This window comes from Schistocerca gregaria, chromosome 4 (assembly GCF_023897955.1).
Source record: "Schistocerca gregaria isolate iqSchGreg1 chromosome 4, iqSchGreg1.2, whole genome shotgun sequence".
NCBI lineage: Eukaryota > Metazoa > Arthropoda > Insecta > Orthoptera > Acrididae > Schistocerca > Schistocerca gregaria.
The window spans coordinates 510,828,610-511,974,193 of NC_064923.1; the positions used below are offsets into that span (position 1 = coordinate 510,828,610).

At 42.7% G+C, this 1,145,584-nt stretch overlaps 3 protein-coding genes and 3 non-coding genes across 8 annotated transcripts; 5 read left to right on the forward strand and 1 right to left on the reverse strand.

Annotated features, from left to right (window-relative positions):
• Positions 1-40,822: 40,822 nt before the first annotated feature.
• On the forward strand, positions 40,823-691,429 carry LOC126267528 (UDP-glucosyltransferase 2-like). Of its 2 annotated transcripts, XR_007549015.1 has the most exons (7): positions 40,823-40,928; positions 264,917-265,016; positions 654,884-655,708; positions 674,551-674,773; positions 682,623-682,842; positions 689,291-690,829; positions 690,912-691,429. XR_007549015.1 is itself a non-coding variant. In XM_049972829.1 (6 exons), exons 2-6 carry the CDS (start codon positions 265,011-265,013, stop codon positions 689,568-689,570), a joined length of 1,554 nt encoding a protein of 517 aa, XP_049828786.1. In that variant the 5' UTR covers positions 40,852-40,928; positions 264,917-265,010; the 3' UTR covers positions 689,571-691,429. The 2 variants fall into 2 exon arrangements, 1 of the variants encoding a protein (XP_049828786.1); XM_049972829.1 differs by having other exon boundaries at positions 40,852-40,928; positions 689,291-691,429.
• Positions 340,730-340,804, reverse strand: Trnas-cga (transfer RNA serine (anticodon CGA)). Its single transcript has one exon. It is a non-coding gene; the product is annotated as a tRNA-Ser (tRNA).
• Trnas-cga (transfer RNA serine (anticodon CGA)) lies at positions 656,898-656,972 on the forward strand. Its single transcript has one exon. It is a non-coding gene; the product is annotated as a tRNA-Ser (tRNA).
• On the forward strand, positions 666,054-666,128 carry Trnas-cga (transfer RNA serine (anticodon CGA)). The gene has a single exon. It is a non-coding gene; the product is annotated as a tRNA-Ser (tRNA).
• A 137,369-nt stretch (positions 691,430-828,798) lies between the features above and the next one.
• LOC126266939 (UDP-glycosyltransferase UGT5-like) lies at positions 828,799-950,820 on the forward strand. Of its 2 annotated transcripts, none has more exons than XM_049971633.1 (5): positions 828,799-828,975; positions 878,916-879,734; positions 888,447-888,669; positions 935,786-936,005; positions 945,875-950,820. In XM_049971633.1, exons 2-5 carry the CDS (start codon positions 878,916-878,918, stop codon positions 946,185-946,187), a joined length of 1,575 nt encoding a protein of 524 aa, XP_049827590.1. In that variant the 5' UTR covers positions 828,799-828,975; the 3' UTR covers positions 946,188-950,820. The 2 variants fall into 2 exon arrangements, with proteins under 2 accessions (XP_049827590.1, XP_049827589.1); XM_049971632.1 differs by lacking the exon at positions 828,799-828,975 and adding an exon at positions 831,038-831,291.
• A 44,260-nt stretch (positions 950,821-995,080) lies between these two features.
• Positions 995,081-1,086,343, forward strand: LOC126266940 (UDP-glycosyltransferase UGT5-like). The gene is made up of 5 exons (XM_049971634.1): positions 995,081-995,134; positions 1,038,227-1,039,045; positions 1,065,101-1,065,323; positions 1,069,433-1,069,652; positions 1,084,828-1,086,343. The coding sequence occupies exons 2-5, from the start codon at positions 1,038,227-1,038,229 to the stop codon at positions 1,085,129-1,085,131; spliced, it is 1,566 nt and encodes a 521-aa protein (XP_049827591.1). The 5' UTR covers positions 995,081-995,134; the 3' UTR covers positions 1,085,132-1,086,343.
• The last annotated feature ends 59,241 nt before the right edge of the window (positions 1,086,344-1,145,584 follow it).

A 1,145,584-nucleotide genomic window follows, 5' to 3' on the forward strand; every position in this document is an offset into this window, starting at 1 on the left:
TCGTTTTCGAAAATGTCAACCAAACTAGAATCAATGAACTGGTACTGTACCATTAGACTATCGGAAAAATATCATCCACAAAATTCCAAAGACAGCAATGGCAGATAACTGCGAGAACTATCGCATAGTCAGCTCCACAGCTCATACATCCAAGCTAACGACAATAATAATTTACAGAAGAATGGAAAAGAGAATCGAGGATGTCCTACATGACGAGCAGTTCGGCTTTGGGAAAGGTAAAGGTGCCAGAAAGGCAACTGTGGCGTTCCGCTTCGTAATGGAAGCAAGAGTAAAGAATGATCAAAACACGCCATAGGATCTGTCGATCTAGGAAAAGCGTTGGCCAATGTAAAATGGAGCAAGATGTCCGAAATTCTCGGAAAAATTAGCAGTAAGCAATACGTCAAGCAGTCAGTGTATGGATACCATTGAGATACACCTTGTACAAACCTATTATATGAGTCTTCTCCGTGAGATAAAATTTATGTACGATCTATATTTCCGCCATAAACTTGTAAGGGTCGACCTCAAACACATTTCGGCATGAAAATAACTGCATGAGAGGGCAAGAGGAGTTGTGGAAGGAATATGGGAAACTCGGCGATGTATTCCAAATACAAGCATTTGTTGCGGGCCGCTGTGGCCGAGCGGTTCTAGACGCTTCAGTCCGGAAACGCGCTGTTGTTACGGTCGCAGCTTCGAATCCTGCATAGGGCTTGGATGTGTGTAATGTTCTTAGGTTAGTTAGGTCTAAGTTATTCTGAGTCTGGGGGACTGATGACTTCAGATGTTATGTCCCATAATGCTTAGAGCCCTTTGAACCATATATGAAGCATTTTTTTTATTCCATCAAAATATTTTTTTTTTCCATTCCACTGTGGCGGGGTATACTAAGGCTACCAGTTTAGAATTATTTCAGAATATAAACTGCGAATTATTTTTTTTTAACAAGAACACGCTTCACCATTTTGGGATATTCTCACACTGCGTTAAAGTTGCTAGATGTAACCTATCCCTCATATCCAGTTTCTTTACCGTCCATTATCCACCTTATATTACTATATGACAGATGGGTTACATATCTAGCTAAATTTACACAATGTGATGAGGGCCCAAAAGGTGGAAGCGCGTTATAAATAATGGCAGTGTCCCTGTGCCCATGTGTTCTGTTTGACTTTCAGTAGTACAAAGATATTCACGAGAACACTGGCTTCTGTAGTTCCTGATCAGCAGTAAGTCTGATTTTATAATCCACCTAATAACCCAGAGCGAATCTCAGTGCAGTCCTTCGCCATTCTCGCTTATTATTGTTTCATCAGTAACAGTGATGCTGACTGGTCATTAAAAGACTGCCACTATATTTGTAACCTCGTTTCTCTTCGGTTGGTATCTTCGCAAGCAAAAATGTTTCTATTTGAAGTAGCATAAGAATTATATTTACTAATTTTTAGCTTATTATCTGTCTTAGGCAAAGATTGTTATACACTCCTGGAAATGGAAAAAAGAACACATTGACACCGGTGTGTCAGACCCACCATACTTGCTCCGGACACTGCGAGAGGGCTGTACAAGCAATGATCACACGCACGGCACAGCGGACACACCAGGAACCGCGGTGTTAGGAAGGTGGCATACATGTATCTTCTACAGATTCGTACGGAAGCATCGGCTATCAGAGCGACATACGCAGTCACTAAGGTTACCATTAAATTAGGTGGGTTATCTTTCAATGACTCGTCAACATCAAGGTTATTGATGAAAGAACGATAAGCGAGGATGGCCAAGGAATGTACTGAAATTCACTCCGGGTTAACAGAAGCGTTATTAAACCTGGTTTACTGCTGGACAGCAATTTTCTGACCTGTTTATGTCTTGCCTTCAACGTGTGGACTGGTCATATCGTCATCAACAGGAACAACAGAAGCCAGTATTCTCATAACTAGCTTTGTACTGCCAAGAGTCAAAGAGAATCTACGTCCAAAGGACATTGCTAGGCATTAAAGGGTTTTTTCGTATTACATGTGGATTTTTATTGGTGGCAAGTTACGATTACGTCAAAAAGGACAATTCCAGCATTCGCCTCCTCAGAACTGTTTATGTGTCTTTTACTGGAGTATGTTTCAATAGGAGGAAAACAGAACTGTATAAAGACTGTCTTTTCGTCAGTGATACTGGAAACATTTGGCGGACCTCCCATAATTGGTCGTTATTTCCCACTAGAAATTTGTATCCTCAAAAGACCAACTTGACAGTGCATTATTCCATACATTCGCAACTGTGCCACAGTGATTGAGTGCAACGTTGACTCGAGTGATTAGTAATCTAGCTAAAGTAACATCAGTAATGTGGAGTACAACTGGCTTGCTGCCGACACACTAGCGACTAACGGACCATTAGGCACAAACGCTACGCTTCGGCTGTTTGACGCCATCATCCAACTAAAATAGCTGGTCACATGTTACTAGGAATCTGCATCTAATCAAACAAGTCTTTAGACAAGATAACTCCATCAAATTCATGGAGTTTTTTGTTCCCTTTCTTTTTCTGTTAACGCTGAAAATCCCAGAAAATACATTAGTGTCGGACGAGGAAAGGAAATACAGAAATATCCAGGAAAGGACAGAAATATTGCACTGCGAGTCTGTAGGGAATTAAAAAAGTAGGAAGTTAAGGAAACCAAGGGAAAATGGCTGCTGGAAATAGGTGAAGGAATCTAAAAAGAAATATTCTTCAGATCAACTGCAGATGAAACTGAAAGCAAATGTGTCGCTATTAGATCAACAGGAATTCTATTGTTCAACGAGGGGAGAGGCGGGGGTTGTGGAAGGCCTCTATGAGGGGAAAACTTTTGTGATGACGTAATTGACAGGCAAATAGGAATCGGTAAGGAACACGCGGGGGACACAATATCAATGTCAGAGTTCAATAGAGCTTTGAAAGGCTAGTGATCAACAGATGGATAACATTTCTTCTGATCTTCAAAAGTCATTGATGACTGTGGCAACCAAGCAACAACTAAAGTTCGTGTCTCGATTTTACCGGGTGGTTGTAGTTAAAATGTAGCCACTCACAGAGGTCCAGTGTGGGCTACAATAATCGCATGGCAGCGAAACTTCGTAAATATTCTAATGCTTTTATGCGAAGCCGCTTAGCGCCGGAAGTAATTTGTTTCAGGTTTGGCCGTCAGTTCTAAATCTGACACAATGAATGAAAGAGAGAGGTACAGAAATGTTTCAATATGTAATGGATTAGGAATGAGGCGTGGGCGGAAAATGTCAAACAAGTGTGTGAGGCATAATGTAGATTTTGTCACTCACCACACCTTACACTATTTGTTCATTATACGCACCGGAGGCGTCGACAAGATGCTGTACAGCGTCAGATCAGCATCTTGTGGCCTAGATTAGAGCTAATTTTATTTTCTGTGTAAATCGGTTCCGCATTAACGCATTAGCATTTCTACCAAGTTCCTCTTAATACGATAATTACAAGCACAGCCCACATTGGACCTTCTGGGCTTTACTCACAACCACTCGTAATGAGCCTGCAGACATCATCAGTCGAGAGAAGAAAACTCATTCACACAATCCCGAAGATATTAAGGGCAGTTAAGCAAGAGAACCATAGTACAATCTGCTTAACAGCCCAAGCATGCAAGGTATTCACAAGAATAATACACAGGACAATGAAAAAGAAAAACGAGGACCTGTTGAACGACGATCATTTTGGCTTTCGGAAAAGTAAAAGGACATAGGAATCAGTTGTGACGTCATGCTTGAAGAGGGAAGCAAGACTCAACAAAAAATAAAAAATAAAATCAATCAAATATTTCGTGAAATGATAAATATTGGGGAAACATTTAACGTGTCTTTGAATAATGCTTCAAATCATGCAGAACGTGCCGAACATTGAAGCAAAAGTGTCGTTGACAATGCTTTGCGGAATAAAGAATTTAAAACCATAAATAGAGAACTGTGCGGCTGGAGCGCTAATACGTTAGTTATGTTGAAATACCACCAAGTTGTTGTTGTTGTTGTTGTTGTGGTCTTCAGTCCTGAGACTGGTTTGATGCAGCTCTCCATCCTACTCTATCCTGTGCAAGCCTCTTCATCTCCCAGTACCCACTGCAATCTACATCCTTCTGAATCTGCGTAGTGTAGTCATCTCTTGGTCTCCCTCTACGATTTTTACCCTACACGCTGCCCTCCAATACTAAATTGGTGATCCCTTGATGCCTCAGAACATGTCCTACCAACCGATCCCTTCTTCTGGTCAAGTTGTGCCACAAACTTCTCTTCTCCCCAATCCTATTCAATACTTCCGCATTAGTTATGTGATTTACCCATCTAATTTTCAGCATTCTTTTGTAGCACCACATTTCGAAAGCTTCTATTCTCCTCTTGTCCAAACTATTTATCGTCCATGTTTCACTTCCATACATGGCTACACTCCATACAAATACTTTCAGAAATGTCTTCCTGACACTTAAATCTATACTCGATGTTAACAAATTTCTCTTCTTCAGAAACGCTTTTCTTGCCATTGCCAGTCTACATTTTATATCTTTTCTACTTCGACCATCATCAGTTATTTTGCTCCCCAAATAGCAAAACTTCTTTACTACTTTAAGTGTCTCATTTCCTAATGTAATTCCCTCAGCATCACCCGACTTAATTCGACTACATTCCATGGTCCTCGATTTGCTTTTGTTGATGTTCATCTTATATCCTCCTTTCAAGACTGTCCATTCCGTTCAATTGCTCTTCCAAGTCCTTTGCTGTCTCTGACAGAATTACAATGTCATCGGCGAACCTCAAAGTTTTTATTTCTTCTCCATGGATTTTAACATCTACTCGGAACTTTTCTTTTGTTTCCTTCACTGCTTGCTCAATATACAGATTGAATAACATCGGGGAGAGGCTACAACGCTGTCTCACTCCCTTCCCAACCACTGCTTCCCTTTCATGTCCCTCGACTCTTATAACTGCCATCTGGTTTCTGTACAAATTGTAAATAGCCTTTCGCTCCCTGTATTTAACCCCTGCCACCTTCAGAATTTGAAAGAGAGTATTCCAGTCAACATTGTCTAAAGCTTTCTCTAAGTCTACGAATGCTAGAAACGTAGGTTTGCCTTTCCTTAATCTTTCTTCTAAGATAAGTCGTAAGGTCAGTATTGCCTCCAGTGTTTCTGCGAAATCCAAACTGATCTTCCCCGTGGTCGGCTTCTACTAGTTTTTGCATTCGTCTGTAAAGAATTCGTGTTAGTAATTTGCAGCTGTGGCTTATTAAACTTATTGTTCTGTAATTTTCACATCTGTGAACTCCTGATTTCTTTGGGATTGGAATTATTATATTCTTCTTGAAGTCTGAGGGTATTTCACCTGTCTCATACATCTTGCTCACCAGATGGTAGAGTTTTGTCAGGACTGGCTCTCCCAAGGCCGTCAGTAGTTCCAGTGGAATGTTGTCTACACCAAGCAGTGTTCACTATTTAATTGTAATTGACACTGATTTGAAGATCCGATTTCTTTCTTTTTTTTCGTTTTCTCTAATGAGAAAAGTGACAACGAAAGCAACATTGGTGACTGAAGTTGTAACGCAAGCATTCTCTTTCCTGATATGTGCGCGATTTGAAACTGGAAAACTGTTGGAACGTTTTTACACATTCCGTCGTTGATGGACATGTGTCAATGCCATACGACAACTGGGCCAAGCAAATATAATTTAACCAAAGTAACCGCCCTCAAAGAATAAAGGTAGAAAAATGAACAGAGAAATAAGACCGAGGGCGGCGTTTCAATTATGACCACCTACGTAATAGCTGGTATGTCCACATTTGGCACAAATGACAGGCGACGCTAACTGGCGTGGGAGCAATGAGGCCTTGGTAGGACGGTTGGTTGCTTGATTTGGGGGAGAGGACCAGACAAGAAGGTCATCGGTCCCATCGGATAAGGGAAGAATGCGGAAGAAAGACGGCCGTACCCTTTCAAAGGAATCATCCCAGCATTTGCCTGAGGCGATTTTCGGAAATCACGGAAAACCTAAATCTGGATTGCCGGTCGCGTATTTCAACCTTCGTCCAGTCTGCTAAACACTGTAGTATCACGCTCGGTTTTGGTAGGTGGCTGGGCTGACCTTACTCCCGTTAAGTCCTGGGAGGGGAAGGAGGGGGGGGGGGGGGTCGATGAGCTCTGACGCCACGTTCAATCACATCTCAGATGTGTTCGAGCGGGCTCAGATCTGGCAAGCTGAGGGGCCAGCACGTCTAAGGGGAGTTCTTGGACAGCAACCAGTGTACGATGCTTTTTGGCCGTCCGTGCTTTGCATGACCTCCACTGGACCCATGGAGGTTCATGCGAATTTTCCCTAGAGCATAATGGAACCGCCGCCACCTTGTCTCCGTTCCGCAATACAAATGTGGAGTTGTTCTCCTGGAAGACGACTGATTCGCGCCCTCCCATCAGCATGATGAAGAAGGTATCTGGGTTCACCGGGCCATGCAACGCTCTGCCATTTGGCCAACGTCCAGTGTCGATGGTCATGTGCCCATTTAGTCGTACTTGTCGCTGTGTTAACATTACCACATGCATGGGTCGTCGGATGCGGAAGCCCATCGTTAGGAGGTTTCGGTGAACTGTGCGTTTCAGATGCATTTTGCCCAGAGTTAAAATCTGATGTTAAATCCACTACAGCATGCCGCCTCTACTGTTTTACCAGTCTGCCCAGCCTATGATGTCCGCCATCAATAATGAGGGGTGACCGCCCAACCCCACGACGTCAGGACGTGGTTTTACCTTGGTTTCGCCACGTATTGAAGAACTTACCACAGCACTCCTCGAATACCCGACAAGTCATGCAGTTTCCGAAATGCTCGTGCCGATTTTCCGGGCCATCACAATTTGCCGACGGTCAGACTCAGATATATCGCGAGCCTTACCCATTCTACACCAGAACAGCACGCTCGCTGATACTACAATTACCGTGCGTGTGTTCGACTAACAGTAATTCCTCTGCAGGTGACTTTGCTATTGGACGGGTTTATATCGATAGCAGGTCGTTGGTCATTATGTTGTATATTGATAGGGAAATTCAGTACGTAAAGGGACATGAATAGCCTTTGGAGATTGTAATGTCGTCGTAGGAGAAGTAGTAGAAGAAATGATTACGGGAGGCTATGGGATTGGTACTAGATAAGAGAGGAGAAAGACATTTTGTGTGCTGTAATATATTTCAGCTGGTAATAGCGAATACTGGGACAGGAGGAGATGATCAGTGTTTAACGTCCCGTCGACAATGATGTCATTAGAGATGGAGCACATGCTTCGATTATGGGAGAATGGAGAAGTAAATTGGTCGTAACTTTTCAAAGTAGCGATGCCGGAATTTGCCGTAAGCGATTTAGAGCAATCACGGAAAACCTAAATCAGGATTGCCGGACGCTGGTTTGAATCCTCGTCCTTCCAAACGTGAGTCCACTGCGCTGCCTCACTCGGTTAATAGCGAATACTCTCTTAAAAAATTACAAGAGTAGGAGGTACACTTTGAACAGTCCGGAATGTATGGAAATTTCCCATTTAGATTACATGGTGGTCTGGTAGAGACTCCGAAATCAAATACTGGATTTTAAGATGTGCCCATGAGCATACATATCACACTTAAATAATGATGATGAGTAGGCCTATAAAGACATTACTCAGGAAGAATCAATGCGCAAAGAAATGAGATGCGGAAGTACTAAAGAACGAAGAGACATGTTTGAAATTCTATAGATACTGTGTGTCTATGGATACTGTGATAATGAATAGCTCAGTAGGCAGTTCAATTGAGGAGGAGGAGGAGGAGATTAGTGTTTAACGTCCCGTCGACACCGAGGTCATTAGAGATGGAGCGCAAGCTCGGGTGAGGGAAGGATGGGGAAGGAAAGCGGCCGTGCCCTTTCAAAGGAACCATCCCGGCATTGGCCTGAAGCGATTTAGGGAAATCACGGAAAACCTAAATCAGGATGGCCGGAGACGGGATTGAACCGTCGTCCTCCCGAATGCGAAGTTCAATTGAAGTCGAATGGACATCCCTAAGAAGGGAAGAAATCAAAGGTAACAGAAGAAATACTTCAGTTGATCGACGAAAGAAGGAAGTACATAAATGAACAGGCATATACAGGAATACAGAAATATCAGTCACTTAGGAACATAATAAACAGGAAGTGCAGAGAAGTTAAGGCAAAATGGTTGCATGAACAATGTGAAGAAATCGAAGTAGCAATGATCGTCAGAAGGACGGACTCGACTAAGTGAAAAGTCAAAAAAACTTTGTGTAAAATTAAAAGCAAACGTGGTAACATTAAAAGTGCAGGGGGGAATTCCTCTGTCAAATACAGACGAAGGAGCAGATACGTGGAAACAGCTCGCTGAAAACCTCTATGAGGGGGAGGTCTTCTCTGACTTGGCGATACTTCAAGAAACAAGGATCGACAGGGAAGAAAGAGGTAATCCAGTATTAGAGTCCGAATTTAAATTGGTGTTGGACGACTTAAGCTGAAGTAAGGCAAGATTTCTAAAATCATTGGGGGAAGTTGCAACAAAACCACTATTCACGTCAGTGTGTAGTATGAGACAGCAATACGCCATCACCCTACAAGAAAAACGTCATTCATACAATTCCGAAGATAGCAAGAGCCGACAAGTGCAAGAATTATCGCACAATAAGCTTAATATCTCTTCCATCCACGTTTCTGACAAGAATAATATACAGAAGAATGGAAAAGATAATTGAGGATTTGTTATATGACAATAAGTTTGGCTTTAGGAATGGTAAACTCACTAGAGAGCCAGTTATGACGTTCTAGCTGATAATGGAAGCAAGAATGAAGAAAAATAAAGACACGTTCATAGGATTTATTAACCTGGAAAAAGCGTTCGACGTTGTCAAATTGTGCCTTGTGTTCGAAATCCTGAGGAAAATAGAGGTAAGCTATAAGAGAAGACGGTAATATGCAATATGTACAAGAATGAAGAGGGAACTACACGACTGGAAAACCAAGAAGAAATTGCTCTGATTAAAAAGGGTGTAACACATTTGAAAGTAGTCTTTCGCTTCTACTGTTCAATGTGTATATCGAAGAAGCAATGACAGCACTGAATGAAATGTGCTAGAGTAGGAAGTCAAGGTGAAAGGATATCCGTGATAAGTTTCGTCGATGATATTGCTTTCTTCATTGGAAATGAAAAAGAATTACAGGGTGTGCTGAATGGAATGAACAGTCCAGTAAGTACAGTATATGGATTTAGAGTAAATCGAAGAAAAAATGAGAACAGCGAAGAAATTAACATCAGAATTGGGGATCACAAAGTTGACTAAGGATGTAAAAACAGATTGGCATTGGCAAAAAGGCATTCCTGGCCAAGAGAAGTCTACTAATATCAAACATAGTCTTTAATTTAAGGAAGAATTTCTGACGATGAAGGCATATGCTACCCTCATCGGTGAAGAGAGCATGACGCCAATTCTGAGCGGTCCATTCGGCATGTTGTTGGGCCCATTTGGACCGCAATGCATGGTGTTGTGGTCGCAAATATGGATTTCGCCATGGACGCCGGGAGTGAAGTTGCGCATCATGCAGCATATTGTGCACAGTTTGAGTCGTAACACAACGTCCTGTAGCTACACGAAAAGCATTATTCAACATGGTGGCGCTGCTGTCAGGGTTCCTCCAAGCCATAATCCGTAGGTACCGGTCATCCACTGCAGTAGTAGCCCTTGGGCGGCCTGAGCGAGTCATGTCATTGACAGTTCCTGTTTCTCTGTAAATCCTTCATGTCCGAACGACTTCGCTTTGAGCAACTCCGAGACGCCTGAACACTTCCCCTGTTAACCGTCTAGGCATGGTTGAACTACAGACAACACGAGCTGTGTACCTCTTTCCTCGTGGAATGACTGGAAGTGACTGGCTATCGGACTCCCTCCGTCTAGTAGGCGCTGCTCATGCATGGTCGTTAACATCTTTGGATGGGTTTAGTGACATCTCTGAACAGCTAAAGGGACTGTGTCTGTGATTTATATAGCCGCAGTCAATGTCTATCTTCAGGGGGTGATGAAAACCTTTTTGTGATGTGTCTTTGCAATGTCTCCAGCATGCAAGTCCTCAGACGAGGGAATAATCACTTAGTTTCAAAAGTGCGATGTTTCTAAATCACATTGCGCTGTCCGTACCAATATTTTCATTTCCACGTAATTCTAACAACAAATTTACTATGATAAATTATTTAATGATTCATTTATTATTTTCCAAACTTTTATGATGCGGACAAGAGAAAAAGTTTCTTTTTCTTTTCTTTAAGGAGCTTGGAAATAAAAAAAAAAAGTACACGGGATTTCGGTAGTACGCTCGTGTGACGTTTTTCTCTTATTTGCGTAGTTCACGCTGGTAGTCCCAAAACTAACTCAGCATTAACTTTCCCTGTGATCACTGCGTCTTTGTCTATTTTGGAGCTGGTGAATTCACAAGTTTCCATCGACTGCTTTGTTTCTTTGGGTTTCGGTCGTAGTGATACATGCAGCAGTCGTTCGCAGTGATTAAGCAGACAGAAAAGTCACTCGCATTGGTCTGCAACGTTTAAACTGCTGCCTCATTTCCGTGAGCTTTTAGGGTGTGTGTGAACAGTCACAGAACCAAGAGGTAGTCGACTACTTTCGTCACGAAACTTCCTGGCAGATTAACACTATCTGACAGACAGGGGCTCGAACCCAAGAGCCAACTGAAATTAGAACAATGATATAGCTTATGTTATAGGGAAGGCAAACAAAATACTGCGTTTTATTGACAGAACACTTAGAAGATGCAACATGTGTACTAAAGAGACTGCTTACACTACAGTTTGTAACAACAACGACGCTGTACTATTGTACATTTAAGAAAAATTTTTTCCATCTGATTTTTCTATAAATTAATGTAATTGATGTTCTGATTTCATTTCTTTTTTGTTTTATGTCATTGTGTTAAGAAAACTGTAAACAAGTTTCAATGTGAATATTAATATTTATGCCAAATGTAAAGCAATATTGTAATAGAATTGAAATGTAACAAATGTTGAGACTGTTGTAAGATGTTTAAAATTGTAACTGTGCGTCTGGTCCATACGTAGGCAATGTGTTAGGATATGTAGAATGCAAAACCTCGGGTGAATACCCTGTCTGCAAGGGAGCGGTAAAACGTGGATGGCAGGTGAGCGCGGGAAAATTCACACGGGCACTGAACGGCACAACGGGCTCAGCAGTAGTAGTTGGAGTTTGGCATTGGTCTGAGCAACACCTTCTGGAGCGAGGGGGCTCTCCTGGAAGACATAGCTTCACTGACCCTCGGGTATACCGTTCCAACGCCCACACAGCATGGCAAAAGTTCATAGGCACTAAATAGAAAAGTATTGCGACGCTAAGGAGAATTAAAGTGCCGATACGTCAAGAGCCATGGCTGTGGTTGTATGTGTGCTCTGTGCCTCGCCATCTCGCCGCTCGCAACCGCAGCATCGATACAAGTAGGTTGAAATTTTTAGTACTGTATTTGTATGGACCAGAAAGTGAACTGTTCAATAATAACCTAAATGTCACCAGAACTTTCCCTTCATTTAATTATCCTCACAACTAACCTAGACATGGTCCTTTCCAAATGTTGTGCAAACCGAGTGTCCCGAAATGAAAAATTAAATTTTGTGTTAATAATAATTACTAGCAGACCTAGTTATGTTAGAATTGTGTTTAAAGAACTGTTTTGTTAATGAACCAGTAAATGAATAATGAAGGTCTAACGAAGTTGAAAGATAACTTTAATATTGATATAGTAATGAAGTTTAATTATTTCGAGACAGATATATAAAGGTATTTAAATGAGAAGTGAATAAGATAAAAAGAGTAGTTACTCATATACTGGAAATCTTGAACGCATGCTAATTTCAGTAATCAATTTTTTTAATATAGTGATCATAACAGTTTCATCGGCCTCCCCCCCCCCCCCCCCCCCGTTATTCATTTGAATTCTGAAGTGTTCTAAATTGGTTTGACCAGCAAAAGAGTTAAAATTAATATAAAAGTCAAAATTTATGAGTGTTTTATGTTTATCAAAATTGACATTTTGTGTGTGGCTCGAAAATGCTATTTGTAGGGTAACCTAAGCTCGATTTTAATCAGATCAATAGACAGTACGAAGTTTTATAGTGTAGTGTTATGTATTCATGGTTTTTCCATATCAGTATAGAACGTGAAACTATCAGTTCAATACATTTTCTGGTTCTAAAATTATACTATATCACGCAGTGTTACTATGTGTTGTTTTGCATGAATATACAGCAACTTGTACAGGGAAGAAACTCAGTTAATGCCTAATTAGGCTGGCGACCGTATTATTATCAAATTGGTAGCATCTTCAGTGTTACTTTTGGTCCATCTTGACGTGTAATTGCATTTTGAACTTACTTGACGGATCGTTGTATTTACGAGTGGGTGTAAGTCTGATTTGCCACCATTCAGGTACACGCGGCCGATATCTATACGAAGATACTTTCCCGTTCACTTACCATAGAATAGGCTTTAAGGAGTATTGTGTGCCCCACGCGCATGTTACAACTTGTCTGTCCTTTGCTGGAATACTGCTGTGCGGTGGGTGATCCTTACCAGCATGGGTTGGACAAAGGACATTGAAAAAGTGCTGAGACCAAAGAAGGGCAGCTCGTTTGTATTACCGTGTAATAGGGGAGAGAGTTTAACGGATATGATAAGCGAGTTGCGGCGAGATCTTTTCAAGAACCTTCATTCACCAACTTTCTCCTCTTAATGTGATAGTATTTTCCTATTGCCAAACAACATAGAGAGAAATGACAATCGTAAAAAAAAACCAGAGAAATCAGAGCTCGTACAGAAAGATTTAAGTGTTCGTTTTCCCCCGGACTGTTGGACGGTGGAAAGGTTGAGAGAATGTCTGAAGGTGGATAGAATAGCCCTCTGCCTCTCTGAGACACTTGTGTGTGACTGCAGAGTACTGACGTAGAGTACTCTATCCAGTCACATTAATGTGGTAACTTGAATAACCAGCTTTTGCAGTCGAGAACACAGCGAGACGAAAAATGTTCAAATGGATGTATCAAATCTTATGGGACTTAACTACTAAGGTCAACAGTCCCTAAGCTTACACACTACCTAGCCTAAATTATCCTAAGGACAAACACACCCACCTATGCCCGAGGGAGGACTCGAATCTCCGCCGGTGGCCAGCCGCACAGTGAGACATGGAGCAAGAGCGTCAACGAGGACGTAGGAGGTACCGACATGGATGTGGAGCCATATCGACTCCAGAGCAGTGACCAGCTGCGCTAGATTTCTCAGCTGAGGATCCACGGCGAGAACAGCCCGATCGAACTGTTACCGTAGGTTCTCGATGAGGTTTAAATCCGGAGGGCCCCCGTGGGTGCTTCAAGTCCTTCCTCGGTCATGGGTGTGTGTGTTGTCCTTAGCGTAAGTTAGTTTAAATTAGATTAAGTAGAGCGTAGGCTTAGGAACGAATGACCTCAGCAGCTTGGTCCCCCAGTTCAAATCCGGTGAGTTCTTTGGCCAGGGGAACTCTTCCTGGTGCTATACTGCGAGATGTGTGAATCGTTACAGTGTCCTGCTGGTAGATGCCACCGTGCCGAGGACAGACAAACTATATATAGGGAGGGTCGTGGTCCCCAAGGAGAGATGCATGAGTTCATCTGAAAAGACCACCTGTCACCATTCAGTAGACGTCCAGTTATGATATCGGCGGGCAAATTCCAGCCTTCATCGCCCACGAACAGCAGTCAGCATGGGTGCATGAACCAGGCGCCTGCTGCAGAGGCCGATACGCAGTAACGTTCGCTGAACGATCGTTGAAGAGAGACAGTCGGTAGCCCTTAATTCACCTGGGCTGTCAATTCATCGGCAGATGCACCCCTTTACGTCGTAGCCGTCGTTCACCACTGTTATCCATGACCCGTGCTGCACCATAGCTGCATCGGTGGCGGTTTTGGATATCGCCATTTTGCCGTTCACTGAACACTCGAACCACAGCGGCGCGAGAACATTTACGTTCTTAGCTGTTTAGGAAATGCTTCCACCCTTGGCTCGAAAGCTAGTGATCAAGTCCTTTTCGTTGTCAGATAAATTCGCTCCGTTTCCGCATTACGACAGTGACACCACTGTTTCCCGCTTTCTCCCGACACTCTTTATATACCCTGCGCTGCTAGTACTGCCACCTACCGTCTGTGAGTGGTTACCACTAGATGATGTCGAACATCTGCGGTGCTCACATTACCCGAGCATGAGCCCGTCTTCACAACTTTACTTCCACCAGTAAGTCATATCCTAACTTCCAAACATCACAAAAGTTCTTCTGTGAAACTTGTTGGACTAGCACCTCTGGACGAAAGGATATTGCGGCCTCATGCCATAGTCAGTCTGGCAGATTGTTTCCAATATGAATTTTCACTATGCAGAGGAGTGTGCACTGATATGAAAATTCGTAGCAAATTACAACTGTGTGCCTCAACAGAACTAGAACCCAGGACCTTCACCTGCGATCGAGACCCGCTCTCGGACATAGTTTTAGTCTGCCAGGAAGATTGGTGTCAGTATACAATCCATTGCAAGTATAATGTTCAATATATCGTGAAAATGTTGAACACGTTTCCATGACGGATTTTCACGTTTTCCTCAATAGGTTGTCATACGCTGGTCTGCGAGAAACAGGGCCTCCGCTTTAGCTTGTAGTGCCCGTTTCTTCACAGAAATTTAGTTTTCTACTTTGGTCTGGGTCATGCAGATCTCTTGCTCCCCACAGAAAGCATCTGCGTCACCAACTGTTCAAAATAGCTTTGAGCACTATGGGACTTAAATTCTAAGGTCATCAGTCCCCTCTAACTTAGAAATACTTAAAACTAACTACCCTAAGGACATCACAAACGTCCATGCCCGAGGCAGGATTCGAATCTACGACCGTAGCGGTCTCGCGGTTCTAGACTGTAGCGCCTAGAACCGCTCGGCCACCCCGCCCGGCCGTCACCAACTGTCAGTTCATATGTTAGTACATTGTAGCTTCGATAAACAAAGTCTTGTCTTTATGTAGTAGCACAGATTTTAAAGTAAACCTGATAAATGCAAACGCGTGCAGTACGAAAACTCTTGAAGAATTTTAAATAAAACAGACATGATTAACTTCTACAACTTTATTCTTTATGCCTCCATATTTGCATATTGTCAACGAAGTGAAACATTCTACGGCGACGGCATCGATAAACGAGCCTCTCGTTGTGACAGATATGTTCATCTTCAGGGTGACTATTTTGAGGAATAAATATGTGGACATGAAGCATACAGATGTTAAATCTTAATGAGGTTTGGCTCTGAGCACTATGGGACTCACCATCTGAGGTCATCAGTCCCCTATAACTTAGAGCTACTTAAACCTAACTAACCTAAGGACATCACACACATCCACGCCCGAGTCAGGATTCGAACCTGCGACCGTAGCAGTCACGCTTAATGAGGTTTGTTTTATTCAAAAATCTTCAAGAGTTTTCACATTATAAATTTGGAGGCATAACTTTTCAGCATGTCGTGGCAATGAATACATAACTCCTTCCAATGCTTTATACACAAGATCTTAATAAGGATTTCGTACAGGGAGGTACGTAAGCATCAGGACAAAGCATCACCACATTAAACTTTCTTTCGTGTGAATTATTACTGTAAGGTATTTAAAATCCATAAGTATGGACAGTGGCATTCTTCAATGATGCACTCGTTTTTACCAATAATATATCATTCAAAATAGTGGTTTACAGCGACACCATTTTCGTGGCATCATACAGAGATCGCATTGCCACACCAAAGTTGGACACGTAAATCGATATCATAGACATTAGCGAGAGCCTGCTGGAATCCACGACTTACAAGAGGCGCCCCTGAAGACCACAACTCCCCCTCTTAGCATAGCAGCGACCTCACGCTGAGGTCGATATAGTGTTGAACTAGCAAGAGCTCTGCTCCCAGTTCGTAAGCTCATCTGAAGGAGTCAACATAATAGGATGGGACCAACGTGATAGTTAAATTTTCTCATGAAATGCCCTTTAACAAATGTTGTACTTCGGACTGCAGGAGAACAATTTGTTAATAAATACTTCCAGTGATGCTTTACTAGTCAGTGAAAGTTGTAAATTATCCAGTATTCCTTTGACAAATAAGGGAGTCAAAGTTAAGTAAATATTTTATTCGTTTATGTAGAGTGAACTAATATTTTATGTATTCTGCTGATGTGATGTGCCACCTTACCAATTATCAAAGAACTTTCAGTTGTGGGCAGACGGAAGTAGTTTTACCTGGTCACAACAAATGGCTACGAGAATGGGATTTAACTGGCTCTTAATTCACACCACCTCGCTGCCCGTTGAACACGTCTTTTTTCCCAGTTTTGTTTCTCTGCTTCTAATCTGCTGTGTCCTATAATATTTCAAAGCAAATTAGCCGCCATAGGAAATGTCTGTAACGGAACTTGCACTGCTTCAGGAGCAGCAGACAGAACACCTGTTGCTCACTGTCAGCCCATGGACGTCACTATTCGACAAACAGGTACCACTGCCGCCTGAGGTGCTCCAAACCCTCGCCCATACCACAGCAAAGACGAAGAGTGGTCGACCTACAGGGTGCCGTCAGAGGCACACTTCAGTGCCTATCACACAAAGGGTATGCGCACTTTTTGTCTTTCATTGATCTCAAAATTTTCAGGATGTGTGTTAAGTTGTGCGCCGACACTCTTCTAGAAAACAAGTACGACAGCATTGTGACAAAGCTACGTCTGAAGCAGCAGCTGCTCAGATCGTCGAACAGTGGATAGCCGAACTCTGAGGTCTCACCAGGCATTGCAAGTTTTAATGTTCGTGTAAAATTAAAAGTAGTGAAGTAATGTTACGTGATGCCATCACGCAGAATGTATCTGATACGTGCATTTCCGTTGCAGTTCTAAAAATGACAGACCTCGCTTTAGAAACAGTTCCGTCTATAGTGGAATCTCGAACTATTGTGGCCTCAGTAAAGGTTGATTTTGAGGCTCCATGTATTTCGTTTGTTCGTAGTTCACCAGACAGTCAGTCTCACGTACGGAATAGTGTTCAAGTAATTTAGAATAGTGCTCAGACATACACTAAAAACAGTAAGCATAGTAGAAGTGCGAACTTTGTCTCACAGTACACGGAGTGCGTTGCAAAACTCTGGGAGAAAATCGTGTCCTCAGCGTATGTCAAGGCATTATCGGAAGGACAGTCCTTGCCGTAATGCTAGTTACTTTCAGTGTGGACGTGAAGGTCACGTTTAAATTATTTGTTCACGAGCGAGGCAGGGCAATGGCGATAGCCGCCGTCTTACAAGCGCACTGCGACAGCAGCTGTGTTATTAACAGTCGTACACAGTACAGGACATGCCACTAACTCAGGCGCTCGCTGAACCAAATACTTCCGTATTGAGGAATCCTACTCTGCGATGCGCCGTCTAGCGAATAAACATTTTGTTCGTTTAAAAGTGGAGCAAAAGGCAACTGAGCTACAGTTGGACACTGGTGTTTCGGTTTCCATGAATAAATAAAGACACTCATGCCGGCATCGGCTAAATCAATCTATTTCTGTTTTACCTATCTACATAGGACAAGAAATGCCAGCCCATGGGGTATATAACTTGTCAACTACTTTTCAGGCAGTGACAAAGTGTTTTCCTTTTCATGAACCCAATTCCAAAAACAGTGCAAATATATCTGGGTTACATTTATTTGATTCGTTCAGTTTGTTCAAAAAATGGTTCAAATGGCTCTGAGCGCTATGGGACTCAACATCTTAGGTCATAAATCCCCTAGAACTTAGAACTACTTGAAACTAACTAACCTAAGGGCATCACACACACAAACGCTCGAGATAGGATTCGAACCTGCGACCGTAGCAGCACCGCGGTTCCGGACTGCAGCGCCAGAACCGCACGGCCACCCCGGCCGGCTTTAGTTTGTTCACTGATAATAATGTGATACAAATCACTGTTCCTGTGCTTCACACTAACGTTCCCGACTTGTTTAGTACGAAGAAACTTTTAGAACCAGGAATAGGAAGCTCACTTCCCTGTGAAAGGCAGTGAACAGTCGCCATGTTTTTGGCACACAACCCGTTCCCCATGCATCGCATGAACAAGTTGCTCAGGAACTGCAAAGATGGCAATACAATGCGGTTATCCAACACTTTTCTGCAAGTCAGTGGGCATAATCCTTGGTCATTCCGAAGAAGCTTGCAGGTAGTTTATATCTGTTTGCCGACTTGAAGGCAACAGCAAACCCACAAGCTTTAGTGGTTCTTTTCCTCCTCCACATCCGTAAGGAATTGATGGACAGACTGAGACAGAGCAGATACTCTTCAGAGATAGATTTTGCGAAAGGGATATGTACAGTTACCGCTGGACGTACAATCCAAGCAATACTTTGTGATAAACATCAATTTACGATTGTTCCAGTTTCAAAGAGTACCATTTGGAAGTGCTTCAGCTCCTACAAGTTTTCAACAGTTCCTTGAACAGTTAACAGCGAATATCCCTTCTTGCACAAACTATGTAGACGACATTGTGGTCGTCGGTCGCACGCCTGCTGAGCATTTCCTAAATTTAGACTGTTCCAAGTTCTTTCTGCAGCAGACTTGAAGTGCAACAAGAACAAGTGCTCCTTCTCCACGAAGAATTAATGTCTGTAGGGTCCTCAGCTAGTGGTCGTGAAGTAGCGTTCTCGCTTCCCGCGCCCGGGTTCCCGGGTTCGATTCCGGGCGGGGTCAGGCATTTTTCTCTGCCTCGTGATGACTGAGTGTTGTGTGATATTCTTAGGTTAGTTAGGTTTAAGTAGTTCTAAGTTCTATGGGACTGATGACCATAGATGTTAAGTGCCATAGTGCTGAGAGCCATTTGAACAATTTTTTGAAAGTATGTAGGACACGTAATAAATGGACTACATCGCACTGGCTGCGATCAGAGATCTGCCGGCCGCCATAACATTAATGAGCTCCAAGGTCATGGGAAAGTTCAGGTGTTATACAAAATTTATTCCTAAAGATGTGCAAATTTCTGCTCTGCTTAACCGGCTGCACTGGGAAAATGTGTCTTTGTGTGGTCCAAAGAATTGCAGAATGCATTTCAGCACTTGAAAGGGGCATTGCTACGTCGCAGATGTTTGATTCACTTCGCAACAGCCAAGACTGTCGCGTTAGCTGTAGATCCACCTTCTTACGGAATCAGAGCGGTGTTCTCCCATAAAATGGGTTCTTCTGGCATACCTTTTCTTTTTGCCTACAAAACTGTTAACAAAGCGCAGTGTAACTGCAGTGAATGTGGATAAAGAGGCTCTTGTTATTATCTATAGGGTTTCGAAATTCCAACGGTATTTCTACAGTCGGAAGTTCTATTTCCTAGCAGATTATCGGTCGTTGACCGATTTGTTCAATTCTGCCAAACCTGTCCCACCTCGGACAGTGCAAAAATTGCAACCTTGGGCTCTCATAGTGCCTAATTATCAGTGCGAGTTATTGTATAGGCCCACTCTCCAATACTCAAGCGCGGGCATTTTGTCTCGGTTACCAGTCGGCATCGACATAGCATTTGATTTGTTTGAGTAATCATGTTTCGAAATGGATTCTCAGAACATTGAATTGTCAGCTTTCGGAGTGTTGCCTCATTAACTGCCTCTGATGTAGCTCTTCATGTTGTTTTACAATCCACTATGGGTGGATTGTAGTAAGAAAGAAATTCCCACGTCCGCAGCTCATGCTCCAGTGGCTAGTGTTGCTGCCTCTGGATTACAAGGTCTCGGTTCAATTCCCGCCCGGGTTGGGGATTTTCTCTGCCCGGGGTCTCGGTGTTTGTGTTGTCCTCATCATTTCATCGCCTTCGTCATCATTCATGACAGTAACTAGATTGCACTGTGTAAGAAACTTGGACTGTGAAAAAATTCGGACTTTGTATGGGTGCTGATGACCGTGTAGCTGAGCGTCCCACAAACCAAACATCATCACAAAGAAATTTCCCACCCTATGGAACGTGACTGTTTTCTCACCGCCAAGCGTTATCCGAGAAATCATGTATTTTGCTGTTGCATGCAGAGAACGACGACGTTCAGGTTGTGATTCTTTAAACACTACAGTCGGAAGTTCTGTATTTATTGCACCATGGTCATTCTGGCGTAGCCCGCACGAAGTAAGTAGCCCGCCGCCATTGTACTTGGCAGGACATGGAGGTTCAGATTGACCAAATGATGGCTCATTGCAAAGTTCGTGCAGAAAATGAGTTACCTGTGCCGAAACGCTTTTGTGTAACCATGTGCGTCCGGTTGTTAGTGGTAGGAGTTTACAGAAAGTTCCCTTTTGTTGTCTCCATACCGACCACCACTACTGCAAGTACGGTATGGGCTTCGTCTCTTTTTTTAAGGTCTTTCTGAGGTCATTGCCTCGGACACTGGTACACAGTTCACGTAGGCTGTTTTCCAACAGCTTGTGCCGCCAGTGGCACACACATGCGACCACTGCAGCTTTACCCAAAGTCTAATGGTGGAGTTCAGCGGTTCATACGAACATTCAGAAATCACATGCAGAAACTCCGTTCCTCCCATACACGGAAGTAGGCGTTGAAAATTTTGCTGTCTTCCTGCCAGCCTTTGCCACACGATGAAAGTTGCCGGCAGAACTGTTACACGGTCGAAAGCACCGTACGCTGTTACATCTTTTACAGCCATCTCGGAAACAGCTCGTTGTGCAAGATCGGACAAAGTGGCAGCCACAGATGAAGCCTTTTACTGATTAATTGACAAGCAAAAGCTTTGGGAGCGTATAAACATTACCAACGCATTCTGACCTTCGTCTTATGTCGTCCATGGTTCTGCTAGGCTACTTCGTCCCCGCCAAAACCACCTGCGCATCGCGTACATTAGTGGTTCAGCCGTGGAATGTTTGTCCACAGATCCAGCCCAGCGGTGGCGTCCTCATCTGCAGTCGCAGTCATGTCTCCGCCAGTCGCTGCCGGCACCTTCCTCTGTGGTGTCCATGGAGCTCGCCGCCTCGCAGCCGCAGCCGCAGACGCCCCTGCACCAGCACCCGCTCAACTGCCCGAACCCATGTCCGTGGACGAGCGACCCCGGAAGATCATCACGGTGCTCCACAATATCCCCTTGCTGCCCACCCACCTCTAACAATCTGCGTGGGGTCTGTTTGTTCTAAGTCGTGTCTCCCTACCAATTTCGCGCAACGACGCTCTGAGTGTGTTTTTCAGGGAATTGACTAGTTTGAACCTGGGACCTGTTGCTGGTAAGGAGACGCCAGACCACACATGACGTGTAGAGTTCAGAAGAGTTCAGTGAGACTAGCGATAATGTAATCAAAACTTAATGACTTCAGCGTCAGCTCCACTGCACTCCCTGTAAAAGAATCTTAATACTAACTAAATTTAGTGGAAGGGGTTCAAGGCTTTCCTATTTTTAGTTAGCTGGTAAAATGACGTCTAGAAAGTAGTTAAGTTTACCATTGGAATTTTTATTCTACTCACAAAACATTATTAATGGTTCAAATGGCTCTGAGCACTATGGGACTCAACTGCTGTGGTTATCAGTCCCCTAGAACTTGGAACTACTTAAACCTAACTAACCTAAGGACATCACACACATCCATGCCCGAGGCAGGATTCGAACCTGCGACCGTAGCAGTCGCACGGTTCCGGACTGCGCGTTTAGAAACGCGTGACCACCGCGGCCGACAACATTATTTATAAATTGCACTATTGATAAAAGGAAATGTTTTAATACAGGATGATAAAAACCACCTGTGTTCAACAAAAATGTGAACGAATATTCCCTGGATGGGTTTCGAAGCTCTACAATGGACCGAAGGCTGACCTATGCCATATCACATCTATAATCTAGGTTTAAATTAAGTTTCATAAAAGAGAAAACCATCAAAATGGTCTACAGTGACCCTCAATTATCTTTAATTACTTATTTAACTTGTCGTAAATTACAGTGGCTGATGTTGCTTCTCACTAATTATATAACAGAAAAATCATCACGTTTCAGATTTTAACTTCTAATAGCAAATTTGAATACAACGAAGTTTAATTGACGATCGACACTAGTATTACGTAAAAGGAGGTGTAACAGATGAGACTTCTGCTGTTGTGAGTGAAGGCTCATGCACTCTCATGCAGCATCGCGTGTGTTCATTACCTTGTCGTTGGCTAGGCGGTGTCAGGGGGCGGCAGGCGGCGCAGCTCCACACACCTCGCTGTCTCGAAAGCAACTCCTCTCTAACTTCCCCTTACTACAATTTACCGAAGTTGGCTGTCTGGCTGTGTTTTCAACTGACAAATCAGGGTCTCAATGTTAACGTTAAGGTCCGCCTACAAAAATTCTGTCTATCCAATGAGAAACGTTATACTTTTCCTGGTGGGGCAATGTTTTTAATGTTTACAACTTAACAGAGACGCGTATAGTCTCACGCTAAAATTTTCAGCTGGTGTGGACCTTTTAGTGTTATCGTAAAATCTGTACTGTTCTTCTGGAGATCTCTATCTCTTAACATTGGCTGGGGGGTGGTCCTAACGTAACAGAGACGCGAAAAAGTCTCACGCTAAAACTTGCCGGTGGTGTGGCCCTTTTAGTGTTATCGTAAGATCTATACTGTTTTTCTGGAGGGCTCTATCTTTTGACATGGGCTGGGGGATGGTCTTGGCGGTCTGCTGGCGACGTGGTATCAGTCCCTTATCGTAGGGCCTCCTAGCCTACATGACTCTGCTCTCGGCTTCTGTTCTCGTTTCTCCCTTTGGAACTGCGTATGTTTCACGGTGGGAAGGTATGACATACATTTAGACGTTCTTGTGTTAGTCTGTGGTATTCCATTTGCTCAATCGTTGATCGTATTACTTTGGTTAATCTAATGTCAGGATTTATTCGGAGCTATGTGACATACTGCCGGATTTGCTATCATATCAGGGTTTTCATGGAAGGTGTTGGATTTGGCTGACACCTTACACACCTTTAGCGGCAACGTCTCCGGATGCTGTCGTGCCGCCGGATACTGGTTTTTTCGGCTGCTGTTCCTGACTCCCTGGCGGTGGTACTGGGGTGCAGGCAGGCAAGTGCCAGCAGCCACAGTCTTTCTCTCTGTCTTCTCAATCGTGCCCGCATCCAGTCCTGCCCCTCTCCTGTCATCACGTGCTTCCTCCCTACACGAAGACGGGTTATATGTCGGCGAGGGGAGGAATGTGGTGTCATAAAGAGGTCGCGTTGCCATACCAAATTTGGCAACTCGAGTCGAAACCACAGATATTAACGAGGACAGGCTGACGTATGGGAGACGCTCCTGAAGGCCACGCCTCCTCTATCAGCTCCGCAGTGCCCTCACATTAATGTCGATATGGGTCGAGAATAACAGAGCTCATCCAGTTCAAGACCTCAGCTACAGCAATCAACGTCATCGGGTACAGCTGTGCCCGTAAAAGTTTCTTATGAAATACGTTGTACTAATAGAGAACATTTTGTTAGTGAGTGCATCACCTGATAATTTACTACCAAACTCCAATTGTAAAATATCCAATACTCCTGCGAGGAACAAGTTAAGTAAATATTTTAGATAGAAGAGCCAAAGAAACTGGCACACCTGCCGAATATCGTGTAGGGGACTCCGCGAGAACGCACAAGTGCCGCAACATGTCGTGGCATGGACTCGACTAGTGTCCGAAGTAGTGATGGAGGGAACACCATCCTTATGGGCTGTCAATAAATCCGTATTAGTACAAGGGGGTGGTGATCGCTTCGGAATAGCACGTTGCAGATATGCTCAATAATGTGCACGTGTGGGGATTTTGGTGGCCAGCGGAAGTGTTTACACTCAGAAGAGTGTTCCTGGAGCTACCCTCTATCAATTCTGGTTTTATGTGCTGTCGCACTTTCCTGCTGCAATTTTCCAAGTCGGTCACAATGCACAATAGATATCTAACGATGCAGGTGATCAGATAGGACACTTAGTTATGTGTCACCAGTCAGTCATATCTAGACGAATCAGGGGTCCCATAACACTCCAACTGCATGCGCCCCACCCCATCGCAGAGCCTCCACCAGCTTGAACAGTACCATGCACGGTCCATGGATTCATGAGTTTGTCTCCATACCCGTACACGCCCATCTGCTTGATACAATTTGAAACCAGACTCGTTCGACCAGGCAACATGTTTACAGTCCTCAACAGTCCAATTTCGGTGTTGACGTGTCCAAATGAGGCGTAAATCATTGTGTTGTGCATTCATGAAGGGTACGCGAGTGCGCCTTCGGCTCTGAAAGCCCATATCGATGATGTTTCGCTGAATGGTTAGCACGCTGACACTTGTTGATGGCTCAGCATCGAAATTTGCGGCAATTTGCGGATGGGTTCCACTTTTATCATGATGAATAATTCTCTTCATTTGTCGTTGGTCCAGTTCTATCAGGATCTGCTTCCGACCCCTGTGACGTCGGAGGTTTGATGTTTTACACCATTCCTAATATTCACGGTACACTCATGCAATGGTCCTACGGGAAAATCCCCACTTCATCGCTATATCGGAGATGCTGTAATCCATCGCTCGTGCACCGACTGTAAGACCACGTTCAAACTCATTAAAATCTTGATAATGTGCCATTGAAGCAGCAGTAACCGATCTAACAACTGTGCCAGACACTTGTTGTCTTATATAGACGTTGTCGACCGCAGCGCCGTATTCTACCTGTTGACATATCTCTGTATTTGAATACACATGCCTATACCAATTTCTTTGGCGCTTCAGTGTATAACTTGAAGCTAGCTCATGATCGATATGACAAGGGAAAAACTTTTCATCAGGATTATTAGACTCTCAAATAAAGCTAGAGTAGAAGTGTACACTTCCAGATCATCTGACAGTGTGCTGATGTCGGGAGTTATATCCCCAAACCTTCCATAGGTGTATAAAGGAGGCTGACATCTGCAATGCTGGTCCGTTATTCAACGTTATATAATGTTGTCACATTTCACAATATCCTTCCTGACATAAGCTGCAAAACCCAATCACCTTTCGCAGTGTTTCACTACCAAGTAACTACAAGGACGTTTGGTTCAAATGGCTCTGAGCACTATGGGACTTAACATCTGAGTTCATCAGTCCCCTAGACTTAGAACTACTTAAAACTAACTAACCTAAGGACATTACACACATTCATGCCCGAGGCAGGATTCGAGCCTGCGACCGTAGCAGCAGCGTAGTTCTGGACTCAAGCGCCTAGAACCGCTCGGCCACAACGGCCGGCACCGACTTTTGATCACACAACGTAGTCGCTTAGGACACACCACCAGGTTTGAACCAGCGATTAGGAATCTTCCAGAAAAGTTCAAGTGCTCAAATGTGTGTGAAATCTTATGGGACTTAACTGCTAAGGTCATCAGTCCCTAAGCTTACACACCACTTAACCTAAATTATCCTAAGGACAAACACACACACTCATGCCCGAGGGAGGACTCGAACCTCCGCTGGGACCAGCCGCACAGTCCATGACTACAGCGCCCAAGACCACTCGGCTAATCCCGCGCGGCTCCAGAAAAGTACCCACTTACATTTTTATCTACATAACTGATCACACCGATACGGCAACAAACTATCGGGATCAGTCAAATCACCGAGCGAGGTGGCGCAGTGGTTAGCACACTGGACTCGCATTCGGGAGGACGACGGTTCAATCCCGTCTCCGGCCATTCTGATTTAGGTTTTCCGTGATTTCCCTAAATCGTTTCAGGCAAATGCCGGGATGGTTCCTTCTAAAGGGCACGGCCGATTTCCTTCCCAATCCTTCCCTAACCCGAGCTTGCGCTGCGTCTCTAATGACCTCGTTGTCGACTGGACGTTAAACACTAACCACCACCACCACCATCAGTCAAATCATAAAAAATCGTCTTTCTAAGTTGAGGCACCGTTGTGAGCACCGAATAGGTCGAACTAAGACATAAGTGTAATATATCCACCCTCGCGATTGTGATATACGCTATAACACTTTAATGGAAAATTGTAATTAATAAAGGTTCGTTTTCCTGTGTTAGTTTAGGCTAAATGTTGTATTACTCTTCTTAACGTTGTGTACGTTTAATTCCTTTATTCAATTTTAAGAAACCGTATGTGCTTTATCGTGAAGGCAGGTATACTAACGAGCGTCGCAGATGTGATTCATCGGGTTCAAGTAGGGAGAACTTGGGTTTACATCGAACCACTGCTACCATAGCAGCATTCTGTTTTGCGATTCTGTTCTTGTAGCACAAATAGTTATCCTGCAGTAGGATGCAATCACGATAGGAAAAGACATCAAGCAAGGAGGGATGCAAGTGTTCCATAATAATGTTGATGTAGTAAACAGCTGTCATGGTGCATTTAGTTACTACATCAGGTCCGATGGCTCACCGAGTAGTGTCCTCAATACCACAATAGCGGCCCCAGTGAACCGAGTTTATGCTGCGGTGCATGTTTGGAGCAACGTTCGTCTGGATGACGGTGTATCTGGATACGATATTATGTATAGTGTAGCAATAAACATGATTCTTCCGACCAGCCGACACGTTCACAGTCCATTCTCGACGATGCTTTGCTCATTGCTACAGCAATTGATATAGATAACACAATGACCACGTTTTCGTAAAGACGAACGTTCGTACCCGGGTCAGGGTATCCAGACTTAGGTTTTTCTAGGTTTCCCTACATCGCTTCAGGCAGATGCCTGGATGGTTCCTTTGAAGGGGCACGGCCTATTTCCTTCACAATCCTTGACACCAACTGAGCTTGTGCTCTGTCGCTAATGACCTATATGTTCATAAGACGTTAAACCCAATCTTCCTTCCTCCCCTTTATACAAACTGACGAGGTCTTGGGGTCAATACGGGAACTCGTAGGAGGTCGTCTGCTGACGAGCCTAATGTTCAACACTGTGCTTCGGGCGGTGTGATCCGAAACACTTGGGCGATACGCCTCCGCCAGCATTGTACTTTCTCGTCACTTTCTCCACAGATCTGTGACGTTCCTATTTTTCGACCTCCACCTTTTGTGATGAGACCTAAACGTAGACATTGTCTCATACTCACAGTTTCACCACCCTTCAACCATTTTCCATAGGTGCTCACATCAGCAAACGAACAACTGACCAGCTCCGACGTTTCCGAGAGGCTCGTTACCAGGCACCGATACAATAGCAACCTGCCCTTTCTAAGAGTCGCTTACGTCAGTTGATTTCCCCTTTTTCGGCTCGCATCGTCTGTAGAATGATTCCTCATACTTTTCTGCTCCTCGTATATACAGGGTGTTTCAAAAATACCAGTGTATTTGAAACGGCAATACAAACTAAACGAGCAGCGATAGAAATACACCGTTTGTTGCAATATGCTTGGGACGACAGTACATTTTCAGGCAGACAAACTTTCGAAATTACAGTAGTTACAATTGTCAACAACAGATGGCACTGCGGTCTGGGAAACTCTATAGTACGATATTTTCCACATATCCACCATGTGTAGCAATAATATGGCGTAGTCTCTGAATGAAATTACCCGAAACCGTTGACAACGTGTCTGGCGGAATGGCTTCACATGCAGATGAGATGTACTGCTTCAGCTGTTCAATTGTTTCTGGATTCTGGCGGTACACCTGGTCTTTCAAGTGTCCCCACAGAAAGAAGACACGTGGGTTCATGTCTGGCGAACAGGGAGGCCAATCCACGCCGCCTCCTGTATGTTTCGAGTAGCCCAAAGAAATCACAAGATCATCGAAATATTCAATCAGGAAATTAAAGACGTCGGCCGTGCGGTGTGGCCGGGCACCATCTTGCATAAACCACGAGGTGTTCGCAGTGTCGTCTAAGGCAGTTTGTACCGCCACAAATTCACGAAGAATGTCCAGATAGCGTGATGCAGTAATCGTTTCGGATCTGAATAATGGGCCAGTGATTCCTTTGGAAGAAATGGCGGCCCAGACCAGTACTTTTTGAGGATGCAGGGACGATGGGACTGCAACATGGTGCTTTTCGGTTCCCCATATTGACGAAGCCGTCCAGGCAAAAATAAGCTTCGTCAGTAAACCAAATGCTGACCACATGCATATCGCCGTCATCAATCCTGTGCACTATATCGTTAGCGAATGTCTCTCGTGCAGCAATGGTAGCGGCGCTGAGGGGTTGCCGCGTTTGAATTTTGTATGGATAGAGGTGTAAACTCTGGTGCATGAGATGATATGTGGACGTTGGCGTCATTTGGACCGCAGCTGCAACACGGCGAACGGAAACTCGAGGCCACTGTTGGATCACCTGCTGCACTAGCTGCGCGTTGCCCTCTGTGGTTGCCGTACGCGGTCGCCCTACCTTTCCAGCACGTTCATCCGTCACGTTCCCAGTCCGTTGAAATTTTTCAAACAGATCTTTTATTGTATCGCTTTTCGGTCCTTTGGTTACATTAAACCTTCTTTGAAAACTTCGTCTTGTTGCAACAACACTGTGTTCTAGGCGGTGGAATTCCAACACCAGAAAAATCCTCTGTTCTAAGGAATAAACCATGTTGTCCACAGCACACTTGCACGTTGTGAACAGCACACGCTTACAGCAGAAAGACGACGTACAGAATGGCGCACCCACAGACTGCGTTGTCTTCTATCTCTTTCACATCACTTGCAGCGCCATCTGTTGTTGAAAATTGTAACTACTGTAATTTCGAAAGTTTGTCGGCCTGAAAATGTACTGTTGTCCCAAGCACATTGCAAAAAACGGTGTATTTCTATCGCTGCTCGTTTAGTTTTATTGCCATTTCAAATACACCGGTTATTTTTGAAACAACCTGTAGTTTCCGTACCGCGTCACGGGTGCGCTACGGCAGAAAGCGGCATCCGATGTCGCGGTGCGCCGCAGTCATAATGTTTTCGAACATCAGTGTGTGTTATTTTTTCAGAGGCAGTTACTCAGGTAGAGTATTTCATATTTGTGCAAATGAATGCACTGATAATTTAAGGTAACGACGCTCGTAACAATCGTTCACCCTACACTGAATTGGACGATACTGTAAACTTTCTGTCGCATTGAAATTGGGTGCTAGACCATGACTCAAACACGGGACATAGTATTTTGAGAGTAACTAGATATTTCCTTCTAGGGATAAGAATTTTGTGATAAGAAGTTCCTAAATACTCATCTTCATGCTGCCGCGAGATCTGCTACACGTAGTGTGGGATAGCAGGCATAGTCGCTGGTTGGCGTGCTCTAGGTCGTCGGTTAGAATTCGGTTACCAGGAAATATTTCTTGTTTACTATTTATCACTTGTAGAAGGTTTTCGAGCTTTCTTATTTTTGTAATCTTTGCGTATTCTGCACATCCGTCCTGGAAGCAGTTCCGTTCTCTCTGTAGGCTGGTGTCCGACATAAACGCACTATCAGTATTAAATGCTAACTGCACTGACGAGCATGCTTCTGATTTTGACTCGATTGTGATAACGACGTGACAGTGTAGGTTCATTGCTTTTTCATTTCCGGGATATTATGTTTATATCATGACAGCAGTACGACATACAGATAGAAAATTTGTACTCGTCTCAAATTTTCTGCTATTAACTGTATGCACTATAACAATCAGTTTCATATCTCTGTCTTTCGTGGAAATCGTTCTTGTAACTGTGCTGATCTTTCTGCTTTCATTTTAGAACAAAATTTTATGTGTTTTTATAATAAAGAATTGCTAACCCAAGGTCCACATTACTACATTCTGTGTGTATCCTGTATGGTTAGCTGCCATAGAAAACGCGTCCAGTTTGTTAATGACATTGGACTTCACGGTTCCTTTTCCGGTTTGGTCCCTGTGCGAAGTCTCTCAGTTTGTTCTGTCTGCATGTTTTCCTGCATTGTTTCCTGTTGAAAGTGACTTACAATGCAGACCACATTTGATTGTCAATGTATTAACAAGGTCATACTTCCTAACCCAGCCTCCTAATCCCTTCCTGGTGCACAACTACACATAAAGTTATTTTTCTGCGCTGTGAATGTGTACTTATTTAACGATGGGTGGGCTCATCTGAATCCTACATCTTTTACCTGAATAGTACATCTGTTATTATCTTCCGACATCAGGAGAAGGAAAAAAAAGCACTCGTTGTGATCATCAACCTTAAACAATCGGATTAATTCTAAATCAGATTATATATATATTAATGGACTGAGATCCGCCACGATTGCGAGAAAACACCTAGTGTTTACCTAGGTTTCGGTGTAGATAACTACACCTTCTTCAGAACAATAAACTCAAAAGTGTCTATAAAGACACTTGTCAATAATTAAAAGCTCAGCATAGCTATGTATTTATGAAAGAAAAAGATGACACATAAAAGTACATGTGAACAAAGTCAAAAGAATAACTTAACTTAATGGTGTACACTCCACCTCACATCAGCATGTTTCCGATGGGCCTTGTCCCGTCGCAAACTGCGGCAACCAAACGGTCGCTCGCTTACCAGCTACACACGCTATCTATGCACATGCGCAAAAAATAGAAAGTTACTTAATGCGCATGCGCATAAAAATAGGAGAAAGCCCGTATATTCCCAAACGTGGATCAACGTATACCAAAATTAAAATGGACATAACCCGAGACGAGCTAAATACAAGATAAAACCTAAAGATCAGCACACAGGGTTACTGTATCTCGGAAGAGTAACATACATGATATTGCTGATTATGACAAAAAAATTTTTTTTTATTAGAAGCTGTATGAATAGTCAGTGGTTAGTCAAATGAGGGGGGGGGGGGGGTTGTGGGGACGTAGTCTAAAGACGTCGTGGAGATAAGGATATAGGGACAAAACGTGAGATGTTCACCGGGCTAAAACCACCTACATCGTAAAAAGAATAAAAAGATAAAAAGAAGATGAACAGCTTGGCCAACCGCGCTCGCCATATCATCAAAACTACGAGTGAAAAGAACGAAGTAACGGCGCAAAACCATGAAAAAAAAATTTTATTTCTTAGTAGGAGTTGGTCATTGAGGATATTGTCTCTATCATGTTGCAGATGCTTAAAGATCTGCATTTCTTCTAAGATACCTAATTTTAAGCCCTTGACCTCAGCATGAAGTAGCTCAATGTTAACTGGAGGGCTCGGCGCATGAGCCGCTTGCACAAGATGTTCCGCATAAGTAGAGCCTTTAGTACCGTCACCGCTTCGCGTAAGAATATGCTCTTTATATCTGAGACCCAGAGCTCGCCCTGTTTGCCCGATGTAAAATTTTGGACAATCCCCGCATGTAATTTTATATACTCCTGATTTGGAAAGTTTATCGCTCTTACTCTGCAAGGAGTGAATTAAATTCCTATGTAGACTGTTGTTAGTAGAATAGGCGATTCTGAAATTATGGGCTCTGAGTAAACGCCCCAATTTGTAACTTATATTGCCTATGTAAGGGATAGATATTGTTGCCACCTGTTTGTCATCTACCGCATCCCCTAGGGTGGAAGACGTAATATTTTTTCCATTTACTTTCTTATTATACATCTGTCTTACCAACTGAGGTCTATAGCCATTATTAATAGCAATATTCTCAAGTGTGACAAGTTCAGCTTCTACCCCATCTGGTGCAAGAGGGATAGCTGTAACTCTATGAATACTAGAATGAAAAAAGGCCATCTTATGGGCGTACGGATGGGCCGAGTCTGCAGGTATAATATTGTCGGAAAACGTGTTTTTCCGAAAAATACTAAATTCAATGTGGTTGTCAACTACTGTTAATGTGAGGTCCAGAAAATTTAAGGACCTAGTATCGGATTCTCGCTCAATTGTAAAACTGACATTAGGGTGAAGCTCATTAAAAATCGAAAAAATACGATCTACGTCACTTCGAGAACCATCAATGATTAGTAAAATGTCATCAACATATCTCTTGTAAAATTTTATTCTCCTAAGAATCTCTCTGTCGCTGGCAAAAAAATTGGACTCTAAGTAGTTCATAAAAATTTCTGATAAAATCCCAGCTAGGGGGCTTCCCATAGCCGAACCTGCTGGTTGTAAGTAAAATCTCCCATTAAATGTGAAGTAGTTGTGTTTCAAACCGATCCGTAGCAGCATCATCAACTCATCGATCTCATTATCCAACTGTTTTTTATGGTGACGTAAATTGCACTCTGATATTTGCAGTGTCTGGTCTACCGGTACATTAGTGTACAAACTTGTTACGTCAAATGATACTAGTTTAGACTCTTCAGAACAATCGAGGCGGATCTCAGTCCAAACGATTGCTGACGCGCTGCAATGTTGAAGGTTCTTAGATTATATATATATATATTTTCACATTATTCAAAATATATATTTTAGACCTTTAGAACGGCAGCTGTAAAATCTATGCTAATCAGTCCTATCATAGACCAATAATTATGCAAATTTATACGTATTTTATACGTTTTAGGCTATATTAAATTTTATAAACGAAGGAGATTACACAGTTACTACAAAAACTTTGCTGTGTAGAAAGCATGGTCCTTTCATCTCTCTATATGCCTCTCTCTTTTTTTGCGAATAAGTATCATTTCTGCTAGTATTATAAATGCAAAACATACTGATTTAATCGGGTGCCATCACTGAACTCAGTCATGTTTGATTGGAAAATAATTTCGTTGAAACAGCCAAAGGATTGAGACTACCACCAACAGCTGGTTTAAGCAGTCGCCCTTTTGTGTCCACAATTAACTCACGCAGTCACAAAGTTATTGGGAAATTTATCTGGAATGAATGGAAATGGCTTGTATCTGAGAAGCAGGTTGTAAAAGGCTCAAGGTGACCGATAATACCAGGAAAACGGTGATAAAGCTCGACGCAGCTCACGACCGTACGCAAAGCCTTCAAGTAAAAGCTATCGGTTGTATGAGTAAGACGGAACTGCTATACTCTCAGTAGCACCGTGACTGGGGAACATCTGAAAAAGTGTCTCAACTGTGCGTAAAATAATTGTGCCATGCAGTAAGGTATGCTATAATTATTTTACGCACAGTTTAGACACCTTTTCAGAAGTTTCTCAGTCACAGTGCTAGCTTACTTCACGTGTATGATTGTTTGTTTGCTTTTCGACTCGTTATGGATTCCGTCCGTTTACTGATGTGTGTGGGATCAACATCAGATCACAGTTCCACGTCTGACACTGCTTGGAGAGGCGAGCATGATTTTTTAACATATTTTGTTCTAGCAGTGAAGTAGGAGAGAGCGTTGTACGTAGAAGACAGTGTACCTAAAAACAAACGAAATTTATTGCTCGATACCTCAGTCTAGTGACTGATTTTAGAATCACGTAAAGGAACGCAAACGAGAGGCCGCCGAAAGCGGTGTTCTATACGTTTTATATGGATTCTATTGTTAGGTATGAGGCTGTGTCGTGTGCAGCATTTGTAAATATTTAGAGTTCTACATGTTTAAATGTTGTATAACACATTAAATCTATTTGGAGTGTATTAGAATGTATTGCTAATTCTTTCTACGTATTATTTAATAGCAAGTAAAAATATACATCTTTTAAAACTATTTATATAACGTATGGACGCATACCCACACTTCGTAGATCTTGCAACAGCTTGTACTTTGAACCAGAAGAAGGTTTTTGAGCATGGAACATGTTATTTTAGCAAATGAACAGGATTTCGTTAATGTCCCAAAAATTTTGTCTGCGTTGAAAACGGGAGGTATTGTTGATTTCCAGTAACTTCTGTTTCAAAATGTATTTAACTAAACTTCAGTTGCTGATTACTGATCTGTAGCAGAGAATAATGTAACGGACAGGCGATGAAATAAAGTACTGAAAAAATTTCTCCTCTGCTAAGCTTTTAAATTTCGAAAGAATATTTGTTCCTAGGTACATGACTACGTTGTATCTTGGAACGAGTGTTTACATTTGACAAAAAATCTTAATTTTCCAGAGTAATTTTTTAATTTCAGATAAAGATATCGGAGCATAAAAATAGTATGTCATAATTTAAAATTGTAATAAGAAAATATGTATGAAACTTGTATTAAAGAAGTGGCTACAGGCGAAGGTCTGAAGCGTTCCGTGTTGCAAAACTGAACTCTACTGTATACAGTGTACTTAATATTTGCCTATTACTGCAATAAGTGTAGACAGTCCAGATTGGAATTCCCTCTGCCCCACTGCATGTACCACAAAATTTAGATACTTCCCAGAAATAGATTCAAGTAGTCCCGACCCAACGAATGTATTCAGGAGGTTTCCATCGGTCAGCAGGCGATACTGGAAACGGAATTCTCCTCCCAAAGAAATCCTACTGGGATTCTCTCTGCCCCACTCCTGCCCACTTCTCCTGGGATATTGCACTCGAAACCACGGCACTTTACTTTATTTTGGTTATCTCCATGTTTTGATAATTTATATAGTAAACTTTTTCCCCCCTGTGTTGCAAAGATGTTTTAGATTATGGACTTTTGCGAAGTTATTTATATGATTGTGTTTTTATTATGTTATCTAGTTAATTGCCATTAATTTTATTTATTCATTTTGATCAACGCACTTAAGTGGACCATTTGAAGTCAGTTTTGATAACTGATTTGGTACGACAGCTGATAATGTATAACAAATATACGTATATTAAAATAGCTTTTATTTCGGCAAAATTTATCTTTCTTGATCCATTGTTAAATGAATGACAACTGCCTTTTACAAAGAAGCTAGCTTACTGTGAAATCTTTGAATCCAAACAACGAAAACACTTTCAACACATGTAAGATTGTTGATACAACGGTGATACGTTCATTATAATCGCACTTTCCTGGATTTCGGATATCAATTTGAGACAAACAGATCATCAAGGTGAGCCAGGCATACTACACACGGACGTAGGGCCCCACTTTCCTAAATCCACACTCTAACGCATTTTCATGAACTTGGACCACTGGGTCGTTTGGGATCACTGTAGACCCAACTGAAGTACACGTGAGAATTTTGCTGCAGTGCAACTGAAGTGATTCCTTACCTTGGTCATTTAAGAATCTAATTTGTCTACCACATACACTGTCGTCTCATGTAAGCGCAGAGAAACTACCTTACCATCTGGTAACTATATGTAGCAAAACACCCAAGTAACAGTTTAGATTATATTAGTGCTTCTTCCATAGATCATGAATACGACACTTCGTAATGATGTGGAACGTGTCAGGTTAATAAAAAGTGACTATACAAGATATTACATTAGACAAAATATTACATGACACAATTTTTTCTTTTTTTTTCTTTTTTTTCTTTTTTTTTTGGGGGGGGGGGTTGTGAAATTATTTACTTACTATATCCAAAAATTCATCTAATGAGTAGAAGGAGTTGCCATTCAGAAATTCGTTTAATTTACTTTTAAATGCTATACGGCTATCTGTGAGACTTTTAATGCCCTTAGGTAAGTGACCAAAGACGTTTGTGGCAGCATAATTTACCCCCTTCTGAGCCAAAGTTAGATTTAACCTTGATTAGTGAAGATCATCCTTTCTCCTAGTGTTGTAGCCATGTACACTGCTATTACTTTTGAATTCGTTCGTATTGTTAATAACAAATTTCATAAGTGAATATATATATTGTGAGGCTACAGTGAAGATTTCTAGCTCTTTAAATAAGTATCTGCAGGATGATCTTGGATGAGTTTCAGCAATTATTCTGATTACACGCTTTTGTGCAATGAACACTCTTTTACTCAATGATGAGTTACCCCAGAATATGATGCCATACGAAAGCAGAGAATGACAATAGGCACAGTAAGCTAATTTACTCAGATATATAGCACCAAAACTTGCAATGACTAAAATAGCATAAGTAGCTGAACTAAAACGTTTCAGCAGATCCTCATTGTGTTTTTCCAGTTCAATCCCTCATCAATGCATACACCTAGAACTTTTGAATATTGTACCTTAGCTACCGATTTCTGATCGAAGTCTATATTTATTAATGGGGTCATTCCATTTACTGTGTGGAACTGTACACTGTGTTTTGTCAAAGTTTAATGAGAGCCCATTTGCAGTGAACCACTTATTGATTTTCTGAAAAACATCATTTATAATTTCACCAGTTAATTCTTGTCTGTCGTATGTGATGGCTATACTTGTATCATCGGCAAAAAGTACCAGCTCTGCATCTTCGTGAATACAAAATGGCAAGTCATTAATATTTATTAAGAACAGCAGAGGACCCAAGATCGAACCTTGCTGCACCCCATTCTTCATCGTTCCCCAGTTTGAGAAATTACCAGTTTGTAGCAAATTATGTGAACTGTTTATTTCAACTTTCTGCACTCTTCCAGTCAGGTATGATTTAAAACATTTGAGCACTGTCCCATTCATACCACAGTACTTGAGCTTATCTAGAAGTATTCCATGATTTACACAATCAAAAGCCTTTGATAGATCACAAATCAATCCCAACGGGTAACTTCCGGTTACTCAGAGCATTTAATATTTCTGAAAACCAACCTGACATTTTGTTAAAACTTTATTTTCACAAAGGTGTACAGCTACTCTACAATACATTACTTTTTCAAGAATTTTGGATAAGGCAGTCAGTAGAGAGACTGGGTGGTAGTTGTTGACATCAGATGTATCCCCTTTTTTATGCAATGGTTTAACAATGGCATACTTCAGTCTATCTAGGAAAATATCCTTCTTCAGAGAGCTATTACATATGAGGCTAAGAATCCCACTTATTTCTTGGGAACAAACTTTTATTATCCTGCTGGAAACGCCGTTAATTCCATGTGAGCATTTATTCTAGAGAGAGTTTATTATCTTCCTAATTACAGAAGGAGAGGTGGGTGGAATTTCAAATGTATCAAATAATGTGGGTAAGGCCTCTTCCATTAACTGCCTTGCTTCTTCTAATGATCATTTAGATCCTATTTTCTCTAAAACATTTAAAAAATTATTATTCAAAATGTTTACGACTTCCGGCCTGTTGTTTATCAAGTTTCCATTCGCTTTGATGGTGATGCCGTTATCCTGTACTCTTGGTTTTCCTGTCTCCCTTGTAATAATATTCTAGTAGATGCAATGAGTGTATGACTCAGGGTTGTAAAATCATTTATCACGCTGCGAACTGACTGCCTGCACAAATAAGTGTATTGTTCAGATAAAAAAGGGAAACGAAATATACAGTCACTCCATGTACTGAGTCCAGCTCTTAATGCCGAAGGAAGCACTTAATGGTGAAGGAATCAGACAACTATGGAAGCGATCAATACGGAAATTCTTCATCCATAAATACTAGGAAAGCTGAAATAACTCTACCCCGAATTCAGATGTGCACTATAAATTTTTAATACCCTCATAATTATGTTAACATCAAATAATTCGTATAATTATTTTAACATTAAATAATTCACATGAGTCACTAAAACAGAGTAAAAGAAGCAATACTAAGCAGCAATGACTCTTAATCATCATGTGAGCTAAACAATAAATCAAACCATATTACAATAAAATGAGACATTCACTCCATCGTATGTACCAGCCAAATCATTACGGATTAGTGTCAGATACGATTAATCAAAGATATTTCAATAAGACTTTTTTATCGGAATAGACTTATTTTGAATGGGTGTTAACGAGAGACAGCAGTACAATGAGATAGTTCTGAGCACAAAAATGCTTGGGTAAAGTTTAAATAATAGGAAGCAGATACAATAATTTAGTGTATCCAACAACAGTGGCTATGGGACAGTTAAAACTAAGCACTGAAAACTGATTATTATTGCGGTAGAGTGGTAGTTATCATTAAAGTTCCCTTGCGTTACCGAGTTAACTACCTCTTTTATCCACCTTCTATCTGTTTCAATATTACGAGTTTGACAAACTGATCAATCTCATTAACACTTATTTTGAGGCCAGAAGAATGTTGTCAAACATCAGACATCAGTACTACTTTCGTTTCGAGATTTTCACATTATAGCGATGGTATTTTGAATCATCGAACATTTTATGGCTATAGGATTAATTAAAGCTCCCACTACCTTTTATTCCTTCTCTTGATTGTGTTGCTTATTTTCCTGAAAGTAATCAGAATTTTCGATTCTGGTGGCCCAAATCTATAAATAACTCTCGCATGTCTTCCTTTATTTCGCACTGCACTTTCTTTATCTGCGGGCTTTTACGTCTATTTTGTTGTCCAGTTTACAGAAGTTTGAGTGTAATTTATAGGTCGTTTCACCGACGTTTGCGTCTGATTTACTGTTAATTTCTTTCAAATGCTGAAGAATGAAGAAATAACTATCAACGTTCATAACATCATAATACTCTTTGCAATCAGCACAATAGAATTTGAATTACAGCCTCCATAGCAGTTCCCGCGGAGTTGCATGCTGTAGATTCTTGACTGTTATGGTCATTTCAGTATTAGGTTACTGTTAAAAGATACATGTGCCGTTTTTATACGGCTATTTCACTCACGAAAATGCACGTAATCGCAGACATATTAAAACAATTTTTAGTTAATGCAACCAAAGCCCACAGTTCGTAATTTTTCAGTCTGTCCAGCGTTGCGACGTATGACATTGTGAATTTCTGCTTAAACTTTTAATTCACGATTACCGTTTCTTCCTGTCAGCGATTGGACCACGTCCTCAAATATTTCTTACATAATCCTCGTCTTTAGACCAACGTCTCCATATGTAATACTGCGACGCTGATAGTAACGACAGAGCAGCATTCCTCCTTTACACATTCGATTCTTAACAGAGGCAATGAGGTACATCTCTCAATAGGGTCTTATGAAAGGAACTCTGAAGGATTTGAATTGATAAAAGTTATTACGGATCACAAAATGTGTTATTTCTAATATTTCTAAATGGAACTGTCCCTTCTTCAAAAGCTAGTTCAAATTGTTCTTTGATGTAGAAAAAACTCGTATTGCACAATACGCAACAATCTCATTTATACTGGAATTTCAGCTATAATAAAAAAGAGGAGCGACTAATTAGACTTAACTTATTCTCGAAATGGATGTGATGTTATCCGGATTGTATCGTAATATACATGTTGCCATTCAACTGGGCTGGCCCCAGTATTACATCCAGAGCGCCCGCGACACAAGAGAAATAGCCCACAAACTGTTGTCAGCTGTCAAATGCTTAAGCCGCTGCAAAATGTTGCTCGACCAAAAATAAGCTTATAAAATTAAAAAATATAGTAAATTACCCAAAGTGTGAAGCTTTAGGATCCTCACAACATGCTCATTCCCCTGGTGCAGGCATGATTCGGACAAGCAGATTTATTTTCGGTAGACTTAGGCAGTGTCTTCCAGCATAGCACCTCAGGTAGTTTCGGCCGTCATAAACACTCCAGGCCAACACTTCCACGCGTGGCACACGTATTCTGTGCGCGAGTTTTAACAATTGACTGTCCGCCCGAATTTTCGGTAAAGAACTCCGACTAAAGACCCTATTAACATCTTTGCATTCTTACATGTAAGCAATATCTGTTTCACATTATGGCACAGTTTAAATAGTTTTCTCGCTCACAAACCTTTATACTACAAATATTCATTAGAACATTTAAAGCATGTGTAATCAACTTAAGCTCTTTGTTACGTTCGCCACTAGATGACCAATTGTAACGTACATCAGCGCCACTTGGCGCTAAAAATGCAAACAACCTGCAGCAGGAAACTAGCACTTAACGCTTGGAAAATCGGATAAAGGATTGATAATGTCATGTGGATTGTCGTTTCAGTAGCTGAATACCAAAATAGTGACATCGTATTTCAGTTGGAAGCATTATAGAAGGACTATAGACTTCGACTATAAATCATTAACCCCTCTAAACAAAACACTGTGTATCCTCAAAGGCATCAAATTATTCTAAACTTACAATGGAAGTAACTATGTAATTTATTCAGCTCTTAGGTAAGCCATTTATTTATCACAGCTAGTAAACGAGACTCTACAACAGCCGCTGCTGTCTTCATACTTTCCCCCTATTGTGATCGTGGAAGTTAGAATCTTTCCTCTCCAAGAAATTACTTTTCAACTGCGAATATTCGATTGAAGAGCGATGAAAAGGTTTACTTTGATGCACTGTCAAAGATACGCTACATACTTCGATTAATCTGCTTGCGAGCTATTTAGATAGCACCAGAAGATTAAAATTCTGCTCCCACATGTAATTGTCCTTTTAATTGTTAAGGATCAAATTCACTTCGCCGATTTCTTTGTGTTGACGGACGGTGTGATTCCGAGCAACAGTAGTGTTACCGCTGGACACGCTCCGAGAAAAGTCTCCGTGTCTGGTTCGGACCATGCTCTGTCCAGAAGGTAAACGACGAGTGTTTCAGACTTTTCCATTCTTCCTCTCTTTACGTTACCGTATCTGAGAGCGTGCTTAATTAAATCCAGGAAACAGCTCCCCCCTCTCTGTGTTTCCTAAAGAGCGAACCTTGCTTTCGTCTTTACAAGCAGATACGTTATGAGAATCCCTTAAATTTTGATCAGCGTCCCGTCGTGTTAAGTAGGGTATGCGAGGTAGAAATTGCAGGAAGAATGCTCAATAGCCGGCCAGTCTTCAGAAATTTGTGATTTTTCCACTAGACTGACTTGTCAGCGATAGTTTCTCATACAAAAACTTCGCTTTGCTGTCGTGGGAAAGTCACAAAGCCGTTGGCTCGAGCTCGCTATAGTTTATCAGTGAACCGGCACCGACTGTGCGAATGCTTAAGTAATGCTGATAAGCCTGAAGCACTGCGCGTACTACGAAGGCGTAGTGTGGGTCAGTTGTGCAGTGTTCGTTGTTGCAAATGGAGTTCATTCGCTGTGTGCAACAGAAAGACACCACATTCTGAAAAGGTAGGGAAGCAGTTCGCATCAGTTACACGGATTATCTCGTTCTTCGAGTGACTGTATGCTCGTTAAGCATAAATCAAATCTCAAAAAGTTTCTCACCGATAAACAGTGGCTTCAAACGAGTTTTGGCTTAAAACATTATGAAATAAATAAGTTATTGTCACGAATCTCTAAGCTTAATGTACTGTGGAACCATCTGTTTGCTCTGATACGTCAAGTAGTCAATGTAGCTTATGAGAAACTGAAACAGCTCCTTCAAAGTTTAGGAACCTTCCGCAGGCATCTGCATGATTAACTAAGGACGACGTTACAAGGTCATATACTTACACTTAGATGTACTGGTGGACATCATCAATCGCGAAAGATTATAAAGTTCGTTACAACGGAAAACGTTTGTTTGAAACTTTTAGCAAATTATATATTTTTTTTCAAATACAAAATCAGATACCGTTCCATTCTTCATCTCCGAGTCAATTATTTTTTAGGCCTGTGAATTTAAAATAATTGAAACCTAGTGTGTGTGTTTTCGTCTATTGGAACGAAGAGTTTGTTTACTTATTTATTTGCAACACAAAAGTGTAAGAGACAGTGAGCAGTACTGAAAACTTCCGTTTGGTGCTGCACGAGTCATAATTTCGCTACATAAGCTAACTTAGTGGCGTAATGACAAATATTAACTTTGTTCTGGTATTGAACTGACGATTACTTCTGCAATAAACATCAAATTTCAGCAATAATTTTGTTAAAAACCATAAATTCCTCACTATACCCTCCAGAAATAAAATTAATTACACCAAGATAAAATCTTGCAAAAAGATTTAAATTCCAGTTATGTCCAGTGTCCCTGGAACGCAATGTATGTATGTCATCAAGCTGCTAGCACAATCGCTTAAGAGAGAGAGAGAGAGAGAGAGAGAGAGAGAGACGGGGGGAGGGGGGGGGGGGGAAGACAGTGACACAGTGACAGAAGGTTTCTATAGGACGAAGTAATGAACTATTTTATAGTGCAATGAAGAATGCTCGGTGATGAACCTGATCCAACTTTCTTATTGTGAAACAGATGTTGTTTCGTGAGTTAGTGACGAAGCGCTTTTCTCCCAAACAATCAATAATAAGCGAATAAGCGACTGGAATGGTTAAGATTAACATATGATTACTAACCGTGGCAATGATGAAATCTTTAAATTGATGTTGGAGCACGCAGTAAATTAAAACCGAAGCAAGCGAGTACCACTGAATGAGTGTCAAAATTTCATGCAATCACTTCTCACTTCACCTACACAGTTTCATTGTGCAGATTAGAGTCTAGCTACCGTACATAATTTTTCTTCGTCACATTCGCATGTTCTTAAAGATAAAACATTAAGCTCCTTTTATAACTGAATGAAATTATAAAAATTTTCCAGTGCCTGTCGCATAATCTCGATGGCTGTTTTGCATCACTTAGAGGAAACAAATGAAACAGCACTTTGCACACGTTACCGTTGCCAACAAACAAATGTGTTACCTCCAGTTAATTCCATTAATTAACATTTCTTTCGGAAACTAAACAATATGAGTTACAACTATCACATGAACTAATGTTAACGGACTCAAAAGCTAATAATGTGACTGCAGCTGATGGTCTCTAACCGTTAATTACTTGTGTGTATTGTGCGTCAGGTAGTGCCACGTAGAACCGGTGAACGGACGATATAAATTTTTCCTGTACAGCTCAGGCACGATATCAGAAAGCTGCAACTATGTACGTGAAATTTCTCGGTGAAACTTGCTCATCGTGCTCGCAATGACATTGGTGTTGCTCCTGGACATTTGAATTCAAAATCACTGGTCGTGTTCCACGACTTAACAGTCCATCTCAAATAGTATAGAAATTCTGGTGAAGATGTTCTCCATAGCTGCGAATGGAAGTTATAGGGTTGGAGTGTAGTAGATTTATAACATGTCGAAGCAATTTAAGTTATAAAACTATCCGTATGCTTACATTTTCACTATGTTATATTCGTGGTGACAGTAGTTAATTTGAGAGAAACGTAGAAAGCGTGTATAGTATGTTGCACCTATATCTGCATCCCTACTCCGAAAACCGCACACAAGTGCGTGACAGAGGCAACGTCCCACTGCACCCTTCCATTCGCGTATGGAGCGCAGGAAGAATGTTTTTATTTGTTTTTATTTTACACATTTAGTTCCATAGAACCAAACTGAGGAGGATGTCTCCACGTTCATGGATCGTGTCAGTACATGAAATTACATCATAAAATTAATAACAGATAAAATAAAATGTTTATGAACCCATAAAAAGACAAGAAATAAGTTTATGTAAACGCAATCAATAATATATCAAAGAAATCAACTTAATTTTTCAAGGAACTCCTTGGCAGAATACAAGGACTGACCTGTGACAAAACTCTTCAGTTTCGATGTTAAAGCATGTAGCTTACTACTAAGATATTTGAATTCCTGTGGTAGCGTATAGAAAATGGATTCAGCAGTAAGACTCAAGGAAGTGTGATCCAAATGCATCTGTTGGTGCTGTACTTAACCTGAAAGTTTGCTCAATGTCCCTAGGAGAGACATCAATTAAAGCTAGCTCTTGAAAGGCTTTATCGGTATAGTTTTCGTGTAACTTCAAGTGTATGCCAGTTCAGCTTCTTCAGCCTGTCTATGACACTCACCCACAAGTCAAACAAACCTGTGACCATTCTTGCTGCCCTTCTCTGTATTCGTTCAATACCCCTTTTAGTCATATTTGGTACGGGTCCCACAAACTAGAGTAATATTTTAGGATAGGTCACACGAGTGAATTGCAACAATTCTCCTTTGTAGACAGATTGTGTTTGATTAACATTTTATCAGTTAACCGAAGTGTGCCACCTGATTTACTTATACTACGGAGTCTATGTAATCGTTCCATTACATATCCCTAAGAAGTGATACACTTGTGAGAGTTGATCGATTCAAACAGTGACTCCTGGTTAGTGTAGTCATGGGATACCACGTCTTTTCGTTTTAAATCAAGTTGCCAATCTTTGCACCAATTTGAAATCATGTCGAGATCTGAGTGAATATCTGTGCAGATTTTTTCCAGGCAGTACTCTATGATCCGTGAAATGTATGGCCGAATACAAGATTATCAATGTAGAACATGGACAGCAAGATTCCAAACACAGTTCCCAAAGGCACACTTGAAGTCACTTCTACATCTGTCGATGACTTTCCATCGAAGATAATGTGCTGCGTCATCGCTACCAAAAAATCCACATTCTAGTAACAAATTTAGACTGATTATTCATGCTGTCGAGTTTTGATAACAAGTTTTGATATGGTACTGACTCAAATGCATTTTCGAGAATCGAGAATTGCTGCATCGACCTATTTGCCTCCGTTTCTGAGGTAGTAGTCTGCTTTCCGTAATGCTGCGGTGAGGACGTCCTGTTTATGTCCCGTCCGCACGGTCGCGAGTGTCCGTAGTTGTTTACAGCTTCGTCGCCGTTAGTTTAGATGGTTCAAATGGCTCTGAGCACTATGGGACTTAGCATCTTAGGTCATCAGTCCCCTAGAACTTAGAACTACTTAAACGTAAGTAACCTAAGGACATCACAAACATCCATGCCCGAGGAAGGATTCAAACATGCAACCGTAACTGTCGGCCGGTTCCAGACTGAAGCACCTAGAACCGCTCGGCCACACCGGTCGGCTAGTGCTCAGCCACATATCTGAAATTAAGACCACCTTTACAACGTACCCGGTTCTTATCATGGTACAACAGATCAAACTTGAACTGACAAAACATGTACCATCAGATCTTGTCATCGGCGGATGTAGGGAGATTTTTATGTATGACGGACAGCCAAGCGCTTGCTCTAGTTGTGGCCAAGAAGGACAGGTCAGGTCGGATTTTCTCCGACGACGGCTTGCTCAAATCCCCAAATCCCAACAGGTAAATCTATGACTCTTCCTACAGTGACGACCTTGCCTCTCAATTATGCCTGGGTTGCACGGGCGGCCACCCTTTTCGATGGCACATTCGTCAGATAGCCGCCCCCGATAGCGAGGCCACGATGGATTCTGCAGTACCGGATTCAACCACTACAACGGTTCTTCCTCCTGAGGACAGTCAAGAAAGCGCGGATGACAGGATGGACGTTGACCCACGGGTTGTGCCGACAGCGGCTTTTCTTCCAGACGCAGGAGTAGCGGAAGAGATCCACCCACATTAGGATACTGAAACATACGTCCGCAAATAGCGTTCCCCGTGGAAACCCAAGAGTCGGCGGCGTGCTCCATCGGACGAGTGCTTGCAGCGAACATGGACAGTGTACAATCCGACGACGGTACCGGCGGTACAGAAGCCGCAATAGCATCCCATCCAACAGACCGCTCTTGCGACGGCTTCAGTGCCTCCGACCCCACGGAACAGCAGGATGACCAGCAGACTGCCGCTGCCGATTACCAGCCAGTAGCGTGAAATGTGTCTGCGCTGAGTGCCGCAGCAGTCACCAACAGGCGATGGTATTTCATGGCCACTGGGCGGACGACGGTGAGGAAAACTCCTTGCCCATCGTGTCAGACTACAGGCTGGGGAATTCGCCTGGGGGTAGCCGTGCGTCCTCAGGCGTCTTGTCACGGTCTGCGAGGCACCGCCCATCGGAGATTCGAGTCGTCCCTGAGTGTTTGTGTTGTGCTTAGCGTTAGTTTATGTTAGATTAAGTAGTTCGTAAGCCTACAAACCGATGACCTCAGCAGTTTGGTCCCATAGTCCTTACCACAAATTTCCAATTTACCGTCTACATCTACATCTACATCCATACTCCGCAAGCCACCTGACGGTGTGTGGCGGATGATACCCTGAGTACCTCTATCGGTTCTCCCTTCTATTCCAGTCTCGTATTGTTCGTGGAAAGAAGGATTGTCGGTATGCTTCTGTGTGGGCTCTAATATCTCTTATTTTATCCTCATGGTCTCTTCGCGAGATATACGTAGGAGGGAGCAATATACTGCTTGACTCTTCGGTGAAGGTATGTCCTCGAAACTTTAACAAAAGCCCGTACCGAGCTACTGAGCGTCTCTCCTGTAGAGTCTTCCACTGGAGTTTATTATCTCCGTAACGCTTTCGCGATTACTAAATGATTCTGTAACAAAACGCGCTGCTCTCCGTTGGATCTTATCTCTTCTATCAACCCTATCTGGTACGGATTCAAGCAGTGGGCGAAACAAGCGTACTGTAACTTACTTCCTTTGTTGTCGGATTGCAATTCCTTAGGATTCTTCCAATGAATCTCAGTCTGGCATCTGCTTTACCGATAATCAACTTTGTATGATCATTCCATTTTAAATCACTCCTAATGCGTACTCCCAGATAATTTATGGAATTAACTGCTTCCAGTTGCTAACCTGCTATGTTGTAGCTAAATGATAAGGGATCTTTCTTTCTATGTATTCGCAGCACATTACACAGTCACATCAGTGACAGCGAAGGCAGCCTGACGTCACGTGCACACACCCCTTACATGGGTGTTGACGACCAACACTGGTGCTATGGATAGATTTCTAACTTATCGTGTGGCGACTATAAAATCAACAAGCTCGCTAAGTTATCTTTGCTTCAGAATATGTTGAATTCTGCTTCCATCGATACAGCCCTTCTCCAATAGGTGTACGTCGACGATTTATCATGCATGTACGTTTATGACGCATGCGTTTCTCCAGCTTCCTCTGCAGGCACCGGCGTCGCTGTTCTTCGGGAAGGGATGGTGGCTGACGATATCATGTTTCTGCCTAGAGCATTCACAGTACTGGGTATCCCCTTTATCAATAATTACGCACCTTCCGGGACGGACTAAAGTCGCGAACGTTCACGATTCTTTGCAGAAGATGTCGACCCTCTTTTCCAAGGGCGCCGCGACCATCTGGTGTTTGGGGGCGACTACAATTGCCTAGTCACCCAGAGACCAATTCCCACGACATAATCCGTGCCCGGAACTCGAGACGCTAATCCGAGAGCTGCAGATGGTGGACACTTGGAACATTTTCACGGCACCGACCTGGATTCACACAGTCCACGCGTCACTCTTCAAGTCGCAACGACCTTATTTATGCCTCATGCTCTCTTGTCACTGGGACACAGCATAAGGAACTGCGCGCTGCAACTTCCTCGGACCACTCAGCTTACATCTGTGTCATCGCCCTACGGCGACAACAAGTGTGGAGAAACCACAGCCCATGGAAATTAAACGTCGCTCACCTGTCGTACCCGAATTGCCGCCAAGCCGTTGAGGATACTTGGAAATCGTGTGAAAATCGCCTCCGTGCGTATCCCACAACGATCCGCTGGAGGTTCAACTGCTCCAAAACAGCACGGAGGCGAACGTTGATAACCTACAGTCGCCACCTCGCTGCCTGGCGTAGATATACACTCGATTTTTACTTCAGGCTATTGCGAGACTGCGATGCTATGGCGCCGTCCCCGTAACGGCAAATGGCGGTCCACCGCGCTAAGGCACAGACCGTCGCTAATATGCGACGCCACCTAGAGGGGGTCGCCATTCGCTCGAGGACGCAGGATAGGATAGCGAGTGAACGCCCGTATATGTTCCACGTAATTCGTGAACGTAAACGACGCCAATGAGCGCTGATACGCTTCATCGGTACGGAGGACGGTTGTCGCCTCACCACGCAACAAGGCATAACACAGCGTTCAGCGATCATTATTCCCAGTACTATTCAGTCCAGACCCTTGACCCGACAGCACTGGAGGACGTCTCCCAGACGATTTACGGAACCGTCACCCCGGCAATGGAAGCGGCCTTGATGGAACAAATTACGGAAGGAGAAGAGATCGACGACATTAGAAAAGGAGCTGTAAACGAGTTCCCTGGTCCTGATGGCCTTCTCTTGAAATTTTATGGACTCGTCAATATTTATGGGTGGACATTTGTCGCGAACTACTATCTCCAGAAGTGCCACTCCCTGTGGTCCTTGTACAATGGATGATTATTCCTATTCACCAACCGTCCGGTGGCTCATAGATGCAGGACTACCGCCCACTCACGCTATTGAATTGCAACTTTAAGATCTTTTCTCGACTGTTGGCGACGCGGATACACCAGACCTTACAACACGTCATCTCACCCGATCAAACGTCATTAGGAGGCGACAATAACAATCAAACAGCACTCAGTGAATATCGTGACTCGATCTCACTGCCGAGGGCATGTCGTCTGAAGGGTGCGCTGGCGGCAATCGAGTTCAGTCAAGCTTGCGACTGCGTGGACCACGGCTATTTGGAAGTGGTCCTCCAACTTATGTGATATCTACAGCCATTTTTCACTGTCGTCAAGCGACTACTCCGTGGCCCGTCATCCAACGTGATCTTCAACGGCCGATCTACGCAGCCCCTTATCGTTTCTTGATTGATACGGTAAGGCTGCCCTCTGTCCACTTTACCACTGTGGGCATGGAACCACTCCAATGCGGCCTGCGCCGAAGACTCACGGGTATGACGTTACGAGGTCACACTGTCCGATATAAAACATGCGCTGACGAAATGGTGATTGTTTTCAGCAACGGCGAAGACACCGCCAGAGCACTGAATTGGATAGAGACATATAGCATGGCCACTGGTAGTCGTATCAACGTCGCAAAATCAATGGCGATGAACGACGGGGTCTGACTCTCTGAGGACAGCGTCACCCCCTCACAGCTCAGACATACCTTGAAATGCCTCGGCATTGATTTCACAGACGAAATACGACGAACCACTGGTCACAACTTTCGATGAATTTTACGAAACGTTCGGACTGGGCTAGCCAATAACCGCCTACGAGCCCGAGACATCGTCCAACGGACGATTCCGCACACAGTCACGCATTCCGCACATCGCCCAGATATTACATATACCGGAGATGTTAGCTCGCCGTATACTAGCCGCTTTTGGGTCCTTCGTGAGTTCAGGAATGCTTTTCAAGATGAAATATGATACTTTCAGCCTTCCACCAAATCGGGGAGGGCTTGGCCTTTATCACGTTCATGACAGAGCGGTCGCCTTATTTGTGAGGACATTAGTCAAACCATGGCACCGCCGTCCGGACAGTCTGACGAGTTTGTTATTAGAAGGACTAGCGCCGCCCTCCATCTCGTCACCTGTACCAATATATCACATCGTCTCGTCACTCTTCTAAATCGGTGTCTTTTACCTCGAACTCAGTTACGTTCGACTTGCCTTACCAGTGACTCGACTGGTGACGGCATGGACGGTTCATCGTGCCCTGCAGCGTGGACGACCCGATATTATCGTGGAGAGGAAGCACCCGAATGTCAACTGGCGAGTGGTGTAGAGGACGATTTACCGCGTAACATTGGTCACTGCCATCACGGCGATGTGGTGTATCAACGGTACGCAGGTGACCACATCAAGACTACATGCGGTCCATATGGTGGGCTCACCCACTGGCGTCAAGACAACGATGAACACCGTCTTAGCTGTGGCGAGTCTATGCCACTGTGGCACTTAGTGAAGCAAATGTCAACGTACTTCCTTCGAGAGACGCCGAATCATATCGAACCGAAAACTGTATTATTCTAGGATGAGACGTTTTACCCACGTATGTAAACTAATGCCGTGGATTGGCTTCGTAGACACACAATACATTATTTGTTTCACGACGGCACTAACGACACTTTAGACTTTTGGAACTATTTGCAAGAACGACACTGCAAGACCTTCCGTAACCCAAAGTATTGACAATATTTTTTCCAATTATTTCTAGAGTGCGTTCCACGACTCTCCACGCAGCTGAATCATCACGGGTAAGAGAAGCTAAAATTACGACGATGATAGAACACTACACAGTACAACGTGAGGTCTACCTTGGTCACTGCGAGAACTGTACCTGGATGATACAGCAGACGGAGAGTTTCGTCGTGACCCCTCGCACTGTGTAGCAGCCTTTGACCCCTTTCCTCTTTTTGTTCCCAGTGCGAAAGATTTTTCTCAGTTTTTTGTTTCCAATCCGGGGCAATATATAGTACCAATTGATGGTAGTACGGATTCCACCCTTAGGTTTTATTTAACGGCTTCCTTATCCTCACACTTTGCTCTCTTTCCTTTTGCCCTTTGCTGCAATATCAGTATACTTTCAGTTATGAGCGTCCCCAATTCGACGCAACGAGTGTCCTTATTAGTTTCAGTTACCTATTACTTAAAAAAATAATTCAATAAATCAAATAACAGGTCGTGGAAAAAGTCAGTTCTGCAGCATTTGAAGATACCTCATCCCATTCACTGTGTTCTCCCCAAAAATGGGGGTTCGTTCACTTTTTTCGCTAGAAATGGCACAAACTCTCTCTCTCTCTCTCTCTCTCTCTCTCTCTCTCTCTCTCGCTCTCTCTACAAGTCGTCGTCAAACGCTGTCGCCGTAAACGCCACATTACAAACCATCATAACAGTAGGGTGATTCAGAGAAAAAGGAAATTTTGAAATTTGTATTGGTAGCACCGTGTGACTGATTGGAATAATAGAGAATTATTGTGAAGGTGGTTCGATAAGCCCTCTGCCAGGCACTTAACTGTGATTTATTGAGTAACCATGTAAATGTAGCTATAGATTGATTCTCCAGAACAGGAAATGCTTCCACATCACGCACCGTATCTGCAAATAAGTAAATTAAGAAATCTGTAGAAAAAAAAACTACTTCGAAAATGACAATAGATCTTCGGTTACTGATCCAAAATTATAGACATTCAAAACAATAAAACCGTTGCATTCCTTGTACCACATCCCCAGGAATGGGAGGGAGGAGACATTGTGCCCAGACCTTGGGTTGCGACCCATGCCCAACTTGCCACGAAAAAATATCAGTGACGCGGAAAAGTGGCAACAAATTTCTCACAGTGTAGCTACCAAATTACAGGATAACGTCCCTGCGAACATGGTGTCTCATTTTCGTTCTGGGGACGCTGCGTATACTGTTCTGTCGTAGACGATCTGTTACTGATTCTAAATTTCAAGGAACGTCGGGAGCGGCATTTGACGTAGTTGTTATGCTTATTTGTGCTGCTGGACATCTACATTGCCGAAGTAGGACTCGTAATTGTTGTGGAAGACTTGCATTTGCTTCTCTGCCACAGTGCTTTGATGAAATTTTGTTACTAATACTCCATGACATTAAATGGTTTCCTTCATCCTCTTAACATACTGCCACTTTATTTATAAGAAGGTACATGTCATCCACTGAGCACCACTATTGACCACAGATTCTGCCAGTTACTGACTAAATGTTCATATCTAAGTGAAGTTACAAGCAATGCCTTTGCCCTGCCAATTGCAGCTCACTCAGAAATGGTTAAAAATTGTTACGATTTTTTCATGCTATTCATTCTACTATTAACATATTACATAAATTTTTAACAAAAAAGTTAATATGTATAATTGAAACTCAGTTTAAAAAATTAAATTTTTGGCAGGCAATATAAAAACAGGTTGTTACTTATATAGCACAATGAGCTATGTAATGAGATGTTCAAAGGAAATTATATAATATATTGAGAAAGAAGAGAGCAAAATGTGTATCAGTGCTTCGAACAAGTCGTTACAAGTACAGTTCGAATAATCGCTTCGGAGGAACAGCATTTACGTCAGAACAGCATGGCAAGAAATAAAGTCCGATAGGGTAACTCGAACGAGCAATGCACCGACGAACATTAGCGTTCTAAAAAAGTGTACTGGCCGTGCCTCTCGTGTTTAATTGAGGACGTAATTGTTTTCTAAAGGGGGCCGAGAATACAAGGTTTCTCGTGGTGTAGCATTAGTCATTTGCTCACAAACGTTAGCCGGCTGTCAGCTCAGATCTGCTATCTTATTCCCCCTGTGCCTGCAAAGAGGCTCTGCGGGTGGGAAATGAGAAAAATGTGGCGATTCACGGAAAGTGCATAATGTCATTTAAAACAATCGTTTCACTGAACCCACTTCAGTACTGTAGACCGCCAAATACCATACATTGTGAAATCACGTATCAGTCTCCCATTTGTGTGCGCCCGCGACGAACAGTTCCAGAAGAATTTCAGCAGCTACAGCAGAAACTTGTGTATGGGGGCGAGTGAGATAAACTCTGTTTCCGAGTGAGAAACTTGTGTTAGAGCTAATAGTAGACATTTTGAGCGTTCCATTTAGTCATCGGAAGGCAATACTTGAGAAAAAAATACTTTTAGAACCAGGACTAAAATTTGAAAACAAAAATGCAGATACGAAGCAAACATGTAACGACAAAGAAGTCTGTAACTAAGAAAATAAAAAATGACAGAAAAAATGCGCATTTTTGGCTTCTTTTTAAGTCATCCATCCATTACCCGGGAGAGCATTCCCTCAGTTTAGTTAACACCCTGTATACGTGTGTCATATATTGCATACATTATACGTACATTGTATAATTTGAATTGAACACATCAGCTACGCAAGACAAAAATTTTATACTAAAAATATTATTACACATTACTGTAACTGCCTGAAAAATAAATAAATAAACTGTGTTCATAACTATATAGTAAAAGTAATTTTTCTTACGATTACCTATCTCAATAAATCTTCGTTTCGTTTATTATTTTGTAAGCTACAGAGGAAAATACCTGATCTGAAACATGACATGTACAACAAGTACATTAAACAATAATAATAAGATACTGAAAGGACATAGCAGGAAGGTGACGATCTTGAAAAGAAACACTGAACTTTCACTAAATAGTTAAAGGACCTGGACTGGGAAAATATTTAGGAGAGGTGAAAGTTAGGTGTTTCATCGCGTCGTACGGTGTATGTATATGCATAGTGCTCCGTTGTATTGTATCTACGCAGATACCGAAAGATTGTAGGTGTGGGCAGGTCCATAACATGAGGAGGAAGCATATGGAAAGATAGAGAGGGCAGGGGGGAGCCCTGACGTCGAGTGATAGGTAGGGGAAGAGTTATAGTTGACAGGATGGATAAATGTTCAGGCGGATTTCATTGTCTGAGAATGGAGATCGGTCGAAGTTTCGCAGGGGGAGGACAAGGAGTATTGTTTAATAAAATCTTCTCGGGCTTCCAGTCGCGTCAGTGATTTAAATTCACACGAGCTTTCGATCGAAAACTCCTCGGGCATTGTCAAGTGGTAAATGTCTGCCGCGTCACAGTGGCCGCGCCGTTATATAGCCGCGCTGCTGGCTGTAACGTCAGTGGTAATGTTTTCGTCCAGCGTCCGGTGAACCCGCTTCTGCCTCACGGTGGCCAGGTCATAGACTGTACTGAGCTGCGAAACGCTGCCCTTGATGGCTGTTTTTTTTTCAGAGGTCGAGCCCCTTCACGCCCACACTGGCATGATGGCCATCTCTGCATAATGTTTAGTTTTCACGAAAGTGAGGTCTCGCGGGATGTGGGTACTGCGAGATTTGTGTAAGACTGGTTAAGCTTAACCATCAACACGCGCTCATCTGGAGATAGATTGGGTCGATAGGTGAACGAAGGGTAGCGGTTTAAAGGGCAGAGGAAAAAAAGTGCGAAGGCAGAAGCCAAGGGAAAAAATCTCTGCGATAGTTGGGTCGGTTAGTAAGAGCGGCAGGGTTTTCTTCCTGTCTGCGACCGGTCATGAAGGGTAAGCTTTGTTAGTAGTGGGTATCATGCAGGTCGATACCTTGTCTAGGTGCGGTGATGTTACTCGGCGACTGTCGCTGGTGGCGGTGTCGACTTCTCCGGTCATCGTCAGCATACCTTGTAAGTAGGCTGTTTAGATTTTTATGTTGGTAACGCCACGTAGCGCTCTGTACGAAAATCACTGACTGTGCTGTGTGCAGTCTGTGGCTGGTTGCCATTGTTGCAATATTCGCTATTGTAGTGTTGGTCAGTTGGATGTGAACCGCACGTAGCGTTGCGCAGTTGTAGGTGAGCCGCCAGCAATGGTGGATGTGGGGAGAGAAATGGCAGAATTTTGAGAGCGAACGATCTGGACGTGTGTCCATCAGAAGGAGTAAATTTGTAATACTGGATATCATATATATATACACTCCTGGAAATTGAAATAAGAACACCGTGAATTCATTGTCCCAGGAAGGGGAAACTTTATTGACACATTCCTGGGGTCAGATACATCACATGATCACACTGACAGAACCACAGGCACATAGACACAGGCAACAGAGCATGCACAATGTCGGCACTAGTACAGTGTATATCCACCTTTCGCAGCAATGCAGGCTGCTATTCTCCCATGGAGACGATCGTAGAGATGCTGGATGTAGTCCTGTGGAACGGCTTGCCATGCCATTTCCACCTGGCGCCTCAGTTGGACCAGCGTTCGTGCTGGACGTGCAGACCGCGTGAGACGACGCTTCATCCAGTCCCAAACATGCTCAATGGAGGACAGATCCGGAGATCTTGCTGGCCAGGGTAGTTGACTTACACCTTCTAGAGCACGTTGGATGGCACGGGATACATGCGGACGTGCATTATCCTGTTGGAACAGCAAGTTCCCTTGCCGGTCTAGGAATGGTAGAACGATGGGTTCGATGACAGTTTGGATATACCGTTCACTATTCAGTGTCCCCTCGACGATCACCAGAGGTGTACGGCCAGTGTAGGAGATCGCTCCCCACACCATGATGCCGGGTGTTGGCCCTGTGTGCCTTGGTCGTATGCAGTCCTGATTGTGGCGCTCACCTGCACGGCACCAAACATGCATACGACCATCATTGGCACCAAGGCAGAAGCGACTCTCATCGCTGAAGACGACACGTCTCCATTCGTCCCACCATTCACGCCTGTCGCGACACCACTGGAGGCGGGCTGCACGATGTTGGGGCGTGAGCGGAAGACGGCCTAACGGTATGCGGGACCGTAGCCCAGCTTTATGGAGACGGTTGCGAAAGGTCCTCGCCGATACCCCAGGAGCAACAGTGTCCCTAATTTGCTGGGAAGTGGCAGTGCGGTCCCCTACGGCACTGCGTAGGATCCTACGGTCTTGGCGCGCATCCGTGCGTCGCTGCGGTCCGGTCCCAGGTCGACGGGCACGTGCACCTTCCGCCGACCACTGGCGACAACATCGATGTACTGTGGAGACCTCACGCCCCACGTGTTGAGCAATTCGGCGGTACGTCCACCCGGCCTCCCGCATGCCCACTATACGCCCTCGCTCAAAGTCCGTCAACTGCACATACTGTTCACGTCCACGCTGTCGCGGCATGCTACCAGTGTTAAAGACTGCGATGGAGCTCCGTATGCCATGGCAAACTGGCTGACACTGACGGCGGCGGTGCACAAATGCTGCGCAGCTAGCGCCATTCGACGGCCAACACCGCGGCTCCTGGTGTGTCCGCTGTGCCGTGCGTGTGATCATTGCTTGTACAGCCCTCTCGCAGTGTCCGGAGTGAGTATGGTGGGTCTGACACACCGGTGTCAATGTGTTCTTTTTTCCATTTCCAGGAGTGTATGTTCTCTATCAAAATCTTTCATTTGCTAACTATGCCTATCAGTAGTTAGTGCCTTCAGTAGTTAGAATCTTTTATTTAGCTGGCAGTATTGGCGCTCGCTGTATTGCAGTAGTTCGAGTAACAAAGATTTTTGTGAGGTAAGTGATTCATGAAAAGTATAGATTATTGCTAGTCAGGGCCATTTTTTTGTGGGGATTATTGAAAGTCAGATTGCGTTGCGCTAACAGTATAGTGTGTCAGCTTAGTGTTGATCAGAATAGTAAAGAGAGAAATGTCTGAGTACGTTCAGTTTTGCTCAACTGTTTGAAAACCAAATAACGTAGAAGTTTACCAGCACAGTAATTTATAATTTTCCAAAGGGAACTTTTCAACCTGTAACAGTTAGGTTCATCATCGTTTTGTGTTCGCTAGGTCATGTATCAGATTCACAGTGTAGTGTAGTGTTGGCAGTTTGTTTGCGAGTCAGTGTGCGAGCTTATCGGTTTCCCTGCTGTAGCCTGTTGGTCAGCTTTAATAGTAGCTGGCACATACAGTCAACGTAGCTGTTATGCAGGGGCTTACCGATGTTGCCGCTTGTGGATGTATGTTAGCTTGCCATAGGTGGTTATGCCCTAGCTAGTAGAGTCTTTTGCTTCTTATGCTTCCACCTGTGGTTGTGATCATAGTTTCCCGCAAGTAAGGATGAAAGGATTGTTTGAGTTTCTCGAGTTCCTGTATAGTCATCTGGCTTGTTTTTTTTTTTTTTTTTTAAAAATATTGTCTTGAGGTATTCAAGGCGGTATTCTTGGTGAAGGTCCACCGTGCATGTGTAGCGTGGATCGTTGCTAAATATGTGTAACACTTTGTTCTATATGTCTGCAGGCGGTGCAGACGTATAGGAGCTGCGTATCCCCAGATGGGAGCTGCGTACATCATCAGTGTCATATATATGTTGGTGGTGTTTTCAGATATTTTTATTTCTACAGCTTCTTTTATGACTCTATCGCAAAATCCCTTCGTCCTTATAATGACAGATGTTTCGTCGACTAGAATTCTATGTCAATTTTCTGACACGGCTGATTTTTCAGGGTAGTGCAAGCGTAAGCAATTCTCGTGTTCCGTCCGGCGTTGCTCCACAGTGATCACTGTTTGGTCGACGAAGTGGCAGCGACACTGACATGGTATCTTGTAAACTCCAGGCGTTTTAAGTCCTAGATCGTGCTTTGCAGGCCTCATGAGCTGTCGTATTTTTGCCGGGGGGCCTGAACACAGATGAGGTGTGTCCTTTCAGGAGCCGGCTTATCTTTCCTGACAGCGTGTCACAGAAAGGCAAAAACTCAAGATTCTTGTTCTCTTCTTCAGTGGTGTCCTTCCACCGTGTCTCATCAGAAATAGCCTGTGATACCCGGCGGTGATTGTAGCATTTTCCCGGAAGGATTTTTGGAGGTGACATAGTTATAGTGGCAGATTTTCAGCGTCTGAATGCCAGATGGTGGTGGCTAAGAAAGTGCAGGTACAGATCCATGTGTGCAGCTTTCCTGTGCACACTGTGGCTGAAGTGTCCATTGGATTTCCGGCGAACGACGTCTGTCTCCTCTTCTATCGTAAACCTCATGTGGTCGTAAATGCCGATCAGTTGTTCTAAGAATTCGCCCAGATTTTCATGTTCTTGGGGCCAGATAATGAAAGTGTCGTCAACGAAACGATAAAAGCAACTTCTCTTATCTAGACCCGTGTCCGAAGTGATGTCTTCAAATTTCCCCGTAAAATGGTTGGCTATGGGTAGCGCTAACGGACTTCCCATCCCCACGTTGTCCCACTGGTCGAAATATTGGCCTCGTTAATGTCAACGAGTGCTTAAGGAGTCCCATAATTGTACGATCAACTAAGTGGGAGAGCAGATCCAAGCAGTCTTCGATAGGCGCACGCGTAAATTGCGAGACCGAATCAAAAGTTACCGTTATATCGGATTGCCCTAACACAGATGTTAAATTTGGTTGATAAAATGTAACGTATATGCAACTAATATATAACGTAGCTACAACCAATGTACCTATGTTCGTCAGTGAAGATTTACTCGATAAGCAACGTGAGCTATCAATAAACGGAATCTAACCTGCATAACAATGTGTGCGTTTTGTATGAGTGTCTGTTTCACTGTCATTTAAGCCATCAACAGATCGGTACCTGAAAAACTTAAAACTAACATTAGGATAAGTTATCTGACTGCGTATTTGAGTAAGAATTTACAAGTGCTACAGAATATGGCTTGTGCAACGGAATTTACTGGATTAGAGTACGTGACATGTTGTGGTGTGTCAGTGTCTCTATTTTGCCCGCAAGTTTTGCACTAACCTCTTTAAAGACTGCCTTTTTCCATGTGATTTAGAGCATTCGCAGCTGCATGCAGCAGCGGCTAAAGCTTATTGTTACTAAGACTGAATTTCATAAAAAAGAGTTTGCATGGGTCCTGTTAACTACTAAATAACTTGTGAGAAGAGATTTCATAAATTAAGTCTATTTAAAACTCTAGAAATTCTAATGACCAATGATAGACAATGACGATAACAAAGTGTCAGTAATAGCTGAGTGCCAGATTAACAGCTAATAACCACAGAATATATTTATTAATTAAATGTAGAGAGTAATTATTACTATTTTGAAGATAAGGAGCCTCCTTTAACTGACAAGCAAAACATGGGCTTATTGCGAGCTCGGACTAACAATAACGAGCCTAACCCTGCAATTGCTTTTGCGCTATACTTGAGAATTTTACCTTGAATTACATCTTCAAGTGTAGTTATGCCACCTAAATCTCTCCTGGCCATATAAATGACCTGTCATCACCGACGGTCCACAGCTAGTGGTCTTGCGGTAGCGTTCTCGCTTCCAGCGCACAGCTTCTCGTCTTCGATTCCCGGCGGGGTCAAGGATTTTCCCTGCCTCGAGATGACTGGGTGTTGTTGTACTGTCTTCATCATCATCATTCATCCCCATTACGATTGGAAGAAGGCAATTGCAAACCACCTCCGCTACGACCTTGCCTAGTCGGCGGTGCATGGGACTTCATCATCATCATCACCGCCTCTACTACTTCCACTCTCGCAGACAGACCTCGTCTCACAACAATACTTAGAATGGCGCTCCCATGTTTTACCCTCATATTGTTACTATCGATATCTGAGTGCTTACACAGTGCAAAGAATAGCGTTGAATTGGCTAAATTTTTCTCAATGTAATGGAAGGTTCTGACATACTCCTTACAAAAATCGTCAACGTTGTCGATGTGATGCACTCAGCGACCCATGTTCTGCATAAGAAGGCTGATCAGATGTTTTACCACTATGTACGTTTGTGTCACAATAGTGTTCACAATGGGGCGAACCTGTTTTGTGAATCATTGATTGCCCATAAAGCTTAGGTTGTCTCGGCGCCTGAGGACTGTGCTCATGTGTTGGACAGGTGAAGAGAATTGGCAGACGTACCAATGAATACTAGGATTGGAGAACAGGTAATACGATTCTTCGATTCGAGTTAGCGGATAACGGAAATGTGCAGAGGTGTTCAGTGTGAGTTATAAGAGGTGGGAATTGGATGAGGTGAAAAAAAATCTGCGTGGAGCAGGGTAGCGGGCCGAAGTGGCCGTGCGGTTCTGGCGCTGCAGTCTGGAACCACGAGACCACTACGGTCGCAAGTTCGAATCCTGCCTCGGGCATGGATGTGTGTGATGTCTTAAGGTTGGTTAGGTTTAAGTAGTTCTAAGTTCTAGGGGAGTAATGACCTAAGAAGTTGAGTCCCATAGTGCTCAGAGCCATTTGAACCATTTTTTTGGAGCAGGGTAAACGGATGTCAAAAGCAAAGGGAGTGCGTAGTGTTCAAAGATTTGGAGGGAGTGGTAAAATCAGTGAAGGGGATATCCGCGCGATATTGGCGTAGGAGATGTTATGCCTCATCATGAACATCTGCTGGTCTGGAAGGTTAAACGGTGACAGGTCTGAAGATAGTGCAAGGGATGTCTGCATCGTAATGCACTTAGCGCAAAGTTTCTTTCATCTTAAGAATTTGTGCGCAGCCGTGCTCTGTCCTCAGGTCTGACAGCGGAGGTGTTCTTGATTGACCCCTCACCCCCACCCCCCTTCCCCGAAACCAACACCTGCTGGCGTAGGAAACGGCAGTGCCGCTATCTGTTCTGCTTCCCGCAAGGTTACTCGCCATGCATGACGCAGCCGACGCGCCTTGCTGGTTACGTCTCAGAAACTCCCAGCAGCAGGGGATCTTCTGAATCGCTCCCCTGCGCCCACGTGCACGTTCACGTTCAGCGCCTCGCCGGCCTGATCCGCAGGCGCCATGCGCTCTCCCCCCCATCACCGCGCCGTATCCGTGGCCGCGCGCGTTTACGCGCCGCACCGGCTAAATTGCCTGCTCATCCGCCGCGCGTTCAGCTGAATATGAAACACACACCCACACCCGTACACACGTGTGCGAGCCGCGCTCCAGCGCCCTCTCCAGCCCAGCTGCCGCGGCGGCGTCGTTGATCTGTGCTATGTGGGTCACGGTTGGCTGGAGTCGTGCCGTACAACACGGGCGGCGAAAAAGCGAAAAGCGCTGCGTTGCGCTGTTCCAGGGGCTGTCTGCTGCGCACAGCCCGCTGTAGGCGAAAGCCCGCGCCGTGTAAAAGCGAGTTTACGAGTCTCTGCCGCTGCACACCATCCTACGCCAAACCCCTTTATCCAATGTGTAGTCTAGTCTCCATGCTCTCCTGCATCCTCTGTGTGCGACGATGACGACTGGAAACCCGCGTCGCTTCCCCCACGTTCACCCGTCACTCTTAAGTCACTGAAATGATCCCCAACATCTGCGTCATCTGCGGGGCTCTCTTTTCCTTATGGTTAATATCTAGCTCCATTTACATATATACCAGGAAATTTCCGATTTATTAAAGAATTAAACTCCCTTGTATAAAACAGATTCGGGCGTCTCATTACTTTTCAAACAGCCTAAATTTTTAAATACTTCAAGTTAACCATGTAAGCGAGATAAAGCCTAGAACAATGTTCAAATTATGGTTCACGTTTGTTGGAAGTCACTAAGTGCTCTTATTACGAAACACTGGATGAACATTAACTGAGAAATTTGCGCTCCAGATTGAGGAAAAGAAAGTGTTTCTTGCTCTTCAATGTTCATTGTGTCGCATCTCCTGGACTATGTGCCGCACAGTTATTTTGCAAATTCAAAATGTTTCAAGTGGCTCTGAGTACTAGGGGACTTAACTGCTGAGGTCATCAGTCACCTAGAACTTAGAACTACTTAAACCTAACGAACCTAAGGACGTCACACACATCCATGCCCGAGGCAGGATTCAAACCTGCGATGTAGCGGGCGCGGTTCCAGATTGTAGCGCCTAGAACCGCTCGGCCACCCCGGCCGGCTATTATTTTGCTAGTATGTTCAGTGATACATGTGCATGTTGTCTGCAAAGTGTGTTGAGAACAGAATTACTAGTAAAGACAACTCCACGCAAACATCTCTGCTCCTGGTAGTCAACAGAAGACCGTCGGCAACCGATTGTCCGTGGTGAGAGGTAATGCCTGAAGTCTGTTTGAGATTGTGTAACTGTTGGTTGGTTGGTTCATATAGCTCTACGCACTATGGGACTTAACACCTGAGGTCATCTGTCCCCTAGACGTAGACCTACATAAACCTAACTAACCTAAGGACATCACACACATCCATGCCCGAGGCAGGATTCGAACCTGCGACCGTAGCAGCAGCGCGGTTCCAGACTGAAGCGCCTAGAATCGCTCGGTCACAGTGGCCGGCCGTAACTGTTGGGGCGATCTGCATTTTTATATTATTCTTAAAAAGTAGGTTCGCCAAGATCCCTTGTAAATCCTTTTATTGATTATCGGTTTCGACGTATTACAAAACCCGATGATGACAGCTCAGATGTGTCTAAACCGGTAGTTAATAAAACAGGATTTTCAAGCGATATTGGCCAACCTGTTTTTTGAGAGTATTATAATTACTATTATTATGAGGTTTAGTTACGAAAGCCGGCCGGGGTGGCCGAGCTGTTCTAGACGCTACAGTTTGAAACAGCGCGAACGCTACGGTCGCAGGTTCGAATCCTGCCTCGGGCATGAATGTGTGTGATGTCCTTAGGTTAGTTAGGTTTAAGTAGTTCTAAGTTTTTACTTACGTAAATAAGGAATAAGATATGTGCACCTCAAAGTTCCCTACGTTGTGAATGAAATGATGGTACGGCATTATTGGGCGAGAGAATACGCCTGCGATTGTTCGGACGCCAGTTGTAAGTCTTGTTATTTCACGCCCATTCGGCGACTTGCCCGTCTTTGTGGTGAAGATGAAATTGCATGATTAGGACGACGAGAAAAGAAAATCTCCGACTCCACCACGAATCGAATCCGTTACCCCGCGATCTAGAGACAGCGATGCTAACTATAAGTACTTTTATATTATTGATGAATTTGACTTTTTTAAATGAATCCAACTGTAGATACCTGGTGAGACATTGCACATTGTATTAATTAAACGAAACACTTATGTAGCCTTGTTTCAAAACTTTACTATTCCTGTGCTACCAAGGTTTCGTGTTATAAGACTATTTCCTAATATATAACCTATCAGACGGAGGGCACCAATTAAGATAAATATGTCAACTTCTTAATCGGTTCTTGACTTAAACTATAAAGGGTATCGTTGATGATAGTTCTGACGCAGTTACAATTTCTATTCACAGCACTCTTTAGGAACACATTTACAGTAACTATGAATAACTTACATTGTACTGAAACTATGAGCACCGGAGAGTGTGTCATTATTTATTTACGAATGAAGTCACCCAAAATTTTCTCCTGTCTACAGGTAATAATATTGTTTAAAATGGGAGAATAATAGAATTGAGTCTGCTCATTCAATAGCAAATGTGGGGATACAGACATATTTTTTTTATTTCATTATATTTCTAATTATGTGTGCTTTGCACCCTTTCCCTTCGTGTTTAGGACTTCAACATCTGACACCTACTTGTGCTTTTGGTTTAAGCGATGTTCGCGTAAGGATGAACACCATAGAATCTGGAGATGGAAGAAAGCAGATTAATCCTTTGTTGAAAATTTCTTAAACCAAAAGGACAAATATATTTAGACTTTCTACACACAGAGAGAAAGGGCGCAAAGCTGACTCAATTATAAATATTAGCAGTTAAAAGACAAATTTGTGTATCCCCACATTTGGTATTGAATCAGCAAAATAAGTTCAATTTTTCTCCTGTGTTAGACGGTGGTACTACTTCTACATCTGAATAAACCTGGATGCCCTCATTGACAAGTAGATAATGACACAGGTTCCTATGCTCGTAGTTTTACTAGATTGTGTGTTATTCATAGTTATTGTGAATGCTGTCGTAATTCATGTTGCAGAATACAAACTGTAGCTGTGTGAAAACTGTCATCGAAGATAACCTTCACAGTTTAAGTTGAGACTCGATAGATTAAGAAGTTGACGCTTTTATCTTTGCTTGGTGCTGCCTATCGGAACAGCTGTGTAAAATGGGCTTATAGCCAGAAACGTGAGTTGTACAGGAATAATAAAAGCTAAATAAGCGCTTCTTTAGTTAATACAAAGACAAGGACTTTATAATTAATTAAGTACGAACAATAAGAGGCAACATGAATTTATTGAAATAATAACCGTCGGTAAGAAAAGGCCAATAACATATTTTAAGGGGCGAGTATTAACTGAAAAATCGAGGGTTGCTGTTAGGACTGAATTCAGTAAGTTTTCAGTACATGTCACGCGAGATTGCAGCATAAAAATACTGCAATAATTGTACTCGATTTTGCTCCGCAGCACCTTTGGAATCAGACTCCAATAAGGAAACACCATACCCCGAGGAACGTGGAGCATGATGTTTACTTCCATGGTAAAAATCTATCTGAAATGTAAACGTTTCGATTGAGTTCCTATTTAATTTGGTTTAACGTCTGGCCACGGCGGATGGAAGGTGAGTTTGATGCATGCATATTGGCGCACTTTTTGCTGTTTATGTATGACATACGGTGAAACGTGCCATCATGATCCAAAGAGGAAAGGTCGAGCAGGACATGTACCGTAGCCTCCAAGATAACATGACTTTCATCCTCTCGATTTCTCAGCTTGTGGATAGCTCAAAAATGAAATGTACAGCATCCTTGTTCATATGGCCGCAGAACGGCAGGAGCCAGTTGCACAATTTTATCAAAATTTACAGGATGATCCATTAGTGTCTGAAGAAATTTGTAACGCATTGCAGAGACGAGAAAATTATTGCAAAATTTGGAAATTTGTGGTACTTTCGTATGGGACCAAACTGCTAAGGTCATCGGTCCATAGTATTACACACTTACTTAATCTAACGGAAACTAATTTACGCTAAGGACAACATACACACCCATGCCCGTGGAAGGACTCGAACCTCCTAGGGGAGAGGGGGGGGGGGGGGGGAGCCACGCGAATAACTTAAGGCGAATCCTGACACATTTAGATTAACAGAACAAAGCCATTAGTCCTGAGGAAAGACTTACGTCGGTCCAGAAATCTACGTGACTATGAGTCTCCGAGTCTACATGTCTCAATCAGCCACCTTCTTTGGAATCTGCCACTGGTAGATGCGGATCTGCTGCTGGTGCCAAGTCCGATGGTGAGGACTTAGCGTCCTTCAACCAGAGGGCCATCTGGTGACCTATTTCAGCTGCTGCCGACCTTCTACCTTGCAGATTTCAGCTACCATCACCAATGCAGGCTAACTCCAAACTACCTGCCTCTGTCCGTGTCGGCAGCCACTGTTGCTGGAAGTTTTTTCATCCAGCCTGGGTCCACGACGTGACTGAAGTCTTGGGTTGCTGGGCTGCCTCTAGCTTGCCTTACAAGCAGCCAAGTTCTGCTGCATCAGCGTCCTTGCACAGCTGCTGCCGCGAACACCAGCAGCCGCCTGACACTGCAAACTGTTAGGGCTTCCGCTACTGGCTCCGCCACACTCAGTTTTTGCCCTCAGAGCATTGATTTCTCCGAATACCACCACAGATGTTATAGCCGATATACTGTACAATAAATAAAAGTTCTAGTAAACGTGTTTCTGTAAAAATACGTCAGACGCCTTACAGGCATCTATCCACCACCCCAAACTACCAAGCCCAGAGCGGTGCACTATTAGTATCCTGACCTCCACCTACCCCACTACGCACCACAAAGACCTATCACTATGGCTCCTGTACTTCTTCTCTGACACTAACCATATAGCGTTATATTCTTACGTATTGAAATCAGCTCATTTCAGTCCCACAATCATTTTTCACTGTTTGCCCTATCATATGAGGACCAGTCAAATCTAGGCGTTGCAGTCTGGAACCGCGCGACCGCTGCGATCACCGGTTCGAATCCTGCCTCGGGCATTGATGTGTGTGATGACCTTGGGTTAGTTAGGTTTAAGTAGTTCTAAGTTCTAGGGGACAGATGACCTCAGATGTTATTTCCCATAGTGCTCAGAGCCAGCCACCAGTCAAATGAAGAAAAAAACAAGTTACCAAAGACGTATAAATCACATGGTGAAATATCCGGCCTGTGCGGAGGATGTTTCTCAATCAGAATGCTGAAGCGTAGTCTTCGTTCGATTGGCAGTGTGGGGTGCCCGGGCTATCGTGTAACAGGAAGATTCCTGGGCGTTTTGACTTGATGGGGTGTCGTACTTTCCGCAAAGTGTCTTCGTAATGCTGCACATTGATCACGCTTGCAACCTCGAAGAACTCAACGCGTAGAGAGCAACTTCAGTCGAGAAGAAGGTCATCATGACTTTACTGGGACATGTGGGAACAGTTTTGGATTTCTTTGTGGGGTAGATGTGAGATGTTTGCGCTGCTAGCTCTGCCGTTTGCCATCCGGCTGTCGGAATGCTGTCGGACGGACTCAGTCTGTTGCACGATAACACCCACCCCCACACTGCCATTCAAACGGAGGCTACGCTTTTCAGTGGTTTGTTTGAGAATCACTGAAACATCCTCCGTACAGCCCGGATCTTTCATCTTGCGAGTTTCACACCTCTGGCGTACTGAACACAAACTGTTTCAGTCGGACGACGAAGTGCAAGACTGCGTCGCTGTAAACCCGTCAACAGCCGATAGCATTCTACGAAACAGGAATTGATCGTCTCGCCCCCCCCCCCCCCCCTTCCCCCAGTGGAATAAAACCGCGTGTGGTGATTACTTTTGAATGTAACCATTCCATAGTCCAGTTGTGATGGGTATTTGTTTCTCATTTGACTGCCACTTACATTTCACTATTTGAAATTCTGGCATTACGTTGCTGAAATGATATTCTTTTGCACCGTCTTGTCAGATATACTTTTATTCACACGTTTATAGTTACTTCTGTTTGTCACTCAAGTTAAGTAACTCTTTGAAGTAGTATGCCTGTACACTGAACATCAGTTTTATCTCGCTTGGTGCTTTTGTACAATTCCTCCATCTCATCTGCAAATAGTGAGGTATACGCTGAAGAGCCAAAGAAACTGTTACGCCTGCCTAATATGGTGTAGGTCCCCCGCGATCACGCAGAAGAGCCGCAATACGACGTGGCATGGACTCGATAACGTCTGAAGTTGTGCTGGAGGACTGAACACAATGAATCCTGCACTGCCGTCCATAAATCTGTAACATCTCATCTGAACAGCACTTTACAAGGCTTCTCAGATGTCCTCAATAATTTTCATGTCTCGTGAGTTTGATGGCCAGCGGAAGCGTTTAAAAAAATTGTTCAGATGGCTCTGAGTACCATGGGACTTAACTTCTGAGGTCATCAGTCCCCTAGAACTTAGAACTTCTTAAACCTAACGAACCTAAGGACACCACACACATCCATGCCCGAGGCGGGATTCGCATCTGCGATCGTAGCAGTCGCGCAGTTCCAGACTGAAGCACCTAGAGCCGCTAGGCCACTCCGGCCGGCAGAAGTGTTTAAAGTCAGAAGAGTGTTCTTGGAGCTGTTATGTAGCAATTCTGGACGTTTGGGGTGTCGCATTGTCCTGCTGCGATTATCAAAGTAGGTCGAAATGTACCATGGACGACAGGATGCTTGCGAACGTGTCACCAGTCAGGTTCGTATCTACGCCTACCGGGGGTCCCATCGCACCCCAACTGCACACTCCCCACACCTTTACAGAGCCACCACCAGCTTGGACAATCCCATGTTGAAATGCAGGGTCCACGAATTCATATTTTCTCCATACCAATATATGTCCATCCGCTCGATACAATTTGAAACGAGACTAGTCCTAGCAGGCAACGTGTTTCCAGTCATCAACAGTAGAATGTCGGTCTTGACGGGCCCAGGGGAGGCGTAACGCTTTGAGTCGTGCAGTCATCAACGGTACAAGAGTGCGCCTTTGGCTACGAAAGCCCATGTCGATTACGTTACGTTGAATGGTTCGCACGCTGATGGTCCACCAATGAAATTTGCAGAAATTTGAGAAAGGGTTGCACTTCTGGCCCGTTGAACGATTCTATTCAGTCGTCGTTGGTCTCATTCTTGCTAGTTCTTTTTCCAGCCGCAGCTATGTCGGAGATCTGATGTTTTAACGGATTCCTGATATTCACGGTACGTTTGTGAAATGGTCGTACGGGAAAATCTCCACTTCATCGCTACGTAGCGTCCACTGCTCGTGGTCTAGTTGCGAGTGTTGCTGCCTCTGCATCACGGGGTCCCGGGTTCGATTCTCGGCCTTATTGGGGACATTCTCTTCCCGAGTACTGAGTGTTTGTGTTGACCTCATCATTTCATCATCATCATCATCATCGTCGTCATCATTCGTGACCGTGGCTCGATTGGATTGGGTAAAAAGTTGGACCGATTAAAAGTAGGGACTTCGTATGGGTGTTGATGAGCGCGCAGTTGAACGCCCCACAAACCAAACATCATCTTCATCGCTACCTCGCCACCTCGGAGACGCTGTGCCCCATCGGTCGTGCGCCGACTCCACGTTCAAACTCACTGAAAACTTGATAATCTGCCATTGTAGCAGCAGTAACCGATATCATAACAGCGCCAGATACTTGATATTACATAGGCGTGGCCAACCGCAGCGCCGTGTTCTGCCTGTTTACATAGCTATGTAATTAAGTACCCATGGCTATACAAGTTTCTTTGGCACTTCCGTGCATAACAACACATACTTTTGTCAGTCAGTTTTAATTTTTCTATACAACATGATTTCCTGTTTCTTTTCCTCCACTATTATCTCTATTTCTTATTTTCATCCCCTCTCTATCTTTCCCTGTTATCTCTCCATTCTTCCAATTCCAAGGCACGTGATCTTCTGGTATAGACGTTGAAATTGCCAAAGGATTGCTCATTTTTCATTGTATACATAATAACATTTTAAATGACTGTGACAGTAGCAGTCTGAGATCAAATCATGCTTACTTTTTACCTTTTCTTACTTTTTACCTTTCTTCTCTGGTCACTATGTTAGATTGTTTTAATATAAACTGCAGAAATGAGGCATTATAAACTGTGGGCTACGTCTTTTTACATAGAATTTACTTTTTAAGCGCATTGGTATCCATTCCATTACTGAATTACTTTGATTTTAATCTCGTGCAAGCAACTTACGGAATGAAAGACAAACTCTTTCCTAAAACTAAATAGCGTTTACCTGAATGGAGCACACTATGTTCGTGCTACGAAATGTAGCAGTTTTAATTTCAGTTCGGAGGAACTGAATTACTGTAGCTGAATACTAACGATATTCTTTATATAAACGATGTTAGCCCAGTAATCATCTGCTGCTTCTCCTTCTTGAAATTTAAGTGTCGTCCTCATAAAAGCTTCTATCGCTTACTGCTCTAAGGAATATTATATTTACGAGGTGCATGATTTACTATTCCGCCTTTTTCCTCAGTTGATGAAGGAACCGCGCATCAATTCCACAAAGGACAGAATACTCTTGAGTCATGAACGCCTTTTAGACAAGGCAACACTCTTCTTAAATTAAAACACCGTCTTTTGTTAGTGAGTTTCGTCCCCAGGTAATCATTACACTGTCTTTCTAGTGTCTTCTGATGTTCTCCTCTTTTCGCTGTAGTTCAACGATCTCACATTTACTTTACCTTTCTTATCCGAAACTTCGTTATCACCAAGGTCCTTCCTTTATACCCTTTTACAGCGGCATTATAGTCAAAGTATCACCTTCCGTTCCTTTAATAACGGCGTCATGTCATGATGAGAGAGGACTTATTTCTCTTTTTGATTCTCAGTTTTAGTTACAGACTTAGAGACATATTGTCACTGCACAGCTTGATTCAGTATTATCTGTATTTTTCTTTTTCTTATCTGTCCCGTTAAGGTTCAACTTATCTTCCTTCATCTTTCTTTGACAACCCTTTAATTTCAAATAAATTGCCTGCAACTGTGAAGCGGCGTGGCTCGCTAGTATCTGCGTTAATAACGTTTCATCTACTATATAAGAATTATTTCTGTACCATTGTTGTTAATTCTCTTGCAGTGTGTTACCCAAATTCAACAATATGCGTACAGTCATCGGCAAACGTAATTATTCATTTTCTCGTTCATGTCGTTTGTAGTTAAGAGTACCACATCCCTTGTGAAACTCTGTCTAATTTTTAATTCGTTTAATATAGTTTCTGGTTCCTGTTGATATTTAACAACAGTTTATTTCACATTCTCACGCACCTCTTCTTGTTCCAGTATTAAAAGCTACTAAGATTACTATGAGTGTGATTTGTCACCAAAACTGCATTCCCTGAATCCTCAGATTTTCCGGATTCACAGCCACAATTTTAAAATGATTCTTCATTATTTCTGTTGTAACGGCTCTAGTACCTCGTGCTATAATGCGGATCATATCAACAATCCATACAAAGCCGCCCACAGAAATTTATCAGACTATGGCACAACGATGGATCATTTGTGTTTTACGTTCCAGCGTTTCTTCGTATTACACCAATGGCATCACTTCACAACCGCCAATATCTCACCCATACCTCTCACCATTGAAATCTACATGTTTTATGAAAATAGGCTCCACCCTCTGCTCCAGTCTCTCTCAGAATGTCTCACTCCGAAATCCTCAAGGCTTTCCATTTTCACTAAATCATCTGTCATTTTACGCCTTACACTTTGGCTACTGTTGTAGTTCAGTCTTGTAGTTCAGTCCAAGTTCCATTCATGTTTCTATTTCTATTTCCCTCTTACTTAAATTAAAAACATTTACTCTCCTCTGCAAGCTTATGCGACTGTTGTCTCATGTGAATTAAATTCAAGACCTGAAACTACTGAAACGTGTTTCCACCTTTATACGGATCAGAACTTTCAACCGTAATTTTGATATTTAGTTTCATAAGCCATCGGGAATGACCAATTAGTACACAAAAAGAAAAGGTTGACAAATCCAGTTAATGCAAGAGACCTATTCCGGTCGCTGAGTTAAAAGCTAAGAATTTACGAATTCCAGTCAAATTAATAATGGACGTCCATTCCATTGCTCTTTTTTATAAAATCATTTAAGATTTGAAAATAGCACACTGATTTATAACGACTATTAAATAAAGATTGTAATTTTGTACATTAACAAGACTTTACGGTTTTTGTGTCTCGTCTGTCTCCTTCATAATTAAGCAGAATAGTTACAGTGTTTTACAGTCTTGCGAACTGTCACCCACAGACGACATTCTCTAATGCATTTTTTAAGTTCATTTTGTATTATCTAGCCTCAGGTTTTAACCATTTGCACTGAAATATCATAATATTATGGCACCTTACCTTTTTTCGTTATGCAAATGGTTTATTGGTATAAACCTCACATGGAAAATACTGCTGGAACGTCAATATTTTCTTTAATAACTATTAACGTTTTTCATGTCTGTCTCGAACTGTAGAAGCATTCAAAGATATTTCTGTACAGTTGTACAATTTTCTCTCTTTTCCTTCTTACTATGCCACCTGCAATTTTAACAAAGAAAAGTGTTTCCAATAGGTTTTATTATTCATTTTCTTTGCAAACTTCTTACATCCTATCGAAAAAGTTTGCACATAGTGTTTTTTTGTTCAGTCGCCATATGTAAAGCATTGGAACTATAGAGTTTGTCACTAACTGTTGCCACCAAGAATAACTCCGAAAGTATGATAGGAGCTGAAACGTTCGTGGGACAAAAGTTGCATGAGACAACGAGGGTCATAATATGACGCTGGTGTTTTGTTGCTAGGTGGGGTCGCTTCAGAGATATGAAGATTAACTTTCTTTTTTTTTTTTAATTGGATGCTATAGTTAGGTACTTATTTTCTGATAGCGGCTATCGAGACGAATCCAATGATGCGTAACAGTAAGGTCTTTGATGGTCAACGGAGGTCACAAAGATGGCATTAACGTCCATTGACAAACGGTGTTCCAAGAGATGACCATCGGTATCAATGCAGTGCTGCAATCTTCTTATACTGGATTGAGTGGTATTCCTTATCACATCGGCACGTATCGAAGCACACGCTCTGACAGTTCGCTCTCGCTTCTCGTAAGGTGTAGTTGGAACGTCTTTATAATAAATGTCTTTCACAAATCCCCACAAGAAGAAAACCAGAGGCGTTAAGTCTGGCGAACGAGCCGGGCACGACACATCTCCTCCGCGCCCAATCAAACGACTTGGGAATTGTCTCTGCAACTCATTTGTAGCCATCAGCGGAAAATGTGCCGGACACGCATCGTGCTGATACCACATTCTGCTCCTTGTTCCTAAAGGTATTTCTTCCAATAACAGACATAATGTTTCTTGCACGAATTTGGTGTACTTTCTACCATTAAGATTTCATTCGATGGAACAGGGGCCTGTAATTCTGTTCTCCAAGAACCCACGCCATACAATCACCGACTACGGTTTTTGGTGTGCAACTTGCCGTAGCCAACATGGATTTTCAGTTACCCATTTATGCTTGTTATGCAAATTAACATTTCCATGGCTCGTGAATGTAGCCTTGACAGTAAATAAAATGAAATTAGTAAATGTGTCATACCCCTGAATCTGTAGTTGAGCCCATCGGCAGAATTCAGTGCGACGCATACATTCCGTACCAGTTAATTCTTGGGGAGACTGACGTGCTAGGATGATATCTATGGAGATGCAGAACACGAACTACACTACTCTGGATCATGCCAGATTCCCTTGCGATTTGATGCGAACTAACACAAGGATATCGAACCACAGTTGCAAAGAGTACCAATTTACGTTTCCTCGTTAGTAACTTCCCTTTGCCGGATATATTTCCAATGCGTTAGAGATCCAGTTATTCTCAATTTCTCATACACATATTTAAATTTACGACTTGTAGGGTGAGCACGTTGAGGATATTTTCCAGATTATAAGTCTCTAGCTCTCAGCGAATTTCGTTGGCATTCTCCGTAAATGAGAAGGATATCGACTTGTTCTTTGAAGGAATAAATAATTCACATTCGCTTAATTCGACGATACTAGTTTACCGTTCCTGTTAGTATTAGGGAAAGTACGTGGCAAATGTTAATGATTAATTAATTTTCAAGGTTCTGTATTTTCCGAAGTATTAATGTTCATGTACGCTGGATGCATGAATTGGCGTTACGATTGCATTTCCTTGACAAAGTGGCCACAAAGTAAGAACAGAGCTTTTGTGTGTTGGAATACGCCAGATGTTTCTCCATTACGATAAGCGTAGCGTGGATTCGGAAGGACTTATGGAAAAGAATCACCATGTAAACAGAGCATTGGTACTGACAATTTACGGCCACTGGTTCTCTCTGTAAACAGAAAAGTGCCGCCCGACCAGGTGTGGCAGATGTTACCGAAGAGAGAGCAGTTGAAACATTCGTGCACAGTCCAAACACATCAAAGTTCCACACTAGCCACAAAACTGGAATACCGCAGCAAACTGGTGGAAAATTTGGCGACACGCTTGCATTTCAAACCGTACCATCCGCAGCTAGTGCAACAGTTGAAACCGGAAGAATATAGCTGGCGGCTTCAATTTCGCATCAAAATGCAGGAAGCACTTCAGGATGAAGATTTCGCCTCTAAGCTGATATTCAGTGACGAAGCAACTTCCCGTTTATCTAGAAGGGTTAGTCACCACAATGAGAGTCAACATCCTCATGAGATTATGGTGCATGGACGAGATTGTCCAAAGATTTATGTTTCGTGTGCAATGTCACAGACCTGTATTGAACGTTTCCCTTCTTTGAGAAGGCATGACGTGTACCTCTTACCTTGATGTGTTGCAATTGTTTCCAAAACTCTCTGCTGATTTCGAGAATTTTATCTTCCAATAAGATGGGGCACCCTGTCATTGAAGCATCAATGTTCGTCGCTACCTAAACGCTACTAGCTTCTGCATCGCTAGACTGGGTGTAGTGATGACGATGAAGGGCTCTGATCCCAAGGCCATGGAGGTCGCTTGACCTGTTACCTTGTGACTTTTTTTCCTTTTCGGGCATTAAGGGCCCTGTTTACGTACCCCTACTACTAAGAACAATGGAAAATTTCAGAGACTTTTTCCTTTTGGAGAATTAAGAGCTGTTTACGTACCCCTTCTACCATTAACACTGGAACATCTCAGAGAGTGCATCAATCCTGCTGTGCTGACCATTGACAGAAAACTGCCATCTATTACATGGTACGAACTTCACAACCACTTAGATGTGTGTCGTGTGACCAGACGTACACTCAAGGAATATTTATACAGTGTGAAATGCAAACGTGGTGAGTTGAGTTTTCTATTCAGGCATCAAACATTTTTTATACAAAATACTTTGGAAAATAAGGAGCTTTGAAAACGAATGAATCTTTTAAAGAAGCCCTGTATTTAGGAAACATTTTTCTGGTATTTGTATGCGATGCAGCTATTCCCTTTAAAATAAAGGAGCTTCATTCTGTGTTCTTTATTACACTCTAAGCTCTACCTCACATACTGTCCCCACCTAATGAGAGAAGCATTACGTACTCGGCTGATAGGATACCTATCTGAAGCTGGCAATCATTTACAATGTCTGTGTTCATGCAGTGTCTGTATAGTACATTACAAAGCCATTTAGATGCTGTTTCGAATGACTGACGTCTGTCTTAGATATTACGAAATGCGTTCGCAACTTGGAAATAAGTATTGACGTCAGCTCTACATCTTATTAATAAAACGTGAAAATTTGTGACGGAGCGAGACTCGAGCCCGGATTTCCCTCTTATTGCTAGCGACCAATAACACTTTTTTTTTAAGTAGCGACGGGATTCGAAACCGGGACCAAAGAAGTTCAGATTATGAATCAGAGACAGAACCCCTTTTTTCGTTATTTTTCTTCTTTTTTTTTTTTAATAGCAGTGTGGTCAGTTCTGAGCTGGTGGAGACAGGGTGGCTAGGGGTCGAAACCCGAGGCCTGGCCACGGTGCCTCCACCTTCTCATTCGTGAATCATTCCTGTCTAGTTTTGTAACCGGGAAGAGGCTAAGTAAGCAAAATATCTTTATATGTACAAGCATAAATACAACAGAAATGCCGTCCTTCCAGCGGAAACAACACGAGACATCACACTCTTAGAAGGCGAGAATAAGTCTTTATTAAAAAGGTGCCGGAAAAAAATAAGTACAATAATATTGAAGTAAGCTAAGAGTTGTGAGGCAATAGACATAAAGGGAATAAGGTGCGGGGGTATGATAAGACTTGCAGGCAAACTGCCCGTCAGATAGAGCGTGGAGGCAGAGTGAGCAGGGGTCAACATGCGAAGCCTGGGCATTGTGTCCCCGGCACCACTGCCGGAAAGAAGAGCCCGAAAGCAGGGTTGAAGCCGAAGAGGAGATGCCAGTAGTGTTGTGGAATGACCAGCGTGCTCCCGTATAGTGCATAAAGGAATGGGGGTGCGTGTCCATGTGCCTACTCCATTGTGGGTTACGATATAGAAAGGAGCGCGGAGAGTCTCAGATGTCAGCAGGGGGGGAGGGAGGGGAGTGTCGTCCCCATGTGGCACCATCCGGCTGAGCGGGGGTGACGGTGGTAAGCTCTTATGGGACCAAACTGCTGAGGTCATCGGTCCCTATGCTTACGCATTACTCAATAGACTAACTTATACTAAGGACAACGCACACACCTATGCCCGAGGTAGGATTCGAATCTCCGACGGGGGCAGCCGCCCGGACCGTGACAAGACGCCCCTGACCTCTTGGCTACCCCGCGCGGCTGCTTGTAGGTGATTGGCGAAGAAGGCGCGGTAGCGCGGTCGGTGCTCGACTTCACTGTGGGCGGTTTGTAAGTACTGCCAGAAGTCGAGATATTTCGCCAACATTATACATGTAGGTGATCGTCCACCCCTTGGCCCATACAATCGCATGATTTTTGGTGGCGGGGAAATAATTATCCTCAGGATGGATAAAAGTCCAGGGGTCAATCTAATCCGACGGAACGCGGAGGTAAGAGGCAACGAACTGTCGACCAAGTTTCCAGACGTCACTTGTGGCAGCACAAGTCAGTAGGTGGACATCGTGGCAAACTGAACAAAGCGGAGAGTCCGTTACTCCGATGTTGTGAAGGCGTCGATTTGTGGCGAATTTTCCACATGCGACGTGGTACCATGTTGCCCGGAAGTTGGAGGGAAGGAAAAGCTGGTGGATATGACGCCAAACCGTGGGCCACCGCGTCGATGGATGTCTGAGTTCCATGTTGTTGCTGGATATGTAACGAAGCAAGGGGGTGTAAAATTTTTTGGCCGAGGAAAACGCGTGTTCAGTAAGTGTGTGTTACCATAACTGAAGTCGACGTAGAAATCAGAAATGTGCGACAGATGGTGCTTGATGTGCCCGACTGGTACTGGTCGCTGGCATAAGAATTTCCACCAACTGCCCGGAAGGGAGGGGTCCCCGTTCCACTGTTTGTGCATGGTGGGCATGCACAAGGACGCCGCTAGGGGTTGCAGATTGACAAGGCCGAGGCCTCCCGGTGCGGAGGCAGCGTGAGGGTTTCGTAACAGACCTCAATCAGAGAACCGGCCTTAAGAAAGTATCCGAAAGCAGGTTGGAGGCTGCGTCCAATAACAGGTGGCAGCTGGAGTACCTGTGCGATGTGGATCATTTTGGACGCCACATGTTGATTGAGGAGTTGGACATGTAAAGAATCGAGTCGGCGGAGGAGATTTTGTTGCACTGCAGTGCGGATAATTTGGAGCGCACGCTGAAAACTGATGGCTTCGGAGCGGGTGAAAATCATACAAAGGTATCGTAGTTTCTGTACACACGAGAGAGGTGCTAAGTCTTCGTGTGAAAGCCCGCGTCCAATGGACATTACCGTGGATTTAGCCACATTCATGTTACTGCCCACTGCAGTTCCGTACGTTGATATCAAACCAAGCACCGTTTGTGTTTCATTCCGTGAATGGACCAAGAGGAGGTGGTCGTCCGCATACGCGAGACACCGAAAACTGTGCTGTCGCAAAGTGAGACCTGGAAGGTGGCTCGTCAGGCTTCTGATGAGTGGCTCCCGGTTTATGGCATAGAGTAGGGTCGAAATTGGACAACCTTGCCTTATGGAACGCCGGATCGTCACTGGTCCCGCCACACGGCCATTGACCTGATTACGTACAGGCACTGGATGACATCGATAAAGGCGGGTGGAAAACCCATTCGGCTCATTACTGAAAACAGAAAACGATGTCGCACCTTGTCGAATGTGCTGTCAAAATCAATGGCAACCACAGCGGTGTGGAGTCTGGACGCCGCTGCCAGAGCAATTAAATCTCGACATTCTCCTGTGGCCGATTCTATACTAACTGAGCCACCCGGTGTTGTCTGTTCAGGGGATAGAATGCTAGGCAGGATCTTGCCACATGGTGTCGCCAGCAGTCGTGTAAAAAATTTTGTAGTGTGCCTTAAGCAGAGTCAAGGGACGGTGACGTGCTGTCGTCACTCCCAGTGTCGGTTTGTGAATGGGTATAATAATTCCATTAACAAAGGACGGCGTTACGGCATTCCCAATCGTCATCAGTCCATGAAACATCAACGTCCACCGTGACGCCATTAGCGCAAGAAAAGCCCGATAAAATTCTATCGACAAGCCGTCGACACTAGGAGAGCACCTCTGTTGATGGTATCGTGGACTTCGTTGCGCGAAGTGGCTCTATCAGCTCGTCCGCTTCGTCGCTGCCGAGGGTGCGAGTTACAAACTCTCAGCGCGGTTGTGGGTAGTGTCCTCCTGGTACATTGTGCGGTAGTGGTCTACAAAGGCGTTAACGATTTCGACCTGACAAGTGACTTCATGGACACGACAGCGTAGAAATTGTCGGTAGTGCGCCGGCGCCACGCAGCTACTTCCTTGCCGTACTGAATCAGGGTACGTCGATGGCAGGTTTGTTACAATCCTGCCACCAAGTCAAGGTTGTGCAGTACTTAGGTAAGCGACGTTCATAAGTGACCCATGTCTCGGTAACACGTTGAAGACATTTGGAATCATAGAGACGGGAGATGTTTAGCTCCCACGACTGCGCCAGACCACTTGTCGCGGGAGGAGAATGTTGCAGATGTAGGCGTTCCGAAAACGACAAGGGCCAAAGTTCTTAACCGTGGACTGCAGGTGTGCGTTCCCGCGAGACGTAAATCCTATCAAGAAGGCTCGCGGAGTGACTCATCTGGTAGGTATGTCCAGGTACATTACCGTGCCGAAATTCCCAAGTGTCGCAGAGCAACAGATCACGGACTACAAGGCACAGTTCTTGACAGGTGTTGTAGGAGGCATTTGATCCTTAGGGTGTAGGACACAATGAAAATCACCCCCAAGCAAGTAGTGGTCACAGCGTCCAAGAAACAAAGGGACCATTTCTCCTGAATAGAAGTGTGTCCTGTCTCGTCTGCGGGTGGAGCCTGACGGAGCGTAAATGTTGACAACTGAGTCCCCATGACGGTGACGGCCATGCCTCTGGCGGATGGAAGGTATGTGATATCAGCCACCGGGATGCCTTCTAGGGCGTAGATGGCTACGCCACGTCCCAGTGGTAACAAGGAGAGGGATAAGTGTTATATCTCGCGACGTCTGAATGTGTGGCCAAGTGAACTTCCTGTAGAAGTGCGATGTCGACGTCCGATGCTCATATCATCTCTCGCAGCAGTTGAATTTTCACGGGGGAGCTAATGTTGTTAGTGTTGATCGTCGCTACTCGGTAGGTTTGGAGTCGTACCCCGCCGTGGAGGGAAACTGCATCAACGAAGGGTGAAGAGTGGCGAGGTAACGTTGAATCATGCCATACGCCACCTGACGGCGTTACCGACAGCTTAACTCGGCTTCCGTCTAGGTAACTCCGTCCCCAGCATTTGGTTCGGGCCTTCGACAACGTCGTCACGCCACACCATTGAAGGCACCGTCTTTGCGATGTTCGTATGTACCCCTTCGTTCGTAGGAGCGAAGGACGTCCCGGTGGCAGTCGTAACGGTGGTGTCCATTGGTGTAGGTGCGCTTGGGTAAACCAGCAGACTAGGAACCGACACAGCCACAGTCGGCATGTGGGAGGAGAAGAGAGCGCCGAGATTTAGCTGATCGGTAAAACCGTCGTCGGAGTCGTAGGCGGCACGCTAGCGGCTGGCAATTGGGTGATTCGTCACTGAAGAGACTCAGACCTGAGGTGACCTTATTTGCCGTACCCGGAATAGATCTTGGGTTGACCGTCGTATATGACCACCGCGCGGCACCTGCTGATTTGCAGGTAAGATGGCAGGTGGCGATGGAGATCGATGATTGATCTGTCGTACACTGTTAAGAACGGGGTACGTTTGCAATTGCGCTCAGTGTTCGGCAGTGTGGCCATTTACTGGGCCATAGGGGCGGAAAGCCGCGATAACGTCTTCCGCTTGGAGATCGAACGGGAGTTCGAGCCCGCATCTCGTGGTCGTGCGGTAGCGTTCTCGCTTCCCGCGCCCGGGTTCCCGGGTTCGTTTCCCGGCGGGGTCAGGGATTTTCTCTGCCTCGTGATGGCTGGGTGTTGTGTGTTGTCCTTAGGTTAGTTAGGTTTAAGTAGTTCTAAGTTCTAGGGGACTGATGACCATAGATGTTAAGTCCCATAGTGCTCAGAGCCGTTTGAACCATTTGAACCGGGAGCTCGAAAACTCGTATGGTGCGCATTCCCAAGCCTGTGCTGTCAACAGTGACCGCACAGACATTTCAGTCGGTGTGGCGAAAGCGTAGTCCGTGTTTGGTGCTACGAAGTATTCTTTCGCACACCGCGTCACTAAAGACTTTGACGTACACCGTACTGCTTAACATGGACAAATGGATGCCCATGATGTCGGAAGCTGGGATCTTAGCAACGACGCGTAGGAAGCGTTGCACTTCCAAGACCTTTGGTCGTGTGTAGTCTTTGCAGAAGCTGAATCGTAGTGTTGATTTTCTGAAACGGTTGGCCATGATTCTATTGCACGTAAGCGACACTAAGCTGAAACGTAAACAACAGAGAGAGCGCGCGCTCAGCAGGCGAAAACAATAGCACGTCCGCACTGCACGGGTGCGAAGGCCGGACTGTCGTACTTGGACTATCCGTGAAAGCCTGAGGGACCAACCCAAACACACACATGTCATATACACTGTTACCGAACTCACTGGATAGCGACATTCACATATACAGATGCTGGTAATACCGCGTATTCAAGGTACAACAGGGCAGGCCACTGGTAGAACTCAAATGATTCGTGTGAAAAATTCGAACTCAAATGATTTGTGTGAAAAAGTTCCCAACGTGATTATGGCCGCACACGAGAATTAACAGACTTTGAACGAGAAATTGGAGCTATATGCATAGGACATTCCATTTTGGAAACCGTTAAGGAATTCGATATTCTCATACCCACAGTGACAAGAGTGTGCCGAGAATACAAAATTTCAGCGATAACCTCCACCACGGACAATGCAGTGTTCGACGTCTTCACTTAACGACAGAGAGGAGCAGCGTTGAGTAGAGTGGTCGGTGCTAACAGGCAAGCAACAACAATTGAAATAACTGCAGAAATTAATGTTGGACGTACGGCGAGCGCCGCTGTTTGGACAGTGCGGTGAAGTGAGTTACAGCAGCAGACGACAGACAGGAAGGCCTTTGCTAACATATCAGGACATCACCTGCTGTAACTCTCCTTAGCTCCTGACCACATCGGTTGGAATGTAGACGACTGGAAACTCGAGGCTCGGTCGGATGAGTCCCAATTTTAGTTGGTAAGAGCTGATAGTAATGTTCCAGTGTGGCGTAGACACCACGAGAGCATGGATCCAAGCTTTCAGCAAAGCACTGTGCAAACTTATGGCGGCTTCGTAATGTTGGGAGTTGTATTTCTAGGGGAAGGTCTGAGTCCTCTTGCCGACGTAAACTGATCATAGACGGGAAATTGTTATCTTCGGCTAGTTGGAGACCATTTGCAACCATTCATGAAATTCCTGTTCGCAAACAACGATGGAATTTTTGTGGATGACAAAGCACCATGTCATCTGGTCACAACTGTTCATTATTGGTCTGAAGAATATTCTGTACAATTAGAGCGAATGATTTGTCCACCCTGATCGCGCAGCATCGATCACATCGAACATTTATGGTACATAATCAAGAGGTCAGTCCGTGCACAAAATTCTGCAGCAGCATTTACGAATGTCTATAGAGCAGCATGGCCCGCTATTTCTTCAGGGGACATTTTTAGTTCATGTCACGTCCGGTTGCTGCACTACACCGGGCAAAAGAAGGTCCGAGTCTATGTTAGGAGGTACCCTATGACTTTTGTCTCCTTAGTGAATTTCCCAAATCCGCACTGTGACTCCCACATAGGGAGAGATAATTTTTATTATCTTTATTTTCGCCCGTCGGAACGTATATAATAATCATTTAGGCAATGTCTGTGTTATACCGTGTCTGTACATTACATTATAATGTCTGAAGGTACAGAAACTGTTTTGACCGTTCACATCTGCTATAAATATACGAATTTGATTGGCAAATTGCGAATGTGCGTTAACGTCAGGTGTATGTATTATTCATGACACATGAAAATTTGTGCCGGACCGGGACTCGAGCGTTGGAGGTAAGCGGGAAATCCTGGATCGAGTGGTGGTCTGGCATAATGTGTCATTAATAAAATGTACATCTGACGTCAATACGTACTCGCAGTTTACGAATTCATTTCTAATACCTGTTGTTGCATAACTGATGTTAATGTTACGGGGTAAACCAGGGCGACGCTCGATTTTGGACCCGATATTCATGAGTTTTTTTAATAAAACAACAACTAAGTTACAAAACTGACTTGAGGCCTTGATTGTACACACTTAAGATAGTATTATGTATTTTTTTAAGTAAAATACTAGCACCCAGAGTACACTACACAACATCCATGTAAATGCTTCGCGGAGTGCGAGGGAGGTTGATCTAGATTCTGAGCACCGCAATTATCAGCCTAGAACAGAATTTCAAAATCTGCTTTCAAATTGATGATATAGCCCTACGTAGTACGTAAAGAGATTGAAAAAAATATTTTTAACAATAAGGTGGCACTCAGAAATAAATGTCAATTTCTTGACAGGAAAGTCGCTATAAAAACTTGCATCAAAAATCGAAATTACAACATATATCGCAAAAGTCATAAATGCTACAGTACAAGAAAGCCGACATACGAAAAACAAAAAGCTATAATGTAACTGGACGTACATTTCGTGAGCTATAGCTCCCCCCCCCCCAACTTGAAAAATGTTGTTTTGTAAAAAGCGTTTGAAGTTTCAGCGTCTCCTCTTTTAATATTGAAACTGAACAGACTTATAATCAGCAATGCCAGCATCGTCGTACTGTTGACCTTTGTCACATCGGTGTCGGAACACTCTCATTTTGAGAAAACTATATCGATTACTTGGCTTCCGCTTACCAACTGAATCGTTTTTTGCACGACTGGGATTACTTTTAGAAACTTTTCCACCCGCATAAATACGTTTGTTTGTCATTTTCAAGCGCTAAAGTTTTGCTTTGTATAAAAAAGAAAAAACAAGGGAAATGATAATTTAAGCCGACGTTAGACAAGCAAGAGCTTTTAGGCTGTTTACCATGAACGAATCGTGTTACGAAGATAAATCTTGTTGAGAATAGTATTTTAGTTGATGCAAATGCCATCTGTGATACTGTCCAAAACTAACTGGGTATATTTTCTGGCAGTCACTGTTGCAGTATTACATCGGTTGCATTCGAGCGCTAGGATGCGCCAGACTTCCATTCTGTAAACCGCGGTTTTATTGTATTTGAACATTTATGGCAGACTTTACACAATGTGGAAAAAAAATTGCAGTGGCACGAAGGAATTGTACGACATAAACGAAAGTTGTTAGATGCGTTTGTACACCTGAAACATGATGTCTGTTCATATTCCGCATCAGGTCGCTTAAGAGTGACGCTGGTAGCACCACTACGAAGATAAAAATCAGGTTTTCTATAAATACACGCTGAAACGGTCGCAAATATTAGTTATTTTTAAGATCGGACTTGGTGAGTCAAGAGTGTCTTTAAGGCGACAAAGAGACAATTATCAATATTCAACTGAATTTTACTAGGACTACCAGGTGGTGTAATAGGGCTACGAGAAGCTCGATGCTCCTTGTGCCATACTGCAGAAAGAATGCTGGCAGCAGTGGTCACTAGAATACATGGTCGCACGAAGATCGGACACCTGACGGTCTCATCGCACTACATCTACATCTACGTAGATACTCCGCAAGCCACCGTACGGTGCGTGGCGGTGGGTTCTCTGTACCACTATTAGTCATTTCCTCTCCTGCTCCACTCACAAACACAGCGAGGGAAAAGCGACTGTCTGTATGCCTCCGCATGAACCCTAATTTCTCTATCTTACCTTCGTGGTCCGTACGCGCAGTGCCGATTGGCGGCAGTACAATCATCCGGCGATCATCTTCAAATGCCAGTTCTCTAAATATTTCAGTACTGTTTCTCGAAAAGAACGTCGCTTTCCTTTCATGGATTCCCATTTGAACTCCCGAAGCATCTCCGTAACACATGTTTTTCGAACAACCGCTAGCTGGTAGAAATGTAGCAGCTCGCCTCTTAAGTGCTTTTATGTGTTCCTTTACTACGACCTGGTGCGGATCCCAAATCCTCGAACAGTACTCAGCAATGGGTAGCACTAGTGTTCTATATGCTGTCTCCTTTCCAGATGAACCACGCTTTCCGAAAATTCTGGAAGTCGACAATTCACCTTCCCAACCACACATCTCACATGCTCGTTCCATTTCACGTAGCTTTGCAGCATTACGCCCACATACATACACGACTTGGCTGTGTCAAGCAAGACGCTAGTAATACTTTATCCGAACATTACAGGCTTGTTTTTCCTACCGAATTAAATTACATTTTCCCACATTTTGAGCTAGCTGCCATTCATTACACCAACTAGAAATTTTGTCTAAGTCGTCTTGTATCTTCCTAGAGTCACTCAACTTTGAAACCGTTCCGAAAATCACAGCATCATCAGCAAACAACCAAAGATTGCTGCCCACTCTGTCCGCCAAATCGTCGTTTATGTGTACAGAGAACAACAGCGGTCCTATCGCAGTTCCCTGGGGCACTCCTGACGAAAACCTAATCTGTAATGAACACTGGCCGTCGTGGACAACATACTGGGTTCTGCTACTTAAGAAGTCTTCGAGACACTCACATATCTCTGATGTTATTCACACTAGGAATTAGGCAACAGTTGGCACCACAATGACAAAAAGAACTGCTACAAATAGCTTACTTCAAGGACACCTCCGAGCCAGATGAACTCCAGCGTGCATTACTCTGACCTCAAATCATCGCTTTTTGCGACTTCAGTGGTGTCAAGCAACAGCTTATTGGAGGCGGAGATGGAACTACGTTGTGTCTTCTGATGAAAGCTGGTTCTGGTTCAAATGGCTCTGAGCATTACGGGACTTAACATCTGAGGTCGTCAGCCCCCTAGAACTTAGAACTTCGTAAACCTAACTAACCTAAGGGACATCACACGCATACCGAGGCAGTATTCTAACCTGCAACCGTAGCAGTCGCGCGGTTGCGGACTGAAGTGCCTAGAACCGTTCGGCAAAAGCAGTGATGGCAATGTGTTGGTTGGCAGGACTCCAGTTGGAAGCCTGCAACCTGCCTTCCTTGTGAAGGCACACTGGACCTATACCTTTTGTCATGGTCAGCGGTGTTATTCCTTACAACAGCAGGAGCACACTCTGCAAATTTGTACGTCCGTTTGGTGATTCCACTTGTTGTGCCGCCACTCATGAACAGCATTGCGGGGTGAGCTTTCCAACAGGATAACGTTAGCCCACATAACTCTGTTGTACCCGAGCCTGCTCTACAGAGTATCGACTGTTGCCCTGGCCTGTACGATCACCAGATCTGTGTCCAATGGAGCACATACGGGATGGTTCAAATGGCTCTAAGCACTATGGGACTTAACATATGAGGACATCAGTCCCATAGACTTAGAACGACTTAAACCTAACTAACCGAAGGACAGCACATACATCCATGCCGGAGGCAGGATTCGAACCTGCGACAGTAGCAGCATCACGTCCCCGGACTGAAGCGCCTAGAACCACTCGGCAACAGCGCCCGGCGCACATATGGGACACCATTGGTAGATAACTTCGGTGTCGTCGAAAAATAGCGTTAACTGTTCCTATGTCGACAGACCAAATGCAACAGGCATGGAACTCCACCCCACAAACTGACATCCTGCACTTGTATAGCACAACGTATGCACTTTGGCATGCTTGTTTTTAACATTCTAGTAGTTAAACAAGTTACTAACGTACCAGAATGTCGCATTTGAGACGGCTTATCTCGAGATTACATTAAACTGTGAATTTGCAATTTTAATCGCTTAAATTTGTTATCTAAAATTATGTGTTCACGAAATTTCATTACTCAACTTTAATCATTTTTTGGTGATGTGATTATTTCCGTCAGTGTATGAATGAAGCTTAAAAACAGACACTCTAAGGAACATTTTCAGCTTATAAAAAAGCTGGTCTGAAAAAACAATTTCCACCCTGGTCTACCACGTTCAGATGGGATCAGAAGGAACATGGAAACGAAGACTGTGGAAGCGCAAAACGCCCTCTTAGGCGCGTTACAGCTAACGGCGAGCTACCGGACTCCCTGGCAAACAGGATAGCGCAAACACAGCAGTCCGTCTTGAGGCGGGGGCTGTTCGTCAGGATGGCGCCAGTAGGGCCGTGATGGATGTGCCGAGATCAGCGCTAATCCCGGCCGCTGCGGCAATGGCCTTGCAGCAGCTGCAAACGGCTGGCGTCCCTCTGTAGCTGCTCACGTCGATCACCACAGCTCACCAGGCAAACCAACGCCTGCACTGTAAACGATAGAACCCCTGCCAACAGTATGACAAAGATCCACTGAAACATTTTTTCAACGATAGTTGTAAATCTACATATGTAGTTTACAAGCTGCCTTACGTGTGAGTGGTGTGGTCCATTTCAGGCACCTCTTCTTCTCCCCCCCCCCCCTCCCCCCGCACTCCTATTTTTTTTTTTTTTTTTGGGTCATCAGTCTACTGACTGGTTTGATGCGGCCCGCCACGAATTCCTCCCCTGTGCTAAACTCTTCATCTCAGAGTAGCACTTGCAACCTACGTCCTCAATTATTTGCTTAACGTATTCCAACCTCTGTCTTCCTCTACCGTTTTTGCCTACAGCTCCCTCTAGTACCATGGAAGTCATTCCCTCATGTCTTAGCAGATGTCCTATTATCCTGTCCCTTCTCCTTATCAGTGTTTTCCACATATTCCTTTCCTCTCCGATTCTGCGTAGAACCTCCTCATTCCTTACCTTATCATTCCACCTAATTTTCAACATTCGTCTATAGCACCACATCTCAAATGCTTCGATTCTCTTCTGTTCCGGTTTTCCCACAGTCCATGTTTCACTACCATACAATGCTGTACTCCAGACGTACATCCTCGGAAATTTCTTCCTCAAATTAAGGCCGGTATTTGACTTCTCTTGGCCAGAAATGCCTTTTTTGCCATAGCGAATCTGCTTTTGATGTCCTCCTTGCTCCGTCCGTCATTGGTTATTTTACTGCCTAGGTAGCAGAACTTCATTGACTTCGTGACCATCAATCTTGATGTTAAGTTTCTCGCTGTTCTCATTTCTACTACTTGTCATTACCTTCGTCTTTCTCCGATTTACTCTAAAACCATAGTGTGTACTCATTAGACTCTTCATTCCGTTCAGCAGATCATTTAATTCTTCTTCACTTTCACTCAGGATAGCAATGACATCAGCGAATCGTATCATTGATATCCTTTCACCTTGTATTTTAATTCCTCTCCTGAACCTTTACTCTATTTACGTCATTGCTTCCTCGATGTAGAGATTGAAGAATAGGGGCGAAAGGCTACAGCCTTGTCTTACACCCTTCTTAATACGAGCATTTCGTTCTTGATCGTCCACACTTATTATTCCCTCTTGGTTGTTGTACATATTGTATATGACCCGTCTCTCCCTATAGCTTACCACAACTTTTTTCTCTGACCAGAAATCCTTGTTTTCCTTCCACTTCACTTCGCTGACCCCTACTATATCTAGATTGAGCCTTTGCATTCCCCTTTTCAGATTTTCTAGTTTCCCTACCACGTTCAAGCTTCTGACATTCCACGCCCCGACTCGTAGAACATTATTCTTTCGTTGATTATTCAATCTTTTTCTCATGGTAACCTCCCCCTTGGCAGTCCCCTCCCAGGTAACCGAATGGGGACTTTTCCGGAATCTTTTGCCAATGGAGAGATCATCATGACACTTCTTCAACTGCAGGCCACATGTCCTGTGGATACATGTTACGTGTCTTTAATGCAGTGGATTCCATTGCCTTCTGCATCCTCATGTCGTTGATCATTGCTGATTCTTCCGCCATCAGGGGCAATTTCCCACCCCTAGGACAAGAGAGTGCCCTGAACCTCTATCCGCTCCTCCGCCTCTGAAAAGGCCGTTGGCAGAATGAGGCTGACTTCTTATGCCGGAAGTCTTCGGCCGCCAATGCTGATAATTTGTCAAAATTTAGGCAGTGGCGGGGATCGAACCCGGGACCGAAAACGTTTTGTTTATGAATGGAAGACGCTACCCCTAGACCACGGGTACACTCCTATTACAGTCGCGAATGATGTGTGTGAAGTCTTCGTATGGCCACGAACGCCTCTAGTTCTACATTCATTTTCATTTCGAGAGATGTATCTGGGGTCTTGTAGAAATATATATATATATATATATATATATATATATATATATTCTAAAATTGGGTGGACCAAGCCGTAATCCACAATGGATCTCTCTCTCTCTCTCTCTCTCTCTCTCTCTCTCTCTCTCTCTCTCTCACGCATACGCAAACGCACACACACGCACGCGTAGAAACACACAAGTAAACCATTCACCCACAGACATCACAAAATTCTTAAGCAGCGAGCAATTGTTTGAACTAGCACTTTCATATAAATACACATTGAGATTAATCATTTACGCTTTGCAGCCCGTTCCTAAATATTAAAATATGATAAACAATTTTAAAGGATTGCACCATCAGAATAGAACAGTGACAGGAAAGCAAGCTTACACAAGACGGCAACAGACAAGGAGGAAAACCATTTAATAATGTCTTACTGAACATTCAACACGAATTATTAACTGTGCACTCCAACTTCCATTACATGAAAGCGTAATAGAAAATATCGATACCGATACTATATACTCCCGAAAACGTCCGTTAATAGTAGTCTTTTTTACTGTTTCACGTCCTACGAAACTGTCTTATCATGGTATTAATGATTGCAAGTTGTATGTTACCCCCGTATAAAGACCTCAGAGAAAACTGTGATTGCAAGGAGATTACATTACGACTTGAAAAACACGACAGACAAGTTCCAAGGGAGAACGTTAGTGCAATGTGCCTCTGAAAAATAATTCAAGATTCTGCAGACCACAATTACTAAATCGTTGAACAGTGTCAGTCAAAATTCTAACATGGGTACCATTCCATGAGACAGGTTTTGTGCTTTAGAAAAAAAAGGAAAAAAAAAACAAATTATTCAATGTGAAATTTAGTATTAGCTCAGTGAATTAAGTATTCGAAGGGATTTCGGAAATGCAGCCTGTCGTCGTAAACGTCACTCCACGATATTTGAGCTGGCAGGTGCCCAGTTGCAACATTGTGGAGTGAAGTCAACGATGACCACACATGCCACTCATCTTCAGGTGAGCCCGAAATATCTTCGAACAAATTATTTAATGGTCGTATGTAAGTTAAACTGCGTGAACCAATAATTGAGAACCAAAATCGGGTATATGATTCGGACATCGTTGCTGTGCTCACACACAGGAATGAACTAACATTACGTATTTGCTGATTTTTGAACCACGTCAGGGCAAATACACTACTGGCCATTAAAATTGCTACACCATGAAGATGGCGTGCTACAGATGCGAAAGTTAACCGACAGGAAGAAGATGCAGTGATATGCAAATCATTAGGTTTTCAGAGCATTCTCACAAGGTTGGCGCCGCTGACGACACCTACAACGTGCTGTCACGAGGAAAGTTTCCAACCGATATCACATTCACACACAGCAGTTGACCGGCGTTGCCTGGTGAAACGTTGTTGTTCCTGTAACGAGGAGAAATGCCTACCATCACGTTTCCGACTTTGATAAAGGTCGGATTGTAGCCTATCGCGATTGCGGTTTATCGTATAACGACATTGCTGCTCGCGTTGCTCGAGATCCAATGACTGTTAGCAGAATATGGAACTGGTGGGTTCAGCACGGTAATAGGGAACGCCGTGCTGGATCCCAACGGCCTTTTATCACTAGCAGTCGAGATGACAGGCATCTTATCCGCGTGGATGTAACGGATCGTGCAGCCACGTCTCGATCCCTGAGTCAACAGATGGGGACGTCTGCAAGACAACAAACTTCTGCACGAACAGCTGGACGACGTTTGCAGCAGCATGGACTATCAGCTCGGAGACCATGGCTGCGTTTACCCTTGACGCTGCATCACAGACAGGAGCGCCTGAATTGGTGTACTCAACCACGAACCTGGATGCACGAACGGCCACACGTCATTTTTTCGGATGATTCAGGTTCGGTTTTCAGCATCATGATGGTCGCATCCGTGTTTGTCGACACCGCGGTGAACGCATATTGGAAGCGTGTATTCGTTATCGCCATAATGGCGTATCACCCGGCGAGATAGTATGGGGTGCCATTGGTTACACGTCTCGGTCACCTCTTGTTAGCATTGACGACACTTTGAACAACGGACGTTACATTTCAGATGTGTTACGACCCGTGGCTCTACCCTTCATTCGATCCCTGCGAAACCCTACATTTCAACAGGATAATGCACGACCGCATGTTTCAGATCCTGTACAGGCCTTTCTGGATACAGAAAATGTTCGACTGTTGCCCTGGTCAGCATATTCTACATGTCTCTCACCAATTGGAAATTTCTGGTCAATGGTTGCCGAGCAACTGGCTCGTCACGATACGACAGTCACTACTCTTAATGAACTGTGGTGGTATCATGTTGAACCTGCATGGGCAGCGGTACCTGTACACGCCAACCAAGCTCTGTTTGACTCAGTACCCAAGTGACTCAAGGCCGTTATTATGGCCAGAGGTGGTTGTTCTGGGTACTGATTTGTCAGGATCTATGCAACCAAATTGCTTGAAAATGTAGTCACATGTCAGTTCTAGTAAAATATATTTGTTCAATGAACACCCGTTTATCATCTGCATTTCTTGTATGTGCAGCAATTTTAATGGCCAGTAGTGAAATATCCCACATACGGTAAATACGTTGACAGACGAAAACAAAGATTATTTTTCATGATGTGTGACTGCCTAGCGACATAGCAAGACGATATTTGGACCACACAAAGAATAAACTGCTATAGTACAGAAGGTAACTGAAAGAAATACGCAATGAGACAGAAATGACACGTTTATTCAAAGATCATAATCATCCTGAACACAATTCGATTCATGGTGGTCTCTTGTACAGCGCAGCAGACTGAACGTGGTTCTTTATGGAGTGTGTGATCACCACGAATGGAAATGCATACTCTGCAACGTGCTTCTTCCTTGGTCGCAACGTTAGTATGAAGTTCTTGTCGTACGGCGTTCCATTCCTCCAGCAGTGCGGTTTACAACTGTGGGACGGTCGTTGGTGCATGTGGACATAGTACAGTGCGTGTCACCAACGCATCCCACACCTGCTCGATGACATTTAAGTGGCGGAGGTTGTGGTGAGGGTGGGGGAACGGTCAGGCCACTCCATTCACCGAATATCCACCCGTCATTCAAAAAAATGAAAAGTGATAGAAGAAGGAACAGGAGTCGATATAGAAGAGATAGGCGAACCATTATTAGAATCAGAATTTAAGAGAGCTTTGGAGGACTTAAGACTTAATGACGCAGAGGGGATAGATAACATTCCACCAAAATTACTAAAATCATTGGAGGAAATGACAAGAAAACGACTATTCACGTTGATGTGTAGAGTATATGAGTCTGGCGACATACAATCTGACTTTCGGAAAAATATCGTGCACCCAATTCCGAAGACTGCAAAAGCTGACATGTGCGAATGTTATCACCCAGTCAGCTTAACAGCTCATGCATCCAAGGAAATTCAAGACACGTTGACAGGATTTGTCGACTTGGAAAATGCTTTCAACAATGTAAAACGGTGCAAGATGTTCGAAATTATGGGTAAAATAGGGGTAAGCTATAGGGAGAGACAGTTAATATACAATATGTACAACAGCCAAGAGGGTATAATAAGAGTCGATGACCACGAACAAAACGCTCAGATTAAGAACGGTGTAGAACAGAAATGTACTCTCTTGCCCCCTACTGTCTAATTTGTTACCGGAAGAAGCAGTGATGGAATTAAAAATTAGGGTGAACGGAATCAACAATATGATTCGCTGGTGACACTGCTATCCTCAGTGAAAATGAAGAAGAATTACATGATCTGCTGAAGATTTTAGAACAGTGAAACTACAGACTGTTGCAGTCGTTTCCAGCCGAAAACTAAGAGCATTGGTAAATGAGTAAATGTGAATTACCCATCTGATGATGATAAAATGTCTCCACTGCTTTGTTTGCAAGTTTAACGGAGAACTGAAGCACTGATACAAGTTTAATTGCCTTTACCGGCCTCAACCCAGTTCCACACCAGGCCTCACAGAAATAATTTGAACTGTACCTGGTCACACCTAGCTGAATTTAATGAACCTGAAAATTATAGGAACCTTAAACAGACCTGTTCTGCTACAAGAGACTACAATATGGAGACAATTTCATGATAAGGAAAAGTAATTCCTTTGAATAATCAGAGCTTGATATTGACTTAAGACGGTCTCCAGTAATGGACAGTAAGAAGATGTTAATATAATTACATAGAAACCACTCATGTAGCCAAAATTAAATATTATACTTTCTTTATTCAACAAATAGTTACAAATGCGAGAGTGGATGGCGCTGGCCAACCACCACAGGAAATTGTTAATTGCACGGAAGTCTGCTGACTAACGAAATTCACAATATTTAGGAGTTAGTCTCAATGAAAAATTACAAAAGAAAAACAATAAGGAAATCTACTTTCATGGTGTGATTTTATGATTACTCCCGCGCAATCATGTGGATGATATACAGAGTGAAACTAATCTTGAATACACATGGTTTCCAACTACATCTAAGAAAAGATGTACAGAGAGACCCTGAGGAGAAGTCTATAAATTGTGCTAACAAAATATCGTTTGCAAATGATAATTTGTTCTCATTTCCATTTTTCAAATGGAAATACTGATGGGCAAACATCGTGTTAACACACTAGTGAGCGAGGTGGCGCATTAGCTAGCACACTGGACTCGCATTTGGGAGGACGACGGTTCAATCCTGCGTCCGGCCATCCTGAGTTAGGTTTTCCGTGATTTTCCTAAGTCGCTCCAGGCAAATGCCGGGATGGTTCCTTTGAAAGGGCACGACCGACTTCCTTCCTCTCGTTCCCTAATCCGATGAGACCGATGACCTCGCTGTCTGGTCTCAACCCCCAAACAACCTAACCTAACACACTGGTCTATGTGGCCGCCTTGTGCAGAACCACTCAGAGACTTTCTTCTGACCATGTAAAAACTTAATCTTTAGGAAAAATGGTATTTAATTATTCTAGCATAAAACCAATGAAAAGAAGAATGGAGTTAGGAATGATAGGAAAATTAGCTGCCGCAATGCATTTCGCACTCACAAAGAAAGCTCATACAAGGATGCCAAGGGCCGCATAATTCTTCTGAAAAAAAAAAATCAACTAAATGAAAATTTATTCGCTCACCACAATTCTTCTCAGTGTGCAAATAACTTACGAAGAAGCCATTACCGTCGCCGGCGCAGCTCTCGCCTCAGGCAGCGTAGAGCAAGGCAGAGAAGGATAGACTGTCTCGCAAGAACGTTGCCAAGATTTTGGCTACGGGGTGCAGGAGGGGGGGGGGGGGGGGCGATTTGTTAAAGAGAACCTTAAAAAGACTCATATTTTTCATTTATTCTGAAAATTTCCATAAAGAACTATAAAGCATTTTATTGGACAATGATGTCGAAGTTTTCATCAAGTAGATAAGTGATGTCGTCACTTCGGATTGCAGTATTTTGGCAAACCATTAAGAAGCTTTCATGCTCTAATCTCCCTTCACCCTCCAAGGTCATTTTAAACTCTTCTTCCTTCAATCTGGATTTGAGCTGAGGAAGTGACAAGAAATGGACGAACGCAAATATTCTGGGACGTCATAATTACTACCGAAAGAGGTGTTGGAATAGAGATGCCTGTTCAACAGAAAAGCCAGAGCATTTTTTGGTGGCGAAAGTGGAAAGTATGTGGAACTATTCAACATTACACTTTCGCGGTGTAATCTTGCAGTGTAGAAGGATAATTTTCTGAATTAAAGAATGACCCGGCAGACTAAAGCATGAGCCTAAACGAGGAGAATTAACATTATTGTTTATTTATCGTATGACTTTTAGTGTCGGGAGTCCCTGAAGAGATGTTCGACCTGCCTTTGATGCAGCCCATTTCTTTGAAGCAAAAAGACTTTTCTGTACGGAAACTGGAATCAATCACGAAAGAAAGCTATTTGGAAGGAATTGGCGGTGGCCTATGGTAAGGGATTAGTCCAGGTATTACCCTAAATTTAAAATGTGTGACCACAGAAAACCTTTTTCATGGCTTCCGGCAGATGCATTCGAACCACCTAGCTTTCTGAATCCAGGGACCGCTAGCTCATCGGATCAACCCGTACAGCTACCGCAGTCGGTGGTGAATTTGGAAAAAATGCTTGTCGTACATTGTTTCAAAAAACAAAACGCATCATAAAAATATGGAATTCTGATATTGCATGTTTTTCTTTAATTGTGCTTGTGTGGTCATTTGGTTGAGCATGAAAGTAAGCAAATTTTAAGATTAAATTGTGCGTATAATCTCTGGATTCCGCTACTATAGTATAAAGTGCGGCTATGGTGTTGAGGGTCGGGGATGGGGGAAGGCAAGAGACGCGTGGGGTAGCGGAGGGATGCCAGGCGCAGTTATCTCGGGCGAATTCAAGTAGCCCGCAGAAGAATTCTATGTGAACTATAGAATGTACTGGCAGCACATAGCTATACGCATGAAAGATCTCTTGTGCGCGTCGTTTGGTGATGATCGTGTGCTAAGCCGCCACTTTCGTCATGCTATTCCTCCCAGGTCCCGAGACCTCAGTCCGTGCGATTTTTGGCTTTGGGGTTACCTGAAGTCGCAAGTGTATCGTGATCGACCGACATCTCTAGGGATGCCAATGCCTCACCATAACTGCGGACATGCTTTACATTGCTGTTCACAACATTATTCCTCGACTACAGCTATTGTTGAGGAATGATGGTGGACGTATTGAGCATTTCCTCTAAAGAACATCATCTTTGCTTTGTCTTACTTTGTTATGCTAATTATTGCTATTCTGATCAGATGAAGCGCCATCTGTCGGACATTTTTGGAACTTCTGTATTTTTTTTCTAATAAAACCCCATGTCATTCCAAGCATGTATGTCGATTTGTACCTGTCTATCTACATTATTCCGTGATTTATTCAATTTTCAAATTTATACTGACTTTTTGATCACCCGGTACTTGTCTAGGGCATATTGAACGTTTCCTTTGAATACTTTTCCATTTGGTCTCCACATCTTCGACCTCATCACCGAATATATAATGCTGACTGCTGAGATATTCTGAAATTTGTATCCTGTCGCCGTTGCTGAGTAAACATATCTTCCTACCTTTCTTAACATTCCTTGGAGGACTAGCCTTCTTCCTTTGCTGTTGGACTCCTTCCCTATACAAGCCCGCTAGCTTACGAAGTTGGAGCGCAGGCAATCGCCTCGGCCGCTTCTTGTGGGTGAGCGAGAGTTCGCGCTCGCATTCGCATTTGCGCGGCGCCTGGCGCCTGGTGCCGACCCCATGGCGTGGCTCCGGCACTTTAATCAGCGCGGCAAACAGGTCCCAGCGGGGCGCCTTTGATGTGACCGGCCGCGATATTGGGTCGAGCGGCGACCGCGAGGCTGGCGGCATGGGACGCCGGCCGCGCCGCCTCCGCCGCGCCGATATTGAGTAACTCGGCCAGCCGACCGACGCCGGCCAAGGCACGCGGCTCTCGCCGTCTGGACTGCCACCCCCGTTCTGGTGGTGCGTCACCCTCCTCGAACGGCAAGCACTTCTAGTTCTGCAACATTCGAATGCAATAGCAGGTGTAAATATAAAGGCTAAAAACATTTGCTCACAGTTCTCTACGACCTCATACCCTTCCCCCACCCTCTCCTTTTTCTTGAACACATCCGCACACTATATATTGTCCACTGCCTTGATCCCCCTAACGCCCTGGTGTCTCCCTTCCTCTCCTTCCCCAACCAGTTGCCGCGCCTTTACCGTTGTGTCCCATCCTCTCTCCATCTCCACGCCCTCCATCTCCTTTCCCAACGCAACTTCCAGCATCTACCCTTCCTGGAGGATGAGCTTCGCCCTGACATCTGCCCTCCCTACCAACTCTAACCCCATCTTCCAGCCTCCTCCTCAGGGCTCCCTCTCCTCCGCCTCCCTCCTCCTGAGCGGCTTCCCCCTCCTACTCCCCCTCCCTCTCTTGTGCCCCGCCTTTCAGTGTCACTGCCTCTTCGTGTACCTGCTGATGCTCCTCCTCTCTTCATCCCGCCGCTTCCCCTGCTGCCCCTTGCTCTCCCCTCCTTTTTCATCCTCTCTGACCTTTCTCTCGGCATGTCCCACCTGACAGTTTTATTCTGCCTCATGTGTGCTCCAAGTGGGTTTTAAGTGTGTTGTTCTGGAGTGTTTTTAATACTGTGGCCGACTTTAAACCTGTGCATGTCCATTCAGTGTCTTCTCTGTGTTTTAAGAATCGCCAACTGTGTTTCTTAACTTTCTGGTGACTTTTTTAACTGTCCTCCATGAACGACTCCATGTCAGTCTATTTTTACCTCCATTTTCTCCCATTATTCTGTTTTGAGTTCCCCTTTTTCATCGCCTTATGTATGTAACATTTTCTTCTTATTTTAGTTGTCATGTCACTCGGCTGAAGAGCGGCGGATTGTGCCGCTGACAGCCCTCACCTGCCCATATGGGGCAGGGGAATTAAAATCACAATAAAGGGAAAAAATGGCTCACAGTTCATAGCATTGGTCACCCCTTTTGGACGATCACACTGGTTTCAGGTGAGTGGTATGTATGGTGCAGAACTTGCTGACCGGCACAGTGGTGTCGTGAGCGAAACAGCTCTCGTTTTTATTCATACAACCCACTGTATGGCTTTCCATTAATTTACACACCAAAGAACTTGGATGTTTCTTCCACTTAATACTTCTTCTTGGTATACCAAGTTAATAGGAAGTTAGATATTTGTTAGTAAAAGGATGAAAGAGTTCTGTTTTATCAGAATTCGAGGTTGGCCCATTTGTGCCAAACCAGTCAGTAAATTTCATGAAAACGTCAGTTACTATTTCCTATGTTGATGTTCTTTATTCGACTTCACACCAATGCTGAGGTTTAAATCAACTGCAGGTTGGACTAGTTCTGTCTCCTGCTTCCAACAGAATGCCAGATCATTAACACTCGCCGGTCGTTGTGGCCGAGCAGTTCTGCTTCAGTCTGGAACCGCGTGACCGCTACGGACGCAGGTTCGAATCCTGTCTCGGGCCTGTATTTGTGTGATATCCTTAGGTTAGTTAGGTTTAAATAGTTCTAAGTTCTAGGGGACTGATGACCTATGATGTTAAGTCCCATAGTGCTCAGATCCATTTGAACCATTAACACACAACAAGACGAGTAGAGCATAATTATCGACCGCTATGTAACTCCCATTACAGTTTCTCCCCACGCAGATGATGTGGTATCCCTCATTTTACTAATCGAACAGCCTAGGCGAACGTTCTACAAGCTGTTTTTAAAATAAGAACTCAACAATGGATGTGCTGAACTCCCAATACATAAAAACTTAACTGAAGTGTTATATGTGCCAATCGGTCGTATGGAAACAATGCAGAAAGATTAATCGACGTCGAGACGTGGAACATGTATGGACGTATCCATGACTGCACTGTGAGTGAAGTTGCCCTGTTTGTTGGTGCACGGAAGCCGACTGTACAATGAGTGTACAATGGTGTGCCTCTCACAGCCATGTAAGACAGTGATAGTAAAAGGTCCGTAACAGACAGGAGCCAGGGATGAGTGCTAAGAATTATCGATGTCAGTCTGTTTCAAACCTGACGGAAATTGTTTCAGGCTATGAACGCAAGTTGCAAAACCTTGCCTGTGCTTAAATAAATTTAACTGGATCAAGCCACAGTACTGATTAATACTGTGAAATTTTGTGGGGCCAGCAGTGAATTTCAATGTGGTAACTCTGCATTTTACCACTGAAAGGTACTGAATGCGATAATAAGAACAAAATTCAAATTAAGTCTATAGTTTATTACAAAAAGCTGTAGAACTGTAAAGTATCCAAAACAATCATAAAATTACGGAAGCTACAGTCACAGAATTAAGCATAAGAATTACAAAACTGGAACTGTAAGACGGCAAAGTTACTCGATGGCGTCGGAACTACGTAATAGTCTCGCATCCCACTTTGAAAAATTCTTCTTAACCTGAATATGTGACAATTACAGTGGGTACCTGTCTAAAACGAGAAGTGAGTAAAGCCATAGATTTGAGGATCCACTGACGAAATTGGAACAGTGAGACCTACCACAAGTCTGATCTCCAAACATTCCATTGTCCCAGCATGCCGCAGTTGGCAGCTACGCTCACCATAACCTTCAGTACAGTACTAGATGTGCAGTGACACTGTTTCTTGCTGCCATGAAGCTCCTCCGCCGAGGATTCGAGGACTGAACCCCAGTCGGCTCGTCCAGTTGAGAACTCAGCCTGCGGACTGACTGTGTTAAGAGCCGAACCCAGAGTCAGTAAACATCTGACCGTTGCCCTCTTTCCACCAAGATAAACTCGACCACCAATCGTCTCTAAAGTTTCATCGGTTCCCGAATGGCGTAATTGTTTATTTAATAAAATATACCATTAAGAAGAGGCGATATGCGAAAAAACCGAAGATGTCAATTTCCTCCTCTCTTTTATTAAAAAGCTCCCCGCTATGTGTTAAGTCTTCCTGACGTCATTTATATTTCACTAGTTGGTGTCCTCTCAACCAAGAGCTAGAATCGGGTTACAGGTCCTGTAAAACGCTGGAAAACAGTGCTCGAGGCTAGCCGAAAAGTCTGTGGCACCTTCTTAACATGTGGTGCGTCAGACCTGTATTACCAGGATTTTTGGGGAGCTGGCAGATGTATATCTGCTGAAAATAGTTTTCTTAACGTAGTCCGAGCACCTTCCTCCAGATGGCAGCGTTCTCTCATCTGGAATGAATGCTTTCAGTTCGACCGTCCAAAGTGTGTACGTGCAATGAACCACATAATAGTACAGCATTAGTATGACGGTGGCTGAAACAGCTTTCCCCAGGAAAACGTAGGAGCACCTATACGTACTGGTATCCTGCCCACAGTTGTGTGATAGGCCACGTTCGTTCAGCTCACTGGTGTCGTTTCACGGAATCTCTCTGTATGTCACCTGTCCCGTATGTGTAGCTCATCCAGAGAAGCAATTGACATAGCCAGCATAATATCAGATTAAAGAATGTTACAAATAGGAAATGAAATAAGCACATACAATCACTCATTAGTCCATCTAAACTGAGACAACTCCCCTCCAGTTGCAATATTAATCACAGAGAAATGAAAAGGGACGAGGCGAATGGCCTGTCCCTCTCCAAGGTCGACGTCAAACAGATTACAACGAATATTTCGAGAGGAGGTGCTTACAATGGGCATTTGGAGACGTGTACATCATACATTTCTCACTACATCACATAAAGCTGTGCGTTTTTAATGGGTCACCCAGCACTGACACTGGACATAGTTGACTGGAGGCATGCAGTACTGTCCGACGTTTTGGAAATTCGTCTTTTTTCCAATGATGAAAAGCTGTGAATAGACCGACGTCCCATTGAAACGATATCAGTAATATATGCGGGCTATGGTTCAGGTCGGAGGTGATTCTGTGATGTGATGAGTTGTTTTCCGTCCATGACTCCAGCCAACTCACTGAAATTAACATTACCTGAATGTTTATTTCAACGTACCACAACTCGCCTGGGTTGCTCAATCACCAGATCTTAATTTGAGAACAAAGGCGGTGGACTGTTTGGAACAGTGGGTGAAACATAGCAGTCGACCACCTCCACAGGTTGGTTGTTCTACGGGTCTGATTATCAGTGAATGACTTTATCTGGATATCGCATACCTGAAGATTGTTTGAACTCTCTTCCCCGCTATATTGTCTCCATTACCAAGGCTAGAGGCAGTGTTACACGATATTAGCGTAATGTGTCCTCGGGACGATTACTATTTACTTGTCCAGTGTGCTTAATTAATGTTCGTGTTAGGCTTCCACTTACAAACCCAAAAGGAAAGCAGTGAAGTAGCAACAGACATTTGCGATCTACCTGTCCAGTATTAGCCTGATATTAAGAAAAAAACGTCACTGAAAATATGACTGCAAATAATGAATCAGATCTGTGTTCAGTGCAATCAGCAATGCGTCTATGTGTGCATCAGTTACTCTTTTTATTCCGAAAGAGCTGACGATTTGTCTCTCATCATCATCATGAATTAACCCATACAGATTTAGGGAACTAAAAACATTAAGTTTGCAAAGGTTAAAAGTAATGCTGAACTATTTTTCCATGGAACAGATCTAAAAGAATATATTTTTTGGGAAGGGAGGAATATAACGATTTAACGTTCCGTCGACTAAGAAGTCATTAGGGGCAGACCAAAAACACGGATTGGAGATAGACATGGCATGGACCGCCCTAATTGAAAATAACTATTCCGGTATTCATATTAAATGACATACGGAAACACTGGAAACCAAATTCCGCATCGCTCGATGGGAAACAGAAGACTGTTGTCCCGAACAGAGTTTGTAGTCTTACCATTGCGGCAACTCACTCGATTTGTGACCTGATTTTTTCTTAAATACTGGTGAGACACAAACCTACGACTGTTTTCAGCACGTACAGCTGGATACTTGCATGTTTCATCTGTGTATCTTCTAAATCCTTCCATTAAATTTATTACAAATTGAGCCCACGCATTACATCATATAATAATGCTGTCTCACCTACTAATATTCATGATATTATGTCCTATTCTTGGCTGTTAAGTGAAGGGTATGATGGAAGAAAGTAATAATCTACGAGAGCGTGATTTCTACTGTAAGATACATGTCCGTTAAATCCAAAGACAACCGTGTCATTTTAATGAGACAAAACTACTTTCATGCTATCTAGCGATACAAATGGAACCGCATGTCACCAACATACTGAGCATTCGCAAATAAAAAAACATTATGTGATAGCTTAAACTAAGTAAACGTGAGCACTTTCTTCCAATGACCCCTTTACATGCTGGAGATTTTTCTAAATAATCTGTTAATATGCCATGAAAACGCTTAGCATGCGTTGAAACAGGGTATTCCACTGTCGGGAACTACATTATTTTCAAACGCTGTATGACCTAGTTGGCGTATAAAAGACCATCTAACTTCTAGCTCAGTTTCGTTGGTTTCTAATGATAAAACTCACCACCACTTCTACATTAGTCAAAGTTCTCCAAGATCCAAGAAAATCCATGGACTTGCACGAAGTAATGTTTGCAGCATTACTTGAATTCACAAGGGCTTTTCATATCAGTATTTTTAAAATGAAATACTGGTTTTCTCTAACAGTGAAGTAAACTGGGCCTAGATCTACCAGAGAAACAAATAGCTGCTTTACTTCCCATATACTGTAACGAACGAAAACGTTGTAACCCCTGACCGATGGTCCACCTTTGGAAACCAGTACAACAGCGATTCTGGGTAGTGTGGATTCTGTAAGACCTCGGCACTTTTCCAGGGATATATGACACCTTATTTCTACGCGCCGGTCATTAAATTCCCGTTAATTACGGGTGGGTTGTTTTTGGGCACAGATCTGGAGCTTAAAACTGCCATAGACGTATTCCATCAGGCTCAGATAAGGTGACTTTTTTGGCCAAGACATCACCAATATTAACCCACTATCACACTCCTAAATCACTGTAATACACTTCCGGCCTTATGAAAGTACCTGCACAACAATCGGACTGTGAACTATTATCTGTCTCATGCCATTATTTTCAGATGAGTTCGACTTCCGCCGCCCACTACTGCCTTTCATGCTCTTTTGTTTTTCAGATCATGTGTCAGTATTCAGTCAAAATAATAGTATTTCGGCGTTCCAGCTCTGGTGTGTTTGATGAATGGCGAGGTCTTAATATATTGAATATCGAACCCAAAGCCTACATCAAATTGAGACGTGAGTCCTGTTTACTTGGCTTTCGAACGTCTTTATTCCGTAATGCTTCTTAATTACACTATCCGAGAAACTTGGCGTTTACACCACGATACTGGTCTCATCGCATTTATCATGATTATATTCAAGGCTGCTGTCTTAAAAAAAATGTTCAAATGTGTGCGAAATCTTATGGGACTTAATTGCTAAGGTCATCAGTCCATAAGCTTACACACTACTTAACCTAAATTATCGTAAGGACAATCACACACACCCATGCCCGAAGGAGGGCTCGGACCTCCGCCAAGATCAGCCGCCCAGTCCAGGACTGCAGCGTCCTTAGACCGCTCGGCTAATCCCGCGCGGCGCTGCTAATTTGCCTTGTAGTTTTGGCCGGGTGTGTCGCTTACGTTCTATGTATCTTTTCTCGACTACTCAAGTAGCGTGCCCCAAAAAGACATGCCACATTCGAACGGAATGCTGTACTCATCCATCCTTCGGAGACCTAGATTGTTTTTAACATTACAAAGAAACTTTTTATCATTTCTAAGGGGTGCGAGATACAGTGGATGCTATTTTTTCATAGCAGTCTACCGATCTTTCGGATAGTAGGCCAGTATTATGCATATAACCGATTCTTGGCTTCTCTTTGTCTGAGTAAGTTTCTACCTCTTCCTCAGTTGTTATTGATTTTATATATATATGGTGTCCGTTCTTTTGCACGTACCCGAAAGAACAGACGCCGCATACATGATCAAGACGAGAAAGACCAACGATTACTTCAGTGCAGCTGTACACCACCCTCGAAATCTTACGGTAATCAGAGAAATGCCGCAAGTAATGAGGATATTGGGCAAGGGGCACTACGTCAGTAGTATGTGGATATTCAGAGAATTTGGGTGTGACAGGATGTATGCTAGGGTAGTCCGTGCAATTGCGATGACCTCTGTGTCTGGATGACGCAGTGGTCAGCGCATCTGCATAGTAAGTAGCAGATCCCGATTCGTATCCCAGTCCGGCGCAAATTTTCTACTTTCTCCACTGATTTAATCACGGCCCAATAGCAACTAATGTCATTAAGTCCTTTGATCTTGTTCTTGACTGTATCCCCACTGAATTTGACGATTTTAGTACCTGTTTTTTGGGAACACTATTCGTAGATGTAAGTCTTAGCCGAGATTTTCCTTGTGCGAAAGTGTTCGAGCTCTATGCACTGATTTCCGTTTTGACAGATGGTGGTGGTTCGAGGTGTGGAGATTCAGCGAGCATGGGTTTTCTAAGAGGGTTAGAACTTCAACAGTGGATCTGTTTATTTACAAATTGTACATAACATATACATTTTCAAAGTTTCATCTAATCCTCTCAGGAATTATTTCCTGCGGTTTGTCCCCATTTAGCAAAATGATTCTATAGATGTAGGTGTAGTCGTTCTGGCTGATGATATTCAGTAATGATATTCAGGACATTTGTAGCTAAAATGAAGTGTACGTGGGTCATACATTCGCAGAACGTCAGCTATATCACATACTTGGAAAAGCTAGGCTACGCTCTTTACTCAAGAATGTTATGTAGCAGCTTTATTCATGAACTTAGAACTGTTACGGAAGTAATTGTCAAAATTAATGTAATTATCAATATTAATGTAGTTATCGAAACTAATAAACAGTTAAGAACAACAAAAATGTGACGTGTAGCTGTTTACGGGTACACGTCATTTTTCCGTAGTAACAAATAAATCAGTTTTTCCTCAGTTTCCAGATAACTGTAACTTGAATCTGGAAACAGAGCATGGAAGTCAATAGAAAATGCTGTTCTTCATGTAGGTTTTATCGATCACACACAAGAATAGAAACAAGACTAGATGAAACAGAAATAGAGACACAACCAAACTAATAAGAGCACTTCACTACTGCACTAAATAATTAAATACGTTTTGAACAAAACCTAGTATGAGTTAGGGTGCACTGTATCACAACACATACTTACATACAATACTAAGCCAGTTTTAAAGTTAATTATGCAGTGTAGCACGCTCAACAATAGTTAACAATTAATGTTACTGCTAGTGACTACAAAGTTTTACACCACATCGACTGTCACTTTATGTGGCAATGAGAATAAAACAATGAATTGGCATTAACAGTAGACGATATACCAAATGAATTTATAACTGTAATACTTTGTTCTTTGCAAAACTTCACTATTAATGACAGGAAGGAGTCACCTACTGTTCTGACAGAAGTAGCTATAATTCTTTAACAGTTAAGATTCTGTATCTAGTCCACAGTATGCCATCTCCTCTTAGATCGAATATTCTTGCTGTTGGTTCACTATTCGCTCGTGCAATCTACAGCAATACAACCATTATCACGCAGTATTTCTGAGTAGCTGTAGGACCCACCACCACCACCACATTTATAGCTGGATTATATCACCCGGGTAATGGCAGACAGGTCTGTCTATCGTTATGGCTGATAACCGAATGCACACATAGACACTTCATTGCGCAGCTTATAATTTTAGCCATTTCCCCGAAAATACGCGTATACACATTTACTGACTCCTTCCCACTTGATAATTAAATTTATTTCCTTACAAATAAAAATAGTTTGTTTGTAAAAAAGTACACAGATAAACCACATCTACAGAACAAATAAATTTACGTTTGAATCTCAGGTTTCAAACGAATTGATACTCTTGCGCTAGGTGGAAGCTCAGATTACACTTCCGTACTCGCCACTATGTTAACAACTCGAATCGCGTGCACACGTTTCTGCCATAAAAATGGTATGACACAAATTCCCGGAACGACAAATATTGTACTGCTAAATCAGATACCAGCATTTAAAAATGGTTCAAATGGCTCTGAGCACTATGAGACTTAACATCTGAGGTTATCGGTGCCCTACAACTTAGCACTACTTAAACCTAACTAAGGACATCACACACATCCATGCCCGAAGCAGGATTCGAACCTGCGACCGTAGCGGTCGCGCAGTTCCAGACTGAAGCGCCTAGAAATGCTCGGTCACAACGGCCTCCACCAGCATTTAGAGGCGATGGCAATCATGTGTACAAGATTATGTAATCGGCTTTTATCTACAAGCCTGTACTTACTGAGAGATACTATTTTCTGGCAGTCGGCATTTTGTAAAGGAGAAAGTGCCCATGGCAATACAACACTATTGCCAACTCACTGTCAAGGACACGCTTGCTACAGAAGGTAACAAAATAAAACAAGTCAAGATGAAGCTACTGATTTATTCATTTATAATCATAGGATAGTTTAAACCGGCAGTGTTATTTTCTCTGATACAGATAATTAGACAACAAGAGCTTTCTCGAAAAAAAAAAATCGTAATGCGCCTACAGTTTTCATTGTTAATGGCGAAAAACCATTGTGATCGCCGACTTTAGTTAACCGCTCAAAGGCGCTATAAAGACTGCTACATTGAAGTATAAACTCCTGCCTTATGTAGAAGAAGACATTATGCCACTTTGCTCATATTTCACAGCATAAAGTGGATTTAGAAAATAAACTAGGCTAATGGCAATGTAACTTAAGGATATACGCGATCTCCAACGCCACCTGCGAATGTGATATTGCAGGTGAATAGGATATTACGTTCCTCGGAGGAAATCTCGCAGAAAAGTTTCTGGACTCGCACAACGAGTGTAGGGGGAGCGAGGGACCGGCACTGCGGCACCGTGCGGACTCTGGAGCGAGGCTCGTGCAGTGCGCAGTGAGAGACGCTCCCCGCCCCGGAAGCAGAGTTACCGAGATTACCAAATTAACCGACCAGAACACGGCGGTCGGGTTCACTGCGGGACTCCTGCGGCACGGTTCTTTATTAATACGCTACATCCCACAGGCCCCTCACTGCCAGGAAAGAGCTGTATTTCCAAAAAGTACAAGACGAAAGATAGTTCAGTAATACCAAGGAATCTCGTCGACTGTTTTATACGTTAGCGTTATGAACAGAATTCAACGAAGCTGCATTTCCTTTGTTTCCTTGTATCTCCAACTCTCTTCGTCAAACTATTGAAGTTATCGGAAGTGAACCACTGTGCTGTATAACACTTTTCAAATTTACAAAACGTTCTCTTTCAGTGCTATAGAAGTTGTGAGGGTGACGTAGCACCGCACAACTTAGATCTACGAACGTCTTAGGAGCGATTTCGACTGAAGATCCTTCTGATTTGAAACTTCATGGCAGATTAAAACTGTGTGAAGGACTGAGACTCGAACTCGGGACCTTTGCCTTCCGCGGACAAGTGCTCTACCAACTGAGCTACACCAGCACAACTCACGATACGCGGAAGGAAAAGGTCCCAAGTTCGAGTCTCGGTCCGGCTCACAGTTTTAATCTGACAGGAAGTTTCGTATCAGCTCAAACTCTGCTGCAGAGTGAAAATCTCATTCAGGAAACATCCCCCAGGCTGTGGTTAAGCCATGTCTCTACAATATCTTTTCTTCCAGGAGCGTTAGTTCAGCAAGGTTCCGTGACGATACGTCACAGAAATATTGACATTTCTGGCTGTTGTAAACCGTAGTTAAGTATTTTATGAATATAATTAGTATAAAAGATACAGTTAATGATCTTGAAACAACTGATATGCAGCGATAATCTAAGAGTAGCATCTTTTTTTAATGTCTATTAAAATAAAAAAAAGGATCGTAAAGAGACGCGGTTGTACGGCCGAGGAGGAAGGACGTATTCCATGGTACACACACTGATTTGTTTCGCTACATGGAAGGCAGCCATTGAGCGGCTACACATACACTCCTGGAAATTGAAATAAGAACACCGTGAATTCATTGTCCCAGGAAGGGGAAACTTTATTGACACATTCCTGGGGTCAGATGCATCACATGATCACACTGACAGAACCACAGGCACATAGACACAGGCAACAGAGCATGCACAATGTCGGCACTAGTACAGTGTATATCCACCTTTCGCAGCAATGCAGGCTGCTATTCTCCCATGGAGACGATCGTAGAGATGCTGGATGTAGTCCTGTGGAACGGCTTGCCATGCCATTTCCACCTGGCGCCTCAGTTGGACCAGCGTTCGTGCTGGACGTGCAGACCGCGTGAGACGACGCTTCATCCAGTCCCAAACATGCTCAATGGGGGACAGATCCGGAGATCTTGCTGGCCAGGGTAGTTGACTTACACCTTCTAGAGCACGTTGGGTGGCACGGGATACATGCGGACGTGCATTGTCCTGTTGGAACAGCAAGTTCCCTTGCCGGTCTAGGAATGGTAGAACGATGGGTTCGATGACGGTTTGGATGTACCGTGCACTATTCAGTGTCCCCTCGACGATCACCATAGGTGTACGGCCAGTGTAGGAGATCGCTTTCCACACCATGATGCCGGGTGTTGGCCCTGTGTGCCTCGGTCGTCGCGACACCACTGGAGGCGGGCTGCACGATGTTGGTGCGTGAGCGGAAGACGGCCTAACGGTGTGCGGGACCGTAGCCCAGCTTCATGGAGACGGTTGAGAATGGTCCTCGCCGATACCCCAGGAGCAACAGTGTCCCTAATTTGCTGGGAAGTGGCGGTGCGGTCCCCTACGGCACTGCGTAGGATCCTACGGTCTTGGCGTGCATCCGTGCGTCGCTGCGGTCCGGTCCCAGGTCGACCGGCACGTGCACCTTCCGCCGACCACTGGCGACAACATCGATGTACTGTGGAGACCTCACGCCCCACGTGTTGAGCAATTCGGCGGTACGTCCACCCGGCCTCCCGCATGCCCACTATACGCCCTCGCTCAAAGTTCGTCAACTGCACATACGGTTCACGTCCACGTTGTCGCGGCATGCTACCAGTGTTAAAGACTGCGATGGAGCTCCGTATGCCACGGCAAACTGGCTGATACCGACGGCGGCGGTGCACAAATGCTGCGCAGCTAGCGCCATTCGACGGCCAACACCGCGGTTCCTGGTGTGTCCGCTGTGCAGTGCGTGTGATCATTGCTTGTACAGCCCTCTCGCAGTGTCCGGAGCAAGTATGGTGGGTCTGACACAACGGTGTCAATGTGTTCTTTTTTCCATTTCCAGGAGTGTATTTTATGTAAGTTATTCTGTATTATTCAAAAATAATCATATTATTGCTATCAAAAAATGAATTTTCTTGTAATAGTTGTCACTTCAAATGCTCGAAGTGGCTAATTATTTTTAATTAGCTTTTTTTCAGTAATTTGCACTGCGAAGAGCTCATCTTCCGATGCAGCCTCTGGTCGACCATTACGCGCCGAAGTATTAACTTTTTTTTCAAAGTGTTAACAGTAAATGTGCCTCCCCCCATGAACCATGGGCCTTGCCGTTGATGGGGAGGCTTGCGTGCCTCAGCGATACAGATAGCCGTACCGTAGGTGCAACCACAACGCAGGGGTATCTGTTGACAGGCCATACAAACATGTGGTTCCTGAAGAGGGGCAGTAGCCTTTTCAGTAGTTGCAAGGGCAACAGTCTGGATGATTGAATGATCTGGCCTTGTAACAATAACCGAAACAGCCTTGCTGTGCTAGTACTGCGAACGGCTGAAAGCAAAGGGAAACTACGGCCGTAATTTTTTCCCGAGGACATGCAGCTTTACTGTATGATTAAGTGATGATGGCGTCCACTTGGGTAAAAGATGTGGACTCTGACCCCAATCTATTGGTTATGACCTGTAGATTAAAACTGAACAAACTGCAAAAAGGAGGGAACTTAAGGAGATGAGACCTGGATAAACTGAAAGAACCAGAGGTTGTACAGAGTCTCAGGGAGAGCGTAAGGGAACAATTGACAGGAATGAGGGAAACAAATACAGTAGAAGAACAATGGGTGGCTTTGAGGGATGAAGTAATGAAGGCATAAGATAATCAAGTAGGTAAAAAGACGGGGTAACAGAAGAAATATTGAATTTAATTGATGAAAGGAGAAAATATAAAAATGCAGTAAATGAAGCAGCCAAAAAGGCATACAAACGTCTCAAAAATGAGATCGACAGGAAGTGCAAAATGACTAAGCAGGGATGGCTAGAGGACAAATGTAAGGACATAGAGGCTTATCTCACTAGCGGTAAGATAGATCCTACAGGAAAATTAAAGAGACCTTTGGAGATAAGAGAACCACTTATATGAACATCAAGAGCTTAGATGGAAACCCAGTTCTAAGCAAAGAAGGGAAAGCAGAAAGGTGGAAGGAGTATATAGAAGGTCTATACAAGGGCGATGTACTTGAGGACAATATTATGGAAATGGAAGAGGATGTGGATGAAGATGAAATGGGAGATACGATACTGCGTGAAGAGTTTGACACAGCACTGAAAGACCTGAGTCGAAACAAGGCCCCCGGAGTAGACAACATTCCATTGGAACTATTGACGGCCTTGGGAGAGCCAGTCCTGACAAAACTCTACCATCTGGTGAACAAGATGTATGAAACAGGCGAAATACCCGCAGACTTCAAGAAGAATATAATAATTCCAATCCCAAAGAAAGCAGGTGTTGACAGATGTGAAAATTACCGAACAATCATTTAATAAGCCACAGCTGCAAAATACTAACACGAATTCTTTACAGACGAATGGAAAAACTAGTAGAGGCCGACCTCGAGAAAGATCATTTTGGATTCCGTAGAAATGTTGGAACACGTGAGGCAATACTGACCTTACGACTTATCTTAGAAGAAAGGTTAAGGAAAGGTAAACCTACGTTTCTATCATTTGTAGACTTAGAGAAAGCTTTTGACAATGTAGACTGGAATACTATCTTTCAAATTCTAAACGTGGCAGGGGTGAAATACAGGGAGCGAAAGGCTATTTACAAATTGTACAGAAACCATATGGCAGTTATAAGTGTCGGTGGACATGAAAGGGAAGCAGTGGTTGGGTAGGGAGTGAGACAGGGTTGTAGCCTACTCCCAATGTTATTCAAGCTGTATATTGAGCAAGCAGTAAAGGAAATAAAAGAAACATTCGGATTAGGTATTAAAATCCATGGAGAAGAAATAAAAACTTTGAGGTTCGCCAATGACATTGTAATTCTCTCAGAGACAGCAAAGGACTTGGAAGAGCAGTTGAATAGAATGGACAGTGTCTTGAAAGTAGGATATAAGATGAACATCAACAAAAGCAAAACGATGATAATGGAATGTAGTCGAATTAAGTCGGGTGATGCTGAGTGAATTAGATTAGGAAATGAGACACTTAAAGTAGTAAAGGAGTTTTGCAATTTGGGGAGCAAAATAACTGATGATGGTCAAAGTAGAGAGGATATAAAATGTAGACTGGCAATGAGAAGGAAAGCGTTTCTGAAGGAGAGAAATTTGTTAACATCGAGTATGGATTTAAGTGTCAGGAAGTCACTTCAGAAAGTATTTGTATGGAGTGTAACCATGTATGGAAGTGAAACATGGACGATAAATTGTTTGGGCAAGAAGAGAATATAAGCTTTCGAAATGTGGTGCTACAGAAGAATGCTGAAGATTAGATGGGTAGATCACATAACTAATGAGGAGGTACTGAATAGGATTGGGTAGAAGAGACGTTTGTGGCACAACTTGACCAGAAAAAGGGATCGGCTGGTAGGTCATGTTCTGAGGCATCAAGGGATCGCCAATTTAGCATTGGAGGGCAGCGTGGAGGGTCAAAATCGTAGAGGGAGTCCAAGAGATGAATACACTCAGCAGATTCAGAAGGATGTAGTGGACTAAAGACCACAACAACAACAAACAGTAAATGTAAATGCGAGAGATTTCGTTGTAAGAATCTTTCTAAATTGCAAGAGATAATTGATTTACGTTAAAGCTCATTTTCTTAAATTGTACGGATTCAGTGAGTTCAGTAAGTTTAATTTGGCCACTCCACAGCAACAATCAAGATTCTCTCGAGCCTTGCTTTGCGATCAATAAATAGAAATTAACAAAATTACATTCAATCCAGTTACCGGCAACTATATTTCAGTCATCACATTCAAAATCTAAATTTGGTAAATGAATAATTGCAGCCCTTCAAGAACCCGCGTCTTATTTACATACGCGCGTAAATAAAAGTGATAAGAAAATATAATATCCCTGAGAGAAGGAATCATGCTCTAACAAAAGAAAAATTCATGCTGATAAATTAAGTTTTTATATATAACGTAACGAATGGCACCGACGTCACATTTCGCAGGAGAGCTTCTGTGATTTTTGGAAAGTAGGAGACGATGGTCTGGCAGCACTGAAGTTGTGAGGACGGGTCATGAGTCGTGCTTGGGTGGATCAGTTGGTAGAGCACTTGCCCGTGGAAGGCAAAGGTTCAGAGTTGTAGTCTCGGTCCTTCACAAATCTGCCAGGAAGTTTCATATCAGCGCACACTCTTCTGCAGAGTGAAAATCTCATTCACCTTTTAATTTGTTACGCCTCTGGTAATCAATAGTGGACAGTGGGACAGCAGTTGGACATTAACTATTTGAAACCAAAGTCGTTTGTTCAAAACATGCTACTAGTTTCGACGCCAAAAAGCATCATCCTCAAGCCCCTGGATATGGAAACATACATAGCACGATAATAAAGTTGAGAGTGGGTTTAGTCTCCATTTTCAGCGTATGAAGTGCCATTTGGGCACACAATTTGGTTGTACATGGGTTTTCCACTACCGCAGTGTAGTTTAAATGCGTGGAATTTTAATAAATGAAATATGCATTTCGTCTAAAATTACTTCAGGTAAATTGCTGTTGGGTATGGGCTGATGGCACCACATTTTCCTGGCGTAGAGAGGACATATAAAGAGCGGCTCAGCCGTTGTCATGTTTGTGTAAATTATTGCATGGGTTCGCCTTCTTGCAGAATCTCTAGCATCCATTGTCTTACTCCTCTATGTGTATACATATGTGCTTTTAGTTTTGTTCTGATGGATTTCGATATGGACGTTTCTATGTTCATGGTCCTGTACGTGTGTGGCTATTGGTTCGACTGACTGACATCTACTACGCCACTTTCTAGGATATTGTTACATATAAATAAAGGATTTGTCACAAGAGATGTTCTTCCGAATTATTTGTCAACATGTATCATGTTTGTTGATTTTAACCTTGTGGGTACATAATGACGGTGGATGTTACTAATGTTGGGAATATTGTTTTATATCCAGTCAATTTCCTGAAATTAGTGGAAACACTGGTGACTTGTTTCGTCGTTTCTTTGGAACTACAAGATTTTGGGTCTTTTACTTACACAAGTTACACGTCTGATATTCACTATCGCCTTCCATTTTAATGCGACGCTGGGGTTCCTCACAAACCTCCGATTGCATCACCCCGCTGAATTCTTATGGACTTTCTGGAGGATGCTTCTCACCCTCCAGCAACTCTACTGAATAATTTCTGGTTTAACCTGTTCTGGATGAAGTTCATTAATAGACCATAAGTTAGCTGAAGGGGAATTCAGCCGATACGAGTATATAAGTGAGGCTGGGAGGCCTTAAGAGACTCATGTTGGGTCATACTGAATGTGAAACTGAGTCAGAGTATCGAAAGATCCCACTTCTTTGAGACCTCCCATGAAAAACATCAGTGCCGCCTACAAATTAGGACTGACTCGTTCCAAAAAGGTGGTTGATGGGTTCAAAATGGTTCAAATGGCTCTGATCACTATGGGACTCAACTTCTGAGGTCATTAGTCCACTAGAACTTAGAACTAGTTAAACCTAACCTAAGGACATCACACACATCCATGCCCAAGGCAGGATTCGAACCTGCGACCGTAGCGGTCCCGGGGTTCCAGACTGCAGCGCCTAGAACCGCACGGCCACTTCGACCGGCCGGTTGATGGGTAGTATTTAGCTGTGATGAAATGGTGAATGACATTTTCAAAATCTTTTAAACACTTTGGAAGTGAATGCCCACCGGTCAACCTCCACCACCAAAATAAGAAAACAAAAGGGGGTATTATCATCCATAAGAGGCCTAGGTGACCCAAATACTCAGAAGGTGGCAGATGGTCAAAGCATCCGTAACCCTACTCCTCGGATTCAGCCTGCAGAAATGAGATAAGGAATCAACAACCCCCAGGACATAACCCTTGCCAGCACGACTACGAGAGAAGGATAATCGATAAAAAGTTCTCCTGTAGGACAATCCTCAGTAGTCGACTACTAAAGCCCCTTACGTGAGTTGGTACTGGATATAACGCTCTTGCAGCTTTCACATTCCCACACCAATCCCTGAATATCCTTATAAGCCGGCCGGAGTGGCCGAGCGGCTCTAGGCCCTACAAACTCGAAACGCGGGACCGCTACGGTCGCAGGTTCGAATCCTGCCTCGGGCATGGATGTGTGTGATGTCCTTGAGTTAGTTAAGTTTAAGCAATTTTAATGGCCAGTAGTGTATCTATATGCCTGATAATATCGTAAACGTAAAGGACTTGGTCCCAGCGAACCAATTGTGTCAATCAAGCAAGGGTACAGATTCTGAAACAACCTTTTTATTAACCAATCTATAGTCAAACACTGGACGGCAATCCCCATTCTTGGCTTAAGGTACTAGAAATATTGGCAATGCATACGACAACGTAGAAGGTCTGATCACTCCATCACGTAACATGCTACCAATCAAAGAAAGTAAGTTCTTCATTTTCGTAATGGATAGCCTGTATGGAGCTTGCCGAACTGGCACCTTGTCAGTAAGGGTGATCTTATACTGAATCCCAAGCTTGTCAGTTAAAACCTGTGGGGAATGAGAAATATGCTGCAACAATTGACTGAACTAAAATTTTCCAGATAGACACAATACATTACCAACTTCCAAAGAACTATGTAGGAACACAAGGCAAATCTCTAAATGGAACAAAACTTGAAGTAAACTACTCTATCTCGATAATCCAACATGAATCCAATAACATGGATAAAATTGCACTGAAAATTAAATTGACAGACAAGTTCTTGACCACGAAGATTCCTCTCACAAATCACCGTTCCCAAATGCTTTAAAAGAAAACGGCTTTCACTAGCACCTAAATCCCGCATCTATTCATGCATATCTTGAGTGAGTTTACCCTGTTCAGAACTGAGTTTAAACTGCTGAACATCGCTCAGATGGATGTCCTAGTGAATTAGTTGGGCTTGGATCCTATAAACTAGTTTACGGGTGGGTTGCCTAGTTTCAAAGAAGTTTATCTTTTGGCGTAGGTCTGATATCGCAATGGCGCAATCAACTAGTGCGGCACCTACCTCCCCTTCGGTGCAACTGTCAGCAGCAGTGGGCTGTCCAAGGCCATATGCAGACGAGCCACCAAATAACTGACACCTCCGTCATAAGGCAGCTATCGTGCACTGGCCTCAAAAGCCAAATGGTGTTTCATAGGAAGTGAAGTATCAGAAGAATGCCACAACGTGTATTTGTTAGTACACCTGGAATTAGGACACAATTAATTACAACAATGACTTACGATAAGAAAACACAATAAAAAAGCTGCAATGATTAAAAATAATAACTCACGACAAAGGCGCGTCTGTCTCCTGGCTACCATTGCACGCTCAACACTGCCACTGTTACAATCCTCAGCGACGTGACTAAAGCTGAGTAAACATGTTACACAGGTTGAGTCACCCAACATTACCACTGGAAACACCTCCCAAACCACCACAAACACGGAATAACAAATTCCGCATGCCAAAAGTGAGGACAGGGGCTGGTCTAATTAGTTAATACAAACCACTGAGAAATGCACGGAAGTATTATCTTCAACACATGCTTATGTTTTTTTTAAATGGAAATATGTTATTATTTTTAGCACAACTGAAAAAAAAGAAAAAAATACTTAATCAGTGGCTTTTCTTACTTTGTAAAATGTTAATTAAATGTAGAGTAATTTCTATCGTAAAGTTGGCGCTTGAGTAACTCCTCAACAGTTCAGTCGTGTATATCGGAGATAACAGAATTAAGTAGAGTTACAAAAAGAACAATGACGTAGGTAACTGGACTGTGTAAAAACTGGAACTTTGTACGAACGCGCAGTTGAGCGCCCCACAAACCAATCATCATCATCATCATCATCATAATTACCATCATTGCTTAGTACCACGAAAGTTATTCTCTGATGTCTTCACAGATGCTCTATCATCCTTTTCCTTATTCGTGTCAGTGGTTTCTATATCTTCCTTTCCTCCACGATTCTGCTGACCATCTTCTCATTTTTTAACTTACCAGTCCATCTAATTTTCAACGTTCTTCGGTAGCACCACATCTGTAATAGTTCGATTATCTCAGTTTTCGGTTTTCGACCAGCCAATGACCCACTACAGTATAATGCTATACTCGAAACGTACATTCTAAGAGTTTTCTTCCTCAACGTAAGTTCTATTTTTGATAGCAGGTGACTTCTCCTGGCCAAGAATTCGCTCTTAGCCTGTCCTAGTCCCCTTGTTGTGTTATCTTTGCTACGTCCATCTTTTCTTCCAAGTTAGCCGAAATCTTTAACTTCGTCTCCTTCTTGATCGACGATTTTGATGATATGTATCTTGCTATTCTCACTCTCGTCTTTCTTTGGTTTACGCACAATCCATATCCTGCAATCGTTAAAGCGGCTCATTCCATTCTACAGATTCTGTAGATCTTCTTCGTGCTCACGTAGGATACCAATGCATATCATTTCGAGACAGTGTAGACGGAAAACTATTCTCCATGTAAGCACTCAACTTTATAGGAATTCTGCCGTTATTAGTCTTCTACAACTGATTTACTCTAAATGGTTTGGCTACGCAGAAAATACCAATAACTCGCCTGTGCACTGTACTGTTTGTAAGGGATGGCTCGATGAAGTCGTCCGTCGAGACGTATATGTCCGTTTCCATGCCCAGAAGCTAAAGTTGCTGCAAAAATAATTTGTACGTGTGATCCTGCACTCAAATAGTCTGTGCATTAGCTAGAACTGTGAAGTAATGAAATAATCAGATATATTAAATATGAAAGATAAATAATTATGATTTTTATTATAACCTCGGAAATTGATGCAGACGACACCAGGGGATTAAGTTGAATAATTTGGTCTATTGCATTAAATGAGCGGTAATATTGCAGAGGTGGTAGTACAGTAGAGACCGAAGTTAATCTTATTGAAAACCAAAGTAAAGCCTAATTAAGCGCTCTGCAGGGATGGTAACAGAATCGCCAAAAAATAACTAGGTATCAAAGACGCACAAGAATTCAGTACCGTTCCGTGACCAAAAAACACGAAATATTCGGCAGCTCAAAATAATTTGGAGTTCGATATGGCAATCTACATACCTGCATAAGCGAGGTAAAGAGTGGAAACTTATGCTCTGTGCAGTCTTAATTCTGTAATGCGAGCAGAGAAATATCAAAGTCCAGAACTGGAAAACATTTAGAACTCGCGGAGCTAAAATCCTTTTGAAAGTTGAGAGCACTCGAGCGGCCGTGCACCTTCTCGACTGAATACTACAAATCAGCTCATGCTGGTCGGCATTCCCCTAGCTCTCGAAACTGAGTATTCGCCTTCGGCACCTTGCGCAGGTCTGCATCGCAATAGCCTTCCGCCATTGCCTGATTCCCATTGGCTGAAGGCCATTCCCACCAAAATATACAGTTTTCTTAGGTTATACAATCTTGATGTAGTTGAACTTGACCACCTTTGGTGTTAAAATAATATATTATTACAGTATTTAATACATGGAATATTTTACATTCAGTCCCACTCAAACCATTTACAATCATTATAAATAACAGTTTGGTCACTAATAAATAAGACAGAATTCTCTCCCTTACGTTTCATGACAGTAAAAAGGAGTCAAATAATTGTTGAGCTACAACTTTTACCGACTTGTTAAGAGCGTCTTTTGACGCTCTATTCATTGGTGCTGTCGCCTTGTAGTTGCGATTGACCACTTTTAAAACACAATAGTTTTAAATATCAGTTCTAATCGACATTTAAATAAAGTTACTTGCAAAATAATAATATGATATTCAACACACAACTACACAAGTAGAATAAGATACGAGGCATGCCAAGTTGCTGTGGAATCGTGGAGAATACAATGTTCTGACAAACATTAGCATAATAAAAAATATAGAAAAACGTACTGACTAGTAAATAATATAGGTACACATGAGTAGTTTTCATGATTGATAGCTATAATGTAATTCTATCATCTGAGACAAAGTTTCTTGATACCGCAAGAAGCCTTCAGAAGTATTTAGTTGTAAGGTTCATTGTTAAAATTTTCAGTCACTATAAATTTTTAACTTCTGTAGTTTTTAAGATATTGGAAATATTAGTGTTTTATTGGATACACCTTATGTTCTGAGACCGCAGATTGTAGCACAATAGAGATACATTACTGAATTTATAAGTATTGTATACAGGCACATTTTTAGACTGTGTTAAACGCTGCCATTACGGCTGTTATGCTCTGCACTCAAGCCATGCGAGCTCTTGCCGTCCAAGTCGCTCTACTCTGCGATTACCCATATCTGGCAACGCGCTGACTGAGTTGGTACCTGAGCTCGCCTGGGGGCGCCGCGAATCATTCTCGGCCCAACGACTCGTACCCAACCAGGCAAGCAAATCCACCTCTATTCATTACCAACCCAAGACAGCCGAATAGCTAGCCTAAAAACGTGTAACGTTACAGAATACTGTTCAGACTGCGGTGCAGGATTTGCATTGTTAGTAGCATTAGTGTCATGACTTGCAGTTTGGCTCCGGTGCTGGTACGGCGACGTTGGGTTGAATCGCAAGCACCAGTATGAATTATATTTGCAGACTGTCAACATGGGTGTCCAGGGTTTTACTCACGGATTTCTTATATCAAACTTCCCGCGCCCGGGTTCGATTCCCGGCGGGGTCAGGGATTTTCTCTGCCTCGTGATGGCTGGGTGTTGTGTGTTGTCCTTAGGTTAGTTAGGTTTAAGTAGTTCTAAGTTGTAGGGGACTGATGACCATAGATGTTAAGTCCCATAGTGCTCAGAGCCATTTGAATCATCTTATATCAAAACAACAGCAATATCGGTACTGCTCTTTGCGAGTATCGACACATCAAAAGAAGGTCCTCTTTCCATAAAAGGAATTCCTGGGAGAAGCCGACATCCAATTGCGCTACAAATTGTTGAAGAAGTTACTGTTGCCATGGGTGAGAATGCTGGATGCAATGTGTGATCTTCAAGCAGTGCACGAGGTGTGTCACAACACCTGGTCATTCCATTGTCTACACCTCCACCGTTCGGAAATACAGTGAATAATTGTAAAATGGTATCCGCACAAATTTGACATTGCACACGAACTTCTGCCACGTGACGTTCGTAACCTGTCATGTGTAATGTTCTAATGTCCTTGCACTGTTTTACTAGTTATTTCTCCTCCGAATGTCCTTACAAATGTTTCCACTGCCTATGATTACTGGATTTTCGTGGGGGATCTCTCACCTAGAGAAATTTTAATTGTACCCACAATGCATGTTGAACACAGTATGTAATGCATTGCTATCCGAACATTCCGCCGTTTCACAATATTCTTGTTCTACTACCAAATGGTTCAAATGGCTCTGAGCACTACAGGACGTAACGTCTGCGGTCACTTGCAACATTATATTCTCTACATCTACACTCCACAGTATGTTTCAACGCGAAGATAGATAATCGATTACATAATAATGAAATGACGTTACACACTAATACTTTTAATTCGCTTTCAGTATAAACCAACTGCGAGAAGGAATTTTGCTGTGCTTTTTTGTGAAAATGTGCGGTTTGTTTCCTTTGGTGCAGTCCGTTTTAACTATGATAGCAGGGTATTTAAACCATATGTTTTCAGAAGGTGAAATATTACACAACAACGTGCTGTTTTGTTTTCTAGCTCGCAGTGGGGTTCACAGATAAAAGGAAAGTAGTGTTTAGGCTCACTGGATTATCGTTAAAATGCTATTACGAAATCTAAATTTGCATTAAAAATGAACAAGGATGATATTCCCAGAATGAGATTTCCACTCTGCAGCGGAGTGTGTGGTGATATGAAACTTCCTGGCAGACTAAAACTGTGTGCCAGACCGAGACTCGAACTCGGGACCTTTGCATTTTGCGGGAATGCTCTACCGTGTACTCGCCTCGATTCTGTCTTCGCTGACCGGTCGAAAGGTGGAATCCACTTACCGACGACTCCTTGCGAACAAACGAAGTTACTCACCCAGCACTTTGGAAAAAACTGGTCACTTTGCGTCGCCCAACGTATACTGCGCGAGCTGCATTCTTTTTTTTTTAATTATTTTTATTTTTTTAATTTTTGTATGGGAAAAGGCGTCTTTCAGTTACGACAAACATAATTGGAATGTACATCCGTAGAGACAACAGAACAAGACTTCCTTCTAAACTATGAAATAGAATTTGAAACTAATAGTGTGATGGTAGATAATAAAGAAAGAAAAATGTAACCAAATCCCGCACGCCATTCCATGTGCATGGCCCATCTGCGTACAGATTCCATGTTCCAAATTGGTACAACATTTCGCAGCGTGTGGAGCCCCATGAAGGCGGTCATCCTCTGCCCGGTACTCCCCAACTGTGAGGGGGGTTATCGAAGACACTGCGCAAATAGTTCGCAAATAGTTGTCGGTATCGGGGTGTACACTCAAGTGTGCTATGACTGTCCTGGAGAAATTGCCAGTAATCAAGCACCATCTTCTCATCATCTCGAAAGAGGTAGTATATGGACATGCCTTTAAACCATGTGAGAGCATGAGTCTTCGCAGGTGGGAGATAAGTATCCTCTGGACAAAGGAGGAGCCGTGGCTCAATTGTGCGAGGCGCGATTCGTAGGTAGCAGGCGATGATCTTCTGCATTAGCAGCCATACCTCTAACGCCGATCCACATGTTAAACGGTTTTTGTCCGTATCCACAAGGTGGCAACGTGGACAAAGGGGGGAATCCATCATCCCAATAGCGTGTAGTCTTTGTCGTGTTACAAACTTGCCGTTCACTACCTGGTACCACGCAGCTCGTACCCGCGTGGGGAACCAACTGAGCTACCCAAGCACGACGCACGCCTCGTCCTCACAGCATTACATCTACCAGTACCTTGTCTCCTACCTTCCAAACTTTACAGAATCTCTCCTGTGAACCTTGCAAAATTAGCACTCCTGAATGAAAGGATATTGCGGAGACATGGCTTAGCCACAGCCTGGGGGATGTTCTGGAAACTTCCCCCAGGCTGTGGATAAGCCATGTCTCCGCAATAGCCTTTCTTTCAGGAAACATCCCCCACGCTGTGGCTAAGCCATATCTCCGCAATATCTTTTCTTTCAGGAGGGCTAGTTCTGCAAGGTTCGCAGGAAAGCTTCTGTAAAGTTTGGAAGGTAGGAGACGAGGTACTGACAGATGTAAGGCTGTGAGGACGGAGTGTGAGTCGTGCCTGGGTAGCTCAGTTGGTAGAGCACTTGCCCGTGAAAGCCAAAGGTGTCGAGTTCGAGACTCGGTCCGGCACACAGTTTTCAAATGGCTCTGAGCACTATGAGACTTAACTTCTGAGGCCATCAGTCCCCTAGAGCTTAGAACTACTTAAACCTAACTAACCTAAGAACATCACACACATCGATGCCCGAGGCAGGATTCGAACCTGCGACCGTAGCGGTCGCGCGGTTCCAGACTGTAGCGCCTAGAACCGCTAGGCCACTACGGCCGGCCACGCAGTTTTAATCTGCTAGGAAGTTTCAAGGAGCTGGAGGTGATGTACAGAGAGAGGTGGCTAGGAGGAGGCGGTCTACAGAGAGATGGTAAGAAGGAGATTAGAACGGATATTCAGTTCCTATACATATTTAGTGACTGTGACGCATAACCCTGTTCGCTGTGCTGTATATTACCCATCTTTCCTCATAGCTTAGTTTTAATTTCCTCAGAGGTTCCAACATCTGGCACCATTTTACATTGTCTAAATTATTTCTAGGTCGACCGGTCACGACTGCCTCTGTGGTGCCTTCAGCTTTCTAAAAGCCGTATCAGTGTCACTTAAGAGCTCCTTAATTTCTTTCCCATTCTTCTCTATAATTGTCAGCAGTTTGTATGCATGAGCTATGAAACTGATTGTGCGATAGTTGTTGCACTGATCTGATCTAGCTGTCTTCAAAATTGTGGGGATGATATTTTTCCCAAAGTCGGTGGGTGCGCCGGCTGTCTCCTAGTTTCTACACACGAGCTTGGCGCTTGGTTGCCACTTCCCCAGTCGATTTTAGAAATCCTAATGCAATGTTACCTATGGTGTCTGCCTTATTTATCTTCCATGGCTCTTGTATATTCTACCTTATATTGCATCACCTACTCCTTTCCTGTATACTCCAGTTTCTAATTCTATCATGTCATCAAACAATTCCTCTCTCTCATTTTTTTTTTGTTGAGTCATCAGTCTTCTGACTGGTTTGATGCAAACCGTCACGAATTCCTCTCCTGTGCCAACGTCATCATCTCCGAGTAGCACTTGCAACCTACATCCTCAATTATTTGCTGGATGTATTCCAATCTCTGTCCTCCTCTACAGTTTTCGCCCTCTACTGCTCCCTCTTGTACCGTGGAAGTCATTCCCTGATGTCTCAACAGATGACCTATCATCCTGTCGCTTCTCCTTGTCGTTGTTTTTCACATAATCCTTTCCTCTCCAATTTTGCACAGAACCTCCTCGTTCCTTACCTTACCAGTCCACCTAATTTTCAACATTCCTCTGTAGTACCACATCTGAAATGCTTGGATTCTCTTCTGTTCCTGTTTCCCCACAGTCCATGTTTCACTACCATACAACTCTGTGCTCCAAACGTACGTTCTCAGAAATTTCTTCCTCAAAGTAAGGCCTATGTTTGAATCTAGTAACTTCTCTTGGCCAAGTATGCCCTTTTTCCCGTGCTACTCTGCTTTTAATATCCTCCTTGCCTCGTTCGTCATTGGTTATTTTGATGTCTAGGAAGTAGAAATCCTTTACTTCATATACTTCCTGACTACCGTTGCTCGCTGTTTTCATTTCAGCTGCTTCTCACCATTTTCGTCTTTCTTCGATTTGCTCTCAACCCATATTCTGTACTCATTAGACTGTTGCTTCCATTCAGCAGATAATGTAATTCTTCTTCACTTTAACTCAGGACAGCAATGTCATCAGCAATGCGTATTACTGATACTCTTTCACCTTGAATTTTAACTCCACTCCTGAAATTTTTTATTTCCACCATTTTCTCTTTGATGTACAGAATGAACAACAAGGCTACATCCCTGGCTTCCACCATTTTTAATCCGAGCACTTCGTTCTTCGTCGTCTACTCTTATTATTCCCTCTTGGCTGCTGTATGTACTCTATATTACCCGTCTCCCCCTACAGCTTCCCTCCATTTTTATGAGATTTTCGAACATCATGCACCATTTTACATTGTCGAATGCTTTTTCCAGGTCACCAAACCCTATGAACGTCTCTAGACTTTTCTTTAGTCTTGTTTCCATTATCAATCACAACATCAGAATTCCCTGTCTGGTGCCTTTCCTACAGCCAAACTGATCGTCAGCTAACACATCCTCAATTTTCTTTTGAATTCTTCTATATATTATTCTCGTCAACAACTTGGATGTATGAATAGTGGGATTCCCCGTTACACTCTTAATGTTATCAATCTTCCTTTTAATTTCAATGATAGTTGCGTTGACTTTCCTATACGCTGAGTCAGTCCTTCAGATAATAATTTCTTTTTTGATTTCTTCACATTTTTCAAGCAGCTATTTCCTCTTAGCTTCCCTGCACTTCATATTTATTTCATTCCACAGCTACTTTTATTTCCGTATTACTGAAATTCCTTGAACATTTTTGTACTTTCTTCTTTCATCGATCATCTGAAGTATTTCTTCTGTTACCCATGACTTCTTCGCAGTTACCTTCTTTGTACCCATGTTTTTCTTTCCAGCTTCTGCAATTGTCCTTTTTATGGATGTTCATTCCTCTTCTACTGTACTGCCTGCTGCAGTATTCTTTACTGCTGTATCTACAGCCTTTGAGAATTTCAAGCGTGTCTCGTCATTCCTTAATACTTCCGTATCTCACTTCATTGCTTATTGATTCTGCTTGACTTCTCCCTTAAACTTCGGCCTACTCTTCATCTCTACTACATTGTGATCTGAGTCTTCATCTACTCCTGGGTACGCCTTACTATTGCGTATCTGATTTCGAAATCTCTGTCTGACCATGATGTAATCTGACTGAAATCTTCCTGTCTCATCCGACCTTTCTAAGCATACTTCCTCCTCTTGTGACTCTCGAATGGAATATTCGCTGTTACTAGCTGAAATTTATTACAGAGCTCCATTAGTCTTTCTCATCTCTCTTTCCTTGTTCCAATCCCACATTTTTTTGTTATGTTTAGTTCTACTCACTCCCCTACAACTGCATACCAGCCCTGATGACTATTACATTTTCATTTCCCTTTATATACTGTATTACCCTTTCAGTATCCTCATATACTTTCTCTGTGTCTTCATCTTCAGCTTGCGTTGTCGGCATATATACCTTAACTATCGTTGTTGATTTTGGTTTGCAGTTGATTCTGATAGGAACAACCCTCTCACTGAACGGCTCACAATAACAATCTCGCTGTCGTACTTCCCTATTAATAACGAACGCTATACCATTTTTTGCTGTTGATATTAGTCTATACTCATCTGACCAGAAAACCCTGTGTTCTTTGCATTTCACTTCACTGACCCCTGCTAGAATATAGCCACATTGATCCTTTGCTTTCCTCTTTTCAGATTTTCTAGTTTCCCTACCACTTTCAAGTTTATAACATTCTTTGCCCCGACTCGTAGAACGTTGTCCTTTCGTTGGTAGTTCAATATTTTTCCCATGGTCATCTCTCCCTTGGTAGTCCCCTCCCAGAGATCCGAATGGGGTACTATTCGGGAACCTTTTGACGGTGGAGAGATAATCATGACACTTTTTCAGTTACTGGCAACATGTCCCGTGGATTCACTTTTTTGTCTTTAATGAAGTGATTTCCATTGTCTTCGACATCGCAAGGACAAGAGAGGCGCCCTGAACCTCTGTCCGCTCCTCCGCCCTCTTTGACAAGGCTGTTGACGGAAAGAGGGAAACTTCTTATGCTGAGACTCTTCGGCCGCCAATGCTGATTATTAATCAACATTTAAGTGGTGGCTGGATTTGGATCCGGGACCGAGGAAGTTTTGATCACTAACCTAAGACACTATAGCCCACTAGGCCGTGGGTGCAAACTGTCCGGTGCATTGAGGCCTTTAAATGTATTCCTTCTACCCATCTGCTCTCGCCTCTGCGTTTAATAGTGGAATACCCACTGCACTATTAATGTTGCCTTCCGTGCTTTTAATTTCACTGAAGGTTATTTTGACTTTTCTGAATTCTGAGTCAGTTATTCCAACGATCAGTTATTTTCCGATTTCATGACATTTTTCCTGCATCCGTTTTACTTTGACTTCCGTACAGTTCCTCTTTGTTTCATTCCTAACTGATTTATATTTCTATATTCCTCTTTTCCCTTACATTTTTGTACTTCCTACTTGCGTCTATGAATTGAAATATTTCATTTTTTACCCATGCTTTCTTTGCAGTTACCTTCCTAGTACATATGGTTGTCTTTCCAACATCTTTGCATGCTCTTTTTAGAGACGTCCGCTGCTCTTAAACTGACTTGCCAGATGAGGTATTCTTTATTGCATTCTCCGGATCGTCAGTGAACTTCAACTGCATCTCAGCATTCCCCAACACTTCAATGTCTCTAACTTTCCCATTAATTTTCCGTACCATTCTCTTAAACTTCAATCTGTTATTCGTAATCACTAAATTGAGACTTGATTTTATATCTGCGCCTGGGTACGCATTACAATGCAACTCCTGATTTCAGATTCTCCAACTGCAATCTTTCCATGACTCCCTCCTTTTGTGATTCTTGAACGGGGTATTCCCTATAAAAACCTGAAGTTTATTCCAGAACTCACTAGTCTCTCTCCTCTCTCACTGCCGGCCGCTGTGGCCGAGCGGTTCTAGGCGCTTCAGTCTGGCACTGTGCTGCTGCTACTGTCGAAAGTTCGAATCCTGCCTCGGGCATGGACGTATGTGATGTCCTTATGGCAAAAAAATGGCTCTGAGCACTATGGGACTTAACATCTTAGGTCATTAGTCCCCTAAGGACTTCACACACATTGATGCCCGAGGCAGGATTCGAACCAGCGACCGTAGCAGTCGCGCGGTTCGGGACTAAAGCTCCCAGAACCGCTCGGACACCACGGCCGGCTCCTTAGGTCAGTTAGGTTTAAGTAATTCTAAGTCTAGGGGACTGATGATCTCAGATGTTAAGTTCCACAATGCTCAGAGCCACTTCCTCTCTCATCCCTACAACCTCGTTACAATCCGCCACAATTATTAAATGTACATCCCCCTATACATATTGAATTACCCATTCTGTATCCTCGCACATATACCCTGTCTCTTCATTTTCTGCTTACCACGTCGACATGTATACCTCAACAGATGTCGTCAGAGTAGGTTCTCTCGCGAATCTGGTGAGAGCAGACGTATCAGTGCACAGTTCACAGAAGCTCACTGTCTGTCCAATTTGCTATTCATGAACGAGTCCCAATGCCATTACTCCATCATCTGCTGTTCTCGATACTACTGTATATTTATCTGACTATAAATTCTCATCTTATTTCTATTTCACGTCATTAAGTCCCGCTACATCTGTATTAACCCTTTGCATTCCCCTTTTCAGATTTTCTAGCTTTCCTAATACACTCAAATTCCTCACATTCCATTCTCCGCCTAGTACCATATTATCGCTTTGTTCGTTATTCCATCTTTTTCTGACAGTCATCTCATTCTTGGCTGTGACACCTCGGAGATCCGTATGGAATAATCGGGACTCTTTTGCCAATGGAGAGATCATAATGAAACACTATGTGTCTTTAATGCTGTGGTCTCCATAGCCCTCTGCACCCTCGTGCCGTTGATCGCTGCTGATACTTCCGCCCTTTAGGCTCATATTCGCACCCTCAGAACAAAAGGCTGCTCTGAATTTCTGTCCGCTTTTTCTCCCTGTTTGACAAAGCCACTATCAGAAGGAGGGTGTTTTATTATGCCGGAAGTCTTTGGCAGCCATTGCTGATAACGTTTTATTCAAAAGTTCGGCAGTGTCTGGGTTCGAATCCGGAATCTGGAACTTTTAATTGCTGGTCAGTAACACTACCCATAAACCTCATTTTACAGCATATCAGTTATGTTACAGTGATAGTATTCTCTCTCTCTCGCAGTGAGACTTTTGCAGTCATGTCATACAAAGAAGCTATCACTATCGCGGTTTAGAACTAAAAATTGTGTATATCCAGCTGATATCACGTAAATCATTCACTGATTTTAAGGGTTGCGTTGCGCTGTTGTCTACGTAAAAGGCATTTAGTATCACATATTTATTTGAAAATTATCGAGGGAGTTGAAATGTGGTTAATGACGATAGGAATTTGATATGAAGATTGAAGATAGCTGTTGTTGTGAAACGTAACAGAAGCGCATCCTTAGCTGACGCAAACATATGAATTTAGGTTCCATATAGATTTGACAATATTAACGCCGCGTTTAAGTGCTGCGCTAATCTGTTTTACTCTGGTTAAGATTTGCAACCTCATTTACTATGGCTAACATTCTGTTATTACGTCCGACCTGAATACTTTAGCTACACCGAACAGCCATACGCGTGAGCACAGGGTTTCTGTTCACTTGTCCGGATAACAATTACATCGATCATTAATGAAATACTTGTCCACATATCAATTCACAATAACAAACAGTTTTACTTACCAGTAATCATCATTACTTTAAACCTTCTAGCACTTGTATGTTTATATCTGTATATGTATTTATTTGTGTTTGTTGTTTTGTAAAGTGAATGCAAGTGCTTTAGCTTGTCATCTTGCTCATCTCAATCAGTCATACGGGATAAGAGTAGCCACAAGACGATTTCAGTGACGTATTTATTCGGAATAAACCAGCCAGTTGAAAGGAACGACGTAGCTCGAATTAATTTCTGTAAGTAAGGTGTTGTTGTGTCCACGCTGTGCATAAAACTGTTAAGTATCTATGGTATCACAGTGAAATCTTGTTAGCAGAGCATTGTAGTGGATGAGTATACTAAATGCTCTCGTATTTGTTACTTACAGTTGTAGATTAATTCGAAGGTTCACAAGCTCAACTAAGCTTTGTAAAACGCTATTAACTAATCATTTTGGGGTCAGACAGTCACAGAAGGTAAGAGTAGTTTGGACTCTTAAGACCGCTCTGTCCTCGTGAGCACGGCAGAGGCTCGGGAGAGAGGCAGCGAGCATCTCGTGGCTCGAAGACCGGCATTTACTGGCCAGGTGATTCGGTCATACACGTAGCCGAAGACAATTCGGCCAAGTGAGACAGTGAATGACAAGGGACTGAAAACTGCTCGCATGATAAGAACAGTAGAAGACCGCTCATCCCATCTGCTAGTTTTCGTAGAAAGTGTTCATTGTCGTCATAGCTCCGTGGCAAACAGCATTCGAGTTTCCTTCTACGGCTGCTGCCTCATCTGACCTCGCGGCTGCTAGCGTCCAACACGGCGGCTACGTACTTATGCGCGAGTCTCAAGGTATAGATTTCAGCACACTGTGTTCCTGCACCCACCTGTATTGAACTTGGATGATCGCTGCTTTGAATGAATATTAATGTAACTACGAGGAGCGTTCAATAAGTTACGCAACACATTTTTTTTCTGCAAGCAGGTTGACTTTATTCAGGATTTCAAAATGCTATATTATTTCCCACTTTTTTAGCTGTAAAACTCTATTATTCAAAATGATGCGACAGACTTACACCACGTTACAAGAGATTGTACATGCGCATGGGGCATACTTGTCGTCGACGTCACAGAAAGCGCCTTGCTGCATTACTAACCTACCCATCACCCGCGTACTGATTCCCCCGAAGTGAATACTTTATGGGACCAAACTGCGGGAATTCGAGAGGTGTGAAATCCTGGGTGTAGCGTGTACCAGGAAGAACAGTTCAATGAAGTCTTGTGAGCTAATCTGTGATGTATAGACTTGTTGTGTTGGAGAAGTTCGTTTGTAATTTTGTGGTAACGTACACGTTGAATCTCCAATTACCTAAGGATACCACAATACACTTCAGAGTTGATCGTTGCACCATGAGGGAGGACATCAAGCAAAATAACCCTTTCAGAGTCCCGCAAGACACTCGCTATGACTTTACCACCCGAGGCTGTGGCATTGATCGTTTTCTTCGGAGGAGAGATGGTGTGGTGCCACTACACAGTTACCGTTTTGTTTTCGGCTCTAAATGTTGAGCCCGTGTTTCATCGCCTGTTACGTGGTTCCAAGCACAAAAATTCCGCTTATGGAGGCGACGAGGAACACACCGGACATACGCCTTTGAGTGCCCATGGACGAGCGTGTCAGCACTACCAACTGAGATGTGCACCTGATCAGCGAAGTGTTTAATTTTGGTACGTCGATAAACTGGAGAGAGGGTGCCCGCACGTTCCAACATTACAGTAGTAGCTATGTATGGCCGGCCGACACGCAGGAGATGGGAAAGGGTTGCGTGACCTTGTTGCGATGATAACAGACGTCTCGCTCAACGAGCCACCCTGTTTTGTGCACTGCCATGTCTCCGTAGACATTCTGTACGCACCTACGAATATCTGCAATGCTCTGGTTTTCCACAAAAATATCTCAATGACAGCTCTCTGTTTCGAGCGCACCTCTGTTACAAACGTCATTTTGAAGGTTAGTATAGTGTCACCATCTATCAGAACTTCATGAAACGAATGGGCTGAAGCGGGAATAGTCCGCGATGTACCTTTGCTGTGCTCGTTTCCAAACGAAACTGGCCGAGAAAGAAAAAGTGTTTCATTACTTACTGAACGCCCCTCGTAAACCGAATGCTGCTGAGTGAACTCAAGTGAAAACGTTTGATTTACCTTTGCATAAGGTGCGTAGGAACGGCAATTGAAGTTTCAAAGCTGGCTCTAGGCGCTAGTCCTGCGGACGTGGGGGCGTTACTGCGCTTATTTTGGTACACGAGAGTATCGTGATTGGTTTTCTCAGCCTGCCCGACAGGGACGCTTTCGTTCTAATTTCAGACGTTAAACGTAGCGGAAAACTTGGAGGCGAGAAAAACCAGGAGTTGTCTCTCCTGTATTCTCATTGGAAGACACACGTGTTATTACATAAACTCATTTTACTAAATGGTCAGAGTGCTCCCCCCCCCCCCCCCCCTCCCGCCCCATGCGGGGCAAAGACGGGGCAGCGAGGTAGTTTAGATTTTAGAAACCACGAGGGCTCCGGAGAGAGTCGCTGTTACGCAACTATCAGGTGCTGCTTCTTTGCACACCTGAAAGGCGATTTTGGATAGCAGTTAGTTCAGTTTTGAATTAGTGTTCTAACGAATAATCTTTATCTTTAAGAGCAGTGTGGGATTCTCGCGATATGTGCATTTTCCGCTTTCTCACTGACAAGGAAACACACCAACTTGAGTTCATATTGTAAGAGGATAGAAACCGCCCTTTCGAGATATCAGCCCCAACAATCGAACCCGCTCAAAGTTTCGCTCATAACTGAGGTAGTACGCAGTTTTGACCTTCTGAATGTTCAGAAGGATTCTTCACTCTCTGCCCCACAGCGGTACCTGAATGTCCGAGAATGAGGTACTGCACAGCAGAGAAACAACAAGCACCCTCCTTTTCGCGGTGTGTTGACAGCGAGGCAACATCAGGGAAGGGGAGGGATGGGGGAAGCGTGGAGATAACTTCTGCCGCATGTGTTTTGAAATCTTGTTTGAGAACACTTTGTTTGACAAGAAAAGAGCATCTAATATGTCCACATCACGCACGTGTATGTTTAATATTAATGCCTGAAAGTCGAAATGAACAAAGCTAAGAATTACTACGAAACAGAGTTAATGGTTTTCGACTTATAATTTAACCTTGCCAGTCACGTTGCAACTGCAGCAAATGTCCTTTACTTTAAAAATGTCATGTTTTCCATTAAAAGAAAATAACGCACAAAAGTGATATTAATAATTATATAGCACATTCCTACTTCTTTAATGAGACACTCATTCATTTCATTAATCTACACTGCATTTGTGAATCGCAACATAAAAGTGTTCAAAGTAAAGCAATCTCTAGCACCAACTGCAAGCTAGGAACTGCGAATTCTGACAGAAGGAACAAAGCAATATCGCTTGTTCGTTCGTCAACATTATGAATAGAAACCTCTTAGTCGTTCCGCTGCACAGTACCTCACGGTCGCATGCAGTTGTAACACCACCGCAGCCTACCGCAGACAACATAAGTTTAGCCTGTGGCAATTTTCCTTGTAACTTCGGTCAGTTATGATCGTAACCACGTTACCTGTACGTTGGATGTGTTGCATATCTAACGGGCGTAATCTTATTTCGATCGATTTGTTTGAGTATGCGATTACTGTCTTTCCCCCTACAAACTGGAAGTAGTTAACCATGTAGAAACTGGCATAGGATATACTTGTAACCTAAGGAACATTTTTGTTCTACATACAAGCCTATTCAAAAAGAACGAACGCATTTCAAATATTAATTGCTTCGGAACTGCAAAACATAGAAACATAATTCCAACGTTCCTGGAGAGAGAAGTGTTCAGATTTTTATGCATTCCATGCGAGCACCATATCTTACACAATAAATATCCCTCCCAGGTCTCCAGATCTCCACTTTTCTGTGGAATTAGGTAAAAGACCCCGTTTTTATCCTCCTCTGCCTGATACTGTTGAACGCCAGTGCGGTAGCATTATTGAAGCTGTGAATTTGATAACGAGAGACCAGCAGCTTCATGTGTGGTAGGAAATGAGCCACCCTTTTGATAGTCGTCGTGTAACTTGGTGCTCACATAAGTTTGAAACTTTTTTCTCTCCAGGCACGTTGGAGCTGTGTTTCTATCTTTTGTAGTTTGGAAGCAGGAATTTTTTTAAATATGTTCCTTCTTTTTGAATAGTCTAGTTATCCTCCTGTCTGTTATATAAAAATGAACAGTATTTGTGGCAAAATTTAAACGTTTAATGATTAATTCAAGTTTTATCGGAAAATTATTGAGCTGGAACGTGAAACAGAGGGATGTTGCAGGAAATATCAAAAACATTACAGGTTTATCATATAGTACTAGAAAAGGCAGTTTTAAAAAAATGAAACATGAGAAGAATGCGAAACAAAACATGTCTAACATCCCTTCGGTACTTCACCCAGTCTGTACAAAACGCGTTTCTGTTATAAAGAAACAATTTTCGAATTCTCAATAATAATAGCAAAATTTTGCCTTTGGTCATTATGAAGAATGTTTTACTGAATACAAAATAGCAACAATAGTTATATAGTTATTTGTTTGTGCATGTACTTGCATCACAAGTAATAGCTCTGGTTACGGAAAAGCGCAAAATTACGCTATCAACTACTTGAAATGAAATCCATACTGGTGAGGATATAAAATACACAATGGATTAATACTGAACTTTGTGCAGTCCTAATTAAGTTGAAAACAAACCGACAAAAAAACGAAGAGGTGTCTTCGGCTCCCTGTTTGTATCTCATACATCCATGTTTGTTCCCCAACGAAAGCTACCAATATTACCGGTAATCCTAATATTTACTAAGTCATTTATGTACTGTGTAAAAATTACCGAGCTGTAGTTTCGGTGGAGCGCAACTCTACGCTCGAGCACCAGGCGGCTGCACTGGTGCGAAGAGAGTGACAAAAAAGTTTAAAATACTGTCTATTGATTCAGAAGGTCGTAACTGGGTACCTTCAGCACTGTGCCCCAATTTTTCAGGCAGGGTCGATTCGCGGGGGTTGATATCTTGCAGCTGTGCTTCTTCCTCCTGAAAATAAAAGGTCGAGGTGATAATCTTGTAATTTGAGATTCTTATGGAACCGAACTTGTTTCTTTAGTCAGTCACGATTCACTTCGTGCATCATGCACCAAATTATATTTAACGATTTTTTCGCTGCCAATCAAAAGTCAGTTTTATCGATTCAGTCATTACTCGCATGTTTTGAACTTCGCTTTCGACGTCTCTGTGACTTTTAATCTTTGTTTGTGATCAGTTTCGAGTCCATGTCACTTTCCTTAGCCAACCCAATACTTGCTGAATGATATTGGTCGTTTCGTGAATGCAGTTGGATTGTGAGAAAACACAGTGTGGTCCATGGTAAATGCAGATCATTCTCTGCCTCGTGATGACTGGGTATTGTGTGATGTCCTTAGGTTAGTTAGGTTTAAGTAGTTCTAAGTTCTAGGGGACTGATAACCATAGATGTTAAGTCCCATAGTGCTCAGAGCCATTTTTGAACCAAATGCAGGTCAGTAGTGCACTCCACGTTTGTAAATAAATGTTTTTCATGTAGCTATTTAGCTCTTTACACTTCGCCATAATATGCATACCTGCACGCCATTCCTCCACCTGTGATCTCTTACTTGACGTACCGTGTAGGAGAGATGTACCAGGAAATAATTAGTAAGGTGTAATCCCTGACCTTTATGTCGGAAGTTCAGTAGTTCGATCTCCGCTGCGCGTTTTTCTTTGTGGTAAAAATTGGGGCTATATTTGATTTATAGATTTGGCACTCAGAGGCAGGTATTTAGTATTAACAACTAAATTTGCGTAGTAAGTAGCTCGTGGCTACCAGGTCCCTATTGAACGGGAAACTTCGACCCACTACATAGAATTATATAATAAAAAGTGGGACCGTCTTTCATTCTAATCACTAGACAATAAAAGTGAAAGTAAATTGTTATCTTCGTCATCCAAGTAAAGGACCAATTCACAAAAAATCATCTGAGGACTAAGCGCAAGCGCCTTTTGAAAACACTCTGAGTCTTAAACGGCCGGAAAGGGTGACCTGTGGATTTCCTATCACACAACGAACCAGTGTCACGAAACTGACGGTGACAGCGTCGAAAGTTTTGAGCTGTAGGAAATCCATTGACATACTCGTGACAAAAACCACACCACTTATTTTAGCTGATTTCACCTGTCAAATCGCAGGACGCTTAGCACCCCTTGGTGCTAAGTTACTGCCAAATCATTTCGACGCACATTGGGTAATGATTAAGCTAGCTACATAACTGCACCATTAAGAGTAACCACACGGACTGGCAGCTTACAACTAGCGACAACGAAAACTTCCCGTTTCGATTCGCAAATAAAAATGTACTCAAAGCTTCTACCACCGTTTGTGAAATCGAATGAATCATTCTGAAACGTCATTTAAGACTGCATAGCTCCACAAACTCTCTCTCGGAATATCAAGCCGCCAAAGATGTCGACTAGCTGCGTCTCTTACATATTTCGCACTGAAGTTTGTGTGTTGATATGAAGTTGGGTTACTGATGATCTTCAACTTTTAGGAAATGAAAACGAGACTCATGGAAAAAATTTAAGTAAACTGTTGTAGCGATAGCTTTTAGAACACTTATTCGACTGTGCTACAGGACGGTCAGTATCTTCATGAAAAAATGTTTCCGGTTGCCCTACGGGACCATGATTGTTTCAAGGCTTGCACGTCTTCGACTCGACCACAGTGAATCGATGGCCACTAGTATCTTTAATGAAGGCTCCAAAAATACGGAAATCGCATGAGGAGAGATCGGAACCGTATACGGGAAGTGTAAGGGCTTTAATGACCTTTCTCTTCGAGTGCAAGGGCCCCTCAGTTAACCTGACGCCACAATTAACGCCCAGTGACGTGGAAACTTCGCTAAAATTGAAGGTGTTATAAGTTCAAACGCCCAGGAATGTTGCGTACGGCATCATTCAGCTGCTGTCTAACTCCTAGACACATGTCGCCAAGGTTTTTTCGATTACGTTGCAGAATTTGTGTTGGGAAGCAGTTGTACATCCGCCGTACAGTCCCGATCCTTACCATACGATTTCCATATTTATGGATCACTGTTTTGCTCACCTGGGTCCTATAACGGTCCCGTAGGCAATTGCAAACATTTTCCCTTAGAGGCGCTGGTCGTCTTGTCTCACAGTGGATTCCATGCATTAACAGTTGCAGCGATTACTTTTGAGATAATGAACAATTTTCCACGTGTTCTTATTTGACTGGTGAAACTATATTTCTCATGACGTTGTGCAGCTTTTAGGCATTATTACGTAACTTTTTGGAATCCCAAGTGTCATCGAGAGTATTTCATAAATTTCTCGACTAACTTGTCTTTCACTAGTATCCGTCGCATAAAATAAGGAAGATTATGTTTCCAGTCGATTAAGAAATCATTCGGCGATGGGGCTCAAGTCGTATCGATCAATATAGTTTTCAAGGCTTTCGCCAACACATCACATATTACAACCACCCATACACGTCTCGTGAAATGACCACATCGAGAAAACTCAGGAACTTAGAGTAACTACAGAGACTAACCGACCATCATTCTTCACCCAGTCTGACTACTTAGGTGGGTGGTAACGTGCACGCCTTGCATGCAAGAGGACTCGGGTTCGATTCCCGACCGGGGTGGACATTTTCTCCGCTCGGGGACTGCCTGTTGTATTGTCGTCATCATTTCATCCTCAGCACCTGCGCGCAATTCGCCAATGTGGCGTCCACTTGCACTTGGCGGCCGAACTTCCCCGGATGGGGCCTCCCGGCCAACGGTGCAATACGCTCATTTCCATTTCTTCCCACAAGCCATTCGTGAATGGAACAGGGAAGAAGGAATCAAGTGGTGGTACCAGAAGTACCTTCCTCCACAACCGCAAGGGCTTTGCGGAGTTTTAGTGCAAGTGTAGATGAGTCTAGGTGTAATAAAACAAAGTGAAACCCAAATTTTGATGCCCAGAGAGGGATTGGAACCGCACTACCAACGAATGCGCTCCCTTGTTCGGTTGGTCTGTGCGTGCTCATTCTATCTCTCACTACTGGCTTTCATTATATCTGGCCATTATACAAACTGGGATCAGATTGTACTCGATATGCGTGTGGAAAATACAGTCTGCGCCATTAACTTCGAATGCAAGTCTGTTAAAAGAAACAAATTAATTTTATTCGGTATGCGGAACACCGTGCAAATTGATAAAAATAAGTTTTATAGAACGTGTTTATCATGTCTGTATATACACTGAAGCGCCAACGAAACTGGTGTAGGCATGCGTATTCAAATACAGAGATATGTAAACATGCAAATACGGCGCTGCGGTCTTTTACGGCTATATAAGACAACAAGTGTCTGGCGCAGTACTTAGATCGGTTGCTGCTGTTACAATGGCAGTTTGTCAAGATTTAATTGAGTTTTAACGTGGTGTTACAATCGGCTCACGATTAATGGAATACAGAATCTCCCAGGCAGCGATGAAGTGGGTATTTTCCCATACGACCATTTGCGAGTGTACAGTGAATATCAGGAATCCAATAAAACATCAAATCTCCGAACCGCTGTGGCCTGAAGCAGGTCCTGCAAGAACGAGAACAACGGCGACTGAAGAGAAGAGCTCAATCTGACAGAACTTCCGAAAATTTCTCCAGATTTCAATGCTGGGCCATCAACAAGTGTCAGCGTGCAAATCATTCAACGAAAATTCTTCAACATGGGCTTTCGGAGCTGAAGCACTCGTGTATCCGTGATGTCTGCACAACAAGAAAGCTTTAAGCCTCGCCCGAGTCCATCAACAATGACACTGAGCTGTTGATGACTCGAAACATGTTGCCTGGTCTGATGAGTCTCGTTTCAAATTGTATGCAGTGGATGGACGTTACGGACATGGAGACAGCCTCATGAATCCATGGTCTCTGCATGTCGGCAGGGGACAGTTCAAGCTGGTGGACGCTACATAATGGTGTGGGGCGTGTGCAGTTGGGACGATCTGGGACCCCTCATAAATCTAGATATGACTCTGAAAGGTGAGATGTACGTAACCATCCTGTATGATCACCAGCATCCATTCATGTCCATTGTGCATTCCGATGGACCCGGGAAATTCCAGCAAGACAATGCGACTCCCCACACGTCCATCATTATTAGACAGGGGCTCCAGGAACACTCTTCTGATTTTAAACACTTCCGCTAGCCACCAAACTCCACAAACATGAACATATTGAGCATATCTGGGATGCCTTACAACCTGCTGTTCAGGAGAGATCTGCACCGCCTCGTACTCTTACGGATTTATGCACAACTCTGCGGAATTCATGGTGTCTGTTCCCTCTAGCACTACTTCAGACACTGTCCATGTCATGTCGCGTTGCATCACTTTCGCATGCTGGCGTGGGCCCTCCATGATATTAGCCAGGTCTAACAGTTCCTTTGGCTCTTCAGTGTAAAAGGGAGTGTCCTGACTCATTGCCTCACTCACTGACTCATTATCGTGCAGCCCAACAGCTGAAATTTGGAATTTGGAAATGGTTTTAATCTTACATTCTGGGCATCGTTTAGAGGGGATTTTTCTAAATTGCTCCGTTAAGGGAATGAAACTGGGAATGAAGCGTATTTTTTTCAAAATATATCGCTATTAAGACAATTTTGAAGCCAGACCTACAGAGAGTGTTAATTAGTTTCTCGGTCAGAAATTTAAAAATATATTCGTTTCAGGCTTTTAAAAATTGAACCCCTATGTTGGTGAAATAGAAGGTGAAATTGTTTTTGAAAATAAGTCATTAGTAAAGTACTAAAGTATTTTTAAAGCTGAAATTTAACTTTTTTAGCTGAAAATAAAAAGAAGAACATGTTTCACTGTTTTTTGAAATTCAGTCCCATAAGGAAGTGAACTAGAACATGAAATGTTTTATGAAATACTTCATTATGAACATATTTTCAAAGCTAAATCTATGAAAATTTTCGTTTGCCGTCTCGGTTAGAAATAAAACATACGTGTGTCACAGTTTTTGGAAATTCACCAAAGTCTTTGTGGAAATATTTCATTACGCAAGCAATTTGTAGACTAAGTTCATGAAAATTTGTATTTAGGTTGATTGCTAAAAATAAAAAAATCTCGAATATCACTGTTTTTGACCATTCAATCCGTAATAGGAAGAAACAGCAGTGAAATGTTTTAAGAAAATATTTCAATGTGAAAGCATTTTTTTAACTAAATAAACGAAAATTGTTATTTGACTTCTTGGTTGGAACCGAAAAAAATATGTTTTTCATTGTATTTGGAAATGCAACCCTTTATGGGATGAAATGCAGGGGGTGAATATTTTTAAGAAAATATTTCATTAGATTAAAAAATCTTTAAAGCTACATACGTGGAAATTTGATACTTCAATCTCTATTACATATAAAGAAATATGCGTTAGGAGATCAAAGTTTCTGTAGAAATATCACCACAATAATGCAAAAGGACACGATTAACAAACGGCAGTATCACTTTTAGGTCAGAAGTACATTCGGAAACGACCATGTTTCTATGGACTTAATTAACGTGGAAATTTAGAAGCTGTTGCAGTTTCTGAACATAAAAATTTGAGTAAAGAAAACCATAACAAAATATCTGTGCAGACTATAAAGACTAAGCGACAGTAGTAGCTTGCGTTATGCTGGTATATGATATCTATTTTTATCAAAAAAATCTGCATATATCTTAAATTTTTATGTACCAATTTCTACCTTGCTAGATGGTATGCCAGGATATAACCACTACAAAGTTCTAACTGCATTCAGAGCAAAAGAATGAGACAATCAATGAAGTTTTGAATACAGAGTCGGCTAACGCCACTCTGAGTACTGGGCAGAAAGTATTAATGAGCTATCTCTTCCGTAATAAAAGCGAGAGAGAAGATAACAAAAAGTCAGCAAAGTGAACGTCAATTTGAAAGCGTGTTTATGGATACATCATGACGTGATTTCATTACAAACTTCATCAGATTATCAACTTTAAGAAGCTTTGCCCAAATGCAACAGTAATTGCTCTAATGACCTCGAAGTCGCTTGAACGAGGTACACATTCAACAAAGCATCCGATTTCGAGGCACCCTCGTATACTCTTCCCTTTATCACTCAAAAACTATTATCTATGGGAGTCCAGAACAGTTATGAAGGACACAGTGGTATTGTTCTGAATGGTAACAGCAGCGGTTGTGCCTTGAAGATATATGTGGCCATTTCTCTATACTTCAATAATAGAGAGTCGTTTTTGGCTAATTAACCAGGATATGAACAGAAGGGAATAAAACGTGTTTCATGCACGATTACACTTGTAAGTTCGCTGTGAAACGCGCTTACTCGCACGTCACAGGCTTTAAATACTTACGATACCAAAACTTTCACGTCCTAAAAATGTTACAGCCCTGGCGTACTGTGTATGAATAAGTTCTCATGTCGACAGAGCAATTGATCTGCTTGTGGCAGATAATTGCATGATCTTCTGTCCAAATGGTATATACTCGTACGTTTTACTCATACAATACAACACTTTATTTTGTCTGGAGCAACTGTAAATTGCAATCCAGTTATGATGAAGAGCAGATTGTGAAGTAGGTCAGCAGAAGAAAAGTTCACCGACGAAGTTAATCGACGGGAAAAGAGATTACACTAAAGCAACAGGAGAGCAGGAGTACAGCTCTACGGAAGTGACACCGACAGAAAATGCGAGCTGTGGCAAGGAGGCCATGTAAGGAACAAATTCTAAAAAAGTGTGACATGGCTCATATAGTGCTGCATAATACCGGATAAGAAAAAGAGAAGGTTTCAAATTCAGAAACGCATATTTGCAAGGCCACAGTTTCTTCTTGAGGGAATAAGATTTTAGTTATGATTAAGTTTCGTCGGATCCATCGAAAACTATTCACTTCAGTAACACACACTGCTGTACGGTCTTACCTCTTCAGTAATTTGGACGGATCTTCGTTGATTGCCTAGAGTAACTCCTGCTATGTCTCAAATCGATTTGTAGATGCTTATCTGGAAATATTTCCGGTAACACAAGCGGAGATTATCCTAATCTTTAACAACACGGTTGGAGTAAATTTACTGTTTAGTGACTAATCAGTGCACACTTTTCTGTCGTTTATCGCCTTCTTACTAACTTTGTCATATAGTTCTCCTTTACATGCCACTGGTCCCTGCGCACACATATACTTTGGTATACAGAACTTAAGGACGGAACTAACTTTCGCACCATAAGTCACTACCACGTAACATGAAACTTGGACCACACACACATAGAGAACAGCAACAGATAGCACGGCAGGTAACTGAATGAAATACGCAAAAAGTCGAACAGAAATGACACTTTTATTCAAAGAAAATAATTACAATGAGGGCATCACGATTTATTATCATCCCTAGAACATCAAAAATTGCGAGACACGCTTCTTAATGGGATTTGTGACCATCAGGGGCGGTACTGCAATGCAACTTGTTCCCGTGTTGGTGGTCGAGGTTTTATGACGTGGGGAGGTATAATGTTACATGGACATACTGACCTCCTCGTCTTTGAACACGGCACACACACCGACCAACGCTGTTGACAGTGTACTGCTTCCCATGTCCGTCTTTTTGGCCCTGACTTAATTTTTATTGATGACAAGACGCTACCGCATCGAACAGCGCAGGCGGAAGAGCTTTTGGAAGGAGAGGATATTCGGCAAATGGACTATCGTGCTCGTTACCTAGACTTAAATCCCATCGAGCACGTGTGGGATGTGTTGGTTCAAAAATGGCTCTGAGCACTATGGAACAACATCTGAGGGCATCAGTCTTCTATAACTTAGAACTACTTGAACCTAACTAACATAGGGACATCACACACATCCATGCCCGAGGCAGGATTCGAACCTGCAGCCGTAGCGGTCGCGCGGTTCCAGGCTGAAGTGCCTAGAACCGCTCGACCACAACGGCTGGCGGAATGTTTTGGGAAGACTCTTTACCAACCTTGTGGCCAGCATGTCGGCACGTTGCACAGCACTGCCGTCCGTGTTGATCACACACACGCTATTGAGAATCATTTCCCGCCTTTTGTGATATCCAGGGAACCATCATACATCGTGGTTACTTGTCTTTGAATAAAAGTGTCATTCCTGTTCGTGTCAAAGCGTTTTTCTTTCAGCTGCTTTTCTGGCATGCTTTCTATCTGTCGTGCAAGTTTCATCCGTCTATGTTACTTCCCAGTGAGACGTCACTTTCCTCCTTAAGTTTTGCACACGAGTGTATGTGTGTCCTCTGACGTTCCCAATTAAAAATGTCTCCAAATTAAAGTGAGATAAAAAAGTTAAACTAGTAAATGAGATGGAAATAATTCATTAAACAAAACTCACACAAAAAACCACGATTTCTAACTATTTGTTCCCTTTTCGTATTACGCTTATATTAAGTATGGGAAACACTTGTCTGCCTAAGTCGGCCTAGGTAGGTCTAGGTCGAACAGTTTTTTTTTTTTTTTAATAAGCCTTCTCGAAATCATAGCTGAACAAGTTTGAACGCACATGAAGTAATCAAAGACATGTAAGAACTGGCAAAATGTGATCGCCCTCTCCCGACACATTCTTGTAGCATCGCTTATTTGGGTGTATTCTCCGAAATACTAGAAAATCCTATGTCTATCGACAGTGACTGATTCGGCACTCAAAGATCGCAGCTTCGCGAAATTTTCAAGAGGATTTTTTAAGCTTAAGTGCATATGGTTTTGGCAGCAGGAAATCAGGAATGAATTTTTCTCCGAATAGACTGGAACCAGTACTGGTAAATAAATACATTGCGGATGGGTCATTCGCCGTCTGTCTTAGACTAAGAAATGTGAAGCAATACTCGCGACTCTGAAAGGAGATTTGGCGTAGTTAATTAAAGGAGCTGTAACAGGCGTGGTAAGTGGCGGTCGATTCCATATCGGAATCCGGTCGTCAAGGGACAAGAGACGATACCGCACATTCCTGGCAGGACGTAAAGTTGAGTAACCTCCTCATACTTTCCTATGGGAGTAAAGTCAAGTTACAATCGATTAACACTTCTTTTCAGTTCCACATACTTCCGTAACAACTCGAACGCTGTACCACATCTAAGAAGCATTCATGAATCACGTGCATTATACTCGTACATACAAATGTCACGTAAAGAACGCAGGTGAGAGAGAGTGATAATAAAACACTTACACTGTCACTTACATGACAACTACAAATGCATCTTTGGCTACTTGCAACTACTCCAAAACGCTTGTTTCGACTTAAGTGTTTCAGCGCTCCGACATTTTTTTTTTTTTTGTATCATATTTGCAGTTTCATCTTCATCTACGCACTCCACAAGCTTCCATATTAGCCCTAATTTATTTGATTTATCGTTACGGCCATATGTGTTGGTAAGTAATGGTCATCCTACTCTTTTCTATGGGTTAACTCTTGGGCTTTCAACAGGGCCTCTCCGAGTTCTAAACGACGTTTCTCATTTGGTGACTGCCACTGGAGTTTGTTCACCAACTCCGCAAAGCTGTCGACCTTACAAAACGATCGCGTGACGAAACGTACCGGTCTTCATCCGTTGTTCTCTAACTCTTCTGTTACTCCTACTTGATAAGGGCCCCAGGATAATTAACAGTATTCAAGTATCGATCGAACAAGTGTTTTCTGCGAATGAGATTTTCCCTCTGCAGCGGAGTGTGCGCTGATATGAAACTTCCTGGCAGATTAAAAATGTGTGCCGGACTGAGACTCGAACTCGGGACCATTGCCTTTCGTTGGCAAGTGCTCTACACAACTAGGCACGAGACGAGGTATTGGCAGAAGTAAAGCTGTAAGGAAGGGGCGTGAGTCGTGCTTGGGTAGCTCAGTTGCTAGAGCACTTGCCCACGAAAGGCAAAGGTCCCGAGTTCGAGTCTCGGGCCGGCACACAGTTTTAATCTGCCAGGAAGTTTCAAATGTTTTCTGAGCTACTTCTTTCGTGGATAAATTAAATTTGTTTAAAATTTTCCTGTTAATCCCAACCTCGCAGCTATTTTTCCTACAGTCATTTATACGTGATTATTCCACTTTACGTCACTCCTAGGTCTTTCACAGTTGTACTGTTTCCAAACATTCTCCACCAATAGCATAATCGAACAATAATGGATCTCTTAGCCGTACGTTACGTTTATTTGCGTTCACGATCAACTGTCACTCAGTGCACTAATCCTCGATCCTCACCACGTCTTCTAGCGCTTTTCTGCAGTCTTGTGGTGTTACAGCCTTCTTACAAACAACAACATAAAAAACCTCAAGGCACTTCTAATATCATCCAGTAGTTCATTGATTTGTACTGTAAATAATTCTAACCCTATATCACTCCACTGGGGTATTCCAGAAATTGTCTGTACCTCTGTCGATATCAACTCATAAAGGAAAACATGGTGAGTTTTATCTCCAATAAACTCGTGAAATCAGTAAGAAATACGGTCCGTTACATCCACATCTACATCTACATCCATACTCCGATAGCTAATGTATTGGTGTGTGGCGGAGAATACCTTGAATCACTAGTTGTCATTTCTTTCCCTGTGTAAGTAGCGTGTAAGGTGCGTGAAGCGCACTTGCTATCTGACATTGAAGTCAACGTAAAACATTGGGTCGCTCTAGACATACGTCAAATAAGAGGTTGGGCTGAGTCGGAATATTACTTAATTTATTCATAAGAAAAACTCATAAAAGAACATTCATTATAAAGTCACTCATAAAAAATGTGATGGAATTATTATTATGATCCCGGTATTTTTCTCGTGAATCAAATATTAAAATAAAGCAAAGAATTCGTGAACATTTTGCATAAGAGCAGCTTGCAGCAACATTCCTGAAAACAAGATCTATTCTAAAGCATTTGCTTAAAATAAAAAATTAACACTTGTTATTGGACCTGTGCGCATGGAAACGCCGTGGATGGGCTAAAAAGGAAAACTGCAAGGTAAATCGAGGATGTAAAAGAGACGTAACATCGGTACATTGGATAAGATTGGAGGTAAAACTATTTATTTCTTTAAACATTAATGTAAGGCATCAACATAACTGCTGTTGCCCGCTAACTAAGCACAACTGCTTGTGAAACGCTCTCCGATTCACAACAGACTCGTGTGCCCACGTGGTTCGCAGAGACCCAATTTCTACGTCCGTGGCCAAATTTTAGTAACATTAAACCACGCAGCCTCGAGCATTTAATATCTTACAAAGGACACATTTGAATAGACAACGGGTAATGGTAGACGGCCAACAAACTATAATATTTACCCACGTGGATGGTTTCCAACGGACACTTACTAATGAAACAAAGAAGATTCATGAAGAGGCAAAATAACCAAGGTTCGGAAAATAATACAATGTACACACACGCAGTCGCAGGCAAACAAACCTTCACACTGAACCGAGGACGCACTTCATACTAGAGATCGCTTCAACATATGCAATTCCTTTGTGTTACGTTCTTCTTACGGACCAAAGTCTGCATTAGGAATCAAACTGAAGGTCTGTAAAGGCGTTGCATTCCTTGCTCCGACCCAGTAAAACAATCTTTATAAGACGAGACGCAAGACCAAAAGCTAAAAGCTTCCCTCTTGCTATGAGACAACGCGCCAGGCCGTTAAATCAACTCAGCCTTCTTCGAAGAGAACTCGATTGCAGGCCCTCAGCGAGCTGGAGCCAGACTGACCGTCTCACACACTCCAACGTCTCCCACGCGACCCCGTGGCCAGGAAAACCCAGAGATGACGCTTCCACCACCAACCGAACACCGGTAACTTTCACGCAAGAGGAGCAAACCTCTTTGCCTACCTGAAAACTACAAAGGTTGGCCATTCTGTACGACTACCGCTGATTCCCTGCAGCAGACTAAATCACCGTATAGCAAAATGAAACACACCCGCATTCATTCACTCACACATGCCCGAGAGTTCTGTATCATTGGAAAGCAAATAAAATGATAATGAAATTGGACTACAGGACCCTTTCACCTGTTCCACTCATAAACAGAGTGAGGGGAAAATGACTGTCTATATCCTTCCGTATGAGCCCTAATTTTTTTTTTATCTTATCTACTTCATCCTTGTACGATATGTATGTCGGTGGCAGTAAACTCGTTTTGCAGTCAGCTTCAAATGCCGGTTCTCTAAATTTTCCCTACAGTGGTCTGCGAAATAAACGTCGTCTTCACTCCAGGGGTTTCCATTTGAGTTCACTAAGTATGTACGCAACATTCGAATGTTGATCGAACCTACATGTAACTTATCTAGTAGCATGCCTGCCAATTTATTCTATGTTTTCCTTTACTGCAAACACTCAAGCAGTACTCAGGAATGGGTCAATAAGTGTTTCATTACGCGGTCTCCTTACAGATAAACCACAGTTTCCTAGGATTCGCCGAAAAATACCGAAGTGGACAATTAGCCTGCCCTACTACCACCTTTCTGTGCTAGTTCAATTTCATATCGCTTTGCATTTACGCCTAGATATTTAATCGACTTGACTGTATCAGGCAGTACACTACTACTGCTGCATTCGAATATTAAGGGGTTGTTTTTCCTTCTCATCTGCATCAACTTACGTTTTTCTGTGTATAAAGAAAGTTGACACTCATCACATTAGTTAGAAATTTTGTCTGAGTCATAGTGTATCCTCTTACAGTCACTCAACGACGACACCTTTCAGTATACTACAGCAACGCCAGCAAAAAAAGCAGATTGCTGGTCACATTGTCCGTCAGATCATTCCTTTATACGGACAACAAGTGTGGTTCAGTCAGAGTTCCCTGGGGTACACCCGACGATACCCTTGTCCCTGATGAACACACGCCGTCGATAACGTACTGGGTTCTATTATGTAAGAAGCCTTAGAGTAACTCGCATATCCGGTAACCTATTCTGTATCCTCGTAGGTTCGTTAAAGTCTATAGTGAGTCACCTTGGCGAACGCTTTCCGGATATCTAGAAGTATGTAATTTTCGTGTTGTCCTTCATCCATTGTTCGCAGGATGTCGTATGAGATATTCGGTCAGCTCGTATTTCGTTACTTGAACTACAGAGCGGATCTGCACGAATGCCTTCAGGAATTCAGGCAACACGACATCAAGCAGGGCGCCTTTGTCTCTGGCGCTCTAGTTTCATGGACGAACAGAGCAAGACTTGTCTTTACACAACCCATGTTGGTTTTTGTGGAGGAAATTGTCGTTTTCCACCGATGTCATACTGCCTGAGCATACAATATGTTTCACAATTCTACAACGTACTGACATCAGTTCCAAGAGCCTTCACGAAAACAGGAATGATTTATACTTTTTTTCTAATCGGTTGGTACCATTCGTTGTACCAGAGAACTACGGTAAACTACTGACAGAAGGGGAACAAGTTATTTGGCATAATCTCTGTAGACTGCCATAGGTTATCATGTGCGGTCCAGGTGCCTTAACCTGACTGCTGACCATTCCACAATCGCATATCTCAGTATCTGCCTTTTCGCCATCTTTGCGATGTTTGAATGACGGAAGCGCATTATGATCCTCCGCGGTGAAAGGTTAAGCATCAATCTGCAGCTGTTTCGTGATGAAGCCGTTATGTACGGGAAGATGTTGTCGTTGAGTGACTGTAGGAGGATACAAGATAACTTACATAAAATTTCGAAATGGTGTGATGAATATCAGCAATCTCAAAATATAGAAAAATGTAAGTTAATGCAGATGAGTAGGAAAAACAAACACATAATGTTTGAGTATAGTGTAGTAGTATGTAGCTTGACAGTATCGTCGACGAAATATTTAGTCATAACGTTGCAAAGCGATGTGAAATGGAATAAGCATATAAAGACTGTAGTAGGTAAGGCGAATAGCAGACCTCTGTTTATTGGGAGAATTTTAGGAAAGTGTGGTTCGTCAGTACAGGACTACTTATGGGACACTAGTGCTGCTAATTACTGAGTACTGTTCGAGTGTTTGGGATCCGCCCCACGTCGGATTAAAGGAAGACGTCGAAGCAATTCAGAGGCAGGTTGCTAGATCTGGTACTAGTAGGTTCGAACAACTTGCAGGTAACATGGAGACGCTCCAGAACTCAAATGGGAATCCCTGGAGGGAAGGCAAAGTTCTTTTCGAGGAACACTGTTGAGAGAATTTAGAGAACTGGAATCTGAGGCTCGCTGCCGAACGATTCAACCGCCATCTTACATTTCGCGTAAGGAAGACGAAGATTAAGGCTCATATGGAGGCATATAGATAGTCGCTTTTCCATCGCTCTAATTGCGAGTCTAACAGTAAAGGAAAGGAGTAGTAATACTACAGAATACGCTCTGCCACGCACCATACGATGGCTTACGGAGTACATAAGAAAAACAGGTCGAAATACTGAATTAAGTGTATCTGACTTTTCTCTGTTATCTCCTCTTTCGATTCCAGTGTGCTCACTGAAAGACTGAATACATGATTTTGCTTCGTTTCCTGACTTTGCCTAAGACTAATACATCTTAGGATTTGTTGCGAGATTCTTGGGCGAAATTTAACTTTGAAATTCATTGAATGCTTCTGCATGGCATTCCCCCGGCTCATTTTGGCTTCATTCAACTATTGTTAGTGTGTTTGGCTTTTACTTTGTTAAAATCCGTGATGAAGTTCTCTTTGCTTTCATGTGTCATTTTCATGGCAATTGTACCACGGTATGTCTACCATCCTTCACAACTTTGCTCGGCTAGCCTGAGTTCTCAATATTCAGACAGCTACTTCTCTTTCTTACGGGTTGTTTAATTTTCATTTAGGTGGTATCTATCGTTCCCATAGTCCTACATGATTGAATATTCGTGCACTTTTACTCTAGCCATTCCTGTCGTGCTATTTTACACTTTCTGGTACTCACATTTTTGAGACGTCTGTATTCCATTTTGCCTGCTGCATTCACTGATTTTCATCTTTGGTAAGTTAAATTCATTATACGACATCATTAAATCGTGCGAACTGCGAAGTTTGCTACACCAAATAGTAGAATACTTTTGTAACATGCAGTACTGTGTGAAGAAAAACATCTTTATGAATGCTCTTGTATTTTATTACAACACATTTTTATTTCTGTAATTAAATTAATGTCTCTTCTGTTTGTATTAGCTGTTATCTTTCTGCCTGTCTGATCCATTACTTCATGCAACATTTCATCTGTCAAAGTCGGTCATTCGTCTTCCACTATATTCTCTTTATCTGCTTCAGTCAGTCGTTGCCTAATGCAAAGACTCTGAAAAACTACTGGTTCATTCAGTTTACCTTGCTCCCATCTACTTAGTTTCTTACCTTGCTATAATATTCTTAGTGTTAATCAGCGCTTCATAGCTAATAACCAATAAATTGTTATCAGAGTCCACATCTGCCTTCGGAAGTATTGTGCAAATATTTAATTTGGTTTCGAAATCTATATCTCACCAGTAAATAATCTATCCGAAATCTTCCCATGTCTTGAGGCCTCTTCCACGTGTACACTCTTCTTCCACAGTGTAATAGTGTAGTCCTTTATTGTGGACAAACTTCTAACTCAGTGTTACTTTACAATGTAGATTCAATTTTGGAGACTACATTTTTCGTTCATTTTAAGTCACACACAACAAGAGGTGCAAGAGACCTCTATGTTGATGTGCTCTAACTAAAACACGTTGAGGGCAGCAGAGAATAACGATAGAACCCATTACCGCCTAGACTCAGTAGCCACTAACGTAAGTATATAAATTAATACATAACTTTCTTATTTTTTCCTGTACAACATGTCTCCTTATAGTGTTAATATTCTCAAGTATATCAAAAATTCACACTGAAATATCGTTTAAATGTTTTTGTGCTGTGTCACTTTCATATTACATGATAATCATCAGCTTTACTGTTATGGATAATATGGCAATCATTAAAAAATGACAAGGGAGCATTTCTGGGTGTAAACAAACGACATTGATGAAACTTGGCCGATATGTAGAGGGCATAAATAATACAATATGTATTTTTTTCCTTTTTGCCCAGTTTAACTTTTTAGGGACAAAGCACGAGCCGAAGGGTGAATTGACACATTAGGCTTAGAGAGAATATCTTTGAAACCATGAAATATAAAACATATGTTTCATATAAAATATGGTATGTAATTACTTTCTTGAAATCTGTATAATAAACTTTCGTAATAATGAGAAATTCTGCAAGCCACCCCACCTCTATCAATAAATGATTCAGAGTGAAAATTTTTCGTACACAGAAATTAATGAAACCACAATCATCCATTTGTGACAATTGCTGAAACACCATTTCTGTAAAATAAATTGTGCACAATGTTCTGTCGGAGTATTTTTAGCACACCTAAATAAAATATCTAAACATTCATTATTATTCCAAACATTTGTTTTACTTAACTTTGCTTTATGTTTTAAACTGTCATTTTATGTATTACATTCATTTTTAATTGTTCTTATTTTACAGTTTTACAAAGGAGAATTTTGTTGATTTAAAATAATAAGTAATTTATTATTATGAAACTAAATCATTGCAGTAATGATAATGTGCAATTAAATGAGTAAAAAGTAACTTTTAATACACCGTGAACTTAAATGGAACGAAATTTCTTTATATAATGCAGATGGCGGGCAATACAATAAGAAAAAGGACTCCACAGGATCCTCAAATTATGGTGGGCGATTCTCTAAATATCCTGATTTGTACCAGGCATATTTGAGCGCACTGAAAGCCTTGGGGAAGAGAATTGATTATTTACTAGTGACTACAGCTTGATCATATTGTTTCTCAAATGGAGATTAACATCATAATAGGACTAGAATTGAAGATCATCTCACAAAGTTCTTTCAACTTCGAAAGCCGTATCCGCCAAACAGCTGCATCTGTCCCGTCAAGCTTTTTGGAATCACCAGACGAACTACTTCCTTGTCCTCAGATACGATGCTCAAAACGGATCTTTCACACTGACTACCCTAAGAATCCAGCAAAAATACAAATTTTCCTTCCACATTGGGAAAGAAAACTCCTGTCAACATCTTCCGACGTGGTCAGAAGTTAGTTTACCATATTTCGATGCCTTCTCAAGATTATGTGGGGCTTCTAAAAGTGATCCCAGAATTCTCGGCTGAAACTCTCCATCGATTATCACCATTTCCATAGCTTAAAAGAAACCAATGGAGTACTTGGACTGAGAATGTTGTTCAAATATGTGGTAATTCCTTACGGAGCAAACTGCTGAGGTCATCGATCCCTAGACTTAGACACTATTTAAACTATCTTAAATCAACTTATGTTACGAACAACACACACACCCGTGCCCGAGGGAGGACTCGAACCTCCGGCGGGGGGGCCGTTCAATCCGTGACATGGTGCCTCAAACCGCGAGGCCCACGCGCAGCTTTAAAGTTCCAAATGAATTGTGACAGCATAGGAATCTGGTAAACTAACGTCTGACCACGTCGAAAAATATTTTGAAGAAATTTTCTTTCCCTGTGTTGGACAAAAATCTGTTATTTCTAAACTCCTTGAGCGGTCAGTGTGAGAGAACTTATTTTGAGCGTCGTACCTGAGGACAAGGAAATTGTTCAACTGGTCATCTGTGAGTCATGTTAGGATTACATTTGTGAAGAAACATCTATATTTCCGCAATGAATTTTCTTTATTACGTGTTGGATAAGTGTATAAAAAGTAGTTAGATCGTTTCTCAGCTCCTATGTTGTTAATTCTGTGAGAGGAAACCGGACCTACAGACAGCCGTCACTGTAAGCGACCTTGAGGTCCCCACCGATTACCATGAGGCTAGTCATGCAGCAACGTACAATGGATATCATGGAGTAGGAAATGCTGAACAAAATTAATTATCGCAGAGTCATAGGTCTTGAGTCGATGGAGAATTTCCGACGACATATCACATCACCGTATTAACTGCACAGTACATTCTAACACGTAAACAATATTTCTGTTATTTGTGTTCATAATAATCCATTTATATCTTAAGTTTATCCGCGATCCGAACATGTTACTAACCTAAATGAAGACGTTATTACGTAGACCAAAATAGCAAAATTTTGTTTGTTGTTCCTACTCATTATAGCAGAAAGTATAAGAATAAATAGTTTCGCTAGCTATTACTGGACACCTGTCGAATTAATTCTGACATTTAAAATTATTTTGGTATTTGCATTTTATGTGTAATTGTGATCCTACGTCTGTATATCAGTGCATTCAGTTCTTGTGTTCGATCGCTGGGACGGTGTTTTACGTAATTTCGGTTTACAGAAATGCTTTCTTATAAAGTGTTAATCATGCTCAATGTAAGAAAGTCGTTGGACATGTTGTAGGCGTAGCGTTTAATAATTTCAGAACGAAGCATATACTCTGGTTTCCCACATTACTTCAGGCTGAATGTAAATATTGCGAGATATATCACGAAGAACGTGTCGGAATTCGATAGAGACCGGATCTTGACCTTTCGACAATGGTTTATCGTTCCAACTGACAGCATTGATCAGATTCGCACTGCTGCCATACAAATGTGGACTCGATGGGTTCAGAAGAACCATAGTCAACACCATGCATGATCTAAACGGCTCCACGAGGCTAAGAGGTTTTTTTAGAGGATATTCCGATGGCATGTAAATATACGGGGCACTAATTTTTCTTTTACATCAATTGCAGCTATGAATCCCTGTTAATTTAGAAAAAGAGTGATATAGTTCAGTATCTGAAACTATAGTTTCGATTTGACTTTTGCGTCGTTCCCAACGACCTGTTTGTAACGATTTAAAATATGTTTGCGTTAATTGAATAGCATCTTATTCCGGTCTACATTTTCAGTTACGTAATGATGAAGTTTACGAAATGACACCACTATTAGCGAAATGGAGACCAATTGTGCCAGTATCAACAATGACTGTTAGTAAAACACCCACAGTTACCCAGCATTCAACCTGCGGCGAATTTAGACATGGCTACAACCAGTAACGTTTCCTGCTGTGACAAATTTAAACTTGTATGTGTATTACTACAGTCCCTATGCCGAAAGCGAAATATAGGTGCACTTACAGATGGTCAATGTTCCATATTTAAGTAACGACTACCGCTCACAACGATAGAGAGACACAGAGAGACAGAGTTTCTCTCCATCGTCGTGGGGCTTGGCGTTTGAGTTCCGCATCGGACAGTTCAGTTAACTTTTATTGTCGCTAGTGGCCAGTTTTTCCGTTACAAAGCCTTCTTCTGTGTAGGCGCCAAGGAGAACGAACTTTGTCAGATTGTATTGGTAACTGTCGTATGGGGCCAGAACGTGGCGTGATGTTGGTATTGATTACCACTGGGTACACAATATGATCACCTCTGGTTACCACACCCGGTAATTGTGGCAGCAGTGTTACATATCTACCGTGATAAAGCTGGTAGTTGCTCAACATCTTCAAGGTCTGCAAGTTGTTAAGTTTCAACAGGATAACTCACGGCTCATTTTGTCCGTGCTGTGGTCTACCCTTGAAAAAGTGGCATCAAAACAACTATTCACCCCGGCGTGTAGAATCTATGAGACTGGCGATACACCATCAGTCTTTCAGAAATACATCAACCACACGATTCCAAAGATAGCAAGTGCCCACAAGTTGCGAGAAAAATCCCACAGTCATCTTAACAGCTCTTGCATCCAAGTTGCTGAAAAGAATAATACAGAGTAGAATTAAAAAGAAAACTCAGCCCCTGTTGGGAAAGACAAAAGCAGCAATGAGGCACTTCTGACGTTGCAGTTCAAAATGAAGGCAAGACTAAAGAAAAATCAAGACATCTTATAGGATTTGTAGACCTGGCAAAAGCGTTCGACAGTGCCAAATGGTGCAAGAGGTTCGAAATTGTTAAAAAAACAGAGGTAAGCTATAGGGCAAGACTAGAAATACACAAGCAGCACAAGAATCAGGACGGAATAATAATACTAACATCCCAAGAACGAATTGCTAGTATTAAGAAGGCTGTAGGACAGGGATGTAGTCTTTCGCCCCTACTGTTCAATCTATACATCGGAGAATCAGTGACTGTAATAAAACAAACGTTCATGAGTAGGATTAGTATTTAAGGTGGAAGAATGTCAACGATAATATTTGCTGATGATTTGTTTACCCTGGTGAAAGTGAAGAAGAATTACAAAGCACACGAAGTTAAGTATTCTGCCACCATGGCAGGCATGATGGACGGAGTAAGGGGGGCATAAATAGTAGACTATCGCTGGCTAAACGGCATTTCTGGCGAAGAGAAGTCTTCTACAACCAAGCAAAGGCCTGAAATTGAGGAAAAAATGTCCGAAAACGTACGTTCGAAGCACAGCTTTGTATGGTAGTGAAACATGGACTGTGGGGAAAGCAGAACAGAATCGGTGCATTTGAGTTGTAGTGCTACAGAATAACGTTGAAAATCAGTTAGTCAGTTAAGGTAAGGTTCTCCACATAATCGGCGATGAAAGGAATATATGGAAAGAAACGACAACAATGAGGGATAGGATGAAAAGACAGCCGGCCGATCAGTTATAGGCGCTTCAGTCCGGAACCGCGCTGCTGCTACGGTCGCATGTTCGAATCCTGCTTCTGGCGTGGATGTGTTTTATGTCCCTAGATTAGTTAGGTTTAAGTAGTTCTTAGTCTATGGGACTGATGACCTCAGATATTAAGTCTCTTAGTGCTTAAAGCAATTTGAACCATTTTGATGATAAGACACCCGTTAAAACATCAGGGAATAACTTCCTCAGCGCACTGGCCAGCCACCACTCGCTATTCACTATGATTGATTATGTCTTGCATGGAAATGTAGCAGCATGGGGGTCCACGAGAAATACTGGCTCCCCGCATAAACTTCTGATATCACACTAGTGACCTTGTTGGCCACAATCCGCGAACTCTTGACTCCGTGCAGGGCCCACGGGAAATCAGCATGTAATGAAAGTTACCCAATATACGTGTTAACTTTGTCGCGTGGCATCGAAACGTTCGCGAAGTGTGGCGGACAAGTGACTAGTGTGACGTCACAAGTTTGCTGCGAGGCCCATATATCTCGTTGTGTCCGAGCAGCACGGAATGACATATCCATACCTGTTATCCAAACTGAATTCAGTTCTGCGTTCAGCCGAGTTAAAGCAACAGTTACTACCACAGCTGCACCAGCGTGTACTAAACGTAGCAAACTGATTTCCCCCCCCCCCCCCCCCCCTCTCACCATATTAACTACAAAATCTTCCTTTTATACTATTCTTCCTCTTATACTATGAATAATGAATCATATTAAGCTACTATATTTCCTTTCTGGTGCTGTAGTTTAAACGCGCAGCCGTTTTCTTTAGAAACAGTCAGGCAACACTATTTAATCTCGACTGCTTTCAGCCATACAGTGACTTGATTAAACGACATGTTCTGTAATTGCGTCTGAAATTAATAAAAGAAACTGTATAATGGATGCCATTCTTTGTTGCATACAGATGCTAGAGCGAACATTGCACTTTTACGATATTATAGTCACAGTAATCTGGCAAGTTAAACAAGTTGTATCCTACAATAAGCACCTTCACCCCCTCGGCTACTGTTTCCTCCAAATCGACACAGCACGATAAAGACTAAACCTGCCGCTAACGCACGTTAATCCGGACGCTCCAGCGGCGGCCGGGGAATATTAATTTTTGGCGCCCGAGGGAGGCATACGCCGGCCGTGATCTAATGAACCGAATTCAGCGAAAGTAATTGACCATTTGTCCGAGCGCTGGACGTGCGTCGGGGATTACCCCGGTAATTTGCCGCCGCAGGAAGCCGCCGACTGGAGCGCCAAATTACTCGCGGAGCGAGAGCTGCGTGAGGGAGGCGAGGGGATGGGGAAGGCAAAGCGCCGAAAATGAAAGAAAAAACCAGTCCGGCGCTGTAATTTAGAGCGTCCTGCTGCAGCTCCCCTGGATTCGCCGTCTACGTGCGCTCCGCACTACAACAACAAGAAAACAAACTCCCCCCGTCCTCTCATGCTATCACAATCCTAAAAACGTATATCCCACTGTTTACTCTGCACCACTACAGGAGTAGATCGTGAAGAGACTGAACTACACTCCTGGAAATTGAAATAAGAACACCGTGAATTCATTGTCCCAGGAAGGAGAAACTTTATTGACACATTCCTGGGGTCAGATACATCACATGATCACACTGACAGAACCACAGCCACATAGACACAGGCAACAGAGCATGCACAATGTCGGCACTAGTACGGTGTATATCCACCTTTCGCAGCAATGCAGGCTGCTATTCTCCCATGGAGACGATCGTAGAGATGCTGGATGTAGTCCTGTGGAACGGCTTGCCATGCCATTTCCACCTGGCGCCTCAGTTGGACCAGCGTTCGTGCTGGACGTGCAGACTGCGTGAGACGACGCTTCATCCACGTGAGGCAATACTGACCTTACGACTTATCTTAGAAGAAAGATTAAGAAAAGGCAAACCTACGTTTCTAGCATTCATAGACTTAGAGAAAGCTTTTGACAATGTTGACTGGAATACTCTCTTCCAAATTCTAAAGGTGGCAGGGGTAAAATACAGGGAGCGAAAGGCTATTTACAATTTGTACAGAAACCAGATGGCAGTTATAAGAGTCGATGGACATGAAAGGGAAGCAGTTGTTGGGAAGGGAGTAAGACAGCGTTGTAGCCTCTCCCCGATGTTATTCAATCTCTATATAGAGCAAGCAGTAAAGGAAACAAAAGAAAAATTCGGGGTAAGCATTAAAATCCATGGAGAAGAAATAAAAACTTTGAGGTTCGCCGATGACATTGTAATTCTGTCAGAGACAGCAAAGGACTTGGAAGAGCAGTTGAATGGAATGGATAGTGTCTTGAAAGGAGGATATAAGATGAACATCAACAAAAGTAAAACGAGGATAATGGAATGTAGTCGAATTATGTCGGGTGCTGCTGAGGGAATTAGATTAGGAAATGAGACACTTAAAGTAGTAAAGAAGTTTTGCTATTTGGGGAGCAAAATAACTGATGATGGTCGAAGTAGAGAGGATATAAAATGTAGACTGGCAATGGAAGGGAAAGCGTTTCTGAAGAAGAGAAATTTGTTAACATCGAGTATAGATTTAAATGTCAGGAAGTCATTTCTGAAAGTATTTGTATGGAGTGTAGCCATGTATGGAAGTGAAACATGGACGATAAATAGTTCGGACAAGAAGAGAATAGAAGCTTTCGAAATGTGGTGCCACAGAAGAATGCTGAAGATTAGATGGGTAGATCACATAACTAATGAGGAAGTAATGAATAGGATTGGGGAGAAGAGAAGTTTGTGGCACAACTTGACCAGAAGAAGGGATCGGTTGGTAGGACATGTTCTGAGGCATCAAGGGATCACCAATTTAGTATTGGAGGGCAGTGTGGAGGGTAAAAATCGTAGAGGGAGACCAATAGATGAACGCACTAAGCAGGGAGATGAAGAAGCTTGTACAGGATAGAGTAGCATGGAAAGCTGCATCAAACCAGTCTCAGGACTGAAGACCATAACAACAACAAGGGTTGTATCATCGGTCGGAGGATGGCGTTCATATATCGTACAGCCCTTATGACGCCTTCCATGACCACCAGCGCCATACATCGGCCCCACATAATGCAACCCCTAAATAGCAGGGAACCTCCACCTTGCTGAACTCGCTGGACAGTAGGTCTAAGGCGTTCAGCCTGGCCGGGTTACCTTCAAACACGTCTCCGACGACTGTCTGGTTGAAGGCATATGCGACACTCACCGGTGAAGAGAACGTGACGCCACTCCTGAGCGGTACATTCGGCATGTTGTTGGGCCCATCTGTACCGGGCTGCATGATGTCGTGGTTGCAGGGAATGGACCCAGTCATGGACGTAGGGAGTGAATTTGCCGATCATGCTGCCTATTGCGCACAGTTTAAGTCGTAAAACGACATCCTGTAGCTGCACGAACAGCATTACTCAACATGGTGTCTTTAGTGTAAGGGTACCTGCGAGCAATAATCCGTAAAAAGCGGTCATCCAGTGCAGTAATAGCCCCTGCACGGCCTGAACGACGGATGTCCGAACAACATCGCTTTGGTTCACTCCGATACCTCTGGGCACTTCATCTACAACTACATTTACATCGATACTCTGCAAATCACATTTAAGTGCCTGACAGAGGGTTCATCGAAACACCTTCACAATTCTCTATTACACCAATTTCGTACAGCGCGCGGAAATAATGAACTCCCATATCTTCCTGTACGAACTCTGGTTTCCCTTATTTTATCGTGGTGATCGTTCCTCCCTATGTAGGTCGGTGTCAACAAAATATTTTCGCATTCGGAGGAGAAAGTTGGTGATTGGAATTTTGTGAGAAGATTCCGTCGCAACGAAAAACGCCTTTCTTTTAATGATTTCCAGCCCAAATCAGGTATCACTTCTGTGACACTCTCTCCCATACTGAGCGATAATACGAAACGTGCTGCCTTTCTTTGAACTTTTTCGATGTACTCCGTCTGTCCTATCTGGTAAGGATCTCACACCGCTCAGCACTATTCTAAAAGAGGACGGACAAGCATAGTGTAAGCAGTCTCCTTAGTAGATCTGTTACATTTTCTAAGTGTCCTGCCAATAAAACGCAGTCTTTGGTTAGCCTTCCTCACAACATTTTCTGTGTGTTCCATCCACTTTATGTTGTTCGTACTTGTAATACCTAGGTATTTAGTTGAATTTACGGCTTTTAGATTAGACTGATTTATCGTGTAACCGAAGTTTAACGAGTTCCATTTTGCATTCATGTGGATGACCTAACACTTTTCATTATTCAGGGTCAACTGCCACTTTTCACACCATTCAGATATTTTTTCTAAATCGGTTGCTGTTTATTTTGAACTTATGAGGACTTTATTAGTCGATAAACGACAGCGTCATCTGCCAACAACCGAAGACGGCTGCTCAGATTGTATCCCAAATCGTTTATATAGATAAGGAACAGCAACGGGCCTATAACATTACCTTGGGGAACCCCACGAATCACTTCTGTTTTACTCGATGACTTTCCGTCACTTACTATGAACTGTGACCTCTCTGACAGGGAATCACAAATCAAGTCACATAACTTAGACGATATTCCATAAATACGCAATTTCAATACGAGCCGCATGTGTGGTACAGTGTCAAAAGCCTTCCGGAAATCCAGAAATACGGAATCGATCTGAAATCCCTTGTCAATAGCACTCAACACTTCATGTGAATAGAGAGCTAGTTGTGTTTCACAGGAACGATGTTTTCTAAACCCATGCTGACTGTGTGTCAATAGACAATTTTCGCCGAGGTAATTCATAGTGTTTGAACACAATATATGTTCTAAAATTCTGCTACATATCGACGTTAACGATATGGGCCTGCAATTTAGTGGATTACTCGTACTACATTTCTTGAATATTGGTGTGACCTGTACAGCTTTCCAGTCTTTGGATACGGATCTTTCGTCGAGCGAACGGTTGCATATGATTGTTAAGTATGGAGCTAATGCATCAGCATATTCCGAAAGGAACCTAATTGGTATACAGTCTGGACCAGAGGACTTGCTTTTATTAAGTGATTTAATTTGCTTCACTACTCCAAGGATATTTACTTCTACGTTACTCATGTTGGCAGCTGTTCTTGATTCGAATTCTGGAATATTTACTTCGTCTTCTTTTGTGAAGGCATTTCGGAAGACTGTGTTTAGTTACTCTGCTTTGTCAGCACTGTCTTCGATAGTATCTCCATTGCTATCGCGCAGAGAAGACATTAATTGTTTCTTGCCGCTAACATACTTCACATACGACCAGAATCTCTTTGGATTTTCTGCCAGGTTTCGAGACAACTTTTCGTTGTGGAAACTGTTATCGGCATCTAGCATTGAAGTCCGCGCTAAATTTCGAGCTTCTGTAAAAGATCACCAATCTTGGGGATTTAGCGTGTGTTTAAATTTTATCATGTTTGTTTCGTTGTTTCTGCCACAGTGTTCTAACACGTTTTGTGTACCAAGGAGGATCAGCTCCGTTTTTGATCATTTATTTGGTATTAATCTCTCAATTGCTGCTGATACTACTTCTTTGAATTTAAGCCACATTGGGTCCACACTTACATGATTAATTTGGAATGAGTGGAGATTGTCTCTCAGGAAGGCGGAAAGTGAATCTTAATCTGCTTTTTAGGATAGGTATATTTTTCGCTTATTTTTCGGAGATTTGGGGATTACAGTATTCAATCTCGCTACGAAAACCCTGTGTTCACTAATCCTTGAACAGTTTCAGATGCTCGTTATTAACTCAGGATTATTTGTTGCTAAGAGATCAAGTGTGTTTTCACAACCGTTTACTATTCGCGTGGGTTCATGAACTAACTGATCGAAATGCACAATTTCGGATGATATTTTATGCGTACTTCCGGAATTAAACACATATTTCCGCCAACATATAGAGGGTAAATTAAAGTCACCACCAACTATTATCGTATGAGTCTGGTACGTGTTTGAAATCAAACTCAAGTTTTCTTTGAACCTGTCAGCAACTGTATCATCTGAATTGGGAGGTCTGTAAAAGGATCCAATTATTATTTTATTCCGGTTGCCAACAATGACCTCTGCCCATACTGACTCACAGGAAGTATCTACTTCAATTTCGCGACAAGTTAAACTACTTCTGACAGCAACAAACACGCCACCGCCAACCATGTTTAGCCTATCCCTTCGGAACACCGTTAGGTTCTTCGTAAAAATTTCGGCTGAGCTTATGTCCGGCTTTAGCCAGCTTTCAGTGCCTATAACGATTTATCAATGCTTTGTACTAGCGCTTGGAGCTATGGTACTTTCCCAACACAGCTGCGACAATTTAAACTGTTATACCAATGGTTCCTTTATCTACGTTCTTCCTGTGTTCAGCCTGATCCCTTTGTGACTGAAGCCCTTCTTGTGTTTTTCTGAGACCCTCTAACCTAAAAAACCTCCCAATCCACGCCATACAGCCCCTGCTACCCGTGCAGCCGCCTCCTGCGAATAGTGAACACCTGAATTATTCTGCTAAATCCGAAAACCAACCACCCTTTGGCGCAAGTCGAGCAATCTGCAGCCTACACGGTCGCAGAACCGTCTGAGCCTCTCATTCAAACCCTCCACTCGGCTCTGTACTAGAGGTCCGCAATCGGTCCTGTTGACTATGCTGCAATAGGTCAGCTCTGCTTTCGTCTTGCAAGCAAGACTGGCAGCCTTTACCACTTCTGTTAGCCGCTCGAAACCAGAGAGAATCTCTTCTGATCCAAAGTGACACACATCATTGGTACTGACGTGAGCAGCCACCTGGAGTGGGATGCACCCTGTGCTCTTCATGGCATCCGGGAGGACCCTTTCCACATCTGGAATGACTCCACTCGGTATGTACACGGAGTGCACATTGGTTTTCTTACCCTTCTTGTCAGCCAAGTCCGTAATTGACCCCATTACGCACCTAACGTTGGAGCTCCTAACTACCAATAATCCCATCCTCTGCGACTGCCCGGATCTTGCACGCTGAATGATTTCCTCTGAAACAAGACAGGCGACAGTATGTGGCTCAGGACAGTGTCAGCCACAGACAGCGCCTAGAACTTGTTTGTCAGACAAACCGGGGAGGCCTTACCTGCGGCCGCCTCGGAAGTCTTTGGCCGCCTACTTCGCCCCGGGGCGACCTCCCACTCGACCACAAGTGAGGCGTCAGCCTCAGTGTGAGCAGTAACTGGGTTGGCCACCGCTGAGGACTGATCGGAGGAAGCGGACGTGGTGGACGTCCTTTGGATCCCCACGGCCGACCCACAACAGAGGTGCCCTTCTCTTGCAGAGAGCCCTTCCTGACACAACGTAACAATGTGGATGCGATCAAACCGCGGTATTGACCATCTATGCATGGCTGAACTACAGACAACACGAACCGTGTTCCTCCCTCCTATTGGAATGACTGGAACTGATAGGCTGTAGGACCCACTTCGTGAAATGGACGCTGCTCATGAATGGTTCTTTACAAATTTGGGCGGGTTTAGTGACATCTCTGAACAGTCAGAGGGACTATGTCTGTGATACAATATCCACAGTCAACATGTTTCTTTAGAAGTTCTGGGAATTGGGGTGAAGCAAAATGTTTTTTGATGTGTGTATTACATGCACATCTCTGAGTACATGTCTGTGGCTCTGAATAATAATGCTTCCTCCTTTGTACTAACAGCCAGTGGCATGTATCCTGAAGTGTTGCAGAGCCAACGACGGAGCTACACATCTGGCATATATTTTGTAACAAATGAGAGCCGACTTCTCCTTAGATAATTACACATACCGTAATTGTTTAGTTGCTCTTCTTGTAAAATGTGGCATTTTGCCATTGTCATCTGAGGCTCTCATTGGCAGTTAGCTCACTTAATGAAACACACACACCACACACACACACACACACACACACACACACACACACACACACACGCACGCACGCACTCGCACGCACAAATTACATCTTCACGTTACCTATTCTCAACTATGGATTCCTACATTATTAGATCGCTGTTACTGAAAATGGGGGATATGGTCGCACGAACACATCTATGGGGATTTTCCTACAGAATATTCCTTGATGCCCATGCCATATCGCCTTACTATGAGAAATACATAACTTTACAATATTCTTAATAATACATTCCTTTTAACAAAATAATTCTAACAAAGATACTATTCGCGCAAACAAAGTTGACGCTCGGAGAGGTGGCTGATGGAAGCGACCGTAAAGTCATTTCCCATTTACAGTCGCTTCCATCAACCACTGCAACGAGTGTCAAATTCGTTTGCGCGAATATTGCATTTACATCTTTCACAAATCTGGGTTATGAATTTCTACACCACCATTAGTTGCAACTTTAGCCATGTTGCTCTAGCACGTTACTGTCACTTCGCAACATTAGTTTGCATTACACCCGCTAGATGGCACACGCATGTAGTTAGGCATGTTCTATGATTCGCTTATATACTCTTGAAAGCAGACAAGTGCTTAAGTGTGGATGTTATCATGGAAAAAGCTTATACGGTTGGATGTTTACTGCTGATGGCTGCAATGAAATCTGTTTGGTTAAAAATCACACGGACCAACTCTTGTTCGCATTTCCACTAAATTAGCTGATTGCGATCGCCAGGAGATTCAATGACCCTACGGTCCCCACCAACAACAGGCCCATCAGCCTTCTAAATACTATGGCGAAGGTCCTTGAATCTGTGATCCTCCACCACTTCCTCAACCTCTGGTGGCAGCTGGGACGATCCGACGTGAACAGTTTGAATTCACTTAGCACCTCTGCCGAACTGCAGGTCCTACGGATCACTGAACACGTCAACAAAGACTTAAACACCGCAAAGTCGACAGCTGGGGTTTTTCTGGAGTTGCAGAACGCCTAGCACAAAATCTGGCAAGACAACCTAGTACACAAGATGCTCACACAGACCCCTATACCGGATATTTATCTCAAGATCGTGAATGACTTCCTAGTGGCTCAACAGGGAATGCGTTCCGACATATGCCAACTGTCGGCAGGCATTCCACAAGGATCGGTGTTGTCTCCCATCCTTTTTAATTCTGTGAATGATATGCCGGTCTTCCCCTTGTACCAACTAGCACAGTATGATGACGACAGAGTAGCATATACCACTGGCCGCATTACTGACACCGTCGTCGCTGCCTCCAGCGACAGGTGCCGGACAATAAAAAAATAGGTCTCAATGCCGCCAAAACTACGCCAGTCTATTTCACGAAACGGCGCCCAGTCCTCCGCCGCAATATTTCGATTGAACGCGTGCAGTTGCCCTGGTCCCCGACAACCACGTATCTAGAGGTCCAGATGGACCACATGTTGCTCTTCCGCTGTCATGCGGAGTATTTCGCCAACAAGGGGCAAAAGCTGACCAGGGCTTTGTACCCACTCTTCCGCAGTAGGGAACTTAACCTGCATACGAAGTTCCGCATCTACTGAACAGTTATCCTGCCTGCCCTCACGTATGGCTCTGCTGCATGGGGCAAGATTAGTGTCGCGAGGATTCGGACGTTGCAGCCCCTGCAGGACAAGGTTCTCAGGTGGCGCCTACCTGCCCTGTTATTCGCGAGAATTGTCATTCTCAAGACGACCACACGCGACAACGCGCGGTGCCTCTGTGAGGAAGTGGATACCTTGCGGGACACTGTCCATGGGTTGCGCCACGTTGCGACCACACCTCCACGCCGCTGGCATCGATATCCGGTTCCTCTAACCATCCCAGAGGAATCGAATGCCGACCATGGCTAACGATAGGCCTGGCACGCCCACCACGGCTGCCTCCTTTGCGAGGATTAGCCCTCCACTCCACGTCCACGACTTTCCAATCCTACCTGCCCATGTCGGACTACGTTTTAATGTCGGACAGAAGAGTACTGTCACCGTTGCATAGTGGTACGGGACTTCAAGTCCCACCGCCACAACGCCAAAGTTTGTTACAGTGACGCAATTTCACTGCCCTGCGAATAAATGTACTGCCTCACCAACAAAAAGACCGCAAAAGAGCGGTAATACTGTATTGTAACATATCACAAAAAAATAAGGGCGTGCTTTTGTAAGTTCATCATGACAGACTTCCTTGTAGTGAGGGCGCATTTTCGTAGAACAGTAATTTGAAAAGAATTGTAGCCTATGCACGATTTTTTGGCCCATCATTTAGTGGATCTCGTAACCAGCGCATAGTTTCTCTGAACTCTGTACTAACGGACGTTGTCGGTAGGACAGACAGTCATTGGCGTTTCATATGCCGGCTCTCGTAGAGAGGGCACATCTTTGATCTATCAGATGACGGTCCTGGTAACAAGGGCATACTATCGTGAGTCTGTCTTTCGCGAGAATTTTCACTCTCAAGACGACCACACACGACAACGCGCGGTGGCTCTGTGAGGAAGTGGATACCTTGTGGGACACTGTCCATGGCGATTACATGCACTTGATAACCGCTCATGTGATAGGTTGTAACGATCAGTCGCAGCGGTTTCCCGGCTAATCAGACTTAAAATATGACTAAGTATCAGGCGGCCGAAACTCCGTTATTCTCTTCACTTACATCTAGTACACTGTTACAGGGCTCGCAGAAATGAAAGTGGAAGATGGTGTGAATCCACCTTCGATACTGTAATCGCTTTGCGTCCTAACATTTATGGCTATTAGCGTTGTTGTATGGCACCCTCGTCTGACAATTCAGGATGTCCGCCGCAATGGGCGCCGCGTGGGACAAGTCCATGTTTAGGTGTCGTTTCCGTCGGGAATATGTTGTTACTGACAGCCAGAGTCTGAAGACACATACGCCTTAAGTGTTTAGCGGTGCAGTACGTTATTGCTTAGATCCGTAGACCTTGTAAACTACGCAAAGAATATCCATAAATGTTTTAAAATGCGTTCGCTCACCGTGACAGACAAGATTTGGATAAAACTGAACCGGTTAGCCAATAGTGGTATCATAGAAAAGGAATAATAATGATAGCTGCAAAAAGCTTCAAGACAAAGCTAATCAGGTACACAGCATTAAATGCGAATCACCAGAGAAAAACGGGCATGTGATAACTGTGTACAGAGTTCCCGATGAAGTGACCTATAATAAATTTCTCGACGAAATATACGAGCTTAACCTGTCTGACCATATGCAAAAGAAGGACTCTGAAGAAGAGGTACAGCTGGGAATCCGAGCCGGATGCCGAGAGAAGACCCATGACAATCACGAAATCGAAGCCACCCCTCGTGTTCTTAAGCTTCTTCAGCAAAAGGTGTACGTCGATTTTTGCGCTCTAGAAATGAACAATTACATGGAAGTCTAGAAATGAACGATTACATGGAAGAGCCAATAAGTTATGAATGTTGTGACATACGTCATACGAAGAAGATCAGTAATTTTATAAATTATAGAGTGCAGCAATCAGTCGTCCTTTTTTAGATTTTATTACGCAAATCCAGATTTCGGTTAGTGGCTAGCCATCATCAATGGCTTATTTTCTATTCTCGATGCATGTAAGTCACTGTTGTTCAGGCGTCAGTCACATTTCTTTGAATAGAAAATAGTGCACTGATAATGGCTAGGCATTAGCAGAAATCTGGATTTGCGTAATGAAATCTATGAAAGGACGACTCATTGCTGCACCCTATAATTTATAAGCCACATAACAGTCGCTGAGTGCAACCTCTTTCCGAATGGAAGGTTACCTGAAGATCAGTAAGTATAAGGAGCGAGTGTGCTCCCACTGCTAAGCAGGGGGACACCAGAAAATTTCTTGCACGAAAATTGACACCTGTCTGAATTCCATCTCGCAACAGTAACAAAAAATTTAGCTCCCCTGGGAAAGATTGTGCAATTTATGCAATATTGTTAGAAGGTGAAATAACTAGAACACACTATGGATACATCAAAAGTGGATTGGTCAGCTCTAAATCAGATCTATGCAAATCAAGTAAGACACGTTACACAAGAAACCAAAGAGCAAGTCCCCGCCGACAGTAACCAGGAACTGGCGCAGCGCCGTAATCTGGCTTCAACAACTTGGGATTATACTGCCAGGAAGGAATTGTCACAGTTCGACGATATTCCAGCACCAATCAGTACACTCTTGACTTCAAGAATTTCATAGACGACATGATGCTACAGGAGAGCTTAGAGGCAGCAGTTGCAAAGTAGCTTAGAAGACAGCCTCTGAAATGAAAAATCATGCAAAGAATGATGCGTTGCATCAGATACAACAATTTTCTGCAAGTGAAGCTGAATATTTATGAAGATTAAGTGCAGATGTAAGACTCATAACGACCTGCCCACAAGACAAGAAGTTACTACCTCATTAAGTGCGGAATCACCACAGATTAAGTTCGTGAAATCGTTAAACAACAGACCATTACGGGAACACCTGCACCCATTCCTAAAGCTGTGGCAGTCTGCTGACAGAAGAGATATTCCTGGCATAGCAGCGCGTGTAAGGAGAAGCTTCCCGACTTGTCAGCTGTCCAACCTAATGCTGCGTCTGCATGGAGCTCCTGCCAAAGGATGATCATGATGAAATCGATTCCGCATCTGCAATAGCAGTAGACATCCACTCTGTTTCGACATCGTCTGCAGATCCTCCCCTCGTGGGGTTTGGTGACCGGTATACTGATGGGTACAAGACTCGCAAAATGGTGGAGTACTGTGAAACTTAGAACTCCCTATCTAATACACATAAAACATTTCTAGCATTTAGAGTCCTGCTAAAACTGATCAATCACACGCAGACGAACTTTATAATAATCTAGAGGTTCATTTTCAGTTAATTCAGCTGGAGAATTCCAGTGTGCTGCAGGCTGCTCTCAGTCATATTATGAGAGTTGGGATGCTAAAAGGAAATATTCTACGTATCCCCCATCTGGGGCATCAGACAGGATGCTATTGGGAGCGAATAATTTGCCAAAAGATTTAAAACCGTTATGTGACCTCCTCCTCCTCCTCCTCCTCCTCCTCCTCGTCCTTCAAGAGGAGGCCAGAAGATATGAACCATTCGGCATCGAGAAGTTACGCGGATCTCTACAAGCATATGGACGCATGTACTTTGACCCAACCCTTCCCTCTCCGAAGTTCTTTGATCACACTGGACAGGTAGAGATCAATGCCGTACGAAATAAACTGGCTATCACTGAAACACGAAAACTAATCGACGAAATGAGTGTTGAAAATCATTTGTTTGCATGAACCATATTGTAGAAACAATAAACTCCTACGGATATATTAACAATTACTGATTACTACGTGGTCATGTCTGCCATTGTCATTACAAGTAGGACATTCACTGAGACCAAGGTAGTACAACTTTCCGACAAACATTAGGTCACAGTAGATCTGATTGACACGCAGTAAAAGTCGGTTTCAGTAAGCAAATACATGCAGCAATCTGTTCCCGTCGGACCTTTCGTTGCATAAACTCAAGGTGGCAGCTCTGTGTGGGCGAGGTGCATCTCTCCTTGCGGAAACAGATGCGAATGCAATATTCTCTTTGTGTCTTAGTACGTAAATTGACGGTCGAAGTGAGATACTAGAAGGCAAAATACAAGAAACAGACGTCGTTGTGTTAAATAAAGAAGGCCAGAGGAGTTCTTTCGAGGGACTATCAGGTGTAGCCGCTGACATAGATGACAACATGGACTGAATGGGAAACGGTCTGCGATCGGTATTCCAGGCAGCACGAGGTCGCCTGAGGGTTACCTGTGTCGCCGGCTGGCAGTTTCATGACCCCTCTTTGTTTCCCCACTCCAGAACGCTATTCCTTTCTAAAGGACGGTAGCCTTGCATTCACGACGAGTTTCCTGTGTAAAGGAGAATCGTCACGCTGTAGGCGGGAGCGGCTACCAAGGTTATTGTCAAAACTAACAATCGATCGTAATTATTGGAACGATGTAGTCAAAACTGCTCGATTCTGCAGTATAAGTGGAAACACAGACAATCTCCAGACCTAAAAATTCTGAAACCACAGACATGTATACAATCTGGTAACAGTCTAGTTTCTACATTAAATAAAAGTGAAAAGTACCCCGTCGCTCACCTTAGTTGATGTCGCAGCGGCTGAAATACATTTTCTAGCTGTCGAGACTTTCAATGCAATAAAACGAGTTTTATTCAGTTGGAACTGTTTTATAGAAAATAAAATTCTTCAGATTTTAAATCAGTTAAATCCATATCTACATGACTATTCTGCAGTCCACAGTTAAGTTCGAAACAGAGGTTACGTCGAACCATCTTGAAACTATATCTCTACCGTTCCACTCTCGAACAGCGGGCAGGGAAATCATGCACCTAAATCTTTCCTTGCGAGCTCTGATTTCTCTTATTATATTTTGACGACCATTTCTCCCTACGTAGGTGGGCGCTTACGGAGGAGAAAGTATGTGATTGAAATCTGCAGCAACGAAAAAAGTATAAACTGATTAAACAGATACTCTTAAGCGTCGACTCACTGGGCACTAGTCCATCTTTCACTGTTTGATGGATATTTACCAGTTCGTCTGAAGTGAAATCTTGTATGGAAGTGAAAGGTGGATGATTAGCAATTTAGACAAGAAGAGAGTATACGCTTTTGAAGTGTGGTGTTGCGGAAGTTTGCTGAAGACTGGATAGGAAGATCGTGTAACTTATCAAGAGGTATTGAGGCTAAATGGGGAGTAAAGAAATTTATGATACAACTTGACAAAAATACTCTATCGGTCGATAGGACACAATCTGAGTCCTGGGTCATCAAGGAATAGCCAGTTTGGTGTTTGGGGAGGGGGGAGGGGGGGAGTGGGGGTGGCAAATCATAAAGGGAGACCAAGGGATGAATGTAGCAAGCGGCTTCAAATGGTTGTAGGTTGCTGAAGTAATTTGGATTTGAAGAGCGTTGCTCTGGATAGAGTAATAGTGTGTTGCATCAATGTGTTTTGCATCATCGGACTGAAGACAGCTGTATTATCTTCTTGGTGATTTCGACGACACAGCATCCTCGGGTGTAGTCAATACAGCATACTGCATCCCCACGAATGCCTTACGTTTCGACGTCTATCGAATACGCGTATTGGAAAGGCGCTTGAAGATGGGTTTAGGAGGTGGATGGTTGCGAGCGTATTAGTAGTAGTGTCTGTAATCAATTAAAAAAATAACCAGTCAGCTGTTGTACTGACTCATTTGGGCAGGCCCCGTGGATACATAACAGTATCTATACAACGAGGTGTTGAAGTAAACCGCTTGTGATTTCACTAAGTTCTTTACCGCTTTACGGGTTTCATACTATTGCCATGAGGTAGTCCACAGAGTTGCGAAGCAAGCACATAAACACTATTTTTGCTCCAAGCGTTCCGTGCGATCTCTTTCTGAATGTGCGCAAAACTGCACTCTGATACTCAGACGAGAATCACGCCACGTACACCGTCTTTAATTCTTAAAAAGTTGCACTACGCCGTCAACTTGCTCACATTCGCGACCCAACGCTTCCGCTATCAATCACAGCTGCTCCGCGTCTGGCGTCTCATTGTGCGCCGTTCGGCCTGCCACATTACGACGAAACCCGGATGTAGGCTGTGTCATTTATCTTACCGCCGGCCAGAGTGGCCGAGCGGTTCTAGGCGCTACAGTCTGGAACCGCGCGACCGCTACTGTCGCAGGTTCGAATCCTGCCTCTGGCATGGATGTGTGTGATGTCCTTAGGTTAGTTAGGTTTAAGTAGTTCTAAGTTCTAGGGGACTGATGACCACAGCAGTTAAGTCCCATAGTGCTCAGAACCATTTATATTACCCAACTGGCTTATGGAGTTCACTTTTCCATTGCTATTGTTCTAGAAATTTGCATCTTTTCTAGCAGATACTGGAGGCATCAGCTAAAACATTCACCGAATATACTGCGGAAATGGAAAGCGCTATTGATGTACAGTTTTCACTGAATGGATTGGAGGTCAGAGGCTGTTAGCCAATCAACACATTGTACTAATACTTAGAAAGTGATTTTTTTGCATGCATACATACCCTTTTTAAATGGAACAATACCTATTGGCAGTAACAAACTAACAGTAGCGTAAATTAGAATATCATTTCCAGATACCTACTTTGAAAAGTTACCAGACCGACACTCGTACGATATCTGTGGCAGCATACACTGAAGAACGATACCGGGACGACTAAGGTAAAGGTTCCCTGCGTCCAGTCCAAAGATTTGGAAGCAATTCGTGAAGAGATGCTGTAGTAATTCTTGCCCTATGGGCAGGACAGCCATCATGTTGGTACTACAGGTTCCTCCTAGTCAAAAAAAGGAACATCTTCTGCCAGCCGTGGCAAACAGTCCGTTAGGAGGCTGCGACACTTAGGCACGTTCAATGTTCCGTCTATGAAAAACAGGACTACGAGCTGATGGTTGACTGACTCACACGACACTTTTAAACTCCGTGGACGCTGATGTCCCACCTGACGAAGCCAACGGGAACCAACAGACCAACAGTGCTTGTTTCGGCGGTTTACTGCCCATGTTTGTTAAATGTGGCTTCATCAGTAAACATGGTACGTCATGCGTCTGGAGTATCCTGTCTTAATGCCCATGTGCAGTAGTTAACACGATTCATATAAACGTTCCCATGCAGCTCTTGAGGGAGAGAGAGCTGCATTGGGGACGGAACCTATGTCGATGCAGAATGCATAGGACACTGGCCTGATTCGTGCCAATTCCTCGTGAGATTCCGGGGAGCTAATGTGCGGATGAAGTGCGACAGCTGCGACACCATAATTTCCCCCTCTTTGTCGGCACCTGTTGCCTTCTGTTACAGTGTCTACCACTTTCACGTAACTGATTGAAGAGGTTGATAAATAATTGTCGAGATGGATGACCTCTATTGGGATACTTTGCCGCAACTACTATACAAGAATGAAACGCGTTCTTGAAACACTCTCCGTACACTATGATCATATCAGCTTTTTCTACAAAGGTAAATCGCGTCACCCAATCACGACCTACTGCTTGTGCACTTTCATTGACTAGTAAGTCGCAGTGCACTCAAGGGACACACAAGCACACTGTAAAGTAAAAATAGCAACGACGCAGGTTGAATGGCACAAACAAGTGTCGGTGTGGAAACTTTTAAAAATACGATATCTGATAAACGACTCACAGTAGAATCCTGCAACAGATATCACTGACATCTAATTCACTCTAATTTTTGGCTGTTAATGTCAGTATACATTGTTCCATTTAGAGAAGTGTATGTTTGCACAAATAATACACTTCCTAGGTATTGTTACAATCTGCTTATTGGCTAACAATAAGATCCCCTGATTACTAATCTACTGTGTAAACAATCGCACATCAATGGCCCTTTCCATTTTAGGTGATTCAAGCAGCATATTGTGTATATATTTTTACTATATCCAATTTATTTCTTAGTTTCCTTATTTCCGTTGTACTGCGATGTCTAAAACAATTTCATTTAAACATTCAAAGTTCCCTCCCCGTGTTTGACTTAATATGTGGGCTCCTTTAAACATTTCCTGTTTTGCTTATCCTTCGGGCGACACAGCAATGCCTGTCTGATGCAACACAACAGTGCCCAACACTTCACAACCGAAAATGAATCAGAGAAATATTGTTTTCCACTGGATGGAGCATCATTATTATACACTACTGGCCATTAAAATTGCTACACCAAGAAGAAATGCAGATGATAACCGGGTATTCATTGGACAAATATATTTTACTAGAACTGACATGTGATTACATTTTCACGCAATTTGGGTGCATAGATCCTGAGAAACCAGTACCCAGAACAACTACCTCTGGCCTTAATAACGGTCTTGATACACCTGGGCTCTGAATCAAACAGGGCTTGGATGGCGTGTACAGGTACAGCTGCCCATGCAGCTTCAACACGATACAACAGTTCATCAAGAGTAGTGACTGGCGTATTGAGACGAGCCAGTTGCTCGGCCACCATTGACCAGACGTTTTCAGTTGGTGAGATATCTGGAGAATGTGCTGGCCAGGGCAGCAGTCGAACAATTTCTGTATCCAGAAATACCCGTACAGGACCTGTACATGCGGTCGTGCATTATCCTACTAAAATGTAAGGCTTCGCAGGGATCGAATGAAAGGTTGAGCCACGGGTCGTAACACATTGAAATTTAACTACCACTGTTCAAAGTGCCGTCAATGCGAACAAGAGGTGACCGAGACGTGTAAAGAAATGGCACCCCATACCATCACTCCGGGTGATACGCCAGTATGTCGATGACGAATACGCGCATCCAATGTACGTTCACCGCGATGTCGCCAAACACGGATGCGACTATCGTGATGCTGTAAATAACACCTGGATTCATCTGAAAAAAATGAACTTTTGCCATTCGTGCACCCAGGTTCGTCGTTGAGTACACCATCGAAGGCGCTCGTGTCTGTGATCCACCGTCAAGGGTAACCACAGCCATGGTCTCCGAGCTGATAGTCCATGCTGCTGCAAACGTCGTCGAACTGTTCGTGCAGATGGTCGTTGTCTTGCAAACGGTCCCATGTGTTGACTCAGGGATCGAGACGTGGCTGCACGATCCGTTACAGCCATGCGGATAAGATGCCTGTAATCTCGACTGCTTGTGTTACGAAGCCGATGGTATCCAGCACGGCTTTCCGTATTACCCTCCTGAACCCACCGATTCCACATTCTGCTAACAGTCATTGGATTTCGACCAACGCGCGCAGCAATGTCGCGATACGATAAAGCGCAGTGGCGATAGGCTACAAACCGACCTTTACCAAACTCGGAAACGTGATGGTACGCATTTCTCCTCCTTACACGCGGCATCACAACAACGTTTCACCAGGCAACGTCGGTCAACTTCTGTTTGTGTATGAGAAATCGGTTGGAAACTGTCCTCATGTCAGCACGTTGTAGGTGTCGCCACCGGCGCCAACCTTGTGTGAATGCTCTGAAAAGCTAATCATTTGCATTTCACACCATCTTGTTCCTGTCGGTTAAATTTCGCGTCTGTAGCACGTCATCTCCGTGGTGTAGCAATTTTAATGGCCAGTAGTGTAGGTTTCGGTGCTTAAAAGTTACATTAAGGGTAATATTCGATTTCAGTGTGTGAAAACTGAGTTATCCTTTCTTCCTCCATGTGAAATCTATGTAATTATTCACGACGAACATTTGATCATAGTTTTATAGCCATCTCAGTCACCTCAAGTCAATGGTATCCAGCGCCCTCTCGTGTCTAAGTGATCGGCTTGGTGCCACCAAACTGTACCTTAGTGACGGTACTGTTGAAAATATGAAAACAAACGGAGGCTTCACCCCTTCTCCTAACTAATGGTTTGTTGCTACTGTGAAAGCCTCCGAATTTTATCTGCACTCGACGGCATAAATTCTCCATTACTTTGAGTGTACCTTATTTTTAATCCTGTCATTTTGTGATTTGTCACACAAGGGCTACAAGTAAGCTCTCCTCCTACAAAGCAGATGTAGTAAACCACGGAATTAATTGCTGGAAAGATTAATCGAACATCCCAATTCTTATCACTGTTCCAGCATCACATTCATTTCGTACCTGTAATGGCACGATATTAAATGTGAAATGTTTTAGCCCAGATCGCACTGAGTAGCAAAATTACCCTTATATACGTTTCAGCTGTTCCCCATGGCAACGATTCCTCAGCAGTTCCCTTTTAGAAACCTTCACAAAATTAATTCCGATAGTTTATAGCTGCTCTTAATAGATCTGGAGATATGACAAGTGTAGGAATACAGTTTGCTATTAAAATTATCAGTTTTCTTACTCACTGTAAGTAATAATATTTTATCAATAAAACGGAACTATAGTCGCAAAGTCCGAAAATTAACTATATCTTAGCATCATGTAAAAAGTTATTTTAGGTATAACACATGTGTTGAAAGAAAATATCTCTTATTAGGGTCTGGTGACGGTTAGCTTCAAGAAGAAACGTATCAAACCTGTAAGTTGCCTCAAAAACGTGGATGGAAATTCATCTCGTGATGATTTATACAGATAAAAATAACTAGACCAGTGCTAAAGTAGTTTAAGATTAAATTTAGAACGGGTCTCATTTCAAATGCAAGATATTCTTCCTTCCACTTCTGTGAGAAAGCATTTGCGTAACTCGGCGGTACTTTGAATCCTCCGGAATATGGAAATTGAAATCAGAACTGAAAAAAAAAGTAAGCAATAAGACTTGAAAAACAGCTCAAACGCTCTAATTCTAAGGATGTACATAGATAAGCAGGAGATAGGGCAGCAGTCCGCATGCTGGGATTATTCATACATTTTAATAGTTTCTTTTATTTAGACGGACGCGATAAAAGCACTCTGGAAACGACGCAGTGATAACCTTGTAGTGCCTAGTGGAGACAAAAGTCACTCTCGTTACCAGATATCTTAGTAGCCTCTTTACACAACCAATAACTATTCTTAGGTGGTGTGATTTCCATAAATTTCCTTTCCCCAGAACTCGATATATGAGATAACATATATTTTGTACTCCTGTAAATTCCTTTTACATCTGCCACTATCATTGTTGTTATTCTTGTCGTACTGCCAGTATTAATTTCATTGGTTGACAGTTGGTATTATTTACTCAAGTTGTCACTGTAGACACGTTAACCATTTTAGTACTATTTGCCATATTAAAATTGTTATTTCGTAGGTAACCATAGTGTAAAACTGTACGGTATCCGTGAAATCCCGGTCAGATAAAGAGAGGGCCTGATGACCCTAATCACATTTGTTTAGATAAATAAATAAACACATTCTTCTATACACTCTCGTTTTATATCGATAAACAAATTTTATTTCTTTGAAACTGAAGCGACAAGATTTACTTCATAAGACCAACATTCTGAGTGCTGAGGCTTTCCATATAACTGGACTGCAGAAGAGGCACGGTCGTTCAGCCACAGTAAAACTAAACTCTTGTATATCTCAGTGACCCTCGAGGAAAAGCAGCTTAAAGATTTAGCACCCTGTCAATGACAGAGTAACATTATCAGTCAATACGAAGTAGTAGCAAAGAAGAACTTGGATTTGTAGGGAATTCACAGTTTCCCTGTTGAAGTACACACCATGATAGTTTCCTGTAGTAATTTAGGGGTTCCGTTATAAGAAGATTTCTAGTCGGATGAATATAGGATAATATCAACACCAACAGTTGATTTTGCAACTAAATAATATTTGTCATGCGCAGGAAGGTACAGCAGAGGGTGAGCAGAATTGCTCTCATCGGAATCGACAGTAAACCAACGCCAACAGCTTGCCATTACCACAAAAAGAAGTGCATAGCGTAAATTTCAGTACGTTATTTATTAGGTCCACACCGTGCCTTCAGGTTACACTGTTGATTAATGACTTGGATAACTTAACGGGATAAGAAACACAGTCCGAAAAAGCTGTGACGCTCCACAACGCTTAAACTGCACTGATGAACAAAAATATTATGGGCACCTGTTATATAATGCGTTGGTTCATGGAATACTGTACCTATTTCGCTTAAATGCATTCAGAAAGTCATTGGTGGGTTTCCGGAGATGAAATGCACTTAATGTCTAAGCACATGTCACACAATTCCCGTAGACTGCGGGCGGTTTTTGTCTGAGTGGAAGGTGAGAGATTCGCTCCGGTCTCGAAATTTAATATCGTTGTGGTCGTAAAAGTAAGAAGAAGACCAACAGGAGAGAAAACAGAAGGACCTTCATACCAGTAAATGGATTCAATCTCAAACTCAGCTCAGGGCCCCACCGTCCCGGGAACCAATCCTATCTCTCGCTAAAATATCTATCTCTCTCTGTGCCGGTTTAACGAGTTCGTGCCTCAGAAAACTATGACCTACATTTTTTTTACAATTTCTTTAAGCCTCTGACAGAAGCCTTGCAAAGTTTGAAACAATCAAATCGAAACCTACAAGAAGTTAAATGTGTCTGCGGCATACTCAGATAGGGGAACCAGTAGCGCACTGACCGCAAAATGGAGATACCCGAGTTGAAAGAGCCCTGTCCGGCACACAGGTGGATATCAGGCGTATTTAATACATCATATCATTTCGTGTTCAACTTCGTGAAATGCAAAACATATAAACAAATGCGTATACCAATAAACTGTTAACAAAGCTATGACATATAAATATTCTTAAAAATAGCTTCAATAGATACACATTTGTGTTAGCCATTAATTCATTAAAAACAAACATCGATGATAATTATTGGGTTCCGAATTATGAGAGTCACATTAGAAAGTACACAAAATTTTCGAACGGCAAAGGAGTTTGTTCGCTTATTTTGCAGCGGTATTTTTAGAACATGATGCGAGATCTATTACAATGAGATGACACAAATCATGGGATACCTCCAAATATCGTATCGGAATTCCTTTTGCCCGGACAGCTTCTCGACGTGTCATGGACTCAACAATTCGTTGGAATTCTCCTGAGGAAATACTTAACGTTTCTGACTTGATGTTGTTGTTGTTGTGGTCTTCAGTCCTGAGACCGGCTTGATACAGCTCTCCATCCTACTCTATCCTGCGCAAGTTTCTTCATCTCCCATTACCTACTGCAACTTACATCTTTCTGAATCTCCTTGGTGTATTCATCTCTTGGTATCCCTTTACGATTCTTACTCTCCTCGCCGCCCTCCAAAACTAAATTGGTGAGCCCTTGATGCCTCAGAACATGTCCTACCAACCGATACCTTCTTCTAGTCACGTTGTGCCACAAATTTCTCTTCTCGCTAATCCTATTCAATACCTACTCATTAATTATGTCATCTACCAATCTAATCTTTAGCATTCTTCTGCAGCACCACATTTCGAAAGCTTCTATTCTGTTCTTGTCTAAAATATTTATCGTCCATCTTTCACTTCCATACATGGCTACACTCCTTATACATACTTTCACAAACGACTTCCCAACACTCAAGTCTATAATCGACGTTAACAAAATTCTTTTCTTCAGAATTTCTTTCCTTGCCATTGACAGTCTGCATTTTATATCCTCTCTACTTCGACCATCATCAGTTATTTTGCTCCCCAAATAGCAAAACTCCTTTACTACACTCCTGGAAATTGAAATAAGAACACCGTGAATTCATTGTCCCAGGAAGGGGAAACTTTATTGACACATTCCTGGGGTCAGATACATCACATGATCACACTGACAGAACCACAGGCACATAGACACAGGCAACAGAGAATGCACAATGTCGACACTAGTACAGTGTATATCCACCTTTCGCAGCAATGCAGGCTGCTATTCTCCCATGGAGACGATCGTAGAGATGCTGGATGTAGTCCTGTGGAACGGCTTGCCATGCCATTTCCACCTGGCGCCTCAGTTGGACCAGCGTTCGTGCTGGACGTGCAGACCGCGTGAGACGACGCTTCATCCAGTCCCAAACATGCTCAATGGGGGACAGATCCGGAGATCTTTCTGGCCAGGGTAATTGACTTACACCTTCTAGAGCACGTTGGGTGGCACGGGATACATCGGACGTGCATTGTCCTGTTGGAACAGCAAGTTCCCTTGCCGGTCCAGGAATGGTAGAACGATGGGTTCGATGACGGTTTGGATGTACCGTGCACTATTCAGTGTCCCCTCGACGATCACCAGAGGTGTATGGCCAGTGTAGGAGATCGCTCCCCACACCATGATGCCGGGTGTTGGCCCTGTGTGCCTCGGTCGTATGCAGTCCTGATTGTGGCGCTCACCTGCACGGAGCCAAACACGCAGACGACCATCATTGGCACCAAGGCAGAAGCGACTCTCATCGCTGAAGACGACACATCTCCATTCGTCCCTCCATTCACGCCTGTGGCTACACCACTGGAGGCGGGCTGCACGATGTTGGGGCGTGAGCGGAAGACGGCCTAACGGTGTGCGGGACCGTACCCCAGCTTCATGGAGACGGTTGCGAATGGTCCTCGCCGATACCCCAGGAGCAACAGTGTCCCTAATTTGCTGGGAAGTGGCGGTGCGGTCCCCTACGGCACTGCGTAGGATCCTACGGTCTTGGCGTGCATCCGTGCGTCGCTGCGGTCCGGTCCCAGGTCGACGGGCACGTGCACCTTCCGCCGACCACTTGCGACAACATCGATGTACTGTGGAGACCTCACGCCCCACGTGTTGAGCAATTCGGCGGTACGTCCACCCGGCCTCCCGCTTGCCCACTATACGCCCTCGCTCAAAGTCCGTCAACTGCACATACGGTTCACGTCCACGCTGTCGCGGCATGCTACCAGTGTTAAAGACTGCGATGGAGCTCCGTATGCCACGGCAAACTGGCTGACACTGACGGCGGCGGTGCACAAATGCTGCGCAGCTAGCGCCATTCGACGGTCAACACCGCGGTTCCTGGTGTGTCCGCTGTGCCGTGCGTGTGATCATTGCTTGTACAGCCCTCTCGCAGTGTCCGGAGCAAGTATGGTGGGTCTGACAAACCGGTGTCAATGTGTTCTTTTTTCTATTTCCAGGAGTGTACTTTAACTGTCTCATTTCCTAATCTAATTCCCTCAGGATCACCCGACTTAATTAGACAACATTCCATTATTCCTGTTTTGCTTTTGTTGATGTTCATCTTATATCCTCCTTTCAAGACACTATCTATTCCGTTCAACTGCTCTTCCAAGTCCTTTGGTGTCTCTGATTGAATTACAATGTCATTGCCGAACCTCAAAGTTTTTATTTCTTCTCCATGGATTTCAATACCTACTCAGAATTTTTCTTTTGTTTCCTTCACTGTTTGCTCAATATAGAGACTGGATAACATCGGGGAGAAGCTACAACACTGTCTCACTCCCTTCCCAACCACTGCTTCCCTTTCATTCCCCTCGACTCTTATAACTGCCATCTGGTTCCTGTACAAATTGTAAATAGCTTTTCGCTGCCTGTATTTTACCCCTGTCACCTTCAGAATTTGAAAGAGAGTATTCCAGTCCACACCGTCAAAAGCTTTGCTAGAAACGTAGGTTTGCCTTTCCTTAATATATTTTCTAAGGTAAGTCGTAGGATCAGTATTGCCTCACGTGTTGTAACATTTCTACGGAATCGAAACTGATCATCACCGAGGTCGGCTTCTACCAGTTTTTCCATTCGTCTGTAAAGAATTTTTCGTTAGTATATTGCAGCTGTGACTTATTAAACTGATAATTTGGTAATTTTCACATCTGTCAACACCTGCTTTATTTGGGATTGGAATTATTATATTCGTTTTGAAGACTGAGAGTATTTCGCCTATCTCATACATCTTGCTCACCAGATTGTAGAGTTTTGTGAGGACTGGCACTCCCAAGGCTGTCAGTAGTTCTAATTGAATGTTGTCTATTCGCGGAGCCTCGTTTCGACTAGGTCTTTCTGTGCTCTGCCAAATTCTTCACACAGTATCATATCTCCCATTTCATCTTCATCTACATCCTCTTCCATTTCCATAATATTGTTCTCAAGTACATCGCCCTTGTACTGACCCTCTATATACTCCTTCCAGCTGTATGCTTTCCCTTCTTTGCTTAGAACTAGGTTTCCATGTGATCTCTTGATATTCATAGAAGTGGTTCTCTTTTATCCAAAGGTCTCTTTAGTTTTCCTGTAGGCAGTATCTATCTTACCCTAGTGAGATAAGCCTCTACATCCATCTGACTTGATAGCCGTCCATAATTGCGAAAGTGTAGCCGGTGCAGGATTTTGTGCACAAATGGACATCCCGATTAAGTCCTATAAATGCTCGATGGGATGCATGTCGGGGGATCTGGATGGACGAATAATTCGGTCGGATATCCCAGAATGTCCTTCAAACTAATCGAGAACAATTGTGACCCGCTGATATGACGAATTTTCGTTCATAAAAATTACATGGTTCTTAGGAAACATTAAGTCAATGAATGGCTGCCAGTCGTCTCCAGGTAGCCGAACAGAACCGATTCCAGCCAATTACTGGTTCAGCTGGACCGGGGGATTCAGTCCATTCCATGTGAACACAGCTCATACCATTATGGTGCAACCACCCACTTGCACAGTGCCTTGCTGATAACTTCGGTCCGTGGCTTCGTGGGGTCTGCACCACACTCTGAACCTACCATGAGCTCTTAGCAACTGAAATCGAGACCGATCTGACCAGGCTACGGTTTTTCACCCCATCAAGGTTTCAAACGATATGGTCACGAGCCCAGGAGAGGAGCTGCAACTTATGTAATGCTGTTAGCAGAGGCATTCGCTTCGGTCGTCTCCTGCCATAGCCCATGAATGCCAAATTTCGCCGCACAGTCCTGACGGATACTTTCTTCGTTGATCCCACATTGATTTCTGTCATTATACGTAGAGTTGTTTGTCTGTTGGCACTGACAATTCTACGCAAACGCCGATGCTCTCGGTCTTTAAGTGAAGACCGGCGACCACTGCGTTGTCCGTGTCAGTGGTAATACCTGATATTTGTATTTGTCAGTGATTTCGTGAGACTGTGGATCTAGGAATGTTGTATTCTCTCACGATTTCCGAAATGGAATGACCCATGCGTTTATCACCAACTACATTCCCGTGTTTAAAGTCTATTAATTCCCATCGTGCGGGCTTGACGTCGGAAATGTTTTTATGTGAATCATCTGAGTACAAATGAAAGCTCCACTAATTTACTGTGCTTTTACACCTGTATACGCGATACTACCACCATCTGTATATTTCCATATCACTATCCTATGCCTTCTGTCACCTCAATGTATAGCAAATTACTTCGTAGCGTATGTTAGATGAAATTAGCTAGCCGCTTCACCTCTGAATAAGTCTCCCGCAGACGCAGGGGAAATGTTAGGAGAAAGTTTGATCATCGAGCACGGCCTGTTAGTCCGGATGTCTTAAGTGATCTAAATTCATAACTGATTCATTGTTATAATTATTGTTGACCTAAATTTTGGGCTATTTATTTTGAGTGGATTTACGAGGGTCACTCCAAAAGGAAAGCTCACTACTTTTTTTTTAAAAAATCCGTCTTTTATTCTAAATGTTTGAAAGTTTTACAGTGTGTAGATACATCCTTTGGGAAAAATATTTTCATTTCTCCACATAATTTCCATCCCTCGCAACTGTCTTACGCCATCTTGGAACCAGCGTCTGTATACCCGCACGGTGAAATTCTGGACCAGCCTGTTGGAGCCACTGTTTGGCAGCGAGCACAAGGGAGTCATCATCTTCAAACCTTGTTCTACGAAGTGAGTCTTTCAGTTTCCCAAAGAGATGATAGTCACATGGAGCCAGATCAGGACTGTAACGCGGGTGTTTCAGTGTTGTCCATCCGAGTTATTGGATCGCTTCCATGGTTTTTTGACTGACATGTGTCCATGCATTGTCGTGCTACAGCAAAACATCCTGCTTTTGCCGATGCGGTCGAACACGACTCAGTCGAGCTTGAAGTTTCTTCAGTGTCGTCACATATGCATCAGAATTTATGGTGCTCCCACTTGGCATGATGTCCACAAGCAAGAGTCCTTCGGAATCGAAAAACACCGAGGCCCTAACTTTTCCAGCAGTAGATGTGGTTTTGAATTTTTTTTTTCTTGGGTGAATTTGCGTGGTGCCACTCCACTGACTGCCGCTTCGTCTCTTGTGAAAAATGATGGAGCCATGTTTCATCACCTGTCACAATTCTTCCAAGAAATTCATCTCCACCACTCTCATACTGTTCCAAATGTTCGCTGCATACCGTTTCTCTTGTTTCATTGTGAGCTACTGTCAACATCCTGGAAACCCAACTGGCACAAATTTTTTTTTAACTCCAACACTTTCAGTATTCTGCAAACACTTCTTTCCCCTACCCCAACGTACCGTGACAATTCGTTCACTGTGATGCGTCTGTCAGCAGTCACCAGTTCGTTAACTCTCTGCACATTGTCTGGAGTGTGTGCAGTACGAGGCCTTCAGCTGCGAGGATAATCCTCAATATTGCCGTTCCCGCTTTCATCACGTAACCTGCTTGCCCACCGACTAACTGTTCTGCGATCGACAGCAGTATCTCCGTACATCTTTTTCAACCTCTTGTGGATATTTCCCAGCACAGCACAGGAATTCTACGACAGTACGTTGCTTCTGACGAACGTCAAGTGTATCAGCCAACTTGAAGACATGCTGCAACGGCGCCACTCACGGGAGCAGGTTGAACTAAGTTTGAAACTAAGCGGGAAGATGTATCTACACACTGTAAAACTTTCACACGTGCAGAATGAAAACTGTATTTTTACAAAAATAGTGTGCATTTCTTTTGGAGTGACCCTCGTACTTTGAGGTGAATAGTGAAATATGTTTAGCTGAACTGTGATCGTTTTGTACTCGTCAGTCACATCTGATACAAAATGGACGGCAGCATTATGTCATTGCAACACTCATTTTTACGTTGTAGGTGTCACTGCACACATTAAAATACCTAAATATCCTTAAGCCAGAACATTGCTAGGGGCCATCTTTTCAAGGGTTGGTTGGCACACACCGCAGCATGTTGCCAACCGCCGCTTCTCAGAGCAAGGGACAGGGCTACGGAGTCTGGGGGATTACGGCAGCCGGGCCATAACGTTGCAGCTCACGTTGCGATCCCGTATCCACGGCGGGCGAAAGGGGGAGGTGGGAGGGTGGCCTACCTTTAGTGCTGAAGAACCAGCGAGCGGCCTTGCCTGCTGCCGAAACGTTTCCTCCCATCCCACCCTTTACTTGATGGCGGGCCCGATGCTGAGACTGCAAAAGAAACCGATACGCTGATCTACTGCTCAGACGCTGTCTAGAGGCTCATACCTTCCGTGATAGTGTGCAAAGGGCTTACATGCATACAATAGACATTTGTATTAATTTGTTGTAGCCTGAAAGGTGAGTTTTATTCCTTTCATATTTCACATTAAAATTGTGCTCTCTGCCCTCTGTCTGTCAGTCTCTTCTCTCTCTCTCTCTCTCTCTCTCTCTCTCTCTCTCTCTCTCTCTCTCTCTCTCTGGGCACCACAAACATCGCGAAATTGGAAAATGCTTTTGATCTACGGTTTTCGCATAATGCATTGGTAATCAGGGGCTCATATTGTTAACCAGTAAACTGATTAAAATAGTGCTTGGGTTGGAAGTTAAATAGTGCCAACTATTTATTCACAACCGATACAAGAAGTTAAATGTCCTTCAAAGTAGTCACCAACGCTGTGTAGAACTTTTTGCCAGCGATGTGGAAGGCGTACTATGCCGATATCAGAGAATGTTCGTGGTGCGAATGGAGCGGTCTGCTGCCCGTCAAATCTCTGGCACAGTTCTGAAGTGAGTGCCACGAAGTGGTTCCTTCATCTTCTGAATCAAATCAAAGTCACAAGGACTTAAGTCCGGGGAGTACGGTGGCTGATACAGTACTTCCCAGTCCCATTGACGGAACAGAGCAGCCACAGCTTGCGCTGTACGCGCCCACGCATTGTCGTGCTGGATTGCGCAGAAATTGTCGACGCTTCTTTCGCAAAGATGGTCGCAGGTGATTATCCAAAAACGAACAGTAATACTGTGCATTGTCGGTCTGCCGTGGAGGAGCGTAATGCGTTAGAATAACACCATCACAGTTGTGCACGAGAATCGCCATAACTTTAGACCGCTCCATTCGCATCATCAACAGAACAGGCTGCGTTAAGGGTATACTACGCCCTCGAAATTGCTGGCAACAGATTTTACACAACGCTGGTGACTACTCTGAAGGAGAGTAACAGGTGCAAACATGTAACACTTTTGTATCGGTTGTGAATAAATAGTTGTCACTATTTAAGTTCCAACCCTCGTACTTAAAAAGTGTATTTTTGTGCAAACAATCTTTTTTTTAAAATTGGGATAGTCCCTATTGACATTAAGAAACTAAAAGTAAGGTAAATAAGATTTTCATTGGTGATTTTTGCAGGTTTCAAGTGCGAGTCATTTACGAGATGTATTGTCAAAAGTCTCCGCATCGGCACTTATTTGCGCCATTCAACTTGCGTCGTCGCTTAGAGGGTGCTTTTGTGTCTGTCGAGTACATTGCGACCTGCTGGTCAATAGGTAGTGAACGGATGATGGGATTTGGCAATGCAGATACATTATCATGATGTATGGAGAGTGTAGTAAAATGCATTTCGTTTTTGAACAGTGCGTACGGCAAGTTATCCCAATAGACATTAACCATCTCGGCATTTATTCATCAAACTTTTCAACCAGCTTGGGCAGCCACATCGCGGTATTCAATGGGCCCCATGTGTACTCTAAAACGTCACGTTACTGCCAAGGATTACGTGGCCATTTTGGCTGATCACATCCATATCAAGGTACAACATTAGTTTCCCAGTGGTTGTGCTGTGTTCCAAGACAACAGGTCGCTGTTCACACAGCTCGCATCGTCCAGGTCTGGTTTTGTGAGCACAAGGATGAAGCGTCACATCTCCCTTGACCACCTAAGTGACCAGTTCCCTTTTTAACTGTACTGTGGAAAAAAGTGACCCTCATCATCATTCACTTAAATTCCCACTATTTTGCAGGAAGAATGGTATAACATTTGCTGGTAAACCATACAGAAGCTGCATTTATCCATTACGAGACAAGTCGACGCTGTTTTGAATATCAACGTTTTCCCCGTAACCTATTAGGTATGATAATGTGTTGCATGTTTGGTGTTTTCATATTTTTTTCCACCTCCTGTAACATTACAAACACCGTGCTACATACGCTTAAACATAGAGCCAATATACTGAAGTAAAACGTTGGGAGATAGCATTATGTGTAAAGTACGTAACCTTACAAAGGACATAATAATGTTCTACTACGCTATGTGTCTTTAGAACGAGAACCATAAAGACAGCAGAGATCCAGGCGAGTTCCTGATGCGTATTTCTGCATTCCACTAAGAATTATACCGACTAAAACGCAGTTTGGGGATAAGAGGAATAAGCTAATAGATCTTACGCTAGGATATAAAGTACAATGTGCTTCGATAAAGAAAAGGGAGTGATAATATTATTCCGGAGACTTTGTTCGCAATAGCTTCACTGACAAAAAATAATTACGGGGGGAATGTCAGCAGATATGACACAATAGGAACAGGAAAAGTAGCACACCATTTCCTCTTCTAAGCCCACGCTCTGTACGCCACATTTTTGGCCTGCCAAGGACGCAACTCGATACCCAATGAGTAATAAATCAGTTTCACGCATTTGATACAGTACTGCTGAGCCTCACAGACACTTTTGAGCATGGTGAAATTGGTACCTCGGAACACATCGTCTGAGAGTCTGCCAGAAGACGTAAATTCATAGACCAAGACAAGATCAGAGCCACAAATTGAATGTGTAGACTGGAACTCTAGGAATCTTCAGCAGACTTCAGTCTTATTTGAGACAATGTGCGAAATCTTATTGCGTCTGTATCATGATTGCAATGAATCTCCGGCCTTTACTTTTGACAGATTCTGAGACATGAAGTTGTTTCTATAATCTGTAAGCTGTGACTACGAAGGCTTTCCCGGCGTAATAATTGATAATATTCTTCTCGGGTATGCAGCCGGATCATAACGCCTTCATGACACAATATTTCCGCGGTCCAACTGGCCGCCATCTTCAGGTGAGAGTGCTGGTGCACGATCTCGCCGGAACTGACTTCCCAGCGCAAGCGGCGGCCCCTATATAGGCCGCAGAAGACCCACAACGCGTGCGCGAGAAGGTGCCGTAACTGCACTCTAGGGCAGTAGACATACCCCGCCTGGGATTTGCTTGATGTCGTGTCGCTTTGATGTCGTGTCGATTTTTACCCGGGTTCCTCTGGAAGAATCCTTGCAATTAATTGGTGAGAAACTGGATGAGGAAACAACCAGGCTTTGTCGCCACGTGTTAACGTCGACGTACTTTTTATTCAATGACAAATATTTTGAACAGACTGACGGAGTGGCTATGAGGGGCCCTTTGTCCCCAATAGTCGCCAATCTTTTTATGGAAGATTTTGAGGACATGGCGCTGAAGACGGCGTCCTTAAAACCAACCTGTTTTTGGAGGTACGTTGACGATACGTTTGTGGTGTGGCCTCATGGGAGAGAAGCTCTGGACCGCCTCCTAGATCATTTCAATTCCCTGCATCCTAGCATCAAATTTACCATGGAGGTAGAAAATGATGGAAAGCTTCCGTTTCTGGATGTTCTGGTGTACAGAAAGGATGATGGGACACTGGGACACAGCGTTTATCGAAAGGCTACGCACACTGACCGTTACTTACATGCTTCTAGCTGTCATCCATCGTTCCAGCGTACGGGGGTCCTGCGGACGTTGGCGAGAAGAGCTTATGCCATTTCAGATGGAGAAAGCTTGACACAAGAATTGGACCATCTTAAGATTGTGTTCAAGCAGAATGGCTATACAGATAAACAGATCCGTCGTGCTTTCCAGTTTGGACCTTCGCCTGAACCACCAGAAGATATCTGCAAATCGGTAGCTTTTCTGCCTTTTGCTGGGAGCATTTCCTCGAAGATAGGAAGGATTCTGAAAAGATATCACATCAAAAGTATTTTTCGTCCGCCAGCCAAGATTAGAGCGCTCCTTGGCTCTGTTAAGGATGACTTGGATTTGAGGAAGCCCGGTGTTTACAAGATCCCTTGCCACTGTGGAAAGGCTTATATTGGTCAGACAATCCGGACCATTCAGGAGCGATGTGTCGAGCATCAGCGGCACACAAGGCTGCTTCAACCTGAGAAGTCTGCAGTGGCGGAACACTGTCTCACCGAGGGACACAGAATACCATATGACGAGACACAAATGGTTGCCCCTGCATCTCGCTATTGGGACTGTATTTTAAAAGAATCCATAGAGATTCGGTTATCTGACAATCTTATAAATAGAGACAAGGTTTTTCTTTTAAGTAAGACTTGGGACCCAGTGTTATCTGACATTAAAAAACAACGTTCTGTGGTTCTATCGTCGGAATAAAATTTTTATTTATTTTTATTTTTTAATTTTTGACAGCGATATCTCGATTTCGCCTGTTTCCATCACTGGCGGCGGGGTATGTCTACTGCGCTAGAGGGCAGTTACGGCACCTTCTCGCGCACGCGTTGTGGGTCTTCTGCGGCCTACATAGGGGCCGCCGCTTGCGCTGGGAAGTCAGTTCCGGCGAGATCGTGCACCAGCACTCTCACCTGAAGATGGCGGCCAGTTGGCCCGTTGAAATATTGTGTCATGAAGACGTTATGATCCGGCTGCATACCCGAGAAGAATATTATCAATCTGTAAGATGTTTATGCCAAGGAACAACTAAACATTCATTTCTGACCATCACTTCCTTGTTTCAAAGTACTTACCAACTGTATAATTTTGTCTGTAATGCTTAAAGGCACCATGAAACCATGTCGAATGTTAGCAATCTTACAGTGATTTCTTGGGCCATACCGGCATTGATTTTTCTTCTGAAGAATCTTTACCCTACAACAGCTTGCTTAGTCTTGTCGTAATCTGTCTTCCACTTTTATTCTCGGACTTTCAGGAGTTTAGGGCAACTAAAACTATTTACATTCCTGCAATCACGATTTACAAAATATCATGCTTGTAAGATATCTGTCCTACTTCACTGCCTCCAAAAAACGTTCCACAGTTCTTTAAAACAGTTGAGCCCAGTGCTCTTTTTCTATAAATCGCAAACTCAAGTGTCTAAAGAGATTCGCTGTAAACGCAAGCAAAAATTCGGCTAACTTTGTAATCAACGAATTTCAACCTTAACAGGAAAACTGTCAGGGTCAGGTACTCTACTTGTTAACTGACATTTTAAATCTAGCAGTATGTATTTCAATATTACGCGTTTGGAAGTTAACACACTGGTCAAGCGGTGGCAGCAGATCCGGTTTTTTCTGTGTTTTTTTAACGTGTAAATTAAAAGCTGATAGCTTTTTGTGCCTTCTGTTTCAGTATCAAATTAATCAACGGCTGATTGTTTTGCAGCTTTGGAATGTGAAAAATATTTTGCTCTAAACTAACAGGACAACAGTCATTACATCGGCGTTTCCCGAATTATACTGCTAAATCCAGCAGGATTTTCTGTTTAGTTTGTTTGCTTACTTAATTATTTAAAGAAGATGTATTAAAATATCTCTACACGTGTCACATTCCATATAAATTATTTCTCACTTATTGTTTTCTCTCCGTCTTAAGCTTACTGCAATTAATGAAGGATAATTTTACGCCAAACGCGTTTCGCGTTTATTTAGAAGGCATCTTCTCTGACAATTGGTGTTTTTGCCTCTTGTTCACATATTCTGCTAACAACTTTTTTGTCTTTCGTTGTAACCCGAGGCTGAGGTTGAAGTAAACTTGCTCTTACATTCACGCTTAAAATTTTTTTTCCTGTTTTGAAAGCACTTTTTCTTACACTACATTAGTTTTATTTGCACTTCACATCCCTTAGACACAGAGTTGCAGTTAGATTTGTTCCACACTCAGCACAGTGTTTCAGTGTATGTATCTAGTGGTACGTATCAAGGAACTCCAATCTACACATACTCATCCCTATGAATGGCTAGATCTAATTCGCAACTGATGTACAAAATCAACGAGTCGTCTGGGTTGGACACGACACCAAATACATCAAAGGATGCCAACGCCTTCTGGGAATGATGCCGAGACTGAAAGCTCCGTCGAGATCTCATAAGTGAAGCTGTATTTATTTTTTTAACGAGCGCTCAGTGGGAAGAAAGGTCCGTTTCGAACTTGTGTAGGGCATAATCATTCCCTCCTTTTCGTTCGATAATAGGTTATATTCATTCGTCCGACGAACAATGCCTCTCAGGATGCAAATTAATACATACAGTATTCCCTTCCTTCTATTAACGTCTTCTGCATAACAAAGTTAGTCATACGGTAATCATTCCAACTAGCTCCGACTAGCTACAACAGCATCACCGTTTCTCCCCGTTACAGCTATCTAGATTCTATCGAGGGCTCTTGGTCGAAAATAAAAGTCTTTCCTGTCTCCAGTAAATAATATCTCAGATATATTCTCGCTTTTTGAATATTGTACGACGAATGGACAAGGCTGTGCTAGGTTTAGAGTTGTTTGCGCGAACGAAGGCGTGTATTCCATACATTTCAGGCAGAGAAAGAGAGAGAGAGAGAGAGAGAGAGAGAGAGAGAGAGAGAGAGAGAGAGAGACACTCCTGTTCCATATCGTCAGTTTACTCTCTGAGTCTATTGCTCTTAACTTAGTCCCACATAACGAACTTCAGATACTCTCTCCCGATAGGTATCAATATTTATGAGCGGTTCAGGTGAAGACAATTTCCTTACAATAAGGGAAAATGTATTGAAAGGATCCTGTATTTGGTCCCCTTTCATACAATACTTATTAAAATATTTAATTTACATTCGATTAATCTCACAGTCTAGACTGCTATTGTTGTGTCGCATAAGTAAGCGCTGTGAGAGAGATTTCCTGGAGAATCATAGTATTTTTATTTAATTTTAGTATGTTTTTCATCGGCATCCTTTTTTATCCTCTTACGGTGTCGTCGTCGTCGTCAATGTCATCCCCCCCTCCCCTCTCTGCAATAAGATCTATGCTGTACGGGAGAATCAGCCATTAGACATTGATTGGTAGCTCCAGAATCAAGTTAACTTCTCTTATTCTTCCTTTGTAGAGTTTCAGTAATTGTCGATTGGGCTCTCTCTTCACACATGGCGTACGGTTTGGACTTCAAATAGGCCACGAACCGACCCGCCTTCTTGAAAAGTATGACCTGTGATTGGCCGAGTTGAAAAGTGCGTGCGAAGCTGTGGGAAGTTCCACTGACTTTTCTGTCGATGTACTCCGGCGGGCTTCGATGAGAACAAGGTATTGAGTTCTTTTCTGGCTCCAGACGTCCACCGGATTGGATGAGCGTTTGGGGCGTTTTTTGTGATCAGCCAGCTAAAACCTTCACACCCGATAAAGACGGCTCTGCTTTCTGAAAGGTTGCATCAGGAGACTCTGTCCTTGTCTGCGAGGAGAGTATTACGTCATTTCGCGAACGCTGTAGTGTAAGCTCATTTTCGATAAGGATCCGTTTAGCGATTTCATAATTCAATGTAGGTGCCTTCTGAATTAATGAAACTCAATCTCCAAGACTCTTAACACTACTATTAACGTGTGCAGAGCGTAATCCTCGTAATACAAGCAGTTATTTCGTTTGCAGGGTGCGAGTCAAATCTCATACGTCAAATCTTCACTTTAGTGTCGAATGAGAGCGTTGAAATTGAGTAGAATGAATAATCAGACTAACAAGTCAACTGGCATGTGGTACTTATTGAACTTTCTCTGTTTTCGCTGATATATTACGAAGTGTCGGTTTCGATAGTAATTTGGGTATACCTAACTTTCCATGGTTTTCTTCGACCGTCATGGATACGGGCATTAATGATCTGGAAACCTGACGGCATAAGTACAACTTTTTGCTGCATGGTGAGCTTTGATTCTGATAAACTTCTGTTCCGCGGTGTTTGGGCTATCTATTATGCACGTTCCTTCCCCTAGTAATTCTATGGTCAAACTAGGGCGAATGGTGGAAAAATGCGAGTTCCTAGAGCACAGTATATGCCAAAAATACATCTACGACGTCATTCCCTGCCGACGTTAATGTTTGTTAGACATCCGCCTCCACCTTATGGAACCATAACGGTAAGTCGGTATTTTGTTTTGCATCATGTTGAGTGATTTAAGAAAGATTATTTTGAGATATAGTAAATGTCAGAACCCATAGAAGGTACTTCAGATTTCATTGTTCCTGTCAAGTACATTCCGCAGTCTTCCCACATCCTGTATTATCTGCCTAATAATGATAAAGGTTACCTGAGAAATGAATAGAGAAACTATATGCTCTCCATTTGCCGACCCATTGTGTGAAATCATCACCTGTAATTATTTTTGATATCACTCAGTGAGCCGTGTTATTTGATCAATTTCGTGCGGCATTGCACGTCAGTGGAGACAGGAATTAGAAAAACTCTGGCTGCTTTCCAAAAGAAGTACCGTAGCAGCGAAAGCCAATGATATGAGGCAAATTGGTTATGTAACTACCCCGTAAGGATATATCTTTTCATATATCCACCGACAAAGCAGTAAATTTTAATTGGCGCACCTGAGAGGGGATTCAGTAATAAGAGGGAACTAAATAACAGTAACCTTCTATTATGTCTCTCGTTTGTTAGGATGACTCGTGGCATACTAAAAAACATTCTAAAAATGGAAACTAGAAGAATCTGGCAACCTCCTAACAATATATATCCAACCAGAACAGAAAAAACAACAAAAATAAACCCCATACCCCAAGGAATATTTTGTTATTCACATGCACTATCAGAGAAATCTTTGTGGTTAATTTTATGGCATACTCGAATACATAATCCATTTCTATTCAGCACCAATAAGGAAGGAAGAGAGCAAGCATAATGCTCAAGTACAGCGGACGATTTCGTGCCCTCATCCTATGAAGATGATCAGAGAGGTATGGGACTTAACTGATAATAACGCAGGTGAGATCAGGAGCTGTATGCCGCCAACTAATCTGTCCTTCCTGGTCACGTGCTCCTCATGACAATTTTCTCCCTCATCAGAACAATAGCGATGTACAGTCTGGCTTACGGAAGAGACAACTTCGCTGTCCCATTTAGCAATGGTCATCTTGAACAACAGATGGACAAATGTGGTTTTACTGTTCATTACTCCAAAAAATCTTTCCGTATTGTAATTCTAGCTTTCAGATTAAATTTCGAGATATTAACACACAGTTTTCAACATCGCTTTGTATGAGAAGAGGCCATACGCTAATAACAAACCGAACTAGAGAACGCTTCAGTGTTGGAGAAAGCGAGCACTGGAGCATCCACTTGAGCGGAACGTCTCACGCTGTCACGTGGCTGTATATAGCTGAAAATGAAAGAACAGTGTCACAACTTTTTGCGTCTTGTGTAGTTTATCACACTAAGAGAATTATCATTTGAAGTATTGCATTTTTATATTTGAAACTTACGCTGTTCCTCCATCACCGACGTTAATATCACTCTAATACGAATCTGTGAAGCCGTTACAGGAGTTTAACTGTCCAGAATTGAACGTTTTCTGTTAATGACATCATATTATATATACGATCTGACTCTGTAAAAATGGCTGATGTATACTGGCACCAAGTCAAGTAAAAAGCTTTAATCGCACACTTTCTTTTCTTTAATTGTTGGTGAATAACGCTACCAGCCGTAAATACTTTTAGAGGCGCTTTATTTCAATGCCGTAACCGGTTTCGGGCTATCATACTCATCTTCAGACGGCTGATTTTCCGCTTACATTAATATTTTCGTCAGCAGCATGCCGTCCACCCCTGTACAGCACAAGGCTAACTTAATATTTAGCTTCACAGTATAAGTTACTTCGATAGCCAAAAGGTGCTAATGTACGTGTATATGACTAGATTTGGATTCCGTAGAAATATTGGAACACGTGAGGCAATATTGACCCTACGACATATCTTAGAAGCTAGATTAAGGAAAGGCAAACCTACGTTTCTAGCATTTGTAGACTTAGAGAAAGCTTTTGACAATGTTGACTGGAATACTCTCTTTCAGATTCTGAAGGTGGCAGGGGTAAAATACAGGGAGCGAAAGGCTATTTACAATTTGTACAGAAACCAAATGGCAGTTATTAGAGTCGAGGGGCATGAAAGGGAAGCAGTGGTTGGGAAGGGAGTGAGACAGGGTTGTAGCCTCTCCCCGATGTTATTTAATCTCTATATTGAGCAAGCAGTGAAGGAAACAAAAGAAAAATTCTGAGTAGGTATCAAAATCAAAGTAGAAGCAATAAAAACCTTGAGGTTCGCCGATGACATTGTAATTCTGTCAGAGACGGCAAGGGACTTGGAAGAGCAGTTAAACGGAATGGATAGCGTCTTGAATGGAGGATATAAGATGAACATGAACAAAAGCAAAACGAGGGTAATGGAATGTAGTCGAATTAAGTCGGGCGATACTGAGGGAATTAGATTGGGAAATGAGACACTTAAAAGAGTAAAGGAGTTTTGCTATTTGGGGAGCAAAATAACTGATGATGGTCGAAGTAGAGAGGATATAAAATGTAGACTGGCAATGGCAAGGAAAGCGTTTCTGAAGAAGGGAAAGTTTGTTAACATCGAGTATAGATTTAAGTGTCAGGAAGTCGTTTCTGAAAGTATTTGTATGGAGTGTAGCTATGTGTGGAAGTGAAACATGGACGATAGATAGCTTAGACAAGAAGAGAATAGAAGCTTTCGAAATGTGATGTTACAGAAGTATGCTGAAGATTAGATGGGTAGATCACATAACTAATGAGGATGTATTGAATAGGATTGGGAAGAAGAGTAGTTTGTGGCACAACTTGACTAGAAGAAGGGATCGATTGGTAGGACATTTTCTGCGGCATCAAGGGATCACCAATTTAGCATTGGAAGGCAGCGTGGAGGGTAAAAATCGTAGAGGGAGACCAAGAGATGAATACACCAAGCAGATTCAGAAGGATGTAGGTTGCATTAGGTACTGGGAGATGAAGAATCTTGCACAGGATAGAGTAGCATGGAGAGCTGCATCAAACCAGTCGCAGGACTGAAGACCACAACAACAAATGACTAGATATAAACTGAAACTATCGCATACGCTTGCAGGATTTAGTGGAAGGTGCTTTGATCATGATTTTCCAGAACAACGTAATAGAAATTAGTAGATGTGATGTACACCTACAGAAAAACAAATGATTAAAGCTTCAGAAAAAACTGGATGATTTACTCAAGAGCAATAGCTTCACAATTTGAGCAAGGCAATAACGCGTTGTTCCATGGCTCGTCCTTATGCAAGCAGTTATTTGACTTCGCACTGACTGATAGAGTTGTTGGATGTCTGTTCACACATATCGTGCCAAATTCTGTCTGTCTAATAACTACTTGAATAAGCGCCAGAGGCTGACAAAAGCGTTACTGAGTTTCTCAATTTGTGAAGCTCAAACTCTTGAATAAATCAGCCACTTTTTCTGAAACTGAAATCACTTTTTGGTCTGTACATGCACATCACATGTACCGATTTCCGTCCCATTCGGATAATTTTTCGTGTTTTTTTTTTCCAATGTGAAAGCATTTTTCTGTTATTAACACACTGCACTCCCATTCTTTTTCTTTGCTTACTTTGTATTTTTGGTTAGTCGGAAATAAATGATGTCTTTTCTTAACTGATACTCTTTGCATTGTATGCGAAAACGTTGGCTTTAAAGCGCATGTCTTGGGCTAAAACTAGCATAAAAAATATTATGAAGTGTTTGTGTGTCACAGAGATTTATTTAGAATATGACTGCTGTTTTCACTGTTTAATGACCAAAGCAAAACAAAGCACCATCCACTAAAACGTACAATTGTTTCACCTTATGCCTAAATATATGCAGACATATTATCTTCCTTTTGCTATGAAAATGCTTACAGATTAGCGCTGATATTTCAAATATTCTTGTGCACTACAGGAGCGGGCGGCATGCGGTTAGCCAAAACATGTATGTAACAGGAAACGTTAGCGATCTGATGAGGAGCATGGTATACTGAAACCAATTATGGCACGGAAACAAAACATTTTTTTAAAATCATCGTGGCCGGTTTCGTTATTCACCAAAAACTCTTAATGATCGCGGACTTCACGAGATCCAGCAACGATGAAATAAAATTTATTATTTAATGTCATATTTCAAATATAAATCGCACATTCAGAAGAGTAAGGCAATATGCCATAAATAAAGCAATGAAACCTCCCTGCGTACAGTGGAGACTGTCGCGGAATCAGCCGCCATCCGGCGTAAACGTTTAATCTGTCACGGAGGTTCATTACAGTGGATACTGTTAACACGGTTACTGTAATAAGATACGACCCTTATGCAGATCCTGCAACGTGCAGGCTGTACTCTCATCTTCCATCGAGATACAAAATTAATCAGATTAATGACACGCACGGTCCATTATCAGTATTAATTTGCTAACATTGTAAAAGCTTCAGAAAAGCTTAGCTGGATCATTTACGTTTATTGAGCAAGTTCAAATAAATAGGTAACAAATTATCGCTGATATTCATTAGATATTAGTTACATTAAATATTCTACTAGGTACGCGTTTGTAAACCATTTGATTGTGAGCGTAGTTAAAAATAAGCAGGCAACGAACACAAGGGGCTGAATTTTTTGAAAGACCATTAAACTTTTCTTCTAGAACAGAATGGACGAATTGGCCACCAAAAGTAGGAAGATCAACTGCTTCAAACAATTTTCTACTACCAGTTGTGCATGATTTAGGCGGTGCTATTGAATTTGTTTAATTTCAATAATGGAACACTTAATATTAAGAACAAGATTAACACGTTAAGTTGAATAATGTATTAAAAAATCCTCCGTCATATCTAGTTTGGATGCAAATCTTTAGGCTTATGTTACTGAGCGACTATGCCGAAACCTGGAACACGTTACACTGATTAGAGATTGGCTATCTAACGGCTTCCAGGCACAACAAAAATATGATCTTCAGTATTTCGCATACTTATCGTCCGCATTAAAAAATTTAAAATGCTGCTATAATACACTCATTAAGAGCTATAATCGTATGTTACAAGCGTAACACAACAGGACAAATTTTACAGTTACAAAATGTGAGTTTGTTTTGAGGGCACGCAAATATCCGGACGTTATTCGTCAAGCACTTGAAAATCAGAGATTTTAACGACTTGTAACAAACTTTCCAACATAGGCCTAATTTCAAACCTTTCCAAAACTTTTTCTCACTTAAGTACTTAACGACAAATATTTAACGCAGTAACTCGTTCGTAACAAGTTTTTTGAATCTGTTTTACACATGGGAGTTTTAAAGAGTTGGGTTTTGATTGGTATGTATCTAAATTATGACTCATTTTCGTAGAATTTATGATAATATTAATATAGATCAGCAGTAACGTTCTCTCCAGAAAATAAAAAGAAAAACTGAGTATCTAATGTACAGAGTATCAGAACGGTCCTGCCTTCTTCTTCTTCCTTCCTAGAAAATGAAACGGAAAGGAAAGATCGAGGCTTGGTTCTGAGCATTGTATTGCCTTGTTTTGGCCATAATATGTTGGATTCACGTTATAGTTCCTGAGTTTGGAATTTAAAGATTTACTTTTCTTAACGTCAAATAGAGTTAGCATAATTGAACATGTAATCTCTGTCTCAGTCCATAAATTTCCATAGCTGGAGAACGAATCGAGAACCATGGAAAGCTAAATCAGGCCTATGGAATGGTGACCTGACCGAATCAAATCAAGGACTCGTGTTACAACAACTGACTTCTCTCAGTAATCTCTCTAAACATTTCTATTCCAGAACTACGACAGCTGTGTCAAAGCAGAAATGAATCAAATAAAAATGAAGACGAGCCCGAAATAAATATCTAGGAGGAATTAAGCTTTGAGCGTTTAGCGACCCTTTGTTTTCGATTACATTAGGTCACTCGGATTGGTCAAGGAATCTGGGAGGAATGGGTAGTGGCCTAATCAAGGAAATCGTAACGGTAGTTGACACCACTAATTAGAGCAACCATGGAAAGCTAAATCAGGTCTATGGTACTATGACCTGACACAATGGTCTCTCAACTACACATAAAATGCCTCACTACTGCACTGGCTGGAAACGTAGTGAACATATCATGATTAAGATTACATATCTAATAAGAATGATTTGTATAACGTAATATCAAAACGGTCATGCTCTTTTACCAATAACTTCCTCGAAGGAAACATCTCCCTCTGTCGTAAACAGCTTATGCCGCTGTTAATGAAGATCAAGAGAGAGCGCTTAGAAATATACACTACTGGCCATTAAAGTTGCTACACCAAGACGAAATGTACATGATAAACGGGTACTCATTGGACAAATATGTTATAAGAGAACTGACATCTGATTACATTTTCATGCAATTTGGGTGCATAGATCCTGAGAAATCAGTACCCAGAACAACAATATCTGGCCGTAATAACGGCCTTGATACGCCTGGGAATTGAGTCAAACAGAACTTGGGTGGCGTGTACAGGTACAGCTTCAACACGATACCACAGTTCATCAAGAGTAGTGACTGACGTATTGTGACGAGCCAGTTGCTCGGCCACCATTGACCAGACGTTTTCAATTGGTGAGAGATCTGGAGAATTTGCTGGCCAGGGCTGCAGTCGAACATTTTCTGTATCCAGAAAGGCCCGTACAGGACCTGCAACATGTGGTCGTGGATTATCCTGCTGAAATGTAGTGTTTCACAGAGATCGAATGAAACGTAGAGCCATGGGTTGTAAAACATCTGAAATGTAACGTCCACAGTTCAAAGTGCCGTCTATGCGAACAAGAGGTGACCGAGACGTTTAACCAATGGCACCCCATACCATCACGCCGGGTGATACGCCAGTATGGCGATGACGAACTCACGCTTCCAATGTGCGTTCACCGCGATGTCGTCAAACACGGATGCGACCATCATGATGCTGTAAACGGAACCTGAATTCATCCGAAAAAATGACATTTTGGCATTCTTGCACCCAGGTACGTCATTGAGTACACCATCGCAGGCGCTCCTGTTTGTGATGCAGCGTCAATGGTAACGGCAGCCATGGTCTTCGAGCTGATAGTCCATGGTGCTGCAAACGTCGTCGAGCTGTTCGCGCAGATGGTTGTTGTCTTGCAAACGTCCCCATCTGTTGACTCAGGGATAAAGACGTGGCTGCACGATCCGTTACAGCCATGCGGATAAGATGCCTGTAATCTCGACTGCTCGTGATACGATGCCGTTTGGGATCTAGCACGGCGTTCCGTATTACCCTCCTGAACCCTCTGATTCCATATTCTGCTAACAGTCATTGGATCTTGACCAACGCGAGCAGCAATGTCGCGATACGATAAACCACAATGGCGATAGGCTACCTTTATCAAAGTCGGAAATGCGATGGTACGCATTTCTCCTCCTTATACGAGGCATCACCACAACGTTTCACCAGGCAACGCCGGTCAACTGCTGTATGTGCTTGAGAAATCGGTTGGAAACTTTCCTCATGTTAGCACGTTGTAGGTGCCGCCACCGGTGCCAACCCTGTGTGAATACTCTGAAAAGCTAATCATTTGTACATCACAGCATCTTCTTCGTGTCGGTTAAATTTCTCGTCTGTAGCACGCCATCCTCGTGGTGTAGCAGTTTTAATGGCCAGCAGTGTACTTAATTTCCGAGGTGGCATTTGAGGCATTATAGGCCTGTCTCCCTAGTTTTCTACTGTGTCTGAGTCTCACTGCTGAATAAAAGTGGTTTTTCATTATCTCCGCATTTTCTGTTCCTTTTGCGATGTTTGGAGACATGTTGCTGGTATGTAACTCTATGCTGTGTTTCTTGGATAAAGTTTTATCAGTGAGTAGTACGTTTCAGTCGTGCTGAAATACCTCCGTCAACAATGACTCTCACCATTACTACTAGCCGGCCGATGTGGCCGAGCGGTTATAGGCTCTTCAGTCCGGAACCGCGCTGCTTCTACAGTTGCAGGTTCGAATCCTGCCTCGGGCATGGATGTGTGTGATGTCCTTAGGTTAGTTGGGTTTAAGTAGTTCTAGGTCTAGGGGACTGATGACCTCAGATGTTAAGTCCCATTGTGCTTAGAGCCATTTGAACCATTACTACTAAATAAGATACAGAAAGGTCTGATGGCTCCATCAAACGTTATCTATACAGGATATATCATAATTTATAGAGAAAGCTGAGACGGGTGAAAAAATACGATAGTAGCAGCAAGAGAGCGCCAGTAAACTAGGTCATGCACGTGAAACGTTTGTCAGACACTTGCAGTTGTATGGCTACGAGCTACCACTCTCTTCAGTATGAAATATTGTCTTATTTAGAACCAATGTATTTGAATTTTTAACTTTTCGTTTACGTTCTCGCATAAATAAGATGGTGTCATCCAAGGCATTTAAGAATTTGCGCCGCCGGAAAAAAATGTGAGACCGTCAATGACTGTGATCAGTGGCAACAGCCTATAATAAGAGAACACTGTGGAGTTCTAGTTTCACTTACTAATTCGTCATGGCCATCGATTGTTCCACGACGCTCAGGAGGCCTGTCTTTTCACCATCCGTTTTGGTCCTGCAGGTAGAGACTGCGCTGAGAGGTAAACACTGTGTGCAACATTCATTTTATGGTATCACCGTGCCCCATCGACGAGTACTTACTCCTGTTGATAGGCTTCAGGAATTTGAATTGGGCCTACTGGAAAGTGCATGGACGTATTGGCGGATTTCGCTGCTTTCAACAGCGTCTGTGGAATATTCCCACAAGTGTAGATGAAGCTCTGGACGTCCGTGTAGTACAAATGCATTGCGCGAGCAGCGGTGGCCGACCGAATATCATCCAGGGATAAAATCCGGGTACATGTTGCACCGGCTGTGCCATCAGAGACCGCTGCAACCGCCTAATTGTACGAGGATTAAAAGTATGTTTGTCTCTGGCCATGTTACCACGTCGCCAAGAATGACTACTCTGGTGTGGTGACAGAGTCGATTGGAGACTGGAATGTCACTCTGCGTCTTCAGTCGTGAAGTACGCTCTTTCTGTATGTTAGTAATGGACGTACAAGTGTATAACATAGACCTTGTGAGCTTTCTATTCCAGAGTGCATTCGCCAACGAATCAGAGGTCCCATCTCAGGCTTCAAAGTCTGAGCCGTTGAGAGGAGGGCAGTGATCAGTTACAACTGGTGGTCACGTTTGCGGTTTGCACAGGGTAGAGTAATCGCTGCCCGCTACGTTACACAGGCTCTTATTCCCGACAGGAAGCTGATCTGCTTTTTCAGCAGGACAGTGCAGGTCCACATACGACTCCTGTGACTCAATGGGCTGTTCCTGATGTACAACAACTGCTCTGGCCAGAAAGAACACCAAATCTCTCGCCAACTGAACGCGTGTGGTACATACATAATTAACTACTACATAAAAATAATAAAGCAGCGATATTTAATCGTTTCATTATAAACATAATTTTTCTCTTGTTGTCGGTATGCTACAGCGGTCACTTACTCGTCCTCCAGGTCCTGCGACAACCTCCGCCGGATGGGAGCTAAAGGTGCATGATGCCCTGACAGTCCATCGCAGTACGCCGTTTAGACACTTTTAAAATTTTTTGCTCGCAAGGATACCATTCGGCACATTATTGTTTGCATGCGAGAACACACGATTGCCTTACCACATTTTACTGTGACGTGTGTGTTTCATCTGGTCTGGATTTATTATCCTATAATCAATCTACAGTGATGAACTACTTGTCATTTTATCTGCCAATAAAACGACCTTGCCCTTGAGAGTGTTGCATTTTTTCTGCAGTGTGGTAAACACATAGACACATGATGGAGTGCCGGCACATTTAGCTTCGGTGTGGAACGGCGTTTAACGCTCCAGTGTTGTCCAAAATGAATAGGTCGAATTGGACTGTAATTTATTTTTTTATTTATTTTTTATTTATTTATTTGTTTGGTCTGGGGTCGTCTCAAAATTGAAGTGAACCGCACTCCCATTGAAATAGTTGAAGAATATTTACTCGATGATCATGGGGTGTTTGATGAAATAATTCATTAATCATTTCGAAGACGACTACACTACCGCACCCAAATGCGAGGACTACACAATGAGCACCTCCTTTAAAGGGTTCGAGTGTAAACAAAGTAATGACATGTAACGTGCTGCAGCAGTACGGCATTGCTTGTTAAAGTACACCGTGGATAAAATTAGAGAACAGTTATTTGGTAACTTAAACTAAAAGTATATATTTCGAATAAATACGAAGTATGGTGGTATTTCTTACTAAAGTCAGTCGCGGATCGTAGCTACATACTCTAAATTATCTCCTAAATGTCTAGTATATAGGGACTCCATTTGAAGACTACTATAGCATCACCAGATATTTTGCTGAGACACTCTAGTGGCTAAAACGGTTTACTAGAATTCGGTGAATAAAAAGGTAATAGAGAAAACACTGACTACAGTAGAGCAACGTAAATGGGATTTCATTATGTTACAGATTAAAACGGAGGTTCACTGTGGACTATACGCTTTGATCAGTCGTTAGCCGTAATCTGTCTATTGCGTTTAATCAGTTTTGTATACAGATGAAAACAATGTTTGAGCTTATAACATGGTCAGGATTATGGTTTCAAAGTTCCATAACATTTCCATTACATGATGTGTTCAGCCAACCCGTTGCGCGAAGTTTATTGTAATAATTCCTCATTCAGATTTCATTACCATGCTGGGGAATCTTCTTCAGATGAAATCAAATTATCTAAATTTTTTCTGAAGACATTGCCAAATAAACAAATAAAATATGAAATGAAGTACGCGCAATAAAAATGATACTTACACAACTTACATCACGTTAAAATCGTAAACATACAAAACGAGATACAGCCCTCAAGTCAAATAGCAGAAATAATGGATAAAGCTCTCCATGGAAAACGGCAAAAATTATTCCACAGGTACAGTTTCTTATAAAAACACACACTGAACTAAATCTGTGGCAACTGGTTACGATACCAAGTTAACGAAACGTAGAGCGTGCCACTTCCTGGGCGCTAGCGACGTGAAAATCAACATAAAATATGTAAATAAGGCAGTATTACAGAGTATAATATACATTTAGATTTTTTAACAAAATAAATTGTATGTAGTGTACAAGCAAGGTCATTATAAAAGGGGATACAAAAGCAATAGAAGGTATATTATACGTCGGACAGACAGGTGGGTCCGCTGCATACATGTATGGAACACCTGTTAGGAAAGAAGGGTACCAATGTTCATAATTCTACCTTCGGAGAGCATGTACTAATATCGGGCCACAATATAAAGAAAGTAGACGAAATGACGATCGCGCACAGAGAGAAGGTCGGGTGGGAGCTCGATGTCTTGGAAGAACTTGAGATCTTTAGGTACATGATTAGTAAAGGTGGCCTTATTTTAAATCAACAACTGCAGTTGGGAAACGAAGCATCTTTAACACTTTCAAGCTGTTGCTCGCAACTGCCTGATGTTATAGCTCGTGTTTCTTTTCACTTTCATTTCGGAAACGTTGTTTCATCCTTTACTTAAAGACTCTGTACCCTTACTGGCAGTACGCCTTGTTTTTGTGCACATTTTACGTAAAAAATATTTTCGCTTTTGCATATCGGTATCGCTTCCTAAAGTTCTGCTATAGTGCTTTATCATTATTTTCAGTCTGTTTGGGTAATTAACCTCTTTATTCGTTTCGCGATACGTTCTCTCGTAGTAATTTTGTATACAAATTATTTTATTTCTCTTGGATCCTCTTTTATAATTGACCTTGCTTTTACAATACGTGCAAATTATTTTGTTCAGAAGATCTAAATGTGTATTACACTGTCGTATTTCACACAACTGAGCGTTCATCACCCTGCTAGCGCCCAGCAAGTGTCGAGCTCTACGGCATGTTTCCTTGGCATCGTAACTAGTTGCCATACATGCTTACACTTTTAATGTAGCGCAAGTTATGTAAATACCACTTCTATTCTAAGTACTTCTCTTCACTGTTGTAGTGTATTTGGTATCTAGATATTTCTTTTAGGATATGTTTAAACCCACCCTATTCACGCCCCGAAGGCTGCATGTTTGTCCTCTCGCCATACCACACTTCCTCTTTTTCTCCTTTCCTGCCGCTCACAGTCCCTCTTTCCTTTCGAATTTATAGATCCCAGTACTATTTACCCCTCTCTCTCCCTGTCCCCCACAGCCACCCCTATCTCATCACCGCCTTTATTCGGTCGTCTTCCCTCATTTCTCATCGTCACCGCGCTCCTACATCCCACCATACCCACATTTCTTTTCATCAGCAACCTACATCCCGGAGCAGGCCCTTTTTCAGTTTTGGTGAAAGAGTACAGTGCTCTGTTTTTGGTGGTCAGTGTCCCTTCTGTCGTTTTCAGCGTTTTCCAAGTGTTTTTTCTTTCAGTGGTTTAGCGTTCCTCAGGTGTTGTTAAAGTGTTTTTAACTGTGCTGTGTGTCCACATTCTTATTATTATTTTTAAATTATTCATGAAGACAGCATTATTTCTTACGATCTTACATTAACAATGCTTTTTTTAAAAAAAAATTAAATTCTTGTTAAGTGTGTCACCTTGTTTTGTATTAGGCAACTATGTTAATGAGCAAGCTCTACTGGTTGAAGAGCAGGTTGACTGTATTGCTGCCAGCCGTAGCCACCTGCGGCGAGTGGGCATGAAATAATAATAAAGAAAAAAATAATTAGTTTAAAATATTACGGATAACTTTCTTCTTTCTCAGGTTGGTGCGTCTAGTGATAATGAAACGTGGTGATGGATTATTATAATAAACGTTGTGCAACAGGTTGTATGCATCATTTATTGGAAGTTTGTTTAATGTCGCTGCTGTCACCCATGTTTGAAATAGTGGGCGTGATATTAGTTGTGCAACCGAGAATGAATGGCTCGATTGTACTGATGAGTCAAAACACTGTGAACATTGCCCACCACGAGACTGAGTGCTGCCTGATGGCAGACTGTTATGGTCCGGCGCCTGGCAGGATGAATCACGTTTCTCCGTGCACCAGGTCGATCGTCGTGTCCGGATACGCTGTTATCCAGGTGAATGGCCGCTTGAAACATGCACCAAGCAACGTACGCAGGCCAATGGGAGCAATATTATGCTATTGAAAACACTCACCTAGACCTCCAAGGGACCCGTGGTATTCATCGAAGGCACCACGGGAGCTGTGGACTATACAAACATTTTTGCGGACCACCTGCATCTCTTCGTGCTTGTTTCCTTCCCCGACAGCGACGGCATTTACCAGCAGGATAACTGTCCGTATCATAAGGCCAGAGTTGTGCCAAAGAGGTTTCAAGAGGTTAATGGTGAACTCATGTAGCTGTCTTGGCCACAAATGGCCCGCAATTTTCGGGAACTGTGTGACCTGTTCGTAGATATCTGATACCACATACCCTTTACAAACTACCAGGGACTTGTCGAATCCATGCCACGCAGAATCACAGTTGTATTGCGGCTCAAAGACGGACCGAAACGCTGTTAAGAAGGTTGGGGGTGGGGAGGGGGAGGGCGGGTTGTATGCAAAATTGGTTAAAAGATTTGAAATAATTTTTGCCACCAAATAGTTCTGCAACAAATTGGAAATATTGTCTCTAATTTTCAGAATTTAATTCGTCCTACAAGAGATGTAAAAACCATATCGTTTCAACCAATGGGCACGGCTACGCCCCCATTTCTACATGACTCAGTTCTTGTCTGCAATGTTTTATTATTTCCTGCCAAGAGACAAAACACCTGTAGAGTACAGAAGGCTGTGGGCCCGCTTAAGATACGATTTGTTACGATTTATTAAAGAAATGTACACATGCTGGAACACACAACGCGAACGCAAGCTTTAAGAACATCATTTAGAAGAGACGCTCAAAGACATTTTGCCCATCTACAGTTATTAAAATTTCCTGATGTGATGCTTACCTGATGTTCAATGACGCTAACACTGGAAGGATCAGCACCTTACGAGGCTAGGATTTGATTCAGTTTACTGTACCGGCAGTCAACTGAAAAAAATTGTTGATGTGCGTAGCGAAGGCTATTGCCAAAAGGGCATACCAGGAGTATAGGACTAGAAGAAAAGGTCTACGTAAAGACCAGAAAGACAAAATGTATAGTCATGACCAATATGAAGGTACTTGGTTATGGCATAAATGGAAAGAAAAGCTTTTTTCTGCACTTCACGCAGCTTTCATTTACTAGTGTACGAGGGTTAGAGGTTAAATAGTGGAAACTATTTATTCACAACCGATACAAAAGAGTTACACGTTTGCACCTGTTACTGTCCTTCAACGTAGTCACCAGCGTTGTGTAGAAACCTTTGCAAGCGATGTCGAAGGCGAGGTATACCGTTAGGAGAGCCTGTTGTCATGATGGTGCGAATGGAGTGGTCTACTGCCTGTCGAATCTCTGGAACAGTTCTGAAGCGAATGCCACGAAGTGATTCCTTCATCTCCGGAATCAAATAAAAGTCACAAGGACTAAATTCCGTGGAATATGGTGGATGGTACAGTACTTCCCAGTCCCATCGACTGAACAGAGCAGCTACAGCTTGCGCTGTATGCGCTCGCGCATTGTTGTGCAAAATGGTAGTTGGGTTGCGTAGAAAGTAACGCCGCTTCTTTCGCAAAGCTGGTCGCAGGTGATGCTCCAAAAACGAACAGTAATGCTGTGCAATGACGATTTGCCTTGGAGGAACGTAATGCGTTAGGATAACACCATCACAGTCGAACACGAGAATCACCATAACTTCAGACCGCTCCATTCGCACCATCATCAAAACAGGCTCTGCTAAAGGTATACTACGCCTTCCACATAGCTGACAACGGGTTCTAAACAATGCTGGTGACTACTCTGAAGGAAAGTAACAGGTGCAAACATGTAACCCTTTTGTATCGGTTGTCAATAAGTAGTTGCCACTATTTAAGTTCCAACCCGCGTATAAGGAATATTTTCTGCAGGACCGTTCCACATAAAACTGTCAAAATTGCTGTAGACTTCCTGTGGTAGAAAAATTTTCATAGTGCATTACTGTCAAATTTATTTGCGAAATAAAAATTGCTGTGTATCGTACACTTACATTTAAAAAAGAAAGCTGTTGCGATAGTTTCTAACCTGATATTACACACATTTGTTGAACTAATTACTAAGAGTATCCACATTCTGAAATTAATAAGTAAAGTAACCATCGACATAATGTTCCTTGTGTGATGTAATGTGTTCTAAAAGCATACAGCAACGTCCTGATCAAATTATTTGAGAAAAAATCGGAAAGTGTAGGATTATAACCAACAACATAATGACAACATGTGCAAACTTTGGTTCAGTTGTCTCTCAAACAGTAAAAGTCACATTAGCTTATATGCACCCGCGTATTTCCTTATACGTTCCCTCTTAAGCAGGTAGTCACAATGTTTTAACTCATCAGTGGAAGTCAACGGCTAGAGATAAATGAAGAGGTGGAGAAGAATGGTGTCATTGTAATCATCCCCCCTACTCGTTATTAATATCGTCTGTATAGCGTTTTAAACTGCCATTACATTTTAAATGGAAAATAACATGTTCTAAATAAGTGTATGCAGTTTAGCGGCCACACGTTTAGAAAAATTCCAGTAAAGTGCCATAATCAACCTTTAATAAGATTGTTAAAAGTCATAATTATTAGAAACTAGGAAGTGGAAGGGATGAAGTCGGATGCTGCTTCAAGAAAGAAAAATTATTCAATTTGGCTGTGATCTTAAGCGATGTTTCTTCATTCAATGTTTGTATCGTGGTCAATGCCGCAGAGAACTTCAGTTTCCTCTAGAATATTTAAGACACGGCTCTTATGCTGAAGATGTAAGATAATTTAATTTATGTTTGTATCTGAGATAGAAAGACTTATTTTTCAAATGACAATGATACCCAAATGTCCGGAAGTGCTTAGTTTGTATCGTTGGTTACGTTTACCTGTTTGAGGCGTGTAATAAAATTGTCTCTATTCTTGATTGCATAATTTATGTAAAAATGATAATGTTTACTGAAGAAACGTTGCAGTTCTCTGGCCAATAAATAATCCGTGGAATTAATGGTGTTAGTAATAGGCCTTCAAGGAGACTGTCACTTGTATAGCTTCACTATATCTCATGAAAGTTGGAGTTCTCGAGTTTACTGGTCCCAAAATGCAATGAACAAGATATGTGTTTCTGCAAGAGCCTTCTTCATTTCTGCAAGAAAATTAGCTGTGGTGTCGACTGGGCATGTTTTGAAGTCGGAGGTGGAGAGAAGATTCTTTCTGTACATAACTCATTCATATAAAATAACAGATGTACGGCCTTTAAAAGAACGCACAATGACAGCTTGGCTCCCATAAAGTTTCTTATTCAAACTGCACAAGATAGGTCTGTCCCGTACGTCGAAGTACTTCTAATGAAAACCCTGCAGCTCCTGATAATGTCCATTTACTGTACTAATTGCAGTGAAATGGCGTTGACTACTTTTTTAAAGAGATGGAGTTCTTTGTGGGGTTATTGTATTTAACCTGTGCTATGGCAGCGATAATACTCGTTACTAATGAAGAGGCTGGTGGGAGAGTTATTACTATGTGATAGCTCTTTTCGCACTCATTTATTTGTGATTAAAGGCACTATTAGTTTGATCCTTAACTATGTGTTAGAATCGAAAATCTCATTTCAGAACTGCTTCATAAATATTGGACTCCAACTACACCCCTAATCTTTCTAGTTTCTTAACAATAGACATAATGGTATTATCTTTCAGACAATCACTAAGATACATAACAGGCGTAATACTCATCGTCACAAGTAAAGGAATTAGGTTTTTACCAAATTTACGATGAGATTTTCACGTTTCTTTATTTAAATCCTCTTTTCCAATATAAGCGTCCAATTGCCTTAGTAACAGCAGTTTCCAACAACTATTAATTCTACTGAATACTCCGATGACAAAATTGGAAAACACATTATTTTCTATACACGTTTTGTTAAAATTGATGGCTGTTGACATCAGTAAACTCTCCCGCGTAAATTCAGATACTGATGAACTGCTCCAATTGCCTCGCGTGGCACTTTACACATGGGGATTCCGAAATTATCTGACGCATTATTTACACTGTTACATCAGGATGAAAAATGATTGTTCTACCACAGTCGCTGTTGACGTGTTTGGTTTCTTTCAAGATTTTTCAATCTCAATGTCAAATATAACGTGTAAGTTCTTATAGCGATGATGTATATTCCGAATAGCTAACATTATACAGTGCGATTCAGTGCAGTAGATCGTACTTTGTTTTATGTTATCATCATCATTAAAAGTGCGTAATTAAAATGAACTGTACCTTCGTCGTTTGAAAAACTGCATAAGTGAAACATTCAAACGGTGCTATATGCACTGAAGAGCCAAAGAAACTGGTACACCTGCCTAATATTGTGTAGACCCCCCCCCCCCCCCTAAAACGCAGAAGTGCCTCAACACGACGTGGCAAGGAGTCGACTAATGACTGAAGCAGTGCTGGAGGGAAATGACCCCATGAATCCTACAGGGCTATCCATAATTCCGTAAGAGTGCAAGGGGGTGGCGATCTCTTCTCAACAACACGTTGTAAGGCATCCCACATATGCACAATAACGTTCATGTCTGTGGAGTTTGGTGGCCAGCGCAAGTGCTCAAACTCAGAAGAATGTTCCTGGAGCCATTCTGTAGCAAGTCTGGACATGTGGGTTGTCGCAGTGTCCTTCTGTAATTGACCAAGTCTGTCGCAACGCACAATGGTCACGAATGGTTGCAAGTGATCAGACAGTATGCTTCCGTATGTGTCACCAGTCAGTGTCGTATCTAGACGAATCACGGGACCCATATCACTCCAAATGCACACGTCCAACACCGTTACACATCATCCACCAACTTGGTCACTGCTGACATCCATGGATTCATGAGGTTGTCTCCATACCTTTACATGTCCATCCGCTCGAAACGAAACTCGTCCGACCAGGTAACATGCTTCCAATCATCAACAATCCAATATCGATGTTGATGGGCGCAGGCGACGTGTAAAGCTTTGTGTCGTGCAATAATCAAGGGTACACGAGTAAGCATGCACCTCCGAAAGCCTATATCGATGATGTTTCCCTGAATGGTTCGCACTCTGACACTTGTTGATGGCCCAGCATTGAAATCTGCAGCACTTTGCGGAAGTGTTGCAGTTGTGTCGCGTTGAACGACTCTCTTCAGTTTTCGTTGGTCCCGTTCTTGGAAGATCTTTTTCCGGCCGCAGCGGTGTCGGAGATTTCATGTTTTACCGGTTTCCTGATATTCAATATACACTTGTGAGATGGTCATACGGGAAAATCACACTCCTACTCTACCTCGGCGATCTCTGTGCCATGGCTTGTGCGTTTACTGTAGCACCACATCCAAATTCACTTAAATCTTGATAACCTGCCGTTGTAGCAGCAGTAACCGATCTAACAAGTCCCCCAGACCCTTGTTGTCTTATATAGTATGAAACGTCTCCTTAGAAAAATTATACATGACTGTGCTTAAACTGACACACAATAATTTTTAGCGCAACGCAATCTGACTTTCAATAATCCCTACAAAAGAATGGCCCTGACTAACATTAACCTATACCTTTCACAAATCACTTACCTCACAAAAATCTTCGTTAATAGAACTACTGCAATACAGCGAGCGCCACTACTGCCAGCTAAATAAAAGATTCAAACTACGGAAGGCACTAACTACTGATAGGCATATTTAGCAAATGAAAGATTTTAATAGAGAACAAATAATGTATTTACCTTAATAGTCATAATATATATAGCAGTTCACCACATCCATTCACATTAGTTAATTCATTACAAATTTCAAAAATCCGCCATCTCTCTCCCCACATACACCACTGCTGGCGTCCCACCTCCAACTGCGCAACGCTACGCTCTGTTAACAGCCAACTGCCCAACACTTCAATGACGAGTATTACAACAATGCCAACCAGCCACTGACTGCACACAGCACAGCCAGTGATTTTCATACAGAGGTGGTGTTACAAATAAAAAAACCTAAACAGCCTACTTACATAGCCCCCATGCTCCCCACAAAAAATTTTAAAAATTGTTTTGGGTACCGGCCAATACAGATTTGAAAAAAAATTTCATAATTACAATAACAAAGAAATCAAATGCACACACTTATTTGTCAAAAGCTAAAATTTTCTCACAGTCCATAAAGACAGTCCTGATCGTTCATCACAGTAAAATTGCAGTGTTTTTCTCAAAGTCTGAGCAGTAAAAGAGAATGGACACGGAAGTTGTTGATTTCCATGCAGTCTTGAAGAAGTAGTGTTGTGCTTCCAACGGAAAGACAGTGCTGACTCTTGACATGCAGACAGGTAATGGGCCACAACAGAGCAAACCCACAGCAGAGTCACTCTATGTTTTGAAGAATATTGGTAAGTAGGTCATCACAGAGCAGACCTACTGCAGTCCTTGTAGAAATAATGGTATTGGTGAGTCATCAAAGGCGTAGACCCACTGTAGTCCTTATAGAAATAATGGTATTGGTGGGTCATCAAAGGTGCAGACCCACTGCAGTCCTTGTAGAGATGGCCGTCAGCCATCTGCTGTGACTGTGCAGGTGCACAATCACCATCGAAGAGTCTTGCGGAGAATATAGCAAGTCCATAAACCACCACTTGTCCACTCACAAAAAATTTGTTTGAAATGTCCTGAGAACCAGCAATGCTGTTTTCCAGTCCCTTGCTGAATTATTAACACACGTGCAAACACTATCATTCCCTACTTCTCACATATTGTCCATATACTATGACCAACAGAAACGTGTGCAGTGAAATCTAACTTACAAGTTTCTTAATTTGATAAACTGGTGTCAATTACAATTTTATAACATAAGCAGATGGTTTCGCCTTTTGACAAAGCTTACAAATAGACAAGACTCTTCGAATTCTCTTTTCCATATTGTTAAAATAACAAGTAGGTCGAAGAATATGATAACATTTTCGTGGACCAAAATGTGCACAGCTGAAATGAATGGACCAAATGAGCTTATTAACAAAATCGTCAGGAATGCAAAGTACCCATAGCTTGTCATCAACAGTGCAGCCATTGAACAGTATGTTGTTTCTAACCAGATAATAATGCCAAATGTGAGTGTGCGGCTTTTCATGCCATTTACTTTTGATGTCTTTCCAAATCGGATCTTTATCTTGTTCATGAGCAATGTCCTTTAAAGATATGGTGATGAAGCTTTCAAAGGCGACTTTCTGAATGTAAAGAATACTGAAATTTTTCTCGAGGTTGCCTTCTGTGTTACTTTTCTCAAGCCCAGCCAGTGCGCGTGGCTGCCTGCTGTGCGAGTCATTGTCTGCTGTCTCTTTGTTGGCGTGCGTCGTTATTGGGTTTAGGAGACCTAACTTCTACAAATTCACCTTGCTGAGAGGGCCCTGCCCTGTTTGAATTTCGCCAGTTCTGATGAAATTTAGGTCTGTCGTTATGATTATATCGTCTGTCGTCATGTCGGTAGTTACTGTAGTTTCTTTCTTGTCGCTTAAGTGGTGGAGAATTTCTCCCTGAATTATCACTGCACGGTGAACCGTTGCGTCTGAAGTTATTCTGTCTCCCGTAATAATAATTGTTTTGGTTCCCATATTGTCTGTTTCTATGGTTATCTCTGTCATATTCATTATTACAGAAGTGCGATCTTTCTCTGTAACTATTACTACTCTGCCAACGGTTGGCATACGGGTGATGTCCATTTTGGTCACGATTTGTGTTGTGAGAATAGCTTTGTCTTGTCCAGTTATTATTTCTTTCATCTCGGAATTGCGACGGATGTGAGCTGTAATTGTTGTGTTCCTGTTTTCGCGTTCCGCGATTGTCAGTGTCAATTTCTAATTCTTGTAAGAGTCCCTTAAAAGCTTCAATGTCGTCTTTGCAACGTCCTGCCAAAATAATATGTCGTAAATGTTCAGTTAATTTGATTAAGCAAATGCGGATGAGTTCTGAGGGGCTGTATGGGTTTGCCAGGTACTGATTCTTCTGCAACATGTCTTCAAAATATTACACAAGACTGGATAATTCAGATTGTTCGAAATGTGTCATCATTATGATGCTATGTTTTACTCGGTCTTGTGTGGCTTGAGACCACTATGCTGAGAGGAAGGCATGATAAAATTCTCCTTCACTGTGACAATCGTGAATGACCGATCGCATTCTTTCAGCTGGTTCATTCTCTAAATAGCCACACATAAATACTAATCTGTGCTCTAATGACCAGTTGGGAGGAAAACAATGAGAGAATTGATGAAGCCACGCTTGTGGAAGAATGTCGTTGCAGAAATTCTTAAATGTTTTGAATTTACGTGTAATAATAAACAGCTTATAGTCAAAATCATCATGTCGGCGAGTCGCATGTCGGTCGTTGTTACATCGTTTCGGCGGTTCCATCTCAAAATTCAATGCGCCTTGCCAATTTCTTTCGTAATTTCCGAAGTGTCCTGTGTTATTATTTCGTGGTTGTTCCGTATTTCTATGTCCCTCTTCCCGTACTGGAGCGCGAGTGTCCTCTGAAATATGTAATTCTTGTATTACTTGTGCCAACTGATCTTGTGCTTCTCATATTTCTCTTTTGTACTGTGTATTGATTTGATTTTGATTTTGTTTTAATTTTCTAATTTGTTCATACTCTTCAGTGTCCGTGAAGGCTACAGGTCTTGTGTCATTCAGATCATCATCTACCTTTGTAGATAAGTTAGTGAACTGATCCGAAACTTCGGCTTCTTTCTCCGATAGTGAACTTATTTCCTCAGTGTGATTTTCTTAACCAAGTTTCAGTGTCCATTTGTGTTGAAATCGTATCTACTGTGTCCTTTAAGTTTTCCTGAGTTTTTCAAGTTGCGTAACCGAATCGGTAGGTGCTTGCAAAGGGTCGTGATTTTCATGAACAATAGTTTGCAGTTCTTTTGTGGCTGCTTCGTGATTCTGTAATGCATTTTCATGACGCGAAAAAATAGGTTGGAAATGCTCAGAAATGTGTTTTTACGTCATTACAGATTTTTTGACATTTCGATTCAATGTTATGTAACTCAGTGTTTGTTCAAGTGTGGGGTCTAACGTCTCAAGATTTTGTTCTGACTGTTGCTGTGTTTGTCTCTAGTGTTGTTCCATCGTGTCTAACTTTTGAAGATTTTGCTCCATTGTGTCTAACTTTTAAAGATTTTGTCCCATTTGTTTCTGATTTTGTTCAAGCGTTATGTCTAACTTTTGTAGCCTTTGTCCCATTTGTTGCATTAATTATAATAACAGCTCACTGGTGTCTGAAACATGTTCCTCAGTGCTATTCGGCAGTGCATTTGAACCGGCAATATTCGCATTTTGAAAAGCAGAAAATGTGTCTTGATTTATTTGAGAAAACGGTGAGGACGCAAAACCTAAATCTACAGTATTTGCAAGATTGTGTCCTGTCATTTCAGAATCCTGTTGCCGACAGATCGATCGATAATGCTTACCTGTTCACTAATTGTTTCACTGCCTACACCATTATTTGCTGCCTGGTCCATTTCCCTATGCACAATTACCAAATTACTACTTTGAACATTAGTTAATTCATTACATGGTGCCGCAAACACACTGCTTTCGTGTTCACTGTCATTTCTCAGTTTACTTTGGAGCTTAGTATTACGTTTTTCACACGCCATTATTGTCACAATATTTCACACGACAACACAGAAAAACACAATTTGAAGAGCAAAAATAAGAGAACACATTAACATAGCACTGAAAATAATATCTAGTTAAATGAAAGCGCAGCTGAGAAAAACTTGGTGCAAATTTACATGCGTGCCACACCTGTTTTACTGTAGAACAATGAAAGGTGGCAACTACAAAGGAGATTCTCTCTACAATTACGCTCTAGCAATAAACAAAATCTACACTAATTACACAAACTACAAGAAAAAATCAGAACATTCCAGTGAGGTATCCTCGGCTAAGGGTCGACATATGAAACGTCCCCTTAGAAAAATTATACATGACTGTGCTTAAACTGACATACAATATTTTTTAGCGCAACGCAATCTGACTTTCAATAATCCCTACAAAAGACTGGCGCTGACTAACATCAATCTATACCTTTCACAAATCACTTACCTCACAAAAATCTTCGTTAATAGAACTACTGCAATACAGTGAGCGCCACTACTGCCAGCTAAATAAAAGATTCAAACTACGGAAGGCACTAACTACTGATAGGCATAGTTAGCAAATGAAAGATTTTAATAGAGAACAAACAATGTATTTACCTTAATAGTCATAATATATATAGCAGTTCATGACATCCAGTCTTACAAATTTCACAAATCCGACATCTCTCTCGGCCCACATCCACCACTGCTGCCGGCTCACCTCCAACTGCGCAACGCTACGTGCTGTTAACAGTCAACTGCCCAACACTACAATGGCGAGTATTACAACCATGCCAACCAGCCACTGACTGCACGCAGTGATTTTCATACAGAGCGCTATGTGGCGTTACCAATAAGAAAACCTAAACAGCCTACTTACAATAGACGCTGCCGGCCGCAGACCAGTATTCGTCTTATATCACGTCCTTTTTCAGTCCACTAAAAATAATATGTGGAGTTCTGTTAGCTAGTAAGTCTTCAGTATTCTCACAACGTATGTCCAAAATCCTGTAAATATCTAATTTCGTCTCCTAGGCACCAGTGCAAAGCTACACAGACAGCCTTCTGGATATCAAGGAACACGGCTCCTAAGAACTGCTATTTACTTTTTCATAGACCAACAGAGCAATTTGTTCTTCACAAGAGCAATGTTTGCGGAATCTATGTTGGTTTCTAAAGAAGATATTTTCCATTCGTCAGAAAAGTAACAATATGACTGCATAAAAATATTCCACACTAGTACGACATACTGACGTCAACAATACAGTTGAACACATGCTGAACTGTCAGAGGGACGATTTCAGAAATATGTTAATAGTTTGAACATTTTTCCAATGACTTGAAAATTTTCTTTGTTGCGGCGACTTACTATAAGTTCCCCTGCAAGAGGAGAAAGTTGTTGGTTTCGCGTACTCTAAGTAGAGTCGGGAATGGCTACGAAATTCTCAGAGAAGCCATGTTCTATAGAGCCATATTGGGCGGTACCTTCCTACCAGTTTTAACAGAATCCACCACCAGCACCTCAGCACTATCTTCCTCATTGTTAATGTCTCTGCCTAAAATTGTCAGCTGATTTACCAGCCTGATATGTGCAATACAACTTTGGAGCGTTCACTCCTGTAATATGGGTTCCTCCCAATTTTTCCTTAATTAATATTCGTCCACTAAAATTAAGGCTGTCTTGTTGATATTGGGGTAATGTCGTAGAGGAACATACTCAGCTAGAACCTCACTGAACTTTCACAATTGTATTCATACATGTATTTTCAAGCTCATATCAACTACGAATTTGCGGTAACGAAGCCGCAATGTCGTGCTACAACACACATATGCCCCACCGGTAATGGCATGGTATAGTTTCAACTTTCTGCGTTTAAGTTCTGATAATACAAACTGGTACCGAGCGAGATAGCTAAGTGGATAGAACACTAGATTCCATTTCCGGAGGATGACGGATCAAAACCGCGGCCCGTCGTCCTCATTCAGATTTTCCGTGATTTCCCCAAAATCACTCAGGCAACTGCCGGGATGGTTCCGTTGCAAGGGCACGACCTATTTCCTTCCCCATACTTCCCTACTCCGATATAACCGTTGCTCTCGCTGTTGGGTCCCCTCCCCCGAATCAACCAATAAACCAGTAAATTTATGATCAGTGTCCTCCAAAATGGATGTTTTAAAAAGGTCCAGTAATTTTTAGAAATGACTGGACCCACATGGGAAACAAGGATCGAAATAATGAAGCCTGATAACAATAGACGTTGGCAATCTGTGTGGTATAATTCTTTTATAAGTGGTTCTTTAGCCAAAACGGACGAGAAACACACAAAGGTGTATAGCTAGAATTCTTTGGGGTACACTGTTCCTGCCATTTAATAAGAAGCGAAACAAGTGAACAGTAAGAAAGTTCCGGTTTTCAAAATATATGTTTGTGGTGTACTATTAATTTATAACCTTAATCATTGTTATAACAAACATTGAAATCGAGGAAGTATACATGTAAAGTTACTTGGAGAAATGTACGGTACACAATGTGCTGTCTCACAATATATTTCTTGACAACCGGTTTCAGTCACTGATCATTGTCACAGTGGAAAAACATTGTGACAACTTTGCATGACATACGTGATTTTAAACTAGAAAATCACGCTTGCAAACCTCATGCAAAGGTACTTCACTCGACAATGCCGGCTTGAGCCAGCAGAAAAAAATGGAAAACATGAAACCACGTAACAGCAGGAAGTGCACAGGTGCTGTTACATGGTTTCGTGTTTTCAATGTTTCCTGTTGGCTTAAGCCGGCATTATGGCGTGAAGTATCTTTTTATGAGGTTTGCAAGTCAGCTGTAGCGTACTTTTTGGTTGAGTAGCCTGTATGACATGTCAAGTTGTCACAATATTTTCCACTGTGAAGATGATCAGTTACTGAAACCGGCTGTGCAAAATATATTATAAGACAGTATGTTGTGTACCATACATTTCTCCAAGTATATCCTTGTTGCTGACAGTCGCCTGAAAAAATGTTTGATCTATATGTAAAGGTTTCATATAAGAGCTTTGTATCATTAACTGCGGGTTCAACAATGCATAAAACGCAAACAAAATCGAGAAAATTCAGGCCTCAACTATGCATTAAGAGTCAGTCGAACATCACGCCCCTGTAGCAACAGTCGTGTGAATAGCTCTAACCGTTAAAGATAACGTACATTTTCATTCTCTGTACCATCTCCCTACTGTTATGGTGCTGTATTCCTCAAGGTAGAAATTTTCTGTAGGCCCTCGACAATCACGCTTGCGACAGCAAATCCCCGCAAGCAAATTTACGTTTGATGTCGTTGTTAGGCAACTGTACCGCTCCATTCCGATAATACTCTTCTTACTTAATTCAGAGAACCTTCACTCATTTATTAGCATAATTCTGGGAAACGGAAAAGCCGCACATGATAATTCAGTCTACATTCTTTCAGTACGACATGGTACCCCCTTGCTAACATAGAATTGCATGTTACTGGAAGGGAAGGGATTTATAATGTAGCGTGGCGTCGACATCGAGATCGTCAAACGTTCATATAGGGGTACATACGCCGATTGGGAAAGGATGGGAGAAAGTATTGGTTGTTGCTTTATTGAAGGATCCATTCCATTTTCACATGAAGTGACTTAGAAAAACGCTCTATAAGTTAAATCTGAATTACCGAAACACGTCTTCAACTGTGACCTCCGAAATGCGTGCGCCACGGTTTAAGAACATACGTATCTCACCTGAAGGCACATCGTGTTACTAACCCTCCCAAAAATCCCAAATGCTGCGACGAGCGCTTGACCTACCGTGCAAGGCGGGAAGCAAAATATGAGTCAAAAATGGCTCTGAGCACTATGGGACTTAACAGCTGTGGTCATCAGTCCCCTAGAACTTAGAACTACTTAAAGCTATCTAACCTAAGGACATCACACACATCCAAACCCGAGGTAGTATTCGATGCTGCGACCGTAGCAGTCGCGCGGTTCCGGACTGAGTGCCTAGAACCACTCGGCCACCACGGCCGGTAAAATATGAGTCGAAGAGTCTTTACTGAATATGAAATCAGGTGAGATACTCAGAACCTTTTGATGAAAAACAAATAGTTGCTCTATCCTTAATTGGCATATCAATTTTATTTCACAGTATCTAAAGATTCAACCGCAAATTAAAGCACCTAAATAATTATAGAAACGAAAGAAACCTTGTAATGATAATTCCTTACATACAGAGGAACCGAAATCCGTAAAAAGATTTCAGCTGCTGTCATTTCGAGAGAAATTAATGTATTGTTCAGTATGGCAGCGGCCGCTAACAAGATTCAGTTTCAAACTGAACGTCTTCTTAGTCATAAGGCACGCACTTACGAAATTCCTTTTGCAAAAGGAAGCGGTTACTCCTATGGCCCAGCAGGTTGAGAGCTAGCCTTTTAACCACCAAGAACGTCGGCACCATAACTATTTTTTTCAGCCGTAGGCACACTGTGTGAGATGCCGGCCAGCTAACAAAACCTCTGAGCATCTCCACTCCAGCCCGTTCTGCGACTTCTTGGAAGGACCACCAGCTACCGTCTCTCCCGCTACTGCCTCTTGTCTACAGTTACGCTCCGCCATTCTACAATAAAGTTTAATGGCTCTTTACTTCGGGAACTGTGTAGTAACGATGCCCGAATCCGGCTGCTGTTACTACGGGAGCCATCATTACGAAAGAGCAGCATGCTTTGGGTAAGGTTCACAGTGGACTGCCAAAATCCTTTCTGTTGCCGAGATTTAGTTCCAGCGGTTCAGAATTCCCTCTCCGAAGTGTTTCCAGTTAAACTTATGTAGTTATAGTAAATGTTATTTCCATATGTCATGTTATAAGCGTGTGTATACCAGTGGAGGCTGTTCTTGGTTAAAAGTACGTTTTTCTCTATTAATATCAGAATATATCTCCTGTGTTCATTTCTAAATCTTCTAGTTGTATTGCGATTTTTACCACCTTTCTCCCAGCATACATTCAAATAAGTGGCTCGCTGCAAGTGGGACCATAGTCTATGCACTCTCACAGTCTGACACTAGGTAGAATTATAACATGAGATCCTGATGGTCTATCAATATTTATCTCGCCCACTAAATGGGCCAAACTCTTTTCATTATGGCCACATGGGATAAGAAAGTTGTGGCAGTTAATTTAGATGAGTTAGCGCAACCTTCAACGTAATCATAGAGGCAGGTTGTGTACCATGCCGCATCGGCCGCAGCGATATCGAAGATTTGATGTTTTACCGGATTTCCGATGTTCACGGTACACTCGTCAAATGGTCGTATGGGAAAATCTCAACTTCATCGCAACTTCGGAGATGCTGTGTCCAATCGCTCGTGCGCCGACTATAACACCACTATAACTCACTCAAATTTTGATAACCTGCCACTGTAGCAGCAGTAACCGATCTAACAACTGCGCCAGACACTTGTGGTCTTATATAGGTACTGCTGACGGCACTGCCGTATTCTGGCTGTCATATCTAATGGTTCAAATGGCTCTGAGCACTATGGGACTTAACAGCTATGGTCATCAGTCCCCTAGAACTTAGAACTACTTAAACCTAACTAACCTAAGGACATCACACAACACCCAGCCATCACGAGGCAGAGAAAATCCCTGACTCCGTATCTACATATCTCTGTATTTGAATACGCATGCCTATACCAGTTCCTCTGGCGCTTCAGTGTATTTCTTTCATCATACTGAAGACTTTTGGGCGTGGTATGTCGATCTTACGTCACACTCCACGGTCGACCTCATTTAATACAATCAGGATATCCCTACAAGTTACATGTAGACTGCAATATTACTGAGTGTTGAAGTGAAAATTTAATGTGGCGCTTTGACTTAAGCAGAGCGATTTCCTCTGCGAAACCCTGTTATCTATTACTAGATTAATTAAAAGTTAAAAAATATCCAGTTCACTACTCTAATTTTTTTCACTTTTTAAAGCAGCCAAAACACTGTCGTCGTCTCCTAGCACAAGTAAGGTCTAGATATCCACTTATCTCCATTTTAATATTTAATCGTGCCAATATTAATAGGTACCCAATACCGCAATTTCCTGCATGATGTAGTTTCATCTAGGGTCCCCAGTCTGGATAGTCAGGTTTGCCTAACCAGCAATAACTTTAGAGAATGTTTGTTTATAATCAACATCGAACACCAATAGAACATGTATCTCATCCACTCCAGTATGGTTGCCATTAGTGTTGCAGTGGAGTGGCATGTGAAGCGACGCACAGCAGATACCAGTGTCCCGCGCTGTTGTCAGACCAACCTCTACCGGTCACAGCCCGTCACTCACCTTCTTTTGTAATTACGACGCGTAACGTTACTGTTAAGGCGCCAAAGAAGCTATACGTCATAACTGCAAAGTGCCTTTTACTCCAAAATATTTTTCATATAACTACAAATTACACTGAAGGCTACGTCTGAGCAAGATCGAGTGCAACAAACTAAAAACTAGCGTCCCTTATACTGGGTGTTTCACTAAATGTGTTTGCCTCTGTAAGTTACGAAGTAATAGGCGACGGAAATATTTATTGAGCTAGGTCGCCATAAGAAACGTTACACTGTGTGCGAAATTATGAACATTGTTTATTGTGTTATGATCCAAAGAGTTACAGCACAAGATAATATTTTTTAAATGGCACAATAGTTGTTTTTATCATACATCAATTTAAATTACATTCCTATCACTTTTAGTTTGGGAGCTACAAAACTTCAAAGCTTCAGAGGTAGATACCACACACGTTGCACATAACGCAATGCACCTTCTAAATGTGGTGCGGCCGAGTTGCAAACGTCGCCGGTGTCACGGAGCGTGAAGCTTCCTCGATGCGCTGTTAGACTGCTGACTGTCGCAGCACACGACCGTTTGCTCGACAGTTCGAGCCACACAAACAAACGGGGCTCAATACACCACAGTTACTAACACCTGATGAAGACGGCATACACGAACAACGAGTACGTTGACTTGTTCCTGATGCTCGACGAGAGCCGACACGGTGCCACTGAAGCAGCCATGGCGTACGCCGTGAGATATCCTAGGCGATGAGCTGCGGCAGCCATTACGTTCTAACGTGCCGAACAACGACTTCGGGGAACAGGCAGCTTGGTAATGCGCCACAATAACAGTCGAAGAACTGCAAGAAGTGAAGAGACGGAGGTGTTTGTTGTAGCTACAGTACAACGCTATCCTCATGTCAGCTTACGAGCCGTTGCTGCAGTAGCTGGTGTCAATCTCAAATCTATGTGGCACATACACTCCTGGAAATTGAAATAAGAACACCGTGAATTCATTGTCCCAGGAAGGGGAAATTTTATTGACACATTCCTGGGGTCAGATACATCACATGATCGCACTGACAGAACCACAGGCACATAGACACAGGCAACAGAGCATGCACAATGTCGACACTAGTACAGTGTATATCCACCTTTCGCAGCAATGCAGGCTGCTATTCTCCCATGGAGACGATCGTAGAGATGCTGGATGTAGTCCTGTGGAACGGCTTGCCATGCCATTTCCACCTGGCGCCTCAGTTGGACCAGCGTTCGTGCTGGACGTGCAGACCGCATGAGACGACGCTTCATCCAGTCCCAAACATGCTCAATGGGGGACAGATCCGGAGATCTTGCTGGCCAGGGTAGTTGACTTACACCTTCTAGAGCACGTTGGGTGGCACGGGATACATGCGCACGTGCATTGTCCTGTTGGAACAGCAAGTTCCCTTGGAGGTCTAGGAATGGTAGAACGATGGGTTCGATGACGGTTTGGATGTACCGTGCACTATTCAGTGTCTCCTCGACGATCACCAGAGGTGTACGGCCAGTGTAGGAGATCGCTCCCCACACCATGATGCCGGGTGTTGGCCCTGTGTGCCTCGGTCGTATGCAGTCCTGATTGTGGCGCTCACCTGCACGGAGCCAAACACGCATACGACCATCATTGGCACCAAGGCAGAAGCGACTGTCATCGCTGAAGACGACACATCTCCATTCGTCCCTCCATTCACGCCTGTGGCTACACCACTGGAGGCGGGCTGCACGATGTTGGGGCGTGAGCGGAAGACGGCCTAACGGTGTGCGTGACCGTAGCCCAGCTTCATGGAGACGGTTGCGAATGGTCCTCGCCGATACCCAAGGAGCAACAGTGTCCCTAATTTGCTGGGAAGTGGCGGTGCGGTCCCCTACGGCACTGCGCAGGATCCTACGGTCTTGGCGTGCATCCGTGCGTCGCTGCGGTCCGGTCCCAGGTCGATGGGCACGTGCACCTTCCACCAACCACTGGCGACAACATCGATGTACTGTGGAGACCTCACGCCCCACGTGTTGAGCAATTCAGCGGTACGTCCACCCGGCCTCCCGCATGCCCACTATACGCCCTCGCTCAAAGTCCGTCAACTGCACATACGGTTCACGTACACGCTGTCGCGGCATGCTACCAGTGTTAAAGACTGCGATGGAGCTCCGTATGCCACAGCAAACTGGCTGACACTGACGGCGGCGGTGCACAAATGCTGCGCAGCTAGCGCCATTCGACGGCCAACACCGCGGTTCCTGGTGTGTCCGCTGTGCCGTGCGTGTGATCACTGCTTGTACAGCCCTCTCGCAGTGTCCGGAGCAAGTATGGTGGGTCTGACACACCGGTGTCAATGTGTTCTTTTTTCCATTTCCAGGAGTGTAGTACACGGCCTCAGGTTTCACCTGTACCCCTGTCACTGACCCAGGACCAGCATGGGAACGATTTTCGTATGAGAGTTACATTATGTGAATGGGCCATGCGTAATTTCAGGCTGGAGTCTTTACAAGGTGCTATGTTCTCTGATGAGTCCACGTTCACAAATTATGCTGCAGTGAGTCGCCATAACGTGCAGTAGTGGGCCGCAGACAATCCTCGGTTGGTACGACCTGTCAACCATCAACGTAGGTGGTCTATTAATGGTTGGTGTGGAATCCTGGGGGATGAAATCATCGGCCCACACTACTTCCCAAGTACACTGACAGGCGAGTTACATTGCGCGTTTATAGTCGACAGTTTGGGTGGTCTCCTTGAACATGTGTGTAAACACACGAGAGTCCATATGTGGATTTAGCACGATGGTCACCCAGTCCATTCTGCGAGTGCTGTTGTGGAAGAACTAAACAACAGGTTTACAGGAAGGTGATTGGGGTGTCATGGTCCTGATTCATGGCCCGCAAGGTCGCCCTATTTAACACCATTAGAGATCTTTTGTGGGGATATCTAAAGGACCGTGTTTATGTCACTGAGCCCACATCCCCAGATGATCTAAAACGGCGCATCGAGGACGCATGTTGCTCTGTGACAATGGCGATGTTACATCTCGTTCGCAGTTCCTTTAGAAGGAGCATTGAATGGTGCTTTCAGGAACATGTACACACATTCGAAAATCTCATTTAAATCAACTTCCCTCCACCAGAACATCCATCACCCACCACACAGCCATGTATTATGTACAGTATGTGGTATCTGCCCCTGAAACTTTGAACGGTTGTAGCTCCGAAACTAAAAGTGATAGGAATGTAATGTGAATTGATGTAAACACAGCTGGTGTTACTGATTCCAGTGTATGATAAAAACAACTATTGTTACATTTAAAAATTGTACCTTTTTGCTGTAACTCTTTGGACAATAACACCATAAACTATGTTCATAGCTCCTCAGACGGTGTAACGTTTCTTATGGTGACCTACCGCAATAAATATTTCCGTCGCGTATTACTTCGTAACTTACAGAGGCAAATACATTTAGTGAAACACCCTGTAGATGGCCGATATTGCTGCCAATGCAAATGACAATGAACTCAATCTGTACCAAGAAGGCAACGCTCTTCTCGGCAAACACTGTCGAAAAAAAATTTGAGAACCGGCGTTTGAAGCTGACTGCAGAACGTTTCTACTGCCGCCAACGTAATAACCACAAAGGTAAAATAAGAGAAATTAGGAATCGTATGGAGTCGTTTTTCTTTTGCTCTGTCTACGAGTGGATCAGGAAAGAACATAACTAGCAGTAGAACAAGGTAATTTCAGCGACTCACCATACAGTGGCTTGAGGAGTACCTTTGAAGATGTAGATATAAATTTAGATGTGCTGGCGGACAGAAACCATCAGATATTTCGGAGGTTCGCTGAAGAAAGCGAGGGGATTCACACGTGAATTCCAAAATGCTATCAGCAGTCGAAGTAGAACAATGTCTGTGGGTAGGTGAGTAGGAAGTTAAAAGGAGTTGGGCACAGCGACACAGCGACTCCTCATAAGCCACTCATTTCTGCTACGACCGGAAACGAGTGATTTGGTGTGATGAACCCTGTGCGAAACAGATGGATGGGTTTGGATTTGGTGAATGCCTCTGGAAGTTTACCTGCTATTGTTTGTAACTGAAATGTTTTGAAAATAGGAAGAAGAGTTAAAAATTTGAAAATACCCGTAAAAATGCCAAAGTAAAATTTTAACAGTATGCTTGATTTTATTAGGAGACTAAAAATCTAATCCCGCTTATTGCCAGCATAGAAACTTTTTAAAGCCTTTCGGCTATGTTAAATGAAACTACACTACTCGCCATCAAAATTACTACACCACGAAGATGACGTGCTACAGACGCCAAATTTAACGGACAGGTAGAAGATGCTGTGATGTGCAAATGATTAGCTTTTCAGAGCATTCACACAAGGTTGGCCCCGGTGGCGACACCTACAACGTGCTGACATGAGGAAAGTTTCCAACCGATTTCTCATACACAAACAGCAGTTGACCGGCGTTGCCTGGTGAAACGTTGTGATGCCTCGAGTAAGGATGAAAACTGCGTACCATCACGTTTCCGACTTTGATAAAGATCGGATTGTAGCCTATCGCGATTGTGGTTTATCGTATCCTGACATTGCAGCCCATGTTGGTCGAGATCCAATGACTTAGCAGAATATGGAATCGGTGGGTTCAGGAGGGTAATACAGAACGCCGTGCTGGATCCAAACGACCTCGGATCTCTAGCAGTCGAGATGACAGGCATCTTATCCGCATGGCTGTAACGGATCGTGCAGTCACGTCTCAATCCCTGAGTCAACAGATGGGGACGTTTGCAAGACAACAACCATCTGCACGAACAGTTCGACGGCGTTTGCAGCAGCATGGACTATCAGCTCGGAGACCATGGCTGCGGTTTCCCTTGACGCTGCATCACAGACAGGAGCGCCTGCGATGGTGTACTCAACGACAAACCTGGGTGCACCAATGGTAAAACGTCATATTTTCGGATGAATCCAGGTTCTGTTTACAGCATCATGATGGTCGCATCCGTGTTTGTTGACATCGCGGTGAACGCACATTGGAAGCGTGTATTCGTTATCGCCATAATGGCGTATCACCCGGCGTGATGGTATGGGGTGCCATTGGTTACACGTCTGTGTCACCTCTTGTTCGCATTGACGGCACTTTGAACAGTGGACGTTATATATCATATGTGTTACGACCCGTGGCTCTACCCTTCATTCGATCCCTGCGAAACCCTACATTTTAGCAGGATAATGAACGACCGCATGTTGTAGGTCCTGTATGGGCCTTTCTGGATGCAGAAAATGTTCGACTGCAGCCCTGGTCAGCACATTCTCCAGATCTCTCACCAACTGAAAATGTCTTGTCAATGGTGGCCGAGTAACTGGCTCGTCACAATACGCCAGTCACTACTCTTGATGAACTGTGGTATCGTGTTGAAGCTGTACCTGTACACGCCACCCAAGTTCTGTTTGACTCAATTCCCAGGCGTATCAAGGCCGTTATTACGGCCAGATATGGTTGTTCTGGGTACTGATTTCTCAGGATCTATGCACCCAAATTGCATGAAAATGTAATCAGATGTCAATTCTCCTATAATATATTTGTCCAATGAGTACCCGTTTATCATCTACATTTCGTCTTGGTGTAGCAACTTTAATGGCCATGGGCAGCTGTACCTGTACACGCCATCCAAGCTCTGTTTGACTCAAGGCCGTAATTACGGCCAGAGGTGGTTGTTCTGGGTATTGATTTCTCAGGATCTGTGCACCCAAACTGCGTCAAAATGTAATCACATGTCAATTGTCGTATAATATATTTGTTCAATGAATGCCCGCTTATCATCTGCATTTCTTCTTGGTGTAGCAATTTTAATGTCCATTGGTGTAGTTACCTGAACAGAGGTAATAGCTAACATTAAGTAATTAAAGCACAATCACTTAGATGAAACTACTTACATGCACTGAAATAATTTGATCTCATGTGTCGAATGAGGTACTTCACTTGCGTGAAATGCCGTTTATAGAAAATTTCCAAAATAAATTGAGCAATCCTGTCTTATGGCTTGGTGGCCTTAGTTCTTGGACGCTGTCTCCCGCTAAACCTAATCTGCCACTGCCAATAAGATCGGTTCTGCCATTTTGTAAATGTCACTAATTTTGGGCCCTGTTTCTAAAAAGGAGCCTCGAAAGTGAAAACTTGAATCACACTTTGAGAGATGATACAGAAACTATGAAAGAAGGCTGTACAATTTCAAGCAACTTTATTATGTAGTACTTTACAGAAGAACCAACTTCTCTTGCGTTAAAATTTGGATTATCATGCGTCGATTGGTTGCGGAACGAGTGATTGACGTCGATTTTAGATCGACGGAAGTATCAGATTTGTGCCACAATACACTGCGTATGAAGAGACGAGATGAAACCAATAGAGGAGGCATTTCTTCCCCTGCTGGAGGATACGGCCACCGGGTCCCGACATGGGCTTACCTCCGCCCGGTGTAGGGAGCAGAGAAACACAATGAGCGGAAATCCGAGTCTCGCTCCCGCCGCGGGGCCGTATAAGAGTACGGCCGCTGAGAACGACGCCGCGCGGGGCTCGCCGTATATTTCCGGTGCGTTTATCCCAGCTTTCTTCTGCCAGCTGCAGGGGGCAATACATTGGGCGGATTCCCCGGTGAACTATTGACGAGATTAGCGGTGAGCGCGTTCCGCGATCCGTCTACCGTGTCGATACCGGCCTTGTCGCGGGGCAGCGAGCGCTTTGTGCCCTGGGGGAGGCACCCTCTGCCGCAAGCAGATGCATATCTGGCCATCTCCACGCTTAGCGGTCCCTCAAGAGGGAGCGCTCCGAGCATGAGAGGGGGATTTGATGGCACCGCCTTTCCTTCAGATTCTGCACATACTCCCTCAGCGGAGACAGTCCGACAAAAATGCCTTTCAAGGAAACAAAATTGAACGGAGTCGTACTTAATAGAGACAGAGTCGACGATGCTCAGAACTATAAACTACCCCATCAATCCAGAAACTTTCGGATTAATACTGTAAGTAGACTGTTTAGGTTTTTATGTTGGTAACGCCACTTAGCGCTCTGTATGAAAATCGCTGGTTGTGCTGTGTGCACTCTGTGGCTGGTTTGCATTGTTGGAATATTTGCTATTGTACTGTTATACAGTTGGATGCGAACAGCGCGTAACGTTGTGCAGTTGGAGATCAACCGCCAGCAGTGGTGGATGTGGGGAGAGAGATTGCAGAATTTTGAGAGCAGACGATCTGGACGTGTGCCCATCAGAAAGAGTAAATTTGTAATACTGGATATCATGAAAGTTTTGAACATTATTAAGGTAAATATATTGTTTGTTCTCTATCAAAATCTTTCATTTGCTAACTATGCCTATCAGTAGTTAGTGCCTTCAGTAGTTAGAATCATTTATTTAGCTGACAGTATTGGCGCTCGCTGTATTGCAGTAGTTCGAGTAACGAAGATTTTTGTGAGGTAAGTGATTCATGAAAGGTATAGGTTATTGTTAGTCAGGGCCATTCTTTTGTAGGCATTATTGAAAGTCAGATTGCGTTGCGCTCAAAATATTGTGTGTCAGTTTAGTGTTGATCAGAATAAGTAAAGAGAGAAATATTAGAGTACGTTCAGTTCTGCTCAACTGTTTGAAAATCAATAACGAAAGAGATTTATCAGCACAGTAATTTATTAATTTTTGTAAGGGGAGGTTTCAATAGAAAGGAGAGAAAAGTCAAAATGGTGGTTGCAGTGCTTCAGGTATTCTACTCGTACATGGTTTCCACAATTTGCACACAACGCGTAGAACGTCGATACAACCATGTAAAAGTGTCAGTAAAGTCCTTCGTTGCGATGTTGTTCATTTTATAAATCACATTGGCTTCAACAGCTGTGATGCCGTGAAACTTTCAAAAACTTCGTCCTTTTGTAGTAGGTTCGTATCTGCAGCACCGAGTCTCATTTTTTTTAGGAAAGAATCGTTCGGATTTTGTTTCCCAGTCAAGTCGCTGTAGGCGTCCACGCGACGCAGCTTTTCTTCGCTAGTAAAGATGTGCGAGGCAAACTTCGAACACACCTTTCTCCTCCTGAAAACGTTCTGTAAAATGTCTTGATCACTTGATTTAGGAATGTTGCTCCACAGCCGAGTCAACAAAGGTCAAAATAGTTCGAATAGCGGAAAGAATTTGTGTAGTCGCAAATTTTTGTACCGTGGTAGGCGTGAGTGCAAGTAATGACATATTAAAGTTTTGACCACAGGTGTTTGAGAGTTCGCACGTTTTGCATGAAGAACTGGAAAACAACGCCTTCTAGAAAAGATGTCTCCCACTCCAAATTAAATTACATTAAATTTTCTCCAGTAAAGGTATTTGTCATTTTTTTTTTTCTCTTAATTGTATCCAGAGACCTGTTTATTTATTTGTGCGTTTTTTTATTTCCTGGAATGAAACTAGGAGGACGACCCTGTAGGATGTCATGATACAAGTTTTGTTATTTTTCTTGTCCATAAGGTGGCTCTGTTGTGTCGTATTTACATTATCCATGATAGAACATGAGTCTAGACAGACGGTGCAACGCAACACTTCAGTGCGGATGTCCGCAACCGTCTCAATGCTGTATTTCCTGGTCGCTGGATTGGAAGGTCCTATTCCATGGCCTGCGTGGTCACCTAAGATGAATCCCCTTGATTGTTTCATACGGGGATATATAAAATCACTTGTGCATGAGACCCCATTGGATATGGATGTGGAACGGATTGCGGTAATTGTAGCTACCTCTAATGTGATTCGAAACATACCAGAGATATTGGTCAGGGTTGCTTGCATTGTGGCTGATAGCCGTCAGTTTCAGCACATTTTGTAAGATACAGTACAAATGGTACGTTCATTGTGTCAATGGTGGTATTTGCAGTTGATTGTAACTAATTTAAATAAAAAAGCACACAGTAATATGATTTTATTCCTATTACCTCCTATAGCTGGCTTCTCCGACCCCAGGTTCCGTACCTCAAATTGTTCAGTGGAGAATCCTCTACGTCCTGATACATTTTTGCACACTCTTACGGAAAGACCCTATAGATGTTTATCATTTCAGGTTTATCAGCGTAGCACTACTGTTAAACATTAGTGCATTGTTAGTTTGCACCATCACATTTTGCAAATTTGATCAAGTATGTCTGGTACGCAGCACAGTATTCAGGGTGTATCATAATTAATGGCGTAAACGCATGCAGTTGAAAGTACACGATACTAGAACAAAAAAGTCTCAGTAAACATAGGGTCGAAAGTGCATACATTGAGAGCTGCGAGTAATTTTTCATCTTCAATACTGTGAAGCAAATTTCTTCTACTGCAAGCTCTTTGCTTTCCACATTTTGGGAACTAGTAGTATGGACCAAAATAAGAAAAAAACATCCATTAAAATTTTCTCTAAAATGCTTGCCTTACAATTTATGAGCAATTGTTCATTAGAAGAGTTGTGTTTCCAAGTAGCGAAGATGAGCACGTGCTCATAGCTCTTAAGGTATGCATTTCAGAGCAAAAGTTTAATGGACTTTTTTTCTTGTTTTGGTCCATACTACTACTTCGCAAAATCGGCCAACAGTGCAATAAAAACTGCGTGCCTGACAACTACGTATTCAATGAATTCGTCGTTTAACGATCACAATATTTTTATTTCGGAATTTTCTCGCTAACCTGTTTAGAAACGTCATAGTATTCTAGTATCAGATATCCACAGCCTTCGGTTGTTGTCCTCTATAATCATAATCAATTTATAAGTTTAGTTCATGATTCCAGTGAGTATTTCTTAAGATGTGACTCTCTGGCGCTGAACACTAGGCGCAAAACCACAACTACCCCTTTCAACCACTATCGTAAGTTAAAAATAGCATTTCTTAATGTTCATTCTTTCGAATGAATACAAATCCTACGTCTTTCCCTTGCCATTTCAAAATAGTGAAGTAATTTCTTTAGTATCAGTCTGCTTACAGCAGTGGTTTTTTCTCTTTATTGTAATTTTAAAAGCTTTACAGAATGGTAGGCCAGCAGCGGCCTATCTATGCCGCTCTTCGGTCACAGTATAAACATGCATAAAACAGGAAGACATATAAACAAACATACATGGAGGATAAAAGCAGGAGACAGACATGTCAAAATAAATGAAGGAATTCACGGACACACTGTTTGTATAAAAACGTTCAGCACTTTAGACAACGGAGACACACAGTTCCACACATGAACGGAAGAGCACTGAAAAAAGGGCACTGAGTAACTGACAGGAAGACAACACTAGCACAGTGGCGACCATCTTCGGAGCACTAAAAACGTACTGTGCACACGAAAACGCCGGGTGCCTGCCAGAGGGAAGAGGTGAGGGTAGCTGGGAGAATCAAAGCTGGTAGGAGGGGTAGATGGAGGGAACGAGGGCATCATCAAGGAGGGAAAGTTGGCGGAAGCAACCTTGGGCAAGAGTTAATGAGTGTGGTACGATGGAGACCAGGTGGGATGCAGGTGTACAGGCACGGCAGGAGACAGGGGTGGGAAAGGGTGGGAGAAACAAGTGGGTGAGGGGTAGGGATTACGTTTATGGGGGGTACAAAAGATCCGTCTCTAGTCGAGGAAGAGGAGGAGGTGTGGGAAAGGAATTAAGTCGTAGAGGATCCGAGTGGGGGAAGGGAGGCAGATGCGATAGGCGAGGCAGAGTGCATGGCGTTTCTGGGCTTGAAGGAAATTGTAGAAGGTAGGAGGGGCGGAGACCCAGGCAGGATTGGCATAACAGAGGATGGGGTGGATGAGGGATTTATAGATTTGGAGGACTGTGAAGGGGTGCAGATCCCATTTGAGGCCAGAAAGGAGCCTGAGGTGGTGGAGTCAGGAGGGCACCTTGGCTTGGATCAACTGGAGATGGGGGGTTCAGGAGAGGCGACGGTCAAGGGTGATGCCAAGGTACTTGAGGGTGGGGGTGAGGTTAATAGGAAGGCCATAGATGGTGAGATAAAAGAGGTGGATGGAAGGGGTGGTTTTGCTGACAATGATCGCCTGGGTTTTTGAGCAGCCACTGGTTACACCAAGTGGTGAACCAGTCAAGATAGGATTGGAGAAGGTGCTGGGAGCATTGCAGGGAGAGGGCGAGGGCAAGGAAGATGGTCTCATCGGCGTATTGGAGAATGTGTAAGGGGGGTGAAGGCAGTGCATCTCCATTGTGTAAAGAAGGTAGAGAAGAGGGGAGAGGACAGAATGTTGGGGCACACCAGCAGAGGGATGGAAGGTGTATGAGCCCGTGTTATGGATGGTGACATAGAAAGGACGGTGAGAAACGAAGGTGGCGATCAGATGGACGTGGTTAATAAGATGGGCGAAGGTTTGGAGCTTGAAGAGGAGGCCGGAATGCCATACACAGTCGTAGGTGTGCTCAAGGTCGAGAGAGAGAAACATGGCGGAGCGACGGGAATTTATTTGTTCAGAGAGGAGGTGAGTGAGGTGAAAGAGAAGGTCATCGGTATAGAAGGACGGCAGGAAGCCACATAGGGTAGAGGGAAGGAGGCAGTGCTGGTGGATGCGTCGGGTCAGGATGGATTCCAGAACCTTGCTGAAGACCGAGGTAAGGCTGATGAGACAGTAAGAGGAGACAGCGGATGGCGGTTTGTCGGGTTTGTGTAATATTAGAATCCGGGAGGTTTTCCATAGGTCGGGATAGAAGCTAATGGACAAGACCACATTATATAGTATGGCCAGAGTGTAGAGGAAGGAGGCGGGAGCTTCACAGAGGTGACGGTAGGTACCACGCTCGTGACCGGGAGCTGTGTTGCATTTTGTGCGTAGTGTAGCTATGATATCGTGAGTGGAGATTAGGATGCTGAGTTCAGTGTGTGTAATGTTGTCTAAGCACTGGAAGCCAGGAGCGCGTGGTGGGCAGAGGTGTCAGTTCGATCACGGACGACAGGGAACAGGGGGTAATTGAAATGGGGATCATCAGGGATGGTAAAGATATCGGAAAGGTAGGAAGCAAAATGGTTGGCCTTACTAAGGTTATCAGGTAAGGGGTGGTCATCTTGAAAGAGAAGGCAGTTGGGGGGGGGGGCTAGGGTGACCCGGTAAGGCGGCGGAAGGCTGTCCACTACTTAGACGAATTAATAGGCAGGGTAGCATTAAGGCGGGTGCATGTCTGTCGCCAGTCCCGGCGTTTTTGGCCACGAGCTAGCTTCGTATGTGTCGTAGGAGTTGACGGTGGCGTTGTAGTGTGTCCCGGTCCTGTGTGTGAAGGAAAGCACGGTACAGACGGCGGGGTTTACGAAGGACGCGGCAGTGGTGAAGCTAGCACGCCTTATTTGCGTCTCGCCTGTTGTGCCACTTGCGAACGATCACGCGTTTGTTTACTACCGGGTAGCGGCTTGTCTTCATGTTCGAATAGCGGAGTTTTCCTATCGCTAAGCCACGATTAAATTAACATTACGTTTGGATTATTAACGACCAAAATTGTATGATGTTGAACGGTTTATAGGGGTCGAACTGAGTTTCCCACAAGATGTTTCCGGAACTCATTTTTAGATAGTACTTCGTTTGGAGTCATCAGTCTTCTGACTAGTCTGATGCGGCCAATCAAGAATTCCTGTCCTGTAACAACCTCTTCATCTCAGGGTAGCACTTGGAATGTACGTCCCCCATGTTTGCTGCATATATTCCAACCTCTGCCTTCCGCTACAGTTTTTGCCCCCTACAGCTCCCTCTATTATCATGGAAGTCATTCCCTGATGTCTCAACAGATGTCCTATCGAACTGTCCCTTCACCTTGTCAGTGTTTTCCACACATTCCCTTCCTCTCCGATTCTGTGCAGGACCTCCTCATTCCTTACCTTAACAGTACACATAATTTTTAACATTGGCCTGTAGCACTGCGCCTTAGATATTTATATTCTCTCCTGTTCCGGTTCTCCCTCAGTCCATGTTACACTGCCTTACGACCTCTGCTCCTGACTACATTCTGAGAAATTTCTTCCTCAAATTAAGGCATATGTTTGAGACCGGTATACTTCTATTGGCTAGGAATGCCTTTCTTGCCGGTGCCAGTCTGCTTTTTATGTTCTCCTTGCTCCGTCCGCCATTGATTATTTTGCTGCCTAGTTTATCGCTGTTCTCATTTCTGATACTTCTCGTTATCTTCGTCTTTCTTCAGTTTACTCTCAATCCATATTCTCTGCTCATTAGATTGTACATTCCATTCAGCAGATTATGTAATTGTTCTTTCACTCAAAATAGCAATGCCATCAGCGAATCGTATCATTTATATCCTTTCACCTCCTGAATCTTCCTTTGATTTCCACCACTGTTTCTTCGATATACATATTGAATAGTAGGCGAGAAACACTACATCCCTGTCTTACACCCTTTATAATCCGAGCACTTTGTTCTTGCCCATCCAATCTTATTATTCCCTCTTGGCTCTTGTACATTTTGTATATTATCCGCCTCTATACTCTCTATAGCTTACCCCTATTTTTCTCGGAATTTCGAATACTTTGTACCATTTTAAGTTGTTGAATGCTTTTTCCGGGTCAACGACTACTACGAACATGTCATGACTTTTCTTTAGTCTTGTTTCCATTATCAACAGCAACGTCAGAATTGCCTCTCTGGTGCTTTTAGCTTTTCTAAAGCCAAACTGATCGTCATCTGACTCACCCGCAATTTTCTTTTCCGTTTTTATATATATATTATTCTTGTCAGCAACTTGGATTCATGAGCTGTTAAGCTTATTGTGGGACAATTCCCGCACTTGTCAGCTGTTGCAGTCTTCGTAATTTTGTGGACGACGTTTTTCCGAAAGTCAGGTGGTATGTCGCTAGTTTCGTACATTCTACACACCATCTTGAATAGTCGTTTTGTTGCCCCTTCCCTCAATGATATTAGAAATTATGATGGAATGTTATGTGTCCCTTTTACTTTATTTGGTTTTAAGTCCTCCAAAGCTCTTTTAAATTATTGTAATACTCGATCCCCTAGCTCTTCTAATTCGACTTCTGTTTCTTTTTCTATCACATCAGACAAATCGTTCCCCTCAAAAAGGTTTTCAATGTACTATTTCCACCTATACACTTTCTCCTCTGCATTTAACAGCGGAATTCCCGTTGTTACCACTCTTGCTTTTAATGTCGCCGAATGTTGTTTTGACTTACCTGTATGTTGAGCCTGTCTTTCTACAATCATTTCTTTTTTTTTCTTCACATTTTACACTCAGTCATTTCGTCTTAGCTTCCCTGCACATTCGATTTATTTCATTCTTCGGCGACTTGTATTTCTGTATTCCCGAGTTTTGTACCTCCTCACTTCATCGATTAACTAAAGTATTTCTTCTGTTACCCGTGGTTTCTTCACGGTTACCTTCTTTGTGCCTATATTTTTCTTTCCAACTTCTTTGATGGCCCTTTTTAGGGATGTCCATTCCTCTTCAACAGTGCTGTCTACCACGATACTCCTTATTGTTGCTTTTACAGCCTTAGAGAACTTCAAGCGTATCTCGTCATTCTTTAGTAGGTCCGTGTTCCACTTGTTTACGTATTGATTCTTCCTGACTAATGTCTCAAACTTCAGCCTACTCTTCATCACTACTACATTGTGATCTGAGTCTGTATCTGCTCCAAGGTACGTCTTACAATCTAGTATCTGATTTTGGAATCTCTGTCTGACCATGATGTAATCTCTTTTCCAAATATCCTCCTCTTGTGATTCCTGAACAGAGTATTCGCTATTACTAGTTGAAATTTATCACAGAACTCAATTAGTCTTTCTCCTTTCTGAATCCTTGTCCCAAGACCATATTCTCCTGTAACATTTTTCTACTCGTTCCCTTACAGCTGAATTCCAGTCCCTCATGACTATCAGATTTTCATCTCAATTTACGATTACACTTTCAATATCTTCATATACCTTTTCTATCTGTTCATCTTCAGCTTGCGGCGTCGGCATGTACGTCATCTTTATTGTCCGAAGACGTCTAGTAATCCTTATGGTCAGACAGAAAAGCATCGGTAAGCACAACCATGAGGTCAAGAGCCATCCCCTGCACTAGAGATTCCTCACCACTGCACATGACGTGGCGAGGAGGCAATGGCGTCCGCCCGTTCGCAACAGCCTGAGGCATTGCCGAAGACGACGATGTGTCAGTAATAGGAGCCACTGGTTTTCGCGGTCTGGGATCGTTATGGAAAACTTCGACAAACGTCAGCGGTAGCGTCGTCGGAGTGGTCGTGGCCTGTAGGTCTCCAGGTGGTAACTGTGTGATTCTGCGTTGCAGACAACCGGAACGGAGGTGTCATTCTTTGCCACATCCCGAGCATGTCTTCGGCTGGCCATCATAAATTATAACTGCACGGCAGCCATCAGTATGTAAATAGGACGGCACATGTTTGGTTAGATCTATGAGGATCTCTCGTACTCCATTGAGAACCGAGTATGTAGTGAACTGAAAACTGTTCATCTGTGTGACTAACCACCTTTCCATATGGACTGAATGCTGACACCACTACCTATGAAGGCACCTCGAAATGGAGTTCAAATACACGGATCGTCTGCAATCCAAGTCCCGTATGTTCCACAGTTACGTCACCGATGTGCCCTTTCAGAGTGACGGAACGTAAGGCCACTTCGAGTTGCACTTAGAATTTTGTCACATATGTCTTCGGTAACCAATTTCACGTAGACCACACTGCTCACTGTGGACAGGTGGATGCCAACAAGATCGTTACAATCAATCTTGACTTCTCTGATAAACTGTTAGATTTTGGTCTGGTTTATTCAGGTAAAAAAACTAATCTTCAACTCCGATTTTCTGTAGGCAGAAGCCATTCTATTTCGAAGGAAACATAGCGCGCTAAGACGGCAGAAAAATGGCTCTGAGCACTATGGGACTTAACATCTGTGTTCATCAGTCCCCTAGAACCTTGAACTACTTAAATCTAACTAACCTAAGGACATCAAAAACATCCATGGCCGAGGCAGGATTCGAACCTGCGACCGTAGCGGTCGCGCGGTTCCGGACTGCGCGCCTAGAACCGCGAGACCACCGCGGCCGACCAAGACGGCAAACTCACGTAAACAACTCCGCGAGGAAGCTGCGAGGTGAGAACGTAAATAAGACGTCCATGCCGCTAGCGGGCCAACAGGTGACTGGTTTCGAGCCAGGGACCGAGGACGTTTCGATTATTAATGCGAAAACGCTACCCCCAGACCACGGGTGCCACATGCGGACACCATATGTAAATTTATATTTGCCGTCACGTATCCCTCACGGGTACATATGTTTGCCAAGGCGTGCTTTTCAAGATAAAGTACGAGACCCTCACCCTCCCGCAATGCAGGGCCGGTTTAGGTCTATATCATGTGCCTGACACAGCGATAGCCCTTTTCGTTAGCTCTCACATGGGGCTGTGGCTCGTTGTCCTACTTCCCTTACCAGACCTTGCACCACAGGAGCTGTCCAGCTATCGGACGTCCGCCGTCATTCCTTCACTGCCGCCACTTTTCCCTGGTACTGTCCTTCATCTGTACTGGGATACTGCAAACGCACTTGAAATTCACGAAGGTGATATACACTACTGACCATTAAAGTTGATACACCACGAAGACGACGTGCTGCAGACGCAAAATTTAACCGACAGGAAGAAGATGCTGTGATATGCAAATAATTAGCTTTGCAGAGCATTCACACGAGGTTGGCGCCGGTGGCGACACCTACAACGTGCTGACACGAGGAAAGTTTCTAACTGATTTCTCATACACAAACAGCAGTTGACCGGCGTTTCCTGGTGAAACGCTGCTGTGATGCCTCGTGTAAGGAGGAGGAATGCGTACCATCACGTTTGCGACTTTGATAAAGGTCGGATTGTAGCATATCGCGATTGCGGTTTATCGTATCGCGCCACTGCTGCTCGCGATGGTCGAGATCCAATTACTTTAGCAGAATATGGAATCAGTGGGTTCAGGAGGATAATACGGAACGCCGTGCTGGATCCCAACGGCCATGTATCACTAGCAGTCGAGATGACAGGCATGATTCATTTATCATTATGTTTTTTTTAATTTCTTGTTAGCAGCGGAATAAATGAAAGTAAGTTGATCTCAAGTCCTATTCAAACTCCAAATCAGGAATTTGATGAAAAGGATCCTTCCTATCATTAATGTTGATAGGAAGAGAAGTTTTGTATAGTTGTTGGTCATTTAAAAGGAGAGGATTGATACCTCTATAAATGGGGTAGGAACCCATTAACTTGGTTAGCTTACCTTTTTACATTAAGGTGTATGATGCACGTTTTCGATACTAAAGTATACTAAAGGATACCACATGGCTGTAACGGATCGTGTAGCCACGTCTCGATCCATGAGTCAACAGATGGGGACGTTTGCAAGACAACAACCATCTCCAGGAGTAGTTCGACGACGTTTGCAGCAGCATGGACTGTCACCTCGGAGACCATCGCTGCGGTTGCCTTTGACACTGCATCACAGACAGGTGCAAAACGTCTTTTTTCGGATGAATCCAGGTTCTGTTTACATCATCATGATGGTCGAATCCGTGTTTGCCGACATCGCGGTGAAATCACATTGGCAACGTGTATTCGTCAACGCCATACTGGCGTATCACACGATGTGATGGTATGGGGTTCCATTGTTTACACGTCTAGGTCACCTCTTGTTCGCATTGACGGCACTTTGAACAGTGGACGTTACATTTCAGATATGTTACGACCCGTGGCTCTACCCTTCATTCGATCCCCGCGAAACCCTACATTTCAGCAGGATAATGCACAACCGATTGTTGGAAGTCCTTTACCGACCTTTCTGGATACAGAAAATGTTCGGCTGCTGCCCTGGCTAGCACATGCTCAAGATCTCTCACCAATTGAAAACGTCTGGTCAATGGTGGCCGAGCAACTGGCTCTTCACAATACGCCAGTCACTACTCTTGATGAACTGTGGTCTCGTGTTGGAGCTGCATGGGCAGCTGTACCTGTACACGCCATCCAAGCTCTCTTTGACTCAATGCCGAAGCGTATTAAGGCCGTTATTAAGGCCAGAGGTGGTTGTTCTGGGTACTGATTTCTCAGGATCTATGCACCCAAATTGCGTGAAAATGTAATCACATGTCACTTCTAGTATGAGATATTTGTCCAATAAATACCAGTTTATCATCTGCATTTCTTCTTGTTGTAGCAATTTTAATGACCAGTAGTGTATGACTTTCTTCAGCAACACAGCCAACCGAATATGGCTGAGGAGAAGCATCCCCACGTCGAATGGCGAGCCGTTAAGCGATCGGTGTGCGCTCCTTATCCTGATATTGACGTCCCTTCTGCATGGTCAATGGGAAGCATATATTCCGGTCATGCCTTCATAGGATTCACCTCGCTGTGTGTCGTCTGTGATATTTCGGACACGGACGAGATACGCGTCGTAAGCGGCTAGGCAAGAGGTGTCTGCTTCTCGGTGAGACAGGTGCTGGCCCTCAGTATCGGTATGACTCATCAGATACCTACTCCCCTGCTACTCTTTCTGGACGCGAGTATTCCCCGCAAGCGAAGACGAAATCTGTGAAATGAATTTACCGCTCCGGTCGCAGGTTCGAATCCTGCCTCGGGCATGGATGTGTGTGATGTCCTTAGGTTAGTTAGCTTTAATTAGTTCTAAGTTCTAGGCGAATGATGACCTCAGAAGTTAAGTCGCATAGTGCTCAGAGCCATTTGAACCATTTTTTTGTGAAATGAATTTGTGGATATTTGCTTGCTGATGGCGAGAAAAATATCCGTAATTTTTGGCACGTCTGCAGTTAATTCCATTGTGTCCCGTAGTCCCAAATACAGACAATTTTTCTCCGGTTTCCTTTGTAATGTCTTTCTTAACTCACTTCAGAGTTACGGTGTTACTGCAGTGAGGAGTTTAGTCACGGGTCACTTTGCCCCACTGCTCCCTTTGGGCGCCTGGAAGATAATATTCTTTGGAAAAAAAGGCGACTCGGTCATACCTGTTGTTGTTGTTCTTGTTGTTGTTGTTGTTGTTGTCTTCAATCCTGAGACTGGTTTGATGCAGCTCTCTATGCTACTCTATCCTGTGTAAGCTTCTTCATCTCCCAGTACCTACTACAGCTTACATCCTTCTGAATTTCCTTAGCATATTCATCTCTTGGTTTCCCTCTACGATTTTTACCCTCCACGCTGCCCTCCAATGTTGTGATCCCTTGATGCCTCAGAACATGTCCTACCAACCGATGCCTTCTTCTTGTCAAGTTGTGCAACAACATACTCTTCTCCAAAATTCTATTCAATACCTCCGCATTAGTTATGTGATAAACCCATCTACTCTTCAGTATTCTTCTGTAGCACCACATTTCAAAAACTTCTATTCTCTTCTTGTCCAAACTATTTATCGTCCATGTTTCACTTCCATACACTCCATACAAATACTTTCAGAAACGACTTCCTGACACATAAATCTATACTCGATGTTAACAAATTTCTCTTCTTCAGAAACGCTTTCCTTGCCATTGCCAGTCTACATTTTATATCTTTTCTACTTCGACCATCATCAGTTATTTTGCTCCCCAAATAGCAAAACTTCTTTACTATTTTAAGTGTTTCATTTCCTAATAAAATTCCCTCAGCATCACCCGACTACATTCCATGGTCCTCGATTTGCTTTTGTTGATGTTCATCTTATATCCTCCTTTCAAGATTGTCCATTCCGTTCAATTGCTCTTCCAAGTCCTTTGCTGTCTCTGACTAAATTACAATGTCATCGGAGAACCTCAACATTTTTATTTCTTTTCCATTCATTTTAATACCTAATCCGAATTTTTCTTTTGTTTCCGTTACTGCTTGCTCAATATACAGATTGAATAACATCGGGAGAGGCTACAACCCTGTCTCACTCCCTTCCCAACCACTGCTTCCCAGTCATGCCGCCGGCTGCGGTGATCTAGCGGTTCTAGACGTTCAGTCCGGAACCGCGCGAGTGCTACGGTCGCAGGTTCTATTCCTGCCTCGGGCGTGCATGTGTGCGTTGTCCTTAGTTTAGTTAGGTTTAAGTAGTTCTAAGTTCTAGGGAACTGATGACCACAGATGTTACGTCCCATAGTGCTCAGAGCCATTTGAACCAGTCATGCCCCTCGACTCTTATAACTGCCATCTGGTTTCTGTATAAATTGTAAATCGCCTTTCGCTCCCTGTATTTTACCCCTGGCATCTTTAGAATTTGGAAGAGAGTATTCCAATCAACATTGTCGAAAGCTTTCTCTAATTGTACAAGTGGTAGAAACGTAGGTTTGCCTTTCCTTAATCTATTTTCTAAGATAAGTCGTAGGGTCAGAATTGCCTCACGTGTTCCAACATTTCTGCGGAATCCAAACTGAACTTCCCGGAGTTCGGCTTCTACCAGTTTTTCCATTCGTCTGTAAGGAATTCGCGTTAGTATCTTGCAGCAGTGACTTATTAAACTGATAGTTCGGTAATTTCACATCTGTCAACACCTGCTTTCTTTGGGATTGGAATTATTATATTCTTCTTGATGTTTGAGGGTATTTTGCCCGTCTCGTACATCTTGCTCATCAGATGGTAGAGTTTTGTCAGGACTGGCTCTCCCAAGGCCGTCAGTAGTTCCAATGGAATGTTTTCTACTCCCGGGGCCTTGTTTCGACTCAGGTCTTTCAGTGCTCTGTCAAACTCTTCACGCAGTATCGTGTCTCCCATTTCATCTTCATCTACATCCTCTTCAATTTCCTCAAGTACATCGCCCTTATAAAGACCCTCTATATACTCCTTCCACCTTTCTGCTTTCCCTTCTTTGCTTAGAACGGGGTTTCCATCTGAGCTCTTGATATTCATACAAGTGGCTCTCTTTTCTTCAAAGGTCTCTTTAATTTTCCTGTAGGCGGTATCTATCTTACCTCTAGTGAGATGAGCTTGTACATCCTTACATTTGTCTTCTAGCCATCGGTGCTTAGCCATTTTGCACTTACTGTCAATCTCATTTTTGAACGTTTGCATTCCTTTTTGCCTGCTTCATTTACTGCGTTTTTATATTTTCTCCTTTCATCAATTAAATTCTATATTTCTTCTGTTACCCAATGATTTATACTAGTCCTTGTCTTTTTACCTACTTTATCCTCTGCCGCCTTCACTACTTCATCCCTCAGAGCTACCCATTCTTCTTCTACTGTATTTCTTTCCCCCATCCCTGTCAGTTGTTCCCTTATGCTCTCCTTGAATCTCTGTACCACCTCTGGTTTAGTCAGTTTACCCAGGTCCCATTTCCTGAAATCCCCACCTTTTTGTAGTTTCTTCAGTTTTAATCTACAGTTCATAACCAATAGATTGTGGTCAGAGTCCACATCTGCCCCTGGAAATGTCCTACAATTTAAAACCTGATTCCTAAATCTCTGTCTTACCATTATATAATCTATCTGATACCTTCTAGTATCTCCACAATTCTTCCATTTATACAACCTTCTTTTATGATTCTTGAACCAAGTGTTAGCTATGATTAAGCTATGCTCTGCGAAAAATTCTACCAGACGGCTTCCTCTTTCATTTCTCTCCCCCAATCTATATTCACCCACTATGTTTCCTTCTCTCCCTTTTCCTACTCTCGAATTCCAGTCACCCATGGCTATTAAATTTTCGTCCCCCTTCACTACCTGAATAATTTATTTTATCTCATCATACATTTCATCAATTTCTTCTTCATCTGCAGACCCAGTTGGCATATAAACTTTTACTACTGTAGTAGGCATAGGCTTCGTGCCTATCTTGTCCACAATAATGCGTTCCTTATGCTGTTTGTAGTAGCTTACCCGCACTCCTATTTTTTGATTCATTATTTAAGTTACTCCTGCAGTACCCCTATTTGATTTTGTATTTATAACCCTGTATTCATCTGACCAGAAGTCTTGTTCCTGCTGCCACCGAACTTCACTAATTCCCATTATATCTAACTTTAACCTATCCATTTCCTTTTTAAATTTTCTAACCTACCTGCCCGACCAAGGGCAACAATCCACTCTCCGATTTGTAGAACTCGTTTTCTTTCTCCTGATAACGACGTCCTCTTGATTAGTCCCCGTCCGGAGATCCGAAGGGGGGACTATTTTACCTCCGGAATTTCCCCTTGCTTTCAGCCGTTCGCAGTACCAGCACAGCAAGGCCGTTTTGGTTAGTGTTACAAGGCCAGGTTGGTCAATCATCCAGACTGTTTCCCCTGCAACTACTGAAAATTCTGCTGCCCCTCTTCAGGAACCACACGTTTGTGTGGCCTCCGTTGTGGTTGCACCTACGGTACGGCCATCTGTATAGCTGAGACACGCAAGCCTCCTCACCAACGGCAAGGTCCATGGCTCATGGGGGTGGGGTCATACCTGTAGCTGAAGGGAAATCGGCCAAGAGTGTAAAGTGAAAGTACGCATTCAGTGAATTTATTGTTTAACGATCATAATATTTTCATCATATGTGAACCGCCTTCGTTATGATGGTAACGGTTACTATTTACCATTAGTGCTGTAATGCCTGAATAACAAATGGAAGAATGTAATAGAACAAATTAAACTAGACCTGAAATGAAGTGTAATAACACAAAAAATGTAGAAGCTATTTACCGAAAAAACAACGGTACAAGTAAATATAAAGTCACATATTTATTTTATGGTTTTGTTATTTGAACAAGTTGAACAGTACAGCTCGATCAGCAGTAAAAAAAAAGTAAACAAGTCCTATAGTACATTAGGTAAACTAAACAGGAGATTTAATTCTGAAGAGACTGGAAAGTATCATTTTCAACCAATTAAACGGAGTGAGTTGTGTTAGTGAGTAGTAGAGTTTTTAAGTGAAAAAAATCCAAAAACTGACGGTTCCTCAGTGATAAATGGTAAAATGCGTGATGGGAATTGTCACGAGTGACATAAAAACATTTATAAGTGTCAGGAAGCAGACTGGAGTGGATTGAGTAGCCCCCTGCTGTGACAGAATGGCTACGAAAAGACTGTGCCGTAATGGAAGGAGAGTGGACGATGCTGTAAAACACGCAGGAGCCACACTGTTGCATAAGTATGAGGACTGACACGCACGTTTTCATACAGGAAAACAGTCTTCGTCATGAAGCAACGTTCGGGATTGAATTAGTAACATAGAACACTTTAATAGTAATGTATATACGTGCTTACAGTAAGACGTGACTATCGCAGAGCTCTAATAGTTTGTCCGTCATACTACAATAAGGTAACGACTTTACACTTTTAGCAGATTTCTTACTGTTTTAATACGGCGAGCTCCAAGAAATTACTGCAGTATGAATCTGGATGTATTTTAACTTTAGCTTTCAGCGTGTTTACTGTGCAAACCTTGAAGCATCCTTAGAGCCTAATAAGTTCTTCTCAGCGCTGGTATTAATTCAGATTCATATACGCTGCTGCTTATTCCCACATGCACTCCATTCTAGCACTTGGGATTCTATGAATAACTTCGTTCCAACATTTACATTCCTTCCACTTTTTTACATAGTTAAGTATTTTGTGGATTTGCGAAGCAGAAGAGGACTCCAATTCCATTTATTGCAGGATTTCCGAGTAATTCGTTTCAAACCAGTTTTCTCATCAGTGTGAACGTATCTCTGCCTTTCCCAGCAAGTTATGTATGTTCAGTTGTTTTAACGCGGATATTCCCATGAATAATGCTGTATTAAAAGGGAACTTCTATTTTTCAAGAGGGAAAACTCGATACTCATTAAAACCGAATGTTGCTCGGGATGAAATTAGTTAACGTTTGCTCGTAGTTAAAAGGTCAAGACAATTTTCCAATGTGGGTTTCTAATTATGCTCGAGCTGTTGTTTACCTTTTACGATCTGTGTTACAAATGTAATTTTTATTCTCTACGTAACTTCGAATCAAAATTACTTGAACGATGAATTTCTATATAGTTCAATGTAAATAAAAATGCCAAAATGTTGACATCAACGTCTACTTAACAGAAATATTGGGACATATTCACAGCTGCAAGCATGAGAATTCGTAACGCAGCAGCTCGGTGATGTAATATTTACCTACTTGTTATTCCATTTATTACAACCGTTACTGCCCGAATCTCGTGGTCGTGCGGTAGCGTTCTCGCTTCCCACGCCCGGGTTCACGGGTTCGTTTCCCAGCGGGGTCACGGATTTTCTCTGCCTCGTGATGGCTGGGTGTTGTGTGCTTTCCTTAGGTTAGTTAGCTTTAAGTTCTAGGGGACTGATGACCGTAGATGTTAAGTCCCATAGTGCTCAGAGCCACAAGCGTTACTTTATTATCTAAAATTACATAGCAAAAATTGTTACAATATTTCAATCAATTTAGAGTTAGGAGTACTTTGAAAAGAGCGTGAAATACTAAGGACACACAAAACGAAACATTTTAACAGAAAAGGGAGTAGTATATGGATAGAAAACAAAAGAAGTAGTTAAGTTACAGATTTTCGTGACTACGGCTACGTGATAGCAAAAATTGTTACAATATTTCAATCAATTTAGAGTTAGAAGTACTTTAAAAAGAGCGTGAAATACTAAGGACACACAAAACGAAACATTTTAACAGAAAAGGAAGAAGTATATGGATAGAAAACAAAAGAAGTAGTTAAGTTACTGATTTTCGTGACTACGGCCATTGATAGCACGAACTACGTCTACTGTCACCGGTATATTTCATTGAATCTCGTACTGAATATCGCATGCTTTAAACCACTTGTAAGACGGGCAGTCGTAACATTTTATTAATCTTCTAGAAATCAGTCTGTGTCGCTGAAACTTGGTGTTAGCCCTCTATGCAGGGTGGTCAGAAACAGTCTGAAAATATAGTAACAGTGTTGAAGCGTAGGGAAATTGTCCAAAAAAAAAATTGACACGTTGCGCCGTTTCCGAGTAAATGAGCGATGAAATTAACCAATCAGGTTATGGGGCGCGAAAATTCAAGCTGTACACCAGATACAGTTAGTGTCAGTTGTCCCCATAGCGTAGATGACAGCATAGGATATTGCTCAGCTTTTTGTTCTGTTACATCTTTAATGCAGCCACATGTCCAATTTTGGATTGTTCGATTCTAAGAGATCAAACGAAGAACACATGCGGTCTGTTGAATCAACTTCAATGAAACGGATGTGTCGAATTTTTCGTAAACAACAATTTTTCAGCACAACCTATACTGCAACAATCTTAAAAAGTTTTCAGACTGCTTCTGACACCCTGTACATGCACTCTTCAATTGAGACGCACTTTTAACAATTATGAATGATTTGGCAGAGATCGTCACTGTAGAAGTCTGGATTTGCGAGTGTTTAAGAAACGATCCACCTGAAGAATTACCTCCTCGTCATTTAGCAGCGTCTGTCGTGAAGGAGTTTCTTCATCGAGGAAAGTGGAATTATGTGTAAACCGAAGGTGGATGGAGTAGAAAGGACAGGGAAGTGGCTGTTGACGTTAGCTGCATCAGGACTTCAGGCGGAATCAACAGCAGCGAGTGGAAGTGTGTGCCGCGGTGGTATTCGAACCCAGCTCTCCTGCCTAATAGGCTGTTGCGTTAACCACTGCGCGACCTGGACACAGTGGTTACCGCAACTTCGTAGACTATCTCAGATCGCCTCTCGTCCGGCCCCCACTCCGATCCAGCGCCACCTATCCGCAATTGCTGCCCATGTCCTCCACGCTCGCTACTGTTAGATTCCCGAAGCAGGTCAGACGTAACTATGCATACGCGCTGAAGAAGGTGGAATCGTTGCCCATAGAGGTGAATCAATAATATGAATGTATGGTTTCTGTCCTTGCATTCATATAACAGCAAAGAGAAAGACTAACTTGGTGCTATGTCAGGAGAGTAAGGGCAGGTGAGACATAATTTGATACCCCGAAGAATCAGTTTGTTCCACTGCGTCCTGTGCAGGATGAGCTGTGGCTTTTTCATGGAGCAAAAACAACTTTTGGACAGCTTCCCACGATGCTTCGGCGTGACAGCTTCCCATGACTTGACAGGGCGATATCGGTAATATCCTTCTCTGACGCTTTGCCCCTAATGAGCGTCAGGACCTCCATTTCTCTTGCGACTTCCGGTTGTTCGCAGAGAGATGGCCTGCTATATCTTTCTTCGTCAATAAGGCTTGTCTGATCACATTGGAAGCGTCTGCGCGAATTGACAACTGTACTGTGATGGTGCGTTGTTGTGTACATTTGCACCAACGCGGCATGGATTGTTGCAGTGTTGTTTCCCTTTAAATGAATAACCGCGCGACACTCCACTTTATCATTGGGCTGCGCCAACACTATTCATGCTCCTCTAGTGATATTCTACGCCAGTGTGGATGGAGGGATCTATACGTGTATCAGGACACAAGTCACATGCCTGCGAACAAACAAAAACAAATACTTAACTTCATTTGAACGAGGCGATAATCTAATATTTGTGATCACCCGTCCTACTTTCTAAGTGAACAAAACGGCTAAATGCAACATTGTCGTACATTCTTCTTGTATAGTTGAACGTTGACTACGAATATGATATTCTATGGCTAGGTCACGCCCTTCCGCAGGGTATAAAGTAATTATGCATACAAAATCAGAGGAAGTAAAAAGAAACACATTTTTGTGTGACAATTGTGGCACACATACACCGTTTTCCCGATAGGAGCTCAAACTGTGTCATGAGTATTGTTTTAGAGATCAGGACAAAATTGTCTGTGTCCTAACGTACGTCAAACATTCTTAAAACAACCAATGTTTCACGAAAAACGGCTGCAGATTTAACCAAATGGTCTACCAGTTCTCCTCGAGTGTCTATTGGTATCTTGTACACACATACAACAAGGGAGGAGTGAGATTATGAGAATGTTGTCGCCACACTGCTGACAGCCCACATCCAAAATCCAGTAATTGGGAAACATATTGCCTTTATGTTTTGTGACACCCAGCTAACCCAAAGCGTAATCAGACACCAGGAACATGTAAACAGTGAAAGTGCAGCATGTCCTTTTAACGCGCCATTCTTCCACTTTGTTTACTCATCTGAACTGATAATTACATATTCTATGGTCAATGAGACCATTAGAGAGGATTGTCAGTTGGTGTAACACTGAATTCGATGACAGCTACATAAAGTTACTTGAGGTGGAGGACACGAGTTCTTGTTTTGTCGGACAGCTACGACTGTGGTAGGCAAGCGTAGTGGTGCCTTCTTGGAGAATACGGCAGGCTGCAGGTGTAGAGAAAGCGCAGGGAAGCTGTGCCAGTGCTCTAGCACAGCAGAAACCACCGCAGAGGGCTCAGAGATACCAAATCAGGACCACTGCACTTTGTCCATGTAAAACGTAAACGTAAACTCAGTCCATAGGCTCCTGGGGTATCCATTGATACCGATAGGCCGCCGTGTCATCCTCAGGCCACAGGCGTCACCGGATGCAGATTTGGAGGGGCATGTAATCAACACACCGCCGTATGTCAGTTTCCGAGACCGGAGCCGCTACTTCTCAATCAAGTAGCTCCTCAGTTTGCCTCACAAGGGCTGAGTGCACCCCGCTTGCCAACAGTGCACAGCGGACCGGATGGTCACCCATCCAAGTCCTAGCCAAAGCCGACAGCGCTTAACTTCGGTGATCTGACGGGAACCGGTGTTGGCACTGCGTCAAAGCCGTTGGCTTTGTCCCTATAGTCTGCATAAAAACAGTTTTTACGACTTGTCAGAAGGAGGCAGCGGCAATTGTCCCAGATAATGGAAAGCGCATTCCACCTATTCTGCAGAGGCCTTCATTTTTTTTCCTGGGAAGTTTTCTGTATGTTTGGTATCAGATAGGCCAGCGGAAACAATTCTCTGAAGCACTGCCGGAAGTGGGACATTGGGTGACCAAGAATGCTGTGGCATTTTTCAGATGCACAGCACCGCGTGGTTTCCCACGAGCACAAAATAAGTCTGTTGCTTGTAGTGCGGTCCATGGCGTCAGAGGTCGTTACAGTAGATGCCTGTGCCACGCCGCAAGACGCGTTTAGATTGGAAGAACAGTTTTTTCCATTCTTATGGAACGAGGCCAATCGAAGTGACGCGAAGTTGGCGTGGAAGTACTTTTTGGCGCAAGCTCCACGTGGAGCTTTACGTGGGATTGCGTATAGTGCGAGGAACAGAGGTTTTAGAAGGTGCACTAGGGTAGAAATTCGGTAGCCAACTCGAGGAGCGTGGTTTAAGTTCAGTCATGAACCGAGGAGGAAACTGGGTTTTACACTTGGAACCTGGCTTCGAAGACGGATCCCAATGAGAGGAGGAGACATTGGGCCACCATCCAACCCGACGATCAAGAGCAACAGGCATTGCATTTTGAATTTTCTACATGCGTATTGTGAGCATTTTGCAGTGCTAGCACTAGGAATCTTCAAATATGGTTCAAAGGGCTCTGAGCACAACGGGACTTAACTCCTGAGGTCATCAGTCCCTTAGAACTTAGAACTACTTAAACCTAACTAACCTAAAGACATCACACACATCCATGACCGAGGCAGGATTCGAACCTGCCACCGTAGCGGTCGCACGGTTCCAGACTGTAGCGCCTATAAAAGCTCGGCCACCCTGGCGGGCAGGAATCTTCAGAGTGAATTTCTCTGACTTTGCTGCGCACCCACTGCAGCAGCCTTTCTTTTCCAGTTTAAGCGCACTGTGGCAGTTCGTTTCAGGGCCCAGGTGTCAGTCATTGCCATTCGTATTGATCCCTGTCATATCGCGTTACCTAATTTTAGCAAAGTCACCATTAAAGTCAAGTCTCCATACTTCGTTCAATTTCATGAACTACCTATCAGAACACTTGAACACACAAACACCACGTATAATATATTTAGTGTTTTATGTTGAGCTATGTTCTGGTAAATTCAAGATTTTATGAATAAATTTGTGATGAAATGGAACTCTATTCATTGTACAAGTGGACCAGATCCCTTGTTCACCCTTAATAATTTAATAAATTATTACTATATTTAATAATAGGAGTAAAATAAATAGAATGTCATCGTTTTTATTTTAAATACACAGGTTGGACACATTTCGTAGTCATTCACGTTTAAATCTATAATACACTTCTTGCCATTAAAATTGCTACACCACGAAGAAAAAGTGCTACAGACGTGAAATTTAACCGACAGGAAGAAGATGCTGTGATATGCAAAAGATTAGCTATTCAGAGCATTCAGACAAGGTTGGCGCCGGTGGCGACACCTACAACGTGCTAACATGAGGAAAGTTTCCAACCGATTTCTCATACACAAACAGCAGTTGACCGGCGTTGCCTGGTGAAACGCTGCTGTGATGCCTCGTGTAAGGAGGATAAATGTGTACCATCACGTTTGCGACTTTGACAAAGGTCGGACTGTAGCCTACCACGATTGCGGTTTATCGTATCGTGTTGTTGCTGCTACCGTTGGTCGAGATCCAATGACTTAACAGACTTTGGAATCGGTGGTTTCAGGAGGATAATACGGAACGCCGTGCTGGATCCCAACGGTCTCGTATCACTAGCAATCAAGATTACAGGCATCTGAGTCAACAGATGGGGACGTTTGCAAGACAAAAATCATCTGCACGAACAGTTCGACGACGTTTGCAGCAGCATGGACTATCAGCTCGGAGACCGTGGCTGCGGTTACCTTTGACGCTGCATCACAGACGGGAGCGACTGCGATGGTGTACTCAACGACGAACCTGGGTGCACGAATGGAAAAACATCACTTTTTCGGATGAATTCAGGTTCTGTTTACAGCATCACGATGGTCGCATCCGTGTTTGGCGACATCGCGGAGAACGCACATTGGAAACGTGTATTGGTCATCGCCATACTGGCGTATCACCCGGCATGATGGTATGGGGTGCCATTGGTTACACGTCTCGGTCACCTCTTGTTCACGTTGACGGCGCTTTGAATAGTGGAAGTTACATTTTACATGTGTTACGACCGTGGCTCCACCCTTAATTCGATCTATGCGAAACCCTACATTTCAGCAGGATAATTAACGACCGCATGTTACAGGTCCTGTACGGGCCTTTCTGGATACAGAAAATATCGACTGCTGCCCTGGCCAGCACATTCTCCAGATCTCTCACCAATTGAAAACGTCTGGTCAACGGCGGTCGAGCAACTGGCTCGTCACAATCCGCCAGTCACTACTCTTGATGAACTATGGTATCGTGTTGAAGTTGCGTGGGCAGCTGTACCTGTACACGCGTTCCACGCTCTGTTTGACTCAATACGCAGGCGTATCAAGGCCGTCATTTCCGCCAGAACTGGTTGTTCTGGGTACTGATTTCTCAGGATCTATGCACCCAAATTGCGTGAAAATGTAATCACATGTCAGTTCTAGTATAATATATTTGTCCAATAAATACCCGTTTATCATCTGCATTTCTTCTTGTTGTAGCAATTTTAATGACCAGTAGTGTATATAAATGACTAACATTACAAGATCACAGGGTAATGTACGCGCGAGATAAGCCTTTGCAAACGTGATATGCTGGTACATTAATAATAGCCAGAATTTGAATGCACGCATGAAACCTTGCACGGTTTCTGCTGTGCAGGTGTTTGTGGGATGGAGTTACATGCATTCGGTCGGTTAGTACAGGAACGCTTAATGCTGTTTCTGGATGACGCTGGATTTGTCGTCAGACTATATCCGATATGGGCTTCATTGGACACATGTCGGCAACATGTCGGCACGCTATGGAGGACGTTGGGCTACAACAGCGCTATGAACGCGAGCGTTATCCCGTTGAACAACACTCCCTGTAATGCTGTTAGTGAATGGCAGCACGACAGGTCGGTAGATGTACAAATCTGCAGTTAGGGTGCATGGGATAGATGCTCGTGTTGTTATAACATATGAAAACCCAGACCGTAACTCCAGGTGTAGGTCCAGAATGTTTAGCACGCAGACAGGTTGGTTGCATGCCCTCAGGTGGCCTCCTTCTAACCAACATGCTGCCATCATTGGCGCCAAGGCTGAACCAGCTTTCATCGCAAAATACAACAGAACTCCATCCACCATGCCCTATAATGAGCATTCGCTTGACACCACTGGCCCCAAATGGTAATAGTTTTGTGCCAGTGGAATGCATTTTGCATCGCATCAGCCTCGGAACTGCCCTGGAAATAACGATCTGTAATAGTTCTTTGTGTCACAGTGGTGCCAACTACTGCTCTAATGGCTGCTGCAGATGCAGTAGGATGCGCCGGATCCATACACAGAACACAATGGTCTTTCCTCCTGGGTAGTGCTACGTGGCCGTCCAGAGCCCGGTCTTCTTGCGATCGTACATTCTCCTGACTACCGCTACCAGCTGTCATGGTCAGTGGCTACAGTCCTGCGAAAGTATCTAATACACACAACCGTTACACAGTGTACTTAAGGAAACCTGATCTGCATCCTCATTCTGGCCCTACTTGCGCCACTCGTATGCAACTTGTGCAAATCGGAGTTCATCCTTCAGATGTAGAAGCACGCCTACCAGTTTTCGTTTATGTCATACAACTCCTTCTTGGTGTTGTTATTTCTTTCCATCAGTGTAAACAGAATGCGAATCTTTTTCCAGATTGAAGTACGCCTCCTAACGAGACAGGCACCGGTTCCCTATTTGAGCAAGCTATGCGAATAGGTTTTTTGATCATTATTTCCTAGATTAATGGAGAACTTTACATGACGGATTCCTAGAAATTCGATCAGTCTCTCCATTTTGAGAGCCGTAAAAGCAAATCTGCGTCACTGTAGCGGAAGAAGCTGGTACGTTTCCATATAACTAAAAATACTAAGCACTTCATCTGTCTATTTACCTCTACTGGCCAAAAGGGACTGTCCACTGCTACATCTTCAGATTGTTCGTAAACTGTCCACCTACCAGGTAGTTATGTCACAAAGCGCAGAGTTGTGTCGAGGTTCGGTGACCCGGCCAGTTTGTGGATGGTTTTTAGGCGGTTTTCCATCTGCCTTGGCGAATGCGGGCTGGTTCCCCTTACTCCGCATCAGTTAGGCTATGTCGGCGACTGCTGCGCAAGCAAGTTCTCCACGTGCGCGTACACCACCATTACTCTACCACGCAAACATAGGGGTTCCACTCGTCTGGTGTGAGACGTTCCCTGGGGGGTCCACAGGGGGCCGAACCGCACAGTAACCCTGGGTTCGGTGTGCGGCGGCGGAGGGGTGAAGTCGACTGCCGTAGTCGTCGTGGGATTGTGGACCACTGCGGCTGCGGCAGAGACGGAGCCTCCCCGTCGTTTCTAGGCCTCCGGTTAACATACAACACAATACAATACAATGTCACAAAGTGGCAGAACAGACACTTCATACGTTCAAGGGACTCCTTATGTGGCTTCCTACAGACATACATACAAAAAAAAAAAAAAAAAAAACAGATGATCTGTTTGATAAGTTCATAGGGACGGCCAATATGCACTCGTTTCTTTTGCGAGGGGAACCGGTAGTTAATAAACAGCAATGGCGCTAAATGCCTTCTACCGTACACTGCACAGTGACTTGGGAAATACGAATGTAGATGTAGATGTAAACCATTTGCAACAGTATTGCATTACCTGTAAGAAAATAGAGATGTATTTCATTGTTGAAAGCCTTCTTGTAGCCGAGTATCTACATTCAAACCCGAAAATCTTTTCTCGTATTCTGCCAGCAAACATGCGACTCGAAATAAAAGGCATCCTGTCCAATTTTCAGGGGTTTCTTTTCGGAACGCACTGCAAACAGTTGTGGAGTGCAATAAATTTTTATTTAAGTATTTGAGATGTAATACGCAAACTTCCGCCTCGTACTCCACTAACTTTGGCGACTGGGGCACAACATGATACCATGTCTGGCAAGGAAAGAGATCGGCACATCGCCAGCCAGGACACCACGATTTATTGTCCATTGCATCAGTAACTCTTTCAGAAAGAAACTTGTTATTTCAAAATCTCCGTGTTCAAAGCTCCCAGTCCTACATCAAAATTAACTGCCACAGAGCTATTATATAGATTAAGCAGTTACAAAAATATCGTCATTCCGCTTTTTTTAGTTTTAATCACCGCGATGCCAACAAAATTAAATAATCGCTGTATAGAATTTAATATTCATGAAATATGGTGACATAAATAACAGTCTGTTGCTCTTCGGGAAATATAGATTTCAAGCTCTTCGTTCGGGAGCAGTGCGCTAATGGTTTTTATAACAACTGCTGTATACGGGGTTAGCAACGGATTAAACAGAGTTATGCATTAGGATCAAGTATTAAAACACCGTCGCTTGAATTATTCTTCTGGTGCTCGATCTGTTTGAAATGTTTACATCAGTTTTCTCTTTTTTCTTGCTTCGTACATAAGCAGATTTACACCTTACTTCCCCTAAGTCAAGTGTAATGGATCGTTGTGTAGTCTCAAAATCTCCTGCAGTTGTTTCTCAGCTTCTTCAAGTCTCTTTTCATTAGTTACAGTTTTTCTCCTTTCGACTGTCTATTGCTAGCTGCTCGTTACAATCTCTGGATTCTTATTTTAATCCGTTCTGGAACAAGATATTTTTTCCTTTTTTGATGTTACCTCCTACAGATTTAGAGTTTTCATGGTTTTCTGAAAACGCTTAAAGGATATACTAGGACCCCAGTCGCTATTATGGTACTTTTTGTGTCTAATAACCTCATCGTCGTTAGGACGTTAATATTTCCCCATCAGTATTCTTCTTTATTTGTTTGGACGTTGAATATCAGTGGGCATCAGTATGTTTAAAAATATGGATTTGAATATTTAAAAGTAAAATTTCTTTAAATGTCGAACTGTGTAGCGAGTCTTGGTCTCAGAACGTATGGGAGTAACTGCTTTGGATAACATGCAGTGATATGGATTAAGAAAATGAGAGGAGGAGAAGCACAGTCGTTGAGGAATATTGATTAAGGTTCACAGTTCTCTTGAACATGGAGTGACGTCTTCTATAAAGTGATTCGCGTGATACAAGAGATTGACTGAGTGGGAAAGTAAGTTTACTTCCAGGTGTATAAAGTAATGAAAGGGAACGATAGTCGTTGTATTGCCAGTTACCTTATTATCGGCTGAATCCAGTTGTAAACTACGTGTTCTATAAATAATTGATACCAGAATTAACAGCAAGGTGTACGTCGCGCATCAATGTGTATCTCTAATTAAGGATGAAAAGCGCTTTCTAGGAAGCAGGAATTGCTGCAGAACATGGTCACAGACACTTTAGTGCTTCCAATCGAAATACACGATATGGACACTTGAATCAGAAATGCACGAAACAGAATCTTGAAAGCTTCTGCTCGCATTTTGTTTCCGTCAATCTACTAACTGCCAGAGCTACGCATCCTGCGTAAACTTCCTTATCTCATATTAGTTACGTATCTTCCAGTCTCTGTTTCCCTTTATGGATTTTCCCCGCTACAGCTTCCTTTAATATTGTGGAAGTTATGCTCTGATGTCTTAACACCCTTTGTAGTATAATGTAAGGTGTCTACATGGTTGAGTAGCGGCTCCCCGCTGAGGCTGGAAATGTCAGAAGTAGACTTTTCAGAGCGGTCAGAACAACCCCGGATATGTAGGTTCCTTAGTAGGCCGAGGATAAAAATCCAGTAACCCAATCTGGAACTAGTTGATTTATTTATTTGGTGCGATAGACATACTAGATCAACGGCCCATGGGCAGCAGATGGGATGCTGGAGTCGAACCCATGGTCCTCCGCGGCAATGTCATGAAGTAACCTCGCCTGCAGCTAGCAGGGCTTAGCTCATTCCAAGGGCGAAGCAAGCTTGCGAGGTAAGCATTCCCCGCCGACTGCGGAACTGCATCAGTTGCTGGCGTGGCGTGCAGAACGTACCAGCGAACTGTCTCAGCGACGGCTAATAAAGGGAATGGTGGTATCTGGGAAGTGAATGCTAGCTCTCGACATCTGGCTGGATGCGCCTTAGGACAGTAAATGCTAGCTTAGTCGGTGGTTGTAAAGGTCCAAGCGAAGCTGATCCTGGGTGATATCGTGGTCGGTCTCCTGGCGTGATGGACGAGAATGGCTAGTCTGACGTTTCGACCAGCGGACAACGGAAGAGCGGAGATGCTTCTCCGCAGAACACTGCTATAGCTTGTCACACAGCAGTCGCCGATTCGACGCCTTTTGCCGCTTAGCAGCAAGCACGTAACCGTGCAAGTGTTAGGCATGTTGACAAGGAGGTGCCACACATAACGCGTAGCTCCCCTGTCGCAATGCTGTAGGAACGTCCTTGATTTATGTAACATCGCTGTTCGCAACCAAATCGTCGTACCAACGCACCGAGACAGGCGTGGTCGCAAAATGCTGTGTCAGCTGCTGTCTGCAATCACCTCGGCTGGGCAGCTTGTTTGCATCGGTCAGCGCTGCTGCAATATTGTCTTTCCTTCTAATCGGTGTTTCCCTTGCTGACCTGCAGAAAACTTCATCGCGCCTTATCTTACTTTGTACCTTGTTTTCAGCATCCTTCTGTAGCATCACATCTCAAACGCTGCGATTATCTTCTGTTGCACACCTGTCCTGGTATTTCTATAGTTTGATATATACAGTACATTCATGTTTCGGCTGTTATTTCACATTGTCAAATCGGGAGAAAGGAGATCTGTGACGTTAAAATAGGTGACAAAGAATCCTAAGTCAAAATCGCTAAAATTTCTTTATTGATTACTAATTTCAACATGCTCAAATGTGTGTGAAATCTTATGGGACTTAACTGCTAAGGTCATCAGTCCCTAAGCTTACACACTACTTATCCTAAATTATCCTAAGGACAAACACACATATCCATGCCGAGGGAGGACTCGAACCCGTGCCGGGTCCAGCCGCACAGTCCATGACTGCAGTGCCTAAGACCGCTCTGCTAATCCCGAGCGGCTACTAATTTCAGCTCAATGAGGAGCCGTCTACAGATTTGCTATCTACAGATTTACTTTCTAATTAAGATTGCCTACTGGCTGATAGATTAGTACTCAATAAAGGAAATTTAGCGATTTTGACCAAGTATTTTGATCTACACATCCATTGCCCTGTGAAACTAACATAGCTCCTTAGACAACTGAAGTGATGAACTTGTTCGAGAATTTGATCTTGAAATACGGTTTTAGTTCGTATTGGGTATTTGTAAGATTACAGGCACAATGCGCAAATACAGAGTGCAGTTTTATGGCCCCGCAAGATAATGAATGATCGCAAATGGGCGAAAAATATCTTCAACATCTTTGACCCGGAACACCAGACAAGATTTCCGTCTTTAGAACCGCTGAAGTGACATGTGGTTCTTTCTGAGATGAGAAACGATCAACTGAGACCTAATGGCCAGATGAAGGTCTTTGACGAAAATCCTTCGGATTAAGGGAAAAAAGAGAAACTGAGGAAAACTGTGGTAATGGTTATAAAGTTACATGGTCCACTGTAGTTGTTGTGGTCTTCAGTTCAGAGACTGGTTTGATGCAGTTCTCCATGGCAATCTATAGTGTGCATGCTTCTTCATCTCCCATTGCCTACTGTAGCCTACATCCTTCTGAATCTGCTTAGAGTATTCATCTCTTGGTCTTCCTCTACGATTTTTACCCTCCATGCTGCCGTCCAATACTAAATTGGTAATCCCTTGATGCATCAGTACATGTTCTACCAACCGATCCCCTCCACTAAAGAAATAAATTAAAATTTTAAAATCTTGAAAGTGTTCTTCTATTTATTAGTACTCTGTCTACTGACACTAATGGCCGGCCGCGGTGGCCGAGCGGTTCTAGGAACTTCAGTCAGGAACCGCGCGACTGCTACGGTCGCAGGTTCGACTCCTGCCTCGGGCATGGATGTGTGTGATGTCCTTAGGTTAGTTAGGTTTAAGTAGTACTAAGTTCTAAGGGACCGATCACCTCAGCTGTTAAGTCCCATAGTGCTCAGAGCCATTTGAACCATTTGATACTAATGTAACAACCTGTCAGAAGCCTGAATAAGCACCTTTGCAGCGATAACCATGCAGGAAGAGAGACGGTGACTTTCTGGAAGCTTCCGACAGCAACTTGGAGCCATTCCGACTCCAGTGCCGTGATCCGCTGCGCTAGATTTCTCGGTTGAGGACCCACGGTGCAAACAGTCCGATCAATGTGGAGCCATAGATTGTCTATTGGGCTTAAGTCTGGGGAGTGCGGCGAACTCACACTGGTGCTCTTCGAACTACGCACGTATACTCGTGAGTGATACGTTGCATTTTTCTTCTGGTAGATGTCATCGTGAAGAGGAAAACGAACTGCATGTAGGGGTGGACGTGGTTCGCAAGGATATATTCATACTTAATTTGATCTACTGTGCCGTCCAGAATGACGACATCATACAAGGAATGCCACGAAATTATTCCACATTCCATAACGCCCCTTCTTGTTTACTTTCAGACGTTTCACGCCGTACACGCCAACGGCCATATGTCCAATATAGATCAAACTATGACTCGTCTCTAAAGGCCAGCTGTTGCCACTCAATGGCCGTCCAGTTGTGATGCTGGCGTGAAAATTCCTGCCTTCGTCGCCAAGAACATCAGTCAACGTGGTTGCATGAACCAGGAGTCTGCTCTGGAGGCCCGTACACAGCAACGTTCGCTGAACAGTCATTGAGCAGACACCGTTGGTAGCCCCTTGGTTGATCCAGGTGGCCAGTTATCCAACAGTTGCACACCTGTAGCCAGTACAGGTATCCGCAGCCATCGTTCACCCCCGTCCACTGTGGTCAATGGTGCACCACAGTAACGTCGTCGCCGGTTTAGGACAGGGCTAGTTTTGCCATGTTTTGTATACTGTGATCGAGGTGGCATGCGAACAGTTTAGAATGTTAGTAATTTAGAAAATGCTTCCACCTTTGGCCCGAAAACCAATGATCAAGATCGTTTGGACGTCACATACCGCGTGATCAAAAGGCCACTGTAAATTTGAAGACTTAATAAACCACAGAATAATGTAGATAGAGGGGTAAAAATTGACACGCGTGTTTGGAATGACATGGGCTTTTATTAGAAAGAAAAGAAAAACAAAGTTCACAAAATTTCCAACAGATGCCGCTGGAGAGCAAAACGTCAGTAACTGCCCCCGTGAAGGATGAGAGGTACGCCGATATGTTACAGAATCGCATCATCCCTAGCCTGGCTGATAAACACCTGCTGGAACATACGATGTTTATGCAGGATGGCGCTCCACCCCATATTGCTAGATGCGTGAAAGATCTCTTGCGCACGTCGTTTGGTGGTGATCGTGTGCTCAGCCGCCACTTTCGTCATGCTTGGCCTCCCAGGTCCCCAGACCTCAGTCTGTGCGATTATTGCTTTGTGGTTACCTGAAGTCGCAAGTGTATAGTGTATAGTGATCGATCGACATCTCAGGGATGCTGAAAGACAACATCCGACGCCAATGCTTCACTATAACTCCGGACATGGTTTACAGTGCTGTTCACAACATTATTCCTCGACTACAGCTATTCTTGTGGAATGATGGTGGACATATTGAGCATTTCCTGGAAAGAACATCATCTTTGCTTTGTCTAAATTTGTTATGCTAATTATTGCTATTCTGATCAGATGCAGCGCCATCTGTCGGACATTTTTGAACTTTTGTACTTTTTTTTTTGTTCAAATAAAACCCAATGTCGTTCCAAGCATGTATGTTAATTTGTCCCTCTCTATCTACATTATTCCGCGATTTGTCCAGTTTTCAAATTTATACTGACTTTTTGATCACCTGGTATATCTTTCCGTTTACGCATCATGACAGTCTGTACTGTTTTCCGCGTCCCCCCTGCCTCGACACGCACCATATACCCTCCACTGCTGGTTTTGCCACCTGCCCTCGGTGAGTAGTTATTGTATGTTGACATCGTACATAGGCGGTTGTCTCATTAAATTGACCGGACCGTGTAATTTATTGCTCCACAAGCAGGATGAAACTGAACTCCAAGAAGAAGACTACTATCTTGCTACTCCTCTATTTTTTAATGGGTTTTGACCCGCCTGTTTTTACTGGCTGACCCGAAAGCGCCTTACCCTTAGGGAAGCGCGGCAGCAGGGGTAGCAAAGGAAATGGTGCAGTGAGCGGTCCGGACGCCGCCCGGCGGAACCGCAACGGCCGTGTAGTAAGAGCGGAGAGCGGCGCGCCTTAAAACGGACCGCGGCTAAAAGCTTCCGCAGCGCCTGGTCTGCCCTGCGCCGCCTGGGCAGGCTGCTGGCTCTCTGGCGGCCCACCCCACACCACCCACACCACCCACACCGCCCCCCTTCCCTGCTGGCTGCGCCGCCTCCACCGTTACCGCAGACTAGCGCCGCCAGATGTTCTCACTTTCTTCCACTCACCCCTCCACTGTCTCCCTGCCCCCCCCCCCCCCCCACCGGAGCTCACCCACACTGGCGATGCCTTTACAGCCGATTCTTTGTTTTCTTTGTTACCGTTTCCCCCTTTTCTGTGTTCAACGTGTCTTAATTGTCTAGTATTATTGTTTGCCCTCAAACGTCACGTTGATATTTAACATATGCTAATTTAGTCTCACGCATATCCGTAAATTATACTCATGTATCGCAAATGAGCCTCCTATAACTGAATAATGACCAAGTCATTTTTAAGGGCGAATTTTTATGAATCAAATTCTCACCAGCCAAATATTTACCAAAAAACGTTTCATAACACCTATACTTTAGCAGCTCAGTGTTTTCATGTAAAAGAGATCAATCATCAACCCCAGCTCACTTATCAGTAGAAGTCGTCCCTATCCCTCTACCTCCCCCCCTCCCCCTCACTTCTTCCTGGCCTGGTTTCATGCACTGATTCGGTTGGGAAGGGTGTCACGAAACCGTAGAACTCAGTCCTGGGCTATCTGACACCGATCTGTCCTAATTGGTCCTTGATATCCGGGATACTGGCACTGGGACAGTGGTCACAGCCGAGCTGTGACGATGATGTTTGGTTTGTGGGGCGCTCAACTACGCGGTCATCAGCGGCCATACACACTCCATATTTTTACACAGTCCATATTTTTACACAGTCCATATTTTTACACAGTCAAATCTAGCCACTATCATGAAACATGATGATGTTGAAATGATGAAAACAACACAAACATTCAGTACTAGGGCAGAGAAAATTCCCAACCTGTCCGGGAATCGAACCTGGGACGCCCTGAGCCAAGGGCAGTAACTAGAACACGAGATGCGGACGACATCCGAACTGATCCCACACATGTTTTATAGAGGACAGAGCTGCGGATCTTGCTCGCCACAGCAGTAGCTCAGCATCATGAAGACAGTTGCCAGAGATTTGTGCCATGTGTGAAAGAGCACTGTCCCAATGAAAAATGGTACCACGCTACTGACCCAATGAAAAATGGTACCACGCTACTGTCGTAACATATATTGGCGCGAGATATCCATGAAGTACCGTTGTGACGTAAGAGTTCCCCCAGTCACTACCATTCGTGACCTGAAGCTATACCCGATGGCTTCCCACCGCACAGTGCCAGGAGTACCACCATTGTGTCTTCCCAAAATAGTGGAAAACTGGGACCCCTCTCCAAACTGCCTTCATTCTCGTTGATGACTGTCATCCGGGATAGTGAAGAACCGAGATTCGTAGGTGAAAATACAATGCCGCGTCATTCATAGGTAGTCCTGGTAACAGCACTACTTTAAACTACGCTTGAGGCAAATTATTCCCTACTTCCGTTGCCACTAGTCTCCAATCATCTGTTAGGAATGACAGAGTGTATTGCAGGGAGTTCATTACTCGTTCTCGGATAGCACTCATACAAGTTAATGGGTTACAGTATGCATGGTGCACAGTGTGGCGATCCTCCCTGTTGGTGGTCAGATGTGGTCAGCACCCCTTTACGAGCTGTATGCCTGCCCTAACATGCCCATCAAGTGCAATATCGGTCAATTATCACAAATGATCCACAGCTCTGGATGTTGGTCGATTCAATCACAGTATTCAGTCAGCATCTAACGCTGTTCACGCCTCATATACGGCCTTCTGGGCGTCGTAACAGAACTAAACACGAACATACTCATGCACTATGGTGACCATTCTGTTCGATGGTATATATGTGTACAAAGCTACATTGACATCCGACATTTTTTGTCGTGCACTTTCGGCTAAAACCGATACGACACAAGCACGAGTCCCAAGTATTGGCGTAAGCGACGTTGGGACCTGCTCGCCGGCATTGCGGTGTTGGTTCCTCTCAAAGTCAGGACACACTTCTTGTGTCAGGCAGCCCATATTTAAGTAGATGTTACGTAACAAGCAACACAACAGAAAGCATGTTACTTTCTCAGGCACAGTTCGGTAACCAGTTTACGGTTTTTGCCTGGCGATGCACAGAAAACCTTGTAGAACAGTTAACTGCTGAGAGCTATTGATCACCATCAACTCCATGAATTTATGAACACGCCAAACATGCATGGGCTTCTCATCCAAGAGCTTCATTATAGGTTTATACAGGGTGTCCCAATACGAATGGTCTCTATTCAAGGATTAGGCAGGAACGACCCCCGAAACAAAACGTCTTTAAACGTGGAATCCAAAAGGCATACCTTAAGACCTACGAGCATTTTTTCATTTTCATTACTGTGAAATACTTCTACTCAACAAGTGCTCAAGCATATAAGGAATGCATTATGGAGCCCACGTTTACTATACGACGTTTGTTTGTTTCCGATCATACTATGTACACCCAAAATATGGAAAACAAAGACCTTGCAGTAGGAGTTTTGTTCCACAGATTCGAAGATGAACAAGTACTTCATAAGTTACGCATTTTAGAGCCCATCTTTGCTGGACTTCTGTGCTTCCAATGATCGCTCCTGTTATATCCCTGAATACTGGCCGTCCCTCCTGGGATGTCTTGTTTCTTTAGTGTGAACAGCATGATGTTAAGCGAAGCAGCTCCTTCCATTTACAATGGTCTTATGAAAGTCAGTCTTATGCAAAGAGGAGCAGCGAATTAGTACAACGAGTCTTTTCGACAACGACTAATGTTTATGAAATATCCGCAAGTATTCCACCACTTACTGCAATCATATGTTTCTAACCTCTCGCGAGTCATATTTTATACACGATCCAGTCACATTAATGCGACTACCGCCTAAGTCCGAGTCAGAGTGCTAGAACCACTCACGGACAGCAAATAGCGGTACTAGCATCTAGGATACATAAATCGTGTCAGGGGTAGGTGGAAAACACGGAAACGGAGCGATTTGTCTCACGTACCCATTCGTATTCGAGTCGAGGCTGGAAGCATCTTCGAAATGACTAAGAATGTAAACTAAAATTACAATGAAATCCAGACTTTTAGCTGCTTACAGGCGTTGATAAATATCAACGGGGGAAAGTTGAATATAGTGCGCAGGGGAACTACAAATGTAGTACGGGACAATAAGTTGGGAACGTGGGTCTCACGGGGAGCGTGCCAGAGATAAGTCCCTGCAGTCGCACTATCCTGTGTGTCCTCGGCGGCTCAGACGGATAGAGAGTCTGGCATGTAAACAGGAGATCCCGAGTTCGAGTCCCGGTCCGGGCATACATTTTCAACTGTACCCGTTGTTACAGCTCCATACATCCATTCTGACTGCTGTACACCACCGACAATGACCAGTACCACAAATGTATAACCACTGAGTGGTGGCAGGTGACCTTTTCAGATGAATCACGTTTTATGCTCCACAGCTGTGAAACGTCTGAAAGAAAATACCCTGCAACAATCGCCGGCAGGGTCCATGCCGGAGGAGGGAGCGTTAACGTCCGTAGGACATGTTTTCGTGGCATTCAAATGGTTCAAATGGCTCTCAGCACTATGCGACTTACTGCTTTGGTCATCAGTCGCCTAAAACTTATAATTTATTTAACCTAACTAACCTAAGGACATCACACACATCCATGCCTGAGGCAGGATTCGAACCTGCGACCGTAGCGGTCGCTCGGCTCCAGACTGTAGCGCCCAGAACCGCATTTCGTGGCATTCCTTCTGTGATCTCGTCATTAAGGAAGGCATGGGGTTTATGTCTACCCCAACACGTTTCTTCCCTAGACGATGGTATCTACCAACAGGACACTGAAATGCATCACACACTGTGGGTGCGTGGTTCGAAGAGCACCAGGATGAGTTTACCACACTCCCCTGGCCATCAGACACATCCGATCTAAATCAAGTCGAGACTCTGTGTGTCCACTGCGATCAGGCTGTTAGCGACATGAACCCTCTACCAAGAAATGTAGCGCAGCGGTCACGTCACAGGAGTTCGCATGGCTCCACATCCTTGTCAGTACTTTCTGGAACGTCACTGAATGTCTTCCTGCATGTCTTGCAACGCAGTGGTTATCCAGGCTTTTGACAGGTGGTCATATTTACGTCACTGCACAGCATAGAATCACCTGAGTGCTCGTGTTATTGTGTTGTCTAGCGTATTCCAAGTGAATATGGAATGATTTCTTTAAAACCAGAGGCGCCGATTTCGTGCCTTGCCTCATTATAGTCTGATTCCTTCCCTATCGAATGGAAACGCTTTGCCATTGTGCCGTATGCGTGTCGGTATGATTACAGGTGTGGGACGTTATGTTTCTACAAAATGGGAATGTTATTTTAGAGGATCGGGAGTTAACTCGTCATGAGAAGAATTCCGTAAGACCAAACAGGTGACGTCGTCGACAACCGCCGGTATTGCGACAGGTGCACACACTGTCATTTTCCAGCCTTGAAAATGACAGGGTTCACTTGTCGAAATATCGACGGTTTTCGACGCTGTCACTCGGTTGCATTCCCGTACGTTATTTGAACATTGTATACGCCAGGAGAAATGCAGGTCTCATTGATGAAGATGTTTCTCCAAGACGAGACCAGCCACAATAAGGTCTTAATCACTTTACTAACAATGGCAGCTGTAATAATGTTCTGCTACTTTCGTAATTAGTAGAAAGCGTGTAAAAGTTACTTTAGTTTCCCCTTCTGCCTCTAACAGACAAGGCATGTCGATCTGTTGTGACCTCATTTCCATGTTGTAACTTGCTGTCCTGTGTCTCTCTTCCTCTTGAGTTTGTCTTTGGGTTTCTAGTTTATTCCATTCGTTCAGGTGTTCCTTCCACTTTTATTAACTTTCTTCTACTTCGTGATTAACTGCAAAAACGTTTAGTTCTTGTTTAATGTTTTCATCAGCAGTCCCTTCCAACTAACTGCAGTCTTTGACTACTTATAATAATCCCATTTCAGGCAACTGAACACGCTTGGAATCTTTCTTCGTAACACCGAATTCACTGCCGTACATCAGAACAGGTGCAGGCTAAATCTTATAAAATTTCATTTTTATCTCTCATTCGTGTATCCACACGTATGGCTGTAATACCTAAATCTGGTGCTTGTATACTGTTCTCAGGTTCTGTCCCGATGGTACTGGAACAATTCTTACAGGACATACAAAATACCATTTAGTGCTAGTTTAGATACATAGTCATTAATATGAATTGAAATAGGAAGATCTCGAATGTGTACCAACGGCGATTTGTAATTTCTTATTGTGTTACCAGTAGGATTTTTATGGCATATTACTTCCATGTATCTTGCGTTAGATTTTCGTCTTATTTCAATGTACTGTGAGTGTAAAATTTGTTTTATGTGGGAATCTGTTCTCTGTTAAGCCTATGTAACTTTATACAAGGGTACGAATTAAACTTATCTATGCTCTGAGTTATCGAAACAAACTTTATTCTAACATTTACAGTGTTGAGATGGTTGTATAGGCGCGTTCCGAGAGTCAATAAATTAAAAAGCAGTGACTCTTTTGTATTTTTTTAGTGTCCTGCTTGTAAGTCCATATATATACTTAGCTTCGCTAAAAGTAATGTAGCTCCGTACGTAACTGAAGTGCTGAACTAGCTCCAAAATCTGATCTCCACTCTGGGTGTAACCCAAAGAATGACACTGATTCGTTTTATTTACTTGTGTTTTAAAATTGATATCGTCTCCCGTTGAGTATAAACGACGTATAGTTTTTTTAGATGATCTCCGTCACTTGCCATTAATACAATGTCATCAGCCTATTGCAATATCTAATATAGCTATTCTTGTCTACATAGAACATTACTGGTGTTTATTCTTCCATTTTAAAAAATAGGCGATAAACTACACCCTTCATACTTGATACACTTTGATACTTTCAGTAAGCGAATAATACCACCGATTAATAACTAGGTTAAGAGGCGACAAAAGTAAATTTCATGCGCTAACAATAGACGTCACCTTCACATTCTGAAAACTGATTACAACTTACTGCAGGAAATTGACTTTTATCGCTTCTTATTATTAGTCACCAGTTATTACCCACTTATAAAAGTATACGAAACAAAAAAAAGCTTAATTTAACGTCTATTTTTTAAATATTTATATTAACGGTGCGATCCGTAAATGGAAAGAAACACCAGAAAGGATCTATACAGGCAAAAATAAAAGGTCATAAGGTTCCAAAATTTAGAGTGTTCTCAGTCATGTAACAGCCTTTGTTAACTGAGTAAGAACTTATACTAAGAACAGAAATGTTCAACTTCGGCTCAAGAGATAGTTGCATTAGCAGCCTGTAAGAAATATAGAGAGATTTGAAGATTCAAAGAGTGCTCATAAAACAATAACATTCTGTATCTATGCGCACAACATTAGGCAAAAAATCATCAGGTAGCGAATTAAGGACTTCACACAGGAATGTCTGAAGTGAGATGACCGCATATACGTAACAACGGGGAAGTAAGGTACCAGACTGAGGTTCTTTAAAATAAGGAACCATTCATCATGCATATTTTCTCTTAAAAAAAAACATTCATCTACCGTACTTTTGAGTATTATTCGTTAGTCAGTGTACGTAAAAAATTCATGTAAGGGCTGAAACTGAATGCATTTTTCAAAAATACGTGAGTCTCCATAAAAATATTTAGTGTGCGTCAGACCTTTAAGAAAATGCCAACAAACCCCCATATTAGATTTAGTTAGCTCTGGAAAAACTAAGCGGTTCCGTTATAAGATGAGTCAAGAGACACACTGCTTCGTCGTACATCGTCTTGTTTAGTGATTATGCCGACAAAAGCAGAAAATACTGACTTGATTGGCAGCAGCCGATCCGTTTACCGTCTGTAAAAGGAAGTTGATGACATAGACAGTGGTGCAACCATGCGTCTTCCAACACCCACCACTCGTTTTCTTGCAGAGAGGAGATGTGCCTGTGGTTATGGATAAACTTCTGTGGATAAATATTAATCAGCTAGGAAATAGTGAAATAAGAAACCACCTGACTCAAGTTGTCCCTTAGTGAGAAATTACTCTTTCTGAGGAACTGAATGGATGCATCTCTGAAACTTTCCTTTTACACGTCCTTTCACACTTTCTTATAGATATGTCGCTTACAATTCGTTTGCCTCTCATATTCCATCATAAGACGTCGTATTGGTTTGTAGCTAAAATGACGGTGTACTGTTCGTGATAAAATTCGTGGTCTAGTGGCTAGTGTTATCACCTCTAGATCATGAGGTCTCGGGTTCGATTCCCGACCGCGTTGGGTGTCAAGTGAGGTGGTAAAAGTCATGAAGTATCTCATAACATCGTCTCGGACGTCCTTTCGCCCAGCGTAGCGCAGCAGGTCGTCGTGTCAAGGATTCAACTAGTCGTTGGAAAACCCTTGCAGAAATATTGAGCCATGCTGCGTCTGTAGCCGTCCAGAACTGCGAAAGTTTTGCCGGTACAGGATTTTGTGCACGAACTGACTTCTCTATTACGTCACATTAATGTTTGAGGGGAGTCATGTCGGGCGATCTGGGCGGCCAAATCATTCGCTCTATTTGTCCAGAATGTTCACCAAACCAATCGCGAACAACTGTGGCCCAGTGATGTGGAGTACTGTCATCCATACTAATTCCATCGTTGTTTGGGACCATCCCATAAAATTCGTGAATTGCTGCAAATGGTCTCCAAATAGCCGAACACAACCATTTCCAGTCAATGATAGGTTCAGTTGGACTTGAGCATCCAGTCCATTCTATGTAAAAACTGCCCACGTCATTACAGATTCACCACCAGTTTGAATTCTGCCTTGTTGACATCTTGGGTCCATGGCTTCTTGGGTTCTGTGCCACATTCGAAACCTACCATCAGCAATCGGGACACATATGACCAGGCCACGGTTTTCCAACGTCTTGGGTGCAACCGATATGACCACGATTACAGGAGAGGCTCTGCTGGTGCTGTCGTAGTATTAGCGAAGGCAATCCCGTCGGTCGTCCGCTGCCATAGCCCATTAACGCCCAATTTCGCCGCCTGTCCAAACAGATACGTTCATCGTACGTCCCACATTAATTTCTACGCCTATGTCTAGTAGTGTTGCTTGTCTGTTAGCACAGACAAACTCTGTGTAAAACCACAGCTCTCATTCATTAAATGAAAGAGGTCGGCCACTGCGTTGTCCGTGGCGAGAGGTAATGGCTGAAATTTGATGTTCTCGGCACACTCTTGACACTGTGTGGAGCTCGTGGCCAAAACTATTGCCCCAATGAGACACTACGGAAATGATTTAAATTTTTCCCAGAGCACTGAATTGTTAGACAAGTTATATCTCTAAAGGGAACAAGAGATTTTTGGCCACTTAAGAGTGTGTCATTTATTGTACTGGTCAAAAATAAGCACTCTCTCCCTCATATCGGAAATATTCACGTGTAAGAAAGGATAAAACATGTTGTTTCATGCCATGTTGTTTCAGTATTGCAACCGAGCGACTGATGTCGCCGTAAGGAGGAGTGCGTTTTGAATTTAATTGTAGAACATGTTTCAATTTGTCCCTTTTTCCCTGGAGGTTAAAATGGATGTTGCTGTAATCGACTAAATCGCTGTAGGATAACATACTGCTACCAGACTAAAAAACTCTTGCTTTCTGAATGACTTAATATTGACATTTTTCAAAGACGACGTATTTTAACTTCCTCCAACTTCATATCATAGACACTCAGCAATATCCTTTTAGAGGGTAGTCTTCAGCACTTGGAATATCTTTATGGATAGGAGTACTGCTGTCATCCATTTAGTCATCAGTCGCACCACAATAACAAAAATTTACAGAGGGAAAATACGTTTTTTATAATATTGATGAAATTAAAAATAGAAACTACCTATCCTCCACCTTTGTCTGTCGCCCTTTCATTTTGCTGATTTTTCATCAAAGGCTGTCTGTGTATTGCAGATCGTTGACGACGAGAGACTGATTGTGCTTCTACGACTCCAGATACTGAAGCAAGACTAAAATCTGAAGGATTCCGCAGCGTTACTGGTGGTTTATGAAGGTAAGTCCATAAATAAGGATACATAATGGCCGGAAAACAAACTATCATCTCTGTCACAACCGTAACTCGTCGGATACAAACTTATCTCAATATCCGTTTCATGTAAATAGGCCATCAGTTTGTGAACCATTTACAAACTGAAGAAAGGTAATGTACCTTGTAAGGCCCACAGCAGTGAAAAATGTCGTGTTGTTACGGTGTTCTGAAGGATACGCATTATTCCGACAGTAAATTTGTTCGATCCCTCCCTTTTAATCGCTGCATAATTTTTGGATCTTAGTGTCCTTTTGAAATATTAATCCTGACTGAAGACGATGTTAATTTTACTCTCTGTGCGCACTAGTTCTGATAAACTAATAAACGTAATATACTTAGATGAAATAAATGTATTTATTGAGTAATTAATGGCTCCAAACTGAATGACCCCCGCATGTAAATAGCCAGATACAATATCTCATTAATCAAAGAAAATTGTAGCTATAATTTACGCGCAGTTCATATAAATGCGTGGCAGACGTTATCATTGGAAGAATAGCGACGATGCGATGAGTAAACTTAGAGAAACTACAGTATGTCCTACAGAGATAGTGTTATAGTTCTACTGCTTTTATTGTATGCCTCGTGTAGGGATCAGGGGAATGTAATAAGACATTAGAGTGTTTGCGGAAGCAAGTATACAGTCTTTTACCACATACCTTACATAAGTGGAATAGGGTAGATAATGGATTATATTCGTACAATGAACCCTTTACTATGCATTGTACAATGGTTTACAAAGAATACACATATATGTAGATGCAGACATAAATTGACTGGTGTCCATGTGGGCGCTTGTAGCACTATATTTATGTGAAGTGATTGTGTCATCTTGACCTCCTGGCCATGAAATCAGTTAATTCAGTAACATGAAGAGGAGCCGTGTTTGTGTCTTCGCACCAACGTGAGAAAGATCCCCGAAAAGCACGTTGTTCACATATTATTTACCGTAAACACAGACTGTGTGAAAGCAGACGCGCGTGAGACAATGTCAGCGATCATTTTACACCTCTTGTTCTTTGTTGGGCCATGCATTGTTTTGGGGTTAGCGTGAAGTGTTAGAAATAGGATTGACTATAAAGGGGCTCTTTATTAATATTCATTTGTAGCTTTCATTTCTTGTTTGGCGAAATAAATTTGTGTGCCTTGCACCACTTGATCACACGTAATGTGATATGTAGATTGTTACACTTGATATTCCTGGTGAACCAGACGTCAAGCAAAGATTTACACATGTTTTTCAGGGATACCGTCTGAGTGTTTTGGTATAAGGGACTCACTGTCTCTGGTAACTCGTTTCAGATTAATAATTTAATTACGATTATTTGCGTTTGTTAATGCAGTCACTTCTGTTCCTCTGAAAAAAAAACCTTCAGAGTAGTGAAGAAGCCTGTAAAACGCAATAACTAAAACTTACAAAGCACAGAACAGAGCAATGCATGAACTCTCAGACTAGGACAACCAACATTTGATCATGGTTTTAAGGGAAATAACCAACAACTGACCACGAACTTAAGGAATGTTTAAGGGAGATTTGGTAGCAATACATTTCAACCGCAGAACTGCGTCGCATTTCCTTGGAATAGGTGACAATGAACAAGCAAGTATAAATATACTCGAATATTTTGCTTACTTTTACTCTGTTATCTCACATAGTATCAAAATTTGGGTAACTTCAGAAACTAGAGGATAAGAAAGATTTTAGAGTGAAAAACCGTGTAGTAAGATTCCTTTGCGATCTGAATTCAGAATTGAATATTATACTCAACCGCTCTACATATGTTTGTTATGTTTTCTGACATCTTCCACACATAGGACAATCCTATAATTTTTGGGTCCTTGGAAAGAAAATTAAATGTAATCTAAACAAAGCAATTTATACATTCATCACGTAAATACTCAAAAATGATCACAATATAAACAATTTTGCACATGTATATTTTGTGTACCTAGAAGTACTTACTTATAGAAGCTGCCGAATTGTGCAATCTTATGTCTTTCTGTGTATATATTTTTTTAATCTTTGCAATTATTATTAAAATTGATTTCAGTCATAAACTCTGAATTAATGAGTGCGAGGCTGCTGCTACTATTTCTCTGAACAGTCCACTTATGTTTGTAAAGAAAAATACCTCTTTCGAAGAGTTGCGAAATATTGTTGTGGGGGTCAACTGAGAAACAAGTAACGTAACTAGCTTGTTTAAACATGAACGTCCCTATAAGTAATCCCTTTTCGTTAGTCCTTGGTTCTTCCGTGTGTTATTTGTAGCACGGCTGCTGACTCGTACGAGGCAAGCGCTCCCTTGAGTTACCAGTCCTGCCAGAGAAACATGTAAACAACCCCTTCTCAGGGTCCCTCGAGACAATTAAGCTACGTCATTCCTTCCACGTTCTTGACATTAACTTGATAGTCTTCTTTCCGTAGAAGCGCGAACACAGAGTAGACTGTCGACAGTAGCAGCGACTATTGTACGAAAAGTTTTGGATACCTGTTAGTCATGAAGCTTAAACTGTCGATAGTACTTCGCAGGATTAATGTTTACGGCAGTTATCACTGACGAAATATACGGGAGAAACAGGTTGTCAAGAACTGCAAGGATTGAAAACATATTGCTACTGTGGGGGAGATCCTGGGGAATACGGGAGATTTAGTCACCCTACAAAACGTACTGTGATGCGGTTGCAATCGATGAGGGAACAGCTCGGCATAATGTCGTTGTGCCGCTCTCCCACCGCTTTCGGTGAACCAGTACACGACCTGTATATCGGCCAATTCTTCATCAGTAAACCTAACCATAGTACTTTCGTGTATCGTTGTTAACGAACCATTAACACTGGCCGGTCAACAAAATCCCAGACAGAATCGAGCAGTCCGGAGGCATACCTGAAGGCAACGAGTTAAATGTAGATTATTGTCGTCGACAGCAAGTACCATGACCGAATGGAAACCTGAGCCACAGTACATGCCGTCAACACCTGCGCTGTCGTGCGCTTTTTTTCGGTACAATACAGATGCACAGCTAAACGAGGCAAGAAACGAAACGAAATAAAATAGCTCTGTAACGACACGTCACAGATTGCTGGCCACTTACACCAAAGTACTCGCAAAACATCCCTGAGTAACCGCTGTAAGTTTGAAGGTGAAGTTCTGGTTCATTCCGTATAAATACTATTATTCCGTCATAGTTTCTTTCTAATAGTCCTCTAACTACATTTCTGCCGGTCTTTCAGTTTATTTTAGTGTTTTTGGATAGATAACAGACACATGTAAATAATTTTATAGGCATAGACAGGCACCGGCGGCGCTACATCAAATAAGATACGAAGAAACTGCACTCTATACAAGGTACTTCACTCAGGTAGCGACTTGTACCGAAAATAGCCATATATCAAAATGTATATGTGGATTTGAAATAGTCTTACCCCTCCCCCAACAATCCATCAGCAGTAGCGCGGAGGGTCTACAGTCCCCAAGGACCATGTACATTAAATGTACACCATACAATATTGAAAACAATTTGTGCGTTACCTAAAGGTTTACAGTTTCTCAATGCATTTTAATCAGAGTTACAGGTACACTGGCAGCAAAATGTGTCAGATGGAAACGTAGGCCTGGAGTTCACTAGAGCAGTTATTTCAGTTTTATTTGTTGGAACAAGTAAAATAAGTATGTATTACATATCTGCCACGATTCAAAACTCGTGAAATCTGTGTAGAGTGTTTGAGGATCTCTGACAGAGTCAATCCTAACGTCCAACGGATCCACGCTCGTTCTGAGGCTAAGCGGAGACATTGTTGTTCACTATTATATCTATCTGTTATTGAAAACCATTCTTTTGGGTTGAAATGTCAATGCACCATTTTGAAAAGCTCTTTCAAATGTCAATCCGGCTCCGTAGCTCAGTGGTCAGCGTGCCTGGTTGCTCTGCGGAGGGCCCGAGTTCGATTGCTGATAATGCCATGGAGTTTTTCTTGGTGGGACGACTGGAATGGGGTGCACTCATCCTTGTGACGCCAACTGAGGAGCTATTTTCTAAGAAATAGCATCTTCAGCGTCAAGAGAACCGACACCGGCCGCGACAGCAGTGTGCTGACCCCATGCCCGTGCAACTGGATCCAATGACACCAGTGAAACGGCTGTCAGTCGGAACCTATTGGCTCGTAAGGGTCAGAACAAGGCGCTTTGGTTGCTTGCTTTCAATTACAAATTCTATCCTTCATATGCATCACTGAAGAATTCCCCTTGTTTTCTGTAAGGGAACCACCCTAAGGTTTGTCACTTAGCGCTCCTGCGACTTTGGAAATTCACTACTCATTGAAAAACACGTAACAAAACAGGGAATTGCAGCTATTCCAAATCGCCCGAGGTAGATGATGTGATTGTGATGTGGAAAAGCGAAGGAACAACCGCCGTTTAACCATGACCTCTGAAAGCCGGAACCCTGTGGGATACAGTCGTTTCACTGTACACAATAGTCGCCACAACAGACCACTAGAGAACACTGCTTTTATGAGAGTCAGTCCAGATGTAAACTAATAACATCATACAACAAATATTAGAAAATGTGTTACTAGAGATGGGGCAGTCCTTAACGCTTATCAATTCAACGTCATTAGAATAAAAGAAACTTTAGAAGTGTTACCACAACCACAACTGACATTACGAGTTTTTGTTAGTGATCTGAATTTGAACACTCTATTAACCAAACTAAGCCTGTGTGTCTGTTAGAGACTCGACAATGCGTAACGAGAGGTTAAATATCGAAGTTTTTACCAGCATCAGTTTACAAGGCCGAATTACAGAAAGTTTAGCACTGCACAGGGAACCCCATGAAGATTATATTGCCCTTAAAAGTGTCCACGAGAGGTACGCAATAAATTGCAACGCACAATTGTGAAATGCCATGAAGTAAAGTTGTGGTGATGGACTGGAAAGGCCGGCCGAGGTGGCCGTCCGGTTCTAGGCGCTACAGTCTGGAACCGCGTGACCGCTACGGTCGCATGTTCGAACCCTGCCTCGGCATGGATGCTGTGATGTCCTTAGGTTAGTTAGGTTTAAGTAGTTCTACGTTCTAGGGGACTGATGACCTTAGAAGTTAAGTCCTAAAGCGCTCAGAGCCATTTGAACCATTTTGGACTGGAAATAGAACCCAGTACATATATGAATTATAAACTAAGCACAATCAAATGTCAGATATTAAATATGTTCACCAACAGCATGATACGGATACCTGAAACTACAATACAGATTATTTTTGTCTGGCGTGGATTCAAACCCAGCACCTTTGCGTTGTAGCTACGAATGGAATTGAAACATTTATTGTTTTGTTTTTTTTCACCACATAGTGATGTGCACATGTTCGGGTGAAGGTAACGCAATGAATAGCATTGTGCTGCCTGGGTGTCCAACTCCACGATATCGTCGATGCTGACCTCATGCTAAGGGATGTCAGTTATCAGATTCTCTTTCCATAGTAGTTACAAGCACGCTGTTCGTAGAGAACTGGATGAGTTTGGCAATGTGAGGAAACTACGAAATGTGAAGACATTGTCAGCTCTAAGGGTTCAAATTCAGAGAAAATTTGGGATTGGAGCTCGAATCGCGGTCCAGTGCCAATATTTTTAATATCTGAAAACCACTTTAAATAAGAAATTAAGGTCCTATGACTTTACATGACGATTAGTTATTACCAGTGTAAGAAAGCTGAGTAGAGACCGAGCCCATGTCAGCAGCGACTACCGCCTCTGACAGCCAAAACAAATCCAACTCTGTTCCAGTCAGTAGTGAATGGACATGTTTAATGTTGATCTGGCAACGCAGCACAGTCCTGCGTTCTTTACTTAGCGTTACTTTAGGTGAAGAAGGTATACTTGTGGCTGTTAAAATCTGGTACCCCCAGCGGCCGTCGAACCCTCACCCGAGTCATTACAGGTCAGTCTCAGTCAAACCAACCAGCGAATTTCATATCTGTTAGCATCATGTTTCTGTCACAATGGGTTACGCAGCACATGGTACGAGAAGTGTTGACTTCCACTAAAGGTGTTGCGCTGAATATCCTATTCGTGGTCTAGTGGTCAACGTCATATAGCGCGAACGCAAAACAGCCACACCAAACTCCTCCTTTTTCTTTCTTTTTTATGGCTGTTCCATCTGTCTGCTAGGAGTATCAGTTTCAAAGAAGGTCAGACACAGTTTCGTTCATTTTCAACTAAGCCATTAATACAAAAATCTTGTACAAACATCTTTGTGAAAGGGATCCTGGCTGTTTGACGTAGTAAAACTAATTTCGGTGCCATCAGCCAGCGGCCGCTTAATAACGACCGGTGTCCACAAAATCCATCGCGATGCTTCTGGCATAGAGCCTATCCTATGCTCTCCATGGAACTTTTCTGCGCTGGAAGTAGCAATTATATTATTATGTAACGTTGCGTATGATACAATACTTTATTTCAGCATGCTCTGTGGCGATTTTGTATGGGATGTTGTTATAATTGTATTTAACTATGGTCTTATTTTCTTCGAGTATAGCTCGTCCCATGACAACTTGAATATTTCTTAGTTTTCATATTATGAGGAGCGTCGTTTATGGATTAGAAAATGGAGTCTAAAGTGGAGTACAGTCTAACATTTGTCACACTGTGTTCTCTCTGTGTTTAAAAAAGGGGTGAACGTAGTGAGAACAATTCGGTACACCTGTGTCCTGTATGGAGTGAGTGCTATCCAGAAAATCAAGTTGTATCATTTCAAGTATGGTCGTCTTGAGAAAAATTAATAAGCATGTTCTGGAAGAGATCAGAAGTGAAGCAGAACATCGAACTACGAAAGATGGGGAAGGAAGTCGTCCGTGCCCTTTGAAAGAACTAATCCTGACATTTACTGCAATACATTTAGGGAGCTCATTGTAAACCTAAATAAGTCTGGATTTATGGCGATTTGAGGTAGCATATAGTCACTTCATAAGGAGAAAATAGTGGGTAAGCCATAACAAACATCTGAAACGAAGGACTGTGTATGTCCACAAGATGGGGTTCCCAGTGCAGTGCTACACGTATCGTCATTTATTTCCAGGTATGGACATTTGGCCTTTTAAACTGATACTGGTAAAAACTTCGATATTTAACGTCTCCTTACGCCGAGTCTCGATCAGACACGCCTGTTTTGTTTGGTTAACAGAGGGTTAAAATTCAGATAACCAACAAGAACTCGTCATGTCAGTTAGTGGGTGTGATAAGACTTCTGAATTGTTACTTATTGTAATGAAGTTTAGTTTGGAAGCGTTAAGGGCTGTCTCATCTCTGATAACGTGATTTCAAATATTTATTGTATGGCGGTATTGTTTTATATTTGGGCTGCCTGCTACAATGGGCAGTATCCTCTAGTAGTCTCTTACGGTTCCTACTGCATATTGTCAAACGACTGTACTGCAGAATGTTTAGAGGACCAACACAGCATACCTCTGTCAGTTGCATACAGTCAGTTGCAGCTTACACACTGGAGTTCAGTGATGGCCCGCTTTTTGGGCTGTCGACTGTATGTGTTTGTGCCGCCACGCATTATACTAAAACAGAGCATCTCAAGAATGATTAATTGTTGCACTAGCTAAATGCACAGTGATATTCGTCTTTTATAGATGTAAAATGGTCAGATTTTGACACAACTCGAAGTAAAATTACAAGTAAGATCAGCTGTGTGTCCCATGATGCAGTTCCCAACCTTCAGTGAAAGCTGTTCAAGGCGCCAACACAAAATGTACACTTTTAGTGATAGATGGTGAGACAGTTGCATAAAAGTGTAGACCGACTTTAATTCCCCTTGGCTACTTTGGCGTCTGGAGGCAAACAAACAACTTTCATATCGCCTAATTACTGTTCCACTAAGTTCCTGATAATTGACCGAACAGCACGAAGATGTGGTTGGCGAAATGGAAACAGGCTTAATACAGAATGATTACTGTTTCTAGTAATTAAAATGTTTTTCACTGTTGTTTAAATGCTGTGCGTGCATCGACGGATTGACCCACGGGCTCATGTAGAAATTCTGCAAGTCCTTAACATCACGCTGTAGTTCCGAGATAAAATCAACGTAAAATTATTGTGGAGGAATATTCTAAGACACGAAGTCAAGCAGAAATTTTACAAGTTCCCACACTTGTCGCACGAAAAATTTCTGATACCTTTAATGGCGGCATAGAATCTTATTTATGCCCTTGTTCTTTCTACTACACAAGTATTCTCTTTTGAATACTGTGAAACGAGGTGATTGGTGAGCCTAACTACGTAAGGGAAACTGTAAGTCCAGAATACATTAGATTATTTAGAATTTCTCATAATTATCACAATAGCAGCAAGGGTCTGAAAGTTACACTCTTGGAAATGGAAAAAAGAACACATTGACACCGGTGTGTCAGACCCACCATACTTGCTCCGGACACTGCGAGAGGGCTGTACACGCAATGATCACACGCACGGCACAGCGGACACACCAGGAACCGCGGTGTTGGCCGTCGAATGGCGCTAGCTGCGCAGCATTTGTGCACCGCCGCCGTCAGTGTCAGCCAGTTTGCCGTGGCATACGGAGCTCCATCGCAGTCTTTAACACTGGTAGCATGCCACGACAGCGTGGACGTGAACCGTATGTGCAGTTGACGGACTTTGTGCGAGGGCGTATAGTGGGCATGCGGGAGGCCGGGTGGACGTACCGCCGAATTGCTCAACACGTGGGGCGTGAGGTCTCCACAGTACATCGATGTTGTCGCCAGTGGTCGGCGGAAGATGCACGTGCCCGTCGACCTGGGACCGGACCGCAGCGACGCATGGATGCACGCCAAGACTGTAGGATCCTGCGCAGTGCCGTAGGGGACCGCACCGCCACTTCCCAGCAAATTAGGGACATTGTTGCTCCTGGGGTATCGGCGAGGACCATTCGCAATCGTCTCCATGAAGCTGGGCTACGGTCCCGCACACCGTTAGGCCGTCTTCCGCTCACGCCCCAACATCGTGCAGCCCGCCTCCAATGGTGTCGCGACAGGCGTGAATGGAGGGACGAATGGAGAGGTGTCGTCTTCAGCGATGAGAGTCGCTTCTGCCTTGGTGCCAATGATGGTCGTATGCGTGTTTGGCACTGTGCAAGTGAGCGCCACAATGAGGACTGCATACGACCGAGGCACACAGGGCCAACACACGGCATCATGGTGTGGGGAGCTATCTCCTACACTGGCCGTACACCTCTGGTGATCGTCGAGGGGACACTGAATAGTGCACGGTACATCCAAACCGTCATCGAACCCATCGTTCTACCATTCCTAGACCGGCAAGGGAACTTGCTGTTCCAACAGGACAATGCATGTCCAAATGTATCCCGTGCCACCCAACGTGCTCTAGAAGGTGTAAGTCAACTACCCTGGCCAGCAAGATCTCCGGATCTGTCCCCCATTGAGCATGTTTGGGACTGGATGAAGCGTCGTCTCACGCGGTCTGCACGTCCAGTACGAACGCTGGTCCAACTGAGGCGCCAGGTGGAAATGGCATGGCAAGCCGTTCCACAGGACTACATCCAGCATCTCTACGATCGTCTCCATGGGAGAATAGCAGCCTGCATTGCTGCGAAAGGTGGATATACACTGTACTAGTGCCGACATTGTGCATGCTCTGTTGCCTGTGTCTATGTGCCTGTGGTTCTGTCAGTGCGATCATGTAATGTATCTGACCCCAGGAATGTGTCAATAAAGTTTCCCCTTCCTGGAAAAATGAATTCACGGTGTTCTTATTTCAATTTCCAGGTGTGTATTTATATTTCAAAGAGACATCATACTTTGTTGATATGGCCTCAAGCAACACTGGCAGAGCTGAACAAAAGACATCACAGGAAATGAGTTCGGGCAAAATCTTCGCAGTATGGGCTGCAAAAGCAGTTGCTTCGGCCATATTGTACTTTAGAAATGTTTATTGAGCGTACATGAGGTGCAGTGGATAAGCAAACACAAGTCTGTCTTCCACTTACGTTAAATCAACCAGACGCTTCTCTTTAACACGTAACTAAACTAAGTGAAACAAGCGCTTCTCATTGATCTGTATTCCACCCATGACAAGTTCCGTGAAGCTCGACAAATTCGGATTGAGCGTAGCGTGTTATTTGGGGATGCCGTGCTTACCAGATTTAATGCCCACCATTGTTGTGTGGAGGCAGTGTCCGTACACATTAGACTCTGCTCCCAAAGACTCACAATCTGTGCCCCTCGGGATCGGCCGCCAGGATTGGAGTCCACCTGCGCCTGATTCTCGAAGACTTCTCTCGGGGCTTGCCATGAGAATCTACTTCTGCCACCCTCAGAGCCTCGCACCAGAATCCCCCTCCGTACTTCGCATCTCAGTTTCACTTAGCCTCTTACAAGGAAAACACACAGCTTGCCTTGACAGGCCAAAATCACACAAGCACCCGTTCACTAATCCGACGAGACAAACACAAAATTGCTGTCACCATCTACATGATCTTCAGGGAGTGATTAATCGGATTGCACCGCTCATGACTGGAAAAGTTTGGTGTTTACTGAGGTGTGTTGGTACCTCTTTGTTGCGGTAGAACCGTTGTGAGGGTAGCTATGTCTGTAGAGTAGACGGCACTAGATTACACTTGGAGAAATAGTTCGTGAACAAGAGCCTCCATCCTACTCTATAGATCAGCAAGTGAACAGGCAAGCATCTCCCCAAACAGTAGAGATTTCTACAGTAACTAATGCATTGACACCAGCATGTTACCCAGGTGTATTACTAAAAAATCTCCTAGATTGTTCCTAGGCAGGCAGTATCGGATGGCGTGTCCTACCATAGCATCTCGTGCCGCCGTGGCACCGACTCGAGACCTACATCACGAAGAGTCGCTGGATTTCTGAAGTGTCAACCAGTCCAGGCTTGCAGCCTTTGTTCAACAGGCGACGATAAGGGGCCCTCGGGCCTGAAAAGAAAGAAAGCGTCTCCATGTAGTCGGTATGCGCCCATAGGAAAATCCAACGGGAAAGGGAGAATCTATTTACTTCATGAACGATTGCAATTGTTCAGCCATTGCTTCACAGAGAGATATCTAAATTACACAGTAAATGGGATGTTGTAATCTTTTATTCGTCGATCCCGTGCAATTCTTTCTGTCATTTAAAGAAGTCGGATGTTAGCATGTCATGAAACAAATTGGCCAGATAATTGACGTATCAGCAGGTTAGCATCATATTGCGTTTAATTCTTTTTTGGTAATTACTAATTACTTTTCTCACTGTGTGCACTGAAATGCCTACAATATTGTCGAGATTTTGTTTTGTGTGCAGTTCTGATTCGTGGGAAGACACAATATCCATCGTAGATATGAAATGTATTCGCAACGGCGAACGTGGACAACCATCAGCTATATAATGGAATGACGACGATAAGAATTTGTGCCGGATCGGGACTCGAATTCGAATTTACCACATATCGTGAGCGGTCGCCTTACTATTAGCCTCTCAGAGTACGACTCACGGTCAGACGCAATCTTCCACATTTCGTCAACCATGTGTCCACAACCTGTACTCGTACATCCATTATGTATATTCCAGTATAGGAGAGACATTTTACTTGAAAGTTGCTTGCCCGGTGTCGGTGGACAAATACAATATTGCAGTGCCTGGATTATTCCGAATTACGATGCAAAGCTCCTTCAGACATGCATACATAATGGATGCAAGAGTACAGGTTGTGGACACTTATAAATCTATTGTATGTTGTTTTCCTGAATATGCCTTAAACGTTGCGTCAGAGAAACACACAAGCCTTACCTCCACTAGTTCACTCAGCCCACGAAAGTCAATATGAATGCTGCCATTAAATAGTAGTCCATCTGCAGCTGCAAAATTTCAACAACGAAATATCGTAGGTTGGTAATTACACATTTTCAGAGCAATCAGCAAACGATTTGTCTAGTACCAGTATTGCAGTAAACTAAGCGTAGCAGCATTTCTGAATTGCCAGTTTATTTCATTTTAAATTTTTTTTTTCACGTATCAGCATAGATTGTTTGCTCCTGTATACAATTATATTCTTGTATAGAAAGAGAGAGGAAAAGCGCACGGATTGGATCCCTTGTTCTGGAAATATTCGTATCAATTGTTTTACGCAAATCGACTAGCATTTTGGAAAATGATTTCATAAATACGTTGCGGAATCAGTTTGTCATTCGACAGTATACTTCAGTCCGGCAATGAACAAATATGCACTTTAAACCACAGAAAAAACAGTATGATCTCCTAAATAAGAGGAGTGACAGTTTTATGTGCATTGCACAAGTTTTAGTGGGTATGTATATCCAGTTTACGATCGCTCATTCTTACCAGTAGCTGCGTGGTAGCGCCACCTATTGAGGTGATTCTGTATTAGGCGTCAGTACTAGCACACGACGCTGTGGTGCATTATGCTTAGTACCTGAGCCCCAACTTATTCTGTTACTCGCTCCTGTGAACGCGAACTTGTTATGCAGGTCTTGGAGTCACTCATGCCCATCTACAAAAGGTATAGCTTTATCATAAGCTTCGGCAATATGATTACATTGCTGGTTGTCTGATCACGGGTGAACTTTCTTATCTGTTTTTACTACTTTATAGTTCTAGTTTTTATTGAGTTTAACGAAGGCGATGTTGGCCGGATGTATTCGACGATGCCCTTTGGCTACACTGTCTAAAGGATCGTTCTAAGAAATACAAAATTAAGGTATTTGCTCTCTCAGTATTTGATCTGTTTATATATGCTTTTAGATTATCCAATTCTGCACAACGCGATCGCAATTCTTAAATAGATGTATTTGTTCTCTGTTTTCTATGTAGATCAATCTGAAGATGCCTAAATGAGGCGAAACGCGTAGTTGAAATACAAACAAAAAAAATTGCAATCAAGACTGTTTTTAACCAATAAAGTAACAGTGAATTGGAGACACGACACGTGGTCGTATGTGCCATTGATTAGCAATTGTGAGAAACAACGTCGTCAGGAACAATATTTAACAGTGGCCAATGAATATGAAATCAACATTTGGAAGCTATAATAAGAGCAGATTTTAGCAACCTCATGTAGTGCTCGAGCGGAAAGTGTGAAACAAACTGACGTAAAGGAAAGCGTGAGGCGAATCTATTTATTTCGCCACAGAGAGTGGTGAAAAATTTAACAGCCTGAGAACTGTTCTGTAGTACTATTACTCGAATATATATCGGCCCATCCGATGACAGTTTACCTGTCGTAAACTGGTCAACAAAGCATTACCACACTACGCAGTACTTACATCTAATGCGATTATATCACACCACTCTGTCACATATGATTTGCAGTCCAAGTACCTGAAACAAGGCCCTTGTCAGAAGCCTTTAAATATTAGCGTTCACTGAGGGAATGGCGTTGTCACAAGCAAATGGAGTCTCATTTGATGAAATGCACATATTAGCTTCATTTCTTTGATGAGGACAAAGGCGCCTGCTGTTTTCACTGTGAATGAGCAGAGGAGAGGATGAAAGCCAGGGACGCGTAATCGATTCACGGGATAGACACGCAGGGGACCGACAGGCTTGATGTCTGAAGCTGATGGACGGATCTCAATTAACAGTGGCTTATGCTCACATCCGCTTTAGGCCGGGGAGAAATGTAGAAATTAACCGACAGCTATATTGCTGCACTATCTGTTCGGTCCACTTCCTTTTTTCCGGAAATCTTTTCCACCACAAAGAAAGTGACTCGATCTGGTTAGCGCAAACAGATAGTCAGTGATCAGTATTACAACGAGTCACGAATAGTGAAGCAACTTGGTCTATGCAAAAGGTCTACGTTTAGCTGCAAAATCTATACGTAAACCTGTTACCCGTTTTTGTTCTAGCTTGTCTTCCTGTAAGCGCAGCAGAGATGCTGCTGCAAATAAAGTCTCTGTTCGGCTGCATGTCTATACACAGCAGTAACAAAACGTTGGTCAGCATGTTTTTCAAGCACGTTACATGCAAGTGAGAAATTCTCTTGGCGCTGTTGGTAGGTGATAAACTACAGACTGGCAACTGTTTTAGCGTAGAATTACGGCCTGCCGGCCGCGGTGGTCTCGCGGTTCTGGGCGCGCAGTCCGAAGCCGTGCGACTGCTACGGTCGCAGGTTCGAATCCTGCCTCGGGCATGGGTGTGTGTGATGTCCTTAGGTTAGTTAGGTTTAAGTAGTTCTAAGTTCTAGGGGACTAATGACCACAGCAGTTGAGTCCCATAGTGCTCAGAGCCATTTGAACCATTTTTGAATTACGACCGCAGGTGTTGGGCGCTCGCTGAATTCCAAAATTATTGGAGCTAAAGATGTGGAACCGAGCTGAACAAACTCGCTAGATACATTGCCTCACACTATTTCACGTGTTACGTGCAAGCGAGATTCGTAGGCGTAACAGTTCAGTAGCTTCCTAAAGTTGTATAGCTATTAAATTTATAGTTTCCAGATATCATTTTAGCTAAAAAAAACGTTATTGCAGCAGAGGCTCGTAACCTTAAATTGTGTCTAAGCAATTTATTACCTTCTTCCTTATTTTTAAAAAGAAACCATAGACAACGACTTAAAACGACTTAATTATGTGGAAGCTGCAGTTGTTCTGAAAATGTTCCAGTCGGCAACGAAATACTAACTTCATTAGCAATTTTATTGTCGATGAGATATATCAGCTTGAATGACGAGTAATGAGACGTCTCTCTATTGCTGGGTATTTCTATCGACAAGCAGACATAGAATCACACCAACGTGCCTTCTGCCACTTTTCTGGTAGCATGGCTCAGGCTGTTTAGAACACGAATGTCGCACATCGGTGAAAATATGACAGCAGAAAAATTGCCAGGTATCTGTTGAAACAAGGCTGGTGCTTTGGACCAGTTACAGAGGCCAGAGAACCAGACATTATGGCAAAGAAAGTTTGGCTTCAGACATCCGTCGAATATGTCTTGTGCTTAGATCTAGTTAGAGACAAAGATACAAGTGATTTTAAATAACGCTCCAAGGAAATTATCTATGGTAAGATGAACCATATCTTTACATCTCCAGAGAAGTCATTAGGTCGATTTGGTCTGGGACCAGAATGCAAAACATGGTGTTTATATCGTTCAGCACAAAATTCAAGGTTTCCCTTCTCGTCGCCTCAAAAGAACATACATTATATGGACGCAAATACACTTATGGAAAAAAGCTCAAAACCAAAAACCGATTAATGTAGAGTAATAAACATTCGGGAATGTATTTATCTAAGTATCATGTTTAAGTGATTAACATAGCAACATCACAGGTTAATGTAAGCACAATAGAGCGATTGCGAATGTGAAATGCTGGTACACTGGCAGCCGGTGTAACCGCCAGATTGTTGAATGCATGCATGCACACGTGCGTGCATTGTGTGGTATAGGTGCCCGATGTCAGTTTGTGGGATGAATTTCCATGGCTGTTGCGCTTGGTGGTCGGTACAGAGAGGTTATCTCAGGTTATTGTCGATCAATGATATTCCATATATGCTCGCTTGGAGACAGATCTGGTGATAGAGCAGACCAAGGCAACGTGCTGACACTCTGTATAGCATGTTGTGTTACAACAACTGTGTGAGGGCGAGCGTTATCCTGTTGGAAAACAGCCTCTGGAACCATCTTCGTGAATGGCAGATTGTCGTACAAATTTGCAGCCAAGGTCAGTGGGATAACCACGAAACATTTGTGCTGTCATGCGAAATCGCACTCCAGATTATATATCCAGGCTTAAGTCCAGTGTGTCTAGCACGCAGGTAGGATGGTGTCAGCCCCTTAACAGATCTCCTAATAACCAACGCACGGCCGTCACTGGCACCGAGGCAGAACCAATTTTTGACGGAAAACACAACAGACCTCCACTTTCCCCTCGGATGAGCTCTCGCTTGACACCATTGAAATCGCAAATTGAGGTGGTTTGGGCTCTGCGGAATGGACGCTACAGGGAATCTGGTTCATAATTGCCCCTGAAGGAACCCATCTGTAACAGTTCACTGTGTCTCCGTGGTTCCAACTACTGCTCAATTTGCTGCTGCAGATGGAGTACGATGCGCCACAGCCGTACGCCGAACACGATGGTCTTCTCTCTCTCCGTAGTGCCACGTGTCCCTCCAGAGCTCCGATCTTCTTGCTCCCGTATATTCTCGTAACCACTGCTCCCAGCAATCATGTACAGTGACTGTTTCCCAGCCAAGTCTTCTGCAATGCCACAGAAGGAACATCCATCTCCTTATAACGGTATTACACGATCTCGTTCAAACTCACTGAGGTGCTGATAATGGCATCTATGTCGCCTTAATGGCATTTTTAACGTCCAATCTCAAAGGTAGCCTTCGTTCACGGTCGCTCTAGCCGGTATTTAAAGAAAACCTGATTTGCGTCCTCATAGTGGCGGTACTAGCACCACTCCCACGTCACTGGCGCGAAATGTGAATAGCCATCTTTCAGATGTAGGAACACGCCCGCCAACTTTCATATATGTTGCACAACCCCCTCTTGGTGTTACCTTTTTTGTTGTTTTTTCCATCAGTGTAAGTTGGAAGAACGTTCTACAGCCGATGTTTTAAGATAAATTTTGTTAAAAATAAATACGTAATAACTAATTTCTTACAGCTGCCGTACAAGGACGTGTGAAAACTTCAACGCGATCTGTCGGCTCTCCACTTCGCGAAAACAGTATGGTGCCTAGTGCTTCGTATTAAGACACCATGTAAGTCCTCTTACCCAAGCGTCAATAACGAAAGCTAGCATACCCCCGTAACTGAGCTGTAAAACAAAAGAAGTATCTCATCTGTTTCTAGCAGGATGGATGCACATGCATAGTACGTTGTTACGCAATGAATTTATTCCCTCATGTGGGTTACTCTGTTCAATTTATCAAACTTACCCATACTATCGTATGGTTTTCATCTTTGATGGAGAGATTCACAAATAACCCAAAAACGACAGGCAAGTCTAAGTCGATATTTGCCAATGAAGTTTTAACAATGGTAATCAATTGTAGCATATATCTTCAGCCATTAGGTATTTTTACAAACTTTAATGACCCCCGTCACTTGAATCCTCAAGAGCACCTAAATGCCACCTCTAGCACTCAGTGTCACCCGAGGAACGACGTAGAGACTTCGTCCCGCCGAAGCCCTCAGTGGTTCACAACCCCAAAACAGGCCACTGCACTCCACACACCCCACCGCCGCCCACTCCGAACCCAGGGTTATTGTACGGTTAGGCCCAAGTGACACCCCAGATGCCCCCCTCCCTGGGAATGTCTCATACCAGGTGAGTGTGTAAGGTGTCAGGCAAATCCAACACCTTCCATGAAAACCCTGACATGATAAGCAAATCCAGTAGTATCTCAGAGATCGAGTAGGCCAGAAAAGCTTATTCGGCTTCGCATTGGCTGATATAGCTGTTGGGTGCCCTCCTAAGACATATCGTGCCAAATCCCGTCCAGCTGTTGCCTTAGATCATCAGAACACCGAGATGGACAGCCATGCTCATAAACCTTCCTAACGTTATCTATTGGGGAGAGATATGTCGATCTTGCTGGCCAATGTAGGGTGTTGGAAGCACCGTGACAACCAGTAGAAACCCTCGCCGTGTGCGAACCGGCATTATCTTGCTTAAATGAAGCCCAGAGTGACTTGAAGGGCAACAAAATGGGGCATAGAATAGCGTCGACGTACCTCTGTGCTGTAGTGGTGTCGTTGATGACAACCAAATGGTTTCTACCACGAAAAGAAATGGCACCCAAAATCATCATTCAGCGTTGTTGGGCCGTATGGCGAGAAACAGTGAGGTTGGTATTCCACAACCGTCGGGGGTGTTTCAAGGCACGTCTTCGGTCTGGAATCTCATTGATTGGAGTAGAACTGTCTTCGGTGATGAGTCTCATTTCGGATTCAGCTCCGATGATAAGCGAGGAAGTGACTGGGGTCGCCTCGGACAACACTGGGATACCAAACTGATTGTAGCCCGCCATATTTTTTTTGTTTTAGTCATTCGTGTTCTGACTGATTAGATGCGACACGCCACGAATTTTTCTCCTGTGGCAACCTCTTCATCTCCGACTGGCACTTGCAACCTACGTCCTCAATTGTTTACTGAATGTATTCCAGTCTCTGTTTTCCTCTACAAAAAATGGTTCAAATGGCTCTGAGCACTATGGGACTCAACTTCTGAGGTCATTAGTCCCCTAGAACTTAGAACTACTTAAACCTAATTAACCTAAGGACATCACACACATCCATGCCCGAGGCAGGATTCGAACCTGCGACCGTAGCAGTCGCACGGTTCCGGACTGCGCGCCTAGAACGGCGAGACCACCGCGGCCGGCTTTCCTCTACAGTTTTTACCCTCCACGGCACCCTCTACTACCTTGGACATTGTTCCTTAACATCTCAGCAGATGTCCTACCATCCTGTCCTCCTTGTGTGTGTTTTCCATATATTTCTTTCCTCCTCATTCTTTAGAGATCGACCTTATTCCTTATCTTATCAGTCCATCTAATTTTCAACAATCGTTTGTAGCGCCACACCTCATGTGCTTCGAGTCCCTTCTTTTTCGGTTTTCCCACAGTCTATGTTTCACTAACATACATGCTACGCTCCAAACGTACATTTTCAGAAATTTATTTTTCACATTAAGGCCTATGTTCGATACTAGAGTAGACTTCGCTTGGCCAGGAAAGCCCTTTTTGCCAGCCCTATTCTGCTACTGATGTCCTCCTTGCCCCGTTATTTTGTTGCTTTGGTGGCAGAATTCCTTAGGTTCATGATCACCAAACATGTTAAGTTACTTGCTGTTCTCTTTTCTGTTAGTTCTCATTAATTTCGTCTTCGTTTAGTTTACTATCAATCCATATGCTCCACTCATTAGCCTGCTCATTCCATTCAACAGATTCTTTAATCCTTCTTCGCTTTCACTGAGTACAGGAAGGTCATAAGCGAATCTTATAATTGGTATCCTTTCACCCAGAATTTTAATCTCACTCTTGACCCTTCTTTTATTTCCGTTAATGCTTCTTTGATTTACAGATTGAACAGTACGGACGAAAGCCAACAGCTCAGTCTTAGACTCATTTTAATCCGAGCACTTCGTTCGTGGTCTTTCACTCGTATTGTTCCGTCTTGGTTCTTGTGCATATCGTATAGTACCTATCTCTCCATATAGCCTATCTCTATTTTTCTCAGAATTTCGAACATCTTGCACCATTTGACACTGTCAAACGCTTTTTTCCAGGTCGTTAATCCTATGAACATGTCTTGATTTTTCTTTAGTCTTGCTTCAGTTACCAACCGCAACGCCTGAATTGCCTCTTTGGTGCCTTTGCCTTTCCTAAAGCCTAACTGATCTTTCTCTAATACATCCTCAATTTTATTTTCCATTCATCTGTATATTATTCTTGTCTACAACATGGGTGTATGAGCTGTTAGGCCGATTGTGCGGTGCTTCTCGCACTTGTCAGCTCTTGCAGTCTTCGGTCTTGTGTGGCTAATATTTCCCCGAAAGTCAGATAGTATATCGCCAGTCTCATACATTTTACACAACAACGTGAATAGTCGTTTAGTTGCTATTTCCCCCAATTATTTTATATATTCTGAAGGAATGTCCTCTATCCCTACAGCCTTATTCGATCTTGAGTCTGCAAAAGCTCTTTTAAATTCTGATTCTAATATTGAATCCTTTATATCTTCTATACTGGCTCCTGTTTCTTCTTGTAACGTCAGGCAAGACTTAGTCCTCACAGAGGACTTCAATATACTCTTTCAACCTATCCGCTCTCCCCTCTGCATTTAGTAGAATTCCCATTGCACTCTTAATCCTACCACCCTTGCTTTTAATTTCGCCGCAGATTGTTTTGACTTTTCTATATGTGAGTCAGTCCTTGAGATAATTATCTCTTTTTCGATTTCTTAACATTTTTCACGCAGCCATTTCGTCTTAGCTTCCCTGGAGTTGCGATTTGTTTCATTCTCAAGCATTTCTGTGTTAATGAATTTACCTGGACATTTTGTATTTCCTTCTTTCATCGATCAGCTGAAATATCTTTTGTTCCGCTTGGTTTATTCGCAGTTACCTCTTTGTAGGTATGTTTTTATTTCAAACTTCTATGATTGCCATTTTAAGAGAAGGCTATTCCTCTTCAACTGACTGCTTACTGTGCTCTTTCTTATCGCACTATCTACAGCCTCAGAGAATGTCAGTAATATGTCTTCACTCCTTATTACTTCCGTATCCCACTTCTTTGCGCACTCATTCTTCCTGCCTAAGACTCTTAAAGATCAACCTGCCTTTCATTACGACTACATTGTGATATGAGGCTACATCTGCTCCTGAGTATGACTTACAATCCAGTGTCTGATTTCGGAATCTCTGCCGTAACTTGATGTAACCTAACTTCAATCTTCCCGTCTCGCGGCGTTATCCATGTACTCCTCCTCCTCTTATCGTTCTTGAACAGAATATTCGTAATCACCAGCTGAAATTTATTGCAGTACTCAATTAGTCTTTCTCCTCTCTCATTTCTAGTGCCAAGCCCATATTCTCTCGTAACCCTTTCTTCTATTCGTTCCCATACAACCACATTCCTATCCGACATCACGATCAGATTTTCATCTCCCTTTACGTACTGAATTACTCGTTAAGTACACGCATATACTTTCTCTGCTTCTTCAACTTCAGCTTGCGGCGACGGCATGTATACTTGTACTGTAGTTGTCGGTTCTGGTCTGTTGTCGATTCTGATGAGAATAACCATATCACTGAACTGTTAACAGAAACTCACGCTCTGCCCTTCCTCGCTGTTTATAACAAATCCTGCCTCTCTTATACCATATTCTGCTGCTGTTGATATTATACTCATCCTACCAGAAATCTCTGTCTTCTTTCCGTTTCACTTCACTAATCCCCACTGTAACTAGATTTAGCCTTGGCATTTCCTTTCTCACGTTATCTAACTTCCTTGCCAGATTCAAAATTCCGATATTCCACGCCCCGGTAGGTAGAACTGTATCCTTTAATTATTCAATCTCTTTCTCATGTCAGCTAACCTTTAGCAACAGCCTCCATGAGATCCGAATGGAGAACTAGTCCCGAGTCTTTTACCAATGAAGAGGTCATTGTGACACTTTTTCAATTACAAGCCACGTGTCCTGGGGATATACATTATGCGCCTTTAATGCAGTGGTTTCCATTGCCTCCTGCAACCTAATACCGTTTATCATTACTAATTCTTTCTCCTTTAGGGGCAGTTTCCACCCCAAAATACAAGAGTGTGCCTCGAATCTCTGTCTGATGCTCAGGCCTCTTTGACAAGGCTGTTGGCTTCGTGAGGGTGAATTCTTAAGCCGAAAGCCTTTATCCGCCATTGTTGATGATTTTTGGTTAACATTTAAGCGCTGGCGGGGTTCGAACACTGGACAGAAGACGTTCCCTTCGGCCACGGGTGCCACGCCTGCCATACGGCCCAACAGCCAGGAGCGATGATCTGGGGTAAAAATTCTTTTCATGGCAGGACCCGTTTGGTCGTCATCCGCGGCATCCTAACAGCACAACTGTAAGTCGGCGATATTCTACGTCCCGTTCTGGGAGCCTTCATGGCAAGAAAACCTGGACTTTCATTTCAGCCAGATAATTTCCGCCCACACACGGAGAGGGTTTTTACTACTTGTCTTCTGTTCTTTCAAAACCCTACCTTGGCCAGTAAGTTCGCGGCCTCTCTCCCCAGTTGGAGCATTATGGGCAGGGCCCCCCAACCATTTCGTGATTTTCAAGATCTAAAGTGCCAGTTTGACAGATTTTGGCACGGTGTCCCTCAGGAGGCCATCCAACGATTCTATCAGTGCCAAGTCAAGTAACGTGTTGCAAGAGGACCAGAGGTGGACCAGTCTTGCTCAATTTGTGAAACTCTTTCTCTTGAATAACTCATACAATTTTATGAAATTTTAATCATTTCCTTTGGGTACATGTACAGCACACATACCAATTTCAGGCTCATTCTGATAATTCATTTGTTGCGCAGCTTTCTTTTTTTTATATAGAGAGCATGTGTTTCTCCTTCCTTCTTTGAAGACAAAGTGTCCCCAACCCTACGTAACCACACTCCATTTCATTCATTTTTGCAGATTTCCTTCTTTGGTTCATTCCTATTGTACCTGTTGTCGATAATGGTCGTATTCACTATAATATTTCCATTCCATATACTTTCTTTATTCTTCTTTCTCTGATGTAGCTTGCATCTGCATTCAGTAAATTTCCCTCGGTAAGTGAAGGAGATTACTCGTTCAAGCTTATTTCCCTGTACTGTTACATTTACTGTACTATGTCTGTCTATACCTTCCTTGAATTGGGTGCGTTCATACGCATTTCAGATTTTTCTCTTGCTTTTGTTGGTGCCTGCAATCTTTTCAGAAGAACTGCTTAACTCTGAGCTAGGACCCTTATATCATATGTGTATTTACATTCACTCTCTCCTTCGACATTTATTCTGCCTGTCATTACTGATATCAGCCGTGGTTGGAGACAGGTAGCAACGTTGTCTCACAACTCTCGCATTTATCTGATCCGTTTTTTCTTCGTGTACTTTCACCATTGCTCTTAAACATTAGTTTCCACTTACATACTTTTTCAATGGAAGTTTTATCCTCATCTATGGACAACAAGTTATTCAAGCCTTCAACCACAAGTCTGTGATTATTGATATTGGACATGAGGAGACATGATGCAACGTTTGTCTCACCTCCTCGTAACACCTATTTTATCGTTTTTTACTGTACTTTGATTATTTCTCTTAAACCTGATTTTTCCAGTTATATACGTACTCGATAGTAAGCTTTATCCTCATCTATAGAACACATATTCATATCTGTGTTGTTATTATATCCATCAACATCTTCATATCAATTGGCATCTGTGGTTGCCTTTTGTCTTCTGAAACCAATATGCTCCTCTTACAAGGTGTTCTGTATCTTGTTTTCCAGTGTTTCCTTCATTATTCAGGCGCATGTCATAAAGGCTTGTAGTTCTGTAGTCCCTAAGCTCCTACGCTTTCGGCTTCGTTGTTATTGGGTTCCTGACTGTCCTTATGAGAGTTTCTGACTGTATTCCTGAAGTATATATTTTGTTTTTATGATATCTTGGGTAATTTCAGATGCGTCACTTTTCTTCTAAAGCGCTGGATATCGCACAAAGAGCCCCGTGCCTTGGGAGCCGATTCCGTGAGGCCACAGAGTTGTGACGAGCGGAAAAGGCGTGGAAAAGCCATAGGAAAGGAGAAGCCCGAGGGTTAAGACAAGAGGAAAGACGAAGAAAAAGGAGTAGGCTGTCGTGGTGGCGGTTGTGGTGGTGTGGAGGAGGAGGAGAAGGAGGAGGAGGAGGAAGACGAGAAGGAGGAGCGATAGCAGTGGAGGACTAAAATGGAAAAAGGGTGGAGATGTATGCAAGGAAATCATGAAGATAGACATACTGGACTGTGTTAGCAAACATTTTAAAAGACGTACATCTCGCCTTTACGAAGAAGTTTGTGTTTTGTCTTCTAATACTATAAGGAACTACTCTCGCTACACTAAGTCAACGAGAGTAAAGAAAGTGCAATTTCTGTATTTTTTTTTCGTTTTGTTTCTTTCTGCTTTACATTGGTCGGCAATGAAACAATGAAAAATGAAACGAATTATTGTTGAAAGCTCTTGAAAGCTGTGATAATTTGAATTGTTCGATTTCTGTCGTTCGTCTTGAAATGTACTATATACAATGTAACGCGTGTCTTACTTGGCTATAAAGTCGCGGTGACCTCAATAAACGAAAAAGTAGGGGTAGGGATTAAATTAAAAAGTGACGTGATGTCGCAACCACGCCGCTGAATCTATTTACGTTTGAAAGCAATATAGTTCTTCTATTTTATGACACCAAATTTTTTTATATAATGCTCTTCAAAATTTAAGGACGAGACATATATAAAATAACGTATTAATAAATAAATGGAAATGAAAGAAATTCTGAGGTCACATTGTTAGAGATCTGTCACTCTCGCACAGGAACCTGCAGGGAGAGTCTCTAACTATTGCCATCAAGAATAACTCCGGAAGTATTATAGGAGCTGAAACGTTTGTGGAACAAATGTTGCATGGTACAACGGGGGCCATAACATGACGCTGGGTTTTTGTTGCTAGGTGGGGTCGCTCCAGAGATATGAAGGTCAACTTCCTTTTTTTTAAATGTAATGCTGTAGTTTGGTACTTATTTTCTGATAGCGGCTATCGAGACGAACGTGTAACAGTAAGGTCTTTGAACGTCAACGAAGGTCACAAAGGTGGTATGAACGTCGATTTACAGAACGTGTTCGATGCGATGACCATTGGTATCAATGCAGTGCTCCAGTCTTCTTATCATGGATTGAGTGGGATTCCTTATCACATTGCCACTTATCGAAGCACATGCTCTGACAGTTCTCTCTCGCATATCTTCAGGTGTAGTTGGAACGTCTTTATGAACAATGTCTTTTACGAATCGCCACAAGAAAAAATTCCAGAGGCGTCAAGTCTGGCGAACGAGCCGGCCACGACACATCTCCTCCGCGTCCAATCCAACGATTTTGGAATTGTCTCTGCAACTCATTTGCAGCCATCAGCGAAACGTGTACCGGACACACATCGTGTTGATACCACATTCTGTCCCTTGTTCCTGATGGTATTTCTTCCAATAATAGACCTAATGTTTCTTGCAGATATGTGGTGTACTTCCTACCATTAAGATTTCCTTCGATGAAATAGGGACCTGTAATTCTGTCCTCCAGAAATTCACATCATACATTCACAGACCACGGTTTTTGGTGTGCAACATGCCGCAGCCAACATGGATTTTCAGTTGCTCAGTAATTCATGTTAAAGAAAATTAACATTTCCACGGTTCGTGAATGTAGCCTCGTCAGTAAATAAAATCAAATTAATAAATGCGTCATCCCTCTGAATCTTAGGTTGAGCCCATCGGCTGAATTCAGTGTTACGCATACAATCCGTACCAGTTAATTCTTTGGAAGACTGATATGGTAAGGATGATATTGATAGCGATTCAGAACGCGGGCAACACTACTCTGGCTCATGTCAGATACCCTTGCGATTTGACGAGAACTAACACAAGGATCTCGAACCACAGTGGGTAGAGTACCAATTTCCGTTTTCTCGTTAGTAACTTTCCTTTGCTGGATATGTTTCCGAAGCATTAAAGAATAAGGTGTTCTCAATTTATCATACCCATATTTAAATGTACTATATGTAGGGTGAGTACACTGAGTATATCTTTGAGAGTATTAGTCTCTAGCTCTCACTGAATTTCGTTGGCTTTTCCGTTAATGAGAAGCATATCGACTTCTTTTCTGAAGGAATACATCATTCACATCCGCTAGATGTGATGCTATTAGTGTTGTATTGCGAAACCGTTGAATAGCGTTTACATGTCAATGGCATGTTAAATGGATACGCCGTATTTGGCGAATATTTTCTATTTGCACAGTATACGAGACGGAATTGTCAGAGCATGTGCTACGATAAATGCCGAAATTATAAGGAATGCCACTCAATCCATGATAAGAAGATTGCAGCACTGAATTGATACCAATGGTCATCACTTAGAACACCTTCTGTAAATGGACGTTCATGCCACTTTTTTGACGTTCGTTGACGTTCAAAGACGTTACTGTTATACATCATTGGATTCGTCTCGCTAGCCGCTGTCAGAAAATAAGTACCAAACTGTAGCATCCCATTTAAAAAAACAAAGTTGACCTTCATATCTCTGAAGCGAACCCACCTGGCAACAAAAAAACCAACGTCACATTATGGCCCACGTTGTCCTATGCTACATTTGTCCCACAAACTTTTCAGCTACCATCATACTTTCGGAGCAATAGTTAGTGACACCCTGTAGACGTTACATGACATGAGATCACAGTGGCTATTGCGCCAAAACGGGCTGGCCCCGCAATACGACGCAGCTAAAGAAGGAACAAGAAAACACAGTGTGAGTCAACCAGTTAACCGTTTCGATGCACTGTGGAGGTGTTCTTCATTACAACATGGCCTGGAGACAACATTTGGATGACTTCACACAAAGGATAATTATCGGGAATGTTGAAGGAGGACGAAGTGTGGAGAGTGTGGACCAGGAGGTTGGAATCGTTCACAGCATTGCTTCGCGTGTATGAGGAGCGCGCCGAACAACAGGCACTGACGCCCGAAGGAGATGAGTTGATCGACGATAGTCAACTACAGAGCAGAGGACCGCCACATCGTACATCAGGCAAGAAGGGACTCGTGTCACACAGCGGGCGCCATTGCAACCTCATTTAACAAGACCGCAAGGCACGCAATCTAGCGATACACGGCAAAGACCTCCTTGCTTTTTTTTTCATCCGTCTACTGAGTAGTTTGATGCGGCCCGCCACGAATTCCTTTCCTGTGCTAACCTCTTCATCTCAGAGAAGCACTTGCAACCTACGTCCTCAATTATTTGCTTGACGTATTCCAATCTCTGTCTTCCTCTTCAGTTTTTGCCCTCTACAGCTCCCTCTAGTACCATGGAAGTAATTCCCTCATGTCTTAGCAGATATCCTATCATCCTGTCCCTTCTCCTTATCAGTGTTTTCCACATATTCCTTTCCTCTCCGATTCTGCGCAGAACCTCCTCATTCCTTACCTTATCAGTCCACCTAATTTTCAACATTCGTCTATAGCACCACATCTCAAATGCTTCGATTCTCTTCTGTTCCGGTTTTCCCACAGTCCATGTTTCACTGCCATACAATGCTGTACTCCAGACGTACATCCTCAGAAATTTCTTCCTCAAATTAAGGCCGGTATTTGATATTAGTAGACTTCTTTTCGCAAGAAATGCCTTTTTTGCCACAGCGAGTCTGCTTTTGATGTCCTCCTTGCTCCGTCCGTCATTGGTTATTTTACTGCCTAGGTAGCAGAATTCCTTAACTTCATTGACTTCGTGACCATCAATCCTGATGTTAAGTTTCTCGCTGTTCTCATTTTTACTACTTCTCATTACCTTCGTCTTTCTCCGATTTACTCTCAAACCATACTGCGTACTCATTAGACTGTTCATTCCTTTCAGCGGATCATTTAATTCTTCTTCACTTTCACTCAGGATAGCAATGTCATCAGCGAATCGTATCCTTGATAACCTTTCACCTTGTATTTTAATTCCACTCCTGAACCTTTCTTTTATTTCCAACATTGCTTCCTCGATGTACAGATTGAAGAGTAGGGGCGAAAGGCTACAGCCTTGTCTTACCCCCTTCTTAATACTGGCGCATCGTTCTTGATTGTCCACTCTTATTATTCCCTCTTGGTTGTTGTACATATTGTATATGACCCGTCTCTCCCTATAGCTTACCCCTACTTTTTTCAGAATCTTGAACAGCTTGCACCATTTTATATTGTCGAACGCTTTTTCCAGGTCGACAAATCCTATGAACGTGTCTTGCTTTTTCTTTAGCGTAGCTTCCATTATTAGCCGTAACGTCAGAATTGCCTCTCTCGTGCCTTTACTTTTCCTAAAGCCAAACTGATCGTCACCCAGCGCATTCTCAATTTTCATTTCCATTCTTCTGTATATTATTCTTGTAAGCAGCTTCGATGCATGAGCTGTTAAGCCGATTGTGCGATAATTCTCGCACTTGTCAGCTGTTCGCGTCTTCGGTTTTTGGATGATGCTTTTCCGAAAGTCTGATGGTATGTCGCCAAACTCATAAATTCTACACACCAACGTGAATAGTCGTTTTGTTGCCTCTTCCCCTAATGAATTTAGAAATTCTGATGGAATGTTATCTATCCCTTCTGCCTTATTTGACCGTAAGTCCTCCAAAGCTCTTTTAAATTCCGATTCTGATACTGGATCCCCTATCTCTTCTAAATCGACTTCTGTTTATTCGTCTATCACATCAGACAAATCTTCACCCTCATACAGGCTTTCAATGTATTCTTTCCACCTATCTGCTCTCTCCTCTGCATTTAACAGTGGAATTCCCGTTGCACTCTTAATGTTACCACCGTTACTTTTAATGTCACCAAAGGTTGTTTTGACTTTCCTGTATGCTGAGTCTGTCCTTCAGACAATCATATCTTTTACGATGTCTTCACATTTTTTTCTGTAGCCATTTCGTCTTAGCTTCCCTGCACTTCCTATTTATTTCATTCCTCAGCGACTTGTATTCCTGTATTCCTGATTTTCCCGGAACATGTTTGTACTTCCTCCTTTCATCAATCAACTGAAGGATTTCTTCTGTTACCCATGGTTTCTTCGCAACTACCTTCTTTGTACCTATGTTTTCCTTCCCAACTTCTGTGATGGCCCTTTTTAGAGACGTCCATTCCTCTTCAACTGTGTTGCCTACTGCGCTATTCCTTATTGCTGTATCTATAGCGTTAGAGAACTTCAAGCGTATCTCGTCATTCTTTAGTACTTTCATATCCCACTTCTTTGTGTATTAATTCTTCCTGACTAATGTTTTAAATTTCAGCCTACTCTTCATCAGTACTAAATTGTGATCTGAATCTATTTCTGCTCTTGGAGATACGCCTTACAATCCAGTATCTGCTTTCGGAATCTCTGTCTGACCATGATGTAATCTAATTGAAATCTTCCCGTATCTCCCGGCCCTTTCCAAGTATACCTCCTCCTCTTGTGATTCTTGAACAGGGTATTCGCTATTACTAGCTGAAACTTGTTACAGAACTCAATTAGTCTTTCTCCTCTTTCATTCCTTGCCCCAAGCCCATATTCTCCTGAAGCCTTTTCTTCTACTCCCCCTACAACTGCATTCCAGTCGCCCATGGCTATTAGATTTTCGTCCCCCTTTACATACTGCATTACCCTTTCAATATCCTCATACACTTTCTCTATCTGTTCATCTTCAGCTTGCGACGTAGGCATGTATTCCTGAACTATCGTTGTCGATTCTGTTACAATAACCCGGTCACTGAACTGTTCACAGTAACACACCCTCTGCCCTACCTTCCTATTCATAACGAATCCTACACCTGTTGTACCATTTTCTGCTGCTGTTGATATTACCCGATACTCATCTGACCAGAAATCCTTGTCTTCCTTCCACTTCACTTCACTCACCCCTACTATATCTAGATTGAGCCTTTGCATTTCCCTTTTCAGATTTTCAAGTTTCCCTACCACGTTCAAGCTTCTGACATTCCACACCCCGACTCGTAGAACATTATCCTTTCGTTGATTATTCAATCTTTTTCTCATGGTAACCTCCCCCTTGGCAGTCCCCTCCCGGAGATCCGAATGGGGGACTATTCGGGAATCTTTTGCCAATGGGGAGATCATAATGACACTTCTTCAACTACAGGCCACATGTCCTGTGGATACACGTTACGTGTTTTTAATGCAGTGGTTTCCATTGCCTTCTGCATCCTCATGTCGTTGATCATTCCTGATTCTTCCTCCTTTAGGGGCAATTTCCCACCCCTAGGACAAGAGAGTGCCCTGAACCTCTATCCGCTCCTTCGCCCTCTTTGACAAGGCCGTTGGCAGAATCAGGTTGACTTCTTTTGCCGGAAATCTTCGGCCGCCAATGCTGATTATTTATCAAAATTTAGGCAGTGGCGGGGATCGAACCCGGGACCGAAGACGTTTTGATTATGAATCAAAGGCGCTACCCCCCCCTTTTTTTTTAAATCTCATTTGTTCGTTTTCGTTCGTTGCAAATGCTCGGGGCGGACGTCGTAAGACACTCATTTCAGTTCGTCGTTGATCCGTTAACTTAGAAATCTCATTTTCTTCGCTTTCGTTCGTTGCATTGGCTCGGGGCGGACGCTGTAAGACATCCGTTTCAGTTCGTTGTTGATCGGTGCACTCAGTTTTTTATTACACAGGGCACCTTACTCTCTGACCGAACACGCTGAGCTACCGTGCCGGCTCCCCTAGACCACGGGTACTCATTCCGTCATTGCTCAACGAGCAGTAAAGTGTGTTCCGTTGACACTCGCACGTCGGCAGCACAGTTTCCGATGGTGCCAAGAGCCTAGGAACTGAACCAACGAGGAATTTGATCGGGTGAGAGCATATTCACTCAGAATAGTGACTCTGGAGCTACCCTCATAAGGTGAGACGTGTAAATACGAAATGCACCCAGGAACGTTGTCCAACATGATGGTTTTTGTACACAGGTGTTGTGAGGTACAATATCGCAAGGACGTTCCGACCTCCAAATCCATTAACATGGTAGACTCACCGGTCAACATACGGTCACACTGTACTCCTTCCTCATGTACGTCTTTTCAACGGAGCTTTCGCCCCTGACTTCATTTTTACGGATTACAAAGTGCGACCCTATCGAAGAGGGCAGGATAAACGAGAATGGACCGGCCTGTCCGTTCCACCATCGCAACTCCTTCCGTTAGGGTTGCGTTGGGGAGACTTATTTATTGCAGCTCTCCCACATGCACCAACGACCATCCAGCAGTTGTCAACAGCGCTGGTGGAGGAGTGGAAAGTCCTCCCACAAGAACTCCTTGCCGTATTTGTGCCCAGCTTGTGATCACGGTGCAGAGCGTGCATTGCCATTCGAGGTGACCACCTACTCCATTAAGAACTATGTCCCACCCTTTGTAAATAGCAGTAACTTCAGAATAAATATTAGTGCTGAGTAAAAGTGTCATTTTTGTTCGTCTGCTTGGTGTTGTCTGCTGTGTTAGATCTCAGCAGTTCATTCTACGTATAGAGGAAGTTTGATTGAGCTATATCACTTGACAGTGACACGTCGTGAGAAAGTTACTTTCGTCCTTAAGTTTTGGGTACCAGTGTAGTTTTTGGTTAGTATGTTACCTTCCCATGACTCACTAATGTTGACACAGTTCCAGCAGTAATTTTAACAGCTATTTGGTTTGTGCCAGGGTTGGGGTTTCACGGTCATTTGCTGATGTTCCGTTGAATCAGTTTTATGTTGCACGGTCGTTTGTCGATATTATTAACTGTTCATTCATTCGGCGTAGGACTGTTTGCAGACAACATTTGTCCGACAACTTACTCCAGATGTTCACCTATCACAGTAATGACTTTGGTAACCTTTAGTGTATATGACACGTGTCTTCCCAATCTGCTGCTACTGTTCTTCAATGGAGCTGATTCAGTGAACAATGAATATACTGCTACAAAGAGGGGTATTGAAATTACACATTTCTGATTAAGACAGGATTTATTACAACTTGAGTTCATGAAAAGTCGTTCTAAGGTACTCTCAGAGTATATGCACAGTCACTTTATTCACATTGGCACTTGCCCTTTAAAATTCCATTACGTTGCGCGACAGAAAAAGATATTGTTCTATACTGCAGTATACTAATCTAGTGTAACACCCCCATACCGAAAGAGCAGTGATTGGTTGCGTTTGAAAAGCTTTAATTAGGCTGTGCTGTATTTTGTTTAAAGAAATAAATGGTCGTTTTACGTCTCCCTCGCTGCCGCGTATTAGACCCACTTCTGTTTTACCTGTAGCTACGATTAGACGCCTTTTCCATTACAGGCACGGTAACCTTTTTGTAATGTGTAAAACTTAAGTAAATATCGTAAAATATGTTTACGTTTATTCAATCCGTTGTTGTAATGATTTAATTAACATTAATCACCAGCATAATTATCGATGTTTCTAATTACAGTTTTATTCTGTCTGTGATTCTGTCCCCATATGCCAATAAGAGATGGTTTTTTGGCCAGCATAAATTGTCAATGCTGTTAGTGCAACCTGCACTGGCGAATTATCTAAAAACTTCCTCTTCTCCAATGTTTACTTCAGGGATTTCAAACTGCGATGCCTTCAAATTATTCTGTCATTATTTCAGTTTCAAATAACGTGGTCACGGCATTCCTTTGTTAAGCAAGCAATGGCACAGCTGCTAATATTTTCCTAATAATATTAAGGTCTTCCACCATTGGCACTTACGCCATTGCGTAAGTAAGATGCTTCTTTATAACTGATCCTCCAGTTTGAGCTAAATTTTATTACCATCAGTAATTTCGAAATCCCGTATGCAATTACTAAACCTTAAATGTGAACGTCGGATCAGAAACATTGCCCTCTTTTCATGTCATCCCTTCTTAGTAAAAGAACATATGTAAACTGACGAAATACGCGAGGGACGAAGAAATACTTATAATAGTGTAATGGTTAATGGACTGAGATCCGCCTCGATTGCGAACAAACACCTAGTGTTTACCTAGGTTTCGGTGTAGATAACTACACCTTCTTCAGAACAATAAACTCAAAAGTGTCTATAAAGACCTTTGTCAATAATTAAAAGCTCAGCATAGCTATATATTTATAAAAGAAAAAGATGACACATAAAAGTACATGTGAACAAAGTCAAAAGAATAACTTAATGGTGTACACTCCACCTCACATCAGCATGTGTTCGATGGGCCGTGTCCCGTCGCAAACTGCGGCAACCAAACGGTCGCTCGCTTACCAGCTAGACACGCTATCTATGCACATGCGCAAAAAATAGGAAGTTACTTAATGCGCATGCGCATAAAAATACGAGAAAGCTCGTATATTCCCAAACGTGGATCAACGTATACCAAAATTAAAATGGACATAACCCGAGACGAGCTAAATACAAAATAAAACCTAAAGATCAGCACACAGGGTTACTGTATCTCGGAAGAGTAACATACATGATTGCTGATTATGACAAAACAAAATTATATATATATATATATATATATATATATATATATATATATATATATATATATATATTTCTCTTCCTTTTCCTTTTTTTTTAGAAGCTGTGTGAATAGTCAGTAGTTAGTCAAATGAGGGGGGGGGGGGGGGTTGAGGGGACGTAGTCTAAAGACGTCGTGGAGATAAGGATATAGGGAAGAAACGTGAGATCTTCACCGGGCTAAAACCACCTACATCGTAAAAAGAATAAAAAGATAAAAAGAAGATGAACAGCTTGGCCAACCGCGCTCGCCATATCATCAAAACTACGAGTGAAAAGAACGAAGTAACGGCGCAAAACCATCAAAAAAATTTTTATTTCTTAGTAGGAGTTGGTCATTGAGGATATTGTCTCTATCATTGCTGACGCGCTGCAATGTTGAAGGTTCTTGATCCTGTATTCGCGTGAGAGTTTTCGCGTTCATGCTCATGTTTATGCATTCCAAGAGCTGGCCCGGCAGACCAGCTGCTTTTGTGTCTTTTCTGCAGGTGCCCAAACCTCACACCACTCCCTGACGGCACAATCCCTTGCCATCTATGATATTTGGTGCAAGACAGATGAGTAAGGATAAGTGTTCATACCTCATAGCAGTAATGGTATTCGTACCCTTACACAGAGTCTACTGACGTTTTCCTTCCGTCCAACAAATATATAGCTAAGTCTGTCTGTTCTGTCGAGACCGATATCATATATGGCGTACAAGTGAAATCAGCGCGGAGACTGCGTGGCTCCTTGTACTCACTGTAAACAACAGACCTTCGTTCGACCAGTCAGTTGTTAAGTAGTGGAAGGGCGGCCGTGTTGTGTCAACGTTGTTGTGGTACAAACCGAAGTGGAGGGCCATACCTGAATCAAGTGTTCGGTACCTTCTTCAGAAAGTTTCGAAGAAGAGAAAAGTGTGTACAAAGCTCGTCCCATACACTATGACTTTCCAATACAAACAACGATGTAGCTGGTCCCGGCGGAGGTTCGAGGATAATTTAGGTTAAGTGATGTGTAAGCTTAGGGACTGGTGACCTTAGCAGTTGAGTCCCATAAGATTTCACACAACAACAAACAACGACGCGTGGTCGCCTTCGGTGACTTAACTGAAATATGACACACGGACAATTATTTCTGGAAAAAAAGAATCGTCACGGATGACGAGACTTGGTGTTATCATTATTAACGTGTCAAAAAACGACAAGGTGAAGAAATGCACATGATGGTTCAACTCCTGTACGACACAGCCGACATTCAAGCCAATGTCATGTGTGAGTTGAAAAACATTTCAAAGTAGGATTCGTGCACTGTACGCAAGAGAGTTGAGAGTATGTAGAACACCTGAAGCATTAAAATTACTATCTTGATTGTTCCCTATTCTTTACCAACCCGGTCTCGATATTTTCTGGACTGACGCGATATTAGTATTTTTCATGCCACACTTACTAATTTCCTTTCACTCTGTCTTTCAAATTTTGATTCCTTATACAGTTCCTCTGCTTTATTCAGTTTGTCCAGTTTTGTCGTTTTACATTTACGTACAATTATTTTAATTTTTATATAAATAGCTAGATGAACGCTTTAAATATCTCGTACTCATGTAGCTTAAATTTTCACAGGGAGGCCCGGAAATAACCGTAAACGGCTCTTACAACGGCAAGGCCGCCCGTAACATTGGCGAAGTTGTGTACAGCGAGTGTGGTAGTAGCGTCTCTCCGCGGTCTCCATTAGGTTCCCCTCGCTCTGCAGTTAGCACGTCGGTGAAGAAGCCAGAGGCGGGGCTGAGGACGTTTTCTGGGCAGCGGCGGCAATATCGCCGGATGCTGCGAGACGCGGCTGCCCCTGCGTTCCGGCTTAACGCAGCCCGCCTGGCAAGGCCGACGGGAAGGAGGCGGCTCCGCACGGCGTTATCACCCGATAGCCGAGCCGGGCCGAGGCACGGCACGGCGCGGCGTTTCTTGTTAAGCCCGGGCCGGCGGCCGCTTTATATCCGGCCGTTATTAAAACCTTAATTAACCGCTCTCTCCTGCCCGCCGCCTTGGCCCCTCCATGTTCTGTTCACCTGTCCCTCATTAAGTTTAACGAGGCTTGCCGGGAGATAGCGCTATCACCGTCTCCCTGCCACTCTGTCGGCGGGCGCTGTCGCGGCCACGCTGTTCCGTGCCGCCATCAGGGCGGAAGGCTCTTTCTCGAACGAGCGCGAGGGAGGTGACACCGAGGAGAACTAAGCGGCTATGAAACCACGTGGACTTGACAGCGAGACGCCAGTCAGCTTATGAAATCCTCCTCCAGTTTTATACACAGGAGTAAATCCTCAAAAAGATGAGCTCCGGACGAGTCCAAATCATCATCATTCCAAGAAGGATTTTTGACCTGACCAAAACATTGGCTTCATTATATTTCACTTATTTTCTTATTGACCAACTGGGTTTTTCGAATGGTTTCAATTTCACTTCTTTCTCATTTCCTGAAGTTCTGGAAAGGAGTGGAGCTCACTCTTGTTTAAGAAAAGAGTAAGATATCGAACGCACAGAATTACAGACCAATGTCGTCTGATGCGAAATCCTTTAGCATATCATAAGCTGAGACTTTTTTTTATCAACAAACCGTTTTGATCGCTAAATAAAATGTCTTTTATTTATTACAACGTTTCGGCAACTGCCATCATCATTTATCGAAAAACTGCGAACGTGCATAACGAGATTCAGTGTCATTGTTGAAATTTACACCTAATCAAGGTAAGTATAGGTTTTGATATTGGTACTGGCCCCTCTTTCGCGAGTTCAGACTTCTTCGGTATGTGACGGCGGCAGTTACCGAAACATCGTAGAATATAAATATAATCTATTTAGCGATCTAGACGGTTTTATTCATAAAATATTCATGAAGATCGCTGATTCACAAAGTAAATTTGTTCTATTTATTAATAAGCTCAAAAGTTATCACGTTCCTGATGTACAGACGAAAGTGCCCAAAACCAAATCACCATTTGGCTTTTCATTTTGAGAAAGAGAAAATAGCAGGAGATTATGTTCTAAAAGCATGTAATACTTACTTTATAATGTTATGCACCAACAAAGCAATCTGAAGTCATACATGGCATAGTGCGGATGCAGGTGAATACGTAGATTCCGTCTTCCCAGATTTCTGAAAAACGCTGGCCATTACACTAAAACGTCAATCGCTAACCGAGACAAGATCACATGGAGTTTCATCGCAGGTATGTCTAACAGTACCCAGCAAGTTTTACTGGACGGCGAATGTTATGCAGAACTGAAAGTAACGTTGTCTGTGCCCTAAGGAAACGTAAAAGCATTCCAATGTAATCAAAAAACATGAACAGTAAATCAGGCGGGATAAGCAGCACTACGTTATTATCTATATAAAAGAAATCGTAATTAAGGAAATTCAGGAGAACTTGGACAAAATTTGCACTGGTGCAATGAGTAGCAGTTGTCTGTAAATCTGAAAATATGCCAGGAAAAGTGTGTAACAAAGAGAAAGAAATCTAAGAATTTTTAACAAGCCCTCTCAGCAAACTGTGAAAAATTAATATGTCAAAAATCGGCCTCAGTTGCGGATTGTTACTGGTCTTTAACCGGGTTTCACCTACTCTAGCCTTCTTCAGAAGCATAAAATAAACTAATACATATCAGAATAAGGCAGTTTCGACGTAGCATCCGCAGCTAGCCGACCGCTTTCCACGAAGTGGGGCCGGGGCTGTTCCTCAGCTAAGTAACGTAGTTTGACATGGCACCACGGTACTTTAGCTTTTTATGTTTGACCGTGTCTTATTCTGGTATGTATTAGTTTATTTTACGCTTCTGAAGAAGGCTAGATTACTGTAGCTGAAATCTAGGTAAAGACCAGTAACATTTCGCAACTGAGGCAGATTTTTTACATTTTAAAGAGAACGAACCCCACAATATACGTTTACAAGGTTAGTACTGAACATCTTGAGTATGTCAAATCGTATAAATGCAATAATACTGGGAAGAGATAAGGAAATGAGACAAAATTGGTAAAGTCAGCAATGAGGAAGAGTAAGTTTTTGGGAAGGTTCAGGAAAAGTGCAGAGCATATATAATGCTAATGCTACGAATTCCAGAGGATTCTTCCAACGGAGTCCTTGTTGAGTAACAGTGACAAGGGACAAACAAGTAGAAAAAAATTCAGACACACGGTGCTAGGATGGTAACAGACTGCGTTAGTGTTGGCTCGAAGATGTCATTCGCAAGAGTTTTTTGCAATTTGAATTATATGTTGTTGTCGTTAAGCTCACGTTAACTATCAGATTTGTACAAACCAAATCACAGGTGTTGTCCTGTTGAAGAAATATACTCTTCGTGTATAGATGATGTATTTTCCAACGTTGTCAAAACCACTGCGAAAGTTTCCCTTTTGGACTCCAGCGGGACTGACTTTGAGTACACCGACAGCATGTCGTGTTTTGGAGAAAAGCGCGTAGATGGTTTTAGACAAATCACCAGGTATCCTTTATAAGGATATTTGATATAAATGTTGCACTGTGTAACATTCTTTATCGGCATCTGATAATTTTTCTGGTGTGCAAAACTGATACTAGCAGCACTGGTATTATATAATTAGGTCCATGTGACTATACTAATCAGTGTTTATTGTAGCTTAAGGACCTGGATGATTATTAGAGCTTTCTCCTTCAACAGCCAACACGATTTTGTCTTCACAACATTGATTTAATACGTGACGAACTCAATAAAATTATCATTTTCCAAAACTACATAAAAGACAATACTACTTACTACACTTAGGTTAATTAAAAAGCTGTACGAACCTTATGTTCGTAAATGCGACAGAGACCCTTCGTCTCTTTCTCTCTCTCTCTCTCTCTCTCTCTCTCTCTCTCTCTCTCTCTCTCTCTCCTATCTGTTCACTTACGCAAGCGCTCATCCTGCGCTACCAGTACCGTTGCACTCTAAAAATACAAGCTTTTGCTATCAGCAGTTACCGATTGCGCTAATGCGTTGGTGTGCTGTTATATCATGCCTGCACAGCATTAACAGGCATACAATACACTAGTAGAGAAATAAACGAAATGAGAAATAAATTCCATTGTGAGTATGGTACGCACACAACTCGACGCAGCGGATTATACGTTCTTTGTCAGTTGTAGTTTCAGAAAGCAACATCGTAAACATCACTATAACTCAGTGACAAATGTCACAAAGGCGTATTTAGCGAATGCGACCGATATGCCATACCGTTCACAACGATATAGGTCCTATCTAATAAGAATATGAAATCGTGGAAACGATGATCATGATTTTCATTTAACCTGAAATAAACTCAATGATCTAAGATATATTTAAACACATTCATTAATATGAAAGGAGAGCTGATAGTACTAATCATGTCAGTTCATTTACTATAACATCATGGGAAAAATTTAAGTAACACTTTTCCTATATTTCTCCTTCTGTTACAAAATCATATAGGGGTTTAGACATTTTTATGCCCTCTGTCAACAAAACAGTATCAGTGTTTGTTGTAAAGCATTGCCTGTGGTTATCAGATGATGAACTAGTTCCGCAGTTTCTTGAAATCTTCTGCCGCCGCAGAAAAGATGCGATTAACATCCTCCTCGTAGCCACAATCACATGAATAAGATGTGATCAAGTGAAAGAGGTAGAGATTTTGCCTGAATTTCCCGAGACTAAATCTAAGTCGTATCATTCATTGCCTCTATAAGGTTTCTGCTGTGGCTGCAGTGCCGACCGGGGTGAGCGAGCGGTTCTAGGCTCTACAGTCTGGAACTGCGACACCGCTACGGTGGCAGGTTCGAATCCTGCCTCGGGCATGGATGTGTGTGATGTCCTTAGGTTAGTTAGGATTAAGTAGTTCTAATTTCTAGAGGACTCATGACCTCAGAAATTAAGTCCTATAGTGCTCAGAGCCATTTGAATTTTATACCTGCAAGTTTAGTATTTTTAGTATGAAGGATGTGAGGGGAGATTAGATAACACTGCATTCATTGGCCCAGTGTACACAACCTTCTTGGTCAGAGTACCTATTTCTTCATTTCCCGTTATTGCACTGTGCACCCTCACCGAAAAAATGATGGTAGTTTTATTTAGGCGCAATGCTCCTGAACTACTTTTATGATGCAGTAAATTATGTAATTTCCCTTACTGTTGACGCTGTAATATTTTAATAGATAGCATCAGTGATGAGCGCGAATCTGATGAAATGTGCCTGTTGTTGATCGAGAGAAGCCTGATCATTGCAAGAAACAGTTGGGTTAAGGTGAACGGGTAAAGGGGTACAAAACGCTCGTAGTTGTCACCACTGCTGTACAAAATGTGTACATGAGACCTACATTCAATTTACGAGTGTTCAAGCATTAGATATGAAGTAGTAACTGTAAAACAAATAAAATTTAAAAAAATATATGTCCTGTAAAGAAAACTTACGTTAAACTGATACGTTCCACATCATTACGAAATGTCTTATTCATGACCTATGGAAAAAGTATTAATGTAATATAAAGCCGATGATTTACGTATTTACGAGTGACCCGTAATTGTTTAAAGAATCGAAATCGCATGTGAAAGATAGTTTCAAACTTCCCATAATTTTACAAGTGACTTAATGTGTTAAAATGTTTTATTAAACGATGTAGCCGAAAAAAATTAAGAAACTGTTTGAATTATGTTTAAAACTAGTTTGAAATGGCCGACTATTCGCATTATAGAACACTGGATGAGTGAGTAATTTGCGCTCCGCTTTAAGCGAAAGCTAGGCTTTCATTCGTCTTAATGTTGACATCGTTTGTCCTAAACTAAGTGTCGGACAATGACATAGTTTTGCCGGTACCGTAAGTTTAGTGATGTATGTGGATATAGCGTGAAAACTCTGTTGTGAATAGGGTTAGGAAAGAAGAACTAATAAATTAAAATGTCATATCTGGTACCGAAGTTTTACGCATGAGCAGCGAAAATATAGGAAGAAATAAGCGTTCTTCCTTTCACCCCTTTGTGAGTGAGGGAGGCAGGGTTATCAGCGAAAAAGTTTCTAAAACGTTTGAAATTATGTGTAAAGGTTGTTGGAAGCCGGTAAATGCTGTCACTCTCAAATACTGGATAAATACATTCGAGGCATTTGCGGGCCGTCACTTATGCTGCCTCAAGAGAAGCACACTGTGTCTAATTGTAATACTTCCTTCATTGTGTTAAACTTTTAACATAATTGTATTTTATTGTATGTGAACCGGGGGCCTAGAAACGACGGAGAGCTTCCGTCCACGCCGCAGCCGCAGTGGTCCACAACCCCACGACGACTACCGCAGTCCACTTCACCCCTCCACCGCCCCACACCGAACCCAGGTTATTGTGCGGTTCGGCCTCCGATGGACCTCCCGAGGGAACGTCTCACACCACACGACAGTAACCCCTATGTTTGCGTGGAGAACTTGTTTGCGCAGCAGTCGCCGACATAGTGTAACTGAGGCTGAATAAGGGGAACCAGCCCGCATTTGCCGAGGAAGATGGAAAACCGCCTAAAAACCACCCACAGACTGGCCGGCTCACCGGACCTCGACACAAATCCGCCGGATGGATTCGTGCCTGGGTCAAGGCACTCCTTCCCGCTCGGAAAGCCGTGCGTTAGACTTTAACATAATACTACACCCTTTAATCAGCATTTTACATTTTTAACATTTACAGCACGGTGCCCGTACGCCATACGGGCGGGGCCGCCCTAACGTTGGCGACGGCGCCCGTATACCGTACGGGATAGCCTTTATTTGGCTCCGTAAGCGCGTTTAGCGCGTCTCCGAAGCAGTTTCGTCAACTAATGTGGACGTATTTCATTCTTCTCCCGCAAGAGGCAAGCACTTATCGGCTATCTCATCCTGGGAGCGGCTGTGAGCACTGCAAAGTCGAAGTGACCTGCAGTTCATTCACAGGTGTTTACGATCGTGAACATATCGCGCAGCGAGTTGATGGAGGCAGAAATCTTAGATATTCTTCATGGAGATGTAGGATCTGAAATTCATGATTTTGACAAAGAGGATTCGTACTGTCTAGACGAAAGTACAAGTGATGATTCAGGTATGTATATGTCTCAATTTTTCATAAAGTGAAGAGCCCGTTTGCCCGAAAAACTTTGAGTGGTTGTAAAAGCTGTTTTTCCACTTGTATATAGTGTCAACTGTCAACAGTTTTATTTTATATAAAGAGAACACTAGGTGGAGAGTATTCCTAGTAGACTTTATTCACACAGTGGGGAAGAAATTGTCTGAGAAGGGCGGAAATATTTTTAAGCAACAAGCCGGTTCATCCTCACAAATTGAGTGGACATTTGCAAGCACTTTCCAGAGAAGGTCCCACCCACTGCAAACAAGGTGAATACTACTATGTACTGCAAAGTGTGTTCATACAGGGGGAAAAAAGAGACGGGTAAGCGCATCAGGAAGGAAAGTAGATGGTGGTGCAAGGACTGTGGCGTTGGCCTTTGCGTCCCACAGTGTTTCCAGGATTTTCACACGAAGGCTAACTACATCTGAACTATTAAAATAGTTTACAGGTACCGGCAGTCAGACAGTCAAGTGATGTTTTGTTTTAAATTTAGATACAGTAATAATGGCATTACTCGAGATCATGTAAAACTTTTTATCCACGATATTTTTGTGTTTTCTTTTTTTAATTATAACACCCATTTGTATTTTATATTGTGAAATAAACTCACTATCATGTAAAGCTCTTACTTTTTCCTTTTAAATGATTCAAGAACCATATTCCTATCATTTTCCTGTTATTTGAAATCTAATTTCAAACATTCATTAAATATGCCAGTTCACAGCCAAGTGCCGGGTGTAAAGAGGGCAGTGTTGAAAGCGTTAAAATCGGTCAGTAATTATATGACATATTAAAAATCCAACGTTTGATCACCCTAGAACCCGTTACATAAGCAGCCTGCTACAATGATGACCATGACGACCCACTTGGGTTAGTAACATGTATTCGTAGCGATATTTTTACTGAGTGTCAGCAGCACAATGAATGGTGGAATGGGAACTGCCTCGGCATAACGCCTCATAAACCAGCTGTGTCCAAGTCAGACACAGGTTTAGCGTAATAAAAAACGTGAGGTTCTTTTTCCGACCTCAGATTGTAAGTGTCGACCACATTCCCTTTGTATTCGACCTATAATTAAAGAACTGCCTAGAGCAAAAGGAATGAAGTATATTGCAGGTGGTGCAGACCTGGGGTGGACGGGATGCCCGCTGCTACAATGACCGGCATCGGAAGGTAGGAGGGGTGAAAGTATAGCGTATAGGCTTTATGAAGCGTGAGTGTTAAACTGCGGGCGCGGCGAGGTGGCGCAGCGGAGCGCGAGTGAGTTACGCCCCGCGGCCCAGTGCTCCGCTACCCCCGAAGCGCGCCGCACCCCTCACCCCCGCAGGCCCGCGGCGCTCAGTAGGTCGACCGTGCCGCTGCGCCGTATTCCGAGCCGCCGGCCACGCCCATCCATTCATTAGGCCGCCGGGCCCCGAGCAGGCACGTTCCGCCGCTCACCCAGGGCGCAAATGAGTGGACGCGTCCGCTTTTGTAGACACTAACACCAATATTTAGAGTTACGCAGATGCTTCGAGAACTCGGTGGACTTTTTTCTCCTTTTTTTCCAAACATTTCGTTGCACTCCATTGAGTCTTCCGCGATTGCTGGTGACATCAAGGGCGATTACATTCTCTCCTCTTTTTTCCTGCACACGTCAGCGCCATGTAGGAGTACTACAGCCGTTGCACAGAAGAGAGGTGGCGTTCAGCAACCCTCGTGGAAACGATGGACGTGGTTTAAAGCCCAAAAGGCAGCTCTTTCTACAATCACTGCACAATACGCTACTGCCTGCTGTGTCAAGAAATGATTTTAGTCGTGACCCTTTTGATATTGCCTCTGCACTGTGGATATAAACGTTATAACTACGAGGGGCAGTCAGAAAGTTTTCATTATCGTCATTAAAGTACATAGTTACGAAATTAGTTTCCTATTTATTTGCAGTTACATGCCAGCAGTCCTGGAAAATTTTCAAATCCCTACGCCACACTGCTGCGACTAAGCAAAATGGCACAGGGCACCGCCCTACTTGTTGTGGTCTTCAGTCCGAAGACTGGTTGAAGCAGCTCTCTATCCTACTCTATCCTGCTCAACCGGTTCAAATGGCTCTGAACACTATGGGACTTAACATATGCAGTCATCAGTCCCCTAGAACTTAGAACTACTTAAACCTAACTAACATAAGGATATCACAAACATCCATGCCCGAGGCAGGATTCGAACTTGCGACCGTAGCAGTCTCGCGGTTCCACACTAAAGCGCCTAGAACCGCTCGGCCACTCTGGCCGGCCTGTATCTCCGAATAATTACTGAAACTTACATCCTTCTGAATCTGATTTTTGTATTCATTCTCTTGGTCTACAAGTTTTACCTCCAACACTTCCCTCCTATACTAAATTGCTGATCCCTTGATGTCTCCGAATTTAATCAACCGATCACTTCTCCTAGACAGGTCGTGCCGCAAATTTCTCTCTTCGGAATTCTGTACAATGTGGTCTACCCATCTGAACTTCAGAATTCTTCTGCAGCATCACATTTCAAAGGTTCAATTCTGACCTTGTCTAAACTGTCAACCATGATTCACTTCCATATATGACCACACTTATTACAAATATTTTCAGAAAAGGCTTCCTAACATTTCAATCTATATTCGATTTTAACAAATTCCTCTTCCTCAAAAATGCGTTTCTTGCTATTGCCTGTCTAAATGTTATATCTCCTCTCCTTCGGCCCCATCAGTCATTTTGCTGCCCAAATAATAACAAACCTCATCTAATACTTCAAATGTCTAACTTCTTCATCTAATTCCGTTAGCATCAAATGATTTAATTCGACTACATTCCATTATCCTTGTTTAGCTTTTGCTAATCTTACATCTTCCTTTCAAGACACTGTGCATTCCGTTTAACTGCTCTTACGAGTCCTTTGCTGTCTCTGACAGAATTAAAATCTCGTCCGCAAACCTTCAAAGTTTTTATTTCTTCACCCTGAACTTAATCCCTCATTCAATTTTTTCCCTGATGTCCTTTATTGCTTGTTCAATGTACATATTGTGTTACATCTTCGATAGGTTACAACACTGTCTAACTGCATTCTCAACCACAGCTTCCCTTTCACGCTTCTCAACTTTTATAACTGACGTCTGGTACCTGTATAAGCTGTATATACCCTTTGGCCCCCTTTGTTTCAAAGGCTGTATTCCGGTCAGGTTTGTCTTTCGTTAATCTATCTTCTCAGATAAGTCGTAGCGTCAGTACTGCCTCAAATGTGCCTATATGTCTCCGAAATACAAAGTGGCCTTCACCGATACTGATTTAAACGAGTTTTGCCACTCTTCCATAAAGAATTCATGTTAATACTTTGCAGCCATGAAGTGATATTTCCATAATACTCATACCTGTCAGCACCTGCTTTCTTTTTGGGAATGGAATTATTATATTCTTCATGAAGTCTCGCGGTATTTCACTTGTCTCATACATTTTGCGCACCACATGCGAAACTTTTGTCTTATCTGGCTCTCCCAAAGGCATCAATACTTCAGACGCAATTTCGTGTAATCCTGGGGTGCATTCGGGGGAAGCAAGTGAAGCACTGCTTCAGTAGTAACTACTGTAACGCTATGTTATGTAATTATTACCACACACTTATTGAACATTATCTAGATAAAACTCGATCTTCGAAACATATAGAATCAACACGATCACTGTCTTACATTATTAATAGTGCAATGAGAGCCTAGCTGAAGTAATGGTCATGTATCTTACCTGAACAGCGAGAGAGTTGCGTACGCAGCTCTACTGGTCATCCGCAGTGTTAGAGTTTTCTTGCTACAACCGAAGCTTCGGGCAGCGAGAGACTTGCACGCGGACCTCGGTTCATCCACAGGTCGTTTGCCTGTCCATCGGCTACCAGCGATGCTAGCTTTAGATGGGTATAGAATACAGAGTAAGGGAGGATATCAGTGGTGGTAAAATATTGTAATGGTCAGTTTGCGAGTTTGCCGAATCTGTATAAAAGTGTGTCGAGGGTCAGGATGCCACGTGGGATGTAGTAATATACACTAAGGTGGCAAAAGTAATGGGACAACTGCTAATATCGTGCTGGACCTCCTTTTGTCGCGCTATTGCGACAACTCGTCGTGGCACAGACTGAACAAGAGGCTGAAAAGCCCCCGAAGAACTGTTGAACCATGCCGTCTCATCCATAATTGCGGAGCGTTGCCAGTGCAGAATTTTGTGCATAAACTGACCCCTCGATTATGCCCCATCAGTCTTGAATGGAATTCATATCAGACGATGTGGATGGTCAAATCACTCGCTGGAATAGTCCAGAATATTTTTCAAATTAATCGCAAACAATAGTTGCCCTGTGAGGTGGCGCAGTGTCATGGAATCAGGAATGGCTGCAAATGGTCTCCAAGCAGTGGAATATAACCATTTACAGTCAATGACAGGTTCAGGCGGACCAGATGACCCGGCGGTTCTATGTAAAAACAGCCTAGACCATTATGGAGCTACCCACAGCTTGCACAGTGGGGTATGCGCCTCACTCCAATCAAACCATCAGCTCTTAACAACTGAAATCGGGACCCATCTGACCAAGGCACGGTTTTCCAGTCATCTTGGGTTCAAGCGACATGGCTACGAGTCCAGGAGAGGCGCCAGAAACGATGTCGTGCTGTTGGTAAATGCGCTCGCGTGGTCGTTTGCAGCCATAGGCCATTAACGCCAAATTTCACCGCGTTGTCTTTACGGATACGTTCGTCGTATGTCCCAAATGATTTCTGCTGTTATTCCACGCAGTGTTTTTTGTCTGTTAGCACATACAACTCTACGCAAATCAAATAGAAACACCCATTTTTATTAATATTAGTGTAGTACGTGTAAGGTGTCAGGCAAAGCCAACACCTTCCATGAAAACCCTGACATGATAAGCAAATCCAGTAGTATGTCACATAGCTCCGAATAAATCGTGACATTAAATTAACCAAAGTAATACGAGTAACGAGTGAGCAAATGGAATACCAGAGACTAACACAAGAATGCCTAAATGCATGTCATACCTTCCCACTGTGAGACAGACGCAGTTCCGAGGGGAGAAACGAGAACAGAAGCCGAGAGCAGAACCGTGTTAAGCTAGAAGGCCCTACAATAAGGGACGGACTGGACACCCACGTCGCCAGATAACCACTAGGACAACGCCAGCTGCAAGTTTTAGTGTGAGACTTTTTTGCGTCTCTGTTACGTCAAGGACCACACCCCAGCCCCTGTTAAAAGCTAAAGCCCTCCAGAAAAACAGTATACATCTTACGATAACACAAAAAGAGCCACACCACCCGCAAATTTTAGCGTGAGACTTTTTCGCGTCTCTGTTAGGTTAGGACCACCCCCGAGCCCATGTTAAAAGATAGAGCCCTCCAGAAGAATAATATAGATCTTACGATAACGCTAAAAGGACCACACCAGCTGCAAGTTTTAGCGTGAGACTTTTTCGTGTCTCTGTTACGTTGCAAACTTTTAAAACATTGCCCCACCACTAAAAGTATAACGTTTCTCATTGTATAGACAGAATTTTTGTAGGCGATGCTTAAGGTTAACATTGAGACCCTGATTGGTCAGATGAAAACACAGCCAGATAGTTTTTTTTAAAAACCATCTTCGGTAAATGGTAGTAAGGAGAAGTTAGGAGAAGTTAGTTAGTTCCGAGACGGCGAGCTGGATGGCTGCTGCGCCGGCCGCCGCACCCTGACGAACACCAACAAGGTAATGAAAGCACGCGATGCCGCATAACAGCGCATAAAGCTTTACTCAGAACTGCAGAAGTCTCATCTGTTACACCCTCTTTCTGCGTAATACTAGTGTCGATCGTCAATTAAAGCTCATGGTATTCACATTTGCCACTTGAAGTAAAAATCTGAAACGCGATGATTTTTCTGTTATATAGTTATTGAGAAGCCACATCAGCCACTGTAATTTACGACAACTTATAGAAGTAATTAAACATAATTGAGGGTTACTGTAGACATTTTGATAGTTTTCTCTTTTGTGAAACTTAATTTAAACCTAGATTATAGATGTTATATGTCATAGGTCATCCTTCAATCCATTGTAGAACTTGGAAACCCATTCAGGGAATATTCGTTCACATTTTTGTTGAACGCAGTTGGTTTTTACCATCCTGTATTAAAACACTTCCTTTTATCAATAGCGTAATTTATAAACAATGTTTTGTGAGTAGAATAAAATTTCCAATGGTAAACTTAACTGCTTTTTCGACGTTATTTTATCAGCTAACTAAAACTAGGAAAGCCTTGAACACCTTCCACTAAATTTAGTTAGTATTAAGATTCTTTTACAGGGAGTGCAGTGGAGCTGACGCTGAAATCATCAAGTATTTGGTTATATCATCGCTAGTCTCACTGAACTCTTCTGAATTTTACATGTCATGTGTGGTCTGGCGTCTCCTTACCAGCAACAGGTCCCAGGTTCAAACTAGTCAATTCCTTAAAAAAACATGCTCAGAGCGTCGTTGCGCGAAAGTGGTAGGGAGACACGATATAGAACAAACAGACACCACCCAGAATGTTAGATACATAAAGAAATTTCAATGTTTACTGCTTCAACCGCAGGCGAGCTATGTGCCGGACATCCATCATGTTGGAATTACATCGCCATTCTGTCATGCAGTGAAACACCATGTAGTGACATCGGTAGAACATTGTGTAGAAAATCAGCATACATCGCACCAATTAGATTGTCATCGATAAAATGGGGGCCAATTATCCTTCCTCCCATAACGCCGCACCATACATTAAGCCTCCAATGTCGCTGATGTTCCACTCGTCGTAGCCATCGTGGATTTTCCGTTGCCCAATAGTCCAATAGTGCATATTATGGCGGTTTACGTTAGCGCTTTTGGCGAATGACGCATCGTCGCTAAACAGAACGCGTGCAAAGAATCTGTCATAGTCCCGTAATTTCTCTTGTGTCCAGTGGCAGAACTGTACACGACGTTCAAAGTCGTCGCCATGCAATTCCTGGTGCACAGAAATATGATACGGGTGCAATCGATGTTGATGTAGCGTTCTCAACATCGACGTTTTTGAGATTCCCGATTCTCGGGCAATTTGTCTGCTATTGATGTGCGGATTAGCCACAACAGCAGCTACAACACCTACTTGGGCATCATCATTTGTTGCAGGTCGTGGTTAACGTTTCACATGTGGCTGAACATTTCCTGTTTCTTTAAATAACCTAACTATCCGGCGAAAGGTCCGAACACTTAGATGATGGGATGATGTCGTTCAAGATACCGGGCAGCATACATAGCACACGCCCGTTGGGCATTTTGATCACAATAGCCATACATCCACAGGATATCGACCTTTTCCGCAATTGGTAAACGGTCAATTTTAACACGGGTAATGTATGACGAAGAAAATAGCGTCCGCTCTGGCGGAATGTTACGTGATACCACGTACTTATACGTTTGTGACTATTACAGCGCCATCTATCACAAAGCGAAAAAAGTGGGCCAACTACAACATTCATATTTCTTTACGTACTACACGAATATGTAATAAGAAATGGGGGTTCGTATTTAAAAAACGCAGTTGATATCTGTCTGACCTATGACAGCGCCATCTATCCGGCCAACCATAGAACCATCTGGTTTCCCCCTTCAAGCTAGACGAGTTTCGTTCTTTGTAGTTTTTTTTTTTTTTTTTTCATTTGATGCTTATGTCATGAGATATTTGGCCCGGTCACTATCAATGGACCACCCTGTATGTGCTTATCGCTGTCCCGTAACTTTTGCGTCTCAGTGACACTGTCTACATGTGTTACAAAAGATATTTCGTCCAAGCCGTTTTGTGCCTATTGTTTTTCAGAAGTGAATGAGGTTGGTATGCCATAAATAAGATATTGCAGTGCCTGTGCAATTCTGAATACGATGAAAAGTTGCTTTGGACATGGATGCCGTAGAATGGAATGGTGACAATGAAAATTTGTGCCGGGCCGTCATTCCGTTCTAAAGCTGATGGCTGTATTTCATAACGGCTGTAGTCACCGCAGTCCCTTTTCCTCCGGATATGCATGCATGTCCAAAGGGACTTCGCGTCGTAATCGAAATAACACACGGCCATTATCTGCCGATACGGGGAAAGCGGCTTTCATGTACTACGTCTGACTTGTGTGGGAATATGGATAATGGACGCACGAGTCCAGTTCGTAGACGTGTGGTTGACGATATATAGGAGTTTGGGTCAGGCCGTGAGCCGTGCACGGTTAGCCAAATGGCAAGTCGACCACTAGCGATAGGCGGGGAATTCGGCTTCGTGTACTGGTCCGGCACAAATATCTGCAGCTGATGGTGGCCCTTATTCGTAACAGCAAAAACATTTGATGTGTAACTATAAATGGACAGCCAACATCACAAATACCGAACATGGTTCAAAAGGCTAATAAATTCGCTAGACATTCTCTATATAATATTTATACCAAATGTAACGGGCTAGCCAGTAGTGGTGACCTAAATGCTACGGTTTACTCGAATTGCCTATTATTTCGAAAGGATAGAAATACTAATTGTACCAAAACTAAGTAGACACATTTGGAAAATTTAGTGAATCGATAACAAGAACTGACTGACTGTTGGCCATCTACAGTCGTCTGTAGTTACAGCTGCTTTTGGGGAAAATAGAATAGAAACTGCGTTTTATGATCAGCTTAACGGAAAAAAGTCTCTGCACATTCCAAAGATGAGGCAGGACAGGGATATCATTTAAAGGCTTACTAATGTATTGCGTTTTCCGGGAAAACAGGAGTTGGCCTTTCAATATCACAATGAAACAAGAAACTCTATTAATTAGGGAAATTATGCGGAACTGTTGAAGTACTTTGCAGAGTATGAGCCTCTTTTAGCGGAGCACATAGAAGCTCTACTGTTTCTAAAGGAATTTTTATCCTAATTCAAAATATTCTAATACAAGGCGTAGGTTCTGCCGTTTCTTCAGCTATAAAATGGGAAATTGTCGGTGTCGCTTTTGCAGCCATCTGACAAAACCTCAGACGTGGCCAAAAAGAAAGCTCAGTTTTCTACTGCCCTGCGCTATAGACACGTGAAAGAAGGATAAAGAAAGATTCTTGGGGTTCTGTGGTATACGTAGTGACACACATGTCCCGGCTAATGAAGAACTTATCCATCAGTTGATGCCAGAATTCGAATACAATGAAAAATTTGATGTGCGAACGTCTGACGGCGCGATGACAGTGACCGGAAGTCTGAATGGGACTCTACCAGCAAACAGTGTCACACATCCTGTAGCCACATTCTTTCACTGTTATGTGTATGTACTACATCTCGTTTTGTCTCAGATCACTAGCCAAATACCGAAGTCTAAAATAGTTCCTGAATTCGCTTGATAGACTCGCAGCTTATTTTGTTTTTTTTGTCAAGATCTTCTAAATCTATAACATTTTTGGATATATTGTTGCAGCTCTATCTCGTACATATAAGTCCAATACGATGGAATTACTCATCAGGATTGGTTCAGGAACAGAATTAAACTTTGTGCAGGAACAGAATTAAAATTTTAATGTTTTTAGTGCCGTGCTAGAACTTCCTCAAGAAAGTGAGTCACATATTTTATCACCTAGCACTTTAGAAGACTACCAGTCGAGGCGTGGAATGTCACAAATGTGAACTTGTTAGTGAGGTTAGAAAAATCTGAAAAGGAAAATGCAAATGCTCGATCTAGATACACTTGGAGTCGGTGAAGTGAAATGCAAGAACGACAAGGCTTTCTGGTCAGAGTACAGGCAATATCCACAGCAGCAGAAAGTGGTATAACTGGAATAAGCAGAGAGTGTGTTACTGTGAACGGTTCAATGACAGCGTTATTCTCATCAGAATCGACAGCAACCAACAATAGTTAAGATATATATACCGACGTCGAAAGCTGAAGATGAAGAGATAGAGAAAGTGTATTAGGATACTGAAAGAGTAATACAGTAAGTAAAGGGAGATAAAAATCTAACACTCCTGAGGGATTGGACTGCCGTTCCAGGGGAAGGAGTAAAAGAAAGGGGTACAGAGTATATGGGCTTGGTACTAGGAATGACACAGGAGAAAGACCAATTGAGTTCTGTAATAAATTCCAGTTAGGAATAAAGAATACTTTGTCCAAGAATCACAAGAGGAGAAGGTACAGCATACTTGGAAAAGGCCGGGAGATAGGGAAGATTTCACCCAGATCACATCACTATCAGCGTTTCCGTAAACCGATGCTGTATTATGAGGTGTACCCAGGATCAAATACAGATTCAGATCACAATACAGTAGTGATGAAGAATAGCATGAAGTTTAAGTGATTAGTCAGGAAGTATCAACACGCAAAGAAGTGAGATACGGAAGTACTAATGAATGAAGAGATACGCTACAAGTTCTCTAAGAATATAGATACTGCAATAAGGAGTGGCTAAGTAGGACAGTAACAGAAGTTCGAAACAAAAACACAGTTAAAAAGAAGCTAACTTCGAAGAAATCATGACTAATAGAAGAAATACTTCAGTTTATCGATCAAAGAAGCTTGTACTGAAAACAAAATATCCACGGGTGTACTGCCGGTCTACAGTGTCCAACGGGCACAATATTTCGGCGATCATACATGTCGCCATCATCAGGTGAACTTTCAAATTTCTTTTCAAATTTTGAAACCTACGTAACCCACTTTCTGACACTTTTGAGTGGGTGTTTTAAGACTAACTATCTCTGGTATTAGTGCTACAGAAGTGGTTTATAAATGCATGCAAACAATCTGTTTATTCTGCTACTTTGCAAACTATATATGAAAAGTCGGCCTCTTAGCCTGCCTGGTATTTTGCCAGAGAGTTGCCCGTCCCTAGCCACGTGGAGGCGGGCCGCTACTACTAGAAGAAACCACTCCATTGTGCTACTCTTTTATTCCCCCCCACCACCATACTGAACTAACTACAACTACTAGCTACTACAACTCATGACTTAAACAGCGTAGTATTTACATATTTACAATTGCGCATTAGATCTGAAGCGCATTTACCCTCTCCCAAGGTAGGCTCGCTGGGCCTCCCTTGAGATTTTATTCACTAACTTTGCGAAATTTCTAAATAATTCGCCATTCGTTAGTATAACATTTATGTCTCTTGTCTGGAGAAGCTGTCTCTCAACTGAGGCAGCCTGTTCATATATTGGACACTCAAACACTGGGTGTTCTGGCGATCCTATGTGGGCACCACAGTCACATTCCGGTGTTGGCCTTTTACCTATTTTATGCAGGTACATGGGGTAGGGGCCGTGGCCTATGAGGAAGTGGACTAGGCCCTGTGAGGGCTTCATTATCTTGTTCCTTAGTCTTCCCCTTACTGTGGGTAGAAACCCATGGACTCTACGGCCTGTACTGGACCCATCCCATTCGTCCTGCCAAATGTCGAGCATTTTGTCTCGGATGGATTTAACGCTAGCCAGAGGAGTGCCCATTATATTTTCCACCATGTCAATATTTTGTTTGCGCAGCCAGTAGGAGGCTGCGTGCTGTCTTATTAACAGGTCTAGTGGACATACACCCATAATTACCAACAATGCATCTGTTGGACTTGTGTTGAATGCACCAATGCATCTCAACAGAACATTCCTCTGTATTCGCCTGACAGCAGCCGCAGGCTTCACCAGAGCTAGCCTGTGGGCCCACACACTGGATGCGTGCCCTACTACAGGTGCCAATATACTGTTATGGTAGATGTTTATTGCCTTTGACGGCAGATGAAACCTTCTTTGTCCTATCAATATTATCTTGTTGAACAGGGCTCAGGACTTTGTCGCTATTTGTTCAATATGCGGAATGAAGCTCCAATTCTCATCTAGATATACCCCTAGGTAACGGGCATATCTCTGCCGCGACACCGCCTGGCCATTAATTCTGACTGTTGGGTCCCTATTTAACTTGCCTTTTAAGAGCATATATAGCGATTTTTGTGGTGCAATAGACATTTTAGTCTTCTCACACCAATCAGCTAACAGTCTAACAGCCAGTCGTGATATGTCTTCGATCACATTGCGAGTGTCACCTTCCACTAGAATTGCGAGATCGTCCGCATAAGCAACAACACCCAGAACTGCAGTCTCTCCCTGCAGAACGTTCAACAATGTTTCCATGGTGATATCCCAGAAAATGGGACCACACACCGATCCCTGGGGACAACCACGGGATACTCTTTTTGATACGACGGCTCCGGGAGCCGTTATTTTAGCAGTTCTTGCATCACAGTAGGCCACCAGACAACCATACAGTGGCTGCGGGCACCCAATCTCTCTTAGTCGAGAGAAGAGTGGCGGCCACCACAGGTTGTCGAAGGCCCCTGAGATGTCTATCACTATGCCAAAAACATACTTCGATGTCGCAGAGTGAACAATCCGTCGAACCTCATTGATCGCATCCTGAGTGGAGCGACCCTTTCGGAATCCGAACTGCTTATCACTCATGCAGTGTTCTGTGCCTCAAAAGTCGGTCAGCCAGCAACTTCTCAAATGCTTTGCCCATTACATCTAGCAGACAGATAGGCCAATAGGATTTCGGCATCGTTGGATCCTTATCAGGGCCTTTCCTGATGATTACAACTTCTGCTATTTTCCACCTCTGTGGATAATAGCCCGTCTGTAAACATACATTGTAAATACGACTTACTGCTGGGCGACCAAGTGCGCAAGTCCCTGTAATATTTCCACAGGGATCCCATCAGGACCAGGTGCCTTCTTCCTTGCAAATGTGTAGATGGTTGCTTCTACCTCCTCTGAAGAGAAAGGGCACACGTTCGTACCGTTAAGATACGGATTCGAGAGCGCCTGACGTATTTCCCGCTGCTCTTGCGAATCCTGGTCGTCGTTGTCATCTGGTAGTAGTGTATCCAACAGCAGTCTTGCTGTTTCTACCCAATTCTTGGTCATGCCACCATCCCCAGCATGTAGTGTAGACAACATCATGGGCGACCTGATTTTTTCTCGAACGATTTTGTAGGGAACTCCCCAAGGGTCTGTTCCCCGCTGATCGTTAACAAATCTTTCCCAGGATTGGCGTCTTGTGATGTCCAACTGATCCTTGTATCTCTGCTTCAGACGATGATAAATACCTAGGTGTTATTGTCGTTCGTCGTGGGAAAAGCTTCTTCGATAGTTGCTTCGCGCCCTTCTGACCGACCGTTTAAGCACAGTCAATTCAGGGGTCCATGGGGTGGAATCCCTGTAGATGTATCTCGCTATTCGAGGTACAGCCAGTGTGATAGCTGTTTGCACGGAGCTTACAAGCTCCTCCACAGCTTCATCAATGTTACCTATGTCCTCCCTTAACTGTGGAGGACTGAACACCTGAACGAGACGGTCCCAGCTGTCCGAGCATAGTTGAATCGTTCCACCCATTCGCCTGGCACATCCGTGATGGTTGTCGCTATTTCAAACGTGATACAGTTATGATCACTAACAGTTAGGTGTTCCCTTACTTGCCAGTTATGGACGTGGGGTGCTGCCCTCTCGCTTGCAAGTGTGACATCAATATTTGATGTTGCACCCGCCCTCCCTGAATAGGTCGGAGGGTACCCAGGCAAGTTTAGCACAGGTGAACTGCGGACTGAGCTCCTGTGAACATGCCGGCACAGAGATCCGTACGCTATGGGTGCTCAGAGGGAACTGGGTTCGGTCGCGAGGCGGCCGATTCAAATACCCTCCGCCCGCGGCGCGCTGCTTCCGCCGTCCGCGCCCCGCGACACGGTCGCGCGGTGGAACAGATTGCGACGGCGTATGAGATGACGTCGGTGTGATGGCTCTGTCCGCCGTGGTCGTCACAACTATACGTTTGCTCGATTTACTCTTGATTAACCCAATCGCTGGTTCCTAAGTCTTGCTAAGATTATAGCCACAGTCACGGTTTATGAGTTCGTCATTGGTGCGAATTTCGATGGCCTCTCTAACAACGCTGTCCCAGTATCTCGACGTCTGTACCAGAATCCTGGTGCGTTCATACTCCATAGCGTGATTTTCCGACAAACAATGTTCAGCGACGGCCGACTTGGTCGTATACATCAGTCGAGTGTGCCTCTGGTGTTCACGGCATCGATCCTCGACGGTAAACTTGATTTCATTACACATCTAAACTCCATAAACCCCAATATAAAATTCACTGTAAGGACTGAAACGGAGGGTAAATTACCTTTCCTTAACGTCTTGGTCAAGAGAAGGGCTGACGGAACCATAGGTCATGGGATGTATGGGAAGACAACCGACACTAATCTGTATTTGCACGCAGACAGATGCCACCACCCTTCACAGAGGAATGGGGTACTTAAAACTCTAGTACATAGGGCGCGCACTATCTCTGACGCAGAGAGTCTACCCCAGGAATTGGATCTGAGAACTGTTTTTCGAAAAAATGGGTAGTCAGAGTGGCAGATTCAACGTGCTCTCCGCCCAACCACTACAGCACAACCTGTGGAGATGGATGAAATCACGAGGGAGGAGGTAGGCACTGCGTTTATTCCATATACAGGCACACTCTTGGGGGAAATCGCCCGCATTTTGAAGAAACAGTGGGTGGGAACTGTGTTTTGTCCTCAGAATAAAACTCGTGCACTGGTGGGGAGCGCCAAAGATGACCTCGGTTTGAGGAAGGCCGGCGTGTACCAGATTCCGTGACAATGTGGCAAGTCGTACTATACGTACCGTCGAGGATCGATACCGTGAACACCAGAGGCACACTTGACTGATGTATACGACCAAGTCGGCCGTCGCTGAACATTGTTTGTCGAAAAATCACGATATGGAGTATGAACGCACCAGGATTCTGGTACAGACGTCGAGATACTAGGACAACGTTGTTAGAGAGGCCATCGAAATTCGCACCAATGACGAACTCATAAACCGTGACTGTGGCTATAATCTTAGCAAGGCTTGGGAACCAGCGATTGGGTTAATCAAGAGTAAATCGAGCAAACGCATAGTTGTGACGACCACGGCGGACAGAGCCATCACTCCGACGTCATCTCAGACGCCGTCGCAATCTGTTCCACCGCGCGAGTGCGGTGCGGCGCGCGGACGGTGGAGGGAGCGCGCTGCGGGCGGAGGGTATTTAAATCGGTCGCCGCCGCGACCGATCCCGGTTCCCTCTGAGCAGCCATAGCGTACGGATTCCGCGCCGGCACGTTCACAGGAGCTCAGGCCATCAGTTCACCTGATGATGGCGACATGTGTGACCGTCGAAATACTGTGCCCGTTGGACACTGTAGACCGGCAGTACACCCGTGAATATTTTGATTATCAAATACGCCGGGAGAAACTCAAGAATCACAAGTACAGAAATGTTCAGGGAAATTCAACAGTACAGAAATACAAGTCACTGAAGAATGAAATAAACAGGAAATGCAGGGAAGCTAACGCCAAATGGCTGTATGAAGAAATAAGGAAATCGAAAAAGAAATGATGCCGGGAAGATTGACTCAGCATATGGGAAAGTCAAAACAAGCTTTGGTGAAATCAATAGCAAGAGTAATAAATTAAGAGTGCAATGGGAATTCCACTTTTAAACACAGAAGAGAGAGGTGATAGGTGGAAAGAGTACATTGAAGACTTTTATGAGGGAAAAGATTTGCATTATGTGATAGAAGAAGAAACAGGATTGAGTTAGAAGACCTGTGGGATCCAGTTTTAGAATCAGATTTTAAAATAAATTTGGAAATCTTAAGCTCAAATAAGACAAAAGGGATAGATAACATTCCGTCAAAATTTCTAAAATATTTGGTGGAAGTGGTAACGAAACGACTATTCACCTTGGTGTGTGCAACTTATGTGTCTGGCGACATACCATCGGACTTTCCAAAAAGTTTTATCCACCCGATTCCATAGACTGCAAGAACTGAAAAGTGCGAGAAGTATAGCACAATCAGCTTAACAGTTCGTGCATGCGAGTTGCTGATGAGAAAAATATACAGAAGAATGGAAAAGAAAATTGGGGCTGTGTTACATGACGACCAGCTTGGCTGTAGGAAAGGTAAAGGCACCAGAGAAGCAGTTTTTACGTTGCGGGTAATAACGGAATCAAGGCTAAAGCAAAATCCAGATATGCTCACAAGATTTGTCGACTCAGAAATAGCGTTCGACAATGGAAAATTGTGCAAAATGTACGCAGTTCTGAGAAAAATAGGGTAAGCTGTAGGGAGAGATGTGTATTGTACAGCATGTACAAGAGCCAGGAAGGAATAATAAGAGTGAGAGATCTAGAAAGAAGAGCTCGGATTAAAAAAGGTGTAAGACAGGAAAGTGGTCTTTGCCCCCTACTGTTCAAATTATAATTCGAAGAAGCGATGATGGAAATAAAAGAAAGGTTTACAAATGTATTTAAAATTAAAGGTAAAAGGATATCAATGATACGATCCGCAGTTGACATTACTGTCCTCAGTGAAAGTGAAAAAGGGTAAATGATCTGCTGAATGGAATGAACCTCTAATGAGCACAGAATATGGATTGAGACTTTATCGAAGAAATACGGAAGTAATGAGAAGTAGCAGAAACGAGAACAGCGAGATATTTAACATGAGGATTGATGGTGGAAAAGTAAGGAATTCTACTACCTGGGTAGCAAAGTAACCAATGACGGACGGAGCAAGGAGAACATCAAATGCACACTATTACTGAAAAATAGGGCATTCCTGGCCAGGATAAGGTGGGCCTTACTTTGAGGAAAAATTTCCTAAGTATGTACATTTGAAGCTCAGCATTGTATGTTAATGAAACATGGACTGTGTGAAAACAGGAACGGAAGAGAATCGAAGCAATTAAGATGTGGTGCTACAGAACAATGTTGAAAATTGGGTGGACAGATGAAGTAAGGAATTAGGACGTACAGCGAAGAATCGGGGAGGAAATAAATATGTGGAAAGCACTCACAGAAAGAGGGAAACATAAGCAATAACTTCTTGTTACTTGAGGGGGCTGTAGAGGGTAAAAACTGTAGAGAAAGACAGAGATTGGAATTCATCCGGCAAATAATTGAGGATGTAGGTTGCAAGTGTTACTCTAAGATGAAGAGGTTGGCACAGGAGAGGAATCCGTGGCGGCCCGCATCAGACCAGTCAGAAGACTGATGATTAAAAAAAAAAACTTGGTATTGGTTCTCTCTTAAACACATTTGTCAAAATATTAATCTTCAACTATTTGTTGTTCAACATACTGGAGAGTCAAGTAAGTATATTTTGTTTTGTGAACAAAAAATACAAGGAACTCGCAGCTCCATAGTCGCGCTACGTGACGACTGTAACAAGTTTTCCAAGAAACCGTGTCTCATGTAAGAGATCTTATGACGAGGAAAAATATCAACCATAAACGCATGTATTGCGAAGTGTTTGATAACATTCATACCCATTTTGATGTAAGATTTCAAGATTATACAAAGGTTAAGTTTTTAAATTTATTGTCACATGAAAACTACGAACAGTACTCTAATTTCCCGAAAGCTGATTCCAAAGTCCCTTAGATGCGTATGTGAAGTTCTCCGACTTCATCAATTCAGGGTTCAAGAATATAATCATGAGTGAACTTACAAAACTACTCAACACTGGATCAATGCTAAACGAAAGTTTTCAGCAGTTTACTGTGATGTCTACACAATTCCTATGAATAGATCTTCTGTAAAACAGTCGTTTTCACCTGTGACGAGATTGAAAAGCTGATCTCTTAATTCAAAGAGAGAGAGACAGTCTTACCTTTCAACTGAAAAAGAGAGACTATCTTATCTTTCAATTGAAGCTCGCCTCCTTGCAGAACTAAGAAAGTCGGAACACTTCTTTGAAGCTATGGTTAATAAATTTGCTTCGCAGGAGAGAAGAATGGAATTTCAATCCCGTTCATATTGCACAGGGAGTCTAAGAAAGCGTCAGGCTAGAGAATAAAGCCCGATACTAGTTATTTTCTATAAAAGTTTGGTTATAGTAATATAAACAATAATATTAGATTCAGTTATTTCAATAACTATACTTTCAATTTAAACTGTTACCCGTTGTGACTTCAGTCTTTAATATTTAGTCTTTAATTATTTTGAAATATTACTAGTTGTGACTGCTATCTAGATGAGTTTGTCCTTTGATTTACTATAGTATACTTCAAATAATAATATTAACATAATTAATATATAATATATAACTAAAGTATAATTACTAGTATAATTATAAATTCAGTGCTTCACTTATGTGAATTCACTGCACTCCACTAGTTTCGACTCAGCTCTTCCAGTGCTCTGTCAAATTCTTGTCACATTATCATATCATCCATATCTTCATCTACGTCCTCTTCCATTTGGAGTATCGTTTTCGGAAACAGCGAAATTTTGCGTCTCTGGCAGGTCAATTCACATGACTGCTTCAGCGATCTCCGTTGGCCTTGCCACATTTATGCCTCATATTGTCCCATATTTTGTTAGATTTCATCATGTTGTAAGCCAACAAGCAGTTGAGATCGTAACATTCGCCGTCCCACAAAACTACACGTAGCCACTAAGCGAGGCCACAAGGGTGAGAGTAGGAAGCGTGTCGTACTGGAGCGTAAAGAGAATGTGGCGGTACACACTCCAAGGCTTGAGGGCACGCGCATAACGTCATTTATTTACTATTTAAATGTATATACACGCCTCCAGCTATACTGTCGATTTATCCACAATGACAGCTACCTAACTATAGCTTCACTAACACCAAAATCCAGCTCACATTTTAGTTAGTGCTTCAAGTATCTTTGTCAATCATTTGCCGACCAAACCGAGTACTCAAGACGCGCCGTGTGCAGGTAGGTGCAAAACACTGAAGCTAGCTCGCACCCAGTCCTGGACAAACGTTTGGAGAGGCAACAACCTTATTAAACTAATTAGGTAGTGGGCTAATGACCTCGTGCATTATGACCTCACACATTATACTAGAGAAGTAAATAACATCTCCAGATTCGGGAGACAGTTAATGAAATGTCTCTAAAGCAACAATTCCATTATTCTTAGCTCGTGCATTCTCCTTAAATTTCGTTTCCCAGTTGTCGCAATATCAGAAAACGTCTATTTCGTTCTCCTATAAATTGTTTTTATATATGTCCCTACCATAATTGTTACTATTGTCATTATTATAATTTCCACGGTTATCAGTATTAGTGGCAGCAGCAGCAATAGTACAAGTATCACCATTTTTAACTTTATTTGTTCGCAGTCAGTATTAATTACTCACACTGCCATTATAGACACTCAAATCATTTTAATACTATTTGTCGTATTAAAGCTGTTACTTCTTAGGTAACTACGATGTAAGAAAAAAAGTACTTTATGTGTGAACCCCTGGTCCAATATAAGAGAGGGCCTGATGGCAGTAATCGTATCATTTTAAACAAATAACTATATAAAATAAAAGAAGCCGCTAAGCTTGTCGCAGGTGTAACACTTAGTTTATCAGTCCCTCGGTCAGTAAATAGTCCATCTGGAGTAGGTGATTTCAGCCAAAAATCTGATCGAATTACGATAGTGGGTAGGAGTGGTAAGACGGATATACTGTAAGCAATAACGATACCAGAGGGGAGAAATAACTTAAACAGCGGTAAAAGTATATAGGTCCTGTCGATGTGTAGGTCATAGGGCAGACGAGGACTCCCAGACAGCTAACATGTGATGGGAAGAAACCTCACCACTTCCGACCTCTCTCTATCCCGACTCGAGGCTAACACAGAAACGGAATAAATAATGGGAAACGAAATACACTACTGGCCTTTAAAATTGCTACACCAATAAGAAATGCAGATGACAAACGGATATTCATTGGACAAATGTATTATACTAGAACTGACATGTGATTACATATTCACACAATTTGGGTGCATAGATCGTGAGAATCAGAACTGAGAACAACCACCTCTGGCCGTAATAACGATCTTGATACGCCTAGGCATTGAGTCAAACAGAGCTTGGATGGCGTGTACAAGTACAGCTGCCCATGCAGCTTCAACACGATACCACAATTCATCAACAGTAGTGACTGGCGTATTGTGACGAGCCAGTTGCTCGGCCACCATTGACCAGACGTTTTCAATTGGTGAGATATCTAAAGAATGTGGTGGTCAGGGCAGCAGTCGAATATTTTCTGTATCCAGAAAGGCCCGTACAGGACCTGCAACATGCGGTCGTGCATTATCCTGCTGAAATGTAGGGTGTCGCAGGGATCAAAGTGCAGTCAATGCGAACAAGAGATGACCGAGGCGTGTAACCAATGGCACCCCATACCATCACGCCGGGTGATACGCCAGTATGGCGATGATGAATACACGCTTCCAATGTGCGTTCACCGCGATGTCGCCAAACACGGATGCGACCATCATGATGCTGTAAACAGAACCTGGATTCATCCGAAAAAATTACGTTTTGTCATTCGTGCATCCAGGTTCGTCGTTGAGTACACCATCGCCGGCGCTCCTGACTGTGATGCAGCGTCAAGGGTAACCTCAGTCATGGTTTCCGAGCTGATATTCCATGCTGCTGCAGACGTCATCAAACTGTTCGTACAGATAGTTGTTGTCTTGCAAACGTGTCAACTGTTGACTCTGGGATCGACACGTGGCTGCTCGATACATTACACCCATGCGGATAAGATTACTGTCATCTCGACTGCTAGTGATACGAGGCCGTTGGGATCTAGACGGCGTTCCGTATTACCCTCCTGAACCCACCGATTCCATATTCCGTCTAATCCCGCAAAGATACCCTGTCTGCAGTTAGCGAGCGGCGCGCTCAGAGGTAACACACCAAGTTGCTACAACCGATTACGAGGCGGATCAACTTTGCAGCGATAAAAACACACATTGAACTCACTTAGAAGGTTGATCTTGATTTGTTTTATTCTCTAAACTCCAAATAGTTTTATAATAAAAAAACAAATAACGTTAATTTTGTCTTTTTCATCGTTCTGGCTCCCCTTAATAAAGACGGTGAGAATTCGTATAACTCAGTTTTCTCAGAACATCTCAAAATTGCGATTCCTTCTCCATCCTTGATTAACACGGAAATATTGCATACAGATGGTAAGAGCTAAAAAATGAACCTTTTAGAATAATTTGGAATATGTAAACATTCCTACCTTAAATAAAAATTATGGTGATCGGCTTTCACTGAAAAGTTGACGCTATTTCACTTGTATAGCATCTCTTACAAAATTTGAAAAAATATTTGAAATTAATTATAAAAGAGTTTAGGTTGCAAAGGTACGTTTAATATGGCGTAACCGGCTTCGATCATCACAAGATCATATTCAGACCTTCAAACCCATATTGACAGACTGCGGCTGTATGCAAAGCAGGAATCGCTGAGTGACGATTGTCGCTTGACTGGCTTTATTCAGCGGTTCCTGCTACGCACAAGGTCAATGTCCTTTAACATGGTTTTGAAGGTCTGAAGATGATCACATGATGATTGAGACTGATTACTTTTCACTGTAATAAACGTCCGTCTCCGATCTAATTTCATCCATTCCTTTTAGATATTAGAACTACGTGCCCTGTTTTTCAAATGTATTATATATTACTTCCTTATACAAGGTGGTCAGGAACAGCTTCAGAAGCTCGTAAGGGTGTTGCAGGATGTGTTCTGCTGGGAAGGAACTGCTAAGAAGAAATTCTGTACGTTGTGCCGTTTTCGAGTTAATTAGCATTGAATTTAGCCAATCAGGCCGTTACGCGCTCGAAATCAAGCGACCGCCATAGACGGTGTCGCCAAACGTGTACTAAAGTTCGACATGGGATGGTGTGCTACCAGCTACGCTCTGAGAACAAGCGGTACTAATTGTATCTCGCGGACCACTTGAATTTGCGCTCGCAACGGCCTGATTGGCTGACTTTAGTACTAATTAACTCAGAAATGGTGCAACGTATCGAACTCCCTTCTTAAAACTTATTCCTCAGCATCACTTACCCAGCAACACCCCAACGATCCTTTCAGGTTGTCTCTGACTGCCCTGTATACCTTAACTATACTTTTTATATACTTTTATACACGTATCTTGCTGGTGACACAACAGCTGAATTTATGTATGTATGTGATTCATTTACTGTAAATTATCTGTCTTTCAATCTGTGCTAACAACAATCACATACAATATGCATAGTTTTGAGCATATCATGGCATTACGCTTCTGTGAAGAAGGTATTGACATCTGCTAATCCAGTATTAAGCAAATTTGTGTAACACACTTCTTATACTTTACACAAATGTTCAGCCAATATCTAATGCTTTATAATATACCTAATTTTGTAGGTTTTTTAAGATGAGAAACAAATTTGTTGAAATTTATTCTGAAATATACACTACAGTTGCTGAAAAAATAAAAGTTATGAATAAAATAATAAAACGTAAAGATTATTGCGGATTCTGTACAACTCTTCATGTTAGATGTCTTCCCAGACGGCTATGGCACCTTTCAGCAGGATAACACTTCATGTCACAAGAGCATGATGGTGAACTCAAGTTGACATCTTGGCCAACAAGTTCGCCTGATCTGAATCCGATGGAACAGATTTGGAATGATATCCGACACCAGCTCCGCGCTCACAAACTATCGGCAAGTAAATTACAGGAATTGTGTGACCTGTGCATACATATCCAGTGACGCACACCGCCGGGAAACTACCACGGAGTTGTTGAATCCTTTTAACGAAGAATTGCTTCTGTATTGTGTTCCCATGGTGGAATAATTGGCAATTAAGGAGGTAGTAACAATGTTTTGGCTCATCAGCATACGTCTGCGGTCATACAACTGTCTTTAAAGATGTAGTTAGGTTCAGTTAGTCATATGCCAAGAATAGCTAGATTTTCCCTCGTTTTCCCACATCAGTTAAGATAAAATCTGGGGTCTGTCCTTTATACAGGACTCAACAGATTTTCCGCGAGGTTTCCGCTCTGTCTCTAATTATCTCGTTGTCGTAGGTGCAATACATCCTAATCTTCCTCTTTCTTCTGCACTATATACTGCGAAACTGTGAAGGCTGGTTTGCAAAACTCGCATATATTCGGCTTACATCCTCCTCTTTTGCTCATCTGCTGCAACTGCTCATCTGCTGTCGACTTTGTACTTCAATCAGTCTATGTACTACTCCTCTAAGTGCCTTGACGCACATTAGTGCGGTATATTGAGCAAATATGGCTTTCGTTCCGAAGTCTGAGAAAGTGCTGCAGACTAGTTTCTCTAAAAATTTTAAAGGTATAAGAATAAATCGTAATAAATGTAAAAGTTACATTGCTTATGTTCTACAACCTAAATTTATTCATAGACTCAGTTGAATAAATTAATTCTCTAGAGCAGTATAGTGTGTCTTTTATTTACTACTGTATTATGACCTTCTACTAAGAAGCGATGAAAGAATCAGTAAACATAAAGCACTCCTTCGGCACAGTAGCCAACTAACGTAGCAAGGATGCATGACTACTTTGCTGTTGTTGTGACGTCAGTTTTCACTAGACACCAAATCGGACTACATAATATAGAGCATCCTACTACAGTGCCGCTAGTCCTAACGAAATAGTGAAACTAAGAATTCGGGAGGGAAGATCTAGGACCTGGTCACCCAAATAGAAGGACTGGAGCCCCACATAACTGCTTCAGAGCGCGTAATCTTTAATGAGTAACTAGACTTTATTAGAGCCAAATGAGTTTTAAAAACAATCAACAGTAAAACTGACTGTGCAGACTTAAGAAAAATTACTTTTAAAAGCAGCCACTAACTATGTGTCATCAACAATTAAGTATACACAAAAAGTAAAGAACTTTTCAAAAAATTAACTACAGTAAGCTAAATTCACTGAGCAGCTTTTTTTTAACTAAATGACTTTTAAGATGCTGCATTAATTGTGAACCCAGTAGACGGAAGAGGTACAGAAATTTAGAAAAAAAAATAACAGTGACTGAACAGTTACCTACAGCACAAATCAAATTGTAGAAATTTTTTTAAAAACTTGCAGTACTAAATAAGCAGCAACAGTGAGCCAAAATTCACTGGTCAGATTTTAAGCAAATGACTTATAAACAGCTGCCATTAATTATGAACCTATTTTCATTTACAGCACACACAAGGTACATGACTTTAAAAAGATTTAATAGTCACTAGATGGGCACCTACAGTTAGCCAAAGTTCACTGATCAGATATTAAGCAAATGATTTTTAAAAAGCTGTTATTTATTATGAACCCACTGTCAATCAGTAGAACAGAATTATAGAAACTAATAACAGTCATTGAAATAAGCAGCAACAGTTAGTCAAAAACCATTGTACAGATTTTAAGCAAATGTATTATAAACAGCTGCTGTTGATTGTGAACCCACTGTCACTAGTAGACAGTAAAGTACAGAAATTTAAAAATAGTTAACAGTCGTCGAATAAGCAAACACTCGTAGCGAAAATTCACTGATCAAATGACATACACAGCTGCCATTAATTACGAACCCACTGTCATTAATGACATACACAGGGTACAGAACTCTAAAACTATTAACAGTCACTGAATAGGCAGCTATCGTTAACCAAAATTCAGGGCTCAGACTTTAAGCAGATGATTATCAAACAGGTACTACTGTATTAATTATGAAACCCTGCCGTTCAGAAGAAAGCAAAATACAGAATTTAAAAATGATTAAGTCACTGATTGAGCATCTACGGTTAGCCAAAACATTCACAAATCAATTTTTAACCAGGCGACTTTCAGACAGGGAGAGCGAGAGATAAGGACATGCACTTTAGGTACTTAACTTGGACAGGATGGCCACTGTCCTTCCACTCTTTAAGCCTGCAAGAGATCAGACTGCCTTCAGTAGTATCGAACCAGCTAAATAACCTCCAAGTCGCTGGTGTGTTTTCCGAAACATCATGCCCACTCACAGAAACCGCTATTCAGAGCAGGTGATAACCAAAAATGTTCAAATGTGTGTTCAACTGCTAAAGGTCACCAGTCCCTAAGCTTACACACTACCTAACCTAAATTATCCTAAGGACAAAACACACGCACCCATGCCCGAGGGAGGACTCGGACCTCCACCGGGACCAGCCACAGTCCATGACCGGTTGGGCTAATCCCGCGCAGCTGGCGACAGCCGACACGTAAAACCATGCTTGGGGCCGTCACAAGAGCCAATTCATTCTCTCGTATACCATCCAGAACTCCAAGCCTCTAGCGCCTCCAGCTGACTCGCTCCGCACACCACACATTCACTCGCGAAAACCTTCATCCTTAACGGCTTTTTTTTCACCTATGGCGCTACCGGCGAACCTCCAAAGTTATCGAGTCAGAGAAAGGTAACGAGGGGCGAAATGGATAGATTGCCGAGCACGGATGGCTCAAATAGGGTATCATGTCAGTAAAGTAGCAGTGTTCCACGCGTAAATTTTGTACATGTTGTGTGTTATAAGGGAAAACTACATCTCTACATCTACATCCATACTCCGCAAGCCACCTGACGGTGTGTGGCGGAGGGTACCCTGAGTACCTCTATCGGTTCTCCCTTCTTTTCCAGTCTCGTATTGTTCGTGGAAAGAAGGATTGTCGGTATGCTTCTGTGTGGGCTCTAATCTCTCTGATTTTATCCTCATGGTCTCTTCGCGAGATATACGTAGGAGGGAGCAATATACTGCGTGACTCTTTGGTGAAGAAACTTTAACAAAAGCCCGTACCGAGCTACTGAGCGTCTCTCCTGCAGAGTCTTCCACTGGAGTTTATCTATCATCTTCGTAACGCTTTCGCGATTACTAAACGATCATGTAACGAAGCGCGCTGCTCCCCGTTGGATCTTCTCTATCTCTTCCATCAACCCTATCTAGTACAGATCCCACACTGCTGAGCAGTATTCAAGCAGTGGGCGCACAAGCGTACTGTAACAATGTAATCGGATGTACTTTTGTCTACAGGCCCCCTTTGTGGCCGAACGGTTCTAGGCGCTTCACTACTGCATCGAGCATGTGTGTGATGTCCTTAGGTTAGTTAGGTTTAAGTAGTTCTAAGTTATAGGGGACTGATGACCTCAGATCTTAAGTCCCACAGAGCTCAGAGTCATTTGAAACTTTTTTTTTTTTTTGTATGCAATATTACTTCACGTCAGTACCTGTCTTTCGCGCTGCAACCCTCAAGAGGAAACATTAATGGTAATTTTCTTATGGCAGAAAACGTTAACGTGGGTAATTATTTCCAGGTCGGCGAGGCCGCAGATCAAATCGTTACTGCTATTGTGGACAAAATGAGGTGGCGCTGACATTGTATTATGTCATTCCACCAGTTGTACTGCATTTCACTTTAGCTTGTTGCCATACACTGCAGTGCTACACATAGTCAGATGCCAAAGTTTGATTAATGTCTAACTGTTGCTAACATTACAATATTGAAAGATTCGGAAGATGACATAGAAATATAATTCAAAAAATCGTGTCCTTTCGAATGTTACATATGTAAATCACAGAAGCGCCTACAGAGATCTATAAATTAAGGCAAGTAATCTTTCTTGGTCTATACCAACAGTTCATGGTTTACTTATATCAATTAGGCCTCTATCCAACTAACATATCCAAGAGGGGTCTTCTCTACTTGTTTCAAATATTTACAAGGCAAAAGAAATCCAAGCTTTGTAAGACATCGTGGTCTCCTGACCATCATTGCTTACATATTCCGCCCTCACAATCATATTCCGCACATCAAAACGCTTCATTCGAACCCAAACTCGAGAAGATAAAGTCAATGTTGTATGAATTCATGTAAACAATATGCAAATAACAAGTAAGCGCACCGTGGTTGAAATAATCGAGGCTGGCGTACACATATACATTCCAGACACGACAGTCACAGGAGCTGTTAGTTCGAGAGAGGCAACCGCACGCCAGGAGGCTGGTCCCAACCAATCTGCATCGGCCAATGACCGCCCGTAGAGCAGACAGCGTTTGCCCGAGTAAAAGGACGACCCCGTGTTCGGCTTAAAAACAAATTCCACTACATTTTGTGGTAGCGGACAGCCTACGCATCCTTTTCACATAGCACGCAGTTTAAGAGATTTTCACAGGGAGACAGCAAACGCCAAACGCCGATACTACAGATTTCCGGATTGGTCGCCTTAAACTAAACGTCATTCTCCCGTTTTAGAAGAGCAATGCTGATTGGCAGACGATATTTCTGGCGCCTTGAGCTCAAGGAGTAATGGAAGAGACTGAAAGATATACCCCTTCACGTCTGGCATAGAGAGGAGCCGTTCCGCTGTCGCTCTTGGAGCGAGAACATGTAACGAGAGCGTGGGCGCCCGTACGTGTACTCAAAGAGCGAGGAACAAATCTGTCCTCGGTACTTCACTGGGAGAGCACCTCTGTCGAGAACGAATCGAAGTGCTACTCTATATTGAGTCCTTGTGATTAAGCCTTGTTTACTGTGGTGGCCGACACACTTATTGTGCAGTGTCAACGCTCAGAGTTATTGATCAACGCCTGTGAATGAATTTTGAGTGGCATCGCGATAGACTGGTTATCTGACCGGTGTACCACACCAATAGTTAGACTAGATGTGAAGAGGAGTCCTTGACTTCATGAAGATGTAGGGAGAGTTTGATTGGCGAAGGTCAATCCAAATAGAACGAGAGTTATCTTATTTGTCAGCAGACATCATTCATCGCAGCTTACGGTATTGTGCGCTACGGCTCTTGCCAACGCATATTTCCTCCACAACAGTACACTTCACTGCATTTCACAAGCTACAGCCTCCAGCGTACCTAGCAACATTCTAACGGATAATTATTCAAGTTGAGTAGGCGCGGCTCTCAGCCATCCTGCCAAGTCAATAACAATCTTAAACTTTGTATAGAAATTTCATTAGCGAATCCTATCATTGAGAGGTAGCTTGACATTCCGAAAACAACCAGGAAATAACGTGTTCAGTTTATAACTAAAGGTGCCATTACGATTTCTCAGAATTTTTGCAAAATAAATAATAATTTTGATTAATTTCCTGTTTTTCTTACACTAACTAGCACTACTCCAGTACCCAAGTATCCCACTAGTTACGTAGAAATTTTGCGAATTTTTGTATCATTTCCTTACAGTGGACGACTCCAGAAGATATTTATTGCTGAAAGTTTTTCAGGCATTTCTCTTTAGAACGTTAGGAGCGTCTGACTAACTTCTGTAGTAGTGTGGGGGTGGAAATTACATCTTGCAGGAGCCACAGGGTACAGGGTACATCTCAGATCAATCTCACACTCACAGTGCCTGTCACAGGAAAAAGATAGATTTGATTAGGTAGTTTATCTTGAGTTAATTACAGAAAAGTACCGACTGTCAATAGGCCACATGGTCTAGTATTGTCACAAGAATGGGTATGGACAGGAAGTTGTAAGCATTTCCTCTGTGATAATTATTACATAACCAGAGAGAAAAGTTATAGTGTGGCCACGCCTAATATTTCGTAAACGACATAAGGGAATGACAACAGTTTCTCAACCAGCTGTTTGTTTCTCCCTATATACTGAGGCGACGTTGGATTATTACAAATGAATAAGGAGTACATTATGAAACTTACTGGCAGATTAAAACTGTGTGCCCGACCGAGACTCGAACTCGGGACCTTTGCCTTTCGCGGGCAAGTGCTCTACCAACTTTTTTTTTTTTTTTTTTTTTTCGACGCCACATTGGGCGACCTGCGCGCCGGATGGGGATGAAATGATGACGAAGACAACACAACACCCAGTCCCTGAGAGGAGAAAATCCCCGACCCAGCCGGGAATCGAACCCGGGCCCGTAGTACAGCAATCCGTCACACTGACCACTTTTTTTTTTTTTTTTTTTGGGTCAAGTGCTCTACCCTCTTTTTTTTGCCATAACAACCATAAACTGCTTCTAGCATTTTTTTTTAATATAGAAGACGATGACTTCATAACATAAATTTTTTCTGGGAAACGTAAATAAGTGGACTGTCCACCTTTTTTTTTACATAAGTGTGAAAAAAAAATTAAAAAAAATAAAAAAAAATCCTGCTTCCGTCAGGACAAAACAACAACGGTCTACGTTCCTCTTTCAGGCGCGTACCTCGCTAATCCCGTCATACCTCGCGTTGGTGTCGGGTACGTCTTCACGTGTGTTTGTGGATCCTCTCCACTGTCCTGGTCCTTTCTTGTTCTAATACTTATAGGTAATAATTACATTCTCCTACCCGGGACACCCCAACTGGGTGGGGGATCAAGCAAGGCACTCCCTAAAAAATTTGCGTAATATGTTCTATATCTCGGATGTCTCATAAGCTGTGAGTGATGTTCCTGTAATAAGGCCCAGAAGTCAAGCTCATTCTTACTGCCGTCTCGGAAAAGATAACGTACAGTCAAACCTCGAATCCAAGTCACGGCGTTTGTCTTTGTTCGGGGATAATATGTCCTATCTGGGAGAAGTAATGCGCGTGGTTCTACTGTTTGCGGCCCCACCCGAAGGAGGAAGGCGATCATTTTTTTGACCAAACACCATACGTCCGCCGAAGGACCCCATATCAGGCGATGCTCCTCTGTGTCTATAACATTGCACTGCGGACACAGTGGCTCGTCCGCCATATGAATTGTATGCAACCTGGAACGAGTCACGTATTTCCCATTTACCACCTGATACCACAGTGCGCGCGTTCCTGTATCAAGGTGTGGATGGTGCACTGTACGCCATACCACTGACCACGTAACTGTTGGTTGGCGGCGCTCTACGGCATTGTTCGGCCGTCGTCGAGTTAAGATGTGATATATATCACGTGCCGTTGCCGTCCTGGTAGTCGGTAGTTCCATATGTACATAACTGTGTTCCACAAAAAAGGTTCGCATATGGGTAAGCGATGGTGAGATGTGAGCCACCGCTACCGGAGCCGAACGAGAAGGTGGAGCGAGTACGTCTATCAAGGTGCCCGTCAGACTTGTCTGGTGTCGTGTCCACATCTTTATCATTGTGGTTACATAAATAGCCACTGCTCGGTCGCGTACGTGGACTAGTCCAAGACCTCCACGACTACGAGGAAGGGTGAGGGTTTCGTATCCTACCTTAAAAAGCAGACCCGTGCTCACAAAATATCCTAGTGCCGCCAGGATTCGGCGGGCCAGCACCACCGGCATAGGAAGAACTTGTGCCAGGTGGGGGATGCGAGAGGCTAGATAAGTGTTGGCAAAGGTGACCCGTTGTATCATATCCAGTGCCCTTAACCTGTGACTTCGGACACTCGCACGAATTGTTTGCAGAAGATGTCTGTAACTTAGTGCCGCCGTGCGTCGAACGTCTGTAGTGAAGATAATTCCTAGGCATTTCATCTTGTTGATCGGCTGTAATGGTGCTACACTTCCTGTCGGGAGTCCTCTCCCGATGTTCATCGCTCCCGACTTTGCCATGTTCAGGCGACTTCCCGTAGCCATACAATACAAATTAATCCAATGCAAGGAGGCTCTTGCCTCGTCTCCTGACCGTGCTAAAAACACTAGATCATCTGCGTATGTTCGGCATATAAACTTGTTGTGCCTTATCGTCATTCCTTGGAGTCGATTCCGGAGCCCGCAGAGCAGGGGCTCGACAGCGATGGCATACAATATCGTTGACAGCGGGCACCCTTGTCTGACCGATCGTGAGATGGTGATGGGCCCCACCAAGCGTCCGTTGATGAGCACTTTGGATGCGGCTCCGTGGAGTAGTCTCATAACGACGGTGACAAAACTTTCCGGAAACTTCATTTTTGTCATAACGTCCGTGAGATAAGCATGACTCAGCCTGTCAAATGCGCGATCGAAGTCTATCGATACCAATACACCCCGGAGACGACATGTTGAGGCCAGTGCGATAACATCGCGGTAGTCACTGAGTGCCGTTTGTATATTACTGTCTCCTCCTAGCTTGGTTTGGTCGAGTGAAATCACTTGACGTATTACGCGTTTAAAACGTGCTGCAAGTATCCTGGCGTAGATCTTGTAGTCGCAATTAAGAAGGGTCAGTGGCCGGTAGGCCTGTATCCCTGTGCCGCCAGATGGTTTGTGGATGGGGATGATCATTCCTTCCACGAAGGCGGGTGGAAGAGGCACGTTGGGAGACATCAATTCGCAGTACATGGCAGTCCATCGTGGAATCATGAGATCTTTAAATGTGCGATAGAACTCTAACGGAAACCCGTCGGGCCCCGGCGACTTGTGCGACGCTCCCTTATCAATCGCTCCCATTACGTCGTCAACTGTGATTTCACCTGTTAACTCCAGGTTGGCCCGCTCGTCGAGACACGCGGAGAGCGTTCGACGGACCTCCTGAAAGGCTGGCTGATCGTGTTCCGCTTCTTCATAGAGATGACCGTAGTGTTCCACGAAAGCGTTGGCAATGTCTTTTTGCGTTGTCATGCGGCGACCATCTGGCAGTACGACCGTCTGTATTAAGGTTCTGCGGCTACGTTGTTTTTCTCTGATAACGTGATACATCGACGGTGATTCTCCATGGACTCGTTCAAAGGCCCTTGCACGGATTGCGACTCCCTCCAGACGGCGGCGCGTTATGGAAATTATTTGGGCCTGTGCTCGTTTTATACCGGCTCGACGCTCTTGTGAAGGTGCTTGTACAGAAAGTTCGCGGAGCATCGTGAAATAAAATTCCGTCGTGTGTCGCCTCCACATCATCTGCTCTCTTCCGTATGCAATTAACGCTCGGCGCAATACAGGCTTAACGCATTCCAGTCACCACTGCAACGTCGTCGGATATGTCGGGAGGCGTCGTTCACACACGTGCCAAGCATCTTCGACTATGCGTCTGCACTCAGGTTCCCTGAGGTGTGCTGTATTCAGTTTCCAAACACTGCGACTCCTCCAAACTTGTTGGCGACTCAGGGAGACCGTGCAAATATATGCTATGTGATCTGAAAAGGCGACAGGCCACAATTCCGCATCGAGGATCGCAGGTTCGAGACGACGTGTTACGTAAATGCGATCGAGCCGACTTGCAGAGTGACTCGTGACGTAGGTGTATCCACGTCTGTCGCCATGTATCTTCTCCCATGTATCAATGAGATTCCTGTCCTGTATGAGTTGTCGCAGCTCCGGGCATGAAGTATAACGTGGGTGTTGATCCTTTGGTGCGAGCACGCAGTTGAAGTCGCCTCAAAATAAGACATTTTCATACCGACCTAAGAATAGTGTTGCAATCTCCTCTGCGTAAAATCGGGATCGGTCGCGCCGTCTGTCGGACCCCGACGGTGCGTAAATGTTAACGACCCGTACTCCCAGAACTGTGAGAGCCAGTCCCCGCGCTGACGGCAGGTACACCACGTCCTCGGCTACTATGCCACTACGTAGAAGTATCGCTGTTCCGCTGCCGCCGTCGGTAGTAGGTGTAATGTACGTATCGTACTCATAGAGGTCGGGGAAGCTCTCAACACATACTTCCTGCAGCAGAACGATGTCGACGTCTGACGCACGCAACATGTCTCGTAATAACTGCAATTTTACAGGCGTTCTGATCGTATTAATATTAATAGAGGCTGTTCGATATGCCTGCCGCTGTTCCTCAGTGCGTAAAGCGCACATGAACGCTTATGTTAATTTGTGTGCTGCTGCCCGGTGACCTGCTGTCTGTGCGTCAATCTGCATCTTCTGCGCGGTTAACATCCGGTGGACGCAGCACCCGCCATTGCGGGTGCGTCGTCAGTGTGTGGGTCAGCATCGGATTCGTCGGCCCAGTTACTGTGCTGGAGGTCCAGCTCCCGTCGCGTCTCTCCGGTCGGGTTGACCGAAGGCGGTGGCGTTGCTGCGGTGGGTGGAGGGTCTCCTTCCGTCGGCTTTCCGTCCGGTGTGTCTGTATTCAACTCCTGTCTAGCGTGATTGGCGTCGTACTGCTGTGTGGGGGGTAGAACCTCCCGTTGCGCCTCCGGATGCACTGTATCGACGTTACACCCAAGATCGTCTGACATGGACTGCAGTAAGCAGGTATCCGACGGCGCTAGCCGTCGTTTCTTGTGGCGCTTCGGCGACCGTTGTTTGCGCGTGTGCGCCTCCGTATCCGAGTGCGGAAGTGACTCCCGGTGCTCAGGGACGAAAGCAGCTGTCGGCACAACCGCAGGATCAATTTCCATATCTCCTACCGATCCTTTCCGCTCGGTTAAGGGCGTCGTCGGCGGCGGAGCGGCAGAAGTGTGCGTCGTTTCGTCACTGGAGGCGGTCTCTGCTGCAGTCGGTTGCCGTAAACTGTCAGGATTCTGTACCTGGTCGTTCTTCGGGATGGGATCTGTTCGGAATGCGTCCGCATACGTTAGTGGCAGTGGCGTCAACGTGGACGTAGGTACAGGTTCGCCATTTGGAACTTGTACTATCCTCCGCTGCATACATTCGGAACGCACGTGGCCCTCTTTCCCGCATCCTGAGCATGTTTTGGGTTGTCCATCGTAGATGACTATAGCTCTGCATCCGCCGATGAACAAGTACGAGGGTACATGTTGTGTCAGTTCTATTCTGATTTGACGCACCCCATTGAGAACGGGGTAAGTCGTGAAGTTGGACCATTTTTCCTGAACGTGGCTGAGCACTCTTCCATACGGGCGTAAGGCGTCAATGACCAAGTCAGACGGAACCTCGAAGGGAAGTTCGAAAATGCGTATGTTTCGTAAGCCCAGTCCTGCATGATCAATAGTTACTTCTCCAACATGTCCATCAGAGTGACGAAATTTGAGTCCATGTTTAGTATCTCGGATGATTCTGTCACATACTGCATCGTTAATCAGCTTGATGTAAACGACACTGCTCACTATGGAGAGGTGGATTCCGATAAGTTCGTTGTAGTCAAGTTTAACTTCGTCTCGTAGGAACCTTTCTATTTCGTAGGCTTTCGGTCTCGCATATACGTTCGAAAAACTAATCTTGAGAGTCGACTTTCGGTATGCATGTGCCATTCTGTATCGAGTCGTCTAAACGCGCGAGTACTCCGAAGAGGTAAACAACTGCGCGAGCGCGAACTACTCCGGCAGGGACGTAAACAGACGTCCGTGCCGTAGCACTGCCGAAGGCAGACTGTAGAAATTTCATTAGCGAATCCTATCATTGAGAGGTAGCTTGACATTCCGAAAACAACCAGGAAATAACGTGTTCAGTTTATAACTAAAGGTGCCATTATGATTTCTCAGAATTTTTGCAAAATAAATAATAATTTTGATTAATTTCCTGTTTTTCTTACACTAACTAGCACTACTCCAGTACCCAAGTATCCCACTAGTTACGTAGAAATTTTGCGAATTTTTGTATCATTTCCTTACAGTGGACGACTCCAGAAGATATTTATTGCTGAAAGTTTTTCAGGCATTTCTCTTTAGAACGTTAGGAGCGTCTGACTAACTTCTGTAGTAGTGTGGGGGTGGAAATTACATCTTGCAGGAGCCACAGGGTACAGGGTACATCTCCGATCAAATCTCACACTCACAGTGCCTGTCACAGGAAAAAGATAGATTTGATTAGGTAGTTTATCTTGAGTTAATTACAGAAAAGTACCGACTGTCAATAGGCCACATGGTCTAGTATTGTCACAAGAATGGGTATGGACAGGAAGTTGTAAGCATTTCCTCTGTGATAATTATTACATAACCAGAGAGAAAAGTTATAGTGTGGCCACGCCTAATATTTCGTAAACGACATAAGGGAATGACAACAGTTTCTCAACCAGCTGTTTGTTTCTCCCTATATACTGAGGCGACGTTGGATTATTACAAATGAATAAGGAGTACATTATGAAACTTACTGGCAGATTAAAACTGTGTGCCCGACCGAGACTCGAACTCGGGACCTTTGCCTTTCGCGGGCAAGCGCTCTACCAACTGAGCTACCGAAGCACGACTCACGCCCGGTACTCGCAGCTTTACTTCTGCCAGTACCTCGTCTCCTACCTTCCAAACTTTACAGAAGCTCTCCTGCGAGACATGCAGAACTAGCACTCCTGAAAGAAAGGATATTGCGGAGACATGGCTTAGCCACAGCCTGGGGGATGTTTCCAGAATGAGATTTTCACTCCGCAGCGGAGTGTGCGCTGATATGAAACTTCCTGGCAGATTAAAACTGTGTGCCCGACCGAGACTCAAACTCGGGACCTTTGCCTTTCGCGGGCAAGTGCTCTACCAACTGAGCTACCGAAGCACGACTCATGCCCGGTACTCACAGCTTTACTTCTGCCAGTACCTCGTCTCCTACCTTCCAAACTTTACAGAAGCTCTCCTGCGAGACATGCAGAACTAGCACTCCTGAAAGAAAGGATATTGCGGAGACATGGCTTAGCCACAGCCTGGGGGATGTTTCCAGAATGAGATTTTCACTCCGCAGCGGAGTGTGCGCTGATATGAAACTTCCTGGCAGATTAAAACTGTGTGCCCGACCGAGACTCGAACTCGGGACCTTTGCCTTTCGCGGGCAAGTGCTCTACCAACTGACCTACCGAAGCACGAATCACGCCCGGTACTCACAGCTTTACTTCTGCCAGTACCTCGTCTCCTACCTTCCAAACTTTACAGAAGCTCTCCTGCGAGACATGCAGAACTAGCACTCCTGAAAGAAAGTTTGGAAGGTAGGAGACGAGGTACTGGCAGAAGTAAAGCTGTGAGTACCGGGCGTGAGTCGTGCTTCGGTAGCTCAGTTGGTAGAGTACTAGCCCGCGAAAGGCAAAGGTCCCGAGTTCGAGTCTCGGTCGGGCACACAGTTTTAATCTGCCAGGAAGTTTCATATCAGCGCACACTCCGCTGCGGAGTGAAAATCTCATTCTGGAAACATCCCCCAGGCTGTGGCTAAGCCATGTCTCCGCAATATCCTTTCTTTCACGAGTGCTAGTTCTGCATGTCTCGCAGGAGAGCTTCTGTAAAGTTTGGAAGGTAGGAGACGAGGTACTGGCAGAAGTAAAGCTGTGAGTACCGGGCGTGAGTCGTGCTTCGGTAGCTCAGTTGGTAGAGCACTTGCCCGCGAAAGGCAAAGGTCCCGAGTTCGAGTCTCGGTTGGGCACACAGTTTTAATCTGCCAGGAAGTTTCATATCAGCGCACACTCCGCTGCGGAGTGAAAATCTCATTAAGGAGTACATTAAGTTTGCGGTAAAAAAGGGTAAAATCTGGAAGCAAGTACCTGCTGTTTACCATACGTTTTGCGTCGTTATCCGCTTTTTAGCGGCAAAAGAAGGCGAAACTGGGAATGTGCTGACAGCTTTGTACTTAGTATTCTTTGCATTTCGTACCTGTATTTGCTAAAAGTATTCACAAATGTCATATCACTACATTATTCATTTTTATGCGGTTAATGAATGATATTAATAATAGATTGTTCTGGAAAAAAGTTTCAGATTCACAGAGATTATAGAAGTTACAAGTAGTGATTATAGAGAAATCCACACGTTCTTTTACCCATTATCTCTTTCAGTAAATCTTGTCGTGACGTCTTGAATTACGTAATCGTTCACGAAATTTTGAGTGTGTTATTAACATGTAGGGTACTGTACAATAAGACAGCTGCCTGTAGAGAACAACGCCCAAACTGCTAAAAAGCCAATAGAACTTCACTCCCACAATCAATCTACCCTGTGAGATATAGAACAGCCTCCCCCTCGTCCATTATATTACGGTACCGTAGAACGATGAAACACGCTGTCGAGGAAGTTTGCTTCGACGCACAGGTTCGATTCTGCACACAAAGGAGCCGCAGACCGGGCTAACTGCAGCAACGCAACGCCCCGTCGACTGCATTAGCGGCTCGCCGGGTGGTCTGCCGGGAGGGAGGGAGTGGTTCCGCGGGCACAGTGGCGGAGGCCCACCGTCCTCTGCGCCTGACGTCCCGCAGGCAGATATCGATACGGGGGCGCCGCAGTCGATAGCCCGCGAGCTGGCGCTGACGTGAACGAGGTTCTTCCCCGCAAGTCTGTCGGAGCGCGAACGCTGACGTCACGCGGGCTGCGGGCTGTCAGCGCCAACGCAGGCTGCGCAGTTAACTGTAAGTGGCCGCGGCCGACGGCAGCACGGATGCATTATTAGCCGGCAGCCCGTGTCAGCGCCACTCCACTCCACGCCTGCCGCATCTCTGGCGCCTCACGCGCGAGGCCCCTACGGAACAGCTACAGTGTGTAGTACAAACAGTTAAAAGGTGCTGATTCTAGGCACGCTGTTTCGCCGTGATAGGTCCGCAAATCTATAGTACTGAGGAAAATTTCATATATTTTTATTTTGTCCGTCTTAGTTGCACGAATACCCAGGTAATTGCTGCAGTGGTTACCGGTTTTGGCTTGACTCGCCCAATTTCGAACCACGTGCCTCGTTATTAACTGTAACTAGTTATACAAGTTGCTTCAAAAAGAATGACCTGTTTAAAAACTCCATGTTTATTGATAAAAACATACTAGAAAGATTAGATGAGTTGCAGAATACTCACAAAATCGTAAAGTTTTAGGATGTATTTACGAATGTTCTATATGTCCACCAGCTGCAGCACAAACAACATCTAGCCAATAGCTTAACTGCCGCGCGGGATTAGCCGAGCGGTCTGTGGCGCTGCAGTCATGGACTGTGTGGCTGGTCCCGGCGGAGATTCGAGTTCTCCCTCGGGCATGGGTGTGTATGTTTGTCCTTAGGATAATTTAGGTTCAGTAGTGTGTAAGCTTAGGGACTGATGACCTTTAGCAGTTAAGTCCCATAAGATTAAAAAAAAAAAAAGAACACGCTTAATTCGTCATAAACTTTACACATTGTATGTGGTTATACAGAAGTACATCTACATCTGCATTTATACTACGCAAGCCACCCAACGGTGTGTGGCGGAGGGCACTTTACGTGCCACTCTTATTACCTCCCTTTTCTGTTCCAGTCGCGTGTGGTTCGCAGGAAGAACGACTGTCTGAAAGCCTCCGTGCGCGCTCAAATCTCTCTAGTTTTACATTCGTGATTTCCTCGGGTGGTATAAGTAGGGGGCAGCAATATATTCGGTACCTCATCCAGAAACGCACCCTCTCGAAACCTGGCGAGATAGCTACACGGCGATGCACAGCGCCTCTCTTGCAGAGTCTGCCAGTTGAGTTTGCTAAACATCTCTGTGACGCTATCACGGTTACCAAATAACCCTGTGACGAAACGCTCCGCTCTTCTTTGGATCTTCTCTATCTCCTCCGTCAACCCGATCTGGTACGGATCCCACACTGATAAGCAATACTCAAGTATAGGTCGAACGAGTGTTTTGTAAGCCACCTTCTTTATTGATGGACTAATTTTCCATGAACTCTCCCAATGAATCTCAACCTGGTACCCGCCTTACCAACAACTAATTTTATATGATCATTCCACTTCAAATCGTTCCGCACGCATACTCCCAGATATTTTACAGAAGTAACTGCTACCAGTGTTTGTTCCGCTATCATAAAATCATACAATAAAGGATCCTTCTTTCTATGTATTCGCAATACATTACAATTGTCTATGTTAAGGGTCAGTTGCCACTCCCTGCACCAAGTGTCTATCCGCTTTTTTTCACCTATCCCCACAAGAAAAAATTGCATGGCGTCATCTACAGTGATCTTGGAAGCCAAGAATGCAGGGTAGTGTCTCAGACCCCCGCACCTCATCTGGCGTTGATAATCCACTGATGAAGCAACGTTTCATATTAGCACTAAAGTGAACCGACATAACGTGCGCAGATGGGAACTCCAGAATACTCGTGACATTACTGAGCACGAAAGAGACTCACCCAAAGTGAAAGTTTTTTGTGCGATTTCTCATGAAAAATTGTACAGTCCCTTATTTTTCGAACAAAACACTGTCATCGGAATGAATCTTCAAATGCTGCAGAATCGGCTTTTTCCACGACTTCAGGAGGACACCAGTAAGCCAGCCGGTGTGGCCGAGCGGTTCTAGGCGCTTAAGTCTGGAACCGCGAGACCGCTACGGTCGCAGGTTCGAATCCTGCCTTGGGCATGGATGTCTGTGATGTCCTTAGGTTAATTAGGTTTAAGTGGTTCTAAGTTCTAGGGGACGGATGACCTCAGATGTTAAGTCCCATAGTGCTCAGAGCCATTTGAACCATTTGACTCCAGTAACTTTATGATCCAACAGAATGGAGCTCCACCATGATGGCGCAACAGCGTACGTCAGTTTCTCGATGACACTCTCCTGCAAAGCTCGATAAGAAATACGAAACCCCGAGATACCGCTCTGCATTCTTGGCCTCCAAGATAGCCAGACACGACCCCATGCGATTTTTTTCGTGAGGATATGTGAAGGAAAGTGTGTGCATTACCCCTTTATCTCGTGACATAAAAGAAGAACAGAATAACAACCGCAATACCGTCTGCAAAACCAAGTACATTCGGTAAAGTTTATAACGGATTTAGCTCCTGTGTAGAAGGTGTTTGTGCTGCTGCTGGTGGATACATAGACCGTTTGTAATAGCATAGTTAAAACTTTTTGTATTTTTAAATTCATCCATTGTTTGTAGTATGCTTTCATCAATAAATAAGTTCTGAAATCATGTCATTATTTTTGAAATGCCCTGTGCAACATGGTGCCAAAAGGCACTTATCACTTTGCACAGGCAAGTGAAAGTGTGAGCAAAAAATTCTCTCATTGATAAGGCAGCCTATGAGTTGACTTCTATACCAGAACGACACAATCAAACAACAGTTTACTTGTGCCATTCAGGTGTAACAGTTGACACATAGGCTGTCTTATCAATGAGAGTTTTTGTTGCTCACTGTTTGAGTTCTTTGTACAAATCTGTTCGTGCCTTTTGACACCATGTTGTGCACTACTTATGGTTAATAACAAGGTGAGTCGTTTGAAAATGGGAGAGTCAGCCAGAAACCGGTAACCACTGCAGCAATGAATTTTATCTTCACGTAACTGAGAGGGACAAAATAAAAATTTATCAGTTTCTCCTCAGACAGGTAAAGCACTCCGGGAAGACGTAACCAAAGAGCGACGTGAACTAAATACACCGGTCTGCAGGACTTAAAAAAGAAGAAAGTGGAGATAAGTGGAAGTACTGGATCATATTGCCAGAGCTCTTCCAGTCGTGCACAGAGAGCAGTGCTCACCATGGAGTGAGGTCAACGTGACTATAACGCTAAATGGGGCTGGCCCTGCAACACTAGGCAACTGAAATAACCGGAAAAGACAGAGTGATTGCGTGTGCGTGAGCCTGTGTGCGTTTGTGTGTGTGTGTGTGTGTGTGTGTGTGTGTGTGTGTGTGTGTGTGTGTGTGTGTCAATCAGCGAGCATTGTGACGCTGCACTGTAGTAGTGTTCTTCATTACAACATCGCTGGGAGAAAACATATGGGTGACTTCAAATGGGGAGGAATCGTTGGGTCACTGAAAGAAGGTCAAAGTTTGGCGAGTGCAGCCCAGGAGTTTGGTATTGCTCACAGCGTTGTTTCACGTGCATCGGGAGCGTCCCGAACCACAGTCACCGCTGCCCGAATGAGCGGAGGTGTTCGATCGATGGTCAGCTAAAGCAGCAGATGAACACTGCATTGTGCAACAGGCAAGAAGGGACACACGTAAATCAGCGGGTGCAATCACAACCACCACCATATTTAATAGAACTGCAAGGCAATTGCATGGGCGTGGTTTCTTTGCCTGACGACCAGTACGTTGCGTTCCGTTGACACCCCACGCATCGGGGGCACCCTTTGCAGATCAGCGCGAAGCGTCGTAGCGTACTCTTCTCAGATGAGAGCAGGTTCAGCGCGGATACTGATTCTGGACGTACGCTCATATGGTGAGGGGTAGGAATACGTAATGCTCCCAGAACCGTTGTCGAACTTGAACGTTTTAATCGTCAAGCCTTATGATGGGGGTAGGCATAACTGGTGATTGCTGCAGCACGGTACGGTCACTGACGAACGTAACTGTGACACTGTACTCCTCAATGTGCATCTTTTCACGGTTCCATTCTACGTCTACATCTACATTTATACTCCGCAAGCCACCCAACGGTGTGTGGCAGAGGGCACTTTCCGTGCCACTGTCATTACCTCCCTTTCCTTTTCCAGTTGCGTAAGGTTCGCGGGAAGAACAACTGCCATAAAGACTCCGTGCACCCTCGAATCTCTCTAATTTTACATTCGTGATCTCCTCGGTAGGTGTAAGTAGGAAGAAGCAATATATTCGATACTTCATCCAGAAACGCACCCTCTCGAAAGCTGGACAGCAAGCTACACCGCGATGCAGAGCGCCTCTCTTGCAAAGTCTGCCAGTTGAGTTTGCTAAACATCTCTGTGACGCTATCACGGTTACCAAATAACCCTGTGACGAAACGTGCCGCTTTTCTTTGGATCTTCTCTATCTCCTCTGTCAACCCGACCTGGTACGAATCCCACACTGATGAGCAATACTCAAGTATAGGTCGAACGAGTGTTTTGTAAGCCACCCCATTTGTTGATGGACTACGTTTTCTAAGGACTGTCCCAATGAATCTCAACCTGGTACCCGCCCTACCAACAATTAACTTTATATGATCATTCCACTTCAAATCGTCCCGCACGCATACTCCCAGATATTTTACAGAAGTAACTGCTACCAGTGTTTGTTCCGCTATCATATAATCATAGAGTAAAAGATCCTTCTTCCTATGTATTCGTAATACATTACATTTGTCTATGTTAAGGGTCAGTTGCCACTCCCTGAACCAAGTGCCTATCCGCTGCAGATCATCCTGCATTTCGCTGCAATTTTCTAATGCTGCAACGTCTCTGTATACTACAGCATCATCCGCGAAAAGCCGCATGGAACTTCCGACACTATCTACTAGGTCATTTATACATATTGTGAAAAGCAATGGTCCCATAACACTCCCCTGTGGCACGCCAGAGGTTATTTTAACGTCTATAGACGTCTCTCCATTGAGAACAACATGCTGTGTTCTGTTTGCTAAAAACTCTTCAATGCAGCCACACAGCTTGTGTGATATTCCGTAGGCTCTAACTTTGTTTATCAGGCGACAGTGCAGAACTGTAACGAACGCCTTCCGGAATCAAGGAAAATGGCATCTACCTGGGAGCCTGTATCTAATATTTTCTGGGTCTCATGAACAAATAAAGCGAGTTGGGTCTCACACGATCGCTGTTTCCGGAATCCATCTTGAATCCTACAGAGTAGAAACGACATTATGTTGTTGTTGTTGTCTTCAGTCCTGAGACTGGTTTGATGCAGCTCTCCATGCTACTCTATCCTGTGCAAGCTTCTTCATCTCCCAGTACCTACTGCAACCTACATCCTTCTGAATCTACTTAGTGTACTCATCTCTCGGTCTCCCTCTACGATTTTTAGCCTTCACGCTGCCATCCAATGCTAAATTTGTGATCCCTTCATGCCTCAAAACATGTCCTACCAACCGATCCCTTCTTCTAGTCAAGTTGTGCCACAAACTTCTCTTCTCCCCAATACTATTCAATACCTCCTCATTAGTTACGTGATCTATCCACCTTATCTTCAGTATTCTTCTGTAGCACCACATTTCGAAAGCTTCTATTCTTGTCCAAACTAGTTATCGTCCATGTTTCACTTCCATACATGGCTACACTCCAAACAAATAGTTTCAGAAACGACTTCCTGATACATAAATCTATATTCGATGTTAACAAATTTCTCTTCTTGAGAAACGCTTTCCTTGCCATTGCCAGTCTACAGTTTATATCCTCTCTACTTCGACCATCATCAGTTATTTTACTTCCTAAATAGCAAAACTCCTTTACTACTTTAAGTGTCTCATTCCCTAATCTAATTCCCTCAGCATCACCCGATTTAATTTGACTACATTCCATTATCCTCGTTTTGCTTTTGTTGATGTTCATCTTATATCCTCCTTTCAAGACACTGTCCATTCCGTTCAACTGCTCCTCCAAGTCCTTTGCCGTCTCTGACAGAATTACAATGTCATCGGCGAACCTCAAAGTTTTTACTTCTTCTCCATGAATTTTAATACCTACTCCAAATTTTTCTTTTGTTTCCTTTACTGCTTGCTCAATATACAGATTGAATAACATCGGGGAGAGGTTGCAACCCTGTCTCACTCCTTTCCCAACCACTACTTCCCTTTCATGCCCCTCGACTCTAATAACTGCCATCTGGTTTCTGTACAAATTGTAAATAGCCTTTCGCTCCCTGTATTTTACCCCTGCCACCTTCAGAATTTGAAAGAGAGTATTCCAGTCAACATTGTCAAAAGCTTTCTCGAAGTCTACAAATGCTAGAAACGTAGGTTTGCCTTTTCTTAATCTTTCTCCTAAGATAAGTCGCAAGGTCAGTATTGCTTCACGTGTTCCAACATTTCTACAGAATCCAAACTGATCCTCCCCGAGGTCCGCATCTACCAGTTTTTCCATTCGTCTGTAAAGAATTCGCGTATTTTGCAGCTGTGACTTATTAAACTGATAGTTCGGTAATTTTCACATCTGTCAGCATCTGCTTTCTTTGGGATTGGAATTATTATATTCTTCTTGAAGTCTGAGGGAATTTCGCCTGTCTCATACATCTTGCTCACCAGCTGGTAGAGTTTGTCATGACTGGCTCTCCCAAGGCCGTCAGTAGTTCTAATGCAATGTTGTCTAGTCCGGGGGTCTTGTTTCGACTCAGGTCTTTCAGTGCTCTGTCAAACTCTTCACGCAGTATCGTATCTCCCATTTCGTCTTGATCTACATCCTCTTCCATTTCCATAATATTGTCCTCAAATACATCGCCCTTGAATAAACCTTCTATATACTCCTTCCACCTTTCTGCCTTCCCTTCTTTGCTTAGAACTGGGTTGCCATCTGAGCTCTTGATATTCATACACGTGGTTCTCTTCTCTCCAAAGGTCTCTTTAATTTTCCTGTAGGCAGTATCTATCTTACCCCTAGTGAGATAAGCTTCTACATCCTTACATTTGTCCTCTAGCCATCCCTGCTTAGCCATTTTGCACTTCCTGTCGATCTCATTTTTGAGACGTTTGTATTCCTTTTTGCCTGCTTCATTTACTGCATTTTTATATTTTCTCCTTTCATCAATAAAATTCAATATTTCTTCTGTTACCCAAGGATTTCTAGCAGCCCTGGTCTTTTTACCTACTTTATCCTCTGTTGCTTTCACTACTTTATCCCTCAGAGCTACCCATTCTTCTTCTACTGTATTTCTTTCCCTTATTCCTGTCAATTCTTCCCTTATGCTCTCCCTGAAACTCTGTACAACCTCTGGTTCTTTCAGTTTATCCACGTCCCATCTCCTTAATTTCCCACATTTTTGCAGTTTCTTCAGTTTTAATCTACAACGACATTATACGCGAGCCAAAAACATGTTCTAAAATTCTACAACAGATCGACATCAGAGATATAGGTCTATAGTTTTGCGCATCTGCTCGACGACCCTTCTTGAAGACTGGGACTACCTGTGCTCTTTCCCAATAATTTAGAACCTTCCGTTCCTCTAGAGACTTGCGGTACACGGCTGTTAGAAGGGGGGCAAGAATATTCGCGTACACTGTGTAGAGTCGAATTGATATCCCGTCAGGTCCTGTGGACTTTCCTCTGTTGAGTGATTTCAGTTGCTTTTCTATTAGGTCCCGAGTCGATTTTTGTGGATGATCGTTCGTGACCGCATCGAACTGCGCAAGTGAGGAGCTCCTGGAACTAGAGGATATTTTGTGAATGGACTGTCCTGCCTGTTTCACCCCATTTAGAACCCATTGAGCACGTGTGGGACGCGTTAGAGAGACGTCCACATATCCAGCAGTTGTCAATTGCGCTGGTGGTGGAATGTAACGCCCTTGAACAAGAATTCGTATCAGCCTAGTCGCCTGTAAGGGAGTACGTTGCAGAGCGTGTATCGCCGTCCGTGGTGGCCACAAACCCCATTACGAATCATGTCCGTCTTTTGTAGCGCCCAGATGATTATTGTAAATCGTGGTGGCTTCAGTGTAATTATTGTCTCTGAATAGAAGTGTCAGTTCTATTCGTCTCATTGCGTATTTCTTTCATTTGCCTTCTCTACTATACTTTACTGTACTGTGCTGTAGCGGTTCCTTCTATATGTGGTCCAAGTTTCATCGAGCTACGTTACTTTGTAGTGACAAATCTTGAAGAAATCACTTTCTTCGTCAAGTTTCGCACTCCAGTTTACATAGTAGAAAAATAAAAGTTTTCACGAAGGACGTCCATTCTACAAAATTTCTTGCGCAGTCCATTCTATAGTTCAAAATCGGTGTGATGCAGCCTTTTTTCACTTCATTATATACATACACATGCAGCCACCACATAAATTCCTTATGTATTTAGTAAGGTTAGGTAAAAACGTAAAGTTAGTTTAAGCGTTTAAGAACGTATGAAAAAAAACAGCTTAAAGGACAAATCACAAATTTACTCAATTATTGACGAATGTAGGGTGAAAAATTCATTCAAGTTATCCTGATACGCTGCTGTCTCGCAGTGTGAGACGTGAGACCTTTTACACCTTCATCCAAATCCACACTCAGCAAGCCACTGTACAGTGCATGATGAACGCTTTTCCATCCGATTCCACTCGAAAAAAAAAAAAAAAAAAAAAAAAAAAAAAAAAAAAAAAAACGGGAATATTTCTACTAAGTGATTCAGAATTCTCATTACAGGCTTGTGGAGGCTGTAGAGGGGAATAAGTAGTAGAAGTTTTGAAATGGAACCCGTGTCCGGGAATGTCACGTTAGGATGTAGAATCGATCTGAGAATCTGATCACTTTCAAATTTCGCTCTTTTCTGCTTAACAAGGGGGCGTCGCATGAGAAGCCAATAGACAGGAACTCTGAACAGGTCCCTCTACTGGTACCCTTGTAGGCTCAGAACAGCCCTTCGAGGCATGTTTACGCACTGAACACTCGTAGCCAGTTCAGCGAGTGTACACATGTGTTACTTAGATGTAGGAATCAGTCCAATCTTTTGACTTGTTTTAATAACTAATGGTGCTAGTTGATATACTTATATAAACTATACACATCGGGAAAATACTCAAGACATAAATTGACACCCGTGCAAGAGACCATCAGGGTAGCATTTGCCATTACAGATTCAATGACTCCCCAACACAGTCGATATCGTGTCCCATTGAAAATTGCTAAAGGCTAAGATTGTAGAGCTGTACTTCAAATAATCCAAGAGGTTGATGACTACAGACACTCACTGTTATTTAAAAAAGATAAACAATTATACGCAAGCAGCATTATCACGTACAGGATTAGATAAACAGCGCGCGCAACTTAGTTGCAGTAAGCATTTAGATTTGCTTTTACTTCTATTACAGGAACTGCTTTATTTAGCGATCTGTTGCGGTTAGAACACTATTGAGAAACAAGTTTCCAATCAAAAAACTTCGCAAATCAGTTTGATTTGAACTCATTATTAACATATTCATGGTTCACGTGTGCTATTCCAATTATAGTTCAGTACTACCAATAAATATAATTTGTTAGTGTTTTCGCTGCTTTCCAATTTACTTCCAGCAATTTCTTGATGCCGAGTTCTGCAGCTTTTGTATGACAAAACCATGTTGCACAGTTTCTGCCGAAAGTGTGTACACATCGCATTTATCTCTTACACTGCACTGATGTCTGCATTCATTCTGCATTATATCCTCTGTACTGACAGTCTATTATTGTCTCTTAATTAACCATTGCGCTGAAAACTGTTATTGATTTCCAAATTCTGTTTTGCTGTCATCATTCCACGTTTATTTCTTTTGTGTGCCTAGACTGTTTGAGACGCTTGAAACACTAAATAATATATTGTGATCCATTCTATAACTTGTCTGTCCGTTTCGTGAGGATGAGACAGACTTCAGCAACAAAAACGCGATTCAAACTCATGAGCAACTGAGTCAGAGATTTTTAACAATGTTCTCAGCGCTACGACGATTAGTTTGGTCTGACATGTGAGAGGTGAGTTGTCAGAGTTTGTGCTGGACTTTGGACTCACAGTTGCACACAGGATAAGGAAGAGGCCCTGAATCAGTGTATGTGGTCAAGGACAGATAGTGAGTGTCTGGTGGTGAGACACACAGTCACCATGTAGACACTGGGTTCTCCACATCTCATTTAATTGAAACAGGGGTGCACTTTGAAGTATATGTGTAGGTTACTGTGGCCAGCGTCAGTCTGAAGAATATAGTTTCGGGTGTTAACCGTATTATGAGACACAAAAAGCTATAAAATTAAGTCATGAAGTTAACAGCAGGTTAGTCACCAGCTGTAAGGATTCTTTAGGTTTTTTTTAGTTTTTTACTGTTTCATAATGACAAAGACCAACACTAACAACATTTATTCATTAAAGAATGAATCTTGATAAGTAAAAACTCAACCACCGCCAATACAACTACTCTGGGCAACGAAGTGTTGATAGTTGGAATGGCTGTCGTTATCGGACATTGTAACCGTGGATAGCCAAGCCACATTACACCATCTAGAACTCGGCGCTCTAGGCGGTACAAATAGTTCTGTCAAATGTGCATCTCTGTTCACTGCGTATCACAAGGCACTGAGATCAGAACCTATGCAGGAAGTCCGCCACTGAATAGCCGAAACCTGTACAAAGTTCCTCTTGACTATTGAGACAATGTAAGTAGTGGAATAAAAAGAGAATGACACCAGTTGTCACTGCCAAATTTATTCACGATAGCGGCTGTCCCCATCTGCTCTCTGAGATGAATAGATGTGGCAACGTCACACTTATGATGTCACCATCCTCACTCTTCCCCCTCCCACTTTTCCCTACCCTCCCTCATGTCCCATCTCTCATACCCCTCTTCCCCTCACCTCCCCACTTGTGTATTTGCGGGCAGAAGACAGTCTCTTCTAAGCTGCTGCACAGGAGGGGTGTAAGGTTCTGTCTTTATATACAATATTTATATGTGGATCTCCTGCAGCCACCTGCCCTGCACCACTTGTGAACTGGTGGTATAAGCTCAGTATGTGTTGAGCTGCCTTACTGGGAGGATCTCGACACAAAATGTGCAATAAATTCGAGCAATATATTGTTTATTGATTTACACATTAATCAAATTAATTGATAAATCTGGTGGGATATGCTCATCTTTTCTTTGCACGTGCTGGAAAAAATAGCCCATTTTTATGGTGTCCCAGGACAAAGAGGATGCTGACATTTGCACTACCTTACCAAATTAACTGTTTAACAGTTTACACAAGACAAGATAGGGAAAAAAGCACTGGAAGGTGTAAGACAAATACCTAGCGTAAAACACTAACCACTACCTCACAAAGACTCTTCTTTGTAGTAAAGCAATATCTGAGGTCGTCAACATTTGAGCAACATACAAATACATTTTGCAAATCAAGTAATTAAATTTCCGCCACAAATGGATGGTAGTGCTAAATATATCTGGGTCTTGTAGGCACCTAAATTTGATAACACAAGCACCCTCCGCCACAACAATATTTCCACTTAACATTTCTGGCGAAAAAAGAACCTTCCAACTGCACACACTTGCGATTAGAAACTGCGCCCTCTCTGCCAACTGCAGGACTGCTGGGGACACTCAGCCACGTGAGCCACACTGTAAGCTGCGAGCCGGTCTCCCAGTATACACATGCTGGTCGTACCAGATGCTCACTGTCCGAAGAGACTGTCACCATGAGTGGCCAGTAATCAATTAGTCAGTTCTCAAATTTCTACGTGAAAATCGGAGAATACACACAACACACGCAACTGCTTCTGCTGACACTCAAGGAACTTACTGGTTAGGTCGCTATTCAGCCACCCAGAGGCCATCCTGAGCGCCGCCACTTGTCCCCACAACGGTGTGTGGCCACCTGCTCAGCTGGTACATACAGTGCAGTGGTTTCATTTGATCTCACAGTCCAGCGACTGTGGCATCTTTTGATATTTGATACCCAAGAAAGTCCCACCAAACCACCTCAGTTCTCTCTCTCTCTCTCTCTCTCTCTCTCTCTCTCTCTCTCTCCCTCTCAAGTGGTAACTTCCTGATGTAACAACTGCCCCTCAAGCCCATAGACCAAGGCGTTCTGCACCCCTCCCCTAACCCACTTCCCCTCTTGTGAATTGTCAGGAAAAAGACTCAGCCTATGCTGTGCCACTGCAGAGGAAAATGTTATCCTGCTGCATTGTCCTACATCTGCTCCACACTCTGTCACACACATTTGCCACCTCTTACCCGTCACGTTTTTTCCAATCTTGCATATGTAAGTACATGTTAAGTTTGCTGTATGCCCTGGTCCACGATACCACTCAAAATTGGCGGGAAACTGTTCTACAGCCGCCCCACATTGTCCAATGACCAAGCTTGCAGTTGTGGTTGTTCTTGGACAGGTCTGTGCTTGCAGGAAAAGCTCACAATGTGAATTGTCTACTGCCGACGTCTTATAGACAGTAACAATCTATTTGAGGCTCACGCAACACCTGCTGGTCCTTCTGCTGCATGCTCCAGAGAACTCAACGTAGTGTTTGGGGCTCAAGTGAGCTGGTTTACAGAGGGCGTTCGAAATTCGTGGTGGTCGTGGTTAGTGTTTAACGTCCCATCGACAACGAGGTCGTTAGAGACAAAGCGCAAGCTTGGGTTAGGGAAGGATTGGGAAGGAAATCGGCCGTGCCTTTTTCAAAGGAGTCATCCCGTCATTTGCCTGAAACGATTTAGGGAAATCACGGAAAACCTAAATCAGGATGGCCGGAGGCGGGATTGAACCGTCGTCCTCCCGAATGCGAGTCCAGTGTGCTAACCACTGCGCCACCTCGCTCGGTTCCGAAATTGGTGGGAACGCAGCATTCTGCCTTCATCCACCTGTCTGTAGGTAGGTGAGGGGCAGTCTATATTAATTTTTAAGGGAATTATTCTGCAGATGCCTCTCCATCATCTGACATACATTCAATCTGCATGTTTCTCTCTGATGCACTAAAGTGAGAAACAGCAGCATGAAAGAAACAGGAATACACCATTGCTACACGCCCTACGCCACAGTACCACTCGACGAACACCCTAGTTTGGAGGGTGTTGTCCTACAGTTGTCCCCAAACTTCATTGCCTCCAGCCTCCCACTCGACATCCGCGCCATACATGTAGTAACCCATTACACACCTCTTGTACATGTCCGCTGTATGTAAAATCCTGAATTCATCCTATATTAATCGATAACTTCCACCATTTTGGAGTGAAAACTACCGATCACTGCAGAATGTCCTTGTTATTTCAGAACATCCAGCTGAGTTAAAGTGAGAGCTATTATGGGCCAAACTTTAAGCTGTTGTTGTTGTTGTGGTCTTCAGTCCAGAGACTGGTTTGATGCAGCTCTCCATGCTACTCTATCCTGTGCAGGCTTCTTCATGTCCCAGTACCTACTGCAACCTACATCCTTCTGAATCTGCTTAGTTAATTCATCTCTTGGTCTCTACGATTTTTGCCCTCCACACTGCCCTCCAATACTAAATTGGTGATCCCTTGATGCCTCAGAACATGGCCTACCAACCGATCCCTTCTTCTGGTCAAGTTGTGCCACAAACTTCTCTTCTCCCCAACCCTATTCAACACTTCCTCATTAGTTATGTGATCTACCCATCTAATCTTCAGTATTCTTCTATAGCACCACATCTCGAAAGCTTCTATTCTCTTCTTGTCCAAAGTATTTATCGTCCACGTTTCACTTCCATACATGTCTACACTCCATACAAATACTTTCAGAAATGCCTTCCTGACACTTAAATCTATACTCGATGTTAACAAATTTCTCTTCTTCAGAAACGCTTTTCTTGCCATTGCCAGTCTACATTTTATATCCTCTCTACGTAGACCATCATCAGTTATTTTGCTCCCCAAATAGCAAAACTCCTTTACTACTTTAAGAGTCTCATTTCCTAATCTAATTCCCTCATCATCACCTAACTTAATTCGATTACACTCCATTATTCTCGTTTTGCTTTTGTTGATGTTCATCTTATATCCTACTTTCAAGACACTGTCCATTTCCTTCAGCTGCTCTTCCAGGTCCTTTGCTGTCTCTGACAGAATTACAATGTCATCGGCGAACCTCAAAGTTTTTATTTCTTCTCTGTGGATTTTAATACCTACTCCGAATTTTTCTTTTGTTTCCTTTACTGCTTGCTCAATAAACAGATTGAATAGGGAAAACCTGTCTCACTCCCTTCCCAACCACTGCTTCCCTTTCATGCCCCTCGATTCTTATAACTGCCATCTGGCTTCTGTACAAATTGTAAATAGCCTTTCGCTCCCTGTATTTTACCCCTGCCACCTTCAGAATTTGAAACCGAGTATTCCAGTCAACATTGTCAAAAGCTTTCTCTAAGTTTACAAATGCTAGTCGTAGGGTCAGTATTGCCTCACGTGTTCCAACATTTCTACGGAATCCATATTAATAGGATGAATGAAGAAACGATACCAAATAGGATACTATGATGGACACCATCCTAGCGGAAGAAAAGAGGTCGCCGACGCCACTACTGGCAAAATGTTGTGCAGAGGGGCAATGAAAGCAAGGAATATGAAAGTTGAGGAAACTCAAGACTTAAAAAGATGGCGTCTGGGGATGAGAAGCTGCGCCAGCCGTAGATAATCCGGAAGAAGGAGAAGAAAAACTCAACCGGGACTGGTTCCCGCCAAGTCCAACGGCGCACTTTGCAACATTAAATTTTGCGCTCTGCCTATTGACGAACTCCAGTCCGAGACTGGTGGAATACCCATGTCGCAGAGTCGGCAACACTTCCATGTGTTCACGAAACTCTATAGTACCAAACCTAAAACTTAGCTGTGTTGTCCTTCGGACAGTTGGCAACACTTCCATATGTTCACAAAACTCTGAATTTCCAAACCTAAAAATTTGCTGTGTTCCTCCTGATGATCCTAAATCATTATTTCCCATTCCATGTGACTTATACCTTGGAGTCCCCAGTCTTCTCCCACCCACGAGGTCTAATCACACGTATATGGGCACCGTTATACTAAATTTTACATTCTTTACCAGTTAAAAAGCCCTTCAAAGCGCAATCTATCTCTGTACATGTGATGAAACAGAGCTAGTCGAGTTCCACATAGTCTCACTTTTACTGAAGTGGATGTTCCAAGATAATAAGGACATTCTGCGGTAATCGCTACTTTTCATTCCCGAATCGGGGAAGTTTTCGATTCACTTCGGATGTCTTATCGATTTTACTCGGGGCAGACATGTACAAGAAGGCGGCAGCGAGGGCAGCCGGAAGCAGTGGAGCGTGGAGACAGCTGTATGATAACATCGTCGAAAGCAGAGTGTTTGTCGAGTGGTATTGGATGCATGGCATACAGCAATGCTGCGTTCCTGGCTGTGTTGGTGCACAAGGCAGTTGTTTTATCACCTTAAAGTTTGTCACCATAGTGTGCCAGAGAGAAACTTGCAGGGTGAATTTATGTCAGACGTTTGAGATGGCCGCTGTAGGATACTACCCGTGCAAATAAGTAAAGAAACCACTTACTTACCCACTGACTGGTACAAGTGGATGCATTTCCGCCGACTTCGAACACCCTCTATCACTTAACTCAGCTGAGCCCCCAAACCAAGGTGATCCCTCTGGGGGAACTAGCTAAAGGACAAGAAGGTGTTGTGTGAGAGTAGGGTGCCTGAGTTCTCAAATGCCGGTGAATACAGTACCTCGGATGTATTTAGTGCTGTGATCTATTTATGGCATAAATTAAAGTATGTGATTCTCAAGTCTCAAAGACCTCATACATGTTTCACTACAAAGAAGAATCATCGTAAGGTGGTGGTGAACGCCTTCAACGATCTATTTGACTTACACCTTCCACAGATTTTTCCCCTATATTGCAATCTGTAAATTATTAAAGAATTGATTTGATTAAGGTAGTGCAAATGGAATATTTCCCGCCATTTTTGATATCGCAGTTGTGCCAGATCACCCTTTGCCCTGTGAAATCATAAGAGTGGGCTGTTTTTCCCACCCAAATAAAAAGAACCACAGCCCAGCTTTTTCCACAAGTTTAAATAAGTAATGTATAAAGAAGGAAAGAATATATCCCTAAAATTTATTGACCATTTCGTGCCATCATGCCATAAGATCCTCCAAGTTAGGCAGCTCAACCCAGACTTAGCTTTCCCCCCCCCCCCCCCCCCAGTTTTACAAATGTTGAGGGTGGGGGGAGGGGTGGTGGAGACAGCTGTAGGACACTCCACATACAAATACTGTAAATAAAGACATTACGTTACGTCCTTCCTGTGCAGTAGCTCAGCGCAGACTCGATCTTCTCCTGCCAATTCACAAGTGGGGAGGTGAAGTGGCATTGTGGAGGGGGGTGTGGGGTGGAGGAAAGGCGAGGATGTGGTGGAGGGGGCAAGGGTGATGGTGGTGAATTCATCACCACTACGCTGCCATTTCTAACCCCCCCCCCCCCCTCTGGAGAGGAGGTGGGAGACAGTTGTAATCTCAAATGAATTTGGCAATAATGCATCGTTTTCTCTTTATTCCCCTACTACTTTATACGTTGCTAAGCTCTTGGCACTGGATACAAGTACAATGAAAGCTGCAAGACCTGATGCATACGAACAAGAAACCTTTTCTGCACGTGCAGAAAAATATATACATATTATACATATTTACTAATGATGCAATGAGTCCCTCATACACTTTCATCTTTCTGATGAACGATGCAGAAACCTATTATTTAGTGATGTGCTTACTTTTATTCACCTACAGTACCCTGATAGGCGACATGCAACTTCAGCAGGTAAATTCTCCAATCATCATTCCGTAACTGTGTCACAGTGGTTTCACATGAAGGTCAAAATGTGACGCCTATCAAGCTCCCAAAGTCGCCAGACTTCAAATCACAAAATATTTAAGTCGCCATCGAGCTATAGATAGGTTCGGCATCGAATCTCTTTCGGCCAGTTTGCTTAAGCCACGTGTGTCGGTGGCACATTGATGGATCACGATGGCTCGCCATTGTCATTGACTCGTGAAATCAGTATCATGACGCGTCGCCGTCCTTGTCAGAGTGACCGTGTTCTGCCCCATGGCATGATGTGTAGCGACGAGAAGCTGGAGAATTTATGAGAGTCTATATTTTTCTTCCTTTTACTTTCATATGAATTTCTGATTCTCGACTCTCAGTTGGCATGACAATATAACAAATTAAAATCCTCATTTCAAACGTTACTTCCTTTCACCGCAATGAAACAAATAAACCAGAAAGGCCTAGAGTGTACGTATAAAATTCCTGTTATATTTACATCCACTGTCGCTCTGAAAATAGCGACAATGTAGTAACAACAGCATCACACTCTTGCAAACTGTTACACGTCGTAAATCATCTATAACTTGTTTTCTCCTTCTTAAGAGCGTACTACGTAAAATTTTCATCCAAACAAACATATTACGTTAGAGGAAGGTTGATTGACAAACGCAGCTCGTAACTTATAGAGTCTACGAAAACTACTCCTCACCAGCCAATGCAAGCCCTATCAGTAAAAACAGAATAAATCCAAATAAAGTGATAATACACCCGGTATCCTTACGGCTAGGTGCAAGGAACAATTTTTGGAATATTCTGAATTTCTCGTATCAGACACAACTTTTTAAGGGAGGTTCGTTGGCTTTATAGCTGTGTAGCTTAGATTTAAAACTGGGTTTCCAACCAGTATACACGACCAGACGAGATCTAGTGTGGTTGAAAGCTTCCAGTTAAAGATTCATAATTTTGGAAAAAAAACCAAGACATGGATCTCCTTTTTCACACTCCAACACTGTGACCACATAACCGCGTCGCCGTGGCTAGTCCAACTCTCTCGATGTTGCACGTCTTGAGCTTGAACCGTTCACTGTTTTTTCACGTTTGAGTACAGCTTCTTCCTATTTTCATACTCGATCTGTGTTCAGTTTCTGACGGACGATCCAATGGGCCAACTTACCACTACTTTTCCTTGTTAATAATAATAAACAATTTACTTACTTTTTGCCTTCTTCCCCTGACAGATAAAATTTAAAAGTCTGAATCTGAGGTAAAGAAATTTACATTGTGTAACTAGTGTTAACAAAATCAAGGAACGCAAATTATTGATCGCTGAAAAACAAATTTTGTGTGAATGTTTCCCATCGTTTTGTAATTCGGTCACAAAAACAATGTTTAAGTGTACACTGCAGAACGTCGTGGCACTTCCATAACCAGCTGGTTTCACATCAGAATCTATATTGCATACTCAGCCAATTCCTGTTAAGCGATTTCCATTGCTAAAAAGTAAAGATACAATGCGTTTATAACGGAAATTTCCTGTCGGAATGATTTCTCCCCTCGTTCCTGCTGTGACATTCGCGATTGCCCGAGCATTAGGAACAACAGTGTTTGATCAACGAGCAGCGATTAACAACGCTAGAGGGACGGCTTATGGACGTAGCTTAGCGGAGGCAATGTATCACCTGCGGGGTATGATTCTGCCCGAATTAGACAGCGGCTGGAGCATTCATCTTGCACTCTGCCGAATGCTTGCCGTGGAAGCGAGCAGCAGAAAATCTCCTCACCGGCGACGTTTCTTATATCGCAGGGAAACGTACGACACTATTATTCCCGGTAATGCCCATTATTAATGATTATGGAGAGTTATGCTGTACGAGAATCTATATAAAGAGCATAGGGTGCCACTAGCTCTGTCACTTGACATGAGAGTAAATTAGTCACTGCTGTAGCTGTACGACTGCCAAAACGTTAAAAAGGATTTGAAGACTTATTTTCTTATATTGTTCATTTTGACAACTTCCAATTTTTATTCGCTATACCGAAGGTATGATTCGATGAAACGCTATGTTGTCAACTTAAGCGTAGATTTTAAGCGAATTGCCTATTACACAGAAACATGTAGAGGGATTTTCCGTTTTTCACCCAACCGGAGTAATGATGGAGAATGAATTGCATATGAACACAGCAAAGGTATTTCCTTTGTCAGGGTCTTAGCTAAAGTAGCGAGAAGCGGCCACATCTAGAAAGCGTCAGGTAATAACAGTTGAATTTGCGTAGCACGTCTGAACCTAGGCTTAAAATTGAATCTAATGGAGAGCTATACTAGCCAGACAACATCATCATTTATATTTTTGTTGTAGTATAGAACATGTTGCACTATCACCTCCTCCGCTGCTCACAGACGATCCTATCATATAACTCACCACGTTTAGTTGGAATACAATGACTTACGAGCGTTGAATGAAAACTAATGCCTCCATCTTCGTTAAATAGGTTTCGATGGGAATATTTTAATAAATGAAAAGCAGAAATAATCCTTATAATGTGGTCTTTATTAGCAATATTCACTTTCCCACATAATCACCAGCCAATTGGATACATTTCTACCAACGATGAACAAGTTTCCTGAAGCCGTCTCGGAAAAAGTCGACACTATGTTTCCGCAACCACAGTCTCACAGTTTTCTCAACGTCTTCATCAGAAGCATAGTGATGTCCCCGCAGATCGCCTTTCATTATCAGGAACAGATGGAAGTCATGCTAAATCCGGACTGTATGGAGAATGCCGTACGGTGGTGGGATTCAGTCTCTGAAGTTCTGCTGTGGTGGCACGTGAAGTGCGTGGTTTGGCATTGTCATGCTGCAGGAAAACATTTCCCTTTTCCTTTTGGACCCTTGTTAGCCGTCATTCCAGATATCGCAGCGTTGTGATGTAACTCTCTGAATTTATTGTTATTCCACGATCAAGGAAATCAATATGGATAACACCATCTGCATCTCAGAACATTGTGGCCATGATTTTTCCAGCTAAAGGATGCGTCTAGAACTTCTTTTTCTGGCCCGAATCTTTCTGTCGATATTCCATAGACTGCCTGCTCGTCTCCGGTTCGTAATGGTGTACCAATGTTTCGTCTCCTGTCACAATTGAATGGAGAAAGGCGTCACCTTCATTCTCGTGCCGCGAGAGGAGTTCCTGGAAAATTTCAAATCTGTGCGATTTCATTTCAGGAGTCAGCATCCGGGGTACCCATTGTGCACAGATATTCTGATAACCAAGCAAAGCAATAATGTGACCCACACGTGCTCGTGAAATGCCGATTGTGCTTGCAATTTCTCTCTGAGTGATATGACGATTATCCTGAATCCATTTTTCAACATTTTTCTTGTGAAACTCGGTGATTGCTGTCACAGAACGTCCAACTCTTTATTTATCACGCAGGTCAGATGTTTCCGCCTCAACATCTTTAAACTTACTCGCCCAACGACACACAGTACTCACATCAGCACAATCACCATAAACTGCTTTCATTCTCTGATTAATCTCCTTTGGAGCGACACTTTCTGCTATCAAGAATTCAATGACTGCAGGTTGCTTAAATCGCATTGACCAACCGTCTGCACACGGTTCCATACTTTACACTGTAACAACACAACCGTTTCCCGCCAACTGGAGCTGTAAGAGGAGAGGCTACGGAACAAGACAGTACCAATGCTGGAAACTGTTGAAGAGGTAACAGCGCAAAACTGTTGCTGTTAGTAAGTAAATAAAGCGTTTTACTTATGTAATTTGTAGCCTTTCCTGTACACTACAATTATTTTTAGTATCTTTGGATAGAAACCATGATGATGATCTGTGACTGAAACCGGTCGATATTTGGGTTTTAAATAAAAAAAGTAGCTGATGGTCAAATATACATTTTATATATACACTCGTCTAAAATTTGGAGCCATATGTTTGTGACTATTACAGAGCCATCTGCCACAAAGCGAAAAAAGTGGTCCAACTAAAACATTCATATTTCTTTACGTACTACACGAATATGTAATAAAATGGGCGTTCCTATTTTAAAAAACGCAGTTGATATCCATTTGACCTATGGCAGCGCCATCTAGCGGGCCAACCATAGCGCCATCTGGTTTCCCCTTAAAGCTAGACAAGTTTCGTTCTTTGTAGTTTTTTCTTTTGACGCTTATTTCGATTTCGTGAGATATTTGGCCCGGCCACTATGAATGGACCACCCTGTATATATATATATATATATATATATATATATATATATATATATATATATATATATATATAATCCTCAGCTACTTTTTTATTTAAAACCCAAATATCGTCCGGTTTTTCAGTCACAGATCATCGTCATGGATTCTATCCAAAGATACTAAAAATTCTTGTAGTGTACAGGAACCGTTACAAAATCTTTTTCCAAGGAAGTCACGAATATATTCGTGGAAACTTAGAGAGCTAAATCAGTTTAGGCCACAATATCACATCTGTCATTACTTAAATAATGGCCACGTCACACATGCAGAGGATGCCATGTATTCCAGTATAACATACAGGACGTTTAGAGGCAAACACACTAATAACATGCGTAAAGAGGGCAGTGCTTTTGGCTCACACATACCTAAGACTTCATTTCAAATTTAAGAAAATAAACAGTAAGTACTGATTTACCTTTAATTTAAGAGATTTTTTCCGGCACAACGTCAAAATACGAAATAAAGCCAACCAGAGCATTATGGTGCGATTCTGTTTGTGACAGTGAATCGGTATTTTCAGTTCCGTTTGAAGAAAGGCCTCTGCGTATCACGAGTCAGTTCTAAAATTGATTTTAACCGTAAATGTTTGTCATACAACGTGATACCAAAGTACAGTATTCAGAAGTGTGTATTCGTAATAAGTCGAAGAATGCTAAACTTGTGAAAAGTAGGGCATAGATAGAGATATTCGAATCGAATGGTCTAAAGGATAGGTTGAATAAAAATATTTATAAGTTACACTGGGAACTGTCTAACGTGATTTGTTTCACACAGTTTGGCACTGTTAACGATAAAGTATATGAGAAGGTAACATTTCTGCGTAGAACAATTAAGCTTAGGCAAGATCGTAAAATCGGACGTCTGATAATGATGAATGCAATCGTAATAACAACTCTCACGGTAACATAGTTACTCATCGTTTTTATGACACGGTAGTGGAAAGGACAGATACTGTATTCAGTGAAAGGAAAATGATGCTGCTGAGAAAAGGAATGCAGTTTGCTCGCACTGTTAGGATTTCTGAAGGTGATGGTGTGGATGTTGTTGCGGAAATTAAGTTAATTTCTGCTTACGGTACGTTCACTGAGATAGACGAGGCAAACCTAGCGGTTAGAGCTTAAGGGCTACTGAACAAGGAAGTGACATGTGGTCGCAGTGGGAACGAGAGGGACCGAGACGTGAAACTTGTTAATAGCATCAATAAAAAGTTACGTAGGAAAGAAGTCGTGATAATACAGGCGGATAAGGGAAATACCACCATTGTTTTCACAGGAGACGAATGCAAAGATAACCAGTTTTTTAAAGAAATCGATATAAAGTCGGTAGCGAAAGCCCAGACAAAACTTTTTCAAGTGACACTTAAGAAGAAGGTGGAGGCGGCGCAGTTATGTTGCAGCCGTGGGAAAAACGGAGACAGATTTGTTATGAACTATACAAATAAAACCGCAGAAGGACGAGGAGTGTACGAGGGTAATAATTAATGGTAGTTGTCGGTCCTTAGCGAGTTTGAATAAATTACTGAACAGGAAATTAGAGGAAATCTGTAAGTAGGAGATGGATTATAGTTTGCTAGTAGCCTACCCTTTACGAATGAGGCAAAAGGGCTACAAATTACAGAAGATATGTTAATGGCATCATATGACATCGTAAATTTATGTACTAATGCTCCTATTAACGGTACACAGTGCGTAATACGAGACAATCTAGTCCGCCACGGCACAATGAGTTTGTGGGAAGTAACTGAGTTTATGAATTTACTGAAATTTAGGTTAAATTATAATTACCTCGAGTTTGAAGGGAAAATGTATCAGTAATGTGACAGTCTAGCGATGGGTAACTGTTTATCAGCTGTTATGGCAGATATTTATGCAAATGCAGTGGAAGAGACGGTTTTCAGAGATAATCCAGAAATGTATAACAGGGTCGTCTGTTATAGTCGGTACTTTATTGATACGTTCATCATCGTAAAAAGTTCATCTTCGTAAAGGGCACAGTAGAAACACTGGATAATTTGAAAACGGTATTTAATTCACATCACAGGAACATCGTATACAGTCTGCAGCTTGAAGTGCCAGGAAAATTATTTTTTTAGACTTTAGGGTGCCCATAAAAGAGAATCGTTCGGAGTTTGCGATTTATAGAAAACAGACGCATGCCGACACGAATATCCATAATAGCTCCAACCATTCTAGACGCCATAAAATGGCATTCTTTATCTCAATGGCGGCACTCGTATACAAACTCCTTGGATCAGACGGAATAGGCAACGAACTCAGTACGCTCGAGTTGCTAGCTGTTACCAACTGTTACAGGGCAAGATACACTATCGTGTGGACGTCACCAACAAATTGGTTCCTGCGTACCCGAAGAGATGCAAAACTGTATACAGGACGACGTATCTATTAACGAATAGGCTCAGTCGTGCAATAGGTAAACCAGCAGAGGGCAAAAAGTACAATAAATTCGAAAATGTAGATTAAAATATGATACCAACGATACGCAGTACGTGGGGACAGACAGGCACAAGTTTCGAGATACGTAATAAAGAGCACAGCAGTCCTTCGAACAGAACGGTTTACGGACAGCACGTAATAACTGACAGACATGCTCCAGATATCTTAGAGAATACTATGAGCGTTTTGCATAAGGCAAAAAAGGGGCCAAATCAGATACGCGTGAAGAGGTGGAAATAGATAGGGCGAACGTCAAAGAGCCTGACAAGCTGCTAAATGAGCAGACAGACTTCAAGTCTAATAGATTTCTAATTTTTTTAAAAAAATATGTTATAGCGTATGAAGTGTACTGTAGTAAGATAATTTCTATTATGTAAAATGATAGTTACTGCTGGTCGGTATGTTTTGACCTTGACGTTGCAAGGTATTATGTTCAAATGTTCAAATGTGTGTGAAATCTTATGGGACTTAACTGTTAAGGTCATCAGTCCCTAAGCTTACACACCACTTAACCTAAATTATCCTAAGGACAAACACACACACCCATGCCCGAGGGAGGACTCGAGAACCTCCGCCGGGATCAGCCGCACAGTTCATGACTGCAGCGCTGCAAGGTATTAGTATCGTTACAGGTGTTACAGGGTCTGCCCCTATTTCATGCACTTGACTGTAGACATGGATTGCAATAAAGATGTGTAGTACATAGATAAAGAGTATTTTTAAATGTTTTATGTGTATGTAACATTATTATTATGCGTTTACGAGTTGATGATCAAACTCTTGTCAGAAATTCTGTATGATACATTAACGAAAATGGCCATAGCAGACTGCGAGGCAGTCAGTACTATACTGTTTGGATGTTTTCAAGTGATTGGAACAGGTAAATATGGTGGTTCATGGACTTGACTAACCTGTAGGCATGATCCATGTTTGGCACTTCATTAGAACTTTAACTGTCAGCATGACCTTACAAATATGTACCACTGTCTACATTGCATATGTCGATACATGCCTGGATCAGATATGATTTGTTACGTAAGTCTGGTTCTATGTAATATCGCCATAGGTAGCCACTTATAATTGGAAATGCATGGACATTCATGTGTAACCCACAAGTGATTTGTAATATTCCTGGTTCATAGTATCTAACACCAGATATATAAGTGGGTTATGGGTTTGAGTCCAAAAACCTGTGATGGGTTTCAGGGCACAGGACCGCCATACAGTAGACAGTATTACACTAGGAATAATGCAATTCAAGGTGCTCTAATGTATGGCGCTATGTCACAAGTACTGACAACACAGATTAGCATACGATAACTGTTTATGTATTGAAATAAAGGAAGATACCATGTATGATAACATTGTTGGTCTAATTCCATATACAGGGTGTTATAAAAAGGTATGGCCGAACTTTCAGGAAACATTCCGCACACACAAATAAAGAAAAGCTGTTATGTGGACATGTGTCCGGAAACGCTTAATTTCCATAATAGAGCTCATTTTAGTTTCTTCCACCTACGCTCAATGGAGCACGTTGTCATGAGTTCATACGGGATACTCTACCTGTACTGCTAGAATATGTGCCTTTACAAGTACGACACAACATGTGGTTCATGCACTATGGAGCTCCTGCACATTTCAATCAAAGTGTTTGTACGCTTCTCAACAACAGATTCGGTGACCGATGGATTCGTAGAGGCAGACCAATTCCATGGCCTCCCTCTTGACTTTCATTCATCGGGGCATTTGATAGCTCTTGTCTACGCAACCCCGGTACCAAATGTAGAGACTCTTCGTGCTCGTATTGTGAACGGCTGTGATACAATACGCCATTCTCCAGGGGTGCATCAGCGCATCAGGGATTCCATGCGACGGAGGGTGGATGCATGTATCCTCGCTAACGGAGTACACTTTGAACATTTCCTGTAACAAAGTGTTTGAAGTCACACTGGTACGTTCTGTTGCTGTGTTTTCATTCCATGATTAATGTGATTTGAAGAGAAGTAATAAAATGAGCTCTAACATGGAAAGTAAGCGTTTCCGGACACATGTCCACATAACATATTTTCTTTCTTTGTGTGTGAGGAATGTTTCCTGAAAGTTCGGCCGTACCTTTTTGTAACGCCCTGTATGCATGCACGACATTTTTATAATATGTTAACATCTTATTCATGAAAGCTTGTAAGTAGCAGGAAATCAGGTTTTAATAAGAAAATTTTTAACGCTTGATACGAAAAGCATTAAGGGGTTCGATTCCACAACTCAGGCATTGTATTACCATACGTACTGGTCACAAAAATATGTTCTGTGCTGTATGTGTCTGCGGTATTTATGGTTATTCCCTTTCTGAGCGGAAAGCATATGTTATTACAATAGTAGCGCGCTGTGGTGTGCTCATACGTAATCGTGTGGTACACTTGTTCATATGCATATCACCGAAATCTGCACGCTTCTTGATGGCGCATATTATTTGTAACTTGCTCTTTTATTATGAAGTCCTATACAATGACATATTACCCGCATTTCATATAATATGTTTACCCCAGATAACTGCCCGCCCCGATAGCTGAGTAGCCAGCGTGACGGATTGCCGTCCTACGGGCCCTCGTTCGATTCCAGTTTGGGTCAGGGATTTTCTCTGCTCAGGGACTGGGTGTTGTCTTCATCATCATTTCATCCCCATCCAGCGCGTAGGTCGCCGAATGTGGCGCCGAACGAAATATGACCTTGAAACTTCCCCTTAGAACAATTTATACAAGACTGTGCTTAAACTGACACACAATATTTTTTTTGCGCAACGCAATCTGACTTTCAGTAATCCCTACAAGAGAATGGCCCTGACTAACATTAATCTATACGTTTCACAAATCACTTACCTCACAAAAATCTTCGTTACTCGAACTACTGCAATACAGCGAGCGCCACTACTGCCAGCTTACTAAAAGATTCAAACTACGGAAGTCACTAACTACTGATAGGCACAGTTAGCAAATGAAAGATTTTAATAGAGTGCAAACAATGTATTTACCTTAATAGTCATAATATATATAGCAGTTCATGACACCAATTCTTACAAATTTTAAAACTCCGTCATCTCTCTCCCCACGTCCACCACTGCTGGCGGCTCACCTCCAACTGCGCAACGCTACGCGCTGTTAGCATCCAGCTGCCGCTGCCCGACACTACAATGGCAGACAACAATGCAAACTATCCACAGACTGCGCACAGCACAGCCAGTGATTTTTCATACACAGCGCTATGTGGCGTTACCAATAAGAAAACCTAAATAGCCTACTTACATAGCCCCCATGCTCCCCACACAAAAATTTACAGATTGCTTTGGGCAGTGGCCAATACAGATTTGAAAAATTTTTTCATAAATACAATAACAAAGAAATGAAATGCGCACACTTATCGAAACAATGTTGGTCAAAAGCTAAAATTTTCTCACAGTCCATGAAGACAGTCCTGATCATTCATCAAAGTAAAATTGCAGTGTTTTTCTCAAAGTCTGAGTACTAAAAGAAAATGCACACGGAAGATGTGGATTTCCATGCAGTCTTGAAGAAGTAGTGTTGTCCTTCCAACGGAAAGACAGTGCTGACTTTTGACATGCAGACAGGTAATGGGCCACAACAGAGCAAACCCACAGCAGAGTCAGTCGAAGTTGAAGACTATTGGTACTTAGGTCATCACAGAGCAGACTCATTATAGTCCTGGTAGAGATTAGGGTATTGGTGGGCCACCAGAGATGCAGACCCACTGCAGTCCTTGTAGAAATAATGGTATTGGTGGGCCATCATAGATGCAGACCCACTGTAGTCCTTGTCGAGATGGCCTGCAGCCATCTGTTGCGACTGCGCAGGTGCACAATCACCATCGAAGAGTCTTGTAGAGAATACAGCAAGTCCATAAACCACCACTTGTGCACTCACATACTGTTTGGTATGTCCTTAGAACCAGCAATGCTGTTAACCAGTCCCTTGCTGAATTATCAAGACACGTTCAAGCACTAACAGTCCCTACTTCTCACATTTTGTCCATATACTATGACCAACAGAAACGTGTGCAGTGAAATGTAATTTACAAGTTACTTAATTTGATGAACTGGTGGCAATTACAATTTTATAACATAAGAATACAATAACAAAGGTACAAAATACATCTTTAAAGAACATAACAATACAGATAACATTTGCAGTAGTACAGGCTTTACAAAAGAATCGAAATAGCAAATACATCAGTGTTACAAAAATTATAAGTACATACATAAAAGATCAGAATAACTTTTGAAACATCAACTTCACACATGAGCATTAGAGCAAAACAGACTAAATAATGTCTAAGCATCTTTACGAAGTAAATAACATGTTATTAATGCAAATGATATTTGGGGATAACAGTATTCCTCATCATAGTGAATGTAGCTTAGTATTATAAGAGAAAAAATTCTATGAAACAGTACACAGAGACAGGAAGAAAACAAATAGACAAGGGTACACAAACACATAGTGGGATAACACAAAGAAAGGACAGGGTTTGTTTTACTGCAGTATTTTGCAAACAAAACTTTCTTTACTTCTCAGAGATCTCCCTTCATTCTTCATTATTTCCAAAAAGTCATATCGAAGCCTGCATTCTGTATTATGCTCACATCCTCTTTCAAAAATAGTTTTTCTCCACTATACACTACTTTTTTTTGGCCAAACCATTTTCTTATAGCTTGTCAATGCTTTTCTTCCAATTCATCATACTTAGATTCTTATATAGTCTACCCCCTCTTAAGTTAACTTAAATCTACTGAGCTCAGATGCTAAACTAAGGGACGAGGCAAAGCAGCAGCACAAAACAATTTACACAAACAGCAATGTTAAAAAAATGGAAATTGGCAAAAAAAGGCAGCAATATTACAACTAATATAAGGCAATGCGCAGCAAACAAGAAAAATAAATCAGTAATAAAATTGGCTTAATCCAGTAATACAAAGTGACATTCAGTAGCACTATGAATGGCAAACAGCCGCAGCAAATGCTATAACTTATACCTAAACATGACAAAGCTCAATCAGAAAAAATGTTACACTAAAGACAACAATGCAGATAAGGACAATGTCTATTCACATCTTAATGTCTATGCAATTAAAGTGGTGCACTACAAAAATTTATTGTAAAAAAATATAACCATGTACTTGAAAAGACAATTCTGTATGCAATTTCTGTGAAGGGAAATGTCTTTTTGTGCTACTTCGTTTTTTTTAAGTACATCATAAAGTTATTATTTACTGGATCTGTAGGCATAAAATATTTATATTAGTACATCCATAAAATTTATTTTAACCAATGCTTCAGTGCAGTTAGAAACTAGATATTAAACAAAATCAGTAAATAAATGCATAAAGCAAGCCACATGGCATTTCTCTCAACTAGCAGGACAATAGCCATGAAATGTTTCTCGTGGTTTCATTGGGCATTTTAGTAAATATCATAAATTAAGAGCTCCACAGTGTAATCATATGTTTTCAAGTTTGGGCGTGTAGTATTTGCGATGCTTTCTACAAAGGAATCTCAATAGCGAGGATAATGGTCTTTTTTTTTTCTCCACCTGTGCCTCTGACAGGCACACACTAATGGCTTTCTTTTGTCAGGTGGTTGTCTCGCAGCTGGGTGCCCACGACGCATTACATGCAGGTGGTCACTTAACTGTCTTATTGAAATATTTACGACACCAGTTTCCGATACAGTGGCAGTCTCATATAAAAAAAAATTCACAGGTCAAGAATTTGCGTTACAAATCTGTAGAAATAAAATCATTTAAATATAATTGTGTCCAAAAATTTTTCGCCAGCATAGTGATACATTCACGCATATACACTCATTTCATAACTCTTAAAGTACGATTCTCGGTTGCCAACATCCTTTTTCACAAATCAGAGTCCCTAACCACTACTCATTATTTCTTACCTTTTTACACATATATATATATTCGTCGACACTTCTTCAATATTTCATCATAACAGATACGTAGCATAACCAAATAACTCACATAGCATCAGCTTAAACATACCTCAGCAGCATAATTCACATCGTCGTCGTAATAATAACATCATAACACCACAGTCAAATTCTCAAAATCTCCGTAGCTTCCTCCAATAATTTCAAAACCTAAAAAAAAATTCTCTGCTCATGTCAAAAGTGTCATCTGCCTCAAACGTACTTTAAAAATCGTGATCCCGTACCAAATATGTCATTCAAAGCTCTCATAGTATCACAATGGTTCCGAAAAAATATGAACAGTTCACAAAGTACAGACTAAATACAACTTCGTAAGTGTGAAGTTATCCAATGGTGTAATTACGTAAACATCTGTCACTGATGTAGTAAAGTAAATGTTTGTCTCTCTCAGTTAAATGATCAGATAGCTGTGTAATTTATGTGTTAAGAAATATGGTACCGATGTGTGAAGTTGTATAAGCAAATACCATATTAGCTAGGGCTCCTTGTGTTTGCCATACACATGGTACACAAAGTAAGCGTGTACCCCCCTGAGGAATAATGTAATTATATCCTCAGGTGTTACAGATTACAGCAATGGAATGAAATGTATCACGGAAAACTTTCTTTGTAATTCAAATATGTTGAAAAATAAATAGTTTAATGCGTGTCCTGTAGCGCTAAATGTGCGTCTTGCTATAAGACAATCTCTGTGGAAGTGTCGTAGTTATTGTCCTCCGAAAGCTAAGTTCTGCAGAAGTCAATGTACTTACCTCATGATAAACGAAATTGAAATGCTTTGCGTATAGATATCTTAGTTATTACGCTTATTGCCGTGATGAAGTAAGTACGGTACTGTACGTACTGTTGTGCTACAGAAAAGGCTGTCTCATTGTAGCTATACCACAAACATTACTACTAAAACATGTTTTACTTTCCAGAAAAATTCAGAAAAACTGTGCAGATATAAAACAGATAAACTGCAAAAGCAGCATTGTAAATTGTCACTCATTAGTAGCGTCATGATAAAATCGTGTAGCTGTCACATAAACTAACCACTGTATCATCTGGTATCTCACAGAAAGCACTTTAAATCCAGAATGTATTTTCAAGTAAACCAAAATGTTGCATTAAAATCTCATTAGCAATACTGGTAAATGTTCTAAGTATGTGAGCCTTATAGTCGTTACGTAATCGTGCAACTAACAAGCAAGAATGTACACACGAAATAACACAGTGATGTCTGTTCACTATAACAATGCACTCGTAAATACTGTCTAAATATGTTCCGTAGGTTCTAGACTGGATAGTGAACTTCAAAACATTGTTGCATGTTAACAGTTTCTAAGTGTGACAAAGCATACTAGAAATGTGAAGTGAAATGTTTTATGGCAAAGACAAAGTTAAAAAGCAGATTATCTTTCAATAAACGGTTTTACATGTGAAATGTGGTGTAAACCTTTACTCTTCCTAGTACGCAGAGTTTCAACTTCAACGCAATTATCATGTGGTATACGTCGAATTCTGTAAGGTCCATTGTAAACTAGAAAGAATTTGTGACTCAAGTGTTTCTTCTTATGTGACAATGGATGAGCTTTAATGAGAACTTTCAGACCAATAAATATTTTCTTTGCATTTGCTTTACCTTGTAATTTTCTCCTTTTGTCTGCAGCAGAATTTATATTTTTAATAGCCAAATCAATTATGTGTCGAAGTTTACGTGTATTCGGAAAAGGTACAAGCTCTCTGATTCTGTTTGGTGGTTCTTTATTCTTCAGTACAAGAACAGGTGGTAAAGCAGTGGAGTCATGAGGCATTTCATTCAGCACGTTTTGAAATAAGTGTAAATATCTGTCCCAATGCTGATGCTTTCTGTGACAATAAAGTCTGCAAGGCTTATTGATTTCTTTCATAATCCGTTCAGACGGGTTACAATGTGGTGAGTACAATGAAATAAAAACAGATTTGATTTTATGGTTACGAAGCATGCGTGACCAAACAGCAGATCTGAATTGCGGTCCGTTATCTGAAATTACTTTACTAACGTGTCCAACTTCACGTAAGAAATTTCTAACAAAGACGTTGGATACAGACCGTCCAGTGGCTTTACGTAACGGAGTGAAAGAAACAAATTTTGAAGTAAGTTCAACAGCGACTAGAACGTACGAAAATCCATTAGATGTTCTGACAAGCGGTCCCAAGACATCAACAGCAGCAAATTCTTTTAATTTAGAAGGAATGATAGGAAACAATCGAGCACGATGAGTGACAGTAGATGGTTTCGCCTTTTGACAAAGTTTACAAATAGACAAGACTCTTCGAATTCTCTTTTTCATATTGTTAAAATAACAAGTCGTTCGAAGAATATGATAACATTTTCGTGGATCAAAATGTGCATAGCTGAAATGAATGTACCAAATGAGCTTATTAACAAAATCGTCTGGAATGCAAAGTACCCATAGCTTGTCATCAACAGCGCATCGTTTGAACAGTATTTTGTTTCTAACCAGATAATAATGCCGAATCTGTGTGTGTGTCTTTTCATGCCATTTACTTTTGATATCTTTCCAAATCGGATCTTAATCTTGTTCATGAGCAATGTCCTTTAAAGATGTGGTGATGAAGTTTTCAAAGGCGACTTTCTGGATGTAAAGAATACTGAAATTTCTCTCGAGGTTGCTTTCTGTGTTACTTTTCTCAAGCCCAGCCGGTGCGAGTGACAGTGCGTCCGCAACAATGTTCTCCTTGCCGGGAATGTAGACTATTGTGAAGTGGAATTTTTGCAGAAACAATGCCCAACGTTTTAACCTGTCACGATTTAATTTTGAAGACATAAGAAATTGTAATGCACGATGATCACTGTATAGTTTTACGTGCTTACCATAAAGAAAGAAACGGAATTTGTTAAATGCCCAAGCGATAGCTAAAGCTTCTAATTCAGTGACGGAATAATTTTTTTTCAGATTTTGTTAGCACTCGGCTAGCAAAAGCAATGGTTTTCTGAACAGTAATGTCATTTTCTGTGGCTTCTTGAAATAAATGGGCACCCAGACCGACTTTAGAAGAATCCGTGCTAAGGCAAAAATCTTGTGAGAGATCTGGATGAGCTAGTATTGGCGCGTTAAGTAACGAATCTTTCAAAGAATTGAATTCCAACTGTGCTTGTTCGTCCCAGTTCCAAATAGTATTTTTTCCAGTGAGAGAACAAAGTTTTGGTGTAACTAGAATTTGCATATTCAGAAAACGACGGTAAAAATTTACGAGACCTAGAAAACTGCGGACTTGTTTTTTTGTGGATGAAACTGGAATGGCTCTGATTGCTTCTAACTTTTCAGGATCCGGCTGGATGCCTTCAGAAGAAATAATATGTCCCAAAAACTTCACTTTTGTCCTACCGAATTCAGACTTTTCCAAGTTAACTGTAATTCCAGATTCTGCAAAAGTATGTAACACGCTGTTGAGGATGCGATTATGTTGTTCCCATGAGGCTTCTGCTATCAGAATATCGTCCACATATAAGGTGATGTGACGTTTTAAGAGCTCAGGTAATATGGAATTTAGCCCGTGAATGAATGCTGCCGAGGAAATGTTTAAACCAAAAGGAAGTTTCCGAAACTGATAACAAACGCCGAAACAAAGGAAAGCTGTGTATTTTCTACATTCTGGATGAAGTTCGGTCTGATAAAAGCTGGATCTGAGGTCAATGGAAAACAACACTTTTACACCATTAAAATTTTGAAGAAGTTCTTCCAACGTTTGTGGCCTGTCTGTTTCAGGAATAATGATAGTATTGATTTGTCTCGAATCTAAGACAAGCCTGATCGATCCATTTTTCTTCTCAACAACATGTAATGGATTGTTGTATGAGCTTACTGCAGGCTCAATAATGCCGTCGTCAAGCATAGATTGTATTTCTGTTCTAACACGGTCCCTATAATGTGCTGGAATTACGTATGGTCTAACACAAAATTTAGTATTCTCACGAACACGAAATTGGTATTGAAATCCCTTGATTGTCCCTGTTTTTTGAGTAAAAACTGTGGAATGTGCTTCTAAAATCTGAAAAAGGTCCTGCCTATCAGTGTTCTCAATTGTTTGAATTTTATTCTGAATTAACTCATTAGTTTCAATTGTGCCGTCGATATCATCCCTGTCAGTACTTGCAGAGCGACTGTTAGTGTCTAGTTCCGTAGAAAATTCCGAACTGTTGTCTAACAGAAGGTAAAGCCGATTAATTTCCTTGTCATGGTTTGAAAGCCAATCTTCAAATTTCAAAAGTATTGACTTACCTTCTTTCTCTAAACTTATTTCAGCAACGTGAAAGTTTAAGATTGCTTTGTATTCATTCAAAAAGTCTACTCCCAGTATAATTTCCGTCGACAACAATGGAACAATAAGAAAGTTCATAGAGAAGCTGTGGCTCTGACAAAAGAATTCTAAGTTGGTTTGTTGGCGTACATCTACACTTTTTCCAATGACTGCACCTTGTAATTTAATCTTGCGTAACGGAAGTGTGGGGCAATCGTTCGATTTGTTGCATTTGCTAAAAGCTGTTTCACTAATTACTGAAATGGGACTGCCTGAGTCAAGTACTGCCGTAAATTTTACGTCATTTACAGTAATGTGAATCACAGGATATGCAATGTTGTTATGTTTTACGTCGTGTTCCTGGAGTAATATGTCCCTAATGTCTTCCATTTTAACGTAATTACTAGCTACGGCAGCTGCGTCGTCAGTTTCATAAGTACGTTTTGAGGCTGCCAGCGGTATGAGTCATTGCCTATTGTGTCTTTGTTGGCACGCGTCGTTATTGGGATTTGGAGACCTAACTTCTACAAATTCACCTTGTCGAGAGGGCCCTGCTCTGTTTGATTCCCGCCAGTTCTGCTGCAATTCAGGTCTGTCGTTACGATCATATCGTCTGTCGTCATGTCGGTAGATTCCATAGTTTCTTTCTTGTCGGTCACGTGGTGGACAATTTCTCTCTGAATCGTAACTGCGCGCTGGACCGTTGCGTCTAAAGTTATTCTGTCTCCCTTGATAGTAATTATTTTGGTTCCCATATTGTCTGTTTCTCTGATTGTCTCTGTGATAGTCATTACCGCGAAGACGTGACCTTTCCCTGTAATTATTACTACTCTGCCAACGGTTGTCATACGGGTGGTGTCTGTTTTGGTCACGATTTGTATTGTGAGAATAGCCTTGTCGTGTCCAGTTATTATTTCTTTCATCGCGGAATTGCGACGGATGTGACCTGTAATTGTTGTGTTCCTGTTTTCGCGTTCCGCGATTGTCAGTGTCAATTTCTAATTCTTGTAAGAGTCCCTGAAAAGCTTCAATGTCGTCTTTGCAACGGCCTGCCAAAATAATATGCCGTAAATGTTCAGGCAATTTGATTAAGCAAATGCGGATGAGTTCTGACGGGCTGTATGGGTTTGACAGGTACTGATTCTGGTACAACATGTCTTCAAAATATTTCACAAGACTAGAAAATTCAGATTGTTCGAAATGTTTCATCATCATGATGCCATGTTTTACTCGGTCTTGTGTGGCTTGGGACCAATATGCTGAGAGGAAGGCATGGTTAAATTCTCCTTCACTGTGGCAATCGTGAATGACCGATCGCATTCTTACAGCTGGTTCATTCTCTAAGTAGCCACACATAAATTCTAATCTGTGCTCTAGTGACCAGTTGGGAGGAAAACAATGAGAGAATTGATGGAGCCACGCTTGTGGATGAATGTCGTTGCCAGAATTCTTAAATGTTTTGAATTTACGTGTTGTAATGAACAGCTTATAGTCAAAATCATCGTGTCGGCGGGTCGCATATCGGTCATTGTTACGTCGTTTCGGCGGTTCCATCTCAAAATTCGGTGTACTTTGCCAATTTCTTTCATAATCTCCAAAGTGCCCTGTGTTGTTATTTTGTGGCAGTTCCGCATTTTTATGTCCCTCTTCCCGTATTGGAGTGCGAGTGTCCTCTGAAATACGTAATTCTTGTATTACCTGTGTCAACTGATCTTGTACTTCCCGGATTTCTCTTTGGTGTTGCGTATTAATTTGATTCTGATTTTGTTTGAATTTCCTAATTTGTTCGAACTCTTCTGTCTCATTAAAGACTACCGGTTTTGTGTCATTCAGATTATCATCTACCTTCGTAGATAAATTAGTGAACTGATCCGAAAGTTCGGCTACTTTCTCCGATAGTGAACACATTTCCTCAGTGTGTTTTTCTGAACCAAGTTTCAGAGTGTCCATTTGTGTTGAAATCGAATCTACTGTGTCCTTTAAGTTTTCCTGAGTTCTTGCAAGTTGCGTAACCGAATCGGTGGATGCAACTGAGTCCATTTTAGCTTGCAAGGTGTCGTGATTTTCACGAACAACAGTTTGCAATTCTTTTATGGCTGCTTCGTGATTCTGTAATGAGTTTTCATGCCGCGAAAAAATATGTTGAAAATGCTCACAAATTTGTGTTTTTACGTCATTACAGATTTTTTGACATTTCGATTCAATGTTATGTAACTCAGTAGTTAAATCTTCACGTGTTTGTTCAAGTGTGGTGTCTAACTTCCGAAGATTATGTTCCATTGTGTCCAACTGTTGCTGTGTTTGTCTCTGATTTTGTTCCATTGTGTCTAACTTTTGAAGATTATGTTCCATTGGGTCCAACTGTTGCTGTGTTTGATTTTGTTCCATTGGGTCTAACTTCTGAAGATTATGTTCCATTGTGTCTACCTTTTGAAGCTTTTGCTGTGTTTGTCTCTGATTTTGTTCCATTCTGTCTAACTTTTGAAGATTTTGCCCCATTTGTTTCTGATTTTGTTCCATTTGTTGCATTAATTGCAATAATAATGTATTAGTGTCTGGAATCTGTTTTTCCTATGCTTTTTGGCAGTGCATTTTCACCAGCAACATTTACATTTTGACAGGCAGAAAATGTGTCTTGACTTATTTGAGAAAACTGTGAGGACCCATAACCTAAGTATACAGTATTTGCAATATTGTGTTTTGTCATTTCGGATTCCTGAGGCGCGGTGTTGCCGACTGATCGATCGATAATTGTTCCCTGTTCACTACTTGTTTCATTGTTTACACCATTATTTGCCGCCCGCTCCATTTCCCTATGCACAATTACCAAATTGCTACTTCGAATGTCTGTTAATTCACTACACATTGGTGCTGATAAGCGACGCTCGTCGTCACTATTATTTCTCAGTTTACTTTGGAGCCTAGTGTTACGTTTTTCACACGCCATTATTGTCACAATATTTCACACGACAACACATAAAAGCACAATTTGAAGAACAAAAATAAGAGAACACATTAACATAGCACTGAAAATAATATCTAGTTAATTGCAAGCGCAGCTGCGAAATACTTGGTGCAACTCTACATGCATGCCACAACTGTTGTACTGTACAACAATGAAAGACTACAACTACAAAGGAAATTCTCTCTATGATTACGCGCTAGCAATAAAAAAATCTATATTAATTACACAAACTACAAGAAAAAATCAGAAGATTCCAGTGAGGTATCCTCGGCTAAGGGTCGACATATGAAACGTCCCCTTAGAACAATTTATACAAGACTGTGCTTAAACTGACACACAATATTTTTTTTGCGCAACGCAATCTGACTTTCAGTAATCCCTACAAGAGAATGGCCCTGACTAACATTAATCTACATGTTTCACAAATCACTTACCTCACAAAAATCTTCGTTACTCGAACTACTGTAATACAGCGAGCGCCACTACTGCCAGCTAACTAAAAGATTCAAACTACGGAAGTCACTAACTACTGATAGGCACAGTTAGCAAATGAAAGATTTTAATAGAGAACAAACAATGTGAGTACCTTAATAGTCATAATATATATAGCAGTTCATGACACCAATTCTTACAAATTTTAAAACTCCGCCATCTTTCTCCCCACGTCCACCACTGCTGGCGGCTCACCTCCAACTGCGCAACGCTACGCGCTGTTAGCATCCAGCTGCCGCTGCCCGACACTACAATGGCAGACAACAATGCAAACTATCCACAGACTGCGCACAGCACAGCCAGTGATTTTTCATACACAGCGCTATGTGGCGTTACCAATAAGAAAACCTAAACAGCCTACTTACAACCTGCACCAAGGCGGCCGGACCTGCCCCATAAGGGGCCTCCCGGGCAATGACGCCAAACGCTCATTTCCAGTTACCCCAGACTACTATGTGTAAATGATCAGTGCACAAATAATGTTTGGCTTTGAATGCAGCCTTCACGCCATGAATGATGAGTGTGCCGGATGATGCTCAGTATGGGCGCTGTTTAATGTTTATTTAATGCATTACTATATGTTTGATACCAAAGATTACACTTCTAATGCAATCTGTAAAGCTGCAACTGTTTTGTGTCTTTCTTCTTATTTTATTTTTAGACAGTATTTGGCTAACATACATTAATGAACACCATATTTGAGGTTTAACACTGACTTTCTCTATGCAAGGTAGGAATGGTAGATACTATACCCTGCTACAAAAATGGATTTTATACAGGAGGGAGCGATATGTCGTAGCCTCTTGGCTTTGCATGTTCCATAAGGACGCTATGTTATTTTGTATAAAAATAATTAACATTTCAATTTGATATTTCTTTACTTTTTAAAGATCTTATCAATAAATGACAATAATTTCAGCAGCACCAAAGAAAACTAATACGCAGCCAAATGTGCACGCTCGTAAATAATTTACGTGTGAGGGAGGCACCTACAAAGGTGTCCTGTTGTCTGCTATAAGTAATATGTGTCAGTTTTTGTGTATCAGTCAGTTGCAACAGACTCATAGGCTAAGAGTAAAGAAGGTACTTATTGCCCACTGCATACTTCACTGTATGAAGTAGTTCGTGTCTTTTGGCGCCATATACAGGGTGAGTCACTAACTATTGCCACCTAGAATAACTTCGGAAGTATGTTAGTAGCTGAAAAGTTTGTGCAAAAATGTTGCGTGGGACAAGGGGGGCCGTAATATGACGTTGGTTTTTTGTTGCTAGGGGAGGTCGCGTCAGAGATATGAAGATAAAACTTTGTTTTTTTTTTTTTAATAGGTTGCTATAGTTTGGTACTTATTTTCTGATAGCGGCTATCTAAACAAATCCAATGATGTGTAACAGTAAGGTGTTTGAAGGTCAACGAAGGTCACAAAGGTGGCATTAACGTCCATTTACAGAAGGTGTTCGAAGTGATGACCATTGGTATCAATGCAGTGCAGCAATCTTCTTATCATAGATTGAATGGTATTCCGTATCACTCCGGCGCTTATCGAAGTACATGCTCTGGCAATTCTCTTTCGCATATATCCATGTGTAGTTGGAACGTCTTTATAAACAATGTCTTTTACGAATCCACACAAGAAATCAGCAGACACATCGGCACTTTTTTGGTGGCCTTCTTGCATGTATGGAATTTCTTTTGAGTTGAGCTTACTGTTACATAGGTGGTCGACAAAATATGGAAACACAGCGAGGAATCCAGGCTTGAACCCAAATGCAGTTGCTAGCGAAGCCTGCAGAGTGCGCTGTTGTATTTGACAAGCACTGCTGCAATGCCTGCAATACGTTTGTCATGCGTGGTCAGAACATTGATCAATGTCGTTGCGAGTGCATTATGTCGGAACTAAGTGATTTCGAAGTGAACAGATTGTTGATGCTCGCATGGTAGATGCTTCCGTAGCAAAGGTAATCGAAGTATTTGGTGTTACAGGACGCACCGTATCGAAAATTTATATCGCATACAAGTTATAATGCGGATGAATATGTGTGTTGAGCGATCGTGCTGAACACTCATTAGAGACGATTGTGACGAAAAGTAAGAGGTTGACAGCGTCAAAAATTGCTGGAGAAGTGAATGTCGCACTCGCCGACTCTGTCAGCATCAAAACAACGTGAACGTGGCAATTGAATCTCAATGTAGACAAGTGTAATGTGCTGCGAATACATAGAAAGTTAGGTCCCTTATCATTTAGCTACAAAATAGCAGGTCAGCAACTGGAAGCAGTTAATTCCATAAATTATCTGGGAGTACACATTAGGAGTGATTTAAAATGGAATGATCATATAAAGTTGATCGTCGGTAAAGCAGATGCCAGACCGAGATTCATTGGAAGAATCCTAAGGAAATGCAATCCGGAAACAAAGGAAGTAGGTTACAGTACGCTTGTTCGCCCACTGCTTGAATACTGCTCAGCGGTGTGGGATCCGTACAAGATAGGTTTGATAGAAGAGATAGAGAAGATCCAACGGAGAGCAGTGCGCTTCGTTACAGGATCATTTAGTAATCGCGAAAGCGTTATGGAGATGATAGATAAACTCCAGTGGAAGACAATGCAGGAGAGACGCTCAGTAGCTCGTTACGGGCTTTTGTTAAAGTTTCGAGGACATACCTTCACCGAAGAGTCAAACAGTATATTGCTCCCTCCTACGTATATCTCGCGAAGAGACCATGAGGATAAAATCAGAGAGATTAGAGCCCACACAGAAGCATACAGATAATCCTTCTTTCCACGAACAATACGAGACTGGAATAGAAGGGAGAACCGATAGAGGTACTCAGGGTACCCTCCGCCACACACCGTAAGGTGGCTTGCGGAGTATGGATGTAGATGTAGATGTAGGAGGGAGATCCATAAGCTGGAAACTGCATAGCAAGGTGATATTCCAAAACCACATGTCAGTGATGCAAATACCCTTAACAAGAGAACGCAGTGCCGAAGCCATAAAACCTGGACTATGGACCAATGGAAGAATGTCATTGGTAGGTTGGGTATTGATGTTCACTGGTTTCAACTTCTGGCAGAGTTTCAATTTCAAGAGTGAAAAATGGCAGGGGTTTGGGTATGATTTAGGTAGCCATACAGTGTTATTCCATGTGCCTCAAGGTCAGTCTGCAAGATCGCATTACTGCCAATTTGTGGCCATACAGTGTTAAACCCCAGTGGTGATACTGTGTACGAAGACGACGGGGTTACTGGACATACAGCTAGCATTGTCTGGGGATGATTTTGTCAGCACGAGGATTAACTGTGTAGCCTCCCCTGACCACCACAGTCATCAGATCTCAAATTTATTGAGCGTTTCTGCTCTACTTTGGAGGAAGGGTACATGACCTCAGTCAAGCTACATCGACGTTACCGGGACTTCTCGAAGTTTGAAGGAAGAATGGTATAAAATTCCCTTGAAAACCAAACGGGAACTGCATTTATCCATTCCGAGACGATTGGAGGCTTTATTGAATTTCCACTGTTTTCCTGTCCGGTATTCGGTACGCTAATGTGTTGTGTTTTGGTATTTCCAAATCTTTGTCCAGCCCGTGTAGTTTGGAGATCGGTTTCGAGTCATTATTTCATAATGTAATACTTTCAGTCGGTTTTCATTTTAGTGCCTCATTTCAGTAATTACTTTCGTTGCTACACTTTCGGTTATATTTAATTAAATTCCAGGTGTAGAAGATATCTTACTAACAATGGAACCCTTGAGTGCCAGGTCGCAAGTTCAATTTTAATGAGGCTAATTTGAAACTTCTGTGTACACAGTTATTACAGGAAAAACATTATCTGCTGATGGCTCACCATCAAGAGGGCGACAGAAAATGTGTGTCCGAGACGCGCGCAGATCATCCTTCTTCAGTATGTATCAATTACAGTCCACGAAATGGATATTGTCAATATTCAAGAAAGCTTTAAAACAAACCGTTAACTTGCACGATAAACACCGAATGAAAAATTCCACGCCACAGTGATCACAGCCGTTCGCACCATCAATCTCAAAGGCCAACTCCTTTGGAGGTACAAATCGTGCAGTACGCTTAATTAGATATCCACTCTTACAGAATGCCTATAGGGCTGTATTGGTGTATAGGGGGGATGAGAACTGATGTAATTTGATGGCACGCAACCGAATGCAAACAGTCTGTCGTGGTAGACGTAGGTAGTGCGATACAGGTCAAAAAATTTTCAATTTTTCCAGTAGTTCTAGGGGGCATGAATTGCAGTCTCACACACATTTCAGGAGGAGGGGTTTCTTCCAAATGAGTGTAACTTTTATACGCAGACGAGGAATTAAGCAAAAGAAAGTTATTTTGACCAGCTATTGGCCAAAAGCAGTGCTCATACCATAGTTGCTTCTCTTACGTCCGTTTTCCCACTCTTGCTTGCTGTGACGTAAATATTCCGTACTGCCCTTGCAACATCACGCAAACGAGAAAGAATCGCACGGGGCAGAGCACCTCCAACTTCTCGAAGCACATTAACTAACTTTCTAACCAATTTAGCATCCATATTAGCAGTCGACATAATTGTATACGAATGCGTTAAGACATTAATTTATTGTTGATCTTCATACAACTCTCTTGCAACCTCTAATTTCCGGGGTTCATTTCATAACCATTTCCACTTCAAATCCCAACTGGTCGGAGTTGAAAACAAATACCTTACTGAACAACAGCATAAGTTTCTTTACCTTGTCTCCAAATTTCCAGGCCGATTCCACAGTTTGGTGGGCATCGTCAAGCTGACGCTTTGTTTGAAGTTTCCTTATCTTGCGTCTACAATTTGATATACGTAACGTAGTAGGTTGCTATCTTGTACATCCTGTAAAATGTATCGAGCATCATTAAAACGCACAAATACCGATATTTGTAACAAGCGTGCCTCGTCCTTCCTTGAATATCCGCAGTTTTTCTTAAGCAGTATACGGCCATATTGCTTCTGACTTATTCGAAATCTGTTCATAATTTTTTTTACTATGCTGCGGATGATCTTCCATGTACGTAATTATGTTTAGTACCCGCTCCTCGGACAACGATTATCCTTTACTAAGCTTTACGAAGATCGGATTTGTGTCTCCCTGTCCAGTGAGGACGAACTACTTGACTCAACACCTGTTTCATTCACCTTCAGTTGTTAAGCACGTATTGTCGTCATTGTACTCCTCATGTGCAGTCGAGCGTGTATGACACTACACATTCCACTGACTGATTTTGTAAGAACACTAATATTTCTTATCCCACTTCCTTCTCATTCTGCGAAATTCCTCGGGTTCCTTTCCGACGAAATGTCAGCCTCGGCAACTGTTGAAGATACAATGCAACAATGTTTGCTTTGTTTATCGTTGCCGTCGCTCTACTTCATATGAATACCATTTACACTGTACATTGTTGTGAATTAGTCTTTGACCAAGCATTTCAACTATTTAGTTTTCCTGACCTCATGCTGTGGCCACCATTGGCTACGTCCAGTCCCGTTCCCTCTTGCCAAAGCAGCCAATATTGTGGTTGAATGGTAGACAATATGTACGTTGTCGAATGCCATAAACACCTTAGGCCTTTTGCGGTCTCGCTCTCATAGGGTTACGTGTCAGAGAGCCTTTGACTTTAAAGGTATCTTAGCACGTGTACTTAAAGGACAGCGAAATTCGTGTTCCATGTTTTACTTAAATTGATATTTATACTTTTACCGGAAAGTGCTAAAATGATTTCTATCAAAATTATTGTGGTTCTCTTGTGTATTCGCACGTCTTAGCCGTGATCCTGTGTTGGTGACCTCACCACATGGCACAGTAGTCGATCAAAGCTCTTATTGAAGTGTTTAAAGTAACGTATCGCCGCCCTAAGCGATTTCATTTAGTCGTTTCACAGCAGTCGCTCTAGGCATATTTCTGTTCGAGATAAGGGATTTTCATTCTTCTGCAACATAGTGACCATAAGCAAAATCTGGCGCGTGTTCCTTAGTGAGCTCAAAAAGCAATACTATGTTTCACATAAAATTATGAAACGAAAAGAATAATGAATTTCTCCTCATTTAGAATTTGACATGTTTTTTTCGTCGGTGACGAATGAAATGCCTGTGCTCGTCTTGTTTTCAGCCTAGTCACTTCCATGATAGTAATTGAATATGGCTCTGAGCACTATGCGACTTACATTCTGAGGTCATCAGTCAACTAGAACTTAGAACTAACTAAACCTAATTAACCTAAGGACATCACACACATCCAACCTGAGGCAGGATTCGAACCTGCGACCGTATCGGTCGCTCGGCTCCAGACTGTAGCGCCTAGAACCGCACAGAAACTCCGGCCGGCAGTAATTGAATATCTGTAAGTTCTTAGTAGTTTCTATTTCTGAATCGTAGTACGGCAATTGTGATGAGTTTGAATCAGTTGTTTCCATTGCCATTTTGCCACACCACTATCCCTACCCATAGTGCATATGAAACAAGCTACGTCTGCAGTAGAATCCCTATGTTACCGAGTCTGATTTACCAGTGCTTTCAGGGTCCATATAATTTTAACATTTTTCTTATAGTTTATCATTCTTTGTCTGAAGCTACTTCTATTGCCTTATTTGACAAAGATCAATTCCCATAGTTTGTGTTTAAAAAACAAACGCCCATTATCGTGGTTATTGAACTTTTATCTTTCGTAAATGAACCAGAAAGACCCGGATTACTCCTCTCCCCGTATACCATCCAGTTACCTCGATGTAACAACTGTTACATGGTAAACAAAGTCTATCACTGTTCCTGTTCCTGTTGCGCATAAATTCAATGCTAATGACATCAGTGACCAAATCAAATAAAATTTGCTTCAGCAATCGTCTTACCTGGTGCGAAGATTCGTTAATTATCAAAATCCATGTGTATGGTATTGTAACCGGAGCAACACCCCCTTGGAATCAAAGAAGAAAAAGGCGAAAACGTTTTTAAAACCACTCCCCATTCCATGTGAAGTGATGGCTCAAGACATTTAGCGACCGCCAGTAGTAGAACAAAAATTTCTTAAACATGTATGTTTAGGCACATACTACGCACAATAGACTGAACGGAAACAGTAATATAGCAAAATAAGTCAATAATTTCCTATTGACACTGCTTGAGTTCGTAGTGTTTTTGTTTTGCACGTTCGTATTCCGCTTGTTATGAGTTTCTTAATGGATTGCCATTTTTTATTTGTAGTTCACTGCTAGTATCTGAGGTAACACATTGTCAGATTGTCTTTTGGTGATAGAGAGTGGAGCTGTGGACGCTAGAAACTGGAGTGCCAAACGGAGAAACCGTAATATTTCCGACGTATTCTTCTGTTTGGGTTCCATAGTGGGGTGACAGTAGTGGATGCAGCCAAAAACATTTGCGCCATGTACGGGGATAATGCTGTTGAACAGAGATTGCAAGAAAATAGTTCACGCGTTTTATGGAGGATCTTTTTGACTTTAGTGACTCTCCACGTTCAGGAAAACTTTCAGGGTTCGATGAACATAGTTCAAACGCATTAATCCACAACGAACCACCTCAGTGCACTCGAGAGCTGAAAATATGATGAACTGTGATCGTTCCTCCATCGCGCAGCATTTGCATGCACTAGGAAGGTTCAAAAATCGGAGGTCTGAGTACTGCATGCGCTTGTTCTAAGCAAAAATCACAAAAATCAGCGGACTGCCATATGCGTACCTCTGCTTGCTCGGCATCAGTTAGCCGGCCGCGGTGGTCTCGCGGTTCTAGGCGCGCAGTCCGGAACCGCGCGACTGCTAAGGTCGCAGGTTCGAATCCTGCCTCGGGCATGGATGTGTGTGATGTCCTTAGGTTAGTTAGGTTTAGGTAGTTCTAAGTTCTAGGGGACTGATGACCAGGGTAGTTAAGTCCCATAGTGCTCAGAGACATTTGAACCATTTTCGGCATCAGTTAGCTCGTGAACACCGACCCTTCCTATCCTCTATTGTTACTGGCGACGAGGGTTGTTGTCTTTATGCTAACATAGGGAAGAAAAGGAATGGCTGAGCCCAAAAAAGCACCAACTCCACATATAAAGACCTGCGCGCATCCACAAAAGATAATGTTATGCATCTCGTGAAACGCAACAGTGTTGTGTTCTAAGGACTGCTTTACCGAGATGTAACCATCACTGCTAACATCTGTTGTCAACAACTGAGGGGTCTTGCAGGCGTAGTCAAAGAGCAACGACCAGGAAGACTGCGTGAAGTGATGCTACCCGACAGTTATGCCCGCCCGCTTTCTGCTAGACTGACAAGACACTATACAGGAATTCGGCTGCGAAGCCATTCCACAGCGACTTTTTCATCTTATCTTGCGCCCTCACATTTTCACCTTTTCACTCTATCGAACAACCTTCGAGAAACTTCCTCTCCTGGTGAAAAAGGGCTCCGAACATGGCTCGATGAGTTCTTCGCCTTGAAACCAAGTGATTTCCACAGTCACAGAATCAAGAAGTTACCTTGCGTTGGCAGGCTCTTGTAAGATAATTTAGATAGTGAAGAAGAATATGTTATTGATATCTTAAGTCTCTCTTATGTTTATTAAACTCGTGGGAAAACGCAGTGAACTTCTGCGCCAGCCCTGTACAGTGCTTCACTGTTTTAGACCCTTGGAACAAAGAAATATTTCCTCCACAGTTCAGACAATACGCAGTTGCTAACACCACTGGACTGAAATTATGTTCTGTACCACCCACCCTTGTCTTAGGAAGCTCTCTGGTTTGCTCACATTATAAATATTGGTGGCGTTTAAGAAAGGGAGAAGGGGGATGGCACAGGGAAATGAGATGGGAGGGGAAGGAGGTGGAGATGGGGAGGGGCGTGGAGGGGGACGCTGGAGGGCCAGGATTTATAAGGTGTCGTGGCGTAGGTGATGGGAGAGGCAGGATGGTGTCATGCATTTCCCCTGCATGCAGGCAGACAACAGTCAAAGGTCAAATTACGTCAAACAGTAAATTCCTCTCCTTCTGCTGTGTCTTCAGTGACACTGAAATCGTGAATTGTTTTGTATTGAAGTAATCTCGTTTGGTCTCGCTCCTCACTTGTTAAGCTCGAAGGTTTGGATCAGCTGTCGGGACATCTGTAATAGTAATACTCACGCTCCCTTGACCCGTTCCTGCTAAGGGGCCCTTTCTCTTACGAAAAGCCTGCCAACAATTATCAGTGTACTCGTCAGAAACGGTAGTGTTGGCATCAGTTCTGTATTTTCAAATAAGTACTGTATGTCATTATTATCTAGTACACTTAAATCTGATAGAAAACGTTCCACAGAGCGCTCAGTTTCGTTCTTTGGCGTAGAAATATTGAATGTTTCTTGTTGTATAAATTTGTGCTAGTCGAGCGTTTTGCGGTTCTTCTGAGACTTAGTTTCGAAAACACGTGTTGTGTCAGCACTGGTGCGGTGTACTTCAACTGCATCCCTCCCTCGCCTAGAACTTCAGCAGATGTCGAAAACAGGTTACAAGACATGTATATAGACTACACACGTTTATATGGCACTGAAGTGTACACAGGAAGAATATCTAGTAACAAAAAACATAAAATTTTGTCACTGTCCAGTAATAACGATCTTTTACGACAAATATGTAAAATATAGTAGCTGGCAACGGATGACCTTGAGTGATTACATGAGAAAGTGTAACCAATAACAGAACCACATCCGATCAACTTCATCATGACGTTGTCTGTAGGAAGATAAAGGGCGGAGTATATATATATATATATATATATATATATATATATATATATATATATATATATATATATATATATGTGTGTGTGTGTGTGCTCATTCTTTCTAAACCATTATACTGATTTGAGCCAAACTTGTTTGTATATGTATCTTTTACTGTCTCGAAAGAATCGCTGTGGTGGAAATAACTACCTACCTGTCAAAGGTATAGAGGTGGGGGTGATAAAACTGTGTAGATCACAATGCCGAACACCCATAATTTATTCATCCAGTATTTCAGAATGAGAGTGACTTATAACAAATTTATACATAATTCCAAACATTTCCGAAACTTTATCTCGCTAATAACCTTCACAAAATTATAAAAAGAAAAAGTTTATTGCTTATTACATTTTTGCCATTCATGCAGTAAAACTGCCACATTAGGCTTGAAGTTCCAACTTATCACTTCTTTACTGCTAGCTGAAGAAATAGTTCACATATACCAAAAAATATATCATTGTACGACAGGTAGCTCAGAAGATACGATGTCGTAAACATCGAGCTTTGCAAAGATTAGACAGCAGACCAGATTCGCTAGAGATACAAGTGAAATGTATGTACAAATACATGTTAAACATGTTACATATATGTGAAATGTATGTGACGCGTCCGTACGTGGGCAAAGACACAGGTAAGAAGCTCATACCAAATCACGAGGACTATTTGAAGCAAATTTTGTACTATTATTAGTTATTATCCGGAAAAAATACTGCATAGGTAAGAGCCACCAACTTTCTTTTGCGATGGGGGTGATAATGTGGAGAGAGTGGGAGGGTTGTGAAGGAGAGGCAGAGGGAGGGGGGGAAGAGGTGATGGACACAGATGGAGGGGAGGGCAGGAGATGGACAGAGTGTGGAGTTGAGGGAAATGGACAGAGAGAGGGTAGAGGAGAAGAAAGGCAGAGGAAACAAACAGAAGCCAATGGACACAGGCAAGGGCGAGGAAGAGGTAGACGGAAAGAAGGGTAGGGGAGAGGATGAACAGAGAGAGGTGAAAGAGGAAGTGGACAGAGGGAAAAAAGAAATGAAAAGAGAGAGTGGAGAGGAGAAGATGAACAATGGAATGGAGGAGTAGATGGACAAAATGAGGCGGGGATGAATTAGAGGGGGGAGAGGGAGATGGAATTAGAGGGTAAAGGGGAAGATGGACAGAGATGGAGGAGCAGATGGACAGAGACAGCGGGGAGAAGCAAATGGGGAGAGAGAGTGGCATGAGACGAACATTGGGTGGTGGAGAAGGTGGACACAGACAGGGGAAAGGATAAAATGGGCTAATGGAAGCTACGAAAAAGTAGATGAGCAGGCAATGCCAGGTAGTCAATTATGTGTTAAATTGTGCTCCATGACACAGAGGGGAATGTGCAATTCAACTTGAACTATGCTCTAAGTGCTCCCAATCACTTCCACTTTAGAAATTTAGACATTTCCAGAAAGAAGAGCCTGAATTTTAATTATCACTGCAGCTCGCTCATTCTCAGAAAATTAATCTGTATGTTTTGGTTCTAAGCTGACCACCATTTCGGAAATCACTACGTGTTCCAAAAGTACAGTGTGCCTTACACTTACTTAATTTCGGTGCAGGTCAAAGTAATCGCACCCTTATGAAGTAGTATGCCATCAAATCCCATTCATGTTTACGCAAGAGCTACTACATCTACAACGATTCGAAACATCCAGTTGTTATAATCGAAGATGTATATTTTAATGATGAACTGTGTTCTACGGAAGTCAGATCATTTTTGTCATTTATAACACTTGAAAATGACCTAAGGCTGAAATATGGATCGGTTAATAAAGCATATCATACAATTAAATGGCGTATATATCTGTGTTCAAGATTTGAAAGTAGTTCGTACCTTACCCGGAAGGAAAATTACCACAGTCCTTTCCACCGAAGGCAAACAGCCAAGCAAAGAGTCGCTGCAATGTATTGAAGTTGGCAGTCAGTATTTTAGCTTTCGCGGTAGCACCTATTCAACTATAGCTGAGCTCAGCTAATATCTAACTACAGAATCCTTGCATGTATTACATAATTAAAAACTTTTATCTCTTACGCAATTTCCCAATATTAATTGGCAATTGCAACCATAGCGGTTCTGAAATTTACTACGTTCATCCTCGACGTTTCCGTACTACGATATATAAGTCACTCGACGTATCTCCATCACCGTGTACTTAATTTACCTGATGTACTCCCCGGTTTCGGTACCAAATTCTGTGAAAAATCTACACAGGTGAGAATTTAAAACTACGCATGGAACAATGTTTTATTTCCATATGAGCTAGGAAAGCAAAACAATAACAGACTTACAATGCCACAGAGGTTCCGTCGTCAGCGGTGTTCTTCTCAATCCTCGACAATGTGTAGGTGGATGTTTGAACACGATGTCACGTAAAAAAATGGAAAACAATCAACATCTGTGTGGAATTCGTAATTATTGGCGTAGCTCGACCGTATTTTGAGAGTCCTCTGGATAGTTAATTGCAAGCTCAGTGATAGTGAACTCTGCATAGCTTTCTGAAATTTTTTCTGATGTCTTCATCTTCTGAAAAGAACTCACATTCGTACAAGCGTTCACAGGTATGTACGTACACTCACACATATTAGTATGGAGAAGTTCAAAGGAAAAAAATGGGGATTATAGCCAGTAAGCGTTGTTGATTGTCTTCATTTCCAAAGCTTTACTTGAAAATATCTACACACACACACACACACACACACACACACACTCACACATACACACACACACACACACACACACACATACACACACACACTCACCACACACACACACATGTGCACACAAACATACACTTACTTAAAAATAAGTACATTTAATTTATTTACTGAAGACTTTTGTTTTTCCTTCTGTATACAATTAAAAGTGCGGTTTACAACTAAATTTTGTGTTAAATTAACGTCGTAGTGAATTTTTAAAATTATTATAACTTCGCATTGCGGTTATTGGAAGACATGTAAATAATATAATTGATTTAATATTACATATTTTACTCATTTTTCTAATAGAGAGTTGGTACAGCCGGACAATGCCAGGTACTCTGGTTGTCTAAGGCGGAAAGAGACCTCTCCTAATCGTGCAAATCGCAGACGAAAGCTCTCCGCGCCTATTTTGGACGGGGTAAGTGTGAGTTCGGTGTAAATTTGGAAGTTTAGTGTAGTGTTTGTAAAAAGTTTAGGGAATAAGCCTTCCAATTAGAATCAAAGAGGATAATATCTGTGTTATATGTTATTGCTAGTGATATTCTCGTCATATATAGCTAGTGTTTCGGTTCGCTTGATATGAAACGTACAACTTTTTCATTACCTTAAAATGCATTTATCGTGCTTTAAAGTGAATATATGAGCAAGTACGTCTTCATAGAAGCCGGGTACGGTCTTGGAATTTTTTGAACCTTTTTTACAATATTAAAACTGAGTCACGCACAGTCGCGATAGAAAAAGAAATTTGACATTTGCTTACCTTTGTCAGACCTGCCATTGAAATACGATATCTATGCAAATTTTGCTCGAGTCGCGTAAGAGTGGCGCTACTAGCGTCTCTATCATTATGTAAATCACGTGCTACGGTCGCAGGTTCGAATCCTGCCTCGGGCATGGATGTGTGTGATGTCCGTAGGTTAGTTAGGTTTAAGTAGTTCTAAGTTCTAGGGGACTGATGCCCTCAGATGTTAAGTCCCATAGTGCTCAGAGCCATTTGAACCATTTGAATTTGCAAATCAGGTTTGCTTTAAATACGCGCTTTAATGGTCGTAACGGTTAGTTATTATTGACAGTGTACATAGTGAATAATGTTAGTCGAGAATGCCTTTAAGATGACAAAGATGCCATTATGAACACGTCACTCAGTTAAAATAAGGTTGTGTAACAGACTACTAGAATCTGGATGTTCCTTCTACAATACTGCAGAAAGACTTGTGTGGAAGGTAGCCACTCTACGTGACTGCTGGCAGCGGTGGTCAGGAGAATGTGTGCTTGTAAGAAGACCGGGCTCAGGACGGCCACATGTCTCTAGCCGAGAGGGAAGACCATCGTGTTCGGCGTATGGCTCTGGGACATCGTACTGCATCTGCAGCAGCATATTGAGCAGCAGTTGGCACCACAGTGACACAGCGAACTGTTACAAATCGGTTACGTCGACAGCTTCGGCCCTGTAGCGTGCATTCCACTACCTGCAAACCACCGTTATTTTCTACTTCAGTGGTGTCAAGCGAGACCTCACTGGAGAGCAGGGTAGAAATCTGTTGCGTTTTCTGATGAAAGCTGGTTCTGCTTTGGCGCCAGTATGGCCGTGTGTTGGTCCGAAGGAGGCCAGTTGAGGTCCTACGACCAATCTGTCTGCGACTTAGACACGCTGGACCTACACGTGGAGTTACGGTTTGGGGTGTGATTTCGTATGACACCAAGATCACTCTTGTGGTAATCCCCCTTCCCATGACTGCGAATCTGTGAGCCTGCTGGTGGCCCGACCTTTCGTGTTGCCATTCATGAACAGCACCCTAGGGAGCGTTTTCCAACAGAATAACACTCGCCCACATATGGCTGTTGTAACCTAACCCGCTCTACAGAGTGTCGACGTGTGGCCTTTGCCTGTTCGACCACCAGATCTGTCGCCAATCGAGCTCATGTAGAACATCGTAGGACGACAACTCCAGCACCATCCACATACAGCATTAATAGTGCCTATATTGACCTACTAAGTACAACAGGCATGGAACTCCGTCCCACAAACTGACATCAGGCACCTGTACAACACAATACGTGCACATTTGCATTCTTCCATTCAAAATTCTGGCTGCAACGCCGGTTATTACTGTGTCATAATTTCACCTTTGCAGTGGCTTATCTGCTACTTTCATTAATTTGTGATCTTGCAATGTTACTCACTTAAGTATGTTACATAGACAAGTGTATTCCTGAAAATTCATTAATCTACATTAATTATTTCTTGGTGCTGCGATTTTTTTCAGTCAGTCTATTCGTGTACATGTGTATAGAATATCAACTAGAAGACCCTAACCGGCTGGCTTCTGGAGTTTATCGAGAGTCGTTTGTGCGGAATAGATATTATGATTCAAGGTCTTCAAACAGTTTTGCTAGTGTCAAGACCGCGTAAGAAGATCCATGACAGCTACGGGCGCTGTTGCCAGCTTTCAACCGTGAAGTGCATGCGACTGCAGGCGAAAACAACAGCCGTCTATGGCGCCCCTACAACATTGAGGTGCTGGCGCAGAGAATTTTGCAGAATCGCGTTACATGATTTGTTGAAGTAGATGCACGAACCCACCGCGCCGAGTCTGTTGCAACTGTTAGGGCCCTTCTTACGCCGTCTCGACTATAGGTGTTGCATTATCCGAAGAAGCAAATACAGTTGTTTGTGGCACTTGCTTATATCTGTCCAGGAGTTATTGACGAGGTCGGACGACTGATTCAGATAATAATACTGGAAACCGAAGGTGTTTGGCGAAACGCTGTTAGGTGAGGTAATTACTGTTGCAGTGGCATTGCCCTGGTTTGCGTATCCGTTATCGCTAGCGCTCATGTCGCTCCTCAGTACCTGCCCACACTACAGAACCCAATATCAATGGCTTCCGCTTATCAGTGAGTCTTATCGTAGCTCAGAAACATCAGATCAGCCTCACATTGGATGATATTTTTTTCACCGAAGAACTAGTCTTTTGCAGAAACTGAGGCCCTTTGCAGGATGGGAGGGGGTCAGGTTCATGTCAGTGGGATGTGAAGCTGCTTTTAGCTATCACAGCCCCAATTGCAAACCATTTTGAAATTTTCAGTATTTCAAGAAAATTCTTACATGAAGAAATACCATTCAGGACAGTGAAGTTACCACATACTTCGACTATTACTACCATTATCGTTATGAATTTCTTCATTCTGATGCTGCTGTTACACGAATGGTGACACTTAGCTGTTGAAATGGCCTCCCAAAAGTGCTGACCTCAGTTCCACAGAGTAGGCAGAGATGGAGAAAGTTATGATATTGCAGTGCTTGTTTCATTCCGAAGTCCGAAGAAACTTTGCATCGTAGATCGGAATAACACAGCCACTGTAATATCGTTTTGATCCGCCGACACCTTGAAAGCTACTTTCAAGTAAAATATCTCCCCTGTACGGAAATATGTATAATGGATGTACGAGAACAGGTTAAAGACACATGGCTGAGAACAGTTGGAAGCTTGGATCTGCTCGGATAGTCGGCAAAAATTTTCATTTTCGTCATTCCATCATACATCTGGTGGTCGTCGATATTCGCTACTGCGCATACATTTCAAGGATAAAATTATTAGGTGCAGAAGACCATCATCGATAACTAAGACAGCGCTGTCCGAAGCAGATCATGACGCATCCGATGAGTTGTAGAATAACAGATTCCTCCAGAAACTTTGTGCGTCTATTCCCTGACTGCTAAATACCAGTACAGTTGTAGAGGAGGACGAAAACGGGACAAGGTGCTCAATTATTGTTTTATTATGGAGAAACTGTTTATCACAAACGAACGTTTGGTTCTCCCTTGAAAAAAAGAAAAATTCGCTTGTCTTATCTCTTTAAAAAATGGGGGACAGCAGGTTTTAAATAAAAACAAGGCTCTCTATTTCATTCTTTTCAGTCGTTCAGCAGACGTTTGATTTTAAATTGCTGTATGACATTGGATCAAAAAGACTGCGATCAACGTGAAACTAATTTTTTGTGCTGATGAAAGCATAAAAGAAGAAGTAATTACTTTTCTTAAGTTGAGAAAAAGCGTACTGACGAAAGATCAAAGGAGAAACCATTTTCTTTTAATGCCAAGCAGAAATCACAGTAAGTAAAAAAAATAAAAAATTTTTTTTAAAAAAAACGTGGTGATAGCCCGTCTTTAGAATTATGCATACTTAATAATTCTCGTTGTCCTTCTGAACTAATAACTCCTAGCACCAATTAAAATTCGTGGAAGTGACAGGATACGAAACTGACCGCATTAAGCACTTAATCATTCCACCAACGGCGTACGCTACGCTTACGAAATGGTGTTATATAGTCTGTAATGTCACACCTCTTCCATGAACAAGGAATTATATTCCTAGTGAGACCGGCGCAATGTGTCTTCAACGGAAATGCAAATAGTCCATCTGACTAATTTCTATGAACAGCGTTATAAAGAACGTAAGCAAACTCAATGTTACCCAACAAGTATTTTGCTAGGTTTTATCAGATCTGCCTGTTTTAAAGATGCTGTGTGGGAGAGTGTTAACTTAGTAGCTGTTAACGCAAGTGTCATAAAATTTCGATAAAATGGTAGCGAAGTTACTCATATGGCAATTGTTCTTGCAGAAAATGACTTGAGAACATTTGAAGCATGTATTCTATCACCACGATGGAAATATATCAAAAAATACAGTTCAATTATATACTTATTGTATGTATCTTACGACGAAATTTTTATGCAACAATAGAAAACTGTTTATTTCAGTTGCGTTTGTGAATTGGTTCAAGTATATCACACAGTAAACAAAACGTATATTTACAAAGAAAATATATCTCTTCTGATGCAGATACAAAAAGAAAGATGTGAAAAAAGTACAATTCTTCTATTCAACACGATTTTCACCTCTAGATATATCTAAATATGTTCACTGTTTCCGTGTCTGAGTGGTCAGCGCGACAGAATGTCAATTTTAAGGGTCCGGGTTCAATTCCCGGCTGGGTCGGAGATTTTCTCCGCCCAGGGACTGGGTGTTGTGTTGTCCTAATCCTCATCATTTCATCCCCATCGACGCGCAAGTCGCCGAAGTGTCGTCAAATCGAACGGTCTACCCGACGGAAGGCCCTAGTCACACGACATTTACTGTTTCCGTAACGTTTTCTTCGGGTGGTGATTCCCTAAATGACAAACTGCACACAAATTACTGTCATTAATGGTCCCTGGGAGCCTTTTCTGAATCTGTCTTGGGAAGCAACTCAGTATTTCCAAAACAGACACTTCTACTCAATCCTACAACGTATTGAATGGAAACTGTGTGATGGCTTGTGATGTAGAGCTTGTCTTATGGTTTAGTCACTGAATTTCGTTCCAGAAATTTGCTGTTCCAGTAAAGAAAACAAAGAAAAACTTACAAACCACAGTGTTTCTCCAGCGAGATCTGAACCGACTTATATATCAATCAGCAAAGTTAAAAAAAACAAGCGTCTTATCACTAAGCCAAAATCACACTGCTGCCGTATGCCTTCTTTCATTTCGCCTATATTTCCTAATGTAGATTTCTCAGAGTGTGACATTAGACAGAAGTCTTACCTTAGGTGCCAAACGTCAACTCTGGGTTCGAAGAATGAATTTTACTTACTCAGAATCACATCTTAATTGGAAGCCATTTGGAATATTTCATCGAGATGACAAGAAAAGTACAGTATTAGACATACAAGCTGGTTACCGACCGGCCGCCTCAGAGACAAAGTGTTGAGTCGTTAACTTAGGCAGCCAATCTCCCTAACCGCCCGTTGGAATTCTAAGCCTGGCCACATCCATGACCTGGCAACACTGTACGATGCAGAAGTGTATGGAGGGAGTTCTGACAGGCTTCTCGAAGTGTTACGGAAACTCACCTGCTCGTGGTGTCGTGGTAAGCTTCGTGCTCTGTAAACGTAACGTCGCGAATTCGACACCAATTCATTCTCATGTCTGTTTAAATCGCATATGGGATATATGCTAAAGTTATCAGTCTGACGGAAACCCAAACATAATTCGTTTCATTTTCAGATCCATCTGCAATAGCAACAAAGTTCCAGAAATATTTATGCCGAACAGCTCGTAGCTGCGTCAGTATCAGAACATTTTATGTTCGAGATTTTCCTCGCCCCAGAGCTGCCACCACCTAAGTACCATAGGCCGCCTGCTGCCAACGTCAGACACCTCCGACTAGGTGAACGTGGCGTGGCGCTGTCAGTGTATTTATCAACGTTCATTTTGTTTCTCGAAGTTATCATATTTATCTCGCACTTACGATTAGGATTTTACGTGCCCCAAACTTATGAACGTTGTTAAAGCGTGAAAATATATAGTCTCAAGTGGAAAATAATCTGATATTTGCGACATATTATTTGCTTTAGGTTTAATAGAGGGGTGAAGGCAACAGAGGCAGTTCTGATCCTTTGTAAAGTGTGTGGGGTGAGGGCTTTGTGGTCAAAATACGCCAGAAAAAGAGCTTTTTGCTTCAAGAAACATCGTTTTAGCATAAAAGATTTTGCACATCCAGGTATCCTCAATAACTGACATACGTAATGGAGTGCGGCCATTTAAGCGTCGTGCGACACGTACATTCAATAAGAAAGGTTCGGAAGTCGGCAGCAGTAGTACTGCATGTTCTAATTTGAAACTACAAAAATGAAAGAGGTGACTATTAATGCATCTTTGCTTGGACGACATCAGTTGGTTCATTTAGAATTCCAGTGCAGTATTCCTACAACTGTCATTGAGAATTCCGATGCAGTATGCCTGCAACTGACTTGTTATGAAGTCTTTATATTAACTTCACAAAAAGAATAAATGGCTGGGCCGTATCACAAGTCCTACACTCGAGTATAATATTTTGCCTATGGTGGCTCGAGAAGTATATCGTGCATTATGAAAACCTCCTGAGAGGAGAGTATATCGTAGCTGGTATTTTTTGCTAACAACTAAAATATGTATAATTCGCTGTGTAAGAAAAACGACCTACAAAACATCACGTGTTGATACTATAAGATAACCCTCTTTGTCGATTTCATTAAAGAAACCATCCAGGAGTTTGAAAAGTCATACATCATGCTCTTATTCTTCAGATCTTACACACTCAAATGCTTACATTCAATTTCCTTATCGAAAATTCATCTCTGGAGAAAAATGCACTTCAAACTTGATTCGACGACGTCTTTAACTCATTTCCAGTAGCTTGACATGGAACCAACAAACTACCTGAGCATTGTCAGACTGTTTCAGATAATGAGAGAAAATATACTGTTGATGATTAATTTCTCTGTGATGTTTACTGTTGTGTTCAATAAACTAATGGACAGCACCATTAAAATATGCACTGTGAAAATTGAAATGAAATGTAGATTACCACTATATCTGTATTACGAAAGCCTATTTCAAAGAAGAATAAAGTATGTATAACAGATATGTGCCTATACAAGTACGAATTAGTAAGATATTACTCTTTCTGGAGTCCTGTGTCACAATGAAGTAGTAAGGAAATGCGACAGTTCACAAATGAAATGAAATTATTTTCCATCTGACTGCTTGTAGCTCTGTCACGAAATTGTTAAAAATAAATCCTCCAGTAAGACGGGAGCAGCCCCCACTTTATGGGCGACGGCGATACCTCACAGCTAGCGGAGCACTGCAGCGCAGTGCTCTCCCTCGTTGCTCCAGTTCTGTCGATGACAGGTAAGGTTGCAACGTGAACGACGAGTTCCACGTCGAATGACTTTTATGCACTGAAAACCACAAATTGGTGATGTTATTTCACACCTTATGTGAGAACCGCACGGGTTATTTAATTGAAATGATATGATTATATCAAGTGAATTCTGAAGGCTAATTCTGTGTTATTCATGAAGTAACTCTTCAGTCACATGTTTGCCAAACTCACCCTGCGTTACTCCCAAGATTCAGTTCTACTTCCAGCAGAAATAAGAGCCTTGAGAGGTGTAAGAAGTGACTGCAGTTCGTGTCTCAAAGGCTTAGCGACTAAGTTCCGAAGTACCTAAGGTCAATGAGCCTTATTTACCCTTATTTAACTGCGTTTAATGACTACAGCATCGTCACTAATAAAACACAAATCATTAACTGCCACACTTACTTACGTGTTTCTGTCTCGAGGGTACTGAAACTAAAAATGTCACCGCCATACATGTTTCATATTTTTAAAACATCTCAGGTAGTTATATAGTAAATATTATGAGTAGGCAACACATGTTCTTTTTATAATAATAAACTTGAAAAACATTTTTCGCACGATCGATGTCGGCGCCACTATCCATGAAAGACAGGCGCACAAACGAAGAGGCTACAGCACAGCATCGATTGCAAAATCTAACTTAATCAGCGAGACTTCTTAAGGTGTGAATAACATGAAGTTCGAAATCAAGAAAAACTGTTATGCACGAAACCATAGGAAACTGTATGGAGCGCAACTTCGATTCCAGCCTCTGCTGATGTGAAAGGAGAAGCAGTTATCATCAGAAAGTGGAACAAGGAACCCAAAACGCTGACAGTAATATCTAGAATATGTCATCCTCTAGTAAAACTGACATTCTGTCCATAAACACTAATTGACAGGTACATATCATATATTTGTTATAATTTAAAAGTATCGGCTGCTGATGCTTTCTCAGTAAAAGCGAAGGGAGTGTATGCTGAGGAGCTTTTCAACGTGCAATATGCTTAAGACAGAGAGAACCTAAAATAACGACGGGTTCACCAAGCAGAGCGTGGTGGCGGGATTCTATGCATCGCTAGGCAGAATGTTATTAATTTAGCCCTTAAGGTTTTAATGTTAACTACGCCGTATGTTTATTATCTAGTTCTGTTGTGGCGGCACAGATGGGCAGAAGGTTCTTGAATTTCCAGAAACTACCCGTATGCAAAACTTGTGACATTACATAACATATAATACTGTCTGATAAGCCCAGCGGACGCTGTTTGTAGAATTGCGTAATGGTTAAGGCAGTCAGTTTGTAAATTGTAGGTAGGGATTATGAATCCTGTCACTTCCATTCGTTTTAATTAGTGATAAGAGTTATTAGTTTAGAAGAACAACAAGAATTATTCCGTAGGCGTAATTTTAAAGTATTATGTCTACACAGCAGATATTGCATCACATTTTCTCTTTATGCACTGTGATTTCGCTTGGCATTAAAAGAAAATGATATCCCTTTTGTGTTTTCGATGGTTTTGGCGTACTAGCTGCATGTGAGTAAATAGAACACAAATTATTATTATGCTTTTTGTCAGCGCAAAAGAACTTAATACTTACTATTTGATGCCTTCAGCGGCGCTGACCTCATGTACCATGTGAAAAAAAAATTAGTTTCGTGTCTGTCTCAGTCTTTTTGATCAAATTTCCTAAAAGAATAGATAATCAAGGGTCAATTGGCCGATTAAAATGAGTAAAATAGCCTGAAATAGACAGACTAGTTTTAAGAAATTCTACTCCTCTTAAAAAAAGAGAGAACACCAATGAACTTTCTCCTCCTTGACGAAGAACAAAACATTCAATTGTTAGAGACAGTTTCTCCCTAACAAAGTAATAATTCCAGTTCCCGTCCAACTCTACTACTGCCTTTAGTCGCTGGCGAATAGAGGCTCCAAATTTCCCGATGCATCTGATATTCTGTGAAAAATCTTCCCATGTATCATGAACAGCTTCGGACAGCACTGTCTTGGTTGCTGGTTCTAGACTTCCATATCTAATAATTTTCTCCATTTCTGCCCATACGTGCCCTAAGGGACTGATGTCAGCACCTTTGGGAGGCCAATCCTTCAGTTCAGCGTGTCCGTACATTTGAAACCAGTGTTTTACACAGTTCACTGTATGGACAGGAGAACGGTCATATCGAAAGATTATTCTGCCTCCCTAAATCTTTTACGAACAGAAGGAAGCATTAAATTCTCCAGTATTTTGGAGTACTAATGACTATAACACGCACAGTCCAGTTGTCACATAACTCCGCAACCATTAGCTGCGACTAAATATTCCCTTTGTTTCGGCAACTGCTTCTAAAAATGACGAAATGCATTAAATGTTTCCTTCAAGCACACATGTAGCAGCAGCAGCAGAATAAGAATTTTATAGCGATAGTGGCAGTAATAGTCGAAGTATTTGGTAACTTCACAAATCTTGAACAGTACTTCTCGACCTAAGAAATTTCTTGAAACAGTGAAAATTTCAAAATGGTGTCCAATCGAGGCTATGATGGCTAAAAGCATCTTTATATTCTGCTGATACGGGACTAGCACAATTTCCGTTTCAGAAATCTGATAATTGGTTATTAACTAGTTGATAGAGAACTGAATTTTTTCACCCCAAAATTTGTATGCTAGGCGCATCATACGTTACGACACAATTATGAATGTAAGAAATGTTGGCATCAGTGGTCTCGTGGCATGATCCTAATTTATTGGTTGCAAAGTATGGGTTCGACTTCCGGCAAATGTTTTAAACACAGACTAACAGATCTCTTCCTCGTCTAATAATGTCAAATGAAGAACGTCAGGATACATCGTTGTTCAGAATCCACATTATAAACACTACATCCCTTCATTACAGCCGCGCGGTTCTAGGCGCTACAGTCTGGAGCCGAGCGACCGTGCGGTCGCAGGTTCGAATCCTGCCTCGGGCATGGATGTGTCTGATGTCCTTAGGTTAGTTAGGTTTACTTAGTTCTAAGTTCTAGGCGACTAATGACCTCAAAAGTCGCATAGTGCTCAGAGCCATTTGAACCATTTGAACCTTCATTACCAAGTGGGGCAGAGCCGATTTAGGTTGGGCCAAAACAGAGGTGGAAGTCGCGACAAACAGAAACGCTGACGCCAGTGAGCTTCCTTGCTCTTTTTTTCTTTTATTTAATGAGCCAGTGGCCATTAAAGGCCGTAGGACTGTTATTTTATTTGAACTTTAAATGCTGAAAAATTTGGAACTGGCCTGGGATTGTAATTCGAAGTTCCTATTTCGTGGTATCTGACCAACATGGAACGGTATACTTAAGATCATTTCTTTGTTTGCTCTAGATGGCGTCTCCTCTAAGTCTCCACTAAAGGCACGTATGGGGGTTCAAATCCTAGTCCAATACAAAAATATCCATTGTTTCATTTTAAGACTCATGATTTGTACACCGAAATACCAGTGATAAATAATTTATACTTTTAATCTCTCGTCATGCGTTGTCAACAAAATGATAGGTGCCATTATCTATATTCATACATGCACATATCTCGCTACTGGTGAACAATTAGTTCATGGATACAAAACAATGGCTGTGGTTACCGGTTTCGAGTACCGGTCACGCAAAGAAACTGTATCTTCATTTAAAATTCAAACATATCATTGCTGGTGAAAAAATTCGATATCTAGAATTTTATTTGTCTTAGGTAACAATCTGATTACGTACTGGTTTCGAGTCCTCGTCACAAAATTTTATATGGTGGCACTCCTTTTTAAAGACGTGTAAACTTTATCGCTTGAAATTATATTAAACGTTTTTGGTGGTTAGTTAACAGGGAGATAAAGAGTCTTGACAGGATTTCAGACAGAGCACAGAAATTTTCAAGTTCAGATTAGGTAACTGACAAAGGAGAAAACGTCGATATTTCTCGATTCTTTATGTGTAATCACTAATGATGATCTTTGCTATGATCGACTATCGTTCTGGCTCGAAAGCTTTGCTTAGTTACAGTGGCCTGTGGGTTTCAGTACAGACCCAGAACAAAAAAAGTTCCTCATATCGTTTAAAGCTCAGACTTATGCGCAAATAATAGCTCAATTACGATTACAGAGAAATTGCTGGTGATGCTATATTAATTTTAGGGTTTCAACAGAGCGCTTTTCGCTGTTACTCGCGTTGCTTTTAACTGGTTAGTTCAACATCCAGTTTACGACAAACCACTCGTATCAGAAAAGTCGTTTCATAGATGTGGGAAAACCTTTCAAATAGCAAAAATACTTCGAATTGTCATAGAACTTCAGAAGTTCACATATTGTCATGCCACTTAATGTAATGAAACTGAGTTTACAAGCGTTAAAGACGGTGTCAGTTTAACGACGCATTTCCTAGTATTTACACTGTCGTGGCATTGTGTCGCATTTAGAGTGATTACCTCAAAAAATAGCGTTCTCCCGTGATTTATTGTGGTATCCGTCCTGTATAGTCGAAGAGATTAGAGGAGCTGCAAGAGAGCAGCTTGCAGATCAGATGAAACGCAATTCAGGTCGTTCGGATAAATTTGGGTCTTTTCAGACGCAACAGAAAATTTGACTCCTTGGCACCACTGATGTAATTGCTGAAAGACTACGTTACATCCAACAAACGAAGCTTACCTACACAAGGATCATCAGATCGTCATTATATGCGACTACTATTACGATCTGTTCATTACACTGTGGCTTCCTGAAATTGGGTCGAGTACAAGACCCCACAAAGCAGGGCCTCTCATGGAGCCCTGCTGACAGACTTTTATAAATTTCTTTTATTAGAGTCTCTCCTGGGTTCGACAGAACTACTTCTCCGCTTTCTCAACAGTTTTTAAGCCCGATGCTTAACACAGTACGAGTTCCTCAGGCGGTCAAGAAGCGGTGGCTACCGTAAGAGAGCGAACGCTAAAGCGATGTCCATCATTATGTCTACTACATATTTATGTGGATCGTTTTCCACAAGTCTTGTCACCTCATGTACAACGTCTTCTGATGACTTCCCGCTTCTGAAACCATAATGTTGCGAATGCATTCCTTGAGGAATCCTTTTCTCCTGCAGTCTACTGCACAGCTGATGTAAGTCTATCTGTATTTTGGGACTAGGGGATCTTTGTCCTCATCCTTTTTCAAGATTATCAAATTTTCTTTCTTCCTTGTATCTGGTATGCTTCCATGGTGGTGGTGGCCTGCTAAGGTAATCGGTTCCTAGGCTTGCACACTACTTAATCTTACTTAATCTAACTTAAATTAACTTAACGCTAAGGACAACACACTGAACCATGTCCGAGAGAGGACTTGAACCGTGGCAAGGCGCCTGAGATCGCGCGGCCACCACGCGCTGCCTACTTCCCGGCAATAAACACGTGTTGCATATGTGGCATAAACATAAAGTAATGTGCAAATGAAGGGCATGTAAAATTTTTAGCACAGATGCCGTCAGGGCAAGGTGATTTATTAATTTTAGTACTTCTTTTCTCACCACATGTTTCGAAAATGGAAAAATTGACCCATTTCCTAAACATCCTTCCTTACTTTTTTCCGCAGTTCTCTGTGTTCGTCAAATTTGTCCTACGGAGCATCGTCTGGAAAGAGAGTGGTCCATCAATAGCTGTGCGAATTGCCACCAGTTTTCTGTCATGCTGCGGTCTGCTCGCTTTAGCATTGGTAATATCGTTGGAGATTTTAACTCCTGACAGACAATTTTATACAGCGTTCCCCATACATCAAGATGTAAGTTCTGTGCCACGAATCGGTTCCACCTCGCTTTGCTTGCCTGCCGCAGGCGGTTTTTCAATTGCAGATCAATGTCTGCGTTTCTGCCAAGCCGGCGAACACTTTCTTCCGCAGTGCGACCTTTCTGGTAGAATCTTCTTGCCCTTTTGACTTGTGTTCTCAGTATTTGGAAACCCTCGTTCCATGGTACCCGTAAACTCCAGCTAGTCTTATGGCTAGTATTGCGCCGTTCATGGCCACTAGTGCAGCAGTGAGGATTTGATGGACTTCCGTGTCTGCCGGGTCCGGACGGCGGAAAATATTCCTCAGACAGGTCCAGTTGGCTTTCCTTCTGTCGTAACGCGTTTTTAACGTGTTTAATTCGTCGTCCACTTTTGCAGGAATCAGCTGTGAAAATTATGACGTTGTGGTGACTCGCGGTAAGGCCCCTTTCGGCTTTCCATGGCTTGATATTTCTGACAGCATGTACGTTCAACATTGCAACGTCTACTTTAGACTTTGCACCAGCTCTCCCTTCATATGTGGGTGGATTTCCATTTCCGTTCGCCACTTCGGTATTTAATTCCAAATGGCTTCCTGCAATATAATGCCTCTTTTATCCTCCACTGAGCTGAAGCATAATGGTGACTTAGCCTTCGCATCCCAAGGTGTAGACCAGTGCTGTCCTTTGACCAAGGTGACTGATGTCTTCGAATTGCTCAATATACTCATCTATGGTGTAACTGTACTGGAAATACACTCCTGGAAATTGAAATAAGAACACCGTGAATTCATTGTCCCCGGAAGGGGAAACTTTATTGACACATTCCTGGGGTCAGATACGTCACATGATCACACTGACAGAACCACAGGCACATAGACACAGGCAACAGAGCGTGCACAATGTCGGCACTAGTACAGTGTATATCCACCTTTAGCAGCAATGCAGGCTGCTATTCTCCCATGGAGACGATCGTAGAGATGCTGGATGTAGTCCTGTGGAACGGCTTGCCATGCCATTTCCACCTGGCGCCTCAGTTGGACCAGCGTTCGTGCTGGACGTGCAGACCGCGTGAGACGACGCTTCATCCAGTCCCAAACATGCTCAATGGGGGACAGATCCGGAGATCTTGCTGCCCAGGGTAGTTGACTTACACCTTCTAGAGTACGTTGGGTGGCACGGGATACATGCGGACGTGCATTGTCCTGTTGGAACAGCAAGTTACCTTGCCGGTCTGGGAATGGTAGAACGATGGGTTCGATGACGGTTTGGATGTACCATGCACTATTCAGTGTCCCCTCGACGATCACCAGAGGTGTACGGCCAGTGTAGGAGATCGCTCCCCACACCATGATGCCGGGTGTTGGCCCTGTGTGCCTCGGTCGTATGCAGTCCTGATTGTGGCGCTCACCTGCACGGCGCCAAACACGCATACGACCATCATTGGCACTCATCGGTGAAGACGACACGTCTCCATTCGTCCCTCCATTCACGCCTGTCGCGAACCACTGGAGGCGGGCTGCACGATGTTGGGGCGTGAGGGGAAGACGGCCTAACGGTGTGCGAGACCGTAGCCCAGCTTCATGGAGACGGTTGCGAATGGTCCTCGCCGATACCCCAAGAGCAACAGTGTCCTTAATTTGCTGGGAAGTGGCGGTGCGGTCCCCTACGGCACTGCGTAGGATCCTACGGTCTTGGCGTGCATCCGTGCGTTGCTCCGGTCCGGTCCCAGGTCGACGAGCACGTGCACCTTCCGCCGACCACTGGCGACAACATTGATGTACTGTGGAGACCTCACGCCCCACGTGTTGAGCAATTCGGCGGTACATCCACCCGGCCTCCCGCATGCCCACTATACGCCCTCGCTCAAAGTCCGTCAACTGCACATACGGTTCACGTCCACGCTGTCGCGGCATGCTACCAGTGTTAAAGACTGCGACGGAGCTCCGTATGCCACGGCAAACTGGCTGACACTGACGGCGGCGGTGCACAAATGCTGCGCAGCTAGCGCCATTCGACGGCCAACACCGCGGTTCCTGGTGTGTCCGCTGTGCCGTGCATGTGATCATTGCTTGTACAGCCCTCTCGCAGTGTCCGGAGCAAGTATGGTGGGTCTGACACACCGGTGTCAATGTGTTCTTTTTTCCATTTCCAGGAGTGTACATTGAGACAAGAATCAGACCTCCAGTGACTGTCAGAATCTCTATAAAACTCAAGTGTTCATTATGGTATTACAATATTTTACACCTGAGATTTCCTTATTCAATAACAATAGATATTATGGGTTTTTAACCGTGTATGATCATCTGATTGTGACCAGGATTCCAGGGATTTTTCCACCTCTCGTGTATTCATTTCCTCAGTTACTTCCTGAATTTCAAGTCTGACATCCTGACTTCTCATACAGTTTAGCGGCGCTATTTTTGGACAACTTGTGTCCAGCTATGTATAATATATATGACAACAGCAGTGAGCCCATCCTTTTTAAAGTCAGATCGTAGTCTATCATTCCATACTTAATCTAGTTAGACAGTTCCTCAGTATCTTATTCTGAATATCTTGTACCAAATCTTTAAGCACTAAGTTCTCCAGAAGCTCAGGATCAGTGGGTAGGATCTTCGATCCCAGTTGAATACATTCCACTGCACCGGATATAGGAAACGTTACAGATTTTCCTATCGTGTGTTTGGATCTTACTGTTCCTTTGGCGCCTTCGTAGATATGATGTGGGTTCATGCACGTCTAACTTTCCGTTAAAATGGTCCATCACTGTGTATCCTATCTCAATGGCTGTGTCACGAACTCCTGATTGTGCTGACTCACGACTGCAAGGTGCATAGACTTCGCCTCTGTTGAATTTGATATTTCTCTTTGTTGATGATTATGTTCCCTTGCCGCTACCTGGCTGCAATAGGATTGTGCTTTGCGGTGCTTTCCGTCTTTGCTAGTTGTGTTCGACATTGAACACAATTTTGGTGCCTTCTTGTGTTGGTGCATTGTTGTGCCGTTTGTCAATGAGCAACGTACGCTTCAAGGTTTGCTAAATGTTGCACAGATTTCAGTTGTTTTTATGGTGCGGTAACGAATGATTCTCCTCCGACTGAGTAGCTGCGTCTCTGGTATAAGCTTTGTAAATCATTTTCTGCCAGAGTCTCCGTACTCTCTCCGAATTTAGCTTTCTCCTAGACGGAGATTTTTGGCTCTTACACTTTTGGCAAGTTATCTTCTCATCCTGCAGTGCTCCATCATCAGATATTAATAGTCTTTACGTACTTACTAACAGGGATTCGTACTTTTGCTCTTGTTGCAAGATGCTGTCACCTGTAAATTAGTATTGCACATCACACAGTGCTGTACCCAAAAAATTAGTAGTTTTATTAGCTTTGGTTGCAGTCTTACAATTTCACGTTCAAGCAGTGATGTAATGGAGGGTGAAACTTTGGCAGTGCCAGCCACTCGTGCTGGCGAAACGTCAGTAAAATCATCAGACGAACGTCGGCCGAAGAACCCGAGACAGGAGCCAATAGGCAGTTTGTCAACAAGTGGCCACGAGAGCCTTAACAATTCTGTAGTGATGTAAACGTCGCACATTCTTTTCCTACTCCGTTACTAGGCTTGCTCCTGTATGAGCATGGAATGCACACAGGTTTTTCGTTCCTTTTTGGATAAACATTCTTCAGGTGCCCTGCTACTCCACAATAGGCTCATATCTGATCCATTGCACATGATTTAGTCGAGTGTCCTAGGTATCAACACTTATAAACATTTGAAGACATCATCATATTCCTCGACATTCAGTGTCCTGAAGCCAACAGAGACATTAGCTCTGGCAGGCAACATGATTCAGATTCCAGAGGAAACATCTAACACTTAATGTACTGAGTTCTTGTATTTTTACAACTGGAGTAAAGCATAGCAGAGAGTCATCGTTGAATTCAAGGCGACGCCATTAATCAGCATCTCCCGATACCACTCCAAACCCGGCCGTTTGTCTTGTGGTGCAACAGCAGCCTAATTATGGGACGGCAATTCCCTAGACCAGTTGCCCTCATGTTACCACGCAGTCCAACATCGGGCCAATCTCACGTCCGATCGCCTCACAAATCTGAACGTTGCACTGTTAGTTAGTTACTTGGTTGCGTGTTCCATTAATCAATCGCACACTATCGTAGCCGTTATGATGTGGAACGTGTGAAGTGAACAAGAATTGCACATCTGACAAGATTTTTTAATACATATATATTACAATACAGAATTAAAGATTGTTGTTGTCGTGTTTGTCACTCCTGAGACTGGTTTGATGCAGCTCTCCATGCTACCCTATCCTGTGGAAGCTTCTTCATCTCCCAGTACTTACTGCAACCCACATCCTTCTGAATCTGCTTAGTATATTCATCTCTTGGTCTCCCTCTACGATTTTTACCCTCCACGCTGCCCTCCAATGCTAAATTTGTGATCCCTTGATGCCTCAGAACATGTCCTACTAACCGGTCCCTTCTTTTTGTCAAGTTGTGCCACGTACTCCTCTTCTCCCCAGTTCTATTCAATAAAGATTAACACTCTATTATTTACCCAATTCCTTTAAATGGTACAAAATGCATATACTATATTTATGGATTTGTTTATTCCTAATCAAGAATTAATCTATTGTACAGAAGGAGTTGTCATGGAGATATAATTTCAATTTACTTTTGAAGCTATTACTACTGTCTGTCAGACATTTTATTTCATCTGGTAATTTGTTAAAAAAATTTTAAGCAGCATATTTTACTCCTTTCTGTGCCAAAGATAGGTTGAGTAAACGATAGTGTAAGTCTTCCTTTTTTCTGAGATTGCCGGCCGCGGTGGCCTCGCGGTTTTAGGCGCGCAGTCCGGAACCGTGCGACTGCTATGGTCGCAGGTTCGAATCCTGCCTCGGGCATGGATGTGTGTGATGTCCTTAGGTTAGTTAGGTTTAAGTAGGGGACTGATGACCACAGCAGTTGAGTCCCATAGTGCTCAGAGCCATTTGAACCATTTTTTCTGGGATTGTAATCATGGATATTCACTGTTGTTTTTAAACTAGTCCATGTTGTTGAGAAAAAAATTCATTAGTGAGTACAGGTATTGAGGCTGTGTAAAAATTCCCAATGTTTTAAAAAGATACCGTACAAGATGTGCGACTATGAACACATTATTCTAACCACTTTCTTTTGAGCAGTGAATACTTTTTGTCTAAATGTTGAGTTACCCCAAAATATTATTTTGTATGACATCAGTGAGTGAAAGTATGCAAAGTATGTTAACTTACTAATTTCTATATCCTCAAAATTGACAATTAATCTGATTGTAAAAGTTGCTGAACCGTGTCACTTTAGAAAATCCAACACATGAATTTTCCAATTAAGATTCTCATCTATATGTACACCCAAAACATCGTATGCTCTACCCTGTCTATTGACTTCTGTTGATGTGTTATATTTATTGAAGGAACTGTTTTTTCAGCAGAAAATTGGATGTACTATGTTTTTCAATGTTCAGAGCAAGCACATTTACAGAAAATCAATTAATGACTTTTCCAAAGACCTTATTTGTATCATTTTCAGTTCGAGTTTCTTTTACTGGATTAATAATGATGCTCATATAATGAGCAAACAGTGTCAGTTCAGCTTCCTGTTTCAGATAGGAAGGGAGGTCGTTCACATGTATCAAGAGCAGAAGGGGGCCCATGATTGAACCCTATGGAACACCTAACGTAATTTCACCCCAGTTAGATGAAGTGGCAAACTTATTTAAATCACTTGACCCATATAAGGAAACTTTTTGCTTCCTGTTCTGTAGGTATGACTTAAACCACTGATATGCTATTCCATTTATACTATAGAATTTTCATTCTTGTAACATAATGTCATGGTTTACACAATGAAATGCAGAAAATTCCTGTTGGTGACATTTTACTATCTAAAGACTCTATTATGTGGACAGTGAAATTTTTGAAATCTCAGCTGTGATTTACTAAGTATCCCACTACTGTTGAGATGGCTAACCACTCTTGAGTACATTACTTTCTCTAAGATTTTTGAAAATGCTGCAAGCAAGAACCCTGGCCGATAATTATAGACATCTGTGGTTTCCCCCTTTTTGCAGAAAGGCCTGACAATGACATATTTTAACCTGTCTAGCAAAATACCTGGAGTTAGTGATAGATTACATATGTGACTCAGAACATCAGCTGTAATTGCTTCACATTGTTTTAATATCTTATGAGAGATGTCATCTACTCCAACAGAATATATATTTTTAAATATTTAATAATTTTAATTATTGCACATGAGGTTGTGAGATGAAACTTAATCTGGTAAAATTTTTTCAAAAGAAACTCTTCCATGTACTGCTGGCTTTTTCTTTTGAACTGTTCTCACCAATTTTTTCTCCTACACTTAAGAAATGGTTGTTAATTACATTAGCTACTTGTGTACTGTTGGTTAGGATGGTCTCATTCTCTTTAATTGTAATACTACCTACCCCCATGGTTACTTTTCCCGTCTCCCTTCTAACAACATTGCATATTGATTTGATTTTATTGCCAGAGTTGTTAATTTCTTCTCTAACATACATATTTCTTGATTTCCTTGCAGCTTTTCTCAGTATGTCACAATAATTTTTACAGTTTTCTTTTTCTTTGTGAAAACATTTTAATACCTGTAGTAATCCAAGGTTTCTTTCAAAAGAGTGTGGTATTACATTTAGTGATTTTCTTTGGGAAACAGTGCTCAAAAATGGATATAACTTTATGAAGAAATATGTTGCATTTATCATTATCATTTGGCTCATTATCTACATCTCCCCAATTAACATTTCTTAAGCTTTCTCAGAATTCCTCCTTAGATACTGGGTTGACGACCTCATACTTTTACTTAATGGTTTCAGAACTGTACACCCTGTGAGGCTTTGTAAGTTAATAGTTGTGCATCATGGTCTGACAATTCATTTACCACTGGGAAAGCATGTGTTTGTTTCACATTCTCTTTCTGTACAAATTCATTATCTATTGGCGTGCTACTGTCTTGAACTATACTTGTAGGGAAATTAATCACTGATTATAAGTTATATGTTGTTAATAACACCTCTAGTTCACTTTTCCTGTCAGAATTACATAGAAAGTTTACACTGAAGTCTCCATAGATTAATAATTTCTTCTTTTTGTCTGACAGACAGCATAATAGGGCGTCAAACTTTTTTATGAACAGCTCCCAGTCTTCTAATATGGACCTGTACACTGTTGCTAATATCAAGACTATATTGTCTAGCTGAAGTTCACATGCACAAACTTCAAAATGCTGATCAACACAAAATTTGCTTACCTCTACAGTTTTGCATTCATACGCTTGTTTTATGAAAATAACAATTCCTCCTTTAACAATTCTAGATCTACAATTGTAAAACCCTACATTAAACCCACTTATACTGACAATAACCATGCCCACAGTTACATGGTTTTCAGACAGACAAAGTACATCAATCTCATTCTTATTTTTGAGATCATATAAACACACTAATAGCTCATCTACCTTATTTTTTGGTTCAAATGGTTCAAATGGCTCTGAGCACTATGGGACTCAACTGCTGTGGTCATCAGTCCCCAAGAACTTAGAACTACTTAAACCTAACTAACCTAAGGACATCACACACATCCATGCCCGAGGCAGGATGCGAACCTGCGACTGTAGCAGTCACACGGTTCCGGACTGCGCGCCTAGAACCGCGAGACCACCACGGCCGGCCCTTTATTTTTTATTCCCCTGATATTTTGATGATGTACGTTGGTACTGTCCTTAGGTTTACCCCTATTTACAGTACGTGAAGTTTCTTTTTTCTATTTATCTTGATTGTCATCTGTCTGGACCTTGGCTTTAACCTAAGAAACCTGTCTGTCTGGACCCTTTAACCACAGGGATCACCCCTTGTGTGACTGTGGACCCCCTTACAGTTTCTGTTAATAAAGAAGCTAACTTATTTTCCCCATCCTATTCAGGTGCAGGCCATGTGTAGTGTATCCCCACCTACCAATAGCATTTACTGAAACAACACTTACGTGAGATTTTATCGGTGTCTGGAGCATCCTGTACAGCTCAGTGTTAACATGCCTTACAGCAGTGTTTACCCAGGACTGATCATGGCGCTGAAAAACCTCCACAAACCCCACATTTGTGTACTCAGTTTCTGCTCCTATTTTATCCAGGTCACTCCTAATACTCTATCTTGGATTCATAGACAGGTTGGTTCCTTCTCCCTCAACTATAATTACCTGATCATCCTTCTCAAAGTCCCTGCAAGCTGACCTAAGTTTTCTGTCACCTGGCTAAGGCTAGCACTTGGTTTCACAAAACTTGTGACCTGGTACCCTGCACCTGATTTCTCCTGAAGCTGCTGGCCCACACGCCTCCCATAACAGTTGCCTATAAGCAGAATTCTTCTTTTCCTGTTGTGGTTTGATCCCGACTTTTTTCTTTAAGCTAATATTGTGCTTGAACCTACTTTCAACTACATCTGGATGAGGCCATTCCTCCACTTTCAGATAGCAAGTCAAACTGATTTACTAATTGCATTTCTCGATTTTTTTCAAGTGTTTCCCTTTTCCGCCCTTTGCTTGCTACCTTTTCCAAGTTCCCAGTGTCTTTTTCCTCCCGTAACCTACATAATTCCAAGTTCGCGTTTTCTGATTGATCCTTAAAGGCACAAATTTTTGCCTCCTGTTCAACTACACTCCTGGAAATGGAAAAAAGAACACATTGACACCGGTGTGTCAGACCCACCATACTTGCTCCGGACACTGCGAAAGGGCTGTACAAGCAATGATCACACGCACGGCACAGCGGACACACCAGGAACCGCGGTGTTGGCCGTCGAATGGCGCTAGCTGCGCAGCATTTGTGCACCGCCGCCGTCAGTGTCAGCCAGTTTGCCGTGGCATACGGAGCTCCATCGCACTTTTTAACACTGGTAGCATGCCGCGACAGCGTGGACGTGAACCGTATGTGCAGTTCACGGACTTTGAGCGAGGGCATATAGTGGGCATGCGGGAGGCCGGGTGGACGTACCGCCGAATTGCTCAACACGTGGGGCGTGAGGTCTCCACAGTACATCGATGTTGTCGCCAGTGGTCGGCAGAAGGTGCACGTGCCTGTCGACCTGGGACCGGACCGCAGCGACGCACGGATGCACGCCAAGACCGTAGGATCCTACGCAGTGCCGTAGGGGACCGCACCGCCACTTCCCAGCAAATTAGGGACACTGTTGCTCCTGGGGTATCGGCGAGGACCATTCGCAACCGTCTCCATGAAGCTGGGCTACGGTCCCGCACACCGTTAGGCCGTCTTCCGCTCACGCCCCAACATCGTGCAGCCCGCCTCCAGTGGTGTCGCGACAGGCGTGAATGGAGGGACGAATGGAGACGTGTCGTCTTCAGCGATGAGAGTCGCTTCTGCCTTGGAGCCAATGATGGTCGTATGCGTATTTGGCGCCGTGCAGGTGAGCGCCACAATCAGGACTGCATACGACCGAGGCACACAGGGCCAACACCCGGCATCATGGTGTGGGGAGCGATCTCCTACACTGGCCGTACACCTCTGGTGATCGTCGAGGGGACACTGAATAGTGCACGGTACATCCAAACCGTCATCGAACCCATCGTTCTACCATTCCTAGACCGGCAAGGGAACTTAGGTAGGTAAAATGAAAATGCATTAAAATAGATACGAGAACTGAGCAACATCGAATTCAATACAAATAGGCACTAAAAAAACCGAAACGCGTCACCTACTATTCTGGTTACGAAAACGCTACTAATGGCTTTGAGCACTATGGGACTTAACGTCCAAGGTCATCAGTCCCCTAGAACTTAGAACTACTTAAACCTAACTAACCTAAGGACATCACACATATCTATGCCCGAGGCAGGATTCGAACCTGCGACCGTAGCGGTCGCACGGTTCCAGACTGTGGCGCCTAGAACGGCTCGACCACCGCGGCCGTTAAAACGCGACTAATATTTATTTCTCTAGTAGCACCTGTAATTTTCTGAAAGTCTTAGGTGACTTCTATATCACCGACGTTGGAAATTTAGCGTCTCATTGTACATCCGTTTTTGATTATGCGCTCCTGAAGCAACTACACACGACCAGAATTTGGGGACAAACAGCCTAGACAGTTCGGTATTATCGTAGATTATGTGCATGTTTTAACGACTCCTCTCGTTTGTAACAAGGAATGAAATACGTAACAGAAAATAAGGAGCCGAACTTCTTCCCAAGGATCAGTATTACAAGTACAATACAAAGCTCAGTAAAATTTATTTCATGGTGGAAGTGTGCAAAGACTGAATTGGGAAGGTGGCGGAAGATCTCATGAAGCACTGTATGCAATTAGTAGAGTGGTTTAGGTTTGCCGGCACGGTAGCTCAGCGTGTTCCGTCAGGGTACTGGCAGCCCTCTGTAATAACAAAAAAACAACAACATAAACTGATTGAAAGGGTCAACGGTGAATGTGGACGGGTGTCATGTGACGTCCACTCCGACTTTGATTAGTAATCATAAAGTCCTCGGTCCCGCGTTCGAAATACGCCTCAGATTAAGTTTTGAATCAAAATCAGCATCGGCGACCGAAGAAGTCACTCCCATTCTGCCAAGGGCCTTGTCAAAGAGGGCGGAGGAGCGGACAGAGGTTCAGGGCACTCTCATGTTCTTGGCTTTGGAAACTGCCCCTTAGGGCGGAATAATCAGCAATGATCAACGGCATGAGGATGCAGAAGGCAACGGGAACGGAAACAACTGCATTCAAGACATATAACGTGAATTCACACAACATGTGGCCTGTAACTGAAAAAGTGTCCTGATCTCTCCATTGGCTAAAGATTCCAAAATCGTCCCCCACTCGCATCTCCGGAACGGGATTGTCGAGGGGGAGGTGACCGCGAGAAAAATATTGAATAATCAACGAAAGGAACGTTCTACGAGTCGGGGCGTGGAATGATAGAAGCTTGAACGTAGTAGGTAATCGAGAAAATCTGAATAGGGAAATGAAAAGGTTCAATGTAGATACAGTCGGAGTCAGTGAAGTTAAATGGAAAGACGACAAGGATATCTGGTCAGATGAGTACAGGGTAATACCAGCAGCAGCAGAAAATGGTATAACGGACGTAGGATTGGTTATGAATACGAAGGTATAGTATAAAGTGTGTTACTGTGAACAGTTCAGTGATAGAACCGTCAACGATAGTTCAGGTATACATGCCGAAGTCACAAGCTGAAGACGAAGAGATAGAGAAAGTATATGTGGGTACTGAAAAGGTAATACAGTATGTAACAGTCATGGCGGACTGAATGCATCTGTAGGGGAAGGAGTACAAGGAAAAGTTACAGGAAAATATGGGCTTGAGGCAAGGGATATGAGAGCAGAAAGACTAATTGAGTTATGCAATAAATTTCAGCTAGTAACAGCAAATACTCTCTTGAAGAAGCACGGGGAGATTTCAGTTAGCTTACATCATGATCGGACAGAAACTCCGCATTCAGACACTGGATTCTAAAGCATGCCCAGGAGCAGATATAGACTTATATCACAACGTAGCTGTGATGAAGGGTAGGCTGAAGTTTGAGAGAGTAGTCAGGAAAAAACAATAAGCAAAAAAGTGGTACACAGAAGTACAGAGAAATGACGAGATGCGCTTCTCTAAGGCTATAGATAGAGCCATAAGGGATAGCTCAGTAGGCAGTATAGTTGAAGAGGAATGGGCATCTCTAAAGAGGGCAATCACAGAAGTTGGAAAGGAAAACATAGGTGCAAAGAAAGTAACTGCGAAGGAACCACGGATAACAGAATTAATATTTCAGTTGATCGATGGAAGTACAAATGTGTTCAAGGAAATACAGAAATACAGTAATACAAGTCGCTGAGAAAATAAATAAATAGGAAACGCAGGCAGGCTAAGACGTAATGGGTGCACGAAAAATGCGAACTAATCGAAAAAGAAATGATTGTCGCAAGGACTGACTCAGCACATAGGAAAGTAAAAAGAAACATTAAGAGTGCAACGGGAATTCCACTGTTAAATGCGGAGGAGAGAGCGATGGACTTTAGATTGAACGTTTCTATGAGGGGAAGATTTGTGTGACGTTGTAGAAGAAGAAATAGGAATCGATTTAGAAGAGAGAGAAGATCCAGTATTAGAATCAGTTTAAGAGAGCCTTCTAGGACTTACGGCCAAATAAGGCGGAAGGGATAAATAACATTCCATCAGAATTTCTGAAATCACCGGAGGGAGTGGCAATAAAATGACTATTAACGTTGGTGTGCAGTGTGTATGAGTCTGGCGACATGTTATCTGAGTTTCGGAAAAATGTCTTCCTCAAAATTCCGAAGACTGCAAGAGCTGCAAAGTGCGGGAATTATCGCACAATCAGCTTAACAACGTATGCGTAAAGGTACCAGAGTAGCAATTCTGACCTTGCGGTTGATAGTGGAGGCAAGGCTAAAAAAATCAAGACACTTCCATAGGATTTGTCGACATGCAGAAAGCTATCGCCAATGTAAAATGGTACAAAATGTTAGAAATTCTGTGAAAAATAGGGTTAAGCTATAGGGAGAGGAACGTAGGATACAATATGTGTAAGAGCCAAGAGGGAATAACAAGAGAGGACCGCCAGGAACTAAATTCTCGGATTAAAAAGGGGGTGAGACTGGGATGTGTTCTTTCGTTCCTACTGTTCTACCAGAACATCGAAGAAGCAATGTCGGAAGTAAAAGAAAGGTTCAGGGGTAGAATTAAAACTGAAGGTGAAAGGATATCAGCGATACGATTCGCTGATGATTCTGAGTGAAAGTGGCCAAGAATTACATGATTCTGCCGAGGGTAATAAAGAGGCTAACGAGTGCAGAACATGGACTGAGAGTAAATCGAAGAAAGACGAAAGTAATGAGAAGTATGAGAAATGAGAACAGTGAGGAACTTAACATCGGGATTGATGGTCACGAAGTAGATGAAGTTAAGGAACTCCATTACCTAGGTAGCAAAATAACCAATGACGGACGGAGCAAGATGGATATCAAAAGCAGACTAGCCATGGAAAAAAGGCCATTTCTTTCCAAGAGAAGTCTGCTGGTATCAAACATAGGCCTCAATTTGAGGGGGAAATTTCTGAGTATGTACGTTCGGAGCACAGCATTGTATGATAGCGCAACATGGACTGTGATAAAACCAGAACAGAAGAGAATCGATGTGTTTGAGATGTGGTGCTACAGACGGATAGTGAAAATTAGACGGTCTAATAAGGTAAGAAATGAAGAGGTTCTGCTCAGAATCGGATAGAAAATAAATATGTGGAAAACACTGATAAGGAGAAGGAACAATATGATAGATCATCTGTTAAGACATCAGGGAATGACTTCTATGGTACTAGAGGGAACTCTAGAGGCCAAAAACTGTAAAGGAAGAAAGAGATTGGAATACAGCCAGAAAATAAATGAGGACATAGGTTGTAAATGCTACTCTGAGATGATGAGGTTGGCACAAGAGAAGAATTCGTGGTGGGCCGCATCAAACCAGTCAAAAGACTCATAATTAGAAGAAAAAAAAAGAAAACTGCACTGAAGATCAGCTAATATACTCCATTTCTCTTGCTCTCTAGCGATCTAAACCGCAATAAAACTTTTTGATGAAAGACATTTAGTGATTCCGAAGACTAATAACCTAACACCAAACCAACCCATATTTCGTCACAGACGGTCAAGAAGATAACACAGGATGTTCCGCAATCTATCACCTGTTTGATACAGATAAATATTTCAGAAGTTTTTAAAGAGAAGAAAACTATTTGCAATGTGTAAGGACGAAGTTTTTAAGTAACATTCAACAGTGACGCAGTTGTAGAATAGTCACGTTGACTTTATTCGAACTACAAATCGAGAAAAGATAGAAAAGGGTGCAGATACGGAAGAACAAAAGAAAACTATTTACAATGACGTGAACAAGTAACATCTAGCAGCGAGAGGACAGATAAATACGCTAAGTCGCAGCGGGATTGTGGCGACCAAATTATCAAACAGAAATACCAATAAGTTAATTTACATAGGAATACGGAAATGGTATGCAGACTATGTAAATAGTATAACGAAAGTGACTTTTTTGCCTTACATATCGACATTTGGTAGAAGAGGCCCAAAGAGGCTTCTTGTGTCCATGGGTATTATGCGTACAGAATGCTTATTGATAGTAAATCGAAGGAAGATGAAAGTAATGAGAACCAGCAGCAATGAGAGCAGTGAGAAACTTGACATCGGAATTGGGGGATCATGAAGCAGACGAACTTAAAGAATTCTGAAAGCTGGACAGCAAAATAACCCACGGTGGGTGGAGCGGGGAGGACATAAGAAGCAGACTAGAACTGGCAAAAAAGGCATAACTGGCTAAGCGAAGTCTACTAGTATGAAACATAGGTTTGAACCTGAGGAAGAATTCTCTGAGAACTCACAATTGAAGCAACGCATTGTATGGTAGTGCATCGTGGACTGTGGGAAAACCGGAATAGTAGATGATAAAAGAATTTGAGATATGGTGCTACTGGTGAACGTTAAAAATAAGGTGGACTGATAAAGTAAGGGATGAGGAGGTTCTCCGCAGAATCGGCGAGGAAGACAAATACTGACAAGAGGAAGGGACAGTATGATACGATATGCGTTAAGACAAAAGGGAATAACTTCCATGGAATGGGAGGGAGCTGTAGAGGGTAAAACCTGAAGAAGAAATCAGGGGTTTGAATGTATTCAGCAAATAATTGAGGCGGTAGGAAGCAACTCCCACTTCGAGATGAAAAGGTTGGCACATGAGTTCATAGTGGGCCGCGTCAAACCAGACAGAAGACTAATGACTCGGAAAAAAATAATGCGCAGCCTATTAACGATGACTTTAGGGTAACTTCTTTGGGTATTTTTGTGTAAATAATTAGGAGGCAATGCATGGTCAGCTCTTGGCTTCGAATGACTCAAGGCTTTCACACTGTGAATGCGAAATGGAGGCATCTGTAGGAACCAGGTGTTTCATTCGTGTGGATGTTGAGTAACTGATCTAATCTACGTATTTCACAACAATAATTGTGAAAGAGCACCGTTGCATATGTTCACAATCAAAGTTTGAATAATTTCCCTGTTGAAGTCCAAGTGAATTACATCAGGCGTAACAAGAAACTGTCCTCCAACAGATTATATTTAACTGTCTCCTGTTCCGTTTAGTCTTGCTTAACAAACTAAAAATTTTTAGCTTTTATTGCTCTTGAGTGACACCCTCTTCAGCTAAGCTAAACAAATACATGCTTGCGAAAAAAAATTTCTAAAAAGATTGCACACTAACGTTTTGTAGAGAGTATGCCTCGCAAAATACGGAAACCCCTGTCCCGTAGTTGTAACGTTTCTAGACAGTTCTGTACTTACCCACAGTGCTCTTCCACATTCATTGCAGCCCAACACCAAAGTGATGGCCCCGCTACAGCTATAATGGCCAGCAGAAATGCATCTGAGCGTCACAGTGTGGTTAAATATATTCCTATCTATGTTTCAGAGATATCCTCGTGTACAATAACATCTTTAGATATGTTTGTAGAGAGTATGCCTCGCAAAATACGGAAACCCCTGTCCCGTAGTTGTTCCACGATATAAAACAGATAACTGCCGAAGAATTTTCGGTTTGCTTAGATTAATGAATCAGCCCAAGTTTTGAGGAAACTAATCCTATAAAACTCTTTTCGCTTGCTGATACTGGATATGTACAAAAATATAGAAACACGAAAAATACAACACTTTAGGATGCCAAATACCGGTGTGGGAAAACAGGTGCCATCCAAAGTAGTTTACATTCGCCTCGGACTGGTTAAATAAAATTCCTTTATGGTTTTCAAGAGAAACTTAAATCATTCTTTCTGAAAAAATATTGGCAAGTTCAGGTAACGATGGAGGTGTGAAGCGATCACGCACCCTTCTCTCCAACGTAGACCACAAAGGCTCAATAATATTGAGATACGGTGACTGTGGCGTGCTCACATAACCAGTAGTGGACTATGCGAGCTGTGTGAACAGCGCACGTGTCGTGTTGCGACACAGCATCGCAATTGGAGAGCTAAAACTGTATCATATGGCGGACCTGATAAGCCAAAAGGGTCATTCAACCCTTGGCAAGGACATTGCAAGGTAATAGTGTGATATGGCTGCCCAAATCATCACCGAAACCCCGCAGTGTTTCACTCTTGGGATGCAAACTAAAAGTCAGAAACAGTGTGAAACAAGACTCATCCGACCAAATGACTTCCCTCCATTCCTCCGCAGTAGAGGATTTACGGATTCGGCGTCAGTTATCCATTTTACATGCATTATCATGACTGATGAGTGGATCTGAAAATCCAACTCACCCTGCAATTCCCTGCTTATGCAACCTCGTGATGCTTTGCTGCTGAAAGGTTTCGCGAGTGTGACATTCAGTTGTACCATGAATTTTCCATCTGTCGTCCTCTTATTTTTTTCACAGTCCTCTCCAATGACCGTCCGTCAGCGGCACTCAATATACAGTTCAGCCCGCGTTATGACTTAACGAATGATGTTCAAATGGTTCAAATGGCTCTGAGCACTATGGGACTTAACATCTGAGGTCAGCAGTCCCCTAGAACTTAGAACTACTTAAACCTAACTAACCTAAGGACATCACACACATCCATGCCCTAGGCAGGATTTTAACCTGCGACCGTAGTGGTCGCGCGATTCCAGACTGTAGCTCCTAGCCGGCTAATTCAATTAGCTCCGACATAATGCACTCACAGCTACACAGGGAATTGTTCTGACCACGACTGACAGTTGCCACATGGTGAAAACATTGTGCAGCTGCTGTGGGTTCGCTAATATCTGTATTTATAAGTAAGAATGCATTTCTCGCGTTGTTTGCTTATTTCTCTCCAGCCCCTGCATGTTTTGCTGAGAAACTGTAGATACTTTGTGTATCCGGTCGAAGCGTTACCACAATCATATAGTGCTAGTCGTTGAAACTCAACCACCAGGTAGGATAGCAAACAACAAAATTTTACTTACTTTGAGTACACAGAACAGTAGGAATATAACCGATTAAATTGTCGGTGAGTTTTGGGTATACAGGATGTGAAATTTAGTACACATGGCTGCCGCCTCTGGCTTCAGTATATACAGTATAAGTCAGGGAGAAAGGTACAAGCTTCGAGGGATGAGAGTATAGACATTATGTACTAAAAGCATCATATGAACATACGTTCTGTTCTTATTGCTTTCCGAGGAAACTAATGAAGAAATAGGGGAGCAGGACAAATGTAGGTGATAGTTAATGAAACACTATGATCTGATGTTTTCTTTGTGTACATTTCGTCCCAATGCTGTTCATTAAGTCCATCGTCAACTGCAATGCACTTTTCAGCTCTTGTAGACAGCTACTGTGTTGCTTATCTGACTTCATTCGTAGGGTCCTTTACATAAGCGCACGCATGTGAAATACGAGCGACAAGTTCCTCCTTGTGTCTACTCTGCACTTGTAGACTTCGCTCTTAAGCCGACTCCACAAACAGTAATTTAATAGAGTAACTTCGGGTGACTTCGGTGGCCAAGAATGGACTCCAAGGCGACCGATCCAACGGCCAGAATACGTTTCAGTGGACTGCTGAGTCAGTGACCCTACGGAACGTGCAGGAGCTCCGTCGTGCTGAAAGTACATACGTCGTGTTGCCAAAGGAGTATCCTCAAAGTACTCTGCTAAGGAAATCAAGATACCATACTCCATTAAGACTGCTTTCTAAAACAACTGCATCCATGAGCTGTTCAGTAATGCCGCACCACATGTTCATTGAGAAACGACATAGAAAATTTGTTTCCACAATACCGTGCAGATTTTCACCTGCCCAGACGTGTAAGTTGTGCATGTCATCGACACCTATTCTAGTAAATGGAATACAGTGTTCATTGGTAATGATACACTGACAGAATTCCTTACGTATTGTATCTTCTCCAACATGCAGATGCCAGTGACCCTATTCATACACTGTGCGCATTGGTCTTATTGGGCAGAACGCTAGCAAGCGTCTGTCAAACACACAGCTAAATACCCTGCTATCCAGAACTCTGCGATTAGGATATCATCGTCCGTATTCGCAAACAGCGGCTCTGGATTTCCCATTAAAAAACCCGTAGACAAAGGTCACGTCACCACACTACGCATGTTTGAAGGCCTGGACGTCATTATTCTCCAATCTTAGTCACAACGGCAGTTACTACTAGAAAGGCAGAACAGTTATTCAGTTAGACAACTGGCTCCAAGGCCACCAACATTATTTTGTGTTCCTAAATACGCACTCATTAATGTAACTGAGTTGGCAGCCTACTGACTGGCTAAATATTTAATTGAATTAATTGTGTTTATTTCTGGCCTCTGTGAATACCACATTTTGAACTCTCAAATGTTCTGATATCATCATACAAGTAAGGACAGGTGCAGACGAAATTATGGACAGTTTCCATGTCCCATTTCTACTTCTGGAAGTGCCTGTTGAGGATACTATAGGTGTCTAGTCTGACACTACTGCAGTTATGAGGAGAACGCTGGGCGGGATAAAGATGTGAGGACCTCGTTATTCACGAGAGCCTAGAAAATATCTCTTAAACACATTTATTAGGCAGTAATGCAGGACTGTCTCCATAAGTTCAGCGCCTCGACTGGGCCAGAGGAACAGTGCCTCGTGAACAGTGGAAGGTTGGTGTCGGCTCTACTTGCAGAGGAGCATCGGTTGGTGGCTGTTGCGTCACGGGGTGGTCGTCGACCCATGGACTCTGGCGGCCTCCAGCTCTACGTATCAATCTACAAAGTGCTGTCGTTGACGGCACTCAGAAGTCGCCCCAGATTTACCTGAAGTACTCGATGGCTGCCAGGGGTCAGCTGTCACCCGCCTTTTAGGAGAGCGGAGCTGACAGCATCTGCGTCTGTGACAGGTATGTGATGAGCAGCAGCTGTGGCTCTCCTCTCTCATGGTTGGACAGGTCCCAGGTCACGCAGGTCAAATCTGCAGGGTGATGGCGGCCCCTGCGTCCCTTCAGTTTTGCCTCAGAAGTTGGCGGTGCACCAGGCAGCAGCGGTGTCCTTCCAGCCAGACTTATGGTTCCATAGATGATCGACGACAGCTAGGCATGTTGAGGGTCGATCTCCATATCCTTCCCTATCACTGGATAGCTGCAACTGACACAAGGGCTGGGACTACACACCGGGCAGTCGCCAATCAGCACTCAGTAGTCAGGCATTTATTAAGGAGGGTGAGATTGTTGGCTCTTTCTGTGCGTTCTGCAGTGGTGGGTATAGAGATGACATCGTGTGTCCTAGTTGTCACTCTTCTGTCAGCTCCCCTAGTGACTTTAGACTTCCCTAGCTCCTTTCAGTCGTTCTTTTCTGCTGATTCGGCAACTTATTGTTGCTTTTTACCTGGCCTACCTTGCGACACTGATTTGTCACTAGTATGACGGTATCTCTGGGCTTCTGTGACATTATTATGCTTCTCTTACTATCTTGGTCGTTTGGCCGTTCCCCCCTTGCTGCGATAGCTTCCTTGTTTGCCGCAACTCGCTCATAATCGCCCCCAGCTGTCTAGTGCTCATTGACACAGGTGGTATAACTAACAAAGTAGAACTTGAGACGAACTTTTAGTGTCCGCTGGGGATACTAGCCTGGGGTATAAAATTGCGTTGAGTATTGCTTGTAATCTACTTCTCTCCAGAAATCAGGACATTATTTTGACACAAACTCAGCATCAGTGACTTTTTCTACATTGGCAACGTTAATTAAACTGTCTGTAACGCGTAACTTTCTTTCTCGATTTGTATCTTTTAATACAACTTTAAAACAATGGCAACATTGTTTTCCTCTCTGGAGTGATAGGGAGCTGAGTTTACACAGAAGTACGTGAGCACTACCTAGCATGCTTAGTATAATGGAACACAGTTTCGCGTGCGAATTACTTTTACTACGCGAAGTAACATTTGCAACCTGTTATAACGCAGCTCTAATGGTTTGAGACCGCGCTGAATGCAGCTGAGTTGACTGCAGAAGTTCTCGGTAGCTTGTCTCGTCCCCGGTAGTTGGCCTGATAAGTCTGACAATTCTGAGCGGGATGGTCCTGCAGCGTCGTGTCCTTAGGCGGGCGGCTCACGGAGCCCATTACAAAGATGTTAATGGCGTATCGGACCGGTGGCGGAGGCCGCGGCACCGCCGCCAGGGCGCGAGCTGCCGACGCCCCCGCCACCCCCCGCCGCCTCCACCGCGCAATCCAATTACTGGCAGCGGTGGCGGTCCTCGGCCTCAGAGGGGCGGCCTTCCTAATGGCGCGCGGCGGCCGGCGAGGTGCCGTAACGACGTGTTTGTTGTTTGCACGCCGCCCCCGGGATTGGCCGGCTGATCCCGTCGGCTCACCGCCAAAGGTGCACCGAATTCGCAACGACCTGGCACCGCCGACCAGTCCAGATCGATGTCTCGCTCACTGGTCGCGGTTGGATAGCGCGTTCGATCACTGCCCGTGACGAAAAGCGACATTTCCACATTACAGAGAGCGGACACGGTAAGTCACTAGGACCAGAACGAAATGGTGCTTAACTGGAGATTTCCTGGGCAGTCAGAGAGCGATGCGAAGGCCCAGCTCAGCAGCGGCTCTATCAACAGGGGGAAAATAGAGGGAAGGAACTTCGTGTTATGTACGTCAGGAGCAGGTTTGACCTAACAGACAAAGCTACTTAAGTCGTGTACCAAAACATCAAGAAACTAGTGAGACAAACTTGTAGACTGCGCTTAAAAGTCCAACGGCGTACAAATAGGAACGATACTTCCATCTCTTTCTCGATTTGTAACTTTTGTTATAACTTTGTAGAGATGGTAACATCGCTTTCATCTCTGGAGAGATTGTGAGACATAAATATTCTACAAGCGACTGTGTAATCCAGTGGCACCCATTCCTTAGAATCTGTTCCATTCGTGTGTTAGATTCTAAACACCTTCATTCGTCTCGTAATCTCTCTTACTTATCTTAATGGTTCCTATGCGACATATGTAGTGGACGACTTAGAATTGTTGCTGAGTCTACGACCAACACTAGTTCTCTAAATTTTCTCAAAAATAATAACACTCTCACCTTCCTTCCGAGAATTCCATTTCAGTCCTCGTAGCACTGTTGAACATTCTCTCTACATAACTATTAAAATTCTAGCACTAGGAATCTCATTTGCTTCGACGTTTTCTGTCAGGCCTATTTGATACGAGCGCCAAACACTGCTTATGTATTTCAGAATAGTTCGCACTAGACTGGAGCATGCAATTTAGTTAACAGATATTTTGTATTTTCCTAGAATCTCCTGGACGAGCCTTCTGACTATCTTTCCTACTACTGTCCTCACGCGATCGTTTCATTTCGTACCGCTCCCACATATTTAGACGATGTAACATGCTTGAACGTCTTCTTGCTATCAGATAGTTTCGTAAAATTCCTGTTCTAATGGGCATCATCAGACGAAGTGAAGCTTCACTGTGTGCGTCTAGTCGAGATTCAGTTTAAGGAGCACTGCTCAGCCTACCGTATAAATTATTTACGTTTATATTGATGTTCCTAGTACACTTCTTCTGGGTATACCCGGTAACTTTCATTTCTGTTGGTTACGAAGCGTTCAGTACGAATTTATATCAGTCATAGCTTCGCAAATGACGTCCTTCTGGCTCCAGCTACATGAGATGTTGAACTGTTAACGAAACAAGTCTGCTACGTTTATTGTTTCGCTTAAGGCTATGAAAAGCAAAGTCTAAGGTGCTAAGGAGCAGTAAAAATGAAGGACAATGACTTGCAAGCTTGGAATTAGGAAATATGCACTAGAAAAATGCAGTGATATCACGGAAAGATACCAAAGCAAGTCGTCATAGTAAAAGAAATGTTTCTTCTGCTGTTGCATACCCTTCATCAAATGAGCTCAACTACAGTTACATACAGACTTGGAACAAGAGTTTGAAACTGTAGTATTGTATAAAAGGCGCTGAGAAAACCAAAGATAAAACATCTGGGATTTTTTAATGCTACAGAATTTTCCAACACCTTTCCATAGTGTTTCGTAAAGTGAGGACATGTGACATGTTGATGTTACGCCCGATGCCCCCTTAGTGCTATTCGTGAGGAAAATACTATGCGCTGGCACCAGGTTTCAAATACTCTGTTTCTCCAATCCATGACAACACAAACCCAACACCACACTGTACAAGGGCTCATGACACTCAGCCACACTACACAGACATACACCTTGACAGTTCATAATAGAGGAAGGCAATGGTAACTACCTGCACTAGGATCTTACCTTGAACGGCGATGCAACAAAATCGCATCAGCCGCCCTACGCCCATTCCCTGATCGTGGGACTACTTTGACTTTTAACCTCTATACATCCATATAATACTGAATAACTGTATGTCATGCCAAATTTAAACAGACGCAAAATCCCCAAAGTAGACGATCTTTTACAGAAGTTTGAAATTTAGCGCAGACTTCAATGCGAGATGCTTATAACAGTTTTCACAACGAAACTCCGTTTGGAAACCTGGCAGAAAATCAAAAGAGATTCTGGGCGAAGTATGTTAGTGCCAATAAACAATCGATGCCTTCTCTGCGTGATAACAATGGAGATACTACCGAAGACACTGCTGCCAAAGCTGAGTTACTGAAAACAGCCTTCCGAAATACCTTCACAAAAGAAGACGAAGTAAATATACTAGAATTCAAATCAAGAACAGCTGCCAACATGAGTAACGTAGAACTAAATATCCTTGGAGTAGTGAAGCAACTTAAATTACTTAGTAAACGCAAGTCTTCTGGTCCAGACTGTATATCAATTAGGTTCCTTTCAGAATATGCTGATGCATTAACTCCATACTTAACAATCATATACAACTGTTCGCTCGACAAAAGATCCGTACCCAAAGATTGGAAATTTGCACAGGTCACACCAATATTCAAGAAAGGTAGTAGGAGTAATCGAACTTAATTACAGGCCCATACCGTTAACGTCTACTTGCAGCATGATTCTGGAACATATATTGTGTTCGAACATTAGGAATTATCTCGAAGAAAGCGGTCTATTGACACACAATCACCGCTACGGTCGCAGGTTCGAATCCTGCCTCGGGCATGGATGTGTGTGATGTCCTTAGGTTAGTTAGGTTTAAGTAGTTCTAAGTCTATGGGTCTGATGACCTCACATGTTAAGTCCCATAGTGCTTTGAGCCTTTTGAATTTTCAGATATATTCCGTATTTCTGGATTTCCGGAAGGATTTTGACGCGGTACCACACATCAGCTTTTAGTGCAATTGCGTGCTTCTGGAATATCGTTCAGTTATGTGACTGGATTTGTGATTTTCTGTCAGAGGTCACAGTTCCTAGTAATTGACGGAAAGGCATCGAGTAAAACAGAAGTGATTTCTGGCGTTCCCCAAGTTAGTGTTATAGGCCCTTTGCTGTTCCTTATCTATATAAACGATTTTGGAGACAATCTGAGCAGCCGTCTTCTGTTGTTTGGGGTGCGAAAATTGGCAGTTAACCCTAAATAACAAAAGTATGAGGTCATCCATCTGAGTGCTAAAAGGAATTCGTTAAACGTCGGTCACACGATAAGTTAGTCAAATCTAATGGCCGTAAAGTATCTAGGAATTAGAATAACGAACAACTTAAATTGGAACACGTGTTGTAGGGAAGGCTAACCAAAGACTGTGTTTTATTGGCAGGACACTTAGAAAATGTAACAGATCTACTAAAGAGACTGCCTACACTACGCTTGTCCGTCCTCTTTTAAAATACAGCTGCGCGTTGTGGGATCCTTACCAGATAAGACTGATGGAGTAGATCGAAAAAAATAAAAGAAAGGCAGCACGTTTTGTATACGGGAGAGAGTGTCAGTGAAATGATACAGGATTTGGGCTGGACATCATTAAGAGAAAGGCGTTTTTAGTTGCGACGAAACCCTTCTCACGAAATTCCAATCACCAGCTTTCTCCACCGAATGCGAAAATGTTTTGCTGACACCGACCTACGTATGGAGAATTGATCACCACGACAAAATAAGGGAAATCAGAGCTAGTTCGGAAAGACATAGGTGTTCGTTCTTTCCGGGCGCAATACAAAATTAGAATAATAGAGAATTAAAAGGTGGGTTCGATGAACCCTCAGCCAGGCACTTAAATATGATTTGCAGAATATCCATGCAAATAATAAACTCAAAGTGTTTTATCCTAGCATGTCGTGTATGTAAAGATCTATCTATGAATTTATTCGTGAAGTACACAATTGGCAACTTCAAGCCAGAAGGCCTCAACAGTGACTGCGAGGAATTCAGCTGCTATGTGACAGCAGTAGAACAACTGACCCCTGGTTAGTGACGCTCAGCAGGTCACGATACAGTACATTACTGACACTTTCTGGGCGTACGACAATTTCTTTGTTGAGATCTATACGCAGCGAAGCAGGTGGCGAAAACGGCAACGCCTACTGCAAGGGAGGGTACTTGTCCCACTAATGTTCCACATCTATACGAAGCATCAGCTTTTGAAGGGATTTGTAGTTTCCTCTTAGTTGACAATAAATGCAACATCCCGCATCGAAATAAAATCCATGTTCATCCGACAACATTACATTTGTCTCAAAGTAATAATAAGACCGAGCATAGTGACCCCGATATCTTAATATCGTGAGGCAGATGCCAGAATGCGATTCTTTGACAGACTTTTCAGGAAATGTAGTCCACCCACAAAGGAGATAGCTTACAAAACGCTCGTTCAGTATTTCAATATTGCTTGTCATTATAGGCTCCACAGCAGCAAGCAGATGAAATAGAGGTGCAAAGAAGAGCAGGGCGTTTCTTTACAGGCTCATCTAATAATCGCGAAAGCGTCACGGAAATGTTACATTGGCAGACTCCGCAAGAGAGAAGTTCTGCTTCACGGCGCGATTCACTGTTAAAATTCCGAAACCGTACGTTCCTAAAAGAATCAGCCGACTTAATACTTCCTCCTACGTGTATCTGGTGAAAGACCATGTAGTTAAAATCAGAAAGTTTCTGTGTCATACTGAGATTTACCAACAACCGCTCTTCCCGCGAACCAATCGCGACTCGAACTGGAAAATGGGAACTGACAACGTTTCGCAAAGTACCCTCCGCGACACACCTAAGGTGGCTTGCGTAGTATAGGTATTGATTTAGATGCAGAAGAGCATATTGTCGTTTTTCTTAAGCTCAGTGTGCGATGTTGATTGTTTTAGGATATGCTCTGTGAAAGATAGCTGCCAAAAATTTGTTCCTAGTTGATACTAACATTCGCGAAAATAAAAGTGAAGTGAATCGTAATTATATTCGTACAGCTGGAATATCTATTTCTATAATTTCATATTGTTTGAAAATATTGCATTCAGGTGCTATTTTTATAACTGATAAATGTAATTCACAAAATTCGCTTCTCCGGATTAATATCCCAACAAATTGCACAACACTTAAATAAGCGGCCCAGCTTGAGCTTCAGAAATTTTCCATTGCACATTAGGGCTTCCCTGTGAGGTGCTCAGCAAATACATCCCTACAATATCGTTGTAAATAGCATATTTTTATGTGTAAAGTTTGTCGGATATTACACTGTCGTTATCTCACTTCATCAGTTCTTCTTTCTGTTGCAGCATTTCTATATACTTCGATTTACTAACTAATTTCTGCTGTGGATGTAGAGCCTTCGATTCACAATACACTACCTTGACCTGAAATATTTTATAATTAGAAATCCTGAGAATTATATGTTTAAAGAGATTCTTGATAACGGTGATATACAAAGAAGTAAATGAAGTAGATTAAATCGCACGTATAAAGTATACATCGCTGAAGCAGTAACACTTGGGTTAGCAATCTGACACCTAGGTCGTATGAAACAAAAAACTGTGAAACAGAGGAAAATAGTACGTTTTTGAGTAACAAAAACAATTTAATGTTGAGTTAGTTGTATGTTAATAGTTAGGTGTATCTAAAAATATTTCTTAATTTTCTTTTAACATGATAAAAAAAACTTGTATCTCTAAACAGTTGAAATATGCGAGAAAATTTTCACAGGTAAAAAACAATAGAATCTTAAACGTTGGGTGTTATGCCTATAATGCAGCTTATGATATTTAAACAACAATAAAGGTATTTAAATGACAATGAACTGCAGCGGTAATGATTCTTAAAAGCTGGGATAAAAAAAATTTGATCACAGCTCTGCTACGACTTATGCGGCATGTCCCACCGTAGCTGCTCTCATTACTAGTGTTGCTGTTCCTCCAGTGTCGGCTCATAGTGAGCGTAGCAGTTTCTGGTTCCGATCGATGAGCTATGCAAAGAATGTTCAGTAGGGTCAGGTCTAGTAATGAAACGCGCATGGACTGATATGCTGTTGAAATTCTGCACACAATGAACCCCCAGACGGCTGACAAGCTATCACAAGAAAACCCTAGTGTCAGCTGCTTATCATTGCAAACGTGTTTCTAGAGTGAATGGAACGCAGTAATGCGGTACGGCAGCGACTGAGCCTCACGCCACTCTACAAGTACAAATAATACAACAACAGACTGTAGGTGTTAACCAGCGGCTACAATCTATAAATGCCAATATGTTTACATTCCTCTTTATAATGCAAAAATAGATGGAATATATGAGTAAACTGAGGAAATTCAGGTATTACAGAGATAATAGTAAACCAATAACCCCAAAATAATATTCTCAGAGAGGAAACACTATCCTAAACTAATGGGCAAAATTGTTATTTTTATATTTTCAGTCGTTCTTCAGTTGCATCTATATTACTAACAAAAAATATCTACTTGGAGATGTAGTCCGTTTCTTGTTTGTTTTGTTGTGGTCTTCAGTCCAGAGACTTGGTTTGATGCAGCTCTCCATGCTACACTATCCTGTGCAAGGTTCTTCATTTCCCAGTACCTACTGCAATCTACATCCTTCTGAATCTGTTTAGTGTATTTATCTCTTGGTCTCCCTCTACGATTCTTACCCTCCAAGCTGCCCTCCAATACTAAATTGGTGATCCCTTGATGCCTCAGAACATGCCCTACCAACCGATCCCTTCTTCTAGTCAAGTTGTAGTACAAAATTCTCTTCTCTCCAATTATGTTCAATGCCTCCTCATTATCCCACCTAATCTTCAGCATTCTTCTGGAGCACCACATTTCGAAAGCTTCTATTCTCGTCTTGTCCAAACTATTTATCGTTCATGTTTCACTTCCATATATGGCTACACTCCATACAAACACTTTCAGAAATCGACTTACTGACACTTAAATCAATACTCTATGTTAACAAATTTCCTTTCTTCAGAAACGCTTTCCTTGCCATTGCCAGTCTATATTTTATATCCCCTCTACTTCGACCATCATCAGTTATTTTGCTACCCAAATAGCAAAACTCCTTTACCACTTTAAGCGTCTCATTTCCTAACCTAATTCCCGCAGCATCACCCGATTTAATTCGACTGCATTCCATTATTCTCGTTTTCCTTTTGTTGATGTTCACCTTATATCCTACTTTCAAGACACTGTCCATTTCGTTCAGCTGCTCTTCCAGGTCCTTTGCTGTCTCTGACAGAATTACAATGTCATCGGCGAACCTCAAAGTTTTTATTTCTTCTCCATGGGCTTTAATACCCACTCCTAACTTCTCTTTTGTTTCCTTTACTGCTTGATCCCTTCCCAACCACTGCTTCCCTTTCGTGCCACTCCATTCTTATAACTGCCATCTGGCTTCTGTAAAAATTGTAAATAGTCTTTCGCTTCCTGTATTTTACCCCTGCCACCTTCAGAATGTGAAAGAGAGTATTCCAGTCAACATTGTGAAAAGCTTTCTCTAAGTCTACAAATGCTAGAAACGTAGGTTTGCCTTTCCTTAATCTATTTCCTAAGATAAGTAGTAGGGTCAATATTGCCTCACGTGTTCTGCTATTTCTACGGAATCCAAACTGATCTTCCCCCAGGTCGGCTTTTACCAGTTTTTTCATTCGTCTGTAAAGAATTCGCGTTAGTATTTTGCAGCTGTGACTTATTAAACTGATAGTTCGGTAATTTTCACATCTATCAATACATGCTTTCTTTGGGATTGGAATTATTATGTTCTTCTTGATGTCTGAGGGCTTCCGCCTGTCTAATACATCTTGCTCACCAGATTGTAGAGCTTTGTTAGGCCTGGCTCTCCCAAGGCAGTCAGTAGTTCTAATGGAATGTTGACTACTCCCAGGGCCTTGTTTCGACTTAGGTCTTTCAGTGCTCTATCAAACTCTTCACGCAGTATCATATCTCCTATTTCATCTTCATATACATTCTCTTCCATTTCTATAATATTGTCCTCAAGAACATCGCTCTACTTGATCCTCTGCTACCTTCAGTATTTCGTCTCTCAAAGCTACCCATTCTTCTTCTACTGTACTTCCTTCCACTTTTCTGTTTTCCCTTCTTTGCTTAGAACTGGGTTTCCATCTGAGCTCTTGATATTCATACAAATGGTTCTCTTTTCTACAAAGGTCTCTTTAATCAACCTTACCCCTAGTGATATGTGCCTCTACATCCTTACATTTGTCCACTAGCCATCCCTGCTTTGCCATTTTGCACTTCCTGTCGATCTCATTTTTGAGACGTTTGTATTCCTTTTTGCCTGCTGCATTTACTATATTTTTATATTTCCTCCTTTCATCAATTAAATTCAATATCTCTTCTGTTACCCAAGGATTTCTGCTAGCCCACCTCTTTTTACCTACTTGATCCTCTGCTACCTTACTATTTCGTCTCTCAAAGCTACCCATTCTTCCTCTACTGTATTTCATTTCCCATTCTTGTCAGTCGTTCCCTAATGCTCTCCCTGAAGGTCTGTACATTCTCTGATTGTTTCAGTTTATACAGGTCCCATCTCCTCATATTCCCACTTTTTTCAGTTTCTTCAGATTTAATCTACAGTTCATAACTAACAGATTGTGGTCAGAGTCCACATTTGCCCCTGGAAATGTCTTACAATTTAAAACCTGGTTCCTGAATCTCTGTCTTACCACTATGTAATCTATCTGATACCTTCTAGTATCTCTAGGTTCCTTCCATGTATACAACCTTCTTCCATGATTCTTGAACCAATTACTAGCTATGTTTAAGTTGTGCTCTGTGCAAAATTCTACCAGGTGGCTTCGTCTTTCATTTCTTCCCCCCAACCCATATTCACCTACTACGTTTCCTTCTCTCCTTTTTCCTACTATCGAATTCCTCTAGGCCATGACTATTAAATTTTCGCCTCCCTTCACTATCTGAATAATTTCTTCTATCTCCTCATACATTTCATCAATCTCTTCGTCATCTGCGGAGCTAGTTGGCAAATAAACTTGTACTCCTGTGGTAGGCGTGGTCTTCGTATCTATCTTGGCCACAGTAATGCGTTTGCTTTGCTGTTTTTACCTAACAATAATACACTGACGGAGAAAAAATCGCAACACCAAGAATGAATTGTGTGACATAAACGAAACTTGCTAGCCGTGTATTTACAGCTGAAAGACGATGTCTATGCAGATTGCACGCCAGTCGCATAAGAGATGCGCTAGTAGCACCACAGTGAGTATACAAATCAGGTTTTCGTTAAGTACAGGGGTCGAGGGCGTTAGTTACCTCCGAGACTGGACGTGGTGAGATGATATAGCTAAGAATGCCTTGAAGCTGACAAAGACGCCATTATCAGCACTCACTGAGCTTGAACGTTGTCGTGTCATAGGGCTACGAGAAACTGGATGTTCCACAAGCTGTGACATCGTCGCGAAAAAATAGTGACCCGTATATGTAATAAATTTCCTTTAATTTACGTCTATGGTCACAAACTTTTTGTTAACAGATTACCGGTTCCGGTCTTTAATGACCATCATCAGATGTATTGCATAAAAACAAAGTCATAATTCCACTATAGCTGCAGTACATTAGGACTTTGTTTTTATGCAACAGATCTGATGATAGTCATTAAAGACCGAAACCGATAATCTGTTAACAAAAAGTTTGTGACCATAGACGTAAATTAAAGGAAATTTATAGCTGGATGTTCCTTCTGTGATACTACTGAAAGCTTTGGCAGGAATTTAGCGACTGTACATGATTGATGGAAATGGTGGTCACGAGAATGTTCGCTCGCAAGAAGACCGGGCTCCGGATGTTTACGTGGCTCTACCGAGAGGAAAGACCATCGTATTCGGGGTATGGCACTGTCGCATCTGCAGCATCACTTTGAGCAGCAGTTGGCACCACTGTGGCACAACGAACTGTTATAAATCAGCTACATCATGGACAGCTCCAAGCCACACGTTTTGTAGCGTGCATTCCATTGACCCTAAACCACCGCCATTTGTGACTTCAATGGTGTCATGAGAGAACTCAATGGAGGGCAGGGTGGAGGTCTGTTGTGTTTTCTGATAAAAGCTGGTTCTGCCTCGGTGACAGTGATGGCCGTGTATTGGTGAGAAGGAGGCCAGTTGAGGACCTGCAACCAACCTGTCTGCGCGCTAGACACATTGCACCTGGAGTTACGGTCTGGGGTGCTATTTCGTATAACAGCAGGAGCACTCTCCTGGTTATCCCACGCACCTTGACTGCAAATTTGTACGTCTGTCTCGTGATTCGACCTGTTGTGCTACCGTTTATGAACAACATTACAGGGGGTGTTTTCCAACGTGATAACGTTCCCCACATACCGCGTTATAACCCACCATGCTCTACAGAATGTCGACATGTTGCCTTGGCCTGCTCGATCTCCAGACCTGTCTCCAGTGGAGCGCATATGACACATCATCGGATAACAACTCCAGTATAATTCAAAAACAGTATTACCCGTTCCTGTATTGACCGATCAAGTTCAACAGGCATCGAACTTCATCTCACAAACTGACACCTGCGACCTGTACAACACAATGCATATACATTTGCATGATTGCATTCAGCTTTCAGGCGATTACAGCGGTTATTAATGTAGCAGTATTTCACATTTGCAATGGCTTATCTCACGCCTACATTAATCTGTGATCTTTCAATGTTAATTACCTAGACAAATATGTATCCGAAATTTTATTAAGTTACATTATTTTTTTGTGCTGCGGCGTTTTTCCGTCAGTGTAGAATACCGAGAAAGGTGTAATGTCTTAATATATTTGTAAACATAATTTATAATATGAATACAACAATCATGTATCACGGTTCATTCAGGATGTTTCTTAAATAACAGGAAGCGGAATGCTATGGCACATAAACAAACATCCCTTCAAGAAAGGATAGGAACTCAGCAGTGTAATCCCACTGGTTTTGTAACAGTCTTGCAGATCCAGATTTCAGCTACAATTTGTTATCTTCATTGCTAAAATAAAAGGAAATCACAGACTCGCTATTGTTTTACATGATAAATTAGTACAAGGCCATTTATCCAACAGCCATGTTCCACTCTGATCAACATACCATTTCAGTGGGTCACCATCCAATAAATTCACAGCAGTACATGTCACCATACGACGTTAATGGTGTACAGGCAGAAGGAAGCTGAGGCTGTTGTTTACAACAAGCACAGCAATCTCAGTTTGCATCATGCAGTGTGAGCAACGCCCTCTATTTGCAAAATCCAGTTTCATACCATTATAGTGTTTGAAAACCCTTTTTTAATCAATAAAAATCAGCAAGTATATTAGCGTATCATCTTTAAGGTACACTAAGAAATGCCGTTTACAATGTGTTTGTGCATATCCCAGCGGTGAAACGATCCACTAAATTTTATGAGAAAGATTATTAATAGGTTCCTACAAGTCTTCTGCACAGAAATGATACGTCGAAAAGAAATGAAAGATTAAAATTTTTTTTTAAATTTCAAGATAGTTTTGATAAAACATAGTTCCATGACAATTTTATATTCGTCAAAGCCTGAAATCTACCGTAGTTTTATGTATCATACTTGTTAAGTGATCCACTAAATAATTAATATAAAAGAAACATAAAGAAGCTCATACAAATGGATTTTATGAATATCTGTAAACATATGAGTGAAATACTTAAAGAGTATCAAGACATGGCTACTTTAACCGGGAACATTCAATAAAAACATAAAAACGTCCTCTATTGAAGAAAGCTTCTTCCGTAACACATGTTGTAGCTCCACCTTGCGGTAGGTTGCTTGCGAAGAACGATATAACAAATTACCTTACATCTTGCACCTTAGGCTAATACCTGAATCGTGTTTTATATGTTTGATGGTAAAACCGATGTAACATAGGACAGTATCAACAAAATGGAAGACAAAACGATTAACTGATAATAATAAGTTATACCACATGACGCTAACTGAAGCTCAGCCTCAGTTTCCTTCTGCTTGTACACCACTAATGTCGTATGGTGGCACGTATTAATGCGAGTTTGTTTTGTGGTGACTCACTCAAATAGTATGTTGATTAGAATGGATCATTGCTGTTTGATAACGTAGAGTTTTACTTATTTTTCATGTAAATCAATTCTGATTCTGTAATTTCCTTTTATTTTAGCAATGAAGATGACAAGAATAATAAAAAAACCAGTGGGATTGCGTCTGACTGCTGTGTTCCTATGCTTCCATAAATTAATTTATGGTTGCTGTTCTCAACGGTTCCCTATGAAATCAAAGATGGTAAAGAGCCTTTTTACTCGTAGATGAACCACATTTCCAATAATATAATGTTACCAATAGAGACTATGTTTTGAGAGAGACAAATGAAAGGCAACTAATCCAAAAAGTACAAGAGGTAAACCATTCCCAGAGAAGCAAACAGATATCATAGATATTACATTATGATGAGATAAGTGGTAAGGAACAAATTCGTTTACTGCTAGTGGACTTACGGCTGTGTTGAACAATAATGGAAGGTAACGCGTACCCAGATACAGTTGCTCACATTCGCTGCGAAACTCTTCCGATTCACTAGTCGGTGCATATTTAGTGGACTCCTTAACAACTCCAACCTGCCACAATTTCCATTCCAGTCCGCTCAGTGTCTCTCCTATGACAGAGGAGTACTAACACCGTTGGCATGTAAAATAATTTTAATTTAGTGTCGTGTTTTCAATGTCATTATCTTACTAATCGTTTTGTTGGATTATTGTCAGTAGCAACGCCTGACATTTGTCCAGCTTTACGCTGCTTCTCTCAAACAGCTCTCTCCATTGCAGTTCACGAACATCCCATGCAACAACTTTCTTATACACCTGTCATCCCATAATACTTGATGTAGCTGTTTCATTATGACCTTCACTTACGATCATTTATTTTGTTTGCCTCCATCATCTTATGCATCAGTTCTCAATGTGACACACACAAACTTCTGTCAGTTACTGTAAATAATTCTCTTCTCGTTCTTTACGCCAAGCCCTTCCGCGTAATACACTACGTTTTCTCGATATTTATCTTAACATTAAACTCCTCGTATTTCTCCATCAATTTTATAGGTGTGTAGCGGTTAATAACGTCTTCTTTGTTCTCTTCTACAATAATTTCCCTCCCCAGCGCTAGATTATATATACTCTCATCTCCTGCTAACAGTCCTGTACTTTCACTTTCCCTCCTCATTATTTTAAGAACATATGTTATTCGATCACCGTTAGAGGGATACCGTTTTGTGTCATGCTTTGTTCACTGTCAGCTCTTGCGACAATGTGTCACCCATTTGAACTCGGCTTTTATGATCCTGATAATGCAGTTTTACAGCACTGATATTAATTGCGGAAACTTTTAGGTCTTCCATTGCCACCAATAAGTATTATTTGTATGCTGTCATAAGCCTTCTTAAAATCAACAGATAGCATATTTCTCTTCCATATCCTCCTTTTGCTTCTTATAATCAACAGATAATATATATTTCTCTTCCGTATCCTGCCACTTTTTCTGCTACCTATCTGAGGCACTTTACGTGTCCTTAAATCCACTTTTCTCTTCCAAATCCTGTTGTTCTGTTCATATTTATGACGCATCCGTAGAGGCTACCCACAAAGGATACAACACTTAATCCCCTACGCGTATTCCAATCCCTTTTATTTCCTGTTGCACTCAACTTACAAAAACTAATTTCCATTGCTCGCGTATTTACTCTCCATTCAAAAAACGCCTGCATGATATTCTAATGGCACTAAAGGGGAATTCCTCGTCAGATTTGTGAATACTCCCCCAAGCTCCGATGATCTGTTATTCGTCATATTTTTAAATTCTCTGGCCACGTTTCCCTTTATTACATTAGTTTCTTGTTTCTTAGTTTGTACTAGTTCGTAGTTATATGTAAATCGAAGGGTATCACTGCTGTCAGCCGCAGAGGGACATTACCTGTGATCAGCGGCGACGAGTGAAAATGTATACCGAAAGGGCATTCGAAACCAGGATCTCCTGCCTAGTAGGCAGGTGCATTGATCAATGCGCCATCCTGGACACAGCGTCATCGCAACTGCTGGGACTACCTCGGCACAGCTCAAGGTCGATCCACACTCCCATCTGCTGCGGATTCTGCGTAGTCTGTCCATTCGGACATGTCCAAAAGAACAGACACCACGTATTCATATTTTCGTAGTTAGTTCCCTTGAATTGGTCCCTAGTTTAACAGAATATCATAATATTTGCGCAGTAAATCAAAGTCCTGCAGTATATTCGTTATTGTACCTCGTGTTCATGACACGCTTCGTATGTGTCTTGATATTGGACATCCTGTAGATCACGTTTACGTTCCCGACATAAGTTTTCCATTTTTTCGTTTCTTTCTTTACATCATGCTCCATTCTGTGATATATATTACTATTTTCTGCAGCCTTTGATGAAAGCTGTTTCATCTAAGCTTCTTTATTGCTTAGCATTATGTGTTCAAATCACACGAACACTAAAGGTCCTACATTCCACATTTATTGATAGCTTAATCTACCGTTTCATGTGGATACTGTAGCGAAGCATAATGTAAGGGACGTTCAAAAAGAAACAAGCCAGAAGCATAATTACAGAAACCAATACCTGTATGTTAGAAGTACTGGCCCTGGCTATTGAGGCACTTGTCCCACTGTGAAACAAGGTGGTGAATGGCTGTCTCATAAAATTACCGGGGCAGCGATGTTGACCAATTCCGTACATACAGCTGTACGTCGCCGTCTGAGACAAATCGTTTGTCCCACAGAGCCTTTTTAAGGTACCCAAAAATGGCCGCGTTCCGATTCACTTCCTGCAGCACGGGACAACAGTGAATGCCTTGCGTTACTCGCAAACCTTGACCACCCTTCGCCAAGCCATCAAATAAAAACGAGCAGACAATCGCAGCCATGGGTTCATTCTGCGTCACGACACTGCAAAGCCTTCTACGGCCAACACAGTCGCGGCACTCCTGCAGAAATTCTCGGCCACCCTCCACACAGTTCAGACCTTTATCCATGTGAGTACGACATTTGTGGCGCTTTTAAAAGGCTCTGTGGGGCAAACGATTCACCTCGGACGACGACGTCCAGCTGTACGTGCTAAACTAGTTAACATGGCAGCCCCGGGAATTTTATGAAACAGCCATTCACCGTCTTGTGTCACATTGTGACAAGTGCCTCAACAGGCGGGGTCAATACTTCTACACTACTGGCCATTAAAATTGCTACACCAAGAAGAAATACAGATGATAAACGGGTATTCATTGGACAAATAAATTATACTAGACCTGACATGTGATTACATTTTCACGCAATTTGGGAGCATAGATCCTTAGAAATCAGTACCCACAACAACCACCTCTGGCCTAATAACGGCCTTGATACATCTGCATATTGAGTCAAACAGAGCGTGGAAAGCGTGTACAGGTACATCTGCCCATGCAGCTTCAACACGATACCACAGTTCATCAAGAGTAGTGAATGGCGTTTTGTGACGAGCCAGTTGCTCGGCCACCATTGACTAGACGTTGTCAGTTGGTGAGAGATATGCAGAATGCGCTGTCCTGGACAGCAGTCGAACATTTTCTGTATCCAGAAAGGCCCGTACAGGACCTGTAACATGCGGTCGTGCATTATCCTGCTGAAATGTAGTGTTTCGCAGGGATCGAATGAAGGGTAGAGCCACGGGTCGTAACACATCCGAAATGTAACGTCCACTGTTCAAAGTGCCGTCAATGCGAACAAGAGGTGACCGAGAGGTGTAACCAATGGCACCCCATACCTCCACGCCAGGTGATACGCCAGTATGGCGATCACGAATACACGCTTCCAATGTGCGTTCACCGCGATGTCGCCAAACACGGATATGACCATCCTGATGCTGTAAACAGAACCTGGATTCATCGGGAAAAATGAGGTTTTGCCATTCGTGCACGCAGGTTCGTCGTTGAGTACACCATCGCATGCGCTCCTGTTCGTGATGCAGCGTCAAGGGTAATCGCAGCCATGGTCTCTGAGCTGATAGTCCATGCTGCTGCAAACGTCGTCGAACTGTTCGTGCAGTTGGTTGTTGTCTTGCAAACGTCCCCATCTGTTGACTCAGGGTTCGAGACGTGGCTGCACGATCCGTTACAGCCATGCGGGTAAGATGCTTGACATCTCGACTGCTAGTGATAGAAGTCCGTTGGGATCCAGCACGGCTTCCCGTATTACCCTCCTGGAGTCACCAATTCCATATTATGCTAACAGTCATTGGATCTCGACCAACGCGAGCAGCATTGTCGCGGTACGATAAACCGCAATCGCCATAGGTTACAATCCGACCTTTATCAAAGTCGGAAACGTGATGGTACGCATTTCTCCTCCTTACACGTGGCATCACAACAACATTTCACCAGGCAACGCCGGTCAATTGCTGTTTGTGTATGATAAATCTGTTGGAAATATGGTGTCACCGCTAGACACCACACTTGCTAGGTGGTAGCCTTTAGATCGGCCGCGGTCCGATAGTATACATCGGACCCGCGTGTCGCCACTATCAGTTATTGCAGACCGAGCGCCGCCACACGGCAGGTCTAGAGACACTTCCTAGCACTCGTTGTATAGCCGACTTTGCTAGCGATGGTTCACTGACAAATTACGCTCTCGTTTGCCGAGACGATAGTTAGCATAGCCTTCAGCTACGTTATTTGGTACGACCTAGCAAGACGCCATGATCAGTTTCCATTGATGTTGTAAATCATGTACCGTCAAGAGCGACGTTCGTCATTAATGGATAAACTTAAGTATTCCACCAGCTACATCCGTTTTTCTCAATTCTAATTCCCTTGTCATGTTCCAGATCTCACGCCAGCATGCGTGAGCTAAAACGCGTGCATTTCGGCCTCCTTTTGTAACCCTGGTTGGCTCTCCTGCCAACCACAACAGGAAACTTTCCTCATGTCAGCACATTGTAGGTGCCGCCATCGGTGCCAACCTTGTGTGAATGCTCTGAGAAGCTAATTATTTCTTCGTGGTGTAGCAATTTTAATGGCGAGTAGTGTAACATACAGGTACTGGTTTCCGCAATATTGCCTCCGGTTCGTTTCTTTGTGAACGCCTCCTTATATTTTCATACGAATTCTTCACAAGCTTATTTTGTCATTTTCCTGCAAATCTAAGCTTGAGCATAAAGGCTGTAGACTCATTGTGTAAGATCTCTACGTTTTATCTACCTCACTAGTACTAATTTTCAGTTCATTTCCCCTTTTGTAGTTAATGTGTTCTAAATGAAAAATAGGCATTTTTTCACTAAGGGGTGGTGTGATCTATGTTGCTTTTCTTTGGACTCTAAACATTCAGCTATGTACCGCGAGCTGATTGCTTTATAATTACTTAGTTAGTTACCGAAGGCAGGTTTCTCTATTCCTGAGTACCAGTATACTTGCGTACTTTTTTACGGAACAAGAAAAAAAAGATTCTCAAGTGAAACTGGTCACACACTTCTATTAATAACGCTCTGATCTAATTCAAAATGCCTTCTCCAAAAGTCTAACAACCCTTTATACACTTTTGCTATCAACACAACCATCGAAATAGCGGAAGTGTACCACATTCTCCTTTCTCTTCTCTTTATCAAGCGGGACACCACACTTTAATTTATCAAAAGCCCTGTCTCTTCCTGCAAATACTATATCGCCAGTTGGTGCATATACCTCAGTTATCAAAAGTTTATGGCTCCACAGCCCATCAGCCTCACAACTGTAAATGTATCTCAAGTAGTTGGCGTGTAACAATATAGCCCATCCAGATTTCGATTGTTTATCTTCTCTGATTCCATATTTCTCTTTGTTTCATTCAAACCTACAATATTCAATTCTGAATTATTGAAGACTTTACGATATTTTATAATCAGACCTCATAGTCCTTTGCTCTATCGTTGTCGCTGTTTATCCATCTCTCTCTGAAGCTACTAACTTCTTTTGCAAAAGTACTTTTACAAATAATGGAGTGCATAACTTTATTCCCCATCCTGAAGCCTCCCCTAAAGAGACAGACTTAACGCCAGCAGTAGAGTTCACCCTTTCAAGACGAGGGAATGAAGGATAGGCATTGGGATAATAGTGTTGCGAGACACTCTTCTTCTGGTTCATTGTCGGAGACCCTTCCGGCTTAGAGGACACTACTATGAAACATTTACGCTACACTACCCTCGGTATGGCGCTCAGCGTCATACGAGTATGCAAATCTGTCAGTCTGCAGTAACAGTGCTTCCTCAAAGCGTGTCTTCTGGAGAGGGACAGAAAACATTCGCCTATCGTAAACTTGCACAGAAAGTAAAAATGGGGGTTCGCTTCCCTCTTTCAGGTCATGAGATCATCCCTGAGATTTATACAGCCCACAAATCTAACTCCCCCTTTTGTCGAAAACGAATACCCCTCTCTCAGCAGGAATAAATTTTACGCGACCTCTGTCTTGTTATTCATCTATTCCTTCCCACTCTTACATTCTTTGTCACACATAACTTCCTTACTGTATCATCCCTCTCTTCTTTATTTAAGTGTGTCGATACTTTTCGTATGAGCTTTCACCCGTTCGTTTGAACGACTAGTTTAAATGCTGTCAGCATTGAAATGTGCTGGGTGGGCAAGAACAGATTGAAATAATGATTTGCTGAAGTTCGCTTCTTAATACAAATATGCTACAAAAATACAACATACACGTATACTGTCTAACAAATATCTATAAATATTGCCCACTATAAAACAACACTACGGAGGGAGACGACATAACCACCTACGTAGCTGTATTGCTGTAATGACAACCGCAATATTCTTTTCTTACCTGATTTAATAATGAAATTTTTTCAGTAACTTAATCAAAATTAACTTTACTTTTTTAATGAAAGCTGTTGTCTGAATATTTTTGAGATATTAATGCTAACACAGGTTACAACTTTGAAATTTATTCTCACTTTAATTCAAATTGTTATCAGTCTGCCTCAATTAATGACTTCAAAATATTAAGCAAAACTATTTAAAGTTGTCACCTCTGCTTATCTTGACCGTTGAAGCCCGTAAATAATCACTGTTTCCAACTTTAAAGTAATGGCTGCCTCCATATCAAATCTCTTATGTTATTACGTTTTTAATTACGGCACTTTGAGGGAGATCAAGAAACACACAATTACGTTCTATGCATATATTGTGAAAAGACACTTACATACATCGACTTCTACAAGAAAACAAGTCTGTAAACTTTCGTTTCTAGAACAGAAGATTTAAGACCATTCTTCTTTAGAATCAGGGACATAGTTCATTGTCACCTATTTTATAGGATACGGCCTCTCTGGGCTCAGCCTTTTCACTTCCTTCGGGTTCAAATTTATTCACAGCTGTAGGTAATCGGCGATTTTAGATTAATATGCTGTTTTTATTTCTCTTTCGCTCTTACACTCTGTTCATGAGACACAGTTTTAACCGAACTTTTCCAAGCGACGGCACATTACCAGGAGCCCACATTATCGTCATTTCCACATGATACAGATTAATTCACATCGCCAACCTGCTGACATGCGTCTCATAATCAACTTTCTAGTCACCATCAGTCATTTTGATTACACTTCTAATATCGCATTAAAATTGAAAGGTGAAGAGCGGCAGAGTGTCCACTGTGTGCAAATGTAAATAACAGAACAAAACTATTTACCTCAAGAGGGCTCATCCAGCTAATGGCAGAATTTAATTATTTAGATACTATAAATGATACATAATTGAATGATCATTCATACAGTGGCGCAGTGGCTAGCACACTGGACTCGCACTGGGGAGGACGACGGTTCAATCCCGCGTCCGGCCATTCTGAATTTGGTTTTCCGTGATTTCCCTAAGTCGCTCCAGGTAAATGTCGGGATGGTTCCTCTGAAAGGGCACGGTCGACTTCCTTTCCTGTCCTTCCCTAATCCGATGAGACCGATGACCTGCCGGCCGGAGCGGTCTTGCGGTTCTAGGCGCTACAGTCTGGAGCCGCGTGACCGCTACGGTCGCAGGTTCGAATCCTGCCTCGGGCATGGATGTGTGTGATGTCCTTAGGTTAGTTAGGTTTCAGTAGCTCTAAGTTCTAGGGGACTGATGACCACAGCAGTTAAGTCTCATAGTACTCAGAGCCATTTGAACCATTTGAACCGATGACCTCGCTGTCTGGTCTCCCCCCCCCCCCCAAAAAAAACAACCCCCCCCCCCCCAACCATTCATATGGAATAGCACAGGTGTTTACATTCAGATGTTAAAACTTTTAGAATATAAAACTAAAGGAGAAGACCGATAGCCCACAATAGTTGAATTTATTGAAGCCGATTAGAGTATCACACAACCGGGTTCTCAGCTTTTAAGTTGCATCTTCTGGTTTACAGGTGTATGCTATATCTTGAGGTATGGGGAGCTAGTACAAAGTGCCGCAGGTAAAGTTCTCAGTTTTCTTCAACTGGTCAAATAGTCATCCACTGATGAATCTCCAGTCTATGTTAGGATCGCTATGAACTGTGTAACTGACCGATTTCTGTGGGCCTATATCAAGCAACATATTTTAACATGCCAGGACACACCGGTCGTATGACTTTCTAATCAATTTCAGTAAATACAGCTGTTGAGGGCTATTGGACGTTTCACTGAGTTTTCCCTTTTAAAAGTATAACACCATTCTGTGAACAGTTGTGATATATTGTATGAATGATCAGTCAATTCTGTATAATTACTTACTGTGGCTCCCCTGCTTTTAAAACTGTATATAATATAACTGAACGTCTCCCAAAGAACCATTATTTCAATTGTGTGCAATGCTGACATGCAGTGTGTGCCGGAGGATTAATAAGCGCCAGATTCCCGACAGCCGTCTTCCACTGGCGTGACGTACTGTAGGGCCCGTACATCACCAGCTAGAACGCCCGCAGTCATCTCATTGGCCCCGGCAGCGATAACGCGTGCACGCAATCGGAGCGGACGAACCTGCATTCTGACAGGCCGGTCGCGTTACGTAGGACAACGCGTCCTTGTCGATAGCAGGTGCGCGCTATCGAACCGTTAATTGGGCCGCTCGTAACTCGCGACAGAAACGATGGAATTTGCCTAACCGTATTTCGCGATAGCAGCGCTAATCAGACGCCCGCCGGTTCCAAGGGGACGCCGGGCCAGTGTCCGCGGTGCACCTGTAGTTTGCATATCTGTTTGATGTAGTAGACGCATAAACCAATTTTGATTACCGGCCGTACGATTCAATTTGGGTCGGCTGCCGGTTACCCCGCTAATCATTTTGGTTCGCCTACAAACGTTGCCTCCTCTCTCCCCTTCTCACCCCTCCCCACCCGGTCGCCATCACGCTAAACGTGATACTGCACTCTTGCTAATTTATCAAGGTGAGAAGATTGCTGTCAGTCACTCACATGTGACGTATTCGATTCCAATTTCGCGCCGAAATGCACAAGGACGCTGCTGAGAATCAGGGTATTGGCAAATAAATGGAACAGATGGCGAGCTTTCGACTGTTGCGCTGAAATGGGAAATAAATTGGCCGATTGAAGCGCACGACAAGGAGCAGAATTTCACTATAAAAGCTGCAAGATTAGAACTGCCGTCGATAAGTTTTCGCAAAGGCTAAAAATTCCTACAACTAGGAAATACAACTAGGAACTATAATTCCATACCTTCATATTTTAAGGAGGCGCCCTAATTTTGGAATCTTTATACACATAATCTGTGGGTAATGACAGACTGCGATGTACAAAGTGTAACGGGTAAAAATTCAAAAACTGTTATACGTGGTACCTGAGATATACACGCATCAGCGTGTGAGCTGTTTTTTCCTCTGCAACAGTCTTCCCACAACACGTGTCTCAAACCTTCCCAACCTCATGTTTACTGCGCAGTTGTAACTGCCCGTTAAGTTGACTCCGCCTGACAGGTTAGAATAACAGTTTGGCGTCCATGTGGCCATTCCTGATCACCTGACCTACCACCCAGAAGAAAAACAGGCATAATAGCTTGGCTCTTTCCACATTTGTCTGGAGATATTAACCAATCTAAAAATATGCTCCTCCTAGCATCTATAATTATTAGTCTGAAAATAACATAAATACTGATGTAATGTTGTTTAGTCCACTGCCCTCAGTCACTAACAGAAACATCTGTACTTATACCCATTACAGCAAATGGTTCAAATGGCTCTGAGCACTTTAGGACTCAACATCTGAGTTCATCCGTCCTCTGGAACTTAGAACTACTTAAACCTAACTAACCTAAGAACATCACACACATCCATGCCAGAGGCAGGATTCGAACGTGGGACCGTATCGGTCACGGTGTTCCAGAATGAAGCGCCTAGAACCGCTCGACCACACCGGCCGGCTCCATTACAGCAAGTATAACTCCTATTGGCAAGTGAAAATTCATTCGAAATTGGTATGCATTCGGTCGAGTAACTGGTTGCTAGCTCCCACAGAATGTGAACTTAGCTAGCACGTAGCTCGTGAATATAATGTCTGATCAAAAGTATCCAGACACCCGCCTGTATTGCAGAATCGACCACCACATGTCACGAGAGGCAAACCTGGCAACATAAAAGGAGGTGGGGAGTGCCGAGTACTTTGTTGTCAGCAGAGAGCAGTAACAGGAGAATGGATGTCAAGAGGGCTCACTGATTTCGAACGCAGATTGGTCGTTGGAGGTCACCTGAGTAAGAAATTGGTCAGCAGCGTTTCAACTCTGCTGAAGTTGCTCAACTCGATTGTTGGTAATTTGACTGCGAAACAGAAATGCGAAGGGACACCCATAGCTAAACCGAGACTACGCAGATCTCAGACAAGGACGACGGACTATAGCGGCAGTTGGTTCGAAAAAAATCGAATGAAATGAGTGGAAGTAATCACTCATTGGTTCCAAAGTAGTACCAGAAGTCCACGTAGCACAATGACTGTCAGTAGGAACAATGGCCGAGGATCTCCTCATAAGCCACATGCCTCAGCAGTGAATACTAAGCGACGCTTGAGTTGGTATAAAGCAATACGCGACTGGACAGAGGATGACTAGAAACTAAATATTTCAAGCGATGAATCATACCATGCCTTGTGCCAATCTAATCGAAGGGTTTGGGTTTCACGAGCGCCCGGAAAACGTGTAATGCCAATAGTGAGCTACAAGGGCTGTAGTACTATAGTATGGAGATGGTTTCTGTGGTTATATTGTGGTCCTTTTACTGCGCTTAAGAAGAAGCTGAATGCAGAAGTATTTGAGCAACAGTTATAGCATTGTGTCGTGCGTGTAGTAGAGAAACTATTTGGAGGCAATGATTGTTTGCATCAGCCTGTCAGTGCGCGGTGTTATAAGGCAGCATATATGAGGTTTGTGAACAGTAAAATTCCTGATATGGACGTGCCTGTCCAGAGTTCCGATCAGAACCCAGTGGAACACCTTTGAGATGATTTAGAACATCCGCTTCGCTCCAGACTCCAGCTTCCAATATCGTTACTTTCGTTAGTCTTGGCTCTTTATGAACAATGTACTGCAATTCCTTCCAACATACAGACACCTAAATGAAACTGTCGCTAGCAGAGTTCAAACCGTCATAATCGCGAATGGTGGACAAGTAATATGTGTCAAAAAAATGGTTCAAATGATTCTGAACACTATGGGACTCAACATCTGAGGTCATCAGTCCCCCTAGACTTAGAACTATTTAAACCTAAGGACATCACACACATCCATGCCCCAGACAGGATTCGAACCAGCTACCGTAGCAGCAGCGCGGTTCCGGACTGAAGCGCCTAGAAACCGCCCGGTCACAACGTCCGGCGTAATATGTGTTCAGGTACTTTTGATCGGACATGGTATTTGGTGTTATGTTGCTCAAAAATGCTCAGAATTTATCATATTATTCATTGATTTTATACAACAGTGATTATTTGGGAGCCTGTGTTACTGCGTATGTTGTCATTTTGACTAAAATCCTTCAGCTATGTGATTCAGGAACTCCTACAACGAGCGCTCATCAGGGCGTTTCATAAAGCCAGCTACCAGATGACTGCCCGTGCAAAACCGGCCAGAATTGTGGCCCGTACTAAAACTTGATGTCGATTAGAGGTAGCAAGACTTTACCAAAATTTTTGTTGGCAACGAAACGATATTTAGCTTCTTAGCAAGTTTTAAATTTCACGTTTGAGAAACCATTCACGTAGGAGGATTGTGCAAACGTACCTTCATTAAACAGTCGAACAGACTCCCGTACTGAGGACGTAGTAACAAGCATCTCTGGTTAACTGAAAGATTTGAAAACATTTAAGTCACAAGGTCCGAATGGAACCCCATTTCAGTTTTACAGAGAGTGCTCTACTGCATTAGCCGTTTATTTAGTTGCTTTCATCACGAATTACTTGTCCATCGCAGAGTTCCAAGCGAATGAAAGAAAGCGCAGGTGTCTCCAGCACGTAAGAAGGATAAACGAAATAAACCGCAGTGTTACACACTAATATCCTTATCATCGGTTTGCTGTAGTATCCTTGAACATATTCACAATTCGAACGTAATAAATTTCGGTGAGACGAAAAAGCTTTTGCCCACATATCACCACGGATTTAGAAAGCATCGCTCGAGCGAAACCCAGCTTTTCCTTTTCTTGTATGGTAATTCTTCGAACCATGGATGAAGGGCAACAGGCAGATTCCATGTTCCTCGATTTTCGAAAAGCATTTAAGACGGTGCCTTACTGCAGACTGTTAGCGAATGTACGATTATTCGGAATAGGTTCCCACATATGTGAATGGACGAAGACTTGTTAAGTTACAGAACTAAGCATGCTGCCCCTCAGCGGCGAGTGTTCTCCAGAGACGGGGGTGTCCCGAGAAGTACCCCGGTATTGTGAAAGAAAACCGCTGTTATTTTCTATACACATAAATGATACGACGGACAGGGTAAGTAGCAACCTGTGGTTGTTTGATGATGACGTTGTGGTTCGGGAATGTGTCGTGGTTGAACAACTGCAGGAAGCTACAAGATTTCTAGTTGGCATGATGTTGGCACCTTGCTCTAAATGTAGATAAACGTAAGTTGATGCAGAAAAAAACCTATAATGTTCGAGGACAGTGCACTGATTGGCACAGTCGCTTCGCTGAAGTATTTAGGTGTAACGTTGCAAGACGATATGAAATGGAACGAGCAAGTGTGGATGGCAGTAGGGAAGGCGAATGGTTGACATCGCTTTGCTGGTAGAATATTAGGAAAGGAGGCCGCATATAGAACACTAGAGCGACACATTCTTGACTACTGCTTAAATGTTTCGAATCGCACCAGGTCGGACTGATGAGGACAAAGCAGTTCATAAGCAGGCAGCTGAATTTGTTACCGATAGGTTCGATGAGCACGCAATTATTATGGAGAAGCTTCGCGAACTTGTTGGGAATTCCTGGAGGGAAGACGTTCTATTCGCGAAACACTATCGAGAACATTTAGAGAACCGCCATTTGAAGTTAACTACAGGACGATTCTACTGTCGTCAATGTAAGTTTTGCAAAAGGACCAGAAGATAAGATAAAGGAATTTAGGACGCGTATTTCTTCGATCTATTTACGAGTTGCATAGGAATGAAAATGAACAGTTGTTGTATAAGGAACCCTCCCCACGCATCATTCAGTGGCTTGCGAAATATGCATGAACATGTACATGAAGAGCGTAAGTTGCCAATTGGCTGTCAAAAACACATATATTAGTTTAGTACCCAGAAGTCCTCCCCCCATGAACCATGGACCTTGCCGTTGGTGGGGAGGCTTGCGTGCCTCAGCGATACAGATGGCCGTACCGTAGGTGCAACCACAACGGAGGGGTATCTGTTGAGAGGCCAGACAAACGTGTGGTTCCTGAAGAGGGGCAGCAGCCTTCTCAGTAGTTGCAGGGGCAACAGTCTGGATGATTGACTGATCTGGCCTTGCAACATTAACCAAAACGGCCTTGCTGTGCTGGTACTGCGAACGGCTGAAAGCAAGGGGAAACTACAGCCGTAATTTTTCCCGAGGACATGCAGCTTTACTGTATGATTAAATGATGATGGCATCCTCTTGGGTAAAATATTCCGGAGGTAAAATAGTCCCCCATTCGGATCTCCGGGCGGGGACTACTCAGGAGGATGTCGTTATCAGGAGAAAGAAAACTGGCGTTCTACGGATCGGAGCGTGGAATGTCAGATCCCTTAATCGGGCAGGTAGGTTAGAAAATTTAAAAAGGGAAATGGATAGGTTAAAGTTAGATATAGTGGGAATTAGTGAAGTTCGGTGGCAGGAGGAACAAGACTTCTGGTCAGGTGACTACAGGGTTATAAACACAAAATCAAATAGGGGTAATGCAGGAGTAGGTTTAATAATGTATAGGAAAATAGGAATGCGGGTAAACTACTACAAACAGCATAGTGAACGCATTATTGTGGCCAAGATAGATACGAAGCCCACACCTACTACAGTAGTACAAGTTTATATGCCAACTAGCTCTGCAGATGATGAAGAAATTGAAGAAATGTACGATGAAATAAAAGAAATTATTCAGATAGTGAAGGGAGACGAAAATTTAATAGTAATGGGTGACTGGAATTCGAGTGTAGGAAAAGGGAGAGAAGGAAACATAGTAGGTGAATATGGATTGGGGCTAAGAAATGAAAGAGGAAGCCGCCTAGTAGAATTTTGCACAGAACACAACTTAATCATAGCTAACACTTGGTTTAAGAATCATGAAAGAAGGTTGTATACGTGGAAGAACCCTGGAGATACTAAAAGGTATCAGATAGATTATATAATGGTAAGACAGAGATTTAGGAACCAGGTTTTAAGTTGTAAGACATTTCCAGGGGCAGATGTGGACTCTGACCACAATCTATTGGTTATGACCTGTAGATTAAAACTGAAGAAACTGCAAAAATGTCGGCAATTAAGGAGATGGGACCTGGATAAACTGAAAGAACCAGAGGTTGTACAGAGTTTCAAAGAGAGCATAAGGGAAAAATTGACAGGAATAGGGGAAAGAAATACAGTAGAAGAAGAATGGGTAGCTCTGAGGGATGTAGTAGTGAAGGCAGCAGAGGATAAAGTAGGTACAAAGAAGAGGGCTGCTAGAAATCCTTGGGTAACAGAAGAAATATTGAATTTAATTGATGAAAGGAGAAAATATAAAAATGCAGTAAATGAAGCAGGCAAAAAGGAATACAAACGTCTCAAAAATGAGATCGACAGGAAGTGCAAAATGGCTAAACAGAGATGGCTAGAGGACAAATGTAAGGATGTAGAAGCTTATCTCACTAGGGGTAAGATAGATACTGCCTACAGGAAAATTAAAGAGACCTTTGGAGAGAAGAGAACCACGTGTATGAATATCAAGAGCTCAGATGGCAGCCCAGTTCTAAGCAAAGAAGGGAAGGCAGAAAGGTGGAAGGAGTATATAGAAGGTTTATACAAGGGCGATGTACTTGAGGACAATATTATGGAAATAGAAGAAGATGTAGATGAAGACGAAATGGGAGATACGATACTGCGTGAAGAGTTTGACAGAGCACTGAAAGACCTGAGTCGAAACAAGGCCCCCGGAGTAGACAACATTCCATTAGAACTACTGACGGCCTTGGGAGAGCCAGTCATGACAAAACTCTACCAGCTGGTGAGCAAGATGTATGAGACAGGCGAAATACCCTCAGACTTCAAGAAGAATATAATAATTCCAATCCCAAAGAAAGCAGGTGCTGACAGATGTGAAAATTACCGAACTATCAGTTTAATAAGCCACGGCTGCAAAATACTAACGCGAATTCTTTACAGACGAATGGAAAAACTGGTAGATGCAGACCTCGGGGAGGATCAGTTTGGATTCCGTCGAAATGTTGGAACACGTGAGGCAATACTGACCTTACGACTTATCTTAGAAGAAAGATTAAGGAAAGGCAAACCTACGTTTCTAGCATTTGTAGACTTAGAGAAAGCTTTTGACAATGTTGACTGGAATACTCTCTTTCAAATTCTAAAGGTGGCAGGGGTAAAATACAGGGAGCGAAAGGCTATTTATAATTTGTACAGAAACCAGATGGCAGTAATAAGAGTCGAGGGGCATGAAAGGGAAGCAGTGGTTGGGAAAGGAGTGAGACAGGGTTGTAGCCTCTCCCCGATGTTATTCAATCTGTATATTGAGCAAGCAGTAAAGGAAACAAAAGAAAAGTTTGGAGTAGGTATTAAAATTCATGGAGACGAAGTAAAAACTTTGAGGTTCGCCGATGACATTGTAATTCTGTCAGAGACAGCAAAGGACTTGGAAGAGCAGTTGAACGGAATGGACAGTGTCTTGAAAGGAGGATATAAGATGAACATTAACAAAAGCAAAACGAGGATAATGGAATGTAGTCAAATTAAATCGGGTGATGCTGAGGGAATTAGATTAGGAAATGAGACACTTAAAGTAGTAAAGGAGTTTTGCTAATTAGGAAGTAAAATAACTGATGATGGTCGAAGTAGAGAGGATATAAAATGTAGACTGGCAATGGCAAGGAAAGCGTTTCTGAAGAAGAGAAATTTGTTAACATGGAATATAGATTTATGTATCAGGAACTCGTTTCTGAAAGTATTTGTTTGGAGTGTAGCCATGCATGGAAGTGAAACATGGACGATAACTAGTTTGGACAAGAAGAGAATAGAAGCTTTCGAAATGTGGTGCTACAGAAGAATACTGAAGATAAGGTGGATAGATCACGTAACTAATGATGAGGTATTGAATAGGATTGGGGAGAAGAGAAGTTTGTGGCACAACTTGACTAGAAGAAGGGATCGGTTGGTAGGACATGTTTTGAGGCATCAAGGGATCACAAATTTAGTATTGGAGGGCAGCGTGGAGGGTAAAAATCGTAGAGGGAGACCGAGAGATGAGTACACTAAGCAGATTCAGAAGGATGTAGGTTGCAGTAGGTATTGGGAGATGAAGCAGCTTGCACAGGATAGAGTAGCATGGAGAGCTGCATCAAACCAGTCTCAGGACTGAAGACAACAACAACAACAACAACAACAACCCAGAAGTGTGTTATGCCTTTGCTGAAGTTAGCGGTACATGCGCAAATCGACAAGTGATGTTTCATACAGATTTATGCAGGAGGAAATCACTATTTGAAAAATCATATATGTAATAACAACACATTAACGTCGACACCTTTTTTGCTATCGCAAGCCGCAGTCTTAAAACCTGGGTATCTAGTAGAAAGTATGGGTTTTGGAAGTTAATATGCAACTAGTTTTTAAAATAACACCACTAAGAAGCATAAGAAGCAAAGTAAAGCACAAAAGTACTACATTACGTAATACAGAACATATACTAGAGAATGAGGTAAGAGAGATGTTGAAAAAAGGCAGGATATTGCAAGACGAGTGGACTGGGAGGAGTTGTGATTGAATTCTGGAAATATGGGTCCCCTCAGTCGTGAGACGTATATTTAAGTTCTTCAGTCAGACTGTGGAAGGAGAGGAAATACCAAGAGAGTTGTGTGTATCATTAATATTTGCTATCTACAAAAAATAAAACAAGAAACATTCAAATAGTTATAGAAGAATTAGTGTTATGGCTTCTGCCAGCAGACCTTTTAGTGTTGTACCGAAAAACAGGTTGGAGAATGAGATTGAGGCAAGATGCGAGAAGGATAGACAGATTTTGCAATTGGACGATCTTGTATGGATTATATTTTAACCATACACAAATAAGTCAGAAGCTGTATCCTAACGCTCAGTACGTACACCTAATATTTCTGGATTTAGAAAACTGACTATGGGAAGCCATCGAATATATAGGGATGGAAACGCAACAGAAAACCCTAATTCGAAGAATATACCACCAGTCGCATGCAGCAGTTACAGTAGGGAGAAGGCTGAATGGGATATCCCAAACATCGACAGGGCTGCAGTGCGTCACCCACCGTTGTGGCCGAGCGGTACTAGGTGCTTCAGTCCGGAACCGCGCTGCTGCTGCGGTCGCAGGTTCGAATCCTCCCTCGGGCAGGGATGTGTTTGATGGCTTTAGGGTTACGTAGTTCTACGTCTGAGGAGCTGATGACCTCAGATGTTAAGTCCCATAGTGCTTAGAGCCATTTCCATATACATATATACTGAAGAGCGGAAGAAACTGTACGAGCCCTAAATGCCTAATACCGTGTAGCGCCACCGCGAGCACGCAGAAGTGCTGCAACACGACGTGGCATGGACTCGAATAATGTCTAAAGGACAGGAAGGAACTGACACAATTAATCCTGCACGGCTCTCCATAAATCCGTAAGAGCACAAGTGGGTGGAGATCTCTTCTGAACAGCACGTTGCAAGGCATCTCAGATAAGCTGAATAATGTTCATGTCATGGGAGTTTGGTGGCCATAGGATGTGTTTAAACTCAGAAGAGTGTTTCTGGAGCCACTCTGTAGAAATTCTGTGTGTGGTGTCGCATTGTCCTACTGGAATTGACCAAGTCCGTCGGAATGCACAGTGGACATGAATGGATGCAGTTCATCAGACAGGACGCTTGCGTACGTGTCACTTGTCGGAGTCGTATCGTATCAGGGGTCCGATATCACTCCAACTGCACACGCCCCACACCATTACAGAGCGTCCACCGGCTTGAACAGTCCGCTTCTGACATGCAGACTCCATGGATTCATGAGGTTGTCTCCATACCCATCCGTTGGATAAATTCGAAACGAGACTCCTCCGACCAGGAACATATTTACAGTCATCAACAGTCCAATGTCTGTGTTGAGGGGTCCAGGAGAGGCGTAAATCTTTGTGTCATGCAGTCATCAAGAGTACACGAGTGGGCCTTCATCTCCAAAAGCCCATATCGATGATGTTTCGTTGAGTGGTCCGCACGCTGACACTTGTTGATGGCCAAACAAGGAAATCTGTAGCAATTTTAGGAAGGATTGTGCCTTTTTAACCTTGAACGATACCTCAGTCGGCGCTGGTTCCGTTCTTGCAGGATTTTTTTCCAGCCGCAGCGATGTCGGAGATTTGATGTTTTACCTGATTCATAAGATTCACAGTACACTCGTGAAATCGGGAAATCCCACTTCATCGATACCTCGGAGATGCTATGACCCATTGCTCATGCGCCGAGTACAACACCACTTTCAAGCTCACTTAAAACTTGATAACTTGTCATTGTAGCAGCAGTAACCGATCTAACAACTGCGTTACACACTTGTTGTGAGGCGTTGCCAACAGCAGCTCCGTGTTCTGCCTGTTTACATATTTCTGTATTTGAATACGCAAGCATACAGCTTTTTCTTTGGCGCTTCAGTGTATATCGGAACGATGGAACCAGTCTCGCGAAGTTTGGGGATTTTCATTACAGCATGGTATTATCTACTCATTATTTGGCGAAGATCAGTTACTGCTAGTACAAAGCAGAGAGGATATCAAATTCATGACGAAGACGTTGATGTAACATTCGAAATAAGTGGACTCAGAGTAAATATGAACAGAATAGAGTATCTAGTAATGGGAGGCAATGGAAGGGACATAGTACTGCCCAAGGAATTATTAAAACTGTAAGGAAGTTTAAATGTTTATTACCGATTATCCATTCCACGTGAAGCTGTGAAACTGATGTCGAACGTAGGATCCAGCAGGCCAAAGGAGTAATTAAAATTCTAAATGGAGTTCTGTGGAGTCGGTCAATATCAAAAGAAACAAAGAAGATGGTTCTGTACACAGTAGTGGAAAGTGTACAACGTACGGTGGAGAAAGGTGGACCCTCGGGGAGCGGCAGGAAAAAATAGTACAGGCATAGAGATATATATGAAGTGAGGAAGACAGCCGGGATACCCAGAACAGATCGGAGATCAAATGAGAAAATTAGGGAGATAATGGATGTGGAACGACCAGTCGTGCAAAGAATTGAGAGTAGAGCTCTTCAATGATATGGCAATGTACGGCGAATGGAGCAAGGACGATGGCCAAAAGCAGTCCTGGAAGGGTCGCCGCCAGGAAGGTGGAAGCGTGGACCGCTGAAATTCATATGGAGAGCTGGAGTATTTGGAATGATGGGGAAGGGACATCTGAAAGAGGAAGACTGCCATGATTGTGAAAGCTGGCAGAAGAATATTACGACATAGTTTGGAGATAACACATGGTGCAAAATTTAATATACAGAGTTTGTAGCAACAGCAGCTCTAACTCGGCTGCTCATCGAGCCGAACTGAGCTTGGATGACAAATAAGGGTGCGGCAATCCATATGTCTCCAACTGGGTGCCAGAGTAGTTCTATCTTAGTGGTTAGCGAGTGATACCACGATAATCTCTCGACAACCCATGACCAGACAGTAAAATACTATCTGTGTCGAATAGATCGGAACACCATGGTCACCATGCAGTCTTGTGTTATCTTGCTGAAAATTTTTATTGAGGACACCTTGAATATATGGAAGAGCACCTAAACACGTGTAACATCTACTATCCACGTACGGCCCTCCCGGATGGGCGAGCGGTCTAACGCGCTGCTTCCCGATCGCGAAGGCTTGCCGGTACCCGGCACGACACCGCCCGACGGATTTATGTCGAGGTGCTACGTGCCGGCTAGCCTGTGGATGGTTTATAAGGCTGTTTTCCACCTATCTCAGCGAATGCGGACTGGCTCCCCTTATTCCGTCTCCGCCACACTATGTCGGCGATTGCTGCAAAAACACCGTTTCCACGTACGCGTAAATCATAATTTCTCTACCACACAAAAATTCGTAATTACACTCGTCTGGTATGAGACGTTTCCGAGGGGGGGGGGGGGAGGGGGGGGGGAGTGGTGTCCACTGGGGACCGAACCGCACAATAACCCTGGTTTCGGTGTGGGGTGATGGTGGGGTAGGTGGACTGCTGTGGCCTGTTGTGGGGTTGTGAAGCACTGAGGGCCTCTCCGTCGTTTCTAGGTCGCCAGATTAATACAATACAACACAATCCACGTACACTCATACGACCACGCCAACATGACGATGATGAATGAAATGTGGTACTGTTCGTTCTCTTTAGAGCCTCCACACACGAATACTTCCATCGAATGCAGAACTGGGACTCTTCTGATAAGAAGATTTAGTGCCACTACACAGTAGCTGTGTTAGGTCACACTACTGGTGCTCCGTCGAGGCAAGGTGCAACAACGTTCGCCGTTCTGAAAGTGGCGTTCGTGACGCAGTTGCGCCGTCTTGCCTTGCTGCAAAGGAGGTCTTTTCCTGATATAATGTTCTTGGACAGCTTTTAGTTCCTGTACGACTAGGTGCTGGTCGTACTGGGCCGTTTAGGGCCCGCATGGTGTCGGTGACTACGACCCTCCGTCTATTTCATAATCGCAAGACTGACGTGGGATGCCGAGAACAACCAGCAGTGCATTGATCCCGCAACTATTGAATACCGACACGTGCTTATATACGTTTTCTCTTCTTATGCGGAGTTCAACACGATCTTCTCACAAACAAACAACGTTGACACGTGGTTTAGAATTTAAAACCAGCCGCGTAACCTTTCCTTGTACACAGAAGCTTAAACGCTTGCACCAAGCCGTTTGCAGTGTCCTGCGATTGACAGGAAAGAACTAACAGTCAATCTGAAAAAAAACTTTTTTACATTTAACGAAAAGACGTCTTCTTGGAACACACAAACTTTTAAACGCAGAACAAACAGAAAAAAAATCCCCACAACTCTGTGGTGGCAAAACACATAATGAAACAAGACAATGAAAGAAAATACTGACCAAAACTACTCTACAAAATACAACGTGCTACTACAAGACTACGGCAAGTGAGTACAAGGCTAGAGCTGGCCCAAGTACTGGCCGGAGCTGTTCCTAGTGGTTGGTAAAAACTGCCGGTCTGGTGGGCTAGGCTTGCATATACAGCCAGGTCGGCGGAGTACTACATCAGTCATATGGGTTCCGATGCTGAAACAGTGTGACATGTCTAGCGAAGTAGTTCCGTGTTTATCTAGAAAGTGTGTTTTGCTTCTGTCCGCAGTCGATGTTACTCTCCGCGCTCCTGAAAAGAGGTCAGCAACCCATCTTGCAAGTCGGTTCTGCGGGATCTCTAACAATAAGGGGCCGCAACGACACCGCTTTTATGGTATTGCAATTTTAACAGCCAACGAAGGGTTTTAAAGATGTAGATTAAGGAATTTCTTAAAATTCAACCCACATTTCTTTTGCTAATAATGTCGTTAAATGTCAGCTAAAAATGACAAATATACAGTAATTAACTACATGAAATATTTAGAATAATTTAAAAACGCATCTTCATTTGAGAGTAAAATAATTAAGAACAATAGTCACAAGCTTTTAGAGCTCTACGGAAGAAATGGTTCTCATGTGAAGACAGTATTATTGCATATGAACAATAAAAAACAGCGACAGCTGCCGTGAGAATATTTATTGATCTCCTATGCTTTCACAAGAAGTTTCGTGACTGTAAAGTCACATCCCCAGGTAGTAAGCTCGTGATGTAAAGAAGATTCAAACAATCTACATTATATGACAAAATTTTAATTATATTGTAATATTGTAAATAATAAAAGAAAGACTAAAGACCCTACAGGTGAGATGTCACCTGGAACAAACAGGATAACTACGAACACATTCAAACATTAAAAGAATTCCAGCGATAAATAAACATTATTCAAGGAAGTAGTGAACCTAGCTTTAAAAACATAGTGTTTATAGAATCAGCAGTTAGAGGTGGTGTGCAGAGGTGCCCAGCCCACAGCATAACACATACTGACAACTAGGGCTTAGTACACGGCAGTAATTATCAAGGAAGACCTATTACTAAAACAAGTTGTCTCCAAGTAAAATGAAAATAAAATAATAGGTCTGCCAAGTGAGCATAAAACACAAAATTCTAGTCGACTTAACCGTCTAGTATTATAATAAGTTATACTGGAAGCAAAAGCAACTATGTGCTCTTTTTAAACGGGACTGTCACACACATCAAAGATCAGAAGACATAAAAGGAATAAATGTTACAAAAATTACAAAAACCACTGATTAACAACGGATAATTATAAACGATGATTTGTGAGTGTGTGTGTAACCTAAGAGTTATCATCAACATGGGGGTAGGCATAACTAAGATGGAAATCCAAGGTGAAGGACTATAATCACAAATACAAACATTGTTTAAATAAAAAAGTATCTATTAATATAAATGCAATGATGGCCTAACTTATAAATCCTGAACCAGGAACTTTGCAGTTTAAGATAATAAAAATACCACATCATGAAAGATTAGAGAGAAATTTTGTTCGTATGCCTTTGTGATCGCATAATTCGGGAAGTATTACTACAATCTGGCATCACCAAAGCTCAGTGTGGTATGGAGAAGATTATGTATTTGGAATCAGAGAAAAAAAGAAACTGGTATAATTTTAAATTTGTTTACGAAAAGGGACGCATATTGAACAATTTGCCCCAAACAATGTGTGATATCTTTGAACGAGATGTAGTGTCAGTATATCCGCCCTGACAGTAGCGAGCGTTAGGTTGTCGCTTCCAGGATTCGGGCACACGCGCCCCCTCCCGGCATATTAACGACGAGGCTGGTGTGCCGAACATCCTGAATGCGGTTTTAGGCGATTTCCCTCATCCGATTTAGTGAATACCGGGTAGGTACCCCCGTCCTGCCTCAGCTAAAAAGTTTGCAAACATTTTTAAAACGTTCTCAGGTTTTAACACGGAACAACACTGGACAAAGACAGAGGATGTACACCGCTTCCCTCTGGTAGGTTACCTTTATGACTGTGGCATCAAGAAAGCAAGAAAGTAATCGGCTGCTAAGTTAACAATAAGATAAAACTACCGAATCCAGAAGAAAGCAGACCACATATTCGATGGGAAAGACCCTGCGAGAAAGAAGATACGATCACCTGGAACCATCGTGAGGATAATTATATGTACGTCATTCCGGCAGAGCTGTGAATCTTATGACGGCTGAATGTGGCTGGAGGCTGCATAACATTGATTCATGTTTTACCGACAATATTCTATGCAAAACCATAATACTATACGGGATGGAGGAAAGCAAACCGCGAGGTCAGAGAAGCGCAAGGGACAACTTGTAGAGTAAAATTTTCCAAATAACCGTTGAGGCGGAAATACACTCTAGTGGATCCTTGTCCATAATCAGGCAGCCAGTCAGTAGCGTCGGGCAGAAGCTTTTATATCTAACCTAACTGGCTCCGGTAAATACCTATTAGGCCAATAGCGTAGTTTCTGAAATTAACTGAGGATAGTGGGCTTGGTTAAACAGTTAAAGATAGGAAAACTTTAAATTCTTTTCCATGTCTGGTTACTTTTATTTGTTTGTTCTTTCCTCTAGCTTCGGTTTATCGAATCATACTGCCAATAGCTTCGTGGCAATATAAAATCACATAATAAATAATTTGAACAATGGTACATGATTGTTTTACACTATCCGCTTAAGCACATTACTTGTAGCAAAAGAATCTTGACCAACGTCAGGTAATAGAATATGAAGAATAACTCAACAGATATTGGGGAAGATTACAGTGTTTATGTAACCACAAATAATACACCAAATTTTATATCCACACATTACTGTCTCGTATGAAATGGAAAAGGGTTTTGTATATTTGAGCATTTTCATAACACAGTAAAACAGGAACCCTTGTTGGAAGCAGAACCTTCAACTTCACCATACTTTGCACCAGGAGGTTTTGCTGCGCTTCGAAGAAACTGCAGGAAAACAGTAATTTTTATAATTTATTACTTTTCGGAAAGTGTCCATAGAGCCATCTCAGCACGAAATGTTACAATAGTAACTGTTTTTGACAATTCAGAGTATACATTAGCTTATGTTGTACTATACTACAAAATTCCTACTGGTAATACAATGAAAAGTGACAATTCGACTTTGGTATGCATCTGGTATACTCTAAATTCAAGCCATATTACTAACTATGTATCTAAATTAACAATAAAATGTTCTTTTGTATGACGTGTCAGGACTGTTTCAAAAGCTGCTGGTAGAGAATTGATTATTTGTTCAAGTCTGAAAGTATCATCTAGAAAGGACATGAGAATAGCACACAAGAGCCATCTTTGGGTATAACATCCATACTTATACAGACACCAGTATTCAGACACAGAGGAGGTAGATTTATAGCCTGAACGTTCCATAGCCTGCTGAGGAGCGCCTAGGAATACAATCAGTTCATTGTGGTTTGATCGTCCCCTGGCATTCTAGTTCCCAATAGCAGTCGATTAGCAGCGCAGGAAGATATATCAAAATGTTGAGACTGTTGACAAATTCTTACATTATTTTAAACATTGCTGTATCGTTAGATGCTGGCAAAGCCTTGAGGCTGCTTGGGAACTAATGACAAAGAGTCCGAAGATTATTTGCGAAACGTGTTCCGAGGACGTTGAAGGATTGTATGAGTTAGATCTCCTTCCACTCTGGAAACACAAAGAGGGGTGACAGTTTTAGCCTGTAGATATGTCTGTTGAACTTCCAATGAATAAATTTCAGCCGTGCTAGAACTTTTGTAAAACTCCTCGATTTTGTTGTTCTCTTATACAGCTTGTGGTTTTCGTTTCTTTCTTCGAAAGTCGCAGGAAAGAGTATCCCTGAAGACTATCTGATACCAGACGGAAGGAGTGGAACCATGGATGGCTCGCTTTGTTACCAAGACAGACATCACCTTCGTCCTCATCTTCAGTTTCCGAAACCACCGGACGCTTCTAATTACTCGTTGTATTGCAGCATACTGTTGATCTTTATAGCAAACTGAAAAGCGTTATTCCTGTGGCCATTCTTCTTCTGCCGCTTTGCCAACGGAGGCTACCTATCCGATGGTACTTTACATCTTATTTAGGAATAACACGAGCATTGCAATAACGTATAACGACTTCTTTGCTCGTACGATTTTCCGGGACAGACTGAATATACCTAAGAAGCACTCACGATTATTTATTTCTTCTGCTAGAAGTAGAAAACTTTATTCTGCTTCGTTTAACTTCCTTTTCTGATTATTCTTTTTGTTAATTACTGTTTACATTCTTGACTCACAGTAGCATATGTCACTCACAAAATGAGTGGTTGGGATCTAAACGACTATCTTCTGACCTGTAAGGAAATTAAAATAAAACTGTACGTATACAACCAGGGAAAACGTAATTGTCACTCATTCTCCTTCGACTGCGTAAGTGTTTCTGATCTCCTCCTCCTCCTCTTGCCCTCTAGCGTATCCCAGTATAAGCGGCAGAAACGTCTGATTACAACCAAGCAGTGACGTACTGCTACTGAATCTATCACCTACTGATGACTGAATTTAGTTAACACTGACATCGGTTAATAGGTTTGTACTGGGTATTTGTCCCGGTGGACCACTTGTGGCCTGTAGACGGAGTGGTGGTGGATTTTTGGTCATCTTGTAAATAACATGCGCGACCATGTATGGAAATAAGTTATGACTAATACAGTAAATACTGTATAATCGATTTGAATAAATTTATTTTCTTTGTTTTATTTTTGGTGAATGTTTTTCTGAGTGTGATGTTTTTTTTAATCGGAATATGTTGCATTTGCATGCTGATAGTAAATTTACTTGAGTCACCGCGAAGCAGACCATCTCCCCATCTCTACTTCTTGTGATCTCAATAACGGGGATTTTGTGCTCCAGCAAATACACTGATGGCCCAATACTGTACGACCACTAGCTTAATAGCGTGTTGGCTGAGCTCTGAGTGCAATACCGCAGTGATTCTGCGTGGCATAGATTCAACAACTCCTTGGAACGTTTCCGGAGGCATGTAGTACCAGAGGCGGACGACGCATCACACAGTTCCCGTAAATTACAGCCCGTCGGTTTGTGTGCGCGTAACTGGCGCCCCGATTACATCCAAACTGTGTTCCATCCGATTTTGTATCAGATGGGAAAACATTGGCGTGAGTTTTCTTCATGATCCTGTTCTCGTGACAGTGATAGTTATCATGCTGGAAGATGCCATCGCTACTGGGAAATACATCAAGAGTGAAGGGGTGCAGGTGGTCAGCCCATAAGAAGACCATTGGTGCCACAACTATATCTTTGATTCCAAAACCTGGAGTTCCAAATTGAAACCTTCTTCGTGGATGGGAAATGGAATGCTACCATACCGTATAACCCTTTTGGGGCTGGAGGGGTGGACTGCGCAATTATAGCGGCACGGACGAGCAAGCCATCCTTACATTTATTACATGTAAATTCAATTATGTACCTCGGAATTACAACTACGAACAATTTAAATTGGAAAGAGCACATAGAAAATGTAGCGAGCAAGACGAACCAGAGACTTCGATTTGTTGGTAAAACACTTACAAGATGCGAGCGATCTACTACTGAGGCTGTCTACACCACTCTCGTCCGTCCTCTTTTGGAGTACTGCTGCGTGGTGTGAAATCCCTACCAGAAAGAATTAATGGAGTACATCGGGAAAGTTCGAAGAAGAGCAGCACGATTTGTATTATCGAGAAACAGGGGACAGAGTGTCACGGACATGATACAGGTTTTGGGGTGTACATCATTAAAATAAAGGAGTTTTTCGCTGCCGCAGAATTTTCTAAAGAAATTTCAATCACCAACTTGATCCTTCAAATGCGAAAATATGTTGTTGATGTCGATCTACATAGAGAGCAACAATCATGTTAATAAAATAGGGTAAATCAGAGTTCGCAAGAAAATATATAGGAGTTCGTTGTTTCCACGCTCTGTTCGAGAGTGGAATAATAGAAAATCATTGTGTAGGGGATTCGATGAACACAATGCTAGGCACTTAAGTGTGATTTGCAGAGTATCCATGTAGATGTATATGTTGATAGTAAATTATCATGTAATTCCATAGTTAATGGATACTAAACCTGAAATTTCATCTGCTGGTAGCCGTGTTCTTCATACTTTTTTTTATTAGTTTTCTTCTTTTTTCCTTGACCCTTAGAATACCAATGGGACGTATGCGTCCCTCGATAGGTTATCAGAGAACCAATTGAATTTCGTTGCATGTTATTTCTATGTATTAGTGTCCCACTGGTAAAAGGAAGCCTACTGATGGTTAACAGAATGATTATAATTTCAGACCGCACCTACAGGTTGTGTTGTTCTCTGTTGATAACTCTCGTCTCCGTATTGTCACATCAAATTGGTTTGGTTTGCATCTGCAGGTAGGCAACACAGTTTACAGATTCGCAAACGGGCTGCCTTCACCTCTTTCTGCACCCATGGCGTCAACGGCTTGAATCCACAAATTGACGCTTGCCACATCGCAAACGAAGCCATATTAAGCACCTGTAGTGTGAGTTACAAACTGGCGAGAGTTGCTCTGTTCACTGACGTATCTCTGTTTTCAGTATGTCATGTAGGTATCACGCAGTCGTCTTATGAAACCGTGGAAGTGTTTATCAATAATCGTTTATGTTCTACCACCACCCCCCCCCCCCCCCTCCAAACACCAAAACCGAACTGCGGCGGGAAATATTCTTTTCATATTTACTTCTCACTACGACATTAATCAAAATAACCATATGTTAATATTTTTGAAATGAAATTAATAGTCAGAGGATTAAGTAGAATACTGATAAAATTTAACTAAAATTAATTACATATAAATTCGGTACGCCATTTATTTTATTGTAACATTTTAAGGGGATAAACAGTATCTCCTCTCCTAAAAGTCGTACTACCTGTACAATTAAATCACTGCATTGATAAACATGGCCAGCGATCTTTATGGGTTTTTAGTGAACATGTGTTTAAAAACACTAATAAAATTGGCAGATAAGATTGTCCTTAGCATGGATGCATGAGCTGTGAAGCTGATTATGCGATAATCATCATACCTGTCGGCTCTTGCAGGCCTCGGAATTGCGTGAATTATGTTTTTCCGATAGGCCAATGCTATATCACCAGTCTCTCATTCTACACATCAACGGGAATAGTCGTTTTGTTACCACTTCCCAGAATGATTTTAGATATTCCAATGGAATATTATCCACCTCTTCTGCATTTTTTAATCTTAAGTCTTCCAAAGGTCTTTTAAATTCTGTTTTAAATGTAGGGTCCGTTACCTCTTCCCTGTCGTCTGCTGTTTCTTCTTCTCATAAGGAGGCCTTTAGTGAATTCTTTCCACATGTCCACTCTGCCCTCTGCATTTCACAGTTGACTTCCCATTGCACTCTTAATGCTACCGTCCATGCTTTTGATTCTAACGAAGGTTGACTTCTGTATCCTGTGTCAGTCCTTCCGACAATCATTTCTTTTCCGATTTCTTCTCATTTTTCACACAGGCATTTCGCCGTAGCTTCCCTGCTCTTTCCTTTTATTTCTGTCCAAAGTGACCTGCAGTCCTGAATTTCTCTGAACATTTTTGTGCTTCTCTCTTTCATCGATCTATTGAAGTACTTCTGTTACCCTTGGTCTCCTCGCCGTTACCTTCCTTTCTCCTTTGTTTTCCTTCCCAATTTCTGCTGTTGTCCTTTTTAGAGATGTCTATTTCTCTTTAACTGAACTGCCGCTGAGCTATTAATTATCACAGTGTTTATGGTCTCAGAGAACATCAAGCGAGCCTTTCATTCCTCAGTGTTTTCGTATCCCACTTTATTTCTCATTGATTCTTCCTGACTAGTCTCTTAAACTTTAGCCTACTCCTCATCAGTACAAAATTATGACCTGAGTCTATATCTGCTCCTTAGTGCGCCTTACCATCCAATATCTTATTTCGAAATCTCTGCCTGACCATGATGTAATCTATCTTAAAACTTTCCGTATCTGCCGGCTTTTTCAAATTATGCTTGAACAGTGTATTCACTATTACAAGATGAAATTTAAGCAGAAAATCAGTTAAGGAACCTAGTGTAGGTACCTAAGGACTGGAAGAAAGGTTAGGTTATTACCGTTTCCTCAATGGGTCGTATTATAGATTCATATAATTATATGGATATATAGTTTACGTTTATATGGTGCAGAACGTTGATGTTTGACATTACTCGTGTCAGTGATAGCGGGTACTAGGGTTGTGTCTGAGAGTAAAATTATAGCTGGTCTACCCTTCTCGAATAGGAGCAAGCAGTCGAATATGTTAGAATATTCATTCGACGGCTGAATGCACATAAACAGCCGCGACAAACGCTCAGATATGACGCATGTAAAATTCTAAACATTTGCTAAACATGAAGAGATTGGTAAGTTTACTATACTATCCGTGTTTCTCTTGCATGCCGTATTATGGTATCAAAATTTCTGTCACCACCAGGATATGAAACGACTAACTTCCCCCCGGTTATCACCGGAAAACGTATGCGTTATGGTACAGAGACGAATAAAAGAAATTGTGAAACATAGACAAGCAGAACTAATATCCGTTACAACTGGCTGAAGCTACACAATTACTCCCATAGGCATAAATATGATGATGACAGCCCATGAATTAGGAAGCAGTCTCAAGAAAAGAATGTATTCATTCTGTTGTCGCCCAGGGTAGCCTGAGAACGGATGGAAGGCACCAAGATCCCGGTAGACAGTCCCCGCTGGACCTCAGGATCCGGTGGACCAATATAGAAGCTGACGTCGCGTCGTGGGCTCTGAGGCCACAACAATGGGATGAGTGATGGTGGGCGAGCCGAATAAACGAGTGGGCCGCAACGCATCCCGCGTGCGCCTCTCGGAATTAAATTTCGGTCTTCTGTCTGCGCCTCATACAAGTCTAACGCGCGTCTGCCTGTCTGCTGAGCCTTCCGAAGGGCTCGTGCGGAAAGAGTTACTGCGCGCTGCGGCAGTCAAATTCCGTCCTTCTTTTTTGGGTTATATCTGTCCTATCGGTTTCTCAAGTCTTCTCTTTCACTCCAACCATTAGCCTACCACTTTGCTTAAAAGAATCAGCCGTTGCCACGACAAAGCTCGCTTACCCGCCGCTATGGGTGAGTTATCACAACGTTTGATACACTTCTGTACCTACATCTACGTCACACTCTGCAAACTACCAAATCGTGTGTAGCAGAGGGTACTTCTGGTACCACTAATTTTTCCCCCTTCCCCGTTCCACTCACGAATAGCGCTTGGGAAGAATGATTGTCGGTAAGCCTCTGCATTAGCTCTAAATTATCGAATTTTCTCGTCTTGGTCATTGGCGAGATGTATTTGGAAGGAAATAATATGTCGTCCTACTGTTCCCGGAAAGTGTCTCTCGAAATTTAAACAGTAAACCTCACAGTGATGTACAGCACCTTTTTTTGTAAAGTCTGCCAATGGCGTTTGTTCATCCTCTCTGTAACACTCCAGCGCCGACTAAGCGATCCCTTGACGAAACGCGTTATTCTACGTTGGATCTTCTCTATCTCTTCTATTAGTCCTTATTTGTAAGAATCACAGACTGGCGAACAATGCTCGAGAGTCGGTCGAACAAGCACATTGTAAGCAACTTCCTTCGTGGATGAGCTACATTTCCTTGAGATTCTTCACTGAGGGAGGTGGCGCAGTGGTTAGCACACTGGACACGCGTTCGGGAGGAAAACGGTTCAAACCCGCGTCCGGTCATCCTGGTTTAGATTTCGTGGTTTCCCTAAATCGCTTAAGGCAAATTCCGCGATGGTGCCTTTGAAAGGGCAAGGTCCATTTCCTTCCCCGTCCTTCGCTAGTCCGTTAGGACCAACGACTTTGTTCTTTGGCTCCCTCCTCCAAATCAGGCAGCCAACCTTGAAGATTCTTCCTATGAATTTCAATCTGGCATCTTCTTTCCTACGGTTTGTTTTATGTGGACACTCCATTATCGTCGCTCTGGAGAGTTATTGCTATATATTTTACGGTAGACACTGTTTCCCACCGTTTGTTATGAATAGTCCAGCTGTACAATAGTGGATTTCTTTTTCTATGTAGCATCAGCATGTGCTTACAACTCTTAAAATTGCATAGCACAAATTATATGCTGGTAAAGTTTCGTTATCACAGTGTTTATACCTACATATTGTGGAAAAATGAGTAATATGGTACCAAATGGCCATCACAATATGGATACTAACACCAAAAGCCGCCCTTACTGTCGCAAGGCAGCACCCAGCATTATGCTTGACATAGGTAAGTAACTTCCGGAAAACGATCTGAGGATGAGCCTGAAAATGTTCCAAAACCGGTTCATGAAATGAATAAATAACTAATTTTTAAAAAAAGTGACCGGTTGCTGTTTTAAGTATTTACGTTGAATAAACACTCATGGGTTCAAAACCTTCCGTTATGGATAAGTTTAAGTCCTTACGATTTGTGGATCTGGAAAAAGCGTTCGGCAGCGGAAAATGGTGCAAGGTTTTCCAAACTGACAAACTGCCTGTTTGTTTCTGTTTCGGGTTCTTCGGCGGACGTTCGTCCGGTGATTTTTCTTACGTTTCACCAGCACGAGCGGCTGGCATTGTCAAAGTTTCACCCTCCATCACCAGCAATGGCTGGTGAAACTTTGACAATGCCAGCCGTTCGTACTGGCGAAACGTAAGAAAAATCACCGGACAAACGTCCGCCGAAGAGCCCAAAACAGAAGCCAACGGGCAGTTTGTCAACAAGTGGCTACGAAAGCCTTAACAATCATGTTCCAAATTCTGAGGAAGGTAAGGCTTTTGGGAGAGTCGGATGATGCATAATGTGTTCAAGAACCAAAAGGCAACAATAACACTGGGAGGCCAAGAACGAAGTGCTCGGATTAATAAGGTCGTAAGACACGAATGTAGTCTTTTGTCCCTGCCACCTGTACACTGAAGTAGCAATGACGGAAATAAACGGAAGGTTCAATAGTCAGTTAAAATTTAAGGTGAAAGAATATCGCAAGTGAGTGTAAAGAAGAATTACAGGGTCCGTTGGATGCAATGAACAGTTTGCACCATAATTCGATCTACGAAAAATGGATTGAGAATAAATCGACGAAAGACGAAAGTAATGAGAATGGCGAGAAGTTTAACATCAGAGTTGAAAATCACAAGGTATATGAAGTTAAGGAAGTCTGTTACGTACACACCTAAATAACCAATGACGGAATGAGAAACGAGGACATAAAATTCAGACTAGCACTGGCAAAAAAAGGCATTCTTAGTCAATAGAAATCTGTATAAATATTTCGTCCATACCTGGCGGCATTATGAGGGCTGCAACTGCTGATAAATGCAAATAAAACAGATTCTGCGTGAGTCTTTTATTCATTTTGCCACTACAAGTTTCGAAGTTCACACAATGATCTTCAGGTAGACACTGGCTTGTTTACATAGCTGCTGTTGGTGAATAGTACAGGCGTCTTCTCACAGTAGCAGACCAAACGCCCTGTAGATTATCTTGCGTCTTTTCCTAATGATAAAAATTGTTTACTTAGAAACCCTGTAGGTTATCTTGCGTCTTTTGCTAATGATAAAAATTGTTTACTTAGAAAAGGCACTTTTGAGATTTTTAGTAAAAAAGGCAGCGTAAGCTACAGTAACCTTGGTCTGCTACTGTTATAAGACACCTCTACTCTTCACCAACATCCGGTATGTAAATAAACACATCTCCACCTAAAGATATGGGGTGAATTATCGAAACGCGTAGTGTAAAAACAAACAAGTGACTTTTTATTAAAATGAGCAGTCGAGATCGCAATAATATTTCTTTATTAACCGGTTTCGGCTTATGTACAAGCCATTTTCAGAATTTTTGGCTCTTATAGCGCTTGCTAGCGGCTCCTCGGATTTCTCGTGACATCACGACCGTGAGTGTACGATCGTGGTATCACGAGAAATCCGAGTAGCCGGCAGCACGAGCTATAGGGAGCCAAAAACATGCAATGTGTGGTTTTCATGAGCAAAAAAGGCGGAAATGAGGTTTATGTTGATCTCTATACCAGTTTTCTGTACAGGTTCCGGAACTCTCGGAACCGAGTTGATGCACGACTTTTTTTTGGTTTGTGTATGTTTTTTTTCTGTGCAGCAATGAAAAAATGACTTATCATTCCTTTAAGTTAGCGAGTTGTGTGTTACTCTTTCTATGAGCAAGTTTATTTGGCTAATGTGCTTCTGCGTAACATGAGAAGAAATAGTGCTAACGAATATCACGTAAAGTGTAAACTCCCCTATGCAAATTTTCAACAATAATATTGACATCGTGAGGGCTACTGTAAGAATCATCTGCTCCGGGGGAATCCAGCTGAATATCAAACTTTGCATAACAGTACTACTAATGGAATTTATATGCAAGTCCTATGGTTCATGTTTCATGTGTATGTACCTTTTCTATATGATCGTTCAACAGGTGCACAAGCAACTCTTTTACACTATTTAATGATAAAACTACTACTTTCATCTTAGTATTGAGAAAACAAGACGGCTGGAGCACGCTTGACATTCGAGCAACGATAATGTATTGTGATGTGGTTTTTCAAGTTTGATAAGGCAGCTGAGGTGCAATGTCTGTGGAGGCGGGAGTTTGCAACAGAACCGCCAACCCCCTATCAGTTAAATGCTTCATTGAATTGAAGGGTTCTATTTGTGGTACTTACAAAGGAAGATTAGGAAGACTGCGTACAGCTAAAAGTCCTGCTTGGCTGGCTCTCGTGTTGGAAACTTTTGTTAATTCTCCACAGAAGTATGCTACGAAATGTGTACGCGAATTGGGAGTTAGCAGTACAAGTGTACGAAAAATTCTGAAAGCCGCAAAGTGGAAAGCTTACATGCCACTATTACTGCACGCGGTTAATGACGATGATCCTTACCGCCGAATGCAATTTTGCGAATGATATCAGCACATGGCAACTGATGACGAACGATTTGTGACGAAGGTAGTGTGGAGTGACAAGGCACAATTTAAACTTAATAGAGCCATGAATCAGCACAAAAGTGTGTACTGGACACCGGAAAATCCACATGTTTATGTGGATAAATCGATCATTCTACCAGGTGTGGAGTGGACTATCATCTAGGGGCTTAGTAAGACCATTTTTCTTTGATGCTACTGTCGCTGAAAAAGTGTACCTGGAAATGTTAAGCACATCAGTTTTGCCAGGTATGCGTGCACTTTATGGAGCTGATGAAGAGGTCTTCTACCGACAGGATGGCGCGCCGCCACAGAACCACCTAGCCAAATGAGCTTTCCTGGATGACAATTTTCCGGGGCGTTGGATTGGACAAAGAGGGCCCATTGAGTTCCCTCCACGGTCGCCAGTTCTAACACGTACGGACTTTTACTTGTGGGGAACTGTGAAAACGTCTATCGACGTAAGCCACACACGCTAGAGGAACTTTCTCCAGGGGATTACAGCGACATGTGCAACGATCTCCACTGTAACGGTGGATTGTATGTGTATTTTATCCTATCCTTAAGAGTCGGTATCTAACTAATTATTAAGACCAAGATGATGATTTCCATTTCTTGCGGAAACGTGAAGGCTTTCAAGAGCAGGGATACACATGCAAGATAAGTTTGACGCTCAGAGACGGCAGTTCCTAGCAACATATTGGCGCAGACTGGTCCTTCCAGAACGGCTGTAAGAGTCACAATTGTTCATAAAAATTAGAGCTACATTTGTCTATCGATTGTTTTAAACTGAACCCGGAGCAAGCAGTGGTTCACTTCCTCACTTTTTAGACACCCGTGAAGAATTGGACATACGTTTCCTCCATACGTACAGTCACTATAATTATTTATTACCTCACTTTCGCTTAAGAATATTCACATTACCGGCATCAGTACCAAGTTGCCATATCCAGATGTAATTAATCCACTAAAACGCCTCGTCAAGATGTAAACAATTTCTGTTACGCACTACGAACATCATGAAGTCTAAAATACGTCAACGAATGTACATCGTATGTCACATGATAAAGAATATGACAATCGCAAAAATAAAGTGGAAATAAACTGCCGATTCTGAAAAAGTGAAATATGTTAACATTTAATATAAATTTAAGTGTTAGGAACTCATATAACTTTATATGGAACGTATCTTGACATAGAGGTGAAACGTGGATGCTAAAAGTAGAGATGAGAACAGAAGCTTTTGAAATGTGATGCCACAGAAGAAAGCTGAAAGTTAGACGGCTAGAGCGGATAATTAATGAAGAATCTAATTTGGAAGAAAAAGTTATAGGATAATTTGAGCAAAATAATGGATTTGTTGATAGTATAACTCCAAAGGCATCGAGATTCAATTCAGTAGGTTACGGAAGAAAATGCGGAAGAGCGAAAATTGTGGAGAGAACGAAAATCGTGGAGATAAAGATTTTTCTTCAGTAAACAGGTTGGGGTGTACGTACGTTGCGTTAATTATGTAGAGGTAAAGAAACTTTTACAGGACTAAGCAGACTGTAAAGATGCATTAAACCAGTCTGAAAAGACTGATGACCACAATTACAGTGGAAGTCGGGAGGCGGATACGGAGGGCAAGAGATAGTATGCAACATTTTCGATCGCTGCTCAGAACCTATATTGTCAACGACGCCTAGTGTTGGAAATTACTTCTCTTATGATGAATATGAGCGACGTTAACATCCCTGGACCTACGAGTTTTGAATTCGGTACTATGGGTATGAATTAGAAGATAAAGAACACATGCCGTTATTCGTTTTAATTATGTATGTGCTGCCTACTGCATAATATTTCAGATTAGACTGTAGTCACACAGATTTGCTAACTGCACGCTCGTGTGCTCGAATGTGCTGAGTACAGCGCTGCAGAGGTTTTGCAGCATTAAAAGCCAATTCGCGTTTGCGGTACTGTTGGCGGTAGTGCAAAGAGACGGCGCTGCAACGTCTTCCTTTGAAGGGCTCTGTTTCTTCTTGCAGTTGCCTGCGCACGGAGTTTCCTCCGCAGTTTCCGTGTCCCGCGGCGGTGCGCAGACATCGGCGAGCGCCTTCAGCCGACGAGCGGTGCTTATGCAAATAGCGGCAGTCATTGTCGTACGGCGAGGACAAAAGCTGCGAGCCACTCGAGTCGCCGTAATACGAGCGGCTGCCCTATCTGCTGCCGGCGGTGCGGCCGGCGTAATGCCCCAGCCCTTCATATCTGTCTCTTCTCATCTGGAACACCACCGCACCCCTGCCCAGCCAGGTCTAGCCGTGTTACTGCCCGCTGTTTCTTCCAGCGTACTTGCAAAGCAGGATCCTCAGCTCGAAATGTCCTCCTGGCACAGACTGGAAAGTCGTCGACGCCGTCTTGGTATATGCAATGCCTTCGCTCATACATCTGACCAAATCCAAGACCATTTTAATACGCTTCGGACTCTTTAGCAATCAGATTCCTGCAGGTATATCCTGATGAAATAGCCACAGTCTAAGCAGCCAAATACAAGCTCTCATTAGACGTAAATCTGTACCTAAAGACTGAAAGACTTATGAGGTCCAACACAAGTAAGGAAGTAGAAGTAATCCACTGACGTACAGTATCATGTCATTTGCATGAATTTTTAATTCTTATTTCATTTATTTATTGTTTTCTTTTCCTCTTAGGGCGGAGATCGGGTTGTTTGACAGCGTCTTGGTTGCATTTTGCAGTCATTTGAGTTATATATTATTTCTTTTCTTTGATTAATGCTTTATCCTTTTTTTGTGTTACATTTCATAATCAGTTTTATATAACACTTATCTTAAATTTTAGATCAGAAATGTGAGGACTATGGTATGAAGATTAACATCTCCAAAACAAAAGTAATGACGGTGGGAAAGAGATACAAACGGATTGAGTGCCAAATAGGAGGAACAAAGTTAGAACAGGTGGACGGTTTCAAGTACTTAGGTTGCATATTCTCACAGGATGGCAACATAGTGAAAGAACTGGAAGCGAGGTGTAGCAAAGCTAATGCAGTGAGCGCTCAGCTGCGATCTACTCTCTTCTGCAAGAAGGAAGTCAATAAAAAGACTAAGTTATCTATGCACCGTTCAATCTTTCGACCGACTTTGTTGTATGGGAACGAAAGCTGTGTGGATTCAGGATACCTTATCAATAAGGTTGAGGTTACGGATATGAAAGTAGCTAGGATGATTACAGGTACTAGTAGATGGGAACAATGGCAGGAGGCGGTGCACAATGACGAAATCAAAGAAAAACTTGGAATGAACTCCATAGATGTAGCAGTCAGGGCGAACAGGCTTAGATGGTGGGCTCATGTTACACGCGTGGGAGGAGCAAGGTTACCCAAGAGACTCATGGATTCAGCAGTAGAGGGCAGGAAGAGTCGGGGTACACCAAGGAGAAGGTACCTGGATTCGGTTAACAATAATTTTGAAGTAATAGGTTTAACATCAGAAGAGGCACCAATGTTAGCACTGAATAGGGGATCTCGGAGCAATTTTATAAGGGGGACTATGCTCCAGACTGAACAGTAAGAGGCATAATCAGTCTTAAATGATGATGATGATCTTAAATTTAATCAAAGCATCTTAGTTATTTGGCGAACATTTCCCCTTTGTAACTAAATGAAAGGCAATTTGTTTTTTTGCCACATGGGTTTCGCTTCTTTTGTTTGTGAAGCATATTCAGTGGCCTGTAATATATGTACGTTTCTAAATAAATAAATACAGTATGTAGTAGTTAGAAGTATATTTTTGCGTTACATTTTCTCAAGTTTTTCTCTTGTTTTTCTGGTTAGAAATAACTCTCGTAGTTTCGTCAGGTTAAATTATCGTTTTGTGTTACGATTTTGAATGTTGCTAGGCCATGTGTGTCCTCCTGGAGATGAGTTTACCTTGTCCCGACATTGTAGATGGACAATCTCTGGCGTTTTCGTTTTTTCACCGTCATTTGTTACATCACTTCACTTACACATTTGATTGTATGTTGAACGTTGAATGTTGGCGCTGCGTAGAGTTGCCAACTGTCGCTGTGTGTTTGTCTTTCGTCTTTTATTTGTGGTGTGTGTGCGTTTTGACATTTGTTAATTTCTTCTTTCTGTGTGTGTGTGTGTGTGTGTGTGTGTGTGTGTGTGTGTGAGAGAGAGAGAGAGAGAGAGAGAGAGAGAGAGAGAGAGAGAGAGAGAGGGAGAGAGACAGGAAGAGAGGAAGAGGAGATTCATTTATATTATTTATGTGGTTATGTTTCATATTTCTGTTATTGTTTTAGTGCCTAACGTGATCAGTGAGCTGTAGCTTGTATTAACCACTTTCTTTTTCATCGCAAGGGCCCTTCGTATATAAAAGTTATCTTATAATGTTAAGGAGTTATCTGTTGTAATTGTTCACTCTAATAACTTTCACATCCTGTTCCGTGATGGAAGGGTCAATGTTTTATCAGGTGTTCAGCAAAGGTAAGTTTGCTCTTTTCATACTTCCAGATTCTTACATGTTCTTTATACAAAATTTTGATATTCCTGCCTTCATTCCCAGATATACTGATTCGTATTCTTGACATTCTAACTAATATATAACTGCTCCTTGATATTTATCTTGTTTATCTGTTGTAAGTAAATGTGACTGGTGTGTGTTTCTTTTTCTGTAAGCAATGTGTTATCCTTGTTTTTTTAGTAGTTGCCCTCTTGCAAGCACAAAAAATCCACTTTCATAAAGAATAACATATTTGCACGAAACAAGACACACACACGCACACGTAAACATATATAATACCACACACACACAGCACAAACAAAAGTCGGAAGATAATCACAAAGCGACTGTTGGCAACATTACACGCTGTAAACACACACACAAGTTCAACACACAATGAACACAGGAACTAGCAACATTGTAAATAGAAAGTAACACCCATCGATAATTTAACCTTACGAAACTTGTCTTGGAATAATTGTTTCTAACCTGGAAAACAAGGAAAAACCGTGAGAATCATAATACACATACTTGTAACTGCTACAGAATACATTTATTACACATACATAAAAATATCTAATACACGCTACTGAAGATTACACATAAATAGAAGTGAAATGCGTATGGTAAAAACCAAACTGCCTTTCATTTAGTTTGGAAAGACGCAACATACCTCCATGAATTTTGAAGCAACAAAGGTACGACGTAAAAAGGAAAAAATTACGATTAAACATCTTATCATACAATGTAAGCTTTCACGGCCAGTACTTTCTTCACTTAAAACTTCCGGGTTTATAGGCCGTAGTCGAAGTATAAAACTCGCCGCTGTAGCTCCGAGGTTTCTCCCGCAGTCGGAGACGAAACGTCAGGGGAGAGTTTTAGACTTCGACCATGGCCTATTAGCCCGGAAGTTTTAAGTGTAAACATTTTAATTTGTTACTTTACATGTTTTAGTAGTCTCATATGTCTTGCCTTGTGTTTTATAGTTAATTTTAGTGTATTTAGCGTTTTAATTGATTAAGTAATATTTTCGATATGAATTTTTTCCCAACATTGTGAAATACCCTGAAGAAAAAGATAAAAAGGGCAAGCACAAAGTCTTGTCCTGATTATAACAATTTATTACAGAACAACTGTTTGACAAAACAATTTACATTCGATGCCGCTACATAGGTTAGCGTTACTAGTTTTTTTAATTTTTTTTAAGAGCAGCACCTCAGCGTGTGTTCCCTTGGTAGCTCGGAGAATGTCTAGGCGGTATTCCAGTTTCAGCCAGGTGTTTCATAACATGTGTTCTGTTACAGTATCCACAGCAGCTTGTATCATAGCCTTCAATTCGTCGACGTCAGCAACTGGTGTGACGAAGACTCTGTCCTTGACATAGCCCCACAAAAAAAGTCAAGGGGCGTAATGTCTGGAGAGGGGAGTAATGTCCGGGATTATAAGGAACGACCCAACACCCTGGACACCCCGCTCTCCAGACATTACGCCCCTTGACTTTTTTCCTGAGGTTATATCAAGGACAGAGTCCTAGTCACATTAGTGGCTGACTTACTGAAGGCTACGATACAAGCTGCTGTGGGTACTTTGACAGAACACATGTTGCTAAACACCCGGCGGGACCTGGAAAACCGCCTCGACATTCTCCGAGCTACCAAGGGAGCACACTTTGAGGTTTACAAACGTAAGTTCTCTTAAATAAAACGACTGACACTAAACTATATAACGGCGTCAAATGTAGCTTATTATGTCAAACAGTTATTCTGTTATAATTTTTTATAATCGGAGCAAGACTTAATGCTCACCCAGTAAATTGCCACATAACTAGCACGCGTTCGAAAACTACCGCTGTCGTGAAACGTAACTGACTATTTATACGAAGCAATGGGTGCTAATGACAGTGGATTTCAAGTTGATTCCACATTTTTATATTTCCAGTATGTTTTTGACACCGTTTCTCACAGACAAGTTCAGATCAGCTACTTGCTTATCGAGTATCGTCTCTGTTGTGTAACAGGATCCGTGATTTCCTGTCAAAAAGGTCACATTTCGTGGTACGCGAAGAAAAATCGTCTGGTGAACCTAAAGTTACATATCGGAGTTTCTGAGCTCTTAGTTTATAGGCAGATGACGATATTGTTTACCGTCTAGCAAAAATCAACATATTTCAAAACTAATTACGAGCTTATTTATATAGTACATCTAATAACACACGTGCGGAAAGTGCAGTTGACACTAAACAATATTAGTGTGAGATCCTCCACAACCACACGAAAAAAAATACTTTACACGGTGCATAACACAACTTTAAAGGTGGTAGATTCAACTGAATATCTATGTATCACAGCCACACATAATTTCAGTTCGCATCTTCACGTAGAACAAGTTGTGGAGAAGGTGAATCAAAGACTGCGTTTTAATTCCAGAAGATTTAAAAAGTGCAACAAATCTACTAAAAAATACTGCTTACACTAAGCTTGTCCGTCCACTTCTGGAGTATTACTGCGTGGTGTGGGATTCTTACAAGATAAAATTGATGGAAGACATTGCAAGTGAAAGAAGGTAGCTCGATTTGTTTTCTGCTATGGCGAAAAAGGGGAAAGAGTGTCACGGATATGATGAGCGAGTTGGAGTTTTTTGTTGTGGGGAGATCCTAACTTTCTCCACGGAGTGCTAAAGTATGTTTTTGAGTCCCACCTACATAGGGAGAGACGATTGTCATAATAAAATATGACATAGCACGTCTCGCACGGAAAGATACAGGTGTTCATTTTTCGCACGTGCTATTCGAGAGTGGAATGGTCGAGAAATGGTGCGATAGTGGTTCTGTGAACCCTCTGCGAAACTTTTACGTGCTAACTGCACAGATATCACGGAGATATAGATGTAGGTAAATTCATGTTTGTATGAAAAACTTGACAATCATCTTAAATTTTAGAGAAACATTTTATCGATTGAAGTAGTCCCTAGTACAAGGGCTATCCAAAACACTTGGCCCTACCTATCGCCAATATAACCCGAGATAAGAGCCCCGGAAAAAATTCCGTTTTTGTGCGCGGCGTTTTGGAAAGTATTTGTAGCTCATGCTGGCACATGCGTACCGATAATAATAATTCCATGTTGTTCAAGGGGTTGAACAAGTCTTTCTACTGAACGCCGCTTCCTCGAGGAGTGTGTACCTAGCCTGCCCCGGTTATCTAACCGAGATTAGATCCCTCGAACTCTCAGTTTTCAGCAATGCGCTTGACCCCTAGACTACCAGGCACGATATGCATGTAAGTGGTTCATCTATAAGTTGTAATGAGTGAGTTTGCGAGTATCATATAAGGCCACGTCATCTGACTGCATTGACTTAGAAGCTTAATTTTATATACCACCAAGGGATAGTAGACTTTACTACCTGGCGTACATTTCAACTCGATACCTACACCCTTTACTATGAAAGGAATTAACAGGTGGGCTGACAGGCACATTGACAACAAGAGGGTGAAAGGAGTATACTGGGGCGCACTTGTTTGTGGCGCCAGAATAAGATAAAAACATTAACAAATTAAAATGAAACTAGTATACCATAATTGATGAATGTCTCTGATACGCTCTGCGGATCGCTGACTGCGCGACCATAGAGCCAAAGATTCTGTACTGCTACTGTTGGAGTAAGAGAGAGTTTGGTGCACAGTTGTAGGTTGCTGTTTATGAGGGAATGACGATGGAGTAGGCAGTTTCTGTGGTGTGCTGTGTGAAGCCAACAAGAGTTAGATCAATCTAGGTATGTAAATATTGTTGATCATGGAAGCAGACATCTTCAGGCAAATAAGGTAAAGATTTAAATAATTACGATTTTTGTTTTTGCCAGCGTGTTAGTATAGATGAGTTGGCTGATAATTTGTAATTGTTGAGTAACCCCATAAGGAACGTAAACTCTTCTGAGAAAAAGACTAGTTAGATGCTACATTTTTGTAATGCTTTTGAGATTTGCTAAGAGAGCTATGTGTACTTTGATGATTTGTTTTTATGTTGGATTAATGAAGGTAAATAATACTTGCTGCTTAAATCTCATTGTTTGTGAATCAAATGTGAGTAACGTAACTGCAACTGTCAGATGTTTTTGAAAAGACAAACTTAACTTTCAATATACTTTTGCTAAAAAACCTGAGTTGTGGTGTAAAACTGTATTTCTCTCCAGCGCTGCAGTCATGGACTGTGCGGCTGATACTGGCGGAAGTTTGAGTCCTCCTTCGGGCATGGGTGTGTGTGTTTGTCGATAGGTTAATTTAGGTTAAGTAGCGTGTAAGCTTAGGGACTGATGACCTTAGCAGCTAAGTCCCATAAGTTTTCACACATATCTGAACATTTTTGAACATTTTTCTTAAACTGGAAAATAGATCATCATTTTTATTAAATCGTTCATTGAACTGAGAGGTGATGTCAACTTGTATTTCTTGTCGTAACTGATTCGTGGTATCAGCATGTATTTCTCATATGCTGGAAAATTGTTCATCGAACTGAGTATTGAGGTTAACTATCATTTGCATGAGATTTTGACGCGTCGCTTCCGTATTCTTTTCAATTGATGCTTCGGATGTCACCTGTGTTGCGTTTTGTGGTGTGGAGACATCATGTACAAGCATGGACGTCTCTTTTGTTGCATTATATACACTTATACCATTAATAAAATCTGGTGGATTTCCAAGAATATACTGAGCACTATGCACTATTTTTTCCTGTTTTTCCTTTGTTTTAATTATCCAGAGAAATCTTACTTCTTGCCGAATTTCCTGATTCTAGACCAGCGGGTAGTACGTGTTTTGATGTGTGAGTTTGCAAGTGCCAAAGTATGTGACATAAATGGTTCAATGGTTCAAATGGCTCTGAGCACTACGGACTTAACTTCTGAGGTCATCAGTCATCTAGAATTTAGAACTACTTAAACCTAACTAACCTAATGACATCACACACGTCCATGCCCGAGGCAGGATTCGAACCTGCGACCGTAGCGGTCTCGCGGTTCCAGACTGTAGTGCCTAGAACCGCTTGGCCATCCTGGTCGGCGACATAAATGGCCGTAACTTTTTATTGCGACTTCGAAGCTAATGTTTATTATACCAATAAGGGACCACAGACCTTAGTATGTGACAATAATTTCAACTTGATACGTCCAACCGTTCCTGAGACAAAAGTTTTTAATAGCCGTGCACAGACGCACAGAGACGGACGGACACCGAAGTGAACCTATAAACGTTCCGTTTTTACCTATTGGGAAACGTAACTCTAAACAGACGAATCTCACTACAAAAATGTCAAAATAAAATTGTAGTTTATCCCAAAACTGTGGATTTGATACATCCATTACAAAATTAAGGACAAACACACACACCCATGCCCGAGGGAGTACTCGAACCTCCGCCGGGACCAGTCGCAGCAATATTTTTCCTGCCATTCTATCAACATGATCGTTCCACTTCACTCTGTTCTATTTTAGCTTGTCATTAAGTAAAAAGATTTTTAAATCAGATCTTATTGTTTCATTCCTTATTTTGTCAATTTTGTTACAGGCCCATAGTATCTCTCGAACTTCATCTCCGTTGCTTGTACACGTGATTTTTTTTCTCCTTACTGTCCATGATTCGTAACCTTATACAAGAGTAGGTACATCCAAATTTTCTACAATTTCATTTGAGTTTCTTTTATTGTCCTCCTTCCCAGAGTCTGCAACTGTTCCTCGGGTAGCTTAATATTTACTAACCTTCTTTTCAATATCTTTGTCATAGTTAAAAGTATATCACGTTCTAGGTAACTGATGGGATACTTGTTTAAACTTTTCTAGTTTACTATTATTTCCGATCTGACTGGATTCTTTCCATTGAAAGCCATTGTCTTTGCCTTCTTTGCAGATATAGTCAACTTGTAATACATCGCATTTCGGCTTAATTTATGTACTGCTCTTTGTAAATTAGCTTCTATTTCCTGTATAATAATCTGGTCATCATCATATAACTGAGTATTTAATGTTCCAATAGATCTTATTCCTAACTGTATTTAATCTTTCCACTTCACCAGTATGTCGTTTGTCTATAAATTAAATAAATTGCGTAATGTTCTCGGTCAGACAATCACCCGTGGAATGTGCGTGCGTGTGTTCTTCCAGAAATCTTTTCTTATTTTAAGCGTTTATTGGGTCAATATGGACCACTGGTTGTCTTGCTCACGCCGAAAACAAAGAAACAGCGTAGTGAATACGAAAAAGCCGATGCCATATCAACTGTTAGTCTTTTTATGTTGTTTCCCACCGCTTCCCAGGTCTGCAACCATTGCAGCGGTGTAGACCAAACCGTCCTAATAGGTAAATATTATTATTTTCTTCACTTGTATCGGGACTAGCTGTCAACCTAGTGGCAATGCTTCAGACATTTTTCAGTGCTCACGCACGAGCAACATGCCGACGTTAACTTCGCGTTTCTCGAGTATGCTCCCACAAGTATGTCTGAGGCGTGATCACACGCATCGAAGCTGTATAACTGGCAGTTAATATGATTTCGCATTGAGGAAACACTATTTTTGGCTTGTAGAGATACAAAGGACATCTGCTATTGACTCCGTAAATGTTGCGTAATTGTTTCCCATGACATCACAATTCGAAACACCATCCATCGCCAACGGCAATTAACTTCTAGGAACCGACTCTTTCGTATGTGCCTATCCGGTTTTTTGAGATTGTTTCCGACAAAAACCGATTTCTGTAGTTGATTCTTTGATGCTATTAACTCTTTTGTTCTATCGATTGTAGGTGACGTCATCAATCAATCAATTTATGATAGCAAAGCCAGAAACTGGAAGTCCAAACCAAGGACTAAGTGGTGAGCTCTCGTAAAGTATAATTACGAAATTCAATAATTCATAGCTTTCAAAATAGATACTAAATACCATGCACAAGACATGAGGGACACTGCAATGAATTTCACGTTCCAGAAAACTTAGATACCGTCAGTGTCAGCTCTTCAACTGCAGCACCGAAATCCACTGAGGTTCAGACAAACTTCGGCCCTGCAGCTGGTTGTCGTTTAATTCATCTCACGCCATTTTGATTGGGCAGTCATCTTCAAGTGAGCCATCGAATATTAAAATTCACATCCATTGGTGTGTCTGCTGGAGGGGACGTGCACTCTAAACACTTCCACGGTGACAAAAGATTAGGTTCACGGAATGTATTCCAGACTGTAGAGACAGTTACGGAACGGGAACGTCTGGCGTAACCCATTTCTAAGAAAACTGTGTATTTGGGGATATCTCAAGTTTTACGAAAAGCACGGTACCACTACAGAAAATATTAATACAAAATAACTTCAATTATCAGATGTACATGCAGGTGAGGCGTACAGAATCTCCGAACGACTTGTGATGTAATGAGACTCACGACAACCCCCACCTTAGTATCATATAACGCAGAGGTCGCTGAATAATGTCTGGAAATTTGGCGGGAAAGTTTGCTAACGAGATGGAAGCTAACTCTGCTGACAAACTTTCGGACACTTCGTACAGTATAAAAGTGCGGCAGCTGCAATCTGAATAGCGGTGGTTCTACTATAGAGTAGCAGTGGCTCTATTGTAGTTTTACATCACTATTTTAATAATAATAGATTGTTACCACTTACTGCACAGTTAGTATCCGATCTTGTGTACTATGTGGTAGACAACGACACCGGCAACACAAGAACATAGGCGAGAGCGTTCACTCCGAGGGAGCAGAACAGAAACGACGAGTTGCGTTTCCTGGAGGACGGACGCCAGTTACCCAGTACATAAGGAGATAAATCGGACACATAACGTAAAGTTATTTCTGCACAATTATTTTACAGAAAAGTGGTAAGGATCACAACTGTTTAAATTAGCTACAGATTTTCTGTTAGATAACGTCGGAACTCTCTTAGTCTGATCGCGTATGATACAGGACAGTCTCGATGTAAAAAAGAGGATGGCTAAATGCAGGAAGATGTTTAGTAGATTGATGCTTATCGCTATCAGGGACAGTGGACTATCTACAAAAATACATGTAACTTCTTGCACATAAATGAATGAGGAGACGGAAGACCCGTTAGTGCTTCATTACACGATAGGTAAAATATCTATGAGTATCCGTACGGCGCGACATAAAATTGAATGGCCAAATAAAAGTTATCATAGTGAGATGAGTGAGTATCTTAGTTCGATCTATTGTGCGCCTTTACATTATATAAAACCATCCTAAGCAGGACCATCATATGAACGGAGGATATCTTAATTTTGTCCTTAGCTACCATTTACATATAATAAAGCAAGCGCAAGCAGCAGTCGCTGTGTGCGAAGGGGTCTGTCCCAACTGTACCACATGCTTGAATTATCAGGTCAATCGTGTACTTTGTTGTCACAAAAATAGGTGGTAATATTATTTAAATGAGCGCACAGGACAAGATTTCACTCGTCGTAGTTCACCTCGGATAAACTGTTCACTGCCCTTGCAAGGCTTCTACTGGAGCCTGACTTGCCACGGAAAAATATTTCAACCTACACTTTCTGACTGATCTGGCAAAGGAACAATAAACAAGCGCACGACAGTGTGGTAACGGATCTCTTTACTTTCATAGAGTGTGCATTTTATTTGGTAGCTTAGTGACATCTTACATACTCTACACTCTCTGAAGGAAAGGGAAGGGCAACATTCTTGAGTATCAGTTAATATGCATTCAGAAGTCTGGTTATTTATTACAAAACTTAACGCCAGACTGAAAGAAAGTTGTTGTCTTATTACAATGAGTAGGCTATAGGCAGACGTTGCACTCGCGGGTCTGAGTTCACTCCATCGAATGAAGTTATAATAAAGTAAACCTTAGCAGCACTTGCTGCATACAGAATGGTTGAAGTGTCCTGTGACCACTACGTTAAGAAAAACCACACATTTGCTCATCACTGTATCTAGAACAAAATGAATTAATATTATGCCCGCGTGGTCACGTCTTATGATCTCGGAGAAATATTTAATGCAAAACTATTCACGGACTTCTTGAATAAGAAAGTCACATCACATGCCCAACAGAAAATTCTCCTCCAAGTAACGGCATGTGAGAAAAAAAATATGAGCCTGACAGAAACGAAAATAAAACAGTAGTTAGTCAGGCAAAGATAATATTATGGTGTAGGGTGCGATGTTTGTTGAATGTCAACAACAGTGGTCTACATTTCCGCATACTACCATTTACGTCCAGGCTGGAAGGAATCGACTTGATCAGGATGTAAGAGTGCCAGTATGAAACGCCTTTCAGTTATGGGCGAAAGAGTAGCTCCCTTGAATTCCCAGGAAGATGGTCGTAGAGTCTTCCTCATCTGATTTCATTCACACCAATGTTACAACTTGCATATTTTATATAAGTATCACCATTACAAGTCAGCGACCTTTTTTTTCCCTTAGTACTTTAATCCAGATGTTTATTTATATCAATGTATGTTTTCTGTTCTTTCGGACGAAATCCGTGCTATGACAAATATGTAAATCGAATGTGGAAGGGGCAGGAAGGAGAGGAAGGGAAAGGGACTATTGATTTCAGCTGCATCAGGATTTTTTCATGCAGAATCAGCAGCGACCAACGAAAATGTTTGCCGGACCAGGATTCGAATCCGGAATCTCCTGCTTACCAGGCAGTTGCGCTAACCACGGTGCCACCTGGACAAACTGTTCATCGCAACTTCGAGGACTATCTCGGCACGCCTTTCGGTCGATGTACATTTCCATCTATCTACACTTCCTGTAAATGTACTCCATCTTCTTCGTTTTTTCCAACTCACCGGATTTGCACGCACATTCCAACAACTGTTTAATGTGTTCAGTATGGGATGTGACCACCCCTGGCAGCAACACAGACCTGACAACAACGGGGCATGGTGTGAATTATGTCATCAGTGTCATGGTTAGTTAATAACGCCCATTCTTCCTGCAGAGCTGCTCGCAGTCTTGGAGAGAGGTTGGTGGAGGCTGACGTGAAGCAACCCGTCTCCCTTGTGCATCCCTGACATTCGCTATGGAATTCAAATCAGGAGAGCGAGAAGGCCACGCCATGCATGTAATAGCTCATTTCCAAGAAGAACATTATGTCCATCAATACGAAGCCTGGGCCCACAGTACCTCGCAACAACCGCAAATGAAGTACAAGATCCCGTCACGTTACCTGACAGCAGCTAAACCTAGCCGATTCACCCATGCAATTTCCGAGGGGTAAACATAATCCTTGCCCACACCATTAGGGATCCTCCTCGATATCGGTCTCTTCCCACAATATTTGGGTCCCGAAATCGTGTAGACGTTCCTTCCAGATGCGAATCCATCGAGAATTACTCTCCAGACTAAATCGGGACTCATCTGTGAAAACAACGTTGGCTCACTGTTCGACCATGCAGGTGGCATGTTGATGACTCCACACTAGGCGTTTCCTTCTGTGAAGATGCGTCAGAGGTAGACATAAAGTAGATCTCTTACAATAAAGGACACTCTGCTGAAGTCTTCTGTACCGTCTGCCTCAATACAACACGTCCAGTGGATGCTGCGAGCTACATGCCAGTTGCTGTGCAGTACTGGCACGGTACTGTCGTGCCCTTACAGCCCAATAATGGTGCTCTCTTCTAAAGTCACACGTGACCGGCCCTGCCCTGGTCTTCGAGATGCAGTTGCGGTCTCTATAAAATGTCGCCACATCCGAGAAAAAAACAGAACGATTCACATTAAGCCATTGCGTTACATCATTTTGCGACAGTCGTGCTTCCTTTACTTCCATGGCCCTCCACAGAAGAGAGTCTGGTATACATCCTCTCTGTGCCATACCGTACCGTCTGTGACTGTGTACACAGTGACTGCGGATGTGGGGCTAGCCGGCAAACGCTACCTCGTTTCATAGGTGTCCTGACGTCGTCAATGGCGTGGTTGCCCGTTGACCGGAATGTCATCTTCCATGCAGAGCACGGTCGTACGGTCACTTGGTTGACAGTTGTATGATTACATCGTGGATTAGTCAAAGGACGAGGAAATAGCTGTTTTTGCTTTAATTTTGGACACCAGTGTATGTGTGAAGTACATTTGGTCCATTCTACCCTTTGTGACGATCGCCTATCAATAAGTTCTGGCATATACTGGAAACAACTTATCACTTACACTCGGGGAATGTTCTTCCGTCTATCCACTTCACTGTTTGAGTTCAAGAAGTTTCTCAAAAAAAAAAAGGTTCAAATGGCTCTGAACACTATGGGACTTAACATCTATGGTCATCAGTCCCCTACAACTTAGAACTACTTAAACCTAACCAACCTAAGGACAACACACAACACCCAGCCATCACGAGGCAGAGAAAATCCTTGACCCCACCGGGAATCGAACCTGGGAACCCGGGCGCGGGAAGCGATAACGCTACCGCACGACCACGAGAAGCGGTCGAAGTTTCTCAATTTAACTGTCACTTCAGGGAGATCAAAAACAGTATGGACTTTAAATTACGCTGAAGATCTAAAGAAACTGGTAAACTCAACATCGAGTAGGGCCCCCGCGGGCAAGCAGAAGCACCGCAACAAAACATGGCATGGACTCGGCTAATGTCAGAAGTAGTGCTGAAGGGAACTGACCCAATTAATTCTGCAGGGCTCTCTATAAATCCATAAAGTGCTAAGAGTCTGCAGGGTGGGGGTGGGGGGGAGGGGGTGGAGATCTGAACAGCAAGGCATCCGAGATATACCAAAAAATGTTCATGTCTGGGGAGTATGGGGGCCAGCGAAAGTATTTAAACTCAGAAGAATGTTCCTGGAGCCACTCTGCAGCAATTCTGGACGTGTGGCGTGTCGCATTGTCCTGCTGGAATTGCCCAAGTCCGTCGGAATGGACAATGTACATGAATGGATGCATGTGATGAGACAGGATGCTTACGTACGTGTCACCTGTCAGAGTCGTATCTAGATCTATCAGGGGTCCCATCTCACTCCAACGGCACAGGGCCCACACCATTATAGAGCATCCACCAGCTTGAACCGTCCCCTGCTGGCATGCAGGATCCATGGATTCATGAGGTTGTCTCCATAACCGTAAACGTCCATCCACTCGATACAATTTGAAACGGAACTCGTGCGACAAGGCAACACGTTTCTAGTCATCAACAGTCCAATGTCGGTGTTGACGGCCAAGGCGGGGCGTAAAGTTTTGCGTCGTGCAGTCATCAAGAGTACACGAGTGGGCGTCCGGTCCCGAAAGCTCATATCGATGGTGTTTCGTTGAATGGTTCGCACGTTGACACTTGTTGATGGCCCAGCACTGAAATCTGCAGCAATTTGCGGAAGGGTTGCACTTCAGTCACGCTGAACTATTCTCTTCAGTCGTCGTTGGTCCAGTTCTTTCCGGCCGACGCGATATCGGAGATTTGATGTTTTACCGGATTCCTGTTACTCACGGTACACTCGTGAAACGATCGTACGAGAAAATATCCTGTTCATCGCTATCTCGGATATGATGTGTCCCATCGCTCGTGTGCCGACTACAACAGTATGTTCACACCCCCCTAAAATTTTAGAACCTGCCATTGCAGCAGCAGTAACCGATCTAAAAACTGCGCCAGGCACTTGTCTTGTATAGGCTTTGCCCACAGCAGCGCCGTATTCTGCCTGTTTACATATCTCTGTACTTGAATATGTATGCCATTACCAGTTTCTTGGTGCTTCAGTGTAAATCCCCCAAGAAATAAAACAATTTATTAGTGAATTAGACCGTAAATTATCATCATAATCTTATTGCTTTCAGCTAGAGAGAAGTTCCTAATCTCACTGATACTTCCAAAGACCAAAATTAACCAACTGCAAGGAGTGTATATAAAATCCAAGTAGTAAGACATATAGATCGTACTCAAAACTTTCTTCAGTATTACTTAGGTAAAACACTTAAACATAAATTGCCATCAAATAGATACACAAATCAAACTCTTCAATTGCTTCGAATCACCAGTGATAAAAACCATTATTTACTGTAATATATCTGCGATATTTCGTATGTAATACACCCAAGCGCAATTCTTCTCTGACTAGCCTTCAATGATTATTAACCTCACTCTATTTCGGTCATAGCATCCAGCTTTGCACTTATACCATTAACACGAGTCTGCGTGAAAACAAAAAACAGAATAAGAATCAATTATGTTTTTGTAATAACTTCTTCAGCGACGTTCTGTTCGGGGCTTTATGGTGGGCGACCCACCGCATAGTTGCTACAGTTGATAGCGCTTTTGGGGCCAGTTTCTCGATCAACTGTTCAGCCAAGGGATGCTTCTGCCAATATTTACCGCATGTTTGCCTTCAGGAAATTTCTCCACACCTGTATTTAATCCAGGTCTGAGCAATAGTCGTAGCCATCATGGTTATTTCCCTACGCACTATGGAATGCTCAGATATCAGGAAGGGCGCTGTAAGAGAACTTTCACACTTTATTAGTAGTGTAATTTTCACAAAGATTTCTGGTCCTATTATTCTGCACTTTAAGTACACTTATGCTCATAAATTAAGGATAATTGCACAGTGTGGTGGCACACAACGTGGCACTACACAAAACTGGTGCCAATAGCATAGGCACATAGGGAACACACACGACACAGATCTGAAAGTCCACAGTATTGGTGATAAGTTGAGAAAACTGTCCCGAAACACATGTGCTACAAAACGCCACTGTTTCCTGCGCATGTATCCCGACATCAGTATGGGATATGTCACCATGCACACGTACACAGGTCGCACAAAAGGTTGGCATACACTTGATCAGGTGGTCGAGCAGCTGCTGGGGTATAACCTCCCATTGTCGCACCACTGCCTGTCGGAGCTCCTGAAGTGTCGTAGAGGTTTGAAGACATGCAGTGATACATCGACCGAGAGCATTCCAGACGTGACCGATGGGCTTTAGATCTGGAGAACAGGCAGGCCACTCCATTCGCCTGATGCCTTCTGTTTCAAGGTACTCCTCCACGAGGGCAGCTCGGTGGGGCCGTGCATTATCACCCATCAGGAGGACGGTGGGACCCACTGAACCCCTGAAAAGGCGGACATACTGGTGCAAAATGACGTCCCGATACACCCGACCTGTTACAGTTTCTCTGTCAAAGACATGCAGGGGTGTGCGTGCACTAATCATAATCCCACCCCACACCATCAAACCATGACCTCCATACAGGTCCCTTTCAAGGACATTAATGGGTTGGTATCTGGTTCCTGGTTCACTACAGATGAATACTCGGCGAGAGTCACTGTTCAGACTATACCTGGACTCGTCCGTGAACATAACCTGAGACCACTGTTCCAATGACATTTTACTGTGTTCGTGACACCAGGCTTCACGGTCTCTCCTGTGACCAGGGGTCAGTGGAATGCTTCTTGCGGGTCTCTAGGCGAATAAATCATGTCTGTTCAGTCGTCTGTAGACTGTTTGTCTGGAGACAACTGTTCCAGTGGCTGCGGTAAGGTCCCGAGCAAGGCTGCGTGCAGTACTCCGTGGCCGTCTGCGGGCTCTGATGGTAGATATCAGTCTTCTTGTGGTGTTGTACACTGTGGACGTCGGGTATGTAGCGCCTGAACATGTTTCCTGCCTGCTGGAATCGTTGCAATAGTCTTGTGATCACACCTTGTGGCACACGGAGGGCCCATGCTAAGACCAGCTGTGTTTGACCAGCCTCCAGTCGCCCTAGTATTCTACCCCTCATAATGTCATTAATATGTGTTCTTTCAACACACAGTCACCATTAGCAGGTCTAAAAACGTCTGTACACTTACTCCCTGCACCGTACTCTGTGATGCACAGACACTCCTCTGCATATGTGGCCTGCTGCCAGCGCCACCGTGCGACGACAGCAGGTCAAATGCACCGCATTGTCATACCCCGAGGTGATTTAAACCAGCAAACCGCTTACCAGAGCGTTGTTTCACCATGTATCAGCATTATCCTTAATTTATAAGTATAATTGTATTAATCCTTTACCTCTTACGATGATCATCCCCTTCTTTGGCCCTTCCAGACCGCTTCAGCCTACCGGATTATAATCCCGTCTTTGTAAGGTAATCTACCACTGTTCATTCTGTCAAGATGTCCATTTTTTATGTCTACAATTTTATTCCTTACTTTAAATCCCTCGTAATGTCGTTGTTTCGCAGTCTATGTACTCGAGTACGTCTACCTCTGTACTCCGAAAGCTCCCTGATGGTGTGTGGGTGTATGGCGGAGGATGCTTCTGGTAGCACTAACTATTCCCCGCTTCCCGGTTCCACTCACGAATGGCACGTGGGAAGAATTATTATCGGTACCCCTCTATACTAGCTCTAACTCTGCGCATTTCCTCTTCGTGTTCTTTTCATGAGGTGTATGTGGATGGAAGTAATACGTTTCAGCAGAAAGCCTCTCCGTGATGCACAATGCCTCTCTTGTGATGTCTGCCACTGGAGTTTGTTCAGGATTTCTGTAAGGTTTTGCTCCGACTGAATGATCCGGTGACGAAACGCAACCCCTTCGTTGATCTTCCCTATCTCTTCTGTCGGTCCTACTTCGTAAGGACCACAGATTGGTGGACGATACACAAGAATCAGTCGAAAAGCGACTTGTAAATCACTTCCTTCGTGAATGTGTTACATTTGCGTAAGATTCGTCGTCTTGATCTCAGTTTGGCGTCCGTTTCCCTACTATTTGTTTGCGTGGTCCTTGCACTTGATGTCGCTCTGCATAATTGCTCCTAGGTATTTTCCGGTAGATATTATTTCCAGCAATTTGTCATCAATAGTGTAGTTGTACAGTAGCGTATTTCTTTTCCTGTGTACAATCTTCGGCTGACTTCCGTAGACCACTTTCATTCGTGTTATATTTGTGTCTTGTTTCTAAGCTACGTTTTTACTGTCTCACAGAGTTTCCTACTTCCTCGGCTACGTCTTTATCGTAGCCTTACGTGATATCATCCCAGATAATTAAAGTGGCTGACCTGTTGTATTAACACATTAGTCGTCACTATTTTTAGTCACATGAGGTCTCGTGAAAGGCATTGTTACAATTCTCTTTGTGGATACAGTCATGAGGTAGCCTTCGTTTATTGTACTTATATGTACACTACTGGCCATTGAAATTGCTACACCAAGAAGGAGTGCAGATGATGAAAGGATATTCATTGCACAAATATATTATACTAGAACTGACATGTGATTACATTTTCACGCAGTTTGGGTGCGTAGATCCTGAGAAATCAGTACCCAGAACAACCACCCCTGGCCGCAATAATGGCCTTGATACGCCAGGGCATTGAGTCAAACAGAGGCTGGATGGCGTGTACAGATACAGCTGCCCATGCAGCTTCAACACGATACCACTGTTCATCAAGAGTGGTGACTGGCGTATTGTGACGAGTGACCAGACGTGTTCAGTTGGTGAGAGATCTGGAGAATGTGCTGGCCAGGACAGCAGTCGAACATTTTCTGTATCCAGAAAGGCCCGTACAGGACCTACAACATGCGGTCCTTCATTATCCTGCTGAAATGTAGGGTTTCACACGGATCGAATGAAGGGTTGAGCTAAACACATCTGAAATGTAACGTCCACTGTTCAATGTGCCGTCAATGCGAACAAGCGGTGACCGAGACGTGTAACCAATGGCACCCCATACCATCACGCCGTGTGATACCCCAGTATGGCGATGACGGATACATGACAAACACGGATGCGACCATGATGATACTGTAAACAAACAACGCCGGTTAACTGCTGTTTGTATATGAGCAATCAGTTGGAAACTTTCCTCATGTCAGCACGTTGTAGGTGTCGCCACCGGCGCCATCCTTATGTGAATGCTCTGAATAGCTAATCATTTGATTATCACAGCTTCTTCTTCCTGCCGATTAAATTTCGCGTCTGTAGCACGTCGTCTTCGTGGTGTGTATGTGACATAATTATCTAGTTTTTTCCTAGTTCACAATTTTTTAGACCAAATCGTTTCCCCGCATTTCGCTTACTGCAGTTCCCTCTTCGTGTTAACGAGCTGTCGACGGGACCCGCAGAGGTGGGAAATAATTTCGCGGAGCTTGTTGTGCTGACCTGCGCCCCGCTGTGGCCGCGCGCGACATTCTGGGAGATCGGTCCCCGCGGAGATTGGGCCACGAGAAAACCGCGTGGCGTGGCGGCGCTGCCGCCGTCGGAAGAGGAATGGCTGCGGGCCGAAGAAAGGCGACCGGCCAGATTAAAGTTTCCTCCCGCCAGGAGCAGCCAATATCCCAGCGGCCGGACCTCGCCACGGCGCGCGATTGCTCGCCGAGATTAGCGGCGCTGCTCTCAGCCTGCGTGTGTGTGTGTGTGTGTGTGTGTGTGTGTGTGTGTGAGGGGCAGGGGGGGGGGGGGCTGCGTCGCGACGGTACCGCCAGCGACAACACTTGATCTTCGCTAGTGTTTATGGTGGGCACGTGGGACGGTGTTGCTGTCCCCGCACCACTGCGGCATTCTACCGTGCTCACGTTGCTGCCTACCTCGTTCGGTGGTTGAAGAATGGATTCTTTTTTAGTTACTTCTATACTTGTGATAATCTAATGCTAAAGTTATACAGAGATTGTCAATATAGCGTAGTTTATTCAAGCGCTGTTGATAGTTTTAGTTTGTCAACTAAATAAGCGTAATTTATGGATGCCCATTCTACTCAATGGATGAGGGACTTCAGCTGATGATATACCGGGTGATGAAAAAGTCAGTATAAATTTGAAAACTTAATAAACCATGGGATAATATAGGTAGAGAGGTAAAAATTGACACACATGCTTGGAATGAGATGGGGTTTTATTAGAAAAAAATATTGCTAGACGCGTGAAAGATCTCTTGGCTTTGGGGTTACCTGAAGTCGCAAGTGTATCGTGACCGACCGACATCTCTAGGGATGCTGAAAGACAACATCCGACGCCAGTGCCTCACCATAACTCCGAACATGCTTTACAATGCTGTTCACAACATTATTCCTCAACTACAGCTATTGTTGAGGAATGATGGTGGATATATTGAGCATTTCTTGTAAAGAACATTATCTTTGCTTTGTCTTACTTTGTTATGCTAATTATTGCTATTCTGATCAGATGAAGCACCATCTGTCGGACATTTCTTTAACTTTTGTATTTTTTTGGTTTTAATAAAACCCCATATCATTCCAAGCATGTGTGTCAATTTGTACTTCTCTACCTACATTATTCCGTGATTTATTCAGTTTCCAAATTTATACTGACTTTTTGATCACCCGGTATATGAGAAAATGTACCACCACAGCAGGGAAGCAGCAGGCACAAAGTTAGTAAAGTACAAAACGGGCCATATAAATTTGCTATAAATTTTCCTCATACACTAGCATGTTGTGACAAAAATGACAAATGTAACATTTACGAGAAAAGTACCACTACAATTGCATCCTGAGAATGTCTTTGTTGTCTCATACGACTAGTTTCGGCGACACATTACCGCCTTCCCCAGGCACCACCACAGCCAAAAGAGTATTACATTTCCTTTATGCCTTTATTGCGGAGTCCTTGTTACTACTACAAGTGGGATAACTTCCCTCAACAGTCTCTACTCGGTACTGTGTTGTCGTGTTGCCGTTTTTGGCATTGGAGACGCCACTGTGTCGAGTAGAGACTCCTGAGGAAAGTTAGCCCACTTGTATTAGTAACAAGGACTCCACAATAAATGCGCAAAGGAAATATAGTAGTATTTGGCAGTGGTTGGGCCTGAGGATGGCGGTAATGTGCAGCCGAAATTAGTCGTATGAGACAACAAAGACATTCACAGGATGCAGTTGCAGTGGTACTTCTTCTCGTGAATAAGTGTAACATTTGACATTTTTGTCACCAGATGCTTGCGTGTGAGGAAAATTTATAGCAAATTTATATGGCCCATTTTATACTTCACAAACTTAGTGCGAGCTGCTTCGCTCGCGTAGGCTATATGCCCAGAAGTCTTTTTTTCTGTTTTAAATCGAATTTTTGTGATGTTCACAAACTGCAATAACCTTTACGCTTTCTCCTTATTAAGGGCATTTCTGAATGTACTTATACTGGTAACTGGAGTTCAAAGTTTTTGTTAATCGAAGTTTTTGCGTTTTTGTGGAGATATTTACGTTGCAACTTACATCCCCTAGCAAATATTTCTTTATATCTAACGGAGAAGTGAAATACCAATTTTCCTAAATTTTGATTTAAAATGTTTTTAATGTAACGAAATATTTTCTTAAAAATTTTCGTCCCCTACTGTGACCCCTTAGGAGTAGAATTTCGTGCAATCCCTTCTTAAACGCTGCCTACAGTATAAGATCCACACCCTCTCCATACTTCAAGTTCCTATCCTTAGCTGTTTGGGCTGGTCGATGAAAAGTCACTGAAATCGTCTGACCCTATTGCAGCCCCTTAGCTGTTGAATTTCCTGTAATAGTGAAACATATATTTCTCATCTCTTTAGCTTTAAAAATGCTTCCACAATGAAATATTCTCATATAACGTTTCACCCCCTATTTCACTCCATTAGGGGTTGAATTTCCAAGAACAGTGACACACGTATGTTTTATTTCTAACGGATAAGACAAATATAAATTTTCATATATTTAGCTTCAAAAATGTTTGTACAATGAAATATTTCCATAATACTTTCATTCTCTGTTTCATCCCCATAGGATCTAAATTTCCAAAACAAGTGGAACACGAATTTTCTTATTTGCAATTTGGAAACCAAATATAAGTTTTCATAGATTTAGCTTTAAAAATGCTTTCATAATAAAATATTTCCATAAAAAAATCTCCTCCTCTATCTTACCCACATAGCGGTTCAATTTCCAAAAACAATGAAACAGGTATTTTTTTTATTTGTAACCGAGAAGTCAATTATCAATGTTCATAGATGTAGCTTTAAAAATACTTAAGTAATTCTTTGATAATGATATAGTTTCAAAAAAGGTTTTCCCCACTACTTCACCCCCATTGGGTTAAATTTACAAAAATGCTGAAACATGTATTTCTTGATTTTGACCGAGAACAAAGTACCAATTTTCTATTGTGTAGCTTCAAAACTGCCTTAATAGCGACTTTTTTTTAAGAAAAAAACTTTCATCCCCTATTTCACCCCCGTAGTATAGGAACTTCGAAAAATCCCTTGTTAAACAACGCCTACAGCATAAGATACACACTTTCTCCAAATTTCAAGTTTCTGTCCTTGGCGGTTTGGGCTGGGCAATGATGAGTCAATTATTCAGGACACTGCCTTTTACATTTAAAAGTTTTACGCTATGAGAGTGACGTTGTTTACTGTCTTCAGAGATCGTAAATGACATGAATACAGGAGTATTAAAAATCATTCACAATTTAAACAAATGGCGAGTTGTAGAAACCAATGAAATTCTATATGGATACAGAAGTATTAGAAACCAGTAAAAGTATATCTAAACTGGAAAACATGTACAAAGACAATTAGAGAGATTAAGTTACACAAATTAAACGTAATCTCCGTCCACCGTGGTGGGCCCATCGGATCCATCCAACTCCGTGTCGTCGTCTCCCACTGGCGTCATTGCATGCCATATGGAGGGGCGCACCATCTGCACACCGCTCTCGCTGCTTTCGTCAGTGTTCGTGACCTGGAACCGCCCCCACCTTCTCAGGTAGCTCATCAGTTGGCATCAGAAGGGTGAATGCACCCAGTTTCAGCTCTCCCATCAAGGAAAAATCCTTGCTATTACGAATCGAACCTGGGCGCTCCGCACTGACCATTCAGCTATAGAGGCGGACGGAAATTGCACGACTTTACACCCTAATTTGACTTTAATTTAGTCTATTTGTCCTTATGTTAATAACATTATCCTACTGAACTACTCAATATTTTTCACAGTATGTGAATTGCTACAGCGTTTCTCACCACTCTCCGATCATGGAAGAAAGACTTAAGAAAAATTTGGATATTACGCTCGTACGTATTGGCTCACCCTACTGGCCACTGATATTGCAACATCAAGAAGGATAGCAAATAATGGAACTTTACTTATTGTGCATTTACAGTACACACAGTGCATGGGGGCTTAATTAAACAGAATGCTAATAATTTTAATTTTAGTCGCTGTCTGTCCGATTACGAAGTCTCGTAACCGATTGGCCCTGACTAGTATTACTCCGCAATCTGACTGCACAGAATAAAAACAAAGAATGGAAGGAAATTTCCGTTAGCACAATTAATTAATTAAGGCCCCAGCAACTATAAAAGGTACGAAACAACAAAGCACAAATGTAACTGTTCTGTGTGTGTGGAAGTGTGATTCAACGTACACATCTGGCACGGTTCTTCCTCAATACGACAAGATGCTTTAAACGCCATTTACAATGAAGTAATTAAAAAAAAACAGAAATACTATGATTGCACATAGAAACCAGAATTAGACTCTAATATATGAACACAAGCCAGATGCTTTGTTGACTGAACCTGTGACCAAGAGGCATTGTTATTTAGGATATTAAAAATAAAAAATTGTCTTTACCTTCATATATATTGACAAAAAATACACTCTGATCATTTAAACATCCCCAATCGAACAACATATGGTGTCTTGCCCAACAGAACAACTGCACATGACATGCTCACAACTAGTAGTCTATCGACATCGTCTCAACAATCACTGATCACGCCTGCCACAGAACTACAACTGTCCACCGCAACTTCTGAACAAGCACTGCCAGTGGAGGCGGCTGAATAATACTCTTTGGCGCAATCTCTGGCGCTGTGACTCACTGTAACCACCTTTCAACAGTCCACTCACATTAATGTGACCACCGCCTATGTTCTACTTCGACGTTCACGTTCACAGACGGCAGGTGGCAGCAGTAGCAGTGGAGGGTAAACAAAGCGTGTTGAGGGGACGGGACCAAGAGTTCAGTCGTTGTAGCGCGGATACGGGGCGATTTATCAAGGGGCTAAAAACAATGACTCCTCAGCGATCGTTCAGCAAACATTGCAGCGTATGGACCCCCGCAGCAGGCGCGTAATTCATGCACCCATGCTGACGACTGTTCACCGGCGACGAAAGTCTGTAATTTTCACCCCAGTACCGCAGCTGGATTTCCACTGCCTGACAAGACCTGCACGTTTTATGTTGCATCGGTTTGAAACGGCTGAAAGCAAATACCCTCCAGCAATCATCGGAAACCTATGAGCCGGAGGAGGGAGCGTTATACGGTCTGATGGAATCTTATGGAAGGCACGATGGATCAACAAAAGTATGCGTATATCCTTGGAGAACACTTCCACCACTACAAGCAGTTTTTGTTTCCCTGACACCATAACATTTACCAGCAATATGTCACACAGCATTCAGTGTACATATATGGTTCGAATAGCACCAGGGAGAGTTTATTGTACTCCCCTGGCCACCAAAATCCCATGATTTAAACTCAATCGAGAATCTGTGGGACCATCTCGATCGTCCTGTCAGTGGCATGGATCGTCAACCGGGAAACCTAGCGCAGCTGGACACAGCACTGGAGTCCGTTTGGTTCCATATCACTACCGGTACTTTCCAGAACCTCATTGACACTCTTCCTGCGTGTCTCGCAGCGGTCTGCTGTGCGAACTATGGTTGTTCAGGCATTTGACAGGTCACTGGGCAGTGTAGTAGAAACAATAAGTTATGAAGTTTGTAGTTGATTTAGGGGAATATTGAGTGAGAAATTTAATTCACAGAGAGGCTACCTCTTTCAGTAGAACCAACTGCTCTAACCCGGACAGGCATCGAGTCCAACTTCGCTTGGTTGACAGATTTGCATATGTCATTCGATTCCGCTTTTGCTCTAGCCCAGAATTCATCAATAATATTGGCAGCCTCTCTGCAACCCATTACCATGTGTTCTCAGCGGGCGAGAATCTGCGGTACGTGCTGGCTAAAGTCGAATGCCCTCCATATCAAGGTAGGTCTTTTATTACATTGTCGAAAAAATAATGTTACACAATCGTAAAAGCCTCTGGCCAGAAGAGGAAAGTAATGACTGCTGTTGATATTGCCGGCCATGTAAAGCAGAGGTGATTGTGTGATCACGATAGGTAGTGAGCCCCTTTGAGGATAAAGATTGCGATCTGGCAACGCTCAATCTCTTCGCAGCCTCAGAACACTGAAAAGCACTCCATCTTCAGGCCACAAGGGGCCCATCGGGATCATCCGACCGCCGTATCATCCTCAGTTAAGGAAGCGGGTAGGAGGGGCGAGTGGTCAGCACACCGCTCTCCCGGTGGTAATGACGGTTTTCTTGACCGGAGCCGCTACTATTCGGTCCAGTAGCTCCTCAATTGGCATCACGAGGCTGAGTGCACCCCGAAAAATGGAAACAGCGAATGGCGGAGGATGGTCACACACCAAAGTACCGGCCACGCCCTACAGCGCTTAACTTCGGTGATCTCGCGGGAACCGGTGTATCCACTGTGGCAAGGCCGTTGCTCACAGTACACAGACATGACCTCAAAATGATATAGTGCCTGTCACTGACAAAGAGGTTTCTGCAATGGTAGAAATGAACCATGGCATCCGTCTCTTGATATGAGGATAGGCGGTGATGGCCGAAACCGGTAATCTAGTATTGAAATAGTTGTGGTTGTGTCAGGTAGTAAATTAATTTCAAAACAAGCAATCACTGGCGTCTACAGTACGACTGGAAAGTTGTTCTGCTCCGTCTGTCCATCGTGACGCTGTAGGCAGAACTGTGACGACATGGTACTACTCCTGTGTGTAGGGCTGTCACTGGGCACATCAATGTCGGTGGACCTGTCTCTGCTGCCAAATCAACGGAAGCCGCAAGAATGGTCGCCACACTGACAGTTGGTGACATTCCAGTGACCGTCGCACTGTCCTTGTTGCAGACGAGTCCATTAGCAGATACAGGGCATGTGAAATGTCTCTATAATCCACTGCTGCTCACGAGGAGAACAAGGCAAGTGCCATAACACGATTTCCAAGAAACATCGCTCAGTGGAAGTAAGAGAAAACATGTCTCCTCTTTTTTGTAGATAAACTCTCCCGTTTCTGAGAAAACGCCCGTCGAATTTTCGGCGTAATTTACATGCCTTCCAGCACACTATTAGATCAACCCACTTAACGCCATAGCAGCTAGGGTCACGACCTCTAACTTTTAGCGTCTTGTGTTCGAGATCCGATTATTGTTTTTATTTATTTTATTTTCTCATTTATCTACTCTTTGCGTATAATGTGATTACACCAATGTTTCTTATTAAGTTAGGGGACAAAAGACTATTACATGAAATATAAAATTACTACTAGGTTTCACAATAAGCGTCATTCATTTATTACACACTGAGGTGACAAAAGTCACGAGATAGCGATATGTACATGTACAGATGGCGGTAGTATCGCTTCGCAAAGTATAAAAGGGCACTGCATTTGCAGAGCTGTTATTTGTGTTCAGCTTATTCATGTGAAAAGGTTTCTGACGTTATTATGATAGCACGACGGGAATTAACAGATTCTGAACTCGGAATCGTAGTTGCAGTTAGACACATGGAACATTCCTCTTCGGAAATCATTAGGGAATTCAATATTCTGTGATTCACAGTGTCACCAGTGTGCCAAGAGTACTACATTTCACGCCTTATCTTTCACCACGGACACGCAGTGGCCAACGACCTTCATTTAACGACCGAGAACAATACCGTTTGCTTAGAGTTGTCAGTACTAACAGACAAGCAAACATGCAAGCAACACTGCCTGAACTAGCCTCAGAAACTAACGTTGGGTGTACTACAAACGTATCCGTTAGGACGGTGTGGCGAAATTTGGCGTTTATTGCCTATGGTTGCAGAGGAAAACCGTTATCTGGTCAGATGTGTTCAGATGTCAGTTGGTAAGAGCTATTGGTACGATTCGAATATGGCGCATATTCCCCAAAGCCTTACACCCAAGTTGTCAACAAGGCATCGCATTCGGGAGGACGACGTTTCAAACCCGCGTCATGGCATCATGATTTAGGTTCCCTAAATCGCTTCAGGCAAATGCCGGGATGGTTCCTTTAAAAGGGCAAGGCCGACTTCCTTCCCCACCCTTCCCTAAGCCGACGAGGTCGAATACCTCGTTGTTTGCCCCCCCCCCCCCAATCAACCAACCATAAACAACACAATGTGCAAACAGGTGGCAGGTTCATAATAGTGTGAGGTTTGTTTACATCGAATGGACTGGAGCAAATTCAACCGATCATTGACTGGAAATGGTAATTTTCGGCTAAATGGAGACCATTTGCAGCCAGCCATTCATGGACTTCATGTTCCCAAAGAACGATGGAATTTTTATGGATGATAGTTCGCCATTCCGTATAATTCAAGTGAATAATTTGGCCACCCCGATCGCCCGACGTGAACCCCAACGAACATTTGTAGGACATAGTCCAGAGATCAGTTTGTGCACAAACTCCTACGCTAACAATTATAGACGGCTACGGAGGCAGCATGGCCCAATATTTCTGCAGGGAACTTCCAACGGCCTGTTAAGTACATACCACGTGGAGCCACTGCACTACACCGGGTAAGAGGTTATCCGACACGGTATCGGGAGGTATCCCGTGACTTTCGTGACCTCAGTGTACTTTTGAAAACATTCGTATAGTAATCTTGTACGGGCAAGGGTAGGTAAATGAGAGAAAAATAAAAGTAATAATCAGATTTCGAACACGGGGTGCAAAAGTGTGAAACCACGATGATAGCCATTGTGACACCCTATCGGTTGGACTGTTCATTTGCTAAACGGGACATAAATTACCTCCAAAACTTTGACCGTCGTTTTCTCAGAAACGGTCGAATTTTTACGGATGAGCCGAGATACGTGTTCACTTATTTTTACCCCTCTTCCATTGAACGAACTTTCTGGGAAATCAGGTTAAGGCTCTTAGCTGTTCTCCTCGTCAGCGAAGAATATGTCAGTCTTCTCTGGCACAGGTAACACAGGGCTAGTAAGATTCCGCACAGTGCCCATCGGTTTCATATTTTCTTGGCGTACCTGGGGTTCTGACCTGTGCGAGGAGCAACACTGTGGAAGGCTAAATAACAGTCTTCACAGTCTAGGTGTTGATTTCAAATACCCTAACACAAAGGAGTCTCAGCTGGTTCCATAACTTCATAGTTATATGGAAATTACGTTTATTCATTTCCATGGTGACATGTAAATTGTCAGTTCAAAGTCGTTAGTGGGAATTTGACTGGACGGAAACAGAGCTCGGTAATTGGACATTTGAATAGAGCGATGGGGCAATATCAATTACTTGGTTGCTTAATGTGATAGGATGTACGCACAACTTGTTGATCTCCAGATAATAGGCGACGGTCGTATTGCTGTTGGCTGACATCCGATACATTTCATCTTCATTTACCTGTGGCTTCATGGGCATTGCTCGGAGTAGCTTACCCTATGACCAGTCCGCTACTTTCTCCACAGTCCTCTACAGGTAAAGCACCACGACCTCCTATCGGAGTCTTCCGATGCTCATGCAGCGTCTTTTGTCTGCAGTAATTCTACTACAGAGGTGGTTTCCAAGTCACATTTGGAGTCTGAAGCCAGGCAGCCGAAGCACAGTCAGATGTTTATGATCTTGAATAATGGACAGAAAGGAAAGCCGTTCAAAATTGAATGGGAAGTAACATTAGGAACCAGAATCAAAGTCTGAAGAGCGAGTAGAAAACAAACAGACATGCCTCCGCAGTGCAAAGTCAGAGATACCTTGAGAATCAGAAGGAGAGTTGAAATAGCATGACTGCCAGCTTGAATCACAATGGAATGTCAGATATTTTCATCTAATAGAAAGTTCCTCATAATAATAAGTAACGATAAGTTTTCTCATTCTGTCTTCATTCTTAGCTTTGTGCTTTTGAAAAGCGTAATCAGTTGCCGTTTATGCAATCGAATCCGGAATCGCATTGCAAAATGAATAAAAGAAACTACACAACAAAATACTCTCTCATCTGATGACTGGAACATTAGAGAACTTATTTACAGTATGACCATGTACATTATTCAACGAACGTCTTAACGTGTTACAACAGATCAAATATTTTAATGAAATTGTAGCCAGTTTTTAACAGTAGTTCCAAGTCTATAAGAGGCAGTCGGATGGGAACGAAACTGATTGGAAAAAGGAAGTCAACTGTTTGTTATTTCCTATGTAATCGCAGCAAAGCAGATTTATCCCACTGTGAGACAGGACGGTCAATGCTTTCATGGAAAATGTTTGCAGTTGCCCACGGAAATATGATTGTACCCAGGCGTGCACTTCCCCTCCGAGGCCTATGGACGGCCAGGTATGTCTTTCTGCAGGGCTCCAAAAATATGGAAATCGCGTGGGGAGAGATTGGGATTTAATGGAGGATGTGTAACGGCTTCACAGCGAGACTTCTGCAGCGTACTGGAAATATGTGGCGGAAGGGAGAGAACGCTGTTTTGACTAGCGCCTCCTTGGATTACGAATCTCACTGTATTCTCTTGCACCACGTCGGGCCACGCAGGCTCTCGCTTCCTCACTGTCGCTTTTCTTCCCGCCTTTGCTTCGTCTGAGCTCTTGTTCATTTCTGTCGTTGACACAAAAACTATTTACGTCTATAATCTTTTCCAGCCATTTAAACTGCAATCAGAAAGCCAAATGCCATAGAACGATAAACGCAAAAAGTTGCAACTGAAACCGTCTTTACAACACACGCACAGCTAAATTCGTTCACGTTTTCTGTCTATAAGATTACTGAGAACTACTTGCCACTGCTATTTGTTCTTCACGCTCCTTTATTATTTGAAGAAGAATTTATTTTCAAATAAAATTAGGGAATACGGAAAAATGAATGTAACAATATGCGGGTAGCCAATTTTTATGCAGTTCAAAATTTGTCTGACTCTCATTGGGAACTTACTGTAACAGCTGTACTTTTTTAACCGCACTCCAAGGACTTCACTTTTATGTTGATGGGGTTATAACCTTAACTGGCTTAAGTCGATAACTTACACTACTCAAATTTGTTAATTATAATTCATGAATGTAAGTGTAACACGTTGCAATCGGGCAAATTAATTGTAGTAATTCACTTGACTTCTATATTTTTAATCAAAAATTAAAGACGAAGTGTTCCATGTGCAGTCACATCATTAATAACTAGTTCTACTCGAATTAACTAATATGGTCTACAGTGAAGAGTAGTTACCCATTACAGTGCTATTTAATACGTTATTCCGAAATACCACACCTAAACAAAAGCACCTGACACATGTGAGTCAAAACGATGGATGAAGACGCAAAAGAGTTTCTGTGGGGATTGTTAAACTTATTTTGTCAGCTGATCTGCCTGATAACCAATGTCTGTTCTAATACCCAGCACAATAATTACAATTAACTTGGAAAAGGACAAAACTAAGTATGGATCTTATCATACTTTTATGTTCAACAATCTGAAACTTGAAGAGAAAAAAACGACCAAAATTAGCATGCAAAAAGTTATGTATTCTACAAATACTGTACCTTCGATCACTACACCAACGTTAATGATAAAAGTGTGTGAACTGGTTTACGGAAGGGTTCTTTAGCCATTTTTTTTTCCTTTTTAACTCCGAATTACTTCTTTTTCTGTCCATACAAGAAAATTTGTCTTTATCGGAAAATATTTCCGTCGAATGGAGTACTGGTCGTTATCACTGAACAGTATTTTGCAAAGTTTAACGTAAGAAATTTTTCCAATGAAACGAAAAACTGGAAACTCGCTAGAGCATATGATCAGCCAAGGATGTATGAAAGGGTGTAACGTATGTTTCTTGCACTAACAATGTTTACTTGCTCTTCACTGCTTTATTCTCATGAAACTGGAAAATATGAACTGTCGTAGAATATGGAGCTAAGTCTTTTTTTTCTGCTCAGTAAACTGGGAGGTTGTAGAGAATACATCACTCAGACACACATATTCAAGAATGTAGGTTGAAGGAAAACATGCCACTTCTGGGTTTTATACACAAAGCTATAATGAAAACAAAGCCATTGACAGTATGCAACTATTACACACCAGTCACTCAAATAATTTGTTCCTGTGCGCTCTGCGCCGACGGTACGGTCCACATTTTGCACAACTCAGTTCGATTTTGGAGGCAGGATATTTTATTCAGGCGAGGAGCTGCTGGATGCGGCGCACGCTCGGCTGCACACACGTCAGAAAGAGTTCTCCTCCTGGCGGAAATGAGGCGCCAGTCTCCAGATGGCGTCTCAGCGCCAGCGTCTACCACTACTGAAATCCTCTCTGCGATCTGGCACGCAAGTATCGGATGTTTGGTCCACTTGAAGATACTGTGTATTAGGAAAACTACCATAACTAAACGCCAATTATTTTATACGACTTAATACTGATAGCTGACCCCTGTTAAATAGGTTAGACACTGTGTGTGCATGAGATTCTGCGTCTCGGATGTATGCGGGGTGGTCCATTGATCGTGACCAGGCCAAATATCTCACGAAATAAGCGTCAAACGAATAAACTACAAAGAACGAAACTTGTCTAGCGGTAAGTGGGAAACCAGATGGCGCTATGGTTGGCCCGCTAGATGGCGCTGCCATAGGTCAAACGGATATTAACTGCGTTGTTTTTAAAAAGGAACCCCCAGTTTTTACTACATATTTGTGTAGTACGTAAAGAAATATGAATGTTTTAGTTGGACCACTTTTTTCGCTTTGTGATAGATAGCACTGTAATAGTCACAAACATATGGCTCACAGTTTGAGGTTTTTTATATTAAAATACAGAACGTAAGTACCTTTGAACGTTTTATTTCGTGTTGTTCCAATGTACCGTGAACTTATCATTTCTAAGAATGCATGCTGTTACAGCGCAATTATCTTTAAATACCACACTAATGCAATAAATGCTCAAAATGATGTTCGTAAACCTTAAAGGATTTGGCAATACGTGTAACGACATTCCTCTCAACAGAGAGTAGTTCGCCTTCCGTAATGTTCGCACATGCATTGACAATGCGCTGACGCATGTTGTCAGGCGTTGTCGGTGGATCACGATAGCAAATATACTTCAACTTTCCCCACAGAAAGAAATCCGGGGAAGTCAGATCCGGTGAACGTGCGGGCCATGGTATGGTGCTTCGTCCACCAATCCATCTGTCATGAAATATACTAATCAATACCGCTTCAACCGCACGCGAGCTATGTGATGGACATCCATCATGTTGGAAGTACATCGCCATTCTGTCATGCAGTGAAACATCTTGTAGTAACATCGGTAGAACATTACGTAGGAAATCAGCATACATTGCACCATTTAGATTGTCATCGATAAAATGGGGGCCAATTATCCTTCCTCCCATAATGCCGCACCATACATTAACCGCCAAGGTCGCTGATGTTCCACTTGTCGCAGCCATCGTGGATTTTCCGTTGCCCAATAGTGCTTATTATGCTGGTTTACGTTGGCGTTGCTGTTGGTGAATGACGCTTCGTCGCTAAATAGAAAGCGTGCACAAAATCTGTAATCGTCCCGTAATTTCTCTTGTGCCCAGTGGCAGAACTGTACACTTCCTGGTGCATAGAAATATGGTATGCGTCCAATCGATGTTTTTGAGGTTTCTAATTCTGGCGCAGTTTGTCTGCTACTGATGTGCGACAGCAGCTAAAACACCTACACGTCCCGATGCGTGTCGTGTAGGAAGGTACCGACAGTTACACGGAGCCATGCCGACTTCAATGCCGGGGCGAGCTACGTTAGGTTTCTCGCTAGAGGATCTGTGGTGAGAATAGCCCTATCGAGACAGTTCCACAAATTTTAGATTAGGTTAAAATCCACGGAATTTGGTGACCAGGGGTGTAGAGTAATCTCATCCTGGCGCTCTTCGAACCACGCAGGTACACTGCGAAATATGTGATACGTTGTATTGTCCTGTTGGTAGACGACATCGCACAGACGAAAGTCAGTCCGCATGTGAGGTCACCAAGGATAGATGCACGCTTCTGTTAATACACTGTGCCTACCAGAATGACGAGATCACCAGGGAATGCCACTAAAATATTCCTTTTCGCAGCCTGAACCCTCCAAATGATCCAACGTCCATCTGAAAAGGACACCTGTCGCCACTGATTGGTCCCATAGGTGTGACACTGACGTGCAAATTTCATCCAATGAACAGTAGTCAGGTGCCGACTGTGGAGGGCTATACGTAGCTATGTTCACAGAACTTTAAGTGAGGGGACACTGCTGGTAGCTCCTCGGTTCATCCTAGTGGTCAGCTGCTCAACAGTTACACGTCTGTTCGCCCGCACGCTTCGGCGCAACCATCATTCACTCCTCTCATCTACGGCCAATGGTGCACCACACTTGCCTCGAGGCTGGTTTTGGATGGCGCCATTTCGTCATGTGAGGTATAATGCACTTCAACAACTGCCGGATGCAAAGAGTTTACAAACTTAGCCGTTTCATAATTCGTCCACCTTTGGCATGAAAGCTAATAATCATGCCGCTTTGGATGTTCGACAATTAATGCGCTGTTGTCTGCGTCTCTCCCACCCCGTCCAACATTCTTTATATACCATCCACTGTTAGTACTGCCACTTGCCGTGTATAAGTGGTAATTGCGCGTTGACATCGAACATAGGCCGTAGTTCACATTAGTGCGACTGGAACGTGTATATATACTAGCTGACTCAAGTCCTCTGTTACTCCACCGCCTTCTTACCGCTCCCTGTGTCCGTCGCCTCCTACCCCATCTGTCCACCTTCAACACCTGACCCTCTAATGTCCAACTCCTCTCCCCTCTCTCTGTTCATCTCCTGCTCACCCCTCCCTTTGACCATCTCCTACTCTCCCCTCTTTGTCCATCTCGTCCTCTCCCCTATCTGTATCCATCTCATTCGCCCCTCTGCGTCCATCTCCGCCTTCTCTCTCCACGTTTTCACGTCCACCGCAATAGGAGATTGTCGGTTCTTACCCCGCAGTTTTCCTTTCCAGACAATGTTGTTGATGTTGTCTTCAGACGTGAGACTGGTTTGATGCAGCTCTCAATGCTACTCTATCCTGTGCAAGCTTCTTCATCTCCCAGTACTTACTGCAACCTACATCCTTCTCAATCTGCTTGGTGTATTCATCTCTTGGTCTCCCGCCGGCCGCGGTGGTCTTGCGGTTCTAGGCGCTGCATTCCGGAACCGTGGGACTGCTACAGTGGCAGGTTCGAATCCTGCCTCGGGCTTGGATGTGTGTCATATCCTTAGGTTAGTTAGGTTTAAGTAGTTCTAAGTTATAGGGGACTGATGACCTAAGCTGTTAGGTCCCATAGTGCTCAGAGCCATTTGAACCATTTTTTCTTGGTCTCCCTCTACGATATTTACTCTCCACGCTGCCCTCCAATGCTAAATTCGTGATCTCTTGGTGCCTCAGAACATGTCCCAGCAACTGGTCCCTTCTTCTTCTCAAGTTGTGCCACAAACTCTTCTCCTCCCCAATTCTATTCAATACCTCCTCATTAGTTATGTGATCTACCCATCTAATCTTCAGCATTCTTCTGTAGCACGACAATTCGAAAGCTACTACTCTCTTCTTGTCCAAACTATTTATCGTCCATGTTTCACTTCCATACATGGCTACACTCCATACAAATACTTTCAGTAACGAATTCCTGACACTTAAAGCAATACTCGATGATAAAAAAATTTTCTTCTTCAGAAACGCTTTCCTTGCCATTGCCAGGCTACATTTTATATCCTCGGTACTTCGACCATCATCAGTTATTTTGCTCCTCAAATAGAAAAACTCGTTTACTACTTTAAGTGTCTCCTTTCCTAATCTAATTCCCGCACAATCACCCGACTTCATTCGACTACATTCCATTATCCTCGTTTTGCTTTTGTTGATGTTCATGTTATATCCTCCTTTCAAGACACTGTCCATTCCGTTCAACAGCTCTTCCAAGTCCTTTGCTGTCTCTGACAGAATTACAATGTCATCGGCGAACCTCATAGTTTTTATTTCTTCTCCATGGACTTTAATACCTACTCCGAATTTTTCTTTTGTTTCCTTTACTGCTCAATATACAGATTGATTACAGACAATATGTACCCAAAATTCGGTTGTAATCGATCCAGATGTTTAGGAGATTTCTACCCGTGGATATGCCTGTGTAGACACATGTCACGTATAGTTAACATATTTTACACATATTTGTACACATTATTCCATTTGTATCTCTAGCGATTTTCGCCCAGCTGTTATATTTTCACCCAGATCTGTGTTTATGTCGTCATATAACCTGAATTACGTCTCTACAACGACGTAATGTTTCTGATACGTCGATTGGTATACGTGGATACTGTTTGAAATATGTGTTGCAAATAGTTAGATGTAAAGAATTGCTAAATTAAAACGTCATGCCTCATGTGGCAGTTTTACTGCATGAACAGCGAAAATGAGTAAGCCGTAAACATTATCCCTTCACCATTTTGTAGGGGTTATAATCGAGTAACAGTATGGTAAAGGTTTTAAATATGTGTGATTACTGCTGCAAGCCACTACGTACTCTCTTTCTCAAATATAAATAAATAAAGTTGGGTATTCGCGCGTCGTGGATTACACTGCCTTTTCGCCCCCACTCCGACTCATTTATAGGCAGGCGATTCTTATCTCCATTGCGATTCCTTCCAGACAGTAAGCGATATGTGTACCAAATTTGTTCGAATTCAGTTCAGTGGTTTAGCGGGAGATGTGAAAAATATTTACATACATGCATACATACGAACAAGTGTTTTTATAATATGTATGGATCTTTAAACAGTCTTCTGACTGATACGAAGAAACGCCACGACTTCTTCTTTTGTGCCTACCTCGACTTCTCAAAGTAGCACTTGCGTCTAACGTTCTCAGTTATTTGTTGGCTGTATTGCAATCTCTGTGATCCCCTACGCCTTTTATCCTCTAAATCTCCCTCTAGTACCGTGAAAGTTATTCCCTGACGTCTTAAAACATGTCCACCTATCAAACTTCCTGGCAGATTAAAACTGTGTGCCCGACCGAGACTCGAACTAGGGACCTTTGCCTTTCGCGGGCAAGTGTTCTACCAACTGAGCTACCGAAGCACGACTCACGCCCGGTACTCACAGCTTTACTTCTGCCAGTATCCGTCTCCTACCTTCCAAACTTTACAGAAGCTCTTCTGCGAAACATGCAGAACTAGCACTCCTGAAAGAAAGGATACTGTGGAGACATGGCTTAGCCACAGCCTGGGGGATGTTTCAAGAATGAGATTTTCACTCTGCAGCGGAGTGTGCGCTGATATGAAACTTCCTGGCAGATTAAAACTGTGTGCCCGACCGAGACTCGAACTAGGGACCTTTGCCTTTCGCGGGCAAGTGCTCTAGCAACTGAGCTACCGAAGCACGACTCACGCCCGGTACTCACAGCTTTACTTCTGCCAGTATCCGTCTCCTACCTTCCAAACTTTACAGAAGCTCTTCTGCGAAACATGCAGAACTAGCAGTGATGGTACGCAATTCTCCTCCTTACACGTTTCAAACAGGCAACGCCAGTCAACTGCTGTTTGTGTATGAGAAACAGGTTGAAAACTTTCTTCATGTCAGCACGTTGTAGGGTTCGCCTCTGGCGCCACTTTTGTGTGAGTGCTCTGAAAGGCTAACCATTTGCATATCACAGCATCTTCTTCCAGTCTGTTAAATTTCGCTCCTGTAGCACGTCATCTTCGTGGCATAGCAATTTTAATGGCCAGTAGTGTATTTTCAGGAGATCGCTGATCAAACTTATTCCTAAAATTTCTCGTTTTCTGGCAAGATTAAGAACTCTGACTGAACCAATTTTTGACGAATGACACCGAAATTATGAATTTTATTGAACAGATTCGGCAGTCATTGTATTTGTTCTTTGTCAGGCAAGGAATTCAGAATGCATCCCATCTGGTCCTGGCGTCTTCTGACAATTTACACATTACTGCACTAGGATGGAAATCAGTCATGAGACTGCTGATATCGGATTCCCCCAGGAAGAACGAGAGACCCCGAGACGCAGACGGTCTCGGGAGGCGACAGACTCCTCCTGACTCCCAATCCCCACCCCCCTCGACAGCTCGCTGCCCCCCTTATCGGCGGACCCCCGCCGAGATTGAGCACGGACACACACCTAACACAAAGGCCAGCTCCTGCGATCAATCGCGACAGCCGCGTGCGACCAGCGGCGCGACGCCAGCGATAAACGGCGCCCGCGCTGCGCCGCGCCGACTGCCGAGCCGGCGTCCGCCCTCTGTAGGCGTCGCATCTGGCCTGCTCCCTCTGAACCCCGCGATCTCGCGTCAAGCCCACTTCCCCCTTTGAAAGAGAAACCGGAAGCCGCACTCGGTCTCTGAATCGCGTTTCAGGAGTTTCAGCTACGTCTCGTAGCAGTTTCAAAGCTGTAGAGGCTTTTAAAGTCTAAAACCTGTTTCACACGAACGATTTTCCGGTTAAAACCGACTGCTCTGGTAAGTACGCGTCACACACGATCGTCGGAAATCACGTCGATGACGCAGCAATCACTTCATAGAGCCGAGTGTAAAGGCCTAAAATCCTTGGTATACTGAACACTTGAAAGCAACATGGGTGGCAGCAGACTCGCCTAGCATTGGATGTTAACCGGTAGTTACTCGCTTCCCTCTATCCCGTTACAGTGACGCATCCTGTATTTTTGTGTTATCTTACCATATCTTTGTCAGTTTAGCAAGCATTGACGTAAACCAAGGAGAAATTTCAAACGTATTTGTTTTTCAGGGAGAAGCAATAAAAAATTTCCCATTTTATTGTGACTGTAATACTGTCAGAGTCGACAAAGGACTCATAAGTTCCGTTGAATGGAATGGACAGTGTCTTAAAAAGATATACTATGTGAGCCGCGGTAAAAACTGCTGTTTTGAAGAGCGCGCCGCAGCTCATAGTGTGTACCACTCGCCCTCCGTTTCTGGCGGTGGCGCTGCTGTGGCAATCGCACCTTTGGTGTCTCCCTCTGGAGGGAAAGGTTGCCTTTTCACATGCGTTTAAGGGGCGTGATTAGCTCGCCGGTCTGCCAGTCAGTCAGTCTGGGTCTGTCTCTCGTCCCCAGCGTGCTAGTCGGTCTCTCGTACGCATTTGTTAGGCAGTTAGTGTCTGCCGTCCGGAGTGCTAGTATGTCTTTCGTTAGGATCAATCTTTAAAGCCGGATAAATGAGAGTCTTTCCACTCCGCCAGTAAGAGAACTCAGCGACTGGTTGCCCGGTCGGGGTTTAGTTCCTGTATCTGAGTCTGCGCGTTAGGCCGCCCGCCTACTCGATTTTGCTCAGGCAACAATCATTGGCGGTTGGATCGATCGGTCGGTCGGTTGCGCAATGAGACAAGATGGCTTGTCCGCCTTGAGCGTCGGCGCATGTGAGGTCGCCACGTGAGTCCAGTGGGCCGCGGCGTATAGCGAGGGGTAGTCACTTCGCGGGCGACACGAAAGCAACAGGAGTCAAGCCACGATATCAGTCGGGCCAGTGCGAGCTGCGACGCCGTGGTGTAGCTGGTTCTGCGAGCGCTTCTGGGACCCTTCAGTCACCATCTTGTGTAGCTTGGCACAGAGGCCTAGCACGAAGTCGGCGTTCCAAAACACCCCAGAGGTGATCTATAGGATTTAGGTCAGGACTCTGTGTAGGCCAGTCTATTACAGGGATGTTATTGTGTGTAACCACACCTCCACAGGCCGTGCATTTTGAACAGCTGCTCGATCGTGTTGAAAGATGCAATCGCCATCCCAGAATTGCTCTTCAACAGTGGGAAGCAATAAGGTGCAGAAAACATCAATGTAGGCCTGTGCTGATAGTTTCACGCAAAACAACAAGAGGTGCAAGGCCTCGCCATGATAAACACGACCACACCATAACACCACCGTCTCCGAATTTCCTGTTGGCACTACACACAACGGCCGATGACGTTCACCGGGTATTTGCCATATCCACACCCTACCATTGGATCGTCACTTTGTACACCGTGATTCGTCACTCCACATAACGTTTTTCCACTCTCCGGTCGTCTAATATTTACGTTCTTACACCAAGCGAGGCGTCGTTTGGCATTTACCGTCTTGATGTGTGGATTGTGAACAGCCGCTCGACCATGAAATCCAAGTTTTCTTACCTCCTGACTAACTGTCCTAGTACTTTCAGTGGATCCTGATGCAGTTTGGAATTCCTGTGTTGGTCTGGATAGACGTCTGCCTATTACACATTACGACTCTCTTCAACTATCGGCGGTCTCTGTCAGTCATTAGACGAGGTCGGCCTGTACGCTTTTGTGCTGCACGTGTCCCTTCTCGTTTCCACTTCACTATCACATCAGAAACAATGGACCTAGAGATGTTTAGGGCTGTGGAAATCTCGCATACAGACGTATGACAAGTGACACACAATTACCTGAGCACGTTCGAAGTCCGTGAGTTCCGCGGAGTGCCCCATTCTGCTCTCTCACGATGTCTAATGACTACTGAGGTCGCTGATTTTGAGTACCAAGCAGCAGCAGTTGGTAGCACAATACACCTAATATGAAAATGGTATATTTTTGAGGGTGTCCGGATATTTCTATCACATAGTGTCTTACAAGAAGCACATCAACAAAAGGGTAATGTAATGTTGACTAATTACATTGGGTGATGCTGAGGGAGTTACATTAGAAAATTAGGCGCTAAAAGTGGTAGAGGAGGAGGCGAGGAGATTACTGTTTAACGTCCAGTCGACAACGAGGTCATTAGAGACGGAGCACAAGCTCGGATTGGGGAAGGATGCGGAAGGAAATCGGCCGTGCCCTTTCTAAGGAACCATCCCGGCATTTGCATGAAGAGATTGAGGGAAATCACGGAAAACCGAAATCAGGATGTCCGGACGTGGGATTGAACCGTCGTCCTCCCGAATGCGAGTCCAGTGTGCTAACCAAAAAGTGGTAGACGGGTTTTGCTATTTTGACAGCGAAATAAATGATAATGGCTTACGCTGAGAAGATATAAAATGCAGGCAGTCAGTATAAAAAAAATCTGAAAAAAGGGATTTTATTAACACCTAACATAGTTTTAATTTCTCTTTTATTTTTAATAAAATAATAGTAACAAGGTCCGTGGCAGGCCGTAATGTAGACGATCTGCATTTAAATCGTCCGATTAGATAACTTCAACGACTTGTCAGTTTCAAGGACATGAGTAATACTGGTGTGGTAATGTAATACATGTGGTAATGTAATACGTGTGGTAAGCGTCAAATTATTTTTCACTAGACGTAAAAATTAGACGCTATATTTGTCTTATATTTATTTTATTAATAATTTTAGAAGTTAGCAAATCTCTTCTACAGATACGTGGCTGGAGTGTTGCCTCGTATGAAAGTGAAACGCGAACGATAAGCAGTTCAGACGAAAACAGAAGTTTGAAATGTTGAGGTATTATACAAGAATGCTGAAGATTACACGGATAGGTCGAACAACCAGTGAGGAGTTAATGACGTGACTAAAAGAAGGGATCTGTGAATAGGACATACTATGAAGCATCACGGAACTATTAGTTTGATAATGCAGGGAAGTGCGTGGGACAGCATGGAGTGAGTGGAACTGCAGAGGGAGTAGTAAGCACGAATGTAGTCGGCAGGTTCAAAAGGATGTAGGTTGCAGTTATTCGGAAGTCTACAGTCTGGAACCGCGCAACCGCTACGGTCGTGGGTTCGAATCTTGCCTCGGGCATCGATGTGTGTGACGTCCTTTGGTTGGTTAGGTTTAAGTAGTTCTAAGTTCTAGGGGACTGATGACCTCAGATGTTAAGTCCCACAGTACTCAGAGCCATTTGAACCATTTCTTTATTCGGAAGTGAAAAGCCTTGCACAGGGTAGACTAGCGTGGAGAGTTGCGTGGGACCGTTCTCCCCAGTCTGCCGACTAAAGACCACGACAACAGTCCTTACTTTACTGTTTGTTTTCTGCCAAATTGTGAAGACTGTATCACGACTTAACGTACAGTATATCCATCTATTATTCTCCCACAAGAGAAGTAAAATATCTGGAAGCAAAAAGTTATTGTAGTTTTGTTGTCGTGACGTCAGTAGTAAGTAGTGATTTCAGTAGAACACAACTCATTATTTACAGTCACAGAATTTATCCTACAAAAAACTAACAATCGGTAATTTCACAGATATCAGCACTACACAAAATTAAAAAGATAAGTGTATTTTTCTACAGCAATTTCCAGCATATGCAAACCTGGACAGGGAAAAGACAAAGCTACACAGTCAGTAAATTAAAAACAAATCAAAAATGTTTTTCATGAAAAGTGTTTCAACAATGAACAAGTCAAGGTTACTGAAAGAAAAACATAGTTTTTTATGTTTACTGGCACTTGGAAAGAAAACAAGAGAGAAACGGTAAAATTAAAGGGCTCTGTATACTGCATTCTAAATATTGCTTGATGTGTGTGTATGTATAATATATTTTGTCTAAGAAATAAAAGTTTATGTTCAGAAATGCTTAGATCATCTTTTTTCTATTCTTTCAGTTCTCAGCAGTCTGGAGAATTTACTGTACTACCTTTGTCAAGAACGTCCATTATACATTTTTCTTTTCTCATAATTAAACTCCATTGCCATTGCTGGTTCCTTAATTCTATTACTATATGTCAACTGTTTGTAATATGCATATTGTCTCATAACTGCATTCTCATCTTAAAAACATAATGTAATAAAATCCAGATCGCAGCTATATTATTTTAATGATGTATTTACGGGGAAGGTTCAATTACGGCTAGATTTCCCTCTCAGACCATATGCGAAACTTAAATAACATTTTATATTTTATTATTACGTTGGTTAATCATATCTCCGCATTTACAACTTTGGTACTTACGTCTTTATAGCAGTAGTCGCTGTCACTCTGTGTTGTTGTACAATATGCTGTAGGTTGAGGACTCTTACGCTGTAAGATGTTTCGTCGTTTTCTGCTATTGCTAGTGGTCCTTCTTGTAATTTTTTTTCATTTTACCGTCAGATTTGACAATTGACAGCTGTGGATGTTAGCCAAAGATGCTATATGGTTACAGTTGCTATGGTGTATTGATGTTGTCATTTCGGGCTTTATGAATGATCTTTATAATATACGTGCCTGTGGGTAGTTGTTTGTTTCCATCTATTATCTTTGGTTAGGAATTCAATAGAATTTTGTATGAAATATTAATGCTTAAAATCCATTTGTTCATTTGAAATATCAGCAGCGCTTTGTTTGAGTGTATATAGATTTCTGTCCCTTCAAATACGTTCACTGTTGAGCGGTTAGGTAAAATGTGTAAAATTTTCATTGATAACTCCATTCGTTCTGCTTTGTGGTTATCGTTCTTCAAATGATTTAAGAACGTAGATGGGCTATTTTCTGTAATTCTCATGTTCTCTCCATATGTAAAAATATTGCATTCCTGACACATTTTGTATCCGCCAGTATTTTTGTATGTTGTATATGTTGATGTATATTGTTTTTCCTGAGGACATCCTATGCCTAATATTTTTATTGGTTGTATATGGAATTGGATAGTTGTGTTCTTCATCTGTGACTTCAATTTCTTTGCCACTGTATCTAAATATTATGTGTGCATGGTGGTCTGGTCTTTTTTGGTCATTCTCTGGACAATTTTATGTCCTTGTGAATTTTTCGTTGCGTAGGTGTAGTTTTCCTTTTTGTGTATCTGTATTGTCTGGGTTAAAACCGTTTTGTTATGCTATATATCGAAACATACATCATAAGTACTGTAACAGCAATATGAATTTTATTGCATAAGGTCTCTAAGAGATATCTTATGCTCAGATGTCCAAATACGTATCAGACAGCGCTAACAATACAAACAATTTTCTCACCGACGTCTAAACGAAAATAGCCACTCCTGACAAGGGTATCGTATTACAGGAACAATATACCAGGGGCGCTGCAGTAGACTCACCTTACACAAGCAGTCGTTTGAGACAAGAAGTCGCAGTTGTAAAGGTGCTTAAGAGCAGCCCTGCAAGTTCCTGGTCTCCCACTCAATTTCTTCCTATCCTTAATCCTGCGTCCTTTCTATGCTCAGCAGTCTACGTTAATTGTTGTTAATCTTAGTCGAAATAATTCACGGTCATGCAGCCGATTGATGTCCTCGACAAACGCCGAAATTTCGACAGCTGAAGACCCCGCCATCTACGAGACACAAATGGTACAAGAGATCGACGTGCATGGCTATTTGAAATCTTCGATGGATGAGGCTGCGCCGATCCTGTAACCAAAAGACAACACATGCAGTAAACTAATAGCAAATGTCACCAACGTTAGGTGTAATCGACAGTGAAACATTAACTAAGAACACATGAGCAAGTACCACTGACTCCGTTCTCCAGTATTTAATCATGCAGAGAGCTGGAATCCAATTTACGTCTCTGGTTACAGGGTCACTTACTAGTTTAAACTCAACAACTTCCTTTAATATCGCTAACCCTATTGACTACAAATGCACGTCAGGCTCTCTGCATCATTACAATCCATAAGATGACCGGATGTTAGGTAACTTTCTGCAATCGCTGGTTGCGAAGTGGGCGAAGAGGTGAAGTCTACAGCTTCTTTCCCTTGCGCAAGTAGTATTTCGTTACTTCCTATCTGTAACACATTGTCAGTATTTCACATTTCGACTGTATACAGACTGTCATAACCATCCATAACCTCGTAGCTGAATGTGCTAACAATATGGGAAGTAGGGGAGTTCCAGATAGCTGGGAAACGCTTGTATTCTGACAATGCTTCAAAGAACTCAAACAATTGCACTCTACATGAAAAAGTTATAATATTTCAATTAGACATTAATTACACGTGTGTGACCCGGGCTATTATTGGCCATTTATTACTGAACACAAAAATTCTGCATATTTTGTTACCTAGACATGAAGTACAGTTTAGAGATACCGGAGTATATCGTCATTTAACACGATTGTACGCCAAACGCACTATTCAATCTGGCAACATTACTGAATTTCTGAGAAATGACTCTACATAAGACTTATTTCAAAAGCTTCCCTCCTTTTCTGAAAAACATTTTAGCGCACTGTAATGTATCTTGTCTTACTGGCAGAACAAAATGTGAAAACAAATTTAAATGTAAAAAATATGCATTGCATTAACAACGGTTTGCCTCGGAAAAGATACAACACAAATGCTATGGTACGATGCGGTTACTGTTATAACATAATTAATCAGTTGTATTATATTTTATTGCATTCATAGACATACGTAGAGCACCGCTTTTTCTTTATTTTAATGTATCAGTCTCTGGTGGCTACTTTACATCGTCATTGTTTGAAAGCATTTTAATCATGAAAATACTATACTGATTTCCAAGTAATGAGTGGTAACAAGTGTTAATTCGGACTTCGTAGAAAAAAGTATACAGGCTTAACTTCGTATGAACATAATAATTCAACGACACAAGGCGATAAACTATCGGTCAGTCTGCTATTAACGTGTGCACGTTCGTGACACTTTGATCTGTAACATAAAATTCACATAACAAAATAGTTCTCGCTAGAAGAGTCCTACAATGAATGCTGACACATTTAACAAACGAGTGATAATTGTTATTAAAGTAGCACAGCGCACACAACACAATCGCACATATCTCCTGTCGTCTCTCAGTTAACAACTGGAGTTAAATTCAAGAAGTACAAGTCGTCACTTTCCAAACTTTTGTTTAAAGAAGAAATTTAAAGAAATATAGAGATTATCTTTAAGATTTCTAGTACACAATTTCTGAGAATTGCAAACAACATTAGAACTGAGTGACTGTTTCATGGTAAGAGTTTAAAGAATATAAAAAATAATACATCTTTCACAAGTAAAATAATAGCTTTTTTACAAGAATCGTTTGAACATTTTTTCTTTCACCTAGTTTCCTAAATCAACACTTGGATTCTTCTAATTTCTTATTTCCAATTTTTTTTAATAGTCATGTTTCAATAATTCATTACTAACCTTCGAGAAACACTACACCGAGAATTCCAGACTTTTCTCAAGACCGAAATAAATTCGCTGAATGCGAATAACTTGGCGTCACCTGTGTTAGGTGGAGACGTTTTGTTTTTTGGTGAAATGTGAAAATTTATGCTCGACCGGGACTAGAAATCGAACTTTCCGCTTATCGGAAGCTGTCGCTTTACCATTAGGCTATCCGTGCGCCAATTGGTGGAACATTTGCACCTAAAATAGCTGACGCCAAACTATTCGCATTCACGGAATTTATTCAGATTTAATTTCGAATCAATCTAAACAAAAAGTGATTAAATTCTAACAGAGCGCATCTTTCTGGAGACATCTTGAAGGTGTAAAGTAACTTGGGCGCGTAGAAAAAAAGGCAAAGGTCCCGAGTTCGAGTCTCGGTGCGGAACGGCTCATAGTCTTGATCTCAAAGGAAGTTTCATGCTAACAGCTATATTCAGGCTCTCTTCATTCCACCTTTTTTCTCATTTTCTGCCACTTCAGTACAAAAAGAAGTAAGAAGAACCAAACATAAATTAAAAACTGAAATTGCTTCTGGCCGACAGTGAAATATAATCGGCCCGCCGGTACTGCATAATAGACACGCGGTGTGATTTAGTCATATTAAACGTTCTTTTATAGAAATTATCGTGAAACGCTTGTTAAATGTCATTTCTTGCATATATGTTGTTTTTGTTGTTGTCTTCAGTCCAAAGGCTGGTTTCATGCAGCTCTCAGCTCTCCAGGCTACTCTATCCCGGGCAAGCCTTTTCATCACCGCGTAACTGCTGCAACTTACTTCCCTCTGAATCCGGTTTATTGCATTTATCTCTTGGTGACTCCCTCTAGGATTTCTACTACCCCCCCCCCCCCCCCCACGCTTAAAAAAAGGGTTCAAATGCCTCTGAGCACTATGGGACTTAACATCTGTGGTCATCAGTCCCCTAGAACTTAGAACTACTTGAACCTAACTAACCTAAGGACATCACACACATCCATGCCCGAGGCAGGATTCGAACCTGCGACCGTAGCAGTACCACGGTTCCAGACTGAGCGCCTGAACCGCTAGACAACCGCGGTCGCCCCCCCCCCCCCCCCCTCCAACCCTTCATTCCAGTACTAAACTGATGATTCCTTGACACCTCAGAATGTGTCCTACCAATCGATCCCTTCTTTTAGTCAAGTTCTACCACAAATTTCTGTTCTCGCCTACTCTATTCCATACCTGCCCATTAGTTAAGTGATCATCCCATCTAATCTTCAATATTCTCCTGTGGCACCACATTTCAAAAGCTTCTGATCGCTTCTTGTCTGAACTGTTTATCGCCCATGTTTCACTTCCATACATGGCTACGTTCTGTACAAATACTTTCTGAAAGGACTTCCTGACACTTAAATCTACACTCAATGTTAACAAATTTCTCTTCTGCAGAAACACTTTTCTTGCCGTTGCCAGTCTACATTTAATATCCTCCCTTTTTCGACCATTATCAGTTATTTTGCTTCCGAAATCAAAACTCAAATACTTTAAGTGTCATTTCCTAATCTAATTCCCTCAAAATCACCTCATTTAATTTGAGTACATTTTATTATTCTCGTTTAGCTTTTGCTAATGTTCATCTTATATCCTGCTTTCAAGATACTGTCCATTCCGTTCAACTGCTCTTCCAAGTCCTTTTCTGTCATTGACGGAATTATAATGTCATCGATGAACCTCAAAGTCTATATTTCTTCTCCCTGGACTGTAATTCCCAATCCAGATTTATATTTTGTTTCCTTTAATGCTGGCTCGATATACAAATTTAACAACATCCGAGATAGGCAACAACAGCGTCTCACTCCCTTCTCAAATACTGTTGTTTCCCTTTCGTGCTCCTCGACTCTTTTATCTGCCATACCCTTTGTGTACAAATTGTAAACAGCCTTAGGTTTCCTGTATTTTACCCCTCCCACCTTCAGAATTTCAAACGAATACTTCGCTCAAAATTGTCAAAAGCTTCCTCTAAGTCTACAAATGCTATAAACGAAGGTTTGCCTATCCTTAACCTATCTTCTAAGATAAATCTTAGGGTCAGTATTGCCTCGTGTGTTAATACATTTCTCCGGAATCCAAACTGATCTACCACGAGGCCAGCTTCTACCAGTTTTTTCCATCCTCATTCTTCTGTAAAGGATTCGTGTTAGTATTCTCCAACTGTGACTTTCGGAACTGATAGTTAGGAAACTTTGACACCTGTCAGCACCTGCTTTCTATGGAATTGGGATTGTGAAGAGCCAAAGGAACTGGTACACCTGCCTAATGCCATGTAGGGACCCCGAGAGCACGCAGAAGTGTCGCAATACGACGTGGCATGGTCTCGACTAACGTCTGAAGCAGTGCTAGACGGAATGACACCATGAATCCTGTAGAGCTGTCCATAAACCCGTAAGAGTACGAGGGGTTCGAGATTTCTTCCGAACAACACTTTGCAAGGCATTTCGGATATGCTCAATAATTGCCATGCCTCGGGAGTTTGATGGCCAGCGGAAGTGTTTCAACTCAGAAGAATGTTCCTGGAGCCACTCTGTAGCAATTCTAGACTATTGGGTATCGCATTATCCTGCTGGAATTGCCAAAGTCCGTCGAAATGCACTTTGAACGTGAATGGATGCAGGTATTCAGACAGGATGCTTACGTGCGTGTCACCTGTCAGAGTCAATCTAGGCGTATCAGGGGTCACTTATCATTCCAAATGCATATGCCCCACACCATTACAGAGCATCCACCAGCTTGAACACTTACCTGGCGACATGCAGGGTCCATGGATTCATGAGGTTGTCTCCTTAGCCGTATTCGTCATTCCGCTCGATACTATTTGAAACGAGACTCATCCCAATAGGCAACATGTTTCCAGTCAGCAAATATCCAGTGTCGGTGTTGATGGGCCCAAGCGAGGCGTGAAGCTTTCTGTCGTGCAGTCATCGACGGTATACGAGAGGGACTTCGGCTCCGAAAGCTGTATCGATGATGTTTCGTTGGATGGTTGGCATGCTGGCACTTGTTGACGGCCTAGTATTGAAATCTGTAGCAATTTGCGGAAGGGCTGCACTGCTATGGAGTTGGAAGATACTCTTCAGTCGTAGTTGGTCCCGTTCTTGCAGAATTTTTTTCCGGCCGCAGTGATGTCGGAGATTTGATGTTTTACCGGGACCCTGATATTCATCGTTCGCTCATGAAATGATCGAAAGGGAAAAATGCCCATTTCATCGCTGCTTAGAAGGTGATGTATCCCATTGCTCGTGCGCCGACTGTAACACCACGTTCAGGCTCACTTAGGTCTTGATAGCCTGCCATTGTAGCAGCAGTAAGCGATCTAACAACTTGTCTTATATAGGCGTTGTCGACCGCTGCCCGTATTCTGCCTGATTACTTATCTATGTTGAATACTCATGTCTAAACCAGTTTCTTTGGTGCTTCAGTGTTTATTCTCCTTGAATTCTAAGGGGAGTTCACCTGTCTTATACATCTTGCTCATCAGATGGAAGAGTTTTGTCAGGGCTGGGTCTCCCAAGGCTATACGGAATGTTGTCCACTACTAGGGCCTTATTTCGACTTGAGTCTTTTAGTGCTTTTATAAATTCTTCACGCATTGTCATACCTCCACTCTCTTCTTCCCCTTCGTCTTCTTCCATTTCCACAATACTGCCCTCAAGTACATCTCCCTTGTATAGAACCTCAATTACTCCTTCCACCTTCCTGCTTTCCCTTCTTTGTTTAGGACTGGTTTTCCATCTGAGCTCTTTATATTCATATGGGTGGTTCTCTTTTCTCCAAAGGTCTCTTTATTTTTCCTGTAGGCAATATCTATCTTGTCCCTAGTGATGTATGCTTCCTTAACCTTACATTTATCCTCTATCCATTCCTGCTTAGCCATTTTGTATATCATGTATATCTCATTTTTAGACGTTTTTATTCCATTTCGCCTGCTTCATTTATAGCATTTTTATATTTTCTTCTTTCATCGATGAAATTTAATATCTCTTGTGTTACCGAAGGATTCCTACTAGCCCTTGTCTTTTTACCTACATGATCCCGTGCTCCCATCACTATTTGTTCTCCCAAAGCTACCTATTCTTCTACTGTTTTCATTTTCTCTGTTCTTGTCATTAATTCCCTAACGCTCGCACTGAAACCCTCTACTACCTCTGGTACATTCAGTTAATCCAGGTCCCATCTCCTTAAATTCTTGCCTTTTTGCAGTTTGTTCAGTTTTAATTTGCATTTCATAACCAATAAACTGTAGTCAGAATCCACATCTGCTGCTTGAAATGTCTTACAGTTTAAAATATCGCTCCTTAATCTCTGTCTAATCATTATACAGTCAATTTGAAACCTTTTGATGTCTCCCAGACTCTTCCACCTACACAGCCTTCTCCATGATTCTTAAACCAAGTGTTAGCGATGATTAAACTATGTTCTGTGCAAAATTCTACCAGGCGGCTCCCTCCTTCATTCCTTTCCCCCACTCCATATTCACGTACTACTTTTCCTTCTCTTCTTCTTTCTGCTGTCAAATAACACTCCCCCCTGGCTGTTAAATTTTCGGGTCCCTTAACTATCTGAATAATTTCTTTTATACCATCAGACATTTCCTCAATCTCCTCATTTGCAGAGCAAGTTGGCATATAAACTCCAGCTACAATAATGTGTTCACTATGCTGTTCATAGAAGCTTATCCGGGTTCCTATTTGTGTTCCTCATTAAACGTACTCCTGCATTATCGCTGTTTGATTTTGTATTTATAACCTTGTATTCACCTGACCAGATACCCTGTTCCATCTGCCACCGAACTTCACTAATTCTCACTATGTATATCTTTAGCCTAGCCATTTCCCTTTTTAAATTTTCTAACCTACCAGCCCCATTAAGCGATCTTTCATTCCATGCTCCTATCTACAGAAAGCCAGTTTTGTTTGTCCTGATAACTACATCCTAATGAGTAGCCCCCGCCCGGAGAACGGAATGGGGCACTTTTTTCCCTCCGGAATATTTTACCCAAGAGGATGCCATCATCATTTAACCATACAGTAGAACTGCAAGCATTCGGGAAAAGTTAAAGCTGCAGTTTCCCCTTTCATTCAGCTATTCGTGGTATCAACACAGCAAGGCCGTTTTGGTTGATGTTACAAGGCCAAATCAGTCTATTATCCAGACTGTTGCCCCTGTAACTACTGAAAAGGCTGCCGCCCCTCTTCAGGAACCACACGTTTGTTTGGCCTCTCAACAGATACCCTTCCGTTGACATAGTTAACTAAAATATAGCAACGAAATTGATTACTTACCTTAAAAACGGCTACAACACCCCTCAAAACAATTTCCGTGCACTAACAGCTACAGCAATCTCATCAATCAGTCAGAGCAGGCAAAACACTGGAGAGTGGAAGAAGTTATCTGACTCCAGTGAACAAGGATACATAAGCGTGCTTTTGCTTACTGCGCTCTTTTGCTATTCGAAGGAGCAGAGGGAAATAACAGTATTGGCCGGTACTGTAAGCTCTCAACTAGTTGCAGCGTAAGTATTTAAATATTTAAATTGGAAGTGATTGTCTCAGGTTTCCTATTAAATGGGAACAATGTTTAAGCTATAACAAAAGGAGCATATGCAGTTTATTTAATGTAAGCAGGATACAAATGCTGCTACAAGTTGTTCATTTTATAGACGTAGTACAAGTCATCAGAATGAGGGTTGCATAATATTATGTATTTCTCGTAACGGAGCGAGCAAGATGGAAGGGGGGGGGGGGGGAGGGGTTGCAAGTAAAATGGAGATACTAGATAAACTTAAAGCTCAGGTAAAAGTACAAGATTAACGTGCAGGCTACTTACTTATCGTGAAACCTTCCAGTTTTTCCAAAATTAACGCTTCTACGTACCACGAAATGAACATTTGGTCATACACTCACGTTCAGAAAAAAATAGAACATCTTGAACCACTAAAGCTAGGACGTTCATATTCACAGGACATGTACATTAGTATGTTCTCCAGAAATGATTACCATTTGAAACATGTCGGCCAGCGGGTTCAAGTACAGCATCGATATAGCAGCGTAACACCACCTGCGAGTCTCGTTGTCGCTGTAAACTGAAGGTAATGCATCAGTGAGACTTGAGCAGACATCCAGGATGCCTCGCAGATATATGCTAGAACCATACCGTTTAATCAGTCAGTTTGAAAGAGGGCTCATGATCGGTAAGAGAGAATGTGATGCACTCATCCGGAAAACTACTGCTCATGTGGGACAAAGTGTTTAGACAGTGCAACGGGTGTTTGCAGAATGATTCAAGAAGGTCGTAGAGCATGACAAGATGATTCAAGTCACAACACCCAGATCATCCCTGAGTACATCGACCCCTCATCCGGATGCCGTTGCAGGACATATCTGCATCCTCCTTGGCTCTGGCGAAACATTGGAACAGTGTAACACATTGAACAATATAAGAGTTAACAGTTAATTGCGGCATGGGTGATGTGCTCGTCATCCACTTCTCCGCCCACCTTTGACGAATGTGCAGAAACATATAAGGCGACAATGGTGTATGGAACGACGTCACTGGGAAGAGGAACGGCAACAGATAGTGTTTTCGGACGAATGAAGGTTCTATTTGTTTGATACTGATGACCCCACTTTGGTTCACCGCAGACATAGGGAGCGGCGTCACAGTAACTGCATCCACACGTACAGTGCCAACTCAAGGCCTTACGGTGTGCGGTGCTATTGGTAACTGCCACAAATCATAGTTGGTGCGTGTCCAGAGCACTGTGACTAGTATGACCAAGGTGAATGACATCCTGCAACCTCTAGCGATACCCTTACTGCACGACACCCAAGACGCCATTTTTCAGCAAGACAATGCACGACCACCTGCTGCAGTACGAACACATGCTTTCTTCGTGTCACGGGATATCAGCCTGTTGCTCTGACCCGCCAGATAACCAGACTTGCCGCCAGTCGAAAAGCGTGGGATATGGTGAAACTACAGGTGTAGCGCTATGAGCCAATGCCACCAACACAGATGAACTTTGCAACCAGGTGAATGCAGCATGGATGGCTGTACCACAGGAAGCCATTCGCGCCTTCTACGTGACGATGCCATCACGCATGGAACAAGTTATCAGCGCCCATAGCAGAGCCTGTGCCTGCTAGGCAATGGGACACACTGAACCGAGATGGCTGAAATGCTAATCATTTCTTCAGAACATACTAATATATATGTCCTGTGAATATGAACGTACCATCTATAGTCGTCCAAGGTGTTCTGTTTTTTCTGAACATGAGTGTATTTCATTGTAACTAACAGCACTACATAACAAAATTGATGAACACACTCCCGACTTTAGATTAAGCTTAACACGTACGCTGTCTCTAAAAACGGACGTAATTTCACTAGAAAGGTTTTAAAGGTTTTAAAATACAGAGTTGTGGCTGTGCTACTACCCGACAAGGTCACTTATCGGCAAAAACCTATACGTGTGTACAACCTGTATTTGTAAGTTAACGGATCTAAAAACTTGGAGAATCACAAATCACTGCTGAAACAGTACCTCAGAACACAGATAAACGGAACAGCTCACGACAAACACGTTAATAAGATGATCAATATGTAACACACTCGGAGGTACAACTGGTGAGGGACCCCTAAATTGTTCTCACTTTAACCGCGCGCCCTGTCCACGCCACGTACCTGATGCTCCCACGGCGGTCGTATTGTTCCTGCTCCACACTGCTGCTGGCTTTCCAAATAATTATGTATATAAATATGAAAGCGGGTTTAAGGGAGCCACTCAACACTAAATACAACACTGTCCTACGTCTGGTATGAACACTTATATTCTGAAACGATAAGAAAACTGCAGATTACACTGTTTACACACTGAGCCGTAAGTGTTGATGCCACCTAACATTCTTGCTCATTTGATGAGAGGTCATAATTATCATTCCCTTGTTACTGTATAGTATTCTTGACGATGTTAATGTCTGTCACTATTGTACTTCACACCGTCACGCGTATTTCACAATCTTACTCTGGCCGAACCTTCGGTGATAGATACACAGGCAAGTATGATGACTATCTGCCGCAATAATCACTTGGAAGAGCGTACACGTAACCAACATGACGCTGGTGATTGTTGATGATGCGGAAGCTAAATGGTAGAACGCTCGTCACGTACACACAGATATCTGGTACCAGTCCTTCTTGATACTTGAAATAATATAACACCGTAACACTCTTCATAAAGGTTAATTTATAGTTCACAGTTCTCAACGGTACGAGCGTGAGCGTAGCCGTTGCAACGCGGCTGATCGTTGACGATGCGGAAACCCGATGACCGAACGCATGTTGCTCGCTACAAGACGCTGGCACTTCATTGTTTGTGGTAAACTATTGTACTGATCCACATTAGTTTAGTTCTTGCAGGCCGAACACGACGCGGATGACTGACGTTGCACGGTTCGACACACAAACGGGTGGATACTCAGATACGCTACCGGTGGCACTGCTCATACTTAATTACTTCTTTACGCATTTTTCACTGAATCCACTTCCATACTTACTTCACAATAATAGTACCTGCAACCTCATTTCGATAATAATGCGTTTCCCAAGCAGAGCTACCCACAACATAGCATAGAACCTCCGTGTCCCGTTTTCGACTCTGCAAATGCAGCCGGTCGCAAAGATACTCCGTGACAAAGCCAGCGATATTACAATACGCTTACAACTGCGGCTTCTGATCTGGACTGCTGCAGTACTGGTGCATCAAAAATTATGTAGCACGTCTACATGTCGTCCTCGTCAAATGTGCATACCGTCCATTCTGCTCCGTTTTAATCGCTTTATTGACAATGTGCATTACAAGGGGACTGTGTCTACACGCCACAACTGATTTCCTCCATATTTATTTTTGCAGGTCTTGCTTGGAAATAAAAGTGACAGAAGATGGATCTCCAGATGGCTAAGCTTTTAAAAAAAGAATAACTTTTTTGGGGTGTCGAGCGAAGAATGACCCACATATGGTACATCCAGACAGCGGTTGACGTAGTGGAAAGTATAGATTGATGATCCGAAGGTCGTATGTTCGAAGCCCTATGTGTCACTTTTTTATTTTTAGCTTTATATTATTTACAATGCAAATAAACCGAAATAATGCTCAATGTATTGTATTTATCAATATTTCCACAAAACAATATGAAATGGAAAGGAATGTTAAGGGAATAAACATAAAGCTCTTCGAGCAGAAGGCCAACTGATTCGTGGAGGTGTGGGAGAGGATCCACCATTATACGACCAGATTCTTCATGATAAAGGGATAAAGGAGGATGCCATCGTGCAGTGTTACAGTGATTCCCTCAAATGTATTCCGCTAGAATAGCCCTGCGATTTCTATTTTCGCCACCAGGTAAAGGATTTAATCAAAAAGTTTCAAAACTGCTCTTATGTCATCGAGAGAGCAAAATACATCGCTTTCCGAGAAGACTGCATAAAAACACTCAGCACTGTACATCACCAGCTAACTATAAACCTACCACCACTATTGTACTAGTAATTTAGCATGCCTTTACCTATATAACAGAAAACATATATAACCCTCGGACTAAATTTAGTTTAGTTTCCAAATAAAGCACACTATGGGAGGATAGTCCTGTTAATAGGAAACGCTAATCAATAGAGTTACTGTGTGTTGTGTCTAATGGATAAGTTAATCAAACTATTCACTTCTTTTCCTAAGATCTTACCCAGCGGTTAGAAAGAAACCCAGTATGACTAGTAATACACTCCTGGAAATTGAAATAAGAACACCGTGAATTTATTGTCCCAGGAAGGGGAAACTTTATTGACACATTCCTGGGGTCAGATACATCACATGATCACACTGACAGAACCACAGGCACATAGACACAGGCAACAGAGCATGCACAATGTCGGCACTAGTACAGTGTATATCCACCTTTCGCAGCAATGCAGGCTGCTATTCTCCCATGGAGACGATCGTAGAGATGCTGGATGTAGTCCTGTGGAACGGTTTGCCATGCCATTTCCACCTGGCGCCTCAGTTGGACCAGCGTTCGTGCTGGACGTGCAGACCGCGTGAGACGACGCTTCATCCAGTCCCAAACATGCTCAATGGGGGACAGATCCGGAGATCTTGTTGGCCAGGGTAGTTGACTTACACCTTCTAGAGCACGTTGGGTGGCACGGGATACATGCGGACGTGCGTTGTCCTGTTGGAACAGCAAGTTCCCTTGCCGGTCTAGGAATGGTAGAACGATGGGTTCGATGACGGTTTGGATGTAACGTGCACTATTCAGTGTCCCCTCGACGATCACCAGAGGTGTACGGCCAGTGTAGGAGATCGCTCACCACACCATGATGCCGGGCGTTGGCCCTGTGTGCCTCGGTCGTATGCAGTCCTGATTGTGGCGCTCACCTGCACGGCGCCAAACACGCATACGACCATCATTGGCACCAAGGCAGAAGCGACTCTCATCGCTGAAGACGACACGTCTCCATTCGTCCCTCCATTCACGCCTGTCGCGACACCACTGGAGGCGGGCTGCACGATGTTGGGGCGTGAGCAGAAGACGGCCTAACGGTGTGCGGGACCGTAGCCCAGCTTCATGGAGACGGTTGCGAATGGTCCTCGCCGATCCCCCAGGAGCAACAGTGTCCCTAATTTGCTGGGAAGTGGCGGTGCGGTCCCCTACGGCACTGCGTAGGATCCTACGGTCTTGGCGTGCATCCGTGCGTCGCTGCGGTCCGGTCCCAGGTCGACGGGCACGTGCACCTTCCGCCGACCACTGGCGACAACATCGATGTACTGTGGAGACCTCACGCCCCACGTGTTGAGCAATTCGGCTGTACGTCCACCCGGCCTCCCGCATGCCCACTATACGCCCTCGCTCAAAGTCCGTCAACTGCACATACGGTTCACGTCCACGCTGTCGCGGCATGCTACGAGTGTTAAAGACTGCGATGGAGCTCCGTATGCCACGGCAAACTGGCTGACACTGACGGCGGCGGTGCCCAAATGCTGCGCAGCTAGCGCCATTCGACGGCCAACACCGCGGTTCCTGGTGTGTCCGCTGTGCCGTGCATGTGATCATTGCTTGTACAGCCCTCTCGCAGTGTCCGGAGCAAGTATGGTGGGTCTGACACACCGGTGTCAATGTGTTCTTTTTTCCATTTCCAGGAGTGTATATTGAAACTAGGACAACTCAGCTCCAAGTTCATTTAGTGGTTTAAAATATGTACTAACGGTCGCCAGCCTACCCAGGCAATGAGACTGCGAAGTATTGGAAAAGCATAAGTATGAATTTTCACAATTCTCTTGCTACTGCTTAAGTTGCTTATTCAAATAAATATTACTCCACTTAAACAATGTTCGACTACACCCTTATACATTACGTTTTTAAAAGAGAAAAATCCCAGTAGATAACTTCAAGGAAGCTAAAAACTTTTGGCCAGAGGGGACCTTTAGAAAAGAACTTTCCATAATCAACAAACTCAAAAACTAAAATACTTAGATACTAAAGCACACAATTTCTACAGTGAACATTTCACTTAAAGGAAACTGCTTTCTTACTGGAATTTGCTACTAGCTTGGCTTCACTCTGATCGAACTATCTGTAAGCAAACTTTTACTATAACACTTAGCAATAGCTAAGAAAAATTTCACATTAGTTATACAAAAACAATGTAAGTGGTGGCTCTTTGTATATACTTGGGACTTCATAAGTCTGTAAAATAGGATACTCGGATTAATAAAAAACGAGGAAGTACCCTTATATAGGTGTATGATTAGGATGAAATACCAGGGTGAACCAGTTTCTTTAATGTTCAAGAATGATATTTAAATCACAGTATAAATTATTGGTTCACGCAGTACAAAAGTAAAATATAAAAAAAATCGTATCAGGTGGATGTAGGTTTGGGTGTGGCGAAAATTATGAAAGCTACACTACCCACAGACAGCCTGCAAGTATCTCGTTGTATTGGCTCTTATTTCTCTTTTTTGTGGCGTTCAGTTTTACATACAGTAACCCAACAACTCGCAGGTATGCCGTATGTCGTTTGCAGTCTTCATCCGAGGCAATTTTGTGCAAATTTACAGGCAAAGCTTCTCCTGCTCCATAAGGGGGTTGCCTCAATCAATGCTACCTACAGACTGTGTGACTTACTACCCGCGCTCGCTCTACGTAGCGCGCCAATTCTTCCTCGACACCTTTTCCACAACCCAGAACCACTTTCGTTTCAAACAAAAGCACTCTGGCTTTTACGTAACACCTATTTCTTACATTGCGGCTAAGTGTGATAATTTCGTACAATTGTCAAATTTACAATAATAGGAATAGATTATATACACAAATATTTTTAAATACTCATGTCATCAGCAAATTATTTAACGTAATAAACAACTTACAAAGTATTTTACATACATTACTAACATACAATGCAAAGAACTTCAGTCTCCAGTAAAGCACACTTTAATTACGTATACAGAAATTATAGTACCAATGTGGGAAAATTAAAAAAAATATACACGAAGCATAAACAAATGGCGTTATAACCGCACCAGTATTTGGGGAAATGATGCATTATGGTTTAGTTGCAGCTAAACCGTGCGATTAGAGAGAATCTTTCATGAATGTAAAAATTTTGTTTTTGTACAGAAGGTTAAAACATTCAGGTAATTGTAAAAATGTGACGTTTGTAACGTGTGCAAGATGCCGGGATAACTACTGCTTCCCCAGTTTTTACAATCAGTGTCACCACAGTACATGTAAATCAACATAAAATAGCAAACCTATCTAATTTTGTGTACGAAGATATCGTGTACGCCTTACAGTCCCTTCGTGTGAATTTATTTGCAATTCGAAATTTTCCATTGCTTCTTATTTTATTCTTTTCACGAAAATATTAATAAATATGATATACTGGTCATTTTTTCGGTTTGGTTGCAACGTAGGTAACGTAAGAAGTGAAGACGAAAAAAGAACAAGGAAAGGTTGTGCTGACGGACTCGACCCCACCAACCTCGGATCACTATTCTGCGGTATTTCCACTACGCCAACAGCTGCCTCGCAAGTACTCGAACATAAGTGGCACAGGCGTGGCCCAACACTCACAAAAAAATGTTTTTTTCTAAATGCTTGGGCATCTGGAGCTCCCGTTTCTGACTACGTGCATTATCTCAAATTTGGACGAAATCCGTGGTAGGCACGGGCCAGTTCTAAGACAGTGAATAAGGTAATAACTTGCAACGCAGTAATTTCTATTTTGAAAAATGTGGTTTTGTATGTTCTGCAGTTGTGAACATTATTTTACTGATTCGAGCAAATGTCTAGCTTTTCGTCACGTAATACCTCGCCTCAGTCTGGAGGATCTACTAGTAGTAATTGTCTTTTAGGTGGAATTGTTTCTTTAGTGAGTTACCCACATGCGGTCTTTAGATTTGCTAACCTTCAAACATCTAATGTGCGCATTTACAGATAAAAATCTTGATGAGTGGTAGAACGAACGCATTTCCGTATTTTAAAATAGTTTTTGTTCGCTTTCAGCGGTTTGAGATGGGTTACTTTCCTTGAAACACACAGTTTTTATTGGTCAGCCGTTCAAAGATTCGTCATTGAAAGATCTAGTGTGTTAGACCAAGTCTGGGAACATTACTTGCTGCTCTGAACTTCAGCAACTGTTAATGAGCTCAATAACAGTTCAAATTGAGATTTCCGGGCAGGTCGCTACAAAGATGTTGTAGCCAGTGCTTTGTCGCTGTCAAGGTGCGTAAATTATATTGGCACCTAGCTGAACCTGTCCCCCTCGAAAACACATTTCCAGACGTTTAATCGCGTTGGGCTTCGATTTGATTACAGAGCCAACAGCAATTACCCGCTCCAGCGTCGAATCAGCCAGACACAATACGAAAAGCAAATGTTCAATGGTCCAACGTCCAACCGTCCAATCAAGAATCTAAAGCCCAGCACAACGATAAGAGGCAACGTTTTCGATTTGCTATTGGGAGCAGCTTCGTAGTGTAATCAAATCGCTGACTCTACAGTTAGCAATATCTAGTTACTGTCGTCCTACACACCCGTATATTTCGCCTTATATCGCACGAGTTCATCGTAGTATAAACAAATTTAACCGTAAATACGCTGACTACGATGGGAATCGTGACTCTGTGGAATAATTACTTATTTGTATTTTCTGCCACCAGTCACGTTTATTTGATTTACGATTAACTTAACGAAACGCAGGGCGTTTCGAACATGTTCTGCCCATTTTCAAGCATTTATTCATACCGAAGGTAACCATTTTGTGTGTGCATAAACCCCTGAAGACGGGCAGAAAATGATAGAAATGCGATGCATTATCTTAAATTAAAAATAAAACAAATAAAAGTGAGTGTTAGCAGCAAATATAAATAAATAAGGAACCAATTTAAACAGAAAATAAAGTACATATGCGTTTTCCAGCCACATTTTAGAGAGACCTGCGGACCATGAAACGTAATGGTATTCCATATTACTGTAGATTTGTGACAGTTTTTTCATGTTTTCTGTTAATTTTGAGTACCTTGTTGTAAACACCATGTTTGTTTTACAGAATCACCGCTCTGCTGAGATTCTCGCTCTAGGGCTATCAGCGAACTGAAGTGATTCATAAAACAGTTAATCTGAATGTGTACATTTGGGAGTGGGGTGCAAGGGGGGAGTTAACTGAAATTCAGACTCTGCTCCCAACGAATGATAATCTAATACAATGTACGACATTTGCGGCATATCACTTAATTTTTTCAAGACAAGCTACATATTAGAAACTCCCATGTTTTCTATGCTTATAACTACTGGCGGGTGATAAAATGATGTTCCATAGAGAATGTTGATCCGTTGTAGAACGTATTTAGAGCAATACATTACATCTGGAACAGAACGCCGTCTTGCATGACAACAAGGCTGGATTCCAAGATACTGGCCATCCAAAAAGCAGTTCGGGTTTATCTCGCACGATATCCTGAAAGCCTTGAGTTAAGGCAGTTACGTGGTTTCAGTATATCTTGATTTCCAAGACGCACTTGACAGCAGTAACAACCACGTTTATTAACAAAAAGAAAGCCCATACACGCAATCAAACATAATTTACGGCTGGAACAAGGATTTCTTGATAGGGCAGAACAGCATGATATCTAGGATGGAGAGTCACCGACAGGAGCAGAGGTAACTTCAGGCGTGTCCCGGGGAAGTGTACACGGATTTGTGTTGTTCACGTTGTATGTAATAACCTGGCATATAAAACACACATCAAAAAAAGTTTTGCATCACCTCGATTCCGAGAGGTCTGGAACCAGTACAGAAAATTGGAATAGAGATCAACATAAACATCATTTCCGCCCTTTTTATTGCTCATGAAAACCACACATTGCATGTTGTACCACCATACAGCGAGACATTTAGAGATGGTGGTCCAGATTGCTGTACACTCCGGTACCTCTAATATCCGGTAGCACGTCCTCACGCATTGATGAATGCCTGTATTCGTTGTTTCATACTATCCACAAGTTCATCAAGGCATTGTTGGTCCAGATTGTCACACTCCTCAACGGCGATTCGGAGCAGATCCCTCAGAGTGGTTGGTGGGTCACGTCGTCCATAAAAAGCCCTTTCAATATATCCCAGGCATGTTCGATAAGGTTCATGTCTGGAGAACATGCTGGTCACTCTAGTCGATCGGTGTCGTTATCCCGAAGGACGTCATTCACGATTTTTCCATGATGACGAATGCCTCTCCAATATGCTGCCGACTTGGTTGCACTGTGGTCGGAGGAAGACATTCACGTATCGTACAGCCGTTACGACGCCTTCCATTACCACTAGCAGCGTACGTCGGCCCCACATAATGCCACCCCAAAACAGCAGGGAACCTCCACCTTGCTGAACTCGCTGGACAGTGTATCGAAGGCGTTCAGCATGACCGGATTGCCTCGAAACATGTCTCCGAAGATTTTCTGGTTGAAGGCATATGCGACACTCATCAGTGAAGAGAACGTGATGTCAATACTGAGTGGTTCATTCGGCATGTTGTTGGGTCCATCTGCATCGTGCTGCATGGTGTCGTGGTTACAAAGATGGACCTCGCCATGGACGTTAGAAGTAAATTTGTGCATCATGCAGCCTATTGCTCACAGTTTGAGTCGTAACACGACGTCCTGTTGCTGCAGCAGAAGCATTATTCAACATGGTGGCGTTGCTGTCGGGTTCCTCCGAGCCATAATCCTAAGTTGCGGTCATCCACTGCAGTAGTAGCACTTGGGTGGCCTGAGCGAGAGGTGTCATCAGCAGTTACTGTCTCTCTGTATCTCCTCCATGTCCGAATATCATCGCTTTGGATTTCTTCGAGACGCCTGGACACTTCCCTTGTTGAGAGCCGCCGTGCGGGATTAGCCGAGCGGTCTCAGGCGCTGCAGTCATGGACTGTGCGGCTGGTCCCGGTGGAGGTTCGAGTCCTCCCTCGGGTATGTTTGTAGTTAGGAGAATTTAGTTTAAGTAGTGTGTAAGCTGATGACCTTAGCAGTTGAGCACCGTAAGATTACACACACATTTGAACAGTTGTTGAGTGCCCTTCCTGGCACAAGGTAACAATGCGGACGCGATCGAACCGCGGTATTTACCATCTAGGCATGGTTGAACTACAGACAACACGAGCCGTGTACTTCCTTCGTGGTATAATGACTGGAACTGATCGGTTGCCGATCCCCCCCAGTTAGTAGGCGCTGCTCATCCATGGTTGTTTACATCTTTTGCCGGGGTCAGTGACATCTCTGAACAGTCAACGCTACAGTGTCTGTGATACAATATCCACAGTCAACGTCTATCTTCAGGAGTTCTGGGAACCGGGGCGACGCAAAACTTTTTTTTGATGTGTGTAGTAACTACAGCTGATGAGTCATCTTTAATGAATTACTATCTGAAGAAAAGTTGCAGAAGTATCTAGTCAAATCTTAACAACTTTTCCAAATGGTACAAAGATAGATAAATTGCTTTTAAATATGAAGTAATGTGTAATTGCGCATTTTGTAAAACAGAAAAGAAGAGTCGTTCGACTACAACATTAGTCACAACTATAATTAGCCAACCAATACAATAGATCTCTTAAACGTGTAGCACGTTAGAGATTTTAAGGAGGGAAATCAATAGGTTGAAGCTCGATATGGTGGGAATTAAAAAGTGCGATGACAGGGAAACAAGGCTTCAAGTCAGGTGAATACAGAGTTATCAACATAAAATCAGACAGGGGTAATGTAGGAGAACGCCTGCTAATATATAAGAAAGCAATTCCGGTAAATTACTACGAAAAGAATAGTGAATGCATGATCGTAGCCAAGTACAACTTTGCATTCCAAACATTTCCGCAGATAATGGAAAGATTGAAGCATTGCATGATGAAGGAAATTATTCCGCGAGTTAAAGGAGATGAAAATTTAATCGTGATGGGTGACTGGAATTTAAAACCATAGAGAAGCAAAAATAGCAGGACAACATTGAATGGGGGAAAGAAATTATAGAAGAAGCCGCCTGGTAAAGTTTTGCCACCTTGGCTGGAGAATATGTAACAACGTTGTACACATGAGACAGACTTGAGGGCACTACAACGTTGGAGGCACAATGGTAATACAAACATTTCTAAAACTATATTTTAAGCTGTAAAACTTTACCAGCGGCAGACGAGTTTCTGATCATACTTTATTGATTACAAACTGAGGATTAAAGCTGAAACAAATTGCAGAAACGAAGAAAATTACAGAGATATGACCTGGATAAATTCAAGGCGCCAGAGGTTGTTGAGAGTTTCTGATTGTGCAATTAGGCAACGTTGGAAAGGAATAAAACAGAAGGAGAATGAGTAGCTGTGAGAGATAGGGAACGCCGAAGAGGATCACTCGTGTAAAAAGACGAGGAGCTGTAGAAATACACTCCTGGAAATGGAAAAAAGAACACATTGACACCGGTGTGTCAGACCCACCATACTTGCTCCGGGCACTGCGAGAGGGCTGTACAAGCAATGATCACACGCACGGCACAGCGGACACACCAGGAACCGCGGTGTTGGCCGTCGAATGGCGCTAGCTGCGCAGCATTTGTGCACCGCCGCCGTCAGTGTCAGCCAATTTGCCGTGGCATACGGAGCTCCATCGCAGTCTTTAACACTGGTAGCATGCCGCGACAGCGTGGACGTGAACCGTATGTGCAGTTGACGGACTTTGAGCGAGAGCGTATAGTGGGCATGCGGGAGGCCGGGTGGACGTACCGCCGAATTGCTCAACAAGTGGGGCGTGAGGTCTCCACAGTACATCGATGTTGTCGCCAGTGGTCGGCGGAAGGTGCACGTGCCCGTCGACCTGGGACCGGACCGCAGCGACGCACGGATGCACGCCAAGACCGTAGGATCCTACGCACTGCCGTAGGGAACCGCACCGACACTTCCCAGCAAATTAGGGACACTGTTGCTCCTGGGGTATCGGCGAGGACCATTCGCAACCGTCTCCATGTAGCTGGGCTACGGTCCCGCACACCGTTAGGCCGTCTTCCGCTCACGCCCCAACATCGTGCAGCCCACCTCCAGTGGTGTCGCGACAGGCGTGAATGGAGGGACGAATGGAGACGTGTCGTCTTCAGCGATGAGAGTCGCTTCTGCCTTGGTGCCAATGATGGTCGTATGCGTGTTTGGCGCCGTGCAGGTGAGCGCCACTATCAGGACTGCATATGACCGAGGCACACAGGGCCAACACCCGGCATTAAGGTGTGGGGAGCGATCTCCGACACTGGCCGTACACCTCTGGTGATCGTCGAGGGGACACTGAATAGTTCACGGTACATCCAAACCGTCATCGAACCCATCGTTCTACCATTCCTAGACCGGCAAGGGAACTTGCTGTTCCAACAGGACAATGCACGTCCGCATGTATCCCGTGCCACCCAACGTGCTCTAGAGGGTGTAAGTCAACTACCCTGGCCAGCAAGATCTCCGGATCTGTCCCCCATTGAGCATGTTTCGGACTGGATGAAGCGTCGTCTCACGCGGTCTGCACGTCCAGCACGAACGCTGGTCCAACTGAGGCGCCAGGTGGAAATGGCATGGCAAGCCGTTCCACAGGACTACATCCAGCATCTCTACGATCGTCTCCATGGGAGAATAGCAGCCTGCGTTGCTGCGAAAGGTGGATATACACTGTACTAGTGCCGACATTGTGCATGCTCTGTTGCCTGTGTCTATGTGCCTGTGGTTCTGTCAGTGTGATCATGTGATGTATCTGACCCCAGGAATGTGTCAATAAAGTTTCCCCTTCCTGGGACAATGAATTCACGGTGTTCTTATTTCAATTTCCAGGAGTGTATCTGGATAGCTCAGAGATAATCGCTTTTATTGACGAAAGGAAAAAATATAAAATGTTAAAAATGAAGGTGGTGAAAGGGAACAGAGAAGTCTAAATGATGAGGAATTTACAGAGAGTGCAAAATCGCTAAGCAGAAATGCCTATACGACGAGTTTGAGGCAGTAGAAGCGAGCAGAACTAGGAGAAAGGTATACGCCGTATATAGGAAAATTAAGAAGACCTGAGGAAAAAAAGAATCAGTTGTATGAATATCAAGAGCTCAGATGGAAATCCATAACGAAGAAAAGAGGGAAAAGTAGAAAAGTGGAGAGGATATATAGAGGGTCTTTATAATAGGGAAAGAACTTGAGGACAGTATTATTTAAAGAGAAGAACAAGTAGGTGAAGATGAGTTAGGACATATGGTACTGCGAGAAAAACTTGACTGAAAGACCTAATGAAAGAAAACCCATGTTGTAGACAACATTACCTTAGAATTAGTGGGGTGAATGGGAATTCAGCAATGACAAAATTATTCAACCTGGTAGGAATTCAGTCTTCGAAAGACTTAATAATTCCATTTCTATAGAAGGCAGGTGCTGACAGGCGTGTATATTACAGAACTATCAGTTTAATTAGTCATGGCTGCAAAACATTGACACGAAATATTTAAAGAAGCTTGGGAAACCTGGCAGAGATCAGTTAATTTCCTGGAGAAATGTAGGAACATGCGATGCAATAGTTCTCTTACGACTTATCTTAGAAGATAGGTTAAAGAAAGGTTAATAGCATTTTTGGATCTAGAAAAACCTTGCGACAATGTTGAGTGGACTAAATTACTTCTAATTTTGAAGTTGGCAGTGACAGATAGCTAAGGACTTGGAAGAGCAGTTGATCAGAATGTAGAGTTCCTTGAAAAAAGGACTGAAGGGGAGTCGTCTTCAATTAAACTCTAAATGCGTGATAGAACATATGTGATCAAGCTGTTTCAGCTGCAGCTAGTGGAAACAACAACGCCCTGACGTTAAATCTTGCCACTGTACACAAAGGACAACACCGACACAAAAAGTACAACTTGATAGGGCACCTGGTTATCTTTAAACTACCCTACCAGTAAAGTGGTGAGACAAGTTAAGGGTCTTTTAATGGTAGTCAGAATTGCTTTTAACCAAATTTTTATGTACTCTTAAGTTGAATAACATGAATGAAACAGCTATTTGCCTTTAACGGTACTTTTAGTTTTAGATTTTGTGAAACACAGGCTTCTATTACACCAACTCTGCTCTCAGGAGAAACTGATTTCGGTCTTAAATTGAGCAAATGTTAAACGTATACAACGAAAGATACAATTAATCTGCTTTTCTCAGAATCTGATTTTCCCCTTAAACTGAGCAAATGTTAAGCAAACTTTGAAAATCTAAGAAGCAGTTGTGGGAGGACCCCTATGGAAGGAACACTGTATAGAAGCACCAACACAAATATATAGTTATTTGTGCAGCTCGATGATGCAATATTAGAAAACCTGGTTTCAAACTGGAGTTAAGTCAGTAACTCAGGCTGCACGTTCAAACATATCGAAAGTGAACTGCTCATATTACAGATCGCGATACCGCGACTGCGAAAACACATCTGGTCCAAGACAGCGGAATGCTGCTAGCAGACACAGTTGGCCAGCGGCATCCGTCTCTCTAGATCAGCATTCGCTCCTCTTGAATCGTCGTTTGCAACTCGCCCTCCCTAACAAAAAAAAAAATTATAAGTAGAGGAGCTTAATCTATACCATTGCCAACGTGACAGCCGACAGATGACAACATTTTCGAAAAATTGGGAAAAGACAGTAAACGTCCCTCTTCCTGCTTACAATAGGCACAATTTTCTTTACGAGGTTGGTATAAGACTGAAACCGTGTTAACCTATTGAAAGTGGCTACTTTGTTCTGTTGTATGGTAACGTATAGTTATATTTACTGATATTTTGTCTGTGTGGCAGTGTGAAGTTGAACTCGTGATTAGAGAAACAACTAAGCTTGTATTTAAGTTCATAAGTGATCTCGTGATTCTTGAAAAGTGATCAGCAATGCAAAAGTGAATCAGAAATGCAACATTAAACTGTGTACTACAATACTCGTGGTGAGAGTACAGTCTATTCTCTGAAATTTAAGAAAACTTTTCTGTTAGCAGTAATACAAGCAATCTGATTGCAAGAAAAATATTAAATATAAATAATTACCATATATGGAAATTGGAAATTCATGGTAAGTTCCTATGGGACCAAACTGCTGAGGTCATCGGTCCCCGGGCTTACACAGTACTTAATCTAACTCAAACGAACTTACGTTATAGACAACACACACACCCGTGCCTGAGAGAGGACTCAAGCCTCCACTTTCGACGAGGGGAGCCATGTGAACCATGGCAAAGTGCCTCAAACCGCACGGCTACCCCACATGGCTACCAAAGATGCCCTGTCTGAAAGTATGTCACTGCTGAAATGTTAATTGTAAAACATGCAAATTATAAATGTCCTACAAGTTTGTGCAATGAATAAATGCTATGCTGCTGCTATCTCCAAACTACTGCAGTTGCTGATGCTACGCTAAAAGAAAAATTCAGACTACTAGCAACACAATGTGCAATGTGTGCTTTAAACTATAGAGACATCCAAAAAAAATTGTGCTAACAAATCTCATTACTACAATGATCATTGTCAATTAAAGTTATAGCTACTGTGAAACTCAGAAAAGAATAATTATGTATATGAAACTTGAAGTAAAGAGACTGTGAGATTGTCTGCACTTTGTATTTGCACAGCGAGTGGACAAATGTGTGCAACTTAGCTTATCACTTAGCACGCAAATGGACAAAACATCTAAACTGTCTTCTCAAGCCCAGAGTTTTAAACAGACATTCTATATAAATACGGCCCTGTAAGGTAGCTAATATCAGGTACAGATCATAGCAAAAATCATTAGAAATGCTGCTGCCACTCAACTAGAATGCATGAATTAATAAAAGTGAAAGTTTGGGGTCTATTATAGAAAGACAAAACAGCTATTCCCTTTTTTATTCTACATATAATTAATCAACTGTGATTTCAGGGGTCAAACGTTACACAACAATCATGTTCAATTACTTTCAACACTCAATAACAAAATATTTGACTCTTGGACATACTGAATTGACAATTATTAAAATCGTTATCTCTACATATGAAAAAATTTTCATCATAGGAAAGGATGATTAAAATCTTAATTAGCTCATTTACATCTATGATGTTGTAGCTAGTCAATGCACTGAGTTGATGGAGAATAAACTTACTTCATGAACCAATGAAAAAACTCTTACGTACTCAATGTGCGGGTAGGTATCCTAGATTTTGTATCCTGGATTTTAATATTCAGTGGTCAAAATGTATGCAAGTTGGAGTGAGCAAAATCTTGACTCAACATTTACTGTGGCCTAATGAGCGATGGTACTTTACCAAGTGGCATCTGCAACGACATTGTCTCCATGCTGGATCTGACACGCTAATTTCCTACTCTGGCCTTGACTGAATTCACTCAGTCACAACTTTCCTGTGTTCCGTAGAACGTTAATTTTTCCCTGGTCGATATAACAGCTATTGCACACCCACTAAGGGTTGGAGCGAGGTGCACAATTTCCTTGCCCGCAAAAATTTCGGCAGGAATAATTAACGACCTCTTCGCTATCTGTCACCACAATACTTGAAGCATACCGTCCATACTTTGCAGAAAGCAAAGCTCTCAACATCTTCACTATTTTCCACACACTTGTGAGGTCCACAACAAGACGAGAGAGATATCTAGAAATTTTATTTCTCAAAATGCTTTCATATTATGGGTATCTCCCCAGTGTGTCACATCTGCATCACCCAGTATGGCTTCAGCCAATCGCCATCTCGTTTGAGATGAATTTTATCTTTCTTGCCGGGTCACAGGCTTATAAACAAAAGAACCCCAAGTCCCTACAAATTCTGTAACATTTCACTCGCTTTCTCAGAACTCCCCCAAAATCGTAAAAATCCTCATAAACATCATGACTTCAACATCACACTATAATCCTCAAAATCGTATAATGTTATCAACCTAGGTCAGTTAATTACCTGAAAGTAAAGACACTTTTACATCGTTTTATTTATTCTTCAACAAAATATGGGCGAAAATTCACTGTAACTCGTGATCAACCTAGTCAAAAACCGACCTGCAGTTAATCCTTTCTCCTTTATGGTGCGCAGAGGTGGTGCAAATCATTCATTTTCATATATCCTTGTTCAAGGCTCTTACCTGTTAATTCTGTATTATAGAGCTGCACAGGAAAAACTAAATTCAGTGGCTTATTAAAAATGTATGTTAATCTTCAACAGTAAAGTAGTATCACATGAGAGCAAGAAATAGTGTAAAAGAAACATAGTTGGTCTTATTGTTGAAATGATACTTTTAAAAAATGACATATTGTGTTATAAACTTATCACCAGTTCATCAAGATTGGCATGTGAGAGAGAAAAATGGGAAATGGCACAAGACATTCTGCTAAAAAAAATGCGAAGTCTAAACAAGAGCTAAAAGTCGTAACACTAAACGACGCAAGAAAGAGGAAAAAATGTGTTGAATATTGAATAATCACCATTAAAAAAAATATTGATCTCATTTTTGTCTTGTTCTCTGGCAGTGCCATGTAAGGCTGGCGATACATTATTTCGGAACTATCCGCTTAATGTATAGTATATTGAAGCTGGACTGACATAAATCTGCAGATGACTCGTTTTAAGAGCCACCCAGTGACTGTGAGAAAGCGTTGGCTACAACACTGTCCATAGCAGGAATGTGTAAAACTGTGATATTGAATTCTTGCATAAACAAAGTCCATCTGATCAACTGATCATGTGATAACTGGCAGACGTCATAAACTGTAATGCGCGATGGTCAGTATAAACTAGTTAAGTCGTCCTGGTAAGAAGTGCGGAAATTTGTCGAAAGCTATGCGACTGCCAATGCTTCAAGTTCTGTGATGGAATGGTTACGTCCTGCTGGTGAAAGAACAAGGCCGGCAAATGCAATGTTTTTCATGACTTCAGTGTCTTTTTTTTTTAATTTCCTGGAAAAGATGTACACCAATAGCTGTCTTTAAACTGTCTGAGACAATGCAAGTCACGAGAAAGGTCAGAGTGGGAAGGCAAAGGTGTGTCTAACAAGGCTTGTTTAAGTGTGTCGAATTCTTTTGGTGTGTGCTCATCCCAAGTCCACTTTGTACTTTTACCAGTTAATGCAATTAATTTTGGTATGGCCAAGGCTCCGTAGTGAATAAAATGGAGGAATAAATTAATGAGTCATAGAAAACTCCTAACCTGACGTTTATTTGTTGGGCTGTAATCTCGAGAATGGCTTGGAGTTTGTCTGGATCCAGTTAGACACCGAAGATGGAAATAACGTGGCCTAAACATTTGATAGCCGTTCTTCCGAGCTCAGATTTCTGCAGGTTGATGGTAATCCCTCTGTTTGCAAAAGTCTGCAAAAGGGAATCCAAAATAGTGAGATGTTTTGCCAGATTTTCTCTGCAATAAGAATGTCATCAACATACGTTGTAATTCTGCTGTTTGTGTCGTCTGGTAGAAGCGGATTTAAACCTCTAAGGAAGGCTGGTGAAGAGATCGTTAAGGCGAATGGTAATTTGCAAAACAAAGGAAGGCGGTGTATTTGTGGCAATTGGGATGCAACTCAACCTGCCAAAAACTGCATGTACAAGTCTATTGTAGAAAAGACAGTAATGCCATGAAACTTCTGCAGTAATTCACCTAATGTTTGTTTCTGGAACAATGACATCGCTAATGTGTCGTCAGTCAATCACAAGTGCGTGAGATCGCTCTTTTTGTTTATAACACGAAGTGGGCTGGTATAAGGACTGGTGTCTGATTCAATAATACCTTCCGTAACATAGACTCAATTTTTTGTTATACTTGGTCTCTATGGTACCAGGAACACTGTCAAAAACGTGAGAGTTTTTGGTTAAAATTTCTTGTAGTTGGGATTTGTCATCGTTGGATGCTTCCTCACTGGTGTCAACTTTGGCTTCTGTTATTTGTAGGATATCAGAGTGCGACTAGTCGTCTGAAGAATAAAAAGGGGGATCTACTGAGGTAAAAAGGGTTGTGAACCAGTTTGTATTTTTGCTTTACCTTAAGTAATCGAGTGATTTCATTGTTTCCATAGACACATTATGATCAAAGTAATCGGAATGTCAACTTTCTGAAGGGAAAGCAGGTATAGTTGAATCTCAGATTGTTTTATGGAAGTGTAAGAAATGGAAGCCTAGGATTATTTCGGTAGTAAGAAGGGGGAGGATTAGGGAGTTGACGAAAAAATTAATGTTCCTTAACAGAAAATTCCAAGTGTAGTTCGACATCCACACCCCTCCCAGAAACTGCATCTCTAATCTCTATTTTATGTAACGGTAGTGCTGGACAATTGTCATCAGAATTACATTTATTGAAAGCTGAATCGCTGATCGCTGACATGGGAGAGCCGGAGTCAAGAAGTGCATTTGTCGTATTGTTGCCTATCTGAATGCTAACAACTGGATGTAAAATGTGGTTTTGAGGCTCTTCTTTTTCTGGTAACCGAGAGACCCTAACGTTGGGATAGGAAATAAAATTTTCGGTAATATCCTGAGAAATTGTGGGGTCATGACTCGGATATTGGTCGGCTAGTCATTATTGATTTCAAGTACCTAGTCGTTTTTGCGAGTTGTTTGTTGCCAGTTGAATTATTTGCACTGATAGTTGCGGTTCGGAATAGCTGGAAGATTGTTCTGGATGGGAACGAGTATCCAGTTGATTTGGGGTGAAATTTTGCTGATTATCATAATTATTACGTCGTTCGTCAACATTTTTCCTATCATTATACTAACCGTTATTGTAGTGATTAAAATTTTGCTGTTTCTTGTTGTACTGATTGTGAAGGTACGGTTGCTGTGTGTTATTTCGCCAGTTGTCATTTCTGTGCCCAAAATTGCTGACAAAATTATTCTGCCGTGAAAAGGATTGCGGGGGTGGCTGTTGCTCCACATAGTTTTGATGATTCCGTTTTGGGCCTCTATTACTTGAAAACTAGTTGTTGGCAAAGTCATTCTATCGATTGTAATTCTGCCGGTTATTAGCACAGCGCTGACCAGAACATGTGTGAAAGAATAGTGTTGTCTCCAATAACGGATATCATATGTGTTTCGGTTATTACGTGAAGAAAAATTGTTTCGCCCTGTATCATCAAGTTCTAAAAGTTGTAAGACATCGCGAAATTCATCTTTGTTATCCTTTTGATGATAAGTCAGTAAAGGAATGCGTAAAGATTTCGATAGTTTTGAAATACAAAGTTGTATAAGCACGGATGGACTGTACGAATCTGTTAAGTCTTCGTTTTGCTGGGCCATGTATTCAGAAAACGGTGTGATGGTTGCAAATTTTGGCTCATGGAAATATGGTAAACTAAGAAGTTCCCATGTTTCCTGCCACGTTCTGCTATTTCTGACTAATATTCGTCTAGAAAAGGGTTTTGAAATTCTTCCAGTGAGTAGCATTGACGCGCAACTGGCCGCATTCTCATAGCTGGTTCACCATCTAAATGGCTGCATATTAATTCCAGTTTTTGAGTTACCGGCGACTGAGGTGGTATAGAATCAGTAAATTGATGGATCCAGTCGTATGGATGTAAATAATTTGCAGTATTTCGAAAAACTTTGAACTTAGAAAAATTAAAGGACTATTTGAAGTGAAAATCGTCATGTCTCGGCGAATTACGAAATTTTTGTCTATTAAAATCGGGATGAGAGAATCCGTCGTCAAAAGAAAAGTTCCTCTCACTTCTAAGTGGGCCCAATTATTGATGTTACGGTTTGGCATGTTCATGTTCAAAAAAATTTGGAGTCTAGTTGTACGGAAAATTGAACGAAGCCAACTTCCTGTCTGAGTTGGAGGGTTTGTTGGTTGTTTTGCTCCATCAGTTGTTGAAGTAGGTTTATGTTTTCTTCGGATCGGTGGATGTTTTGCTGCAAACTTTGTTCGAGTTGTTGGCTGCTTCGTTCGGATTGTTGGATATTTTGCTGCATAATTTGTTGAAACATGAGTTTAATATTTGTATTAGTACAAAGGATGTCTGGTTGTGAAACAGATTGTTTAATCTTGTCTGCATTACAGGCTGTGTTATGTGGTAAAATATGCGTACTGTTCGTGACATTATTATTAGACTGAGGAGAATTTTGCTAACCGTTAGACTGGGCGTAATTCTGGAGATCAACTGTAGTATTTTGGGTGTGCTGCGACAAAGTAATATCGGGATTGGTGAAAATTCTGGAGTCGGTAATAGGATACATGACAGTGCACCCTCTCATAAACCCCATCTGTGAGACAACTACGTTACTGAAATGGACTAGTCTACCCAGAGTCCCGACCTCAACCCAACGTAACACATCGAGGATGGTTCAGAATGTCGCCTTCCCTGAAGACCCCAGCATCCAAACTTCTCCAAAATCGGTTGTTGAGGGAGAATGAGCTACTACTCCAACACAGACTCTTAGAAACCTCACTGAAAGTGACCCCAGGAGAGCTCAAGCTATGAAGGCGAAGAGTATACAAGCGTCATGTTAATGTCTACTAAAAGGTGTCCGGATACATGTCATTAGACAGTGAGCGTAGCCACCCATTCACTCAGATTAGCCTTACGACTTGACATTCTCATTGCACTGGGTCTCAATACGACTCATTATATAATAATATTAATCACCCCAAAGGATTCTTACTAACTGACTGTGATAACCATAACTAGATGTTTGTGATACTTATTTGCGAAAAATAACTTTTCCTCCTTCAACTGATCACTGTTTTTAACTGCAGCACTAACTCTTCAACAACACTGGCGTTAATAATAAATAAGTATACGAAAAAAGGGAGACTACGTGCCAAATTTGAGTTTTGATCTAAGAGCAAAATATAAACGGCAACGTTGTATGTAACGTAACGTCATTATTTGCTGTTATCCCCCTTGCGCATTGCGTAATGCTCACTCTGCATGTATTCCTACTCTGTGGTGGTGCTGTGTAAAACAGTTTGATCATCCGCACTACAGTCGACAAAATTAATTAGTGAAACTACATTTCTGTGACAGCAGTGAAACACAGATTCTACAAAATTTGCGAACTGAGAAGCGAAAAAAAAGATTACTCTCGCAGTTATTTATATTGATTTTAAGGCTTATGTCACAAAAGAGGCAAGTCACTGGACTGTGTGACGCTGGAAATGCATTATTACTGAAGTTAGCATTCGTGGTGGCGATGTGGTATGCCAATGTGTAACTATGCGACCAGACAATGTTGGAATAGTGGGTTCGAAAGAACGCTATGAAGTCCTCCTCCGTAAGGTTCATTTCAAGCTTCCTCACATTTTTGTTTTTTTGGTCTGCTCAAGGAAAAGCAGTTCAGCAACCACTAGGAAGTCAACTAATTTTTGGAAAAACGGCTCAAACAACAAGATCAAGATTTCTTTTCTCAGGCGCAATCAACTTATTTCATCCTTGGGGAAAGTGTGTTATTGTTGGTGGCAGTAGTAAAAAAAGTCTACTTATGTATAAAGTACACAGTTTTTTCTACATCAATTTGTCTCCTCAATTATTGAATGTCCATCGTAATACAATTAGTTTCTCACTATTTTTAAGTCCGAACCCAGAATTTATCGACGTGTTGCCTAATATTCTTACAGCTTCCAACACTGGAAAGCTACTTTACATAGAGGAACGATGCTGATACAGAGCAGTGCATCAGAAAAGTATTACTTTAAAAAGTACAGATTTCACACTACCTGTACTACGAAATAATCCAAAGTTGGACAATACTGGCTCTCTCATGTTAGCAGTTGATCTCAAAATCTGAGTGAAGCTCACAAGAAAAATTATGCAGGCCTACCAAAGCCTTTAGTACAGAGAATCCAATAGCGAGTATTTTTAGATAAGAAACTAATGCTCCGAATTTAATGTTTTCATTGGTATAAACAACATACTTCGTATAGCAAGGCTTTATGGATATGCTACTGCCGTTAGGGCATTTAGGCATGTCGTTGGACGTAACACCAATCACTTAGCATACGTAGAGACCCACACGTAATGAGAATCACTAATATATTTAAGTACACGAAGAGTAAGTAATTTATTGCATAATCGGACAATAACAGTTTATATCTGGCATGTTGTCTTATTAGTATTAAATGTAAATAAATAGTTCTTTTTTTTTCATCAGTCTACTGACTGATTTGATGCGGCCCGCCACGAATTCCTTTCCTGTGCCAAACTCTTCATCTCAGAGTAGCACTTACAACCTACGTCCTCAATTATTTGCTTGACGTATTCCAATCTCTGTCTTCCTCTACAGTTTTTGCCCTCTACAGCTCCCTCTAGTACCATGGAAGTCATTCCCTCATGTCTTAGCAGATGTCCTATCATCCTGTCCCTTCTCCTTATCATTGTTTTCCACATATTCCTTTCCTCTCCGATTCTGCGTAGAACCTCCTCATTCCTTACCTTATCAGTCCACCTAATTTTCAACATTCGTCTATAGCACCACATCTCAAATGCTTCGATTCTCTTCTGTTTCGGTTTTCCCACAGTCCATGTTTCACTACCATACAATGCTGTACTCCAGACGTACATCCTCAGAAATTTCTTCCTCAAATTAAGACCGGTATTTGATATTAGTAGACTTCTCTTGGCCAGAAATGCCTTTTTTGCCATAGCGAGTCTGCTTTTGATGTCCTCCTTGCTCCGTCCGTCGTTGGTTATTTTACTGCCTAGGTAGCAGAATTCCATTACTTCATTGACTTCGTGACCATCAATCCTGATGTTAAGTTTCTAGCTGTTCTCATTTCTACTACTTCTCATTACCTTCGTCTTTCTCCGATTTACTCTCAAACCATTCTGTGTACTCATTAGACTGTTCATTCCGTTCAGCAGATCATTTAATTCTTCTTCACTTTCACTCAGGATAGCAATGTCATCAGCGAATCGTATCATTGATATCCTTTCGCCTTGTATTTTAATTCCACTCCTGAACCTTTCTTTTATTTCCATCATTGCTTTCTCGATGTACAGATTGAAGAGTAGGGGCGAAAGGCTCCCTTCTTAATACGAGCACTTCGTTCTTGATCGTCCACTCTTATTATTCCTTCTTGGTTGTTGAACATATTGTATATGACCCGTCTCTCCCTATAGCTTACCCCTACTTTTTTTCAGAATCTCGAACAGGTTGCACCATTTTATATTGTCGAAGGCTTTCTCCAGGTCGACAAATCCTATGAACGTGTATTGATTTTTCTTCAGCCTTGCTTCCATTATTAGCCGTAACGTCAGAATTGCCTCTCTCGTGCCTTTACTTTTCCTAAAGCCAAACTGATCGTCACCTAGCGCATTCTCAATTTTCTTTTGCATTCTTCTGTATATTATTCTTGTAAGCAGCTTCGATGCATGAGGTGTTAAGCTGATTGTGCGATAATTCTCGCACTTGTCAGCTCTTGCCGTCTTCGGAATTGTATGGATGATGCTTTTCCGAAAGTCAGATGGTATGTCGCCAGACTCATATATTCTACACACCAACGGGAATAGTCGTTTTGTTGCCACTTCCCCTAATGATTTTAGAAATTCTGATGGAATGTTATCTATCCCTTCTGCCTTATTTGACCGTAAGTCCTCCAAAGCTCTTTTAAATTCCGATTCTAATACTGGATCCCCTATCTCTTCTAAATCGACTCCTGTTTCTTCTTCTATCACATCAGACAAATCTTCACCCTCATAGAGGCTTTCATTGTATTCTTTCCACCTATCTGCTCTCTCCTCTGCATTCAACAGTGGAATTCCCGTTGCACTCTTGATGTTACCACCGTTGCTTTTAATGTCACCAAAGGTTGTTTTGACTTTCCTGTATGCTGAGTCTGTCCTTCCGACAATCATATCTTTTTCGATGTCTTCACATTTTTCCTGCAGCCATTTCGTCTTAGCTTCCCTGCACTTACTATTTATTTCATTCCTCAGCGAATAGTATTTCTGTATTCCTGATTTTCCTTCCCTACTTCTGTGATGGCGCTTTTTAGGGATGTCCATTCCTCTTCAACTGTACTGCTTACTGCGCTATTCCTTATTGCTGTATCTATAGAGTTAGAGAACTTCAAACGTATCTCGTCATTCCTTAGAACTTCCGTATCCCACTTCATTGCGTATTGATTCTTCCTGACTAATGTCTTGAACTTCAGCCTACGCTTCATCACTACTATTTTGTTATCTGAGCCTATATCTGCCCTTGGGTACACCTTACAATCCAATATCTGATTTCGGAATCTCTCTCTCTGACCATGATGTAATCTAATTGAAATCTTCCCGTATCTCCTGGCCTTTTCCAAGTATACCTCCTCCTCTTGTGATTCTTCAACAGGGTATTAGCTATAACTAGCTGAAACTTGTTACAGAACTCAATTAGTCTTTCTCCTCTTTCATTCCTTGTCCCAAGCCCATATTCTCCGGTATCCTTTTCTTCTACTCCTTCCCCTACAACTGCATTCCAGTCGCCCATGACTATTAGATATTCGTCCCCCTTTACATACTGCATTACCCTTTCAATATCCTCATACACTTTCTCTATCTGTTCATCTTCAGCTTGCGACGTCGGCATGTATACCTGAACTATCGTTGTCGGTGTTGGTCTGCTGTCGATTCTGATTAGAACAACCCGGTCACTGAACTGTTCACAGTAACACACCCTCTGCCCTACCTTCCTATTCATAACGAATCCTACACCTGTTATACCATTTTCTGCTGCTGTTAATATTACCCGATACTCATCTGACCAGAAATCCTTGTCTTCCTTCCACTTCACTTCACTGACCCCTACTATATCTAGATTGAGCCTTTGCATCTCCCTTTTCAGATTTTCTAGTTTCCCTACCACGTTCAAGCTTCTGACATTCCACGCCCCGACTCGTAGAACGTTATCCTTTCGTTGATTATTCAATCTTTTTCTCATGGTAAACTCCCCCTTGGCAGTCCCTCCCGGAGATCCGAATGGGGGACTATTCCGGAATCTTTTGCCAATAGAGAGATCATCATGACACTTCTTCAACTACAGGCCACATTTCATGTGGTTACACTTTACGTGTCTTTAATGCAGTGGTTTCCATTGCCTTCTGCATCCTCCTGTTGTTGATCATTGCTGATTCTTTTGTCTTTAGGGGCAATTTCCCACCCCTAGGACAGTAGAGTGCCCTGAACCTCTATCCGCTCCTCCGTTCCCTCTTTGACAAGGCTGTTGGCAGAATGAGGCTGACTTCTTATGACGGAAGTCTTCGGCCGCCAATGCTGATTATTTATCAAAATTTAGGCAGTGGCGGGGATCGAACCCGGGACCGGTATTGATCGGATGAATCCGCACTAATATTAACACACTTGTCCCAAGGGTGAACTAAGTTCTTTGTGCATGATGCAAAGAAGTCTTTATCTTGTTGTTGAGCCGCGTCTCCGTTAATTCTTTGACCTTCTAAGGGTTAATGAAAGTTTTTGCTTCAGTGGACCAAAAAAAAAACAAAATCTGTACTGCATGGAGGGCAAATTTATAGCCTTCTCAGGTCGGTACACAATTTGAGTGTTGTTTCCTTGTGTTGTTGCGGGAACTCTTTCTGGACGCACCTTGCATTTCTCTTATGTAGTTATTAACAGTGCTAAAGCCTACTGCAAATGCTATATGTTCAATTGTAATACGTCGGTCTTAACGAATAATGTCGTCAGTGCGAGCCTCAAGTGAAGGCACTTCAACTAACCGGCCAGGAAGTTGCTCTTCAGTCATTGAGGTTCGACCGTTTTTGGATTGGTCTACATGCTTATAAAAATTTCCGCGGTTCTTACAGTCTTGGTCACACTGCAAAATCATTAGAGAAAAGATTTTAGCCAGTTTTTCACCTTTAGAAAGCAAAAAGAAAAAAGACACAGCGCTGGGCGTTGTTCTAATAATGTGGAAACTTCAAGCAGATGCGCCATCATTAAATGAGATATCGAGATTATAAACAAAACAAATATAAGCAGTCAGATGTTCACAGTTCACCATAGTGATACCAACGTCATGGATATACGAAACTCCGAACGGTTTCATTTCTACATCAGTTTGTCTCTTTAATTACTGAATGTCCATCATAGTTCATAGGGCTGCGAGCCTCGTCATTATGTAGTCATAGCTCCGACCGTTGAGAGCTAGTAGTGAACTATGCAGCCGCAGTGCAGCGTTCTAGCAAAGCGACTATATTAGCGCATCGCCGCTTCATTGTCCCGGAATTGCACGCCGGCCTTTGTTACGATGCAGTACACGAGTTCGGGATCCACTGCTTGTTTAATCCACTATGCGTGCGATGGCGGTGTATACACGCGGACACGTCGTCCCGTAAAATTTATCGTACAAGCACTTGAAACTACTAACTGCTCGACACGACGGCTTTACAGGTTATTAAAGTAAGAGGGACGCGTAACATCAATAATCCGCGTCCACTAAGAGTTGCGTCATTAAAGTCTTTTACAGCTTAAGTGATTCAATAGAGAGAAAACGTTAAAATAGCAACACTGACCAGATAAAGACACTAAGAAACTTCATATGAAGCTATTGTTGACTTATGATACTGATGTTCAGGCATTTATAGTCTATAGTGTGTACAGACTTGGTTAACGCTTTGTCAATACTCCCATTCACCTTTTACAACTCATCTATCCAATTACGCTATACTACACTTTGCTTTTCGCTTAATATCCTTGTTACTTTCGTTAGTTTTGCTCTAACCATACAATACCTATTAAACAGTAGCGTAACCCCAGAAATAATTCTCATAAAGTTGTAACCTGCCCAACAGAAAAGTTCCGTAACTTCCCAACAGTAAAATATATAACCATAACATTGGCATTTTGTGTAACCTACCAACAAATAAATTCCGTAACCTACCAATAATACAATGTGAATAACCTCTCAATAAAATTGTCACTCACTTATAACGTTTTAATAATGACTCTGAATTTAAACTGGTAAATTTAGGACGTCAGCAGTGCTGCGTCAATGCCCTGAAAGATCATACTGAATAAATTGAAAATTCTTACCTCAGCCTAGTCGCCGGATAACGCATATATATCTGCTCCTATATGAAACTAAATTTTTCTGGCACAGCCCAGTGCAGTCCTGGCCGATAGATTTGTCATTTACAAAAAGAAACAACGGATTTTTCTTTACAATAATCGGGATGACCATGGATTGGAGAAATTAGTGAATTCTTTAAATTGAGATGAATGTCAAAAGTTGCTTTTTATGAGAAAGATTATTATTAACAGATTTTTTTTATACATTTACATGGGACTTGATATAACAATACTAGATATGCGCGACGCTGCTTTTACCTTATACTACAACGCCCAGGCTCCGCCATCGCTCCACACGACCGGCCCAGCCAACACCATACACCACACTGCTCGCTAGCAACTACTTACTCCAACAACTACACAGTTCCTACTGTAGTCAACACTGCTCTTTGGTCTGAGATTCTCTTATAGCTTACATATCGCAGGCAGCGCGTGAGAAATCCATCGAAATTACACTGCTCGAGTGCGCTAGCAACGAATTTCTTAATCACTGACCTCTTACAACGTATCTCTGTTTATAAACATTTATTGCATTTTCTAATATTTATCCTGAAGAACAATAATTACACAAAATAGTGTTCCCAGTTTTCGAAGATCTCTCTCCTTCCTCCCTACCCTCTCCCCAAACTGGTAATAGAAAGAACTGGTCTCCAAAATTGCTGACGTTCTACAGATGTTCGAGACATAGAGCAGACTTCAGTGCAAAATGGTTTTAACTCTGGCAGAAGATTATACCAGCAGTAAGATACAATCAATACCTTCACTAAGTGATAGCAATGGTAACGTCGCCGACGACGGCGTCACTCAAGGCGGATTACTAAACACGATTTTCCGTAAATCTCCACCAAAGTCGGTGCGGACATGGTATTAGAATGAAAAACGGCTCCCAACATGAGTAAATACCATTCGTGGCGAAGCATTCTAACTCCGGTAACAAGGGAACTTCTTCAGGTCCTGATTTTATACCAATTAGGTTCCATTTAGTCTTTAAATATTACGATATATCTTTTTTAAGATTAACAACCGCTCACTGGACGAAAGATTTCTGTAGAAAAACTGGAAAGCTGAGCAGGTCACACCAATAAACAAGGGAAAAAAATGTGAATGTATGCTTTCCCGGCGTATACAGCTGTCGAAGAGTTCTCGGGCTTCCAGCCGGGTGGCGGTGTCTTCAAACTGCGACGTTTCGACGAGTGACATACTCATCGTCTTCTGGCGAAGTGCCGAGCTGGCGAAGTGCCGAGACTTTGCGGATGCCGCTCCCTTTACAATTGCTGTTTGCCCCCCCTCCCCCCCCCCCCCCACATGGCCGCGGGAGGTCCAGAGGAGCCGGCGGGCGGGGTGGAGGGAGAAGCGGGTGCGCCGTTCGTTTCTCCGTCAGAGCATTCTGATCGCGTCTCATGAGCTGGACGGTTCTTGGTGCGTTCCTGGCGTGTTGCGGTTAATGCTGGGTTCCAGGCCGCGCTCAGTTGATAGCCTTCGTCCCTGTTCACAAGATTCTCGTGGACCCGTATTTCTATTGATTCTTTAATGACGCTACCTCAATAGCTCCCGGCTCGGCATAGCACCCTGGTGTTTTCGAAATCAAAGGGGTGGTTTTCTTTGATGCAATGTTCAGCTATAGCAGATTTCTCTATCCGTCCAAGTCGAACATGCCTGATGTGTTCCTCGCACCTTTTAGAGATGCAGCGCTGCGTTTGACCAATATACTGCACACCACATTCGCAGGCAATGCTTTATATACCAGGTGTGTTTGGTTTGAGTGGGTCTTTAGCTGAGCCCAGCAGTTCTTTCGTCTTCGGCGGTGGTCGGAAGGCGGTATTTATGTTGGATTTTCTCAATAGCCTTCCGGTTTTGGCTGATATCGGCCCCAAATATAGAAGAAAGGCGAGTCTCTTGTTAACTTCCTCTTCCTCTTCCTGAAATCTGTCAGCCTGTCTCCTCTTAAAGGCCCTGCCAATCTGTATTTCACTGTACCCGTTTTTCCGAAATACCTCCCTTAGGTGGTGTAATTCGTCTGAGACGCTTTCTTTGTCACAAATGACGTGCGCCCTATGAACCAAGGTGGTCAGTAGAAAAAAAATAGAAGCAATCTGATGTGTTATAGATCCACATCATTGACAACGATAGTAAGATTATGAAAGTAACGGTACCTCGAAGAATTCGATAAAGTGACACACGACTAGCATGGATTCTGACAATACAGTTTCTGTGAAACCGAGCTAGCTCTTCATTCGCACCAAGTATTGAGTGCTACCGGCAAGGATTCTCAAATTGATTTCATACTCCTAGATTTCCAAAGAACTTTTGACACCGTTTCTCATAAGCAGCTTCTAATAAAATTGCTTGCTTGTGAATTATCGTTTCATCTGTGCATCTGGATTCTTGATTTCCTGTCAGAAAGCCACAGTTCGTAGTAACTGACGAGATGGTATCTGGTGAGACTGATCTTCTATCTGATTTTTCTATCTTCTATTTTATCCATTTTCAGTAACTATAGTTGCGTACAGTGTGAATCACGTAAAACTTGCAGAGCAAGTATTGCGAAAAGTTCTATTGAGGTGCATTTAACCGAATGTATTGGCAGTCAGGGGTTCGTATTATTAGGCAACAAAAAATTATAATAATACTTATAAAGAGTATTTTTTGTACAAGCATACACTTTTTAAAATGGAACAATGCTTACTGACATTAAAAAAGTAAAAGTAAAATACATAAGTACCTCCGCGATGTAGGATTGTAGTCCGAGTCATTTCCGTGTTTTGAAGGGTTTTCATGCCGACACTCGTGTCATTCAAGGAGCATAGTTGCTGGATACGACGTCGTTATGTTTGGTTACAGTGCGCTTGTGTTCCTTAAGTGCATTGTGACTTGCTAGTCTGTTAGTATATGATGGTCCATGCAGCACGTCGTGGATGGATATTGGGATTTACCAATGCAGAAATTATGTATGGAGCATATGGGAAGAATGCTGTTCGTTCTTTTACGGTGTATGCTGCAAAATATACCAATAGACGTCAACCATCTCGGCAATTTTTTACCAAGCACGTCAACCAGTTACGTGAAGTTGGTAGTGTCACACCTAAACAACGTAACAGAACGTTCAAAAAATGGTTCAAATGGCTGTGAGCACTATGGGACTTAACTTCTGAGGCCATCAGTCCCCTAGAACTTACAACTACTTAAACCTAACCAACCTAAAGACATCACACACATCCATGCCCGAGGAGGATTCGAACCTGCAACCGTAGCGATCGCGTGGTTCAGGACTGAAGCGCCTAGAACCGCTCTGCCACTCTGACCGGCGTAAACGAAGGAAACAAGTGACGACGGAAGAGGGGGAAATTAATGTTCTTGTTGCTGTTACAGTTGATCCACACGTTAGCTCCCGTACAATCGCTCTAGGAAGCGGCGTGAGTCAGGAAAGTGTCCCAGGCTTTCTCGATCGACTTAGGTTCCATTCCTACCACATTTCTCTCCATTACGAGCTGCATGGAAACGATTATGACAGTCATGTTAGCTTCAATATATGGGCATTAAGACAGGATACTCCAGATGTATCGTGTATCTTGTTTAGTGATGAAGTCACATTTACCAATCAGGGCCAGGTAAACCGTCGAAACACGCGCTAATGTTCTCTTGACTATCCCCACTGGCTTCTTCAGATGGAACGTCAGCGTCCATGGAGTGTAAACGTGTGGTGCGGGATAGTGAACCATCAACTCGTAGGTCCGTTTTTCATAGACAGAACACTGAATACGCCGAAGTATCGCAGCTTCTTAACAGACCATGCTAAAAGACGTTCCCCTGCAAACTAGGAGGAACCTTTGGTACCAACGTGTTTGCTGTCCACCCCATAGTGCACGGAGTACTACAGGATGTCTTCACGGATTGTTTCACAATCATTATATTGGGTTTAACTCATATGTGGATGCTAGTCCAGCTGGTTGGCTGTTGTTTTTGAGCACGAACTGCTCCTGTGCAATGCCCTCAGTACGTTGCAAGTGTCATCTGCGTTCAGCACAGTGTCCTGTGAGGTCACGAGTTCATTATTTTCGAGCTAAGTGAATTCTCACATGGGCAAATTGTTGGTATTCGTACGGTGGGTGCTTCCGTGACCACGGCAGACGTAGTGTTAGGTGTTTTCTGAGGCTCCGTATCGAAGATCTATACCACGTACAGAGAGGGGGAAAAATATGATCCTCTAAGTGTGAGTTGCGTGATCGTGGTGGTTAAAGAGGATTGTCACGAAAAATAAGAGAAAGACACCTGCAAAAGTACTGTACAACTGAATGTCGCACTTACGAATCCTGTTAGCTCCAAAATCAAGCTGAAGAATGCTGCATAATATGGAAACTGCAGGGCGAGTTGGAATTCCAAAACCACTCATCGATGATGCAAATGCCTGTTGTAGGAAAATGTGTGTTACCGTAGCCACAAAACATGGACTTCAGAGCAATGGAAGGACTTTATTAGATGGGATGAGTCTCGTTTCCGACTTCTGGCAGAGTTTACGTTAGGGTCTATGGCAGTGGTGTGAGCTGTAACCAACCCTCTTTAAGCTGTATCTAGAGGTAATGCTGGAGATTTGGCACAGAAAATGCCAAGTTAGCGGAGTGGAAGCAGAGGACAGCGAGATATTTTTCTTATATTTTAAAGATGGCCAGATTTTACTAGGAGAAGATGAAGATAATCTGAGCTATATGGTAAGAAAGCTCGAAGATGGATACGATAAAGATGTCCTGGAGATGAACATAAAAAGTGGAGTACTTGGCCGTTGAGTGTAAAAAGTTAACGATTTGGAGGTAAATGAAGAAGTAATTTTAGGTGTGAAAAAGGCAAAATATATTGGAGTATTATTTAATAAACAAGTAATGATGAAATCATTGGTAGGATTAATGAAGGACTAGCTGTAACAACGGCTATGAACTCTGTTCTTCTTCTGGGCTATGAACTCTGTTCTTCTGTGGAACAAAAAGACAAGAAGAACAAAGAAGTGAATTTTAGGACTATAGTTCAGAGTGTAGTTTTGTACGAAGCACATGACACACACACGATGGATTACTTAAGACGAAGCTCAAGCTATGCTAGGATAAGAAACGTTCAGAGATGTTCAGTGCCATCAATACTTGCCATACCAGCCTCTCTACATACGTTCACACGGGATGTTCAAAGCATCTATCGGCAGTGCCGTATCATTGTTAGCCGAGTGTTCCATATGATTGTTCGCCTGCATGGGTTTTTCAGCGAAAAAATAAACGCACAACGATACTGCAGTGATATTCTGTACCCATTCATAGGAGAACTTGTGTTAAGTGAAATAGTGAACGGTTATTTTCAACAAGATAGTGCAAGCGCTCATACAGCTCGCGTTTCAATGTCACTGCTTGCTGATTTTTTGGTGATCGCATAATTTCACAGGGACTTTGGCCTCCACGATAACGTGACCTAACACCACTTGACTTTTTCTTCTGGGGTACAGCGAAAGCAACTGTCTATACAAACCGTCCAAAATCCATAGATGAATTGAAAACTGCAATATCCACATTCACTGCTTCTGTTACAGAAGAAATGTTATAGCTTGTGTTTGGAAACATGATTAGACGAATTGAATTGTGTGTTCAGCAATAGGCGGGACACTTTCAACATTTAAACGAAAATTTGTAAGTAAAAATGAATACTCAATAAATTAATAACTTGTATTTCACTGAGTTTTATTTCTGTATGTTCACTGCGGCATACGGCACGCGGGGATAACAATAATACGGATCTGCGGAGAGACTTTTTAAACACCCCGTATTATGGATATTACTGACCTACAGTCAATTTTAGCAGGACAACACACCATATATAAGCTGATATTATTTGTACAGGCAACAATAGATTATGAAAGGCTTCGATCAATAAAATATTTTACAACTGTGGTGGATTTGTTTACCATGAACCATTGGATAAAGTGTAAGGTAACGTTGTATCAAGTTACCTCAGTAATATTTTTATTGGAAATCACTTCATACATAATTCAACAAATACCATGAGACGAGGGTTTGAACTTAAATACTGGCAACTATTTATTCACAACCAATACAGAAGAGTTACGTGTTTGCACCTGTTACTGTCCTTCAAAGTAGTCACCAGCGTTGTGTAGAACCCGTTGCCAGCAATGTGGAAGGCGTAGTATACCGTTAGCAGAGCCTGTTCTGTTGATGGCTCGAGTGGAGCGGTCTACTGCCTGTCGAATCTCTGGAACACTTCTGAAGCGAATGCCACGAAATGGTTCCTTCATTTTCGAAATCAAATCAAAGTCAGAAGGGCTTAATTCTGGGGAGTACGGTGGATGGTACAGTACTTCTCAGTCCCATCGACCGAACAGAGCAGCCACAGTTTGTGCTGTATGCGCCTGCGCATCTTCGTGCAAAGTGATGGGTGGGTTGCGCAGAAAGTGTCGCTGCTTCTTTCGCAAAGCTGGTCGCAGGTGATGCACCAAAAACGAACAGTAGTACTGTGCACTGACGGTGGCATTCGCTTCAGAACTGTTCCAGAGATTCGACATGCGGTAGACCGCTCCATTCGCACAGAGCAGGCTCTCCTAACGGTATACTACGCATTCCACATCGCTGGCAAAGGGTTCTACACAACGCTGGTGACTACTTTGAAGGACAGTAACTGGTGCAGACATGTAACTCTTGTGTATCGGTTGTGAATACAAGCTACCACTATTTAAGTTCCAACCTTCGTATTTCTTATTTTTCCCTCTTGACGAAGCACAGTCCTTCCAGCACAGGTGTGTCGGTTGGTGAACAGAGCGTGGTGGCAGTGCAACACATACACGACCAGGTTTTGTAGTACATTACTCTCAGAACATACCGGCGGGATCAGATGTCACCTCAGCTTCTCCTCTTTGAGGAATCTACCGCCTACAGAGTCGCAAAATCGTTTGTACTACTGATTCAAACACACCACTCGGCTCTCTACGAAAGGTCCGCAGTTGGTCCTGCGGACGATAGTACAGACGGTGAGCTCCACCTTCGTCTCACAAGCAACAATGGTAGTCTTTACCATTTGAGCTACCTGCCTGAAACCAGAGAGAATCTCTTCGGATCCGAACGACACTCATCGTTGGTGCCGACATGAGCTAGCAACCGCAGTTGGCTGTACCTTGTGCTCTTTATGGCATGAAGAAGCATTCGTTCCACATCTGGGATGACTCCTCCTGGTATGCACACAGAGTGCTCACTGGATCTCTTCTCTTCCTCAGTAGCCAGATCCCTAGGCTGCCCCCATTACGCACCTAGCGTTGGAGCTTCCAGCCACAAGTAATCCCACCCTACGTAACTGCACAAATCTTGCACGCCGAGAGGTTTCCCCTGAAACAGGGCAAGCGCGTGCATCTGGTTCAGGACGTTTAACAGGCAGTGCCTGACGCATGTCCTCCACGTTTAGCAATGGAATTCCCGTTGCCGCCTTAGCTTATAATTTTGCAAGGTACCCAACTGCAAATGTCAATTGTATGCAGTTTCTTTCGCGATGTTCCCTCGGAAACTGGTTAAGATGGATCTGTATTCACTCGCCTTAGCAATTCGGCCGTGTTCGAAACCGGTTTTGTTGTGAAAGAGTTAAGCTGGTATTAACGATACACCTAACGTGTACAAGTCTACACCAGCGCCCCAAGGGTAAATATTCGGAACTGCAGGCTTGTTTACGTCGTCGAGTGTAGAAGCTGACATTTTTGTAAAATTGCTGCTTACTCAGTTTGAGCTGCTGCTTATACGAAGTTTAGGTTGGCATTTATTAAGCAATTATTTTTATCTTGCGCAGCTAGAATGAAATTACATGTTATGCAGGTACAAGCAAATGATTACCTATATTTAAGTTTCACCGCAATTTTAGACATGGAAGACGCATTTACCAACGCAGCATTTGTCGTGACAGAGTCCGTCTTAGTTCTTAGGAGGAGGATTGGGAAGAAGGGAAGGAAGGGAGATTGGGTTTAACGTCCCGTCGACGTCGACGTCGTTAGAGACGGAGCACATATTCGGATTGTGCCAAGGATGGAGAAGGAAATCGTCCGTGTCCTTTCATAGGATACATCCTGGTCTTTGCCTGGATTCATTTTGTCAGAATGGATGTGCCTTATAAGTTGCTATCGACGGTACATGACGGCATTGGTGCAAGTGACATAGTAATGAGGGGAGCCATTTCACGATAGTGCGACCGCTGAGATGCAAAATGCCTTTTACAGTCCTCACTGGTCATGGCTGCGTAACAGCTCTAACTCTCGTGGCTATTCTGTCAACATTATCATTCCTGACTAGATGAAATAATAAGGAAGATGCAATCAAAGCAAACATGTGCGGTCCTCTCATTAATTAAGGCGACAGATACATATATCGAAAGTAAAATTATATGTATATATAAGAAACACACGTAAACTGACAATCATAATTTTGTAGACGTATTTTACTGCGATTCAACGTACCTAGAGCATCATTTACACTAATTCCCTTGCCATGTGCCTCAGTAAGTAGGCTTATATTTTCTTTGTTTCATTCCATTTCTACCGTAAGAAGTTAACATTAGGTACACAGTTTTTCCAAGGGGCTATACGAAAAGGTGAATGTTTATTACTGTACTTACAAAAAAGATTCTTGGTAAAAAATGTGTAGGATAGCAAACAAAATAGTGCTCAACAGCTCTGTTGACCACAAGTGAAAACAATAGCAAGCAGGAAGACTGTTTAAATGCTGCATTTTGCGCATGCGTGCATATACTTCTGCGCTTACGCGGATACACGGCAGAATAGAACGGTTCCTACTGCTGGCCGGTGGATAAACCGTCTGCTGAAATCGCAGCTTCATCCTTTCTACCGCTAAATGGCTAGCCGTCTACAGCGGACTTGTACATTTCAGGTGCGTCGTTTAATGCTGGCTTTAGTATCATTGTACGACCACTGTTTGTATGTCACGTTCATGGCTTCGAATGGTACACTATTCCTTGTAGACAAGGTGGACAGTCTACCGCAAATCGAATAACTTCATTCACGATGTAATCCAAGCACGAAAGCACCTTCTGCGATTCTGCCGCCTCTCCATGTCGAAGCATTGTGCTGATTCTATACAATGGAATGGGACATAAATGCAGCTTCTTAGCCATGACGGAGGATCACATGACCTCTTGCTACAAGTCCTCAATCATCTAGACCGCTTCATGGCGACCAGTGTACTCTTTTAAGCGGTTGAAAAATTTTGTCCGGTAACCTTATACAGGGTGTTACAAAAAGGTACGGCCAAACTTTCAGGAAACATTACTCACACACAAAGAAAGAAAATATGTTATGTGGACATGTGTCCGGAAACGCTTACTTTCCATGTTAGAGCTCTTTTTATCACTTCTCTTCAAATAACATTAATCATGGAAGGTAAAAAACACAGCAACAGAACGTACCAGCGTGACTTCAAACACTTTGTTACAGGAAACGTTCAAAATGTCCTCCGTTAGCGAGGATACATGCATCCACCCTTCGTCTCATGGAATCACGGATGCGCTGATGCAGTCCTGGAGAATGGCGTATTGTATCACAGCCGTCCACAATACGAGCACGAAGAGTCTCTACATTTGGCACCGGGGCTGCGTAGACACGAGCTTTCAAATGCCCCCATAAATGAAAATCAAGAGGGTTGACGTCAGGACAGCGTGGAGGCCATGGAATTGGTCCGCCTCTACCAACCATCGGTCACCGAATCTGTTGTTGAGAAGCGTACGAACACTTCGACTGAAATGTGCAGGAGCTCCATCGTGCATGAACCACATATTCTGTCGTACTTGTAAAGGCACATGTTCTAGCAGAAATGGTAGAGTATCCCGTATGATATCATGATAACGTGCTTCATTGAGCGTAGGTGGAAGAACATGGGGCCCAACGAAGACAACACCAACAATGGCTGCCCAAATGTTCACAGAAAACCTGTGCTGATGACGTGATTGCACAATTTGATCACGTTGGAATGAAGCCTCATCCGTAAAGAGAACATTTGGACTGAAATGAGGATTGACACATTGTTGGGTGAACCATTCGCAGAAGTGTACCCGTGGAGGCCAATCAGCTGCTGATAGTGCCTGCACACGATGTACATGGTACGGAAACAACTGGTTCTCCCGTAGCACTCTCCATACAGTGACGTGGTCAACGTTACCTGGTACAGCAGCAACTTCTCTGACGCTGACATTAGGGTTATCGTCAACTGCACGAAGAATTGCCTCGTCAATTGCAGGTGTCCTCGTCGTTCTAGGTCTTCCCCAGTCGCGAGTCATAGGCTGGAATGTTCCGTGCTCCCTAAGACGTCAATCAATTGCTTCGAACGTCTTTCTGTCGGGACACCTTCGTTCTGGAAATCTGTCTCAATACAAACGTACCGCGCCACGTCTATTGCCCCGTGCTAATCCATACATCAAATGGGCGTCTGCCAACTCCGCATTAGTAAACATTGCACTGACTGCAAAACCACGTTCGTGATGAACACTAACCTGTTGATGCTACGTACTAATGTGCTTGATGGTAGTACTGTAGAGCAATGAGTCGCATGTCAACACAAGCGCCGAAGTCAACATTACCTTCCTTCAATTGGGCCAACAGGCGGTGAATCGAAGAAGTACAGTAGATATTGACATAACACCTTTTCTTTATTTGTGTGTAAGGAATGTTTCCTGAAAGTTTGGTCGTACCTTTTTGTAAAGAGTACTATGGGACTTAACTTCTGAGGTCATCAGTGTCCTAACCTAAGGACATCACACACATCCATGCCCGAGGCAAGATTCGAACCTGCGACCGTAGCGGTAGCGCGGTCCCAGACTGTAGCGCCTAGAACCGCTCGGACACTCTGGCCGGATATATATATATATATATATATATATATATATATATATATATATATATATATATATGTGTGTGTGTGTGTGTGTGTGTGTGTGTGTGTGTGTGTGTGTGTGTGTTTGAAATCAGAAACGGAGCTAGTACGAGGCTGAGGTTGGGATTGCATACTTCACAAATCAAGGAGCCGCTGTTACAACAGTGCTAACAGGCTTCCTTCGTTCACTCTGTAGTTCCGCGAATGTGACGAGTCGGACTACTGTGCTGCAGTAGTCGCTTCACACTCATCGAGAACTCGTTCTCTCTTACTGATGCGTGCAGGAGTGCGAGGCTAGTTGAGACTCATTGTTAGTACGAAGGATGAGAAAATAATCTTGCTGTTGTAGGAGATCACTGAGAAAGCGAAATTGCTGATTACGGGTTTTAACGAAGCTGTGTTTTGTGATACAGCGTGCAGGACGCTTTGCAAATAAATGTATTCCATTAGAGGAGCAGTGATATCTTGAATAAGTTTCACAACATAGTCCACGCTATAGACGAAGAACATAAAAATCTAGTCCAATGCAAACAAAATGGTTGTATTCTCGTTCATTCTACCGCCATCATGAGAAAACATGTGTGCTCCGTCAAACGAAAACTGGGTACAGAGGAACGTCACTGTTATATCCCCGCTACAAAAAGCGCGCTGTTTCTGTATTCATTTACTAAACCCATTCAGGAGTCAAGATCGCATAAAATATTTCTTTATGATAACCGGTTTCAACAGACTTTGCGGTCATCTTCAGGTCTTAATAAACTTTTTGTTGTAAAACGTGTTTATTTTACAATGAACCTTATGTCAAGATGTCAAGCGTATAAAAATCAGCTCATTATGAAAGGTTTGTCAAAAGGCCTTTTGCACAATTTCAGTATGTTTTTAAACATTTTAGCTACGCCAAACCTTTTATTATGTGCTGATTTTTATCTACCTGACGTCTTGACGTGAGTATCTGTTGACCGAATATCATGCTACGCTTTCGCGTCAACTCAACGGAGATCTGGCTACGAAGGAGGAAGATAAGACCAGTGCACTATTTTGTGCACCTTCGTGACTTTTGGTACAGACAGTTAAAAAAAGTTAATGTCACAGCGGTGGCTGATGGGAGCTGCAGTACAGCCATTAACAAGTACGGTCGGTCCCTTGAGCCACCGCCTTAAATGTTAATTTAGCTTGGACGCATAGTACAAAGAGAGTTACCATAAGGAATTCGAGCGACTATGGAAATAGCTGTCAGATATCGCTGTTTTTCTCTGGTAGTTATCGTTATTGTCTCACAGTGCAGGTAACATGGTAGTAGGTAACGGAATAACTGTGTGTCTGTGTTCCTGACTCGGTGCTCCAGTTAAAGGCCTTTGTGGTGGCTTAAACGTTTGTATGCTAGAAGCCAATAACTCGGGAAAAAACAGTTAAAGGTCGTAGACCCGGTGATATTTCCAGAGAGGATAGTTACTGGAGTGAACAAATATTTTCGTACTGCTTCGGAAATAGCCGCTGGCCATCGCGTATGACAAATAACATGTCAGAAAATATAACATAAAACATTTGAATATAATAATTATTAACCTCATCATTTGGCAGTAGATTGTCAGAATATGCAAATATATTTACAAAACTGATGCACTGTCAGAATAAAACATAATTATGCACTTTTAATAAATTTATCAGACACAGAATACCTGATCTTGACTGTTGTGACCAAGTGCTGTCAAAACTGGAATGTAGCAGAATTTTTACTTAAGCTTTTCTAACAGTCTCTGTTAACATATTCATCTACAGAGTAGGAGGAAGGGTCAATGGAATCGTCCGATTCCACCTGTCTGCTTTGACGTAAAGGTGTTGTGGTGTGTATGTCATTACGGTGTTTGTAATTCCAAACGTAAGATTTGGAAGCTTTTTCAATGAATTATCAAGTTTTCTTTTTGTTTGTGTTTGGCGTTTTCGTTAGGTGTTATTGGTTTTGTAGTGTGGTAAGACGTTTATCAGCTAAAAGATTTTTAAGACCTGAAGATGACAGCAAAATCTGTTGAAACCGGTTGTCTTAAATAAAGAAATGTTATATACGATCTTGATTGTTGACTGGGTTTTAGCAATTACAACAGATCGCCCTTCAGTACTCTCAAAATGAAAAAATCCAATCAAATTCTGTTGATTTACTCATGGCAACTCGCGTTTATGGGCTAACAGCGAGTTGTGTACTTCTTCATTAATTTCTGAAAGTTACTTTAATAATCAATCACTCTGAAGAGATTGACTTCATCATCATGTCACGTTTTCTGGTACCGTCGTCAGAGACTTGACAACGCCTCGAAAGTGCGTTTATTTCAACGTAATTGTTAGACATTCTCTGCGTTTGTATGTAAAAACAGAATAATATTCGCTGTTAACAGCTCAGTGGTTGTATTGGTATATAACTTGCTTCTGTCATTTATACAGGTTGTACATTTTTTGACATTGCAACTTGCACTTGAGAATGGCTATGAAGCCGAAATAATTATCTCCTGAAATAAATGACCAGTAACTTACAATGTAATGGTGGATTTTCTTTCAAAACGGTTGCATTATGTAGCAGGTATGGGGCGTGTCTGCGGTTATACTTACGAACTCGTGTACTCGCTCTTCCTTCTGAGCGAGTCGAGTCCACTTCCACCCGACAGAAGACTCAACTGCGGCGGAGACTCAACAATAGAACCTCCGGGCACACGGAGACTCACTGACAAGTTTACAGTGAGCGTAGAGAGCTCATTTCTGATCTGTAGTTTTGTGTGTGTGCGTGCGCGTACATGTGTTTGTGTGCTTAAATAGTGAGGTGAGAGTTTACAGGAGGGAAGGAGTAGTACATCTACATCTACATTTATACTCCGCAAGCCACTGAACGGTGTGTGGCGGAGGGCACTTTACGTGCCACTGTCATTACCTCCCTTTCCTGTTCCAGTCGCCTATGGTTCGCGGGAAGAACGACTAACGGAAAGCCTCCGTGCGCGCTCGAATCTCTCTAATTTTACATTCGTGATCTCCTCGGGAGGTATAAGTAGGGGGAAGCAATGTATTCGATACCTCATCCAGAAACGCATCCTCTCGAAATCTGGACAGCAAGCTACACCACGATGCAGAGCGCCTCTCTTGCAGAGTCTGCCACTTGAGTTTGTAAACATCTCCGTAACGCTATCACGCTTACCAAACAACCATGTGACGAAACGCGCCGCTTCTCTTTGGACCTTCTCTATCTCCTCTGTCAACCCGACCTGGTACGGATCCCACACTGATGACCAATACTCAAGTACAGGTCGAACGAGTGTTTTCTAGGCCACCTCCTTTGTTGATGGACTACATTTTCTAAGGACTCTCGCAATGAATCTCAACCTGGCACCCGCCTTACCAACAATTAATTTTATATGATCATTCCACTTCAAATCATTCCGCACGCATACTCCCAGATATTTTACAGAAGTAACTGCCACCAGTGTTTGTTCCGCTATCATATAATCATACAATAAAGGATCCTTCTTTCTATGTATTCGCAATACATTGCATTTATGTTAAGGGTCAGTTGGCACTCCCTGCACCAAGTGTCTATCCGCTCCAGATCTTCCTGCATTTCGCTGCAATTTTCTAGTGCTGCAACTTCTGTGTATACTACAGCATCATCCCCGAAAAGCCGCATGGAACTTCCGACACTATCTACTAGGTCATTTATATATATTGTGAAAATCAATGGTCCCATAAGACTCTCCTGTGGCGCGCCAGAGGTTACTTTAACGTCTGTTGACGTCTCTCCATTGAGAACAACATGTTGGTTGGAGAGTGAGTACATCTTGACTGGCCAGAGTAGCTGCGCCGCGCGGAGAGGCCTAAGGCGCTGCAGTCATGGACTGTACGGCTGGTCCCGGCGGAGTCCTCCCTCGGGCATGGGTGTGTGTCTTTGTCCTTAGGATAATTTAGGTTAAGTAGTGTGTAAGCTTAGGGACTGATGACTTTAGCAGTTGGGTCCCATAGGATTTCACACACATTTGAACATTTTTTGAGTACCTGCGTCATGGCATCGAATTCTCGATATCTCCTGTGATGCCGTTCCTCGTGAAAAACACGGGGTAGTTTGGCAGTGGCCCGTGGGCGGCAGGCCCTCTGCTGTGAGCGGGGCGCGCGCACTCTGCCAGCCGTCCCTTCTGGAAGATCTCCCGGGGGACCGCGGAGGCTCCCGGACCGCAATAAATAAACCAATATCTATCGGCGGCGCTTGGCCGAGGCATGCAGACGGCGGCCCGGCGGCCCAGCCGATATGTCTCAGCCTCAACTTCATATCCCATTCACCTTCAGAGGGAGCGTCTATCCCCAGTGGGTAACCACGTCCTCTGTCCCCTCATCTCTGTGCGGCCGGCATCGGAACGCCGTCTCAGTCCCCAGATCGCCGTCTGATCCCACTGCCCTGTACCGTAACAATAAACTCAAAGCAGCCAGCTTTAATTGTGTTTCTTGACAGCTCCCAATTTCTGCTCCTACGGGTACAGAACCGTATTAATTCGTAAAAAGTAAATAACACACGAAACACATACTGTAGGCAAAAATTGCGGAAGTTTTCCATTAAGAAATGAGTGATCGTCATTTTACTCGCAAAGCCAACCTCTTTCTACAAATTGTGACAGGGTAGATGTGGGTACAATTTTAAGTCGTACAGACATGTGGTGTCTGTTCTTTCAGACATGTCCGAAGGGACACAACATGTATGTATAATTAAGCTAATCATCTCTTCAGTGTAGATGCTATAACTCTTACGGAAACCGGCGAAATCCCGCAAGTAATTTGGATCATGGGCACGGAACGCCACATAAGTATTGTGTCGATAGGTTGAGAATTTGGATCTAACAGGATGCACGCTGTGGTAGTCCGTGCAATTGCAATGAGCACTGCATCAAGATGGCGTAGTGGTCAGAGTGTGTGCCTCGTAAGCACAAGACTCGGCTTCGAATCCCGGTCGGGCATTAATTTTCAAGTTTCTTCATTGATTTCAATCGTTGCCCGTTCGCAGCCAATGTCTGTAATTCCTGTGTGTCTTAATTTTAAATCTGTTATGAGTTTAGCAGTATTTCCCGTTTATGCCTTGCATAACAACGGTAATAATGAAAGAAGATATGCATTATCCACGCTGGTTCAAATGGTTCAAATGGCTCTGAGCACTATGGGACTTAACATCTGAGGTCATCAGTCCCCTAGAACTTAGAACTACTTAAAGCTAACTAACCTAAGGACATCACACACATCCATGCCCGAGGCAGGACCGTAGCGGTCGTGCGGTTCCAGAGTGAAGCGCCTAGAACCGCTCGGCCACCAGCGGCCGGCTATCCACCCTGAACATTGAATGTTCCATAATAGTGTTTGATTTGAAGACGAAGTGCAATCAGCTATAATTAATTACTCTGAAGTAATTGAACGATGTTAATATTAGTGAACGTTATTTTCGTCTTTTGCTAATGTGAACTTGTAAAAGACGCCTGTCCTTTTATGTGAACCGTTCTCTCTCTCTATCTCTCCTTTTGTGTGTGAATGATCGACTGTATCCGCTCACATCTTCGCAACTTAAACATGAAACAGCATCTCATTGCTAGTCAAATGTCATACCAAAGTCGATGTACTTCCATGAGCGCAATCGTAAAGCTATTGATTTTTATTAATTTGGCTAAACAAAGCTATAATGTGAGTTTTTCGGCTACGTCTGTAAAAAAGAGAACTTAAGGTTTCATTGCGGGGGGAGGTGTTTTGGAGTAGGAGAGAGGGGGGGGGGGGGTGTGTGTTTGCCGCCGATTTGTTATTTTCTTTACACAATTTTTCGATAACTTTCCTACTTTTCTTCCTCAGGTGTTGCTTGATGTTCGAGCTACAACCAAATTGTGAACGCGACACACTGTGCAAGGGGCAAGAAATTGTTTCCCAACGCTCTAAAAGAATAAAGTACTCACAGGTATTGACGTCGTATTAACAGGCAATCCCAGGTAACAAAAAGAAGTTAGAAGTAAGGGGAAAAGTACAAGATAGTATCCTCCCCCAAAAATGATTTAGTAAGCCCTTTTCTATAGGATAGAGAGAAAACAGTTTTGCTTTTTGGCATGATTTACGGATACGACACTTTACTTAAGCTGAGGCATCTGAACGTGTTGACTGCGTCATCTGCCAATCCAGTTTCTGTTCGTTCCTTTACTACACTCTCCCAGTAATTCATCGGCTACACCTCGATGGTGGTACTACATCTTCGTATTTCGTTCCATACTCACAGGTGAGGCAGTGTACAGCGGCAGCTTATGCAGTAGCTGCATGAGTTTGGTGTTGCGCTTGTGTTTTATACACATTTGTCCAACATTTCTGGAGGTATTTTCAGCATACAGTATGGCTCATGCGGTATACACTCGGCTTTGGCTTCCATGAATTTTCAGTCAACATACAGAACATTTTAATTTCGTGGGAGGAAAGACATTTAGACAATATTCTCACGATATTTCCGGAAATGGCTCTTGTGTATGGAAGGTATGCGGTTTCGGTTTCTCCTCCATATCTATCGAATCCCACTGTAGAGTGGGTCGGATTGTGTTGTAGGCCTCGCTTGCTCTGTTTTTCTCAGTAGGTACCAGTTCCTTTTTTAAGGCCACAGAGGTCAGTTTCATTGTAGCTGTCTGGCATGCTGGTAGATCATTGGGAACATTCTCAGCCCTCTGAAAATTTGCTGTTAGCAGTGCACCCTTGTTGGTTACGTCACAGAACGTGCGTTAACATACCAGTTTCATTAGAAGCTCTGATCCGGCGATGACTGTTCAACAACTGAAACCGGTTTTCTACGAGTAACACATTTGCTCTCTAAAAACAGCTGCTGCTGTGCTTTACAATCCGATGATGAACCTGAAAAGATTCAAAAACTGGGATAATATATCATTTCAAAAACCTGGTAAAATTACGGTGAAACTTGAGTTTCTCACAACGTACAAAATGTTCAAAAGACTTACGCGACAACCATCGATATGTTGGCTGGTGCAAACGCTGACATATTCAAGGCACAGGAAGCTCAGTGGAAGCGAATTTAAAACCTCGATATGGAGAGCATTTCCGGAAACACACACACACACACACACACACACACACACACACACACACACACACACACACACTGCTAAAACCTCGATATGGAGAGCATTTCCGGAAACACAAACACACACACACACACACACACACACACACACACACACACACACACACACTGCTACTACGGTTGCAGGATCAAATTCTGCCTTGGGCATGGATTGTATGATGTCCTTTGGTTGGTTAGGTTTAAGTAGTTCTAAGTCTAGGGGACTGATGACCTCAGATGTTAGGTCCCACAGTGATTGGAGCCATATGAATCATTTTGAACTGTTGACATTAGCACTACCTCCCAACCAAGATGACCGACGCCAGAAGTTATCGATTGTGAAAATTATCAACCAACAGGTGAGGTAGATTTAATCAAGGCCCTATGTTTTGTTTTGTTTTTTTTTTTTTCTTCGGGGTGCTCTCAGCCTCGTGATGCCAATTGAGGAGCTATCGACCGAACAGTAGCGGCTCAGATCAAAGAAAACCATCATAAAGACCGGGAGAGCGGTGTGCTACACACACGCTCCTCCTATGCGCATCCTCATCTAAGGATGACATGGCGGTCGGATGGTCCCGATGGGCCACTTGTGGCCTGATGATGGAGTGTTATGTTTTTTTTTTTTTTTTTCAAAATGGGGGAGGGACAGGGAGACAGAGAGAAAGACGGAGAGCAGGATTCCACCGCAGAGTTTAAACAACAACTTCCACATTTATTTATAAGGTCACTTCTAATCATTTAATTTCAGCTGATTTAATAATAACTCTATCCCAATAGCTGCTAGTGCATGTCAGAATCTCCGTGTCGTTATATTCAATAGGATGACTAGCGTTGTAAGCGTGTGTGATTCTTATGCTCAGTGCACGGGGCCTCCACGCTCTGATCGTCTCACTAATATACCCTATACATACCCGCCTGACACGAACCAAGATCATTCTTTCCGGACCCTAAGAACACCTTAGTGTCAGATAGTGGTTAAGGAACAGATTTCATATTGCGTTTCCGCAAAATACGAGCTGTCCTACAGGAAATGCTTTCCGCGTAAGGCAAAGAGACCATAGACTTCGGTGTCATCTCGGTATTATCATCAATCACTCAGTGGACGGTTGGTCGACAGCGCTATGCGCATCTGATCTGTCTTTCACTATAACCATTCTGAGGAAAGGTGACACAGGATGGGCAACTTCAGCTTACTATTACGGTATGAGATGACGTGGTCCCAGTGAACAGAGGAACGAAGTACCCCTTTACTCTTGAAGACGGCTGTGTGGTGGCGCTAGTGTTTACAGAGTGCAAGTGTCCTTGTGTGTGTGTGTGTGTGTTTTTCATCTTTCCCGAAATGGTCTCAATGCCGTGGGTTTAAATTTCCTTTGCACAGTGTTACCTTTCTGCACTCGTGCACACAGGGTGTGCAGTCGTCCAGACTTGCTGCTAACATACGATTTGACTGCTACCAAAGAAGTGTTTTCTTCCAGAATGAGATTTTCACTCTGCAGCGGAGTGTGCGCTGATATGAAACTTCCTGGCAGATTAAAACTGTATGCCGGACCGAGCCTCGAACTCGGGACCTTTGCCTTTCGGGGGCAAGTGCTCTACCAACTGAGCTACCCAAGCATGACTCACACCGGGTCCTCACACCTTTACTTCTGCCAGTACCTCGTCTCCTACCTTGCAAACTTTACAGAAGTTCTCCTGCGAACCTTGCAGAAATAGCATTCCTGAAAGAAAGGATATTGCGGAGACATGGCTTAGCCACAGCCTGGGGGATGTTTCCAGAATGAGATTTTCACTCTGCAGCGGAGTGTGCGCTGATATGAAACTTCCTGTCTTCCGAGTTCGAGTCTCGGTCCGGCACACAGTTTTCATCTGCCAGGAAGTTTCAAGTGTTTTCTTAATTTAAAGCTACATTTCTTATGTGCCAGTGACTGGTCTTACGTGTCGCAGACAGATAACAGAGTTTTCGAGATTTAGAAATGTAAACTTGATGAGGTACGGACATCACACCAAAACTCTATGTTATATTTCAATACCTGAAGACTATATTTGTGTTTTAATTTCCTAGTTTTCTTGTATTTTCACAAACGAACAGACAAACGAAAATTTAGCAGGGCAATGAGTGGAAAATGTGTACCCTTTTCTTTTATAACATAGCTTAAACTTCAAGTCACATGGTTATTGATTTCTAATATTTCCAATAGTGCTATCTCTCTTTATCTTGCTTAGCTGCGCCGATAACGACTCCTTCAAAATGGAATGGATAGTTGTGCATCATATCAGAATCAATAAAAGCTAAATTATGTTTTTGCTGTCGGCTATTTCTTTCCAGATTAAGCTACTTAATTTAGAAGGCTCAGCTTAGTTGACCCTACATATGTGACGGATCACAGTGCTACACAAACCACATTGTGCTTCATGTTCGATATTTATCATTACCATTAAATGATAGCATGTGTCTCTTATGCTATATAACACAGAATGGTAATTTCTAGACTTAATTTTTTTTTACTAGATTATTTTGAAATTCGCAAATATATGAATATCTCTTTATCATTCTCTGCAGACCAACTGATTTTTGGTTCTATAATTTTCCCGCGAATGTGCCAAATTGTAGACTAGTATAATGAAGGTGGTCAACGCTGTAAGACATACGTATCGTCGTCAGAAGGATACTTAACCTGGGACAGGCAAGAGCTTTAAAGGTTACTGTTATGCAACAACTGCGGATAACTTATAGACACTCTGACAGATCAGGCAGAACAAGGACGGAAGGCTGTGACGAAGCTAAAGGATTCGGCGTATGTCAGTCTGCAGGAAGTGCTGTGAAACTGTGTTGCGTTTTACCAGTTACTGGTTTAGCATAGTGCGCAAAGTCATGTTACGTAATAGCGCAGCTAGAAGTAATATTATATATGACAGTCTGAAGATTGATGCAGAATCTATAGTGTTCACCATCAAAAACCGCAAAACCAACAAGTACAGCAAATAGTGTGAAATATTGTCCGTATACACTACAGCAGGAAGAATGCATGATTAAATCTGTATGAGATTTGCTGGTACACTAGGCGCTAAATTTAGTACACAGAACTGCAACATCGCTGGCCATCGAATCGAGCCAAACTTTAATGACAGATACATCATTTACGTCAGGATTTACCAGTCATAGCGGCTAATGTCCAGTGGGCTACCTGTCACTCGGCAACGTATGTTTTCAACGAGTAAGAAATCAGGAGAACGCGCATATCACATCAACAGTCCAGCACACTCAGTAGGGAGGTAGATCAGGACAGTATCTACAACATGTGGGTTTCATTTTCGTGTTGAAGGAAACGTCACAGATACCATAAATATAGGACAAAGCTACCAGCCTCAACACTTCAGAAATATAACTGTTGCTGTCTAAATCACCGGCTGTTCGAACCAGAAGTTGTAAAGTAACAATTTTACGCGTAGACTATTTACTTCAACTCGAATTTAGTTCAGAAGCAGTGTTTTTTGTATCCCATGAGTGCAGACAATTTCTCGCAATACACAAACGGAATACAATTTAAGTAAAATGTCTTAAATTAGATAGGCAAAGAGGAAGTAGTACCTAAATTTCGTTTTTCGTGTCATAAACTATGGAGAGAGCGAGAGAGTTGATCCGTGAAAGAGGAGAGTATTGCCATCTGTTGGGATTTAGAAGGACTCGATAGAGAAGGCGTGCACTGTAGACGAGACTGACATCTGTGAGCGATTTGCTGAGCGAGAAAAACTAAGCAGCGGCACCGAGTTTTTATTAAAATCAGCGGCATAGACGCAACTATAAATAAAAATACTCATTGATATGAAGTAATAATTTCTTATTCTTAATAATTCTCTTTGATTTAGAAATGCAGTGTGCTGTGGTCTGTGAGTTTAAGGATAAGAAACAGGGTTTTGTCGTAAAGTTTTAAGGTGGAAAGTGTATTGAGTATTCAAAAACTTACGAGAGAATTTTAGTAACGAATGTAGGCTAATTAATTTGAATGTTCAAATATAATTTAAGTAAAATAAATAGGAAGTAAAAGGAAGCAAAGGAAATGCTTGCATGAAAAATTTGATATAATCGTAAACAAAATGATTCTTGAAATGACTGGCTCAGCACATAGAAAAGCCAAAGCAATCTTCAGTGAAATTAAAAGCAAGGATGGTAAAAATTAAGAGCGCAGTAGCAATCCCACTGTTAAAGGTAGAGGAGAGAGTGGGTAGGTGGAAAGAGTACATTGAAGGCCTATATGCGGGGAATGACTTGTCTGGCAATGTGATAGAAGAAGAAACAGGACTCAGTATTGTTCAAATGTGTCTGAATTCTTAAGGGACCAAACTGCTGAGGTCATCGGTCCCTAGACTTATACACTACTTAAACTAACTTATGCTACGAACAACACACACAACCATGCCCGAGGGAGGACTCGAACCTCCGGCGGGAGGGGCCAAGCAATTCGTGACACGTCGCCTCTAACTTCGCTGCCACTCCGCGTGGCGAACTCGATATTAGAAGAGATAGGGAATCCAGTACCAGAACCAGAATTTCAAAGAGCTTTGAAAGATTTAAGATCGAATAAGATAGAAGGGATAGATAACATCCCATCGGAATTTTTAAAATCATTGGGAGGAAGTGGCATCAAAACCATATTAACTTTGGTGTCTAGAATATATGAGTATGGCTATTAATAATAAGACTTTCAGTAAAACATCATTCACACGATTCCGAAGGCTCCAAGAGCTGATAAGTGCCAGAATTATTGCACAGTTAGCTTAACAGTTCATCTATCCAAGTTACTGACAAGAATAATATAAAGTAGAATGGAAAAGAAAACTGAAGATGTCTTGGATGACGATCAGTTCCTTTTGGGATGGGTAATGGCTTCAGAGGAGCAGTTCTAACGTTTCGGTAGAAAATGGAAGCAAGACTAAAGAATAATCAAGACAAGTTCGCAGGATTTATCGACTTGGAAAAAGCGTTCGACATTGTCACATGGTATAAGATGTTCCGAAATGCTGAGAAATATAGGAGTAAGCTATAGGGAAAGACAGCTAATACGCAACATTTACAAGAGCCAAGAGGGAACAATAAGAGAAGAGGACCAACAACGAATTGCTCGAATTAAACAGGATGTAAGATAGGGATGTCGTCTTCCGTCTCTACTGTTCAGCCTATACATCGAAGAAGCAAGACGGAAATAATAGAAAGTTTTAAAAGTGGATTAAGACTTGTTGATGGCATTGCTATCGTAAGTGAAAGCGTAGAAAAGCTAGAGGATGTGCTGAATAGAAAGAACAGTCGACTGAGCACAGAATATGAAGAAAGACGAAAGTAATTGAAAGTTTAATGCCAAACTTCTAAACTTGTGTTTTTAAGTGTCTGGTTGGTATTTAAGAATTTGGGCTTCTAAACTTGTGTTTTTAAGTGTCTGGTTGGTATTTAAGAATTTGGTAAAGCGGGTGACCATCCAGGCCGCCATGCGCTGTTGCCATTTTTCGGGGTGCACTCAGCCTCGTGATGCCAATTGAGGAGCTACTCGATCGAATAGTAGCGCCTTCGGTCAAGAAAACCATCATAACGACCAGGAGAGAGGTGTGCTGACCCCACGCCCCTCCTATCCGCATCCTCCACTAAGGATGACACGGCGGTCGGATGGTCCCAGTAGGCCACTCGTGGCCTGAAGACGGAGTGCTTTTATTCTGATATCAAAATTCGTAAACCTCAGAGGAGGGGGACAGAACTGTGGTGAAATTATATTTTGACTGGAAGTATGTAAAACACACGCTACACGATGCAAAATCCAGACTATCCGGTTCATCAAGCAACTAGCCTGCGAAAAAACATTGAGTTTTCAATGAAATATACGTACGCTATCTGGCTGCAAATGAAAATTAGACAGATTAAAATGTTAATACTGAGTATTGCTAATCTTTATCTTTAAATTTGCTAACAATCATTGTATCAGATCTGTTGATGCTCAATTCGTCAGGCATGACAGGCCAACTGGTTAAGTATGAGTCTGATGCCTTGTACACTGTGCTCTGGGGAAGCAGTTGCAGCAACTCAGATAAAGTTCGTGTGTGAAAGGGCTACAAAGCGAGGTCAGAAGCTAGAAGTGCGTTTCTGTGCTGAGGAAGATAAAATGTTAACTGACCCAGTGTCAGAGATGTGATGCTGACTGTTTTTCTGCAATTCGTGTTACTTTGCAACAAATAATCCTTACCCTCATCGGAAATTGTATATTTAGCTACAGGTTTAGCAAGATACGGTGACCGATCCTGCGCAGTGACCACTTTCCGTCCAAAGAGCTAGGCGAGTGAATTCGTTTGTTCACAAGGGGAGGCCAACAAGCGTTTACCTCTTTCCGGCGGGTCGACGATGAAAGAATCGATGCACACGCACTGCTATCTTTCTCAAACTATTTTGCAGAAACACTTTGGTAAAAAAAATTATTTTTGCTTTACTTGTAGCTTGATATGCCAGGTTTATTATGATGTGCTCATCATTTCGTTAATAATCGTAGTGGGATATTTATGTGGAAGTAAGACACTGCGAGAAATTCGAAAAAGTTTGAATTTAAAAATAGGCGCCGCTATGATTTTGCGTCTAATACATATTACATAATGTGATATATGTTACATATATTTAGCTAAGAAATTGAATTTTTCTTTAGCCTTCGTTGGGGGTTTGTATTGTGACCAATCTCGAGAAAATTGATCTGACATAGCGCACTCATTTGCAAAATTTCATAAACGGTTTGAGATATCGAAATGATATTTTGGCAAATGATAGCCCACAAAGAGGAGAGTATTTTTTTATACGGTTATTATGCAAAACTTCATTGTCTACTGTGTTATTCCACTAGCTACAAACTTTTCCGATGAGAGAATGTAATTTTTTAGGGCCATCTATAGCTGATTAAACAAGAAATGCTATGGGTTTTGCAACAACATAAGTGAAGTCATTACACGTTTATTCCATATCGAGGATATGCTTTTCATAAGGTGCTGACGTTACTGTTCCTCAGTTCCTCACTTAACAGACTTAATAAACTCCTGTTTAAGAATACTATCGCAGTTTCATCTGCACAACATGTTAGTGGGATGGGACTGCGTAAACTCCGCTGAGCGTTGGTAAAGGAAGCAAATTTTAACATGGCAACAAGAGAAATGTGTAGGTTTTACTCAGTGTCCCACCCATGACTCTTCTCCGTAAGTTAACAAACAAGACACACTTAAATCGCTGGATGTTCGACGGCCGGATGCGGTTGTCTCGCGGTTCTAGACACGCAGTCCGGAACCGTGCGACTGCTACGGACGCAGGTTCGAGTCCTGCCTCGGGCATGGGTGTGTGATGCCCTTAGGTTAGTTAGGTTTTAGGAGTTTTAAGTTCTAGGGGACTGATGACCACAGCAGTTGTGTCCCATAGTGCTCAGAGACATTTGAACCATTTTTTTTTTATTTTCGACAGAATTATTTTTAGATACCAAACAAAGAAGAGGTAACAGATCTTCCCGAAAAGTCACCATGCAAGTTTGCTTAGTATTTACCACAAATGTGATTATAGGCTTCAGTTTAGAACGGCACTTCCCCTCCAGCGCTCTGAGCGAGCCCCCACCACCACCACTCTCCCCATGCTTCCCCAGCTGACTGCGCATTCAGCGACTACGGCATTTAGCGCCAACTATATCACCAAACTTACGAGTTTTCTTTTCATTTCTCGCACGCGATTCATCAGTACAGCACAGTACGTTAGTACTTTGGTTAAAATATCAAACTGTTTGAACACTCTCCCTGGACATCACTTGTGGACTGAATAGTTAATGTGCTTGCGGTTTCATTGTGTGGGTAAACACAAATCGACTACGTATTTCAGTCCTGCATCCATGCCGATACAAAACGCCATTCCCTGTTCGGGTGGCGTAAATTCCCACTCCTAGGAAAACCCAGCTTTAAGAAGTAAGCCAACCGTGTAGGAAATGTTATCGCTATGTGGAGTAGCCAGCACGTAGGTTGGAATGTGTAGAAAGAGACGTTCGATTGTAAACCATTGGCATGTACTGTCACGGCTTGAAAGTGGAGTAGCAGTGGAAATACGAAGTTGACTGGGGCTACTCCCTTCGTAACCCCTCGGCGCATAGAAAGAGACTGTACGAACTTCACCTCATAGAACTGATTCATTTTGACGCAGTCTGTATGGCGCTATAATGAGCTCAAGATACGTAAATAGGAAGACGCATCTCCCAACCATTTTCGAGAAAATGGAGTTTGAAAATTTTTGGCGTGCCCATATACCTTGTATAGTGGTTGACATTCAACGATACCGCAACGAGTAAGCGCTTAGTTTCATAAACACGTGGTTTCTGGATCAAATCTCACAGCTAGTAATTTTTTCCAATTCACACATAATTCTAATATCTGATTTATTATGGCTGTGGAAATTATCAAATTCCGTCCTGGATGCTCTCTCACTAAACTTATTATGTTTCCATGCTAGTCGTCAAATATATGGTCTCTAAGAAGCCTGCTTTCTCGGTTAGCCAGAAAAACATTCAAATAAATCGTATTAATGAGTTTTATTACAAAAAATAAATTACCGTACTTAACTCTGACAATCACACAGAAGTGTCGCAAGCAAAGGCCAACAAACAAAATAACCAAACTTCTTTAGTATAACAGTTCCAAGACTGTGCTACATAGACAGTACAAGCAAACTACACTACTGGCCATTAAAGTTGCTACACCACGAAGATGACGTGCTACAGACGCGAAATTTAGCCGACAGGAAGAAGATGCTGTGATATGCAAATGATTAGCCTTTCAGAGCATTCACACAAGGGTGGCGTTGGTGACGACACCTACAACGAGCTAACATGAGGAAATTTTCCAATCTTGTGAAACGTTGTTGTGATGCTTCATGTAAGAAGGAGAAATGCTTAACATCACGTTTCCGACTTTGTTAAAGATCGGATTGTAGCCTATCGCGATTACGGTTTATCGTATCGCGACACTGCTGCTTGCGTTGGTCGATATCCAATGAATGTTAGCAGAATATGGAACTGGCGGGTTCAGGAGGGTAATACGGAACGCCGTGCTGGATCCCAACGGCCCCGTATCTCTGGCTGTCGAGATGACAGGCATCCTACCCGCGTGGCTGTAACGGATCGTGCAGCAACGTCTCGATCCCTGAGTCAACAGATGGGGACGTTTGAAAGACAACAACCATCTGCACCAACAGTTCGACGACGTTTGCAGCAGCATGGACTATCAGCTCGGAGACCATGGCTGCGGTTACCCTTGACGCTGAATCACAGACTGGAGCGCCTGCGATGGTGTACTCAACGACGAACCTGGGTGCACGAAAGACAAAACGTCATTTTTTCGGATGAATCCAGGTTCTGTTTACAGCATCATGATGGTCGCATCCGTGTTTGGCAACATAGCGGTGAACGCACATTGGAAGCGTCTATTCGTCATCGCCATACTGGCGTATCACCCGGCGTGATGGTATGGGGTTCCATTGATTACACGTCTCGGTCACCTTCTGTTCGCATTGACGGCACTTTGAACAATGGACGTTACATTTCAGATGTGTTACGACCCGTGGCTTTACCCTTCATTCGAGCCCTGCGAAACCCTACATTTCAGCAGGATAATGCACGAACGCATGTTGCAGGTCCTGTACGGGTCTTTCTGGATACAGAAAATGTTGGACTGCTGCCCTGGCCAGCGCATTCTCCAGATCTCTCACCAATTGAAAACGTCTGGTCTATGGTGGCCGAGCAACTGGATCGTCACAATACGCCAGTCACTACTCTTGATGAACTGTGGTATCGTGTTGAAGCTGCATGGGCAGCTGCACCTGTACACACCATCCAAGCTCTGTTTCACTAAATGCCCAGACGTATCAAGGCCGTTATTACGCCCAGAGGTAGTTGTTCTGGGTACTGATTTCTCAGGGGCTATGCACCCAAATTGCATGAAAATGTAATCACATGTCAGTTCTAGTATAATATATTTGACCAGTGAATAGCCGTTTACCATTAGCATTTCTTCTTGGTGTAGCAATTTTAATGGCCAGTAGTGTAGTATTGACGCTTCTGTCCACGTCGCTAGTCTTGAAGCATCTATTGAACTGGACCACCACTAGTCGGTCGCGGCGCTTGTGTTCTCTTCACATAGGGGTCGCTGCTGTCGCGTTGTCATCCTGGAGGGAGTCCGGCCAGCGTGCGATTCGCTGACTTCTTCTCACAGTCTTCTCTTCCCTGTCGTTCTCGACTGAGGTGCCGGCGCTTGCCTTCACGCCGTAACAAAACTGAGGACTCTAATCTTGTAATCGGGTGGAACGTAATGTCTAATCGTCTTAAGAAGATGAAACACCTTTTTTGGTTTCTTCAAATAGACTTCTCCTTTTTTGGATGCCATTACTGCGTCTTGTAGAGCGAGTTGTTTCACCGCTATCATTTCAAAAGTGCTGCGAAATATTTCTTATTCAGTTTCCATGTAACCTTATGTTGTTATTGCAGAAGAATTCAAAACGATGATATTGTTTTGGAGATAGAACTATTCGCTACAGATGAATGCCACTTTTAATCGCACTCTTGGAACTTCACAGCATAGCGATCTGACTTCAGAGTCGCTCTCTCTTGCTGTCGAAATATCACGCACATCATTTCATTTACTCATAAAATGAGACATCTTGGAGCGTTGGCAAGTAACAGGGGATAACATACGAATGAAATGTCCTCTGGGTTTGTGTACGTTGTTCCCTTTCGCCCTCCGAGAACTCAAAGCAGTTTGCGCACTTGTAGCTGTGTTTCGTGGGTCAAAACTACTGGTCTATCGAGCTGTATCGTAATTCGAACGTGATAATGGCCCAGTGCTCCGCTGCAAGGGAACGTGAGGGCAGCCATATTCATCGTGAAGATTCCGGTCGACCACGTCTGACTACCGCTAGGGAGGATAGCCGTATTCTGTACCAAACACATCGCAACCACCTCACGTCTTCGCCAGACATCCGAGAACGATCAATGAACTCCCTGCAAGATTTTTTCTCATCCTATATCCACGCTCGAAGACTAGCACCTACGGATTATGGAATTACTGTCCCCTGCGTAGGCTGCCGTTAACATTACAATGCCAACGGCTGCATTTGAAGTGATACCGTAATGGGGAAGTATGGACTTCTGGTGAATGGCGTCGCATTGTGTTCAGTACTGAATTGTAGTTCTCCACTATCCCAATGACCATCGTCGGCGAGTGTGGTGACGACCTGGGGAGAGTTCCCATTCTTCCAACGTTTTGGAGAGGAACAGCGGTGTCACTATGGGACGGTATCGGGCATAGCTTCTCGGCTGTCCATGAATGAGGGAAATCTGACAGCGAATGGCACTTCACTTGACACCCTGCGACCTCGTCTTTTACCTCACTTGCGACAGAAACGTAGTGCCATTTTTCAGCACGACAATGTCCCAATTTATTCCCGTTGTCAAGTATAGCCTCTACCTATACAAACTCGCAGGAACTATCTACTTCAGTTGCTCTACAAATTACGCCAAACAACTACGAATACGCAACCAGCAACAGTTTGTTTTCTGTCCGTTCTGGACCCCTTTAGGTCCTTTGCACAAATTTCAGCTGAAGTTAACGCCGAGGTCAGCTAGCGTTCAGTAACTGGAATGATTTGAGCTTCAGTATTTTGTGTCAGCACTTGGAACTTTTGTTCTTTCCCAACACAGCTATGACAGTTTTCTGCAATAACAGCTATGCTTCGTAGACCTACCGTCATCTTGTGTTTGACCTGCACCCTTTGGTAACTGACGCCCTTTTTGTTCTTTCATACGATGTTCTAGCCAAAAAAACCAACCACTCAATTTCACACAGCCTCTCCTACTCGTATAACTGCCTCCTGTGTGAAATGGAACCCGATAGTCAACAACCGTAAGGTGCAAGTTAAGGAAACTGCTGCCTAGACGGTCGCATAATCAACTGTACTTCTCATTTAGACCGCCTACTCGGCTCTGTACCAAAGGTCTGCAACAGGTCCTGTCGACGATGCTAGAAATGTTGAGCTCTGCCTCCATCTCGCAAGCAAGACTGGTAGTCTTTGCAAATTCAGATAGCCACCTCAGACCAGAGACAATCTTTTCAAATCCAAAGTGACACACATCATTAATAGCAAATACAATCCGCCCCCAGCAGTTGGCTACACCCTGTTCCAAACATGGCATCCGGAGGGACTCATTCCACCTCTTGGATGACTCCCTTAGTATGGGCGTAGTGAGCACACTGAACTTCTTCTCTTTCTTGGAAGCAATATTCCTAACAGTTGGAGCTTACTACTGTCAGTAAAGCCAACTCCTTTGAATGCCTGGATGTTTCAGGCTGAGAGGCTTCCTCTGAAACAAGTGGTACTGCATCTGGCTCAGGACCTTTATTGTCCACAGATTAAGGCTGAAACTTGTTTGTCGGAAAAATTGTGAGGCTTTTAGATCAGCATTTTGCTGTCCGCCCAAGAAAGCCCTATACTGCTTGTTACAGCTTGAAGTAACCTCCCACTCTGCTATGGGTATGGGTCAACCTCCATGCTGGCAATAACCTGAATGGCCACTTACATTAGTGGAGTGATCTGGGGGCACTTGGGACGTGTTGGACGTGCCTTGGGCCCTCACAGTAATGCTGATTGACAAAAGCCTCATGCTGGATGAGTAAAGGCAGCACCACCTGGAGCTGTGAACGAAGTGTAACCAAAAGAGCTCGCTCCGGATCACACAAATCGCAATATATATCCACACTAGTGACGTCAGAACTATTAAACTACAAACCGCATAGGTAAGTCCAAATATGTCGCATCTAGTTAGAAGGTGTAAAATAATTCACGAACGAATACGTTGTTGCAGGAACGGAAGCTGACATCTAACTAATGTGTCTATCCACTGTAACTAACTGTTCAAACAATTACATTCGTCTCTGGCAGTACAGATGGACGAACTGTGTACTACACAGTTATTAAAATGCGGCACTTTACATAGTAAAATACAACATGCTGTAAATGTTTTTAACTTCTAACCACATAAGTAAATAAAAATAAGCTGCCTCTAGTAAGAAGCTCTTAGTCATTTAATTATTGTTAACAGTTCAGTTGATAGTGTACGACGGTTGCTGGGACGAGATACCAAACAGCTATAGACGGCGGCGTGCTAAAACGTAGTGCGTCCGAATTATTCATGTGAAAGCTATAGAAGGTTTTTAAGTAAGACAAACGTCGTGAACATTCCCCATCTTTATTCTCCATGTCTACATATTTGCAAGCCATCTGACACTAGAGAGCTTCGAATTGTAGCGTGTAACATTGCGGCGTGTAACGAAACCATGTGGTACATCAGAAACAACCTGCTGCGCTCGAGTCTCGAATTCGAAGAGTTCACCCACACATGGAGCATCCTCTCCTTCAGCAAGACAATGTGAGACCACGCACGAGCGATGCAACATCTGCAACAGCCCCTCGTCTTGGGTTCACTGTCATCGATCATCCTCCATGAAGTCCCGACTTGGTTACATCGGATTTTCATCTGTTTCCAGATGCAGGACTTCAGTTTAATGCTGATGAAGCAGGGTAAGCAGAGGTGCAGTTGTGGTTCCATCAATAAAGTCAAACATCAGCATCAGAAAACTGGTCCCTCGTTGGGACTGCTACTACAATGGCAAGTTATAGAGATTTATGTGAGTTAGAACGTGCTGTTATAGTCGGCACACGAGCGATGGGACACAGCATCTACGAGGTAGCGATGAAGTGGGAATTTTCCCGTACGACAGTTTCAAGAGTCTACCGTGAATATCAGGAATCTGGTAAAACATCAAATCTCCGAGATCGCTTGGGCCGGAGAAAGATCCTGCAAGAACGGGACCAACGATGACTGAAGATAATCGTTCAACGTGAGAAAGACCATTCCGCAAATTGCTGCAGATTTCATTGCTGGGCCATCAACAAGTGTCATCGTGCGAACCATTCAATGAAGCATCGTCAATATGGGCTTCCGGAGCCGAAGGCCCGCTCGTTTACCCTTGATGATTGCACGGCACAAAGCTTTACGCCTCGCCTGGACTTGACACTGGACTGTTGATGTCTGGAAACATGTTGCCTAGTCAGGCGAGTCTCGTTTCAAATTGTATAGAGCAGCTGAACGTGTACAGGTATGGAGATAACTTCATGAATCCATGGGCCCTGTATGTCAGCAGGGGACTGTTCGACTATTCAAGCTGGTAGAGGCTCTGTAATGGTGTGGGGCACGTGCAGCTGGAGTGATATGGGACTCCTGATACGTCTAGATCCGACTCTGACAGGTCACACGTACATAAGCAACGTGTCTGATCACCTGCATCCATTCATGTCCATTGTGCATTCCGACGGACTTGGGAAATTCCAGAAGGACAATGCGACGCCCCAAACGCCCAGAATTGCTACAGAGTTGCTTTAGAAACACTTTCCTGAGTTTAAAAACATCCACTGGCCACTAGGTTCCGCAGACATGAACATTATTGAGCATGTCTGGGATGCCTTAGAACGCGCTGTTCAGAAGAGATCTCTTACGGATTTGTGGACTGTCCTGCAGGATTCATGGTATTAGTTACCTCCAGAACTACCTCAGACATAGTCGATTCCATGCCACGTTGTGTTGTGGCACTTCTGCGTGCTAGCGGGGATCCTGCATGGTATTATGCAGGTGTCCCAGTTTCTTTGGGTCTTCAGTGTAAGCATGATCCAGTCATATTGTTCCTATCACTGTTCTACGTCAATATTCAATAACGACAGTCAGACGGTAGGTGGCAACCCCAGCAATTGAGGGCGGGAAACTGAGCAGTCGTTGTCGTAGTGTGGAAACAGAGAGATTTACCTGACGTCCTGAAGGGCATGATGACTGGCTTTTGGGCCACGGGTGTCAGCATTTCTGAATAGGCTGTTTGTAAACAGTTCGCGTGCCGCCGTGGTTAAAGTATTCCGTGCATGGTAAATGGGTGAACGATGGCTGTGGAGAAGTGTACGGGCGAATTAACGTGCGACTGTTGAGCAACTTACCGCACACATGAACCAGGGGGTTACCATCAGTGTCTTTTCAACGACAGCTCGGCGAACGTTGCTGCGTGTGGACCTCCGCAGCAGGCGCCTGGTTCATGCACCCATGTTGATTGCTGTTCATCGGCGACAAAGGCTGGAATTTGCATGCCACGTCCACGTCCACTTTTATAAGCCGTCGGTGTGACATGTGTAAAGGCAACAATATTCGGTAGGATCCAGGCTGGAGTAGGTAGCGTTATGGTCTGGGCAAATGCTTTCGTGGTATTCCCTCGGTGATATCGTCATTCCAGAAGGCACAATCGATCAAGACACATATTAATCTATCCTTCGGGACCATGTCCACCGCTGCATGCGGTTTCTTTTTCCTCGGCACGATGGCATCCAGTAGCAGGACAATACAACCTTTCAGCACAGCTTGCAGAGTGCGTGCGTATTCTAAGATCATCAGAATGAATTTGCCACACTCTCGTGGCCATTAAACCCCCGGATTTAAAGATAATCGAGAACCTGTGGAACCACCGCGCTCGAGCTGTTCGCCCAACTGCCCCTCAGCCGAGAAACGTAGCGCAGCTGGCTACGGCACAGGGATCAGCATAGCTCCACATCCATGTCGGTACATCTACATCTACATTTACACTCCGCAAGCCACCCAAGGGTGTGTGGCGGAAAGCACTTTACGTGCCACTGTCATTACCTCCCTTTCCTGCTCCAGCCGCGGATGTTTCGCGGGATGAATGACTGCCGGAAAGCCTCCGTGTGCGCTCTAATCTCTCTAATTTTACATTCGTGATCTCCTTGGGAGTTATAAGTAGGGGGAAGCAATATATTCGATACCTCATCCAGAAACGCACCCTCTCGAAACCTCGACACCAAGCAACACCGCGATGCAGAGCGCCTCTCTTGAAGAGTCTGCCACTTGAGCCTATCACGTTTATCAAACAACACTGTGACGAAACGCGCCGCTCTTCTTCGGATCTTCTCTATCTCCTCTGTCAACCCGACCTGGTACGGATCCCACAGTGATGAGCAATACTCAAGCATCGGTCGAATGAGTGTTTTGTAAGCCTCCTCCTTTGTTAATGGACTACATTTTCTAAGGACTCTCCCAATGAATCTCAACCTGGCACCCGCCTTACCAACAATTAATTTTACATGATCATTCCACTTCAGATCGTTCCGTACGCATACTCGCAGATATTTTACTGAAGTAACTGCTACCTGTGTTTGTTCCGCTATCATATAATCATACAATAAAGGATCCTTCTTTCTATGTATTCGCAATACATTACATTTGTCTATGTTAAGATCAGTTGCCACTCCCTGCACCAATTTCCCATCCGCCGCAGATCTTCCTGCATTTCGCTGCAATTTTCTAATGCTGCAACTTCTTCGTATACTACAGCATCATCAGCGAAACTTCAGACACTATCTACTAGGTCGTTTATATATACTGTGAAAAGCAATGGTCCCATAACACCCCCTTGTGGCACGCCAGAGGTTACTTTAACGTCTGTAGACGTCTCCCATTGAGAACAACATGCTGTGTTCTGTTTGCACATTGTGTACCGTGTTCGTCACTCCAAACATCGTTTTCACACTGTTCAACGGTCCAATTTTTACGCTCGTTACACCAAGCGAGGCGTCGTTAGGCATTTATCGACGTGATGTGTGGCTTATGAACAGTATCCTCACTGACTGTCTTCCTGTTCGTCTCGTGCTGGAAAAGGTGCTTGCTGAGGCTTTAGACAGGTTTTCACATTAATGTGACTGGGCAGTATGTACTATGTGATCAAAAGCATACGGACACCTGGCTGAAAATGGCTTACAAGTTCGCGTCGCCCTCCATCGGTAATGCTGGAATGCAATATGGTGCTGGCCCACCCTTTGCCTTGATGGCAGCTTCCACTCTCGCAGGCATACGTTCAATCAGGTGATGGAAGGTTTCTTGAGGTCTGGCAGCTCATTCTTCACGGAGTGCTGCACTGAGGAGAGGTAACGATGTCGGTCGGTGAGGCCTGGCACCAAGTCGGCGTTCCAAAAATCCCAAAGGTGTTCTATAGGATTCAGGTGAAGACTTAGTGCAGGCCAGTCCATTACAGGATGTTATTGTCATGTAACCACTCCACCACCGGCCATGCACTATGAACAGCTGCTCGATCATGTTGAAAGATGCAATCGAGATCCCCGAATTGCTCTTCGACTGTGGGAAGCAAGAAAGTGCTTACAACATCAAAGTAGGGCTGTGATGTGATAGTGCCACACAAAACAACGAGGGGTGCAAGCCCCCTCCATGAAAAACACGACCACATCATAACACCACGACCTCCGAATTTTACTGTTGACACTACATATGTTGGCAGATGATTTTCACCGAGTGTTTTCCGTACCCATACCCTGCCATCGGATCGCCACATTGCGTATAGATATTCGTCACTCCACACAACGTTTTTCCACTGGTCAAAGATCCAATGTTAACGCTCGTTACACCAAGCGAGGTGTCGTTTGGCATTTATAGGCGTGATGCGTGGCTTATGGGTAGCCGATCGATGACGAAATCCAAGTTTTCTCACCTCCCGCCTAACTGTCATAGTACTTACAGTGGATCGTGATGCAGTTTGGAATTCCTGTGTGATGTCTGGATAGATGTCTGCCTGTTACACATTACGACCCTCTTCAATTGTCGGAGGTTTCTGTCAGTCAGTGCAAGCCGCTGTGACCAAGCGGTTCTATGCCCTTCAGTCCGAAACCGCGTTGCTGCTACGGTCGCAGGTTCGAGTCCTGCCTCGGGCATGGATGTGTGTGACGTCCTTAGGTTAGTTAGGTTTAAGTAGTTCTAAGTCTAGGAGATTGATGGCCTCAGATGTTAAGTCCCATAGTGCTTAGAGTCATTTGAACCATTTTTTGTCAGTCAGTAGATAAGGTCGGCCTGTACGGTTTTGTGCTGTACGTGTCCCTTCACTTTTCCACCTCTCTATCACATCGGAAACAGTGTACCTGGGGACGTTTAGGAGTGTGGAACTCTCGCGTACAGACGTATGACACAAGTTTCACCCTATCACCTGACCACGTTCGAAGTCCGTGAGTTCCGCGGAGGGTCCCATTCTGCTCTCTCATGATGTCTAATGACTGAGGTCGCTGATACGGAGTACCTGGTAATAGGTGCAGAGCAATGCACCTAATATGAAAGACGTATGTTTTGGGGTGTCCGGACACTTTTGATCACACAGTGTATACTGGCAGAAACCGCTTATCAAAACTACACGTTATATAGATAATTAGAAAACATTTCTCACCGTAGTGTCTTCTCCACTGATTTATGTTATCTGTTAACATTCAGTACGCATTGAAAGCCCAATTTGATTTCAGACTTCCTGCTGTAGTGCTGCCAGCTGTACACAAGCCACTCAGGGTATTTTCTCCCCCGCAAGACTTGGCTGACAGAGTCGCGTATTTTCTGCGGAGACTTGCAGCGAAATGGAAATCAACAGTGAACAACAGCGTCAGAACGAAGTTGGCCGCGGCGCCACAGGGACCGAGCGCGGCGTCCGGGTAGAATTTTGTGCCCAGTTCCCTGCCAAGCGGACTATTGTTCCGCCGGTCCCCGGCTGCAGCCGTCGCCGGGGCACGTACCGGGCCGTTTCTTCGCTGTAACTCGGTTATGACGGCGCGCCGTTTGAGGTCTGCTAGAGCCGGCGTCGCGTTAAAAGCTGTGCCGAGGCGGCGGGACGGCACGCCAGGGAGGTGAGCCGGCGCGGCTCAGTGCCGCGCGGCCAGTCGCCGCCCCTGTCTGCCTGCCCCGCTAGCACTGCTCTGCTCTGCTGCAAACTCGGTTAGAGGTGCCTCCGGCTAACAGCGTTAAGCCTGTCTGAGAGCGCGACCGCCACGCGCAAAATTAAACGACGGTTGAGAAAGCATCTTCCCACCGCCTGCGACACTTTCTCTGCCGAGCGCAGGCGCCTGGTGTCTCTTCGGGCGCACGTCTCTTTGGTTTCCGACCAGACAGCCAGATTCACACTATTCATACCACTCTCTCAGTGTCTTTACTTGTAACTTTAATGTTCACACACACGCACACAGGGGGTTATAAAAAGGTACGGCCAAACTTTCAGGAAACATCCATCACACACAAAGAAAGAAAATATGTTATGTGGACATGTGTCCGGAAACGCTTACTTTCCATGTTAGAGCTCATTTTATTACTTCTCTTCAAATAACATTAATCATGGAAGGAAAAAAAACACAGCAACAGAACGTACCAGCGTGACTTCAAACACTTTGTTACAGGAAATGTTCAAAATATCCTCCGTTAGCGAGGATACATGCATCCACCCTTCGTCGCATGGAATCCCCGATGCGCTGATGCAGCCCTGGAGAATGGCGTATTGTATCACAGCCGTCCACAATACGAGCACGAAGAGTCTCTACATTTGGTACCGGGGTTGCGTAGACAAGAGCTTTCAAATGCCCCCATAAATGAAAGTCAAGAGGGTTAAGGTCAGGAGAGCGAGGAGGCCAAGGAATTGGTCCACCTCTACCAACCATCGGTCACCGAATCTGTTGTTGAGAGGCGTACGAACACTTCGACTGAAATGTGCAGGAGCTCCATAGTGCATGAACCACATGTTCTGCCATAATTGTAAGGGCACATGTTCTAGCAGCACTGGTAGAGTATCCCGTATGAAATCATGATAACGTGCTCAATTGAGCGTAGGTGGAAGAACATGGGGCCCATCCAAGACATCTCCAACAATGCCTCCCCAAACGTTTACAGAAAATCTGTGTTGATGACGTGATTGCACAATTCCGTGCGGATTCTCGTCAGCCCACTCATGTTGATTGTGAAAATCTACAATTTGCTCACGTTGGAATGAAGCCTCATCCGTAAAGAAATGCACTGAAATGAGGATGAAATGAGATGAACCATTCGCAGAAGTGTACACGTGGAGGCCAATCAGCTGCTGATAGTGCCTGCACACGCTGTACATGGTACGGAAACAACTGGTTCTCCCATAGCACTCTCCATACAGTGACGTGGCCAACGTTACCTTGTACAGCAGCAACTTCTCTGACGCTGACGTTAGGGTTATCGTCAACTGCACGAAGATTTGCCTCGTCCATTGCAGGTGTCGCCGTCGTTCTAGGTCTTCCCCAATCGCGAATCATAGGCTGGAATGTTCCATGCTCCCTAAGACGCCGATCAATTGCTTCGAACGTCTTCCTGCCGGGACACCTTCGTTCTGTAAATCTGTCTCGATACAAAAGTACCGCGCCACGGCTATTTCCCCGTGCTAATCTATACATCAAATGCGCACCTGCCAACTCCGCATTTGTAAACATTGCACTCACTGCAAAACCACGTTCGTGATGAACACTAACCTGTTGATGCTACGTACTGAAGTGCTTGATGGTAGTACTGTAGAGCAATGAGTCGCATGTCAACACAAGCACCGAAGTCAACATTACCTTCCTTCAATTGGGCCAACTGGCGGTGAATCGAAGAAGTACAGTAGATACTGACGAAACTAAAATGAGCTCTAACATGGAAATAACCGTTTCCGGACACATGTCCACATAACATCTTTTCTTTATTTGTGTGTGAGGAATGTTTCCTGCAAGTTTGGCCGTACCTTTTTGTAACACCCTGTATATATACAAACACATGAAACGCCAGATTTATGCTATTCATTCCACTCTCACAGTGTCTTCTCTTATAACTTTAACGTTCACACACACACATACACAGGGTGGTCCATTGTTAGTGACCGGGCCAAATATCTCACGAAATAAGCATCAAACGAAAAAACTACAAAAAACGAAACTCGTCTAGCTTGAAGGGAGAAACCAAATGGCGCTATGGTTGGATCGCTAGATAGCGCTGCTAGAGGTCAAACGGATGTCAACTGCGTTTGTTTTTTGTTTTTTTTAATAGGGACCCCCCGTTTTTATTACATATTCGTGTAGTACGTAAAGAAATATGAGAGATGGCGCTGTAATAGTCACAAACGTGTAAGTATGTGGTATCGCGTAATATTCCGCCTGTGCGGACCGTATTTGCTTCGTGATTCATACCCGTGTTAAAATGGACCGCTTACCAACTGCGGAAAAGGTCGATATCGTGTTGATGTATTGCTATTCTGATCAAAATACCAAACGGGCGTGTGCTATTCATGCTGCTCGGTATCCTGGACGATATCATCCATGTGTCCGGACCGTTCGCCGGATAGTTACATTATTTAAGGGAACAGGAAGTGTTCAGCCATACGTGAAACGTCAACCACGACCTGCAACAAATGATGATGCCCAAGTAGGTGTTTTAGCTGCTGCCGCGGCAAATCCGCACATCAGTAGCAGACAAATTGCGCGAGAATCGGGAATCTCAAAAACGTCGGTGTTAAGAATGCTACGAGTACATGAACATTGATTGCACCCGTACCATATTTCTACGCACCAGTAATTGCATGGCGACGGCTTTGAACGTCGTGTACAGTTCTGCCACGGGGTTCAAAAATCGTTCAAATGGCTCTGAGCACTATACGACGTAACTTCTGAGGTCATAAGTCGCCTAGAACTTAGAACTAAATAAATCTAACTAACCTAAAGATATCACACACATCCACGCCCGAGGCAGGATTTGAACCTACGACCGTAACGGTGGCTCGACTCCAGACTGTAGCGCCTAGAACCGCACGGCCACTCCGGCCGGCTCTGCCACTGGGCACAAGAGAAATTACGGGGCGATGACAGATTTTTTGCACGCGTTCTACTTAGCGATGAAGCGTCATTCACCAACAGCGGTAACGTAAACCGGCATAATATGCACTATTGGGCAACGGAAAATTCATGATGGCTGCAACAAGTGGAACCTTAGCGACCTTGGCTCGTTAATCTATGGTGCGGCATTATGGGAGGAAAGATAATTGGCCCACATTTTATCGATGGCAATCTAAATAGTGCAATGTACGCTGATTTCCTACGTAATGTTCTACCGATGTTACCACAAGATATCTCGCTGCATGACGGAATGGCGATGTACTTCCACCATGATGGATGTCCGGCGAATGGCTCGCGTGCGGTTGAAGCGGTATTGAATAGCATACTTCATGACAGGTGGAGTGGTCATTTTAAAAAATATTTGATATCCGTTTGACCTATGGCACCGCCATCTAGCGGGCCAACCAAAGCGCCATCTGGTTTCCCCCTTCAAGCCAGACGACTTTCGTTCTTTGTAGTTTTTTCGTTTGATCCTTATTTGGTCCGGTCACGATCAATGGATCACCCCACTTAGGAGAATGAGGAAAGTCTGGCCCATCATCTTCTGGTCTAGTAAAACTCTGTTCACCCTGCAACTGGAAAGTGGCTGAGGTGACTATAGTAGCAAATAAAGCTAGCACATATAGGTGCCTGGAAGTGATGTGTTACACTGTGATTATGTCCGAGAGTCTAAAGTACCTTATCGAATTTCATTCAGTTTCCATGTAATCAACAAATAGAATAATTATTATACAAACATGTGCTAAAAGTAGTTTCTTCTACGTTGTTCATTGTAAATTTGCGTTCGACTATCATTGAATATTCTGGCACATTTTACTGATAGTGGCCATTTATGTGCATTTCTGGTCATTTATGTGCATTAAATTGCATTTGCCTATCATTTCAATATTATACCCTACTAAGACTGAATACTGCACATGAATAAATTTGAAATGTTTAAGCATAACGGAAAACAAGTCACTCATTGCAGAAACTCTTTCTAACGTTCTAATGTGTTTGAAATCTCATGGGACTTAACTGCCAAGGTCATCCGTCCCTAAGCTTACACACTACTTAACGTAAATTATCCTAAAGACAAACACACACACCCATGCCCGGGGAGGACTCGAACCTCCGCCGGGACCAGCCGCACAGTCCATGACTGCAGCGCCTTAGACGGCTAATCCCACGAGGCGAAACTCTTTCAATATTCAGTTTCCATTCCCTATACGTAACCCGTTAAAAAGGGAGAGGTTCTAGGCGCTTCAGTCCGGAACCGCGCTGCTGCTACGGTCGCAGGTTCGAATCCTGCCTCGGGCATGGATGTGTGTGATGCCCTTAGGTCAGTTACGTTTAAGTAGTTCAAAGTCTAGGGGAGTGATGACCTCAGAGGTTAAGCCCCATAGTGCTTGGAGCCATTTGAATTCGTTAAAAAGGAAAACACTTTAGAAGTATAAGTTTACATCATGCATGAAAACGAATTAGCGTAATACATACATCTGCCTCAAATTTCCCTAACCGTAAACCCCCCCCCCCCCCCCCCCGACCCCAAACAAACCTACCGAAGAGCCAAAATCTTGTTCTCACTGACGATACTACCACTGCGCTGAAAGGGCGCAAACGTGATTACTGTAGTAACATATCGATCGAAGTATTTAAATACATGTCACCGAAAATCGCTGAAGTCAGGGACTTATAACTTGATTGCTCTTGCTACAGCTCAGTGTGTGTGTGTGTGTGTGTGTGTGTGTGTGTGTGTGTGTGTATGTATGTGTGGAGTGTGGAGTGAAGTGCATGGAAATGGTAAACAAAACAAAGGCAGTCTGATCGAAAACGAAATCCTCTGCACTTTTATGAAATCAAAACCTGCTACTGCTTAACACACTATACCGAGATGCTCCGCCCCCCTCCCCACCCAACCCCCCCCACCCCCCTGTGCAATGTACCACGTGTCGACCCTCGTTGGCGTCCTGTCCATAAGGCTGTCGGGATTTTGTTGTTCCATTCTGCCCCACTGTTAGACCAGAGACCTCCTGCTCCCATTCAATATGTAACAAAGACTCCTGGGATGACACACTGCAAGTTGCAATTATGCTAAATCTGTTGCCTCCTCCCGAAGGAAGATGTCCACGAGTGAGTCGTGGTGCGTTCGTACACTATCATGTTAAACAACGAACCCACCGCCGAAACGTTGGCTGTAGGCTCCAAAATAGGTTGGAGATCGTATTCTGTTACTGCACACTTGCGGAAAAGGCATTGCTTACAATCTCACTAGAGGGATTCACTGCCTGTGGCCCGTCTACAGTTCAGGACGATCGAGTGCGGAAGCGGTAGTGAGGCCTGTGCCAATGAGACAGCATTAAACCAATGTGCATTTGTTACTGTCAGTTTTACAGTGAATCAGGCTACTCCTCGGCGTGGCCTGGCAGCGGCCGTGCTGCGCCTCCATGTCACGTCAGTGCAAGTCATGGACTCTGCGATCGAGGCCCATAGTGTTGGCCGCGGCTGTGTCGGTGGCCTCGTGGAGAGCGGGGCAGCGGTCAGTGTGTCCCCACAGCCTGGTGTGCTTGTGAAGCCTCAGTGCTCTAATGAGGCTGCTGCACTTGGGCTTCATCCATGGAAGATCTTTCCGGCCCTCACCGGAAGCACTGACAGCTCTCACACTTTCCCTCCATCGCCGGATGACTGTGGCCTCGTAGAATTCCAAACTGGAGTCACCTGGCAATACTTCGTTGTACGTCAACAGGTCATCCTGCAACTAACGGCCTTCAATCGGTATTAGTGAACCGGACTCTGAGCACTGTGTGGCAGGAAGATGGTCGATGATGTGATTCCCCTATACGGGTGACCAAACATACTGCAGCTTTTCGAGCTTGTCAATGTTCTCTCCTGAACTAACGTTTAGTTTCAGAGCTTTCTGTTGTGCAACGTTTGAAGCCTAAACGGCGCTCTTACGTAGTCTTTGTGTGGCCGTAGTGTCCGTAGTTGCTTTATAATTCTTCAGGGTATTTTGTTCTGTCGCTGCAACAACAAAAATGTGTGATTTTTTTCACCAGACGCTTTATTGAATTAAAGCATAATCAGTGGTCTGTAATTTAGTTATTTACATTTTTATTTCCCTTTTAACAGAAAAACGGTTCCTTAACAGCAGGTTGGTTTGTACTTACGGTGATTTTCGGTTGATTTCTCGCTTACATCGGGAAATGCCATCTGCTAGCACATAGTTGTTTTTCTAGGTTAGACACTAACACACTGATAATTTTGGTTTAATTTTCAGTAGTTCTGCAGCACTATGCATGTTTTAGTTTTTCACAACACACTTTTATGCACACCACTCTGTTCTGTATGTTTTGTACTTATAAGTATGTGTTGTGGTTTGTGTTTTGTAGTGTTGCCAACATAACATTTCCACTACTTTGTCTTTGACCTAGAATTTTTAATTAGATTATTGTACTCGTGTAATCATATTTAATTATGTTTCTGTGTATTTATGTACAGTATAAAAGTAGGGAAGGAATAGCGATGGAGCGATTTTTTTCTGTAGGGGACGAAGAAACTATGATGAGCGGACGCAAGTGTATCAATTGGAAATCAGACTCTATATAAAATAATTGATAAAATTACACGGAAAAGAATAAAAGCCTGTTCCATCCTTCACCCCTTCGCACCGTGCCCCCCCCCCTCCCCCTCCACACTCACAATTTCGTTTCAGTTCTCGCCCCTCACCTTCCCCTTTAACTCACAGTTTATCACACTGCTATACACTTGTGTCCACTCATCATTGTTTCTCCCTCCCCTACACAAAAAAGGAATGCTTCCATCGCTATTCCTTCCCTTCTGTTACACAGTACATATATACACGCATACAATAATTTAATTTTAAAAAAACTGTTGGCCAAATACAAAAGTAGTGGAAAGGTTATGTTGGCAACACTACAAAACACAAACTTAGAAGTACAAAAACAAACAGAATACAATGGTGTGACTAAAATTGTGTTGTGAAAAACATAAGAAATTCATAGGGCTGCAGAACTATTAAAAATTAAACCAAGGCAAGATAATCGACGATGTACTATAGACGGCATTTCCCGATACAAGCGAGAAATCAACCTAAAGTCACCGTAAGTACAAATCAACTTACTCTTAACGAACTGTTTTTCGATTTAAAGGCAAATCAAAATGTAAGTAACTTAATTGCAGACCACTTATGATATTGTACTTGAATAAAGCGAAACGCTTCTGGTGATAAAAATCACACATTTTTGTAGTTGCAACGACAGAACAAAATACCCTCAAGAATTAAGTGTAGTCACTCCACACTCTGCCATTAACAGGATATCGATACGACTCCTTTGCAGTGATGTTATGATGTCGATTGTGCTCCTTCCTTGATTGTGTTCTAGCGTCTCCAAACGTTTATCCCAGTTGCGCAATCATTGAGTACTGGGAAGGCATACTACGCCAGGACCTAGTTCCAGGCAGCTCAAAAATTTTATTCTTTGCTCTGATACCGTTTTGTTGTGTAAATTAGTGGGGCCACAAGAAGTATATATTTGTTGCAGTAATTAATTTAATAATATTACCTATGTGTACAAGTCTATGCGAATTTAATTACGGAGTAAATGATAAACGTATTTATTAATTTCAAATTATGTCTGTAATATACAGTATATACAGTATGCGAACACCTGTTAGTGGGCATTAATACTAAGTGATTCTACCCTTTGTCAGATGTTGGCTTTAACTTGTCGGGGGACAGTTTCTGTGAAGTGTCGAGGAATGACAGTCCGTTCGTCGTCAGGAACCGAAATCAGAAAAGGTAGTGATGTTACAGCAGGCTAGGCATTTCAGGAATATTATTGTCCAGAAACCATTGACTAACAGATGATGCATAGCGATGCTGATGTAAACAATCGTTCCCCTAGAGTAAGTGATGCACAATGCTATAAATGTGTTCATATCCTTCCGCATCTGGCGTTTGCTTAAACGCGATAAGGGGATCACATCCTAACCACGAAAAAGACCCCCATACCGTAAAAACACCTCATCTATACTTCCCTGTTGGCACTACACTTGATGGCAGGTAATATTCACCGACAATTCACCAAACTCAAAATCTTCCATCGGATTTCCACAGGATACAGCGTAATTCATCACTCGAAATCACTCGTCTCCATACTTCCAACGTCCAGTGTTGTCACCCTCTACGTCATCTCAAAGTGTGGCTTAGAGCTGACCACATATATGTGTGGCTTATGAGGAGCTGCTCGGCCACTTTACCGCATCCTTTTGAACTCCATGCGCAGAGTTCCTGTGCCAGCTGAACTGCTGGCAGCACTTTGAAACTCCGGAATACTCGACGGTTCCTGGCCGTCAGGTCATGAGATCTGCCTGGTCTCGGTTTAGCTGTGATCGTTCCTTCGCGTCCCCATTTCACAATCACATTACCAACAGTCTACTGGAGTTCCTATAAAAGGGTGGAAATATCCTTGACTGATTTGTTACTCTGTCTACATCCAATGACTTTCGAAGTCACCGAACTCTCTTTTGTTACTACTTCTCTATTGACTTTGGATGAGAAAGTGTATGAAGTGAAATGAGCATTTGGCGTCACTGACCGGGAGGCCCCTTGCCGGGCAGGTGCGGCCGCCATCGTGCAGGTCTTTTTACATTTCTACGCCTCTCTGGACGACCTGCGCGCCGGATGGGTATGAAACAATGATGAAGACAGCACAACACCCAGTCCCTGAACGGAGAAAATCCCCGACCCAGCCGGGAATCGAACCCGGACCCGTAGGACGGCAATCCGTCACGCTGACCACTCAGCTACCGGGGCGGACAGAAAGTGTACGAACCCTGCTTAGTCAAATTATACAATATGTGATCACAATGCTACATAAACCTAAGGTCCTAGATACTGTAAAGAATCAATAATTATATAAATAAAACGCAGCAGACAATCATAATTGTTAACTTTAAAGGATACTGAACATGGTGGCATCTTCCTTTAAAAAAAAAAAAAAAAAAACAATGAGCCATGGTGGATTTGAAACCTTTTTATTCAAATATGTGAATCTGTACTTAAATTGCTGAATGACTGAGGAGATGAATCTTCTACGTTACTTGATTCTGAAACAGCTGAGTAAAACTGAACGTACCGAGCCTACTTTCTGTTTACTTTCCCTTATCATGTTAACACTGACCAACAATTTTCTAGCGCAATGCAACCTGACTGTTCAAAGAAATTAGAACCTGACTTCAAACAATTAATACAAATGAATGGCCCTGAATAAGAAGGAATCCTGACACTTACCTGTACATTTCATAAAGCACTTGCTTCACAAAAATGTTCATCACACGAACTATTGCAATACAGCGAGCGTCAATATTGCCAGCTAAATAAAAGATTCTAACTACTAAAGCCAATAACTAATAATAGGCATGTGGTTAGAAAAGGAAAGACTTTGTTACAAACCAAATAATGTATTTTTTACCTTAACAATGTGACATTCAGTTCAAAAGCGAATATAAATCGTCATTGACATCCAGTACAAAGATATATGGTCATGAATAATTTTCAATCTCCAAGTCGGTTACTTCCAGATCGTTAGCCTACGCTAACACTTCAGACCTCTACCCTCCATCAATGATAACTTCTCGCATTTAACATCCATCACTGCTGGCTGTTCACCTCCAACTGCCCAACCGTACTTCCATCACTGCTGGCGACTAACTTCTAACTGCCCAACAGTATTGGCGATTAACTTCCAACAACGAGTCCAACCAGCCACAGAGCCTCTTACAAAGAAAGCGCAGTCAGAGATCCAATGCAAAGCTCTACACAGGGCTGCCCATACAGAAGCAGCCCACTTGCTGATTCAACGACTGAATAATTTCTGCGTCAGGATCAATAATCCCTCTACTTGTTGGGGAAGATGTAATGTTTTCGCAAATTTACAACGAGCTGTTTTAAAATACACAGCCCGGAGCCTGTCAAAAACCTGAACAACTATCTTTTGTAGCGCGACGTGCACGAAGAGTCAGTTAGGTTCTTAAAGGTAGCGACAGGGATTATGGAGCCGTGCCGGCTCCAGCAGCGTGGCTAGCTGTGCTAGGTTTCTCGGTTGTGCGTACATGGCACGAACAGCTCTTTGGAGGGAGTCCCACGGATTCTCGATTGGGGTTGAATCCGGCGGGGAGTTTGATCCCAGAGGAGCACGGTAAATTCATCCTGATGCTGTTCGTACCACGCACGCACATTGCGAGCTGTCTAACACGTTGCATTATCCTGCTGGTACATCCCGTCCTGCTGAAGAAAAATAATACTGCCCTTAGGAATCAATACAGTCCTTAAGGATAGATGAATACTTGTGTTGATCCATTTTACCTTCCATAACGACGATATCACCTAAGGAATGCAACGAAACCATTCCACAGATACTTCCTCCAACGTAGGTGTTTGCTTTCAGGCGTTTCACGCCTTAAGCGCCAATGGCCTTCTGTACGATGGAGTATAAAACGTGATTTATCTGAAAAGGTCACCTGACGCAACTCAGTAAACCCCAGTTGCGGTACTGGCGTGAAAATTCTAGCCTTCGTCGCCGATGAACAAGAGTCAGCATGGGTATATGAACCAGGCGCCTGCTGCAGAGTTCCATACACAGCAATATTCGCTGAACGGTCGTTGATGAGGCACTGGTGGTAGCGCCTTGATCTGGGAGGTCAGTTGCTCAACAGTTGCAGGCTTGTTCGCCTGTACGCTTCTCCTCAGCCGACGTTCACTCATGTCATCTACGGCCCGTGGTGCACTACGGTTGCCGGGCTCCGGTTTAGGATAAAGCCATTTGCATATGCACTATGTACTTTAATCACGACAGTAGAAGATGTGTTTACAAATTTAGCCGTTTCGCAAATACATTCTTGGCCCGAAAGTCAGTGATCAAGTCCTTTTGGACGTCAGATAGCCGGCCGCCGTGGCCGTGCGGTTCTAGGTGCGTCAGTCCGGAACCGCGCTGCTGCTCCAGTCGCAGGTTCGAATCCTGCCTCGGGCATGGATGTATGTGATATCCTTAGGTTAGTTAGGTTTAAGTAGCTCTAAGTCTAGGGGACTGATGATGTCAGATGTTAAGCCCCATAGTGCTCAGAGCCATTTGAACCTTACCCGTCACAAAGGACGAGTTGCCACTTGCGCGCCAACCACACCTTTTCCACTCCGCCAGGCTACTTCCGTCGTTGCGGGACTTCCCTACATCTTTGCATTCAATCCTTCGTTCCCTAACTATGGACCAAGTCATTTATAGTACATTATATAACAATTATTCCAGTAGTTATTTAAATCCACAAGCACAATTTAAAAAATATCGTTCAAAAGTTCACGTAACAAAAACAAGTATACGTAGTCAAAGAATTGGCATGATAGATACAACACTCCACTTAAACAACACTACAAATTGACATATAAATATCGATACGGATACAAAATAGGTCGAAAATAGGTATGACAAGCTGTACGACATTACGGAACTAAATGGAGGTGTCATTTTGGCACGCTTTATAAAACGAACTTGGCAGACTCGCAACTACGCAAAGAACTCAGCCGCCGGAAGAGAACCGTTTCAAACTAGGTGATGACTTTATGTTAGTGTAATAGTACTATTTTTGTCTCCAACACCATCCCGATCAATTTATCTTTCTGTGTCAAGCAGACACATACAAAGCTCTTCAACGCACAAAACCAAATAGTAAAAGTTTGTCTTGCTATGAAACAGTTGCTACTAAACGAAAAAGAAAATTTAACCAACGTAATGCCAAAATTGTTTCGACATCGATGGCTCACTGGAGAGAATGTCGAGCAGTTCTTCGGATTTTCTATTTTTAATCACACTAATAGGAGTACACGTACACAGACGATGTCTGTATGTATATTTTTACTAGCATTATCTTGTAAAAAAATTAAAATAATTTCAATATGAGTAGGTTTTCCCTGTTCTATAATTTAAGGATTTCCATAATGCCGTGATGTTGAAGAGTCAGCAACTGATCATACTTTTTCAAAGTGACAAACAGCCAAAGTTGCGAATTGTCTTTTTATTACTTGATGATGACTAATTTCGAATTTTTTTGGACGAATGATTTGAGAATGAGTTATGAATAAAAACCCGAAACTAGTCTTCATCAAGTAATTAGAAGAAATATTTTGCAACTCTGTCTGTTTGGCATATTGAAATGTTCTGTACTGGTTCAGTCCTGGCATTTCGTATTTTACATATGGTTATGATTCTGTATTGTGTGAAGTCTTTTGGCGCGATTCCTCTTGCTAAAGGGGGGATGATGGTTGAAGTGATCGCTTTAGCATGGAGAAATGTACAGATACCAGTATTCGAATGGTGGCTCCTGTTTTGACCAGAATCGCGGTGGGATTTTCCTACACATCAGTCAGGGGCCTGAAGATGGCGTAGAAAATCACCGAAACTGGTAGCCAAATAAAATAAAATTAGTTTGAAAACTAGACGACTGAAAGGTTTTTGATTTGACATCCTGTTAAAATTCATGTCACACGATTGGGGGACCTTGCATTCCTCTTTCACACCCATTGCTGTTTTCAACTGCATTATTTTCATACCTAAGTCTTTGTAATCATACAATTCTTCTGTGTGTTCTTTCCAACAAACACATATCTCACCTTTATCCAATAGTGATATTCCCTCATTATATTTTACTGCTAGAGATTTCGTTGTACGGTTGTTCTGAAGAGCTATGTTTTTCTAGTAAACTTAGTCCTGTTTTATCTTTCACTAAACTTTCTGTGTGTCTTTAGCAAATGCTTTTAGTCAATTCCTCTTTTTTATCTGCATTTTTGTGATTCGACCTGGAGTAATAAACCGAAATAAAATCAAAAAGTCAAGGATTTATTCGCAAGAAAGTTACGTCTGTGAACAACTTCGAGAATACAGCATAGCATCAAAGTTTAGGCCCTATAGCAGGGCCGGCAGAAATTCTGCACGCATGCGGTGCTCCTGCACATGTGTAACTTTCGGGTCATAGCGTGCACGCCGCAGCCGTCAGCGTTCATGTAGTGCATGTTTCTACGCACAGATGTCGCTTTATCCACTTGCTGGGATACTTTGTACCGGCGCATTCTAGTGCTCTTTCCACAGCTTGCAAGCCAACCATGTGAAGGTATTTCGCGTATTAAACATTTAAAATACTGTCACAGTCTACTCATTGAGGCGTCTACTTTTATGTTAGCAATTTAACCCAGTAAGACAAGTAATATAGTTAACAACCGTGGGTTTTTATTAAGGCAGCTTGACTGACGGCAAGTAAATATGCGTAATGTTTTATGATCTAGTATTTAAGAAAGAGAGCACTTTGCGACTTCCAACGAACCTTATTCATGATTTCAAATAACATTAAACTAATGCAAGGTTTCCTATAACTAATTCTCGGTTCCCTCAGTTACTGCCACATAATTTCTGTCTCACTGACCTCTGAACAGAATGATAACCGCAGACCTCTCGATCATCACCTGCTATTTCAGTACCATTATTGCTACATCTTTCATCAGTTCCGTATGAAATCTGCATAATAACCGACAATTAGATGAATGTTACGTTTTATCGACCCCTTCACACATAAAAAAAACCCTAAATGTAAGGATACATTGGAACAATCGGTTTAATGACCAACTTTCCTGCTAATAATGTAACATGGAGCAGAATGTGGGAATAATGTACAGTCAGTAAACAATAATTTTTAATTATGAATGGAATAAATACAATCACTGGTCATGAGAAATTATAATCGATTTGATGTGTCTCACCCATTTTCTTAAGGACATTTAATTTTGCTTGCCGTGCTTCACTGTTGAGTACACTACACTCGTCTTTGTGATATGTATTGTAGTGTCTTTCAATTGAAAACTTACGCTGGCCGCCTATTATTCAGCGGCATAGCAAACACTGTGAGTTTTCACCAACGGCTTCAAAGAAGAATTGCAGTTCCCAGTAATTTTTAAACGACTGAGAACATAGATCTTCCGTCCTTTGCTTTTTCACAGTACCTGCCATTTCTCAGTACTTCTCTGTTAAGGTTACGGTTACCAGGGGAAACGAGACTGGGTATGTTGTGCTCTTGCTTGTACCACATAAACATGGATGTGGAGCCGCCGTCGTTCATTTAGGACACAAGTCTAATAACAAATGTCGCTGTCGCACACGTGCGCACATGTGCAGCACTTCCGCACGTCTGCACACTAGGCAGCGTTTGGCCGGCCCTGCTCTATAGCGTATGAAGGTAGAGGACACTTGATATGCATTAAGTCCATGATCCAATAAAATACCTCTAGATTTTGTTGTTCCACACTACTGGAGAGAATAGAAAACCTGTAAGGAGAAGGCAGGTAAAGAACACATAATGTGGCTGCTTTTAACGGTAAGGCTAAGAAGGTAGTTTTGCATCATTAAATGCGGAACCACGCTTAATGTCACCTGAGATTGCAACAAGTACCCTCTGCATTAAGGCAAGTCTGGAATGAAACCCTGGCTAGATGGCAGAGATGTGCAACGCACAAGCCGCACATCACGCAGGGTGAGAGGCCGTGTTAATGGCGGGGCCTTAATCACCGAGGCGAGCGTTAAACTGCCATCACTCAAAGCCTCGACGAGATATGGGACCCGCTCAACCAGAGTGCCCTGGCACAGTTCATATCGTGCAAGCAATAATCGATTAAGTGAATCTCCACTGAACTGCAACCGCATATTCTAGGACGACTGGTGACACACCGCACATGCTGTTTCAAGTTGTCTTGGCTGTCTCAAATCTGTTTCTTTTGGGGTATATTAGTCGTCAAAAACAGTTCCATTAATTTCATCGTTAGAATGTACTTGTTTTTTAAACAAACTCGTTTCTTCATGCTTTTCTTTCCGTTGATTAGGTGATGCAAATTTTGTGCCTAGTAATAATAACAGTGAGCTGTATGCGACGGCAATGTGAAACGTTGTCGGCCTAATAAATTTCATCTACGTACATACTCCGCAATCCACCATACGGTGCGTGGCGAAGGGTACTTCGTACCACAACTAGCATCTTCTCTCCCTGTTCCACTCCCAAACAGAATGAGGGAAAAATGACTGCCTATATGCCTCTGTACGAGCCCTAATCTCCCTTATCTTTGTGGTCTTTCCGCGAAATGTAAGTTGGAGGCAGTAAAATTGTACCGCAGTCAGCCTCAAATGCTGGTTCTGTAAATTTCCTCAGTAGCGATTCACGAAAAGAACGCCTCCTTTCCTCTAGAGACTCCCACCCGAGTTCCTGAAGCATTTCCGTAACACTCGCGTGATGATCAAACCTACCAGTAACAAATCTAGCAGCCCGCCTCTGAATTGCTTCTATGTCCTTCCTCAATCCGACCTGATAGGGATCCCAAACGCTCGAGCAGTACTCAAGAATAGGTCGTATTAGTGTTTTATAAGCGGTCTCCTTTACAGATGAACCACTCTTCCCAAAATTCCAAAATTCTACCAATGAACCGAAGACGACTATCCGCCTTCCCCACAACTGCCATTACATGCTTGTTCCACTTCATACCGTTCTGCAATGTTACGCCCAAATATTTAATCGACGTGACTGTGTCAAGCACTACACTACTAATGGAGTATTGAGGTTTTGTAACAAGACAAGTCGAGTGTTAAATGTATCTGCGGAATATTTTTCTTTTTTTTTTATGGGGCCTTTGAAAGGAGTCACAAAAACTTCATTTCACTCAAATGTATAATTTATAATACCGTGACAACCTTAAAGTATTTCATTCAGACGATTTATCAGTAAAATAAAGTGACCTGAAGTAAATGTGGGTTTATGAAGAGTATTCATTTTTAACTTCTAGGAAAAGGGCGACCTAGACTCCATCGTACCGTAGTTACTTCGAAGATGATCAACGTGGTGGACGTCTCGCAACTGCAACAGTATCTGAAAAAGGTAACAAAGCGCTCCATATGGCACTGGGATATCAATAATGAAATGAGTACGAAATAGCTGTAACCATGAGTTTCAAATAAAATTCTTTCAAAATGAATCCAGCTGACGTTATGCGCTGATTAGGTAGTGTTGGTGAGACGTCAGTCAGCAAATTAATTCCAAAACTGAAGTTGCAGTTGAAGGGATGAATTGAATCCAGCGACTCAATGAGTAGGCGAGACTGATTTCAAGTGCAATAGGTCAATGTTTTCTAGGAAGCTAAAGCGTTTCATCTTATTGACTATCTTACAGAGGGCAAAATAATAACAAAACTAATTTATTTCCAATAATAACCGTAGTGCAGTGTCTGAGACACTGCGTTCACGATCAACAGCTGCGTTCCATTAAGAAAGAACGCTCAAATTGTGATTATGGTTCTGCATCAGCTATCGAATATTTCCAAACAAGTGAAAATTTTGTGTGGGACTGGAACGCTGACTTCGCGGTTGTTCGTAGTGGCCACCTCATCAACTTAGGCTATCGGAGCACTGTTCTATGAGTGCCCCAAATCTCCATTTCTCATAGTGTCTGCTCTCCCTTATACTCGCGTTATATATACCGTTATTCCCACACAGGATGAGACGCTATTTTCTCTGGCCATTGACAGGGAGAGTAGACACGAGGGCGAAGGGATATTTAGACGGATTCTGGAAGCATGCACGGATAGCCGAAGTGGACAAAGCGACCACTTGCGACAATCGGGAAATCAGAGTTTGAATCCTCCTCTGTTCTGAAATGTTCTGCAAACGATGCAGAGCCAAAATCGCAGTTTGCGAGTTCATTCTCAGTAATCACTGTTGATTACTAAGAAACGCTTTTAATCCAACTGACGATAAACAGTTGCACAGATTATTGTACTGTAAGAGGAAACTAATCTTTTACTCGCAAAATGTTTTTGTACACACAGCGTTTTGCCAGCCGTGATACCTGAATTATTCGAAGTAGTTATTGGAAAACCTGTCTTATCCACTAGAGAGAGAAATTTTCAGACGTAAAAATGAATTCGGCGTACCTCAAGAGAGTGTTATAGGGTCATTACTTTTCACTATATTAAACGTTTTGATTGGCTGTGATCCATCAGCCGTAAGCTACTTAATTACAGGATGTATATACAGCCACATTGGTTGCATTTTTTTATTTTATTTTTTTTGCACTAGGTCAATCGAAATCATGGACAAATGACAGAAGAAAATTGTCCAACCGATGTAACTTTTCGCTTTATATGTATATATAAGACTACATATAAGTGACCTGGCGGATAACGTCGTGTGTCCCAGCAGGCTTTACGCGGATGGTGCTGTTTTAGACCGAGAAGTCGCAACGCTAAGAATTGTAGAAAGCTGCATAGAGGCCTGTAGAGGATCGACGATTGATGCAGTGATTATTGGCAGGTGATTCTCAATGTAAACAAATATAACTTACTGCACATCGACAGAGAGACCCATTACTGTGTGATTACACGTCTTCAGAACAATCACTGGTAGCAGTCACATCCATTAAATATCTAGAAGTATTTATATTGAGTGACTTAAAGTAGAATGACTACAAAAAACTAATCGCAGGTAGGGCAGATGCCAGACTGAGATTCATCGGAAGAAACCTTAGAAAGCGTAGCCATACACAAAGGACGTAGCTTGCAAAACTATGGTTGGACTAATATTTGACTACTGCTCGTCAGTCTGAGATCCTTTCCAGATAGGATTGACACAGGACACACAAAAGATTCAAAGAATAGCAGCACGTTTCGTTAGAGGTTTATTTAGTAAGTTCGGAAACCTCGCGGAAATGCTCAGGAAAGTTTAGTGCAGATGCTACAAAAGAGGAGTTGTACATCAAGGTGTGGTCTACTGTTAAAATTTCCTGTAGCGGACGTTCCTGGAAGGCTCAACTAATATGTTGCTCCCTCCAATGTATATTTGTTGAAGGAATCATGAAAGATTCGAGCACACACAAAAGCTTACCGGAAATCGTTTTTCTCGCTGACCCATTTGCGACTGAACAGGAAATGGAGGGAAGAGACAGTGGTACGTAAAGTACTTTCCACTACAGGCTATAAGGTGACTTGCGGAGTGAAGATGAAGACGTTGATGTAGAATCGCTTTTTTCCAGTTAATAATCTAGTGTCTCAACCACTGCACTATTTTGCTAACTAAAAAAAATATTAAGGCAGAGAAGGTTAAAAAATACGGTATCAGTCTTGGATTTCTTTAGTACCACTCCAACCACAAAAAATTAAAATCAACAGACTATCATAAGCCGCAATATAACTAGTCATTCCACACACACACACACACAGACACACACACACACACACACACACACACACACACACCCACACGCACACGCACTCGGAACTTCAGACGCATGCAGACTATACATGGTCTCAGCAGAACGTAGACTGTTCGCGCACAAAATGCCAGTTGGGAAGCAGGTGCGACCAGCAAACAGGATAATAGCTTCCGAAAATGCAGTTCACAACACCCACCTAATACCCGAGAATACACGGTTAGACTGAAGGTTCTGATATGTAACTTGATCAGTATAGCAATTTTCCGCAAGTAGACAGACGATCACTGTACTAACCTACCGAGAGATGCAAACCGAATATGGCTTCCACAGCAATGCAGAATTGTAGTTTTACTTATGGCATCAGAGTGGTGTTCCACTCCCTTGAATGCTGAAGAACAGGGTTCTACTACATTGTTATTATTATTATATTATTATTATTATTATTATTTATTTGTGAGAAAAGTAATCGATTTCAGAATACGAGATACATATATATATATATACATACATACATACATTTATCAGCTAACCGTTACTCTAAAATTTAAAGACAGTGGTACAGCTTATAGGACATATTCTGCATTGATAAAGTCATCTGTGTTGAACTCACAGCCATTAAGCATTGACAATGTTGAATAGCCCTATTTCTGCAAATTATATTTTGTCTGAGAAATCCCTGTTCTGAGGTTATTTAGAGTTTCTCATATGTGACATTCTTCACAGAAATCAGCTGCTATATTTTCCGATGGTGGCATCCACCCATGTTCTGACCTCATCTTTCATGTAGATACTCGGGAACGCATCTGTTGGCCGTTGTTATTGTCGTCATGAAACGTTTCCTGGACGGTACTCTTAAAGGAAGAATATAGTGGCCATATAATAAATGTTCACTGGGGATAGAGACCTTATATCTTTCTTTACTCTTATACCTTTCTCTACATGCTGCTACACCGTCCTTGGTGTGTAGAGGGGCAATTCGAGCCACATAATGGAGTTTTCCCTGCGGTGTAGGTTTCAGAAATCCGGTAATGAGCATACACAACTCAATAATCGCAATGTCCATTTGTGTAGCGTGGGGAAAATTGTACCAAACATTTCTAGCATATTCACACCCTACGGTGATTTCAATGACTTTAGGCGTCTCGTCCTATATGATTACTAGGAGAAAGAGGAATGAATGATTTTTTTTTTTTTTTTTTCTTTTTGTCTTCTGACTGGTTTGATGGGGCCCGCCACGAATTCTTCTCCTGTGGAAAACTCTCAAACTATCACAGAGTAGCACTTACAGCCTACGTCCTCAATTATTTGCTAGATTTAGTCCGGTGCTCTGTCTTCCTCTACAGTTTTTGCCCTCTACAGCTCCCTTCAGTACTACGGAAGTTATTCCTTGATGCGTTAAATGGTGTCTTACATCTCGTCCCTTCTTCTTGCAGTATTTTCCATATATTCCTTTCCTCTCGTATTCTCCGTAGAACCTCTTCATTCCTTACCTTACCCGTCCACCTAAATTTCAACATTCTTCAGTAACATCACATCTCAAACGCTTCGATTATCGTCTGCTCCCGCTGTCCACAATCCATGTTTCACTAACAAACAGTGCCCTGCTTCAAACGTGCATTGTCAGAGATTTCTTCCACTGATTACTCTCTACTTTGGATACTAGCAGATTTCTCTTGGCCGGGAATGCCCTTTTCGTCAGTGTTAGACTTTCACGTCCTCCTGGGCTCATTGATGTCCTCCTTGCTCCTTCCGTCATGGGCTGTTCTGCTGCCTGGATGGCGGAATTCCGTAACTTCATCTACTTCTTGATCACCAATCCTGATGTTAAGTTTTTCACTGTCCTCGTTTCTGCTACTTCTCATTACTTTTTTGTTTCTTCGATTTAGTCTTAATCCATATTCTGTACTCATTAGACTGTTCATTCCATTCTACAGAACTTTTAATTCTTCTCTTTCACAGAGGGCAACATCATCAGCTAATCTTAACACTGGTATCCTTTCATCTTGAATTTTTGACGTCCTTTCACCTCGAATTTTAATCCCACTCTTGAACCTTTCTTTTATTTCCGTCATTGTTTCTTCGACGTGTAGGTTGAACAGCAACGGGGAAAGACTACATCCCTATTTTATATCTTTTTTAACCCGAGCACTTCGTTCTTGGTCGTCCACTCTTACCGTACGCTCTTAGGTCATGTATATATTGTATATTACCAGTTTTTCCCTATAGCTCACTCCCATTTTTCTCAGTATTTCGAACATCTTGCACCATTTGTCATTGTCGAACTTTTTTTTCCAGGTCGACAAATCCTACGAAAGTACCTTGATTTTTCCGTAGTCCTGTTTCCATTATCAACCACAACACCACAACTGCCTCTCCAGTGCCTTTCCTAAAGCCAAACTGATCATCATCTGACAAATTCTCAATTTTCTTTTTCATTCTTCTATACATTATTCTTGTCGGCAATGTATATGCATGAGCTGTTAAGCTGGTTATGCGATTATTATTGCACTTCTTGGCTCTTGCAACCTTCGCAATTGTTTGAATACCATGTATTCTGAATATCAGGTGGTATACCGCCAGACTCATGTATGCTAAAACCCAACGTGAATACTCGTTTTGTTGCCACTTACTCCAATGATTTTAGAAATTCTGTAGTTTTAAAAGTTTTTGCTTCTGTACTCCATGACGTTCACATAATTTTGCGCCGTTTGTGCCTCCTTGCAGACACTTTTTGTGTTACATTCAGAGCGTACTGCGTGAAACTTTTGCAAGACGGAAGATGGGAAAGAGTTAGGGGAAGAGGGGTGAGGGAAACTGAAGCTTGCTAGAGGTCACCACGTATCCCCTTCTTCTGTGACGGCATCTCTGACATTACACTAAGTAACCTAAAAGATCTCTGGACACGAATCGTTGACGCTATATGCACTGTACTTCGGAGCGGACGTGGGTTGAGAATTAAAGGATTTGACATCCTTCGTAAAACTAAAAGAGGCCATGTCGAAGTTCTGTTTATTACTTGCAAAATAAACTTTATAACTCTGTATAGCACGTGTGAGAGTTCCGTAGGATTTGTCTGCTAAAAGACATTGATATCAGAAGCCTGGCTGCATTAAAAGCGACTGAATCTTAAGCTATAGAAGGCAGAGTCAGCGCTTCGTGGCAGCTGTAAGGCGTTGAATTTTGCCACAGCGGGAAGCAACTCGCACTGCAATTCGCATTTCGCATTCATGGAGGATGAACGAAATGCTGTCATTCACAAGCAGCTAAAAGGCTGCAACTCTCAAAGTGAATGCAATCGCACCTTTACAGCGTCAACCCTCTTGTGTTTATCAATTATGCCTCCCTTTGCTTTTCTGCTTTCAGTGCTGTTACCGTCGGCCGCCAGTGTGTTACTTAACAGGTGCTAACCGTTTGATGTTACTTGGATTATTTAAGGTACATTTCATGAGCCCTGCGCAAAGAAATTGCAGTCTGTAACGTTGCTCTTGAATGTAAGCTCACCTTTAACAAACATTAGTTACATATTTTTCTAATCAAACATCATAGTACGCACAGCCACCATCATTTTCTCCCTGCCTGATTCACACAAGTTTCTGCCTCGCAGAACCGAGTTTATTATATTTGCGAAAGAATAAAAGAAAAACAGAGCTTTTCTATTCATACACGTGGTGAAGCATACTAGCTGGTCACTTCAAGTATTCCCGAAACCGTTTAAGATACCGTAATTCGGTTTTCACTCAAACAAATTGTAATAAGAGCCCTCACTAAACGACGTGTAGTCTTTCCTCTAAACGGCTTTAGTTATAAAATCATTGGTATCATCTTTGGTTTTCCAAAGGGACTGTAGCAGTTTCTGCTGCTAAACGTGACAAAGCATATGCATAGGCTCCTAGTTTGGTTTAATTTCATAGAAAACATGTATGAGACTATGCAACGTAAGAAATGCAATAAATTTTGTAATAGACTGCCACACAACATAACATCCTACAAAGACGCCTCAAGCGTCTACAACGTGAAATGCATAAGTGCCTAGTATGGTGTGTGGGCCAGACTGGACGAAGCTACCGAACTAAATTCAAAAACCATATACATGCATCTACGTACAACATTACCAATAAATCTGCTATAGATTATCACATTAACGACGCATGACCTGTTTTTAACAATACTGTTAATTATTCAATAATACTTCACCAATTAAACAAATGTCACAAATTGAACATTTACGAAGAACTAGATATTTTTATTTATAACAGAAAATATGAGCAGAACATAGGCACTGACCAATCTGAGATAGTGGTAATGAACTTTTTAGAAATTTCTCATTCTCAGTAGACCATGCACAGCAACTTTTCCTACCATATACTTTTAGTGACTTAAATCATGGAAACAAATCCAAATCAACTACTGTATACATTATCAACTAAACATTCTGAGATATAGAGTTATAAGTTTTATATATATGCTGCTTGACTAACAAGGCACTGTATTTCTACATCTGTGCTATCTCTGGACTGTTTATGTTGTTTGGTGTGCCATGTTTCAATGTTTTTTTTTTTTATGATGACTCTCAGAGTTCTTTTCTCTGACACATCTGGTAAGTAGCTTTATTTACAATTTGTAATTCTAGTGTCATATTACATTAACAAGTACCGGTCACAACTTACTTGTAGCAAAATGAAACTCAAGAGCGACAAATGGCTACATCCATCAAATAAAAATGTAATATAATGCACAAAGGCATAAGCCCTCGAAACGCGTCATGGGATAAAATAAAACTGACTGGCAAGAATAATAGATTTAATTTATCTTTTGTAACAACTGTTGTCAGGCTACAAAAAATGTCGACCGAGGACTGTTCATTTTAGGATTATAGTTATCTGCAGTTTTTAGTAGAAATATTTTATTTGTGTACACTCAGCTTAAAAATAGATCATTTAGATATGTCTCTTACAAGTTTATGCCGAAAAATTGCAGTTGTAGTATTGAAACATAGTAGTGAGATTGTATTAAAGAAATAGTTTTTGTTTTCAGATTATGAACCGATTTTCTATTGTGACAGCAGATGATATTTTAAACGACAATTTGACATCCATAGAAGTGAAAACTTCACATCGCTAACAGACGTTTTAAATTTGAAAATCTCACATCCAAAACTAACAACTAGCTCATTCTGCGAGGCAAGCCGATTATTGGCTCTGTAGCTGTCATGTAGCGGCAGCTGTTGTCACAAACGGTACATTTACTGGTAGAGGAGTAGCCATACAACCAGGCCTGCTGAATTTTTCTGTTCGCTGTGAATCAGGACGCAGTTTCTGAAACGGAACTGCTGCAGGTGCCGGTACTATCCATCTTTCATTACACATCCCAGTACCAGAACGGTGAAAGGTTTTCAGAAGTAATAAAATGTATGTATGCTAACCGATTACATTTTCAGTGAAGTCGTGCAGACACAGTTTATTGAGAAAGTGCCAGGCTCTTATTTTCCTTCAATTTTCTGTCCGTCCCGGCCTCCCGAAGTGTATTTCTTTTCAATTTCTTGCTACGTAATGGCTCGTCTCCTATTGAATTCGTATTCCTTTGCTCGCAGAAAAGAGAGCTATTGATTTTATGCTAAACCGATGATTTACAATTCAACAGTTTGCAAATTTAGCAAGAGCGCACCCCTTTGAGCTACGTAAAACCTACATCTTTGCCGACGAAGCTTAACAACGGACTGCCGCTCGATAACACAAGCGATGAATAACTACATTAGACGCGCTATAATCTTTCGCGTTTATTCTGAATAATGCATAAAGTACATCCGGTTATAGTGTGGTCATTGAAACACCGAAGGGATAAACAATAAACACTTAACAGAGTCCTCGCTGGATAATGAGTGCTTTTGTTTGCGTCCGGCGACGATGTTACAGAGGTGATGGCCCAGCCTCGACCCTTTGTATTAGAATAACGAATGGAAACCTTCTACTGCCCTATCGTTTAGGCTTCCGTCATTAACATTATGCGCTTCCCATCTCGAGATTCATTTGCAGCCTCAACTTTAGACCGCGTGCCTCTGCGAAGTCCACGTTCTCTCCAGTAAAAATAAACGTAACTTCATCCGCATATCCAGTATACCATTGCTATTTGAAGTCACAGGAACTTGAACAGAGGTAGGTTAAGGAGCAAATGCAATCTGAGTAATTAAAATCTGATTACTCTTTTCATGTTTGCCGACAGTTTTATGACGCAGTTTAGGTTGACTTGGAGTCTGGTGTTTCTCATCTAAAATGACCCAAGTATTTTAGAGCAACGGGATTTCATTAATTTATCTCCCTTCATTTGATGGAATCATTGTATGTTTACATATTTATCAGCAACTCTACATCTTACCACAGGATCTGATCATTATTTTATTCTTACTGTTGTCTTCTAGGAGATGTGGTCCGTCTGAGCAAATAAATAAAATGCTAGTTGCTTTTATGCCTTACACGTTTTACTTGCTTTTATTAACGATGCTTCCTTAGTGACCTGTAATACGTTTTTTATACCTATATGATAAATGTATTGCTAAATAACAATCTCTTGTAATTTTCTTTTTGTCAGGTAAGAAATAACTTTCTGGAGCGTTCGTAAGATTACACTACTATTTGGCTCTACTTGCAGTTTCTGAGATCTTATTACCCCATTTGTGTCTCCGCGTTTGTGAACACAATTCACTTGAACACTGCACTTGCACTATGTGTTTCTTTTTAAAATGCGTTAGCTGTGTATTCTTACTGTTTATATTGTTTTTGTGTGTTTTTCAGTCGTCTTGTTTACGCTGTCATGCTTGTATGCTGTCTGATACCCTTTTGTTATGTAGGTCTGCATTAGTGTCTGTAGTTTGTTTTTAATTAAAGTGTTCGTGCTAAGAGGATTGAGATGGTTGCTGTCAGATCGGTTATGTTTATCATTTCGGTTTGTTCTCAGTAACTAATATGATCAGAGAATCGTTTCTTACATTGGTCTGGTCACTTTTTACTTTCTTTTTCATTGCAAGAAAATATACCGTATGTGAAAATTTTCCTGTGATATTCGGAGTTTTCTGTTTCGATTTTCGATTCTAATAATCTTAGTGTCTTATTCCTTGTTAACAATTCCTGCTCATGCTTTATTAGGCGTTCAGCAAAGATAGAATGGCTACTTTTTACTTCTAGCTCGTTATGTATTCTTTGTATCTAGTTCTGAAATTTCTGGCTGTCGTCTCAGGTACACTGATTTTTAATTTTGACATTCTAACTAGTATGTACCGGCTCATTTGTATTTGTCTGGTTTTTGCATTGTTGTGCGTAAATGTGACTGGAGTGTATTTCTTGTTCTGTATGCTATACGTAATCGGCTATATGTAATCGTTGTTTATTTACTGTATTTGGTTTCCTGTGTGTTGATTTATGTTTGTAAGCAGAATCAAACAGTTAAGTTAACCTTAAAAAGCTCTTTCTTTCCTAACAATAGGAGAATAACAAAAAAATCTCATACAAGCACATACGGCAAAATTAAAGTTCTAGGGAGACCACGTAAATTTGTTTCGCTCATCACGTTTAGTGATAAATATCATTTCATTCGCCGAACGATGTGGTGCTGTCGTTAGGACAGTGGACTCGCATTCGGGAGGATGACGGTTCAAATCCCTGTCTCGGCACTCAGATTTTCGTTTTCCGTGATTTTGTTGAATCGCTCGAGGCAAATACCGGGACGATTCTTTTGAAAGGGCACGGCCGATTTTCCTCCAAATCCTTCCTCATTTGAAGCATGTGCACTTTAACCCCTTTATACCGAACGTTGAAAACTCGCGGCATACAACTGCGACGCTGATAAATGGAAGGTGATCTATATTTGAGTACCAGAGATGATAGAAGCATCCAGGAAGCTACAACGGTTTCTGACATTTGCTACCATCAACTGACTGTTTCGAGTGCTTCTAGAGAGAAGAAATTTCTTATTTTTTTCTCCCATGAAGACACTTATTGAGGTTTTAACTCTAGCAACAGCTACGCTTTTCCATAAACGCGGATTACCAGGGAGGTGGGGATGGATTTTATACTCATCCGAAAAAATTAAAACAACAAAACTGGTTAATTATTCTTGAAATATATTAATAACAAACTCTTAAAGAGGTACTGATGTGTAACTAGGGTCCAGAACCTAAAAATACCTTTAGCATACTGTTAGCAACATCAGCTCACTTTCAACAACGTGTGTTATTCACTTCTTCAGCACCATAAAAAATTTAAAAATGCAAACTTCGTTCAATGTTGTTGACCTTTGTATTTAACAAATTTTTCAAAGATACCAGAACGCAGCATGTCATTCTCAATGGAGAGAAGTCTTCCGAAGTAAGAGTGATTTCAGGTGTGCCGCAGGGGAGTGTCTTAGGACCGTTGCTATTCGCAATATACATGAATGACCTTGTGGATGACATCGGAAGTTCACTGAGGTTTTTTGAAGATGATACTGTGGTATATCGAGAGGTTGTAACAATGGAGAATTGTACTGAAATGCTGGAGGATCTGCAGCGAATTGACGCATGGTGCAGGGAATGGCAGTTGAAGCTCAATGTAGAAAGTGTAATGTGCTGCGAATAGGTAGAAAGAAAGATCCCTTATCATTTAGCTACAATATAGCATGTCAGTAACTGGAAGCAGTTAATTCCTTAAATTGTCTGGGAGTACGCATTAGGAGTGATTTAAAATGGAAAGATCATATAAAGTTGATCGTCGGTAAAGCAGATGCGAGACTGAGATTCATTGGAAGAATCCTAAGAAAACGAAATGCGAAAACAAAGGAAGTAGGTTACAGTAGGCTTGTTCGCCCACTGCTTGAATACTGCTCAGCAGTGTGGGATCCGTACCAGATAGGGTTGATAGAAGGGATAGAGAAGATCCAACGGAGAGCAGCGCGCTTCGTTACTGGATCATTTAGTAATTGCGAAAGCGTTACGGAGATGATAGATAAACTCCAGTGGAAGACTCTGCAGGAGAGAAGCTCAGTAGCTCGGTACGTGCTTTTGTTGAAGTTTCGAGAACATACTGACACCGAGGAGTCAAGCACTATATTGCTCCCTCCTGCGTATATCTCGCGAAGAGACCATAAGGATAAAATCAGAGAGATTAGAGCCCACACAGAGGCATACCGACAATCCTTCTTTCCACGAACAATACGAGACTGTAGTAAAAGGGAGAATAGAGGTACTCAAGGTATCCTCCGCCACACACCGTCAGGTGGCTTGCTGAGTATGGATGTAGATGTAGAAGTAGATGTAGAGCTTCTGATATATACGTAAGGCCCTGAAACTGGAAATATTGAATACGACATTCATCAGGGAAAGTGGCTTATACTACTGAGACTTACATGTTTTGTTTAAGTCTAACTGAAAAATTTTAAAGATTTATGGAATCTGGTAGGGCACTTCATTAAAGACGAGAAGTATTCTTTTTTTAAATATTTGAGTATGGAATAACTGATTAGATTTCAATATTTTCGAATGATGGACGTAAAGTACTCCCTCCCAGGCCTCCCACGCCCCCCACTCACCTCCGATCCCTCCCCCCCCCCCCCCCCGCCTCCTCCCTTCGCATGACGAGGGTTAAGTGTTAAGTGTCTTAACGACCACATTGTCAACGGGGCATTAAACTTTAATCTTCCTTCCTTCTTCCTAAATAAAATCGCTAAGCGGGTCGACGACTTCTATCCAGTCACTCGTTGACCGTTATTGGGTGGCAATACAAGAGAGCAAAAGGAAAGGTGAAGTTTTAAATTCCAAGTTACGGAAATCGTTCACGCAGGAGAATCGTACAAACATACCGTCGTTTGACCATCGCACAGACTCCAGATTTCCTTATGAAAGACAGAGTAGTAGGCATCCCTGGCGTAGATAAAACTGAAGGAGTTAAAAAAAAAAGTAAGTCAACAGGTGCGGACGGAATCCTAATCACTTTTACCGTTTTACAGGATTACTCTACGGCAATGGCCCCTTACTTAGCTTGTTTTTATGGCAAATCTCTCGTCCAGCGCCAAGCCCCAAGCAACATAAAACAACCTTAGTTGACTCCTGTACATAAAAACAGTAAAATAAGTGACCTGCAGAATTACAGACCAGCATCCTTAATGTCGGTTTGCTGCAGAATTCTTGAACGAATACAATAAAGCTCCTTGAGACGGAGAAGCATCTGTCCATAAATCAGCACGACTTTAGAAATCATCGCTCGCCGCTCGTGCGAAACTCAGCTTACCCTACGAATTATGGATGAATAGCAACGGGCAGATTTTCTAAAAGCGATTCACCGGATGCCAAACTGCAAATTGTTAACGAAGGTACGAGCATACGGAATAGGTTCCCATATGTATGAGTGGCTCGAAGACCTCATACGTAATAGGACACAGTATGTTGACCTTGAAGGCGAGAGTTTATCACAGATGAGGGTATCGTCAGAAATGAACCTAGTTTAGTGTCACAGCACCGCTATTATTCTCTATACAGACAAATGATCTGACGCAAAGGGTGAGCAGCAATCTACAGCTGTTTGCTGATGGTGATATGGTGTAGGGCACAGTATCTTCGCTCAGTGACTGCAGGATCCGAGATGACTTAGACAAAATTTCTAGTTTGTGTGATGAATGGCAGCTAGCTCTAAATGTAGAAAAAGGTAGGTTAATGCGAAATACTAGGAGAAACAATCCCGTAATGTTCGAATACCGCATGTGTAGTGTGTTACTTGACATAGTCAGGTCGATTAAACATCTAGGCGCAACATTACAAAGCGATATGAAATGTAACGAGCACGTAAGGCTTGTATTGGGAGAGTTTCAAGAAAGTGTGGTTCATCTGTGAAGGATAACACATGTACAACACTAGTGCGACCCGTTCTTGAGTACTGTTCGAGTGTTTGGGATTCCCGATAGATTGAATTAAAGGAAGACATCGAAACAGTTCAAATGGGACGGCTACTGCACTATACCACTCCCCTTATCGTACCATATCTGAGTTTCAGCGGCACGTACATTGAACACTTACTTTTATAAGATATATTTATTATCGTTGCTATCATTGTTATTGTAATGGATGGTAATTTGTAAACATCACGCCCGTTACCGTCAGGGTAATTTGAAAATATTTTACGCTTAGCAGTATCTGGACGAAACAGGCAGAAAAAAAAGTTGTAAAACAGGTAACGCGCGTTAGGCGGAACAGTCCACTGCGACTAATGACGTGTTTATACTGAATGCGCTCTTCACCATAGGGACTAATTGCTAGAGGAGTAACGCTCCCGTGACAGACTACATGTACATTGGTACACATATCGAATTTTTTTTCTAATGTTATTGTGGCAGATGTGTAGCATACGGAAATTATGAATATGAGGATATGGATCTGGTCGTAGGTGCATCTGATAATCGGGCTGCTGTCGTCCCTTGTAAATATGCTGCTAGATATTATGGTCGACGTCATCCAGAAAAAAAAGTGTTTTGTCGTTTCAGGAGACAAATTTTCTCCTTCCACCAACGCTTGTCAGAGGTCGTCCACGAACTCACCGTACTACAGCTGCAGAGGACGCTATTCTGAGGGCATAGACCAAGAACCGCAGCGAAGTACACGCAGCGTAGCAAGACCTGCGTGTCTCGCATCGCACGGTCGTTGACATGCAGCACGACCATTGTCTGCACCGCTACCATTATTCTTTAACGCAACACCTGCATCTTGTAGACCGTCGTCTGCGGAAGCAGTTCTGTCAATGGTTTCACCTCAACAGGAAGCTAACGCCAACTTCATAAACACTGTAATGTGGTCGGATGAAACAGCGTTCACTAGCGAGGGTGTACTCAATATGCACATTTCCCACCTTCGGTATGACGTTAAACCGCACGTCACCCGCAACCGTGGATGTCAAATTGTCTTTGGTATCAACGTCTGGGCCGGAATTTTGGGAGACAGGAGTTCCTGTTCCTACTTGTTGCCTGACCGGTTGATGGCACAAAGGTAACACGTATTCCTCCCAAATTATTTGCCTGACGCAGTGGAATATGTTCCACTTCATGTTCGGCAGATGTTATTTTTAAAATACGATGGTGCACCTCCACACTTTGGAATTAAGGTCCAGTTATATGGCTTCCGCATTCACCTGCTCTGAATCCTGCGGATTTCTTCCTGTTGGGACAATTGAAGGAGCACGTGTATGCTACACCGCTGCCACATATGGAAGAAAAGATGGCACGTACTCATACTGCTGTTGTATCTGTGGATGCAGCCATGTCGCGAAGAGTCCAGAGCAATGTTTGGACGTGCAGGGGGTCGCTTTGAGCGTCTGTTGCGAGAACAGCATATTCTTTTGTAAACGTCATGCGGTCATTAATATGGAAACTATTGCTGTCACTGGTTGCTAATGTATTACATCCGACCGGACGTACCGCATTTAGTACAAACGACTGGTATTTAACTGTGCAATCATCTTTAGCATCTCGTAAATGATATTTTTATGTAGTTATTCTGTCCTATGACAGGTCATTGATTTTAGCTGTATATTTCTGATTAGTCTGACCACGATTTTGTTATGTTCACACCTGTGTTACGGAAATGTCGCACACGTGTGCTTTAAGAGACAGTGTATACTACAATATTATAAGCAAGAATGTAATTGGCAAATAAAAATAAATATACATCGACACAGAGTCGACCCTTTGATCTCCTGCATGCGAATCCTTAGCGCTATCCACTGGACTAGCTGCACAGCACTGCTGATCTGTCCTGACAGAGATAGCTACTGTCATATGATTACTGTGTTGCCAGATTGGCAATCTTTAACGTCCATTTACTGCCGGAAATATGCGCAGGACGAAATTTTGTGACAGACATTTTTGTATGGCTAGCATGTGAGGTACCGCTCTGCGAAGTACGAGTGCGCGAATTTCTCTCCATTATCTTCAACGCAAGTATCGAACGCAATCATCGCCACACTATCTCGAAGTCCTGCAACGAAATGAGGTGCAGCCAAAGCAGAGATTCTTATAACTTGTGAGTAGGATATAGGTACGAGTTGCAAAAGTTGTTTGCTTTCTCTTAAAAATAAAATTCTGTTCCTCTCCTTCCCTTAGATCGACAGCACTGTCGTTTTTGCAACAGTATCAAAATACAAAAATGGAGTTTGTCCCACATACCTCCCTCAATTGTTCTAATTATTTGTTAAATAGTAAAAATGGTTCATATGGCTCTAAGCACTATGAGACTTAACACCTGAGATCATCAGTCCCCTAGACTTAGAACTACTTAAACCTAACTAACCTAAGGACATCACACACATCCATGCCTGAGGCAAGATTCGAACCTGCGACCGTAGCAGCAGCGCGGTTCCGGACTAAAGCGTCTAGTACCGCTCGGTCACAGTGGCCGGCTGTTAAATAGTAGTCATACATGATCCCGCCTATTTAGTACATTAACATGTTTCATAGACTTTAATTGCAACAGTAAACAAATATTTTCCTGAAGTGAACAAATGTGCCGACTATCATTATACGGAATGCACGTGAGCAAATCATAAATTTTTGTTATGTTTGGCCGAGAGCCACAGCCCGCGCGGGGTTCACATTTAACGGTTGATGCACATGTGTTTGAGGCTGGTTTCTTTGCGATATTGTGTGAGTTGCATGCTTCTGGCACGACAATACATTTAGAGTGACAGAGTGCATTTCTGGATGCAAGCATATTTATTATTCAACAGCATTTGTACTAAATACGTGTGACAACTACACTACCTGACAGAAAGAGTGAAGCACCCATAAGACATATATATCACTGTAAATCCATACATCCACACACCATTGTCGGTTATATAAATGAATAGAGTTGCAGTTCCCTGTGACGGATATAATAACCACCAGTATGCAGTTATGTTGTTTGGGTTTAGTGTTATCACCAAGCCTCGCACGATACGTAAGAAACGTGAAACAGTGTCAGACGGTGAGTGATCACTTTGAAGGACAGAGAGAGCCCTCATACTCATGTGAGACCCTTATATCACCACCTCAAAGTTTTTGAAAGAGATCTCATTTTAGGTGTCCACTTAGTTTGCTGCTCTAATCGCGCAATATCCAGATTTGTAGGATATTCAGTAGTGACAGTGGACCGGTGACTGACTTCAGGGGAACGAGAGGGCCGGTATACCCGTCGTCAAGGTTCCGTTGGACCACTTCGGATCATTACAGGGGAGGATCACCGTATTGTGCAGCAATCACATTGCAACCCGTTCACATCTCCACCTACCGTCTGGGAACATGTAGTGAACACCCAGCAACGTTCTATGTCGTCCTGCAACCATTAGTTGGAAACTAGAAGCAGCCGCAGCCGCACTACACACCTGCCGTCCCGACGTAGGATGACGTTATCGTCACAACACAAAGGGCTGCATTTGGAATGCTGCTGTGACTGGGAAGCATGGTCTGCTGATGAATGAGGTCGTAGTGCATTCAGCGGTAGATCATAGTTCTACACGGTCCCTTATGACTATTGTCGTGGTAGTGACGTGGGAAGAACTCCAATTCTTCCAACGCTTGCAGAGGCACAGCGGTGTTTATCCTGTCGTCAGTGTATGTGTGGGGGGAAGGGGGGGGACACCATTGGGTATTACATCACTTCACGGCTGGAAGTGATTGAAGCAACTCTGACAGCACAATGGTACCTCAAGGACATTCAGCGCCCTCATGTGTTACCTCTCATGCGACTGAATCGTAGTGTCATATTTCAACAGGACAATGCTGGATCACACATGACACGTGTCACTACTAACTGCCTGCGTGATGTTTCCATACTCCCTTGGCCAGCAAGATGCAAGATTTGTCCCTAATAGAATATGTGTGGGACCAGCTCAGATATTAACCTCAACCCACTGTGGGTTTCGAGTATGAGAAGGACCAATTACAATATTTGTGGGCCAGCTTGCCTCACCTGAGGATACAACGGCTTTGACAGCCTTTCCAACAATCACTGCATGCATTCAGGCCAGAGGAGGTTTTCAGAGTCATACTAACAAATGGGCTCGTACTGCCAAGTTCTTTATAAAACTGGCTTCATTTAGTAATCACTAAAATAACACCACGCACCTTCTCAAGCCGTGCTGTTTCATTTCGTTTCCTTCGTCCATTCTGGATGTTACACTTTTTTTGTCAGGCAGTGTATATATAACATCGAGAATGATGTGTATTTAGTTTTCTTGATGTTCAAATGTTCAAATGCGTGTGAAATCTTATGGGACTTAACTGCTAAGGTTATCAGTCCCTAAGCTTACACACTACTTAAACTAAATTATCCTAAGGACAAACACACACACCCATGCCCTAGGGAACACTCGAACCTCCGCAGCGATCAGCCGCACAGTCCATGACTGCAGCGCGTTAGACCGCTCGGCTAATCCCGCGCGGCAGTTTTCTTCACCCTGATTTCTGTGTGCTTGGGTGGAAAATTGATTACACAGTCATTTACTCTAATTGGATTTGGGTTGACCATCTCGTCGTGTTATGGTATCTGGAAATATGTTGTAACAGATTTAGCAAAGACATACAATAAACATGTGTTACAGGCCATTGAGGAAGCCACGTAAATAAAAGGAAACGAAACACATATTCAGTAAAAACAAAACGTTTTTTACTTAGTTACTTAGACGGGCCACAGTCCCTAACAAAATGATGATAATAATTTTAGTAGTAATAAATGTAATTCAGAAGCAACTTACGAACGACTGAAGGCAAAAGTGACGATAATCATGATTTACTACAATCTCGTTGCGGACTGCGGAAATTTGAAAGGCCATTTTTTTAGCTCTCCTGATGGGATTTCTGACCTGAACGGACGCAATTCAAGACATTCAAGACAGAGTCGTCTGCTACTTTGATTGGTGAGATCGCACGAGGAAACGTAATACTATCACAATTTTCTGCATTAACATTCTACTTCCAACTGTTTTTCATTCGTGGTATACCCACTCACTTTATTGGTAGCACACATGAACTGGGATTTAGTGATTTGCGAAAGAGTTTGAGCTTCTCACACACCAATAAACCCAAGATTCTGTACAGAATTGAACTCACACAAATAAAACTGCTTCAAACATCTGATTACATTACACTCGTATTTGATTTTCAGCGTGTAAGTGAGAAAAAGCGAAGGAAAAGTTTGTTATTATTATCAAGTTAGCACCTTAACGCAAAGTGTCTTATTATAAAATATTCGATGAATATACTTTAAAAAGGAACACAAAGAGTCTCGGCTGGAAACACTTTTATTTTGCGATAACTTGTTTCGGTTAGTTTTTGGTTATCTTCGGACCCTCATACCATGTTGGTAGACAGTGGCGGTGAACAGAGCGCCTACCACTCTTGGCGTTTATTTTTAAAGTACTTTTGCCAGACCGCTGTTCTCCATGAGAAATGTTCTCATATACACTCCTGGAAATGGAAAAAAGAACACATTGACACCGGTGTGTCAGACCCACCATACTTGCTCCGGACACTGCGAGAGGGCTGTACAAGCAATGATCACACGCACGGCACAGCGGACACACCAGGAACCGCGGTGTTGGCCGTCGAATGGCGCTAGCTACGCAGCATTTGTGCACCGCCGCCGTCAGTGTCAGCCAGTTTGCCGTGGCATACGGAGCTCCATCGCAGTCTTTAACACTGGTAGCATGCCGCGACAGCGTGGACGTGAACCGTATGTGCAGTTGACGGACTTTGAGCGAGGACGTATAGTAGGCATGCGGGAGGCCGGGTGGACGTACCGCCGAATTGCTCAACACGTGGGGCGTGAGGTCTCCACAGTACATCGATGTTGTCGCCAGTGGTCGGCAGAAGGTGCACGTGCCCGTCGACCTGGGACCGGACCGCAGCGACGCACGGATGCACGCCAAGACCGTAGGATCCTACGCAGTGCCGTAGGGGACCGCACCGCCACTTCCCAGCAAATTATGGACACTGTTGCTCCTGGGGTATCGGCGAGGACCATTCGCAACCGTCTCCATGTAGCTGGGCTACGGTCCCGCACACCGTTAGGCCGTCTTCCCCTCACGCCCCAACATCGTGCAGCCCGCCTCCAGTGGTGTCGCGACAGGCGTGGATGGAGGGACGAATGGAGACGTGTCGTCTCCAGCGATGAGCGTCGCTTCTGCCTTGGTGCCAATGATGGTCGTATGCGTGTTTGGCGCCGTGCAGGTGAGCGCCACAATCAGGACTGCATACGACCGAGGCACACAGGGCCAACACCCGGCATCATGGTGTGGGGAGCGATCTCCTACACTGGCCGTACACCTCTGGTGATCGTCGAGGGGACACTGAATAGCGCACGGTACATCCAAACCGTCATCGAACCCATCGTTCTACCATTCCTAGACCGGAAAGGGAACTTGCTGTTCCAACAGGACAATGCACGTCCGCATGTATCCCGTGCCACCCAACGTGCTCTAGAAGGTGTAAGTCAACTACCCTGGCCAGCAAGATCTCCGGATCTTTCCCCCATTGAGCATGTTTGGCACTGGATGAAACGTCGTCTCACGCGGTCTGCACGTCCAGCACGAACGCTGGTCCAACTGAGGCGCCAGGTGGAAATGGCATGGCAAGCCGTTCCACAGGACTACATCCAGCATCTCTACGATCGTCTCCATGGGAGAATAGCAGCCTGCATTGCTGCGAAAGGTGGATATACACTGTACTAGTGCCGACATTGTGCATGCTCTGTTGCCTGTGTGTATGTGCCTGTGGTTCTGTCAGTGTGATCATGTGATGTATCTGACCCCAGGAATGTGTCAATAAAGTTTCCCCTTCCTGGGACAATGAATTCACGGTGTTCTTATTTCAATTTCCAGGAGTGTATTATTGGATGAGTATAGTCTAGATAATCTGCGCTCCATTTTAAGCAACAGCTAGTTCTAAGGGCATTTCAATGTTTATGACTTAACAGCTGCTGAACTTCGTGTCGTACAATGATATAATGCTGTAGGTACATTCAGTGATGTATGTAGATACTGTCTGTAAAGTGTGTTGCGAATGGATCAAGTAGTGATCAAGTAAAGATCAAAACCTCATGCCTAATGTTGAAGTCTTACTGCACGCCATCTTAAGCAAAAGCTCATATAAATATTCATAGCTCCGGAATTATGGGTCGTACAATAAAATATTTTTGGAGATACGTTGAGTAGTATATGTGAACACAGTGTGCGAACTGTATGGGAAACAGAGTCAATTTTTAAGAAGTATTAAATCAAAACATCAAGTCTGATGCTGAAGTGTGACTGCATCAACAGAGAAAATATAGTAAGCGATAAACCTTATTTGCCTTTCATCATTTTGTGGTGGGTGTCAGCAAAAAAAAGTTTCGCAACAGTTCGAAATTATGTGTGAAGTTTGTTGGAAGTCGCTAAGTGCTTTTATTCTCAATTACTGCATAAATACAGTCCACGTGTTCGCGCGCCGTCAGTTGCAATGCCTTAAGTTAAACACACAATTTCTAACTGTAATATTTATCTTATTGTTAACTTCTAACATAAGATTATATCTCTCAATGAACAGATTATGAAAGAATTTCAAATTTTTAAATTCGGTCAATAATTACGCGAAATATCAAAAATCAAATTCTTGTTACTTCTGGAATTCGTTACACAGGCAACGTACGACAGTGTTTGGTTCTGGGACAGTGGGTTCGCAACCGATTAGGTTGAAATAGGAAACCTGTGGTCGGAAATGAATATTTATTGTGTACGTAACAACAACGTTCCCCATAGTGTTGTTCAAACCGACGACCGTCAATCTCAGTGCATGCATGGCAATGGCGCATGCAGTTCTGCGGCACCCACGCAAAAATTCTGGATGCCTGTTGTACACTGGAACAGGCAACGGGTGATAAATATCGTACATCCTTGACAACGAAAAAGGCATTCTGTACTCAGCTCATAGCACGTGTTTCATGTGATGACCACATGCATCGCACTGTCTCCGGCGTCAGTTGCCCATTCATCGGACAGCTTGTGATGTGTCCTTGTTGAGGGGTGTCACTGTTTACAGTGCATGACGTATAGTCAAAGACGGTACGTTACTCGTCACAAGAGTTGACAGACATGCATTTAATGTAAGGTGTGGCAGGCTGTATTGTCCGTAAGGCAGTACGAATGCATGGAGAATGCTTTCCCAAAGGCGACATCCAATTGGAAGAAGTTTATTTCTGTGGATACTAGCTTACTAGAGATGGGGTCATTTACACCACAGAGAGCTGGCAAAGGTTCCCGCCAGTGACATATTCAGTCATCAGACTTTGAGGACATGGCCGACCACTCAGCAATATGCATCCATCAACTTGTGTGTGAAACACGCATTTTGAAGGATACAGTGTGGAGAGTACTAGAGAAACATGTATTACACCCTTATCATAAGAACATTTGCAAATACTGAGATCAACAGATTTTGAGCCTCACGTTCACTTCTCTCAGTGGATTAGCCACAGCAGTGCTGTTCGTACAGATGAGGCCTCAATCAGCCGTGATGGTGTTTTCACCTGCCGCGACAGCCATAACTGGAGTGAGGTCAATTCAAACGCCACATACATCAGTGGCCACCAGCAACGAAACTCTGTCAAGATCACCTAACAAGACATAACTTGCTGTTTCCCCATTTGATTGGTTCACATTATCTGCTGTTCCTGCGAGATGTACTGCCACAATTCTTGGAGACTGCATCTAGCCCGTAAAAAGGATGTCGTTTCCACACGATGGTGCATCAGCCCACTTCGATGTTAAAGTCTACGAGCACCTGAACAACACGTGCCCTCATCATTCGCCTGGAAGCGGAGGTCCTATCTCACTGACAGTGCGACAGCCGAATCTCATAACTCCGGATTTTTTCCTCCGAGGTTACCTCAAGAAGTTCGTGTACGAAACCTCTGCAGAAATGGATGAAGACCTGCTTACTGGAGTCCAAGCTGTTTGTCTTCTGGTACAAGAGATATCTTGGATCTTTGAGAGAATGTGGCAGAACTTCATGCGGCGTTACCATGCATACATTGAGACTGGCGGTCGTCACTTTGAACAATTATTTTCACCATTTTGGTTGGAGAACACTGCTGATGTTTTTATAAATTACACTGTAGGAAATACTACAACTAGTAGTTTTCTTAGAATGGTTTTATTATACAGTTACCAGTTTCAGGCCTGAGCCTATCGTCAGATAGTAGCCTTGACTTCTTGCAATTATTACGTTTGTACAGTTTCAAACAACATGGCTGTTTCTCAGCAAATATATATTAGATTCATCATAAGAATCCAACAGCAGACAGGTTTTAATTTTGTGTCCTAAGGTATAACGGAGTTTTTGGGATCCATAGTTTACGAAAGGTTTATCATTTTACATTTGCGTCCTAAAATTAACAAAGTTTTTGTGATTACATAGTGTTACTGTTACGTGTGTTCTATTCATTATCCTTACTTCCTGGGAAGCCTACCTTTACGTATTATAATATAGAGGTTTTGTTTTCTTTTACACGCCATGCTGACCCCTGAACTGAATAAAAACAAGATGGCGGATGCGTTTATTTACATAGGTTGCTGATATATCACAAACAATGTAACATGTGTACTTCTGGAGTTACTTCAAAGACATTTCTACATAGTAGAGATATTTTACAAAGTTTAACATTTTATAATTAAGGTTTGAAGGCGCTGGAAATAGCCAATGAAGAACTTTCGATTTGGAGAGTAACTGTTTCTATCATTTCAAATTATAAGAGTTGTTTGAAATTTGGGATGTACATTTGGTTTTCTTATTGTAGTTAATCATTCCGTAGGCAGCCAGTTTTATTGTGAATGTGGCTTTATATTGCTAATTTCTCTAAGAAATTCACCTGCAATCCCCTTTTGGCGAAATGAAATATTTCTATGTTTTCTTTTATACTTATGTCAGTGTTTACATATTGGAAAAAGTGAGTAGCGAATGTTGACGTATTTAACGTGTTGAGCCTGACGGCATTCATGTGTTCCTGGAAGCACACATTAAACTCCTACCAGTTTGGCCAATGTAAACTTTGGGGCACACAGAACAGTTTAGTTTATCAATGCCACACCTATGGTGTGTTTGCACTTCAGTTTTTAAGCTGTGAACATTTTTGTGTTTTACTAAAGTAAAAAAATTATTTTGATATTTCTGGCACAGCAAAAATTCACAATTTCATGTGACACTTGATCAATGAATGGTATGCGGAAATAGTTCACAGAGTTTTGAGGAGCTATTTGTGCTAAAGTACTGTTTGTTTTGGACATAGAACTATCTTTGTTACTGCATTAGTTTTTAATTCTATTGTGGATTTATGATGGTGTCAGGGCAGTAACCATTACTGTAGGCTATTGGACTCATTGCTTTTAGTCTATCTTCAGTGTTGAAAGGGGTTTTTACCATTCTGTTGACAATTGTCCTACAATACGTCATTTTATGTTCTTTGAGGTGACATGATAAGCTGTTGATTGTGGTCTGTGTTGTAGTGGGTTCTGTATATTTGTAATTTATGTTTACCATTATATTTATTAATTTTCACAGCCAAGTAGTTTATGCCGTTATCAGTTTCATTCTCAAGATTAGATTTCATGTTCTGATGGAGTTTGTTAAGCTGTTTTTCAAACTGATCAATTTCTTCCACTGTTCAATCTAATAACGTAAGTGCGTCATCCACATAGCATTTGTAAAACATTATTTTTATCTTTGTTGTCAAATGAGTGATGGGAAAGGATGTTTCTAAACGATTTATGTAAAAGTTGCCTAGCAGGCTAGCTAGGCAACTGCGTATTGCGGGGCCATCTTCCTGTTCATAAAATTGTCATTAAAGCTGAAGTAGTTATTCGACAGCACTGAAGTTAGAAGTTCACAACTGCATAAATTTGAGGTAGACTGATCTTTTTATATTCAAGCAAATTATTTTTAATTATTGAGATTGTTTATTTTACTGGTATATTGGTGTCGAAGTTAAGGATTTGATCCTTGAGAAAGGTTAGTGCTGTAGCCAACTAGCACAAAATTTGTAGTGACCAAGCATTTCCGTCACAGTTTTGTGCATCAAACTTCTTAAAATTTGAGGAGAATGTTGCGAAAGTTACGTAATCGTAAAACGACGAGTTTCATCACCTATTCGCCAGTCACAAGGCTAAGCCTATCACTGCGATCATCATGGTGAACGTTGGTACGGTCATTTTATAAAATCAAAGCATCATTTCCTTACCTGGTTTTCACTCGTTAGTACTTTTCCGTGCAGATCGCAAAGGTAGTGATAAGTTTCAGTTGGTATCAGAGACACAGGCAATACCCTAACACTGCCGCGTGATTACTGAATGTAGGAACGATATACTTCCAGGATGGCGGCCGCGCCCCTGCCCACCACAGCCGTCATTACAGCCTGGGTAGCCTTCGAGCTGCTCGATCTGAAGTAAGACGGTGCTGTCGTCGTAAACAATGTTCGCTGAGAGGGCTGAGCGGCACTGCGCTCTGACGTAGGTACTCGTGAAGCAGCGGTGACGCATGGAACATCTTGAGGGTGTGTCTACGCCGACATGTCTCACCCGTTGCTGTGTGTGACAGCAACTGCCTCTGCCTGTGGTTCCAACTACGACATGGGACCTCGTTCTTCGGAAGACACCATGTTCCTCCTGTCCCTGCCCCACCACCACCACCGCCCCAACCCCGTAACCTCATCCTCAAACCTCCGCGCCGTCTTCGCGGGGCAAGACCTGAATGCAGACGTAGTTGAGGAGACAGGGAGTGTAATGACGACCTACGGTAGCTCCCTGGTATCCAGTGACCAGGAACGTCAGGCGAAAAACCGGCGTCAGGATACACGCGTGCATCCATTGACGCAGCCGCTTTTTCGAGTTGACTGCGTGCGGAACTCCGGAGCCTCGAGATGGCCGAGATAGCTGTCGGGGAGCGGCGCTCCCATGGACATCGGCTCAGGCAACTGGACCGTCAGCGACGGCGCGACGTCGATCTTCATCGGCACCGTCCTGTATTGCACCTACCGAGTCGGGCTGATCCACGGAGCCGACTGTTGTTGCGGACCTCAGCGGCGAGCTGAATCTGTGGACAAAAATGCTGCGGCAGAATCATAGACATAAGAGCTCTGCAGCTGGCTCTGGTGATGCCGATGCAGCCCGGAGGACCTTTCACAAAACTAAGAGGAACGACCCAAGATCTCTGTAATGACAGCGTGCTCCCAAAGCTTTTTCTTGCCAAAAACTTTAAAGAAAACTTCACACCTCTATTGAAATTTCGTCTGACCCGGCGGAATGAACCGTTCCCGCGGCAGCCGCAGAAGATGTAACTAGCTACGATGACAACGATCATGTAATAATTCTGCCGGCGATTCCCCATCATGTAGTAAGGAGCAGTAGGAGGGAAGAAAAATCTTTACGCCTTCCTCCTGCGTATGGTATAAACAGAGTTTATCCACGTGACTTTTGAACATTCAGCTTCACAATTAGACAGAGCGTGAAAAGGAGAAGGGATTACAACCTGCATGCCGTTGGCGGCACAAAACTGTTGAAAATCGGCTGACGTTAACTGTGGTCCATTGTCCGGGACAAGGACCTTCAAGACAAAAACCATAAGACAAAGCCGATACAGAGATTGCAGTAAAGGTGGATGTCAGGGGGACAACAAAAGAAAATTTACTGTATGCGTCTGCAACAATCATCATCTCAGAACGGACCCACGAAATCAATAGGCATATGTAGCTGTGGTCTGAAATCAATATGCATGTGTAGCTATGGCCACTAAAAGAGGCACTACGTTGCAGAGGGTTGATGCTCTGCACAGACATCACAACGAGAGGTCATTTGCTGAATTTGGGATTCTATGCGCTGCCGCGTAGGATGATGTCGGACGAATTGCCCCAGTGACTATTGATGCAACAGTAACAAAACTTTCCTCTGGAGCGAGTGATGAATCACAATCCGAGCATCGACATTCTCCATAAGGAGTATCAGAACACCTGACGACATGGATAGAGCGTGACAATGCGCAAAATAGCGACGTGCCACTGACTGGTGAATATGTTTCAAATTACATGGCCACTCATAGCGCACGTTTTGCAAAATTGCCTGAAGAGTTGGCTCGGAATCATTTGCTTTAGCAGTACGTCGGAAATCGAGAGGAAAACTCTGAAGAATTTCAAAATCCTGAGTACTGATTTCATAACATGATTCCACAGACGAAGCGCTGTGTCGGTGACGAACAATAACCGAGACACCCAGCCAGCGTTAGATTATTGCGCCTTTTGCGCCCCGTCGTTACACTGCAATGTCGGTTAGCAGTTAAGTCCCATAAGATTTCACACACATTTTTGTGTTACAAGATGACACGGCGTTTCTTCACACAGCTCGCATCGTCCAGGACTGGTTTTGTGAGCACGAGGCTGAACTGTTGCATCTCGTTTGGCTACCACTGCCCCCAAATGTAAGTACAATTGAGCCTTAGTGCACTACTTTGGAGAGAAGAGTGCATGATCACTCTCCACCTCCGCTATTGTTAGCAGAACATGCCACTACTTTGCAGGAAGAAGAGTATAACTTTCTATTGAAAACCCACAGGGCCTATATTTATCCATTCCAAGATGACTGAAAGCTGTTTTGAATGCCAATAGTTTTCTGCACCGTATTAGGCATGGTGATGCGTTGAGTTTTTGCTGTTTCCATATTTTTGTCCACTCTCCTTTAGTGTTCGTGTTGTTCACATGTGTGTTTACTGCTCTGTTGGTGAAACTATTCTTCGACCTAAACTACGAAATATTCATGTTAGAACAGCATCCCCACTCCCGGGGTCATGATGCCTTGGAACGTTTTACTTGTTTGCAACCTTCTCTTTTAAGTTGCATACTAGATCAGTTCCTATATGAACGTCATATTTGGTCTGTAATAAGATGTCAACGTGGAGTTGCTACCACAGCTGGGAGACAACAACATCTAAGGCGAAGAAGAGATGTGAACACTCATGTCCGTTGTGGATGACAGTTCACTGCCTTTGCTGACTTCTGGAAGGATACACTACTTTGGGCTATGTCTGAGCTCCCACCGAATGCCAGCTCTTCACTGCTGAAGCTCTCACTATCAAGAGAGTCCTTATACACTGAAGGGCCCAAGAAACTGGTACACTTGTCTAATATCGTGCATGGCCCTCGCGAGGACGCAGAAGTGCCGCAATAAGACATGGCGTGGACTCTACTAATGCCTGAAGTAGTGCTGGGAGGAGTTGACACCATGAATCCTGCAGGGCTGTCCATAAGTCCGTAAGAGTACGAGGGGTTGGAGATTTCTTCTGAACAGCACGTTGTAACGCCTCCCAGATATGCTCATTAATGTTTATGTCTGGGGAGTTTGGTGGCCAGCGGAAGTGTTTCAACTCAGAAAAGTGTCCCGGGAACCACTCTGCAGCAATTCTGGACGTGTGGGGTGTCGTATTGTCCTCCTGGAATTACCGAAATCCGGTGGAATGCACAATGGACATGAATGGATGTAGGTGATTAGACAGATGCTGACGTACGTGTCACCTGTCAGAGACGTATCCTGAGGTATCAGGGTCGCATATCACTCCAACTTCAAACGCCCCACAATACTACAGTGCCTCCACCAGCTTTAACAGTCCATGGATTCATGAGGTTGTCTCCATACCGTACACGCCCATCCACTCGATACAGTTTGAAACGAGACTCGCCCAACCAGACAACATTTTTCCAGTCATCTACAGTCCAATGCCGATGTTGAAGGGCCCAGATAAGGCGTAAACCTTTGTGTCGTGCAGTCATCAAGAATACACTTGTGGGTCTTCGACTCCTAAAGCCCATATCCATGATGTTTCGTTGAATGGTTCGCACGCTGACACTTGTTGATAGCCCACCATTGAAATCTGCAGCAATTTGCTGAAGGGGTGCACTTCTGTCACGTTGAACGGTTCTCTTCAGTCGTCCTTCGTCCCATTCTAGCACGATTTTTTTCCGTCTGGGGCGATGTTGGAGATTACATTTTTCCCCCTTATTCCTGATATTCATAGTGCACTCGTGAAATGATCGTACGGGGAACAGCACGTTCGAATTCACTTAAACCTTGATAATCTGCAATTGTAACAGCAATAACCGATCTAACAAATGCGCCAGACACTTGTTGGCTTATATAGGCGCTGGCGACCACATTACCGTATTCTGCCTGCTTACGTATCTCTGTATTTGAATACCCATACCTACACCAGATTCTTTGGCGCTTCAGTGTATGTACAGGAAATATGTTAGACGACATCTTTATTGTCACGGATTCACCTTGGAAATCATATAAAAACGAAAATGTGCTCGAAAATTAACAGCCAAGTCCTTCACGTACTTAAATTGGTCTACCAGTGTAAACGCCATATCCTGTTACTATGGAAATGGGATCAAGTAACAAAATGGTGGGTCATCTGGCGAAAATTTGTATGATTTATGGCTACCTTTATTCTACTTGTCTGTACGGGTTTCATTGCTGGGTCATAAATGTAAACCTTCCGGAATATGCACCGATGTGTCAGATCTTTCAACAATCGAAAGGAAAATATGAAGCATCAATACAACCCATCATTTCGTCGGAAACTTGATTTTCATATTCAAAACTGTTTAGACGAGACATCACAACTGTAACGAGCGTCAGGCTGGATCATAACTGTTATCCTTTGCACCTAAAAAGGAAGAAATTTCTAGCAACTCCGTACTGCGACGAATTTCCAGATGAGTTCGCAGACCTCAGCCACGTGGTACAGAATGAAAAATACTTCTATCGCAGCATAAAAATGGCTAATATGTCCTGGGCAGAGTTAGGCTTGTAAAAGAAGCTTTCGAACGCATCTGGCAACTTCAAAGACATTTAAATCAAATATTTTGGTATAACCGCGATTTTTCACTTGTTATAGTACCTATGTCACCTACTGTACAGTAATGCATCGTGTGATGTATGCAGCCATATGATATACGATGGTTGTCCAGAAAGTAAGTTCCGATCGGTTGCTAAATGGAAACCACAGTGAAAATCAGGAATATTTTATTTGAAAGAGTTAGCTACACTTTCCACATACTTATCTATATAGTCGCCGCTCCGACATAGACATTCGTCGGAGCGTTATACCAAATTTCGAACACCATCGTCATAGAAATCAGCCGCCTGTGCTTTCTGATAATTCTCTGCGCTCGTCTATAGCGGGTAGCCTGCGCCCTAGTGTTGTCTTAGTATCCAGCGTTTCATGTGAACAGAGATGGTTCCCAGGACGAGCCAATTAGGGCTGTGTTGTGGGTGATCGAACACTTCCCATAGAAAAGGCTGCAGGAGCGTCTTCACTGCCCCTGCAGAGTTCGGCTGAGAACTGCCGTGAAGAAGGAAGTGCGAGGCGGTTGTGTTAGGTGGGCTGCATTCATTAAGGCGAAGCTTCTCAGCGGGTCCTCCGAGACATCGTTGCCCTAGGCACCTTTACTCACTCACAGTGCGCTCATAACTGTAAAGAGCGTCTTGATGTGATCGACGGTCATACTAGAGACAATACCCAACACATCTGTGCAAAGTTTCAGCGGGTTTTCACTGTGGTGTCGATTTCACGACCGACCAGAACTTAGTTTCTGGACAGCACTCGTAATATGTTGGTTACTAACGCTGGCGAATCTTCTGGATTTTAGGCACAGGATCAGTCTCTATAAACCACAAAACGTAAAAAAGCACTAACTCTGTACATACTTCCCTTTTTGCGCTTTTATAGGACCATTTTTCATTCTGGTTCCCAACTTTTACCCTGCCATAATTTTGAAATTAAACCGCCATAGGTTGACAACCTATGTGCATTTTTGTTTACTTGGGCGAAGGCAGATCTGGAATGGGACTTTTAATTGTCTTTAGAATCCTGTTACTTATATCGTGGATACGGATAATGCTTTCACAAAAAAACAGGACGACCATTAATTACATGTATTTGTATACCATCTTGCAAATTTCAGTTTTGTGATAAGAATGCATTTCTTGTTTATTTGATTCACTTTAAACAGTTCCTGCGCATTCAGTTCAAGTAAGAACGAATTTAACATGCAACATTAAGCTCGACTTCTAAGCGTCGTATCTCGACAATGAATAAAGATTAATGGATAAAAAAATTCCGTTTTGACTTTACATTCAAGTTTAAAGCATAGAAGTGATGCACTTAAAAACCCTTAAAAAAAAACATGTGTCTGCACTAAAAATTCAAATGAAGCGGTTAAGATTTGTCCAGGCCAAGATCCGACACAACAGTGATCCAAATATGAACCACCAGGCTCGCTCCAGTACGGAGTTATTTAAGTGTGACTGTTTCTACACTTAAAATCCAAACGATGTTGACTATTTTTGCACTTAAAATGCGAACAGTGCATATGCAGGTGGTGTCATTAGTTGAGCTTTAATTTCAGCCCAATTAAACTCTTTTGCAGAAAGAACTAATCGATTCGCACAATTTGTCTGGGTGCCAGCTCTGGTTCGTCGTTCGAAATTTGCTTAATATACTGTATCATAGCTATGTCTGTAAAAATGGCCGCTAGTCAGGGCTAAACCAAAAGCAATTTTTCGTAGCTCAAATAGGAGCAGAGCACCAGGTCGTCATCGTCGTCCCGTCCCCCCCCTCTCCGTGATTCTGTGCGTCACCATTTCAGACAGATTTGTTTCAGAGCCTCGGTATTCCCGGGTAAATGAAAGGGGTACATCACGCCAGAGATCCGCGCACTCAACAAGCCTTTTGCTCTTTCAACTGGGGCCCAGCGTGAAATGTTAAATATGTGGATAGCATTGAGCAATCAGCGGTGAGTAAGAAGGATGCTGTCGAGGTGCACTCTTGATATTGAAATTGGCAGCTGTCAGATCGTACAGTCTCTATCGGATTTCGTATGAAGGATATTCATACACGATGTTAATGGAGAATTGTCTACAGCGCCAGCGAACTTCTCACTGCTATTGTGATTCTGTGAACCGTGAAACATAATAGTGATTCGACTTCTCCCACTTCAATTCAAAACTAGCATGATGTTTAAATGGTATTAGTTTAATCTGAAATGCCTATGTTCAGTGTATGGTAAAGAAATCGATTTGTAAATACTCAATTTCGCTGCAAAAATGACTAATGCCTAAGGCCAAATAAATAAATAAGTGTGTGGTGGCCACACACGTTGTAGCCACTCATCACATTGGCGGAATCCGTCTGCTGACATTGTATAAACGCAATTCTGGGAAATAAGACTTCAGTCTGTGTGAGGATCCTACTGTGCTACAGGTCATGAGGCGGTGCACAATAACTTCCACTCAGACTTGGTTTCAGTCTGCATACTTACTGGACCAGAATGTTGGTCATGTAAATTCAACACTAGTTTTTTAATGTGAAGATTTCGTAAGTGGCTTCGTTAAGTTACACTCTGTATAACTATTCTGACTCGTCAATAAGTATGCTAGCTGAAGTAGCAAAATTGACTAACAGTGTACACCGTTACCCCATTACCTACATGCGGCAGATCAAGCGGGAACGAATGACAGTGAGTGACAGACAGTGGTGTGATCGCGTGCCACTGTCCGGAAGGTGGAAGAGGGAACGGACGCACTGCTGGCTCCCTACACCTTTGCAAACAGGTACGAGGTGCTACACAGTACCGATAATCCTTCTGAGCCGGCACGGTATGCCTTTCCAGCGGCCAGTTTTCGTGTCCAGTCCGAAAAAGTGCAGAGGGCGTATATGATAGACCCTGGGAACTCCAAGATTGGTCGGGTAATTGAGCTCCTCAGGGAATTGCATGCAGGTAAATCTGCCGCAGGATCTCGTCCATGAAGTGAAGCAGGCTCTGCTGGTTGCTAACGAGCACATTGGGTGCAACAGCCTGCAAAGGGTGCCATAAAACTTCATCCGAAATTGTACTGAATGCTTTCTCAGAAAATTATTTTGAACAATTAGTTCATGAGCCCACTCGAAGCGTAAATGGTTGTCAAAGCATACTTGACCTTTTAGCAACAAATAATCCTGGACAAATAGTGAGTATTGTGACGAATACAGGAACTAGCAACCACAAGGCAGTTGCTGCTAGGCTGAATACCTTAACACCTACAACCATCAAAAAGAAACGCAAAGTATATCTATTTTAAAAAGCTGATAAAAATGCTCTTAACGCCGTTTTAAGAGACAGTCTTCAGTCCCTCCGATATGATCATGTAAGCGTAGAGAAGTTGTGGAATGTTTTCAAAGAGATAGTATTGACAGCAATTGAGAGATATATACCACATAAATTAATAAGTGATGGTACTGATCCCCCATGGTACACTAAACGGGTCAGATTGTTGTTGCGGAAGCAACGAAAAAAGCATGCCAAATTTAAAAGAACGCAATATCCCCAAGATTGGCAAAGTTTTACAGAAGTTCGAAATATGGCGCGTACTTCAATGCGAGATGATTTTAATAATTTCCACAACCAAATTCTGGCAGAAAACCCAAAGAGATTCTGATCATACATAAAGCACACCAGTGGCAAGACGCAATCAGTACCTTCACTGCGCGATAACAATGGTGAAGTTACAGATGACAGTGTCACTAAAGCAGAGTTATTAAACACGATTTTCTGAAACTCCTTTAGCAAAGAAGACGAAGTAAATATTCCTGAATTTCAATCAAGAACAACTGCCAAGTTGAGGAACATACAAAAAGATATCCTCGGAGTAACGAATTAGCTTAAATCACTTAATAAAGACAAGGCCTCCGGTCCAGATTGTATTCCAGTCAGGTTCCTCTCAGAGTATGCTAATAAAATAGCTCCATATTTAGCAATTATATACAACCACTCGATCACAGAAAGATCCGTACCTAAGGACTGGAAAATTGCTCAAGTCAGACCAATACCCAAAAAGGGAAGTAGGAGTAATCCGCTGAATTACAGGCCTGTATCACTAACGTCGATTTGCAGTAGGGTTTTGGAACATATACTGTATTCGAACATTATGAAGTACCTCGAAAAAAACGTTTTATTGACACATAGTCAGCACGGTTTCAGAAAATATCGTTCTTGTGAAACACAACTAGCTCTTTATACTCATGAAGTAATAAGTGCTATCGACAGGGGATGTCAAATTGATTCCATATTTTTAGATTTCCAGAAGGCTTTCGACACCGTTCCTCATAAGCGTCTTCTAACCAAACTGCGTGCCTACGGAGTACCGCTTCAGTTGTGAGACTGGATTCGTGATTTCCTGTCAGAAACGTCACAGTTCGTAGTAATAGACGGAAAGTCATCGAGTAAAACAGAAGTAATATCCAACGTTCCCAAAAGAAGTGTTACAGCCTCCCTATTGTTCCCGATTTATATTAACGACATAGGAGACAATCTGAGTAGCCGTCTTAGATTGTTTGCAGACGATGCTGTCATTTACCGTCTTGTTAAGTCATCAGATGATCAAAACGACTTGTAAAATGATTTAGATAAGATGCCTGTATGGTGCGAAAAGTGGCATTGACCCGAAATAAAGAAAAGTGTGAAGTTATTCACGTGAGTACTAAAAGAAATCTGCTAAATTTCGATTACGCGATAAGTCACACAAATCTGAATTCAGCTATATACTTAGGGATTACAATTACAAATAACCTAAATTGCAACGATCACATAGATAATATTGTGGGTAGAGCAAACCAAAGACTGCGAAGGTGCAACAGGTCTACTAAAGAGACTGCTTACACCACGCTTGTCCGCTCTATTCTGGAGTATTGCTGTGCGGTGTGGGATCCGCATCAGGTGGGACTGACGGATGACATCGAAAAAGTACAAAGAAAGGCAGCTCGTTTTGTATTATCGCGAAATATGGGAGATAGTGTCAAAGACATGATACGTGAATTGGAGAGGCAATCACTAAAACAAAGGCGTTTTCCGCTGCGACGCGATCTTCTCATGACAGTTCGATCACCAGTTTTCTCCTCCGATTGCGAAAACATTCTGTTGGTACCGACCTACATAGGGAGAAACGATCTTCACGATTTAATAAGAGAAATCAGGACTCGCACAGAAAAATTTAAGTGCTCATTTGACCGCGTGCCGTTCGAGAGTGGAACGGTAGAGAGACAGCCTGAAGGTGGTTCATTGAACCCTCTGCCAGACACTTTATTGTGAATAGCATAGTAATCCCTTAGATGTAGATGTTGATGCAAATCTGCATGAATGGCGCCAGCCGCTTGAGTTTTGAGACCATCCTCGGCTACTTTCTGCGGATGGATGATACGGCGAAAGCCGGGTGTAGGCGAAGCTGTCTATTTGTAGCATCAAACCCAGGCTTGATTTTGGTCCTCTGGTTTGGAGCAGAGTGGTAGATCTGAACCAGAGACTCAGACTACTCTGAGACGGTGTCGGATGCGCATTTCTCGACCTCCGCTGTCGGGTGGAGAGTGTAGGGTTCCACTTAATAGATCAAGCGTGCACTACACGCAGGAAGAAGCTACTAGGATAGCGAAATACGTGTCGCATGCACATGGAGGTTTATTAGGTTAGAACACCTCCACTGGAATTAAAGACGAGCTACCTATCAAAATCAGTTAAATCAGCCACAATGTTCACAAAGTTCGCCCACGCAGATCGAATATAGAATAGGTTAATGCGATATTACTAGCTGCAGGAGCATCTAAGGAAAGATCTCAGAATTAGTATCGCTTATCGAAGTTTATAGTTCCCAGATAGTATTAGGAACAGAAAGTTGCCTGAAACCGGAAGTGAATAGCAACTAAATCCAAGGTCAAATTGTAACATTTGTCGTAAGGATAGGTTATTCGCCAATGGTGGCGGCGTAATTATTTCAATAAAGAACTCGACAATATTTAGCGATGTTATCATGGATTTAATTAATGTAGGTTAAGAATGATATCAGATGCTTTTATAGACCGCCTGGCTCAGGAGCTATAGGAAATACCGTTAATAATTTTCCTGATCATGCTGTTGTAATCGAGAGCGACGTCAACTTGACAGGTATAGATTAGGAGACCCATGCTATCAAAACTGGTGCCAGAGATACGGAATGGTGTGGCATTATCCTGAATGCCATGTCCGAAAATTGCTTAGGACGGATAATTAGAGAACCATTTCTTGAGGGTGTCTTAGATCACCTAGCAACAAACAGACCTGAACCTACCGCAACAGTTACCGCAAAAGACGGTATCAGTGATCATAAAGCTGTGATAGCCACTATGATTATCTTTATTATAAGGATTGTTCAGAAAGATAGGGACATATTTTTTCCCTAATAATAGTGACAGGGTATAAATTGCAGTATGAGTAGTCAAATGAGGATGAAGAAGTAGAGCACAAATGGAAAAAATTCAAAAGCATCGTATGCCTTAGACAAGTATGTTCCGAGCAAAGTTTTAAGGGATCGGGAAGACCAGCCTTGGTCTGATAGCCGTGTTAGAAAACAAAGAGTTTCATCACAGATTCAAGGATAGTCAAAACCTAGCTGACATACAAAAACTGAACGAAGTGAAAATGAGCATAAGGAGAGCAGTGAGAGAAGCGTTCAGTGGCTTTGAAAGTAAAGTTTTGCCAACCGATCTGAGTAAAAACCCTAAGAGGTTCTGATAAATCAATAAGATGTTCACCTGCCACTTTATCGACTTTAGGTCCACGTACTAAAGCAATGATGACCCAGCCATTACCTTACTGATTGGCATCATTGTTGCTCAGGGTAAATTTCAGAACTCCACCACAGAAAACTGATGGACCGTGCAAGACGACTTGTGCGCCTACATAGTTCTCGGTCTTGACAGAAATATTGTCTAGTGCTTTATAGACTGTTAGGCGGGTACGCCTTCTCCTCCTATAGTAACGTGCCATCTGTGTGAGCGATCGATGTTTCTGCACGTCCGAAACGGAAAATGGCAGAGAGAAGGGGGAAACTATTTCACCGGAGAGGATCGTAACACGGTCCCTCTTCTCAATCATGGTACGAACGTCGAAATGACACCTATTGAGATAACCGATCGCGGAATAGAAAAGCAGACAAAATCTTTTAGTAGTGGAAAGGCATTAGGATCAGACGAGATAACTATAAGATTCTACAAACATCATGCAGAAGAACTTCCTCCCCTTCTAGCAGGAGTTTTAGATCGCTGGAGCAAAGAAGGATACCTAACGACAGGTTATTCTCCTTTCCAAGAAGGGTTGCAGGACAGATGAACACAATTATGGGTCTCATCGTTGAAGTCAATCTGTTGTGAAATTATGGTACATGTCTTATCGTCAAGAATTATGACGATTTTGGAGAACGAAAATCTGCTCTACAAAAATGAAGATGGATTCCAAAAAACAGAGATCTTGAGATACTCATCTCGCTATGTTCTTCTTGAGATCCATAGCTCTGTAGATAACGGCGCTCAGAGGGACTCCTCGTTCCTTTACATTTGACACCGTCGCGCACTCCAGTTTAGTGAAAAAATACGCGTTTACAGAGTATCGGACCAGATTTGGGATTGGGTTCAACAGTTCAGTGCAGAAAGAACTCAACACGTCGCTCTTAACGGAGCAAATATGGCAGATGTAATGGTAATTTCTGGAGTATCCCAAGGAAATATGATAGGAACATTAGTGTTTACAATTAATGATTCGTCGGAAGCTGTTTAAGACCGTTTGCAGATGATGCGGTTGTCTATAAGATAGTAACAATGCCATTCGCGAGTGGTACAAAAGTAACCTCCGACACAAACCGTGAAACTAATATACTTCTAAAAATTTTAACTGGGAACTATGTGTCGAATCTCTCGCCAGTAATGTGAAAGCAAGTACTTTTCAATTACGATTACAGTGTCTGATCTATAATCGGCTTTGCTATCCTACTTCTATACAGGAACACAACTGTCCAAATTACTTTCCTACAGCTACGTAGATATTCCACAATCCACCATACGGCTCTTGGCGGAGGGTACCCTGTACCACTACTAGTTCCTCTTGCAATTAGCTCGAGGGAAATAAGACTCTCTCGCATCTTAGTGGTCCTTACGCGCAGTGTATATTGGAGGCGGTAGAATCGTTCTGTTGTCAGCTTCAAGTGCTGGTTCTCTAAATTTTCTCAATATTGTTCCTCGAAAAGACTATCGTATTCCGACCAAGGATTACCATTTGAGATCCTGAAGCATGTATGTGACACCTGCTTGTTGTTCGAACCCACCGGTAACAAATCTTGTAACACGCTTGTGAGCTGCTTCGGTGTCTTCCTCTAATCCTATCTGGTACGGATCCCAAATTACTCTAGCATTACTCGAGAATAGGTCGCCCTAGCGTCCTATATGGAGTCTGTTTTACGGATGAACGACACTTTCCCAAAATTCTCCGAGTAAACCAAAGTCGACCATTCGCCTTCTCTACTACAATGTTCGCATTTTAGTTCCATTTCATATCGATTTGTTACCATACGCCCAGACATTTAAAGGATGTAACTGTACCAAACAGGACAGTATTAAAGCTGTATCCGAACATTACGGGTTTGTTTTTCCTACTCATCAGCATTAATTTACACTTTACTACATTTGGAGCTACATGATGTATATGATACTAGTTAAACTAAACTGCATCTGACTATATGTAAATGACACTGAACATAAAGAATGGTTATCAAGAATGATGTTGTTATGAAACAGTCATATACAATGTCTGTTACACAGTTGAGCCCTTGAACTGGAATTAAGTGTGAGAAAATCAATTACATAAATAACATTAACAATTGCTAGTTTAGACTCCGTGAAATAGAAGGTGAAAAGTGTCTCCTGGATGTTGGCGTTACAAACCATGGGTACAACTGACAGGACTTGGTAAGCAGAGTCCCATAAGAAACAAGTAGGACACCAGATGTCTCTGTAGATTACAGGACATTAAATAATATGATATTAACTATAGGACAATTGTTTAGAACACTTTTGATATATTCGATTTGCTGTACTTTTCCATCGGTTACCTCGCAAGTTGCAATCAGTAGATAATAGAACTACGTTAACATACTTTGAGGAAGAATCTCCTGAATTTTGCTAATGCATACTGTTTCTAATTTTCTCGGAAAAGGTTAATTTAGGCCCTACAATTTCTTCTTATCTGGCAACGGATAATTCGACTCTATTCTGCCTGCGCCAGTAAAGAATGATAATTAGAATCGCTCCTCTGTCAACTATTATGTAACGTAACTTGGAGTCCGTATGTTATATTTATTGTTTTAGAAGTTCAGGTTTACTTACAGTTCGGCTGAAACTACCACATTCAAAGCCGACTGCTGTGGGCCACTAAATCTACTGTGTAATAGATAGGTCACAATATAGCATATTACCCAGCACGCCACTTCAGTGCTAGGTAATAACCACCTGTGATCAACCATACTATCAACAACCATATCTTTCCTGTAGGACGCAGAAATCAGCGTTCTACACGTGCACATTTAGTCACTGACGGCCACGATGCACTTTCATTAGCATAAGCTTAGGAGCAACGTCTTTGGATTTTCGAAGCAAGGGTAAAAAGGTCGCCTGTATTCTTATATTTCTCTTATGTTTCTTGTATGTACGTATGGTGCCATTCATATTAGCAACATCTATAAAGGTATTGATGCCTACGTGATGTCGTTTACATTAATGGAATGGATATCATATGACTTCCATGAAGCGTACGAAGAAAACTGTAAGATTTATATGATCTCCCCTTTGTTAATTATTGTATAATCAGTCAGAGCCTGCATAATTAGCAAAGACTTTTCTGTTGTACACACTGGTTAAACAATGTTGTATTTTGTACTGCCTCTCTTGTATATTATCACATTTATAATTACGAGGAGAATACACACACGTCACCTGATTGTGATAGGATCGACATGAGATTGTGTCTGGCTATTCACAAAACTTGGAAATTATGCCAATACGTGAGAACTATAGGCTTTATACTGGAACGGTATTACAGTTGTTGCATTAGTGATTTCATATTTGTCTTCCTCAAAGTATGTTAACGTAGTTCTATTATCTACTGATTGCAACATGCGAGGTAACCGATGGAAAAGTACAGCAAATCGAATATATCAAAAGTGTTCTAAACAATTGTCCTATAGTTAATATCATATTATTTAATGTCCTGTAATCTACAGAGACATCTGGTGTCCTACTTGTTTTCTTATGGGACTCTGCTTACCAAGTCCTGTCAGTTGTACCCATGGTTTGTAACGCCAACATCCAGGAGACACTTTTCACCTTCTATTTCACGGAGTCTAAACTAGCAATTGTTAATGTTATTTATGTAATTGATTTTCTCACACTTAATTCCAGTTCATACAGGGCTGTGAAGATGATCTATGGCCGATTCTCCCATATCTTTCAGTTGACACTTCAGTTATGTTAGAAACTCTGACATGTTACATTGTGTCTATTGTGTCCATGAAAGTTTGAAACTAATTAATGCTGATATACACTACTGGCCATTAAAATTGCTACACCAAGAAGAAATGCACATGATAAACGGGTATTCATTGGATAAATATATTATACTAGACCTGGCGTGTGATTACATTTTCACGCAATTTGGGTGCATAGATCCTGAGAAATCAGTACCCAGAACAACCACCTCTGGCCGTAATAACGGCCTTGATACGCCTGGGCATTGAGTCAAACAGAGCTTGGATGGCATGTACAGGTACAGCTGACAATGCATCTTCAACACAGTACCACAGTTCATCAAGAATAGTGACTGGCGTGTTGTCACGAGCCACTTGCTCGGCCACCATTGACCAGACGTTTTCAATTGGTGAGAGATCTGGAGAATGTGCTGGCCAGGGCAGCAGTCGAACATTTTCTGTATCCAGAAAGGTCCGTACAGGTCCTGTAACATGCAGTCGTGCATGATCCTCCTATCCTCCTGAAATGTAGGGTTCCGCAGGGATCGAATGAAGGGGAGAGACACGGGTTGTAACACATCTGAAATGTAACGTCCACTGTTCAAAGTGCCGTCAGTGCGAACAAGAGGTGACCGCGACGTGTAACCAATGGCACCCACACCATCACAACGGGTGATACGCCAGTATGATGATGATGATGACGAATACACACTCCCAATGTGCGTTCACGGCGATGTCGCCAAACACGGATGCGATCATCATGATACTGTAAACAGAACATGGATTCATCCGAAAAAAACGACGTTTTGCCTTTCGTACACCCAGGTTCGTCGTTGAGTACACCATCGCAGGCGCTCCTGTCTGTGATGCAGCGTCAAGGGTAACCGCAGACATGGTCTTCGACCTGATAGTCCATGCTGCTGCAAACGTCGTCGAACTGTTCGTGCAGATGGTTGTTGTCTTGCAAACGTCCCCATATGTTGACTCAGGGATCGATTTGTGGCTGCACGGTCCGTTACAGCCATGCGGATAAGATGCTTGTCATCTCGACTGCTGGTGATACGGGGCCGTTGGGATCTCGACCAACGCGAGCAGCAATGTCGCGATACGATAAACCGCAATCGCGGTGGGCTGCAATCCGACCTTTATCGAAGTCGGAAACGTGATAGTACGCATTTCTCCTCCTTACACGAGTCGTGACAACAACGTTTCACCAGGCAGCGCCGGTCAACTGCTGTTTGTGTATGAGAAATCGGTTGGAAACTTTCCTCATGTCAGCAAGCTGTAGTTGTCGCCACCGGCGCCAACCTTGTGTGAATGCTCTGAAAAGCTAATCATTTGCATATCACAGCATTGTCTTCCTGTCGGTTAAATTTTGCGTCTGTAGCACGTCATCTTCGTGGTGTAGCAATTTTAATGGCCAGTAGTGTATTTAAATACAGAACTATTTTTCTGATATTTTCTCTTTCATATACAGTCCTTTAGAGTGGACTAAATGCATCATTAAATTAACAAAACATTTGTGATCCGTACAAAGACATTATTGGGTGGTATGTACGAGTCACGGTACTCATTAACACAGTCTGATAGATGGGTACTAGTACGTCGGAAACTGTGTTGTAGTGCCACATTGTTCATACTGGAGCTGAAGGTATACTCTTAAGAGTATTACTTAAACATTTGCTTACAAGTCAGCACATTGTTCCAGTTGGTTGTATTTCACATCGTTGTAATGTCTCATAGCTCAGCATCTGACGCCAGTTCATAACAGTGTCTTCTTCACACATTTAGGCTACGTAAACGCTGCAGTTCGGTGCAATGATCAGCAAATGGAAAGATAATCTGCATTTATTTGTTGTGATGCCATTATTTCGTTCAGTGTACATTTTAGAATAACTTCTCAATTGTGTAAAAGGTTTTTGCGTTTCTTATTTTCACTTAGTGCCGTAAGACATTCTAAGCAATCTTCTCGAACATTTTCACATAGGACTTTTATTATAGGTTAAACTGGTTGCTTTGAACGTTAGTTTGTTGGCATGAAGTATTTTTCTTGGCTAGTTGTTCTGAAACTTCATTATCATGAATCCCAACGTTGGATGATACCCGTTGACAGATTGCTTATTACTCTTCCTTTAATAATAAATTTACACTAGATAAACTTCTGGCGATTATTAACATTTTTGAACTTTCAATTGAATATACATGTTGAAGGGCCGATAATGAATCACTCAGTTGCACTGCTTTCAGAAGCCCATTTGTCCGTGCACAACGTCTGTGCAATGGAATACTTACGCAATTTGGATACCTCTACGTGCTACAGCCCAGTTAACGCGAATTTGTTTCCAATGAGTTCTTGATGGTACTTCTCATATTTAGACCATCTTACAATGCTATATTGGAATGCAGGACGCTTGTCCCAGTCAAAGGAATGTCCTATCACGAATGTGGAATGTTACGAAGACAATATTGTAACTTCTTCCACAAAGCCAAACATCTCTGTGTCGAAATCATACGACACAAAAGGGAATTTCGATGACATTCTATCTTTTTTTTTTTACATCTACTTACTTATTTCCATCATCTCACTTGAATTGTAAATGCATTTGAAAACGAATAAATACTTTCTGTCTCTCTCTCTCTCTCTCTCTCTCTCTCTCTCTCTCTCTCTCTCTCTCTCTCTCTGTGTGTGTGTGTGTGTGTGTGTGTGTGTGTGAGAGAGAGAGAGAGAGAGAGAGAGAGAGAACATATGTTTCTTTGTTTCCTTTTTTTCACTTAAATAATAAATGCCAATTCTTTTACTGTTGTGAAAGGAACATGTATATATTATTCCGTATTTATTAAAATTTCGTAAGATAAACTCACTCAGTTATTTTAATCTCGTTATAAAAACTACACGCTCACACAAATCGCATATACAGAAAAACATTATTATTAAATACAAGATAGTGCTCTTGACTTAGAGAATTTTTGTTGTTGTAAGTTATCTTTTTGCAGTGTCCCACCTTTTGTCCATGTAAGTAATATTTTACACATTTTCATACATCTATCTCCACCAGCAGCTTCCCAGACCAACCTTAAAACGGAACTTAATGAAATTGCTATTCCAGTAATAGACAAATTCTTGCAAACAACCGTCCACAGCACACAATAATGCTGTTCTCTGCGCACATGGTCGTCAGTACAGTATCCCATTTTTATTGTCAAAGAGACGTAGCTTGAGAATTTTAGTAAATCGCTGACAAAAATGAGCAGTAATTACGTTTGTCTCACTGGTTTATTTACGATGTCAATGGTTAGAGCTTTCATCGATAGGTTGTAGCATGTTTCAGCGACTCCCTCTTGTTATTTTGTACAAATTCGTTTTGTAATCCTACGTTTTATATTCACAATGCTTGAGGACGTACATTCGAAAATTATTCCCTAAATTCACTCGAACGTTAACAATGCGTCTGCTGAAAGAAAAATCACATAGTATGTCAGGACAACGTGTTCTCTAACATCCACCTTCCCCTTTCGACTTTTACGGGATGATAACCTCAGGAATTGGGTCTACTCCACCTTTAATAGGAAATAAAAGCTGCTGGGATAAACAAGCAGCGAAATTATCGTCCAAGTTGTGAGAAAATTCTCATGGTTTTACGTAAATTCAATTTACAATTTTAAATGACAGCAAATTGCGTACAATCGCTTCAACTTTCTATTTGACAGCTATTATAAAACATGTTTTGGCCAGTTGGTCTTACAGTTGTTTGTTGCATGTGTTAATATCGTTTAAATGGACCAAGCAAGGTCATAACTTTTATGCTGAATAACAAAAGCTGTTGTTCTGGTCATCGGACGCAGCATGGAATTCGGACGCTATGGCTGTCACCTGCGTATCTGTGGCGCATGCGCTTGACTGTAGCAAAGATCGTAATTTTTAGCCTTCGCAAAAGCTATCAGCGAACACAAAAAACTTTCCCTCTAGCTCACTGGAGCATTTGCATTTATTTTTTCTTCAAATAACGATATTATTATTACTTTTCTTTATGAACTGAACAGCGTGGTTACTAAAAGGATTGCTGTTAAACAATTAAGGCGATTGATTATTGATTCCGAACAGACTGAGGGACACAGGAGTTCAATCGTAAAATTCACTCCTTAATCATAACACTGTCTACCTTCAGTATCGTTCCTATACTTAAATATATCCTTGCGTTGATCAGCTTAATTTGTAAGTATAGGGAAAGAGAAGATTGTGTCTTACCTTATTAAATCCTCTGAAAGAAATACAACGTCTAGATGCATATTGTTACCAAGTTCTGTAGGAGTTAATTTGATTTTAATTAATTCTTAAATTTACTGTGAATGTAGAAGAAAAGTTGTTAACTGTACTTTTTACTCAGGATTTCACTATGGAAGCAAGCCAAACTGATTCTAATCCCATTTACTGCCAGCCATCTTTAAACTGTATTATGCAATGAATTATTGAAAATTATTAATTGGATTGTGGACTTTCAGTTAGAAAAATTTACGTCAGCAAATGGCGATCAGTGCATAGGTACTTAAAATTGCTGCATTATTAGCATTGCTTTCTGTAATCCTATAATCTAAATATATCATGATTCGAAATACAGTAATTTTTGTACAAGATATTGTTATTAATCAATGACGAAGGACGGAAGATAACACAGTAAGAGACTGATGAGACAAAAGTCTAATCACTGTTAGTAATAAACTATAATGTTAAAATTAATTGTTGTTTCATTTTGACCTGTCGTGACTGATGCTCTGTTAGTCGTGACTGATACTGTGTTAAAAAAACTTTTCTGAAAAAACTGCAAGTCTTGCCTTGTCGAGGTTTTCCCTATCGTAAGTGTGGCGATGGAAGGTCTCACACCCCTTCTTCACGTCTCTGATAGCTTAATATGCTCCAAGCAATATTACTCTTCCCAGAGACGTTGTTCCTGTAGCAGTATGGCTTACTAAATTTCAGAGTGTTGTTAGTCTTCAAATTCTGCATCTGCGACTTGATGGTTGCAGGGACGACTTATTGGCGTGTAAGGGAAAAGCCACACGACTTTGTTGAAGATTCGACGGATTTTTAGCACCACAATAATTTTACAACCGTGACCATCAACAATGCGTGTACAACCGTTCAACCCCTCACCACTGTCGTCTTTTTTTCACAGAGCACAACAGAGCGCGCCACACCAATCGTCCATTGCAATTGCTAGATTTTCGCAGTATTAATTTTTCTCTTCATTAAAGCATTAATTAAACCCCCGAAGTAAAGCAGTCGCTTAAAATTTGATAAATAATTCGCATATTGTAATTAAGACATTTTACAAGTTTACTAAGATACCTCCATTCCCAACATTCACATATAGTTGTAGTTTCAAGATTAATCATCTAATATTTGTATCGAAAGCGATTTAAAAGCAGTTAATGTTGATGTATCTGGCACAGTTGTTCCGTATCAAAGTCTCCGAAATTTCGTCAAATCTTGCACAGGTGGAGACTTATTTATTTCTTATCTATTTCATTTTCTAAGTGTCAAATCTACAATGAGGTTGATCGTGCGTGCACCTTTTAATGAAAGTAAGAAACGCTAGGAAGAAACAAAAAAAATCTTGCTTTCTGTTTACCGATAACATTTGGAATAGGGTAGATTGTTGCTCACCATATAGAGGAAACGTTGACCCGCTGACAGCCTCAACAAAAAAATTGCTTATGACCTTCCGGCCAAAAGACCTTCTTCTACTGCAAAATACACACACACATTCACAATTTTCCCGGTCACCGCGGCCGGATCTCAGTGACCACAATAAATTGTAATGAAACTTCCTGGCAGATTAAAACTGTGTGCCAGACCGAGACTCGAAATCGGGACCTTTGCCTTTCGCGGACAAGTGTTCTGGAAGGTAGGAAACGAGGTACTGGCAGAAGTGAAGCTGTGAGGACGGGGCGTGTGTCGTGCTTGGGTAGCTCAGATTGTAGAGCAGTTGCCCGCGGAAGGCAAAGGTCCCGAGTTCGAGTCTCGGTCCGGCACACAGTTTTAATCTGCCAGGAAGTTCATATCAACACACACTCCGCTGCAGAGTGAAAATGTCATTTTGGAACAATTGTCATGTGTGTGAGTTGTGGTTACGTGGAAGTGTATGTGTGTTTTCTGCGTTAGAAGAAGGCCTTTTGGTCGAAAGTTCACATGTTAAGCACTGTTTTTGTTGTGCCTGTCTACTACTACATCTACATCTACATTTACACTCCGCAAGCCACCCAACGGTGTGTGGCGGAGGGCACTTTACGTGCCACTGTCATTACCTCCCTTTCCTGTTCCAGTCGCGTATGGTTCGCGGGAAGAACGACTGCCGGAAAGCCTAATTTTACATTCGTGATCTCCTCGGGAGGTATAAGTAGAGGGAAGCAATATATTCGATACCTCATCCAGAAACGCACCTTCTCGAAACCTGGATAGCAAGCTACACCGCGATGCAGAGCGCCTCTATTGCAGAGTCTGCCACTCGAGTTTGCTAAACATCCCCTCGAGTTTGCTAAACATCCCCGCAACGCTATCGCGCTTGCCAAATAACCCTGTGACGAAACGCGCCGCTCTTCTTTGGATCTTCTCTATCTCCTCAGAGGAGATGCTTAGTAGCAATCAGTCCCTTTTCATAATATAGTCGTCATTCCATTGTGGGTTTTCCACTGTTTGCTTTCTGTTTAGATGAATACGTGGGTGCTGGCGGCAGCCGTTCTCTCCGCCGCGGCCCTGGATCCGTCTGGCGCGGCAAACGTGCTGGGCCTGTTTCCGTACCCGGGCGTCAGCCACTTCGTGGTCTACGAGCCCCTCATGAAGGCCCTGGCCGCTCGAGGGCACCGAGTCACCGTCTACAGCCACTTCCCGCAGCGCCAGCCATCGCCCAACTACACGGACGTCAGCTTGGCCGGCTCCATGCCCCTAGTGGTAGAGAACGTCCCTTTCTTCCCAGGGATCGGAACCAACAACATTTTCACAGACGTGTGCGGTATCGAGGCGACAGCTCTGAACACGTGCGAGGCTACACTTGAGTCTCACGCTATGCAGGAACTTATGAAATCCAACGAGTCGTTCGATCTCGTCTTTACTGAAATGTTCCACTCCGACTGTATGCTGCCTTTTGTGCACAAGTTCCAGGCGCCCCACATCGCCATGTTCTCCTCCGTCCACATGACGTGGACTGATTACCGTTTCGGCAATCCGACTAACCCTTCCTACATCCCTACTCAGTTCTCCCCAGGAATCTACAGGATGAACTTCCTCCAGCGGCTGAAAAACACGTTCTTCTCCGTGTACCTGAAGTGGTACTACGACTGGTATGTGGAGCCTGCCATCAACGCCATGGCAGCGAAACACTTCGGCGAGTCGCTACCGCCGATGCACGAGATTGCGAAGAACACCAGCCTCTTGCTGCTGAACACGAGTCCCCTGCTCAACCTTCCTCGGGCCATGGTGCCCGCGGTAGTAGAGGTGGCTGGAATCCACTTGCCGCAAATTAAGAAGCTTCCACAGGTTGGTATCATAGCTTGCTGGCGCTTCTTCCGGCACCGTGTTGCAATACTCCCGATAAAAGATGATGAATTTTTCTCGGGTTATCATCCGAGTCAAGGCATCGTTCTACGGCAGTGTGTCCATAAGTTTCCTACTCGTCAACTTCACGCGAAGTGTCGGATTCATGTTTATTGTATGTCTCCAGTCGAGACAGAACAGTCTGTGGTCCAGCGGCTATAAAGACATACAATGGAAATGAACCCGACACTTCACCTGAAGATGACGAGTGGAAACCTGTGAAAACGTTACCGCCAACGACGGCTTTATTCGACTAATAACCCGGGAAAAAACCTTCATCGAGATTCGCCGAGAAAGCCTCCGTTCTCATGTACTCCCTATTAAATTCCGTCGATTGTTAATAATTGAATAGCAGCGTGAGCTCTAATTTTTATGTGAGCGCGACTCAATAGATAAGCGCTAATTGGGATTATCTGGTTTGGGAGTCGTATCTAATCAGAATACTGCTGCACAACAATATCAAACACTATGTAGAGGGGCTTTTGCAGTAATCACTGTGAAGATACCAGAATGAGATTTTCACTCTGCAGCGGAGTGTGCGCTGATATGAAACTTCCTGGCAGATTAAAACTGTGTGCCCGACCGAGACTCGAACTCGGTCGGGCACACAGTTTTAATCTGCCAGGAAGTTTCATATCAGCGCACACTCCGCTGCAGAGTGAAAATCTCATTCTGGAAACATCCCCCAGGCTGTGGCTAAGCCATGTCTCCACAGTATCCTTTCTTTCAGGAGTGCTAGTTCTGCAAGGTTCGCAGAAGAGCTTCTGTAAAGTTCGGAAGTTAGGAGACGGATAATGGCAGAAGTAAAGCTGTGTGTACCGGGCGAAAGTCGTGCTTCGGTAGCTCAGTTGGTAGAGCACTTTCCCGCGAGAGGCAAAGGTCCCGAGTTCGATTCTCGGTCGGGCACACAGTTTTAATCTGCCAGGAAGTTTCATATCAGCGCACACTCCGCTGCAGAGTGAAAATCTCATTCTGGAAACATCCCCCAGGCTGTGGCTAAGCCATGTCTCCACAGTATCCTTTCTTTCAGGAGTGCTAGTTCTGCAAGGTTCGCAGAAGAGCTTCTGTAAAGTTTGAAAGGTAGGAGACGGATACTGGCAGAAGTAAAGCTGTGAGTACCGCGCATGAGTCGTGCTTCGGTAGCTCAGTTGGTAGAGCACTTGCCCGCGAAAGGCAAAGGTCCCGAGTTCGAGTCTCGGTCGGGCACACAGTTTTAATCTGCCAGGAAGTTTCACTGTGAAGATAATTTACACTGTTTGAGAGATGTATTCTAGTTAGACACCAAGTGAGACAGACACTACTTTCGTCTTAGACTTTCAATTACTGTTAATTTCAACACGAGTATATACTTTGGTATATCAACACACGATAGTTAGCTTACACAGTCCCCACTGCAGTCTATTGAGCGGCTGGTTCGGCTGACGCGAATGCGTATTTACGTCACTTCACAAATGTCCTTAAGACTCATCGGTAATATCACTTGTCGCGATTCTGTATAATGTTTCTGTAGCGTTGTACTGGGGGTCAACACGCAGCGGTGAGAACACACTCAGCCGATAGGACATCACAAGATACTTTCTCCCGCCATTCCGACCACGATATGCCCACTGACCGAAAGCTACGCCCTGATTATTGTTATACTCACTCACTTAGCGCTCGCGGCACTTGGCAATCGATTCTATCTACCGTCGACCCGTGTGAGGCAAAACGAGCTTATCTCTGACCAAGGGATGGTGGACCCCTTACAATGGTCAACATTATGCAGCTCTTTTTTCTTGCTGTCATGTAATGATAAAACTCTCCTTCTTTTCTTTGAACGTCCTAAAGATCTTCCTCCGGTACTTTCAGTTTGTAAATATTTTTGTGTACACTGCATGTGGAATATCACACCACATTATCTTTCCGTTAATTTGCTTGAGTATTTTTTCTAATTATGTTAATTTCTTCAGTTTCCTTTGTCCGTTCGTTATAATTATAATTTTAATCTGTACTGATACCTCTGTCCTAGAAGAATGTAATTATTCCAGTTCCAAAACAGTCAGCATAACGAAACTGGCTCTGAAGAGATTTAAATGTTGAATTTCGACGGTGAATGTGCCTAGTGCTGGGCGGCTGTAATTAAGCTTTCACTATTTGCGCTATTGTAGACGGGAAACCATTTACCGTGTGGGAACCCAAATTTACAGGTATGCTGTTCAGACTTTGAGCTGCATGATTTGCTTTGTTAGCAGTCTTAGCGTCACGATTGCCGTTAGGTGGCGGTGCTGGTACGGCTTCGGAGGGCTGAAACACGAGCATTAAGAGTCGCAGCCAACATAGATCTAAAGAAGGTGAGCAGGGCAGGTTGAAGAACATGATAGGAAAATTCGAATTAACTGGTGATTTGGGCATTGCTCCTGGGAGAGGACGACAGCCATTTGCGCCACAAATTCCTCAAGAAGTAACTGTCGCCATGGCTGAGAATTCTGGACGTAATGTGCGGTCTTCACTCAGTGCAGGTACTCTGTCACCACAGCTGAAAATCCCACGGCTCACCAATCAAAAAGTGCTGTAAAAAATTGTGAAATGTTATCTGTAGTGCAGTTCCAAGGCGTAGTGAATGCAGATGATCGTCACATTGCGCAACGTCTGTAACCTGTAATGCTGCGCTATTAACAAATATTACTCTCTCGCGTGCAAACTAGAAGGTGTTTCTTTAAATTGTTTATTTGTTATTTCTCTTCCGAATGTCCTTACAAATATTTCGATGAAGTTACATTGTCCTGAGATCACTCGTTTTTCATGGGGGCACTGGCGTGTAGCGAAAGTTAAATTATAACCACCCCCTATTTAACTTCGAAACGTGCTGAAGTAATTGTTAATGATTCGAGACTCGGAAGAAATCGTTTTCCTATCAAAGTTAATGTAAAGGTCACGTTTGAAATTAGTAAGGGAAACCGCAAAAAGATTATGAATTATAATAATCTTGTAAATGCATTAGGAAAAATTAGTGAAACAAATCATAATATCACTCATTAATATCTACAGAAGCAAATTAACTCACTCATGATTTAGAGAATGCTACAACATGACAGGTTCCAGAACGTACACATAATTTCCTCTAATCGTAAAGCTGTCAAATTTAAAATTCCCAATGTGTTTCTGTCTTGCACCAACGAGCAATGACCTGCGTTGTTGTGATGGGTTGCAGTCCGATAACTAAATGATGGACGCCGCAGAAAATCTATTTCAATAAATACAAGATTTAAATACGTAACAGTACCTAACAAAATCACTGCCCACAGACATATCAAAGCACATCCCCCAAAAGATACGCAATATGCATACAGTAGCTAACATTTTTTCTAAAAAAAAAGACCTGAAGTTAGCAAACATTATTGGGTAGAAAAATAATACAGTACTGGCCATTAAAATTCCTACACCAAGAAGATGACGGGCTACAGACGCGAAATTTAACCGACAGGAAGAAGATGGTGTGATACGCAAATGATTAGCTTTTCAGAGCATTCACGCAAGGTTGACGCCGGTGGCGACACCTACAACGTGCTGACATGAGGAAAGTTTCCAACCTATTTCTCAAGCACATACAGAAGTTGACGGGGGTTGCCTGGTGAAACGTTGTTGTGATGCCTCGTGTAAGGAGGAGAAATGCGTACCATCACATTTCCGACTTTTATAAAGGAAGCCTATCGCCATTGCGGTTTATCGTACCGCGACATTGCTGCTCGCGTTGGTCAACATCCAAAGACTGTTAGCAGAATATGGAATCGGAGGGTTCAGGAGGGTAATACGGAACGCCGTGCTGGATCCCAACGGCCTCGTATCACTAGCAGTCGAGATGACAGGCATCTTATCCGCATGGATGCAACGGACAGTGCAGCCACGTCTCGATCCCTGAGTCAACAGATGGGGACGTTTGAAAGACAACAACCATCTGGACGAACAGTTCGACGACGTTTGCAGCAGCGTGGACTACGAGCTTGGAGACCAAGCGTGCGGTTATCCTTGACGCTGCATCACAGAAAGGAGCGCGTCCGATGGTGTACTCAACGTCATTTTTTCGGACGAATCCAGGTTCTGTTAACAGCATCATGATGGTCGCATCCTTGTTTGGCGACATCGCGGTGAACGCACATTGGAAGCGTGTATTCGTCATCGCCATACTGGCGTATCACCTCGCGTGATCGTATGGGGTGCCATTGGTTATACGTCTCGGTCACCTCTTGTTCGCATTGACGGCTCTTTGAACAGTGGACGTTACATTTCAGATGTGTTACGACCCGTGGCTCTACCCTTCATTCGATCCCTGCGGAACCCTACATTTCAGCAGGATAATGCACTACCGCATGTTGCAGGTCCGGTACGGGCCTTACTGGATACAGAAAATGTTCGACTGCTGCCCTGGCCAGCACATTCTCCAGTTCTGTCACCAACTGAAAACTCCTGGTCAATGGTGGCCGAGCTGGCTCATCACAATACGCCAGTCACTACTCTTGATGAACTGTGGTATCGTGTTGAAGCTGCATGGGCAGCTGTACCTGTACACCCCATCCAAGCTCTGTTTGACTCAATGCACAGGCGTATGAAGACCGTTACTATGGCCAAAGGTGGTTGTTCTGGGTACTGATTTCTCAGGTCCTATGGACACAAATTGCGTGAATATGTAATCATATGTCAGTTCTAGTATAATAAATTTGTCCAATGAATACCCGTTTATCATCTGCATTTCTTCTCGGTGTAGCAATTTAATTGCCAGTAGTGTACTATGGTAAACAATGACAAACAGAGATTGTTATTGTAGTCACCATAAATACATCGTTCATGATTACAGTGTATATGTTTATATACTGTCTGTATCTCTACAATGGCCGGCCGCTGTGACCCAGCGGTTCTAGGCGCTTCAGTCCGGGAACCGCTCTGCTGCTACGGTCACAGGTTCGAATCCTGCGTTGGACATCGATATGTGTGATGTCCTTATGTTAGTCAGGTTTAAGAAGTTCTAAGTCTAGGGGACTTTTGACCTCAGATGTTAAGTCCCATAGTACTTAGAACCATTTGAACCATTTTTATCTCTACATTGCATGCGTTTCCCAAGGAACAGACACTGTTCAGACGATTACAGCTGTTGTAAATATTACTAAGTCGATTTGTAGTTTGCGAATACGTTTTGTCGTCACCTGCTTGTGACACATGTAACTACGTGCCGACTCGAACCCGCATTTCCCGCGCACACGAAATCCCGCATTAACGACTTCATCTGCGCTCGGCCCATGCACTGACGCGATACTCCATGTGTCACGTTGTCCACCATCCTTATGTTCGCACATTTCGTGATTCCCACAGAGGTAGAGACAAATACCTTATTATCGTGGTTGTAGCCCACCAATGACTTGATAATTATGATGTCTGTGTCCATGTAGTGACCGTATCTTTCCACTACAATGTCCTTCAAACATGTATGCATTAAAAATTGTGTGAGCATAAGAGCTGTGAACAACGAGCCGTGTGGAGGTCTGGGTCGGCCCTAGAGGCGTATACAGATAGCCGAAGTGGTTGAGGTGACTGCTCGCGTTAAGTGGGCAATCCGGGTTCGAGTCCTGGTCTGGCACAAATTTCAATGTGTCACAAACAGCTGACGTCAATACGTATTCGCGAACTGATCTGGAGAGAGAGAGAGGGGGGGGGGGGGGGGGGGGAGAGAGAGGCAGAGAACTTATCTGTGCTTTGCGGGTGACGTGCGAAGACGTCAGCAGCTGTGCGTTGGCTGTGACGTAATCATAGCAGGTCCGTCAGTGGCAGTCTGCAGCTGTTTCATCCTGTTACCTAGAGCATGATCCACTAGGCGGTAATACTAGCGTTGAGTCGTCTCCCTTCTGGTATAGGCTGGTCGGAAACAGCTGGTACTGTATAGTTCGTATGCGTACGACGATAACATTTTGGACTCATGATGCAGTTAACAACGACAAGTGCACAGTGTATGAAAGCGTACGGTATTCACTACAACTGCCATGTCGCGAAGCTGCAGTTCGTCAGTTTTGCCGCACTATCACATTCGCGAATCAGTCTGGCGAATGACTTTCAAACGTAGGAAACTGCTTTATTATTTTTATAGCGGCTGCTAGTGTTTTAAAGCTCACACGCCACAGCAAACAATTTAGTCGAGCAGTTGTGTATCCAAATGAATTAACAAAATCATTTTAATAGGAAAATAAACCATAACATAATAGAAGTAATGCATAGTTACGCTTTAAAAAACAAGACATGTACATCAGCAAAGATATATATAAAATATAAACCAAAGAAAAACATACCACTCACAATTAGCAAATCTCTTCACAGTAGATAGGGGAGACTGCTGTACTTTGAAGATAGTATACTCTATGCTGATCGTGTACATGATCCTTACTGATCGGTGTTTAAATCTAGTGACTCTTTTTAGAATCACATGAAGGAATAAGCACTAAAGACGACCTTAAACAGCTGCCATTCTCGTGTTTGTGTTGTTGTGAAGTATGAGGATGTTTTTCGAGTAGCGTTCGAAAATATTTGGATTCCTCCACATTTAAGTGCCGTATAATATATTGAAGCTACTTGAAAATTATTGTTAATTCTTCAACTGCAGAATTTTAAGACGACCACAATTCTGTAAATTTTTAAAACTCGTTACATAAAGTTTCGACGATTAATCCGTACGATATTTGTAAATAAACTAAACCTCTTTAGTATGTAAGCAATCCTACCAGTGTTGAAAGTGGAAATTTACGTCCGTTTGCAACAACTTATATTTCTAAATATATTTTACTTGTAACTGGCTCTGGTAATAATTCAGCTAACTTTAACTTCATTTACTGGTCATTAGTTAGCAGTGGAGCAGAAATGTAACAAACATAATTTAATACAGTATTGTCAAGACTTCCTCTGTTGAATCAGTTTTAAATTTCAATAGAATATTTGTCCCTAGGCAAGTGACCATGTTATAGCTTGGAGATTTGGAGAAACCGTACTTTTTCAAAGTAAGGTTTGCAATTTAGAAAGAGGACTGCAGCTGACAAAACGTGAATGCTATCACTGAAAAATGGAATAAGAAAATACGTTAAACTTTTATTTTTGAGTGGCCTATAGACGAAAAAGAGTTCCAAGGTCCACCACTCTCCTCTGCGGACAAATGTGAATATTGTAAAGTACTGAAACGAATTTGGGTTCTAAAGAAATGTAAGAATATCAAAGCTAATACAGACCCTACAATTTATGTCAGAAGATAAGTTCAAGAAGGGCGAACCTACGTTTGTCACATTTCTAGATTTAGAGGAAGCATATGATAATGTTGTCTGAAATACTCTGAAAGTAACACGGATTAAGTACAAGGGACTGTCCCCAGTGTTATTCAGTCTGTACCTTTAGCAAACGGTTAAGGTAACAAAGAGAAATTCGGAAAGGGAATCTAGGTACAAGAAGAAGTAATAAAAGCCTAGAGGTTTTCCGGTTGCTTAGTAATTCCGTCAGAGACGTCAAAGAGCTTGGAAGAATAGTTTAACTGAATCGATCGCTTGTTGAAAAGACGTTATAAAATGGAAACCAACGAAAGTAAAAAAGGCAATGGAATGTAATACAATTAAATAAGGGGATGCCGACAGAATTAGTAGATTGATGTATAAGTTCGTAGCATTTTTGTTTTGCGTGTTGGTATTACGGTTAATATGTTATTTATTTATCGATTATCATTTTTTGTTTGAAGTTCACTGTTGCTATTTCAGTTTACACATTTTCATTTAGTCATTTAGTGATATGAGTGGAGCTGTGGACGCTACAAAACGGAGTGCTAAGTGAAGAAATGGGAACATTTCGAACATATTCTTCTTTTTGAGCCCAATAGAGGAGTGAAGGCAATGGAGGCAAGCAGAAACATTTGCGCCGTGTATTAGGATAATGTCATTGGATAGAGCACGGAAAGAAAACGGTTTTCTTGTTTTAAGGAGGATCGTTTCGACATTAGTGACTCTCCACATTCAGGAAGACATACGGGGTTTGATGAAGATTATTTAAACGAATAAATCCACAATGACCCGCGTTAGGTTAGCAGAGAACTGGCAAATGCGATGAACTGTGCTTATTCCAGCATCATGCGGCATTTGTTTCCAATGGGAAATATTCAGACACTGGGTGTAGGGGTACCGCATGCTGATGGTTTGACCTTATTCGCAATTGCGAATTCAGTTAATATATTTCTTTACGGCTGTAATCGCCGCAGTGCCTGTTCCTTTAGAGATGCACGCATGTCCAAAGGAATTTTGCATCGCAATCAGAATAACACAGGCACTGAAATATCGTATCACTGCTGATATTCATTGCTAACAACTGAGACGTCTTTCAGAATCAATGCAAGAACGACCAGAGGAACTGGGTGAAGTGAACCTATTCCACGACAACACTCGTCCGCTGACAAAAAACACTATACAACAGTTGGATTGTAAAGTCATTCACACCCACCTTACTCGCCTGACCTTACGACCTCAGAGTTTTACCACTTCTGCTCTCCTTCAAGGAACTTCCTTTCCGGATTAAAATGCACTCGACGAGTTCTTCGCTTCAAAACCACGTGATTTCTACATTCGCGGAATCTAAAAGTTGTCCCACCGTTGAGACACTGTTCTAAATCGTGAAAAAGAACATATTACTGAGGACAAAAGTTGTGTCTATTAAACTTATGGAAGAGCACTACGAACTTATGCATCAACTCAATAAATTATGAAGTAAGATATTAGAAACAGATCGCTGTGTTTTGGTGTTTGGACAGTAAAGCAACTAACGATGTCCCATGTAGAGAGTCTATAAAACACGCTTTGTCTACTGCAAGAAATGTGTTTCTGTAGAAGAGAAATTTGCTAACATGGAAAAAAAATTGGAAAGTCTATTCTGAAGGTATTTGTCTGGAGTGTAACTTTATAAGGAAGTGAAACGTAGACGACAAAAATTCAGGCAAGAAAAGAATAACAGCCCTTGAAACGTGGTGCTAGGGTATGATGTTTCAGATTAGTTCTGTAGATCGAGTAACTAATGAAGAGGCGCTAAACAAAAAGGGAGAGAACAGAAATTTATAGTATAATCTTGAATAAAAGCAGGGATCTGATCAGAGGACACTTCCTGTACCACCAAAAGAGCCTCGGTTTAATAACGGAAATAAGTTTCTAAGTGGTGTGTGTGTTTATGTGTGTGTTGTGTGTGTGTGGGGGGGGTGTCTGTGTGTGTGTGTGTGTGTGTGTGTGTGTGTGTGTGTGTGTGTGTGTGTGTGTGTGTGTTATTGCGTGCGTGAGTGTGTATGTGTGTAGATGGAGAGGTAGGTTTCACTACAGAAAAAAGTTCGAAATGAATATCGGTTGCATTAGAAGGGGCAGCCAAATAAAAACGAAACTTATAGAAAAAAGTAAGTAAAATGTTAGCTATTTCAAAAGTAATCGCCATAACTATAAATATATTTACCCTACTGTGAGACAAATGGGTCAGTGCCTTTATCAAAAAAGATGTGTTTGCCTAAGGAACCATCATTGTACCCATGCAAGCACCGTTTCGTCCGCAACAAATCGACGGCCACGACAGTTTTTCTTCGGGACTCCAAAAATATCGAGTGAGAATTAATGATTTTTCAGTGTTTCCCGACGAAACCTCTGCAGCGTACTCGAAACAACCGCGAGCCGCCCACAGTTTTGCTAAAGCTGTTTCGAATATGCTGCAGAAGTTTCGTTGAGAAGCCCTTGCACATCCTCCCGAATTCTCCTACGCGATTTCCATTTTTGGAGCCCCGGAGAAAGGTATTCGTGGCCGTCGATTAGTTTCAGACGAAGAGATGCGTGTCTGGGTACAATCAAGCTTCTGTAAGCAATCAGAAACACATTTCCATGAAGGGACATTGATCGTCTTGTTCACAATGGGATAAATGTATTAACAGTTACGGCGATTATTTTTAAAATTATAATCAGCTCACTTTCTGAAACTTCCTGGAAGATTAAAACTGTGTGCCCGACCGAGACTCGAACTCGGGTCCCGAGTTCGAGTCTCGGTCGGGCACACAGTTTTAATCAGCCAAGAAGTGTCATATCAGCGCACACTCTGCTGCAGAGTGAAAATCTCATTCTGGAAACATCCCCCAGGCTGTGGCTAAGCCATGTCTCCGCAGTATCCTTTCTTTCAGGAGTGCTAGTTCTGCAAGGTTCGCAGAAGAGCTTCTGTAAAGTTTGGAAGGTAGGAGACGGGTACTGGTAGAAGTAAAGCTGTGAGTACCGGAGGTGAGTCGTGCTTCGGTAGCTCAGTTGGTAGAGCACTTGCCCGCGAAAGGCAAAGGTCCCGAGTTCGAGTCTCGGTCGGGCACACAGTTTTAATCTGCCAGGAAGTTTCATATCAGCGCACACTCCGCTGCAGAGTGAAAATCTCATTCTGGAGCTCACTTTCTTTTTTCCCGTCTGTCTCTTTTTCCATTTGGCTACCTCTTATAATTAGGCAGATGAAGACGCTTGCATAGGACACACTAGAGAGAAGAGCTACCATTAAACCAGTCTTCCGACTGAAAATCACAACAATGACAACACGTCTCTTTTTCTCAGCATTAAATTTCCGATCTTTTCCAGTATATCCTAATCGTGCTGTTCATAAACCTCAACTTTGTTTTGTTCAATATTTCTCCATACAAGGGACACATCATTTGGCGCCCCCTACCTTTTTTTTCCTCTTACACTTTCACCTACGGCAGCTTTCCCGACTAATTGTGATAGGCATTGTATAAAAATGTTGCGTCTCTCAACTTGGCGTCCAAAACGTCGATTGCTAATTGTGATTCGTCCTGTATATAAATCTGTTTTAGTGCCTCTGGTACCCTTCTCAACTTGACACCCCAAGTGGTGGCTCGCGCCGCTTAGGCCTTAAACAGGCTCTGTTGTTATTTTCCAATTTCTGTCAAGAAAATACTTAAATTAAACTTCATCGGCTACCATGAACACCTTTATCTGCTGATATGAGTTCAACACGAAATAAGTAATTTTGATTGGAAGCTGATTCTAATATCTTTAAGTGCTAAACAATCACTGTTTAGTGCTTTAGAAGAAATGTAATTGCATTAATAGTAAGAAAATGGAATTTTCAATCAAGAACTATATGTTGTTGTTGCGGTCTTCAGTCCTGAGACTGGGTTGATGCAGCTATCGATGCTACTCAATCCTGTGCAAGCTTCTTCATCTCCCAGTACTTACTGCAACCTACATCCTTCTGCATCTGCCTAGTGTATTCATCTCTTGGTCTCTCTCTACGATTTTTACCTTCCACGCTGCCCTCCAATGCTAAATTTGTGATCCCTTGATGTCTCAGAACATGTACTACCAACCGGTCCCTTCTTCTTGTCAAGTTGTGCCAAAAAACCCCAATTCTGTGCAATACCTGCTCATTAATTACGTGATCTAACCATCTAATCTTCAGCATTCTTCTGTAGCACCTCATTTCGGAAGCTTCTATTCTCTTCTTGTCTAAACAATTTATCGTTTCTGTTTCACTTCTATACATGGCTACACTCCATACAAATACTTTCAGAAACGACTTCCTGACACTTAAATCTATACTCGATGTTAACAAATATCTCTTCTTGAGAAACGTTTTCCTTGCCATTGCCAGTCTACAATTTATATCCTCTCTACTTCGACCATCATAAGTTATTTTGCTCCCCAAATAGCAAAACACCTTTACTACTTGAAGTGTGTCATTTCCTAATCTAATTCGATCAGCATCACCCGTCTTAATTAGACTAAATTCCATTATCCTCGTTTTGTTTTTGTTGATGTTCATCTTATATCCTCCTTTCAAGACACTATCCATTCCGTTCAACTGCTCTTCCAAGTCCTTTGCTGTCTCTGACAGAATTACAATGTCATCGGCTAACCTCAATGTTTTTATTTCTTCTTCATGGATTTTAATTCCTGCTCCAAATTTTTCTTTTCTTTCCTTTACTGCTTTCTCAGTTTACAGATTGAATAACATTTGGGGTAGGTTACAACTCTGTCTCACTCCCTTCCCAACCACTGCTTCCTTTTCATGCCCCACGACTCTTATAACTGCTATCTGGTTTCTATACAAATTGTAAATAGCCTTTCGCTCCCTGTGTTTTACCCCCGCCACCTTCAGAATTTGAAAGAGAGTATTTCAGTCAGCATTGTCACAAGCTTTCTCTAAGTCTACAAATGCTAGAAACGTAGGTTTGCCTTTCCTTAATCTATTTTCTAAGATAAGTCGTAGAGTCAGTATTGCCTCACGTCCTGCAACATGTTTACGGAATCCAAACTGATCTTCCCCGAGGTCGGCTTCTACCAGTTCTTCCATTCGCCTGTAAAGAATCCGTGTTAGAATTTTGCAGCCGTGGCTTATTCAATTAATAGTTCCGTAATTTTCACATCTTTCAACACCTGCTTTCTTTCGGATTGGAATTATTATATTCTTCTTGAAGTCTGAGGGTATATCGCCTGTCTCATATATCTTGCTCACTAGATGGTAGAGTTTTGTTAGGCCTGGTTCTCCCAAGGCCATCAGTAGTTCTAATGGAATGTTCTCTACTCCCGTGGCCTTGTTTCGACTTAGGTCTTTCAGTGCTCTGTCAAACACTTCACGCAGTATCATATCTTCTATTTCATCTTCATCTACCTTCTCTTCCATTTCCATAATATTGTCCTCAAGAACATCGCCCTTGTATAGACCCTCTATATTCTCCTTCTGCTCGTAGCGCATAACAAATCGTGTGTGATTGGCGAGCAGTCTGTAATCGGGGCCGGTTTCTCGAGCGCCACCTTATATTATTTCACTGCGATCAGCCACATAATTTTACAGTTGGCTAAACGAGATGTTTTGCAGAATCACGAATTACAAGTGCTTGAGAATTCTGTTATGAATAAAAACTCTTTACTCCATGGTGGAGGCAAGTGCCCCTCTTTGCGCTTTCCATCTTCAGTCAGCTATGCTAGTAATTTTCAGTTTTTCATAAGAACCATATACCAAGCACAGTGAACGGTGAACAAGTAAAAATGAACGATTCATAAAAAAGAGCGATCACCAGTGAACTTGCTCCCAAGGATGAACGAGTTTGCCCATCTCTGCGGAGTACCCCAGGTATGGGTGATAGGATCGTTGCTGTTCACAGTATATATAAATGATCTAGTAGAAAGCGTCGGATGCTATTTAAGGCTATTCGCAGATGATGTAGTTTCTTGTACCAAAATAGCAACGCCAGAAGATAGTAAGAATCTCCGAGATCGCTGCGGCCGGAAAAGATCCTGCAACAACAGAACCAACGAAGATTTAACAGAACCGGTCAACGTGAAAGAAGTGCAGCCCTTCCGAAAATTTCTGCAGGTTTCAATGCTAGGCCATCAAGAAGTGTCAGCTTGCGAACCATTTAACAAAACATCATTGATATCGGCTTTCAGAGTCGAAGGCCCACTCGTGTACCCTTGATGACAGCACGACACGAAGCTATACGTATCGTCCGGGCGCATCCACATAGACATTGGACTGCTTATGACTGGAATGTTGCCTGGTCGGATGAGTCTAGCTAGTTTCAAATTGTATCCAGTGGATGGACGTGTACGGGTGTAGAGACAACCTCATGAATCCATGGACCCTGACTTTCAACAGTGGACAGTTCAAGTTGATGGAGGCTCTGTAATGGTGTGGGGCGTGTGCAGTTGGAGTGATATGGGGCCTAGATACGTCTAGATACGACCCTGACAGGTTACACGTACGTAAGCTTCCTGTCTGACCATCTGCATCCATTCATGTCCAATGTGCATTCAGACGAACTTGAACAATTCCAGAAGGACATTGCGACACCCAACACCTCCAGAATTGCTACAGAGTGGCTCCAGGAATTTCCAATGGCCAACGTGCTATTCAGAAGAGGTCGCCCTCCTACTCTTACGGATTTATTGACAGCCCTCCTGGAATCATGGTGTCAATTCTGTCCAGCACAGCCTCAGACATTGGGTCGAGCCCGTACCACATCGTGTTGGGACACTTCTGCATTCTCGCTGGGGCCCTGCACGGTATTAGGCAGGTGCACCACTTTCTTTGGCTCTTGAGTGTAGTATCAATGAAAGTACCGTCTGTGTGTAGAATGAGGAAGGCGCGCAATCTATCTGAGTTTGACCACGGGGATTGTGATGGCCCAGAGGCTCGGAACGAACATTTCTGAAACTTCAATACTTCTCGAGCGTTCGAGGTGGTGATTGTCTTCAACACGCGACGAAACCATGGTTAAACAACATAAACAAGCTTTGAATACAATAAACTTTACCAACTCCCGTACACTTTATGTTATTTTGTTTTATTTCGAACGCAACCAGTTTCGGTACAATTCATTTTGCCATCTTCAGGTCCCATACGCTTGTCCAGCTGATTCATAAGAGAGCGTGACAGCAACTGTCACGAGCGAACAGCCCGCTGCATAATTGTCACGCTATCGTATGAATCATCTGCACATAGATTGGGATTCACGATATCCAGTTTTATGGCGCATTACGATAAGCTCGTTGATTCGAAAAAAGCGTATGGGGCCTGAAGATGGCAAAATGAATTTCCGAAACTGGTGTGTGCTGCTGTTGGTAAATTTTATTGCATTGAAAAGTACGTACCAGCAGATGTCCCCTGGCCATAATGGTCCGACAGAGACATCCAGAAGTCGTGGGATTGGGGGGCACCCCTCGTTAGGGATGTCGGACGTCGTAGCCTGGGCAGGCTGGTAAAACAGGACAAGCGAACTGTGGCTGGACGAAAATCAGACTTTAATGGTGGGAAGAGCACAAGTGTGTCTGAGCGCACAGTGCACCGAACACTCTAACAATGGGCCTCCACAGCCGACGACCCATGCATATCCTAATGTTAACACCACGACATCAGTAACTAGACTGAAACGGTCACGTGATCATAGGCACTGGACGCTAGCGCAGTGGCAGAGCAGTGCATGGTCTGATGAATCCTAATACCTTCGTCATTGTGTTGATGGGAAGGTGCGAATCCGTCGTCTTTCGGTGGTTAGCTCCTTGACACCTACACTGCAGGGCGGAGACAAGCTGTCAGTAGTTCCATTACGATCCGGGGAACATTCGCGTCGGCATCCAAGGGTTCAGTGGAGCTCGTACAACGCACCATGATGGCCAAGGAGAATCATTTACTGGTTGCACCCAACGTACACCCCTCCATGACCATAATGTTTCCAGATGGTAGTGGCATATTTCAGCACGATAATGCGCGATGTCACAAGCCCAGGAGTGTGATGGAGTGGTTCACGGAACACAGTGGCGAGATCTAGTTGATGCGCTGGACTCCCAGCTCACCAGATCTGAACCCGATCGAGCATATCTGGGATGTGATTGAAAGTGAAGTCAGCGCTATCGCCCCATCCCCGGAAATTACGGGGATTAGGTGAATTTTCTGTGCAGATGTGATGCCAACTCTCCCCAGCGACCTACCAAGGCCTCATTGCTTCCGTGACACGATGAATCGCCACCGTTATCCGTGCCAGAGGTGGACATACAGGCTGTTGGGTAGGTCGTAAAAATGTTCAGGAAAGTACACGCCTGCGCCGTACACTCAACATTTACTAGAGGCATTGAATAAGTAAAGCAACACATTTTTTCTCAGCTAGTTTCAGTTGGAAAAACGTGGAATTTGGTGAACGACATCGTGGAATATTCCCACTTCAGAGTCTATAGTTTCATGAAGTTCCGATAGGTGACGGCGCTATAAGAAGCCTTCAAAATTGTGTCTGTAACGGAGGTACGTTCTAAGCAGACAGCTGTCACTGAGTTTCTTTTGGCGGAAAAGTAGAGCAACGCAGATATTCATTGTCGCTTGCAGAATGTCTACGGATACTTGGCAGTGAACAAAAGCACGATGAGGCGTCTGTCTTCACCGCAACAAGGTCACACAGACCTGTCCCATCTCCATTTGTGCCAGCAGGCAGCACACAGCTGTCACTCCTGCAATTTTGGAATGTACAGACACTGTTATTCGAGGCGATCGACGGCTCACAAGCGAACAGCTCGCAGCATAACTGGACTTCTCTGTCGGTAGTGTTGACACACTCGTCCACCAGTTATGGTACTGCAAAGCACGTACCCGCTTAGTTCCTAGCCGCGTAACTAAAGACCATAAAGAGCAACGAAGGACCATCAGTAAGAGGCTGATTGTCAGAATTTCCTTGTCGAACATTTTCACTACCGATGAGACACCGTTTCATCACTTCGAACCGGAAACAAAATAGTAATCCACAGAGTGACATTATACCGGCTATCCCCCGAAGAAAAAGTTCAAAGCTGCACCCTGTAATGGTACTTGAATTACTTAACCATTACGGCACCTCAACTCAACCTCTCGATACCAGCAATACTCTACTGTGTTTCTGTCAAATAGTTAACATATTTCTGTGACAACATTCAGATTTGATTTTATTAATGTAGAGGTACTTCGATACATCGATATGTATATATTGCAGTGATATTATTCTTTTGTGTATTCTTTCTTTTGTCACTATGATCTTTGACGTACTTGTAACTCTAATTTTTGGGCGCGTAAGCGGTTATTAGAGAGTCAAGCTTTGGTCGTCATGTTAAAAAGACGCAAATTGTAGTCAGTTTATGAAATGTGAACTTTAACAGTAACAAGTATTGTAACCTCCCCACAAAATATATTCCGTAACCTCCCAACAGTAAAAACAATAATTATTTATATCATTCACATTTAGTGTAACCTCCCCACAAAAAATATTCCGTAACCTCCCAACAGTAAAAACAATATAAATAATATTCTCATTTAGGGTAACTACCCAACAGTGAAAATATGTATAGCATTGACATTTAGCGTAACCTACCAACAGATAAATTCCGTAACCTACCAATAATACAATGTGACTAACCTCTCAATAAAATTGTCGCTCACTTATAACCTTTCAATAATGACTGTGAATTTACAATGGAAAATTTAGGACGTCAGCAGTGCTGCGTCATGACGCTGAAAATTCCTTCTGAATAAATTGAAAAATCGTACCTCAATTAGGTCGCCGGATAACGCCTATATATCTGCTCCTATAAGAAATTTTTCTGGCACAGCTCTGTGCAATGCTGACCGATAGATTTGTCATGTATAAAAAGAAACAACTGATTTTTCCTTTCAACAATCGGGATGACCAAGGATTTGAGAAATTAGTAAATTCTTTAAATTGAAATGAATGATTGCCAAAAGTTACTTTTTATGAGAAAGATTATTATTAAGAGATTTTTTTTAAAATGTTTACATGGGCCCTGATATAACAATACTACATATGCTGCATTTACCTTATAATATAACGCTCAGGCTCCGCCATCGCTCCACCACGACCGGCCCAGCCAACACGATACACCAGACTGCTCGCTACTACTACACAATTCCTACTGCAAACAACACTGCTCTCTGGTCTGAAATTCTCTTATACCTTACATATCGCAGGCAGCGCGTGAGCAATCCATCGAAATTACATCTGCTCGAGTGCGCTAGCAACAAACTCATGGACCTCTTACAGTATGTTTTATATCGTGAAGTGATGTTTTGGAACGAGTTACGTGATATTGTAACAAAAGTAATAAAAAAGAAATGTAACTTAAATTCGGAGTGCTGATTACTTTTTTACATCACCATTGTCCTAACTTGCAAAAGTTAAATCTTCAAGAATGGTTTATGAAACACATCTATAAAACTTTTGAATATCGCAGAATAACACCTAGGCCTCTTTGCATCCGAGCTTGGAATCATCATTACCTACATTTTCGACGATTGAGCCATGAGTTCACAACGAGACCAGCGTGGGAATCACGAAAAGATGAGTGCCTAGTTTATCCATTATTTTAAGAAATGACTTTATTAACTGTGCTTTAATGGCACCTGCCACATAATATAAATTTGTTGTTGCCCGAAAATGCAATATTTAGCAGCGCGAGCTACACTACAATTATAATTATTTTTCTACCTTTGTTGTGGTAGGGTTGTTAGAACCCTCAGCAGGTAAAGTCATGGCGCCCGCCTTCTGGGACTCAAAAGGAGTTATTTGTTTGATGGCCTCCTCCGCGGTACTACGATCAACTCGGAAGTGTATTGTGCTACCGTCCTGAAGTTTCAGAAACTACTTCATTGTGTTCATCGGCACAAAAATGCAAATGAACTTTCCTTTCCAGGACAATGCAAGGCCTCATGCATGCCTTCGCACCCGAAACGGCCTCATAAAGCCTCATTGGACTGGTCTTCGTCATCCACCCGACAGCCGGAAGTGGCATCTTCCAACTTCATCTGTTTGACCCAACGAAGGATGCACTTTGCAGGAAGTAGTACGTAGATGACAGGGTCGGATGGGGGGGGGGGGGGGTTATTGGTGCAACAAGACGTTGGCTGCGTCATTGACCAGGAGAGTGGCATCATGCCGGCATGTAGGCCCTCCAAGCAAGGTTGCGAAAGGCCATCAGATTGAATGGAGATTATGTTGAAAAATTGGGTTTTGAAGCCAAAAGAGTGAGGAACAGTATGGCGTACTGGAATCCTGAATAAAACGAACCTCTTTTCAGAAAAAGAGAGTGTTGCATTACTGATTGAACGCACCTCGTAATTATACACTGCTGCTGTTGCGCGGTACATGGAATTATTCAGCTTAGCTTTGTATGCAATCAAACATTTAATGTAGATCGACTTATACGACAGAATTACATGCTTGATCAGCCATAACCCACTTAAACCCGCAGGACATACAGAAGTTCATGGACGAGGCCGAGCATGGAGTGGTTCTCTTCACGTTTGGCTCAACAATCCGGCCAGAAGCTATGCCCGAGGAGGTGACGGCGGCAATGGCGGCAGCCTTCGCTGAGCTGCCGCAGCGTGTGCTTTGGAAGGGGAACCCGGGTGGCGTCCCCAACCTTAGCCCCAACGTCATGATGCGCAGATGGCTGCCACAGATAGACGTCCTTCGTAAGTACACAAATACCAAACGCAAACAATATCTGTTGTGAAGCCATCGTACAACTGTCTCAAGATTCAATACAGAGAATGTTACGCTACCGGTTGTCAAATATGTGATATTTTTAGTACAGCATGTTTCGGTACTATGTTATCCCATTAACAAAGGCTACAAAACGTGGAAACTAATCAATAAATCACAGTACGATACGTACTAACCACCATATAAAAATATTTATATCATCCTGACTATAACATAACCCAAAGCTTCTTTGTCATCAGGCACAAGAAAAAGTAAAAGTCGAGCAGCAAATATGCATTTCATGTTGGCCTATTGTGTTAAGTTATGTTACGTTAACCGGGGACCTAGAAATGACGGAGAGGCTCCGTCCCCGCCGCAGCCGCAGTGGTCCACAACCCCACGACGACTATCGCAGCCGCCTTCACCCCTCCGCCGCCCCACACCGAACCCAGGGTTATTGTGCGGTTCGGTCCCCGGTGTACCCCCCCCCCCCCCCCCCGGAACGTCTCACACCAGACGAGTGTAGCCCCTATGTTTGCGTGGTAGAGTAACGGTGTTGTACGCGTACGTGGAGAACTTGTTTGCGCAGCAATCGCCGACATAGTGTAGCTGAGACGGAATAAGGGGAACCCATCCCGCATTCGCCAAGGCAAATGGAAAACCGCCTAAAAACCATCCACAGACTGACCGGCTCACCGGACCGCGACACAGATCCGCCGGGAGGATTCGTGCCGGGGTCCGGCGCTCCTTCCCGCCCGGAAAGTGGCCTGTTATACTTGTTATACTCTCAAAACACAGCTGTAAACTGAAGGTAGCCGTTTTCACCTACGATGGTTGCCCAGAAAGTAATACACCGCATTTTTTTTCTTCAGCAATTCTGTACTGAGTATAATGAGAATTACACACACAGAAGAATGGTGTTTTACCTACACACCCTATTTTTCCACGTAATCCCGTTATACTGCCTTCCTACAGCGCGAAGCAAGGGAGTGTATGCCCTGTCGGCACCAGTCCTTGTCGTCATGTCGGAACCAGTGCTTCACTTTGAGAATCACCTCCTCATCGTCCTCAAAATGTCTTCCACGAGTGACACCCTTTAACGGCCAAAACAAGTGGAACTACGAGGGGGCTAGGTCAGGGTTGTAGGGTGAATGGAGAAACACTGTCCTACCCTGTTTTGCGATGCGTTCAGCAGACCTCAGACTTCTGTAGCGCCGAGCTTTATCGTGACGCACAAAACAACTCCTGGGTTGCTGTGGCGCCGAAGTCGCCGGAAGCGCGTCTTGAGTTTTGTTAATGTGTTGACATATGCTTCTGAATTAATGGTACCGCCTCTTGGCATCACATGAATGAGACTAACACCTTCGCAGTCCCAGAACAGCCGCGCGGGGTTAGCCGAGCGGTCTTGGGCGCTACAGTCCTGGACTGTGCGGCTGGCGCCGGTGGAGGTTCGAGTTCTGCCTCGGGCATGGGTGTATGTGTTTGTCCTTAGGATAATTTAGGTTAAGTAGTGTGTTAAGTCCTATAAGGTTTCACACACATTTGAACATTTTTGAGTCCCAGAACACGGTGATCGTCGCCTTACCGACGGAAGCAGCTGCTTTGAATTTTTCGTTCTGTGCCGAGTGGGAAGGCGCCATTTCATCGACTGTCGTTTTATTTTGGGCTCAAAATGGTGAACCCAGATCTCATCACCTGACACAACCCGGGACAAGAAGGCCTCCTCCTCAGCTTCAAAACGTTGCAACAAAGCAAGGAAAAAGTTTTTTTTTGTGTGCGATTTGTGATCCACAGTTGGATCCCCAGTGACCCATCTTGCACACACTTTTGAATATCCAAGAGTGCGAATAATTGCATCCACACCTCATCTGCTGATTGACAGATGCACCGCCAAGTGCCGAGTCGTAATGCGTCTGTACTCGCGAATGACAACATCAGCTCGCTGCAACATGTCGGGTTTGACAGCCGTGGATGGTCTCCCCGACTGCTGCAAATCGTGGAGCTCCGCCGAACGGAATTCTGATGACCTCACCCTCCGTGCCCAGTGACTAACTACTTCTCTCGACAGCAGATGCTCCATAGACTTTGCAGAAGCGTTTGTGAATATTCGCTACAGGTCCTTTCTCTGCAGTGAGAAATGAAATGGCGGCAATTTACTTGTAACGTACATCACCTACAGACGCCATTTTGACACTGTGCTGCAGCTACGCTATTTGTTGGAAGCGACGGAAACTTATCGCACTTACTCATGAGACTTCAAATAATACATACGGAACGTTTCGCATTCGTAGCGTTGTTTTCGGCTGAGAAAAGAAAATGCGGTGCATTACTTTCTGGGGAACCCTCGTACCAAAGAACGTACTTTCCTGCAGCGCATACGTCACGGCCCTCGACGATGCTACTGTCTATCGTAAGATCTATGAACGTTATACGCCAAGACCCAACAAGTTCTAAAAACCAATTGCTTTGTTGCATAGCGCTCATTTAGATAAAATGGCCAATAGGAAACATAAAATTAACGCCGCTAATTGGAAGTTGCTGACTGCTTCCCAAAGGGAACATCGCTAAATCGGGCCAAGAAATGCCTCTTGCGCATTTCTGTTTTCTCATTTAAGACGCGGACGCATTCATTTCTTAAAGACCAAAAACTTTGGAAAACGACTACCCTTTATCCCCAAAGTGCAATGTTGTCTGTGAAGTTACCCAGTGAATGCTCCTTGCTCTTGAATTGCTTCACCAGCGCCAACGAATCATTCTCTTTCTTATTGTGCTCTTTAAACCTTACTTTAAAGTTCTTTTCCAGTTTGCCCTCAGCACTTAATTTCATAACCATGACACTTTATTTCATTAATGCGCGGTTTTTTGGAATATACATTAAAATTGCTACACCACGATTATGACTTGCTACAGACGCGAAACTTAACGGACAGGAAGAAGATGGTGTGATATGCAAATGATTAGCTTTTCAGAGCATTCGCACAAGGTTGGCGCCGGTGGCGACGCGTACAACGAGCTGACATAAGGAAAACTTCCAACCGATTTCTCATACACAAACAGCAGTTGACCGGCGTTGCCTGGTGAAACGTTGTTGTGATGCCTCGTGTAACGAGGAGAAATGCGAACCATCACGTTTCCGACTTTGGTAAAGTTCAGATTGTAGCGTATCGCTCTTGCGGTTTATCGTATCGCGACATTGCTGATCGGGTTGGTCGAGATCCAATGACTGTTACCAGAATATGGAATCGGTGGATTCAGGAGGGTAATGCGGAACGCCGTGCTAGATCCCAACGGCCTCGTATCTCTAGCAGTCGAGATGACAGGCATCTTATCAGCATGGCTGTAACGGATCGTGCAGCCACGTCTCTATCCCTGAGTCAACAGATGGTGACGTTTACAAGACAACACCCATCTGCACGAAGAGTTCGACCACGTTTGCAGCAGCATGGACTATCAGGTCGGAGACCATGTCTGCGGTTACCGTTGACGCTGCATCACAGCCAGGAGCGCCTACGATTGTGTACTCAACGACGAACCTGGGCGCACGAATGGCAAAGCGTCATTTTTTCCGACGAATCCAGGTTCTGATTACAGCATCATGATGGTCGCATCCGTGTTTGGCGACATCGCGGTGAACGCACATTGGAAGCGTGTATTCGTCACCGCCGTACTTGCGTATCAACCGCAGTGATGGTATGGGATGACATTGGTTACAAGTCTCGGTCACCTCTTGTTCGCATTGACGGCACTTTGAACAGTGGACAATACATTTCAGTTGTGTTACGACCCGTGGTTCTACCCTTCCTTCGATCCCTACGAAACCCTACATTTCAGCAGGATAATGCACGACCCCATGTTGCAGGTCCTCTATGGGCGTTTCTGGATACAAAAAATGTTCGACTGCTGCCCTGGCCAGCACGTTCTCCAGACCTCTGACCAATTGAAAACGTCTGGTCAATGGTGGCCGAGCAACTGGCTTGTCACAATACGCCAGTCAGTACTCTTGATGAACTGTGGTATCGTGTTGAAGCTGCATGGGCAGCTGTACCTATACAAGCCATCCACGCTCTGTTTGACCCAATGCCCAGCCGTATCAAGGCCGTTATTACGGCCGGATGTGGTTGTTCTGGGTACTTATTTCTCGCCGGGGCTTTGAGTCAAACAGACCTTGGATGGCGGGTACAGGTACAGCTGCCCATGCAGCTTCAACACGATACCACAGTTCATCAAGAATAGTGACTGGCGTATTGCGACGAGCCAGTTGCTCGGCCACCATTGACCAGACATTTTCAATTGATGAGAGATCTGGAGAATGTATCCAGAAAAGCCCGTACAGGACCTGTAACATGCGGTCGTGCATTATTCTGTAGTAATGTAGGGTTTCGCAGAGATAGAATGAAGGGTAGAGCCACGGGTAGTAACACATCTGAAATGTAACGTCCACTGGTCAAAGTGCCGTCAGTGCAAACAAGAGGTGACCGAGACGTGTAACCAATGGCATCCCATACCAACACGCCGGGTGGTACGCCAGTATGGCGGTGACGAATACAGGGTTCCAGTGTGCGTTCACCGCGATGACGCCAAACACGGATGCGACCATCATGATGCTGTCAACAGAACCTGGATTCATCCGAAAAAAAATAACGTTTTGCCATTCGTTCACCCAGGTTCGTCGTTGAGTACACTATCGCAGGCAATCCTGTCTGTGATGCAACGACAAGGGTAACCGAAGCCATGGTCTCTGAGCTGATAGTCCATGATGCTGCAAACGTCGTCGAACTGTTCGTGCAGATGGTTGTTGTCTTGCAAACGTCCCCATCTGTTGACTCAGGGATCGAGACGTGGCTTCACGATCTGTTACATTCATACGGATAAGATACCTGTCATCTCGACTGCTAATGATACGAGGCCTTTGGGATCCAGCACGGCGTTCCGTATTATCCTCCTGAACACACCGATTCCACATACTGCTAACAGTCATTGGATCTCGACCAACGCGAACATCAGTGTCGCGATACTATAAACCGCAAGAGCGATACGCTACAATAAAACCTTTATCAAAGTCGGAAACATGATGGTACGCATTCCTCCTCCTAACACGAGGCATCACAACAACGCTTCACCAGGCAACGCCGGTCAACTGCATTTTGTGTATGAGAAATCGATTGGAAACTTCCCTCATCTCAGCACGTTGTAGGTGTCGCCACCGGCGCCATCCTTGTGTGAATGCTCTGAAAAACTAATCATTTGCATATCACAGCATCTTCTTCCTGTCGTTTACATTTCGCGTCTGTAGCACGTCATCTTCGTGGTGTAGCAAATTTAATGGCCTGTAGTGTAGAAACGAAATATGGAGAGCTGATTTCAAATTAGGAAGGATTGGTAATTAGATATTCGAATTTTTTTCAATATTATGCCTCGTGTGGCTGTAAAATAACCACACTGGTGCTATCACAGAGTAAGTACTCATGCGCCAAAGGTAAACAGCCAATAGCTGTGAAGCGTCAAGCCTTCTCAGTGGAATGCTGCGTCTCTGGTGTTTGTAGAGAAACCAGTGTGGCCTTCGTTTTTGTAAGAGTTGTTACTTTATTTTGCCGGATAAATGATAAGTGTAATAACAGAGCAGTGAACTGTCGTTTAGTTTCACACTAAACTTGGAAAAACTGCTACTGAAACCTATCGTTTAGCAAGAGACGTGTATGGCTAGAGCTGTTTATCACATACGCGAGATTTGAGTGATTCAAGATTTTCCAAGATTGTGGAGTTGACGTTGAAGATGACTCCGCCGGGGCCGCCATTCAACAACAAAAACGGATGAAAATGTCGGAAAAGTAGGTAGTCTGTTTCGATATGGCCATGTTTGAGCATTTGATCGGTTGTTGAAACTGTAGAAATGGACAAAGAGCGGGCAAGACAAAGTGTATGTAACAAATTTAACGTGAAAAAAATGTGTGCCAAAATGATGTCGAAAATTATCACGATCGAACAAGAAGCAGCTCATGCAAACGTTTTTTTTTTTTTTTTTTTTTTTACTGGCACTGTGCCCCAATGAAAATAATCCTAATTTCTTTCACATACGTTCCAAAAACTAACCGTCAATCCAAGCACTGGAAGACCAACATCGCCGAGAGCGAAAGAAGCTCGCATGAGCAAATCAAGATTCAAAGCGATGATAATTATTGTTTTCAGATAATCATGGAATTGTGTATCTTCACTGGGCTTCTAAAGTCAAACTATTGACCTATATTAATATTTTGATGTCGTTGGTCAACTCCTTGAGAAAATATGAAAAAAACACCAGAATTGTGGAAGAACAAGTCATGGGTTCTACATCAACACAGCGCACCGGCTCATTCTGAATTATCTGGTCAAGAGGTTTCTAGCATACAGAAGCAGCCGGTTGTTTAGAACACTCACCTCATTCGCTTGATGCAGCGCCATGTTGACCTAGTAGATAGTGTCGGAAGTTTCATGCGGCTTTTCACGGATGATGCTGTAGTATACAGAGAAGTTGCAGCATTACAAAATTGCAGCGACACGCAGGAAGGTCTGCAGCGGATAGGCACTTGGTGCAGGGAGTAGCAACTGACCCTTAATATAAATGCAATGTATTGCGAATACATAGAACGAAGGATCCTTTATTGTATGATTATATGATAGCGGAACAAACTCTGGTAGCAGTGACTTCTGTTAAATAGCTGGGAGTATGCGTGCGGAACGATTTGAAGTGGAATGATCATATAAAATTAATTGTTGGTGAGGCGGGTGTCAGGTTGAGATTCATTGGGAGAGTCCTTAGAAAATGTAGTCCATCAAAAAGGGGTGTGGCCTACAAAACACTCGTTCGACCTATACTTGAGTATTGCTCATCAGTGTGGGGTCCGTACCAGGTCGGGTTGATACAGTAGATACAGAAGATCCAAAGAAGAGCGGCGCGTTTCGTCCCAGGGTTATTTGGTAAGCGTGATAGCGTTACGGAGATGTTTAGCAAACACAAGTGGCAGACTCTGCATGAGTGGCGCTCTGCATCGCGGTGTAGCTTGCTGTCCAGGTTTCGAGAGGGTGCGTTTCTTGATGAGGTATCGAATATATTGCTTCCCCCTACTTATACCTCCCAAGGAGATCACGAATGTAAAATTAGAGAGATTCGAGCGGGCACGGAGACTTTCCGGCAGTCGTTCTTCCCGCAAACCATACTCGACTGGAAGAGGAAAGGGAGGTAATGTCAGTGGCACGTAAAGTGCCTTCCGCCACACACCGGTGGGTGGCTTGCGGAGTATAAATGTATATGTGCCTTTTTTCTATTCCCCAAGGTGAAATCTACATTAAAAGGGACACAATTTCAGTCCGCTGATGCAGTGAAAGGAAAAGCGGCAAGAGTCATCAAGGAGTTATCAGAGGAAGAATTCCAGCACTGTTTCCATCAATAGAAAATTCTCATCGAGTGTTGTAGGGATTGAAGAAGGGAGTATACTGAGGGTGACAATAACAAAATATGTATGTGTTTGAAATAATATGTTTTATAGCAAAAGACCTGTTCTTTTATAGCCACACCTCACATTACAGTCAGCGCAGATCAGAATGCACACATGCACAGTGCACATGGCCACTCAATCATTTATTAGTACTAAATAAAAAAGTACAACGAGCTTTCAGTTCATATTACGAAGGTGCGTGACAATCGTCATTTACTCGTTAAGCATCAGAAATTTAAGGCATTGGCAAAGCACTTTGGCTCCAAAGGTAGATTTTGATACGCTTACAAATGCATAGGGGCGCAAGTTCCCAGTAGGCGAACAAGCAACAGAACTCAAACACGTAAACTTTTTGTTGCTTTCTTAGGTCACCCCGGGATTCGAGTCTTCATGACGCATGGCGGCCAGCTGGGAGTCATAGAGGCGGTGTACAACGCCGTTCCCATGGTAACGATTCCGCTCTTCGCCGACCAGCACAGGAACAGCATAGCCTTGGTCGACAAGGGCGTCGCGGTGCTGTTACCCCTCCTCGAAGCCACAGAGGAACGCATCTTGTCCGCGTTGCGACAAGTGCTGAACGACCCTGGGTAAGGCCAGAAACGTGCATTCATCAAGATATTTGCTTTATTCATATCACTACAACTGCCAGAAAACATTTCAGGATCCACACTGTAAACTTCATACGCTAAGTGAACCTCTACGTATGAGTCTAGTGTTGCTTCTCTCATCACATGCTGAGACCACTACCAGTAAAGGAATGTTTTTGGAATTCATGAAAACGAACTTTCTTCAATGCTGTCGACACTAATGGAATGCACTGTCATGAAAGAAGACGAGAGCTGTTTTCACTGTCAAATACGTTAAGGCTTTCGGTAGCCGAACAGCTCTCACTAGCCACCTTAGTGAAGCAGGTCGGTTCCAAACAAATTCATCGTAATATTTTCCCAATATCTCACGTACAGTGTTTCATGAAAATCCAGCACAATCTGTGGGTAACCAAGTCTTATGTTTTAAATGAAGATAAAGAATGTGTTTGTACAGGGTGATTTTGCCAACTGGGTACAAAGTGCAAGAAACGAACACTGAAAGGATAAGGAGCAACAAAAAATCAACATCTACATTATTACTGTGCAATTACACTTAAGTGCCTTGCACAGGGTTCTTTGCACTAGCTTTGCACTAGCTTCCGACTTAAGTCTGTGTGTACGAGCTCCGATTCCTCTTGTTTTGTTACGATGATCATTTCTCCCTATGTAGATTGGAGAAAATACTTTCACATTCTAAAGAGAAAGCTGGTCATTGAAATTTTGTGAGGACATCTCGTCGCAATCACAAACGCCTTTATTTTAACGATTGCCACCCCAGCTCACTTATCATGTCAGTGATACCGTTTATATTTACTAAACATCTCATACCGCACAGCAATAGCAGACAACGGACAAGCGTAGTGTAGACAGTGTAATGTTCTACCAATAAAACGCAGTGTTTGGTTTGCGTTCCCTACAACATTTTCTATGTGATCGTTCCAATTTAGGTTGTTCGTAACTGTAATTCCTAGGTATTTATTTGAATTGACAGCTTTTAAATTTGTATAATTTATCGTGTAACCCAAATATATCGGATATATTTTCGTACTCATGTGGACGTGCTCACACTGTTCCTTATTCAGACACAACTGCCTCTATTCGCAAAGTGCAGATATTATCCCTAAGTCATTTTGCCTTTGGTTTTGATCTTCTAATGACTTTACTATGTGATCAATGACAGCATCATCAGCAAACATGCTAAGAGAGCGGTCACATTGTCTCCTAAATCGTTTATACAGTTTAGGAACAGTAGAGGAAGTAAAACACTTTCCTTAAGAACGCCGTAAATCACTTCTGTTTCACTCGTTTATTTTCCACCGATTACCACATTTGTACGTGGTTGATATGTACGGGGCTGTTGTATCAGCATACTTTGAATTGCTCCCGACAGAAATGACAGGAAATCACGAATCCAGCTGTACTAGTGAACTGACAGTCCTTAAGCATGCAATATGATTAGAAGTATCTTGTGAGGAACGGTGTCAAACGTCTTCTGAAAATGTAGAAATATAGAATCAATTTAGGATCTCTTGTCGATAGCACTCACTACTTCGTCCGAATAAAGAGCTAGTTGTGTTTCGCAGGAATATATTTCCTGAACCAGTGCTCTGGGCCAATAGGCCGCTTTCTTGAAGGTAATTTATGATGTTCAGTATATGTTCCACAATCCTACTGCACAGTCACCCTAAGAACGAAAAAAACACATACCTTAACACCACCTCCTCCATACTTCGCTGTTGGCGCTACGCACGATGACAGGTAACGTTCTTCAGGCATTCGCCAAACGCAAGACCTTCCATCAGATTGCCGCAGGGTATAGCGTGATTCTTTATTCAAAGTCACTCGTTTCCAGTGATACACTATCCAGTGGCGTCTTTCTTTACGCCACCTGAATCATCGCTTAGCACTGACCACAGAAACGTAATGAGAATATCTGGATCACTGTCCTTTATTTTTTTAACTCCTTACGCACACGGACTGTTGGTAGCACTTTGGAGCTCCCGTGTAATACTTTCCACGGATGTCATATAATTTTTACATCTACCCTCTGCAGTGCTCCACGACCCATGTCGGTCGGGCGGTGAGGTCTGCCTGTTCTTGGTTTACCTCAGGTTGTTCCTTTGCGTTTCCATTCCTCAGTCACATCTCCAGTTCTCTTCTTGGGTAGCTTTAGAATGGTTCAAATATCCGTGATGTTATTGTTACTCAGGTGACATCCAGCGCCTAGTCCACATTCGAAGTGTTCCGCATTACAAATCGGTGTCCAGATACTATTGATGCTACACGCTGGAAACAACCGATTGGAAATTGATGACCCTTAGCTCCTAGGGAAACGATCCAGTCAACAGACAGAAAAACGACCGCGAACATGTAACAAGGACGGAGTGCCCGAATGTACCGGAAGATGAAATGGGAAACAACCGAAAAATATTTCTGGGGCCCGAGTAGTGTTCCGAGGCTCTAACATCAGTCACATGCATAATACTATATTCTAGAGGCTAAGACGATAACATTCTTTCTAATAATAACAACATAATACTACAAGCCTCATTTATAATTTTTACAAATATCGCTGAACCATGCTCACTTAACCTGCAAAGCAGATTGCAGAAGAGATAACCTACACCTGGATAATCGGGAGTTTGCGATGTGTGAACTACGGTTGTCGTTCTTGATCTGTGGTACCATGACACCACCAGTAACTTGTATAAGTGATCCACGGTTGAATACAATCCTGGAAATTGAAATAAGAACACCGTGAATTCATTGTCCCAGGAAGGGGAAACTTTATTGACACATTCCTGGGGTCAGATACATCACATGATCACACTGACAGAACCACAGGAACATAGACACAGGCAACAGAGAATGCAAAATGTCGGCAGTAGTACAGTGTATATCCACCTTTCGCAGCAATGCAGGCTGCTATTCTCCCATGGAGACGATCGTAGAGATGCTGGATGTAGTCCTGTGGAACGGCTTGCCATGCCATTTCCACCTGGCGCCTCAGTTGGACCAGCGTTCGTGCTGGACGTGCAGACCGCGTGAGACGACGCTTCATCCAGTCCCAAACATGCTCAATGGGGGACAGATCCGGAGATCTTACTGGCCAGGGTAGTTGACTTACACCTTCTAGAGCACGTTGGGTGGCACGGGATACATGTGGAATTGCATTGTCCTGTTGGAACAGCAAGTTCCCTTGCCGGTCTAGGAATGGTAGAACGATGGGTTCGATGACGGTTTGGATGTACCGTGCACTATTCAGTGTCCCCTCGACGATCACCAGAGGTGTACGGCCAGTGTAGGAGATCGTTCCCCACACCTTAATGCCGGGTGTTGGCCCTGTGTGCCTCGGTCGTATGCAGTCCTGATTGTGGCGCTCACCTGCACGGCGCCAAACACGCATACGACCATCATTGGCACCAAGGCAGAAGCGACTCTCATCGCTGAAGACGACACGTCTCCATTCGTCCCTCCATTCACGCCTGTCGCGACACCACTGGAGGCGGGCTGCACGATGTTGGGGCGTGAGCGGAAGACGGCCTAACGGTGTGCGGGACCGTAGCCCAGCTTCATGGAGACGGTTGCGAATGGTCCTCGCCGATACCCCAGGAGCAACAGTGTCCCTAATTTGCTGGGAAGTGGCGGTGCGGTCCCCTACGGCACTGCGTAGGATCCTACGGTCTTGGCGTGCATCCGTGCGTCGCTGCGGTCCGGTCCCAGGTCGACGGGCACGTGCACCTTCCGCCGACCACTGGCGACAACATCGATGTACTGTGGAGACCTCACGCCCCATGTGTTGAGCAATTCGGCGCTACGTCCACCCGGCCTCCCGCATGCCCACTATACGCCCTCGCTCAAAGTCCGTCAACTGCACATACGATTCACGTCCACGCTGTCGCGGCATGCTACCAGTGTTAAAGACTGCGACGGAGCTCCGTATGCCACGGCAAACTGGCTGACACTGACGGCGGCGGTGCACAAATTCTGCGCAGCTAGCGCCATTCGACGGCCAACACCGCGGTTCCTGGTGTGTCCGCTGTGCCGTGCGTGTGATCATTGCTTGTACAGCCCTCTCGCAGTGTCCGGAGCAAGTATGGTGGGTCTGACACACCGGTGTCAATGTGTTCTTTTTTTCCATTTCCAGGAATGTAGAATCGCTAATACTACTACGAGGGGCGTTCGATAAGTAATCCAACAAATTTCTTTTTCTCGGAAAATTTCGGTTTTAAAAAAATGCCGAATTTATTGTGAGAGATTGTGGAATATTCCCGCTTCGTTCCCTATAGTTTCATGAAGTTGCGATATGTGGTGGGGCTATACGTAACCTTCAAAATGGCGTCTATAACGGAGACACGTTCCAAGGAGAGAGCTGTCGCTGAGTTTCTTTTGGCGGAAAATCAGAGCATCGTAGATATTCGTAGGCGCTTGCAGAATGTCTGCTGAGACCTGGATGTGAACAAAAGAACTTTGAGTCATTGGGGGAGGCGTCTGTTATCATCGCAACAAGGTCGTGCAGACCTGTCCGATCTCCCGTGTGCCGGCCGGCTGCACACAGATGTGACGCCTGCGTTTTGGAACGTGCGGACACTCTCATTCGAGGCGATCGACAGTTCACTAACACCTCCCTGAATAACTGAACGTCTCTTTTGGTAGCGCTGACACACTCGTCAACCATTTGGCGTATCAGAGGTGTGTGCCCGCTTCCGACGTCCATCTGTTTACGGAGGAGAAGGAAGAGATAAGTGTTTATCATCCCACCGACAACGAGGTCATTAGAGACGGAGCACAAGCTCGTATTAAGGAAGGATGGGGAAGGAAATCGGCCTTGCCCTTGCAAGGGAACATTCGTGGCATTTGCATGAAGAAATCTAGGGAAATCACGGAAAACCTAATTCAGGATGGCCAGACGCGGGTTTCAATGGTCGTCCTCCCAAATGCGAGCGCAGTGTGCCAACCACTCCACATCTGTTTGCCCCAATACGGGGAGCAGAATGTGGTTGGTGGGGAGGTTACTGATTAACAAGACGTTGACTCCGATGTCGGCCGGTAGAGTGGTGACATGAGGGCACACATGACCATCCAGAAGGCAAACGTTAGGCCGCCGCATTGAATGGAGACTAGGTTGAAAAATAATGTTTTGTAGCGAAGAATGATTCGTCCACGGGACTCAGAGGGCCATAGACACGGGTTCCCAGGTAGATGCCGTATTTCTTGACTTCCGCAAGGCGTTCGATACAGTTCCCCACAGTCGTTTAATGAACAAAGTAAGAGCACATGGACTATCAGACCAATTGTATGATTGGATTGAAGAGTTCCTAGATAGCAGAACGCAGCATGTCATTCTCAATGGAGAGAAGTCTTCTGAAGTAAGAGTGATTTCAGGTGTGCCGCAGGGGAGTGTCGTAGAACCGTTGCTATTCACAATATACATAAATGACCTTGTGGATAACATCGGAAGTTTAGTGAGGTTTTTTGCGGATGATGCTGTGGTATATCGAGAGGCTTTAACAATGGAAAATAGTACTGAAATGCAGGAGGATCTGCAGAGAATTGAAGCATGGTGCAGGCAATTGAATCTCAATGTAGACAAGAGTAATGTGCTGCGAATACATAGAAAGATAGATCCCTTATCATTTAGCTACAATATAGCAGGTCAGCAATTGGAAGCAGTTAATTCCATAAATTATCTGGGAGTAGGCATTATGAGTGATTTAAAATGGAATGATCATATAAAGTTGATCGTCGGTAAAGAGATTCACTGGAAGAATCCTAAGGAAATGCAATCCGAAAACAAAGGAAGTAGGTTACAGTACGCTTGTTCGCCCACTGCTTGAATACTGCTCAGCAGTGTGGGATCCGCACCAGATAGAGTTGATAGAAGAGAGAGAGAAGATCCAACGGAGTTCAGCGTGCTTCGTTACGGGATCATTTAGTAATCGCAAAAGCGTTGCGGAGATGATAGATAAACTCCATTGGAAGACTCTGCAGGAGAGACGCTCAGTAGCTCGGTACGGGCTTTTGTTAAAGTTTCGAGAACATACCTTCACCGAAGAGTCACGCAGTATATTGCTCCCTCCTACGTATATCTCGCGAAGAGACCATAAGGATAAAATCAGAGGTTAGAGCCCACATAGAGGCATACTGACAATCTTTCTTTCTACGAACAATACGAGACTGGAATAGAAGGGAGAACCGATAGAGGTACTCAAGGTACCCTCCGCCACACACCGTCAGGTGGCTTGCGGAGTATGGATGTAGATGTAGATGTTATATGGTGTACTGGATTCCTGAATAAAACCAACCTGTTTTCAGAAAAAAATATGTGTTAAAGGTCCGTCGTAAATCGGCGTAAGTCAGTCGATATAATTCTCTTGGTGTTTTGACGATTGGTATACGACGTATTGCCGTCCCGAGTGCGAGACTTGAGCGTGTGACTGTCGGACAGGTACAAGGAGCGCGCCGAGGAGCTGTCGCGCGCCTTCAGAGACTGGCGGACGTCGCCCCTGGAGACGGCCGTCTTCTGGTCGGAGTACGTGCTGCGCCACGGCGGCGCCCCCCACCTGCGCTCTGCGGCGGTGGATGCGCCGCTCGCCCAGTACCTGCTGCTCGACGTGCTGGCTGCTGCCGTGGTAGCAGTCGCCTCCCTCCTGCTGTGCTGCCGCCTCCTCACCAGGAGAGTTACCACACTGTGCAGGGGCTCTCCCGACAAGCTGAAGGCCCACTAGCTCCACCACACCAACCAGTGCTCGTGTGAACCGCAAGGCGATTTTGTTGGACGAGAGTGTGTCGCCTTCTGGACATTTCTGTCGCCAGTCATTCGTCGTTTTTTCTCACTCACTTTGGATATACCGCGGGGATACGTTGACATAAGTCCTTCTTTTATAAATTTACGATTTTCACCATTTGTAGTCGTTTTAGAACTGCGTTTCTCTTCTTTCCATCACCAGGTTTCTTTATGGCACTCTCATACTCAATCATTATCCTCTTAAGGGATTAATTTCATAACTCAGCCGAAATTTTGCTGAAATCTACCCAGATTCAGGTATTTCACTGTCGATGTGTAATTTTAAGGTTGCTGAAATGCCGTCTTATCCATCTAGACAGGCTGTCGCTGTCTTAAACTAAAAATGAAGTTACAAATTATTATGTTAACCTATTGTTCAGTGAGTGCAGGCGTCCGAAAAGTTTTAGCCTTGTGTTTTTTAATCTGTTTCTGTGGAAATGTTTGTTCTTTCTCTTGTTGCAGGTGTTTTCGTTATTCTTCTTTGGCCACTTAATTTTCATTTCATATTTTTTTCACGTTTTCAACTACTCTCATCCACACAATATCTCTTGCTTAATTACCGCTTCAGTACATTTGGCCGTAGCCGTTTTATGTTAGTTTGTGCAGACCCTTCTTAACCTTTCGTTATTGATTATGCCCTCTAGTCCGATGGATTGGATCCGCTCATTTACGAATTTAAATTTGTCAATTCTCTCTTCCTTTCCTCACTGTGCTCTTGTCCTCGGTACATAAATTCAACATATTTAATTTATAGTCTCGTTTTCGCCGTAACTCCATCAATAGTTTCTGTAGTACTATTTGTGGCTCTTTTTTCCTTCTTATTGCTTCTCCCCAGTATCTTAAGAGTTTATGCAGCTTTTAAAAAGCACTGTTGAAGGACCATTACTGTGAGGAACTCCAGTTCTAACTTCGGACGGCTCACTAACTGTTACAGCCCTACTTGTGAGCGTATTTTTCTCTTTTTTTGTTTTTCTGTCTATACTTATTTATTTTTGCATCAGAAATATCGTTTCATAAATAGAATAATCACCTTGCATCAGGTATTCTCCGCCTCTGCTCAGTCATTAATTGAAACGGTGAACAAAAGAAATACGTGAAAATTATTAAGTACTAATACAGGACCCTCTGTTTTTCACCAATGCAGTGTTCAACTGTATTTGTGTCGTGTGGGTGTCCTCATGTGTTGTTGTACTGTCTACTGTTGCTCTGTTGTATTTCTTTTTTATGGTTGGTTACTGGAATTAAAGTAAGGAAGATGTTGAAATCTGGTGCCAGATCATAGCATACTCCTCTCAAATTGCGCGAAAATGGCCACCAATTTTAAGGCCTTCCAGCGCATGGACGTTTCACCGTACGCATGTTCACATGCCTTCAGTCTACAAAGCAGGATGTTTCCCAACACTTTGTTGCTCAAGAGCTGTACATGCGTTAAGTACTTTGGATGAAAATTTTACCTGTCACCAAGATTAGAGCAACCTACCTCAGTGTCAGCGCCACAAAAGCGCCGCAACAGTCATATTGGCTAGACAGAGAGGATGCACAACATGTTTGATCATTTACCCATGTGCACAACAGCAATCTTGTGTTCCATAAGGGAAGTGTTACAAGTCTGTAACTTAGAAACAACATTATACACAAGTAGCGGACAACAGTAGCTCATACAGAACAACGCAATGTGTCTGGGATAGTTTTCAGATGGTTAAATAAACCAAGTCAATCATGACGTGATGTATTACATTAATCTGTAGCAGAAAACTCATTATTGCTACTAGAGCTGTAAATAAAGCTTATTGTATCTTTTTCGTTGTTTTATTTATATATCTTCCAACGTACTTCCCAAACTATTGAAACCCCTAAAATCTAATTTCAATTTAAAAAATACTTAGGTTTTGGTTAGTTTGAAGCGACAACTTGAGTGAATCACATCTGAATGAAGTAAATGTATTGATTTCTTCTTCAAATTTAAAAATTTGTTTACAGGGAATCATGATGGTAAAAGAGCAGTGTGTACGTGTGAAGAAGAATGAGTGGTAAACTGGAACGTTGAAACGCTTCGTGTAGGCATGCTCGAATAGTGCACTGCAGGGACGCAGTCCACACCACTGGTCAAACATTCGTTTACAAAAGTCACTCCAGCCTTTGCAAGATATGTGTCTTACAATTCCCGCTGATTATTTATTGACTTTGAGGAAGTTCGATCAGGGTTGCCAAATTAGCGGAATTTTCGCTAAATTTGGCGGATTTTACACACTGTCAGCGGGTGAAATTTTGCATTTAGCGGTCAACGGATTTTTTAACGGATTTGTGGAATGATTTCTGCAACAATATTTTTTTCCGTTTCATTCAGTCTTTTCATTATACAATTTGAAATCGTATTTAGCGCGAAAAATCCTAAACTGGCAACAATATGGCTCCAGCTATCTGTTAATAATTCGGCAATACGAGAGAAGGAAAGCTGCTACTCACCATATAGCGGAGATGCTGAGCCGCGATAGGCACAATAAAAAGATTCACACAATCATAGCTTTCCGCCATTAAGGCTTTTGTAAGTAGTAGACACACATACATACACGCACACAGCCACTCACGCAAGCACAACTTGCGCACACATCTGCAGTCTCTGAGAGCTGAAACTACACTCGTACTTTTATTGAGCCTGTCGCGGCTCAGCATCTCCGCTATATGGTGAGTAGCACCTTTTCTTCTCTCGTATTGTTGCATTCCATCCTGGATTTTCCATTGTTTGATCTTAATAATCTGTTTTCGATATAGTGTTTCCCCTGCCTCAACACAACAGAGCAATCCTTTCCAAGTCTTAGTTTTTTGCTTTTGGCATTGCAGTTACAAGTTCCGTGGACCGAAGTCGGTGCAGTGCATAGTGTTGAATTGTTATGTATATGGTGCAGTTAATCGCGTTAGTGATTTTCTTTACTTTTTTATTAGTTGTCTCATCAAAAGGTCAAAGCAAAAGGACAAAAATACACTCGAAAGTTTAGAAAAGAGTGGCTTAGTAGTAAACAGTTGAAAGACTGGCATTTTGAGATTCCCGCTGATCCTTCTAGTGTGCGATGTCCATTTTTCCAGTGCAATTCTAATTCGCGTCTGTCAGATTTATATTATCATTCAAAAAGCAAAAAGCTGCGGCACCTGTTTCTTCGCAGGGTCAGTTGAAACTAGATGCACCTGTAGCTAGGCAGTCCAATGAAGTTTCCGTTGCAGAAGCTGCATTATGTTTATTTGTGGCTAACCATTCCGCAATAAAATGTGTGGATCACCTCTGGTGCCTTTCAAAATAGTGTTTTATAGCTGCTGACCACGTCTCTCAGATGCGTTTCCATAGAAGCAAGTGTAGTGGTGTGATTGAAAACATTCTTTACCCACATTTCAAGGCCAGTCTGAAAGAGGACATGGGTGACGGATATTTCAGTGTACTTTTGGATGAATCTACAGACATCAGTGCCACTAAATTGTTAGCTGCGTGTGTGCTACGCATTTCTGAGGCCGAAGGTCGCATTGTTTCCACATTCTTGGGAATGGTAGAGTTAGAGGAAGGTAACGCAGCGGCAGTAACCAATGGTTTGAAACCTTTGCTTAACGAGTACGGCTTGAACATTCATTTAATGCGGGGTTTGGATACTAACAATGCAGCAGTTTTGGTAGGCATCAATAATGGTGTGTACCAGAATTTGAAAGGAGAAGTTCCTCATCTTGTCTTAATTCCTCGTGTCTGTCATTCCTTGAAGCTGGCGGTATCTTCTGCCGCAGCTGAAACTTTGCCCCGGAATTTGGAATTTTTGTTGTCAGGAAGGTATTCTTGGTTTTCCAAGTCTTCATCTCGTTATTCAGTGCAATACATGACGTAGCTAAACCATTGAAAATAGTTCAGAAGTGCAACACACAATGGATGTGTATTTTAGAGACTGATTCTCGTGCTTTGTCTCAATGGCTTGATCTAAAAACTCACTTTGCTATAGCAGCGCTTAATGAGAAGTGCTACACTGCCCAAAGCCTCTATAATATGTACAGTGATGACGTCAACAAAATTTATCTTACTTTTGTGAAACCTTATTTGGAAGAATGTCAGCTGTAAACAAGGAATTTCAGCCAAATTCTGCAGACCAATCACGGCTCCTAAATAATGTTGTTTTACTTATCAATGGGCTCGTAAGGAGAGCTGTTGTGCCACGGTATAGAGGCGATCTTTCAACAGCAGATGTTCGCAAATATACAGTACGTTGGCAAGAATATAGTTAGGTCATGAAGTCAAAGTCTTGCTGCAGGATAAGAATACTTCCAACAAAATTTCATCTAAGTTTGAGAATGCTGTAAGGAAAATATGTGAATATTTCCTTGTTTCCCTTGCTTCTGAGTTGCAACGCCGCTTGCCCCAAAATGTGAAAGTGTTGCAAAAAGTATTCTTAATTGTTCCAAGAGAATGCTTGACAGTGTTAAAAGAACCGATAATATCGCTGGCTAAGGAAATGGGCTTATCAGACAGTACAGTAACAGAAACTGAATTTCATTGCTCCAAGCTCACTAATGTCCAATGAAAACAATTCAGCAATACTGCGCCGTTCTGGAATGAAAGTAGGTCACACAGAGATGCCAGCGGCTTAAATCCTTTCCAAGAACTCTCATATCTGTCTATTATGCTTTTGGTTTTACCATGGTCCAATGCAGAGGTGGGAAGGGCCTTTAGCCAACTAAATTTGATAAAAATGTCCCTCCGGAACAGACTAACTACTATTATGGTGAACGGCATAATTACAATAAGAGCTGGTCTTAATCGTGTTGATAAGTGCTGTCACGAATGTTCTCCTAGAAATCGGCACCATGAGAGCATATGTCCCAGGGATATCTCCACTAGCTCCCAGTACTTCAGCAGACAACCTACTGCAGGATGAGGAGGTAAATGAAATACTGTGGCTTGAACTACATTAACGTGGTGAGTGGAACCTGAACTTAGTAAAGTTCCTAGTAGTAGTAGTAATAATAATAATAATAATAATAATAATAATAATAATAATAATAATAATAATTTCTTTGTAAGTTATCAGTGCATTGAAATTTCGTTTTTAGGAGGGTAAATTACAATAATAATCATTTAGCGTAATTTTAACTTCAGTTTAGCGGAATAAATTTTTCTATGTTGGCAATGCTGCGTACGATAAATACGATTTTAAGAACCATCATGAACTGTTTATTTTCTTTCATCTTATGCAGTGTGTGTAGTGCCTTCATTTTCCTCGATGCGCCTATAGTTCCACAGTCAAGGTTATCTGTCTTTCTACACCAACTCTAAAAACTTCCTTGAACTATTTACTAATTTCGTTATTAGTTCACTTAATGCACTCTTGATCGTAAAAATTTTTCTCCATGCTTATCGAGACTCCATTCCAAAACTCCCCATCGCAAACCCTTCAGATTTATTGGTAAGGGATCCCAGTGGACAAACCGTCAAAAACTGAACACACATCAAGCATGAAAACAAGAAGTTGTGCTGAACTGTCAAAAAGAAGATAATCTAGTGAACTATCCGAAAACAACCAAGTCTAATATAAAACAGCCGTGAAGAAGCTGGTATCGAGGTTATGGGGTTACGGTGTAGGACCGCAAAGCGGCCGAGCCGTGGTCACACCTCCTTCGTGCCGGTTTTTTTTCCGCTGTTCGCTATATTGAGATTTGTGTCTGTGTTGTGGTGTAACATCCGTTTACAACAGCGACGTGTAAGGAAGGGTCGTAAAATGACGATTCTGCACAACTACTGTTGTAGCAGCCGAGCCATGTCACCGGCTGTGCGGCCCCTCCCACCGGAGGTTAGAGTCCTCCCTCGAGCATGGGTGTGTGTTGTTCTTAGCATAAGTTAGTGTACAAGTCTATGGAGCGATGACCTCAGCAGTTTGTTGCCTTAGGAATTCACACACATTTAAACATTTTAGAAGCCGAAAGGAAGCGGCTTTCGAATGGGAACGGCAAACGTTTGATGACAAGTCAACCCAATCCTCCGCCGGAAAACACGTCTGGTGCATCACACACGGCTTTAGCGACAGTACGTGTGTCATATGATAGGAATCCCTTATCGACACACCTAATTTGTACGAGTGGTAAGTGACTGCCTGATATAGCTATTCGTACGAATGCGATTGTGATTACTCCCAAGGAACTGATAAAAACATAATAGTTTTTCGCATAAGCTGCAACAAATGTATGCACCAGTTTCACAGTCACGCAGTTTCTCTATGCTCTGTCAGAACATATGTTTTTAGCGTTTTGAAGTTCCGTTCCGTTCCGTTTTGGAAGTCTTGACTGTTGAATTCCTTTGTTGTAACAAAGTTCACACGCGTTTATTTGTTGTTTTCATTTCTGTGAGACGTCTATGTGGTATCTCGCCTGCTCTCGATATTCATCACATTTACTTGCGACAGTAAGGCATTCTTACTACTTGGTTCATATTCTATAAGCAATATATAGTATGACAACTGCCAAGATTATAGAACGAGAACAAACATTTCAATGACTGGAAGGGTAGGTTCATAACATGGTGAAAATAAATAAACGGCACGTCACGAGGGAGCTTTGAACACCGCTCGCCCGCTTGGCAGTCCAATCTTTTTTTTCCCTCCACCTTGACCACTTACCCACATGTCGTTTCTGTTTGAATCTACTCTTGATTACACTTGTTGGTCTTGGATTGTAGCGTCCAATGTTTCATCTTACCACTAAATGTGAGGGAGGTGCGATAGGAATTTCCCTTGTTAGAAACTCGATACCTACTCTTTACATCTGTTGTCTTTCTAGGTTTTCTATTCTTTTCCCGTATATACATGGTTTATGTTAGGTGATACAAGCACGAAATATACTAATGACGAATTCTTCTGCAATATCTCGACCTTTTAAGCACTTTGCAAGCACTCCTAGGTCTCCTCCTACGTTTCCCTTGATTTTTTATTACACTATTCAATAGAAAAATAAAGTGCTCTATGTGGCGTCACTGCCAGACACCACACTTGCTAGGTGGTAGCCTTTAAATCGGCCGCGGTCCGGTAGTATACGTCGGACCCGCGTGTCGCCACTATCAGTGATTGCAGACCGAGAGCCACCACACGGCAGGTCTAGAGAGACTTCCTAGCACTCGCCCCAGTTGTACAGCCGACTTTGCTAGAGATGGTTCACTGACAAATTACGCTCTCATTTGCCGAGACGATAGTTAGCATATCCTTCAGCTACGTTATTTGCTACGACCTAGCAAGGCGCCATGATCAGTTTCTATTGATATTGTAAATCATGTACCGTCAACAGCGACGTTCGTCATTAATGGATTAAAGTTAAGTATTCCACCAGCTACGTCCGTTTTTCTCAATTCTAATTCCCTTGTCATGTCCCAGACCTCACACCAGCCTGCGTGAGCTAAAACGCGTGCCTTTCGGCCTCCTCTAGGAACACGGTGTTGGCTCTCCTGCCAACCACAACACTCTACCCTGCAAATAAAAAAGTCATCAGTAGTCATTTTAGCCAGACATCTAAGGAGCTACTCAATGGAGAAGCATGACTGAAAACATTTAAAAAACTTTAATTTAAAACAATCTTTTCGCTTATTTTTTTCCATTGACTAGCTCCTTAGTCAGATGTCTGGCTTAAGTGACTAGTGATGACTTCCTTAGTTGCAGGATAGATCACCTTTATTTTTCTATTGAATGGTGTAATTACAACTTCCTTATATGTTACACGTGACCCTATTATTATGTAACGTTATTTTTTAACTTTTTCTTCTCTCACATGAAATGCGATTATGTGTCCAGGAAACGATCCTCAATTGTTGTTTTAGAAATAACTGCCAAAACGGTATCGTTATTTTATCTTATTTCATTGAGAACAATGAAGTGTGAGAGTTTGTGTCACAGCTACTTGTGTCTCAGGATATTTTAACCGGTGATACATCATGCATCGTTTGGATTTGTTTAGATGAATTGTGCTTTTCACCTGCACTTTGCACTCATCCTCGACAAGTTCGCGTTACGTAGACTTCGTTTGTTTATTTAATAGCGTTACTACCGCATCCCGCAATCAGTAAAGCAAGCAGCAACACGAAGATTCTTTTAAACACCACAGTGCATTGCAAGTCTGGTCCTAGCAGCAGATTCATTCATCTCTTTAACTACCTGGATTTGTGGGATATCCATCCTGTCAGCAAATAAAAGACATAGCCTATGCGTTATTACTGCAAATGGCATAATAATAGTACTTACACTGCATAATAGTAGTACTTACACTGCGCACCATGTACCATATGTAACTTTATTCATGACACCATCTTCTCAGTTTGAAAGTGTACATTTGGCTTATACTGTTGGCTGAGTTAGTATATCGTTCAAACCAGTAAAATCACTTCACATAACGGAAGTAGGAAATCGTACCTACCATCATGCGTTCGCTTAAGATCAGAAATTAGATTCTAAAAACGGAAAATTTATTAGTGCACTAAGCGTTATGTCTCGCAATGACTCCAGCAACCCAGAATACACACAGTACACTCATCAGCAGGAAACTGTAGGCTACAATGTTTTTCAACAGCAGCATCGATATCATAATTATATAGTGAGAAATGCATAAATACAAGTTCAGATTTTTGACGAATAAGCAGCTTTAAGGGACGTTCTTTCTAATCCATATCGCAAGTTTTCTCTTTTAATTGATAATAAAACTGTATTCATTGCAGATAAACTTGTCTACCGTAATTAAACTTATCTAAACCGAATAAAATAATTAAATGCTATACACGAAGAAGGTTCACAGAAAAGGCTAACTGAGAAAACTTAAACAAGAAAAATGTAACATATTTTATTTCATTAGGTACGTATGATATGGGAAGGAAACGCTGATATTTTATAGACCGACTGGTTTTGCTTGCACTACCAGGAATTAAACATATGCCAGCATGTGGTCTGATTTATTCTGAAAGGTTTTGATAATGAATTGCTATTAGAAGCAGTGAAACAACTTCCACTGTGCGTTGCTTGGAATTCATTCACTGCTCCTCGTTGAGACAGAGATGCACCATGCTCATGCACTGATTGTTAAGAGTTGCGAAATAGTTTTTGAGGGTAAATCAATGTTGTCAGCGATTATTTTGGGGATAGTTTTCCATAAGTAATCAAAATTTACGTTGATACAACGAATTAACACTCAAATGAAATGCTTTCGAATATGAAAATTGTTCATTGACCTCAGGAACAAGCGCTACCAAACAAAACAAATTTCGCGTTCGAAGAATTATTGAAAAGAGCACCCACTACACCTGCCAATCTCTTCAGTACAAAACAGTGATTGAATCGCCGCCTTTGATATAATCCTTCACGACAGAATGTTTCGAAGTCGGTTGATTATCTAACTCAGGATCAGAAGGCTCTGGATTCTATGACTTCTAAGAACTAATTACGGGCTGGTGCATCTCAATCAGTTCGTAATCAGTATTTATCACTGAAACTGTAATGAAATGTGACTATACCTAAAGAAGAAGTGACATCCAGAACTTTCGCAATAATAGTCGTCAAATAAAAGTGCATAAAGCAAGGAAAATAGAAAATTGATACACACTCTTATATGAATAAGGAAGGTCATCTCAGTAGACTGAGTCCCTGAAGTACGGTTTTCTACGATTTTCAGAGAGATGTAAGCACCTGTAGGCCCCTTTAGACACAGACCGGTATTTGGGGGTCTTTTAATTACCACGAAGACAAATGCAAGGGCGAACACTCAAAAAAATTAAAATCGGTCGACAACAAAGTTGAATGGGCCTTGCGATTCCCTTCAAACTCCATTGTTTGCCAACAATCGGCCGACTTCTTAAACAACAAGCCGCACTGTAGGACAGGGAAGACTCGGTGATAAGTTATTTTTAGCCTGATACTGTTTTTCTGTACGTACGCCTACTGTGAGGCACCGAAATGTCTTTCATTTATTTTAGTTTATGTTTTTTTTGTATTGTATAAAAGTATTAACAGCGTAACACTGTCATATTGAAATGAAACAGAGCCTTGTGATGAAGTAAAATACGACAAGTATTGTCGTGGGTCAGTCCCATTATTCTTTCCTCGTTTGTTTTCATTAACTATGAAATTATCCAATGGGCAGTTGTAGAGTGTATCTGCGAATTTCACTCCATCTGTTATTCGTACGTAAAAGAGGCTGCTGATAAGCCTGGCTTTTCCTACTTAAAATCAGTGTGGACTAATTCTGCTTTTTTTTGCAATAAACCTTGTTCTTTGCATTATGCGTCATAGTACGTGCGTAGCAGTAACATTGGTTTTTATTTTTCTGTTCTGGTTTTATGTGAACATGGGGCAAGAATATAGAGAATTCATAGCGAAAGAGAATCGTGCTGTGATGAAGTATCTTTTTTTGAAAGGGGACACGGCCAAATAAATTTATGATGATTTGTATGGTACGCTGACTGTGTGGTAGCTGTCCTCCCAACTCCACCTTTCACGAACTGGATTACTGCATTTAAAACAGGTCATTTCAGCACTGAAGACGAAGAGAATCCTGGAAGGCCGACTCAAGTCAGAATTCTGAAAACTGCGGATGCTGTTCATTCCATGAACCTGGATGATCAGAGGATAACTGCTAAAAAGATAGCAGAAGCCTTGGGTATATCCCAGCAAAGTATGGGTCACATTATTCATGAGATTTCGGATATGAGAAAGCTATCTGTCAAATGTGTTCCCAAATGTCATGATGCAGACCAAATGCGCAAATGAGTGATTTCTTCACAGTTCATGTTGGTCAAGTTCCGCCGGGATGCTGTGGGATTTTTGGATCGACTAGTCATCGTAAATGAAACATGGATATACACTTACGAGACAGAAGACCAAAGAAAAGTCTAAAGGACGGAGACGTGGTGGTTCTCCACATCCAAAGAAGTTCAAAACACTAAGATAAGCAACCAAGCTGCTCGCATCCGTCTTTTGGAATAAAGAAGAAATCCTTCTTACTGACCATTTACAAAATAGTAAAATCATCTCGACAAAATGAAGCAAAAACTAATCTCCAAACGTAGATACAAGCTGATAAAAGGAATCTTGTTTCTGAAAGACAATACTCGTCCTGAGAAGGAAGGCATCAGGCAGCAAAAATTATGACTTAACAGCACTCCCTTATAACTATGTAGGCCGTAGGGTATAGGAAGCTTTTGTAATGCGGACTTAAAAATTTATATTGTCGTTTAACTGACAATGAAATATACGCCGCTTTCTGGCTATAAGACCGAAAGTAGATTCGACCAGGCGGCGAGCTTTGGTATTAAAAATTCTGTTGATGTAATTTTTTTCCCATATGTACGGCTTATGTGATTTTCTAGCCCAAAGGCCTATAAAAAAAATAGTATAGCTTCTCCGTCTTCATCACCATACAGTTTTCCTTTTCCAGTGTGTGTGTGTGTGTTGGGGGGGGGGGGGGGGGGGGTACATTCAATTGGTTTCCTGAGAGCCGTTCATCCATGTTAGATATACTAAGTACCTCTGAAATACTAATTGTTCCGTAAGAACCGACGTCTCTGTAACAAATTTATAATCTGCGTCGACCCAAGCTATCAGAACACGATAAGAACTTGTTATAGATATAATGTGAAGATCCGGAATGTTGTGGCTGCACCATTCGTGTATACTTGCCGCTGATCACTCTAGTTAGGCTTCGAAAATTAATACGACAGCAAAATTCTCTAGAAATTTATAACCAATCAACGTCTTTATTTGCCACCCACAGAGGTGAAGATCCGGAATGTTGTGGCTGCACCATTCGTGTATGCTTGCCGTTGAACACTCCAGTTAGGCTTTGAAAATTAATACGACAGCAAAATTCGCTAGAAATTTATAACCAGTCAGCGTCTTTATTTGCCACCCAAGAGGTTAAATAGGCCTATGTTTCATAGTTGTTTGCACGTTGTTTTTACACTGTCTCGTATCGCAGCCACCATAATCAGGTATTCAATTAACAGTATTCAATTAACAGCACGTTGAAATTAGACCTAGTCGACGGATACCTGCAAAATAATATAACAATAATGATAATGGCAACAATTAGTAAGTCTCACTGTTGTTCTCAGCTAAATTGTATTATTATAGCTGCAGGCCACGAAGAACAGAAAAAGTGGAACATTTGCGAACTTATTTTCCTAGAGAATTGAATGGACTAAAGAATACGACGTCGGGTCAAGCCTCGAGCAAAAGACGAAAATATGCTGTTTTTACTTTCATATATCGACAGTCGTTCAACAAAAGGTAACATAGGACAGGAACATACTCTGAATAACGATGATCCTGAACGTGACAGTGAATGTAGACTTCCTACTTGTACGCCGGTTGCACAACCTCGACGTAAAAAAATGTCTCTGACAGAATCGTGTTTTCTTTGATGATTGTGACAAGGCATTATTGCAAGCATTAAATGAAGCAAAAGATGAAGATACCAGCGTCGCATTATCTATTGTACCCTTACACCTGTCTCTTGCCCCAGATGAGAAACTGGACGCTAAGAATAATATCCTAAGAATTTTCAAACTTCAGAATGAAGTCAACGTACAGGCTGCTGCAACAGACGCCAATCAACTTCGTCCTCTTCTCTAATTCATCACCCACGGACCGACCAATTTTCCAGTGCAATAGGTGATAAATAAAAAAATGATTTTTCGCATATTAGTGGTAACGATTCATCACCGAATTTGCCAACAGAACATGGGACACGAGACAATTAAAACTTTACATCGTCCGAATGTCTCAGCGGCTCAGTTGTTACATTACTCCAATTTTACTGATGTTTCTGAATTAAATGATTTCTAAGCAACATGTATCTTAATTAAATAATAAATATATCGGTAAACATAAAATATATGTTTTACTTGCCATAACGTCACACTCATCATTTCATCCCCATCGACGCGCAAGTCGCCGAAGTGGCGTCAAATCGAAAGACTTGCACCAGGCAAACGGTCTAGCCGACGGGAGGCCCTAGTCACACAACATTTACATTTAATGTCACACTCAATCTCTCTTCTACAGGCATTATGACGTCGTAAAACTGTATCCTCTTTTTTTGCTTATGTAGTCTCATTCATTTACCAAGCTCAATGAAACTTGAATTGCTCATTCTACAAAAAGCGAAATTTCTTTTCGGGTAGTGTAGTACTGTGAGCGTCAAGCTTTTTTTGCTTAAGAGTCAGTACTGATTATGAGCCAGCAACTCGGTCCGCATGTTTACAATAATATTAGTTGATAACTTGCATAAATTAGTATATTGTGAGCCCCGAACAAACTAGCTACAGTGAGGGCTCGATAACTTGGCCGCTGGCACCCAGGTGCATATCGTTAGAAGTCGGCACCATTCCCAACACTTGTTGTCGACTATTTTTGCATTGCTCCCATCCTCAGCAACCCCCAAAGTTACGCCATTGTAACCGTATTGGAATGTAATAAAATAAAAATAGTTGTGACTCTTTTTCTTTACTATCAGTGGAATGTAACAGAATGAATATGAGCCGTGACTTATATAAAAAAAGAAACACACATTAATGCAATGGCTCAGCATAAAAGAGAAATAACTAATGTAGGAATGTTATTGACAGTGTACTATGTTGTTTAATTTAGCCCAACACGTATAAGAACTCAGTAAACTAGCTCAGTTCTCAGGGGTTACGGAATTGAAAATACCAATTTATTTAACTATTAAAACACCACAGATATTCCTCAGTATTTGCCTAGTCGACGTCAAGTTAAAAGTCGTGTACTTATAGCACCAAAGAATATTTCACCAGTCTGTTCACAGTATAACAAAAAATTCCGTAACTTGATTCCCAATATAACAAGCGTACCTTTTGCAAATGAAGTCTTATACCAGAACTAGAATCCTGTGACCAGGCCTTCCTGCCTGGGATGTTATCTCGCGACTTTGAGAAAATCTGAAAGCCAATCTTATTAAATTATTTGCAGCGGCGGCCAGGCTCGTAAAACCTGAAAGAAACGTTTGGTTTCTAACCGGCGGCACGTCTCGACGATGATCTAAAAGAAAGTTCTTAATTATTTTTTAAGATGGCGCCTAATAATGAAGAATTTCTGTTAAGGCCCATGTCTACTCTAGACAAACAAGGTTTTGGATTACAAATTATTTCAACACGGACGCAGTTTTTAAGTCACAAACAACTCAATTTTCAGTTTTGTTAATAACTTACATTGGTTCATACAGCAAGATGAACCTTCGTTAAACGCTCCTCACGGTTCGCATCCAGATCATAAGATTGAAGGAAGAATAGTAATAACAAAAGAGGTCAGAGTTCCAACACAGAATCTCAATTCCATGGAATAGGCATACATTGTAGCATAACATTTTGTTCCCTCATAAAACTCGCAAGTTACTCCTACAATACTTATCGTAAAAGCATGTTATCTATACATTTCACATTCTTGTCCTACCAGGAGAAACAGTACAGTATAACGAAAGATTGTTCTGTTGTCTGTATGAGACGATGATTGTTCGATTAATAACAGTAACTGTACTTATATCTAAATGCATTATGCAATTGAGACACGAAACAAATGCTGACGAAATGTTTTGAATGTCATTTTTCTTCTACTCATTGCATTGTATTATAACAACATCCTTAATTTAGTTCTTCTCGCTACAGATAAATAACGCACTTGAAGATAAACGTGTCTATAATGCGCATTCATGAATCTATGTTACTCCCGTTTGATATTTATACCACAGCATTTGACCAGTAGTCACGCACGCTCCTGGTAATCAGTTTCGGAACATAAACAATAAAACATCCCCCAGTCACATCCTCTAACACTTAAGCATCCGCAATAGTTGCCTGTCTGCTCGTGAGGCAAGCGGCTAACTTTCATTGGCTCGCAGCCGAATTCGCCAACGTTAATAAAAAATAAATAATGCTGCCCGCGTAAGCATTTTTTATTTGTTACCAAGTAGGAAAATTACGCAGTTTAGAAGTTCGTTACGATATTTGACGTTTTTGGATTTCGTTGTTAGTTTCTCGACGCGGCTGAGAACCATGGGCACGCGAATACCTGATTCATTCCGCATGCCGTCCGCGCCCACAGTTTGACGACCACTGGTGTAGTAGTTTACAAAACAGTGTGTGAAGCGTTCTTCGCACTGACATAGCACCGAGTACTTAGTAATTTCTAAATTTTTTGCTCCTTCGCTTTATAAATAGGAAAATAACAGAAGCTCTTCTCGACAATATTCTGTTGAAAAAGTCATACAGTCAAAGTTCATCGTTACAGCTAGCAATTGAAAGACCAGTTATCGGCCAGTCTGAACACCTACCATGATCATTTTAACTGCAGCATTGTACGGAGATGTAGTCCAATTCGACCAAATTATGGCACGCCATTAGAGACTTATCCAACAGTCACATCGCCTCTCTTCACAACAGGACAAAGGAATCCTTAAGAGTTTAGAATTAAAACATCTCCGCAGGCTAGATCTAATCGCGTAGTTTCCAGCAAAAGCTATAGCCAAGTATAAAACATTCCCTAACGGTCGTCTAAAGCCGTAATATTGTTACCACGTGTTGCCATGCATGGTTTTTCATATCTTTTTCACTTCACTTTAACCCGGCATCACAGGTTTACGTAAACAAAACCAGATTTAGGAAAAATTACGTCGCAAAACGCTCCGAGAGAGGATGTACAAGTTCAATTACTCGCATATAATAATCAGAAGATCGAAATTTTGTTTGAGAGCTTTTATCATTTGAGCAATTTTAAGAGTTCAAACTATTTGCAGTACCTCATACGTTAACATTTCAGCAAATCATTTGGCCCACACAGAAATAAGTGTTCTTTCTACTCCAGAAGTAGTGATAAATAGCGAGAGATAAGCACATATCAGTAACTCTATTTAACGCCATTTTACTAAAGTCTTCACTAAGAGTCTTTTCCGCAGGAAGTTAAGTAAACCGTCTTGGAAACTTATACTACTAGTAAATTAATGTACTTTGCATATTTTGAAGAAGACCTTTTAGGAGAATCCCAGAATCAGTCCTTGTTTCAACAGAATATTTATTACCTGTCAAGGTTACATGTACAGACTTTTAGGCAACTTACAGGATATCAGGGTTAAACACATAATAATATAAAATATAAAAACTTGAAGCATAATTGAGATCTTTATTATTGGTTTGCTTCCACAAGTGTGGTAACTCAAAATGTTTTCTGTGTTCGCTGGCGGCAGGTGGTACCACATACGCAAGCTCGTAACTACTTTGTTCACATACACTCGCGTAAGCAGCCATGCGGTCTCCGCAGTAGAAGATATTGTGTGTGCTTTCTCTCACGGAGCAGAAGTATATTACGTTACTACAACGTTTGTTGGGGTTTATGAGTAATCAAGTGTACCAAGCACCATGTGGACGCCTCTGTTTAACAATTCAGTTATTTATCTTCCTCTCTGATAATGATAAATGCGATCAACAGGCATTTTATGTGACACAATTGTAAGTTAAAGCCCTTATTACCGAGGAGGATTATAGTCAGCAATTGAATAAACGCATAGATAAATTAATCAAGAAGCTCACTTTCATAAGTTTTTTTTTCCTTGAAGCGTCTCTCATTGTATTGATATGCAGAGTAGGGCTCCAGCCTGCTTTGCACAACCCGTAAGTCCTTTTGTCTTAAGGAATTCTCTTTAGAGGTGCCGGTTGTGGTTCTAAATGAAATAGTGTACTTATTTCTGCATCTATCAGTGACGCTGACAGAGATTCCATCGGCAACATTTGTCATGTCACGCATCCACCAGTGGTCCGATTCACAATATTGTACCGAAAGCAGCACCCTACGCACATTACATAAGCCAGTGCAGCGAGCTCCAACAGATTAGTGTGCCTTTGCACTTCACTTTCATCAACTACAAGCTGGCCATTCCTTCGACAACAACTGCTACAGTAAACTGTCGCTACAGTTTTTTGTATTACGCGGATTCTCATTTACTGTTTACAGACGAGTGTGCCTGAACGTGATTCGGCGCGTTAGACTTGTACTTTGGTATAAATATCCTGTAGTATGACGTACGCTATAAGAGAAGTGTGCCCAGATAACAAAGAACAATAGAAATTTATTACTAGTACAAGAAATACATCATAACGTTAGGATCTGAATAACAACTGAATAGCTTCTGAATTAATGGAGCTGAGAGACTGATGAAAAACTGAACTACTCGACAATAGTCCTAGAAGGTACAGTTTAAGTACACGGTCTGTCACAGCAAGGAAAAACTACCATAGGCAAAGTCCATATGTGCTACACTGCTGATTTGGTTCTGGCTGGAATGCACTGCACTCTCACAAATGGCATTCTGGTGAACATCGACGTCGAAAACTGGAGCTAGAATTTGCAATGCTGACAAGCGTGAATGGGGAGCTGCTGAGCGGCGTCTTATTAAGCCGTCTGGCAGAGGAACGTTGGGATGTTATGCCTGTATCATGTGGTCCACAGAGATGAGCTAGTGCCAGCAAAAGTGGTCCCATGTATTGTTGCAGCTGTTGTAGGAAGGATGAGCTGTGGCTGAGTTGCCAGTGCCTTGACAGCACGACAACCCAAAGCTATCTGCCCCCTCACGGGCCTCACAGTCCTTTCGCGAGTACGTGTATGGTGGGCATGGGGCCTCGAGCTACTACAGCCTTCCTTCTTTCCCAGGCTGCATTTCCTTTCCCTTCCCTTCCCCTCCTTTCCTGTCCTTGCTCCTTCCCTTCTGCCCTCACCTTTCCCTCTCTTGCTATCCTTGTTTATGTTGGCCCTGCTATCCTCCTGGTTATGTTGGCTTTGCAAATTTGGTTTTGTTGAGTAATTACCGCATTTTTTGGCATTCTCTGGTCCCCCTCTGGGGTTTGACCTCCATTACTAAATTTCTATTCCGTAGTGTGAGCCATTTGGGCAACAGTTTCTTAGCTAATGTCTCCAGCATGTGCCCTACTAGTTATTTCCATCTTTTCCTTCACGTCGTTGTCTGATGCTAGGTTACATAGCCAGCACGGTAGTCAGCCTGTGTTGTGGGGTCGCTATGTGCCCTTTTGGTTGAGTGCCCTGAAAACACAGGGATCACTGTTTTGATAACTGAGCTGTGACGTCCTCATGTAAGCCTAGGAGTGGTTGCTTGTCATCCTGGAGCATGGGAACTACCGGCAATGGCCGCTGTGCCAGACAGCCCTTGCTGTGGCTGGGTGGCACCGATGGGGAGAGCCCCTGATCAGAGTGGGTGGTATAACGGCGGACGTTATGCAAATGAAACGCATACAGATCCAGAACTCGGGCCATTCTTCTATGACCGTCTCTTTGAATGGAAATGATTCTTTTTCGTGCTGCTTCTTCTGCCTCTTCAACCTTCCCTTCCATGGCTACCCTTTGGGAAGAGGGTGAGGTTCATCGGCGAGGGGCGAAACCTTTCCCCCGCTATCTGGTTTGCACCAGAACTGATGGGGATACTTTCACCAATATCAAAGCTTTATTTTTTGTGGAACACATTGAAGACACGTTTGACGAAGTGGACTCTCTAAGGAAAATGCGGTCAGGTTCGTTGATCAAAACTGCTTCAGCTGCCCAGTCTGCGGCCCTTTGTGCCTGTGACCATCTTGGACAATTCCTGTGTCCATTACCCACCACCAGTCTTTGAATATGGTTCAAGGTGTAATTTTTCACAGGGACCTCATCCTTCAAGCTGATGAGGAACTTAGGGACAATCAACGACGGCGGGGTGTTAATTTTGTTGGGCGTCTCCAGAAGGGCCTGAAGGACAATCGCATTGATACTGGTGCCTTTATCCTGGCCTTTGAAGGGGATGCCCTTCCTGAGAAGGTCATGATTATGGTTTATTGATGTGGCTTGAAGCCGTACATCCCTCCACTTACGACATGTTTTAAGTGCTTGCGTTTTGGTCACATGTCGTCCCACTGTTTGCATACCCCTCTCTGTGGTAATTGTGGATGTCCACAATGGGAGTTCCTGTGTTCCCCCTTCTGTGTGTGTTAATTTTCATGGTAATCATTCTCCACATTTACCAGATTGCCCAGTGTATAAGAACGAAACGAAGATACAGAAGTATAAGTCCCTTAATTGTCTAACCTACACTGAGACTCGTAAGAAGTATGCCTGTCTTCATCCAGTGTCAATGATGTCTTCAGTCTCAGCTATGCTTCAGTTACATCTTCACCCCTTCCTTACCCCAGCCCTGAACCCCTCTCCTCCCCCCCTCCACTGTGGTTCCCACCCCCCATCCAGGCGCCGCTCCTCCTCCCCAGTCAGAGAAGTGTCCCACTTCTTCGGCGTCTCCCAATCAAGGGTGTCCCTCCTGGAACTCGCCCTCTCCTGGCACCTTCCAGACCAAAGGTCTGCTGCCATACGACGACCACGAGAACTACAGTCTGTGGGCCCCCAGGTCGCCTGCTCTCTTTCTGTTCCAGATCTTGCTGTGGCTGGCTCCTTTTTGCAGCACAGCCCTCCTCGATCTCAAAGAGAAAAGAGGAAGAAACCTAAGTTCTGGGACAAGGAGCCTCTGGTGTTGCCAGAGGTCCCATCCCCACCTTCGCAACCTGACTCTGACCTGCTGTTCATGGATGTCGCCCCCTCCTTGTCAGTGATGGGTGGTCACCCGGCAGCATGACTGGCTTTAGCCTGTTCACCCCCCATTTGAAACATCGTTCTGTTGTTATCCAATGGAATTGTAATGGATATTACCATCACCTTCCGGAGTTGAAAGCTCTTATTTCGTTTTACTCTGCAGCTTGTGTGGTTCTACAGGAATCTCATTTTACTGATGATCACTCACTGACCCTCTGTGGGTTCCATGCCATGTGTTGAAATTGGGTCGGCCCCCTGTAGGCCTCTGGTGGCGTTTGTACATTGGTCCATGTGGACGTTGCTAGCACGTTGATTCCTCTTCAAACTAACATTGGAAGCTTCTCATGGTTGGGATTCACAGTCATATAATATTTCTTAAAAGACATCATGGTAACATCGACAGTTCAGTATATATTTAACAACATATTACGATGTAATAAGTGTTGTATTTATCAGATCTTGTGGTACTCTCACAGTCAAAAGGCTGCATTTTGCCGACGACATGTACTCATGTCAGATAGTTTTATATTCTGACAGAATGTGACTTTGCAGTGTTACCTGAAAATGGCCATAAGGCCGAAATTGCAATAGGAACAATAAATATTTTAAACAGTTAACGGAGACTATGATGTCTTTTAAGATACACTGGAAGCGGTTCGTGTTACGGTCCACCTGGATTCTGGGGTCACAGTTTGCAATCTTTGTCTCCTTCCTGACAGGACCCTTACATCTGCTGCCTTAACTGCCCTTCTTCAGCAACTTACTCCTCAGTTCCTCTTTCTCAGGGATTTTACTGCTCATCATCTCTTGTGGAGCAGTGCATTTCCATCTAGTTGGGGTCTTCTCATAGACTAGTTTCTTGCAGACCCAAATGATGGCTCCACTACCCATTTCTGTGCCAGCGGTCATAATACGTTTTCTGCCATTAATCTTTCTCTTTCTTCTCCCTTCCTCCTCCCTTCATTAGACTGGTCGCCACACAATGATCTCTGCAATAGTGACCACTTCCCCTTGATTCACTCGCTCCCTTCCCGCTCACCGATGGACAGGTTACATCGCTGGTCTTTCCAATGCGCCGATTGGCCTCTATATACTCCACAGGTCGTTTTCCCCCTCTTTATCGGGTTGCCTTGATGACATCCTACCTGACGTGTCTGATGCGATTGTTTGCGCTGCTAGATTTGCTATCCCACGCTCATCTAGACCATTTCGCCGCTGGCAGGCCCCTTGGTGGAGTATGGCCATTGCCATTGCCATCCATGATCGCCGTCGAGCTTTGCAATACCTTAAGAGGCACCTATCCGCTGTCAATCTTATTACCTTCAAATGCCTTCACGCCAAAGCCCGTAACTTAATCAAATGGAGCAAACGGATGTGTTGGGAACGCTTTGTTTCTTCCCTCGGTTCTACTGTCCCTAGGTCATGGGTATGGGCTACACTTCGCTCTCTCCAAGGTTGTCATTGGCAGTCTACCCTCCCAGGCCTTGCCCTCCCTGATGGGCTTTGCACGGACCTGTTGATTCTCGCAGAACATCTTGCGACCCATTTTGCAACAGCATCAGCATCAGTTACCTATCCGGCTGATTTCCTTCACCAGAAACAGTGGTCTGAAGCTTTGCCTTATGTTTTATCTCTTGTCAGACATTATTTTACAACGAACCTTTTACTGATTGGGAACCTCTTTCCACACTTTCTTCTTCTCATGATATGGCCTGTGGCCCAGACTTCATTCATTACCAGTTACTTCAACATCTCAGTGCTCCACATCGACAACATCTCCAGGTGCTTAACCATATTTGGCTCCAAGGTGACTTTCCTTCTCAATGGAGAGATAGCATCGTGGTTCCCATCCTTAAGCCTGGTAAGAACCCCCTGTTCGTCGAAAGCTATCTGCCAATTAGTCTGACAAACGTTGTTTGCAAGTTGCTTGAACAGATGGTAGCCCATTGACTCAACTGGGTCGTCGAATCTTGGGATCTATTGTCCCCTTGCCAGTGTGGCTTCCGAGAGGGACGATCTCCAATCAATCATTTACTTAACTGTTTGTCAGGCTTTTTCCCAGCGCCGCCATTTGGTTGCAGTATTTTTCGACCTTTGCAAGGCCTATGACAAGGCTTGGCGCCATCATATCTTGCTTACAGTTCGTGAGTGGAGTCTTCGGGGCCCTCTCTCGATTTTTATGCGCCAATTCCTGTTCCATCAGTCATTCAGGGTTCGGGATGGTACTGTTTTTAGTTCTCCACAGACCCAGGAGAATGGTTCCATATTGAATGTACTTCTTTTCCTCATTGCTGTAGATGGACTTGTGGCTTCCTTCAGTCCTCTGGTCACCCCTGCTCTGTATGTGGATGATTTCTGCATTTGGGTTAGTTCCTCTTCGATGGCCTCTGCAGAGCAGCAGCTCCATGGTGCTATACGGCGTGCCTCTGCATGGACCCTCTCACACGAGTTTCAATTCTCTCCTTTACAATCGCAGGTGGTTCACTTCTGTCACTGTACTATGGTCCACCCCAACCCGGGGCTCTACCTCGATGCACATCCATTACCTGTGGTCCCACAGTTTCGTTTCCTGGGTCTTCTTTTCGACAACAAGCTCATTTGACTGCCTCTTATCAGACTTCTGAAGGTGGGATGTTTCCGTAAACTCCACGTCCTTCACTTCCTTGCCCACACTTCTTGGTGTGCAGATCGTTCCACTCTTCTCCACCCCTATCGGGTTCCATACTTGCCCTGTTGATAGTTTCCCCCCACTCTCTGTTCGGGATGCTGCTGTTTTTTACACCGATGGCTCTAAATCTGCTGATCATGTGGAATATGCCTTCAGGTCCTCTGTTGACGTGGAAAATCATCTCCTGCCAACTGCATGTGGGGTGTTTACTGTGGAATTGATGGCAATTTGCCAGGCCCTTAAACAGTCCCACCTCAACCGCTTTTTGTTATGTATGGACTCAATGAGTGGCCTTCAGGCTATTGATCGGTGTTTTTTCCACCATCCCTTGGTCTCGGCCATCCATGACCGTCTTGTTGATCTTCACCATGCTGCTTGTTCCGTTGACTTCCTTTGGGTTCCTGGCCACGTGGGTATCCCAGGTAATGAGGTCACTGATCGTTTGGCTAGTGGAGCAGTCACTTACTCCCCTTCTCTGTAACCCTTCCTGCTTCGGATTTACGGCTTCATATCAAATTCCACTTCGCACAATCACGGGCCAACTCTTAAGAGGCTACCTCCCTGACTAATAAACTTCGTGTGATCAAGGTGACACCTGACCTGTGGCATTCTTCCTTCCGCCTCTCCTAAAAGGACTCGACAACTCTGTGTCGTCTCCACATCGGCCATACCAGGCTAACCCATGGTTTTCTTTTGTGTAATTAGCCACCGCCACTTTTCGGTTGTGGAGCCTTCCAGTTAGTAGCCCACATTTTGGTGGAATGCCCCCTTCTTTTGGCTCTGCGTTCTAAGTAACGACTTCCCTGCACTTTACCTTTAATATTGGCATACGATTACCGGATGGTTGAACTCGTTCTCAGTTTCCAATGTGAAAGTGATTTTATGTTGAGATCTAAGGTTTTTAATCGCCGTCTGAAGTAGGGGCAGGGCGGTGAGGGTTGGGGTGTTTCCCACTGTAAGCTGTGTTTCGAGATTCCTGACTCCCCTCCCTGGCCAAGATCATCTTTTCTCTCCCTTTTACCCTGTTTTTATCACTTTTTAGATTTGGTTAGTCTCCTTTTACATTAAGCACTTTTACATTCTAGCAGTTGAACTCTTTTGGATAGCAGGTGGCCTTGTCTGTACTGCATCAGTGGTGGGATATTTCCTGCTTCTAGCAGAGCCTTGAGGTTGCCCACTTGCTGACTTCCCTCCTTTTGTTTTCACGATTGACAACACGACTGCACTTTTACATATTTTTAGCCTTTTACCTTTTATCGTTATGACTCTTCTGCAATGTAAATACGTCCGAATAGACCATTTTGCAACAAGGGACTGATGATCTTGGTGTTTGGTCCCTTCAACCTCACTCAACCAATCAACCACAGCTCTCTGCTGTATGGTTGTTGACTCGATTGTAAAAGAGCCATCTCACTGGAGTCAGCAGCTGTGATGTAGTTGATATCCTCAGATGCGGCATCCCTACTTTTTCAGTGGAGTGATGGTGAAGCCATCATGGAGAAGAAGCACCTCCTGGAGGAAAGAGATGTCTTGCCATGCGACAGCAGATACTGCAACAGGTATCTGCAGCAGCGAAGCCTCGGGTTGGAAGCAGGACTGATGGCTGGCAGTGGGAAGGCTGCCTCAAAGAGATGTACACACTTGGTGGAAAACTGGGAGGGGTAGACCTGGACAATAGGAGTCATGCAGGGTCGTCGTCAAACAAGGGGTGACCAGACCACTTAAGGTGGTGGAACGTGGCAAGACCAGGCTTGCAGTGAACTTTCACTGCTTGTAAACCGGAGCAGCTGAAGACTCATGGAAACTGCCCCAAGGAGAAGATGCAGGTGCTCTGTGAAGAGGCGAAGTCCTGGACAACACAAGAGATTACCATGACTGGAGACATCTGAGGCCAGTGAGCAGGATAGACCAATGTGGAGCACAATCCCAGAGTAGGTATGTTGTGTGACAGGAGACACTTGTTGTAGTAAAAACCAAATGCATGAGGCGAGTGTGACCTATACTCCAAAGGGAAGAAGTCCAGAACATGAGTCGAAGGATGAGGGTTGAACTGAGGGCAGTGTGCCTAGATGGAATAATGTGTGGACTATGAAGACATATAGAACAGAGTAACATCACCCTCAGACCGAGAAGGTGAGTTCATGAACATGACAGGAATCAAAGGGACAGGAAGGTCAAGGGCGTGGCCAATGGAGGAGAGTGTCGAGTGGGCCAGAGCCATGCATGCCTGTGGCATGTGGGCTGACAATTTCTTGGCCAGTGGAACCAGGCAAGTGACATGCTGGCCAGTGGTAAAGAGGGTGCCAGTGATACTGGGACATGAAGAGGCGCTGAGGCTGGCAGCTAGGTCATCATCCACTCTGGAACTCGAATATGCACCGGATGTGACAGTGAGAGTGGTAGCAGTGCTGGTGTAGGCAGTGCAGGAGCTAGCAACACTGTAGCAGGAGGTACTGCAGTGGGAGGTGCTGGATTGGGAGGCATCATATCAGTAGGTGCTTCGATAGAAGGCACCATATCAGGAGGTATTGGATTGGAAGTCTCCAGAATGGAAGGCACTGGATTGGGTGGTGCCAGACTTGGAGGTGTCAGACCAGGAGGTGACAGAGCAAGAGGCCCAGGAGTGAGAGGTGCAGGAGCTTGAAGTACTGTAGTAGGATGGACTGAAGCTGGAGGCATTGCAGTGGGAGGTACCAGAGCAGAAGGTGCTGGAGCAGGATGCACCAGAGTTGGAGGTTCTGTAGCTGGAGACTGGAGCAAGAGACACTGAAGTGGGAGGTACCAGATGGGGAGGCACTGCAATGAGTGACACCAGAGCAGGTGCTGTTGGAGTGAGTGGCATCAGACTGAGCAGCACCAGATTGAATAGTGTCAGTATAGTAGCACCAGAGCAGGGGTGCCAAAGCTGATGTTGCCACTCAGCAGGTCCCATGATTCAGCAGCCGGCAGAGCATGAGGTGCAGAAACCAATGGGGCCCAGGGCACAGGAACTAGCAGCACCAGTGGGGCAGAAGCCATCAAGGCCTACGGAGCAGGAGTTTACAGGGTACAAGAAGTGGTAGAGCCTGAAGTCCAGGAACTGGTGGAGCCCGTGGTACAGGAGCTGTTGGTGCAGGAGCAGGTGGTGCAGGAGCAGGGGTGGCAAGGCAATGGATGCCAAAGCAGGGGTTGTGGGTGCAGTTGGCCCTCGAGCTGGGGCTGCTGGTGAATAGGGCATGTGGGACAGGGGGCAGCAGGGACTGGGGCACTGGCGCAGGGACCGAGTAGGCAGCACTGGTGGCAAGTCTGCTAGAGGCAGATGGGCCAGAGGCCAACAGGCTGGAGTCAGCAGGGAAAAAAACTTTGGAAAGTGCAAAAATATGATGGAGGCATTCTAGTGTTGTCAAATGCCAGAGGGAGTGGGTGCACACTAGCTCAGTCTTGGGCAGTGGGAGCGTCAGGATGGGTGAGGCACCATCAAAGCAACTGAGAGATGTGCAGGAAGTGCCATGGATAATACAGTAGCTGTGTGTTCCCATCTGCAGCACATGGGGTCATTTTCCTCAAACACTGCCAACTCATGTGAGTGATGCCATGAGTCAAATGGTGAAACTGCTGACAATATAACTGAGAACATGGTATGGAAGGAGCCACGGCAAATGAGCAAGCAAGACCAGTGACTAATATATAAAAGAGGATCCAATATTGACAGAGATGCAGGAGAATTGGATGGGCATAATTTCAATCTGTTCAGATTCCCAATTAATGGGAAAATCCACTAAGATTCCTTTTCATGCAGTCCCTGAATTTTGCTCAAAGTTCACAGACTTTTTTATTGAGATACATTGTGCAAAGGGCATACAAGTTCAAATTCACATCAAATGAACCACAGTTTTCCATTTCGTCCAAGAAGTAATCAAGGCAGAATTATCCACACATCTAATCTAACTCTTAGGAGTGTCTGTTAGCAATTGTACAAAAGGCAAATGGCTACATCATATTTTGTGGGGCCTTCGAGACAGAAAATTCTCAGTTTGTTGTACACACATTTCCGATCCCTTGCTCCAAAGATTTATTTTTCAAACTAAAAGCTGGTAAATGCTATATCATGGTTGGCCTGTCCACTACATAACATTCTTCTTGGGTATGCAGCCGGATCATAACGTCTTCATGACACAATATTTCCGCGGTCCAACTGGCCGCCATCTTCAGGTGAGAGTGCTGGTGCCCAATTTCGCCGGAACTGACTTCCCAGTGCAAGCGGCGGCTCCTATATAAGCCGCGGAAGACCCACAATATGTGCGCGAGAAGGTGCCGTAACTGCCCTCTAGCGCAGTAAACATACCGCGCCGCCAGTGGTGGAAGCAGGCGAAATCGAGATATCGGTGTCAAAAATAAAAAAAAAACTTTAATTTTTTTTTATTTTTGACAGCGATATATCGATTTCGCCTGTTTCCACCACTGGCCGCGCGGTATGTTTACTGCGCTAGAGGGCAGTTATGGCACCTTCTTGCGCACGCGTTGTGGGTCTTCTGCGGCCTATATAGGGGCCGCCGCTTGCTCTGGGAAACTCTTCTCGGATGCCCGCAATCGCACCGGTTACTACCCCGACCTGTGGAAAACCTCCCATATCCTGATGTTCCTTAAACCTTGCAAACCGCCGTCCGCCGTCTCCTCCTACCGTCCCATCAGCTTTATCTCAGTCTTCAGCAAGGTCCTGGAATCTAGCCTCACCCGACGCATCCACCTGCACCTCCACCAGCACTGCCTCCTTCCCATTACCCAGTGTGGCTTTCGGCCGTCCTCTTCCGACGACCTTGTCCTTCACCTCACTCATCGCCATTCTGACCAGCTTAATTCCTGTCGCTCCGCTATCTTCCTCTCCCTGGACCTCGAATGAGCTTATGACCGCATATGGCATTTCGGTCTCCTCTTCAAGCTCCTAACCTTCGCTCTTCCCATTAACTACGTCCGTCTGATCAGCTCCTTTCTCTCCCACCATCCTTCCTATGTCACCATCCATAACACGGATTCCTACACCTTTTTTCCCTCCGCCGGGGTGTCCCAAGGCTCCGTCCTCTCCCCCCTTCCGTACCTTTTGAATATGGTGGACATGCCGCCGCCGTCATGCCCCGTCCACCTTCTCCAGTTTTCCAATGACACCGCCTTCCTTTCCCTTGCCCCCACCCTGTAGCGCTCTCAACACCTTCTCCAATCCCATCTTGACCGGTTCACTGCTTGGTGCAACCAGTGGTTGCTCAAGGTCAATCCCTCCAAAACCCAGGCGATCATTGTAGGCAAAACCACCCCTTCCTTCCACCTCCTTGATTTCTATCTCACCGTCTATAACCGTCCTATCGCCCTCAGCCCCACCCTCAAGTATCTTGGCGTCACCCTCAACCGTCGCCTCTCCTCACCCCCCATCTCCGGACGATCCAAGCCAAGGCACGGTCCCCACTCCATCTCCTCAAGCTCCTTTCGGGCCGTACGTGGGGTCTGGATCCCCGCACCATCCACCACACCTATAAATCCCTCATCCGCCCTATCCTTTGTTACGCCCATCCGGCCTGGATCTCTGCCCTCCCTACCTTTTATAAATCCCTTCAAATCCTTGAACGCCATGCTCTCCGCCTAGCCTATCGCATCTGTCTCCCCTCCCCCACGCGGATCCTGTGCGATCTCATTCCGTTCCCCCACCTCCTCCTTTTCCTTGAAAGGATACGGATCCTAAACACCTCCCGCAAACTCAATCCTCCCACCCGCTTGTCTTGCCCCTCCTCTCCCACCCCCACCCGCTGCCGCGCCTGTATTCCCACGTCCCACCCGGTCTCCATCTCTCCACCCTCGTTACCCTCTCCCAAGGTGGCTTCCGCCAGCTCCACCGCCCTGATGATGTCCTCCTCCACTCCATCTACCCCTCCTAGCAACTTTGATCCTCCCCACCACAATTCCTGTGTCCTTTCCTTTAGGCACCCTCCCTCCCTTCTCCTTTCTTTTCTCTCATCCCCTTCCTCCACCCCTCTTCCCACGGGCTTCCCCCCCTTTCCTCCCCTCCCCCTATCTCCCCTGCCCATGGCATCTGCTCTCTCCTCTCCCTCTCCCACCCCCCCTCTCCTCCTCTCTTGGCAGGTCCCCAGACTCGTACACAGTTAGTTAACATTTGAGCGCTGGAGATCAACACCTCGTGTTTCTGTGTATGCCGTCGTTTATGCTTAAGTGGTTCAGTGTTAGTCGTTTTGTGCACCTACGTTCATGTGTGACAATTTTCATCTCTTTATGTGTCCAAGTGCCTGAACAACTTTTATCTTGGACTCTACGCCCGTGAACGGCTCCATGTATTTTAAAGAGTGTTTGTCTCCATTTATATGTCCACCGTATTTTTATCTCACATTGTCTTCATTTGTATCTTGTGTGTTTCTCTGAGGCCAAAGAGCGGTGTAGTATGCTGCTGCAGACCTGCCTGTAAACAGGTTTGAAAATAACAATAAAGGAAAAAAAATGCTGGGAAGTCAGTTCCGGCGAGATTGTGCACCAGCACTCTCACCTGAAGATGGCGGCCAGTTGGACCGCGGAAATATTGTGTCATGAAGACGTTATGATCCGGTTCCATACCTGAGAAGAATATTATCAATTATTATGTCGGGAAAGCCTTCACTGTCCACTATATATTTACAACCTCCATTGCATCCATGGTACCAACAACTTTCAGTTTTATACACTCATTAATCTTATGTCAGTATTAATGATTTCCCTTTGTAATCATCAGCAATGTTTCAGTGATATTTAGAAAAGATGATCAGCAATAGTCCTGCATAACATAGTTTTCTTGATGATGTAATTGTCATGGGAGGCAATACAAGCAAACTTCTGCAGAACCTGCACATACGACTCGTTACAACACATAATGTAGACCTGAAATGCAGTCTACAGAAACCACAATTTTTCAGATAGTTTGTGAAATATCTAGGTTCCATAATCACTAAAATGATATTCTTTCCATTTGACAGAATGTACAGGTCATTGAATAGCTACCTCTCCTCGTAGTCTGAAAGAACTGCAATACTTTGTGGTACAAGTGTGCTATTACACGTGGTTCATTGCCAATGAAACACATATCATGAATCCTCTCAATGAACTTTGGAAGAAGGGAACCTAGTTGACTTAATCATCAAGGAGTGATATCCTCTAAAATAGATACCATCAGCACATTGTCTAACACTGCACTCTCCAGGATTCTGCTGATATTGGCATGGACACATCTCAGTATGAAATTGAGACAGCCTTGTCCTCCAGGAAAAAAGAGACAGTTACAAGCATTCCACTGCACGTAATTCAAAGGTATTGAACTCAGTCCAGCAGAATTATAGTTGTCACGAACCCGCTCTACAGTTCAGGAAAAGTTATCTCCATAAGGACACCATTACGGTGTGGCTAATGGCAGCATAATACTTTAGTAGAGCTGGCCATGATGTCTCCTTTGTTGATGCTGCTGAGTCTGCATTGTCCATGTGGCTTCTCGTTGTCTAGACGATGATTCCTTTGCTGCTCTGGGTCCAAGAAGAGGTGCGGGTTTTTTAATTATTACTGGACTATCGAAAAATGATGCAGTACTCCACGGTTTCTTTGTATCAAAAACACATTTCTTGCCAAAACTATATACACAACTACACTCAACCGTGGCCAACACTCAAGTGGCTGTAAACCCATTGTAGACCAAAGATCACGGCCGTAAGCTACAAAGAACATACAATTCCAATATCGATTATTGAACGCAACACCTAACTTAGTATTATCTTAAGCAAAAGCTTTTTTAACATGACTTTAGTTTATAATAAAATAAAATGATGTCTATTTGTCAGTTCCGTTACAATAGCCCCCCAAGAATTTTGTAAGTATGAAAATGCGAACAAAATTCTGACATCAGAATAATGGAACTGCCAAGAATATGATTTTAAATAAATTAAAAATTTTAATAGGATTGTTTCCTTTTAATTATGCTAACACGGAAATTGTTATACTAAGTAAAGGAAAATATACAATTTTTAACCTTAGAGTAAATGAAATACAAAAGAAGATTCACAGTTTTCACTTAGAAGAGTCCATAATGTTGCAGCACTTCACATGAAACCATTGAAAGACTAACTTTTAACTGCAGGCTTGTTTTCTTTTCTTTTGTTGTCCACTTTTTACACTACTCACAGTCTGTCCCACATTGACCATCTACACATAGGTGACTTCCGTCAAAAGTCTGATTTCTGCAAGTCCTGCAGTGCGTCTTTCCAAAGCTTAGCTGTTTGTATCACTTCATTGACTATAATGCCATGTTATCTAAAAAAAAAATCACATACAGAGATCACCTTTTGGTTACATAATGTTTATATGTAAGTACATGGTTAGGATGCATAGTTAACCTTCTGGTAATGTTTATCTAGTGGGAGAATTTTTCAGAATCTGTCTGAGTAACACTACAAAGTTATGAACTGGTCCAACACAGATCTTTTAAATACTAATAAATTCAATAAACATGTAATACAAATGCAACATATTGGGTGTAAAATGTCTTATTACTGACTATAACACTTACTTCAAGGATAACAAAATTAGATTGTTTTCAAAAGTAAAGTTACAGGCAATTTGTTACAAGGGTTCAGATTCACAGTAAAAGTGCAAAGGTAAAATAATGGATGAAAGTTTTGGAATGGTATGTATCTATCAAAATTAAAAAATATTATTGCCTATGCTTTTGCAGTGGTTGAGAAAGAAATGTACAGTAATTCATGTAGTTTACTAAAAATGATTTTCTCCTAGTAGAGTTGGACATCTAAAGCACTTAAGTGTGTAGTATTTAGGACTCTGCCTTTAAGATTAAAAAAATTAAACTTAATTGTTGCAAGACAGATTTAGTGCTTATTAAAGGCTTGCATTATAAATGATGTCTCAAGTGTGGTGTGAGAAAGTTATTATGCAAATTAACAAATATCAATCAAATTGCATAAACATACAGAAATATCAAGAACATGGCAAGCGTATTACACAGAAAATACATTGAAAACACTTCATACAATGAATACATATTAAACAAATAATAAACATTTTAAAGGGCACAAAACTGTAACAAAATCAAACAATTTTTTATATACAAAATTTCCAGTGAAAAACCTTTGTTGAGTCACCTTTTCACTTTCTCAGACTAGTCTTATCCCTTTTGTTTATACTATTTCAACGAGACAATTTTCCTTTGCCCGAGGACTTTCCTGGATTTAGGATACACCAACTGGTATGCTTTCGGGTGTGGGTTTTCTACAATCTCAAATGGACCCATGTATATATCAAAGAATCTCTTTATTTCAGAAGTTAGAATTTTTGATTTCTCATGTGATTTTACTAAAACATAATCTCCAACTTTAAACTTGGTTGCTTTGATCTTGCCATCATGTCATCTTTTTCTCATTTCCCCCTGTTTTATCATGGTTTCTTTGACTGTGGCTTCACGTTCTTGCATAGTCATCATTGTGCATGGTGGAAATTCTACAAGTTCATTGGTAATGTTGTTTGGTTTTATATGAAACATAATTTCATGAGGTGAAAATCCTGTGGAAGTGTGCTGCAAGCTATTCATAACATCTTCAAAGTCTCGTACATGGTCATACCATGTAGGATGTTTATGACTGCAAAATGTACGACATAAACGACCAATCTCGCGCATATACCTCTCAGCTGGGTTTGACGATGGATTATATACAGATATTTGAACATGTTTGATTCCTGATTTATCAAAAAAGGCTTTCCAAACTTTTGACAAAAACTGAGAACCGTTATCTGACAAGATTGCTTTTGGTTTCCCAACATTTAAGAAATAGTCTTTTTCAACTTTTCTGACTATCTCTTTACCTGTGGCTTTTCTGACAGGATACAACTTGATTAGTTTAGAAAATACATCCGCCATAACAAAAATGTAGCAGTGGTCACTCCTACTCCTTGGAAGCGGCCCATAGAAATCAACAGCGACTACGTCTAGAGGTTGTGCAGGAATAATGTTTTGCATTTCACCTTGACATTTGCTGTTACTTACTTTGACTCGTTGGCACTTATCACAAGTTGACAATTCTTTTCTAACTTTCTTGGCCATATTGTAGAAGTATATGTTTTCTTGTAATTTCTACATACACTTCTGTATGCCACAATGACCATAGCTCTCATGAGTATACCTAATTAACCTCTCAGCTTCCTCCTCAGGCCAGCATAGTTTCCAATTGTCCAAGTCTTCATCAGTTCTCCTAAACAGAGTACCTTTAAACACCTTATAGTACTTGTCTAATTTTTCATAGTTCGTTTTCCCTAAACAGCTCTTTACTAATTTCCAATCTGCATCACGGACCCCTTTAATATACCTCATTTTAAACTGTTTTTCTTCATTCTGATCAAAATTTTCTGTTTCCCCTCCTACTGGTAGCCTTGATAGAGCATCCGCAACTATGTTGTCAGTGCCTTTAATATACTTAATTTCAAAGTTGAATTGTTGTAAATACAATGCCCATCTTGTAAGCCTATCATGATAGAGCTTGCATTCCTGTATATAGCTTAAGGCTTTATGATCAGAGTACACTATTACCTTATATCCAAGTAAATAGGTCCTGAATTTTGCAAATGACCACTGTATAGCTAATAGCTCTTTTTCTGTTACTGTATAGTTCTTTTCATGCTTCGGTAACACTCTGCTTGCAAATGCAATTGTAGCATGAACTGTCTCCCCATTGACTTCTTTTCAGTTGTTTTCTGTTACGGAGTATAGGAAACTCTGCAATAGTTCTAATTTTGTCTGAATCAGCCAAAATTCCTTTTTCTGTTATGACATGTCCCAAAAATTTTAACTCAGGTACTGCAAATTTGCACTTTTCTAGTTTTAGTGTCATTTCCCCACTTCTAAGTTTCTCACACGCCTGTCTTAAAAGCCCAACATGCTCATTCCAATCTTGTCTAGTTACTAAAATGTCATCTACATAAATCACTAATTTGGATACAAGTTCGTGCCCAAGCACAGGGTCTAAAGCTCTAATGAATTCTGCTACCGATGAGTTCAAGCCAAACGGGACTACACAATATTGATAGCAATGGCCATTGTACAGAAAAGCAGTGTATTTCCTAGATTTGGGTGCCAGGGGTACTTGGTGAAAGCCTGAGGTTAAGTCTAGACTTGACATTAATTTTATGTCCTTGAACTTGTGCAACAACTCATCAATGTTTTCAGGTGGTCTGTTTCCCTGTATAAGATCTTGTTTAAAGGCCTGGAGTCAAGAACTATTCTCACGCCCCCATCCCTCTTTGACACAACTACCAGCGGGTTATTATAAGCACTGATACTCCTTTCAATAATGCCACACACCTCCATCTTACGTAATTCTTTCTCAACTGCTGTACATTTTGCTATGGGCACACCATGTGGTTTTATGAAAAATGGGTCATGTGGTCTTACTTGCAAAGTACATTCGTAACCCCTAACTTTCCCTGGAATGTTGCTAAAGGCATCACTGTATTCCCATAACAAAGACTCTAGTTCCTGCTTTTGCTCATTGTTTAGACCACTAGCTTCAGAAATTTTTGTGTTTACCAGTGTATAAAAATCTACTTCACTTAAATCCAGCTCTGTTATGTGTTTGTCAACATATTTCTTCTCCTTTACAAGATTTATTGTGTTAAATTTATCATTACACAACACTGTATTTGATCTGACAAACTTGGTGGAGATACACCCCCCATTTAGTGTTGTTATGATAAGTTTTTGTCCTCCCCAGTCAAATCTTGAATCTACACTCCAAATCCATGACATCCCAAGAATACAGTCCTCACTGAGGCCTGGTATAATTAGGCATCCATGTGTAAATGTGACTCCCTCAATTGAAAAAGATAACAAAGTTTGTCTTTTCACAGTTTTACTATGTTTTCCTGTAGCCCCTCTTATTTTCACCCCAATGACTGGCATTTCAATGTAATCCTTCTCACACTTCAGCTTTTTGCTTAGAATTTCAGATACTCCTGACACCTGACTCCCTGTGTCTATAAGGCACTTGCCTTCCCAGGTACCAACTTTTGCTCTAATGAACAGACTACCTATGTCATCACCTTTTTGAGGCTGAACGTATTCATACAATAAATCTTTTTGAATTTCACTGAAACAATGACTTTCTGACTTACAAGTACCTTTATTACTGTCACCTTTATTATCTATGGTCATAACATTAACACACACATCATTAGCACTGTCACTTGGATTGATAATTTCATTAATCCAAATATTTTCACCCATATAACATTGTTCACCACTAAGGTATTTATCCTTCAGTTGTTCAACAATAATATGTTTAGTGTTTTCCACCAATCGGGATATAAAATTTGAGACATATTAAGAATCATTTTTCTAAAATTGCTATCATTTTTAATTGCATCACTATTTAGCCACATATTATAAAGAAATAATTCACCTTTGTTCATTGCAAATGGTAGCCTACTTGCACAGTCAGTTTTACTGTTCAGGGAATCTTTATCAACTGCCCAGGTTCCTTCGTAATATGTTGGATTACAGAGCCTATTGGTTGTGACACTGGCATTACCACCACTTAAACTGTTAATAACATCCTTGGGTATATCTAAAAATGCATATCAGTTTCTCCCACAACACCTAACGCCTCCATTTCCTCTTTTAAGCAAACAAAGTATTTTTCACCATCATCATGTATCATTAAATCTTCATTTTCCCAAATATTACAATCATCAACCTCTCTCTCCTGAAAACTTAAAATGTTGCTTTCACACCCAAGTGTTTTTAATTCTTTGCTCGTTAAATCAGTGTCAACCATTTTCTCACCTGGTTCCTTCATCAGTGCATAAATTCCTAAATCATTTAAACCGTTAACCTGCTGGTCCCCTGACAAACTACAAGCTTCTACCCATTCATAGAATTCAACTAAGTCAATTATTTTCTCTGGGTCTTTATTGCAACTAATGTGTTCGTTCTTAACAGGTACTGTGTTTAGAGGGTAGTACACGCTCATAAGATAACTACTCATTACTTGAGATGTATCTCTTGGTGCAACGTAGTCAGTGTTATTGGTCCATCTATTATCTATGCTTTTCGCCCCTACCTTGTGGACCGACAATGGAGCGCATGCTAGTTTTTTACTTCATGACTTCCCATAGCATTCTGACTCCCAGCTTCCCTATGTTCATGCCAATTCCTGTTTTCAGACCCCCTGTAATTACTTCTGTTCAAATTGTTCCCAGATTGTCCTCTTGAATGGAAATTATAGTTTTCCCTTGAATGGAAATTATCATTAATATTGTGACTATTTTGTTCCCTATGATGAAACTATGGTTGTTGGGCCTACTGTTTTCCCTCCGGTTAAAATTAGTGTTTCCCCAACTATGATCCCCACCTCTTTGTGTGTGATTGAAATAGTTTTTTGGTTTCCCCACTTTGTCTATAATCCTGTCAAGTTTGTCCACGTAGTTTAGAAATTGTTCAATGTTGTCATCTGGTCCATACACTAGGTCCCATTGCACATCTGTTGGCAACCTTCTCTTTAAAGCATCTATCTGTGTGAGCTCATCAAAGGGTTTACTCAAATGTACAAGTTTCTTCAGTTGATTCTTGCAAAACTGTTTCATAGTCCCCTGTGTTTCTCTGTAATTTGGTCCATTCAGGAACTCGCTCTTTATCCTGGCTTGTTCAGTTTCAGACCAGAACCGTTTTAAGAACTCAATTTCAAATTCGGCATAAGACATGTCCATAGAAAAATTTTGATTGGCCCATGACAAAGATTCCCCCTCCAAAAATTTTTTAACAAACTTAATTTTGAAACTTTCACTCATATTGGGCAAAAAATTGTCTCTACAACTCTGCAGAAAGTCAACAGGATGCAAAACTACACTCATTAGAAAAGTTTTTAACTGGAATATTGGATAATAAAGTACACGTGTTCATAGAAAAATTTCTGTTAGCAAAATCATTACTGAATATTTCAAACTTCTGGTTTAACTCTCATACTGTACTTTTTAATTCATTAACATCTGTCTTAGTTTCAATCTCGTGGAGTTTTACTGTGTTACTGACTGTTTCCACTTCATCATCCACAACGTTTAGTTTAGAATCTACTCTACTTTCAAGATCTACTGCCATAGCTTTTACATTTACACAAACTGTATCTATTCGACTATTAACATTATCAAAACACTTTGCATTTTTCTCTCTATCTGTGACCAGTTCATTTTTTACAGACTGAATTTTGTTACTCAGACTAGATTTTACATCTCCCACTTTAGATTCTACCTCCAAAATCTTTGTTTCTGCTTTGCTAAGTTTCTTGTCTATCTTTGATATATCGTTGCGAAGTTTATTACCCCAAAGTAAGACATTATCAAATTTTTTGTTCATAGCTCCTTCTAGACGCGACACTTTCTGATTTATAACCCGAAAACTGTCCGCGACCGTCCGATTCATATTTTGCAATTGATCTTCATTAGCTTGTAAGCGGGCTGCAACAGTTTGATTTAAAGCTAACGATTGTTCCATCATTTGTAACAGTGATTTAATGTCCAACGTCTCACGTTCAGATGAATTAAGACTTTGATCCACTTCTTTGACCTACTCATCTTCCATTTTTATCGGCATGTCTACGACCCCAAAGACTAACAAATTTTCACAATCCTGCTCGGATTCACTTTCCTCCTTCACAATGGTCATTTTCGTGAAATTTCACACACAAAATAATAAAAGGAATAAACAGCACTACACAAATGTACTTATCTTTTCAGTCTGGGTCCTCACTCGTGTAGTCAGTCCACTTTACTGCTTCGTTTCGTCTCCCTTGACTTCCATGTATTGCACTTCTTCATACCACGTGGTCATTAGACTTGTGCAAAACAGATTTCGTCAATCCAGTACATATAAATGTCTAAATCCCGGACAAGCCCCCAGTTGTCACGAACCCGCTCTACAGTTCAGGAAAAGTTATCTCCATAAGGACACCATTAAGGTATGGCTAATGGCTGCATAATACTTTAGTAGAGCTGGCCATGATGTCTCCTTTATTGATGCAGCTGAGTCTGGGTTGACCATGTGGCTTCTCGTTGTCTAGCCGATGATTCCTTTGCTGCTCTAGGTCCAAAAAGAGGTGCGGGTTTTTGAATTATTAGTGGACTATGGAAAAATGATGCAGTACTCCACGGTTTCTTTGTATCAAAAACACATTTATTGCCAAAACTATATACACAACTACACTTGACCGTGGCCAATACTCAAGTGGCCGTAAACCCGTTGTAGACCAAAGATCACGGTCACAAGCTACAAAGAACATACAATTCCAATATCGATTAATGATCGCAACACCTAACTTAGTATTATCTTAAGCAAAAGCTTTTTTAACATGACTTTAGGGTATAATAAAATAAAATGATGTCTATTTGTCAGTTCCATTACAATATCTAGGTTCCATAATCACTAAAATGATATTCTTTCCATTTGACAAAATGTACAGGTCATTGACTAGCTACCTCTCCTCGTAGTCTGAAAGAACTGCAATACTTTGTGGTACAAGTGTGCTATTACACGTGGTTCATTGCCAATGAAACACATATCATGAATCCTCTCAATGAACTTTGGAAGAAGGGAACCTAGTTGACTTAATCATCAAGGAGTGATATCCTCAAAAATAGATACCATCAGCACATTGTCTAACACTGCATTCTCCAGGATTCTGCTGATATTGGCATGGACACATCTCAGTATGAAATTGAGACAGCCTTGTCCTCCAGGAAAGAGACAGTTACAAGCATTCCACTGCATGTAATTCAAAGGTATTGAACTCAGTCCAGCAGAATTATGCATAAATAGCACTCAGGAAGCTCTGTTCTTATCAGCATATGACTGTCACATTGTGAACAAGTCTACCAGCTGGCAGACCAATGCAGGAACATTATCTAGGCTTACATGTGGTCCAGACACTAATCTTGACTGATAAGAGTTCTATGTTTTAAAATTGAACACAGAACCATGCCATGCATTACAAGAATTTCATGTTGCAGGATGAACAATTACAGCACAGTCGAAGAAGGATACCATACTTCTACAACTCATGCAACAGGTGAAGTTAGATTGGCCTTATTGTCTACCAGCATGGGTATATATGATGCTGAAAAGCTACTGTGTTTTGAGGCATCACTAAACTACTCAAGATTGTATACTACTAACTGGCAAAGAAATAAAGCCCTGCCTCTACCTGTGTGCTAAAAATTTTTCACTGCTGTATGTAGAACACTGAGCCATGACCCACATGAAGTCCCTAACCCATCACCGTATCTGCTGGTTTGCTGTAAATAAGGAAACTTAACAGCTTGTCCATGTTTCAGTTAAGCACCTCAGCAAAGATCTCCCTCAAATGTTCTCCCTCAAGGACATCAACTGTCTGATCCTTAGGACCAATTTCTTGTTGATTTCATGGGTCTCTTTTTTAATATGGTGTGGTTTATAGAGACAGATTTGTTTTCAAGAAATCAGTATGTGGACCAAATGCTAGTGTAGACTGTAGAAGATATTAACTCAAGTCTTAATCATCAAAGGACAGCAGTCAGTAACAATGGTTCCCATTTCATGCCTGGCATTTTACAGAATTTTTCGAATAATTGGGCATCCACTTCCTTACTACTTCTTTCCACCCACAATTCAATGGAGAGGCTTACCAGATAGTCTTCACCTTCATGGAGAAAATGAAAGCAGTGGTATAGCTAATATCCACAGAATGTGCACTAACATTGGTTTTTTGCATTTTCATTGCCACAGTGATTACTTCAATGATTCAGTGGAGCTCCTGTATGGCAGACAGCTATGAACCTTTCCCATACCCCTCCAGCCCAGTAGCAAGAGCAGGAATCACACACCATAGTTTCTGCATGGACAGCACCGTATAGATGAACCTTTGGCTAGCATCCAGTCTGGGCGCCTCCAATGGCCACCAAAGCCCACAGGCACTGCCTCTACATGGCAGAGATAGTACAGCACAGACTGAATTCATCAGCACCTTCAATCTGGACCACAGATGACTCATCTGTACCACCACTGCCTCTCCCTCACCGAAGTAGCACCCTTTCCCCTACATCGGAGCTAGCCTCAAGTTGGGCCCATTCTGCCCATATGTGCCTCAGCAGAAAAGGATATGTTGTATCTGTCAGTGACCCAAAAAAACTTTTACCATGTAACATCACCATCGGCTGTCCCTTCTGACATTTGAACCAAGAGAGGTGCTCTATGCAATAGTTCTTCCCACTCATCCTTAAAATAATTTCCAACAATGATGCAGTTCGCTAAATGTGCCCAACTATTCTACCTCTTTGATTCATTTCCCATATTAATAAAGTTTTATTATCTTTATTCAAATTTCAGATTTAACTCCTGTTGTGCTAACCCAGTTCTATCTCAAACTTTCACAAAAGAGGAATGAGGCTGCTTTAAAGATTGCAAAAAAGCAAAATGTAGTTAAGCATGGTTTTCTGCTCCTTTTTGGAACATTCTTTCATCAAAACAATACCTCTCAGATCTTTTTGTCCACCATATTCACAGATAGTCACCAGCATATTTGTGTTTCCATTATGGAAAAAATTTGCTCTTCTTTACTGCATCCTGAAGTTCCTCTGGAACATCCTCTTTAAATGTCAACTAGGTGAAAAAAAATACATTCTGCAAGTCTGAGGATTCTAGAAAATGGAGTTCAAAATGAAGAAATCACAACATTTCTGTCATATTCTTCTGTTTGACTTCAATAGAGGGGTGACAGCAGTGGAGGCAGCCAGAGACATTTGTACTGTGTGTGAGGACAATACCGCTGGACAGTGCATGGCAAGTAAATGATTTTGTCATTCTAGAGAATATTGTTTGGACATTAGTGGCTCAATATTAATGAAGACCTTCAGGGTTTGATGAAGATTGGTTAAACACATTAATTCATAATTATGCTCATCATTGTACCCTATAACAGGCTAATATAACAAACTGTGACCATTCCACATTTGTGCAACACCTGCATGTACAGGGGAAGGTTAAAAACTCAGTTGCAATGGGTACCACATGCTCTGAGTCAAAATCATAAAAATTTGTGGGTGGCCATACGTGCATCACTGCTCGTTTATCATGAATTGGCTCATGAATGACACCAAACATTTTTATCCTGTATCTTTACTGGTGATGAAAAATGGCATCCTTATGCTAACACAAGGGAATGAGAGGAATGGTTGAGCCCTAACAAAGCAGAAACTCCCAGTACAAAGACCTGCAGACATCCACAAAAGGCAATGTTACATACCTGGTGAAGCAGCTATAGTGTGGTGTACTATGAATTGCTTCCCTCAGGTGTAATCATCACTGCTGACATTTACTGACTGCAACTGAGACGTATTGGGTTGGGAAGTCATTCCATACCCACGTTATTCACCTGGCAACACACCCTCAGATTTTCACCTTTTCTGCTCTCTATCCAAAAACTTTCAAGGAACTTCCTCAAAACCACATAATTTCTGCTTTCAAGGAATTGGAAAGTTGCCACAGCATTGACAGACTGTAAAGGAGAATATAGTTTTTTAAGTTGAATATGATATTGATAACTAAAGTCTCTGTTGTGCGTATCTGTTGTGCTTATTGAATTTATGGAAAAACCTATAAACCTAATCTTACTATAGCTGGTGCCTCATTGATCATGCTGAGAATTTGGTTGATGCTCATCGCAGGCCGATCAATAGTCACTTGGTGCACTATATCTGTGACCATTGCTAGTGGCAGCAACAATCACTTGACTTGTTGCTTGACAAGTTCTCACTTTAGCATCTTCATGTATCACATCTACTGAGTTGCGTACTGACGTAAATTTCTCTGGGTTCGACAGTGCTACATGAATCAGATTCTCTTACTCATCATCTGCTACTTTTTTATTTAAGGTTTGCAGAATTTCACAATGTGACATCAGCTCATCCGGGTATCACTTCTTTCTTGAAATAATGTTTGAGACTCCCCTGTGAGAATTTAAAAGGCTCCTGATTGAACACTTCTTTCCTGCGGCACTCATGAATGCCATTTGACCTCTTCCCGGCTCACCATTGGTATGAGAGTACTCTGCTGCCTCCGTAGCCTACAGTGCAGCATCTTGTGAATATATCCGCTGACAAAGCCTATTTTTTGTACATCATTCCAAGAGTGTGGCAACATACCAGTAATGCAAAAATGAATACAATGGGATGTATACTCTTCTTGTCTGGTGAAAAGGTCTGAAACTCCATGTGCTTAATTAAATTCGCTTTCATGAGTACCAATGTACAGTTTGTTACAACCTCCATCACACATTTGATGCAACTTCTTAGTGCTCTCACTGTGTTTGATCTGTCAATGGTGCAGAAGCTTGCATCTCCTTAGCTTTATGCATAGTTGACTTTCATGCAAAACCTCTCTAACATCAGCTAATTTTCTGTTTACTAGGTCAACTGATTCACATTTTTTTTCTGAGCAGCTCATTATCTACTGTGCCTGCTGAACCACTATGTTCCTTTAAGATGTGATTAGCTGTGGTCTCAATTTATTAACTATTTCCTTGACAATCTTTTCATCATTTATGGATGCCTGAATTACAAGTTTGGCTGCAAATTGCTCTCATTGCAACTCAAATTTTTCATTTTTTTTTTCTTTTCTTGCTCAAGAGATAGGTTGATAACTCATTCTGCCAACTGACAAATGGTTTCATAGTGGCTTTCAACTCTAGTTCCTTCACCAAAGCAGATTGGATAACAATTTCCCTGCAGCAGTTTTTCCTGCTTTTTCGACATGACAGCTACTTGGTTTAGTACTATAGACGTTGTCCCATATAACATTCACAATTTTGAAATAATTCCATCACTGAGTCTTTATGTTGATGCATTCAGTAATAATTTCCTGTAACTGGAGGGTCAGTGCTTTTATATGTTATGCCTATCTTCAACTGTTTGGAAAATTGTGTGTCTGGGTGCTATGTGGAGGACACAAATTTGAGCATCAGTACTGCTAGGGATTTTTACTTGGTGGGAGGTACAAAGCTTGGAGCATGGCCTTGTGATGCCAATTGAGGAGTTACTTGAGTGAAAAGCAGCAGCTCCAAGCTCAAAAACACTAACAGTGGCTGGGAGAGTGATATGCTGACCCTATACCCCTCTGTATCACATCTGAATGACACCACTGGCATTGAATGTCCTAGTGGTCAGTTGATACCAATTGGCCCATGTGGGCCAGATCACAGAGCTATGCTTTCTTGCTTGCTTTGATGTTAAAATGAAATACATAAAAGGGAAGGAAAACACAATATGTGATACTTCATTTAGAATGCTTATTGGGAAAGTTGATGGGGATTCACAGGATTAGTATGCAAACAGTTTCAGTATCAAGGCTGGAATAAAGCAGGAGAAGACAATTAGAAAAGTATGTAAATATATGGGAAGAGAACAGAATGGAGATGAAAACTTATGGAAAGATAAACATTACTGTAACTCAAGACGTCATCCAAATGTAAATCACTGTTCTGCTATTTATAGAAGGGTACTATTTAGAAGGAAATTCTGGGTAACCAGGAACAGAAACTGTGTTTTCTCCAACAGTATCTAGATAAACTGATTAATTATTGACACCAGTGCTGTGGTTACTATGGGGCTAGGAACATTTTTCCAAATTGCCAGAATGAGTAATGTTTGAGAATATGTGGAGAAGAGCAAGAGAAAGGTTGACTACCCATGGCATATACCGAAGAATTATGGCATCCACAGTTATGATGAAAGGTTTGGTGCTCTCAGTACCACCAAATGCTCGTGAAGATTCGGTAGCAGGAGATTTATTAGACCAATTACTGACTTTGATAGGAGGGCCACTCATGTTTTTTGCAGCTCTTGATATCTTTTCCAAGGTTGCAAAATTTTATCTTATTAAAACAGCCAGAGAAAAAAGTAGAATAAAGTGGCTTTCTCGAAGTGGGGGTTAAGAAAGCACTGTTGTCTGACAATGTATCTCAGTTTGTTTCTGAATGATTAATAAAATGCATGGGAATGCACAAGAGTAAATACATAAGGATTTCAAACTACTTTCCACAGGCCAATGTGAGTGGTGGAGTAATGAAGGAGATCAGTATGTTGTGTAGAGCTTACTGTAGCAAAAGTCTGACTTTGTTGCCCAAGAATACTGTAAATTTTGAAGAAATTATAAATAACTTATTGAATACAGTTACACAGTTTTCTCCATGTAGGCTGCTCTTTTGTAAGAAACCTTCTAATATAATCAGCAAAGATAAAGAATGTCCTACTTTAAGGAGACCACACCCTGCCTGTCTAGCCCATGTTAATTTAGGCAAGTATTTGACCCATTTCTGAAAAAAACTACTTGATGTAGGGTCTTAATATTTTTACTGTATGTTACATGATGCTAATAGAATCAACTGTACTAAAATCTACTTTATCCATTTTATGGTTTTTAAGAAATACTTTCTTAATTTTATTAACAAAAATATTAAGTTTTTTCTGGAGAAAATATTTTTTGTGAACTTCCTAATGGGGGAATATCAATGAATGCGGTACCACAGGTGGCTTTTTATGTTATGCAGAGTCTCTGAAAATTTCATTCATTGACCTAGTTTCTGATATAATGAGGCATATGTACTGAAAATTTCAGTTTGCGGGAAATTGACTTTAAAGAAAAAACTTTTGAAACTTGTTACTTACAATTAATTAAAACTGCCCTTCTGTATATCATGGCCCTACTTTGGCTCCTAGCAGGTCTTCCAGCTTCTTTTTCACCTTCCTCAATGTTTGTCTTGCTTTCTTGGCCATATTAGATGCAGACCTGTCTGCATCGGCTGTCATTCTATCACAATGTTGCAGCCCAGTGATCATATTTTCACCAGGATTAATTCCCAGGTTTTTCAGTACCCAGCACTTTCCAATATTACCACAACAGAATGTAATAACAGCATCATCAACTCCTAGTTTCATTGTATGCATGCCTGCAAATACAGTTTTAGGATGTCGGTTCCAAATTATGCTGTTGAAACATTCATTTGGGTTCTGAGTCTGCCCATGCAGACATTTCCTTAGAAGGTCAGGATGAGCCAAGTCTCTGAAAATAGGTTTAATTGCTGTAATAACAGCAATAGGAAGAGAATGCTGGTGAGAATAAGATTCTCCAGTTGCCTGAGCACAATTGTATTGCACCACGAATTTTCTCCTGATGGACACAATCCATGACATGACTTATCATCAGTAGAGGACTTATGGAAGTATATGGCCCAAACATCTCTCTTAATTGCCTCAAGATTTTCTTTATTTCTCCTAATTGCCTGCCCATAGTATACCTGCAAGTTTTCTATTTCAGTTTTAGTTAACCGACCCTGTCCGGTCAATAATTTTCCATCTTCTAATTTTTTTTCCCTGTCATATCAACAGTTAGTTTCCTCTGCCTTGTTCCCAAACGTTCTTGAACATGGCCTACACATTCTGTTTTACTAATAAATAAAATCTTAATCTATCGAAATATGGTGAAAACCGAAAATCAATTTTTTTCGACCTGAACTGTGGTGTGGTCCCCTTAAGTGTAATAACCAAATAAGACAAAAGAGGGCTGGCCAAAGAAATGATGAAAAAGGAAGCAAATGACAGAAGAAGGTGATATGATTGTAATGCAGCACCTCTAAATGTCATTTGTTCACAACTTAGGAAAAAATTCTGAATGAAAAAGTGTTTAACAACCGCCAGTCTTTGTGAGTAAATGTTATGGTGAACATGGCGTCTCAGACTGTTGTAACTTTTCTTCCTTTTCTGAATTACAGTTTACATTTATTAATCTTTATTGCGAATATTCTTCGATGAGTATATAAATGGATTATGAACATATAACACAAATGAGACTAAGCGTATTACCTGATTACAACATAAATCTAGAAGTAGGATCTGAGATTCAACTAAAATATATGTGTACTAAAATAAATAGCTTAATCTGTATAATGCTTCCATCTGGATAAATAGATGTAGAGAGTTTGTGTTATTGGATGTTTTACATTTTTGATGACTGAAGTAAATAAAAATTGTAAAGAATATCGTGTAACATTGTAATACTATGAGGCCAGTATACAGCAAAACCTTTGTTGAAAGAAGGTAACTTCAAATGCAGAGTTTTAGTAAGAAAGACTGAAAGTTTATGATGGTATGTTGTGTTGTAGTTGAAAGGTATAATAGTTGATTTATAATTATTGAAAAGACATGATGAACTTGACAAACAATGGCAAAAGAATTACTTATTTATGTAAGAGGTATAAATGAGAGTTAATGAAATAATAAATGAAGAACAAGAAGAAGTAATATGACAGTTTTCAGTGTTGGAGTTTTTGTTGGGGATCTTGCCAATGAATAGTCAGTATCTGTGTTAATGTAAAAGTATAATAATATAAGAATGGCAACTCAGCAGAAGTTATACATAAAGTAACAGTTAATAACATGCATCACAGGAACTGATAAAACTGAGTAACCAAAACAATAGCTTTGAATAAGTCATCACATGGGTAAGTTATGGTAACAAGACACCTGCAAAATATGAGGTATGTTCAAAAATTTCCAGAACATTTGTAATTTTGTACTAATGGTGTGTTGGAGCAAAATGCAGTTGGCATCCCTGCACGTGCCTATGTTTATTGTGTATGGTTCAAATGGCTCTGAGCACTAAGGTCATTAGTCCCCTAGAACTTAGAACTACTTAAACCTAACTAACCTAAGGACATAACACACATCCATGCCCAAGGCAGGATTCGAACCTGTGACTGTAGTGGCCGCACGGTTACAGACTGTAGCGCCTATAACCACTCGGCTTTATTGTGTAACTACCAGAATTTTCATTCTTGTATGTCTATTATTTATTGTTCAATGCTCTATTGAAGAGAACACTGTGTTGCACAGTTTGTGAATTTTGAGATGGCAGAGGTAGAGGAGCAAAGCATATGCTTTAAATTTTGCGTGAAACTCCAGAAAACCTATACAAAGACACATAAAATGATGCAGGAAGCCTATGGTGATGAGTGCTTAAGCCATACTTGGTGTTACAAGTGGTTCACAGGGTTTTAAAAATAGCCAGATGAAAACTTAAGATGACAGCTGTTCGGGATGCCCTTCGACATCTCAATAAGGCTCATGTCAGGAACGTCAACAAAACTGTGCATGCCAGTCAAAGACTGACTCTCCAAGAGATTGAAGCCTAATGTGACGTGTCAGCTGGATCATGTGATGAAATCCTGACACAGGATCTTGGAATGCATCATGTTGCCACCAAGTTTGTCCCATGGCTCATGAGTCAAGACCAGAAAGACCTACACCTCACAATCTGAGAAGAATTTTTGGATCACACAAATGAAAACAAGATGTTCCTTAAGAGAATCATAGCTGGTGATGAGACATGGATCTACAGTTAAGATGACACCACTAAGGTCTAATCTCTACAACAGGTCGTGAAAGGTTCTGCAGGACCAAAAAAATCTCGTCATGTCAGGTCAAATTTCAAAGCTTTGACTTTTAAGGATTAGTTCATCATGAATTCATGCTGCAGGGGTAAACTGTTAATTGTTGGTTCTATCAGGCCATGTTGTGACACGTGCAACAAAAATGTGAGAAGGAACCAGTCTGAAATGTGATGAGACAATTCAGGCCCTTGCATCATGATAATGCACCCACCCATTCATCCCTATTGGTGCGTGACTACTGCACAAAAAACCTAATCACTGTGCTGACTCATCCTCCATACTCTCCAGGCCTGTCCCATGTGGACATCTTTTTTTTTTTTTTTTTTTTTTTTTTAATTGCCAGAGTGGAAAACCATATTTAAAGGACCAAAATTTGCAGTGATAGAAGAGATAAAAGAAAATTCACAGACGGCACTTTATGTGATCCATCAAGAGGCATACCAAGACTGCTTCTGGAAGTGGAAATGGCATTGGGAGTGGTGTTTCAATTGTGGGCAAGCGTATTTCGAAGAAACCCATGCACAATAAGTAAAATGTAAATGAGGAAAAATTTTGCAGGCAAAATTTCGGAGTTTTTCAAACAGACCTTGTAATCAGAGTAGAATACTATGATAAAAGAAAGTGCTGAATACATATACTACACACACACACACACACACACACACACACACACACACACACACACATTTTAATAGCTGTTTAAGCTAAAAACTGAGGAATCCATTAAAGAGAACTGGATAAATATACCTTAAGTAGCACTGACTGAAGAAAATAACATGTCAAAAAAAAAAAAAATTAAACAATAGGTAAACCAAGAAAATGAAATGTTTATGATGGGGAGAAATAAATGTTTTAAAGAACAGAAATGGTTTGTATAGCACTGTATGTCTGCAGCACTCTGTAATATTAAGATTTCTTTTCAGACTGTTTTGTTTTGTAAATGTTGTGGATATGAGACTAGGTTTCTTTCATGGACATTAATAATACTTTTTTGCCTTCAGAAGAATCGTATCATAGCTGACCTCACAATTTTTGTGTTAATATATTGTGTGTGTTTGTCTTGAAATATATTGGAGACCTATTGGTTTAAGAATCATTTGAGCAATTACACTGAAAGACCGTGGACTGATCAGACAAGAATTAATTCTGAATTCTGAATACAAGCATTTGGTGTATAGAAAAGAGTAATGGATTGCATTTTGGATCAGATTTGCTAGAGAAATGTGACTTCCAGATGTTTACGCAATGGATGCATCTGTGTTGGTGTACTTTGTGTAAATGTTTGCTAAGTTTTGATGTAGCATAAACAACTACCTCACAATAGAAAATGAGTAGAATGAAAGCTGAGATATGTACAGAGAACCTATCTGATAATGTTACAAACTATCAGGCACGCTAGAGACGGATTTTGTATCAATATGAGGTAAAGGACATAGGGTCTGAAATGACCAAGTCAAAAGTTACAAGCAAAAATCATTCTGATATTTCTGATAGTGGTCCTCTTCTACTGCAACCTGTTTGCTTTCTGTATTAACAAGAAAAAATTGTCTAGTAAATGTGGTCTCTAAGATGTATACCTCAAGACCTATGAGCAATTGTTTAGTAAAAAAGATGTTTTATAGCAGCAAAAATAAACAAACGCTCATAGCTTTTCAAGTATGCACTTTGGAGATCTTGTCTACTGGACATTTTTTTCTTGTTTTGGTCCATACTACCTCCTCCCAAAATATGAGAAGCGAAGTGCTTGGAATAGATGTCCACTGTCACAGGCATCAGAATGATTGTTTTTTTCTTTTATAATTTTCAACTCTTTTCATTTCCATACCAGGATTCCTTACCACAAACTGATACATTAACCCTTCTCCATCATGCCTCAAAGTTTGTAACAGCATCATGGAATCACTCTGTGTATGCATACTAATATAAGTTTTGTTGTTTCTTTATCATATGTGAATCTTTGAGATGCTGGACTCTGGATGATAGCTGTAATGGACACTGAGTAGTGGGAGCTGATACCAGAACTTGCGAATGATGATTGTTGAAATGAGGAAAACCTCATGAACAGTTTGTAATGTATCAATGTAATGTAATATGATTTTAATATTCCGGCTGCGAGTACCAGCAATTATGCGCTTCCGTAATTTGATGTGACAACACTCTCTGCTCTGACAATGCTTTTTGCTGAAAAAAAGAGGTTTTCATGTAATTGTTGGAGATAAGAAATGCTGATTGAACATTGTGCCTTTTTGGCGTCAGATAAGTTTGCATACAGAAGTGATCTGAAGTGCAGAGGTCAAGATGTAATCAAGAATAAAAATTCAATTTGTGGACAAAAGGAAGGTAAATATCTTTATGAACCTTTATTCAATGTTGGATCCTTGTGCCTTCATAAAAACTATTAGTGTGTTTAGCAAGACAGTGCATATTGATTTTTCTCAAATTAACGAGGGTGAATCTGCTACTATCATGGTCAGAACAACGTGCAGTATTTCGCCATCATTTTGTAAGTTCAAGGTGTTTCCTAAGTGACCAGTTTATTAGTCAGAAGATATCATACTTCCACTGTGTTTCAACCTTATCATTCTGAAAGTGTTTCCAGAAAAGAAAACCTTATGGTGACTGTGAATATTGTGACATCTTCATCGCAAGTTGTAGCAGTTTTCTCTGACTTTGCCTGGTGTTCTCTGAAAACTGGAGAAGCAGAAACATCTGACCACCAACTCATCCTGTACCTAACCTGTTCTCTCTTTACAGCAGCTGTGAAGGAAACATATTCATCTATAGTCAAATTTTTTCACAGATTGTTTGCATTAGACAGGTAAAAATTTTATAACGTATGCATCTAAGCAAAAAAAGTTCAAAAGAGAGTTTTTTGAGGCAGAACCCATCTTATCTTTGTCAAAGAGCCAATTAATTAACTGATAATTTTTGTTTTTTGCGTAGCACTTTCATTTCAAGACATACTCAAATAAATGAAGTGAGTGAAACATAATGAATGTAAAGTGAAAAGGAAAAACAGCTACAACATTTTTTCTAATTTTTTTATGAAAAACTTTTTTAATATTGGATGAGAATCTATCAAATTACTGTTTCCTTGCATTTAAAATTTTCTGTTAATTTATGAAATATGTAACTGATGTTTTTTCTAGTTTGTAAAAGCTACTTTGTATGGCAATTATCAGCTTGGTTTTATTTACTGTGCCAATACCCTTGCTGCAGTGGTATCACAATGGGTGACCATCCAGTCTGCTGAGCACTGTTGGCAAGCAGGGTGCTCTCAGCACATATGGGGCAAACTGGGGAGCTACTTGATTGAGAAGTAGCGAGTCTGGTCTCGAAAACACATATGGTCTGGAGAGCGGTGTGTTGACCACATGCCCCTTCATATCCACATCTGGTGATGCCTGTGGGCTGAGGATGACACAGCGGCTAGTTGGCATCATGAAGCCTTATGTCCTGTTCAGCGGAGTTTTCAATTAATATGTTGAAGAGTAATGTACAGAATGATTACTGACCACATTTTAAAATTGCATCTCTCCACAAAATATAAATTCTAGAATGCATATTTGTCATGTAATTTTCATAGGTATAAGTTTCAAAATAGCATTATTCTGATAATTTTGAAAATGTCCATCTACTCTTACAGTATTGAATGTTTTAAGGGTACTTTTGTTTTATGAGTACATTATAATATCCAGATAGGTATTGGCAATATATAACCGTACAGTCCATTGAGGGTGGGGATAATGAGACATGGCAGGATGGGATGGCTCCATATGCTACTATTCAGCTCTTTACATTTTTTTTCTTTTTTCCGATGTTTATGTAATGTGTATACCATAGTTACATAAAATGATTACATTTTTATCAATGACATACTCGTATTACAAAGTGACCCCTGGGATTGCCTGTAAGGAACACTTTAAAGAGATGATACTAAACCCTGCTGCTCAAACCCAAACACTTCTCCTGCTAAGTGGATGACGCCATTGTTGTGTGGGAACATGTCAGAGAAACCCTGAAGGAGTTCATTTGTCACATGAAGAGTGTCCATTAACACATACAGTTCACAAAGGAGTTAGAACAAACTGGATGTCTTCCATCTGCATACATTCTAATAAAAAGAAAAGCAAATGGTGTTCTAGAATATGCAGTCTACACAAAGAAGGCCCACACAGATATGTACCTGCATGCAATGAGATGTCATCATCAGGCACATTGGTACACTGTTCTAACAGCTCTACTTCATAGGATGTGACAGAGGTGGTTGACAACCACATTCTACTTCATGTGCACTCCTATTTCATGAATTAAGATCTGGATAAAATTTTCACTTATTTCCTTTCCAAAAATTTCAATGTTAAAATTCCTACATTAAGCTCATGTTACACGAATTTTCAAAAAAATTGTAGAAACAAATTCCCACCACAAAACTGTATCATTCAGGTCATTCAGGTTGTTGTCCTCACTAAAATGAGGTAATTAATTTCATCAGAATTGATGGTCATTAATCATTGCAATAACAAAATTTTCTACGTATAGCCGTAGAGAAAATGTTATGAGCTAGTAGGTAAATTCAGAAGCAAATACAACCTTTAGTTTAAACAGACATTTTTTCCATTTTTTAGTAATAAATATTCCCACTATCCCAAACTTAATTAATTTAAAAGATATTACTAATGATTTCATCTGGTCCAAACTTTTAGTGGCAACTAGAGTGAAACCACTATAAATTTCCAGTATCTGCTGATATACTTTTAATCACATGATTTTTCTGAATAAGTTGACACCATTATTAATGAGCAAGAGTCCCTCATTAAAAATCATTTAATTTTCAGTAAAAGCATTTTAACATACAAGATGGATCCTGTGGCCATAAACCCGAGATTTCTGCTGCATAGACATAAATTAGAATTGTGTACTTTATTAGCTGTTGTTCTTACCAAATAATATATTAAAAAAATAAAATAATAATATACTTAGGCACTTAAAAGAAAACATTCTCACCTATAGAATTTATAAGTTAAACTGTTATAAATTATAGAAGTTGAACAATGCTCACACCATTTCAGTGATTCTGGCCACTTTGCTCTTAGTCTTTGTCTTCTAGCATAGCTTCAGGCTAGCAAGTCTGTAGTCTATCCCAACCTTGGGAACCATTTGTGGTGCCTTTCCATTTTTAAAAATTCAGATTGTGAGAACATATTTAATAGTTACGATAAGCAGACATCAAAATTTATGTATGTTATGGTTAAATTGAATAATATTTATCACTACAGTAATAGTTCGGTGACTTTTTCTACTAGTATAATCACTTCATCTGTATTGTGCATGATTTTATCTTTTGATGACATAAGAATGATTAAGCTCCGTATATGTTTGTACTATCTACCTGTGTGTAAACTTTATTAGCATCTGTAAGAGACCTCACCATCACCAGTAGGATCTTAAGGACATGATTAAAAACTTCCTCTTTTGAACGTCCTCTTTTAAAATTAAAAAGAAGCTTCTGGCTATTTGTTTTAAGGATAGATCATACATCAGCATTTTTAGATGGTCATTCAATGAAACTGTGCTGCTACTGAAGGCTTATACCACAACAGGTTTACTTATGTTACAGTACAAGAACATATGTCATTTGTGTAAAAGACAGTCTCTTGGCTGACCTGTAGCACCTTAAAGATATGTCTCACTAAAATTCCTACAGCAAAGTGCAGATTATACTTGCATTGAAGAAAACAAATGATACAGGTATGGTGCAAGGAAGAGTTAGAGAAAGAGAAACTTGCCTTTATCCTCTCTACTGGGCCTCTCTCAGCCAAAATTGAGAAAGCCCTCAGAAAAAACATTAAAGCTTTCTTTTCACCACTGAAAAAAAAAATTAAAGATGTGCTTGGCTTGATAAATGACAATCTGCAACTGCAGATATCAACTATATAAAGCATCCTTCGTGATTGTGGACTCCAGTACATCAGAAGAACACAGTGCTGTACATCATAATGTACATTAATTGCATAAGTTTTGGGAATAATGATAAGTAAGCTGTGAAATAACACAGTGCCAATGAATGAGATATGATTGAGATTGACAAAACGAAAATGTTCTGCTAGCTAGTAGCTTTTGGGGGATCACTGTAAGGGTCCAAGACATTCTCAACAGTGAATGGGCTACCAGCTGTGTGAGGTATGGAACCCTGCATTAGCAGCAGTACACAAAGCATGTGCCCAACAGTTAATGCTTTGCAGCTTTGGGAAAGAATAAATGCACTGAGTGTTGAATGGCAGTCCACCCCACATCACTGGGCTGATCCCCACAAAAAGACAAAGGGGTTGAGATAGGTGACCATGACTTTGATACAACTCAATACTTTGATAGAATTTGATGTGAGTAATACTCATCAAAAGTTACATTATTTCAATGCAGCCACCCGAACAGAAATCCAATGTAAACTTAAGAGGGGATGTAATGTATTTTGGTACAAAAAATTGATCTTTCAAAAATTTTACTTTCTTGATATAACAGTTTATTCCATGTTGTGTGTGAATTTTATCATGATAGCAGCTTCAGAAATGCCTTTAAATTGTCAAACTAATTAACTCTGCACTGGGGGCCACTCCAACCTTTTCTGAAACTTGGGAAACTGCTTGCTTCATAGGAATTTTTGTCAGTGTGAAGGCTACTTCAAAATGGTAGTAATTTAAGGAGATGGGATCTGGGTAAACTAAAAGAACTAGAGGTTGTAGGGAGTTTCAGAGAGAGCATTAAGGAATGATTGATAAGAATGAGAGAAAGAAATACAGTAGAAGAAGAATGGGTAGCTTTGAGAACATACCTTCACTGAGGAGTCAAGCAGTACATTGCTCCCTCCTATGTATATCTCGCGAAGAGACCATGAGGATAAAATCAGAGAGATTAGAGCCCACACAGAAGCATACCGACACTCCTTCTTTCCACGAACAATACGAGACTGGAATAGAAGGGAGAACCGATAGAGGTACTCAGGGTACCCTCTGCCACACACCGTCAGGTGGCTTGCGGAGTATGGATGTAGATGTAGATGTAGATGTAGAAATAGCGAAGGCAGCAGAGGATCAAGCAGGTAAAAAGATGAGGGCTAGTAGAAATCCTTGGCTAACAGTAGAGATATTGAATGTAATTGATGAAAGGAGAAAATATAAAAATGCAGTAAATGAAGCAGGCAAAAAGGAATGCAAACGTCTCAAAAATGAGACTGACAGGAAGTGCAAAATGGCTAAGCAGGGATGGATAGAGGACAAATGTAAGGATGTAGAGGCATATATCAGCAGGGGTAAGACACGTACTGCCTGAGGAAAATTAAAGAGACCTTTGGCAAAAAGAGAATCACTTTTATGAAAATCAAGAGCTCAGATGGAAAACCAGTTCTAAGCAAAGAAGGGAAAGCAGAAAGGTGGAGGGAGTAAATTGAAGGTCTATACAGGGGTGATGGACTGGGGGGCAATATTGTGGAAATGGAAGAGTACATAAATGAAGATGAAATGGGAGATATGACACTGTGTTATGAGTTGGAAGAGCACTGGAAGATCTGAGTTGAAACAAGGCCCCGGCAGTAGACAACATTCCATTACAACTACTGATAGCCATGGGAGAGCCAGTCCTGACAAAACTCTACCAACTGGTGAGCAAGATGTACAAGACAGGTGAAATACCCTCAGACTTAAAGAGGAATATAATAATTCCAATCCCAAAGAAAGCAGGTGTTGACAGATGTGAAAATTACCAAATTATCAGTTTCATCAATCACAGTTACAGCTTAATAAGTCACAGCTGCAAAATACTAACACGAATTCTTTACAGATGAATGGAAAAACTGGTAGGAGCCAGCCTTGGGGAAGATCAGTTGGTTTCCATAGAAATGTTGGCACAGATGAGGCAATATTGGCCCTACAACTTATCTTAGAAGATATATTAAGGAAAGGCAAACCTATGTTTCTAGCATTTGTAGACTTACAGAAAGCATTTGACAATGTTGACTGGAATATTATCTTCCAAATTCTGAAGGTGGTAGGGGTCAAATACAGGGAACTAAAGGCTGTTTACAATTGGTAAACAAAGCAGATGTCATAAGAGTAGAGGGGCATGAAAGGAAAGCAGTGGTTGGGAAGGGAGTGAGACAGGGTTATAGCCTATCCCCAATGTTATTCAATCTGTATATTGTGCCAGCAGTAACGGAAACAAAAGAGAAATTTGGAGTGAGAATTAAAATCCATGGACAAGAAATTACAACCTTGAGGTTTACCAATGACATTGTAATTCTGTCAAAGACAGCAAAGGACCTGGAAGAGCATTTGAACGGAATGGACAGTGTATTGAAAGGAGGATGTAAAGTATGAACATCAACAAAAGCAAAATGAGGATAATTGAATATAGTCAAATTAAATCAGGTGTTGCTGAGGGAATTAGATTAGGAGGTGAGACACTTTAAGTAGTACATGATTTTTGCTTTTTTGGGAGCAAAATAACTGATGATGGTTGAAGTAGAGAGGATATAAAATGTAGACTGGCAATGGCAAGGAAAGCGTTTCAGAAGAAGAGAAATTTTTTAACATCGAGTAGAGATTCAAGTGTCAGGAAGTCTTTTCTGAAAGTATTTGTATGGAGTGTAGCCATGTATGGAAGTGAAACATGGATGATAAATAGTTTAGACAAGAAGGGAATAGAGGCTCTTGAAATGTGGTACTACAGGAGAGTGCTGAAGATTAGATGGATACATCATGTAACTAATGTGCAGGTACTGAACAGAATGGGGAGAAGAGGAATTTATGGCGCAACTTGACTAAAAGAAGGGATTGGTTGGTGGGACATGTTCTGAGGCATCAATGGATCACCAGTTTATTATTGGAGGGCAGTGTGGAGGGTAAAAGTTGTAGAGGGAGACCAAGAGATGAATACACTAAACAGATTCAGAAGGATGTAGGTTGCAGCTTGTACAGGATAGGGTAGCATGGAGAGTTGCATCAAGCCAGTCTCTGGCCTGAAGACCACAACAACATCATCTCTGGCTGGCATCTATATCTCTGGCTGACATCTATGTCTTTGCCTGAAAACTTTCTTGCATGTGAGTTATTTACGTTTTGACAATAGGAACATATATTAGTAGGTGGAAGGTTGAATTTGCAAAGCTTTACTTGGAAATCAAGATTTACACATAATGGCTCGTGGAAAAACTGTGTTTAGGGGATGGAGGTTTCATGGAAATTGTTTTACCAACAAAAAAGAGAAAGCAGCTTGAAATGAAAAACATAAGCTCTCACCTTCAGCATTGAAACTTGGGACAGGAGCACACAATTGCATGAATGATGTTGGTATTGATCCCACTGGATTCAGACTTATTGATTTAGAGCTTCTCTGCCAGGCTATAAAGTTTTCATGTCCATGTGCTAGCCGTAAAAATACGGAATGCATGAGTGTTGTTGAAGCTTGTGAATTTAAATTAATTTGTAATTCTTGTGGCTACACCTATGAAAGCAATTTTAGGTTGTCATATGCTCTAAGATGCCTTGGACAGGTCATGGAAAGAGGTAATCTATTGTGTGGTTTTCTGAACATGCCTCCATCTTGTGCAAGGTTTGAAAAAATAAATAAAGAAATGTCTGATGCTGTATGTGATACTGGCAAAGTTTCTATGAAGAAAGCAGTGGAGGAATAGATCCTGGGGTAGATATTCACGACAGTGAATCTGAATCTCCTACAAATGTTATTGAACTGTGTGTGTCTGTAGGTGGATGGGACCTGGATGAAAAGGGGTCACACATCTCTGTATGGAGTTGCATCTATTATTGGTATTGACTCAGGTAAAGTTTTAGATGTAGAAATTATGTCTAAATATTGCCACCAGCGAGCAACAAGGAAAATGTCCAACAATGAAGACAGTGCAGAAGCTATGGCAAGAAAAGCATGTAGCAGTAGCATGCTCTAAAAATTATAGTGGCTCAAGTGGGGGCATGGAGGCTGCTGCAGTTGTGATGATGTTCTCCAGATCTGAGAACCAGTATGGTGTTAGATATACTAATTACCTTGGTGATGGGGACTCTTCTTCATTCAAAGCTGTAACAGGTAAAAATCTGTAAAATAAAACAATAGAAAAGTTTGAATGTTTTGGCCACATCCAAAAGAGGCTTGGTGGAGGCTTCATTCCTTGGTGAAAAGGAAGAAAGGTGAAGTACTTGAGGACGAAAAACCACTAGGAGGAAAAGGCAGGCTTACTCTGAAAGAAATTGATTCTCTTCAGCTATTTTATAGGGGAGCTATCAGGAAAAACACATAATTTAGAGTAATGAGTCGTGCTGTGCGGGCATTTTTTTCCACAGACTATCCACTGACCAAACAGCAATGTTCAATCTGTGTCTGAAAGACGATTGATGTAAGTTCAACAACAGAAATGAGAGGTATTCACATAAAAACTCATTACCAGGACATGTTATGAATGCAGTTAAGCCCACATTCATTTATTGAGGAAGTGTCTTCATGGGAAGACACAAAATGCAAATCAAAGCCATAATAATTTAATTTGGAATAGATACTCAAAAAGGATATTCTGTGGACTTGAAGTACTCAAAATATGTGTCTATGTTGCAGTTTTATGCTACAATAACAGAAATGATCACAGAATTGAAGTGCTGAAGAAAGTTGGTGTAGATCCTGGTGTGTTTATAACAAAAACATATTACACCATTGGCGAGAGTACGGTCAAGAAAGCTAACAGATCTGTGTCTTATCTGCAAATACAGGCCAGGCAGATTCGAAGAGGAGAGAAGAAAAACCTGGAGAATGAGTAGCAGTATGAGAAGAAAATCTTTGAACCTCCTTTTCTCTGCTTTACTTTTTTTTTTTTTTTTTTTTTTTTTTTTTTTTTTTTTTTTTTTTTTTTTTGGAAGCCTTTTCTCAAAAAGTATATGAGCTAATGGTATGAAATTTTCAGGAACTGTTTGCAGTATGTTGCTGTCTCCCGGAACTAAAAAATATGAGATCCTGCAATTACTTTCTGAGTTTTCGGTGATTGTATGTAGAAAAAAAGTTAATTTTGAATGTACAAAGTTAGAAACTCTGTTAATGATACGATTTGTACCATAAATTAACAACTATTTCAGTGGTCTTATAACCTTCTCAGGACACTACAAGAAAATTTTCAGATTAATTGTATGAATAGAATTTGAGTATGGCTTTTTATAAAAGAGAAAGTCAATAAAAAAAATTAAAAATTAAAATTTCTGGCAAAATATTGATCCTGCATATTTTATTGTATTTCTCCATTAAAGCACAGCTCTTTTGCTTTACACATGCAAATTTTAGATTTGCACATTAATAAATATGGCTGTAATGATTTTTTTAAATAAATGTTTAAATTTTCCGTTACATCCCCCTTTAAGAAAAAAAGGAAGAAAAATTTTTATCATAGCAGCTGTTTTTAATGTAAATGTGAGAAGTCATGACTATAACTCAAGACAGTTTATTGACTTAATGCAGAACTCTTGTTTTGAACTAATTTTTTTGTGAATTCAGTAGAGAAAACACTCATTCAACTAATTTCTGACTTTCTGCATTGTTTCAGCTGTAAGGACTAACTAAACCAAATGTCCTTCGAAACTAAAAATTCTGCAAGGTGGGATCAAGTACCTGCTAAAGTAATTTAATTTGTCTATGATGCCCTCTATCTTTAATAATCATTCAGTCATTTCAGCAAGTCAACTTTCCTGAAGTACTTAAGTATGCAGAGGTTAAACCACTAAATAAAAAAGAGTCAAGGTAGGGTATGGAAAATTACCATCCTATATCTGTTCTGGTAGAAGCCGAACTCGGGGATGATCAGTTTGGATTCCATAGAAATGTTGGAACACGCAAGGCAATACTGACACTAAGACTTGTCTTAGATTAAGGAAAGGCAAACCTATGTTTATAGCATTTGTAGACTTGGAGAAAGCTTTTGACCATGTTGACTGGAATACTGTCTTTCAAATTCTGAAGGTACAGGGGTAAAATACAGGGAGCGAAAGGCTATTTACATTTTATACAGAAACCAGATGGCAGCTGTAGGTGTAGAGGGGCATGAAAGGGAAGCAGTGGTTAGGAAGGGAGTGAGACAGGGTTGTAGCCTACCCCTGATGTTATTCAATCTGTACATTGAGCAAGCAATAAAGGGAAAAAAAAGTAAAATTTGGAGCAGAAATTAAAATCCATGGAGATGATATTAAAACTTTGATGTTTGACAATGACATTGTAATTCTGTCAGAGACAGCAAAGGACCTGGAGGAGCAGCTGAAAGGAATGGACAGTGTCTTGAAAGGAGGATATAAGATGAACATCAACAAAAGCAAAACGAGGATAATAGAATGTAGTCGAATGAAGTCAAGCGATGCTGAGGGAATTAGATTAGGAAATGAGACACTTAAAGTAGTAGAAGAGTTTTGCTATTTGGGGAGCGAAATAACTGATGATTGTCAAAGTAGAGAGGATATAAAATGTAGACTGGAGATGGCAAGGAAAGTGTTTCTGAAAAAGAGAAATTTGTTATCATTGAGTATAGATTTAAGTGTCAGGAAGTCTTTTCTGAAAGTATTTTTTGACAAGAAGAGAATAGAAGCTATTGAAACGTTGTCTTACAGAAGAATGCTGAAGATTTGATGTGTAGATCATGCAAGTAATGAGGAGGTACTGAACAGAATTGGTGAGAAGAGGAATTTGTGGCACCACTTGACTAAAAGAAGGAACCGATTGGTAGGACATGTTCTGAGGCAATTTAGTATTGGATGGAAACGTGGAGGGTAAAAATAGTAGAGGTAGACTAAGAGATGAATACACTAAGCAGATTCAGAAGGATGTAGGTTGCAGAGGTTACTCGGAGATGAAGAAGCTTGCACAGAATAGAGTAGCATGGAGAGCTGTATCAAACCTGTCTCTGGGTTGTAGACCACACCAACAACATCTCTATCCTCTTAGTGCTATCCACATCATTTGAAAAACTAGCTACAGTCCAGATATACATTTTATTACAAAACACAATGTTATTCCCAAAAACCAAGGTTTGTTGGTTTGAAAAAGGGGAAAACAGCATGATTGCAATCACTTAACTCATTGAAAAAATCAGCTCATCACTAGACAAAAGCAATCAAGTGGCAGTTGTCTTATGTGGCCTTACAAAGGCATTCAATTCAGTGAATCACTTCCTGCTGCTTCCTAAACTATGTAGGTATAGGATCAGATAAAATGCTCTATAGTGGCTTAAGTCTTATGTGATAAACAGGTAGCAAAGGGTAACCATAAAATCTAATACCATAAATTATGCATCTCAGTGAGATACAATTTCACAAGGAGCCCTCAAGGCTTATTTGTCCTTTACATAAATAATTTACCTCCCAATAAGAGTTCCCAACCAGTCATATTTACAGACAGTACTTCAGTACTTATTGAAAGAGAAAATGTGAGGGAAATTCTGGATGCTGTAATAAACACACTGAACAACCAAGATACATAGTTTCGACACTACTGTCTGAAACTTAAATTTTCAAGGATACTTTTTCCTCAGTATAAAACCAAACAATCAAAAATCAAGTTATGTCCATCAAATTAAGTTCATCAAATTCTTGGGACAAAAATAAGCTGCAAATTCTTGGGACAAAAATCTAACCTGGCAAGCACATATAGATTATTTAGCTACTAAACTAAATAGCCTTGCTTTTGCAATGGACCTGCTATCTGGTGTAGCAGACATAAACAGCAGGAAGCTCAAGTACCACAGTTACTTTGAATTTGTACTTAGATATGGTTCATTTTTTTTATCCTACTACTTCAGAAAAGAATTGTTAGAAAAATGTTTGCTGCCTCTCCAAGAATGTCCTACTGCCCAGTCTTCAAGAACCTAAAAATATTACCTTTCCCTGCATTGTGCATATCTGAGATTATTGTCCTTGTACACACAAATCCTGAAGTATCACAAGAAAATTGTTTCAAACATATGTACAACACTAGACACAAAGAAAATTTCCTGTTTACAACATATCGCTTAAGGCCCTACCAACAGACACCCAACTAAATGGGAATTAAATTCTACAACAAACTCAAGGGTAGGGATATACTGAACATGGGTTTATAGGTTGAAAAATGCTGCTATTCAGTTGGAGAATTTGTGAACAAAGAGATGATCATTTGAACAGTGTAAGTAATTAGCATCATAGTGTTATGTATACTATTGTATGTATAAAAAATGACTGAAAATTTAGACACTAAGTATGGTACATAATGTTAAAAACAATTTATTGATTTGTTCAACATAAACCTGTGCTGATAAAATTACTGTTAAAAATTGTGTGTGTATGTATCTCTACATATATCATAAACCAAAAATTAACATGTTCCCTGTGCAATACAATCAGGTAATCTGTAAAATGTATGTAATGAGATGAATACAAATACAATAAAATGCAAGATTTTTCTGTAGACATAATGTTTATTTCAATACATGAAAGTTCTCTGAAGTAGTGGGTGGATTTAAGAACTTTTCCTTAATTAATTCATCAGCAACTGTTCCTAATAAGAATTAAAATTGTTATGACTGACTTGGAATCAGTGACGTTTCTCTCCACCTTATGCTAACACAATATTTTGTTGAATTTTCTTCTTCCCTATATCATCTTACACAGTTTTCCACTTGGACTTATTTTCATTGGATGAGCCATAAAAAATATGTTGTTTTCTTTTATTTGACCCACTTTTATGACATATCTCAGAACTATTTTTTAAAATAACTTAGAAATTCTAGGCCACTGTTTATTTTAGAGAAAAAAGTTCTTGTTTACATTTACAAGAGACCATAACCCAGGTTTTGAATTTCTCTGCACATCTGGAGATTACTTTCAATTTTGAGCTACATGAAAGTTATGCTTGAAAATGGTAAACAACTCTCCATCTTTTTGTTGGTAATAGAGATATCATATACTTTTGACAAAGATTGTTCACTAATTAGGGATTGGAAATGTTCAATATTTTTCTGACTCTGACCCCTTCTGTGAGTAAGAGTTTGCACACTGGTTGAAAAAATAAAGAAAGACTACATTGTTATCAGGCCATCTGTATACACATAAAACAATAATTTTTTCTGCCACTCAAGCATTGTGACACTTCAAAATCTCTTTCACAACACAATTTATGTGCATGAATTTTGTTGTACATAGATATAGACCCCTTCATACTTTTATTTTGTGCTACAGAAACAGTTTACAAGGTTCAAATAAATTATTTTCGAGTGTTGACAATAATCAGTCTGAAATCAATGTTCAAAAGAAACATAAAAGTGAAGTGTCCCTCCATTCACTGCTAAGAAATGTGTTTATTCCATCTTCTATGTTTGTTAATAACTCTACATTCTTGTGTACAATCTTTAGGGTATGTTTGCAGATTAGTGCTGAATCATATTTTTTGTGGTACAGTTTTTGACTGTAAAAAATTTTCTCACTCATTTTGCAATGTACAGAACCTTTCTTAATGACCCATTTTTCACTGGCATCCTGCTTTCTGCACTGTAGTAACACCTATTGTGCACCTTATTATTAAAAATGTGCTAGATAGGCCCTGCATCCTGTTATGATTTGACACAATCCTCATGTTTATGTTTCATCGTCTTCCATTCCCTGACATCTGCAGTGAGTTGGTAAGTTTGTCTGCTAATTTACATTGTATTCCAGATCTGCTGATAAGTTGTACTCGATCACTATATGACCCGTGAGCTCATCTTCATGGGGGCCATATGTACCATTATACAGCCTTATTTACAAGTCTGTTCGGTGCTGCAATAGGACAAACAAATAATGAATTCATTGCACTAGAATAATGATATGTTTAATTGTCAAACATGTTGGATAATATTAGTGCCTCACATGGGGTGGCAGATTTGTATTATACTAGTGACCCATCCCAGATTAGCACAGGTAACACTAAGTTTTCTATGGTTGGACAACTTTAACAGTAATAATTTATATCCACAATGTTTCTGCCTCTTCACTTCTGAATAACACTTGAAACCAATGTACTCACTTATTTGCTAGATGTATTCCAATCTATGTTTTCCTCTACAGATTTTACACTCTACAGCTCCCTCTAGTAGCACGGAAGTCATTCCCTTATGTCTTAATGGACATCTTCTCATCCTGTCCCATCTTTTTATCAATATTTTCCATATATTCCTTTCCTAATTCTCCAGAGAACCTCCTCTTTCCTTACCTTATGTTTAAATTCTCTTCTTTTCTGGTTTTCCCACAGTCCATGTTTCACTGCCATAGGAAGCTGTGCTCCAAACATACATTCCAAGAAATTTCTTCCTAAAATTAAGGTCTATGCTTGATACTAATAGACTTTGCTTGGCCAGGAATGCCCTTTTTGCCAGTGTTAGTCAGCTTTTTATGTCCTCCTTGCTCAATCCATCATGTATATGTACAGATGTGTTAAATTTCACCATTTCTGGTAGTTTAGTAATCAAGAGGTCTAATACATGTCTTTTCAAAAGAAATACTGGTGACACTGATCTTATAAGGTGCACCTATAAAACGCACATGCATACAATTTAGTTTCACATAATTCATCTAAAAACAATAGATGAAGGCAAGTGAAAGATATAAATCTGTACTAGTTTCTATAACAATGAGGAATATATCATACTAACTCTGATAATGGTCTTCCACTATGTATGCTGTGTTTACTGTGCTGTTTCACTAAAGAATGTTTCTACTGCTGATTTCATATTTTGATTTTTTCAGTACAACCAGGTACATACCAGCATATTGAAGTGAACCTACAGGAACAAAAACAAAAAAATAAGAAGAGTGATGGTGCAAGTGTAAGGCTGTGGACAGAATGCACAGATAGATAGATATAGATAGATAGAGACAGAGAGAGAGAGAGAGAGAGAGAGAGAGAGAGAGAGAGAGAGATCACAGTTGCAACTAGGTGTGTGATATGATTAGAACATTAGGTGTTCATCGTATACTTATTTAAGATACACAAACTTGTTTATATATGCAGTTATTTCCATTTTGGGTTGCAGTAGAATCCTTTATAATGTGTAAAAGTAGCCACAACTGAGAAATAAAATTTCAGTGCCATAAATATAGTCTTTTGGCACTAAGACTTGTTTTTACTATGAAATAGTTGTTTAACTATTCAGCTCTTAAAGTAACTTATACTTTTTTAAATCAAATGCAAAATTCATCAATGTCACTTGTGAATTAGATTCTTTAAAGGATCTTGTTAGCCAAAGATGATCATGTTATTATTCTTGGGTTTGCAGTAAATGCTTTGAACTGCAGTCATCATAATACAATGGGGGTGCCATTATGCACACTGCAAGGAATGTTCCTCATACTAGTGTGGATATTATGTCACTCTTTGAGCAGAGCAGCAACACTTGGATGACCCATAGCATATATAGCATAATGCAAAGCTTTGTTAGCAACTCATGAGAAGAGACTGTTTGCACATGGGTATGATGGTTGCATTGACTCTCAATTAGAGGCAATATATGCTGTGGGATCTGCATCAGGCTGCTTCTGGTGAGAGGCTACTGTCACATGTAATTGCCATAATAATAATAATAATTTTCCAGGATACATTCTTCCAAAAGACAGAGCTGCAGAGTAAATACAGTTACGATGAAAACAGACACCAGGAAAGCACAACTCCATCATTCTGAATCACCATTCACTTAGTGTCTTCCATCAAAATATAAGGCTTGTCATAAAGAAAAATCAATGCAGTTGCAATATCAGCAGAACTGTGATGTTTATCTGAATGCCACATGGAAATCATGGGCTCTATAGATGACTGAATATTGTATCAAATAGATATTTAAATGTTGTGCAACAACAGTGGATCTTCAAACTCTTAGATTGGTTATAGTGACACATTACAGCCCTACAGTAGTAAATGTCATAAGTTCCAACAAACAGTAGGTGATTTAGTTCATAATATTGTGAAGGTGTAACAGGAGACTCATTATTTGTGGTGACATTCGTAACGATTTTCTGCGTGATAGCACTAATCCAGAATATAGTGATGACCATGTCCACCTTTTAATTATGTCTGACAGTAAAATTTCCATCAAGGATTGAATGTCATAGTACAACATTTACTGGAAAGTTGTTCTTAGACTCAAACACCTTCAGTTATTTACAAGTAAAAGCAATAAAATGACCATGGCAGTGAAATTTTGACAATAAAACACATAAAGGAATTAGATTCAGACCATGAGAAAGTAGATTGTAACAGAAACAAAACTAACGAGGTGGTCTTGGCATTTAGATAAAACTTACAGGAGGAATTGTGTGAAGAGATTTCCAAAGAGGCAGTATTGATGAAAAGTTGACCTCTTTCTTAAACATAGTTCCTCAGCATTTTGAATCTTGTTTCTCTACAACAAACAAGAACAGCTATTAATGGCTGAAATCATGACATATTGCAATCATTGGCCACTCGTTTTAATGACTACTTCCCACTTTGGCATCCAACATGATGCCTGTAAATAAACAAGCAAATTCATAGACATTAGATTTACTCTGTATACACTCTTTACTCTAACAATAGACATTACTTTCAAAACCAGAACATCAAAGGAGGCTTCAGGAAGCATTGTATTACTAAATGACATCTCTAACCACAGTCCAATGTCACTCCTTTAAGGAAAAACATGACAAAATGGCCCATAATAATATTTTGAAATGTAAATTGCTAGCTGTCTTTCATATTAGTTTTCATAATGATTAGCTAAAGAGAAAGCCATTAGTGAACTCTCATACAAAAATCTGAAATAGCTAGACAACAGCAGAATACTAGGCTACATATAGTGTTACATGAACCATGAGCCATGGACCTTGCCATTGGTGGGGAGGCTTGTGTGCCTCAGTGATACAGATAGCCGTACCATAGGTACAACCACAATGGAGCAGTATCTACTGAGAAGCCAGACAAATGTGTGGTTCAAGGAGAGGGGCTGCAGCCTTTTCAGTAGTTGCAGGGGCAACAGTCTGGATGACTGACTGATCTGGCCTTGTAACACTAACAAAAACAGCCTTGCTGTGCTGGTACTGCGAACAGATGAAAGCAAGGGGAAACTACAGCTGTAACTTTTCCTGACGGCATGCAGCTTTACTGTGTGGTTAAATGATGATGGCGTCTTCTTGGGTAAAATATTCCGGAGGTAAAATAGTCCCCCCATTCAGATCTCCGGGTGGGGAGTACTCAGGAGGACGTTGTTATCAGGAGAAAGGAAATGGGCGTTCTATGGATCGGAGTGTAGAATGTCAGATCCCCTAATCGGGCAGGTAGGCTAGAAAATTTAAGAAGGGAAATGGATAGGTTAAAGTTAGATATAGTGGGAATAAGTGAAGTTCGGTGGCAGGAGGGACAAGACTTCTAGTCAGGTGAATACAGGGTTATAAATATAAAATCAAATAGGGGTAATGCAGTAGTAGGTTAAATAATGAATAGGAAAATAGGAATGTGGGTAAGCTACTACAAACAGCATAGTGAGTGCATTATTGTGGCCACACCTACCACAGTAGTACAAGTTTATATGCCAACTAACTCAGCAGATGACAAAGAGATTGATGAAATGTGTGATGAGATAAAAGAAATTATTCAGATAGTGAAGGGAGATGAAAATTTAATAGTCATGGGTGACTGGAACTCAATAGTAGTAAAAGGAAGAGAAGGAAACAAAGTAGGTGAATATGGAATGGGAGGAAGGAATGAAAGAGGAAGCCGTCTGGTAGAATTTTGCACAGAGTGTAACTTAATCATAGTTAACACTTGGTTCAAGAATCATAAAAGGAGGTTGTATACATGGAAGAAGCCTGGCAATACTGGAAGGTCTCAGATAGCTTATATAATGGTAAGACAGAGATTCAGGAACCAGGTTTTAAATTGTAATACAATTCAAGGGGCAGATGTGGACTCTGAGCACAATCTATTGGTTATGAACTGCAGATTAAAACTGAAGAAACTGCAAAGAAGCAGGAATTTGGGCAGATGGGACCTGGATAAACTGTAAGAACCAGAGGTTGTAGAGAGCTTCAGGGAGAGCATTAGGGAACAATTGACAAGAATGGGAGAAAGAAATACAGTAGAAGAAGAATGGGTACCTTTAAGAGATGAAATAGTGAAGGTAGCAGAGGATCAAAGAGGTAAAAAGATGAGGGCTAATAGAAATCCTTGGGTAACAGAAGAGATATTGAATTTAATTGATGAAAGGAGAAAATATAAAAATGCAGTAAATGAAGTGAGCAAAAAGGAATACAAACGTCTCAAAAATGAGACCAACAGGAAGTGCAAAATGGCTATACAGGGATGGCTAGAGGACAAATGTAAGGATGTAGAGGTGCATATCACTAGAGGTAAGATAGATACTGCCTACACGAAAATTAAAGAGACCTTTGGAGAAAAGAGAACGACTTGCATGAATATCAAGAGCTCAGATGGGAACCCAGTTCTAAGCAAAGAAGGGAAGGCAATGTTTACAAATGCGGAGTTGGCAGATGCCCATTTGATGTATGGATTAGCACGGGGCAATAGCTGTGGTGCAGTATGTTTGTGTCAAGACAGATTTCCTGAATGAGGGTGTCCCAACAGGAAGATGTTTGAAGCAATTAATCGGCATTTTAGGGAGCACAGAACATTCCATCCTATGACTCGTGACTGGGGAAGACCTAGAACGACAAGGACACCTGAAATGGACGAGGCAATTCTTCATGCAGTTGACGATAATGCTAACGTCAGCATCGAAGAAGTTGCTGCTATACAAGGTAACGTTGATCACGTCACTGTATGGAGAGTGCTACGAGAGAACCAGTTGTTTCCGTACCATGTACAGTGTGTGCAGGTACTATCAGCAGCTGACTGGCCTCCACGGATACACTTCTGTGAATGGTTCATCCAAAAATGTGTCAATTCTCATTTCAGTGCAAATGTTCTCTTTATCGATGAGGCTTCATTACAATGTGATCAAACTGTAAATTTTCACAACAAATGTGTGGACTGACGAGAATCTGCACGCAATTGCGCAATCACGTCATCACCACAGATTTTCTGTGAATGTTTGGGCAGGCATTGTTGGTGATGTCTTGATTGGGCCCCATGTTCTTCCACCTTCGCTCAATGGAGCATGTTATCATGATTTCATACGGGATACTCTACCTGTGCTGCTAGAACATGTGCCTTTACAAGTACGACACAGCATGTGGTTCATGCACGATGGAGCTCCTGCACATTTCAGTCGAAATGTTCATATGCTTCTCAACAACAGATTCAGTGACCAATGGATTGATAGAGGCGGAACAATTCTATGGCCTCCATTCTCTCCTGACCTCAACCCTCTTGGCTTTCATTTATTGGGGCATTTGAAAGCTCTTGTCAACACAACCCCGGTACCAAATGTAGAGACTCTTCGAGCTTGTATTGTGGATGGCTGTGATACAATACGCCATTCTCCAGGGCTGCATCAGTGCATCATCGAGTCCATGCAACGGAGGGTGGATGCATGTATCCTCGCTAACGGAGGACATTTTGAACATTTCCTGAAACAAAGTGTTTGAAGTCATGCTGGTACGTTCTGCTGCTGTGTGTTTCCATTCCATGATTAATGTGATTTGAAGAGAAGTAATAAAATGAGCTCTAACATGGAAAGTAAGCATTTCTGGACACAAGTCCACATAACATATTTTCTTTCTTTGTTTGTGAGGAATGTTTCCTGAAAGTTTGGCTGTACCTTTTTGTAACACCCTGTAGAAATTGAAGAGAATGTAGTTGAAGTTGAAATACGAGATATGATACTGCGTGAAGAGTTTGACAGAGCACTGAAAGACCTAAGTTGAAACAAGGCCCCGGGAGTAGACAACATTCCATTGGAACTACTGACAGTCTTGGGAGAGCCTGGCCTAACAAAACTCTACCATCTGGTAAGCAAGATGTATGAGACAGGTGAAATACCCTCAGACTTCAAGAAGAATATAATAATTCCAGTACCAAAGAAAGCAGGTGTTTACAGATGTGAAAATTACTGAACTATCAGTTTAATAAGCCACAGCTGCAAAATACTAACACGAATTCTTTACAGACGAATGGAAAAACTGGTAGAACCTGACCTCGGGGAAGATCAGTTTGAATGGATACCATTCATTTATGTTGAGTTTGAATGGTTTGCATTGAATTTTAGGATTGATTTAACATCATTGCCATTGGTGATGGTCATTTTGCATAGGCACACCAGAGTTGGAGAAATTGTGACTGGTGTGCAGTTGGAGGATTTTGCTCCATAACTGTTGTTAAAGTGAGCTTCTTGGTTTTATTGTTTTGATAGGCATTCACTGTTGGTTTAGAGAAAATACCTTACAGTGAAGAGAGGTACTATTGCACATTCAGTGACCAAGACTGCAATTCTGAGGATGCACCTGGACAGTAAACGTTACAGATTAACTGCAGGCTTCATGTGGTGAAACGTGATTACAGTTTTATACACGTATGCTGGTTTTTATGGTTGTAGTTGAGATTCTTGTTCAGCCTGATTTTCTGGCACCACACATGTGATAAAAGTGGAGGGTTGCACCATTAGTGACAGTGGCTGTGAAAGTATTACACATCTTATGTAATCTATGTATGACACATCTTATGTAATATGAAATATATGTCAGGAAGTTTATTTGCAATTTGCCAAATTTATTGTGAGTAAAGAACTGGTGATTTTGTAATTTGTGGTAAAGAACATTCAGTGTTGCCCTCTCATATTGGTTGTCAGTGTTGTACTTAATTAAATTACGGGTACTACTATAAGACATATTCTTGCTTCGAAAAGGGCTGCCCCATAATTCTAAGTTAGATGTGGTGCACCTCACTCTCTTAGGCTAGTATACTAGTTAGTTATCTAGCATGAGTGGTATCTATGGACATCTAGTGCTGCTATGCATGCCTGATTTAGAATAAAGCTCTCTTAAGGTCTGCTAAGCTATCTAAATTCTGCTGATATGGATAGTCTGAGTTGCTGATGCTTTGACATGTAGAGAGCACAGCTTGTAGTGCCTTACTGTTAAGGTAACACATTGTGTGCTGTAGTCCCTTGTTATATGTTGTGTTCTGCGTCAATGGGTAACCATAGTTCATTAGTTGTCACATGAGGTGTAAATTGTATTGTGGAGTAATTCTTGTTGATGAGAATAAATTGGATACGTGATGAATCGACTTACCATGTTTAAAAGTGGGAATCCGTCAAAAAGCGAACTAAAGCACATATATTAGTCATCAAATTTGAATGTGTATTATCACACAATTAAAGTTAGCCTTTGAGGAACAGCATAAGTGGCAGTCAGTTTTAAAATTTTTAGTATTAAATGAGAATTTGTGGCTTTTAGAGAGTTTTTTTAAAGACTATATAGTTTCTTGATGTTGATTTATGAACTTTTAAAGGAAAAATATTTTCATAATACCTTCAATATAAAGTTATCTTATCTTCTGATATTCACCCAAAATCTTGTGTTATTTGTCATATTTAAGTGTATTGACAATGTAAGTGTGCCATGGTTATTATACTAATCTCAGTTACAGGAGGGCATATGTGGCCATGTGGATCAGTGGTGCCTGACATCATCTTCCAGGCTGGTGGTCTGGCAACCATGACGTAATCTTTACTATAGCCTCTGGGATTAATGTACCAGCCACAATTAAATTTTTCAATAAATGCTATTCACCTCAACTTTGTCAGTTACTAAAATCCCAACCACATACTCCCCACCACTAAAAACTTGGTTCAGTATGAAACATGCAGCAGAGAGGAGTAACAGATACACCACCAAAAGTGGAAGTACAGAGTACTGTAAGGGCACTCTCCTCAGAAGAAATATACAGTACCACAATTAGCAGCTGTCTGCAAGCTAAAGTGGTCACAAAGTAATTTCACACTGAATAGCAAGCACAGATATGTATTTGGTATCCAAATTATAAACTATGATAAATAACTTAATTTAACTGAAATATATTGCCCTAATTCAGCACTCAGCACACCAGAAAGATCTCTATGCTGGCTAACCCCAAAATAGAAGTGATATTCTGTGTATGCCATCAATTGTTAGAGATGTGCATGAGGAATGGAGATTTTCATTCAGTAGGCCTTAAGTATTAAAAGTCTGAATAATTATATAACCTGAAGAAATAGAGACTCTAAAATTGCAATTTTTTTATACAACTGTGTTGATCTGTTTTGAGATGTGTCATGCCACAAGAAATAAATTTTATACGTGATACAAAAAACTTACCGTATTTTACCCAAAGAACTGAAATGTGTGAGAATTCTGTGATGAATAAAAACTCTTTACTCGAGATTTCAGCGAAGGGGGAGGATAGATCAGTGCCCCATCTTGTCCCTCCTTTTGGATGCCTATGTATAAGTTTGACTGTAAAAAAGGGTTGGATATCTATATCCTATGAAGTATTCATAAAATAGAAAGAAACTTCCACATGAGAAAAATATATTAAAAACAAAGATTCCAAGACTTACCAAGCGGGAAAGCACCGGCAGACAGGGACATTAACAAAACACACAAACACACACACAGAATTACTAGCTTTCGCAACCGATGGTTGCTTCTTCAGGAAGGAGAGGGAAAGACAAAAGGATGTGGGTTTTAAGGGAGAGGGTAAGGAGTCATTCCAATCCCGGGAGCGGAAAGACTTCCCTTAGGGGAAAAATTATATGTCTGCTTGTGTCTGTGTATGTGCGGATGGATATGTGTGTGTATGTGTGTGCGAGTGTACACCTGTCCTTTTTTTCCCCTAAGGGAAGTCTTTCCGCTCCCGGGATTGGAATGACTCCTTACCCTCTCCCTTAAAACCCACATCCTTTCATCTTTCCCTCGCCTTCCTGAAGAAGCAACCATCGGTTGCGAAAGCTAGTAATTCTGTGTGTGTGTTTGTGTGTTTTGTTAATGTGCCTGTCTGCCGGCGCTTTCCCGCTTGGTAAGTCTTGGAATCTCTATGAAGTATTCATGTGCACAAAGTTTTACTAAATGCATCTGTCTTAAATGGAATTGATGTGAGCACCATAATAAATGGTTTATCTTGTCATGATGTTCAAATGGCAGTAATAACTCATCCCCATCAATTAGTTATAACTGAGGAAAGAATAGGAAAATTTAACAGAGTTGTACATGGTGACTCAGTTACACTATTCAGAGGGAATTTATAGGACGAAAAAAATGGGAAGAAGCTTACCAAGAACACACAGTACATAACAAATTTAATTTATTCCTAAACATATACTTAAGAGGTGCATTCAAGTTCTAAGGCCTCCAATTTTTTTTCTAATAAACTGCTCACCTGAAATTGATGAAACTGGCGTTACTTCTCGACGTAATCGCCCTGCAGACGTACACATTTTTCACAACGCTGATGCCACGATTCCATGGCAGCGGCGAAGGCTTCTTTAGGAGTCTGTTTTGACCACTGGAAAATCGCTGAGGCAATAGCAGCACAGCTGGTGAATGTGCGGCCACGGAGAGTGTCTTTCATTGTTGGAAAAAGTCAAAAGTCACTAGGAGCCAGGTCAGGAGAGTAGGGAGCATGAGGAATCACTTAAAAGTTGTTATCAAGAAGAAACTGTTGCGTAACGTTAGCTCGATGTGCAGGTGCATTGTCTTGGTGAAACAGCACACGCGCAGCCCTTCCCGGACGTTTTTGTTGCAGTGCAGGAAGGAATTTGTTCTTCAAAACATTTTTGTAGGATGCACCTGTTACCATAGTGCCCTTTGGAATGCAATGGGTAAGGATTACGCCCTCACTGTCCCAGAACATGGACACCATCATTTTTTCAGCACTGGTGGTTACCCAAAATTTTTTTGGTGCCAGTGAATCTGTGTGCTTCCATTGAGCTGACTGGCGCTTTGTTTCTGGATTGAAAAGTGGCATCCACGTCTCATCCATTGTCACAACCAACGAAAAGAAAGTCCCATTCATGCTGTCGTTGGACATCAACATTGCTTGGCAACATGCCACACGGGCTGCCATGTGGTCGTCCGTCTGCATTTGTGGCACCCACCTGGATGACACTTTTCACATTGTCAGGTCATCATGCAGGATTGTGTGAACAGAACCCACAGAAATGCCAACTCTGGAGGCGATCTGTTCAACAGTCATTCAACGATCCCCCAAAACAATTCTCTCCACTTTTTCGATCATGTCGTCAGACCGGCTTGCGTGAGCCCGAGGTTGTTTCGGTTTGTTGTCACACGATGTTCTGCCTTCATTAAACTGTCACACCCATGGACACACTTTCAACACATCCATAACTCCATCACCACATGTCTCCTTCAACTGTCAATGAATTTCAGTTGGTTTCACCCCACGCAAATTCAGAAAACAAATGATTGCACGCTGTTCAAGTAAGGAAAACGTCGACATTTTAAGTGTTTAAAACAGGTCTCATTCTCGCCGCTGGCGGTAAAATTCCATCTGCTATACAGTGCTGCCATCTCTGGGACATATTGACAATGAATGAGGCCTCATTTTAAAACAATGCACATGTTTCTATCTCTTTCCAGTCTGGAGGAAAAAAATCGGAAGCCTTAGAACTTGAATGCACCTCGTACAACATTATGAACCCAGCTTTCTTCTGCAGCTGGTCAAGCACATTTTCAATGAAAGCTGAAAAAAAGGGTAGCTTATATCTGGGCTTAAAATACTTTGTGCTTGGTAAAGAGAACTTCATCTAATGCAAAGAACTAGCTCTATTGAGACTTAAAAGTATACTATGAGCAATATTTTTCACCATGTCATCAAAAGAGTAAAAATAATGTATTGTGGACAAAAAATTCAAAATTCTATGAATAAGACATGAACAATATCAGGCAGTATTAGGCACAAAACAAATAAACTTGACAAGGCAAATGATATTGAACTTTTAGGTGGCAGTAGACTTACACAGGTGATAAAAAATTAAAACCATTGTTTCTAAATTGACTGCATTGTTCCTAACCATGGAAAATACAGGGAATAAATCACCCACTGAAGGCAGAGCCATTAAACTTGCTTAGAGAGGAAATGGATACTCTTCTATGAGGTAACAGTTTTTGCAATACATCTGTTAGATAGATCACAAAAATCACTAAGAGCTAATGACCCTTCTAGATATGATGGTATCCTGGTCAAATGCTAAAATACTGCACTGACTTGGTAATGCAGCCCTTGAGTTCCCTTTGTAATTGTTCTATGTGTCAAGGCATATCCCCTGGAAGACTGATGTACTATTCGTAGTAGTAACATCAATACAGAAAAGTGGAGGTAAGCAGCTGACCTCTAATTATAGACCAGTCTCACACCTTCCCATGTTCTCAAAATTTTGAGAAAATAGATATTTTTTTGTAAAATCAGGGGAGTGTTTTTTATCACTTGAGACAATATATGGATTTCTCCATTATAGAATACACTGAAGCAGATAGCAACAAATAATGACTGGTTTTATTTTTATTCAAATAACAACCAAGTCATGTTCCCAGTTTCTTAGAGAAACAATGCACTGATACCAATTGTGTCTTTATATTAATAGTTGTATGATAGCCATTGTTTGCACATCCTACAGGAACACTTATTTCCCCTCTTACACTCAGTTTATTTTTAATACCCAAGTTGTTTTGTACACATCACAGATCCAAAAATACCCAGTCTTGACAAATTTGTTCTTCTTCCATACACAATTTGAGCTAGAACCACATCAGCTGCTGTAATAAGACTTCTGTTCATGAGCTAAGCTGCAGTCTGTCAAGGGCCACCCTCCTCTAGCATTACTTTTCCTCAACAGAAGTAGGTGATACCAAAAATAATAACAACCTTTTTAAACAGGTTAATATTATCTCAGCTGTTTTTCTAAAAGAATTTAATTTAATTTTGTACACAATGTGGTATATTTCAGTCTACAATCAATGTAAAAACTTACTTTATTTTTGTTGTTACTATCGATATGTACCATTTCTGTATGCACAGTTAAAATTCCATTTTTTTTTTTTACAAATATTTGAAATTACATAATATCTGGCACACTTAAATTCTTATTATTAATTGTGCAACCTGATGATATTTACTATGTTTACTTCTAGATTCATTTATAAAATAATGATATAAGTTGGTGGAGATCCATTTGTCAAGAAAAATTTTAAAGTCTTTGAATTATTGTTAGTACTGCAGAAAGGGTGAGTAGTGGGTATGCCTCTGATGTTATCGGGTGCATTTTAATTTTTGCATTAACAATGTAATTTTCGGTTTTGGAGTGGAAATTGTAAAGGCAGTGTGATATAGAAAAATGTGAGAGAATAAAATTAACTGCTCAGGCATTACTTCAGCATTATTTACATCTGTTGGAGCCATGAAGACCTAAGACCTACAATGTCAAAAATTTCAAGTTGAAGAATTAGCCCCTAGATGTGAAGAACTGGAGCCAACTATAAGAAAAGAGGATAAGTAAAAAGTTTAATGTAAATCTTACTCCCTTATAATTTTATTAAAAGAGTTAATTATGAAGTCACTGATAGTCAATAAATAATGTTGGGGGGGGGGGGGGGGGGGGGGGAATACAAGTCCCACATTTTCTTTCCAACTTTTGAATCAATCAACAAGCCCTTCCTTTGTTCATGGTATTAAGATTTATTCTTTCTGCCTTACCATTCAATGAAGAAAACCCTTTAATTGTGTAATCCATCACTACATTGTTTTTTAAGCATTTCTTAAAGTCAGTTGTTCTGTACTCTCATTCTCTGTTAAATCTATTTTTTCTGTCTTCAGATTTAAATGAGCTTCACTTTCACTTACAAATTCCCAGATGTAGTCTCCCATTTCACCATTTGTATCTAAAGCACACACTTTCAAGAAATGTGTACAGTCATCAAGACATTAAAAAATATTCATTGAGATAAGTTAGTGGGATTACCTCATCACATATGTCAGTGCACATAATCTTAAGAGGCCTTGTTGTCGTGTACCACACAACACTGAATAGTTTTCTTATTTTTTGCCACAACAAATCTTTCACAATAGGGTACACTCTCTTCTGACACAGCTTCACCCACGTAGTTCTGGTAGTTTCTTCAGGTTATTAATATTCAGATGTCTTAGTTTTATGTGCTACTTAGTGTTTTTTTCTTCTCCTGTGTCCTTAGTACTTCCTTGTTAGTCACTTCTGATATCAAGGATGTGGAGTCCATTTTCTGATTGTTGGTGTCCAAATTAAAATCTCCATTTTTCACAATCTTTACGAATTTTTTGTCTTATACTGGTGCCCTCCCCATTTTTAAGTAATGGCATTTAGTGACAATAAATTTCTTAATAGTTCAGAGGCAGCTTGCACATTGACATATTATCAGGGCCACTTAGAGAACGTTTCTCCAAACAAGTGACATATTATTCGGTGTCCCCCTGTAAATTTAACCCTTCCACACATCACCATTAATGTTCTCATTCTTTGCAGAAACTTTTGAAAACTTTGAGAGGAGTAAGATTTCAAAAGAAGAATTTTTTTACTTTATCTTAATTATCTCATTGTTGTCAATGCTGGCTCAAAGTCTTGTTATGTCTAGGAGTACATTCTCACTTCTAAAAATTTTGATTTAATGTTTTGGGTTCTTGTTGCAATAAATAACTGATAAAGATTTCCTGTTGCTAGAAACATCTTTTTATTTTATTCCATCTGAGACATGCCCACCATTACTTGCATTCTGCAGTACTCTCTTATTCCAAAGAGTTTACAAAGCAAAAGAGTTTACAAGCTATCTTGATAGGAGAAGAATCTCTGTACGTGATGTGTTTTCTTGCCCCAAAACTGTGAACCTTCAGTGAGGTGGACCACCATTTCCTAAATAGTTGCCTCTCTGATTGTTTCTCCATTATACTGCCCATGGTTATACCCATTATTCCTGTTCTTCTGAGGTTCAAAATTTCTCTCTCTTTTTACCATGTTGACATTGATGAAAGTTACCAGCATCTCTGTTGCTATAGACCTACACCTGTGTCTACATGGATACTCTGTAAATCACATTTAAGTGCCTGGCAGAGGTTTCACTGAACCAGCTTCACAATTCTCTATTATTCCAATCTCGTATAGCACGCAGAAAGAATGAACACCTATATCTTTCTGTACGAGCTCTGATTTCCTTTATTTTATTGCAGTGATCGTTTCTCCATATGTAGGTCGGTGTCAACAAAATATTTTTTCACTCGGAGGAGAAAGTTGGTGATTGGAATTTCATGAGAAGATTAATTCGCAACGAAAAATGCCTTTCTTTTAATGATGTCCAGCCCCAATCGTGTATCATTTCAATGGCACTCTCTCCCATATTTCACGACAATACAACATGTGCTACCATTCTTTGAACTTTTTCAATGTATTGCAGCAGTCCTGTCTGGTAAGGACCCCACACCATGCAGCAGTATTCTAAAAGAGGATGGACAAGCGTCTTCGTAGATCTGTTACATTTTCTAAGTGTCCTGCCAATAAAATCCAATCTTTGGTTAGCCTTCCCCACAACATTTTCTGTGTGTTCCTTCCAATTTAAGTTGTTCGTAATTGTAATTCCTAGGTATTTAGTTGAATTTAGGGCTTTTATATTTGACTGATTTATCATGTAACCAAAGTTTAACAGATTCCTTTTAGCACTCATGTGGATGACCTTACATTTTTTGTTATTTATGGTAAACGCAAATTTTTGCACCTTTTCTAAATCGTTTTCCAATTTCTTTTGGTCTTCTGATGACTTTATTAGTTGATAAACGACTGCAGCACCTGCAAACAACCTAAGACAGCTGCTCAGATTGTCTCCCAAGTCATTAATATAGATAAGGAACAGCAAAGGGCCTATAATACTACCTTGGGGAACACCAGAAATCACTTCTCTTTTACTCAATGACTTCCCATCAATTACTGTGAACTGTGACCTCTCTGACAGGAAGTCACAAATCCACTCACATAACTGAGACGATATTCCATAAGTACACAATTTCACTGTAAGCTACTTGTGTGATACAGTGTCAAAAGCCTTCTGGAAATCCAGAAATGTGGAATTGATCTGAAATACCTTGTCAATAGCACTCAATGTTTCATGCAAATAAAAAGCTATTTGTGTTTCCCAAGAATGGTGTTTTCTAAACCCATGTTGACTGTGTGTAATAGGTCTTTTTCTTCGAGGTAATTCATAATGTTCAAACACAATATAAGTTCCAGAATCCTGCTGCATATCAATGTTGACGACATGGGCTTGTAATTAAGTGGATTACTCCTACTACCTTTCTTGAATATTGATGTGACCTGTGCAACTTTCCAGTCTTTGGGTATGGATCTTTTGTTGAGTGAATGGTTGTATATGATCATCAAATATGGAGCTAATGCATCAGAATACTCTGAAAGGAACACAATTGGTATACAGTCTGGACCAGAAGACTTGCTTTTACTAAGTAATTTAAGTTGCTTCACTACTCCAAGGATATTTACTTCTGCATTATTCATGTTGGCAGCTGTTCTTGATTTGAATGTTGGAATATTTACTTCGTCTTCTTTTGTGAAGGCATTTTGGAAGGCTATGTTCAGTAACTCTGCTTTGGCACCACTGTCTTCGATAGTATCTCCATTGTTATCACGCAGAGAAGGCATTGATTGTTTCTTGCTGCTAACATACTTCACATACTACCAGAATCTCTTTGGATTTACTGCCAGGTTTCGAGACAAAGTTTCATTGTGGAAACTGTTATAAGCATCTCACATTGAAGTCCGCACTAAATTTTGAGCTTCTGTAAAAGATTGCCAATCTTGGAGATTTTGTGTCTGTTTAAATTTGGCAAGTTTGTTTTGTTATTTCTGCAATAGTGTTATGACCTGTTTTGTGTATCAAGGAGGATCACCTCCATCATTTGTTAATTTACTTGGTATAAATCTCTCAATTGCTGCCAATATTGCTTCTCTGAATTCAAGCCACATCTGGTCTACACTTGTTACCATTGTGATCTCTATCATTTCGATTATGATGGTACATATTTCTTTCTATTGCCCTATCCAGCCTGTCTACATGTTGTAAAAATTGTTCTAGACAATCTTCAGGTCTGTCTTAAATCCCACTGCAACCTTTCTGGTAATCTCCTTTTTAGTGCATCAGTTCATGTCATTTCATTAACTGTCAACGTGTGCTAACTTCTTAACTTGATTCTTACAAAATTCTTTCAGTGTACCATCTCTATTCCTAGAATTTGGACCATTCAGAAATTCACTTTTAATTCTCTCTTGTTCAGCTTCTGACCAAAATTCATTAAAAAAACCTTTTTCAACACGTTCATATGTCTCCCACTGACCTAAATTTAGATTTACTCATGGCAGAGCTTCACATTCAAGACATCTTTTAAAAAATTTAATCTTTTGGTTATCATTCATGCCTAACACAAAACTATCTCTACAGTGGTGTAGAAAGTCCACTGGATGTAACATGTCTGATGGAAAACTTTTGATTGGAATGTTGGACCATGCAATACCATTGTTTGAATGCAAATTATTGTGGATGACATTTGCCTGAACTACTGAAATTTTTTGATCTAGAACTTTTGCATACTGTTTCCAACATTTAAATTTTTTTATCTAAACTACTGAAGTTCTGTTCCATTTTTTCCTTTACAACATTCTGTTGACTTCTTCTCCTGTTGTGAAGATTGTGTAACTAACTCATTTTCCAAAACAATAAATTTCTTTTCTAATATATTGACTTTTTCATTCACACTTTTTAATCCATCTGACAATCAGTTTTTTATCTCCGAAACTTGATTACTTAGTTGGTCTATTAGGTATTGTACCCTGTCCATTTTACTATTGTTTTCAGATTGTATTTCCATTAACTGATCATTAACTGCACTAAATTTGCTTTTCTTATCTGTTTTTATTTCTAATTTTGCCAAAATCAACTGCTTAATATTGGTTTTCACTGTTTCTTTGCTTTCTACACTTTCACTTCGTTCAAACATGTGTAGCCTATGTCCTACAGTTTTCACTTCATCACCACTACCCTCATCTCTATTCATTTTGCTAGCAATTACACAAGTCCACAAAGAAGAACTAATTTCACAAATGGTTTTCTCATGTCCTTCATTGTAGTTGTAAAGTCCTCTTTCAATTCATCTGGTCCATCATTGTTGATATATGAAATTCTCTGTTGATACAACTTTGTTGTTTTCTTTCTTAAAGTAATTGGAGTTTCTGTATGTGTATAAAAACTGTAAATGACACATAATTGTCCTTTCTTCTTTAGCAACAGACAAAACTTCATTATCAGTCAACAGATCATGGCTGATGCCCCCACTAGTAATCTTACCCTCCCACACATCACCATTAAAGTTCTCATTCTTTGCACAAATTTTGAAAACTTTGAGAGGAGTAAGATTACAAAAGAACGTTTTTACTTATCTTGAGTATCTTGTTGTTGTTGATGCTGGCTCAAAGTCTTGTTGTGTCTAACAGTACATTCTTGCTGCTGAAAATTTTGATTTAATGTTTTGAGTTCATATTGCACTAGATAACTGATGAAGATTTGCCTGTTGCTACAAATATCTTCTGATTTAATCCATTCTTCTATACCACACTGACTTCACAATTACCATTTTTGCCACTCACAAATTACGTTATTAGAGACAAGATTAGCAAAATACATGCATTTCCATCTGAGTCATGCCCACCTCTACTTACATTCTCTAGTACTCACATTATTCCAAAGAGTTTACAAAGCAAAAGAGTTTACGAACTTTCTCTGCAGGAGAAGTGTTTTTACCACATTATATCGTTATTTCATAAATAAATCCAGAAACATATTTAATAATTAACATTTGATTGTGCAACTGATAATATGAATTTTAAGTATGCCACAAATTTTGTAATTTCAATTATTCTTGAAAGAAGAGTAATTTTAACTGTTAGTATGTATCGATAGTAACACATTAATTTCTTTTAATACATTTTTGACTGAAATATAGTATACCATACACAAAATCATATGAATTATTTTTGGAAAACAGCTGAGATAATTTTAACCTCTGCAAAAATCAATAATATACATGTTATCAGTTATTTCTACATAAAAAAGGTAATGTTAGAGAAGGGTGATTCGTTATACCCCACATCATTATTCCTCAACACAAATAATACATCATTTGGCACCCTTTTCCCCCCATGTATATTAATTACCATTCTTCAGGCTCCTGATAAAACTTTTAAAATTAAATATAAATCTGATGAGTGTGGAACTGGTTTTTTTCACTACTGATTATGATACCTGCTGTGCACAAATTTTGCACTAAGGACACCTCTGGTGTCACTCTCACTTGGCAACCCAAGTGGTCACTTGTGCACTTGGGCCTAAACCAGTGTTGCACATTTATCAGCTACACCTATTATCATTAAACTTCCCCAAGTTTAGAACACAAGACATTTCAATTTGCAATCTTAATTTTTGTACTTTCACACCTCTTGACATTTGACGTATCTCACGTGCAAAATTTTTGTATTCATCAGGCGACTTGATTATTATTATTGTGATGAATGCCATTTCATGAATATTCTGCCTCAGACAGTTCGATGTGAAAGCTAGGGCTTGCACTTTCGCAACACTGGACACCATTTCTAGACTTTGTCATATCAAAGTTGTAGAACTCTTCAAGTAATTGAGTCTTGTTGGTCTGTATACTTCTGATATACATTCAGTTAGTGCCTCATAATTATCCTTAGATGTTTCACAGTTCTTTATTATGTTTTAATATTGAAATTACAGTTTTCAAAACATAGTATTTTGCAAGGGCATATTTTTGTTCCCATTTAGATTTTTTTTCATAGTGTTATATTAACAGACACATTTTGCTTCTGTTTACTACAATCTTTTTAAATCTCAACAGTGTCTGAGAATAACCTTTTAATAGCAGCTCATTTTGGCTGCCATAAAGGCTTCTCTACTGAGAATGTGAAATATGATTTCACAAACTCAATTCTAGTAAACTTAAACAATAAATATTATCATGTTTTTATTTTTTAATTTTCTGTGATCTTGCCAAGTAATTTCTGGAAGGTAAACTAAAGTGCTATGGCATTTCCCTCACATGGTTGCCGCCATATCTTAACAATAGAAAATAGATGGTCACATTAACAAATCATACAGTCAGTCTAACAGTTTTGGCAAAACTGGGTTGCGAACTTCACACTTCTCTTACTACATTGACTTACTTCAAACATTTAGCTGACCCTCTTCTCTGGATACATGGCTGCGTCGATCTCCACAACTTCTTCCCCAAAGAAATGATGCTGGTTAGAGGAACTAAAAAAGACTTTCTCTCTCTCTTGAAATATCTCGGTACCCTCATAATGCTGTCATTTCAGTTCAGGTATATTTTCATTTCACATAAGGACACAAACTCTTGCAAGTCAACTGCGTCATTAACCATTAGATACTTTTAAATATAATTACAATTAAATATAATTAATAACCATCAGTAATTCAAAGATAGGTCTTGCTTCTAGCAAGTCTGACACCAAGATTAAGTAAGAGTCTAGACAAATCATGTTTCAATTGTCTATAAAAATTATAATTATTCAACCATCAGGGAATAACAAGTAATTACTCTCTGTACTTTCCATATATGTTCTATGGCATGAGTGGCAAACACTTGTCAGCGTCGCTTGTCTGACGCAGCTCCTGTCCTTCCATGACTAATGTCCATCCTGCACACACAGACATGTGTTGCAACATAAATAGGATCTCTCTCACACTTACCTTTAAAACATTGCGTGTTTGAGGCGACGGACGCTCGAGTGGTTCCAGAATTTATGTGGAAATTCATGAATCAATACATACCCCCCACCTAGAAAGTCAAAATAAGTTGAGACAATGCGGGACAAGTCACGAAAATAGGCAGAGGCACCCTGGAATAAAAAATGTAGCCGCTTGGCCTCAAGCCCAAGCAGACAGTCGGCATGATGAAGAGGCAAAACTAAGTGATGAGGATGAATGAAAATGAAATAATTTTACCTACTGAAAGTTCACCATGTTTTGCACACTGCACTTGGATATCTTGTATACCTGCACTTTGACCCCTTGGCTTCTAAATGTAGGTCAATAATGAAATTATTTTGAAATTATTTTGTTTGTTGTGTGCTCATTTATTTCAGGAGGTTGAAGTTGAAGGTGTTATTGAACATAGATCTTTTGCATTTGCTAGCAGAGTATTGCAGAAGCATAAAAGGACATACACTGTAACTGACGAAGTAATTTTGGCTGTACATAGGGATTGAACAACTTTAAAAATTATTAGTTCAAAAGTCATCATCTATACTGATCACAAAGCATTATGTTGTCTCCAGGTGAGTAAGCTATATCTTAAAAATGAAATTTTGTTCCATCTTTTGGTTTGTGCGTTTGTTATTTATCTTTTATTTATAAAAAATAAAGAGAAGTACTTTTCTACTTTCAAAATAATTTCGTTATTGACCTACATTTAGAAGCCAAGGGGTCCAAGTGCAGGTATACAAGATATCCAAGTGCAGTGTGCAAAACATGGTGAACTTTCAGTATGTAAAATTATGTTTACATATAATTAAAATAATGTTGTAATATGCTTTTATGACGAACTATATCCTTGAGGTACATGGCAATGTAAACAAAACTACCTAACTCCAAACATGACCTACAGGAATTTTTTTGAACTTTAACTTCATTTATCTCGAAATAATGTTTTCTGTATTTGGACCCTTTGGCTTCTAGGCCCCACATATCTGAGAAAGAAACTGCACCTGATAAAAGGAAACTTGATGCTATTGCTAATTTTTCTACTCCTCGTAACAAAAACAGCTTAAATAATTTTTTGTGTTAACTGGATTCTATAGGAAATTTTGTGGCAGCCAAACATTGAATGCTTCATGCCAGTGTGAAGTTATGAAGAAGAATACTGTTTAGGATTGGAATAAGGAATGTCAGGATGCTTTTGATCAGGTCAAAGGACAGTATGTCAAAGTTAGATATTTTTCAGACTGGATTTGTCTCTTTCTTTTCTTATTATGACAGGCAGTAGCAATGTTTGTTGTGTGCTCATTTATTTCAGGAGGTTGAAGTTGAAGGTGTTATTGAACATAGATCTTTTGCATTTGCTAGCAGAGTATTGCAGAAGCATAAAAGGGCATACACTGTAACTGAGGAAGTAATTTTGGCTGTACATAGGGATTGGACAACTTTAAAAACTACTGGTTCAAAAGTCATCATCTATACTGATCACAAAGCATTATGTTGTCTGCAGGTGAGTAAGCTATACCTTAAAAATGTCTGCTTGTGTCTGTGTATGTGCGGATGGATATGTGTGTGTGTGTGTGTGCGAGTGCATACGTATCCTTTTTTCCCCCTAAGGTAAGTTTTTCCGCTCCCAGGATTGGAATGACTCCTTACCCTCTCCCTTAAAACCCACATCCTTTCATCTTTCCCTCTCCTTCCCTCTTTCCTGATGAAGCAACCGCTGGTTGCGAAAGCTCGAATTTTGTGTGTATGTTTGTGTTTGTTTGTGTGTCTATTGACCTGCCAGCGCTTTTGTTTGGTAAGCCACATCATATTCTCACTTGTCAAGAATGTTGTGTGTAAGATGATGTGATTTCTAAAGTTCTGTCTTATCTATCGACTGAGTTTCAATTTATGCCACACCATATTTGCAACTTTATACAATTATATAATTCTGTTGTGTAATAGATTCATGCTTTAGAATTTGATACATATATGCCATGTGACTAAATGACTAGATCCTTTTACAGTTTTGAAAAGGGACAATGCCATTAAATGTCTAGTAATAAATTTCTTATATTAGAATCCAATCACTGTTAAATATTATAATGATGCCTGTGTCTGCTGCAGAAAATAATTAAATTTGTCATGAGCTCTTTTGGGTAAAGTCATGGGTGTTGTGGTAAATTGAGTGAAGACTCGTTTTATATTAAATATTTTATATTAGGAATAATATCTTAAAATTTCACATGTGCAAATATATCTGTGTATATTACCACACTAGTTTGTTTTTCATTGTATTTAGCTCTGTTTATTAATGTACTGTATATGTGAACACTTTTTAATCCACTCTGATGTAAACCCGGTATATTCTTTTTTCAGTATAGATAGGCACAACATATGCCATGTGATATGAGGAAGGTATTGAACATCACACTTAGTACACAAAACAATGTTTCTTGATGTGAAAGCTAGACGGGAAGGTACTTATCCATTGGAGAGTGTAATGAGAAATCTAGGGAGGAAACTGAAAGATGTGTGTGGATCCACTCCTACACTCCTGTATGGCTGCACTCTTGCTGGTCAAGTCGATTTACAAGACATCATAGGTGCTGGGTAACGTACTCAAGCATCTGTCAACTACATCAGCCATGTGACTCATATTTGTAAATTGTTCACCAAGAAATTATACTGTATGAAGGATTCATGGAACTATTTGTTTAGAAAAGTAGTCAGTGCTATGGACATGGTTAATCCACATAAACATATATTTTTTCAAGTAGGGGGATTAACTTCCCAATACATTATGTAACTATAAATAATGCAGTGGAAGGTTGATGTCCTACGACTGTTATGTTCAATACAGAAATGTGAAAACTTGTTCACTAGTGCATTCTATGAATCATGTTGCAAATAATTATCAGAATCTGATAAAATTAGGCACTGTTAGGTTAGTAGTCATACATTATGATACATTTTCTTATCTCGGCACTCAGTATATATATTTTTTTTTATCAATTGGAAATTAATCTTCTATGCTTCTATGTGTGTAGGTTAGTTTGCATGAACAGTTAGCGAATAGTGTGGAAGACATTTACGACTGTGATCATAAATCGAGTATAGACTGTATAACAAGATGTATACATTTCTGATTTCACACACTGATTTTGGTCCTCAAGCTACTTGATGATGTCATCATTCAAAGCTATTTATGACTGATTACCTGTAGTTGTCCTGAGTACTGCATTATTGTATCTCATGGAACTTGAGTTGTGTGCAAACTCATGCTTAATTCTGTTTTGGATACATCTGGTCATCGAGATTGTGTGTATGCTCATGGAGAGTGTGCAACTATGGACTGAGGCTAGATGCTTCCTCTAATTATTCTTTATGTATGATTGAACTTATTGATATATGCCTATGAACTTTATTCATTTTGTTATGTCAAAACATTTCTGCTGGTGTGTACCACTGTGCTTTGGATTCATGGGTCAGTCCCCACATCATAAGCATAGACCCTAAAATTTTTTTCATTATTTCCTCCTTTCAAGAGTCTACATATCATTACATAATCTGGTTTATGTGGCTGATTGGTTTTGTGTTATACTCCTACTCATGACTGATTATATTCTTCTGATCTGTAGCAGTCATTGTGAGTTTTTTGTGTTGGCTCACTCGTCATACACTTAGGCTCTGAATTTTTTTTCCTGCTCTTTTGATGATTTCGAAGGTGTGACTTTAGAGATGTAAACTTGCAATTTCTAATTCTAGTAATTTACATTTTCTCTGCACTTATTAGTGTCGGCAGGAAGATAGTGGTTTGTTTTTCTTGAACGAAACATTCTTCTTTTTTTAGAATACCTCTTTTTCATAGTTTTTGAATTTCCTTCCAAGTGTTTTAGTTCTACTCAAATTTTTTATTTCTTCTACTTTCACTTTAAGTGCACTGATTTTTTTTAAATTAAATGTCTGCATGCACAGTGGTGAGATTTCCCCAGGTACCTGACCAATTCCGTCATACCCATGGGGTGATCATACCATCTGAGGGGGGGGGGGGGGGGGAATCGAATAAATTAATGAAAAATGTGTTCCACAATGATATATATCTATACAGTTAATGTTTACAACCATTAATACACATTAAAAAGATAACATTCGTAGTGTGCCCATTGTCCATGCTGTTTACATTTGAACCAAAGTTCACTGAAGCTGTACTCTTCACAAACAAGGCGAGCTCAAGATAATCTGTCTTGTGTCAATAACATCATCTTCATCGTGATTCAATATGGCTTTTTTGTCTAAATTCATGCTGTCTTCATTTGACAGCCCCTCAAATTTAATTGCATGTCAGGAAGATAGTGGTTTGTTTTTCTTGAATGAAGCATTCTTCTTTTTATTAGAATACCTCTTTTTCATAGTTTTTGTACTTCCTTCCAAACCATTTGTTGCAGCTTTCTTGCAGGTTATTCTCTCATGATACTTTTTTCTCTTGTTTTACATTAGCTATCTTAAAAAAAAAAAAGAAATTAAAAAGATCATAGGAGCTATTGTTTGAATAGCAGGGTGACTTTCTTGCTTTGTATTTCCCTTAACATTAATCACTGGCACATTGGGACCTGGTGACAGCTTATCCAACACTTGTGAAAACATTTTCCCAACTTTACTTCCTCATGCTGTTCCAGAGAATCCATGAACTCCAAGAAAACTGTCTCAAACTATCTACTGTGTACACACAAGCCCTTTAGCTTCCAAAGGGGTGTTCTGTGTCTTTTGAGGGTACGTTCTCTGTTGCAGTATAGGCCTACTTATGTTTGGATGAAGCTCTGCAGATTCATGATTAGTGTTGGAATGATTCACCTCTTGATCTTCCTGGACATCTATCATGAAAGGGTATACAACATGAGATGGTGCAAAGTCTTCGTCTTTAAACTTATTTCCTTTTACTGGATACATTCCAGTACTTTAAAACCAAAAACTGTCTTTCTCAGTTGTTACCACATTCATATATGCAACACTGAATAAGTTAGCAATGTCATACAGTGTTAGTTTTCTGTATAAATTTGATCTCATGAATTTGTAACATTCCTATTGAAACATTTTTCAGTGGACCAAAAAATGTGACATCAAGTGATGTTTGTGGAAGAACTGATGACACAAGATGCTGACAAAACTCATACTAATCCAGTGATAAGTGACTTCCATGATTATCGTGTATGAGCAGAACTGACTCTTCTTTTGATGGCTTAGTGAATTTATTGTAGTGTTTCAGCAAACAAAGCAAAAGGTCTTCATCAGACCATTCATTGTGTGAGTGTTTGTATAGGTTGCTTGCTGGTCCCCCGCTCCTGAGTCAGAGAATCATCCTTTTTCTGAGAAAATGAACATGGGGGGGGGGGGGGGGGGCATACTGTCCAAAAGCACTCATGGAGTACACAACTGTAATATTACCTCCAAGGTGGTCACACCTCCAACTTGTTTTGATCAGTAGGCTCTAAAATGTGACCCAGTTTCTACACTGAAGGAATGCCAATCTTGTCCATGTTGAATATCCTGGATGGTTCAAATTTATATTTATCAATAAATTAATTTAGATTTTTGAAAAATAATTCAACCTTCTTTTTATTGACTGGCCTTTTTATTGAACCGAGTCACTCTGTTAATACTTGTTGCAGATGGTTTGCACAAAGAAATTTGTGGATTTCTCTTTAAAAATTGTGATAGCCAATCTTCCATTGCCATTTTACTGTCTCAACTGTAGTTATATGCCAACTGCCTTCAATCTGTATTAGCAATCAGATGAGTTTATCACTGAAGAATTTCACTGGTTCCTGGCAAGTAAGAGTAATATTTTCTACACGCAGCTCAGGTTAATTCAGAATATGATCGGGCTGAATGATTAAAATTCACACACACTTACACATGCACACACATTTATAAGGAGAAAAATTGAGTTCTGCTGTTTTAGCCCACAATTTGAGTTTCTTAATTTAAGTTGCAGTCGTCAAGCAGTCGTCTTGACTGGAAAAAGAACAAAAGGTTGAAAAACTGTCCACAAAAAGAGAGCATCGGAATACCTAAATGCAGACATTAGGGCACATAGGACTGAGTCATGAAGTTGCAAGATGACAAGTTAGCAACTTCTTACAGACAGCGAGCCTGATACAAATATGTTACCGTAAAACCAAGCATGATCGTCTGAGATTCTCGGGTAGCATAAATGCCGTCTTCAGCGGTGCTGGCCGGACGAAGGACATAGTCTATTCCGTGGAGGGAATTGTACCCTGTGGAACCCAGATAAGCAGGGGCGCCGACTTTTAAAAAATATTGGGGGGGGGGGGGCATACTGGGGGTCTTGCATCAGGAAATTTTCTAAATTTTATCTGAAAATTAATGAGTTTTAAAGTTTTTTAAGCATTTTAGAGTCATATGATTAACATTAAAACACTGAAAACTGGACTCTTGATAACTCGACACTCCAGGAAGCTCGACAAACCTGACACAATGTTTGCTTTGAAAAAAGAAACAAAACATAAATATGCAAGGTATTTTTGTAAAAAGCAAATTTAATTTACAGTAATAATCATGCTTATTGACTATTACAGAGCAGTGAATATATAGCTCTGAAAAGACTGAAATTATATTTAAATGTATCCTAAACTATCATTAAAAGAATAAAACATAAAATATTGCTGTCGCACAGTAATAGCACTATTATTAATAAGTGAAATAGCTTACTTTGAATAAGGCTCAGAGTTCATTAAATAAAAACAATATCTCAAAGATAATGTTTTAATACAGTTAATAAAGTTAATACAGTATGCCTAATACCTTCAGTCCAAAAGTACGTACATAGCGGCTCTTAATTGGGTCTTACACTCTATAAATATTTAAGTATTTGGAAAGAACTGATACAATATTATAGTAATACAACACTAATCTAGTAATCATATTTTGAAAATGAAAATTTAACATTATGTATTTCATTCTCCATTTTATAAAGATTTTTAATATTGCTCTAAATGCCATTATTAGGGCTAGAGTGTCTTTAGAAAGGTGCAAATATCGACTGTCTGACACAATTACAGAATATAAGGTCGTTGATGACTGGTCGGATATCCAATTCATCCAAAACATCTCTGTGGGCATGAAGAACAACCAAGTTGTTCAATCTCTTCTGTCCCATTGTTGATCGGACATATGACTTCAGACGTCTAACGGCGCTAAGTGGCCGTTCTGCTGTTGCTGTCTTGATTGGAACTACTTGGAGAAGCTTAATGCACTTCATTACTTCACTTCACATAACATTTCTCCAACTGCAGGCTCTTGTGCAACATACTTTCTTACATCACATGTGTTTTTTAAGACTTTAAGTTTTTTTTTTTTTTTTTTTTTTTTTTTTTTTTTTTTTTTTTTTTTTTTTTTACTAGCGATATCGGCTAACATATTCAAGTGTAAGCGTAGTCTCTCAATGTCCAGGTCACTTTTGAAAAACTCAGTTGATTTTTCCAAATTTGTTTCACCTCTCTTTACTAAAAGCAAGCACTCTTGTTCAACTGCAATGACCTGTGCGAGTCCAGTTGAACTAAACCGGTCAGTAACACAAGATTGCACCATTTCACAAACTTCAAGGTGAATAGCTTTGTAGTATTCCTTTGGGATTTTGAAAGTGTGCCGTGAGCTGGCTTCGTTGTTTTCATATTTCTTTGGTATACTTCGATTCCGAGGAAGCGACCATTCAGTATACTAACCAAGCCCTCATATTTTTTTTTCCAGATCAGCAACACTTACATCTACATCTACGTAATTACTCTGCTATTTACAATAAAGTGCCTGGCAGAGGGTTCAATGAACCACCGTCAAGCTGTCTCTCTACCGTTCCACTCTCGAACGGCACACCGGAAAAAAGAGCACTTACATTTTTCTATGAGCCCTGATTTCTCTTATTTTATTGTGATGATCTTTTCTCTCTATGTAGGTGGATGGCAACAGAATGTTTTCGCAATCGGAGGAGGAAACTGGTAATTGAAATTTCATGAGAAGATCCCGCCGCTATGAAAAACGCCTTTGTTTAAATGATTGCCACTACAATTCACATATCATGTCTGTGACACTATCTCCCCCAATTTCGCAATAATACAAAAAGAGCTGCCCTTCTTTGTACTTTTTCGATGTCATCCGCAGTCCCACCTGATGTGGATCCCACACCGCACAGCAATGCTCCAGAATAGGGCGGACAAGCGTGGTGTAAGCAGTCTCTTTGTTCCAATTTAGGTTATTTGTAATTGTAATCCCTAAGTATTTAGCTGCATTTACAGCCTTCACATTTGTGTGGCTTATCGCGTAATCGAAATTCAGCTGATTTCTTTTAGTACTCATGGGAATAACTTCACATTTTTCTTTATTCAGGGTCAATTGTCACTTTTCCCACCATACAGATATCTTATCTAAATCATTTTGCAAGTCGTTTTGATCATCTGATGACTTTACAAGACAGTAAATGACAGCATCATCTGCAAACAATGACGACTACTCAGATTGTCTCCTATGTCGTTAATATAGATCAGGAACAATAGAGGGCCTAAAACACTTCCTTGGGGAACGCCGGATGGGGGCATTGAATTTTTTCATTGACATCCTCTACTGGGTTCATGGCACCGCAGACTCAACATAGCCTGCACATTTGTAACTTGCTTCTGTTTTGTCCTCTGCAGAAAATGTCTCAAAAAACTCGAGAAGTTCTTCAAAGTTTTTCAATATTCTCAAGATACTAGAAGCTCGCATTGTCATCGAGTCGGGCAAAGGGGTCATAGACCAGCTTGGTCGTTGGCGCTCTCAAGCCTATGCTTTTGTTAGATTCCCTTACGGTGTTTATTAAGTTCTTGGCTGAAGCCATAATATCCCTCATAGACGTAAGATGGCGGAGACTGTCTACAACTGCCAAGTCTAAACTGTGAGCAGTGCAGTGCACATAACGTGCTTTTGGTTGTATATCCACAACTAACTTTTTTAGTCCTTTGAACTTACCTCTCATATTCGAGGCACCATCATAGCACAGTCCTCTTAAGTTATCCAATGACAAATCAAGACCGAGCGAGGTGGCGCAGTGGTTCGCACACTGGACTCGCATTCGGGAGGATGACGGTTCAATCCCGTCTCCGGCCATCCTGATTTAGGTTCTCCGTGATTTCCCTAAATAGTTTCAGGCAAATGCCGGGATGGTTCCTTTGAAAGGGCACGGCCGATTTCCTTCCCAATCCTTCCCTAACCCGAGCTTGCGCTCCGTCTCTAATGACCTCGTTGTCGACGGGACGTTAAAACACTAACCACCACCACCACAAATCAAGACGAGCAAAAACGTCTTTTAAAATGCTAAACAGAGTTTGCGATTCCGTGTTGAGGGACTCGTAGAAGCCAATAAAGTCTTCCTTGATGATTAAGGAATCCTCGACAGTACGAATACAAAATGACACTTGTTCGTTAATCGAAGAGTCACTTGTTTCTTCAACCATAATAGAAAAATATTCAGTCTTCTTGATTGAAGCCAATACTTTTCTCAACACAGACTTTCTTAGTAGATCAATGATCTCGTTTTGAATATCGTGGGACGAGCACTTATACCCCGAACGCCCTAACTAATCTTTAAACTCAGGTATGTCATTTTCTCGGAGTTCCAACAATTGAAAAAAATTGAAATTACATCTTCGTGCTCTCTAATTGCTAGTCCTTGTCGGCATAGAAATTGCACGGTAGTAAAAATTGTCTCACGAGCTAAACGGCCTTTCTTCGTATCACTACCTAACAGTTCATTCAATTGGGAGGCCACACTTCGGTTAGTGATAGAATTTAGTTTCGGAACACCTTCTTTATGCACAAACGAATTTTCATGAAGACGGAATTTTTCCAAAGCCTTTCTCCAGTTAGAAAACCCTACGGAAGTAAATGCATTTTTTTTTTTTTTTTTTGAAGAAAATTGTAATAGATTTTTAGCAACTGCCTGTTTGCAGGTTTTGCAACAACTTTTTCGGCAGGTGCTTTATATTCTAGCCATGTATATTTGATCAATCAAGACTTCTGAAATGATCTTCCCTTACCGGATTGCCCAGGTTTCGGCTGTGAATGTTTCTCACCTGAAGACGACGAAGCAATTGACGATACAATAATTGTTGGAGGTTGACTTCCAGTATCATCAACTTCCAAGCGCGCCTTTTCGTTTTTTTTTATTTTATTTTGATTCCCCCCCCCCCCCCCCCCCCCCAGCGAGGGGTCGAGCTGGCAGCATGACAATACGCCGCTCTGCAGCCTAACAGAATGAGGAGATACGAGAACAATAAAAGCAGGCGATAAAAAGGCGTCTGTTAAAAACTAGAACATGGAGAAAAAGATGCGAAGCGGCGATAGTCTGGTTTCCGTTCGCACGAGATAAAAACACAACTAGTGACCGTATGGTGGCTGTTCGCAACACTGACAGGGGACGCACAACAAAGAACACTCACTTAAAATAGCACTATAGAGACGACACGGATGCAGATGATGGGGGGGGGGGGGGGGGGGGGGGAAGGACCCGGACCGAAGAGGGGAAAAAACGCCTTTTTGGTACAAATTTATCCATTGCAAACTTTATTCACAATACACTAAGAGACTAAAGTCAACGAATAAAATATAATCATACAAAATTGTCCACTAGACACAAAGGTCGGAACACTAAACACATCCGCAGCATGCACTGAACGAAACTATCCACTCTGAATGACTGCGACAGCAGGGTGGGCTTTATATAGCCGCGGCGTCGTGATGTCTCGAAGAGTCAAGGTGACGGTAGACAGAGGGTTCCAGGCGCTTCTGCTCCAGTCCTTAAGATGTCGCCACGGCCGCAGCGCTGACCCGCCGGCGCCATACTTTACCCGAAGGTTCGCGCACTGGGTCAACTCTCATGATTCAGACCACTCGTTTTCAGTTAACCTGCTTACTATCGTATTAATTATTTGTTTTAACTCATTACTGAATGTACTTAAAAAGGTAACTATTGTCAAACAAGGAAAATAAAAAGTTCCAACATAATTTCGTGATTATACAAAGCATAATATAAGTAATAATTATTGGGGGAGGAGGGTCGGCTCCACCCCGCCAAACGAATTTTTGAGGGGGCTCGGGCCCCCCCAGGCCCCATGGAGTCGGCACCTATGCAGAGGAGGAGCACCTGCGTTTAGACTGTATGTACACTTCGCCAGCTAGCGCTTCTTACTTCGCGTCTCGGTTTCTCCTACCTTAGCACTGACAGCTGTCGTCATAGACCACGACAGATCTTACTTTCTCCAACTATCCTTACTCTTTATTGTTACTGGAACTTAAGTCCAGCCGAGTCTTGTCAGCTAATTCTCGTCTGAGCTGGAGTATGGGATCTGCACTTACATTCGCCATTATCTGAGCTACAATTTCTGATATATTGATTACGGCACAGATGTCATGTGTAAACATTACCTTTCCGTTGATCCTCTCCCATGGTACGAAGATTTGTAAAAATTATTTCTGAGACTGCAATTTTCTTTCTTTCTCTCTCTCTCTCTCTCTCTCTCTCTCTCTCTCTCTTTCTCTCTCTCTCATAATGCGCCAAGCTTTTGACAGAGCAATGCGTAAGCCTACATTGATGTCAGCATATGGGATTACGATGGAACTTTCGTCCTGTCATCTGTCTACCCCTAGCAGACACCTACGTCCTGAACAGAAAACATATACAAGCACAGAAGGATACCGTGGATATTATGAATATTTACGAATGTATAGCTTTTTCTGTTTCCTAGGACTGAAGACAACAACAACAACAAGATCATTTGTGCCGATGAATGTGCGACAAGGTGAACGGAGATATTTGGAGGGTAATATTAAATTCTGCCAGCCACCAAAGTATAGAAGTCTACAAGGCAATGGGATCAACAGTACTAGTAGATGTGCCAAACACATTAGTGTAATAAATTCCATTTTTTTGTCCTGACCATTTTTCAGCATCTTTTTTGTTGCTCCTGATCAAGGATAAATTATTGAAGTAGTTTTCAGAAGATTCCATTCCTAGTCATCAGTCGCATTTCTCTGAGTGAAATGAACCTGTTCTTGTCGTAACTGAAACTAAAAGCAAACGAAGGCCACGTGCACGATAATATTAACCTACAACACAAATTATGGGCTTACATTTGATTATTTAATCACAATACGTAGACCTGAATCGAGAATAAGTTGTAGCAGCTTAAATTAGTGTAGTAATATTTTACTTATTACTGACGTACTGACCAGTTGGAAAAGCAAACAATATACTTATAAAAAATATTTTCTTTAGTCTACAGTCCCAATCTTCCCCTACGTTTTACGGCAAAATAAAGGAAAAGTGCGACTATAGACTAAAACAGATGTTTTTTCGTAGTAGGCCTAATATTTGATAAAACGATTCCCAATCAGTTATCAGGAGGCAACTTCGCTAGTCTAAAATTTATCAGTAAATTTCATTCCTTCATAACGATCGTCAACGTCAGAGGCTAAGATTGCGAAAGTCCCAAGTTCGATTATCGGATACCTCTTCAGATTTGCCTTTGGTGGAAACGTGTAAAACTAAAGCTTTTGACGCCGAAAGAGAGGTCACGCTAACAAGCTGCAGAAACGTCAAGCCGGGAAGCGCTTGCTCTATTTTAACGGCGGTAATCCATTTGTGTAAAGCAGAGAGCAGATATTCTATGTACAGGAGAGGGGTCACTCGAATAGTCTACGCACGAGCAGTTAGTTAATTGTATTTATGACTAACTAGCCGCACAACTGACAGTGAGAGAAAATATGCTGATTCAGCAGCAATGTAAATTATTTAGCAAACGAAAACCGACGAGCACAGTCAATAACGAACGGCAGTATCGTCGCACACCTGTTGCGGTACATATTCGGTCAAGTGTATGATAGTGGTCGCAAATAAAACACGCTCGATAACAGCTTAGCGAACATCTGTCTATCGCGTGATTATGCAAGCACTACGTCCTACGGGGAAGAGGAGCCGTAATTTCATGGCACTTACAACACCACGCGAGAGCTGATGACAAAATTCATAGCCCACTTGGTTCTCAAACATAAAGATAAAACATGGCAACTGAGTCTTAAGGTTGTATTAACAACAGAGACCGGATTATATGCATTTTCATGTTGCATATGCATTTGCATATTTGGCGTCTTCCACCGGTTATTGCATATTTTAACTAAAAACTAGTGGCGATACATATTTTACAATATTTTAAAAATTTTGACGGGCGGTCTCTAGCTCGGTCTAGTTTTGATTTCTCACAGATTGACCGCAACCTAGAACTGTGTTCAATCGCTAACCGAGAGGCCACTGCCTATCGGAAAGGAACAGGAACAGACAGACAGAGTCAATGCGCCCCCGGTTAATCCTCCTCGTTGTCATACCGTACGCTTTACGGCGTGTGGTGTGCAACGTGTTGTGCGCCATTCCCCCCGAAAAAAGAAACGTCGTTTCGTGGATAGCTGACCATTCTGGAACATTCACACATGACAGAATTGTTTTATACTGTCGAGTTTGCGAGAAAAACCTTCGCACAAAAAAAAGTTTCAAATAGACCAGTATGTCAAGACATACCTCAGGAATGTAAAAGAAAGGACCTCGACATTAACATCTGACAACAGCAAGTTGCAGTAGCAGGTATTTGTCCTAAGGTAACCAAAAAAGTCGGTTTCACATGGTTTTATGTGAAGCATTCATTGCAAGCAATATTTCTCTTCACAAATTTACAAACCTATCCTCAACGGCTTCCTGCTGAAATATTGCTTAAGTCAAAATATACCAGATAAATCAACATTGCGTAAAAATTACATTCCGACAATTTACGTAAATGTTCTGCAAGAAGTACGCAATAAACTTTAGGACTGCAGTATCTGTATTTCAGTTGACGAAACTACAGGCACTTGTGACCGTTACATTGCAAATTTAATTGTTGGTGCTTTATAAGAAGAGCCTCCTTCCTATTTCGAGGCCTTCAAAGAACTTTAAAAAGTTAATCATTCTACGATAGCCAGATTTGTGACTGAGGGTATAAGAAAAATATTTCCATAATCTTCTGTAGATGAAAGGGTGTTTGTGTTTACTTCAGATGCTGCTTCCTATATGATCAAATTAGGAAAAGCCCTCCGAGTATTTTACCCCAATTTGATTCATGTGATGTGCTTTGCTCATGGAGTACATCCCCTTGCTGAAGAAGTACGTTCCACGTTTGTGAATGTAAATAAACTTATTTCATCGACAAAGAAAGCGTTTCTAAAGGCTCCTGCTCCCATCAAGCCAAACGAAGAAAAACTACCAAATGTGCCTTTACCTCCCAAACCGGTGGTAAGTCGTTGGGATACGTGTGTCGAAGTTGTGTTGTTTTACAGTGAACATTTCGAGGCCACTAGAGCGGTAGTAACGACTTCGACAGCGCAGAGTCTTTGACAGTTTGCTGGTGCAAGGAAACTTTTATTGACTCCGATACTGAAAAAGACGTTGCTGTGATTAGCACTTATTTTTTCCCATATACCTAGATGTATTAAAAAGCTTGAAACTCGAGGTTAGGCGATGAATAAATCTATTCCCTTAATGAATAAAATTATTCTACTGAACTCGTCATTGTCGGAGGTGTTACCAAGAAAACTTAAAGAAACATTTGAAAACTTTTTTTTTAAAAATAACCCAGGCTATGAACCCTTGTGCCAAACTGATGGTTTTGTTAATGGGATGGGTGAAATTTTATCAGAAACAAAAAGTGCCAACATAGCACTCAAATTCAAATCCTACCCAGATACCTCAGCTGATGTACAATGGTCCTTTTCTGCTTATAAAAGGGAAGACACAATCTTACTACAGAACATTTGGAACAGTACTTGGTCGTTTATGTTTACAGTAGTATAAACATGTAAAATAAACTGTAAATAATGATTTTGTCAAGTACTATTAATTAAAAGTTAATGCTGTTCAAAAAGATTCGTGGTTGTATGTTGTTTTTTAAATTAAATATTACGGAGTTTTTGAGCGTGCCTCTCTGCGTGCAATATCTCTCGAAGATCGCCCTGTACATATCGATTGTTTCGCTGCGACTCACTCGCAGCCCATCCGCTTGTTACCGACAATAATGGCAAAGACGGAACAATTCTCGAAACAGGGTATGCGTCTCCACTTTGAAAATTTTTAGAAAATAATCCCAGAAAGGCCCCCTTCCCATCCCCTACCAGTAAGTATTCAGAAAATGATTTCAGCGTTCTGAATGCACCGATTTTTCGCGTGCCAGTGCTCTTTCTCATAATTGATATGCACAGCTTCGACTTTGAGATATTATGCACTCAGTAATTACCATGTTTTTTTATTATTTTATCTTCCATATTTCGACGCTTTTCATGAATTTTTAAGCATTTTTCGTGAATATTTCGATGCATATTTTAAGGATTTTATGATACATGTGAACTGATCTCTGATAATCTACATTAGAAAATGTCATCGCTAGGTGTTGGCTTATGACGCAGACTGTGAGAAATCAGTGCTGGAGGTCAAACACGGGGCAAAAAGAATTCAGATGCGACCAGCGTTACTATGCTAGATACGCAATAGGCAGGTGAAACTTCCTTAGCTGCATACATAGGCGTCCGCTAGGGGGGGGAATAAGCAAGACGATACACTTGTCTTCCTCCTCTCTTCACCCCCCACCTTCCCACACCTCTCATCTGGAGTGAGTGCTGAGTTTTTATTCCTTACAGCATTCTGCTGAACGCTTTTTGTAGCCAATTGCAGAACATATTAAATATAGTTCTTCCTGTATTAGACGTCTCGAAACCGACCAACTAATTTACATAAAAAATGACAATTGTAGCGTTGTGCCCACCCCCACCAAGATAAATGTCTGAGAACGTCCGCGTTCCACTGCACGTAAGATTTGCCGACATTTTGATCTTAGTACCAACGAAGGAACGGCGATGTACAACAAGCAAGACATTCACTGCGAAACACACCACTTAGCAACTGATGAAGGCGTCTGAAGCTACGGTGACTCAAACAGAAACTCCTGACGCTGACGTTGAAGCAACTTAGTACAATGGAAGATAAAGGCGTTGTACAAGAAGCACACACCACTTAGCAACTGATGAAGGCGTCTGAAGCTACGGTGACTCAAACAGAAACTCCTGACGCTGACGTTGAAGCAACTTAGTACAATGGAAGATAACGGCGTTGTACAAGAAGCAAGCCATTCACTGGGAAACACACCACTTAGCAACTGATGAAGGCGTCTGAAGCTACGGTGACTCAAACAGAAACTCCTGACGCTGACGTTGAAGCAACTTAGTACAATGGAAGATAAAGGCGTTGTACAAGAAGCAAGCCATTCACTGAGAAACACACCACTTAGCAACAGAAGACGGCGTCTGAAGCTACAGTGACTCCAACAGAAGCTCCTGACGTTGACGTTGAAACAACTTAGTACAATGGAAGATAAATGCGTTGTACAAGAAGCAAGCCATTCACTGTGAAACACACCACTTAGCAACTGATGAAGGTGTCTGAAGCTATGGTGACTCAAACAGAAGCTTCTGACGCTGACGTTGAAGCAACTTAGTACCATGGAAGGAAAGGCGTTGTACAAGAAGCAAGCCAGTCACTGCGAAACACACCACTTAGCAACTGATGAAGGCGTCTGAAGCTACGGTGACTCAAACAGAAACTCCTGACGCTGACGTTGAAGCAACTTAGTACAATGGAAGATAAAGGCGTTGTACAAGAAGCACACACCACTTAGCAACTGATGAAGGCGTCTGAAGCTATACTGACTCAAACGGAAGCTTCTGACGCTGATGTTGAAGCAACTTAGTACAATGGAAGATAACGGCGTTGTACAAGAAGCAAGCCATTCACTGGGAAACACACCACTTAGCAACCGATGAAGGTGTGTGAAGCTACGGTGACTCCAACAGAAGCTCCTGACGCTGACGTTGAGGCAAACAGAAGCTCCTGACGCTGACTTTGAAGCAACTTAGTACCATGGAAGGAAAGGCGTTGTAGAGGAAGCAGGCCATTCACTGCGAAACACACCACTTACCAACTGATGAAGGCGTCTGAAGCTACGCTGACTCAAACAGAAGCTCCTGACGCTGACGTTGAAGTAACTTCTGATTCCACACTAAGTACTCGTGTCTGCCTCGGCCTCAAAACGCCGACGATTCACAATTAACGAAGTTCCGAAATGTGATGAAGAAATTGTCCAGTCAGAATTTTACTCATAAAATTAGTACTGATGAAGAGAAAATTCAGCGATGATGATAAATATTTCGCTAATATTTTGGATATACTGAGGAATAACAGGACGATTAAGTCGCGCAGCAGAAGATGCAGGGCTCGTGCTCGTACTTTAGGCGTACGTCAGCGCGTGGCGTTTAGGAAAGGACTGTAGGCGTTACATGTCTGGAAAGAGGACGCCCACACTCGCTCCAGCTTACCGCGCCCAGGTATGTATGGCTTCCCCGAGTACTAACCCTCGAAGCTGTCAGGCTGTGGAGAACAAGACGGCGTGGGGGCGGTCAGGGTATGGTGCGTTCGCCGCGCTTTTGCTTCGACCATTTCAGTAGCAGCTCCGCGTGTCTGCAGGCTGGGCTCGCTCCTGACATACTCCTCGCCAGCTGATGGAACCACACTCAGCTCAGTTTTTTTAAATTTTTAAATTAACACACCGCCATTTGACTGTATTGTTGTTTATTTAATTACGACCGATGTTTCGGCCTTTTTTGCCATTTTCAAGCGATTGAATATATGTCATTACGCTGTAGACGTATACTCCTCGGCGCAGTTTCTAATCTGACATCATTGTGATCCACAAGAGAAAATAGCTTCCGTTTTGCAATAACGAAATTTTGGAAACAATTTGGAATTTCACAGGAAAACTAAGTAACTACCAACTTTTGTCGGTCTCATAACGAAAAATCACATTGCTGTTTTTTATAACATCATCTACTGTATTGATTCAAATGTACACATTTGAACTTCAGCACCTAATAAATTAAAGTCTAACAAGAACAAAATTGTCTCCAAATAATTTCCTGTTGGCTTAATCACAATGAATCGACTTGTTTGGCATCATGATTACTTTGCCAGTGAGAAATAATGTTCCAAACAGCGCAGATTTTTTTTTTATTTTTTTTTTTATTAGAGCGTGGAACTTCATCACACGTTTGGCACACAATACTTAACGTCTCATCTGTATCACAAACAGATATGATTTCTAATAATCATAAGGGCGACCACAGGATTGTATTCTGTGCAGCGCCAGAATCTCGACTTTCTCATTTGTGAGACGGAGACAGTTATGATTCAGCACTCGTAGTTACAGTACAGTTAATAGATGTAAATACGACCGTTGTTCTGTACTGCCAAAATACCGATGAGACTGAACTTGGCGTTTAGCAGTTAGGCGCAATTTTCATTGGTTGGACACGCAGCGTGCCTACAGTAATTTAAACGCAAACACCTTTGCATCTTCTCCTATATTACAATGAGTTTTCAGTTTGTGCAAGCGTAACAAAACAAACTGAACGGTTGGTAACTCCTCGCCTTCCAGCATTCCTGCGCCTTTGAATGGCTCTAAAAATGTCATGAGTTCTTTCGCAGTGTTTTGGTCGAAACCAGTAAGTTTTTGACAGACCCCTATCCGGAAGCAGTTCCAGGATTTTGCCGTACTGCTGTAGAACTCTAAACAAGGTGTTACACCTTACGTCGTTTCTTACTTCAAGCTTGTCTGTATCGAATTCACGTCACCAGTTTTCGTCATGAAACGGTCTCTATCTATAGCAGCGTAAGTTGTGGAATAAATCACTGCAAGCCCATCTATCACATAATCGTCGTCTAGACTGTTTCAGGGCTGTGTTCAACACATGTGTAATGCTTGAATAATGCCCAGAGGATTACAGTACCTTGCGTATATTAACGCCTTCTTCAGTGGGAACTGAAATTCTATTAAAATGCTGGGGAGTTACTCCTAACAGTTTGAATAATGTTTCCTCGAAGTACTTCTTAATAACTGCCCTATACTTTTTTTTTCTTCTCAGGAAACTGATTTGTCACCAATGCCATATTTCGCAGCACCTACTCTCGATAAGCAAAGTGCACAGTGCATAGGTAACAGATTTTTCGGATATTTCTCGGTCAATATATCCGCTATACATCGACATGCATTCACCCATATGTCCTGGCTAATGCTGGGCATCATATTTGCTCCTATTTCATCGGATTGTCTACTATCAAAAGATGAGGCAAAATGTTGGAAACATGGACATGTTCACATTCTGAACAGATATTTAGCTCCAGATATAAAACGCAAAATGCTGCACCTAATGTTTATTTATATGGACAAAAGTCTCTGCCACACATTTCTACGCACATTTCACTGAAACTGCTAATACTCCAGAAATTACACTTTGTCGTAATCTGCAGATATGTGCCTTCAGATTTGCGTTGACGCATCTGCAAGACAGGTGTGCAAGCAGAGCGCTTGCTACAGTACTTGCAGCCGACATCCTTACCATTCACTGGTGAAAATCTCTCCCAAACAGTGTTCCAGCAACCGTCTTTCTCATTCAGGATATATTATTTCACACTCGCCCTCACCTCGCGTTCATTCGCCGTGATTCTACAGTGGGCGACCCAATGGCGCTTTCTCTGCCTCGTGATGACTGGGTTTTGTGTGATGTCCTTAGATTAGTTAGGTTTAAGTATTTCTAAGTTCTAGGGGACTGATGACCATAGATGTTAAGTCCCATAGTGCTCAGAGCCATTTGAACCAGTGGCGCTCGGATAACTACAGCAAACGGCCGAGCAATTCAAGCGTGTGACGCTCGAGAGAGCGCCGTGAAGTCTAGTGAGGTTGCCCTCTCATTCCAACTCGACTGTACTGACATCTGAAGGAACTACATGTACCGAGTAATTCGAGCGAGTGTAAATGTCAGATGCAGTCCTTTTGTAAGCAGCCTCTTATACTGCCGTCTGCTGTCAGCACCATGCGTAAACGTCTTCATAGTACACCTAGTCACTAAGGAGAAGTACGTTACAAAACCTTATTATGTCTAGTTTAACGGAAAACTGTAGGACATAGTCTTCACCAAAGCTAGAGGAAAAACTGGTTCCTGGTATGTTATCAAGGATATTACTAGCGAGTGTGAACTTTAACCATTTGTGGCGAGAATGTTTCTTACTCAGCATAATCTCCCTATAATTTTTGCTATTTATTTTGCACAGTATACACATTAACGCCATGTGACCACGAATATCAGCCCTATCTACTCCTCAGAGTGTAAAGCGAAACCTCCTCCAGTCACCACTGAGCTCACTGTCCCTGTGCGTCCCATTGATGAGTCCATCCACCCCAACAACTCGATCTGCACTCCACTACTGCAGAGGACGTCATCCATTTCATCAGCATTGTGCTCCAAAACACCCACCCCTTCCAATGCTCCCACACCCTTTCCCAAATCGACCTCGCTGCCCATTCCATCTTATCAGCTATGCCACCTACTCCCACAACCAGGCCCACTGCACCCCCCTCACCACCCTCATCTAACTCTCCCCTCTCATGGTGTGACAACACTACAGTATCCTGTACCATAATATCCGCTCCCTGCCCACTCACGAACTCCTCTTCCTCCATACCCTCCATCAGCACCGTGTGGATGCCTTCATCCTAAATAAAACCTTCCTTCAACCCCATATCTCCATCTCCACAGTTCCTTACACCCTTCACTGCACCAATAACCTGTACTCTCTAGCGGGTGGTGGGGTTGCTATAGGCCACCTCAAGCACCTCCCTGTTCGGCCCCAACCTCTCCTCAACAATCCTGCTGAGCATCTCACCCTCAGCCTGTTCTTCCTCACCCTTACCGTCACCTGTGCCACCATTTATGTCTGCCCTCAAACCCCCATACCGTATGATTTCCTGGCCCACATTGACCACAGTTTCTCCACCTATGTGATTTCCGCCAAGCTCAATATTCACAGCTGTGCCCCTGCTGACCCCGAGCAGTGGCATCTGTTTATCACCACCCTCCAGGGACACCTGGTTCCCTTCCCCCCAGCACACCTGACCCGAATACATCATCACTTCCGATGTGATCCTTGCCTCTCCCAACCTCCTTGGGCGCATCACTGCAAATGTCTTTGACCTCATTGGTAGTGACCATCCTCCCATTCTCCTCACTATCTCTAATGGTCGTCATCCCTGCCCCGCTCCTTGCCCTGACATCCCTGATGAACTTGTCCATGATTACTCCCATGCCAACTGGAATGCCTACTGGGACTCCATTCACACTCAGGTTGAAAGCCCTCCAATCTCCTGATGACACCTCCTGCACTGCTGCCTTCCTGACCCAGACCTTGTCTGACGCCGTCGCCACCCATATCCCCACCAAAGCCATTCACCCTCACTGCCCAGCCCTGCTCCCACACGCCATCCTTCTCCTTCATGAATCCCGCCGCCACTACCATTCTTTTCTCCGCACTCGTGACTGGGACGCACTGACCTGCCACCGGTATTTGCAATGACACATCCACAACCTGCTTATTGTGAGGAAACGCAGTTCATGGTGACAGATATGTACACAACTCAACACCACGCTCCCCATAAACTCTTCCAAGTATTGGTCTGCTTCCCACCGCCTTGCTGGGAACCGCCCCACACCCCAGTACTCTCTCCTCCTTGATGACCGTCCCTTTCCTGACCTCACTAAGGCCAACTACTTTGCCTCTCAACTATCCGATGTTTTTTCCATCCCACATGACCCCAGGTTTGATTATTCCCTCTTCCCTGATGTCATCGACCGTACGGGTACCTCTATTCCTTTCCTTGCTCCTAGCTTCCAGTACTTGGGCCACACACAACCATTGAATGTAACACTCCCATCAGCCTCATACTCCGCACTAAGCGCAACACTGCTCCAGGCCACGACCGCATTACCTACCGCCACCTCAAACACTGTCTTTCCTCCTTCCTTACAGTCCTTGCCAGCCTCTACAACGTAATCCTTGCCACCAACTCCTACTCCAATTTGTGGAAAACATCCCATATCCTGATGTTCTCCAAACCTAACAAGCCTCCATCTGATGCTTCTTCCTATCGCCCTATATGTCTCACCTCGTTGTTCAGCAAGCTCTTTGAAGCCATCATTAGCCACCACATCCATCACCACCTCCACCGACACCACCTCCTCACTAACACCCAATGTGGCTTTCGACTTTCCTTCCCTGCTGTTGACCAACTCCTACACCTCACTTATCTCCTCTCCCTCCAGCGACCTCCACCGACACCACCTCCTCCCCAACACCCATTGTGGCTTTCGACCTTCCTTCTCTGCTGATGACCAACTACGCCTCACTCATCTCCTCTCCACTCAGCGGTTTTTGTCTCCCTCGACCTCGGAAAGGCCTACGACTATGTCTGGCATCCTGGTCTCCTGTTTAAACTCCAGACCTACGCTCTTCCTGTCAATTATGTCCATCTGATTGCCTCCTTCCTCTCCCACCGTCCCTCCTATGTTATCATCCATAATGCCGATTTCCTCACCTTCTACCCTCTGCAGGTGTGCCCCAGGGCTCCGTCCTCTCCCCTCTCCTCTCCCTCCTGTACACGGCAGATATGCCCCAACCTCACCCTCCAGTACACCTCCTGCAGCATGCCGACGACACCGCCTTCCTTGCCCTTGCTCCTACCCTCCAACGGTCCCAATACCTTCTCGAGAATCACCTTGATCTTTTTGTCACATGGTGTAACCAGTGGCTCCTCAAAATCAATCCTTCCAAGACCCAGGCAATTATCATAGGTCATACCACTCGCTCCTTCCTACTCCTTGATTTCTCCCTTACTCCTTGATTTCTCCCTTACCACCTCTGCCCATCCTGTCTGCCTCTCCCCACCCTCACCTATCTTGGCCTCACCATTGACCATCACCTCATCTGGAAAACTCATCTCCCCTCTGTCCAATCCAAAGCCTACAACTGCCTCCGACTCCTCAAACTCCTCTCTGGCCAGACAGGGGTTTGAACCCCTTTACGACCCTCCACACCTACAAATTCTTAATCCGTCCCATCCTCTGTTATGCCAGTCCCACCTGGATATCCCCCCACCCCCCCACCCCCAAATTCTATAAGTCCCTCCAGATCCTCGAGTGCCATGCACTCTGCCTCACCTTCTGTATATGCCTTCCATCCCCCATGCGAATCCTCGCAAACCAGATTCCTTTTCTCCATCTGCTCCTATTCCTAGAACATATCTGCATACTCTACACCTCCCACTGCCTTGATACCCTCATCCCCTGGTTGCTCCCCTCCTTTCCAACACTCGCCTCCACTGCTGTGCCCCCCCCCCCTACCCTCCGTCTTTACACCCTTCATCTTCTTTCCAAAGGTGGCTTCCGTTAACTCCCCCTCCTGGATGAAGCCCTCTCTCCCTCCATTTATCCATCCTATCAACTCTGATCCTTACCACCCCCTACGTTCCTTCCTCTGTCCTTTTCCTGGGCTCCCTCTCCCTTCCCATTCCATCATGTTTTTTCCCTGTGTACCCTCTCTCTGCCTCCCTTCTCTCCCCCGAGTCCTTTTGAATTTCCCTCCTCTGCCTTTCCCCATTCCCTCTCACATCTGCCCTGTCCCCCCCCTTATGAGTCCTCTCCCTCTGTCTGTTTCCCCCCCCTTTCGTTCTTCCTCTCCTCCCCGCTTTTTCCCCTCATCTGTCTAGCCCCCCCCCCCCCCCCCCCCAATCTGCCCTTGGCTGTTGTGTATCATCTTTGTACCGACTTTTTAGTTCAGGTTTCCAGTGATTGTTAAGTGTTGTGCGTCTTTTCTGAAGTGTTTGATAACGGACATCATACTGTCGCTGGGTGTGATTTTTATATCTCTTGCGAACAGAAACCAGACTGTCGCCGTGTTTTTTTTTTAATTGTCTGTCTACTATTTTATCTGTCTGCTTCCTCTGTATTTTATCAGCATCGCCAATCTTTTTTTTTTTAACTTTCCCCACTTTTCCGCTGTTTTACAATTTAAGTCACCGTTTCATTGTCTGTTTTTATTGTTTCTTATCTTCTTACATTTTAAAAATTGTTTGGGCTGAAGAGCAACGTACTAAGCTGCTGCCAGCCCTTGCTCTTTGGGGGGAATCGAAATTCAATAAAAAAAAAAGTATCAATACAACTGTAGTTGAGTTATAAATTGACTGTTATCCTGCACTTCCAGTGTCGGAGGATAGTGTGGTATCTGTAGTTTCGCTATCTATTTTATCTTTACACCAAGGCAGTAAGACTGAGATCCACCAGTGATGCTGTAACTCAACCTTCAGTCTGGTTTGTCGCACCTGGTTGCCTTCCCCCACCGAGATCCCCTACCATATCATCAAATGACTACTCGTCCTGACCAACATGAACACCTCATCTCCTACACTACCTGTGAACTAGATTCCAATCACCTCATTGTATCTCCTCTGATCACCAACTTTGATGCACTGCTGTGCCTTCACAAACACACTCTGTCATCCTTAAACCCACAAACATTACATGTATTATCCCAGTGCAACTTCAACCAACTCCCTCTCCCAGACAATGAGCACCACCCAGATATTTATCCCTCCTACCAGATTTAATTCTTCTCCCACTCCACATCAGGCTCCTCTCTCCTTTTCCTCTCCATCTACCCCTTTCCTCTTGCAAAGACTGCCCTATACACACAATGAACTATTCCTCACCCTCTGTCCCACTGATTGTGTTTCCCACTATCGATCTCAACTCCTAACTCTCATGTCCATAGTTTTCCTATCTAACAGGCACGTATCTTTCTACCCACATATGGAACATACTCTGTCATAAAGCAATACCTCTCACCCTAGTGCAGACCCTCAGATTTTAAGTGAAAGTGCAGTCCTTTGGTGTTTTTATCAGAAGAATTTTTACCTTCTTGTGATGTGTCTTTAAAATGTACATATTTCCATTTGTATTTCTCATTGTAATTGTTTATAATTAACTTGGCTGAAGAATGGTTAACTGTATCACTGACAGTCCACCCCCACCCCCAAACCCACAAATGGGCACGGGGGATGATACAATAATAAAGGAAAAAAATACATTAATGCAAAACCTTTTCTCTACCATCCACAAACACACGAATACCACTGTCCCAGCTTCCAGTATTTCAGTACCTGAATAGCATACCTAGAACGAATTAAACAACCCAATCACAGCACATGGCATAAAACAAGTTCTTCATATAAAATGTAACACATTTCCTGGTCACTACCCCATTACTTAATGGCACTTTAAAAAACCCTCTCTCCTTTCTAGTCCCCTTGCAACCCTTTATAGCACTAACCTCTCTTCAGGTACTATCCTGATCTGTGGAAAACATCCAGCGTCCCACTTTTCCTCAAACTGCACAAACACTCCTGCTCATACCTCCTTCTACCACCCCATCTACCTCACCTCACTATTCAGCAAGGTCTTAGAATCTGTCCTCTCCTGACATATCCATCAATACCTGAACCAACACCACCACCTTACCTTACCATCAGTGTGGCTTCCATTCCACCTTCTCCTCTGATGACCATCTCCTGCACCTCACCCATCTCTTATAACATCAATTAATACCCATAAATCTGCTGTCTTCATCTCCCTTGATGTGGAGAAAGCTTACGACCATGTATGGCATTCTGGGCTCCCCTTCAGACTCAGGACCTACACCTTTCCAATTAATTATGTCCACCTTGTTGCATCCTCCCTCTCTAACTGCCCATCCTTTTTCACCATTAACAACATCAATTCTCATCCCTTCCATCCCACTGCAGGTGTGCCGCCGTTGCTCCATTTCCTTGATCTCCTTTACACTGCTGATGTACCCAAACCATCAACTTCAGTATGCTGATGACACTTCTTTCTTCGTCTTTTATCCTACAGAAATCTCAACAGTCCCTCTTAGCCAGCCGCTGTGGCCGAGCGGTTCTAGGAGTTTCAGTCTGGAACCATGCTGCTTGCTATGGTCAGGTTAGAATCCTGCCTCAGGCTTGGATGTGTGTGATGTCCTTAGGTTAGTTAGGTTTAAGTCTAGGGATCTGATGACCTCAGATGTTAAGTCCCATAGTGCTTGGAGCCATTTGAAGTCCCTCTAAACCCACCTCAACCCATTTACCTCCTGGTGTAACCAATGGCTCCTGAAGATCAGTGCTTTCCAAAATGGAGGCAATAACTGTAGGAGACACCACCTGCACTTTCTGTCTCCATGACTTCAACCTTACCATTTACGACCGTCCTATCCAGTCAAATAACACACTAAAATATTATGGCCCAGCCATTGACTGGCAGCTAACATGTAAACCTGAGCTACTAACCATCCAAGAGAAAGCCTGCAATACACTAAAACTACTAACTGGCCAAAGCTGGGGACTGTACCCCTCCATTTTCCTCACACCCACCATACCTTGGTCCAACCGATCCTTCGGTATGCAAATGTTGCATGGATATCTGCCCCTCCCCCTTAGTATTATAAGTCCCTCCCGATACTTAAACGCCACACACTCCACCTTGCCTGCCGCAACTGACTACTTTCTTCCGTATGGCTCCCCTACAAACTCATCAAATTCCCTCCTCTTCTCATACACAATGAACACCTCTGAACAACCTCAATTATCCACAAACTCGACTCCAATAATGCTACTGTTTCCCCTCCACTTTCTAACCCCAGTACGTTGCTGCACCTCTCCCAACAAAATTCCAACTTCTCTACACCTACACACCCTCCACACAGTCTCCCTACTTCCACATCTCCCCCTTCCAGCTCATGATCTATTTGCCAACATTTAACTCTCCTATCAAAATAAACCCACCCCAATCAATCCACCTCTTCACGACTCTCTCTTTGTCCCTTCCCCATATTTTCCCTATCCCCCTTTTTCCCCTTTCCACCCTTGACTGCCCATACCTCTTTTCCCCATCGAATTTTAGCCTCACGAATACCTCTCTAATCCCACCTCTCTAGTCCCACCTCACTTGTATCCTAACAGCCATTGACACCCCACTGATACATCTGCATCAGCCCTCTATCCATATAACACCTTCATTCTACCCTCCTGAACGATCACCTTTCCCCTTAAACAACAGACTGCCTAACCCAGGGCAGGTCCTTCCCTCCTCTTAGTGCCAGTGAAGTGCGTCTTTTTAACGTAAGTGTTTCGGCATCAAGGCTTTTAAAACTGTTTTTAAATGTAATCTTATTGTGTACTGATTTTTAAAATCATTACAAACATTTTTAATTAAAAGGGAATGAAATCATATATATTGTACAGGGTATCACAGAAAGGTACGGCCAAACTTTCAGGAAACATTCCTCACACACAAAGAAAGAAAGTATGTTATGTGGACATGTGTCCGGAAACGCTTACTTTCCATGTTAGAGCTCATTTTATTACTTCTCTTCAATTCACATTAATCATGGAATGGAAACACACAGCAACAGAACGTACCAGCATGACTTCAAACACTTTGTTACAGGAAATATTCAAAATGTCCTCCGTTAGCGAGGATACATGCATCCACCCTCCGTTGCATGGAATCCCTGATGCGCTGATGCAGCCCTGGAGAATGGCGTATAGTATGACAGCCGTCCACAATACGAGCACGAAGAGTCTCTACAATTGGTACCGGGGTTGTGTAGACAAGAGCTTTCAAATGCCCCCATAAATGAAAGTCAAGGGGGTTCAGGTCAGGAGAGCGTGGAGGCCATGGAATTGGTCCGCCTCTACCAATCCATCGGTCACCGAATCTATTGTTGAGAAGGATACGAACACTTCGACTGAAACGTGCAGGAGCTCCATCCTGCATGAACCACATGTTGTGTTGTACTTGTAAAGGCACATGTTCTAGCAGCACAGGTAGAGTATCCCATATGAAATCATGATAACGTGCTCCATTGAGCGTAGGTGGAAGAACATGGGGCCGAATCAAGACATCACCAACAATGCCTGTCCAAACGTTCACAGAAAATCTGTGTTGATGATGTGATTGCACAATTGCGTGCGGATTCTCGTCAGCCCACACATGTTAATTGTGAAAATTTACAATTTGATCACGCTGGAATGAAGCCTCATCCGTAAAGAGAACATTTGCACTGAAATGAGGTTTGACACACTGTTGGATGAACCATTCGTAGAAGTGTACCCGTGGAGGCCAATCAGCTGCTGATAGTGCCTGCACACGCTGTACATGGTACGGAAACAACTGGTTCTCCCGTAGCACTTTCCATACAGTGACGTGATCAACGTTACCTTGTACAGCAGCAACTTCTCTGACGCTGACGTTAGCGTTATCGTTAACTGCACGAAGAATTGCCTCGTCCATTGCAGGTGTCCTCGTCGTTCTAGGTCTTCCGGGCATCTGCCAACTCCGCATTTGTAAACATTGCACTGACTGCAAAACCACGTTCGTGATGAACACTAACCTGTTGATGGTACGTACTGATGTGCTTGATGCTAGTACTGTAGAGCAATGAGTCGCATGTCAACACAAGCACCGAAGTCAACATTATCTTCCTGCAATTAGGCCAACTAGCGGTGAATCGAGGAAGTACAGTACATACTGACGAAACTAAAATGAGCTCTAACATGGAAATTAAGCGATTCCGTACACATGTCCACATAATATCTTTTCTTTATTTGTGTGTGAGGAATGTTTCCTGAAAGTTTGGCCGTACCTTTTTGTAGCACCCTGTATATAAACCTTTCATTTTATTTTCACCTTTTGCTTTTTTATATTTGTTGTTAATATCTGTCCCTTCAGTTTATTATTATTATTTCATCTCATATACTTTTTCTTGTCAATTGTCTGAAGAGCGGGTTGACTGTACTGCTTACAGCCCATCTCCCCTCTCCAACCGGTCCTTATGGGGCAGGTGGCAAGAAATAACAATAAAGGAAAAATGCATTAACGTATTAGATAATAAATTTGGCATTCATGTCAATATCTGAATGGTTCTGATTGCACGAATGTGATCTGTGCTTGAAATTAATAATTGCAGGTTTGATAATAACCCCCTCCATGCCAACCAGCTTGAATTATGAAAACATCGTTCATTTGCAACCAGACTCACACTTTTCCCTCATGACTTTCTGAAAGCTTGGAATCAAAGCAGTCAGGTAGATGCAGTATTTCTTAATTTCAGAAAAGTTTGTTTGTGGTGAGGTCTTATCGGACCAAACTACTTAGGTCATCGGTTCCTAAGCCTACACACTGCTTAATCTAACTTAAACTAACTTACGCTAAGGACGACATAAACACCCTTGCCCAAGGGAGGACTCGAACCTCCCACGGGGGGAGCCGCATGGACCGTGACAAGGCGCCATAGACCACGCGGCTACCACGCGCAGCAATTTCAGAAAAGAATTTGACTCAGTGCCGTATCTACGCTTATTGCCGAAAGTACAGTTATAAAGAGTATCAAGCAAAATTTGTGCCTGGACTGAGGATTTTTTGGTATGGAGGATGCAGTGTGTTATCTTGGATGAAGACTCATTGTTAGATGTAGAAGTAACTTTGGGTGTACCTAAGAGAAGTGTGCTAGAACCCTTTCTGCTCATGTTGTATGTTAATGATCTTAAGGGCAATTTTAATAGTAATCTCGGTTATTTTGCGGATGATGCATTTACAAAGAAGCCGGCCGGAGTGGCCGAGCGGTTATAGGCGCTACAGTCTGGAACAGTGCGACCGCTACGGTCGCAGGTTCGAATCCTGCCTCGGGCATGGATGTGTGTGAAGTCCCATAGTGCTCAGAGCCAATTACAAAGAGCGACTTACTGTCTGAAAGAAGTTGCATAAATATTCGGTCAGATCTTGATCAGATTTCAAACTAGTGCATAGACTGGCAAACTGTTTGAACTTTCAGGAATGTAAAATAGTGCACTTCACAAAACGAAAAGTAGCCTACTTATGTAATATCAATGAGTCACAGTCGGAATCGGTCAATTCATAAAGCATCTGCGTGAAAAACTTCGTAGGGATATGAAAGTTTAGAGAATCCACTTTATATGATGAATCTAGGGATGTGTTACAACGCCCTAAGTATTGCTTACGTAGGGATCATGAGGACAAGATTAGATTAATTACATCACGCACAGAGGCATTTAAACAATCATTCTTCCCGAGCTCAATACGTGAATGGGGCAATAAGAAACCCTAATAACTCGTACAATGGGACGTACCCCTACCATGCCCTTTACACTGATTTGCAGAGCATAGATGTAGATTTCCAAGTGAGCTGACTCGACGGCATAACCTAGTTAAGTATGAGCTAACAGAACACGCTATGTAGTTTTCAAACGATGAAACGATTTAGTTGAATATTAAGCCAATTTATCTGTATTTCTCTTCCTTAGTTTGATAGAATTTTGTAATAATTTTGTTGGTCTATAAACATTCTGATCAGTTTCACAGACAACCTATGTGTTTCTATTCGAATTTGTCCAATTGTACTATACCAACAGAACTTTTTTCTTCGTAGCACATACAATACTTAAAAACAGTAATTTAGTAAGTAGGACTGGCAGGAATTCAGAGACTTCCATATTTACTCCTGTAAACTGCATAAGCAAGACTATCACTCTATGAAACGTCCTTTAGTGATGTAGATTTATCCAACCTACGACATAATTTGCAGCGCAAAATTGATATTATTTTTTGTCAATTCATTAACTCATTCATTCCACTTTCTGCAGCATGAAAGGAGCAGAACTATAAAAAAAACCGCTTAAGCTACTGTTCTTTTAATCCTCTAAATAAAAACAAAATAAATAAATCCGCATTGTTGCCCTTATCTGCTGTTTTACTGGTTCAGTAAGATCAAAAGAACACCATTGTTATAGAAGTAGTATTGATATATTTTTTATAAGTTAGCCGTTACACTGCAAAATGTTAACGAACTTTACACATTACGAATAGTTCTTAATTTTTCATGAACGTTTCTAAGAGATTAAAGCTGTATCATGTACCTGTCTCACTGTTTCCATCTACCAGCATCTCTCATCTACTTTTCAAACTCCCAGAAGTTCTGAAACTTATCTTCCAGGACAAACAGCAATGAAACAAATATCGACGGGAAGTAGATTAGACTCAGACTATAGATTCTTTCTAGAGTGAATATTTTCTTCGACGATAATTGGTTAATAGTCAAATTCATTTGAAATCAACTTAGGCAGTTTCATTTGTTTCGTCTGCATGAAGGTCGTTAATGACGGAGAAAATTGGTCGTGGCCTTGTTGAATGAAACGTGCAGACATCGACTGGAAACGATTATGAAACGTCTTACATTTTCATGACAAACCCAGTTTTTTAATGATTGTCTCATATTGATAACTCTTATTCATTGATACTGACTCCCATCTGTAAATCTTACCCTCCGAAACGTGATTAGAAATGCTTTCAGTTTTTCCCTGACTAAAGTGAGATTTCCAGTTCTGCAACATTTTTTGTGTACAGCTGTTTTTGTTTCATGGTTCTGTTTCAGTAACGCATCAAACTTTATCTGATTACAGACGGCGCTACTAACTGGGAAAAATGTAGTTCGTTGTGTGATGCTGTGATTCATTTATTTTTCGCTTTCAGTTTTCTTCGACGTTTACTTCCATGATCGTGCAGGCAATAATACTTTTACCTCGGCGATGAATATGTTTTAGAATTAATCAGTAAAGATAAACAAATATTCTGAATGCACGTAAGTTTGAGAGATGAGTCAAACGTTCGAAACCCACGGTAAAATATTCTTTACACTGACTGCATGTTTTCAGAGCAGTCTGCAGACCAAATGAAGCATGCCTATAGCGGCACATGGAATAAAAGGACAAAAAATGGAGTCACAACAAAACTAAAATGTATACATGCAGGTGGATGTAGACTACTGTAACTGAACCCTTCTAATATTTACTTTTTATTTATTGATTTATTCAATTAACTTCACGTAATATGATATCTTTGGAGTGTAATCACGTTTTTTACGAGATGGAGCCAGGATTCTCCACCGATTGAGGCAATTAAATCAGCCCTATCTTCAATAGGCGTACTTTATGCTATGTCATACCTAACATGAGCCACGTAATTTACTATTTCGCTGTTGTATTTTGTACCAAGATGCATTCGTTGAATCGATACAGAAAACTTTTGCATATGTGATTCCATGTCCACTCACCTAGGTCTCTCTTCTCGACCATCACGGATTTCGACGATATCTTATGTGAATTTTGGCAGATGTCCCTGATGAACACTGATAAAATTTAAAGTTCGTCGAAGCAATAGAGACCGAAATATAATCAATTGTTTGACTCCATGCAGGACTTTGCACAGGGCGGGCGTGAATTTCGGGCGAGCTTCGGCTGCTATATCTCGGGCAATACCTTGCCGAAAGAAATTAAATTTGGTCACATGGTACAACTGTATGCTTTATCTTAAGCATAATAATGGAAAGATCTTTACGAGCCCATTTTAGATAAGATCACCCGAAAAAAACCGTTGTCCGTAAAAACCTCAGTTTGCTTCTTACATCTCAGACATTAAAGGTATGGCGAACGCAAAACTTGGCATGTGGTAAGCTAACAACACAAGTTTCTCAAATATAAAGCTCCATTTATGTAACAATTACCAGAACTGAATAAATTAAGTGCAAAATTGAAGATGTCTTAAAAGGGTAAAAAATATGGTGTTTTCGACTTGATTTTGCAAAACTCTTTGTGCGATAAAGCTTTTCAAACTGTCTTCATTATAAATATCATTATTTTAATCGCAAAAAATAGTATTTGATTATCCAACGCGCACTAAAAATGCTCAAAATAAAACTCAATACGCAATAGCTCTGTAGCATAACTATGTGGAATACAAAATTTCGTTGACCTTCTGTTTTCAATATTTAGGAAATTCGCCGAAAAGATGACAATTTTTGCGAAAAGGTGAAAATAATGTATATTCGACATTTCTTTTACAAATACCATTTTCTATTCACGTTACAAAACCAGTCTCATTCAAAACAACGTGTTTTAAACACCCCTCCCTCCAGAACTGAGGGTAAAATTATCAGCTGGAGATAAATGCTACATAAATTAAGGCAAACAAATCGAATAAAACGCGGTGCAAATAAATATTTAACTTCGACTTTTTGTATCTCATTGATTAAAGGCATGATAAACATGAAGCTTTGGATCAACAGCTTAGTAACATAAGGTGTCCCGACGTAAAAAACCATCCACGTGCTGCTTTCTGAATTTCTACAAAATCAGTTCAAACGTGATTTTCGTAAAAATTACAAAAAACAGATAACTTTCAATTTGCTTTCAGAAAATCTGTCTTCCATCATTGGTTTTAACTGATCACAGTTGGTAAGAGCATGTTTTCAAGTATTCAGGAAATCAAATTTGATTTTCCAATGTACGCTAAAAATACCTGTATATGATGGTCAAATTTGAGGGAATGTAGCATGGCAACAGGCCATATTGTAGCAAATTTTTGTCCATGTTTTGTTGCACATGGATTTTATTTTTAAATTATCAAGTAATATCTCACTACACTGCTTTCATCCTTGGTGGCATCGTCACTTCCGGTTCAAGAACATGAACCAGTAACCTCATCACCAATAGGGGTCACGCCCGATAACGGTGCAGTACCATCCACAGGTGAGTTTCTTCCGAAGCTGTAATTGTGCCACTGTCTGCTACCCGCCAAGCAGTAGCGTTACTCAGTCGCTGCCCGAGGGACTGGTTGGTAGAAATTTGTGGGAAGTTCCAATGGGACCAAATTGCTGAGGTCATCGGTCCCTAGGCTTACACATTACTTAAGGGGAACACACGGTCGTTCAACTCGAAAAAAATAAATTTTCGGTTTCATCATATTTCGATATATTAAGTTTCATTTAAGTACTCTGAAAAGGATTTTGTTGAAAAAAAATTTTTCGATCATTTAAAGAGCATTGTCCTACCACGTGCGTTTATGTGCCACGCCCACTTTTCTGTCACCCACTTTTCTGCACATATTTTAAATCTTATTATATCCCCTACATTGCACATTAGTGTTGTTTTTTTTTTACTCCCGAGTGTGTTAGCTATCCTTGGAATGCAACGGTAGGTATTACTTTGTTTCTGCTGTTTGTAAACAACGCATTTTCAAACACACGGTTAGTTTTGTTCAAGTGTGATTGCGAGTCGTTGTTATAGAAAACTTGCAGGTATACTATGGGCAGGCAATTAGGAGAAATAAAGAAAATCTGCAGGTAATGAAGAGAGATGTTTGGGCCATATTCATTCATAAGTCCTGTACTGATGATAAGTCAAGTCATGGATTGTGTCCATCAGGAGAAAATTCGTGGTGCAAATACAATAGCGCTCAGGCAACTGGAGAATCTTATTCTCACCAGCAATCTCTTCCTGGTGCTGTTATTACAGCAATTAAACCTATTTTCACAAACTTGGCTCATCCTGACCTAAAGAAATGTCTGCATGGGCAGACACAGAACCCAAATGAATGTTCCAAGAGCATAATTTTGAACTGCCTTCCTAAAACTGTGTTTGTAGGCATGCAAACAATGAAACTAGGAGTTCATGATGCTGTTATTGCATTCAGTTATGGTAATATTAGAAAGTGTTGGGTAGTGAAAAAGCTGGGAATTAATCCTGGTGAAAATATGATCACTGGGCTACAACATTGCGATAAAATGAGGATAACCGATGCAGACAGACCTGCATGTAATATGGCCAAAAAAACAAGACAAACATCCAGGAAGGTGAAAAAGAAGCTGGAAGACCTACTAGAGGCCAAAGAAGGGCCATCATATGCAGTAGGACAGTTTTAATTAACTGTAATTAACAAATTTCAAAAGTTTTATCCTGAAAGTCAATTTCCCGCAAACTAAAATTTTCAGTGCATATGGCCCAATATACCAGAAACAATCATAGATAAATGAATGAAATTTTCAGAGACTGTGCATAACATAAAAAGCCACTCTGGTTCATTAATTTTCCCCCATTAGGAAGACCACAAAAATATTTTCTACATAAAAATCTTAATATTAATCGTTAATAAATTTAAAAAAGTATTTCTTAAAAAACTATAAAATGGATAAAGTAGATTTTAGTACAGTTGACTCTATTAGCATCATGTAACATACAGTAAAAATATTAAGGTCCTGCGTCACATAGTTTTTCAGAAATGCGTCAAATACTTGCCTAAGTTAACATGGGTTAGATAAGCAAGGTGTGGTCCCCTTAATCTAATTTAAACTAACTTACGCTAAGGACAGTACACGCACCCATGGCCGAGGGAGGACTCGAGCCTCCGACGGGGCGAGACACGCGAACCGTGGCAAGGCGCCCAAGACCACGCGGCTACCCAGTGCGGCTGCGAACTGGTTGTATTTTGTGTTTTGCTGTCCATGTTAATACATATTGTTAAACATAATATCTCCCTAGAGCTATTTAATGCTATTGTCCCGAATGAGCATATAAAATTGTACTTTTCAAAACTCTTTTTCTCCCCTGTAATGAGAAAGAAACAAGTTTTCCTTTGACGCTGTGCGTCGAACGAAATTCTTAATTAACGGTATCTGTACCTCTACACAGAAATAAGAAAACTATACATATCTGCTGAAATACCAGAGAAAATTAGTTATCTAATGCACAAGAGAAATCTGGTTGTCTAATACGACATTGAAATTCCGACCTTAGCCCCAACCGTACATTGAAATAAATTCGGTGACAAGTGAAAATTTGTATCGGACCAGGATCAAACTTTGATTTCTCGCTTTATGCGAGTGGTCACCTTATCAGCTTTGGCTATCTAATCATGAAATATCACTCATATAAATATATGCGCCTCGATGGCAATTAACGATCATTCAATGCAGATGCACTCTTCGTCCGAACTCTTGTGGGAATAAGTATGAGGCTGCGAGCAACGAGGGTAATGGGCAGGGGGCGCTATGTCTGTAGTATGCCACTAGTTGGGAATTTGGATCGCACGGGAAGCGTGCTCGGATAGCCGAACAGTTAAAGCGACCACTCACATATAACAGGAAATCCGCGTTCGAGTCTCACTCCGCCACAAATTTTCACGTGTCACCACTGAATTTATTTCGATGTCTGACTTGCGGCTACTGTCGGAATTTCAGTTTCATCAAGAATGTATATACGGCTGTGGGGTCATGAGCTAGGTATCTGCACTTCAGACAACACATGTGTAACCCTTCTTCTTTATTCTTACATTTCCTACGCAGGATATATTCTTATTCGCTATCACAAGAGAACAAAATGTTGCCGCAACGGTCAAGTAGTGCAAAATAGAATTCTCATTCAGTGCTGCTGTTACTGCGCATTTCTGTTCAGCTATCCAAGACTGAACATCAAAGTATTGTATTCCGCGTCTGTAGATGATAGACAGGCGCTTGCTACTCTACAGATCCTATTTTATAGATCACCTTTCATGAGAAACGCACTGGCTATCGCTACGCGATTCTACGAGCACGAGCCAAACTTTGTGAAATAAATAACTCTCTCACTTTCATATTCTGAATGTCAATTTTATGTTCTGAAATATCAGTCTGGGGCAAGGAAGGCAAATTTTTTGCCGACTTCTACTGCTATGCCCTTTCCTCAGGCCTTCATATACACTCCTGGGAATGGAAAAAGAACACATTGACACCGGTGTGTCAGACCCACCATACTTGCTCCGGACACTGCGAGAGGGCTGTACAAGCAATGATCACACGCACGGCACAGCGAACACACCAGGAACCGAGGTGTTGGCCGTCGAATGGCGCTAGCTGCGCAGCATTTGTGCACCGCCGCCGTCAGTGTCAGCCAGTTTGCCGTGGCATACGGAGCTCCATCGCAGTCTTTAACACTGGTAGCATGCCGCGACAGCGTGGACGTGAACCGTATGTGCAGTTGACGGACTTTGAGCGAGGGCGTATAGTGGGCATGCGGGAGGCCGGGTGGACGTACCGCCGAATTGCTCAACACGTGGGGCGTGAGGTCTCCACAGTACATCGATGTTGTCACCAGTGGTCGGCGGAAGGTGCACGTGCCCGTCGACCTGGGACCGGACCGCAGCGACGCACGGATGCACGCCAAGACAGTAGGATGCTACGCAGTGCCGTAGGGGACCGCACCGCCACTTCCCAGCAAATTAGGGACACTGTTGCTCCTGGGGTATCGGCGAGGACCATTCGCAACCGTCTCCATGAAGCTGGGCTACGGTCCCGCACACCGTTAGGCCGTCTTCCGCTCACGCCCCAACATCGTGCAGCCCGCCTCCAGTGGTGTCGCGACAGGCGTGAATGGAGGGACGAATGGAGACGTGTCGTCTTCAGCGATGAGAGTCGCTTCTGCCTTGGTGCCAATGATGGTCGTATGCGTGTTTGGCGCCGTGCAGGTGAGCGCCACAATCAGGACTGCATACGACCGAGGCACACAGGGCCAACACCCGGCATCATGGTGTGGGGAGCGATCTCCTACACTGGCCGTACACCTCTGGTGATCGTCGAGGGGACACTGAATAGTGCACGGTACATCCAAACCGTCATCGAACCCATCGTTCTACCATTCCTAGACCGGCAAGGGAACTTGCTGTTCCAACAGGACAATGCACGTCCGCATGTATCCCGTGCCACCCAACGTGCTCTACAGGGTGTAAGTCAACTACCCTGGCCAGCAAGATCTCCGGATCTGTCCCCCATTGAGCATGTTTGGGACTGGATGAAGCGTCGTCTCACGCGGTCTGCACGTCCAGCACGAACGCTGGTCCAACTGAGGCGCCAGGTGGAAATGGCATGGCAAGCCGTTCCACAGGACTACATCCAGCATTTCTACGATCGTCTCCATGGGAGAATAGCAGTCTGCATTGCTGCGAAAGGTGGATATACACTGTACTAGTGCCGACATTGTGCATGCTCTGTTGCCTGTGTCTATGTGCCTGTGGTTCTGTCAGTGTGATCATGTGATGTATCTGACCCCAGGAATGTGTCAATAAAGTTTCCCCTTCCTGGGACAATGAATTCACGGTGTATCTGATGTATCTGACCCCAGGAATGTGTCAATAAAGTTTCCCCTTCCTGGGACAATGAATTCACGGTGTTCTTATTTCAATTTCCAGGAGTGTAGTTCCTTACGTAAATATTCATTCTTATTCTACATATATCTTCATTTCTTCTCTGGAATACGTACAATAAGTTCACCTCGATCATAAGACACCAACTCTGTTTTCTTCTAAATTGAAGCGTCAAAGAAACTGGTATAAGCAAGCGTATTCAAATACAGAGATATGTAAGCAGGCAGAATACGGTGCTGTGGTCGGCAGCGCCTATATAAGACAACGAATGTCTGGCACATTTGTTAGGTCGGTTACTGCAGTTACTATTGCAGATTATCAAGATTTAAGCGAGTTTGAGCGGGTACTTATAGCAGGCGCACGAGAGATGGGACACAGCATCTCCGTGGTGGCAATGAAGTGTTTATTTTCCCCTACGACCATTTCACGAGTGTACCGTGAATATCAGGACTCAGGTAAAACATGAAATCACCGACATCGCTGCTGCCGGAAAAAGATCCCACTAGAACGGGACCAACGACGATTGAAGAGAGTCGTTCAACGTGGCAGAAGTACAGCCCTTCCACAAATTGCTGCAGTTGTCAATGCTGGGCCATCAACAAGTGCCAGTGAGCGAGCCATTCAACTAAACCTCATTGATATGGGCTTTCGAAGCCCAAGGCCCACTCGTGTACCATTGAAGACTGAATGACACAAAGCTTTACGCCTCGCCTTTGCCCGTCAACACCGACATTCGACTGTTGATGACTGGAAACATGTTGCCTGGTCGGGTGAGACTAGTTTCAAATTGTATCGAGCGGATAGATGTGTACGGGTATGGAGATAACCTCACGAATCGATGAACCCTGCACGTCTGCAGGAGGCTGTTCAAGCTGGTAGAGGCTCTGTGATGGTGTGGAGTTATATAGGACCCCTGAAACACCTAGATATGACAGGTGACACGTACGTAAGCACGTTGTCTGACCACCTGCATCAATTCATGTCCATTGAGCGTTCCAACGGAATGTGACAATTCCAGCTGGACGATGCAACACCCCACACGTCCAAAATTGCTACAGAGTGTCTTCAGGAGCACTCCTCTCAGCTTAAACACTTCCGCTGGTCACCAAACTCCCGGGACATGACCATTATGGAGCATATCTGGGATGCCTTGCAACGTGCTCCTCGGAAGAGATATCCATCCCCTCGTATTCTTACGGTTTTTTGGACAGCCCGGCAGGATTCATGGTTTCAGTTCCCATCAGCACTATTTCAGACATTTGTCGAGTCCATCGGACGTCTTGTTGCGGTATTTCTGGATGCTCGCGGGGCCTTACACGATATTAGGCAGGTGTACCAATTTCATTGGCTCTTCAGTGTATGTGCGTTTTTACTTCCTTTCTAAGAGACGTACAGTACGCTCTCCTAAATTATATGAAACCAATAGGAGCGCTCTGTTTATTTAAATACACAATTCCTACGACGGCTGTTTTTCTAGTTTGGCCAAAAATTTCACCGGGTCGAATCAAACAAAAAAATGTAGGTTGCTTAAAATACTGGAAAGAAGTGAGGATATTAGAAATATTAAATGTGTAATGGTAAGGCAGTGCGGCTGGGTTCAGAAAAGTCAGCTGAACAACGAACTACAACAGCTGTTGTCGCTATTAGATTGACGTTCAGTCAAGAAGGATATTCACTGTGAATGTCATTTCCGCGGCAACACTGGATTACAAAAAAAGTCAATATTAGTTATTAACATATCTATGTGTTTGTCCTGATGGATGCTATGGAATTCTCCCGTTCCCGCTGTTCTTTAGCGCTTTAATCTCCATAAATCAATCTTGGCATTGAAATGCTCTTAAATATATTATCTGTTCAATGACATTCAGACTGAACTAAGAGATAAGCAACCAAGTTGCGCGACGTAAGGTCACGCAGACACATTGTAAAACCAGTTAAGTATCACAATCTTTTTATCAGACACGATATTAGCTCGTTATTAATGAGATCATCTTTAAATTAACTGTACCATTCCTGCAGCGCTACAAAACATTGATAACTGCACATTCTTTTTATTGACATTTAGTCACCATCATACATCTTTTCAGTACATAATTATCGTTGCCTATAATTATTTCCTTTATCGAATTCTCTGATTAACAAGGAAGTCTGTCTCTTACGTTCGGCTTAACCATATACAGCAGCGTATCTTGGTATAGACCCTAGTCTACACTTCCTCCCGCGTGCTCTACAAGTTCTTCGCCTACAGCTGTCTCACTTGTCAGTAAAACAATTAATGTGTTCAAAAAATTCAGTTAACCATCGTATTAAGAGTAGTGTCTTACCAAGTTATATAAAATATTTAGCCTTGGGCAACATAATGCAGAATCACAAACGATATACGTAAACAATAACATAAAGATGAGGTGAAATTTTACTTAAAACATAAAATACATGCTGTTGGTACACATTAACATGATATATTTAAATTTAATGTTGACATTCCATCGCAAAGAAACGAAAATAGCGAAATAGGCATTAGACGGGGTGTTCGGAAATTTCACGTTACAAACTTATGGGACTTGTTCAGGGGAGTGAGTACATAACATTTTGAATAGAAACCCATGTCCGGAAATGTACCGTATCCGTTTGAAAACATGTTTTTTAGGTAAGTATACAACATGGTAGTCACGGTGGGGGGAGAGGGGGGGGGGGGAGTGGTTATGTCGGATCCGCTGATGCAATTTGACGTCTGTCCTGCCTTTCTCAGCTGGTTCGAGCCTCATTCACGTGTCTGTGAGTGTAAGAGCAACACTGAACACATGTTTCCAGAATACACCGACATGGTCCTTCTGAATGGCAAGGCTCACGGTAATAAGTGGGCTGCCCGTCGCCTTTATCAAGACCGTTTCCGCAACGTCCGACTCCATCGCACAACCTTATAGGCACAACCACGCAACGGCTTCGAGAAAGAGTACCTTTGGCGCCAGCAGGCGTGACTGTCGTGGTCCAGGGAGACGCCGCACACCCGAACTGGAAGAGGCCGTACTGCATAACGTTGAAGAGAACCCGACAACGAGCACGAGAGCAATTTCTTCGGGGATTAAAGAGTGAAAAAGTAAAGCAAGTGGCGCACTGGGGCATGTCTAATTAATTACTTGTAAAACCAGTCACGATATCAACAAGTTTTCAAATGATTATCGCACAGAAACGGTACTTTTCCCGACGTATTATTTACTCACTCCCCTCTACAAGTCCTAGAAGTTTGTAACGCGAATTTTCGAACACCTTGTATAGTTACAACTGAATTTGCGCTCCAAAACTATAACCCAAACTATCAGCAAATATTTGTCAGTCGTTGAAACTTCCCGGCAGATTAAAACTGTGTGCCCGACCGAGACTCGAACTAAGGACCTTGGCCTTTCGCGGGCAAGTGCTCTACCAATTGAGCTACCCAAGCACGACTCAAGCCCCGTCCTCATAGCTTTACTTCTGCCAGTACCTTGTCAATCGTTATTTCGTAGGAGAGATTTGATGAGTTCGGGAACTGGCATGGATAAGTTTCGTTCTAACGATACGGGATATTCCCTCTCTATGGCAATTAACCTAAACGACCCATGGCTATTGTGGTACTGTAGTCAAGATATGTTTAATGCTTTCCTTTCTACATCTACATGATTACTCTACTATTCACAAGAAAGTGCCTGGCAGAGGGTTCAATGAACCACCTGTATGCTATCTCTCTACCGTTCCACTCTCAAACAGCACGCGGGAAAAACGAGCACATAAATTTTTCTGTACGAGCCCTGATTTCTCTTGTTTTATCGTGAGGATCATTTCTGCCTATGTAGGTGGGTGCCAACAGAATGTTTTCGCAATCGGAGGAGAAAACTGGTGATTGAAAATTCATGAGAAGATCCCGTCGCAACGAAAAACGCATTTGTTTTAATGATTGTCACTCCAATTCACGTATTATGTCTGTGACACTATCTCCCCTATTTCGCGATAATACAAAACGAGCCGCCCTTCTTTGTACTTTTTCGATGTAATCTTTCGCAGCAAGATGCAAGTTTCCATTCTTCTTTTTGCTCAGATCCAGTCGATTCTCTGATAAAACGGTTAAATTCTATAAATAGCAGTTCACAATTCAGTAATAATCCAATGCACGTAGCGACCATACCGTGTTCACCAGATCGTTCATTGCTTTAGATACCACAGTGTACCTGCACCCAAATGGATCTGCAAGGTGTGTTTATTTGTTCTCTTGCTCCATTGGGAGGTAGATGCACTTTATAGAGCACTTCTAGAGCCCCCGAGTATAAATGAAGCCATAGAAGATGGGTTTGGCCAAAGCTGTGCTCCGCAAAAACTACAGTTCGGTAGTTTCGGTACATTACATAAATGACATAGTAAATGATAGGATTAATGGTAGTATTGGTAACATTGGTAGGGAAAGATAAATTAATGGATGTGTGGGAGAAAAAGTGGGAGCCGACGACTGCCGTTTGTTTTTTATTTGTTTGTTGGTTTGTTTTGCACATGACTAGAACCGCACGTCATTCTAAGTTAGTTCACTGTGCATTCTATATCCTTACAAAATATAAATTGCATTTTATAAATAATAAAAAAATAGTTGGTCGCCTAACGTCTGCTCTTTTATGTCACCAAGGCAATTACTTTTGATACAAGTACAGTTTAAACAGGCAAACGTAGAAAACTACATATGTAATTATTATTATTTTGAACACAACAGAACGTTCTTCACCATGATCAAAGCCATTGATAAATATGAAACATGTTTTATATATGCTCAATGAAGTACTGAAGCAATGGTGGATATGTTTTTATTGATTGGTGATTTCATATGCTTTTGTTTACCGTTTTTTAAATTTCTCCTTTTAGGAGGAAGTTGCGTTTTCTAGTGCTGTATGATTCATCTGTATTGAGGATTTCAATTTTACTATAAATACTGTTTATTTTTAAGTAAGAGACAGGAGGAGAGCTCTGTAGAGCAAACATATTATTTAGATTTTGTGGCCCTTTGTACGTCCTCACTTAGTTACTAGACGGTTCACCGCTTCCAGTTTCCAGGGGAATGTAGCAAGACACTAACTGCGTACTCAGACAAAGGGATTCAAATGAGGTGACGCCTGATAACACCTGACGTACAGGTAACACTGTCAGTATCTTCTGATAACACCTGACGTACAGGTAACACTGTCAGTATCTTAACTGACCCAGGCTACTAGGAAACTTACTGCAGAATACGCTTAATTATGATAATCTATGGTAGCCTACTGTCGTTTGTAGTTTTAAAGCTCTTGTTTTCGCACTATTTAATAGACTCCAAGATAGCAACAACTTATATAAGGAAAACACGCACTTCTTCTGGCGGATGGAATAGTCTATTAGTACGTAACTGTGGAGAAAATACGTGTAACCCGAGTTATCTACATCCTTTAGTTTGGGTCCATTTACATAAAAGTGAACTGAAACCTGCGATACTACTCCTAACTAGGCTTTGAGGTGTTAAGTTTATGCAACATTTCCATAAACAAAGAGTAAACAGAATGCACGGGAGAGTGTTTGGTGTCCTGGAGGAGCACTTTGGGGACCAGAACCTGGTTCTGTCGTACCCAGAGGCCACTGGCATTGGTCTCGATTGGCCGCCATATTCTTCGGATCTGAAGACATCTACTCCTTTTTGTGGGACTACATTAAAGACAAGGTGGACAACAATAACCCCAAAACGACTGCTGAACTGAAAATAGCCGTTCAGGAGGTCATCTACAGCATCGATTTTCCGACTCTTCAGCGGGTAATGCAGAATTTCGCTATTCATCTGCGCCACATCACCGTCCATGATGGTAGGAATATCAAACACATCGTAACCTAAATCCGAATATCTGTATTGATGTTTACATGCTGAATAAAGTGTGTGCACGCCGTAGTTTGTAACTAATTTACTTTTTTCGTACAGGTCAATTATTGTCACCCTGTAATGCAAGTTAAGATCTGAAGTTCTTTTAGAATTGCCCACTATTACAAGCCCCTATATATCTGGCGTAGGGATCACGAAGACCACATTAGACTTAATGAAAGACGCACAGAAAAAGTTAAGTAATCATTCTTCGTACGTTCCGTACTACAATGCAGGCCCAAATGTACGGGGGACGGGGGGAGAGGGTAAACCGGATTATCTGCCTCGGCCGGCATTTTCAGGTAGCGCCAGAGTCATATTGTTGAGGAAAAAAACCTTGCTTCACAAAGCGCCTGGCATCCAGCGCATTTTGGTCTATCGATTATTCATGTTATTTTGAAAAGCATCTCAGTTGGTTTTTAAACATTTTTGAACACACCCTAAGTTGATTTCTGAAGGAATCATAAGTTAATTTTTGAATGCGTGCAGAGCGTACATGATGTCTCTGCCAGAGGAATCCCCGTAGCATATAGAAATAAAAAATCTTTCCCACAGACAAAAGGGGACAGGGCTGTACGAGCTGAGCCGAATAACCCGAACGGGTGAACTCCAATCGCTGTTTGTTTAGTGTGGTTGACTGGGTGTGCGAATGATCGCCGTTATTATAATTGTTAGCAAAATCCATAGATTCAGACTATCGGAGTGGAAGTAAACGACTAACAGGAATAATAGGTAAGAAAGATTACATGTGAATCTTCTCGTTGTATCCAAAAAAATGAAGTTTTGACATAAAATTTTTGCCAGATCGCTGAACTGTACAGTCCCTGACTAGCAGCCGCTTAAGTTCTGTTCTCGGAATAGCGCAGAAAAGGCGTCGTACGAACACGTAATAAGACCTAACTGGAGAATAAACGCGGGATAACTGAACTGGTAATCCTCAAAGGTTTTTTGAAGTTAATTGGAGAATAAGTTTTGACAGCGGCAGGAATAGTTACAGAATTAGTGATGACAAGATAGTTTGCTAAAACAAGCAAAGAGAAGAAACGGGAACCTCACACAAATCATATGGAAGAACACAACGATTCCAACTTTATATAAAAATTTCGTACTACTGTTTTTCGATCTCATTCTTAAACTGAAGCGATGAATGAAATGTGAAACTATTTCCTAACATAAAATTTTTTACTTGTTGTAGTCCTAATAGGTATATGATATTGGCTCTTCGTGAATTATATTCGGTCTTATTATTTATGTAAATGAGGTACATAAAATGAGCATTTGTGTTCAAAACAGTCTCACTTATTTTGCGTGTGTTACAACCGCAGCAATAGTAAAAAGGCCTATTTCGTTTTATCTAGCAGAAAGCAACAAAATAGACGTAATCAAATCTAGAAACCACGCCAGTCTTTGGTACTATTCGTATTAACAGCTTTTTCAGTATTAGAGAACGACATTCTGATTTTACATATAGCAAAACGTTTGACGAATTCAGGTGAGGTAATAGTTTCTTTCGCAGAAAAGAAAGCACGCCGTGTAAAACTGTAGCAAGATTAGAGAAAAAAAAGTGCTGGGATCTAAGGATTGAAGAAATGTGTACTGTCTTGCTTGCCTCTTGTCTTTATGGTTTTTATATTTTATATATTTACTTTTATGTCACGCAGAAAAGAAAGTTACTAGCTAATAGACAATAAAGAGTGAAAATTTTCTGAAGGGTTCTTATTCTCCCTGCCACTAATAATCCCACCAAGTATTTTTTTTAAAGGGGGATAGGATGTCAAACCGGCAGACTGGGAGCAGGAGAGGCACCACAGGACATGTCCTGGATATAAGCTTCATGGCTTCCACTACAAAATATACGGGTTGAGTTCAACAGAGCGAAATACAGTGATGCGCGGTGGAAGAATGCTTCGTACGCTTAAGGCCAAATAACATGTCTTACATTTCCTCGAACATATATGTTTTATATACAAAACTCTTCAAATAGATGTGCCCTAAAAAATGAACATATTCTTGAATAAAATCGATTTTTTTAAATTTTTAACGTCATATCTCAACATATCTCAACTCTACCACCTGGTGAGCAAGATGTATGAGACAGGCGAAATACCCTCAGACTTCAAGAAGAATATAATAATTCCAATCCCAAAGAAAGCAGGTGCTGACAGATGTGAAAATTACCGAACTATCAGTTTAGTAAGTCACAGCTGCAAAATATTAACGCGAATTCTTTACAGACGAATGGAAAAACTGGTACAAGCGGACCTCGGGGAGGATCAGTTTGGGTTCCGTAGAAATGTTGGAACACGTGAGGCAATACTGACCTTACGACTTATCTTAGAAGAAAGATTAAGAAAAGGCAAACCTACTTTTCTAGCATTTGTAGACTTAGAGAAAGCTTTTGACAATGTTGACTGGAATACTCTTTTTCAAATTCTAAAGGTGGCAGGGGTAAAATACAGGGAGCGAAAGACTATTTACAATTTGTACAGAAACCAGATGGCAGTTATAAGAGTCGAGGGACATGAAAGGGAAGCAGTGGTGGGGAAGGGAGTAAGACGTGGTTGTAGCCTATCCCCGATGTTATTCAATCTGTATATTGAGCAAGCAGTAAAGGAAACAAAAGAAAAATTTGGAGTAGGTATTAAAATTCATGGAGAAGAAGTAAAAACTTTGAGATTCGCCGATGACATTGTAATTCTGTCAGAGACGGCAAAGGACTTGGAAGAGCAGTTGAACGGAATGGACAGTGTCTTGAGAGGAGTATATAAGATGAACATCAACAAAAGAAAAACGAGGATAATGGAATGTAGTCAAATTAAATCGGTCGATGCTGAGGGAAGTAGATTAGGAAATGAGACACTTAAAATAGTAAAGGAATTTTGCTATTTAGGAAGTAAAATAACTGATGATGGTCGAAGTAGAGAGGATATAAAATGTAGACTGGCAATGGCAAGGAAAGCGTTTCTGAAGAAGAGAAATTTGTTAACATCGAATATAGATTTATGTATCAGGAAGTCGTTTCTGAAAGTATTTGTTTGGAGTGTAGCCATGTATGGAAGTGAAACATGGACGATAACTAGTTTGGACAAGAAGAGAATAGAAGCTTTCGAAATGTGGTGCTACAGAAGAATACTGAAGATAAGGTGGATAGATCACGTAACTAATGAGGAGGTATTGAATAGGATTGGGGAGAAGAGAAGTTTGTGGCACAACTTGACTAGAAGAAGGGATCGGTTGGTAGGACATGTGTTGAGGCATCAAGGGATCACAAATTTAGCATTGGAGGGCAGTGTGGAGGGTAAAAATCGTAGAGGGAGACCGAGAGATGAGTACACTAAGCAAATTCAGAAGGATGTAGGTTGCAGTAGGTACTGCGAGATGAAGAAGCTTGCACAGGATAGAGTAGCATGGAGAGCTGCATCAAACCAGTCTCAGGACTGAGGACAACAACAACAACAACAACATCTCAACAGCCCGAGGGATTCGGGGGTGGGAGTGGGGGGGTGGGCACTATCAAGTTTTAGACCCGGTTCGTAAATATCGTAGATCCGGGACTGCGTGAATGGAATGCAACAAAGCTATAATATCTAGCACAATGAGGCATACCCTCCCCTGCACTTCATAGTGGTTTGTAGATGTGGAGGTAGATGCAGACGTAGACGTAGATGCAGGCTTTTAGTACCTGTTCACACGAAGCTATTACAACGTTGATTTGCAACGTCCGGCCGACTCTGTAACCAAGAATCCTGTGCAAGAAGCGGACGTGTGATAACAGCGTCATTTATCTGCCACCTTATGACGTACGTAGTTTGTGTGTAGAGATTTGTCATTCTGTTGGAAAAGATTACTGAAGCTGATTTTTACGATGCTATAATAAAGCTATTTTAGTGTAAATACTGTTTCAGAACTTTTTATAGTGGTAGTGAAACTACAAATATTATCAGTCACTTATTTGCTTGGGACGTAGAATCCTGTCGTCTGCAAGCTGAAGAATATTTACTGGTGAAGGTAATACCCACTGTAGGTCGGCAGTATAGCTGCGTATTATGCGAGGGTCATTTCAAAAGACGTGTACACACTGCGCGTGCGCGAGCGTTACGTTGGCGTGATCAAGCTTAAATTCATGTTAGTTGTGAGCGAAACTTAGGCGTGACGGTCGTCTATGTGTTGGCTGGTTGGTGTGGCTGCGTCGTGAGTATTTCAGTTTCAGACTCGAAGATGAAACCGAGTAAGGTTGGATTACAGGTAGTGACCAGCGTTCCTACATCACAATCGAATCCCTACGTGAAAAGAACTTGAAGGAAATTTACGACGCTTTGACAGAGGTGTGTGTGAATAGTGTAGTGGATCGTAGCACAGCATCCCGTTGGTCTACCCGTTTCCGTGAAGGCCGAGTGAGCACTGAGGACAACCCAAGAAGCGGAACTGCAGAAGTCTACACCTGTCAGGTTATTGTTAATAACATTTTGAGAGGAGATCGACGAGAAACGTGTGAAGAAATAACATATGAGACCAGAATGTCTGTCACTTCAGCTTACAGAATCGTAACTGAAAAGTTAAAGATGAGAAAAATTGCTGCCAGGTGGGTTCCGCTCGTTCTGAGGGGAGAGTAGAAAGCAGATCGCAAAAGAGTCGCAGGAGAATTGTTTCAGCGTTATCGAACAGTAGGAAAATTCTTTCGGAAAACGATTGTTGCACATGATGTAACCTGCGCACGGAATTTTAAGCCAGAACTGAAGTCTGAGTCGTCACAGTGGAAAAACTCCGACTCTCCACGCCTACAAAAATCCCGCCGTCAACAATCAAAGGTGAAACTGATGATGATCTTTGCTTATGACGTGATGGAGTCATAGCTACAAACAGAGTGCTCCAGGAGAAGTCTGTAAAAGGTGCATACTATAAGCTATTCCTGCAAATTTTTTTGCGCCCGAACAGTCATCAAAGAAGGCCTGACATGTTTGCAGTTGGTGTCCTTATTTCGCACGATAATACAATACTTCATACTGACCTACCAGTGAGAGAAACGCTCGACAAATATGGACGGGAAATACTTATCCACACACTATACAGTCCTAACATGAGCGCTCCAGACTTCGATTTGTCTCCCAAATTGAAGGAACAGCTTCGTGGAAAACGCTTTGATATATAGTGGAACCTCGCTAGAACAACATTCATGAGCCTTGAAAATTATGTTGCTATAAAAAAGTGTCGTTGTAACCGAGATTCGTATTTTCAGTCTGTTGTGGTGGTAAACGGAGAAGAAAAAAAAAAGATTTAGACCTGTTTTATTTTACGTACAGTATTCTCTCCTAACCTTACATGAATACAGTGTATACAGCAGTATGTCGAGTACTCACCAAACTTCTTTACTTGGGACTGGAGTAATCAGTCATTTTTCTCTGTGGTATATCTGCCCCATAAACTCAATCTACATTGCGTTCGATGTTCATTATTTTATTTGCAGTTTCACTGCGTCCTCCCCTTGCTTCATAGAAAACGTTCGCAATACTAATAGCTTCTAAAACATCACTCGTAGTAGGGATATGCACTTAATTCCATTCTTCTTCCTCTTCTACTGCATCTCCCTCGCTCACGACATGGTCACTGTGGCCCTGATTCTTCACTTCATTTGCAATTTCTTCAGTTTGCATTTCGGTTATAACAATGTAATCATTTATTGTTGCATACATTTCAAAGTCGCACCGACTGAGAGTATCACAATTGATTTCTGGCGACAAATCAGATAGTGGCAGATCATCAGTGTCATCGATCGTGTCTTCAATTTTGACGGCATTTACTCCTTCAGTTGTGCCTTCCGCATGACGGAAACCCTTCTTGAAGATTTGGGCTGTGACTCGTCTCCAAGTTTTGGTAATGTATCTGATCGCATGACCGCACTCAGCAGTGAAGTAGAATAATTTTGCTTCTGCTCAGTGCATTGTATCATTTTCAGTAATATGAGTTTAGGACATTGGCATTTGAGACTCGTAATTAATTCTTTATCCACGCTTGTCGTATACACAGGAAGAAAAACAAGCTTAATATTCTCCAAACCAGAGAGTGCAGGATGTTCTGGACAATTGTCAACAAGAACCAGTATCTTTCTTTTCTGGCTTCTAAGCTCCCGATCCCAACTGCTTATTTTAGCTTCGAAGAATATGGAGGTCATCCAGGACTTTTTATTAGCATCGTAGTGCACTGTCAGATTTTTATATGCTTAAAACACCTAGGATTTGGATTTATCTATCACGAGCATTTTGTTTTAGTTCCAATTGTGTTAGCACAAACCAGAACTATGTATCCGTTCTTTAGATAAATCATCACCAAAACATTTTTCACGCTTGAATGTCAGAGTTTTGTCAGGTGTCAATTTAAAGAAAATGCAAGTCTTGTCTGTATTAAAGATATCACTGTCTGCACATTATTGACGAATTGTAGGTCACACGGTAGTCGGCCATTGTTGGATTGTTTAAGTATTCACACTGTTGGCTTCACCGCTCACTTCGCTGCAAGTAATGCCGTGACGATGCTGGAATGTATCAATCCACGCACTGGTGCTCACACATTCCTCATCTTTTAATTTCTTGGCAAATTCTTCTGATTTCACCATTAGGAGAGGTACACTAATAGATATGCTGATGTTTCTCTCTTGCTTAAACCACTTCAGCAGCGCTTCATCCACGTCACTCCATTCAGTTTTTCGTAATCGCTTTATTTTAGATTCATTTTTAGAACGCAGTAACAGTTTTACCCTTGTTCTTCCGAATCTTTTGGACTGTAGAATTGAAAAAGACACGTCAACCGTTTTAGTTCCACGATCGATTTCATGAATCACTATCATTTTTTCTTCCACCGTTAAAACTTTTCGTTTACTGGCCATACTGTTCTAAATAGTGTGCACTTCGTAACAGATTGTTATGGAAACTGACATCTCGTGTACTGTTGACAAGTTCTGTGATTGTCACCACTACTGTATTATGAAAGCGCTAGGAATGTGAGGAGTCTACACTACACCTATTGATGACGGAAGGGCAGAGAAGAGAACATGCCAGGCTGCCATATTAGAACATCTACAATACACGGATACTCTGCAAATCACATTTAATGCCTGGCAGAGGGTTCATCGAACCACCTTCACAATTCTCTACTATTCAAATCTCGTATAGCTCGCGAAAAGAACGAACACCTTTATCTTTCCGTACGAGCTCTGATTTCCCTTATTTTATCGTGATGATCGTTCCTCCCTCCCTATGTAGGTCTGTGTCAACAAAATATTTTCGCATTGGGAGGAGAAATTGGAATTTCGTGAGAAGATTCCATCGCAACGAAAAACGCCTTTCTTTTGATGATGTCCAGCCCACATCATGTATCATTTCAGTGACACTCTCTCCCATATTCGCGATAATACAAAACGTGCTGCCCTTCTTTGAACTTCTTCGATGTACTCCGTCAATCCTATCTGGTACGGATCCCACATCGCGCAGCAGTATTCTAAAAGAGGACGGACAAGCGTAGTGTAAGCAGTCTCCTTAGTAGATCTCTTACATTTTCCAAGTGTCCTGCCAATAAAACGGAGTCTTTGGTTAGCCTTCTCCACAACATTTTCTATGTGTTTCTTCCAATTGAAGTTGTTCATAATTATAATTCCTAGGTATTCAGTTGAATTTACGGCCTTTATATTTGACTGATTTATCGTGTCACCGAAATTTAACGGATTCCTTTTAGTACTCATGTGGATGACCTCACACTTTTCATTATTTAGGGTCAACGGCCAATTTTCGCACCATTCAGATATCTTTTCTAAATAGTTTTGCTAATTTGTTTTGATCCTCTGATGACTTTATTAATCGATAAATGACAGCGTCATCTGCAAACAGTCGAAGAAAGCTGCTCTCAGATTGTCTCCCAAATCCTTCATATAGATAAGGAACAGCAAAGGGCCTACAATACTTCAGATTTCCTTCAACAGTACATTGATACGTGGAAAATATTTTCGCCAATTCGGCCTGAAAATGGCGCTGTATGTGAGGTACATGCTTATATAGTACGTTTGCCGTGTTAAGCAAGGATGGTAAGTATATTCCTTATGAGGAACATGGGCGTAACACAGAAATCACGACGTTATAGCCGAGTTTTCATCGTAGCCGGTGTCGTTAAACAAAAGTTCAACTATAAGTGATGATGCTTCCAATGAAGTGGCCCGAGTAATCAGAAAGCTCAATAATGAAGGCGCCCTATCCGGAATACAGAAGTTGTTTAATCGTTGGGAAGCTATCACAAGCAAGAATGGAGATTATATTGAATGCCTGTAAAGGTATTTTGTAAAATAAGTTAATTTCTTCACTTCGATCTTACAGTGTGCAGAACTTTCGAAATAACCCTCGACGAGGGCTAGCAAGAGCGCCTTTTGAGATGTGATATAATTTCTTTCCGTGCAACTAATGAAGCGCTTGAGAATGAATTACGGCAGGAATGCAAGCGCTAACAAAAATTTTATGCTACATGTTTTTTGATGAAATAACACACATAATTTCTTGGTCGCATCTACTAAGAGATAAAGAGTACGCCGGATCTGAGGTGTTGAGGTAAAGGAGGAACGGCGGCGGGGATGACTTACTTTAGTTTCTTGGAAAAGTGGAGGACACGAGGCACAGCTTCTTAGAAAGTAAAATAAAAGTCAGGGTTATTGATAAACTAGATTCGTTAATCACCGAAGGTACTAATGTTGCTTTTAGTTCTTCTTTTCGTTAGCTTTTCTCCGTCCAGTTACGGGTTCCTCTGTACTGAAGTGTTGATCTTTTTTTATTTTCTTTAATTTCACATCACATGCTCTTCCTGCCACTACGGACGTCACTTAACCTAAGGGACGGAAGTTGAGTGCGACAGTTGTCTGTGAATCGTGTGAACTTTATTCTGTGTGTGATTGTATTTTAACTTTTTATATATCTCCTTTTTACAACGGTTTAGGTGTCAAGTAGCTTTCTTTTTCTTTTGATCATGTCTTCTTACTTGTTTGATGCGGCCTGCCGCAATTTCCTCTCATGTGCTAACCCTTTCATCTTAGAGTCAATTATTTGCAGGATGTTTTCCAATATCTGCTTTTCTCTACAGTTTTACCTTCTGCAGCTCCTTCTAATATCATGAAAGCTATTCCGTGGTGTCTTAACAGATGTCCTAAGATCCTGTCCCTCCTTCTTTTCAGTGTTTTCGATAAATTCCTTTCCTCTCCGATTCTGTGCAGAACCCCCTAATTCCTTACCTTATCAGTCCACTTAACTGTCAACATTCTTCTTAGAACCACATTTCAGGCGCTTCTACTGGTTATAATGTACTTAATTGCCAAAAGACAAATTATATGAGATTTAACAACAATATTTTTCTGTCAGTCAGATGATGCCTGCAGATACTGTCTACATTCAAACTTTACAAGTCTTTGCGATTGGTTAGTAATATGACAAAGAAACCTTCGCGAAAACAACTTACAGCGCTACCGGTAGGTGTTAGAACCGAAACCGAAATCTGTCTAGTATGGTGAGTTGAGGAGGGAGACCAACGGCGCAATAGTTTTGAGATTTCAAGTCAAAATGCTCTGGGTTCACTTGGTACTAGGCAGTCTCCATTACACGTTATGGCTTTCTTCGAAATGATACTGAATAGATGCCTCGGGCTGTGTGACGCAGAAAGGATACGTTTTCGAATAAAATAATTTTGTGTATTAGGCCGAGTCACTGTGAAATACTGAGGTAACTAAAATACCGTTTCGATTGTCTTTGCAGTGGTCCCCTGTAATCTTCGGGGCGAGTAAGAAGATGACAGAAATGATTTTATTCCAATTGACATTGGGCATAGTAGCCTATGAATTTATATCAGATGAGTTTTCGGTTTGTGAAGACTATTTGTTTTAAATTTTAGACTAAATGCAAACTTTCAATTTCTTTTTGTTTCTATAGAAAAAGGAACAGCAGCTTTTATTCACTTGTGATATGATCATTAATGTGTTCGTATGTAGGCGAGAATAATGTCCAAAACACTCTCCCTGTTGAAATATGTTCTAGGAAGCAGCGGATTCATTACAGAATATACTCGTACGCTAATTGTGACGAGCGAAAATATTTGCTTTATTCGGCTGAGATCGGATAACGTTTGTGCGTTACATTCAAAGTTAAAGTCGTATTCCATTTTTGCTGGGATTCTCACGGGGTCGGTTCAGCCGATAAAAGCTGGTTCTCCCTCTGGGCCAATGAAGGTGGTGTTTGTTAGAAGGAGGCCAGTTGAAGACCTGAAACCAACCTGTCTGAGTGACATCCACACTGGACCTACACCAGGAGTTATGGTCTGCTGTGCAATTTTATATGACACCAGGAGCACTTTCGTGGCTATCTCACGCACACCCTCCCTGCAAATTTGTACGACAGTCTGTTGATTCGTCCTGTTGGGCTGCCATTGATGACTAGCATTCCAGGGGCTGTTTTGTAAAAGGATATCGCTCACCCACACATCGCTGTAGTACCCCAACATGCTCTACAGAGTGTCGACTTGTTGCCTTGGCATGCTGGATCACCAGATCCCTCTCCAACCTAGCGGATATGGGACATCATCAGATCACAACTCCAGTGTCATCCACAACCAGCAATAAACGTGCCTGTATTGACCCACCACGTGCAACTGGCGTGCAACTTCAGGCCACAAACTGACATCCGACACCTACACAACACAATGCATGCACGACTTGCAATCTTGCATTCAACATTCTGGCGCTTACTCCGGTTATTAATGTTCCAGCATTTCACATTTGCAGTGTATCTCTCGCTTACATCTACCTGTGATCTTGCAAAAAAAAAAAAAAAAAAAAAAAAAAAAAATAAATGGAAATTTGTGGTAAGGTCTTATGGGACCAAACTGCTGAAGTTATCGGTCACTAAGCTTACGCACTACTTAATGCAACTTAAAGGAAGTTAATATAAGGACAACACACCCCGAGGGAGGATTCGAACTTCCGACGGGGGGAGCCGCCCGGTCCGTGACAAGACGCCCTAGACCGCCCGGCTACCCCGCGCGGCTGTCATCTTGCAAGATTAATCAGTTACACACGTTACCCATTCAAACGTATACCAGAAATTTATTTGCTCTTCAGTACTGCGATTCTTTTTTCAGTCAATGTCGTCTCCGCCAATTATGTCAGTGCAATTGGGGAACATGTGTACTAGCTAGCTATGGGTTTAATAACTCCTGGGCAAGGTCTGGTAGTCGATTTAAAAACTAATTATAATTTTATACCTACCCTTGATAATTCACCTGGGATGAACGGTCTATCATGGAGATACAGTTTGTGTCTTGGTGGATTTGAGTTTTTAGTCTGCTGCGACAAACATGGAACGTCCATTTCTCAACAGCCTATCCTTTCGATATGCAGGAGGATCTGCAACGAATTGACGCATGGTGCAGGGAATGGCAATTGAATCTCAATGTAGACAAGCATAATGTGCTGCGAATACATAGAGAGAAAGATAATTTATCATTTAGCTACAATATAGCAGGTCAGCATAAATTCCATAAATTCCATAAATAATCTGGGAGTAGGCATTAGGAGTGATTTAAAATGGAATGATCATATAAAGTTGATCGTCGGTAAAGCAGATGCCAGACTGAGATTCATTGGAAGAATCCGAAAGGAAATGCAATCCGAAAACAAAGGAAGTATGTTACAGTACACTTGTTCGCCCACTGCTTGAATATTGCTCACCAGTGTGGGATCCGTACCAGATAGGGTTGATAGAAGAGATAGAGAAGATCCAACGGAGAGCAGTGCGCTTCGTTACAGTATCATCTAGTAATCGCGAAAGCGTTACGGAGATGATAGATAAACTCCAGTGGAAGACTGCAGGAGAGACGCTCAGTATCTCGGTACGGGCTTTTATTGAAGTTTCGAGAACATACCTTCACCAAGGAGTCAAGCAGTATATTGCTCCCTTCTACGCATATCTCGCGAAGTGAGCATGAGGGTAAAATCAGAGAGATTAGAGCCCACACAGAGGCATACCGACAATCTTTCTTTCCACGAACAATATGACACTGGAATAGAAGGGAGAACCGATAGAGGTACTCAAAGTACCCTTCGCCACGCACCGTCAGGTGGCTTGCGGAGTGTGGGCGTAGATGTAGATATGAGTTTACATTTATCCCAAATCACACATATCCATGCCCGAGGCAGGATTCGAACCTGCGACCGTAGCGGTCGCTCGGTTCCAGACTGAAGCGCCTAGAACCGCGCGGTCACACAGGCCGGCCGCAAAGGTACAACTCGATATTGTTACGACATCACCAGTTTGTGACACAACTGAAACTTGGACGACGAGTGGCGTGGATGACTGGCAGGGTCTTTTCCTCACACCTTGTCGCTAAAGATAACAGCATACATGCCCGACAAGCAGCTTCGATAAGAACGCCGCACGTGTGGAACAGTGATCCCCGCGGCAGAAGGCGTAGGGCTGGCGAAGTACTAGCGAGTCATCTCAACGACGTTGACGCAGCATCTTCAGCGGCGACGTCACCAACCTTCGACGAGATACGAGTTGCGGGGCGCGGTGGCTGAGAATAAGGTATCCTCGGCTACCCAGGCAACTTGTCACGACAGCAGGAGGCGCACGAGGAGGCGCAGCAGCGGTGTGCACGGTAAGCGGGAGACGGGCAGGTGCTCTGCGTCGCATCTCTACTGGCCACTAGTTCAACTCGCTTCCTAGCTAACAAGTGGAACTTCGCCCCATTTATTCGTGACAGAAGAATGCGTCGATACAGTGGAATGTGTGTGTGTGTTTGTGTGTGTGCGTGTGTGTGTGTGGGGCGGGGGGGTTAAGGAGTCGCAATTAATCGGATCAAACGAGATAATTTTCTGGTCACATATTCCGCAAGCCACTATACAGAGTACATTTTAGCAACACTATCGATTCTCGTTCCTGTTCCATTCGTGTACTGAATGAGAGAAAAATGACTTTTTGTTTGCCTCTGTATGTGCCCTAATCTCACATGATCTCTGTGCGAGATATACGATGATGGTTGCATGGTGATCGCACAATGTTCCTCAAATACAGGTTCTCTAAACTCACCCCACAAAGTAAAAACGCTTCCAAAATAGAAGTTTTATTGTCCAGATTGCAGTTGATACACATACTGATTGCTAGTTCCAGCAAAGTTGTAGTCGTCTTTAGATCATCTGATCCGTGAATTATAAAGCCCCTATATCTCTCACATTGCTATCTGGCCATTTAATAGATGCAGATAAACTCACGGAAAAAACAACCACATGCAGTATTAAGTCCGCTAAAATAAAAGAGCTAACTGTACAAGCAAGGCACAGAGGTTCAAATACATCAGGTAGACAACATACAGTGCTGTCAGATGTGTGTTATGTTGATAACAGGTTCCGTACTCGAACTAAAATAAATTATAAAATTCACTGATCAGATGATCCGAAGATGACTACGGTTTTGTTGAAACTACTAATTACTGTATGTATCAACTGCAATTTGGACAATGAAACTTCTATTTTGGAAGCTTTTTTTTACATTGATACAGAGGTTGCTCTCCCCCTAACAATGTCAGGTAATTATATCACCCAACAAAGTTTAACGTGAGATCTGTGTCGTCTGTCTTCCGTGGATTCCCATTTAAGTTTCCCGAGCATTTCCGTTACACTTTCGCATAGGCTACACCGTCCTATTACGAAGCTATCAGCGCGCCTCAGAATTCGTTCGCTGTTTGTAGACATGCTACTCGATAAGGGGCTGTGCAACGTGTCTGCAAGGGACGGAGTGCCACTCCCAGCCACGTATCATGATGGAAGAACGGTGGCCGTAAAAAGATCCTAATCGACAGGAACCGGAGACGACTGTCATGCCCTGTATTCCTCCAATATATCGAACATATGCGCCACTGTGGCTGTGGCTCGAGGCGAATGCTACTGTACTCATCCATTTAGCGTAACTGTTCAAACTTAGTACCGCGGACTTAGCACACTTACTGATTCGCTTTTGAAATGGCCGTACACAGGACAGAAGCATATCTGCGCGAATGGTAGCACAGGCGTTTCTGATGCGGTCGACCATGTCTTCAATGCTTGTTGCCACTTGTTGGTACAACTTATCTTTTAAATATCCCCACAGAAACACATGCATCGACGTCAAATCCGGCGACCTAGCGCTCCATTTAGTAGGGCCACCTCTGCTGATCCAACGACCAGTGTAAACACGGTCTAATATCTCTCATGCTTCAATTGCGTATAGCACTCGGCAACCGTTATGCGGAAACAGTAGACGTTATCGAACATCCATGGCAACATCCTGCTGCAGTAGTACCCGTGGTTCCTTTTCCCAAAACGTTCGATATTTGCTTCCATTCAAAGTACCGTCCATAAAATAGGGCCCAATGGGTTTGTTTCCCATGATATCACACTATACGTTACTGACCAAGGACGTTGATGGTCAACTTGCCGTTACCAGTGGAGATTGTACACACTCCAATCATGCATGGTGAGTCGGTTAACGCTACCATGGTTTGTGAATGTAGACTCATCGTGAAATACTGACTCGGCAAAGAACGTGGCTGTCGTTTTGTAAGTGGGCTGCGTCTGTGTTGGTAGCACTGTGTAGCGCTGTGCATTGGATCTCTGACTGCGTTTTCTTTGTAAGAGACTCTGTGGTTAGTTGGACTCGTTTTTGGAAGTTAATCGCCAGTAGTGTTGGGCAGTCGGAAGTTAGTCGCCAGCAGGGATGGAAGTACTGTTGGGCCGTTGGAGGTGAACGGCCAGCAGTGATGGTTGTTAGATGTGAGAAGTTAGCATTGATGGAGTGTAGAGGTCTGAAGTGTTAGCGTAGGCTACCGATCTGTACATGTTCGACATGGATATTGAGTATTATTCATGATTATGTACCTTTGTACTAGATGTCAACGGCGATTTATGTTTGTGTCTCAACTGGATGTCACATTATTAAGGTAAAAAATACATTATTTGGTTTGCAATAAAATCTTTCCTTTGCTAACCACATGCCTATTAGTAGTTAGTGGCTTTAGTAGTTAAAATCTTTTATTTAGCTGGCAGTATTGACGCTCGCTGTATTGCAGTAGCTCGCGAAATGAAGATTTTTGTGAGGTAAGTGTTTAATGAAATGTATAGGTTACTGTTAAGATTTCTTTTTAGTCAGGACCATTCTTTTGAATTAATTATTTGAAGTCAGGTTATCCTGCTTCTGAGCAATCAGATTGCGATGCGCTAGAATATCGTGGGTCAATGTTGACATGATAAGAATAAATAAAGAGAAAGTAGGTTCACTTGCATTCATTTTCGCTCAACAGTTTAAGTAAAATTTTTAATAAAGAAGTTTCAGTTTGCATTTGTTATCGTGCCCATTCACAAAACTCTGCCCGGTTATGGAAATCGGCACCATGAAGTTCTTCATGCAGTGGCATGTGGTATGGGTGACACTTACGACGATGCAGTATTGTGACAATACTACCTACGTACATACGGGAATCGCCCTGTAATTGCCGAGCGCTTATCAGTGGTTTATGGTACACTGCCGTTAGTGCAGCTATTTCATTAGCTTCTCCTCTAACACATTTGCTTCCTTTCCTTTTGCTAGTCTGTACGCTGTCATCTGATATAAAAGCGTTCACATTCTTGTAAAAGAACGAACGAGAGCGAGCTTCCTCTGGAGAATGCTAGGCGTATGTGGCGACAGCAGCATGATTATTTCAATATATTATTTTGTGGTTGCACCATTCACCCTCCACTTGCACATCTGTTCTCCAGATGATAGGTAGGTGTGCAGGCAATAAACACTGTGCAAGTATTACAAAGTTCAGAGCCGCTTTCTGTTATACGTCTGCACAATATGTGAGCGCCAGTCGCAGTGTACTGCCTGTTATGATAGATCGTAAGTTGCTGCACAGCCACGGTGGGTATGTATCATGGTGTTTTACTCTCTTCCGAACAAGGACTCACTCATGAGATCACTACGGTTGCGCTGTTTGTACGAACAAATAGTGTACTACATTTACATTTTCTCTCTTCTACCACTTGTTAGCAATGGAAGCCTACTACTCGACAAGTGAAATGTCGGGTATGATATTCTGCTATGATTTGACGAATGGACGTAGCCTGCAAGCCCGTGCCATCTACGCTGAAACATATCCACAGCGCAGAATACCCTCTGATAGTCCGCTCGGCTAGCCTCACAGTGTAATGCGCTGCTTCCCGAGCGGGAAGGTGTCCCGGTCCCTGGCACGAATCCGCCCTACGGATGGTTTTTAAGGCGGTTTTCCATCGGCATCGCCAAATGCGGGCTGGTTTCCCTCACTCCGCCTCAGTTACACTATGTCGGCGATTGCTGCTCAAACACTGTCTCAACGTTCGCGTAGACCATAATTACTCTACCATGCAAACATTGGAGTTACACTCGTCTGATATGAGACGTTCCCTGGGGGTGAACTGGGGGCCGAACCACACAGTAACCCTAGGTTCGGTGTGGGGCGGCGGTGGGGTCAGTGGACTGCTGTGGCCTATTGTGGGGTTGTGAACTGCTGAGAGCTACAGCGGGACGAAGCCTCTCCGTCGTTTCTAGGTCCCCAGTTCAATACACACATCCATGCACACATCCTCTGATAAGCTTCTCGGCAGTCTTTTCCAGCATCTGACGAACACAAGTAGCCTTGCACCTCGGAAGACCGACAGTGGAATGCCCCACACAGTCCACACGTCTGGCATGGAGGAGAGTGCGCTACGTTCGGTGGAAGAAACCCCTGGGACAAGTGTACGACGATTAGCAGCAGCAGAATGCGTGTCTCACACCCTCACCTGGGGTACTTCATTAGTACCCACATCATCTACAGCGTCTTCAGGCCCTGAGGCCACAGGATTATAATGGCAGACGGCGGTTCTGTCAAAGGCTGTTGCATGTCCAAAATTTTATTTACCGATGAGGCACGGTTCACGAAAGACGGTGTTGTGAATTTCCAAACCAGTATGCATTGGCAGGTGTAAATCCCCAAGCAATTAGGAACGAGGGCATCAACAGGGATTGTCAATCAACATATTGGCAGGCGTACTTGGCGACAGATTAACAGGGCCATACGTGCTATCACAAAGGTTATGTCGGGCGCATTATCTGTCTCATTAATTGAAACTTCTACGTTATTTGATTCTGAAAATGTTGAGGAAAACTGAACGTACTGAGCCTATTTTCTCTTTACTTTTTCTAATCATGTCAACACTGACCCACAATATTCTAGCGCCACGGAATCTGACTGCTCAAAAAAATTACAACCTGACTTCAAATGATTAATTCAAAAGAATGGCCCTGACTAAAAAGAAATCTTAACAATAACCTATACATTTCATTAAGCACTTGCCTCACAAAAATCTTCATTACGCGAACTACTGCAATAAAGCGAGTGTCAATACTGCCAGCTAAATTAAAGAATCTAACTACTAAAGCCACTGAATACTAATAGGCATCTGGTTATGTAAGGTGTCAGGCAAATCCAACACCTTACATGAAAACCCTGACATGATAAGCAAATCCAGTAGTATGTCACATAGCTCCGAATAAATCGTGACATTAAATTAACCAAAGTAATACGAGTAACGAGTGAGCAAATGGAATACCACAGACTAACACAAGAATGCCTAAATGCATGTCGTACCTTCCCACCGTGAGGCAGACGCAGTTCCGAGGGGAGAAATGAGGACAGAAGCCGAGAGCAGAACCATGTTAAGCTAGAAGGCCCTACGATAAGGGACAGACGGGCCAGTCTACCTGTACGACTACACAACCTGCTCGTTTTAGCGTGAGGCTTTTTTGTGTCTCTGTTACGTAAAGGACCACCTCCCAGCCCATGTTAAAAGCTAGAGCGCTCCAGAAAAGCAGTATAGATCTTACGATAACACAAAAAGGGCCACTACCACCCGCAAGTTTTAGCGTGAGACTTTTTTGCGCGTCTGTTACATTAGGACAATCCTCCAGCCCATGTTAAAAGATAGAGCCCTCCAGCAGAACAGTATAGATCTCACGATAACGCTAAAAGGACCACACCAGCTGCAGGTTTAAGCGTGAGAGTTTTTAGCGTCTCTGTTACGTTGCAAACTTTAAAAAACATTGCCCCACCACGAAAAGTATAACGTTTCTCATTGGATAGACAGAATTTTTGTAGGCGGAGCTTAAGGTTAACATTCAGACCCTGATTGGTCAGATGAAAACATAGCCAGATAGTTTTTTTTAAAGTAACTTCGGTAAATTGTAGTAAGGAGAAGTTAGAGAGAGTTAGTTCCGAGACGGCGAGCTGGATGGCTGGTGCACCGGCCGCTGTCGCCCTGACACTGCCTAAACACCGACAAGGTAATGAACGCAGGCGATGCCGCATTTTTGAGCGCATAAGGCTTCACTCAGAACTGCAGAAGACTCATCTGTTACACCCCTTTTTTGCGTAATACTAATGGTGATCGTTAAATAAAAAATCATGGTGTTCACATTTGCCACTTGAAGAAAAGATCTGAAACGCGATGATTTTTCCTTTATATAGTTACTGAGAAGCCACATCAGCCACTGTAATTTACGACAAGTTAAATAAGTAATTAAAGATAATTGAGGGTCACTGTACACCATTTTGATAGTTTTCTCTTTTGTGAAACTTAAATTAAACCTAGATTATAGATGTGATATGGCATAGGTCATCCTTCGATCGATTGTAGAACTTGGAAACTCATTCAGGGAATATTCGTTCACATTTTTGTTGAACGCAGTTGGTTTTTACCATCCTGTATTAAAACATTTCCTTTTATCAATAGTGAAATTTATAAATGATGTTTTGTGAGTAGAATAAAATTTCCAATGGTAAACTTAACTGCTTTTTCGACGTTATTTTACCAGCTAACTAAAAATAGGAAAGCCTTGAACCCTTTCCACTATATTTAGTTAGTATTAAGATTCTTTTACAGGGAGTGCAGTGGAGCTGACGCTGAGATCATTTAGTATTTGGTTATATCATCGCTAGTCTCACTGAACTCTTCTGAATTCTACATGTCATGTGTGGTCTGGCGTCTCCTTAACAGCAACGGGTCCCAGGTTCAAACTAGTTAATTCCCTAAAAAACACGCTCAGAGCGTCGTTGCGCGAAAGTGGTAGGGAGACACGATATAGAACAAACAGACACCACCGTGAATGTTTAGAGTTAGCAAAGGAAAGATTTTGTTGCAAACCAAATAATGTATGTTTTACCTTAATAATGTGACATCCAGTTCAAACACGAATATAAATCGTCATTGACATCCAGTACAAAGATATATAATCATGAATAATTTTCGATCTCCAAGTCGGACACTTCCAGATCTTTAGCCTACGCTAACACTTCAGACCTCTACCCCCCATTAATGCTAAGTTCTCACATTTAACATCAATCACTGCTGGCTGTTCACCTCCAACTGCCCAACAGTACTTCCATCACTGCTGGCTACTAACTTAAAACGTGGTCGTGCGGTAGCGTTCTCGCTTCCCGCGCCAGGGTTCCCGGGTTCGATTCATGGCGGGGTCAGGGATTTTCTCTGCCTAATGATTATTGGGTGTTCAGTGCTGTCCTTAGGTTCGTTAGGATTAAGTAGTTCTAAGTTCTATGGGACTGATGAGTATATACGAGGGTCAGTCAAAAAGTAATGCCTCCTATTTTTTTTCTACGTTTAATTGTCAGGAAATTTAAATGCAATTACATAGGTTGAAAACCACAACATTGAGGATCATTTTGTCATTTTTCAATGTAATCTCCGCCCATCTCTACAGTTTTGGTCCATCTTTGAACAAGGGCATGTATCCCAGCACGGTAAAAATCACAGCTCTGCTTCCTAAGCCATTGACGCACGGATGTTTTGACGGCCTCCTCATCTTCAAAATGAATCCCACGATGAGCTTCTTTTAGTGGCCCGAACAGATGGAAATCTGATGGTGCCAGGTCAGGGCTGTATGGGGGATGAGGCAAAACTTCCCATCCAATTTTGACAATCTCGTCAGAGGTGTGACGACTGGTGTGTGGTCTTGCATTGTCATGCAAAAGAAGAACATCTGCCATTGATTTTGTTGGGCGAACTCGCTGAAGACGTGCTTTAAGTTTTTTGAGGGTTGTGACATATTGAACAGAATTTATTGTGCATCCCTGCTCCAAAAAATCAACCAGAATCACACCCTCTGTATCCCAGAAAACTGTTGCCATAACTTTCCCTGCCGATCGCAGTTTTGAATTTTTTCTTCCTCGGCGAGCTTGTGTGACGCCACTCCATTGACTGCCTCTTTGATTCGGGTTCAAAAAAATGCACCCATGTTTCGTCCCCGGTCACAATTTTTTTCAGAAACTCATCTCCCTCCAAACGGAAGCGCTGCAAGTGTTGGGAGGCTATTGTTTTCCTTGCCTCTTTATTCTGATCGGTTAACATTCTTGGAACCCACCGTGCACAAACTTTTGAGTACCCCAATTGTTTAATAATCGTGATCACACTGCCTTTACTGAGAGAAATAATGCGACACACTTCATCTGCAGTCACCCGACGGTCACCACGAATGATGTCATCAACTTGCTGAATGTTGTGTGGAGTCACTGCACTCACCGGCCTGCCGCTCCGCTTTTCGTCAGTCAACGGTGTTTGCCCTTCAGCTTCGTTACAACGACGAACCCATCGTCTAACAGTGCTGACATCCACTGTCACAACACCATACACCTTCTTCAGTCTTTCATGAATGCGTATGGGCGTTTCACCTTCTGCATTCAAGAATTCAATCACACAACGCTGTCTCAAACGAACATCGATGTCGGCCATCTTACAAACTTCTGCTGTGGTGCCACCTGTTGACACAGAAAGTTACTACTGCAGTGGATTGCAGAAGAAGGTTTGAGGACTGGCGCCAAATTCAAATTTTTCACTTAACTTAATTTTTTTAAGTAGAAAAAAAATGGGAGGCATTACTTTTTGACCGACCCTCGTATATTAAGTCCCATAGTGCTCAGAGCCATTTGAACCATTTTGAACTGCTGGCTACTAACTTCCAACAGCCCAACACTAGTAGCAATTAACTTCCAACATCGAGTCCAATCAGCCACAGAGTCTCTTACAAAGAAAGCGCAGTCAGAGATTAGCACTACACAGCGCTGCCAACACAGAAGCAGCCCACTTACATGGTGTATTGCCTATCTTGCTGGTGGCTGTGCCATTGCAGTAGCGAATACAAATGTGAACATCCGACGAATACATTTCAGGACTGCTGGATTGGTTGGTCGGGGGGGGGGGGGGGGGGGGCGGAGGGGGGGGGGGGCGGCACACCATGGCCTGCTCGTTCCTCAAACCTCAATCCCCTAGACTTTTGGATATCGGGACACTACAAGGAATTGGTCTACGCCACGCCAGTCGAAGATGTGAGCACACGGTCAAGTCTTTAGTGCGTGCTAGCAGGTACAACAACCGGGTACACTTTAAAGGGGGCGTCATTCCTTGTGCTGGAGGGCAGAGGGGTGCATTGTCATGGATGGACGCCACGTTAAACAACTCCTCTAAATACATGTTTATCGCAGAAAGTATTCATTTCTGGACCCATGTTTACTGTACATGTCCCAGAAAGTGTATATTTCCGAACCCATGTTCATTGGACTTATTTTTCTTGTTTCGATGAGTACAACCACGTCTGAAAATATTCGTCAATTTTATTGAACACCGTGTATTTTAGAATTTAAAATACTACTAGCATCAGTGTCCTGTGGCCCTTGTCATATCGGTAAGTACCTGTTGCCCATGTTTTCCCTTTCCGACTCATTTTCTCGAAGCGCCCGACGTCGCATTGTCTGACTGCTAAAGCTGAGCAGCAGAGGCACTCCAACCTCTGTTTCTGCTGCACTTTCGTTTTATCTTCTCTGTCAACACATGTCTTTATTCTGAATATCGCATAGGCTAATTTGAGAGCGTTCTATTGAACGGGCTCACTTAATTCTACTTTTCAAAAAATTTTGTTTGTTACGAGAAACAAACCGACCTTTTCCATTGAAAATTTCTGACGGAACACCAGAGAACATTCACGTTGCGCCTTTTAGGAGAGACACTCGGTGTACAGGGTGTTTGTTCTAAGATGACACAACTACATGTCTCGAAAATGATGCAGCGTACGAAAAAAAATATTGTAGTAAAGGGGACAACTGTCTATGCTACAATTGGCCACCTCCTAACAACCCCGTTAACTTTGTAGTTTCAAATGCCAACCCCTCCCCTCCCCCTCCCACTTTTATTGCATATACTGTTTCTACAGAAAAAATACGTATGATGTACTCAAACCATTGTTTTCCATTCGTGGCAGATGGTGCTGTAATCTAAAGTATCAACTGTGCCTGTTTTTGCAATTAAGAACCGGCGCATTTTATTTTACATTTCATTAATCATGAACCTTTGTGTTGATATTTATGTTCGAAATTTACTTTAGCGTTGCAAATTCGATTGTACAGTACAATATGGTTAGAAGTTTCAATACCTGATTAGAACTACGTTTAGTGTCGTGCAGGACCCATCGGAATGCTCGATATCGGTGTGTGCCCTTGCCTCCCACCACTGGGGTGCTTAATTTCTGCGAGTCCCCTTGCCTCTCACCATCCTTGTAATTTAAAATAAATGATCAAACAGTCGATCTTACATTTCAATACATTTATTAATTCGTGCGCCGAATGCATCTACACATGTTAAAACAGTATGAATTGCAATTATGATGAGAGGCAAGGGGACTCACCAATATCAAGCATCCCGTTGGGAATAGAAAACTGTTATATGCGCGTCGCTGCTCCTGGATCTGACTAAACCTAGTTTCTAATCATACATTGAAACGGCTAACCAGATTGTACTGTACAACAAAATTTTTAGCACTCAGGTAAATTTCGAACATAAATACCAGCCGTTAGAAAACAAAGGTTTACGTTTACATCGTCAATGAAATATAGAATCAAAGGCTTCGGTTCTTAAGTGCAAAACAATTTCACTTGATATTTCTCGATTGAAACGCCATCTGCCACGAATAAGAATAGAATCAATGGTTCGAGTAAACCGTGCGTATTTTTTAGCATAGAATACGAATAGGCAATAAAAATGGGGGGCTCCCATTTGAAAATACAAAGTTACAACACCCACACAGGAGGGGTGAGCCGACCGAAGTGGCCGAGCGATTCTAGGGGCTACAGTCTGGAATCGCGCGACCACTACGGTCGCAGGTTCGAATCCTGCCTCGGGCATGAATGTGTGATGTCCTTAGGTTAGTTAGGTTTAAGTAGTTCTAAGTTTTAGGGGACTGATGACCTGAGAAGCTTAGTCCCATAGTGCTCAGAGCCATTTGATTTGCCAGGAGGGGTGCTTAAGGAGTGATCATTTATAGCACAGACAGATTCCCCCTTTACTAACGTTAACTTTTCACCTAAAACACTTTTCTCTTCGATGCGTCGTTTTTCTGATAATTAGCTGTCTCATCTTAAAACAAATATGCTGCATATAGATGAGGAAAGTAGAAATACACTCCTGGAAATGGAAAAAAGAACACATTGACACCGGTGTGTCAGACCCACCATACTTGCTCCGGACACTGGGGGCTGTACAAGCAATGATCACACGCACGGCACAGCGGACACACCAGGAACCGCGGTGTTGGCCGTCGAATGGCGCTAGCTGCGCCGCCGTCAGTGTCAGCCAGTTTCCCGTGGCATACGGAGTTATATCGCAGTCTTTAAAACACTGGTAGCATGCCGCGACAGCGTGGACGTGAACCGTATGTGCAGTTGACGGACTTTGAGCGAGGGCGTATAGTGGGCATGCGGGAGGCCGGGTGGACGTACCGCCGAATTGCTCAACACGTGGGGCGTGAGGTCTCCACAGTACATCGATGTTGTCGCCAGTGGTCGGCGGAAGGTGCACGTGCCCGTCGACCTGGGACCGGACCGCAGCGACGCACGGATGCACGCCAAGACCGTAGGATCCTACGCAGTGCCGTAGGGGACCGCACCGCCACTTCCCAGCAAATTAGGGACACTGTTTCTCCTGGGGTATCGGCGAGGACCATTCGCAACCGTCTCCATGAAGCTGGGCTACGGTCCCGCACACCGTTAGGCCGTCTTCAGCTCACGCCCCAACATCGTGCAGCCCGCCTCCAGTGGTGTCGCGACAGGCGTGAATGGAGGGACGAATGGAGACGTGTCGTCTTCAGCGATGAGAGTCGCTTCTGCCTTGGTGCCAATGATGGTCGTATGCGTGTTTGGCGCCGTGCAGGTGAGCGCCACAATCAGGACTGCATACGACCGAGGCACATAGGGCCAACACCCGGCATCATGGTGTGGGGAGCGATCTCCTACACTGGCCGTACACCTCTGGTGATCGTCGAGGGGACACTGAATAGTGCACGGTACATCCAAACCGTCATCGAACCCATCGTTCTACCATTCCTAGACCGGCAAGGGAACTTGCTGTTCCAACAGGACAATGCACGTCCGCATGTATCCCGTGCCACCCAACGTGCTCTAGAAGGTGTAAGTCAACTACCCTGGCCAGCAAGATCTCCGGATCGGTCCCCCATTGAGCATGTTTGGGACTGGGTGAAGCGTCGTCTCACGCGGTCTGTACGTCCAGCACGAACACTGGTCCAACTGAGGCGCCAGGTGGAAATGGCATGGCAAGCCGTTCCACAGGACTACATCCAGCATCTCTACGATCGTCTCCATGGGAGAATAGCAGCCTGCATTGCTGCGAAAGGTGGATATACACTGTACTATTGCCGACATTGTGCATGCTCTGTTGCCTGTGTCTATGTGCCTGTGGTTCTGTCAGTGTGATCATGTGATGTATCTGACCCCAGGAATGTGTCAATAAAGTTTCCCCATCCTGTGACAATGAATTCACGGTGTTCTTATTTCAATTTCCAGGAGTGTAATACGGACATTTTCTATGTGAATCCACTAATGTAAGCTGGCACTTACAAAAGTGTGTGAGGTTTCAGTTTCTCACATGTCGGCTGTTTGCATCGCTGGTTATTAGTGTGTGGTTTCAGGCAGCTCCTGTCTTAACCATGTCGCGCGCGTCTGGCCACGGAGTAGTAGCGTCACGCAGTACAGCGCAGCACAACAAGAGTCTATTCGTGAAAGTGACAGCGTTCAATGTGGAAAGGAATGGCTATGGTTCGTGCTACGTCGACAATGAAGTTTATGAATATGTTCTAATGTGCTGCGATCTGTACTGCAGATAAATTCGTTGTGCATCATTTGCAAAACTGGCTTCAGATTGACAGAAAAGAAATCCCACCTATGTCCTATCTTAAATAAGAAGAGGCACAATAATGAATGTTAAATGGCGTCACTTGGTCGGTTCTGACCCCGAAGGAATTAATATAGCTTATTAGGCTTGTATAAGGGGCGTTCAAAAAGAAACAAGCCGGAGGCATAATTACAGAAACCAGTACCTGTTTGTTAGAAGTATTGACCCTGGCTGTCCCACTGTGACAGGGCGGTGAATAGCTGTCTCACAAAATTCCCGGGGCTGCGATGTTAACCAGTTCCGCACATACAGCTGGACGTCGTCATTCGAAGTGAATCGTTTGCCCCTCAGAACCTTTTTAAAGGGACAAAAAATGGCGAAATCACAGGGAGAGAAGTCCGGACTGAATGGAGGGTGCCCGACAACCTCCCACTTGATTTTCTGCAGGATTGCAGCGACAGTGTTGGCCGTATGAGGCTTTGCACTGTCGTGGAACAGAATGACCTTAGGAGTGAGACTGCCTGGTCGTTCTGATTTGATCACTTGGTGAAGAGTGGTCAAGGTTTTCGAGTAACGTCAGGCATTTACTGTTGTCCCGTGCTGCAGGAAGTGAATCAGAAAGGTGCCATCTTTGTCAAAGAAGGACGTCATGATAACCTTTCCTGCACTCGTATCGACGGCGACGTCTAGTTGTACGCGCGGAACTGGTTAACATCATAGCCCCGGGAATTGTATGAGACAACCAGCCACCGCCTTGTGTCACAGTGGGACAAGGGTCTTAACAGCCAGGGTCAATACTTCTAACATACAGGTACTGGTTTCTGTAATTATGCCTCTGGCTCGTTTCTTTTTGTAAGTGAGGTGCTGAAATGTAACTCGTATGCCTCACATTCAGTGATATTTCCCGTGACATACGCCTGTAGACGAGTGAACTGAATTATCTTTGTAAATCAGTGAATAATCCTGCCTCTACCTTGCACAAAATGTGAATAATTTCATTCCGAAACTCTCACCTTATGGGTCGTTAAGTATGTAAATGGATAAATAAAAACTGCACTGAAGAATTCACAATTAACCACCCGCAATCAACCATACAAGGTGTCCTAGGAGGAATCCTCAGTATTCAGGGATATCACACAGGAACGACCATTCGAAGCAAAAAAGTATAGGAAACACGGGAGCTAAAATGCATACCTCAAGAACTACCAGTTTTTGCTCAGTAGAAGATTTGTTTCACAATAGGGAAGATAAAGAAGCGCTGGTCATTCTTAAAATATGCATTTAGAGGCCAAGTTTCTACACTTTTTTTTTTTTTTTTTTTTTTGCTTCTAATGATCGTTGTTGTCCAGGGTGATCAGACGTACTCTAAATAGAGTACAAGTACTCTTTTTCATCTTCTTCTCTATGTACTATATACTTTCCCTTTATTTACAAATGCTGTACTCTTTTTGAACTACTGTCTCGCATAATCTAAAATGTTTGGGTTCAAATCTGGCAACACTAATGTCGGTTTATGACCTATCGCGGTACAGTGTGGCAAATGTAGTAGAAAGAGATTATATCTTTTTTTTAAAAGATTTTGTTTTTTTGTACCTTGCACACTCATATAGGCTTTCTAATGAACTGGAATTCTTTCCCGTTTCAATGGGAAAACTGAAATATATGTCTTGATTTCCATCTAAATTGAATTCCTGGAATAATTCATCACGTTCATGTTTTGGAATTTTACGTGAAAATCTGTTTCCTGCGCCTGCAATCTTCACCAGGACGTGACTAGTCGTGACGCGTTTACTCCCACATTCGAAGAGGATGAAACGGCGGTCGGACGTTACCGATGGGCCCGCCAGGATCGGCAGAGAGGGCTTTAGGTAACTACATTCTAATCTTCAGAATATGATGATGAGAGAGTAATTTGTTTTACGAACAAGTTTTTATGTTCGTAGAATCGTGAAGACGATAACCAGCGAGTTTCCCCTGAAAGTGTAATTGCGAAATCGGAGCTGAGAAGTAGCAAGAGTCAGTTTTTATTATCTAAAGATGAAAAGAACACTATTTTGATGCTCAATATTGATGTAAATCGCACAGTAGCAGTAGCGCCTAACGAGAAACTAAATTTTTCTGCGCTACCTCAGCACTGTGGTGAAGTTTTTCTCTTAATTTGATTGAAGGCAACACTAGTGATTATAGAAAACAGAAATCGCTGTGGGGCGGTGAAATGCACTCCCCCAGTTTTTTGTTGAAGATTACTTGCAAGATCATGCAGGCTCTACTGCTTTTACTTTTGAGAAGAATGTTTCAAAATGAATCAGTAAACTCCCGCAAGTATCTTGAAAGCATACTATGCACGTTATTTAAGAGAGATTAGTGAACCGTTTGTAATCCCAGATATGACATAGATTTTAGAAAAGATTGAACAGATCGAATGAATTTGTACACCACTTGATAAATAGCGACAGTGAAAACATGAACTAAAAGAGGGACAGGAAACGTCGCCAAACGAAATTGCTTCTTTCCCCAAAAAGTTTCAATGGCAGAGAAAACGTGTGGGTATGTGGTATAGCAGGAGATATGCCAGTATTCAGGGATGTAACAATAATAGGGTGACCATATATTTTCCAACAGGAAAAGAGTACGTATCAATGGAATTGTCCAATGATGAAATATTTATTTATTCCTTTAAAATATACGTCATTTAACATTGCTTTCTCTGATTATAACATATGAACACTTGACGTTGTTTTGCGTTGCAGCTTGGTCCCTCCTTATTATATTTTTCTGAGGTTCCCACTTTATTTGAGAAGGGAGGTCTCTTTTCTCGTGGCAACCCAAAACTGCTGGCAGCTGTAGTCAGTTTTACTTTCATCACACTTTCCATTGTCTCTGCTGAAAGCCTACTTTTTTCAGACGACCAGTAGTTTGAGACAACACTGAACTCTTCATTTAAATCACAACTAGCCTTCATACAGCATTGTAGGATAATCTCCCATTTTTTCTGAAGACATGCATTATTGGTTCTCCGGATTCCACTTATTCTCCAGTTACTCGCTTCAGGGCGCAGTAAATGTAAAAAATAATGTTTTCGTCACCATGGTATTCAGTTATATTTTCGTACGGTTCAAAGCATGTTTTAAATTATTCGTTTGTTGTAACTTAATTTAAAAGTAACTTCCCTTGTTCAAGCACATCTTTACTAAATCGTTGGGCCAACTTTGTAGGTTTAGGAAACACTCGTAGTAAAATGTCCTGACAGTTCCTGAACCTGAATATTGTACAGAATACCATTATCTGCTAATGTGTTCTGGAATTTCATTACTGTAAGTGGAATAAATGCATTCACTTGCCTGTCTTCTAACTTCTGATTTCTAACTTTTGCTGCTACTTCAATTGCAGTAATATCTTCCCCCTGAATTCTTGTATGAAAATTACTGAATAAATTAAGTTGTGCATGAATAAACGTAAATCACAGTTCACTATCTTACTGTTCTCTGAACTTTTTTAAAAATTATTTGGGAATCCGTTATACTTAAAAATAACTCTTCAGTGGGTCAAACAATTTTAGGATACGCTCCACCACTGAAAAGAGAGAGACCCGCCGAGTCTTCCCATGCTGCAGCACTTGCTGATAATGTATTCCAATGGAGGAATAAACGTAATGTGTAAATGTGAAAGTCATGAAATATCTTGTAACAAATATTGTTTATGTCAACAGGTATCGTCTTTTCCATTGCAGATTCCAGTGCATTATGAGTAATATGTGCAGCACACCCTACTGTCAGTATCTTCTTCTTAAATGTCATTTCCCGTATAGAGTGTACGTTGTTACTTTGGCCTGTGTTTGCCAGAGAGCCATAATTGACAGGTACATTATCTGCAACGTAACCAATAATTCTTTCTTCCAGCATGTAACACCTTATCACAGATAGAACATGTTCTGCAGCAGTCTCAGCAGTCCCGTCTGGAAGAATGCAAACTCGCATAAGCCTCACTTTTACAATTATATTCATGCTGTCAGGCACGCTAAAAAATTTGCATGACCTAATCAGAACAGGAAGCATCTTCTTGTCTTTCCTGTTTGATGCATCACTTGTCCCTATTACGAAATTTGGTGACTTAATCTCTTCTTTCAATCTTTCTTCAAACCAGTTATAAAGATAATTCTTGCATCAGAAATTCACTTTTTGAGAAAAGTGCTTGTACAGCCCATACGATTGATTGTGTGCAACATTATGATACGACCAAACGAGTTCCATGTGACGTACTTTCAGCTCCTCTGAACACAGTTGCTTTGGTCAAAAGAACTTTTCTAACCTAGTTTTGGAACCCAAACTCTGTAAGTTGCGCAGAGCCATCTTTAAATGCTGTTCAGTAACGTGCTAACCTTTGTTTAGAATTGACAAAATTACATTTCAGGTGACACATTTAGCATTGCACTCGTCGTATTTAACTTGCTTTACGCCAGGGCAGTTACTCGCAAAACGATCTTGAAATTTACATTTCCGACGTACATTTTTAGTTTTTCCACTGTTCTTGTTGAGCAGCTGTTCACTAGTTGATCATACACCGTCCACAGAGCAGTAGCAAATGCAAAATAATTCAACAAAGACTCACATTGATTTGCGCATGTACGATAATGTGTGCTAAATAACTCCGCAGATAAGTGCGCTGGCGGCTAGACAGTGGTGAGGCTGCGTTGCAAGTTGGTGTGTGCTCAATACAGGAATCTCCATTCTAACTTATACAGCATCTCCCTGCTGATCCTGGGTACTCGTTCCACTAAATCCATGAAAAAGACAGCTGAGGCTGTTGAAACTGTAATGAAACATGTCAGCTCCCTTCAACGCTGTCCTTGTTAGTCCTTCATGATACATCTAAAATCTGCTTACCAGAAGAATTAAGCATTAAAATATTGCTTCAGATGTACACACAGATATTTCAAGAGTTTCCTGTTTTTTATGGGTTTTATCGGAACATATTTAAGACGAAATGTAATATTGCTATTGGACATTCAAAATCAGATACTTGTTCTGTATGCCACGAAATCAAAGCGAAAAAGCAATCTCTTCTTGCAAGAAAACTTTGTGACAGCAGTAACGCAGAAGAAATAGTTAAAGAAAATTAAGCAGCTAGAAACACTGAATTTATTACCTAAGAAGGAGGCTGAAGTTTTCTATCAACGAAAATGTGGAGATCACATTAAAGCTGGGCAAACTCACGAACATGGGGCAATATGCAGAGATTTAATGAAAAATCGTCCAGTGCCGAATGTTAGCGCTCATTATGTATACCACAAGCGACAATCGTCTCTTAACATATTTAATGTGCAAGTACTCGCTTCCGGAGAACTATATTTTTGTACTTAGACCATAGCCAAAAATAAAGCAGATGAAATTGCATCAATATTGCTTTATCGCTTTTAGCATCTGAAGACTTCACTTCAGCATCTGCACTTTTTTTTGCGATTCTTGTTCTGCTCAGAATAAAAATTATGTCATGATTTGGATCAAACAAAGTAACCTTTCTCGTTAAAGGGCTCGGTAACGTGGAATGTGACAAACATATGGGTTTAATAAATAAAAAAATCCACATTGAAATAACAAGCGATCGTAATGAGGTCATCGAAAGATGCAATGTCATCGAGTGTTTCCAAGAGAAGTTCAAATCGCAGTCTTCCGTAAAAAATACAGAAAGTAACATCTAAAGAAGACAAGACAAATACGAGGAATGGTAGCTGACAGAACTCCTGGAAAGAGAAATACTAAGAATGGCAGTTGACGAAACTCCTAGAACTATCATCAGTGGCACCACTACAACGGTTCCCGGGAATCCTGTGTTATTGTTGACAAAAAGTGCCAAGCATAGACTGAAAAGTAGCCAAAACATTCATATTCAAGCTTAATTCCTCTCTCCAACGCAAAACACGACTTTCTACAATCCCTGAAGAGCTTCCATTCTGTAAATGCATAGCTCTAATTTTCAAGGTTACCTTCAGTCAACAATGAGGAATTAGATGCAGAGATTAAATAATTACATTGGTGTTTTATAGGAATTACTTCTTCACATTTTTTAACGCAAACAGTTATGTATGTATAATCAATTCCATAAAGTAAGTGGACGACGGCTGTCTCGTTCAGGATTGCCTGTAGTCAACAGTACGTAATTTCGTGTAGAGACTACATATATTTCATTGGTCTCTTACCGTTGCTACTAAACAATATCCCACAAATGCCCTTTACATTTTTCTATGGAAAACAGTTATGCATAACATAAAGTATTTCATAAATGAATTAAACTGTGATTGTTTATTATTGTAAACATGTGTAACTTGACTGTTTCTTGCTAGTAAACAGGACGCTTTCAAAAGAAAGGTCTGTCAGAAAAACACTTTGAAAATTGTTGTGGATTAAAAACTTTTTCCATGTGTCTAATACTCTTAATGTGCTGCGTTTTTAAACTTCAAATTTAATTAATGCAAAGTATTAAAATGATGACTTGGATTGTGTTTTCATTACACTCTTCAATACTATATTAATACAGGGAAGTTGCACGCGTCTTGGTGTAAACGACTTTTCTCAGTACCGTATTGCGTTACAAAGGCTCAGGATAGACATGTGGTAACATGGGTCGACATATGAAGAGCAACAATCACTCGTGCGTTCACTCGATAAACGAAGATAACGAATGGTATTCTCTACTAGAGGCAAGATCTCCGAAAAACTTCTGTGTACACAGCAAAGAGGGGAAACCTCCACTGTGGACAAGTAGCAAACCAAGAAAAATACACTAATTTTAAAATCATAAAAACGAGTAAAAATTGGTCACATGCGTAGATACTAGTTCGGCAAATAGAAGTAAATAATCTTTCTTTACCAGTGAGACAACCTATACATACTCCGGGAAGCACGTGGATGTGAAGCTGGCAGACCGTTCAAAATACATTGAAATGAGAACTGCAGAAATGAATAATAATTGCCCAAACGTATATGTATTCATTCAGAATCGGGAATTGTGTACTGCTCATTTATCGGTGAGACATGAACCTATACACAACCTAAGAAGCTTGTGTTGGGCATGTGATAACATTGACTAGAAAGACCCTTCTGTTTCACCACAAAATTACTCTAATTCGGAAATACACTGGTTTAGTGATCAGGCATGAAAGACACAAGTATTTATTACTGATTTAAGAATACAAAGCATGATCTCTAGTGCTGCCCATGTGCATATGAGACTGAACGAAGATACAAACTTCAAGTTGCCACAAATCGCGAAACATTGTGAAATTCAACACCGGATTAAGTGCAAATACTTTTCTTGAGTTTCTCGATGCATTGGCAGTGAAATTACCTTATGAATCGGTACCCAAACAGAATTCAATCTGCACACAAAGTGATTCCCACAGAAATTCCAATTATTCACACACACTGAAAATGAAATTGTTAAATATGATAACTCACTTAAAAGCATTCCCAAATCTTTCGCCGTAACGTTACAGAGCACTACCAAAAGTAGCTCTTCTTACTTAGTCCTCTTGAAAGAAAGATGGTCAACGTGCCATATATAGAGCACCCGCTTAAAATTATGGAGAGGGCAACTGCACAGACAAGAGACCATTCCCCACAGCTAACCTAAGTGTGCATCTTTTCTGCCCTGTCTAGACCTGAAATGGATCTGACGGATCAGTTTCAACATACTGGAAAGAAATGAGGTCCTTAGCAACTAATTAAACAAGGGCTAACGATATAGTTGCTTAGGTTCAGAAAAATCACCTGGAACATGAGCTATAACAGCTTTTGCGATTATTACATTAACTTAAAATCAAGCTGGAGTCATAGCGCAAAATTACTTTCCGCAACAGCACTGGAATTATAAAAAAAAGGCAACTGATTCTTAAAATATTTTACTAACTATCTTGGTAGAAGGTATGGAATTCTCCTGTTTCCGCCATGCTTTGATGTTTTAACTCCATAAGAATGGCAGTTGACGAAACTGCCATGTCACTTAAATATCTTACCTGTTCGTTGGTAATCAAACTTATCATGCCGAAGTGGACGATAAGCTGCTAAGGAGTGAGGTTCCATATCTTATCTGTTCGTTTATAATCAAACTTATCATGCCGAAGTGGGCGATAAGCTGCTAAGGAGTGAGGTTCAAGAAACTCCGTCACTTCTGTCCTCGTTTGATAAGGTTTTCAAAGTAAAAAAATGTAAGATTACTCGAGGGTTCAGCGGAACTAGTTACGTAACACAGACTTCTTATCACGATATTAACGAGTTATTAGGGGGAGGTGGGGTAAAGTGGCCACTATATGCGAAATTGAATTTTGTCCAAACAATGGTTATCGATAGAAGCTACCCAGCTACACTTTTTGAACATACACATTACAATCTATCACACCAAATATTTGTAAGTGAAAACGAAAATAGGTAGGAGCCGTACGCATTTTTCTGATGGCTTATGAAGTGGCCACTTTTCCCTACCTACGGGGGTAATGTCGTCAGATACATCGCAGTAGGATCCCATCTTTGTTTTTCCGATTTTTGGATTTACTTTCAAGTCATTTTGATGTCCTAAAATCTGAAACAATACCACGAGCCTTGGCCAGATCGTTTCCAGTCTGATTTTTTTATTAGACCACATGTAATAGAACTGAGACGGTTTGAAATAATACAAATTAGTTCACGAGATAAAATCACGGACAATAGCTATTTATATAAAAACAGATTGGAAGTAAACCTGACAATAAGTATAATTCGTGATATATGGAAGTAACTAACCCTTGCCAGTGTAAATAACTTGGCCACTTTTCCCGACGAGTAATATAGCCACTATTCCCGATCGGATACAATGCAGACATTAGTGGTTCACAGACGAAACTATCAAAGAAGGCCAAATAACAAGAAACTACATTTATAGTCCAAAAGCCTGTGTGGAAACACTGTGTGGTAAAAAAGTATGACTCTGAATATAGGTGAGATAACAAGACTAGAATAACTTACTTACGTTACATCAGACGGATGAAAATCCGAAAAGTTTTTACTAAAATATAACATAACAAACTTTCTATCTCAAACTCTCTGGCAATAGTGATGGTGTATATTAGAACTGGTCTGACAACTCCTCGGTAGGCACAGCACCACTCAGGGCCAAAAAATATGCAGTGGCCACTTTTACTGTCCTAGTCACTTTACCTCACCTTCCCCTAATGAAATCAGCTTAACGATACCATTCGATCAGCGTCACGAAACACAGCAGCTGCAGGAAAAATGAGGATGCAGAGTCACGTAAAAGTGCACAGAAAATACATTGTCTGCCAAAAACAGTGTTGCACCCAGAAGTGGTTCACTTTTAGCGAAGTCGGATATCAGTGTAACATCGTATCATCGAATGATATGTAAATTATTAGAGTAACAGGTAGAAAAGCCATAGGAGTGCTTTAATGCCGTTCGTGTTTAGAGTTTTTGGGTTGGGTTGTTTGTGGGAAGAGCACACACACTGAGATCATCGGTGTCATTGGATTAGGGAAGTACGGGGAAAGAAGTCGGCCGTGCCCTTTCAAAGGAACCATCTCGGAATTTTCCTGGAGCGATTTAGGGAAATCACGGAAAACCTAAACCAGGATGGCCGGACGCGAGATTGAAGCGTCGTCCTCCGGAATGCGAGTCCAGTGTGCTATCCACTGCACCACCTCGCTCGTTGCTAGAGTTGTTACCAGAACTAGTAGGGTACATATGAGAAATGAACAACGTCAGATGTTAAATGTTCACTATGATGGACATATAAATGCCGAGTACACGTATGAGACAGCGTTATCAGCACCAGGCAGAGTTTGAAATGGGCCTGTTTGTGTTTCTCCGTTTGACAATATGCTCGAATGGTGAAATAGCCAGATTTGTGGAGCATTCGTAAGCGGCAGTGGCTTGATGTTAGACAGCATACTCGTCTTGAAGGTTCTGGTTGACAATGTCTGACCACCACAAGAGAAGATCGCCGTTACGTGCACCAAGCACACCGTAATGACTTCATTTCTAAACCAGGCGTCTGAGAACAAGTAATGGGCTCTCTGCAACATTCTGCTCCATTCCGCACCATTCCCCCCCCCCCCCCCCCATGAACCATGGACCTTGCCGTTGGTGGGGAGGCTTGCGTGCCTCAGTGATACACATAGCCATACCGTAGGTGCAACCACAACGGAGGGGTATCTGTTGAGAGGCCAGACAAACGTGTGGTTCCTGAAGAGGGCCAGCAGCCTTTTCAGTAGTTGCAAGGACAACAGTCTGGATCGTTGACTGATCTGGCCTTGTAACTGTAACCAAAACGGCCTTGCTGTGCTGGTACTGCGAACGGCTGAAAGCAAGGGGAAACTACGGCCGTAATTTTTCCCGAGGGCATGCAGCTTTAGTGTATGATTAAATGATGATGGCGTCCTCTTGAGTAAAATATTCCGGAGGTAAAATAGTCCCCCATTCGGATCTCCGGGCGGGGACTACTCAAGAGGACGTCGTTATCAGGAGAAAGAAAACTGTCGTTCTACGGATCGGAGCGTGGAATGTCAGATCACTTAATCGGGCAGGTAGGTTAGAAAATTTAAAAAGGGAAATGGATGGGTTAAAGTTAGATATAGTGGGAATTAGTGAAGTTCGGTGGCAGGAGGAACAAGACATCTGGTCGGGTGACTACAGGGTTATAAACACAAAATCAAATAGGGGTAATGCAGGAGTAGGTTTAATAATGAATAGGAAAATAGGAATGCGGGTAAGCTACTACAAACAGCATAGTGAACGCATTATTGTGGCCAAGATAGATGCGAAACCCACACCTACTACAGTAGTACAAGTTTATATGCCAACTAGCTCTGCAGATGACGAAGAAATTGATGAAATGTATGATGAAATAAAAGAAATTATTCAGATAGTGAAAGGTGACGAAAATTTAATAGTGATGGGTGATTGGAATTCGGTAGTAGGAAAAGGAAGAGAAGGAAACGTAGTAGGTGAATATGGATTGGGGCTAAGAAATGAAAGAGGAAGCCGCCTGGTAAAATTTTGCACTGAGCGCAACTTAATCATAGCTAACACTTGGTTTAAGAATCATGAAGGAAGGTTGTATACATGGAAGAATTCTGGAGGTACTAGAAGGTATCAGATAGATTATATAATGATAAGACAGAGATTTAGGAACCCGGTTTTAAATTGTAAGACATTTCCAGGGGCAGATGTGGACTCTGACCACAATCTATTGGTTATGACCTGTAGATTAAAACTAAAGAAACTGCAAAAAAGTGGGAATTTAAGGAGATGGGACCTGGATAAACTGAAAGAACCAGAAGTCGTACAGAGTTTCAGGGAGAGCATAAGGGAACAATTGACAGGAATAGGGGAAAGAAATACAGTAGAAGAAGAATGGGTAGGTAAAAAGACGAGGGCTAGTAGAAATCCTTGGGCAACAGAAGAAATATTGAATTTAATTGATGAAAGGAGAAAATAAAAAAATGCAGTAAATGAAGCAGCCAAAAAGGAATACAAACGTTTCAAAAATGAGATCGTCAGGAAGTGCAAAATGGCCAAGCAGGGATGGATAGAGGACAAATGTAAGGATGTAGAGGCTTATCTCACTAGGGGTAAGATAGATACTGCCTACAGGAAAATTAAAGAGACCTTTGGAGGTAAGAGAACCACTTGTATGAACATCAAGAGCTCAGATGGAAACCCAGTTCTAAGCAAAGAAGAGAAATCAGAAAGGTGGAAGGAGTATATAGATTGTCTATACAAGAGCGATGTACTTGAGGACGATATTATGGAAATGGAAGAGGATGTAGATGAAGATGAAATGGGAGATACGATACTGCGTGAAGAGTTGGACAGAACACTGAAAGACCTGAGTCGAAACAAGGCCCCCGGAGTAGACAACATTCCATTGGAACTACTGACGGCCTTGGGAGAGTCAGTCCTGACAAGACTCTACCATTTGGTGAGCAAGATGTATGAAACAGGCGAAATACCCTCAGACTTCAAGAAGAATATAATAATTCCAATCCCAAAGAAAGCAGGTGTTGACAGATGTGAAAATTACCGAAAAATCAGTTTAATAAGCCACGGCTGCAAAATACTAACACGAATTCTTTACAGACGAATGGAAAAACTAGTAGAAGCCGACCTCGGCGAAGATCATTTTGGATGCCGTAGAAATACTGGAACACGTGAGCCAACACTGACTCTACGACTTATCTTAGAAGAAATATTAAGGAAAGACAAATCTACATTTCTAGCATTTGTAGACTTAGAGAAAGCGTTTGACAATGTTGACTGGAATACTCTCTTTCAAATTCTAAAGGTGGCAGGGGTAAAATACAGGGAGCGAAAGGCTATTTACAATTTGTACAGAAACCAGATGGCAGTTATAAGACTCGAGGGGCATGAAAGGGAAGCAGTGGTCGGGAAGGGAGTGACACAGGGTTGTAGCCTCTCCCCGATGTTATTCAATCTGTATATTGAGCAAGCAGTAAAGGAAACAAAAGAAAAATTCGGAGTAGGTATTAAAATCCATGGAGAAGAAATAAAAACTTTGAGGTTCGCCGATGACATTGTAATTCTGTCAGAGACAGCAAAGGACCTGGAAGAGCAGCTGAACGGAATGGACAGTGTCTTGAAAGGAGGATATAAGATGAACATCAACAAAAGCAAAACGAGGACAACGGAATGTAGTCGAATTAAGTCTGGTGATGCTGAGGGAATTAGATTAGGAAATGAGGCACTTAAAGTAGTAAAGGAGTTTTGCAATTTGGGGAGCAAAATAACTGGTGATGGTCGAAGTAGAGAGGATATAAAATGTAGACTGGCAATGGCAAGGAAAGCGTTTCTGAAGAAGAGAAATTTGTTAACATCGAGTATAGATTTAAGTGTCAGGAAGACATTTCTGAAAGTATTTGTATGGAGTGTAGCGATGTATGGAAGTGAAACACGCGTGATTTCTTCCAGTGATTTTAAGCAATTTTCACTACCATCCTACCCAGCGTTCGACTGTCCCTGTCAGACAGTGGATGAGTTCTGTCTCGCCTTGCTTTAGCCATGATAGTTCCTTCGTGATTTCACTTCATAGTCACTTCACCATTAGTCGACTTGGGTAGCATTGGAACGGTTGAAATGCCTATGATGGATTTGTTATTCAGATGACAACCAGTATTTTTTTTTAAGTCAACAGTCTTCTGACTGGTCTGATGCAGCCAGCCACGAATTCCTCTCCTGTGCCAACGTTTTCATTTTAGAGTAGCAGCTGCAACTGACATGCTCAATTATTTGCTGGATGTATTCCAATCTCTCTGTTCCTCTACAGTTTTTATCCTCCGCAGCTCCCACTAGTACCATGGAAGTTAGCAGATATCCTATTATCCCGCCCCTTCTTCTTGTCAATACTTTTCATTTAACGGCGTGAGGATGCAGAAGGTAATGTAAACCACTTCATTAGATACACATACTGTAATGAAATGAGCGTGTGGTATCGTTGGCCGGGAGGCCTCATTCGGGGAAGTTCGGTGGCCAAGTGTAAGTCTTGTTTCATTCGACGCCACTTTGCGCGCCGGTGATATGGATGAAATGATGATGAGGACAACACAATACCCAGTCCTCGAGCGGAGGAAATCTCCAACCTGGCCGGGAATCGAACCCGAGCCTGATTGCGTGGGAAGCAAGCAGGTTACCACCCAGCTAAGCAGGCGGACAGATACACACAATGAGTTTCCACAAGATACGTAGCCTGTAAGTGAAAAAGTGTCGTAATGATCTCTCCATTGGCAAAAGATTCCGGAACAGCCTCCCATTCGGATCTCCAGGAGAGGACGGCCAAACCGGAGGTGACCTTGAGAAAAAGATAGAATAACTGACGAAAGGATAACATTATACGAGACAAGTCGGGGAACGTCAGAAGTTTGAAGGTGGCAGGGAAGTTACAAAATCCGGAAACGGAAATGCTAAGGTTTTTTGAAAAAAAAAAGAGGTGGAGCCCCTTCACGCCCACACCGGCATGATGGCCAACACAAAAGGTCTACTACCATCTCTGCATAAGGGTTAGTATTCACTAAAGTGAGTTGTTGCAGGATGTGGGTACTGCCATGTTTGCGTACTTCTGATTAAGATTTACCATTAATACGCGCTCATCTGGAGATAGATTGGTCGAAATCTGACGAAGGGTAGCGATTTTAAGGGCAGAGGAAAAAAAAGTGCCAAGGCAAGAGCCAAGGGAAAGAAACCTCTGCGATAGTTAGGTCGGGTGGTAAGAGCAATAGCGGTTTCTTGCTGCCTGCGATAGGTTGTGCAAGGATAGGCTTTGTTAGTAATGGGTATCATGCATGTCGATACCTTGACGTTGTGCGTTTGTGCTGCTCGGCAGCTGGCGCTGGGTGCTGGTACAGAGTCCTCGTTCAGCGTCAGCAACCTGCAACAGGTTTGTTATCGATCTTGTGTCCGATAGGTCATATACCGGAAGCACAGTGTGAGGGAATGTTGGCAGATTGTTTGTGCGCCTGTGGGCGAGCTCGTCGGTGTCCCTGCTGTGGCCTGTTGGTCGGCTCTAATAGCAGCTGGTAGTTGCCAGTCAGTGTTACTGATATGCAGAGGCTTACAGACGTTTGTCGCTGTTTGCGTATGTTAGCTTACCATAGGTGGCTATGCCCTAGCTAGCAGTGTCTTTGGCCGCGTGTGCTTCCACCTGTGGTTGTGATCGTAGTTTCCCAGAGTGAGGATGAAAGGATTGTTCGAGTGTTTCGAGTTCCTGTATAGTCGTGTGGCGTGTTTTTCGGATACTTCCTTGAGGGTATCAAGGTGGTATTCATGGTGAACATCCACGGTGCATGTGTAGCGTGGAGCGTTGCTAATGATTCGTAGCACCTTGTTCTGTATGATCTGCAGGCGGCGCAGTCGTGTAGGAGCTGCATATTCCCAGACGGGAGCTGCGTACGTCATCAGAGGTTTAATCAGTGTCACGTATATGGACCTCGACACCCCCCTATTCAGTGTGCTTTCCCTGTTGAGCACTAGGTAGAGCTGTTTGAGCCTCGCGTGCGCTCGGTTGGCAACGTATTCGATGTGGTCCACCCATGTAAGTTTCCGGTCCAGCCAGACACCAAGGTACCTGACTTTCTCTCGCAAACGTATTGGGCGTGTATGTAGTGTTATTGGTCTACAGTGTTGGTGTTTGCGCAGTAGTTTCGGTCTGCGTGGGAACAGAACTGCTTCCTCTCCAACGAAGGCTCAGCTGTTCTGAGTGCTGTCTGTATTCGTGAATTGATGTTCGACGGTTTCCAGTCTTGCGCAAGGATGGCTGTGTCATCCGCGTAGACGGCTAACCTCGTGTTTTGTGACGCTGGGAAGTCATTAATGTACAGGTTAAACAAGATGGGCCCTAGAATGCTTCCTTGGGGTACTACAGCTTGGATACCGTGTTGTGTTGATTGTTTATCCTGCACGTTAGTGTTGAAACATCTGTTCGTGAGATATGAATGTATGAAACGTACGAGTACGTCCGGGAAACTAGCTTCGCTTAGTTTGCGTGTGACTCCATTGTGCCAGAGACGATCCAAAGCCTTTTCGATGTCTAGGACCACGGCCCCTGTGGCTTTGTTCATGTTGTAGCCGTGTGTTATATGTTCGACTACGCGGAGGAGTTGTTGTGTTGTCGAGTGGGGATTCCTAAAGCCGAATTGCTCCGGCCTTAGGGTGTCGTTGGCGATGCAATACCTAGTGATACGTTTTAGTATTATCTTCTCAACAATCTTGCTGAGCGTACACAGCAGACCGATGGGTCGGTAATTTTGTGGGAGGGAGTGGTCTTTCCCTGGCTTCCTGAACATCAGGACCTTGGCCGCCTTCCGAAAGTCAGGGAAGTGTTGGTGTGTCAGGATGGCATTCGTTAAGTGTGTGAGGTATTCTACTGCTTTATCCGTGAACTCCTGCAGGACACGGTTTTGAATGCCATCAGGCCCAGGGGCTTTTCTAGCGTTGGTGTGCTTGATAGCCCATGTGATTTCATTTGTGCTAGTACGTCTTATTTCGTTGCGCGACGGCTGGGCTACAAGTCGTGTAACCTCCTGGTCCGTTTCAAGTGTGAATGCTGGGTCTGAAGGAACCAGATTCGGCATGAAAGACGCTGCAAGTGTTGTGGCCATAAGCTCTTCCTTCTCCGTCGCGGAGTGGGCTGGGCCGTCTGGTCCTTGTAACGTGGGAATGTAATATTTCTCCCTGGTGAAGTGTCTGGCCAGCTGCCACACGCCAGGACTTGTGGTATCCAGCCCAGCGAGTTTCTGTCCCCATTGCTCGTTTTTGAATGTTTGTATTTTATACCGTATTATGCCCTGGAGTCAGTTGACGTGCAGTTTATAGAACAGGCGCCTGGTACGCTGCCAGTATCTCCTGAGGCGGTTCCTCATTGAGATAAGGCCCAGGATTTCCTGGAGCAAGGCCGTTGAGTGTTGTCTTGGTGTTGTATATGGAATGGCGTCAGTCATTGCGTCTTGGACGGCAATTGTGAGAGCCTCCACAGCCTCATCGATTTGCTGTGTATTGTTAATTTCGTGGGTGTCAGGAATGCGACTATCAAGCGTTACCTTGAACAGTGTCCAATTCGCACGCTTGTAGTTAAGCATCCTGCGTGGTTCGATGTCCTGCAGTGTCTCTTCCATGTGCAGTATTACAGGCATGTGGTCTGAGTCCAGATCGTTTTCAACCGTAAGGTTGAGTGTGCATGTGCTGCCCTTTATGAGGGCTATGTCTAACACGTCTGGCGTACGTCGAGCCTGTGTAGGCACGAACGTGGGAACGTCCGGTCCAAGTACAATGTAGTTTCGGCCTAGTGCGTGTTCATACAGTTTCTTGCCATTGGAGGTTCGTATTCGTCAGTTCCAGTCAGGATGTTTTGCGTTGAGATCTCCAGCGGCATTTACCAGCGGTGCTATGTTGAGTACTGTGCTGATATCGCGTGTTACTATGTTTTTAGGAGGATTGTATATCGATCAGTGTGGTGTTGGCTCCGTTGAACTTGACCCTGACGGCCGTAGCCTGTAGTCTTTCAAGTGCTGGGAGCTCGATGTTCGTGTGTTCTATGTCTCTGTGTATGATGATTGCCGTGCCGCCTCCCCTCCTGCCATCCGCTCGGTCGGTACGGTAGACACAATACCCTGGGATGTTTACTTGTTTGCGAGGCGTAAGCAGTGTTTCGTTCACAAGAGCGATTCAGGTACCCTTTCGCTCCATGAACGCGGCCAATTGGGCATTTTTGCTTGCGATCCCGTTGGAACTCCAAAACAGGATCTGTGTGATTGTGTTTAAGTCTCCGTTTCGGAGCTGGTGTGGTGTATTATCCATGTAGTAGTGTAAAAGTGGTGTGACAGTGGTTTGGAAGCTAGTCCAGTGCTCTACATGAACTGCATGAAGAGTTGTGAGACACCCCCCATAATCTTCGTGACTATTTCGGTGGTCGTGCGTCCGGGGAATAATGTTTCTATTATTCTCTGGAATGTTGTCGTAATGTTGGTCGTGTCGGCCTGCGAGTTATTGGTCGTGTTAACGGCCGCTTGTTCCTGTGTTGGCGTCTGGTGAGGGCTGGCCTGAGTGTCGGCACCTGTACATTCTCTGTGGTGGTGAGTGGGTGTGTTATGTGGGTTGTTGAGTTGGTGTCCGGGTTGTGTTCATGAGTGTTGGTGTCCTGTTGTCTGTGTGCTTGTTGTGGTGTGGTCGTGTTCCTCGTGCTGCGGCTGTTTCTCCTTCTCCTCCTCCTCTGGCGCTGTGGTCGTCCCTGTGTAGGTAAGGGTCAATCTACTTACAGTGGGCGTGTCAGTGACGTGAAATGGAAAGTAGACAAGGATTTCTGGTGAGATGAGTATAGAGAAATATCAGCAGCAGCAGCAGCAAAAAAATGGAAAACGGGACTAGGATTCGCTATGAATTGGAACGTAAGACAGAGTGTGAGTGACTGATCAGTTTAGTGATAGGGTTGCCCTAATCAGAATCAACAGCAAACTTACGCCAACAACAATAGTTCAGTTATACATGCCGTTGTCGCAAGCAGAGGATGAAGGGAAAGAGAAAATGTATGAGGTTACTGAACAGGTAATTCAGTAAGTAAAGCTAGATGATAATCTGATTGTCGTGGTGGTTCAATGCGGTTACAGGGGAATGAGTAGAAGAAAGAGTTACGGGAGAATACGGGCTTGGTATTATGAATGAAAGACGGGAATGACTAATTGACTTCTGCAATAAATTTAAGACTGAAATAGCGAATATTCTGCTTAAGAATCACTAGAGGAGGCGGTATACTTGGAAAAGGCCGGGGCATACGGGACGATTTCAGTTAGATTACATCATCGTCAGGTAGAGGTTCCAAAATCAGATGTCGAATTGTAAGGCATACCCACCGACAGACACAGACTCAGATCAGAACTTGGTAGTGATTAACAGTAAGCTGAAGTTTAAGAGACTAGTCAGAAAAAATCAATGCGCAAAAAAATTCTAAGAACTGCAGAAGTTTTCTGAGACTGTAGATACTGCGATAATGTATAGCTCACAGGCAGTCAGTGAAGAACAGACATCTCTGAAAAGGGCAATCACAGAAGTTTGAAAGAAAACCGTACATACAAGGAAACAGACAGTGAAGAAACGATATGCAACAAAAGAAATACTTCAGCTGATCGACGAAAAAATTATTTTTTGAATGATTCCGTGATGCCTTCAGCAGCCATTCTCTTTATTGCATCTGCGATTGTGCAATTTCGGCCTTAGGGCATTTCCATTTGTTTTATGGATGATCTTTTACTAGCAAATTATGCTATGTACGTCCTTGCCCCTGTGACTCCATGCTATAAAATAAAATTAATTAGATAGGTTTTACGCTATTTTAGGAGCCCATTACTTTCGAGCAGGTGTTGAAAAGCCTTGCAACAAATGCTCGAAAGTAGCGTAAAACCTCTCTAATTTATTTTACGAGCATAACATGGAGTCATAGGAGCAAGGACATACATGGTGTAATTTATTACTAAAAAATATGCATAAAATTCTTGAAAATGGCCTAAGGCCGAAATTGTACAATCGCACATGAAATAAAGAGAATGGCACTTGATCACAAAAAGAATCTCGCAGCTGCAGACCCTATCGAACTGAAAATTATAGAAACAAGTTATTGTCGGACGGACTGACCCTAAGCATCTTCGGTAAAACTAAAAGCAAGGACGGTAACATTACGGGTACAGTGAGAATTCCACTGTCAAATGCAGTAGAGAGGACAGAGTACACTGAAGTCCTGTGTGAGGGGAAGGAGGGGAAACAGGAATCGGTATAGAAGACAGAGGGGATCCAGTATTAGAATCAGAATTTAAAATAGATTTGGAAGGATTAAAATCGAATAAGGAAAAAGGGATAGATAACATTCTATCGGAATTTCTGAAATCGTATGTGGTAGTGGCAACAAAACGATTATTTATTTTGGTGTGGAACGTATGAGGCTGGCAATATACCATCAGACTATCGGAAAAACATGATCCACACATTTCCCAAGACTTCAAGAGCTGACAAGAGCGAGATTTATCGCACAGCCAGCGTAACAGCTCACGCATCCAAGTTGCTGACAAGAGTAATATACACAAGAATGAAAAAAAGAAATTGAGTTTTGTGACGTAACGATCAGTTTGGCCTTAGCAAAGTTAAAAGCAGCGTAGAGAGAATTCTGTCGTTGGGGTAGATATTGGAAGCAAGACTGAAGAAAAATCAAGATACGCTTATAGGGTTTATTAACCTGGAAAAAGCGTTCGAGGATGTCAAATGGTGCAAACTGTTCGAAAATCTGAGAAAAATAGGGATAAGGTACAGGGAAAGACGGATAATACACAATATGTGCAAGAACCAAGAGGGGACGATAAGACTGGAAGACCAAGAACAAAGTGCACGTGTTAAAAAGGGTGTAAGACCAGAGTGTAGTCTTTCGTCTCTGTTGTTTAGTCTATACGTTGAAGGAACAATGACGATTCAAATGGTTCAAATGGCTCTGAGCACTATGGGACTTAACATTTGAGGTCATCAGCCGCCCGCTGTGGCCGTGCGGTTCTAGGCGCTGCAGTCCGGAACCGCTCGGCCGCTACGGTAGCAGTTTCGAATCCTGCCTCGGGCATGGATGTGTGTGATATCTTTAGGTTGGTTAGGTTTAAGTAGTTATAAGTTCTAGGGGACTGATGACCTAAGATGTTAAGTCCCGTAGTGCTCAGAGCCATTTTGAATCAACCATTTGAAGTCATCAGTCCCCTAGAACTTAGACCTACTTAAACCTAACTAACCTAAAGACATCACACACATCCATGCCCGAGGCAGGATTCGAAACTGCTACCGTAGCAGCCGAGCGGTTCAGTACTGAAGCACCTAGAACCTCTCGGCTACACCAAGCGGCCAAACAATGACAGAAATAAAAGTTCAAGAGTGCGATTAAAATTCTAGATGAAAGGATATCAATGTTAAGATTCTCTGATGACATTGCTATCCTCAGTGAAAGTGAAGATGAATTACCGGATCGGTGAATGGAAGGAACCAGTCTCATGAGAACGGAATATGGATTGAGAGTAAATCGAAGAAGGATGAAAGTAATGAGAAGTAGCTGAAATGAGAACAGCGAGAAACTTAATATCATAATTGGTGGTCACGGAGTAGATGAAGTTAAGGAATTCTGTAACTTACGCAACAAAATAACCCATTACGGAGTGAGCAAGGAGGACATAAAAAGCAGACTAGCACAGGCAAAAATGGCATTCCCGGCCAAAGAAGACTGCTAGTATAAAACACAGGCCTTAACTTGAGGAAGAAATTACTGAAGATGTATGTTAGGAGCACAGCATTTACGGCAGTGAGACATGGATTGTGGGAAAGCTGGAACAGAAGAATGTTGAAAATTAGGTTGACTGATAAGATAAGAAATGAGGAGGTTCTCTATAGAATCCACGAGATAAGTGACGTAAGGAAAACACTGACAAGAAGAAGGGACAGGACGATAATACATCCGTTAAGACATCAAGGAATAAATTCTATCGTACTAGACGAAATTGTAGATGGTAAAAACTGTAGAGGAAGACAGAGATTGGGATACTTCCAGCAAGTAATTGTGGACGTAGGTTGGGAAGCGCAAAAAAAAAAAAACTGCCAATCTACGCTTGAATTTCAGCAGCGTTAAGAAAGAAAACAGGCGCTAAGCGCCTTGCGAGCTGGATGTGAAGCGCTGATGAAACAGGCAGGCCGACGGTAACTCTTCGAGGACACTCTTCGCTAACAGAGCTAAAAGGCCTATGCAAACAGACTGCAGGTAAAGCGCTAAAGAGATGTGTCTTCTGCCAATGCTACACTCGGTATTTGAACCTTTTGTTGCAGCAGGTAACGACACTGTAAGATTCATGCATACCAACCTATTGGTCGTTTAATAATTGATTGAACATTTTGTACTAATTATTTTTTCTTTAGTTTGTACTTTACACAATGGACATGTAAAATTAATTAAGACTGAAGGCACTTAAGTGCCATCTCCTTGATGGCCAACACACTCGTGACGATACAGTCACATTTATACCCGCAGTATCAATATCTTTTCTTTAATAATTGATTTGGCGTGGAACTGTAGTGTAAAGAAAGAAAAGTAAAAACTATGTTTTAGCTTCCAGGCTATGGACCTAAAGGTGTCAGGTTCGATGCCTGGTCTGTCTCAGAATTTTTATATGTTACTTTTTCCTTTCATCTCTGGAAAGTTTGGCTAATTTCAAAAATGTGCAGCTGCACTGTGGATAGAAGTCCACATTTAACTGTAGGTCCACCCGTGAGTCAGCTCAAGGGTCGGAAGGAGTCTATGGCATACTACAACCAACAGGACCATGACTAGTAAAGCACTGTGGTGTCAAACTAACCTTCGAGTTGATTGAAGTTCTACTTACTTATTGAGTTTGAACGCTCTGGGCGGACTACACTGACATGTTAGTGCATACTACGGCAGTAGAACGGACATCATGAAATAAAAAATCATTAATTCCGTAATACAACCAAATAAATGGCAGCGGTGCAAGTCGGAAACGTATTGTTAAACTGAATATTGTGTTACATTAATTTCAGCTTATGTAACAAATGTGCAATTAAAATTCCAATTGAAAACACACGTTCTTTCTAAGGAGTAACAAATCGACGTGAGTAGTGGATCACTGGGCATGCTAGATAATCTTGAGGGGCTTGTTATATTTCACTAACATCAACGTCAGTTCACAAGAAGGTGCTCGTTATATTTCACTAAAATCAGCGTCAGCACATCCTTATTTTCAAGGCCATTACAGAAATCATGACATCAGCATCACTGCACCCAGCCACGCGCCAAAATCATGCAGGGGAGGTGTGGTGGGGGGAGGGGAGGGGGACGAAGAGAAGTACTCAGCTCTCCCGCGCCACTGCTCCGCAACAAATTACATGCACTGCAATACAAAAGTTATGATCTGATGACACAACGTTAGCGTCAAATACGACGAAGTACCCGAACTGCCTAAAATACTGAAAAGTTGGCCAACTATAATTTCATTATTGCCTTTCAAAAATTCATTTATAAGACTGACCGACCAGCAAGCCACATTGGTAACACTCATTTGAAGCTATATATCATTCGCCACAGAATACTGGAATGAGTAGGCAGCATATTTTTCTATAAATATTTAAAAGCTATAATTGTTTATAAAATATATGTAACGAATTAGGAATTCCTACTTGCTGAACATGAGATTTACCTTTAACATTGCCCTGCAAACCCTGAAAATATGAAATAAAATAAAATCGTGTTTCACAATCCGTTATCTTACTGTCTCTATCAGATACCTGCACTCTAGAAAACGAGACTAGTTACATATTTGGACGACAATTTCTTACAGTCATCAAAAGATGTTTTCACTGTAGAAAATATAGTTTGTCCATTTGTTACACCATGAGTTGATATTGTTGCCAAGAAATGACTGCACTGCAGGAAACAATGTTTGCACTGGTAAAAATGATAATTGTTCCTTTCTAATTACAATGCTTGATTTAAGATGCAGCAGGGTCGAAAATTCCACATCCTGATGCTTCTGAAATACCACTGTATTCTTTTCAACCATTCTTCACGTCAGTGATGCTTCTCAAGTTTCACAGTATTCTAAAACGTCTGCAAAAGTGCTTCTGCAATATAAATAAGGCGCAAGTGTCATAATGTTAATTTCCACACGCACACATAGTGGTCAGATTAGTACCCAACTTTTCAACTATGTACTACAATGCTAGTTTTCCATGCCTAACAAGAGTGGACATTTTAGAAATTAGGCTAACGTAACTGATGTAATAAAAGTAATCTGACAAGACATGTAACTGCAGCAAAAGTCGTCCTAGCTAAAATACTGTGCTAAGTAGACAATCAAGCAAGCTTACTGACAGTGTGAATGTAAGTATTAGGCCTGCTCTTGATATGTCGCAATTAACTCCCATATTATATTTACACATGTAAATTGTTCTCAAATATCATTTCAGGAGGGTCAAAGGTAATTCATAGTGCTATTTCCTAAAAGAATGTAATCGATGATACTGATTGTCCCTTATTACTTTCATGATAAATGACACAGGTCTACTTGAAGCTATATGCAGTAACAACTTCCGACAAAGTTTTCAGTCAGAACTATGAGGTCAAGTCTCCTTAAAAGCTTTGTAGACTGTATGTCACAATATTCAAAAATGTGTGGAAAATACATCGATTATCGAGGACCGAATTGAGATTAAGCACAAGGAAAAATGCTCTAACACTCAAACTAATTACCTTACCTCATCTATGATGTCACAATATTCTAAAATGCATCGGAAAACGTAATGCTTTTGTTGCAGCAGTATCTAAATACATAAACCTTGTAGTCCCCCTGCACAGCTGCGTTTTGGGAAACTATGTCTCATCAAACAAATAAAACCTTTAACCAACACCTTTAACCAACTACACCAACGACTAATTAAAGTACCCCTTCCCCAAACACACACACACACACACACACACACACACACACACACACACACACACACACGCACACACACACAATTCTCATATTAGGACAGGAAGGAACATGGTGCTTTATTGTGATAGATCACTTAAACTGCAGAACAACAAGGGCTGTTTGTTTACAACTACATGTATTTATTTTGTGTGTGTGTAGTGTAATGTTTGCACAGTATGACGAGAATGATGATTGAAGGGAGAGGGTGAAACCATGTACCAGCACATAGCCCACTTCTCGCATATAGCACCAAGGTGCCTCTGCCAGGCACTTAAATGTGATTTGCAGAGTATCCATGTTGATGTGACCATCAAGCTTAACGTCCCCAACCGACAGACGGATCGCCATCAACAGTGACACATGCCCCCACTTCACGAGAAACTGCGCAGACGTTTGGTATTGAAACCAGAACGTTGGTGCAAAGTCTGACCATCAGGAACTTCACGCCACCACCTCTCCTCCCCTTGTTGGCCAAATAATGGCAGTGCACATTTTTTCCACCACCAGGAGACAGGGGCTGTTTATAAAGACATACATACAACACACTTAACCAACGATGATAACAGTGAGAGACGTGATATTTCCAAAGACAATGCCAGAATACACACCTCAGAAGTAAATAACATCACTTACCATTTATTATGAGACATCTCATACTTTGCAAATACAATGAAACGTTGCAAAAATTAAATGCTGCCCTATCTAAATTCTCTATATAAACCATTAAAATGCGTGACTATCCTAAAATAAGCAAGAACTCTACGAAAATTCGAGCAGTAATAAATTTTTATTATACACAATATTCTGTGAATCTTGCATACACAACGAGGCACCAAATACGCCTAACTCCTAATGCAAGGCATTCCCTGTAAGCACTCTATTGTATGACCACCCTCCATTTGTACATATGCTAAACAAATGCCCCAACACATATTAAAGTGACATTATTGTTTATAAAGAACAGACATGTAGATATAGGTGTGGAATTAGTTGTATGCCAAAACTTAGGGCGTTGCAACTGGAAATGAAGTGAGAGATTCTACCAACCTTTAATGCTGCTACAGCTGAAAATATGCTTAGTATCAAGCCCTCAACCACGCTGTTCACTTTAGGACCTCCAATAAGTAAAGCATAAACAAAATGATTGTAAATATTATGAGGTATGACACTTGAAAATGGCAGTGTTACAGCATGACATGGCCAGTTTGCACAGATGGTGTCTGCGTCATAATACACAGAAAACAGAGATGAAATAATGTGATTACAGCAGCGATAGTGGTCGAGAAATTCCAGAATTATCAAAATAACGAAGTATATTCCATAATATAATAGTTGAAAAGAAAGATGCAAGTCATCGTGTTCGTGCGTAAACAGTCTTTCACAGGGATCAAACATACAATCCATTCTGTAGTAGTCTCCAGCCTGTAGTACCATGTTCTGTTTCCAGAGGAGACGTCAAAGTCGCCTGTAGTCACATGTGTCAATATTTTTAAAAATTTGTGGATGTCAATAACGTTGCTTACTTCTGGGATTGTGATTTGACATGTAAATATATTACATAAGTTTTAATCTGCAATTGGAGATCATCCACGTTAAACAGTCCACGCCAGTGGGTCTATCGTATAGTACTGGGCGGTTATAATTCAAGTGCAGCTACTCAAGGATATCTAGTGTGGGCTTTAATTATCGTACAGCAGCGGAACTTGATAGATATGCTAATGAATTAGTGTGGAACAGATTTACAATAGAAAATAATCAATTTCAGTTTTGGCCACCAGCTGAAAATCTGGCGCTGTACAACATCTCGTCGGCGTCTTCGGTGCTCATACTGAAAAAAACTGTGTAAGAAGCAGTTAATAATAAAATCAATATTACGCCTTCCCCACTTGTTTGCCCTTACCTGCCCACTTCCCGATTCTAGTCCATTACATATGGAAACATTTCTATACTTCTTCCTTGTTTTCAGAGCGCCAGATTTGTCCTTGGTAGCCCCAACTTGAACTAATATTTTTTCGGTGTAAATGAGTTCCGCACTAACGCATTAGCATATCTACCAAGCGCCGCTGCCACTCGATAATTTCAGCCCGCATTCAACCTCTGTGACTAGCTGCACTTTAATTATAGCCACCCAGCTTAATCCTAGGTATTGTTTTTATGTCCAACCAATGAAACGTTACAGAAAATGAAGCAGGGTGGTTCCTACGACTGCTGCGTGGCAGTGAAGTGCCGTAGCATCTCAGATTCGTTGATGCAGATCCATGGTATAGTTTGAAACGTCCCTTAGAAAAGTTTATGAATTACTGTGCTGATAAACCCCTTACGTTATTTGATTTTTAAACAGCTGAGCAGAACTCAACGTACTCAGACATTTCGCTCTTCACTTATTCTGATCAACACTAAACTGACACACAATATTTTTAGCGCAACGCAATCTGACTTTCAAAAATCCCTACAAAAGAATGGCCCCGACTAACAATAACCTATACCTTTCATGAATCACTTACTTCACAAAAATCTTCGTTACTCGAACTACTGCAAAACAGCCAGCGCCAATACTGCCAGCTAAATAAAAGATTCTAACTACTGAAGGCTCTAACTACTGATAGGTATAGTTAGCAAATGAAAGATTTTGGTAGAGAACAAACAATGTATTTACCTGAATAATGTTCATGTTCATGATATCCAGTATTACAAATTTACTCTTTCTGGCGGACACACGTCCAGATCGGCCGTTCTTAAAATTCTCCGATCTCTCTCCCCACATCCACCACTGCTGGCGGCTCACCCCCAACTTCGCAACGCTACGCACTGTTAACATCCAACTGCCCAACACTACAATAGAGAATATTACAACAATGCCAACCAGCCACAGACTGCACACAGCAGTCAGTGATTTTCATACAGAGCGCTACGTGGCGTTACCAACATAAAAACCTAAACAGACTACTTACAAGTTTTGTGAGGCATAAAGTGTGTAAACACAGTTGTGGTTTGTATAAATTAATAAAGCCATAGCTTATTCCGTAACGTGTATCCACAGGACATGTGGCCTGTAGTTGAAGAAGTGTCATGATGATCTCTCCATTGGCAAAAGATTCCGGAATAGTCCCCCATTCGGATCTCCGGGAGGGGACTGCCAAGGGGGAGGTTACCATGGGAAAAAGATTGAATAATCAACGAAAGGATAATGTTCTACGAATCGGGGCGTGGAATGTCAGAAGCTTGAACGTGGTAGGGAAACTAGAAAATCTGAAAAGGGAAATGTAAAGGCTCAATCTAGATATAGTAGGAGTCAGTGAAGTGAAGTGGAAGGAAGACAAGGATTTCTGGTCAGATGAGTATCGGGTAATATCAACAGCAGCAGAAAATGGTATAACAGCTGTAGGATTCGTTATGAATCGGAAGGTAGGGCAGAGGGTGTGTTGCTGCGAACAGTTCAGTCACCGGGTTGTTCTAATCAGAATCGACAGCAGACCAACACCGACAACGATAGTTCAGGTATACATGCCGACGTCGCAAGCTGAAGATGAACAGATAGAGAAAGTGTATGAGGATATTGAAAGGGTAATGCAGTATGTAAAGGGGGACGAAAATCTAATAGTCATGGGCGACTGGAATGCAGTTGTAGGGGAAGGGGTAGAAGAAAAGGTTACAGGAGAATATGGGCTTGGGACAAGGAATGAAAGAGGAGAAAGACTAATTGAGTTCTGTAACAAGTTTCAGCTAGTAATAGCGAATACCCTGTTCAAGAATCACAAGAGGAGGAGGTATACTTGGAAAAGGCCGGGAGATACGGGAAGATTTCAATTAGATTACATCATGGTCAGACAGAGTTTCCGAAATCAGATACTGGATTGTAAGGCGTACCCAGGAGCAGATATAGATTCAGATCACAATATAGTAGTGATGAAGAGTAGGCTGAAGTTCAAGAGATGAGTCAGGAAGAATCAATACGCAAAGAAGTGGGATACGGAAGTTCTAAGGAATGACGAGATACTTTTGAAGTTCTCTAACGCTATAGATACAGCAATAAGGAATAGCGCAGTAGGCAGCACAGTTGAAGAAGAATGGAAATCTCTAAAAAGGGCCATCACAGAAGTTGGGAAGGAAAACATAGGTACAAAGAAGGTAGCTGTGAAGAAACCATGGGTAACAGAAGAAATACTTCAGTTGATTGATGAAAGGAGAAGTACAAACATGGTCCGGGAAAATCAGGAATACAGAAATACAAGTCGCTGAGGAATGAAATAAATATGAAGTGCAGGGAAGCTAAGACGAAATGGCTGCCGGAAAATGTGAAGACATCGAAAAAGATATGATTGTTGGAAGGACAGGGTCAGCATACAGGAAAGTTAAAACAACCTTTGGTGACATTAAAAGCAACGGTGGTAACATTAAGAGTGCAAACGGGAATTCCACTGTTAAATGCAGAGGAGAGAGCAGATAGGTGGAAAGAATACAATGAATGCCTCTATGAGGGTGAAGATTTGTCTGATGTGATAGAAGAAGAAACAGAAGTCGATTTAGAAGAGATAGGGGATCGAGTATTAGAATCGGAATTTAAAAGAGCTTTGGAGGACTTACAGTCAAATAAGGCAGGAGGGATAGATAACATTCCATCAGAATTTCTAAAATAATTAGGGGAAGTGGCAACAAAACGACTATTCACGTTTGTGTGTAGAATATATGAGTCTGGCGACATACCATCTGACTTTCGGAAAAGCATCATCCACGCAATTCCGAAGACGGCAAGAACTGACAAGTGCGAGAATTATCGCACAATCAGCTTAACAGCTCATGCATCGAAGCTGCTTACAAGAATCATATAGAGAAGAATGGAAAAGAAAATTGAGAATGCGCTAGGTGACGATCAGTATGGCTTTAGGAAAAGTAAAGGCACGAGAGAGGCAATTCTGACGTTACGGCTAATAATGGAAGCAAGGCTAAAGAAAAATCAAGACACGTTCATAGGATTTGTAGACCTGGAAAAAGCCTTCGACAATATAAAATGGTGCAAGCTGTTCGAAATTCTGAAGAAAGTAGGGGTACGCTATAGGGAGAGACTTGTCATATACAATATGTACAACAATCAAGAGGGAATATAAAGAGTGGACGATCAAGAACGAAGTGCTCGTATTAAGAAGGGTGTAAGACAAGGCTGTAGCCTTTCGCCCCTACTCTTCAATCTGTACATCGAGGAAGCAATGATGGAAATAAAATGAAGGTTCAGGAGTGGAATTAAAATACAAGGTGAAAGGATATCAATGATACGATTCGCTGATGACATTGCTATCCTGAGTGAAAGTGAAGAAGAATTAAATGATCTGCTGAACGGAATGAACAGTTTAATGAGTACATAGTATGGTTTGAGAGTAAATCGGAGAAAGACGAAGGTAATGAGAAGTAGTAGAAATGAGATCAGCGAGAAACTTAACATCAGGATTGATGGTCACGAAGTCGATGAGGTTAAGGAACTCTGCTACCTAGGCAGTAAAATAACCAATGACGGACGGAGCAAGGAGGACATCAGAAGCAGACTCGCTGTGGCAAAAAAGGCATTTTTGGCCAAGAGAAGTCTACTAATATCAAATACCGGCCTTAATTTGAGGAAGAAATTTCTGAGGATGTACGTCTGGAGTACAGCATTGTATGGTAGTGAAACATGGACTGTGGGAAAACCGGAACAGGAGAGAATCGAAGCATTTGAGATGTGGTGCTATAGACGAATGTTGAAAATTAGGTGGACTGATAATGTAAGGAATGAGGAGGTTCTACGCAGAATCGGAGAGGAAAGGAATATGTGGAAAACACTGATAAGGAGAAGGGACAGGATGACAGGACATCTGCTAAGACATGAGGGAATGACTTCCATGTTACTAGAGGGAGCTGTAGAGGGCAAAAACTGTAGAGGAAGACAGAGATTGGAATACGTCAAGCAAATAATTGAGGATGTAGGTTGCAAGTGCTACTCTGAGATGAAGAGGTTAGCACAGGAAAGGAATTCGTGGCGGGCCACATCAAACCAGTCAGTAGACTGATGACAAAAAAAAAGCTTATTCCGCAAAATGGCGGCGAATAGTAACGTAATGAAACAACTGAATGGTAAAGTCGGCGATCTGTGTGTGACGTAGCGTCAAATCCCGAAGGAATGACTATTCCGCTGGCGGTATTTTGTAGAACAATGTTCCTCATTGTTTTAATATATCACCTATGTCGTATATGTTGGAATCCTTATTAAAGCTGTATGCATAGGATACAGTTGATCGTTGTCCTGTACGCCAGTAAACAAACAGCAGAAACATTGTTAAACATCACACAGCGGCTGTTCCTTAAATTATCGTTAAAGAACACCTCATGGAAGCAACTAACACTAAGCAGAGCGGAGTACATCGTAAATACTGTTTGATGATGATTAATACACTTCACGAATCTAGTATTACACAGGGTCGACAAACATTATCCATCCTGCTCCCTACGGCGGAGAGACTACTTGCTGCACCATATGAGTAGTTTTATCATCACGTAACAGACACTCTTTATAATCTTTGATAGCGATAGTCTATGAGGTTGTACGATGCACACACCTGTCCTATCTCTGGGTAACAACTATTTGATATGCATACATCTTCGACATGAGCCCTACAAACTAGACAGCTACGAGCCATTTGTCTCATCTTTCACCAGGCGAATAACCTTCTTGTTCTCAGGTATTACGCCGTAAAGATTATAGGCCGCATATCCAGACATATCGCATTCCTCGGGATTGTACTCAGTTACTTCATATAGACACTGCCTTTCACACAGTAACTGAAAAATAATTATATCCATATAAAATAACTTGACATTAGCGAAATTTTAGGCGGTGGAGTGCCTTGCATATTGCTAAATTGTGGATAGATGGTTGACTGTTTAGCGGCTGTTGCGACATCTGTGTGCGTATGTGTACATATTGAGCCAGGAAGCTAAAGCACGGAGACGTGGTGAGTAGCAGTGCCAACCAGCCTCATGCAGAGGTCACCCCACGTTGTTTTAAGAGTAGTTGTTAGTGGAACATGCTGCAACAATTCCCACTCTTTAGGGTTTTAACCACTAGAAGCTATTAGGCAGAGCTCTGGTAGGACTTTCCGTAGATTATTTTCATTAGTGTGTCTGTGCTTGTTGCAGTGTTCCACAGTAATATTCATAACAGATGTAATTTTCACATAAAAAAGAAACATAGCATTTTACTATTGGACAAAAAGATTTATTTTAACATAAAGATAGATTAAATTTCTATCACATGAGAAATCTCACTAACAACGTTCACACCACCAATGTTACAACTATTTCACATTTAACTCAGCAATCACTGGTTCATTTTTGTCACCACACATCTTCAGTCGAACCACAGGGAGTGACAGACACCCCTCGCCCTCAACATTATAGACATCTCACACTCAAATGCCAAAAGAACTCATATGGGCATGTGTATTCAAATACAGAGATATGTAAACAGGCAGAATACGGCGCTGCGGCCGGCAACGCCTGTATAAGACAAGTGTCTGGCGCAGTTGTTAGGTCGGTTACTGCTCCTACAGTGGCAGATTATCAACATTTAAGTGAGTTTTAACGTGGTGTTATAGACCACAAATTGCTCCATGTTTCAATGCTGGAACATCCAGAAGTGTCAGCGTGTGAACCATTCAATGAAACACCATTGATATGGGCTTTCGGAGCCGAAGGCCCACTCCTGTACACTTGATGACTGCACGACACAAAGCTTCACGCCTCGTCTGGGCCGGTCAACACCGACAGTGGACTTTTGATGACTGGAAACATGCTGCCTAGACGGTCGAGTCTCGTTTCAAATTTTATCGAGTGGATGGAAGTGTACGGGTATGGAGACAGCCTCGTGAATCTATGGATTGTTCAAGCTGGTGGAGGCTCTGTAATGGTGTGGGGTGTATGCAATTGAAGTGATATGGGACCCCTGATATGTCGAGATACGACTCTGACAGGTGACACGTAGGTAAGCATCCTATCTGATCAACTGTGTCCATTCATGTCCACTGGGCATTCCAATGGACTGCGAAAATTCTATTAGGACGATGCGACACCCTACACGACCAGAATTGCTACAGATTAGCTACAGGAACACTCTTCTGAATTTAACACTTTCGCTGGCCACCAAATGCCCCAGGCATGAACATTATCGATGACATCTGGGATGCCTTGCAACGTGCTGTTCAGAAGAGATTTCAAACCCCTCATACCCTTACGTATTTACGGACAGCTCTGCAGGATTCATGGTGTCAATTCCCTCCAGCACTACGTCAGACATTAGTCGATTCCATGACATGTCATGTTGCGGTACTTCAGAGTGCTCGCGTTAGCCCTACGCGATATTAGACAGGTGTACCCATTTCTTTGGTAACCCACTTCACTTCCTCCCAGCCCTTCATGAAGACATAAGACTCGGCTGGACCTGAGCATATGCAACTCAACATCATCTCCCATGGTCTACCAAGTGAGTCCATATTGTGCTAGTGGTGATCCATAATTAGCCATTTCGCAGAACTTTCATTCAACTCATAGCGGGGCGGTCCCATCCCCAGAATAAAACCAAGAGAAGCAGTCACACTACACCGAGTACCATCCAGCATCTGAAATACTAGCTCCTTTGCGAGAATTCGAGTCTGTCGGACAAAATCAGTGGCAATGAAAGAACGCGTTCTACATGACTCTACTTTTGACAGTTGAACACTGATACTGCAATCCGCACTCAGATTAAGACTGATGTAATTTATGGCCGGATAACTGGCTACAACTATACTTTATGCAGGAGCAGACCAAATACACCGCTTCCTCCCTGTTGGTTTAAAACTGGTGGGATGAGATGAAGAGGCTGATAAAGGAGAGGAATTCGCAGTGGGCCACATCAAGCCAGTCACAAGACTTAAGACTAAAAAAAAAAAAAAAATAGCCTGTCAGATGTAGTTCCATATCTTAGCGAGCAAAGACCTTATTTACACCCACAAATCCGCATCTACGATCTTCATAGTGAATGGGAGGCGAATAATCACTTCTAAAGCCAAACAGTCGTCCAGTTCATTCCCTGAGACAACCACATCATTTGGGATCCAGACTAAGACAATAGAATAGGCAGCATGACTAAGTTTCTGAACAGCAGGTATGTGTGTCAAGAGGAACATCAGTCAGTGGCTTAAAGACTGCTTATTGTGTCACTACATATTAAGAAGGTGTTAAGGAAGGCCCTTATAAAATGAAGGGCTCCGCTAAAGGCTATCAGCTCCACCATAAAAAATATGCGTATCTGCAGCAACGACTGGTGTTCCCGAGATATAAAAGCATATCCTGCCCTATACATGGTTTTAGAGCCATTAGTGTGAAAGATGGTAGTACTCTGATACTCTTGAAGAACTTAAAAAAACAGATACCAGAAGGTCATGTGGTGATTGAAATTTTAGGACCTTGAAATAGACTGGCGTGGGTACCAAACAAGGCACGTTGTGTGGCAAAACATGGGAAGTACAGTCGAAAGAGGTCCTGGCAGGAGTGTGGGGTGCAATCTAACTGGCAATCCTACCCAAGGGCCTTTATCAGTGGTTTTACATCCCACACATGCTAAAAAATAGGATTATCTGAATGATTAGGAAACTGTTGATTGGTGATAGCATAGACGAGTAACAGTTGGTACTGTTGGAACTTAAAAGGGAAGATCACCACTTAGGCAAAGACACTGTCTTCAGGACTAGTCGGAAAGTTGCCACAGTCAGTCGAAATTAACTGTAATTGACTGGGTCTAACGATTTCGAAGCTGAAGGTGCCACTGTGCCATAAACCAGGAAACTGTAGTTCAGTGCAATGAGACCAGGGCATGGCAGCTATAGAGAACAGTAGCACAATCCACACTCCAAGAGGTGTGGGCAAGGAAGCAGAATGTGCTAAGCTTCCACATGGATCTAATCTTTAGTTACCGAATATGGGTATTGCTCTTTTGTCAAAGAGCCATGCCAGAAATCTAATCTGTGGTACAAGGTCAAAGCGCTGTTATCCAAGTAGATTTGTGGGTCAGGATGATTCATAATACAACGACGTAAATACACGATCCCTGTTTTGTCAAAAGAGAACTGGAAACCATAGGAAAGGGTCCAAGCTGTCATGGCTACAGAGTTGTATCAAACGCCAAAGGTGTTGACATACAATTCAGGGGTGACCAGCGGCTCGATAGATGTCCGTAGCCCATTAGTGGCAATGATAAAGGGTATGATACCTAGTATGGAGAACGCCATTCTCGTGGACCAGTCGTGAGATGAGTGAAGTACCAACTCTAACTGAAACAACTGGGGGGGGGGGGGGGGCGAGGGGGGATAAAAACTGGCGAAAAAATTGTTATGAGGCCTCGCAATCTTCAGTCATATGATGTCGCCAAGTGGTCTAAAAAACTGCTATGAGGTGAGGGCGTGTTGAAAAAGCCGTCGGATTTCCGTTTCCAAACTAATCAAATGGTGGGTTGTGGATCGTCCCTTCCAGAACCTCACAAAAGGAAAGGACAAAAGACCTGATATTCGAGAACCCAGCATAATGATTGGACAAACAATCATTTCAGTCAGTTTGCAGTACACGTTGGTGACCCAAACCGGCTGGTAACTGTCGATGGATGATGGGCTGTTGCCTGGCTTAATGATTGGCATGATGATACTATTTCATCTTTGCGAAAGGAAGGTACTGTTGAGCAAAATATAATGGAAGATTGCGAGGAGATGGAGCCTTTGGTGGTAGTCAGATGTTGGATCATCTGATTGTGAATGAAATCAGGGCCAGGCATTGTATCCTGAGACAAGAGCCTGAAGCAGTTTCCAGTCGGTGAATGTTTCATTATATAAATCGGAATGACGAGAGGTGAAGGAGACTGAGATGTGTTCCGTATATCGCCTAAGCTCTCGAAGGCAGCCGCATAACAAGAGAATGCCGACGCTGTCGCAAAGTGAGTCAGAAACAGATGATGATTCAGGACTAGGGGCACTATGAAGGGAAAGACGCTGTACTATTGTTGATCTTTGGTGGTCCAGTTGACCAAGCAGCTTGGACCACACCTGAGATAAAAAGTATACGTTTCATTGGAGGAAACGTAATGTGCCCACCCTCCTTCATTCTGTGTTCAATTGGATAGTTGGCCTTAACACAAAGTCGCTTAAAAGTTAGAAGGATGGTCCGTAAAAGATGTCACTTGATATGTTGCAAGTCTCTGAGGTGATAATGAACAGCTGTTGCATTGTGTGTAGCCTACGACGGAACTGGACGGCAGTGGAGGGTGCCTTGCGCCTTTAGAAAGGGCGATAGCGGTTCTAGCAGCTCAGGTGATCAAGTCGGAGGCGTCTTGCACAACCTCGTCGAAGCACCCCGACAGTGAGAGGGCGAAGGTGACAGCAGAGAGAGACAACTACCAGTAGGCCTTTCAAAATTCCCAACATGGCAATGTGGCAAGGAAATGACACTATCACTGGGACATTGTCACTGTCACAAATATCCTGTTGTAGCGACTAATGAAACTGAGGGAAAAGGTTGTAAATCGAATGCCATAAAAGCGCCATTGGCGACACTGAAAGACAAGGTGATAATTCTTCACAGGTGTTGGTGCTCGCAGAAATCCTCAAATGGGAGAAAAGGAGGGAAGCTTTTGAAATAAGGTGGTCATCTCAAAATAATAAAGAGGCCTACTCAAAGATAAATAAAAGCTACAAACGGTGGTCGATAGGGTCGTCTGCTCCCTAACTGTTATTGCTTTCAAGATCGTAAGGAAAGGAATTCACTCACAGACGACATCTGCGAGAACCAGTGTACAGACTGCTACAGATGCCCCCTCAGGGCCAGTACAGTTCTGACAGAATGCACGGTAACCATGAAGCGTAGGGGAATGGTCGTCAGTGAAGCGCGTTTCTTGAAGCTCAATACAAACGGCAGAAGAAGGGGAAATGAGTTGTCATGCTTACAATAGGTGACAGTAATATTTATTACATTTCCATTAGATCTTCAGGGTGAGAGTGTCCTGGTTAAGTGTGAAGGGACCAGGAGATCAAATTACGCTCCAGGATCACTGTCTATTACCAGTGGGCGTGGAACCCATCAAAGATCAAGGGTTCAGAATCCATCAACGTGGTGGAATCTGGCACCTTTTGGTTCACCAGAGTAGCATTCTAATAAGAAATATGACGACACATAGCAATGGTAAGACACGATTTTCTCCTTTGCTAGAAACATGTCTCCATCAAAAGTGAGGTGTCTATCTTGTGTCTTTTGGGCCTTGGCATATGACACATTTGAAGTGGATCCCTCGCTTTTCCAAGTCCGCAGTGTGAGGTTCCGGTAAAAAATTTAATCCGTGGATCATTTTGAGGCCCCTATGGGGCGAGGGGGAGGGGGAAGGGGGGTGATGGTAACAGCAATATCATCAAGTTGTTTACAAGTCACTAACGTGCAGGTTTGGGTGCATTTGCTGAAACCCTTCGCCGTTTGTTAAGGGAAGAGAGTTCACCAAATACATCCTCAACATTTTACACAAAAAACTTTGGTTTTGTCGAGACCAAGGATCCTACATCTGTTCGGGTACAAACCAGGAGCCAGTCGAAGTGGCCGTGCGGTTCTAGGCGCTGCAGTCTGGAACCGCGAGACCGCTACGGTTGCAGGTTCGAATCCTGCCTAGGGCAAGGATGTGTGTGATGTCCTTAGGTTGGTTAGGTTTAACTAGTTCTAGGGGACTAATGACCTCAGAAGTTGAGTGCCATAGTCCTCAGAGCCATTTGAACAAACCACGAACTGAGCGGAATAACTCTCCGTAAGTCTCTTACATATGCTTTCTTCACATAGGGTGGCAAAGGAGGGATAGTTCTTCGATTAACTTTACAATATAATGCTGTCTGTGTGAAGAGCTTGCCAGTGTCTCGCGGCCGCTGTCCGATAACTTTGGTCACAATGACGCCTAAAGGCCGCCACGATGTCACCTACTGAGAACGACGGCTCTCTCCACGGGCACCACCTAACCAGAGTGAAGGCTTCCTCGTCCTTGATGACATTTTCCCAGAATCCCAGTGCCCCAAATAGCACACTACGTCGAAATTTTTATAGTCGATTCATCTAATTTGTTTTGTCTGGATCTTCAAATAATTTGAGATTTAGTGATGTTAATTTTAGAAGAGAATTTCAAACATTTTATTGTTCAGTTTAACATTACATTTTAGAATAGTAAGTAATTTCTATCTTCTTTTGCAGATGCAGTATATTTTCCTGATGGTTACAGTGGCAGTGCTGGCTGCAGAATCAGATGCAGCCCGCATTCTGGGTCTGTTCAGTTATCCAGGAAAGAGTCACTTTCTAATGTTCGAGGAGGTAATGAAGGCTCTCGCTGCCAGGGGCCACGAGGTGTTCGTCTACAGCCACTTCCCTCAAGCTAAGCCCTTGCCAAACTACACAGACGTGAGCCTAGTCGGCTCCCTGCCTTCTGTAGTGAATGCAATTCCTATCGACGAAGTGTTTGGTAGAGACGATCCCTCAGTCACATTTGGATTAGTCATAGGTTTCATTGAAGAGGCATGTGAAAAACTACTTCAGTTTCCCGCAATGCAGAAGCTTATGAAAACACATGAAAAATACGATCTCATCTTTACCGAACCCTTTAGCACTGACTGCCTGTTACCATTTGTGTACAAGTTTCAAGCGCCCAACATTGCACTTCTGTCATCTGCCGTTATGCCTTGGACTCCAGATCGCTTTGGTTTACCAGATAATCCATCCTATATACCAACTCAGTTTTTACGGGTTAGTGACCACATGAGCTTCTTTGAGCGTCTCAGAAATTTGTGGTATACGATTTACAGCAAATGGTTTTTTATTGAATACCTGGACAAACCAACAAATACGGTAGTCAAGAAATACTTCGGTGATTCACTCCCTCCTCTACAGGAAATCGCTAAAAATACTAGTATGCTTTTCATCAATACGCATCCAGCATTGAATCCTCCACGACCGCTTGTACCTGCTGTTGTGGAGGTAGGAGGGATTCATATCAAACCAGCGAAGAAGCTTCCAAAGGTAAGCACTAGAATTTGCTAGTAACGCAAACAGTAAAAGAAAAAACTATTTCACGTATTTTGAAAAAGTCTGACACTACCGATACATTTGATGAACTATCTAACACTTCACCATTATGTACTCATATTTTTTTAAACGTTTTGTTTGATTCCTGCATAAAATGAGGAGGCAACAACTAATCAAATCTTATTTAACTAATTTAAGAGCTAATATGCCTTAGGAATTATAAATGTCCATTATGGAATAAAACTTTTGAACCACTAACTAGTTCGGGTGTCTATAGAGTCAAATTGACCAAGGGGCCAGAATGCTCTAATTTATATTTTCACTAGCGGAAGGGTAAGTTAAAAACTGTTGCAGATTTTCACCAAACCTTGAATTACTTATACTTGCAAGCAAATGTGACGGTTTTTCACCGTTGATTGGCTAGTAAGTACAGCTTGTGACCGAAATAGACGGTAAAATATGTACTACTTATATGTGGCTTCGCCGGTTTATGTGCATGTCACAAATACTGCGCACATCTCCTCCTCCCCTCCTCCCTCCCCCCTCTGCCCATCTGCCTCTCTCTCTCTCTCTCTATTTATGACCCCCTCCATCTTTCTTTCCATCTCCTCTTCTTCTCACTCTCAGTCTGCCTTACCCTCCTCATCTGTTAGTCCATCTCTGCCACTCCTTGTGTCTGTCCATCTCCTCCTCTTTCTGTCCATCTTCTCCTCCACCCTCTCTCTCTGTTCAACTCCTCACCCCATCTCTCTCCATGTCGTCACCCCCCTTTCCATCTGCTCCTGCCGTCTATAACCTCCTCACCCTCTTTCTATCTATCTTATCCTGTGCCCATCAGTTCCTCCCTCTCCCCCTGTCTCTTCTCTCCTCTCCAGTCTTTCTGTGTCCATCAACTCCTCACACCTGTCTCTCACATCTCCTGCTCCCTTCTCCCTATGACCATCTCCTCTTCCCTATCTCTGACCATCTGCTCCTGCCCATCTTCCTGTCCATCACCTCATTCCTCTCCCTCTATCGATCTCTTCCTCCATCTCTCTCTCTCTCTCTCTCTCTCTCTCTCTCTCTCTCTCTCTCTCTCTCTCTCTCTCTCTGTCTCTGACCAACTCCACCTTCCCCTGCCAATCTCACCATCTACCCTCCTTGTCAGTCTCCTGCTTCCTTCTGTCCATCTCTTCCTCACTGTGTGTCCACCTACTCCTCCCCTCCCTCTACCCACCTCTTCATCTCCCTCTCTGTTCATCTCCACCTCCCCCTCTCTGTCCACTTTCTCTTTCCCCCTCTCTCAATTGACCACCTGTTCCACCTGCTTCTGACCTGTCCATCTCCTGCTCCCTCTCTCTCTCAGAATCTCCTGTTCTCCCTCTGTGGATCTCCTCATCCACCACTCTCTGAGCCATATGGGGTAGCAGCACAGTCTAAGACAGCTTGCCACAGTTCATGCAGCTACCCATATCAGAGGTTCGAGTCCCCCCCCCCCCCCCCTCGGGCATGGGTGTGTGAGTTGTCCTTAGCGTAAGCTATTTTAAGACAGTAAGTTAAATTAAGTAGTGTGTAAGCCTAGGGGCCGACGACAGCAGTTTGGTCCCATAGGAACTTACCACCACTGCCGCCGCCTATCTCTTCCACCTATACCTGTGCGTCTCCTCATCAACCCTCAGTGCCTATCTCCTCCTCCCCCTCTCTCTTTCTATTTGTCCTCACCTCTCTCTCTGTCCATCTTTTTTTCCTCTCTGTCTCCATATTTTCCCCTCGCTCTTTCCATTTCCCCATCTCAAACTCTCTCCATTACTTTCTCCCCAATCTGTCGATCTTCTCTTCCCCATTCTCTCTGTGCATTGGCAGCTCCTCAGTACCTCTGTCCATATCCTCCTCAGGCCTCTCTCTGTCAATCTCGTTGTCACCACTCTCTGTGTCCATCTCCTACTCCAGCTCTATCCCCCCTGTCCTCCACTTTGTATCCTGTTCCCCCTCTCCCTCTCTCTGTCCCCTCTTCTCTCTTTGTCCAGTTACTTCTTGTATCTCTGTCCACATCATCAACCTGCCTCTCCTTGTCCATCTCCTGTTTCCCTCTGACCATCTGATTCCCCCATTCTCTATTCAACATCTCCTCCCCCTTCCTCTCTATCTATCTTGTCCCTCCTCTCAGTCCATTGCCTCCTTCTCCTCTCCTTCAACCTCTCTGTGCCTTGCTCCCCATACCCTCCTTCACCCTTTCTCTGTCCTCCTCCCTCTATTTTTGTCTATCTCCTCTACTCCCCTCTCTCTTTCCATCTCCTCCTCCTTCCATCTCTCTGTCCATCTCCTTCTCTCCCTGCCTTTGTCCATCTCTTACATCACCCAATTGCAACTCCCACCCACATTCCCTGGGAGGCTGCTATTAACCCCACAGCATTCTTTCTCGACAGTAGGTGGTTTCTGTTCCGAGTTTGACAGAATTCGATCCAGTGGTTAGGAGGAGATGATATACTTGGTACATTTTTATAATATTCATTGTGAATCACCTAAAACTTACACCGAAAATATTACAGAAATGGAAAGTGCTGTTGATGTGCAGTTTTCACACAATGGGTTGGTATTCAGGGCTTGTATTGTTAGCCAACAAACAGATTGTAATAACACTTATATGCATTTTTCTGCATTTTTTAAAAATGGAACAATGCCTAATATCATTAACAAATTAAACGTAGAGTAAATTAGAATATCAGTGGCGTTTATTGCATGATTGTAGAGCGATTCGTTTACGAGATACTGCATTTTGAAAATTTTCCACACTGACAGTCGTTTGTGCTATTCAGCTTACGTTGTTGCTAGGTATGATGTCGTTATGTTTGCTTACAGGATGCTTATGTGTTCCATAAGTGCACTGTGACTTGCTAGAAAGTTTGTGTGCGACACTAACTGACGTTTTACGCCCTATTCGCCACTGGCTATCTGTCTGATGTAGCATAAAACGCGTTCCATCTGAAAGGTCACCTGTCGTCAGCCAGTGAAAGTCCAGTTGCTTTTTCGATATGCACATTCCAGCCTTCATCGCTAAAGAACAACTGTCAGCGTGGGTGCATGAACGAGGTGCCTGCTACAGAGGCCTGTAAGCAGCAGCGTTCGCTAAACAGCCGTTGAGGAGGGACTGTAGGTAGCCCCTTGTTTCATCTGGCCAGTGAGTTGTTCAATAGTTGCATGTCTATTAGATCGTACATATCTCTGCAGCGTCGTTCACCCATGCCGTCTATGGCACACGGTGTGCTCAAGATAGCACCGTTTTGCCATGCATGGAATACTTTAACCATGGCAGCATGACACAGCTTACAAACATAACTGTTTCAGGGTCCGAAAGCCAATGACCGGACGTCGGATAAGTTGTTCCGTTTCCGCATTTTGATAACGACTGCACTGTTTTCCAGGCCCCTCCGAAATGGTCTATGTACACCGACCTCCCTCCGGCCCCCACTGCTAGAGTTGCCACCTGTGGTGACGCCGAGCACAGGTGGTGGTCACATTAATGTAACTGGCCTTCGAATAATAATTTTTTGTTTTGAAAACTCTATTATTTCCGAGGTATTACGTGTATAGTTGTGACTGATGCATTAAATAAGTTGAGATTTTGCACTCTACAGATGTTCTATTAGTGCCCCTCCTGTCACCCTACACACATCCATTCGGTATTCAAGTTTGTACGTTTCCTTATGTAGCAACATTCTGTCAACGGCCATCACAGTAGTATTGATGGATTCCCTGAGTTGTTCCAGTATTACTGACAATGGGGATACTAAACACAGTCCTTAATGTACGTCCAAAGGGAAAAGTCAGGTGACCATGGAGGCAAAACGAACAGGACCATATCATTACTACCCCCAATCTAGGGATGCGGAAGTTTGCCGTTTAAGTAGGGACAAACATCGATGCTGCAACATATTAAGTTAACACGTACCCATCACAGACTTCGCACAGAAGAGAAAAGGCCCACACAGACTCGTCTGTGACCCCGCTTTCAAAAATTATTAAATTTCATGAAGATTTTCAGTGCCACACACTCTCAAATTGTGGCGATTAAACTTTCCAGGTAAACCGAACCTTGCTCAGTTGGTGACTACGGGCCTAGAGGTGAAGATGACGTGGCTCTGTTCTCTTGACTCCCCCCCACCCAGATGTCACTTGGCCTAATGCCTTGTGATGGAGTGGTTCGTGAAACACAGTGACGAGTTCCAGTTGATGTGTTGGCCTGCCCAACTCGCCAGATCTGTTCCCCGAACGAACACATCAGTGACGTGATTGACTGTGGCATCAGAGCTCAACGCCCCTCTCCCCGGAGTTATGGGTATTAGGTGTCCTGTGTGTGCAGATGTAGTGCCAACTCCCTCCAGCGACTTACCAAGACCTCATTGCTTCCATGGCTTGACGCATCGCCACCCCTATCTGTGCCAAAGATGGACATACTGGCTATTGGGTAGGTGGTCATAGTATTCTGGCTGATCAGTCTAAATGAATCAGACGTTTTCAAAGATTTATTTTTCCTAACTTTTACGTATGCAACTATGAATGATGCATGAACAGAACAGCAAACAGACAAAGTTTGCATTTTCCACTCTATAAATATTATGTTATTGCTCCTCGGGTCACACAACACACGTCAAAGCGGGACTCAATTTCGTTCCGAATCTTATGTAGCAACAACCTGTCAATGGATATCACAGCAGCACTGAAGTCACCTACTTCCCATAAATTCCGGGAGCTCTGACGACACATTCAATCACATCCCAGTTGTGTTCCATCAGGTTGAGATCTGGCGATTTAGGAAGCCAGCATATAAATTGGAACTCGAAACTGTGTTCCTTGAACCATCCCGTCAAATTCCTGGCCTTGTGTCACGGCACATTATCTTGTTGAAAAATGCCACTGCCGCCGGGAAACATGATCGTCATGAAGAGGTGTACGTGTTGTGCAACCTGTGTACGATACTCCGCGGTCGTCATGGTGCCTTGCTCGAGCGCCTGTGGACCCATGGGTGCCTACGTGGATGTTCCCCAGAGCATAATGGAGCCTTCTGGAAGACGACGGTTGCGCGCCCTCCCATCGTCATTGAAGTTTGATATTAGTTCCGCCACAGTTCGCCGCTGTCCTGTTTTTCCAGTCTGCCCAGTCTACGACGTACGACATCTGTAATGAGAGATGGCCGCCCAACCCCACGACGTCGGGACGTTGTTTCACCTTGGGTTCGCCACGTCTTGATGACATTCACAACAGCACAACTCGAACACCCGACAAGTCGTGCAGTTTCCGAAATGCTCGTGCTGAGCCTTCAGGCCATCACAATCCGCCAGATAGATCTAGCCCCTTCCCCATTCTACAGCATGCTCACTAATACTACATGCACCGTGGGTGTGTCTGACTAGCAGTCACTCCTCGCCAGGTGACGCTGCTATCGCCTGGACGTGTTTGTAGGATAGTGGATTGGTGATCATAATGTTCTGGCTGATCATTGTATAGTAACCCGGTTTGTCGCTAAGATAGCGACAGATATGTTTCATTAAAACAAATATCAAGCTTGTCTCTGGTCACTAGCTCCAAGAAGGACAATATGTCTGTTTCTGGGTACTTCGGAAAGATCACCAGCACTCTGTATGAGACGACCATTATTCCATCAGAAGAAGGGATGAATTAATAGAATCCTTAGTCATCAACAAAATTTTAATTTGGCAACAGAGGGATTGTGTAGAGTAAAAATCAGTAGAAGTATGCTAAGGTTAAACTGCAGTAAGCAAGTTCAAACGGAGTGCACACAATCAGAGACCTGCAGATTACAGACTAGGATGAAGAGCTTCAGAGAACGGGTATTCGGACTGAAAGCACAACAAAAGAAAAGCTACGTAATCACGTCCAGTCGCCTTTCCGGTGTGGGGCGTGCTGTTACCTGCTGAGCTTGTAACGTTCTTTAAAAAAAGATTAAGATTACGTTGAATGAGTGTCTGAACTGTGGAATGGATACTAAACTCGAATTATCGTGTAGCCTGTTGTAACTGCAAGTGGTGTACTTACTCTGTATTATTGTTAGCGAAACTTAATACGAAATGACTGGGCATTGCAACTCCCAATACCGATAAAGAAATACAGCTACTGCAAAAACATTCAGCCCCTTAGGCGGGAAATCCTCTGGCCCTGTTCAAAACTGATAACTCTGGTCTCTGTGCACATAACAATAAACTGAATTGTCTTACCTCTAAACCAGCAACGATGGAACGCGATATATTCTGGTCTCTCATGATTAAATATACTAGCTACTGGCTCAACGGTGTGCAATACTGGCCGTAATACTTCGAAAGATGAACTAAATTCTTTTGGCTGATAACTGAAAACATTAGAGAAATGCCAACGTCTTAGAAAAACATATGACCTGGACAGGGAGGCGGTACTCATTGTGGTGAATTACTAACACTGATTTTTTTAGCAAAATTATATTGCAAGTTAAGTTTGTCTTTTCAAAACATTTGACATCTCCGTGTCTGCGGTCTTGCATAGTCATCGATATGAAGCCTATCAAAGACATACATCGTTTATAAAATCATATTAGGGTGCCACGTACAAAGTTGCCCAAGTAGACTGCTTTCAAGCTGTCCAGGCACGCTTCATGACCCGCCTCTATTGCTTCGGTTGTGCCATTACCTTTCTCCTGATTTCAAAAAGAGGGAGAGAGGACTCGGCAGCAGTGAAATTGTGAGAGCGGGTCGTGAAACGTGCCTGGACAGCTCAGTCGGTAAGAGCAGTGATAGCGAAAGGAAACGTCCTGGGTTCGAGTCACGATCCGGCACACAGTTTAATTCTGCCATGAAGTTTCACAACAGCGAGCACTCCGCTACAGAGTGAAAGTTTCGATCTGGGAGTCGCATGCCATCTTCTAGCTTTCACCAGTCGGTTTTAAGGAGGCAATGAATTAAGCTAATGCTCTACAAATAGGAGCGTGGAATATTAAAAGACTTAAGCTATTGTAAAAACTAGAAAGTAAGAAGAACTCTGGATATGTTTACTGGACCCTCTTCTTTCGGTCGATGGCGAAAGAATTGAAGAGGCTGGGACTAAGAAGAGTTACATTTGGTAAGACTAAGGAAAATCATCTTTTCACCTGATTGAAGCAATGACCACGTTCGTTACGAAGAGGAACATGGAACATAAAATTTGCTACCATGACCAATGAAGAGACGGCAGTATCCATTGTAGGCATTCCTGGGACGAGTAGGTGCACTGCCCCAGGTAGAATCCATCCAGCGGATTAACGAAGACCGTCGGTGTGTTGGCAAGCCGAGATGAGGTTTTTAGGTGGTTTCCCACATCCCACCAAGTGAATATCGAGCTGGTACCCAAGTCTCACCTAAGTTAAATATTCCAAAAATTTAGAAAACTTTCACTCATTTTAATATGCATAAGACTACACGTAGACACCTGCGGAACAAATATTCTGTCTCGGGTGGATAAGGAGTTGGCGACCGGGAGGACATAGGGCCACTCTTTAAATTAGCCATGTCAGATCCGTTACTGACAACAGCGATCATGCGCCGATGCGGGTCAAAGGCAAAAGAAAAGAAGAAGAAGCTATAGCTGCAGTTTTCCAATTTATAATGCCTAAATGTTGGGTCAGACTGAAGCTATTGGGCAGTTCGCGAGGTCTGATTGGATCACTGGTCGAGTGATGGTAGCGGAAAGAAATATTCCAGACCAATTTACAAATCTGTTTTGCTCTACCAGTAAAACCTGATAGTTATTTGGCGTGTAATCGATTCTGAGTAAGTGTCGATGTAAGTACAGTGAAGGAAACTCAAGACCTTTGTGTATCGCAGCTATTATTCACCTGTTCCAGTGAGCTCCAGACCCCAATCAGTACACAAAGACGAAGCGATGTGTCTTTCGTTGGGGGTCCTTATAGAAGTACGATTCCGAAGGTTCCAGGGGAGGGTCATTTGGTTTCCAAAATCCCACTAGGTTACAAGAAATACCAAATGATAAATACGCCTTTACAGACACACTCTGCCAGCTAACGAAAATGTAACTAGGGAAGTACCAGGAAAGCGTCGATTTGTTTACTGTTACAATCAAAGTGATTTTTAAAGCGGAATTTTGCGTCCTCATTTGATAGAGCTCTCTCGGATTAAAACAGTGCGACATTCGTATCATCGATACGTATTAACATGGACAGTAAACCGCGAAGAACAACTACTCCGCCCTGGTCCACGCTGACTGCTACCGCCGAAGATTCAGCGACCTGCTCTGTGGCTGTTGGGAGTACTGGTTATTCTTAGTGTTTTACTGCCCCCCCCCCCTTTCAATATATGTCGACAAAATGATTGTCACATTAGACTAATTTGGGACAGCTCTATCGAATGGGCACGTAAAATTCCACTTCAAAAACCATTTTGTTTGTAACGGGAAACAAACCGACGTTTTCCGTCGACAATGGGCGTCGCACGAAAGACGTGATGAGCAAATATCTCCAAACACAAGAGAAAATGCACCTGATGACTCTTAGGAGATACACCCTGAGTATAGAATTAAGAAAAGGATGAACTGTTTTTGACAAAATTCCTTGGATGAGGAATGTGGGGAAGTGCCGGGGCCAAAGACAGAAGTAGTATTAAAATCTGAAATCATTTTTAACTTTCGGTAAGTTTTCGCGTATCAGTTGTAATTGTGTTTTTTTACTGAAACGTACGTTTTTCGCAGGACATCCAGGAGTTCATTGACGGGGCAGAACATGGAGTGATTTTCTTCACATTTGGTTCGACAGTCACTGCAAAGGATTTGAGTGAAAATAAGCGGAAGGCCATACTGGAAGCCTTTGCAGAACTGCCCCAACGAGTGCTGTGGAAGTGGGAGACTGACGAACTGCCAGGAAAACCACCCAACGTGATGGTGCGCAAATGGCTGCCCCAGTTTGACATTCTGAGTAAGTAAACAGTGCACACATAGTCCTCAAATTCATGAGAGATTTTTGAAGTTGTGAAATAAACGAAGATGAACGAAAATGGTGGATAACTTCCCGACGACGCCGTGATCATTAATGAAGAAGTGCCAAAGAGAGGGAACGGAAATGGGTGTGTCGTTTCAAATGAATGACTCCGGCTTTTACTTTACGGGAATTTGATTCGTCGTGTTTCCAGTTGCGATCGTTAAACACTAATCTCCTCCCTCCTCCTCCAGTTATGAGTTTAGTGTCATACGACTGCAACACCTTGCTCGGTTGTCTCTTGAACAGATCTGATTCAGCTGTATGCACGAGTCACCTTCAAAGACTACATATTGTATATGCAAAAATAACATGTAGGCAATGCATAAGAGTAAACACCTGCAGATCTCCGCCTGCGTTCTGACAATGTCAGTTCCAAAGTTAAAAACTTATTTTCCAGTGTAGTGTCATTGGGAGCAGTGCGAAAAATTTCCAACATCCTCTTGTGGTCAGATTAATACCCAGTCTGAATTTAACAATAGTGCTACAGAAAAAACACAACAAAATTACATCGGCCGACTGTGAGAGAAACTAGAACGTCAAACCCTAATTGGCAACGTATTTTTGGACATAACAGGCTGTTGCAGTAAGCGATAGTTTACAGGGGTGCGTCATTCTGTATTTGACACTGACCTAGCTGCCAGTGCTTGAAGGTCAAGCGTACTACCTTCACCTCAAACTGACGGGACCTTACCTCCAATTCAGTTATCAATACGCTGCACTCCAACATGAATGAACAGGCAAAGAACCAGGTAAGTCAATTTTTATGAAACTTAAAAAAGGCAATTTTTAATTTTTGAACTATTAGTACATTATTATGTATGAACATACAACACTTTTTATTTCATAAATTAAATATCTTGAGTGCGTCGAATGTGGAAACAGTGTTACTGGCACGCAGAATATCCTAAAAATGAAGTAATTTCTCAAAACGCAGTCAAACGTCACTTTATAAGGAGAAACGAATGTCTTGTTATAATATAGCGACAGTACTCATATCACATTTATATAGTTGTGGTGCAGCTGGCTGAAGAACATCACAGCACCAGGATTGGAAATTGGAAAGAGATCTTGAATGTTGACTACGAAGGCTTTCCCGGCGTAATAATTGATAATATTCTTCTCGGGTATGCAGCCGGATCATAACGTCTTCATGACACAATATTTCCGCGGTCCAACTGGCCGCCACCTTCAGGTGAGAGTGCTGGTGCACGATCTCGCGGGAACTGACTTCCCAGCCGCTTGCTCTATCCTTTGAGAGTAGCGCCTGGCTACTGCAAGGTTGTGCAGGCTAAGTGCTGGGCACTATTCCTGCATTTCCTCTGCTGGTTGTATACTGAGTGGATCTAACTTTTGGTTTGTCTTGTTTGTGTTGAGCGTTCACGGTGTTTTTAAAGATGTCTTTGCGTGGGCCATTACAGCCGTAGCAGGTCAGGCCACCTAGTGTTGGCCCTTCTGTGGGTTTGGTTTCCCAAGTTTGATATCAGCCTGTTGTCTGATCGCTGTGACTTTGTATAGAATTTCCTGGTGATCGTCTTAATCCTATCCTTAAACATTGGTACACCCGTGAGTTCGTGGAGTTCCTTCGTCGGGAATTCCTTGGGGAGGTGCATGGCTAGCCTCAGGACTTTGCCCTGTAGGCCCTGCAGTCGGCGGATGTGGCAGTCGGCCGCATTGCCCCACACTGTGGCTGCATATTCGAGCACTGGCCTGATCAGTGCTAAATATAGTGTGATGCCACAGTGTGTGGTCAGTGTCGACTCCGGGTTTATAAGGGGATAAATCGCCTTCAGGCGACCATATGCCTTGTTTCTTATGTCTCTGATGTGGGGCCCCCAGGTCAGGTGCCTGTCTAGGGTGACCCCCAAGTATTTTGCAGTGTGGGTATAGGGGATACGTCCGCCCATGATCCTAACTGGTTGTAGGTCTGCCGGGACTCTTTTCCAGGTCATTATGATGGCCTGGCTTTTTGTAGCGTTATATTTTAAGCGCCATTTCGTCGCCCAGGCTCCTAGTACGTCGCATGCTGTTTGTAGGCGGCGACGCATGTGTTGCACGTTTACACTCCTTGTGTAAAGCGCGGTGTCGTCCGCGTATAGTGCTAGGGACACTCTGTTCGCTTTGGGCGTGTCGGAAGTGTACAAGGAGTACAGCAGGGGCCCGAGGACGGACCCCTGCGGCACTACTGCATTTATGGGTCTTGCCGTGGATACACCGTCAACGGCGCGGACGACGAACGTTCTGTCCTTAAGGTAGGACACGATAAGTCTGACGTGTGGCGTCGGGACCCCCAGTACCGAGAGTTTGTAGAGGAGGCACAGCGGCGGCCCCTATATAGGCCGCAGAAGACCCACAACGCGTGCGCGAGAAGGTGCCGTAACCGCTCTCTAGCGCAGTAGACATACCCCGCCGCCAGTGATGGAAAGAGGCGAAATCGAGATATCGCTGTCAAAAATTAAAAAATAAAAATAAATAAAAATTTTATTCCGACGATAGAACCACAGACCGTTGTTTTTTAATGTCAGATAACACTGGGTCCCAAGTCTTACTTAAAAGAAAACCCTTGTCTCTATTCATAAGATTGTCAGATAACCGAATCTCTATGGATTCTTTTAAAATACAGTCCCAATAGCGAGATGCAGGGGCAACCATTTGTGTCTCGTCATATAGTATTCTGTGTCCCTCGGTGAGACAGTGTTCCTCCACTGCAGACTTCTCAGGTTGAAGCAGCCTTGTGTGCCGCTGATGCTCAACACATCGCTCCTGAATGGCCCGGATTGTCTGACCAATATAAGTCTTTCCACAGTGGCAAGAGATCTTGTACACACCGGGCTTCCTCAAACCCAAGTCATCCTTAACAGAGCCAAGAAGCGCTCTAATCTTGGCTGGTGGACGAAATATACTTTTGATGTGATCTTTTCAGAATCCTTCCTATCTTCGAGGAAATGCTCCCAGCAAAAGGCAGAAAAGCTACCGATTTGCAGGTATCTTCTGGTGGTTCAGGCGAAGGTCCAAACTGGAAAGCACGACGGATCTGTTTATGTGTATAGCCATTCTGCTTGAACACAATCTTAACATGGTCCAATTCTTGTGTCAAGCTTTCTCCATCTGAAATGGCATAAGCTCTTCTCGCCAACGTCCGCAGGACCCCCGTACGCTGGAACGATGGATAACAGCTAGAAGCATGTAAGTAACGGTCCGTGTGCGTAGGCTTTCGATAAACGCTGTGTCCCAGTGTCCCATCATCCTTTCTGTACACCAGAACATCCAGAAACGCAAGCTTTCCATCATTTTCCACCTCCATGGTAAATTTGATGGTAGGATGCAGGGAATTGAAATGATCTAGGAGGCGGTCCAGAGCTTCTCTCCCATGAGGCCACACCATAAACGTATCGTCAACGTACCTCCAAAAACAGGTTGGTTTTAAGGACGCCGTCTTCAGCGCCATGCCCTCAAAATCTTCCATAAAAAGATTGGCGACTATTGGGGACAAAGGGCTCCCCATAGTCACTCCGTCAGTCTGTTCAAAATATTTGTCATTGAATAAAAAGTACGTCGACGTTAACGCGTGGCGACAAAGCCTGGTTGTTTCCTCATCCAGTTTCTCACCAATTAATTGCAAGGATTCTTCCAGAGGAACCCGGGTAAAAAGCGACACGACATCAAAGCTCACAAGCAAATCCCAGGGACTAAGAGACAAGGACTTCAATCTCTGAATAAACACCATAGAATTGGAAATGTGATGTTCGCATTTACCGACGTGAGAGCCAAGAACAGATGCTAAATACTTGGCTAGATTGTAGGTAGGAGCACCCAAATTACTCACGATCGGACGAAGCGGGACCCCTTTCTTATGAATCTTGGGTAGACCGTATAATCTCGGTGGCACGGCAGCACCAGGACGAAGTTTTTTGAGAACGTCGTGAGGTAAAGAACTCTTCAACAGTGAAAGCGTCTTCCGTTTTATCCGTTCAGTTGGGTCGTCCTGCAATGTTCTGTATGCTGAGTCTTCAAGTAAGAGGTCCATCTTTCCCAGATAGTCATCACGTGACAGAAGAACAGTTGCGTTGCCTTTGTCCGCTGGTAGAACTATCAGATCTTCGTCTTCTCTAATGGACCGGACGGCTGCCCTTTCGAGAGAGGAGATGTTACTCCGTGGAGGCGGCGCCCGCCGCAATGTATGTGAGACCTCTTGCCTAATCTCTTTAGCTTGATCCTGCGAAAAGCTGGACACTGCTTGTTCGGCTGCGCAGATGAATTCGGTGATAGGCACATTCCTCGGTGTAGGGGCAAAATTCAGGCCTTTCTCCAACACTAACAGCGTGGCGATGTCCAATTCTTTACTCGTGAGGTTAATCACTGTCCGTCGACGGGTGTCGTCGTCAGATATCATGGGTTGAGAACAAAGCCGTTGAAACTTCGAAGACTGTTTCTTGACGGCGCTCCTATGCGTCCAATCTGATAGTGCCCAAGAAGAACTACCCACCCATTCCCAAGATGCATCCGACAGCAGCGACGATAACTCCAAGTGCAAGAAAAGCAAATCCGTGGATATGAGATCCAGTTGTCTTCGAGTGAAACGAATGCGCTCGTTGACCAAGGCGAAACTGGCACGCTTCTTGATGTTGTTGGCCGTTTTCGTATCAATAAAATGCACAAATCTAGCAAACTTAGGTATTACTCTTCCATCACGGCATCTCAGCAAAAAGGCGAGGGCACTCAGCAACTTGCCTTTTTTCTTACGAAGTTTATCAAACTTCGACAAGTTCCACCATCTCCTCCCCGTAGAGGTTTCTGATGTGACTACGAAGGCTTTCCCGGCGTAATAATTGATAATATTCTTCTCGGGTATGCAGCCGGATCATAACGTCTTCATGACACAATATTTCCGCGGTCCAACTGGCCGCCATCTTCAGGTGAGAGTGCTCGTGCACGATCTCGCCGGAACTGACTTCCCAGCGCAAGCGGCGGCCCCTATATAGGCCGCAGAAGACCCACAACGCGTGCGCGAGAAGGTGCCGTAACCGCTCTCTAACGCAGTAGACATACCCCGCCGCCAGTGATGGAAAGAGGCGAAATCGAGATATCGCTGTCAAAAATTAAAAAATAAAATTAAATAAAATTTTTTATTCCGACGATAGAACCACAGACCGTTGTTTTTTAATGTCAGATAACACTGGGTCCCAAGTCTTACTTAAAAGAAAACCCTTGTCTCTATTAATAAGATTGTCGGATAACCGAATCTTTATGGATTCTTTTAAAATACAGTCCCAATAGCGAGATGCAGGGGCAACCATTTGTGTCTCGTCATATAGTATTCTGGATCTCTTACTTGAAGACTCAGCATACAGAACTTTGCAGGACGACCCAACTGAACGGATAAAACGGAAGACGCTTTCACTGTTGAAGAAGAGTTCTTTACCTGACGACGTTCTCAAAAAACTTCGTCCTGGTGCTGCCGTGCCACCGAGATTATACGGTCTACCCAAGATTCATAAGAAAGGGGTCCCGCTTCGTCCGATCGTGAGTAATTTGGGTGCTCCTACCTACAATCTAGCCAAGTATTTAGCATCTGTTCTTGGCCCTCACGTTGGTAAATGCGAACATCACATTTCCAATTCTATGGTGTTTATTCAGAAATTGAAGTCCTTGTCTCTTAGTCCCTGGGATTTGCTTGTGAGCTTTGATGTCGTGTCGCTTTTTACCCGGGTTCCTCTGGAAGAATCCTTGCAATTAATTGGTGAGAAACTGGATGAGGAAACAACCAGGCTTTGTCGCCACGCGTTAACGTCGACGTACTTTTTATTCAATGACAAATATTTTGAACAGACTGACGGAGTGGCTATGGGGAGCCCTTTGTCCCCAATAGTCGCCAATCTTTTTATGGAAGATTTTGAGGACATGGCGTCCTTAAAACCAACCTGTTTTTGGAGGTACGTTGACGATACGTTTATGGTGTGGCCTCATGGGAGAGAAGCTCTGGACCGCCTCCTAGATCATTTCAATTCCCTGCATCCTACCATCAAATTTACCATGGAGGTGGAAAATGATGGAAAGCTTCCGTTTCTGGATGTTCTGGTGTACAGAAAGGATGACGGGACACTGGGACACAGCGTTTATCGAAAGCCTACGCACACGGACCGTTACTTACATGCTTCTAGCTGTCATCCATCGTTCCAGCGTACGGGGGTCCTGCGGACGTTGGCGAAAAGAGCTTATGCCATTTCAGATGGAGAAAGCTTGACACAAGAATTGGACCATGTTAAGATTGTGTTCAAGCAGAATGGCTATACACATAAACAGATCCGTCGTGCTTTCCAGTTTGGACCTTCGCCTGAACCACCAGAAGATACCTGCAAATCGGTAGCTTTTCTGCCTTTTGCTGGGAGCATTTCCTCGAAGATAGGAAGGATTCTGAAAAGATATCACATCAAAAATATTTTTCGTCCAGCAGCCAAGATTAGAGCGCTCCTTGGCTCTGTTAAGGATGACTTGGGTTTGAGGAAGCCCGGTGTGTACAAGATCTCTTGCCACTGTGGAAAGACTTGTATTGGTCAGACAATCCGGACCATTCAGGAGCGATGTGTTGAGCATCAGCGGCACACAAGGCTGCTTCAACCTGAGAAGTCTGCAGTGGCGGAACACTGTCTCACCGAGGGACACAGAATACTATATGACGAGACACAAATGGTTTCCCCTGCATCTCGCTATTGGGACTGTATTTTAAAAGAATCCATAGAGATTCGGTTATCTGACAATCTTATTAATAGAGACAAGGGTTTTCTTTTAAGTAAGACTTGGGACCCAGTGTTATCTGACATTAAAAAACAACGGTCTGTGGTTCTATCGTCGGAATAAAATTTTTATTTATTTTAATTTTTTAATTTTTGACAGCGATATCTCGATTTCGCCTCTTTCCATCACTGGCGGCGGGGTATGTCTACTGCACTAGAAGGCGGTTACGGCACCTTCTCGCGCACGCGTTGTGGGTCTTCTGCGGCCTATATAGGGGCCGCCGCTTGCGCTGGGAAGTCAGTTCCGGCGAGATCGTGCACCAGCACTCTCACCTGAAGATGGCGGCCAGTTGGACCGCGGAAATATTGTGTCATGAAGACGTTATGATCCGGCTGCATACCCGAGAAGAATATTATCGATCTTGAATGTTGTTGTTTTTGTGGTCTGCAGTCCTGAGACTGGTTTGATGCAGCTCTCCATGCTACTCTATCCTGTGCAAGCTGCTTCATCTCCCAGTACGTACTGCAGCCTACATCCTTTTGAATCTGCTTAGTGTATTCATCTCTTGGTCTCGCTCTGCGATTTTTAGCCTCCACGCTGCCCTACAATATTAAATTGGTGATCCGTTGATGCCTCAGAATATTCCCTACCAACCGATCCCTTCTTCTAGTCAAGCTGTGCCACAAATTTCTCTTCTTTCTAATTCTATTCAATACCTCCTTATTAGTGAGATCTTGATGAATAAAGAACGGAATTGTTCAACTTATGTTACAGCAAACAGGAGATACCGTAACTACAACGCTGCTGTTCACTAGAAAAGTAAGAAATTCTGAAGTTAAACATACCGCTAGAAGCAACTGTGGGCGGTTCGGAAAGTGCACCCATTGGTTGTCAATGTCATAGTGTCCTTATGACGCCAGTTTGAATTCCTCCGCTATAAATCGTTTGCTATTTTAGCATACGCCAGTATGTAGATTCAGATGAGAGTTTTGAAAGGCCATTTTGCAGCGTACTTTGAGTCTAACAGGGTTTTCTATTTCTTAATTAACAATGACCAATGCCAAACGAGACGCTTATACCTGGATGCTTCGGTCATTTCCTTGAAATCTTCAGGTGTTTCCAAAGGCACCCAGAGCGAATATAATTTTGATCTTCTTCAGGTCACTAATTTTATTAAGAGTTACAGCATGATTGAAGGGCAAGACGGTGAAGTTCTTATTTGGAGCACCAGCAGAATCTCAAAATGTACATGGTGTCCCAGGAGGAATGGCCAGTATTGAGGGCTACGATAGGAACGATCATCCGAAGTAAGAAAACGTCTAGCAAACATGGGCTCTAAAATGCATTTTTTAAAAGTACTATGAGCACTTGTTCATCTTAGCTATTGTGAAAAACATCTCTTCTACTGAACAAGTCCTCACAGCTCATTTGGTACCGGTAGGCATTTTGGAACCTGTGTTTACTACACAACTTTTCCTTGTTTTGGTGCATATAATTTCTCTTCAAAACATGGAAAGCAAAGAGCTTGAACTAGAAGAGGGTTGATTCACAATATTGAAGATGAGGAAGTGCTCACAGTTCGTAAGGTTTGCATTTTAAAGCCCATAGATTTGTTTTTCGAATGGCTCTGCCTTGAGCAAAACACAATTTTATCTTTTTTTCTATTGTGTGATTCTGATGGTGCTCGAAGTAAAACTTTTACCGTGCTTTGTAAGCAAAGACTAGCATAAGAGCTCCAACTTCAATATGATTGTTTAGATGCCATGTTTACTAGACTTTTTTGCTTGCCGTATTCATAAATGCTGTCCATTCCTTTTAGGAAACCTGCATAGAGCTCTTCAGTGTCGTCTTACAGGGCATGAGTGATGAAGTGAAAATGGAATGACGTCACTTCATTTGTGCCCTTTGTCGCAGTGCATTCATGATGAACATAAGAAAAGGATTTTCCTGTTACAAGGACTTGGGATTTGAATCAATACATCGAAAGTTGCCGTTTAAAGCAAACATCACTGGTTGCTATATTTAGGAGGCATATATTTTTGCAAAGTTTTTAATTACCTCCTATTTAGTGGGATGAGAGATGGCGCAATAATTCCGTTGGCGCTGTCCTCTCGGGGCCGGATGAGCTACCACTGACTTGCCTGCTTCTTTCCCGTGAAAAATTGACTTACCTTGCTCTTTCCCCTTACAGCAAATCTTGAGTGCTAATATATCTGGATTCACTAGTTTATTATTTTATTTTCTCAACCGATGCACGTGATCCGTCTGAATCGAGCTGTAGCATAATTCAACAAAGTGACTTACCTGGTTTTTTTGCCCTGACCCTACACGTAAGTTATGCCAAACTAAGTTTTCAACACAACCACACTTGACGAATTTTAGTACGTCAACAAATAAATAGAAACTAATTCTGGTAAAAGCTATCTGTATTGTGGAACTACGCTGTCTCAAACATACCTTGATGTACATTCCTAATTACATCGAAACCGAATCAAAGCTGGCTCTTATCAGAATTCACAGAGCCTGCCCAAATGCGAGTGTGCCGATACCAGTGGCTCAAAAGCCAAACACGAAAACTTCAGTTACTCAAGAGTGTATGTGGTATAAATGCCACAGCACAACTAAAGTATATTGGGAAGATTCAATTAGTGCTCTCTGCCATGTGTAACTCTAACCATGGTAGTTTGGAAAAGCCAGAAATAACTAATTAGATATTCTCCTAGACGACGAAATTCAACTAAATTGGAAATCGCTTCAGAAAGTCACCAGCGACGACAATATTACAACACCTGAACGGGTAACAGCTTGATGATACGCCGTCCCCAACCAACCTTCATACTCGAGAGTTATGCGCCGCAGGCGACATAAGCTTCACTATTTACTTGCACCTAAGTGTCAGCACTTTATCACCAGACAAAATACACTTGACACACATTCATAAAGTTCACGGCTGGCGCTTATCAGAATTCACACAGCTTGCGCAATGCGTGTGTGCTGATACCAGGGGCTCAAAAGCCAAACGCTAAAACTACAGTCCCTCAAGAGTGTATATGGTATAAATGCTTCAACACAACTAAGCTATGTTGGGAAGATTCAATTAGTGCTCTCTGCCATGTGTAACTCTCAACATGGTAGTTTGGAAAAGTCAGAAATAACTAATTAGATATTCTCCTAGACGACGAAATTCTCTAAATTGCAAATCGCTTCAAAAAGTCACCAGCGACGACAATATTACAACACTTGAATGGGTAACAGCTCGATGGTATGCCTTTCCCAACCAACCTTCATACTCTGGAGTTATGCGCGGCACTCGACGTAAGCTTCACTATCTACTTGCACCTAAATGTCAGCAGTTTGTCACCAGCCAAAATACACTTAACACACATTCATAAAGTTCACTGCCTGCACAACTTTACTTAGACAACGTTGTTAGCCAGTGTGAGCATTGGCAAAGCCTATTGTGCAATCAAGACGGAGCGGCCTTCGGAGCACATCTGAACAGTTTAACCTTCGTGTCGCGTCTCCCTTAACAATGGCGTGACGCCCAACCACTCACGGTTCTTGGTAGCAGTCACGGCAGACACAACGGTTTACCAAATATTAACTCTGCTTGTAATTATATCATTCTCTATATTTGATTGCCATGAAGACAGACTCTAAGAGTTAGTTTAATAAAAACTGCAAATTTTTCCCTTGGACTGTTTCCATTTATGGACTCGTCCACAAGATTTCTACTCCTGGAATCCTTATACATAAGGGGAGGGGGGGGGGGGGAGTATTTCATGCTACAAGTTGACAAAAAGTAGTGTTTGGTATTTTCTATACTGTGAGAGTGCCTAATGTCTTTATATTTTGCAGTATGGAATTTTAATGGTATTTTGCAGCCAGTTATGGTTGGTTCTAAGAAGGTACTTTCAACTTTATGTGAAGAAGTCCATCGTTCCTTTAATTGTGACTTTATATACGACAGCTTATGTCTAAAACCTTTCCATCCTTTATCAGGGAAGGCATAATTTGATAACATATAATTTTCCATAAAGGCCAATGTTATTACAAACTATTATTCAGAAGATCCCTTCATGAGGTCATAGAGATCTTTTTTTATCATAATGTTGACCTTCGAAGGTCCTAGGATAAAAACAAACAGCTTTCAGAGACCATTTTGGAGATGACATTTTTCATAGCTAGTATTCATTAATGAAAACAACTGTACAAAATCGAAGTGCAGTTCTCAGCGGCAACTTTTCAAAATTTCCAGTAGAGGAATGATTTTTCTATCGCATTCTGTTAACAAATACGCAAGGACGCGCCATGAATTACAAAAAAATGATTACTAATAAAATTAGTAAATAATAAGAATGAAAATAATGGTAGAAATCCGGATTTTCGAAGTCCATGTTGCTTTTCTCTGTACTTCAAATAAAAACACATTTTAACACATTCACAAACGCAAAGTGATTTTAAGCCATTAGAGAGGTTTCAGAGGCAATGCAAGCGAGATGTAAGTATAGACGAGCTCTACCGCATGTAGGTGCGCAGTAAGCCAATAACGCACTGCTGCAGTAACGCCCCATGTATCAGGCTATCACAAGGATTTATGCATTTTGGAATTACTCGCTTTTGAAAAGTGGACTTTTGGTCAGCCTTTTAGTCAAAATACTCCTATGTGTGTCATCTTAACTATCTCTTCACATCCTTCTTCAATATCCCTACGGCTGCTGATCCACTTTCCAGGCCACACTGACCTAGCTCACCACGCTGACATGCCAATATCCAGTGTCACCTGCTGCATCAAACCCTAACGCGCTATTTTACCCCCTCGCACTTCAGCCGCCGCCAAGTAAATTCTGACAGACTCGCAAAATTAAAACCCAAATATCTCACCTAAATATACTCCGATCGTTACTCTGTTTTCACCATTCCTATTGTAATAAAATACTGCACCAATTAGCACATTTTCCAGCTAACTACTTTTCTTAATTATTATGCTTAATTATTTAATTCGTTTATCAACTTGAGTGTGTGCAATTTTATTACACCACACTGCAACATTTCAGTTATAGTATTCTGATTTAACAAAGCAGATGAATTCTTGAAATATGAATACTGGACTACGTCTGTTATCAGGTTTAATGCAGATGTACAACATAAAAAACAGAAGTACAAAAAACTTCATTAATGCTGGAGGAATATTTGTGAAAACATAAACTATAAATCTGAATGTATATCATTGTCTAAAAACTGTTACTGTTCTGCGGTACTCAGACCAGCTCATGTAGATTAACATGCAGAGTAATCACTTGTGCGACAGGGATGTGAGCAAGGCCTGAATCGTATTGTGTGGCAGATTTGTTACCATTGACCTGGTATTCCAGATAGACTGAATGTAATTTGTAGGCCGTTTTGCATGCTCGTTTAGGTTAATGCTGAACTGGTTCCCAGTCTCCAATGCAGAAAATACGATGATCAAACAGCAAAAGTACGATAAAGCACGGGACAAAGTTTATGCCATTCATGTCAGATAGCACATATCACCTCCCTCCCTTACATTGGTTGATGACTGTGATACCAGCAATGGCAACTGCCCAAAGAGCTAAAGTAAAACAAATTTGCCAAATCTTGAAAACAGTGGAACCGTTACAGAGTCAGAAAACCTAAGAAAGAGGCAGAGACTTGGTTATTTCGATAACAAGAAGAAGAATATTAACATTTGAGGTGAGATTTATATGACGGTAGTGTAACTCTGAAATAGGAAATCAGATGCAATGATATCCGAACCAATAAGCGATAGCATAGTCTAGGAAAGTTATCACATCGTCATCCAACCTTATGAGAGAACAGAACAAGAGTGATGTGGGACAAATAATCGATCAGGTGCTAGCCACCGTTTGCGACGCACCATAACAGTGCTGTATTTAGCTTTTTTTGTATGCTCTTATAGTTTAATTCTTAAATTAATACAGTAGTAGTGATAAGGATAGGGTCTGTGCCCATTGAGTGCCAATGCAGGAGTAGCAGTTCGTGAACCGTTGGCCATGGTCAGTCTTCTACAGGCGTCACAGTATAGCGGCAGCGGAGAATCCGGTATCTCCCAAGGAACACCTCAGGTGTCGCCTGTTTCGACCATGAGTTCCCCTACCGAGACTCCTTACAGTGTACCCAACACAGGAAAACGTTCAACATAGTTCAAGGCAGAGTAAGTGAGAGGACTGGCTGTCTGACCTCATCCATTCACAGTATGAGGGAGAATGGCCATTACTTCAGCAGGGTCCAAGCAAGCATACAGGGAGAGGAGGTTTCTAGATATCTGGGGCTTCGGCGTTAGTCGCGTTATGGAGCTCCTTGGAAAAATAGCGTCCAAGGCTGGATAGAAATCCCTATCTCTGCCTGGTGTATGTTTTGGAGGCCCTCAAACGAGATGGGGCGAACTCCGTCTGTGACTCTCAAGGCTGTAAGGTGCAGTTTTCTATAAGTTGTGGCTCATGTTAGCACCAATTTCGCTAGCTGCTTGGATTTTGAAGCCAACTTCGGTTTGTAAAGACGGCTCATAGAAGAGGCAACTGCTGCTGGCCTCGCTCGCAGGGTGAAAGCAGATATGACCATTTGCAGTACCATACCCAGAATTGATCGGATTCCTTTGGTTTGCAGCCGAGTAGAGGTTTTCAGCCAAAGGTTTAATCGATTCTCTGGACGTGTGTAATAGGTTGGGAAACTGCAGGACTCACTTTGATAGGACATTGGGGCACTACACAGGAAGCAGCTACTCGGTAGCAGAGTACTTGCGCAGCGCACATGAATTTTTTTTTCCTAGATGATAATTTTAGGTCCTCTGGTAAACCCTTGCGAGTCAGTACGCAAGTAATGAAATCAGATCATGTAAAGAATAAATACACTTCAACTGTCAAAATTTTAACAGTAAATTGCCAAAGCATTCGTAAAAAAGTTCTGAATTTACTGCCCTCCAGAAAAGTTGTCGAACTCAAAATTTTCTCGGAACCGAGATCTGAATGATACCCGAAGTATAAGGCTCCAAGGTATTCAACGAGGTATGGAACGAATACCTAAAAGACAGATCTGACGACATTGGAGGAGAGGTTTCATTGCAGTGGACAAAAATATTGTGTCTATCAAGGTCGCATTTGTATCTGAATGTGAAGTTATCTGGACGCGAGTAACAGATCTAGGTGAACCGAAGTTAATTACCGGATGTTTTTACCGTCCTCCCAATTCCTCCGAAGCAGTTAAGTAACCACATGTAAAACCATTAGAGATAATTTGAGTTTCGAGAATAGATTTCAATTTTTGGAACTGTAGTTTTCAAAATGGTTCAAATGGCTCTGAGCACTATGGGGCTTAACTTCTGAGGTCATCAATCCCCTAGAACTTGGAACTACTTAAACGTAACTAACCTAAGGACATCACACACATCCATGCCCGAGACAGGATTCGAACCTGCGACCGTAGCAGTCGCACGGTTCCAGACTGTAGCGCCTAGAAACGCTCGGCCAACACGGCCGGCGAACTGTAGTTTTCATCAAATATAAATATACGTAGGTTGGAACTTAAATAGTGGCAACACTTCTGTGGAGATACTATGCAATGGAATCTACTGTTGTCGCCAATAGCACACGTTGTTGACATGCCTACCTTACCTCCGAGCAAATGGACTCGCCTGTCCCACGTCACCGGCGTGCGCACAATCGAGGGAAACAAAGTCAATTGTGAGCGAGCGGTCTAAAGTAACGATGTCACTATGGCCTCAAAACAGGGACTGGATCCAGATCGAATGTGCCAGAGTGTAGTGCTTTTTATCTGATCTTTTCAGCATAAATACTCTCCTACCCTCCTTGATGTATTTATTAACTTTAATAAACATCAGTGCTCAAAAAAAAAGTGTGTGAATTCTTATGGGACTTAACTGCTAAGCTCATCAGTCCCTAAGCTTATACACTACTTAACTTAAATTATTCTAAAGACAAACACACACACACACCCATGCCCGAGGGAGGACTCGAACCTCCGCCGGGACCAGCAGCACAGTCCATGACTGAAGCGCCCCTGACTGCTCGGCTAACCCCGCGCGGTTAACATCAGTGCTATGGTGACAACATGATCCTAATTCCTGTCCCTGTACTGACTCTTGTTGATAAGGTCAGGTCAGTTTTTATGTCCAAGGTCTAAAATATTTCCATTGCGTATGGGTTGTCAAACTAACTTCCCAAGGTAGTTTTTGGAACACATGCTTCACAAGCCTGTCTTTCTGTACCACCTGCAATTAATCCATAGATGTCCCAGTCTATACTCGGGTGGTTAACGTCGCCTCCAACTAATATTGAACGATCGGGGTATTTCCGTTTTACCGAGAGTAGACGTTTTTGAATGAAATTTATTCCTGAATTTCAGCTTAACTGAAATGGTATAGATGTATTACCTAAAGCGACAGACCAGGACTCCAACTCTGATTTCCTGCTTATAGAGAAGAGTCACCTTACCCATAGGCTCTCCAAGCACGCCCTCCAAACTGACTCAGAGTTCCGTATGTAACACTATTATCTATTTCTTATTGTACATTGTAATTCATTTACCCACACTCGCACACCTTTTGATTCCACTGCAAGTTTTAAAATCAAGATGAGATGTCGACTATCGTTGACAGTTTCGTCAGAAGCCCGTCTTCATCTTGTATAAACGAGGGTTGGAAGTTAAATAGTGACAACTATTTATCCACAACCGATACAAAAGAGTTACATTTTGGCACCTGTTACTGTCCTTCAAAGTAGTCATCAGCGTTGAGTAGAAACCGTTGGCAGCAATGTGAAAGGCGTAGTATACCCTTAGCAGAGCCTGTTCAGTTGATGGTGCGAATGGAACTGTCAACTGCCTGTCGAATCTCTGGAACAGTTCTGAAGCAAATGCCACGAAGTGGTTGCTTAATCTTTCGATTCAAATCAAAGTCACAAGGACTTAAGTCCGGGGAGTATGGTGGATGGTACAGTGCTTCCCAGTCCCATCGACAGAACAGAGCAGCCATAGCTTGCACTGTATGCGCCCGCGGATTGTCGTGCAAAATGATGGGTGGGTTGCGCGGAAAGTGTCGCCGCTTCTTTCACAAAGCTGGACGCAGGTGGTGCTACAAAAACGAATAGTAATACTGTGCATTGACGGTGGCATTCTCTTCAGAACTGTTACAGAGATTCGACAGACAGCAGACCGCTCCATTCGTACCATCAAAAGAACACGCTTTACTAACGGTATACTATGCCTTCCACATCGCTGGCAACGGGTTCTACACAACGCTGGTGACTACTTTGAAGAACAGTAACAGGTGAAAACCTGTAACTCTTTCGTATTGGTTGTGACTAAATAGTTGCCACTACTTAAGTTCTAAACCTCGTATGTCTCGTACAGGAAGAGAGCGAGCTAAGTTTCCAATTACAAATGGAATGCTATATCTGTTAGAGAAACAGCGTATAAAGTTCGACTTGCATAACAAACAATTAAAGCTACTACTTGTCTTTCACGCATACATCGAATGCTTGCTGCAATCAGGTATTAACGTAATTTATGGTCACTATTGTTGATATATGCACTGTACTTACAGTGGCGAATATTCACAGTTTCAACTTTACAGAGGTGCAGTAAGCAGCCGTATGTTATGACATAGTGCACAAAAAATTACTTGTTGCGGAGCAAGCAAATGATTATTAGTCCGAAATAGGAAGAAGGCACATTTTGTGGAGTTGTTCGTGACAGAATCTTTTTAATGTTCGTTCATTTGCTAAATAACATATTATTTGCACATAGTCGCTCTCCATTCGTATGTACCAGTAGTACAGTTTCCTACTGTAACTACTTTTAAACACGTTCTATGACTTAGAGAGCCGGCCGCGGTGGTCTCGCGGTTCTAGGCGCGCAGTCCGGAACCGTGTGACTGCTACGGTCGCAGGTTCGAATCTTGCCTCGGGCATGGATGTGTGTGATGTCCTTAGGTTAGTTAGGTTTAAGTATTTCTAAGTTCTAGGGGACTGATGACCACAGCTGTTAAGTCCCATAGTGCTCAGAGCCATTTGAACCATTTTATGACTCAGAGATCTGTATGCTCAAAGGAAAAAAAAATGAAACGGTCGTGTGGCAGTGTTGGCCTGGAAGCTCCATGCGGGGAAGTTCGGCCGAAGAGTTCCGAGCCGTATTTCAGGTGACGCTAAGTGGGTGACTTGCACGTCGCTGATAGTGAGATGATGGCGACAACACAACACACAATCCACGTTCGGAGAATATGTCCAACACGGTCCCGCTGCATTGGGCCCGCTGTATAGAACGCAAGCACGTTACCACTCAGCTAAGCAGACGAACGACTCAGAAGAAATGAGTCGGATGTCATGTATTAATCTTATCTACAACCGAAAATATGTATGCATTCGAACTGACTTCTAAATTATTTAGACAGCATTTGTCCTGCAGTTATTTGAATGCACAGGCGCATACGTTAGACTGTGCATATTCACTTCCCATTCAGTTTTTCAATTACAAAAAAGTTTTAATACGACAGTGCATGAGTAGTGATTGAATTTGTTATTTTAGGATGCTCAGTGGAGGATTCACTATGATACAGTGGCAATAAACGCTTCTACTTCTAAATGTATGTCATATAAAGGGTGTAAATTTTAAGTTGACAAACCAGAATAACTCGAAAAATAAGCTTCACATGAAAAAATGTGTAGAATCCAAAGTTGATTATCTTCGAGGGTGACATCTGCTGGTGCTAAAATGAGCCCACCACCCAAGCCCCCTGGGGGTGGGGAGAGAGGCAACTTTAAAATTTCGAATGGGAAACCCATTTTTTATTGCAGAATTAGATTGTACGTAAAAAACTACGTACATTTTGTCTTACACATTTGTTTTCATTTTTGGTGGTTGGCGCTGTAATTCAAGAAAATCCATGTTCTCATTTTTGCTTGGGAAATGGTTACGGATAAACAAAAAATACTTATTTACTCCGTAAATTTTTATTCGATAAAACTGAAACTCTCCCTCTCTCCCCATAGGGTGGGGTTAGAGAGAGAGGAATTAGAATTTTACAAATGTTGACCTCGAAACAAACAAAACTTATCCGAATCTACGGAAAAATTAATATTTGGATCAACATTTGTAAAACTCTAATTCATCTCTCGCAACTCCCCCCCCCTCCCCTCCCCCCTTTGGGGAGAGAGGGAGAGTTCAGTTTTAGCGAATCATAATTTACGAAGTAAATAAGTATTTTTTATTTAGCCGTAACCATTTTCCACGCAAAAATGAGAACATAGATTTTCTTGAATTACAGCGCCAACTACCAAGAATCAAAACAAATGTTTAAGACAAAATGTACTTAGTTTTTTATGTACAGTCTGATTGTGCAATAAAAAATGGGGTTCCCATTCGAAATTTTAAAGTTGCCTCCAACCCAACCCCCAGGGGGCTTGGGTGGCGGGCTAATTTTAGCACCAGCAGATGTCACCTCGAAAATAATCAACTTTGGATTCTACACATTTTTTCATGTGAAGCTTATTTTTCGAGTTATTCTGGTTTGTCAAATTAAAATTTACACCCTGTGTATACAATGACCAGTACGATCTACTGTCTTTCAGATACGACGCGTCATTGCATCACCTTGTCGATTAACCACCCACTAGTGTCAGAGTCACTATGACTGTAATGGCAGTCACCGTTTCAACTGACTCTCTTTACAACAACAGTATCCACCATGCGTTCAGGGTAATGTTAGTCTCCATGATCGGGCCAATGACTGTCACCTTGTTAACTGAACATCATTGCCCCACCCAAGGGCACGCAAGGAATTGTAGCCACCGACCATCTTTCGTGATGGTAAGTTGAGCCCAGGAGCCTTCTAAATTGAAGAGGCTCAGTGCGGGCCAACTTAACAGCTTTTGTTTCGATTGAAAGGCGTCTACAGGGCCACACTTGTATGTGGCAACAGAATAAGATAAGAATATTAATAAATTAAAATGAAACTAGTATACTATAAACGATGAATGTCTCGGATAGGCTCGATAATATGGATCGCTGACTGCGCGCGACCGCAGAGCCAAAAATACTGCTTTGATGGAGTAAGAGAGGTAGCTGTCTGTGAGGGAAAGACGATGGAGTAGGCAGTTTTTGAGGTTTGCTGTGTGAAGCCACCAAGAGTTAGATTAATGTCGGTATGTCAATATTGCTGAACACGGAAGCAGAAAGTTCAGTAATTATGTTTTCTGTTTTTGCCATCGCGTTAGTATATATGAGTTGGTTGATAATTTGTAATTTTTGAGTAACCCCAGAAAGAAAAAAACTGTTTTCAGAAACAGAATAGTTAGGTATTTAATTTTTGTAATGCTTTTAAGATTTCTTAACAGAGCTATGTGTAATTTGATGATTTGAATTTATATTGGAGTAATGAAGTTAGATAATCCAGAATGAGATTTTCACTCTGCAGTGGATTGTGCGCTGATATGAAACTTCCTGGGAGATTACAACTGTGTGGCTGACCGAGACTCGATCTCGGGACCTTTGCCTTCGGGCAAGTGCGATGGTAGAGCACTGACCTGCGAAAGGCAAAGGTACCGAGTTCGAGTCTCGGTCCGTCACACAGTTTTAATCTGCCAGGAAGTTTCATATCAGCGCACACTCTGCTGCAGAGTGAAAATCTCATTCTGGAAACATCCCCCAGGCTGTGGCTAAGCCATGTCTCTATAACATCCTTTCATTCAGAAGTGCTAGTTCTGCAAGGTTCGCATGTGAGCTTCTGTGAAGTTCGGAAGGTAGGAGACGAGGTACTGGCAGAAGTGAAGCTGTGAGGAGGGAGCGAGAGTCGTGCTTGGGTAGCTTAGATGGTAGAGCACTTGCCCGCGAAAGGCAAAGGTCCCGAGTTCGAGTCTCGGTCCGGCACACAGTTTTAATTTGCCAGGAAGTTTCGAAGTTAGATAGTACTTGCTGTTTAAGTCTCGTTGTTTGTGAATCAGTTGTGAGTAATGTAGCTTTAATTGTCTGATGTTTTTGAAAAGCCAAACTTAACTTGAAATTTAATTTTGCTAAAAAACTGAGTGTTAGTAACTCAGCATAATCAGTACCGCCTCCCAGTCCAGGTCATATATGTTTTAAACATGTTGAGTTTTCTGAAATGTTCTCGTTCATCAGCCAGAAGAACATGATGTGCATTGCACGCTGCTGAGCCTGTAACTAGCATTCATATTTTTTTGTGAGAGACCAGAATATATCGCGTTCCACCGTTGCTGCTTTAGAGGTAAGCCGATTGCGTAGCCGCGCGGTCTGGGGCGTCTTGCCACGGTCCGCGCTGCTCCTCTCGTCAGAGGTTCGAGTCCTCCTTCTGGCATGGGTGTGTGTGTGTTGTCCATAGCGTAAATTAGTTTAAGTTAGATTAAGTAGTGTGTGAGCTTAGGGACCGATGACCTCAGCAGTTTGCTCCCGTAAGATCTTACCGCAATTTAGAGGTAAGACAATTTAATTTATTTGTTATGTGCACAGGGACTAAGGTTATCAGTTTTGAACAAGGCCAGATGATTCAGTGGCTAAGGGGCTGAATGTATTCTGAAGTGACTGTATTTCTTTATTGGTATTAGGAGTTGCATTTCCCAATCGATTCGTGTAAAGTTTGCTAACAATAACACAGAGTAACCACACCACTTGCAGTTACAACACGCTACACGATGATTCCAGCTTAGTATCCATTACCCAGTTCATAGATTTCATTCAACATAATCGTAAAGTTTTTTTATATTTTTCAAGGAACTTTACACTTGGAAAAAGCTTTGCCAGTGGTTCGCTTTGTGGATTCTTTGATATTAAAATAGTCAGATAAATATATTCTGTTCTCTCCAACACTCTGTAGCAGTAATAGTAGTTATATTTTTTGGCGCAACGCAGTATACTAACTTGTATAAAACTTTTCAACAGTTCATTGGCATTCTTATGCTCCGCCTTTTTTTTTTTTTCATTGAGTTGGGCGTTGAAATTTTGTCTGTGGATTTGCTCCCGATGCCGTGCAAACCTTTAAGGCTTCGTTTATTAATATTCTTATCTTATTCTGGTGCAACATACAAGTGTCCCCAGTAGACTCCATTCACGATGTCGAGCAAGATAATAATCTTTATTATACCTTTGCTTACTAAGGGATGATAATCTGTGTGTGTGTGTGTGTGTGTGTGTGTGTTAGGTGCTTACCGGAGCTCAATGACGACGTTGCCAGCCCTTCCACACATTAAAAGAAACGAATGGGGGAATAATAGTAAAATGTGATCATACAAGCGAAGACAACAGAGAAGGATCGAAGATGCTATACAAGAAACTAAAACATAAGTAAAGCGAGAAAGTAGCAGAAAGGAAGCCACAGGAAAATGTCTCTGGCTGGCCACTTACGTAAAATATTGGCGAGCCAGTCACCACACATTGGAGGGTTCTCTAGCCAGAGCAAGAAGCCATGCGTCATAGGGCTGTGGTCTGTGCGAAGACGAGTGAAGAGAACCTCGTCCCACATACGTGGCTGGAACAAAGTACACCACAGCCGCGTTTTGAGCTTTACTAAACAGAGCTTATTGTCGCTCACTTCCAAACCACTCATGCTCCCACTGACGCAAGACTTTTGAGCTCACCTGCGAGGTGATAGCATGCAGGGGGATGGCACACTAAAATACGTAAGGATAAAGATACGCCTCCTTGGCTTCTAGATCTGCCCTTTCGTTCCCCGCAGTTCCCATGTGCCCTGGTACCTAGCAGAGATACACTGCCTTCCTCAGTCGTTGTAATTGGAGGACGGCATCCTGGATAGTCTGGACTTCTTTATGTACTGGGTACAAACGTTTCAACGAGTGAAGGGCTCTTAGAGAATCGGAACAGAGAAGAAATTTAGCACTGGAAGAACGTCTCATGCGCTCCAATGCCCGCAACATCTATACAATTCTGCATCAAAGACAGTTGAGGCAGTCGGGCCTTGAGGACATAATCTGGGAAAACAACAGAGCAACCAACAGAATCCCCCTGTTCGACACATCCGTAAAAACAGCTACATAGTTGTGGCGCTCAGATAAAATGTCAGAAAATACCGCACTAGAAACGGAAGCAGTAGTACAATATTTCTTGTACCACACCAAATCTAAAATTTCTAGTAACTAGGGCGACAGACGGTTAAATCCCAGAATTTGGAGTCACGCTGGCTGCACACACAGGGGCTCCAGCACATGTTACACTCGGATCCCACATGGCATTGTGGCTCATGGACGGTGAAGTCAGAGCTGCAGATAACTTACACACCTAAAGTATGAGGAGCTGCCGCCAGATGGTATGTGACGGTTCCCCGGTCTCGGCACAGAGGCTGGGTACCGGCTGGTCCTCTAAGCACCTGGACCAACCGGAGCCCTCACGGTAGACAGCAACAATGATCTTCAGATCAGACCTCGGCGATCCATACACCGTCCAGCCGTGAACGCACGAAAGCCCCATAAAACTGGAGGAGACGTGCCCTGTCCACTCCACAAGACCTATGCTGAGGCACTTTAGGACATTCAGTGCCCCCAGGGTTTTGGCTTTCAGGTCTCTCAGGCGTGACAACACGACAATTTGGAGTCAAAAACGAGGCCCAGAAAACGCACTGAATCTCTAAAATTTAGTATGTTGTCCTTCATTTGCGTATTAAAAATACGACGAGAACGATTAAAATGAACATACACACACTTATCTGCAGAAAACTGAAATCCACTCCCCTATCTTCCGCATTGTAGGTTTCAACTGACGGCTCGCTGTTGCAACACTGGAGGAGGAAAACCGTCCACAAATTTGGATCACTGTACACTTCTCCTTACCGTAGACTTGATACTGTTGATGAGCGAGAATACTGTGTAATCAAGAAGTATCGTATGCCTTACTGATGTCGAAGAATATACCAATACAGTGACGTCTATGTAGGAAAGACTTCTGAACAGGCGCCTCATACACTGAGAGCTAAGGAGTTGCCTGGTCTCCAACCGTCAGACCAGACGGTTAACCATTCGCTCCAAGGTCTTACCTACACAGCTCGTTAAGGCGATACTCTGATAACTTCTGGTCCTTTCCTCGTTTGAGGAGAGGTATTAAAATTCCCTCTCTCCATGAGTTTGGCAAGTTAACTAGCTGCCATATAAGACTGAAACATTCAAGGAGGATGCCTTTCGACGCTGCTGGTATATGTCTAAGCATGCAGTACCGGATCTGGTCGTGACCAGGTGCAGTATCACCAGTCTGAGACAGGACTGATAAGGCTTCCACATGGTGAAAGGGTAGTTTTAAGTTTCGGAATCTTTGCATCTAAAATCCGATTTTGTCCTCTCTACTGGCCGAGCGTTTCTAGGCGCTTCAGTCCGGAACCACGCGGGTGCTACGGTCGCAGGTTCGAATCCTGCCTCGGACATGGATGGGTGTGATGTCCTGAGGTTAGTTAGGTTTAAGTGGTTCTAAGTCTCGGGGACTGATGACCTCAGATGTTAAGCCCCAAAGTGCTTAGAGCCATATTTTTTGTTTTTCTGTTCTCTCTACAGTCGCACAGTAGCGACGAAACACCATGTCCTGGCTGGCATTTGCAGTAGTTTGTTTAAAATTTTCCGCCAGCATCTGAACGATGTCTCCAGGCGTTGTCTGGAGACATCGCTATTGTGAGCGACTGCCTTTACCAGAAATCTTACTGGTGGCATTCCGTACTTTGGTAGAGCGAGTGGAACGGTTGGTGGAGTCCAAGAACGCTTGCCATGAACCTTTCCTGCTCTCCTTAATCACACGTCCCGTGTTGCTCTTGCAACTCGAAAGGCTAAGAGGTTGTCTGCTATCGGGCGGCTTTTAAATCCTCGAAGAGCCGCGCGCTGATTCCGGATAGCTGAACGGCACTCAGCCGTCCACGGGTAGTCTCCGAAGATGACCTGAGGACTTTGGGATGGATAAGTCAGCGGCATGACGTATCACTTGGACGCTGTTGCAATGTTCAAACACAGCTAGCTGGTGGCTTCTCTTCATGTAGTGCTCCATGAGGTCAGTGAATGTGGAGTCGGATGTGGTCACTGTGAAAGGAGGTGGTCAATGACCTCCCAGTGAACAGAGCCTACGAATGCTGGAGAACAGGGCGAGAGGCCGATGGCTGAGAATGACACGGTAGCAGTATAGAAATGAGTGGGAGTACCTGTGTTTAGGATGCACGGATTGTGAGAGGTCACGAGTCTCTCCAAAACCTGACCACGAGGGCTCGTTGAGGTGGAGCCTGACAAAACATGATGGACATTGAAGTCTCCCAGTAGAAAAAAGGGTCGAAGGAGTTATTCCACAATCTATGGGAGCTTCAGAGTCGATCGCATCTTGTAGAGTGAGATACAGCAAACAAACAGCGATGCTCCGACACCCATGAATTTCGACAGGAACTGCTTGCAGGTCAGTAGCCTGGGGGAGAGTAGAGGAGCGATGGATATTATTGACAAACACAGAAACACTTGCTCTTGGCTCTGTCCCCAGTCAGGCCATCCTTTCGGTGAAGGGTTTAGCCACATAGCACATGGGCGTCAGTGGCTTTAAAATGGGCACAGAGGGCGTTCCTCTTCTAGCAGTTTCAGTTCCTCCACATGTGTCATGAACCCATTAATGTTCCGCTGTAATAAGGGAGCCGTCTGTCATGGGGTGCACTTCCACTCTGTCTTTACGTTGGGGAGGGAAGCCTGTCATGGGCGGGGCCTCAGTCTTGGAGCAAGATATTCACAGAGTGATGTACTTCGGGCAAGTGAGAGACTGTTTGTTTACTCTTAGGAGAATGTATCGTTGAAATGTTGTATTGTACGTTCTGTGACTATGAAATAAAGTGTTGTTAGACTGCTAATGGCTGCTGTACTGTGATTCACGACGTAAGAATTTGGTGCCGAAACCCGGGAGACAATTTCGACGATTGCCGATGTGGACCACGAATTCTGGACCCACATCACGCGGAAATACTACCGAGGGGGCTTACTGCAGCGATTTGTCACACCACGCAACAAGCTCTTCGACGACAACCGCTGCACACGCAGTTAAGTTCGATTGAATTATCACGCGACGTGTTTTGTAGTGCCATTTGTAAAGGCAACTGATTACATTATTGCCGTTCTGTGCTGCTATTGTACGATTTGCGCTTTAACGAATTAGCAGATCCTACGCTACGCCTGTAGGTTGTTTATGATTAGTGTTGCCATCTAGCGACCATCAATTGAACTACTTCGACTAGCGATCCAAAGGTGACGCTTACTAGGACCAGCTGATCGCTAGCCGACACTGCTTTAAACTTTCGAATAATCAGACGGAGTGAACATGCCAGACCACAAACCAGAAGCACAATTACACTCTCTAAAGAGGAAACGTATGAGAGAAAGACAAACATTACGCGATTCGTAGCGGAAGCTGCAAGGTTGTCAGACACATCGGAAATCGCGGATTATAAATATTACAATCACAGTTTGGGAAGCATTCTGAACCGCCTCGTTAAATTAGATGAGGATATTCACGAGTTGTTAGACGATGACGAATACGAAGAAGATGTTCTTAAATGCGAAGATTATATAGACACCGCGAAACACAATTTCTCTATTGTCTCACGAAATAGAGAAACATCTTGTGAAATCGGTAGCAGTCATAAATATTCCCGACAATCCGCCGGCACGATCTGTAACAATGAGTGTTCCTACAGCTTCAGTAAAACTTCCGCCGATCAAGCATGAGCCTTTTTAGGGCGATCTCGAGACATGGACACGATTCTGGGAGCAGTTCGAGCAGTCGGTTGACAACGATCCGACGGTAACTACAATTAATAAACACATCGTTCTTCGCGGCTATCTCTCGGGAGAACGAAAGCATTTAGTGGATGGTATTGCGGTGACGGCCGAGACGTACGCAGAAACGAAAAGGATTCTCCGAGTGCGTTATGGCAACAAGGATCGAATAATTCATGCCCACTTAGATTATCTCGAAGCCATAAAACCAATTCAGCTGTCCATCCCAGAGAAACTTAATTCAACATTCATTGAATGCCAGCGACGTATTCAAGCTCTCCGGGCACTTGGAGAAGACGTGAACGGATAAGGCCGAGTCCTCGCGGCGAAAATTTTACGCGTGTTTCCGGTTGACATATGCCGCCGCTGTATAATTCACGCCAAGCGTACCGGAATATCCAAAGGGGACATTTTATAACTGATGGAGTTTCTGAACGAGGAAGTCGGCAGGGTGCTTACCATGCACAAGATACGCGGTGAATTTTCCAGCACTTCTAGTAACCTTCCCCCAGCGTCCACACTTCACGTACACGCGAAATGTGAAAGATCGGCTCCGAAGGATACCAGCGTAAAGGAACCATTCTGCGTCTTTTGCGATTCTTGCGGTCATTGGGCGCAAGACTGTAAGAAGATTGTACGCGTTAATGATCGAATAGATAAATTGAAACTAGCAAACGGATGCTTTCTTTGTCTTCAACGAGGGCACAAAGTGTCAAATTGCAGAAAGAAAGAAGAGGCTCGGTGTGTTAACTGTAAAAGACTGCATCATAAGTCCATTTGTGAAGAACGAAAGGATATTAGGAGTCCTGCGGGTCAGACATATGTTACTTCCGTGGGAAAGGCATCTGACGCTCCCCACCGATACACGTACCTTCAGACAGCTCAAGTATGCGTCTCAGGGCCTACAGTATTGAGCAGGACAACGCGATGTCTACTGGACGCATTTAGTCAGTCCAGCTTCATAGCGAAATCGGTGATTGATGATCTGAAACTGCAAACGGTAGACCGACAAGAACTAACCGTTTGTTCCTTTGAATCAAACCCTACACGCCCACGCCACCGCAGACTTGTTCAGTTTAATATGAAGGGGCTGTGACAGAATTTTTCAGTGCCACTTACTGCCTTCAAAAGTACTCACGTTATTTTTCACCAGCTTTCGGTTCCACAACATATAAAGAGTTTACCAGATGCCCGTAAGATTACGCTAGCAGATCCGAAAACCGATTCAACAGAAGATCTTCCCATGAAGATCCTTGTAGGAGGCGATTTTTATTGGAAGATAGTGAATCACAATTCGCCCATACGCATCTCTGAAACCTTGGTAATAGTTCCTTCTCTATTTGGCTGGATACTTAGTGGTAACAAGTCACAAGCCTGTGAGCATGCAACCATGGTATTTTTTATTCAGACTGGCCGATCTTCTCTGTACTCGGACAATGATTTCAGATGCTTTTGGGACTTGGAAACTATAGGGATTACTGCCGTTCAGGATCTACCTGTGAACAACAAGGATACGAGACTTCTTCAAGAGTTTAGAGCATCTTTCTCTATAAAGGATGATCGATCAGTGGTTACACTTCCCAAAAGACATCGTACAGTGCTTTCGAGTAACAGACCGATCGTGGAAAAACGATTCAAGCACCTTAGGGAAAGCTTTCAACGTCAAGAGACCTTTAAGCAAATGTATTTCGATCTTATGCTAGACTACATTACGAAGGGGCAAGTAGAGGTCGCTCCCACCTCACTCTCAGGAAAGGAGCTATTTTATCTCCCTCATCATGCAGTGAGAAAGGAGAAATACGGAATCACTAAGTGGAGGATAGTCTTTGACGCTTCATCTCACGAAAATAATGCTTCTTCTCTGAATGAGGCATTAGAAGTAGGGCCGAACCTATTACTAGAGATTCTGGAAATCTTACTGCGTTTCAGACTGTTTTCTACGGCTATCGTCGCGGACATCACACAAGCTTTCCTTCAATTAACCTTGAACGAAAAGGACAAAGACTTGACCAGATTCTTCTGGTTCAAAATTAGCCAGGATCAACCAGGAAATCTTCAAACGACGGACGAACTAACAGAATACCGTTTTGACAGACTCCCATTCGGCCTGACCTGCAACCCATTTTTACTTTCTGCAACACTAAGAGAACTTGCCGACAAGTGTATGAGTGCATACATGGACGACTTTGTGATCTCAGTAGAAGGTGATAATTTGGTCACAACTATATACTATGAACTTGTAACCCTAATGAGATTGATCAGTCTCCCCTTATCAAAGTGGGCTATCAACTGTGAACAACTCGAAACTATCTGGAGGGCAGAAAGGTGAGACCTCCACACCGAGACTCAAGTTTTAGGCGTAGACTGGAACACCGCAGGTGGCTACTTCTGTATCGATCATAGCGAAATCATCAGAAGGTCGTCAGCCACCAAACGACTCCTTTTACAATGTACGGCTAAATTCTATGAGCCACTCGGACTGTTTTCCCCTGTTTCTCTTGTTGGGAAATTGCTATTCCAGGACACATGGTGCCGAGGAATTGGTTGGGATGAACTTATACCCTGGGACTTAGGGGCATGATGGCGCAGTTGGATATATAGCTTACCTTCATTGTCTCATATATGTGTCCCTAGATGGATAGCTACAGCTCATGGAAGAGACTCTCAACTGCACGTATTCTGTGACGCCTCGGAAAAGGCCTATGGAGCATCTTTGTAAATTCGTACTGTCTTAGATGATGACGTCGTAACCCATTTAGCCTGTAGTAAGAACAGACTTGCTCCTATGAAGAAGGTGACATTACCTCGACTCGAACTTTTAGTGGCAGTAGTTGGGACCAGACTATTGTGTTACTTTTGCCGCGGAACAGACATTAAAATTGTCCATGCGATATTGTGGACGGATTCTACAATAACACTAAGTTGGATTCGCTGTGATCCTAACAGGTGGAAGACCTTCGTTTGTAATCGTGTAACTGAGATACAAACGCACACGACTCCCACGCAATGGAAACGCTACTCAGGACCAGACAATCCGGCTGACCACCTCTTCCATGGACTCCTCGGTTACCAAATGAATTCTCTGGATATTTGGTGGTATGGGCCGCCTTGGCTTACACGCCCTCCTGAATGCTGACCAAACGATACCCTAAAGATGGTACGACTTCCTCCTGAAGAAAAGAGGAAGAAAACCCAGAGCCAAGTCTTGTCGATATCTACGCCAACCAGCCTTCTGGACTTATTTAAATTCAGCTCATACTGGAAGCTCATTCGTATCATAGCATGAACTCTCCGCTTTCTACACAACATTCGTCAGAAGAATAAATGTTCAGGAGAACTTACAGCCACCGAATTATCAGTTGTCAAAATGTATTGGATTCGAGTGGGCCAGAGAGATTCCTTCCCCAGGGAATTAAATGCACTTCATAAGAACTGACCACTGCCAAGAGAGTCAAAAATCGCACGATACAATCCTTTCGTAGAAAATGGACTGATACGACTCGGAGGTCGACTGCAGTGCACTAGCCTAAATAGGGAACGAAAAGATCCTGTACTCCTTGACAGTTCCCACCACTTCATACAATTGGTTATTCGAGAGACACACATCCGCCTCCATCACTTTGGTGTTCGTTCTGTACTATCCGAACTGCGAACCGAACTTTGGATCCTTAGAGCTCGTCAGACCATGAAAAGAAACCTACACTCATGCCCCGCATGCAAGATCTTGAAGAATCCACGAGGGCAACAGATCGAAGCACCTCTGCCACCTGAACGAGTTTCACCTTCCAAACCATTTGCTGTAACCGGAATAGACTTTGCTGGCCACTATTCATCAAAGTGGGGAAGGAAACGCGCAAGTCATATATCACTCTTTTCACATGTACTACCTCACGAGTTGTACACCCCGAACTCTGTATAGACTTGTCAACGGACAAGTTTGTTATGGCACTTCAGCGATTCGCCGGAAGAGGCGAACTACCCCACACGATATATACAGATAACGCTCCACGCCACGAATATGGAACTAGCCCGACTTTGGAAGGCATTAACCACCACAAAAACTTACCAGTTTCTCGCCCATATAAAGCGTTGCCTACGGAAGGTATTGGGACTCGCAAAGCTCACTGAGAAACAAATGAACACCACCACGATCAGTATTGAAGCCGCGGTGAACTGCAGGCCCATCAAACCAGGAGATGATTCTGATGCACTCACACCTTCCCATTTTCTGACGGGAGAAGAACTTACGACTATTCAGAAAAACTTACGACTATTCCGACGGGACCAGAGCCTTCAGCGAACACGAATTTGACCAAGGAATTCCGACAGAGACAGCAACTCCGTGACAGTTTTCGGAACCGTTGGATTAAAGGATACCTACTGGAGCTCCAAAGCTACCATGAAGTTAAACGCCCATCGGGACGAGTCATCCCCTTTCGCCCTGGCGACATCGTGCTGATCCAAGAGGACCTTCGTCCGTGACATATGTGGAAGAAGGCCAGGATAGGAAAGGTACTACAGGAAGAGACGGCAGGGTAAGGACGATAATACTCTGGACACCAGAAGGTGACATCATTAGTCGTCCTGTGCAGCTGGCCGTACCTTTGGAGGACGACCAGGGTGGGAGGATGTCACAGAGTTATGTACTTCGGGCAAGTGAGAGACTGTTTGTTTACTCTTAGGACAGTGTGAAACGTCCCCTTAGAAGAATTATACAAGACTGTGCTTAAACTGACACACAATATTTTTAGCGCAACACAATCTGACTTTCAAAAATCCCTACGAAAGAATGTCCCTGACTAACATTAACCTATACGTTTCACAAATCACTTACCTCACAAAAATCTTCGTTACTCAAGCTACTGCAATACAGCGAGCGCCACTACTGCCAGCTAAATAAAACATTCAAACTACTTAAGGCACTAACTACTGATAGGCATAGTTAGCAAATGAAAGATTTTAATAGAGAACAAACAATGTATTTATTTACCTCACTAGTCATAATATATATAGCAGTTCATGACACCAATTCTTACAAATTTCAAAACTCCGCCATCTCTCTCCCCACGTCCACCACTGCTGGCGGCTCACCTCCAACTGCGCAACGCTACGCGCTGTTAGCATCCAGCTGCCGTTGCCCGACACTACAATGGCAGACAACAATGCAAACTAGCTACAGACTGCGCACAGCACAGCCAGTAATTTTTCATACAGAGCGCTACGTAGCGTTACCAATAAGAAAATGTAAACAGCCTACTTACATAGCCCCCATGTTCCCCACAAAAATATTTAGAAATTGTTTTGGGCCGTGCCCAATACAGATTTGAAAATTTTTTTCATAATTACAATAACAAAGAAATGAAATGTACACACTTATCGATACAATGTTGGTCAAAAGCTAAAATTCTCTCACAGTCCATAAAGGCAGTCCTGATCGTTCATCATAGTAAAATTGCAGTGTTTTTTTCAAAGTCTGAGCAATAAAAGAAATTGCACTTGGAAGTAGTGGATTTCTAAGCAGTCTTGAAGAAGTAGTGTTGTCCTTCCAACGAAAGACAGTGCTGACTCTTGATATGCAGACAGGTAATAGGCCACAGCAGAGTCAGTCGATGTTGAAGACTATCGGTAGGTAGGTCATCACACAGCAGACCCACTGTAGTCCTGGTAGAGATTACTATTGGTGGTCCACCAGAGGTGCAGACCCACTGCAGTCCTTGTAGAAATAATGGTATTGTTGGGTCATCAAAGGTGTAGACCCACTGTAGTCCTTGTAGAGATGGCCAGCAGCCATCTGTTTGACTGTGCAGGCGCACAATCACCATTGAAGAGTCTTGTGGATAATATAGCAAGTCCATAACCACCACTTGTGCACTCACAAAAAATGTTTTTGAAATGTCCTTACAACCAGCAATGCTGTTATCCAGTCCCTTACTGAATTATTAACACACGTGCAAACACTATCAGTCCCTACTTCTCACATATTGTCCATATACTATGACCAACAGAAACGTGTGCAGTGAAATGTAATTTACAAGTTATTTAATTTGATGAACTGGTGTCAGTTACAATTTTATAACATAAGAATGCAATAACAAAGGTCAAAATACATCTTTAAAGAACATAACAATAAAGATAACATTTGCAGTAGTACAAGCTTTACAAAAGAATCGAAATAGCAAATACATCAGTGTTACAAAAATTACGACATAAGTACATACATAATAGATCAGAATAACTTTTTAAACATCAACTTCACACATGAGCATTAGATCAAAACAGAATAAATAATGTGTAAACATCTTTACGAAGTAAATAACATGTTATTAATGCAAATTATATTTGAGGATAACAGTATTCCTCATCATAGTGAATGTAGCTTAGTATTAGAAGAGAAAAAATTCTATGAAACAGCACACAGAGACAGGAAGAAAACATATACACAAGGGTACACAAACACATAGTGGGATAACACAAAAGGAAAGGACAGGGTTTGTTTTACTGCAGTATTTTGCAAACAAAACTTTCTTTACTTCTCGGAGATCTCCCTTCGTTCTTCATTATTTCCAAAAAGTCCTATCTATACCTGCTTTCTGTACTTTTCTCATATAACCTCTCAGTGCATTTCTTCAAATCCATCGCAACTCATTCTCTTATATAGGCTACCCCCTCTTAAGCTAACTTAAATCTACTGAGCTCAGATGCTTAACTAAGGGACGAGGCAATGCAGCAGCACAAAACAATTTACACAAATAGCAATGATAAAAAACTCGAAATTGGCAAAAAAAGGCAGCAATATTACAACTAATATAAGGAAATGCGCAGCAAACAAGAAAAATAAATCAGTAATAAAATTAGCTTAACCTACTAATACAAAGTGACATTCAGTAGCACTATGAATGGCAAACAGCGGCAGCAAATGCTATAACTTATACCTAAACATGACAAACCCATAAGCAGAAAAAATAGCACACTAAAGACAACAATGCAGATAAGGACAATGTCTATTCACATCTTAATGTCTATGCAATTAAAGTGGTGCACCACAAAAACTAATGCTATAACAAATTACCAAGTACTTGAAAAGAAAATTATATATACAGTTACTGTTATTAGTCGCTTCTTATTGCTCTTTCCATTCCAAGAGCTCCTTTTTCGCAGAATGTGGATCATAAAATAATTATTTAATAGATCTGTCGACAGAAAGTGTTCACATTAGCAAATGCATTTAATTTTTTAAAACCAATGCTGCAACACAGCTGGAAAACAGATATCAAATGAAATAAGCAACTATGGACAAAGCATAAAAATATCATTCAATAGTCATGTGACATTTCATAAGTTAGTAGAATTCTCTCAACTCTCGTAGAAAGACGTTTGTTATAATCAGGTGTCAGATGTAAGTATCTTTCTCAGTAATGAGCGTGTCGTATTTGCGGTGCTTTCTACAAAGGAATGTCAATAGAGAGGATAATGGCCCTTTTTTTTTACCTGTGCCTCTGAAAGGCACACACTAATGGCTCTCTTTTGTCAGGTGGTTGTCGCGCAGCTGGGTGCCCACGACGCATTACGTGCAGTTGGTCACTTAATTGTCTTACCGAAATATTTACGACACCAGTTTCCGCTACAGTGGTAGTCTCATTTAAAAATATTTTCACAGGTTGAGAGTTCGCGTTGCAAATGTGTAGAAAATAAAATCCTATAAATATAATAGTGTCCAAAAAATTTTCGCCACCATAGTGATACATTCACGCATATACACACATTTCATAACTCTTAAAGTACGATTCTTGGTTTCCAACATCCTTTTTCACAAACCAGAGTCCCTAACCACTACTCATTATTCCTTACCTTATTACACATATGTATATTCGTCGACACTTCTTCAATATGTCATCATAACAGATACGTAGCATAACCAAATAACTCATATAGCATCAGCTTAAGCATACTTCAGCAACATAATTCACATCGTCGTCGTAATAATAACATCATAACACCTCAGTCAACTCTCTAAATCATCGTAGCTTCCTCCAATAATTTCAAAACCTAATAAAAATTCTCTGCTCATGTCAAAAGTGTCAACTACCTCAAACGTACTTTAAACATCATTATCCCATACCAAATACATCATTCAAAGCTCTCATAGCATCACAATGGTTCTGAAAAAAATATGAAGGGTTCACACAGTACAGACAAAATACAATTTCATAAGTGTGAAATTATCCAACTGTGTAATTACGTAAACATCTGTCACTGATGTAGTAAAAAAAAAAGTTTGTCTCTCAGTTAAATTATCAGATAGCTGTGTAATTTATATGTTAGAGAAATATGGTACCGATGTGTAAAGTTGTGTAAGTAAATACCATATTAGCTAGGGCTCCTTGTGCTTGCCAAACACATGGTACACAAAGTAAGCGTGTACCCCCCTGAGGATTAATGTGATTATATCCTCAGCTGTTACAGATTACAGCAATGGAATGAAATGTATCACCGAAAACCTTTGTGTCATTGTACTTCAAATATCTTTAAAAATAAATGTTTTAAGTACAAAATTAATCACTCAAATACGTGTACTGTAGCGATAAACTGTGCGTCTTGTTGTAAGATAATTATGTGGAAGTGTCGTAGTTATCGCCCTCTGTAAGCAAAGTTCTGCTGAAGTCAATGTATTTACCTCGTAATAAAGGGAGTGAATTGCTTTGCGTATAAATATCTTAGTTATTACGCTTATTGCCGTGACAGTACTATGCTGTAACGTATTGCTGTGCTATGGAAAAGGCTGTGTAATTGTAGCTATACCACAAAAGTTACCACTAAAACATGTTTTACTTTCCAGAATAATTCAGAAAAACTGTGCAGATATAAAACAGATACACCGCAAAAGCACAATGTAAATTGTGTCACACATTAGTAGCGTCGTGATGTAATCGTGTAGCTGTCAAAGAAACCAAATGCTAAGTCATCTTTAATCTCACAGAAAGTACTTCAAATAAAGAATGTCTTTTCAACTGAACCAAAATGTTGCATTAAAATCTCATTAACAGTATATGTTCTAAGTATGTAAGCCTTATAGTCGTTATGTAATCGTGCAACTAACAAGCAAGAATGTACAAATAGCAACACTGTGTCGTCTGTTCACTATAACAATGCTTTCGTAATTTCCGTTTAAAAATGTTCCCTAGGTTCTAGCCTGTATAGTTAACTTCAAAACATTGTTGCATGTTAACAGTTTCTCAGTGTGACAAAGCATACTAGAAATGTGAAGTGAAATGTTTTATGACAAAGACAAAGTTAAAAAGCAGATTATCTTACAATAAACGGTTTTATATGTGAAATGTGGTGTAAACCATTACTCTTTGTAGTACTCAAAGTTTCAACTTGAACGCAATTATCATGCGGTGTACGTCGGTAAAGAATACTGGAACTTTTCTCAAGGTTAGCGTCTATGTTATTTTTCGCTAAGCCAGCCGGCGCACGTGGCTGCCTGCGGTGCGAGTCATTGTCTGTCTCTTTGTTGGCGCGCGCCGTTATTGGGATTAGGAGACCTAACTTCTACAAATTCACCTTGCCGAGGGGGCCCCGCCCTGTTTGAATCCCGCCAGTTCTGATGCAATTCAGGTCTGTCGTTACGATCATATCGTCTGTCGTCATGTCGGTAGATTCCATAGTTTCTTTCTTGTCGGTCACGTGGTCGAGAATTTCTCTCTGAATCGTAACTGCGCGCTGGATCGTTGCGTCTGAAGTTATTCCGTCTCCCGTGATGATAACAGTTCTGGTTGCCATATTGTCTGTTTCTATGATTGTCTCTGTCATATTCATTACTACGGAAATGCGATCTTTCTCTGTAATTATTACTAACCTGCCAACGGTTGTCATACGGGTGGTGTCTGTTTTGGTCACGATTTGCGTTGTAAGAATAGCCGTGTCGTGTCCAGTTATTATTTCTTTCATCGCGGAATTGCGACGGATGTGACCTGTAATTGTTGTGTTCCTGTTTTCGCGTTCCGCGATTGTCAGTGTCAATTTCTAATTCTTGTAAGAGTCCCTGAAAAGCTTCAATGTTGTCTTTGCAACGTCCTGCCAAAATAATATGTCGTAAATGTTCAGGCAATTTCATTAAGCAAATGTGGATGAGTTCTGTGGGGCTGTATGGGTTTGAAAGATATTTATTCTTATGTAACATGTCTTCAAAATATTTCACAAGACTTAAAAATTCAGATTGTTCGAAATTTTTCATCATTGTGATGCCATGTTTTACTCGGTCTTGTGTGGCTTGAGACCAATATGCAGAGAGGAAGGCGTGGTAAAATTCTCCTTCACTGTGGCAATCGTGAATGACCTATCGCATTCTTACAGCTGGTTCATTCTCTAAGTAGCCACACATAAATTCTAATCTGTGCTCTAGTGACCAGTTGGGAGGAAAAGAATGAGAGAATTGATGGAGCCTCGCTTGTGGATGAATGTCGTTACCAGAATTCTTAAATGTTTTGAATTTACGTGTAGTAATGAACAGCTTATAGTCAAAATCATCGTGTCGGCGGGTCGCATATCGGTCATTGTTACGTCGTTTCGGCGGTTCCATCTCAAAATTCGGTGTACTTTGCCAATTTCTTTCATAATCTCCAAAGTGCCCTGTGTTATTATTTTGTGGCGGTTCCGTATTTTTATGTCCCTCTTCCCGTATTGGTGTGCGAGAGTCCTCTGAAATACGTAATTCTTGTATTACCTGTGTCAGCTGATCTTGTACTTCCCGGATTTATCTTTGGTGTTGCGTATTAATTTGATTTTTGTTTGAATTTCCTAATTTGTTCGAACTCTTCTGTGTCATTAAAGACTACCGGTTTTGTGTCATTCAGATTATCATCTACCTTCGTAGATAAATTATTTAGCTGATCCGAAAGTTCAAATACTTTCTCTGATAATGAACTAATGTCCTCCATGTGTCTTTCTGAACCAATTTTCAGAGTATCTACTGTGTCCTTTAAGTTTTCTTGAGTTTTTGCAAGTTGCGTAACCGAATCGGTAGATGCAACTGAGTCAATTTTAGCTTGGAAGGTCTCATGATTTTCATGAACAATTGTCTGCAGTTCTTATATGGCTGCTTCGTGATTCTGTCATGCGTTTTCATGCCGCGAAAAAATAGGTTGAAAATGCTCACAAATTTGTGTTTTTACGTCATTACAGATTTTTTGACATTTCGATTTAATGTTATGTAACTCAGTAGTTAAATCTTCACGTGTTTGTTCAAGTGTGATGTCTAATTTCCGAAGATTTTGTTCCATTGTGTCTAACTTTTGAAGATTTTGTTCCATTGTGTCTAACTTTTGAAGCTTTTGCCCCATTTGTTGCATTAATTGCAATAATAATGTATTAGTGTCTGGAATCTGTTTTTCTATCCTTTTTGGCAGTGCATTTTCACCGGCAACATTTACATTTTGACAGGCAGAAAATGTGTCTTGACTCATTTGAGAAAATGGTAAGGACCCATAACCTAAGTCTACAGTATTTGCAATATCGTGTTCTGTCATTTCGAATTCCTGAGGCGAGCTGTTGCCGACTGATCGATCGATAATTGTTCCCTGTTCACTACTTGTTTCATTGTCTACACCATTATTTGCCGCCCTCTCCATTTCCCTATACACAATTACCAAATTACTGCTTCGAATGTCTGTTAATTCACTGCACTGTGGTGCTGATAAGCGACGCTCGTCGTCACTATTATTTCTCAGTTTACTTTGGAGCCTAGTGTTACGTTTTTCACACGCCATTATTGTCACAATATTTCACACGATAACACAGAAAAGCACAATTTGAGGAGCAATAATAAGAGAACACATTAACATAGCACTGAAAATAATATCTAGTTAATTGCAAGCGAAGCTGCGAAATACTTTGTGCAAATCTACATGCGTGCCACAACTGTTTTACTGTACAACAATGAAAGACTGCAACTACAAAGGAAATTCTCTCTATGGTTAAGCGCTAGCAATAAACAAAGGCTACACTAACTACACAAACTAGAAGAAAAAATCAGAAGATTCCAGTGAGGTATCCTTGGCTAAGGGTCGACATATGAAACGTCCCCTTAGAAGAATTATACAAGACTGTGCTTAAACTGACTCACAATATTTTTAGCGCAACGCAATCTGACTTTCAAAAATCCCTACGAAAGAATGTCCCTGACTAACATTAACCTATACGTTTCACAAATCACTTACCTCACAAAAATCTTCGTTACTCAAGCTACTGCAATACAGCGAGCGCCACTACTGCCAGCTAAATAAAACATTCAAACTACTTAAGGCACTAACTACTGATAGGCATAGTTAGCAAATGAAAGATTTTAATAGAGAACAAACAATGTATTTATTTACCTCACTAGTCATAATATATATAGCAGTTCATGACACCAATTCTTACAAATTTCAAAACTCCGCCATCTCTCTCCCCACGTCCACCACTGCTGGCGGCTCACCTCCAACTGCGCAACGCTACGCGCTGTTAGCATCCAGCTGCCGTTGCCCGACACTACAATGGCAGACAACAATGCAAACTAGCCACAGACTGCGCACAGCACAGCCAGTGATTTTTCATACAGAGCGCTACGTGGCGTTACCAATAAGAAAATGTAAACAGCCTACTTACAAGTGTATCTTTGACATGTTGTATTGTATGTTCTGTGACTGTGAAATAAAGTGTTGTTAGACTGCTAATCGCTGCTCTACTGTGATTCACGACAGAGATGATTGCTCCAGTTCGACATCAAGCGCCATTAGTTCTACGAAAAGAGTCAGCTAGTAGGACGTCGATATCGTCGGATTGCTCACTTCCAGTTAAACGCTTGGCGTTTAATGTTTCTCTCTGGGCAGGTTTCGGAGCGGAAGCCGCGTCAGTCGTAGTGCCATCGCTGGAATTTGGACCAGACTAAACCTTTGGACATGCAAGGTGCTTCGCAACGTTAACGACAAGAGATGTGTCTGATGTTTTGGGAGTAGGCTTAGAAGGAATTGCAGCAGCAAAAGTGTACCGGCAAACACAGGTGGTAGTGCTGACATTAAGCAACCTGTGTTTGGGTAGCAGCATCGATCTTCTGAACTGGTTGTTTAAGAGCAGACGCAAAGCAGGTAGCAAACGTGGGGTGCTGCATGGCGTTATAGATCTTTCTGGTCTCTCCATGTGAAATACGTGTAGTTGTTTTGATTTCCTGTATCTTCAAAAATGGCCCTGAGCACTATGGGACTTACCATCTATGGTCATCAGTCCCCTAGAACTACTTAAACCTAACTAACCTAAGGACATTACACAACAACCAGTCATCACCAAGCAGAGAAAATCCCTGACCCCGCCGGGAATCGAACCCGGAAACCCGGGCGCGGGAAGCGAGAACGCTACCGCACGACAACGAGCTGCGGACTCCTGTATCTTCCTGTCTTCAAGGAAGATATGGCAGTTTATACTCCAGACAGCATGATTACTAAAGCAGTTAACACACTTTGGAGGAGATGCACAACCAACACCTTCGTGGGCGGCAACACGAAGTAACATGCCCAAAGAAGAGCGGGTTAGGAAAGTAAGGCCGCATGCTGAGGAGGAGGAAACCAGCCTTAACGAGCTCTGGAAGCTTTTGACTGCTGTAAGTCAGTATAAATGAGGCCGATTTCACGAGATCACCATCAAGCCACTCAATTTGTACACTCTGTACATCAACAATGGCTTCCTTTAACCACTCGGCTTTCAGTTCTTCTGCGAGAATCTGCATGTCACAACACATTTGCTACAGTTTAAGGTGTTGTGCAGTTCATTTTCTATTGCATAATCCCTGAGCTTTCTGGATGTTCATCACTTGTTGGAAACGGACGTTTCTACCAACAGGGTCCCGTTTCGCAATTGCTCGACAGATTTTAAGCTTACAGCGATTCTCTCTAACCCGTTTTGTATGTAAAAAGGTGAAACTTCTTTCCATTCAATTGTAAGAAAATATTCTGGCTACCATCATGTGTTCTCTTACTCAATACTGACAGAGTCTGTGTAAATCCCAGGTGATAATTGGCTACACGAGCCCTATTGTTTGATTTGGGAGTTGATAGCTACCAGCCCCCCCCCCCCCCCCCCCCATGAACCGTGGATCTTGCCGTTGGTGGGGCGGCTTGCGTGCCTCAGCGATACAGATAGCCGTACCGTAGGTGCAACCACAACGGAGGGGTATCTGTTGAGAGGCCAGACAAACGTGTGGTTCCTGAAGAGGGGCTGCAGCCTTTTCAGTAGTTGCAGGGGCAACAGTCTGGATCATTGACTGATCTGTCCTTGTAACAATAACCAAAACGGCCTTGCTGTGTTGGTACTGCGAACGGCTGAAACTAACGGGAAACTACGGCCGTAATTTTTCCCTAGGGCATGCAGCTTTACTGTATGATTAAATGATGATGGCGTCCTCTTGGGTAAAATATTCCGGAGGTAAAATAGTCCCCCATTCGGATCTCCGGGCGGGGACTACTCAAGAGGATGTCGTTATCAGGAGAAAGAAAACTGGCGTTCTACGGATCGGAGCGTGGAATGTCAGATCCCTTAATCGGGCAGGTAGGTTAGAAAATTTAAAAAGGGAAATGGATAGGTTAAAGTTAGATATAGTGGGAATTAGTGAAGTTCGGTGGCAAGAGGAACAAGACTTTTGGTCAGGTGACTACAGGGTTATAAATACAAAATCAAATAGGAGTAATGCAGGAGTAGGTTTAATAATGAATAGGAAAATAGGAATGCGGGTAAGCTACTACAAACAGTATAGTGAACGCATTATTGTGGCCAAGATAGATGCGAAGCCCACACCTACTACAGTAGTACAAGTTTAATTGCCAACTATCTCTGCAGATGACGAAGAAATTGATGAAATGTATGATCAAATAAAAGAAATTATTCAGATGGTGAAGGGAGACGAAAATTTAATAGTCATGGGTGACTGGAATTCGGTAGTAGGAAAAGGGAGAGAAGGAAATATGGTAGGTGAATATGGACTGGGGCAAAGAAATGAAAGAGGAAGCCGCCTGGTAGAATTTTGCACACAGCACAACTTAATCATAGGTAACACTTGGTTCAAGAATCATAAAAGAAGGCTGTATACATGGAAGAAGCCTGGAGATACTGACAGGTTTCAGATAGATTATATAATGGTAAGACAGAGATTTAGGAACCAGGTTTTAAATTGTAAGACATTTCCATGGGCAGATGTGGACTCGGACCACAATCTATTGGTTTTTCTATGCTTTTTGGCAGTGCATTTTCACCGGCAACATTGATAGGCAGAAAATGTGTCTTGACTAATTTGAGATCAGATGTTTTTAAATAAAACCAATGGTTGACTGCACCCTTCCTTTCCGAAAATAAAGTGCTGTGTTTTTCAGTTTTATATTACATACATGGTTCAAGACGAATCTATTGGTTATGAACTGTAGATTAAAACTAAAGAAACTACAAAAAGGTGGGAATTTAAGGAGATGGGACCTGGATAAACTAAAAGAACCTGAGGTTGTAGAGAGTTTCAGGGAGAGCGTACGAGAACAATTGACAGGAATGGGGGAAAGAAATATAGTAGAAGAAGAATGGGTAGCTCTGAGAGATGAAGTAGTGAAGGCAGCAGAGGATCAAGTAGATAAACAGACGAGGGCTAGTAAAAATCCTTGGGTAACAGAAGAGATACTGAATTTAATTAATGAAAGGAGAAAATATAAAAATGCAGTAAATGAAGCAGGAAAAAAGGAATACAAATGTCTCAAAAATTAGATCGACACGAAGTGCAAAATGGCTAAGCAGGGAAGGGTAGAGGACAAATGTAGGAATGTAGAGGTTTATCTCACTAGGGGCGAGATAGCTAGTGCCTAAAGGAAAATTAAAGAGACCTTTCGAGATAAGAGAACCACATCAAGGGCTCAGATGGAAACGCAGTTCTAAGCAAAGAAGGGAAAGCAGAAAGGTGGAAGGAGTATATAGAGGGTCTATACAAGGGCGATGTACTTGAGGACAATATTATGGAAATGGAAGAGGATGTAGATGAAGATGAAATGGGAAATACGATACTGCGTGAAGAGTTTGACAGATCACTGAAAGACCTGAGTCGAAACAAGGCCCCCGGCGTAGACAACATTCCATTAGAACTACTGACGGCCTTGGGAGAGCCAATCCTGACAAAATTCTACCATCTGGTGAGCAAGATGTATGAGACAGGCGAAATACCCTCAGACTTCAAGAAGAATATAGTAATTCCAATCCCAAAGAAAGCAGGTGTTGACAGATGTGAAAATTACCGAACGATGAGTTTAATAAGTCACAGCTGCAAAATACTAACGCGAATTCTTTACAGACGAATGGAAAAACTAGTAGAAGCCGACCTCGGGGAAGATCAGTTTGGATTTCGTAGAAATGTTGGAACACGTGAGTCAATACTGCCCCTAAGACTTATCTCAGAAGCTAGATTAAGGAAGGGAAAACCTACGTTTCTAGCATTTGTAGACTTAGAGAAAGCTTTTGACAATGTTGATTGGAATACTCTCTTTCAAATTCTGAAGGTAGCAGGGGTAAAATACAGGGAGCGAAAGGCTATTTACAATTTGTACAGAAACCAGATGGCAGTTATAAGAGTCGAGTGACATGAACGGGAAGCTGTGGTTGGGAAGGGAGTGAGACGGGGTTGTAGTCTCTTCCCGATGTTATTCAATCTGTATATTGAGCAAGCAGTGAAGGAAACAAAAGAAAAATTAGGAGTAGGTATTAAAATCCATGGAGAAGAAATCCAAATGTTGAGGTTCGCCGATGAGATCGTAATTCTGTCAGAAACAGCAAAGGACTTGGAAGAGCAGTTGAACGGAATGGATAGTGTCTTGAAAGGAGGATATAAGATGAACATCAACAAAAGCAAAACGAGGATAATGGAATGTAGTCGAATTAAGTTGGGTGATTCTGAGGGAATTAGATTAGGAAATGAGACACTTAAAGTAGTAATGGAGTTTTGCTATTTGGGGAGCAAAATAACTGATGGTGGTCGAAGTAGAAAGGATATAAAAAGCAGACTGGCAATGGCAAGGAAAGCGTTTCTGAAGAAGAGAAATTTGTTAACATCGAGTATAGATTTAAGTGTCAGGAAGTCATTTCTGAAAGCATTTGTATGGAGTGTTGCCATGTATGGAAGTGAAACATGGACGATAAATAGTTTGGACAAGAAGAGAATAGAAGCTTTCGAAATGTGGTGCTACAGAAGAATGCTGAAGATTAAATGGGTAGATCACATAACTAATGAGGAAGTACTGAACAGGATTGGGGAGAAGAGAAGTTTGTGGCACAACTTGACCAGAAGAAGGGATCGGTCGGTAGGACATGTTCTGAGGCATCAAGGGATCAGCAATTTAGTATTGGAGGGCAGCATGGAGGGTAAAAATCGTAGAGGGAGACCAAGAGATGACTACACTAAACAGATTCAGAAGGATGTAGGTTGCAGTAGGTACTGGGAGATGAAGAAGCTTGCACAAGATAGAGTAGCATGGAGAGCTGCTTCAAACCAGTCTGGGAATGAAGACAACAACAACAGCTACCAGCCGGTAGCCGCCCACCCTATGCGCATGGACGAGGAAGAGAAGATTTCTAAGGACCAATGCTCGTCCCACGAGTACCTAGGGAAATTAAAGTCCACTTAGCAAGAACCCAGATGCCAGTGAGCCGGTCGCGGTGGTCTCGCGGTGCTAGGCGTTCAGTCCGGAACCGTGCGACTGCTACGGTCGCAGGTTCGAATCCTGCCTCGGGCATGGATGTGTGTGGTGTCCTTAGGTTAGTTAGGTTTAAGTAGTTCTAAGTTCTAGGTGAGTAATGACCACAGCAGTTGAGTCCCATAGTGCTCAGAGCCATTTTTTGAACCAGATGCCACTGAAGATGGACTATAAACCCGAAAACTGGTTTTGGCAAATAAAATGTTTCTAGTGCAGCTCATGGTGTATAGAAGTTGTCTTTTAGTAAAAAAAATTGTTACAAGGGAATTGGTATCCAGATTATATTTCTTTGTTTTTTCTTCCCATCCCTCTGTATATTATATTGCAGATGACTCTTTCAAGCCACCATTACAGAAAGAGAAATAAAATATAATACAGTGATGAAACAATGGATGAAGCAAAATTTTAGGTGCTTATGTATTTTTGATGATTAATGAACTGTAAATTACACCGCAATGTGATCTTTTTTGCTTTTACTAAGTGTAACGATACACACTGATGAGGCAGAACTTTATGTACAAACGTAGTTTTTGCTAAAAAAAAAAAAAAAAAAAAAAAGAATACAGCTGTGTGTGAGAGAGAAGAAATGTTAACTGACCGGAGTAGTATTTGACAAAAGCGTTCTTTTAGTGCTGTATGAAACAGAGAGAGAGGGAGAGAGAGAGAGAGAGAGAGAGAGAGAGAGAGAGATGAAATTTAGCGGTGGGGCAGAATATTGAGTGCTTACGTATTTTCGCTTTGGAAATACTGTTAGAGAGAACCAGTAAACTCTGATTCTCTAAAGAATCAAACTCTCATGTGTAAAACAGTTTCAAACTTCTGACTACTTTACAAATGAGTTAATGTGTTACATTTTTTATGTTAAGCATGTATGCGAGATAGACTTCGGTAAACGTTTTAAATCACGTTTTAAATTTGTTAGAAGTCGTTAAGTACTCTCAGTATCAAAATCCTGATGAGTATAGTCTGGATAATTTACGTATCGTTTTAAGCGGAAGCTAGTTTTTCTCGCTTCTTAGTGTGTATAACGTCTTATCTCCTGAACCATGTGTCAGTTTCGAGAAACATTCGGTGGTATATGTGGATTCTGTCTGCAAACTGTGTTGTGAACAAAGTTAGTAGTAAAGCAGTAATAAATGACAACGTCATGCCTGGGTCGGCAGCTTCTCTGCATGAACAGCGAAAATGTAGTAAACGATAATTATTTTCCTTTCACCATTTTGTGGTAGGTGTCACGAGAAAAAGTTTTGTAAAGGTTTTAAATTTTGTAAAGTTTTTTTTTTAGTCATGAAGTGTTCTCGTTCTCTGGCTGAATCTACTCTGGGTATCTGTGCCCAGTGGTTACACTGTCCCAATATATATACACAGTCTGTAACTGGAATACTTGTCTTATTGTGTTAAACCTTTAACGTAAGATTATACCTCTTAATGACAGCGTTTTAAACGTTTAAATTCATATTATAATTGTACCAAATATTGAAAATCAAATTTTTGTTGCTCCTGAAAGCAGCTGGATAGGCAACCTGTTGAAATGGTTCAAAAAGCCCTGAGCACTATGGGACTTAACTTCTAAGGTCATCAGTCCCCTAGAACTTAGAAGTACTTAAACCTAACTAACCTAAGGACATCACACACATCCATGCTCGAGGCAGGATTTGAACCTGCGACCATAGCGGTCGCTTGGTTCCAGACTGAAGCGCCTAGAACCGCTCGGCCACCTCGGCCGGCGGCTACCAGTAACTGTGTAAGAAATATGAGCTATGAACATGGATAGCCATTTATTAATGAATATACTCGTACTTTTGCACATTTTACAAAACTCGTGTTTATATGTGTGTGTTTTTCGAATTCTTTTTGTAGATATTCTAATACCATCGAACATGGTGCCAAATTCAGGTGGAGAAGATTATGAAAATACTGGTTATAATTCTATACTCTTGAAAATGACGGCTCTGGCCACGCACACTCTGCTGTCATTGGCTGTTTCAACTTAATTAAAAATTTTTATATACACTCCTGGAAATGGAAAAAAGAACACATTGACACCGGTGTGTGAGACCCACCATACTCGCTCCGGACACTGCTGTACAAGCAATGATCACACGCACGGCACAGCGGACACACCAGGAACCGCGGTGTTGGCCGTCGAATGGCGCTAGCTGTGCAGCATTTGTGCACCGCCGCCGTCAGTGTCAGCCAGTTTGCCGTGGCATACGGAGCTCCATCGCAGTCTTTAACACTGGTAGCATGCCGCGACAGCGTCGACGTGAACCGTATGTGCAGTTGACGGACTTTGAGCGAGGGCGTATAGTGGGCATGCGGGAGGCCGGGTGGACGTACCGCCGAATTGCTCAACACGTGGGGCGTGAGGTCTCCACAGTACATCGATGATGTCGCCAGGGTCGGCGGAAGATGCACGTGCCCGTCGACCGGGGACCAGACCGCAGCGACTCACGGATGCACGCCAAGACCGTAGGATCCTACGCACTGCCGTAGGGGACCGCACCGCCACTTCCCAGCAAATTAGGGTCACTCTTGCTCCTGGGGTATCGGCGAGGACCATTCGCAACTGTCTCCATGAAGCTGGGCTACGGTCCCGCACACCGTTAGGCCGTCTTCCGCTCACGCCCCAACATTGTGCAGCCCGCCTCCAGTGGTGTTGCGGCAGGCGTGAATGGAGGGACGAATGGAGACGTGTCGTCTTCAGCGATGAGAGTCGCTTCTGCCTTGGTGCCAATGATGGCCGTATGCGTGTTTGGCGCCGTGCAGGTGAGCGCCACAATCAGGACTGCATACGACCGAGGCACACAGGGCCAACACCCGGCATCATGGTGTGGGGAGCGATCTCCTACACTGGCCGTACACCTCTGGTGATCGTCGAGGGGACACTGAATAGTGCACGGTACATCCAAACCGTCATCGAACCCATCGTTCTACCATTCCTAGACCGGCAAGGGAACTTGCTGTTCCAACAGGACAATGCACGTCCGCATGTATACCGTGCCACCCAACGTGCTCTAGAAGGTGTAAGTCAACTACCCTGGCCAGCAAGATCTCCGGATCTGTCCCCCATTGAGCATGTTTGGGACTGGATGAAGCGTCGTCTCACGCGGTCTGCACGTCCAGCACGAACGCTGGTCCAACTGAGGCGCCAGGTGGAAATGGCATGGCAAGCCGTTCCACAGGACTTCATCCAGCATCTCTACGATCGTCTCCGTGGGAGAATAGCAGCCTGCATTACTGCGAAAGGTGGATATACACTGTACTAGTGCCGACATTGTGCATGCTCTGTTGCCTGTGTCTTTGTGCCTGTGGTTCTGTCAGTGTGATCATGTGATGTATCTGACCCCAGGAATGTGTCAATAAAGTTTCCCCTTCCTGGGACAATGAATTCACGGTGTTCTTATTTTAATTTCCAGGAGTGTATGTATGTATATACTCCTCGTTGATATATATCAAATCTCGTCAGCAGCTGAAGGTATTAATATATAATTCTGATTTAGTTAAAAATTTTCCTGCCGACCTTATATTGCATTTTTTCTTTTTTAAAAAAATTACCGTAAATGCGATGTCACTGAAAACAGATGCGTGTCCTGTGACACCATCATGATGACGTCATAGATAAGGGTGACGTCACAAACGTTAGCAAAGTGGGCAAAAGTCCTCACAGGTACGACACTTGGCAGCTATTATTAGCATATTTTTCTTGGTTCGTCTATGATGGAATGAGCATTGCAAACTTTGACAGTTAATATCTGAATTTTTCTCCTTTAACAGGTCACCCTAAAACGCGGGTGTTTATCACTCACGGAGGTTTGATGGGAACAATAGAAGCTGTTTACAGCGGTGTACCTATGTTAGGCATCCCACTGTTTGGGGACCAGCCTACTAACGTAATGATGTGTGTAAGAAGGGGCATCGCACGAATGCTCCCCTTTCCGGAAATATCTAAGGAACTACTGTTGCAGAACATACGAGAGCTGATTAACGACTCCGGGTAAGTAACATCCACGTGGTGTATCTCTGTAAACTTCAGTATTTATTATTGCACCGAGTGAACAACCACCGAATCAAAAAAATAAAATGGTTCAAAAAATGGCTCTGAGCACTATGGGACTCAACTGCTGTGGTCATTAGTCCCCTAGAACTTAGAACTACTTAAACCTAACTAACCTAAGGACATCACACACATCCATGCCCGAGGCAGAATTCGAACCTGCGACCGTAGCAGTCGCACGGTTCCGGCCTGCGCGCCTAGAACCGCGAGACCACCGCGGCCGGCAAAAAAATAAATAAAAAATAAAAATAAAACAAAATAAAATAAACGTTTAATTTCCCATTCAGGGTGTGCTCTATGCCACCACAATTCAGCCATACATGATTATATTCAGACATTAACCGTCACGTTCAAGATAAAATACGTTGTGCCTGGAGGTACAGCTTGATAATCAGTTAAAATGGAGTCAAGAACTACCTAAGGTATTTAAGACGCGATATTCGGCACATTTGGAGTATCTCTAATTTTATTAAACTATAGTGCGATGTCTTATTTTTTATGCTTTTAATCCCTGTGATCTTTTTGAATCACGTTTTAGGTCAATAGCACTGAGGAAATAAAGTATTAACTGCGCAAAAGCGAACAGATTAAAGAGCTTTCTGCTACCTAAGTGAAACGTTGTTACTTATCTTCTTCGTAGTAAGACAGTTGGTAAAGACACCTTCTTTAAGTATTTCTCTTCATTCTTCAAGCTTAAGAGGTCGGATTTCTGATGTACGGGTAGTCAAGCATCAAGAATGAGAGGCTCTACTACAATAAATAGTTTTCATGCACTTTGACGAAAAAAGTAAGACATTTTATTTAAAACAAACTGGTAATACAGTAGTGCACTCAAAGTTGAATAGCGTATCAAGTGAACAGAGGTACAAAAAAATTTGCAGGAAGCGAATGAGATACCGTCAGAGCTACCTAAGTGAAAGATAGATGTATCAGTAATAGAATGTTAACTTAAATGATGTCCAAAAATGCTGAGGGAGACAACATGTAGTAAGATTTCCATAAATAAATCATACTTCCCGAGGATGGACTACTGGATAATTGTGGGTAATCGTAGATCGATTAGTCTTACATCTGAGGCTAATAAATTACCATTCTTTTTTTCCTTGATCATCAGTCTTCTGACTGGTTCGATGCGGTCCGCTACGCATTCCTCTCCTGTGCCAACCTCTTCATTACCCCAGTGCAGCCCTGCATTCTCAATTATTTTCTGGATGTACCCATCCTCGGTCTTCGCCTACAGTACTTACCTTCTACAGCTACCTCTAGCACCATTGAAGTTATTCTCTGATGTCTTGACAGATGTCCTATCAGTGCTGTCTAAATTTTTCTCTCCTCGTCGATTCTGCGGAGAACCTCCTCACTGCATATCTTATTAGTCCATATAATTTTCTACATTCTTCTACAGCAACATTCTTCTGTTAAAACGGGAACAGAAGAGAATCGAAGCATTTCACATGTGGTGCTACAGAAGTTCTGTAGCACCACATCCCAAATTCTTCGATACTCCTGTTCCTTTTTTCCCACAGTTCATGCTACACTACCGTACAATGTTATACTCAAAATGTACATTCTCAGAAACTTTTTCCTCAAATTACGGCCTTCTTCTGATATTAGCAGACTTCTCTTAGCCAGGAACGCCCCTTTTGCAGAACGAGTCGTGTTTTGATGTCCTCCTTGTTACGTCCGTCGTTGGTTATTTTGCTGCCTAGGTAGCTGAATTGCTTAACTTCATCTATTTCGTGATCCCCAGTCCTGATGATAATTTTCTCTCTATTCTCATTTCTGCTACTTCTCACTACTTTCGTCTTTGTTTGATCTGATAAGAATCATTTTCTATGTACTCTGATTATTAAATAGGTAAGGTGGGTGAGCAGTTAGACTTAAAAAGGCAGGTACTTGAGAAACATTTCTGGTTTTTGCTTACCAATGAAAGGAGAAATAATTAAAAGCAAAATTTGGTTGAGCCACAGGAAGCTTTAGACAGTGAAGTAGAGGGTAGCGGTACAAACCAGAAACAGTATTACTATTTATTTCAAGTTTCCGCTACAAGTCACTTTTTATTTTATGCTTAATCTAACATAATGATACGCGTTTCGAACATGTTTTATTCATCTTCAGGCGTTTACACATACATACATACATAGAGAAATGTTACTTAAAATAAACAGTCTTAAACTAGATTAATCTAGAACACTTTGTCCATTGTTTTTCTCTTCAGCTGCTGGTGTGGCAATTTGGGTGGTAGGAGGGGGGCAGTGTATGGCTAGAAATCGAAATCAGTGATGTCTTCTGCTGGTTTTCTTCTTTGTGGTTGACTATGTATATCACAGCAGTTTCGTAATCTTGTTGCTTCACTCGCATCACTGATGTAATGGCGGCGCTGTTGATTGACATTAAACTATTGCACATTATAATTATGTCACTGATTGCCAGAAACAGTATGTCTTGTGACACGCATTCTCGAACCAAATTCGACTTTATAATATTGGTAACACGTGGTATTATTGGTTGAACTGGCATGCTTACAGATGACGACAAGCTATGTAAGACACAAGTTTTCCTCGTAAATAAACTGACGGCACACAACAATTTTTGAAGCCTTTTTTCGTAAAGAACGGTGAGTCGACTATCACGTGTGAATTCATCTTGCGCCATAAGAATGTGGTAACGACGGTACTGAGAACACTGAATTAAGAGAGTAAAAACAGCAGAGTTGTCGATAAACATATTAGAGGTAGAGAACCACAAAATTTTCGAGTGTAAACATCGGAACTCTGACTGTTTTACTACAGATTGTATTTCAGAAATAGAAATTCCTACAGTTGCATCAGATGGAACTGTTTTTAAATGCGGAACTAAGACTCTTGGCAGTGAAAGCTTAAGGCTATGAACATTTTAATACTGTTTATGTCACAACTGTTTGCTAAAAACTGCTGAAAAAGGTTTGTTCTGAATACGATTGGTTGAACATTGTTGTTGTGGTCTTCAGTCCTGAGACTGGTTTGATGCAGCTCTCCATGCTACTCTATCCTGTACAAGCTTCTTCATCTCCTAGTACCTACTGAAACCTACATCCTTCTGAATCTGCTTAGTGTATTCATCTCTTGGTCTCCCTCTACGATTTTTACCCTCCACGCACACCTCCAGTACCAAATTTGTGATCCCCTGATGTCTCAGAACATGTCCTGCCAACCGATCCCTTCTTCTTGTCAAGTTGTGCCACAAACTCCTCTTTTCCCCAATCCTATTCAATACTTCCTCATTAGTTATGTGATCTACCCATCTAATCTTCAGCATTCTTCTGTAGCACCACATTTCGAAAGCTTCTATTCTCTTCTTTCCCAAACTAGTTATCGTCCATATTTCACTTCCATACATGGCTACACTCCATACAAATACTTTCAGAAACGACTTCCTGCCACTTAAATCTATACTCGATGTTAACAAATTTCTCTTCTTCAGAAACGCTTTCCTCGCCATTGCCAGTCTACATTTTATATCCTCTCTACTTCGACCATCATCAGTTATTTTGCCCCCCATATAGCAAACCTCCTTTACTACTTTAAGTGTCTCATTTCCTAATCTAATTCCCTCAGAATCACCCAACTTAATTCGACTACATTCCATTATCCTCGTTTTGCTTTTATTGATGTTAATCTTATATTCTCAAAACACTGTCCATTCCATTCAACTGCTCGTCCAAGTCCTTTACTGTCTCTGACAGAATTACAATGTCATCGGTGAACCTCAGAGTTTTTATTTCTTCTCCATGGATTTTAATTCCTACTCCAAATTTTTCTTTCGTTTCCTTTACTGCTTGCTCAATATAGAGATTGAATAACATCGAGGAGAGGCTACAATCCCGTCTCACTCTCTTCCCAAGCACTGCTTCCCTTTCGTGCCTTTCAACTCTTATAACTGCCATCAGGTTTCTGTACAAATCGTAAATAGCCTTTCGTTCCCTGTATTTTACCCCTGTCACCTTTAGAATTTGAAAGAGAGTATTCCAGTCAACATTGTCAAATGCTCTCTCTATGTCTACAAGTGCTAGAAACGTAGGTTTACCTTTCCTTAATCTTTCTTCTAAGATAAGTCGTAGGGTCAGTATTGCCTCACGTGTTCCAACATTTCTACGGAATCCAAACAGATGTTCCCCGAGGTCGGCCTCTACCAGTTTTTCCATTCGTCTGTAAAGAATTCTCGTTAGTATTTTGCAGCTGTGATTATTAAACTGATAGTTCGGTAATTTTCACATCTGTCAACGCCTGATTTCTTTGGGATTGGAATTATTATATTCTTCTTGAAATCTGAGGGTATTTCGCCTGTCTCATACATCTTGCTCACCAGGTGGTAGACTTTTGTCAGGACTGGCTCCCCCAAGGCCGTCAGTAGTTCTAATGGAATGTTGTCTACTCCCGGGGCCTTGTTTCGACTCAGGTCTTTCAGTGCTCTGTCGAAATTTTCACACAGTATCATATCTCCCAAGTCATCTTCATTTACGTCCTCTTCCATTTCCATAACATCGCCCTTGTATAGACCCTCTATATACTCCTTCCACCTTTCTGCTTTCCCTTCTTTGCTTAGAACTGCGTTTCCATCTGAGCTCTTGATATTCATACAAGTTGCTCTCTTTTCTGCAAAGGTCTTTTTAATTTTCCTTTAGGCACTAGCTATCTCGCCCCTAGTGAGATAAACCTCTACATTCTTACATTTGTCCTCTAGCCTTCCCTGCTTAGCCATTTTGCACTTCCTGTCGATCTCATTTTTGAGACGTTTGTATTCCTTTTTGCCTGCTTCATTTACTGCATTTTTATATTTTCTCCTTTCATTAATTAAATTCAATATCTCTTCTGTTACCCAAGAATTTTTACTAGCCCTCGTCTGTTTACCTACTTGATCCTCTGCTGCCTTCACTACTTCATCTCTCAGAGCTACCCATTCTTCTTCTACTGTATTTCTTTCTCCCATTCCTGTCAATTGTTCTCGTATGCTCTCCCTGAAACTCTGTACAAGCTCTGGTTTAGTCAGCTTATCCAGGTCCCATCTCCTTAAATTCCCACCTTTTTGCAGTTTCTTTAGTTTCAATCTACAGTTCATAACCAATAGATTCGTCTTGAACCATGTATGTAATATAAAACTGAAAAACACAGCACTTTATTTTCGGAAAGGAAGGGTGCAGTCAACCATTCGTTTTATTTAAAAACATCTGATCAGTTCTAATACTTTAGTATAATAATAATGCAACACTTTCAGATTCTCTTCATCAACATGCTGTGCTGCACATTTTTAAACTATTAAATATGTAGGTAAATAATCAGATAGTGAAGTATGAGAAAAAAACAGTAGATTGGAATTCTTTAAAGAAAATTTGTGTGACGTACAAATATATGTGATGTTTGTCTATTGTAAATTCGAAATTCTAATAACTGCCACTCACGTTTATACCAAGGAAACAGATTTGTTTGCTGACATTTGCAAAAAAATGAATGTAATGTTGACGTGTAACCCATTTTCCATCGCCACTTCAAGGACGAACTGGCTCGTTGCAAAAAAATTTATGAGTTGCACAACTATCTTGAAAGTGTCATTTGTAAGTACACGAACACTGATTGTCATTTAACGTTTCATGTCAACGTCCAAAGAATGCAGAAATTGTTTGCTCATAAAGCCATCATAAATCTACTATACGCACAAACCTAGTGTGAATTTCTCAAGTAAACGTAATGACGCGTTCTGCTGCGACTACGCGTGAAACGCCACAAACTGCAGCTGCTGCAAATGCTCCTTCCTGGAGGCTTTAATTCATAGCAGGACTTTAGTTGTGCAATTCATTCACAACCAGACGATCAATTTTTTTAGAGTCGCTTGTATGAAGCACCGTAACATATATCGAGTAATGTCAAGCAAGAGAAGTAAAAACCATAACTGCACCTGTTTTGTGTCATCAGTGTTTTGTGGCAATGGTGCTAGCAAAGTTAGCAGTGTTCATAGCCTTTTCTGCTTCATGAAGCAGTCTGCGACAGGAGTGACAATCTATGACTAGCACCCTATCTGGTTATTTTTCATATAAGGCAATACAATTTTATTTTGAATTTACCCAAAAAGGAATGCGAGATTGTGGTTGTTAAACTCAATGTTAAAATGTAGGAACAACCACCGACATCAAAGGAGCAGTCTTCCATCATCAGAATTACCCCACAAGAATCTAATAAAATTGATAAAAATATAAATACTGTATAAATAAGAGTATTAAAAATTCGTAGTCAATTTTCTTGTAACCGTATCTTCTAAAATTTGCTTTAAGGTCATTCGTCCAACTAGAAAAAAATAAAAAAATTAAATCAGCGTGAGCAGTCCATAAACATGGGAAGTCCACGGCAACAGCTATTTGCGTCCGCAGTCAGTATTCCTCCAGGAGAGACATACGAATACAAACAAATGCGTAGCCTGTCTAAGTGCCGGGTGGTTATGTTCTCCAGGCCGTGATTTGACAAGCTATAATTTCAGAGATCAATATGGCTGTCGAGAAGTGCGACCGTATGCTATTAGTGGAACTGAACAGCAGAAGTTGCAGTGCTGCATTGAGAGAGTTTCGCCGGCTGAAAGATTGGAGGAGTGGCCCGCTGTCATTAAATGGTTTAAAGGAAATCATAATGAAATCAATGAAATGAAAGAAATTAACGAAGTTATTGACGAGATTTCTGTTGCTGTACCTGACCACGCAGCACTTGGCCGTTCAGTGGTAGTGCTCCTGCAGTGTCACGAGAATTATCCATCCTGTGGTCAACAGTGGGGAAAATTTTGCGGTCTATTTTACGGTGATACCCGTACTAGATCAAGACGGTGCAGCAACTGAAACCTCATTATCCGCAGCAACGTCCTGAATTTGATCTTCGGTTTCTGGTACGGATCGAAACTGACATGTGACCAGGTAATGTTCTGTGGAGTGACGAGGCACATTTTACGCTACAGGGTGCGGAGAATACACACAACTACCGATTTTTTTGATACTGTTAGGCCGCTTGTTGTGCTCGAAGAGCCATTGCACCTACCGTGTGTGACTGTGTGATGTTCACCTTTACTCTCGGTCTGTTCTTCTCTGAAGGGAATGGATCCAGAAGGCCTGTCAGGCATAATGTGACCTCTGTACGTTATCGGGACCTACTTGTACAGTATGCAAGTCCTGGTTTCGAAGAGTGCCGTTATGTAGAAACCATTATTTGCATGTAAGATGGGGCAACACCTCATGTTTCTCACAAAGTAAAAGATCTGCTTAATGCAAACTTCCACGAACATCTTACCTCCAAAGGGTTTCCAGATGCTTGGACTGCCAGATCACCTGATCTCAATACATGTGACTGTTGGCTCTGGAGATATTTAAGAGAACTCCGTTCACCAGGGATATATTCGGTCTCTGCCTGATATGAACATTTTTCCTCAGACTCCACCAGAACTGTCCGCCTGCTTAGCTGGGTGGTAACGTGATTGATTCCCGTGCAGCGGGCCTGGGTTCGATTCCCGGCCGAGTTGGAAATTTTCTCCACACTTGGCGGCCGAACATCCCCAGACGGGGACTCCCACCCAACGATGCCATAGGCTCATTTCATTTCCGCCAGAACTTCTGCGAGCAACTGTTGATCACGTCGTTTTACGGATGCAGCATCTCGCTGATCTTCCCAGTGCCCATATTGAAAAAATTGTGCAAGGGATGATTAACAATAAAATCAACATTATGCCTTTCTCCTTTATTTGACCTTGTCTGCTCACGTCACGTTCCTGATCCATTATATACGGAAATATTTTTATACAGATTTCTTTTATTCATTGCGCCAGACGTGCACCTGGTGGTCAAAATTGGAATTTACTTTTTTGCAGCATAAATCGGTTTTACATTAATGCACCACAATACCCACCAAGATTCACTGACTTGAGGTAATTACATGGCACACTGGACGTCCGTGAGTAGCTGCACTTTAATGAGAAACAACCTACTTTGTGTGCATAAACACAAAGTCAAAGATACCCTCACCAATGATCAGAAACAACAACACCCTTATGGAGACGCCGGAAGCTCAAATCTTGTCAAGCATTGAATGTCTACAGTATGACTATTGTATAGTAGCTTGAATTTATCAACAATGGGTACAAAGTCAAATATGTTAAATTCGATGTTAAAAATCTAGACTCGACCCCTTCCACAATGCAGAATCACTGGAACTGGCGCGTTTCGAAGGATCGAGCCGTTACCATTATCATTTATAGTCACATTATTGTCATTCAGTGCGTGACAAGATTTGAATTCCTGTGCATCTCTGTAGGGGTATGTATTATCTTTGATCATTGAGGAGAGTGTGTCTGGTTGCTTGATTGTGCACACAAAGTACGCAGTCGAAGTACTCAAACTGCATGTTTGTGTTCGTCTGTGTTTTTTTCTTGAAGATGAGGACCCGAATAGGTGTCGGTGTGAAAGTGCCTATGTTCGCGGACTACATACGCAGAGATGTTTGATTTTACCTTCTGTCAGTATGATGTTGAAGTATGTCAAAGTAAGGAACGGCTACAAGGGAAGTGACCGCCAATTTTTAATATTTTTATTTATATTTTACTGCTTTTATAATCTTCTTTCTGATGATGAAGGCTTGCTGCTTCGAAACGCATCAATTCTATTGCTTTTGCGTTGTGAAATGTATTTGAGCCTATAATTTAACTTTAACTTAATTTTAATAACCGAATGCGCTGCGCTATATTTCCATCTAGTATTTTGGGGCTATTTTGATGGAACAGAGGGTAGTGAAATTTGTATCTTCATTGAGCTCTCTGAAATCACATTTTCCATTCATTCCCTTAATAACTTTAGGCTAATAGTATGTTGGTACTTTAAGGAGACCACTAATATTTCTTTCTCTGATAACGCTTGTCCTCTGTCACTGTTGATTCGACATAGACGAAACTCTATACTTCAAATTTCTTTCCTTCCTGTCTTCCATTCCGATACTGTAAATGCCAAGACCACGCCAATTGTTTTTCATTTCCTACATCATCAGGCCAATATTCATGGAAACACAGTTGTACAGGATCTGTATGTTAATCGTGGTGTAACGAAATAGAGGTCTGACTATCAAATCGCGTTACTCTTTGTGCTCGTGTAGAGCTTACATAGGTAGAATGAAAAGTAATACCTCTACCTTCGGAACTTGGGATCGTCATATCGATGAGTGACATGACGATCAAACTGATCAGTCTGTCACCGTTTTGCATTTCAGCTCAGCAGATCCTCTCATAGGACGGCTAATTCTTGTCTCGTCGCTCAAGTCAGATGTTCTGGACTTACTATCCGTAAATGTACTTGGCTAACGACAGAAAATGCTCACATCAACGCAATCACCATCAACGGGGTGCATTCGCTGATGAGATTCCTTTGGGTTGACACCTTCTGCTGCCAAGCGTTCAGTGACAGCACCTTGCTTAAATGGCTCTGACCGATAATCTGCACAGCGTTCCATTTAGACCAACATTGTAAAAGCACAACCGTTCATTGCTAAGGTTTGTCGAACAATCCAGTACCTGTCACTTACCACTGCTGTCATCTGTTGCGGAGTTTCGACGGTGTAGTCATGAATTTACATTCAGTCCACATATTAGTAAACAAAAATGAAGCCATTTTTCGACATTTCATGCTCAGTTTATGCCTGTCTCAAGTATTAAAAGCGTTACAATGTAATTTTAAAATCTGCTGCTTCTTTTGACTCCCCAAACAGTAACGATCTTGACTAAATAACTTAGAACAGAAATGTGTTTAACATTGACAGGTACAAGCAGAGGATTGTGGAGCTGTCGGAGGCGTACAAGGACAGGCCCATGAGTCCCCATGAAGCCGTCGTCTACTGGTCGGAATACGTCATCCGGCACAAGGGAGCCAGGCACCTGCGCTCTGCCGCCGTCGATCTGCAGTGGTACCAACTGCTGCTGCTGGACGTCCTGGCCGTCGTACTCGTCGGCATCGCTGCAGTCGTTGCCATGGTAGTTGTTCTTCTGCGGCTATTCTTGCGAAAGATTGGTCTGCTGAGAAAGGCGTCACCAGTGGAACAGCCATCTCTGAAGACCAAGAAAAAGGAGCAATAGTGACGCTAATAGTTGTTACTACGAAAAGAAAGCTGTGCGTTGGAAAACTGGCTGTTCTGCCATGCTATTGGAATTCAGTAACTGAAAGCGACTTGTTGACACAGAAAACGACAACGCAGTACGTCAAAAGCCAGAACTGTTATCTTTAACAGTAGTCAAGTAAATAAAATGTGCGCTGGTCCCGGCGGAGGTTCGAGCCCTCCCTCGGGCATGGGTGTGTGCGTGTGCGTGTGTGTGTGTGCGTGTGTGTGGGTGTGTGTGTGTGTGTGTGTGTGTGTGTGTGTGTGTGTGTGTGTGTGTGTGTGTTTGTCCTTAGGATAATTTAGGTTAAGTGTGTGTAAGCTTATGGACTGATGACCTTAGCATATAAGTTCCATAAGATTTCATACACATTTGAAATTTTTTTTTAATGTGCGCAAGTTACTTCCGTAAACACAACAGCACGAATCGTCAAAAATATCCTAAATCACAGGACACTGGATGGAATACATTCAGTGTTTAATGCTGAACATGCTGCAACTGACTAGAACTGTGCTGTAATCTGGGAGAAGGAAAATAAATAGTTCAAATGGCTCTGAGCACTATGGTACTCAACTGCTGTGGTCATCAGTCCCCTAGAACTTAGAACTACTTAAACCTAAGTAATCTAAGGACATCACACACATCCATGCCCGAGGCAGGATTCGAACCTGCGACCGTAGCAGTCGCACGGTTCCGGACTGCGCGCCTAGAACCGGGAGACCACCGCGGCCGGCGGAAAATAAATGTCATCTCTAACGTTAGTAGGAGACGGATGTAACATCATGCCTAACTGCGATGGATAGCAAAACGCTTGTATAATGTCAGAACTAGAATGACAAGATTACATCGTATCCTACAGGCGACGATGGACGACATAATGAAATCATAGTAATTTTGTGAGAGACAAGCTTTACAGAACAGTACTGGGTGGACATTTTCCATGATGTATTACATTATAATTACTTTATAGTGTCCAAACAACTGGACTGTGGCGAATCATCAGCAACGTGTTCCTGTATTTGATAACTTCTCAGATCTGTGATGGGGAGCCACTTAATCGGGAACAGACGCAGCCTCGGATTCAGTGATGTCTACTATGTTATAACTTCACTGTGACACATTTCTATTAGGACTGTCACGATTGTCGTTGCTGTCTACATCAAATAATTATGTCTTTAATCAGTGTAATGAATGGAATACTACGAGGTCTCCCTAGAGGCAAGTGGCGTTAGGTTAAGTTGCAGAACCCTGTAATACTCAAAATGTGTGTTGTGAGGAGAGGTGGTTGCGGTTCTGAATGTGCGTACCACTGAATGCAAGATTAGAGTCCTCATGACCGGAAAACGGACTGAAGCGTCCTATGCAATGATAATGAAAGGCTAATGAAACTACTTTCGCATTTTAGACATCTCACTATTAAATGAAAATTCAAGCTTATACAAGACGCTGTTTTTACTTAGCAAAACTCTAATAGGCTAACAGTGAATGCAAGTTAAGAGACACTTATGTCTAATTGTGATTCTGATACCAGTTTGGGACCGCCCTAGGAAAGTTGCTAATGGTCAAGTGAAGACTACATCAGAAAGTGCTGGTAAAAATATAACTGAGAAGGACAAACACTTTAAAAATGCAAAATGCATCCTGCGAATCAATCAGCTAATTGCGGTCGTCAATTGAGGAAACGATTAACTACACAAAGTTATCAAGTGCCGCGCCCACTGAACCACTCCACATAGAAGCATTGGTGGCCGAAGCTCGCCAAATAAACTTCCAGAACTTGGCAGTGTGACCGAGTGAGGTGGCGCAGTGGTTAACACACTGGCTAGCATTCGCGAGGATGATGGTTCAGGCACGCATACGGCCATTCTGATTTAGGTTTTCAATGATTTCCCTAAATAGCTGCAAGCAAATGCCGCTATAGTTCCACTGAAAAGGCACGGCCAATTTATTTCCCCATCCTTCCTTAACCCGAGGTTTTGCTCCATCTCAAATGTCTTTGTTGTCGCTGGGACATTAAACACTGATCTCCTCCGGCTGAGAGTGATTGTTATCAGTGTACTGGCCCCACCTGATTGTGTACGGCTGAGAAGTGCTGTAAAGACTGTTGCTCAAGGAGCCAGAAGGTAGAGTCCCCTTTTTCTAGTCCCTTAGTTTTTCTCTCCAGTTTTGTAAACGCTCCAAGTCAAGCAACAATGCTAGTAATGATTCTGAGCGCTGGCCAAGTTTACCCAAAATCTCGACTACTGCTCCAATGAAATTTTCAGATTTCGGCAGAGTAGCAGCACAAGTGAGACTTTTTATTTATTTTGTGGGCGGACACATGGGCAGAAGCGAAACAGACTTTCAAACTGTATTCCTGAGCAACTTTTAAGGCGCTGTGTTCTGCAGTTCCCATGGAGGATTTCTGACTGCCGATTTCTTGAAGCATCCTCCAGGGCATCTCGCCTTGACACACGAGCTCTTAAGCTCCCCGTGTTGTTATCGTCTGGTATGATACATGGCAAGCCAGACCTGTGGAAGGATGTGGGGTGGAGCGTCCTCAGTCCCGCATACTTAATGCAACAGGTTTATGACAGTGCCGAAGGCTGTGGGCTTGTGGCCATCCGCCTTTTCGCTCTCTGCTAGTCTGATGGGTCAAAATATACTGCATCTCACAAACCGAAGCGAACGGCTAAATATAATTCCTTGCTTGACCATGGGGACATTGTGGACTCTATATGAATTATGGCGAAAATATCTTTGTTACTCATTCATTAAGTGAATAGACCTTGTTGTACTAATTAGAGCATAAAGTATGAATAAAATTTGTAAGATGGCGCGACATTAGTAATTAAGCTACCTTGCAATGTCACAAGTTGAGAGGGGCTGGAAGTTACTGGTTTCGGCAATGCACATATAATACTCTCTATTTCATGGTGGATATAGCTTTGTCACTAATTACAATATGACTAGCTTGCATTTGACATTCTGATAGCATCCACACATAAACAGTACCACAATAATAATAATACTGCCATCTGAGGATTTTATGCATTATTGAACAGGTGGGAAATAAAATAGATTTCAATAGCAAAATGCCCTTCTGCTTGCGCTTGACATACTGCTTTTGGATATGTACACTTGCGGTACTGGAAGATATGTTGTCGATCAAGGAAACAAAGTACAATCGAATGCCCAATCGCAGAGTCCACACGTATTTTAAAGACATCATGCAAACAAAATGGCATGTAAGCACTATTGCTGCTGAATAATTTCGATATATCGATATCTTTACAACAAACATCGATTATATCGACAGCATTTTCCGCTGATAGATCAATACATAGACATCAAAATGGCAATATCGAGTGTAGACATTTTTTATTTTATATTATCTTTTTTCACAATTTTAGGTAAATATTTGAAGTTGTTCTTTTAAAACTATAGCAGAACATAATTTGACATCACTGTGTGAATGGCTCTTTCTACTTTTTGAGTATTCATCACGTCGAAACTTTCCCCCCGATTGTATGAAGCATGTAAGTGTGTCACAAAAGAAGAAGTCCAGTTGCATAGGGAATGGCGGTTCCGATGTGAAGAAACAGCACACCAGCTGCGTTAAAAAACAATTTTTAACGCTACTAATGTGTAGTTTCTTCACATTGGCATTCTTCAAAACTGGAAACGATGAACAGAAATCTAAGTGACAAGATTGGTCTTTACGGTGTGAGGGGTGCTGATGTAATCGGAGCTAGGCGCTACCAACAGAAACTGCTACGTTTAGCTTTACCACGCAATTTTGACACTACAACTGCTAGGTCGCCAGCGTTGGCAGAAGTAAACAAAAAAAAAAAAAAAAACAGAGAAGTTGACATGAAGTGTTCCGGACAAATACGATATGAGACGAAAGCGAACGATGGATCAATCGGACACCTTTTATTGTGCCACTTACATGCAGTTACCATTGTTAGCAAAGAGATTAGCAATAAGTTTGAACGTGCATCGTTTTACTTTCAGTTCTTCCTCTAATTGGGCCAGGCAGCCTGCTAGAATGTTGATGTACAGCGTATCTAATAGTAAATCAATGCTTAAATTTACAGCTCTGTTTTTTAGGCAAGTACATCGATATCTATCCTTCTAAATATCGATATCTTCTCCGTCTGTTTATCGATATGTCGAATGTGCATAAGCTATTTTTTTGAATATCGATGTATTGAATCCCCAATATTTTTAAAAATATCAATAGTCCTAGTCTGCACACACCGAACTGCATAGTACATTTTACACTTTACAACTCATATGAAAATGATGTAACATTTCGAGAAACCCAGTAAACCCACTATAGTCTCGAACAAATGTAGCGTTCCATTTATTACACATTGGAAAATAGTAAGTAACTTATTAAAAAGTATATCATTCAAAAGAATGTAGATGAGAAACAGATCTTTCTAATGCTAAGCAATTACGTCAAAAACATTATCAGTATTTGTGTGGTGTGTATCGCATTTCTCTGTAATTTTTATTAGAGTGACTGAATTATTGTTCTCAAGTGGCGTATTTATAAACAATTAAATATGTATCAGTACTTCACAGTGATTGCGTATTGTATAACAATGATGTGTATCGACAGCTACTGTTTGTGCATTTTACTTCCTCTTCCTCATGCTTGATAGTTGTTGAATTTGTGAAATGCTAACCAGAGGATGCCTTCGTTCTTGAACACTTTGTGACTTATTGAATGCACTGATTATTCGGGTTACAGAATCCAGAAGCTATGTTCTTCATATCTATACGTATTTAACAGAATTACTGTACATTTAAATATACAAATACATAAAATGGACCATTAGCACAAAAAACAGACACACACACACACACACACACACACATTAAATCACACTTGGTCTCGACAAACCTAGAAATACTATATTTTATTTTTGTGTGAAACGAAGGGAGTACTGTATGTTACAGCAAGGATCACTGACTGTTACAGGATTACATCACAAAACAAATCTAGTGTGGAGCTGTGAGTCAACTCATCAGAAAACATGAAAGTGTACAGTTCTTTTTCTTTTTTTAAAAAGAAAAGTTTGTGTACACGACTGTAACATAGTTAAGCAAGAGATTGGTTAAACAAGTCAGACGAATGAAAAAAATGCTTTAAAGGTAAATAATAAATTAATCACAGGTTATACTTTTAATAAGTAGCCTGTCAGAGACAGTCAAGGTACATATGAAGTTTTCTAGAATGTATAGTTAACAGTGTTGATTATTTCATATCTTACCAAGCAGTGATTTTAATTTCATCTATTTTCTTAAAAGTATTTTTCACTATTAACGTGACATAATGTTTCATACTTGAATTTAGTATGTAAGACGTTAGCTATACAGTGAATCCCCTGGAAGCGTAATTTCTCCCATATAAAATTATGTGCGCTAATGTCACGCGTCTTGAAGGAAATAAGATGAAACAACAGAGGTGAACAACTTTACTGTAACTTTGTTAGGAATATATTCAGAACATTTTGAGGGCGTAAACGCTGTGAACGAAGGTCATCCTGAAAATTTGCTTGATTCCGAGAAAAAAAAGTACTGGCTCCCATTTTAATGGACGTTTCAGCTTTCCCTGGTACTAATGTGGCCACTGGTTAGCAAGTCTCGCTGCACACATCCCTAAACCGATGCAGGTAGGGAGTTGAAATGGAAGCTCTATTGCACGATGATTTCTGGGTTCGTATGAATGTAAACCGATGAATGGAAAGTTTCTGACAGGTTTCTGGCAACTGTTTCCACGTAACGAAGCATAAGGTTGTCAATGCTCTAATTCATTCGGGTGGGAGCGAAACTTTTTGAAGATGAAAGACGTTCATAGCAGATGGTGAGGAAACAAGCTTACAGTCCAGACGAAGACGTTAATTGATCCCCAGGATATCTATCAATGATTTAGATGTACACTTGCGATCGGATCGACAGCGTTTTATACATGAAAATATTTGCTTAAAAATATCTGGAGTCGTTGGACTCTAAGCCTTCAAGTTCCCAGGCAAAACGTTTTGCAAGTTACGTGCTGCCAGTAGCAGCTAGAAAAATTCTATCCTGACAGCTCAACATCAGCATTTATTACCATAACTTATGACGAAACATGAGTAGAAGTTCAACGGTAAAAAGGTAGGTCAGTCTTTCGCAAAGGTCTTTCTACAAAATGCCCACCCAATAAAACTGGAAAAAACATCAAGGAGTGTGAAAAAGTTTATTTACTGGCCCAATCACTGTTAATTTTACCAAGGGTAAAATTTTTCTTTCCCCTCACCGCTAATGCTCTTCCAACCAACAACAAAAAAAGGCCTGTGTAAAATTTCCATACAATCAAACAAATGATAGATCACAATCAAAAATCGTTAAGTTGCAACGTAGTACACGCATCCATTAGTTCCGGAAAAAACAGGTATTATTCCTATTCTCCAACACTTCCTTTTTTTTTAATCTGAAAAGAATTTACAGTGTACTTTAAAAGGCGTTCTGAAATCAATAGTGCCATAAGTTAGTATCTAAATTTTCTTGAAAATAAAAAAAATTAAGAAAACTATGTTTTTGATAGTACAGTCGAAACGTACGATAAAGATCTTTTTGTTCACGACTTTGTTGAAAGCTACTACGGTAGTCACGAATATTTAAGCCTCATTTCAATCACAGATCATGCACCAGTCAATCTGAAAGAGATAAGGAGTTAAAAATAGTGAAAAATACAGTGACTTGCAGAAACTGTTGCTGCACTTACTTACTGCTGGTAAACCTTTCCGGGTGTAAGCTCGTGGTCCACGAAACTCTTCTGTTCCTGACGTTTCGTCCAGAGCTTCGTTGGAGACCTTCAGAGGCGTTGCTCCTCCGTTGACGCTTGCCGAAAGTCGCCAAGACTCAACGGAGCAACGCCTCTGAAGATGTCCACCGCACATCTGGACGAAACGTTAGGAACAGAAGATTTTGGTGAGCCACAACCTTATACCCCGAAAGGTTTACCAGCAGAAGCTTCGTCCGGTCATGAAGGCCTTCATTCTGTTGCTGCAGTTATTGCTGTTGGAGATCTTTGGTGAAAGATGACATACGTATGTTTCTAGTAGCGTAAGATACACTGCTTTCGGTGGTTAATGTCGAATCACTTGTTCTTGATGCACCCAGTTGATGAGAGGCAAATCGTTGTTCCATTTTGTGTTACACTAAACATGGAGATCGGTCATCCTTTTTTGGCACTAAATAATTAATATTCTTATCTTTATCTTCGTTCACCAGTTCCAAAGCATCTTCACGATTTATATCAAAGAGATAGTTCATAATTTCCATTAAATTGTGTATATACTTAATGGTTTTTGATTGTAATTTTAATGTAATCAGTGTAGAACTGGAATGAATCATCAAAGCCGTTGTCGGTTCTTCTAGCACAAATTACTGCGCCTTTACCAAAAAATTCCACTTTTAAAAAAATACTAAAGCTGTTTTCTTTGTTGTACGCTTTATGACTCTTAAAATGTGGAAGAAAATGTTAAAGGATTCCTCGTTTGTGGGTAATGTGGCTCTAATGATTTGATAGGAAACGCTTACAGGAGGGACTGGAAATGTGTTCTTCATTTGTAATAAATTACCGAAAGAAGATAATGCAGTTTTTTAAGTCTAGGAAAAACGTATCTCTGAATTCCCTTCCTACTACCTGCATAATCATATACGTTTATCTAACAATATTTATGAAAAACCGCTTAAAAATTCGTATGGAGGACATTTGCAATTTTTCATGTTAACTTAGCAATATTAACTCCTATGCTACTGTAAATAAAGATCTACAAGTTAGTTAAATTAATGAAACCTCAAGTTAATTTCCGCAACCAGTGTCTGCAAGCTATTGTTAATAAAATACGTGAGAAAACATTATCAAAAAAGATCTGCTGAACAAAAACATCAGAACTGCATGGTTGTTGTACGTCTAGTTGCTGTTCTTTGATTGAGTCAGTATTTTACGCAGTGCATTTTTGTTGATAGGACCAAGATAAAGATGTGGAAGGAGCTTTCAGAAAGCATGATTGTGCCAAGTAAATAAACTCTTTCAAATATTCTGTCAATCACATATATTTTCTCTAAGAAGATACCTCCTGGTTTACTCCACGATGAATCGGAAATTGCCGGCCGCGGTGGTCTAACGGTTCTAGGCGCGCAGTCCGGAATCGCACGATTGCTACGGTAGCAGGTTCGAATCCTGCCTTGGGCATGGATGTGTGTGATGTCCTTAGGTTAGTTAGGTTTAATTAGTTCTAAATTCTAGGCGACTGATGACCTGAGAGGTTTAGTCGCATAGTGCTCAGAGCCATTTGAACCATTTTTTTGAAACGGAAATTCAGAAAGTATGTATTGGATTGTACGGCATATCTTGACGCAGATAAAACCTCAGAACATGATTTGGTAGTGTTAGAGGGTAGGTTGAATTCAAGGGAAGACAAAGGAACAGTGCTTCAGCACTGAAGAATGATGATGTGTGTTTGAATTTCTCTGGCATTGTAGATGCTGCGATGATAAATATTACAGTTTACTAGAGCAGGAATGGACATATCTACCACGGATAATCACAGGCTCTGGGCACACAATAGTTGGTAACATAGAGGTAAGCGTAGATAAGTGAAAAAATATTTCAACCGATCGGTGACAGAAGGATTTAGTAAATTGTTCAACGAATCCCAGAAACATGTGCAAGTGGTATGGGGATAGGAAGGAAGCAAACAATGTGTACAAGAACAAAGAGAAAATAGTAAGACTGAAAAGATGAAGAGGGATGTGCTCGGATTGAAATGCGTGTAAGGCTGGGATGTAGTCTTTCTCCTCTGCTATTCAACCTGCGCAATGAAGAAGTAGTGAAAGAAATAAAAGAAATGTACGGGAAGTGACATTAACATTCGGAGGGAAGAGTGTCGATGATATAATTTGTTGAAGACTTTACTATCGTCGCGTTAGAAGCATTCCGCCATAGGGAGACGCTTTCTTCTGCTAAAGGTCTTGTATTAAGAGAGCTTAGAGCTGTTAGTTCAGGACACCTTTTTTCCATTGGAATGAGAAATTACATCTGAAGGTGGAAGAATCAGCTGTGATAAACGGCATAAGTATGCAGGAGGCAATGGAAGGCACTAATAAAGACACACAAAGTATATCCACAGGACAAGCTCATTCCTTCTGTAAAGACAGAGGCTGCCGTGAAGACTGTTATCAGGAGGAATGTTTTACCAAAACTGGAGAATGAGAAAGAGAGATAAGCATGATAAAGATAAAATTGGTGGGGAATGTGAATTGAAATGAATATGACATATTGCTGGCCACATTGTTAAAGGGTAATAACAACAATATCAGTGAATGATGTACCAGACGTTGGCATCAATGGCGGCTAACTGCGTGCGTTATAACACAGTAACGGAATGATTCTTCCGACCATGAGTGAAGGCCCGTATAAAGCCCCATTGTACTGGTTTACATGTGGTGATTAACTAGAGAGGATGTATGGGGAAATAGAGAAAGTGATATAATACCTGAGGGGATATGAAATTTTAACGGTCTTAGGAAACCGGAACGATGCTACTGGAGAGGGAAGTGAAGGTAGAGATACTGAAGAATATGGGCTTTGTAGCGAACACCCTGTTTCAAAATCATAAGACAACAAATTATATTTGAAAAAGTCTACGAGACGCTAGAGTATCATGCTCAGACAAAGATCTAGAAATCCAACGGTGCACTGAAAAGTATATCTAGCTGCGGGAATAGAATCAAACCATAACCTAATAGTGATGAACAAGAGGCTGAGATAGAAGAGAATAAAGAGTATACGAAGAAATGGTTTACTGAAAACTTGGGACAAAACGAGACGTAAGTTGAAGCTCTCTGACGGAGAGATGTAAGTGAAAGCGTTGAGAGTATTTCAGAAGACAAGGAAGGAAATAATTAAAGCAGAAGAGGATACCGCAGGTACGATCGAAAACCCGGTGGGTGATTAAGGAAATACATTTGTCTAGATAAGGTATGTTCAAAATGGTTCAAATGGCTCTGAACACTATGGGACTTAACATGTGAGGTAATCAGTCCCCTAGAACGTAGAGCTACTTAAACCTAACCAACCTAAGGACATCACACACATCCATGCCCGAGGCAGGATTCGAACCCGCGACCGTAGTGGTCGCGCGGTTACAGACTGAAGCGCCTAAAACCGCTCGGCCATACGGTCCGGCATAAAATACGTAAGTGACTAACATGGCAAGATCACAGATTAATGTAAGTGCGAGATAAGCCATTGGAAATGTGAATAACCGGTGCAACCGCCAGAACATTGAACGCACACATGCGAAAGTGCATGCATTGTGTTGTACAGTTGGTGCATGTCAGTTTGTGGGATGTTGTTCCATGCCTGTTGCACTTGGTTGGTCTATACAGGGACGAATAATGCTGTTTGTCGATGACGTTTGAGTTGTCGTCCGTGCTGTATGTGCTCAATTGACGACAGATCTGATGACAGAGGAGGCCAAGTGAATATGTCGACATCTAGCACGTTGGGTTCCAACAGTGGAATATGGGTTTGCATTATCCTCCTGGAAAACACGCCGCAGAATACTGTTCATGTGTGGCAGAACAACATATCGAATCACCAAACTGACGGATAATTTTGCAGTCAGATGCGTGTGATAAACACGAGAGTGCTCCTACTGTCATATGAAATCGCACCACAGACCATAACTCCAGATGTACGTCCAGTGTTTTTAGCACGCAGGCAGATCGGTTGCAGAACCCAAAATGGCCACCTTCTAAACGACACATGGCCATCACTGGCACCGAGGCGAAACGGATTTTCATCCTATGACCTCTCGCTTGACACCACCGAAGTCGCAAATGGCGTTGGTTTGGGGTCAGTGGAATGCATGCGACAGGCACGGAGCAGACCTTGAAATAACCGATTTGTTATATTTCGTTGTGTCTCTGTTATGTCAACTGCTCAAATTTGTAGTGCAGAAACAGTGCAATACGCCAGAGCCATACGTCAAACGCGGTGCTCCTCCCTTTCCTTAGTGTCACGAGGCCGCCCGCAGCGCGGTCTGCTTACGACCCTATCATTCTCGTGAGCACCGCTGCCAGCAGTCATGTACAGTGGTTACATTCCTGCCAAGTCTTTCTGCAATATCGAAAGGAACATCCAACTTCTCGGAGCCCTGTTACAGACGTTGTTCAAACTCAATGAGGTGTCGATGATGACCTCTTTGTCGCGTTAAAGGCACTCCAACTAACATCAACTCACCACGTCCACCCTCAAGGGTAGCTAACGCTGAAGACTGTTACAGCGTGTATTTAAAGCAAACCTGATTTGCGTCGTCATGATGGCGCTATTAGCTCCACTCTTATGCTACTGGCTCGAAATTTGAACAAACTTCATCTTTCAGATGAAGAAATGCGCCTATCAACTTTAATTTATGTTGCACAGCTCCTTCTTGGAGTTGCGATTTTTTTCCCGTCAGTATATACTGAATGGTATTGATTGTAGGATAAAGTCGACTCGATGTAAAAGATGAAAAATGAAACTTCGGAGAAGTAAAATGTAAAGGCATTAACTTACGAGGTGCAGATTTAAAACCTCTAATAATTGCAGAAGAAAAGGGCAGATAGATGGCGGAGAGCGCACCGAAAAACCGCGCAGGATTAGCCGAGAGGTCTGGGCACTGCAGTCCTGGACTGTGCGGCTGGTCCCGGCTGAGTTTCGAGTCCTCCCTCGGGCATGGGTGTGTGTGTTTGTCCTTAGGATAATTTAGGTTAAGTAGTGTGTAAGCTTATGGAGTGATGACCTTAGCAGTTAAGTCCCATAAGATTTCACACATATTTTTTTTAGTGAACCGCAAATTGCTGCATTGCGGAGGAAGTGTCCTCTAGTGTGCTAAAAGAAGAGGGTTACGTTGATTTGGAAGGCACAGATAATCCAGCAATGTACGTGAATTAATGTGAAAGGTCTGTGAAAGCAGTGGCTCACCGTCAGATATCTAGAAAAGGATTAATATCACATTACCAAATAACACAAGTGGAGATAAATAAGATGGGTTAGCGGTTCTAGACGCTACAGTCTGGAACCGCGCGACCACTACGGTCGCAGGTTCGAATCCCGCCTCGGGCATGAATGTGTGTTATGTCCTTAGGTTAGTTAGGTTTAAGTAGTTCTAAGGGACTGATGGCCTCAGGTGTTAAGTCCCATAGTGCTCAGATCCATTTGAACCACTGTCGTTTGACGTGTAAGTCGCAAAAAAATAAGGAAAATTAAAGAAAAATTCGTACAAGTATAAAAGATCATGGGGAACAGATGTCAATGCTGGAGTCACGGATGAAATTGCCCTTCTGGCTAAACGTAAGGAACACGCCAGAGGAACGGACAACATATACAGTTGGAATATGGATTAAGAATAAACAGAGCAAAGGCGGAGGTGATGAAGCAGAGTAAAAGAGAAAACGAATTATTTAACATCGAAATCGGAAACGACGCAGTAGGGTAAGAATTTAAAGAATTTTCTTAACCAGGAAACGAGATTAAGACTGCTGGGCCAAAAACAGGAAGATATCAGAAGTAGACTGGTACAAAGGAAGAAATATTTCTTTAACATAAAAACTGTACTGCTATCAGATATTGACGTATGGATATATGGAAGAGGCTGAAAGTGTACTACTGAAGCATGTCCATGCATGGACCATTAACAACTGGCGAAAGAAGAAGCTAGAAGCGTTGGAGATATGAGTCCATCGAAGAATCTCAAAAACTGTATGGTCATACAATGAAAGAAAGAAGAAGTACTAAGAAGAAGAGATGAGAATGGAAGTCTATGAGAAACATTTATCATAAGAAAGGACAGGTTGGCAGGGCGTCATTATGGCATCAAGAGATAATCAAATGGCTATGAAGGAGAAGTAAGGGGGGGGGGGGGCGGGTTGTTGTTGTTTTTGTGGAAGGAGACCAGACAGCGAGGTCATCGGTCTCATCGGAATAGGGAAGGACGGGGAAGGAAGTCGGCCGTTCTCTTTGGAAGGAACCATCCCTGCATTTGCCTGGAGCGATTTAGGGAAATCACGGAAAACCTAAATCAGGATGGTCGGACGCGGGACTGAACCGTCGTCCTCCCGAATGAGAGTCCAGTGCCAATCCACTGCGCCATCTCGCTCGGTGTAAGTAGGGGAGGGGAGGGGGGGGGGGGGATGGTAGAAGCAGATCAAGAATAGAAAATGCAAAGCTAGTAGGATGTGGACTGCCATGGTGACGAGGGATGGGAAGATTAACGCAAGTAGGGAGAGATGGACGACAGCAAGAGTTCAGTCGAAAGTAACTAATTAAGAAAATAAAATTGCATTTCGTTATAAAAGTGAGTAAGCATTACAAGAATTGTTGAACGGAACTAACAGTCTGCAGACGACAGTACGCTATCAGATTAAGTGTCTGAACCACCCTTCAATGGCCGGCCGTAGAGGCCGAGCGGCTTTAGGCGCTTCAGTCTGGAACCGCGCGACCGCTACGGTGGCAGGTCCGAATATTGCATCGGGCATGGATGTGTGTGACGTCCTTTGGTTATTTCGGTTTAAGTAGTTCTAAGTTCCAGGGGACTGATGTCGTCAGATGTTAATTCCCATAGTGCTCAGAGCCATTTGAATCTATCAATCGATTTTAATATGGGCGTGTCTACCCTTCGCCTTTATGACTGCTTGAACTCTACTGGGGACACTTGCAATGAGGTGTCTAAATGTCTTTCGAAGAATGACAGCACTTGTCAGCACTCTGGGCAGGCCAGTTCATTTCAGGAATGTTAATTATCCGCAAATCACTGTCTCACAGATGGTGCATTATGACGGGATACACTGCCATGCTGACACGAACAGCCATCGTCTCCAAACAGTTCTCTTCTGTTCGCAGTACACAATGTTGTAGGATGTGTTCATATTCTTCTGCATTTAGCGTTTTCTTAAAAGCAATAAAGGTACCATCATCATATCGTAACATAACCTCCTTCTCACTTCACTGTTCTGTAAACCACATAAAATTGTTCATTAGATACATTGTATCTCGTCTACAATATCAATCACCGTTGACGAGATACAATGTATCTAATGAGCAATTTTATGTTACATAACATAAGTAATGTCATCCGTGTTCATGAATTGCATAGTGAAAGTCATCTTCAAAAGAAATTCATGCATCAGTAAAATGATCGATTTGCCCCATGAAATTTGCTTAATGATCTTACCGCCTCAGAAGCCGTTTGTAGTTTGTATTACACATTAGTAGCACTTTAGTGCTCGATTTCTTTTTGCAAAACGCTTTGCTCCCGTTTGGAACATTGAGAGCATACTGACCGCCCAAAACGACGCACAAACGTACTGACAACAACGTTCATTCGGAAATTTGTGGTAAGGTCTTATGCGAGCAAACTGATGAGGTCATCGGTCCCTAAGCTTACGCACTACTTAATCCAACTTATACTAACTTACGTTAAGGACAACACATACACCAATGCCCGAGGGAGGACTCGAACCTCCGACGGGGTGAGCCGCGCGGACCGTACAAGACGCCCGAGACCACGCGGGTGCCCAGCGCGGCTAACAACGTTCAAATTACATCATAGCTGCGAAGGAAGAAATAGGTATAGCCAATAACTTCATTCTCCATAAATACACTGTCCAGTCAGATTAATGTGAGCACCTTTCAAAAGCCTGACTAACCACTTTCTGCGTCGTGGACCACTGTGAGATGTGCAGGAACGGAGTCAAGTGAGGGTCTGGAAGGCACTGCAGGATTGTGGAGCCATGCAGACTCCAGTGCCGTGGCCATCTGCGCTAGGTTTTTTGAGGAGAATCCATAGCGCGATGGTGCTCTTCGAACCACGCATGTACACTGCAAGCTGTGTGACGCGTTCCATTGTCCTGCTGATAGTTGTCATCGTGTTGAGGAAAAACAAACTGCATGTATGGGGTAGACATAATCCGCAAGGATAGGTGGATACTAATGTTGATCTATTGTGCCTTCCAGAATGACGAGATCACTCAAGGAATTTCCTGCGGCCTGGACCCCTGCAACCATTGTTATACGTTGTTTGCCTTCAGACGTTTCACGCCGTACACGCCAACGGCCGTCTGTCGAATAGAGCATAACAAATGCGTCATCTGGAAAGGTCACTTGTCGCCACTCATCGGACGTCCAGTTGGCGTCCAAATTCCAGCCTTCGTCAACAATGGTCAGCAGTCAGCATTGGTGCGTCAACCAGGCGCCTGCTGCGGAGGCCCATACGCAGCAACGTTCGCTGAACGGTCGTTGAGGAGACACTATGGACAGTCCCTTGGTTCACCTGGGCGGTCAGCTGCTGAACAATTGCTCGTCTATTTGCCCACACAGATCGTCGTCGTTCACTCCTGTCACCTATGGTCTGCGTGCTCCAGTTTAGGATACCGCCATTTTGCCATCTACGGCGTCTTAACCGCGGCGGCACACGAACAATTTCCAAACTCAGTCACTTCGGAAATGCTTCCAAATCTGACCCAAAAGCCAATGATCATGACCGTTCGGACATCAGTTACGTCGCTCCGTTTCTGCATTACGAAAAAGACTGCGCTTTTTTTCCGACTCCCTGGACACGCTTTGTATACCATCCACTGCTAGAGCTGCCACCCGCAGTCTGTAAGTGGTTATTGCGTTTTGATGTCGAACATAGGCGGTGGTCCCATTAATGTATCTGTACCATTTATAAAGCCGTAATTTACGCACCTCACTGATCCCAATTATACACTCCTGGAAATGGAAAAAAGAACACATTGACACCGGTGTGTCAGACCCACCATACTTGCTCCGGACACTGCGAGAGGGCTGTACAAGCAATGATCACACGCACGGCACAGCGGACACACCAGGAACCGCGGTGTTGGCCGTCGAATGGCGCTAGCTACGCAGCATTTGTGCACCGCCGCCGTCAGTGTCAGCCAGTTTGCCGTGGCATACGGAGCTCCATCGCAGTCTTTAACACTGGTACCATGCCGCGACAGCGTGGACGTGAACCGTACGTGCAGTTGACGGACTTTGAGCGAGGGCGTATAGTGTGCATGCGGGAGGCCGGGTGGACATACCGCCGAATTGCTCAACACGTGGGGCGTGAGGTCTCCACAGTATATCGATGTTGTCGCCAGTGGTCGGCGGAAGGTGCACGTGCCCGTCGACCTGGGACCGGACCGCAGCGACGCACGGATGCACGCCAGGACCGTAGGATCCTACGCAGTGTCGTAGGGGACCGCACCGCCACTTCCCAGCAAATTAAGGACACTGTTGCTCCTGGGGTATCGGCGAGGACCATTCGCAACCGTCTCCATGAAGCTCGGCTACGGTCCCGCACACCGTTAGGCCGTCTTCCGCTCACGCCCCAACATCGTGCAGCCCGGCTCCAGTGGTGTCGCGACAGGCGTGAATGGAGGGACGAATGGAGACGTGTCGTCTTCAGCGATGAGAGTCGCTTCTGCCTTGGTGCCAATGATGGTCGTATGCGTGTTTGGCGCCGTGCAGGTGAGCGCCACAATCAGGACTGCATACGACCGAGGCACACAGGGCCAACACCCGGCATCATGGTGTGGGGAGCGATCTCCTACACTGGCCGTACACCTCTGGTGATCGTCGAGGGGACACTGAATAGTGCACGGTACATCCAAACTGTCATCGAACCCATCGTTCTACCATTCCTAGACCGGCAAGGGAACTTGCTGTTCGAACGTGCTCTAGAAGGTGTAAGTCAACTACCCTGGCCAGCAAGATCTCCGGATCTGTCCCCCATTGAGCATGTTTGGGGCTGGATGAAGCGTCGTCTCACGCGGTCTGCACGTCCAGCACGAACGCTGGTCCAGCTGAGGCGCCAGGTGGAAATGGCATGGCAAGCCGTTCCACAGGACTACATCCAGCATCTCTACGATCGTCTCCATGGGAGAATAGCAGCCTGCATTGCTGCGAAAGGTGGATATACACTGTACTAGTGCCGACATTGTGCATGCTCTGTTGCCTGTGTCTATGTGCCTGTGGTTCTGTCAGTGTGATCATGTGATGTATCTGACCCCAGGAATGTGTCAATAAAGTTTCCCCTTCCTGGGACAATGAATTCACGGTGTTCTTATTTCAATTTCCAGGAGTGTATTTTATGCACTGTTGTTCTTTACAGTTGCAGCACAACGAACACGTCTTCCAAAAAACATCAAAAAACATGGTGTGAACTGTAAACGTCGAAAGGCAACAGCTTAGCTGTTTCAACACAAACGTACATAGTAGATAGGAGAACGTCGTCCATTTACTGTGCATAAGGAAAAATGATGCACCCAGTTTCTCGTTCAGAAATGGCACTTGAATGATCGCTGGATTTGAAAATATCGTTTTATGCACAGCATAAGAAGCAAACTTTAAGGTTCGCCGATGGCACTGTAATTCTGTCAGAGACAGCAAAGGACTTGGAAGAGCAGCTGAACGGAATGGACAGTGTCTTGAAAGGAGGATATAAGATAAACACCAACAAAAGCAAAACGAGGACAACGGAATGTAGTCGAATTAAGTCGAGTGATGCTGTGGGAATTAGATTAGGAAATGAGGCACTTAAAGTAGTAAAGGAGTTTTGCTATTTGGGGAGCGAAATAACTGATGATGGTCAAAGTAGAGAGGATATAAAATGTAGACTAGCAATGGCAAGGAAAGCGTTTCTAAAGAAGAGAAATTTGTTAACAACGAGTATAGATTTAAGTGTCAGGATGTCGTTTCTGAACCATTTGTATGGAGTGTAGCCATGTATGGCTGTGAAACATGGACGATAAATAGTTTGGACAAGAAGAGAATAGAAGCTTTCGAAATATGGCGCTACAGAAGAATGCTGAAGATTAGATTGATGGATCACATAACTAATAAGGAGGTATTGAATAGAGTCGGGGAGAAGAGGAGTGTGTCGCACAATTTGACTAGAAGAAGGAGTCGGTTGGTAGGATATGTTCTGAGGCATCAAGTCATCACAAATGTAGTATTGGAGGGCAGTGTGGAGGGTAAAAATCGTAGATGAATACACTAAGCAGATTCAGAAGGATGTAGGCTGCAGTACGTACTGGGAGATGAAGAAGCTTGCACAGGATAGTGTAGCATGGAGAGCTGCATTAAACCAGTCTCAGGACTGAAGACCATAACAACAACAACAACAACAACAAGCAAAAATGACTAACAGTAAGACTAGTTTTTCGACAAGGCAGAATCGTGGCTTATCGAGGCTGTAGTTTATCGTTACTCCATATTACACGATTTTAATGCGAACAGCGAGTACGAAGTGCTACCTAAAAGTCTAAGATAGGACTAAATGCGATCACATCATACATGATTTTTATTCGCTACCGTCACCTTCAAAGGAGTCCCCTTAGAAGCTCAGACACCGATCAACCTTCTGCCACGAACCGTTTGCATCATGCAAACCTTTTTCACTCAGTGTGTTCAGCATCACTTGCGATTCCGCTTGAATATCCTCTGTCGTATCAAATTTTTGTCCTTCAACTTCGCTTTCAACTTGGGAAAGAAAAAGGAATTGCAAAGAGCCATGTGTCGCATTGTTGTGGAGTCGCTGGTCGTCAGGACTCAGTTCGAAGCGGAACTCATCACTAAAAATAAGTCTTCATGATTACCAAGTCCAGGAATGAGATTACAGGCCGAATACCTGTCTGGAGCCGTCCCGAACAGTGAGGGGACACCAACCATCCTGACTGCCTCGCGCCATACTCCCCGACAACGACGTGTGGTGATCTGGGGGGCCGCTTCGTTTCATACCAGCACTCTTTTTTTATCATCGGCGGCACCCTTGCAGCAAGCGGGACGTCGACGATATTGCACGCCCCGTTTAGTTGCCCTTCATAGCAAGCCATCCTGGCTTCACATTTTAGTGAGATAATGCCCACCCTCACACGACGAGTGTTTCTAGTACTTGTCTTCGTGATTACCAAACCCTTTTTTGGCCAACCATGTCACCGGACCTCTCAAAAATTGAGAACATTTGGAGCATTATCGCCAGGGCCCTCCAATCATTTCGGTATTTTACGATCTAATGCGCCAATTAAACAGAATTTGGCACAATATCCCTCAGGGGGATATGCAATAGCTCTTTCAGTCAAAGCCAAGCCAAATAACTGATGGCATAAGGGCCAGGGGTGGACCAACAGGCTGTTGACTTCCTCAATTTTTGAAGGTCTTTCTACATCTACATCTGGTACGTATCCCAAACACGCGAGCAGTAATCAAGAATCGGTCGCACCAGCGTCCTATATGCAGTCTCCTTTACCGGTGAAACACTCTTTCCTAAAATTCTCGCAATGATCCGAGGTCGATTGTTTGCCGTCTCTACCACAGTATTCACACGCTCGTTCCACCTCATATCGCCTTGCAACAATGCGCCCAGATATTTAATCGACTTGGCTGTGTCAAGCTGGACACTATTAATACTGTATTCGAACATTACGGGTTTGTTCTTCCTACTCATCCGGATTAACTTAAATATTTACACATTTAGGTTTAGCTGCCATTCGTCACACCAACTGGAAATTTTGTCTAAGTCGTCTTGTATCTTCCTACAGCCACTCAACTTCGACTCCTTACCGTACAGCACGGCATCATCTGCAAATATGTAACTCTTTTGTATCTGTTGTGAATAAATAGTTGCCACTACGTAAGCTCCAACCCGCGTATTTCGATACTCGAAAACTCACCCATCAAAACCTAAAAGGTACTTCCCGTTGACCTGGAACCATGAAATTTGTAAAGACGCACAGTTTCACACCACAAGTAAGGGAAAAAGTCCGAAAATTGTTAATTGTAATTATATAACAGGAACCAATATTTTTTGTTATTTTGTATCGGTCTAACTCTTTGTCTAACCTTCTTTTAAGATCCTTTTTTCTCGTGAACGGGTTGGCGTATGAAATTCAACTTTATGTCACGAAGGTTTATGGTCCCTTGGCGGCGTAAAAATTTTAAGCTTCTAAGTCAATACAATCAAAACATACGGCGAGTTATGTCACATATTTTGATACTCGCAAGCTCACTCATAAAAATCTGCAATAGTCTAGCTGATTCTTAGGGGATTCTTAGGGGAAAGTTTCGTAGAAATTATTTTTGGGAAGCGTTACATATGGTTTCGAGGGTGTTGAATCGAAGTTTTCAAGGTCCTTCCATAATTTCGGCTCTGAAGTGTGCCTAAAACTGAAAAATCACGAAAAGTGGACATTTTGAGTTCTTCCTTGTAACTCAGAAACGACGCAAGTTTCGGCAAAGTTGACTACTTATGAAAATAAACGGCATATAATTTCCCACAAAATAGGTTCTCATGTCTTTTTCCGATAGACTTACCGTATGGCCTGCTGTACATTTTGAAATTAGCTTGATTTCCGGCCCCAGCAAAAGAACCCATCTCCTCACCTCTCATTATGCAATGGTGTTCAATCAAACGGCAAAATGAAAGCTCTCGCAACACCTGCAATTAAAATGTGTTCAAATAACATTTAACGGACATAATAAGTATGCTGTAGTTTGCATTTGGTAACAATAATAAGGATTATGAAAACAATATACACTCCTGGAAATGGAAAAAAGAACACATTGACACCGGTGTGTCAGACCCACCATACTTGCTCCGGACACTGCGAGAGGGCTGTACAAGCAATGATCACACGCACGGCACAGCGGATACACCAGGAACCGCGGTGTTGGCCGTCGAATGGCGCTAGCTGCGCAGCATTTGTGCACCGCCGCCGGCAGTGTCAGCCAGTTTGCCGTGGCATACGGAGCTCCATCGCAGTCTTTAACACTGGTAGCATGCCGCGACAGCGTGGACGTGAACCGTATGTGCAGTTGACGGACTTTGAGCGAGGGCGAATAGTGTGCATGCGGGAGGCCGGGTGGACGTACCGCCGAATTGCTCAACACGTGGGGCGTGAGATCTCCACAGTACATCGATGTTGTCGCCAGTGGTCGGTTGAAGGTGCACGTGCCCGTCGACCTGGGACCGGACCGCAGCGACGCACGGATGCACGCCAAGACCGTAGGATCCTACGCAGTGCCATAGGGGACCGCACCGCCACTTCCCAGCAAATTAGGGACACTGTTGCTCCTGGGGTATCGGCGAGGACCATTCGCAACCGTCTCCATGAAGCTCGGCTACGGTCCCGCACACCGTTAGGCCGTCTTCCGCTCACGCCCCAACATCGTGCAGCCCGCCTCCAGTGGTGTCGCGACAGGCGTGAATGGAGGGACGAATGGAGACGTGTCGTCTTCAGCGATGAGAGTCGCTTCTGCCTTGGTGCCAATGATGGTCGTATGCGTGTTTGGCGCCGTGCAGGTGAGCGCCACAATCAGGACTGCATACGACCGAGGCACACAGGGCCAACACCCGGCATCATGGTGTGGGGAGCGATCTCCTACACTGGCCGTACACCTCTGGTGATCGTCGAGGGGACACTGAATAGTGCACGGTACATCCAAACCGTCATCAAACCCATCGTTCTACCATTCCTAGAACGGCAAGGGTACTTGCTGTTCCAACAGAACAATGCACGTCCCATGTATCCCGTGCCACCCAACGTGCTCTAGAAGGTGTAAGTCAACTACCCTGGCCAGCAAGATCTCCGGATCTGTCCCCTATTGAGCATGTTTGGGACTGGATGAAGCGTCTTCTCACGCGGTCTGCACGTCCAGCACGAACGCTGGTCCAACTGAGGCGCCAGGTGGAAATGGCATGGCAAGCCGTTCCACAGGACTACATCCAGCATCTCTACGATCGTCTCCATGGCAGAAAGGTGGATATACACTGTACTAGTGCCGACATTGTGCATGCTCTGTTGCCTGTGTCTATGTGCCTGTGGTTCTGTCAGTGTGATCGTGTGATGTATCTGACCCCAGGAATGTGTCAATAAAGTTTCCCCTTCCTGGGACAATGAATTCACGGTGTTCTTATTTCAATTTCCAGGAGTGTATTATTAATGTGATAAATTTAAAGAAATTTCAAAGAATTTCCGTCCTCTTCGCGCTTCGTGCAGCACTGCCCCCGTCTTTACTTGATTCATCAGCAAAACGAGAATATATAAAGGAATGTTGCAGCTAAGTAAGATAATAGATGACGAACTTAGTCCATACGAGATGGTAAGGAAATAACTAGTGTTGAAACCAATGTACAGTGTCTATTGCCATAATGAGGTCACGAGATTTCACCATGGGAAATTATAGTAACAACAATTTGAAATATGGCTTCCCCTCGTGTAGTGTGGTACATTGTATTCAATGTATTACATTGTCGCAGATGACATGATGCGGGTGGGGGAGTGTTCATTGATTTAGACAAAAATATTATCTCTACTGAAGTTGAAATTGAGTGTGACAGTTAAAGTTATCTCGTCGCTCATCATAGGTCTAGGTGAAACCAAGTTAACTGTTGGATGTTTTTACCGACCATCCGACTCTGCTGTGGCAGTTCTTCTCAGTTGTGGTCAGTCGTTCATATAAACCCATATCAAGCAGTACTAGTTGGTGGTGACTTTAACCTACCAAGTATAGAATGGATTCACTGCACGGTGTACAGACAGAGTCTTGCACGGTGTACAGACAGAGTCTTGCGAAGTACTTTTGAACACGCTTTCCGAAACTGTCTTGATCAGCTAGTTCGGCGGCCAATAGAAGTATCTTGGACCCTATAAGTATAAACAGGCTGGCGTCAGTGTAGAGACGGGGATTAGAGATCATAATGTCATCATAGCGACTACGGTTACGGAAGTTAATAAATCGGTCAGTAGGGCTAGGAGAGTGTTTTTGCTAAAAAGATAAGATAAGCAGTTGTTAGAATCTCACTTAGAGAATTAACTGCTATCATTTGGTTCCACAATTATGGTCATAGAGCAATTATGAGCGAAGTTTAAACAGATTGTCGATCATGCCTCGTAAGAGGATTAAGGACGGAAAGGATTCGCAGTGGTTTAAAAACAAAATTTGGAAAATGCTGTCGAAGCAAAGGCTGTTGCACTCTCGGGTCAAAAGAGGACGCTCAAATGATGACAGGCAAGGATAAGTAGAGTTTCATGCGTCTGCGAAAAGATCTGTGAGCTAAACATACAACTGTTACCACGTCATAACTTGGCTAAAGATGAAGCGGAGAAGCTGAAAAACTCCCGTTCCTATGTAAAACGCTAAGCGGGCCTAAGGCTTCCATTCAGTCGCTCGTTGACCAGTCTAGTTTGGCAGCAGAAGGTAGCACAAGGAAGGCCGAAGTTTTAAATTTCACGTTCGAGAAATCTTTCACGCAGGAGGATAAGTACAAACTTAGTGTGATTTTACCAACGCAATAGAGTTTCGAATGGATGAAATGGTAATAAGCATCCCTGGTGTAGAGAAACAACTTAAAGAGTTGAAAACAAGTAAGTTGCCAGGTCCGGATGGAATCCCAATTCGGTTTTACAAAGTGTACTGTACGTCAATGGCCCCCTTACTCAGTTTGCATTTATCGCGAAACTCTGGACCAGTGCAAAATGTCAAGCGATTGGAAAAAGCGCAAGTGACTCCTATGTATAAGAAAGGGTACAAAGAGTACTTCTACGTCATTGGTCCCTTACTCAGTGTGCATTTATTGTGAATCTCTCGACCAGTGCAAAGAACGAAGCGACTAGAAAATGCGCAGGTGACTCCTGTATATAAGAAGGGTAAAAGAACTGATTCGCAAAATTACATATCAATGTCCTTAACATCGATTTGCTGCAGAATTCTAGAGCATATTCTCTGTTCAGATACAATAATTTTCCTCGTGACCGAAAAGCTCGTATCCATGACTCAGCACGGCTTCAGAAAGCATCGCTCATGCGAAACCCAGCTTGTTCTTTTCTCGTATGATATACTACAAACAATGGGTGAAGGGTGCCAGGCTGATCCCTTATCTCCGAAAAACTTTCGAGACGGTACCACATTGCAGACTGTAAACGAAGGTACGTGCGTTGTAATAGGCTCCCAGATATGTGACTGGTATGAAGACTTCTTAAGTAATAGAACCCAGGATGTCGTCCTCGCCGGCCAATGTTCGTCGCAGACAGGGGTAACATCAGGAGAGCCCCACGGAAGTGTGACAGGACCGTTGCTACTTTACATATACATAAATGACATGGCAGTCCTGGTATGCAGTAATCTGCGGTTGATCGATGACGATGCTGTGATGTACAGGAAGGTGTCGAAGATAAGTGACTGTAGGTTGAAACAAAGTGAACTAAAAAAAAATTGTAGTTAGTGAGATGAATGGCAGCTGTCTCTTAACGTAGAAAAATATAAGTTAATGCGGATGAGTAGGAAAAACAAACCCGTAATGTTCGGCTACAGCATTAGTAGCGCCCTGCTTGACACAGTCACGTCGTTTCGATATCTGGGGGTAACGCTGCGATGCGATATGAAATGGAATGAGCATGTGAAGATTGTAGTAGGGAAGGCGATTGTTCGACCTCGGTTTATTGGGAGAGTTTTAGGAAAGTGTGGTTAACTGTAAAGGAGGCCGCATATAGGACGCTGGTGCCACTTAATCTTGACTGCTGCTCGAGTGTTTGGGACCCGTACCAGGTCGAACTGAAAGAAGTCATTGAAGCAATTCTGAGGCGAGCTGCTAAACCACGAGCTCCTGAACAACTGCCGGCGCACAGGGACCAGTCTTCCCCTTGTCAAGAGGGGGTAGGTCATTGGCACCTCGCAGACATCTTACGCGTCCATCCAGGCAAGTATCAACTACCATCTACTTCAGTAACATCGTTATATTACTGGAGGATGGAAATAGGCAGTTGGTGAGCAACAAATTACGGTAGAGCATGGGGTTGAGTGTCAAAAGGGAAGGGGAAAGGGGGCGTAGGACGTTTTAGATCACCCGTCTCCTCAGCTTTGAAATCGCGCCAACTTCAACACCCGCTACACGCCATGATGTACTGTAAGTAGGCTATTTAGGTTTTCTTATTGATAACTCCACGTAGCGCTCTGTATGAAAATCACTGGCTGCGCTGTGTGCACTCTGTGGCTAGTTTGCATTGTTGTCTACCATTGTAGTGTTGGGCAGCTGGATGCTAACAGCGCGTAGCGTTGCGGAGATGGAGGTGAGCCACCAGCACTAGTGGATGTGGGGAGAGAAATGGCGGAGTTTTGAAATTTGTAAGACTGTATGTCATGAACTGCTAGATATATTATGACTTTTGAACACTATTAAGGTAAATGCATTGTTTGTTCTCTATCAAAGTCTTTCATTTGCTAACTATGCCTATTAGTAGTTAGTGCCTTTAGTAGTTTGTATCTTTTATTTAGCTGGCAGTATTGGCGCTCGCTGTATTGCAGTAGTTCGAGTAACGAAGATTTTTGTGAGGTAGGTGATTTGTGAAACGTATAGGTTAATGTTAGTCAGAGCCATTCTTTTGCAGAGATTTTTGAAATTCAGATTGCGTTGCGCCAAAAATATTGTGTGTCAGTTTAAGTACAGTCATGTATAATTGTTCAAAGGGGACGTTTCAGTAGGCCTGACTAAAAAAGTACCGACGTATATTTTATGGGAAATTTGATGCTCTCTATTTTCATAAATAGTCACCTTTGCCGAAAATTGTGTCGCTTCAGAAACGCAAGAAATCAAATGACGTCCCAGTTTTTCGAGGTCTTTTCCATTTTTGACCTATTACCGAGCCGAAATTTTGGAGGGACTTTGAAAATTCGGCTTCAGAACCCTCGAAAACATACATCAAGCTTCTCAGAAAATTGCTACAAAAGTTTCCGCTATTTGGCCTTTTTGATCACCATTTGACCGGAGTGAAGTGCATATTTCGTTGACATAGAATCGTGAAACTTGGCAAGAAGCAAAGTTTCACAGTACAATTAAAATAAAAAACTCTCAAAATTGTTAAATTGTAATTTTTTTCCATCATAAGCATAACAGAGAACAATTATAGAGTGAAAATATAAAATGTAAGTTGCAGTCAGGTTTTAGTAAGTAAATAAAAATATTTTATTAAATCTTATATATCTACATATATAAGCTGGAGTCCCCTGCCCGCCTTTTTTTCTACGTCCGGGCTAGTATGCGGAACTACTATAGTACTGTTCAGATTTGATACGGTCTTGGAATTCAAATGGTTCAAATGGCTCTGAGCGCTATGGGACTCAACTGCTGTGGTCATCAGTCCCCTAGAACTTAGAACTACTTAAAACTAACTAACCTAAGGACATCACACACATCCATGCCCGAGGCAGGATTCGAACCTGCGCCTGCAGCCGTCGCACGGTTCCGGACTGCGCGCCTAGAACCGCGAGACCAACTTGTCATTGTCAATTCCCAGGGTGGATGATTTGTAAATATGTACTTACTTAGGTTTACACGAAACACCTCAGTAAGCGTGTCTTACTCACGCTTGACCATTTTGTTCTCCTGTCCTCGCGTTTAGTGCCCCTGAAAAAGAGACGGAATATCGACAGAATGGGTAAGATTTTGCTGATGAACATTAACCAACATTATGCTTCTCAAACAACTTTGCGATAATGATGCACCAGTGACAGCTGTTGCTGTGATTGTATTGGGGAGACTATTTAAAGTGAACTCTAAGGTAATTATGCAGTACTAAAGATATTACAGTTTACATTGGCACAACATGTAAAATTGCCTGGTATCTTATTGGTGTAACTAACTCTGCCTAGGCAAGAACGTGAGAGAAAATCAATTTATTTACAAAGAAGGTGCATAATTCATTGCGTTATCACTGTTCATCATGTTATAACCAAGATAAATATAAAAATAAAAAATGAAATAAATCCATAATAAAGAAAAAAAGTTCTATATAGCAGCGTAATGTCTCATTCAGTTCTCCATATTCTGTTATCAAGAGGAACATGTTTCATTAAATAAGAATTCATTTGTGAAAAGTAGAAAACAAGTGATATGGTTTACATTCGTTTCTCCTAATATTTGTAAGGGCGCTGATAACCCACGCCGTTGAACGCACTTAATCTCCAAACACACACGCGCATACGTGCTATGGTTAGCCAAACTGAGACTAATGACGTATACACTATTGACAAATCACCTTTACTGCCAACAGGTTGAAGTTTAGATAGACGAGGTGCTGTATCACCAGCCACGTGAGTTGTTCAGCAGTGCCAACACTTTACAAACAACGCGGTATCGCTTCAGACATGCGGTCACCAATATACCACGTTCGATAACAGCTTAGAAGCGCCAGTATATCGTGCCTTTATGCAAGCAACGTGGCAGATAAGGGCGGCTGAGGTAATCTAGCACTCCCACTATCTAGCGCCAAACATGGCTTCCACGTCAAACATCAAATGAAAACCAGGAAGAAAGGTAAATTAGGGATTAGCTTCCGGGCGAGGGTGAAGCTATTATAGACGGAGCACATGCGCGGGTTTTTGTGAGCCAAATCGACAGTGTACTTTTCAAAGGAAACATCGAGGCCTTATACCTTAAGCAATTTAGCGAAACTACGGAATGCTACACCGTGACTGTCCGACGGGGATTTGAACCTGGATCTTCTCGAATGGACGTCCAGGGTCTTAACAACTGCGACAGACCTCTATAGCAGAGCTAGTTGACATGCGAAAGGGAGATGATGACTTCGACCTTCGATGTGCCTTTGCCTGAAACACTAAGTTTGTAATCAATTTTATGGTTGATGGCTGAGCTGCTTTCTTGATGTGAGTACGAAGTAACAGTGAGTAGACCGTTGAAAAAGTAGTAACCTGAATTGTGGGTCTTACGGTATGTTTACATGGGCACAGAAACTGCATATTGCCCAAAATATAGCATGGCAACATTGCCAGCCACACGACTTGCAAGCAGCTATTAAGCAAAATGTCGGTCGCTGTTCCCCGACGATGTTTATAGCCATAAATTTTCGGGCCAGAAGAGTTTACGTGGGCCACAATATGGCCACGAAAATGGCAAAAACGAGCAACTGAATGTGTATGCGTCTCTGCTGAATTCGCATTCCTCGAAGAAAAAGTTAGCTAGGAAAATAAAAATAGAGTTTTCAGGATGGGTGCAGTTCAAGCGAACTGCTTCCTAAGTGTTAGCATACGAACTGATGAAGAGTACATACCTCATCGAGAAAATCGAAACACGGTTTCGAATACACCGTAAAAGGATACTTGCCGTTTAAGTGAGCGAAAAGCTTTCTAAGCGTTGCCTTACGAACTGATCCTGTGTTCAGACCTCATCCACAAATTTGAAACACGATTTCAAACGCACTGTAAAAGGAATTCTTGATCAATACATTTGCATCAATACTCTGAAAGCCATCCAACGGTGTGTGGCGGAGGATACTTATGTCACCATTAACTGATGTCCTTTTCCTTGTTTCATTCGCAAATGAATTGTCGGTAAGCCTTTGTATTAGCTCTAATTTCTCGAATTTTCTGGTTGCGGTCATGTCACGAGGGTATAGATGGGAGGACGTAATATGTTGTCCGGCTCTTCCCAGAACTTACTCTCTCGAAATTTTAGTAGTAAACCTCTCACTGATGCACAACGCCTCTCTAGTAGCGTCTGCCGCTGGTGTGTTGCCATCTATGTGATGATACCGTGCCAACTAAACTATCCCTGACGAAACGCGCCACTTTTCGTTGGATCTTCTCTACTCTGCTATCAGTCCTACCTGGTAAGAGTCCCAGACTGTTCAATAATACTCAAGTATTGGTTGAAAAATCGCCTTGTAAGTCACTTCTTCAGTGGATGAATTAGATTTCCTTAAGATTCTTATTACAAATCTCTGTCTGGTATCGGCTTTGCCTGTTATTTTTACGAAAAAAACATCAGCCTCTAAGTTACATATATGATTCAGCAATGGACATCAATTAGAACTCATGACAATATGGATACGACATAATAAGCAACCTCTACATTTTTTTTAAACAAACTTTGGCTTAGGAAGCGAGAACTTCTTTTTCTGGCTACAGGCATTTGGATGTATGTGTTTAATAGCTGATTTATTGAATAATAATCGTTTTATTCATAAATGCTAGTGAAAAATGCTTTGTGAGAAATAATGTCGTGAAGGTGATATCCATCATTTCAAATGCAGGGCTCAAGTCTCTTCATTATAGAAACCTACGGTCATTACGATATTAATTTTATTCTGATCATTTCATGCGTTCCAGCAGAGTTATCAGGAAATTGGGCACACTCTGTTTGAAGTCAGAACGTCCGATTGCTCATGTCACTGTGTCGATTAAGCGCTCTAATCGCAACAAGTCGAAACTGAAGATTTACGTTTACTAAATCCAAATTGATATTCATTACCACTTTTTTCATATACATGTAAAAATTTAAAATAAATCGGTCAGGAAGTTTACGAGAATTTTGATAACCATGTTTAACAACAGAAAGTGTGTGTAATCTTATGGGACTTAACTGCTAAGGTCATGAGTCCCTAAGCTTACACACTACTTAACCTAAATTATTCTAAGGACAAACACACACACCCATGCCCGAGGGAGGACTCGAACCTCCGCCGGGACCAGCCACACAGTCTATGACTGCAGCGCCTCAGACCGCTAGGCTAAGCCCGTGCAGCATGTTAAACAACGTCTTCTCTTCATATAGTAACACATATTACTTCGCGTGTCCCGTAACTCTCGTTGTACAGGGTGACACACGGGAGACGAACGATTTTTAACGAAATAATACTCAGCCAACTTTAAAATTAATGCATGTTTATTTACACAAAATCAAAGCTCATTATTTGCCATTTTAGTTAACAAAATTATTTGTGAAAAATAATGTCGTGAAGGTGATATCCATCATTTCAAATGCAGGGCTCAAGTCTCTTCTCAAAATCCTCCACCACATAGACTAAAATTTCTGCAGGGATGGCAGCAATTTCTTGAATGACTGCATTCTTCGACTCGTCCAAATTTCGTGGTTTGTGGTTATAGACACAGTTCGTAAGGTACTCCCACAGAAAAAAGTCACATACTGACAAGTCGGGAAACCTGGGAGGCCAGGGAACATTGCCAAAACGTGAAATAATCCGGCCAGGAAACATGCGTCTAAGAACTGTCATTGAAGTGTTTGCGGAGTGCGATGTTACCCCATCCTGCTGGAACCACACACTTTTTAAAGGGATTCGTCGTCTTCTTAGTTCTTCTTAGTTTCAAGCATGCGGATGTAACGAACCGAATTACCAGTAACTGTGGCCCCGTTCTCTTCAAAAAAATACGATCCAATAATGCCAACAGAGCCAAGAGCACACCAGACTGATGGATAAGGTGTGGATGCTCTGGAGCCCAGTAACGTAGGTTTTGCTTATTCACGGTCCCGTTTAAATGAAAATGACTTCATCGATAGTCAATAAAATTTCATTTTCATTCGATCCCAAAATCACTTGCATTCTGTAAGCGAAGTCAATTCAAGATTTTTTCATGTAATGTGTTTAAAGTGATCTGTAAGTCTTGCTTGCACACCTACAATGGTTTGCTCTTTTTAGAATAACAATTTTTACTCTTTCTTTGTGTCAACTGTTTTTGCCAAATTCCCCAGTCTCCTGGTGAAAAGCTCTTAGGTTAGCATATGGGTGGCGGTGTTAAAAAAACCGCAACATTTGGAAACATTTCTTCTGGCAAAGACTTACGGAAAATAATGATCTGAGGTGAGAGAAATATATTTCTCTCATTTTAATATAACGAGTGTAATACTTATGTCGTCTTTGTTGAAGACAGTGTTAGCAATTTCTTTATAGTTTACAGGTACACTACTAAACCTATAGGCAGAGAGAACATAGTTCATAATCGTTTCTTGGTTTCGGTTGTCTGGAAAGTTTCCTTGTACATCAATCAACCATGTGGTATCTTATCGTTCCAGTAGACAGGTTTCAGAGCAGTGCTAAACACAACACAGCGCACAGCTTTTCCATTAGTTATCTGCTAGCTTACGAGTACACCACATACTAGTGCTTCGTGCAGAGTACACCGGAACCTATTGTGTATTTAATACACTTAGTCTCCCACAAGGTCAAAACCACCATCCATTCTGTATTATAAATTGTAGCTTTCAGCTTAGTCCTCACTTAATAAACTGAAAATAACTCCACTACTTAAACACTGGTGGCGAAATAAATAAAAAAATTTAAATTTATTGGTTTTTTGAAAAGAGGAAAAATTATGGACATGGAATTGTAACTTCAGAAATTTTGAAAGGCCTTTTTTACGGACTGTATTGACCGGCTTGAATGCGGACAAATTCAGCGCTGCGTGAAATATGCCTGTAATATAATTGACCATTCCGATTAATTACATTTTGAATTCTACGTCATTGTTGATTTAATCAGAGTTCTCACCTTAAACGTAGAATTAGTCCTTCTGCCACAATATTAATTCATTAGTCGCCATCAGTGTTCTTCTCTTTGTTGACCGTGTGTATCTTCTTAAGTCGGCATCGGTTCACTTCACGAAGACGGTGGAAACCAAGGAAATACAATGCTACGCCACTTTAAATAATTTTCGTAACATTTCGGTACTTCTCACTATTTTTTTATTCAAAAGACAATAAGACTTGCTCTGCTCGTCGCACAAACCATAATTACTAACAATATGGCTATCTTTCCGCACACACCAAAAATTACGTCCATCCTCCACGAGGCAACAATCGAAAGTGTCCCTTAGTTCCATCTTGGCGTATGAAACAAAAGAGAATCCAACTTGAACATTACAAAGACTATAATCTACATGCCTCTCAATTTAATCTTTGGCGCAGCTTTTAAGGTATTGTATGTCTCTGAGTCAAAGTGTGTCATTACACGCTCAGTTAAGTTAGTTTACCTGCTCATATACGAGAGCTTTACAGATAATACTGGTGAGATACAGTCTGTCTGTAAACTGAAAAGCGAACAGTTGCCTTCCCGGAAAACACTACAACTACCATTCATTATGACTGGGAAGCTATTTCCCCTTTAGAAGTGCGCAGAGATTCACGTAATTTATGTAGAATCTGACCACATGCCTTTCTTCCATTAGGGTTATTAGTAATTCATATCTGTATTCCATGTAGTGTTAATGCACGTCGTGGAAAATAAACACCCCTAGGCGGGTGCACTGCGTGGCCAGTGACTGATGAGGCGAGCTATGGATGGGTCAATGTAACTTCGCGAAACACCATGTACTTGTTTCTAATGAGGTGGTGGAGCAAAGAGAGCGGGAACTTACGTGCTTACTGTTGTTTGCAGACCAACAAAGTAAGAAAGTTCATGACCACCATCCGGCGACCTACCTCCCCTGACACATCTACCCTGCACCCCTCTCCCCTACCTCTTCCTAGAACTCAATTTATCCCTTTACACTGTTCTACCGCAATTACATGTGCTACAGACATTTACTATTTGTTTTTAACCCTCGTCACTTACTAATAAACATTAACTTTATACGATTAAAACATTATTTTTAATAACCTGTGACTTTCCAATCTCCTGAAATGCCGAAACCAGAACTCCTAGAGAAAATATTAATAGGGCCTTTTTTGTCAAACTTCCTGGCAGGTTAAAACTATGTGCCGGACCGAGACTCGAACTCGGGACCTTTGCCTTTCGCCGGCAAGTGCTCTACCAACTGAGATACCCAAGCACAACTCACGCCCCGTCCTTACACTTTTTGTGTAATTTAATGTAGATTAATATTTTTGCTGGGAATCGTTTTCGCTTGAGGCTGCAGTTTTCGAGTTATTTAAGAAAAACATAAAAAATAACCTTCAAACGCTACCGACCCCTCCCCCCTTCCCTACCCCCAACCCCCTCCCCCCCCCACCGCCAAGTTCACACCCCGCAAATCAGGGCTTTTAGTATGTTGTGCCTCGTACTCCTGCCTAGCACTATACAATAATATGCGACTACACGAATATTTTTCTTGATTTTCCTTCGTTAACTGGAGTCGCTGTCCTTAGTAGATACTATGAATGTTCTTCTTTTCATTGGTTTATCCCGTGTCTTCAAAGTCTCACATGTTTTTCTGTGTTTGACAGCGTTAGTGGTAGAGAATTCCCGGATGCTCTTCCTGTTGCGACCCCTTCTCCCACGCTACTCAATCCGTGTTGCCCCATTTGCTTCAGTTTCGTGGTATCACCTGTGAAACTGTGAGAACATGTTCTAAATGTTTGCGAATCGTGTACCTAAGGCGGGACATGGGCACCAGCCCGGCATTCGCCTAGTCGGACGAGAGAAACGGCCGAAAAACTACAGCCAGGCTGGCAGGCACACCGGCGCTCATTGTTAATCAATTGGGTAGATACTATCCGGGCCTGACGCCCCTCCCCGAATCCCGGAAGCTGCGTGCTAACGAGCGTCGTTATGATAACTGTTAAGGAAGTACTGTGACCAATGAAAAAGAGACTAATCTCAATGATGCTTTTTGTCGTTTGTAAAAAACACAGAACTTGACAAATTATATTTAAGCGGTATGTTTGCACTCAGAATGCACCTTTCAAAGGTGGTATCTATTGTTCAACTGAATGGCCGTTTCCTGTTTCAGCCGGCCGTTGTGGCCGAGCGGCTCTAGGCGCTACAGTCTGGGACCGGGCGACCGCAACGGTCGCAGGTTCGAATCCTACCTCGGGCACGGATGTGTGTGATGTCCTTAGGTTGCTTAGGTTTACGTAGTTCTAAGTTCTAGGGGACTGATGATCACAGATGTTAAGTTCCATAGTGCTCAGAGCCATTTTTTTCTGTTTCTACATCTACATCTACATCCGTACTCCGCAAGCCACCTGACGGTGTGTGGCGGAGGGTACCCTGAGTACCTCTATCGGTTCTCCCTTCTATTCCAGTCTCGTATTGTACGTGGAAAGAAGGATTGTCGGTATGCTTCTGTGTGGGCTCTAATCTCTCTGATTTTATCCTCATGGTCTCTTCGCGAGATATACGTAGGAGGGAGCAATATACTGCTTGACTCTTCGGTGAAGGTATGTTCTCGAAACTTTAACAAAAGCCCGTACCGAGCTACTGAGCGTCTCTCCTGCAGAGTCTTCCACTGGAGTTTATCTATCATCTCCGTAACGCTTTCGCAATTACTAAATGATCCTGTAACGAAGCGCGCTGCTCTCCGTTGGATCTTCTCTATCTCTTCTATCAACCCTACCTGGTGCGGATCCCACACTGCTGAGCAGTATTCAAGCATTGGGCGAACAAGCGTACTGTAACCTACTTCCTTTGTTGTAGGATTGCATTTCCTTAGGATTCTTCCAATGAATCTCAGTCTGGCATCTGCTTTACCGACGATCAACTTCATATGATCATTCCATTTTAAATCACTCCTAATGCGTACTCCCAGATAATTTATGGAATTAACTGCTTCCAGTTGCTGACCTGCTATTTTGTAGCTAAATGATAAGGGACCTATCTTTCTATGTATTCGCATCACATTACACTTCGCTACATTGAGATTCAATTGCCATTCCGTGCACCATGCGTCAATTCGCTGCAGATCCTCCTGCATTTCAGTACAATTTTCCATTGTTGCAACCTTTCGATACACCACAGCATCATCTGCAAAAAGCCTCAGTGAACTTCCGATGTCATCCACCAGGTCATTTATGTATATTGTGAATAGCAACGGTCCTATGACACTCCCCTGCGGCACACCTGAAATCACTCTTACTTCGGAAGACTTCTCTCCATTGAGAATGACGTGCTGCGTTCTGTTATCTAGGAACTCCTCAATCCAATCACACAATTGATCTGATAGTCCGTATGCTCTTACTTTGTTCATTAAACGACTGTGGGGAACTGTGTCAAACGCCTTGCGGAAGTCAAGAAACACGGCATCTACCTGTGAACCCGTGTCTAAGGCCCTCTGAGTCTCGTGGACGAATAGCGCGAGCTGGGTTTCACACGATCGTCTTTTTCGAAACCCATGCTGATTCCTACAGAGTAGATTTCTAGTCTCCAGAAAAGTCATTATACTCGAACATAATACGTGTTCCAAAATTCTACAACTGATCGACGTTAGAGATATAGGTCTATAGTTCTGCACATCTGTTCGACGTCCCTTCTTGAGAACGGGGATGACCTGTGCCCTTTTCCAATCCTTTGGAACGCTTCGCTCTTCTAGAGACCTACGGTACACCGCTGCAAGAAGGGGGGCAAGTTCCTTCGCGTACTCTGTGTAAAATCGAACTGGTATCCCATCAGGACCAGCGGCCTTTCCTCTTTTGAGCGATTTTAATTGTTTCTCTATTCCTCTGTCGTCTACTTCGATATCTACCATTTTGTCAACTGTGCGACAATCTAGAGAAGGAAGCACAGTGCAGTCTTCCTCTGTGAAACAGCTTTGGAAGAAGACATTTAGTATTTCGGCCTTTAGTCTGTCATCCTCTGTTTCAGTACCATTTTGGTCACAGAGTGTCTGGACATTTTGTTTTGATCCACCTACCGCTTTGACATAGGACCAAAATTTCTTAGGATTTTCTGCCAAGTCAGTACATAGAACTTTACTTTCGAATTCATTGAAAGCCTCTCGCATAGCCCTCCTCACACTACATTTCGCTTCGCGTAATTTTTGTTTGTCTGCAAGGCTTTGGCTATGTTTATGTTTGCTGTGAAGTTCCCTTTGCTTCCGCAGCAGTTTTCTAACTCGGTTGTTGTACCACGGTGGCTCTTTTCCATCTCTTACGATCTTGCTTGGCACATACTCATCTAACGCATATTGTACCATGGTTTTGAACTTCGTCCACTGATGCTCAACACTATCTGTACTTGAGACAAAACTTGTGTGTTGAGCCATCAAGTACTCTGAAATCTGCTTTTTGTCACTTTTGCTAAACAGAAAAATCTTCCTACCTTTTTTAATATTTCTATTTACGGCTGAAATCATCGATGCAATAACCGCTTTATGATCGCTGATTCCCTGTTCTGCATTAACTGATTCAAATAGTTCGGGTCTGTTTGTCACCAGAAGGTCTAATATGTTATCGCCACGAGTCGGTTCTCTGTTTAATTGCTCAAGGTAGTTTTCAGATAAAGCACTTAAAAATATTTCACTGGATTCTTTGTCCCTGCCACCCGTTATGAACGTTTGAGTCTCCCAGTCTATATCCGGCAAATTAAAATCTCCACCCAGAACTATAACATGGTGGGGAAATCTACTCGAAATATTTTCCAAATTATTCTTCAGGTGCTGAGCCACAACAGCTGCTGAGCCCGGGGGCCTATAGAGACATCCAATTACCATGTCTGAGCCTGCTTTAACCGTGACCTTCACCCAGATCATTTCACAATTCGAATCTCCGTCAATTTCCTTCGATACTATTGCACTTCTTATCGCTATAAACACGCCTCCCCCTTCACTGTCCAGCCTATCTCTGCGGTATACATTCCAATCAGAGTTTAGGATTTCATTACTGTTTACGTCTGGTTTCAGCCAACTTTCTGTTCCTAGTACTATATGGGCGTTGTGACCGTTTATTAATGAGAGCAGTTCTGGGACCTTTCTATAGACGCTCCTGCAGTTTACTATTAGCACATTAATATTGTTATTCCTTGTTGCATTTTGCCTACTCCTGCCTTGCCGCGTCTCAGGAGGCGTCTTGTCGGGCCTAGGGAGGGAATTCTCTAACCTAAAAAAAACCCCATGTGCACTCCACACGTACTCCGCTACCCTCGTAGCCGCTTCCGGCGTGTAGTGCACGCCTGACCTATTCAGGGGGACCCTACATTTCTCCACCCGATAGCGGAGGTCGAGAAATTTGCACCCCAGCTCTCCGCAGAATCGTCTGAGCCTCTGGTTTAAGCCTTCCACTCGGCTCCAAACCAGAGGACCGCGATCGGTTCTGGGAACGATACTACAAATAGTTAGCTCTGATTCCACCCCGCGAGCGAGGCTTTCCGCCTTCACCAACTCCGCCAACCGCCTGTACGAACTGAGGATGACCTCTGAACCCAGACGGCAGGAGTCATTGGTGCCGACATGAGCAACAATTTGCAGTCGGGTGCACCCAGTGCTCTCTATCGCGGCCGGTAGTGCCTCCTCCACATCTCGGATGAGACCCCCCGGCAAGCAGACAGAGTGAACACTGGCCTTCTTCCCCGACCTTTCCGCTATTTCCCTAAGGGGCTCCATCACCCGCCTAACGTTGGAGCTCCCAATAACTAATAAACCCCTCCCCCCGTGTGCCTGCTCGGACCTTGCTGAAGGAGCAGCCACATGTCCACTCACAGGCAGAGCGGGCGATGCCACATGGCCAGCCTCCACATTGACCCTCCGCCTCGTGCGCCGCGAACGCCGCTGAACCCGCCACTCCCCTTGGGGAGAGGGTGGCCCAACCGCGCCCGGTACCCGCGAAGATGTCTCGACAGCAGGGACAGTGGGTGAAGCATCTAACACCTGGGGTGCACCATGCGACGCACCAGACTCCCCACTGCCGCTACACTCCGAGGCAGCAGCCTGAAGACGGCTGACCGCGGCCATCAACACGCTCAGCTGTTCGCGAAGAGTGGCCAGCTCCTCCTGCGTCCGTACACAGCAGCCACACATCCTAGCCATCCTAAGAAATCAATTTACTATAGAGTGTTAATCAGCTTTTAACTAGACTGCTAATTCACTAAAGGCGGTTGATTATTGACTAAACTGTGATTGCTAACCACTTCTTGTAGAAACAAGGAAAATAGCACTACCTGTCTCTGGACGGTATTGAAAACAAACACTAGCACTACTAGCACTACGGCTGACTAAAGGGACTCTCTGACTGTATTTAAAACAAACACGAGATCTATGGAACACTTAATAGCACTCTACTATTAAAGCTTCCTAAAAGCAAAAACACGCAGAAGAAGAAGTGACAAGTAAGAAAAATACAGATAATACTTAGATTAAGGTAGCTCGCTGCACAGCAGACGTGAAGCAGACGGCGGTTAGGGCGACACTGACTGTTTCGAATTATATCAAAAAATTTCTCAATACTAGTGATCTGGAAGAAGGTCTGACGCATTATTTGTATTGCAAACTGAAAGTGAAATTGTAAACAGGATTAATTATGATAAACAAGTGATTACCGTGCCGGACAGAAGCCTCGAAGAAAGAATTACTATACGTAATGCTAAGTTCCTAGTTTAATATTTATATTCTACATCTACGTCTACATCCATACTCCGCAAGCCACCTGACGGTGTGTGGCGGAGGGTACCTTGAGTACCTCTATCGGTTCTCCCTTCTATTCCAGGCTCGTATTGTTCATAGAAAGAAGGATTGTTGGTATGCCTCTGTGTGGGCTCTAATCTCTCCGATTTTATCCTCATGGTCTCTTCGCGAGACTGCTTGACTCCTCGGTGCAGGTATGTTCTCGAAGCTTCAACAAAAGCCCGTACCGAACTACTAACCGTCTCTCTTGCACAGTCTTCCACTGGAGTTTATCTATCATCTCCGTAACGCTTTCCCGATTACTAAATGATCCTGTGACGAAGCGCGCTGCTTTCCGTTGGATCTTCTCTATCTCTTCTATCAACCCTATCGGGTACGGATCCCACACTGCTGAGCAGTATTCAAGCAGTTGGCGAACAAACGTACTGTAACCTACTTCCTTTGTTTTCGGATTGCATTTCCTTAGGATTCTTCCAATGAATCACAGTCTGGCAACTGCTTTACCGACGATCAACTTTATATGATCATTCCATTTTAAATCACTCCTAATGCCTACTCCATGATAATTTATGGATGACCATAGATGTTAAGTCCAATAGTGCTCAGAGCCATTTGAACCATTTGAATTAACTGCTTCCAGTTGCTGACCTGCTATACTGTAGCTAAATGATAAGGAATCTTTCTTTCTATGTATGAGCAGTACATTAAACTTGTCTACATTGAGATTCAATTGCCATTCCCTGCACCATGCGTTAATTCGCTGCAGATCCTCCAGCGTTTCAGTACAATTTTCCATTCTTACAACCTCTCGATATACCACAGCATCATCCGCAAAAAGCCTCAGTGAACTTCCGTTGTCATCCACAAGGTCATTTATGTATATTGTGAATAGCAACGGTCCTACGACACTCACCTGCGGTACACCTGAAATCACTCTTATTTCGGAAGACTTCCCTCCATTGAGAATGACATGGTGCGTTCTGTTATCTAGGAACTCTTCAATCCAATCACACAATTGGTCTGATAGTCCATATGCTCTTACTTTGTTCATTAAACGACTGTGGGGAACTGTATCAAACGCCTTGCGGAAGTCAAGAAACACGGCATCTGCCTGGGAAACCGTGTCTATGGCCCTCTGAGTCTCATGGACGAATAGCACGAGCTGGGTTTCACACGATCGTCTTTTTCGAAACCCATTCTGATTCCTACAGAGTAGATTTCTAGTCTCTAGAAAAGTCGTTATACTCGAACATAATACGTGTTCCAAAATTCTACAAGTGATCGACGTTAGAGATCTAGGTCTATAGTTCTGCACATCTGTTCGACGTCCCGTCTTGAAAACGGGGATAACCTGTGCCCTTTTCCAATCCTTTGGAAAGCTACGCTCTTCTAGAGACCTACGGTACACCGCTGCAAGAAGGGAGGCACGTTTCTTCGAGTACTCTGTGTAAAATGGAACTGGTATCCCATCAGGTCTAGCAGCCTTTCCTCTTTTGAGCGATTTTAATTCTCTATCCCCCTGTCGTCTATTTCGATATCTACCATTTTGTCATCTGTGCGACAGTCTAGAAATCATAGTTTCACATCGAAGTACATTTACTTCTTTCCCTTTCTTTCTGTAAATAAAACCATATCGGCCTGATATGTTTCGTTTTATTGGAGGGTGAAAGTTGTAATGCGCCAAACCGTCTTCAGCCCGAAAAAAGGCGCATCGTTTGTTTGTATAGCTTCAACTTGCTATCGATTTTTATGATATTGTTAGATTTCATGATATAGTTCTCTTAAGTAATTCCATTATTAATTACATTTTTTGTAATATAGAAACTTAAGTCAACGAGAGGTTGGTGTGGTGGGAATGGGAAGGTAGGCGGAACGTCTCTGGCCTATGATGCCACCTTCCACAATTAGTTTCATGAGCCACAGATCACGATAAATCTTAATGATGTTGAGCAAGTCATTTTATATTTGATATTCACATCACAACTTATTTTGTAAGTATGCCTACTTGGTGAAAGTTTACAATTTTATATTGCTGCCTGCCGTGCGTTTTATATCACTGGGTAAGTGCTCAAAAATTTTGGTTGCAGCATTGTCCGCCGCTTTTTTTGCCAATACAACCTTAGTGTAGAACAATGTATGTAATTTTTTCCTTCTGGTTTTGTAATTGAGTCACTTATCTCAGAAGGCCTTGTGTTCGTCTGACATAGTTTTGAGAAAAGTGAAAAAAGTGTTTTAATTTTTTACGGGGCATTTTTACTTGTTTTCAGTGACCATGTAAGAGATATCACTATGAACATTTATTCTGACTTATTATATAATCAATTGCTGTGTCTATTTATTGACCAGAGCTAAATATTTGTATTGAACATAGGGCTTTTCCAAAATAAAAATCTGAAAACCTTTACATTCCACAAACAAACAGTTTAATAAACATGTAATCAAATGTTAGAGACAATGTTTAAAGAATTCACAATATTTGTCCGCGAAAACAAACTGTTTATCAGTATTAAAAATCACAAACCAAACATCTTCTGTGTTCAGTGCTCCCACACCAGTTGTCCACTGACAAATAGTATTCCACGATTCTAGGATGCGTTCTTCCTACACTATGTAAGCAGCTGACTTCTTTATATCTATCACGTTCTTTGCGTAGATAGTAATATGGTCATCTGAATAGGTCGAAAAGCTGGGAAGTTACCATTGTATCGACAAACTCCAGGTAGTCCCAATCGGAATTGTGGGTACTTAACGACTGATCCTACTGCAGGCTGTTACAGTCCCAAATACCTCATCACTGAAGACAATATGATGAAATGTCGAAACACTGTATGCTACTTCCAAGTACCTTCGTGGAGTATCTGTCTCTAATGAACGTTTCGTTTTCTTATAAACTCTTGTCCATGATTTCATCTGTTGATATAACTTTTACAGAGAATTTCTCATCTTGCACTCGATAGTATGATCGGTTCAGCGATTCCATAATAGTATATACTCTGTCAATTTTTTTCAGTGATCTCTTCATTGTGCCAAAAGATCTATCCGATGGTAATAAAGAGTGCCCCCGAATAGGAAAGAATACCGGTATTTTCTGAAATTTCCCTGCATCCACGAAAGCTTGACGCAGTCTCGTTAAACAGTGAATTTTTTGTTTTGTTATCTGCAGTTATCACAAAACGGATGAACAATTTTTATGTCCTTGGGGATGCACGTGGTGAGACAGTGCTGCAAGAAGGTACTTTCTTCTTTAGGACCTTTGTGGGCGACAGCTGCGTGATAAAGGTAATGAAATGCCGTATCGTCTTTCAAATTGCAAATGCTGGAAACGTTAACCGTCAGCTCCCGGGAATAAAGTAGATCTTGAAGAGGTACTCGTGGTAAATGAAGATTCTGTATCAAATCAAAGCTCAGACTCAAAATACGAATATTTTCTTTGCACAGCCTTTCACTTCCTTCAAAGCAATATAAAATTTCTTGGCTCTTCTCTTGAGCACCATTAAATCACAAAACGCTGTCCGTCGAGATGCCTCATTCAAACTTTTGTTTTTAACTTTCACCATTAATTGCTCACATTCACAACACACCTGTGGTCTGCCGTAATGAAGGTCAAAATCTTGGTTAAATATTTTCACATAGTATTCGTATCTGATGAGAAAAAGAGAATTCACTTATTTGTAAAGCCCGTACGTGATCTTTCTGTTCAGGTAGGCACTTAAGCAAAGGTACGCTTTACCAGCATGATGAGACTCTTTCGTCGGAACTGATGGCATATGATCATGAACTCTGGTAATTTCAAGTTCTGGTATTGAATTACCGCTCTTTGACTTTCCTCGTTCGTCTCTAGGGCTTTTTCCAAGCAGAAGTAGCTGTCTTATTCTTCTCACCATTTTTTGGCCAACTGCAAATAAGCTTAGAAATCCTTGTCTGCAAATTGCGATACGGTTTGTTCCCACCATGCAATCATATTTGAAAGAATCTGCCTTTTGACTTTTTCCTTCCCTTAATCTATGTGGTTTTGCTTTTTCTGCCTGTACTAGGCTCTGAAGGTAAAGATCTTGTTCATATGTTCTATAAAGATCCACCAAATGTGTGAGAATAGACGGCTGATCCTATACACATTTCCTCTTCCATTTCTTATGGAAAGATTCAACTTCAAGATCATATTCACTCATATTGATCGAACATAGGATACTATGAGGTCACAGTACTACATCCTACTACTTGCTCTACAACGATGACTTTCAAGCAAACCACAGGTGCATTACTTATATTGTTTTCCCGCCTTTTATGACAATCACAGCATTTAATGAAGTACATGGAGTTATTGTTCAGAACGGTTGAGAGCAAAAGAGCCCTATGTACTGGACAAGGGACTCTTCTGAAATAGACGAGAATTTCTCCGCTGTATATTTCGGCTATTTGATAAAACGCGGGGTTGCTTACCACACTCAACCATGAGTCGATCCCTAAAGAACACAAAAATATACATAGCACAAAATGTCACAAATGTGGACTTAGTGCTGTTCTGAAATACGCGATCAATTATGTACATCATTGTTCCTTTTGAACTGCAGTGGAGTACTCACAACAATCTTCATGAAGGAATAAATATACTGCGAAGCAGCAGTTAAATCGTCTAACTCCTTAAATAGATCTCTACAAGATTATCACCGGTGACCATCACACATTCTTACACCACGTTTTTGAGCAATAAATACCCAGTATTTGCAGTGGTTCTAAGTGCAAATATGACTGAACTTAGTTGTTTCAGTACCGTACTTCCAAAGTGTGCTTTTATATATCTAACCAAAGAATGCAGAAACTTGTACTTCGTAATTCAACCATTATAGTCCAGGGACATTATACTGAGAGCGGAAATCATTGATGGTGTACCCCTGCGCTCAATCATACGTCCCTATTTTATATTCTTATCAATATGGGATCGAAGAGTTTTGAAGCTTGCACCCTATTTAATGTTTCCTCGCCATGTGTTGCACTTGTCATTGGTGCAGTTCCCCTAAACATGCAGAACTGAATATGCTGCATCTTTTTAAAATTGAGGGTGAAACCAATCGCAGAAAACCAGTGAATGATACTATTAAGAACATTGTTTACAATTTCTTCCTTTGCTTTATGAGTACTTGGATTGATTACAATAGTAGTGACATCCGCAGAGAAAAATCTGTTTTTTTATATTAGATGGAAGATCGTTTACAAACATGAGGATCAATAGGGACGTATGATTGAGCGCAGGGGTACACCATCAATGATTTCCGCTGTCAGTATAATGTCCCTGGACTATAATGGTTGAATTACTAAGTACAAGTTTCTGCATTCTTTTGGTTAGATATGACATTATCCATAGGCTGGTTACACCAAGACCTTTAAGTCGAGCCCTCTGCAGCAGGCGGTAAAAGCGAATACAACAGAGTCATGGATTTATACATCCTAATGAATAAGATTGAACTCCAGAAGGTCGCTTCCAATAAGTACACTGTATCAGCAACATCAAGATTACGAGTAAAAATACTAATAAATCTAATACCACCACCACTACAGTGATGACTGCGTTTAAAGCGTATCATCCTTTTTTCACCATTATTTGTCAAGCTAAACTGCCACCCAGTACCACCACATAGGAAAAGAACAGCCACATAGCCACTGCTATATTGCCCATATGGGAGGAATGTCCATGTAATGAGCATTCAGATGCACATATTCTTGTCACCAAAATACATTGCCTCCTAAGTCATGGCACAGCGTTCGTTGGCCTGTAAGTGCTCTGCTGATTTTAAATCTCATTATACCGACAGTACAGACAAAATGCCTTCCAATATACTGTGGGTTTTGTACACAGGTTTCATAATTAACATTCGGTATCTGGAATGAATGTGGATGAAATCTTTGAAGAATATAAGTTCGGGTGCATTTCTTTCAGGAGCGGTGCCACAATTCACATGTGGCTTTTCTTGTTTATAGAAAAGGAAGAGGTGTGGCCGTGATTTTTTTAGCTTAGTAGTGCACTTAACTGCGTTTCCGAGTCATTGCTTTAACAAATTTTGAAATTTTGCTTCGGAGGCCTCGTGGAATGGGCAGCTAGTGCGTCAAAGCGAAAGTGTCCGAAAAACATTAAAGTTGGATTTATGACACGCAGCAACGTAGCGATTTACCACTCACTGAAATACTTTTATTGACGAAATATGTGACCATTGGATAAATAACCAACAGAAATTGCTAAAAACTTAGGAAAGATCACTGAGCTTGACGGGATACCATTACGATTCTGGATAGATTATGCAAAAGAACGTGCTGCTCTTCTAGTAGCAGTCTACCGCTGGTCGTTGGAGGAGCGAAGCGCTCCTATTGTTTGGTAAAAAGTGCACGCCATTCCCGTTTGCAAGAACAGTCGCACCAAACTGCAGATATACACTGATCTGCCAAAACATTATGACTACTGCCCACAACGACGGTGAATTCCATCTGTGACATTGCGGGCACATGACGCTGTAACGAAAGTATCTAAGCGGTGCAAACACGGATGGGGAAACACACTAGCGAAGATTATCGGCCGCAGGTGGGGAAATCGAGATAAGCGACTTTGACAAAGGGAAGATTATTGTTACACAGAGCTCTTTCATATGTTGACCCATCGACATCGTCAGTTACGATTGCAGTTAGCACTGGACCATTGGGGTTCGACTGTTGATCAATAGAAACGCGTCGGCTCATCGGATGAAACACATCTTTGCTACACTAGGTCGATGGTCGTCTCCGTAAACGCCGTCATCGAGGTGAACGGCGGTTCGAAACATGAAGCGGGCCACGGACGCAGGCTGGTGGGAGCAGTATTATGCTACGGGAGACATTCTCCTGCGCTTGCACGGGACATCTGGTAGTAATCGAAAACAAGCTGACAGATGCGAACCACCTTCCTGCTTGATGCCTTCCCCAATGGCGATGTCACTTTTCAGTAATATAAGGTTGTCGGTGTCTCGGAGTCATAATAGTGACTAGCATTGAGGAGCATTATGGAGAACTCGCGTAGACGTCACAGCGAACAAATTAACCTTAGGTGAAACCTATAGAACCCATCTGGGTTGCTATTGAGCGCCATTACCACGAACGAGAATCACCGGCGCGTTATTTAAGCGAATTACATGACCTATGCGTAAATATCTAATGCCACATACCTCTACAAACATACCAACAAACTGTCAGATCCCTAATACGCAGACTCAAAAAACGGTCAGACAAGCTATTGAGCGGTTGGTTTTGATGTTCTGGCTCATCAGTGTATGTCTCTGTTTCCGGGCCGTTCTCGAATTTTGGAACATGTTTCATGCTCTTGTGTTGTGAAATCTCCTCTGTGAGACTCAATATGAGTTCCAGATACAACGTTTGAAACACAGCTTGCTCTGTTCGTCCTAAGATCCAAAAACGAACAGATAGCACCTCTCAGAGTAATGCAGTTTTCCTCGACTTACACGCTTACAGAATCGCACTGCCACTCAGTGAACCAAATAGAAGCTTACGGAATATCACATCGTCCGTGTGATTCTATTTAAGAGTTTCTAGGAAACTGAACACACCATATTCCCAGCGGGGAGAGATCTTCAGACGTAAGAGTAAATTCGATCGTACCACAAGAGAGTGTAATAAGACCGTTACTTTTCACAGTATATATAAATGACCTAACAGACAACTTCGGAAGTTTCGTGGGTGATGCTGTTCTGTACAGAGAAGCCGCAACGCTTGCGAACTGCAGGAAGACCTACAGAGAATCTACGCCAGGTGCAGGAAGTGGCAATTAACCCTCTACATAAACAAAGGTAGCGTATAGCGCACACGTAGACAAAAAAATCCTTTGTTGTATGATTAGATGATAGCACGACGATCCCTGGAAGCAGTCACATCCATAAAGTATCTAGAAGTTGCGCACGGAGCGATTTAACAAGTGGCACGGCAATTAAATTAATTGCAAGTGAGACAGGTGATAGATTTTGATTGGAAGATTCCTCAGAAAATGCACTTCGTCGAAAAAGGAGGCATCGTACAAAACTCTTTGTCGAGAGATACTTGAATATTGCTCGTCGTCCGTACTATGTAGAATTGACAGAGAAAATAGTGAAAATCCAAAACAGAGCATTTCGTTACAGGTTCATTTAGCAAGCACGAAAGCATCACGCAGATGCTCAGCCAACTCCATTGGCAAAAGCTTCAAGAGAGGCGTTCTGTACCACGGTATGGTTTACTGTTAAACGTTCCGAGAGCGTCTGTTACTACAAGAGTCAGCCGCTATAGTGCTTCCTCCTACATACCTCTCGCGAAGATGCCTGCACGTGAAAACTGCTTGAAACGTTTATACATTCAACGGATTGATTCCCACACCACCGAACCTATCTAACTGTTGTGTCATACTCGTATGGCTATGAAGTTACATGTTACTTTATGCCTCGATATTTTTCGACATGTAAAGCACTTATTATCAGTATGCTAACTGCAACTAGAACACGTGGAACTTATCTATGCAAAGCTATTTTTCCTCCTTCCATTTCAGCCCGTAGCAGTAACAATGATTCACCACTGCTTTTTTTTCTTTATTGATTTCCAGTTCCCCCCGAAGGGGGCGGCCTGGCAGCAGCTTAGTACGCTGCTCTACAGCCTACAGACATTTTTTGTAAGGAAGAAGAAAGAAACAAGGAAAAACAGGCGATAAAATGACGACTTAAAGTGTAAAACGGCGTAAAAATGCGGAAAGTTAAAACAGAAAGCAAAAGGGGCTGGCAATGTCGATAAAATACACAGGAATCGGACAAGTAACATAGTAGACACACAATTAAAAAACATGGCGACAGCCTGGTTTCTGTTCGCAAGAGATAAAAAAATCACACCCAGGGACAGTATGATGGCTGTTCGCTACACGTCCCTAAAGACACACCACGGAACACTCACTGAAAAACACGCACTGTAAAACACTGCACGAAAATGGTGGTACAAATATGACACTCCCGAGCCAAAGGCAGATGGGAGGGGGGGACCAGGAGGAGGGGGAAAAACAAGGTGGGAGGAGAGGAGAAAACGAAAGGGGGGGACTAAGGAGGGAGAGGACTCATAAGGGGGAAGAGGGGCAGGGCAGACGTGAGAGGGAATAAGAAGAGGCAGAGGAGGGAAATGTAAAAGGACTCGGGGGAGAGAAGGGGGCAGCGAGAGGGGAGGTGGGGAAAAAAGAGGAAGGAAGGGGGGGGAAGAGGGAGCCCAGGAAAAGGACAGAGGAAAGGAGGGGGAGTGATGATCAGAGTTGATAGGAGGGACAAATGGAGAAAGAGAGGGCATCATCCGGGAGGGGGGTTGATGAAAGCCACCTTGGGAAAGGAGATGGAGGGTAGGGGGGATACAACAGTGAAGACGTGGTAGGGGGCGGGGATGGGAGAGGAGAGGAGCAACCAGGGGGTGAGGGGGTTCAAGGTGGCGGGAAGTGTTGAGGATGAGGATATGTTCGAGGAATAGGAGCAGATGGGGGAAAGGGATGAGATCATAGAGGATCCGCGTGGGGGACTGGAGCCGTATACGGAAGGCGAAGCGGAGTGCATGAAGCTCAAGTATCTGGAGGGACTCATAGAATTTGGGAGGGGGGGGGGGCAGATATCCATGCAGGACTGGCATAGCAGAGGATGAGACGGATTAAGGATTTGTAGGTGTGGAGGATGGTAGAGGGGTGCAAACCCATGTCCGGCCAGACAGGAGTTTGAGGAGTCGGAGGTGGTGGTGGGCTTTGGATTGGATGGAGCGGAGATGAGGGATCCAGGTGAGGTGACGGTCAATGGTGAGGCCAAGGTAGGTGAGCGTGGGGGTGAGGCGGACAGGACGGGCGCAGACAGTAAGGGAGAAATCCAGGAGCCGGAAGGAGCGAGTGGTACGACCTACGATGATTGCCTGGGTCTTGGAAGGATTGATTTTCAGGAGCCACTGGTTACACCAAGCAGCAAAAAGGTCAAGGTGATTCTGGACAAGGCGTTGGGACCGTTGGAGGGTAGGAGCGAGAGCGTGGAATGCGGTGTCATCAGAATATTGCAAGAGGTGTCCTGGAGGGGGGGGGGTGTTTGGGCATATCAGCCGTGTACAGGAGGTAGAGGAGAGGGGAGAGGACAGAGCCCTGGGGGCACACCTGCAGAGGGGTAGAAGGTGTGGGAATTGGCATTATGGATGGTAACATAGGAGGGGCAGTGGGAGAGGAAGGAGGCTATCAGACGGATGGAATTAATGGGAAGGGCGTAGGTTTGGAGTTTAAACAGGAGACCGGGATGCCAAACACGGTCGTATGCCTTTTCGAGGTCAAGGGAGACAAAAATGGCGGAGCGACGGGAGTTAAGCTGGAGGGAGAGCACCACTGCTGTTCGTAGTGAATAAATATATACACGTAGGAAATAAGTATGATAGTTAAGTTTCGATCTTAGCAAAAAAGGCGAAACAATAAGCATTATGCTGAAGAACATAACGAATGCGGTTAGATGTTGAAGACCTATTCAGTGCATTACGCTCCTTCGATAGATATTTCTACTCTACATCGTGAGACCAGTTTTAAAACAATTGGTTTAGTCAACAGTCGAACCTGCCGCCGATCAGCGTTTAGTGTGGGGTGGCGCCAGGAATCACGCGTGATGTCATCAACGCCACATGGGCCGTGCGCTGCTGTACGCAAATCAGTACTTGTTTTGCAACGGCCACGGCCACGAGTCGCACTCCATCGGCAGCAGTGGCCAAGGTAAGTGCGGTATTGAGAGATGCGCTACACCTGGTGTCTGTTGGCTGCCAGTGTAAGAGGAACTTGTATTGTTAATTATTAAGTAAAGTGTTAAGAGTTGTTACTGCTTTGTGACTAACAATTGTCACATTGTTAATCGAATTTTTGACATAAACACTATCGCATGTGTCCCTTGAAAGAATGCATGTGCCCGTCTTACACCACATTGTCTGGGTTCCAGGTAAATGATAGCGTTTAAATGGTGTGAGTATTTTTGATTTTTTGTTGCTGTTACTTTCAGTAATAAACACAGGCTTCGAACAAAGATCGAAAAATTCTAGTAAAGCTGAGTAGCAGATCACGATAGATCGTTGAGGCTGCAGCAGAAATCGGTCTCGGGCCTCCAGCAAAAATTGCCTTACATGATGTCGCTAGTTTGTTGTGCCCTCCCCAGTCTTCACTTTTTTAAAAGCAAAGGGAGCATTGTGCTTCACTGATAACGTACATCGTAAAATAGTTCCTAACCGCGGATGGTATCATTCTGAAATACGACTGATGCCAGAGGACGACAGCGAGAAGAAATTATCTTATAGTTCAGGTGGGGACACGTCTTGCACACTGCTAGTCCATGCATGCTGTCTAATAAGCTACGCTACACGGCAACAGGTGCATTATCATCTCTGCAACACACCGATTGTTATTTCGTGTTTGTTGCTGGTTTGTAACCGAAGGCGTTGTTATTAAAACTGTGCTGATTGTTTTTTACAAATCTATAATACTCAAATATTTCAAAGCAATAGAAATATTACGAGAAAAATATGTCGTTTTCTTTGGAAAAAGTTTTATTTCAGAACAAAATTTTAGCGCCGCTGCTATGGTAAATTGGAATACCGCATTTTACCCGGTGATTAGTTAAAATGAAAATAACCTGTTATACACCTACACCAAAGAAATACGAAAAAGTTATTCAGAACTGAAATACCAGTATCGGTTTAACCTGCCAGTTCTTCCCATCCCTAGCTTGAACAAGCAAACCTCAGTTGTGGAGTAACCATAGCGGCCTTATTTCAAGTAAAACGAGGCAAATAAATAGCAAACAGCTGGTGGAGCTTATTCAAATAAACGAAATAAAGTCTCGTTTCAACAACACTGAGTCGAAAGCCTGTCAAAAGAAGGCAAAGTGGGATGCTGTACACATGTTTTTAACTGAATGGGAAGCAACTGACTGTCATAAACTTTCCATTATGGAAACAGTAAATTCTCGCAGTACCAACTACAGGAAGGGGAAAAATCGAAGGAAGAGATGAAGTGCCCAAGTAAACACTGGCGTACTGTAGTTGGATATAGATGCGTATTTGAACCTTCATAACCACTTCAGTGCGAAAAATCGCTATAATTTTCAATATTTTTTATAGCATTAGTTTCTCTCATTATTACGTCTCAATTTTTAATCCCAGTTGTTGCCAGTAATAGGTGGTCCAAATGCTTCTCTATTAATTCTGAAATAATTATACCAATAATGTGGCTATATCTCCAGCTCATAGTACGTAAATGGTAGTTTTTCGATTCATTAATCAGCCTTGATTCAACATATAGTTTTCCCTTCTTGGCTTTTTCTTTCCTTTCCGCATCAAGAAACGCAAAGCCGTCCAAACTAGCAGACGGTCTTCTCGCGAGCGCCACATAAACTAAAGAAATATTTGTAAAATCGTTCTTGGACTGTGCGGAAGAGAGCGAATGTGTGCATGCCTACACAAAACGACTGATCATGTGTGTTTGTCAAGCGTGACGTTATATTTGTGGCTATCTATAATCCCCCGATCCGACACAATGCACAAACTAACTTCTTGAAGCTGAAAGAGGCAGAGAACGCGCATCCCAATGGAGAGTGAAACACTGATTCTGTAAACAGCGATCAAACAAATGTGAAAACTGTGCCCGCTGTTGGGTTTCTTATCTCCAGGACTCAGAAGTCCACGAGGGCGTTTGTTAGTCTTGCGAGTAACAGAAAATTTAGGCTTCCTTAAGGAAGCAGTGACAGTCAAGCAAATTTTGTTTCATTATAGAGGGCGTTTGTTCAGACTTGAGACAATTCGATACCTCGAAAACGACGCATCATACGAAAAAAGTGCTAGGTGAAGAGGTAATATCAATAAAGGGGGCATCTGTCTGTACTATAACTGGTCACCTCCTAACCAACCCTCCTATATGGATGGGGTCAAGTTCTTGGTTTTCAAATGGGAAACCCCATATTTATTTATTCGGATTCTGTGTCAAGATATATGGTTCATTCAAACCATACACCTACTACTATTACTACTACTACTACTACTACTACTACTATTACTATTACTTTTACTATTACTATACTACTACTACTACTACTACTACTACTACTACTATTACTATTACTTTTACTATTACTACCACCACCACTACCACCCTTTACATGGAACTCCAGAGCGGGTTTGGTAAACAGATTTCCCAATACCGCTTCTAGGTAGTCATGTAAACACTTCAAAATCGATTTTGAAAATTCGCTTCTGGTAGCCGGTTTTCGAATTCCGCACTCGACTTTCGCTTCCATGTAAACGTAGCCGGTTTTGAAACTTATCTGGGCTATCAAGTTTCGTCTTGTTTCTAAAAATTTGCGGCTAATATGGACGGAGTGGCTTTTTGTACAGTGAAGGATAAGTAAAATATTTGATTTAAACTGTTCACATCATATCTGATTAAAGAAAAATAGTGATTGCGTTGACTAAAACATAAAGTGTAAGAGCTGTTTTCCGGGCTCCATATCTAACCGGGCTTACAAGTCAGCTTCAGACCTTAACACTTAAACAAGACATCAAAAACGCTATCCGATATTCGGTTTTTGTCTTCCGGAAGATGTCGCATTAAAGGTAGTGAGTTTTTAATTCGTGGAAGGAGGCACTTTAATTGACAAATATAAAGTGTGCATGGTTTTGCCAGTAAGAAGCGACACATTTTGATTCTAAATTTCATTTACGATGTAAATGGAAACCTTTGTGTTCTAACTATTGCTATTGATGTTAAAACCATATTTGTTGTAAATGTGATTGTACACTACAAACAATATGGCAAGACAGACATTCCTGGCAAATAAGCTGCTTGTTTGATGTGATAGTTTTGTTCCCTACGTAGTTGCGTGTGGTGAGTCTCCAAACTATCGGAAAGCTTGATTTCGGTGGCCGCCCGCGAACTTCACTATCGGCCTGGCTCATTTCGGTGTGCATTCCCATTCAAATGCCCTAACTCTCGCGTTCGCCGTTACGTGGTTACAGGTGGGACACAAACAACCATAGAAATAAGATAAAATTCCATGAAGTGATAGTGAAGGAGCATCTACCACTGATACTCACCGCATTCAACTCTCAAGTCGCAAATTTAATTAAAAATATCAGAGTAGTGACTGAAAAACAACTCCAGCAAGCCCCCCCCCCCCCCCAGGGGGTCCACAACTCTTTTGTGGATAATTGCATAGCCAGCACGGGACACCGCGCTAATGTGGCCGTCCTTCCTTTCAGGGCTGCATACCTTCCCTTTCCGCATCCTTCCCCATCCCCCATCTTCGCCCCCCCCCTCACCTCCGCCTCTTTACTTCCCTTTCTCCCCCTCTGGGAGTATGTTTTGTGGCTACATCTGGACACGGACGCTCGAAAATGTGACACAGTCTTTGCTTTCTCTGCTTGCAAGTCTTCGTCCTTCCTTTATCCTTCTATTTACGTTACCTCTTCTCTATCACCTTTTCTCCGCTGCGTCGTTTGAGACCTCCCTTCTTTCATTTCCCTTTCTATGTTTTTCCCTTTCTCTTTTTTCCTCCCTGTGCGTGTCTAAACGCTGACCCACGCATTTCCATGCGTAGCCGGTGACAAGGTAACGCGTAATTCCGCAACTCGGGTAGACAGGTAGGACACGTACATACACGCGGGTAACGGCCAAGCCCAGGGAGGGATGATTACCCAAGCTGATACCTTCCGAAAGTGCCGATTGGTCCCTCCATCTGTTTCTCGGGAGGTGTGACCTGAGGTGTGAACAGTCACCTAAGGTGGGAATGCCCTCAGAGAGGGCCCCCCAAAAGAAAGGAGCGAGCCAACGGAGACGCCAGTAATCATGGGGGATACTTTGTCAATGGTTTCCTCATCTTCTACTATGTCTGGTCACAAGCAAAAATTCACTGAGTCTCAGCCACAGACAGTCTTTCCATCGTTGCCACAGTTCCTTGTTGTTTCTCGGTCTAACGAAGGTCACGACTTCTCCACAGTCAGCCCTTTCATTATTGAGAAAGGTGTAGACGCAATTGCAGGTCCTGTAAAGTCTTGTTACAGATTACGAAATGGCGCCTTGTTGTTAGAAACAGTCAGTGCCCTCCAGGCACAAAAATTGCTGTGTACTTCACTGCTACACAACTTCCCTGTCCGGGTAGAAGCGCACCGCACTATAAATTCATCACGTGGGGTCTTTTATACACGCTCCCTAGACGGATTGTCAGACGAGGAAATTCAAAATGGCCTGTCTGACCAGAGCGTAACTGCTGTTCATAGTCGTGAAAAGGGTTGACAAGAACATCGTTCCAAACCATACTGTCTTCTTGACATTTGACAGAGTTCAACTCCCATCAAACATAAAAGCGGGCTATGAGATAATTTCTGTTCGCCCTTACATCACAAACCCTACGCATTGCTATCAGTGTCAGTGGTTCAATCACACCAGCCAGTCCTGTTCCAATCCGACCAAATGTGAATGTGTGGCAAGGATGCCCATGAGGGTGCTTGTCCACCTCCATCCCCTCGTTGCGTCAACTGTATGGGTGACCACGCTGCTTCCTGTAGAGATTGCCCCATTTTTAAAGACGAAAAGCTCATTCAGGAAATCAGAGAGAAGAAAAAGATGTCGAACTTTGCTGCTCGAAAATTATTCGCCAGTCCAAAGGCCACTGTGCCACACACAGGAAAATACAGCACTGTCCTTGCCTGTCCTTGGCCAACAAAGAAGGTGGCCACGCAGACTTGTGATCTCACCTTTAGTGCCACAGTCGTCAGATCGACCAGTGCAGAGATCGCCCGTTCAACCACCTCACTTTCGCCTGCTCACTCTATGGCTCACCCTTCATCGGGTCCTGTTAAATCTCGAGCGCAAAAGTCAGACCCAAGACTTCCAAAAAAGAGCGTACTCGTGAAGATTTCTTACGTGCCCCAACTTCACAACCATCGGTTCCTCCTTCATCTAAACATCGTGTTTCCAAGAACGCTAATAAGAAACCCAGTTCCTCTCTTTCTCCGCCCCGGCGTGTCTCGTCTACAGCACCACCTGGCGGTAACCGCCGTTTGCCGTCTTCTGTGTCGCCGAGGCGCACTGCTGGCGGTCGATAAACCGGCCGATCGATGGTGACAGGAGCAGCTCCTGAACAACCTATGGATCAGGATCTTCTGCTTTAGGCTGAATGCCATTCCATGCTGTCGGTCGCAAGCTCTGAGCATTCGTTGAGTTGAGGGCAACTTTGGTCACATTCTTCCATTTTCTGTCCACCCTATGTCCGTTATCCATTGGAATATCCGCGGCATTCGTGCCAATTGGGATGAATTGTCAATCCTCTTACGATCCTACTCGCTGGTCATTTTCTGTCTTCAGGAAACAAAGCTGCGTCCCCACGACCGATTTGTTCTCACTCATTTTCAGTCAGTCCAATTTGATCTCCCCTCTGTTTAAGGCACTCCAGCACATGGAGGACTCACTATTCTTCTCCATAATACTCTTCATTGACACCCAATCCCCTTAAACACTTCCTTCCAAGCAGCCGCTGTCCGTCTTTCCCTTTCTGGATACACCTTCTCTCTTTGTACTGTATGCATTCCATCGTCCACACCAATGGCACGAGCTGATCTCCTTCATCTTCTTGATCAGCTTCCACCCCCTTATTTGCTGGTTGGGGACTTCAATGCCCACCACCCGCTTTGGGGATCCCAACATCCTTGTTCGCGAGGCTCACTATTGATAGACGTTTTTTACCAAGCGGGTCTTTTTTCCTCAACACTGGGGACACTAAATTTTTGTCTGCCTTCACTACAAATTTCTCTCATTTGGACCTTTCGGTCGGTACTGTCCCGCTAGCTCGGCACTTCGAATGGTTCGCTCTTGGTGATACACTCTCGAGTGACCACTTTCCATGTGTCCTTAGATTGCATCCACAACTGCCATATATGCGCCTGCGACGCTGGAAGTTTGCCCAAGCCGATTGGACATTTTTTTCGTCTCTAGCGACATTCGATGACCGTCTCTTTCCTAGAGTCGACGATGAGGTCACTCATATTACAGACGTTATTCTTACAGCCGCGGAACGTTCAATACCTCGCACCTCCGAATTACCCGGCGCCCCCCCCCCCCCCCCGCCCCCCAGTTCCTTCGTGGAAAGAGGCATGCTGTGACGCAATACGTGAGCGGCGACGTGCTCTTCGCGTTTTCCGGCACCATCCTATTTTGGCCAACTGTATCCGCTGTAAGCAGTTCTGTGCGCGATGCCGTCGCGTCATCCGCAATAGCAAGAAGGCAAGCTGGCACTTCTTTACTAGCTCATTTAACAACTTCACTCCCTCCTCGGAAGTTTGGAGTCGGATTCGACGGTTATCTGCCACGCCTAGTTTCTCCCCGATCTCTGGACTCACTGTCGCGCATGATACATTAGTGGACCCCGTCGCAATTTCTAACTCAACACTTTGCTGAGATTTCGAGCTCTTCAAATTACCCGCCTGCGTTTCTCCCGAAAAATGTGCAGCGGAAGTGCAACCTTTTCCTTTCTCCTCTCAAAATCGCGAAAGCTACAATACTGTTTTCTCCATGCGGGAACTCCAACATGCACTCTCTGCTTCTCGCTCCTCCGCCCCAGGACCGGATGGTATCCACATCCAAATGGTGCTGCATCTATCATACCCTAGTCTGCATTACCTGCTTCGCCTTTATAATCGAATTTGGACCGACAGTACTTTTCCTAGACGATGGCGGGAAGCTATCGTCGTTCCTGTTCCGAAACCTGGAAAGGACAAACATCTCCCCTCTAGCTATCGCCCCATTTCTCTCACGAGTAGTGTATGTAAGGTTTTGGAGCGTTTGGTGAATAGCCGTTTAGCTTGGTGGCTGAAGTTCAGCAGTCTTTTAACACCTGCCCAATGCGGTTTCCGAAAGCATCGTTCTGCAGTTGACCATTTTGTTGCTCTCTTCACTTATATCACGAACAATTTTCTCCAGAAACGCCAAACAGTAGCAATATTTTTTGATCTGGAGAGAGCATACGATACCTGTTGGAGGACAGGCATCCTCCGCACACTGTTCTCTTGGGGCTTTCGAGGTCGGCTGCCCCTTTTTCTTCGCGAATTTATGGCAGAGTGCACATTTCGAGTGCGGGTGAACACTACTCTCTCCCGTACTTTCTCCCAGAAAACGGGGTACACAGGGGCTCTGTGCTGAGTGTTGTACTGTTTGCCATTGCCATAAATCCAATTATGGACTGTCTCCTTCCTGATGTCTCGGTCTCCCTCTTTGTTGACGATTTTGGGATCAACCACAGCTCTCAACGGACCAGACGTCTTCAAGGATGTCTCGATCGCCTCCATTCTTGGAGCGTCGAAACAGGCTTCCGCTTTTCTCCCAGTAAGACCGTTTCTGTCAATTTTTGGTGTCGTACGGGGTTTCTTCGACGTTCCTTACATCTAGGACCTGTCACCCTTCAGTTTTCGGACGTCGCTAAATTCTTGTGTCTTCTGTTTGACAGAAAACTGTGCTGGTCCTCCCACGTTTCCTACCTTTCGGCTCGCTGTCTGCGATCCCTCAACACCCTCCGTGTCCTGAATGGTACCTCCGGGGGAGCACCTCTATCGCGCCTTAGTGCGCTCGAAATTGGACTATGGAAGCATAGTTTACACCTCTGCTCGGCCGTCTATTCTTCGGCGTCTCGACTCTATCCACTACCGTGGATTACGTTTAGTCTCTGGAGCTTTTTACACCAGCCCTGTGGAAAGCATCTATGCGGAGACTGCTGAACATCCGCTGTCCAATCGGCGAGCTGTCCTTCTGAGTTGATATGCTAGCCGTCTGTCTTCCATGCCTGCTAATCCGGTCCATGACATTATTTTCGATGCCTCCTTGGATTTAGGGTATGCAGGCCGCCCTTCCTACTACCACCGGGAGTCCGCTTCCGTCAACTGCTCCATTCTTTTTCTTCCGCTTTCCTAAAACCTTGACAACTTGGGGTACAGCACGGCCTTGGCTCCGTCCCCGGACCTGCCTGCTCCGTGACCTTTGTCAATTTCCCAAGGATGGTACCCCTTCACTTGTTTATCGTCGGGAATTTGCTGCTCTATGTGCACAAATGAAGGAAGCCACATTTATTTACACTGATGGCTCAAAAACATCGTTAGGTGTAGAGAGTGCCTATATTGTTGGCGACACCCCACATCGATTTCGGCTTCCCGACCAGTGTGTGGTTCATACTGCGGAGCTTTACGCTGTTCTCCAGGCTGTCCAATACATCCGTCGCCATCAGCCGATACAGTATGTTATCTGTTCAGATTCTCTCAGCTCTCTCCTCAGTCTTCAAGCTCTGTACCCCGTCCACCCTCTGGTCCACCGGATTCAGGACTGCCTCCACTTGCTCCACTTGGGGGCGTCTATGTGGCGTTCCTCTGGATCCCAGGACACGTTGGTATCTGTGGAAATGAGGCGGCCGATATAGCGGCCAAGGCTGCAGTCTCTCTTCTTCAGCCAGCTATTCGCACGATTCCATTCGCCGATCTATGGAGTGTTTTATGTCGTCGTGTTACTCTTTTGTTCGACACTTCCCAATAATAAATTGCGGCACGTGAAAGCCCTTCCCTGTGCTTGGACCTCTTCCTCCCGAACGCGTCGTCGGGAGGAGGAATTTTAACTAGACTCCGGATAGGGCACTGTCTTTTTACCCAACGCATCTTTTAAGTGGCGATCCTCCCCCACTCTGTCCCCACTGCTCTCAGCTGTGGACGGTAAGACACCTTTTACTTGAGTGCCCCTATTTTACTCCGTTACGCGCCCGTCTCCAGCTGTCGCCATTTTAGCAGATGACACGCGCTCAGCCGATCACGTTCTCTAGTTTATTAGTGCCAGTGAGATGACGTCAGTCACTTGAAGCTCTTTTTGGGGACAACCAACCACCTTCTATAGTGGTTTTTTAAGCTTTGCTTCTGTTTTTAGTTTCTCCAATTTTTTGAGTTTCGTTCTCATTGCTGCTGGTTTCCAGTTTCGTTTTTTTACCTTTTCCTAAGTCACAAACCGGGCGCTGATGATCGTAGCAGTTTTACGCCCTAAAACAATAACAAAAAAAACTTCAAGTGAAAACAACTCTACTACTGCTGTTAAGTTAGACCTGTTCACACGCTAGAAACAGGTAGAAGACGTTCAGCAAACTAGTGGCTGGCGGTCCCGAGTGCACAAAATAAACAGCCCGAATAAACTTGTTAAACCATACTATAAGCCGGCATAAAACTAAAAGAAGACAAAAAAGAGATAGTATCGCATTAGAAAGTAAATTAAATGCCTTATGTGAATCGCTCTGTCCATTAACTGAAAAACTATTTAAATCAGTAAAAATTTCAAGCTATTAGCATTTAAAATGACATTTAGGAACATAATGAAAACATAAAGATGTTAGTCTTTTCTAAAATGAGAACCGAAATGTTCTATGAAGCGGACAAGGAAAGATCCTACTGTTTTCACTTTCTGTAGTCTTCCCACGACAATCATATACTCCGAATATTTTAATATTACTTTAGATTTGATACACATTTTATGCAATTAATTACTTAATTGTAGCCTAAAGTTCCAGTAACAAGAGTGTAGATAGATTTGCATTGGGTTTCTCTGAACCTGTACATTTGACAAAGTACAATGGAATATACATATTAATATGCATATCCCGGATATCCCTGCATAGTGTCTCTCCCTCTCTCTCTCTCTCTCTCTCTCTCTCTCTCTGTGTGTGTGTGTGTAGGGGGTGGGCGGGTTTTCTATTTCCCATGTCCAAGAGTTAGTTTCAAGCCAATTTTGAATGTTTTTAGAGTTCATCATGCGCAACGTAACAAATTTGTTACGACGCAGGAACTTGTTTTGCCTAAATACATGGAGAATTTACCGTTTACAGTAAATAAATGGAATAGCAATGACACATTTTGTTTCCCACGCACCCATGACGGGTATGGGGTGTTTTTTACTACACACAAATTACAGGTTACCGTGTCATAACAAACCAACCATAAATTATCCAACACGGTAGTACTGTAAATATTAACACCTTCATCGTTTTTGGAAGATGTCCTCTTGTAATTACAATGTTTCATCAAGAATCCAGTGTTAAGCAAACAATACAGGTATTATTCGCAAATGGGAAGCCAAACTGTCGAGATGTGAGACTAAATTCACGCACTTAAGTTATTTATTGGTTTAAATTTTCTACTCGGTTGTCAGCGTCACGACAGTGCAGATAAGACGAAGGGCATACCATGTGGCGTTCAGAGTAAGTGTTGTAATAGTAGCGTACGTCGAAACAGGCTGTCAGTCTCCAGCAGTGTTTCGTGCTAAAGTAGAATGTAGTGTGTCGTCAGCAATGCTGAAGGCACGCGCCGGTGCTCATACCAATTACGCAAACCGTATTGTTGTACGGCAGTGCGCGAAATTTACGTTTCACATAGGTAACACTGAACTCCTGATTTTGTTGTATTGGTAGGTACTGAGCAGTAACAAAAGCTGTCAACTTGATATTTTGTTTACACGGTTTTTAAAGCAGTAGTCGCCTTGTATGTTTCGTTATCTTTAGCAATAATATAAAAACGACACAGGCACTTGTCACCTAGTCAAGATGTTTTTGCCAACTTACATTTCGCGAAAGAGAGGAACGTCCTTCAGATTGAAAGAATGAGCTGTTAGCTAAAGTTTGACAGGGATTTTTAAGAAATAGACTCCATTTTAAACCCTTAACGAAGATACGGTAAGATTCAAACTAGTGGCACCTCTAACTTGATCCTGCAAGTGTGAAGAGAAAGCGTGAAAATTAAACGCATTAGCTAAACGGAAGTGTGATACAGCGTGGATTAATGAAAGGTAGTAGAAGTGTTCAAGTGCCGAGTTCAGACCAACTCTCAGTAATTGGAATTGAACACCTATACGGTTCCTGTTAGTCGATCATAAAATTGCTAATTTGCTAAAATGGAATGTCACATGTTATTCAGGAAATGACATATGAAGCTCGAGTATTTTATTCTAATTGACGTGGCTTGAAAATATTTTATTCAACTTGAAGCTGTTGCAATGCGATCACTCGACACAGAGATCAAAGTCTCTTGGCCTTTGGAACATATTACTTCGAAAATCAGCTAACGTTTAACAAGAAAAACCAACGCAAAGCTGAAAACTGCACGTGGCGTAGCTAAGGTCTGCAGAAATATACAGGTAGATCTAGCACCTGGGATGCTCTGGGCAAGAGATTATCCAAGGAAATACTGACATTGGGGCAGAATAAGGATGGTGTGCAAGCTATCAGTGGTTTAAGTAGTTTGAAGAATGTCAAGCCATCGTCATTAATGGGGCAAGAGGAGTAACTTCTTTATCAGAGTCGGCGATTAACTACGTAAGGGAAAATTTGTCGAAAATGGTTGGAAGAAAATCCGGGTAAAGGCGAAGACCACACGCACTCTGGGGGTTCCGTACAAACTTAAATATGTGTGTAGCCAGTTAATCCATCCCAGGAATCGTGACTCACTACGGTTTTTGCCTGTTAACGATATGGAACCAGGCAAGATATGTCTACTTTCTCCTGATGAAAAGAGGTCTTAAGGACAGACAGAGTAGTCGGATATAAATGGTATTTTTTTCGTTTGATACACACTCTAAAAAAAAAAAAAAGACGCACCACGAAGGAATTATCCAAACTGGGCGGAAATCTGTATATGTGATGTGTATGTAAAAGCAAAAAATAACTAATTTCAGAAGATTTGGATTATTTAGGCACGAAAGCCTCACAGATTCAGTAATGCCTTGGTGTACATCTGGGCCTTACGCAAGCAGTTACTCGGCGTGGCACTGACTGATAGGGTAGTTGGGTGTCGTCCTGAGGAGTATCGTGCAAAATTCTAATTGGTGCGTTAGACCGCTGTCCGGAGCGTCTCCAGACACGACTCTGCTGGTCATCGCGGCTCAGTTCGAAGTGGGACTCATCACTGAAGATAATTCTACTGCAGTCAATGAGAGTCCAGGCCGGAGACGTGTCTGGAGAGGCCCTGGACAACGATTGGATATCAGCCTGCCACCATACGGCCATGCAGCCTGAAGAGATGGTCTGAGGTGCTGTTTCTTTTCGTAGCAGGATCCGTTTGTTAGTCTTCCGCAGCACCCTTACAGTACAGCGGTATGTCAACTGTATTCTGTGCCCTGTTTAGTTGCACTCCATCGGCAACTCACCATGGGCTTAAATTTCAGCAAGATAATGCCCGCCCGCACACGGAGAGCTTCTAATGATTGTCTTCGTGCTTGCCAAACCCTAACTTGATCAGCAAGATTGCCAGATCTTTTTCCAATTGAGAATGTTTGGAGCATTGTGGGCAGGGGCAGGGCCCTACAACCAGCTCGAGATTTCGACGAGCTAACGCGCCATTTGGACAGAATTAGGCACAGTATCCCTCAGGACGACATCAAACAACTGTAAAACTGTCAGTCAATGCTCTCATAAAGATCAGAGGTAGACAAGCGCGTTATTGACTTCCTAAATTCGTGATCTCTTTCCCTTGAATAAATCATCCACATTTTTCTGAAATTATAGCTTGCATGTGTGTACATATACATCACATATACGGATTTCCGTTCCATAAAGATTTTCTCTTCAGATTTTTCACTTAATGTAATAAAACTATTTTTTAAGTTTTTCCTTTGATTGTAGCGTAGACACTTGCTTCTAGCCAAATATCATGAGTATACATCAATGGGATGTATCCTGTAGATTCTGATGAGTGAGTTTGCGTATAAAATGTGTATCTTTTGGTTAGATTGACGAAGAATGTCTTAACAACTTAATGAAGGACAGTATTTTCCCAGGGAGCTCCTCGAGCAGTGGTTGAATACAGGTATGACGACCCCACGTTTTCTGAGTGGAGACTGGCCGGCGCTGCTAGACCAATTGTAAACTCTTAGTATACTTCAGGGACGGTGTGGAGGTGGAACGTTGTTTCAGAGAACAGGAGCGTTGGCTTCACGGCGTGGAATGCGGGGAAGGTACAGACCTCTAAAAAGACAGAGCTCAACCTCAAGATGTGCTATATGCTGATGATATGGATGGCTGTTGAGGTGTCTCTAGCGGGCAATCTCTTGTGCACCTGCCTGCCACAGTTCTAGAAGACTCGATGAGGAACACAGGATGCTGTCTGGGTCGTCATTTGTTTTCCTAATGCCTCGTGGGATCCCTTTGGAGCTACCTACATTCACATCTACTCCCGAAGGGACTGGTGTACCGTTATGTGGTACGTACACCCACCCAGCAAAAAGCTCAGTTCGTCAGTCTGCCTGACGAGTACTGTCTTATTACCGTACCGTGACATAAATCTGTTAGAGCATTTGAATTGTAACGAAAAGAGCAGAGCGAATCTTTGAGAAGGTTCCATTCACAAGGCATTGATGGGTATTTCTAAATCATAGTGTCGAACGACTACGTAATGGAACTCGTCTAGCCGAAACTGCCATGCCAAACCAAGCATCTAACACTCAGGGATGCATGGTCCTAGGTGACTACCGTGCTATAGCTGAGTTGCATAACACCCTTAATTCCTGTAAATACACTCCTGGAAATTGAAATAAGAATACCGTGAATTCATTGTCCCAGGAAGGGGAAACTTTATTGAAACATTCCTGGGGTCAGATACATCACATGATCACACTGACAGAACCACAGGCACATAGACACAGGCAACAGAGCATGCACAATGTCGGCACTCGTACAGAGTATATCCACCTTTCGCAGCAATGCAGGCTGCTATTCTCCCATGGAGACGATCGTGGAGATGCTGGATGTAGTCCTGTGGAACGGCTTGCATGCCATTTCCACCTGGCGCCTCAGTTGGACCAGCGTTCGTGCTGGACGTGCACACCGCGTGAGACGACGCTTCATCCAGTCCCAAACATGCTCAATGGGGGACAGATACGGAGATCTTGCTGGCCAGGGTAGTTGACTTACACATTCTAGAGCACGTTGAGTGGCACGGGATACATGTGGACGTGCATTGTCCTGTTGGAACAGCAAGTTCCCTTGCCGGTCTAGGAATGGTAGAACGATGGGTTCGATGACGGTTTGGATGTACCGTGCACTATTCAGTGTATCCTCGACGATTACCAGAGGTGTACGGCCAGTGTAGGAGATCGCTCCCCACACCATGATGCCGGGTGTTGGCCCTGTGTGCCTCGGTCGTATGCAGTCCTGATTGTGGCGCTCACCTGCACGGCGCCAAACACGCATACGGCCATCATTGGCACCAAGGCAGAAGCGACTCTCATCGCTGAAGACGACACGTCTCCATTCGTCCCTCCATTCACGCCTGCCGCAACACCACTGGAGGCGGGCTGCACAATGTTGGGGCGTGAGCGGAAGACGGCCTAACGGTGTGCGGGACCGTAGCCCAGCTTCATGGAGACAGTTGCGAATGGTCCTCGCCGATACCCCAGGAGCAACAGTGTCCCTAATTTGCTGGGAAGTGGCGGTGCGGTCCCCTACGGCAGTGCGTAGGATCCTACGGTCTTGGCGTGCATCCGTGCGCTGCGGTCCGGTCCCAGGTCGACGGGCACGTGCACCTTCCGCCGACCACTGGCGACAACATCGATGTACTGTGGAGACCTCACGCCCCACGTGTTGAGCAATTCGGCGGTACGTCCACCCGGCCTCCCGCATGCCCACTATACGCCCTCGCTCAAAGTCCGTCAACTGCACATACGGTTCACGTCCACGCTGTCGCGGCATGCTACCAGTGTTAAAGACTGCGATGGAGCTACGTATGCCACGGCAAACTGGCTGACACTGACGGCGGCGGTGCACAAATGCTGCGCAGCTAGCGCCATTCGACGGCCAACACCGCGGTTCCTGGTGTGTCCGCTGTGCCGTGCATGTGATCATTGCTTGTACAGCCCTCTCACAGTGTCCGGAGCAAGTATGGTGGGTCTGACACACTGGTGTCAATGTGTTCTTTTTTCCATTTCCAGGAGTGTATGTGTTTACCTGCTTACGTATCTTGAAGATGGACGCTGAGGAGTTACGTGAAGAGTGGAAAAATGTATTTGTCATTGAAGTTCAGATCTGAGAGTATATGAAGTCAGACAGATTGGAGAAAGCTTCCACCTTTATTCTAAGTTTCAACGGTCCAAAATTACCTGAACATATTGTTACAGGAGTATCCATATTAAGATTAGATAATCTGTTCGCAACACAATGCGATACTTCAAATCACAAAAATACATTCATACCAATATGGCACGTAATTGGAGAGCTATGTGTGGAAATTGTGGAGGCTCAGCTGACTTATCAGATGATCATTGGAATTTCCTTCGAAGTGTATAGACTAATCTGTGGATCACACAGTATATAGCAAGAAATGGATTTATAACGAGGAAAGAAAAATTTGAACTGAAAGCTAAGAGATGAGTAGCCTATGGTGACGGTAAGAAACTTCAGATGCAACTTCATATGTCGCTACTTGTTTTGCATCGGCCCTTAAGAAACTAGTCTCAAAGTGTGGTACCCCCACATAAACTTATATCATAGATTAAAGTAAGAGTACATGGATTTGTCAGTTTAATTACGGGGAAAAATTGCTCTTGACCCGAACATCATTTGGAAGCCGTAGACGACGGACGTGGAATCTCAGCCACATACTGCTGCAAAGCATCAGGAGCCTTCCTCGGTACCCATACAAGCAAATCCTCCCACAAGTGTGGAAAACGTAAACAGAAAGTCGTTCGAAATCGGTAGCTAAACCTTCGGCCGTTCGAGAATATCGATATACATGCAGAGGAACTGCAGAGGCAGACACCGTCTAACGTTGCCCCTGAGGACTCGGGTAAATCACCAACGCAGAGGGAGGACAATGACAACCAATGATAATCAATGGCTCCCAAAGAGACTTAAGTTTTGCGTTGGAACTTAAGTGGATACCGATCACATTTGGAAGAATTAAGTCTCTTGGCCCAGGAGACACCTTTATGCATCTGCTTACAAGAAAGTAATATTAATATAATAGGCGCAATTGCATTGAGGGGCTGCCGCCCATGCAGGAAGGATGATAGTGGAGACAGAGGTAAGGATAGAGTGGCAGAAGCCACAACTCTCCTGTCCTCCTTAGGATGGTCATACAACCAGCTGTAGAGGAAGTTCTCACACTAGTTAAAATCAGTGTATTCTTCATATCGGAAAACTCATGATCCATTCTACGCAAATACTCAATTTTCTGGGTACTCCCCCACCCATAATTCCTCGTGTGACTTCATTGCCCACAGTGTGCTGAGGGGTTAGGCTACCACTTGCTTCTGAATCGATTTAAAGAGCGCCTCGAACTTTCAGAGAATATTTGCCTTTTGCACTCCAGCTAGGTGGCACATCTACAGCTACAGATCCATTGACAGCTGTTGCAGATTTAGTTCAGTGGGAAGTGGTCACAGACATACACTCCAGTGACCACATTCCAGTGACCACTTTCCGGTTTAGGTTCGTCTGACTCAGACGGTGGTCGACATGAGACCACAAAGATGGATGGTTCAAATGGCAGATTGGTTAAGACACAGTCAAACGGATTAAGCTCAGGAGATGGACAAATCACCTGAGAGATCCAAAAAGTTGCTGCAGATTCGATCCCTCGGTCCAGCAACGGCCTCAGATACCATGTCCCTTGGTGGAACACGCCATGTGGGCCCAGGCGTTATAATAGGGCCAAGGTATTCCTGCCAGTCGTAAGGGACGACTAAAAGGAGTTCCACAACTTTCTGTGGCTGGATGGCGCCTGTGGGGAGCGCCCCTGGTCGGAGTGGGGGGCATCAGTGCAGATGACGCACAATGAAGTGCACCACGTCATCAGTTGCTGGGGATCAAATGAAAGCAGTCTCGAAATGTTCAAAGTGTCAGTACAATGCAAGGAAAAATGATCCTAAATAGTTCCCTTCCCTGGCCACACCATGGTAGGAACGCCAGGCTAAGGCTGACAGTGAACCTTATTTGCACTGGTACCTCATATGTATGAGAGCTGATGGGGACTCCTTTGTCTCGATAAAGCCTCAGTTTTTTGTAGGGCATTTAGAGGACAAGTTTGGGAAGGTGGCGGGTTTGCCTAAAATGTCAGACTTTATAAAAACGCCATCCTCTGCCCAGTTACAGGCATTACTCGATTTTGACGAGCAGGAGGATGTTTCCATTGCCATCACGCCTCATAAGAGCTTAAATATGATGCAGGGTATTATATTCCACGCGGACCTTCTTTTGCAGTCCGATGACGAGTTGCACGCCAACTTACAGCGACGAGCAGTTCATTTCGTCTGGCGCGTCCTTCAAGGTCCGAGAGATAATCAGTTTGCCACTGGTGCCTTCGTGTTGGCCTTAAAGGCTGACATTACCTGAGAAGGTTAAGGTGATGGTCTACCGCTGTGATGTCAAGCCATATATCCCTCCAATATGATTCCTTAAGTGCTGGAAGTTTGGCCATTGTCATCCTGCTGAACTTCTAGAATCACATGCTAAAATTGTGGACATCCAACACATCCCAATACTCTATGTGCCCCACCTGCCATCTGTGTCACCTATGGAGGGCATCATTCCCTTTACTCACCAGACTGCAGGGTTTTACAGCGAAAAAGGGAAATCATGGAATGCAAGACCCTGAACCAACTGACCTACACTGAGGCTGAGGAAATTTTAGCACCTAAATCCTGTGGCTAAGACCACATCTTATGCCACCGCTACGAGAACAGTTGTAGCCCCATCAGTTCCACGAGTTCCAGTCGGGTTTGAGCTGGAAGACTACACCTACCTCCTTGATGGTGGGGTGGGGGAAGGCACTCCCCCCCCCCCCCCCCCCCGTCGATCCTGCACCACCTACCTGAGGAGCACTGTACCCCCAACCATTGGGGACAGCAGTCCCCACTTCTGAGCCAGAGAAGCGGAAGGCTTCTTCAGCTCCTCTCGCTGGGGAGGGGTCCCTTGAGTCACTCCCATCCCAGTTTTCTGCTAGTGGAAAAGATAACACCTGTCAGTGGCTGAAGAGCCCTAAGGCAGCTGGTCATAGGGCTTTAAGATCGTCTGTCCCAGAGACAGGATCAGTGATCCTTCCCAGCCAGAGAAACCCAAGGATCAGCGAGAGAAATCCAGAAAGAAGGCAACCAATGCCAAGGGAATTGTAGTGGCACGCACACTATCGCTGCCTACAAGCTCTGCGTCTGAGGATGAGGTGAAGATTCTGATGTCTGCTGAGGACCTAGATCTCGCTAGACCGTCAGACACAATGGATATAGCCTGTTAAGGGAATATGTCGGTGGCAGCAGGTGACCCTGAGGTGTAGACTGCCACATGGAGTGTTTCACATCTTCACATGTCTCGCGATCGCGTCATCCTCCAGTGGAATTGCGGCGGTTTATCCGCCACCTGACTGAGCTATGGGAACTGTTGAGCTTTACACCTGATTTCTGCATTGCCCTCCTGGAAACCTGGTTCCCAGCAATACAGACCCCTGCCCTTCGTGGCTACAAGTGGATATTACAAGAACTATAGCGAGTATAATAGTGTCAGGTGGAGTTTGCGTTATGTCCTGAACTCTGCATGTAGTGAGCCTGTGTCCCTCCAAACTCACCTTGAACACAGACGATGCAGGAAATAGCTGTCTCTAATGTATATCTCCCTTCAGATTGTGAGGTACCCCTGAACATGTTGGCTGCACTGATCGATCAACTCTCTAAACCCTTCCCACTTCTGCAAGATTTTAACGCCCTTAACCCCTCCTGGGTAGCACTATGCTTACTGCCATGGCAGAGATGACGAAAATTCTGTCCCAACTCGAGCTATTCCTCTTACATACTGTTGCCGCCACACATTTCAGTGTGGTCCATGGTAGTTACTCAGCCATTGATTTCAGTTTACAGCCAGGAATTCTCCCATCCATACTCGGGAGAGCACATGACGACTTGTGGGGTATTGACCACTTCCCCATCTTCCTGTCACTCCCCAGGCGTCATGCCCATGTATGCCTACCCAGATGGGCTTTAAACAACGCAGACTGGATAGCCTGTCTGCTGTCACCGTTGACTCTCCCCCACACAGTGCCATCGATGTTGTGATTGAGCAGGTCACTACAACGATCCCTCTTTCTTCATGGTGTCTGGCGAAAGACAGTACCTCAGTGGTCGCCGGAAGTCGCTGAGGCAATGAAAGAGCGTCGGGGAGCTCTCCAGCGACATAAGGCACCCTTCCCTAGAGCACCTAACAGCCTATAAGTGGCTCCATGCCCGTGTCTGCCAGCTTATAAAACGACGGGAACAGTGGTGTTGGGAGAGGTAAGTGTCGACCATTGGGTGCCATATGTCACCTTCCCAAGTCTGGACGAACATCAGACATCTTTTTGGATACCAGACCCCAACAGGTGTCCCTTGCGTTAACATGAATGGAGTGCTGTCTACCGACGAAGAGGCGATTGCCGAGCACTTTGCTGATGCTTTTGCTCGAGCCTCTGCTTCGGAGACCTACCCCCAGCCTTTCGCACCCTCAAACAGGAGATGGAAAATCCTCTCGTTCGCTACACTCCACAGTGAAACCTATAACGCCACCTTCACAGAGTGGGAGCTCCTCAGCGCCCTTGCACGTTGCCCGACACAGCTTCTGAGCCGAATTGGATCCACAGTCAGAGTACTGAACATCTCTCATCTGACTACAAGCGATATCTGCTTGTCACATTCAACTGGATCTGGTGCGATAGCGTCTTCCCTCCGCATTGGTGGGAGAGCACCATCATTCCGGTGCTCAAACCCGGCAAAAATCCGCTTGATATCGAAAGCTATTGGCCCATCAGCCTCACCATTGTTCTATAAGCTGCTGGAATGTATGGTGTGTCGACAGTTGGGGTTGGTTCAGGAGTCACGGGGCCTACTGGCTCCATGACAGGGCGGTTCCGCCAGGTCGCTCCACCAATTATAATCTTGTGTCCCTCGAGACTGCCATCTGAACAGGCTTTTCCAGACAAAGCACACGACATTACTTGGCGACATCATATTCTTGCTGCATTGTATGAGTGCGGTCTATGGGGCCTGCTCCCGATTTTTATCCAAACCTTTGTCACTCCGTACTTTCCATGTCAAAGTTAGTGCCTCCCATAGTTCTCCCCCTCCCCCCCCCCCCATATTCAGGAGAATGGCGTTCCACAGGGTTCTGTACTGAGTGTATCTCTATTTTTAGTGTCCATTAACGGCTTAGGAGCAGATGCAGGACTGTTAGTCTCCCCTTTCCTGTATGCAGATGACTTGTGCATTTCGTATCGCTCTTCCAGTACGGGTGTTGCTCAGTAGCGCCTACAGGAAGCCATTCACAAGGCGCAGTCATGGGCTCCAGGCCACAGCTTCCAGTTTGCAACCGCGAAGTCGTACTGTTCATCCGGAACCTGAACTGTAGTAGAGACGTATCGACTTAGGACTGGTTTTCGACGCCCCATTGACTTGGTTACTTCACCTTCGTCAGCTTAAGTGGGAGTGCTGGCAGCACGTAAAGCTATCCGCTACCTGAGAAACACCAACTGGGGTACAGGTAGCTAAACACTGCTGCAGCTCTACAAAGCCCTTGTTCAATCCCGCTTTTGCTATGGAAGTCTGGTTTACGGTTTGGCGGCGCCTTCAGCATTCTGTTTACTCGGCCCAGTGCGCCACTGTTGTGTTCACCTAGGGACGGGAGCTTTTAGAATGAGTCCAGTGACCATTGTCCTGGTGGAGGCTGGAGGCCCTCCAGTGCAGATCCGACGAACACAACTCCTTCCTAGTTATGTTGCACACATTCGTAGTTCTCCTGAGCATCTGAATTCCTGTCTCCTTTTTACAACCGCGCCAGTTCATCTTGCGCCTCAGCGGCCCAGGTCAGCGCTCAACATTGCGGTTCGCAAGTGATCCCTTCTCTCTCGAGTCCTTCTCTTCACCACCTCTACTTGAGGTCCATTCACGTACACCTCCTTGGTGTACAACTCGGCCAAAGCCTCCTCTGGACCTTTTCCATGGCCCTAAGGACTCAGTTAACCCCACCGCTCTTTGTCACTTCCTCTCGATTCTTGACGTGTGCCAGGGCTCTGAAGGTGTTTACAGCGACGGCTCGATGGCTGGCTGATGTCTTCGCTTATGTCCACGGAGGCCATATTGAACCATATTCCTTGCCAGCTAGCTGCAGTGTACTCACTGCAGAACTTGTGGCCATATCTTGTTCACTTCAGTACATTTGTTCCTGTTCTGGCGAGTCGTTTCTTTTCTATTCTGTCTCTTTGAGCAGCTTACAAGCTATCGACGAGTGCTACCTTCGCCAGCCTTTGATAGCGAACATCCAGGGCCCTGGAACGTTCCAGTCGTTCTGTGGTGTTTGTGTGAACCCCAGGACACGTCGGAATCCCAGGCAAAAAACTTGCTGACAGGCTGGCCAAACAGGCTACGCGGAAACCGCTCCTGGCAATGGGCATCTCTGAAAATGAACTGCGTTCTGTCTTAAGCCGCAAGGCTTTTCGGCTTTTGAAGACGGAGTGGCATAACAATATGCACAACAGTCATTAAGGAGACTGTGAATGTGTGGAAGTCCTACCTGCAGGCTTCTCGCAGGGAATCAGGTGTCCTTTCTCGGCTCCGCATTCGCCATATGTGGCTCACACATGGTTACGTCCTTCATCGCGAGGACCCACCACAGTGTCGCTGTGGCTCCCAAATGACAGTCGTCCGCCTCTTGCTGGACTGCCCACTTTTAGCTGCTCTGCGGCGAACTTTTAACTTTCCCAGCACTCTACTTTCGGTGTTGGGCGACAACACCTCAACAGCAGCTTTAGTTTTAAGTTTTTTTCGTGAGGGTTGGTTTCATCATTTTATCTGAGTTTTTGTGCATGTCCTTTGTCTCTGTGTCCTCCTTCCTAGGGCTTTTAGGGTGGTTTTAGTGTGTTGCAGAGTGACTGGCCTCTCCTTTTTTATTCTCATGGTCAGCCAGCCATGCTAATGTTTTCTTGTTTTTAATCTCTTTTCCCTGCTTCTAGAAACTCTGTGGTTTTCTTGTCCTGTTCTGCCCATTGTGTTTGTTGTTTTTCTTCCTTTCTCCTGTTGTTGTGCCGCAGTTTAGTCCTTGAATGTTGCTCAAGTCAGAATCAGGCACGCAGCTTTGAGGAAATTGACTCCCTCCAACTACAGAAAATCTTTATGCCTTCAGTAGTGCTAGACTAGAAGCGAGATGATAAAAGAACAGAAGGGAACTCCAGGAAAGAATTTCTGTTAATCAGTCCATTTGCACTGCACTAGTGTGGGACTCAATAAGGTGGATTTAAAGCAAGGGCACCACACCTCCCCATAAGGCATTATTGAGAAGTAGGGTTTTGGTGGACGTGCCTAAGGGAGATGACTTAGGTTTTAACTGAACCCTTTTTCACCACCACTGCGTCATCCAAACGTACCATATGACTGACTTCTCGTTTAATGAGGGCAAAATCTTCCAGCTATGTCCATGGCCAGAGACATTGCTCTAGGACCTTATCAGATTCATTAGCCATGCTCTTGCATCTGTGCCCATTAGCCATAGGCAAGTGTCTATTTTCTTTCAATCCTGGTTTTATGGACAGCGCCCTGCACCTTGGAAGGAGGCGAAATTAATTCCATTATGGATGTCAGGCAAGGATCGTACCGACTCTAACAGTCATCGGAGTGCTGTCATTGCCATTAGTATGGGTAAGTTTGTAGAGTGCATTGCTGAAAGCTGCCTCGACTGGCTCCTCGAATCCTAAGGTCACTTCTGTTGTTTCCAGTGCGGTTTCAGGCGCTGGAGACTGCGATGGATTCCTTCTTACCCCGAAACCATTTCATTCGAGTGGTTTTTGACCTCGACAAAGCGTAAGATACCACTGAGAGGTGCAACATCCTTCGCCGACTTCCTCAATGGGGACTGGCAATTCTTATCCAATCCTCTCTCGAGGACAAATGCTTGATATCCTGTTGTTTACGCCTTGTTTGATACTATGTTCAGAAGAATGAGGTCCCCCAATGTGCTATCTGTGGTGTCTCCTCCGCAGTCAGGAACCGTGTTAAACGCTCTTTGTTAGTGAACGACTTCGTAATCTTCTGATCTGCATCCAATGGTACAAGGACGAGGCGACTGTAGCTGACGATCAGGAGGCTGAAAGTTTCGGCCTATGAAACAGGTTTCAGATTCTGTTGTGTACTACTTCGTACCTAATAGTAAGGACTGGTGCGCTACGGAGTGATGCAGCAGCTGTCGTCGTAGGAAAGCTGGTCCAAGTGTATGAAGACACTTCACAAATGAACATGAGTCAATAAACTCCAGCTAATGCAATAGCAAAAAGAGCATCGTACGGTGAGGCTACTGTACCAGATGCATGAGTGATAGCGACAGGGCCGCGACTGGGCTGCGTCTCGGTGGCAACTCCATTGAGACCGGGCCGCACCTTGTTGCGAACGGGGAGTGTGGCTACTGCTGACCATACTTCACTCGCGGAAAAAATCGCAACACGAAAACAGAGTCAATGTAGAGTAATGATATGTTGAGACTAGATTTGTCTAGGTAACATACACTCCTGGAAATTGAAATAAGAACACCGTGAATTCATTGTCCCAGGAAGGGGAAACTTTATTAACACATTCCTGGGGTCAGATACATCACATGATCACACTGACAGAACCACAGGCACATAGACACAGGCAACAGAGAATGCACAATGTTGGCACTAGTACAGTGTATATCCACCTTTCGCAGCAATGCAGGCTGCTATTCTCCCATGGAGACGATCGTAGAGATGCTGGATGTAGTCCTGTGGAACGGCTTGCCATGCCATTTCCACCTGGCGCCTCAGTTGGACCAGCGTTCGTGCTGGACGTGCACACCGCGTGAGACGACGCTTCATCCAGTCCCAAACATGCTCAATGGGGGACAGAACCGGAGATCTTGCTGGCCAGGGTAGTTGACTTACACCTTCTAGAGCACGTTGGGTGGCACGGGATACATGCGGACGTACATTGTCCTGTTGGAACAGCAAGTTCCCTTGCCGGTCTAGGAATGGTAGAACGATGGGTTCGATGACGGTTTGGATGTACCGTGCACTATTCAGTGTCCCCTCGACGATCACCAGAGGTGTACGGCCAGTGTAGGAGATCGCTCCCCACACCATGATGCCGGGTGTTGGCCCTGTGTGCCTCGGTCGTATGCAGTCCTGATTGTGGCGCTCACCTGCACGGCGCCAAACACGCATACGACCATCATTGGCACCAAGGCAGAAGCGACTCTCATCGCTGAAGACGACACTTCTCCATTCGTTTCTCCATTCACGCCTGTCGCGACACCACTGGAGGCGGGCTGCACGATGTTGGGGCGTGAGCGGAAGACGGCCTAACGGTGTGCGGGACCGTAGCCCAGCTTCATGGAGACGGTTGTGAATGGTCCTCGCCGATTCCCCAGGAGCAACAGTGTCCCTAATTTGCTGGGAAGTGGCGGTGCGGTCCCCTACGGCGCTGCGTAGGATCCTACGGTCTTGGCTTGCATCCGTGCGTCGCTGCGGTCCGGTCCCAGGTCGACGGGCACGGGCACCTTCCGCCGACAACTGGCGACAACATCGATGTACTGTGGATACCTCACGCCCCACGTGTTGAGCAATTCGGCGGTACGTCCACCCGGCCTCCCGCATGCCCACTATACGCCCTCGCTCAAAGTCCGTCAACTGCACATACGGTTCACGTCCACGCTGTCGCGGCATGCTACCAGTGTTAAAGACTGCGATGGAGCTCCGTATGCCACGGCAAACTGGCTGACACTGACGGCGGCGGTGCACAAATGCTGCGCAGCTAGCGCCATTCGACGGCCAACACCGCAGTTCCTGGTGTGTCCGCTGTGCCGTGCGTGTGATCATTGCTTGTACAGTCCTCTCGCAGTGTCCGGAGCAAGTATGGTGGGCCTGACACAGTGGTGTCAATGTGTTCTTTTTTCCATTTCCAGGAGTGTATTTAAGTGATTAACATTGTAATATCATGGGTTATTGTAAGAGCGAGTTAAACCATGGAAAATGTGAAATTGCAGTACAAAACAACTGGTGTACTGCCGGAATGTTGACTACAAGCATGTTGTAAGAGGGCCAGATTTGTTTGTGGAATGGAGTTCCATTCCTGTTGCACTTAGTCAGTCAACACAGAGACTGTTAAACCTGTCTGTGGATGACGCTGGCGTTGTCGTCCGATGATGTCCCATATGTGCTCGATTATTGACACATCTAGTGATCGAGTAAGCAGTCTAGATGTCGACACTCCATAGAGCATGATGGCTTAAAACAGCTGTTTGTGGGAGGGCGCATCCTGTGGGAAAACAATCCCTGGAATGGTCCATGAAAGGTAGAACTGGTCGAATCGCCATATTCACGTACAGTTTTGCATTCAGGGTGCATGAGATAATGCAAGTGTGCTGTTGCTGTCGTGCTAAGTTGCACCACAGACCATAACTCCATGTGTAGGTTCGATAAATCTATCACATAGACAGGTCTGCCCTCAAAAGGTCTCCTTGTAACTAACCCATGACCGTCAATCATGGTACCGAGTCAGAACCAGCTTTCATCATAAAACACAAGACCTTCACCTTGCTCCCCCCCCCCCCCCAATGAGCTCTGCCTGATACCACTGAAGTAGCAAGTGGAGTTGGTTTGGGGTCAGTGGAATATGTGTTACTGGGTGCCAGGCTCAGAGCTGTCCTGCAAGTAACAGACTTGTAACAGTTGTCGCTAAGGTGCAGACTGTTGCTGCAGATTCAGTACTATGCGCCAGAGCCAAACACTGGACACAATGATCTTCCCCATCAGCAGCGATATGTGGCCATATGGAATGCGATCTTCGTGTGACCATACATTGTCATGACCACTGCTGACAGCATTTAGGTACAACTATTACACTGCTACCCAGACTTGCTGCAGTACTGCAGAAAGAATATCCAGCTTCTCATAGCTCTTACTCGACCCCATTAACTCAGTGAGGTGTTGATAATGTCTTTTCACCTTGAAGGCATTCTTGAGTAACACAAACTCACCACATCCAGTCTCAAAGGTAACTAACCCTCGCAACCGTTACAGCGTGTATTTGAAGGAAACCTGATTTGCATTCTCATAGGGGCGCTACTAGCGCCACTTTCGTGCAGCTGACATGAAATTTGGATTGACATATTTCAGATGTGTAAATACGCCTACGAAGTTTCGTTTCCGGCGCTCAACTCCTCGTAGGTGTTCACCTTTTTTGTCATTCTATTGCGGCAGCAGTGGGTGCTCATGGTACGGAGCCACTGCAAGTGTGGCTCAGTGGACACGCTCCATTAGGTCTACTAGATCTTGTAAGACTGCTGTCAGCATTTGTTAGAAACTTGGTGCCATTGACAACTTTAAGACGCTGGTAGTGTTATACGTACATGTGATATCACAGTGTCTCATCGCATCAGTTTTAAATATGCTCATCAGTTTTACTCAACCAGAGCGGACAATAGTGGACAATATTCTACATTTTAAGGTTCAAACACTATGGGACTTAACATGTGAGGTCATCAGCCCTCTATAACTTAGAACTACTTAAACCTAACTAATCTAAGGACATCACACACATCCATGCCCGAGGGCAGGATTCGAACCTACTACCTTAGCGGTAGCACGGTTCCAGACTGAAGCGCCTAGAACCGCTCAGCCACATCGGCCGGCCTACATTTTAAGGACACTGTGCGCTTTTTAGGTCTTCTGTTGGACTCGAATTTATCCTGGTTCCCACACCTGAAAAAACTGCGAATAAAGGGCTTCAACTCATTGAATATTTTGAAATGGCTCAGCGGAAAGGTGTGAGAAGCGCGCAGGTCTCACCACCTGCAGTTTCATAGATCGTTTACCAGGTCACTGATTACAGCAATATGGTTTAAAGATCAGCTCATATTCGTGTCTCAAGATGGTGTGTGGAAATACGATATAAAAGGTATCGAGGGATAGTGGTTACCCTTTTATATCCAGGAGAAATGGTTCGGTTTCTGAAAAATTGCATTCCTGGTTACTGCTGTTTGTAATCAACAAAACTCTTCTTTGCATATCCAGGAGTTCGGTACATTTGAAGGTTTTGATATAACATAACACAGTGAATCCTTTTTAAAGCAAGAAAGCCCAGCTCTCTAGACAAGTGTCAGGTGCTATTTAAGACCTGTTATAAACGTGCACAATGCATGCATTTTCAGAAGTACGCTGAACTAAACATCAGCGAAAATATGTACGGAGATACTCGGAAGCAGTTTTAAATTGACATGTGCTATACCAAAGTTGGATTTGTGTCTGTATTGCGAGAAACATTTTACGCAAATAGATCGTGCCGATTCTCCCGAAGGAATTAGAAAACCTAAAACTGAAAGCTCAAGTCACCATACTAGGGCTGAAGCAGCCACAAAACGCTTGTCGCTAACGATGATAAAACCGAAACGACAGCTAATATTGTGACTTTGTGCGTCCGTTGTAAGCTGTGCTATTCCGCACACTATCCTGAATTTTAACAAGGCCAGTACACTTGTAACAACATGGCAACAGGTAATGCTGTTAGCAACAGGGCTTTACTGTGTTTCTGACAAGAAAGCAGTGCCAGGGGAGGCTCAGTAGAAAGCTACGCCTGAAGCGCATTCTTAAACATTTCAATCCGCTCAGTGATAGTGAGTTTCGGAATCGGACAATGTCTCGAACACATCTAGCGGATAAATGTTTCCTAAAATCTGATAGTAAATGCTTCGCTCTTGTATACCAGAGATTTATCGTTATAGAGCATGGTTTACTACTAAGTGAAAGGGATTTCGTCCTTGAGTAACACAGATCCTTACGTCTATGTCTCTCAGACGAATGAATTCATGGTCGACTCAAAGGACAACGGACTTCTTGTTTGTAAGGTGGAAGCAAAGGACTTCAGGGATCTTAGCGCAATAAACCAAGGTTTGCGTAGAGGCTCACTCAGAATAAGAGCAACCCCCATGGGGTTCACGGTTCTTTCGTGAGTTCGTGCGTGGTGAACGCAGGACCTCGAGGTATTGTAGCCAGTTTTTCCTTACCTAGCTGCATTTCCTTCACCCTACCCTCTACCTCCCCTCGCTCCTTCCCCGTTGCCCGTGCTTCGCCTTTCTCTGTGTTCTGATTTACATCGACCTGGCTATCCACCTGGTTTCCTGTGTTGCGTGCAGTTTCGTTCCTTCTGCCTGTTATTTCATCCTTTTTGGCTTTTAGGTCCCCATTTTAGGTTTGACCTCCGCTTCTAAATTTTCTGTTTTTAGTGTGAGCCATTTGGGGGAGAACTCCCTCCCATAGCATCCATGGTCTTGTTTGGTCCAAGCTCTGTAGCCTTATGGGCTGCCAGCAAAAGTCAACTGTCCAGGGCTTTAAACCTCCAAGGTGCTATGTGCACTGATCCATTGGTACTTGCAGAACACCTCGCGATATATTTTGCTATGGCATCGGCATCCTGTTGCCTTTCTCCAGCAGCAACGCGAAGTTGAACACATTCCCCCCCCCCCCCCCCCCCAGTTTCTTCCTGCATCATGCTGAGCCCTATAATGAATCCTTTACTGCATAGGAATGCTTGCAGGCTCTTACCTCTTCACGAGACACAGCCCCAGGCTTGGATACCATCCACAACCAGATGATCCAACAGTTGGATGTTCCCCAGAGGCAACACCTTCTCATGGTCTTCAACTGAATTGGGCTCACAGGTGCTTTTCCATCACAATGGTAACAGAATAATCATTCTCGTCTTTAAGCTGAGGAAGAACCCGACGTCTCTCGACAGCTACCACCTGATTAGCCTGACGAATGTACTTTGTAAACTGCTAGAGGGGATGGTTAGCTTCAGATTATGTTGGGTCCCAAATCTCGGGAACATCTGACCTGTATTAGTGTGCCTTTCATGAATCACATCTCCAACTGACCATTTACACAGATTGGAAACAGCTATCTGACAGGCTTTCATTCACTGCTGGCACTTTGTCACGATATTCTTTGACCTACGTAAGACGTATGACACGGCTTGTGTCATCACATTTTAGTACCCTCCATGACTGCGGCTTTCGTGGCCCCTTTCCGATTTGTATCCTCAATTTTCTATCTCGCCAGCTCCTCCAGATTCGAGTTGGCACCTCACTCATCGCCCTTCTCCATTCTCCAATTCCCTGACCACCCTATGTACCCTGTCCTGTTTGCAAACGAGGGATGTCTCCCTCCTGACAACTGCCCATGGGTGAGATTGCTGGTTGGCACGTCTCACTTCCCCATCAGATCTCCATATTCATTCACTGGAATCCACCCCATGTGTTTTCTCCCCCCAACCCCTCCCCCCCCCCCCCTCCTGGGTGGTATCTAGACCACAGATTATGACCGACCTATTCCAGGGTCCTAAGATCTCTGTCGCCCCTATGGTTTTCTGTCATCTTATACATGCCATCCTTGCAGAGTTCCAGGGTGTTACCATCTTCTAAAATGGTTCTAAGGCAATTGTTAAGGTGGGATACTCTTTCACGTCTGCTACTGGCTTAGAACAACGTTCATTGCTGGATCTTGTAGTGTGCTCACAGCAATGCTCCTAGTCCTCCATTTTGTTTCTCAAGCCTCCCTCCAGTGTTTTACTTTGTACTGACTCAATGAGCAGCCTGCAGTCTATCGACCGATGCTACTTTCGTCGCCCTTTTGTCTCTGTTATCCATGACCTCCGTGCCCTTACCCATGCCGCCTGCTCAGTAGTCTCTCTCTGGGTCCCAAGTTACGTGGGCTTCCCAGGGAATGAACTGGCTGACCGTTTGCCTCTAGAAGCAGATACTTAGCCCACATCTCCTTTCATGGTTCCAGCTGCGGATTTGCGTCAAATCTCTTTGCCAAAAGTGGAATGCCATATGGTGCGCTGCTGCTCATAGTAATATGCTCCACACAATCAAGGAGTCTACTGCAGTTAGTCGCTCTGCCTTCCGCTCCTCTCGGAAGAAGCCTTTGTTTAATTCCATCTACGCATTGGCCACACGAGGCTCGCTCACTATTTACTCCTGCGTAACGAACCACCTCCGCAATGTGGTTGTGGAGCAAGACATTTTGGTGGAATGTCCCCTTCATTTGACCTTTCGTGCTAACTACTGTCTTCCAGATTGCTTAAATTTGATATCAGGAGACGATTCACGAGTGGTTGAACTGGTCCTTAGTTTCCTCCGTGAAAGTGGTCTCTGTTTCCAGATGTAACGTTTTGCTTTACTCCTAGAGGAGACAGGGTGATTGTGGCTGAGACCTCTCCCGATGTCTTCTAGGTCTGGGACCCCCTGACCACTCCCCCATGGAAAGGGCGCCCCCTTTTCTCCAATTCTTTTATTTGGTCTCATCTTTAGTGACTTTTACTTCATGTTTTTGACTTCATTATTTTATAATTTGGCTCCGACTGGATCCATCCACTTCTAGCGGACCGTCTTTCTTCTGTGAGTAATTTTGGAATCATGGGGCTGATGGCCTCGCATTTTTTGGTCCCATAAACCCTCTCAAACAATTAATCAAAATGAGAGCACACTTCAGAAACAAAGCTTGTTTTTAAAAAAATACAACAAAACAGGTACAAACAATGTTTATTGCAACACAAATCCGCAAAAGTAGCAGCAGAAAGAATTTAAATTTAACATAATTTCTGTTGAAATTACACTCAAAATAGTCAGTATAACGTTTCCTGTCTTATGTGGGTAGAACGCGAAAAACGTGCAAATCCACTATTCTCACTTGATGGGTGATGATAGAAATCGTGTTGACCTGGGATATACTGACATGCTAGTAAACGACCGTGGAGTATGGGTTCAGTTGAGAGACTGGGTTCGCGATTTACTGTTTGAAAGGTTCTTAGTAATGAAGGAAGTCATAGAGAAAAACGGAAGTGATTCCTTGAATTACTCAAGGAAGTGTTATACGCCACCAGCTGTTCCTATTATATATATATATATATATATATATATATATATATATATAGTAGACAATATGAGCAGCCATGTTAGACTGTTTTGCATGTGATGCTGTCATTTAGCGTCTCGTAAAGTCATAAAATACCAAAGGCAACTACAAAATGATTCAGAAAAAATCTCTGAGGTATGAAAAGTGGGAACTGTCCGACATAATGGAAAGTGCTGTCATGCACATGAATACTAAGAGGAATCGCTGAACTTCGGTTTCTCGATAAACCACACTAATATAAAGTATATCCATTTAACTAATTACCTAGAGATAACAATTACGAATAACTTAAATTGCAACGATGACGTTGCGGAAGGGAAGGCGAACATTTAGAAGATGAAACAAATCCACTAAAACCACCTTCACTACGCTTGTCCTTCCTGCTAGATTATTGATGTGCGATATGAGATCATTACAGGCAGGATTGCCTGTTTGTTTGCCTGTTTGTCATGAATATGATAAGAAAGAGGGGACTGTAAGTCGCTAAAACAAATATTTCTTCTTGCGGCGAGATCTTTCACAAAATTTCAATCACCAACGTTCTCTTCCGACTGCGAAAATATTTTTTGACACCCATCTGCATAGGGAGAAATGGTTGCTGTAATGAAAGAAGAGAAGTCAGAGCTCGCGCGGAATGACTTAGTGTTCGTTTCTTCCGCGTGCTGTTCTAGAGTGCAAGGAACCTTCTGCCGGGCACTTGCAGAGTAGTCATGTAGACATAGACGTACGTCTTCTTGGCGCTTTTTCATCGACAAAAGTATAATACAATGCAGGAAAAATTTGTTAATGGTGACAGTCCTATTTTCCCTTTTGTTTCTTAGCTTCTTTGCAATGGTTTCACAAACCATTTTCTCATGTATTAAGGGGTGGTGGCTTGTCTTGCTTTGCTATTCACTCTCTTCGTGGCCGCCTCCCACAATCGAGTGCTCGGCCACATAGAAGGGCAGCACTGCCGGACGTCTTTAACCTTCCCTAGTTGTTTGCGATAAACCTAATGAGGAAAAAAATTGTTTTGCTTTTTTCTGGTATCAGCAGTAAGCTGAAAAACGCAGGTATTTCAACAGTACGTTGTAACAGCGGAGTTAAGTTGTTTTCCCATGAAAATTAAAGCTAGTTTTAAACAAAGTCAGTTGGGCAGTAACTGTTACGTAATATGCAGAACGGCGTTTTACATCATTTATACTGCCAGCATCAATGAAGCTTATGTATGTAAGCATTAAGTTTTTGCTCTGTAAAATACGCATTTTGTAAGTTGCAACGTTGTTCGGGTGAACGTTGCAGTTTTATCTTTAAAATAATCTTGTGGAGGGTTGCTTCATAATCATCCTCCAGTGGGACATCTATGCCATTACAAGGCCATTTTATTGCAAGTTTTCTGGAGCTGCGATAAACAGAGGGATGATAGTAGGGTAGCAACGAGAAGTTCGAACGCAATTGCTATAGCGTTTATATTGGAGCATCGACCCGAACAGTGGTGCGTCTAAACCTACATGGATACTCTGAAAATCACACTTAAATGCCTGGCAGAGCGTTCATCGAAGCACCTTCACAATAATTCTCTATTATTGCACTGTCGACAAAAAAAAACGTGTCTTTCCGTTCGAGCTCTGATTTCCCTTATTTTATTACGATGATAGTTCCTCCTTACGTATCTCGGCGTCTACAAAATATTTTTACATCTGGAGACAATGTTGGTGATTGAAATTTTGTGAGAAGATCCTGCCACAATGAGAAACACCTTTGTTTTAATGATGTGAACCGGAAATTGTGTAATATGTCCACGATACTCTCTCCTCTATTACTCAATAACACGAAACTTCCTGCCATTCTTTGAACTTCCTCGATGTACTCTGTTAGTGCTCTTATCTGGTAACGATCCCACAGGACGCAGCAGTACTCGAAAAGGGGAAGGACAAGCGTAGTGTAGACAATCTATTCAGTAGATCTGTTTGCATTTTCTAAATGTTCTGTAAATTAAAAGCAGTCTTCCGATCGGCTTCCCTGCAACATTTTCTATGCGTTCTAATTGTAATTATAATTACTTGGTATTTAGTTGAATTTACGGCCTTTACATTTACCTATTTATCGTGTAATCTAAGTTGGATTCCTTTTAGCGCTCATGTGGATGACCTCACACCTTTAATTATTTAGGGTCAGTTGTCAATCTTAGCACCATATAGATATCTTTTCTAAATTTTTCTGCAATTATTGATCTTCTGATGACTTTACTAGTCGATAAACGGCAGCGTCATCTGCAGACAACCTAAGACGGCTGAGGAGATTTTTCTAAATAGTTTATACAGATAAGGATCAATATAGGCGCTCTAACATCACAATGGGGACGGCCAGAAGTCACTTCTGTTTTACTCGATGACTTTCCATCATTTACTACGAACTGTGACATCTGACAGCAGACAACGAATCCATTCGCATAACCGAGACGATATTCCATAGCACACGATTTTTTGATTACAAGCCGCTTGTGAGGTACAGTTCCAAAAGCCTTCTGGAAATTCAGAAATACGGAATCTATTTGAAATTCCTCGTCAGTAGAACTCGACACTTCCAGTGAGCAAGAATTTATTGTGTTTAACAAGAATGTTTTCTAAATCATTGTGGACTGTGTGTCAATAGACAGTTCTCTTCGAGGTAATTCATAATGTTCGAACACAATGTACATTAAAAAATCCTGCTGTGTACCGACGGTGGTGATATGGGTCTGTAATTCAGTGGTTTATTACTGTTGCCTTTCTTGAATATTAGTGTGACCTGCGCGACTTGCCAGTCTTTGGATACCGATCTTTCGTAGAGCGAGAAGTTGTAGTTATTTATTTATTTACTTATTTATTTACTTTTAGCATAACCAAATTAGGGCCTTAAGGCCCTCTTACATCCGACGAAGTAGTTCACAGTAATGTCATAATAACAATGATAAAAATAATAGTAATGGATGAGGAAGGTGAAGGGGAAGTGGGCATAAGGAATTACATAAATTGAGTACATTAGAGTCTAAGGTTAGAGTTGCCAGGAATGAAAAAGTTATAGATGAACAAGATTGAAATGGATGACAGTAGAAGACATGAAACACTCAAATACCAGCAGAGAAAAGATGGGGGAAGAGGGTAGGGAGGCGATTTGAGGGGTAGTGGGAATTTGCGAGTCTATGTTTTGGATCTGAGAAAGAGATGCCATTTAGAATTAATGGTGGAAGAGACCCTCTGTATCGAGTGGTAATGAGTCTTTTCATGAGCGACTGATTGTCTATGTTGAGTTTCAAATCTAATTTCTGTACCCAGTGTTAAAAGCAAGTAAAACAAAATTATGAAAGGTGGGCCATTAGCTGTCTTTTGAAACTTTGAAGTAATTTGGTATGTCTGATACTTTGTGAAAATTGTTAGTCGGGTCCCTGATACGGATCAAGATTTAGAGTATGGCAGTGTTATGTGCTGGTACAGAGAGGATTTTACTGTGTTGAGAGCGGGTATTTCTGCTATGCTCTTCAGATAGTAGTGTAGAAGTTGGAGATAAGTGAGATGGAGCACTGTGATTGAGAAGACGACGGAGCAAGAATAGAGTGTGACAGTCTCTACGCTTATTGCCCCGTTGCCGTGATGATTGTTTGTAGGCAGGAGTGATATGGTTGAAAAATCGAATGTCACAAATGTATTGTGCACATGCATTCATCGCCTGTTCCAACCTGTGAGCTTTCGCATGAAAGTCCTTGAAGCATAGCACCACCATAGACGAGTATAGGGAGTAAGAGTGACTCTACAAGTTTCTTTTTAAACACTAAAGGAAATACTTTTTATATTTCTGTAATGAGTGAAGTAACGCTGACACTGTCTTCAAGATTTCAATTGAGTTTTCTGTCCATCCTAGGCGATGGTTCAGAATTATTCCCAAATTCTTTGTAGAAAAAGAATTTCCGTGCCATTTAGAATTAATGGTGGAAGAGACTCTCTGTATCGAGGGGTAATGAGTCTTTTTATGAGCGACTGATTGTCTATGTTGAGTTTCAAATCTAATTTCTGTACCCAGTGTTAAAAGCAAGTAAATCAGAATTTACGTGCTGGATGGCTGTGAACGAGTTTGTTGAGTCTGTCTTAGATACAGTTGGAGATCGTCAGTGTACAAGTGATGTTTACTGTGGGAAAGAATTGTTGAGACATCATTGAAATAAAAGAATAGTAGTGGTCCCAATACTGACCCTTGAGGGACCCCTGACACTACATTCCTCCATTATGACCTTTCTGTTACTCATTACACATTGCTGGCGAGATGTAAGGTAAGAGTGGGACCGTTCTACAGCACTTGAAGAAAAGTCAAGGCTTTAGAATGCAGCAAGTAAAATGTCAAAGTCCACAGTGTCGAATACTTTGCTGAAATCTAAGCAGCACTTAAGTCTCCTGCTGTTCGTTCATAGAATGTTCTAAATCGTCAGGCCCTGTTATAAGGGCAGTCGGTGTGCTGAGATTGTGCTGGAAACCAGACTAGTGTTCATCTAAATGGTTTTATGATGTTAAATAATTAGTGAGCTTCCATGAACTACATATTCTAAAGCCTTGAGTAGTGCTGGTAGAACGCAAATTCATCTGTATTCGGAGGATTTTTGGCATATTCCTTCTTTGGTAATGGTATTGTGACTCACGTCTTCCAGTCTGACAGGTGCAACAGGTTAAAGAATGTTCGTTACTATGGGCAGCATGGATCGACTAGAAAATTAACCGTTTGCGCTCTAATATTATCGTGTTCTGCAGCTGCAGAAAGAATTCGTGCAGTTGACATTCTGATTGTGCTAGGACTAATAGTCTTCAGATAATTTCTCGTAGCCACTAGCCACTGATGCGTTAAGAGAGTGGATAGTTTGTGCCCTTGTGCGTTGGTCAAGTATAGGTGTCGGTGTTGCGAAATACTCACTTAGGTAGTCAATAGGAAGCAAATTCAGCAGCAGATTTAACTTTGCCTATTCCTAGGCCTCGTAGATACTTCCACAGTACGGCAGATCTGTGAAAGTACTCAGATAGTGGGTATACCTGAGTTTTGCATTCCTGGCGGATTGACTTACATGGTTGCGTAGCTGCTTGTATGTGATGTGATCATCAGGTGACGCATGCCGCTTGTATTTCCTGTGTGCTGCGCCTCTGACATTCATGAGGTGTTTGAGGTGATCTGTGAGCCACAGCGCATATTTTCCCCTTACTCTTACTGTTTTTAGGGGAGCATATTTCGAAACTTTATTTATGTCGACGATATTTTCTGCTGTCTGACAAGAAATGAGAGTATGGAGCTATTGCATCTGCATACTCTGAAAGGAACCTTAGATACACAGTCTGGACCAGAAGACTTTCTATCATTAAGTGATTTAAGTTGCTACTTCGAGGCTACCTACTTCTCACTCATGATGGCAGTTGTTCTTTAGTCTAATGCTGCTACTTCTTCTTTAGTAAAGGATTTTCGGAAGGATACGTTTTGTAACTCTGGTTTAGTGGCACTGATGCCGATACTATATGCGTTACTATGGCGCAGAGAAGGCGTTATGTCTTGGCGCGAACATACTTCACATACGACCAGAATGTCATGGGATTTCGTGGCAGGTTTCGTTTCGTTGTGCAAACTATTATAAGCATCTCGCATTGAAGTCCTCAAAGTTTAGAGCTTCTGTACGTTAGTTTAAATTTGGCATGCTTTTTTCCTTTTTTCTGCTGCAGTGTTCACACCTGTTTTGTGCGCCAAGGGGATCACCTACGTCGTTTGTTATTTTACTTGATACAAATCTCTCAATTACTGCAGATACTATGTCTCTTAATTCAAGCCACGTCTGGTCTACACTTAAATTATAAATTTTTATATTTTTGAGTAGGATATTTTTCGTTTATTTTTGGACTATTTGGGAGTTAGGGTATGCAGTCTTGTTATGGCAGCCCTATGTTCACTAATCCTTGTATCTGTTTGATGCTCGTTATCAGCTCAGGAATATTTACAGCTAAGAGGTAAAGTGAGTTATGACAACCGTTTATTATTACATTGGGCTCTTGAACTAATTGCTCAAAATAATTTTCAGGCAATGTTTTCATAACAGAATCGGATGTTTTTGCGTTATTCCCTATTTAAATATGTATTTTCGCCAACGTGTGAGGGTAAATGAAATCACCACCAACTATAATTGTATGAGTCTGGTGTGTGTTTGAAATGAAACAAGTTCACTATGAACCTTACAGCGATTGTATCATCTGAGTAGGGATATTGGGGAACGGATCCAATTGTTAATCTGTTCCGGATGCCAAGAATGACCTCTACCGCCTCTAACTCACTGGTACTGTCTACTTCAATTTCGCTACAAGATAAAGTATTTCTAACAGCAACAAATACGCCGCCGTCAGCTATATGAAAACTATCCTTTCTGTGCGCCATTATGTCCTTAGAAAAAATTTCGGCTGAACTTATCTCCGGCGTTAGCCAGCTTTCAGTGCCTATAACGATTTGAGCATAAGCGCTTTCCACCAGCGCTTGGAGATCTCGTGCTTTCCCAGCACAGCTACGACAATTTACAACTTCTATACCGATTGTTCCTAGACATACGGTCTTCCTGTGTTGGGCCGGAGTAGCCGAGCGGTTCTAGGCGCTACATTGTGGAACCGCTCGACCGCTACGGTAGAAGGTTCTAATCATGCCGCGTGCATGCGTGCGTGCGTGCGTGCATGTGTGCGTGTGCGTGCGTGTTAGTTAGGTTTACGTAGTTCTAAGTTCTATGGGAATGATGACCTCAGAAGTTAAGTCCCGTAGTGCTCAGAGCCATTTGAACCATTTTTTTGTTCGACCTGCTCTCTCACAGACTGAAGGCCTTTTTCTTGTTTCTCCGGGGCCCTCTAACCTAAAATAAACCACCTAGCCCACGCCACACAGGCCCTGCTACTCGTAAAGCCACCTCAGCGAATTTAGAAAGCTCACCACCCCCCGGCGCAAGTCTAGGAATCTGCAGCCTACACGGTCGCAGAACCGGCTGAGCCCCTGATGGAGACCCTCTACTCGGCCTGTACCAGAGGTCCGCAATCGGTCCTCTTGACTTCGCGCAAATGGTGAGTTCTGCTTTCATCTAGCAAGCAAGACTGGCAGCCTTTCCCAGTTCTGATAGGCGCTCGAAATCAGAGAATCTCTTCTGCTCCGAAGAGGCACACGTCATTGGCACCCCGTCAGTTGGCTGCACCCTGCACCTTTCATGGTATTCAGGATTATTCGTTGCACATCTGGAGTGACTCCACAAGGTATGCGCACGGAGTGCACAATGGCCTTGTTCCCCTGTTTCGCATCCACGGCCCTAACGGGCCATGTTGTAGGATCACGTTCGTCTCGGCCCACAATATGGCTGCAGTAGCAACAGCTGTGCATTTGTCTGGATACATTCTGACATGCAGTATTGAGTTCGCTTAGCTGTGTAGTACTACCTTCATCACTTTTATTCGCAACTAGTTTAGGACATCGTTGCTTAAAATAAACATGCCGCACACAGTGTAGCCAACTAAAACGAACGATGGTTGTTTTGTCATAGGCAGCAAACGTCTGCTACGGACTGTGACAACTAGCACGCGCGGCAGCTCAGTTTTCACGCTGCTTGTTGTTGCTGTTGTTGTTGTTGTTGTTCTGGTCTTCAGTCCTGAGACTGGTTTGATGCAGCTCTCCATCCTACTCTATCCTGTGCAAGCTTCATCTCCCAATACCTACTGCAACCTACATCCTTCTTAATCTTAGTGTATTCATCTCTTGGTCTCCCTCTATGATTTTTACCCTCCACGCTGCTCTCCAATACTAAATTGGTGATCCCTTGATGCTTCAACACATGTCCTACCAACCGATCCCTTCTTCTAGTCATGTTATGCCACAAACTTTTCTTTCCAATCCTATTCAATACTTCCTCATTAGTTATGTGATCTACCCATCTAATCTTCAGCATTCTTCTGTAGCACCACATTTCAAAAGCTTCTATTCTCTTCTTGTCCAAACTATTTATCGTCCAAGTTTCGCTTCCATACATGGCTACACTCCATACAAATACTTTCAGAAACGGCTTCCTGACACTTAAATCTATATTCGATGTTAACAAATTTATCTTCTTCAGAAATGCTTTCCTTGCCATTGCCAGTCTACATTTTATATCTTCTCTAATTCGACCATCATCAGTTATTTTGCTCCCCAAATATCAAAACTCCTTTACTGCTTTAAGTGCCTCATTTCCTAATCTAATTCCCTCAGCATCACCCGACTTAATTCGACTACATTCCATTATCCTCGTTTTGCTTTTGTTGATGTTCATCGTATACCCTCCTTTCAAGACACTATCCATTCCATTCAACTGCTCTTCCAAGTCCTTTGCTGTCTCTAACAGAATTACAATGTCATCGGCAAACCTCAAAGTTTTTATTTTTTCTCCGTGGATTTTAATACCTACTCCGAATTTTTCTTTTGTTTCCTTCACTGCTTGCTCAATATACAGATTGAATAAGATCGCGGAGAGACTACAACTCCCTTCCCAACCACTGCCCCCCTTTCATGTCCCTCGACTCTTATAACTGCCATCTGGTTTCTGTACAAATTGTACGCTGCTAAAGAGCGTAAAATGAAGCGTGACGAGAAAAGTGCAGAAAAGTACTAGAAGTGACAGGCGCTAGACAACCGCATCAGACAGTGGACTTAAAAGCTGTGAGCAGTTTGCATAATGTGGCCAAAACATTTACATATCAGAATGACTTTTTCGCAAGAAATATACCATATACTCTGGTTTGCAAAACTAAAGGACGAAAGTAACTCTGGCATGACGTGTCACTGCCAAGAGACATAGAACGACGGAACTTGGACCATACGTAGAAAGAAATCCTACTGTACTATCGAAGGTAACTGAATGAGATACGCAATGAGACAAAAAGAAATGACACTTTTATTCAGAGACCAGGGCTGGTTAGAGAACTATTTTCTACACAAGTACCATATTATTTTGCGCACCCCCCCCCCCCCTCCCACCCCCCTTTCCCGCTCTCCTTCACACATCAGTAGCTGTTCCTTTTGCCCTTGGTAAGGCATTTGCAAGTAAGATAACGCAGTGCGTGTGTTAAGAAGAAACGCGCATGCCCTTTCGGACATGAATCCATGTCCCAAGGAGGCGGCACTGCGGCGACTACAGCCGTGGAATATGTTCGGGGGTACGAATACGAACAACCGTCAGCTACAAAAGGGAATGGCGACATGGAAAATTGATGACAGACCGGGACTCGCATCCAGATTTCCCGCTTTCCTCTAGCGATCGCCGTAACAGCTGTGGCTATCAGTGCACGATTCGCGACCAGACAATAACTTCCATACGTCGTCGTTCCTTCATCAGTGTGTACTGGTAAATATATTCTGTAAGCCCCTTTCAGGGGTCGCTGCCTCATAGCGGTGAATAAATAAGATATTGCATTATCTTCGCTATTGAGAAGAATGATGCAATGTTCTGTCGGACATACATGAAAAATAGATCTAAGTCTACTGATCGTTGAAACGGCGTTCCAAGTTGTATGTGAAACAAACATTAACAGATTAGTCTGCTAATGTGTTCCATATAAAACTTGAAACGCCAGATTTACATGTAGTAATCACTCTTGGATATATGATGGATAAATTCCGAATCGCGTCATACGAATATTGAAGTCATTCCTTGCCTGATGTGTCTCAAAATTGCGACCCATTAAGACTGAATTTAGAACTGGTGATTGTTTTAATTTCAAGTCTGACGCCGAATAAGAAATGACAAAATAAATCTTTTAGTGTGATGTTGATTACAAATTAAGTTTTCGGATTTTTTCCTTAACTTGCACAGTGAAACCTCACTTACTGTCAAATTTCATGATTCTAAATCAACAGGAAGTAGCCTATAGGTTTTTCTGAGTGTGATTGCATCAAGATATGTGACATAAGTGGCCGTAGTTCGTGATTGCATAGACGTTGAAGCTAATGTTTATTATGCCGTCAAGGGACCGAAGATCTTAGTACGTGACATAAATTTCAACTTGCTGTTGATATCAGTTTCTGACAAAAGGGGGTATCAACACTCGGATGGACAAACTGACAACGGAGCGATCGTAAGGGTTCCGTTTTTGCCGATTGAGTCACGGAACCCTAACAATGCAGTCAGGACCGGAAGCACCGATGAAAAGACGGACGTGGGGAAGGAGTACGTGTCAAAATAACGTTGACCGGTTTGTGTACCATGTTTAAAGATCTGGAGGTTAGTACATCCATGCAACATTATGCGTCGCGTGACCGTAAACACTTGGACTACCAAAACGATCATGTTCGACAATGTTCCTGTGTGCATTACTTGCTTCCACCTCTCACGATATCAGGGTACGTCCAGCATTGTTGAGCTTGATCGTTTTAGTGGCCAGAGTGCTACTGTGTGGCGACACATAATGTTGCATGGACGTACTGACCTCAATCACTGAACACTGACCATTCATCGTCATTGTGACACGGTACCATGTGTCTCTTCCGGGGGGAGGTCCATTCGGTTCTTAGTTCATTTCTATGGATGGCAATGTTCGGGCACATAGAACTGCATATGAGTAGGGGCTCTTGGAACGAGAGGAGATTCGGCAAATGGACTGGCCTGCCCCATCCTCAAACGTCATCGATCATGTGTGGGATGCGTTGCAGTACGTCCTCATGCACCAACGATGATCCAGCAGTCGTCAACAGCGCTGATGGAGGAATGGAACGCCCTACCCCAAGATTTCCATACCAAACTTGTGGGCAGCATGGGAGCGTGTTGACGAGCATGCACTGCCGTCAGTGATCATATCCCTAACAAATATGTCCCGTCTTCTGTGGTGTCTATAGCACCATCGTGAATTGCGGTGACTTCAGAGTAATTTCTGCCTTTGAATGAAAGTGTCATTTCTGCTCGGTTCATTCCGTATTTCTTTGTAACCTTCTGTACTATACTGTAGCACTTTCCATGTATGGTCCAAGTTTCAGGGCGCTACCTATGTCATCTGGCAGGGGACAAATCATACGAAGGTTTCTTACGACGGTATGTTTTGCACACCAGTGTATATTTTCCATTTCTGTGTTGGGAGACCCAAGATAGGGACATCATGAACACCCTGGCAACTCAGCGAAACAGTTAGAAACTAGTTAATGATCTCGGTGACGTAAACAACATTAACTGATCGCTGCATGCCCTGATAACTGTAACAGTAGAAGTGGCTAGACACACGTCGCAAACAAGTAAGGCTGACACTAATAATTAAGTGGTTAAAATATATACATAGCACTCATAAGTGAATGAAAATTTTCTGCTTACAGAACAGGTAATCACTAACACAGCCACACCATCTTCCTGACCTAGCGCTCGTTTCCTGCAACCAAGAAACGAGTAGATAACACTTGGCTTCAGGTGAAGACTCTATCCTCAGGCGACGTTATCGATTACCATTTCGTGAGGCACATGACCCAACGCCTTCCTGCAAAATATTGCAAAGATAGGGGTTAGTCGGGGTTGGGGATTTTCTCTGCCCGAGGACTGGCTGTTTGTTTTGCCCTCATCATTTCATCATCGTAATCGTCTTCATCCGTCAAAGTGGCTAAAATTGGACTGTTTAAAGATTAGGACTTTGTATGGGCGCTGATGACTGCGCAGTTGTGCGCCCCAGAAACCAACCATCACGATAGGGGTTAGTGACTCAAGCTAAAAGTATGTTGAGCAAATAATATAAATTAAGGGTATCTTTTGACATGACTTACTTTTTACTGGCTATATTTTAGCTGAACATGAATTCCTACTTTAGCCATCCATGTTTTTTTGCAGATGCAGTACATTTTCCTGGTGATTATAGTGGCAGTGCTACATGAAGAATCGAATGCTGCCCGCATTCTGGGTCTGTTCAATTATCCAGGAAAGAGCCACTTTATAATGTTCGAGGAGGTGATGAAGGCGCTCGCTGCCAAAGGCCACGAGGTGTTTGTCTACAGCCACTTCCCTCAAGCTAAGCCTGTACCAAACTACACTGACATAAGCCTGGTCGGTTCTCTGCCTTCCGTCGTGAATGGCATTCCAATGGACGATGCGTTTGGTAGAGATGACCCTTCGGTATCATTCAAACTATTCGAAAGCCTCACAGTGCACGCGTGTGATAAGCTGCTGCAGTTCCCCCCAATGCAACAGCTAATGAAGTCAAATGAAAAATACGATCTAATCTTCACTGAGCCATTCACGACTGACTGTATGCTGCCGTTCGTCTACAAATTTCAGGCACCCAACATTGGACTCATTTCTTCTGTCCTTATGCCGTGGAATCCGGATCGTTTTGGTTTACCTGACAATCCGTCGTATTTGCCACACATGTGTCTACTGCTCAGTGACCACATGAGCTTCTTTGAGCGTCTGAGAAACGCATGGTATGTGACCTACAGCAAGTTATTTTTTTACGAGTACCTGGATAAACCTGCAAATAAGATAGTCAGGAAGTACTTTAGCGACAGCCTCCCTCCTTTACAAGAAATAGCAAAAAGTACTAGCATGCTTTTCGTCAATTCACACCCATCTTTGAATCCTCCGCGACCAATTGTTCCAGCTGTTGTGGAGGTCGGCGGTATACACATCAACCCTGCTCAGAAGCTCCCAAAGGTAAGTGCTTCAACTTACTGTAAGTAGTCGTAAGTTACACCATAGTGTAAGAAAGCGCCCACTAAACAGCCGCCGCGCGTGATTAACCGAACTCCCAACGGTAGGTGATTCAGTTTACTATTTCACCTCATAGTAAGTTAAACCCTAATATAAAAAGTAAGGAAAAAAACCCGCTCATAAACCTCTGTGATCAGTTGACAATAGCAGTGCAACTATCCCGGGTGTACCCCCTGTTAGTCCACGGATTAGAATAGGCCTGAGGTATTCCTGCCTGTCATAAGAGGCGACATAATGGAGTCTCTCACGTTTCGGCCTTTATGTGATGGTCCCCTGTAGGGTTTGACCTCCTTCCTCGAACTTTCCCCGAAGAGCGAGCCCATTGGGTAAGGGCGCCTTATGTGGCACAGTATCCATCATGCGCTGAGAACTCTCGTATCCTTCATCAACGTGGATTTTAGCTCCTTTGCGCCTGATATCCAGTTCGGTAGGCAGTCTGTTGTGGTGGGGTCTCCATGTACCCTGTTGGTTGTAGCCCCCTGATGATGCCTGCGCCGTTAACTCCCCACATGTTCTAAGGAGTAGATGCCCTTCACCCTGGGGAATTTGGACTCAAGGCAATGGAAATCCTGCCAGGTGGCCTTTGCTGCGGCTGGGTGGCGCCTGTGGGGAGGGTCCCTGGTCGGAGTGGAGCATTTAGAGACAAGTTTGGGGAGGTGGAGGGCTTGTCCCAATTGGGCCCATGATCGGACTTGATAAAAACAGCATCCTCTGCCCAGTCATGGGCATTACTCGCCTGTGACAAGGTGGGGATGTTTGTTTCCATCATGCCCCATAAGAGCTTAAATATGGTCCAGGGTATCATATTTTGCAGGGACCTTCTTTTGCAGTCTGCGATGAGCTGGCGAGGGGGCGAGGTGTCCATTTTGTCCAGCGTGTACACCGGGATTCGATGCATAATCAGGTTGCCACTTGGGCCTTCATCTTCGCCTTAGAGTGTAACACATTACCCAAGAAGGTCAAGGTGATTGTCTTCCTCCCCTGATGTAGTGATTAAAGTGCTGGAACTTTGGCCGTGTCTTCCTGCTGTGCTTCCAGCGTCACCTGATGGGATGTCCTTCATATCCCAACACTCCCTGTGCCCCACCTCCCATCTGTGTCAACTACAGAGAGCACCATTCGCCTTGCTCGGCAGACTGCAGGATTCTCCAGAAAGAAAGGAAAATAATGGAATACAGGGCTTTGGACTTACTCACCTACACTAAGGCTAAGAGAAAATGAGAGGCTACATCCTGTGCATATGTCAATCTACGCTGCCATTAAAACAATGGTTCTACCATCTTCTGTTCCACTGCGTACAGTTGGCTCTGAGCTATCCGACTCCACATGCCCACTTTATGGTGGGAGCACTTTCCTCCCTGTTGATCCTGCACAACCTCCTCAAGGAGTAACACCCCTGCTCCAACCATTGTGGACATCAGTTCCCACTTCCCAGCTAGAAAAGTACCTTCTTCGGCCCCTCTCGGCAGGAAGGGATCCCTTTGGACACTTTCATACAAGGTTCCTACCAGTGGACAAGCTGACAATCGCCAGTGGCTGAAGCAACCAGAGGTAGCTGGTCATATGGCTTAAAGATCTTCCTTGGTCTGTGAGACTGAATCAGTGAAGCCCGCCCCCCCCCCCCCCCCCCAGTCAGGCAAACATACATAGCAGCATCACAAACATAAAAAGAAAGACCCCCAGGACCAAGGCACTGTCGTAGCACCGCACCCACACTACCACCACTACCTCCAAGCTCTTTCTGAGGATGAGGTGGACATTCTAGCGCCCACTACTACATCTCGCTGGGCCCTCGGACACACTGGATGTCGATTGCACAGGTACTCAATGGGTGGCTGCAGATGTCCCTGAGGCGTAGACAGACCCATTGAATGTTTCATGTCTTCCCTGTCCCACGACCACGGAATCCTCCAGTGGAATTGTGGGTTTTTTTCCATCACCTGGCTATGCTACAGCAGCTGCTAAGCTTTCACCTGCTTTCTGCATTGCCCTCCACGAAACCTGGTTCCTGGCAATGCAGCCCCCTGCCATCCACAGCTATAAGAAATATTATAATAGAATGTCAGGTGGAGTTTGTGTCTATGTCCTGATCTCTGTAGTGAACCCCTGCCACTTCAAAATCGTCCTGAAGTTGTAGCTGTCAGGATGATGACGATGCAGGAAATAACTGTCTGCAATGTATATCTTCTTCCTGATGCTGCAGTAACCCTGGACTAATGGGCTGCACTGGTAGATCAATTCCCTAAACCTTTCCTACTTTTGGGAGATTTTAACACTCATAACCCCTTGTGGCGTGGCGCAATGCTGACTGGCCGAGGTAGGTAGGTCGAAAATTTAGTGTCACATTTCGACCTCCACCACTTAAATACAGGTGGTGCCACACATTTCAGTGCAGCACATAGCACATATTCGGCCATTGATCTCCCGGTCTACAGCCCTGGCCTTCTCCCACCTAGCAACTGGAGAGCACATGATTACCTGTGTGGCAGTGAGAAGTTCCCCATCTTCCTGTCTTTCCCCCCCACATCATCCCGTGGATGCCTACAAAGATGGGCTTTAAACAAGACAGACTGGGACGCCATTACCTCTGTTGTCATCGCTGAATCTTCCCCAGATGGTGCCATTGGTTTTGTCATTGATCATCTACATCTACATGACTACTCTGCAATTCACATTTAAGTGCTTGTCAGAGGGTTCATCGAACCACAATCATACTATCTCTCTACTATTCCACTCCCGAACAGCGAGCGGGAAAAACGAACACCTAAACCTTTCTGTTCGAGCTCTGATTTCTCTTATTTTATTTTGATGATCATTCCTACCTATGTAGGTTGGGCTCAACAAAATATTTTCGCATTCGGAAGAGAAAGTTGGTGACTGAAATTTCGTAAAAAGGTCTCACCGCGACGAAAAACGTCTATGCTGTAATGACTTCCATCCCAACTCGTGTATCATATCTGCCACACTCTCTCCCCTATAACGCGATAATACAAAACGAGCTGCCCTTTTTTGCACCCTTTCGATGTCCTCCGTCAATCCCACCTGGTAAGGATCCCACACCGCGCAGCAATATTCTAACAGAGGACGAACGAGTGTAGTGTAAGCTGTCTCTTTAGTGGACTTGTTGCATCTTCTAAGTGTCCTGCCAATGAAACGCAACCTTTGGCTCGCCTTCCCGACAATATTACCTATGTGGTCCTTCCAATTGAAGTTGTTCGTAATTTTAACACCCAGGTACTTAGTTGAATTGACAGCCTTGAGAATTGTACTATTTATCGAGTAATCGAATTCCAACGGATTTCTTTTGGAACTCATGTGGATCATCTCACACTTTTCGTTATTTAGCGTCAACTGCCACCTGACACACCATACAGCAATCTTTTCTAAATCGCTTTGCAGCTGATACTGGTCTTCGGATGACCTTACTAGACGGTAAATTACAGCATCATCTGCGAACAGTCTAAGAGAACTGCTCAGATTGTCACCCAGGTCATTTATATAGATCAGGAACAGTAGAGGTCCCAGGACGCTTCCCTGGGGAACACCTGATATCACTTCAGTTTTACTCGATGATTTGCCGTCTATTACTACGAACTGCGACCTTCCTGATAGGAAATCACGAATCCAGTCGCACAACTGAGACGATACCCCATAGCTCCGCAGCTTGATTAGAAGTCGCTTGTGAGGAACGGTGTCAAAAGCTTTCCGGAAATCTAGAAATACGGAGTCAACTTGAGATCCCCTGTCGATAGCGGCCATTACTTCGTGCGAATAAAGAGCTAGCTGCGTTGCACAAGAGCGATGTTTTCTGAAGCCATGCTGATTACGTGTCAATAGATCGTTCCCTTCGAGGTGATTCATAATGTTTGAATACAGTATATGCTCCAAAACCCTACTGCAAACCGACGTCAATGATATAGGTCTGTAGTTAAATGGATTACTCCTACTTCCCTTCTTGAACACTGGTGCGACCTGCGCAATTTTCCAATCTGTAGGTACAGATCTATCGGTGAGCGAGCGGTTGTATATGAGTGCTAAGTAGGGAGCTATAGTATCAGCGTAATCTGAACGGAACCTAATCGGTATACAATCTGGACCTGAAGACTTGCCCGTATCAAGCGATTTGAGTTGCTTCGCAACCCCAAAGGTATCTACTTCTAAGAAACTCATGCTACCAGATGTTCGTGTTTCAAATTCTGGAATATTCCATTCGTGTTCCCTGGTGAAGGAATTTCGGAAAACTGCGTTCAATAACTCCGCTTTAGCGGCACAGTCGTCGATAACAGTACCATCGGCACTGCGCAGCGAAGGTATTGACTGCGTCTTGCCGCTTGTGTACTTTACATACGACCAGAATTTCTTCGGATTTTCTACCAAATTTCGAGACAATGTTTCGTTTTGGAACCTATTAAAGGCATCTCGCATCGAAGTACGTACCAAATTTCGCGCGTCTGTAAATTTTAGCCCATCTTCGGGATTTCGCGTTCTTCTGAACTTCGCATGCTTTTTCCGTTGCCTCTGCAACAGCGTACGGACCTTTTTTGTGTACCACGGGGGATCCGTTCCATCTCTTACCAGTTTATGAGGTATGAATATCTCAATTGCTGTTGCTACTATATCTTTGAATTTGAGCCACATCTCGTCTACATTCGCATAGTCAGTTCGGAAGGAATGGAAATTGTCTTTTAGGAAGACTTCTAGTGGCACTTTATCCGCTTTTTTTAAATAAAATTATTTTGCGTTTGTTTCTGATGGATTTGGAAGAAATGGTATTGAGCCTAGCTACAATGACCTTGTGATCACTAATCCCTGTATCAGTCATGATGCTCTCTATCAGCTCTGGATTGTTTGTGGCCAAGAGGTCAAGTGTGTTTTCGCAACCATTTACAATTCGCGTGGGTTCGTGGACTAACTGCTCGAAATAATTTTCGGAGAATGCATTTAGGACAATCTCGGAAGACGTTTTCTGCCTACCGCCGGTTTTGAACAAGTATTTTTGCCAACATACCGAGGGTAGGTTGAAGTCCCCACCAACTATAGCCGTATGAGTGGGGTATTTATTTGTTACGAGACTCAAACTTTCTCTGAACTGTTCCGCAACTGTATCATCGGAGTCTGGGGGTCGTTAGAAGGAGCCAATTATTAACTTAATTCGGCTGTTAAGTATAACCTCCACCCACACCAATTCGCACGGAGTATCTACTTCGACTTCACTACAAGATAAACCACTACTGACAGACACAAACACTCCACCACCAATTCTGCCTAATCTATCTTTCCTGAACACCGTCTGAGACTTCGTAAAAATTTCTGCAGAACTTATTTCAGGCTATAGCCAGCTTTCTGTACCTATAACGATATCAGCTTCTGTGCTTTCTATTAGCGCTTGAAGCTCAGGGACTTTTCCAGCGCAACTACAACAATTTACAACTATAATTCCGACTGTTCCTTGATCCAAGCACGTCCTTTAATTGTCAAGCACCCTTTGACATTGCAGCCCATCCCGCTCTTTCCCGAGGCCTTCTAACCTAAAAAACCGCCCAGTCCACGCCACACAGCCTCCGCTACCCGTGTAGCCGCCAGCTGAGTGTAGTGAACTCCTGACCTATTCAGCGGAACCCGAAACCCCACCACCCTATGGCGCAAGTCAAGGAATCTGCAGCCAATACGGTCGCAAAACCGTCTGAGCCTCTGATTCAGACCCTCCACCCGGCTCTGCACCAAAGGTCCGCAGTCGGTTCTGTCAACGATGCTGCAGATGGTGAGCTCTGCCTTCATCTCGTAAGCAAGACCGGCAGCCTTCACCAAATCAGATAGCCGCTGGAATCCAGAGAGAATTTCCTCAGATCCAAAGCGACACACGTCATTAGTGCCGACATGTGCCACCACCTGCAGCTGGCTGCACCCTGTGCTCTTCATGGCATCCGGAAGGACCCTTTCCACATCAGGAATGACTCCTCCCGGAATGCACACGGAGTGCACACTGGATTTCTTCCCCTCCTTAGCCGCCATATCCCTAAGGGGCCCCATTACGCGCCTAACATTGGAGCTCCCAACTACCAGTAAGCCCACCCTCTGCGATTGCCCGGACCTTGAAGGCTGAGAATGATCCTCTGAAACAGGGCAGGCGGCTGCATCTGGCTCAGCCAGAGACAGTGCCTGAAACCGGTTTGTCAGACGCACCGGGGAGGCTTTCTGATCAGCCTCTGGGGACGCCTTTCGCTGCCTGCCACGCCTTGGAACGACCTCCCAATCAACCACAGGCGAGGGCTCAGCCCCACTGCAGGCAGCAACCGGGGCAACCACAGCGGCAGACAGATCTGGGGACAGACGGGACGAGGTTGACATCCCCGTGATACCCGAGACCGGCTCCCCACAGTGGTGCCCATTGGCAACAGCCTCAAGCTGCGCGACCGAACTCAGCGCCGATTGCAGCTGTGAGCGAAGGGATGCCAAGTCAGCCCTCATCCGAACACAGCAATCGCAGTCCCTGTCCATTCTAATTGATGTTTAACAACACTTACCGAAACACGAGTCCGTGCCTAGATAACGCAAGCGGAACACGCAAAGAATGTATCAACTAACCTGTACAAATGCCTAACGACTGCGCTACAATCTGCTGAATTTACGATTACAGTAACTAAAACTCGAAATTGCACCTCCTATACGAAACTCACACGCAATTTAAATAAGAATCTACGAAGTAAACACTAAAGCGCGATGCTACAACTGTCAAATACTATAATACGCCCGAAATATATGAATTAAACAATGCAAGTACCCAAAAACACGCAAAGAAATTAATTAAACTATCTAACAAATAAGTAAGCTAGGGTTATACGACTTGCTGCTGCAGCTGCTTATCCAACGGCGGCAGGGAGCAGGTCACTACAACGATCGTTTCTGCTGCAGAAAACACGATCTCTCGTTCTCTAGAGTGAAAGACAGTCGCCGGAAGTTGCTGAGGCAGTTGAAGAGCGTCAGAGAGCTCTACAGCAACATCAGTGGCACCCTTCCCAAGGGCACCAAATTCCTTTAAGCTACTCCATGCCTGACTTCGCCTGCTTATAAAACGACAGAATTAGGAGTATTGGGAGAGTGACGTGTCTACCATTGGGTGCCATACGTCACCTTTGCGAGTCTGGATGAACATAAGACTTATTTTTGGATAACAGACCCCAACAGGTGTCTCTGGCATTAACATCAATGGCGTGTTATCTACTGACGCAAACGTGATTGCTGAACACTTTACTGAGCACTATGCTCGAGCGTCTCTATCAGAGAATTACACCCTGCCTCCCCCCCCCCCCCCCCCCCGCCCACGCTTACGGACCCTCAAACGGCGGATGGAAAGGAAAGTCCTCTCGTTCACTACACACCACAGTGAACCCCATAACGACCCATTTACGGTGTGGGAGCTCCTCAGCGCCCTTTCACATTGACCTGACACAGCTCCTGGGCCGGATCAGATCCACAGTCAGATGATTAAACATCTCTTGTCTGGCTACAAGCGATATCTCATCATCAACTGGATCTGGTGCGATGACGTCTTTCGATCGCATGTAGGGAGAACACCATCATTCCAGTGCTAAAACCCGCTTGATGTGGATAACTACTGGCCCACCAGCCTCACAAACTTGGTGGTATCTGCTGGAATGTGTGGTGTGTCGGCAGTTGGGATGGGCCCTGGAGTCATGTGGCCTATTGGTTTCATTTCAGGGCAGCTTCTGCCAGGGTCGCTCTACCACTGATCTTATCACTCGAGTCTGCCATCCGAACAGCCTTTTCCAGGCACCAACATCTAGTCGCCATGGTTTTTGACTTACATAAAGCATACGACACAACCTGGTGACATACCCTTGCCACACTTTATGAGTGGGGTCTCTGGGGGTCGCTCTCGATATTTATCCAAAACCTCATATCACTCTGTACTTTCCATGTCCAAGTTGGTGCCTCCAATAGCTCCCCCCGCCCTCAGCGTTGCATTTTGTTGACCCTTGACCCAGAGCACCACTGTGGCGTTAGAATGGCGACGGGAGGTTTCAGTAGGAGTCGGGTGACCAGTGTCCTGGTGAAGGCTGAAGTCCCTCCATTAAAGGTTAGGTAAGCACAACTGCTGGCCAGCTACGTTGTGCATGGTCGTAGTGCTGTGCATCTGAATTACTATTTCCTTTTCCCAACCATGGCAGTTCATCTCCCACATCAGCAGCACAGTTCAGGGCTTAAGATAGCGGTTTGTGTCCTGTCCATTCTGTCTGGAGTCTTTCCCGCTGTCACCTCTCCTCAAGTCCATTTACATACATCTCCGTGGTGAACACCTAGGCCGACCCATCAGGGGGCTCGCCACTCTTTGACGGGTTTGAGCTTGGCTACCACAAGGCCCCAGCACTTTCTCCCTTCCATGCTGCATGTCAATGCTCTTGCTATTCTTTTCCCCCTCCCTTGGGGAACATGTGTGGGACATTATTGGGAATGTTCTGCATTCTGTTGCTGTCCTGCAAACTGTCCCAACTTTGTTTGAGTCTCTTTTCCTTTCTCTGTTTCCCTTCTCTCGTTCCTGCACTTCGGCGTTTGAGGATACTGTTTTTCTTCTTCCTCCCTTTGTGCTCCTGAAGGGCAGCCCATGCGTCTGACATATAACAGATTACTGGGTAATGCATAATTCCCAGCCTGGGGTCGACAGGTAGGGTTCACATGTACCCCTGGTACAGGCCAGGCCCAGGGAGGGGTGATTGCCTAAGTTGCAACCTTCCCAGATTGCCCACTGGTTCCCCTATCAGTTCTTCGAGAGGTGTGACCTGAGGTGTGAACATTCATCTAAGGCAGGTGCGCCACTTGTGAAGGAAGCCCCAAGTTGGAAGAAGAACGCTTTCAGATTCTGGTAATCATAGAGATTTCCTTACGATGAGTCAATCATCCTCTCCATCGACGTCGACAGAACGTAAACATGAAGCTACTGATTCGAAGACACTTCCACTACACTGCGGCCCCTTGTGGTATCTCATACTGAAGACGGTCAGTCCTTTACCAGGGTCAATCCATTTATTTTTCAGAAAGGTGCTGATGCAATTGCTGGCTCTGTGAAATCCTGATCTCGTTTATGGATTGGCACGTTGCTTTTGGGGACGGCTGCTGTTTCTCAAGCACAACTACTAATTGCTGCCTTGCTTCTCCATGGCTACCCTGTACATGTCGAGGCACATACGACTCTGAAATCTTCCCATGGTGTAATTTACACCAGGCTGCTCGATGGTCTGAGGCTGAAATACAATTTTACGTCTATGATCAGGGTATCATTGCTGACCATTGTGTAATGAAAAACGTAGATTCCTCCTTGCAAGTGGGCAACAACCTTATTCTCACCTTTGATAGGGTAGTGCTGCCATCCAAGATTAAAGCAGGCTATGAAATCATCACAGTTTGGCCATACATTCCGAATCTGGTGCACTGCTTCCAGTGTTATCGTTTCAACCACACTAGAACATCTTGTCGACAACCAGCAAAATGGGTAACCTGTGGCAGGGATGCACATGAGAGCGAATGTCCGCCTCCTCCTCCCGGCTGTATCAACTGCAATGGCGGCCACGCGGCCTCCTCCTGGGGTTGTCCAGTGTATCTGTTAGAAATTTGAGTAAAGGGGAAGTATCTTACCCAGTAGCTCAAAAGTTACTGGCAAGTCGCAAACCCTGTGTCCTCCCATCTGGCACCTTTAGTTCTGTTCTTGTTACCGCTCGCTCCACAAAGAACATGGCCACGCAGACATGAGATCTCAAATTTGGATCTGAGGTTTCTCCCACCATCTCTACATCTTGTCCTGTTGCCCTTCCATTCGTTGACACTACGAAATTCCTGGGGCTCATGCTCGATAGGAAATGTTCTTGGTCCTCCCATGTATCTAACCTGGCTGCCAGCTGTTCAGTCCCTCAATCTAATAAGTGTCTTCAATGGTACTTCTTGGGGTGCTTATCGAACCACCCTCCTCCGTTTGTACCGAGACCTTGTCAGTTCGAAACTCGACTATGGGTGCTTTGTTTATGCATCTGCACCCCCATACTTTTAAGCTGTCTCAACACTGTCCATCACTCCTGGTTGACGGGTGGAAGAGGTATATAGAGGGTCTATACAAGGGCGAGGTACTTGAGGACAATATTATGGGAATGGAAGAGGATGTAGATGAAGATGAAATGGGAGATATGATACTGCGTGAAGAATTTGCAAGCAGTAAAGGAAACAAAAGAAGAATTCGGAGTAGGTATTAAAATTCATGGAGAAGAAATAAAAACTTTGAGGTTTGCCGATGACATTGTAATTCTGTCAGAGACAGCAAAAGACTTGGAAGAGCAGCTGAAAGGAGGGTACAAGATGAACAGCAACAAAAGCAAACCGAGGATAATGGAATTTAGTCGAATTAAGTCGGGTGATTCTGAGGGAATTAGATTAGGAAGTGAGACGCTTAAAGTAGTAAAGGAGTTTTGCTATTTGGGGAGCAAACAATTGACGATGGTCGAAGTAGAGAGGATATAAAATGTAGACTGGCAATGGCTGGTCGAAGTAGAGAGGATATAAAATGTAGACTGGCAATGGCAAGGAAAGCGTTTCTGAAGAAGAGGAATTTGTTAACATCGAGTATAGATTTAAGTGTCAGGAAGTCGTTTCTCAAAGTATTTGTATGGAGTGTAGCCATGTATGGAAGTGAAACTTGGACGATAAATAGTCTGGACAAGAAGAGAATAGAAGCTTTCGAAATGTGGTGCTACAGAAGAATGCTGAAGATTAGATGGGTAGATCACATAACTAATGAGGAGGTATTGAATAGAATTGGGGAGAAGAGGAGCTTGTGGCACAACTTGACTAGAAGAAGGGATCGGTTGGTAGGACATTTTCTGAGACCTCGAGGATCACCAATTTAGTTTTGGAGGGCACGGTGGAGGGTAAAAATCGTAGAGGGAGACCAAGAGATGAATACGCTAAACAGATTCAGAAGGATGTACGCTGCAGTAGGTACTGGGAGATGAAGAAGCTTGCACAGGATAGAGTAGCATGGAGAGCTGCATAAAACCAGTCTCAGGACTGAAGACAACAACATCTTGGTATCCCACCGTTATCTGGAGAGGCTTCAAACACGTGTTTGCTGGTCATCGGGGCTCAGTTCGAAGCGGGACTCGTCAGTGAAGATACTTGAACTTCAGTCACTGAGGTTCCTGGCCGAAGACGTCTCTGGAGACTGTGGACAGCAGTGAGGTACTAACATGTCATCCGCCAACCTTACAATCTCCAAGGGTGGTGGTTTGGCGTGCCATTTCTGTTCTTTGCTGTAGGACCTCTTTGATTCTCAAACTCAACACTATTAAAGAAGAGCAGTACATCGAAGACTTTCTCGGCCTCTTTCGTTGCACTCAAAGGCAAGCCATCCTGGGCTTGCAATTCAGTAACATAATGCCTCCCTGTACATGGCGAAATTTCTACTGCTGGTCTTCGTGCCTGTCCAACCCTACCGTGGCCAGCAAGATCGACGGATTTCTCCCCAATTAAGAAAGTTAGCAACATTATGAGGAAGACCTCCAAACCAGCTCGCGAATTTGACGATATAACGCGCTAATTAATCGGAATCTCGCACGATATCCCTCAGGAGTACATGCAATAAATCTAACAATGCAATACCGAACAATGGTGTCGTAATGGCCAGATGAAGAGTTCGCTGAAGTTTGAGGCTAGTAAGGGATGGTCCAGATGAGCAGCATCAGGTTGCTAACAAGACAATCTGCCACACAGTGAAGAAAGAAATGTTACTTAACTTTTGCTTATTTTCATGGCATACATTCCTCCTCATGCTATAAAATGCACGAAATTGTTAAAATTGGGTCATAACTTTTCCTTGTTGAGGCATAAGTGGTTAAAAACAGAATAAAAATAAAAAAAAACAGTTTAGAATTTTTTTCAAAAAAAATTTCTGCCAAATTACTGAAGAAATCTTCATTTACTCATTAACATATTCAAACGGTTTCCTAACTCCTGGACTGACAGATTCCACATCAGAACTTGACGTTGACGTCTTAGCAGTTGAGGCACTGGGCGAAAATCTAAAATAGAAAAAACAATGTTGCTTAAAAACGATTGTTTCGCAACAATGCCTGTTAAAACTACTAAAACATTCTCTCATCTGTGACCCCAGCATTGTTGGATTTTTATGTGATGGAGTTTCATGAGCTTGTGTTGGCACAACTGAACTTTCACTGTCTGAAACTTTTTCAGATGCTGTCAGTTATGATATGAACTTCAGCATCATCACTGTCATCATCATCATCAGTTTCAATGTCAGAACAATTAGCATCAAAGACCTCATCCAGAAGATGAGCTATTTATGAATCAGATAGACCTGTCAATAATGTTTAGTTAAATTACATTTGCGAAGTTTTATTTGTATAGAAAGCATTAGAAAGGCCTATTCCATTATTAAAGTTGTGAATTGCTCACTAAAAATAAACGTTGAAACAACGAATAAACAATATAAAATGCAGCCGACCGCAATTTGCTCACAGGCGCATGAAATGTAGAAACCCAATGTATCAAATATACGAAAATACGATTTTTCAGATGCCAAATCATCTTTCACGTCACTTACTTTGATAGAATTATGGTCTGGAACTGTTAACAATATTTTAGTATTGCTTTAGAAGTCAATAAACTATGAATAACAGTACTAACCTTTATTCCTTGCCGCCACGCTTACTTTTCCAAAATACATTTGTTACTGACTGCTCCTGACACTTGAGGTCATTCTGAGAACTGAGTACGCAGCCTGCTTGTTCTGAAGGGTGCATCGAATACCACGCACTTGATGCTTTTACAAAAAAAAAAAAAAAAAGGCACACATAGTATAGGAACATCATTTTAATGGATGTGTCATATAAGATAAAAGGGGTCGTTAGAGGATAAATTCTCTTACGTATACTCACATTTTATCTTTCTCCGCTTTTCTTCCCAGTGACTCCTCTGAAAGAACAGATTCCTCAAACTATGTTGGCCACCATTTATGAAAACGCCTCGGGAAGTCTCCAGCATCTGCCGGAAGTAGCAAGCTGAAGAGTGCCCTGACCTGGCTGGCTGCAGACCTCATGTTGGCCGCAAAGGGTCGAACCAACGACCCGCCGTGGACTCGGATGCTGGCGCCCCGTCTGTTTCCGAGTGTAGCCCGTCGTCCAGGGGAGCTGCCACACTTGAATCAATCTCGTTAGAATTCGGCTGTGCGCCTCTGTTTCGCCTAGCGCGCTGCTTTGCACCACGTATGCATAACGCTTGGGTTGGCCAGTGGCCCTCTTCTGCCTGTGACTTGCGCCATGTAAACTGCTGTGTGCGCCCTCTCCGGCAGTTCTACGCACCTGTGGCCTCTGTTTGCCTTCAAAACTGCTGGTATGCATAACTTACTACAATCCAGCCCGCACTCGGCTCTAACTCGTGCTCCAAATATCACACAAAACTTTCACTATCCTAAACGGCGGTGCTGCTACATTATTCCCCTCTTTGGAAAGACCCGATCCCCGGGTCATCCTTCAACTAACTCTTAAATTTGCTTTGATTGGCACTTTTGACATACTTACTCACTATTAGAAGACTTTGACGTGGTCTAGAGCTCCTAAGCACATGACATGAGGGGAAAGGCATAAAAAATCCTAAATGGATTACCACTCCGCTGACGCTCGTTCAACCACATACCTGCGCCCTTGGTATCCAATCTTTCTGGGGGGGCTGGACTGCCCCCGGATTCCTCTGAGAATTGGCTCTCCGTCTGGTCAGAAAGAAAACACGCAACAAAGCTAAGGCTGCGAAGACACTTAGCACAGAGGTGCTCAAAATGATTTGCCATTGCCTTTCGCTATACTGTGCGACATGTTGAACAAGCTGTTCGGCTGACATGCGCCCCTCTTGCTCTAAAATGAACCGGTTTACGGATATCAACAGACTTGGCTCCAGAGTTTGATTTACCAAGGTCAGATTCTGCCTTGGAAGAACTCATCACTACACTTCCTCTTCAGTGACCTCAGGACAGGGATCACCATCGCTCTTTCTCCCTCTTTAAAAGGACTGCTGCCACTAGCAGGCTCACAATACTCGAAAACACATACAAAATACAATGCCTAATCAATCTATGCACAACCAATGATACATAACAAGAAAACAAAAACTACAAACACTCTACTGCTTCCTGGCTCTTAAAGAATACGGTGCTTCATGCTGCACTCTATCTTCTCGGTTTTCTCTGTGCTTAGCACCTCTCTTCACTCTCTTTCCCCCCTTTCCTTCCTGTGACACGCCTGGAGTCACATCTGGGCAACCCTTAAATGGCCGTAATATCCCAATGTGTACTATCGTTGTTCACCTTTGCAGCAGAAGCTTAACATTAACGGGGGATGTGGTATCAACAACTTGGTATGGTCCTTGATACCTCGCGAAGCACTTCTTCGTTTTCCCTTTTTGCGTATAAGCGCTGGACAGCATTACAAATTGTCCCACATTATACTGCGGTAAACTTCCTTCCCGCTTTACTGCGTCTTCCTGCCTTTCCAAGGCCTTTGTATTCGCCTTTTGTAACCGTTTCCAAACATCCCGTATTTCCTTGTCAATTGACGTACAGTCACCGGTCCTTCCTTTCTGTAGCTTAACTAAATCATTTTTCGCCTTTATACTACCTCACATGGAGACAAACCGACATTCGTAAGGACTTCCGCATTGTATGAGCATACAATATGCCTCAAACATTCGTCCCACTGAAGGTGTTGAGAATCCACATAGAAACTCTGCATCTTCCCTATTGTTCTGTGTACTCATTATTTCCTTCCCTTGGCCTGTAGATGTAGCGCTCTCGTCCTCAACTTCTTTACATCCAACAATTCACACAGTTCCTTCAATAAATCCGACATGAAGTTGGTCCCTTGGTCAATAATTGTTCTCCGGTACACCAAACTTCAAAATCCAGTTGTTTACTAACGTTTGCGAGAGCATTGGTGCTTATTGATTTGGCATAGCCACCACTTACCTCGAAAAATGGTCTATTATTGTCAGAACGAATCTATTCCCAAATGGTGTTCACCTGAAAGGTCCTAAGACATCTATCCCCAGCATAGAGAATGAACATTCCGCTTCCATAAATCGTTGTAGCTGTATCTGTTTCCGGCTCAAATCTGCTCTTTGCGCACATGGTATACAATTCTTTACAAACTGATCCACGTCTACTTTTCTACCTCTCCACCAATACCTCTCCGCCACTCTCCTATTCGTCTCTCTACACACTCCGTGGCCGGATAACACGTGATCATGTGCTTCACCCCCAACTTCCTTTGCACAGAAGACTGAAGTACACATTAAACTGCGGTTGTGTCCGGTACAATTTACAGTCGTTGTCCGCGTCCTGTAATTTTCGCCATACTGTTAAGTCATAACCTATGACTTCTACTTTTGCCACCTTCCTACTTAGTGTATCCGCATAACCGTGCTTCTTTCCAGACTAGTGCACCGCCTCGTAGTCGAATTCACTAAGCCTCAAAACCCATCTAGCGAGTCTAGTGGACGGATCATTCAACCACGACTGCTACTTCAATGCAGCATGATCTGTCACTACCCAAAATCTCCTCCCATATAAATAACATTTAAAATATGTGATTCTATAGATTACGCTAAGCATCTCCTTCTCTGTTGTTGAGTAATTCTTCTCTGCTGCATTCAACTGCCTAGACTCATAGGCTATAGGATGTTCTTTTCCTTCAATTTTCTGACTAAGAACACACTCTAACGCTAGATTCGATGCATCGCATGCTAGTACACTCCTGGAAATTGAAATAAGAACACCGTGAATTCATTGTCCCAGGAAGGGGAAACTTTATTGACACATTCCTGGGGTCAGATACATCACATGATCACACTGACAGAACCACAGGCACATAGACACAGGCAACAGAGCACGCACAATGTCGGCACTAGTACAGTGTATATCCACCTTTCGCAGCAATGCAGGCTGCTATTCTCCGATGGAGACGATCGTAGAGATGCTGGATGTAGTCCTGTGGAACGGCTTGCCATGCCATTTCCACCTGGCGCCTCAGTTGGAACATCGTTCGTGCTGGACGTGCACACCGCGTGAGACGACGCTTCATCCAGTCCCAAACATGCTCAATGGGGGACAGATCCGGAGATCTTGCTGGCCAGGGTAGTTGACTTACACCTTATAGAGCACGTTGGGTGGCACGGGATACATGCGGACGTGCATTGTCCTGTTGGAACAGCAAGTTCCCTTGCCGGTCTAGGAATGGTAGAACGATGGGTTCGATGACGGTTTGGATGTACCGTGCACTATTCAGTGTCCCCTCGACGATAACCAGAGGTGTACAGCCAGTGTAGGAGATCGCTCCCCACACCACGATGCCGGGTGTTGGCCCTGTGTGCCTCGGTCGTATGCAGTCCTGATTGTGGCGCTCACCTGCACGGCGCCAAACACGCATACGACCATCATTGGCACCAAGGCAGAAGCGACTCTCATTGCTGAAGACGACACGTCTCCATTCGTCCCTCCATTCACGCCTGTCGCGACACCACTGGAGGCGGTCTGCACGATGTTGGGGCGTGAGCGGAAGACGGCGTAACGGTGTGCGGGACCGTAGCCCAGCTTCATGGAGACGGTTGTGAATGGTCCTCGCCGATTCCCCAGGAGCAACAGTGTCCCTAATTTGCTGGGAAGTGGCGGTGCGGTCCCCTACGGCACTGCGGCACTGCCTACGGTCTTGGCATGCATCCGTGCGTCGCTGCGGTCCGGTCCCAGGTCGACGGGCACGTGCACCTTCCGCCGACCACTGGTGACAACATCGATGTACTGTGGAGACCTCACGCCCCACGTGTTGAGCAATTCGGCGGTACGTCCACCCGGCCTCCCGCATGCCCACTATACGCCCTCGCTCAAAGTCCGTCAACTGCACATACGGTTCACGTCCACGCTGTCGCTGCATGTTACCAGTGTTAAAGACTGCGATGGAGCTCCGTATGCCACGGCAAACTGGCTGACACTGACGGCGGCGGTGCACAAATGCTGCGCAGGTAGCGCCATTCGACGGCCAACACCGCGGTTCCTGGTGTGTCCGCTGTGCCGTGCGTGTGATCATTGCTTGTACAGCCCTCTCGCAGTGTCCGGAGCAAGTATGGTGGGTCTGACACACCGGTGTCAATGTGTTCTTTTTTCCATTTCCAGGAGTGTATAAACTCCTTTTCAGAATCTGGAAACACAAGAAATGGACTCGATGTTAACACTTCTTTCAGCTTGTCAAACGCTTTTTAACACTCTTCTGTCCACTCAAATTTCACACCCTTCCCTAACAATCGCGTCAACGGGTGTTCCAAATCGTCAAAACCCTTCACGAACTTTCGATAGAGTTTTCAAAGTCCGATGAATGATTGCACTTCCTTAACCGTTTTCGGTTCCCGAAAATGCCTTACAGCCTGTATTAACCTCGGATCTGTTCGCACTCCGTCCTTACCGATAATATGACCCAAATATTTTACTTCTTCTAATGCAAAATGCCACTTCAAACGAGCTGTTCTCAACCTCATAAAGACTTCCCTTAACCGGTGTCTATGTTGCTCAATACTACCTGAAAACACTGTCATCCAAATAGACCAGACACTGCCATGGTTTCAAACCACTCAAGACACTGTCTAGCAACCTCTGAAACGTTGCTGGAGCGTTTTTTAAACCGAATGGCATTCTAATGTAGTGGTAATGGCCTCCAGGTGTAGAGAAGGCAGGTTTTGGACAATCCTCTGGAGTCACCTCTAAATGATGATAACCACTTGTCAAATCCATCGTAGAAAAGTACTGGCACTGTTCTAAGTGCTCCAAAGTCTCCGATATATTTGGAATTGGGTATGCGTCCGTTACTGTCTTATTATTGACGTATTGGTAGCCACAACAGAACCTGTATTTCTTATTTGCATCTGTAGATTTTTTAAGCACAACGACAGTGCCTGCTCCCCAGCTACTATTACTATGCTCCGCAAGCTGCTAATCAATGAAATCCTCCACAATCGCCTGCAAATGCCTCGGTATCTTTTATGGTTTACGGTAAACAGGTGCTTCATTCCCTGTTGGTATCCTATGTTGAACTACTGGAGTTGGTGTTAACGCCCCTTGTGGAGAAAAGAAATCCTTAAGTTCCCACAATAATTCTTCCATATGCTCTCTTCCTCCTCCTCTCAAATGCTTCATTTTGTCACGCAATGCAGTTCTATCGGCAGTTAGTGGTTGATCGCTTCACCTACCTCTCGAACACCAGTCTTCGTCATCTGGCACATTCACATCTGATACTAAAATTCCTTTCCTCAAATTCGCGTCTACAGCGCTAAAATTATTCACGTTCACGCGAAGTAATCGCCTGTCGTTCTCCTCCTGTAAGCGAACAACACTGTTTCACAAAACAATCCAATGGACCTAAAACTTCGTTATCCTCCAATGGTTCAATAACTCATACAGTACCCACAGGTAGGTTCGACTCCACACTTACCCAAATCGACTTCCCGGTGTCTCCAGACACACACTCATGCGAATTAAGTCTTAATGCTAATGTACGTGGTTCAATTGGTTTATTACGTTGAACACCCCCTCGTGAAAACTCTGCATTGACAAGTCTCCCCTAGCGGAAATGACATTCCACTAAGTTCCACAGTTTGTTGTCCAAGGTCAATTTTGGCATGATGTTGATGCAAGAATCCTAGGATCATGTCGTAGCCCTCGCTTACCCTTGGTACTAACTCCATGCATGCATTACATCGGACTTTCTCTGTTCGAAAGTCAACTGTCACCGACGCCAAAGGCGTGACCTCCTTATCCCCCGCTCCACACAACCTATAACGTGGTGGGTCTAACTTCCTTCGTCCCATTATATTCTTAGTAGCAACTGACACTTGCACCAATGTGTCCAACAAAATCCTTTTATGTCCTATGGACCCAACCACTGAACGTTCCACCTTTGCATACGTATTCGTAGCATTGAAATTAAACGGGAGCGCCCTTAGGTGGGTCTTGGGCCCACTCTGCCGTTTAACTCTTGTCCACCTCTCGTATCTCCACCTCTCGTATCCCCACTTCTCCATCCTTCACGCTGCTAATTTCCACCCCTTCCTCTATTCTTCGGTAACTGGGTACATTGCCTCTGAATGTGTCCCGTACGACCACACTTTCAACATTTTATACCCGCTGCAAGTACTGTTTGCCTCTCGCGTACCCCAGTGTCTATTTCCTCACATTGAACTGCCAGCTGAATGGCCGATTACAAATCGTTCGGAGTCCCTTCACTCACCTTCCGTGACATATGCGCCGGCAACCCTCTCAAAAATACATAAAGTGCCCTTTGCTCGGCCTCCTGCAACAGAACACTATTCGCTTCATCGCTCTGATCCACCTCGTAAGTACACTCATTAATTTCCCTCATCCTGTCATCAGATTTCTCGACCGTCTCCCCCCCTGTCTCTTTGTCATTGTACTTAACGTCTTTCTAAAGTACCGAGCGCTATTCTGTTTCTTGTACCTTTGCAAAAGCCCTTCCTTTAACTGCTTAAACTGTCCTGCCTTCCTTAAGGCCTCAGAACACCTTACTTATGTTTTTGTCTCACCCGTTAATTTAATCTTGGCTATATGTAACAACTGCTCATCAGACCAACCATTAATCACCGCTGAAGTCTCAAAGTCCTTCACAAACGAACGCACCTCCTTAGGTGCCTTGCCAGAAACGGAGTAATCAAAGTTGCGACGGCTGGATCAATCTCTTGCACCCTAGGCAACAACGACTGATCAGATGCGGTTTCCCGCTCACTTCTAAATGTTAATTCATTCTCAACTGCGCAATGTCTGCTGTCAATTGTGCTACTTTTCCCAACAAAATCCGTACCGCTTCTGGTTCCGACGCACCTTGCGTCTTTGACTCTGCCATTGTGTTGCTTTCGTTTCCAGTTAGTCGTTTTGTTTCGGGTTTAAGTACAAGAATAACCTGATTTACTACACCTCCGTATCGTCATACTTAGTGTCATAAACCAATACAAAAGTAATCAAATGTCACGAAAAATATTACTGCCTCAAATACACTAACACTTACTCTGACAACAAAAATAGTATGTCTACGCAAAACATCTACAGTCTGTCTTTCAACACTTCATACTCAAAACACAAACAAAACGTCCAACACTCAAAAGAACAATTTTGACGGCACTCGCCCCATCTTGTGACTACTGCAGGCGGTGGGCTTGAACGTCGTACTGGACAGACGACGTCCGCAATTCTGATTCCAAATGTAGTTGGTGGGTGCCAGAAAGTGCGGTATTAACACTCGGCAGGGTATATAGGGACAATGCATTGGCGGAGCTGTCATTTGCACTCAGGTGATTCATTAAAAAAAGTTTCTGACGCGGTTATGGCAGCACGACCGGAATTAGCAGACTTTTAATGTGGAATGGTACTGGGAGGTAGTCGCATGGGACATTCCACTTCGTACAATTTCGGAGAATTCAGTATTTGGAGATCCACAGTGCAACAGTGAGCCGAGAATACTAAATTTCAGGCATTGGTTCAAATGGCTCCGAGCACTATGGGACTAAACATCTATGGTCATCAGTCCCCTAGAACTTAGAACTACTTAAACCTAACTAACCTAAGGACATCACACAACACCCAGCCATCACGAGGCAGAGAAAATCCCCGACCCCGCCGGGAATCGAACCCTAGAACTCGGGCGTGGGAAGCGAGAACGCTACCGCACGACCACGAGATGAGGGCGATTTCAGGCATTGCCTCTCACCTTGAACAGTGCAGTGGTTCATGGCCCTCTTGACGACAGAGAGAAGCGCAGTTTGAGTAGTCAGTGCTAACAGACAAGTATCATTGGGTGAAAGAATCGCAGAAACGCGTGAGGAGTGCGAAGAAGTTATTCATCAGGAGAGTGCGGCGAAATTCAGCGTAAACAGACTATGGCTGCAGACGAGCGACTCGAGTGCCTTCACTAATGGCACGACGTCCCCTGCAGCGCCTCTCCTTGTCTCGTGACCTCATAGGTTTGATCCTAGACGACGGGAAAACCAAGAACTGGTCAGATGAGTCCAGATTTCAGTTGGTAAGAGCTGATGGCAGGGTTAGTGTGGCGCAGACTACACAAAGCCATGGACCCAAGTTCTCAACAAGGCTCTGTGCGAGTTGATGGACTCCATTATGGCGTGGACTTCGTTTACACACAATGGATTGCGTCCGCTGGTTTAAATAAACCGATCGTTGACTGGAGATTGTTATTTCCAGCTATTAACGGACTTCATTTTCCCAGACAAAGAACATTTATGGATTACTATGCACCATGTCTCCCAGCCGCAGCTGTTCGTGACAAGTTGGAAGAACATTCGGAACAATTAGAGCGAGTAATCCACCCAAATTAATCCCATGGACATAATCGAGAGGCCAGTTTGTGTTCAAAACACAGCTCGGGCAACACTTTCGCAATTATGGACAGCTACAGACGCAGCATTACTCAATATTTCTGCAGGACACTTCCAACGACTTGAGTCCACAGCACGGTCAGCTGCTGCACTTGGCAGAACAAAAGGTTTCTCAAAACACTTGTCACCTCAATGTATCACAGACACGAAAAAAGTAGTGGAGTGGATAGTACTCAGTAATACGGGTGTTTGGTCACCAAAGGAAGTTCTTCTGTGGATTTCAAGAAAAATAAGACTGACAATGTTGACTGGAATACTCTCTTTCAAATTCTAAAGGTGGCAGAGGTAAAATACAGGCAGCGAAAGGCTATTTACAATTTGTACAGAAACCAGATGGCAGTTATAAGAGTCGAGGGACATGAAAGGGGAAGCAGTGGTTGGGAAGAGAGTGAGACAGGGTTGTAGTCTCTCCCCTATGTTATTCAATCTGTATATTGAGCAAGCAGAGAAGGAAACAAAAGAAAAATTCGGAGTAGGTATTAAAATCCATGGAGAAGAAATAAAAACTTTGAGGTTCGCCGATGACATTGTAATTCTGTCGGAGACAGCAAAGGACTTGGAAGAGCAGTTGAATGGAATGGACAGTGTCTTGAAAGGAGGATATAAGATGAACATCAAGAAAAGCAAACCGAGGATAATGGAATGTAGTCGAATTAAGTCGGGTAATGCTGAGGGAATTAGATTAGGAAATGAGACATTTAAAGTAGTAAAGGAGTTTTGCTATTTGGGGAGCAAAATAACTGATGATGGTCGAAGTAGAGAGGATATAAAATGTAGACTGGCAATGGCAAGGAAAGCGTTTCTGAAGAAGAGAAATTTGTTAACATCGAGTATAGATTTAAGTGTCAGGAAGTCATTTCTGAAAGTATTTGTATGGAGTGTAGCGATGTATGAAAGCGAAACATGGACGATAAATAGTTTGGACAAGAAGAGAATAGAAGCTTCCGAAATGTGGTGCTACAGAAGAATGCTGAAGATTAGATGGGTAGATCACATAACTAATGAGGAAGTGTTGAATAGGATTGGGGAGAAGAGAAGTTTGTGGCACAACTTGACCAGAAGAAGGGATCGGTTGGTAGGACGTGTTCTGAGGCATCAAGGGATCACCAATTTAGTATTGGAGGGCAGCGTGGAGGGTAAAAATCGTAGAGGGAGACCAAGATATGAATACACTAAGCAGGTTCAGAAGGATGTAGGCTGCAGTAGGTACTGGGAGATGAAGAAGCTTGCACAGGATAGAGCAGCATGGAGAGCTGCATCAAACCAGTCTCTGGACTGAAGACCACAACAAGAACAACAACAACAAGACTGGGATGATAAACTAATAGAATACAGGCAGGTGGCATAAGATGATATGCAGGAGCGACACTGATTAGTGTCGCTCCATGGAAATATGTAGAGGGTTTCATTCAGTAGTGGACATCAAACTGATTTGTGATAGTGGTCACAAAATCTTGATCGAACTCGTTTTGTTTTTACCCCTCAGAAATTTTAATTTGCTCCTCAGAAGGTAATTACTTCCAGTTTGAAACCCACTATTCTAGCAAGATTTACATGCTAAAGCATCGGAAGTCCTACATTTTTCCGCCAATCACAGTATTAACTGCTTAACATACGAAGTTCTTGTTTCAGGTCTCACTGGACAGTCGATTTCTTTGTCCCGCCGGTCGTGCTCGTGTAGTATTGTCTTTCGTATGTGCTGTGAAACTGGAGTTGGTTGTGTTGTGAAAAGTACGAGCGGAAAACCGTTCAAAAGTAGGCAGAAACATTGTGCTTAATGTCGTGGTGACCTGGTTAGGGAAAAAATGCGTCTCTAGCGATACAGTAACTACCAAACAAGTGAGTTTGTCGGAATTTGTGTCAAGTGTATTAGCTGTGAAGAAAAACAGAAAACGAGACGCTTTTGTGAAAAGTCCTGAGAGGCTGCAGCACAAACTTAACACAATAATCGTGCGCGAGTGTACACTAGTGGACGGGATTGTACTGGGCGAAGGAATATTTAGCGCTATGTCTACCTCCGTGTGAAACTTTCTATTAACATTACAGAATAATTCATTGAATGCTTTGACTGTTTCTTCTAATTAGTCCAATTGATGGAAATCGTGGTAATCTATAACTTCAAATATTCATTTAGCGCTATGTTTACCTCCGTGTGAAACTTTCTATTAATATTACAGAAAAATTCATTGAATGTTTTGACTGTTTCTTCAAATTAGTCCAATTGATGGAAATCGTAGTCCTCTATAGCTTCAAATATTTATTTAGCGCTATGTTTACCTCCGTGTGAAACTTTCTATTAACATTACAGAAAAATTCATTGAATGTTTTGACTGTTTCTTCTAATTAGTCCAATTGATGGAAATCGTAGTCCTCAATAGCTTCAAATATTGGTACTAACTCAATGACGTTAATCTGTGAGACGCTCCAGTCAGGGAAGCACATGTCCGTACGTTCTTCTTCGTCTTCGAAGAAAACCTTAATTCTTTGCAAGTGGCCCAGCAGAGACCTATAGAACTAGCACATGAATTGCCTTAACCAGGGACTACGTCTAGTTCTCAGCAACCTCCCTGATACAGCTTGTAATTTGTTCGCAATGCCTCACAATAATGCAAATTGCCCTATGCTGTAGCACTAACACGTAGTCAATCACTGCTGACGAGGTTGAAGCTGACATAGCCCATATACACGTCAGTTCGCCACTCCTCGCGCAAACTAAGGCGAATACTTGTACATCATAGTAGGGACGTTCATGACTTCGGAACAATGGACATAGAGACAATCATTTGGCAGTCCGGCCTCTAGCAGATGGCATCGGACCGAGACACGGGAACAAATCCCTTAAGTGCTGTAGCGACTTGTCGGCACTGTGGAGAAGTCTTACAGTCATCCGTACAATGCAGAGTACTCATGCCGTGGCCACATGCAGTTTAAGCTCACCCCATTGTTAGACTGTCATCCGTCCATTGCTTCCCCAGAGTTGTCACTGTTTTGAGAGCTGGCTCTGCGAGGATCAAAATTTCACGTCGTGACACGTTATCTGAAAATCAGTCGTGTGCTATGAACATATTAATAAAACATATTGAGCGTTATTCCAGTTTATTGCATTGTAAGTAACGTAAAAATGGATAATATTTTCCACCTAGGACTCAATCTCACGACCCTCTAATTACAGTTTTTTTACTGTTTGCGCTCCGCCACTCGCCACTTGGGAACGAGACTAACAAAATAGCTCAAATCTCGCCTGAGACACGCCATAAGTGCTACATTTCCTTATATGCTAGGGTAGCTGGTGCTCTCAGTTCTGCCACTTTCAATTCTGACAAAGTCCTGCATATACCATCACTACAGAATAGGCGATGACAGGTAGACACGGTCCCTTTGTGAAACGTGCACTTCTTCTATTACACATTCCAGCAACCACGCCTGTGTCGCTAAATTCAGGGAACGGTGGAGTGCATTGACAACTGCTCTGCAGCGTTAATCAGTCTTAAAGTGCTTCTCACATCTCATAGCCTCAGTCTTCAGCTTCATAATGACCTGCCTGTCGTTGCTTTGATGGTCATTGCTATGATATTTCGGCATTAAGTGCGCTGCTATGCGAAATAAGAATAGTTAGCAGTGAAAATTAGGAGTCACTGAGTTTTCGGTAGGTTCATGTTACGTCATACATTGTTGGGAACTAAATACAGCTAACGTCGAATTTTTCTTTAAACTTGAAATGCTTGAAATGAGCTGCATATTTTAATATTGAAAAAATGGATTATATGCAAAGCACCCACTTTAGCTCATGCTCACAATGACAGTGAAATATTCATAACTTCACTCCTATTTCAAAAGTGGCTGAACATAGAAATGAGTTTTTAGTAAAAAAAACACACAAAGTGGACGGTATTGTGCCATACAGTTAACATGCGGCACTTCTTATATGCTGCAGTGTGAATATCTACAGATCTTTTCAGTGAAATAATGTAATTTAGTTGTAATAAGGTGGTGAAAGTCTGTGTGTGGGTTTCAAATAAAATGAGTGAATAAGATGATTTATTTTTATACAGAGCACGAGTTTTTCATAAGCTGTTTGCCTGACTTATTCTACATTGTTTAATAATACTATTTCGAGGTTACGTCAGTTAAAACCGCATGAGATGTTTTGGTTAAAGTAGCTAATTCTAACATGCCAGCAGGGTTATTGAGGAAAACTTCATAGTCGTGCATTACACTGTATGAAAACTTGAAATTGTTGTGGACGAGTTGTTACTCCACAAATGACCAACAAATTGCTCTGGGTATAAAGTGGATGAGAAGTGTGTGGATTACACACATATGTGAGGTAATGAGAGCTGTTAAATATTGTTCAGTCCTCAGTACAGTGGTATTTGAAACAGAATATTTGCGATTGAGAACACTTTAGCAATAACAATCTCGAATTGTATTTTTTCAGAAGCTTTCGCCACTAAAATTTCTCATAGAATGTTTGTTTATTCGCAGGACATCCAGGATTTCATGAACGGAGCAGAACATGGAGTAATTCTATTCACATTCGGTTCGACAATATCAGCAACGGATTTGCCAGCAGAGAAACGGAAGGCCATACTGGAAGCGTTTGCAGAACTACCTCAACGCGTACTATGGAAGTGGGAGGACGATGAATTGCCAGAAAAGCCACCCAATATGATGGTGCGCAAGTGGCTGCCCCAATATGACATACTAAGTAAGCAAATAGTGCAGTCACCTTTCTTACATTGGCGAGATATTTTTAAATTCGTGAACTCAACAATCGAGTCCATACGACTTACCACAATCTACAGTACATGAAATGGATAAGACATGGTCCTTAAAGTTCGCCATCTAGCACAAAGGTTTCTCCCTCGCTCGAAGCTGCACTTGCTGATTGGTTTGTATTCCTAGACAGAATTCGTTGATAGAGCCCTTGTATAATCAGAAACTGCCTTATTATGCTTCTAGCACTAGACATTAAACAACTACTGCGGCGCTACTGGACGCGGTATTATTCGAACCTAACGTTGGAATGGATGGACAAAATGCTAGGGACAAGAAATCTGTTAACTTACAGGGATTCAGAATATGGGTTTGTAACATGGGTGGTTCCGCTTTCGCTCTGAACTTGACTGTAGCCACAAGTAGTAGCACACCTCTTACACCTTACAGCTATCAACATGCGACGTATCACAGCGGGTGAAAGTAAATAGCATACAGGAAATTCCTTAAACACGCGTGATACCTTGTAAATAGCCCGTAAGAATAAGACTGTAAGTCAGTCAGTCAGTCAGTCAGTCACTGAATGCCTGAGCGTGCGCCACGAGTGCACCCACTAAAATTCTGCGCCCTTAAGTGTCTTGGCTACGCTAAAGGCTTCAGATTCCTTGGACAGACAAAGTTTTAGGATTGGGAAGGGGTTAGAGAGGAAACAGTTGCCATGCGATGCCCCCCCCCCCCCCCCCATTTACGACTGTAGATTCAAATTAAGTTGAGTATACTCAAATATTCACTGTACGTTAAGGTATAACAAACAATGATTTTATATTTTGAGTTTTATTACTGGTAGGGTGAGGATGCCTAATTCCATGACATCCACAATACCGTGATACTTAGCTCCCTGTGAAGGTGAAGGGCATCGTGAGTTAAACTTTCTGAAGCGCTCAGCAGATAGTGCAAGTCGTCTACTTTTCAATTCTACAGGGTGTTCAAAGCTTTTGGGTCCACAACCGATTATACTGAGATAGGGCACCGATGGTCGGAAATGCATGTTTGTGTTATGGATATACAAAGCAACTGCATAACAACTTATCTCATAGTAATTGTTAAAGCGATGACCACTAGTCTGAATGCATGTATTGCAACGGTGCATTCAGTTGTTCCACAAACTCGCATAGAGTTCGGGTATCTGTTGTACACTGGAACAGGCAGTGGGTCATAAACAGCGCACATCCCTGACCACCAGACAGTCGTACTGTACATAGCTTCGCGCATAACACGTATTTCACGTCATGACAGCACGCATCGCATCGGCGCATCAACCTGTGCCGCACGCACACCACTACCCCGTTGCATCAGACAGCTTGTGACGTGTACATGGTGATGTGTGTTACTGTGTACAGTGAATGACGCGTAATCAAAGGTGGAATGTTACTCGTCACGAAAGTTGGCAAACTTACGGGATGTAGTGCCTGAAAAGCAGCAGAGAAAGCTTTCCAAGCAGGTGTCATCCTAACTGGAAGAAGTTCATCTCTATGGATACCAACTTACAGGACATGGAGTGTTCCGCGCAACAGAGCCGACCAACCTACACACTTACCTTCATTACGATACTAACGATTCCTGATTCTAGCCAAGCTCTTTCCTCAAAATTAGATACAGTACCTATGTAATTGTAATACCCACCCACCTGATCTTCAGCTCTTCTGTGCAACCACATTTGAGAATTCTCGTGCTAATCTTCTGGAAATCCTGGAAATCAAACATCTGACACACAGTTCAAATAACGTAGGAGAATACAACGACGTCTACAACCCCCAATATTCAAACGGGAGAACACACTACCATTTTCAAGGAAAACCTGCAGCAACGCGTACGTCGGTTAGAGAATTCAGTTTGAATGACTGATATCCTAGTAAGTTTTGATGTGGCCTTTCTCGTGTGTATCTGATTAGTTACCGTTGACTGAGGTTAAATGCTAATCTAAAGAACCCATTTCGACATGTTGACTTCCACGTTGTTTCAGTGACATTGCGAGCAGACAGATGGAGTTGAAATGGGAAGAAGGTTCTCACATGCTATTGCCAATTTGTTCATGGAAATTTCGAAGAACGTGTATTGCAGTCGACGCCTTTGAAACGTGCATGGGTTTTTCCGATAGGTAGACGATTTTTTTTTCATTGTTTGACCTTATGGCAGGGTGAATTTGAACGACTACTAAGAACACGTTAATTCAATCCACCCGAATATTCCTTTCACGATGAATGTGGAAAAGGATGACTGTCTTCTCTTCCTTGACGTGTTGGTCAGCAGGAACCTGGATGGTGTAGCACACTGGACTCTCATTCGGGAGGACGACGGTTCAATCCCGCGTCCGGCCATCCTGATTAGGTTTTCCGTGATTTCCATAAATCGTTGCATGCAAATGCCGGGATGGTTCCTTTGAAAGGGCACGGCCGATTTCCTTCCCCATTCTTCCCGATGACCTCGCTGTCTGGTCTCCTGCCCCAAACAACCCAACGTGGATGGTACTTAGGGACATCTTGTTACGGGAAGCCTACACAAACTGATTGACATCTGCACGCTGACAGGTGTCACCATTCAGTTCAACATAAGGGGGGGGGGGGGGGGAGAGTATTCTTCGTATCTTGGTTCACAGGGCCCATGGTATCTCGTACCCTAAGAGTCTGTCAGCTGAGTTACCACATATCGGTATCATCTTTGGTCAGAATGAAGTGTGTTTTTTCGACCACTATCTAAGATCAGGGACCTTTCAATTTCCGTAAGTGTGTGTGTGTGTGTGTGTGTGTGTGTGTGTGTGTGTGTGTGTGTGTGTGTCTGTGTGTCGCATTTCTTGCAGTTGTGGCAAGTCATATATTGGTATATCAGGATTATGGAGAACCGGTGTGCTGAGCATAAGCAGCACACAAGCTTAAAATAGCCGACTAAATCCGCCATTGCAGAACGTTGTCTTGACACAAGTCGTCCTGTGAAAACAACACGGAAATTCTGGCATGCACTTCTAGCTATTGGGACAGTGTTGTTAAGGAAGCTGTTAAAATGAAATTAGCAAGCAACGCAATAAATAGAGATGGTGATTTTTGTCTGAGTTCTGAATGGACTCATGCTCTCTCACTTGTCAGAGGAACAGAGTTCATGCTACTTCGCCCGTTGATTGTTAATTTCACTATCGATTATTTTTTACGTCGGTCTTCGGTTTGTGATATGCGCTAGAGTTTGCAGTAGACTATCTTTCCAGAGTTTCTGGAAAAACCGAGGTTTTACATTCGCTTGCACAGCGCTTACTTGTTACAGTTTTGCCTTGAAAATGACAGGGTGTGCTCCCGTCGAAATAACGGCTGTTGTCGATGGCTTCACCCGGCTGCATTCCCCTATCTGAACATTGTACACGCATTGAAAAATTGCGGTCTCACATCTGGTTCAAATGGCTCTGAGCACTATGAGACTTAACAGTTGAGGTCATCAGTCCCCTAGAACTTAGAACTACTTAAACCTAACTAACCTAACATATCCATCCCCGAGGCAGGATTCGAACCTGCGCGGTTCCCGACTAAAGCGCCTAGAACCGTTTGGCCACTCCGGCCGGCTCTCACAACTGGCACACAGTTCTAATTTAATACAGTTAAATGTTAAATGACCAAATACTGCTAAGTAATTTCTCTTCTAAACGTCCTTAAAGCCTCAAATTTCAACTTTTCCCATACAAAAGTTATATGTTCATTAGTATGTTTTTCAGCACAATCCCAAAGGCTAAATGAGATTTTACTTCGTTTAAATTTTCCATTAAAAATTTGTAAACGAACTGGTAACTGTCACAAATGAGAAAGTTACCCATTCCACATTTAAAGAATTGCCTTGGCTATGATGCATGGATCACCTAACCAATAGGTAGCTCATTGCTTCCAGCTGTACCATTTCCTTTAATGGTTACCCTACTCAAACACACAAACTTTAAGAATGTTCTGCATTAATCTCATATTGTGAACTGGTGTATAGTCACGACACTGTTTCTTCCATAGTTATGTAAGGAGAAAAAACATCGGATGTTTCACCCTTTAAAGTACATGTCGTATTTTTTCACAGGTCATCCCAAAATGCGACTGTACATTTCTCACGGTGGTCTGATGGGAACTATAGAAGCCATTTACAATGGACTACCTATGATAGGCATTCCGTTGTGGGGCGATCAGCCTTCTAACGTAATGATGTGTGTGAGAAGGGGCGTCGCACGTCTGCTCCGCTTTCACGAAATATCGAAACAGTCCTTGTTGCAGAACATAAGAGAGGTGATCAACGACCCAGGGTGAGTAAAAGTTAATATGTTTGTGTTTTTCTTTGTGTAGCAGTATTTTGCTTAATACTGAAATGAAAAAAAGTAAGGAAAATAATTTGATACATCTTTCACGATGTTGTGTAGGTTTACTTTTAGCGAGATGTTTCAAATTAACTTTCGACGTTGTAGATTGTTAGCAAAGTCACAGACGTCCCGTAGAAGTAACTTGTGATGTTGACAGCTATTCTTAATGACAGGGTGTAATTAACTGAATCAGATAAAACAAGAGAGAAACTTGTTTTTATTTTATGGTGTTCAAGTAATGCAGAATTAATAGTAAGATTGATTCCCTGTAAAACTGATGGTTCCTGGTGATTTACGTAGTAAAAAACGTGTTTGATCATGCCATGTATCATTTATTTTTGGGCTAAACTACATTTTGACGTACCAATAATTCATTAACGAACGTCCTTAGAAAAATCATACTTTCGTCTGAATTAAGACTTTTGGAAAATATTTTTTAAACCCGTTCAACTTGAACATGTTTTCACTGCCCCTTTTTGATCATCTTTGTCATAAGTAGAGCCCGGATTATATGCATCATAAAAGCCTTAAAATATGCATGCAAATATGCATGAACAGTGCTTGAAAATGCATGAAACGTGTCTAAATGTGCAAGATCAAAAATAAAAAACTTGGTAGTTACTGCGTGCGTTATATTTCGAAGTCGAACCTGTGCATATCAGTTACGAGGAAGATCGCCGGCCACATGAAAAATCGGTACATTTAGAAGGCTGCAAACATTTTACGAATACTTTCCGGTAGAGGTTAGGAAGGGGCCTTTCTGGAATTATTTTTTAAAACTTTGTAAAATGGGAATGCATACCGTGTTTCAAGAATTGTTCCTCCTCTGCTATTATTGTCGGTAAAAAGCGGATGCGATGCGAGAGTGTGTCAGCGAAACAATCCATATGTGCAGAGTCCAATTTTGCAATGTATCGCACGCAAAGGGGCACGCTCAATAACTCCGTAATATTTTATTCAAACAACATACATTCATGAATTTTTTAACATCATTAACTTTTAATAGTACTGGACCAAAACATTATATACAATTTTTACATTTTTCTACTGTTGTAAACATAAACGACGAAGTTCCTTTTGAAATGTTCGGTCGTAAGATTGTCTTCGATCACTCAAAACGCTTTTATAAGCATAAAAGGACCATTCTACATCAACTGAGGTAACTGGGCAGTATTTGAATTTGGGTGCTATGTTGGCACTTACTATTTCTGGTAAAAGTTCACCCATCCCATTAACAAAACTATCAGTTTGGCACAAGGGTTTCAAAGCCTGGGTTATTGTTTAAAATCAAATTTTTCTTTACGTTTTCTTGGAAATACCTCCAACAATGAGTAGTTCATTAGGATAACTTTATTCGTTAACTGAATAGTTTCATTCAACGCCAAACCTTGAGATTCAACCTTTTCACTACTTACAGGTATATGGGAAAAATAAGTGCTAATCACAGTAATGTCTTTAATACCGGAATCATTAAAAGCTTGCTTGCACTGCAAACTGCCAAAGCCTATGCACTATCGAAGTCGTTTACTACGCCTCTAATGACCTCGAAATGTTCGTTGTAAAACAACACACCTTCGGCCCACATACTCAGAGTTGACACTGGTTCGGGAGGTAAAGGAACATTGGGCAGCTTTTCCTTGTAGGTCTAGATGCGAGCAGGAGCCTTCAGAAGCACTTTTTGTGGATGAAATCAGTTCATTCACAGACGTGGAACGTACTTCATCGAGGCGATGTACTCCATGGGCAAAGCACGTCACATGAACCTAACTGAGATAAAGTACTCAGATTTTCCTGCTTTCACCATATTGGGAGTAGCATCTGAAATAAACACCTTCTCATCTGCAGAAGATACTGGAAATATTTTTCTTCTACCTTCAGTCATAAATCTGGTGATCGTAGAATGATTACGTTCTTTGCAGGCCGCAAAATAGGAAGGAGGCACTTCTTTTAAAGCACCAACAATTAAATTTGCATTGTAACTACCACAGTGTCTGTAGTTACGTCATCTGAAATCCAGATAATGCTGTCCTTGAGTTCATTGCGTGTTTCTTCCAGAGCATTAATGTAAATTGCCGGTGTGCAATTTTCACGCAATGTTGATTCAACTGGTACATTTTGATTTAAGCAATATTTGCGCAGGAAGCCTTTGAGGATAGTGTACATAAGTTTGTGAAGAGGAATATTGCTTGCAATGAATGTTCAACATAGATCCATGTTCAATCAAATTTTTTGGTTAACTTAGAACAAGAGTTTTGGGCATATGTCTTCCCACAGTATGGCGGACCCTTCATATGGTGACCGTGACACCATGAAGGAAGCCCCTGTGTTCCGGCACCTGTGTCTGTCAATTGTGCTGACCGCCACTTCCCTTGCTCCCCACATTGCCCGGCTTACAAGAGAGAAAAGATGATCTAGGAATAAGTCCCTTGATCGCCTGTCTTAACCTGAGGCCCGCCAAAAGTGAGAGAGACTCCATCCAGTGTCACTATCTTCAACTTTTGCCTCTGTTGGTTCATTTCCTCCTCTGCCCTCGTCCTTATCCCAGCCCCATTCCCATCTCCCTCACCTGCAGTTCCCACAACCTCTCATTAGGGAGCTCCCCCCTCCCCAGCCGAATAGTGCCCCTTCTTCATCTGCTGGTGATTGGGCTCCCTCCAGGGACCCCTTTCCCCGGCTTCTTCTGGCCAGAAGACTCTTACCACCACTCGCCCACGAGGCACACCATCTGTGTGCCCAAAGGTCGCTGACCCTCTTTCGGTTCCAGATCTTGCTGAAGCCTGTAGTCCCCCTGTGCCCTTCCACCTCATGATGATGATGATGAAGAAGAAGAAGAAATCTCAACACAAGATGCTCCCAGTGGCCCTGGAGGTGCCTTCTGACATCTTATTTATGGATGTCCCTTCATCCTTGTCAGTGACGACTAGTGACCAAGTAACCTGACCACCTCTTTGGCTTCATGTCTACCTTGGACTTTAGCCACACGATCATCCAGTGGAATTGCAACGAATACTATAGTCACCCACCAGAAATGCAACGTCTTGTCTCCTCCTATTCTACATTCTGTCTTGTTCTTCAAGAAACGCATTTCCATGATGGCCACTCTCCAGCCTTTCGTGGTTATCGGTCATTCTGTAGGAACCGTGCTGGTTCCAGGTTAGCATCTGGTGGGGTCTGGACTTCGATTTACTCCGATGTCATTAGTGACTGGACACCCCTATGTACCAGCTTCGAAGTGACATTAATTAGAGTGCACACGACTCTGGCAATCACAATTTGCAAAGCCTACCTTCCTCCAGGTAGGCCACTTCCTTACGTTGCACTGTCTACCTTAATCCAGCAACTCCTGCCCCATTTCTCCTCCTTGGGGACTTCAGTGCCCACAATCCACTGTGGGAGTGTATTACTTCAATGGGTAGTGGTATCATACTTGATGAACTTATCATGGACCTAGATTTTTCTCCCCTCAATGGTGGTTTCCCTACGCACTTGAGTGCTACTTATGGCACCTTCTCTGCTATCGATCTCACGATCTCCTCCCCTGCCCTTGTGACTTCCCTGGTCATCCCATAGTGTGACAGTGACCACTTACCAGTGATTCTATTATTACCCTCCTACTACCTGAAGACAGGCCCTCACGTTGGGCATTCCACAGGGCCAATTGGCCTTTATATATGTGTGCTGTGAACTTTGGCACCTCCCTCTCGAACTACATTGATATTGTTGTGCAAGGCACCTCTGCCACTACTCTTCATGCTGCTGGTACTGCTGTCCTCCTATCCACAGGTCCCCTTCGTCATCGACTGGTACTATGGTGGAACAAGAATGGCACAGTCACTGGCCAGGACCGCCAATGGGCGCTGCAGCGATTTAAGCGACACACTGCACAGACCAACATCTTCACTTGTGTCTCCATGCTAAGGATCTTTATCTTAAGTGGAGTAAAAAGGAGTACTGGGAGCGCTATGTTTCCTCCCTGAGGACGAATGCCTCTTAATCACAGGTTTGGTCCATGCTCCATTGCCTTCTGGGCCGCCAGCGACAGTACACTGCCCAGGGTCTGAACCTCCAAGGTCCTCTGTGCACTGAACACCTCGCGACATACTTTGCCACATCATCATCATCCTCTTCGTACCCTACCACCTTACTCTGGCAGAAATGCAGGGTTGAACAAACCTCTCACTGTATCATCCCACACATGTTGAGCCCTGTAATGCATCCCTCACTGAATGGGAATTTGTTTAGGCTCTTAGCTCTTAAAGAGACACGGTCCCAGGTCCACATTCCATCTACAACCAGATGATTCAACACTTGGACTTTCCCCAGAGACAAAAGATCCTCAGAGTTTTCAACCACATTTGCCTCACACGTGATTTTGTCACAATGGCAAGACAGTATAGTTATGCCCATCCTTAAGCCCAGGAAAAACCAGACGTCTCTAGACAGCTACCGCCCAATTAGCCTGACTAATGTACTTCGTAAACTGCTCGAAAGGATGATCAGCTTCAGATTATGTTTGGTGCTCTAATCTCAGGGCCTTTTGTCCCCTTATTACTGTGGATTTCGGGCAAGGCTATCTCCAGCTGACCATTCATGAAAGTGACGAGATTGGATTGAGCAAAGTTTGGGAATTTGTACGGGCGCTGATAATCACGCAATTGAGCACCCCACAAACCAAGCACCATCATCCAAATGACCATTTACTCTGATAGGAATCAGCCATATGAAAGGCTTTTACTCACTGCTGGCACCTTCTCATAGTCTTCTTCAATCTACACAAGGTGCATGACATGGCTTGGCCCCATCACATTTTAGTTACCCTCCATGACGGGGGCTTCCATGGTCCCAGTCTGATTTTTATCTGTGAGTGTTTATCTCACTGGCTCTTCCAGGTTCAAGTTAGCACTTCACTCAGATCCCCCTCAGATTCAGGAGAATGGTATCTCACAGAGTTCTGTGCTAAGTGTCATATCCTTCCTCATTGCCATCAGTGGGCTTGTGACCTCTGTTGGGCCTGTGGTTATCCTGGCATTGTATGTTGACAATTTTCGCATCGGGTGCAGCACCCAGTTGGTATTATCTGCTGAGTGCCAGCTCCAAGGTGCCATCCTATGGGTCTCTGCGTGGGCCACCGTCCATGGCTTCGTTTTCCCCCTCCAAAACGCGGGTTATGAATTTTTGTCGTTGGCCCACAGTACACCCTGATCCAGAACTCAATTTAGGCCACCAGCTTCTCAATGTTGTAGCACAGTCCCGTTTCTCTTCGCCAATGAGGGACTCCTCCCTCCTAACACTCGCCCACAGGTGGGTTTGCCAGTTGTCATGCATCTCACTTCCCTCTGTCAGCATCTCCATCTCGCCTCACTGGACTGCACCCCTTGTCTTTCCTCTCAAACCCCCCTTGGATGGTGCTGAGACCATGAATTAGGACTGATCTATCGCAGGGTCCTAAGGTCTCAGTCATTCCTATGGTTTCCAGGCATCTTGTATGTGCCATCCTTGCAGAGTTCTTGGGTGCCACCATCTTTTACACTGGTGTTTCTAAGACAATCGCTAAGGTAGGATACGCTTTCACGTTTCTTGCTGGCTTCGAACACCATTTATTGCTAAGATCATGTAGGGTGTTCACAGCAGAGCTTCTAGGCATTCACAGGACCCTCCATTTCTCAGGCCTCGCTCCACAGTGTTTTAATTTTTTCAGTCTCCAAGAGCAGGCTGCAGGCTATCGACCGATGCTGATCTCGTCACGCTTCGGTCTTGCTATCCACGACCACCTCTCTACTCTTCTGCTTGCTACTGTTCAGTCCTCTTTCTCTGCGTCCCAAGACATACGTGCATCCCAGGTAATGAACTGGCTGACCGTTTGGCTAGAGATTCAGATACTTACCTCTATTTCCTGTCATGATTCCAGCTGCGGATAGGCGGATCTAGGTCAGATCTTTTTGCCCAAAAGTAGAGTGGCATTTGGTACGCTACTGCTCACAGTAATAATCTACACACAATCAAGGAACTAGAAGGTATCTCACACATTGTTGGAATGTCCCCATCTTTTGGTCCTCGGTGTTAAGTATAGTCCTCCCGGCTCCTTAAATTTAATATTAGCAAACGATCCACGGATGGTTGAACTGGTCTTCAGTTTCCTCAGTGAAAGTGGTTTTTATTTCCCGATACAAGGTTCTACTTTAGACTCGGAGCAGGGGCAGGTTGGTTGTGGTTAGGACTTTTTAATCTTCTTGGTCTGTGACCTCATGACCGCCTACATTTCCCCCCTTTTTGGATTTGGGCTCACATTTTATGCCATTACTGTGTGTGTTTAATGATGATTATTTTTGTAATTTGACTCCCCTGGCTAGATCTGTCCACTTCTAGCGGACCCTCTTTCTTTTGTGACTCACTTTGGAATCGCAGGACTGATAACCTCGCCGTTTGGTCATGTAACCCTTCTGCCAATCAATCAGTCTAAAATCATTGGGTAAGTGGGAACAAAACTATACACACTGCTGTGTGATATACCATCAGATTTCGGAAGATCATACAAGCAAGTCGGAAGATAGCAGGAGGCGAAATGTGAGAGAATTATCGCACAATCAGATTTACAGCTCATGCATCAAAGCTGCTGGCAAGAATAATGCACAGTAGAATGGAAAAGAAAATTGAGGATGCGTTAGGTAACGATCAGTTTGGCTTTAGGAAAGGTAAAGGCGCCAGAGAGGCAATTATGACGTTGAGCTTGATAGTGTAAGCAAGACGGAACAACAAGACACGTATATAGCATTTGTCGGCTTGGAATTAGCGTTTGACAACGTAAAATGGGGCAAGATAGTGGAAATCATGAGGAAATAATGGGTAAGCTACAATGAAAGACAGGTAATACACAATATGTACCGAACAAAGAGGAAATCTACATCTAAATCTATATCTACATGGATACTCTGCAAATCACATTTAAGTGCCTGGCAAAAGGTTCATCGAACCACCTTCATAATTCTGTATTATTCCAATGTCTTATAGCGTGCGGAAAGGTAGAACACACATATTCCCGTAGGAGCTCTGATTTCCCTTATTTTATGGTGGTGATCGTTCCTCCCTAAGTGTGTGGGTGTCAACAAAGTATTTTCGCGTTCCGAGAAGAAAGCTGGTGATTCGAATTTCGTGAAAAGTTTCCATCGCAACGAAAAACGCCTTCCTTTTAATGATTTCCAGCCCAAGTCCTGTATCATTTCTGCGACACTCTCTCCCATATTTTGCGATAATACAAAACGTGCTGCCTTTCTATGAACGTTTTCGATGTACTCAGTCACTCGTATCTGGTAAGGATCCCACACCGCGCAGCAGTATGCTTAAAGAGGCCGGACAAGCGTAGTGTAAGCTGTCTCCTTAGTAGGTTTGTTAAATTTTCTAAGTGTCCTGCCAATAAAACACAGTCTTTGGTTAGCCTTCCCCACAACATTTTCTATGTGTTCTTCCAATTTAAGTTGTTGGTAATTGTAATACCTAGGTATTTAGTTGAATTTACGGCTTTTAGATTAGACTGATTTATCGTGTAACCGAAATTTAACAAATTCCTTTTAGCACTTATGTGGATGACCTCACACTTTTCATTATTTAGGGTCAACTGCCACTTATCGCACCATTCAGGTATCTTTTCTAAATCGTTTTGCTGTGTGTTTTGATCTTCTGATGACTTTATTGGTTGATAAATGACAGCGTCATCTGCAAACAGCCGAAGACGGCTGCTCAGATTGTTTCCCAAATCGTTTATACAGATAAGGAACAACAAAGGGCCCATAACACTACCTTGGGGAACGCCAGAAATCACTTCTGTTTTACTCGATGACTTTCCGTCAATTACTACGAACTGTGACCTCTCTGACAGGAAATCACAAGTCCAGTCACATAACTTAAACGATATTCCACAAGCACGCAATTTCACTACGAGCCGCTTGTGTGATACAGTGTTAAAAGCCTTCTGGAACTCCAAAAATACGGAAACGATCCGAAATACCTTGTCAATAGCACTCAACACTTCAAGTGAATAAAGAGCTAGTCGTTTCGCAGGAACGATGTTTCTAAACCCATGTTGACTGTGGGTCAATAGACCGTTCTCTTAGAGGTAATTCATAATGTTCGAACACAATATCTATTCCAAAATCCTGCTGCATATCGACGTTAACGATATGGGCGCGCAATTTAGTGGCTTACTCCTACTACCTTTCTTGAATATTAGTGTGACCTGTGCAACTTTCCAGTCTTTGGGTACGGATCTTTCATCGAGCGAACTGTTGTCTATGATAAGTATGGAGCTAATGCATCAGCATACTCCGAAAGGAACCTAATTGGTATACAGTCTGGACCAGAAGACGCTTTTATTAAGTAACTTATGTTGCTTCACCACTCGCAGGATATTTACTTCTACTTTACTCATGTTGGCAGCTGTTCTCGTTTCGAACTCTGGGATATTTACTTAGTCTTCTTTTGGGAAGGCATTTCGGAAGGCTGTGTTTAGTAACTTTGCTTTGGCAGAACTGTCTTCGATTGTATCTCCATTGCTATCGCACAGGGAAGGTATTGTTTGTTTCTTGCCGCTAACATACTTCACATACGATCAGAATCTCTCAGGATTTTCTGCCAGGTTTCGACAGTTCCTCTGTGGAAACTGTTAGAAGCATCTAGCATTGAAGTCCGCGCTAAAGTTCGAGCTTCTGTAAAATCTTGGGGATTTTGCGTCTTTGTTTCGTTGTTTCTGCAATAGTGTGCTACGATCAGTTTTGTGTGCCAAGTAATAGTATAATAGTTTTATACGTGGCTTTTCCCGTGAAAAGACTATTTGTTATGTTGGGGTGTATATACAGTGTTCCACCCCCGCTAACTGCTCCACGCCGCAGCCGGGCCCCGTACGCCGTCTGCACCATATCAGTCAGCGCGCTATGTCAACGCTCCACTTTGCAAGCAGCTCGCCTGTCAGCCTCTCCGACCGTTACCTGGCCGCTACAGCGCCAAACATTATGTGAAGAAGAAAATTGTCTTGACTGACTATACTAGCCGGATGGAATTACTAGACCCTTACGTTCCTTCTCATTCCTGTCCACGGCATCTTCTGACCAGTTACATTAGGCAACAACTGTATACATTAGTAAAGAAGCAAAGAAGTAGTATTGGGTTATCACACAGACCCGCCTCTGCTGCTGTGCACACCCCCCATCCTCGACAGGGAACCCAAACCACACGACCGAACACATATTTATCGTATTATTCATCGATACCTTGCACTTCGATATTCTGCCATCTATACTCACCAAACCTCGCAAACAAAATGAGTACCACATCTTCGGATCACTCAGAGGCGATTGGAGGAAGGAAATTTATTTCCGGTGATGAGGTGTAGCAGGCGGTGACAAGTGTCTGCACACACGATCCACGACCAAGCGCTGGAGAAACAGTGTGGAACGACAGGGAGACTGTCGCAAAACATTATACTTGTCACACTTTTGTTCAAAAAGAAATATTTAATAAATAACTATATTATTGTTGTGAAAGATATGTTGGGGAGAAAACGAGAAGTTATCGTGTCTGGTGGAACCAGAGACGATTGCACAAGCATTCTGTGAAAGGCAAAGACACAACGAGGGCAGCTTGAGAGGGCCGCTATTACACATCGCAGCGGCTGAATTCAGTAATTAAGTGGTCTAACGCAGTTCTTTTTTTTTTTTTTGTTTGTTAATGGTTCCAGTATAGTTTTATGACAGCCAGAGTAGTGCACGTCTGCATAGACGAGTACAGGTTTCTGTGAATATGTCGCTCTGAACCGTGTCTGGTAGTAATGGTATTATTCAGAGAAGCTCACCTAGGCGTTGACTTACTGTTAATATACAGGGTTCAGTCACCACAACTCTGGAATTTGGTGAAGTTATTCCGTTATTCCGTAGGATAACTTGTGTGAGGAAGGAGAAAGCTCATGAGAGAGAGAGAGAGAGAGAGAGAGACAGTGTTAGATCTTGTGCAGCTTCGGAAACCTGTCAGGGCATAGTTATTCGATCTGAATATTATCAAAAATCGCTTGTAGTGATGTTGAAAGTTGGAGTAATGGGTATTTATAGTCTGTTGGATTTCCGGTTCTGTTCCAGTTCTTAAGTTAATATCTTGTTGTGAACACTCGAATAGGAAAAGGTGTTCGAGTTTTTGGTGCTGTATGGGAGCTGTGAGTTCGAAAGCCAATCGTTGTGCTGAAGTTGTGGTGACCTATAGTTGCCGTGAGCTCGACAGAAAACTCATTGTGCTGAAGTCAGTAGGCAGGCACTAGATAAGTTATCCTGGAACTTGTTGGCTTTGTGATACCGCATTATTAGCCCATTAGCAAGCAAGATGCAGACACGTAAGTTGAGTAATACTGTATCTAACAGAACCATCAACCGCGTCACTATTACTATTAGTATCCACTCACAGAAAATACGCGGTGAGTGTCCACATCAACGACTTTAGGCCAACTGAATAACAGGTTTGGGAAAACATCCACATCAGCGACTTTAGGCCAACTGAATAACAGGTTTGGGAAAACACGGGCACGCGGATGCAGAGATCGTGCTTAGTCTCTGAAGTAAACGACATTTGATGTGTACTTTCTGAAAAAAAAAAGGAATTGTTATTTCCTTCTCTCAAAGTAAAGAGATTTCAACAGCACCATTTCCAAAAATCTAAAAGAAATAAAAGAAAGAAAAAAGAATATATTTGCTAAATAGTTCAGTACTCACGATTTAGCTCACTTCCAGCCGTAATCTTAAGACAAGTAGCAAAAAATTATAAATCAAAGATAATAACATATCGAAAAAGATAGATACTGCTATGCACAAATAATCACATTCTCAGTTATCGTTGACATAATCCCAACGAGTTCATTTTATAAATTTAAAAGTAAAGGACACATACCAAGAGAAAGAAAACACAAAGGCGTAATTTTGTTCATGAGTATAGAGTTACTGAGTGTATGCTACATTGTTCACTAATAGATAGCTCAGTATTGTTTACTACAGATACTATGCTTGAAACAAGAGGATAAACGCTCGTAATTTTCTAAGAAGTTACAAACACGTAGCGATAGGAAATCTGACGCTTCGTGGAAGTTTGCTTGCTTTTAAATATAGAATACGCTGAACATTGTTCGTCCATATCAGAGGTTGCTGGTATTCGTGTAGTATTTCGTATTTGTTTAGGAAGTACTACAGTCTGCGATATCATAATTTTTGTATGCCTTTTGAGGAACGTTTTAAAATACCATAAATATTTGACGTTATAGAATATGGTCACCGCGTAAATAATTATTTGCAATCGAGAATGGAAACTGTGTAATTAAACTAGCAACGTACACACTTAAAGTATCACAGATATGAATAGTACTGGTGTAGTGTTAAAGCCTATAGCAAAAAAAGTGAGATTTTTCTTCTACATTTTGTCAGACTGTTACCCCGTTAGCTTGTTGTTACGTAAAATTAATGTACTGTGTCAGTTAAAAGGAATGATAAGTGTTCGCCACAAGGTCAAGATTGGCAAAGTTCTTTAAATTTTTTTGGAATACTTCATGAAGTACAGACCGCTGATCTTAGTGGATGGTCATAGTTCAGTTTTTTTTATCTGTATGCGTCTAAGAGTAGGTTTATAAACCGTTACTATTCGGCACATTGCAGACACCAGATCCTGATTAAATTCATAATCATACAATCAAAGAGCTGAATGTGGCTACTTATAATCTGCGTGACTTTGGAATGACGAGATGGTATCATCACACTCAATCATGAAGCAAGGCAAAAGCCCAACATCTATCGACATCTGTCAACCAATTAGCCTTACCACCATCGTTTGAAAACTACTTGAAAGAATCTGTGCCCACACACCATTCAGGGGTCTCGAGTGGCGAGAACTTTTTTCTCGCTATCAGAGTGGCTTCCAGAAGGAACGATTGACAAGTGACCATCTGGTCCGATTGGAAACAAGAATTGGACAGCCTTTTTCAAATTGCCAGAACCTGGTTGTAGTATTTTTCCTGCACACGGAAAAGGAAACAGTTTGGCACAATTACAATTTACCTCCCTACAGTGACTGCAGCTTTCGAGGCTCCACACAATTTCTATTCGCCAGTTTTTATCCCACCGGTTGTTATTGCCCAAAAGAAGTGTCCGACACGGCTCCATGCTGAATCTCTCTCTTTCCCATCGCCATCAACGGGCTACTGGTCTCCGTCGGGCCACTCAGTCACCCTTGGGCTGGATGTCGACTTTTGTAATTGGTGCAGCTCCCACTCAATAGCCTCAGCTGAACGCCGGCTCCAAGGTTCAAACCGACAGGCCTCTGTGCGGACCTATTACCATGAATTCTCTCCTGCACAAACGCAGATCGTGCATGTCTGTAGCTGCACCACGTTCCATCCTGACCCAAAACTCTACTTGGGTACTCAGTGCTTGGAAGTGGCTGAACAGTCCCGTTTCTTGGACTTCCGTCTTGTTAAAAAAAGCTGACTTCGCTCCCCATATTCGTCAGAGCAGTAGCACGCGGTAGCTTAATGCACTCTGGGTCCTAGCTATCAACTAAATGGAGTGCATATTGTGCTACTCGTTCCATATTTACTGGGCTCTGGTCGCATCCTAACTAGATCGCCAGGTTTATGGCTCTGTAGCACCTTCGGCTTCAAAGTCGTTACGCCCAAAATATCGTTGTCTGGTCACTGACGCCTTATGGACAAGTCTCATACACAGTCTCCTGACTGAAGAGGAGACGTCTCTTCCTCGATTCAGACAGTACCAACTCTTGGTCTCCTATGCAATCGTGATCCGCCAGTTCTCTGATCATCCAAAGTATCCCAGTCTTTTTGCTTGCTGATACCCGCCTTTGGGTGAGATTACCAGTTGTACTGCAACATCTCGCAGTGTTCTGCCAGGACCATCGCTCTCTTCGCTGGAGTGCACTTCCCCACTTCCCCTGTTTTCTTGTACACTCTGCCACCTTCCCTTGATTGAAGCTCAAGCCACGAATTAGGAGCGAAATCACAAGGACTTGAACTCTATCGTCCCTCCCCTCTCCACTGACCTTTCGGTGTCTGTTAGGTTTAGTTCCTCAGGAATTTAAGGGTGCTACCATCTTCACACTGACGGCTGTTAAACAGTCGATAAGACGCGATACGCTTCTGTTCCCCTGCTGGGCAGGAACACCATTCGTTAACAGGAAGATAAAGGGATTTTACAGCGGAGGAAATGTCTGTTATGAGACTTCCACTTACCAAATGGGCCTTCCATGGCTGCGTTTGAATATGTAGTGACTCAGTGAGCAGTCTCCAGGCCGTTGTCAGATGTTACTCGTGTGGCCTTCTCACTGAACTCATTCATACAGACTGCTCGGTTGTCTTTCTCTAGGTCGCAAGTATGTTGGTATTGCAGGGAACGAAATGAACGGCAGTTTGGCTAGAAGAGTGATGACTACCCGTCCCCCCCCCCTTCCCCCTCGCCCATTATCTTTACTCATACCACTTGCACATCTGCGCACACAAATAACTCTTGTGCTGTTTCATCAATAAACTTTGCACTATTAAAAACAACTGCTGCATGGTTCAATTCCTTATATTTCTCATCTATCATCCTAAGTTGCCACAACAGTGGTTGTATCACGGTAGCCCATAGTTTCATTTTGCGTAATGAGGCATCCCCAAGTTGTAGTTCTGGAGCCTTGCAGACAATAGCTCACGTCCTTCTGAAGTGTCCCTTCTAGCCCTCCATTCTAAGAACGACCTTCCTGATTTTTTGCCTACAATATTAGCAGACCATTCATGGACAGTTGAACTGGTCCTCCATTTTCTGTGTGAAAGTAGGTTTTATTTTCGTATGTAAGGTTTTAAGCTATATTCGGGGCAGGGATGGTGTGGTTGGAGTTAAAGCCTGCAGCAGGTTTGGGGGACGCCTGGGCCTCTCCCCCTGAACAGCTCACTCTTTCAGCCTTCTCTTACTATTTTTAATTGATTTTTACATCAGGTTTGTCACCTGTTCTGTCGCACTCTATTCTGTGTTATAGGCAACACTCTGCTAAATAAGTGCTTTCTAACACCATGAATGCACTGAGGCAGGAGTGGGATGGCTGCTGATGGGCAACTCCTTACATACAGAGCCCCAGGGATGCCCACTTGCTGTCTTAACTATTTCTCTACTTTAGTTTCTATTATCGACAGTCCAGCTGATATTGATTACATTTTTTAGCCTACTCTCTTTTACTGTTATGAGTCTGCCGACTAGACAGTATTCTTTACTCAGTAACTGTCTTCACCCTTCGTTTGGCTGGTGGGGCTATCCTCGCCATTGGGTAAGATCTCGGAGAATCCCTTGTCTCCTGACCTACGTACTGGTCCGAAACTTCCTCAGATCTGGCACCAGTGCTGCCTTCAGTGCCTCAGTCTAACTGCTTCTACGTACTCTCATCAGAAAAGATACTTTACAGACTTCACTAATCCTAACCCTGAATTTAGGAGTCATTATTTCGGTGTCTAGTCCCTTAACTCCCAACCAACCTAACACTAATTTTATGCAAACATACCGTTTCATATGACTGCCTTGTAGTAACCCTAAATAATTGTGATGTGATGTGCTAAAGATGTTCACCATTAATCTTTTAATCGTATACTATGAGTTTCTTTCTCTTCGTAATAGGTATTCCTGTAATTATCCACATTTACAGACATGTAATCATTACTAAATTGACATTCTGTCAGTCTTTCTTCCTGCTAAGACGATACTTTTCAGTAGATATTTTCAGTGAACTATGTTATAATTCCGCTTATACTATTGGTTACATCGTTTACTGTTGAGAACGTGAGATACTGTAAAGCTTCCTTTAACCACACCTGATGTTGCTCTTCTTTCTGTGGGACATTAGCTGTTAGTACAATGTGAGTTCTGAGAGTCGCATTCATGGAGCCAATAACATGTGTGCAAATGTACTGCGCTCGATTGTGTCTTAGCAGTACAGAATGGTAACAGCGTAGCACTTCTTTCATGAAAGTATCAGTTAACCTATATTAGAGATCATCCAGTCGTTATATCTACACGTATGCAACAATGCTTAACTAACACTCTGAAAATGTTCCTTTTAACAGGTACAAGCAGAGGGCTGTGGAGCTGTCGGAGGCGTACAAGGACAGGCCCATGAGTCCCCGGGAAGCTGTCGTGTACTGGTCAGAGTACGTCATCCGGCACAAGGGAGCCAGACACCTGCGCTCTGCCGCCGTCGATCTGCAGTGGTACCAACTGCTGCTACTGGATGTTCTGGCCGTCGTCTTCATCAGTCTCACTGCGGTTTTAGGTGTCGGTGTTGGTCTTCTGAGGCTAGTCTTGCGAAAATCTGGATTTCTGAGACGGGTGCCATCGGAAAATAAGTTACTGCAAAAGAAAGAGCAGTAGTACCTACCTTACTTGGGACTACACAAGGTGCATCTTATAATATATCGACTTCTAAACTGAAAGTAAGTTGGTGACAAAATCACCAGCTGGGTCATTAAAAGCTCGTGCGATTAGTGTTTCGAGAAAATCAGTAGATAACATTTGCCTCAAATTTTTGAAATGCCAGGATTAGTGAAACGACTGAGGCACATGACTGGATATTACTCTTAGAATGAAACTTCATTCAATTGGTCTAGCCCATTTTGGGAAAATTGGCATCTTTACAAATAACATTAAATATTGACGTGTACAGATTCCATGGATGCGCCGAGCATTACTGTATAGGATGACTTAGTTACATTAAAAAGAAGTTGACATCTCACATTAAAACTTATGTATGAATGAAATTGTCGTTTGAGTCTGATGCACCACTAGTTCGTCGTATGGTCACGTATGTCTTACACTTGACAGTGCAACTGTTACCATTATTGCCACTATACACGTTATATATGCTTCTTTCAGTGAGGTGAAGAGAACAATAAAACGCCTTTCCTCAAGCAAATGGCAATGGTGAAGGCAAAACGAATCTGAAAGCTAAGTGGAAACGTTAAGAATGCAACAAAGGTGGGAAGTAACTACTTCAATCACTGTGGAATTTCCTATGGGTTGGCTTAGAACATTGCGAATAACTGCATTATAAGGGACTTAGTGGAACACAGGTGATCTCAGCCTTCTAACATTTCTCAACTGTGGCTGTTAGAAAGGTGAGATCTTTTCATGTGGTTATTTTACACTCCTGTGATCATGTACAGAGTGTAAGTTTCAAGAGACAGCGTTTTATCCAGCTCCCTCCTGGTATTCAAAGACTGTATGCTTCGTGTTTCCTGTTCTGGAATCCACACTCACTCTCTGGTGTCATCAACTGCACTCCCGTTGTAAAAACATTGTAAAGAGTTGTCAAAGTAGAGTAACGAATTTTGCGCGTACTAAAGATGTAGTTATATGTAGCCTATGGTCAGAGCTCACTACTCCACTCTGGTCATTACATTTCTGTTAACTAAAATGTAATTTATAAGTGGCATGCGTTAGAGAAAAATATTACAAACTTTCATAAATATGCAAAGTTTATTACAAACTTAGAAATGTTAATATGTTTTAATTTTTGTGTGTATTCAGTTATCATAAAATAAAAATATTTAAATATCACGTAATAAACCATTTTCCGGTTGTTAACTGCTGTCCTCAGCTTGAATGTTGATAAAGTGGTTAGAAATGTTATCATATACTGAGTAAAGCTACAAAATAACTCACTCCCACATCAGTCGTGTTGACCCACACAAATATTCAATCTCGTAAGTCTTTAGAGAAATGTGAGAGGGTGACTGGTGCTGTACCTGGGATTGCAACGAAAATAGAACGACAGAGAAGGTAAAATAAGGACACAGTGAAGTGTGACTGGCTGACCACTTACAAAAGAACATGTGAGCCCGTCCCTCTGGTAACCCATTAAGAACGTGTCTCGAAAATTTTAGAAAAAATGCTGGACATTTTAAGACTCGAATCTCACCACACTCGTCTGAACGTCGCTTAAAATAGAGGGCCGATCTGTCGGCAAATCTGCCACTACTCTCTGGTCTGAAAGTAAAACGCGATCTGATACAAAGTGTCGTCTAGTGATTTGTAAGTCACAAGCGTTATACATTGGTCGGTCCTCTCGGTGGAGCAAGAAGCCGTGTCTCATAGGGCTGCACCTATGAGAAGGCGAGTAAGGAGAACCTCATCCCGCCTGCATGGCTGGAAGGAGGCGCGGCAAGGCAGCATTTAGCCGCAGGTTGTTTGTCACCTCCAGCTACTCTTCGTCCCATCGGCGCACGACTCTACATCACAATATCGAAGCGATAGCATGCATGTGGACGGCACACTGAACGAAATCCCCCCCCCCCCTGCGCGTCCAGGGTACGAATAGGCCCGAGGTATTCCTGCGAGTCGTAAGAGGCAACTAAAAGGAATCTCAACCATTTCGGCCTTCAATGTGATGGTCTCCATTGGCGGGAGGGGGGGGGGGGGGGGGGGGAGCGATTTGACTTCCATTTTTCAAAATTCTACAGAAGTATGAGCCTCTCGGGGAAGGACATCTTACGTGGTTTATCGCCGGTCCTCAGTGCACTAAGACTTTGCCACGCATCATCGTAACTGCACCCACTGTTCATCACTTTGGGCCTAAACTCCTGATGGCCCATAGTGCGTCCCCATCTGCACCTACGATCATGATGGACTTTCCAATGGGCACCCGAAATTCAGCACGGTAGCCAGCCCGTTGTGGTGGGTTCATCATGTAACCTCTAGGTTGTAGCCCCCTGACAACACAGGGGTCGTACTGCCGATACCTGAACTGCACCCTCCCCACGTCAGCCAAGGAGTAGATGCCCGTCTACTTGGGGCATCAGGACTCCCGGCAACGATTATCCTGATACTTGACCCTTGCGGAGGCTGGGTGGCGCCCGTGGGGAGAGCCCCTGGTTGGAGTGGGTGGTATCAGGGCGGACATTTCGCAGATGAAACGTCAACATGCATCAGGTCGGTCTGCAGCCGCGTCTTCTAAGAGGAAAGGTTCTGGTTCTCTCTCTGTCTCTGGTTCTGGTACTTCTGCCTTTCCCTCCTTGGCCACTCCCTGTGAGGAAGGACAGGCCCGCTGGCTTGGGGCGAAATACTTCCCCCGCTATTTAGTCTGTTCTTGGACCGATGGGGGCACGTGCGCCATCTCCAAGCAAATGTTCTTTGTACAGCATATCGAGGATATCTTGGGAGAAATCGAGGCTCTTTGTAAAATGCGTTCGGGGTCCATTCTCATAAAGACCACCTCCGCTACACAGTTGGCGGCACTCCAGGCATGCGACCGACTAGGGGACATTCCAGTGTCCATTGTCCCACATCCAGCGCTCAATAGGGTGCAGGGGATTATTTTCCATCGTGACCTCCTACTGCAATCTGACGAGGAGCTCAGGGCCAACCTGGAGCGCTGTGGCGTGCATTTCGTCTAGCGAGTCCAGTGCGGCCCCAAAGATCGTCGCGTCGACACTGGAGCATTGCCTTCGAGGGAGATGTTTTCCTGGAGAAGGGAAAGGTGATGTGCTACCAGTGCGACCTGCAACCTTACGTCCCGCCTCCTATGCAATACTTTCAATGTTTGCACTTAGGGCACATGTCACGGTGTGAAGCTGAGCCCCTTTGTAGCGATTGTGGATGTACTCTTCCTGAGGGACATACATGCACCGCACCACCTCGGTGCATGTATTGTCCTGGCCTCCACTCGCCTAGATCTTTCGACTGCCCCACATATCAGGAGAAGAAGAAGATACAAGAATTGAAAACCTTGGACCGTCTGGCTTATTCTGAGGCCAGGAAGAAATATGACTGCCTCCATCCCGTGATGCTGACAATGTCGTTTGCTTCAGTCGTGTCCACTCCTTCCGCAGTATCCTCACCTCTATCCTGTCCCCCCTCGACCTCCTCACCCCATCCGGGGTCAACGCCTCCGCCTCCCAAATCCGTCCCTTCGAAATCCTCCTCCCTCACGGCTCCTGCTCCCTCTGCCCCAGGGACCACCCTTTCTCCTCCTCCTCCTCATCCTCCTCTTCCTCCGCCGTCTGAGAAGCGATTCTCTTCTCAGGCATCCATCGGGGAAACATTACAGACCCCGGCTTCCGAGGTCTAGCATTCCAAAAAAGGACCCTTTCTTCGGGTCCAGCCCCCACAGCCCACCATCCCTGTGACTCACTGGTCTTCCAAGAAGGCCAAGAAGTAGTCTTTATCCCCCTCTCAACCCCGGCTTGTTTTGTCTGATGCTCCATCCGACAGTCACTACTCCCGGCCGTCCTCAGTTTCGCTGGGATGCTCTGCTGCCAGGCGCTCAGCTCGGACGATACTGCCGCTCCTGCGCCACCCAGGAATCTGGCTGCAGCTGGCGACGACTCGATGGAACAGCATCCGCCTCCCAACGGTTGTCGCAATATTCCCTCGAAACCTCGCCCTCCGCAGCCATTGAGGTAACCAGCTCTTCACCCGTCTCGTTTCCCCTTTCTCTGTTTTGTGATGGCTCTGTTACATTGGAACATAAGAAGTATTCGATCTAATCATGAGGAAATACAACTGCTCCTCCACCTGCACTGTCCACTCATCATTGGTCTCCAGGAAACGAAGTTATGCCAAACTGACCGTATTGCTTTTACCCACTATACCTCCGAGCGACCAGACCTAACCCCCCCCCCCCCCCCTTGGATGGTATTCTAGCTCATGATGGAGTCATGTTGCTCATTTGGGACGATGTCTATTACCATCCCATCCCATCCCATTGACCACCCCACTCCAAGAAATAGCTGTCCATATTATTCTTTCTACCTTTACTTTTTCTGTTTGTACTGTCTACACTCCATCGTCATCTGCAGTTAGTCAGGCTGACATGATCCACCTGATTGCTTAGCTTCTTCCGTCGTTTTTATTGTTTGGCGATTTCAATGCCCAGCATCCCCTTTGGAGTTCTCCTGCATCCTGTCAGAGAGGTTCCCTCTTGGTGGATGTTTTCAACCATCTTAATCTTGTCTGCCTCAATACTGGCTTTCCTCTCGGACTCTTCTCATATCTACTCCCAATTGGACCTCTCGATTTGTTCTACCATTCTTGCCTGCCGGTTCGAGTGGTATGTCCTTTCTGACACCTATTCGAGTGACCATTTCCCCTGTGTCGTTAGTCTCCTGCACCACACCCCATCCCCACATCCCTCGAGCTGGAACATACCAAAAGCTGACTGGGGACTTTACTCCTCCCTGGCGACCTTTCCGGACCAAGATTTTCTCAGCTGTGACAGTCAGTTCGAATACCTCACGGTTGTTATGAATGCCGCCGAACGTTCCATTCCTCGTACTACCTCGTCTTCACCTCACGTTTCAGTCCCCTGATGGAATGAGGATTACATAGACGCTATCCGTGCTCGACGACGTGCTTTACGCACCTTTCGCCGCCATCCTGCACTGGCGAATTGTATTGATTACAAACGACTCCGAGCACAAGGTCGTAGAGTCATCAAAGACAGCAAAAAAGCTTGTTGGGCTTCTTTCACAAGCTCCTTTAACAGTTTTACTCCCTCTTCTGTCGTCTGGGGTGGCCTGCGCTGGCTGTCGGGCATTAAGGCACACTCCTCGATACCTGACCTGACTTCAGGTAATGAGGTACTTATGGAACCTCTGGATGTCTCAACGCCTTCGGTCGCTTTTTCGCGGAGGTTTCAAGCTCTGCCCATTACCACCATGCCTTCCTTCCCAGAAAAGAGGCAGAAGAGGCTCGGCGACCTTCTTTCCTCTCACTGAATCTGGAAGATTATAATGCCCCCTTTACCATGCAGGAACTCGAACGTGCACTTGCACTGTCCTGGTCCTCTGGTCTGGGGTCAGATGCCATTGACGTGCAGATACTGACACACCTTCCTCCGGCAGGCAAATGCTTTCTTCTTCGTACCTATAATCACGTCTGGACCGAAGGTGTGAGGCCGTTGTTGTTCCCATACCAAAACCTGGGAAGGATAGTCACCTTCCTTGAAGTTAACGCCCCATTTCTCTTAAAAGCTGTGCATGTAAGGTGATGGAGTGCATGGTTAACACTCAGTTGATTTGGATTCTTGTATCCCGACAGCTACTTACCAATGTTCAATGCGGCTTTTGTCGACGCCGCTCCACTGTTGACCATCTTGTGACCTTGTCGACGTTCATCATGAACAACTTTTTGCGAAAGCTCCAAAAGGTAACTGTGTTCTTCGATTTGGAGAAGGCTTATGATACTGTTGGAGAGGAGGTATCCTCCGCACTATGCACAGGTGGCGCCTACGTGGTCGCCTGCCCCTTTTTATTGATTCATTTTCAACAGATCGAATGTTTAGGGTACTTGTGGGTTCTGTATTGTCCGATGTCTTCCTCCAGGAGAACGGAGTGCCTCAGGGCTCCATTATGAGCGTAGCCCTTTTTGATATAGCGATCTATCCAATTATGGATTGCATTCCACCGAACGTCAGTCTCTCTTTTCGTCGATGACTTCGACCTACTGCAGTGTCCAGAGAACATGTCTCCTGGTGTGCTGCCTTCAGCGTTGTCTTGACAGCCTTTACGCATGGAGTGTGGCTAATGGCTTCCAGTTCCCTGAAGAGAAGACGGTTTGCATCAACTTTTGGCGATATAAAGCATTCCTTCCACCATCCTTACCTCTCGGTTCCGTTGTTCTCCCATTCGTGGAGACAACGAAGTTTTTAGGTCTCACACTGGACAGGAAACTTTGTTGGTCCCTGCATGTCTCTTATTTGGCTGACTGTTGTACATGTTGCTTTAATGTCCTCCGTGTTCTTAGCAGTTCATCTTGGGGAGTGGATCGCCCTGTCCTGCTTCACTTATATCGGTCCATAGTCCGGTCAAACCTGGATTATGGGAGCCTCGCCGTCTCAACTCCATCCATCATCGGAGGGTTATGTCTTGCGACTGGAGCATTCTATACTAGTCCCGTCGAGAGTCTTTATGCTGAAGCCGCCGAATTACCATTGATTGACCAGCGTGACATACTGCTTTGTCGGTATGCCTGCCGGCTGTTGTCAATGCCTGACCATCCCTCTTATCAGTCCTTCTTTGACGATTCTCTCGACCATCAGTATGGGTTGTATGTGTCTGCCCTGCTGCCCCCTGGGGTCCGCTTTCGTCGCCTCCCTACCACCTTCAGAGAGGGTGAGGACACCACCTTAGCTCCAGGCTCCGGTTCACATTCATCTTGACCTCAGCTCGCTCCCAAAGGAGGGTACTCTGGACGCAGTGTATTTCTCACGGTTTGTCGAACTTCGTGCGCGACTCGCCAGTAACGCCTTTATTTACACTGATGGCTCCAAAACTGACGATGGTGACGGCTGTGCCTCTGTCGTTGGGGACGTCACCTTTAAATACAGGCTCATCGACCAGTGTTCCAGCTTTACGGCCTTGCTTTTTGCTCTCTCAGGACGTTCAGTATGTCCGCCGCCACCGCCATTCTCCGTATGTACTCTGCTCTGATTCACCTAGTGCTCTTCAGAGCCTTGGAGCTCCATATCCAGTCCATCCCTTGGTGCAACGGATCCAGCAATCCCTCCATTCTTTTGCTGATTATGGCTCTCCTGTTAGCTTTATTTGGGTTCCAGGCCATGTAGTAGTGCCTGGGAATGAGGCTGCTGATGCTGCGGCCAAGGCTGCAGTCCTCCTGCCTCGACCAGCCTCCCTTTGTGCCCCATCGTCTGATATTAATGAGGTGGTTTGTAAGAGGCTTGTGTCATTATGGCGGGATACTTGGTCGTCGCTTCAAGAATATAAGCTCCGGGCCATTAAACCGTTCCCAACAGCTTGGACGACCTCCTCCCGACCATCTCGGCGAGAGGAGGTCCTTGTGGCCAGGTTGCGGATTGGGCTTTGTCGGTTTAGCCACCGCTACCTGCTATCCGGTGACCCCGCCCTGCAGTGCCCTTGTGGTCATGCATTGACAGTGCGCCATGTTTTATTGTCGTGTCCCCATTTTAATCAATCTCGTGTTGTCCTGGCTCTGTCATCTACTTTACAGAAAATTTTAGCTGATGACGCTCGAGCAGCTGCTCGTGTTCTTCGTTTTATTACTTTGACGGACTTGTCCAAAGACAGATTTTATCTGCATCTTTGTAAGAACTTTCTGGTGTCCCCCCACCCCTTAGTTTTACCAGGTTATATGTGCACTTACATTTGTGACTGGGCGCTAAAGACCTTAGTAGTTGAGAACCCTAAAACCCCACAAAAAAACTGAACGAAATGAGGGTCTCCGAATCCCTCCTTGGCTGCATAATCTGCTCTTTCATTCCCCGCAACGCCCTTATACCCTGGCACCCAGCAGAGACACACTGCCCTCCCCAGACTTTGTAGATGAAGGGGGCATCCTGGATGTTCTCGACTTCATCTGCTGAGTACAAGCTTCGTAAAGAGTGAAGAGCACTCACGGAATCAGAACAGACAAATAATTTAGCACCCATAACATTCCATCTGTTCCAGTGCTCACAAGATCGTGTAAAATTCCGCGTGGAGTACAGTAAACTCATAAGACAAATGCAACTTCAGGACACGACAGGGAAAGCAGCAGCCAACGGAGTCCCACTGTTTGGACACATCCGTGAAAACAGCTGCACAGTTCTGACGCTATTACAATGTCATAAAGCAATAGATGAAAACGTATACAGGAGAATGAGGGGAATTAAAAGTAGCGAGGAACTTAAATGCCTGACGCGGCATGAGGAGTCGTGGTTCCCCATCCTAAGCACAGAGACTGGATATGAGGCTGTTCGTGGAAGCGCCCTGATCCTCCCATGATGGATAGCGCCAATAACGTTCAGATAAACTATCGCTGAGCCCTACACTGTGAACCTATAGTCTAACCGCGATTGCACAGAAACCCTATAAATCAGGAACATATGCGCTCTGCCCTCTCACCAGGACCTGTGCGTAGGACACACGATGTTCAGTGCCTTAGGCTTAAGAAATTATTTCGGAAAACCAGTCATTACCTAATGGTTATACTTCTTTAACTGTTAGTTAATTTATTCAACGTGCTTGTGGTGTGGCGTGACATGGCGTCAGCGATTATAAATTCTTAACATGTAACGATCGCATTTCATAACTGGAACAGCAGAATTCAATTACAAAGTGCAAGTGAAAGTTCTTGCGAATAAGTTTGCGGGCTTTCCTTTAAGAAATGAGAAATTATCTTGGTGTGGTGGCCATCACCTACGTACGCTCCGACTCAGAATTGTAATGTTAAAAGTTACGGCTGGTTTCGTTATGTATGGTGTGGGATACTTAGTTGCCGCATTACAGGCCAAATACTGCTGAGTCTCCGAAATTTTTCTATCCTCCGCGACCACACGCAAACTGCTCCAATGTCCGTCATGCTTCACCATCCCAGACACTCCGCGTGTCCTGTGCCGTACTCTTCTCCCACTTCCATCCAGTCTCCCCATTCACGAGACCTGTGATTGGCTAGAGCGCTCCCATGATGTATATAAGCCAACACACATTCACAAACGTTATGAAAAGCATTCGAAACACTGGATTAACATCTAAATAACTTGAAATTAACTAACTATTCCTACGGCTGGACCATAAACACGCTCTCACACACATTATTAAATACATAAGCAAATTAAATAAACATATATCAAAGTAACAGAACATAAGGTAGCCAGTAGCCTAATGTCTCTGTGCTTTCTAAAACACAGTAAATATTTAACCAATTTCTTCATGAATAGCATGTATCGAATATAAACAAAGACATAGACGAATAAATATATTTATAAGCATGCTGCTAACATATTTTTGTGTAACTGCGGAGTACTTATGGCCTGACGCGATCGATAGTAATCAGCCACTTTGACCTCCAATAGCTCACGTACTATTAAAGTTACATACCAGTTTAGGTTAACACTAATAGCTTTCTAAAGGCACATTGATCGATGGAATCTTTTAGATTTTGGAAACTGGTTGGTGGGTGTTACTTGTGCAATTTAAAATCACCTACTAAACTTTAAACTAATAAAGATATTGAAAATCTGATTACACCATCAGAATCGTCATGCAAATAACGGTAATGTACATGTTTTGTTTCTGAGGTATCATGATTCACGTGGCTACTATTAACTTCTATATGAACTCTGAAATGTCTGCCATTGATGTTTCGAGAAGTCCGCCATGTTCGTCACTCCGGTATGTCTCCTTCATCGACACAGCGGGGTCATCATGGAATTCCCAGCCACTCGGCCGAACCACACGCTGGGGCTGCCTCTCCTGCTAAGCTAACGTTTGGCACCACGTGGTTGCTGCTGGACCCCAGTGTGGCCATGCTAACTCCGAACTTAGAATATGTTCAGGGCACCACAACACGCCCTTTACCCCACACACCTCCAGTTATTAACATCCTGGCTTGCCAGAATGTTCAGAAGTAGCACCCTACAGTTTTACACACGAAACAAATTTTAAAGAACATAATAAAGTGATTAAAACGACAGGCTAATAGTTATTACGAGGTTTTTGTGGTGGTGTGGGGGCAGCATGAATTTCGAAATAACTTAAACTAACACAAAATTATGAATGATACGGCATCTTAAATAAATACCTGCATTTCTGTTATGCATAAATTACTTTTTGGACAAGAAATAACTTTAAATGCACCGTCGCACTACACTCGCTCACACGGATTTTAGCACAGTGTTGATCAACTCACATCAGTCTTCTGACCAAGTGCCTCGCAGAAATCGTGTCTGCCTCTGAATTCCGAGCTCCACCATTTATCGTGACAAATTTGTCTACAACGTAAACCAAAAGTAGAAACCCATCAACAAGCCATTTCCCAAAACCAACCAGGATCCTCACTAGAGATTACCTTGTAACCTCCCCACAAAAAATAATATAAATAAAATTCACATTTAGTGTAACATCTCAACAGTAAAAGTTACGAAACCTCCCAACAGTAAAATATAACCATAACATTGACATTTTGCGTAACCTACCAATAATATGTGACTAATCTCTCAATAAAAAAAATTGTGGCTCACTTATAACCTTTCAATAACTGACTGTGTATTTAAACTGGTAAATTTTGGACGTCAGCAGTGCTGCGTCATGGCCCTGAAAGATCATTCTGAATAAATAGAAAATTCTTACCTCAATAAGGTCGCCGGATAATGCGTATATATCTGCTCCTATAAGAAATTTGTCTGGCGCAGCTCTGTGCAATGCTGCCCGATAGATTTGTCATGTATAAAAAGAAACAACTGATTTTTCCTTTCAATAATCGAGATGACCAAGGATTGGAGAAATTAGTAAATTCTTTAAATTGAAATGAATGATTGTTAAAAGTTACTTTTTATGAGAATGACTATTATTAAGAGATTTTTTAATACGTTTACATAGGACTTGATATAACAATACTACATTTGCGCGAGGCTGCTTTTACCTTATATTATACCGCTCAGGCTCCGCCATCGCTCCACCACGACCGGCCCAGCCAACTTCATACACACGACTGCTCGCTAGCAACTATTCCTGCTAGTAACACACAGTTCCTACTGCAGTCAACACTGCTCTTTGGTCCCAGATTCTCTTACAGCTTACATATCGCAGGAAGCGCGTAAGCAATCCATCGAAATTACATCTGCTCGAATGCGCTAACAACAAATTCCTTAATCATGGACCTCTTACATAACCCTCCACTAGGGGGAGGGGGGGGGGGGCGCAAAAATTTGGCAGCTATGGTGAGTCAATTGGAGTTACCATGAGCAACAAATTTTTCTATAATCTATTTAGTTTACTAAGGCTACAGCACAGAGTATACACATTATCAATAAGTGCAGAACATATTAAGAAATTAAATAGAGTGCACATGCACTGAGTGCAAAACATATTCAGAAATGACAAAGTATATATGCAATGAGTACAAAATACATTAACAAATGGCATAAAGTGCACATGCACTGTATAACTGTTTACCATTTTACAAGAATTTAAACATTTTGAGAAATGAAATAAAGTGCACCTGCACTGTATAAGTCTTTAGAATTTTTCCAACAAATAAACATATCAAGGAGTGAAATAAAGTGCACACGCTCTGTACAAGTCTTTAGCATATTTAGCACAACTAATCTTGTTAACAAATGAAATGAAGTGCACACGTACTATATTTGTCTCTATCGTTTTACAAGAATTTAAACGCACTGTATAAGTCTTTACAATTTTATAAGAACTACGAAAGTAATGGGAAGGATTGCATCATGGTTGTAGCACAGTAGGATGCACGTAGCTGCACTGAAAGTCCATATCTTTCTACAGTAGCACAACACCAAGTGAGCCACTCTGAAGTTCTCTTCCCTGAATTATTTATCAGTGTAGCCAAGACTCTGAAACGTAGTATTAGTATTCAATGTTATCATTTTGGTAGTACATTAGGTACACCAAACAGTAGGACCATAATAACACCTCCGTCGTTCAAGGTGATATGTCAACACCACATTCTTGTAGAATCCATACTCTTACAGCAATGTAGAATTAGTGCAAAAACCAAATATAGTGCTCCATGATCATGAGGATGGACAGGACAAACGGATATTGCAGTAATTGCTGGTAATTAGGTCAGAAGGTGAAGGATACATTAAGTCTTATGCTAGTCATCATTCAGAATTACACTAGCGTAACAGACGATCTGAATAATTATTGGCATTCATTGGCTATTTACACAGCATTTAAGTAGTATGTATGGAGTATTACAGAACATTATTCATACGTCATCTCAATACAGTAATTATTGGCACTCCTTGGCCAGTTACAAAGCATTGTTTTATGCATTATTCAGAAGTCATCATTCAAAATGGGTTAATTATTGGCATAGCATTTATGCATAAGTCATTCATTACAATAATCATTGGCATACCATTTATGCAGAGTCACAACATATCATTCATAACTCACCTCCTTACAGTAATTATTGGCATCATATCATCTCATTATAGTAATCATTAGCATCATAAGACATCTCATTACAGTAATTATTACAGAACATTATTTGTAAGACGTCTAATTAAAGTAATTAATGGCATAGCATTTATGAATAAGTCATCTTATAACAGTAATCATTGGTATAGCATTTATGCAGTGTTACAAAACATCTTTCATAATACATCTCATTACAGTAATCACTGGGATAGCATTTATGCATTATTACAAAACATCATTCAGTATTACTCTGAACTCATCATTCAAGTGACATAGCAGATATTGAAAATGTAACAGTGTAACTATTACTCAAGGTATGTAGTCCAATAATACATACATATAATGGATTCAATACAACAGAGAAATTTGTATTATATTTAGGACTAGAAATATATCTTAAACTGGTAGCATTATTTAGTTATATACTGGTAATAGCTGGGACTGGTAAGAAAAAAATTTTTTTTTGCTAGCAATGCATTGTGTTGGGATCGATAATTAATTGCTGGGGCATGAAAATATTTGCTTTTGACTAATTGCTGGAAATAAAGAGTAATAACGTCATTCGTTATGAGTCAGCTGTACCAAGGTTATCAGACAAGTAGAGTGTATGTGATCACATTCATGAATGATACACAATTGGGTAAAGAAAATGTAAGTACTAGAACAGGTTTAATAACTAACAGCTTATAGCATATTAATATCATGAAAAGCTTCTCCTGGAAAAATACATAATGGCTTATTGACCTGAAAGAAAACATGTATATTATGTTGAAAAGTAGTAAACTTCGAATTAACAGGTAATGAAACGTACTTAAGATGTGTGTATTCTAGCTGTCTTTCCCAAAACATTCAGTCATTATACAATGTGACATAAGACATATTGTCAAAAAAACTGCAAATACTTAAATAACTACATAGCATCTCTTAACTAATAGTAAATATATAAACTTCATCATTATCCTCATCTGGAAAGAAAAACTTCATTATTCATATTATCATAACTTCATCATTATCATCCTCTGCAAATAAAAACTTCATTATTCATCATCACATTACCATTCTCCTCATACAACTATTCATTATCATTCATTACTTCAAATAGCATAGAGTTTTCTTACTTCTAGCATATTTCATCACTAAAATTAACATGTGTAGTTCTGTCTGACAGCCTGCAATAACCGCCTCGTATTCTGAAAGAAAAATAATTAGTCAAGACTGCTATCATACGATGTGTATAGTATATTCTTGTTAATGCTTGTTAATTCTGATCCATTTACTCTTCATGACAAGTTATTGCATTTTCTTTCGTTCATTCCGAAGGTGTAATTCCCATTTCATAGTAAACCACTGCGGTTGTTTAATTTATTTCTCATGCACGGTATTGCTTTCTGAAAATGATGAATAATGATTAATATCTTGCATTTAAATCACATACTCATTAAATGAAAACTTGTTTCTAGTGATATAATTAAGCATACAGCATAGCATGACAGAAAACGTATTAGGTCAAAAACATAGACAGTTTTCAAGTGCAAAAAATGTACACACAGTATCATAATGTAGGGGCAAAAAATGTAAAATAGTCACGATGTTGAGATATTACAAGGCAAAATGTCAATGTCACCTGGTGTTTGTTACATCTTAAAGATTTCATAATACATACAGAGAAAAATTCTACTTTCGATTGGAAAACAAACATGCATACACAACAAAATGGAAAATGTGCACGGTCTGATGTCTAACGAAAAGAAAGGCGACCTCCTAACCATACCTTGCCGGGCACTTGCCAAGAAAAAATACTATCATTATCAGTAAGTAGTCACATAAATATAATTGCATAAGTGGGCATATAAACATCAGGAAATGGCATTACAGTGTGATAAATCATAAAGTATGTTCATTCAATAAAGGGTTTAATATTGGAAATATGGTGATTGCACTTGATTTTCCTGGCTCTCAAAGTTTCAACATGTACTACATTAGGGTGAGGAATGCTGCGAATTCTACATGGACCTGCGTATAGAAGCTCAAATTTACTGCATCTACTCTTTCCTCTCTTGGATAAATAGTGTGTGCGTACTAATATCTTCTCTCCTATGTGAAAGTCACCTGTTTTTGCTGTCTTCTCCGGCGCTCTGCGGCAGGTTTGATATTGTTGAGCACAATGTCAATTATTTCATGGTGGCGTAGTCGACGATATGCAGGAAAAGATACTAATTCTTTAATTTTGTTAGGTGGTTCAACGTTTTTCAATATAACAGTCGGAGATAGCGTAGTAGATGCATTTGGTATCGAGTTAATTACAACCTGGAATGAGAGTATGTGTGTATCCCAGTCAACATGTTTTTATGGCAGTATATTCTACATAGTTTTACCAATTTCTTTCATCAGTCGTTCACAAGGGTTCGAAGAAGCGTGATATTTGGATATGTAGATAGCAGAAATGTTTCTAGCTTGTAACATACGGGTCCATATTGCAGATCGAAATTGTGGTCCATTGTCTGAAATTAATTTCAATACTTGTCCTACATGCAGCAGAAAATGTTTTACAAATACATTCGAAACAGATTTAGCAACAGCTTTACGTAACGGAGAAAAGGTAACAAATTTCAAAGTGAGTTCAACAGCGACAAAGATGTAACAAAAACTCTATTAGATCTGGGAATCGGACCAAAAATGTCTACAGCGACCATGTGTCTCAATTTAACGGGTACAATAGGATGTAACGGAGGAATATGTGAAGTCGTGTCCGATTTAGCTTTCTGGCAGATTTTACATGACGCTAAAATTCGTCGAATACGTTTCTCCATGATAGCAAAATAACAGTTCTGCCTCAGTATAAGAAAACATTTTCTGGCTCCATAATGTGCGTAACTTAAATGAGTATACCAAATTAATTTGTTAACAATCTCGGCAGGAATGCATACTAATCAGCTGTTGCTGTCAGGGTGAGAGCGGTGGAACAGAATGTTATTGCGTACAGTGTAATGGTTTATAATAGTGACATTATTCTTATCTTGGCAAAGGCGTTTAATTTCTTTCCACACGTTGCCTTTGCTCTGCTCTTGTACTATGTCTCGTAATGACGATGAAATGAAGTTTTCAAATGCGACTTGTTGACTATACATGATGCTAGAATTTGCTTGGCAGAAGTTGGTTGCAATGTCTTGCTGATTGTTGCTGAGAGAGCGGGGTAGTGCGTCTCCTACAATATTTTGTGTACCGGGAATGTGAACAATTGTAAAATTAAATTCCTGTAAATAAAGTTTCCATCTGATTAACCTGTCATGTGTAAATTTAGCGGAAAGTAAAAACTGTATAGCTCTATGATCTGTGTAAACGGTCGTATGTCTTCCATAAAGAAAATGCCTAAATCTCGTAAATGCCCATACAACACATAATGTTTCAAGTTCTGTAACAGAATAATTACGTTCAGCAGGTGACAGAATGCAACTTGCAAAGGCGATGTTTTTAATTACTGTGGTACCGTCTTCTTCAATTTCCTGAAAAATGTGTACGCCTGAAGCTGTGTTAGAACTGTCGGTGGCAATGGAAAAATTTCTAGTAGGATCTGGGTGTGATAAAAGAGGTGCATTGAAAAGGCATGTTTCAAATTAACAAATTCAGAATGTGCATGGCTATCCCAGGACCAAATAGTGTTTTTACCCGTCAATTGACATAATCTAGAGGTGTCTAAAGCAGAGTAATGAATAAATTTACGGAAAAAGTTAATGAAACCCAGAAAGCTACGTAATTGTTTCTTTGTCGTGGGAACAGCAATGTCACGTAAAGCTTGAAGTTTTTCAGGATCAGGCGCTATGCCTTCTGCTGAAACTACATGTCCAAGAAATTTTATAGAAGTTTTGCCAAAGTGTGATTTGCTAAGATTAACTGTCAGTCCTTGTGCACGAAAAGTTTGCAACAGTTGTTTCAGAATCAAATTGTGTTCAGACCAGTTAGCTTCTGCAATAAGGATGTCGTCTACATATGTTCTGATTCGGTCTTTAAGTTCTGTCTGAAGTATAGTATTCAAACCGCGAATAAATGCTGCTGAAGAAATTGTTAAACCGAACGGTAATTTGCAAAATTGATAACAATCACCAAAACAGAGAAATGCTGTGTACTTTCTGCAGTTCGGATCGAGCTGAATTTGCCAAAATCCCGATTTCAAATCTAATGTGGAATAAATAGCAGTACCATGAAATTTCTGTAGAAGTTCTTCTAGTGTTTGTGGGCGATCTGTTTCATTAATAATAATGTAATTGACGTGACGCGAATCAAGTACGAGGCGAAGTGATCCATCCTTTTTCTTAACAATATGGAGCGGGTTTATATACGGACTAACTGCTGGTTCAATAATTCATTGGTCAAGCATAGCTTGCAATTCTTTCTTAACTTGTTCTCTGTGAATATATGGAATGGGATAATGTTTGGCTTTAAGCGTGTCATGCTGTTTAAGTTGAAATTCATACATAAAACCGGACATAGTACCAGGGACGTTGTCAAAAACTGGAGCTTACTGTAAAAGAATTTTGCGTAGCTCTGTACGTTCGTCGTCTGTATTTGCACTGCTCTGTTTAACTTTATCAGAAATCATTTGCATAACGTCATAGTCGCTTCGTCTGGTGTATTGTAGTTACGAAGATACGTATCTGTGAACAATGTGGAATGACAGTCTGTGTTACGCGATGCAGAAATGACCTCTGTCCGATTAATTGTTTGTTCTTCTGCAGATAAAGAGTGCTGAAATTCTAATGCCAGTTGTACATTTTCATCCATTAACATTAAATAGGAATTTTGAAAGTCAATAATAGCGGCTTGTTGTACCAAAAAATTCGTACCTAGAATAACGTCTGTTGTCAATAAGGGAACAATCCAAAAATTTGAGTGGAACGTATGACCTGCAATACAAAACGATAAGTGTGTCTGTAATTTTACATCTACTCCTTTACCAGATACTGCTCCTTGTACTTTAGTTTTGCCTAATGGTAACGTAGGATAAATATTCTCTTTGTTACATTCGTTGAAGGTTTCTTCATTTATAACTGACATAGTTGATCCAGAATCGATTACTGCTGAAAATGTGTATTGTCCAAGCTTTACCTCAATGACAGGGTGGGGAATGGTTTTTTGAATAACTGGTTTTTCATGCAAAAGTGTGTCTCGGTTGTCGTCAAAAGTAATAACATTTTCATGAACAAAAGTATGTGTATCAAAAGTATTTCTTACGTTGCAGGAAGGTTTAATCTGTATTGTATCTAGTCAAATTCTATCTGACGTGCTGTTATTTGCGCGAGGATGCTGTGGCATCTCGACTATTTGTACTGTTCTGTTATTTCTTCCTGACGTATTAGGCTCGGGATGATACCGACTGTCTGGTTCATTCATGATAATCTGTTGTTGTAGTTGATTATGCTGCTGGTAAGATCGACTGTTATTAAACGTACGCTGAAAACTGTTCTTTACTTTTACGTCTGTCATAATAATCGTTGCTATACGGCACGTAGCGTTAGGAATTGAAATGGTGTCTTCTATATGTGGTGATTTCCTTGTTGCTGTGCGTTACTATTTGGTGGAGCCGACGCTATGCGTGTAGGCGGCGAAACAATAAAGCTTGGTTGACCTTGCACACTACATTGTTGGTTAAGTATGCTAACGGGTTGGTTTCGTTGTTGTTGTGGGGAAAACCCTCTATTGTTGTCAGAATGTGTTTGCTATTGCTGATATTTATGACGGTACTGATAATTAAAATTTTGTCTGTTATTAAAATTACGCTGGTAGTTCTTGTCATTTCGGGAATGTCTGATGAAAACTGTCACTTTCAGGTAAAACTTGTCATATCAGGTATTACTCATTTCTAATCCTAGATAGATCGATAGATGAAGAGTTGTTTTGATAGATATAAAAGATAGTAAAAGAGGAGGCAGCAGTGCAGAAAACTAAAGATGAAATAGCACTACTACGGCTCGGGGCCCTGTGCACGCTACGGCACATATTCATCGAAGTGTAATGAATCCCCTGAGGTCACTTACGCACTGCAAATAGATTTTAGTTCCTGCGTTACAGGACAAGTTGGTGGAAATGCAAATGTAGATCGTTGTATCCAATTCAGAGGGTGAATCTGTGTTATGTCATTCTTAAATACCTTAGATTTTCTCACGGATAGACAATGCTTATAATCAAAATTATCGTCTCTGTATATCTGAGCAGGTTCAGGATTGTATGATAATTTGTTTGGCTGTGTCTGTTCGGAATCTAAGTCGCGTACTCTCTGTAAATTACCTAAATTACACTGGCTGTGTGAATGTGACAAATGTTCACAATGTGGCGTACGCTGTGACGTGTTACAGGCTGAAACATTTTTCATTTCTGTCACTTCTTGCTGTAAAGACGACACTTTTCTACGCAATGTATTACTGGACGAACTCATCTCACTGATGGTCTGCTGTAAATTTTGGAATTCGGGTGTTTGATTCAAAGAAATTGGTGACGTATCGGCTGATTTGGTGTCATTGTTATTTTCGATAACGTCAATACGACTGGCCAATTCATCAAATTTTTCAGTCAGTTCTTTTACGTGGTCGTCGTTTTTAGTGTCACAAGCATTATTTTGTTTTTGTATTTTACGTGTGGTTTTGTTCAATTTCTTAACGTCTGATTTGATGGCATCAGGATCCTGTATTAATTCTAATTGTTCAAGTCTGTTGGTCACTGTCTGAAAGGCTACTGTGTGTGTGTCTGTTTTTGTTTTAAGATCGGAGATTTCACCATACAATTCAGCGCTCAACTGTTTAATAGTATTGATTTCGTCTGATACTGCAGCAATGTTGTTGTCTACGTATGGTTTTGCTTTCGTAAACAATTTACGCTTATCTTCCTGTCTCTGCGCCGTAATTGTTTCCATGACTTGTTTCTTTATTTTATTATGTTCCTGTATAAATTTAGGGTAACGCGTTTCACTGTTTTGTAGGTGGTGATTAAAACGTTCGTCAATTTGGCTGTTCTGTTGGTCAAATTTCGTGTCTACTTTCGCATCCAATGTGCGTGAAAGTTCCGATGACATTAATTTAAACTCGTCGCGTAACTTTGTTGCGTTTTCAGAACATTGTTTAGCGACTGCACTAATTTCATCTCTAAGTAATTTAGTTGTGGCTGAATGTGTGTTACTTAATTCTTGTGCCACAGTTCTAATTTCTTCACTACTGTTCCTAGCACAAGCCTTAATTTCCTCACGTAATTGTTCTTTAGTATCATGACATTGCACGGCAGCGGCTGTATTCTGTTCACTAAGTTGTTTGAAATTGTTGTCTTGTTTATCATTCGACTGTTTGGAATTGTTGTCTAGTTTTTCATTAAGTTGTTTGTAATTGTTGTCTTGTTTTTCATTCGACTGTTTGAGATTTTCATTAAGTTGTAGCAATAATCCCATAACTCGATCCATGCCAAAATTAGTTGCTGTATTCTCTGTGCTGTGTGATGGTGTATCTGCATGTGTCTCGTTTTGTGTACCGGTAACCATTGTCTGCTTAACAAAAAGGTTTGCTAATCGGATGTGCACTGTTGGTCACTACATCGGAATCAAATAAATTTGACGTGTTTTGTGTAGATTGTTCACCTTCGTTAGAAATATTTATCTGTTCTCTGTGTAAATTTTGCAAATCAGGAGTCTTAAACTGGGCAGCGTTCATTGTAACGGAAAGTGCCGCTCCATCAATTGTCGTTAAATTTACAGTGGACGCAACTGAATTTGTTTGCTCATCATTTAGATTAGAATCATTACTAGTGATTGGCACGCACTGATTATATGTAATTAGAGGATTATCACTATTACACTGAGTGTTGCTAGTATTAGCGGTCAAATTATTAGAGTCGGCTTTTTCACTCATTGCACATCGCGATGTACTGTTAGCAGTTTTTCGCGGCATTTTTCACAACTCGAAGTTAAGCAGAAAATCAAACAAAGACAAAGCAAAATGGAACAAATACAATTACAACAAAGAATTGCCGATGATCTGTGAAACAAGGATTGACAAGTTAGTGAAAGCGTTGCGCCAGATGTAAACTACACTTAGGTGAATAAGAGCAGATATATATGACTATTACTCAGAAATTCACAAAGAAAATACGATCCTGGCCGGTTGTCGACAAGTGTAACCTCCCCACAAAAAGATAATATGAATAATATTCACATTTAGTGTAACCTCTCAACAGTAAAAGTTCCGAAAACTCCCAACAGTAAAACATAACCATAACATTGACATTTAGCGTAAACTATAGTGTTCCATAGATTTCGTGTTTGTTTTGAATAGAGTCAGAGAGAGTCCCTTTAGTCAACCCTAGCGCTAATGCCAGTAGTGCTAGTGTTTGTTCTCAATACAGTCCAGAGACAGGCAGTGCTATTTTCCTTGTTTTCTACAAGAAGTGGTTAGCAATCGCAGTTTAGTCAATAATCAGCAGCCTTTAGTGAATCAGCAGTCTAGTTAAAAGTTGATTGTCTCTTCAGTAAATTGATTCCTTAGGATGAATAGGATGTGTGACTGCTGTTTACGGACGCAGGAGGAGCTGGCCACTCTTCGCGAACAGCTGAGTGTGTTGATGGCCGCGGTCATCCGTCTTCAGGCTGCTGCCTCGGAGTGTAGCGGCAGTGGGGTCTGGTGCGTCGCAAGGTACACCCCAGGTGTTACATGCTGCACCCACTGTCCCTGCTGTCGAGACATCTTCGTGGGTACTGGGCGCGGTTGGGCCACCTTCTCCCGAAGGGGAGTGGCGGGTTCAGCGGCGTTCGCGGCGCACGAGGAGGAGGGTCAATGTGGAGGCTGGCCGTGTGGCATCGCCCGCTCTGCCTGTGAGTGGACATGTGGCCGCTCCTTCAGCAACGCCCGAGCAGGCACACGGGGGGAAGGGGTTTATTAGTTATTGGGAGCTCCAACGTTACGCGGGTGATGGAGCCCCTCAGGGAAATAGCGGAAAGGTCGGGGAAGAAGTCCAGTGTTCACTCTGTCTGCTTGCCGGGGGGTCTCATCCGAGATGTGGAGGAGACCCTACCGGCGGCGATAGAGAGCACTGGTTGCACCTCACTGCAAATTGTTGCTCATGTCGGCACCACTGCCGTCTGGGTTCTGAGGTCATCCTCAGTTCGTACAGGCGGTTGGCGGAGTTGGTGAAGGCGGAAAGCCTCACTCGCGGGGTGGAATCAGAGCTAACTATTTGTAGTATCGTTCCCAGAACCGATCGCGGTCCTCTGGTTTGGAGCCGAGTGGAAGGCTTAAACCAGAGGCTCAGACGATTCTGCGGAGAGCTGGGGTGCAAATTTCTCGACCTCCGCTATCGGGTGGAGAAATGTAGGGTCCCCCTGAATAGGTCAGGCGTGCACTACACGCCGGAAGCGGCTACGAGGGTAGCGGAGTACGTGTGGAGTGCACATGGGGTTTTTTTAGGTTAGAGAATTCATTCCCTAGGCTCGACAAGACGCCTCTTGAGACGCGGCAAGGCAGGAGTAGGCAAAATGCAACAGGGAATAACAATATTAATGTGCTAATAGTAAACTGCAGGAGCGTCTATAGAAAGGTCCCAGAACTGCTCTCATTAATAAACGGTCACAACGCCCATATAGTACTATGGACAGAAAGTTGGCTGAAACCACATGTAAACAGTAATGAAATCCTAAACTCAGATTGGAATGTATACCGCAGAGACAGGCTGGACAGTGAAGGGGGAGGAGTGCTTATAGCGATAAGAAGTGCTATAGTATCGAAGGAAATTGACGGAGATTCGAATTGTGAAATGATTTGGGTGAAGGTCACGGTTAAAGCAGGCTCAGACATGGTAATTGGATGTCTCTATAGGCCTCCTGGCTCAGCAGCTGTTGTGGCTCAGCACCTGAAGAATAATTTGGAAAATATTTCGAGTAGATTTCCCCACCATGTTATAGTTCTGGGTGGAGATTTTAATTTGCCGGATATAGACTGGGAGACTCAAACGTTCATAACGGGTGGCAGGGACAAAGAATCCAGTGAAATATTTTTAAGTGCTTTATCTGAAAACTACCTTGAGCAGTTAAACAGAGAACCGACTCGTGGCGATAACATATTAGACCGTCTGGTGACAAACAGACCCGAACTATTTGAATCAGTTAATGCATAACAGGGAATCAGCTATCATAAAGCGGTTACTGCATCGATGATTTCAGCCGTAAATAGAAACATTAAAAAAGGTAGGAAGATTTTTCTGTTTAGCAAAAGTGACAAAAAGCAGATTACAGAGTACCTGACGGCTCAACACAAAAGTTTTGTCTCAAGTACAGATAGTGTTGAGGATCAGTGAACAAAGTTCAAAACCATGGTACAATATGCGTTAGATGAGTATGTGTCAAGCAAGATCGTAAGAGATGGGAAAGAGCCACCGTGGTACAACAACCGAGTTAGAAAACTGCTGCGGAAGCAAAGGGAACTTCACAGCAAACATAAACATAGCACAAAGCCTTGCAGACAAACAAAAATTACGCGAAGCGAAATGTAGTATGAGGAGGGCTATGCGAGAGGCTTTCAATGAATTCGAAAGTAAAGTTCTATGTACTGACTTGGCAGAAAATCCTACAAAATTTTGGTTCTATGTCAAAGCGGTAGGTGGATCAAAACAAAATGTCCAGACACTCTGTGACCAAAATGGTACTGAAACAGAGGATGACAGACTAAAGGCCGAAATACTATATGTCTTCTTCCAAAGCTGTTTCACAGAGGGAGACTGCACTGTGCTTCCTTCTCTAGATTGTCGCACAGTTGACAAAATGGTAGATATCGAAATAGACGACAGAGGGATAGATAAACAATTAAAATCGCTCAAAAGAGGAAAGGCCGCTGGTTCTGATGGGATACCAGTTCGATTTTACACAGAGTACGCGAAGGAACTTGCCCCCCCCCCCCTTCTTGCAGCGGTGTACCGTAGGTCTCTAGAAGACCGAAGCGTTCCTAAGGATTGGAAAAGGGCACAGGTCATCCCCGTTTTCAAGAAGGGAAGTCGAACAGATGTGCAGAACTATAGACCTATAGCTCTGACGTCGATCAGATGTAGAATTTTGGAACACGTATTATGTTCGAGTGTAATGTCTTTTCTGGAGACTAGAAATCTACTCTGTAGGAATCAGCATGGGTTTCGAAAAAGACGGTCGTGTGAAACCCAGCTCGCGCTATTCGTCCACGAGACTCAGAGGGCCTTAGACACGGGTTCACAGGTAGATGCCGTGTTTCTTGACTTCCGCAAGGCGTTTGACACAGTTCCCCACAGTCGTTTAATGAACAAAGTAAGAGCATACGGACTATCAGATCAAATGTGTGATTGGATTGAGGAGTTCCTAGATAACAGAACGCAGCACGTCATTCTCAATGGAGAGAAGTCTTCCGAAGTAAGAGTGATTTCAGGTGTGCCGCAGGGGAGTGTCATAGGACCGTTGCTATTCACAGTATACATAAATGACCTGGTGGATGACATCGGAAGTTCACTGAGGCTTTTTGCAGATGATGCTGTGGTGTATCGAGAGGTTGCAACAATGGAAAATTGTACTGAAATGCAGGAGGATCTGCAGCGAATTGACGCATGGTGCACAGAATGGCAATTGAATCTCAATGTAGACAAGTGTAATGTGATGCGAATACATAGAAAGATAGGTCCCTTATCATTTAGCTACAAAATAGCAGGTCAGCAACTGGAAGCAGTTAATTCCATAAATTATCTGGGAGTACGCATTAGGAGTGATTTAAAATGGAATCATCATATAAAGATGATCGTCGGTAAAGCAGATGCCAGACTGAGATTCATTGGAAGAATCCTAAGGAAATGCAATCCGACAACAAAGGAAGTAGGTTACAGTACGCTTGTTCGCCCACTGCTTGAATACTGCTCAGCAGTGTGGGATCCGCACCAGATAGGGTTGATAGAAGAGATAGAGAAGATCCAACGGAGAGCAGCAAGCTTCGTTACAGGATCATTTAGTAATCGCGAAAGCGTTACGGAGATGATAGATAAACTCCAGTGGAAGACTCTGCAGGAGAGACGCTAAGTAGCCCGGTACGGGCTTTTGTTAAAGTTTCTAGAACATACCTTCACCGAAGAGTCAAGCAGTATATTGCTCCCTGCTACGTATATCTCGCGAAGAGACCATGAGGATAAAATCAGAGAGATTAGAGCTACACAGAAGCATACCGACAATCCTTCTTTCCACGTACAAGACGAGACTGGAATAGAAGGGAGAACCGATAGAGGTACTCAGGGTACCCTCCGCCACACACCGTCAGGTGGCTTGCGGAGTATGGATGTAGATGTAGATGTAGAAACTACCACCAGATAAATTCTGTAACCTACCAATAATATAATGTGACTAATCTTCACCGAAGAGTCAAGCAGTATATTGCTCCCTGCTACGTATATCTCGCGAAGAGACCATGAGGATAAAATCAGAGAGATTAGAGCTACACAGAAGCATACCGACAATCCTTCTTTCCACGTACAAGACGAGACTGGAATAGAAGGGAGAACCGATAGAGGTACTCAGGGTACCCTCCGCCACACACCGTCAGGTGGCTTGCGGAGTATGGATGTAGATGTAGATGTAGAAACTACCACCAGATAAATTCTGTAACCTACCAATAATATAATGTGACTAATCTCTCAATAAAAAAATTGTGGCTCACTTATAACCTTTCAATAACTGACTGTGTATTTAAACTGGTAAATTTTGGACGTCGGCAGTGCTGCGTCATGGCCCTGAAAGATCATTCTGAATAAATAGAAAATTCTTACCTCAATAAGGGGGCCGGATAATGCGTATATATCTGCTCCTATAAGAAATTTGTCTGGCGCAGCTCTGTGCAATGCTGCCCGATAGATTTGCCATGTATAATAAGAAACAACTGATTTTTCCTTTCAATAATCGAGATGACCAAGGATTGAGGAAATTAGTAAATTCTTTAAATTGAAATGAATGATTGTTAAAAGTTACTTTTTATGAGAAAGATTATTATTAAGAGATTTTTTAATACGTTTACATGGGACTTGATATAACAATACTACATTTGCGCGAGGCTGCTTTTACCTTATATTATACCGCTCAGGCTCCGCCATCGCTCCACCACGACCGGCCCCGCCAACTTCATACACCCGACTGCTCGCTAGCAACTACTCTTACTAACACACAGTTCCTACTGCAGTCAACACTGCTCTTTGGTCTCAGATTCTCTTACAGCTTACATATCGCAGGAAGCGCGTAAGCAATCCATCGAAATTACATCTGCTCGAATGCGCTAGCAACAAATTCCTTAATCATGGACCTCTTACACCCTCCAGTGGAAAACGATACTGTAGGAACAAAGTCACAATGTAAATGACTGAATCATAGTAAGCTCAAATCCCCACAAGTTCTATTTAACTGACTTTGATCAATCCTTACTACATCTAGGCACCAAAAAAATGCGTGCACGTACAATTTTAGTACCCTTCAAATTGACCATTAAATTCTTTGCCACACTCTTATACAAAGAATAAATCAAATATTTTACTTAAATTCACGACGTCAATACCTCCATGCATCCTCAGTGCCTAAACTTCCCCCTTTTGCAGCCTACAGTGCCACAATAAGAGCCTTTTCTCATTCTGAAATTCAAATTCTAGGCATTTTCCTACACAATTAAGTGAAATATTGTATTTGCACAGGAAGTCAGTTCCTAAAATTACCTCCTTTACTAGACCACTCACTACAAAACATTCTATCTCGAATTTATTTTCTCCACATTTAAATGCTAAAAGAATCTGCCTTATTGGGTTACTGATACCACCAACTGCTGTTTCAATCTGAATGCCAGTGACTGGGAAGATTACTAGTTTCCTATATTTGATCATGTTCATAAAACTTTCAAACACCGCCGACACATTACTACCTGAATCTAGAAGTGCATCTACCATTTCTTTGCCAATTTTCATAATTGGCTGTACATTTACCATTTCCTTTCGTTCTAAATATTTATCCCTTAAGAAATCATTTTCTACATCTCGTCCCTTCTCTTCCAATTCTAGCCTACACACATCGAGTTCTATCCATCCCTCGATCTCAGGTCCATCCCTAAATAATTCATAAAATATTTCCTTCACCCCAAATGCATTCCCTCCCTTTTCGAAACATCCAGCAATTTCAAACTACTCTCGTTTCCATATATGATGCAGTAACGACCGTAACGTTCTACTATACCAACGCCAGTCAGCCACACTAAAATCACACTCCTCCTTCATATACCAACCCGTACGAACTTCATTACACAAACAATCGCCACCCCCACTATTTACTCCGGCCCCCCCTCTAAATTTTCTGTTAGTCCTTCCACACCTTTTGCCGATTCACTACCCACAGCACTCACAACTTTACTGTTTTTCTCCTAAAAAATAACGACACTTGTAGCTTCAACAAAATTACACATCATTTCACTGTCAAACACTTTATCTTCCCGAAATAATACATTGATGCCTAAGCCATCATCACCATAAATATTCATCTCAGCAACCTTATCTGCTGATACACCATTCAAGTCACTACATAAATTCACCTCAGAAACCTTACTTTCCTCCGTCGACAAATTAACTTTACATAAATCGTACATAATTTTATCCTCCGCCCCTACATTACACAAATTGCTGTTACCTTGCCATACAATTTTCGGACTTCCATACTTGCTACACTCCGCTGTGATCGGACAAAAATCAGCACACACTGCACACACTTTTCATCCAGATTAATCCCCCGTTTCTACTACACATACATTCTCACATTCATACTCTGACAAACGTTTTAAATCCACATATTCTTCAATAAGTTTCGTTTCGCCTTCGTTTGTGACTAGAAAAGCGTAAATTCCTTTCTCCGAAGTATCAATACCAGTAGCTTTTACATCATTACATAAATTACCATTTCTCTATTCCTTTAAACAGAAATGATCTACCTCCGATACATTTTTAACTTCAATTGCTGACGGCACCAACGCTAAGCCTCCCTTAGTAACATCGACGCTTCCCGCCGAAACACCATCATCTTCATTTGCAGTTGGAGAGACCAAAGCTACGCCACCTTCACTAACATCAACACTTTCCGCCGCCTCAAAACTTTCTTCTACATCATCTTCGTTACTGCAGTCGCCAGCCAGGGTGGCCGAGCAGTTCTAGGCGCTACAGTCTGGAACCGCGCGACCACTCCGGTCGCAGGTTCGCATCCTGCCTCGGGCATGGATGCGTGTGATGTCCTTAGGTTAGTTAGGTTTAATTAGTTCTAAGTTCTAGGGGACTGATGACCTTATAAGTTAAGTCCCATAGTACTCAGAGCCATTTGAACCCTTTTTCTGCAGTTTCTCTGTTTGCTAATACCTCTTCAGAACTCTCCACACAATTTGCTTTCACAAAATTCATCTCCTTTTTAACGTCTGTTTTGAACTACTGAATCTTTCCATTCATCACCATTCACACACTCATTCATTACTTACATCATTACCCGCAAATTTATTCCCATTACTTAAATCTCTCAAAAATCTATGCTTCCGTCGTTCGCGCCTGCTTTTATTGAAAGAGCCACCTATATAGCCTTTCTCTTTAACATACTCAATATTATATATTTCTTGCCTTTCTCCAAACCTATCATTTCTATCATTACCGTTAACTCCAGTCCTTTTCATTGCCTGTTCAGATCGCCATCCCCGGGCCTGAGATGTGGCGAACGTCAGTTTCCCGACCGTTTGTTACGGGATTGCACTTCACGCGATTTCCCCGTCAGATCTGCGTTCTTTACTTGGATCTCGTTCACGGAAATTTTCACTCCTGTTTGTTCTCCGACCATTCTAGTCATTCCAGCTACTATCTCACTGAGGATTCCTTTGATTTCTCTCACGATTATTATTTTGGTAGTGATTATTTGGATTCCCATTTTGATAACTACCACCCGGTTTGCTCTGAGGTCTGAAGTTCAAAGCCTTCTCTAATTTTTCTACAGATTCTAGAAATTCGTCGACGGAATCACATGGACTATGGACAAGATCCCACTGCAAATTTTCGGGTAATCGCCTTTTTAATGTGGTGATTTCCGTTAAAACCCCCAACGGATTTTTCACATGCATAGGCTTGCCAAGTTCGCGCTTGCAAAATCTCTCATCGTCCTATTACCGTACCTGTAAGTTGGCCCGTTTAAGAATTCATTTTGGATCCCAGTCTGTTTTGCCTTGCTCCAAAATTTATTCAAAAACCACTTTTCGAACTCTTTGTATGATTTACATAAACTACATCTAACATTGGTCCAAGACTGTGGGTCTCCCTCCAAATGCCGTTTAACGTATTTTATTTTGGCTTCGTCCAACATGCCGTGAACAAAAGCGTCCCTTCATGCAGCCAAGAAACTTACTGGGTGATATGTCCTGTCATCTGTGTAACATTTCACAGATCCGGTATTTGCCCAAGGGATATTTATAACCACCGTGGCCTGCTGGGAGGCTAACGAATTTCAATCACTTTTTATCTGTTGCATTTGTTTTTTAATTCATTTTCCCTAGTGATACTGGACTCTGTTTTATCTTTAATTTTGCCCACTTCTTTCTCCCCCATGACCTACACAATTGGCAATGTCACTAACAGTGAAATTTACAACGTTTTTATGAGAATTTTGCGCTTTTATACAGTCGCTTACCTTGCCCCCAAGTTCCGTCTGTATCTTATCCATTTTTTCCCCGAAATCTTTTTCCACTGATTCGATTTTAGATTTTACTATTACAACTTCGTCTGTAATTTTCCCCATATCCACTCGGACAAATTTTATCATTAGTTGCTTTTTCAAGGCTTTTTTGAGGTTACCCATGTTTTTTTAACTTCCTTTTCACAGCGGAACCTATTTCAGTTCGCATTGTACCAATATCATCCCGAATTGTATGACTAACTGTTTTCAATGTGCCCATACCTGTTCGAAATGTACCCATATCTGTTCGAACTGCACTGATATTACTTGCCCTTCCCTGGATCATTTACATTTTCTGAGACATATTCCCCCCACATTCATACCTCTTGCCTGAATTCTTACTAGTTATACTTTTGCGCTCTGATTTCGGACTAAATGGCTCACTTACGTTTTCAGAATTACACATACTAGGTGACTGTTTTACATTCGCGAGATCTTGAACTGCAGAGTCACACGTTCTCACTATTTGCGCATGCACTTACCTGATCTGAGATGGTTCCTTCTGCAATGGTGAAGCCGTCGGTTGTAGTGGAAGTCGACATTGAAGACCGCCCTCGAGTACTCGAGGTTGCTGCCGTCGTATTGTTTATCTGCGTACACCAAAGGCGAAATTGCCTGATGTAGTTGTGGCTGCTGCCGGTTACCGCGTGTTCCAACCGTCTCCGATACCACCGTCCATTAAACGCGCTAACCGCTTCTGTTCCCTGCACTCAACTTATTTAGACTCTGAACCCCCACGCAAATTGTCTTTGTGATAGATTAGGAACTCTATCGATAGCAAGTGTTAGTTACGAAAATTACTGCGTAATTTCACAATTTCCAGAAACCTAGTTGCGGAGAAAAAACGATCTCACACTGTGTTTTGTGAGAGGTTCACTCTGCAGAAATCTCTACTGGGTTTTCAATGGTTTTTACACTTCCCTTAGTACTGGATTACAGAGAGCAAAGGAATTACCACTTTGCAGGGCTGGACGAGCCTCCAACTGTGGGCTGTCAAATAAAATGATGAAAGGATGTGAGGATGGTGGCCCTCAACTACGTACCCCTAGACTCAAAGTTGAAATATATTAAATTGAAATATATTAAAAGTGTTGTTGGTTTCGTTGCCTAGAGGCTGGGAAACGTAGTTTCTAAAGACACGTCGATCGACGGAATCTTTTAGATTTTGGAAATTCGTTGGTGGGTGTTACTTGGGTAATTTATCATCACATACTAAACTTTACACCAACAAAAATATTGAAAATCTGATTACACCATCAGAATCGTCATGCAAATAATGGTAATGTACACGTTTCCTTGTGAGGTATCACGATTCATATGGCTTGTATTAATTTCTATACGAACTGTGAAATGTCTGCCATCTTTGGCACTCCTGGCATGTCTGCTTCATCGACACAGCATCGTCATGGGACTCCCGGACACATGGCTGGACTAAGCGCTGGGGCTATCCCTCTTGATAAGCTAACGTTCGGCATCACGGGGTTGGTGCTGGGCCGCGACCCGCCTAGAGGCCCGAGCGCGGCCACGCCAACTCCGAACTTAGAATATTTTGGTGCGGTTTTTGTGGTGCGGTTTTTTGGCCACCATAATCAGCAAGACTGCGCCATACTACATCCAAGGTCAGCCATGTACTGCCTCCAAAAACAGCTTCAACATCATACATAAATTGCATTCGTAGTCCACGAAAGACATTTGGACCACCCATAAGCTGCTGCTTATTGAATTGACCAGCGAAGTCAATCCCTGTTGCTCTCAATGAGATGTACACAGGAACAATGCGCTGGAAACGGCGACGATATCCACATCGCACAGGCATTGCAGAGGCAAGTTGAACAACACATTGGTCTGACCGTTCTGTTGAACACCATTCATCACATTTACAGTTGTGCCCAGTCTATACAATACTGACAGCCACCAAGCTGCCACTGGCCCTTGAAACACTATCATGCCTAATGCAGTGTACTTGCCAACAGCCACAGCTGCCTCCTGCCATGCCCGACCTGGCAGTGAAACACCCATCACCATACATATGTGGCAGTCAACGTCTTAAGAAAGAGAAGATACAAGAACATAAATCTATCTACTACCTGTCACAATGCCACACGAAAAAATACGAATCTCACATCCTGTTCCTATGACCAACTACGAGAAACTCACATCCATCACTCCTCCCTCACCTCCTTTCTCTAAATAAGATTTGTCACTGCCCTTCTCTCTAGGGGCTAGTGTGGCACTTTCTTCAGGAATCATTACCACATCTGGCTAAAGAAGCAGCTTCCTCCTCTGTCTCTTTTGTGTGTCTCTTGTATGCAGAGTATATGGCACTGGTGCTGGCTACATCTCTTAGCAGTTCTTCTTTGGCTGCTGTTACACCTTCTGCGTTAATAAATATAATAGTAAACTGTGGCGAACAGGTGTATGTGTTTTAGGTGTGAAAGAGTCAGCCGTCAGATTATTTTAAATCATATTCTGACATTTCCCAGCGTACGCCCTATTGTTTTTATCATCCTGATCACAGATCATCACAATCTTCTCGGAGGAAAAATCTGCTAAGGAAAGTGGCCAGTTCACAGTACGGTAGTCAACCTGAAACAATCCAAGCATCTGCAATGGCACTATGCTATTCTGTAGCAGAGTATGACTGTCCTGTTGAACTATTCCCAACTCTTGCCAAACAGCGGATGTAGCTCTCAATGAAACCTGCTTGAAATTCACTCCAATCGAATAGCTTTACCACCTCGTAGGAATAGCACCACCACCCGTTCAAAGTGAAATAGCTGTGAACAAGGAGACAATGGGCACGAACAGTATCTGCAATGACTGAAGTGAAGGAAGAATTTTCTTAGAACATCAAAGGAACTTAGAATCACTGCTGAAAAAGCTCCGTTACAACTATGGAGGGCTATGTCCTACCTTCCACCTGGTTGGAAAAGTTAGTGAAGCTTTACCTGCAGGCCATGATGGGCAATGGACAACTTGGAAGGCCCTGAATGGACTGAGATCCAAAGTTGGAAGATCAAAAGTTAACTCGGCAAGATGAGGATACACATGATCCAAATGATATTCGGTGTGACTGTGGAGAAAGGTACACAATTCGGCACATGCTACGGTGTCGATTGTGCCCAGTCTCCTATACAGATAATAATAATAACAACAATAATAACAATAATAAAACCCGTGGAGGCCCAGGAAAAGAATAGGCCTCCGGTATGTTCTGCCAGTCGTAAAAGGCGACGAAAAGAACAAACCACTAATAGGGCTAAACACCCCCCCTTTTTAGTGTGATTAGTTGGTTCAGGACAGAACTAATGAAGCCTCGGACAAGAGCTGTCATGGTCGGGGATGATGCTTGAACCCTATGCCCATCCACAATGGTAACGACACTGCTAGCCACACGGAAGAGGATTTAAGTCCAAATAGAGGTGTTTTGCAGGATATTCTTCCTGCAACCACCCTAGAAGGAAAACAGAGGATGAGATGGTCAGATGATGTTAAGACACCTCATGTTCTGTTATTACCAAGCAACAAACTTAGGAACCAACACAACTGGATACAGATCACAAGTATACACAACATTTATTACCAGATACCCAGAATTAAAATTTTTAACAGAGGAACGAGTAGCTGATCAGATCTGTGTAATAATCAAAAATAACAGGATACCCCAGTCAGCATTAGTAAACATCAAACAACAAGTACAACAAATACTGGAACAAAATAATGTGAAACCAGAAGAAGAAGATGATGATGATACAGTAATGGACTCAAACATCCCAGAGCAAACAAACAATGAACACCACACATCAATTAAACAATCAGAGGAAAACGAAATCTTAAGACAGCCACCAGAACAATCACAAATAGAACATGAAGTGACACACATGTTAGATATAGAAGAAGCATTACTGTTGACATATATAGAATAAAAAGACACAAATACAGACATTAGACCATTCTTGCATAGACCACCAAATAACGCACAAGCCGAAACAACAATAACAACTATCAACACTATCATACACAACAAAATAATTGAAAATACAACTATGGAAGAGTTACAACTACTGCTTTATATAGCAGCACTCGCAACACTAAATATATATACTAGGCACAGATCAGAACAAACCAACACATAGAAGAAACCAACAAAACCAGCATGGCAACACAGGCTACAGATCAGAATAGAAAAACTGAGAAAAGACATCGGACAGCTAACACAATTTATAAGAAATGAAATATCAGACAAAAAACAAAAAAGGTTAGGTAAAATCTCACAACAAGAAGCGATAGAGCAATTAGATGTAAAGAATCAGAAATTACAAGCATTGACCAAACGACTTAGAAGATACAAAAAAGTGAAAACAGAAGGAAACAAAACCAAACATTCAAACAAACCAAAAGAAATTTTATCAGACAATAGATAACACACACACACACATTAAAATAGACAAACCACTAAACATAACAGACATGGAACACCTCTGGAGCAACGTATGGTCAAACCCAGTACAATATAACAGACACCCACGGTGGATACAAGCAGAAACTGACTCATACAAGATGATACCACAAATGCCTGAAGTGATAATTTTGTAACACCCGAGCAATTAACTCTACACACAATTGGAAAGCCCCTGGAAATGATAAAAGAGCAAACTTCTGGCTAAAGAAGTTCACCTCAACACATTCACATCTAATTAAATTATTTAACAGTTACATTGCAGACCCATACACATTCCCTGATACACTTACACATGGAATAACTTATCTGAAACCTAAATATCAAGTGGACACAGCAAACCCAGCAAAATATCGCCCCATAACATGCCTACCAACAATATACAAAATACTAACTTCAGTCATTACACAGAAATTGACACATACAACACAGAACAAAATTATAAATTAAGAACAAAAAGGGTGTTGCAAAGGAGCATGAGGATGTAAAGAGCAACTGATAATAGATGCAGAGGTGACATATCAAGCTAAAACTAAACAAAGGTCGCTGCACTTTGCATACATTGATTACCAAAAAGCTTTTGATAGTGTACCCCACTCATGGTTACTACAGATATTGGAAATATACAAAGTACATCCGAAATGAATACAGTTCCTAAACACAGTAAGGAAAATTGGAAAACCACACTTAATATCCAAACAAATTCAAATAATATCACATCACAGCCAATACAGATTAAGTGTGGAATATACCAAGGAGACTCATTAAGTCCTTTTTGGTTCTGCCTTGCTCTGGACCCACTATCCAACATGCTAAATAATACAAATTATGGATATAATATTACTGGAACATACCCACACATACCCACACATTTGCTATACATGGATGATCTAAAACTACTTGCAGCATCAAATAAACAACTCAACCAATTACTAAAGATAACAGAAGTATTCAGCAATGATACAAAAATGGCTTTTGGAAGAGACAAATGTAAGAAAAATAGCATAGTCAAGGGAAAACACACTAAACAAGAAGATTACTTATTGGATAACCACAGCGACTGCATAGAAGCGATGGAGAAAACAGATACCTATAAATATCTAGGATACAGACTAAAAATAGGAATAGATAATACAAATATTAAAGAAGAACTAAAAGAAAAATATAGACAAAGATTAACAAAAATACTGAAAACAGAATTGACAACAAGAAACAAGACAAAAGCAATAAAAACTTACGCTATACCAATATTAACCTACTCATTTGGAGTAGTGAAATGGAGTAACACAGACCTAGAAGCACTCAATACACTTACACGATCACAATGTCACAAATATAGCATACATCACATACATTCAGCAACAGAAAGATTCATATTAAGCAAAAAGGTTGGAGGAAGGGGATTTATCGACATAAGAAACCTACATCATGGACAGGTAGACAATTTAAGAAAATTCTTTATAGAAAGAGCATAAACTAGCAAAATACACAAAGCAATCACTCATTTAAAAACATCAGCTACTTCGTTGCAATTTCATAACCACATCTACAACCCTTTAGATCACATAACATCAAGAGATGCGAAGAAAGTAAATTGGAAAAAGAAAACACTACATGGCAAGCACCCATATCACCTAACACAGCCACACATTGATCTAGACGCATCCAACACATGGCTAAGAAAAGTCAATATATACAGTGAGACAGAAGGATTCATGATTGAAATACAGGATCAAACAATGAACACCAGATATTACAGCAAGCATATTATTAACGAGCCCAATACCACAACAGACAAATGAAGACTTTGCAAACAACAAATAGAAACAGTAGATCACATCACAAGCGGATGTACAATACTAGCAAATACAGAATACACCAGAAGACATGACAATGTAGCAAAAATAATACATCAACAACTTGCCATGCAACATAAACTGTTAAAACAACACGTTCACACATAAGTGTATGCACCACAAAATGTACTGGAGAGTGATGAATACAAATTATACTGGAACAGAACCATTATAACTGATAAAGCAACACCACATGACAAACGTGACACCATACTCACCAATAAAAAGAAGAAATTAACACAACTAATCGAAATATCCATATCCAATGCAACAAATATACAAAAGAAAACAGGAGAAAAAAAATTGAAAAATACATCCAACTGGCTGAGGAAGTCAAGGACATGTGGAATCAGGATAAAGTTGATATTATACCAATTATACTATTAACTACAGGAGTCATACCACACAATATCCACCAGTACATCAATGCAATACAGCTACATGCAAACTTATATATACAACTACAGAAATCCGTAGTTATTGATACATGTTCAATTACCCGAAAGTTCCTAAATGCAATATAACATATACTGTACAGTTAAAAGGAAGTCACGCTTGATCAAGTTCCGCGTGACTTTCCATTTTTGACCAGACATAACGTCTGAGGAAAGAAAGAAAATAATAATAATAATAACAATAATGCTTAGTTATCCTTTATTCTATTGGAACCATGCTATCCCCCAGGAGGATATTTGGAGGGGTCTGTACATTAATTCAGACAGATGTCAGTGAATCGATTTCCCTTCATACAACACTGTAGGCAATGGCGGTGCATGTGCAGACGACCCTTGCATCCTCACAGTATACCGTTTATCTACCACTAGGTAGGCCAGTGAGTTGACCACCTGAATACCCCTTTCAGCTATTTGGGGCTTTCGATGTGCATCACTCGGTGTGGGGAGTACGACTTTGTCTGGTAGGGCTCTTGGGATTGAAAAGCTTCTTAACAGCCATGACCTTTCTCTCCTCAGTGGGGGTACTTCTACACATGATACCTCTTCAGCTACCAGCCTTACAATCTCTTACCCAGTCTGGAGGCTTCATTGCATTGAGCACCATATGACGATCTTTGTGACAGTGACCAATTTCTGGTGATTTTGCCACTTCCTAACCACAGTCAACTGGCAGTTACATGCCCGTGCTGTTACCTTCGCGCCCCCTCTCCCCCCCCCCCCCCCCCTCCTCTGTCAGAATGCATCGATAAGGTAGTGCACACCTACATCACTGGAACTGATGTTCCCTTCTACAGGCTTCTTCCAGCGATGGGCGTGCTATGGTGGTCCAAAGATATTGCCATAGCAGCTCAAAATCTCCGAAGAGCTCTGCAACCTTTAAATCTACGTCCTTCACAGACAAACTTTCTCACTTTTAAGTTATTTCATGCTAAGGATAGCTATCTAAGACAATGGTGGAAGGAGGAAGGCTGGGACTCCACAGTCTGTTACCTGTAAATGTTATCATCTTCATCCCAGTTTTGGGCCTAGCTCTGTAGTCTTTTGTGTCACTGAAGATACAGAAGTGTACCGGATTTCTTCCTGCAGAATTGTCTGTGCACAGATGCATTGGCTTCTGCTGTACACCTTGTGGCCCACTTTGCAACTGTGTCGGTATCTTCTTCTTGTGTGGCTGCTTTCTGAATATGTAGGTGACAATTTGAAGACATCATTTTCTTCTTTATTTCTCTCCATGGTAAATTACTAAATCTAGCTGTCATTGACAGCAACTGCTTCAGGCTCTTGACTTGTTTCATGATACAGTCCCAAAAACTATTTCTGTTCACAGCCATATGCTCTAGCATATGAATATTACACAATGACTCCTTCTCCTCATGGTTTCCAGCAACATTTGGCTCACGTGCAACTCCCCTTTGCAGTGGCGAGATTTTCATCATTCCCACCCTTCAACTGGGGCAGAGACCCAACATCCCTTCACAGTTAATGGCTGACTACACTCACCAACATGCTTTATAAACTGCTTGAAATATAGCTGTACACACATACTCCGGTGTCTCTAGATATTTTGTCCCCGTGTCAGCATGATTTTCAGGAGGGACGATCCACACAGATGTGGAAATGCCCATCTGACAGGCTTTATTCTAAATGCCAACACTTAATTGAAGTACTATTTGACCTACTCGAGGCACCATAACATTTTACTTACCCCCTGTGACTAGGGCTCTTGAGGCACCCCACAAATTTTTATTCCTCAGTTTCCTCCATCCCAGTAGCTATTCTGGATAACAGACGGTGCTGCTCTCAGATCTTCACCGGTCCAAGAGAATGGCGTCCCACAGAGCTTCGTGCTGAGTGATATTATCTTCCTCATCGCCATCAATGGTTCACTGTAGGCCTGATCTGTGTGTCGATTGTTGCGTTTGGTATTTCATCCTGTGTAGTGTAGCTCTGTGAGCATGCAAACTCTAAGGCGCCATCTGACAGAAGTCTGCTTTTATGATTTCCCATGATTCCCATTTCTATTCTCCAAAAATGTAATGCATTTCTGTCGTTGTACTATGGTCCATACTGATTCAGAACACTTAGGTACCCAGTACCTGGATTTTGTTGCAGAGGAATTCTCATAGACAAAATTCTGACTTGATTCTCCCTCGTTCGTCATCTAAAGGCTAGCTGCATGCAAAATCTTAAAACTCTCTGCTTCCTTTGTCACACCTTGGGTCGTGGATCATGCTACTCTTCTCCACATTACCAGGCACTGGTCTAATCTCACTTAGACTATGGTTGCCAGGTTTATGGCTTGGCAGCGCCTTCATCTTTGAAACTGTTATATCGAGGCCTACATTCTGGAGCTACAGTGGCTAGTGGTGCCTTCAGGACTGATCTCGTCGACAGTCTCCTCGTTGAAGTGGGTATTTTCCCTCCTCAGTTCACACAGTACTATCTCTTGGTCTCCTACACAATCACCTTTGACAATTCCTGATCATCAAACATGTCCTGTTCTTTTTGCATATCAGGGGTAGCAGCCCCACAACAATCCCCATTGGGTGGCATTACCAATTGGAAAAATACATTTCAGCCTCTGTGAGGACCTCTGCCTCTCCTCTTTAGAATGTACTCTTCGTGTTTTCCTGTGCTCTCTCCTTGGTTTGTGCCCAGACCACAAATTAGGACTGATCTATTTCAAGAAGCCAACATCTGTCACATCTATAACCTTCTGGCGCCTGTTTATTTCAGTTCCTTGGGAGTTTCAGGGTGCTATCATCTTTTGTACTCACAGCCCTTAAATAGTGGAAAATATGGGATAGTACACTCCTACAACTGATGGCCAGGAACGTCGTTGCTTTATACAATCAGTGTTTTCATGACAGAACTGATAGCTGTTAAGAGTCTGGGCTTTCCTTGACAGTGTTTCACATGTTGTGACGCACTGAACAGTCTCCAGGCTAATGACCAGTGTTACTTTTGTCACCATCTGGTCTCTTATCCATGGCCTTCTCACTGAACTTAGCCATACTGCCTTCTCGATCATGGTTCTCTTGGTCTAAAGTCAAGTGGGTATAACAGGCAATGATGTGGCAAACCATTTGGCCATGGAGGCGATTACACATCTCCTATTTGGCCTGACAATCCTCTTACTCCTGTACTCCTCGCTGTCCATAGTTTTCTTGATCTTTTGATTTCTTTGCCTCATGTTGTTGGACAACTAACAGACAATTGACTTAGTTCTCCATTCTCTTGTAACACTAGTTTTTATTCTCAAATATAAGATTCAAATCTTCCTTCAGGGTGAGGGTGGGGTTGCTGGGCTTGGGCCATCTCCTACCACATTCTGGCCATGGGAGCTCACCGATTCTTTGTCCATTGCCTTTTGCCTCTATCATTCCTCTTTCTTCTGTTTCAACAGTTTTCAGATGTGGTTTGCTTCTCTTTCTACTGAATACTGTCTTTTGTTTTACGAGCAGCAATCTGTCGAATAGTGGGTGCTTTGCCTGTATTTCAACACTTTGATGGCTCGGAGGCTAGACAGCTGTGATTAGGCCTGCTCCCTCCACACGAAGAGTCCTAGGGACACCCACTTCTTACATTTTCTCTCATGCTGTTTTATTATTGACAGTATATATGACCTCCATTACATTTTCAGATGTCGATTTTCACTTTTCTTGATCTCTGGAGTAGAAGCTTTGTGTTTACTCAATTTGGTGGGGGCAGGAGGAGGGTGAGCTTTCTCTCACCATGGCTGAGCCCCAGGTACACCACCACTATTACCTAAATGTCAATCCTATCCAAATACTTTCTTCTCTTTGGACCGTTGACTAGCTGTGGTATCATTATGGCCTTAAGGGCTTTGCTTTTACCAGTCCTACGTCATTTCTTCATCCAACCATATTCCTCACTACCTCCAGATGAACGAACCCTTGATTGAAGGACTTTGCGATACAGCTGTTCGACCTCTTAATACACTTCTCCTCCACCCCCTCCCCCTCCCCTCGCAAATAACCAACTAGCACACCTTCAGTGAATTAATTACTCAGTTGCTGTCTCAAGAGATACCAAAGAGATACCAGGGCTTTTAAGTGATTCTTAATATTACTTCGAATTCCTATGTGTTAATTGTTTTAATTTGACGGCCTGGTAGACCGACCGTGTGTTATTACCTACTTCTTGCGCTTGACTGGTTTCATTGTGATGTGGCTGTTGCACAATACTTTTAACTGAAAATGGAGGGTGACGAATACTAATTTAAATTCTGAACACCTGATTGGTAGTTCGACCTGGGTACCAAAACGTAAATATTGTTAAACACAATAAATTCTTACACTACAGCACTTCGCATTTAGCGCTTGCAACAGATAAGAAATATATTCGTACTGCCAATTTCCAGATGTTTCGGCTTTCTATGAGATAATTTCAAAATTATCTTCAATTAAACTAGGAGGCGTCTCAAATAACATTCCATATTCCCCGCGTCGGCCATCAGAGCTTCTCACACAGCGACTATGAGACTATCCAAAGGGTACGTACCAATCATGTGTACAGGTATGCAAAGCCGCGCATAGTGGCAAAGTTTCCAGACAAACAGCAGTTTCTCATAATGTACACTCCTTTAAAGTGAGGTTCCTATGTGTATTGACAAGAAGATTCATTTAGTTACTCAACATTTGCAATATTAATCGGCAAAGATTTTGAAAGAAAAACTGTACCACTGTCACTGGCTTCAACATTCAAGCGTTAAAGGAACAGTGAAATGGCTATCACTGTAATGTTTATTTGTTTACACAATTTAATATAGCTTTTATTTTCGTATGTACCTGAATAGTTTCTACATTTAAATCACAAAACCGGATGAGGCCAAATTTTTGTAAAGGTTTATTGGGCATATGATATAGCGGCCACAGTATGGAAGAACGAAGCGTGTAGATGGCAGCGAAGTCAATCTTCGGAGAGGCTGTCAGTGAGCTAGCATCCAGAGAATAATAATAGCGGACGAGTAGGCAGGTAAAGGAAATGACCTTAGCGAACATTACTGTAGCTCAAACAGGCATGAAAAGTTTGTGGGTGGGAGCAGATTTGTGTAAAGGTGGAACTAATCAGTTATATCACGTGAAGGAACTATATTTTATGTACGTTTTTGGAGAAAACATATGAAATGTATTCGCAGTTGCTAATATGGAAAAACATCAGCTGTATAATGCAATGGCGACTATGAAATTATGAGCGGACCGAGACTTGAATCCGGATTTCCCGATTTTCTCCAGCGGCTGCCTTACCATCAGGCTCTGAGTACGACTCACAGCCAGACGCAAATTTCCATAAGTCGAGAACCATGTATCTCAAACTTGGACTCGTGCATGCATTACGTATATTTACCTATAGGGGAAACATTTTAAAAGAAAGTCGCTTGTCCGGTTTCGGCAGATAAAAACGATACTGCAGTGCCTGTGTTGTTCATAGATACGATGAAACGGTCCTTTGCATTTGCATGCACATCCGAAGGAACACACACTGCGGCGAGTAGAGCCGTTATGAAATGTATGCATGTCCAAAGAAACATAGCATCGTATTTCTGAACAACATAGATATCGCAATATCGTATTTTGGAGAAAATGTTGTATTGTAAATCTTTGTGTCACATGTTGTTCACTGTGTTGACCGAAACACTTATTGTGCGGTGTGAACGGACAGCGTTATTGTTAAACGCCTGCGAGCGAATTTTGAGTGGCATCGCGGTAGACTGCCTATCTGAACGGTGTACCACGCCAATAGTTAGACTCGGGGCGAATAGGAATCCTTGACTTCATCAAGGCGTAGGAAAAGTTTGATTGGCGAAGGTCAATCCAGATAGAACGAGAGTTATCTTATTTGTCAGCAGCGAGCGGCGCAGACAGCAGTCATCGCAACTTACGATATTGTGCGCTACAGGCATTGCGAGCACCATATTTCCTCCACAACAGTATACTTCACTGCATTTCACACGTGACAGCCTCAACCGTACCTAGTAACATTCTAAAGGATAATTATTCAAACTGAGTAGGCGCGCCTCTCAGCCATTCTGCCAAGTCAACAACCATCTTAAACTTTAGGAGCTGAAGAGTTTCATGGACCACGACCTTACATCCCTGAAGGTTTACCAGAAGATACATCTTAAACTTGGTATAGAAATTTCATTAGCAATTCCTATCCTTGAGAGCCAGTCGAGCCAGTTACACACACACTATCGTGGAAGCTATCTCGATTTTATTAATCAGCACTTCAAGTACAATCTTAGTGTTTTATGGGCAGTAAAAATAGGCGAGAAATCTCAAGTACACTCCTGGAAATTGAAATAAGAACACCGTGAATTCATTGTCCCAGGAAGGGGAAACTTTATTGACACACTCCTGGGGTCAGATACATCACATGATCACACTGACAGAACCACAGGCACATAGACACAGGCAACAGAGCATGCACAATGTCGGCACTAGTACAGTGTATATCCACCTTTCGCAGCAATGCAGGCTGCTATTCTACCATCAAGACGATCGTAGAGATGCTGGATGTAGTCCTGTGGAACGGCTTGCCATGCCATTTCCACCTGGCGCCTCAGTTGGACCAGCGTTCGTGCTGGACGTGCAGACCGCGTGAGACGACGCGTCATCCAGTCCCAAACATGCTCAACTGGGGACAGATCCGGAGATCTTGCTGGCCACGGTAGTTGACTTACACCTTCTAGAGCACATTGGGTGGCACGGGATACATGCGGATGTGCATTGTCCTGTTGGAACAGCAAGTTCCCTTGCCGGTCTAGGAATGGTAGAACGATGGGTTCGATGACGGTTTGGATGTACCGTGCACTATTCAGTGTCCCCTCGACGATCACCAGAGGTGTACGGCCAGTGTAGGAGATCTCTCCCCACACCATGATGCCGGGTGTTGGCCCTGTGTGCCTCGGTCGTATGCAGTCCCGATTGTGGCGCTCACCTGCACGGCGCCAAACACGCATACCACCATCATTGGCACCAAGGCAGAAGCGACTCTCATCGCTGAAGACGACACGTCTCCATTCGTCCCTCCATTCACGCCTGTCGCGACACCACTGGAGGCGGGCTGCACGATGTTGGGGCGTGAGCGGAAGACGGCCTAACGGTGTGCGGGGCCGTAGCCCAGCTTCATGGAGACGGTTGCGAATGGTCCTCGCCGATACCCCAGGAGCAACAGTGTCCCTAATTTGCTGGAAAATGGCGGTGCGGTCCCCTACGGCACTGCGTAGGATCCTACGGTCTTGGCGAGCATCCGTGCGTCGCTGCGGTCCGGTCCCAGGTCGACGGGCACGTGCACCTTCCGCCGACCACTGGCGACAACATCGATGTACTGTGGAGACCTCACGCCCCACGTGTTGAGCAATTCGGCGGTATGTCCACCTGGCCTCCCGCATGGCCACTATACGCCCTCGCTCAAAGTCCGTCAACTGCACATACGGTTCACGTCCACGCTGTCGCGGCATGCTACCAGTGTTAAAGACTGCGATGGAGCTCCGTATGCCACGGCAAACTGGCTGACACTGACGGCGGCGGTGCACAAATGCTGCGCAGCTAGCGCCATTCGACGGCCAACTCCGCGGTTCCTGGTGTATCCGCTGTGCCGTGCGTGTGATCATTGCTTGTACAGCCGTCTCGCAGTGTCCGGAGCAAGTATGGTGGGTCGGACACACCAGTGTCAATGTGTTCTTTTTTCCATTTCCAGGAGTGTAAAATGAAATTCAACACCACGTCTATTGTGGACGGGCACATATCATAAACAAACACAAATTCGGTTTCTCATTAATTACAGAATAAAAATAAGTCTGGCTGTAGAGAATCTATAACCTCAAATCATGTGACATGAGTAGATGGATCTCCAGATAAGCTGTCTGGGGAACATTCTGGTCACTTCTTTAAAAGGCCACACAGGTCGTCCTAAAGTGCTCTCCTTCACCAACGTAAGTCGTGGCAGTGAAATCTTGTGTGGGTAGGTGGCGGGGGCACGGCAGTCGGTTGTATGGAAGTGGAAATGTGACAGAATAGTATGCAGGGGCTAGCGTGTTAGCATATATAGACGATCATGCCACGGTTTATTTTGCGCGATTTGTTGGCGTATCAGCATCGACTGTCCAAAGTGTGTACAACGAAGTCACATCTTGTCAGTACAGTTGGTTTACAACATAACAGCAGTTGCTGCTATCGGTGAATACTCGTTCATTTCAACCAGTTTTCAGGCAAACATCACGTAGGGTACTGCATGCAATGAATATTTTGAGTCGACAGTAGGGGAACAAAGTGGGCATAAAGGCAGTTTGTTACTGTGGGTTGCCTACATTGAGGGGCAAGCCAAAATTCAGAGGCAAAACTATTGTTCTGATTGACAGGCCCTTGACCCATTGTTCTGCTAAGAGTATTATGACCCCATGGGGATAATCTGTCCTTTAGATAGACAGATCCTTTACCTACCGCTTGGTTAAGTGGTTTTGCAAGTAACTCCCACTCCCTCCCCTCCCCCTCATCATTCCCGTCCCTCGCTGATGCAAGCACACTTTTGATATCAGTTTGATTAACTAATGACTTAAATCTATCAATTAATTAACCCCTCCCCTTCTATAAAACCTCCCAGCCTTCCCCGCCCACTCCTACACCCGGAAATTGGCGGGCAAAAGACTTAGTTGACTGGTCCTTTGGTGGGAAGTCGATTGCAGTGTATGGATTATTGTTTAAATAGTTTCTGGTAGATAAGTTAATGCGTGGAATACAGGGTGGTGTTTGGAATATACACTCCTGGAAATGGAAAAAAGAACACATTGACACCGGTGTGTCAGACCCACCATACTTGCTCCGGACACTGCGAGAGGGCTGTACAAGCAATGATCACACGCACGGCACAGCGGACACACCAGGAACCGCGGTGTTGGTCGTCGAATGGCGCTAGCTGCGCACCATTTGTGCACCGCCGCCGTCAGTGTCAGCCAGTTTGCCGTGGCATACGGAGCTCCATCGCAGTCTTTAACACTGGTAGCATGCCGCGACAGCGTGGACGTGAACCGTATGTGCAGTTGACAGACTTTGAGCGAGGGCGTATAGTGGGCAGGCGGGAGGCCGGGTGGACGTACCGCCGAATTGCTCAACACGTGGGGAGTGAGGTCTCCACAGAACATCGATGTTGTCGCCAGTGGTCGGCGGAAGGTGCACGTGCCCGTCGACCTGGGACCGGACCGCAGCGACGCACGGATGCACGCCAAGACCGTAGGATCCTACGCAGTGCTGTAGGGGACCGCACCGCCACTTCCCAGCAAATTAGGGACACTGTTGCTCCTGGGGTATCGGCGAGGACCATTCGCAACCGTCTCCATGAAGCTGGGCTACGGTCCCGCACACCGTTAGGCCGTCTTCAGCTCACGCCCCAACATCATGCAGCCCGCCTCCAGTGGTGTCACGACAGGCGTGAATGGAGGGACGAATGGAGACGTGTCGTTTTCAGCGATGAGAGTCGCTTCTGCCTTGGTGCCAATGATGGTGGTATGCGTGTTTGGCGCCGTGCAGGTGAGCGCCACAATCAGGACTGCATACGACTGAGGCACACAGGGCCAACACCCGGCATCATGGTGTGGGGAGCGATCTCCTACACTGGCCGTACACCTCTGGTGATCGTCGAGGGGACACTGAATAGTGCACGGTACATCCAAACCGTCATCGAACCCATCGTTTTACCATTCCTAGACCGGCAAGGGAACTTGCTGTTCCAACAGGACAATGCACGTCCGCATGTATCCCGTGCCACCCAACGTGCTCTAGAAGGTGTAAGTCAACTACCGTGGCCAGCAAGATCTCCGGATCTGTCCCCAGTTGAGCATGTTTGGGACTGGATGAAGCGTCGTCTCACGCGGTCTGCACGTCCAGCAAGAACGCTGGTCCAACTGAGGCGCCAGGGGGAAATGGCATGGCAAGCCGTTCCACAGGACTACATCCAGCATCTCTACGATCGTCTTGATGGTAGAATAGCAGCCTGCATTGCTGCGAAAGTTGGATATACACTGTACTAGTGCCGACATTGTTCATGCTCTGTTGCCTGTGTCTATGTGCCTGTGGTTCCGTCAGTGTGATCATGTGAGGTATCTGACCCCAGGAATGTGTCAATAAAGTTTCCCCTTCCTGGGACAATGAATTCACGGTGTTCTTATTTCAATTTCCAGGTGTGTAGTTTATTTATTTAATTAAAGGACTGCAATGTACGGAATTGTGTTTAAATAAGTTACTAGATGACAGAATAGTATGGAATATTGAAATAACTGTGGTACTCTTTTATTTTGATCATGCATGGAAACGCTGAATGGGTTTAGTTTATATTTGCTGCCGGAGACATGGATGCTAAGCTAACGTTATTATCTTTTATTTTCCTCACTTTTCGCAGCACACTGGTGTCTAAGCACAGACGAGAAAATCAGAACAATCACTTTCTAAAAGTTCATGACATATTTCTAAACTCTCTATCACTTTCTGCAGACCGACAAATTACGAGAATTTCAGCGGCAAACTATTTTGTACAGGCCGAGAAACATACATAGATGTTGCACTGACAGTTAAACCCTGCAAGAAAAAGGGGTCTCCAGATCATGAACGGAATAAAGTGCAGTATAGTAGCCACCATTTGAGGCCTGCAACAAAGGTCAAAACCGCCCAACGTTCTGTTATTCAACCGCTGTCTGTTTGTCCTAGATCTGACTATCCTACTTTCCACACGCTGTACAAAATATTAGCTTGCCTACCTACATGTACTGCTACAGTTGAAAGAAGTTTTCCAACATTGTGGCGTACAAAACATGGCTGAGGTCGTCAATGGAGGAGGATCGACTTGATAGCTTAGCTCTGTTGAACACTCACTCTGACACTGATTGTCCTATTGACGATATAATTACCCAGTTTTCCAGGGAAAATAGGCTCATAGAATTCATCATTTAAGGAAAAGAACCATAACTCTAACTTTTTTATATCATAAGATGGCATTGTCTTGTATATGTGTATAATCAGTTTAAATATGTCGCGCCTCCGCCAAAGCTCAAGAGCTTGGTGAAAGCTACCGCCACGATCACAGTCGCAGTCGTGGACATGCGTGTATGCGGGAGTGAACCACCCCCGGCCATGGAGGGTATCCGGGGATGATTGGAGTGGTAGGAATTCGGATGTTATCAATACGTCTAGTGTAAACACCCGTCATTTCGAATCTTCTCTCCCGCCAGGCACACGTCCGCTTCTGTCGCGCTCACCCAGCTCACTGGCTACTCCGTCAGCCCCCACGGTGAGCGAGATCAGACAGGTGGGCACATTAATACTAACCATCACAGGCTGAGCTAATCCATTACTTCTGGTTGCCGACTCCTCATAACCTCTGCTGTAACCAATCGCAGTGCAGTGCGAAACAAGCAGCTGCAGCTTGGATGTATACAGTAGTTCTAACCAATTCCACCCCGACATAGATCCACCAGTTTACAAAATCCACTTTACCCATTCCGGAGCAGCGACGTTGTTGACTATACATCTCTAATTTCTCAAGTGAAATGTAGATTTCTCCCTTTTATACTACTTATTTTCGAAGAGAGAAGAAATTGAAGCATACACGCGTTCTCACATCGCTGAAGTATCGTTACTTGCGGAAATGCTGTAAGAGTGTGGCATGGGCTACATTTCCTCTAAGTATTTTCTCATCAGGTAAGAAAAAATCTTTCCTTATCTGTTAAGTCATCCATCACAGGACAAGAATATTCAAATCATTTTTTGCTCATGACGGAGTTCTAAGATCTACCACTGTCACAGGACGTCACCTCACTTTCGAACTATCTCTTAACGTAAACTAATATCTCCCGACATATGTAGTCTCTTAAGGTGACAGCACAGAGAAGTTGTGAATGTAAGGTTTATACTACTTACCTATCTATAAAGACGGTAATATACCTGATTTTATTACGATGGTCATCTCTACCTGTATCCGCCCCAATAGCTGAGTGGTCAGCGCGGTGGTCTGTCACGCCAAGGGGCCCGGGTTGGATTCCCGGCTGGATCAGAGATTTTCTCCGCTAAGGCTCTGGGTGTTGTGTTGTCCCCATTCTCATTTCATCATCACCAGTGGAAGGCAACGGGAAACCACCATTGGAATCACTTCCCTAGACGCTCATGCGTCGGACCTCTCTGACGAGGCTTCCTCCATGACAAGACCTGCCGTACGGCAGAACACATAGTTTCTCTACCTGTTTAGGTGAGAATATGAAACATCGTTAAAAGACATCGTTGCAAGTCAAGAATCATATCTGCTCTACCCCAGCCATCGTTTCCATTCGCCAGACGACATATCATTGATATCAAACTGATGGGCTACTTAATTAAATTGATCACTAGAATCACTTTGTATGACCAGTAATTTTTTTTCCACAAATCGGATTACGCTCACCACGTAGCTCAAATGGGAACCCCGGAGGGAAGACAATGTTCTTTACGAGTACCGACATTTCAAACTAACCACAGAAGGATTCAAATGCCGGCAACATACAATTCGCGTAAGGACGGCGGTATTAAGAACACGATCACATCGATTATGTTACTGTCGCCCTGCATAAAAAAGCGGCCTTGCTTTCACAGGCACACGGAAGTCACTGACAGTGTTACGCTTTCTGGTAGAAATCGAGTGCCTCCATTCAGCTACAAACTTGCGTTAGGTCCTATGGAGACGTCTTATAATGATTACAGCCGCTGGTTAATCATATTCCTCACATGCTCATACCTCGAAACGAGTCACCTTTTTCGAACCTATCTGCAAAGGATCTCACACAACAAAACGCCAGCGCGGTTGTTTAGACCGTCCCTCTGCATCTGCTAACTGTTCCTCAGTCTCAGCTCCGCCCTCACTGCAGTTTTATCCACGTGATCTTTCCAATTTAAGTCGGAACTGAGCAGAAGTCGGAGAGCGCTATGTTGACCACTAACTGCATCCTGTGGAGAAACAGAGTGAGCTGCAGTAACGCGACAGGACCGTGTTTTGACTGCTCGGTGGAAATGGGAACATCTTATCTCAGCCAACCGTGTACAATGTGTAAGGCGAGCGCCAAACGAAGTTTTCTCCTGCAACACGAGGTAGTAGAAAAGACAGTACAAACAGTTATGGTGGTCTCTTATCACGGAAGTTGGGAAGACTCCACATCATACAACAACTGGAACGAGGACAAGAATTTTGCAGCTGCAATGCGATACGTCTCCAAACTACATACAGATACTACACTCCGAAGGGGATCTGCGTCCCTCAGAGTGCATTCATGGCAGTCACCCAAACGTTCTCTCTATCACCTTTATTTTCTACCATCCAACAGAGATAGACTACGAAATATAAAAACTATGTTGACTTCATCCGATAGAGAACTTGAAAAGATATTACCGCGTCCTCCTCTTCAGATATATCAAAAACAAATACCGTCCGCGTGCTGCAATCGAACATATGTGGCGACCCTATTGAGTACTCAGGTATTGGTTTACTGGAGCACCTGGCCAGTGATCGAAGTCGCTTCCACAGACCAGCGTAAAGTTCTGTCACCTGTACTGTAGGAGAACCATGTCCCCACAGACTCTCAGTCGCAAGAGAGGGGTCTACGTGTTGTTGTTTGATACATTGTTTTTTTTTTCCTGATGTAGCACTATCGAGCAGCGTATATTACAGCTACCATCATTCTGTTTTCTTTTTTTTTTTACAACGACTTCGAGATCTGCGACAGGTACTCAACCAACATTAACAAGTTACGATCCATTGACTCTCACAGAAAACTGGACATCATACAGTGTAAATTATACTACTGGTGCTTCCTCAATACGTAGGATGATTGAAAGAAAAGGCAGAGACGTAGTTTATTATTGGCAAAGAAAATAATTCAGAAGACATCGAGACGTTAGGAAACTAAGAGTTTAGCGGTGTTTTGGGGCATCTCCAAACAGCCGTCTGAGGGTGAGTGATGACCTTTACATATAAAGTTATCTTTCACTGTGACATGATAGCAGATGTTTAGGTATCCCGTTTCGATTGACGCCTCATAATCGGAGGTATGGGGTTGATCTGTTAGTCTCTTATTCTGCACGACGGATTTAATCTGAGATGTTCCTTTACCCTGTGGCTCCTGCAAGATGCAATTTCCACACCCACACTACTACAGAAGTCAGACAGACGCTTCTAACGTTCTAAAGAAAAATGAATGAAAAACTTTCAGCAATAAATATCTTCTGGAGTCGTCCGCTGTAACGAAATGACACAAAAATTCACAAATTTTCTTACAGAACTAGTGAGATACTTGGGTACTGGAGTAGTGCTAGTTAGTGTAAGAAAAACATGAATCCAACGAAAGTTATTATTTATTTTGCAAAAATTCTGAGAAATCACAATGGCACTTTTAATTATGAATTGAACAAGTTATATCCTGGTTCTTTTCGGGATGTGAAGTTACCTCTCAAGGACACGATTCGCTAATGAAATTTTTATACAAAGTTTAAGATGGTTGTTAACTTGGCAGAATGGCTCAGAGGCGCGCCTACTCAGTTTGAATTATTATCCTTTAGAATGTTACTAGGTATGGTCGAGGTTGTCGCGTGTGAAATGCAGTGAAGTGTACTGTTGTGGAGGAAATATGGTGCTCGCAATAGCTGTAGCGCACAACACCGTAAGCTGTGATGACTGCTGTCTGCGCCGCTCGCTGCTGACAAATAAGATTACTCTCGTTCTATCTGGATTGACCTTCGCCAATCAAACCCTCCCTACGCCTTGATGAAGTCAAGGATTCCTATTCGCCGCCCCTAGTCTAACTATTGGCGTGGTTCACCGTTCAGATAACCAGTCCACCGCGATGCAACTCAAAATTCGCTCACAGCCGTTTAACTATAACTCTGTCCGTTCACACCACACAACAAGTGTGTCGGCCAACACAGTGAACAATGCTTAATCGCAAGGACTCAATACAGAGTCGCCCTTCGATTCGTTCTCGACGGAGGTGCTCTCCCAGTGAAGTACTGAGGAGAGACTTGTTCCTCGCTACAAGAGCGACAACAGAACGGCGCCTCTACACGCCAGACATGAAGGGGTATATCTTTCGGTCTCTTCCATTATTCCTTTAGCTCAAGGCGTCAGAAATATAGTCTGCCAATCAGCATTCCTCTTCTAAAACGGGAGAATGACGTTTCGTTTAAGGCGACCAATCCGGAAACCTGTAGCATTGGTGTTTGACATTTTCTGTCTCCCTGCGAAAATATCTGAAACTGTGCTATGTGTAAAGAATGCGTAGGCTGGCCACTCGCACACAATGTAGCGGAATTTGCTTTTAAGCCGAACACGGGGTCGTTCCCCCTTTTCACTCGGGCCCACGCTGTCCGCTACTCGGGCCGTCACTGGCCGATATAGGCTGGGTCGTCCTCTGAAGGGACCGGCGTCCTGTTGTGCGGTTTCTCTCCCGAACTTAAAGCTTCTGTGACCATCGTGTCTGGAATGTATGTGTGTACGCCAGCCTCGAGTATTTCAACCACGGTACGCTTACTTGTTAATTTCATATCGTTTACATGAATTCATATAATACTGACTTTATTTTATCGCGTTTGGGTTCGAATGAAGCGTCTCGATGTGCGGAATATGATTGTGAGGGCGGAATATGTAAGCAATGAAGATCAGGAGACCACGACGTCATACAATATTGCAGTCATGTACACGAGCATTGTTTTGGTGCAGCCCATCCTGGAGGGTATTGCTCCTGCTAATATTACTACTCTCCATCTCAAACAAGTGATGTCAGTTACTCATTGCGTGGTGATTAACAGCATATCAGTGGGCAGATGGGATGTAAAAAGACACCGCCGATGTACTGTAATAAGCACCACAGCTGACAGTGCGATTAATTTTAAATTTTTCTACCATCTGGTGAGCAAGATGTATGAGACAGGTGAAATACCCTCAGACTTCAAGAAGAATATAATAATTACAATCCCAAAGAAAGCAGGTGTTGACAGATGTGAAAATTACCGAACTATCAGTTTAATAAGTCACAATACTAACGCGAATTCTTTACAGACGAATGGAAAAACTAGTAGAATCCGACCTCAGGGAACATCAGTTTGGATTCCGTAGAAATGCTGGAACACGTGAGGCAATACTGACCGTGCGACTCATCTTAGAAAATAGAAGGAAAGGCAAACCTACGTTTCTAGTATTTGTAGACTTAGAGAAAGCTTTTGACAATGTTGATGGGAATTTTTTTTTTTTGGTGGGTCATCAGTCTACTGACTGGTTTGATGCGGCCCGCCACGAATTCCTCCCCTGTGCTAACCTCTTCATCTCAGAGTAGCACTTGCAACCTACGTCCTCAATTATTTGCTTGACGTATTCCAATCTCTACAGCTCCCTCTAGTACCATGGAAGTCATTCCCTCATGTCTTAGCACATGTCCTATCATCCTGTCCCTTCTCCTTATCAGTGTTTTCCACATATTCCTTTCCTCTCCGATTCTGCGTAGAACCTCCTCATTCCTTACCTTATCAGTCCACCTAATTTTCAACATTCGTCTATAGCATCACATCTAAAATGCTTCGATTCTCTTCTGTTCCGGTTTTCCCACAGTCCATGTTTCACTACCATACAATGTTGTACTCCAGACGTACATCCTCAGAAATTTCTTCCTCAAATTAAAGCCGGTATTTGATATTAGTAGACTTCTCTTGGCCAGAAATGCCTTTTTTGCCATAGCGAGTCTGCTTTCGATGTCCTCCTTGCTCCGTCCGTCATTGGTTATTTTACTGCCTAGGTAGCAGAATTCCTTAACTTCATTGACTTCGTGACCATCAATACTGATGTTAAGTTTCTCGCTGTTCTCATTTCTATTACTTCTCATTACCTTCGTCTTTCTCCGATTTACTCTCAAACCATACTGAGTACTCATTAGACTGTTCATTCCGTTCAGCAGATCATTTAATTCTTCTTCACTTGCACTCAGGATAGCAATGTCATCAGCGAATCGTATCATTGATATCCTTTCACCTTGTATTTTAATTCCACCCCTGAACCTTTCTTTTATTTCCATCATTGCTTCCTCTATGTACAGATTGAAGAGTAGGGGCGAAAGGCTACGGCCTTGCCTTACAGCCTTCTTAATACTAGCACTTCGTTCTTGATCGTCCACTCTTATTATTCCCTCTTGGTTGTTGTACATATTGTATATGACCCGTCTCTCCCTATAGCTTACCCCTACTTTTTTCAGAATCTCGAACAGCTTGCACCATTTTATATTGTCGAAGGCTTTTTCCAGGTCGACAAATCCTATGAACGTGTCTTGATTTTTCTTCATCCTTGCTTCCATTATTAGCCGTAACGTCAGAATTGCCTCTCTCGTGCCTTTACTTTTCCTAAAGCCAAACTGATCGTCACCTAGCGCATTCTCAATTTTCTTTTCCATTCTTCTGTATATTATTCTTGTAAGCACCCTCTATGCATGACCTGTTAAGCTGATTGTGTGATAATTCTCGCACTTGTCAGCTCTTGCCGTCTTCGGAATTGTGTGGATGATGCTTTTCCGAAAGTCAGATGGTATGTTGCCAGGCTCATATATTGTACACACCAACATGAATAGTCGTTTTGTTGCCACTTCCCTTAATGATTTTAGAAATTCTGATGGAATGTTATCCATCCCTTCTGCCTTATTTGACCGTAAGTCCTCCAAAGCTCTTTTAAATTCCGATTCTAATACTGGATCCCCTATCTCTTCTAAATCGACTCCTGTTTCTTCTTCTATCACATCAGACAAATCTTCACCCTCATAGAGGCTTTCAATGTATTCTTTCCACCTATCTGCTCTCTCCTCTGCATTTAACAGTGGAATTCCCGTTGCACTCTTAATGTTACCACAGTTGCTTTTAATGGCACCAAAGGTTGTTTTGATTTTCCTGTATGCTGAGTCTGTCCTTCCGACAATCATATCTTTTTCGATGTCTTCACATTTTTCCTGTAGCCATTTCGTCTTAGCAACTGGAATACTATCTTTCAAATTCTGAGTGTGGCAGGCTATTTACAATTTATACAGAAACCAGATGGCAGTTATAAGAGTCGAGGGACATGAAAGGGAAGCAGCGGTTGGGAAGGGAGTGAGACAGGGTTGTAGCCTGTCCCCGATGTTATTCAATCTGTATATTGAGCAAGCAACATCAACAAAAGCAAAACGAGGATAATGGAATGTAGTCGAATTAAGTCGGATGATGCTGAGGGAATTAGATTAGGAAATGAGACACTTAAAGTGGTAAAGGAGTTTTGCTGTTTGGGGAGCAAAATAACTGATGATGGTCGAAGAAGAGAGGATATAAAATATAGACTGGCAATGGCAAGGAAAGCTTTCTGAAGAAGATAAATTTGTTAACATCGAGTATAGATTTAAGTGTCAGGAAATCATTTCTGAAAGTATTTGTGTGGAGTGTAGCCATGTATGGAAGTGAAATATGAACGATAAATAGTTTGGACAAGAAGAGAATAGAAGCTTTTGAAATGTGGTGCTACAAAAGAACGCTGAAGATTAGATGGGTAGATTTCGTAACTAATGAGGAGGTATTGAATAGAATTGGGGAGAAGAGTTTGTGGCACAACTTGACTAGAAGAAGGGACCCATTGGTAGGACATGTTCTGAGGTATCAAGGGATCATAAATTTAGCGTTGGAGGGCAGCATGGTGGGTAAAAATCGTAGAGGGAGACCAAGAGATGAATACACTAAACAGATTGAGAAAGATGTAGGTGGCAGTAAGTACTGGGAGATGAGGAAGCTTGCACAGGATAGAGTAGCATGGAGAGCTGCATCATACCGGTCTCAAGACTGAATACAACAACAACAACAGTTTTCTCCGAGTTTTAAACCCCTACCAGTGACACGGCAGCATCCTTCCCAATTTCTGTACATCGCTAAACACTCCTACACTTCTTTACGAGTACCATCTACTAGATTGTGAATATAGACTGTCCATTCACTGTTAATTCTCGACATATATGTACCAAAATATACCACACAGCGTCCTATACCAATCTACATATTTCTAGCACTTCGATCATAGCGCGTAATGTACGATTACTGTTGTTCGTCTTCCCTTATACCATCAGAAGTCAGAGACCCTTTCGCATTCTTAGGATAAAGTTGGAGATTGTAAGATCCCTCCGCATTGTCTTTGACCAGTCTTTCCTGCAACACTGTCACCCATTTAGTTTGCACCTCTCCAGAAGTAGGAGGCTACATTCGACGTCTCGAGAAGGAACAAGCCAGCCGAATCCATAACAGTTTTTCAGCAAAGACTGTTCCAAATCAATCTTACTCACGACACCCATTCAAGGGCACGCATGTCGAAAAAGTTGGTAACCCTTATCGATGCATTGTACTAATTAGTGTGTTGTGATGTTATTGTGATGATGTAATAGGTGGTTTGAAGAACAACAGTGTGGTTTATGCGTGAAGGAGCTCCAGACGTACAAATTTCGAAGCATTTTACGTAAATGAACTGTGTTATCAATTCTAAAGTATTGTTCTACTGTTTGGGGTCAGTAAAAATACGTTATGGGTAAGAGAGAACATAAGCACATGCACTCAACCTACGCTTTTCTGCACTTAAAGCAGCCTGTAATTTTAGATCGTTGCGGCGTTCGTCCTATTATTCGTGCGGAATGCAATGCTGTTAATATTCAAATGTAAGAAATATATTCGCAGCGCATGATATACTTTCTCCCTGCAAGTTGTCTACGATAAACTGTGATGAAAAACTGTAAAGTGATGACTACCAACTTGCACACCATAGAAACCATAGAAAACATAGATTCGTTGTAACGCAAACATTAAATAGGTTTCCAGAGGTGCATGACACCAGCTGTTTACGAAGTTGTTGCCCGATTGCGGTTCTGAAATTATGATATATTCTCAACAGCCCTACAAAATGATAGTCTACAGCCGAAAATGCTTTTCAAGAAACAGTGACATTTTACGTGGAAATAAATACCACCATCAGAAACAAGAGGAGATGTAACAATCTTAGCGCAGTTTACCACCACTCCTGATAACCTGTTTATTAATTCATCACTGTCCAGTAGAGTGCAGTGCACAAAAGTCTGTGAGGATACCACCATTAGTATTTGAAGTGACTGATGACGATGTCCAAATGTGGCATCCTATAACCAAATGGCATCACAGGCAATATGAATGAGTTGTTGTGGTGCCTGCGCATCCGGTATGGGTAGCCCCACAGGTATAAATCTAAAAGGCTGCAGTCCGGAGACCAGGCAGGCCATGTAACTGGACCAACTCATCTTATCCATAAGATGTGATAGGTGTCATCAAGATGCCCCTGGATAGAAATGCACATGTGAGTTGGAGTACCAATGTGTAGTAGCCATATTACGCTTCATATCATCAAATACACTTCCTCCAACAGGCAGGCGGGGTCACCTGCAGGAAGTGCAGATGTGCCTTACCTGTGAGGCCTTGTGGAAGGATGACTGGTTTCAAGAGGTGGTTCACAGTATTTGCTGCCCACACATTGATTCTGAACTAGTATTGGTGGTTTGCTGCCACCATACCATGGGGATTCTCCACAGCCCACCGGTGGGTGTTCCGAAGGTTAGTGATATCATCTCTCACTTTCTGTGAACAACACAGATGACAGAAATCCCAGCAACAGTGATGGCCTGTGCGACAAACCATCACCGTGGAGGCACGTCCGTAGGTAATGAGGCCTGCACGTGTAGTAAATGACACTGGTAGTGACGTTTGTCACGGGAGACGTTACACTCAGTTGTCTGACTTACCTCATGCAGGCAGGCCACCTACTTGGTGTCGAGACCAGGGTCGCATTGAACAGCATTCAACACATGTTTCTCCAAAGCCTGTGTATCTACGAGGCACACCTGCCTTTCATTGTTAACCATGCCTGTAAATAAGCTGGTCTTACACAAACGATGAATCACTATTGCAAACACTTTATGGTGCAATTGCTGTTGGCAGGGATACTTGGCTGGTGCAGTTGTGCTGTTGTCCACACATTACCACACATGCATCGGCACCTGTGTCAGTCAGAATCAGCAGTGAAGTGGATGTGCCATAGTAGTGATGTCTGAGCATGCTGCTGTCATGGACAGCATTACTGCCTTCTTGATTGTGGAGTTAAAACACAAGTACAGAGAGAACGCATTCCTGTCCATATGTCCAAATGATCTTTCATTCTCCTTAGTCATTTCAGGATAGTTTCCAGCAGTTTGATTCCTTTTAGCAAAATCAACCTTTTTAGGCTACTAAGTACCTATGTTTAACACATAGCAGCAATATTCACTATGTTTGAAACACAAACATTTTTCTGTGAAGGTAACATAAAACATTCTGGTACGTACAGGAGACATTAAAATGTGGATTAGCAGACCTGAAAACTGTTGGCAGAGTGAAGCTACTTTCCGTATGTCCCAGACATTACGTGTTTTCAGAACTGGCAATTCCTCATTGGCATTACACTGCATGAATAAATTTTCTGAGATCGCAGTCAGTTCACTTCCGCTATCAATTATAATATTGACTGGGATATGCTTTACCATGGCCTTCACAATTGGTTGAATTTGAAAGGGTTGGTTCTGTTCTTCTTCTTCTTGCATCAACGAATCCTCCACTGAATCATACATGAGTCTTTTTAAGAATTTCCCTTCTAAATTCGAACTTTCTGTAGGATAAGCCTCGACTGCTACTTCTCTCTCTTTTATTTCCTCTTCTCTATTTCTTCCTTTATTTACGCTTTCTTCTACATCCTCCACTTTTTCCTCATCCTTGTCTATCTTCTCCTTCTTCGTCGCTCCTTCCACACAATCGCATCTAAATGCTCTAATTATCGCTTCATAACTTCCTTCATTATATACGTTGGGTTGTGTGCCCACTCGTAACTTATTTTCAACTTCTGTCTACTGCGCATTATCCTCATTGAATTCGCTTTCCCTGGTTTCCATCTCAAATAGCTCTGCAATAATCATTACTTCGTCCTTTCCTCCTACATTCGTTGTGCATGCCTCTGGTAATTCATCTCCCTCGTCAGTATTCTCCCAATTAATTTCGTCCCAACACGATATTGTTATTTTCTCTTCTTAGTTTTCATCTGGTCCCTGCGGATTTGTTTCTTCCTTCTTCTCTTCTCGTGATAAGATTTTTGCTTCTCTGTTCAAGGTGCTGCAATTGTCCTGGGTCGGTGCGTCATTCTCTTTGGCATGCGCGCTTAGCTGTCAAATCGAACTTTTATCGGGGTTTGGTGGTCTTACCTCCACCTCTTCTATCTGTATTCGCTTTTCTTGTTCAGCTTGTTGATAGTGGTTTCTTTGTTGATAATTTGTCGGTCTATTGGCTCTCCAGTACTCGTTACGGTTGTCGTTATTCCCTCTGTAATAGTTGTTGCCGTTCCTGGATGAATTATAATTATTGCCATATTCTCTTCTAAATCCATAACCGGTTCTTTGTTGAAATCTATTGTCGTTTCTTGGTGCGAAGTTATCACGTGGTTCGTAATTATTGTTTCTTCGTACCGTGTCTTGTGGATTCCACTGCTTTTTGCTTTCGTTTTCACGTGCGCTTCGTCTTTTTCTTGCGTCATCTTCCGAAAATATGAACTCTAGTTCCCTTAGAATACCTTTAAATGCTTCGACGTCATTGCCTCCGCGACCTACTAATGATTGCTGGTATTTAAATGGTAGCTTCATCGCGCATAATTTAATCAACTCTCCGTCACTGTATGGTACATCTATTGATGTACCATATTGATATTTGTTTGCCATTGCTTCGAAAAATTTCACGGGACTCTTCTCTCCTGAATTTTCAAAATATGGGTTCTGTAATAATCCGTACTTCACTCTGTTCTGTGCTTCGCTGGACCAATATCGTGAGAGAAATTTCTCTCTGAAATCTTCGTACGATCGGCATGTCGCTGCAACATTCTGCATGATTTCTGCGACTATTCCTGACATGTGTGCACATATAAAGTCTAATTTGTGTGCTGGTGTCCAGTGTTCTGGTAATCCTACTCGGAATTGATTAATAAAAGTTCGTGGATGTAATGAGTTCCCTTCTCGAAAGTGTTGAAATTTTCTGACTGTGAGGAAATGATCGTAGTCGTACTTCGTCATAGTTCCAAATGAAGTTTGTGATTCTTCGCCACTTTTGTTTCTGATAATTTCTCCCGTCGTTCTTTCCGGTTGTGGTAGACCCATTGGATATTGTCGACTGTAACTTTCGCCTACCCACGGTGCAGGCTGTCTGATTTCACGTATGTTACTTTCCGCCTGTGATTGGAATCGCAAATGCGTAATATCTTCCTTAATTGCTTGTTTTTCCGGTGCTGTTACAGATACGGATGTGGTTGCACACTCTGTGCTTGTTCGATCCTGTTCACTACGGTCTTCAATGGTTTGCAACAACTCTGTTCGCAATTTCTGAAATTGTCGCTTCCTTTGCGCTTCTATTTTGACTATGCGGTTATCATATCTTTTCAGCGCTGCTTTTGTGATACGTTTGTGTAACACACTGTTTTCAACAATTTCACGCGCTGTACCTGCTGCTTGTCTAGTAATTTCATTTATCTGTTTCTTTAGTTTCTTGACTTCTCCCTTGGTGTTGTTACGTAATGTTTTGATCTCGCCCTGAGTGTCATTACGCAATGTTTGTACGTCCTCTTGTACCTTATCAATGTCTGTTCTCAATTGATTGTGACCTGTTATTAAGTTTCCTATCACTTCTCGAGATTCTTTTGCCTCGTCTTCAATGTGACTTAGGTGAAACTGAATTTTTTTTGTTTTGTTCTTTAATCGCACGCATTTGTCTCGTGGTTTCTGCATTCTGAATTTGAATTTGGTTCGCTATGTCTTTATTTTGCCTCGTCATGATTTCCGTAATTTGTTGTAATAATTCTGCCAGATTGGTGGGACCTATTGCGTTTTCTTCCGACGTCCTGCGCTCTGTGTTTTCGCCCAATTGTTGGTTTGCAACCGATTGCATTAAACTGTGCTGTGACACATTTCTGCTCGCATTCCTCGTACTCTGTGGTGAGGGAGCTCTGATTACTTGTACTATGGGTTCTACGTATTCAAGACGCAAGTTAAAATCCTCATCGACTGTCTCTCTACTTTGCTGCTCCTCTGTCGTATGCTGACCTAGGTTTTCTGTGCCTTGGCGTACATTATCCTCGTTATGGTGCGATATCTGTCCAATTTCTCGCGATACTGCATCGTCTGTTGTACTGTCCTCTATTCTCTGTCCATTTTCATGCTGGGTCTCTACCTCAATTCGGTAAAGGTCACGATCTGCCATTGCTAATCTTTCCGAATCCCTTATTTTCTGTTTTA

Coding starts and splice junctions, on each gene's coding strand:
- LOC126267528 (XM_049972829.1), top strand. Junction 674,774..682,622: donor GCCACAGATAGACGTCCTTC/GTAAGTACACAA, acceptor TTGCTTTCTTAG/GTCACCCCGGGATTCGAGTC. Junction 682,843..689,290: donor CAAGTGCTGAACGACCCTGG/GTAAGGCCAGAA, acceptor ACTGTCGGACAG/GTACAAGGAGCGCGCCGAGG.
- LOC126266939 (XM_049971632.1), top strand. CDS start 831,241: ATGTCAACGGCGATTTATGTTTGTGTCTCAACTGGATGTCACATTATT. Junction 879,735..888,446: donor CAGCGAAGAAGCTTCCAAAG/GTAAGCACTAGA, acceptor CGTTTTTCGCAG/GACATCCAGGAGTTCATTGA. Junction 936,006..945,874: donor GAGCTGATTAACGACTCCGG/GTAAGTAACATC, acceptor TAACATTGACAG/GTACAAGCAGAGGATTGTGG.
- LOC126266940 (XM_049971634.1), top strand. CDS start 1,038,227: ATGCAGTACATTTTCCTGGTGATTATAGTGGCAGTGCTACATGAAGAA. Junction 1,039,046..1,065,100: donor CTGCTCAGAAGCTCCCAAAG/GTAAGTGCTTCA, acceptor GTTTATTCGCAG/GACATCCAGGATTTCATGAA. Junction 1,069,653..1,084,827: donor GAGGTGATCAACGACCCAGG/GTGAGTAAAAGT, acceptor TCCTTTTAACAG/GTACAAGCAGAGGGCTGTGG.